The sequence below is a fragment of the Grus americana genome, chromosome 3, assembly GCF_028858705.1.
Source record: "Grus americana isolate bGruAme1 chromosome 3, bGruAme1.mat, whole genome shotgun sequence".
NCBI classification, from domain to species: domain Eukaryota; kingdom Metazoa; phylum Chordata; class Aves; order Gruiformes; family Gruidae; genus Grus; species Grus americana.
In genome coordinates this window covers 57379904-58533336 of record NC_072854.1, presented here as the reverse complement: position 1 = coordinate 58533336, position 1153433 = coordinate 57379904, and the positions used below count along the sequence as shown (strand labels likewise).

At 39.0% G+C, this 1153433-nt stretch overlaps 5 protein-coding genes and 1 long non-coding RNA gene across 33 annotated transcripts; 2 read left to right on the top strand and 4 right to left on the bottom strand.

Annotated features, from left to right (window-relative positions):
- Positions 1–52299: 52299 nt before the first annotated feature.
- HDDC2 (HD domain containing 2) lies at positions 52300–61875 on the top strand. Of its 2 annotated transcripts, XM_054822396.1 has the most exons (6): positions 52304–52466; positions 53075–53196; positions 54141–54243; positions 56619–56687; positions 60370–60508; positions 61739–61875. In XM_054822396.1, the coding sequence occupies exons 1-6, from the start codon at positions 52410–52412 to the stop codon at positions 61831–61833; spliced, it is 585 nt and encodes a 194-aa protein (XP_054678371.1). In that variant the 5' UTR covers positions 52304–52409; the 3' UTR covers positions 61834–61875. The 2 variants fall into 2 exon arrangements, with proteins under 2 accessions (XP_054678372.1, XP_054678371.1); XM_054822397.1 differs by lacking the exon at positions 56619–56687 and having other exon boundaries at positions 52300–52466.
- A 2764-nt stretch (positions 61876–64639) lies between these two features.
- Positions 64640–125688, bottom strand: TPD52L1 (TPD52 like 1). 2 transcript variants are annotated; one of them, XM_054821184.1, is made up of 8 exons: positions 125576–125688; positions 101960–102075; positions 94637–94785; positions 81763–81864; positions 76015–76029; positions 73432–73470; positions 70746–70806; positions 64648–66373 (listed from the first exon to the last, which is right to left on the bottom strand). In XM_054821184.1, exons 1-8 carry the CDS (start codon positions 125592–125594, stop codon positions 66242–66244), a joined length of 633 nt encoding a protein of 210 aa, XP_054677159.1. In that variant the 5' UTR covers positions 125595–125688; the 3' UTR covers positions 64648–66241. The 2 variants fall into 2 exon arrangements, with proteins under 2 accessions (XP_054677161.1, XP_054677159.1); XM_054821186.1 differs by lacking the exon at positions 76015–76029 and having other exon boundaries at positions 64640–66373.
- Positions 125689–155128: 29440 nt separating this feature from the next.
- On the bottom strand, positions 155129–224251 carry RNF217 (ring finger protein 217). Of its 3 annotated transcripts, XM_054821410.1 has the most exons (6): positions 223276–224251; positions 189951–190184; positions 182044–182208; positions 174556–174757; positions 166831–166902; positions 155129–164678 (listed from the first exon to the last, which is right to left on the bottom strand). In XM_054821410.1, the coding sequence occupies exons 1-6, from the start codon at positions 223927–223929 to the stop codon at positions 164605–164607; spliced, it is 1401 nt and encodes a 466-aa protein (XP_054677385.1). In that variant the 5' UTR covers positions 223930–224251; the 3' UTR covers positions 155129–164604. The 3 variants fall into 3 exon arrangements, with proteins under 3 accessions (XP_054677385.1, XP_054677387.1, XP_054677388.1); XM_054821412.1 differs by lacking the exon at positions 182044–182208; XM_054821413.1 differs by lacking the exon at positions 189951–190184.
- Positions 224252–273914: 49663 nt separating this feature from the next.
- Positions 273915–840287, bottom strand: NKAIN2 (sodium/potassium transporting ATPase interacting 2). Its single transcript, XM_054822311.1, has 7 exons — positions 839508–840287; positions 590248–590385; positions 542840–542920; positions 357535–357735; positions 302425–302485; positions 283030–283111; positions 273915–277570 (listed from the first exon to the last, which is right to left on the bottom strand). The coding sequence occupies exons 1-7, from the start codon at positions 839559–839561 to the stop codon at positions 277561–277563; spliced, it is 627 nt and encodes a 208-aa protein (XP_054678286.1). The 5' UTR covers positions 839562–840287; the 3' UTR covers positions 273915–277560.
- Positions 840288–896119: 55832 nt separating this feature from the next.
- On the top strand, positions 896120–1142194 carry TRDN (triadin). Of its 22 annotated transcripts, XM_054820898.1 has the most exons (42): positions 904231–904742; positions 906347–906407; positions 934912–935121; positions 942378–942419; positions 949175–949312; positions 951133–951159; positions 965624–965674; positions 967572–967634; positions 972680–972739; positions 975492–975551; positions 976949–977008; positions 979604–979663; positions 981021–981215; positions 985958–986017; positions 1004463–1004534; positions 1014723–1014758; positions 1015843–1015905; positions 1016744–1016806; positions 1038275–1038310; positions 1041261–1041314; positions 1055969–1056001; positions 1056109–1056138; positions 1057396–1057422; positions 1064040–1064087; positions 1067055–1067078; positions 1070004–1070054; positions 1070564–1070614; positions 1075760–1075810; positions 1077579–1077629; positions 1078227–1078277; positions 1091604–1091633; positions 1104196–1104222; positions 1105257–1105304; positions 1110318–1110362; positions 1112420–1112437; positions 1114267–1114314; positions 1115053–1115073; positions 1118861–1118887; positions 1119998–1120033; positions 1120246–1120290; positions 1121226–1121273; positions 1137021–1139681. In XM_054820898.1, exons 2-42 carry the CDS (start codon positions 906401–906403, stop codon positions 1137161–1137163), a joined length of 2310 nt encoding a protein of 769 aa, XP_054676873.1. In that variant the 5' UTR covers positions 904231–904742; positions 906347–906400; the 3' UTR covers positions 1137164–1139681. The 22 variants fall into 22 exon arrangements, with proteins under 22 accessions (XP_054676875.1, XP_054676885.1, XP_054676873.1 ...); XM_054820900.1 differs by lacking the exons at positions 904231–904742; positions 906347–906407 and adding an exon at positions 896120–896254; XM_054820901.1 differs by lacking the exon at positions 906347–906407 and having other exon boundaries at positions 934865–935121.
- LOC129204636 (uncharacterized) lies at positions 988371–1011847 on the bottom strand. 3 transcript variants are annotated; one of them, XR_008576457.1, is made up of 3 exons: positions 1011695–1011847; positions 995315–995529; positions 988371–992276 (listed from the first exon to the last, which is right to left on the bottom strand). It is a non-coding gene; the product is annotated as an uncharacterized LOC129204636 (long non-coding RNA). The 3 variants fall into 3 exon arrangements; XR_008576455.1 differs by having other exon boundaries at positions 995315–995526; XR_008576456.1 differs by lacking the exon at positions 1011695–1011847 and adding an exon at positions 1009628–1010558.
- Positions 1142195–1153433: the final 11239 nt, after the last annotated feature.

The window sequence follows — 1153433 nt, the reverse complement described above, 5'->3', positions numbered from 1 at the left end:
GAGGTCCTTTGACGGGCAGGCCTACGCCTGCCATTGCTGTTTGATCCCCCCCACCAGGCTGACCCAGGCACCCCTGCCCTCGCCCCGGCGGCAGGTGACTTTCCCTTGGCCCATGGGCAGCCTGAGTGGGTCTGAGCCCTGGCACGGGGCATGGCTGGGACACAGCAGCTCCACCAGGACCTGTGCCCGGTGCTGAGGCCTGCATCCAGCACACACAGCCCCTGTGGCTGTCAGTGGCTTCCAGGAGCAGGAGGTGGCCGCTTGCAGTGTATTTACAGTGTCTTTCCCTGGCTAGGCTTTTTTCTTTCCCCCCACAACTGCAGCTTCTCCAGAAGATGCAGCAGTTGACCCTCCCCAGCTGCTTGCACCCTGTTTTGGAGGCCCCAGAGCGGACGCCTGCTGGGGCAGACGTCCCCCCCCGCCGTGGTGGCACAGGCGAGCCCTCACAGCAGTGTCGCAAAGAGGCTGTTTGATATCGTGTGGTGTCTGGGTTTTGTGGTTGGGCTTCGGAGACCATATATCCCGGCTTTTGTGCACCTTGGGAAAGGAGCAGAAATTGACTCAAGGAAAATAAATAAGGACTTTTAAAGACATGTTTATTTATGGACAGGCTTGCATGCATGCATCTTACAGCACTCCACATAAAATATAATTAAAACAAGCATCATGCTGAATATGATTCAGAAAATAAAAATGTCTTTAAATACAGTTTAACTGCCAGCAGCTTGACATACTTCATTCCTCTGGGGAAGGAGTAACAGAGACATGAAGTTATGTGACTACAGAAGCCACAAGACGTGGGTATTTTTAGGGGAAGTACAACCGGGGGAAGTAACTGACCTGTGACAAGGGTTTAATACAAGAAATGCTCCCGAAGCCGTGCAGTTTCTGAGGGCAGTCAGGCAGCCTCAGATGGCGGTCGGGCCCTTTGGGAGGAGGATGGAGAGGGGGGCCAAGACCCGCCAGCTCTGCTCCTGCGGCTGGTCTCGGGCACCCTGCAGAGGCATACCTTCACCCAGACAGACCTTCAAACGCTTCTCTTGGCAGGGCAGTCTGAAGGCTAGTTAACATCAGTAGAACAGTGTGAGATCCTGAATGCCTGCCATGATTTTCTACTGTTTCTGCCTTTTTTTCCTCCATTCCCATTCAGGTCTGCAGCCAGGGAGGCAGGTAAATCTGCCCAGGGGCACCCTGCAATGCCATGCAACTAGAGCCATGGGAAGTGCTTCCCGCTGGTCTTACAGTGCCTGCTACCAAACCAAGAACATAGGAGTTTGGTTACAGCCCTGAAAAACTCTAAGTGCTTTTCTGTATTTGTCACTGTGTTTGCCACCAGCACTAAGACGAGCCAGCAGGCTTGCTCACAGCCTCTGTTGAGCAATCAAGGATGAACATGTGTGGAGCCTGAAATAACCTCAACCTGTAGTTGTTTTCTTTTTCTTTCCTCATCATCATATTTGCCAAGTCAGAAGAGCACCTTTTTGGAAGGTAAATACTGGTCTGGTATCATGCCATAGAGCTGGGAAGGACAGTATGGACACACCTAACGTTTTTTACCTATGGACATTTTACCACATGTGACTTTTCAAAGACTTTTGCCAGCATTCTTTTGATTAGACATACCAAGACAAGGGTGTTTCTCATGGGATTTCAAAGGAGACTTTATTTTAAATACCTCTGGAAAATAATATGTCAGTCTAATACTGTCTGTGATTTTCCCACATTCTTCACAGCAACATAGGGAAATTTCAATGTTACTTCTCTGATAGTTTCATATTTTCTACTTATTATCTGAACATTTTTTTAGGGGAACACCCTCAAAATTATTTTCACAGCATTGTTGTTCTAAATCTGAAGCAAGAGTATGCAACTATTGTGCAGCACTGAGGAATCAGGTTTTTTTATGAGTAAATCAATTAGTACTGTAGATTTAATTTTTTTTTCTTCTTTATTCCAAGTCATCTCAAAATATGCAGCACAATAAGTACCTGTCCCTGTTTTTTAATTTCCCCATTCTGTTTGCAAAAGAAAATGCACTTCTTCTATAGCTCCCGTTGCCACTGAGGGCAATACCAAAACCCCAAAAGAACACGAATGGATTCAGGATGAATCTTGTTTAACTGTAGAATCTATAGGGTAAAAGTTACCCTTAAGAAAATCCAATTTGAGATTACAGATTTCTGAAATCAAAGCCCTAAAGTGATAGATTTTTATGTATCATTGCAAATTCTTGAAACTCAAACATACTTACTTGCATAATTGTAATTATACTGCTATAGCTCATGGCTTTCATAAAATGAAAATTACAGTTAAAAGAGTGATCTATGTTCTTACTATTTCATTTTAAATGTGTTTTCCAAGAGGTTGGATTCAAGTCTTAGCTGCTTTTTTCTTATACTGAATATTTAAAATTATTTCTAAATTTGTGCATATGGTGGATGGGTCCTCTAGTTTGATGGATATCCTTTCTACTTTGCATGCATCTAAGTGGACAAATAAATGTTACAGATATCAGAAAATGAAGCCAACTCAAACCTGTGTACAGGTGTGTTATACAAATATAGGACAAAATGGTATTTGTAAACAAAACCTCAATGTTAAATATCCTTTATAACCCTTGCAGGTATGACTTTGTCGCCTTGGAGACCTAACACTCCACCACATATTAAGATGAACTTGATCTCCAGAACAGATCCTTCTGACCAGTATAAAACCTACAGGTACAAAACCTCACACTGCTGTATAAATGTGCTCTGACATCATCAAGCTGCTCATTTTCAGGTACCTAATTGCAGATTTGTGAAAATTACCTCTTGTCTCGCAAGGCTAAAAGATGTGGTTTATGTTCCTTACTGATCACCAAATCTCTCAGCTCTGTCCAAATGCACGGCTGTGTTTTCCCATGCACCAGGAGGAAGTGGAGTGTCTCACTGCCCTACAGCTGTGGCTCCCCCCGCAGTGAATAGGTGATGACAGACGGGACATTGGTTTTGGAATTCACATGATTTCTGAAATCCCATGTGCTTGCTGGTGGGCATGGCAGTGTTTATTCTCATCATTTTACACCCAAATTTTCCCTCTGCTGGTTTATCTTAGAACAGATAAAGACAATTACAATGTGGGTATGTATACATTACTATTATTTGAAAAACTCCTTACATATTTCCTGCTCTTTTTCCACTCATGCCTCCTACTATAGCCCAGCCCACCCCGGGGAAACACTCCTCATGCTGAGGGCATGCATTGTGTGGGTACTGGCAAGTGCTCAGGGGTTATGCTAGGAGGGAGGCAGCAGCTGAGTCAGAAGCACTGCGGTAGTGCTGGGCTGGGGGCAGTCAGCAAAGAAAGAGCGGAAAGACAGTTCTGCTTCTGGCTGCTAATGAGCTTTCTGGTGGCAGTGCCGTTCTCATCAGGACTATTTGTTTTTACAGGCTGCCCTTTGTTGACTTTAGGCTTGTTTTCCTTGCCATGGAACACAAATATTCTCAGGCGTTAAGCTTTCCTTGCCCCTACTGCCTTCTTTTCATCTGAGACCATGTAGGAGCTAAATTTAAACTTGATTGATAGCATTTAATCCAGAGAAGGTCAGGGTGCTATTTTCCTGTTAAATGTTCTCTGGTTTGCTTCTTCTGTTTACAATCATGTCTCTGAAGTACTGTAGTCAGTCCTGCTTCCCAATGAAATCTCTTCTGCTTTCCTTGCCGCTGTGGGATAGTTGCTCTTAATTATGTGGAGCCCCATGCCGCTTTGTCTGATCCTAGATGGAAAAGAACAACAGCTATGGGCCTTTAAACCAGATGATGCCATGACTTACTTACTCCCTCCATTATAATAGATAGCAGGCCCCAAATTCCACTATTGTAAACCACTAAACTTGGAAATATGAAAGCAGTCCTGGTTGTGTTTTCCCTTTCTTGACAGACTTTGAGAAACATCTTCCTTGAGCAACCACATGTTCAGAATAACCATATGAGTTCTCTTCTATAGCTCTGAAGACAGCAATCTTACTGTCTGTCTCAATACTGAATGTGAGTAAAAATTTTCTCTCTACCAGATGTCTGCGCAATCTTATACACATTATTTGCACATACTTTGAGCATGACACCTCTTGCTGATGTCAACTAACTGTTACCTAGTTACTTTACATTGTCATTGCCTCCGTGGTAAAATTCTGACATTTTTAGCAAGACAGAGAGGTTTAGGGCTAGGGAAAGAAAGACAGGACATCTTGACTTAAGGCTTTACACATTTTCACTTTTTCTGGAGAGTATATTCTCTTTTATTCAGGAGCTACAGTCTTCTGTTTTCGAAAATAATTCCTCTAGCACTGATGAAATATGCACACATACACACATGTAAAAGCAAATGAAACAAAAACACCTGAACCACCATATAAAGTTGGAATTCTTTTTAATGGTTTAAAAAGCTCTTTACATTTGTTCACCCCGATAGTCATATCATATACTTCATGAGGTACCTGCAGTGTTCCTTAAAGTATATCGACAGTCATCTGCCTACACATATGTATAAGGTTAACTAATCAGTGCTTTTTCATGGTATAGTCCATAACAGTTAGAAATTAGATTTTATGAGTTTTTGACAAATCTATCCTAAAAAATGCTTGTTCTGACTCTGACACTGCTCTCAAGTAGCTGGTGCTTTCTGTTCAGACAGCCTGTGAAAAAAAATGTCTTTAATATACAAAATTTTGAGTATAAATTATGTTTAAAATATATCATAGCAGAGAACCACTTCACAGGCTAGAACCTTACCAGTTTGTACACATGGTTATGTATTTACGTGTTGCTGCTGCAAGAGCTGAAGTGTATATTCTGCCGCAGAACTATGCAGGTATATGTACACACACTTAAACCCTTTACCTCATGCAGAGGCAGAACACCTCTTGAACTATGCTGCTAGAATCCTTAGGGCTTAGCTGCTAGAAAACTAACAGCATTAGACTGGTTTATGTGTTAAAATGATACTGGATGAAATAATATTTGTCAGTTGGAAGTGGAAAAATTGGAAACAGAAAATGACTCTCCTGAGAAACACAAAAACAATGCAAACCCCACCCCCCACCCACCCACCCCCCAAACCTCCTCCAAAAACCTTACAAGAAAATATGAGGAAAGTAGATGGGAAGAACTGAGGACCAGTACTTGTCCAAGACCCTATGACCCTGCGAACTGCTTGAAAATGGAAGAAGGATAAATTCATTTTTCAAGAAAGAATCACAAGAAAAAAGATGAGCAGATCTCTGCATCTTACATATTCAAGATGAGGGCTTCACTTTACCTAGTTTAGTTGTATAAAAATTAGGTGTCTATCTTGGGTAATGCTTTCATCTCACTTTATCAGCATGGGATGCAAGAGTTGCCACAGGAATGTCTGCACTACTTGAGAGCAAATGTCCCTCTTACCTCATCTTCCTTCTCCAACAGAGTCCATAAATGGATGATTACGGGTAAATAAGGACAGGATGAGAATGTATGATTCTTCCCTCTTTAAGTCCTCTGCCATGTCCAACTTTTTTGGGGTGAGGAGAATTTTTGGGGACCTGATGAATTTTGTCTGTTTAGTAACCTTTGATGAATTCTTCCTCCAATTACTTGTCCAGTCTGTCTTTGAGCTCACTTGAACTCTTTCCTTGGACAAGAACAGCTATAGATCTATGTTGCATGAAAAACTATCTCCTTTTGTCTGCTCCAGCCCTGGATCTTACTGCCTTTGTGTGATGGTACCTAGTTCATATATTGGAGAGATGGGAAAAAGTTAATTCCTAAGCATCTTCTTCAGGCCAGTCGTGATTTTGTAGACATCTATCATACCTCACTCAAGTTGTCTCTTTTCCTGCCTGAAGACTCCTACCACTACTCAGTTGTTCATCATATAAAAGATGTTTCATGCCTTTTTCATGTTTATTGCTCTTTTCCAGTTTTCATCTATCCTTTTCAAAAGAAGTGGACCAGCACATCATGCAGTGACATGGCATTTAACTTCTCTGAGTGATCATCACTTAGCCTTCTGGACTCTCTAGAGGGCATTTTGCTCCTTCCTGATGTGCTAGAAGAATTTCATCCTGGTTTTGATTCCTTCAGCATTTGCTTCTTGCTCTCTTTTGGCTTGCTTATGTTTTTATATTTGATATGCTAGAATGCATATTACTGTATATGTTCTTTGCCTGGATACAATTTTATCTTTTTGAAGAGCATCTTCTGTCTAATAAAGTGCCCTATTTCACCATTTAATCACATCAGCTTCCCTTTAACCTTTTTCACGGCTTACCTAATAGACGATGAGTGAGAAACCAATAGCAAGTTTTCATCACTGAGTCCTGCACTGTTATCCCCTTCACATTTTTAGCTGCATGTTCCAACATAATTCTCACCTGGAAGCTGAGCGCAGCTTTTTGGACTTTTTGACCTATGATGTCCTGAACATATCAAATCTAAGCACATTGGAGTCATGATAAATGGAGAGGGCTGGCAGCCCCAAGGGGATTTATTCCCCCTATCTTAAAACCGGACCTGAAACTGGTTATCTTGTCTCATTATTGACTGCGGGGGGATCTGGGTGACTAACTTAGATAGTAGGCTGGATGGACTCATGTTATAGTTAGATTCATTTCAGTGTCAAATAATCCAATGCTGCTTTCTCAGTCAACTTGGAAAAGCAGCAATGGTAGGTAAGAAACACATCGCTGTGTGTAGAAGCATGTGAAACAGAACCTTTGATGAAGACAGTGGTTACTGGAGATTGGCTGCAGAAGTAATTTGACAACAACAGCTGCTTTTTGTCAGCTTCAGTTGTTAGAAATATACTTGAATCTATTGGTGTTAGATTTGTACCAGCTGAAGTTATTTGCCCAAAGTGTTCAACATTTTTCTCCATCTTCCTTCTTTCCTTTAAGCTCCTGCAGCTTTTCCTTCACCCTCAAACACCAACAAGTGGGGAGGAGGTTTGATAGGGATATTTTTCATTCTCACTTTCCTTCTGTTTACCTAGTTGGTGTGTGATCCCAGGATTGCTATTGTCAGTAAAGGGACATGTGGAGATGTGTCACAGGAGGCAGTGAAGGAGGGACCATGGCATTGGCACAGGTTTGCTCATAGACTGGGCTAAGCCAGTCATGAAATCTCACCCTTGATTTATAAACACTAATTATCTTTTAATGTTACCATTGTAATTAATACTCTACTCCCATTTTTTTGTTTATGCCTCTCCCTGGGGGAATAATTTATATTTTCATTGTGTTTCTTTGTAGAGAAAAGGCTAGAAACTGCATTGGAAAAAATGCATGAAAGTTTAGTAGTCCCTTCATACTCTATTTTAAGTCAGTTGGTGTTAAATGACTCACAATAACGTTACCTTAAATCTTAGTAAGTGTAATATGTCTGTGGCCAAAGCAAAATTGTCTAACCCACCAGTCTGAACACCACTGTTTCCTTTGTGCAAATTTCACAAGTGCAGAAGGAAACCTGAGTCTACATTGAAACTCAGTTTTACATCTTTGCTATCCTACATGCAAATGTGTATATCTGATAAGACAGTGATGGTGTACATGTGGGATTCTAGCAAAAAGCAGCTGAGTTTTGGTTGCTAGGCTCATGCTAGACTTGCTGGCCTCTTAGGGGCTAGGCAAGGAAGGGAGGCAGTGGGGTAGCCCTATATGTTAGGGAGTATTTTGAGTGTCTAGAGCTTAAAGATGGTGATGATAGGGTTGAATGTTTATGGGTAAGAATCAACGGGAAGGCCAACAAGGCAGATATCATGGTGGTAGTCTGTTATGGACCACCCAACCAGGATGAAGAGGCAGACAAAATATTCTATAAGCAGCTGGGAGAAGTCTCAAAATTGCTAGCCCTTGCTCTTATGGGGGACTTCAATTTGACAGACGTCTGCTGGAAGTACAATACAGCAGAGAAGAGGTTCCTGGAGTGTGCAGAAGATAACTTCTTGACACAGCTGGTGAGTGAGACAACTAGGGAAGGTGCCCCGCTGGACCTGTTGTTTGTGAACAGAGAAGGACTTGTGGGCAATGTGATGGTTGGAGGCCATCTTGGGCATAGTCATCATGAAATGATAGAGTTTTTGATTCTTGGAGAAGTAAAGAGAAGGGTCAGCAGAACTGCTACCTTGGACTTCCAGAGGTCAGACTTTGGCCTGTTTAGCAGATTGGTTGACACAGTCCCTTGAGAGGCAGTTATGAAGGGCAAAGGAGTACAGAAAGGCTGGACGTTCTTCAAGAAGGAAATCGTAAAGGTTCAGGAGCAGGTGGTCCCCATGTGCTGAAAGACAAACTGGCAGGGAAGAAGACCAGCCTGGCTGAACAGGGAGCTTTGGCTGGAACTGAGGGTAAAAAAAGAGAGTTTATGGCCTTTGGAAGAAGTGGCAGTCAATTCAGGAGGACTATAAAGATGTTGTGAGGTTATGCTGAGCAAAAATTAGAAGTACCAAAGCCAAGCTACAACTTAATCTGCCTACTGCCGTAAAAGACAATAAAAAATGTTTCTATAAATATGTTAGCAACAAAAGGAATCGATGCAGGAGGAAACATAGTGACAAAGGATGAGGAAAAGGCTGAGGTACTTAATGCCTTCTTTGCCTCAGCCTTCTATAATAAGAACAGTTGTTCTCCGGGTACCCAACTGGAGCACAAGCCTTATGAGGAACAGCTGAGGGAACTGGGGTTGTTTAGCCTGGAGAAAAGAAGGCTGAGGGGAGACCTTATTGCTCTCTGTAACTACCTGAAAGGAGGTTGTAGCCAGGTGGGTGTTGGTCTCTTCTGCCAAGTAACAAGCAACAGAACAAGAGGAAATGGCCTCAGGTTGTGCCAGGGGAGGTTTAGATTGGATGTTAGGAAAAATTTCTTCACCAAAAGGATGGTCAAGCATTGGAACAGGGAAGTGGTTGAGTCACCATCGCTGGAGGTATTTAAGAGATGTGTAGATGTGGTACTTAGGGGATATTGTTTAGTGGTGGACTTGGCAGTTCTAGGTTAACGGACTTGATGATCTTAAAGGTCTTTTCCAACCTAAGTGATTCTATAGTTACTGCAGATCCTCAACACAACTAATCATGAACAACAGATAAAAAAACCTTAATGTGTAATTCACACATTAAGTAAACCCCTGTCTCTGTGTGCTTAGGACATGACCCAGCATCACCTACTGTAAATGGGGAGCATCCTGTGGATTTTAATGTTGCTTTTGAAACAGGCCTTTCTGGCATTTCTGGGGCACTTTCCTACCATAGGATGCTCTGCTCAGAGTATTTCTCTCTTCCTCCTCCCTTCCTCCCTCTTTTTCATATTCATGGAACCAAAATGTCCAAAATGAAACTACAGCTATGGACACTACACAGATACCAGGGCAGCATGTCAAACACTTTCTGTTTTCACACTGACACTGGAAAAAAGTTGCTTCTCTCTTCCGCTGCTCTTGTATCTACTGACCTCTTCAGAGCTGTCATTTTGGCTTTGACTTTGCTAGCCAATAACTGAAAAAACAGCTTGAAATATAACAGCATGGCCATAGGTAAGATAACTTCTATAATAACTATGACAATCTGAAACAAAGTACTTGGCAAAAATATCTTTCATTTAATGAGAAGACAAGGTGTCCTGTGAAGTCTCAAAAAGTCCAAAAGTTACAAGTTTGGTCTTGGATCTCTCAGTGTCATCCTGGGTAGTAAAGCAGCAAAACAGTACAAAAACCCCCCAAAACCTTCGGAGTCTCTTTCAATCCACAGCAACTGCCTGAGGGGCAGTCTTGTCTATTATGTGCTTTTCTCGTAGGCTGTTTCTAGTAAATGGTTTGCCTTAAAAATGTCTGTCGCTATTATCCCTGCTCTTACAGGGAATGCTATTATTTTCAGTGCACAAAATGCCCCACTGAGACAGCCATGTAATCAATACAAGACTGCCTGATGATGTTCTGAAAAATATTCCTTGAGGATTTTTCAGTATAGCTATTTCTTGAACTTGCTCCCTGTGGTAGAGTACAATTGCCTGAATTTTTCCAATAGAGAAACCTCTAGTAAAAAAAAAGCCCCCTGTAAAAGTAGCCTGGTGAGCTGCAGGACAAGAACCTTTGTATGGGCTTTTCTCCATAGAAATCCTTTTTCTTTTTCCATGGCGCTGCTTAGTTACTCTGAAAGATGAGTGGGCATTTCTTACTCTTTGACACATGAACTTTCTGAACATTGAAGTCCAAGTGGCATGCCATTCCCTTCTTAACTGCCAGATAGATTGTATTTCTCTTCATTGTATTACATGTACTGCTGGAGACAACCTGAAAAAAATAAAAAGCACTGCAAATTCAGGCAGCATGTTTATGGTGGTTGTGTATAGGACACTATAAGAATACAAAGAAGTAACACAACATTGACTGACTTCATGAAAGTACTACAGGTTTACCTCTATCATTCTACCATCTTGTCCCATCTGTAGGCAAAAATATTTTCATAGTACAATTCAGTTCCTGAACCACAACTGGAGATTAGTCATAAAATATTAATGTTACTAATATCTATTATGAAGTTACAGACCAATCTGAGGAGAGTTCACTAAGATCCGTACTTCCTCCAGCAAGACAAAGGAGGACCTCAGAATTCCCACCTACATTTTATTTTTATTTATTGTAGATGAACAGTACTACTGCAAAGAAGGAAGACTTCTGGAATGTAACTTCAGAACTTTTATTTGTAAAATGTAGGAGATTATTGTCTCCTCTTCCTCTAGGGAGATCTCAGTAGTCCAAACCTCACCTAGAGAAATGAAGGGACCCTGGGACATTACCCATTGTGAAGCATGTAGTAAAAAGAATAGAAGGAAGAAGGAGCTGAGGTTAGTGAGTTTTGACCTATGAGAAGGGTCAGAAGTGAGTTTGTTTAGTCTAGAATAGATGAAAATGAGGGAGGACATGACAATTTTCTAATATGTAAACATTTATAATTAATTGCTCGCTATATCCACTACTCTTAGGACAAGAAATAATCAGGTTAATTTTAAGTAAAAGGGGTTTAAGTTAGATGTTAGGAAAAAATGCTTCTAATTAAAGAAATATTGAAATAGCAGCACGGACAACCTAGCAAGGTTGAGGGTTTCCTCCACTGGAGATCTTTGAAAGGAGGTAAGATACACCTCCCATTCAGATTGTCTTGGTAAATGTTTTCCTATTTCTGAGTAAAGGGAGAGCATAGATAATCCCTTATGGTACTTTGCGGCTCTATATTTCTATGATTCTAGGATTCATTTCTGGAGAAATATAAAGTCTCCAGCAGCACCCTGCTCTTTCCAAAGCTGGTCAGCAGCCTTCCCACCTCTCTGGCAAACCTGTGGTACCTGCAGTGCTGGATCATAGACCCTCTTCCACCTTGGCAACCCTTGCTATGCCTAGTGGATGCAGAGAAAGAGTGAGCTAATAGACAGCCAAGAGAACTCGATTTCACCCTGGAAGGGTCTGCTAGTGTCTTCTCTTCAACTACCTACAAAAGTCTACATACAAAAAAATCCACAGCCATGTAGTAAAATGCATGAGGACAGAAGATCAAGCCAGCCAGCCAGAACCTTATAGTTTTAATATACAAATGTCATGATTGGACACAAGGTAAGAACAAAGTCTAGTCTTCCTGTTGTCCATCTTGGAAAACTTCTTAGCAATTACATTCAGCATCTGCTACTGTAGAGGCCTTGACCATATTTGTCCAACTAGGACAGAAAGATTTCCCTGCTGTTTTTCCCAGTCTTCTGCCTAAAACAAAACCATATATTTTATGGCTTCCATTTTCCACTGTCTTATCAATCCTTTGTCTTCTTGCCAAAAAATATCAGAAGTGCCCTGTATAAAAGAGGAATCTTATGTGTCTCTACTCATGGCACAGCTAGAAACAACTGAATTGGGAGCCAAGGAAATTGTTTTGCTATTAAGTTCTGAGGGTTGATAACGAAGACTGTTCTTTAGAATTGTGCTTTTTTCTTGCTAGGTCTTCCTTTCTTCTAGTAGCCTCCCAAACCAGACCGGTTCTTTACTTACCAAAATCTGAAAAACTTGTAATGCTGCTCAAAAAGGGAAAAGCAATTGCAGAAAAGAAGTGATTTGTCACTAGTGCAGCTCACTTAGTATCCTTCAGTTATCTTCCATGCTTAGAGATCCCTGCTGAGTTGTCTGTTCAGAAGAGTTCCTAATATTCTTTGTGAATGTTACTAATTCTAGAGCTCTCATTCAAAATTAAACCTTTTTTACCTTTCCATCACTATCTTTGAGACCCACCCATCTATGGTGGGTCTGTGAGGATGTCTCAAAATGCTCTGTAGTCCCACACCAGGCCTATAACAGAGCATACATGAATGCCCTGTGAGAAGGAATGCAGGGAGGCCACCAAGCTCTGCTTCGTCAGTTCTCACCATCCCATTGGGGAGAATAAAACTCTGAAATTGTTTCTTATTCCATAAAGTTGTCTTTACTCTTCTAATTACAACTGCATTGTTGAGCAATCAAGTACGTGATTTCTAACGCCATCCAACAGCCATTGCCCCAATCTCTTCAAATTTGGCAAGCTGTAGGTTGAGCAACTCCTCATCTGATCATGATATACACAGGCAGTTTAATGAAATACCTGGTTCTCCTCTAAAATGTAAAATCCATTGCTTTTCTTCAAAGATGGTATCCCAACACATTCTGTTGCTTTTTACCATGGCATGCTATATTTAAGTCATTTCATCGTTTCAAAATCCTTATTGTGTTGCTATATTATTGCCATCTCACTGTAGCTAAAAAATTACTTCCAGTAACTATAAGCCACTTTTTCCTTGGTTTTCCTTCTTTATTTTTACCTCAGGACATGCTGCCATCTATGAAAATGGGCATGTCAAGCTGACAAATTGCCTGTAATCCATCCATTCATTCTTAGTGTTTGAGATTCCTGTATGCTTTCTCTGTGGAAGTTTCTTCCCATATTATTCTTTGTTTTCTTGATCAAGAACATGTCACTGTTCTCCACCTTAACATTGTTTGGGACTCACTGTAGTATCCTCGCTCTCTGTCCCCTACTCTGTCCTTTCAGCAGCATTCACAGTTTATTGTATCAGCAAAAGCCCTTTTCTCCGAGTTTGGCAGATCTTCTCATTCAATATGGGACCTTGATCAAGGGTTGCGGTTTGCTCAGAAATTGCTCGCTTTGAACTATGGAAATGATCCTTATGCAGTTGATGATAAAAAATATTACCTCTTTTTTTTTTTTTTTACATGTATTCCACACATCTCCAGCAAATGAGTCACAGCAACAAAAAGCAGGTGGGATTTGAGTCCATGTCCCTATGTAGTGGAATCTGTGCATTTGTGAAACACCATACTAAGAAAACATTTCTGCTGAAATGACCATAAGCCTGCACCTGCACAATGGTTGCTTGTGGCATCTCTTATGTAACTCAAGGGAAAACCTTTGCCTCAGATGCTATTTGCTTTCTCTGATGTTTGCTCACAACAGGATCACACACTCTGGGTCTCACATTTTTCTCTCTTTTCAGTACTGGGATTTGGATGAAAACAAGAAATCCAATTCAGATTCTAAAAATCACCTGCTCCAGGTGGCTCTTCTAACCTCTTGAGTGGAGCAACCAAACTGGAATAGATCCCCTACAGTGCTGATGGCCCCTCTTACAGGCAGAAAGTAGCCACAAAAGTAGCTATTTTGTCCATATGTTTCTGGCATATAATGATGCTAGTGGAGATCACTGCTAACTTTCTAAAGATGCATATGGATTTTCCCAGGAACTATCAGAATCACTTCCCACTAACCCGCAGCTCTCCCTGGTCACCACTCATAGGCAACAAAGCAAACACTGTTTGCTGTAGACAATCCTTTCCCTTCAGCATAATGCTCCTACTTCCCTTGCTCCCTGGTCCCTCTAAGTTCCCACTCACCATAGGGTACAAGCCATTGCCTGTTACAGCAACAATACTTATAATCTTGGTTGGTAAATCAGTGAGTTCAGCCGTCTTTGGGAAGCGATGTCTGCCTCTAGCTGCAAGGAAGCAGCACCAGGTTACCCAGAGGTTTGGAGAACAGAGCTCTCTCAGCCCTCCCCATGGGAAGCTGCATCCATCTCATCAGGAAAGTAAGGGAAAGCAATAGATTTTCTTTCCCTTTCCCTCTAGTTTAATATCCTCAAAGTGAGACACTGGCTTCCTCAGAGATGAGGGTTGTGCAGTCTGCTCTGGTGGTTGTAAGTAATGAAAATAATGTAAATGCTTGGGATTTTCAGGCATCAGTCAAGCCCAAATCCTCTAAGTGTGGAGCTGTCGTGTGTGACTGGCTGATGAGCTGCATTGGCCCAGACAAAATTGACTAGTAAAGAGAGATGTGGCTGTGGGTAATCCTGATGCAATGATGTGACAAGACTAGACCACAGGTTCTGAACTGGCAAGGAAAGTGCAATGGCAGTCAACTCAAAGTTTTGGAGCCTAAAGGGGAAGTGTCTCATCCCCTCCATCAAGGCATGAGCTCACTGCACATGGCATAAAGAGCATTGCTACTGCCCTCGCCATAGACAGACTGAATTACAGTGGTCTGTTTTAGGCATCGGTGGATCAGAAGATTAAAGAGAAGACAAAGCTGCGAGTGGATCACCCATATAAAATTAATTTGCTGTTTCACTTTGTTCTTCTCTTAGCAGAATACAAACTTATTAAAATTGCAGCTGAAATTCAAAACACAAGGTATCTGAGTCTGCATTAAGTATTTCATCCATGTCTTTAAGAGATACAAACTGGTAAAAATATGAAGGTAGAGTGACATAACTCACTCTGCACATATGGAGATGTAAAGAGAGAAACTACACGTTGTGTTACAGTACAGCATTTAACAGTATGGTAGGGATCTCCTCTTAGCACTGAAAGTTACAAAAATAATAAAAAAACCCTAGACTCGACTTTCATTCTGAACGTTTCATCATATTAAAATTTGAATTATAACTTATTTATTGTGCCCTGTTTTGAATTCCTAACCCAGATAAAAATTCCAGTAACTGGTTTCACAAAGGCCTGAGTAAGGCATTGAGAACTGGAACCATTGTTTTTATATGATAGTTTCACAAACAGATGGGCATGTCTTTGAATGAAACCAATGGAAATATTAAGCATTGCCTTCTGGGAATATTAAACATGGAGATTATTAGCTCATGTCCAAGAACACAGCTTTGTGTCAGGTTCTGTTTTCTCTGTTTCTACACATAAATACTGCATATGTATGCCAGGCTATGGTGGAACAATTTACTCTCATACTCCCTTATTTAAAATTGTGTTTAGTAGCTTAGACAAGGACCAGTTTTATATTTCCATCATTCTTTTTTGTCTTAGAATTTGGCTTTAATGTGGGGTTTGCAGAGGTATGGGTACCTGGGGAGTTGAAGGCAATATGGAAGAGGAAGCTAGACTGGACGCACGTAGTGCATTTTTGGATCCTCCTTGGAACAGAGATGACAGCTGGGATTCGTGCGTCTAAGCATCGTCTAATGCGGGAATGCTCACGGGCAAAGTGCCATGCCACAGGCTACGGCATAAGACATTGAGAAACAAAAAGGAAGATAACCATGTTAAATTCTGCAAGTTACTTAAAATTTAAGGAAAGAAAACTTTGCCTGTCTTACAGAAAATACTTACGAAAACAAGCCTTAAACAAAAGGATTTTTGGAAGTATTCTCAATAGCTTCAAATGGCATATTTCCAAAGTGTCTTTTGGAAATAAGGAAGGGAAGATTTATTTAAAGGTGCCTGTAGGGGGAGATGGTTGCCCAGGAGATTGGCAGTAAACATTTCATCTCCAGGTCACCAGTCCAAACCAGCTCTACTCACTAGTGGCCAAAAGCCTACTGTATTATTGTCATTTGGAAAGGACATGAATCATCTGAGAGTCTGTGGAGACATGAAAATGTCTGGTTCAATAACATATATAAATTATTTTCTTATAATCCTTTTGAGGACTTCTGAAGTACACACAAACACAAACATCTTTCTGAATGTTTATACAAACACTAGTCTAGAAAATACTAGTCATTTTAATCTAAAAAATAAACTCACTAACTACACCAACTAACTGAAAGTCTCTCCTCCCCTTTTCTCTTTCTTTCTTTTCTTTCTTTTCTTTCTTTTCTTTCTTTCTTTCTTTTTCTTTCTTTCTTTCTTTCTTTCTTTCTTTCTTTCTTTCTTTCTTTCTTTCTTTCTTTCTTTCTCTCTTTCTTTCTTTCTCTCTTTCTCTCTTTCTCTCTTTCTCTCTTTCTCTCTCTCTTTCTCTCTTTCTCTTTCTTTCTCTCTTTCTCTCTTTCTCTCTCTTTCTCTCTTTCTCTCTTTCTCTCTTTCTCTCTCTCTTTCTCTCTTTCTCTCTTTCTCTCTTTCTCTCTTTCTCTCTCTCTTCTCTCTTTTCCTCCCCACTTCTCTCTTTCTCTCTTTCTCGCTTTTGTAAATAATTTCAGTTGACTTCTGAAGTCCCTTAAAGAAGTCACAAAACTTTATAAGAAGCCTTAATCATCTGTTTTCTTTTAAAGTATAGCAGACTGTTGGAATTCTGGAGAAAAATAAATTATGTTTGGGACCATTTTTCCTCTAGAAAAACAATAATAAACAAGGCACTAAACAAAATGTTTTGCAGCAGCCACTGTCTGAAGCGTATTGTAGCAAGGCATGATATGCTAAAATGCAACTTGATCGGATTTGATTCAGGGTGATGTCTTTCTTTAATCCACTGGAGAAGAGAACAAAGCTTAAATTATTTTATTTAATAACAAACAGACAATAATATCAATAGTACTTCCCATTTAACTTATGGCAACCATTAATATGTGCTATGCGCATACCCAAGAAAAAGAGACATTTTCCCCATTTGGTTGGTTTCATCTTTTGAAGCATGTCTCCACCAAAAAGCAGATTTCAATTTCCTTCAGGGACCACAAAATACCCAGCTCTCTTCCCCTCCCTCACTGTGGTTAGAAGTTTATTTTTCAGTTGTGGTAAGTGCTTTGCACCATATTTATCTGCATGTTGTTTGTTTTAGGAGTGGAGCACAGAACATACTATTTTCAACATAGTCTTCTACCAGGGGAAAGACTAACAAGCAAAAGACTGTACAAAAATAGTTTAATGAAATTGTTATGGGTAACCATACTGGTTGAATCAAAAAGTCTGCGAGAGTCTCTAGACCATAGCCAAGGAGCTTCTCCTGCAAGAAATATGCGACTGAGGGATGAACACAGGCCCAACCAGCAGTGGAGCTGGGTTGCCCTTGGTTTTGCATGTAGCCCCAGGCAAGTCACTTCACTTTCCAGAAGCTTTGTCCACATGAGGGACGTTTTCTATATAATTTCTGCCCTTGCTTCTTTCAGTGGCCTTACAGCTTTTTAGGACTGACACGTCTTCTGTATTGCTGCAATAGCAAATTAACATTGACAGCTGGCGAAAGCATAAAGTCTCATGAAAAGTAGGCAAAACATCCTGGGAGGGCTCCTAGTTTCTGTAATCTGTGTGATGATTCCACCACCAGCAATTTTGGTAACTCCTGTACATTTCTAAGTGATTTGCAGGTATGTAAGCCTGAATAGGATTTGGCCTTCTTTTGGAGGACATCAGAGAGGTGATGGTGGAAGTGATCATTGTGTAACCAGATGAAAAAGTGTGTCATCTTCTTTTCTTCTATTTACTCTGAGGCAAAGAGAGAAAATAATAGTTAAACCAATATTAAAATGCTGTTAAATATGTTTGTGTGTGCCTATATGTGTGCACATGCACATTTTTCACATTACAAATTCAAAGTTGACTATATTTTTCTTCCTGAAGAATTATCTGCATGAATGGAGAACAAATATTGTAAAGTTTTTCTAAGTAAAGTCTCAGCAGTTTGAGAAAGATGATTGTAATTCTTTGTGTATTTATTTGTTATGAACATATATTTAGTGCAAACACTCTATATTGAATGGGATGACCTGGAAGATTTTATCTGAAAGTAGGAAATAAGCAGATGAAATTCTGGTACTTCCAGGGAAAGCTCATGAGGAAAAATGTGTATGTTTCTTTTCTGCATGTAGAAAACATGTTCTGCTTGGTTTTGATTTGTCAGGTTTGCTTTATACATTTTTGCTTTGAATTTGCTCCTTAAGATTCTGACCTTTATTCACTATGTGAACTACTGCAAATTTTGCAGCTGCAGTGATTCTGATCCCTGTTTCATTACAGTATCACTCCTCCATCTTCTGATACTATCATGCTAAAATCAGAATAAAATCAGTGTGTGTCTCAGTCTTGTCGCAGCATCCCTCATAAGAGGGATCTCTACTCTTTTTCTGAAGTGACTGTTAGAGGTATTCCAAACACATTTTTCTGAAAAAGCACTTTTGTTTCTATTTCCAGAAATCCTGCCCTGTCTTGTTGTTGGAGTAATTTTTCACCTCTACCTTTTTGCCCCTGCTTAGTTATTTTACCTGTGCAACAAACAGTACAATAGATTCTTTGCCTTCTGTAGTTGCCCATGTATAAATATATCAACATCATACAGAGCTGCTTTAGGCAGTGTCACCAGCAGGCTGAGGAAGGTGATCCTACGTCTCTGCTCAGCACTGGTGAGAACATACTTGAAGAGATGGGTCCTGTTTTGGGCTCCCCAGTACAAGAGAGACATGGACATACCGGAGCCAGTCCAGCAAAGGTCACTAGACTGGTTGTGGGCTGTAGCATAGGACTTCCAAGGAGAGGCTGAGGGAGCTGAGCCAGTTCAGTGTTAAGAGGAGAAGTCTTGGTGGGATCCTTGGTGGGAACTCCAACATTTGGATTTGCCTTCTCACATAAAGAAATTATGCATTAAAAATGAACATAACGTCATAGCTAAAAGGAAAATAAGGCAGCAGATATGTCTCACCAGTCTGCTGAGGTTTCCAACAGCTACAAGGAAATATCGCGTGAAACAAAGCATAACAAAACGGGATAAGACATGCAGTACAGAGGTATCTAAATCTTGGAAAAGTGTGATTTTTCACCAATAAATGTAGCATACCATAATGATAAAGCAATGTCAGAGAAAAAAATTGGCCTACTGTATTTTGAACATCATTTATCTAAATCATGCCACATGACTTGAGAAGGAAGCTAAGGATTTGAGTATGCAACATATGCCCCAGAAGTTAAAATTATATGGATGAGGAAATGCTCTCTATTCCTTGTTGTATAATAAATTGATATAATAAACTTTTAGGACTTTTGGAAAATTGCCTTTTCTACATCAGGGTTTTTTTTTGGGGGGGGGGGATGAACCATTTAAAATTTATGACACTGAGGCAACATTGCTGTGTATATTGGATAACATTTATGTGTAGTGTAATTGCATAGAATCATAGAATCACAGAATGGTTTGGGTTGGAAGGGACCTCAAAGACGATCTAGTTCCAACCCCCCTGCTACGGGCAGAGACACCCTCCACTAGACCAGGTTGCCCAAAGCCCCATCCAACCTGGCTTGAACACTTCCAGGGAGGGGGCATCCACAGCTTCTCTGGGCAACCTGTTCCAGTGCTTCACCACCCTCACAGGGAAGAGTTTCTTCCTAATACCTAATCTAAATCGACCCTCTTTTATTTAAAGCCATTACCCCTTGTCCTGTCACTGCATGCCCTGATAAACGGTCTCTCCCCATCTTTCCTGTAGGCTCCCTTCAGGTACTGGAAGGCTGCTATAATGGGTTTCCATCAGAAGGTGAATTTGTCCCATTGAGAATGTGGTCTGTTTGTCCACAGCTGGGAAAGTTTTGGCTTTCACTGTTTTTTGGCACATGGAACATTTTGAAAGAAAATACTCTATTTAATTAAATAGAAAATGTGGATAGAGCCTGAACAACAAATATAATATATATGAATGAAGATGGATGGAAACTTAAATGGACATGAACTGACAGGGCTGCTCTATGACATTTTTCAAAAGTAATTTTTAATTAATTAATCTACCATCCAGTTCTTTTGCCTGCAATGTTTTTTGGTTTGGGTTTGTGGGTGTTTTTTTCATGCATTTGCATGTATGTATTGGTACTTTGCATTAGCCTGCAAAGAAATGTCAGATTTAAACCTAAAACAATGGAATTTTAGCAGCTCTACTAACTCTAACAAAAGCCATATTCCACAAAGCACTTTCATCTAAATCCCTGTTTAAGCAGCATTGAGAAGTACTAAGGGTTACAACACATGACTGAAGCAAAGATCTAATTATTAATTTTTTTTTTTAATTAAAAATGAATTAAATCAAACAGCCTTCACAACCTTTCTAAAATAATTTTTCAGGACAATTCCCACTGATATCAATGAAAGCCTTGACTGAGTGTAGACTGAATTAACATTAAGAAATACCTACAGTTAAGACAGAAGTTGGGTGGTTTTTTTTACTGCAAGCCTATAACATATTCCGGTTTAGGGACATTTCCAAGTTGTTGGGGTTGTTTTTTTAATAGCTAGTTTCATGTCAGAGGGAGTTTAGGAAATTTTCATGCTAAATTGTGACACATCATCATTAATGCTAAAATGGAACCCCTTTTTTCCTTTCACTTTGGTTGAACTTGTGCCTCTGTATCTTTTAGGCATTGTATTCAAACAAATTCACTGTCAATGTGAAGCTTAGCTGAACCATACGGAACAGTGAATCTTGCACGATTCCAGTTTACCGAGTTTTCCCCCAGCTTTTCTTGCTGCTGAGCCCAGGCTACGCATCAGCAGACAGCAGTCATCTTGCAGAGCTCACCTCAGGTGTGGGCTGATTTCCAACAGCCTGCTCAGGTGCCGGTGTGAGGTTTTGTTTACACACACAACCCCTCGGCTCATTACAAGACCAGTTGGGACATAAACTGGGGCTTTGCTGCTCAGGAAAATGGTACGTAACTACCAGCAGGGAATCTGTCAGCTACTACCCACTCTGCATTAAGCAAAGATGTTGAATAATGCTAAGTACTGTGGATGTTGGCAGGTAATGAAAGGAAGATGTCTACAACTTAGCTAGCCCAAAGAGACCTGCAGCTTTAGCTGAAAATGCCTGCGAGCAGGTAGAGGTCCAACAGCAATGATGAGGATATTTGTGTGGCCAGATATTTTTGCAGTGTAGCAGTTACTGTGTATACGTATGAAATGTGTACAGTCATCTCTGTAGCTGATTATCAAATGCATGGTAATATATTTTAGAAGTATTTTGTTTATATAGAGAGACTGGCTAGTGACTTCTGGATCCTAGCTGCAGGGTGCTATACCCATTGCTTGATGTTTGGCCAGTATTCTGCTGCATGTCACACTGCCTGAATGAAGGAAACTTGAGTAATGAGTCTGATATCAAGTCAAATTTGTAGCAAGGGGGGTCTCATGTCTCCAGTTAATGGGAGTGGTAGCCCTGGGAGAAAAAGTCATTTCCATCTCCTAGGAATCCTAACTCCATGCCAATGCCTGCTCCGCAAGACCAGCATTGTCTCAAGCACTGATTCTAATCAGAGACCAACGCAGAGTCTCCCTTGTTCATGCCCAGCCCCATTTATCCAGCAGCTCTCTTGAAAGAACTAACAGTGCCAATAGCATGTGCTCTTAGCATGAAGTCTTTGCCTACACAAAGGCATGCATAGGGCATACTTTTGGGACAGACTTTTTGCTTAAAGGACCCCAGACCTCTCTTGCGGACATCTAGTGCCTCCTACCATGACAATAACAGTCTCTAATTATCAGTCACAGCTACTTAGCTCTTTTGATCTTTGTTCTTTGCTGCAGGACTCACCCTGCAATGAGAAGACATGATGCCATGTGCTTGCCAACAGCACCAGGAAAAATTTAAATGGAGACCTCTGATCTAGTAGCGTGTATTAGATTCTCAGATTTAACAGTCCTGGGACAAGCTTTTCCTTAGACCTTTACAGAAACTGCAAGCAGATAATTTGCTGAAGTCAATACTAAGTATTCCAGATTGAAGTCTGCTGAGGGTACGGGGACCTTCCCCTCACCTGACTGGGAGTAAGGAGCTATCTGATGGTTGATTGCCCCATACGATTAATTGTCATTTCTACTTCTAGAGACTCAGAGTAAATGTGATGTCAAGAGTGCAGCATTCTATATCCCCCTTGTATAATGAGAACAACTACCTAAAATATAAAGCAGCAGCATCGCGCTCAGTATCTCCTGCTGAAACTGAGGAAAATTAGGTTGTCCAACTTTAGTTACTTATTCTGGAATTTGGCCAAGATAACAAGGCTAATCTCATTCTTGCCAAATCTATGTCACAGGGTATTCATGTGGTCAGCACCTTGGCAGCTACCTTGTACACAGCCTCTATTTAGATAACTTTTTATACAAATACTGTAGAAGGACCTGGCTTTTACATACAAAGTAATTGTGAACCGGAATGTACTTATTGCATGAATGCAGCAAAAGATTTCTGGAAAATTGTGTTCCTCCTCTTCGCTAATCAGTTACAATTGCATGGGATAGCCAGGGTATAGTGCAGATGGAAACAATCAGGGATCAGGAAAATATTCAGTTTCCATTAGGAGATTTTTTTTTCTGTCAAAGCTTATAGTTTGATTACTCTTATTTTGATGTTCTCCAATCTCTTGCAGCAGCAGATTATCCTCTTCTCCTAAGAATGTCTTGATCACAAGTTTGGGACTACAGGTTTAAATTCAATAGAACTGTTGTCTCCTTTAGAGAGGAAATCCACATCTTGCCCAAGGTGACTCTCCTTAGACTCCCACTATGATCAGCAAAATGACAGATGCTCCTCCTCATAGCTGCCACTTCAGGCTCCTGCTCTGAATCTGGCAATGACACCAAAATTAGGTGCATAAAGAGAGGCCAAGTGAATCCTTTCCTTTGGTTCTTTCTGATGACTAATGGCCCAACTTGCAGGAGATTTGCTAAGCTGTCTGTTTATTTTCAGAGAAAACAGTTAATATCCAGAGAAAAGGTTTAGACATGTACAAATAAAGCAGAAAAGAAATGTTCCTAACTGCAACTTTATGCCTGATTCACTCTTGCCTTATGGCAAGAAAAAATACCGAGGAGTCACCACAAATCTCCCTGACTATTCCTTCTACCAAAAGGTTGTCCCCATCCTAACCCCCACAGCAGAAGGCATTTTGGGGGCAAGCTGAGGAAGTGAGACAAAATGCCTAAAGGAATTTCATACACTGGTGATTTTGTAGAGGGTCATTCCAAAAGGGATGCATGTTGGGGTTACTGGTACTCTACCAAGTTGATGCATATCAGGCCTCTAAAAATTCCACATCATTAGCATTGGCACAAGGATATATCTCCCTGTTATCCTTAATATAAGCCAGTACAGAGGAAAAAGTACCGAAGGGAAGGCATGACAGATGTGAGTCACCTCTATTAACTTGCAAAAGTCATGTACATGTGTCAAAACAGCATATTAAAATGGATTAGCCATTCATACAAATAAGAACAACATGTGCATTTGTTTCTGCTGGGATAAAAATCACAAAGGCAATCAATTCTCATACAGCATATGTGAAAGAAAACTTGGCACAAAGGACAGCTTACCCCACGTGTTCAGATACATGTTTCAAGTACGCATATTATTTTTTTCAGCTTTCAGGTTACTAGTCTGCTCCAACAGGCCATGAGAAACCACAACCTGAAGGGAGAAATAATAACTTTACACTCCCAATTTATCCTCTAAAGTCACTATTTTTTGTCTTGTTTGAACTTTTTTCCATGAGGCTTTAAATCCTATTCACATAGCCATGCTAAAATGGCATGAAACTGCACAGTAAATACATTATAATAAGTGTAGTTTTCTGGATAATAAATATGTCTTTGGGCATTTTTCCATGAATCTTTTTAATGATAATTTCACTATATACAGAGATGCCAATTTGCATGCATACAGCACATTTTCCAGCAGTTGAACTCCCACTGTCAACCATGCATGACAACCATGTCAATGGATGGACCATATTTACTCAGAAGGTTTTGGACCAAAGAAGGAAGTTACAGCTTAAAACAAGCATAAGTATTTTGGTATTATCACATAACATTCCCTACAATTTGCTCCTTTCATTGGGATTTTGTAAACAGCTCCCAGTCATGTTTCAGACATGATAAGAAGTGTCACTTTGCTCATCAGTTCTCACGTGGAGAAGAAATTTGTTGTTGTCTAAGACCATGGAACCATGTCACATACAAAAAAGCAGGGTAGAAAAGCAGTGCATCCCTTGGTAGAGATGTAATTCCTTAGCTCCAAAATTACTTCCACCAGTTCTCTGACAGAGCAGGGGATCAGAGTAACAGCTAGACAGACACTCAGCCTCCCTGCCTGACAGGCATGCTTTCTGAAAAGTAGTCAGAGAAAAACATTTGGGGTAGATAAAATCATAGTAGTCAATTCTCACTCATTTCTTCTGACAGCTCAGCATACCTACATATTGCCCACTCTTAAATTCGTCCCCAGTGTTCTGTTTATTTCAATGGCAATGCTAAGCTTCCAGGTCTACAGTATTGCTCTGGAAAACAATTAAAAAGCCCGAGATATTATTTTGGTCGCATTTGGGGTACGTGCCCTTGCAATTGCAAAGACACCACTGCAGTCACCAGTTTTAAAGCACAAAAGTGTAGCAGTTGCTCTTCTGAAGCAGAAGCGCTTATGCCTCATGCAAAACGCAGCAGTTGCATCCACACGCAGCCCTGAGAGCACAAGCTTGCTGCTAGAGGAGACGGGCTGCGTCTGCAAGGCAAGGTAGGAGCCTCAGGGTTCGCTGGTGGATTTCGTTAAGTGTCGGCTCTACTCAGCCCTGGGTAAATTGGGGGAATGCGATATAATCACAGCACCAGGTATGAGGTTGTGGCCATACATAGAGATTGCTGCCTGCTGCTGTTGAGCCGAGTTAGTTTTGCTGCCAGTATCAATAGGCAAAGGATTTGATACCCAGGTACCTAGCTGATAATCCACTTGAGATCTTTTAAATGTTTTCAAACAATGTCTCTTCTCACACACACTTACATTGGTCACTTCTATGTTTCTCCTTCAATGCCAGAAATCAAGTGAATTAAAACCAACCTCAGCCATCCCTGAGCTTTTTTGCATTCCCATCATTCAAGGGCAGAAAGAGTTTTGTGTTTTAATTGGAGAAAAAAAAATCAGTATCCAGTTGAGATGCAGGGTGTTTTTTCCCTGTGGAATCAATTCTCCCAGAGAAAATAGACGTTTGTGCTGGAAATGCTGACTCAGGTGAAATCAGAAGACTGTGATCAGGGATGTCAAGAGCACCAGAGATTAACGTTGCATTAAATCCTTGTGGTTGAAAAGAAGCCACAACAGTCAAGCCCCTTCTCCCTGGACACCCATTGTGCTTCATTGCCCTCCGGCTTCTCCCTTCTTTCTCATATTTCATGACGTGAGTGTATAAGTGTGTGTGCATACACATATGTGGGAAGGTGCTAAACTGTGCTCTCATTATGCTCCATTTCCTCTGGTAGTGCCTGCTTTCTTCCCCACTGCTTGCGCTGCCATGCGTGCCAGCAACATCTATGCACACTCAGTGAATTATGCGGAGTCGCCTCAGAAGCCAAAGGAGGAGGTGACAATTGGTGGACATCTTTCTCTGCCTGACAGGATATGTAGAAACAGTCCAGCTGGACAGACTTCTTTCTGTGCTGAGGGGACCAGCAGATTATTTTTGCAATTTACTGGCTTGAAAGCTCAGCATTTTAATGCCTCGCTGACTAGAAAGCTATTGGGCACACAATCCTGAGAACATGAGAACCGGCCATGGAAAACGGTGTTTGTGCCTCCCCCTACTTTTCCATCTTCATTTCAGGAGGCAAAGAGTATAGTCAATGTTGAAAAGAGAGGTTTAATAATACTGGTAATTTATAAGCTGGCAATGGGATGCAGTTTATAAAGCAAAGCAACAGCCATTCAAGTTTCTGAAAATCCCTGTAACGAGGACAATAGTAGCTGCAGTTATTTTGCCTTCCTCCTGTCTCTTCAGAGAAAGCTCAGCCAGTCATAAACAGCGATGGAAACGGAAGTGGGCTTTCATTCGCAGAGATGGTCCCTTCAGCTCAGGTGGAAGCACAAGGGCGAGGAAGTGTAAAAAGCAAATGCTGCTGCGGCGTTGGCCGTAGTTAGAAGTCTCTGCTCTCTCAGCATCAGGTAATGCCGCATCTTTCAAGATCTGGAAATTATTTTAACGCCTAAAAGACTTTAAAGGTTACTGTTATTCCAATGAAACCTAAAGCAGGACGTGCAGGGGGCAGGAGGACGGGACTGTCATTCTGCTCGTGACAGCCCCCTCACCAGTGTGGGAGCAGACGGCTTGTTCATTTACTTGCCTGCGAGTTTCCTGCCAAAGGCACTTCTCTTGTTCAAAAGGCCATTTAGTTCTCAGGGGAATGATGCTCTTGGGCTGGATACTCCCGGGTGATACTCCATACTGTTCCTCTGAGGCCCTGTCTTGTCCAGGAAAAAAAATAAATGCTGGTCCTCTGGGCACGTTCGCTCAGGGCTCCCAGCCTCAGCTGGAGCATCGCTAGGGAGCTAACCTCCACGCTGGCCATAGGGTCTCCACAGTCCCACAGCTGGCGCTGTCAGTAACGGTGCTTATGCTGCGCATTGCCAAAAGGTCCTCAGCACTAACCCTGACACCGTCCTCCAAAGTAGCAGAGATGCTACAAACCCCCTCACGGGCAGCTGTGAGGCCGCTGCACTCGCAGACTTTTGAGCACCACTAATTGGTTTAAAAAGGCAGCAGAGAGACGCTCCGCTCCAACAGCCTTTGCAGGGGAATTGTCTTAGGAAGCAGTTGTTCTCCTCAAACCTTGGGAAACAGTTTTTTTCTGCTACAATCATTGTAAAGGCAGTGACCTAAACGCAATGGTGCTTGCACACTGGATGCATAAGCAGCCCTCCTCTATCACCTTGTTTGTGAAAAAGAAGCCACATTTTGAATCAGCATGTCTCAGTACAGGCCTTTTGGGCAATCAAAGGATATTTGATATACAAATAATATTTCCTTTGACAGAAAAGTCCCAGTGCCCTTAGGAGAGCCAGGAGAAGTTATTTTTAATTTATGCATTTGGCCAAACACCAAATATTGTGAGCCAGACAGTGTAAAGCAGTTCTGTACGAACATTTGACTTGCAACGTGATTATTCAAGTGCTTAAGCTGGGACACGCTTCAACATTTTCCTGAGTTTGGCGTCATGTAGTCAGTTACTACCTCCCCTCCCACCATGGAAAACATAAACTCCACGTTGCTCAGATCATGCTGGAGTCTCTCAAGAACGGGATGGCACAGATCCGGATTCCTCTTTGCATGATCTGTGAGCAAGCTGTAAGCACAGGGCTTCTCCACGTGTCTTTGGTGAGTATTGTTTAGGGCAAAGAGCACATTTCTGTTTATCTCTTATCAGGTAAATCATCACATTTCCCCGGTGCTATGACACTATAACGGCTCATCATGTTTGTCCCAGAATTACTTATATCTATCTTGTAAAGGAAAAACATCATCTTGGGTTTTGGTTTTTTGTGTGTAGGCAGGGTTTCATGTCTGCAATATGCAGATCTTTTAGAAAATGGGAAATCCTAAAACAACCCCATGACAGAAAATGAGAAACAGAGAGACAAAGACATCTTGAATCTAAGAAAGCTCGGTGTTGGAAAATAAACTGGTTTTTGAGGTAATCATGCTCCATAGAGTAAAATAAAAGCTACAGTTCTTTACCTCTGACAAGCTGAAGGACTTTTTTTGTATGAAACATTCAATTTTCTCTTTTATCATGCTTTTTTTCAAAAGGAGCCATGCTACAAAATAAAAGATGCACAGAAACAAAGGGCTTGGATATAAATAAAGATAAGGTACAACAGATCTGGGTCACATTACCTTCCAAATGTAAAAAAAAGAAACAAACTCAAAACCCCCAACTCACAACATTTTACGCTATCATTCCAATGAGTGGAAGTTCTAGATCTCTGTACACAAGAGATTGTTCTTACGAATCTTTTTCAAGACATCTTCTAAGCCCTGTTTGGAGCTTGAATGAAGTCATGTTGTGTACTTGCTTCTAATTTGTAAATCTAAGTAGCTTGGCTTAAGAGTGTTTCAAAATGCATTTTAAGTATGTCTTTATAGTGTTAAATTAGAAATAGAAGGCATTGATATTCTGAGACTAGTAAACTTTCTAAAACAAGCAAAGTTTTACTGCTCCAAGAATTATTAATCATCCTACATATACAACAAATGGTAAGTAAATACAATAAGAATTCCTGGTGGTTTTGTCTATTCATATAAGGTTATTTGGATATACAGGTACAAACCAATCTGTTTAATCTAGGCTGGGTACAAGGTACATGACAGGCAACTCTTGGAACAGCAGGTATGTGCAGGTATGCTGGTGGATCTCTGCAGCCATCACATAGAGGGTTTTTCTGTTTCTCGCTGTTACTGCCACTGCTTTCATTAAACATCCCCCAATGCAAGCACATATTCACACACATGCTTCTTCACACCTTCCAGACACACAGCCAGAGCCACACATATACGTACAGAAGCAATCTCAGAGAATTTACAGCCCGCTTTTCATTACCAATACCTAACGCACTCTGCCTGCAAAAATGATTATTATGTATGGAAGACTCAACTAGACTGAGCAAGAGGTGATTTATTAGCCTCATCTTTAAATTTAATCATCATAACCTAGGAAAGAAATATTGTCATCCTTTGCAACAGAGTTCAACTGTATTTCCCTGACAATAACTTCAGCTTTGCAATACACCTGCCTGCAGAGAAACTCCTACTGTAGCTTCTGCAAGCACAAAGACTGGCAATTTGAACTCTGGCATCATTTCTGTTGTCATAGATTACCCAGCAATTGCAATTATTTATTGCTGGGCATAGTATTCCTGCACTCTCTATGGGTCCTGCAAACAACTTATTTTTCTTTCAGGCACCAGTGGTTCTGCTGACATCAACTGAAGTCAGATGAAGTTAAATTTATTGTTAAAAAGTGTTCAGGATACTGATTGGGCTTTTTCTGAAATTTAGTGCAACAGCTATGAAGACAGGTCAGACGCTTAGTATTTCAGAAAACCTCAGAAATAAATTCTGCAGAGCTTTCTGCAAGCCTTGATAGTTTTGAAGACAATGGGAACTTGGGTGCTCAATATTGAGCAAATGGAGGTCGGTCAGCTCAGTGAGACCTCTCCACGTAACTGTAGCCTTCAAAAGCATCCAGACAAGGCCAGGATTGGAGCACCAGGGCTATAATCAGTGAGACAGACCACGATGCCATCCTCAGTCTATAGGGCTGGGGCTGGTTATGTAGCCCACATCACATGGCATGGGAGCACATCCCGCCACCAGTGTGAGAAGGAAAGGCAGGGAAGAGGCCATGCCCTCATAGGCTGCTACTTATAACTCTCCTCTTGCCTCAGACACCTTGGGCACATTTTGATTACTTCTGTCTTCCTCTGCCATGATCCTGCATGTGCCAGCAGCCCAGCTCAAAGTGACCTCTCCGTATGAAAATGTTCTCCAGCCCTAACCTGGTGGAAAGGCTGGAAAAGCGTTACTGGCCAGCCACTCCTGCTGTGATTTGAGGCTGCCCTCCTGCTGAGGGCGGGACCCAGCCTGCTGCCTGGTGTGATCCAACCTCTCCATAACCCTCTTTCTGGTTTAGCCCAAGCCCCTAACTGCACCCACAGGGTTCTGGAGAGTCACCAGGATGGCTTTCAGCGGTGCCCACACAGCTCAGCTGGGCTCAGCATTGCCCATCTTCACCACATTTCGATCTGAGTGTCCTCCTGCCCCGGTTACTGGTCCGTGACACTGGCCTCATGGGTCCTCCCATGACAATTGCTTACAACGGATGGAGGCAGGTGAAGGAAGTTCAGAGACCGAAAGAAAAAACTGAAGGAAAAGCCTTCTCTTTTATCTATTTCAGTAAAATTTGTAACTGCCAAATGCATCTTCTCTTTCCTGAAGTGATAATCCTGTCCCCCTTCCTGCATGACCTGGCTGCAGCCCCGAAAGGAGGAAGTCATTTATTTCAAGCCCTGTTGTTTTAATGTGTCTCAGCCTTTAGGCTGGCATCTGAGGCCACCCGAGACACGTTTTTCACCTGCCTGCCGGCTTGTCTGCCTCCAGTCACGCAGCAAGCAGAGCCGGGGACTGGGCAGCCGCAGCGGGAACCCCACACAAAGGGCTGACATGGGAGCACAAGCGAAGCTTATTTGTTTCACACCATTTCCCCAGCGCCCGTGCTGACAGACAGACAGCCTCCCACCAGTCCCCGTGGGGCACCGAGCAGCTCTGACACGGCGGGCGTGCAGCTGGGAGAATGCCAGTGCTCTGCATCTCCTACCTGTTGCCTTAGAAACAAACAAAGGGACATAGGCTATTTTCTCTCCTGCTTCCTCCCCCTTCGTTTTGCTCCTCTGGTAATGCACTGTGTGCCAAGTTTCAAGGTGGGAGGGACGAGAGAGGAGGAGAAAAGAAAGAACAGAGAGAGGAGTGAGAATATTGAGATCAGGAAACATTTCGTGAGACTAAATATGAAAGCAAGAGCATACCAGGCTCGTCCCTGACTGCTGCCCTTCAGTGGCGTGTGGCAGGAGGTGACAGCTGCCACACCGAGAGCAGTGGTATGAACCAGCTGTGACATCTGGCTTACATTGAGGGATCTGAACGCTGGAACCGGACAATGTTTGTTTTCTCTTGCTCGAGCCTGAATCAAAGTTTTAATTAAAAGAAAGCTCAGAGATGCTTTCAGCGAGACTGCCCAGGGTCAGCATGCAGAGGGTGCTTTTTCAGGGATATGAGCTGGTCATGGTCCAACTTGCTCCCTGAGGCGACGGGTGTGTTTTGGGGCAAGGGAGGAGCTGCACAGAGCCTAAACAACAGAGATGGATTACAATCAGAAAGACCCTATAGCTGTGTTTGTGTACATGGAGGCCCAGACCCCGAGGAATAATCACTGTCCCCAAGGATCCCATTGCCTCCCACGTGCCTCCTCTTTTTGCCAGCAACTGTTCCCGTGGCTGATCAGCCTCACTGCCCTCCTTGCAAAATCACTTGATTCTTCCCGTGGTTCCTCCTTCATTTACAGTCCTAGGGCTCTCCTCTCACCATTCCCAACGAGGAGCGTTGCAGCGATGCCTTCTGCCACCGCTGGCTGCAGCTCTGTTGTTGCTCAGTGTTTGTTCTTGAGCTTTTGTATTAGGCAATACTTTTTTTTCAGATAATATTTTTCAGACTGCTAGTAACTCTTCAGGATAATTTCTGAAATAGAACAGCCCTATACCAACTTCTGAGCACCTAGTACCACCATAATAAAATATTTCAAGCACATCCGATCTCTAGAAACCCTTTTAGTTGGTTCCCAATCCCCGTTAAAATTGCAGCAGCAGTTCATCTCTTCAGGGCTACGCTTGTTTGGAAGAACACTCAGCACACATCCTATGCCTCCGATGCAAAGCACGCCCTGTACAGCTGCAGCTTAGGCAATTCAGCCCAAAGTCAGTATGTCACAGTTAATCTGTAGCAACAACCGAAAAAACAGAAACCCAAAGCAGAGCAGTAGGTTTGTGGGATCCTCTTCTACAAAGAATAGTATTAAAGGGCATTAGTCTGTTGGCTATAGCTGAGACTTCTAGATTGGCTGCTGGTGATGTCACAGCCACCCGTGTGCCCTATAAATCTATTTTTGTTTTTATGTGTAAATGATGTAATGCCCGCAAGCTTCCTCAGTCAGGGTCCATTATTTAATTTCTCAGGTGGCTGAAGTCTTCAGCTTTGTGGCGTCTACGGCCACCCACGATGTGCTCTCACTGCCCAGAAATGAACTTCCTCTTAGGCCTTGTTTTCTAATTGGCATCCACAGAATTAAAAGTCTACTGACCACTCCATGTCATGGGAACACTTGGGAAAGTATCTCTGGAATGATAAAACCATTTTGATCCCAAAATAATGTGTGTGCTTAAACTAAGGCCTTCTCTGATAGAAAGAAGACAATTAAAGTCAAATTTTGATATAGTGCCACGTTAAGAAAAAATCCAGTTTTCATGAGCAAACATCTACTTGGAAAATAATACTCGCCAAGTAAGATAAAATCCTTGTTTTTTCTCATCTAATATTCCACCTTTGACAGAATTTTATCCCGAATTTTCTTTACTAAATGGGAGTGCACCTTCACTAACATCAGCAGGCTCCTAAGTCGTTCCTGGGGGTGGTTCTCACCAGTGGAGTCATGAGGATTTATCAGTGTCCTTTGTCTCACCTATTGGTGATAAATGCATCTCATGCTTTCTTTTAATCCTACTAAACTTGCATTCCTGGTGTTGTTTGTTTTACCTAAACATTTATAAATCCACAGAGTTAATCATCTGTGAAAAACAGTTTCCTGAACACAGAGGTCCAACTGGCCCTCAGAAATTAGCCTTCTCCATAATATTGCCTAGTGTCATGGTACCAAAACTAGTGATTTTCTGATAATATCTGTGATCCTTCACTTTTTGGCAGACTGAAATATTATGCCTTATTAGCAATTAAAATAAATTTAATGGAGCAGTGCAGAGGTCAAATTATTACCGTATAAACACTGATTAGCATTTCTTAAACTGTTTAAATCCTTAAAACCCAAAAGGATAATCTTCACAAATTACAGCTACTTTCATGAAAACCAAATATCTCAAATAAAATTAGCTTTTAGAATGGCCTGGTCAAAAGCCCAGTGAAATCTATGAGAATCCATTGCATCCCAAAAATTCAGAGTAAGCTTCCTCACTATCAGAGTTAGGATTCTTACTGAGGAAACACAGTACAAAAGACAATAGTAGATAAAAGCACATATTCATATAGGAACGCAAATATATTTGTAAATATATTACATGCGTGCAGGTAAGACCATTCTTCTATAGTAGTAAAGTCATATACAAGACACCTCAGATAGTGTTATTTAATTTGAGTCTATACACATCATAAATATTAAAAGAATACAGGGAGAGACATCATTTTCTCACAGAAGAAATTCTGATGAAGACAATTTTTAAGCTACAAAGTTGTGAATGACTAAAACATATTATTTGTCTTCTGAAAGAACTTCAACAAAAAAATAGCACCATGAGAAAAATGGCTGTTCATGCTGTAGACAATACAAGTGGCTCCTGCCCTTTCTCACAGTGAAAATGCTCAAAGAATGTTTTTGGACGGGATGTTTCCAGCAAAGAGTCTCAAAACAGCATTTTACTTTCCCTCCATTGAATATAAACTGGAAATTAAATGGTGGCAATGAGAAAAAAAAAAAAATCATAAGGAAACTTTTTGTCCTCAGCAGCACTTACTTACTCAGGGAGAATTTTAGCTGTGGAAGAACAGGCAAGAACAAAGATCTGTTGGACAAGTGGACCTAGTCAAACGCTTTGCTCCCAAATATTTCTCCCTGTATTTTTATTCAGTCTTTCCTACACTGGATGTCTATTGACCAGGATTTCATCACTGTAAACCTGTTCCTCCTTACCTTCCATCTGATTTTGTTGTCCTTGGCTTATCTTAGGACTTAGGTGCCCCGTCCCCCCAACCCCTTTTTTTTTTTTCCTAAATCAGCCTTCCCCGTGGCCCGGACATTACCTTCTGCTTTGCTTATTTTCCCCACCCAGTGCTTTTGCCTAGCTAGAGCACTGCACCAGACACAGACCGTCTATCGCCATGCACAAGTTTCATGAACAAAACCGAGAGAGAGGACCCGGCTGGGTGCTCAGCCATCGCCGGCGCTGCCTTTCAGGAGCAGCACCACCACCCTCCACCAGCCTCCTCACGGCGTGCGGAGAAGGGCACGGAGCTTACAGGGCAGGTCCCGGGGCACTGAGTGACATACCAAACCAAAACAAATTTGGCAGTGCTAACTTCCAAATATTACGAAGCGATATTGTTATAATGGAGGGTACGAATGGCGACTCCGAGCTGAGACACGCACTTTACAGGAGGGCAGGCGTTTAGGGAGGTCCTCCCCATGCCCAGCCCACCAGGTGCGATGGCAACACTTGGCCAGCTGGAAAAGTCACCTCATTTTGCAGACCTGCAGCTGACATCCATCCAGCAAGCCGCACCACGACGACAGCCGGGCTTTAAACCCTTCCCTGCGCACGCACAAGGTCTGTTCCTTCCCAGGTCTCGAGATGTCAGCCCGGGCCCCAAGGGTTGCGTCGTGGAGGGCAAAAAATAAACAGCCAAGCACCGCAGGCTGCTGCCGGGCACCCTGCATTCCCATGAGAAACTTGCAAAGTCGGATAAACTGCGTCACAGCAGCCTGCAAACCGGAGGCCTGGACGGTTTAAAAATACTGCCTGCCGCAGATTTCCCAGGCCATAGATAGTTCACACATCTCAGGGCAGCAGGAAGGAGCTGCAAAGACACACAGAGACACCGAGAAGGAAGAAAGTAATGGGGGACGCAACTGCCAGCGTGCAACAAAAACAGGTTAAAAATAGCCTGGGCCGCAACAGCTCCCTCCTAGCAGGGGGGTGCGGGGGCCGCTGGTTCTCCCTGCCCTCACTGGCCCCTCTCTCAGCTGCCTGTTTTCTGCCAGGAGGAAAGGGCAGGAAGGAAGCTTTCGGTTCCTGTGGGCAGAAGGAGAGAAAATGACAGCCCTGCTTGTTTTGACACTGGGCAGGCTCACCGAGGCTTGCACAGATATGGGACCCCCTTCGCCCCCGAGGCCTGGGCTGGGGGCACAGGGAGAGCCTCGCTCGTGACCCCCAGTAGCCACTGGTGTAACCCCGAGGGATGTGATGCCACACTGCCCAGAGAAGTGATGTCATGTAGCCCGGAGAGGAACACAGGCTGCGCTTTGATGAGGGCTTTGAAACAAGTCTCATCTTCCTTCCCCCACCTTGTGTGTGTTGAGTCCTGACCTGGAGGCAAAGCCAAGCTGTCCAACCCTACTCTGGTAAAATGAAGAAAAAGAGAAACCCACTCATTCTACCCGTCACCTCTTCTCTCCCGCAGCCCAGCCTCCCCACAGCCATTGCAAAAGGAAAGCAGCCACATGCCAAACAGGGTTATCTCTCTGCGAGGATCTTCTCCATCACCTTCTCCTAGCCCGGTCCCTTGCAGGGAAAGCAAGAATATGAAAGCGTGTGCCATCAGGCCAGGGTGTGTGACCTAGCCTCCTGACATCACCTTGCTTGTTGGGATTTCCAGCAGCCAGGTGAGCACAGCCTGGCCTGTGGCTTGGGTGGAGAAAAAGAGGTGTTGGCATGTCTCCAAAGGCCGCACAATTCATCGTGGGGCCAGTTTTAATTTGTTTGTTAGAGTGCTGGGATTTTTTTCTTTTATTTGCGGTCACTTGCATCCTGCAGGCCTGGCTGCCCCTGGCACAAACAACTTCTGTCAACTCCTAGATGCCGACACCAGGCACCAAGAGGGGTCCAAGCCAAAAGCCCAGATTCCAAACATCCCTGAACTCTGGAGAAGTTCAAATCAGAGCACACATCTTTAGTGAGAAGAGGAAAGCTGTAACATGATCCCAGCCCTGGGCAATAGAGGTAACACTCCAGTGTGGTCTGAAGGTGACTTCCAGAATATGTGGTGTGGAGCAGAGCAGAGGAGGAGAGGGAGAAGCATGAAGGCATTTTTCATATGTTTAAAAAAAAAAAAAGCTCTAGGAGGGAACTGGGTGTCTGCTGTCTGTGGGAGGGTGAGGAAGGTTGCTGACAAGAGTAAAGGGGGTTAAGAGAGGTGGATGAACTCTGAATGGAACAAGGAGTGATACCAAAGAGCCCTGTAGGCTGTCAGAGAGGTGTCAAAAATCGGGAAGGAGCAGAAAGACCAGGAATGCTAGTATTCAGGGAGAAGTCCATCAGAGCACATCTGCCTATCTATGAGATCTTGAGACTGACAGCTGCATTCAGGCTCACACCCGTGCCTGCCGTGCTCTCTGCCTGCCTTTCACATCCATCAAAATCCTCCTAATGCCTCAGCTCCAGTTCTGTTTGCACGGGAAGGATGCCTTCGGCTAGAAGGGCAGCGCTGGGCACCAGCTGTGCTGTGTGTGTCACAGTGCGTAGCACCAGCCCCTCTGCGTGCTGCCAGCAGCACCCACCCCGACGTTTCCAGCTAGAGAGGCAGCGTGGGCTTTTCCCTCTGGAGCACAAGAAGCTGCATGCTGCTCCTCCAGCTCTCTGTCGGCTTACATCTCAGTTCGTCACTTAGGCTTGCAAGAATTAAGGCCAGGCACTAACAATGCCAGGCTGCACAAGCAGAGATGCCTTTTTTGCTGCACATCAGAATATGGACTCTTTGATTCCTGTTGCCAGAAAGGCTCCTTGGACGGCCCATGGAGAGGCAGCAAACAGCCCATCTGGGTTTGCCTAATGCTGTATTAATGTCCTGGGTGTGCTTAGACATACCAGTCTCTGTATGCCACAGGAACAAGCTTTAGCTTGAACTGAGAGGGCACCAGGCTGCAGGACTGGGGAGCCACCCTCAGCAGACTACACAGGATTAAAGTTTAGGGTCAGAGCGGTGCACAGTTTAAGGTGATGGCAGCTCACGCCATGCTTGCAAGAAGATGAGATGAAAAGCCCAAGCGTGACTACGTGTGTAGTGTGCGTGCAAGGGTGACCGGGTGGGCACCATGCCCCTCTCATGGGCCAGACGAACAAAGTCCTGGAGATGTCTAACCTCCCCTTGGCCAGCTGCCAGCGTCTGGTTAGATGGCTTTTGTGCCATGCCATACCACCAGCCACAAAGAGTAAAGGATAGTTTCCTGGCTCTCACTTCCTCAGTTAACGAATACCACCGCTAATTAGCTGACAGTAACATGGAGCTATTCTTGGCCATAGGTGGATCTTACTGAGGTCATACTGGTTGCGGGTAATGTAATTTATTACCCTGCGAGGCACTTTGGGATACAGTGCGAGAAGACCACTCGGAAAGTGCCAAAGCAATAATCCAAGTCAGGATTTTCCTCAGTAAGGTAATATGTTCCATACTTGCTGTGCCTCTGAGAAATAAAGCATCGAAGTTGCACTGGCTCCAGTGCAATGCTGTAAAGATTTCCAAATACATTGGTGGAAACAGAAGACTACTGTGCTCAAGAGGTGGGTCCCTCTTTGGAGCAAAAGCAGTGCAAGGCATTTATTTTTTTTCTTAAAGCAGCTCTGAAGACAAAAATCCCACCCTGAGGAAAGGCTGCCAAAGAGAAGTATCGTGCTTCAGGCAGGCAGGCAGCTCTCCCCGCACAGCAGCGGGGTCACGCCATCCGGCCCACGTTAGGACTGGAGCTGTACTCTAGGTGAACTCTACCAAATTAGCTGTACATGATGCTGCATTCCCTCCTTTCTCAGAGGATCAAAGTGGCTGGATCGAGGCCCAGCTTTCTGCAGATAAGCAGGTCACAGGACTGGTTTGCACCTCTATGCTGCTTGTAATACACCGTGTTACAGATTCCTCTGGATTGCCTAGTTTGTGCCCATAAACGCTGGATACTGCTGGTCACATTTTTTTCCCTTGAGTCCTCTGAGCTAATCTAGTGACCTGGGATACTTCTGCAGACTTCTAACACCAGTACAGACTCTCTGGCAGACTCTCTGTTATATCTGATTATAAAATACTACCGCTGGTCTTGCCCAAACACACTTTATGATTCCCTTGTTTTATATAAAAAGCTCATTCTGTCATTGAAGAGGCTTCTCTCCCCAGCACAGCAGCACGAGGGCAGGTGCAGCACCTCAGCAGCCTGACTTGGATGGTGGAGGGAGAAAGACAAGGCTATCCGGTTTGGTAAGCCATGAGGCATCCCTAATGCCTAAGCAACACACATGTGAAGAATAGGGTGGAGGGGGAAGATAGCAATAACTGGAAATCCATTTCACTTGCATAAAAGCGTTAATTAGCTGTTTATCTGCAGGCACACTGCGGGCTTCACAGAGGCACAGACAAGTTACAGAAATTAATTACTAGCACGGTCTGGGAGACTGTCTTCGTAATTAAAATTTGTGATCAAGCAGCAGGAATGGGTGATTGAAAAGCAAACAGCAGAACATGTACATATCTATTCCTCTTTGAAAAGATGACATGGGTTTGTGTCATAGGACTGGGTGATAAATTGACTGTAATTTTAACCATTGCTGTTGTTTAAGCAACAGATACATTTCTAATATGCAAGTGATAGCTTTAGAGTGAGTAATTTTTTTACCTATGCAGTTTATCTGTCAGTAGAAGCAGACACATGTTGAAACTATGCAAGAATTTAAGTCAAATCCAACAAACAGTTTTGGATGAAAAAATAGAGATAGAATTGAGAAAAAAAATGTCTTCAGAAATATTTGTTTGATTTAGGAATGATAGCTCATGACCTAATGTTCCTATTTTAATTAAAAAATAAAGAGAAATCCCCGAGTCCAAAATAGTCTGTTGATTGGAAGATAAATATTTTTTCCAGTTCTCATACCCAGCTATAGCGGCAATAGATAGCAGATGCTCCCAGTGTCCATCCTCCCCAGAACATAAAAAGGTTTTAAGGACTGAATGAGGGAGAAATTTAAACAGAGGCATCTTATTAGCAAAGAAAAAGACATGGCAATGCTTTAGATAAAGCATTTAAATGTTTTATTTCATTTGTGAAAAATGCATTCAGTATAATAATAGAATAGCACAGAATTAAACTTGCTCAACTCCAGTGGGACTGGAAACATCCTGAAGATTTTGGCTTGGGATCCTTCTTTATAACATTTTTTAAAAAATATCTGATAGGTGGAGCAGTGAAGATCATTCCCAAAATAAAAGTGACCTTCATACTTATTTTCATAGCCTATTTTTGACAAAGGCTCATTGATTGAATATGATTTCCAATCAGTGTATTTTAAAAGTGACACATTTGTCCTTCCTTACCGTGAAGTGATCAGTTCACAGAGATATTTATTATTAAAAATTACTCACGGCATCTTTTCCGGGATATTTTTTGGCCAGGAGATTGTTTAAGACAAGATGTGAGTATTGTCCAGCCTATATCTGAGCTGCCTTCATCACAGACAGTGACTGTGGCATTTTCTGTGCTCTGCTGGGTGGCTGAAAAACACCTGCAAACAAAGTTTTGCAGGCACTGCTTCCAACCATTCATTGAAAGTCTCATTTCCACGCTTTGCAAGACACAAGAGATCAACTGTTTATTTTCAGGAATATTGCAGCCAAGAAGCCAACAGAAAGGTTTGCTGAAATGAGCAAAGTTCAAACCGATGCCAGGAAGCTGTATTTGGTACGGTACAGCCTGTTTCTCACCGCTGCGCTCGGAGGCGAAGAAAACGTTTCCCTGGGTCTAAGGACTCCCTGAACGGGAATGGGCTTCCAGCAGGGAGGACGCACAGCGCCGTGCAAGCGCTTCACAGCAATGAAATACGGGATTGTATGGCAGCTGCTTACTGTAGGTCTTCCCTTTTCCTGTGTGGCAAGTCACAAATTCGAAGCAAAAAGTTGCACGGACTGGAGCTGTAACTTCATATCTAAACATGTAATTCAATTATAAACTGATTATCTTGGCCATCGGCCACAAGAGAAGAAATGTCCGATTAATCTGTGTAAAAAAAAGAGTTCATATTTCAAAAATGAAAAGTTAAAATCCAAGACCAGTCCTTAATTACCACGCAATGACCACAAAAAACCCCACAAAAAACCAAATTCAATTATCTGAGATATTATTGCTCGATAGTACTTTAGCCTTCTAGTTCGGACACTAAAACATTCCTGATGTAAGAACGGGAAAGGGTGAGACCAACATTTGTTCCTCTGCTGGCAAACTAGGTTTTGCAGCATTTCTTTAGCAGAACACTTTTCTCTTTCAGAATAGTATCTACCTAAAACATTTACCTTGTAACATAGCTGCTAGGAGCTAAATTATGAGGGAACAAGAAATTGCAAAAAAATTGGGGAAAAAAAAAGAAAAAGTTTGAAAATAAATTTAAAAGAAAAATTGAAATTGAAAAAAAAATTGAAATTGAAAAAAACCCCAAATAAATCTTACATCATGGAAAATAGGCTTTCTGAGAAAGTAAGGATTTATCTTTCACCTTTCTGCACACGCTTATTATTTTTTTTCTTTTTATACCAGAATGTTCACAAGAGAAAGTCAAATAATAGTAATGATTAACTGACACCCCAATGTAAACAAACAAACAAACAAACAAACAAACTACTGGTGAAATCAGGGATTTTGGGGGGGATTTACAGTTGCCCCTTAGAATAACTTTAAAAAAAATAAAATGCTTACCATTAGTAGAATCACAATCCACACCAGGGAAGGTACAAAAGTTTAAGCCATGAACTGAGGCTGAGGAAGAAGTCATTATTAAATTAGCAGAGATGAACTTCAGTCAGCCAAGTAGAAGACTCGCCTCTCTACCAGTCAATTTAGACAGCCAGTCCTCTCCAGCTCAACAGCCATCTGCACCTCTTTAAGTTGTCATATTTGGTTTGATTGAAGTGTTCACATAGTAAAAAAAATCCAGAACTTTGAGACGGCAGGAATCTTACTGACAATCTTTGTAAAAATCAAACCTTTTAACCAAAAAAAAAAGCAGCTAGACAAAGAAGCCAATATACAGACATTTTATTGGGGTAGGTTTTATTGTGAATTGTGAATTGCACAGTAACTAGTTTACAAAGGTCAGCCAACTACATTATCCAAGACAATTACAAATCTCACCCCAACAATTTTATAATGTGACTCTTTTGTAGCATTATTTGGAATGACCCTCCGAGTAGCCAAAAAGCAGTGACTATTTTTCATGTTGAATGTCATTCAAGCACTGCTGTCATCTTCTTAATGTCACCGCACCGACCTGTGAGTGCCCTGCAATGGAACACTTTGGCACAGCAGTTTATCAGGGTGCCTTGCACTGGGATACTGCAACTACGAGCAGTCTCGAAACGCTTTCTTGAGTCGTCGTATGCATGCTGTGCCACTTCCACATTCACAGCTCGCTCTGACAGGGATCTTGCTCCTCTGCTTATGAAAACATTCAGTGATTTTACTCTTAGCAAAGCAATAAAAAACCAAAATACATATTCTCAGAGAAGAAATACAACTGCACCTAGGAAGGCATATATAACATCTGCCAATGTACTCAGCCAAAAAGCCTATGAGATATACACTTCACAAAAAAGCATGTCTTCTATGTCCATGCAATCTGTAAACTAATTATAAATTTGCATCAAAGTATAAAATATATCCAAGACCAAGTGTCCAAATGAAGGGGTTTTTTGGGGGGAGAGGAAAAAAAAGTTCCTGTAAGTGTGTGCACATTTGCCTCACATGAAGGACCTAAGTTTAAAAGGCAGGTAAGTTAAAATCAGTATTTTTCTGCACAGCAGGTATTCAGGTTGATAATACTATATCAAATTTCCCATATGAAAAATACAGGATATGAAAAGCAGTCGTACCTCAGAAGACAATTTGTAATACTGAAAAATCTCTGAGAATTTCAATGCTATGTGGCTGCAGGTCTTAGCTTTAAAAAAATTTTGAGGATTTATGATCCACTTGCGAAGAAACAGTAAATTGTGGGTGTAAAGAAGCACTTCATAAAATTCTTGCATAAATTTTTACATATAACTGAAGAATGTGGAGTCAGCAAAGCAAAAAGTGGAAATGTTAATATCCTTTTAGTTCTCATTCTAGTGTGTCTTTTTTTCCCCCGCTCAAACAGCTACATATAGGAAGTTCCTCTCTTTTTAAAGGTGGCACAAAGGGATGATATTTTATCACTGAAAATGCCCAGAGACGTTGCAGAGTCTCCATCCTCGGAGACAGTCAAAAGCCGTATGGGCATGGTCCTGGGCAACCTGCCCTAGCTGGCCCTGCTTTGAGCAGGGGGGTTGGACCCGCTGAGCTCCAGCGGTCCCTTCCAGCCTCAACCGTTCTGTGATTCTGTGATCTTCGTTAACAAGAATGATGTGTGATGTTGCAAGAACATGCCTACTAATCACACACTAGTGAATATTGTGTATGTGCGGTACGATGGAAAGGAAGTGTTTTTAACAAGAAAAAAACCAACAGATAACTGTCATAGTTTAAATAAGATTCAATTATACAATTCTGATTTCCTGGAAAGTGTCTTTCAGCTGAATGCCTTAGTGCATTTTAAGTGCTGTAAGATTACAGAAATTTTCCCCCCTTGCCTGGGTTCTCTAAGTTTTTATTTGATGATGAACAAACAAAGGCGGATAGCTTACAGTTCTAAACATTGCATTTCACTGATGATTCATCATGGCATACGGACATGATGATTTTACATGATTTTTACATGCAACATGTAACATGTAACAAAACTACCATTGTCCACCCCTACTCTGCACTGTGTTTTTTACAAGAAAGAACTCCACAACACAAAGTGTAAACTCATGTTTAGAAAGTCTCTGTTTGAACAACCAGTGGGGCCTTTTCTTTTCCCCAGTCTGAGTTCTCTTGGCTGGCAAATCTGTATCACATAAGATCACAAATCACAGCATTTGTTTTTCAGTGCATGCTATTTTTTATGCTGTCTCAGGAAAGCTCACCCACAGTGGGCTCTCCTAGTCCCATTTTGTTCTTTGTACTGGTGGATGGTGTAAAACAGGGACAAGTAGTTGAACTTTGAATGCACGATCATTTTTCATAAATTTACTGTGCACTGTATATACTCCATCCTTCAGTTTCTTCCTTACCCAACCCCTAGTCAGGATAAACTCTCCACCAGCCCCAAAGTGGCTCCCCTGAGGTTGGGTGCACTTGCCTCCACACCAGTGGTTGAGCAAGAGTGCAGTCATCCCCAGTTGTGCCTAAAAGAAAAGGATTTGCTGATACAAATTTGAGGTGTAACAAAAGTTACTTCCGGGTGAAGAAAAGTTGGGTAGTTTTAAACAAAAGATTATCTTACCCTACCTCTTGGAGGCTGTAATATTTTTCCCAGGTCCCCCTCTATAGTGCCCCATAGTTTGTAACTGCACTTGGCAAAAGCTTATCTTCCACAGTCTGAACATGGAAGAGTTTTGCTTATCTAACAAGTTCATTATTATGTGATGAGACAGGAGCCACCACACACTGTAACTATGATGTGAAATGAGGAATGTGTGAGGATTTACTGCTTACTGTCTAAATGCAGCTTGGAAATATATCTCGACAGGAATAAACTTGCTTTTTGACTTCAAAAGTATAGCGTACACATTACTTCAGCATACTGAGGAAAATCCACGTAGCGGGCTTTGGGCAACCTGGTCTAGTGGAGGGTGTCGCTGCCCATGGCAGGGGGGTTGGAACTAGATGATCTTTGAGGTCCCTTCCAACCCAAACCATTCTGTGATTCTGTGATTCTATGTTGACACACTCAGGTTGGTGCTACAGTTCTGACCTAATCAGGAGAGGAAATGACTTACAAGAAAGACCTACAGGCTGGGGTCAGCAGCCTCAGTGAAGCAGCAGTCAGGAGCGTTTGAGGCTTGGGCTCGACCCTCACGGTAGCATTTGGTCACGTCTATAGCACCTTCTCAGCCTCCCAGCTTGTTAGAAATAATAGACCCAGGCATCAAATTAAGAAGAAAAAAGTTACAGTGGAAGTCAAGAAAGGGTGGTTTCCTCCTCCCCACTAAACCGCTGATGACAAGACTGCTTTATTCCCTCATGGCTTTCCACGGCTCTTCCAACACGGTTCTTGCTGGCCAAAAGATCATGCACTGTCATTCGTCTTTGTAGATCTCTTGTGCTTTGCCTTCTACACGTGTTCCATGACAGAAAATGCTGTCGCCTTCCGATTACTGCCACCGGCTGCCAGGAGGGCTTGAGGGGCAAAAGACAAAAGCTGCAGGTGGGTAGTATGTCACACATGGCAGATTTGGGGAAGGTAGGAGTGATAAGAAGGAGCCACCTCGGACATGCGTCCATGCGGCGGGATTCAGGTATTCCCTCCAGCCATTTTTGGGCTGTGGGGAGGAAAGCCACACACCACAGGGTGCTCTGACCCACTGACCCACCCAGGTAGCTGGGGGACCAGGCCCCTGGGGAGCACTACTGTGCCCCGAGGCAAGGTGTTGCTGTGCCCCGAGGGAATGCTAGTGCCTGCTGAGGGCAGGGCAGGATGCCAGAGCCTCACTGAAACCGTACGGAGACAGCCACACCGAACGGAGGTGGCCGAGAGAGGAAGTTCATCCTGCATGGCTTCCCCTGCGATCCATGTCCTCCACAGGGTGGTTCAGAGGTAGAGACTAATTTAAGGAGTGGTATCAGGGAACGTGAAAACCTTCACGCTTTTAGCTGTCAAAGCTCATTAGGTTTTTACCTACATGTTTCCTCCTAGCAATGGCGTCTCAGCAGCATCGTGCCTCCCCGCATCAAGGCACAGTATCAGCCCCAAATGCTGCAGAGGGCAGAGTACCCCCTTGGCCACCCACACCACTCACAGCTACATCAAAGGGCTCTCCCCAGAACTTATTAATGAATTTTCCTTAGAGTCTGCCCAGCTGAAAAGTACGGTGGCATTAAATTGTACACACAAATTTTTTTTTTTAAAAAACAAACAAAGCCTCCAAGCCCGACAGGCAAGGGCAGGGATGGGATTAGGCAAACATCCTATACAGACGGTTCCTCTTTCTGTCCGTCAGCTTGTAAGTGCTTTCTCTTCTGGAACTATACAGTACTAACTGAGCCGGAAACAGCTATTTAAAAAGTGATTATAGTGTGACATTTTTGTTTGACCTAACATCAAGCCATGTGCAGCTTAAATGTCAGCAAAGCTATTTACTATAGGGACAGACAGGCCCTAGCACGCTTAAATCTACCCAGCGTCTTAAAACTGCTTGCTGTCTCCACTCGGTGCACATGAATGACACCGAAGCCAAGATGTAAAGTATAGCACTCCGTAAGCTGTGATGATTGACTAATATGCTGGGTGGCACAATGCATTCAGCGAGAGGCTCACAGAGAAGACGACAAAATAATGGATAATTAAAGTCAATCTCAGGTTAGAAAGCAGAGGCCTGTGCAAAAGGTTCCCCTGGATTATCCAGAGCATGCCAATAGCTGGTGTGCTTTGTCCAGGGATAGCTGAGGAGCTCAAATATTTGGACAAATATAGCAAGTAGAATTTTTCTTTTTTTTTTTTTTTTTTTTTTTAAATATTAGCGCAGGAGCTGCACTGGTCAGATGAGAGAGGAGGGAGCACGGCCCCCAGCTGTGCCTACGGGTCCTGCCCTTAGCAGCCTCCTTGCAGCCCCTGCAGCAGAGCGCCGTGGCCTCGGGGCTGCAGCTCCCCCCCCGGGGCTGGCAGGGCACGAACGAGGTCACGCAGGGTGACAGAGGGGAAGGGAGGCTTCAGAGCCGTGTCACCAGCCGGCAAAATGATAGCCGAGCGGCGGGGGAGGATGAGGCTAATGCAGCTAATTACGTGTATCTCTCCCTGCGTGAGAACGGACAGGGGCGAAGCGGATTCAGATCCTGCGAGGATGCACGAGCACGTACGGCTATAAAGTGATATACAGAGTTATACAGTATTATGAGCTCTCCCTGGAAGACAATGAACTGGTTTGCAACGGATGGAGATAAGTACGCTTATAGGTCCTCAATGGGACTAGTGGCATATATTTGGAAAGCGTTCCAGTCTGGCCTTCTTCTCAGAGCCTAAAATAACAAACAGATCAGTGTGCCTTTATTTTGAGAAAACGTTGCTCACAGTAGTAAGGGTGGGTGGGGGAACTCAAGAGGAAGCAGAGCTGTGATAAAACTTCCATTTTGTTGTTTCTTGCATGTCAGAAAAAAATTTAAATTATAATTCAGAGTGCCTTTCAGGGTTTATTTTTCTTTACATTGTTACATGCCTGATCACATCTGATTTTGGAAGCTAAGCAGGGTCGGACTTGGCTGGCATTTGGGAGACTGCTGAAAATGCAGTAGTTTGAGCAGTGTCCGTGTGCTCGTTATATGAATGTGCAGGGCTTAAAAGCATGAAGCGGGGGGGAGTGACAAGAATATTCACAGCTTTTCTGTATTTTAAAATATTGCTTTTCTCCATATATAGCAACTGAAATAACACCATGTCTGAAAAAAAATCATGAATATTAAATAAGCATTTTTTCAAATAATAAAAAAAGAGACTGCTTGTGAATACTAGTTAAGACTTTCCAAAGAGCACAGAAAAACCCTTTGAGCAAACTGATCATCAGGTCATTAGAGATAGGAAATAAATTCTGTAATTTCTGTCTGCTTGCTATTTACTTTACTAAGTGTTGACAGTGGCAGGGGACTGTAAAAATCCCTTCAAAACTCATTTAAGTATAATAAATGAAAACAGTATAAACTTTTTAACAGAAAAGATATGAGAGGTAGCCACAGGATTTTTTTAATGTGTGGTTTATTGTTGTTCCTGGTGTTTGCAGTGACACAGGGCTTAATTATATCATATAAAGGTTCCTTCCTTCTTGCTTTACCTTAGAAAATTCCAGAAGATCAAGGCTGATCTGTTACAATTTTGCTTGGTGTCTCCCAAGCAAGAGATAAAACTTTAACAAAAGTTTCCTTCGTTAAAAATGTTCATTACTCATTCAAGTTAAAACAAAAAATCATTTTAAAAAAATAACAAATGTAACTAGAATTCTCTTCCTCTCTTGCTTTCTTATCAAATGTCATCAGTGGGTACCTCTCAGATCCTGACTGGGGCCTTGCGGTCCAGGGTGAGCTTCACATGTTTTGTTGTCCGCCCCCAAAAAAAGTTAAAAAGGCAAAAACAACAGTGAATGCGTTACAGAGAAAACAGATCTCTGAGTATCTTTGTTGCACCTTTAAATGAGAAACAAATACGATACGGCAAAGCAAGGCAAGCTTCACATGCTATAAGCCTCTCCCAGGTAGTGCCTGGGATGCCCTTGCTCAGTTTTGCAGCCTTTCTTTGTTATATAGAAATGTGAGGGATTTCTAAATCCTGATTTGGATGCATCCCCCAGCAGCAGAGAGAAACAGACAATTACTGAAGCAAGGCAAGTTGTTTTCAGTTTAGCATTTTTTCTAAGCCAGGCTTGTGGTTTCATTTAAAGTTTGAATGCTTCCATTCTCTGAGAAGCCCAGTGGCTTTTCAATAGCAGAAGATCAAATGATGTTAATCGGGCAGTGTGACCTAATCCTCTAATTCAGCTGCCTTTTTACATTAGAAATGTTCTGCTCATGTAAGATTGATTTGCTCTTAAATTGACTTTTTTTTTTTTTTTTCTCCTTAAACGCACTAAAGTCCTACTCATGGCTCCACTGATCTGGTACACAAATAAGGGAAGACCACTTTTTCTTCATTTCATAGGTTTAGATAGGCTGATCCTAAGGGTTCTGATAGAAACTCTCTTGTTAATCACAGAAAGCCCAAGATACTGTGCAACAGCAGTGAGAAGAACATTTTTCTGTTTGGTAGTGATCCTACAGGTTACCTACACTGAACGAGGCTACTCTGGTCAGCTATTGCCGACTATAGGAAGAGTACCATAAGTGTAATTCCTCCGTAGCCTTTAGATACACCTTCCACTGATGTTCGCACAAGTTTCACCAAAGACTGAAACAATCATCTGCTCGTTCCCTTTTTGTTTACTTTTTCTGATGTGGTGGCTCTGGTGCACTGCCTCATGCGATGTGTCACTCCAGTGGTTTGATGCTTTCTGTACCGTTACCGAGGGTTCTTGCAACAGATTTCCACTAGCTGCTGCTGCATCATTGCTAGGATTGCCTCTGGTAAAGAAAGATATAATACAGTCTGGAGAATTAAAATGACCATTTACAGTGTCTGGCAGGTGCTCTTCAATCTGTTTTGCTCTTAAGGACGACATCAGGGCTGTTGTTCCTGCCTGTTGGGCCTGTGATACGCAATCATTTTGCTATAGCCAGTGAACTATGCAACTTTTTTTTACTTTTTTTTTTCCCCTGCCAGATGGTAACAAATGAATCCAATCAATTACTTGCTTTTCCTGAAGATATTTTGCCAACACAAGGTTTGCAGTGTCCGTGTTGGCAGAACACATAAGAGTTTTCGAAATCCCATGTGTTATTATTGGCATTGCATTACGTAAACCACAAGCTCATTAAGATCCACCTTATGAATAGTTAATGGGTCTGTCCCCAGTCATCTGGCATTTGTGGAGATGATTTTCATATTACTGTCCCAAGCGTGTAAAACATCTTCTGCTCCTCAGCGCTGTATTTTTAAAGAAACTAAAGCATAGTTTCAGCCTGGCATTGGGTAGCAGCAAATGTGGTCGAAGCAGAAATTTTTGGGCAGAGAGCGCCATCTCCAGCTACCAAATAATAGTTACTCAGCAATAACAAAACCACTAATTTCGTATTTCTCCTTTGGAATTGCCATCTGTTCTGGCAAAAGATGGGGGAGGAAAAAAGCCATTTGAGATTGATGAAAGATTGAGACTTAAGCCTTAACGGTATCTTAATATCCTGTAGGGAGACTTTGCAAATCCTTGCTAAAGTTTCTGAATTAAATAAAAAAGCTGCTTAAAATTGCAAGGAGCTGGGCATCCCAAATTTGTTTCTGTTTTTGGGATACTTAAGAATAAAATCATGACAGATTTTAATAGAGCTAAAATTTGTACTATATTATGGTCCTCCAGTCTACAGAGAGTCTATTCATCTAATATGACATATGATGCATTTGGTAACTACTTGGAAAAGCTATAAATTATACTTCTAGTACTGTTCCAGAATGACCGGGCAGAAAACTAGTATAAATAAGCAATTACTTGTGCAAACAAATAACAATTACATAAATACAAATATTACCAAAATTACATTACATAGTACAAAAATTACATGTAATTACATACAAATAATACAAAATCTTACAAATATCACAAAAATGGCATAAGTATGAATACAAAGGAATGACATCTGTTAAGTACAAGTGTATCTCGTGTAAATTTTATCCCATGTAAATAGTACATGTTAGCGTACACTTTTAAAGAAATTCTGTGTGGAAAAACATAAGTCAAGACATTATCTATAGCTGATGCCTGAGAAATTGTTCTCCACCATGATGTTAAATAATGTTGTTGCCATCCTGTACCCAGCAGCTTTCTGTTCTTCCTAACACCATGGGCAATCTCAGGTCTCCAGAGCATTCACAGCTCCAGAGGGCTCAAATGGGGCAGAGATATTAAGTGCATTAGAAAAGCAATCTGTGAATGTGGGTGTGCTGCTTTTGATAGCGTTCTCTAAACTAAATGGACAGCCAAGGTCAGGGCCTGCGAGCCCAGCCTCATTAGTGTCATAGAAGAGTTTGTTCTAGAAACGTATCTTAAGGACACTGGTGGCAAAGAAGTTGTCACACAATAAAATTGAAAATCATGCCTCCTCATGTGTGCTGTACAAGACTCATCCATATTAAAGAATTGTTAAAGAATTTGCAAAAGCAAATGGATTACTGGATTTAAAGGGCTACGAATACTAAACATGTACGTTGAACAGAAAGATTCAGGAAGGGTTAAAAGACAAAGCATCTGTTATCAGCTAGCCTTAAAAATAGCATTCCTGAACTAGATACACCATCTTATTTAAAATGCAAATTATTAAATTACTCTGTGTTATTTTTATGATTGTCTGAGTTCAGAAAGTATTTGACAAGTGTTCAGAAAATCAAAGAATCAGTTTGCAGCTACAGAGACTGCAACATACGGAAAGTAAGTTGATTAAGCTCTATTAGAAAGAGACCTGTAAAGGACAAATCACACTTGGCCAACCCGATTGCATTCTGTGATGAAACAGCTGGCTACACGGACAAGGAAGGAGCAGCAGACACAATAGATCCTGATTTCAGTGCAGCTTTTGAAATAATTTCGCACAGCACTTTCACTCACAAGCTGAGGAAATACAGCATGAACAAGCTGGCTGTTACATGCATTGAAAACTGCCTTGGCTGACGGGCTCAGCAGGTGGCAGCTGGTGGCATGGCAATCTGCCTGAAGGCCGGTGACAAGTTGAGCACTCTAGGGATTGATGTTAGGTACCATATTGATACCTGTGAATATTGAAATGTTGAGAAATTCTTTTACCAAATAATGATTAGCTTTGAATTTAACAAGGCCTATGAGTAATTAATGTGTACGGAGAAGATATCCTAACCTTGAGAATAGAAACATCCTGGCAGGATTGCCCAAACAGGGTTGATAAGGAAGAACAGCTTGGCCGGACAACAGAGTTGGGAAGCATCCAAGGAGAAGAAACTCCTCAAAGACTTGTGACCATAAAAGGGAAAAAAGGGTGGGCAGCTAACTCCCCAAATGACCACCGGCGACCACCCAAGACCCCTGCGCATGCGTAGCGTAGTTTTGCAACGCCAGCATTATGTAAATGTAATAGATAGGCGGAGAGGTGGAGATTTCTTGGAAAATGTATGAATATTCATGTCTTAAGATATATAAAGAATGAACTTTTGTCTTTTGGGTGCGCACGTTAGGTGAAGCTATCCCCCGTGCACCCAGCGCTGCAATAAAGAATGCCTGCTTTCTAAAACTTCAAAATTAAGTCTTAGAGAGTGAATTATTTTGCCACTTTCCGATAACAATATAATTCATTTTCTTCATCAAAAACCTGGAAAGGATGCACCCTCAGCATATTTTGAGATAATGCTACATTAGGGTGGGTGGTTCACACATTAAATGGTAGAGCTTCATTTCTGAGGGACTTTGAGAAGCTTAAGGAGTGGGCTGACAGAAGCCTTAACACATGCAACAAGGAGAAACACAAACAAGGAGAAATGCTCAGCCCTGCACCTAAGGCAGAACAAGCCCTTCCATTGGTACAGGCTGGGAAGAAACAGGCTGGCCAACAGCTTCACCAAAAAGGACCTGGGGTTATGTGAAAGTCAAGGCCAATATGAGCAGTGCGCTCTCATCCCGAAGAGGGCAAATCCCGCAGCAGCCTACATTAGAAGGAGTATGGCCAATAGACTGAGGAAAGTTACTGTCTCCCTCTGCTTAGCGTTGGTGAGGCCCTGGCTGGACACAGGGCCCAGTTTGGTGCTTCCCCAGATCAAGATGGGGCATCTCCAGTGAAGGCTACCCAAGGTAGTTGGGATCTAAATCACATCACCCTGAAGGAGAGGCTGAGGGACCCTGGGCCTCTCTTGCCTGTTGAAGAGTGTGAGGGGCCATATAACAGCAGCCTACAACTACTTGAAGGGGGTTTACAAATACGACAGAGTTAAACTCTCCTTGGTAGTGGTGGGCAATGCAAAAAGAAGCCATGGGCAGAAGTGGCTTGGGAGGTCCAAAAAGGACATTATGAAACAAACTATTTACCTAGAAGGCAGTTAACCTTGACAAACTGAAATTATCTTGGATGGTTTCAAGAGCTGTTGAGACTGAACCACACCAGATGTGACTTACTTTCAGTGGGAGGCTGGACGGTGCAACACCCCGAGGTCCCTTCCACCTAACCTGTTCATGATTGTGCACAAATGCAAAGCCGATGACTTTCCTGGTCTATTATTCTTGTTTATTGTGGGGAGACAGCCTTAAAATGGTGACCAAAATGTTGCCTGGGCTTTATTATTGAGAGTGTGTTTAAGTATACACATGAGCAAAAATAAAAATACTCTGCCATGTGTTGATATCTGGCAAACTGCAGATGTTCTTTTCTGAAAACAGAGAATTTCATTTCCACATTTAAACCATTATCTGCTATTTCAGTTGGCAATATAAAAATAGCAAAAAAGTGCAATGCATTTTGAAAAGCCACCGATTGTAAAGTAATTCAGTGTTATTTATTAAACTTGTAAAAGTGATGGAGGTGCCTGTAGCCAGACTCCTCAAGTCCCCAAAATAATTTAAACCTCTCAGTGCAGCAACTCCACTAATTACCCTCTCTTCTCCGAATAATTACGTTTGCACTATTTACCGTTCTTTTTTTTTTTTAAAAGTATGCTAAAGGTCACTTATATGATCAGTTTTGACTATGAGTTATTTCTGCCTGTGCGACTCGACCCCTTCCCTTCCCTTCCCTTCCCTTCCCTTCCCTTCCCTTCCCTTCCCTTCCCTTCCCTTCCCTTCCCTTCCCTTCCCTTCCCTTCCCTTCCCTTCCCTTCCCTTCCCTTCCCTTCCCTTCCCTTCCCGCTTTTGTCGTAGTAATCGCAGTCGGAGTCGTTATTATTAAAGCTCTGTTTGTGGTGAATCAATCCCCGCGGAGCCGGAGCGTTGGGAATACGGTTCCGCCATGCGCCTGGGACCCGCGCTCCCACCGGTCGCCTTTCGCCCCGCAGCCGGAGACGCGTCATTGCGCAGCCGGCTCACGGGGCGGGGAGCGCGGCGCCCGGCCAGCCGCTCCTTTCCGTTCCCCAGCGCCGCCCTGAGGGGAAGGAGGAGCGGGCGAAGGCAGTGGCTGCCGGGCGGCTGATGGCGGCGAGCGGCGGCGGCCTGCTGTCCTTCCTGCGGCTGCTGGGGCAGCTCAAGGTGAGCGCGGGAGCGGCGCGGGGGAAAGGGCCGCCTCGGCGGGGCGGCGGACCCGCTGGGGGCCCGGGAGGCCGCGGTGGCTGGCAGGGTGTCTGCCGGCGGCCTTTCTGCGGGCCGGGGCCATCAGGCTGATTTCCCTAGCAATCACCGGGCTGGGAGCGGGGGCGCGATTGGTGGTACCCGGCCCGCCGGGGCCTAGCAGCAGGGCGGCCGGCGGAGAGCCGGGGCCTCCGGGATGCGACCGTCGGCCCGCCGCGGCGCCTGGAAGCGGAGACGGCCGGGCCCCGCGCTGGAGCAGCCGCGGGAAGATGTGGGTGCCGGCCGGGGTGGCCCGGCGCTTCGACGGGAGCACCGTGAGGCTGAGGAGGACGCCGGCCGGTGGTGGTGGGGACCGCTGGTGGGTATTTTCCTGTGAATAGCAATGCAAAGGCATCCTGTTACAGCCTCGGGGGAGCCCAGTCTTTGAGGCAGGTGTTTCCCAGAAGCATCAAAGCTCACTGGAGCATGGAGGTCACAGTGGGGCAAAATTTCTACTGGTGTCTCTGTAGTGAGGTCCTTCAAAACCTAAGGTTTTAACATTTACGTTGGTGTGACACTTCCTAATGCAGAGAGTACCACGGACGGGATGGGTGTACAGGAACGTGGTGAAGCCAGAGAGCATATCCGATCATATGTACAGGATGGCAATGATGGCTTTGGTCACCGAAGACAAAAGCCTTAACAAGGACAGGTAAGGCTGCCTCTGGTTATCACGACCATCTGTTAATGTCGTGGGAGAGCTGCAACAAACATGCTTAAAATAGCTGTCATCCTGAGGAAGAGCTTTTAAAACACACTGAAGAAATTTGAAAGCAGTTCCTCTCTTCTTTTCCCTCCATCCTTTGGACAGGATGCTGTTTACATGGAGTGCTGAGAGGGGCTAAAGACTTTTATTGCTAAATTCCAGGTGCTGAGGCAAGTCATTAATGCAGATGCTCTGACTGGCCTTCTCTCAAGCCATAAGTAGGCAAGCTGAAGACTCAGTTAAAACATGGTTTGAAGCAACAGGCAGCAAAGTCATACACTGTGTGGATTTTGACAGACTTAGCATTTGGCAGCAGTAAGGAGCCTCAGAAGTCATATAGCGTAGAAGAGAAAGCATCATTAGTGTTGAATGAGTTGTCTAGTATGGGATCATCATACTTGCTTTGTCCTTTCAGTAGCTGATGAAAAATGTGAAGACTTCTGAGTTTTCTGCTGCAGACTGACATAGCTACAGAGCTGTGAGTGTCAGATTATGTACTGAATTTGGGATGGCTCCAATCACATTACCTTCTACTTGTTGCAGCATTAATGCGAAGTGTATAACATAGTTGGTTATCACAACATCTCTGACAGGCAAGCATACAAAAGCTAAGTACATTTTGAATGCTGTGCTCTTGTACAAACTGTATTTATGCTTGAATCTATGTTTACAAGCAGCAGTAGCTAGAAATCAGGAATTTAAGTCATGTCGAGGTTGAAACTACTTCCCTTAGCAAAGAAATGAAAAATGTTATGTAAAATCAAAAAAAACCCAAACCACCTTGTAAAATATATGAAGGGGATAAATTATGCAGTCTCTTAGCTTTATGAATAACAAGATCTAACTTAAAATGCTGTAGAACTAATTATTCTGTCTTTGCTTCTTGACAGATGCATACGATTAGCTTTGGTTCATGATATGGCTGAATGCATCGTTGGAGATATTGCTCCTGCAGATAATATCTCAAAAGAGGAGAAACACAGGAGAGAAGAGGTATTGACATAAGGCGCAAAGCCACATTTGCGAAGCGTTCTGCATGTTTTTAATGTTCTGGTGGTAGCGAAGAGACCCTCTAAGCTACATAATACTGTCATTGGCATTGGACAAGTATGCCGCAGTCAATCAAAAGTTTTCAACTCGTGATTTTGTACCTGTAACATCACTAAGTACAAAGTGAGGAAGGAGAACCTTTGAAATAATCTTCATGTTGGCCATTTATTCCTGAAGTAGCCAGATTTTTGGCAGCCTGAGTTAGTCACGTTGACTGGCCTTACCAAGAGGTGGGGAGCAGGGAGCGGGTGAGCTGAGAAGGCTGGATGACAGTTTGTGGCAGATCATTTGTGTGGTGCCAGATTGCGTGCTTGTGACAGAGACTTTATTTAAACCATTTGCACAGACAGGTATCATGAGTCTTTAAGTGCAGTGTGCCTAGAGTTATTTTATTTTTGGCCTTGTGTGTATCTATCTAAACTGTTGGTTTGTAATTTCTGGTTTGCTGCATTCTTTGAAGAAAATGTAACCCATTCCTCCAGCCACAGCTAGAGGGCAATGTGATGCCTCAGAAACAATTCGGGGCCACAATTAGCTCTTCAAAGAGTGTAAAAAAACGTTGCAGTGATTATTCCCCCCCTCCCATTCTGTGTTTATCTGTTTAAAACTTGGGGTTGGAGGGGCTATGACTAACTCTAGGAGTAAGCTCTTTGCTAAGAAAGTGGATATGAAAGATCAAAGGGGTATTTGGCATTCTTGAAGTACTATCTTTACTGACTGCAATTTTGGTATTTCTTTTTTTCAATGTACTTCCTAGTGTGTTCTTACATTAAACAAACAAAACTCCCCACTCTTTCCTGGAAGCCTCCAAAGGTTGTTTTGTCACCAAGGATCAGGCTTCAGCTCTGCCTAGAGGGAATTCTCATTTGTATTTAAGCAATCAAAAAGATATTTTGATGCCTAAGTATGTTTAAGAAGTTTTCTTAAGTATTTGCAGCTCCTTCTGCTCCCGTTTCACTCCGTGCAGACTTTTCTGTTGACTTCATGGGAAGGAGGGTCAAGCATTAAACATTTAGGCTGATTCTGAAATACTTTGTTGTAGAAATACACCAGGGGTTAATGGTTTCATGAGGTGGCTTGAGCTGCATTATCAATATGTTGCTTCTGCTGCAGAGTTCTTGTTTTCCCCTTTGCTCTATAGCTGATGTTGAGCTGGTTCTGAAGTTTGCTGCGTATGAAGTAAGCTTAATCAGCTAGTCTTGCCAAGGGCTAAGGCAGCAGAAAAATAACTTTATTTTTTAAGAAAAGAAAAAAAATGTTTGGGTTTTTCTTTGGGATTGTTTTGGGTGGATTTTTTTTGCCAGGTAAGTCATTTTGGCCTGCTAACCTTGAAATCTGATGAGCTCCAGAGCTGGAAAGGGGTGGGAAAGAATGAGACCGTGATGCATCAGTGGTGGGGAGCAGTTGATTCAATTCAGCCATATTGTGAAAGTATACCCTATATTTGAAGTGGAGAAACAATCATGGCACAAAACCTTTGTCTTGCCTGTGATGTTGATTGTTTTGGAAGCAGCCCTTAGTGTTACTAGGAAAATAGTAGAAATAGCACAGAAATGAGACTGATCAGCTGGGAGAGCATGAAGAGCATGCACGACAATTTCTGCTTGCTGGTTATACCATTTGACACTGCATTAAACCTTGTACCAAGACTTTTGTTGTTGAACAAATGGTATCTCAGTCTGGGAGCACTGTGTTTTATTGCTGCAGGGTATTAAATGGATTTTTTTTTTCTGTTTTTTAAAATAGGAGATTTTTATAGGCTTATGTTGTGTTGCCTGCCTGACAGTCAGTAGCTGTTCTCAGCCCTGCTAGTGAAAATGTGCTAGTTGAGTGTTTGGGACAGGGCAGTTGCTTGTCAATACTAGGAGTTATATTTTGAAGCCACTTTTATGAACTGCACCTATAACCTGTGAAGTTCAAATGCTGCCTCCACTAGTTAAATCTGGAAGGCAGAGCTGGTAATTGACAGCAGTTCCCTGGCATTTGACTTGCTTGTTTTGCTCTGGACTTCTTTTTGGACTCTTAAAGATTTTGGATGCGCTTTCAGGTTGTTTTTCTTGTGTTTTAGACTAGTCCTCTAACAATTTACTTAAGCAGCTCCCAGAAAACATTCTTCACTGAGTGGTCCTACTGTTTCTCTGGCAGATTTATGTACACGTGCACTTTAAAATAATATGCCGTGTAGTGTATGTTTCTATAGACTTGGTAACAAGTAGTTAATTCTTCAGAAAAGATAATGATAGAAATGTACTTGCTCAAAAAATGGATAAATGGAAATGGTTTCTTTCTTTCTTTCTTTCTTTTTTTTTTTCCCCCAGGCAGCTATGCAACAACTTACCCAGCTTCTACCAGAGGACCTCAGAAAAGAAATCTATGAACTCTGGGAAGTAAGCTTGCATTCTTTTAATCCTTTGCTAAAAAAACCAGGGTGACCTGTTGTCCTCTTCCTGTTTAGCTATGAAACTGTGTCATCTCTTATTTTGACCTCAAGCAAGGTAGATTTATTTTCTTGGGAGATAAAGCTAACGGGATGAGTCAAGGTTACTTTGGAATCCTTTTCAAAAAGAAACCCCAAACTTTGGTAAAATAACCAGCTTCTGCCTTTGGCATCTCCAAGTTTCAGATGAACCTGTCCAGGGCTTGCTTTGTATAACTGAAGGAAGGGTTTGTCCTCTACATCCAGCCCTCTTGGATATAAATCTGATTTTTTTTTTACTACGTTCTCTCTTTTGTTCACATCTGGCTGTTTGCAGCTCATGATCTTTTAATACAGGAAAAATAATGGGAGCTGATGATGCTGTGGAGCATTTTCTGCTTTTTATGCAAGTAATAGTTTACATGGCTTCAATTTCTTTATTATACAGCCCATTAGGCTAAAATATTTAGTAGTAACTTCTGGTTTAAACTTTAATGTGGTGTACTGACACAGAACAGTGCTTTTCTACAAACAACTCAGATTGCTGGCTGGTCTTGGGTAGCTTAAGTGTTTGTATTGGAAAGTATCTTCTGTATTTGAATGTAATTTAACTTCTTGATGTGAAGTCATGCTGTTAATTCATAAGATCTTTTATACTTGCAAACTAGGGATGATTAGATTATTTCCAAACAATTCAAGTTTATAATTACTGTGCTTTATCTTCTTGTGGCGTGCAGTCACATGAGAAGTGCTTCCACAGCCTCTTTTTCATGTGCTGTTGCAAACAAAGCATTATAGGTTTCTTGGACTCTGTGACCTGAACTGTATTTTATGATTATATTCTTTTCCACTTGGTCTGTATTTAAATTCCAGATATTTGCATCCAATTTCTGCCTTTTTGTTATAGCACCCTGTTTGTTTGTGGGTTTTTTCTTACTGTAGTTGTGTGGTGAAACTGGCAGTGGGGATGGGTTTTCAGTGCTATAATTCAAGGTAAAGGGAGTAAACCAGCATAACCAGATCTGGGAAATAATGTGTCTGCATTTGTTTAGTGAGCACTGGTTCCTTCTCCTTTGGGAAGCTGTTATAATTAAGAAAGAGGAGGTTTTGATAGATAAGTCCTGTAGGACTTCTTTTTTTGCATATTTTTTTTTCTTTGCCTCAGTTTTCTCTTATGATTGTATAAGAGCTGGCTCTTATGATAGTATGCAGTTAGTTCTTCAGTGTGTTAGCTTTTTCTCAGTCTCATTAACCATAATTTAACATACACACAGTTTTGATGATTTGTTCTTTGTTCCTACCTTCAGGACAACTATTGGCATTGAGTCTCCAATGCAGCAGTATGAATGTAACCCACATAGCAGCGAGTGTAACCTAAAAATCTAGTATTCACATGTAGACCCTCTAGTCTTATTTTAAGTGGAACAACTAGGTGCCTCTAAAAAAATAAAAAAGAAGAAAAATAAAAAAGGCAGAAAATAAGAAGCCTCTGATCATTTGGTGTGATACTCTGCTCTCAGCTAGTCAGAGGCATTTCCCTCTGATTTCTTTTTGTGAGTGAAGGAAGTTACGGCCCAGAGCTGAACAGTGGCTGGGAGGAGATCTGTTGAGAATCTCAGCAAGTCCCTCCTGCACTGCTCTGCCCTCGCCTCTGCCCCTCTTCCCTTTTCAGCCCGACGAGGACGGTTGCTTTGGGCTGTATTGGTGGGCACTCTGCAAGTGTAGTGTAGGGCAGAAAGGTAGCAGAAAGATGCCTCCGATATATTTTCCCTTTATAATTTAATCCAGAATACATTTGAAAAAAACATTAAAGCACATGAGTTGGCACGCTTCAGCTCTGTCCTGCTTTTTTTTTTTATTATTTTCAAGAGCAAAAGAACTAGAGTAATTTCTAAAAGTGAGACTGTGGTGTTTGACAGACCAGTTACTGTTTTTCCAAAGTATACTGTTATTTTGCACTCTTAAACACCCGCAGGGAGGAAACAGTAAGTGTTTATTTCAGCACGGTGCACAGCTGCACATATAATAGCTGATGTTTCTTGAGGTTTATGTGAGCTGAGGTATGAATAAGATCTGGTGGGTTGTATGGCACAGAGATTGGTAACAGATTGATACTCCCAATTAATTGCTGGAGGTGGGACAGACCTTTACAAGCAAACAGCCATAATTCTCCCTGTTCTGAAGTTCTCCTTTGTAGTGCTGCCAAGAGTTTGTTCTCTTTGGTGGCCAAAAAAATAAAAAAAGAGTAGAAATAAACAGATTTAAGAAAATAAGAAGTAGTATTTAAAGATGAGGCAAAGCTCAGATTGAAAGGAGGAAAGGAAGGTAAAAATGTTGAAATGAAATTGATTACTAAAATAATGAGCAAAATGTAATTGAAAATTCAAAGCATCGTTCAGATCCGAACAGAGCAGTATATGAATCAATTGTGGCTATCAAAATCTGGATTTCTGACTTTCAAAGGTAAAGCAATAAGCATAAGAACAAACAGGCTCCTAAATAGTATGTCAGACCAGGAAATGACTGTCACACTTATCTGAGCATCGCTGTGCTGGAATTACAACCCAGGATCTTGCCACTGTGAATGACACCCATAGTTGTCGTCTTAAGGTGCAGAAAGAGACGCCACTTTCTTTGGTCAGTAGGAAATACTCTTCCTGCGCTTGTGCCGCTCTCTCTGCTGTGTGTCATGGGTTGTGTGGATCTGAAAGCACAGATGGGCCCGGTGCGTACTTAAGCCTCTGGTCTGATTATTGGTGGTGGCAATGATGAATGGGGTCAGACCTGCCGAGGGTATCGAGGTGATGGTAACCTGCACAGAAAGAAGACTTTTTCTGCGGTTGGTTTTGGAAGTCAGGAGAAGAGCAGCTGATGAGACATCAGATACAGTGCAGTAGATGTGGAGAAAATGAAACGGCAAACTCATCTGCAGCCATCACTGGCAGCAAATGACAGCAAAATTGTTCAAGTTGTCTGGAAATGTGAATGACTCGCAAATATATACTGATGATGACTGGAGAGAGGGAAAAGATAGCAGAGAGATTAAAGGACTTAAAGTCTGAAGAGGAGGAACCCCCTGAACGACTCCCCTCCCTATGTCCTAGGAGAGACATAAAGACATGAGCAGCTCAGACGGATTAGACCAAAGAGATTAAGCAGGAATGACAGGAGAAATGTAAAGAACAACTCCTTATAAAAACAGCAAGTGGTGGAGAAAAGAGCAAAATAGGTCTTAAAAATAGGTAATAGTAAAGCATAGGCACACACTGTGGTAATTCATAGCCTTAGCCAGGTCTGAAAAGATTTCTTTATAGAAAATGATGTTAAATAGAACCTAGTATTTAACTTGTATATGGTGTAGGGTTGTCTCCAGATCATCCCTGATTCAGCCAAAACACTCAATATGTTTTTAAGTTAGAGTATGCAAAAGAATTGTGTTCTTAAGTCCTATTACATTTAATAGAATTTTAGCATGTATTTATGTTAAGTGTTCTGCTGAATAGCAGTCTTAAAAAGAGAGTGAAAAATGTAACTGTCATGAATATTTATGGAGTGACTTGTACTAATGAAGAAAATTCTAGCTTTGTAAAGAACTTCAAATACTCTGTTTCAGAACAACACAATTTTTTTCTTATAACTGCAAATCTATGCAGGAATATGAAAACCAGTGTACCGCAGAAGCCAAGTTTGTAAAACAGTTGGATCAGTGTGAGATGATACTGCAGGCATTTGAGTATGAAGTGTTGGAAAACACACCTGGCAGACTGCAGGATTTTTACGATTCAACTGCTGGTATGACATTTGGGCTCTTTTTTTTAACTTTTGTAAATGAAATAAAATATATAAATGTCTTCTTTTTTTTGTCTGATAGACATTCAGAGCAAGCGCGAACTAGTTATTTTACTCATTGTTCAGGTACCCTGAATATTTTTGGGGAAACTTACTGCAGTGTGAACATACCTTACATTTCTTTGTATGTATTGAACCTGAATCTCATTTATGCCAAGTTCCTGTTACATCACTTTGGACAACTAGAGAGAGGCCCAGCTTTCATTACACTTGCATGTGTTTAAGGATCTCCCTGTACCGTCAGAGGGGGTATAAAGGAGGCTTCATTCTTCACTGATGCTCTGACAGCAGCTTGTTTCTGCTTTGTTAGTGTTTCATGAACTGGTGAAGTAGAATTTGTTATCCCTATGTGAGCTGTGTGGTCTTGTGTGACCTGCCCAAGGTACACGTGAGAACCAGCTCAGTGAAGTGTTGTAGGTGCAAGTGTATTACTTTTTATTCTATCCACTGCTTTTCATCTTTTCCAAAATAAACCAATAGTGGAGAGAAAAAACAGGCAAAATAATACTCTTTATAATTTTAGCAAGGGAGTTGAACACCAGAAGAGGGCTGTGGCTCCAAGTCATCCAGTCTTGGGAAAAATCTAGGGATAGACAAACTCGGGGAGAGGACCAGAAGTCACCAGGCACAGTCCCTGATAAGTCCCATTTACACTTTGGTGACTCCTCAGGGAAATAATAAGCTCTCTAAAAAAAGTAATAGTTTGATTAGGGAGGAAGGAAAAAAAGGACATCATCAGCATAGCTGGAATACTTAATTTTCTAATTGATGTTTTTGCCCTCCTACTAGAGCTCAGTAACTTAAACTAAGGTAGAGTCTCAGTAGAGCCCAGAGCATATACCCTACGTGCACCTGTAACTGGGGCGGTTTCCTGCAGCAGGATACATGGCATGGGATTGTCCTGGTCAGGGTGCATCCTTTTGTCACCTCTCAAGTGTCTTAACAGAGAATAAAATATTTTCATAAGTGTTTTTTTGGGGGAAAAGTAGCTGTAACTACTCTTACAGTTATTCCATAGTTGGAGTAAATAGGAGTACTCTCTTTCTTAAAAGAATGACTTGATGTTTATTTTAAGCCTAAACCAACACCACTGCTAACCATTCACTGCCAACCTTTCACACATAGGAAAACGAGAGCATTTTTAATTAACTTTCCCTTTCTTTTGTTTTGCAGGAAAGTTTGTTCACCCAGAAATACTCCAGCTTGTATCTCTGATTAACACAGAAAGGAATAAAAAAATAGCTGCTACATCTCATTCACATTCCTGAGGTTTTCCCAAATGCTGTAGCTATAATAAATGTTTTGGTTTACATTCTGTGTATTGTTTCTTCTCCCATTACACCACTAATTCTGCCAGCAGGTTTTTTTCTGTGCATTCACTGCTGAGAATCCCAGGACCACTTAGATAGGAGCAGGTGGGATAGTTACCTCCTGGATCAGAGCTTGTATCAAAGACCAAATATTTAGAATGAGTTTGGTTTGGGTTTTTTTCTTTTCTAAATCAGCCTCTGATTGATGCAGTCTCAGTGACAAATAGATTCTCCACTGGAGACATTCAGGTAAGTTTAAAATTTAGCTGATTGCAATGTAATCTGTTGACGTAATGCACTGACTGGGACAGGCAGTCTTGTTCTGTGACTTGTAAGTACCTGTGGATTTAAGGACCTTCTGTATCACATGGGTTAATGTCTGGTCACTGTGCTACAGAGAAGCGAGACCAATGACCGTGTTTCTCTAGAAGCCAGTTTGACGGAGCCAAACTTAGAGGTGAGATTTTTTTGGAGTACAAGAGCCCTAAGAACTGATGGTGGATAAAACTGATACTCTCATTAATTACACTTTCTCAATACACTTTTTGAGGTTGGGACCTTTGGAGCTTGCACAGTCCTGTGCAGAGCTGGCCATCCCTTGTGAACGCTGTTACACACTGGTGCTGATTCTGCTGAAGTGGCAGTTTTTAGTGGAAGTAGTAATGCTGCTGTGAAAGCACAGTATCGTTGTCAGGTAAAGCTGATGGGGTGGTAAATGCCATAATGAGGCCAGTCTGCACTACTAACTCTTGCGTCATGCGTGCAGCTGGAGGTTAGGGTGATGGCACAATTATGACATAATGAAAGTTTGCACCTGGGGAAGTGGCGTGGTAGAGACCTGGAGGTAGCTTCTGTCTCCAGCCTCGTGTCAAATGAGGGAGCACAAAACTAAACTCAGTTGTCATCCCTGTTAAACCTGTGTAGTTTAGCTGAGCGCATTATCTTCGGGCACCATGACTCAGGAAGTGTCATACTGCAAGTGCGATGGAGTGGGCCCATTGTTCTTCAGTATTTTTATTCTGCTGAGATGCATGCAAACCCTAGTCTCCATTAGTTTGTACTGAATACCAGGCATGAAAGAGCTGTGGATGCACTGGGAGCCATAACAGAACATTCTTGACAAACCAGAGAAGCGGCCTTAAAGAGGCCATGCCACAGGGGATCCAGGGGACAGAGCGCTGAGCCCCAGTCAGCAGTGCAACCGTGCAAGGTAACCGTTATCCTGGGAAACGGGGACGTGCTTTGAGCGTGTGTTGTGTGGGGTGTCGTTTTGTCTAAAGGAATCCAGCAGGTACTTTATGTAAAATTACATTCTCTTCTACTTGCTGCAGGTGCAATTGTGCGTCAGTTTTGGGCACTGTAACGTAGTAGAAACAGGAATTGGTTGGAAAGAGACTGGAGGAGAAGCGCGAACTGTGGTGACAGGTTGACAGAAAGGTTAGCCAACAGCCTGTGGGGCTTCCCGTTTTCCTAATCGTGGTTTAAGCTGGCAGGCAGCTAAGCGCTGCACAGCTCTTCGCTCACTGCCCCCCGCCAGAGGGATGGGGGAGAGACTCGGGGCGGGGGGGAGTAAAACTCATGGGTTGAGATAAAGACAGTTTATTAATAATAATAGAATATACAAACCAGGTGATGCATGATGCATTTGCTCACCACTTGCTGACTGATGCCCAGCTGGTCCCCCAGCAGTGATTCCCTGCCTGGCCAACTCCCCCAGTTATATGCTGAGCATGATGTCATACGGTATGGAATATCCTTTTGGTCAGTTTGGGTCAGCTGTCCTGGCCGTGTTCTCCCAGCTTCTCATGCATCTCCAGCCTCCTCGCTGGCAGGGCATGAGAAGCTGAAAAGTCCTTGACTTAATATAAGCACTACCTAGCAACAACTACACCATCAGTGTGTTACTGACATTATTCTCATCCTAAATTCAAAACCCAGCACTACACCAGCTGCTAGGAGGAAAATTAACTCTATCACAGCCAAAACCAGGACACTAATGCAGTACCGAAGTGTACTGAAAAGTGTGCTTGGCCCTGGACATGTGACCTAGGAGAGGAAATCGCCTTCTCCATGTCTTTCTCCTGATCACCATATCGGCGTTGAGCCTACACATGGTGGTAGCTGCTGTAATGACAATAACATGTAAGGGTTTATATGCAAGAGAAGCCAGTCTGGGCATCCTGCCTCCACTAACAGTCATACTGACACCAAGTCTTTAAAGTATACTCTTAATGAATGTAGTCAAAAACAATTTACTGCTTTCCCAGAACCTTTTTTTTGTGTGTATATGTATACATATATATACATGTGAATAAAATGAGGTCTAAATTGGTGTCCTGTAGATGACAGTGCTTGAACTCCACATTTTAACCATGGGTTAGCTGCGGGCCCTGCTCAAAAGGTTAATAGTGTTAGAACTAGATGTTTTCTGCCACGCAGTTCACTTTTACTGAACTCTGTTCAATCATTTTTCACCTTGGAACCTCAACAATTTACAGACTTGAGCCCCAGATTTCCATGGGGAACTTCAGGTCCAGAGGTGACTGAATGGACTTTAAAAACTGTAGGAATGGTGGATTATGTTCTTGCAATTTACCTTGATACTCTGTAGTGACATGGCAAGGCTTAGAGACGCACAGTAATGCTGCTAAATACACAGAATTAAAAGGAAAACATCACAAAGTGTAGAAGAGTAAGAGAGAAATTTATTTTTAGTAAGAATATCAATAACTTCATTTACACAAACTAAGTTGACCATTAATATCTTCTTTATTTAAATAAATTCACATTTAAGCACAAAACCACGTAAAATAAGCTAGCAAACTGTCACAAGAAAATTGTACTAAAAATAACTCATTACATTGGCTTTCATGCTAAAAATCACACTAAAGAGGCATTTGATATAGATGTCCAAAGTTAACTTATGTCCAGTAGAACATTACGAAAGGACTTCCAACTTTGTAAAAACTATAACAAAAGCCACACAGGAAAAAAAATCACTTAGAGCCAAGTTTCCTCATGAGATTTTAAGCAGTCTGTAATGTCCAAGTCACTAACACCGATTTGAAGCTTTGGCTTATGCTCAAAAAAATGCATCCATTTGGAAAGTAGCCAGACTGTTTTCCATCTTGTTTACATTTTATTGATAAAGTTACGCTCATCTCAGTCCGGTGAACTGAGCAATGCAACGTGCAGACTGACACGTGCTCACTAGACAGCAAGATAGTGTCACAAGCATGCTGCTCTTTTCTTAGGAAAAAAAATGTTAAAAGGATGCAAGAAAACATGCTGAAGCATAGCTGACAGATGACTGGCTCTTGGTGATTAAGGAGATATAATGCGGTTGGTGGATTTATGTCCTGGAGCGACGCACGACAAAATTTGACACCAAAAGTGAAATACTTACTCATCCTGCCTATTTTAAGATAACAGGGTTGACGCTAGCAGCTCTGAAACATGGACTGAAGGCATGGGCTCGCTAACCTATGGCACATCTTAAGCCAATTGTTGGGTTTGTATTCTTACACTTAAGGCTGCCTCTTGACTGAGGTTCATAAATAAATCTTCCCTTATTTTTGAGGGGAAGATATGGAGGCAAAATTATTAGCGGTTCCCTCTGCACCACTTCCCTTTGTAATTAACTTACACTGTCAAGTCTTACCAAACCACAGAGAGCAAGCAACAGGAACTTTTTCAGCTACAATGATCATCTTAAATTAGCAGCTGTGATTCAGTTTCTATACAAATAACTGGGCATCTCTTCCTGTCTTCCTCAACCCCTCTGACTAATGGGTGGAGGGCAACGCCAGACTGTACCCGTAAAGGAGAAACAACTTTGTGACAAGAAGTGATTTAGTTCCATTAGGAAAGAGATCATGTACAGACACTCCTGAGCGAAGGGCACCTGGTATGGCTGGTAGACAGCTGGTACGTGGACTACTGCTGGCAGTAAAAATCTTTGCACAGCTCTAGGTCCATCTGTCTGATGTGGCACTGAGAGGGCAGTTGGAAACCAACAAATAGGAACAAGTAGTCTAAAAGAAATAAGAAACAGAGACTGGGAGGTTGTTGGAGGGAAGTTACATGACAATGAAAACTATTTTGGTCACTTAACATAGAATTTAGAGCATTTTAAGTCAATGGCTTGCATGTAGTTTCTATGGTGTACCAAGTACCTGACAATAAAATGGCCCATCTAAAATACGAATAGAGAGAGGAAAATGTTTCTCCAGCGCAAAGCCAGGGAGGCAATTTTCCAAAGCTTACAAAACCTTGTTGCGCAAGTTGGGTGGCAAGGGAGGTCTAAAAATCACTGGCTGGCCAAGTCTCTGAAGAGAGGCATGTGAGGCTCAGGAGGACCTGTAGTCTAACACTGAAGCTCTTCTTCACTCTCAGGGAGTCGGGTGCCAGCAAGAGAGCTCTGAGCGCTGGCATGGGCTGTAGAGCTGAGAACTTCTTCAAAACTGCCTCCCGTGTGGCTTGTCCCACCAACCTTGGTCTGAAACAAAGAGAACAGCAAGTTCCTCTGCTCATGCTGTAGCAAGTCCCATTTGCATTCCACCCCATCGCAATGGAGGGCTGGGAACTGTTCAAAGCAGGCAGAGAACATGTGGGGTTGGGTTTTTCTTCAAACAAAAGCTATAAAAAGAGCCAAATAAAGCAACCTCTTTCCTCCCCAAATTTCTAATCATCTAGGCTGCAATCATAAAACCTGCCAGTGGCATTTATCATATGCTTAAAGGAACCAGTCCCTAAGTAGTTCCCAGGCAGGATCCTAGATCCTACCAGTAAACTTAGTGTGGTTCTTCACATGAGTAGCTCACGCTGGTACTGGTGTTACTGGTTTTTTTCCAGTTCTATGCAGGCTGGATAAGTGATGAGTATTAAAATGAACTGGTTTATTTGCTGAGTACAGTGGCCCATCCGCCAGCAATGGTAACACAGCTACTCTCAAAATACACAAACTGCACTGGGATTTTGGACAGTAGAAGGAATATAGTAACCAAAAAACAAAACCAGCTGCTTGTCTCCCTTTAGGTACTTGTGGCTACCTAGATACTGATATATAAAACTGCCCATGGCATTTTCATGGAAGAGATATCAAATTAATGAAACATGACGGTGTGCTCACAGGTTGTCTACTTTCAAAATGCTTCAGTTTGCTGAATTTATAAATATAAGTATTAAAAATAAAATCCATTATGACTAAATCTCTGAACTGGAGTTTTCCTAACAGAGCTTTGTCTAAAGATGTGGAAATGGTCAAGACTCAGTGATGAAGAGACAAAGCTGTTTTGAACGGGTTGTCTTGGTAAGAGAACATTCTTTTGTGATTTGGCTTGCTGATAGGCCCACTCGAAGTTGATTCAAGCTTGAAAATAGGGCAAAACTTTTTACTCCATTCCAGAACTACAGCAGGACTTAGAGACAAGCTGGCATTTTTCCAGCATGTCAGCCACTGAATGCTTAGGAAGATTATTTTAATTAAATGAACTTCGTGTCCCAAGTTTCCAAATGGTTAACCCTATGTAATCCTTTGTTTCATCAGCTAGCACACGACCTTGCCTAGCTTGAAAGTTCAATAAAAGAACGTAGTAGTAGGTCTGATATTTGCTCTGACAGTTTGAGTCACTGTTCTTAAAAGTTCCCATCTCAAGAGGTAAAAATCTGTATCCATTCTAGTGGGTCGTGCTGACTTCCGGAAAGTATCAGTCTATCACTGACTTTTGCAAACAGCAATCCAAAATACATATATTGTTAAACGTTGGTAGGCCCAGAACTTGCAGTGAAAAGGCAGCCACTGCCTAGTAAAGCTACTATTAAGTTTTCATGGCAAAATTCATGACTTATTTGCCAATTAGAATTCTCAAAAGCACATTAATTCAGATCGATCAGAGTGATTGTGAAAGAAGACTATTCCTGCACTATTTCAAATGATTCAGATAAGGTGGATCTGAATTTGGACACCTCAAAATCAGAAACAATAATGCAGGTTCATTTTTTATTTGCTTTTCTGCCTACTCTTCCATCCAAAACTAAGAATGATGTAAGTCACTTTACTGAATGTCTCTGGCCAATCCTGCAGTGTTTACACAAACATTTAATTCATCAGTGTTCTGATTTTCAGAAAAGTTGAAGAGAATGAGGTACTCGGGTCCTGCTGAATTCCAGGGGAAGCTGAATACACTCTCCTAAGAAAGCTGCAACCCAAAGTCCAAACTCCATGAGCAAATAAAATCTAATTTGAAATTTGACTTCTAAATGTATGAAATCTGAACACCAGTTTTGGCTGACTACAGAACATTGTAGGACCACTGAAGATCTGTAGCTAATATGGCGGGTGGAAGATGATAAGACTACTGCTGTTTTTTCTTTTTCAGCAGCCTCTCTGGTAAGTTCTCCACTTTTTCAGACCACAACAGGACCCCAGAATTGAAGGGATAGCCTATGGTTTCTCCCCCTACCCCTTGGTCTTCCTAATCTTGCAAGCCTTGGAACAGAGGCAGGAAAAAGAAAGAACAGTGCTGAGGCATTCCCAGTTGTCCACAGCCTACACTGGTGGCACCCTAGGTCCGTGATTCCCAGCTTCCTCTCTCCATTTGCACAAAGAAATGAAAAAAATTAAAGCAAATACAGAAACTATTTCTGAAAATGTCAGTGGGTTTGCCAATAAAGATGGACACTGAAGGTTTCATGGAATGTGGAAGATGATTTTAGACTCAAGACTTTTTGCTTTGTCCTGCTTAATTAAATATTCCTTAAAGGATGATCTAAGAGCACTCTGAACACGATAGGCTAAGAGCTGGCATGACAAATAGTCTCTAGAACATCTTTGCTTAATCAGCAAAATAAGATCAGGCTCCTCAAGCAGATCACTGTGAGAAGAAACGGTCTTGAGAGCTGTGCAGTTTGAATTGACTTTTCTTCTTTCTGAATGACACACCGAGGTGACTGGAAACAGACACCTGTCTGTCCCTTGATGCAGAAAGGACATCACTCACATTTGTCCCTGACCCCTCAAAGCAAGGCAAAAGGCGTTAAGCTGTCCCTCTCACAGCTTGGCCTAAGTGGAGGAGGAATAGATTTGCAGAGTCTAAAGTAGTCTGGAAGCAAACTTGGGAGCCAGAAGTACTACTGAAAGCCCTGAGAGTAGGTTTAGTGACTAAATGGGTACAAAAAGTGCTGCACTTCTCCAACTGGTGAGTGGTGAAAAAAAAATAATAAATCTATTTGACACCTCAGCTGTTCCAATGAGCTGCATTCCCTTATCTAAATGGGTAGAAGGAACACAAAGGGATACGCTTGACTGTAACAGACAGGAATTCAGACCTTCCAAGCCAATGCACCCCACTGCATGAGTGACTTCTCCTACAGTGAGGTTGAGTACAAAAAGCATTTGCAGCTAAGGTGAAAAGAATGAATAGGAAAACGTATAGGGGCACAGAGCTGGGGCTCTGGAAGTCTGTGTTCCCTTCTAGCTCCTTGGGATGCTCCTAGTCTTCCCTGGGATGCTGCCTCCCACTTGTGAAATTGAGATGATGTTTCCCTCTCTGACACAGTGCAATGGAGATGACATTACCCTACACGATGATGACTTCAAGTTGTCAGAACAGCCTATCACTAAATAAATGTGAACACTCAAAATCTGACAATGATAGAGCAACTCTGCATTCTTTGGACATGCTTATTTAGAAACATAAAAATAGATCAAGCTCTCTGCTGCTTACTTTCCTTTCCTCAGACACTGACTGGAAAATTTTATGTGCTGTACGATTTCGCAGTGGCATGGAAAAGACAGATCTTCCCTGTGCACCTGCTGCTTCAGTGCTGGCTGTAATTTGCATTTTTGGTAAGGAGGAATGTCCTTCTGTCCCAAGCAGAAGGCCATTTTCTTGCCTTTTTAATGTTTTACAAGTTGTAACGCTCTTTGACATTAATCTAGTGTTTTCCCCCTAAAATGAGGGGTGATCAATTTGGCCCTTGTCCACTGACAGACTGTACTTGGAATGTGCTGGAATCTTTCTATCGCAGCAAAGTAAAATCCCATTTTATGAGCACACTTGACTATCTGATGAACAAGAACTGTTAGGAGACAAACCCTCTTGTACTCCCCTTGAACATGCCTTATCATGCAGCAAAGATTAGCTCACTGCAAATTTGCTGTGCTCTGTCCTGCTGAGTAAGAGCCTTAACAAGTGCTATTGGTGATAACCAGTAACTTTGCCATCAGGTCTTCCTGTCTCACAGCAAATATGTCAATACAGTTTTGAAATTTTAAGTCCAGACAAAACATGGAAATTTGAGAGGAAACACACCTGCACTAAAGAAAGAGGAGTTCAGTGCTAAGAGCCACACAGATAGTGTGAATCACCCCTGAGTTACACGACAGTGCCCACCAGCTGAACAAGGGGCACATGGGGAGGAGGACATCTCCAGCATTGAAAGGAGTGTCGGTCAGGGATGGAAGTTCACTCTGTGTCTGTCTGGCCGGGCATAGCACAAAGCTCATGAGGCCACACTGCTTTCAAAATCTGACTTTGCATCTGCACATGGCTCTGCCTTGCACAGCATAATCAGTCATGGTCACACCTTCTAAGATGTCTCTTCTTTCCATTTTAGTATGGCCATATTTTTTGGCATTTCTGAGACCACTTGTTTACTTTGGCAGAAAACAGAAGTGATTTCTCAGTAAAAAAGCAGAGAAAGACTATTTCTTTGCATATTGCCTTCGCTTTCCATAGTGCTCTCACAGTTCCATCAGATTCTTGACGGAACAGAAAATTCAGTCGGTCTCCTGCATAAATGATAGGGACAACTATGCTGTCACACTTGAACATGCCCAGCCATGTAACTCTGTTTCTAACCTTTACCTTAAGGCTTGTGACAGTGGTCTCAACCTTCTCCTCAAACGATTTGAAAGTTGGAGAATTCCTAGGAGAAAAAGTAAGTTGAAGAAAGGAAGAAGAGTCAGTTGCAAACATAATGAGGTAACTCCACAATTTGATCAGTTCTTAACCAGGCAACAATGCTAGGACAGAATGAAGGCTGGCTGGCAGCACAGAGCTATAGACTGATACAGTACAAACAGTCACTTGTGCTCTGCCAGTCAAATCTAATTACGGTAATCAGATGAGTATTTTTTAGCTACAAATTTGCAAAAGCAGAACCTGCCGAGTAATTGAAAGCAAACAGTGGCCTGCCTACCCTCTGCGACATTTATCACGTTTTCAGAAGAACAACCAGGGAACGCTGGCTGTAGTGCTGCATTACTCTGGTTTTATCCATTTGTGGTGGTGTTGTCAAGAAATTAACATTTGTTTTTCAGCTGATGAGCAAGTTCATAATCTACATAATTAAAAAGATGACAGTTTAATGTCCTGAGGCTAGGATGAAGGAGATTAGAACTCCATAGCAAGTGGGTCCCAAATGCCTTTGAGGCATCCTGAGCCCCCACTCCATGATTTTGTGACCACAGGTGTATCCTGCTGCTTTCAAAGACAACGACTTTAGGGAGACTGTGTTCCTAGGGTGCCCCTCTGACAAAGCTAAGCTTTTCTCTGCCTTTCGCACCCTGTAGAACAGAGCACAACACTGTTTCTGGGAAAACTGTGAGTTGAACATATCTTGTAAGAATAAAATAAAAGAAAAAGGCAACAGCTGTGATTTTCCTTCTTAAAGCAAATCACATATTTGGTTTGCTGGCTTGCCTGACAATCTTGTTCTTTCTTTCTCCAAAACTTGAAACATAGCTTCTCCTTCATTTTAAATGCATGCAATTTTTTCCATTTCTTCCTGCAAACAGAATATACTGACCGTAACTAATATCTGCCATGTAATATTATTAATATAATGCATATGCTGTTTTAAAGTGAGAGTGTGGATTCTCATAGAGATCTGTACTCAAATGCCCCTCAGTTCCTTAGATGGATGTCTCTTCTCCCCTTTTTGCAGCAGCTTCCCCACTGCTGATAGTCCCTGTCCCATGTAGGAAGACATGCTAGAAGCAGACAAGCTGGAGTAAGTCCAAAAGCTTGTCTCTTCCTCTCATAGTTTAGCTAGCACAAAGGACTTGGGCAAATCTACAGTAGGCAAAAGGGATCTTCTTCTGGTTCTTTGCTCCTTGCTTGACAACCGAGAGCTCAATTACAGCATACTTTGTGTTTCATTATTAGTGAAGACTGCAGCTCAGAAACTGTTGTCCAGCAAGGTTCCTCTTGTACCTTCTTTACCATAAGAGACAAAGAGGTGAGAGGATCTCTCTAAGCCCAGTGCAGTACAATGAAGCAGTTTAGTGTTTAGTTCTTCAGCTTTTTTTTTTTTTTTCACCCGTCTATTGTGGTATATCCAGAAAGAGATTCTAGAAACTACTACCACTGAAAGCATAGGGTACCTCCTAACAACATGGCCAACAGGATGCACTAAAGCCAGTACAGCCATTTGTTCCTACATGAAATAAAACGTAACAGTGATCTTTCTTTAACCATAACGGAGGATACCCTCACAGTGGAACAATGAGGCAGAACCACTTTACTCTGGCGGGTGCCCACGTCTTTGTGTCAGCCATGGGGAAAGGCAAACACGTTCAGGAGCCTGTGCTTCATTTCCCACAGCGATGAAGCCAGTGGCTGCTAAAACTTCAGTGTTCCAGTTCATCCTCTGTACATTCTGGGAACTTACCAGGACCATCATGATGGCCTTTATTTCTGCACATACATTTACATCATATCCCTCATCAGGCTAAGTTAAACTGACCCTAATTTAAGGAAAAGGCAAACAGAAGCTAGTTGGAAAAATAATGCAGATTTGGTTTCTATTAAATAGGTGACAAACTTTTCATAGGGCAAGAAGGGTCAAAAGGAGAGAGAAACTGAGTTTTATAACTTCTATTTGACTCACAGGTCACACAGGTGAACACTTGCCTTAAACTAACCACCTGCTGAAGGTGAATGAATTAGCATCCATCATATAGTTAGGAGTTTTGTTCTCCCTACATGCATGGCAGGGAGTGGGGATATTCATATATTTAGAGGCTGAGGGGGTAAAAAGAAAGCTGGATCCTAATTTTACTGAAAACACTTGGAGCTTTACTTGAACAGACATCAATATTTGGCTGCAGTCAAGTAAAGTGTCATTATAGCCATTAAAATATGAAAGCACTCATATAAAATCCCTCCATAGGAGCATGATCCAAAGCCTGCTGGAGTGGAAACCATCTCTGACGTTAATGGGCTTTGGATAATGTTCTAGAGACAGCAAAACAACTGAATTACAGATTCAGTAATACAAACCTGGTAACAATCAACTACCCAAATACATCTCAGAACTGCTTCATTTACTCAAAGGCTTGTACAAGAGATTAAAGAGTTAATACAATTAAAAAGAAAAAAACACAGATGGCCTGTCCTGCAGCCCTTATCTACATGAATAACCTTAATTGATTGAAGTGGGACTATTCATCCAACTAAAAACTGCAAGATCAGGATCAAAGCATACAAATCCCCCCTCATTACACTGTAGAACATCACCATAACAAAGAGAATATGGGTAGCATATTACCTCATTGCAGGCATGCTTATGGAATGGCGAATAGAGTAACTGTGGGATGAAAGCAAAAGATAAGGGGAAAAAAAAGCTGTAAAATCCAGTTTGCAACATGATTATAACATATAATTTTTATTTTTTAAACTTAGCTTTAAAAATATATATACATATTTTCAGTAGTGCTGGTACGCTTTCTCTCCTGATGGCAATATCCGTTTGAATGACGCAGGCCCCTGCTATCTGTAGAGACACGCAACATGTGACAGAGGAACAGAGAGCTACCTCTGTGTTCGGCAGCGACAGGCATTAAGCTCTGTGTTGGGCGCGTGCAGTACGCCTCAGGTTTGTGAGCATGAACAGAGCTGGTTCCTGGTTCAAGGCAGCACCTTTGTTGCACGTACAACGCCTATTTCTATAGGCTCCTGCACAACAGGCTGCCTAACCAAGAGGTTCCTTCAACCAGAGAGGCAGCTCCCTTGGCTGCAGCAGCTGCTCTCTCCATCTCTCTAGGATGTTTCACCTCCTCCTTCACACCTCAACATTACCAAGGGTAGAAAGCTGTTTTCCACAGCTCTTGTCCTGCTCTCCCTGCAACACTTCCCTCCTCAGACATCCCAGCAGCAAGAGTATCATCAGAAGGTTGGCAAGCGGAGGATGGAGCCTCTGGATCACTCAAAGATCCCCAAATCATCACTAACCGCTTGACTTATGTTAGCCACATTCTCCCACCTGAGCCACCAAAGCCAACTCTGCTATCATAGCATCACCTGTTCCCTGCTGCTGGGAAGCCTGTTCTGAATATGAATCTTTATTTGAAGTGTAAGAACTGTCCACAAGTACATTTAGAGCTGAACATTGTAAGTAAATTGTGCACTGCAAGAGTATGTATTGTTTCAAAAATTCCTGTGTGGCTACTTTCAGTGGCGACTGACAGCTGCAGCTTGGTCTGATTGAGAACAGTGAGAGCTTCACTTTACTTAGACCAACATTTGGCTGCAATCAGGCAAAGCATGATTACAGCATTAAAAAATGAAAGCTCTCATGTAAACAGCACATGTGTTTGTTCTAAGCGATACAAATTCAGAGCAGCACTGTGTCCATATACACACAAAAGATTTTTTTTCCAGATTAAAAATTCAGAAATGGGGGGTGGGGGGAGAGCTATTTGGCAGGCAGGTGGGACAGAGAGATCTTATGCAAACTGTTTGCTGTTGTGTATATTTGAAGGCTTCTGCTAAGCTCAGATAGACAAGAACTGACAGCAGACAATGAAAATGTTTCATGTTCAGTTTTTTACATCATTTTTAAGACTTATGAAAGATTAGCCCAAACATTTCACAAGTACAGCAAATCTTTAACAATCCTAGTTAAATTAAACAAGCCTGCGTGCCATTTTAGTCTTGTAACACATGACAAATAGGCAAAAAATAAGAATTTGGAAGTATTTCAGCATAGGCTGCTCCTCTTCTAATAGCAAAACTTTCCAAATATGAAAGTCTAAGTAAGAAGATTACATTGTGCCAAATTAAATTTGCACAGCTGAGAGAAGGCATGTGACAGACAATCTGAATGCTAAGTGCACATTTCACTGAGTTCATCTTTTAATTTATTTAAGGAGGTAAGGATGCAAATTATAGGAACAGTGACAACATCTTCTTTTACTATAAGCCTAAAATATTTAGCTTTTTTTAAAGACACACTTGTTTCATGGTGATCAGTGCAGAGACAGAGAACAGAGATCCTTCCTGACAAAGGTTGCTAAACATTTTAGTTTCATGTCAGAGTGAGGTAGGAAGGTCAATCTATGGCCCCTTTTGAAGTTTTCTCAATGAAGTAAGAGTCCATATTAGGGTCACTTAGCTGAACAGAAAAATTGTTCTTGACCTGTCCTGTGTACTGGTGATGCTACGAGGCCAAAGGGACCGCAGGGGGGTCAGGGCTGTCCAGCCTCTCTGCTGGGTGAACTGATGTAAAGCCAGATTGCTTATAGAATCTTTGAGCACACATAAAATTGTTTTGTAATTCATCATATACTGAAGTGCTTTACACATCAATAAATTCAAGCTCTAAATATAAAGAACCCCTTTAATCATGTTAAGAACTTGGGCTACTATTGGAAATTTCCCCAGGACTCAAGACTTTTAAACACCATCATGACTTCATGACTAATATACTTTTGGTTTATTGAAGAGGAGGTAATTAAATACTTTATACAATCTTTATAAAACTCTGCCGGCTGAACAGAATTTTTACTGAGCATTTGTTGTTTATGTTCCAATCTCTGACAGAAAAGAGATGGTTGAGAGAATGGGATTACGTATAAATAGGTTTTCCCAAGAGGAACGTCTTTTGAATGCGTTCGTTATTTGAATTTGAGACTAATCTACTGAAGAGCAAGGCAAACACACTGTCGCCACTTAGTCCAATCCTTTCCTCATTATACTCACCATGCTGTAAAAATAAGGCATTACAGTTTAAGTAGCATATGTTTCTATCATATATAGCGATGCTGAAAGGAAAGAGGTTACTGCATTACATTCCATAAAACAAATCCTGTCAAATACAGAAGCAGTATTCAAGGAGAGTAATGTGTCTTACCCAATTGAATGCGATCTGTGGTGGATGCACAAGGAAAGAAAAGCAAGAGTTAAAAGTATTATGAAAATGTAACAAAAATATACATATATATCTGTAGCATGTCAAACTGCCTGCGGAGAAAAAGAAAATCATTTGCATTCAAATCTTGATCCTGGAATTCACACTAGACTGTGGATCAGTTCAGATTCCTTCAAAGCAAAAATTTTCATACACTCCTTCACTATGCAGTCACCTATTCCATGTGCAACAAAGAACGGCAGTTTTGTCTGCTAAACTTTGTATTCTCTTCATTAGATCAGATTTAAACAATGCTAACTGGTTTTCCTCCCAAAATCCTACCTTAATCTCATCAAAGAGAAAGTATAGGTGAAATGGAATTGTACATCAGCAGCAAATGTCTTTTTTTTTTCCCCGTCTGGATTCCCTATCATCTCTCAGTTGAGAAGGGTATGGAAAAAATAAGGGGCTTTAATTCCTAAAATGACATTTTCTAAAATACTTCCTCCTTGTTGAAAACAGTACTTGAAACACTTTGACACTGTTTTCCAGCTCACAAGAAACTTAATTAAGGCAGCACAACTGGGAGATGCACACTGATATACAATATTCAAAGGATGTCATTAAGGTTCCGAAGTCGAGAAATGATGAGGCAGACAGCCACTCCTTCATCTCTGTGTGTTATTGATGTAGTCTTTAATTACAGACCACTTCAAGGGAACACCTGCCTCATGCAGTGAGCCAGATAGACGGTGCACACTTAATGAACATGTCTTCAATGCTTATTTTTCACATCCTTTTTCAATGTGTGGTGTGATGCATTATTTACTGCACAATATTCATACCTTGCTCTGAAGAAAAGCATTGATTTCTTCAGGGTTATATACAGGGCTCATAATCATGTATATTGGTGCTTCTCAAACATTCATGGATTTATCTTCACAACACATTTCTGCTTAGACCCGCATAAGTAATACTGTTGCCATAGGTAGCCTCCTGTTAATACTTGCTGACTCCCCGTAACAGCCACTCCCTTCTCCATGCTAATACAGATATTTGGACAGCCATATGATAAGGAAATCTGTGTTACTGCACAGCTCTAAAAAACAGCACAAATGAAGGGACGAGCATCAGTAGAAATGAGAGAAAACAACTGCTTCACCCATCAGCAAAAGAAATGCTTATGAAATTATATTCTGAAGCAAGACAATATTACTGTTTCCTTTACAGGGGCTATCAGAGACACAGAGGTTTAAGAGTGGTAGTTTTGAGTAGAACAACCACAGTATTTCAAGGAATTCAGCTCCCAACAAGTTCAGTAACTGTTTTAAGTGCCCAGAACATTCCTAGATCACGGAAATCCTGGAAATGCACATCCCTGCCTGTCTCTTTCCACATGTGCCTTCCAACTCCTGGCAGGAATGAGGCATTATATTACCTTCATTCATCTTTAGAGCTGGCTCATCCCAGGCACTGAATTTGAAAGGGGTCTGTGTGATGATGTAATTAAAGAAAATGTATGAGACAGTTGAATGAAGGATGTATAAGCAGTATAACTGCTGACATCCTAATTTGCATGCACGCCTTTGTTAGCTTAATCTTCAAATGCATTTACTTGTGTCGTAGTAATGTATGTGGTAGTATGCATGTAGTAATGCAGTGTATGGAGTTTCCTTTTTTTATTTTTACTTTTTAAAGCAAACAAAAAAAAATCAGAAAGTCTCCTACTTGGCATCACAACTTATTACTGCAAAGGGCATCACCAGGGCTGAAACTCTTAGATCCACAAAGATGGTTGCAGGGCAGTCCAGCAGCATTGCATGAAAGATCCAAAGTTTACCAGAATGCAAAGGAGCAAGGGACAAAGACCCTCAAAACTCCATATCACATCTGTGCACTACATGGCAAGAGCCATGTTGAAATGTCAGAGTGTAACCTCTATTTCTGAGAGATCTGAGCCTACGCTACTGCCCTATGACTTGGGACTCCCCTCTTCCCCTTTGCCTTCCTTTTCCATGTCAGAAAACATTAAAGGAGGCAATATGAGCTGGGGGTGGAGGGCCAAAAAAAAATCCTGACGGCATATCACTAATCACAATAGCTATTCATGAAGACTATATTATCTTAACTATATTACTAGTGCCTGATTTGTATCCCAAAGCAAATGTATGTGTATACTGGTTTTATATGCATTTCTCATATTTCTAGTAACATGATAATATTAAATAGAATGCATTGCAACTGTAAAGAGACCTTCCAAGCACTAATAATTAATACAGAATTTAGAAGATGTAAGATGCTAATGATTATTCATGCACAAGATGAGTTAGAGAGTTGCAACACTGGGAAGCTGGGGTGAAGATGAAAGAGAAGCACAGCAGCTGCATCTAAAAGCACTTTGTCCCAAAAGGGTGGCTTCTCTGTTCTTTGGGACACATGGAATTTTGTCATTTTTCTTTCTTTCTCGTAGATTTCATCTTCTTGAATTCTAGCACAGCAAAATAGCACATATGGGGGAGTCTATCTGGCCTGTTTCTGATCTATGACATTTTAGTAAATATTTTTAGAGATAATCCAGAGTGAAATATCTTTCAGGTTATTAATTGAGACCCTGCATCTTCAGAACAGAAACATATGTGTTTCATGTTGTGCTCTGTACAGTTGACATAGCAGGCAACCTGGAAAACAGAATTTTGTTTCACAAAGGCGGCAGTCTTCGATATTTAGAGTCAGGCTGACTACAAACACTTTCAAAATCACCATCGCCACAGGCAGGGGGTAAAAGGCCAAACATACCAGACTGCTGAACATACTGGGAATTATGATGATCATCTGGATTGTAGAAATCAGTTTCAAGTGTCTGTTCTGAATGAATGCAGAACAGGGATTTGCATCTAGATGCCATTGGTGACTATCAGCCTTAATGCCTAACCAAGAGAATTAAGCTAGAGTCTGATGTGTGTTTAAATCAGCATTATGGGAGGGGGGCAGTGATAATCCATATACTAGATCACTGAAAGAAAATTATTTTGATTAGCAAAAAAGCAAGCAAACAATAAAGAACGCATGCCTCCTTACAGCTTACTCCCCCAAACACAGCTGGGACTGGAGTGGGAAAGGGGAAGATTTTTAAAACCAGGTTATTTAAATTACAATGTTTACAGCGTGACCCCGCACAGAACTGCACCTGCCTGAGGTGAGCCAAGATCTTAGGCCAGCTTTGCTGCTGAGGGAAGCATACCGACCATTACTCCAGATTCAGGATGTTCAGCAGATGCAGAAAGCCCAAGTCATGCCATGCTTTATGTAACTACGGGCTGCTGGCTATACTGCTTGCTGCTTCATCATCAAGTGTCAAGAAAACTCTCCTAATTGAGAACTTAACTCAAAACAGTAAGTGTCCACAAAAAATGACAGTGCTGGTATATTCCGTTCCTATTTTCCTGAAAAATTCCCAACCAGGTTCAAGGCAATAATTTAAAAGAAAGCTACTAGAAACAACTTCTTGATTAATCAAAGTGCTTATGGAGTTAGCCTCTGCTTTGAGCCCTTGGCTAAAGGGCTAATGGGATAAATACCACCCATCTGCTTCCCAAGCACTAGTCAGAAGCATAATCGCCATGGAGGTGGGGGTTGATACTGAGGTAAGACAAAGGAATTTGGTAACAGTGACTGATAAAGGGAAATATTAAAGGAAAAACATGCTGTATTACAGTGAAGACACTTCTGCCTTTGCAGTTATCTCACACCCTATGCAAATCACAAGCAACAGGACCTGAGAAGTACTGAATTGTTAAGAGTTCCCGATATGATCAAGAGGCAGTGTTCAAGGTATTCGCACACCAACTCTTTGATCACTGCTGTAGGCTCTAAAGCATGGAAGCAGCAACAGGACCTGTTGCTGAGCAGTAAGCTTGTCTTTTTTACAGGAGGAAGCGTTAGGGAAGAACAGAAAATGAAACAGAGGATATGTTGGTGCCACATGCAGCACACGCATCTCATGCATTTCTCAAAAATACAGAATACAACGATAAATGCAGGGAAGGCAGTAAGAATAAACAAAGGCAGGAAAAAGGCTTGTGAAAGCAACTCATGCAGCCGGAACCTCAGCCTGGAAAAGAGGGAATTGAACTGAATATGATAAAACCACAGGAAATCATGAGTGACATGAAGGACAGTAGAAGGACAGTAGAAGGACCAGAGGACACTCACTGGTTCTCATAATAGAAGAGCCAGAAGGCATCAAAGGAAAGACCAGGGAGACTCAGAATAGGGAATGAATGAATGAACAAATAAACCACACGCTTATTTACCACATAACTATCTGTTCATCTGGAGAGACATGAGGTGCTATGAATGTCAAAAGCTCATAGATGTTAAAATAAATAAAAAAAAAAGATAAATTCATGAAGAAAAACCCTTCAAAGACTTTTAAATGAAAGCTCAAACCTCTGTTTTAGAAAGTTGTCAGCTCTCAGATTGCTGAATGCTAAAAAAAATGTACTAGGAAAACGTAACTACATGCCTCCTTATTTTGCATCCTTTTATAGGCATATACTACCTATGGATGTTTAACTGTATCGAGTCAAACAATTCTTAGTTTATGTTCATACCCTGGTTGCAAGTCACTCACTAGATTTCCATTTTAAACTGCAATGTGGAAAAAGACACTGTAAAGCAGATCATAGAGCGATGAAATTTTTCCTTTTTAGTTTCACCTAGAAAAACAGTAGTACTTCTGTGTATGGTTTATTAAGCTGTACATGAAAGGTAGGTATAAAGGAGGCACTCTAAAAATAAAAAAGTGGGAAAAAAAAGTTTTAGTTGCCAAGAACTATGCTTCAGCCATTTGCAGTAAAAATACAAAAAAAGTATTTCAAATACTGTAAAATGGATTCACACAGATCTTAGGACATGGTTACCTCATACATTACTAAATGACCAAAAAAATGAGTACATACCAATATCTCTAATAAATGAGACCCTACTTCTGCAGTTCAAACAATATATTGTAGAGTTACCCATGTCCATTTATTTCATCACAAAAAATCAGCTCCCTAAAACACCTGAGAAGAAGTTCTGTAATCCTGCTACCAAATTAAAAACTGAAGTGCTGGTTTACAGTGTACAATTTCTTCATTAATGCTCTCATTCTGAGGAACTTTAAGATCCACACTTTTAAAGATACATCAACATATAAAGCCTGACATTTAAGTTGCATTTAAGTGACAGTTCTTCTCCAGGCCTCAATTCCTGTTACTTTCATCATATCTTTTTTCATACATACAACTGCAGAACAAAACTTTGCCTTTGTACATCTTGAAAAAGCTGATAAAAAATAGCCTGAAATATTTTTTTGATTTATCTTTCCACAACCAGCTCCAAGGCAGGCTTGTTTTCTTTAGATGACGTTGGTCTACAGAATCCATATATGAATAAAATTCAGTTAATAAAGATCTAACAGCAATTTTTTGTTCCATTTTACTTGTAGATTTCCTTGAGCTTGCAAAGATATTCCAAAAGGATTTCAAATTGCACTTATTTTTTTTTAAACCAAGACTCAAATAAGAATTATATCTTCATTCATTGTTATCCCTTCTTTTTGGTTGAAACCATGAATGTTATAAAAATACTCTGACTACAAACTACTTGAACCTTTAAAACACTAATGCAGAAGGAAAAGAAGAGCTGACAGATGACTTATACTTTTTGTTCTCAAAATAAGACCAGAGAAGCAGCAGATTCCTATACCTCATATCTCCGAACTTCTTGCTGATAGCAGTTCCTACATTGCTGATAGCTGCTGTTGCTTTTTGTCCTGCATGGCTCAGGGTCTCATGTGTTTTCTTGTAACTGGAAACAAAAAATAGAACAGAAATAGTGATAAGTATTAAAAAAGAGAGGCTAGAATCGCCTGCAATTAATTCCCTTTTCCTTTATTTCTACATCTTAAAGTCCCATCCACAGAAAGGTTAAGAAGCGTAGTAACTGTAGCACAAAACAAATTGCAAAGATGCCCACATCTGCACAGTTTCCTAAGTGCAGTATAATCCTAATGCGAGCAAAACACTCTCCAGGGCAATCCTTCACTGCGTCTCTCCCCCTTGCAGATAATATCCCCTGGGTGGGTCAGTACAAGCTGTTTAAAAGTAGAATGCAGTGATTTGTTGAATACTGTCTGATACAAATTCTGATTACAGAAAATAATATATATATATCTCAAATGAGAATTCTTGCAGCAGACACTGACTTGGTAGCAAAATCTGCTGGCTAACGCACAGAAAACAATCAGGATGTACACAACCCTGCTCTTCCATGCATATACATATTAGGTACATTTAACAGATACACTTTAAAATGATTTGTTGAAATTTCAAATTTCAAATTGATCAAATCTGTTTCTACATGCTACAATTTCACTTTTTAAAAATTTCTTTAAGGGAAGGAGGTTTTGGGGGAGAGAGAGAGAAAGATGAAAAAAATCTAGACGGTGAATGCATATTCTTAATTTGACTGAATCCTTTTAGAAGTCATTCATTTTACATATAGCATATACATTCAAACACAGAATCATCTTAATTTACTGATCTAGAATATATACTCTGACCCACATAGATCCTTCAGTATAGTTAAGGTGCATTCTCAAAGAAATCAATAAGCTTCTCTGCACAGATGCTTTTTTGCTGAGTAAACTAACTCTGAGCATGTCAGAGGCTTCCTTCCAAGTAAATTATCTGATACTCCCAGTGACGCAGACAAGCTCAGAATTAGAAGTACTGACCTAGTAACAAAAGGAGAGCACATTGTAATCAGTGTTGTATCCTGTGGTGTGCATTGGCAGACAAGAACTGAAAAAATGATCGTGAAAAATTCAGAAATACAATTCCACTGGTTCTAATTTTCCTTTGAAGAAAATCTGTAAGATTGCAAATATGTACCAAAATACACTAGAGGTTAATAAAAAAATCCCACTGCCTAATTCCTGAAATAAAGTATTTTTTTCTCACTTTTAGGTATATGAAAGCAATGTAACTTTGTGAAGGCATGAGGGGAAATAAGAGAAGATGAACATTTGCAATATGGCACATCACCCTTTATGTCGTGCCCTTTTAGCCCTAGCAGTTACCTATTGCTGAAAGTCCTCTGTTGAGGACTGTGTGTTACAAACCGCAGCTTACAAGGCAGATGCCATGTAATGCTCTATTCTTTCAGACAATCTTCTATCAACAATTAATTTTCCCCAACACAAATGTTTTGATTTTATATTCTTAAACTACAAAATATCTTACAGACTACTGACCTAACAAGTTCTAAAGCTGCCAAGTGAAATGGCTGCTTCTATGAAGGTGCTTGTCTCTATTTTCACTGACTAGCAAGGCAGTCTACAGGGAGTAACCTAAGACTAGGGTACCAAATCTCTAGAAACCTTGAGTTAGATAAGCTGAATCAATCACATGCGCAATGTGGAATGACAACAAGGGCTAAAACATTGCAACAGTGACAGAAGGAGCACAAATTATAATTAGAAACGAAGGAGCACTGGTTATGCCTGTTTTATTTATTCAGGTGGAGTACAGAGGAGACCATAAAGATTGTTTTCACTGGGACTCCTTTCTCCTCAGCCAGTCTGTCCCCGGACATAGCAAGACTGCAATGTTCTTATTTCACGGAGGCCTCATTCTCTATCTTATCTAGTTTAATAGCTCTGTCATTCTCTTGCTGTCAATGGACATACTCTTATGTAGAGTTGGATGAGACCCTAAAATAGACATTAATAATGCTTCAGTCAAACTATGAGTATGTAGCTTTTTTGATAAGTGTTGCCTATGAAAAAAAATTAAAATCAAATATTCTAATGCCTCTGGCATACAAGTCTTTAGAAATTTTCCTAAGAGAGAAGCTTCCTAAACCACTCAGAATGTGTGGAATTTTGTTGATTACAAAACTAAGGCCAAGTCTTGACTTCCAGGTCTAAAAGATCCTTGGTAGCAGAACCTATTTATGTACAGGTTGCCTGTACATAGTAAAATACTTTGCAGATACCCTTCTGAACTGAATTTTTGAACAAGACACCTTGGAGTTAATTTTATTCACAGGCATGTTTAGTTTTATGACAAAACATCTCCACATCTCTTACCTTTCTGCTGCAGGTTCTTCACACTGTCTAAAACTGTTAGGAGAATAGTCCCAAATGCCCCATACAGCAGACAGACTCTAATTTAATTGAGAAACACTGGAGTCGCCTATGTAGTTCTGAACATTACATCGGTCAGAACACACCTTCTGGGAATTGGCTGAAATAACACTGATTTCAGCATTCCAGCTAATACTGTGTTTTCTCTGTAAAACCCATAAACCCAACATCCTCCCCAGTATTTCCACTGGCAAGGAAGACATGGAGACTAAACTTATATTCCTAATACTTTTGCCATTACATAACAGGGTAAATCCAGCTAAGACCATTACACAACTGGTCTTTATTCAGCACCAACTTCAGCAAAAATAACCTTTGACAAGAACCCCTCCTCCCTTCGGCAATGCTGCAGACCACCTTTAAGGAACAACAAAATAACAAAAGTAAAAATGCAGTGCAACATGCAATACCTGTCAGGAGAGACAAGAAAAAGTAATTTGCATCTTAGTAGAGCTCACTGACAGTTAGCTTAAAAATCAAGCCCCCTCCATCTCTGCCCCTCCACCATTAGGCGCATCACTGTGCCTTCTTCATAAATAAATTATCTTTCCACAGAGCACATTGCCTTAGTTAGTTATGCTCTGTGTTGATAGAGAGCACAGTATTTTGGCTCACATGTTTTTATCATCATAGTTATGTCATATTCACAGCATTCATTTGATACCTTGCCAAACACTCTGGTAACAATGATCTCTTCAACGTAGTTCTTTCTGACCTCAGGGAATCTTCTCAGTTGTATGTAGCATTAATAATCTGAGCCAGCAGTTTTCATATCCTTGTGTAACACACACCAGTTTGCAGTTTTGTTTTAACACACTGAACAGCTTACATAATTTTCAGAAACCTTTAAGAGCAGAAATAAAGTCGGATATTCCAGGTAAGACCTACTAACATTTATTCACTGGGAGAAGTGCTGTACGTATGGCTTAAGTCCTCCTAACACCACCAACTGCTCCGGCATGCTAAGCCATCTAATATACCTGTACACTCTCATCCTTTGAGCAGCCATTGCTGGCAACCATTAGGCAAGTACTGACCACGCAGCTCATCAGGACAGGGGACAGCATCTCAGGAGTCAGCCAGCCATCGGCTGAAATAAGGTTGGAGACCCTGAACCTTAAGGCAGAAAGGCTCCAGCAGAAACAAACTCAGATAATTCAGGACACGCAAAGATTCAAGAAACACCACCTTCCAACTCAATCCACAGCGTGCGTTTTTACACAAATACATCTTTAGACACTATGCCTTTCTTACACTAATACAAGGTTACCAAAACCCCTCTGAGTTTAACAGCATTATGCTGGATGCCCAGTAGCATTAGTAGAAGTAGAAAAGGCCACTTGATTTATGCAGTTAGAGTAGGAATGCCTTCTCTGTTTTTGTGGCATCTAAACACACTCCGTGGCACAGAAGAGTTGCTGGTAGTGCCTAACAAGGGTCATAGTCCATGCTTTTCACTTAGCACTTAAGAGTAAATATTTATAATGTACTTCATAGACAAGAAGGTTTAAACAAATATGGTATGTGAACTGGTGTCACAACTGTAAACTTGTAAATAAAACTCACCTGTGTCATTGTGAACATTACCTTTTGATATGACATTAACCTAAGTATTTCATCCATCAACTTCCAATTACATTTGGTTTTCAAAAATAGGGGATTTCTTTAACAAAATCAATTATTTATAAAACTGATTATTAGAGGTTATTGTAAAATATGCTGATATTGCAGTTATATTCTGATAATATTGCCCAACACATTTAAAAGAAGCTTTAAAGATAACTCACATCTCCAGTACTGTAACATACTAATTAGGCAAAGTAGATTTGCAGCATATTTTGACTGCGTTTTCACCTGACAGCTTCATATACTGCATTTAGGTTGTACTATCATATGACAAGCCAGCCTGATTTTTACAGCCAGTGAAGCTAAATGAAAGATAGCATTTCATAAAACACCATGTGTGGAGGAAATAGTACTTCATATAGAGTATAGCTAGGCAGCAGGCATAGAGAGAGGCCCAAGAACTAGACGTTTAAATGACCAACATCATCTGCAGGATAAGAAAGGATAATCATACTGCATGCTATTTGATCTCAACTCAGTACAGAATTGCCTTTCACATGACAGAGTTAAATCTAACCTTCCTTCATAGGTGCAGTACATCGGCTGCTGACAGAATTAGGCTACAAATATAATATTCATATTTTGCATGGCAAGCTGCACATTTGACCTACTACAGTAAATTATACAGAATTCAAATTTAGCTTCTGTAAAATTAGTATATCTGCTAATTAGTACAACTTCATTCCGCATTGTGCCTTTCCATCAATGGTTGCTAGCAAAATTAATCCATTTGAGAACCCCTCTTCTGTGATAAAGCTTACATAAGATTCAACAAAATGCAAACAATTAACAACAAAACCATACAGTAGAGCAGAGCCTGGTAGCACAAGCCATACCCTATGGAGTTTGCTTCTTTTTAGTTTTCAAAACATTAGTCAGCTTAAGAATGACATTTCTGGAATCAATGTAAAGTATCTGGGTCTCTGAGAAAGTCTCTGTTATAAAACTATTTTTCTGTCAATTTTCTGTGAAAAACAGGGCTCAGCCTTCACTAAATTATGCTAATACTCAAGTGAAATAAATGCATATATGAATGGCAGATAACACGTACATAAAACATTCTCTAAGAGTATTCATATTGCCATTTTGCCCACAAATGAACTCTAAGGTGTTGTGGGGTTGTTTGTTGGTTTTTTTTAATAATGCTTACCTGAAATTCATTCCAACTTCAAAAATGAACAACAGCGGATGTACTTTTTTAGACATTCTTCCTGTTGCCAGGTATGTTAAGAATTAATTGAAACTGTGCTGGCACTTGAATGGGTACATATGCCTGAATCAGTCAAAGGAAGTATGCCCCAGGTAGTTCCTCTCCCACAGAGAGAGGAAGAGCAGAGCTGAGGGAACCAAACCTCTGCAGGTCGCAGGGGACCTGCCTGCAGCCAGAAATCTCTACGCAGCACACGGAAGATGACTGTTCCATAGGCTGGAGAGAAGCACAGGTCAGGAAAAGTGCCAAAGGTGACAAACATTCTGTGCTGTCCTGCAGTGTAGTCTTGAAAAGTTTTGGGAAAAAATTGGGATACAATTGTATGAAAGGCACTATTTGTGCAATGCAGCATAGAATAGGGGAAAACCAAGCAGCTGTGGTACAGTTAATCTCCAGGTAGAAAAGCCACAATATGTTGGTTTAAGCACAGATGAGCTTAAGACATTCCAGGCTGAAACTTCACAGTTCAACACACCTTAAAGTATGCCAATAACACTGTCTGTGGATTCTGTACTGTACATTAGATCAACTAAATTATGCAGATTAAACATATCCCAGCCTCCCTCTTCCTTTCTTCCCCTTCCTTTCTTCTTTCCCTTTCCCTTCCCTTTCTTCTTTCCCTTCCTCCATTTCCTTTTCCTTCTTCCCCTTCCCTTTTGCTTAATTTCTGGTTTTCTTTTTCCTTCCATTTCTCCCTTTCCTTTTCCTTTCCTTCCCTTTTCCCTGTCCCCTTTCCACTGGCCTTTTCCTGGATATTTTTTTTTTAATCCTAGCCATTTCAGAGATTCCAATTTCCACTCAAACCTCCCCTTCTCTCCCCTCCTTACAGTTAGATATACATACATACAGATAACCGTAATATATGTGTATATATTTTCTGGTGCCAAATGATAATTACAGTGGGTTTTTCCCTGTGAAACTAATACTAGGTTCTGGTGTAAACAAGTGGACATACATCTTTTAGAAAAGGATGAGAATAGACTAAGTTAACTTCTCAAAGTCCTTTCTCCACCCTTCCAAATTCAAGGCCAGACATGCATATGGAAAAGCAGCAAAAAAATTATCTTTGATGAAGGCTTGAACATTGCCTGATCTGACCCAAAGCATACAAAGTCAGTGGAAGTGGGAGGCTCCCTTTACTTCCATATAGCACAGGCTCACACACAGGTAATCGGCTTGTTAAAGCCAACATGCAATTTCTTCACTTACAAAACTGCTGCATTTACTTGCAAATTTAGAAAAGAAACTGGCAATAGGTGATTACACTCTGCAATGAACAGAAACACCCACATTTCTTTTACTACCACTCATAACAAGTATGCATGCGGGAACATGGTATACTGAATTCCTAAAAGTCACAGTAGGACTGTGGTTGTCCACAAATTATATCTGACTTCCTAAGAAAATTCTGAACCTTTGAAACGCATTACTATATATTTAAAGTTACAATAATGAAGACTGCAGGTACAGTAGATTGTAAGTCTAAAACACATGCAGCGCAACTATTACTTTTTATTTTCTCATCAGCTGGCAGAAATTTGAACTACAAAACGTTAAGTTCCCACTATTTGTGGAAACCCATGCTATTGTCCTCAGGTTCCCTATCAGCAGAACTAAGCTTGGTGGTAGTCAACGAGGAGATCTTTATTCTGTCTCTGGAGGGAAAGGCCAAGCCTATGTTGAATGCACTTGTCCCACATCTCAGGTAAGTATTACATGTAAGAGCAGAGCAATATTGAAACCTTCCTAAAAAGGCTTCAAAAGACAGCCACCACCTGGGAAAGCCCCAGACACTGTCTAGGAGACATGCTGTTCAGACCTAGCACTTAGAGTTCTCTTGATTCTGGCCTCTAATTCACAAGATTTTTCCCTTTCTACAACAAGTTACGATTTTTGTCTGTGAGGATAAAAAACGAAAAGTCATTTTAAAAACTTAGTTTTGTGAGATTCCCATCCTAGATGGCAGTCTTGCATGGGTCCACTTTCCATCACATCAAAGGCTTCCCAATCCCCTGGCTGGAATCACTAAGTATATTGGCTTTGAAACATTTCACTTAATTTCACTACTACGGCCATCAAGGAGAGAATGGGTTTTCTTTAAGTTTTTAGCTAGTCTAATAATTCATTGGCCATGGCAGAACTGCTGCTTGCAGTGGTCTGAACATCTGGAATATTGGTCTTTTGAGGGAAGGTTAACAGCAAAACCGACCATTTTCATCTTCCTAGAAGCTCTCTCTGTAGTTATATTACTATTCCATCCATGGGTTGAAACGGTATCCATTTAAAACAGAGGAGGCTTATGCCTTCTAACAGTTTCAAGAAAGAATGACAGAGGAGCTTCTGGGAACTATTAGGCTGGAGTGAGGTTAATGGTGGGTAATTTTACAGATACAACTACTCCTTAGAAACTCAGTAGTACCGAAATATCTCCTGAGAGGGCAAGACTGTAATGTCCTACTGTTTTTTTGGGTTTTTTTTTCAGAGAAGCACAGAAGAGCACCAAATAAAAAGCTGAGGGACAAAGCTGAACATGGTTACAACATATATGCTTAGCAAAGGCCAAGGTATCTTGTGGATCTATGTTCTTAGTACTTCATGTGAGGGACTGGTGAGGAGGATAAATTAACCCTTGTAACCTTCCCCATATATAACGTAATGCAATTCTGTAACTGCATTGAAGAATACTATTACTTGGGACCTTGACTGTCTGAAAAAAATGGGGTAACAGGAGTCTCAGGAAGTTCAACAAGGGGAAATGCAGAGCCCTGCAGTTTGGGATTAATAACGCCATGCACCAGTAGAGGCTGAGGATCAACCAGCTGGTTGCAGCCTTGCAGAAAAAGACCTAGGGTCCTGGTAGACAACAAGTTGAACATGAGCCAGCAATGTGCGCTCACAGCAAAGGTGGCTAACAGCATCCTGGGCTGCATTAGGAACAGTGATTACAGGTCGAGGGAGGTGACTGCCCCTCTACTCAGCCCTGGTTATGGCCACACCTGGAGTGCTGGGTCTTGTTCTGCGCTCCCCAGTACGAGGCAGACACGGACATACTGGAGCAAGTCCAGCGAAGGGCAATAAAGATATCTAAGTGATCAGAGCATCTCTCATATGAGGAAAAACTGAGAACACTGGGAGTGGTCAGCCTCGAGAAGAGAAGGCTCATGGGAGGATCTCATCAATGTGTATAAATAACCTGATGAAAGGGAGCAGAGAAGATAAAGGCAAACTCTTCTCAGTGGTATCCAGTGAGAGTGCAAGAGGCAATGGGCACAAATTGAATGCAAGAAATATTTAAACAAAAGAAATGGGTTTTTCACAGTAAGGATAATTGAACACTGAAATGGGTTGCCCAGAGAGGCTGTAGAGTGTCCATCTTTGGAGGTATTCAAAACCCGACTGGACATAGTCCTGAGTGCCCTGCTTTAGCTGACCCTGCTCTGAAAGGAGAAGCTGGACTAGACAGTCTCCTGACATTGCTGTCAACCTCAACTATTCTGTGATTCTGTATAAAACTAGGTCAATCTTTATAGAAGCTATCTTCTTACCTTAATGCACTATGCAGTGAAAATCTGAAGTATGGAAGGCTAGACAGAACTGTGGGAACTTTACTGAAGTAAACCACCAAACAGCTTTAAGTAAACATACTGCATTCAGGTTACATAAAACCTTTCCTTTGTAGCAAAATGTTAACTAGAAAAGCTCAATTATGGTCTTTGTAAATATCCCTGTAAAGACATTTTTAATGATTTCTTAAGCTAAAATAAATAACCTCAAAATCCGTCAACATTACCCTGCTTCTAGCATCTAAAGGAATTATCTATGTTTAAAATATAAATAAAAAACCTGCATTGCTCGAAGCTATCTGAATATCCACCCACCTCTATTCACTGGAAACTTGATCTTTAAAAAGGTGTGTGAGGGAAGTCATTCCAGTTGAATGCCTTACCACCATGAAAGCAAATTAAACTAGAGGCAATCATTTGCTCTCTAGTTACTAATATCCTCTATAGTAGAACCCTCTGCCTTCCCTAGCCCAGAAATTATACTAAAAATCAGTGCACTGAAGAGTAGCAGAGGAAATGAAGAAGGAACTTGGAAAATGCATTATGATTCTGGTCATCATAGCAAGTGAATGACTTCCAGGTGTATTTCATATAAGGCTGAAAAATGCAAACTACATTTACAGGTTTTCTTTAGAGAAAAATAAAGCTGAATAAAAAAGCTAATTTGATACAAAAAAAAGCTGCAAATTACTGTTGCAAATGTAGCGTCTTACTAGAAGTAGTTAGAATTGCTTTTGCAGACCTTAAAGCATGAATTAATGACAAGGAAACAGACTGTACAGAACTGTATGCTGAGCCTGACATACTCTTCAGTCTATGGAGGACATCAGCCCATTGAACTTTCCTCAGTAAGAAAACAATGGCTTTTTTTTTTCTTTTTAATCACAGCAATCCTTTAATGACAATTTCTGACATGTACCTGTCAAGCATGCTTAGGCTAAGTCCTAAGCTACCTGTAGCCAACCATTTAAAATATAAATGCTTAAAAATAGTCAAAATCTCAAGTTCAAATTTAGTCATTCCAGGTGGCATCCATCCTGTGAGTTAGGTCATGAGTCTTAACTAGATGTTCAGACGCACTTTACAGAATTGTTTCTGAGAGAAGTCCATCCCTGTGCCCCTAAGTCCACTTTAACCCTAAGAATGCATCCCTTAATGGAGAGCTTAAAATGATTATTAACACTAACAGGATAAATATTTGGTGCTTAATTGTTCTCTGTGGCTTTGAAAAGTTCCCCATTAAAGAAAAGTGGTTTTAACTTCCAGAAAAGCACAGCAGCTACAAAACCCAGTAAGACTTAGTGAAAGCAAAATTTGTCTCCTTAAAACCAGGTCTTTTTAAAATTTCAAATGACTAACTGCGGATTTAGAACCCTAAAGTACAGGCTTGTAAATATTTTGAACTTTTATTTTTTAAAACAGGCTTTTCATCCTTACTAAATCAGAGAATCTTGGTGAGTAACGCTATCCCATTGCTATTTTGGTGCAGCAACAATGAATCACCTCTATTACTTAACACATCCATTCTGAAGAATGCTGGATTACCATGATTCGTACTGGCATGAGTGTCAGCCAGAATTATATAGCAGTTGGACCATGGACATCAGGATTTTCAAGGGCACAAATGAAATCCTGCTGCTCATTTCCACATAACTACTTGTGGACATTCATCACCTAATAGCTTGTTGTTTTTGAAACTCATCTTAAAAAGTAGCAGCTACCATACTGATAAAGTCTCCTCAGTCTCTCTATGCTTGTGTGAAATGTCAACATCGTGAAGGGAAAACAAAAAGCTGTCATGGAATTTGCTACCAAATTTCAAGTAAAAAATGAAAGTTTTTGTTTCAAAATTTTGCTAGTGTCTCCCAGTAACTCCAGTTCAGGTGTCTTGTGCCCCTCCTCTCTTCTGAAGCTCAGTGTCTCTAGACTATCCTCTCCTAGCACATGCTAGACACCCTCACTGAGTCAGCATGGGTGCCTCTGTTAATGATGTGTCATGAGAAATAGGACCTAGCTGAGAAACTGTCCAAAAATTAGAGATAGGAGACATACAAACTACATTTTCTAGTAACGGGTTTATGCCTTATTTGACTTCTCATTTAAATACAAAGAATTATTATTTTAACGTAAAAATGTACATTGGTACGTACTTTTTCCAAGTCTCTGTCAGGGTTTTGAGTGCACCAAGAGGCACTGCAAACTCTTCTGCTCCCATTCCCATGGGTTTGGCCACCTAGGCTCAAGGCCAGCTCTGACACTGCACAACTGTGTAACCTTGGATAAGACCATGGTGACAGTGCTGGGCAAGAAAGAGTTGGGAGAAGCCTTGTTAGGCACATCTCCCCTTCACTTGGGAGCTACACTAAAGCTTAGACTGCATCTAAGCCCTTGGTCCTTGCCTGAGTTACGTTACTGGTGCGCCTATATCTGGCCAAGTACCTCACTGATCTTGACTGATTTGACTGCCTGGATTGACCTTGGACCTGGAGATCTGAACAGACTCACCTGGAGGTCTGAACTCTTGGCTTGACCCTGTTTACTGTCACTGGACCTGCTCTGCTCTCTCTGTTCAGGTACTGTGGGACTGCTGCTTTATGGGTGATGCCACTGCCCTGCCTGCCTTGCTGTTGACTCCCAGCTTAGCTCTGTTGTGGATCAGCTCACTCTTGCTTCTCTCTAAGTGTCAAATTCAGTTGTCAGTTGAAAAGGAAAAATAAAAAAAAAATCAAATAACTTTTCAGACAGCACTTGATGAAAGGTGGGTGGTTCTTTCTACCAATGTCGCTATTAATTCAGCCCAAAAAGTTTTAGAAGAACCTGGTATGTTCATATGTGTAAGTATAAAGATCAGTATGAAGCTGAGACCAGTCCCTCAGTAATTATCATGGTCTTCCTAGAGCTCTGTAATTGATAGTTTTATTAACTATCTCTCTCAATGACGCTCCATCAGAGATACAGAGCAGAAAGTGTTTGTAGCTTACAAGTACCACTACCTATCGTAGGTTTGAATATTTTTTTTGTGGCAGATTCAGGATAGGTCTTATCACTATGCCCATACGTGTATTTTTAACTCCTTCCTTATGTGAAACAAAAGGCTTGCACCAGTAGTCCTTGGAAGCAAGCTGCAGCCCAAATAACCTCCCTCTCCTGCTTCCCCATCCAAGAATTGGTGTACTTTTAAAAGGCACCCTCCTGGAAGGCAGCAACTGACAGACTACAGACTTCTACAGTATAATTGGTCTGGTTAAAAAAAAGAAAAAAAAATCAAGTTAAAACCATTTCAACAACAGCAATGGAGTAACAGTTCTTCGTATTTATGCATTGCCTCTCACCCTGGAAACCCAAAGCTGCTTACACAAGGTAAGTTTCGCTGAACTCTTGTGAACTAGTTACACATTCTGCACAGTGGTAAACCAAGGCTGTGAGAGGCTTCAGGGACTTGCCTAGAACATGCTGCTGGAAAATGAGAAAAAAACTTGACATACATAGTACTTATGATAATCTCGAAGATGGTACAGTTACCAACAATTTTTTTGTTTCTTTTGGACAACCAAACCCAGGAATTAGAGTCAAACATCAAGTGATCCTGCCAGTAATCTTTAAAATTAAGATGATGGTACTATTTTTTTAAATAGCTGCTGATGTTTTGGTATTATTTTTTTTTTTACTTTTTCTCTCTTGGAAGTTGAAAAATGTAATATATTGAGATTAAAAAGGTTCTTTCTCTCCTCAGTAAGGACTTCATAAGAATGTCTCATGGGACAGGAAGATAATCTTCTCAGGACCACAACGGTTTTAGTTGCTGTGATTTTGCAAGCGTGAGGTGTGACACAGTAGCAAACCATGTTGCTGCTGTGGAAAGGGTTTTATTCAGGTCTCCGTGCTCCGAGAAGCTTGACATGTTTGTCCTTGCCATCTACTTCTCCTGGTAGGTATTTCAATTGCTAAATTTCATACCAAGTCTCATCAAGACAATACCCCCAACATACTTCACAACATATAAGGATGAATTTGTACAAGGTCTATACTCACGCAGAAGTTGTCTGCATATCATGCCAGCTTTTGCTAAAGTTCTGCTTCAGTTCATTCATCAGACTTATGCCAAGCTTTTGTTTAATTTCGACCAGGTGCTTTTCTTTGGCTGCTAGCACTTGCCGCAAAGTTGAAATTTCATCCTCTAGCTGAGGGAAACAAAGACGGAGGAGAAAGGAGAAAGGTGTTAGCCTGTTCCCACAGAACGATAAACACATATGATGTTAAGAGATTAAACAAATCTCACATAAACTTGCATTTTTTTGTTGGTGACTAGAGAGACAGAGAGATTGAAGTGCTTGTGGAGATCACAAAGACACGTCCAGAACAGAGCCAAAGACATGTCCAGACATTAAATTAATGTCTCAAATTGTGTCACCTATGTGCCCCATTATACACACGCATCAGATAAGAGAGAGAATTCTCCAGTAAGGAAGTGACTATTGAGTGACTTGGCCAAGATCTGCCTTAGGGCATTAGGAGTCTCAAACATCAGCTTTACATTTGCTAGTAAAATGGGAATGGGCACAACAAGAGAAGACTGGATAATTCAGGCAAATATCTCTCTCTGAATGCACAGGCTTTTAAATTCATACTTGCAGCTTTTTAGTCTTCCACTCATGAAAAAAAAAGATGCAAATTCTTAGGAGCAGGTTAAAAAAAATAAGTTGCATGATAACGTATGACTTGAGAGTATCATAAAACGTTACATCCTTGTCACATGGGTTTTATCTATATATTTTAGGCCCTACACATTTCAAAATAGTAACATAAAAATATATAGCAGATGGACTGTTAACATGAGTGAACAGGTCCTACCCAAAGCATAGAAGCATTCAGAAGACACAGCACATTAGTCTTTTCAGAGCTCCTAGTCATTAACCAAACTGTGTGAATTCAAGTTGTTAAGGATGCCATTCAGCCCAAACAGACGGATATAATTCTGCCTGCAGTGGATGTTATTTGAAACATTTAGACTAAGTCAGTGTTTTAGCAAGGCAAGGACCAGAACACTTGACTGAGAGGAGGGACCGCTGAATCAGCCTGCCCCTGGCTCAGGACCCAAGCCTTGTGCAGCACTCTGTGAGCATGGGTTTGCATTCTTTGTCCTGAAGCCTCCCAAGCCAATTATACAAGCAGCACTCAGAGGTACTGAAGATAACAAGGGCAAGTGACACCAGAGCAGCTGCCTTTCACTTCAGGTTTAGAAATTCCCTTACCAACTGTGTTCCTTCCTCCATATGTTAATAGGATAACATATGGTAATATGTCTGATTACCATATGTTAAGTTCCCTGGAACCACACTCTCCCTGTGATTTAACTCCATAGGCTGCAGGGAATGAGACAAGCACCAGCTGAATCAGTTGCTGACCTCCAGGGCTGTATTTAGGATGTCAATACCAGCATTATTTTTACTTCACACACTCACACATTCTGCTTCCCTGTAAAAATGGCTAAAGGCTCATTGTTCTTGGAAAAGTCTCGCCCTTGAATCTCCCAGCTATCAGTTTCTCTTTTGTCACTACCTGCTATCTAAATTATTCAAGCAGGTCAGGAATTAAGCAGCAAGACTATGAACACAAAGCAAAATCATGACCTCAGTGAAGCAGATACCTATTCACCAATGCCTGCGATGCCAAGACTTCACTGGTAGAATAGATATCAATTCAAAATTGCTTTATTTCTTCCCGTATCCTTTATGCTCCATTATATTCCTAACCTGAAAATGAAATGCTGTCAAGAGGCAGCATGAGTTTCTCTTCTGAGAGGATAACTGGTTAAATGCTTACAGAAAGAAGAAATCACAAATGTCAGCATTCCTCAGGTGGCAGTTCAGAGCTCCCTTTAGCTGTCACCCACCCACAGCAAACCCCTTAGTGCACAAGTCTGCCTGAGTAACACTGCTAAAGAACTTAACTTAAACCAATACCAGTATGCTTACATGTACTTAAACATTAATGCTTTCCATATGGGCTAGCACTGGGCTGATCATTAGGTACCTGGATATGTAAGCATTCGAGGGCTTCTATTAAAATTACTTCCCATCTGTTCTGTTGAATAGACACCTAAAGCTGTAAAGCCCTAAGCAAGCATTAACCATGTGCTCAATGGCATATGTATAAACAACAATTTTGACTGTATTAAAAATAATAAATTATTTTTCTCAGTTTTGAATTGACAAAATTCTCCTCAAGTTCTATCATTTTAAAATAATGGCAGATACAAAGCCATCCTCAAGTGCTCACATATCAGTGATTGAAGACTGTGAAATAGGTAGAAAGGATTAGGGACTTATAGTAGGATCTTGAAAAGCATTTAAGCAGGTTACATACCTAACTCCCATGGAAGTCAGGCATCACCTGCTTAGGCATTTTTGAAAAGTCCACTCTTAGAAATGCAGACTCTGTTATGAAACTAGGGCTTAAGTCAACAGAAATACAAGCTTCTAGTCCTCACATTTCCCTTCTTTCTAAGTGCAACAGAGCCAGAAGAATATAGATACATCATAGAGGGACAAAGTTTCCTTCTCCCTTTTTGTGGGCTTAGGAATCAGAGTTAATAGCTGTTTTTTTCTTTCCTCTATTATTGTGTGGGAGATGTAAAAGTAAGGAGAGGAGCTGACCACCTAAGACATTACGATTGCCATGATTAGCTGACACGAGTAACATGTAAATCACACAAAGGTGAGACCCCGGGAAAAAAATCCACAATTACAGATAGATGTCCCTGAAATCTAGGACTGACTAATAATATGGAAGAAGGACAGTGAAGTCCACCACACAAACACAAAAAAGTATTTTCCCTTGTTTTGCCTTGTTTTATTATTTTAGTGCAAATTGTTTTATAAGGTTGAACACCCCTTTAAGATGGTGGCATGCCTGAAAAAAACCACCCCAGTAATTGTCCAACATATAACCTTTCCCATTTTTTTCCAGCAGACACAAAACAGCTCATAAAAACAAACCAGAAAGTACTTATTCAGTAAAATGGAGCATTTTGGATAAACTATTAATAAAAAATTATGTCAGATGATGGTATTATCTATATTCTGAGATACACATAGTACTATGTAAAGTGTGGAGGTGGAAAGATTCAGCTATTGGTTGGCATAATACTGATGAATAGGTTAAATGGTAAGCTGAATAGTAAATTGAGTATTTATTACGCTTATTTTAACAATCAAGGCAGTAAATGATTAAAATATGAAGGGGCTCCAACAGAAAACAGAAGCCGGCATAGTTAAACGTATACTTCTAGTTAGCTTAAGCATCCTTTTTCCCTACCACTACATCACCCAAATGTGTAGTGTTCTGGTCTGGCTGTTTGCACAGCCCTCCCTCACCAGGGGTAGCCAAACCAGGTGAAAGCCATCACAGAAAAAAAAAAAAAGGTCTATTTTTAAGCTAGATCAGTTCCTAGATCCAGTGCAGAGAGGTGCACAAGCATCTGTGTGGGTACAGCACGGGAGGCAGCAACAAGTGGCTGAACCCAGAAGATAGCTGGGGTAGAAAGTTTGAAAGGGAACTGCCACAAAACCTCACATCATGGAAGCACGGCTCAGAAATACCCTGGATTCTCACACACTTCACCACCACAGGTACCACCGTGGCAGCTAGCACGCAGCATGCATCTGCCCGCCTGGGCTAGAACTGAACATCAACTGTCTGCAAAGCTATATCCTCTAAGAAAAGGTGGAAAACATGTTACAGCCAAAAAATGTAATGAGGAAGGACCAGCTATATCACTGGTAGGAAGAGCAACTATGAGGGTGTACTTGACAACAGAAAGAAGTTCACTTTGTGAGGAAGAAAATAAACTTTTCCTTTATTTCATTGGCTTTTAAAAAAACCCGCACAAGGCTGCATCTTCTCTATACCGTTCTTTCACATAATCCTTTTTATGTCAGAAGACACAAAGAAAGTTACAGAAAAAACTGTGTCTCAATGAAGCCAATCCATGGGACTTAAACTTTGATTAGCTATTGTATTTAGTAAACTAGTGATTGTTATTGAATCATTACCCCTTCTCAAAATTGCTGAGTATTAGAATATGCATACTAAAAAGCATAAAGTATTTGTAAGGAAATGTGAGCACCTTACTATGGTAGCCTTGTAAAGAAAGTAGTTGTAACTGTGAACAGAATAACACAGCACAAAAAATAACAGGCACTTCACCTCTGCACCAAATCATATAGCTCAAATTTTACACCTCCAGGCTGAGTACCTGTTCATTTATAAGTTTTTCCTCGGGTGAACAGCACCCAGAGACATCAGGGACATTCATAAATAAAATTAGCCATAAGTTTGCAGAAAAAGGTACTCACATCTTTCCTCAAAGTGGGAATAAATATGCAGTAACACACACAGCTGAACTTAGAACCTGTGCATCAGCTAGAAAGCTTGTAGATCAAACCAGATAGCTGCTTTTGTGAAGGTACGGGAGGGGGGAGACAGCAAGGAGTAAATGACTACTTTGATGAGAGTAATGGAAGGACAGCTGACAGCAGTGAGCGAGATAGCTCAAAACCTCAGCCCCCATCATGACTCAAGAATCATTGCACTATGCTCGTCACACCGAGGGAGGGAGGCAAAAAGAAAGAAATCTGTTCTGCTAACAAGCTTCTGGCCTTATGTAAAGTTTTCAGGCTACAATTTTCTGCTATTATTCTGAAGTGTCAGACTGACCTCTGTTAATTCAAATGACTGTTAGAAGTTTCTGTAAGAGTTACTGATTTTACTTGCATTGTAGAAATTCCAAGGCTCGATTAGAGTCAGAGCCCTGCTGTGTTAGCCAGACTACAAATACAAGAACAGAGTTAGTCCACGCTCTGAAAAGCTTCCAGTACAAAGAGACTACTGGCAGGGGAACAGGACAAGGGGATACAAAAAACCTGTCAGAAAAACAGTAGTGCTAGCTGCCCTCCTAATGTTGGGGAGGGAAGGAGGAAGAGGAAGAAGACAGAGAATATATACAGCAGATACACAACACAAAGATGGAACGTATTTTTTCTGTTTAGATACATGCACAACAGGTGCTCACAACGGCTTCCCATTATATCAACTATGAAATGATTGCAGCATTAAGGAAGATTTGAACCTTTCAGAACGGTAAGAAAGATGCTTGTTCCTACAGGCTCAAACAGGTATTACCTAACACATAAGGACATCGAAGAAAACAAAAATACCACTGGTGGAGCAGTGGGGGCTTGAAAGTAAAGACTAACAGCTTTTGAAAAAGAAACATTAGCCAATTCCCACAGAGGTTTCTTTCAGAAGGAGTCAAGGTCTTACACTTTTTTTACAGTCTTTTCTAAGAATCATAAGTCTCATTTAAGTTTAGACTTTGTTCACTCTAAATTCAAGTTTTCCAAACCTTTCTTAGCATAATTACCAGTTTTGTTTTGTTTTTAAGCATAAGCTGTATGCCAGTAAACTGCTGTGAGCAATTCAGAAAATAATTTCTAGGTCAACCAAGATCATACTATTTGAAAGGCAATCTCTCACTTGTGTGTTGGTACATGAATTAAAGCATTTCCACTCTGAGCCACTGAGAACTCTCTGTTCCCACAGGAATCTGCAAGCAGAAAGGGCACCCAGAAACTCTTGAGATTAATTCTCTTGAGAGAGGCATATCATTCTCAGATGGTTGCAGCAAGTTCTTTTTTCACCTCCTTGTTTCCCTCTGCCTCTTAAGTCCCTTTCACCAGAAAAGAGAAGAGAATCACAGCACGGCTGAGGCTGGAAGGGACCTCTGGAAGTCATCTGGTTCAACCCGCCTACCCAAGCAGGGCCACCTAGAGCCAGTTGCCCAGGACTGTGCCCAGACAGCTTTAGAATATCTCCAAGGATAGAGACTCCACACCTTCCCTGGGCAACCTGTGCCAGTGCTCAGTCACCTTCACAGTAAAAATGTGTTTGCTGATGTTCAGAGGGAACCTCCTGTGTTTCACTGTGTGCCCATTGCCTCTGGTCCTGACAAAAAGCCAGTAATGAATATCCCTATGTGATGAACTGAACATGTCAAGTTTCAGCTTCTTTCTTATTACTTACAGATGTGACAGGATCAGCAAAGAAGTAAAAAATTAACTAGCAACTCAGAAACACAAGACTTGACAGAACATTAATGCAAAAAACCAATTTTTTCTTTTTTTTCACTAGAAAATCCTAAATCAGCACTGAAGGTAAATTACTTGAGTCATTAAGAATCTGACTTCTTAAGAGTATTTAATATTACAACTTAATATTAAGTATTTCTGTTGTATGAAAGACAGGGATGAATCTCTGTGATAGAACTGTCCTCTGGATGCACTCATTCTTTGTGTAATAGCAACATATACTTCAGAGAGCACTACAGAACAATTATGAAGGAATGCTTTTCCCTAGCTAGTTTACACTTTGAGGGTATATGCTCATAGTCCTAAATTTTGTGTTTCCTACTATTCAAATGGGTTATTTTATTCTTGCTATGTGACGTTTCCAAACTATTGTCTTACAAATGCATTATTTCAATTAAGAAAAAAAAAAAACCAACACATCTCCCCTTTCATACAGTTGTGATTTCTGTTATTTGTCTCACATTTAAAATAAGTAAACCTTCATTTTTTCCCATTTTCTCATTTTCCATTTTGGAATTTCAGTTCTGTGTCTGTGGTTTTCAGCAGCAGTAATTAAAACTGAATCAACCCTCCTATTGTAGACCGAATCTAGACAAGCTCTTTAATCTTTATAATAAAAAGACAACACGGTTCAAACGTTTTTCCTCCCATCTCCTTGTTATTAAGTATTATTTTTAAACCTCTTCATGGTATCATGACATCTCCTGAAGTTCTTTAATTAAGCAAACAACAAATGCAAACCAAAAATATAACCCTCTCCAAACACATCAGGGTTTGCCAAAGGAAACAAAAATGTGGTGAAATTACTGTGCTCATCATAAGTCTCTTCAGTAACCACCATCATCATCTTTTCCTCTGAGCACCACACAAAGAATCTTTTCCATCAGGCGTCACAATCACTGTAACAACAATACCATAGATCTAATAAGAACAACACCTTTCATTCTTTATAAACAAAGGTTTTTAAAGACACGTCTTGACTAAAATGGTAAGGTATATTTAACTTTCTCTCTACAATCATCAAGTAATAGATATTTAATCTTAAAAAATATCTAAGGAAATTAATTGCTTTACATTACTGTAGCCTAGAATAATTTTACTAAAAAGGAAAAGCATACCTTTATGATGTGTACTTCACCCTACAATTAATATCTTCCAGTTTAAGGAAGTAGAAACAGTAATAGTCACAGAAATTCAAATTCATTACCTTGGCTAGCTCAATCTTTAACTCTTCTTTTTCTTCTTCAGAAATCATACTGGTGAAATCAACATCAGTGACTACATCTTCATCTGCTTCATGCAAAGACTGGGTTTCCAACAGGCCTGAAAAGTAAAGAGTTAAAAGGTCAAGACAATCATTATCAATTATTTCAGCTATGATATTGACCTCTCCTAAAAGCTAAAAATGATATAATATTCACCAACTAGGAAAAAAAACTAAGAAAAACAAAACAACCTTTTCCTGCTAAAGGTCATTTGGATTCTGCTCCTCTTTGCTTCTGAAAAGCTATTGGAAGTATCAGATGGTAATGTCTGCACAAAAGCAATTTAATACGTGAAAGCACCACTCATTCCCAGAAAACAATCACCTTGGACCCCAGTAGTACCTGACAAGGCATTTCCTTGTTTCTAACAATACAGAAGGAAAAAAAGGAAGAAAAAAAAAGAAAAAAAGAAAAAAGAAAAAAGAAAAAAGAAAAAAGAAAAAAGAAAAAAAAAGAAAGCTTTTTCTTCAAAATAAGAAGATGATGGGAGAAGATCAGATTCGAGAATATCTAAGGAACCTGAAGGTGCACAAGTCCATGGGACCTGATGAGTTGCATCCGTGGGTCTTGAGGGAACTGGTGGATGAAGTGGCCAGGCCACTGTCCATCATATTTGAGAAGTCCTGGCAGTCCGGCGAAGTTCCCACCAACTGGAAAAGGGGAAACGTAACCCCCATTTTTAAGAAGGGAAAAAAGGAAGACCCAGGGAACTACAGGCCGGTCAGTCTCACCTCCATGCCCGGCAAGATTATGGAGCAGACTCTCCTGGAGACTATGCTCAGGCACATGGTAGAATAAGGAGGTCATTGGTGACAGCCAACACAGCTTCACTAAGGGCAAATCGTGCCTGAAAAATCTGGTGGCCTTCTATGATGGGGTTACATTATCGGTGGATAAGGGAAGGGCAACTGACATCATCTACCTGGACTTGTGCAAGGCATTTGACACTGTCCCACATGACATCCTTGTCTCTAAATTGGAGAGACGTGGATTCGATGGATGGACCACTGGGTGGATAAGGAACTGGCTGGATGGTCGCACTCAAAGAGTTGTGGTCAACGGCTCAATGTCCAAGTGGAGAACAGTGACGAGTGGTGTTCCTCAGGGGTTGGTACTGGGACCGGCACTGTTCAACATCTTTGTTGACGACACAGACAGTGGGACTGAGTGCACCCTCAGCAAGTTTGGCAATGACACCAAGCTGTGTGGTGTGGTCAACATAGAGGAGGGAAGGGATGCCATCCAGAGGGATCTTGACAGGCTGAAGAGGTGGGTCCGTGCAAACTGCATGAAGTTCAACAAGGCCAAGTGCAAGGTCCTGCACATGGGTCGGTGCAATCCCAAGCACGACTATAGGCTGGGTGAGGAATGGAATGAAAGCAGCTCTGGGGAGAAGGACTTGGGGGTATTGATTGATGAGAAGCTCAACATGAGCTGGCAGTGTGTGCTTGCAGCCCAGAAAGCCAACCGTGTCCTGGGCTGCATCAAAAGAGGCGTGACCAGCAGGTCAAGGGAGGTGATTCTCCCCCTCTACCCTGCTCTTGTGAGACCCCACCTGGAGTACTGCGTCCAGCTCTGGGGGCCCCAGTACAGGAGAGACATGGAGCTGTTGGAGGGAGTCCACAGGAGGGCCACAAAGCTGATCAGAGGGCTGGAGCACCTCTCCTATGAGGACAGGCTGAGAGAGTTGGGGTTGTTCAGCCTGGAGAAAAGGCAGCACCGGGGAGATCTAATTGCAGCTTACCAGTACCTGAAGGGGCCTACAGGAAAGATGGTGAGGGACTGTTTATCAGGGAGTGTAGTGACAGGACAAGGGGTAATGGGTTTAAGCTGAAGGAGGGTCGATTTAGATTAGATGTTAGAAAGAAATTCTTTACTGTGAGGGTGGTGAAGCACTGGAACAGGTTGCCCAGAGAGGCTGTGGATGCCCCCTCCCTGGAAGTGTTCAAGGCCAGGTTGGATGGGGCTTTGGGCAACCTGGTCTAGTGGAGGATGTCTCTGCCCGTAGCAGGGGGGTTGGAACTAGATGATCTTTAAGGTCCCTTCCAACCCAAACCATTCTATGATTCTATGATGATTCTATGATGTGAATAGTGGCAATAGTACTGACGTGAATAGTGACAATAGGACACTGAGCAATATAGGAAGTATACTAATGATTGCAGCAATTTGAGAACTTTGCAGACGTACACAGTTTGCAGAAGCAAATGCCATACCTACTGTTTGAATTTTCTAAATGTTAGAGAGACGCATACCTTGATCGCTCAATCTAAACACATGAAGGGTGAACAATTATACTGAACCTCCAGTTACTTTCTTCTTCTGCAGGTCCAAGACCAAGATCAGTATGTATGATAACCAAGATAAACACATACATAAGTGTTTGCGAGACCTGGGCCTGCCTGATATAATATATATAGAGAAAACAAAATATATCCTATCTCCCAATCATTCAGTGAAGAGAAGAATGATTGCTGGGGTTCCAGCCATTAATAGCCTTCTCATTCTTCATTGCCTGCAAAGAAAACAATGCAAAACATGAGATAACAGAAAAATTTATTGCTCCTTTGGAACTTGTTTTAAAGTTGTCAATATGTTTCTGTTGTGGAAGAAAATTCTCCCCCAGGCTACATCCAGGACAGCGCTTTTCCCCATATTTCAGTTCTTTAGCACGATAATCAGCCATCTCAGCTGACTCCTGACATCTGTATACTGCTTAATACAGAAGAGAACAATTTCTTCCTCAGATCCACAGAAGCTTGTATACTTTATACATAGAGATTAGAATGGAACTTTGTTAAGTTTTGGCAGTAGGGAATAAAGGTTACAAGCAGCAAGTCTGGAGTATTCAACAACTTGAATACTTTATATTTTCATGCAGAAAGCAAAACTCCCTCCAGCTTTCTGTCGTTTCTTCCACCTAGAGTCCCCCAGTGTACCTGGGTTTCCTCCTGTTTAACAGAACAGAACTGATTTGCAGAGCACAATGTGGTGAACTCAGCCTTGTTAATTATAACCTCCCCTGAGTGGGAAGATAAAGAGTAGCAACACAGGTGCTGAACCCCTGCCTGGCACCATATGCAAGAATAGAGCACCACCCTTAAGCACAAAACCTGTTAAAAAACATGAAAGCATATATAAGTAGTTGATACCTTAGCTATTACCCAAAAAGCAGCTTGCCAGGAAAACCTAGATTGCTGAAGTCACAACAAAAGAAAAGCACATTTATTCAGTAGGAATACTCTCAAATCACCTTTATTAACACCCCTCCATCTCTAAACAGAATTGTTCTTTGGTATTTGTTTGAGGATTAACAGTGTTGCTATGGGACTCAGGCTAAACTTAGTCCCCGTGATCTTGAAAGCAGTCTCTTTTTTCATGGATGGAGGAGCAGCAGTACAGGGCAGCTCTTGGAAATGCCAGAAGACTTTCAAGGGCAACAGGGTAAGGCTGAAAACCCTTAAGGAAAGTCTTGGGGTAGATGTGAGATGAGGTCATCATGCAGCAACTGATACTTGAGCTAAGAAGAATGCAGCTTTGTGCTCAAGGGACAGCACTAGTTTGGGATTGTAAAGTAAAGAGGCCAGAATTGCTGGACAATGGTTAGATAGAGATAGAAGCCAACAGGGACCAAACCCACCAAAGACGACTAACACTTAACTAGACCCAATGGTCAAGTTAAAACTTCAAGATTGAACTGAAATTACAATCCATTCCAAAACAGCACATGCATGTCAATCTTCTGCATGATCCTCTGCAACCTTATCCAGTGCCAGTCCCATTTCTTATCTCTTGCTTCTCGTCTAAGTCCTCTAAAATCTAGTCTGATCCTTCAGTCTCCACTTTCTTGCTCAAGCCACTACCAGAGTCCTCCCTCATGGTCACTTTCCCTCCGCAAAGGCTTCACTTCAGTCACCTCGCAGTTCCAGCCTGAACATCTGTCCACCATACTGTGGGTCACAGACTTCGTTCAGCCAGTCTCAGTTCTGAAACCTCCTCACATGAGCCCTATCATGAGCAACCTACTCTTCCCTTGCCGTTCTCAGTCTCTGTCTTTCCTTCATGATCCTTGTTTTTTATCAGCCACTTCTAGTAGCTCTTAGTCACGGACTTCACCTTCTGCTGCCATTCTACTCTGTTGAAGACAGCTTCACTGGTATCCTCTCACAACTTATGACTGACCACTTCAGCCCTGGGCCAGGCCTATCAGCATAGGTAGGATGCTTCAGTTCCAGCGCTAGGTCTTCTGAACTTCTCAGTCTCTTTTCCCCATTTGAGCAACAGAAGCTAATTTCTTGAATCTGATGTGACAGGTCTCTTCACTAGTATCTGGGGCTACCCTTACAGACCACATCTCTAATTTGCCTGTCATAGTCTTCAGCTTAGGAAAAGGAGGAATAAAAAACTCAACACATTAGAAAGAAAACAGGCTTCCTGAGGCAGAAGAGATCTCAACTCTTCCCATCTATTGAGAATGTAAACATAAAAGTCTGTCCCTATGATTTATATCCTAGAGAATTTAGCATCCACAATTTCAAGCAATTGCACAGCAAGGTATGCAGGCATGGTTCCCAAGATTTTGTTCTTCATAGTCTTTTTTTTTTTTTTTTTAAATTTATGTGTCTGTCCTTGTTTCCCCTCTAATAACCACTGGATTCGGTATTAGATTTCAAACAGAGTTAGAGGTCTCTTAAAACAAGTTTAATGAAAACAGTCAGTTGGTAGAGAAGATTTAAAGTGATTTCACAGACAGAATGACAGATGAGCTCATCCTTATATGAGGTATCAGAGAAAGCAAACAGGGAAGAAGGGTCATTCATAAAATCTGTTTTACAACAACAGAAAAAAATGTCCAAGTTCATACTTTGGGGTACCACAGCATCCATTCCACCAAAGCGCACCTTCTGTGAGGTTTCTACAGCACCTTACCCAGGAAGAGTTCAGCACAGCCTCAAGGAGGAACTACAGTATTAATTTGATTCAAGGATGTCAGCCAACCACAAGACACAAAACTGTAGGAAACTAGGCTATCGACATTTTCCTACTCATAAGACAACTTGTTAGTTTTGCAGTCTCCAAGGAGAACAGGAACCTGCAGCAAAATTCACACCAATATATATAAGAATTGGTAATGATTTTCATAGCAAAACAGCTCCTATTGCTAGTATCGCTGACCTCAAAATACTCTCCCACCTTCTACTCTGTGCAGGAAGCCTTCTCTCAACCCTCCCTGTAGGGTCCTTTCAACTACGCAGCCTGGGAAATACACTTTTCAGACATTGGTTATAGATGCACCAAGTACAGAAGCATAACAGAATACAAGACCTCAGTGGGATTGCTGATACGTCTTGAATTAACCACATGAGTAATTCCTTAAGAATCAAAGAACAAGATAGGATCCTATTTAGTGTGTTTAATCTAGCCATACATTTTGTTAAACACACTTAATCTAAGAATTCATGAAAACATGTACAAGGATGAGTTGACTCAGCTAATGGTTATAGTAGGTCCTAAAGTCCAAGTATTTTTCTACGCTATATAGAAGAGTTTATAGTTTAAGATTCAGGTATCTAACAGCCGGAATTTTAAGATAACACTGCATTTTTATACTTCACCATGTACATTCAATTCCAACAATTATGGACTTCATCCAGGAAAAAAGAAATCTGCACTTTAGCAATGCATTCATCTGTGTGCATGGACAGGCATTCAGTTTATACATACAGTTCTTGCAGCTGAGCACATAACACAGCTGCTCTTGCTAGTTTCACACTTCTTTCTTTGGGGTTAGAAGGAACTTAGCAGGTTTCCAATTCACTTGGAATTAAATATATCTACATAATATATATCTATATAGATAACTGTTTAGCTACACACAGTCATAGTGTATCTATAGTTATATAAATAATCTGTGACTTCTCACAGGAACTAAAATACAGAATGGCATTTTGATGAGATGTCCAAGGCAAATCTTTCCCGCAGCATTGGAATATGATAGCTTTCACAGTGCACCTCAATTTCCATTTGCTGATCTCTAGGCAAAACTCATCTTTTTCTTTAAATTTAGGCTATCTTAAATAATAGTATTCAAATGGTCATTAGCTGTTTAGTAAAGTAAGCGTTTTGGGAAGTTGTGAATCTGGTCAGGTAACATTACAAGGCTCTGTTTTCAGAATAGCTTACTGAAAGTACGGGGAAGCTGTAAAATTAGTTTAAATAATCCTTTCTCCTAATTTACAGGATTAGGGAAAATATTTATTACTTACTAACTCTCAGTTAAGGCTCCTTCTGATAAAATATAGGGAGCATAAAATTTCAAAGTGAAACATTTCCCAATGTCTAAATTAGTTTTCCATATGAAGTGACAAATATATGCCTGGTCAGAATCATTACTGCCAAATTACCAACTGGTTTTATGTGTGGGGAACTAAAACAGTTTTACCCGTATGTTCACAAAAGTAAAGACAATAAAAGAACCTACTCTGCTAGGATTCCTACCCCTGATTATTAAGTTTAGCTGACTTCACTGCACTGAGACTCACAGTAATTCTAGAACTGCAAGGTATCTGATACTCCCCAGACAAATACATAACAATGCTTTAATCCTTCTAAATGAAAGTCAGTTCTGTGTAGTCAATGGCACCGCTAAAGCAGCAACAACAAGCAGAGCGGTTACAACTAGGACATTATTATATTTGAAATGGAGCACAATATAGGTCAGCATCCACCAGCTCAAACTCACACTACAATTGCATCAGTACAAACTTGTTCCCTGCTAGTTAGCCATGCCAAGTTACACAGCTTATCAGCTCAGGCATGCTAGTAACACAACATACTGCTCTGGAGCCTTGAGCTAGGACCTCTCCTTTGGAACTCAGATATACCAGTTGCTCAGAGCTTGTGGGTATCTCTGCACTGTGCTACACTGCAAAGTCAGCAGAACATTTCTTGCAGTTACTGCCTTCTCTCTCTAGCACTGTCATCTCACACACTTACAACTAGAGTCTCCAGACCAAGGGGAGTACTGTGAGTCCCTGATGATGACGGAGCCATTCTTTAAGGGCAGGTTTCCAAGGAGCACCCTCCAGGCACTTTAAGAGATGTCATATAAGCCTACCTACAAGTGTTGCTCTCATGGAGTCTCAAAATCCTGAGCAGGCATTTTCCTCTCCTGCCCAGCTATGTAACCTGACAACACACAGATAGCTGGTCTGAGAGAGACAGTATTTTTGCCTAAAGATGCATAACTGTTAGTTATGAGCCATGGAAGGTTGGTCACCGTGGGAAGGGAGTTGTACAAGTAGCTGACGTTTTCAAGATTAACATAAAATCTTTGGCTGCAGAAGAAAGAAAAAAAAAAAGGAAAAAGAAAAGGTCAGTCTGAGGTTCCCAATGCTCCTCCATTTCCTGACTAGTATGTATGTGCTTCTTCATGGAGGAGTCACATCCAAGCTGCATTCCCTGCTCCTCTTACCCATTCTTCCCAGAAGCACTGAAGATCATGGCTTGTTTCTAGCTGTGGTCAAAACTGGAAAAAATGGAATTGTGATGGTTATTAATATTGTTCAGATGCACAGCTGCTATGATTTCAGAATTATACCAACATCCAGGTGTGGAATTGGGAATTAACTTCCCACCCATTTAGAATAGCAATTCAGTTGTTGGGTGGGTGAATAACTTCTGCTTCACCTTGTAATATAGGTGTTGCAGGCTTCCCAGAATGAATTAGGAGTGTTATCCAATAGATTACCAGCCATCACGAGAACTCATTGCATTGGTGATGTCCTGTAACTCTTATGTCCTTTACTAACAGCACTATTGTAGGCATTGACCTCCACGTATTTGTCTGAAGCACAGGTTTTCCAAGTTTCATTCCAGCAGGCCACTAACAGGTAGGACATAAGGATAGAGCCCACACACCACCACTTACAAGCACCTATTTTCTCCTCCTCCTCCATCTTATCCAGATTAAGTTAATCCTGTTTCTCCTGAATTTAATTTCAGTTGTTGTGCCTGGTGCCCAGCAACACTCTTGCACTGAAAAAATACACAAAAGACATCAACGGAGCAGAAGCCGTCTTAGAACCTATTCCACAAACTTCCCATCCCTCATTCTCCATGGTGAGCTGAGAAGTCCTCATTGCCTATTCCCTTCTCTCCACTTCTTCCAGTTGCAATCACGCTCAATCCAGGAGCTCAATCAAGACTTAGCTCTGGAATATGCCATCACAGAATTCTGCCCAGAGACAGATGCAAGACCCAGCCAACCTCCCACATTATCTCTTCCAGACAGCCCCACTTCTTGTGGCCTAAGATAGCTGGGGACAAGATCTGAAGGTCCCTATGGTCTCATACAACTTTATATTCTTACAACAAATTACACTAAGAATATAGTCATGCATAACTCATTTATCCTCCACAAACAGGCAGACTAGTGATTGTCTGGACATATGTTACTTCAAAAGAAAAAAAAAAGCCCCCATAAAGTATGGGAAAGCATATAGTAGGTATAAATCAGTGCAAAGAGCTGTTTGGCTTTTACTTTAAAGAAAGTTTTAGTACTTACTGTCACATATAATTAGATAAAATACGCAGGAAGCATTAAACGTATGGGATTATCAGTAATTAGGAACTGCAAGTCATACAGAAGGATCCAACTCAAAATGACTGAGCAGACAACCCTTTGTATTAGGATATTTATACAGAAAAAGTAGGAGGTGAAAAGCTGGGGGAACACATTTAATGTGATCTTCTGAAAGATTCATATGACAAGATAATACAACAACCATACAAGGAGTCACAGTATGCTGAAACATTCCATGGGCTTTTTTGAGTTTTCTCCCAAAGTTCATGGTAGTTGTGGCTAAGACTAGTAACCTAAATTCCAAGTCTGCTGTTAAATCTGATTTAATGCAAGAAACTGTTTCAGCATTGATCTGTGCCTGTGCATATGTTTGCTACTAGAATTGTAGGGATGACAAATTAAATAAGCCACTAAGAAACTACAGGATCTGTAGCTATTCCACAAAATTTAAATTAACCAAACAATACAATGATAAATTCCAAGACACATTTTTAGACTCATTCAGGTACCTGAAGATTAGCTGGATGAAGGGGTTTGAATTAGTGCTTTTTATGTATTTTCTCCATATTCATCTCACATCCATGTTCTACAGTATTATATATCAGGCTAATTCCTGTATGTTGGCCGTGTTAAAAAAACAAACAACAACAAAACACTAAAAAAAACCAACAAAAAAGCCCACACTATTGGCAGTGGTATCTGTTGAATTAACCATAATGACAGCAAAATTAAAAGGCAAGAACACCAAATTTCTGCTTGGGTACATTTTCTGACATTCATTTCAGGGAAATACATAGCTGATCATTCTAACAAAACAGTTAAGAATTGAAGCACTTTTACTGCTCTATTTTTTTGTTTCCCAACCACTTAAAAATAGTATACCTATCTTGTTATCTAGTATTCATTTCAAATAGTGAGAAAACATCTTCTTATTATATAACCCTTCTAGTAAGCAAAATGACATGTTACAGCTTCTTTTGCTATGCCGTTATAGTGTAGCTAATAGCATAGCAAGGTATGCAGAAGAACTGTTTCTTGCTTAAAATTGGAAAACACTTGTTTGCAAATTTAAATTGCAATTAAGTCTTCAAAGGGATGTAACGGTAAGTAGAACAAAGGAATTGTCCAGACATTGCATTAGTGTCTTTGATCTTCTTTATAATGTAGTCTTAATGCCAGACGTAGAGATTAAGGGGAGAAAAAGGGAACTAGAAACACGTACAATAAATAACTAAAACATTAAAATTATTAAAAATTGCAAGGATTTCCAGTACCATTTTTTCCACTCCAATGTTATTATGGGAGGATCTAAACAGGAAAATATGCTTTCATTTAATCCACCTAGAAAACAAACTACTTGAAGGAGGATCTTCCCTTCTGGGTTTGGTTCTAACTGTGGACGAGTCTGAACTGCTTGAGCCTAGCCATTACCATACAACCTGCCTTTCTCCTAGAGGACTTAGAATAGAAGGAAGGTTGATTTTGAAGCTATGATTGGAAAATAAACCCAGAAGCTGGGTTCATCTTGGTTCAGAGAGGGAAGAACTCAAGATGCACAGGTCATGCAGATCCAAAGTGTAAACATTAAATAAAACTGTAGATTCTACTTCCTGCGACCATGGGGGCTCAATCTTCCTTTTTTTCTGAGTATGCTCCTTGGAAAAGAGATATGGATGGGCAAGTGTCTTAATTTCCTCTCTCCACTGGGCTTTGGGTTGGGGGTAGTGTCAAGTAGGGGGAGAAAGTACAGCTTTTAGGTGTTCAAAAGCTCTAGGACGTAGCCTACCATCTCAGACTGAGCATCCCCAGTCATCCTGGAGCAGCTCATCACAGACCTTACTAAGACTTTGCATTCCATCTCTTAACCCCTGCAAAACCAGGCATTAATACATCTATGCATAGCTATGAGACAGATTGGCAGGTTTCCAAACAAAGGAACACTTCTATTTGAAGCTCCTAGATAAACAGCCAGTTGTAGTGTCCTAATTCTTTTCTCTCTTTTAGTAAAATAAAAATAAATTAATCATACATTGGGGATGTCTCTATGATATTTTTCCCCCAGAAGCCATTGACACAGCTGCCAATCTATGCCAGTGAAGAGAGACAATCTACACAGAAATAACTGGCAGAAAAGAGACTCCACAGTTTGACCACTGCACCGAGAGGCCATACACATTGGTAAGGAATTTGATAATCATCCCAAAGACAGAAGTGGAATGGATAAAAGTGGAAGTAGCAGTCATGGTAAAAAAAAATATATCTATCACTTACTAAAAGTAACTACCAAGCTTCAACCTGAGAACTGATGTTCCAAACAAAATAATTATCTGAAAAGTCCAGAAATGCAAGGCATGATCTTATGCATTTTATCCAACAGCTAGCTCTCTTTGTATAAAATAGTAATCCTGCCTGCCTGGGGAAGACAAGGGCGACATTGCTTTCAATGCTGTAGCTATGGAAATACAAAGCAATCGTTGTGAAATGTAACAGTTTAAAGACAGCAGATGCTTCTTTCTATTATGTCAATACTGAAAGTAATGACAGTATTGTACCACTTACTGTGCATCTATTGATCATTCTGCACAACTTTCCGTGAGGTCAAGGGTAAGAAAAAGATGCCACAAGTGGAAGGGTTATCATCTCTTTTTCTTTCTTTAGGCAGAACAGAAAGGAAAAAAAAAAAGGAAAAAAAGATGATGAAGTCATGATGGAATAATAGGGAATGAGAAAGTGGATGACACTGAGTCACAAAAGAGACTTGTTCTCTACAAATAAGGTACTCTAGAAACTGTAACAGACTGCATAAAACAAATGAAGGAATAAAGCATATATAATCAGACTAGAGAAAAAGCAATGTAGGGGAAGATAAGAGCTATGACATGGAAACGCTGGCAGTCAGAGGTGGAAGTTGTCAGTCACATTTCTTAAACCCACCCTTTCATACTAAAAATACATGAAGGTACATTTTTCTAATCTCAGAATAGACAGGCACCTTGGGTCCCATTCCCAGCTGGTAGAAGTGACTGCAATCCCATTAATTGTGTAATTAAGCTCACACATCTGCTTCACTGAATCAAAATCACAGAAACTTAATGGCAGGATTTAATAACCTTTGTCTCCTAAGAAAGGATCAGTTTATTGTACTTTTCTAAAGCCAGGTGCAAAAGAATATCACTAGATAGCAATCTAACTGCAGTATAATTAAACTCACAAGCCTCCTCAATTAACTTCCAATAAAGTACCTGTGCTGCAAGAAGTGATAAAATTATATTTTTAATTAAAAAATAAATTGTTCAAGTAGCTATAATTTGTATCCTTTAGATCACCAAACACATAACTAACAAGATCTTTATAAGTCCAATTTAAAAATGACCAAAATCTCGCTGCAGCCAGCAGGTTGCTTGCTTTCCCCACAGTCTCATCCAGCTATCTCAACACGTAAGGCAGGTGTGTCACGTTTGATCCTGTAAACGTACTAGGGAAAATACACAATTATAAGTGGGTACACGATAGATTCTTTATTCTCTTCAGGCTCAAATTCATTATTCCCATTGCTTTAATACAGATTAAATGTCTTGGTATTGTTACATATACTAAAATACACGTTTAGGAATGCTGAGACATAAAAGGGAGGATAATTTGTCCTTTATCTGCCCAATCTCTCACATTGGGAGAGTAAAGATTACCATTTTTAAGGACCAGGACTGTCTTTTTGCATACTGCTTGGCACAAAAGGTCCATGATCTGTGACTAAGCTTTGTAGGCAGCATCATAATTATAAATTAACAACAATAAATCAGTAAGTTTGGATAAAGGCACAGTTCTAGAGTTTTTATGTGTTTATGTTAAACTATGTAAGGCCACTGAGAAAAGGCAGTGAATCAACATACTCCTCAGAGCAGGCATGTCTTGTGTCCTCCACCCCCCCATCCCATTTTTTAAATAGTGCCTGCTTCATTTTGCAATACCCCAAAACCCCTTCATAATTAAGACTAGCTACTTTGTACCAGTGCACTTTTGCCTTCCTAAGGGGGGTCATCTGGCAGTGTAGAGTTTCTCTAGGTTTCCCTAAACAGACTTGACCTACCCTTGGATGCATCCACCTGCAACACAACTGTATTCCCACTGAAACCCAATAAAAATAAAGCTCATTTATATGAATATTATTTGAAAAGAACCCATTTTACCAGAGACAAAGGCCATGTATTCCCTTGCACAGGCCCTTTAAGATAAAACAAATTTTTATTTGTTACAACAATTACTCCAAATATGTTGCAAAGCAGCTCTAATTTGTGTCACTTCGCTTCTTGCAAATGCGTTGCCCTGCAGCCAGACTGCCAATGCTGTGCCAGGTAGCTCTGATAAACCTGGAATTTGGAGTTAGTGTGACGCTAATTCTCTGGACACAGGCCACACAAAATACTTCTCAGTCAGAAGAGCACCATCTAGCCAGGCCTGCTCAGCTCAAAGTTTCACTTCATTTTCTTCCAGGTTTTTTTTGCCAGCACCCTGAACTGTGAAATGAGGTATTTATTATGCTGCTCTTAATGCCAAGCTCCATGCTAAGGCCTTCAGAGTTTTTGGCATCATTAATTTCGTGGCTTTGCCCACTCAGTGTTTTGTAGCATGCCATTACAAAGAAATGTGTTTGCTTCATGAGGCTGTGGGTGGAGACATCTGGGGCTTCGGGCCCTGGATAGCTGTGAAGTTCCCATAGAAACAGGTTTCTGGGCCTTTCCTCCCCTGGGTAGGGTTTGAAGGCTGGAGGCATGCCTCTGCAGCCAGCCCCAGTTAGGCAGAGGCCAACGCTGCAGGGGAGGAGGCTATTTATCAGACCAGGAGATGGAGACTGGCACTTCCAGCCACACCGTACAGTCTCCATCTTTGAGGTCCCCAATTTACCCTCAAATACCAGCCAAAATGACAGCTGTCACAGACAGAGTGTGGTTTTTTCCTCCTTGAAGACCAACAGGGAAGATAAGCCCTGAACCAAAGAGGGTCAGCTTCTCTGAGAGCTGCTCTGGACACAGAGGACAGCAGGCCAATTGGTAGGAGAGGGAAGGGGGTTAGCTAAGCACGTGGCATGAGTTGCTACACCCTTGAGGTTGCATTAGATCACGCTCAGTGGCAAGAACATCACTCAAACCTCTACCCTAATCCATACAGATCACCCAGTCTGTTATCATGCCTATTGTAACTCCAGTACCTTAAGAAGGTCTAGAAAGAGAGCACAAGAGAGTCCTTGTCTTCTCTTCGCCCTTCTACTACCTTATGTAAGATTTTTCTGAGGATGTTGTTGCAGGATGGACATAACACAATGTATTTTTCTTAAATGAACCAGTATTCCAACGCTTGCATCTCTGCTAGTAACTTCCATTCACATCTTCATCCCTATTCAACTTAATCAATAAAATCTTATTCTCTCTAACCCTTCCCCTGCCCTTGATTCCCATGTACAGCATGTAGCTATGACCAGAATACTGCTGCTCCCCTTTCAGGACGTGTTCATGCTCCATGTTTCTGTGCAGACCCGGACACAACTGAGCAGACTTCTAATTCTGGATCTAGGTCTAATTCTAGTTCCCATCTTTGAACCTCTCTCAAATGAGTACAAACTACTATCATTACATACTTTTCTTTATTCCTTGTGCTTAATGCAGACTTCACCTATATTGCTCATTATCTATGCCTCTCTATTTTTTGAAGCAATTTAAATCCACAAGGGGAGACATATTTTTTCCTCTACTTGTAATATTTGACTTGTAGTATTTGTAGTTTCCTGACTATATCTGTTGCTTTACTCTGCAAAGACCTTATTTAAATCTTCAAAACTGCATTGTGATTCAGTTTATATGAATGACACTATTCAGCAGCCTTTTTTTTTTTTAAGCAGTCAGGCTATTCAGGTAGTCATTCCTTCTTCAACATCATCTTTTCCTTGCTATCAAAGCTTCTGTGGCACCTGACCCACAACACAACTGAAGGATTTACTCTTGCAAGACCACATGGCTTCATTGGTTCTTCAGTATTCTCATATGCACATAACAGTGTACAGCACTGGTTAGATAGTTTAGTTACACGGCAAACATCATTCTCCCTGATTGTGACTTCCATTCCTTCCTTCCACAATAAGTTAATAGCTGCCATCTGCCTATTAAAATACTTTGAGCAGAAGATAATCTTCTGTTCCTGGCACAATTACCCTTCTAACTCCGTAATGTACATACAATTTACTTGTCTCTAAGGAAAATCTAGTTGTGTTTAAACACAACTAACTCTGATCACTATTTAATGAAAATTTCGCATGCACCAACCCAACAGAGAACATAAAGCATTTGAGGCCTTCAGAAGATATTCTAACTAAACACATTTGCTCCAAGTCATTCTCTAAAAATCTGTCAGCATTTCCTAGAGTGACCTGTGATCTACTCAGTGGAGTTAAGAACATTTTAATTAAAGTGTGAAACATAGAAAGAGGAATTAGATAAGCACCTAAAATGCCTGAGCCAACATCAGCATGAGAAGTTACTACTAAATCCACCTAAAGCACAACGAACACAATTATTCCCAGGAAACTATGCAAAACTATTTTAAAGCTTTAAGATGGTTATGAGCAACTAACCACCAACTCACACCACCTTAGTTCCACTCAGGTGGCAAGGCAATTAATTTCCTGGTGAGGAAACTAGTGAAAAAGAGAACCCCTGAACAAACAGGTGAACACAGAAAAACCTAACTCTTTACTGAAGAGGCAAACATGGAAAGCATCAGCTCCCTTCAGTCACCATTTATAAATATTTACAGAATATAAATCATGCAGCCTTTTAAATCCATACCATACATAGTTTTTAATCATGCTTTCCATGCTTTACTTACAATTTATAAATTAGTAGCTTTAATTTTTAGGTAATTACTAAATACAACTTTAAAGTGTGGCAGAGGTAGTAAAGAGAGACAGCTTATGTATTCGGGTGGCTAAAGAGGAAGGGTGTTTCACAAATTAAAGCAAAACACAGACAAATAGAAACAATAAACAGAAAGAATGGTTCTCAAAAGAGGAAGAAATAGTTTGGGTAGAATCTGATCCTAACAACTTCACTGATCAGCAAATGAAACTAGCACTTTCAGCAAGAAAGCGCATGAAAATAAACTGTATTGCCTGCTACAAAAAAAAATTCTGTGCAAACACTTTTTACTGGGAAAACCAACACCATATCTATAGGCACTTTATGCGTGCATGAATATCAAAAATGTTTTCAGAGTGTAATTTTATATCTCTCTCTGCCAAAAGCACCACTAGAGCCCTAGTTCTTGTGTTATACTAAATGCTAATCTTGAGTTTGCATTTTGAGGAATCCGTTGTTGAAAATACTTTAAATTCTATTATCTTACAAAAACATTAAAAGTTTAATTTTGACTTTAGAACAGCAAAACTGAAAAGTGACTGCCTTCCATTAAACTTTTTAAGTACTTTCATTACTTTAAAACACTTTACGGACTAGGTTCTTGGTGGACAGCAAGGATAACTGCATGCTAAGGTAAATTAGTGGTGATAGCAGGACAACATTACAAAAACCAAACCCCAGAAGACCAATAAAAAAACATAGAAGCAAGCATTTCTCCTGACAGCCCTCCTTGCTTCAGAAGGAACTAGATATATGAACAATACGCTCAAGGCATAGTGTTACCTTCCCTTTTCTGGAAGTGACAGAAGGCATTAGACCTCCTTCTGATCTTTACACCCACTACCTGCTTCTCCAAGATCCCTGGATTCTCCTTGAGTGACTAGAAATGCAATGATGTAAAAATTGCCCAAGAACTGGATCCCTGACTACATAGTTCCTAAGCATCTGAAAGCCCATTAGTTGGACAACAGACTAAACAGGAGAAGCTATTATATCGGGCCACAGGATACACACACGTAACCATGACTTTTCCTTATTTCTGTAAGCCTGTCTTTACAAATTTTACTGCTATATTACTCTTACGTGGTTGTTGTAAAAGCCCAGTCTTTCAGCTACAAAAATGAGATGTCTTTCAGCAACCAGCCTTACGTAAGAAAACTTCATGACAGACAGCGTGGAGAGAATACCAAAACTCCTAGTACTTTATGCGACTATTTGCAGCGGGAAATTTCTTGTCTGCTTGGGGATCCAATAGTGGATCCTTCACTTTACCGTACCCTTTACTGCATGCCATTAATATAAACACAATACCTTTTTACTGGAGTAAGTGAAAAAGAAACAAAAAGTTCAAGAAATCTTGCTCAGAAATAATTAACAAGAACAGCCTTTTAGAAGCCCTTTTTTTTATCCAGAGGGTTTAAGTCCTACAAGCACAGAAAAGGTAAAATGTGCCAAGCAGGAGAGGGAAATGGAAGACTCAGTGTAAGACCTTTAGCATCATGGTAAAACGGTACTTGAGGCAGTATCATTTCAAGCATGTCACGTTCTTGCATTTGTCTTACACTTTCAGATAAGAATATTTGCAGAAAGATCCTCACTGCTGACATTCTGCTTCTTTTTACAAAGTGAAAGAGAGGGAATGAGAGACAGCACAAGAGAACGAAAGTGCTGAAGTGCAATACAAACCCTTGCTAAATGGCTGTGTCTTTTACAGTTATCCCCCTGCGACAGTTAACCACACCATGGATGCAGAAGTGTAATGATGATAGCCTAGTTAGCTACTATAATATGATTTTGATCCATGGATCTCAAAGATGGCTAAGCAGCATTACTTCTGTCCTAAAGAATCAAACAAACCAACTAATATGCCCAAGGTTTTGGAGAAGGTCAGTGTGGCATCTGATATTACAATCCAGATTTGTCAGTCCCCTCTCACCATTTCTTGTACACGATAGGTTTAGAGAATGCAGCAGCCAAAACGCCCAGTTTAGAGAGCAGCAATATGACTACAACAGACTACATTTCTAAAATTTGGCATTGCAACTGTGCATTTCTATGAGATACAAATAAAACCAGATAAAACTAGCCTGCCCAGATCTCACATTTGTGTATTACCCCAAGAGGTATTTTCTGATTAGTAAGAAAGATCTAATTTTACCCTTAAAACACTTTCTGAAACAAAGGCTGAGTACAGTCTTTCTAAACCCAAATTCCAGGATTACACTAAAACAAGCTATTAAACAATACCTAAATTTCTAAATACAGCCACATAGAACATGCTTCAACCCCTCTGCAATCTTCTGCCAAGCTTGTGCCACATCCTTGACCTTCAAGCAGCACACAGAATCGTACACTGGTTTGGGCTGGAAGGGACCTTAAAGATCATCTACCTAAAGATCATCTGCCACGGGCAGGGACACTCTCCATTAGACCAGGTTGCTCAAAGCCCTATCCAACTTGGCCTAAGCAAAGCACCTCAGAAGTTCCACGCATTTCTGTAGTGTACTGCACAAGTCAGCGAAGCACATCAGAACAGCATCAGCAGACTCATCTTTCCACTAGTGCACTTGAGAACACTGACAGAGAGCAGACTCAGAGTACACTTGTGCTGCCTCACAGTAGGGCTCATACCAGCAGTCCTGTGAAAATATGAAGATACAGGAGGAAAAACAGACCAAGAATTCAAAAACATGTTTTAGGGTTTGATGTGTTTGGTTTTGCATGTTCTGCGTTTTATATCTTCATGTTTGTAAAACTGGCAAAGTTACCACACATAAGACTGGCTTTAGATTTTAGAGGAGGTATCCCTTTTTTATCTCTTTTCCAAATTCCACCATATTATATTCTCACTTCTCATGTGTAGCATGAAACCACTCAAATTTTCTCAGCCTCAGCAAACTGAATTTAATCTTGTGACAAGTGTCATAAAGCTGAAAGCAGTACAGGTTCAAAAGGGTAAATCAGAAGCACTGCATTTGATTTCAGACATTTATTTGCTTAAAATCTGATATACCAAATAACTTATTCTATGCATATATTTTCCCTCCTTTTAGTATAAAAAGGATGAAAGAGCAATTATCTCGAGCTCTGCGCACTCTTGTTAAATATTTAAGAATCCTATTATAAATTGCAACCCTACCATTTTCACTTGACCTCATCTTCATGTGATCTTATTAACATGGCAGCTGAGACTTCCATCATGTACTCAAATATGCAGGTTATCACTGGCTGGTTCAATTACTCCAATATCCTTCTGACCCTTTGAGAAGTCCTCTCTCCTGCTTTCCATAGCGGGGCAGTGGTGAGCCCCAGAGGGCAGTAAGGAGACAGCACAAATCCCTGGTTAACTAGAGTGAACCTTGAAGCCTCAGAAGCATGTATGGCCACACACTTGCCTTGCAAAGGTAGGTGGGGAATGTAAATGCACTTCTCATAATGGAAGGAACTAGCAGCTGCTGCTGGGCAAGAAAACTAAGGTTCCCCTTGCCTCATCCTTCCCATTTTCTCACATGTATCAACACTGACCAACCTGTGTGCTGATGGACTTACCCAACCAAAGGGATTTTCTTCTCATAGAACAATTACCCTAAATCAGCCCCCAGCCACTAGTTCTACTCTGCTCTTAGGGGAAAGGTGAACAGAGAACAAAATGGTCAGTGCTCCTTGGTAGTCACCATCCTCAAACAACGAGGCTAGGGAAGACGCTGCTGCCTCCAGCAAGACTGTGCTTTGGCGTGATGGCCACAGCACTGCTGCTGCAGTGAAGTAATATCTCCATGTGTTCCTTACACCCACCTTCCCACTGTGAGACTGACTCTCTATCCAGATTCATATCTGTATTAGTAACCACATGAGTAGCTAGCGCGGAGAAAGAGGGAGAGAGAATGCTGACCAAGCCGCCAATGCCCTGTTTTGGGAAGTCTTGTACACCATATCACAGGTAACACAACACCTCCTCACCACGGGAGACCTCAGACCATCCGACTGTGCGATGCCACAGGTGCCACTGTGGCAGGGAGAGGGCCACTGGGCTACTGCTGTGACTGCTAATTACTTCCTTCTGACCATAAGCTCCAGCCAAATGGCACATGCCCAGGTGCTGCCTCTCTGCTCTGTAACCTCACGTGTCAAATGCAACCGGCCTGAGGATCACAGACAGAGCACGTCAGCTGCACACAGCAGAGGAAAGCAGCGCAGTGCCACAGGCCTATGAGACACAGGCCCCAAGGAGTCTAACATCTGAACTAACTACAGCTCTCACCGCAATATTTTACAGGTGTATGTGTAGCCACTGCAAGCTGTTATGGCTACAATGCACGACTAGCAGAGGATGCAGAACATCTGTCACAAACAGCTGTAGGAAGAACTGCTAGGACAGGGAGATGCCTCAGAAACCCTTTCAGAGGCTAGAAGTGCACGGAGCTGGCTGAGCTACCTGGGTTGGTAAAGGACAAAGAGCAGAAAGCTGCACACCAAAGCTTTATCAGGGTAAGAATCAAGACAGGATACAACAGAGAAAGAAGGAAGTACGATTATAGCTGGATACAAGAGAAAAGGGAGAATTATTGCAAAAGGAGAAAGATGTATTAAGAGCAAAGCTCCAGTGTTAAAAGTCACATGGGATGCTCAGATGAGAGGCAGATGAAGACATCCATGTACTGTCATTATTAGAGGGCATTCACAGTTTTAAACTAGAAAGCAAGACTACACAGGATGGTCAGTTAATCTGGACCTGGAGTGGAACGAGTATCATGAGAGACAAAGACAGAGTTCTGATTGTCCTGTATTTCAGAGAGAAGTATTGTTCTTCAGACTTCCAAACTCTTCACCAGCCATAGGAAGGAAAACAAATATGTTCTTGTGGAATTTTTAGCCTCCAGCATAAGTATAGCTGGTGTGTTCCTGGGATCAGCTAGCTCTGGGACCATTAAGAGGAAAAAGTGATCAAAGATAAAAGCATTCAGAGGCTTAAAGACACAATTTATGTAAAGTACAATTTATGAATTTTATTGCACATATGAATTTGTTTACATGGAACATATGGTTATTTCTTTAGAAAATAATTTTAACATTAATTACTATTACTCGCTGTCTGGTAGACTGTCTCATCTAGTTAACACGAATGTTGCAAGACATATTCAATATACTTAAGTATAACAGTAATTCCATTTCAGTCCTTGAACTTTCTCTACTGCTTTAAGATAAAAATCAGAGCATTTAACTTTCGCAGTCTTTGAGGCATGGATAGATGTTATGTTGTGCCTTGAACCACACAGAAACTCTTGATGTTAGCTGTCACCTCTATGCAGTACCGTGATACAGGTACACGAAATTTTTTTTTTTCCCCACAGTTGCATTAAGATTTATAAGGTTGAGTCATGCTGCTGTGTACAAATGCTGAAAAAAATTATTTTCCTGCTCTGAAGAAATCTACATTTTATACTTGCATACGTGTGTTTCTTGAACATGAAATTGATCTACTCAGGCATAGCCTCCCTTCAGGACAATATAAAATGGCACAAACAACACACTTATGTAGAAAAGTCCTTTTGAAGAAAATCTTTAGTGTTAAATATGAGAAATTCAACAGTGCTTTCAAATTTATAGCTTTTACTCTGTCTTTTCAATTGGAATGCAACCCCCCAGCAGAGCACACTGGAACAAATCATTCAGGATTCATTTCTCTGTGGGCATCTAAAGGTTCCTTAGAAACAATTCATAAACTCATTATACACCTTCCTCCTGTTGCTTAAGCAGATACTTGAAGTGGGGTTTTTTTTTTCCCCCAAGCAAATTGCTACTGTTTTGTTAGTAACCTCCTATAACTATGCTCTGGAAATTGCATAGTGGAATTGAAAATTTCAGATTTCTGGCCAGTGCTTAGATGTACTTAATTGAATTCAACTGCATTAGACACATAGAGGTTAAATTCTTCTTGCCAGCAAGGCTCCATAACTGCAGTAGCATGCACTGAATTAAGTCTAGAAAGAAAGAGGGCCATTTCGGAACAAAGGTTTGCTGGCATGCAAATACCTAGCACAAAAGTCTTAGCTTGTACTGCTAGTGTATCAAAGAAAGGTATTTTTTAAGTAATGGGAGGCTGTTCTGAGAAACTGTAGAAATAAAACAAACAGGTGAGAAAGAGAAGAAAAAACTGACTTAAGAATTGAGTATAGTCTTGCAAAGTCCCATATTTGTCTTTCTGTCAACTAAGTTTAAGATTACCCAAAAAAAAAACCCAAAAAAAAAGCAAAAGCTCCTGCATTGCATGCAGAAAAATGAAGGGCTAAGAATCCCTAATTAGATAAAATTAAGCAGTGCAAAATGCTTTTATGTTCTCTCACTAGCCAACAGATATTCATCCAGAAGAAGAACTCAAAATTAAAGACCTGTGGCAGTAACAGAGTTGCTGACTGAAACATACATTAGCAAAACACATTTATTGGCTTGAATTTTTAACATGTATTAAGAACATATTTACTCATCATACTAGTTGGGGAAGTTCACATGCACATATACCATTATCTGGCTAACTAGAATCAGATACTGTTTTCCATCAATTCTACAAAACAAGAAATGAAGAAATCCTTTTCCATATGAAGTTCCTGTTAAAAGAACAGGAGCTCCCACCGTAGTATCTGTACAGATGTATTCGGAAAATTAGTTTAAATAACAGCCTTATGCTATAATCTTAATACTGACTTTTAAAAACCCCAGGCACTGAATCACAGATCTATTTATTTTGCAAATCAACTTCAGCCACGTATCCTTTAGGACAGCACATATACCACGCTTTTGCTGGAAAGGCTTTCTCCTTCACAAGCATCATGAACTCAAATTTCCCACTGTATTCCTTTACATGCAATCGTATTTGCAATCAATATTTGCCTCTTTTACGTATATTTGTTGAAGAGAATTTTTAACTATTCTGGAAGGGTAATTTGTCAGTTAATTTCAATGAGCATATGTCTCCCTCTTACTTCATCTCTCTATTTTAAAGATGACATAAAACGGTTTCTAAACATTCTGCTTTTGCAGAAATATTTGTACCACCTGCTTAGTGCTGTTGACTTAGGGATGTGCGTGGCAAAATCACAGAAAATATAAGCAAGGCCATAAAGATCTGTGTGTGCTAAATACCTGAGGTTGACCCAAATATCATTTAAACCTTGCATGAAAAGTTTCTTCTGTTCTTTGGAGGCCAGTTAACTTTACCCAGAGAGAGATATGAATATCCAACTTAATCATAACCGTTGCAATAGAAAAAAAGAAAATGTTCACTTTAACGAAAGCCATGTTTGCAAAACTGCAGAAATGCTTTAGCACATCCAATTTTAAGCTGCTCTTAGCTGAGAGATCTGCTGGGAGTTCAGTCGTGGTGTCCCCGCTGCCGGAGACGCCTCTCCCGCACGCCGCAGCCTCCCAAGAAGCCCCAAGAAGAGGGCTGCGATTTCGGCACGGACTCGCAGCCACCCTCCCGCCTAGCCCCGAGAGGCAGGGGCCGGAGTTGGAGCGGAGGGTCAGGCGGCCGGGCAGGACCCGCACACAAAACTACCTCAAACCCCCCGCAAGGATCCCACACCTTTACCGAGGTTAACTTAACGCGAAGTTGTGGTGCAGCTACTTGACCATGAAAGGTTTACAACCAGCAGAAGGAGAAAACGGACGCCACCGTCCCAGCCATGTAATAAAAGAAGGAAAGCCGAAAGGAGCCCGGGTCGGGATGGAGGACAGGGCACACGGCGAGGATGCCCTGACGTTCCGCGGGTCGGGCCGTACCGCACTCCCCGGCGGAGCCCGGGGCCGCGACCGCCAGCGGGGTGCCGAGGAGCCCCTCACGGGCACCTCAAACCGCGCTCCTCTCACCGGCCCCCTCGCTGGAGAGGCGCACGGAGCCCCGGGCCGCGGCTTGCCCTCAGGCTCTCCCTGCCGCGGGGCACTCTCCCGCTGTCCCCGCGTGGGCTCGACCCTCCCCCGGGACCGGGCGGGGAGCGGCAGCCCCCAGCGGCAAGAAAGGACGGGACAGGACCCCCGCGCCACCCGGAGAGCTCTGTCCCGACGAGACTCACCCTGTGCCTGTGGCTCCATAGCGCCGGGGGCTCTCGCGTCCGCCGCGCCGCACGGACCCAGGGCTCTCGCGGCGCTGACAGCCGGCGCCGGGCTGCGCTGCCGCTACCGCTCCCCTCCCCCGCGCCGCGGGAGCGGGCGGCGCCACCTGCCGGCCAGGCGCGGGCAGCGCCAGCGCCACTCACCTGGGGCCGCCCTGGGGGGGGGGGGCATCGGGGGAGGGGATGGGCGGTGGGACCGCCGCGGTAATGAGCCCTGGGTGGGGGGGAGGGAATGATGGTGAAGAAGAGCCCTTCGTGCGGCAGAGACACGGCCGACCTGCTGCGCTTTCGTCCTCGGGGAGACGGGCCTCTCCTTGCGCCTCCCGGGGGCGGGCTGAACGCCATCCTCGTAGCGCCTGCAAGCCCCGTGGGGTGAGGTCGCGTCTGCTGTGGTTGTAAGTAAGAGCAATATGCCTGCCAGGGAGGTGTGAGAAAGGAGAGCTCCTTTTCAGTGCGATTCCCGTCTGCCGACTGACTGTGTGGTCTCCTGCTTCTTTTAATACGAAAATCTAATCTTAAATATTGGACTTGGAGGCAAGAGTGCACGCAAAGCTTCCCGCTTGAGGGTCAAAACAGCAAAGGTAGGAGAGTTTACCTCCCCCCAGAAACCTGTGGTGTCCCAAGGACAAACCTCGTGTCAGTGGCCCTCTCCAACAGCTTGGGCCTCTCAGCCCCGAAGCTGGCCCTGGCCAGCACCCAGGTTCCTCAGCTGCGCAAGTGTTGGGCACCATGCCTCAGGCCACGGCTGTCCCCCGCTGGGGGAAGGCACCGGGGCTTCTCCCCAGGGGATGCAAGGAGCCCCAGGGCACCGGCGGCAGCAAGCTCCCCACCTGAGCCCATGGGCGTACCTGGTGTAACAGCACATGGTGAATTATTGGGTGCCTGAAGTGAATGAGTGCTTACTTGAGTGCCTGTGAGTTTCAAGTACTACCTGCTATGGTAAAAGCATGGGAATACATTCAAAGGAAGGCTGACAGAGCCTATGCTGTCACATATATTTAGCAGGTTTGGTAATTTTTTTTTTTTTTTCCCAGTATGTAGGTCTGTATCCTACTATTCACTGGAATCTGGGGTGACAAGGCATCATTAACAGCACAGTGCTGATTTACTCTTAAGTTCTGCTCGTGCCAACATAACTTCCACACTTCATTACCAGTCCATGTTAAGTTCACTTGTGGAAGGGTCCAGAATACTTGTTTTAGCAATGCTGCATTCACCATGGCTGATTGTCCATCTATTTGTCAGTCAGACACCGTATCTCATTTGTGTATATGGTACTACTGAATGCCTTCCAGGACACACTGAGGACGCGTAGCTTCCTAGGGCCTGTAATATTAAAAATAACAAAGCAAGAGAGTAAAGGCAGATGAAGGAAGTATTGGACATTTGTTTGTGAAGCTATACAAACAGGTAGTACTTTAGCTGAAGAAAAGCAAATCCAAAAGAAAATGATTATGCAGTAAGGTTAAAGAGAAAAGAACATTTATAGGCAGAAAATAGATTCTTTTCCTTAAAATATTGTAGAACATAGCAAAGTGTCAAATTTACTTGTTTCTGAACTTTGCTTTTCTAAAAAAATTAGAAAATTAAGGCCAAGGCAGCTTTAATTTGTATACATCTAATGTTTTGCTTTAATATGCACACGCTGGTGGTTTTGAATTTGAATACTGTAAAAAATGAATTATCATTATTTTTTTCTAGGCAAGCCTCTCTTCATTGTGATTTGACATCTCCTTAGGCTGGAATTTACCACTTACAAAAGCAGAACAGAGGCTGTCAGAAGAATGAATTCCTGTACTCATATCATCTCAAATAAAGTGACATCCTACCATGACAAGATTTGAGCTTAGAAATGCCATGAACTTCTACATGAAAAAAACCCAAACCCAGGTCCAGCCACAAATGCATGAAACAGCTGAGAAATTTCTCTCAACATATGAAACTATCAATATAATTAGAACGTGGACTTTTCTGCAAATAGAGGCGGAGGTTTTTAAAGCAGTCTGAGCAGTTTCTATGAAGCATAATGAAAACAGAGCACTCAAGTTACTTACAGGGCTATAACAATATTAACACCACTGTTTATGTAGAAGCATAATTAAAAATCTTACAGAGGCATGTGCTGTTCAAATTACTGAAAAATAGAAAATTTTACTAAATTTTTCGATGCTGTATTTGATTTATTCTTTACATTCATATATATTACATATTTTTTTCACACCAGAAATGCACTCTTCTGTAAAGAAAAGTATTTTACCTAACGAGTATTGGCAAACAACAAAACTAGTTCTAATTTTAAGAGACCCAGAAATGTCTTCAGGGAGACAAACCTATAATCTTTATGAGTTCCATAGTAGCATGTTCATCTCATGATGTGGAACACAGGAAAAGAAATCAGTCATTTACAAGTTAATAGTCTTCTGTATCATATGGTTAGGAGATCATAATTTTAAAGGTAAATCTGATTAGAAAATTAATATCCCATTGAAATGATGTCATTTAATTGTAAAGTAACTGGTTCGTTTTCTACCTACAGTACAGCAGGACCCATTTTCATACTGTTCCACATCTATCACTGATATGTAAGATTCATCATTGAATTTGCCTTGTGAGAGATTTTGTTCCCCTTTTCTGTCTGAAGAGATTGACATAATTCAGACTTTGTTTTCTGTCTTGAAAGGTCTCGATCAAGTTGTAGCAGCTTAGTTGTTGCCTGAGAAAGGTCATTGTCTCTCCCATCATGCTGAAATTAAAGACAGTTGAGTTTTGTCTGGGTTTTTAAGAGGTCAGACAGAATAAAACAAAAGCCAAATTATTCCATTTTGTAAATAATTGTTACTGTACACTTCAGATTACACCATTTTCACAACAGAACAGTAAAAGGCATCAAATAAATTTATTATGTTTATGGCGTTACACTGATTTTTGTCCTCCACCACAAAAGCAACACCATTCAATCTAGCGTCAGACTTCAATAAATCTCTCTGTGCTTGTAGGGAGTAACTACATGCATTTTGCAGGGAGAGATTAAGGCAGGATTCTGGATGGTGCTGAGTATCCTAAACTCTTATTAAATTTCCATGGAAAATAAGGAGGAAAAACTGTGCTGAATAATTCACATAAGTGCAAACAGTCTAAGAACTGTGAAATACCAGTGGAAATTATTGGTTCTTCAGGCTGAATGATTGTTTAGCAGGGTAAACTGCAGCATATGCATACATGCATTTCATAACAAAAATGACAGGCAAGCACAACATTCCAGTTGTGATAAAAAGTTAGATCTGCCAGCAATGAGGCAGAAGGCTGTAGACGGAGTATGTTAAGTACGAGAATTTCACCCACTTCAAAGACAGTTGCATTTATTGCATCTATTGAAAGTTGCATGTGTTTTATTCTAAGGCTCTCTACTCTTATCACAGAGGTTTGACATTACCTTGTTTTGTAAATTAGGTAGAAGATCCATCAACAAAGCTTTAACACTCTTTACAGTTCAATATTATCTGTGTCCACGTTGTCCAGAACAGCTTTCAGTTCATCTGTTCAGCTGCACCTTGTTGCACCACTTAAGACATTTGCTTCCTTTCTCCAAAATACCAACCTGTTATTGTACAAGAGATTAACAGATTTATCTCCATCATTTCCCATCTACTACATACACACATGTCTCCATACAAGCTCCTTTAATACTTTCCAATTCTATGTTGAAACTGCTAACTGTTGATATGAAGGAAGACATACTACCTGCCAGGCGAGCTTTGGGAACACTGGGATGTTACCACTGGTGATGTCTATACTGGCACTAGGATATCCGATATCAGAAATGCTTGGAAGCACAGAAAGTTCCTGGGTCTTTCTGTCTCCCTCCTGCACAGGGGTCTCAGATGTAGCCTGAAGGTTGCAAAAGATTCGTTCTGAAGATGTGTGAACCCAAGACAGCTGTACTGGGTCAGATGAAAGATCCACTTCGCACAATATTTCTTTAAAAACATGTTTTTTTCCCTTACACTTCTCAGCCTCCAACTATTTCTAATTCAGGGACATGAATCTCAGTGGATTTCTCTTCCATGAATATTTTTGGCCTCCAGGACCCACAAATTTTAGAGCCCTCTGAGGGACATCCTTTGGCAGGGAGCTCCACATATTAATAACCCAGTACTTGAAGTCCTCATTTCTTTTGAAGCTGGTTCCCACTGCCTTCACTTGAACTGAAAAATCCAACATATTTTTAATAATCACAGAAAAGAACTACTCTGTCTGATGTTCTTCAATACATAGGAGTGGAAGACCACTATGAACCTGATTTCATTGAAGCATTTGGTGTTGAAAGACCTTGATAGGGATCTAATTGGACTTGACCACCCCCTAAAACCACTCCTGTTAGAAAAGATCAGACTTCTCATCTTTCAGAAAACAGTGACAGTGGTTTTGGAAAGTCAAGTTAGTCTCAAACAACCTTTTCCATGATTTCTTGGAAGTTCTGCTGCAAAACCACTTGATATCTCTTGATCTCATGCTGACTAATCTTCAAGACCCTTCAGTGGGAGAAGCTGATTGATGCTGGAAGAGTGAGCTGAGTAATTGCCTTCCTTGAGTGGCCCTTCCTGAAATACATTATAAAGCACAACTGCATTAAAAGAAATGAAAACACAGTAAGAGAGGGTCAGCATGTTCCACTTACAGCCACAAGAAAACATCCCACAGGCTGTTCAAAGCAGCAACAGGACTGAGCTTATGTAAATATGTTTGGTGTGAACCTCTTTACAGAAGAATACCAAAAGAAATACAACTAATCAGAACATGCTTCATTTATGAATGTCATTTTAAACTGGTTAGTATAGATGAACAACGAGTTGCAACAACGAGCTGCTTTAAACACACTTTAGTTACTCTATCACTAAAAATAATGAAAATAAAACTCAGAGCCAGGAAAAAAAGGAGCTTAGCCAAAGAAAGTCAGTCAGTTATCTTTTCTCCCATACTTTTTAATTCTTACAATTTGCTTGTTGCAAATGTCCAAAGGCACTAAAATAACCTGCCTTTAAAAACACACGGCAAATTAAAAGAAAAATAGCAGTTTTTTAATCTAGTACATAGAAATAGTTGGTTCTGCTGATGCTACCTACTCAGTTATCTTAAAATTCTGTTTGTAATAAAACTTTACTCTTTGTATATTCTTAGGCTATGCCTTTGGTTATACATACATATATTTCTCTTTTCAACACAGTTCTAGTTTAATAGTTTATACAGCTGGTAAATTCATGAGGTATTACTGAAATCTCGAATAGCTGAATACAGGTCTTTTCTAAGTACAAGCCTTTCCTATATGTTTAACAAGGGCCGGTACCAAATATAAAACCAAAACATTTTTCATTTGGGGGGCAAACAATGGAGAAGAGGAAACCGCAACTGTGGTTCTTTGAGATGCAGTGTCTGGCTATCATACGCTGAAGGGACACATGTTTTTTTCCAGAGGAGCCTGAAATCTTTGAAAGAGCCACACTTTTGGCTGTAAATTCATGTGCAACACCAGTGAGAGGAGTAATGTCATCCTCATCATTTCTGTGCTAACTTGTGGTCTCAAATTAAGGATGACTTTGAAAGAGACTTGCTGGAGAATCATAGAATCACAGAATGTTTTGGGTTGGAAGGGACCTTGAAGACCATCTAGTTCCAACCCCCCTGCTACTGGCAGGGACACCCTCCACCAGACCACGTTGCCCAAAGCCTCATCCAACCTGGTCTTAAACACTTCCAGGGATGGGGCATCTACAGTCTCTCTGGGCAACCTGTTCCAGTGCCTCACCACCCTCACAGTAAAGAATTTCTTCCTAACATCTGATCTAAATCGACCCTCCTTCAGCTTAAACCCATTACCCCTTGTCCTGTCACTCCACTCCCTCATAAACAGTCCCTCACCATCTTTCCTGTAGGCCCCTTCAGGTACTGGTAAGCCGCAATTAGATCTCCCCAGAGCCTTCTCTTTTCCAGGCTGAACAACCCCAACTCTCTCAGCCTGTCCTCATAGGAGAGGTGGTCCAGCCCTCTGATCAGCTTTGTGGCCCTCCTCGGGACTCGAGAATGAATTGCAGGATCTCTACACACTTAAAGTCTTCAGTTTATATTTGTCCAGCCAGTCCTCCAATTGTTTAACTATATATTAAGAAATGTTTCCTTCTTCCAATATATAGAGCTGTTGGAACTGCAGGCAGAGTGAGTAACATTTCACTTCAGCCTGCTTTAGATGACAGACCAACAGGGCTTTTTCATAGGCAACACAGGAGGGCGAAGGCTTAGTTACTGGCTCACTGTGAAGAGAATGAGTCCATGACAAAGTAGATGAGGCTGGAAATATAGAGAGTTAATAGCCACCATTTGACAGACTTGTGGTACAGGGTGGCCGAAGAGATTGCTATTTTAGAAAAATGGGGATGAATTTAATTTAAGTAAAAGTATTTCAAGGGGGTGGAGGAGGAGGTTACAAAGTTAATATTACTAAGCTACATTAGGCATGGTTTTGAAAACAGCTATCTCATTGCCGTGGATGTTAGAGGAAATTAAGAGACAATTATCACTGTTCTACTCTTTGTATCTTCAATTCTGTCTGTATTTACATGCCCCAGATGACCCTCAAAGTGTATGCACAGCCCAGCCATTGTGGCTCTGCAAATATTCTGATCTGCTTAACAAAAAAATAAATATCTTCCCCAAACTTGGAGGTTTTCCCCCACTCTATAGTCAGATGATTTCCCATTATTATTCCACCTCAGCATCTCAAGATGAAATATATTTACGATGCCTCTTTGAAAGCCATGTTAATTTTAGAAATGGAAAATGCAGCTCAGGGAGACCAAGTAACTTCATCATGCTCAAAGTGAAAGGCTGCGCAAAGCAGGCTCTTAACATTAATCACTGGTCAAACCTTCTTGTTATTTTCAGGGATGGGTAGGTGTCATGGGCAAACCAGTCCTGACTCAGGGAATTTCAGTTAATTTCATGTATGGCCAATTAACATAAACTTTTAATTACTGATTCAGGTATTGAGGAAAAAAACTCCCATGAAGATAACTGAACAAATGCTTAGGGAAACACATTTCCTCCCCTCTCCCTGGTCTCAACTTCAGTCCAACACCACACATGACACTCGGGCTTCTTGGTGAGGCAATGAGTGGTACAGGAGGTTGTGATCAGTGCAGAATGTTTTCTTTCTGAGACTCCTTGCTTCTTATGCTTTTCCTCCACTGCTTCTTGCTTCTTACTTATTTCTTCCACTCCAGTGTGGGTTCCTCCAGTGGCCACAGTCCCTTGGCATGAGTCACCCACAGCTGCAGGCCCTCAGGGACGTGCCTGCCCCAGCATGCGTCACCCATGGCTGCAGTCCCTTAGAGCCATATCTCCTCCAGCATGGAGTGTCCCCTCCCAAGTGCGCAGCTCCAGTGGTGGCTCCAACAATGTTCCTTTCCACAAGTACCCTCCCGTGCCTCCAGCCCCCAATGCCTACCACCCTTTCTTACATGACATTGAGCAGTCACCATGTGCTCTTCTGTTTGATATTCTGGCATGTGGTAAGGGTGTTTATATCAGTGTCAACCCACCACAGTAACTAAGTACTAATTCATAGAATCATGGAAACACAGGGCAGCCCAGGTTGGAAGGGAATTCACAAAATCATCTTGTCCAACCTTTTGTGGGAAAGGGAACATAAATGAGATGATGATTTAGCACCCTGTCCGATTGCATCTTGAAAACATTCAGCGATGGGGAATCAACCACATTCCTGGGGAGATTATTCCAGTGATTAATTGTTCTCACTGTAAAAAATTTCTTTCTTATATCAAGATGAAACCTCTCCCGAAACCTCTCTCCTTTTCCTTCCTTAGCAAACAAGGAAATGATTTGCAGCAGAAGACAGGGCTGGGGCTGAAGACGTAGTGAAAATAAGCAGCATTACATTAATTTTCTCACATTGGTGTGTCTACCTTGAGAGAATGTTTTCCTTTACACGTGTATCTGATAAGATTCTATTAAGAGATCGCAATTCTGCAACACAGAATTTTTCTCATCGGTCTAGTAGATGTTCTTAAGGTTTCTTACAGGCTGTGAGGATGCATGAGATGTACTAGGAACATGCAAAATCATATGGAATGCATTCTAAGCATGTATTTATTTTATCTTCATGTGAGCCATAGTATCTGGAACTGGATTTCATGCCAGACCTGCAGCAGAAGACAACAGTTCTAATCCATAAAAAGGCCTGAAGATGTTGCTCTTTAGTGATTTAATCTGATTTTGAAACCTTACATTTACATTATTATCAGCAGATTTTCATGATTGTTCTAATGGTTCTGAAACTACTTTCCAAATTATCTTAATGGTCTGATGATAAAGTTTTTTCTCCAGCTGTACTAACAGAATGTAAGAATGAAGATACAAACCTTGTGTGGTTTTTGAAGTTGTGTTTCAGTGCTCTGTGATGGAATCATGTGCAGAAAATTATTTTCTTATTATTAATGTGAATTAAAAAGGTCTGCCTGATTCTTCCACAGCTCAGTTTTCCTTCAAACATCCTGATTTTCTCACAACAGAGATCTGTGGAACTGAACTTCCTATCAGCTATCTGGCATTGATCACTATGCTAATCTCAGAAGAAATTTAGCAGCTGGTCCCAACTGTAAATGCTGCACAGAGAATCTGGATCAAGATCTTCACCTGATGCCAACTGACATCTCTATTATAACCAATAAAGTTCTGATTAGCCATTGCAGTAGTCTTTGATAAATATGTAACATGACAGTCAGTGACAGTATTACGATGTCTCTTCCCTTCCCTCTCAAACATTTTTCCACTTTGTCTGGGATGAAGAAGGATAATGTAAGGTGAACAATGGAGGCTGAGCAAGTGGGAAGGCACATCAGACAGTTGACCAGAATCCAATAAAATAGAGAGAGAGAATATGAAGGTTGGATCAGAGTAGAATTTATAGATGAAGTTATTGCATCGAAGTAAATGAACTGTAATCTTCATTTGTAATTTTGGGCCAGGAAATTGGGAAGTTTATCATAATACATTGCTGAAATACTGAGGGGCAACGCCAGAAGCTCGGAAGACTTTTGGGAAGAAAACCTAGGACTTACAAAAGCTAATGTCATTTTTGCCAGCAGGTACCAAAGTGCTTACAATTCACTGGAAAGTAGAAGCTCAGGAATCTTCCAGGGCTGTGGAAAATTGTATTAAAAATGTTTATACCGATATGAATGGAGAGCGAATGTGAATGCATGAGAGCAAAATACCAGCAGGAGAAGGGCTATTAAAATGGCATGTGTTGCTGACACCTATAGGTGGCTGATCTGAAATGGAGACAGTGACTAAATCCTGGGGACTCACGGAGGCTGGACAAGACAGAGAGATAAATCAGTCATTTCCTGAAGGGGGTGATAAGAAACATCCAAAATCAGCATTCTCCTAAGCAGAACCCAGGAAGTGTGGAGAGGGGCTCCAAACCTGATGCCTCTCATCCCCCATGTCATTGCAAGGAATCCTGGGCAGGCCGCAAAGCAAACTGCTTACACGCATCCTGGTGTTTGTGGATATCATAGTGTGATGTACTGAAATCAGTCTATTTTAAAATAAATTAATCTTTCCTTCCTATGAAGTGTTGCTATGTTGTTGCTACAGCGTTGAGATTTTATTTCCTACAGGGCAATTCTATTGTCATTATGCTTTTAGGACTTTCTAAAAGATATGTATACCGCAATAAGCAATTCAACATTCGTTCATATAATTATAACTTGTGAGATGAAATATTTGTCAAAATAAAGGGTCACCTCTCCTGTTCAAGAACAAAAGAAACCCAGCTTTTCTAGGCATCGGTTGGTGCCATCCTGACATAGAGCTCTAGAGGGGTTCAGATGAACTGCAACCCCCAGAGCTCAGAATTGAATCCCTCGTGGTATCTTTCAACACCACATGGCATAAGACTAAACTTAGCTGTCTAAATGTAGGAAGGCAATTAAAATGCCTAAACATACATATGTAGAACCATTTTGGGTGTCCCAGAAGAACTGAGATACCCACATGAGCTGGCACGTATGACACAAGATCTGTGGGAGATCTGTGAAGTGGCATCTTGGGACAGGCAGGATACCCTATGATATCTAAAATACTGCTAGACATTTAACTTTAAGCACTTGAATCATTATGTATGGAGAGCATTCATTTGCCTACAGACAAATATCCAGCGTCACTTGGGAATTCCTGGAGACTCTGAGATGCCTCGATAGAGCAGAGAAGTGCCGCACTGGCTCCAGTATGTCCATGTTTGCCCAGCACTGGTCCCAGCGCTCCAGGTGTGGCTTTGCCAGAGCTGAGCAGAGGGGCAGGATCATCCCCCTGGACCTGCTGGACCGCTCTGCCTCATGCAGCCCAGTACACACCACCAGTAACTGGCCTCCAGCTGGGCTTCGTGCTGGTGATCGCAGCTCTTTGAGCCCAGTACATCAGCCAGTTTTCAGTCCACCTCTCTGTCCATTGACCTAGTTATGTGCCAGTCCTGCTGTACAATAACCTCTCCATTTTGACAAATACTGCAAAATGATGCTTCATTAAGAAAGTCAGCTTGGTGAATCTATATTATGACAATTAAAATTTTAATGGGTCGAAACCAATCTCTGATACATGTAAAATAATCATGACAGATCCGATGCAATTTAATTTTAACTCAGCAGAACTGATGCAGTTACCTGTGCTGCCTTAGAATGTTTTCTTTATATCCAAAAGGTAAGAAGCTATCCTAAAAGCAAGGATAGAATTTATTTTTTACATGCAGCTCAGAAGTGGAATTCTTGACTGAGACTGTTTAGACTATTGGATTAGAAAGCATTCATCTACCTATGTATGCACTGGGAAGCTGGTACACAAGCTATTGCTGAGAAGCACTTAATTCAACCTCTTAAAGGAGTTCTTTCTTTGAAGTGCTCTTGCTACTGATGGAAGGCCTAGCACATTTAATTATTGCTGTGTTGGTGCCTGTCATGCCCATTTCTGGGGCTGAAATCCCACCTCTCCAGACCGAAGTGGAAGTGCATCCTGCCGCGTGACTGGGAGTGACTGAACCAACCTGACAACATTCCTGCCTGTTTATTATGTAGATCACCAAAAGAAAAATGTAATTCTTTAACAAATAACTGTAACCAACAGGAAGAAACGGATTATATATAAACTCTATTTTATGTCCTTACATATGCATTCATTTAGCATCATGATGCTAAGATATGAATCACACTTCATTGAAAGATAAGGTTTTCTAAGATTTTCCAATTTATGCAAAACACTTGAGATATTGATTCTTCTTAAAAATGGAAAAAATTAAGATTTCTTTAAAAGGGCTTCACAGTAGAAAGGATGCCTCTGCAGAATCAATCATAGAATCAGCAAACATCAAAATAAAGTTTTGTTATTTTTTCTCTTTAAAAGAAGTGAATAAGGAAGAACTGTCAGCAATCCATCACAATGAGCAGAGCGCATTCAGAGAACTGGGTGGCCAGTTCAACCTCCCTAAGAACACAACCGATGACTGAAAACAGAATGGGTGTAGAATTGAGCCCTGTGCCCTCAGAATCCCAACTGCTACAAACCAAATCACTTGATACCGCATGTTATCTACTCTTGCATCATCGCTATTTTAAAAAATATTTCCATGTCAGGCACAGCCATTTGCAATTTCAGAACCTCTCTTCTCTATCTAGAAAGTGGCCGCTCTATGGCTGTTGGTCGTTCTGCACATTGCTTTAGCTTGGTAGCGGTACACATGCAAGGAGGCAAAATAACATCAACATGAGGATTCAAATTTTGGTTAGCTGACAGCTTACCTGTAAAACATACCACTAATTTGGGATGCCAGTACTCTGGGATAAGAGGCAGCTCGCTTATTGAAAATCTGCCGGACATTATGATTTCATCTTTTGCTTAATAATGAGTGGTTAGAAACAGAGTAAGTCTCTAATGGTTCCTCATTTTTCACCTGATTTATAAATACAATTAAATCACAGACTACATACTCCTTTTTGACATGTCTGTGTACTTTTGCATTTTTCTTAAAGCAAGCTCCACTTGTTAAGCCATGGTTTTATCCACGTGACAAAGTGACATCCCTGCATGCTCCTTTGGTGTTGCAAGTTCTAAATTCAGGGAGAGTCACGATGACACAAGGATCAAGCCAAAGGATGTGTGATCTGTAGAGCAGCCTCCTCTCAAAGGCCTGAAATGAAACACTCTGTTACTCAGGGTATGCCTACAAAAGCTTTCCAAGGCAGACGTCAAAAGCAGTTTGCCTTTCCGTGCAGTCTGCCTGCGCGCCAGCTCAGAGGGACACGAGCCAGCTCCGCGCAGAGCGCCAGCCCGAACGCTGAGCTGAAGGCGAAGTACGTTAGCCTGGATGCAGCACCCTGTTATTGTGGGGATACATGGGATACTGGGTTCCCCCCAGTGTTATTGTGGGGATACATGGGATACTGGGTTCCCCCCAGTGTTATTGTGGGGATACATGGGATACTGGGATCCTCCCAGTGTAATCGCGGTGATACATGGCTCCTGTTTCGGAGCTGGCTCAGCGTTTGGGTGGAGCTGAGACACCTCTGCCTGCAGAGCGCTGTGCTGCCATTCCCCAGATCATCTTCCCTGCTGACAACAAAGCCTGCAGCAACCCCTCCTCTTCCCTGCTACTCCTGTGTTTGGGAGGACGACAGCAGACTGCTGCTATCAATCATTCTCTTACTGTGAGTGGCTGAGGTCTCTACAAGGGAATTACACAAAAGAATTGCTGCAGGCTTCATAAAACTCAGTATATCTCCCTTGTCTCTGTCCCTGGTGTTATTTGAAAGGTGTCTGTCTTCTATGATACTTTAACAGAGGCTTTAACAGAGGCACCCTTACATAATCATTAAGGAGGACCATTGTATTAAATAGTATATATATCTCCGTATTTATATCTGGGATTCTAGCATCTAACACTGGGACCAAGCGAGAGAGGGTTTTTGTGCACTTCTGCCTACTGCTGGAATCACCAGCCTTTCTCTGCCTGAACACGTTCTCCCTTCCTGACGCTGGACAAGCTACTGCAGTCAGGTGTATCCAGTATTAAAAAATAATTTTGAGGGTTTTTTTCTGCATGTAACTTCCAAAAATTTGATCAAGATCTCACAAAAGGCACTTCGAATTTTCCTACTCCTTTTTGGAAGTCCAAGAGATATATGAAAAGTGTAACATTACGAGCTATGGATGTAGGAAGATGCTGAGCATCCTGACTTTCAAGGAGCCTTCCAGAGTCTGCAAATGCTCTCTACTTCCTATTATCAGAATCCTAGACTCAGTTAACACTGAGTTTCAAACAAACAGTAGAGAATTAAGTCTTCATCTGTTACTAAAATATTGTGCTTATGGAACTGAAGACTAGATTGAAAGAAAGGAATTTAAACTGTAACAGTAATAATTTCCTTTTCTGATAAGTTGAATTCCATCTCCTGTATCCACAGCAAAATGGAGAAATATTTTCTGCATCATATATGTCTCCTCAGATAAACATGAGGAGTCAATCCAGATAAATACTTTGAGTTATTCAGTGACAGCATAACATAAGGATTTTCTGTTCACTGTTATTCAGGTTGGTTTGCTGCTCTTTTAATTCCTGCCTGGCACAAATTATCTCCATTTCCTTCCCAGAGATCAGCTCGCTGCCTGTCTCTTCTTTCTCTTCAGCTGTGTGACCTCATCCACTAAAGTCTGCTTCTTATTAAAATAAATTTTTAAGTAATGCAAAAGGTTATTTTAATGGGAGCATTTTTCTTTTTAGAACAAAAAGGGGAATTTTTTAATCCATATTTGATAAGCACATAGTGACAAAATTACAAACATTTATGTAACAATCAACCAGGATAATTATAGATCATTTTACCCCACAGGTAGGTCAATTATTTCTTTAATCAAGTTATGCATATATTAAGTGTTATCTGTACCCAGGCTGGTACTAATTGAAATGATGCATGATTACTGCATAATTTAAAATCTTCAGATTGCAGAATTGGGTTTGTCCTAGCAAAGGACTTTGTTGTTGTTATTCTTTCAGAGCCAAATTAATTGTGCTCTTTTAAATTCTGTATTTCATTTCTACTCATTTTGTCTGCCTACAGCTGTCTCTTTTGCTGACTGCCTTTACCGGTGGCTGTCTCCACTCAAGGCCATTGAATAGCCAGCAAGGAAAAGTTACGCAAGCCTAGTAACAACACAGGTTACTAGTTCTGCTCCCATTTTATAGAACTAACATTTGTAAGGCGTGACAAAGAAAGGAGAATAACAGAAAAGTCTATACCAGCTTTTATCCTAAAATGAACATTATTTCCATGTTGATCACCTGGAAATAAACTCAACCTCAGTACTTCAGACTAAAAAAATATCAACATTGATTACTATGATATATTCAAGCTGAAACGATGATTGATCCAAGTTAGATTTGCTGGAAAGACAAACATTTAAATTCGGTATTTTTCTTCAGAACACCTCAGGAACTTTTTCAGATAATCTCAGTAAAATGTATTCAATGATTCTTTAGGCACGTTTATAACATGCAACTATATAATTGCCCCCTTTTTTATTCTCGGGACTGCTATGAATAAGCAGTACACCGTTTTACCACTCGATGGTGCTGAATGTTTTACACACTTAGCCAAAGCTATAAACGCACACTTTAAAACCAGGTCAGCCTTTGAAATACAGCTTAAGTTGCAGCTTGAAATGTATTTTATGTTCATAGGAAACATACATTTATCACTTCATATCATGGATAGTTGAAGATTAGACATTACCGCTACCTGCTGTAACTTCAGCACTGAAAACTGTTTTAAATGCGTGTATTTGCCAGGGATTCATCCCAGATGCTCACCCACTTGGTGTTTACACCCTGTAGGTAAGGACAACTAGGCACCTACAGGTCCCCGATGTGCTGCTCCTGCACATACACCTCCCTGTCAGTGTGTCTACCCCACTGTCACCTCCTTTCCAAAATCAGCATCATGTCCTCGCCATTCTCAAGACTCTCATTTTTATTTGAGTCCAGGATAACATTAGCTTATCTGGCTCAGCAGTGGGATGAGGCTGACTCTTGGCCCACGGCTTAGCATCACCATGCACAGAGTTAGGAGGGAGCAAGCACACGGTATTTCAGGGGGCTCTTAGCATAGGTTAGCATGGTGCAGTCAGTAAGATAGATTTGATATGGGACAGTAAGCAATACTAGGGCTTAGGGGCAATTCTGCATTAGAAGAAGAATAGTCTTGGTTGTTAGAAAGGATATGGGTGGGGATCCATGCTTGGTCCTTAGGACTTGGATGCAGTGAAAGACAGCAAGGATGGGGTGAGGGAAGGCACTTGTATGTACCTGTGTTAAGGAAGCCAGAGGCAGAACTTACAGGCAAGCTGACATTTTGCAGTAGTGTGGCTGCTCTTGGGAGAAGTTACAGGAAGGCTGTTACTCCTACCCATTTGCACATAGCGCTTTTTAGGCCCCAGAGAACAGGTCTGCACCAGCTTGCTCTGCTTCAGAATAGACATGAAGAATATGCTGTGCCTTTACAAACTCACTGGAGTACTCATCATGATCTCCCTAAGGGCTGATAGGAGAGTTGCAGTAAGCATCCTGCGCAGGTCTTCTTTTCGGCCCACAGAGAGTTTGTAGGCTATATGCTTAACAAAGTCTGTAAATATCTTCTGAGTGTATAGAATAATTCCCCACAAACCTGGTGAATCTCACTGCATGAACTTTTATCACTCACCTGTTTGTTCCAGCATGCATGGGGGCTCTTGTGCCTCAAATACACCACTGGGTCCATACCCTGCCTCTGCAATCCATTCCTGCTCCCTGGAACATACTGAGCTTCTGAGGCATCACCAGTGCTTGGTGTTTCGAGCCAAGGGAGGAAACTTGCACACTCCTGATTCTTACAAAAGATGTTGAGCAACCACATGCACAGAATGAGCCTTTAATATGGAGTCAGGCAGGATGACATACAGGATGCATGGGAATTCCAGAGCTGGAGAAGCAAAATAGATTGCAGCCTGACGTCTGCTCAGGTCAGGGCACATAATCACCCTTCTGCCACCGCACTAAGGGAACAACCCAATGGAGAACCCTTTGTACACCAGCACATGTGCCCTCCTTGGCTCTACTTGATCTTCAGAGGCAGGGAAAAAAATGTGCATCGAGGTAAAATTGTAAAGGGAAAATGTGAAAGTTCTGCTGAGTGTGAGTGCAGAAGGAAAACAATGTAAGGAGGGAAAGTGCAGAAGGTACCTGTCTTGAGGACACCTTCAAGATGCTGTCTACCTGCAAGAGAGTTGCACTGAGGTGCAGGCCTAGGTGTTGAATGTGCACCATTCTGTCCACGTGGGAAATTATCTACTAGTCCTGTGAAAGATGCCTTGTGACTTACTGCAGTTTGGGGAGGGATTTAACTACACTTTCTGACATCTCTGCTACGGTAGAAGTGTCTCCACCTTGTGTTCACAATTACATTTACTCCTGGTTAACTTCTGATCAGGGTGGGATGTCGGTATCAGAAACCACGTTCAAAAATGCCAATAACTTACACAACTTTGGAGTATTTACAAAACATACGTTGGCACAATAATCTCACAACTATTACGCAGCAGCTGTTTGCTACTTTTGTATTTTTAAACTGCTTCACAAAAGTCTAATCAAATCATATTTAACAGTCCCTGTTCTCAGCCACTAGCCTAACCCAAGAGCCTGTCAGAGCACAATTAGAATCGAACTGCAAAATCACATGGCTGCCTTCCCGAGTCCAGTGTGCACACAAAGCACTTTTCAAGGCAGGTTTTTCCTGGAAAACACTTCTTGCTTCCAACTGCTCAGTTAGCTCCAGTTTTTCATCCGCTGGGCTGAAAACAGCACATAATAATGAAAAGCTCAATTCTGAGCCTTTGCTACTCTGCCTTTTGTTTGAAAGAATGTTGCTGTCTGTTCTGTGGAAGACCTCAGACATTACTTCTTTCCTACCTAATTCTCCCTTTAGCACCCGCCTGCTTAGCTGGGATGGGATCCTTGGTGAGCATACATACCTCATCAGAACTGCACGTACAGCTCAATACGGCAGCGTTGCCAGTGCTGCTGCTTAAGCATGTGTGTGAGAATTAACGTAACTATGTATGAACCTCATGCAATCAGATGAAGAGGATGAAAAAAAGTTCAATTCAAATTATATACATACATATATAATATGTACATAGTAGCATATACTTTAATGTAATGATGAATATTGCAACATGTAATAATGCTTATATATACACATATAAGCTAGAGGGAAAAAAAATCTGCATATAAGAAATACACTATTTCATTATTTTACTATTTGACATAACCATCAAAGCAAAACAAATTGCTCAGTCTAAGAGTTTGGCTATACATACATGTCCACAATGTCCATAAGCAGACTGGAAGTTTTTCCAATGAGTTAACTTCCTAATGTGGGTGGAGAAAATGACAAGCAGGGAATTTTCCTTCTGGAAAAAAATCTGCTCTTTAGTTCTAAGGCTGCATAAGAAGTTGGAGTATAGGTGTAAAGGGGAACATTGGTTATCCCTGTAGTTAAGAGACAAGTGGGGTTTGAAAACTCATTGAATATACAAGAATAACAGAACTGTGGAAAAGGACTCGGAAGGACCCAAGCCCTTTCCCATCCGGGCATATATCAGTATTTTATGTATTGGTAGTTAGAAGGAAGTTTTTTTCTCTTCCCAGATTATTTAGCATCTGCCCAGTGCATAGTTTCTTGCAGCTCTTTTGGAAGCAATAAGCGAGAGGGCTCTTCACTGCTAGAGATGGTATTCTAAAATGGAAAGAATAACTACTGTAACCTACTAGAGCTATTCTTCAGATCATAATACTGAGCAGACAGGACACATATATATGCTTATAAAGTGAAAAAAAAAAATCTACATTTGAGGAAGCATGGAGTAACAAATAACTTCATGTAAAAAAAATGGTGTCAGAACTAGTTTTCTTCCTTTTCCATAAGGAAAAAAAAAAAGCTAATCAAGAAGGAAATTGAAACAACCTCCTACCTCTTCACTGTGTTAAGCAACCTGCCCAGATCTCAGTCTAGCACAGACTAACTAGGATTCAGGAATGAGACCTTGGTGTTACAGCAGATATTTTCAAAGAACTTTCACTTCATTACTCATTAGCAGCGAAAAAAGCCCATCATACATGAATAATGATTAAGCCATAATACAATTCCATATTTTCCCAGATATTCAGGACCATGTGCACGTCTCATCTACCTTCTGTACTACACCACCCGTCTCAAAAAAGACCTGATGGAATTGGAAAAGGAACAGAGAACAGCAATAAGGACAGTTAACATTTTGGAAGAATTTCTGTTGCCTGAGCACCTCGCAGGCTAGGGCTCCTCAGCTTGGAAAAGACATGTTGGGTGAGGGATAACGGGGAGAATTTTACATAACAATATAGACAGCAGGGACAGAAATCTCATGAGTGACATGGACGCAGTGAGCAGGGGCTCATAGCTCGCTGTCTGTTCCCATACGACACATAATTGGCATCTAGTGTTAATTCCAGATTCCAAACAATCATGAGGATGTATTGATTCAAGTAATGTGTGCTAAGCTGTGCACCTCCCTGCTGTGGGATATTGTGATTAACAAAAGTTGGCATTTGTTCAAAAATGATTGGGAAATTTCATTTAAAAATACGTGCAAGGCCAATGAAATCTGAAAATACTACTTCTCTTCCAGAAGACCCTGCAGAGTCTCCAAGAGTGTTTAACAAGTTCTTACAGTACTCAAGCCATATGTTACCAGACTCTCCCCGACCCAGCACAGCTGTTCATACCAGTACAGAAGTTATTGATTCAGGTAGACTGTTGTGAGCGAGCAGGCAAGCCATTGCTTGGCTGAACACTGCAGCCTCTGGTGCATCAGAAATCTGCCTCAGAGTGGTCACTCCCACTCTGTTCTGCCCGTGCTGTCCCAACATCGAGTCTGGTGTGAAATATTGATCACTTGCTACTGAGAGGTAGAAAGGGACTGAAAATCTATTAGAAAAATGACCTGCGAGTTACCAAGGATTGGAAGCAAATATGATGCCCTCTGGTAGCAAAGAGGAGGATATTTATGATCAGTGGAGAGATCAGTTTACAAAAATAATTTAAGTGGTCTAATTGTGGGGGGGGTGGGGGGGGGGGGGGGGTGGAGAACGAGGCCATGAAAAAATGTGTTTGTTGAGATTAGAAAAAACAATTATCATCTACAATCTCAATCTGATTATTAACACATCCTCTTTCTTTCTGCATAACATTTAAACCACTTTCCTTTTGCTTTAGTTCCAAATGAAAGCCACCAACTTGAGACTGTAATGCCTAGAAGAAAATACTTAGGGTGTTTTGTGATGAAAGTTTCATTCATCTCTAACTAAATGTTTCTGTGCAAGCAGTCAGTCATCTGCCTTACTGCCTCTCAGGTCAAACTAATAAACCTTAAAAAATAAACCAAAAATCCATATTAAAAAAAAAGCATTCAGATAGAAACTTGCATGCTGAGTGCCTGATAACATTCCACAATCAACATCAAACTGCTGTCACCTTCTTGCTGAAAGCAGTATGTTCAAACATGCTAAAACTTTGAATTATGAATATATAACATTAGTCTCCACCTCTGTACTACCTGCAGTAATGTTTCAACTAAAGTAGTTTTAACAAGTTAGACTGATAAAACATGACACATAAACAAAGATTGCTATTTGTGAGTTGTATTAGTTATCTAAAAAATGTAATTTTAGATATAACATCTGAACACATCAGTCTAAAAAATACTGGCTACCAAGGTAATTTCTAGAATAAATAATGGAGTGATAGGTAATTTTTTTCTCACATTTTAAGAACACTGGGTCGTTTTCAGCTGGTCTCGATTCTTAAGCTTGTTTATTTCCAGCTGATGCTACGCAGCTCCCAGCTAAGTGCCCTTCCTGGCTCCTACAAGCTGCTCTAGAAAGATTGTGGTTCTTCAGGGTGAGTAGGGATGAGACTCGTTTTGATTTCAAACCACTCGAACACACCTGGTTGTGGCTGATCACAACTTACACGTGGAGCGGCTTTTGTTTGTACACACCGAATCCAACTACGTCAGTGGGTACCTGAGGCTTCTCAAGACACACTATTTATGCTGTGGCTCTTTGGCTTAGAAACGTGTTCAGAGGCCAGATGTGAAGCAGGTAAAAATTTCTGTTTGTGATAGACTAGGTCAAGTCTGCAGAGAGCCAGAGCCTCTGTGCTGAGGCAGGGACACATTGAGGACATTCGAGACGTGGCACGTTGCCTCTGATAAGTCTGCATGGTCAGCAGAATCACGTGGTGGGTGAATACATGGTTCTGGTGCAGCTACACACAGGCAGGTAATTCTAACTTCAACTACCTTTGAACTCATGCACAGTAACATGCAGAGCGTGCATCTGGCTAAAATCTATTTTGAAAACACAATTATAGTTCATTGTTTTGCAAAAATCTTTCAAAGATGTATGCTTTTGTCACTCATTTTTCAAGCAGTTTCTTCCCCTTCAAAATATGAGTTTGGGCAGCATTCTTCAAACAGATAAGGCTGACGCTGGGCTCCCAAGTACGTGGCACCTTTTCAAAATTACCTCACATCCATCAAATCCACCAAGGTCGGTCATATAGTGACCCTATCCCATTCCAATGCATTTCTGAACAGTACTCCAGTGATTATGTCTACTCCAATTTAGTTTTCTCTTCATGAGCAAAGAGCACAATATGCTATTCAGTGAAATGGCTGCATTTTTCCTTTTCATTACATGCAAAATGTCTCATAAAAATACCTTAATTTGATTTATAATAATGAATATGCTTGATGTGCTGTTCTTCTACTGCATCGTTTTTAACTTTCGTTAACTTCTGCATAAATTCATTAAGTGCCGGGTTACAGAAGAGCGTGTCATACAATATTACTTAAACATGATGTAAACCACTAACACACAATAAATCTAATGTCACGTCTCTTAACCCACTTGATCATTTCCTTCTTCTGGCACGGTGGGCTATCAATAAAATAAGCGGGCATGAACATGACAGATTTAGCAAAATGAAGTGCTTTGTCTCCTAAGGCTTCACATCTTTGCCAACATAACCAGACTGAATAAGAAAGCTTTTTCCATATATAGTTACATTAAACTATATTGGGGCTTTTGAAAGTGAACTCTTTACCTTACTGGTTTTAGCCTCCATCTAGATAAGGAGGCAGACTTTGGTGGACTGCATGGCTCCTGCTGAACCAAAATTTTGTGGATACTCGTCTACTAGGCCAAAACGACAGGCAAGGTTACGGACAACTACTAATTCCACTATCGCTGGGTGGAAAAGGAACACGTGGGTGAACACTTGCTTCTAGACTGGTATTCCAAAATTGCAAATACAGGGATTTTTCCAAGATAAAGTAACTTTACTCCAGAACAGAATGGTCGTAAGAAGCACTTACACTGGCATAGCTATCACAGCATAACTGCTCTGTCTTAGCTATGCTGGTCTATTGCTTTGTCCTGAGTTTCTTAAGTCCCCAGTTACTATCTCTGGTTCTTTTAGTTAGAGCAAGGCCTTAACTGAACATGGGCAGGTGAGATATAGATAGCTGAAAACTATCTCCTTCTGCAACATGGGAAAATCTCAGAAAAGAAATTGTTACAATGGAAGAAAAACAATTTTAAGAAAGCTGAAAAATACATATTGATAAGATTATTTGTAGCATTTATGTTTATGACAACAGAAATTCTGCAGGGGAAAAAATGGTGAAGGCAGGCCCCTTAATGCATTCCACATCACTTTTTGTATAGTCTTTATGTGCATATTTAATTACTACAGGTATATGACAGCTGTACACAGATGTTTACCTGTACACAGATACACAGCACACCACCACAGGTAACCTGACTGCTCAGGTATCTTTGCAGATCAAAGCCCTGTTCATCCAGACGTACCTGCCTCTGACCTAAATAAAATGATAAATTGAATGATAAAAACACACAGTTAAGCCTAGCAGAAAGCAATAACTTGAAACTATTTTAACAGGTTCTTAGAATTTGACACCATCCTTTTAAAACAGCTTCTTTCTATTAAAGCAAAATAGCACAACGCTAAAATAATTAAGGCTAGTGCATTTACAGAATCAACCTAATCAACAGAGTTATTTACAATGAATAAATTCAAATGACTGAAAAAATTATCTAGAGATTTTGAAACATTTGTGCAGTTTCAGAAATTATCTCTGGCTGAAGATCCATGGCTTTTTTAGTCTGCGCAACAGTGATGATTGAAAGTTAAGTTCGTTAAGTAATTTCTCATTTGTTATATAAATGTCACTTTTTTAAAAATTTAAAACTAAAGAAAATATTTAATAAAAAATTGAAAGCAATATGATTTATTTTTATTAGCATTTTTTTCATCGATATCCTTCTCTAGAAATTGTTTGGCTGGTGGCACACACAGCATCACAAAGGAATTAGAAAATTCCAGTTCCAGGAAATTTTTACCGGAGATTCTTGATATGTTCAGACTCAAAGCTTGAAGAAATAGTCTCCATAGCCAGGAAAATCAGGTCAAAACTATCAGTACTTTTTAATTTCTAACCCTAGATCCAGAATTTATTCTGTGTTTGTCTATGTACCTCTTCTCCTCATCTTTATACTTTTTCATACCCCCTGCTAGTAGTGGTACAGCTGGCATACTTTCAATGATCTAATTAACCATTGCTGTGCTTTAATACTAATGTTCAAAAAATGAAATCACACACTGAAGTTAAAGGGAGAACCTTATATATGCACATGTGAAAATCTGCACTTTATCCTAAGATTCTAAAGAAATGAGGCTTATAGCACCACATTGTGTGGTGGCCTAGAGTAACGATGCTTGAAGATGTCAAGTTGCTATACGATTTCTGAAAATCAGTACCTGGGCAAGAGCAACTGAAGTAGGAGTGCTTCAGTCAGGAGAAAGAGCGAAGCACCAGGTCGCCGTTACCTGGTGGGAGGCCAGCCAACCTGCCAACTCCTCAAAATTGGTCTGGCAACCAGCAGAGCTCCAGCAAATCATCAGTTGGCACCTATGTCCTTCACAAAAAGCTAGAGCGTGTGCTACTTCCTGTTGAGCTTGAGAGGGGGAGAAGGCACTGGGTGAGAATTTAGGGAACATAGGACAGGACTAGAGATATTTAGTGGGAAGAAGTGTGCTCATATAGGATGCACTAGGTGAAGACAAGTTATGGTGGAAGGACACAGAAAATAAATCCACAAGAAACCAGACTTTGTTAATCCTTCTGTTCATGGAACAACTAATTTTAAATATTATATGCCTTAATACGCACGTGGTCCTGCACATGGGTCGGGGTAATCCCAAGCACAACTACAGGCTGGGAGGAGAACGGATTGAGAGCAGCCCTGAGGAGAAGGGCTTGGGGGTGTCGGTGGATGAGAAGCTCAACATGATCCAGCAATGTGTGCTTGCAGCCCAGAAAGCCAACCATATCCTGGGCTGCATCAAAACCAGCATGAGCAGCAGGTCAAGGGAGGTGATTCTGCCCCTTCTACTCTGCTCCTGTGACACCCCACCTGGAGTACTGCGTCCAGCTCTGGGGCCCCCAACATAAGAAGGACATGGACCTGTTGGAGCAAGTCCAGAGAAGGGCAACAAAGATGATCGGAGGGCTGGAGCACCTCTCCTATGAAGACAGGCTGAGAGAGTTGGGCTTGTTCAGCCTGGAGAAGAGAAGGCTCTGGGGAGACCTTATAGCAGCCTTCCAGTACCTGAAGGGACCTACAGGAAAGATGGAGAGGGACTGTAACACGGGTAAGCAGTGATGGGATGAGGGGTAATGGCTTTAAGCTGAAGGAGGGTCGATTTAGATTAGATGTTAGGAAGAAATTCTTTACTGTGAGGGTGGTGAGGCACTGGAACAGGTTGCCCAGAGAAGCTGTGGCTGACCCCTCCCTGGAAGTGTTCAAGGCCAGGTTGGATGGGGCTTTGGGCAATGTGGTCTGGTGGAGGGTGTCCCTGCCCATGGCAGGGGGGTTGGAACTAGATGATCTTTAAGGTCTCTTCCAACCCAAACCATTCTGTGATTCTATGATTCTATGATTAACAAACACGGGAACCGGCAGAAACAATGACTGGACTCTGCTTTTCATCAGAGTTCTGTTAAGGTCTTCAGGTACATCAATCTAACATTGTTAGTCTCTGACAAACAATAACATAAAATTCTCGTCAGATATGCCTTTACAACTGTCATTTTCCTTTCTTGCTAATCCTATGTTGCCATCATCTCTATAACTTCGAAGCTTTTTCTTGGTTCTCATTTCACTTTTCAATATACACACACATTCACATCCACAACAATCTCCCAGTTCCTTGTTCTTATCTTAAAGGCAGTGGGTAATAATTATATAAAAATGTAATTACTGAAGCAAAGAAATACATTTCCACACTGGAATGTAGGTAATTCAGTGCCAAAGAATGCCATTGAGATAAGCAAATTAGCAAAATAATGATAATAATAAAAAATATTGTACATGGACAAGAAAACAGGCAGCAGTTAAAATTATTTCATTGCAATTCTTTTGTTCTGTAACATAACAAACCAGCAATGTTGTTGACAGACTCGTTATCAACAATTGCTGTTGTTATCTATGAATATATATGATGTCATATATATTATTATTACATTATAATATATAAATTAGTTACATACTACATATATATATTAAAAAATGTAAGAAAGCAAAGCTTTCATGCCATAGTAATATGATCATGCATAAGTACCATAAACTGCATCATATAAATGTGTTACAATGAATTAACAAATGATAGTTAAATGAGGGCTATATGTTGCCCGTCATCTAAGTAACCTGTTCTTTAAAAATAACATTGTAAGGGGAGTACTGGCATAAAGTGCTTGTTGTAAAGGAATTTGAGAAAAAGGCAACAGCAGACACTGAAGGTCTGAAACACAGGAGGCGTTATTGGAAAGCTCTGCTGAATTAACGTTTGTTTGACTTGGCAAAGGTTTGCCACTACCCACTTATTATTAGCTTAGACTTGTCCATCACCTCATAAAAGCCAGATGAAATTAAGATGAAGCCACGGCTTTGAAAGTATTTTTAATAAATAATGAACACACGGTCAAACGAAAGGTTAAAATATACATTGTTTGAAAATAAGAAAGTTAAAATCAAGGCAGCTCGGGGAGAGCCGTGAGAAGCCCGGAGCCTGCGGGCCCAGAGGCCGGGACGGAGGGAGGGCGCTGCCGCTCGCACCGCTCACCGAGACACGCCGTCTTCCACGCAGTTCCCTCCCAGCCAAACGTTGTGTTTTGGTGTGACGCACCGAAGGCTTCAGCCTGCCGTTACTTTTATTTGCACGATGCAAGCTGAAAGAGGAGAACCTGCACAGCAGTTTTTAAGCAGGAAGGGGGAGGCGCTGGATAGCTCGGGACAATCACCTCGATCGTGTGCGCCAAGGCCACCGTGCACGGCGAGCCGCCGGTGAGGGTGAGCCTCGGCCCGGGACCGCCCCGTATTCGCCGCGCCAGGGAGGCGCGCTGCTGCTCGGCTCCGCGACGGACCAAGCTCCCCTCAGGAGCGGGAACACCTTGGGGCGGCCGCCCGGCCCCACTGCGCTGAGGGACCGTTTAACGGCGCGCCCGACCGCCTCACTCTCGCTCCCCATAGCGGCGCTGGGTGCCGCGGCAAGCGGTCTGGGGCACCGGCGGGCTCCTGCCCGCCCTTCGCCGGCGGAGTCTTTCGTCCCGCGGCGGGGAGTCCCAGAAAGAAGCAAGACTTCCCCCCTCGCTGGGAGCCAGGCGGGCCGGGAATTACGGAGCCGTGCTGTGCGACCGGCCGGCCCCCGGCGGCGGCCTCCGCTGGCAGGCCCCAGCTTTATCCTCTCCCCTACAGCCGCCGCTAGAACCGGGCGCTTTCCGGCCCCTGCGGGTGAAGGCCGCGGTGCCCTGGATGCCGGGCGGGGACGCTGAAGTGATTCCTTATTCCTTAGCCCGTGCTGTGCTGTTGGGGCCGTGACTCGAGAAGCAGTGCGACACGGGGATCATGGCTGAAGCCCACCCTCAGCGAGGCATCAGAGTCGATGTCACCCCTCACTAACCCCCAGGGGCATATGGATTCCTTAAAAAAAAAAAAGACAAAAAAACCACCCCACCCAGAACAAGCATGGACGTAACTCTTCAGATGCATCACACGCGTGCTAAAAACAAACAAAACCAAAAAACCTAACAAAAATCACAAAATGAGGGTACAAGCATGCAATTATCAGCAGGGAAATGTCTAGCAGAGTCCTATCTAATCACACAGTACCGCTTTTCAGGCTTAACTGGCTTTATAATTTTATTTTGATTTACTGCACTTTTCCTCCTGCTAGGAGATTTGGGAGACCGTCCAGCATTTTTTAGCATGAAAGAGAACAAAATAGAAACCGTCATTTACAAAGTAAAATGGGATTGATGAGATAGAAGGCCGACAAAAGTGGGCAATGGGCACCTAAAAATGCAGCTGCTTCATTTAGAATTAAATGTTTCTAGAGAAGCAATATTATTTATATCCAAGTTGGTTAAGGAGGTGAGGTCAGCCAGCATGGAACATGGACTTGGATGCATCCATCACTCTTAGAGGGTTGTGAAAACAAAGCTTAGGTTCAGATCATTTCAGTATTCCAGTTGGGGAAGTGTTAAGGAAGAGGAAAACCAGCCTGGGGAAGGCTGAGGTGACCATGAGGGCATCCAAATGAGGGTAAGTGGCCAAGGTAGGTGGAAAGTAGGTTGAGGCAAGAACATCACTCAGGTACGGTGGAACAGAATTAGGCGATGGTGAGATTAGCACGTGTGCGCGCTACAAAGTGGACAGGCTTGCACCACTTCTCAGCTTTGCAAATCTGTATCTTACTTATCAGCACCTCCACCTGAGGAGAAGTGTTTTCCACAGCCAAGTCAGATGGGAGAGGCCATCTCTCCACCATCCCCAGTGGATCACTGCTGGGATCTGCTGTGACATTCTCCCTACCTAGTGACCTTCAGTATAAGAATAAAAAGAGAATGACCTAGAAATACTGGGACAGAACAACATTTCAGGGAGGCCAACATCCTCTCTCTGACAGTAAGCAAAACCAGATGTCTGGGGAAGCATGCAAGATACGGCAAACAAATACTACCATCTACTACTGTCCAGGCCTCCAAACATTTTTGACTTGAGGACTTCCTAAGCCAAACCGAGTACCTGTACGTTTGGTGACTTGCTACAAATTTCTCTCCTGTAAACTGCTCCAGTTGCCACTTCAGCCCTCAGCATCTACAATATCCTTCAGCATGAGATTCCACCAGTCTTTTCACTGTTTGGATCAAGATTCCCCCTTTTTTTTTTTTTGTTACAGCTCCCACTCAGTCACTTTTTTGTCTTTCCTGCATCACTCAAATACAGAGACCTTCGCTACAAACATAACAATTGTGTATCAGTCATATCATTCCCATGCTGAAGAGCCTTCCTCTATTTTGTTGTTTGTTGTCCAAAACCAATTCATTTGATCTTTGTTACTAGCTCTCAGCTTTACTGTCCTGGGTAACTCTCCATCAGCAGCATCATTTGTTACCCCATCGCTCACATTTTTCTTCACATGATTTGCAAATATGTTATAGTGAAGTCCAAGCAGAGATCTGTGCAGAGTTCAACTGGCATCCTCCCTTCACAGCAAAAGCAATTTACTCCAACTGTTTTGTATCTTCTGACCATACGATGTCCACATTGTCCATGTGAGATCCTCTTAGTCCATGCCTACTTATTTTCATTTGAGGCTATTGCAAGGAATTCCAACAGAGATTTCTAAAAATTCAAATAGACTATATAAACAAGATGACCTGCTGACCCATCAAATAAACTTTGTGGTTGGTAAGACTCCTTCATAAAACCCATGTCAACTTTCCCAAAGCATGATGGCTTTACCCACGTGGCTGCTAATTCTAATTCTGTTCTCATTAGCCAGTATTTCATGTATCCCACGTTCCAACATGCTAGTGCCTCATTTTTCTGCTGAAGCCTAACTACAAAGCAAATGCATGAAAAATTCAAATATTAATTCAGTTTTTTTGAATGTTTATTTAATTATTAGTGGTTAAACATAATTTCTTATAAGCAGGCATAAATGCTGAAGGAATGATTTAGGGAAAACATCTATCATTATTTCCTGTAATCATTATTTCAAGTACCTGCAGCAAAAGCACAGGTCAACCACATGAAGGGAAGCATCTAAAAATTAGTTGCATATCTGTAGCCTGTGGAGCATATTTAGTTCTATTTACTTAGAGAAATACCATGTTTATAATCAAAGTCTGCTTTTCTGTCTTTTGTGAAACAGTTTGAGATTGCAAGTGAGAAGTTAGCCTTTAACTTCACTTTCAGCTCTAGGGATATCAATTTCTTTGGCTTCCTGACCATCCTTCCATTGCTGCAGCCTGCATGCTAGAATTCCTGCAGATAAGGAACCTCTGGTATGATGCCCTTGACATTTGGTTACAAATCTGGACTGTTTTGGAGGGGGCTGTGGGGGAGGGCTGAAAGGCTTGTCCTTGGCCAGAGGCACCTAGCACAGGCCTCAAGATTTTTACTGCGCATTTCACTGCAGTGAATTGTTTTTCAGCTTTCTTTCCTACAGAAACAAACTGTAGGCAAGCATTCTACCTAGTCTGCCACCTTGTCTGCCTGTGCATGATGCAAATGCGATTTTATAATTAGGCACAGTGTTTGAAAATCCCCAACACATCAGACAAAACATTCCACCAATATTGTCAATTCGCAAAGTGTAGAAACTGAAAACAGTGCCTTTCCAGCGAAAGAGGCACCTGGTTCAGTTAGTGGATGACATATTTCAAGTTTACAGCTACAGACTGCTTTCTCCAAAAACTGTCTTTGAGAGAGATGGAGCTGTAGGAAGTAGTCTTAACAAGGGAATGGGAAAATTGGATTCCAGCATATTTTCTCCTCATTTTGTATTATTTTAAGCTAACATTTTAACATTTCATGAGAAGGTAAAATTTTGTGTTGCATATTAAGATGCTTTTAAAAATGAAAGCAATAGCCCAGAGATGACACCACATTGCAGGGAGTATTTTACATAAAAATATTTATCATAGTAAACTGGCTTTTTACCTCTGGTTTCATTTTCAGTGTTAAAGCAGTTAAAAACTGAAGTGACTGTAATACAGTGTTTGTGAACACAAAGATTCTGAAGTTTAAAAAATTCAGTGGGTTTTTTAGGATTATGTAAGAATCAAAAGCTATAGGTTTAAGCAAGACTCCTTGGAGCTGGTCAACTATCATTCATGGATGCAGTTGTTTAGAGCAAAGGAGTTAAACATTCAGACAAGTTTTATTTTTCTTTTTCAAAACTTTATTAGGTAGACGTTACTAGATGACATTGTAAAACCCCTTGTGTGCAAGTGAACGAGCTCTACAATATATGCCTTCCCACAATTCATTAAATCCACATCCCCTCCCCCATTTCGGAATATTGGTTCTAAGACAGGTGGAGTGCATTCAACTGCTACTTTACATTCTTCCATTTCATCATGGGGAAGCACTTTTTCAGTCTGTTGGTAACAGGGGCTTGGGATATCAGTGTAAGTGAAAGGAATGCCTTTAAAGGGAACGAAGTACCGTAAGTTTCAACTTACGAACTTCACTCTCAATACAGACACCAGATTCATTGCAGAGTTTTAAATTAAACTGCCTACCATGATCGTGATTGTATTTAGCAAAGTGAAGCAGTACAGACATACCTACTACCGAATACTAGTGAGGTAACATTTTGAAAATAAAACTGTTAAAAAATTCACTTACTTTCAAAAGGTCCTGTCCAGCAGGACAAACATTGGCAGAACACCTTCCCTTGTATCCATGCATGTACATGTGCATATACAACCTGTGTCTACTATAGCTTTTTAAAGAACAGGATTTTAGTTATACATTCATCAGGACAAGTTTAAAAATCAGACATTACTATGGTAGATTCAACAGAAGACTTCAGTGAACCATCTCTAGACCTCCTAAATTAAAAGGCACTCTGAAGAGGGCAGCAAGAAATAATCCTTACAAAACATTGACACAAACTAAAGCAGCCACAAAGGTAGCACACTCAACAGTGATTACTGGTATACATTTAATACACCAACATGAAGATGGATTATTTGTAAAATATTGCCCAAGACTACTGAATATTTTCGTCAAGTTATTACAGCATGAAGACCATTGTTGCAATACTATGCAACAAACAGTATAGTTATCAGCTAAATGCAAGAGCAAGATAATGGCAAAACCTTATCAGCATTTTGGTGTGTGCCTGCTGGTTGTAAGAGAGAAGAATTTCATTTAAGGAAGTAACTTTTTAAAATAAACAGTAACTCATAAGATTGAAGAATTATTTTGATACATGGTGCCTCCTATTCAATGGGTTATAGAATGACTTGGTTAATGCCTAAAAATTGGAGATAATACTGAAATAGAAGTTATTAAGATATCTGTAAGAGATAATTCACTTGTAATTTTATTGCAGTCTGGCTCTAAATCAAATTCCCTATCACCAAAACCTTCAGACATGCAAGTTGAATCCTGATTAAACACTCGGGTGTGATGCTTCCTGAAGAGATAACACTGCAAGTGACAGCTATATTATCAATTAAGAACTCCAGGGGAAGAAAAAGCCTCTCCTACAGTTCTGAAAAAACTCAGGAATTTCAGAAGAAAAGGTTCACAAGAGATACTCTTCTCATCTTAATTTCTCCCTCTTTTCCTTCCTTCGCAAGTCCTTAGTGGAGGAAATTGAACACAGTAAAACCATTTAATGATCATGACTCTACAATAAATAGACCTTCCAAGCATCATTTTTCTTCTTACCCCCCCCCATTATTAGCTCAATTTCCTTCTGATAATTACCTTTTTAAAACTTCAGTATTTTTTAAAAGATAATTTCTACCAGAAGTTCGTATAATTCAAGATAATTTTAGAGAAGTAGCTTATTCTTGGCACCAGACTTCCAATAGATGGATAAAGTAGGAGCAATGTTAGCATGAAAAAACAGGTCCTTTAGAAAATCTAGATAATAAAAGGTAAAATTCTACTGTCTTCTGGGAAAGGAAGTGATCCCAGAAGAAATAAAATCCAGGGTATCCATCTGAAGATGGTAAAACGAACACTGCTTTTTCAGATCATACCTCCCACCACACAACAAAGGGTGGAGCAGAGATCCCAGAGCTGCTCTGCCAAGCTTGTTTGATGGTTTAGTCTATCAAGATACCCACCCTAGAGGAATTACCAACTTGCATTAACAGGATACATTAGTTCAACTCGGATCCCACTGAAATGCTGTTAAACTGCTCAGAGTCCCAGCCTAGCTGCAGTGCACCTCTGTGCTGCCACCTTCATGAATTAGTGCAGAACAGGGTCTGTCGGAGCCATGGAGTTCGAAGGTACACATACCACAGGTTGTGGTCTAGCCTAATGTCAGCTGAATTCTCTTCTCCAAAAAGTTGCATTTCTTTAAGTGGTTGAAAACTCCTAGCTGGTTATGCTGGAAGACCAAATGCATTCTGACAACACATATAAGATGCATTTCTTCAGAAGTCTGAAGGGAGATGGGAGCGAGGGGGGCGTCAACAGTAAGTTAAAAAACCTCAGAAATGAGATCAAGGTCATCAAGTAAAATGGGCATGCCCGATTACATTTGCAATTTGTAAAAGCTAACTTCACCAACATAGTATTTTTCAACTTTCTGAGCAAACCAGTATTGGTTACTTTGGCTTAACATGTCTGTCTGTAGGAGTCCATGGAACAGAAATTCCCATATTGCTCTATGGAGGGGAATGAACACCTTTCATTTGTTTCAAGCAATAAGGCACTTACACATTTAAAATTCCTTATTATAACAAACCACATTGAATACTGGAATTCAAGTGTTGATTACATGGGTATTTGCCTACCTCCAGTTTCTATAACTTCTTAGTCGTCAAATAAATATACTTCAGAAAGTTTTAATCACTGATGCATCTAGTTTGTATATAGCCCAAATGTGGAGTTAGAAATTGCTTTCTTAATGAATTCGCAGTGTTTTGGCCAGCACTCTAAATGTGCCAGAAGCCTGTACACTAAAAAGGATGTGATCTATCATCTCACTACCCTCACCCTCCTCCATTCTGATTAACCCTATTTTAAAGGGAATTCTTCACCTTAAAATATATAAAAAGAGATGGGGGCAGGGAAAGATTTCTCAGTGAATTGTCAGGGAATGACGATAAAAGTTCAGCTTGGACAGTCTCCTCAGAGATCATGTTTTCTTTTTCTCAGCACCTATTACTCTCATGTCTACCATAGTCACAAGAATTAACAAATACCTTATTTGGACTCAGATGGTTAGTTACATAACAAAGATGACTGTGCTGTTTAATTACATTTAAAAAAATTTGCAAAATTAAAAGCCCTGAAGAAAAATAGATTTCAGCATTTTGCATTTAAGTAATTTAAATACAACAGAATTAATCTTTTGCTGGTATAGCTCAGCAAAGCATTACTGAAATGGCTTCTTATGAGATCACGTTTTCCAGGTCCAATTTCATCTTCAGCCATTTCCACAAGTCAGTTTCAAATGATGAAATTTGGAAGGAAAAGGAGAGCCTTAGAAGTGAAGTGTGTAACAAATGGAAAGATGGTAAACATTTTATTAGAAGTGGTAAACGCAGTGAAATGTTTCCCTACCCCATCCTTGCAATTTCTGGACACAAAGCAGCAGAATGTAAATTGATATGAAGAACTCTTAAGAGCACATTTTTTTATGCAAAAAGATATCTATGATTAAAAACCGGATCCATCTGCTTACCCAGAGCTTGCATAAGGCATGAAAATGTTTCTTGACTGCATCAGCACTTTTACAGGACAGGTTTAAAGTATCTGAACAGCTTGTTTGGATTCTCTAAGTAGATTTTCCTTCCAAAAGTGAGGTAAATGTGACATCATATTAGTAACATCATACTCAGTAACAGTACGTTAAAATTTCAACAATACTGTTTTCAGTCTGACAAGTTTTTGACAAGATGAACACTGAATGGGGTTAGCATGCAGCTGTGTTTAAGCAGGTATGTCCAAAATCCATGTTTATGCTACAAATGTCAGATATTTTTTACACAATAAATTTCTCCTCTTCTGACTTTGACCCATCCAAAACACTTCGGATAAATTTTTCAAGTTTTGGTAAACCAAATAAACTCCAAAAAGGTTTTCTTTTGCACAATATTATTTTTTTAATAAACTAATTGCTATAACTACTTTTTTTTAACAGATATATTTAGAAATAAACAGTTGGAATTATGCTTAGAAATTTATGTATTTATTTTTTTACTAGGGAGTTAGTAATTAAAGCTTATCACAGATTTTACCTTTGAAATCAGAGCATGCACTCTAAGATCAGTTTTTATTTCCCTACCTTATGGTATTTCAGGATGAGGAGCAACAGTGATTAACTGCCTAATATGAGCACTCCATTCCTTACTGGAGAGCGAATGTATAGATCCTGAGTTCTTATGCACAGACACATCAGGAAGAATCAGCCAGAAAGGTACAATGCTGCATAACTGCAACAAGCTGCATTTGTTAGTTTTATTAAGAAAAAAGTTTGGGGGTGTTGTGTTACAGCTTGAGCAGTACTTCTGTGAAAACACTGCTAGTCTTGCAGTTGAATCAAGGTTCAGCTGGCTTTTCATGTAACAGTAGCAAGACAAGACACCAAATCTATCAGCAACATAACTTTCTAAATGTTGCATGCTCTTTTTTTCAAGTTTAGTGTTAAGTCCAAAAAATATTGAACAGCTGTAATTCCAATTCTTACACTGTGCTAATATCTGTTACACTGAAGAAAGAAGAATTTTATGGTACATTATTTAAGACTATCTATGGATGTTGTTTCTAACTTTATTAATGACTCAAAGCATTAAGAAGGTCTCTATTCTGTTAAAAGCTAGTATTCCTTCCCCTGATGATTTGCTTTAATAAGAATGTCACTTGGAAATTCTTCCCTACTCTCTGCCCTCTCCTGCATTTATTAAACAGCACTAGTATCACTCTGCAAGTGAGAGGACCGGCTCCATAGTAGTTTGCATTTCTGAAGTGAACCAGGTTTCTGAGTTGCTGCACAATGGCTATCAACACTCTTCCAGATATTTTTAATTGAAGTATTTGAAGCCAAATTCCATACGGGCACAAAAATGGGTATGACTTCTCTTGTTTAATGGGGTTATGACTGGTGTCAGGAATGGAGGTGACCCACTGCAACTACAAGGCTGCAAAATAAAAAGAAACTAAGAAATTATCTAATTTTCCTCAGGTAGGATTCTTTCCATCAACAAAATCAGAGATCTAATATAGATTATAAAAGTAACAGTAATCCATGGTTCTTATTCACAACTTGGACCTACACAATTATCATACCAAGAATTATGAAAAATGCAAGGTTTGCTCAAGAAACAAAACACCACAACTAAATTTTAAAAATCTCAGAGTCTGCATAGCAAACTATTTGGCCATTGAATATTAACTAGTTTCTCAGTTGTAACTGGCAAGAGAAACCATTCAATCACTGGAGAATTTGTACCCTCTGACAGAATTACTGCCCTACCTACACATCATTTATCATCACACAAGCTATGGCAGTCTTTGGAAGAGCAGAAAGCCCCTTGGCTAAAAAGAATACCTGATGGTGATCCAGAATGCCTTCTAGTTAAATTGGCAATAGTCTCTGCAAATTAATATGTTTAATAAAGTAAAACTTCACGTTGATCAAACTTTCAGAACCAATAAATAGATGTAAATTAAAAAACCCTAATGTAACAGGAAGAGTTAAGAAGTCAGCATTAATAACATCAAAACCAAACACAAAATCCTCCCTTACTTACATGTTTGCACTGCCCCAAAGGAAGATAATAGATCACTCAAAGTGCACTGTATTTTAATGGCATTTGAAAGATATGAATATGCTGTGTATTATAGAGGTGGTGAGAATTGAAGACTAGCAGACTTTTTTGTACGGAACTAAAACTGATGGGTCAGCTACAGAACAAGGCTACTCAGAATTGCACTTCTGCCTCTCACTTGTATTCCTGCTCAGCTTCTTAGTCACACTGGCTAACAGACTGACACAAGGAAAAGCACAATTATTTTCCAGTCACAAGCTCCTGGATAAGCTCTGCAAAAATACCTAACAATGCTCTGAGATGCCGCAGCAGTCAGAATCATCCTGCCACTGACATGGCCGAGCAGCCCTGAAACTTGACACAATTAATGAAATACAACTAGTTAGTGGAGAAAGGGAAAGCAGCCCCCTCCGGACTGGCGTGTCCAGCCAGCCCTCCCCAGCGGGAGCGGGATCGGGACCGGACACAGACAGACAGCACGGCACTGCCGGGAGGGCACCAGCTCCGACTACATGCCTGCAAGGGGGCCTGAGCACGCGGACAAATCCATTTCCAGGCAAGCTTGAAATAGAAGGCTAATGTGCAATGGATTTAAGCATTTTCTAGTCTGAATATAGACAGTGGCGAGCAACAACTTTGCACAAGGATAAACTTAAATATTAAATGTGGTGAAAGCAAACCCAATGATCAGCGATGATCGGCATACAGTAGTGTGAAATCTGCCTTAGCAGGTTAATTCAGCTGCCTGATGAAGTTTTCTGCTAATAAAGATGGAGTAGATGGTTTCCTTAGAGTACAGTTACAAAAACCAAAACACATTTACATATTAAAAGAAAAACATCCTTGAATTTCCTTACAAAGTTCATTCCGTTTCTTTCAAATAGATAAATTAATGCTTGTAAAACAAATGACATGACTTTGATGTGTGTAAGATTTCCTGTGATATGAGAAGACCTGTTTAAAAGCTAACATTTTATTGAATGAAGTTTTGTACTAAACTATTACTCATATTTCAGTTACATTACATAATATTAATGAAAAATTGTATTTACGTACTATTCAGGTGGGAATATTTTTATATGGAAAAAGACTTCCATATCCCTACTCTGCCTGGCTCTTGAAATTTTTTCCTGTTCTACAGAAAAGCAAATATTATTGTCATTACTAATTTTTTTTCTACAGAGAAAGGCAGATTTGACTCTCATCTTTACAAGGTCAAAAATGCCTCATTTTGCTATGTGTAGAAAATGAAGAACCATTTCCCTTTGATTTAATCTGTTCTGCTAAAATCAAAATGGCCTAGATGAAATGATAATGTAGGAGATGTGTGTTCCTTTCCTCCACCCACAATGACACACTTTCTGAATATACATAAGTGCAGATCTATTATCTTCCTTTTACACTCTTTATTCTAGTATCTTAATTCCAGAGCTTACTGAACTCCCATCAGAAACTGAAAATGGCAAACACGGCAGAGTGAAAACAGCTACAAAGACTGTAAGAGTATCTCACATATTTATGAAGAACCAGGAAAAGAAAGGAAATTAATCCACTGTATAGTTAATTACAGATAATCGCAATTACTAAAATATTCTCAAGTGAAATAGTTTGACACCATATTACAGACTGCATTACAAACCCAAATCTATCTATATCTCGCTCTCTGAGGTCTGAAGGTTCTTCTAAATAATACAAAAATATTTTCATTATTTGACATTTAAAGAAAGGAATAAAAATCCCTGAGTAAGCCAAAGACAACTGATATGTATAGCCTCAGAAAACACACTCAAAACCAAGACCGATTTTAAGGCAGTTTCCAACCTCAGAACACAAATAGAAAACTGATGTGTCACAGAAGAAGAAATCTAATTAACAGGTAGATTTGCATTGACAATAGGCTTTGAACTTTACTTCTAAATGTCATTGCTTCCCTGCTTAATTTGCAAATCTTTGAAAGGTACTATTTCTACCCTTAGGACAACAGGGTCAACATGCCCTTAAAGTCAATTGGAAATATTAAGTACTTGTTGACTACTATAGTGTGCTTCTACACACTGTTTCAACAAGAAAAAAAACCCAAGAAAACAAAACCAGAAGCTGGCAGAACACAAGCATACTAGCCAACTATGATAAGCTGATTTTTGTGTTACCAGGCAAACAAAATTCATCAGTTTCTTCCACTGAGGCTTTGAAGTCAAAGTGAGTATCTTATAACAGTATTATGTTGGTGGGGCAGAATACCATTTACTTAAAAGTTACAACTAGATTCAGATTTAATAACAATTTTCAAAGAAAGCGGTGCAAAGTACATCCTCTCAAATGATATGCTATTTGCGGGCCTAAATTTTGAAGTCTGTAGACTCTTTAGGACGTTGTCCATCTCCCTGCTTCTCCCTCTCCCCATATCTATACAAACATATATGTATATATGTATCTTCAAACACACATTGAAAAAATACCTTAACAGTACAAATCCAATCTTTTCTTTAAGATCAGCTTGTATTTTTAAAGTATAAAGCAGATATTTATCTTAAGTTCCTTTCTTTATTGTTTCTGTGTTCTGCTTACATAAATTTATTTTATTCTATTTTTTTTCTTTTAAGTTGGATGATAAATTTGGATTATAACTAAAAGTGGAAAAACTCTCAGTAGATGAATCCTAACACTGAATTACATTGTTCTTGTGGCAATGTGCTGAGAAATAGGTCTGGTAGCAAACAGCAGTACTCTGAAGTTGGGAAAAAAAAAGCAAGGATAGCTATTCTCTTCTGATCTATAACATGCCAGGAAGAGAAACACTGGAAGGAGAGAATAAGAATGAAATGGTCTCCTAAGAGTTCATGACCCATCCCTTACCCAAAATTCACAGATTTTCCTCATGAGGCATCGGTGGATGCTCTAAGACTTTCGTAGCCTACTTAAATGAAGAAACAAAACATGCTAAATAGGCTATAAAACTTCATCAAGTCAATCTTCGCACAACTAGTGCGCAGCATGTGTTTTATATGCCAAGTCAGAACAGAAGAGTAGGTTTCCAGCTTCCCTGCAAACACTCTTCAGGGATATCTTGGGACAGAACAGGCCACTGACACTTGTTGTTATCTAAAGCCTTCAAATTTTTTCTGTACTGGGAGAGTTTCAAAATGCTCTTCTAACAAATCTGTCACCCCCCGATCAATATGAACAGACTGTCATAAATTACATACTGAAGTAAAACCAATCAGCATATTTGTAAGTATCACAGAGCTTCAATACTAAGGATATTTCCCCCTGAGGCACTGCAGTTTGGCGGAGGCAATCTACACTCTTGCCCCAAGCAGGAGGACTCAGAAGATAACCAGCTGTCGTGCTCTGGCATGTGACGGGATTTCGGTATGCTCAACAGAATGCTGTGTGATGGAAGTTATTTACAGAAGTAGTTTTTAATACCAAAAGTAGTATGCTCAGTATACAGTAAGAGTCCAAACACTTCTAAGCATTTCCCCCTTAAAGGCCGACACTGAAGTTAAACGGAGCACATGTTAGCAGTTAAATGCTTTCTTCACAGGCCAAATCGGTAGTAGAGTTGTGGCTACAATACAGACTTTGATTGTCTAGTTCAGAAACTTAGACTCAAAAAAACCCTCCAAAGTAATAATTAAAAAAACAAACAAACAACAAACAAACCCCAAAACATTTAAAAAGCAGCAGTCAGGGGGCCCATCCTGTTCAGAGTGCACCAGAGCAAAGAGGCTTTCTGGTCTGCAGTAGTGTTTTCAGCCGAGGAAAGATAGCAGGAGATCCCCCGTTCTTCTTCCAGGGCGGTGGCTTTGATGCTGTTACCAGCACTGTATTGCTCTGTTGCACAAAGCGCATATAGCCCTTGCAGGACCAGCTCAGTTCAAGGTGAGTAAGGTCCATCCTTACCAAGGCATACCTGTCCGTGACCTTTTCCTCTGCTTTTTACAAAGGCAATAGATAGGAAACACAAATAAACCTGCCAAAAGAAGAAAAGGAGAAGAGAACCATAATTAAATGCAATCCTTTGTGCGTGCATTGTGTTCTTTCAATGTATGCGGAGTATTCAGATGCAGCTTTCCATGTCTCAGGAGACTTGAGACAAGGCATTTGGAGAAGCAGAAGAAAATATTAGCCAGCAATAGACTCTTCGGTAACGAGTTAAGCTACACTTTCTGTTTACAACAAATGCCTGCTAACCCTACTCTCATCTCTGACAAACTAATTCCTGAACCATGCAAGTCCATATAAGATACAAACCTAAAACTTTTAAAAGTGCTTTGGCAATCTTAATCCAAGGCTGATTTAACTAAATGAGTTTTCAACTAGTTTCACATGCAGCAGAGGCAGCATGTTACAGCTTAAGGTTTTTTTTTTTAAATATTATTTATTTTTACAAACATCCTCATCTATTGTGAAGTAATACCAAGTGTTTATCCTTGCCTGGGCAGGGAACTATTTATTCTTAAAAGTCTTTTGAGAGAAAGGAAGCTGTAAAAGGATAAATAAATAAATCAGATTTATTCAAGTGAAAAATAGTTTGTCAGAGAGGTACTCTTTCAAACCCAAATGAGAAGCATTTCCCCCTTCCTTTCTCTTGCCACCAGCTGACTGAAATGGTGAAAGATTTCCTTTTCAGACACCACTACAGTCACAACATATAACAGAAAACTACTAGGCACCAGGGTCCTTGCTTTGCTCAGTAGCCTTGTAAATAGTGTATAATGGCTTTCAGCATCTGATACTGAGATTACTTTAACAGTTGTGTTGGCAGCAAGTATTGCTGTAGTTATCTCAAAACTCAAACTTTCCTGTAAATAATCAATGGTTTTAGAACTGCTCATACTGCTCTTCTTGATTATATCTTATCCAGCTATATCTAGGATGGGACTTCAATGGCATACTGTGTATTATTGCAATTATTGCTATTGTATTACTCCAAAACCTTCTTAATTTTTAACATAAGCAAAAGAGTGGGGGGTTTTTCCCAGCATAGCAGCATAGAGTATACCAGATTGCTGAGCAAAATAAACTTTACTGGCATTAAGAAGTCTTTATTGCCTATATTTTTGGCATAAAAATGCCACTAAAAAGAATAAATATTTTAGATATCTATCTACCTTCAGTCACTCCAACTCAGAATATTGATACAGGAAAAAGATATGTATTCTTAGCCTAAATACTGAAATGAATAGCAATGTTCCTTATTTGGCCAGATGTAGTCTAGAAAAGCTGTAATGGGTATTGTGGTTTTATGCTGATTGGTTAAGTACAATCTTATTACTGTAATTATCCTGGTATAATTTGGCTTTATTACATCCAAATAAAGGTGCCACATCCCAACATGCCGTAGGGCTGGGCATACACTGCAAATTTTCAATGGAGTAAGTAGTTTGGTGAAGAGTTGTGAAGCAGCATGATACCCAATTGACATATTAGTGCGAACATAAATAGTGGATAGGCACTTACATGAGCAAAATTATACATTTATCATTATGGCTCATTTCATTTCTGCAGAATTCAGTTAAGCCAAAGAGCAGATTTGCTAGAATAATTACATCCATATTAATACAACCACATTAACAGAGCTTCTATACTATATCAAATGAGTTCACAGCACTGTTTTTTGTGATGGAACCCACTTTGGCAGCCTATGCACTGAATCGGATTTTGAGATTGACTCATCCCAATTTGCTGCTTTGTTGTTGTTGCATTTTCAAGCTGGAGGGCTCTTGCGACTATACCTAGTGCCCCAGACATCTTGTCATGCACATGGCCATGATCTTAGAATTGTGATCCACTGGGGTGATTACAGTGAGGGTCCAAGTCAGCCACCCCCTCAGGACTATGTTTAAATTACTCTGGCCTTTTACTAGTTTAACTATACTAGCTAAAGATTTTGGTTCAGAAAACCAAGTAATTGGGGAACAAAAATAAAGCTAATAGGCATAAAAAGTAAGTGAGAAAAAGATTCTAAACCCAAATTTTTTTTAAAAAGTCATATGCTGTACACTTAAATGATGTCTATGAAATTTGTACTGTGTGTCCATCTCTGAGATGAAAATACTGAGATGTCCTGCAGAAAGTCCCTACAAAAATCAGTTAGACTCATTTGCACATATAACTCTTACCTATTACAACAGCTATGGCTCCCAGTGCCAGTCCCAGAACCAGAATTAGGGGCGTAATGAGTAGTTTTCCAGCTGAAATGCAAAATTCATTGAACAATTCAAAGTAGGCATTTTATTTTTCCCTTTCCAACCATCCATAAATATTTTAATATTGGACTCCCCAAAGCTGGTTCATTTTTTTAATACTTTACCAGGATTCGTACTTGTAAATTCATCCTACAAATCCAGCTAGGAGCTATCACCACTCAGCCAGCTCCCTGCACACACTTCTCTCTGCCCTCTTCACCCACCACAACTCTCCAAGCACAGCTCATTTTGTACATTAACAGTTAGCTTGCATTTACTTCTCGTTCCATTCTGAAATCCCTTAGGCATCGACAGGAATGTGATAGCTATAGAGCTACTGTCATCTGGCTTCTCCGGAATCCTACTGCACAGCAACCATCCTGGAAAGATGCCAAGTGAACCAGCATCTTGGAGACTTTAGGTTAGCTCAAGGTGATGAGACCATCACCTTGAAATATGCTTCTGCTCGCTTTAAAAGGCTATGGTGAAGTCCTCACATACAGCTGTAGTTTAGGTCTAAATCAAACCACAGCCAAGTCTATTTTGGACCAACGTTTAAAAGGATACGTTGCTGTTCTTACATGAGTAAGGCATGAGCAAGGTTGTGCAGCGCACCAGCTACAGCATAAGACTAAGAACAAATAAAGCATGCTCATATTCTTCTGATGAGTTCATGATCTGCAGAAATACATGGAGGGAAGGCAGGGCTCTTTCTGAAACGCTGAAGTTGAAACTGAACTTGGATTCAAGGTTTTCTTTCTTGCGTTGCATGCTTTCAACTGAACAACAGAATCTCCCTGGCTGGGGTGGCTGAGTGGTTGGGTCAAAGACGTCCCCTGTCTGGGCTGCTGTTTGGAAAGGCAGCAAGGCAGGTGTTTTTACTGATGCACCAGCAGTCTGATCAGGGATTTGAAATTAAGCAATTCTCTAAGTTAAGCACGTGTTTGAAAGATCACCTCTAGAAAGGGAGGAAAACTAAGTTTGTTACCTCTCTCTTCCCCGCCCTTCCCTCAAGTCACTTGTATCAGATTTCAGTAAGTGGATTACTTCATTCAATAATGATGTAAACCTCTCCACAACCTAAGCCACTAATTTGGGCAGTCTGAAGGAAAAATGAGGTATTTTGGAAATATTTACAGCAGTTAAATGAATTGGTCCTTTTCATGCTCTGTTTTGATAGCTTTTAAATTTCATTAGGAGTTTTGCTGGTGGGAAACATTAATTCCTAGAAGAAAGAAATTGGCAAATATTATTGGTATTACTCTAGTTGCTAGGCATCCTAATGGTAGACCTTCTCGGGACTCTATTGCACTGCATTCTATACACACAGAAGTTGTCAAATAAATTATTCAAGTGTCAACAGGAGAAGGAATGTAGAGTGATGGAAAACCTCAAGAAAACTCCAAAAATGACCAATTTAAAACATTTGAAAACATTATCAGAGCCTTTAACAATTTCAAAGTAAAGCTTATAAAAGATTGTTTTAAGGTGTGAACTCTCTTTACTTTATTAATTACCATGTAATTAGAATGTTAGAAAATTATTACGTTCGGTACCAAAATTATTAAAAGCTTAAACCACTGAACTGGCAACTAAGTACATAGAAACAAAGTCTGCAGAAAGGGCTTAGCAAACTTTTGACTGGAGTAATTTCTTTGCAGGCATAAAGAACTATTCCTAAGCTAATTCAGTTTAAGAACTTGTTTACTTACATTTGACAAACTAAACTCAGAGCTGAAGTAAAGCATGAGTGAGTCTTTTTCCTTCTGCCTGTGAATATGGAGTTATTAGTCTTGTGTAGTTCCAAGACCTTGTAGAATAAAATGACCTTTCATAGTCAAGGGACAGTATCTTTTTTTGGTTATCAATGCATTCCTTCTAAAGGTTAAACTTTAAAAACAAAATACCTTTTCTCCTTATATATCTACCACATTTAAATCTTTTGTCTTTATCTTAGTAAATTAAAATTAAGGAACAAGTTAACACCAGGTGAACAAGACTTGCATGAGTTACCATCAGTAAGAGTACAAAGAGCAGCAATCACTGCAAAGCAGCAGATATGCGCCTTTTACTCCAATCATTTTTATCAGCACTGTATGAAACAATTATGAAGTGCTCCATTTTACATGTCTGAATTGAACATTACTTTATATCCAATTCCAGTTTGACACACATCGTTTGTTGTAGTGTGAAGGGTTATGAGGTTCTTAATCACGGAGGGAATCATGACACACCAAGAAATGCTGCTGAGACTAAGGACATTTGCAGAGAGAGCAAATGTAAAACTTGCCTCAGAGCTGAATAAAATCTTGGGGCATTAGCCCATGTGGTGAACTCAGCAGCAGGTTATAATAGCCAGTTTGGTAATGTTCAAAGCTAGTTTTTAAGGAGGACTTAAAAAGAAATAGTTGTAAACAGAACAAGTCTAAAAAGGGAATCTTTTTACAATTCCACTCAAATTTATGGTAAACAATTTCTCTACTGGGTTACTCATCATGAAGATTTAGACATCTGTGGTAATCTAATAACTCTATTTGCAGGTGTCTCAGAGGGGCTGCACTACTTGCGATATAGATGATGATGTTTTTCTGCAAAATGAGGAAACGTTTAGGGAAATATGAAGGAATATTTCTCCCTTGCATAACCTTGGGTTTGGTTGCAGATTTTAGCATAATATATACAAAACCCCATAAATCCTTAGAGAATTCTTTGCCATGTAAGAAAATGGATATACTAGGTTTAGAAAACAAATATAATCACTAGCATGAGAAATAAAAAGTTTTGTCTTCCACATCTAAATATCATTATATGTTTAAGCAACAGAGCCACTAAAAGTATCTACTTACAAATCAAACAGTCATATCTGTGTAGATTTAAGTTCCAATTCTAGTTTGTATCTGTTTTTTAAAAGTCCTATGAAGTGTATATAGGAGACTTCTTACAAATCAGACTGACTTAAATGATAAAGTTGCTGACGAAGGTTGGATCCTAGAAATGCATGCTTCCTTCTGCAGTGCTCAACGCCATGCATACATTAAGTGAATCTTGCACTCTGTCTTGGGACAGGAGTACACGTCAGTTAGATCTGAAATCAGGCTGCTTGCAAAATCCTAGTTACCATGCAAAAAAACTTCATATGCTTTAATAGCATCACTGCTTGTTGTGTCCTGCTACATATCCATGAAGTACCTAGCAATTGATTTTGAATACAATTCACCCAACTGAATTCACGTGGTACTTAAGTGGCATCTTAAGTACATTTCAGACAGCTGAACTTCTTTTTCCTTTCTGTGCAATTCATCACTAACGCCAGTTATAACCAAACATCCTACGTTCAAGAACTCGGCCAAATAATTACTATCAGAATGAAGTCTAAGTCCACTGGGACTGAAAGATAAAAGCAATTTCACCTTACTGTACTGGTCACCAACGTTTCTCCAAAAAATATGCTGACTAAATAGGGGAGAGAGATGTCATCAATTCAGAGACCACTTCTGCTCCTCATTTATTTTTTTCTCCCTGTGATTTCTATTACCTTTACAAAACCATTGCTTTATGAAGAAAAGTATATTTGAATTTATGCTGCAATAAATACTTTTCCCTTATTTTTATTACAGAACAGTTTGTGATTGTAGGCACAAACATTTGCTTCTCAACAGAACGCATGACAGCATGCCAGCCTGCCATGAAGCGTTCTTTCCTTTCTACACACCCCACCCACCCAGATTTGGTAGAAACAAGCCAAAGAACCTTCACTAGAAAATCACCACATTTGCTTAAATAAGTATTTCCTCTCCATAGCAAGAAAATAAAATAAAGTCACAGAAGAACATTTATCTAGCAACACCTCACCACTCTCCCACTGACAGCCAAGAGAATGTCGTCTTAATTTCCACTACTTCGCTAAGTAGCAGAGGCATTTTACTATCGGAAATCCAACCTTTATTTCTTGCTACGTGTTACTAAAATTTAGAGGCTACGCTTCTAATGACCTATTTTTCTGCTACCATCTCCTCTTTCTAACATCTCCTGCTGACTCTCGGAATGTACAGTAACACCTGATGATGATAATGCTCCACTCTTGCCTGGTAAAGCCTTAAAGTATTAGTTCTAGCTACTCGGCCAACTCTGGCCCTAGGCGTGATCCCTAACTGGAATTAAACATTTCTCAATATTCAACTAGATCTTAAATGATTACAACGAGGAAGCTTCAGTTCAAAACAAAGCAACAAAAATATCAAAGATCTTGACAAAGAAAAATCTGATGGAGGGTCTATAAAAGAAAGATATGAGAGGGTAAGCAAGTTATTTATTCAATTTTGTAATAAAAGAACTAACTAATGAAACTATCAGTATTCTATTTAAAAAAAAAAATCACACAAACACTCAGAAGGATGAAAGTACTTTCTCTACACAATGTAGTGAAATCTACATAGGGAAATCCTACAGCCTCTACCCAAAGATAATGTGGAAGCCAAAACTATAAATAATTTAAGAACTGTGTAAACTGAAAAAGGATACATTTCTTGATAGTTACTAAGCAAAGGTTCAGACACAAACCATAACTAAAGAAGCATCTAAAACAATGATTAGTGGAAATACACAGTAAGTGAGCCCTCAGAGAGGGCTGGAGCACCTCTCCTATGAGGACAGGCTGAGAGAGTTGGGGTTGTTCAGCCTGGAGAAGAGAAGGCTCCAGGGAGATCTAATTGTGGCCTTCCAGTACCTAAAAGGGGCCTACAGGAAAGCTGGAGAGGGACTGTTTATCAGGGAGTGGAGTGACAGGACAAGGGGTAATGGGTTTAAGCTGAAGGAGGGTCGATTTAGATTAGATGTTAGACAGAAATTCTTTACTGTGAGGGTGGTGAGGCACTGGAACAGGTTGCCCAGAGAAGCTGTGGCTGCCCCATCCCTGGAAGTGTTCAAGGCCAGGTTGGATGGGGCTTTGGGCAACGTGGTCTAGTGGAGGGTGTCCCTGCCCATGGCAGGGGGGTTGGAACTAGATGGTCTTTCAGGTCCCTTCCAACCCAAGCCATTCTATGATTCCATCTTATTTGTAATTGACCACTGTTGGGGACAAACTCATTATGCAGACCTTTACACTTGACAATTAATTTGGGATTTTTCAATTTTTAAATTTTTTTTTATTTTTTTACTTCCCCGCCCTCAATTTTACATTTGTCCATTTTGCACAGATCAATTGTGTTGAAGTTTTGACAAGATCTGCTATCCTTGTTAAATTTCCACCATTCAAGACGGCAGAATCCACAAACTGAACTGACACTGTATCACAGTTTGGGATTATACAGTCTCAAAAGAAAAATGTCAGGAGACCTAACCTTACAACAACATCATACCTTCTTAAAAAAGTGTGTGCGCACCCACATGTGTGGAAAAGAGTTAAAATAAATAAAGCAAGACAGGCTGACACATGCAGTTGTAGCCAAAATCTAATCTAATGGAGGAAGAACAATGAACTGAAATCCTGAATCCTAACCTGATGTAAATTGTTTAAACTTTGTTTGTGTTCAACCATGAATTCTGTTAGGGCTCTGGAGTGTTTTTGGTAGTTATTCATACATTGTATCAGGATCAGTATCAAAACAGAGTCCTAGAGATGACTAAGGGATTTAGGGTCATGGGTATCAACGCAGGGGTTCTTTGAATCATTGTCAACTTGGGTGTTAAGCTATTGTAAAAATGAGGGCAATTACTACATGTGCTGGCAGGTTCAGCTAGCTCTGCCTCTATTCAAACAATGACCATTCCTCTGAAAAAAACACTGTATGACAGAGGTAGCCCTGGAGAGAAATTTTTAACAGAAAACCCTAGGAGAAGTTTAAGCTGAGGCTTTAAGCTTAGCTAATCTTCCTTGGTTTGCTAATTAAGGCAAACCACAAGTACACTTGCAAACAGGAAATGAAAGTAAAACATCTTATACCCTCTCTATGCGTGTTTTTGTAAATATGAACATATACATCTTCACCACTGAACTTTAATTGATATATGCACTTCCACATTTCTTAACTGCCTCTCAGTCACTGTTTGCAAATAAACTAATTTTCTTTCTTACTAGTAAAAGCTGTTTCTTTTTGAAAGGAAAAGGTCATGCATTATTGTTTCCTAAAAAAACAAACAGGGCAAACAAAATAATATTAATAGTAGTTACGCACATGCAGTACATGCACCTGTATTTCGGACTTTGTGTGTGGCATTAAAACATGCCAACTACATATTCAGATACCTTTCATGTAAACAGTTGCAAAAATTAAGACAATAATAATGGGGTTTTTGGCAGATCTATGTTTTGATAAGAAACACTTATATTTGTGTATCAATTGTACATAGAAGGCTTAATCTTGGAATAACGTTACCCATGATGCCACACGTGAGTGGCACAGAACTGGTCACGTCTCTGAGCACAGTCCCTTGCTATCATGGATACTAATTCCACCCAATGTACCAAGATCCATTTTAAAACAGCTTACCTTGTTTGCCATTGTGACTTTTACTGAAAGCTCTTCTGAAACCTTACTTTGAAATAGCCCTTGAAATTTAAGCTTAAATTTATTCATGAACAGTTTATAGCCATGTCTTCTAGTACCAGCATTGTCTTTAACCTAGGCTAGATCTTCTCATGTGTTGGAATTTATCTCTACAAAATGTATCACAGCAGGCAGATCCAGTCATTTTGATTTTATCTACTTTCCTATTTTATTTCTATATTATTTTCACCGCAGACTCCTATTTCCACACGTTCAGTCTTTTACCTTTACGTTCAACATCACCAATTCAGAAGCTCAAAGCATTTCCTCATCCTAGGTAAATCCCAAGTCATTTCCTATTTCTATGCCTTAATTCAAAATACTAAAGGTTTTATTTTCCTTAATAGGTTCCTGGTTTTTGACACATGATTCAATCATTTCCTATAATGTTATAGATCACTTTACATGCTATAAACTCACTACAATGACTGAAGTAAATGCATAGGCAAGATATGACATAAGGTAATAATCTACTTTGGTATCTATTTTTCTTGTGCTTCTATAGGTTGAGACAGGTATACACCTGGTTCAAAAGCAAATTAGGAGTGCCTTTTTTTAAAAAAAATAAAGAGAAAAGTCAAGCTTTTGGCATTATATTCCTGTGAGATAAATTAATGTATATAGTTGTGTTTTATCTGAACCAAAGCTAACAGTTAAAAGATAAATGTCCTCCTGTTTAAATGGGTTAACCTGAACAGTTTGATTTTTCAAAACCAGGTCAGGTTCAAATCCAATCAACACTTTTTTCAAATAAAACCTTAACACAGAGGTTTATTTAAAAAAGGTTCCTGCTCTGATCCATTTCTCCTATATGCTTTTAGAATAACCATCAGCCAGCAACATGCATATTGACAGTATTTTTCCAGTTTGCTTACATATTATTAAAAAGGATTAGGAAACAAGCTATCAGAAGAGGACACAATACTTATACAGTCCAGGGAGTGCAAGTGCTATATATTTAAATATATTTAATAAACCACCTTTTACATAACTAAACAGGCTGCCCATCGGATACTTTAAACCAAAAATTTTTATTTAACTATTATTGGTCCCTTCCACCCGCCCCCAATCACCTCATTGTGCAACTCTCCACAAGGAACATTTATCCACTCACCACAGACCGAGCCTCGCACTAATCTCCTTAAATGTGGTCTCTCGGGGAGGTAGCGGTATTTGCATCCAAAGATACTGAGGTTTGAGGTGTGATCTCCGAAGAACCGGAGCTGGCGGTATCTCTCCCCACAACGGTAACAGAAATTAGTGTTACACTGTGAACACGTCATGTGGTCACACCCTTCTGTTCTCTGGATGTGGATCTGTATAAGCAGAACAAAACAAAGAAAAGATTATTTGCCCCCCTCCCTAAGCACAGTAAAGCAGGCACTACCTACTACAGTCCGCACATCAGATGAAAGAACACTGCAAGCAACCCCCTGCTTAACTCAGCATTTGCATTAATTAATACTGCAGCTGTCCTAAGACAACAATGGCTTTCTAAGGCATGTTTCACAGCAAATGTGAGTTATAGTTGTTTCCAGATTTCCATACATCATTTTCTATATAATCCTTTCTCTGTTTAAACACTCTTTGTATCACGTGAGAATCTGCGTGATCCTTGTCCTTACTGAAAATTTGTTTTCATTGCTGAAGTAGACACATTAGCACCAAATTTTATTAAAAATAAAAGTAGCACAGTAAATACAGTTATGAACTCTGATCCCTCCACGTATAAGTTTCCCTGTTATGCCACCTGTGGCCCCGCTTCCTTTCCCATCACCATCGCAAATCGATCGGGCATTTTGTAATAAACACCAGAAAGGCTCTATGTTAGAGTGAATGATCTGAAAAGCATGAAAATGGGGTTTTTTGGTAAAAAAAAAAAAAAAAAAAAAAGAAAGATTCCACAAACTGTATAAAATAATTACACCAAGCTTTCATAATGCCTGCAGTACAGCATGAAGCTGGGCTGCCTAGGTTCTACATCCATCTTTCTGCTGATTGCCTGCAAAAATAGCTCCATTCCTGTATCTCCATGTACTCTTCCTGCAAAACTAGTACATTTACCTAACTTTGCACAGATTTGGTAAGGCTTCGGTTTTAGTTAATAGTTCCGAGAGTCTTAGGAGAGAGGGTAGTCCTGGAGCTGAGTATTTCACATCATCAACTACAATTACACAACTACTTCTAAAGCTTGCCAACTAAAAATATAGCTAACGAGGTGGTAAACACACACATTTCCTAGCTCGAAAAATTGCTAAAGACTCTCCCATCCCAAGACCATGCTCCAGAGAGGAATGGCAGATAAAATTACCTAATAATTGAGGTTGCAAGTGACCTTTGGAGGTCATCTATTTTAACCTCTAGCTCCAAGCTGGGCTAACTTCTAAGATCAGATTGCTCCAGGCCTCATCCCACTAGATTTTAAAAATTTCCAAGTATGGCTATGTCACGGTCTCTTTGAGCAACCTCCTGTCTCATGCTTCACCATCATCCAGGAATAGTTTTTTCCCTTACATCCAATTGGAATTTTATTTGTTGAAACTTGCAACAGATGAACAAATGCCTCCTGAAATTCTTATCTGTATCTATTTTGCAGAGAGGTACACGTAAAGACAAGGTATCACCACTCTGCGGCCCCGCAAGCACCAGAGACGCTCAAAGCTCAAGTACAACTGAAGCCTCCCACCTCAAGGGAGGCTTCTGACTCCTGGGGTATCCAACATTCTTGAGAGGGTCAAGTGTTTGTTCTCTGGCGCTGACTGGGGTTCCTCAGGGATGTGAGAAATCTTGCTCACCCAAACAGCTACTGAAACTGGCACTTTATACATGTAAGAAAGTGATGTTTTCCACCAACCATACACTTCTGGTAAAAGATTCCAGGGCAGATGTAGTTAGCAGTAGTTCCAGGTACACCTGTCAACATCCCTGTGCCAACAGGAGTGATTTCGGAACTCACATTTCTCCACTTTCAAATGCTTCTTTAACACATAAGAGGGTAAAGACATTCACAAAAGAGAGGATTAGGTTATAAAACATTACTTTCTAGTGGGCAAGTATTCTAGTGGACTTGTGTTCATCCCATAGAAGGGACGGAAATAGACTGACCAAGCAATTCTTCCCCTCTGCCCTGAGGAAGCTTGCTGTATCATACATGCCTTGCTTTCTAGAAGCACCTGGAAAACACCATTGCTGATGAGCTTTATAAGTCACTTGACTTCAAAACTTTCACGGTTGGAGCATTGACTGCAAGCAAAGTGGTAAGAAAAGTCTACCCAATATTGTAGCAACTTAAGCATAATTTTTGAAGTTGTACACCATTTTATTCTAAAAGGGATACTGTCAGTTTGACTTTTAAGGTTTTTCATATAAAAATGTCGACTCTATGAATAGAGCCATAGTTTATGTAATTCCTAAAAGATTAACTTGAACTGAAATGAAGGAGTTTAATAGTGACTTAACATATTTTAACAAATTAACTTGAAAATTTAATTCCAATTAGTTTTTCAGACAACAACTATACAGAATTTTGTAATTTTAGAGGTACCTTTCCATATCTGCTGATTCAGTGACATATATCCATCTTAAAAATGTAAATGAGGGAAACATATCTTATGATACTAACAAGAACTGGTTGTTTTCTTTTCTTTCTGAATCAAGACTGTTTAATTCTCCTTTCTCTTCTCCAACTTACCAACCCCATTTATTAAGTTACCATCCACCCTACTTGAAAATCTGTACAAGCCTGGAGACTATAAAAACCCTAGATGCAAACCAAAACTACTTCACATTTCAAAAATAAATTAATTTTCTTTGGTAGTAAGAATGTCAGGGAGCTGCTGGCAGTAGCTTTGTACATTCTATCATCAATACCTTTCAGAAATACCCACCTCTCAGACACTGCCTGCTGTCCTTCCACCCACACTTTCCTAGAGGCATCTCAGCTCCCGTTAGCCAGGCAGCGCTCCTAAATCACATCTGAATCTACTTGTTTCTGCTCTAAATCCTCCAGACATACTGTCCTCTTAAAGAAGTTGATAGAGGATTTATTCTCTTACAGGCATATATTGCAATTACATGTACTTTATCTTCACTTCTTCAAAAAGTACTAAAAAAATTTTAGTGAATACTTATCTGCACATATATAACTGTCTTAAAAAGCTGCAAATATGGAACTGGTTGTACTTGCCTACACTTCCTGTTGCAAAAAGCTTTCCTTTTTTTAGTGAGGAGAGACATCATTAAAAAAATTAAATAAAAAAACCCCAACAACCTTAGATGTGGGGCTTGGACTCTCTATCATACGCCCGCAGACTGACAATGCCAGATGAACTTTGTATGATTTGGTCAGGCTGCTTTCAAGCCTAAGACATGACATCTCACCAGATCAACTTCAGCTCTGGTTCACAGACATGCCTCTCTCCCCTCAGGATAATCCACTGACAGAGATAGATTACAAATCTATAGGTTGGGAAAACGATCACCGATGGGTCAGATATCACCACAAGTGTTCCTGCTCCGTTGGCAATCCCATGGCATGCACCCGGGGAATGCACGGGGCCAGGAATGCGGCTTGCTATAGTTAGCTGCAGCCATGCGGGGTTTGGTGCCTTGTAACTGCAGGCTCCCCAGCAGCACGGTGGGGCTGGAGGAGCCAAGGTGAGAGCACCGCAAGCCCAGTTTCTGCCTCCAAGCATTCAGTCGGTGTGGTGTTACTGGCTTCATCCTGCATCCAGAGCCTGCTCAATCCCAAAGACGCACCCGCACATTACAGGGAAAGGTTTAGTCATTCAGAAACTCAAGTATGGCTCCCGGAACAGGAGGGGTGAAAATTACACACCAATGGCAAAGCACACAGAGCTCAGACTCTTAAGGAAACAAAGTAGCACAGTGGCTATTTCAGACCCTCAATTTACCTCCTCTGCATATTACAAGCCCTCTCACAGAAATCTTCCAGGGAAATCACTTCCAAGAGATCTGAGGATGAGAGCGGCCATTTCTCCTCCATTCCTGCTGAAGAAAGCCTGGCAGGCAGCTTTATCCTTTCATTTACAAGCAAGGATCCTCCTCCCTCCACAGGATGAGAAATAATTCTCAGAAAACCTTCAAAAACTATGACCCGAGTTTTGTTATAACACTCATATTAATCAGAACAGTGAATCCGCCGTGCGTACTTCTTGATTTGCATTGACATCCTTTTTTACTTAAATTTCTGCTGCTGTTTGAAGCTTTCTAAGCTAGAGCTGCTGTTTGATGTTTCCTCAGACAGTGTTGTTTTTGAAATCTGAGGTAAGATAACACCAACGTGAAGTACTTCCTCAGTTTGCTGTACTGTAAAAACACTTGTGGAAAAAAGGCATTTTGATGTTAACACATTGTCACAAGAAATTGTAAGAAATAAAACCCTAAAACAGTAGTGGGAAAGGCAAACATGGCTACAGATTTTATGAAAAGGCATCTCCTAATGTGTAGCAAATTTGCACTCTAGTCAGCTCCCTCTAGAACAGGACCAGCATTTTTTCCACAAGTCTTGTTGAGAAAAATGGTCTATGCTGAGTTTCTCAAACCAGTGTATTATAAATGTGGAAAAGCCTCTATTAAAAACAAAAAATGTCAAAATTAATTTCAGGTATAGTTTAAAAGAGTAGCGTTTTGTAGTATTTCCATATTGATATATAGTCACAAAATGAATCTACAATTATGTATTTTGACAATGCGTAACATTTTTATTTGCTTATGTAAGCATATCTTAGAGAGATTAGGTAAATATGAGCTATTTCTATTAGGTGCACTAAAGCTGTGTGCACCTACAGGAAAAAGGAATCAAGTTTACAGTTATTTAACAGTGTCCGCTAGTATTCACACTACAAAGGATTATGTTCTTTCAAAGCACTTACCAAAACCACTGAAAAACTTGTGAATGCTTGCCTAAGGATCTGCCTCTATACACACACCATAAGAGTGCTCCCATTTTCTCACCTGCACGCCTAGACAAAACAATAATTGTGCATTCTATTTCTCTGTGGTACAGCTACTTAAAGAAAGAGTCTGCGTGTGTATATAATTATCTCCAGAAGATATCTGTAAAGTATGGTCACAGTTTACATTGTAATCAGTATCACACATTGAAAGTTACCAGTAATTTTACAAGTTATTTCAGTAAAGAAATTCTACCTCTATTAAAATTTTACCTTTAATTTCCGTTAGCTTCATTGTTAGCCTAAAGATTAAATACTAATTTCTTGACACTTACAATTTATTCTTGACTCTTCCTCAATCTGTTTGTCAATTTTGGCTGCTGCAGATTTTTAACCAAAATATGAAAGAAGTTCTTTAAATAGAATAGATGCACATATCAAAATAAAGTATGTCGTCACCTGAAACATTGCCTATTACGGATCTAGAACAAGGATAAATCAAATAGTATGTTACTAACTCTGTTTTCTCTGTCATTCCTTTCTCTTTTTTATTCAGAAATATGACAGTCATCTGATTCAATGTTATTTTATATAGGGGTTTTGGGGGGATGGCTGGAGAGAGGGGCAGAGGAAGTACAGCTCCAATCTCCTGACCCCAAATTATTAACTGTTGGTATGTTTATCCCCATGTGCCCAGACATCTATTAATGCTGTAATAAAGATGAAGAATGCTGCATAAGATGTGGTTTGTTTTTTTTTTTAATAACTACTCAATAACAGATTAAGGGGGGGAAAAAAAAGGGAAAAAGAACAGTACCACTAACCACTGGCTAAGTGGTTCTTTTGATTACTTGCTAGTTGTACATTTGATTTAAAAATAAACGATGTGTTCATATAAACATTTTGGAGGTTGTAGGCAAGAACAACTTTTTTCACCTCTGCAAAAAAATATCAGGAGTGGGGGTGGCAATAAAGTTAATGAAAAGGTTGAACTCCCTGTTTGATATTCACTTATAACACCACATTACCAGAAAGGTAACACAGGTTCTTTTTCTGTGCTACATTCATAACTTTCCATACTGCCTCCCACTATGGAAGAGGTTTTATTTTCTTTTGACTATGAAAAGAAATCTAAAGTATTTTTGGAATTAAGAGCCTAACTCATGTAACTTCAGGCTTCAAAATTAGTGACTTAACGTGCGTAAGTTTCAAGCATCCAGCCTTTTCTCTTGAAGACAGTGAAAACAGTTGTATACTTTGCGTTTTAAATTTAAAACTTAAGGATAAACACATTAGGGTTAGCAGTTTTAGTTCCTTTCTCTTTCCAGCTGGCAGCCCTCTTTCCCCTGCTTTTCCACACTCATATTTTTTTTGCTTGGCACATTTTCTTCTTTTTTTTGGACAAATTATTTCAATAGTTACGTCATTCACGTCATAAAATCTGAGTCTGGACACAAGTCAAAGAATTAAAAACAAAACAGATACTCTTCCTACTCCAAAAGGAGCAAAGTTTTTAAAAGCATTCTACTGTAAGACTTCCCAGAAAGTGAACATTTTTAGAACTAGCTCAAACCTATCAACTCTTACCAAACGGCAAGCTGTTAAAACTCTTCAAATGTCATGTGTGCGCGGGAGGAAGGGTAAACAACTGACTGCTGATTTCGGAGCTTTCCAAATTTTAAGTAGTGTTTTGAAATCTTTCAATTTCAAGCTATGGCATCACAGGCATTTTTTTCTCCAAGACCAAAATAAAATACTTAAACTGATAAATGTTCTCATATTTGCACAGGGTAAGGTTCGAAGTGTGGCAAAAGTATACTTTGGACTTTTAGAAGTAAATCTTCCCATTCAATATTTATTTCCTACCAAATATGCCAGTTTCCTTACTTTGTCCTCTCTGTGAAGCAGATGTAGAGCAATAGACAGGTTCAGGTTAGGTACTCCCTTTCAAAAAAGGACAGATTCCCACCACCATGGTGCTCTCAAGGTTTTGACTTACTACTCTGTCAGTAGCTGGGGATTAGGGCTGTGAAAAAAAAAGTGAACAAACATCACGGCCACCTTCATTAAGGGCAGCCAGGGCACAGATGTGCTGGGCTGTTGCATCTCACTTGAGTAGTGGGAAATATTTCCTGTCCTGGAAAAGATTAATGCCGTTTTTAGGCCATGGGACAGCACTTCAGTCTGTTGAAAATTAAACTAGCTTATGAGAAAGGCTTGTGAAGAACTGACATTTAATCCTAAAACCTCTCTTTTTCCCACATCTTAAAGTCTCCCTTAGTTAACTTGTTGGTAGAGTACTTTCTGCCTTACTCAAACTCAATTGACCCAAGCTCTTTGGAAAACCTAACAAAGGGCACCGTATTTCTCTAAAGCTTTACATTTCTTTAAAGCTTTATTTTAGAAAAAATTCATACTGTAACACACATTCATTATAAGCAATACATTAAAGCCTCCTCTTAGGATTTTCCTATTGTTTCTTTTACATGCAGAGGTTCTGCAGAATCAGTGCGGGCACCAGCAAGTAAAATATCTGACCTGTTTTTGTCAATGGGTCATCGACAAGAATCTGCACAGCAAGCGTGAATTCCATTTCCAATGCTGAGCAGAAGGTACAAATATTTACTGTAAATACATATTTAAAGGGTTTGAAGCCACTACCTGCAAGCCAAGGGAGAGCAGCTCACCTTGCATTTTGGACACTTCTGGGCATTCCTCTGCCCGTGTTCGATTTCGTTGGCCCAGTGACGCAACAGCTTGTCTCCCTTCTTGTATTCTTTGCAGTTAACACCTTCATGCCAGGGAGAGTGGCACTTGAAACACCAGACAAATTGGCAAGATGGACACTGGATCTGTATAAATGAGAAAACACCACACATTTCCAAGCTGAGTACTGACCCAACTGGAAAGCCCATTTTAAACCCACTGCTCTTAAATTAAGAGAGTAGCTGCCCAGTAAAGGTCTAATATATTTTGAAATACCTCTTTTAAAAACACAAGAGGTTACCTTGTTCCTTTTCTTTTTTATAAGACAGAAAATACAGAACTAATTGCTAAAGCCAGAAAAGGCCACAATCAAATGAAGCGCAAGTAGCTTGGTTTAAGCATAGGAACTGGTGCCCGAATTCACTGCATGGCTCAAATGCCAAAAGCCAAAATCCAGGAAGCTTATTCAACTGCCTCCAACATACACATGAGATCACCTAAAAATTAGCAGCCAGTTTTCAGTGCAGTGGATCTCAGTCTGAGTTATGAATTTCATTGCCGAGGCAATCACCAGGGAATATGTGGTCTTCTGAAGGAGACCAGACCAGGTTATGAAGCTTCTATTAGAAATGGTCCGGGGAAAAGGGGCCACAAGCAAGGGTCTCAACCAAGGGCCACAACTACCACCTGGAAGTCAGGCACCACATTTTGCTCTTGATTGCATAAGGGTGAGCTGAGGCTGTGCCAAACACCCCGCTTGTACAGACCACACCTAACAGCAAAAACCACAAGACAAGCTCCTTAAATTGAGAAAGGAACTATTCTTCCCATTCCCTGGGTTTTACATCATTGCGTCAAACAGGTACCACTGTCATCATGTCTTCCTCCAGAGCCTGCCTATCTTTTTGAAAAAAGCCATGGCAGCTGCTGTGTTTGTAGAAGTAATAAATAGAGGCACATTGCAGGTGCTGATCTGATGAAAGACAGGCCTCCTACCTGGGTCATGAATAAGGAAAGCAAGAACTAGAAGCCACATCAGACACAGACACATCCAGGCTCCTGCAACATCTTCACTTCTGCTATGTTTGGCAGCAAAACGTTTCAGCTTGAAAGATAGGAAGGCACATCTCAAGCAACTGCTGAACCCTGTCCTCCAGCTCCAGTTGCAGCCCATGCCCAGCACTGCCCTGGCTTTGTACCAGATGATGGACAGGACTGAGGAATTCAACCAGCCAAAAAAGGCTTTTTGGTTGTATCTGACCTGACTGAAACACGGACCTGTCTGTGCTGGCCATGCATGGTGTGGAGGTGCTGTTCAGGAAACTACATCCTAGGGTGTAGTCACACATGGAAGCCCCCAAAAGACATTTCCAAAATCTTCACTCCCACCAGATGGGAGCGAGCACCGCCCCTGCTCAGACACACCGACTGCTGGAGTGCTGCCTCAGCTCCAGTCACAGTCCCAAGCAGGCTCTCTGATCTCCCTTAAGTATTTTGCTGGGGGGCAGCCAAAAATTATTTATATGTGCAATTCCTACATGCGACACTACCAGCATGGTAATACAAAGATGATCTGATCTCTGATGCGTGACTAAGAAATGAAGCCGTCTGCTCCCCTTAACACTATTTCCTAGAGTTCTATACACAGAGAAAGCATTTAGATTTTTGTCTTTAAGGGCACACATTAAAAATTTAATTGACACAATGGCTCAAGCTGAGCATTTTTATGACCCTAGCAGACCCATTTTTCAGTAGTTGACTTTAACTTCACTTGTAGAAAGCAAATGTTTTGGTTTAGGTGGGGTTTTTTTGTTGGGTTTTTTTTGGGTTTTTTTTGGTTTGTTTTTTTTTTTTTTTTTTACACTGCAGCAGTGTCTAACATTTATAGCTTCATTTTTATAAAGTGATGTTCCTCTCTCTGGGCAGCACCGTTTAGCCAAGTATTTTACCTTTAATGGTGGAATATACGATGTGCTGCTTAATGCATCACTTCAGCTTACCTCTTTATACCATTCTACATCTATAGATCAGCAAGTTCAAGAATGGGAGTTAATGATCAAGAGAATTAATAATTTTCTCACTACTCATAAGACAGCATTTCCCTCTCCGGGATCCTTCGCCTGGGCATAAGGCTAAAGTGCAAAGAAGGGAAACAGCATCAAGAAGTTGACAGATTTTCTTCTTAGTACAAAACATTAATATTTTCATCAGTTACCATCTACTAGTCATTACCCTTGCAAAAAACCCCACACCGTACATGCATTTAAGTGTTAGAATACATACATTTCCTTCATATCAAGCAGATTCAGAGAGTGTAATATTAAAATGGATGAAATCTTGATATCCTGTACCTGGTGCAAGCATGACTTCCTGCTTTCTATAGACATTTTTGCTAAGGCACAGAGTAAAAACACCTCAGAAGAAAGCTGCACTTCTCACATGCTTCCTGTCAATGAAATAAGTTACTGTAGACACAGGTAGGCAGCACAAACCCAGGAAAGAACAACAAATGAAACTTGTTCGTAGGGAAACAACACATTAAAGCTGCACGGTGTGGATTACAAACATTATTACTTTTTGCATGAAAACACAGTAATGTCTAAGGCCTAGATAAAGTATAAAACAAAAGCAATACAAAATATAACTGGTGCCCTTTCACTGGTTTGTTGGTCTACTGGCCCAGGTGCTAAACCAAAGGAAATACACTATCCTGCATCTCCTCTTCCCAGATGAATTCTCCTAATAAAAACAGCTTAAGAGGAAAATTCCTACTCTGAAGAACCTAAAGAAGAGCATATTTATTGCTACTAACCAAACTAACACAGAGCACTGATCTGTTTCCACAATCCTTTAGAAACCAATATGCACAAAACAGATTACTAGCCACTATCCTGCCCAATATCTCCATATCTTTTTTTTTTTTTCCCCTCCTTCTCCAAGCTGTGAATTTACATTTTTCAATAATGCATGTCACAGTGGCCTACTGCTGGGAAGACAGATTATAGCAGGCATCATATTGTATTACTCAGTATTTCTTATGCCTCAGCCAAAGATGAAGCTTGTAGCCACAATTAAGTGTTCTGCAACCTGAAAGCTTTTATCAGTTGCAGTATTCAGACATTTGAGATGAAACATGAATGTTAAAAAATATAAACCCAAACACACAGATCTGGGAAGTTGCAAGTTAAAGCTTCTTTCTTAAAATGCCAATACAATTTAAGTTTTGTGGGTTGGCTTTGGGGTCTGTTGGGGGTTTTTTGGTGAAAATCTGACACATATTCATTGCAAGCTCTATATTTCTACTATAGCATGTATATAATTGCAAGAAATACAGCAGCCACCAGGATATATATTTAATCTCACACATGCACACTGACATCAGATGTTTCCAACTACATTCCTTAGAAAGTACTGAAAGACAGGATGAGGCTATAACCGCATGAACTCAGAATAACACTTGTTAACCATGAATGGCCCTGACTAACTGAAGTAAATTAGTGGGAACTGTCTACTTCCTTTCCAGATCTGGAGTTCCTAGCTTCCTCTTCTACCTGCCACCCCTGACAGCACCCTTCCACAAAACTGAACTGGTAAATAGTTTTTACATTTGGAATGGACCACTTCTTTATTGTTCAATACTGTCTGAACATACATTGAGCAGGCAAAGAAAAGTATGTTCTTTTAAGTACTTATGAACCTTATTTTTCTCGGAACTAGTGGCCACAAAACAAAACCCTAAACCTATTCAAACTTGGATGCAGTGTGACACCAGTGTGCTTAAGAAATAGGAACAGGGCAATTACAGCAGTCTCAGATTCTTATTCCATTCTTTTTCATGCTTTTCTGAAAGAAAAGACTCAAGTATTATTTGCTTTATGCTTCAGTATTAGTGCATGAAATCATCATAACGAGGACACAGAAATGCTATCACATAAAATTTAAAGCAGTAAGATATATTATAGTCCAGCAAAGCAGACAAACTATATCTGAAAACCCCCAAAACATTAGTCTAGTGTTTTTTCAAATATGTTTTTCCTCGTACAAATATTTTTCCATTTATTTTATGACTTCCATTTCAGTTGATCGGAATTGAGAGGATGGATATATACACAAAATCCTATGCCATCTGGAGGTCAGTCTCCCTTGCAATAGAAAAGATTACACAACTTCTCATACTAACCTTTTGGTTCTCAGCTTTCTGAAACACTGACCTTTCAGGTTAACATCTTCCATTTTCTTAGCTAGCCTCTTTACTGCAAACTATTCCATCTATCATTTTCCTCACCTCCCAAGAAAAGACCTTTCAAAATTGGTAGGTAACAGCAACACAAAACACTGCTCAATGTGAGATACAATAGTAAAACTGACTGCACATTAAAAATATTCTGAGAGTCTGAAGCTGCAAAAAGCTTAGTGGGATTTTCTGCTGCTTAGTGGAATGCTAGCTATATAACAGGATAGCCAAATTAATTGTGCAACTAACTGATTACATGAATTACAATCTCTAGCTACAGCTACACAGTCACACTTTATTCCAAGATAAATATGGCCTCCTGCCAAAACAGCTGCCTCCTCCTTGTCACCAACACATCCTCTCTCTGGTACCAGCTGAAAATAAGCAACAACAAAACAAACAAATCTTGTATCCCATTGGAGCTGATCTTTGATCCGGCTCCCAGTGTGACACCAAAACATCAACACGAGCAAAAGCAAGCTGGCAGGAATGAACAGCTGAGAGCAAAGAGGGAGAACACGCAAAATCACCACGTCCGCAGCAGTTCAGGCTCAAGGCAGACTGAAGTGATGTGTAGCCATGAAGGTATCTGCTACTCAAGGTCAAAATCTGATCCAAAAAGCGGGGAACTGATTGATAGGAACTACACAGATCCACTCTATTGCAGCATCTTTGCAAGTGCAGATTCCTACCAGTTCTAGAGCAACAAGTTTCAGAAACACTCAAGTAGTTCAAACAGGAGATAGGTTATATAACTACATTGAAAAAACATTTGCATTTCCGAAGCCAAGCACTCAAGCCCTTCTTTTACGTGATGTGTATCTCTTGACAGAAGTGAATAAGAAAACTTCATTATGAATCTCACAGGTTGATAAGGCAGAAAGAGTCCAAGAATCAAGAACTGCTTCTTCACGGCAGGTGGCAGGTCAAAGAACTAACAGTAAAACAGGTGAAATCCAGGGCGTGGGGGAAAAAACCCCAAACCAACCTCCCTCCCTCCCAAAAAAAACGCCAACCAACTCACAGAACAAGCCAACATACTCTTGTAAAACCCGTATCTGTTCCATGCACAGGAACTGACCTACCAATTTTTCAGTTTTTGCCTATTTCCTTTGCACTTTGGCACATCAGCTTTGACCAAAGTTTTATTAGGATCTTATCTACAACCAAGTCTTACACTCCCAATTTAGGTCATGAGAGGGAGCAGGGGTAGTTCCTTACAAATATTTGATATAGGAAACTAAATAGTCAGAATGGTGTACTGTGCTGTCCTAAGTGGCAGTAAAGGGAGAAAAAAGGTTTGGACAGCAAGTTTCCCTTTCCTTCCCCTCCTTCGCTCTCAACATACATGCACCACCTAACTTTCTAGGCTTAGCACAACAAGACTCTGATCTCAAAAATGAAGAACAGCAGCAGCAAACCGAACCGCTGGGCTTAGATCACTTTAGCTTACATAAAACAGCTATAGCAAGAAAAATTAATCTAATAACTTTGCTACCCCTTTAAATTTAGATGTTAATTATATTTTTAAATAGTATATCAACTTTTAGAAATGCCATTAATAACGTTTCAAAAGTATCTGTTCAAATGTACTCTTGGATTTTACGGTGTTTTCCTGTTGCAGTGTATATATAGGTGAGCGAGGGTACTGGCACTGAGCCCTTCTCTGCAGTGATCCTACTAGTAGACTTGTGCGTGGACTTTCCCCACGCATGACTCAGTTCTTCTGAAGACAGCACTTCCAGTGCTGGTGCAGAATTCCTCTGGTGCAATTGCCATTCATATTGCTTGCATGTGAATATCCAAGTCTTGTAGTCTCCAGTCAGATGTCTCCTATGCTATATGCAGAAGAAAATGAGCCTGTACCTTCAAAGAGCCTATAATTCAAGGCACAGACAAGTTACCATACAATCACATGAGAATCTAAGAAAACAGAGCTAATAATGGTCCACAGTTATATGTGTAATTACTCAAATATACAGTATCTTTTATATGTATATTCTTCCTTTTAAATCTTATCCCTGCAGCAAAACTCTTTCTTGTGCTAAGTTTAAAATAAGTCACTGGAACTACCTATGCCAGAAAACAACACAGGTTCAGGGACTATGGCCATCCATGCTGTTTGCTAGCACTTTCCTAATTATATTTCTCACCAACATCAATTAGACATTCTTCCAGGCAACACCTGGCCACAGCTCAAAGGACATGTTTTGCCAGTGTCTCTTCCCAGGAGGAGACTTGAGCTCTGCAGATCAGAGCTACACAGGATGCATCACCACAGGACCAGAGAACTGCTTCTGGCTTGCACTACTTCATGCACACACAGCCTCCCATTCCTTCTGATTATGATTTGTAGGGAAGTGGTGGGAACATTTTAACTACAGCATTTTAACTCATGAAAGAGCACTGGTGGGCAGAATGGCTCATTTTGTGCCTTGAGGAACATTCTCAGAGTTGGCATCCCATGATGCAACAGCTGCGCCACCCAAGACCCACATTGGTGGGACAATAACAGCCTCTGGCGCCTTCAGAGAGGCTGCTGCAGAAGAATTACAACATCTGATCTACCCTGGACCTGAGGGAATGCTAAGTGGATGGCTGAAGGAGAATGGCTGTGGGCAGAAGGAATTTCACCTGCAGTTAAGTTTCTCCACCTCTGCATAAGATGCCAAAAATCTGAAAAGGTTGAGCTCAACAGACAGCGTGGCACGTAATTCATGCACTGCACAGATATACGTTACTAGCTCATAACTCAGAGTTAGCTTTACCAAAGTTTCAATTCCCTTGGATACAGAGTCTTCTGCCTTTTAATCTCCATACTGGGCTGAATCTTATGCTATGTAATTAGGGCTATCTAAACAGTCATCTAAACTCCTACTGAGGAGAACTGGTTTGTCCAGGAAAGGCCAGCTCAATCATGAAATTAACCACAACAAATCTAATAACCGGATGGAAAACTAACACAGAGCATGATGCTGCAGACAGAACCTTCATCTTCTGGAACTGAGATGGACCTTCAGCAGCTCAAATCTTTTTCTAATTGTAATCTCTCGCTTTTTATCTTTGATTGAAATCACAGTATAAGCAAATCTAACAAAAGAATTGCTGGAATTTTTTTTTTCCATATTTCTCAAGTTTTCTGTATTGTGAGTGATGAGACTACATTATTGTATAACCTCTGGTAAGGGACTGAAGAAATCAAAACCAAGGAGGAGGAGAAGAACAAACAAGAACTCTAGTTCTAAGGAAGGAGCAAGCCAACAGCATAACACCGTTAAGTGCCCAGAATTCATTTGCTCAGTTTCAGGGAAAAATTATCTTTGCTGGAGCTGTGTGTCTAAAATTATCAGTTATAGTGATAACTTCCCTTCCCCAGTTTCTTCTGACCGTGACCATATTGTTTGCATGTCAGAGAGAAAACACTCTTTAAAAATTGTGTGTCAGGACAAAATTACATCACCTGCCAAAAAAAATAAGATCTGAAGTTCAACTGCTTGAACTATTAAAAATCGATTAGGTAGTTAATCAATTATGTACTACAGATTCATATTCCTAATCACAGCTTGCACACAGCCCCAGTGATGCAAGAAAGCTCATTAGCTCATTTAGTGCCCACCAAATGCTGTCCTACTTTTGCGGTGCAAGCATGCTCACTTTGTATTTGTTCTCCAATTTGGCAGGGGTAGGAATGTGGCCTCTCCTCCGGAAGGTTGTAAAGTGCTTGCACTGAGGGCATGGCTTGGTGCTGGAGTCAATGCGGCTGAGTTCCAGGAAATATTTATACTTGATGATGTCGTCGTGGGGCAGGTTATAGAGGACAGTTGTTTCATCCAGGTGTTCGCTGCACTCTGTGATCGGGCATTTTATATCCGCTTGTCCCAGCTGCACCTGCATATGGAAAAACCCAGAAGAGCTACATGACCTTTTGCTTGGAAAAAGCAAGCAAGCAAGCATACGTGAATTTTGTGAGAAAATTTAAGTTCAAGTACTATAACAATCCACAGACTATCAAGCATATCATCTTAAAAGTAGTCTGACTTCAAGCACACTGCAGTTTTTCCAGAAGGTATTTTCAAATCCAAACAGAAAAGCTAATTACCCTTATGACAACTGTAGTTATTAAACGTATAGTCTCAGTGTATGCACTCTGCAAAACCAAAACACGAGCCCTAACTAGCAGCACTCATCCAGAACTCCATGCTTTGTGTGTAATGGTCAGCACTCCACTATCAGGGCTCATAAAGGCTGTAAGAAAGCAGGGAATGGAAACATTTGTATACTGTTTCACTGCAAAATGTGCTGGGAATCACTGCACAGAGAAATTAAAGTCAATTTAGGATCATCAGAGTCTAGCAGCTCTGACTCAGTGCTAGCCCCAAGCTGGTTCCTGCTCAGCAAGCTCAGTGCCTGTGCAGTCTGTTTCCAAGAAGCTCCCTGTATGCCACATTGCATGCGCAGAAAGTGTTAGCTGAGCCTGGGGCTGACCAAGCTAATAAATTTTCCCAGAACTCGGAGTCAGAGTTTAAAAACAACCCCCAAAAACCAATAAAAAAAAGAAACTTAAAAAACCCAAAAAGACAACCAAAACAAAAACATGCACAGAAGCAAGCTCAAGTTTAACAGGGCTGAAACTGATGCTGATCTAATGAGCCCTGATAGTCCCAAGCTGATCCATACGGTCAGATATCGACAAAGCATTTTCTGAGCTTCTGGATGGAAGAACAGCGCTGGACCCAGGTCTGCACCCTTCACGCTTGGCAGGCTTTAACAGCTTGGACTCCATGCCAAAACAGCAGATCCTACTTGGTCTGGGAGCAGCAGAGTTGCATTTGCTTGGCGCTGAGCCTGAGCTAATAAACCCCGCTGGATCTTGAGAGTCTGCAAGGACCCGGCTTGAGCGTGTTTGTGTCTGCCTCAAGTAATCTGGAATGAATGAGTGTTGACTGTACAAGCGGAACTGACCACCAGCCCAATTCCTTCCTTAGTGAGTACCTCCATGCAGAGAAAAAGGAGTTTAATGGTGTAACCAGCATCTCTTTCTAGGAATTACTGCTCCAAGGTTGGCAAGTTTGATTTCCCTAGACTGCTTATTCTTTAACATGCTCCATCATGGGAATCTGCTAAACAATACACTAAACACGATAGGAACACCTCAGATTTGGATGCAGATCTCGCTGCTGCGTAGCAGTACCAGAGTGCATGTCAGAGACTCTGTTAATGCAGTATTTAAGCTAAGAAAGGAGGAAAAAACCCCCAAACCAATACAACCCTGTCATTGCTGGCTCAGTAATGGAGACATATGGGCTCTAACTGAATGATAGTTAATTTATAGTCAGGAGCCAGAGGATTAGACGAGTCATAACAAAATGGTATAAAACCCAAGGCTCATACTTATTTCAAAAAATCTCTATTGCACTAGCTTTGTTGTCTCAGCAATGTAGCTAAACCCAAGCAGAGCAAAGAGGTTGGGTGTACATTTAGAGAGAAAAAAGCAGGGTGAAGACAGTGACAGCCTGTCCTAGACCAGAGCACGGCAAAGACGACCTCAGCGAGCAATTGCTGCGGTGGTGCCCTGCACAGCCTTAGCTCAAGGTGCAGGCAGGTCAGGATGGAGGCAGATCTGCCTGTGGTACAGCAGAGAGGCAGCTCCTGCAGCAATACACCCACTCAGGGAAGGAACTTCCCTGCATTTCATTTACAGCTCTAAGAGGTGAGCAGAACTCTACCACATGCAAACAAGGCTAGGCTCAAACAGTTTGACTTTTACATGGACCAGTGTAAGTACAGGAGGGGTACGTACTCAAAGGTATTAAAAAAAAAAAAGCCCCAAACCTCACAAACTACATGCTGGGGAATGTCCACGTTTGAGACCTGTAGGACACTAATTCACCTGTAAGCAGCATGTGAAAATGGAACTCAAGCATACGACATCATTAGTGTGACTCTTCTCGGAATAATTGCCCAGTACATGATGGAGCTGTGCTTAAAAAGCAGATGATCAATCCAGCACTAGAGCACTCAAACACGCTGAAGTAGGGAAACGATTTGCTACAGAAATATAAAAAGCTATTGCACTACTGCAAGGATTAGCGTAAGCTTCTGTTTAAAGAAGCATAGGTACAACAATTGAAAACCAAATAGTCAAATTAATCCCATCTATGACTACTTCGGGGTTGGGTTTGGCTTTTTTTGGGGGGGCGGGGGGGAGACGGGGCATTAAGCATTAGGGAAATACTAAAGGAGGCAAGCCCTTTTGCTAAGAGTAAACTAAGCTACAACGGAGTAACACTTCACAGTGAGAAGGCACATTGTATCTGGCATTAAGCTGGTACTTAAGAAGCACTGCTTATATTAAATGCTATTTAGAACAAACCTGCATTAATAAAATGAAGGCATACAAAGTTGAACACTTTCTATATTTCATGCCCACACAGAATATGATTAATATATGTGGTAAGAGTCAAGTGTGGTTTCAGTGTTTATTTTGAAAATATGTTTTATGCCCACTTGAAGTAAATAATTTTTATCCTCTGTAATAGTTTCAGCCTTTCAAGTTTGGCAAAGATTGATCCTTTTCCTGTGTTTTGCATGGAACTGAACAGAGCTGGTTTGCTTATTAGCAGTAACTTCAATGGAGCCTTGTCTTACCAAAACAGTCCATCTTTGTTTGTGCACTAGCATCAGCAATTGATGTAAGCACAGCTTTAGAAGTAGCCTGTTAGGCTACCTGCTGCTGCAGACCCAGGAGGTGCTAAGGAATGGGAAAGGAAAAAAAAAAATCTCTTATAACATGGGTAAAAATAACTGGCTTTATTCTTTTCCTTGATTTTTTTTTTTTTTTTTAGAAATTTTGAAGAGCCTTATCCTCAATATTCACTAATCACAATGTCAAAGCCCTGAGTTTCAAGAATTCTTTGAATTTCAAAATACCACTGTGTATTAAGAACTTAAGAACTCCCAGTATACACAACAGCATGGTGTATTTTCACAGCATGAGGAACGACTCCGATATGTCTAAAAGCAGCTGAGCTGCAGTACAGTGTTAAATGTCAGGCAGCATCCAGCTCTTACACCCAGCTGTGCTTTGCTTCTGTAAAGCATCTCAGGAGGGGCTAGCTCTGCTTACCATTCATAAGGAGAAAGCAGGCTCTCGTGACTTTCATCCTACAGAAAGGTAACATTTAAAATATCAGGAGAGCAATAGGTACCCTCTCCCCCCAGTTCTTGACATTTCATGTGAAAATATTTTTTGTGGGGCGGGGGGGGGAATCGGGGGATATGGGACCAAGACTCTACACTGGTCCACTTATTGCCTCAAAATGCAGTGATACCAGCAACTGAAAACAGAAACAGACAGTACAGTACTTCAAGTCAGAAAATTATTTCCACAAACCCCCCACCCCAAGCATTCTTTTAAAGGAAATCTTTGTTAGCTACACAGAAAACAAAGTTCAAACTACACTGGAAGCACCAATTTATACCTGTCATTTAGCCTGGCCCACGCTGGATGTAACATAACCTGTGCAGGCTGTACTTGGGCGGCTGTATTATGGCTATATTCCTTAAAGAAGGGGGCATTCACCTTTAAAATAGAAAATGCTCATTTTTGTATCTAACTGAAACTTTACTCTTAGTTCAGAGGTACGTATGCTAAATAAACCAGTAAGTTGTTCTTACTTCTCACCTATTAATGCTGAAAGTGAACAGTGCCACGTCTAATCTGCAACTCCGTAGAGAAATTCAATTTCTACCAGTACACCAAGTTCTCCCCTATAAACTACCAAGGATGTTATGCATAAAAATAACATTTTGGAAATGCAGATGCAAGTGAAGGGACAGTGTGGTCTACAGGACCTTTGTATTCTATGGGGGAAGAAACAAATTGATTAAAGTTCCCCTTATTTGTAAGCAAAACCCCACTGCTTTCCAGTTCACTGGAAATACTGCTCTTTCATTTTTGCTGCTAAGTTGCAAATCAGTGAAGAATTACTTTTCTTGTAGGTTTGGGAAGCAGAGAGTGTAATTTTGAATTTGTTTTCTTAAAAAAAAATAAATTGTAGAAAATACTTCAAGGGCTCACCACTGTTCAGGACTCCATAGTGGTAGGTGCTAACCAAATGAAATCCAAGTAGATGTGATTTAACAAGTGCAAACCAAAGACATTGCAAACTTTTACTAAGCATTTTGCACCTGCCTTGAAGTTTGTGGTTCCATGAATGTTTCTGTTTGAATACTAACTTCAGGAGTCCAGATCCCCTACCTCTGATTTGTGTCAGTGATATCCTGGCATTCTCCATCAAACTTCTTTTACAAAAACACAAACAAAACAAAAAAAATCCCTCTGAAACAGATACTTTTTCAGTCCATCTGTCCTCCCTCCTTACTGTCAAATGGTACAAATCCTCAGTACTGCAAGAAAAGGAAGAATGAACAGCTAGAACTACCAGTAATTAATTAAATTAGTGCCTATTTGAGCTGTATCACCAGCAAATAGGAAAACAGACTGGGTTTCTTGTGTGCTACCTCCTCCACTGAACATCTTCACACAAGTTCTTGCCTGTCATTCATTACTTCACAAACCATACTCCATGGGGTATGCTTCACTTTTATTTCCCCTTTTATTCATTTCTCAATACAGCAGACATGCAATAAACTACTTTCTCAATCCCTTTCTCATTTAGTTACCCCGCCGTCTCCTCTGCCAGCCACCACCTGTAACCTCACTCTAGTTGAGAGCTGTCGCTCCCCTCCTCAGGGGAGAAGGGCTTCACTAGCCTTAGCAGGGCATATATTACTGACCTCAAAAGGATCCAGAAAGAGTTCAAAATGGTGAGCGCATGCTGGCATTCAACTAATAATTGTTAAAAGAAAAATCCCACTTTTCCCCACCTCGGGGACTAAAAATAGCCCAAGAAACCTAACTTCTCCCAGCACCAATGCCTGACAGGTATTCGAAGACAAAAAGCCCAAATAATTTCTTTATGTTTGTGACAGATGTCCATTTATGTTGTATTTAAAATGGCCGTTATTAATAAAAGCATAGCCAGAGACCCACTAAAACAACAAAAAAATCATCGGATTTCTATTGTGGCACAAGCTCACGTAGACCAACCCTAAAAGGGCCCCTCAGGATGTCCACATGTCCTCTGAGGACACAAGTCTGTTCTCCTTTCACATTGGTACTACACACCTGGATGAAGCAACAACAGTGATGTGGTGGCTCCTGCTCCATGTGACATTCAGAAAGAGAAAGTCACTTGGGCCAAAATGTTGCAGGTGGGAGCAGACACCACCTCTTCTAATCACTTGTTCGACAATTTGCATTAACTATCACACTGTCAACACTAAAAAAAAAAAAAAAAAAAAGACACAAGAAGAAGCAAAGTCCCAGGGCCTTTGAAGAACGTGTTAATATCTCATCCTTTGGGAGAAAGGCACACAAAAGCAAGCAGCTGGGAGGGAATCACAACGTATATAACTGCAATCCAACCAGTACATCAAAGGTTTGACCTTTCTGCTCCAAAAGCATGTCTTCTGAATGCTTTACAACACATTGAAACATGGCATCAATTTAAATTCTCAAATCTTATCTAGTTTTCACGACCTCAGCCACAGGCTGGGATTCCAGCTTCATCCATAACACTCTGAGGAGTGCTTTTGGGAGTGCACTTAACACAAACCCACGTCCCCGGGGCGCTGTGGCATGATGCAGCCAGGCACCAGCAAGGGCCACAGCCGGCACCACCTGCGCGGGCAGTGACCAGAGTGGTTTTAGGCCCAGAAACCAACCAAAACCTTAACTGGCAAAACTGGTGTCTGCAGCCTGGAGCATAACCCCAAACCACAGTGTTTGTTTCCCATTCAAACTCTTTTTTTCCTCCACAGTCACATATAGGACTTACCTAAAGAACTGTGATGATAAGCTAGCAAGATGTTCTTCAGCATACACCTAGACTCAACCAAAACTTTTTTCTTAAAGGCCTCTTGATTTGCTTTGTCATTTGATGACATGCTGGCATGAAGTTCAGTTCTACTCCTTTTCCCTTCCTTCCACAGGACCAGGCATTACTTGCTTACATGGATTTGATGTCAATGGGAACATTCAGTTTCATTTGTCCTGTTCGCATACGAATAGCATTTGTAGAAAATTACTTATAGAAAACCAAATTAACGCTAGAATTCTCCTTCACAAGATGTTAACAATTATCAACCTGCATGAGCTCCCCCTCTGCCCTTTCATCTCCTGTTACTTTCTCTAGCACCAAGTTAATAAAAAAAAGAGGAAAAGCAGATTTTACGTCAGTAACGCATTTAGAAAAACTACGCTGCATTAAGTCATGTTTCTGCCTGCTACTACTCATCAAACCTAGCGTGTCATCAGTATGGAGTTCACACCCTTTCTGTTCTGTTTTTTGGGTGTCCATGGTAAACTGAAACCCACAGCAGAAGCAACGGTCAGTCCCACAGCCGGACAAAACCGGGGCTGGTACACCTGGACGGCTGCCCGCTGAGGTGGGACACTCTCTGACAAAGAGGCACACCAGAGTTAGATTGAGAGATCAGCTGGCAGAAAGTTTTGACAACCTCTGGGAGCCCTGGAGCAGGCAAGATAAAGCAATCTTTCATCTCTCCTCCCAGGGCGTGTGTGGGGGCAGAGGGAGGGGGAAATCCCAGCGGAGAAAGGAAGGTAACTTGGGAGGAAGTGTGGCAGAAACTGCCAACCTTGGAGGAATCTGACCCAAACTCACAGGTCTCTCAGCATTCATTGAAGGGAACAAGGAAATACACGAGAGCTTTCTTATTTTGTACAGGTGTGCATATTACCAATGACAGTAAAGTACAAGAATGGTAATTTTTCTATTCCTTAGAAGACACATTCACTTTTAGTAAATGACCCGAAGATGCTCATGAAAGAACTTTGAGGACAGCAGACTGAGCCGAAATACCTGCCCTTTTTGGAGTGGAAAACAGAGGCAGTTGCTCCTGCCTAGGAGTGGGACCAAAAGACGGCACTAAAACTGAGCAGGCGCAGGAAAGGATTACAGCAAGGAAGCAAGGGCCAGGAGACCATCCGCATACCATGATATGCTCGAATAACCTGACCATCTCAGGAGCGAGTCCTGCTCACAGGAGGTCAGTAGCATTAGGAAATACAAGTAGTGAAGAAGCAAGACCTCAGTAAGGTAATGGTTTGTTGGGCTTCCAGCATCAGAATAAAAACGTCACAGACGAATAACAGAACCAAAACAAGCTAACTCCAACAGCTGGTTGTCATAAAATAAATAAGATAAAAATCTAATTGGTTAACTCTTTAATCGACAGACTTAAATCCAGAGGAGAACAGCCTGTTCTCCTACAGCCAGCATAAGACTCACAGAAACCATCATCTGTATTTGGATTTACCAGCCAAGCCTAACCCAGGTCTATCCTGTCCATCTGAGTGCTCTGGTAAGGCACAGAGAAACTATGAGAGCCCAGGCTGATGCCCCAGGAAGGTGAGGAGTGAACAGGTCGAGCAGGATGGGATGCAGACACGGCAGCAGCCACTGACCATGCAGCGTGGAAGCCTTCCTCCTGCCATGGGGCAGCACCCCTCACTTTCAGCATGTCTGACCTCCCAAAACCAGGAAAGTCGTGACGCGTTTACTGTAATTCATTTAAATACCTCAGAAAGCAATAAATTAGAAAGAAAAACACAAAAAAGCCCCCAAATCCTATTCTCCCTTTCCAATTACAAAGATTAAACCAAAGCGTGCTCAGTTACTTGAGTAGATATTTTTTACGTATATGCTGGTCTCTGACAGGAGCAAAGCTTAAAAAATGTAAATAGCTGTTTCCTCGTCTTGCTTACAACAGAAAGTCCTGAACACTCAAACTCCGACCTCCACCAGGTTCAGACTGGATTAACCCAGATTCAGATCAACTCCAATGGAATAATAGTGTTAACTGTTAACAGTAATTAGTATCACAACCAAATCCTCTCCCATGTTTTTCTTTAACATGGACAAAAAGTTAGCTCCCATACATGTTCTAGAAGAGTGAGAATATGTGGTCTCAATCTTCATTGAGATACATTACTTCAGTCTTCAAGTGGAGCCAAGCAAAATCCATCAACAGTAGCAACAATTTATCCTACAACTATTCATGTTGAAAAAGAGAAGACCTAGAGCTCATTCTTCTACTATTTAGTAGGCAGGGTCCCAGACACAAAAGCTGGAAAAGGCTAATGGGTTCACATTTGCCAAACAGTGTTCCCCTTTCAAGTAAAATATGGCCCAAACCACCGTATATTTGCACAACCTATTCAGTAATCTGTATTAGTGAGTCTCTAATACAGATTAGCCCAGCTGTTAGCAGCAGCAATAGTTAACCGAAACTTTGCTTTCACCAGCAATGGCTGCTGTTATATTTTACTGTTGTACCCACAGAAACATTTCATGGTGCTTAATATTTTCCCAGCTAAAAGTGGTGTTTATTTTATGCTAAAGAAAAGCTCTCATAATTGCGGGAAGGAGATAGGAGAGGAGAGATATGCTCCCGCCTGCCTCACTACTACATCCCAGAAGATGGCTACAAAACCTAACAGAGAGTTGCCATGGATGGGGGTGACGACTTAAAAATAATGAGAACTTTTAACAGAAATCTCTCAACTATTCTCTTGACCACCCTGATCACCTACATTCCCTGGTCTGCAGAAGAAAGGACAAGCATTTTATAGTCATCCTTTAACTGTCCTGCTTTCCTTAAGAAAGCTACCTACAACTATTTAGTTTCCATGTCTTTGCTAGGTTGTAGGTGAGTTTTCTTGTGTACATATTACTAGTCCATGTTTTGATTCTTGAGTATCAGGCATGAAACCAAATTGTGCCCTCTTTACTTGATAAATGTCATATAGGAACAGCAGGGTTGCATAGGTGCAAGCAAAAGCAGAAAAAAGCCTGAAAAGTACTTTCTAACTGGCAGATGATTGTCAAGAATGATAGTAAAATGCCTCATTCCTAAGATTCAAGGCGAGGTTAAAATACCACCACTTGTCTTCCCTTACAAATAAGGTAAGAAATAATTTTGTTTATGCAATGAATTTGTTAAGAAATAGCTAAGATTTGAATTATAAATAGTTATTTTGCTCTGCCTTCCTGAAAAGAGACTTATCTCATGATACCAGTACCTATCCATAATAAACAAAGCTGCTTTTGGTGAAAGGCTATGCTATTAAAGCTACCACAAAGTGAAACAAATTGGTAACTTTTACATAGCTTAAGTGGTAAGAGGCTGCGTAGGCACGCTGACCCATTTTCAGGGATAAATGCTTCCTGGGAAAGGCTCATGCAAAACGGACTTCCAAGCTTCTCCCCACATACCATCATTTCGACAAACCCTAGATACTGTGCTACAGCTCCAATTTCACATGACTTTATGAAGTTATTTCTCATAATGCGTCGTAAGTTTAAACCACATTTTAATACACATTTAATGCAATGACAGATACAGCCACAACAGGGAGCAAATGTACAAGATCAAGATGTGCAAACTGCACAGCCTCCTCCAAGGAACAGCTGAGGCAAAAGCTTAAGCAGTGGCTCTGATCCACACTTGGAGAAGCAAAAAGGAAAGCAAAGCAAAACAGTTGTCCTGGTAAGAGCAACAAACTATCTACCATCAAACAGTTGAACTGTTACCTAAGACACCTTGGCAGAAAACTAGGGCACAGAAGAAAAATCCTCTTACGGAAGTTGAAAGTACAATTCTGCCCCAGAACTGATCTAATCCAATAGAGAGCTGCACTGGTCTAGCATGCAGTGATTTCTAACCAGTGTATTTAACAGCCAAAATATCAGAGTTAATTCTCCTGCTGATCAACCTCTGGCTGTAATTTGGAGGTTATTAGCACGTCAGGTCTGTCTCCCTGAGAGTCTGCCAGAATCGGGTCCCAACTGAAGCTAAGACAGCCTTCACATGGATTAATGGAGAGTGGTTGTGTATTGATTGCTGCAGACTTGGTTTGTCACAAGCAGCTAGAATCTTTACAACATCACAAAATCATTAGAAACAGCAAAACAAGAGGGGAAGCAGACAACACAGATCTTTTACACCAGGAAAAACAAACCATAAATGTGTTCAGAACAATACATTCTGCTTACTGCTTTTTCATAAAGCACAGAAAAACATGAAGCAAGCTCATTTAAATTCCTAAAGGCAGTTCTATCAGCTGATTAGGCTATTAAAATACTCACTTTCACATCACGTTTGCCACAAGAGAAGGAATTATGATTTCCCATTTGTTCCAAATTCCCTTTAGAAAAAAACCAAACCAAAAATCAAAAAAACCTAAACACTACTACTAATTCATCTGCTGTTTATACATGTAAATCTATGCTTTAAAAAAAAGTATAACAACATAATATGACCTTTACTAGTTCAAAATGTTGATATGGATTTGACAAACCTGTTGCATAGAGTGTTGTACTCCGAGAGCCTGCTTTTGTTATGAGACATAAGTAAAGAATAGAGGTAGAATAAGTCAAAATGTCCCAGGTTAGATTCCTGGTAAAATTTTAGAATTATGAGTGAGGAAGAGGTTTGATTCTTGCAAAAATACTGCTGTGATCAGATAAGGCTGTGGAAATACTTGCATGTAGGAAGAAAAAAAAAAACCCACAAGGTAAAATAAGGCTTCTCTTCCCTGCCTCATCATGTTTTTAATCACTTTTGCTCCTTTGAGGATAACAACAGTTCCAGCCAGTGCCTAAGACAGGTGGAAATAACTGTTGTAACCAATGAATCCATTTCCCTGCAACCATCCTTTTTGGCTGGTTAGAGACACTGGCCTGAAATAGAAAGACAAAAGACAACTTCTACCCACACAGACTTCTCTTTCTGGATGCTATGCCAGGCTTACCCTGTATCACTGGGAATTTAACCCAAGATCTCCAATTATGTGATCAAACACCTACATGGGCCTGAAACAAGGAGTCAATACAGCTTTCCCTTCTCCCTCTCCGCGTTAGAAAGTGATCACAAGGCTATGAGGAGAGAAGCTTCAGCTGGCTAACATAGGAGACTGAAGTGTTTTTAAATTAGTTTTCCAATTGATCAGGCAGCTGAATTAATTCTCCCTGTGACATACGATCACCAGTTCACAACCCAAGAGACAAGTGCAAAATGCACGGCCAAGGAGAGAGACTCTTGCAGAGGTGGCTGGCCATCAATTGACTTACCTGTCACCTCAATCTACACCTTCAGATCATGTACCAGGTACTTCTTGGTTTAGCTTTGTTTACCTTTAGGAAGCTACAAGCCTGAAATATGCTCAGCAGCTCCCCTCAGTAAAAGGAGTTAATGGCAACTGCAGTACCAGGGTTGGAGGGCTGCACCCGACCCCTTCTCCATGCGAGTCTATGCATCAGTGTTTTCTGCACACACGTCTTAAAATTACTGTTCTTCAGAAAGCAGCATGTATTTTGGCATAGCTAGGTGATTATTAGGTTTATGAGTACTAATGTATATACTCCCATTCTGTACAAGTACTTAAAACACTCAACAGCAAGCGTGGAAATCCTTCACCAAGCTTCAGGTCTGAACCCAGCATCTGCCCTGACACCTGCCCCAAGGCCCTTCAGATGGTCTTCTGCCACTTCTCTGTGGTACTATTTCTGCTCTCCTCTCAGCTGTGTCCCTGAAGGATACAAGAGTCTTAGCCATGAAGCTAAAGCAAAGGGAATAGTTATAAAGCAACTAGGCTTTTTAAGATGAAGAAATGCATTACTTGTAATGAAACAACTAAGTTAATAGGTATCCTCGGCAACTTCTGCATACAAAGCACCAAGGAACACTACCAACTGTCACACATGCTACAAAACACTGTGAAGCAGCTGCTATAAGAATAAACCAATGTATAAAAGATATACTATGAACAGGACACCTCATTAACGTGACATACACCGCAAAGAATTTTTACTAAATACATTTAATTGTTCTGTTTCAAGAGTAAAGATATCACCTCCAGAGACTACAACTTAAAAATGGTTATGGTAGGAAAAAACTGCTTACAACTGGGGGAAAACCACTATTTATAATTTCTGTAGATACTGCCTATTTCCAAATAAAATTACTTCAAACTTGTCTAAACCCACCATAAAAGAAATAAATCAAGATTATTCATTATGAGGGTTTGTAAAGTGATGAACAGGTGGTTAGATACCTTGAAACATCACTTCTGCCAGCGTTAAACTTTTGCAGGGCTCCAGAAACTGGGTTGCCACACTGAATATTTAAAGAAGCAGCTTTGTTCCTACCAGTAGGTATCAGAGTTTTTGAACCACTACCAGTAAGGACTGCAGCTTGGGGATCAGGGGATGGGCAGGTGAAGCGAGGTGAAGGAGGTATCAAGTCAACTATATCCATTCCCCACTTCTGAAACCACAGACTCCAGTAGTAATTGAATTCAATACTAGTTGAGGAAATTCTAGTTTCATTAATTATTTCCAAAGAATATACATAATCCTCAGTGGGAGAGAGGTTAACAGGTAGGAACTGAAGCAGCATGGGAGGAGAAAGGAATTGTTACAAAGCATGGTAACAGAGAACACGCAAGAAGGCCTGTACACAAGGACGCGCATCTGTCCAACTCCAGATTTTGCAAAACTAGAAAGAAAGGATCAACAGCTTTTGTGACAAAGAGACAAGAAAATAAATAGAATGCTTGTCAGCAAGGAGACAAAAACTTTTCAGAAGTATCCGATTTAGGATTTCATTGACATTTTCATTGAAATGGAAGCACACATGATGTTAAACACCACTGACCTGTCTATCCAAAATGACCTCTCTCAAAATGCTAGCTTTGTTTCAGATTTTTAATGGTATAATGTCATGGTTTTACCCCAGCCGGCAGCTGGAGCAAGTATATCTATGAAGGCATTGTGGCCCATGGAGAAGGCCACGCTGGAACAGGTGCACCTCAAAGCGACTGTGGCTGTGGTTAAGTCTATGCCACAGCAGGTGTACCCCTGGAGAGACCGTGGCTCATGGATAAGGCTCCACTTGGAGCAGGTACACCCCTAAGGGACTGCAGTCTGTGGATAAGTCCAAGCCGAAGCAGGGGCAAGGGGAGGTGTTCATTGCAATGGTAAACTTGATGGTCTGACTCGAAGGGATCGGGGTGGAGATTGTAATGGAAATACCTTTAAATTGTTGTAACCCATGATTTGAGTTGCATGTTACAGGAATTACTGTAGCAGAAATCACCTGAACCAATGGAGAACAAGCCTTACAGGAAGCAGCGCAAGTGCAGCAGTGGACCTGACCTGAGCTGGTTTTGGTGCCCAGTAACTCCACATGTCAACCACCTCTCCTGTCCTGAGTGACAACCATGGTGGATGGAGCACAAGGTTGTGGACCAAGTGAACCCAATGGACATTTTGTGGACATTTATGGACCTAGTAGTTGCAAACTGTAATTACCCTCTATGGTTAAGCAATCATTGATGATTACTTGCCACCAAAACAAGCTGCTGTAGAGGCCTGGGTAGCTGCAGTGGTTTACCTCAGAAAGGGGAAAGCTGTCACGGCTGCTCTAGCTTGTTTGTAGAGAGGGAGAAGACACGAATGGAAAATTCAGGAAAAAAGAAAGAGGTGGCACCCTCTTCAGCCTTTTCGAGGAAGTCCTTGCCTTTTCCATAAGTCACATCTTTTCTCTCCTGCAGTTTCTCGCTGGAACATAACGTCCTCTTGCCCAACATACAAGGGGAAAAAAGTTTACTCTTCAAAATTTTCTGAATCCACCTAATTTCCCTCACTTTAATAACACACATACAGAGGCTGGCTACCCTCTGAACTGCTCCTGCTGCCCCGTACATTCATCAAAGGAAAGCTCCGCACTGTAAAATCTCCTTTTAACCTGCATCTGAACCAAACAGCGGGAGCTGACACTGAGAACTGCTGTTGCTGCTGCCCGGGAAACTGCTGCCCCAAAGCACATTCATTTTCTGTAGAAAAGAAAGGCAGTAATATTTGTATTTGTGACTTCTGTGGTTTTGGGAGCACACCCAAACACCAAGATAAATGATGTGTTTGTTATGCACTTTTCACCAAAATGCTGCCTGCAGCGAGGGAAATGGGTGGCATCCTGCTGCAGAGCTCAGTTCTGAATTGTACTGACATTTCTCTGAAAGAATCAAAACATCACCACATGCGAACATGGCTGTGTTAATTTCCTAGTAAATTCAGCAATTTTGGAATTTCTGTCCATGCGTGCCTACTTTTGATTCTCCTCCGCCACCCCAATATGCTATAAGTTTTTGAACCAGAAGTATCATAAAAACTGAGAATTTCTGGCAGTGCTAGCAGGACAGAAACACAGCTTGACAGTCCCCAATAACACGCCTTCCCTGATGGTTAAGATTTCTAGTATTTGTTAAAACACACCTCAGCACTTCCGTTGGTGGCTCAGGGACTTTCCCACCCCCTTACTCCCAACTGGATAGGGAGGGATGGGAGAAGCATCTCTCCAAAGCTAGTCCCTGGTGCTCCTCCCTGCCCAGTATAATCAGCAGATGCCCTGCTGTGTGCCGGTGCAACTCCATTATTTCCTACACACAGGCTTACTAAACTTTTAGTACCAAGTAACTAATGATACTAACATTAAGATGGCACCTCTGAAATTCAGTGGTTAACTGAAAGCCACTCTTTGGCTTTCCTCCCTCCCATACTCTATGTATTCCCTACATAAATTGAAGGTGACATAGTTGAAACAGCTGAAAAGAGCATATTAAAATCTAATTTTTGTCAAACTTCATTCATGAACAGGGTAATTTACCTGAACAGCAAGAAAAAAAAAGTGACTAAAAAAATCTGTTAAAATTTGTATTAAAATATAATCATTTAAAAGTGGGTCACTCAGGTAAAAATGACAAATCTGAAAAAGCCAAAGGATGCTTACACTTAAATTCACAAGCCACTTACTGTCAAGCAATGGTAAGGCAGTATCAAGAGAAAGTTTAAAAACATTTAATGAAATAATTTAGATTTCATGAAACATCTTTTATTAAAGGAAAAAATTAATCCTTCATTGTATTCTGGTGCATAGGGTATCCTAATTATAAAGCCATTTTTAATAATGAGGTCTCTGAAGCCTACCTTCAACCTCTACTGAAATACAAGTTTAGTACAAATATTTTTATGTAAGTATGCTAAGAACTACAGAAGACTGAAGAAAAGATTTATATATAGTTTAAGTGGAATAGGAAAGTGCTTGAGTCTTCCAACTGATCAACGATTCCCCCAAATGATCGGTTACATCTCATGCTTTCACGTGCAGAACAATTGTGCAAAGTTTTGCACAATGAACAAATTATTATATATGAGGAAGTCTGACAAAATTATATACAACAGGAAAATAGTAAACATTAATAAAACTAGGAAAAAGTAAGAAACCCCATACCAGCGCTAATTTCCATAAACTACGCACATTTTGAGTGCTAAGTCTCCAAAGTACAAATGGCTATGCTTAAAACTAAGTGCAAATTACAGTTCCATTTGATTTCTCAATTGCGAAACTGTAATCAGTAAGAAAGAACAGGTTAGCCAGTCTTTCATCACACAGGAAGAATGATAAACAGAAATCATAAAAGCATTTTTAATGTGCATCCTCAGCTATTCCTACACACCAAACCTCTAAAGAAAGTTATTAATTTCTCATTACAGAACATGAGCATCTTGCAAGTAAGAACATCTTTTCCCTAACGTCACCTGGATTTACCTCAAAGCATAGCTCCTGGTGATTTTGAGTGCCAAATGTGACTTCACAAACTGAGTCACTGCAAGAAGTGGTCATCTGTGAGAAGTCTGGATTAGGGGACTTGGCTAGGATCACCTTGGAAGGCTCTAATACTGCCAGGAAAAACCAAAAACAACAGCACATTTCTCCTACCTTAACTATGACATTACACTCTCTCATCTCATGGCTCCTAGACTCATAACAGCTGTATGGGAGTTATCAGCTTCTATGCACTTTGTCAACAAGCTGGAAGTCGATCATCGAATATAGAATAAATAAACCTGACACTTGAACTTGTGGAATAACCACTAGCAGTACCAGACAGTTATTTTATGCTGCTAGAGAGAGATTTGCCAGGCTGAGATCTCATACTAGGCAGAGAAAATGCAGAGAGCAAGCAGATCCCTGCAGCCTCAGCTGCAGCCAGCCTGCCCCTGCCAGCAGACACTCTGCCTCTCCTCTCCCCTCCCCTACTGCCTCTGCTTCCCGCATCTCTTCTGGTCCCTCTGCGCAGGGCCTCGCCACACCAAACCGTTCTTACTCTTCTTCGCCAAGCCAGCCCTGATTAGCCTGCATCCTCCACATCCAAAGCCTTACAGGATTGCCATGGGCACGCAGACTGCCTTCAGCTCCCACGTCGTGGCACTGCATCCAGAAACAAGGCTTCCTGTCCTACTCAATTCCTCTGCTGCCTCCATCTTGCTGTTCTTGCTGCATTTCAGTTTGCCCACTCCTCCTGGATGGCAGGAAAGGAACACGTATACGCACCAGAAAAATGCCACCCTGCTCCAGGATCCACCACAAGATATTACAGGGGTCTACAATAGCCAGGATGGACAAAGACTGAATCTTGCTCAAGTCCCACAAGATTGGGACAGCTCAATGCTGTCAGAATTACTAGTGAGTTAGGCTACCTAATGAAAAATCTGCACGTCTAATTGCAGTTTTTCATCACATATCATTTGATTCCCTGTGGATAGTATTTCTAAACATGAAGACAAATATCCTGCAATGTTGAGTTCCCCACTCAGTCACTGAAACACTACAGATTTTTAGTGAAATAGCCTAAATGTTTTTTTTTTGGTTTGGTTTTTTTTTTATATACTGGCAGGAACAAACTAAGTGGGTTTCTCCAAAGTGTACTCTGAGGCATCCAATCCAACTCTTTTCTAGGATTTTCTCCACAGATTCAAGTGGTATGGAACATTTCCATTTGGAAGAAACCAAGAAAATCTAAAATCTGGGTTAGGATTGCTTAATTCTAAGAGCAGACAATAAATTGCAACTGGGAAACATGGAAGATGCTTTTACTCAAGAAAAAAAATGCACTTGCTGAATTCCCACAGGACTTCAATGATTTTCCACCTTAGCTGTGACAGCAGATAAACATCTTACGATGGAAGGTGGCGGATTCATGTCCTACACAGGACTAGACAAACTGCATACATGCAACACTGACTACCGCACAACACAAGTGCTTTTAAGAGACACTTGGAAAGTAAAGCTTATTGAGCCGCAAATTTGAGCGCAGTACAGCAAAGACAACCTGACCAACCAGCAGAAACTGCTTAAGACATCTAACCAGAAAAGCGTAACAAAAACAAAAAAAAAAAGTGGAGGGAAAAGCCCATGAGAAGACATTAGGACGGTTTTATTTAACTGCCACTAAGATGGGAGCATCACAATTCTGCCTATATTCCAGGAGTATTATAATTTCCTGAGGCAGGCAAGTTCAGAAGGAAACTAATAGCAAGAGTCCAAACAAAAATCAAAAAGGAAAAATGAAAGGAGAAAGGAAGCTATGCAAAATGTATGTTTCCTCTTCCATGGAATAATCTGTAATTGAACTTCAGTATGAAAGTTTAATTATCATCATAGATATTTGTATTGTTACAGTAGTCAGTGTCATTCCATATAATATTTACAGGTTCAAGGAAATTTCAACAATTAAGTTCTGCTCCCCCAAATTTACAGCTTGAGCAAAAAAGCACTTTTAGATTTTTACAAATTTTCCACTAGTTTCAGATGAAACCCACCATCCCTTCTCCCATAAGTTGAAGCAAAACTGATTTTTAAGGTAGTTTAAACTGGAGTTACAAGTAGGCATGATTCCAAGGTTTTTCTCCTGTGGTCACTAGAGAACAGCTAATACTGATCAGCTACCCTAATTCTGTATTTTTCCAGTTTAAAAAAAAGCTATAAGCAATTTCTTGTTTGCTTGGGTTCGCAACATGTAGTATTAGCACAATTAACGTATCTGTTGCACAACTCAAGATATGATATATGCAGATAACTTGTCTAAATCCTAACCCTCCCAAAATACCATTTCTAAAATGCAAATAAGTGGTCAAAGCAATAGCATGCTAAATCAACACCAAATTTCCCACTGTCATGTGATGTGTTCTCTAAATTGGAAAGTGACAAGAGCAAAAAAGTGCTCTTTTTTAAATAAAGCCCATTTTCTTTCTGGTGTCATTACTGCAGCCCTACCCGCCCAGCCATATTAGTCACTGCACAAGTACTTGAACACCTACATGGAATCAAAACACCTCTTATTACATCCAACACAGTATACAGGTTTAACTGAAACATTAAAGCTGTCATTGTCCCCTATGCCATCACACAGAAGGGTGTCACCTGTGAAATACTCTGGATAGGAAGTCTTATTGCTTCAGAGAAAGACTAACTCCTTTTCCCAACACACTCCCACCCTCAACCAAATTATGTTCAAAAAGAGGAGGGGAAAAAAAGAGGAAAAGCAGACAAATGCAATCTTACTCTCGTGGTTACTCCACCTCTTCTCCTCATTTCTAGAGCTTGAGAGACAGGTAAGAAAAGGGAAAACAAAATCAATAACTCTTCTGCTACTTCAGAGAGGGGTTTCTTCAAAAAACTTTTTGTAATGAGCTTTTATGATTTTATACTTCCAAATTTTACAACTGCTCCACTTTACCACCAAAAATATCTGCATAATAGAAGCACAAGGCTATCGAGCTTGATCTTCAAAATCAGCATGCTGAAACCACAGGCTGTTGAGTAACACAGTAACATAGGCTACTTGAGAAAGAGACAAATCCCAAGTCATCCAAGCCACAAATAACAATGCTTCCCACAATCTTGCAGTAAGGGGGGGAAGAAAAAAAAATAAGCTGTAATTTCACTGATGTGAACATAGTTTAGCCCCCATTCCAGAGGTGTACAGGGATAGCAAGAAATGGTGAAGAGCTTCTTAAGCCAGCTGTAGCTCATGTATCATGAGGGTTCAGCCTTGGCTTAAACACCTTCATTTCACCCTAGAGCATGACACCACCACTACAAAGCGTGGCCAGCTCTTAGAGAAATCTGCTACATGGATCATATTTGCTCAAAAGCAGCTGGACAGACAAAAGGATATGACATCTGATTACAAAGATCCTCCTGCAAGGAGATCTTTCTCACCTGGTCAATTACACATTGTCAGGAAGAAAAACAAGACAAACACTCCAAAGATACAAAAGAGGTAAGAGTACATGGCCAAAAACCAATTCCTTCCCCCCAAAAATCACACAGCAACAGTGTTTGATTTCTTCCAATACAATACTTTCACTTTAATGGCATCAATGAATAATCTGTAATATGACCAAGTTAGTCTTAAGTTGCATAAACCTCTACCTTTTCAGAGCACAACTACAAATACTGTAAGCAAAAGGATCGCTATGGAAAGGAAATAACATTTTAAAAAGTTCCTGGCCATGGACAGGAAGCTCATCCAGGAAGGGGAATAAGAAAGAGAGCAAAAGTTGGAAGCTGGTGAGAACAGAGGTCACTCTCCAGGATCTTTACAGCACTCATTAGATAAGCATATACCTTTTGAAGAAGCTCAACTTCCTGCCATAAATAAAGGTTTTATAATCCATTCAAAATATGTATTAACCAGCTAATTACTTAATTTCATTGCCTCTTCATATTCCTTGGGTGGTAATTCTAGATTTTTCAAGTGTCTCAATAGGCCATTACCCACGATATGCTATCATTTGATGTATTCCAGATATAGTTCTCATCAGTTCTTCCACCACAGGTTACATATACGAAGTAATCCATTAAAAATCATAAGCCTACATCTTTCACAAATGTCTTTAATGTTTCAATGCCTGTTGGTGGCAGCATATATCAGTCTTCATGTTTGTGTAAGATTCGTTCAAATCCAGAAGTAGGTTTGTTGTGGTCAGATTAGTGCCCAATACTGATTACAGAGCCAAAAATTAAATCAATTAGTGCTTCCATTAAATTTATCTTCCCTGGTGGACTCACCACTACATGAACCTAAAGTTCTGAAGGAGACCAGTTTAGTCTGGTATAGACCTATAGACCTAACTTAACAAGAACTGAATAAAAATATCCTTTAATCCTACACAGTCTTCAAAGGTGCAAATACGTGCAGGTCATTAAAGATGTAAGACACGTGTGCTTGGCTACCCAGCCTCTACCTCTGTGCAAGATTTGTTGATTTTCCCTGTGGATCTAACTTCTGCATACAGCCATTATAAAGAGCACAACAGCTTCAAAAAGTTCATTTAGGCAGCTTGCAGGTATACTCTGGGATGAATACAGAAACTCAATGTTTATTGCATCTCAGTCTTCTCAGCAGCAAAGCCCTCTCTATGTACACCAGGCCAGGTATAGAGCCAGGACAGTTTTCATCAGAATCCCCAGTAAGTCACCTTGCAACCACCTCCAGCTACCAAAAGACTACCTGCCAGCCAACAGAAGTACTTTAATGATGCCAAAGTACTTCCACAAAATTTGTCAGGTATTGCTATAAAAAATTGGAAGGAAAAAAACCCCACCAAACCCCAAAACTTAGAATAGAACATCAAGAGATTGAATGAAGATGCTGCAACCTGTCAAGTGAAGCATACAGCTGAACTAAAGACCAACAGAAAGACAAGGAAATTCAATGAAAGGACCTACCACCTTCTAGTAATTTACAACACATTTGCCCAGCTGGTAACTGTAGTTTCAGGAAGAAACCCCACCAAAACAAATAAACAAACCAACCCACAGAAACAAGCAAAACCCCCCTTTTTTTCCCAATGTTACATAGCTTTTCATTGCTACCTTAACCATCTGTTCATTGTTTTCATGTAAAAGCAATCTGTGGAAACTAAAACAAACAATCACTGGTCTTTGCTAATTGTTCTTTCTCTCTTAAGTTTCTTTATACAGCAGCCTGCATGAATTCCCTTGGGGAGTTATTTCAAAGGCATCCTCTATAGCCTAAGTTAAAGTCAGGTAACAGCAATGCAGTCCTTTCTCTGCCAATGGACAGAGGGGACCTGCCTTGGAAATTGCTCCAGTGCTCCAATTCAGCCAGATCAGCCCAAGCAAAACCAGAATCCTGAAAACACGGTTCTGAAATTTATTTAAAAGCTATTTCTCCCCAAACCAGTGTGAAATATGACTTCAGAATCTTTTACAGACCAACAATGCTGGACACAAAGCATGGTTTGAAGTGCATTGCTTGCTGTGTTCAATAGTTAAAAAAAGACAATGTCAGACAATAAAACTCTTCCATCATTTCCTCCTTGGGACTCAAGCTTCTCCTCAACAGAGCACATCCTCAGAAGCACAGGCGGCCTTCCCATCCAACTGAGCAAAATTCAGGGCATAACGATGCCACATAGCGAGTCCTCTTCGCTGGCATCGAAGGTGCTGGCTTTGAGAACCGCTCAGATACTGCGCCCTTCTTCCCAAATTCACAGAGACTGGAGGGGATCTCCCAGATCCGCCCCTTCCCTCCCATATATGCAGGCTCACACTGATTTCTAGCCTAATTTAATTTACTGCAATTTCTGTAGTTTATGTTGTGCTAAACCTTCTTTAGAAGTGCCTACCCTCTCATGCATTTAGAGAGAGCAGTCGTTTCTCCTCCCAGTTCTCATTATGCTAAAAGAAACAGTTCTGCATCTGTGCAACAGCACTTTTCTCCTTGCAGTCCTTCTCAGTTGCTGCCATTTTTCTTAAACACTGGTGCCCAAGATTCCAAATAAACTCTCCCCACATACAGTGGCCTCATTGCTCTCCTCTCCTTACCACATCCTCAAATATCAGTTAGCCTCTTGCATCAGCTGTCATCACTAACCCAGATTTGCTGTCTCCTGCTAACGTTCCAATGGTCAGGTGGGCTTCTACTTGAAAAATGAAAATCATCATGTGAAAAATCAGCAAATAACCTCTTGCTTTCCTTTCAGCATAAAGATTCTCCTAAATCAGATACAGAAGCTGCAGGGTAAGCCAGTATCAGAAAACTTACCTTCTGGTGCTAGTTCATTAGTGAGGCTAGGAGAGGGGACCCTCTCCTTATCTTATCCCCTTCCCCCCAAACAAACAACTCAATGCTTCTCACCAAGAAACATGCTTCTAGCTTGTGAAAGCTGTAGCTACAGCCCATTCAGAGCACATGCTAGAATTGTGGATTACATACAGCTTAATAAAAAAGAAGTCCATATTTGTTGTAAAAAATGGCTTAAAATTAGTATGGGTCAAAAATCTAAGCAGTACACCTACAGAAACATAAAAAGTCAATTAGAGTGTAAAAGAATATATTGGAATAGTAAGTTTGGTTGCCTTCTTCAAAAGGAGTTTGTTGGGTGGGTTTTTGAGTACTTGTACCAATTGACTGTATGACCAAGCTCAAAAAGTACCTTCTCCAGCAGTTTCTTAAGCCAAGATTTCAAGATGATGCATACCAGTTCTTCATGACAGTGGTATACCTTGTTCTGTTGTCCATTTTTAAATAATATGGCATTTAATGACAGCCTTCAGAAATTTTGTCTTTGCAAAAAAAAAAAACCCAAAAAACAAACCAACAGACAAAAACACCACCACAAGAAAAAAACACCCAACAACCAAACCCACACAAAACCTCAAAAATCCTTCCATCATTTTGAGCTCTGCATCTTCTCACTTGTTATTCAAACAGGTGAATAGCAACAAGAAACTTCCTTTGAGAGCTCTTTGGTGCAGGAAAAATTTCTCTCAAGAAAATAATGATCATGCTTGGCTGCAGCAAACTAAAACTGTTGAAACAAGCAATATCAAAAAAAAAGGTATCCCATTTGCAATACTGTTCACGTGAAAAACTTCACTTATAAAACTACCTTAGGAATAATCTGGTTTATGTTATAAAACAGTTGGAGCTGCTTTAAAATTCGAGCTTGTTTAAAGTTTCTTATTTAACACCATAGGCAGCAGAGACAGGACTGATGGGTACCAGCCCTAGCTGGACCGAGACCCTCAGTGCTGTGAGTGGCTCAGAGAAACGGTCTGGACCATGCCACCATGCCTGTCCTAGAGCTGTGGGTGCAGGCACACCTTTGAGTGCTGGACAAGCCATGACTTCCGTCTGGATTGTGAAAGAGGAAATGATGCAGCAACAGGACCAAATTGCAGGTTTGATTTCATCAAGCTCCAATAAAAACCTCCACGTGCAGGCACCTTGGACACATTCTTTCCTCTTCCCTCGTGCTGCCTTTTCAATCATTTTGTTCTGACAGGCTGTCACAGCTGCCAAAATAAATGGACCTGCTTAGCCATGGACACTTTATTTGGTACCATGTTGTGGTGGAATAAACATTTGCACACTGTGCGTGAGACAATTAAGAACTGGGTAAGACCAAAAAAAAAGTAAGAATGGTTGTAAAAAGGTTAATTTTAACCCAGATCGGTTTTTCTGCAGGTGTGTCAGATGATGCAGAAACAGTAAAGACCAAGTTGAAGGAAGGGTGAGCAGCGCTGCTAGTTAAAATGACTGTAAACCTTCAGCTCTAGATAAGAGGTCTGCTCTTATTGATATAGAAAGAAAAAGAATGATACCTAGAACTCATTTTAGAGCCTTAATTTAGTGGCAGTCATTGTCTAGCTATGTCTCCACCTGCATTGGCTTAGGTAATGTCCTCATGAAGCATTACACTCTGGCATACTTTGGGCAGGACTTGCTGAGTTACCCTCACAAAAAGAACAGCAAAACAAGCCTTCACACGAAATGCCTACTGAGGCAAAAGCACTCAGTAATGTCCATCAGTAGTAGTCACAGCTCACTACAAAAAAGGTTTAAATCTTAGAGACTGGGAAGCTGCCAGTAATTTAAAATGAAGTTACAACTCTAGATAATGCCTTTAAAGAATGGGCATCTTCAGAAGTTTGAAAACTGCTCAAGTGTTACTGAGAAATACAACAGAAGCAAGTCTGAGTCTACTTTCCACTACACAAATGGGTGAAGATTTCTAAGGCTGCTTGATTTCCACTGTCCATATGTAAGGAAAATGGAGACCACAGATAGGTGCATACTTTGAGATACTCAGATTTTAATAATGTATTTCACTTCAGCCTTGAGGTTCAGACAGCCATGTACATACATCAATACTGGTAAGTCTCTAACAGCAACAACATTTAGACAGAACTCCGGTTTCATAACTGATTTTCTAGCCTTACTCTAAGTAGGATTAGTTTACCTCAATAAAATATGCTACCGCCACCATAATTCTCCCTGGGGTCCCAATATCTACATTTTTTTCAGTTGGTATGCAACACTTGGCGTCTAAGTGCTATATGGGGCATGTTTGGTCTTTTGTGGATCCGTCTATTCCAAAAAACTTTGAAGATGCACATTCTTTCCCCTTTTTAAGCTGCACACTAATACCATAAAGTTAACTAAGCAGAGTTTCCAAGCTACTGCACAACTGAGCTGCACATGCACTTGAAAAAGCACTGAGCAGTTTACACACTTGCTTCCGTAAGGCCTCTAAGGGACTACTTCTAAGGAGACAAATTATACCTGGCACTGCACAGGTGCATTGGAATGGAAGGGCACAAGGTGTCCTCTCCCCAAAGTGCACTCACACAGCAAGCAACATCAAACCAGCCTAAAGTGCTAAGAAGCCCTCCTCCACCATTTCTTTGCCCCCATACAGCAGTGATAGTACTGACAATAGTGATGTACTACTTTTTCCCGGTTCAGGAAAGCAGCAATTCTCACAGCACCTCTGTAGTCGTGGCACTGATGGCACACTGCGCCTACCTACTCCACCCCTCTCTGCTGCCTATAGGGTATAAAAGTCTTCCAGCCATCCAATAAAGCACTACCCCATTATTTTCCTGGAAGTCCTGTACTAAAGTTACATACTTTAAATTGTATTTAAAATTGGGGGGGGGGGGGGGGGGGGGGCAGCAAGGAGGAGGCATTGCTTGTTTTTTGAGGTTAGATTTATTCCTTGCCCTCCTCCATTCAACAGGAAACAAGAGAATGAGATAGAACCATTTCACTTTCTCACCATCATTTACCAGAATAACCAGCCACTATTCAGCTGCAGATTTAAACAGAGGCCAAAGATCCACCTTATATATGGAGGCCACCAGCCTACACAATTCCCTTTTGTTTTATAAAAGCTTATCCTGAACAAGCCCACCTTCTGGGGCAAACCAGTTCTTACAACATCACCAAGCCCTTCCCATCCTGGCAATCTTCTTCTCGCTCTTCTTCCTTCCTCCTATTGTGTGAGCAACCCCACAGAGCCACATCACAGCTGAAACAGTTTGGATAGGACTTCCCTTTCCTACAAGCTAAAGGGACAGAGTCCTTCAGATCCCCATCCTACACCCCTGAGCTGATACACCACCACTCGTATGAGATCATGGAGCCAAACCAATTAAACTAGAGGTACCTGCCTTTGCTGCCATTTGTATCGTGTCAGTGATAGAAAACAAGACACAATGGCATCAGCACTGACTAGGCTTGAGAAAGTTAAACTTTGCCCCTTATATTTTCCACTACAATATCCAATATAGTCTGTACTGTTCTTAAAAACACCACTGGGGAAAGGAAACTGTGGAAGGATGAAGATACTTTTATTATTTCAATGTGATATTCTTTATAAGAGAGACATTTGCCATCTTATAACCGCCCTACACAGTCTACTAGCAAGCTTGTAAGGAAAAGGAAGTGGGATAGCTTTAGAAAGTTATCTTTTCATGAAATTGTAATCTAGGAAGTGCACAGCCTATCTCACAATTAAGTAAATAAACAGGAGCAACCATACATCCCAATAAGCTTGTCAATGAAAATATACACTGATCTTAAATTGAAGCAGTGAGGTAGCTACTAAGGTAAATGTGGACTCTAAGCCATTTCAGTTCCAAAACTGGCTTAAACTACCATTAAGCATCTGACCTTCTGCACTGAAATCTGTAAAGTTTTCTTCTCTAGGAGTAAAGTCTTGAATTCATTTTTATCCTAATTTTTTCCTATTTCACTTACATTAAGCACCTGCTCTCACAAGACTTATTTACCTATACAATAAATGTATATGTGTCATAGCAGAAAAAACATACATTTAAGAACTGGCTATTCAACAGGAATGCTGTTATATTGACTTACATCCTGGCCATGTAACATACCTACTTTCCTCGAGCCTGGCTAGTTTAGACAGCAGGAAGCAAGATATTCGTACAAAAGGAAGAGATGAATGAAGGGCCAAGAGGCCCCAGAGCAGTTGGAAGAACAGTTGTTCTGGATGGAGGAATGGGGCAGAGGTGAGCTGAAGGCCTTTCCAACCCCCATTTAACTCCTTAATTTCTCTTTGTTTGGGCCACTGAAACCCAACAGTTCAGTTTTCAACTAAATTAATTTTAAAATCCTGGATTGAGTCCACACCTGTGCCTGGTAGTTCCTGGGAATAGCTGGTGGGAGCAGTGGGAGGGAAGGTAACCAGCAGATAATCTCCTCATGGCTCAGCCTGTCTGTGGTCCCCAATACCAACACCACCACCAGACCAGTGAGGTGCAGCACACTGGCTATGGGAGGCAGCCAACAAGCAGGGCTTCTGCTTCACAAAAATTCTGCATTTTCAAAATTAGATTTCAACCCAACCTAAACCAAAACCGCTTCTCCATCTCCCACTGCAATTTCACATCCATAGGAAGTTTTTACCCTTCAAAATCAACTTTACTACCAGCACAAACAAATTCATGGCACCCCTGTAGGACTCACCATTTGCCCTCACCCCTTCCTACCAACATCAACAATTTCATGACATCACTTACCCTCACCCCAGGAATTCAGGCTTTCCCCCATTAGCAAAACCCTCCCTGCAGCTGTTTAAAGGTGACAACATCTTTTCTATTCCCAACATCTCTGACCCTACAGGTCAATGTTTTAATGGAAGTCTTCTTAGCTGTAAGAAGAACAGCCACTCTTTCTCCCCTTACCTCCATAACAGCATGGCTAAGAAACGATGTCCACATATTCCAGCTCCACATCCAGCAAAGACTTATCCAAACAAGAGGAAATCATAGCTATCCATGTAGAGTAAGCTTGCAGCTACTTCTACACAGGGAACAAACATACCACACAGTGGTGGTATGTTGACAGAGTAGCTAGGCCTACACACAATAGGACAACTAGGCAGTATTATAATTCAAGAACATTGCTCAAAACTAGTTTTCTTTAAAAAGAACTTAAAGATATTTCCAGCAACGCTTGATTTTGGAAAACTTTGTTCCAAACTTAAGTTTTGGCCCAAAGACCAATGCAAGAGGGACTGAAAGCCAGCTATACACCTAGTCAACTTTAAAGACTAATGCTTACAACCTTAAAGGTACTTGGGTGTCATCCTGAACTGTGAGAGTAACCCTTGGGCAGCTGGCTATGGAGCAGCATTTCAACACCGGCACTGCATACAACATGTCAGGAGAACACAAGCTGTTTGCTGAAAATGACAGTGAAGAAGTTTAGGTGCTCCTGCAACTTACAGGCTGCTCACAGCTGATGGACCAGGTCTACCTGCCGCCACCACCTCCTATTCAGGAACATAGCCACCTTACAGTGGCTGAAGTGGCTGGTTTGGTTTAGATGGCCTGTAATCTAGCAGATAATATATTGTCTTCCTCTCCTGCGCCTCTCTTCCTCCTTTGGAAACTTCTGTGTTCTTGCAATGTCAGCTGGAGGGTAGTCGCTCACCCTGCCATCAACTCCTGGTAGCCAGTCTGCAGCCCTCCTACCAACTTACTAGCTAGCATTAGAGCACGTTTTTTGATTAACAACCCTTGCAAACACAGAGCTTCTCCCCCACTGAATGACAGTGGCCCTTCTGAGCTCTGGTTTGACTCAGGGCACAAGCAGCTCATTAACCATCAGATGATTCAGCATTTGGTGCCTACATTTCTGCCGGCTGGTTTTCATCCGCAACCAGACTACAGCTTTGAAGGTCTATCATTTACATGATACAATCAGACACCTGAAGAAGCACACAGGTGTTAAGTCCCTCCGGCTCCAAGCTGGTACTAGTTTTAGGCAATACAGCCTGGTCCTAAATTCTCCTCTTCAATATGTGGCTTTATAAACACATCCCCCTCAAAAATCCTGACTGTAGCAGTCTGCTGCTTTTTTCACCAGGTCTTTCAGAAAGAGATCATGCATAGAAAAGGGATCGAAAACAAGCTCTCACGTCATGGAGAGAGGAAGATTGGTAACAGGTCCTGGGCAGAGGAAAGACAATCCCCACAACTCATGCTCAGGATTTTAGTCCCACCAAAACTATCCATGCACAAAACACTGTTGGGTGCAGCCCCTCCCTGACCCCAACAATCCCTTCCGATTTACTCACAGCCACTAATCTCATTAGAGTTCCTATAATTAAAGCACCATAATATCTGATCCAGAATATAGTATGCTGTTTAAATTAACTCACTCAAAGTCCTTTAATATAAGAATGACTGCTCCAAGAGAATTACAAGATTTACAAAATAAAGCATCACTAATGAGCAAGAGATCAAAACTGGATTATCAAGTTTATAATTTGCATGGAGAAAAAGCAAGTGGTCAAATCACCAGGGCTTCTATAAAACTTTTACAGTCACTTTTCAGGAAAAGTGAAACAAATACATAGCTTCAAATATTTATTAGAGAACATATTGTACCTTATAGATGTTAGGAAACAGCAAATGTTAGTTTAGTCAATACTTGCTAAAAAGTGAGGAGACTGTTGTCTGAATAGCACTTGTCAGGTTTACAGATTAGGGAGATGAAAAAACACATACAAACCTTAGCCTCTTTACCAGTCCAGGAAAATATAAAAACCTAATTAAACTTTAGGTCTTCTCCCTCGCTTCTGAGGTCAAAATTCTTCCCATACCTAGTTGTTTATTTTTAAAGAAAATTTCCTAACAAACCCTACCCCCCCCACACACAAATGGACAAAAAGCAAAACCAGGCGCAAATACTCCCTCTGACTCAGACGTACAAGCAGCCAGGAGAGGTTAGGAAGTGAATCACTCATTTAGCAAACCTGCGCGTGCACACAGCTTCTGGAATAACCCGGGTTTGGTGCCATGTTAATAGAGAGGAAGATGAGAAGTGAAGGTGATGTGAATGCAGTATTATACCGTGAGATCGAGTGCCTCAGTTCTCCCCCCCGCCACACCTTCCCAGTTTGTATGCTGGATGCATGAGTGCAGGAGGCCACAGCTCCCAGACGAAGGGGAAATGGTTCTTCCACCTCTCTGACCCCAACCTCTCTCAGCACATACCTGAGAGTCCATGGAGATGGCCTCCATGAGCACCACAGTCCTGGAAAAGCACTGACATTTAAAACGTTCACACTCCTCAGCCTCATCCATTTTATGTTCATGATTAAGCTTAACAACAAAGAACAGCTTTGGGCTGCATCAATTCCTGGAGACGGAGCTCACTGGGACCTGACCCATGCTCTGTAGGACCCACACCAGCTCCTGAGGTGCACAAACCACAACCTCTTTCATGCTAACCCATCACCCATACCTACCCCTCCCTCAATTTCTCTCAGGCCAACAGAATAAAGTCATAGAAATGTTTCTGTGAATGGTAGATAAACTGGTTGTAGTCAGACCCCGGAAAGCCCTGAGGGATCTGCGAGTATTAGGCCAGTAGAAAGAATAGCTAAATTGAGGCAGAGGTAAAGTTATGCAATTTACCAAAAGTCAGGCTCCAGATCAGCCTGGGTGCTCCAGGCTTGCCTGCTAAGCTTCTGCACCAGCCATTAAATCTTTGAAAGGGATTATGCAGCAAGGTGCCGGTGATAAGAGAGACTGGATTTGACCTCTAAGGACCTTCCAATGCGACATTCCTAAATCAATTACCCTCATTTTCCAGCATGCCAGTAACACTACAAGTGAACTCTGCAGTTGGAGTATTTTCATCTGGATAATCTTCTTTTCAACAATGCCTAAAACTTCAGTTGATTTTCTAATCTATAAAGGGCTCAAAGGCAGAAGTTTTGATGCTGTTATATGTTTGCACAGAAGAGGGTAGAGTGCATTAACAGGGTTTTTACTTTACTACTCCATTAAGCATCATTTCAGAAATCACAATGAAACCACCATCAAGAATCCAGCTTTCTTCAGTGGGAAGACACACACAGACATTAAAAGCAACGTGAACTATTTTAAGCATTATACTTCTGCCAACATACTGCACATTTTCAGCATGAAAGACCACTCCTCTAGAGACTTAGAGTCAGCCAGTGTCCTCTCAAAAAAAGAGCACAGATTGCTACTTCTCTGACAAGGAAACCAGATCTCAACAATGCATATTCCTGCTTGGGGTTTTGGGTTTCAATTGTTTTGTTTGTTTTCAATTTCAGGTACATTCCTAAATCAAGGTGACTGTATCCAAACTGAAAATCTGTTAAAATTTTCAAACAGAAACAGCTTTTCAACATTTACTCCTTTTGAACATTTGGTAATTTATTTATTTTTTCGTTGCTACACGAAGTGCTAAGTCTCAAAGATGAAAGGCTACTTTATTTCTATCCTACACTGCCCTTCCACTCATCCTTCCCAGAAACTCCTCTAATTTAACTGACATGGAGAAGCCTTTTCTTTCTCCTCAGGATGAGTCACAGGGTCCTTCCACAGCACAAAGGAAAGATATATCACTTCTTGTTCTTTTCAAAAAAAAGAAGATAGGGGAAGAACACACTGGACTTATTTGAGAGTATTTTGTTTCATTTTTCCCTGAACAAATTTATCAAGCAACTAAAATTCTGCCTGGTCATAACAGCATCTGTAACAACATGCCCACAGAAGTGCTCTGTGAATCTCTCTCCTCAAGATCAGTATCCCTGCCGCAGACATCCCCTCCTCTGCATCTGTATCCCTGCCCCATCTTTTATGTACAGGAGTAAGTACCCATATGGCTACCTGCCAAGTAGACCTAATAGCTGCTGGGATAAGCTTTGCTGAGTGCCCAGCAATAGTAGCAGCTTCCTTGAAGAGGGCATCCCTGCATATGCATCCAACAGCTGGCCAATGCTAAACCCACTTCATGGGGCATATACCTGGTCGCCAGGCCAGCCAGCGGTTTCAGCTACCAAGCTGCTGGATCATCCTTCAAGAGTCCAGCCTAAACCAGGCAGAAGAGTTCTTTCATATGGCTTTAGCTACTGGATCACATGACTTCCATTAGGTCACTGTAAGCTGCAGGTACCTGCAGAAGCTAGAGAAGACCACCCTAACATCATACCACTTTGCAATTTCCACCTTAAAAGCAAGGCGATATTCAGACACATGACCTCAGCGGCATATACAAAGGTGGCACAAACATGCACCAGCAAAATACTTTAAAAATGTACTGAGAGTTTCCACTCCACCACTTAACTACAAACCAAACCATTCTGGGCTCTGTGCACAAAGTCTTGAGAAGGCTTATTAAATGCTCCTGAGTTTCAGTGTTACAGGAGACATACAAAACACAACTCTTCTTCTCCCGCCCATCAGTTCCCACGTTAAGCCCTTCCCTGTTACCTAAACATAACAAAGATGATCCATAAAAATGCTGGTGAGTTTACTAGTGGCCAGAACAAACACTACCAGCACTAGTAAATGCTATGTAGGCTACCAATGCCTAGAGAAGAGCACGTGCTTCACTTCAGCCAGCACATGCAATTTCCAAGCAGCAAAATGTTCCCCGGTCAGAACAGCCCGACAACTATTTATAGTGCACAGGGGTATCTGTAGCCATCCATCCCATCCTATGCACGCAGCCCAGCAGGAGCACATACTGCCCCAGCACGGCTCCCAGCCTCAACAGGTGTAAAAATTCATTCTACCACCAAACCAGCATGTCTCCACTGAGCACATCCCAAAAGTTTCTGTTGAATAAAAACATAAAGGTGGTAAGCAAAGGGTTTATTTGGTTTTGGTTTTCCCACATACCCATACTTCTCCCATGCTCTTTGGGTTTAGGGCATGCCTACACTAGGGGCAGGAACAATGCACAAGTGTTTTGCGATGCTAAACCAGCTACTAAAAACACCAGTGAAGACAGAGCTTTGCTTTCAAGCTGCTGATTTCGGTTTGAAACAGCAGTTCTGACAAAACTGTGATGAAGATATAAGCACCCTATACATGAGTAGCGATCTGCCCAGGATGGAAAAGTTGCTGTGTTTTGTTTTTCCCCCTCCAAAGAAGTTCTTGTCTACTGTTGTAGCTGTGATTCTTCACAAACAGTCACGGACACGTCCTCCCCCCATTTTAATCTTACATAATACGAGACGCGATGTATTCTGAGAGGAACAGGCCGAGCGGCCGCACCAAGGGCGCGCCGAACCCCCACCGGCGGCAGCAGCGGCGGCACAGGCGCCCAGTGGTGCGGGGGGCTGCGGGACGGCGGCCAAAATCCCCAGCCCCCAACTCCAAGAGTTGCCTCACAGGCGGCCGCTAACGCTCCCAAACTCTGTTCCTTATCATTCTTTGCACTTCTCTTTAAAGGAAGCTGGTGCCGGCCACGTAACAGTAGGAGTTTGAGAATTCAAAGAGAAAATCCTTTAAAAGATGGGAAGAGCCTGAAAAGGTAAAAGTGACCAACCCGACAGGCTGCGTAACAACGCGCAAACACCTCGGGTACAAATGGCAATTAAATTAGCAGCTCACACGCAGGCGGCTGCCAAACGTGTTCCGTACGGGACGGGAAATGTCCCTACGCCAGCCCACCCCACGCCGCCCCGCCCCAGGCCCCCTCGCCAGGTGCGCAACCCGCGGACTCGGACCCGGAGCGATGCTCAAGCCCGCGACGCGCGCTGCCGGCGCCTCACGCCCAACGGGCAGCGGCAGCACGGTGGGCCGGGGCAGCGACTGCATGGTTTAACAGTTCCGCCCCCCTCCTCCCCACCCCGCAGCGCCTGCCGGGCCGTACCTGGGAGCTGAGGTACCGCTTGAGGCACTCCTCGCACACCGCCTTCTTGCAGCAGGACAGAGGCTTGATGGGCTTCTCCTCCAGGCACACGCGACAGCTCAGCACCAACAGCGGCCCGAACTCCCCCGCGATCAGCCCGGAGAAGGGCTCGGGCAGCAGGTACAAGTCCACCACCTCGATGCTGCCGCCCGCCGACAGCGGGTCGCCGCCCGCCTCCACCCCGCGCCGCGCCAGGGGCTGCCCCACGCCCGGGCCGCCGCGGGGGGAGGCGGGGGCCGCCGCCGGCCGGTCGTTCTCCACGCAGTAGACGGTGCAGTACACGTGCCGCCGGGGGGGCCGGCGGCGGCCGTTGCCCCCCTCCAGCTCCGGCCCCTCCTCCGCCAGGGCCGCCGACTCCCCCGCGGCCGGCGGCTGCTCCGGCCCGGCTGCCGCCTCCGCCTCCTCCTCCTCTTCGGTCCCTCGCCGCTCAGGGCTGGCGGCGGGCGGCGGCGGCTCCCCGCTTCGCCCCGGCCCGGCCGCCCCGCCGCCCGGAGCCGCCTCTCGCGGCGGAGGCGGCTCGTCCGGGCCGGACTCCCGCGACCCCCCGGCCGGACTCGACGGCGCGGCGGCGGCGGCCGCCCGCGGGGCGCTCAGCGAGCTCTGCTGCTCCCCCATCGCCGCCCGCCGCCGCCGCCGCTCCTTCCCATCCAGCCGCCTCCCGGCCCCGCTTCTGCTTCCGGGTCCCGAGCCCCGCGCGCCACGGCCCGCCGCGCCGAGCCCCGCGCCGCCCGCCCGCGGGCGCCGGCCGCCGCCGCCCGGCCTCCTCCCTGCGGGGCTGCGGGCGCGGGGGGAGGGAGCGGCGGCAGCGGCGGGTACCGCTCAGCTCAGCTCAGCGCCGCCCGCGGGCTCTCGGCCGGAGCCCGACCCCCATGCCGGGCAGGACGCGGGCAGCAGCCCCTGGTACCGCGGGGCAGCGCGCCCGGCCGCGCCTCGCAGCCGCCCCGGCCCGCCCCGCCCCGCGCGTCACCGCCCCCTGCCTACGGCGACCGCCCCGCCGGGCGCGCCCGCCTCCCCCCGTCCCTGCCCGCCCGCCGCCTGCCTCCACCCCGCTCTGACGCAGCGCTCCTTGGCCTCGCCCCTCATTCAACCGTAAACACCGCGTGCCTGCCCGCACGCCACGGCCCGCCCGCGGCCCCGCGCGGCTCCCCCCGCCCCGGGTCGTCCCCTCCGCCGTGTGCCGGTACCTGGGGCCGGGCTGCGCCCACACCCCCCCCCGCGCCCTTCTGTCCTCCTTCTGCGAGGGCAGCGTTTACCACCGCTCCTCTGAAGTCGTCTTCTGCTGGAACGCACGGGGAGAGAAGTAAGAGGGGCCGCTGGGAAGGAAACGCCGGTTTAAATTTCATAACGCCTTTATGCTCCGAGACAAACGCCTTCTGCACGAACTGTGAGCATCCAATTAAAAACCATCCCCAAAGAAAACGAATCGTGGCGAGCAGAAGCAGCGCCACTGTAAGAGCTACGCACTAAAAAAACGGGCGATAACAGTGATATTCACAAAAATAATTTAAACAATTAAAACCGGGTGGATCTACATAGGTCCCAAAGGCTATCTGATTGCTCGGGTACTTGCCGTTAAGGGGATTGGAGGAACGTCTGTGCGTTCTGCTTTGAGTCTGCCACTATGCCAGTGCCTCTGGTTGAAGACAGTATCTCCAGACCTTGACATCATCAGTTACATCGTCACATAGGGCAGATGTCATGGAGCTGATTCTGCAGCAACTGAGTAACTTAACAGGCACTGTGCAGTTTCCATCCTGAACTTAGTCTAGAGTGTTAATCAGAAGTTAGCGAGCTGCTCTGCTTGAGAGGGCATGGGGCTGGGCTAACGAGAGTAAGAGGAGGAGGAGGTCTGCAAGTGGGGACGTGATAGTGGGGGATACCAGGGGTGTCTGCGTGCTGTCACCTCAACCCCAGTGAGCTCATTAGCTCAGGCTCACGCGGGCCCCGTAGGACCCGGAGCAGCTCCATGCTTGAGCTCAGCTGCCCTCCAGCCCTCCCAGAGTGCGGGGTGTGGAGGACACGGGACAGGGGCCAGCCCTGCTTTGGAGGGCCCTGCGTGGCACTGAAGTACGTGTGCGCTCTGGGGGGGAGCTGAGCCTCCCAGAAAGGCACACGGGGAGCCTGCCCTGCCCTGCCCTGCCCTGCGAAGGCTGGAAACGGAGGCACTCCAGGCTCTCTGTGTGACAACCAGCAACATCTGCTGGCTTGGGGGCTCTTCACCTTGAAAATGCTGTATTTCTTCCAGACCCAAGCTGACCTGAAAGTCAGTGTGAACGACTTTGGACAATGTCAGGCTGTAGTTACCCCAGCAGGAAAGTCATATAGAGGAATTATTTCTTTCAGACAATATGTTTACTTAGCTTCTCTTATTTGAGTCTCTAGACTTTATGCTCCCAAAGCTTACTTTGAAAATATAAAGTGTAAAACTTCTAATGAATGAATAAGCATCAGAATTTCCTACAACCCTGCCCTTCAAGAAGCTGGAGCTTAAATAAAAAAACCTAGAAAGACAACATCATTGCAAGAGCAAGCAATATTGCTCAGCTGATAATTCAGAAATGTGTATGCTAAAGCACAGCAGGGAAAAAATGGTCCTGGGGAATTCAGGACAGCAATGCTAATCTTACTCGGCTGAGGGGAAGTGTGAGGCAAATAAGAGTTACAGAATTGCCCGTGCCCTACCAGACTAAGGGCTGAGGGTAGTTCAGTGGCCTGGCCATGGGTCCTGCTGGTCCTGACTGAACAGTGGGCAGACGTGCCGGCCCCTGGTGCCCCCCATTCTGCCCTGCTTCTGGCTGGGATGGTGGAACCAGCCCTGGCTGGTGAGGTCCTGCCTGGCAGCCCCGGAGGGCACCCAGCTGCTCCCTGCCACATGGCTCCTTGACATACGTATGCTTTGCAACAAGTCTTTGCCATATTCTGTGTATCTCAGACATATTAAACCAGTATGAAATTGTATAGTAGTAGACAGAAAGAAATTTTGGGCTGAGGTAAACATAACTTCCTAGTATGTACCAATTGCCTTTTCCACCAAGCCTTCACACGGGTTCATGTTCGAACGACCTCAGGGAAGAAGAATTTTCAAAAAAAGATGACCCTAAACCCCCACAAGCCCACAACAATCTGACAAAATAGGATGCTGTGTTGCATGGCACTTGTTTATTCCCCAAGAGAGCTGGTGAGAGAACAAGTGGTCAGCAAGGGATGCTCATTTTGTTGCTCAGTGGACTGCTGGTGGGTGCCTGGGTGCTTCGTACCCCCGTACAGGGCTGAACGCGTGGTTCCTAAACAGGCTGCTCTGCTGCTGACTGACAGCATACATGATGTATCCTAGGCTGGCTGTTGCCCAGGTTTTGAGAAACCGTGAGTCAGATTTGCATCCAGAATGACTCTGTTGCTAAAGCCTTCTTGTTTTAAAATGCGATTTTAGATCCACACATTTTACACTCTGCGTAGAGCATGTCTAGACTTTAAATAAAACCTTATGGAAGATATTAAAAAGATAGCAGCACTACCGGGTTTGCATAAGATAACAGATTAAAATAAATTATCCTACAGAGATAAACCCTTTTCTCACCGAACCATTTGGTTTACGAGAACTTCATTGTGTTTGAGCACAGTTGTATGGAACTGAGTCTAATTGCTTAAAAGATTCCTTTTCTCCTTGTGATACACCACCAAGTCAAACTCCACATAGATTCACACATTTGAGGTCTGCAGTGAAGTATGGGGAAACAGCTGGCAGGGCATTCATTCTCTGTGAGGGGTCCTCAGTTTTTGAAAGCTCTATCCACTGTTGTCCACCAGAGCCTGGATTTGCTTACCTCTGGGAATGCAGCAAAGCTTGTAATTTTTTTCTTCTTTGTTAGAACTACTGGAGGGTTTAGTTTGAATAGGTGTGTTTACAGGTGTTCCTTTTACTCGGGCCTCATTTTTAAATTCCACAGCTGAGATCCAGGGCAGGCACTTGTATTTTCAAACAATAAATGTAATTGACTGCCACAGTTTTGGTAATGCTTGAATTTACAGGGGCTTTTTTATTCACACCAAAAAAAGAAGTTGCGGTGACTATCGTATCAATGAATTCATTTTTTCCCAGTTTGTAAAATTTTGTAAAGTATTGCCTGAGAATTTCCATCCTTCCTTATTTTCCCTCAGTTCCTTCTTTCTTCCCTTCCTGTCTTTCCTTTAATCAAAGGGCACAAGCTTACATAAAACTTGAGCAAAAGAAAGTACTAGGCTATGCAAATTGCAGAATTCATTACTACGCACAATCACTGAAGCAGTTCTATAGTGAATTTAAAACCTGACTGGATACTTTTAGCAATACAACAGAGCTAAAGCAGGCTGTGCTGTCTGTACCAGCTATGTATATTTATCTCTATATATAATATCTCTGTGTGTTTATACACATATATAAAAGTAGGACTCAATTTCCCAAGGCTGTAGTTCTTGAGACTTCATGAAAATTACTTTTACTAAAAATAATTAATATTTTTAGGATGAGTAATTAACATTCATTCTTCTGGGCTTATGCTGATGGCCTCTGAGGAAATTTGTAGACTTATTTTCCTATGTATAGCAGTAAGTAACTGGCAGCATGGTACTGGGTCATTGGGTGTAGAACTTCCTTTTGAGGGGAGGAATTCTTTTTTTCCTTGCTATTAAGTGTTTTTTCAAAGTATTTAAACTTTTCCTTTTCTGTCTTGCCTACCATTGCAAATGTATTCTCAGTATTTTATGAAATGTCTTTAACCAAATATTTATGTTTGTTTTGAAAATGAAATAAAATTTCAGGTTCTCATGTTTGGCCCTCAGCACTTGTGGTTCTCACTATGCTGTACACTCCATATATTATATATTGTCTTACATTCTCCAGAATACATCCTGTATATACCACTTATGCTCTGGACATGGTCCTGCTTTCAAAAGTTATAAAGTGGCTATGCTGGCTTGATGTTTTTCACCAAAAATATCTATAACCTTCTGTGACAAAAGCTTGTGGCAGTACTATAGCACTCATGACAACAGTTTTCTGGGACCGCCCAGTGAGAACAGAGCTCTTAAAGCTTCTCCTTCATCTGCAGTTCTGAATTTAGGTGGGATACATGGGCACGACTTATTTGGTGGTAAAGAAGATGTAGTCGTGTAACTCACCTAGGAGAATCCTCCTAGCATCTGAATTATAGTACGCAAAAGAAAGTATCCTTGATAGTACTTGGTTTTAATAGCTATGGAGTATGTTTCTGCAGCTAGAAGGAAAATACACTTATCTCCTTGGGCTTCTGTTCACCTTGTGAGGTGAAAGAGTCAAGTATGTTCTACAGAAAGTGTAGGTTAGAAAAAAGCATGCGCCACCATAATTTTGTACAAACATCCTAATTAAATCAGGAAGAATGACTGTGCGCCTAGTTTAATTGTTACAGTATTTATTTTGAAAACAGTCTGTGCCATTATTTTTATCTAGCACTATGGAAACAACCTTCAAAATATAACTATGTATCTTGAAAGTATCTCCAGAAATTCCAATAAGTAGCTTCTGCATACATGTTCATTAAAAACCTTCAGGAGAACATAGTCATTGGCACATCACTGGAATTACAAGACAGATATATTCACATATGTGAGTTTCTTTAAGCAGAGAAAGCATTGCCTAAATGAATCAAACCTTTTGGACCACGTAGGTGCTTCCTATCCACGTCTGGGCTAGGGAGAGAAAATGCTTTCCTGAAATTTATGGATCTTTCCAAACTGATATTATCAATGTCTCAAGTCATCTTTTAAAGGGCACCTACAACCTCGATGCATCTTCCTTAACACTTCTCTTGTTTTGGAATGATGTATCCTACACACAGTTCTTCAAAAGCCTCCTTTATAGCTGTGATGCTGGGGTTTTTTTCTTGATTCTCTGCATGGATCACTAATTTTTAGTATCTTTCTCTTTTTTTTCTATCACATCTTTCTTCTCCTAAAAATACCACAAAGCTTTGTGTTTAGCCTAAAGCTCTGTAGACGGACTCATGACTGTGTTTCTGTTCCTGATCTTGCTAAATCCAATTTCCCATTGAGGGCTAGACTCACCAGCAGCTTAAGCTGATGGAAACAACTTCCTCCTCCTCACCCAAATCTTTTATTCTTCCTAGAATTTCTTACCACATTATCATCCCTCATGTCACCTGACTTCATAACCTGGCAATCACACTTTCATCTTCAGCAAATGCAAAGAACCACTTGAGTGAAGCAAGGTAGTTAAACATCCGACTTTTCATAGAGCAGCAGTATATATTTTTAAGTTCTTGAGTTTAAAACTGAGAGACTGAGCTGGGAATCTCATGACCACAGATTGCTTCTCCAGATGGGCTTATTTGCTGTTAGTCCCAGAACCACACCTGAATCAAGCTACGCTCCATGTATCCCACAGTCACCGATTTTCTCCTCAACAGCAGACAATACCCAAATCATTTATTAGCATTAATCTGGAATGAAATGCCTCGATGCACAGCATGGATGTGATGCAGTCATTTTGAGGAAGCTGAAGTTATTTACCACTGCCAGCAGCAGTGCAGGCATGAGACCGTTCCACGCTACATCAGCATTTTTAGACTCTCTCAAAGAAACCTTCATTACTGCATTATTTTTATTAATATGCCTTTGAAGTTATTTTTATAGTAATAGCTGGCCACAGGATTACCTGACAATAGCACAGTGAAAGTAAATTCTGCTGAAGGGCAAATATATTTTATAGCTATTACTGTTTAAATTAACTATGCAGAATGACACACAAATAGAATGTTTTGTAAAATAAAGACTTAGCAGCTACATTTTCAAAAAGATCATGAGTAATTCTCTGATGTGCAAATTGCTATCTTTTCCTTCTTAGCTTCAGGCCTGAAAAGCAGTTGAACATTTGTTAAAACAATTGTCTACTCTTATTATAGGATTATCAAATTATGTTTTTATCATTTTGTACTAGTGGGGGTTTTTTTTACAATGTTAATAATTTAAAAGGATTTCAGAAAATAATCAAATTACAGTAATTAACCTGATCAGACAGTGGGGATACATAGAGCTATTCAAATTAGCTATTTTTTTTAGTTATGCTTCTTTACTTCTTAAAGCCAAATTTCAGAATGATTTGAAGGCTTCCTTATGTTCATCTCAGTAATTCAACAAAACCCACTGTTATCGGCAGAGGCTCCCATTACACGCTTTGTGACTCCGTTGAGACTTATCGCTTCCGCAAGGAGCTGCTGTAACAAATTGAGCTGCCTTCGCCAGCCGAGCAGGGACAAGCACCGCGGTCTCGCGGGGAGGGCACTGGAGTTGGGGCCCGGGGGCCCCTTTTCTAATCTCAGCTCTGTGACTGACCAGCCGTGTGACCTCAGACGGGATATTCCTATATCTCTGTTTCCCCTTTTACCCTTTGCCTGCCTAATTATTTAGACTGTAAGCCGTGTGTGACACGGAGCGTTTGCAGCTGCAGCACCACGTGGCCCGGTGAATCCCTCGGTCTCAGCTGAGGACTCGAGGTACTGCCATAACACAGACAAAATGCAATCATTTCAACATCCAGCGTGTCACGGGAAATTAGCTAATTAATACCTAGAAGTACCAGCTAGAAGTAAAATTATGTATGTTCAGACACCTCTCCCTATTTTTACTTTGTTCGTTTGACTGGTGAACACCATATTTGTGAGAGTTTCTCTGCTGGGCTGAAATCACGACTGAGTAGCGCGTATGTGCTGTGAGGGTTTTACAGGCATAACTTAACAGAAGGAACTTAACTCGCCTTCAACCTCACACTCTCTTTGTGTAAGGAAGCAAAAATCTAAACATTTTCCCTTGCTCAGATAATGTGTCTGGATTTCTAGTGGGATTTTACCTAGTGTACCACAGCAAATATTTGGTAGGACACGTGTGACGATTCTACCAAGGAAAGAAAAACCAGAATAAAATCTAGTTCACTAATAGGAGCAAAATACTGTAATTCCTCTCCACAAACTTGTTTTTATTACTGCCACAAGAAGTAACATCTGCTTACACTCAGTAACATTCTGCAGAGTAAGATGATGCTGGTTTCATACCATCAAGGATCAAAACAAAGGTTCATTTAACGGTTTTGACCCCAATTTGCAAACTGCTGTGTTTTCCAGCCTGTGAGGCTTGCTTCACTGTAGAGGTGCCATGCTCAGAAAATCATCACAGTTGGATTGAAAAAGGAGGCTGAAATATGATTCTGCAAAATTAAAGTAGTGGTATATTGATTATTCTATATGTTGTATTGATTATTCTATAGATAGTTTGACTATGGTCCATTGCAATGGAGACTGAGAAGCATCAGAAATGGGAACAGGCAGTGAATTGCCTTGACCAAAACTTAACAGTTCACTTGCTGCAATACACATCCAGACACATGTACACAGTGTCAGGTGGCACATCTTTTCTGATGGGCTGCTAAGACACAGCAATTAACAGGGAATCAGTTAAACGATTTCCTTGAAAAGTAATTTCACTGTTTTTGCCATTCACTGTTTGTTTGCATGGGGCATTCTTCACTCCCCCATAGTTAAACTAAGGGCTGATTCTTAAAGACTTCATTGCATATGTTGAAAAAAGTGTGGGTTAATGGCATGCATTTTGCCTTAGGAATTACTGTATACAGCTGAAAACAGCCATACATTTGTACATATGTCAGTAATAAGTCAGCACACAACATCACTTGTCTTTTTGCATGTAGTACTAGGCAACCTTGAAAAAACCGTTCCTAAAAGTTCTTTCCTATATTTGAAAGTAATAATATTTAAAAGTGCAGGCCAGCTAGGGTAATCTACAGACTGCACTAGAAAGCCGTTTTTAAGAAAAGAAAAGTTCATCTAGGAACTTGATAAATACAGGTGAGAAATGGTTTGCACTCTCCCTACAACAGTTGTTTTTTTAGTAGCCATTTTAGAAGCAGCATTAGTACGTCTTGCTCTAACAATAAGGTTAGTTGCTTGGTTTGCAGATTAAGTCCTGGATGGAGTTATGAAGAGAAAAAGAGATGTTGAAACAATCCCTGGAGTATATGAAAGGACATCAATAAACCTCTTATCCTAGGGAAGCATAACTGGGGGAAAAAATGTAACATTTGAAGATACTGTCTGGACAGAAAACAAAATCCTTAGGCTGTCAGAGTGGAATCTGAGACTGCTGGCAAGCCAAGGTTGCGGCAAAAGCCCTGCAGTTTGTTTTGTGGATCTGGTATGCTTATCAGCAACATAAAAAAAAAAAAATCTCAAAAATGCCAAACTATCACAGGAGCCTTCGCAAGGAGCCATTCATCTGCCTGTCTGCTGGGAAGCCAACAGTTTTGCTGGGTTCTTGCTACATGCATCTTCCTTCATGAGGACAAGAACCGAGACTAACTTAGTTGATGTAGTTTTGCAGCACCAGGATAAAACCCATTGATACAACTTTCAACCTCAGTTTGAATTAGAATTAGACTCATGGAGAAAATCCTCACCATTATATTCTTCAGTGCCACGTCAGAAGTTTCTCACTGCTGCAAACAGATGTCTCGAACTTTCAGTTCAGACACTGAAAAGATGCCCTAGGCACACAGTCACACGGTTTTAACTCTGCTTGGTTGTGTGGTACAATGTGAAGTAATGCTAAAACTAGACTCTCTAAGGTGTTATTCCGCATTTAAATCTGTGAAGCAGAGAGAACACAGGTAGGAATATGCCAATAAACTTGCCATGATTTAAAACACTTGTTTTCCCATGTTTCTTTCTTTGAGGTGGAGATATGCGCTGAAACATTTGAAAACTTGGGCAGAAAAATTTTTACTTTCACATTTGTGGATGCTAACAAAATTTCAGCTTGTGAGCTTGTTCTAGGTACATTTTGAAATCTTTATACCCTGTGTTAAGCACCAATTAGAAATTGAAAGTGAAGAATAGCAAAGCTTAATTTTCGCCCCATATTTCTTATGATTAATATAAAAAGTATGTGTGACAGAAAAGGATTACAGACCAATAGCACCACTTCCCCTGTAATCTTTATCCCTTTCCTGACTAAGTGCTATCTGCTAATACAAATCCCCAAGATCCTGACCTCTCTTTTTTGCTTTCCTTCCCTGCAAGCACGGTGGAGGAAATGATTCCTGTCACGTAGCCAAAGGGGGCATATTTACATGGCTCCACACGATGTGATGAGGAAATCCTGTTGCAGAGAATTCAGGAGGAAAACAAGTAGGTTGCCTGTTCTGCCCCTCCTTTTTGGAAGTCCTGCCTCCGCTCCTCTACAGGTTTGCTTCCTGAATCACCACTTCTGTGACTTTATCAGTACAGATCTCTTTGTTTCTTAATTTTCTTTCTCCATTTTTGAACATGGAGGTTTCCAGGACATTATTCTCCTTCCTGATATTTTGCCATATATTAAGTGATTGTGGTGTTGCCTGCTACGGATTTTTGCTTTGCAGATTTTGCTTGTAGTACTCATATTTTTTGTTCCTCCACTGATCATCTTTAAGGTCTGCACCAAAGTAAGGAACCACTGTAAGTGCTTTGATTCTGTTCTCTTCTGGGCTGGGGAAAAAAGCCTCTACTGCAGACAGGAGGGTATTATAATTTCAAATCCTAAAGCATTCAAATGGCTTTGGCTGTAGCCTAGAGGAAACCAAACACAGAAGGGTTAAACATTTGTTTTAAAATGCATTTAGTACGTATATGGTAACGTAGTTAATATTTTCTAGATTATATTACAAACACCTTGTGAAAACTCAGTGCGAGAGTTTTCCTTCACCTACCAAGTCAATACCTACACGGCTGAATTCCCTTCCCTACTGGCTCTGAGAGCTGTAATCAAAATCATCAGTGAAACGCATCTGTTGACTAGAAAGGAAACCGTTAGTCAATGTAGAGCCCTATATAAAATCAACATGGAGCTTATGCAAAAAAGCAATTTTATTAAAAGCATGTGATAATAAAAGCTACAGAGCGGTTGTTAAGAAAGCAGATGCATGTGAGTGTCATTCTGCAGTTTCAGACCAGGAATACCGTCCTTCGAGGGCTAACTGCTCCTCAGCGGGCAGCCAGGTCGTGTGTGTTTAGAGCTGGGTCTGACCAGAGACCGCAGGATTAAGAACAAAAGCACTTTTCCATGGTAGCATTAGTTTTGATCTACAATGCTGTATGTTAAAAGCTTTAAGCTTTGGGAACATTTAGGTCTAGATCCTGCTTCATGCCTCAGAATCATTGCTACTTTTGTAAAAGGGACCATAGGCATTTTAAAAACTCTCCACTTTCAGAGAGGAGTTTATCTAAACAGAAAGATTTTATGTTTTGTTCCAAACGCATAATTCTACGTATATCTTTCAATCTGTGTCTCCCATTTGTACAGTCTTTCCGAAGGACATAGAAGGCACTCAGCAGGCCTCCAGTGATTAAATAAAATTTACCAAGATCAAATGATGGTGCTGTGCTCTGCCTTTTGCCAGTCTCAGGATACGGAGATTCAGATCCAATTTCCTAGTCTGGCATCTCCAGTATGGCAGTAATTTAGAAACAGAAAGAACTAATGGTCAAAGCCTTGTCATACCAGTCAAAGAGATTGTGCAATCATTATTTGCTTAATTTTTTAGTGTTTTTCTTCTTTCCAGTAATACTGGAATTTATCCAATGCCAAAAACATTTTTGATCTGCTTAAAGAAGTTTGGCCTGAAAACCTGACATCTTGTGTTTAAGGTAAGAACTACTGGAAGGATACTGTTTGGGAACAACCAAGTCAGACTTCCCCATTATAAAAAGTGTACAAGCCTGTGGAATAGAAGGCTGTAGAATATGATAAAAGTTACAGGAGAAAAAGTAAGTTTTCTCCTCAAAAATAATTAAAACATTTCAGTTTTCAGACTAGGAAAAGCCAAAAATACTAATGACCTCTCATTCTGTAGTGCAGCTCTTTTCCCCTCTCTTCTTCAGAGTGCAATGTAAAAAGAAGTAGAAGTGGAGTACAAGGGCAAAGGCAAGAAATATTAAATGTATAAACATTCTTCAGGTTTTTCTTATTTTATTGAAAAACCCCAGAACACTCAATAAATTTAAAATTCCTGTTGCAAATTTTTATTTTGTTAACAGATCTCAGTATCTCAGAATGTGAATGAAGCTTAGAGATGAGACAATTAAAAAAGACGAGAGCTACAGCTCTAGTCCTGCCTTACAATTTTAAAAGAAAAAAACCCCTCCGGTATAATTATGGAATGTCAAGTTGTCAAAGATTATAAGATCAGGGTTTTTCCCCCTCACAATTTACTTTCAACAAGTATGTAGGGAATAGTGAACACCCTGAAAAGACCTGACGTGAATAAAAAGCCAGCACTATGAAAAGGTTGACTAACGCTGCTCGTAAATACGGGACCTTGACTATTGAGTCTGTGATTTGGGGTGTTTTCCACATGCTGGTGGGCCATGGGACCAGGGCTGTGGGGCTGCCCACCTCTGGGCATTGTCTGCATGGCCACCCGCCCCACGTGTGTGGCCACTGCCTCAGCTCGCTCAGCAGCGCTGTGGGACAGCAGGGTCTGCGCTGGTGGATGGGACACTGCAGGCTGCAACACCGGCACGTAGTGGGATGAGAGCTGACAGCGCGTCCTGCTGATGTTTTAAAGCTACGTAGGTTTTCTTGTATAGATTCGCTCAGTTAAGCTATGAAAAATACAATTTCTGCATGTTTGACTGCTACTTTATGAGGCCATCAATTTTTAAGAGGGTTTTATGAAGTCTTGATCCGGGCAAACATAGTTATTAGATAACTTCTATCTAGTTTTAAGAAGAAAATAAAAACTACAAATAAAGTAATAAAAATGAGCAATGATAAAAACCCTGAAGGATTTTGTGTGTGTGAGGTGCAGATTTAGGTTCGGTTTTGACTGACAGGAAGAGAGGGAACTGTAGATCTCAAATATGAATCATTGTCCCTTGCTCATCATAAAGTTTAATTTTCAAGTAGTTTAGCCTCAGATTACCGGAAATAATTTCTGGTTCCACTCTAGATAATGTTGATGAGACAGCTGTAGATTTAAGGGTCATTAAAGAATTCTTATTCACGAAATTATGCACTTACCTTTAATCACATATTTAATTCTCATTGAAGCTAATGGGGTTTAAAAATGTTCTTCCGTCCTTTTGCTTGCAATGGAACTTTAACATTTTCTTCAACTGTAAATTTCCTTGAATGTTTTTCTTAACTGGGGACTTCTGCATCTTCCTTCTTTGCAGGATGAGCCTCTATGTCGTTCCCCCGTGGCAGGCACCAGCCTCCCAGGTACGGGGGGGACAGTGCCAGGATCTAAATGGGGAGCAGGGTGAAGCTCTACCACCTCCCTTTGCTGTGTAACGGGAGAGACAGACACCATAGGCACCACAGGGGGTAGTATGTGCTCACATGGGAGATGGTCTGGAGCCTCCCTGGTAAATCCGTTTCTGAATCACTGCTCACGTGGCACAGGCAACAAGTATTGCACCTTGTTTTTCCTGCTGCAGATACAATTAAAGATTTTTTTCCCTGTTTTTCTACAGATTTGGACAGAGGGGGGTGGTTTCCATTATTATTTTTCTGCTATAAATGCATTTTATAAAGAAGTATCAGTTAGGATCCGATAGACGATTTTCAGTCATTTGCCCTCAGCATCCCCTTGGCCCTGGTATGCTTTCTGCTTTGTAGGGGATTTTCCATTTCATACGTTTGGCTAAACATCCCCCAAAGCATACAGGAGAGTAAACTCTTAATATTTTGCTTTAGAAGATTTTATAAAGAATCGTAATGATGACTATTGTTTACTATTTTATTTAAAGGAGAAGCTCCATGCAGGGACAAAGAAAACAACCCATTTGGTGTAACCGGTCAAATGACATTCCAGGGACATTAATGTCACTGGGGGTCCCTAGTGACCGAAACTTCAAAATGTTTGGCTTCTCTCTGTTTATTTAGTGACAGAAAATGTGGAACGCTATTGCCAAATTATTTGAAAGAGACTTAGCGGTGAGTAATCTGAGTTTTCTGTCTGAATTTCCATTCCTTGTGAAATTCAGTAGTAGTACCTGAACTCATGTGTGGTGTACTTCTAGCCACAGAATAAGAAGAAGTGAGTGTAGTAAAAAATATCTGAATATGTTTTGAATATAAGGCCAAGATGGAGAGCCATAGGGTAGCCAAGAAGAAACACGGGTAAATGGATTTTATCTACTTCAATGTAGAGCAATGAAGAAAGTATTTCTTTCTTGCTGCCTATCAAACAAGCATGTTTGCCTAAGTTTTTTTTACCAAACAACTAGTTATCTGTTTTTTTTTTTAAATAAATTATGACTACATCACTGAAAGGAAAGAGCATAGTTTTATTTTATTTTGCTTTGCTGGCAGGTAGAAATGTCCTAATTTGGTTTCTTTAAATCTGGAAAGGAAGGAACATAATACTAACAATTCTTAATTGTTATAATACTTAAGCATCGGAAAGAAATATAGCTATAGCTTATCTTAACTTACTAAAAGAGTACAAGAATTACAGTTATCCCATGTTTAACTTTATAACAGTCATACAGAGATCAGTCTGACACTAGGTACATGGCCCGAAATAATTTTGCTAAATGATGCTGTTATTTTATTTAGAAATGAAAAGAAAATGTTTTTGTAATTCAAAGTTTTATCAAGAGTTTGAATGTGATAGCTCTCAATAAATCTCAAATTGCTTTATGAGTGTAGGTAAGTATCATCGTGCATGTCCCATGCCTATCTGGGCACAAACATCCGTGTCTGTCCTACAATCTTTATGCTGCATTAAAATGTCCATCTGGGCTCACAGTGCTGTTGTGGCTGCCAGATATTCCTCTCACCGTGGTTCACAGAAGTTCTATTAACACAGAGCAACACTTGTCTGCACCAAGGTCAGCCTGTAACTCAATGTGCCACCTACAGAACTGGCTCTGCTTGGCCTCTGCCAGTACCAGCCTTTCCTTGGTGCTGGTAGAAGAAACTCTGGGTCTTTGGGAGTTTGTTCTTCCTCAGGAGTTTTCCTCAGGACCTCCCTGTACTTCCTCATGGTGAGTGCTCGCTTGGCAAACCTAGCCATCCCCCTGAGAGCCCAAGGACCAGAGACCTGTGGGGTCCCTCTCTTATTTCCCAGGGGACCCAGCCTGGTACCACCCTTAAAAGTACACCCAGGCCTGGGCCACCCAGAGCTGACCAGTGCCAGGAACATGGCTGTGAACACCTCCCTTGGGTTTACATGCAGGGTAAGCGCGGGATGGCTGGGGCTCCAAGCACGAGTCCTCTCCGCAGGGTAGCAAGTCAGGATACAAGTGCTGTGTACTATTTCTGGCAAGAGACAAAATCTGTTGTTGTTATTCAGTTCCCAAAATAACTTTGTTCTTTTCTCCTGGGGAGGTTGAGGTGAAGAAGATGTCCCTGATGTTGCAGAGAGGAGCCTCCCTGCAGGCTCTGTGCCCCAGGGCGGTGCAGAAGTCACAGCACCTGCTTTTGACAGAAGAGTTGCTGAGCAACTTTAGAGTAGCCTGAAGTGGGTCATTTATCAAGAAAGTAGAGCGGGATTTAGGCTTAGCATGTTTCCAGATTTGACCTTCTGAAGAAACCTCCCTCTGCTGCAGGGACAGCCATGCTCCCCCTGCTCCTGCCCACCCAGTCAGCCCCCAGGAGGCATGGGTGAGCTCTGCCCAGGCATTCACTCCCCCTCAGCTGCCTCCATCAGCACCATAGGGTGCCCTGGGGAAGCCAGGACCTGTTACCCCTCCTGAAGGGCCTTCCCAGCCCACCCTGTCTTCTCCTCTGCTCAGGTAGGAGCTTTAAACCCTCAGTTACATGGAGCATTGAGAGGGATGCCATTCTTAAGGCATCCCAGGGCAAGGGCTCTGCTCTCGGTTTCAGCAGTGTGTATGGAACCAAAAAAGAAATACTGGTGACAGAATCACAGAATCACAGAATGGTAGGGGTTGGAAGGGACCTCTGGAGATCATCTAATCCAACCTCCCTGCTCAAGCAGGGTCACCCAGAGCAGGTTGCACAGGATTGTGTCCAGGGGGGGTTTGAATATCTGCAGAGAAGGAGACTCCACAACCTCTCTGGGCAGCCTGTTCCAGTGCTCAGTCACCCTCACAGTGAAGAATTTTTTCCTCATATGCAGATGGAACTTCCTGTGTTCCAGTTTGTGCCCGTTGCCCCTTGTCCTGTCACTGGGCACCACTGAAAAGAATCTGGCCCCTTCCTCTTGACATCCACCCCTTAGATATTGATAAGCTTTGATCAGATCCCCTCTCAGCCTTCTGTTCTCTAGACTAAACAGACCCAGCTCTCTCAGCCTTTCCTCATAAGAGAGGTCATATCAACCTTGTCATCTCACCTTACTCCCATGCTTGCATACCTGCTTGTATACTCTTCATACAATCATCTAAAATACAGTAGCTAGGTAGCTACCATAGAAAAGATAGGAAGCTTGTTTAGGAATAGGAAACAGAATTGGAATAAATGGTCCTTGAAGGCAAGAGGACTTTACCAATGTATTTGAGATCCATCCAGAGATCTGTACTGTTCAACACATTCATAGACAACCATAGTTCAGTCAGTGGCAAAGAAAGATTGTAGGTGACCCTAATTTGTTTAAGGTAGTAAGGCTAATTGTAGATGCAGGAAGACAAGCTCACAAGACTGAGTGAGCTGGCAGAAAAATGGCAGATGAAATTCAATGTACGTACATGTAAAGCAAAGAGGTGTTTCTTTCCACTGTGAGACATGGATCTAACTTCTCGTTCAAAAGAGGTAGATGTTAAAAGGGGAGCTGGAGCTGGAACAAGTTCATAGAGGAGATACTAAATGCATAGAAGCTATATCTAGCCCTGAAAGTCCCCGAGCTGGAAATAATTGATGGCTGGAAGAGCATTAGAGGTATGCATTCATTGCATGTACTTGTCCTGTTCTTACTCTTCCCTGAGCAATCTTTTATGACTACTTTTGGCAAGAGCACAATGGGCTAGATGGACTGTTACACAGCAAACATTATACAAAATAAACCATGAGCATGGGTAGCATAGTGCTTACTGTTCCTTCCTGTCTTCCTGCCTTCCTTCTTTCCTCCTCTCCTTAATGTAAGAATTGTGTAAAAATGCTGAAGATTAAACAGACCTTTAAAATTTCCAGCAGCTGCTATTTGGAGGAGGGAGGAAAACAAACTCTTCACGATCACTGTAGTTAAGTGTTTCCAAAAAGAAACTTTTAATTTCCCATGATGCTCCCTTAGCATCCATTGGATGCAGATATGGGCAGTAGGCGACAAGGTTACATTCATTGAAAGACAAAAGGCGACCGAGGCAGAGAATAAATTGCTCCCTGTTAGTGGGATGATTTAGGGGTTTATTTTATATAAATACCAGCACTGTTGTAGTTGTGATAGTCTAAGGATATAGATGCAGCAATTTGCAAAGAAGAAATAATACCTTTTGTTAGGCTGACAGATACAACAGCAAAACCCATCAGACAGTGCTGGTATACAGACACTGTGGCCTTGGGCACACAACCCTTCCTGTGGGCTCGGACAGACGCCTCTGTCTGGGACACACAGGCCTTTCTTTACTCTGAATCAGGAGCTTTTCCCTGAGATGGGAAGAAGGGCTTCTGTGCCTGAAAGCTTGCTTGTTTTCTGCAGCTCTACCAGCTGGCCTAATACAGGATATCATGCCTCACTTAACTTGCTCGTATCTGTTAGGGATCTCGTAGATGAAGTGCCAGGAGATTGCGTGCAAGAGATTTCAGCACCGTTTTTGGATACTGCAAGACTACTTAAATTTTTCTGCAAACATCTTCTGTGCACAGTTTACACTGGGGGTTTATGACAGGGACTTAATAAAAAAAAGAACAGAGAACCTAAGACGAGAAAGTCCCAGCAAAAAATGTTGGTATTTTCAGTAGCTAGTCATAGATTATTAAGGCTCCCCTTCAGACAGAGACCTGGCCAGCTCAGGCTCAGGGCAGGCAGCATGTGTCTTTCAGAGCCCCCTGGGACAAGCAGCCCGCAGGCTTCGTCTGCACTGCTGGCTGTCTCTGGAGACGGTGTGAGCGGGGCCACAGCTTGTCCTGTCTTCAGTTGTCCAAAGTTTACTCTTTCAAGTGGTAAAAATGTTGCCAGGGTGGTATCAGATTTGCAAAACCATTTTGCAAACTGAGGAATGCAGACAGGGAGGAGTTAAGGGATTTACTCACCCTGACATAGAAAGGCAAGTGACAGCTCACAAGGGCTCCAACACCCTCAGTTATGTCCAAGACCAAGTACTAATAAAAGATCTGTATCCTTGACTGTCCTGTGGTCTGTTTGATTGTCTTAATCATACCCTATGATCACTCGGCCTCATCGAAACCGCAGCTTAACAGAGCTGTGCTTGTAGTCATCATGCTGTCAGGGCTGGGAAAACACTTCCATGTGACCATGTTGGTCAAGCCCTTCAATCAAGAGCACCAGCTTCTCATTACCATAGAAGATAAAGTGATAAAACCTGCAGAAAAAATACAATTCTATAGGGACAGTTTTCTATGGAAGAAGACATTTAAATTTCTGTCTTTTCTGATTTTAAAGACAGAATGTCTGTGATTCCAAGCACATCATGAATATTAGCAAAAGAGGTCTGTAATATGTGGTTTAACTCTGACAATGGCATCAGAGGCACCTGACATGCGATGGCAAGACTGCATTAGAGTCTAAAAGTCAGGCACTACAAAAGACATAGCCTCCAAAAGCTCAGTTTAAGAAAACAAACTGTGTCTGAACAAGACAAAGTACCCTGAGTGTGGGAAACAAAACATCAACACACATATTACAGTTTTGGACAACAGTTCAGATTATTTGTAAAGTCGTGATAGGTACCCCTGGTAAATGTTGCTGGGAGCTATCTTTTACTAGGTCTTTTAGACTTGAGGGAGCATTTATAGTGGATTCTTGTGTTTAAATCTGCTGAAGCTATCTTCTTTGTTCCATTTTTAGAATATCTTTCAGAAAGTTATCTCATCGTGCAAAGTTAGAGCCACTGTAATCGGATTGGGGATAATAACTTTTGGGGGATGCAAACATTATTGTGACACTATTTGCAAATTAAGGTAAAAAAAATTCAAAGAGAAGCAACCTGTAACAGACCTTGTGCACACAACAAAGTGACAAGAACAGACATATGAAGGTGGGAAACTTATTTTTCTTTTTTATCTCTAAACTCCATGTCTCTACTGGATGAATGTAAAATTATCCTGATTGCACTCCAATTCCCATCTTTCAAGCTGACCTACGTCAGCAGTTCCAGGAGCCTGTTTTCCACTTGGCTGCCCCTTCTGCACTCACCAGCGCTTATGCCACGCTGATCTCGTATCCTAGAAGGTGTTTATGTCACACAAAGCAGTCAAGAATCTTTGTAAGACATATTTCTGCAGTTGGAACATACAGGTAAGATTGAGAGCATTCATTGATGTTAAAGTCCTTATGTCTCGGCTATGTATAACACAAAACTATTTAGAAACATTTTTAAAAACGGCTGACGCTAAAGTTCAAGCTATTTTCTCATTATTTCTATTATCCTTTAGCCATCATCACGTGTTCAGCTTTGCAAGGCTCCTTTCGTGAAAATCAATCTGGTCCTACAGCCCCCTCTCCTGTGCATTTGTCATCAGTGCAAGAAATTCAGCAATTTGACCAGCCCTGTAACATTTGTTTCTTGCATATGTATGTAGAGACTTAAAAATTTGCTCATTATTCCAGGTTTGAACAGTTCGTAGCTAGTAGTGAATTTATAGTGATTGCACCTCACTGTGTTAGGGGAGTACTATTAAAGTGAGCAGCTAAAAAGGAGGCAGAAGCAGCTACATTTTTTCGAAAACTTATGAAGATACATATCAGCACCTGCTGGGTTATTCTGAAATGCCTGAGCAGGCTAAGTATCTAATTTTCAAAACGAGTTTATTAGAATCTGTTTATGCTTATTTGTCTGTCTCCTAAATGCCAGCCTTCACCCTGGGGCTTCTAAACACCTTTGAGAATCTGCTGGAGAAGAGCTGCATGTCTAGACTCCGGTGGAGGCATTAAACCAGTTGAGAGCAGGATTTCATTCTTCAGTGTCACTCCAAGGTCAAGCAGAACTTGCCTAGTAGAATCAGAAATTAAATGAGGGATTTAATCAGGAAGCTATCATTCCTTAGGTAAAAGCTGAAGCTAATTTTACAGTTGCATTTACCGTACTGATGGTTCTCCCTCCAAAGCTGCCTCTGCCAGGTAGTCTGACCTCTCCGTCACACACAGTTCAGTCACTGCGGCTTCCTTCACCCAGGCAGCACAGTAAGCAGCACAACAGTGGCAAAATCCTGGCCAGCCGATAACCAGTGGAGCCTTTTGTTCCCTGGCTGAAGCTTCTCTTATGTACCAAATTCATCCCAATTTCCTGTATTGCTTATTCTCCCATTGTTTTCCTGGGATGCTTATGTGTGTGACACAAAGATACATGCAACAGAGCCGGTGCCATGTGCCTTCTCAGGTCTGCAGCTGTCCCAGCTTGCAAACAGCTGCTAGAAGTAGGTAATATCTGTAACACTATATGCATCTACTGCTTGGGTCAACAGCACTACCTTAACTCTTAGCTTGGTAGAACCAGCATTACTTAGCACTGTTCAGTATTCCTCAGCCTAAAAGAGACTCTAGCCAGACTGATAGACTTCTAACCCATTGTTATATATACTCCTTATAATAAAGTTAAATCCAGGATTCCCACAGAAGGACCCATCTTGTTGACAGAAAGATCAAAAAAGAGAGTGAGAAACAGAGTACCAATGGATGAGGTGATGTATAGTTGGAAGAAGAAAGTGTCAGAGGTTAGAAGGTTAGCATTTGGTATTTCTGCAAGCCTGGCCCTGTTTGTCTCATGATGGCTAACCAGAAGAGAAAGATGTTGGGTACAGTGAGTACGCAGCAGTGAGGAACTGGTTTTAAATGTCCTGGTCAGGATCACATAAACTCTGTGATGGAGGGTGGTATGGAATCCATTTCCCAGCTTTGAAGTTGACAGAATTGGGACAATGTTCAGTTCCCTTTCCCATAAGACCACCTTGTCCCTTCCTGCACTGCCAACGTAATTGACCACACACTGTTTCAGTTCTGCAGCAGCAGATTTGTAAGGATAATGCTACCCTTCACCACACTGTCCCTCAGAAGTCTGCTCATTATACTGAACTCTAGAGAAAGAAAAAAGAGTGGAGGAACAAATAAGGAAAATCTTTTCTTACAGCCCATAAAACCCTGGCAGACAGACTGCAGAGAAAACACAATACAATCACGGTAGTGCAAAATGGAAAAAGATTTTTCATTCTGAGGGCATGGCGTATCAAATCTGCTAACTAAGGAAAAGCCACAAGGAGATACGACATAGCCGCTGCAGGTGGAGTATTCAAATCATTTGGCTAAAAACTCAACAGTCTTTGCTGTACATGTGGGATTGCGATGGTCTTATGATTTGAACAAGTTTGGAGGAATTTTTCACATGAATTATCAAAGATAGCATGCTGAGACCAGTCCTCACCTGAGACCTCAGCATCACTGTAGTGTCTCAATAAAGAGCTGTAAAGACATTTCTAATAGCAATAAACATCAATAAATTTGTCATCTGAGTTCATGTTTTTGACGCATAAAAAAAGTTTTCTCTGGGTGGATAATTTAAACAGAAACTTTCTTAATGCTTTAATCAGCTAAAATAAGCTCTCTCTGATAGGAAGATTTGGGGACGTCTGGCTACACCAATACCACCAGCTCTGCTTATCTGGCTTCACAAAACAACAAACTGTTATCAACAGAGCTGCACCCATGTACTCACCTACTGCCAAAGAGAGTGGATTTTATACTATTGATCAGAGTGGCATATCTTAACTGCACATTTTCGTAGAATAGCATACTTTGTAGATATATCTATTCCAGTCTAAACCAAGATCATCTCTTAGACATCATGTTACAGATTTTGGAATTAAAATAATTTTGCCTTTCTGAATTATCCTTATGCAAAACACTATGTCTGTAGAGCACAGTTGTTAAAAAAGAAGTCACCTTTGGAAAATAGTCACTCCAATGGGAAAAAAGGGAAACGGAAGCCTTTATCTTCACCATGAGTGGTAGAAGCACTACTGCAGATTAAGTTTCAGCATTTGAACCATCAGGAATTTGGGTTCTGACTGTGTCATAGTTTAAAATAGAGGGATCAGCTGCACTCCTAAATATGGCTTTTCCTTGCAATACATGGTTTACAACCATGTCTGCCCATGCTGTCATGATTTCCCGTTTTGTCTTCTGTTGCTGGAGTAGGGCAGTACTGTTTTGCTAGGGTTGCAGCATCACATGGGACTGCAAAGAACAGACTGTCATGGTTTGAATAAGGAAAGTCCTGACCTATGTTGAGCCTGGGTGTAGGACACTCTGACAGTGACTCCACCATTAGTACGTGTGGATCTATATGAAGAGCTGCAAAGTGAAGTTTCAGTTTAAGAAAGCACCAAGGTAGAGAAAAGCTGCCTTGTTGCCTTGAAAATGTTGTGATTTACTGCCTGTTGTTGGTAACCAGTTTATCACTGCTGCCGTTGACCCATGCATGACCTAAGTGCCAACAAGGACAAGCTGTGGTCAGTGCTAAGATGGCTCCACTTGATGCTAACAGCTGGTGCTGGCAGTCAGGAGGTAGCTGCTTTGACCTGGAAGCTCCTGCCAGGTGCTGCTCCCTGACAACAAGGCCTTGTTTCTTCTGCTGCTCACAGCCTCAGCGACAGTGTCCCCAAATTCAGCTTTGCCGGGTAGGTGGCAGGACAGCCAGCCACCAGGCTGCTTGACTGGGGGTCATCCTGCTGCTCCCTCCCAGGCCCCAGCCCGCTCCTGTACTGTGCACCCCAGGAATCCTGACCATGGCTCAGAGATGTTCTGGTTTATATTCAGAGTAAAAACTATTTTGCAGAACATGTTTTAAGTCAATAAATTTTAAGCAAAAACTAGACATGAACTCTCGAGCTTCTGGAATGGTGTTTTTCATTTCCATCTCATCCATCATCCTCAAGAAGCCCCCAAACTTGGTGCTCCTCTGTACGCCTGCCCTGGTGAAGCTAATCTGAAGGTGATCTCCAGGGAGGCTACAGAGGAAGTACACTGGTTAGTCCCCTTTTATCTTAAAAATCAAATGAAAAGAGAACTCTCTCATTTATCTGTACTAAAAGGGTGATCTGGGACACAAAAGAGTGCTGCCTTCTGCCTGAATCTCCCCCCCTCCAGAAACACCTGGACAGTGTTGTGGAGTAGTAGGGTACTAGTGAGAACAACCTAAATCCCTCCTGTTGGAGTTACTCTGCTTCCCATGAAATAACAAGTGCTTCACAGGAATCAGAAGACAAAGAGAGCACGGTTGTAGCTGAATAGTTGGGATAACCCCATGGTTTCCCTTCTTGGCTCCAAGGGCTGCTCACTGACTTCATACTGTGTAATATATAGGCATGAATGACATGAATAGAGAGTGCTCGCAGGACAGACGGGAACCCAGGGATTCCTCTGTCAACATCAATCCCTAGCATAATTCTTCTAGTTTTCATTCCCCCTCCTCCCCCAATGTTTTCTTCTCCTTTTCTGTGGTATGACTGAAGGAAAAATAGATAGGGAACAAATTTCAGTTTTAGTGAAAGTACTGGATTTTGGAAGCCTGGAGATATTAAATTATTGCTTTTAAAAGTCACTGCTTGGGAGAAAAGCCATCATAAAACCAAAAATCATTGTACTGTTTAAACATTTCTGACCAATTGGCCTAGTAATTCATGTATCTAAGGAAAACAATATCTCTATACATTATACATTATGTATACCATGGTATTCATTAGCAGGGAAAAAAGCACATAGGAATGAAATGTAGCATTAGGAAGACTTTAAAAACTTTTTCATTTGCCAAATAAGTACCACAGGATTTTTGTGGAGAGTACAATTTTAGGACACCCTCCTGATCTTTACTGAGATTTGGGGGGAGAGTGGGGAGGGAAGAGAAAATGTGTATTTTTGGCCTTCTTAGTTTTTATTTTCTTATGAGTCATTACTGTCTTCTTCTTAGTGCTCCTTATAAGAGTCTACATGAGCTGTATATAATATTATCTTAGCTTATTTATGGATGCATTAAGAATCTTTTAAAGTTCAGTGCATTCTCTTCCCTCCAAGCTACTCAAGCCCTTTTATTACTTTGTTCTTCGGAATCACTAACAATATTTTACCCTACTCTGATCATTATACAAAAGTAGCTATTATATGGAAACAGAGATATGAAGAATTGCTTTCTCTTATTTTCCTGGAATGAAAGCCTCATTAACCAGACTAATTCTGCCTTGGCAACTGCTCATTTTGACCCTAGTCTGGAAATATATAACGTTGTGTGTAGCACATCACTAAAAACTTGGAGATAGAGTTTTGTTATGGATGATCCCAGTGGGGTATCTAGCTCAATGGGGCTCTCATACCTGCTGAGAGTCTCTAATGTGATTCAAAGACAGAAGCAGAGTTAAAAGCTCAGAAAAGAAGTATATCTGTTGTATTTTATGACTGCACACAATCGGATTGAGTGGGAATAAGCTAGCCATTAATAGATTAAGGTTTTCAATTAGTAGAAAGGGCCTGACTATCAGAGTGGAAAGGTTCAGAGACAGCATGTTTTGGCAGCAAAACAATCATCTGACCAGTTTTAAGGAGTTTGATATCTAACAGATCAGTTGGGTTAGTGGAAGACTGGGAGAGCTCATCTGCTGCTCTGTTCTTGCTCTGCAGATGCTCGGTGTGGCTATTGCAGAAAGAGTTTCAGGGGACTCTGAGCCCTTGCCTCATTTCCTCTGCCTCCATGCTGATTTTCTGCATAGATCTAAATACTGCAGTGGCAAGGTTAAACTGTTCTTCTGATCTTCCTTGGTCACTCAGACCGCATTCCCAGTTCAATGCCTATCAGTATCTTTCTCTCACAGGAGACACGTACTGCTTCTCAGGTCGTGCCCTGGACTGCTGCCCCCTTGCCCCTGTTGTTACCTGGGAGGTCTGACTTATTTGTTGTGCCTGCAACACTCTGAGAACAGTAACTTTGCTTCAGAAAGAAAAGTTATTGCATAATTTTTTATTATACAAAATCACAGACCTTAAAGCGATACAGTCATACGCATTCACTCCTAGTTTATAATTTTCACTTCTCAAAGCCTTGAGTCCCTGAATGCTGCCTTACGTAATGGCAAAATTGTCTCTTTGTTCTGGAATTTATCATTTAAAATCTAGCCCAGTCCGTTGATCTTGTCACTTAGATAAAGCCACCAATGTTTAGCTGTTTATAGCCTTCTGCTGTCAATGACTGCATCCAGCAACAGTAAGCAAGTCCTACGACATGATGGAGACAGAAGGGAAGAGCTGTGAATTGAATAACTCCTAACGTTGTTTTAAAAATGTACACCAGAAGTGCTACAGCCTTTATGCTTATCTTTCCAAAACTTTTTCTTTCTCCCTTGTTAATAGGTAAATAAAACCTTTCCGATGGGAAGTTTTAACAATTCAGTGAAGGTATTTATTGTCTCTGACCAGAGCCAGGTTCAAGGAAAGAATTAAAGCATAGAATCACAGAATGGTTTGGGTTGGAAGGGACCTGAAAGATCATCTAGTTCCAACCCCCCTGCCATGGGGTCTCCACTAGACCACGTTGCCCAAAGCCCCATCCAACCTGGCTTGAACTCTTCCAGGGAGGGGGCATCCACAACCTCTCTGGGCAACCTGTTCCAGTGCCTCACCACCCTCACAGTAAAGAATTTCTTTCTAACATCTAATCTAAATTGACCCTCTTTTAACTTAAATCCACTACCCCTTGTCCTATCACTCCATGCCCTTGTAAAAAGTTCTTCTCCAGATTTCTTATAGCCCCCCTTTAGGTACTGGAAGGCTGCTATAAGGTCTCCCTGGAGCCTTCTCTTCTCCAGGCTGAACAAGCCCAACTCTCTCAGCCTGTCCTCATAGGAGAGGTGCTCCAGCCCTCTGATCATCTTTGTGGCCCTCCTTTGGACTTGCTCCAACAGGTCCATGTCCTTCTTATGTTGGGGGCCCCAGAGCTGGACATAGTACTCCAGGTGGGGTCTCACGAGAGCAGAGTAGAAGGGGAGAATCACCTTACATGGAGATGTTGAACAAGTGGCATTGTATTAGGTGGCTGGATGGGTTTTGGGTGCATAAGCTCAGGTTCAGCTCCAGATGAAGGCATCTAAATTCAGATGTCTACACATGACCTTGCTGTCTAGACTTCCACTATTGTCACAGGCATGTAGGTGTCATTCAACAGAGCAAACACAGGTGTCTCATTTGGGTCAAAGAATCAACCAAAAAACTCCATGGATTGTATTGTCTAGTACCTTGACTCAGTTGTCTGAGCACATGAGTCTAATGTCACTTGAGATGTCTACAATGGTTTGGCATATATAACACACCAGCTGCAGAAACTCATGCCTTTCTGGAAGAACAGCTGGAGGTCAGTGGGGCACTCCTGGGTGTATTACCTGACTCTGTGCATGACTGTTTGGCAGAAGTACTGAACCTTTGAATTTCACCGATAGCTAGCTCACATGCAGAGGCTTAAATAGGTTTCCTATTCTGCAGCTGATTCATACCTGTAATGTTTCTTTCCTGGCTATGAAAATACTCGATAAGAAATGAAGCACAGCTAGATGGCTGTGGTTCTCTCCTGTGTGGAGTGGGAAAAGCATCCTGCTGTCTGACATGGATCCTGGGGAAGTATGGACCCCTCTATTCCCTACTGACATTGATTACAAGGGAGAAATGCTACCAGGAATTGGATGGATACTGAGCCCATACAAAGGCATATGGTGAGCACAAGGGCAGCTCCTGCCATTTGCAGCTCCCGGGAGATTTCTGAGTCTGGAAAGAGGAACAGGCATAAAGCCCAACCTCAGCAGAAGTACCGTGGAGGCTTTACAGCTGGTTCCCCCATCCCGTGCTGTCTAGCTGAAGGTCGTTGCATGCATACATTTTGCAACAAATGCCTTCAACTTCTACTCTTTCATCAATAGATGGCAGTAGGCAGTTAGCAAGAACCATGTCTGTATATAACATTTTTGATCAGTAAGTAGACTATCAGTTTCAGAACTCAGTACCATGTACTTTATATGGCTTAATATCATATATTCACAGATTCTACCACTCTTTCAAAGTTTTCTTAGTTATAAAGGGCAAAAGATGTAACAAGAAGCTGGCAGTTCTGACAGAGAGCCTGAGTAATCATAGGCATGAAGATTCTTTAACTAAGATTGTAAGCATGGTCTGCAATCGTAATTTTCTCTGTGAAAACTCTGAACCAATCTTGATTTGCCTGAATTTTGTTTATACCTATAATTTCTGATCAAGCTCTTTAGCACTATTTTGAGCTGCAACGAACACTTTGAGGCTATTGACAGGCTACATTTTCCAGTTTAATGGTGTATACTGGAAAATACCTTGTGAAGATGGAGAGGGGGAAAGGAAAAGGTGATAATGGGGAAATCCCATGAATTACTGATCCCATGAATAATGTGAATCTATGACATGCGATCAGGGGGGTGAGCAGACATGATATCAGTAGGTTTCTGAGAAGAGACAGGTATTATAATCTCACCTGCAATCTCCTCTCTACAGCTGTTCCATCAGGTCGAAGTAGTTAATCCCTCTGCAGCATGTCTCATTCACTCTGTAACCGTGTGATTGTTAAAGAAAAGCAAGGGGAGAGCTGATAAGGTACTTTTAGCTCTTGTAAAAAAACATTTATGGACCAGGATTAAGATTTCTTGATGGGATCAAGATAAAGTGTATCAAAACCCCAAAAGAAGGTACAATAAGACCAATGGGAGCAGAGCCTTCTATTTGTGTGTGACACACAAAGTACAAAGTGCTGTTTAGTCTGTTTAGCCTGGGTCTGTTAGCGGACTGCACATACAGCGCTCTGTTAGTCATCCAAAGCTATTTTATCCATGCAAGCTTGTTTTATGTATAAAAAATATTAAGGCAAATTTAATTTTGCTTTTGCCCCAAAACTAGATTGATGCCTAATACTAGGAGTGGCTGCTGGTGTTATGTTTGCTGATGAGGCTGTCCCGTACGTTTTGCTCTCTAGGGCAGTCTCGTCAGAGAGTTGAAGCCTGACTGCACGTCGAATCACAGGCTCAATGCTGAGTGCAAAGCAACCTGGAATCAAATAGTGAAGAGCTCAATGGAAGGTGTAAGTTTCACATTTCTTTATTTTGCCTGCTATTTTAGTAAGGCAAGGCATTTTGGTCTGTCTAAATGCATGCAGTGCTGGGCTGAGAGATAACTCTTCCTCCTCCCAGTTGCTGCTATCTACAATGTGTGCTACGGACTGTTCCTGCATTATGATTTAACACTGATGACACTCTGGTGCTATCATGAATGATGGAGATCAAAAAGGCATCAGGTGGTGCCTTCTCTTGTTTATACTTGCTGGGTCTGGCTCCTCTCTTCTTCTCATATAAAAGAGCTACAAACAACAAGCAGCCTTAGTTTGGAAGGAATACACCTTGCCACAGTCATTAACTGCTTATAAAAATAGAATCACAGCATTCACGAGTGAAGGAAAAGCTATAGATGTTCTATGTTTGGATTGCACGCCCGCCTTTAATTATGGTGTCGCACAAAATTGTAATCTCAAAATTGATTCAAATTGACTTGGAAAGGGAAACTTGTCATGCAGATTGAAAGCTGACTGCAATACCATAAACAAAGGGTGATAGCAAATATAGCTGTACCCCAGTCAAAGGTTTGTGGCCATTCTGAGGACCGATGCTATTTAACAGTTCAGTGAATGATCTAAAGTGAGGAGCAAAGGTTATAATCGTCTCTTGGCTGAAACTCAGGACTGAGACAGAGAGTCTTTAGGGTTAAAACATGAGGTTGCTATGTAGCTTGAACTGTAGATGGGGGCTGGAAATAACTCGTCTGCTCTGCACATTGAAGTACCAGGGGAGTTTTTATCTTCCATGCGGCAATGGGTTATGTTGATACTATACATACTGCTGAGATATGTAGATACTGGGAATAAATCCAAACACCCAGGAAGGCAAAGAGAAAAAATCAAATAGTAATAACAATATGACCCCAAATCTCATAAAAATAAAGGAGATGATCACAGGTTTGGGGTTTTTTTTCTGTTGTTTGTTTAGTTGGGGTTTTTTTAACAGCCTTTGGTTGGATCAGACTAGGAAAACAACAAAATACAATTCAGTAACATTCATAGTAAGACATTGGGGAAGCGGTGGGTGCAATTTGAAGCATGTTCAGTGGACACAGAAATGTGGGAAGCACCACAGCTGAAAGACACCCATGGATGATGGCAGACAGCCACACTGTACTGCTGTCAGGGTCTCACAAGTTCAGGTTACGCATATCACAGTGCAGTTGTGAAACAAATCATTTCATAAAATGACCAAGGTGTATTCTAGGCAGAACATCCCATATTTTAATACACTCATTTAAAAAAATGTCTAAAACATTCAAGCATTTTATGAAGTGGCTGATTTTTTTGTTACAGTCAGGTGGTTCATCCTGATACTCTGAGCATCTTGTGGTGCTACTGCTGTGAAGAGTCAAATCATCATCAGGAAACAGTGTCCTCAACAACTTTTTACTGAAATAAACATACAAAGTAAAATTTTGACAATATACAAAACTTACATAGTATATTTTGCAACATGTGCTAACCACCCTTGTATCACGATGTCTCCAGCTGTATCCTTCAGGCACCACATAATGTCTAATGTCACGGGCAGCCAAGAAGTTGTTCTCTGAGCACTGATGAAACCTGGTTTTAGTGTCTGTCTTCATTGTAGACGCCAAATTGAAGGGTGATATTAGCCACTTCCTCAATTTCTTTTCAAGCCTACCCAGCTGTCTCTCTAGAAGTGCCTACCACCCAAACCCCACATTTATAGGACTCACCTAGAACTGTTCTCTCCCTCTGGCCAGTTTATTTAAAAAAATTCAAAAGTTTTCACTTAAACACAGGCTGCAGAATTGCTGAAGCCTTGTTTTCTGAGGTAAGCAGGCTAAAGATGATCACAAACTGCAAAAAGGAACTATGCACATGTCTCCAGATGATTCTGCAGGCAGACAGAAGCTGAGGCAGACAAATTAGCTGAACTACCAGTAGATCACAACTGCATAGCCTTTGTTCAGTTTGCAGCATGGACAGAGTTTGCTTATGGATGCCTGCAAAATGCCCTGAAAATTCAGAAATCATGCAGAGCCAAGGAGTATGTCAGAGGTCTGTTGGTCAGAACTGATTGGCATTACTTAACCTGAGCCACAACATAACGCAACAACCCTTTCCAACTGATTTATGCCAGAGCCCTTTAAACATGGAGTTCTCCAAAGGCTGTACTAAACTGTGGAGTAATCTTGTATAAAATAGCGGGGGAGCCATACAGAAACTGTATTATGGGACAGAGTATTAGAAGATACTGATTTCAAAGTACCTGAACACAGTGCATTTGTAAGCAGGTTCTTGGATTACCCCCAAAATAGCAAACTCTTCTCCCAGTTATTTTGCAACCTGCAAACGCACGTGCCAGAGCAAACGTGGCATTGCACTGTAAATCCAGCAGCCTACGTTTGAACTTGCCCCTGAACTCATGCCCAAAATGTCTTCCCCTTAGCCAGGAGAAGAGAGGTGACTGGGTGATCCAAGCTGGTTGCGAGGTGATGCTGGGCACGAAGGCATCTGTGGCTGTCCCCCGCCGGCGCTGAGCTCCCAGACCCTTTGGCCACGGGCTGCTGCTGGCAGCACAGAGCTTACCAGAGCTGCTCCTCCAGAGGCTGGCGGTGCCGTCTCACTGAGCCAGCGTGTCCTGCGTTCACCTGTGCTTGCTGCGTAGACGAATGATTCAGAAAAGCCCAAGAAAGCCCGCTTCTCGCTCCCACGATATCCAAAGAGGTTGAGTAAATCCGACACCAAACTGATGAACAAGTCTTGAAATTGTGGCCTGCCTTCTCGTGCTAAATAGATTTACAGATAAGCACCAACTGTTTCTTTTGTGAATCAAACTCCTTGACGCTAAGCAAAGCAATTGTAGTGGGTCTTCTGGGAATTAAATGTATTTACTGCTGATGTTGTTTTTAAAATAGTTGTTTACAGGGTGTCAGATAGTAAGACTGTGTATGATTAGTAGCAAATAGCAGCATACCAGAACTTTAAACTCTTCTTGCATGGTAATTTGCCTGCTAGCTTGGTTGGATGGAAGGAGAATATTTAGCTTTCTGCCGTAAATATACTTTATGATTAGCACTCTCAAAACAGAAATTGGGAAATACAGTATAGCAACTTCTGTTAAATTTTATATAAAGAGCATTAATCAAGTGCCTTCTGTATTGTATTTTCCTTACATTTACGCCCTAAATTGACCTTTCTCTTCATCCTATAATACATTTCCTTTACAATATCTATCCTATGTTGTTTGGTGGGGTTTTTGTTGTTGTTTTGGTTTTGGTTGTGGGTTTTTTTTTTTTAAAATATGGTTTGAATTCCATTTCAACAACCTTGATAGACATCTAGGACAATTTGAAATAGGTACAATCAGTTGCTTCATTATTTATTGCACTATAGCTGCCCAGAAATGAATGGAGGATTCTGCTGTATTTGCCATGGTACCGTTGATGTAGAACCTGATTAAATCTGCTAGCATAATGCATACATGGCTGGACAGCTGCACTGAAATTTTTTGTGTCCTTATAGAAACTAGTCATGCACAGTGTGGCAGCTGTTTTGAGCAGCTTAGGCAAGAGAGGCATATACAACTTTTTTTTGTAGGCCATTTCTTCTTACCTGTTGGAATGAAAGATGTCTTCAGCATGGGGCAACCATGTCATATACTCTCTGTAGAGCTATTTAGCTGCTTCCAAGAATACTTTCAATCCTGAACTTAGATCAATGATGGTAGAGGTGGACTATGAAGGTCTGGGAGAAGGTATCTGTACCTGCTTCCTGGTCAGTGGCATCATCAAGGCACCAGAAAATCAGAGGTGGAGAAACTGGCGTAGGTATCCTAAGCCTTCCTGTAGACAAAATCTTTGACATGTTATACCAGAAGCTAGAATAAAAGCTGTGGATCTATATCCCATTCCACGCAGAGGATAAGTTTCTTCATTTTGCCAGCCTTTTAAAAGATCTATATATTTGGCTGGCTATTGGACAGCACTGAGAAGAGATATGAATTGTACTTTTGATAGACAGGTCATCTACAATACTTTTATTAATTAACTCTCTTTCCCCTGCAACATGCATACACATGTACAAACAGTCAAACACACACTTTCACTCAATTTCTGCAGATATTTTCAATATCTTTTTGTGTAGGCATTGTTCTTGCTTTGTATCCTGCACTGAACATCTTTATTCACCTTCTGAGGTGAAAACATCTCCATGAAATCAGAAGTGGATTTAATTAAATTTTGCTTTTAAATTTCTACTGAAAATCAGAGCTGAGGTTTATGATTGTATCCACAAGAATATTTGAACTCAAGACAGGCTTTTAGATCTCCAAAGCACACCTCACAATAACAAAATTAAAGTACTATGGGTTATGCTGGAACTCAGAATAATGGCAACATTTATCTAAAATGCATTCAGTGACATGCTTGATGTGTCATTGTATTTAACAGTTACAGTTTGCAGAAGTTCATTTGTCTACTTTTTTTTTCCTAGTGAAAGAAAATAAAAGCAGAAAGATAGCTTTAAAATTGGTACATAAAACAGTAAGGGGAATACATTGTGGACTAGTGTTTCTGCTATTGTACTTCTAAATATTAGAGTAATGAAAAATATTTCTTTTTCATTAAATTAATTTATTTCCATGTTTTTCTCTCTTTTCCTCTCTCATCCCAATTATTCTTTTCTTTTTATAATGCTCTTGTTAAGTACTTACAATCCAGCTGTAATCTGTTGTCACATCATTTGTACAGCTGAAAAGAAAACATTACTGAATTGTCAGCATGTTTTCAACTTCATTAAAGATGACAACCTGGTAATCAGCTGTACAGACTGTATTACCACAGTTAAAGGGAAATCTGAGCTATTTTCCCGCCATTAAATCATCCAGAGTTGGGTTGCTCAGCTCACGCTTTCATGTTTCATAATAAGTTGCTTTGAGAGAATTTGGAATTTGCTTTTGTACAGCTCTCTGGACCAAAGCCTGCTCCTGAACTGCTATTTGAACTAGTGGTAGAGTGTCAATGTAGCTGTGATAAGTTTACTGTGGACAACTGGTTTTGAGGTAAAGTTTGAGCTGCTCTTCCACTGAATTAAAGAACTGAAATTTGTCAGGGGCCAAAGGTCCTGTTCAAAAGAACTGACTTTGCATAATGCTGGTTAAATTTTATCTTCATTTCACTAAATTGTAGTCTTTTGGAAATGTCCTGTGCACATAGGTAGGTCATTTTGATTTTTCTGTAATTCCACCAATACAAAGCATGATGCTTCCTTACAGAAATGTTTTGAAAGAGTGCAGACTAAAATTGGCACAAGTGAAAAGCAATGGAGTCAAGGACAAGGAAGAAAACTTGTGAATGACAATAACATAAGGTGACACATACATAAGTCAGAAGAAAGAGTTTCATTTTTTTCCTTAAAAGAAGAATCTTATTAGCCATTCATGACTAGACCTTTAGGACTAGGACAACTGCATTTTAGGCAGGGTTTGGTAGAAGAAAAGAAATTACTTGATGCCAAGTTTGGATATGTCCTTACAAAAATTCTCCCACATGCCCATGCCATGCCACTCTTGACCATCCAGACTCAGGGGAGATCTCTGGGTGGTTTTCTTAAAACAATTTTTTGTAACCCTAAAGAGGACTTGAAACACAATCAGGAGATATAGCAATAAGAGCATGCTCACTTGAGCATCCCAAGCATATTCAAAATGCTCAAAAGTTGCTGTAGCCACCCTGAAGGAAAAAGGGGTGGTGAGAGGGTCAGAGAAAGTATCCCCTCTCTGTCTTCCCCATAGATTGGGTGCGATTATTAATACATTCCGAGAGATGTCATCCGAGGTACGGCCATGACAACAATGTCACATACAAATATCAGCTTAACCTCATGACCAGTGATGTTATCATATCATAAGACAATATTGCACAGTACAGCAAAATGAGAATCCTGACCCCTCTCTCAGAGGTGATAAACAGCGCCACAGGGAATACATACAGCAAGTAAGGGTTCACATAACACAACCATGTGAACAAACAAAACAGCATTGTGACCAGTGACTATTTAACTAACATAAGAAATGCTTTTTTTTTTTTTTTTTTTTTTTTTGCATGCTCTTAACCTGTCATTATTGCAATGTCATGGTTTAGCCCCAGCCGGCAGCTGAGCACCATGCAGCTGCTTGCTCACTCCTCCCCTCCCTCAGTGAGATGGGGAGGAGAATTGGAAGAAAAAGGTGAAACTTGTGGGTTGGGATAAGGACAGTTTACTAGGACAGCAAAGGGAGAGGAAAATAACAACAGCAATACTAATAAAAAAATATACAAAGCGGGTGATATACAATGCAATTTGCTCACTGCCCGGAACCCAATGCCCAGCCTGTCCCTGAGCAGTGATCCCTCCTCTCTGCCCTGCTCCCCCCTTAAATACTGAGCATGACATCATATAGTACCGAATATCCCTTTGGCTAGTTTGGGGCAGCTATCCTGGCTGTGTCCCCTTCCAGCTTCTTGTGAAAATTAACTCTGACCCAGCAGAAAACCAGGACAAGAAGGAGCAAAGCAACAACAGCAGCAGCAGTCGGATGAAACACCTCTAAGAGAAGAAAGAGAGCAATTTCAGACAGGGGAGGACACAATGAATATATGAACAGAGGAAGACAGGAAAGGAGCCGAAGATGACTTCCTGGGTCATGAGAATCATTCATGAAATATATATGATGGGGACCCTATAGCCAGAAAGCAGATGTTTGAAAAAAAGTATGAAGACCACATCAAGGTATGAAAAGCCATTGAAAGAAAGCATGTGGCACAGCACAATCACAAGAAGCATGTAGCGTCTGCCAGACCACATCATTCAAAGAAAAATGCCTCGAGCAGGGCTTCTTGCCAAACAGTTGATGTTCCAAGAACAGATAAATTTGCTGTTGGCTAGGGGCCTTGTGTTTTTCTGATCAAAAGTCCCAGGACAAGAAGCATACAAATGCAGTATATCAACAGCAAGCATCTGACACATCGTACATGTGTTGTGCAATGGCTGTGCGTGCACCGGTTGCCCAGATTTGCAGTGCATGCACAGATCAATCGGACAGCACATGCCCAGTGGTTTTAATGAACTTCAGTTACGTTGGACTTGCTCTCAGGAGGGGACAAAGATACTCTGTGTGTGGCAGTGACTATTTGTCTAGGATTTCACGACATCTACCAGCCCAAACTCATCATTTTCTGGAAGGTGGAAGAGGCAATAGAGGAGGAAAGCTGTGCCAGCGTTGTCAGATAAGGATATTCATGAAGTATGTAAGAGCAAAGCATTCTACACAACATAGGCACAGAGAAAAATACAGTCCAGGTTCTTGCAGAGCAAGGATGGAGAATTTAACATCAGTGCAGCCGCTTTTACTTTGGTTGCAATGCAGTATGAGGAAATGTATTTACGCCATGTAGTTATGTTACTTGAACTGGTCTGCCAGAATAGGCAGAACAACTCGGAATGTTGAGGCTAAGCCACAACATTCATGTAGTTTATATCAGCAAGGCTGATAATGTCATGAAGGCATACTGGGGAAGTGCAGGTTTAGATGTAAGTTTTCAGACAAATCATGATGCCTGTGTGATAGCTATGACAGCAGAGCCACTCCTAAGAACATTTGCCTTAGCATCAGGAAGTGTGATATCAATATTATAGTCTATGGGATGCCTGTGAACTCATTTTCCAGCAGAAAAGATTGAGAAATCTTTTCTTGGTGTGTTTAAAGGATACCTGATGCCTCCCAGACTCCAAGGATTCAGCTACTTCCAAATGCAGTGTGACTAGCACACGTGCCGTAATGACTGCCATTAGTGACAGGGGACAGCAACATACGGTTGAGCGTAACTCAAACCCAGGAAACCTCAGCAGTTGAGATTACCAATACTAGCATGAGTTAAGTGACCATGGGCCTTCTGTAGCTACCCAAATCAAGCATCAAAACTAAGGAGACTGTCTCTGCTGAGCCTGAGGTACCATGCAGCTCCCACTCTTCTCCCTTTTTCTGCTGGACTATGTGATCACACAGGACACAACCCTTGCTTGGGGGAAGTGTCTCACTTGTTTTTTCTTCCTCTCTACAGCCCAGCTACAGTCTAACCACCCTAGAGGGCATCACTTGCAGGCCCTTTTCAGCAATTACAATCTGCTTCTGTACACTGTGTCAGATTGGACAAAGAAGGAGTGGAAGTACACGCACTTGTGAGTTCAGAAGATGGTTCTTCCAGAATATGCCTTCTGGTATACCCATATAGCATCTGCACAAGTCCAGAAAGGGTACAGTAAAATATTAGATGGAGTAGGAGTCCTTGCTGTTGACAATCTAGTATATAGAGACACTCAACAAAAACCTAATAGCACTACTCATAAGATGGAGTGCCATCTAAAACTGAATCATAGCAAAATAAAAATTGGTGTTGTGTGAGTTACTTTGATCAGACCTTGAAAAAAAAATAACTCTGGACCTGTTCAAACAAAGTGAAAACAATAAAGCATTTTCAAATCTCCAACTTCTTGGTGGAAAAATTAGAATCTATAATAATCATGATGGTTTACCTAGGACAGATTAACACAGATCCCTGCTATGAAGCCCAAAATAAAAAGCAAAAAGTACATCTTATCAGGAAATTTGATGAGAACTTTGAGAACACAGGGGCTGTATCATTTTTAAACCACAATAAATGACAACAATAAATGGCAGCAACAATGGCACTGGATGTGTTCCAGGGTATGTTCCTAGAAATTCAGGTCACAACACTGAAAAGGTAGATATGCCGTAAATAGTGGGCGAAGCAGTATTTTGCAGGAACTACTTTGGGGCATAAGGATTGAGAGTGTAGAACTATCACAGGAAAATTATACTCAAATAGAAAAGAATTTGCCACTGTCACTGGATGTCAGTACATATTGTGCAGTATAGCTGAAATAGATCACAAACCTTAGGGGATATTCTTGACAAATCTTAAGCTTCTGCACCATCTAGACTTCGCACATGATCATAAACCTACAAAGGCATGACTACAAAGTGAAATAGAAGCCCTGAAGAGAAATTCCTGTAGCAACATGTACTGGTGTCCGCAAGAAAAGGAGTAGAAATTCTGAGGAAAAATAGAGAGCATCAATGTGATGAATCTTTTAAAAGACTAGGTCAGGATGGCTTGCCCAAAACCAAGTTCTCCTGGCCTATCAGGACTTCTGGAGTGCAAAAAACCAAAGTTAAGCTGGACAATGAAAGGAAAGAAAGCAGTGACACTGAAGAAAGGTCCTTCCAGGCATCTGAAAAGATTTATGAATCTGGCAATGATGTTATGGGAAATCTGAGGATCAAATATTCTTCACTGGTCCCAAATGTGCATGAAAGACTACACATGGTTAGGACATGCTGGCTTTTTGTACTTTTCTTTCATATGGCAATAAAAAGTGCATGGCAACATCTGAAACATTTGAATACGCTGATCTGCATTAGTGAATTAATAGATACTTCCACTATGGAAACAACTAGAGGCAGAAGCAGAGGCTCTTATACTAACAGATGATGTACTTCAGAGAGCCCAGGAGCAATGGATAACTGATCTAGAGGATACCCTTAACCTGATGCTAGATTATTATTACAAAAATATTTCTGAAGTAGCTCCAGTAGACAATGCATCGCCGATCCCTGGACTGGGTGAAACAAAGGTGATGTTCACCAGCTAAAGCAGCAAAAATGACCTCGCTTCACCCAGTGAACCACAGGGCACATGTGAAAAATTTCAAAGCACTGGGGTTTCCTTTGCGCGTGGGCACACACGGACGAGCAGAGGCAGAGCCAGCCACTGGCACTGCCTGCCCTCCCAGGGACTGGCTGAAGTGCACACAAATCAGGAAGCGGATTCTGATGCTGTTCAAGGTGGTCAAGAGTGCTACTTCTTTGTTTATTAAGCTGTTAAAATGTACCTTGGGAGTCAAACATTTCACCTTCACAGGCTCTAGCCAGCAGAAAGCGCAAACCTGTAATCCCTGTGAAAACAGTGTCTTTTCCTTTCCAAAACCTCACGTCAGCATGAAATAAAACAGCTGGGTGAACAGAGGGGAAAAAAGTAGGAATACCATAAATGATAAAGATGCTAGTATACAAAATCCCTTCCAAAACATTATTATGAGGGCCAGAGCCACTCCAATGAGATAACTGAACACCCCGGGCTGGCTGTTAGAGAGCCAAAGAAGGGGATCCTCTATGGGTGAAATCACAGATGCTTAGGAGCTGTTTGTATCAGTATAAGCACAGCAGGTGCTGACCATACAAGCCCTGTGACACGTGGAAGGTGATTCCCAGCAAGCCACCTACTCCTAGGAGAAAACAGGCAACACAGCTCACAGCCTACACACTCTATAGCTGACCTAGTGGCAATACATATGAATGCACAGAACAGACCTTGATACATATGTGGGAGAAAATCCAAACTTAAAAGTCAGGGTGACTACATCAGCATCTGCTGAGGTGCTTCCCCTCCATGGTTTAACCACATTGACTTCTAGCATCCTGACTCTGGTTCAGACCTTGTAGTTTCTCTGAGCTTCATCTGCCCTATAAAAGCAGAGCTTTTGCTCAGAGACTCCAAAGATGTATTTACTTACGACATGAGACATTCACTCTACACAGCAAGCTTCCTAAATGCAATGTTCCATGTCTGGAGTACTGTCACCCCTGAAAGGGGTGAACTTCACTGTCACATCAACTGAAATGAAAGTTGTGTCCACCTGTATGCAGGTAAGCAGTGAGGCAACTCACGGTTTGGTCTTGTAAAACCTGACCAAGCTCTTGATATGAAATATACTTACATGGTTCACCACCTGCTCTAAAGCTCCTTCGTTCTTTAAGGATCTTCCTCTGCCACACACACATGTCCTTTCTAACACTTGCCTTCCTTGTTTAGCTGTTGATGACCTTCTGGTACCCTTCTTGAGAAAGAAGTGGAACAGCACCAGCCACCTCCTCAGGGTGCCTAGGAGAATTCAACCTATACAGGAGCTCAAGATCTAGCAAATCATTGTGATAAAGTCCTCCAAATCTCACAGGCAGGATTTGGGGTACTATCTATTCCAAACACCTTACTGCCTTAAAGCTTGAATTGTTTCCTATCACCACTTGTGCATTCAAGGCAGGTACTGAGCTGTGTTCTGACTTAAATCTTCTACAGGCAGTCATTCTGGCACAGCACGTTTTACAATTTTGTATGCTTAAACTTATGTGACAGAGAAGTATATAGACCCTGAGTTTGTAAGAAGAGCTGTGCTAGTCTTGTATGAAAAGCTCTGCTTACTGCCTGCCAAGGATGCCTGATGCTGCCCAGCAACAAGACGTTTCTCTGAATCACAGAACGGCTGAGGGGGGAAGGCACCTCTGGAGATGGGCTAGTCCAACCCCTGACGGAGCAGGGTCACGGACAGCAGGTTGCCCATGGCTGTTTCTCATTGGGTTTCTGAAGTCCCTTTGCATATTTGAGGTTTATGTTGTGACAGACAGCATTTCATTAACAAGAAACTTCAGAGCTGGTATCACAATTTTCAATTATGTACCAAAATTACAAGTGATGGGATGAAGGAAGGGGTGCATTTCCAGTCCAAGGGATGCTTTGCGAATAGGAAGATACAGTAGCAGATTTTTTACATCAGCTTAGGGTCTTATTTGGAAAGACAATACTCAAGAGAGGTGATCTGTCTAAGGAATTAGGCCCTAATTCTGATGAGTGTGAAACTGTCATGTCAGCTTTGCCAGCTGAGCAAATCAGACAACACAGCCCAAGACTCAGCCAGCACATGAAGCAGTTTTAAGGTGTGCTGTCATTTCATTTCTTTGTACTCACTTCCAAAGCCAAGAAATATTTCCCTGACTTTTCTCCATCTTTTCTAGAGTAAATATCTCTTCTTTAAAACTATGTTTTCTTCCATTTCAGGAGCTATTTCAGGCTGGCCTGATAAATATTAAACATTTTGCTCTTCAGGATGGGAAATGTCCCTGGAAGATGCCAGTGTATCCAGGGCACTTCTCTACTAACCAACAAGAACTGCTAACATGGGCTGCCAAGCTGGTGGCTAGAAATATCTCTTACTATCAGCCAAAGGCAGGGGGCAAGCAGCAGGGAGATGCAGAGAAGCCCTGAGACCTGAGCATCGTACTGACTCCGACACCTGATGTTACTCCTGGCTGACAGCATGACTCACTGGTGTGACTCAGACCTGCAAACCCATCGTGGATGTGTAAAGGAACACTTTGTCAGAGAGCGTGTTCCTAAGCGACAGTTTCCCAAATACCCCAACCGCTCAGATCCTGCACTGATACTCTCTAAATTCCCATGTAATATGTGCCAGTTTGTCTGCAGGAACGCGACGGCTGGCGTCTGCAGATTTCATGTTTATGGCAGAGTGACAGTTGCACTGCAATAACTTATGATGTTTCTATATTACTACTTTTTCAAGAGAGGCGTAGTAAGCGACCCCTAAATAGTGTTTCTTGGTCGTTATCAGCATGTGCCAAGCTTGAGTTGCTGATAACAATGTTTTTTACCTCTTTTTTTAATTTGAAAGCCTGTTGTATTTATTTCAAGCTAGTTTGATCCTAGATCACTGCTCCCAGAAGCCAGTGCAGCAGGAAGGACAGCGAGACTGTTCAGCTATCACAGCCAATGGTTTTTGGAAGAAGACCTTTGTTCTGAGCCTGTCGTTGCACGGCTTGGTAATTTGTTCCTGTGTAACACCATTGGTTTCCATTCTTTTCAGTGTGGTTAAGAAGGGTGAAGTTAGGCTGTTCAAGATGAGAAAATAGGAGAAGATACTCTGGACTGTTAGTGCAGACAGTTATTAAATGACCTGTTCTTCTACTTGAAGAAAGAAAATATTATATCTGCAGTAAAAATACTGGAGGATTCTGAAGTTATTTTTTGAAATTCTGATTACACAAAGGTTGGCAAGACTTGAGAAAGAAAAACTAAATCTTTTTGTTTTAAAAGCAGTTTAATCTCATGATCTTCCATTTTAAGTGCCATTACCATACTATGGCTCCTGTAAATACTACCTGATACCTTGAAATCATCTTCTCCAGGACACCATGCTCAAGTACATGTGCCATGCCCCTAGCTTTATGTCCTGTTGCCAAGCCTGTGAGTAATCTGACCTTCTCACAAATTTTCTCTCTTTATCAGAATGTGTCAACAGCAAACCACACACATGCCGGCGGCATTTCTGCAGATAGCTGCACACAAAACCCAAAGCCTGACTGTTACCATGGGATTCTCTCATTAAGCTTTTACGGAATATGCTGTATTCTTCACTGTCTGTTAATCTTTGGTACTCTTCCTCCCCTCCCCTAATTCTCTTGCCCTCTGTGTAGGAATGTGAATTGTATCAAACCCCGGTGAGGGTGAGAGAGTTGCTGTGCTCCGGCACCTGGCAGCAAGGTTCCATGGTCACATTTGGCTCGAGAAATCCCATCTTTCAAACGCTTGCCAAATAGGCATTGCTGTGTATTTTGGGGGGAGGGGGGAAAAACAGAAATCAACTACTGCACTTGTTATTTATCAATAATAATAAACAGCTTTGAAGAAGGAAGGTACTTAATCTGCCCTCCTGCTGAGTGTTGGACTGGGTCCTTGTTTTCACTTAAACCCCTTTGTGCTCCTTTAACAAGTGCAGGAGCCTTCAGATGAGTGTGTTTTACACTCTGACTCCCGTGAAGGCCCATTTACACTTCCAGAGAGGTATGAGGGGGTCCCAGCAATGAAATTGGTTAATATTGGCCCTTGCTGGTTTACACATGTATCCTGTGTGCCCAGGCTTGCAGGAATGGTCCCTGGGAAAGGAAAGGTCCCTGGCTCTGCAGAAACACAAATCGTACCTAGGCATCTCAGCAGAAAGATTTCTGTCCTTTTGGATCCTACAAAGACCATGGTATAACCAACTATACCAAACCCCCCAGGGAGGCCAGTGCAACACTTTAGCGATCTGTTTTACATAAGGGTTTTTTCCCACTTAGTTGCTCAGGTAAAGGAACCTGAGCGTCAGATTTTCCCCTCTGTTGTCCAAATCTCCAGTATGCTCCAGATACGTCAAAAAAATCATCAGCTATCACACTACTCACCTGCTATGGATGTGCCTGTTTCATGAGAGCTGCTAGCCTGGATCAGGCTGCCCGCGCTGGCCCCAGGTGTTTCGTGGGCTGCGGCACAAAGCCGCGGCTGCTGTAAGCCCGCAGTAGGTTTTAGAAAGCTGGGAAGGGAATTATAGTGACTTGCTGCTGGCACATTCATGTTAATGTGTTTGCTCACTTTCTTCAGGATCTTAGGAGATTTACCAGTGAATTCAGATAACTGACAGGATCTTAGTTATAATTAGTAGCATCTTCCCTTCTGACACATGGGAAGGGCTAACAACATTTTTCTTAAGGCACAGTTGTTATGCTATCCTCCAGAGAGGCACTTTAAAAAAATGCATTTTCTGGCAAAAAGCCTCTCCCACTTGTTTAGGACAGATGGGAGAGGAAGGGATTCTGAAGTGATGGAGTTAGAGGGTAACAAAGTATTGTACAAACTGTTGCAGTGCGTGGGCTGTTGCAGATCAGCTATTTTTGTTATTACTGACATGCAGCCGTTATATCGGGAGCTCAAACAAAAGTCACCAGTGGCAAAATAAAAATAACAGCGCAGATGTGGATGAAGTTTCTATTTCTCTCTCCATACACGCTGTGAAAAATTTCAGGGAAATTAGCAGAGTGTAATACATGTGGAAACTCAAGGGCTGAATCAAATTACTGCATTTATTTAGCCTGACGAGTGAAGTGTACCTGTCCACAAGGTCTAAGCACAGAGCACTGATTTTTCAAAGGTCCTTCTGTTCCGTTTAGGAGGAATTTGAAAATGAAAATAAACATTAGCTGGGCTTTCAAAAAGGTCTAAGAAGCCAAATACCCAAGAAGAGGTTAAGATCCGCTGACTTTCAGTGAAACTGAGGGTCTGGTTGGAGGTCAGCTCTCCTCACGGACACCACAGAAATAAGGTGTCTGAAGGGATGGCTTGGGCTGCTGCACCCAATTCTTCACAACTGCAAAGAGCCCCATAATGTTTGAGAAGGCTCATCCTGAGGGACCCTTACCGATCTGTATTTCCCCAGAAAGTCCTGTGGTCTAACGTGCCAGCAGGTTCCCCTAGGAATCCGTCTGGTCTTTTTCTCCAGGTTCTGTTATGGACAATACGGATGAAAAGTGAAGTGCAGAAAAGGAATAATTTAGGGACAAAAAATGAATGGTGAACTTCCATTTCACAAGCCTGAAGCCCCCAAGAGAGCACACTGAGGCAAAGGCAATAGGACTGGGAGATGTTCTGAGGTGTGACCACTCAACCCAGTTAAACAGAATTTTAACAACCAGAGTTAAACAGAGCTTCTGGCCATAATTTGGATGGCTTCCAGGACTGAGAACTTTTTTTCAGTGTAAGTGGTCTGTAGGTCTGACCTTGGGGATGGCTTTTGAGATTGATCCTGATGGTTAACACAGCAGTCCTCTGGTGCTGTATTACAATTTCATGTCATTTTTTCCTGCTATTTCCTTTGATTTTTCTAAATGTAAAATGTACTTCTAAATGTAAAATGTTCCCCACTGAAATGGGGAATTATAAAATAATTAATAATTAAAGCAAATAAGTACATCAATAAGCACTAATAAAAGTAATGACTCTAAAGAATTATGCATATGACTCAAGATGTCTTCACATCCATAAAAGAGACTTGAATGTGTTCAAGTTCAAGCAATGACTTAGCTTTTTTCACCTAAAGTTTATTTTTCAGAAGTGCACCTGAGCTATAGCTTTCTTAATGCAAAAGTTTTGCAGTGTTATCCCTGCTTGCCAAAACTCCCTCCTCTAATAGAACTAACTCTTTAGCAAGTGCAAAGTCTCTGAGGAGTGAAGCAAGGCAGGGCTTTGTCACCTCAAATATAAAAAGCTGGAGCCAGACAAAAGTCTGACTACTTCTCCTACAAGAAAGGCATGATCCGAGTTAAAACAGAGACCTGGGAAGAATTTCCTGCAGATGCAGATTTATTTTGCCCGCTGGTGCCAGGAGGATGTGGCCTCTTGGATGGTACTGTTGGTCACCTCTGGGAACTGCTGGCGCTGGAGCCAGAGCAGGGTGCAGGTGTTTGGGCTCTGGCAGGAGCAGGGAGTGGGGAATGGGGAGCAGCGTGGTAGATCTCGCTGCCCTTCCTGGCTGCCCCTGCTTGAAGGGCTTCTCTGCTTCACGTATGCCAAGAGCTGGCCCTGCTCAGGTGGCACAGCACCACTGACACACTGGATGCTTTGGGACTAAGGATGTAGAGACCCTGCTCAATTTTAATTGGCACTCACCAGCGGTTCAGTTTAGGTACCCAACATGCCCATGAGAACGGAGGCTGTCATGGGGCAGCAGTCTCAAGCATCCAGGCATGAGAAAAGCAAGCTCAAGGGAACAGACCTAAAGACCTGAAGTGCTAGTTTCTCATCTATTTCCTTTCACGGAGCAGAATATGAGGTTGTACATGTCAGTGACTGTCAGGGTGGGGGTCTCACTTGGATGGAGTTTTGTCAGGAACTACATTTCAGGCTGTGAATTAATGAACAAGAGGCATTTTTGCACAGGAGAAACTCCAGACTAAATGACGCTCTTGGCAAAAGTATTGGATTTCCAGAATCACTGGATATTATTAGCCCATCTTTTAAGGTTGTGCTTTATCTTTCGGGTTATGTGCAAAAATTTCCCTGCTGCTGAATTAGTTTGCTCAATGGAAAAATTATCAAGTCTGAAGGGCTCTGTGCAATTGAGCAAGAAGCTAGAAGGATGTGAAATACTTAGACTGAGAATTGTAGGTTACAACTAATATTTAACATTTATTTATGAAGGGAAAAGAGGTCATGTAGCAGATTCCCACTATCACATTGGCCAAATAGCTATGCAAATGTTTTTTTGATTCCTCCTTAATACTCCCGTTTTGCAGAAAGTGTCCCAGGGTGCTAATCCCCTGGAGTGATATTCATTCACATGAAATGAAATACACAGAAAAGTGGGAATGATAGAAAGATTTTACTGGCACAAATGTGGCAATGAGCAAGTTATGTAGGTCAGCACAAATGAGTATAGATAAAATTTTTATATCACCAGACCATGCATTTCACAAATGTTGAGCATGAAAGGGGAAAAAAATCAGAAACTTTGTAGAGGCATATAAAATTATAGGGGGTAATTGCTGTGGGTTTTTGTTTTTCAAGCAAAGCAAATATTCAGGCATCTTAATTGCAAAGAGTGAGATCCTGAATTCTCACTGAAACAAACGGTAAAATTCCTACTGACCTTAATGGAGCTGGGATTTCATCCAGGTAGCCAAACGCAGGAGACTCAAAGAAGGGAAAAATAATAACCAATACATTTTAGAAACTGATGTTTTTCCTGAAAGCATTTTTTTATACATAAAAATCTTATTTTCGCTACAAAGGTTAGTTCTGAGACTCCTTTGGCACAACCAGCAAGATTTTTGCATCCTTTTGAGATGCTAGGAATATTTCCAATGGGAAACAAATGTAGCTTAAATGAGAGGCGAATCAGAGAATCACACAATGGCTGAGGCTGGAAGGTGCCTCTGGTGATCGTTTAGTCCAACCCCCCTGCTCAAGCAGGTTGCCCAGGACCATGTCCAGTCAGGGTTTGAATATATCCAAGGATGGAGACCCACAACCTGTGCCTCTCAGTAACAAAAGTCTTTCCTGATGTTCAGAGGGAACCTCCTGTGTTTCAGTTTATGCCCATTGCCTCTAGTCCTGTCACTGGGAATCACTGAGAAGTGTCTTGCTCCATCTGTCTGTTATTAACCAGACCTGGGGATAGAATTAAATATTTTGTATCTAAGACTACAGCCCATTTTAATTTAGGGGGTGTAATTTTCAAACTAGTTAGGAAGAAGGAAATAGCTTTTGATCAAAGTGAAGAACAAGAATTCTAGCAGCTATTTGCATTATTGGAAACAATCTCAAGAGAACAAAACTGGTGGACAGAGAAAAATGGGAAGATAGAGGTAAATGGTGCTGGCCGTATGTTACATGGCTCTCTGAAATCATTGCCTGCGTGTTGCCACCACTTACAAGGTGACCATGTGCTGCTTTTCTTGACCCCGGATCATCTTTGCAGACACAAGGAGTAGCACAGCATCGTCGTTCATGCAGTTCTGGCACTATTACTCTTTTAAGTCAGCCAGATGTATCTGGTATAGGGCTCAGCCTCTCGTTCATGCTGACATGGTTTCCTCTGACATCTTATCCTTGGTTTTTTGCAGTCATCCCTCTATTACCTTTGCACCACAAACTTTTTGATTGTAATCAGACTTGTGCCATGATTTCACTCTGCTAACATCCTCATTAGTCTTTAAATGTTGTAATTTCATTTTTTTGCCTCTATCCCTCTGATGCCCTCTGGTTTAATAGATAGGGTGGAGTTTTTTAAATCCACCGGGGAAGGCCGTGACACGATGCATGCTGCCATGGCTCTTGTCACTGGGGCTGTGATCTTTTACTTTTCCTGACAAGTTGTTCCTAGCCACCTAAAAGTGGGGTCAGATTTTGACTAGTGCTGAAGATGCCTGAAAATCACACCCACGCTGCATCTTTGTGTGCAATGAACACATGAGAAACGTTATTTTTTATTTAGAGGCTCACTGTTCCTGACAGTTTAAAATAAAAATATTTGTCCAAATGAGACTCAGCACTTTCAAAGCATGGTTTCCTTTCTGTTTCAGTTCTTCATCCTTCACAGACCTATGTCATGACAGCATCTGCCTTTTTGTAATATGTGATTTGATCTAATTTGGTCATTTCTGTGTATTGACTTTGAAGCACATACTATGACAATATTGAAATAGAAAAAGCTATTTTTTCCTATGGAAAACATAGTGAACCTGCTGACATTCTTAAAACATTTTTGCATTGTTTTCCTGGATTTGAACTACAAAATGTAAGGCCAAACCAAAGATGGAACAGTTATTTTATTTAGCATCAACAGTGTTCAAAATGTTTTTCATAGTAAGTTTCTGTCTAAAGTTTAAGCAGGTACCTACATGTTATGATAGACAAGACCTTACATCACTGTCATGTTGAACAGACAGTGAAAGCAAAGATTAAATGGAAAACACGTCTTTATATTAATTATAGATGACTAGCATTTCTCAGGACCTGAGGGAAATAAACAGAAGTTTTCGGCTGCTGGAAGCTTGGAGTGTATTGCTTTAAATCGGTAAATATGGACAATTTACATTCCTAACATGCCACATATCTGCATGAAAATATTTGTCAGATATTGATGAATGAAACAAGAAGAATAATGAAGAAAAATGGCAGTACACATACCCTCCAGAGAGCAAAATAAACAATGTAAGTGTTTGGTAAATGAATCCCTGCAGAACTCTTAGAAATGACTTACAGATTAATTGAATCAATCCATCAACTGTTTGTGATGGCATCAATTTGCAGTCCCTTCAATGTTCTTCTTCCATAGCTACTGCTTTAGATGCCTTTAAAATGTAGGATATGATATAATACATCTATATTGAGATATCATAAATTAATTGGATATTCTAGTGAGATATAATTGGCTGATTCTTTTACTCAACTCTCATATGTACATGCTTAAACTAACTGTATCACCATATGATTGTACTCCCAAGTTCCCTTTTCCCTGTCCTCCTTTTTTTCATGAAGTTTTTTGGCACCCACCTTTTTGATTAATCAAAATTTAACAGCAGAGTGGGATGGTGAGATCATATTTTTCTTTTCTTTTTCTTTTTTTTTTTAATTGAAATGTTCTCATTTACTTACTTCATTTAACATATAAACTCTTTGCAGAAAGGTCTGTCTTATTTACTGTGTTCATAGATTGCACCATGGTTGTACATCCAGTAAGTATCAGAAATTGTAATTTTTGTATACATAATGCCCATATGACAAATAAATACTCAGGACTTTGAACCTCTTGAGAGAAGGGATAGGAAAAGCTAAGTAGAAAAGGGGAGAGACTGTGTGTGTGGTTTTGTATCCCCGCCATGAAATACACTCACGTAACAGGTAAGTATGTGTGCGTGTATGTATGTATGACAGAGAGAAATGAGTCAATATTTAGCACAAATTGCACATAAATACTGAAAATCCCATGTAAATGAATGCAATTGCACATACTTACATGTTCTCCTAGGAACAAAAAGTTCACCTGTGTATGTGGAAACATAACCATCCAAATGTTTGCAAGAGGAAAAAAACCAACCTGACACAAATTTGAAGAGACTGAAATGTGAATCTGGTTCAGTCAACGTGTTCACAAACACATTTTCTATGAATTTTCTTCTAGTTCACCTGTGCCTTTTGTAGCTCCAGATATTTATGACTCTCTGTGTACTCGCTGAACTATAGGTTTAACAAATGTAATTGCACATTTGAAACAGATTCCTATTAGGGTTCGCTGTACCTCATGGCTTCTGTAACGCTGCCAACCTTTACCGGTCTGGGGCCTTTGGAGGACGTACGTAACCTTTGGGCTTCCTCTTCTTCCAGTTTTGCACATATCCACAGTGACACCATCCTCCATGACTGTTGTCACCGTCATTACGTGAACAGTTTGAAACAATGGGTGTGACAAAGAGCAGAACGTAATTTTGGGAGAGTATTCGGGGTTGTGTTCAGACAGACGGGGAGAGTGAGAATGGGACAAAAAAGATGGTGACAGGGAGAAAGAAATGAAATAGTACTCTGTGTGGCAGAACAGAAGGCTGTTGACGAGTACAAGCTGAATATGAACATGGTCTTTCGCGTTTAGCTCCACATAACCCGTTTCCGAACAGGACAAAGGCAAAGCTAGAAAAGTGGTTAGGTAACAGATGGCAGCAAAGATCCTCTTCCACTGGTCAATGTAGAAGTCTGGCTTTTGTACAAGAGATTTAATTTTGAATCAGAGATGACCACAAGCATTTTTTTCTTAATGCTCCTATCTATCCAAAATAATAATCCCAAGCTAAGTCTTCTACTTAAAAGAGAGCAGAAAAGATGGTGTTTTGATTGGATCTGATGAAAAAACTCTTTAGTGATCTTTGCAGAATTTGGAAGATGCTTGTAAAAGGCATTATCTGTCTGGGTTTCTGAGAGATAACGGAAGAGTGCATTTTAAAAGACCCTTCTTTTGTGCATATGGAGAGAGATGTGCAACAAATGCATGTGTGATGCTACTTAAAACTCCACATTTGTACAATATCTTTCTTTCTATCTATCCCGCTCAGCTATGCAAAGGTCACAACTTCAACTGGCTGCAATTGCCCCTCTTGGTGAAGGCCTGAACAGAGGGACTTGTCCGGACACGAGACCAAACAGACCCAATTTCTCTGGTCCATGGCTGGGGATGAAGTGTATTAGTGACCAGAGGAAGGAAACATCTTTTACTGACTCATTCTGTGCTGTGCCACTTCTGTATGGGAATGAATAACTGCAGTCTAAAGGGCAGTTTCTTTTATGCATGGTAATTACGTTTAATATTGCACATAGTGTGGAGCTGACTGATTAGCATAACAACTGCCTACATCCTTCTCCAAGGAGCAGTGGACATAATGCTGTCTGCAGTATTTCTATGCATCGGTTCTTCAATGAAACCTGGCTCACCTTTAGTGTCTGTCGGCAATCCACGTGCACTGGGAAGAAGCCAGATTCAGATTAGCTAGAAAACAAACTCAAAAAGTCCATCAATTTTGTCTTGGCTATGTTGAAAAGACTCATCAGTAGAAAGCAAGTGAGAAATACATACACATAAAATATTCATGGGGCTTTCCATCTTTGTGAGAAAAATCCTCATTCTCTTAGTAACTGCATTTAAAAATAAAACAGAGGACTGGAGATGAAAATATTACAAGCTGGAAGGATTCATGGTGTATGGAGTTTTGCTTTGCCTGCTATCAGTGTGCTCAAATGGAGGGTGAGAGTACAAGTGATCAAAACCTTCAGACACTGCGTTAATAGCCACTCGTATCCGGCGACATCCAGGGATCAATACGCACTGCGCTGGCCTTTGTCAAAATGCTGTACGGCAGTTGAGTATTGCGACCAGTACTTAAATTAAGCAAGTGGAGCACAAAACGTTTTTCCTTACCTGACTGAAAAGTATCACTTGCATTATAATTATGGCATAAAAAATTCTAATGAAAATAATTAATGAACACCCTTTCTAAGGAATAGTCTTAGAAGAGCATGACCAAGTATCTTGAAATGTATACCGTTCTGCTCCGCCTTTATTAAATGACCTCAGGCAAATTGTCAATGTATGTGAGCTCTATAAAGACGCTTCCTAAGACAGGATTTCATCATTTCAGTGTAGGGACAATGAACAGCATATAAAAGAAAATTAATGCAGTGGAAATATCCATGTTACATAGCTCCCTCTTAACAAGGATTACTTTTGCAATACTTAACACCATTGGCAACTGTAAACCTATCATAGGCTAAAAATTCCTGATGAGTGGGCAAAAAAATCCCCGTTTTCTAAGTGAAGAGTCTATTGCAGTCAGCCTTGTAAAAGAAATCTTTTAGTGTCAGTGATAATGAAAATACCTGCTACCTATGACAGAGTTAAAATGGTGTCATGACCTGGCAATTTCTATTCAGTGCTGTCACATCCATGCGCTGCACAGATAGGGATTGTCATCATGTAAATGTAATAGGATTCTTTATCCTGCATTGTTGCTCAGTAATTCTGAGTTTCCTGTAAGTTATGAATAGCATCAGGGGGCCATGAATAGCTTGGAAACCTATATTTTTTCCATTTATTTTTTTTAAAATGCAAATTACACTAGTAAGTCAAAAAAATCACTTTTGTTAAAAATACATTCAGAATTAACAAATGCCAAAAAGAAAAGAAAAAAGACACATTTGGATTGTATCTCTTGCCTTCTGAATATTTAAGTTTATAACAAAAGCCCAGCCTAGAAAAATAACATTCTTTACTGGATTTTGAGGAGGATACAGCTGTACAAATCAAAAATGTCATCCAGATATTCTCACATTACTGTGCTCTAAACTGCTTCCGGAAGAGATCTGTCCACTAATCATTTAGTTTAGTAGTCAACAGTCCTAATTTCTTTTTAATGGTGGTGCTCTAACTGCAACGTAAGCAGGGTTATGAATACCAACTTCATATAGGTATGTATGTGTGTATATATGTATACTGTGAGTATGTGAGTGTGTGTATATCTACTCTATATGTAACATATGAATACGCATTTATATTTTAATCCTTAATACTTAGATGTGCTTCCTATTTCCTAAGCACTTTACAAACGTTAACAATTCAGCCCTCACAAAAAGCCTGTGAGGCACATATTATTCCCGTTTTATAGATGGGAAGACTAAGACACACAGAAATTAAGGCCAACATTTTCTAAATTAATATCAGGCCTAAAAGCTACGTGTAGACACTTCATTAAATTGTCTGACTTCTAACATTGCTAACTACCAGTAGCAGCTGTTCTGTGGGAAATCACTGAAAGGTATGAAAAATTATCTTCTGAAAATTGGATCGCTGCTTAGGTGCCTAAACTGGTTTCTTTTCACATTAAAAAATTATTTTTATAGAAATATGATTTTGATTAACTGTTATACAGGGAAAGCTAAAATACCCTGTTAGGACATTTTCATCCCAGTTAAACCTCTACATCGTGTTTAATGCTATGCGTCTGCTATATTTAATACTACATAAAAGCAGAAACAGTCGAAATTTTTTAAGTTATGGGAAATTTCAGCCTGGCACTTGGAAGTCGCATGACTTTCCAGGGGGTGAAAAGCAGCTCTACCCAGAATGAACTCAGAATTTCAGGTACCCAAGTCTGAAAAACTAAATTTGAGATCCAAATCATCAATGAATGCTTTACGGGATTGGGCCTAGGGGACGTGCCTAATTCACGCAGGAAATCCCTAACGGGCTCTGGGGCTGGAGCCCTTGGCCCTGTGCATCGGATACTTCCTGGGTAATGCAGCCCCTGTCAAGAGTTACTCCTGTGTATTTTATATATATAGACATACACACACACACGCACTTACATATATATATATATATATATATAAAAAAATCTCACTGAATAAATGTAAGTATAGTTCCTGAACATGTCCCGTATCTTATTTTCACTAGTGAATGCCTGTTCCTCTGTCATTGTCCAGAGTTGTTGCTTGTGACACTGTACATCCATGCAGACACAGCACAGGGCACTGGTTTGTACAGGGATGGATGAGTGGCGTGAGCGCAGAGGCCGTGGGAGCTCAGGAGCCGCGCGGGCGCCAGGGTTTGCCCAGCAAGGAAAAGGGAGGTGCTCGGGGGCAGCTTGAGCCTTTCCAAGCGCTGACCTTCCCTCTTGCCCTCAAAAGCTACGTGGTCACCTCAGGTGTGGTAGGTGCGTGCGTTTGCCTACGCAGGGTCTGAGCAAAGAAACAATGACAATCCAAGTTTCTGAAAAGCCTGAGCAAAATATTGGGGTTTTCCTAATGAAAGCCACCCAAGTGCTTGAAAATACAGATCAGATGTAGAACAAAACATATGTTCCTAGGAGTTCAGAGTATTTCATATACACATTGACCTACTAGCAAAATTCCCAAAGGCATCTTGTTGCCAACTACGTAACAGCACAGTTTTTTTTTTCAGCCACAATAATACAGGAAGATAAAATACACGTTCTAACACACAACAGATCCCCCAAATATACCACAAAAAGGTCTCCAATATTTCTTCAACTCAAGTAGTCCCTCCCCGCCCTCCCCAACTGAAACAAAAAAATAAAATATATGGATCCCTTATGGTGCAATTAGGAAAAAAAAGCTCACTTACAGAGAATTTTCAGTTGAAATTAGATATAAAAGAGTAAATGTAGCTAGTACATATTCAGTTGGCCTTTGTTGATAGAAATCTGCAGATGTCTCTGTAGTTAGTAAAAGACATTTAGAGATAGCTATAAAAGCACCTACAGTGTGATAAATAAAAACAGCGGGATTAAGAAGCACTGTTTCTGCTGCTTATTTCCAGTAGGTTCAACTATTAGTTTGTGTTACCCCTTTCCCCACCCCGACCCCCAAAAGGTCTCTCTCCTTTTTTTTTTTTTTTTTTTTTTTAACCATTATAAATTGTTTGTTTCTTGACCACTGTGGAGCCTCAAAAGTAAAGCACTTCTCAGACAGCTGGCAGTTTTCTACTCAGTTGCTCTGGGGCCGTGGAGCAACAGAACCTTATTCCCTGACACGAAAACAAACCAAAACCAAACAGAAGAAAACCACTGACTTAGAAATTGTTCAGTATTAACAGCAGCATGTCGAGCCTAAAGGACGTTACTTCAGAAAGCTTGCACTGAGTTTCTCTGATGTGCAATGCGGTTGGGTTAAGGCAAGTATGAACTGTACAGCCTTCAGGGCAAACAACGCGCTGTCTGTTGACTTCTGCTGCAAGGTCATCCTGGTATTTGTAATGTTGTGTTGACTAAGGAGACTCGACGCGGCCAGGAGTGCGGAGGGGGCTCTGAAAGCACCGAATCGGCTGGGTTCATGTCGTAATCCAGATGAGCCACGCTGGCGGTGGCCAGGGTGGGGAAGAGCCGGAAGATGGCACCAATGCCTCTGCTCTGGCCCTCTGGTGCTGGGAGGCGGGAGGTCCAAGGTGGGGGTCCAGGGCATCTCCCTTAGTACCTGTTAGAAAGAGGGGCTGAAGGTGTCCTTTGTTTTTTGTTTCACTGTTCAATCAGCTCTTTGTTGTTGGGCTTGTATGTTTGTTTGTTTTTAGCACAAAAACTGGAATTTTTTTGCTCTTTGAAGAACCAGGGGGCCATCCTGAAACAGTTTCTTTGACAGGTCCTCCAGCCCATGTTGAGTAGTCCTCATGTTTACTTTGACCTAGAAGGAAGACAGACAAAGAAAGATATTTATAATTCACCATATACCTATCTGATCACTGCCCTGCTGCTCTGGTGCCCTTTTGCAAGCAAGTGTAAGCCACCAACCAGTAAGAGTTCAGCTGCGCACGGGATGAAGAGGACAGAAACACGAAGTGTTTGCTCAGGTGATTGCTCGTCTCTCTCTGGAACATTGTCAGAGAAGTCAGCACAGGTTTTCTAAACCATTCTAGGCAGGAGCGATATTTAATTATAATCTTAATTATATATCCACGTGTCAACTGGAAGATGAGCTGAACTATACAATAATCCATCAGAACTGTAGCTATCTTTGTAAAAGCAAGAAGTGAGGAAGGACGAGGACAGAAGGGCTGAATCGCAGGTGCCTGGGAAAGTTGCCCCAAGGATCATTTGCAAAGCAGTGTGCACGTGTGAGTGCCACAGCCTTGTAAACCTGAACAGTGCTGTGCTTAAAACCATGTTCTTCAACTCCAACTTTCACAGTCTAAAACAGACCAGCCATTTTTAGTTGCTAGATAAGGCTTAGCTAGTAGTTTATTAAAATGAAATGTTGCCCGTAATGTCTGAATCCCACAACATGAGTCTTAAGGAGATAGTAACACAGCAGATTTGCACTGTTTGAACTTGCTGGGTGTCACGGGGGTTACACTCTAGGTGCTGGGTTTTGTGTCTTGCTTATGTTTCATTTATACTCCAAGTGAATGGTAAAGTAGGTACCTTCTGGATGTGCAATTATCTAGACATATAACTACAGTTTTAGGCTAGCAGACCATCACCAGTATAATGCACATGTAAATACAACAGAGAGAAAAGATGAGACCAGATATTAAGGCAAATACATTAACGACCTCTACACCCCTCTGTCCCTGAGTTACTGGCTCAAATTCCTTCCAACATTTGGTGAAAGGTAGGACCTATTAGCCAGAAACTGTTGTAAGTGCGTGCCTTCTAGTGAAAATCAATTCTTACCCATAGTCCTGTGTAACAGAATATACACACACACGCACACACACATATATATAAAAGGATGCATATAGGTGTGTGTGTTTCTATGCATATATAGCATATGTGTTTGCATATATATATTAAAAAATATATAATGCAAAGATTCTCAGACTTCACCGAATACGAGGAAAGCAAGCTTCACTTCAGGGCTGAACTGCTTTTGAGCAATTTCGCCAGTGCATTAGGCATCAGCATCAGACATGCATGCTTTTTTTTTTTTTTTTTTTTTGCTTCACTACTTTTCTTGAGCAAACAAGTTTATTGTGCAAAACGTAAAGAAAAATCTCTCTCCCCTCCCTCCTTCCTCCTGTTTTTAGAGCAGTGATCATGCAGTGCAGTCTTGTTCCACAACCATAACTGTGTTTTTTCATGTGCATCAGAATCAGTGCCGTGTTTAGTCACCTTCCTCGATCACCTCCCAAGAGCAGAATTTTCTCTTGACAATTGATTTCCACCATCTTATTGTGTTCTTGTCCCATGGTCTGGAAATGAGCACTGGCATCTCCAGCAGAGAAAGCCAGGAAGCTGCTTTTTAGGACATCAGCTGTGGCCACACTGCAAGGAGGTACGTGAGCACCAGTTCTCTCCCGTTCCGTTTAAAAAGCATATTCGTTTTGAAGGGACTGTCTAGGCTTCTTGGCTTGTACAGCATAGAGCACACTGTTGGCACTTAAATAATAAAAAAAGCTATTTATAACAGGCAGATACATGTCACGATAAGAATCCTCCCCCAAAACACCAGTGTTTTATTTAAAACATAATTTTAAATTGAATATATTTTTCTCTTTAAAAAGCAAGCTGGTTTAAGTTAAATGTGAAATTGGGAGAGATGATAAGGAGAGTTGTGATTGGAATTCAAAGCCTAAAATATAGAGAAAAGAAACACAGTGAGCCTGAATCTAATAATTCTAGACTATTTAAGGAAATTGTAGCCAGACATAGTCGCCTCAATTCACTATCTACAGATGACACTTCCTTTTCATAAATCAAGACTTTTTTCCTTAAGTATCCTGTTCATTTATGGTAGTTTTGCATAATTGATGAAATTCCATACAAATGTACTGTGTGCATTTAAACTGAGCTCGAATGTTCTTATAAGTAGAGCTTGATTTATATCACAAATAAAAAGTAATAATTCTTTAGTTAAAAAACTCATGACACAATAGAAATGTAAACATGAGAACCCTGAATAAATCAATATAATTACTTAATTGCATGCATAAATTTGTGTAGGTTCAGTATAACCTCCAAATTAACAAAATGAAGTGCTAACTTTAGCACGCAGGAGGAAACAGGTTGCATACCAGTGTGTCTTAACAGTTAACAAATACTAAACTCAGCATCCCTTCAGGACAATAATTAAACTGTGCATGTATAGAACAGTTAAAATTGATTTAAATCACTTGGATATAAGTCTGTCTGGCTTGAATTGAAATGAAAGTTTGTGTTGATGGAATTCTGTCATCACAATCGACTAAATCAATTCACATCAGGAGGCAGTACGTGGGTGATGACTGAGACCTACCACACGACTCTGTATGTCTTTAAGATTTGTACTATTTCTTTATATGAGTTGATCTGGTAAATATACGGGAGGTTCTCTGTGCTTATTACTGAAATACATGTTGAAATCTGTGTTTTGACAGAATCTGTACAACCATTAGAAGCTGATATTTTGGTAAGCTCTCCAGAGCTGAGGCCATATGTTCTCCTCCACTTTCACAGCACGCCTAGCACACCTATAGTTACTACCACACCATAGACAGCAGAGAGATGTGCTATTGTGCTTTTGGAAATACTTAGTAACCAGATGTTTTAAAGGCAACTATCTCCTATTTCTCTCATAAAGCCAGAGCTGCACATGAGTTGCACCCAGTGTGAACCTGAATAGTAGAGAGTGCAGAGATGGCAACAAGCTATCTTTGTATTTTCTTGATCTTTTGCAAGAATTAAACAGGGTGATGCTTACTATATCCTCCAAAATTCAAAGACATTTTGTAGCAGTTGATAAAGTTGTGGAAATAGCTATATGAATACAGCTGTATGGTAAATGTGGGTATAGTTGTATCCTGGAAGGATATGATTATACCTTGGACAGTGGTGAGAATATGGCAACGGACTCCATGAAGCAGAAGGTCTAATTCTATTCTATTCTATTCTATTCTATTCTATTCTATTCTATTCTATCCTGTCCTGTCCTGTCCTGTCCTGTCCTGTCCTCTGCCTTTCTACGTTAAATGATTCTTATCTTCTGCTCATCCTCTAGGCATGCTGAGCATTGTGAAGTGCAGGTGACATTGGCCAGAGAGTAATGTAAAGTCCTGTATTTCTTTTGTCCTCCTTGAATACTATGGAGGCTAACACTGATGTTTTTTGGTGAACAAGGTCCCTAGGGAACCAAACCCTTCCTCCCACCAAATAAAGCTTTAAAACATTGAGTATGGCCTGCTGTTATCATATCAGTGTGTTTTGATTTCCAGTACGTAATATTGCTGTAAATAGTGCAACAAGCAGATCAAACCACGGCTTGATTAATTTGACATTCGAATTTGTCACTGCACTACCTAATGGTCTGCCTACATTTACAGAGCAACTGCAGTGTGAATACATATGCATGTGTTTCTGGGGCACCTCAGCTGTAAATAACAGAAAGGTATTACTAAGTGCTGTAAAAGCCTCTTAAGGACAGGCTGTGGCAATTCTAGAGAACCTTGTCACATACTGTACAGTCAGAGGGAAACAGGAAGCGTCTTCGACTTTGGCTGAGACATGGCAATACTTTTGTGGCTTGATTGGACAAAACATCAGCTTACATACAGATTTCCATCTCTCAGGACAGCGAAATCACCACTACTCCAGTGAGAACGCAGCATTGAAATAAGGCAGAACACAGCTTACATGGATTAATCATGTATCTCTTTGTCTCAGCTACAAGCTTAAAAATATTGCCTCCTTTTTTTCTACAGGTCTAGCTTTCTTTCCAGTCAGTATGAAGATGCTCAGTAAATGCAATCTGCTGTTCTGGAAGAAACACTCAGAGCATAAAGAGAATGGGATAATATCTCAGCTAGAGGGCTCCATATGTTGATGACAAGGTATGGTATACTGAGAAAGAAATAGGATTAGAATTGTTCTAAGTACCTATGAGCCACACATAATACTAGAAAGGAAATAACATTTTCTAAATGCACAGCACTGTGCCAAAAATGCAGGTGAAAAATCTTTACTCGAGCACAGACAGATGGGAAGATGAAGTTAAGATGGCATTGGAGATATGTACTATTGTAATTTGAGATTATTAAAAAGCTCCTAGCAAAGCTCCCAAAGGACCCAATCCTAAGCACTACCGCAGAATTGATTGTACCACAGATAAGGGAGTAAATGCCAGTTCTATGCAAAAATCCACTAATCCATTAGCAGACGCTTCCACTAATCAGAAGAAATGAAATTACATTCAAGGGTGAATGGAAGTGTATGTTGGGATGGATATCGTTTGCCTGTGTTCAGGTTTTTTTCTCAAAAGAAATGTTAGGAAGAGAAAGAAAGGGAAAAAAAAAAAGTGTTGCCCCTTTGTGAGCTGTTTTGTGCTGTGCTTTTACCGTGTAAGCCAGTGACGGTAAATGAAAAACATTTCAAAAGGCTGCAGCAATAAGGTAAGATTTATCTGGGCAGTCAGGGCTGTTCTGAATTGCAGTTGGCATCAGTACAAGAAATATTTGGAGATGATTATTCCTGGACTGGTATATAGTTGGGTGTTAGCTCTAGTGTGAATGTACTCTGGTTGTGTGTATGTGGTGAGATTTGATTAACCATTTAATCCCCAAATATATCAGGCTGCACTTCTAGGCAATGGGTGGAGTTGTCACTCTCACTGGTTAGGTAGAATATTGTTTTCTATTCAAACTGGTTTTAAAAGCCATATGTTGTTACATTTGTTGTGGGGGGTTTTTGTGGGGTTTTTTTGTTTGTTTGTTTGTTTTTTAATGTGGAGACTGGAAATGAGGTACAGAGGTGCCTCAGTGAACAGATGTGCTGGTAAGACAAACATTAAATGCATCCACTAAATTAGCAAATTGCTGAACTTTTGATAAAATTTAATAAAAAACACCACTTTTGCCACTAAGTTTTGTCAGATTTGGGTATTTTTTTACTAAATAGAATTCTCATTGCCTTTGAGTGGGAACTACTTGAAAGAAAATGGGAGAAAATCAGGTGAGAGCTAGGTGTTATTTAAACAACTCTGACACATTGTATCCTGCCATAAGTAATCATTATAATTCAACAGAAGAGTAATGTTGGTGCTTAAGTGTAGCATGAATTCAGTCTCTCCAAAAAGGCCTATTCTGAATTTTTAAGTCACGTCATCTTTCAGCTTAATGATCCTTTAATATCAGCCTGCCACTCTGCAGAATATCTCAGAAGTTAAGTACTTACATATACATGGGCTGTAGCTGTAAATGAGATGTCTTCTGTGGACCTTGATAGCCATAAGAGTCAAATCCACCTATGAAATCAACTGAAAAGGGGAAAATTGCTTTCATTAGCAACATCTTTTCAGAAGTGATAGGCACTATCATTCAAGAACCACCCAGCACACAAATGATTTTTGATGTACCCCCTAATAATCTGTTAAAAATAGACCAGCTAATTGTGGAGATGCAGAAAAAGGTTAAAAAAAAATAAAGGAAAAGTCCCTTTTTAAATTTTAAAATCAAATTAATTTTAAAATTACAGAAAGACAATGAGGGATTTATAACAGCTGTCTGTCTATCAGAAATAGCCACACATCCCTCTTTTTCAAGTAGACCGCCTCACTGGAGTACAAACCAACGTGCTATTCAGATATTGCAAATTCTGAAACCCATTTATTTATTGGCATGAATCTGTTGCTTCTGACTGTGATTACTGTGTCTGGCTTGCTGTCATATTGTGGTTCAGTGATGTAGAGGAGAGAGCGCATTGATCCGACTTTGTCTGAGAGACAGAAGTTCCTCTGATTCCCTGCTTTGACATTTGGTTTGAAACGCACGAACAGAGGGCTGGAACAATTTATGTGAGTTTGAGAGATGAGGCTTCACAGATCTAAGGAAACAAGTATTTCTCTCAAGGCACTGGAGGTCTGCGGGAAGGTTGTAGGGTTGGAGCTATTTATTAATTCACACCACTGCCAGTTCCAGATGGTCTTCTCATGTTTATTTTAAACAATTTCCAGGGCAATTCAATCTCATCTGAGCCCGAGACCCCCGTTTCCCTGCTATAACACTTTCTTTACACAGGTAAAAGCGCACCCTTTGCTTCCTTTGCACCAGGAGACCCAACTATTGGCTTTTGGGGGTTATTTGTGGGCAGTTCTCGTCCCTGAAATACTGTCTCTTACATAGCAGATGTGTATTTGAATTTACTTTGATATAAAAGGGCCAAAGAGTTCACGTAAGGAAGTGCGTTTTTCACTGATCTGGGCACTGCTACTGACAGACAGTGTCTGTGTACATTAAAAGAAAAAAAAAAAAGTTCTTTGATAGAGGATAGCTTCTTGTAGATCTAAAATGCAGTAACATTCACATAAAAATCACAAATGTAAATTTATAACCTTTGGTTTGAGAACTTTCACAGTGGTTGAAATCCTGAAGACTTGCATTTATGAGGTTATTTTGTACGAAGGTACCCCTCAACGTGTGCCACACTTATCAATGCAGTCACATGCATTCCAGGTGTGTAACTAAATCAGATTATTGCACCCCTCTGTCCACCGTTTACTTTGCAAGCAAAGAGCCACCAAAACACTAGACTGGACCGGTACAGTATGTCTCCATTGCAAGCACAGACGTGTTGAACCTGTCCCTGGCAAGAATGGGTGCTGCAGAAATAATTTAGTCAGTTCTGTGCTCTGTGGCAACATACGTATGCTCCTATCCCAGAATGATGTTTTACTAAATTAATGCCTGACATCTCTAATGAAGGAGGTTCTCTAGTCTCTCTGCATTGCCTTTCTCTGCACCTAACTTCCTAATGTCTAATTTAAATGTAATTTCCTGCAAATTAACTACTTTTCTACATTTCGGCCTTTTCTCCCAGTGGATATGAAGACAAATGAGCCTTTTTTTTTTTTTCATAACTACTTTTAAGCATTTTCAAAAAGTATTTTCATGCTATCCATCTATTCCAGATTTAAGCATACCTAGTTCTTTCAAATTTTTCTCACGGTCCCTGTTTTCCAAGCCTCTAAATTTCCAAGCCTGAAGATTGTTCTTCAGCTTGCTTGTTTTTCTTATAGTGAGGTGCACAAATCAGGACTAACTGGAACAACTGCCATGTAGGTCTTCTATACATTACCTGGAATAAATAACCTGGTGGGGTTTTGGGGTTTTGTTGTTTGTTTATTTGTTTGTTTTTTTCTTCTCCTTCCTTTTTCAACAGCATCATACAAATGTTTAATAACCAGACATTTATTTTTATGTTTTGACACTAACTCTAGTCTAGCCAAGTAGTCCATATTTTATCTGGAGATGATTGATTCTTCGCCACAGGAGTTCTTTTGCATTTGTCTATATTGACTTTCATCTTCTTGATTTCAAGCCACTTCTCAAGATCATTTTGACTTCTAATCCTATCTTCACAAGTGCTCATACCCCTCCCAGTCTGGTTTCGTCTGAAATTTTTACAAATGTTCTCTCTTCTATCACTCTTGTTGTTAACAAAAATAATGAAGAGAATTATTTCCCTAGCCGAGGTCCCAGTGGGATCCCATCTGAAATGTCATCCCAGCTGGTTGATAATTAAATTTCAAATAGAGTTTTAAACAATTTTGCACAGAACCTATGATGACAGTGTCTGGACAGTACTTCCCTGCCCTGCTTACAAACCTTTCATAGCATCAAAATCTTGCTAAAATCAAGATCATAGAATCATAGAATCATAGGATCACAGAATGGTTTGGGTTGGAAAGGACCTCAAAGATCATCTAGTTCCAACTCCCCTGCCATGGGCAGGGACACCCTCCACTAGACCACATTGCCCAAAGCCCCATCCAACCTGGCCTTGAACACAGCAGCCACAGCTGTGGATGGGGCAGCCACAGCTTCTCTGGGCAACCTGTTCCAGTGCCTCACCACCCTCACAGTAAAGAATTTCTTCCTAACATCTAATCTAAATCGACCCTCCTTCAGCTTCAACCCATTACCCCTTGTCCTGTCACTACACTCCCTCATAAACAGTCCCTCACCATCTTCCCTGTAGGCCCCTTCAGGTACTGGTAAGCCGCAATTAGATCTCCCTGGAGCCTTCTCTTCTCCAGGCTGAACAAGCCCAACTCTCTCAGCCTGTCCTCATAGGAGAGGTGCTCCAGCCCTCCAGTCAGCTTCGTGGCCCTCCTGTGGACTTGCTCCAACAGCTCCATGTCTCTCCTGTACTGGGGCCCCCAGAGCTGGACGCAGTACTCCAGGTGGGGTCTCTCAAGAGCGGAGTAGAGGGGCAGGATCACCTCCCTCGACCTGCTGGTCACGCCTCTTTTGATGCAGCCCAGGACACGGTTGGCTTTCTGGGCTGCAAGCGCACACTGCCAGCTCAAGTTGAGCTTCTCATCAATCAATACCCCCAAGTCCTTCTCCTCAGGGCAATAATAAATGCCATTTGTTGCTTCCTACTTACTCACTGTCTGTAACTATCAGAAAAACTTTATTACAATGTGATCACATCTTTGGAAGCACAGAATGAAGAATTCACTATAGGAATATTGTTGAGCAAACTGCTGAGCTGGGAGGAAATAAAAATCCTCTTATTCAAATGCAAAGACAGCAGCAAAAAGAATGGACAAGTCTTTGCTGCTGCTATGGTTTTTTCTTCTTTTGCTCAGTTTTCCTTTTTTTCTCACTCTTGACCTCTGACAACACAAGTCAGAAAAGACCTGTCTTGGACTGAGTGTCTCACTGGTGTCAACACATGCCACTTTATGGATGTTGCTTCTATGCATTTGTCCAGCTTTGCATGTCTTGTGTACTTCCCAAGACCCTTCAAGCAACTGATAAACCATTATTAGAAGGCTGCGGGCATAGCTACTCTGTTTTGCTGTCATGGGGCAAAAGGTCTTAAGGGTGATTTTAGAGTTGTTTTCAGAAAGCTAAACCAACATGTTTAGAAAAAGATTTCTTTGAGTAAAATAAGTTTGTGTGGGCATGAGAGAAAGATGCAAGCTGAATATCTCTGCATGCATTGTGTCTTTGCCCTGTTGCACAGAGTAAACACAGAGTGTTAACAAGCCAGATTGCCAAGTGACAAACAATGCAAGCTTGTAGAGACATTTCTGTGTTCAACTGACAGTGGAAGTTCCCATGTCTGTAACCAAATGATGGTGGGGCAGAGAGCACTACTGTGACCTTGTTGGAGGCATACAGTGACTTCCTACACATAACAACAAACTTTGCAAGGTGGGTAAAGGTAAGTAATAGAAAGTAAACTCCAACACAAAAGGATTTCAGTAATTTCTTTGTAGCAAGTTTTTTTGACAGTGGTAGTTTCTCATCAGTGCAAAGCCTGCGGTGTCCAGACTGTGCTAAAAGCTCCCTATGGACTCTGAGCTAGTTTCTTAAAGGATGCAAAATGCTGCCCTTTCTGCAGGCATTTTATTCTGGCTGTGCCTGAAAGGTCACTAAAAGTGTCGTACGACTGATACATTCCTGGCAGCAGTAACATGAGATGAATAAAACAAGGCTCATTAGCTGAATTGCTACAGAGGCTTCCATCCTTAACCTCATCTATCAAACAGATTTTTGAGTATTCTATTTACATTCATCTTACATGTCACTGTTATCAGAAGTGGTTCTTTTGTCATGTTTTGCTTTAGTAAAAGCACATGTGCATATATAAAGAAACACAGAATCCCATTCCTTTTAAATATTGGGTGCTGAGAGGCTTATTTTCCTAGCTGGACTTGAATAGGATAATAGCAGTACTATTTATCTGTAAAATATGTTATAAGAAATTCAACCTGAGTATTTTCTTCCTTTGCTGGTGTTAAGGGGCTTGTCAGGCATATGTCTGTGGTTACAACTGTAACACAGACAGGACATATGGCTCAAAATAGGGACATATTTTCTATTACTAAGCACCCACAGGGATGTGAAGTTTCAGCTTCTGCTCACAGTCACAGTCTCCACTGTCTCCGGTGTATATCAGGACAGGATGAGAGGCATAAATGGGTTTCTCATTTTTCACTTCTGGAAGTTTGTGGTGTACAGAGGGCCCATTAAACTGGGATGTACAAAAAAGACCCCATTAGCATGGGTGCGCATATGGGAGAAGGGACTTTCTGGGAAGTTTGCAGTGAGAAACATTGAAACTGATTAAATCAACAGATGGACGAAGAGATAGGAAACAGTGTGGAATAAAAGCAATAACATCTTCCTATAGAAAGCAAAAGGAAAGATACAGAATAGAAACCAGAAGACTGGACACTATTACAGAAATTTTCCTCTGTAAGACATAAATATTGAAGTATAAAGATTCAGGCCCACAGCTAATATATATATCTATCTATCTACATTTATTCATATCTTCAGTGACTTCATTGAAGCAATGACAGTTTACATTAGTTTAAGATCTGACCCAAAGAGTCATTTAGGGCATATGTGTATAGAAACATAACCGACGCTATGGCTTTCCTTGCATTTTAGTAAGCATGCAGAAATCAGTGCAGCCTAGATATGAAAGGATATAGAGTTTAGTAACGGGGAGGAGGATGAGGGGCTTTATTTGCAAAGAAAAGGAAAGGGAAAGGTTGGGAAACAGCCTTACACTTGACAAACCTGTGACCTGCACTATGGATGACTTCCTGACTGCTATCAAACCCTCTCCTTACTTTGTTTCTTTGCTACTACTGTTTTACTGATTATCTCATCCCTACCCCTGATGGATGGATGTATGAGGCTCTGTCTCTCACAGCAATGAATCTACTGCCAGCACTCAAGCCTGCCTTCACCACCACATCCGCTTCCTGCCCAGGGCTCCTTTTTCAAAAGTGAAAACGTCTTTGGTAGTAATTCTGTAATGAGGGTGACCTCTGTCACTGATTCCTCTCTCCTCCTTCACTTTATCCATCTCCCTGATGAAGCAGCTTGGCTCCTCCAGCTTTATTAGTTCCATCCCAGCCACCCCCATCACCTCCTCATCTGCTTCCTTCCTCCCATCTCCACTTGTTTGCACACCATCTCTCCCATTTCTTGTATGAGCAAACTGATAAAGTAGTCCTCCTCTCTTCAGTTTGCCAGCCTTTTTCACTCCTTTTACGGTTCATTTCCCATTCTCTCTTACTACAGTCACAGGAATTTTGTCCTGTAAAACTTCTGCTTGTCCCAGTGACAGACTCTTTTTATCTTTTTTTTTTTTCCTTCCCAATACAAATACATGTAAATTCCTTTCATAAAAAAATCAACCCCACCCTTACCCCTGCTTGTCTCATTCTCTTTCTCCTGATGGTTTCAAACACTTTCAAACACTTTCCTCCATTTCTGTAGATTTTCTCCCATCTTGTATTCTGTCCCTTGCATGCAGCATGAACTGCAGTCAGATCACCTCTTCCTATCCAAATTTGGGTACTAGTAACCCAGTGCACACAGTCCTCTCCATGGACATCCAGCCACCTTTTACACAGCCACTGCTCTCTTCTTCCTTAAACCTTTGCCTCACTGACCTCTGCTCTCTCCCCTGCAGGTGCTCACCTTCCTCCTCTCATCATTCCTCTCCTCTCTTCTCTTGGTTCTCTCTCCAGCATCCTGCTGGAGTCCCATGAGCAGTAACACCTGCCTTTTACTTTTCTCCACCTCCTGTAAAAGGGGTAGTTGCATTTGCAAACACAAATTCTGCTGTCACACTCTGAGGTGTCCGGAGTACCTGGCTTCTGCTCACTCTGCTCCTTCTACACAAACTAAAATCTCAGCTTCTCTCTGTGATATTTACCCATGGATAATTAAACATCAATTCCAGTTCAGCAAGGCTAAAACCAGAACTCTTAGTTGCTCCTCCATAACCTTCTCTGCTACCTCTCACAGCGAATGATGGCACTTGTATACTCAAGTCTGCCTGTCACTTGAGGATATAAGTTAGATGTCAACTTTGGTTTGGGCTGTGCACGATTTAATTTCCAAAGATTATTTTTGCATATTGAAGAGGAAGACTTTTCTATCTGTTGACACAGCTCTAACATTTACCCAGGGCTCTCAGTGTCAAACACCACAAGTGTTCCTCGTTTTCGAACTCACCAAACATGGAGTTAAGGAGATGAAAGCTGCAGGACTCATCTCTTTGGCTAGGTTATGCCTCTCTGCATCCTGCTGCTGATTTCATCTTCCATATCACATCCAGTAGAAGCTAAATTTTTTTACATTTAAAGCTTTTTGTGGAGACTCCACATCAATCTCTCCCCCTTCCATTTCTAAAAGCTCAATTCTCAATTCTGCCCCCATGCTGCCAGTTTGACCTCCATACTTGCAAAATTTCCAAACGCTTTCTCTACTTGTGAGAACTTCTTCAAGAACAGTTCTCTCATTATTTTCTCTTAAACTCTTCTTTGCTCTGTTGGCAGTAATTAGATAGCCAATGGCCTTATATTGCTATCTACCACAGTGAATAATATTTGCTCATAGATTCTTTGTGCTCACTTTCTGTCTGTGCCCACCAGTTGCCTGTTGTCTAATACGTAGATTGCAAGCTCCAAAAAACAGGGTTGGTGTTCATGTTTGTACAGTGCTTGGCACCACGGTAGTCCTTAAATATATTAATGAATATAAAGCACTAAAATAATATTTAAAAATTACAATTAGCCATGATAAAGATGGTACCATTTTAAAAGTGCTAATGACCAGGGAAGCATAAGCGCATGTGCACATGGGTGCTTCTTACATGCGCATGTTGTAACTGAATGTATTTCTGGCATGGTATAGCAGAGAGATAACATCTGGTGTACATGCGCTACATCTGACATGTGAGGCGTTAAACTTACGTACAACAGCTCTGGAGGCCAAAGATTTGCTCCCACCGTACTCAGGCCTCAGAGGTACAGTGATTAAGCTTCACTGCCGCAGCAAGGCACTCCACTGCACGCGTAGCTGGGAGTGAGGAGAGATGGCAAACAAACTACAGCTAATAACATCGCTGGAGGCACTGTTGGTGCAGAAGTGAGTGTGTGAGACAAGGGAGAGCTGTGCACAAATGCTGGTAGCTAAAAACCGGGCAAGCTCAGAAAAAAATGGAGGGGAGTAAAATTAGGCTTGGTTTTAATAACTTTGGAAATGACATATGGTAAAAATATAAAAGAACATATGGGTACACCCTTGCTCCTGCAGCTTTGCCAGTATCCTGCTACCTGCCTTGCTGTTTGGTGAAGACACTTCCAAACACGTTAGTGCTGCTGCCTTTTTATGCTGTGAGCGTGGCCTGGTGGCTATTCCACAATATAGCACACAGGAGGAGGTTTGCTTGAATACAATCTCAATAAAATTAGCTTGCAATGATAATCAAACGTTATTGGTCTTTGTGCTGAGTGCACAGCGATTTAGACTCGCAAAATGGGACAGAGCTGTTCCCTGGCAAAGCAGGGGGAAGGAGGGCATCTGCCAATATGTGAGGCTGTGCCCTTCCTGCCGGCACAGGAGGGTTCAGAAATGGTGTAAGGACTTGGACGCTCGGTCCGGTTCTTGCAGTGTGATGAACTGCATTTCTGCCAAACAGCCAGTAACTGCCTGTGAGTGCTCTTAGCTCACCCATTCACAAGGTGAAACTAAACCTTCAGATTTTTACACCGTATCCTCAGGCATTTCTGAGCCCTATGATGACCACAGGAGTAGCAAAGGAAAACTACACAAATTTTGGTGGAGTTTCTCAGCTCAGATTCTGCCCCACTACCACTATTTCCATGCTGTTTACTTTTATAATAGTCAAAATTATTCTGTAATTTTTTGCTTCACAGGGGCTTTTCCTCCAGATTTTTCTCCTTTCATCTTGTTTCTTGTCAGATAAGTGCTTGCAGCATCTTCTTCTGCCTCTGTTGCTGCTGATCGCCTGGCTAATTCTTTGATCAGCCTTTCTGAGATAAGATGAAGGACTGGGGAGGTACGCAGGTTTGTGAAACCTGATAAGCACCACCTGGTGTGACCACCCTTGGAAAGGTACTGGCAGGGATCTCAGCCCGTTACTCCCTATAATTGGGACCAAGCAGGGATGCAGATATTGCACTCAAGGTCAGCCTAGCTAATGGTTGAACCTAGCAGAAAACACCAGGATGAATGATGCTGATGGTCCAGAAATTAGAGAAGTTAGAATGCATCTCAGACTCCCAGGTGGAGAAGGGGTCTGGTCAGCAGCAGAGCCTCAGGGCAGGAGGTGAGGAAGACTATGCTCTGGAGCAATACCTCAGCAAGGCAGGGCTGGCCAGCAGCAGGAACTGTGTCAGGGAAGTGGGCACCAGGGTCATGGCTGAGAAGAAAGGAGCCAGGATGAAAGCAGCCAGGAGTAACCAGGGCTGGGAGGCATGAGCGAGGCTTCAGCAGCTGAAGGCAGAAACAGGGACCAGGGATAGGGCAGGCGAGAACAAGAGCCAGAGGCCAGGAGGAAATGGCTGGAGCACAGCTGCAGCAATGAGAAATACTGGACTGAAATGGTCAACGCTGCCTTTTATATCTGACAAATGCGGCAAGACACCTGTTAAGCTTATAGACCTGGAAATAGGGTTGCAGTCAGGTAGGTTGCCGCTTGACCACTGCAAGGCTTTGCAAGGCTTGTCCAATGCTCAGTAAAGATTCTGTAAAAGACCTCCACTCAACTATGAGAACATTAATAGTCCAAAGAATATATTATTTTTCTAAACTGGACAGATGTGGACACTGCTAGATAATAGCCATTTGCTTTCAAATTTTCATGCTTGATTACTGAATGAAAAAATATAGCCCTGAAATAGTTTTTGACTGACAAATCATTCTAAGAATTAAAGAAAATGTGGAGTAGACTGAATTATCATAGAGGTTATCAAATGAATCATTAGGAAAAAATTGTTCTTAGCTAGATCATTGCCAGGGGCAAGTGATAAAGAGAGGAAAAAACAGAAAAGTAGAAAAAAAAATGTCTGGAGCAGTGGCCTCCAAGTATGACCACCACACTAATAAATTAGAATAAGAGTCATTAGTAGGTGCAACAAAGTGGAGAATTAAGGCCCAAATCTATGAAAGTTAACAATCCAATGCTAATGAAGACCTATCTAGATATTTAAAAGCAAAAGTAATAAGGAAAACTTTAACAGAAGGCATGCTGATAAAAATAATTTAGTACAAAGCAATGTCCCAGGCATGTAGGAATCTGCGAGGAGCTCATGTTGACTCTCTCAGTGGGGAAGACACTAGGGCTGTGGGCAGGTGTCCTTTTCAGGGCCACTGGAAATGTTAATGACTCTAGTCCACCCGCAGCAGCTCATCACTGCTCCTCTCTGAGATGCTGCAGTCCTTCAGTCCGGACAGAGCTTGGCTGGCCAGGACCTGCTCCGTTACGCCTGCTCATTTCGGCTGAATCCCCAAGGAGGCAGCCAGCCGCCCACGGGGGCTGGGCAACCAGGGTGGGGAAGGGGGCCAGCAGCCTCACATGGCTGCCTGATGGCTGCCCCTCCGCCTGTGCTCTGCGGGACCGAGCTGCCCTCCCTCCGTCTGGGCAAAGAAGGAGATGGTCCCCGGGGCACAGCGCAGGAGGACCTGCTTCCAAAGCCTGCCCCCCACATTCAGCGCAAAGTAGCAATAAATGACTGGCATCAAAATTAAGTCTTTCACCAGCATCAAAACAAAACACGACAGTCTGCCTGGAACTATTTTCCATGTAATTTTCAGCTTGTGGAGAGTCTCACATTTTGCTATTTTTTCCTGATTTTGAATATGAGTTTTGTTTATTTTTAAATGTCAAAACATTTTCATGGCCAGGAAGACCACATCCTATTCAGCTGCGGCAGAAACCCAAGCATCTCTTCAAATCATCCGCAGCTTTTGTTGTCAGAGCCGTCACTAGTTGCTACCTCATTTCTGCTACTGGTTTGACGCAACTGTGTAGGACATTGTTGCATGAAATGGATTTCTTTGTGTTCCGCTCTTGAAACAATTAATTCATGACAAGACAAGTAAAATTTTCAAAACATTTTGGTATGAAATGTATCTTTCTTCATAAAAGAGATGTTAAATGTTCATTCCCTTTTCAACTATGTGGATCTTTTCCAATTCTTCTGCAACTTGTCTTTCATGAAAATGTAAAACATGAGTGGTGAATAGTTAAAAAAAAATGATGCAAGGTAAATATATCCTCCTGGCTGTTAGAATGCATTGATTTTATTAAGCAGTATCCCATTGTGATGAGCTACTGGAATGGAAATGTTACTTCCTTCAAGCTCTACGTTACGTTATTTAGACATTTTTTTAAACTTGAGGTTGACAACCCCCACAGGAAGCATTGATGGATGCAAGGGGAGTGGCAGGGAAGACAGTGAGGGAGAAGAGAAATTATCATAGATGGAGCCAGCAACACCACCATTTTCCCCTGTGTGATTTTATTTATATATTTGCCTCGTACCACAGCCCTGTCTCCTAGGGATTCCTTAAACATCAACTTCATTAGTTACGAAAGCAGCAATCCATAACCAATTTTCTTTTCATGTCAAGCTTGTTCATGTATAAACCCAGCCCTTTTGTTGGAAACATTTGCAATTAATCCCACAAACAAAGAAAATACAAATTGTACAGTCTACCCTAAATAACCCTTCTGACTCAAGATCCTGACCATCATCTATTATACACTAAAATGAATTGAAATTCCCATTTTGAGTCTAACCTAATTTTCTAGTGATAATAGGCATGGATTCCCAGAAGCATTCTATGCATCTAGATAGTAACATCCTAATTTCCTTTCCTGGTAAATGTTTTAAATAAGATTTTAGCACCAAAAGAAATTAACCTTTAAATTAATTGTAATTATAAAATGCCATCACTGATTTTGTCTTCAGACTAATTACTTGCTATTATTTAAACGAACTGCACCTCCTCTGAGCTTTAAGTTTGTTTCTGTCTGTTCAGTTCAGTGCCAAATGATCACAGACCAGGCTTTGTAACGTCTGCCAAACCCTATGACACCTTGGACTACTCAGGTCCATTTGCATCTCAAATGCAGTCGATTTCAGTTGTCATATCTTCCTGCCATAGGCTTTCCCCCCATGCTTCAGCCTCGCACTCTGCAGCTCAGGCACTTTCAGCCAGTGTTTTCTGACGAGCGAGCACGCCTTGTGGGATGCGCAGTGCCTCTGCACCGAGGACAAGGAGGTGCTCAACACCAGCCTTCTGCTCTGCGAAAGGTCCCCTCCAAGACAGGACATGACTGGAAATTTCAGTGACACAGGAACCAGCTACTGATATGTGCAAAAGGTTGATGCTGTACAGGCATCTCTCAGAATTTCCTAAATGTTCTTGGTGGCACTGCGGCTCTCCAAGATAGCTCTCTTTAGGATGACAAGCAGGAGGCAGTACCATGGGATTTCAAAGGCTTCTCTCCCTTCACGCTTCCATCAGCATCCTAACAGCCAAAGGCATCCCATTTCCCTCCCTTTGGTTTACTTAGTTCACGTAGCAGTCACCACACTAAATGAAACAAGTAAATGGAAAAAGCTTCTAATTTAGCCACAGGCTGTAAATTGGAGAGTGCAGCTGAGCAAAACCAAGCTGTAGCTTCAGCTTTTGTAGCCTGTTCATTGAATTCTCATTCATGAATGACCTATTCAACAGTTGGAGAACAACTGTGTTTTAAATATCGGCTTGTATTTGTTCCTACGCTTATTTGTGCCTGTGTTCCCTCTGCAGACTGCCTAGGCTGTCCTTAGCATTAACCAAGCAAGTCAGACCAGTGATTCACCCTGTTGTGAGAGAGGTGTCTACCACAGATAGTGCAAATTGCTCTTTGGAGTTACATTCTTGTCTCCATTGACTGTGGTGGAAATCTTGATTGTTAGTTTAAACTGCCGGCCTAATTACATGCAGCTGTAGGTATGTGATATGAATACCATCCTTGACTTTTTGTGGCATCAGTGAGGGGCCCAAAAATGCAAATGTGTTTCTCCTTATGATACCACTATTTATTTGTGACAGATTCTGCTTCTATTATTTCAATGATGTGAAGGGTTTGAAGATGCAGAAACCCCCTCCCACCTACCAAAAAAATGATCACAAGTTCTATAATATTCCCACATAGTCTGAGGGAGGCGGTTGATGGCAGTCTATAAGACCTGTGGCAGCATGGAAAAGGTGAAGATGGAAAAGGTGAAGATGGAATGACCACTGTTTTTCAGAGAAAGATGTAGGACACATTACACAAATGGTAGGTGCAAAACTAACAAAATGTATAGCTGAGCTGCTGGAACTCCTTCTCTTGGGAGGGTGTGTTTGATAAAAATTTTCCTAGTTCAAACATAGGAGTACACTTTCAGGAAAAGATCATTGTGGGCAATGAAATACGACGAGACCACTTCTGGCTAAGGAAGTCTCTGAACAGCAAATGATGGTCAGGATTTTTAGGGAACCACAAACTTGTTGTGTTCTTGTGTGTCTATATGGCACATAGATACTGAAGTAAGCATCAGACGTTCTTCGTTGCTGGATATTGGATATTGGGCTGGATAGACCTGGTACCTCCTATCTTGTGTTGTGTTACACGAGTGTAACAGGTAACGTTGCGTTGGTAGGGCTGCAGCTTACACTGCAGCTGCGATGTCACCTTTCAGCTGGTGGGGGAAGAGACCTGCCAGGCTGCCCAGGACAGCAACCTCTAGACATGAATTCAAGCTCATCCTTGGTGCAGAAAGATGGTTGCAGTCATCTGCATTCATCTCCCTCAGCCTTAGTTTCTGTTTCCTTTCTATCCTTCTCCTGTCCTGGTAGTCTCAGAATGTACAGCCGTATTCACCAGAAAACGGGAAGGGAAATAAAGAAGGAGAATTAATTGCTGAATGTTTGCTACCAGTTTGTCTTTGTTTTAGAGATTTTTAAGCAGGGATGGGAGCCGAGGTATTATTTCTCTGTAATGTCTTGCTAAGCAGATTGTGAAAAGCATTTGGCACAGAAATAAAGTGATATCTGAGCATATTCTGCACTTCAATAGTGCCTTTCATCCCAGAAGTTCAAAGTTATGAAGCAACACGCCTGTGAGTTTGTCCCTGTCATTATTTCCCATTTTAAATATGGGAAACAGAAGTGTGGAGAGGTTAAATAACCTGCCCAGAGGTGGAAGGCAGCCTGTAACAGAGCTAAAAATAAAAGGCTTTTCTACCTATCCCATATGTTTGTCAAAATTTCACATCTCTCACAACTAATGAATTTAATATTGTCTCTTAAAAGAAAATCTCAGTCACCACCTTGTGCTTCCCAGGTCAGGCCTAGGATCCCAGAGTAGATTGTTGTTTGGCACTGAGTTTATTGGCAAATAATTGCTATGCTATATTGCTCACCAGTAGATATCCCCTATCTGGGGGCAGTGTTTTCAGTAATTCAAATAGAATCTTGAATTTAAGCTTTTGTGGAGTGTGTGAAATAATTTTAAAGAGTTACCTAGAACTTTACTTCTGTCCCAGACATCCCCCAAACCTGGGTTCAAGGGAATATGCAGCAAAAATCTGTTTGCCCAGTTGCAATTTCTTTTGCTTTGCAATTTACCTGGAAACAATGCCAAGAGAAAAGAAGAGAGTGTATGTGCAAGTTGGATCCCTGCTAGTGCGAGATAGTGCAAAGGTTGTACCTCATGGTACTCAGGGAACAGTCAGTTCATATTTGTTCTCTGATTGTCTTGCCATTGTGTTATGGTAGGTAAAAGCTGTTTCTTCTCCCTGTCTGGGTCTGCAAGGGAGCCTTCTGCATTAGGATTTTACTGTGGGACACAGACTGAATTGCTGATATTCTCTAGGCTGGGTTTCCTTCCCAGCCAAAGCTGTCCCTCTAATAACAACCCAGTCCCCTTTCCCTCAACAGAACCTGCAAAGCGAGTGCAGAATTCCCACTTCTCTAACCCAGGTTTCTTTTTTAATTGCCTACAGAAAAAAAGCCCCAGGATGCTGCTGCTTTATTGCTTACATTCCAGGGTTTTCCACAAAATATCTGTATATTTAATAACATTTTCAAAAATACATTGAATTTTCTTTTACTAAGGCAGTAACAGCTTATAGCAGGGAGCCAAATTGCTAGTGAGGAAATGCACATTAAACGAACATTTCGAAGTTATTAAAAATAATGTGCAGCCTTTGAAAAATGCAGGCCTAATATGATTTTGGAAAATAAATGAGGAGCTCTGATAAGTTTACAGCTGTTGGATGCCTCCAAGTAATGATCGTTGCTGACATTTTCATGCTTTATTTTTAATTGCTGCAGCTAATAGTGCTAATGAGGTAAGAATGACAATGGCTTAGGCATACCAGTGGCAATAGCAAAGAGGAGAGTGTTGAGGCGGCAGCAGACCTGCTGGGCACCCATCCTGCCTCGTCTTTCCCAGATGGAGACCCGAGGCACTCCAAGCCTCACAGTTCCTCCTCCCCACAGCCACAGGGAACATGATGCAGAATCATAGAATCATAGAACCATGGAATGGTTTGGGTAGGAAGGGACCTCAAAGCCCATCTAGTTCCAACCCCCCTGCTGCGGGCAGGGACACCCTCCACTAGACCACGTTGCCCAAAGCCCCATCCAGCCTGGCCTTGAACACTTCCAGGGAGGGGGCAGCCACAACCTCTCTGGGCAACCTGTTCCAGTGCCTCATGACCACTCTCACAGTAAAGAATTTATTTCTAATATCCAATTTAAATTGACCCTCTTTTAGCTTAAACCCATTACCCCTTGTCCTATCACTACCTGCCCTTGTAAAGAGTGCCTCTCCAGCTTTCCTGTAGGCCCCTTCAGGTACTGGAAGGCTGCTATAAGGTCTCCCCGGAGCTGCCTTTTCTCCAGGCTGAACAACCCCAACTTTCTCAGCCTGTCCTCAGAGCAGAGGTGCTCCAGCCCTCTGATCACCTTCGTGGCCCTCCTTTGGACTCTCTCCAACAGCTCCATGTCTCTCCTGTACTGGGGCCCCCAGAGCTGGACGCAGTACTCCAGGTGGGGTCTCACAACAGGGGAGTAGAGGGGTTGAAGGGATCTTTGGGAGCAACAAATGAGCGTCAAAAGAAGTAGCTGGGGAAAAGCCACCCTCATCTGACCCTTGGAGATGGGTGCTGTAGTTCGGCTCCAGTGAATCCAGTGTTAGAGCACTGCTTGGGACTGTATCAGGAGGGAAAGCAGCTTCCTCTTTAATCCTTGATGCAGAATTAACCCAAAGCAGATTGTTCTCATGAAACGTAGCGTGGACTTGTGCTTTGATTTAGGGGGCCTGCTGCTGGATTTATTTGGTGTGTAATTAAAACCTCTAGACTTGCTGATTCAGCCCTAGTTATGACCCTGATTTGATCACTGTATTGTTCTGTTCCTAATCCTTTAGTGAGGTTAGAGCAGGTTAATCTTAGTGAAATGTTTGCTTAATTCTACCCTCACTCATTTCTTCTCTTAATAAAATCTACATAAAGAATGGAGAAATAGTAATTCTTTCAGCTTGTTCCAATTACTCTGGGAGCGAAGCTAATTCAGCTGAAGCAGCTTAAGAGCAACCTGATTGTGCTTCTACAGTTGAGGCTCCGTGCCAACAGAAGATGAGGCACCTTCTCTGCTCTGGAGCAGAGTTGATATGTTTCTCTGGTTAAAATTGGGAACATGCCCCTGCCTGGCTCTTGGATGTTGCATGACTTTTTCTCGAGTCTCATGCCTTGCTGCCTGCTCCTGCCAGTCTCAGTGTTTCTGCCTCTTCCACTCCTCTTCTGGGCTGTTGTTGCTGCCATGGCCCATTAACAAAGCGGAAGAAATGGATCTGAATGTATGAGTATTCACCATGACCATTGCGAGATGCGAAAGGCTTTTCCTGTTGGCTCTGTCTCACCAGAAAGGCTTCTTCTATTGACTCTGTTTCATTAGACTTGGAGTTAAATGCCCCTTTGGTGTGACCCAATATGGTTATCCTTATGGTCCTTTGTGACTGGCAGCGAGGCATCCCATTTTTACAGGTGTGAGTGGTCCTGAAAACCAGAGATCTAGGTTTCTCCTGTGATGTCTGTAAATATGGAAGTGGTTAAGAAGACAGCAGTGTCCCTCTGTTCTTCACAGACCACTTCAGAAGCTGGGAAAGCAGGGCAGTGGTGTGGGAAAGTCGTGACCAGTTTTACCAGAGGCTCTTTCACAGCCGACACATCTTTAGCACACAGAGGGAACACCAGCTGCCAAACTGCATGCATGCACAAGCCCAACCTCACCTCTTAGCAGATATGGATGCTAGGCAGGAGTTGGTGAGTAGCAAAGTAAAGCTTTTTTCTGCTGTGCTATATGTCCAGAAAGTCTAGGGGAGGGAGTACACTGTGGGCAGGAGGGATGTCTTCATCCCTCAGTGCCACAGAGCTTACTTCATAGCAATAAGAAGGGGTGAGGAACTGGAGAAATGGAAAAGGAGACTGCGGGAGGAAGATAAACACAGCTAGGGGATCTGATGTGATCTCAGACCAAAGACTCACATGTGCAGGAAGCTCTAGAAATGGCTCTGGGACATATTCCACTTTTCCTGAAAGCTTTTCTCCTTTGCGCTCACTTGGTCTACCTGAGATGACCCCATCTGTGAATGTCCTGAGGAAGTTATGCTTAGGCTTCTTCCTCTGGAGTATAAATACTATGTCATCCATAAGGGATACATTACTTCTCAGAGAAGTGCAATAGATGGATATGTTGCCAAAAGGGAGGGAAAAGGCAAGAAAACATATCTAAATGGAAATAAAAGAATTTAAAATTAAACCTGAGCAGGGGTATCTGTACAGACTACCGCCCCTGGCTGTCACAGTGAGCGTTCGGTGCACATCAGAGTCTGAGTCTGAATCATTCTTACTCTCTGCTACATGCAGCCTCTCAGTAGAAATTAAAGCTGCTTTAATTTTATGATACCTTGAGGGCCCTAATCCGATCTGAACATTATTGCAGTGTTGGGACGACTCACTCACAGAAGTTCCCTTTTTCTCTTTTTTTTTACGGCCATGCTTCCAGGCCTCACCAGAGGTGAAGAAGCTGCTGTGCCTGAGCCTGCGCTGGCTTCATTGCGCTGGGTGGGGATTCGCCCCAGTGCTTCAGAGAGATGCTCACAGATGGGTAAGGTGGCTCTTTGGCTACAAGAAGAGGCCTGGCTGAGGTGTACTAACAAAGTAATAAAAGTCTCAAGACAGGCAAGACAGTGGCAAGAACAGGTTCAAAGAAGCATGACAATCTGTTGCTTCTGAACAACAGGGAGCTCCTGTCGCAGTGAGCAGAAAACAATACCATATTGGCCATGGTGCATTGCTGCCAGGAACGCTGCTTTACAGACCACGGGAGAAATCTCAAATGTGCTCTGACTTCTGCACTTGTTCAGTGAGCCAGGTCACAAGTCCCTTTGTCACTTTTTACTTATATTGTGCCCTAAAGCATTACAGAAGAGTGAAAAAAGATTTAAGTCCTCAGAAGAGAGGGCAGAATGGTATTAAATGGGATTTCATTTGGGGTGCAAGGGATCGCTCTCCTCCTGCTCTGTGGATAGAGAGTACACTTAATGGGAGTGTAGGAGAAAGCACGTATGACTGGACCCTTCCCTAAAAAGCCAAGACCTGTTTGTGACATACCCCTGCTCCACATGCCTGTCCCAAACTCTTTTTCCTTCCTTGGCTCCACAGAAAAAGAGAGACAACTGAAACGAGCGTAGTCAGAAAGACCTCCAAAGTCTGGTTTGATTTCGGCACTAAATCTCCCCTTGACGGCTGACAGTGGCACTGTATTGCCAATAGATTATAGGGCTGCAGCAATTTTCTACGCAGGAGAACACACAAAGGAACCCCCACCAGCCCTAGCAGTGCTCTCAATCAAATAAAACCCCTTTAGCTTCCTGTTGCAGAGCTCTCTCTAGGATTCATGTATATTTTATCAAAGTTACATGCAGTTCTGATACTTGTTTCTGAAGTGCTTTAGTATGAATCCCAAGATGTACTGAAATGCTGCAGTGGCCCTTTTAAAAAAATCAAGGTTAGAGTAGAGAAAAAATGAAATGGCTTGACTCCATAGCATGTAATGAGAGCAAATTCTGCTCAACAGGCTGCTATTGATATAAATAAACAGAAGAAACACAAACATACATCTATATGAAATCATTTCGCTCCTTGTAATTGTACCCTGGGAGCAGCAGGAACAAAGAGGAGCTCCGCAGCTTCACCTCTCATAAATGAAGGTCCTGCAATGATCTAAAGCTATTTTTTTTTGCCAGAAGTGCTTTTACAAGCCAACACACAAGTCAACACAGAAGAGCTATACCCTCTGTGGTAACCAATTATTGTGAAGATAGTTAATAACAATCTGGAATAAGAAGGAAAAAAAGAAAAAAGAAAAAAGAAAAAAAGCTTATATTTGCCAATTGGGATTTTTGGTTTTTTTATTTTATGTCTTAAGCTGAGCTGTGAGGAAAAAATTGCAATGATCTTTTCAGAAGAAAGGAGTATGTATTTTTAATCTGCATTTCACAACTCCTTTGCCTTTCTGTCATTTGCAAATTTCAGATCAAGAAGGGTGGACAGAAAGCATGTTCTGGATATGACATAATAAAGCATTTAGGTTGAAGTCAGCAAGAGCCAGCATAGTGGAGGGGTGATTTAAAAAAAAAAAGAATTCATTTTGTATGTAATAAAGCTTTAGTACTTACAGCTGTCCTCTTCTTCAGTAATACATTTCACAACATAACAGGCATAGATGAAGCCCGCCAGCTGAAACAAAATGTAATAGCATTAGATGTAAAGCAAATACAATAGTAAAACAAGAGCTGGTTTTAGAAAAGCAACAACAGAAACAGAAATAACAAGCTTCACCAGACTCTGTTTGATGAGGTAATGATAATTTTTACAACAGTGTGGTAATTTAATAATAACTGTATTTTCTTATTTTATGTGATTCTTTTGGAAATAGTCATGAGAATTTTGCATTTTTCTTGAAAAACACACCCTTCATTAAAACCTCCAAAATTGAGGAGGTAATTTTCCATTACAGAATTGACTTCTTTTCAATTGTTGAAAATGAGAAAACCACATGGGTTGTTGGATGGATGGGAGTTTAGCCGCTGAAAATTTAAATGTGTTTGTCAAAATCAGATTTGTTATCCAATAAAACCCAACCTTCTAGCAGAACTCTGTTTTTTAGCAGGACCTTACCAGCTAAACCAAAGATGAATTCAATGCACTTTATAGTGATATTTTATCATTTGAAATTAGCACTGTAGACCTGACTGTGGGACTTGTTCCCATATCTGTAAAGCCCCCAGGCCTCAAGACATAGCACTTTGGCTAGGTCTGAATGTGTTTACAGCAGCATGTCATGCTGCAGATGGCAAATTCATATCTCATTCCCTTCATTCTTCTCCTCAGAGCATGCCCACATGTGAATTGTAAACACAAGCAAAGAAAATGCTGAAGAAAATGAAAATCTGGAGTGGTTCTCAAGTAGCATGGCAGATTGCTTATCTTACACTATCACCTGAAAAAGTAAAAAAAGGAAAAAAATGGCCAACGTCACAGATCCCACATATCATGTGAGTTGTCTGCTAGTCCTTCCACCAAGTTCCGTTATCACTGAGAAGTTACACTCACACCAGAAGCAACAGAACGAGTACTGGAGCAGCAGCACGAGCCACGTGTTGCGTGCTTTACACGGCTTCCCTTACATGTAGTTCTGGAGAATTTTCTCTACTGATTGCCAACAAACCGTTTTTTTATCCTTTAGCTGGTCACTGAAGTTTGCATGGTAGGATGTCAAAAGAATTCAGGTTGTTTGATCTCTTTGTAGTGAAAAGTGAGCCGTGTTGTTGAAATGTGTTATTCTGTCCAGGTCACTCCACGGAGATCTTTCCACGAGCTGCAAATCCAGCTGTAGACTTTGGGAATTAGTTCTCTATACAAATAATGAAAATGCATGAAGTTTCCAGCCAGGACTGAGCTCTCTGTGTGCGTGGTGCAAAACCCATAATGTCTGGCTGAGGAAGATGATGATCTTAATTTCAGACAAAGTAATCAGTGGGTCAGACAGTAAAAAGGGTGAAATCTGAGAGAAGACCATGTATTGTTATCAATACTGGTTACTGCAAATGGATTTTTTTTTTTTTTTCATTAATCCAAGACACACCTACAATCACTGCAATATCGTGGGTTCTTAGACCCCTTAATATTGCCCATATACGTGAAACGCAAACAAATCCAGTCTGTTTCCTAGTGCTTCATACCTGAAGCAGTGACTGTGCCTAATTTACTCCAGCACTTACACAGATGTTCCTGGTATTTCTGTCAGACTTCTATGTAGAGAGCTCTCCATACCTATGAATGCTAGCTTCTAACATTTGTATGGGTGAGAGATGGCTAATGGAAAAAAACAAGGGCCAGCCCCAAGACTTTTCTGAAGAGATCAAGACTTGATTTGGAGATCACACTGCAGCCAGCATAGATGTTGTCTGCTAACTGCTTAAGTTCCTATTGGGAGCCCAGAAGCTGCATTACAACAGAACTAAATCATTAATTTTGTCATTTATTATAAATCTGCCTTATAGTGCTGCGGGGAAGATTTTACACCTGGGAAGGATGAAATATTCACCGCTGGACACAAAGAACGCAGTGTACCAAGAACAGTGGCATTCGGCTAATATCAGCATTTCATCTCTGTTTTATTGGATCACTCTTTCCTTGGGTTTCTTGGCTTCGAGACAGAGGGCTAATTTGCTCCACTGACTTATGCCCTGCATAACCCCATTGACTTCAATGACATTGCATGAGGTTTAATTCAGCAACGAATTAGGCCCAGAAAGGTTGTTCGTAAATGATTCCATTCTTGGATGTGAACCTTGGCTTAATAGTTTCTCTGTTCTCTTTTTACAGACCATCAGATCCAAGATAGCTGAATAGTTATATCTCTAGTAGGCCACAATGGTAAAGCTTTTCTTGTAATACAGTTCAATACTGTCTGCTAAAACACCGCAAGAACTAAACTTCTTTCACAAGGCACAGCAAACAAACTGTATCACAAACTGTGCTTACAACTGATCTTTTAATTGTATTCAGTTGCATCCCTTAAATGTCTAGGGAACTCCTTTGATATATAAGTAAATCCTACAGCATTTCATCAGATGAGCTTGCTGATTAAAAGAGTGCCTTAAAGCTAGAAATTGTTCTGTTATAAATACAAATGGAAATTTGTTTCCCATGAGATAATCAGAATTCATGAAATAAACCTCCCCTTCTCCCACATTTATCTAACCCTTTGCTTGGTACACATAATAATTTTGTTTAAATTTGAACATCACATTAGTTTTTTTGTTATTTTTCTCTTTTTTAACCAAGCAATTTATCAGTTCTGATCCAGTGATAGCCATTCAAGATTTATCTTCTAATTTCATCATCAGCAGAGGGCACACACTCAGAGCTAAGGTTCAGAACCAAAAGTGGCAATTTTCACTTTGAGGATGCTCAATGGCCTGAGCCCATGGTGACTACAGAGACCCCTGGGATGCAGGCTGGGAACATGCTTCCTCCCCGGTGGATTAGGACTTCCTGTAGGAAGGGTACAACTCATCTATGGATGTAGCAGAGATTTCTTGGGGACCAGCCAGCTAAAATTATTAATGAATTCCCACACGGATGAAGGGCTCTCACAAAATTTACCACCTTTGTCACAGTGCAAGATGCATTTCTTTGACCTTGTTTCTCTAAGAAAAACACACTGCAATGTACCTATGTACAGCACAAAATAAATAAAATAAATTCCAAACAAAACACTTCACTGAACACACTCCTCCCCCTGGAGAGATGGGAGATGAGAGGAAAAAAAAACCAAACCCAAACCCAAATGATGGAGGTTAGTCACATTTCTTAATATATTCCTGGGAAGTCCTCAAATGCAGCAGTGCTGAGTGCAGTATGAGAATTACACAGAGCAGAGTCTTCCTGATTCAGTATCTCAGCAAGATTTTTGTCTTATGTGAGAAGGAAGGGACTGAGTCCTCAGAGATAAAGAAGAAAGAAGCCTGACTGTCTCACAAAATCAGTTTAAAACTAGGAAAGAAGGCTTGTAAATTGTTGTTGCTTTGCATACCTTTTTTTTTTCTCCCCCCTCCCCACCCCTTAATTGAGCTTTCTTTTATAAACCATGCAGCAATAAAAAGAAATAGGTGCAATGAACAGAAGATCAGTCGTGGAAAACAGACCCATCCAGATTAGGTGTCTACATCTGTCCCATTCACATTTTAATGCTGTAGTACGGACCTCTAGAGGAGAAGGAACTGTTAATAACTCTCCTGCTCATTTATAGATACAGTGATTAGTCAATGCATGTTTTTATGAACAATAGCTTGAAAAAATCTGCTCTTTACAACTTTCCCTGATATTTCTATATGAGACTATAAATGAACACTGCTCTTTCTAAAAGTAACACATTGCTCATCCCTGCACCAGTTCCCTGGATGTTACTTTAATGGCATATGATGACCATTTTTATATACAATGATCTCAAACACATTTTAAATTTTTTTTTTTTAGTATTTTCTCATCTATAAACACCTTGATAAAACATCATTCCTTCTGCCAAGGAAAAAAAGAAGACAAGCAAAAGCCTAAAATAAGCCAGCAATAAAACAGCATTAGTGAAGGTTTGGCAATGAGATTAATTACAGAATTAAGTTAATGCATCTTGTTGCCTTATTATAGCCAAATAAGGCAAACAAAAAAGTAGTCAGAATATTCCCTACCCAAGTCAGCAGTGTCCTGTTACACTGCTAGAGTCTCTTAGCAGATCCTGGGTGTTCTGTGCGTGTACTTCCAGACTTGCTCAAAATGTCAAGTGCTGTGATCAAACTTAATCAGAAGCGGTATTGATCAAAATCCTGTCTTGCTATTTTTTCTCACTTCTTTTATGGAGATGAATGTTTTCATACACTGCAAATAGCACCAGATTTGGGAAAAAGGCTATTATGTGAAAACCCATCATTTCTGGTCAAGGCCCCCACCTTTCCCTCTTTTAAAGCAATATCTATATAGATAATTATTAGGAGTTATCTTTATTAAGCCAGACAACTGAAACAAAAGGATGACACAAAGGAAGAAACAAAAACTAAAAGGGGGTAAGATCTGAGTGGGATAAGGTGATGAGGAGAAAGCTGAAGATGTAGATGAATGAGTTAAGGGTTATGGAAATAGTACATGGTCTTGGCTTCACTGAATGAGCGTGTTTTATTCTATAACTGGACTTTGTCAGGAGAAACGGACTTTAGACTTTAAAAACACAAACCCATTGTTCTCCTATGGCCAGATGTTACAGTATCTTCTGAAACAGCTGAGGCTTGTGTATTTACTTTTCATTATTAGGTTTTTGCAGGATTCTACAAACACTGTGGTTTTAAGACCTTAGCAAAAAATGGGCTAGTTCAAGCAATAATAATGCAGAATTACATGAAGGTTAATTTTGGCCCTGGGAACTTTATATTGCAAAGCTGTGATGTTATATGTCTACCCATGTGCAATTTAATCATATTTCTTAAGCTTACAGGGGTCTGCATATATAAAGCCTCTGTAAAGTTGTTCATTTTAGAAACAATGTTTCTATTAAATGGATTTTTGGAGGCTGGCTATATATAGATATATGTTATGAGCAACTGAAGAACTGGAGAATTACTATCTAGAAAGCTTCCAGTGTATCGATTCTCAGAAAAATCATACTCATTATTTAGCAGAAAAGGTAAGACAAAGACCTTTCTCTCAGTATCTGTAGAATAAGTCGGTGTCATGGGGGTTCTAAAGCTGCCCTCTGCAAAAACCCTTTCAAGCATGATTTCACTGCCTGCAGTAGTGCCGCATCGGTGAGTGAACATCATTGCTAGAGTTTAATATAAAACTCAAGCTATGTTCCATGGAAACTACTCTGTTGAGGTACGCTTTTATTTGTGCTTACATTTAACATTATGAGAGCTCTGTCGTTCCTCCAAGTTTAACTATCTTTTATCACAAAAGGAGCATTGCAGAACTATTGATATCAGGCCAGATCCCTGATGGGGAATGTAGACCGTGTGGCCTTGCAGTCATTCTTCTACAGAATTAACTATCTATGTGCTGTCTGGAAACAATAATTCATTAGTATGGCCAAGAAGCTTTATTCTGCACAATAAAATAATTATTAAAGGAAGACAATGTTAAATTGCCATGTCCATGATAATATCTAGTGGACAATCATGAAATTTAAAACCAAACCAAACCCATAATTTCTTAGCCTATGTAGTTGTCAAATTATATTTCTTTTCTTTCTTGGGCTGAAAGCTGCCCCAGAGATTTTTGATTTTATTTTTTCAGCAGGTACAGTAAAAACATGAATCATAAATACAGATAAATCTAGACACATTGGAAAATAGAAGTGTGATAAAAATTGCATTTATTTCAACTAGTGCATCATAATCTTTTTTATATCGGGTGTCTAGAAGGTGCTTAGCAAAAAGTCTTTCTTTATTTCTCAGTGGACTATTCAATTTTCTGGAGATTTCCTTTTTGTGTAAGCATTTGAAGATCACCGTGAAGATCTGCTAGCATGCTTTTGTTTGAAATGCTGCTGGGCACTTGAGAGCGGTTCTGTCTTGCTCAGGGCAGCCATTCCCTTAGTGCCTTCCCTGGCAAGCTTTTTCACCCGATGAATTGAAGAGACCACAGGGGCACTGAAAATCACAGCACTGTGGCTTGTCAGATAAGAGCTGTGCAAACCTTTAACAACGGTAGAAAGCATGAGATGCTTACCTGTTTTGAAGCTGTATTACAGACACTCAGCTTGACCCAAATTTCCTCAAAGTTTAGCAAGACTTTTCTACAAATCTGACCTAAAACTTTCTACAAATCTTCCCTCTTCCTAGGTATTTCAGCACGATTTATGCTTTTGATAACCACATGATATTTGGCGCTTTTCCATGATTTCATTTCACAGCTAAAGAGTAGGATGTCCTTTTTCCTGCTTCAGACATCAAAGACAACCCAAAATACAGGGGCTACCAGCTTGTACGAGATGGAACTAGGGATTGTTTATTGCCAACCTCTGTGTTAACTGAACTGTGGACCATCTTGGAGACTCAGGCTTGGTGCTGAACTTTACATTCCTGCTCCCACAGGAGAAATTCCCGAGGTGGGACTCTGCTGGGTTCCCTGGGGAAGCTGCAGCGGGCACGTCTCAAGGGGTGGAGGGGAGGCCACAGCGGGCTGAGCTGTGTTGATCCCAGATCACAGTTCAGAGCAATGGTAGGGCTAGGAAGCCAGGAGTAAAATCTCCACTAGCTGCATTCAGCAGGTACTGGGTGCAGATCAAGTGCGCATTGCTCAGTGCAGGCTGAAGGCATTAGCGCTGCAAAAAAAGCCTGCTAAAAACTAGAGAACTTTTAATTTTCTGTTTTCTGCTTTTGTGGAATTGTCTCCACTTTACCTTTTCTCGCTTGATTAGGGTTAAAGGATATATTTGGTTACATATTTTCGTTAATTCCACCCAAACTGAGTCTGTGAGAAGTCCTAAAAGTCAAAAAGTCTATTGCTCTGGTTTCCTCTCACGGCGTAGCTCTGAAACCCAACTTGTCCCTGTTAGAACAGAGCTCTGGTTGTATGGAGGTCAACAGCGTGCGGTGACTGCTGTTCACATCAAAGGGATTTAGCCATTAGAGCTGTGGAGATTGGGAAAAATCCTCCTATTTATTTTTAAAGCAAGGCCAGCTGCCTCTATCCACTTGGCAACCACAAAACAACAAAATAAAGAATGAAGTTGAAACAAAAACCCTGAAGTAAAAGGCTTTAAAATATGTATCACCCTGATAATTCTGTTAATAATAGGACTGGATTATTAAAGCAAAAGTGTATATATGTCTGTATGTAGGCTTTGTTCTGAAGGTTTTATAGCAAGAAAACCTTTATGGAAAAAATCTTTGGACCTTTTCCCCCTCTTGTCTTCTGGGAATGCTTTGGAATGGTTTAATCATCTGGCTTTGGTATCTGCCTGCTTTGGCAGCAGTAGCTTTTCTTATCATTATGTCCAACCGTGTGTCACCTTTTCTAGACAGCCATAGGATTAGGATAAGAAAAATTGGTTCTTTATGCTGCAGATCTAGCAAAGCCACAGACTGCTCACAGCCCACCAACTGAATGCCTAACATTTTAAATTGAACTGCATTAGATGAAGCAGTTGATTACCAATGCTACTCACTCTTTTGAGGGGCAGTAGGAAAAGAAAAAAAAGCATACTTGAAGTTTGTGCAGATTGTATAAGGGGGAAATGTTTTGATGGTACAAGAGAACTCTGAATTCCTGATAAACAAACACATATGAGTGCTTCTGTTCAGTGAAAACCCATCCCTCCCTGTTGAGGCACCCATATGGCAAGTGAACCCTGATGATGTGAGTGTGAACACCAGGCCCTCGGATCCAGGAAACAGAAGTATTCAGAGGAGAGTCAGTAAAGGATGTGAAAGGGAGTAATATGTTGTTGTGTCTGCCAGTTTCTCAGGATTGTGGCCAACCATGAAAACTGTGTAGAGTAAAAGTTCAGAAAAGAAGCACAGGTAGTTTGCTTTTCTCCATCATTACATGTTAGATTAAGTTAGAGCAATGCTGTCACATAAATGGCAAGAGCCAGAACATTTCATCAGAGGTGAGAGAGACTTTCTAGTACCAACTGACTCTTTCCCTGTGATGCTATTTATTTTCCCTGTGATGAATTGCTGTTTATTTGAAGGCTCTGATGGCGGTCATAGGGTCAGGAAGCTTCATGATACATGACAGCTTTGGCACTATGCTGGCTTCATGGTGGTGGTCAAGGTGCAACAGCCTAATAATGCTCTGATCAAAGTCCTCCTACGATGGCTGGTGATGGCGGTGTTGACAAGGCAGATGATTGATGTAAGGTATGCAATGTGCACAGCTCAGCTGAGGCAGCTTTTCAGCAACCTGAACAGTCAAGTTCACTGCTTTAGCTTTCAAAAATAGGGCATTCATAGGAAAAGCTCTAGGTGGTGTGATCTAGGTGAATAGGGCCTGAAGTGATAAAACCTGAACATTCATTGATTATTAAAATACAGTAATAGTCATTCAGAAGCCCAGTGGAAATTGTGGACTAACGGCAGAGGAACAGACAGATCTCATTGACAGTGCCATCAGCAACAGAGCTGCCAGGAAGGTGACTATGTCAGGGGGAGGCTTTCCCTGTGCTCTCTGGCTGTCTATGCCCATGCACAAGATTGGAAGTTGGGATATCTGACAGGATGTGCTCTCTCTGGCAATACGTGTAAGGAAGATGAGGCAGAATAAGCTTATCTTAACCAAATAGCTCCCTCAAACCTCAAGCTCTGGAGTAAGGAAAGAGAGATATCTCAGTGAAAATACAAAGCAGTCTGCATGGGGTGCTCCACATCATTGCATCTCTCTAGGATCCATACATCTAGCAAATGCATTGCTTAGCACAAACATTTTGCTCTAGATGCACAATATAACAGCATCAAGTGTCACAGGGGTTTCAAGGTCAATAAAACCTCTTCCTGTGGCATCTAATGTTTAAAGTACCTGAACTCAGCTCATGTTTCAATGCTATTTTCCCTCTCAGCATTAGCCTACTGCAGGCTTTTTCCACCTTTATAATCTATAACAAAAGATACGTTTCAGTGCTACCTTTTCCATTCAGCAAAATCAGCTAAGCAGCCTTCAAAAAAGCAAATGCCAAAGAGCTTTGTGAAACCTTTCCTGCAAAAGGAGACCCACTGGAGAGTTTAAAGGAATATCACACCATACAGCCTAGGCTGGTGCAAAGATAGATTACCCTCTAGTGCCCCCGAGTGGAAGGACAGTTTGAATTCCATGGCCAAAGGCACATTTCCCCTCACAGCCCTTCTCCAGAAGAGCAGGAGATCTCTCCCTCATTTACCCAGCATGAAAAACAGTGATCTCCTTGGCCCAAATGGAAATAGCTTGATGGCAAAGGTCCCAGTCACCGCTTGGGCTGGTAGGAGATGTAGGAAGAAATTCTGCAGTATGTGTGACCAAAAAACTTGATCTTTTTAGCTGAGGATTCCAGTAACATCATATCACATGAGGCATTTGGGGGGAATGATGAATTATAAAGAGAGAACATTCTCGGAAAGGCCGTGTCCTCAGAGTCTGTGCCTCATTGCAGAGTTAAGTGGATGAGTTATATCTGACAGTTTATGAACCTTGTTAATATAATGCAGTATCTGGGAGTGTGCCAGCTATGGTGATCAAGGAAGTCTAAATTAGACCTCTGCCATTGACAGACATCAGACGCCCATTTAAAACTAAATGTTTCATCTCAACCGGGCACATCTCTTGTTATCCTCTAAAGCAGTGATCGTCAGCTTGAAGCTCTGAAGCTGTGTGGTTCTCACCAGCCAGCACACGTCTCTTCCCTAGGTGTCAGTAAGAGGTTATTTAACATGCTGATGCAGAAGCTGCTCTGGTAGGAAGAGCACAAGTGACAGCAGTACTTTGACATGTTAGTCATATCATGAAAAATGTGAGGTTTGTGGGTTTTTTAACCAACATGTGGTGAAGGTTGCAGCTCTGTCACCTGTTGCAAGCACAGGTCACTCAGGGCAACCTATCCAGTGGCAGATTGGGATGCCTTGGCCCCTGCAGGAGAGCCTAAGGAAAGGTGAGGGGAAGCTTCTGCACCATCAGAGAAGGACAATCTCCATCCAGCCTCCACACTGGCAATGGACTTACAAAATTTGTAAAATGGAGATAATAGTGCCTGTTTCACCAGGGGACTGTAAGGTTCCAGTCATCATTATGACTTTTGCTTTGAGATTTTGGATGGAAAGTATGAAAAGTGCTACAGCTATGTATTCTATTCTGCATTATCATTAATGTATTACATTAGAGTGCTCTGCGAAGAATAACAGCAATTTGTTAATGCTTTCTTTTTAATACTGTTTATATTTGATTTTTATATTCCAACTTGTTTCTTATATGTCCACTGTAAGTGGGCAAAGTTCTACTGATATCTTTAAAAATGAATGAAAGAGGTATAAGAATTTTAGGGAAAATATGCATAGTGATTGAGTTAGACCTCTCAGAAGAAGGAGCAAAAAGTCCGTTGTTGCAGTTAAGTTCTTATCAGGTTTCCAATTCAAGAGCTTTCATCTGGAATGTTGCCTATGATTTAGCCCATTTTCAAATATCCAGATACATGATGCTAGTCAGCAGCAAAATTGTACCTACTAGGAAGCATCAGGAGAATGTTCCAAAAGATGAAAACCATTAACTGCAGTATAAAGCACTGGAGAACTGCTTGGAGAAAAATGAAACAGTACATGAAGGCATAAACATGTTGTCAGAGTGGAAAGGAAGAGTTTCCAGCACAGATGGAAAAACAGACCAGATGCTCGGATGCACATAGACATGCATTTTTCACTGGTGCCCTAATGGTAGAGTATACCATCTAATGTGAATAAGAGAATACTGGGAATTAGGAGATATATCCACAATGTCTAACAGATATCTGTTACATCTCTTTTAATGATGGACACCCTAAACCATCTACTGACACACAAGAGACACTACAGTTTGGCCCCATCTCTAGTTATGTAATTTTGTAGAGCATGAAGACTTTCTGCTTCATCAAAACGCATGGGTTAGGAGGTTAAGTTAGTTATTTGGAATGATTATGTGATTATCAGGTCAATAGCTAGGGAATTACAACATTACGGAGCTAGGATATTTATTTCTGAAACCAGCCTGCTTTACAGGATAGACAGAACTAGGTACCTTCACCAACTGGTTATTCTCAGCATACTCATCTTTCCTTGTGCCATTGTGTATGTCACATCTGGAGCGCCATGGATCATGCCTTTTTGCATAGTTTGTGAACCTAACAAATGAATAGTAAAAAACCCCACAACCCAAACCTTACCTTAATCATCTGAAATATAACATATCCAACAAATATAATTCTGAAATACCTTGGCATTGCCAGGTAAATATGGAAATAGGTCTCTGTTAGGAGTGAAGACAGAATTTGACAAACAGTTGATGATGCTGTGCGGAAAAACCTTGCTTTGAGCTAGTGAACAGCTCTTACCAGCTACTTTGGACTTCTGCCTTCCAGTGACAAGGTACCAGAGATGATAATTGAAGCAAAAATATGTATGTCCTGCTGTTACAAATCACTGTGAAAAGTGATTACTCCTATAGGCCATGTATTTGCAGGAAGCTAGTGATCCATTTTACCAAATTCTGCTCTGTGATTTAGACAGAAAGTTTAACAAGTTCTTCCACACTTATACATACATAAGAGAAAAAAGTCAGCAGAATGGGCAAATATTTCTATAAAGTAAGCTTGATATAGAAGCTCTATTTTTAAATTGACCAAGGGACTTAGGAGGTCATTGATGACCTTTATGTGAAGTGTGTGAATAAATTTTGAAAATGGGATTTCAGAGCTTTTGACAACTTTTTATCTTTTATAAACATCATATAAGTTTAGGCATCTATTTTAGCCTATTTGTTAGCAATGAATGCAGTGATAGTCGTATTTTGTCCGCACAGACAAACTCAAGAAAATTTCAATTAAATCATAACATTTCTTGATAATCCTAGCTAATCAGGTAAATAAATCCTGGAACTCTTCACTATGGAGGAAAACAGTTGTCTTTTAATAACTCCATCCCTATTATGCTTTCTTACTGTGTTAAATGCTGTGCACATCGCTGGGAAAGTTATTGCAATTCTGAAGATATGCATTAATATATATTTTGATCTAAGATTTAAAATAAACCACCTTACCTTTGTGAAGGTTCTTCTTGTTACAGATGAGCTACACTTTCATAAACTCATAGGTTGGTTTGTTTTTTCACTTTTAGTGCAGTAAAACACTAATACTATCTTTTGAATGCTCAAGAAGATACATAATTCTTGGAAAATGCACAACACAGTATTAGTGGGCGATAAATCAACAATCTGCAGTAACTCATCTGCAGCATGAACATGGAAACGTACAAGGTATAACACGTTAGGTATGCAAGTCCAGTGGAAGGCCAGACACATTGCAGAATAAATTTAGAGTTATAGAAAATGGGGGAAAAGCAAACAGAGTCTGAAAAAACCCAATATTTTATGCCAAGATAAATGAAACAGCATCCAAACATTCAGTGAACAGGGACTGGAGTAGCAGCAGGCCTTATTAGAGACAAAGGGTACAATTTTCAAGGTTTGACATATGAATATGATACCCAAATAAAATAGCTCCTTTGCTTGGATGTCTACAAACCAGAGTTGACACAGGTCTAATAAGAAGGTCTCTGTTTCCCAAAGAACTGAAGCAGATCAGATACATTAATGATACTGAAGAAATATGTTAAAATTAAAGTTGAAAATGCCAACAGACCTCACATCCAAAATTCGTTAGGGCAGAAACATCCTGTTTCCAAAAGTGCTATGGGTTGTGTCTAAATGACTAGTTTGGCTAAGCTGCTGTAATCTGGTGGTCTTGGCCCCTTCACTTGAATGACTGGGGACCTGGTTGGGACAAGCACAGCTCCTGCTTAGGACATGGAAACCAGGGCATCAGGAAGGAGGAGATAAGTGTGTGCTTAGGTCTGAGCTCAGTCTGTGCATGTGAGAGTGGAGAACTTTCCTTCACAGCCTTCACAGTCCTTTGTTCACATTTTCAGAGGCCTGCTGTTCCTCTGCAATGAAAGCAGAAAATTTGCAGAGGCAGGGGGCTGTTTATGTGGCCAGAAAGCCTGGGTGCTCACAAGTTTCTCATGAAAAGTCTGTAAAATTGCTGCCAAAGGCATAATTCCATGACAAGGTGTTAGACTTCATGCCTGATATGTGCCTGATTAGCAGGTGCTTGCCTCAGAATTTCACTCTGATCTTCAGCATGCAGCAATCTAGCCAGGAAGGAAGACTTTATATAACTGGGCAGCAAACAGATGTGAAGCCCTACTGGTATTCAGAGAGATGTTAGTTGCATGATTCATGAAGATGTCTATTTTATCTGGAAGATGGCATCTAACACTGAAGTCTGCTTTGGGATCCTCTTGTTCTTCATTCTGATCATTCGATCAACCCACCTCATTCAACTTCAACTCAGACTCTGGATAATGATTCTCCATCCATCTGATTTGTATCTGACAGAGTCATCCTAACAGTATTCTGTGATCTTTTGGAGACATCCTTCCAAATTCCTTTTAGCCTCTTTTTTTGGGTGATTACATTTCTGTACCAGATATGAAGGTCCCAATGAGGGCATTTTTTTTCTTCATTCTTATATCAATTTACTTGATCTTGAAATCATATTGAGCCCACTAAGTGGTGTAGTTGTCTTCATTGTCCTTGCTGCTGCCTCAGTCACGCACAGTCTTTCACTACTGAGGTTGTTCCCTGATAACAATGTTTTTTCAATCAGTTTAGGGTCATCATTTGCATCTTTCACATGCACCCTGTTGCATGCTTTCATTAGCTATGGATTCTTCACACTGATATTGTTTCTAGCAGATGTTATCATGGGGAGGTTCTGTATTCTAATATAGTATCTTTTGTCTTCCATATGCCAACTACTGTTTCCTGCTATAAAGCAGCATTTGCAGCTAACTTTAATGTAACATGTTGTTTCAATGTAATGACTGTGGTATGTTTGAAATACTTTCCAGTTACACCATCTTTGTCATGAATTATACACTTTTCCAAAAAAACAGCAAGGTAATATGAAAGCACGCCCTGTGCTTGGTGAGGGATTAATGGAATACCAATTCACTGATGTTTCTTTCAACAGCCAGATATTCCTGCTTGTTGCTTCATTCTTTCTGACACAGGCAAATGGCCATGATAGAAATGTTAGACCTCAGTTTTGCCCTCAGGTTTCACTTGCACAGCATTGTTCTACCAGCTTCTGACATTTACACCTTCCAAATCATGAACACAATTGATGACAACTATAATTATCTTCCGTTTTCCCCATGAATGCAAAAACAAATGCTGTCTAGTTTTCCTGTGTAGTGACTGGTGAGAGATGGGCACCTATAGAGCAAACAAATCTTCCCACCTATTGCAGGCATCTAAATTATCTAAATTAGGTCAGGATGAATCTCTCTAGAAGTGTCTGGTTTTTTCCATTACTGGGAAAGAAGCCCCATTGCTGTCTAGCTTCAGCTAGATACTAACTTTTAGATGAGTGAAGCGTAGCGATTTGAGGTTAATCCTACTCTAGCAGAACAAAGTAGGAGGTTCAGAGTTTCTGTATGCCTACAACAATCTTAAAAATCAGCTGAATTTAGAATATGCAAAGACTAGAGGGCTGACACTCCTTCAGAGCAATCTGGACCTCTGTTATTCCGAGTACAAGAAAATAAAGTGTTTGAACACGGAGAGGCAGGAAAGCCTGGCTCACAGATGGGGTGCCTGTGGAATAGTGACTCCAGACCTGTGGCTCATAGTGCATAATTAGCTCAGTGTGGATTCCCAGTTTAACACTGCGGCTAAACAGATCGTGCACTCTGTGGTTATTTAAATGGGAACTCTGAATTTAAACAAGGATGCTACATTTTGTCTGTACTTAACAGTCCTACCACTCATACTAGTTTTCAAAATATTTTTCTATGTCCACACCCCAAAAAAAGATTTTGAAAAAATGGAGAAGCTTCGGAGAATTGTGAAAATGATTAGGGGACTTGGCGGAGGAGATTAAGAAGGTTACCTAAGCAAAGGAGATTAAATTTCATCACAAACTCTAAAAACAGGAAGTAAAATGTTGTTAATGACAAGATGATGCAATTTTTCAGATAAATGTATTGTAAGCATCTGGACCGAATGTCAGAAATTTTGAGAAGTTAAAGGTAAATTTTAATAAGAATTGTGGTGAGCTTTCCATTGTGGGACATTTTAAGATCAAGATTAAATGTATTTTTAACTGTAGTTCAAGCAGGACTTAATTCAGGGAATCTCTATGCCCTGTGTTATGTAGGAGGTCAAACTAGGTAATTACAGCATTTTCTTCTGGCTTCATGATTTGTGACATTAATATGGTGCATGCAGTATTGGTATGCAACAATTTTAGGGTATAGTAGTATTTGTGAAAGAAAATTCCACAAATGGGGAAAAATGAGCACTTTGCTTTAGTGGAAGAACAGCAGAGAAACTTGTAGTGATAGTAAAGTATTTGCAATTAGTATCTAGCTTGCTCAGGTAGAGCGGAGTACAATTACCTTCAACTGTATTATGGTTTCTTTTACTATTTTCTTCTTAAGTAAATTAACTTAAATTTGCACATTCAGTAACAAGTAGCACGCTGCATATTACACCAATATTACTACACCTAATTCACTAGATATGTAATTTGCATTACTATTTATGTAAGTGCTGAATTACATCCAAAGAATCCCAGGAGAGGAGTTACCAGCTTACTCCAGACCTCAGCTTAATATTTATTATGGAAATATGGGAAAAGAAGGCACACCTCGAAAGCTTCAACCTTTATGACAGGAATTGTACCTAAATCTCCAAAAAGGAAGAAAGCAATATCTTAAAATATACCTCCAAAACAAAATGCTGAAGATTTAAAGAAGGTAAAGAGCACTTGGGAGCAGGGCAAAGAGAAGAGAGCGAAGGAACATGTCACCTTGAGTCTTTATTTCACTTCCTCCTTTTTTTTTTAATTTTTCATTATTTATGGAGCATAATATTCCTGACTTCTCTATTCTACAGAGGGCTGTGGGTTAGTATGAAATGTGCAGAGGGACAAAATTTCAAAACAAGCATTGTACCGCTGGCAGGAGCGTGCCTGAGGCAAGCACAGCTCCTCTCCGCCGATCACCATATAGCCGCAATGCCAGACGTCCACTTTTATGAAATGATCAGGTGCAGCGACTGAAGGCTACGAATACACCGGGGCAGCACACCGCTGGTGGAGCCCTCCCTCATCAGCAAGTGGCCTTCATGAAACGTATTAAAAGAAGTGAACTGTAGAACTAGCAGTGACAGGAAGTTGTACGATGACATAAATCAAGTGTCTCATGGAATAGGGCCACACTAATGAGGCAGAGGCACCGTGCTGCCTAAAGAACTGGAAATGTTTTATCTTCATAAAATAGAGTACATTCATGGGACCTGGGTAATTAATGATGCAGGAAAAGATACTCTGGTTATGTCTATGTTGCTAAATAGCAAAGGGCCAAGGGCCAATCTCTGGTTTCAAGGCCAAATTGCGTAGACTGGCTGCTGTCCGCGCCGCTGCGGTGCAGCCCTGGCTAGAGCATGGGGGGTGTGCACAGGCTGCGTGGCACTTAACTGAGACTCCTATGAGTCCTACGCGGCGAGACTTACAGCTCTGAGGCACTGTTCTCTGCTCTGTTTTTTTCAGTTCAAAGTGTCTGAAACAATGAGGGCTGTGTCACAGCCCAACAGAGCGAGGTTTTACTTTCTAGTGTACTGTTGCTCTACCATAAAATGGCAGTGTCATATCATACCCATCCAAGTTTTTCTCATAGTGAAGGTGGCAAGGCAGAGGAGAGACAGCAGAAAACATTCGTGTTTGATATTGATGTCTGCATTGAGATGTTCCCTTGATTTTGTCTTGTCATTAACTCTGCAAACTACTCCTGGACGTAAAACAGAATTGTGTCATGTCTCTTGGATGCAGTAAGAGGATACGAGGGGGTGCTTGAGGGTTCAGAACAATTGGGGATAACATTGGGAAACCGTGTAAGCTTGAAGGAGCTAAACATGGCGCTGTCTTAACCATCCTGCCTTTTGGGAGGGGTCTCTGAAAGGAGCTGTCTCCAGACATGTGTGCATGTACTGTCATAGAAAATGCTTGCGGGAGTAGTCAAAACAGAGGCAGAGCGTAAGCTGAAAAATAAGTAACGTAATTTATCAGTTCAGTGCTTGACCTCTCTCTGGCCTTCTCTTATTATGAACATAGATGTACCCTTTGAGGACACTCACTTTTTAAGCCTTTCAACATCTATGATCTAGAGCATTGCCAACATACTCGAAACACATATTCTTGTTGCCATTATTATTATCATCATTGTTATTATTGGTATTATTTTTATTATTATTCTGCAAATCTCTGTACTTACAGTAGTATTTACTTTCCACAGACAGCCTTGCTGAGATTAATGGTCTCCTGATTGCTAATACAAACAAGCGCAAGTAATTGCTGCACGACTGGGACCAGTCAGATGAAGACCCTACCTTCCCTCACATTTTTCCACTGACAACATTGAAGATCTCCCTTGTATCTGCATGGGGATGTACTCCTCTCAGTTAGAAGTTAGGTCTCCACCATTTGCATTCACCTTACTCTGTGAGGTATTCACTCATTTGTATGGTGCCTAAAATGGATGGTGCTTCTTATAAACTGTAGTGTTTCCTCCACTTCTTTTTTCCGGGGATGCTGAAACCTCCTTTCAGACATCTCTTCCCTTCCTCCCCCCTGCTACCTTTCAATGGAGGATGAAAAAATGGTGAAGGTACTTGCTAGATTTTTGCTGGTTTAAAATATTTCTCTGCAAAGGACATATGCATGTGTGTATGTGCATATGTGTGAGAGAGAGGGAGAGAGATTTTGGTGCAGAGATGGGCCATACTTGTTGCGCCATTCTCTCTGCTTCTTACAGTTCATGAATTTCTACATATAGGGAATGTATTTTCCTCTTCAGACTAACCATGGTGAAAAAGATATTATGGGAAACACAGTCTGACAGCATCCAGTCATCATTCTTTAAAGGCTCTGATATCATGACACACCAACATTGAGCATTAATGTCATCTAGGCTTTATGTCCAGCTTTAGTTTAATAACTAGTTAAGTAAATATTAAAACACAGGGTCAAGGACACAATATTAAAACACAGGCTCAGTGTAGACACTAACATCAAAAAGAATGTTTCCTGCTGTGTCTGTTTAACCTTTCTGTCCTCACTATGAGAAAAATATAAAAGGCTGTGACATAGGCATTTTATGGCAGTGAAAGAGTGCACTAGCAGGAATCAGAACACACAAAATCATATAGCAACTTCTTCAACCATTTTTGAGATCTAGATTAAATACAATAAAACTTGCCCAGCTAGTCTGCATGTAGCACCACTTGTCCAGCTCTTCATCAGAATTGATGAATCTGAACTGTCTCTCCCATGTATACCTTCAAGCCAAGAAAAATTAGTAATTCCAATGAATTTCTTTTTTCCCGTCCACATAAGCCAAGGAATTTACAACAAGGTTATAGCAGAGTAGCAGGTAACTTATTACCTCCCTTTTCAAGTGGGGAATGGGAGATACAGTGAGAGGAAGTGGTTTACCAGGAGGTCACTGTGTCCTCATACTTGGAGTAGAATTTAAGCACACAGGCTCTAATCCTGGCTCAGAGATTGAATTTCTGTGTAATTTCAGGCATAAATAAAACTTCTCTATCAGCAAAATTGGAACTTATTAGTACCTGGCTCTTAGCCAATACTTAATTCATCAGACCTGAAGGAAAGGAAGGTTTTCTTAGGGGAAACTTGGAATATTTTAGAAATCCTTTGGCAGTTGAGCCCATTATTTGGCTAAGAGTTTTCCAGCACACACGTGCACACCTGAATTTGCAGTGGCTCTTTCTCATTCAAGTTTGAGCTTCATGCACTCATCATTACTTGTGGTTTTGCCTGTTAACACACAGTTCTGCTGACAGCATCATATGGCTAAGGCCTCTGTCATCATGCTCCCTACACACTGTATCTGCTGTATTTTGTAATAGGCATTTCCAGAAGAAAAGAAACAAAAAAGCAAGTTACTTTTCTGGCCTGTTAACAACTGCCTTTTTACAGTCCTCATTCTTTCCACATTTCCTGACAGATCTTTTATCTCATAGGCATCTCTTCTTCATTTCTACTCTCACTTTTAAAAGCTTTATATTAGGTCTATGCACTAAAAGGAAAGCATTTTAAAATCACTTGACTTATTTTTAAAACACCTACAGAGCAGTCTGCACACATGAATTTTTTTCTTTCACCTTGTCTCAAAGCATCACAAGTTTTTTCCTGGCAGTCTTGCATGTTTTGGTTTCTTCCTTATTTTGTGCTAAGCTGTTCTTTGATAAGGTTCAGTTGGGGAAATTCATTTCTCTCAGGACCCAATCAAGTTTTTACATCAATTAGGCTAATTGACAGAAGGTTTAACACATTTCTTAATTATGACTGCAAATACATTCTTGGAAGAAACCCCAAAGCACAGGAGTTAAAAAAAAAAAAAAAAAAAGAGAAAAGAAAAAAGGGACAACCCTCTTTTCTAGTAAAATAATTTTGGAAACATTTTAAAGGTAAAACACCAGGAAGGCAGTTTACTAATGGATGGCTATCTCACCATGGCTGAAACTGCTCTCAGCCAGAAAGTCTGTGCCACACTAAAATGCTCATCCTATGCCTGATTGTGAAATGTAAATAATCATAAAGTAGGAGAGAGAGTATAGACATATATAAAGGACATGTGTGAAGACAGAAAATGCATAACTAGCCACCAAACTACTAAAAAAACCCCAAAGAAAACAAAATTTCCAATTCTGGAAAGATCTACTGGATTTATTCCTGATTTTGAAACAGAATATCTGAAAGAATTTGTGCTTATTCACATTAACAGTCTTAATCTTTTTTTATCTTAGGCTAAACCTCATTAAGCTAAACCTCATAACTCAGGTAAGAATTGAGCTTAAGAGTTTACATTATAATATGATACTGTATGTTAGACTATAATTCTGTATCTTCTGTTTTGGGTTCTAGTCTTTGATATTAATAGAAATGATAAGGTGCTTCGAAATGTAAAGAACTGCCCTTTCTTGATCTTTCAGTTTCCCTGTTTGTCATTCTGCCTCTGTTTCCCTGTGCTCTGTGTGATGCTGCGGGAAGGCAACAGAAAAAGGCAGTTCAATACTCTTCAGAATAACCTACAGTCATAAAATATTTTTCAGAAGAGGAACCCCTGAGGGAGATATTTAACCTCAGTCTTTGCTGGTGTTTCTGAACATCTGGCCACCCTACTTGATAGACATGCTAGCAGTGTTGGGGTTTTTTGAATGTCTGTGCTGCACAAAACCCGAACAAACAGCTTAGTGAATAAGAGCCCCTGGGGATAAAGTGTTCAAAGCAGTACAGGGGAGTTATATACATAAATCCCTTGGACATATTTTCTGTGTAGTACATTTAAAACCAACACTCTATTACTTAATATTGCTCCACTGGAGTTGGAATCAGTGTTAAACTGCAGCAATGCTTTAAAATAAATGGGCCATGTTGCAGTTTTTCTGTGTACGTGTGAATATCAGGGAAGAAGGCCATGACGTCTTTAAGTGCATATGATACATGCTGAATCCAATTGCCAAAATGCCATTTCCTTTTCTAGCCACACTGCAGCACCATCATCTCTTCTCTTTAACATGGGATATCTGTCCCACGCCTGTACTCTTGAATGCTTTTTCCTAGAACCTCCCTCAAAGGTATCACAGCAAGCACTTCTTCCCTTCCCTGTGATGATGGGCAGGCTGCTCTGTGTAGATCCTGGTGAGTGACAGCATATTCCTTTGAAAGGTGAGAACTCCTCTTCCCTTGATTAGTTCCAGCCCAGATGCTTGTCTCATTTTCCCTTAGCAGCTCTAAACATTTCTGTTCCTTACTCCACATTGCCTTCAGAAGAAAGGCAATATTTTCTTCTAGACCAGGCGTGTTGCCTAGTGGGGTTTGACAACATGAAAGTATGGAGAGGTGGTAGTAGCACATCTGTCCCTTTTGTGACTGCCAATGCTTTTTTTTACGTTTTCTTTAAGGCAAGGCAGCACTGTAGGTCAAAGGAGAGTATGGGAAGGAAGAGGCAGTTCTGAAAATTGGGTTATGCTCCATTCATCTTTATCTCTTGCCCTGACCTTCCCTAGCCCTTCAGCACTACTTCTGTCTCTTCAAGTCAAGTGACATTGTGTTCAAGCAATGAGTACAGCCGCGGTGTACAATCTGTCTTCAGGCGGCCTCTCCCCACATCCACCCTATGGATCCCCTCAGTTGTCTTTGTCCCCCTTGGCCTGCAATCCCCCACCCCAGCCTCTCATTAATGGTGACTTCACGGGAGGCAGAAGCCAGGCAGAAAAAGGTGCAGACTGATTATGCTCCATGTGTCTTCACCTATTCACTGTCCAGGTCCCAGTGCTGACTGTCCTGAAGGTAACACGCTCTCTCCAAAAAATGGTGTGGAAGGGAAAGCCAACAGTAGGAGCCTGGAGAAAGCTCCTACTGAAGCAATAGTAGAAACTAGGGGCCTGTCTCAGAAAAAAAAATGCCAACCACTTCACTAAACCCTGCTCTGTCCCCTCTCAAGGGGTGATGTAAGATTCTTTCTCTGATAAACACACAATTTTCTTTCTTCCCTTTCACATGGGTGTATATGTGCAGAATTGCTTCCTGGATCCCACCTCCCAGGCTTATAATACATTTTTAAAGAAAACTTGAGATCATATGAAAAAAGAGTGGGAAGAACATCTACTGCCTCTTCCAACCTCAAGGCAGAGTCAGCTCTACCTATATTGTTCCTGACAGAGGCTTTGCTGGAGAAGTGAAAAGTTTCTTAGAAACCTCCCCCGGTAGCAATTCTTTGATTAGCCTAGTTGATCCATGCTGGTAACTCCCTACTTCTGCGTTCAGCACAGAAGTACTATGCCTCTTCTGTATCTTCCTCATCGCAATTTAAACCCAAGATTTGCTGCCTTAGTAAAACTAGACTTTGAAAAGTTTATTCCCATTTTCCTTCCTAGTGTTCACTTCTGAAAGAGGAATTTTCTAATCAGGTAGGATAAGGAAGAGTCCTGGGTTCTGGTTTTTGATCTGAAAGCAGCCGCTGTGCCTACTGCGGGTTCTGGTCCTGGACTCCAGCTGGGTCTGGGCTCACACCTTGTGATTCCAGCGTGGCTGCCATCAGGTTCGTTGCAGCCTTCTTGCCTCCACCTTTAGTAAGCACTGGAATTGTGAAGTCAGAAGCAAACACAGCACCATTTTCACTTTGCAAGGTAAGTTTTCAGCTCTTATATTTGTTCCTCAGCCGCATGGCTCTCAAATGCCTGGGATGGGCACTTGTGGGGTCAGAAAAAGATCAGAACCATGTTTCACAGCCAGACGCCACCTGTGGTTAACTGTAAAACCAGAGAAACTGTAAAATAAGAGGCCAGGGGGACACAGACTAAATACAGTTACCTAATTGCTCAACGGCAGCAAGACTGATACTTCTGAGCAAAACCAAAATATTGGATATTAAGGGAAGTCTACTGGTTAAAGCTCGGGCAAATGCAGGCTCCAGGCACTCATAGGGTGAGATGTCAACAGAGCAAAGACAGCAAATAGTTAATCATGATGTCTGACAATGGGCATCTGACTGATGCTCTGAATCACCTCTGAGTCTTCTCTGCACCGTCTGTAAAGAGATTTTACATTTTGTTGGACATAGTCTGAATCTCACTAATCAAACGTGCATAGCCCCACTTTGCCAAAGTCCCCGTTTAGATGATTAGTCTCTTTGTAGATCTAACTGCCAGAGATGGTCCTATGAAAACAGCAGTAATAGTGAAAGCAGCAATAACAGAAATTCATGTTTCTCTTTTCTTTGTTTGTTGTTGAGTGCAGAAATCACATTTGCACTTCAAAATTGTTCCATGGAATAAGTTGCATAATAATTCATTGAGTCACTGATTGTTATAGTTTATTAGAGTCGCTGATGGCAACTACAAATCTACTCTATTAGGCAAAAAGAAAACCAATTGTTTTAGAGGGTTTTAAAGACTTATTGAAATGCTCCATCTCTAATGTATACTGTTCCCCAGCACAGCATTACCTTTACAGCAGTACACTGTCCAGGATTTGAGCCTGGTACAGAGAGAATATCAGTATTTGAATCTGTTTACTGATAAACAGTGTTCTGTAATGTGGCTTGAGAACATGCAATTCTTCCTTTTTTTTGCTTGCCACCAGTGCTAGAGAACTGGTGCCAATTAAATTGTAGACGAGTGAGCCGCCTCCAGTCATCCCGATATGCTTCAGCAGTTGTAAATTGGTTAAGGTTCAAACCAATGTTCTGGTCCACAACATTTCTTGAATGTGTTTTTTAAATCTAGTTTAATTGTGAGAGACAGTTGTCCTTTACTGGGAAGTAAGCAAAAGGCTTCTTTTAGCCTTGAATGGTACTGGACCCAGCTGAACTTTACCATCTTTTGAATGCTTAATAGAAAATACTTCAACTTTATGCTTTTAAAAGGATCACATTTAAACAGAGGCCGTTCCAAGATTAAAGGCACAGCACGAGACTGTCGGTCTGAATATTCTTCCGTCCCCATGACTGTGTTCCCGTGTCACTTGTGCAAACATCAGTACTGCTTCAGCTTTATGCTAGGTTTATTATTTCTGTGAAATAATTTCAGGTACTTCAACACTAAAATGATCTTGTGACCTTCCATCAGCTGATGGGGTAGTTGTTCTGGTAACACTAGCAAAAATTTTTAGCTATGTTGGGATGAGTGGAAGAGCTCAGCAGCATTTTCATTCTCTTGTTTTAGTTGCTGAAGAATACAGATTCAAACTCATTGAAATGACTGGCTCTTTTGTGTGAAGCTCACTGAATTCCTTTCAGTTAATTATTTTCTAAAAATGTCTCATGTTATTTTCTAAAGACAGCATTTTGATTTTAGCAATAAATGAAATTATGAATGAAACAAAATATTTTCCTTTCCTTTCTCTTGGCTTTGAAGAGAACCTGAAAATCAAACATCTATGCAATTCTGAACGTGCTTCAGCAAACATAATCTTGACCTGTCCCCTGATAATTGTCTTTTTCTACACTCTGAGTATCCTGGGGCAAATCTTTCTTTTATTGGAAGTTCTACAGCACCTTGCATTTACTTCCAAAACTAAACCAATAAGTACTAATAAAGAATGCCAGTGATTACAAATGTATTTGAAAATAAAGCAATATTTGTATGCTTACACTGGATTTGGTAAAATTATTATTCAAGATCTGATAAAACAGTTCATACAACGTTGTTTTTCAGCACTGTGGTAGTTTGAATTTGTATCTGATATTTCTTGTTCTGGCACAGATAATCTGTCTGCAAACAGCAACATTGTTCTTCTCTAATTTATTTTCATATCAGAGAGAAATTCAAATCCTACTGCTTTTGCAAAAAAAGAAAAAGTTTCCTTCTGATTTCCACTCATATTTTTTCTTACATTTTTTTACAAATAATCCTCCAATGTTTTTATTACATCAGTAGTTGCACAGTGGCTATGCCCTTTTACTGTTTTCAGCTATACTTGATAAACAGATAAAAATGAAAATGTTAAACAACTGAGTACGAAGATACAAATTAAGTTCAGACGGAAGAAACTGAAAGTGTATAGAAAAATGTAGCATGTATTGATATCCTACGGTATTGTCTAAGATGATGAATTACATTTAAAGAGTACTTAAGTACCCTTGTGAACACAAGATTTTATGAGGACAATCTATGTCTTTCTGTCCCTGGTATTTGGAATGTCTTGTCCTGTTCTCCCCCATTATAAACCAGCTATCACTGGTTTAAGTGCTGATATGTTTACATGATTTGCTTCCTTGTTGAACAGCGATTCACAATCTGTTACGGCAGATTATGTCCTCTCTAAACTTCTATCGAGAGAGGGTCTGAAGTGCCTTAGACTTTTTTGCTTCGAATGATGAAAATAGTAATTTATCAACATGATTCATATTCATTTATTTCTGAGACTGTGCCATTCTAACACACTGAAAAAAGAGGAGTGAAATCTGACAGTGATTTTTCTGAGTGTTGTATTAGCAGGCTGTAAATGAAAAGTCGTGGTAGACACCACGACAGAAAGCCTTTTAGAAAAAGTGAGAGAAGGAGTACTTTTAGCTATGAGAAATATACTCTGTTTAAAAGCACAAGAACTAGGATAAAATCATTGATACCAGTCAAATTTGCATGCAATTATTTTTCAGTTTGCAGGGAACTTTCCTTATGAGCTAATGAAAAGCAAATGCAAATTCCAAACGATAGAGGAACAATAAAGAATATCTCACAAAGCTGTTGGTTGGACTGCTATGCTAAACAATTTATTCATGTCAGAAAAGACTTTCTTAGAGGAAAACAAATCAAAACTATGATGTCATGAGGCCAGATGTTGGACCAGATAAATATTCCTTGTGCTTTTCAGCCATCACATGAAGAGACTGTATGCACACTCAAGATAAAACTCTAGGAAAAATCCTCTTACCTCTATGCCACTTACTCTGCTTGCTTTTTTTTTTTTTTTTTTTGACTTATGCTAGAGGACAGCTAACCTGGGAATAAGTGCAATTAATGTACGTCCTGATTCTACTTGATAGTCTAGAGACAGAAAAATACAACTGTTCCAGGAGGATATCTTGTTCAAAGATCAAAAGAACTGCTTCAACCTGAGCCCAGCTACAGAGGTAGAGAGAAGCACAACCTATGGGGTGTGTGTGCTCCTAAACTCGTTTTCTTATACTAGAAAATAAGATTTCAGTTTTGTACTTAGTAAACTAAGAGTAAATGAAAGAAAAAATCCCTTTTTGAAGATGAGGAGGAATTACAAGACCTCCATCTGAAGGCTCTTAGAGAGTGTCTGGATGATCTAGTAGCTCTTTGAGTTGGAAGGTGAGAAACCCTCTGACGTGACATAGAAATTTCTCTCTCTTTATTTTTTTTAAATTGTGGGTGAAATGGGAGCAACTAACAGTGTTTTACTAGCATCTGGAAAGTAGATATAACTGTATTTGTCTTTAATATCACTGAAAGCGGGCATATTTACAGAGCTCATTAGCCACTATTTGTTTTCTTGAAATGAGGACAGGCATTGGCAATAGGGGAATTTCCCATATCATTTATGTGTGCTCCAAAAGACAGTCCTCCTAAAATAGTATAATTTTCTGAGACTCATTTTCCCATGGTTAGAAAAGCATTTTTAATCCGATGAGGAAAAAGCACAAACGGCAGTTTCTCCAGCCTGTTCTGCCAATGGCCCTGGTTTATCAGCACATCGAGAAAAGTCTCTGTAGCTTCTCTGATGATTTAAAAATACACATGTTATCAGGTAACACATCTCCGTGCATGGGCTTGGCTAAGTTGTCAAAGAATGAACGGCTTTGACTTGAAATAAATGAATAGTAACTTACCACAAATTGCATAAGCTGATAGTAAAATTAGCTTACCAACCCTTTCCTCCCACCAGATGTCCGCCTGGCTTCCTTTGGACTCATATGGATTTCATTATAATTTTTAGGACTCTCTTTGTTTTCCTTCCTAACTTACAGAAAAGCAACAACTCACAAGGATGGCAGTTGTTTTCTGGTCTTGAAAGTGCCTTTCAGAGTAGATGTAATCCAGGACGAACCCCCTGTACTGCTGAACATTACAAGGCTTAGTATTCCAGTCAGCCCCATGGAGAATTATTGAACGGTAGGAATACAAACGCAAGGTGGAGAGAATCAGACCAGCATTTTTTAAAAAAACTGAATAAAACCTGAAAAACAAAGTCAGTTCACAGTTTACCACTGTGTGGTATAGGTGTCATTAAAGAGGAAACACAGAAATGAGACACATTAAAATACCTGTGGCATACTGAAAATAGGCATCGCACAGAAATCACACCTGTGTGAATTCAGATTTTAAAAGAAAAAACAAATTGACTCATTTGAAACTTGTAGTTTCACGTATATCTCATCAGTACATAAAAGGAACTGTGAACAAAATCAAGAATGCAAGTAGATGCTATACTACTGGAGCATTGCATTTAGGGTTTATTATAGGACTCCCAGCATCCCTTGATACACTTCCATTCTTGTGATTCAAATTATTTACCTATCATTTAAGACTCCCCATAATTCGTACTGTCATGTGTTGCTGCCTATTATGTCACTATGATACCACAGGGATTTGATCAGTGGCTGAGCTGCTTTAACTCAATTAAGTATACTTGACAAACTGTGTGATACTCTAAGTTTCACAGAATTATTTTTAACTGTGACAAGATGACACATCATTGTCTCTTGACTGCTAACCTAGATTGGATGATACCAGCTGATAGCAGAGGCTATCTCGGCTGATATGTGTACATAGCAGTAACTGAGAATGCATCATGCTATTAAGCTCCAACAATTGCTTTACTGCTGTTACAAGTGTCAGCTCCAACCTACGATAAAAAAATTTTCACAGCAGGGCTTCTACTCACACTTCTTTGGACATTAAGACATTTTTTTCTAGCAGCCTGGATATTCTGAAATATGTATAGAGCTGAGAAAGCCTGAGTTCCTTCTCAGTAGGTCTTACTAAGCCAGTTACAATGACTTCTAGACAGGAGCTGAGGTCTGTCTTGCAGACAGAAATGTCCTGAAAAATGGGCATTTACATTGCTTCTATGGAGATTGCATTTAGCTGTTCCCAGTACAACTTAATGAACATAAATACTTGGGTTTTTTTTTTCAGGAGATTACTATGTAAGTATCTTGAAACTCAAGTTTCAGTTCTGGCTCTTCAGTGGACAAGACCAGTTTTCTGGCTTTTCACCTCACACTCCTTTTTGCTGTGATGCTTATGGGTTTTGAGTATGCAGGTGTTTACTTATTCAAAAAGCAAACCAGGTTGCATACTTTCTAACTAGAAGGGCTTGTAGATGGTTTGTCCAGAAGAGCTCCAAAGTCCCTTAGTATGGAGGCAAATCTTGCAAAGAACAACAATTTTGCTGAGGTGAGCACAAAAGAAAACTAAAGACACACAGTCATTAAGTCTTGGGTGGTATCAATGAGAACAGCCAGAGTATGGTACTAACAGGAAGCTTGATGACCATTTAGTGTAAGCAAATCTAAGGGAAGATTAGATATAAGAATAACCTACACCTTTGATAACTCTGCATAGTATTTGGGTTATTGTGTTTTGATAAAGTTTACATTTTCAGATGTCTTTCCCACCACTAGACCTATATATATTAATGGTACAGATGAATGGAAGATAAACATCTTTGTTTAATTTTCAAGAATGTCCAATTTTCTTCACATATATTATCATATAAACAGTATATTTTAATCTTGGTTGTTCTGTTGTTTGTTTTTTTTTCCCTCAGCTTTCTTCATTCTTGCCTTTTCTGTCTTTTCTTTCTTCAGAGGAAAATAGGATAAATAGGAGATGTTTTTTTCCCTAGCAGGCTGTGAAAAAGGCCATGAAAACAGGTTACCTCTGAAAAAAAAAAATATCTTAGGAATAAGCATAACTCTTTCTATCATCTTTCCGTAATTCCAGTGTTTCTGATTATAAAGGCTATCTTTTCAACTGCAGAATGAGCTAGGAAAAAGGATGCTATATTTCAGCTACCATTCTTTCAGATTCTTATACAGTACAATTAATACTAGCATCATGGCCTTAAGACCCAGAAGAACATTGGAAGGATGAGCATAATATCAGAGAAGGGGGTAGGTGCTGAAAAGTTTTGCATAACAATTTAATTATTAATCAGATTATATTGTAATAATTGGATAATCTAGACTATGAGTATTAGTATCATTGTAACTGGACTAATGCTAACTGTTGTGTTGTGATAAGACTGTTAAATCTTTAATTGATCTCAATAAATTCTTAGCTGCATAGATCAAGCATGTAAGTGCAGCAGCTGTTCAAATTAAAATGCACTGCAACTGGGCTAAAGAAATGGTTATCTCATAGGCATATGATTTCAGGCAGAACACGGTGTTTCTAGCCTCTGAAGTAGGCTGCTCAGGGCTAGCTTGGGTATTTTTTACATGACCTTCTGTTGTGTGAAGTAGATGTGCTTTTTCTCTAAAATTCTTCATTTGCTTCTCTCAGCTCCTTTAACACTGGACTGAGGATCACTTTATTATTATACTTTATAATGACAATGCAATAATAGAGAGCACAGAGGGATGCAGCTACATTAATCTAACTTAAGCATCATTAGTTACTTTTTGTTCACCCTGTTGAAAAACCTTGTGAGGATCAATACAGATAAGGAATACTCTGATGTTGAAGGAGGAATGGTTGTCATCTTCAAAATTCTCAATGGATGCTGCAACATCCTACAACCCATTCAAAAGTGCAAGAGAGGAATGAGAGATGGATTTTAAGGACAATAGGTGTAATTTTCATTTTTTCCTACTTAATGCAAGTATTGGGACTGGTAGGCCAGAACAGAGTGGCTGTCAAACCCTACCAGCCCACCCCAGGAGGATGCTTCCTTTGGTTGTGGGATGGCCCGCTGTCCCTGTGCTCGGCTGCTGCTGCAGCCCTGAGAACTGTTGATAGCTACATTGGTGGCCGAGCTCTCCAGCCCGTTCTCAGTTGTGAGCAGGCTGGCTCTAGACCACCTAGGGGTTTTGTATGCATCTGCTGTGACTGTGCTCTCAACTGCATTTGGTCAGTTAGTTTTCCTTTCAGCTTTCGTTTCAACGAACACTTTTCTTCCTGAGCAGAAATTCTGAGAAGAGAGCAAGTTTGAAATGTGCCTCTACAGGATTTGCTAATACCAGTTCAAATCTGATGTTGATATCTGCTCTGGCCACAGTCAAAGATATCAGCTATTTTCAAGAGAATTTGCAGCAATAATGGCTGGTGGTGGACATCGGTGGAAGTTTGGTCAGAGCTGATCGTTATAAAGTTTGGTTTGCTTGGACACATTTGCTAGTGTGTAAGTGAGGGTGTGAGCCAAAGAATGTGGGAACAACCTGAGATATGCGATATGTCAGAGTCCTTGCAAAATACCATTCTGCACAATAAAAATAAATGAAGTTCTCATCCTTGGAGTGGACACATAATTTTCTCAGCTGTAGGGCTTCCTCCACTTCCATCCCGATTCTTCTAAAACTATGTTGGCTGAAAGACCCATTTCCAGTCCCGTTATAACACTTGTCTGTCTGACTTCCTGCCTTGACACGGCACAAAGCGGGTGTATCCAGACTAAAACGAAAGGGACGCAGTCTGCATAGCTGACTCTGATGGTGTGAGCCCATGGCTCAGTAAGCAGTACCAGTGCAATGTGAAAGTCTGTCACAAAGAGGCTTATGCTATTTCAAAGCTACAAATGAAAAGAAATTGAGTTCACATGCTGCAGTGAAGCAAATCAAAGCCCATAACGTTCGTATTAATTGCCAAAAGCAGATAGTGCCTGGGAAGCAGAATAGAGGGTGGAAATGCAATAAATCTTCAAGCCTAAATTTGGAAATGAGCCCAGGTTTTGAGGAGTTAGTCTGGTAGGACTTACTTTTAAAAGTATAATTCTATCAGGAAAAAAATCAGTCTGAGAAGCATATTCTAGATCTTTGTTAATTTTTCTTTGGCCTTTAGCCAAATGTTGTTAATTGAAGCTCTAAGTACTATTTTGCTTACTTTAATACCCACAGAGAATTAAATGGTCTTTTTTATAACAACCAATGCTTTCAGACTTTTTTTGTCTTGCTATTTAAAAATAAAATTAGTACAATATTTCTAGGATCTTTATTGAAAATCCTAAGTGAGGACTAATAATATGCTAGAAAAATATAACTAAATTTACTAGTTTACCTCTTTCTTTTGTGGGCTACACAAAAGCAATAGTGCCAGGAACACGAGTTATTCTGAAAGACTTTAAAATAACTACTAAATAATAAAAAAAGGGAATTTAAATGTAATTCCCCCACTCCATTTTAATTACCTAATGGAAAAAAAAAAAGACCAAGAAAGAATCACGGTACTCTTCATTATATCTAATATAATTGTGTATTCTATTTAGGATAAAAATATACAGAAACATATAAATTAATAGTACGATGATTTGGACCTGTTCTAGGGTTTCTCCAGATTAATGAAATGTTGAAATGTGGTGAAACATCACTGTGCAATGATGCTCTACTAATTTCCTTTCCTGCTGAAGAAGCAGCAGCACGATGCCTGAATTCCTGACAGCGCTGAGGTAGGTGAGGCTGCTGACGAATGGGACTGCGTGCACGGAGCAGGGAGTCTCGACCAGCATTTGTTTAGCAATGCAATTACTGTTGCATCCCAGTATCAAATGTACATCAAAGCCCTGAAAGAAGTTCACGTTCTGAGAGGTAGGTTGCCTTACAGCTCTGAAGCTGATGAAAGGTTGAATGCTTTCTCACAGAAATGTGGTGAAGATTTGACTGCATATGTGTTAGGCAGCTGTTGTGTCGTCGTTTTGTTCTGTTAAATTGGCAATAGGAGGAAAGGGAAGAGGAAGTGGCATGAAAAGATTTAGGTGACGCTAACAGCAAAGGAAAAAAAAACCCAAAGAAAGAAAAGTAAGAGCAGTGGAGAGAAATGTCTCTCATTTCACTGCCAGCACTCGTCCTCTCCTTTTCCAGTTTCTTTTTCCTGCCATCTAGGGCTTACTGCCTGTTGTCTCCAGTGAAGACATGCTGCCTACATGTCATTAGCTGGGGTGGCTTTATGGGCTGCCCAGAAAAGCTGTTAAGAAAGGAATTCAGAGAGTTAACAGTAAATATGCTGTGAAGCCACAACGTGTCATTTGCAAGACTTTCTGGTGCTGCTAAAAGTTATATATTTTATGCCCTACAAACAATATTTCTTCGTTGAGAGGAAGGGCAAAGGATTATGTTGATTGCATTGAATCATTTGCTAAACATTTTTGCCCACAAGCCAGCAAAGGAAGGAAAAAGCCGAGGGATAATATTAAAATGGAAGCATATATCTGCACTGAGAATCAATACAGCCATACAAGCAAACATTTCTAAAAAAGATGTAGGATATAGTAAAAAAATCAGTTTTCTGCTGCTATAGCTTCATGACCAGATTTCAGATTTGTTGTTTTTAAATATAACGGCATGGACATCTATGCTTTTGCTGGTGAAGTTATACGGCTGGGGGCAGGAAAATGAACTGGTTCTAAAGACATTCATAACAGCATTGCATGAATTTTCAAATGCTTATTTTGCATTTATATTTCCATGATGATCCAACATTTTCTTGTCTCCTATTCCAGACACATGCACATCCTCCAAATCATGTTACATATATATCTATACACACACACACATTATCTGTTTGCCCGACTTTTCAAATCACATCTGACACAAATCCATGCAAATCTGATAGAAGCCACAGTTCAAACATATCAGAGCTTAAAACAAGCCAACTTTCTGGTATATTGACTCATTCTGATAGAAAACACATGTCAGTCCAGACTAATTTACTTGAGTTCTTTCTGGTCGCTTAATTTGAACAGCTTTTTTAGACCGAGAGAGAGAGAAAAGGGCAGGGAGGGGGGGAAGATTGTCTGGGTGACAGCACACATGAACAGAGATGCTAACTTGTCAAATGCTAGACCAGGTAAGGTGTCCCTGGTGAGTCCACAGCACTCTGGTAAGAAAGAGAAGCAGTTGCTCTGGCGTTTTCACAGAGCTACTGTTGGGATTCTCCTTTCCTACCTCTTTCTGTGAAGGCATTTGACATATGGTTCTAGTGCTGCTCAATTACACATCTCTCTTCCACCTCACTTAGCATTTTTCATTTATTTGTCATTTCCCATTTTTAACTAGAATTATACTTTATTCATCCTTCCGCATAGCCTGATGTTATTAATTTTTATCAGGGAATGGAAAAAGTCTAGTCTATTATTTGTGAGGAGAGAAAGTTTAATCAGTACAGAACCTGGCTGAGAATGAGATATAAGAGTTTCCCATTTTAAAAGGGCAGATTGGTCACGACATAGTTTTTCCCAAATGCTGAAAATGTGTTTAAAACTATGCCATTTGATTAACTTGTAAAGTCTGAGAGTAGCTAGCAAATTCAATTATGGATCCAAATTATGTTACTAAATTGGCCTAATTTTTAAAAGTGATGAATGAAGTGCATTAAAAGAAAGGGATAATAAAGGTCTAAAGAGGAATTGGCAAGGACTCTATTAATTAAAACTCAATGAACATATGCATATCTTTGTTATGTGAATGGGTGTGCAGCTAGAAATACATAAGAAATGCATAAAAAACCAACTTTATATAATGTTTACATTACACCAGATTTAATTTCCTACATATTTGAAATTGATTGAAATACATGTTTATGATGGCAAAAGATATTAGAAACCTGTTCCTAATATTGCAACAAGCAATAACTCTATTAACCATGTTAGGATGCAGTGCCTTTGCTGGAAGACAGAAAGCTGCTTAAAAACTTATCGAATGTCTGTGCAAGATATAATGATGCCTGGCCATAATAATGCCTTCTTTCGGTTCGGTCAAAGACGAAGGTGAGGAAGGGATTCCCAGGAATAACTGTGCAAGGTGCAGTGACAAAGTTGCTTTCTGAGAATCCCCTAGCTGTAGATGACAGCACGAGGCACAGAGTTGCAAGTGCTGTACCCATTGACCAGCTCTCAGAGGCACCCATAGCATCAGCAGCGATTCAATGGGGGTCACATCGGACCCTGCCACCGCCCAGGAGCAGGAAGACAGGAGGTGACTTAAAGCTGCAGAGTCACTGCAAGGACTCATGACTGTTAATCCTCTGCTATAACTTTCACCACTTGGATTCAGGCCGTATTTGGATTCTTACCGCCTGTGTTGGTGGGGTTTTATTGCCATCTGCCTTTTTCCAAGGATGGGAAGCACCTGCCCCAAGACAATTATTTGAAATGAGCACTGGTTCTGATGTGGATTTTCACACGCTCCTTGTAACCGAGAACTCAGTCTCTGTTCACAGGTCCTTTCCTGCACTGAGAAAGAGCCCATAAACCTTGTCTTGCACACAAACCATGTCCCAAGCCTATATCCGCATTTACAGTACATCTCTGTGTTAAGTAGAATGAGTATCTAAGAGCTGAACAGCCCTCCAGAGTATCTATCTTTCTATCTTTCTCCAATAACTACAAACTCAGCACCTTTGTTCGGCAGACTTGATCAGGACCTACATATCCATATCCTTTTCATCTAGCCTTCTTCCATTTTTTTTAATTATTATTTATTTTTATTTTTTTTTTTCTGCAGAAGCTTTTTCTCATCAATTGCTAAAAAGCTGGCACGATTTTCTGCAGCTGGTGAAGAAGAGTACCTGCTTGCACGCCTGTGAAGCACAGAGCTATCTCCTCAGGGACAGCCCTTTTCCGACAGATGCAGTGTGCAGCTTCTGCAAACACTCAATTACATTTTCAAGATGAGAGATTAGAATTTCAAAGGTTGTCACGAGCAGACCTCTAACTGTTCAAATTTCAAGTATTTTCAGAAAATAATTTCTTTTTCGTTTTAAAGGGTTTGTAAGAAATAAGAAAAATTGGGATGCTTCAAGTCCCTTGTGGGTGAAACTTAAATGATGGTACAGGGTGAGGAGATAGGATGCTATCTGTGAGGTGGGTCTTTTACATGACAGAGGCTGGAGATTAAGGGAGGGGCACAAACTGACAAAGCAAAACAAATAGGTCTTGTCAAAAAACAAGTAGAGGCAGTTTGTGTTGCACAGGTCAAATGTTACTCTAGCCAAATATTTCACAATTCATAGTACAACTTTTGACTGATAAGATTGTCACGTAAAAACCAGGACAGTTGGTAGCCTGTGAAAGGATGCTGCCTCCTGTCAAAAGAGTCCTTGATTCACCCAGTTTAAAAGCAGGAGCTTTTCCCCATAGTTATTCGGGCATCCCTGCTTCCTGCTTCAGAGACTCCATCTCCTGGAAATAGGCTGTCAGGTCCCATCTGTTTTTTTGTGAAGCTGCCAGCCCCCTGAGAGAGGGTCCTCCATTCCCATCTCTGCTCTGATGCTGGAAAACCAAAGGGGAATAACCTCTGCAATCTGCCAGAAATTGGTTTTCTGAAAGCAAGGACTCTGCTTCAGGGAGCTGCAATCTACCATACTTAGAGGAAAATTAGTTTTCTAAGTACAGTGCTTTCTTCTGCTGCCTGCTTCAGTCCTCCATCTTTGCCTATGCTCCTTCTCCTCACAATGCAGCTTGTGGGAGTTTAAGCTTAAATAACTCATTAACAAGCAAAATCCAGAGCCACAAAATTTCTTATTACGGCAGGTATTGTGAAGGGAAGGAAACAATGGCAAAGGAACTTTCAGAGACTCCTTGCCATTGCAATGACAGTAAAACTTTGCCTGAGCACTGAGCAGGCTATGGCTGGTATAATTAACAACTGTTATATTTGTCAGTACCTCGAAAACAATTAGCAGGTGTCCTAGTTGATATGACAGATTCATTAATCATTGGAAGCATTCCTTCAGATTGATTTATCAGTCAAATAATGGTGCCCTCACTATTGCTTTACAGAGGGCAATAATTTTACGCTGCCTATTATAAACATAGACAAAGTGGCATCCTGTGCCCCAAAGGACTTAGTGTCTAAATAACACAAGACAAACATACACAGTTCAGACAGCATGGGGCAAAAGCTGAGAAGAAGAAGGATTTGCCATGAGAACAAGGCAATAGAGAGTTTCAAAGAGGATTTTGGAGCAGGGAGAAGTTGGTAATCAGGGAGGAGTTGTTAGAAAACAGAGTATAAGTCACACGACTAGGAAAAAGGTTAAGGTTGTAGTCAGTCATTTACATAAACACAAACGTTTGAAAAACGTTAAAGCAAAACAGAAGGCTTCAGGGTGATTCAGCAAACATCTAAAAAGAGGGTGCAAGAAAACAGCACCATTTGGCAGGAAGAGCAAGGAAGACAAGAGAAAAGCTACAGAAATAAAGTCGTAAGTATAAACCAGTTTTAGAAGTGCAAAACTGGGCTCTTGGGAAATGATAAGAAGAGAAAGAGGCCATACAATTTAACGAGCTAGAGCATCCACAGTGAGCAGAGGAAGAAAGAAAAATGACCTAGTGTGCTGCATGGAAGTTTCAGAGGTGAGAGGGGGATTTTCAAGAGATTAAATGGTGTGGGATAGATGGGTTTTCTTGTGTTTTTTGGTTGTTTTGCTTTGTTTTGTTTTTCTTCTCAAAAATTAAGCACTTTGGTGCAAAAGTACTTTTGCACCAAAAAGTACTTTTTGGTACTTTTTTAAAGGATGGCCCATGCTCAGGCAAAAACTATTTCTCATGTATCATCATTCAGACCAGAGTACGATATTACCCAGTTATTTCATCGTGGGAACTGAATTATCTTATGGCTTCTTCTGAAACATTGTTCATTGACAGAGATAACGTTTTGGTGTTGATGGGCCACTGAGTTATTCTGCTGTCTATATCATACCTATATAACGTCTTTCCTGAATTTCTACACCTTAGTATCCAGACAGTACCGGCTGGGTCTGAAGCTGAATACAGCCAGAGTGACACAAGCCATAAATCTTGACAGTTTCTTTACATGTCACATTTATGCTCTACAGCACGCTGAAGATCTCTATATAGACTGCAGTGAGTTCTGCTTCATTCATTTCTAAGAAATACTGTGACTGTGAGGCAGTCAGCCAAGTTAGACATTATGAAGTTATTATATACATTCACACACATTTATGTGTATGTATGTTGTATATATGTATATTCTTGTTTCCTTCTAAACTTGCTCTTCTCTGCACTGTTTCTACCCTGCTACAACAGAGGATCACTTTGTAGGGATATTGAATACTAGTTCATAACTAGGAATAGGTGTCAGCACCCAGAAGCTTAGCTGACCTCAAACCACTTCCAAGCACAGCTAAAGGTGCTGTCATGTCCCCTTTCTGTCTAAGGAGTAGAGATGCAAGTGAAACTTGCTACTAAATTTTAGAGCAAAAGTACCGAAGGACTGGTCTAAAACGACGTCAGGTTCTGTCAGAAATTCCTAATGCTTAACATCTATTTGTACTTTAAATCTTGAGTACTCTTGCGCTACTGAAACTCTCTAATGTCTCCATGGAAACTTGATAGTTCCCAGAGATGGAGGGAAGATGTTACTATTGCTGGCAATATTTTTACTCAAGTTGTCTAGGTAAAAGAGGTATTTCTTTGCCTATCCTGAACGTCAATGTCTTTTGAAAGTCTCTGTCACATCAAAATGATGCAAAATTTTGTCAAAAAGTATACTCCCAAGATAGGCAATGTTACTAAAAAGCAAAACAAACTCTGAAACATTCGGATAATTAGTACACAGTTATTCAAAGGTATCAACAAGCAGACACCATTTGTATGAAAAGTAATTACTACAGGAAAAATGTGAGTCTGTAAATGTAGCACATATTGCTTTCCTATCCTTTTTATGTAATCGGTATCATTATGCTACCTAATGACACCAATTATTTAAAAATTAAGCACACAGTACTGCATGCTTCATATTTATTATATTCAGATGGAGTTGCTATCTGCAGCACTTCAGGGCCAGACATCCTTTAATAAATTCTACATGTGCCTTCAGTATTTTCTCTAGGGTTGTATTTTTTTAATGCTTACTCTTTTAGTGGGGAATCTCAGGCATGAAAAATTAAAAAGGTCAATTTTATGATGAAACACATGAGCCTGGATATTTTAAATGGCACCCTAGACTGCAGAAGCTAATTGCTTTTTGACAGAAGAACTCTCTTAAGTGCTCATGCTGGAAACAGGTTCATGCAAAAAGCAGGAGGCATCTCTGCTCTGCTTCCAAGCCTGCTGAGATTTGTTGAGATGAGTGACGCTGTAAAAAATAGAAGTCACCTGGAGCCTGTTAATATTATAATCAAGTGAAAGCACAATTACTACTGTCTTAATCCATCTGTCTGTATGCATCGGCTCCACTTCCAATCACCTGCTTTAGTCACAGGTGTACTATTATGGAGATGTTGTTGAAAAAAATCCAGCCCCATGCATGTTCCAAATTGCTGTATGCTCTTCCACGGCAGTCTGTCTGTCTCTAGCTTCAGTGCTGTCATTTGTCAGGAAGGAGAGCAAAGGCTCCGTGTTGCATGAAGTATAGCCAAAGTGCCTTTGTGTGTGGAGGCTGGCTGAATGATGCCCAAGTTTATGTTAACAGGTTGCAAATTTGACAAGTACCATTTATGTTAAATGAGGGTAAAAAAATCAAACGAGTGTACTGTATTCTGGTAACTCGTGTAAAGCTCAGTAATGTTCAATAGAGCCTATGTCACATATCTGGAACGCTAAGGTAGCTTTGGTAAACAAGTGTAAATGTATAGTATACGATGGCAGTTCTACAAGTACAGTCTGCCGGTATATGATACTTAGTTTCTGATTTCACCCTGAATGATATTTGATATTCTAAGTGATCAAATCAAGAGACAAAAATTAGACATGATAAAATCAAATTACAACAGCATCAACAATCAAGCAATAACAACTGCAACAAACAACACTAGTAGTACCTTTTAATTTAGAATAAGAAAATGCTAACTGAACTAAGGTAATGTTTTCAAATTTCAGTAGGCAAGCCATAGAGAGGAATGTTGAGTTGTTTAACAATTCAGGCATTTACCATTTCCAGCTGATAGGTCTTTTTCATGCGAAACTGAAGTCTCTCAGACATTCTTTGAAAAAAGTTTGAATATGAATTTCACCATCTGAGTCTTTGATTTGTTAGCTGTTGTGTGTAGAAAAATACCACATTCTAGGATTCATATTCAAAAAATCTTCCTATGTAATCACTGAGAGTCTTAAAACCCATTTTGAAAATTATCTGAACAATAGATTTTTTGAAGGTAATTTTAGATAGTGGAAAATGATGGTAGGTTCTTGTACACCTTCCTAAGATATTAAAAATAAAATTTAAAAAAGAGTTAGCTTTTCAGACATGATGATAAGTTAACCTCCGTGTTCATGTGCACAAACCAAGAGTTAAGACTCTAATCTTGCAGCACTTTAGCTTTTGACCCAGTATTTAGAAGACACAAAACATTAAGCTCCAAAATGCCACCGAATCACTCTATGAGGCGGTTAATGGTCTAATCGCTTTTCATATCCTCTTCAGAATTCCCCCTGAGACTTGTTCAAACCTTCCTGTGCTGAGTCGAGCTCTCTAAGGAGCTGTGGATCAAACAGAGCCTGTTGCTCTGAAGCGTGCTCGTGCTGAAGAAGGCACCTTTGCAAAGTTCAGCCCAAAGTTCAGAGGTGGTCTGAGATCAAACTCCCCAGATTAAACACTGCTCAAGTGCAGGGCACTGCTGATAGAAACTGTCACCTGTGGATGTCCCTTGTCTGGAAATAGGTGGGATTAATTTTGTTAGTCTAGAAGTACCTCAACTCTTGTTAGTATCCAAGTTGAGATTATACATATCCCACCATCCGAGGTGATTCCCAGGAAGTACGCAAAAGGATAAAACTTGGTACAACTTTGTAAACAAATCTGTTGGGTGGGTTTTTTTTGTTGTTGTTGTTGTTTACAGACAGTGACCAAAAAAAGGAAACAAAAAACCTCATTCTTTATTCTTGCTCATGTTCTTCTAGATTATTTTAATTAAAATGAATCGGCAAGTTTAAGGAGCTGAACAGCTGAACAAAAGGAGCATTTCAGGATAGAGAATGCAATGTACTGTGGTGGGATTTTGTTCATCCTTGATATTTCAAAATCATAGGATTAAGTGACTACTACTTCTGGTAATTTTTAGGCTGTTATAATCACAGTGAATCTCCCATCAGCAGTGCTATTTCCAAGATCAGAAAGAGACTTAAAATACAGCATATACTGCTTACTTATGTTTTACATATAGCCAGTATCATAATTTTTAATGACACTAACCTCTTTCAGTTAGTCAGAGCTTCACAACTCATAAAGGTGTAAATGTGCAGATGGCATTTGGAAAGGCCCTCGTACTTTAGAAAATGACAATTTTTTTAGTTCATGCAGTTTACATTCCTGTAAAATTTGCTGCATCGTTATATTCTGATCATTGCAGCAGGAAGCAATAATCATGGCAAGAAAAGAGCTAACAGCCGGGGGAAAAATCCTTTTCTTATGACACACAGTGATTTTAGAAACATCTTTACAAAACACAAAGCCACTGAAACCTAAAATGTAGGTTCAGACAGAGCACGAAACAATGATTTCAGAGATTAATGCCTTTGAAGACGAGATCAATTCATGCAGTTTGTAACAGAAAATGTTTGCGAGTCCACTGCGATCTTTGAAACGTATCTGGGTTATGTGTTTTGTGCAGTTGGTATCTAGCTGCAGCGAAATTTCTGCAGACGTCTCTAACGGGGAATCAGGAGGCTGCCATCTGAAAATGAGGCAAGCACCACCAGCTGACACAGCAAATGCCAAGTGGCTATTTAGCAGTGCCAGCTCACGCTAGACTCACACGGAAAAATACCTCCTCCCCTTCTCCCGTTTGTATCGAAATCTTCAGGAAACTAAATCACTTCCTAAAAGCAGGGATGGAGAAAGCAGTCTATTATTCCCTGACAGACCACAAAGTATTGTCCCTATTGACAATCTGTTTTGTGTAGTCAGACTGCAGAAGCAATAAATCCTATTAACCTGTTCAAAGTCAAATGAAGACATTTAGAAAACAGAACAGCTATTACATGCAGTGGTGAAAGAAGACCATATCAAAGAAAGGTTAAATGGATGCATCAGCTATTAGATTATACACAGTTACAACTGGAAAATTCCCCCCCTCCTCTCCAAATTCTCTTATCATCTGCTGTTGCCCTTCAGGATATTAATTATATCCCCCCAGTCTAACTAGCTGACCATTCAAATACTGTTCTCTCTTCTGTCAATGCTAATTTTCGAGATAAAAAAATCAATTTCATGCTAACAGGACTACTATGGAAAATGCTTATGTTATACTATGGTTTTACTCATACACACTTCCTCTACCCAAAACATATGGCATTTTGTATGTACAGACCACTCTGGAGATTTACTGTAATTATGTCATGATGTGCTTATTGTTATGGATTCGGCAGCCTTTCTGCATCTCTACCTGCTTTGTTCAAGAGCAGCTGCTAGCTTCAAGCTGTTGCCTGCTTCCGGCGGCAGAAGCTGAATGGAATGCTTTCTAGGGAAGACATGTTTTGAAGCAGACATGCTGACAATAAACCAATTCACTAGGGAGGCATAACATTGACTGGATAAAAGTCGAGTAATCATTCTATGATAATTTACCGAAACTGGGTGCAATTTTCTTTAAAATAAAAATTCCCTCTGCTGCTGATGTTGGACTTGGAGGCCTTTAACTGATAAAAGCGTGGCATTTGCTTTTATGAAGTAGCTGATCTTTGGAGATTCATTAAACCTCATTATTTCTTCTTATGCATAAGTGACTATTAATACTTACTTACTGAATGAGTAGAATGGGAAGAATGGGGTTGTCTGAGGCAAGGCTAGACAAGTCCTTCTCTTCCACCTACTCCCCCTGCTCATCATCACTGAATACGCTGAATTCAATTACTAAGGAAAGCCTTGGTAATCTCTTCGTAAAATGGTGAGTGCTTCAGATGAGACAGCCTGGCACCGCCTTGATTTCTGTGCCTGGTTTTTGTTGTAAATCAGCAGTGTACAGTCAGTCCACGCTCCTCCCAGCTTTGGTGGGAGCTCCCTGCGAGGAAGTCCAAAGGATCCAGCCCCTTGTTAGGAGCCACTTCCCAACAGAGCACCCACAGAAAACAGGGCTATTTGAACAGCAGTTCACCTAAATCAGAGACAGGGAATCGTATCTCGGTCCCAGATTTATTTCCCCTGGTCTTTTGGAGAAGAATATGTGGAAGGGGAAACATTTAAGGAATTAGGAAGAACAATAGGTGCAAAAATGTCAGAGATTCCTGTGCTGTGCTCTTGTTACACCCTCCTCGCTGGAAATGGCAGCTATTAATATTTTATAGACTTGAACCTCTGGGGTAGATTCCAGATGTCACTACTTGATCATTGTCTACATGTAAGGAAAAATAAGTGCTGTTGTGTCAATGTTGAATTCCCATCTATGGCAACAATCATTATCAGCAGACAAGTGCTCCTGTGGTTTTGCAGATGCTTTTTTTCATCAGGTTGTGACACATGTGCACACAAGACCGATCTGTTTGCACAGAACCTGGACATCCAAAAAATAAAGCAGAGGAAAATCCCAATATTTCATTATTAATTTGTATACATTAAGAAACAGCTATTTCCTTTACCGTGTTCAGAAAAGAATGGAGGTTAAGTTGGCAGAGCTCAAGAGCAGAGTTAAAAGAATGCTGCCTGCTGGGAAAAAAATCTGCTCTATTGGTTTTGAAAACATGAATCACTTTATGCCAATCAGTTTCAAGCAGTACTGAAAAACTGATATCTCAATGGTGCTGCAGTTTAGGTGAATGGTGCTGCTAAGGAGCACGTCTTGAAACTCCCACCAACATCAGTAGTGCACGAATGTGCTCTCAACCTGTCCAACCAATGCTGAAAATAACATCTATTAAAGAAGTGGTGAGAATTGGCTGATGTCTACTGTGAAGATGTGCAAAGAACAGATTACCTCTGATTTCAAGGGAGAGTCATTTTCTTCAATGAACCAATGACATTTTTCACTAATGAATATTACCTGTCATTTGAAATCTGGGCTTCAGGTGGCAGCTTCAGCAAATTTACGACAAAAAGTTATCTCAGACTCCAGTCTACTTAGAATTGCAACACTGCAGAAGTCAGAGAGCTAAGAATCCTTAGGACATGTCTACAGAGGATCTTTATTGCACACATTGTTTTGCATGCTACCTAAGCACTAAAAAATTAGGATTTTTTCCTACAAAGAGTGAATTTCCCTCCCACATTACTAGGTTACAGTTCATGTTCCTTTCCCGGACTCCAAGCTGTGGGGCCACAGCAAGACTCAAACACTAGTTGGAGATCTGGTTAGTGTTGGGATTACTACATCTCTAGGGAACACAGACTCTAAGTCTGTAATTGCCATGGTATTGTAAATGTACAGAAGTGTATATAGACATAGCAACAACTGAAATAACCCGGAGACTCTCTTCTGGCCTAGAGGCCAAATGGTATAGCACAGCTTGTGTTCACACAAATAAGCTCTTTTTATCCCCCAGAACAAGATGAGCAGATCCAAACTGGCTATCAGATGCTCCCTGGTTTGTGCTACTCCTGCACCCATGCCCCGACAAAGTCTGGGACAGTGATAACTGGTCTGGGGCAAATGCATGACAGGGACTGTAGCAAAAGTTAAACGTTATGGACAATGAATCACGTGGCAGTTTTTAGGATGCGTCCTGTCCAAGTATAAATGTACCAAGAAAGTCCAGAGCCCAAGAAGCCATCTGAGAAATCTAGCAGGAAACCAGGTACTATGTTAATTGTCACTTGCCTACACTTTAAATGAAGTTCATTGACACTGTTAAGACAAAAGATTTCAGGGCTGATGCATTTTCCAAAAGAATCATGTTTCTTCAGAAAATTCCCAGTCAGCTCTGCTTCTGAGATTAAATAAGAAACTTTGGCCATCAAAAATATGGGCAGTTTTCTGACCTCATTTTCTTGGCCTGCCTCGGACACTTGTTCCAAGGTTCCTAGGGTACACAGCTACCACAGAAAGCTAGGTACTTTTTTTCTGGAAGGCAAAACCTTATTATGCTCTCTGTGCTAGTAAATGGGGGAAAAAAGTTACAGAATTCACAATGCATTATTATAATTTTTATTTTACATACTCTAAACATAAGGGGAATCTAAATGCTTCCTAGATTTCCATTTTCCCTAGGCATAGTTAGTATTTTTAGTGGGGTAGCTGGCTCTACCAAAAACACTTGAGTTGTATTACAGAAATTTAGGAATCTATCATTGAGCCATATCAATACAGGTTCAGTTGCAGTTGCTGACATTGTTTATCTTTGGTGACCAGGTTTTCTGAAACATGGTATTGCAACCAGAATTGTCATAACTAAAGCTGCAAAACAGGTAATTCTACTTTTTTTATAGATAATGCTATACTTTCATGTGTTCAGCTCATCTTTTGCACAGAAGCTGTGCTAACAGTACACAAAAATGAAACATGAAGTATACTACGTAAAGTATGTTATACACGTTTCAATACAAATTTGAAAGCCTTACCTGAAAATCTGCCACAGTGCTAGCCTTTTTTGCCCTTTTTTTTTTAAATACGTTATTCTCCATAATGAAGTGAGGAAGTTGGCTGTGTGGTTTATCACTCCCTCTCTTATATTCAGGAAAAAATTACCTTAACTCATGAACTGAGGCCTCTTGCTTCCGAAACTGGAGGTTCTTTATGAGGTATGGAGCAAAATGCCAAAATAATAGCTGTCACATTTGTATATGGCAGAACAAGGCAGTACTGTAATATCAGCAAGAATACCAAGCATGGTGATACTGAGGTATATCTGTACTGTGGAATTTTTTTTATATTTCTAAGGAGCAGTGTTCATGTGTTTATTGTACCTTCAGAATCAGCTCAGGAATGAGGTTGGTGAACCTGGCACTTGACTACGAGTTTTCAGTGTGAAGAGGGATTCTTTTTTGTTTAATTACATGTTGTAATGGAATACTTATGATTACAGAACCTTGTGCTATTTATTGTTATTGCTATTATTCTTAATATTATTCCTATATCCAAAGCACGTGTAATTTGGTTTCTCTACCATGCAAATTCACTTGTAGAGAAAGAAAATAGAATGGACTAGGCTCTTTGTCGAGAATCTCTTCAACACATAAAAAAAAGCTGCAGAGGCTCACCAAATCTAGGTAAAAAGACCCCAATCCAAGGCATCTGACCTGTCTATAGCTGGGAAGTGTTCACATGCAGCTCTTATGCTATGACAGTGTCATAACAATGGTAACAGGACTGTGCTAGTACCAGAACTGAGGAATAATTTAAATCCCAGCTATGGGAGGAAGCAAGTGAGCAAGCCAGCATCACCAGTCTACACAGCACCACCAGCATCACGTAGCCCCAGGAGGACAGCCATGAGGCACTGAACCTGGGGAACCATAATCTCATTGCTGGATCGTATAACTATCTACCCTAAAGGGTCAGCCAGAATCAGAGTCCCCTGTGTGAAGGAATACATATGAGATGGTCAAAACAAATTCTCAGGAAACTTCCCTCAGGCCTCAAAGTAATGAGTCTAATGTTCAGCTCTTGGTTATCACAATTCCAATCCCCCACAAAAAATCACATTCACTATTTGCCTTTGCTAGTGCAAAACGATCCGTGAGGCAGAACTGCTTATTCCAGTCTCGGCTCATGCTGGTGCTGTTGCCTCTCATTCCATCAGGGAAATAAACCTCTCGGAGACAATCCTGTGTGCATTGGTCAGGTAACTCTATGTAAAGCTGTCTTCTCTCCGCTGAGTCGGAGCAAACTTGTTTTCAGACAATTACCATATAACTTAGCTTTATATGAGCCCAGTTCATTAAGAAGAGAAGCTTTTAGGGAAATGAATGAGTACAATTCTACTGACAAAGCTCCCTGCTCATTAAAAAACCGTTTATGCTTTGATGTGTACAATTCAGTTTTCTGCAAGGAGTAGTGAAGAAACGCAGGTAAAATTTGATAGAAGCAACAACAGATAACACGTGTAGGCATAAAGAAATCTCTTCTTACAGTAATCCTTCAAAACACTAATGACATATGCTCTAACATTATTGTCAAACAGAGAAACAGCAATATACTGTGCTCTGAGGCAATGTCAAAGATGCCTGAACCTGATGTTGCTCCTCTGCTAACACGGCACGACAATGTTATTAAATTAGCACTTTACAATGATTCATACCCTCTTCCCATTGTGCTGATTTTGCCCAGTTCCGCAGTGAAAAAACGGTCTTTCTAAAGTACCAATCTATATCATTAAGAATCAATTTTCTTTCAATCATTGTGTTGCCCTGGAAAGGAACTCCACCTTAATTAAATAATGTTATTTTTCCCCATTAGGTTCAAAGAGTCAAAACTTGATTACATGAGCTCTTGTCTCCTTTCTCACATATAAATATTCTCACCACTCCACAAGCACAGGAGAAGGCAGCTGATGTGCAAGGTATGTGCATGAGTGTATGTGTATGGAAGAGGTGGAGGCTGCTGTCAAAAGGGAGGTGGGGAAACAAAATTAGCAAGGGTAAATCTGAGCGAGGGCTTTTATGTGCAAGATGTGCTTCCTGCACAACGGAAAACCTTTGTGTTGGCTAGAAAAGAAAACGGCATCAGGCTTATTACTGCAAATAGATGTACTATATGCCACTTTTGGTAAGCACAAAGGAACTGAGGACTGGAAAATTAAGAATCCAGTGTTAGTTTACTGCTACATTTGAGGGTCAGATGTTTTGCAAGAGCTTTGGCTTTTTACATTAAGAGCAGGTAGATCTGATCTTTAGCTGCTTTTTTTTTTTTTTTTCTTTCCCTGTTTTGAGCACAAGAATGGGATATGCTGGTTTATTAGCAGAACCCAAAGCCTACATCAGCTGGTGACACTTCTTAAAAGATCAGTATTATCCATCTGAACTCAGTGAAGACCTTTAATACAGTACAAGTTCTTAGACTGTTCCTCACCCTGAGTTGTGGTAGCTCTGACAGAAGGACCTGCCTGCTTACTTTTCGCATTTCAACCTGGACAAGCCAGAACCAACTTATGTGTTGTTTGATTCCACTCATGCATGTTTTGGGACCCACAGAAACACCCTTTTGCTGTTTACCTCATTCTTAACAACATCATTAGTTAGGCAGTTTTTATTTTTCATGCATTCCTGTGATTACCTCCCTCATTTCCCTTGGCTTTGCTCTTTTGCCCCTCCTCCTATCACGCAGTCTGTCCTGCTGATACGCCCACCCACACGCTTTACACCCACTGCTCGCTTCTTTTAGTCCTGCTTTGTCATTTGCTCGTGTCTCTAGAGGAACTGCCAGTCTTTTTCTCTGCTCAGGTCTCATCAATGTCTTCCCAAATTTAACAAAAAAAAAAAAGAAAAAAAAGGAAAAAGAAAAGAGAGAGAGAACATACTTTTTTTTTTCCCTTGCAGAGGGTTTATTTCCCTTTCGTGCTCTAAATGTAGGATTTTTACAAGCTTTCTGTTCCTTTAACCTCTGCTGTCCTGTTGATGCCCTCTTGATCTCTCTCAGTGAGTCTCAGCTTCAGAGGAGCATCCTGCCTCTACACGTGCCATGTCCTCTCCTTGCTCCTGACCAATGCGCCTGTTTAGACTGAGCCCATCCGAAAGGTTACTGCAGACATGATTTTCCACAGCTTGCTTTATCGCATCATTTCTTCTCCTTAGTTTATTCCAGTGAAATTCAACTACTCCATTCACTTGCAAGGCTCTCTGTGGCTTGTCCCACCTGACTTGATCCCCTCCTGTCAGTGTGAGAGTGCACCACTGATGAGCCACAACCTTATTGTCAGCCACTTAATACATTTCAAACTTTCACACACTATCCTTTTTTGCTGCCTTTTAGGAGAATTTTCCACCAGATAATACAAAGTTTACTCATTATTCTGGTTCATAGCCCTTTTTAGGGCTTTTCTATAATGCCTACAAAAAATGGTCAAACAGGAGGTGCACTGAAACTGAGAATTAGTATTCCCTCTCTGTTTTCTTGTCTTCCCCCATTTTTTCCTGTCCGTACGGGTTGGCTGGCTTGTTTTGTACTTTGAAAGTTAGTTCTTTTGGACAGGAACTGCTGCTTTGCTTTGCTATCATACTGTCCTCAGCACTGTTGGGGGCTTTTAAGTGATATACTCTTAGAAACATATTTGAGTGTGTGTGTCTCGAGTACAAATAGACAGTCCAGTACAGAAATTCCTATGAGAGTACACTATTACTCACTACTCCCATCTCTCTACAAGGACATGAGACTATTTAATGTCACCTGTACTATGCTAACATTAAGGATTTTAAGAGTACCCTATTCTAATTATTATTAATCCTTGAGAGAAGCAGGGAACATTAATGCTATTCTACTGTTTTAAGTGCTTAAATACATATGCAGACCACCTTTCTGTAATATTTTATTGCCTTGCAATGTTTAATGGAATTATCCTGGCAACATCGTTCTGAAATATTTAACAATGGTTGTTTGTATAGTACAGACAATAATTGGCACGAATTAAGCACCCTACCAAAGGTCATACTGTAAGTCTGCAACAGAGCAGAGATTTTGAAGCTGGCATCCTAACTGCATAGCTGTATTATTGCATCTTAATAATACAGTTATAGTTCATGATGTTTTAAATCAATCTGACAGCATCAGAGCTTGAAAGGTATTATGCATGACGCAGACTTTGCAGAATCCCAAATAGTATACATTTACCGTAACTAGTATGGATGGATAATTACATATTACAAATTTTAAAGCATGAAATAATAATTTTAATGATTGCATGAAGCATATACTCAAGTATAAATACAGGAAGGAACAAAAAGGAATTAAGATTAATATACAGCACATAAAAGTCAGTGGACAGGATCACTATGAAAATGGTCAATACTTTTATGTAATAGTTTGCCTATGGTTTTATTTATTTGGTATGCAAGTTACCATCAATAATGTAGATACAGTACATAAGAAATGCTTTTCCCCCACTCGTTTTACAGGAATAATATTACACAGTTCATCTTTTTGAGGGCTATATAACTAAAAACCAAATTGGCTAAGGTGATGCCTTCACATTAGTCTTATTCACATAACTCGGGCACTTAGTTCCACTAAAATCAATAGACTTGTGAGTGTGTAAGTGAGGAGTAAGAGACAAGCATAATAAATACTTTTAATCCTGCATTGGCAAATTGATATGTAATTCTGTCACACTTACCTCCAAGGCTGATCTTTTATTTGCATATTTTCAGAGTTTTGATCTACAAATGGATTTTAATTTGTCAACTTTTGCAAGAACAGCCTTGTGGGAGTGGGGGCAGGTCATGCATAATCAGAGTAAAACACAGGCAGAAGGATGAGGCTTTGGGCAACGTAGTCTAGCGGAGGGTGTCCCTGCCTGCAGCAGGAGGGTTGGAACTAGATGGTCTTTAAGGTCCCTTCCGACCCAAACCATTCTGTGATTCTATGATTCTATGAAGGAAAAGGTAGAGAATCTGAGCTTCATTTCTGTATGAAATGCAATTACCATTATTATAATATCCTTGTACCGCACAAAGGCCTTACTGTACTGGGTGCCATCCACATTTAGAGGCTTTTTGAGAGATCCAAGAGATCCCTATCTATGCAAATAGTACAGTGTCTTATAAACTGAACATGAAAAATTTAGGCATGCTTTCCTCTCTGCAGCACTTGGGAAGAGGCACAGAGAGGTGAAATGACTTTCCCAAGAACATTGTAGTAGACCTGGAAGCAGAACCCACTGACCTGAACTACAGCTCAGGGCCTGAACTGAAAAGATTTCCACCTTCTGTTATAAGACAAGAGTTCAATAAAAAGTGCAAATGAAGAAAATTGTATGTGGCATCCGTAGGTAGAATTAGACATTGATGGGTGTGGGTGCCTGTCAAACTGTGAGCTTGTCACTTGTTTTTTAGCTGTGTGACCAAGAAGTTGGGATGCATATACTATTTATACACAGAGCCAACAACCACCTTAAGCACTGACCTTACATACCAAGGTTAGTAGGGGTGTGTACCCTGCACTGTATACCCTCGCCATGGTGAAGTGGCAGCTATACCTCCTATCATTTAGGGGTGGGTGGGAACTTTCATTCAGCCTCCGCTCTGTAAATATTATACAGAATGCTACTCAAATTTCAAAAACCAGTAGCAAATCAAATCTCCATTAGTACCACTGACCTCATTCTTTACCTGAAACAATTCTCTCCAGAGATCAGTAATTTAAGTATATCTATCCTTGATAACCTGGTAGTCCTGAAAATGAAATAGCTTCTCTGATGTAAGCAGCAAGAATCAATAACCATTAAGCACATCGTAAGGACACTTTAATGTATGAAGCATATGGGTGTCCAAGTCATGCCATCACTAGACCAGTTCACTTTGGTAATATGTAGGCAGCAAGGACAGGCAGAGTTGTGGTCCTTGCAGAGCACATGGGATGGTTCAGGTGCTCAGATGTCATAGCTCTGTAATTGGGATTTCCCTGGGAGAGGAGACCTGAGTGGAGAATTTCACTCAGTATGTAGGCACAGGCTGCATTAAGGGTTATTTTTGTGCAGCAAAATGAATGAATTAGCTGTGGCCAAAACTATGCATTTTTTTCCTCCATGTATCAGCACAGCATTAAATAAATTACTGTTCCTGTCAAAGTGCACTGAAGCCAAGATCTCACCTTTACAGATTCAGCTATGATATTCGCCATGAATTGGGGAGGGCAGGAAAGAAGGGAGTTGTTCCGTAGAAATACCTTCCCCACCCGTTTTCCCAGATCCCAGAGTTTCACACAAAGCAGAACAAATCACACCCTTAGCAGTTCTGTTCAGTTCCACACAGCTGCGTGCTGCAGGTGGTGCCCTAAAAATATGTTTGTTTATTTTGCAGCACTGCAGGCTGCAAAGCTGCACTCAAGAATGAAATAGATTCCCCTCCCTCACATTCTCCCTTCTTCACTCTGAACCCCTCTCTCTTTTTAACTTTCTGGAAGAAGATGGTAAGGCATAGAGATAAAGCGATAACTATGTGGCTCAGTCTCAAAAGAACAAAATGGGAGGTATTAGTATGGAGCAAAGAGTAAATACTGACAAGCATGGTGTGTGGCACTGAGATTTTGGTGGTGTACCACTTCAGAGTGGCAACTACCACAATAATTGAGTGAAAAATCAGTGGATGTTTTTCAAAATAGATTTCCATAAACATGAAAAAAAATCAGAGAGCGACTCAGCAAGAAGTAATGTGCTGACATGGGAATGGCTACAAGAGAGGCATAAATGTGCATTATATGGTCATTTTTTTATATCTGTGATACAAGGATTGATTTACTGATAGGCTCTACAGAGGCTGCAGTCTTCCACAAGCATCACCCAATGCACTAAGTCCTCTGTGTCATGGGGCAAAGGAGCAGTTGTGGCTGCTTTGTAGCCCCTGTTATCACTGTTGGTTATTCCAGCCCTGCTTTGCACATTTTCTTGTACACATTCATTCTCAAATAATTTTTCCCCATTTTGAAGATTTGATAAACCATGACCATTCAGCTGGTCAAAGTATAGAGACCATCAAACTGAATTTTCTGTTACTTCTTCAGTGTGAGCTAAACTAGCAATTTTGTCCAGTTGTTTGTTTATCCTGAGCAAAATCCATTCCTCAGAAGTTGGCAAAATATCTATGCATCATCACATCTGTCTCTTTTTAGTCTCTAAGGCTGGTATTATGCAATGAACACCATCACTCTGCACACTAGGGACTCTCCTGACCTTTGGGATCATTTAATCTTCCAGTTCCTTTAATTACTACTTTGTTTAAGCAGCAAGAGAAATGAAAATTCTCCAAAATTTCACTCTTAAAGACCTAAAATCTGTGTTAATTTGCACAAAATTAGCAGTAGCATTTGTATGGTTCACAATCTGGTGCTGTTTGCTTCCAGGACACGTTCCCCTGGGGAGAGAAGGTCTCCTGGAGACTATGAGTCTCCTCAGCAGAGTATCTGCCTGCAATCCTTGAAATATTCCACAGCGTACCTTGAGACTTGCTTTTTAGAAAGTAGGGGGTTTATAGCTTTTACCTTAGCTGTCGTATTCTTTCCAGTAAGTAATCCACAGCAAATATCACATCTGTGTGAAGCCTAACCTTCTGTAGCTGGATTCCTTGTGAGCTTATTGGCAAGCTGAACAAAATACACTCAGTATAATGTTTTCAAAGACTGATATAAGTGGTCCTCAGTGAAGCTGAATGTCTTTGTAACTTTTTATCTGTAGACAGCAGAAAACATCCTTAAAAACAAGCTGCAGTGCCACCAGTTTGTGAAAAACCCAAGATCAACATTAGCTTGATCATTGTGAACATACAGAAATACAAATAGAAAGCAAGTAACCAATTTGTAGCTTGCAATTTATAGTTTTACAGTTAAAATGCAATATTCACTTAAGTGCCTATAAAAGAAAATCGGAAAGAAAGATTAATTTTTTTATACTAACTGGAGATAAATCTGATCTAAGACTTGGGCTTATTGAAAGCTAGTTTGCTCAAAACCAAGCTGTATATGCTCTTCTAACTTTGTGTTATATGTCACTGAGCAGTACCAGGTAATTCCTCTGTTTCTCACCACATTTAATAGGATAGTGAATTTATGCTAGCATTTCTATTTGAAAAAGAACCCCATGCTCACAACCAGAAATGTGAAAATGATGTAAACAGTAAAGTTGCAAGCACCAGGTTTGGAAAAATGACCCATATTTATACTGTGTAGCTCTTTACCTGTTATAATTACATTTACAGTAACATGAATGGAAATATAAAACCAGCTATAGTTGGCAATAGCTAGTGGATTACCAATGATTTGTTATTCTGAATCATTCCCTTGGCTTGCAAACAATGACCTTATCTAGAAACACAGGTCTATTTAGGCACAGACACAGAAAAAAACCTTGTTGCATCAGGAACAGAATAAAGCTTGAACTATATATACCTTGAGTTTCTTGTTCATCATTCATTACATACAAAAAATAAGGCAGAAAAATAAGCCTGGACATCTCTTTTGGAGGGCTTGAGGGTAGGGTTTTCTAAAGGTTGTCAATGATTGGAACAGGCTGCCCAGGGAAGTGGTTGAGTCACCATCCCTGGAGGCATTTAAAAGACGTGTAGATGTGGTGCTTAGGGACACGGTTTAGTCTTGGACTTGGCAGTGCTAGGTTAACGGTTGGACTTGATGATCTTAAAGGTCTTTTCCAACTTAAATGATTTTATGATTCTATGAGTTAAGCTTGAGTGATGTGCTGGTTTTGGGTGGGGTAGGGTTAATTTTCATCATAGGAGATAGTTTGAAGCTATGTTTTAGATTTCTGCTGTGTTGATACACAGAGATGTTTTTGTTATTGCTGAGCAGTGCTTACACAGAACCAAGGCCTTTGCTGCTCCTCACCCCACCCCACCAGCGAGCAGGCTGGGGGTGCACAAGAAGCTAGGAGGAGACACAGCTGGGACAGCTGACCCCAGCTGACCAAAGGGATACTCCATACCATATGACGTCATGCCCAGCATATAAAGCTAAGGGGAAGAAGAAGGAAGGAGGGGTGTTCAGAGTGATGGCGTTTGTCTTCCCAAGTAACGGTTACACGTGCTGGAGCCCTGCTTTTCTGGAGATGGCTGAACACCTGCCTGCCCATGGGAAGTGGTGAATGAATTCCTTGGTTTGTTTTGCTTGTGTGTGCGGCTTTTGCTTTGCCTATTGAACTGTCTTTATCTCAACCCACAAGTTTTCTCACTTCTACCCTTGCGTTTCTCAGCCCCGTCCAGCCAGGGGGAAAGTGAGCTAGTGGCTGTGTGGTGCTTAGTTGCTGACTGGGGTTAAACCACTAGAAGCGCTAACAGTTGCTTGAAAATAAAATTGTAAAGCTATTTTAATCTTATTTACTTTTTCATACTGATTTTGTTGCACTTTTCTCATTATCTCTTTTGCACCAGCTGTAGCTTGTCAAAATTGCCAGTGTGAACTATCTGGAGAAAGGGCTGCCTTTGTCTTCAGACCTATCTAGTGCCTGCCTTGCTACCTACTCGGTCAGGGTCCTTTTGCTCTGCTACAACACAGCAAGCTGAGGAGCATGGAAAAGACCTGGAAAGGCTCCACTGAAGGGAGGTAGCTGGGCTTTCAGGTGATCAGCCACCAGACTTTTACACGCAGAGCCCCCGCAGACATGTATTGACACAGAGGTATATTGCCCTGAACTCACCTGGTACTTGGCCATTTAAAGCTAGGCTGGGGAATAGACAGATGGAAAAGCTGATAACTTTTTGGATAGCTGAGGGCCACATTATATATTATGGGCTGTCCAACCACCTCACATTAACTTCTGGATCTGGCTAAGAAAATTTGCTGTCTTTTGCCAGCATGGTCCCTCTTTGATCAAAACTTTGGAATCTCTTGAACAAAAAATTTATATAGAGGGAGTCATGTACCCAGGCACTGGTCCAGATTTGTATGTATCGTAACAGTTTTATTTGCAGTCATATATCTCCACCTGGGCATAAACATGTATGTATCACTAGAGAAAACATAAAAATGTAGATTGTCATTCACTGTGATTAATTCAGTGTTTATGTCATCTTTTCTCCTAGGTCAGAGACAACACAAGGCAAAATGATTAGTACAGGTAAATATATTTGGACAACCTAAGAATTTCCCCCAAAACAAGCTGTTGTCATTCATTATAAATTTTCCACAGAGTAACAGTGGATTCTTATCCTCCTAAAAAGATTTAAAATTTCTGGTTTAGAAGCAGTACAAAATTTTGTTCTTTTGGGAAGAACCTTTCCCATTCTCCTCTAATGCATATTGATTAATATGGTTAAAGAAAAATGGATCAGTTTTGAGTCCTCTGAACTGATCAGTGAATCTATTTTTACTGTTGAAAATTTCTCCTTCATTCTGGCTTTTTAATTTGGCTTTCACAGCAATAGCTGTAACTTCTTATTGTGTCACAGCTTATCCTATAGTGTAATTTGAATGTAACCTGTTATAAATGATTTGTGGCATGGTGCATGGTCAAAATAGAGGTCAGGAAAACAGTGTGTCATGTCAGAAGTTCTCACAGCAATAAACATGTATGTTGGAGCTTTTCGTGTACAGGTGTCTTGAACAAGGTGCATGACAACAGAATTTCATTAGAAAACTAACACTCAGAGTCAAGGTTTGTGAATGAATGCCACAATACTCCACTATTCTGGTAATGATGTTCTGCAAGAAGAAATTTAGAAAAGGTGGTGGAAATGAAGCTGTCTGTAAACACTTACTGCAAGGAAGATCTGAAGAGAACTGTGAGCCACTTCTATGTACTGATATTCAAGAAAACACCCCGAGACAGTGATATAACGATGATCCTCTGGTGCCCAGTCTGGGGCTGGGGTTACTGAGGTCACGGTGCAGCCCGGCCCATTCTCCATCCACCAAGAACGATGCATTGAGATATTAAAGGTCAGAATGAGATCTGTTTCCTGCAAAAGAACAAGTGAAGAATTAATGTGCTGGGATGATACTCCGGTATCAAATGCCTCAGCAAGAGATTTCACAGGATGCGTAAAGAAGCAAAGAGCAGCTATAAAACTGCATTGTCACATGAAATTTAGTGGAGCTTGCCTGCAGCAAGCACAAGTAGCTGTACCTTGGCAGGCAGAATTGTGTTGGAGCAGAAGAATAATCCTGCAAGTCAGGATCTGTTCCTAGACATTATGCCCAGACTATAGCAGTCATTTCTGTTACATTGTCCATTTTCCTGTGGAAACCATAAGGGCTGATGGATGTGCACATTTACACAGCAACCCTCCTCTGCTCAGTTCCTAGAAATACAGCCCATGTTTCGGTGACCTGGTGTACCAAACTATACAAGAGTCCTCAGGAACCTTCATAGACTTTAATAAGTGTGGGTCATCTGCAAGGAGTTTTGTCTCATGGACCTTGTTGAGCAGACCTGTGGTAGCTCTACTGAAATGTTGGAGAAGATGTAAAAAAAAGGATTCTGTACAATTGCTTACAAGGAAAACCTCTTTGAAATGCCTCCCTCAGATTTCTAACTTCCTAGGAGTCTGTAAGGAAACAGCTAGAGAGCGGTGCCTTGTCTGAAGACTGCTTAGCTTGTTAAAAAGGAGGGGCAAAGAGACCTGCAACCTTTATATCCCACGCAGCTAGTGCAATGGAGTAACTAGTCAGCCATGTTTTCTATTAAGATTGCATTTATAAATAGTTCATAAAGGATTAATAAATGATTAATATATATCATAAACAATACTACGGATATGACTTTCATAAATTATACTTGGTTGCACATTACTTGAGGGTGTTATACACAGTTATAACAAAACTATGGACTTTGTGGATTCTGTAATAGCCTACAGTGTTTACCAACCCTTTATAAATAATTTACAAGTGTAACCTCATTGTAAAGTGTGACTATCTAGTCTGTGTGCACATGTGCTCAGTCATGCAAAAAAAAATTGCTTTTAAGTAATGTTTTTGTAGAGCCAAACTCTCCCCACACCTAACCTACATTTTTTCAGCCTGTTGATTACATTAATAATTAAATTTCTCATAAAGATTTTAAAATGTAACTATTTAATTAGGTTTACTGTGCCAAAAGGAACAAATAGAATGCCATACTGTAGCAGATATGTTGTGTCCACATTTCCCTCCCTTCAAAAATGTTAACTTTTTCAATCCCACTTTTTTGCCTTTTTGGACACCATTCAGAGTAACTCCGTCCAGAGAGGTTTTGGATAATGTCGTGACCGACACATAAATCGATCCATGATTACACTTAACACTGTAGAGTAGCTGAATGTTTTTTTTTTCTTTAAGTTGCAATTCTTGTCTAGAAGTGTAGAAATTTTGTACATTTAAAAAAAAAAATCAATTATTACCCTGTATAAGCACATCCAGCTATCAGATGGCAGCAAGGACCATAAATATTTTTGTGATGAATAAATACCTTACATTCTCCAATCCTGCAAATAATAAGCTGTATGAGTAAATGTGTGATGCTTCACATGAATTTAGTTATGCAACTGACTTCAGGCTTTTGAAGGTGATCAAATCAACAGTGAACATTTGCATAAACAATGCAAATTTTCCAAAAATAGATATATTTACCTACGGCTAAAAGTCTTCTCCCCCAACAAACCTCTCCTTCCTCTGGAATACTCCCAAAGCTGCTACTCCAGTGTCTGCCAGATGTTTCTTGGAAATGGGCATTTTTACCTTACATCCAAGCCAGAAGACTATTCTTCTTTTTGGAGTCAGGGCTGTTACGGCCCCTCTGTAGTACACTGGCCTTCTCACCTGGTGTAAGAAGTTGCAGAATGGGTATCTTTGGAGTTACTTTGCTTAAAGTAATAGACTTATTCCTGAATGACTAAAACTGGAATCCATCGTGTTATTGTCAGAAGACCTTTAAGCCATTCTAGTTACCATGGAAAATTCTTAACCTCTAGTCTCTTATCAGAGACACAGCATGAATGAATAGGACTCATTGTCTGGCTCTATTTTATCATTTACAATACCTTCAGAAGAATTGTGATGGACTGAAGATATTTTTCAAAGTGCAGACAAGGGATGAAAAATGTATTCCTTGAAAAAGAAAGGGATAAACTGGCTTGCATGAACTGAGTATTTGTTATGCACCTGCCAGATGAAGTTAAAATGGATCAGGGGGAGCTAAACATAAGGATCAAAACTGGGCTCTCTGGTTATAACATCACTGCTCATAGTGATAGTTATGTTTGCTTACAAAGGGTGCAGTGATCCAAAGCTGTAGAGGTTAAAAGCATAAGTAAATTTCCAAGTTACACAGGAAATATAATCACATATTAAAATATTTATAACTACATACATAAATAAAACTTAACAAAGTCCAGCTTTCTTCCATTCCTGACTTTATCTCCAGATGATTTTCAGAAAAAAAATTTGTATTTAGAAAGTCCCTTGCCCTCAAATCATCATTTGGCAGTTAAGTTGAATGCTGTTGTTAGGACTAAATAATCTTGGTCTTTTAATACTTACCGGTAAAAAACCTACAGATCTTTTTCAGATCTATATTCTATTCCTATCTCTGAGTAATCAGCAAAATGCTGTTTTGTTTCCTCTTCTCATGCAATAGACCTGGTACCTGTCACCTATCTTCCTTAATTCTTCATATTAGTCAAACCAAATAAATCCTACTGAAAGCCCTGACTTCAGATCTTAACGAACTGTGGATAATGTGGTCGAGAAGGCTTTCAGAGAATGTAGCTATTACGTATTGAATCAGTTAACAAACAAGACCAACTTCAGAAAGCAGAAGAATAAGTGAAGGTGAAATCTGGTTCTGGTAAGATTAGACATCATCCATGGCTCAGGTCAAACTTGGCTGGAATAAGAATTGTAATGAAACCAGATTTTCACAAGCAAACACCTAAGTTAAACCCTGTAAATTCCTATCCCCAAAATATGTGGGATAAGAATAAATGCTGAAGGAGCCTATTCACTGCAAAGTTAGCTGCTGCACAGTTAGATCTTCTCAGGTACAAATTGTTACAGGCTTTGAATTTGCCTATAACCTTCAAACCACGTCCCTCTGTATGCAACCATATAAAGAGAACAGCTCCTGTTGTTTAGTAGTGAAGGTCACCCAGCTTATGAAAAAGTTTTACTTCTTAGTGACAAAACTGTAAAGGACTTGAATCTCCTCGTAGAGCTGTGTAAGCCAAGGAGGACATGATGTATCTATTATTAACATCTCTTATACCGAAAACATTTAGAGCTATTTTTGGACAAACTCTACTTGCTATTTACTTTATTCACTGTTTGAATACAGTTTTAGTGGACATAGACAAAGTCTACACTGGAAGCTGGGGATTTGTTGTACTCTCCAGTGTATTTGCCGTCTGTTTTCTTTCCAACATCTGTGGCTCAAACATTGTTCAGGGAAATGCAGAGAAACGGTCTGATAAGCCTTGAAGCTATGAAACCTAACAAGAATAGTTGATACACGTTGGGCATGCTGATATGGTGTTTTTCACAGTCTGTATGTCAAGGAAGATTTCATTATCCTAAATTCAACAAACAGCTGCTTCCTTCATGGACACAGAAATACATCTGTGTGAGCTTTATTGATGAGCGCTGTGCTGCTGTTATAAATCCTGCTGGTATTTGTAAAGTTTGTTAATGAAAATTGGTGCATTAAAATAGATTTTGCTATTCATCAAGGAGGAAAAAACCAGAGGAAAATATTTAGTACGACACCTTTGCTGACATTCTTAAGATGTGCTGGTATTTGTAGTGGTCAGGAGAAGTACTGTGGCTTAGACAAAGGCTAGAGTTTGGAGGTTTCAGAGACTCAGATCTCAGAGATTAGAAGCTGAAACATCTTCAAATTAAGTCTGTAATTTTATTTCAGCTTAGTTTGTAAAAAATACTGAGCTCTCATGGTTTTGTGCCTGTGTTTAATATGGTAGATAACAACCTTTGCTGGGGTTAACTGCACAGTACATAACATTTTCTGGCTGAGGACAGATGATGACAGAAAATGGCAGCAAAAAGCATTGTAAGAGCTGCCAGAAATGAATATAACCTTCTTTTCATTAAGAAGCAGCAGGAGGACAGCAGTGCTCAAAACGAAGATAGCTTTGGGTATATTCTATTACTACTAGTACATATTAGTAAGTATACTATCTCTATGTAGTAATTATAATATATTACTGTTTCAATGATTTTTGTTAGGTGCAGCCTGGAGAAGCTGATCCCAAACACAGCGCCAAGAGAAAAAAGAAGCAGCAGGAATTCAGTGATTCTCTTTGAAAGTCCAGGATATCTTGCACACTCAGGGAAATGAAATTGTACTGACTTCAATGGCTGTGGCTTGCTGTGTCATGGGAAATAAGTTTCTTCCATTTTTCTAATTAGGAATTTCTGAAATCTGTGCAAACCTGCCAAGCTTCTGTACAAGTTTTGTCAAATACAACCATGCAACCACTTGTTTCATTTTTCAAACTCAAACTAGCAAGAACAGGCTGCTTGGAGACTGAATGATCACACAAGGTTTCAGTGATAAAAGATCAGAGTCTGAAAGCATTTGTAGTTCCGGATGCCTCAGCTGCACAGAGGCCTCTACAGGAATTTTTTTCTTCTGTTATCTCACTTTTTCACTAAAACTAGCTCCCATCAGGCAGTACCATTTTCTCATGCAAGCAAGCCTTTTCCTCTCTAAAGAAAAAAACTGCCCTCACTGAAGGGCCAAAATAGAGCTTGGCAGCAACTGTGTTTCTATTCTTTTTTCTTTTTCTTTTTTTTTTTTTTTCTTCTTTCTAATCCACAGTTGATATACAGGAAATAATTATTCTATAATTGTGTAGGGATCATAGATAGCTAAAGTACCTGATCTTTTTTCTCCTGTTGCATCTGAACTGATTTTTTAGCCTCTCCACCTTTTCGTATGTGTGTGACACTTTTCTTTCCACTTGAATAATTTTTTCTCAGCAACCTAGAATCTTGTTCTTTAATTTCCTCTTACAAAACAATTTTGTACCAGTATAATTCCAAACTGGATATGGAATTTGATTTACATATGTGTGATTAATCAGATAAGATTTAACCAGTCTGAATCCACCCAACAGATTTACTTCTGAAATTCATCCATGAAAACCAGCAAAAATTGTCTCACTGTTAGCTTTTCCCAGTATTCTGTTAAAAATGTTTCAAATGTATCTTCAGTGATTTCCAATGTACTTCCAAAGATTTCAGTGAATTACTTATAAAGATACCAGCATGAAAGAAAATGACTCAGTTGTCCTGATTTTCTTCTCTAAAATGAAACTAATGTTATATTAATAAAATACTATAAAATACTTCTCAAAAAGCATAGGTACTACTATACAGGGATTGACATTTTCACTTAGTATTCTGTTATACAATACCTATCAATAATCTTATGAAACTGTTAGATCTGCAATCAATGTTATCTTAATTAAGATCTTCATATTTTTCTAGTATTGGAATATGACATTGACAAATCCAAAAATTTTAATCTGCTCTGTTTCAATGTCTTTAAAAAAAAAGATACCTTCTAAACTCCAGAACAGTGATTTAATTAGTTCAGCAGCACCAACATTTTTCATTAACATCTTTGTTCAAAAAGTTTCTATCTATATAGTTCTTCAAGTAAAAATATCACAAAAAGAAAGTAGAAACTTTCAATTTGTATTGCAAGGTTAAAATGATTATTACCATCCCATGAATATTTTTCATATTTAAACTGAATATTTTTAGACTAAGAATCTTCTGGGCTAAGATCCTTTGAATTTTTTTTTTTTTTGGTGCAGAACAAGAGAATGAAGTCCATCCCAGTAGCCCAATGTCACTTATCACAGGGACTGAGAAGTTGCAGTCCCAGTGCTATCACACAGAAATTTCAATTTAGCTATTATACATATTAGTGAAGATCCTGAGTACTAGAATTTTTTTAAGTTTCTTGGAAAATTACTTTCTGGAGGATTTAAGCTTGTGCAGTGATACAATACACTGAAATAGGCAGCTGACCAGAGGTACTCACATCCCAGAGTAGTAGCTAACTCTGTGGCATCTTATTTATTTCTCACTGTGGAGTAATCAGCCATATCATTCTGGAATTGAGAAAATTTATTGAAGAAAATTGACTTAAATGTAATACCTTGTTTTGAAAAGTTTCTGTTTCGACAAATTGCCATTCTCTGAGGAAAACAGCTTGCCTCCAAACTTGTTAATGTGGGTGTACAGTGAGCAGTTTTCCAGTCTCAGGTGATTTATGTTGTTCTAGCCCTAATGATGGGCATAAAATTATTACCAGATCAGTACTAGCTTTATATGAGTAAGGCGTAATGCTTTTAAAGAAGTTTAAGTTCTTTAGCCTTTTGGACTGACTTTTTCCCCTCTTCTTTTTAAATGGTAAAGGACATACGCCTCTTGTCTTGATTTACCCAGGTAAATACACAGATCAATAATGCTTAGAATTTGCAGACACAAATATAAATAACCTCTTAATTCTAAATAAAACCCTTCTAAGAACAAGGACATCTCATATTTGGATAATATCCAAAAAACTATGCAGAGCTTCCAGGGAGCTGGGAACACAGTTCTGGAGGCTGCAAACAGAAAGGTCTAGGCTTTGAGTAAAATAACAGGATGAAATGAATATCCTTAAAATGCTTCCCTTTTCTAGAATAAATGGTTTACTGAGTTGCTGAACCACCTCAAACATACTTTGCTTGATCATCTCTGTCGAAGGCAAAATTTTGGCATTTTGACATTTAGTAAGGAAGGATGCAGAAGTGCATGGTGTAGAACTTAAACATCAGTAGGTTTATGGAGTGTATGCAGAGAGAAATTCCAGCTGATGTGATTTGTTCAGTGTCCCTTGGTGTTGGTTATTACGTTCTGTTACGTGCTGTAAAACAAAATGCACATGTACAGTGACAAATCTTTGTTTTCTGTTTCCTATGACTTTTTATTCTCTTTTAAATAATTATCTTTTTTTTTTTTTTTTTTTTTTTTTGCTTTAGACAACTAATTTCATTCATGACCCTAGGGTGGAGCTCATATCTACAATGAAGATTTTTTTTTGTTTGTTTGTTTCAATCAGCCTCTGCTGTCAAATCTAGAAAAGTCTACCACCTGCAGCGTGTGCAGGAAACAGCAAGTAGACTTGATCGGAGTTCTGAGATCACAGAAATGGTGTTGTTATCCCAGAAGTCGTGTTAGGAAACATGAGATCATTGTCATGCAGAAGTGCTTCATGAAATACGAGGCTGAGGATAAATATATGCTCTACATAGTGTTCTATACTCTGAGCACTTCTAGCTAGCAGTGATTTTATATGCATTAAGATTTCAGAATAATTAAAAAGAAGCCTGCATGAGTTGGGAAATTGCTAAAAAGCATGTGGAGTCATCTTACTCAGTTTGATTCAAATCTAGCCCAGGTGAATATTTTCAAAAGGTTTTACTTCTGTGGGGAGGTTGCAATGAGCTAAAGCATCAATTTAAAATGCATAGCTAGTACTCACAACCCACTTGCATTCCCAACATAAAATAAAATAGCCAGATTTAAATGGTTTTAATTCCTCTGCAGACAATAGAAAGGACCCAGTTGAATCAATAGAGAGGACCCAGCTGAAAGAGAGTGCTTAGTATTCCTGAAGGACTCTGAAAAGCTGCGTAGGGAACCTAGGTAAGATGTTGAGCAGGAAGCCAGCCATAGACTGACGGTAAGGAAGCACAGAGGCGGAAGTGTGGACCATCTCCATATAGCCCTTATGCCCTGTTCAAGAAATGGTGCTGCACAACTATCCTGCATCGACTATTTCAGGTCCTTTCCCTATAACTTATTCCACTAGTGACTAGGCTGATAGATGTCATCACCCACAGAATTAGATTCAGATCTGAAGCTGTACAGCATTCACGTAGCTTGCAAATTTGGGCCGGTAAAACAAAAGTCAGACCAGTGAAGCCACACCAATACACGCACTCAGCACAATGTACACAAAGCTGGTGTGTAGCAGCTTCTGTTGCAGCACTGCTGAATGTTTATAGCAAGGACAGTTCTGACCATTAGTTTGACACGTTTTACACCTAAATGTGACCTTTACCGATTTTAAAGGATTGCATAGCTACAACTCCATCAGGTGACATAGGAAAACCTGTGTCACAGTTATCGGTGTGTGGGGTAAAAGCTCCTTTTGCTTGAGCTATACTTACCTCACGGACTTTGAAAACCACCTGTCTGAAAGGTTCTATTTACTTTTTTAAATGAAAATGGCATTTGTCACAGGAACATGTTATGTGATTCTGATAAACTTTAGTTCATGAAGAGTTCATTCATGTCCTTGTAGGTAATGATGGTTATTAGAATACCTAAGGCTATATACAGATTTGATAAATCAGACTCTTTTCACTTTACATGCAGTAATTAATTTAACAGTAGGTGAAATTTCTCTCTCTTTTTGTGATGTGATATTATGTCACTCAGCATGGAGACAGATTAGTTTTATTAAAACTAATTTGATTATCCACTGCTGTCGTCTCAGTACAGAAATAATAACTTCTAAGTTACCTTAAACACAGAGTGAATTATGGATGTTTTATATATTGGCTGCTTCCTGCATTAGAGAATCATTTGAATTATTCCTAAGAAAAAAGTTACACAGTTTTTCCTGTTCTAGAGCTGATAATTCTTGTGGGTTTTTTTTTTTTATTTATTTATTTCTATATCGTGCCTCCGAAATAATTTTGAATAATGAAACTACTCAGGAATTCCAGTTTTAGCTAGTTTTAGCTTTCAAAATGAGAAGAACAAGAATGTGGACAACACTGCAAAAAATGTGTTTCAGCATTTTCAGGAGAAACTATTACAGTTTTCAAAACTTGACTTATTAAGCTGCTTAGGCGGCATTTGCAAACTGGGAAATGTGAGCACTCCCACATATCCAGTGTAGGTGATAAGGGTTCAAATCCTTGATTCAGAAATGAAAAATAAGCTATTCACAAACTTCTATTCTAACATGACAAGTCTCATGGAAACAGACTAAAAAGAAACTTTGTCACCTACGTTAATAAACAAAGTACAATATCAAACAAGCCGATGTTAGCAACCATTGCAAGTGCGCGTCCTTTCCTCCTGTGAGCGGTTGCTAAGACGTGACAATGCCCACCGCTTTAGTAAACTGCCACCTCCTAAGAACAGTGCAACGCCATTTAGAAAGATTCAGTGCATAACTTCGGGTAAATGTCTGGGTTTTATTAAGTTTGCAGAAGCACACCCTGAGGAATAATATTATGATGCCATGCTAGATTTTTTAGCTAGTATGAAGGAAAGTGCCTTATGTACTGCGAAAGAAAATGTAACAATTTAAACCAGTTAAGGTACTAGTCTGTAGATAAATAGTCTGTCACTCTTTTGCATGTTGGCTATGTGGCATGCAATGCTGCTAAAACATAGAGGACTACCTGCATAGATAAGAATATATGTGTTCTTATACATAACAAAACACCTAATTTAAAATGGCAAAATCACCTCGATAAAAGGATCCGTTATTTTGCTAATCTTGTACTTGGCACCAGTTCTTACATCATCTATACCAGCCTGTATAATATACATAAGATGTACAAAAAGTATTATGCAGATTCAGTGTGCAGCGTTACAGTTTTGAACTGATGGTGCTATTAGGTTCTAACAAGTGATTTTCCAGATATCACAGTATTTCTTCCTAAAACTCTTTACATCAGCTTTTGTTTCCTGTGATTTAATTCTCTTTCCTCTTAGATACGAATATTTTCTTCCTGTATTTTGTGGAAAATATAGTGGTTAACAAATAGACCATGTTATATAGTGATATAACAAATGCTGTTTGGTATTGTATTTTCCAGTGTAGTCTTGTAAAAGCTTTATTCTCTTTTTAATGGTTAAACTAAAATTAATATGAAGAAAAATAATACAGAATGATTCAAATATTTCCTTTTCTTTTTTTTTAAACAGTCTTTGTCCCTGCTTTTTACTTCAGGTATTAAAGAGCAAATAGAAAATATATTTTATAAAAGACAACAGAGAAAACCCTATTAATTGAAGAGTAGGATCTAGTATCTAGCAGGCACTCTTAAAAATTAATTCCTAGATGAGCTACGTATTAATGATAGTTCATGTCAGGTGTCAGCTCCCCTGTCGCTGAAGACTTATGTTTGGATGCTTTGCTCCATCTCGCAGGGTTGTGCAAAAGGGAAGATTACCTTTCAGTTCAAATTTACATGGATTGGTCCCAAGACAGGCTGAACGTGGTGGGTGTCTTGCTCCGCTCTCACACAGGACCGTCAGTAGTTTGCTCACTTTTCAATGAGAATGGAGTTCTCTGTGACTGAGCACAGACTGGCAGGGGAGCAACTCTGCAGGAAAGGACCTGGGGGTCTTGGTGGCCAACAACCTTCTGGGCTGCGTTAGGAGGAGTGTCACCAGCAGGTTGAGGAAGGTGATCCTTCGTCTCTGCTCAGCACTGGGGAGTGCACACCTGGAGTGCTGGTCCAGTTCTGGGCTCCCCAGTACAAGAGAGACATGGACATGCTGGAGCCAGTCCAGCAAAGGCCACCAAACTACTTATGGACTGGAGCACAGGACGTCTGAGGAGAGGCTGAGGGAGCAAGACCAGTTCAGCATTAATAGCAGAAGGCTTGTGGGGATGCCACTGCTGCCCGTAACTACCTAACGGGAGGGCCTAGGGAAGGCAGAGCCAGGCTCCTCTCAGATGTCTACAGCAGAAGGACAAGAGGAGCTAACACAGACTGGAACACAGTAAACTCTGACCAGATGTAAGGATTTATTTATATTATTTACTTTTTTTTTAGCCATGAGAATGGCCAAACACTAGAACAGGTGCCCAGAGATGAGGTAAAAACTCCATTCTTGGAGATATTCAAAATTTAACCAAAAAAGCACCTGAACAATGTCTAATTGGTCATCCTTTGAGAAGGGAGTTGCACAAGGTCACCTTCCAACCTAAATAATTTTGTGACTCAAAGTATCTTTCCTTGAAGACTTAGAAAGTTGTTGCAGTTCTTTAAAATCAAACCAGCCAAACAACCAAACAAAAACCCCCATTAATTACAGAATGATTGTCTTCCTGCAGCATGAATATCTATGGGGTATCCCTCAAAATCCTACTATAACATACTGGGGAGCATAACAGTAGTAAAATAGTAAAAGCACAGCAACTCAAATCTGACTCGTAAGCTACTCTGCAGGGAAAACATACTTCCAGGAACCAAGAGTAGATTTTTGACTTACGTGCTTTCTGCCTTAATACAACCTGGATGTGTCTCCTTCAGTGACATGAGGAAGGAAAATGTTGCATTGAAGTGGCATAAATATTGGCCCCAAAGATTTTGTAGAGATTTTTAAAGATGCAGCTAGAATTAGAGCTCTTCTCTGTCTAGCCAATGAAATATTACAAGTAACCAGGAATAAAACAATGAAAGTGCTCAAAAATTTAGGTAGTTTATTTAGAAATGTTTTCTGTCTCCTGCATTCATTCCATTTGAATCATATAATCACAGTTCTTAGGTATGCATATTTTATTTGCAAGTATTTCATGCTGGCTAGTTAAAATGTCACTTAAGAGAATCTCTTCAGTACCCAGCTCTGTATGCACAGACCCTCCAGTTTCCAGCCAGGATTAAGACGAAACACTAGGAGCAATGATCTTTAATGAGCGCAGCTTGAGAGGAGTCACTAGAACAGAGCTCTGTCTCTGTAGACTGAATCAGTGATTGAAAACTTTATTTAAGAATCTGACGGGGAGTAGATTTACCATTTTAACTGTAGTGTCTGTGTCAGTTTCTTAAATTAAGTTTTCAGGAGCTGATTTAGCCCAGGGAAATGCAGAAATCTGGTTGAAGCGTCTCTTGGGGCTGCTTATACTAAATTTTTTGTTTGTGTTTAGTGCTAATGCAGAATTAGAGGAACTCCACTGTCAAGATGTTAGAAGATCGATGCTTTTATTACTTTGAATTGGAAAGCTGGTATACACAATAGAACAGTCACAGGGGGAAGAATAATACAAAGAGCTCTTCTTTGATTTCCTGGTGCTTAAGAATATTGCAAAACACTGTGAATTCAAAGAAGTAGAGTTCATTTTTGGGGGTCAAGGAATAAGCATAGTATATCTCTTTTGTTAAATATAGACTGGGAAAAATATTTTCAATGAAATGTATATGTGCCCAATGGAAAAATATATGAAGTTCAATAACTAATTTATTTTTGCAGTATCTATAAAATCACTTCTCTATGAAGTGCCAGCAATATACCACATGTGCTCTGTCTCTTTCTTTGGAGTAAAACTCTCATAAAATACTTATAAGAGGGATCTTTTGTTTACACAAAGCTTTTACATCAACATCACTGAGTGGTTTTTTTTTTTTTTCTTTCTTGAACAAAAGCACTGGAAGTATTAAAGCTTCCCTGAATTCCTAGTACCAGAGCAGTTTTTTTACAATGTGCATTAGTGCGATTCTGACTTCACTGGGAGCTGAATTTGCCCAGAGCATGTAGCAGTAAAGCCCTATATGATTCCAACCTAAAATAAATGCTTTAATTTAATCTGAAAGAATGATCTGTAAAGTATTATTGCATTTAAGGCATACATCTCAAATAAAAAAAAAAAGATTTAATCTCAAAAATGGCAGAGTTAAGCCTAAAAATAAAGATTACATAGTTTGGTCCTCAAAGGTTAGGAAATGACAGACTCCTTGGTTCTGCCCTAGTGTACCTCAGCACTACAATATAGTATTAATTACACACTGTTTTATCACCTGAGCTCAGCACACAGCATCCTGTAAAACTTCATCATTAAGTTACCCTCACATATTTTTCAGTCTTTTAACCTGTAGAGATTTAAAGCTTAATCCAAGATAACTTCAGAATTTATTTCATTTTTTGTACTGCTGATAATTCCATTAAATTAATGGGATTCTCACAGTATGTGAGATTAAATTGGTTACACTGAGACCAGACATTCAGATAAACACTTTCCAAGATGCACACTGAACCCATTAATATACCTTTCCATACTGATGGTGACACGGGTATCTTTTTCATTCTGGGTATGGTTTTCCTGCTGATTTTGGTAAATATACTACGATTCCTTAACATACTGAACAGAATGTCATATAAGTCAAAGCTTAATGTTGTTAAAACCATTTGTGTTCTGATGTACCCATAAGGCATTCTGCAAAAAGGAAAACTATATTCAGAGAGAAATTTCAATAGTCCATGGTCATAATGGAAAAAAGAATCAAATGATGCTATGCTGTGGTCTGTTGTGGGTCCAATACTATTATATGTTGATTAATTACATGAATGACTGGAAAGAGAAAAGACTTATTAAATGTATACTGAGAGATTGCAAGTACGTTTGAGGAAAGGAGTAGCAGTCAAAATCATATCACGAAACCTGAGATTTGTCCTGGAAAGCGCTATTTAGGAAGGACAAGTGGAAAGCATGACAGGTTGAAATAACTAAACGTGCAAACACAGTGTGGGTAACAACAGCCTGGGTATTGCTCCCTCACAAGGGAGTGGAAGGTTATCATGGTTCACAAACTGCATAGAAGTCAACACGGTCGCGTTCCTGCAGAAAAGGAGACATCCTTCTGGGTTGTATAAACAGAAGGACACTCTGCAGCACTGATGCAATTCATGTTAGCTTAGTATTGGCAAGGCTTCAACTCAAAAGACTTCAAGAAAAACTGCGGACTGACTGGAGAGGAGCCAGAGGGGAGCAATTAGAATGAGCAGATGTCTGAAAACAAGACCTATGAAGAAAGATAGAAGGAACTGGGGTTTCCAAGCTCAGAAGAGAGAAGACTGAGAGCATAACCGGCTGTTGAAAAGAACTGAGTAACCTGTTTCCCTGCCTATAATGGGGAGACATCCATCATTGACCCAGGAACTAGACTACATTGCAAAGAGGGTACAAATTAGATCTTGGGGAAAAAAGTTTCTGAAGCCAAAGGAGAGGAAATCACTGGAAAGGACTGCCTGGGGAGTCTGTGTGATCTATTGTTGCTGGCATTTAAGGACGAGATAGATAAACTTCTGTCATATTTTCATACATATTTATGCTGGGGACATGGACTAATTGACCTACTGTGTCATTCAGCAATGTGAATCTATGATTCTAATGACTGAAAGTATGATTCTGGGAATACATAATATTTATAAATATCTAACGCTTATCGTCAGTCATTCCACTGAGATTTGATATATTTAATATAATAATTGGAAGTACCCAACATGTAAAGCATAAACATAACTGAATGTAAACAAAACTATTCCCTGGAGTTTTCTAGCAGGTATGAGCAATTTTAATGCAAGAAAAGGGAGCCTTGTTTACAGAAGTTATTTTAAGTGAATGACTCTCTTAAATTTAAAAATAAAATCTTTCTTCTTTCTTAGGTTCCCAACTTTTGATAGGATCATTCCTATAGTACTGCACAGTCCCTTCTGTGGAACTCTTGAAACAGAGTATGACTTGTAATGACTGGAATGCATTTATCTAACTTCGGTTGTCTACTTCTGAGCTAGTTGCCTATACAATCAATGGAGCTGAAAAGGCACTTACAGGGTATAAGTCATTTCATCAGGTGTACAAGTCTTCTCCAGTATGAGGCGAATCACACCTTAAAATGTCCTTTGTTTGCAAATCTTTTGGTTTTAGAGCAGATCTAGATACTAATCCAAAGGTAGATATCTGCATTCAATTCAACTCCATGTACTTAAGAAATAAAATCAGAAGTATAGATATGCTGGAATACATATAAATCAGATGAAAAATAAGTAATATTCTATACATATAGAGCTAACGTGCGAGCCGGCTGCGTGTATTCTGCAGTTAGATGTGCGAAGAAGGCACTTCGGCTAGAAATACTTGGTATTAGAGTAACTATTCGATAAATTGGAAATTCTCTCATGCATAAAAAGAAGTAAAATTAATTAAATATATAATGTGGAATTTCTTTTGGAAGAATACTGAAATTGTGCTAGAAATTTAAGAAGATGATTTGCTTTGACACAAATGTACGATTCCAAAACTCCTCAAGTTTCCTCCTTGGAAACTTGGTATTAACCAACTATAAACTTGTATAGCTTGAGAAATCTGAAGACTCTGAGACAATGTTCCTGGGGGTCTGTGATATTGGTAAACTGATTTCTGGGTTAATCAACTAATGGTTGATTGATGGGTGCCTGTGACCTCCAGGACCTGCGGCAGTGCTGTAGTCAGTTCCCAGCCTTCTGCCAGCTTTTGGCCATGGCTGTACTGTTCTGGGTTAAAACTCCAAACTTTCAAACTTTCCCATTGGAACTAACCACTGACTTCTCTGACAAGAATCTGATATCCCACCCCAAAACTGGAAAGAAGACAGGAGAGATATCGTATTCATAATAATATAGAAACTTTCTGTAGAATTCATATTTGACATGATAAAAGTTGATTGAATTGGCCACAAAAAAAGTAAAAAAAAATACAAAAATCCAATAAATTTTGCAGGCAACTAACTTTTACCTAATTCTGTAAAGAGGAATTGGTTTGAAAACTGAAAACTACAAACTCAGTAAGAGGAGACAATATGGAAATTTAATGCACCTGAGATTTTTTTGTTGACACCATTGCCTTGAACACAAATGTTAAATTGCCACAGAGAAAAAAGAGTCATGAATGCCCAGAAAGAAAAAGAGGAAGTCATGAATGTCCAGTTATAAAAAAGTCTCAGATAAAGAAAAAAAAAGACATTTAAGCTACTAATAGTAGGCAGACAAATAATGCTATAAACAAGTATTCAATCATTCAGAGACATGAAAAAGACAAATTTTATTTGGGGGACAGTCAGATTTTAAAAAATAGCATGCAATAAGTTTGATAAGGTGTTTTTATTAAATGACCAAAATAGGGATAAAATAGGTTCTGAGATTTTTTTTTTTTCCCATCCTAAACCTGAAGCCAGTGGAATTTCCTGAAGCTTAGCTTCTCTTAATGTTCACTGTATGTATTATTGTTCACAAATCTTCAAATGATTTGTTAAAATAGAGTAGCACAGATGAAAAATTTTGGAATCAGAAATAGCTTGTAGTACCATTGAACTGGTTCCTGTTTTATTCAGAAGTGATATTCAAGATATCACTTGATTTTGAATCTTTAAATTTAAATCTGCTTGCAAACAAGCCCTTGATATCTTCTAGATTTTGCAGAGGTGAGCCTACCTGTAATTAATTTAGTCTGTGGTTAGTGAGAGAGGTAACCATGTGTAAAAGTTCTGCTTTCTTTGTATGAACCTGAAAGTAATTTTCTTAGTTTCCATTTTCAGATGATGATATTCATATCTGTTAAGTCCTAATTTCCTACTCTGTATTATTCTACTTCTTAACTGCCATCATACCTGTTGCGATCTTTATCCCGAATAATTCCAGTCTCTACTTAAGGTCCTTTGCTATTAGCTGTAATTATCAGTCAAAACTCATGTAACATGCCTATGGATGTATTAGATCCAGTGGCTTATGATCCCTGCACAGAGTTCATACACTTTTGAAATATCAGCAGGTAAGGCTCCTATTTCTAGCTTCAAACTAGATATTAATCACTGAACTAACATACAATATGTCCTCCTGATAACAAGCAGATCAAAGTTTATGATTCCTGTTCTATGTGCAAGGGCACAAGTTCTGTGTAATATTGCAACTCTCTAAATCAGTCATTAGTGGCAGTGTTTGCTCGGTAGTGATAAACAGTTTTGCTGGATCTCTGGGTATAATTCTGTGAAATGGAGTTTCTGATATTACCACTGTATGATGAATCAGAGTGAACAATCATACTTTACATTTCCTATTAAAATCCCGTTATTACTTTCTTAGAGGTATATTATTCCTCTGATACAGAGCAGTCAGTTTGACTAAACATGGAAATGATCTATAACAAGATAGAACTAAATCTTTGATAAAATCCAAATGGAAGATTTTAAATTCCTTGAGCAGATGAGATGGAAAATCTTATCAGTGAGGGGATACCTAATGGATATATTTTATAGAGTTAGAACTTTATTTATCAAGCCCTTCACGTGTTCTAACCATTCACATCAAAACTACGGATTACAGAGACAGGATATAAGGTGGCCTCTGCCCGTTGCTAGAAAATGGCATCAAGTTCTTTAAACTGCCATCTTTACATTGCATAATATAACTGAAAATCTCTCTGGGTCTGTCTCTATACCATTAGAATAAACATCTTTAGAAGAAACACTCAGAACTGAACTGATGCAGAGATACATGGACATACATATGTACCACTGCCTATATGCATGCGTGTGAGCATGTATACACATACTTACACTCACTTTCTCTATATATGTAAGGAAGGGCAATGAGTGAAATCAGTGGGCAATGACATCTGTTGTATGCCAGTGATATCATCCTCTTGGTAAAAATAATCTACGTCAGGGAATAGACTGCAGTCTCTTGTTGGGGCTCCTCTTACTTATATCTTGATTACATCTTTTACTAGATACGGTTCCATTTCGTATAACTTACATACTAGGCGACCAATGAGCAAAGCAAATACAGAAAACACGCCTAAAATTTATGGTAGTAAAAGTTAGGTCAGGGTTAAACTCACTTAACTTCAACCTTCTAGAAGTTAAGTATCTAGTCAAAGCTACCTCCCTGGTAGGGGAGTTATAGTCAATGCAGAGGAGCAGGTAGCACTAGAAGGCATCTGCCAACCCTCCTATTTTTACAGGTGCCAAAGATATTTGTGATAAAGTGTCTTGTAAAGAAACAACAATTTTCCACTGGCCTAGATGACTGCCATAATCTAAGTGGCTGAATTTCAAACAGGTACAAGATAATTTGGGTTATTTACTGTTTTTCTTAATATTCATGAAGCTGGAAGAGAGCCTTATCCAAGGTCTAGTGATATGAGGGGAAACATTCGTATTAATGTAAATGTACTTGAATTAAGCTCCATGCTTAGCAATATTTAAATCTCTTCCTTGTCCTCCTAAATGCATACCTTTTGCTGATTTCCTGAAATTGAACTGAAATAAATGACCATGTATCCTAAGAGATATGTATATGGTTACATGCGTCTGAGTACCTGGCTACATATACACAAGCTGTTAATTTAAGGATATGTTGTATATCGGTGTGTGTATGTCATATGCTCAATATTCATCTTGTAAAAGTAACAGCCACTACTGTTCTGTTGCATGTGTTTATACACAAAGGTTATATTGGGACAAACATTAAAATTCTGTTTTCACTTGCTTATGATTTTCTGAGTGCAAAAGAGATTGGTTTATCCAGACTTGTATAAATTAGGTACTTTCTTTTAAAGCCTCATTGAAACTATTCACCAGTAAACACCAACCCTAAAGTCTCTATGCGCTGGTCTTAATCTGCCCATAGAAGGAAAAAACAAGTATGTATTCATTTGCCTTAAATGAAGACTGAACAATATTTCCTTTGATCAAGGGCACATCTGAAACATTTTCATTTGTTGTATCAAGGTTTTTAAAAATGGATAGAAAAGGATGAACAGTATGGAATCTGTGGAAAGTTTAATCTTTTAACGTGTTACTTAGAGTATTACTGTCAGCAAATCATAGTCAAAGCTATCTTTATTTATCTGATGTCTGAGTTAATGTCAAGATAATGAAGTTCTGTTCTTAGTTTACTATGCAGAAAGAATATAAAGCTTATTGAAAATACTTATTAGCCAACTCCCTGATGTTAATATGTTGTTCAAATCATCACAACTGGATCAGTAAAAAGGAAACTGTCTAATTTAATGGGAAGTCTCTTTAAAATAGGACTTCTGTTTCTGCTTCATTCACTTTAGGAACATTTGAGTATAGGAATACACACTGGCCTGGAAAACTACAAGTCTGCTAAAATGATGTTGCAATCTGACCAAGAAGAGGGAGGTAACAGATCACACTGATAAGTATGTTGCACATGCAATATGTACTCTGAAAACAAGGAGTAGAAGGACCAGTCACCTCTATATAAAAGAACTATGGACAAGAAAAAATAACATTGGTATATAATGTTTGCCACAACACATCTGATAAATTCAGAGCAGAATCTTTACCACTCAACCCTCCTTTCAACACCATTAACACCATACTGCATAAGCAATATTTATTTTCAGAAATCTTGAGTACATCTTGTAGATTCACCTACAATCAGGAAATAGTATATGAAAAAATAAGTAAATTCTAATTCTATTTTAACTGATCCAGACCCCGAGTTTTCTTAGATAACCATACTGCAATTGGTCTAATGAATATTTAGTTTTATAATCTCTACTGGAATCCCATCTATCTTCTAGTCATTATGATAATTATGTTACAAACTGACATATGAGTTATTTCAGCGTGGGCTTTGTATGAGGGCTCACATTAACTGAACCACCCAAAGAGGAAAAATTTGTCTTGTGACACTGAAATTCAGTGTGAGTTTGCAGTTTAGATGTATGTGCCTTGGTTGGCTTTAATTTAACTAATTTTGCATAACAATATTAATTAAGAAGGTGCACAAAATAATTCAGCCACTTGCTTAGAGGCCCTGGATGGGCTCGTGCAGTAAGATCCACATTGCTGTGACTATATGACTATCAGTATTTAGCCTAAACAAAATAAAGCTGTCATAGTTCTGACTACATAAAATGCCATCTTACATCTTCCTTGCAATTAAAACAATATTTTAGGGTCATACTTCATTTTCTACTTCACTCTGGTATGTAGTATAACACACTTTGTACCTTGTGTGAATGTAGGTGCAAGAGACACTTTTGCAGAAAATAGTAGGATGTGAACATTATGTGAGAAGCATATTATTATGCTCGTGTACAATAAGGAATGTATTGCAGCTGTTCAACAAACTTAATTCTAGGGTTTTCATATATGCAATACTTCAAATTCCCAAGTGTTTTTCTGATAGATGGAGGTTGTGCATAGTCTTACGTGTTTACCATACAAACTTCTGCAAACATTTGATAGATTTTCTTGGTTGTTCGTCAACTGTAGGGATAAAAGTTGTACTACAGATATTGTTGCAGAAAAGTCCTTCACATAGGCCACATTTTCACATAGGCCAGTTTATTTTTTTTTTTCATTTGTTTAAAGGTACTGATTCCAATCTTGCCTCCTCTGGTACATCAAGGTCATAAAGCACATTGCTATTGTCACTACTATTTTTAAACATTTTTTTGATCCCTCTGGCAGGTTGTTTCTAGTGTTCTTTTATGGGATTTAAACTAGATCTTTCTGGCTTTGAGAGGCTGTGCTCATTTATTTTTACTCACTAGAAAACCCTCCAAGCTTTTGAGCCAGTTTTTTCATTAGAAACTAATAAATTTGACTTGAACATACACAATGCTAAAAGGTTTAGTTTGCTGTGACTTGACCTAGCTTGATCTGTCATCTAAACCCCTAAGCTTTATTTGTAAAGGCTGTTAATGCCACATCAGTATTCAGTTCACAGCTTCATGTAATAGTTCTTTCTTCAGGCACAATTCTATGAAACATGTGAAATTAATCTGAGATAATGTAACTCACAACAGAGATAAAGAATATTCCCTTATTACTGAGCAGTATCCAGAAAACCAGGAGGTGACTAGTAAATGGGACAAAATGAATTCCTTTATTTCTGCCCATCCTTTTGTATTTCACGGAGTGTGCACACTCTAGACAGGATGATACAGTGCAAGAGGGCTGAGCTGGCATGGGTTCCTACGACTTCTTATGCTTTTAGTCAGTACATTTGAGCATTCATTCGTATAGCATTAGTGTTTCTTGATGCCATTGTGCTTCTTGAAGCTGTAATGCACTTTGTACTAATGCTTTTCAGGGGTTGCTTTTCAAGCGGGAAGCTTAATAAAGAATTTTATTTCTACTTACCTTGAAACTTTGATATTTTGTGGGGGTTTTTCGCTTTTGCTTTTGTTTTTGGTTGGGATTTGGTTTTTTGTTTGTTTTTTAACAAATGAAAATTCAAAATGCTCATCTGCATGCACCCGAAAACCTTCAAAAATGTCTTAGAAGTCAATTGAATTCAGTCACTATATCAAGTCTAATAACAACATAAACAGCAAGTAAGGTAGGCTTCAGAAATACTTTTTTTTTCTCCCCTGGATCTGGGCTGGCTGAAGACCTCCTCGCTTCCGCAGTATATTAGAGGTTACCGACTTCTCAGATCTCTCAGTTAGTCAAAACCAATTCTGCTGATATCAGTCAGTTTACCAAAAACCTACTAGTTACACTCTTTAAGCTTCTCTGCCTCTCTTAAACTGAAACAGGTGAAGTACTTCATGAGGATACAGTGAACTTTGGCAGATGGTTGGATGATGGAGCTGTCTCTGCCTAATCCCTTCACTGGTGTGCTTGCTGGTTCTCACCACCCAGGCTGGGACCAGCTGATGTCTAGGTGGTATGATTAAACACTTGAACAAAGTGAGGGAACTCACGTTTATGTGCTTTGCACTAGTCTCTGCAGTAACTGGCCAATCACTCAAAATTGAGAGGTCATGTGATAATTATTCATCTAAGAGTCCTTATTAAATCATGTGCTTTGCTGATTAAAAAGTACTAATATTTCTTGTTTGTTTCTTGGGATTTATAGGTAATTGCACATTTGTACTAATAGCTAAATATTCTTTAAATCTTTCCTGAGATTCCCTGGGATGTTTAATTAAATGATCAAACACACTTTTATTAGCGCATCTGAGAGAAAGTCTTTAGAGTATTTACATCACTTGTGAAAATGAGACTTTTTTTCAGCGGGTCAGACAAGTGTTTTTGTGAAATTACCCCAGTTTTTATGAGCCTTCACCTGATTATTCCTATGACGGGCAACTAAGATAGATTTTAATATTCTATTTTAAGAAATGACATCAATTTTGTTATGTACAATATTTTTATCTCGTGTTGGTGATCAGGTCCATTCACCAAATAATTTGCTTTTCAAGATTTATGAAGCTACCCTAACTGAAAATATGGTCTAAAGATGTCCTGTTGTATTGCTTCCACTCTCCACTGTACCCAAAGGAAGAAACCTTTTTTCTCTTTGTTTTGTTTTATTTTGTTTTGTTTTGTTTTTACATGTTTAATGATGACACAACAATCTGAAAAAGCTTCTAAAAGAGAAAATGCATTGTGAGTTGAATGTCTCCTCCACATTTCTAGTTTTTGGTGAGAAGTCGGCAGATTGGTGCCTGTATAAAGCAGCTCATTTGAATTTCCTGCAGCCTGACTCTATATGCAAACTACGTAGTATTTGCATCTCTTTATTGACATTGCAGCTCCCTGATATGTCTATTGTTTGGGACAGCACAGAAATATTGATATTTTCACATCAACAGCAGAGAAGAGCATGTGATACTGCAACTTCACCTATTTTAGGTAGTGCTGTTATGTCTGAATAAATCAAGATATTGTACTTATGTTCACAGTTTCCTGTCTCTGTAGAAGAATATTCTTAGAACATTTTTCTTTGTGAGGAAGTAAGAATTGTCCAGGATTTCCATGGCATTTAAATGCGTACATCCATTCTGATGGGCATTTAAATCCTTTGAAAAATCTGCATCTAAGAGATTTTGACTGATGAATTTTGTGGCAAAGCATGGATCTGAAGCAGTCTCCCAGATCCCAGTTTGCTGATTTAAGCATTTGATGGGTTTTACCCTCAAACTGGACTTCCTAGGAATAATCTCTGATATGATATACTTTACTACTACCTTCCATAGCATGATTCAAAGAGATCACCACACCCATGCAGAAATTCGCACCCATTATTTATCCAAAAGGAATTAGTCTTTTCATTTTAAGAGAGTAATAACTGAGACAGTTGCTGGGTTTTCTTTCAGAGTTGTAGCTCATATCTTCTTTTTGGGTGTTTTTTGTGCTTTTTTTCCTTTTTTTTTCTTCTTCCGTCAATACAACCGTTGCAATGACATGGTGTTTAACAATCTACCTGCCTACTTATAAACTGTAAAAGTGCTTATTTCTAAAATAAATGTCATATTCTCCCCAGAGATGCCACATACAATTCCCAGTGACTTCCACTGAGATCTGAACGCATGTAGCTAAGGGAATATTTGGTTTTAAGAACACATAGATTAAAGATATGTTACAGATCCAGTACTACCTATATATTCTAAGTAGCTATGAATGACACTGATGAGATTGCTGGAGGCTTCCATTTCTTTGATACTTTCAGGAAAGAGTTTCTGCTTGGTCATATAGAGCTGAAGCTGAACAACAAAACTCGTTTATAAATAGAAGGGAAAATGATTTTCAAAGTCTTAAATCTGATCATTTAATATGAGTCAAAACTCTATTTAGAAGTCATTTAGGTGCATTTTAATGAATTGAAACTTACATAAGTTTTGCTTATTTCTTCTGCATTCAGATCGGTTCTGCATTTTCCTAGTTTACTCTCATCATCACTCTGCACAGATAATAGTATCCTGTTTAATTGCTAATTATTCTTTGTAATTCTGTTTAGACAGTTTAATTATTTTGTTTAGTGATTTAATAACAACATTTGACTCCTTATATTTTCAAAGCACTGTAGAATTAATGAATAGCGTGAGGTATATGATGGCAATAGTAAAATTATTACTGGTGGAGAAACTGAGATAGGAAAGTTACTTGATTTCGCCAAATTAGGACTGAAGAGTTATTCTTTTCCAACTTTGTTTTTGGACCATTAGACCAAATTGCCTCTCCCTTATTTTTCTTGATAGCAAAAAAAAAAGAAGATTCAAGATTAGAATTTACTTTAGTTAACAGCAGTCTAGAAGTTCCCTTCAGAAGACAAAGATGAGAACAATTTATCTATTTCATATATTAACAATTAATACAAGTGAACAAGGAGGAGATACAAAATGTATTTTAGGCAATTAGAATCCTTCTTTCATGAGCCTAATTGTGTTGGGAATTAGAGTCTTAATGCATTTTCTATCACCTTTTATCGTGCTGTAAATGAAATGCTTTTAGAAAAGTACATTCTGCACAGGAAGTTTTGACTTATTTTTAAGTCCTCACCTCTGAAGATGTCAGTGAATGCATAAGTATTTAATATTGTACATTTCTAGATTATTGTCACTAATGGCTAGATAGCCATAAGAGTAACTAAATTGCCCTTTTCAGTATTTCTGTTAACACTAGAAGAATTAACTTTGCTCCAAAAGGGGAATATGTTGTCTGAATTTATTCCAAGTTTTTCTGACAAAATATTTTTCTAGAGAAAAGCCCTCCTTAAAAAAAAACCCCAAAACCTAAACCACAGCCTACTGTACTATCTTTTGTATGTTTGTGAGTTACCCCATTTAGATCCATGTCAGACAACCACATTGCATTTTAAGCAAGAAAAATGCATATTATTGCAAGTATACATAATTGTTGTAAACTATTCTGTACAGTACGCAGTAGGAAATTTCTTCAATAGAACTTCACTTACAGTTCAGAAAAAGGAAAGTTTGCTACAACAAGACTATTTTATACTCCATGTTGCTTATAAAGTAACAGATGACATCTCAATTTAATATATTACCAATCTGTGGCTACGAGTGTCAGTTGTCAGCCCACAGGCTTCTAGTTCCCAAATTCATCTTCTTCCAAGTAAACCACAATAAATACTGTGAAAGGATAGATACTCAGAGCCTATGAAAACTTCCTCCTCTGGTGGTAGCAACACCACCGTAAGCAATTCCCACCCCTCCTTCCCGGTGAGCCGTTCTGCTCCACCGACAGCACTGAGTACCAAGTGAATTGTGTTTGTACCTGGTTCTAACTGAGTGCATGAAAATCCTCACTATGGAGGAACTAGAGAACAATAATCAATGTTTTACCATTCCAGATCAATTACGAGGTATATTTACAAGGCAAATTTAACAACCCTATCAAGATGTAAACTATTAATGTAACATCCATGTGGCACAGTTTTCTCAATTACATACCACCACAGCAGCCTAAAAATGATTTATATAATACCAGTGAAAACCTCATGTAAAGCTGTGCAAGAACATCATAAATAATGTTAAAAAGGAATTGCAAGTTTGGTTGTGGGTTGTTTTGGTGTGGGTTTTGGTTTCTTGGGTTTTTTTTTTTTTAGTCTATCTTGTATTCTTAGATCATTCTTCACAAAGACATGGATTTTTTTGATGGAAATATACCTCACAGTTCTTATTATTCCTATTCATGCCTCGACATTGCCAGACATCTGTTTCTGAGTTTTCATCTGCTAAAAAATTTGCATTTTTTCAGAATTATATGAATTTTGGTGACAAATGTAAAGGAGATGATAAAAATTAAATTGAATGTAGCTTCTGAAAACTTTCATATTTTTTCCAAGTTACAGTGATGTAACCGTGAAATCTAAGAGAAAATTTCCAAACTCGTAAAGCTGTGTGGTTTTGTCTCAGTATTTTACAGCATGTGTTCTAAAATGGGCCAGAAATCAGCTTGTGCTCTGGTATATTTATCTCTTCTGCAGAATTTTTCTTTTGTTGTGGAAATTCAAATTTATGAGTGGATTCATGGAATCATGGCTGAATGTTGCCTTTTCTAGATTTTACAGAAAGTGATGAGTACTTGTAAAATTAGTGCTGGATGCCCCACCCAGGAAGTTGTTCCATGCCCAGGGACAGTGTTTGCTTACTTCTATGCTACTAGCACGTGTGCTGATCACCTTGCTAGTCCCAACTCAATCTATAACATCGCTGTGGAGTCCAGATGTATGATGTATGGCAGCTAGGTGTTTCATCAGTTGTAAAACACAGATAAAGCATATGATCTCGCTGTTGCAAGCTTTAGAAATATATCTACCACGAGATGATTGTTTAGGTTTTTATGAATGTTTCTTTCCATTCTAATTACCTTTCCACCCACTAAAGAAAAACATCTGGCAACCCTGCCTAAAGAATAAAAATACAATTAGAAATGGAGTCATCCTCTTCGCCTCTATATGAAAGGGACTACGTGACCCATTTTCTACCGACCCTTCTGAGAAGTGATTGAAGCTCTTAAAGGACCAGATGTTAAAAAGTGTTTACAAGGCTGCATGTAGCCAGGATGTGGATGGGAACAAAGGCTTTGCAGTTGATGGAAAGATGCAAGAGGTCAGCTGGAGCTAACGACATTCTCTCCTGTCTAGTAAAAGTGCCACTACTTAGACACCCACAAATGTCAACATATATTATAAAATGAGGTGCTTGAGTGCATTTGGAAAGCCCACAATAAGACTGATATTCTAAAGGTTTATAATTCTGTGTTGGTCAGTTTGGAGTTTTTGATCTGTTGGAGCCAGAAGCTTTGTAATGAGAAATCCTCCCTTTCTCAGACCAAACCTAAGATGAAAAAGCATCATCTTTGTGAGACAAGGGCTTATTACTAGCAGCAGGCAGAGACCAGATGCAGGTGCTCTGACTACTGTGATCACTTGGGGAATGTTAACGTTCTACTCCTAAGATTAGTGCTGCTGCATTCTGTAAGGTGACAGCGTTAGCAAATTACTGACACAAAAGCGCACTTGCATGACAAAACCTGCTGGAATGGTACTTTCTGCACAAACCTCACAGGCAGAACTAGGATGTGAGGCGCAATAAAATGCTTCATGGCACATTTGCAGCTGAAGTGTGATGAAGCAATTATGTTTATGTGATCCAGTGTTCCCTTAGTTCTCATTTTTTAAGTTTTGCTTTTCTCGTTCATTTTTTTTTTTCTCAAAACAGTTGAGTGCATTCAGAGAATAAAGCAAGCCTTTCCAGTCTATTTGGTAAGGGGTTCAAGATCCCGAACTCTCCTGCTAAACTGAGGGTCCCTTGTACCCTATTTCCACCAGGGGTCATGGTAAAACCAACCTTATCCTCTTCACTATGAGGCTGAACAGTATGATGGCACAAGCACACTAAAAATAGAGATAAATTATTGTGCTCATTAACATACTTTTTGGCTTATTCTTCATAGAAATGAAATTTATTGCTCTTCTACCATACCACTCCTTGAAAAAAACTACAACAGTTATTGAGTTGCAACATTAACTTTTTTACTGAAAATGTCTTTGTAATTTTATTCCAACTACAAAACTCATTCAATGACAATACTTTAATAAGGAACAAAACTTTGCTATTATATCAAGCTCAATTATATGCCTACTATAGGGATAAAAGCAAAAAAGCCTGTAGTAATGAAATAATTAAAAAAACCCCATATCATCTTTCTGTGAAAAAGGAAATAGTGCTACCGTATATCTTACGAAGCATCTCTCCTTACTTATGAGAGATTTGCAGAGATTTAATAGTAGCAATAGAATAAGAATGAAGTTAACACTACAGAAAATTTTCAAAAGCCTATCAATTGTTACTTAATGCTATGGAGAAAGCATGCACAAATGAGTTGAGGGGAAGGTCCTTATTTTCTCATATAGAATCTGCAGTGAAGAGACTTTTTCTAAAAAATCTTCATTGTTACAGAATGAAAGAACACAGAGATGCTTCATGTTTTCATATCAAGGGTCCTCCCACAGGTCTTTCTGGTATACCATAATTATTGCAGGCTCTGAGGGATTTGAATAAAATTTAAATTTCTGAGTCATATAAAGTGCAGGTATTCAAGCACTTGCTACATCTCCTGCATCTACTGCATGCTGTGGGACTGGGGAGTATCTACCCCTGCTTCAAAAGGAAATTCCCTGTGTACGGCCCTGGGCTGGGCCAGACATGCTGTTCAACGGTCTCTTTGGCTCCAGACCTTTGATGCTGTCATTGCTGTAGCAAAGATGCTGTGGATGTCCATTACTTTGGCAATCAATCAGAAGTGTTTAAGAGCCATGAGTGCAAGGCTCGTTGTAGATCTGAGGGGCACGGGGAGGCAGTGTCATGTGCCTTGGACATATCCTCTTGTCAGGACAGTCCCATCTCCTGAGCAGCCCTGGCCCCTCACAGACATCCTGTTCGGGGTCGGTCACATGCTGAAAAGCTTTGACTGTTCATAGCGACAAATTACGTTAAGAGATGAGGTAGGCTACAGACATTGCATAAAGTGAAATCAACTTCAGAAGTCCTATACATATACGCAGGTTTGTCAAACAGTTATATTAGGCTTCTATGTGAAAAGATCCCGTCATGAGAGATAACTCTTATACGGGTAATGAGAGTCACAAGACTAAAACTTTATGAAAAGTTTGGAAACCATGGGGAAAGAGTCATGACTAGTGATTACAGTCTTTTATATTTTAAATGAGTTAGCAACACACCCATGGTTTAGCACTGAGCGCTCCCATGTGAATTTACTTGTTCCTTTGTAGAACTCACACTGTACATACTTTCATGTTCTCACGGACAACTATGTACTGTCTTATATCTTGGACATAAGAATTTAAGTCTATACAGAGAGAACAAAACTCTTACTGCCAGCAAGGAAACAGTCAATGCTCTAATGCAGTGTGCTTTAAATACATGGAATTACATCATACGTTTTTCACCAGCCAAAATACACATGATTTTTGCTGCATTTCGGTGGTTGATCTGCCTGACAGGGCCAAATAATGACGGCATAAAAAAAATTATCCCCAGGATTTGTAACTTGAAAACTTGTCACATACTCTTGATAAGTTCCAAGGAAATGCCTGGAATTTAATTTTACTTTGTAGACAAAACATTTAGAAAATAATTATTTTTCAATCAATTTAATATTTTTTTTTGAGTTTACCAAAACCTAACAGGAATCCAAAAGTTCTGTGATTTTTTTAGATCTCAAAAAGGAGTAATATTTTCCAGGTCCCAGATGGCATAGATCTACATGAAGTACATAAACGTGTGAATAAGATACAGTAATACTGAGCCTACATCAAAATGTGTGGCAGTTATTCATGACCTCAGAACAGCCTAAAATGATGTTGCACCACAAAATTATAAAATTCTTTTTACAGCTTCAGCTTGTTAGTGTAAATTCAAAATTATTTAGGCCAATCCTTTAGAATACAATCTGCCACTAAGTTAATCTGAATGCAATGTTAACATTTTTCATTATAGGATAAAACCCCTTCAAATAATTAAAATACGATTGTATACTTAAAAATTTTCAGAATTAAAAAAATTTGTTCTGTATTTGTACAAGGTCTTGCATAGTGAGGTGTTGTTCCATTCCTGGGGCTCTTTTCTTCTATTCAAGAACAAAAATAAAATATACCATTTTATCATTTGAATCTCAGAGAAATCCAGAAGTGAGGTTATTAGGATGTCTTTAGTGACACTAAAAATAATGAATTGGACCTTGTCTTCTCAGCAACTCATTATACCATTTGCTCCATATTTCATTTGTATCTGTTCTCCTAATATAATAGTCATATTCTTTACCCCAGCTGACTTTGCCCCATGCAAAAGTTAAAGAATGAACCACATAAATTTCAATGGCATCGTGTGCTCAGCTTAGTGAATAATATGGATTTTTCAGAAAGGTCTTAATAGTATCCTATGTAGAATTGATTTGAAACCTGGTAGGAATATATTCTAGACACATGGTTTGGTATTGTCTTTTTATCATTTTGGAGGTGCTTGTTTCTGTGAGTCTGGGAAATATGTGCCAATCCGCAAAGGCTAGATATCTGCAAAGGCAACTCTCTGATGCAAACGGTTTACCAAAGACCACTTTAATTTCTTAGAAAAGTAAAGGATTAGAGATTAATAACATACTGCAAAGGGAATTCAAAGAGTTAACCATTATATGCAAATTCAGACATTCACTGTGAATGAAAATCTACAAAGCACTATAAAGCCAGAAAATCATTTCATACTAGCCCCAGAGACTTAGTGAGAATGTCCTAGGGTTTTAACAGATTCTTTCTTCTCTCTGTAACATGTTCTATAACGTTAAGAAATCTGTCTGTGGCTTACATTTCAGTACAAAGAGCAAAAAGGTGTTTTTGTTTTCTAAAATCAGGAGCTTTGCTTTTCTGTGTTTCTGCTAAGCCCTCCATTTACAGGTTGATGCTTTCATACAGCTTCATGAAGTTTTTAAGAATCATGATGTAGACAGACTCTGTGTGTTTAACTTAAAGCAAAACAAGTTACCACTGATACCAGCTATGGAGCTGAAACATGGCTGTGGATGCTTTTATGATCATTTTGTTCCACCTTGCTCTGTGCTCAATATGTCTCCAGAATTGCTGTCACAAATTCAGCCTCTCTGCTGTCGCTAAGCGATACCATTTCATTCAATGTGGAGCCTTATCCTGATCTCATCATCGTAATCTCTGGCTGTTCTCCAGTAGTGACTGAAACAACATGACTCATATCTGTGATATGTGGTTTGTTTCCTTTCCTATTGTTTTGAGGGACAAAGGGTGGGTGCAAAGTAAGTTTTTGTTCTCTATTTCTGTATATAAATAATTTTAATTGCATATTCTATGATGTGCTGTGTATTTAATGGTATAGGATGCCTGACCGCAGCTGTAAAACTGCTTTGAACTTGGCATTTACAATACCCTGTACTCCTTCTTCCAAGGGAAAACATTCCTGCTTTGACACATTTTGAGATGAGCTGCAGTCTTTTTTCCTAGGTGCTGCTCTGTGCAATGATGAAAATCCTGCTCCACTAATTACTCAGAGCAACTCTGTTAAAACCATCCCCTAAAAACTGTTATGGCCAAGCAGAACAAAGCAGAAGGCTTTGACCAGTTTTATAGCGGATGCAGAAACCTGCCTCCCTGCTCTGACTCACTGTCAGCAGTTCTGAAATCGCAGGCAGATACTTTTTAAAGCACATTTGAACTTATACGTGCTATTTCTGATATTCTGCTTGCTTCCCTGAGAATGATGGTTTTACTAAAAACTTGGGAGGTTTTGCAATAATTTAGGCCAGTACAGAACACATTCAAAATGGAGTATGTTACTGACCTTTTTAGAAGAGTTCATTATGCTTTAGAAAAATGTTGTTAATATTGCCTCTGCCCACATGCAGTATGCTTTTCAAAGAAGAGTAAAAATATTTCGGAAAATTACAGGGAGGTGGTGTGAACTTGTTTCAAGAGGCAAGTTCAAGTCTGTGCTTTGAGGAGTGAAGTCTCCTGGGGCCTTCTGCATCTCAAAATATGTGTTTATTGCAATGAAATAGAGGGGGAAACTTCAGAAATGGAGGTGACCAGCTGATTCCAAATATCAGCCACTAGTCACTACCTGTCCTCTTCTGTTACCTGTGCAAAGATGGCCACAGACTCAGCTGAGGGGTCACTGTAGTATTGAGAAAACACAGCGTAGGTTATTTTCATGTCTTTTTGTAACAGACAATGGAAATAGTTAACTTGCCATACTGGTAAAACAAAAACTCTGTATTGTGAGAAACTTCTTTTTTTCTTTTAGTATTCAATTGGCATGAGGAATACAGTGCCTCATTCTACCTCGTGTGTGAAGTTGGCCACAAATCAGAAATAACTCAACTAAAGCCAAGTATGTCTTTCCATACATATACTGCTAAAGTTTGTCAAGTCCCTAAAGACAAGATCTTGAGGCCTGTAAAATGTGATGGTGAGAAGGATTTTTAAGAGAGCTCTTTGCCCTTCTTTTCTAGGACCATAACTGTTGTACTTAAGCTGTGAACAAAAAGGTTGTATAATTTTAGTTCAGTTTTCACATTAACTGTGCTCTCTTATTTTAGTTATCATGGGATCCTGAGACAAAGCTTACGGCAGTGCAGTTCTGGGGTAGAGGGTTTTGGGCTTTTGAAGGTGATTTAGGGATCAGTACTCAGAGAGGCTGAGCACAGAGCCAAATGATCTTGGGCTTTATGTTTCTTACTTGGTTTTCCTAGCATCTTCTCCTCAGAGGACAACTAGAACAAAGCCCAGGATCCAGCCATGAAGAACATTTTGGTCTCTGTCATATGACTTTGTGAGTCTTCACAAACTATATCAATTTCTTTATGTGTTGCCAAGGTTGTTGGTATAACTGTGTAGTCTATGCAAAAAATAGCTCTAGACCTATCTTTTCCTATTTTTTGTTTTGTTAGAAAAAAGATAGAGTCCGAAGCACTGGAAAATGGCTGCAGGAAAACAAAGAAACTCCAGAAGTGAGTATTTCCTATTATCCCAATCTATCTGTGGAAAGAAGCTTCAGTGGTTTGGTAGTCTCTGCTGCTGAAGGAGCACTGTGGGCACTCCCTCCAACATCCCAACATGGAACCAACCCCATCTGGTGACACAGCTGGATGGTCCTACCTTCTTATGACAGTCAAAACCAAATGTATGTAAAGACTCTTTGCTAATCTTTACCTAGCCATTTGATCTTCAAAAAGCAGACCATTCTCAGTTAAGAATTAGCAGGTTTATTTGTTGAAAGGTTTCACTTTTTCTTACAGTTTCCTGGCTAAGTAGAGAAAATTTGCAATGGGATGATGGAATGACAGCCTCAGATCTTCCAGAAGAGAGTTTGTGCAATTTCTTGGGTTGTTTTTTGGGGTTTTTTGTGTTTGGTTTTTTTTTTCCCAAAGACACAAAAGCAATGTTTGCTGTCCAACTACAACACAGTAATGGACAGGAGCTCCTACAAAATTGTGAAGAGAGTTGAAGGTATAGATCTGTAATCTATTATTCCTGGCAAAGCTAGACTAGCATGCAAATGGGAATTCTGGCTCACAACCCACTGTTGCCCCAGGCCACATGGGAAGGATCTGCTGATCCTAAGCCTCTTTGCTTCTGGGACATGTGCTCTGTTCCTGGGAGAGCTCTGGTGGGGTCAGTGCAGTTGGCTTGCTATCAGTTCAGAGCAAGAGCAAGGTGCCTGGACCACCCACAGGGGATCCATGGCTAATCCTGGCAGCACAAAGTGCACCAGAAATTTTTAAGGCTCTGCTACTTTGGCCAAATCTGACATTCAAACGGAGAAGAGATGCATATCTCCAACACCAGTCTTCACTTCTGTTGCCAAAATGTTGTTCTAAAGCATGAATAGTTCAGAATGTGTCAGGCAAATACCTGGGAATTCGTTTTGGTAAAACTACCATCTACTCTCATTCTTTGAAGTACCTGAACCTCTGCTGAAATTTAACGCCCATCTCCCCAAAAGAAAAAGAAAAACCTGAAGCTGAAAGCAAGTATGGAAAATTTCAGCATGAAAAGTTGACCTAAGGCTAAGTCATAAGCTGCTGAAAACTGGGACTTCTTAGCGGAATGTATTAGGCAGCTTCATATATAAATTTCTAACACTATCCAGTGCCAGAGAAAGTCACTTTCATTTACTTTCAGTAGCTTATTAATGATACAGATTTTATGTTAGAATTTCCTGCTGAGGTGGTGGTACAGAAAGACAACACTTTAATTACACAACCTGTGCTACAACTAAAGAATACAACTTTTAATCAAATGTTGACAGTTTGATAACAAAATACCATAGCACTTTAATTCTTGACAGGTGGTAACCAATGGGCCAAAATATTAGCTGTTTCACATGATTCCCCACTGAACTATTGTTTATAGAAGTTGTTTTGACCTCAGCGCAGAAACATCAGTTAACCGAGCTTCTGATCAGAAATGTTAATTGGAGCATCTTTCAGGATTTCTTTTTGAGTAAGAATTCATAAAAAGACTTTTTTAAAGTGGGCTTTTACTGCATATTTTTCTGAAACCTTTGTTTGGGAAGAAGACTAGGAAGCTTGAAGTTAGATATTTTGCAACGGAAAAGGAATGACTGCTTGACAGGTTTAGAAAGTCACGCTTGACAGAGTAGTTATTGCTGTTTGATAGTAAGATTTAAATGTTCTGCTTTATTGGATGACAGGCTGAAGAACAGAAAGACTATCAAAATAAAACTTTTTAAATATATATTCAATTTTTTTCTACTTAATAATCCAAGGTCAAACATGCATTTTAATCAAAAACCTCTGAACTTTTCTGTTGAGTCAGGGCAAACAGAACAAATATAGTGTTCTTTCCAGTGCATTTGTTGGTCTATATACAGAAAGTGCATTACAGAGTTGTGTTAGCAAAAGCAAAGCTTTTCCTTGATTATCTAGAGAAATTGCATTTGGACAAAAGCCATGCATTGGAATGGGAATTTTAGACATTTAAAAATAACCAGGAATGTGTATTTCAATCATACTGCGAAGCTTTCTCTCACATTTGCATTTATTAAAGCATTTTGGGGACAATATAAAGCTATCTCAAATTCTGGTTTTTGGTTTGATATTTCTAAGCATTCAACAAAATCGTAAAGCACATTTCCACTCACTTTTGTCAACCTGTCTGATTCTTTGTAAGAGTCCTTTTTTTTTCTTCATATGTTAATGGGGAGCTCAGTCTTGACCAGTCTGACAAATAGATCAAATTACACGCATTTCTTTCAAAAGAAAGCACTGTTCAGGATGAAGTAAGGACTTTTAACTCATTTTATTGACAATTACATGTTATTCCTCAAGAAAGTTTTCATACTTTAAAGTTTTTGCTGTACTCCTCTCATATCAATGAATAAATATGGCAGGTTTCTTGAATTGCATTTTAAGGCTTCAAAAGAAGAGTTTTTAATTTAGTACATGTTAGTATCTTTCATATTGATATTGATATTAATTTTAGTATAATTATTGTACCTATATATCTGAAATCTAATTTTTTGTTTGTCCTTCAGTACCAATCACTAACTCAGACTGAGGAGAAAAGATTTACTATGAGGTTATATTTAGAAAAATAAATTTTCATCTCCACTTTTTCTCAGCTATATGGGGATGTTTTTGTCAATGATAATATTTCTACCTTAGTGCTTATTCCTATATATTGATTAGAAAGCATCATTTACATATTCAGGGACTATTGATTGTACATAAAAAGGCCATCCATTTGATTTTAAAATTATCTTTAAAATGAACAGAGAAAAAAGATTATTTTTTGAACCTGAAAAATAATTTTAAAAGCACAGTTTTTCAAATCCATCCCCTATGTTGCTTCTAAGGTTTATTATCAAAACCTCTGAGGTTCCATTTTTTTCTTCTTTTATTTTCCCAGTCACTTCACAGTAGGGGAGAAATATTCCCCTTTGCAATTCCCATTATTCTTCATCTATGCCGCAACTAAAGCCCTAGTCCAGGAAATAGCTGAACACATACTTTTTTCCTATTGGAGCCAAAATATCAGTATGTCCTCCCTTGAATCTAGGTCAAATTTTGTATACCTTTCTATATCAAAATGCATATAATCATTAGAATACATTTTATTACAAAACTGCATCATTAAGTGTTTGATACAATTAAATAATTAAAACAAAATCTCTACATGAGGAATAACTTCATCTATAAAAAAAAAATAATTAAAATGCTAGGTAACAGTGTTAAGCATTTATTTTAATGGTCTAAGTACAGTGCCTGAAATCCCAACAGATTCCACCGAGTTCACCATCCTTTCAGAATAAAAACAATGAATTCTAGGCATAATTATGGACTGAGTCCATAAGTCTTCCCTTCAGCTAGATTTATAATTAGCTTGTTAGTCCTCCTACAGCTTAAGAGAAATGACCTTTTAAGAGTCAAGATATCCTTTCTTATGATAGCATCAGAGTTATGACAGTAAAAAATTGCTACATTACTTTGTTTATTGGTCTTGTGGTCCATTACAGTTTGGCTTGTTTATATCATAGCATTATTTTTTAAAGTCAAATTATCAAAGAGTCAGAGAGCATTTTTATGAGAATAATATCACCCATGAAAGAAAGTTTAGTGCATATCACTTCTACTATCCCAGGCAAACATTCACCCCACTAGATTTTTGTTTACAAATATGTAAATGTTTCACCTAAAGATCAAAAGGACCTGTATCTCCGGAGAAAAGAGGGTTCGCTGCATCAGAAAAACAATGCTAATTTCTTAGTGATTTTGCTAAAATGTCAGACTCTTTAAGGAACTCTCTGGCAACTTTCTCCACCATCTTTAACTACTGCAATCGGCCAGTGGTAACTCCCACAGAAATGGAGGACCTGGCATTCCTTAAGCTTGAATTCTGTCATAAAAACTATTATGTTATAAAAAAATGTTCCATTCAGAGGTTCAGATAAGCAAGGTATTTAGGTCTTCAACAAACCTCAGCCTGACCTGTAGTCTAGTGCCTTTAAATGGCAAAAGTTAGGCACAAGCCTAAACATCCTGCTGAATTAATGTCAGAAGAATGAGAAGAATGACATTGCACATTTTGTTGGTTTTGTGTTGGGTTGTTGTTTTTTGGTTTTGGTTTGGGTTTTTTTTTTCCCCCAAACACGTTGATATCTTCTTTTCAGTGTGATATTAATCTTTCTGAAATTGCAGACAAAAAACAAAGCAAAAACTGGGAGGAAGAGGAGATACAGCCTGCAGGGGGGGACTCCTCAGTTTTCCTTATACTTTGTTTGTTATTAGGGTTTTCTTAAAGGACTTACATACATCGGAAGTCAATCCATCTGGAATTCTCTCCTTTTTTCCTTTTTTTTTTTTTTTTTGGTAAACTTAAGCGGTCAAACTCTGTTCAATACACTTGAACTGAATCAGAATTTTTATAAATCCTCACATCGGGTTGTATCCAAAGTACAGAAGAAGAACATACAATTAATACGCCTTTGCAAGAAAAAGAAAAAAAGAAGCCAAGAGGCACACAGAACATTACTTAACATAATGGAAAAGTATTTAATAAGGATTCTACCTACTGGTGCAAAATAAAATATTTCTCTTAGCTTCATAAGACCCGTCAGATGGTGAACAATGCTTTTGTCAAGAAAGGAAATGTTTTTCCAGTGGTTGCACAAACAGAATAAACCAGAAAAAGAACATTATTTTATATAAATGATCAATCTCTTCATGGTCCTTGAGGCTCGTTTCAGAACAGATTTCTGCAGGGCTACACCAGGGAGTCTGTGATGCATGTAATAGAATCAAAGAGCTCCAATACAATTCCAGACTGGTAGGATCTTTATTTATCTCCAAGCTTGCTTTTTCTAACAGTGGGTCTAGATTTAATGACCTTGGTTACTTGCAAAAGACCATCAAGCTGATCTTTGAAAACAGATTTTTTTACCTGTAGCTCCATCTGGTAGCTAATATAGGTGGTATTTTACTTTAGGAAACAACAAAGCCATATTACAGATAAAGCTTCTTAACATATAAGCAGATTTGACTATTCTTACTCTAATATTTTTCCACAACTTCAAAGTGCAGGAGGCAGTTGCAAAACACTCTAAAAGAAAACACCCTGAATTGCATTAAATTACCTTGAGCTGTAATAAAAAACCTTTTTCTGGATATCTCAGTGGAAGCTAAGTAGCGCTATGTAGCTCCACAAATGAATGTAGAAAGACATAATAGGTTTCTTTAAGCAGACAATTCCGCTCCACTCCACTGCTTTCTTATCCTTTCCCACACAGACATTTTCAGTATTCACAGAAACTTTGCAGTACATGTAGATGCTCACAGCCATAGAAGACAAAATCCTCTATAAAGAGAGACCCATAACCTTATTTCCTTCTAGGTGTTGCCCAATATCCCAACAGAAATTAATATTTTCTGGAAATTAATAACAATGCTTCTCTTTGTTCTAAAATAACCCTTTTTGACCTTAACCTTGGAGTGATAGCACTGCAAATATTGAAACAGAGGTGAATTGTGCAATCTATATGATAACATAAAAAATAAAAGGCACTGCTGTTCTGACCCACATGCATGTGTGAAGATTTTTAAGTCTATGGTGAAGAAATCACATTAAGATATTCTTGGTGAAGAGCAGACAGAAAAATTTACCAACTACCAATAGAAAGAACATCAGTCTCTATTACTAATAGTGTATGTAGCCCGTCATGTGTAATTTTCACCATCACCAATTTATTGAAGCAGCAAGAAGTCAGTCATAATTAAAAAAAATTCGCAATGAAAAATATCCTTTTTATCTCCAGTTATTTATCATTTCATTCAAACATGCCATGTTTCTACACCTGCTTAAAAGCAAATATGGTTTTTCAGATCAAATTACGGAATGGATTGTATAATTTGCTTCACTTGTTCTCCCTTTTTGCCCTTGTAAAACAGGTGAGGAAAAGGAGTACCATGAAAAAGATTGAAAATCTTTGGGGATTTGATTTCAGATATGCATCCAAAACCAGTATTTTTTTTCCAAGGGATCATTTGAGAAAAGTCTGTTCGAAATCTAAAACTATCCACTAATCTAGGACATTTACACTGGTTCATTTATTCACCTGCACTTCCAAGATAAATGATACAAACAGTATTTAGTCATATCAGCACACTGTAATTAATGCCAGAGCTTGACTTGACTACGGATGTTGCCAGATGATGCAGACCATACAGCAGGACAGACAGCAGGATAAAGCTTCCCTTGATTATGCCAGTAGTTGCCCGACGGGGTGTGGGACACATCTGAAGGAACATTCCAGCACTGCAGTAAGGCAGTGTACAGTGTCAAACGCTGATGATAGACTGAAAAAACCAACCTAGCACATATAATTTTTTTTTTTTTTTCATTGCTAGGGGGAGATTATCTGCAAATTTCAGCAGAGAAATTGCTATGTAACCCCATTTTAAGATCAGTGCTCAAAAGAAATAAAACTTATGGACTTAAAAACTTTGTCCGGGCTCCCTGGCTCAATCTGCCCAAGCATTTTCCCCCAAACTGGGAGAACAGGAGCAGCTTGTAAAAAAAATTGTGACTGTTTAGAGACTAATTTATAACTCTTTCAAGGATGATCACTGATAATCCCATTTAAAGACTGTGAAAATGATCAGCTAGCAAGACCCTGAGTTTTTCTTGCTGGCCTTCAGCAGCAAAACGCCAACCCTACAGGAAATTAATGACTGCAAATTAGAATAAAATAGAATAGAACCAAATAGAATAGAACAGAACTAGACTATTTCAGATGGAAGTGACCTACGATGATCATCTAGTCCAACTGCCTGACCATTTCAAGGCTCACCAAAAGCTAAAGCATGTTATAAAGGGCATTGTCCAAATGCCTCTTAAACACTGACAGGCTTGGGGCATCAACCACCTCTCTAGGAAGCCTGTTCCAGTGTTTGATCACTCTCTCAATAAAGACTGTCCCTAATGTCCCTAATGTCCAGTCTCAGCCTCCTCTGGTGCAGCTTTGAACCACTCTTGCACCTACTTCATTGAAAGGTACTGGCTGGCAGCTATCATTTTAAGGCACTCTGTGACAAAGGATAGCTTCATACTAGATAGGAGTAATTTTATGTGCAGAGGTTAAGATTCATCTCACCTATCTTTGGCTGACTAATTGCTAAGTTTCTAGACTAAGCTAGCTGTTTAGGCTCCTTTGGCAGGACTGAGTGGCTGCCACCTCCGGTGGATGAATCATCCCACCTACCCAGATGATTACCTCAAGCTGATTAGCTTTGCCTTAGACAACTCACTGTCAGACAGCTGCAGCTGGTGACTCCTACTCACAGTAATGCCAGACTTTCATACCATTAGACTGCAACAAAAGAGGACATGGATTTTAGGAAATATTTACCCATTTTTGAAAAGCCCAGAGGCGCATATTGCAAGGAAACAGGAGGTTTCCCTCTTTGCCATCTGTAAACGCAGGCACACATGTCCCTGTGACACAAGTGATCAAGTTCAGTTCGGGGATCCCACTGCCAGTGTTGTGGCCGGCTCTCCTGTCCCTGCTGCCTCGTCCTCTGCTCTCCAGCATGACCAGAAACCACAAACAGTGAAAAGGCCATTTAGGAGCAGCCTTTCGGGATTGTGAATAAAAGACAGTTGGGAAGTGTTATGATACTGTTGTGGTTTAACCCCAGCTGGCAACTAAGCCCCACGCAGCCACTCGCTCACTTTCCCCCAGCAGGATGGGGGAGAGAATCAGAAGAAAGTGAGACAACTTGTGGGTTGAGATAAAGACAGTTCAATAGGTAAAGCAAAAGCCGCACACACAAGCAAAGCAAACCAAGGAATTCATTCCCCACTTCCCATGGGCAGGCAGGTGTTCAGCCATCTCCAGGAAAGCAGGGCTCCAGCACGTGTAACCGTTACTTGGGAAGACAAATGCCATCACTCTGAACATCCCCTCCTTCCTTCTTCTTCCCCTTAGCTTTATATGCTGAGCATGATGCCATATGGTATGGAATATCCCTTTGGTCAGTTGGGGTCAGCTGTCCCAGCTGTGTCCCCTCCCAACTTCTTGTGCACCCCCAGCCCCTCACTGGTGGGGTGGGGTGAGGAGCAGCAAAGGCCTTGGTTCTGTGTGAGCACTGCTCAGCAGTAACGAAAACATCCCTGGGTTATCATCAACACTGTTTTCAGCACAAATCCAAAACAGCCTCATGCTAGCTACTATGAAGAAAATGAACTCTATCCCAGACAAAACCAGCTGAAATACCAACTATAAAATGATCAATGGAGTTTCCTCAGTACATGCTGATTGTTCACCAATTTAATTATCTATATGCCTTGCTTTATTTTCCAGGCTTCTAATGCCTTATTGTCTTGTTTAAATACAATCCAAATATATTAAATTATTAGACCTTACTTGTTCCCAATAAAGTTTAATTTTATAGGTAGGAAATATTTTGTTTGACTTCATATTTTTAAATACAATTAATTCAGTATGGGCTAGAATGCGCACAAAATTTAGTACTCTTATACATTGCATTTTTATATTAAATTATATGTCCTTCTATTAAATATCTGAAACTGCCCTGCAATTTCAGACAAAAAGAAAAGATTTTTCTTTAAATCTGTACAGACACATGGAATAAAAGGGCATTCTGAACCAGGTTACTTAACTATAGGTACACCAGGTGACCATCAGCAACTTGAGAAGAGTGACATTTTTGAGAGCAGCTCTTTTGATTCCTAGAATCTGAAGCTTCCTTCAGAGGTTTCCTTCCTTCCTACAGCTTTCAGGCTCATCATTCTGTGGAAAAGACCCCTGTACAGGCTATTCTCTGGGAAGATGGGCCCATCATGTTCAGCATATAAAGCTAAGGGGAAGAAGAAGGAAGGAGGGGATGTTCAGTAAGACTTATCACATCCCTGGATAAACACCCACTTTGTGACCAAACAGGTATGCCTGGTGATGGAAAACTAAACCAGCTTTGTTCCTAATTGAGAGCTAGACAACTCTTTTTTTTTCAGCAGACCTTGATGACTAAATACATCTTTCTGCAATAACCAATAAATGAACTACACAGCAGGTTTCTTCAAGGAGATGAGTCATCATATCTTATATGAGAATCTGTCTTGGATGTTGGCATGACCTCAGCTGAAGCTGAATTGATGATATTGACCTTTCCTTCATTTTCTGAGTACTACAGACATCAACACTAATTTTGATAAGGTTCAGTGAGATATGAGAGATTTACAGCCCAAAATGTCTGAAACCCAGGTTACACAGATTCATAGGCAGCCACAAGTTGAAGCTGTTGTCTGGATGAACAGTCTCAGGCAAGGGTTAGTCTACAGTAAAATCTGAACCGGTAGCAGTTTCTATAATTTGCTGTGTCAGGTATATGAAAGGAGGGGAGAAACAAGTTCCCAACCATAATTATTAAGCTGAGGAAAAAAAAAAAAGGAAAGAAAAATAATACTATCCTGAAATCCATGGGCAAAAATTTCAGTCATTATTTTTTCTTTTCATTTTAATATTAATTTCTTAAAAAAAAAAAAGGCAAGGAAAGAAATTCTGTTATTTCTATAGCTAAAACTGACTAGCAAAGCATTATTAAAAGAGTCTCACTCTTCCTAGCACAGGCCACAAGAAGAAAAAAACAGTCAGAAAGTCACATAGTGGATTCATTCTCTTTTTTGTTTAAACATTGTTAGAAAAGATGTCCGGACTTTTCCATCCCACAAAAGCAAATATGAAGATGAGGACATGCCTGTCCTTATTGTTAAATAACTGGAATTATCTCAGTGAAGTACCATATTTTGCACTGATACAAACTTGTATAAGTCATTTGTAACTTCTTCTATGTTGAAGAACTTTGGATTGCATTAGCTGCTGTTACATGACAGAAGATTATATGTTAAAATGTAGGCTATGACACAATAACAGCTATATCAATGACTCTGCTTTTTTCAGCATGAGAACTGTTCAGCCACTGCTAGTGGCCGGATTTCTCCTGACTGCTACGGGAGTTGGACCAGATCCAGCAACAAAATAAAATTGTACAACAAGAAAGTCCCAACAACTGAAAAATCTTGGTTTGGCAACATGAGAAGTAAGAATCCACTAAGATTTCAGAATATCTTTTAACAGTACATTAGGCTTGTATTAATCTATTTAAGGATAAAGATTTCTAAAAACATCTTCTTATTGATCTCTCCAACTTGCTGTCATTTGCTGTCTTTTCCTCTGCAAATTCCTGCATATAGAACGTGGATGGAACACTACAAACTCTAATTAATTCTTGCTCAGACAAGCTGAATTGCATGCAGAAATCTAAGTGAGTGTGGGAAAAATAAAAGTACTACCGCATGGTGCTCTAGGGCTGCCCGTATTGCTCTCCTGCTGTTTTGAAATCAGATGTCTGGTATGTCTCTTTGAAGGTCTTGAAGGAATCAGTGAAAAAAGAACAAAAAATCCCCAATATACTTTCCTCCTCAAATACAAGGCTTTAAAAAGAAACCCCAAATACTTTGTATATGTGTGCAACAGCTAAAATTCATGTCTGTATCTATTGCACGAGTTCATTCCAGTGCCCTGTGGTGCTGGGAATCACAGCATGGGCACGGTGGTGGAGATTCTCATTGCCCAGCACTAGGAAATCAGGCTGAAGCATCTAATTTAGAAGTCTGGTCTTCCCACTCTTAGAGTCACTGGAGTGTGGCTGAAACCTCTAAAGGGACACTCAGAGCAAGAAATTAACTTAGGTGATACAACTACACTATGGAATGCTTATGGAGATGTGTATAGGGCAGCCAAGCCACCTGTTTCGAGTGCTTCAAGTCCTGAGCACCCTCAAGACCTGATAGCTTGCACCTGCATTGTTTGTGCAGGCAGCCTGGGAACAGCCTGTGTTTCAGCAATAAGCAGCACATGGTTTCCCTAGGACAAACCCTAGCACCTTATGACCATCTGACATCAGTTGCGTGAAAGCCCTAGTAATAGCAGATGAGTTGGATGAAGTCTGGAGCTTACCCACATGGCAGGTAAATATAACCTGAGGTGTATTGTAAGGCATGTAGCATTACTTTGACTTTCCCCAGACCTGGCAAGGCATTTCCAGGACTGGTTCTGCAATTGCTGAATCTGACCATGAACTGGGCTTTGGAGCTGTTTCTGTGCAGCAGAGTGGCTTCAGCCTTTCTTCTCCATTTCTCGAGTCCATTAAAGGCCTAGGTAAATATGGCTCCTAACTCTTCACCCAGTAATTTTGTTGCCTAAGGATACAGAAAGTGATGTGTTTTGGCCTTTTATCAATGAATGATTTTAATTCATTGGTCTGACTTTATAGCTTCTGGCTGGTCATTTAAGCAAAATACCCATTCATACCATAGCACTGCTAACGGGAGCATTCCTAGTCAGCACCATGTCTTGACGTATTAGCACAATAAATCCAGTTCAGTGGGTCATTTCTGGTTTTGGTAATCTGAGTCTGAACTGATATGCTTTGGTATCAGTCAGTCTAATGATTCATCTTCACTGAGAGAACAAGAACAGGCTGGAGCCTTTCAAATCGAACATTTACATTCTGCTCCCAGATGCTTTTCTTTTTCTTCAAGCATGAGTCATTGTGGAGTATGTCTCTGGTGTGGCGTACCTTGCTTTCTACTGACATCTGCCCTAAATGACACAAACTCATGAGAGGTCACTTGTCAAGATTTAAAAAAACAACCTAGAAATGCTTCTTTATTTACAGGTACATCTAGAAGTAATTCATCAGCTATGAGCACCGTTATACCAACATACGAGGCACAGTTCATTTTGGTAGAGAAACCTGCAGTTACAGGGATGTATCTGAATTTGACACAAACAAACAAGCAAAATACACATACTGTTATAAAAGCACGCTGGACCCGACTTTGGGCATGTTAAAACGCATTAGAAGGAATTCTAGTGACAGGTGCACCAAAGCCAGTGAGAATTGCTAATTAGAACTTTTCAGGGGAGACAAAAGAATAGGCAAGATAATACATGAAAATCATAAACCAAATATAAATTTAAAAGTAAAATATGTGGAAAAAAAGACCAAAAGAGTCAATCTTTTCTTTTACTACATTATGTTAACTACCGCTTGCAATTGTTATAAATGTCACTTGCAGGCTTCCAGCTGTTCTAGAATGGGTTTGTTTTTAAAGCACTGACTGAATAGAATAATTGTTTTGCAATGTTGAACAGTATGGTGTGTTCATTTTGCTTCTGCTTTTTAATGTATTTAACTGAATAATCAAATTGTGTTCACGCTTCAGATACCTACAATGTGATAGGAAATACTTTAGGTATCTAAAGGATTCATATTCACTTAAGTGATTTGTCTAAGCTGTATGTTTCCATTGTGCAGGATATATACGCCTATGCCTCTGAATAAGTTAAACCACTCATGTTTCAAGACTGATGTGGGTTTTAGCTATTGTTCAACAGTTGGATTTCTAGTAATAGAAAAATTCACTCTTTATGGTTTTGTACTGTGTGGTTATCTACATTACAATCTCCAACTTCTGCAATCCACTTTCTTAATTAGTATAGCTGTTTCAAGCCGTAAGTTTGGTTTTATGACCCTCTTTGCTGATGTCATCCATAAATTCCCCTTCTCCCTTTTATTGTTTTATAAGCTGGGTGGCCTGAGGCCCTGATTCTCTTCTCGTGTTGGTTTTATTCTGTGAAATAAATCTAACGTCTTCAGGGAAGTTACTTGTGATTTAAACCCACATCAGAGGAAAGCCAAAGCTTCAGGTTATAGCAGTATGATCAAACACAATTGAATTGTGGTGACTTAACAAGCTGCCTCTTGTCAGCTGAGCAGCTACAAGGGTCCACGAGCATGCTTTTAGCCCAATTAATTATGAGAGAAGATAACTTAGCTTAAATGAATCAATGAGGGTGAAGACAACAGAAGATAGCAGAATAAATAAGTTTTCTAGGCTATTTAATGCTTGACCATACAGTAGCTTTGGTCTGTAACCAAAAGCCGTGGACTGTATTCTGGGAGCCAGGCGGTTACAAGCCTGGTGCTCTCACCCCAATGCCAGGCTCCTCCTTCGCTGCTACATTACAGACTCCCATTTTAGAGCCAGTGGAGGCAAACATTCACTTTCAAGCTGTGATTTATGTGACCTGTTTTAGGTGATTACTCACAGATGAGATGAATTGTATCCTAAAGCCCATTAACTCCATTAAATATAATTCCAGTAACTGTCAAATGAGAGAAAGGTGACTGACTTACAGTCACACATTGCCACCTGTTGAATCCCACCTGAGGGTCATATAGGCAGGCTGTATTGACTCAGTGTAGTTACTGGGACTGAAGTAAGGTGTAGGTTTGCTTTGATCTCACTCTTTTCTAGGCACTTGGGTGGGATTTGTCTCACCTATTTTTATACATCTAAAATGTAATCATTTCTAGACTAGCCAAGCTAAGCAGGATGTCTGGAATCCCTTTACAACCAAAGGAAACAGTCCCTTGTAGAGGTAAATACATTTTGTTCCTTTATATATGTATAGGTCTCTGCTCTATATGATGTCGGGCAGAGAAATCATATTCCAGAGAGGTACCTTTTTCTATGTTGACTTAAAATGGTAATCTAGATAATCAGGTCAGATGGAGACACTAAGAAGGATGAATCTCTCAGCGTGAAGTAACTGAGAAGCAACGTGCTCCACTTTCTCTTTATTTGTCCTTTCTCTGTCTTTTCTCCTCTCATGCAGATTTTTCTCTCTCCACAGGTAGAATGGAGCACCATATGTTTTTCTCATCCAATGTAAAAATGAGAAAATACATGCAGTTAGAAAAGTTTTTTCAGGCCAGGAAAATTGTAATTGTAGTCACCAGAACATGGCAAATAACAATGACCTGAGATGCCCTGCTAAATCCTGTTAGCTACTTGCCCTGTTTAACCTTTTTCCTACATCCAGCTAGAACTTACAGCAAAAGTAATAGCAAACTGGTAACAGACAAAGTCAACTGAATAACTAACTATGCAGAGGAAAAAAGACATTGCAAGCAGTAGAAGTCCAAAATCAACAGAGAAAAAACAGTGCACAGTCCTCCATCCTTTACATCAGTAGTTTGCAAAGAAATCCAAGACCAACATTTGATTTTAAATTAATGACTACTCTTTGAATTTAAGCTTTATAGACTCGTTAAATCAGTAAACAAGAACTGTGTATTGTGAACAGGGAATTTGAAATGTAACTTGACTTTTTTGTTTGCTCCATCACAAATAGCTTTAGACACAGCAGTAAAACATATCATAATTTAATCTGTTCTCCATCTTAGTTGTCTGCTTTCAGTAATCTAGAAAAATTGCTTTTTTAAAGTGAGTAGTACAGGATAAAAACAGGAATTTCCATTCGCCAGTTTTACTTTGTGCTTAGATTCAGGAGGAAATACAGACTATAGAAGACAACCTTAGCTAAAATATACTGTGCGGCTCTGTTTACCTGCCAGTGCAGCAATGATATTCTAGGGGTTTGTCCTGTCTAATTTATGGCTTGAAAGCATTTGAATAAACTCTGAAGAAAAACATGGGAAGCTCACAGTGACAAAAACTATAATTAAAAATAAAACAATTTTTTCAGTGTTTGTTTTGTTTTAAACAAAGAGATAAAGTCATGTTGTATTTGTGTATCTGCATTTTATATGTGTTTGTAAAGCACGTAAGAAAAATGCAGACTTCGTGTTGATAGAGATTGATAGGCTATTACTACAACACTCAGGATATGAATAGTAGCAAAGGATTATCAGCAAACAACAGTCTAGCAGAAGTGGTCTTGAATTAAATGGCATGCAAAGCTCTGAAGGAGACTATGAATACAGAAGGCAAGCATGAAAGATGAGAAACTCTTTAAAGGAGATGCTCACAGGAGTGTCCTCATATATCTTCTAACTTTCTGTTTTTAAATGTTCATCTGTGGTAAATAGAGCTTTCTCTCTCCTTCATAAAATGTCACTGTTGCATTGTTCTCTTATTGTCAATAGTTAAGAATGGAAACATGGTGAAAGAGACCATAAACTCTTGTGAAGAACTATGGCTCCCACAACGTACCTGTGCGTGCATAATTCTTTTTAGAAACACCATTCAGAATTTATACTTCTTATGCAATTATAACTTTGTTTGAATTTTACATTTTTAATTACTTTTACATTTTTGTGATGCTTCTTTCAGATAATAGCCACTCTATGCCTTGACTCAGGGATTTCACAGTTGCACATACCAATGTACCGCACTTTCAGGTTGGTAGTTCAGCTTAGATACACATTTGCTCTGCCTTGCTGCATATTGCATCTGGGTTGTAGGCTTGAATTGCAGTTGTCTAGAGTTTGACTAGGTCAAGGAGGTTTTTTGGGACTGCTAGGATTGAATGTATTTCTTAAGCAGCTCTTTAGCCATGTGGGAGTGCAGATGTTATGGTGCCCTTCCATTCCAGGAACATCCCAGGGAAGAGATTATACTAATACTCCCCTCTTTCTCTGCAGAAAGCTAGCAACTTACTGCTGGCCTACATTCACAGAAGTTTACTGTTCCCACTGTTCCTGTCACCTAGTTAACAGGTGTAGGCAAAACTCCCAAAATAGCTCTTCCTCTCCTCTTTCTACATAGTGGCTAGACAGAGAGAAATTTCTGCCTAGGCAAGACGTAAGATACAAATAACTTGCACAAAATATCTTACTCGAAACATAGTCTACCTTTGCATTTTCTTTGCTAGGTGTTTTTCTTATTTAAAAGTAGTAAAGGAAAGTCTTGTGTGCTCTGAATTATTGCTGTTGTTCAGGTTCATTTATTGCAGTGTACAAGTCTTACAAGTATTTGTTGTGGTTAATTTCCAGGTGTGTTGGCAGAAGCCAGACATCTTGCCCATAAAGAGGTAAAATATTCCCAAGTGCCCAATGAAATCTGGAAAGTTATGGTGCGCTTTTTGTGGTGTTGTGCACCCTAACCTTTCTGCTGAATGGTGTGCAATGGCAGATCTGCCAATTTATTCCTCTCGGCTTTCTTGCGTACTCACATAAATAATGCATGTGAGGACAGGAAGAAGGCTCAACTCTCTCAAGAGCCACAGAGGAGAAGGTGTGCCTGTCTCAGAAAAGGATTCGGGAGTGTGGTATTTGAAAAGTGATTGCAGACTCTCACAAGAAAAAAATAAATAATGAAAAGGGCCCTGATATTACTTTTGACTAAAGCTATATGACTTAGAAGAACTCCTAAACAGATGAAGGTAAAGAGAAGCAAGCATTTATTTTTATTTTACTGCTTTAATCCTGACAGCATCTTTTCCATTTCATATGACAAAGGCCCGAATTCTCTGCAAACTTTGCTCTGCTATCTTCAGTAAAAGTACAAAAGTAGAATATTCTAACTCATTTCTCGTAGGTTAAGCCTTTATCAAAAAGGAGAAAACATGATGGTAAATGGAAACAAATATGTTCAAGAAATAATAATTTTAAACTTAAATTTTAATTTTCATAAAAAGAAATATTCAAGACTGAAATAACAGGTAACAGCACTAAACAAAGACAAGCATTCCAGGTTAAGATATTTTATTGTAAGATGCACTCCGTCCCTTGTAGATTTTAGTTACTTATTTAAAACACACATACCCACACATACATAGACACAGACACAGAGCTACACACAGCTGCAGTAGACTGTGTCTGAGAACTTCAAGGAAAGTATGAAGCCCATGAATTCAATTCACATCTGGAAAATAGTTGACAGTGTTAAACTTGGAAGTGAAATCACAACTTAAAACCTCCCAGATTCAAAGGAGGTTGAAAATTCAGATTTTTTTTCCCCTGGTCATGGAAGGTGTTTGAAAGATTTGAATAGAGATTTAATATTTTACCAAGAAGAAGCAATCTGCCTCCCAAAGGTCAGAAATCGTATGATTTCCATTCAGGCTAATTTCTAGTTGCAGCTCATCCCAGGTAATTAAAATTTTGGCTGAGAATTTCCCTCAATTTTTCTTCAGAGTTTTTAATCACCAGGTTCCTGAATCCTACAGCTTTTCTCACTTTCAGATCTCATGTGCTTTTTATATTCTATATACCAACAAAAAGACATTCTGCTAGTGAATCTTACTGCTCAGCAACCCTCTCTCATGTCTTCTCTCTTAGTTTATGTTGCCCCAAAAGGTAGTCTTTAATTTCTTCTTGTCTACATTTAATGAACAAAGAGAAAAGAGATGAGAGAGTAAGTCATGTAATCCTACTCATGTAAGAAAATATTATGAAGGCTTTGAATCATAACCATATGTTTCTGGTCAGAGCTATGCCAATGTATGGCAACAATGCAACGTTTCACTTTCACCAGAATCCACAGCAGAATTCTTCAAAAATGCTCTTAGGGAGCATGATTGGGATATTATTCACTCCATTGCATAAGGTACTACTAAAAGTAGTTTGTCCCATCAAGACCCTCACCTTCTACAAGCACCTTCCAGCAACTGCACACTGATTATGCTTGATTTTTTCTCATGGTGGGAAGGTTGCAATTTTACCTCTCTTTGCAGAAGTGTATTTTAGACTGTTTAGGCTGGATATTAAACCCTAGGTTCGCTTTCTTAAGCATGTGTTACCCTTAGGGGTAGCATAAGTGGGTGAGTTGGAGCTTATCAACTTAATTTGAGCATGTTAGCCCGTGAGTTTAAGGGGTATTCTTCATTGGACTATTCTCATTTTTCTTTATCCAACTTAAAAAAAGGCTGGGAAATCCCTCAGACCCCAGGATGTCAAAGTACACATACTAAAAATTTGTTACACAAAAAATAAATCAGAGTTCAAAACCAAATAGGAAGTTATTCCACAATTATTATTTAAACAGGTAAACTGAAACAGTAGACTATATTAGGAATACAATGAAGTAAAATTTCAGCCTACTACAATGAAGTGATAGGAGTACAATTAGTAACGTTGATCCTCCCCCAAAGTTCCCATCTGACCAAGCAGCACCCAGTGGCAAATTAAAGACCTACGCCTTCACCTTGAGGTCCTCTTTTCCTTTTGAAAAACAAAGCTCCCTTCTCACAACAGCTATGCCTGCACTCCGGAATATCCTTGTGAGCGACTGAACCCAATCACTGCCCCTTAACAGCAACTGGTTGCTGAGCAGAATTGGGCCTGAATTGTGCTGCTTGAACAGGGAGACCAAGCTGGGGAAGAAGCTATGGACACAAATTGGCCGTGACAGCTGAACTGGCAGGTGAGAGCCTGGGACTCTGACCCTGGGTCGCATATGCAATGTTAACATAGCTTTAGCAATCTTGAGAAGAGAAAGGCAAGGTTTTTACACTTTGCAGCAGGTGTTTATTAATCTAAATAAAACACACAGTTGCGCATTGTTTTCAGAAGTATGGGTGTTAGATGAGAGAAGTCTAATCACTGGCGTGTCTGAATACTCTGAAAAAGTCTCCTAACTGTCCCCTGTGAGATTATATTTTGTAAAGACAGACATCCTTTTCCCAGAGTTTTAGGTAACCATAGCTCACCCCAAAATCCAGCAAAAACAAGTAAAGAAATTCAAATTCCTTCAAATCTGGACCATTTCAATGCACTAAATGATTGAGAACAACGCAAGCAAATCTTTATCTATTGTCTGATATGCAGTTCTTAAAGACAGGCTCAAAAAACCAAAATAAAACAGAAAGAGAAGGGAGAGATTACAGAGGTTACTGTGTCAACAGAGGTATTTTAATACTATTCTGTGTAGCTTCTTATAAGATCCAGTGTTTTTTGTTAAAGAACAGGATTCAGTTTTAGTGCACTGAGAAATATATACCTCTTCAAGGTGTGGTAATGTTGAATATTATTAGCAAAGAGCCAAAGTTGAATTTCAGACCTGACATTGCTCTCCTTTATCACTTTGGCAGTATCCCTTTATATACTGTTGTCATTTTGAACTTCTCCCATAAGCAGTAGCATTAGTGTCATCTAATTGATTTTTTTAAAAAGATGTGAAAATGCATGAGCAAACTCCAAACATACCTTAGATGGAGCTTTCCTTTTGTGATGACTACGTAGTTACGTTTTGAGCAAATTCACCAAAAGAGGGAATTTATTTTTTTAATTAAATACTGAAGACAATAGGAAAATTATAAGGTCTTTTGAATCTTAGATAAATGTTGTGTTAAGATGGAGTTTTAACAATACAAAAATCAAAATGTTTCGCACAAGGTTTTATAACCTTCACCTAATTTTGAAATACAATTTTGTCTTGAAGGCATTGAATACTAAATGGTACTTAACAAGTTCTGTTCATGGGTCTGGGCAATGAAATAATAAGAAATCAAGTTTCTTTATTGTAACCTCAATCTTTATATCAGTACAAAGTTGAAAGCATATGATCCCAAAGAAGGTAGTTTTGTTATTTGGCTTGAAGCCATGAAGATTGTCTGAGTAGCAAAGGATGGAAATTCATCAACAGATATGATCCCCTTATCTTGCAGCTTTTCATGGCCCCCTGGACACTTTGTCTTGAAACATTTGCTGAAAAAAGCTAGTTAAATGTTCAAACATAAACTGTTGTAATACAAACTGTAATTCAGCTGTGGAACATATTGCTGCAGGATATTGACCTCTGGGACAAGTTTACATAGGCTTAAAAGGCAAATGTAGAAATTAATGGAAAAATGGAAAGGCATGACAAGTACCTGAGGATTTCCATAAGCAACAGTCAGAAGGGGGCTGGGAGGGACGACTGAAAAAACATCAAAAGACACATGACTTATCCCTATTGCAAATTCAGGGTATTTAGTGCTGGCGGTTGTCACTGTTGCTTGCCTCCATTAAGATTGTCCTATCCCTACTAAAAACCTCAGAGCCTTTTCAAAGGTCTTTCTAAAGGGATAAAAGAAGAGAAGAACATGAATTACTCAAATGGTTGCAGAAGACTGTATTCATTTGCAGGTGTTACAGAAGATCCTTGGATGTGGAAGGTCTAAATAAAAAAGGTGAAGGGAGGACTGCAGAAGAGATCGAGGTGGAGCTGGATGAGAGGCTGCAACCTTGCGCACCTAATACCTGTGCAGCCCCAGACTCTCTCTCAACCCAGAACTGTACAAGCCAGGAGCTGATGAACTACACCATGGACATGCACCTTGTTTTATGAAGGGTTTCTAGGCCATGTCCTCGGGGCCATCTCAGCAGGTGGTCTGGCCCATGGGGCACCTCAGTCATACCCTAGCTGGCAAGAGGTCTCCTTGTGCAAGGGGACACATCCTTTCGTAGATGATTGAAATTGGAAGGGACCTCTGGAGGTTGTCTGCTGCAAAGGGAGCCAGCTGAGAGTCTGAAATGGCATGATCCCCTTTCACTAAAGTGGACACACTCTGTCACCTTTTTTCTTTTCAAATTTGAACATTTCTGGATGAAAGATTTCAATTTTCTAAAAGCAAAGACAGCTATTTCTCCTCTCTCTCTCTTCTTGTATGCTTCCTAGGTACATATTTGTATGGTTTTTCTCTTAATTTGAATGCAAGCAATTTTTTTAACATAAATCTTTTGTGAAATAAAATCACTAAACCTCGATCCTAAATCTTTTAGCTCAGCTGTAGTGGCTCATTTATTCTAATACATGACTAAATAATTTTCTTGAATATTTACACAAGAGAGGGGAGCTTATAGATGTCTATGAAGCTGTTATCCTCCAGTCAACTACGATTTTGTTTTTTGGTGGGTTGTTTTTTTTTTTCTTTAAGTTTTTAATGACTTGTAAGATCATTGGCCAGTGAGAGATTCTCCGTCTCTCTCATCTTTGTGACCCATTCAATTATCCTCAGCTGTATGTAGGCAAGGGGAAAAAAAACCCAACAATTACCCTTAATTTTACTCTGCTGGGAGGCCATGGAGGCAATGTTTCCTCAGGGGCAAGTAGTGTGCCAGCCACACTCTATCTCTGGAAAGCAGGTGTTGCTGAGCTGTTGCAAAGGTGCAGTCTGGCTCCTACCAAAAGCTCAGAATTCTTGTCAGCATCCACTGCTTTGGAGATGGATTTTTTTTTTTTTTTAATATAAGAATACAGACAACTCCACAAAGTATTATGCACTTAATAAATATTTCAAAAGTTAACTGTGTGGAGGTTGTGACAAATATGCAAGGATTTCAATGATTTATTAATATAGATGTCGGCTTGCTTGTTGGCGTAGTGTTTTCTGTGTCACTGCTTAAGTATTTCTCTGTAGGGATCTGTCAAACAGGAGGACAGGGATAGTTCAAGACAGTCACCTGTCAGTGAACACTTGTGATTCCTTTATGCACAGGACAGGACACAACGACTAATTCTGAGGCTTTGGTCTGATCACTGCTGAGACCAGGAGAGTACTTTGAAGAGAAGGACTAAAGGTTTCCCAGATTTTCAGGGAACTTTTCAGGTGAAGGCGGCAGAAATCAGCTTCACTTGAGTCTTGGACACAAAATCCCTGTGGACCTTTGGAGGCACTTAGATATGTTGAAGATGTCATCTGGTGAGATGTCATCAGAGGAGAGGCTGGAGACCAGCCTTGCAGAAAGAAATCTGGGGGTTTGGGTTGACAGCAAGTTGAACGAATCAACAATGTGCCCTGGCAGCCAAAAGGGCGCAGCATACTTAGCCAGATGAGGGAGGTGATTGTCCCACTCTACACTGCACTCGTGTGGCCTCACCTCAAGTAGTGTGTGCAGTTTTGGGCACCTCAATGTAAAGAAGGACGTCAGACTATTAGGCTGTGTCCAGAGGAGGGTGACCAAGATGGTGAAAGGCCTCGAGGGCACAACTTATGAGGTGTATCTCAGGTTACTTGGTTTGTTCAGCTTGGAGAAGGCTGAGGGGTGGCCTCATCGCAGTGTACAACTTCCTCAAGGGAGGCAATGGAGAGGGAGGTGCTGATCTCCTCTCTCTGGTGACCAGCGACAGGAGGAAATGGAATGAAGCTGTATGAGGGGAAGTTCAGATTGGACATTAGGAAAAGGTTCTTCACTGAGAGGGTGGTTGGTCACTGGAACAGGATCCCCAGGGAGGTGGTCACAGCACCAAGCCACTCACAGTTCAAGGAGCATTTGGATGACGCTTTTAGATATATGGTTTAGTTTTAGGTAGTCCTGTGAGGAGCAGGGTGTTGGACTTGATTATCCTGATGGGTCCCTTCCAACTTGAGATATTTTATGATTCTATGAATCTGTGATTCTAGGCGAGTGCCAGGAGGGTCCAGCTAGGGAATGCGGACAGAGATAAGAGAGAAAGGGAGGTGCACTGCTACACTCCCTTGTGTAAAAGCAGCAAAGATGAAAAAGACAAATTTCAACCTGGGCATTTCATACAGATTTTGCTAAAAGTATGTCAACCCTGAATTGTTAAGTAGTTAATTCTCCTATGAAATATTAGCTTATTTTGCTGAGAGAATAAAGTTATGATAATTCACTAGGAAAAAGTTACAGACTTAGCACTGAACTTTGGTTTAAGCCTCCGGTTTAAATCAAATACCCACCTTTCCTTTAACTCAGCTGTACCTGAACTGTCTGAAAACCAAATGTGTCCCCTACAAAGCCAGCCATGTTATTCCCTGGTATGCTTATGTGTACAAAATTGATTTGCCTTAACTGTGGTAGCCCAATCAGCCATCTAACCTTAGGACAGACCATTGAGTTTTTTCATTGTTATTTAATATTTATCTAAACTTTGGATTTAAAAGGATATTTTAAAAAGATACAGCATCGTGGCTGAAATGTCCTAAGAATGTTTTAAATGGCTCTGTTTACTCAGATAAACAATAGAGCAACTTTTACTTCCCCTTGTAGAGCAGTTGGCATTGTAATGCCATGTATATAATTTCTCCAAGAGTACCACATAAAGTTATTTCAAGTAAAAATAAAACATAGTTTAAAAAGCAATTTTAATTATTTATTGATATAATTAAACTGTATTAATGCCCTTTATTATCCATATTAAAAATTCACAAGGATTTTCATCCCTTTCATCTTTATTAGATGTGTCATAACTTGTTATGTATTTTCATGAACTATTGATGAATACGAAATGCTCAAAAGCAATTTTTTTCTTTTCAGTTATAATGACTATATGGGGAGTATATTAATATTTGAACAAGCAGTTATATTTGCTAGTTAGTATCATTTCTACTACTTTTTCGTAGTATGCAGAACAAAGGCAATACACAATCCTTAATACATAAAGCCCGCAAATTCGTGTAGATGAAAAAAAAATCTTTTAAGCAGTATATACCATAATTACATATGCCTCTATATCATAAAAGTATTAGGATTTTGATAACATAAAATGTGCAGAAGACATCGAACACATTGGTAAACATTATGATGAAATAGGGAGCAGCTTCAGTGTTAAAGACAAGTTCACAGAAAAGTTGAGGTTTTCCATAAAAAAAACTTAGAAGTCTTCTCTCATAAATTTCAGTATTTACTCTTTTAACTTAAACTCATCTTTTTGAGAGTTAATTACTTACTTGCAATAGAAAGATGACAGCATAAAAATAAAGTAGGATGCATCCATACTTAAGAAAGACTGGTAGGAGGAATTTGGAATACAGGCCAACCTGTGTAAAGTTTGTAATTTGAATTTCTATTATGTTATGGTTTTTATATCTACTTCTTTATCCTTATTATTTTATAACCTGGATATTGACAAAGTGTTTTTAGTCCATAGACATCTTCTGATACATTTGACTTGCAGTCTGTCAAGAGCTCAAAAACGTTTATACTTCCTTGTGTTCACGAGGGCTTTTCATTTAAAACTAGTAGGACTTGCATTCCTAAATCACTGAACTGCATTGGGAAAACCCATCCTTTAACTGCTTTAATGAAGAGTGTGAATGTAGACTATTCTTAAGTGTTAGCATTTCTACCTAGAAACTTAAAAACCCCCACAACCAGTCAGTGTTTAGAAAATGGAAGAAATTATGCCTCATTAACACCAAGGCAATTTGTTTTTTAAGCCACAAGGACATTAAGCAACTAAGAGAAAAGAATACAATAAAACTAGAATTGGCCCCTTCAGACAACAATATTCTTCACTACTCAACCCAAATTTATTTGCAGATCAGTTGCTTTGTTTAGGGGCAGATCCTGAATTGTGTTACGCTTTTGCATAAGTGAAACATAGGAGTAGTCACTGCTCATGTGCAGAAGAGCTGAGGAGTTGCCTAACCACCTGCAGTATCAAACATTTCTTTTAAGAGGTCATTTTGTTTCTATGCCTCTAGATGTGTTGCAAAATTCAAAAGCAATATCCTCACATTTATGTCATTAAAATCTGCACTCATAATTTATTCATTAAACACGGTAATAAAAAGCAGCAATGCACAAGGTTTTGAAGTTAGTTTTATAAAAGCTCATACCGATTGGAAATTAAATAAATAATTTTAACAATGAATTAGGTCTCTCTGACCCGAATTATTCCATACTGGTGTAGGGAAATACAGGCAAAAATAAGACAGGAAGAAATTGGAAAATTGCATCAGTGAGAAATTGGGAGTGTTGTATTCTATAATTGTTTGGCATTGATCTTGTACAATAAAGCAGTTCTATAACTCAATTTAAAGACCATCATGCTTTGCTTGGTTAGTACTCTTCCAACATAGCTTGAAGCAGTGAGAACTAGCTGCTGAATTTAACTATAGAATTACTTTAATAATAAAAAAGATAAATTTGACCTTCTATCTCTCAAATTTTTATGATAGCATTCTATTTGTTTTTCTCTTAGAAAAATATCTCAGTGCAAACTTAATGTAAAAAAAAAAGGAACAAGAAAAAGAAAAAGAATACAGATACTAGGCAAAAGTTATGCTAGGAAGTGGACAGTAGCATCACTCAGAAACTCAGGCAGTAAAGACAGGAGTAGAACCTAGTCCTCCAGGGCAGCAATAGCTGTTTTAGTTTTACCCTGTCTTGCAGCTCCTGCCTTACTATTCCAAGTTCAGCAAATGAGGTCCTTCAGACAATAGTCTCTTCCTTTGCTTAGATGTGATTTATCTGCAGATCCATTCCACTGTGCCGTGAACAAGGCAGAGATCTTGAGGAAAATAGTAAATCATAAAATAATTAAAGATGGTATCGTAAGCCACAGGCACAAGAGCCAAATGAAGGCTGCACAGACAATATTACTATTTAGATATTTTAGAAAAATGGGAACATTTATTTTACCAAGTGAAAGATTTCACTGCCTATTTAATCAGTTGTACATTATTAGTAATGGACTGAGAATTATTGGCTAACTCTCTCAGGCCTGAGAAAAACAGTAACTAAATACCCTCTAAGTCTACAGAATATCCCACAATACAATAAGTATTGTTCAAAATAAACTCACTCTTGGGAAAAATATGACACATTATAGTCTGCTTTTTGGATTCACAAAGAAAAGATGCTGCTGCAAGTATTTCATTCAAAACATAAAGTACAGCTCCCAGAAGACAGTATTTAGAAGCAGAAAATACTTAAAGCATCAAAATCAAAAGTACATCAAAAGGCAAATGGCAACCTATTTGTCACGGCAGCCTATCAGTAACCTAATTGCGTGACAGATTCACCCAGAGGAAACTTGAAGGATGCTAACAGAAGTGTCTGATGGGAGTCTTTTGGGAGACAGATGCCACTTTTGGAAAAATAGACTTTATGGCTAGAAATTGGACTCACTCTGATTGTTGTCCAGAGATAAGATAGCTAAAAATATGGTTGGGTGTTGCACAAACAGAACCCAATTTCTTAAGCAGTGGCAGCAATTTAACAATAAGTTGACTGGGAGAATATGATGGCAATGTAAAGCATCCCAGACTCTTCCTGAGAGAGAATCATAAGGATTTTGCTGAGTCATTTAAGTTTTAAGAGTAACATCTAGAACTTTTTGCCTATTTTTATGAATATAGTGAAGATAGTGCATGCAGTCTGTAAAGGGCTTTAGAATCCTCTAACCTGAAGACATAAGTGCATTTTTACTAAAGAATTATACTTGTTCAATAAAATTATCTTACCTTAGACATTTGGTTATCTTCAAAATTGTTTTGTTTTGGTTTGTGTTATATATGCAGTTATTTGAAATGTTTTTCAACTAAATGACAGCAGTTATTCTGTGACCTCATCTTTATCATAAACTTTTCTTTCCCCAGCAGATGAATTCTCAGCATTCTCAGCTGGATGATGAATCAGTGTTTGGAAAGTTCTTAGTATATCCTTTTTAAGAACAGTGAATACCATAAAAAGTTATATGTGAAGATATGCCCCTGGATGTTCCTTAGAGCACTGGAAAGGAGCAGAAAGTTGGTGTTTGAAAACTTCATTTGCATTGTAGTTTACTAATTGCCCCTTATGAAAAAAACCCACAAGGCACCAGATAGGCAGAGTTTGCCCTCCTCTGTTTCATAGGACAGGGATTAAGGAAAACCATACAATGAGGTAGTTTGACTGGAATGAGTTAATTTTGAAGATGCACATTCTGGCCCCTTATGCAGCCTTCAAAGGCCTGAGAAAAAAAACATTTATATGTGGCTGTGAACTGAAATGAGAAAGGAAACTAGGATAACATGGGGTCATTGACTGGGCTGGCTGCATTTGCACAGAAGGAGGCTGGGGATGAGCGGGATGGTCTGCAAGCTACATACATTAATTGATCAACCCCTGATGTGTACCTGGCAAGACGGAGCTGATTGCTGCTAAGACCTGGAGGTTGTCTCACTGCGTTACATTTTTTGTGCCTTCTGTGTAGGATCTCCTACTCCAACAACTCTTTCAACCCATGGTTGAAACTCTTTGCATGGAGGGTAAAAGTATAGCCCTTAATCTGTGATCAGAAAAAGAGGAAATATCCCATGACTACAAGAGATGAGGATTCTTTTTAGCCTTGTAAGAGGAGCCTAAGCTTGTCACTGAGGATTTATCTGAAATCCAATTCACCAAACTTTTAAGCACTAGCATAAATTGTTTAAATTGGTTTCCACAGAGCCCACTGTATCCTGCTACAGTGTGCTTTCTGACAGCAGGTTTAATTTGCTTGGAAATCGAAAGTACAATCCACATCCTTTCTGCAATGCAAAACATTGTGCATATTTAATAAGCTAACATTTTATACCCTTACTGTGTAAACAGCACCTTTAAGGTTGATTGAAATATGATTTAAATGTAAATCTTCCCCCCCACACACTGTTTTTATCTTTTAAAATAGAATTAAATATACTTTACAGCTATTCAGCCTAGTACATTCCCTAGCAGAAGTGAGATAATTAAATATATTTTTACTGCAAAATTTCATAAGACTCCCTCATTTTCTGAGCAGATGCAGCAGTATATATTAAAGTACATCAGAGATTATTCCCTTCGTTGCAACATAAGATGAAACACAGATGTGACATTTGATAGCAAGACTCGGTTGGGGTTGGCTTCTATGCATCCTGCTCTAATTCTGGAGTGCAAAAATATTGGAAAAAAAAAACCCCAACAACCCAACCCAACCCCCCCCCCCCAACAACCCCAAAATAATTCTGAGTGAACAAAGCGAGGCTTTGGCACATATTTGCGCTGCAGTGGGTAGAGCCCAGCACAGCTGTTATTCTGAAAGTGGTCTTCATGGGAGACAGGGTACTATGTTTGTTTTCCTCCTCTGAAGTTTGTGCCTCATATTTAACCTTTCCAAAAGTCTTCCTTGGAGCTTTGGGAAGACAGACAATTACATATAAATGAAACAAAATTGCTCCCTGCTTGTTCCTTAGGATATCAGTAACAATCCCCACTTGGGAGCTTAAAGTAGATTTGAATGCAGCAAGTTACTTTTATTTACAGACTGCCTGAAGGAGTGAATTTCATCCATTTTGAAACCAATAAATCAACACTGTCATGAGCGAACTCCTGGAAATCCAACATCTGGAATGCAGAACCCTCTTTCTTCTTGTTGCACCTCTACAGATTGGTCTTCCTGGAGAAGGCACATACACACATTTCTTCAGGGGCAGTGAACAATCTCTCCAGTGTGAAATAAAACAGACACAGGTAATCTTGAAACCCTTTGCTACTTCAGATATGGATATTTGCAGTTTCGGCATTTTTCTTCTGTCAGATACTTCATATTAGAGTTGGCCTTGAAAATTTTTTTAGAGATAAATGAACATTGCAAAATAATTGATAATATATATTACTGCTATCAAAGATTTTAATACAATATAAGTTATAAAAGAAATTGTGCCCTAAAACCTGGTGGAATAAATATAATTCTTAACAACAGTTTCAGTACTTTCTCTGATTCTGCCAGCTTCTGTGAAAATTTTCTTTTTGTAAAGTAAACAGTCAAAAGATATGTGTGGCTATAAAACAGTTTCTCATTACTTTTGGGTGTGGAGGAGCATAAAATACCAGCCACAGGCTTCAGTAATGATTGTACACTGTATATAAGCATGAGGAATACAGAAACAGATGCATTGCTGACTTTGGAACAGGTTGAACAGTTAAGAGAAGGAATAGACATCAAAACACACATCAGTGGCATGGCCTTGCGATAAAATAATCAGAAATAAATAACCTTCTTCAAAGAATATTTTTAAAAGATCTTTCCTGTCAGTTGTAAGAGACAAACATAAAGAGCATCTTCTGGTTTTCCCCTTCCGCTTGCTCCTTTTCAGCTTGATCCTTTCAGACTTTCCAGAAGATGTTTAGTGTGCCTATAAGCCTTCCTAGAATACTTTGTCCTGAACATTGTGCCTACAGGCTTCTTTTGGCCACTTCTCCCAGCCATCAGCTAGAGTTTCTGGATGTCACTGTTTCCACCCCCGCAGCAAAGAGTAATTTTCAACACTTGCTTTATAACTATCTCAAGTTAACATACAATAGAGAGCAACAAAATTGTTCTGATCATACTAAATCTAATAAATATTATTTGAAGACCTAACACAAGATATTCAAGTAACAAATATAGCAGAAATAGGATTCAAAAGTCTCTTGTAATAATGCTGCAAATCTCTAGCTAAACATGTGTGGGAGCATTGAAGAGACCTCATCTAGGTGAGTGGGACGTAAAAGGTAGTTTTTCTCTAGGCAAGAAAACTACACAGCAACAGAGGTGTTAACGCCCACCTGAGGAGGTACATCCATGCAGTCAGGAGCCCTGCAGCATGGTGCATCTCCCGGGACAGTGAGCTCCACCTCTCACCAAGAGCGTTAGCCAGTGCTCAGCACCTCAGTGGCAGGACCTGCTGCTCCTGCTTCCTGCTCTGCTGCCCAGCGTAGACCTGACATCCACCGCTGACAAATATATCATGCCGAGGAGTGCATTGCTAGATGTCCCCATAGCAATTGACCATCAAGCATAACGTTTTTACTGTTTACAGTCTAAAAGACAAAATGCAATCAGTGCAGGAGACAAGTGTGTGACACCAAGACAAAAGTAAGCTAGGCATGAGTTTGCACGGAAATCAGCTGGAGATTTGCTACTGGATGAAGTGTTATTAGACGGACTTCTAGGCCCTCCAAGGGTACATCAAAGACGCAGCTGCAGTGCACACACAGATTTGAGCAGGTCTCAGCTAGCTTGGTTAACCATTTAGCTGCAGCATCACAGCACTCAGCGTGGGTCACTTAGCCAAATGCAGGCTGTGGGAGAGGCATACACCCTCCCACTACAGCTGTATCGCTATGGGTATGTTCATCTTTCTCTGGAAGCAAAAACATTCGCTAAATTACAAGAGTCATGATAAGGTTGATGAGGATGTAGGTGCTCCTTCCAACTTTGAGTTCAGATCCACAACTTGCAAATTACAAACCAATTTTTTTTTGTAGGATATTTGGATAAAATAATGAATGTTCTTCCCCCTTCCTTGTATTTTCTGAAAACACATCCCTCCTCCGGGCTTAATTGGGTAGGATTCTGATCTAATACAAAGGAAAACTTCTAGACAAACTTAATAAATGTTAGCATTGGATCATAAGACCCTCTTTACTGACTATTTGTCCAGAGATCTGGTACTGTGAATACTTATAAGCAGTTATCAAACCCCACACAGCTATTGAAGCTGTTGGGTGTAGAATTCATAGGGTTTTTTACAAGATGTATCTAGGAATTCTTCAATACCTGTTCTGCATAAACTTCTTCCTGTTTGATAAAAATGAATTAACTCATGTCAATAAGGGATTTTTAAATTTCCAAGTGTAACGGATGATTTAGGCAGGAAAAGAGAGACTTCATATGCCAGATTTGCTCTGGCTTTCTGAAAGATAACCAAAGGTCTTATTTTTCAGTCTATTAAAAAAATCCCTTAAAAATATCTAGCTGCATTATTTGAAAATATATGTGATAATTACATACAGAATACCATCCTTCTTTTCCTAACTGAAAGTAAGGATCAGAGTAACACATTATTTGACGTCCAGAAACTTTCTAAATGAAGAAACATTTTTTTCCTGTTGAAAAAGCTGTGATTTATGCAGTTAACTATCAATACCATTAATAGAATTACACACATAAATCCTTTTATTTGAACAGGACTCCACAGTTTATATAGATTTAATGCAATTTTTGACTCAGTATCTTATTTACCATATAAAGATTTTTTTTTAAAGACATCTTTACTCAGCTAGGAGAATTTAGTACATTTCACTTACTACATAAATCCGATATACCTACTTAAACAACTTCTCTAGTTTCCTCTCCTATTAACATTGTTCCACAGCAGGCTGAGGAACCATGGTTGAGCAAAATTGGTATTTAAAGAGCTTGTTGTTGAGTGACTGCTAACACAATGGTTCCCACCACAGTGGGAAAACCTGTGTTTCACCTTGGGTGCTGCTCAGCTCCCCCCTGCAGAGCCAAAGCCCTTGGAAGTCTGATTTTTCATCATAGCTGGAAACCATAAATAGGATCTCACCATAGCAGCTTAAAATGTGCTATGTAGATCAGGTCCTTTTGGTGTCACAGAAAGAAAAGAAAGATGCACTGCTTTCTTCTGGCTGAGGCCATTGATTTACATCCTGGGGAGGCAAAAGAAGGTAAGCAGAGGGGAAGAGGGAGTCCTGTGTCCTGTGATCTATTTTTTTACACCTACTCCTGCTCCTTCTTTTTATCCAAGCAATAAAACCAAAACAAACAAAAAAATTAAGGCTGCTGTCAAAGTAACAGTAAGAGCACTAGGCACCTGTCATCAATAAAATGAATTTTCATCCAACTCATATTTAAATGACAATTATTTCAAATTGTTGATGGTATGTATCACTGTGCTTTTCCCTGTAGACAGACAAATGCAGGTCACTGAGGGATTGATTAAATGATCAGTCTTGTGTGCGGTAAGTGCTAACACCATATACTTTTTCATATACTTTTTTTTTTTTCTGGGAAATCTATTAGTCCAGATAATAATGAATAGTTTTTAATTAAATCAAAAACTTAAACCACCAAAATCTGCTAAGTGCCAGTATCAGTCACAAATGAAACATTTCTGCCTTTTTATATGGAATGCAGCCTTGGTCTAACAGCCTGTTTCTCCTGCTTTGTTCCTTCTGATAGTCAAGGCTCTTCACACAAGACCTGAGCCCTAAAACAGTTTTTTCATGGGTCTTGAATCAAGCCCAAAGAGATGTGTGTAGGAATTTTCATGTGGACTGCAAATGCTGTATTACCATTACTATTTCCCCATATAAATAATTTTATGATAGTGCCTAAAGCCTAGGCTCTGGCTTTGAAGTGTATCATGCAACATCATGTCCATTGGACAGGGTTTTAATAGTTGGACAGCACATGACTGAATAAAAATCCAAGAAAACCTGAGTTTCCATAGAATTGTAATGTAATTATGCTTCTTGCTTTGGAAGATTTGGGGAGATAGAATTTAATATGGTCATCTCTTTCCCTGACTATTATCAAAGCGCAGCTGTTCTTATGTCTCATATGCCAAACCGATTTGATCATTTATTGGCACCCAAAAAAAAAAAATTAACACAGATACCGCTCCCGTTATTCAATATTCAGCTTCACAGAAAATGTCTTTTTAGCCTTAGTGAATAAAACATCTTCCCAATATGCTCAAATCCTGACACTGGCATAGCTGCTCACAGAGGAAGTATGACATCTGCTCCCACTGAGTCGCACAACTCTCAGCCGTACAAAGATCTGCAAAATGCAGAGCAGGGAGCAAACATAATCAGAAAGTAAGGAACACATAACTAAATAATATCTCTTTTCTGTCTCTGCATCTGGCACAGCCATGACACAATTTTTATTTATTGTTAGTACTGTGGGTTTTTCCCGTCTTATATTTTCTTTTACCAGATTCATGGCTCTGCCCCCTTTAAACTATCTATGCGTGCCTGCAGAAAGCAAGGAAAAATATATTCCTCTACCACCTAATCCAGCTGAAACTCTGGTCCTACTAGAAAGGCAAAAAATTGCTTCCCCATTACTGTTAACCTCCTAGTTTTCCCTGAAGAGCAGGAAAAATCACTCTACAGAGCTGCTATTTTGTTTTTGTCTGTACATCCATGACCAGAAGGGATGTGAAGAGGCTGGGACAAGGAAGACTTTTATTTCTGCCCTCTCTTCCTCGTGTCTCTTTGCACCATGCTGCCCTGCAAAATGAGTCACACTGCTTTGTGAGGGGCCCAAAACTAGCTCTTTCTTTCTTAGAGACTGTGAGAATACAGGAGGAGCGTCCGGATGGCCAGGGCACAGCTACACCCTGCAATGGGATGGTCTGCAGCGGCTCCCGGGGCAAAGCCAAGCAAAGGACAGCTGGATGAAGGACCTGGATGTCAGCAGAGGGTTGGCCCAGGACATGCTCTGCCCAGTGGAGAAGAGAGAGTGGGTGCTTCACGTGTTGTGACTTCAGGGCTGAGATCGATGTAGGTCTTCAGTGATCTAAGCCCGGTGCTGTTTTGTGTAAATACAACATGGAGCCAGCGCAGGCATTGCTGACAGTAAACAAGGAAACTGTGTGTAGGAGAGGCAGGAGTTTCAAAACAAGACTGTCCTAACCCAAACCTGAAAATTTGCTGTAGCCACACAAGGTATGGCTAAACTAATTTGGGCCTTGTATCAGATGATCACGTCTATTTTGAGTGGGGATGGTTTGACCAGCACAGGTAAAGGTGCACATGCTTTAGGCTGCCAGCTCCACAGGGAGCACACCACCACTTTGCTGTTCATCGGAAAGGACAGGGCACCCAGTCCAGCCTGGTATTAGACTTTTTCCCTTTGAAAATGCTGAAAAAGAAATGTTTTCCTTCTGTATTGGGTTGGTGTGGCAAGGTTTTGGTAGTGGGGGTGCTACAGGGGTGGCTTCTGTGGGAAACGCCAGAAGCTTCCCCTATGACCGACCGAGCCAATGCCAGCCGGCTCCAAGATGGACCTGCCGCTGGCCAAGGCTGAGCTCATCAGTGACGATGGTAGTGCCTCTGGGATAACATAGTTAAGAAGGGAAAAAAAAAACCCACCAAACACCAAGGGCAATTGCAGCCAGAGAGAGGAGTGAGAATATGTGAGAGGAACAAACCTACAGACACCAAGGTCAGTGCAGAAGGAGGGGGAGAAGGTGCTCCAGGCACCAGTGCAGAGATTCATCTGCAGTGGAGACAATGGCGAGGCAGGCTGTCCCCCTGCAGCCCATGGAGGTCCGCAGTGGAGCAGATATCGACCTGCAGCCCATGGAGGACCCCATGCCAGAGCAGGTGGAGGTACCTGAAGGAGGCTGTGACCCTGTGGGAAGCCCACGCTGGAGCAGGTTTGCTGGTAGGACTTGTGACCCCGTGGGGGACCCATGCTGGAGCAGTCTGTTCCTGAAGGACTGCACCCTGTGGAAGGGACCCATGCTGGAGCAGTTCATGAAGAACTGCAGCCTGTGGGAAGGACTCACGTTGGAGAAGTTGGTGGAGGACTGTCTCCCATGGGAGGGACCCCACGCTGGAGCAGGGACAGAGTGTGAGGAGTCCTCCCCCTGAGGTGGAAGGAGCAGCAGAGACAACGTGTGATGAACTGACCACAACTCCCATTCCCTGTCCATCTGTGCCGCTGTGGGGACAAGGTGGAGAATTCAGGAGTAAAGTTGAGCCCCAAAGAAAGGAAGAAGGGAGGTGGTGGTGGTGGAGAGGCATTTTAAGGTTTAGGTTTTATTTCTCATTATCCTACTCTGATTGGATTGGTAATAAATTAAATTAAAGTTCCCCAAATCGAGTCTGTTTTGCCCATTATGGTAATTGGTGAGTGATCTCTCCCTGCCCTTATCTTGACCCACGAGACTTTCGTTATATTTTCTCTTCCCTGTGCAGCTGAGGAGGGGAGTGATAGAGCGGCTCTGGTGGGCACCTGGCCTCCAGCCAGGGTCAACCCACCACACTGTCACTTGCCTAAGAACCAATTAAAATAATTACAGAATGACAGTACCTTAGTACAGACAAAGATTGAGTACATTAGTCTACATATCATATTAAATCATTATCTTTCCTTCTATCGTAAAGTGCAAGATAAAATGTGTATTTCTGGCACAGGGCACCTCAAAATGCCAAATGGTATTTTACAGTGGTGTAAAAATATACTAGAAACTATACAGAGAAGACAGAAGAGAGTATTTGTCCCAAGAAATTTAAAAGAAAGTGCAATCATGACAATGGAGTACAGGGTTTTGGGTTTTTTTTCAATGTAAAAGGCCTGATATACTATTCATGCTCAAGAGATTTTTTTCAAAGATTCAGCTGTCAAGACTTGTGGGATCATAAAAACCTGAAACCCGTACTTCTGTAACTATTCACAGATAACTTTTTATCCAGTTTGAAATTCACATTCTAAAGTCACAGGCACCTGCATACAAAGCCATGCATGCAGAAAAGCTACAATTTTTAATTGGTTGAATTTTCCTTTATTTATTCCTATCATATATACTTTGATTATTTTATTTCTATTACATGCATTTCAAATTTCTACACTTTTGGGATATTTCTGAAAAAGAATGCATCATCTGAGTCATTCTGGAAAGAAAAAAAAAAAAAGGCACGAAACACAGGAGCGGTAGCTGCATTGCTTTGTGAGTCAGACTGAAGTATTAGACCGGCGTTTGCTTGCTACTCCTCCCTCACCCTAAGGAGGTGCAATGGTGGGAGCCAAACGAATGGTGCAATGCTGTTCATTAGCGAAACTCCCACAGCCACATTTCGCAGTCGGAGAAGGTCAGGAGGGGTGCGCGGCATCCCCGGGGGTGCAGCGACAGGCACTTTAGCATGACCTGTCTCAGAGCCGCTACGCTGAGCAGGGCTCGGAGCAAGGATGTACCTGATGTCCGCAAACTGGAGTGGCACAGAGAAAATAATATTTTCCTGGCATTTCTCAAAGGTCATGTGGTGCTTTTTTGGCTGAAAACAACATGAAAGAGAGGAGTAATGATCAAAGAGAGAAAAAGGGGCGGGAGAAGCTGACTTTATGCAGTTTGTCCTTATCCCTTACAGACAAGTGCCGTATTGGCGGTCTATCGGGCTACTTTGTAATTACAAGAAGTAGGACTGATCTGGCTGTTTGTCTTGATCACAGTAAAATACAGATAACATAACAAATGGCATGGGGTGTTGTGCTTGTTTATAGACTGGATTCTGCTGCTATAAATAAGTATTGCAGAGCTGTAACCCATGTATTCAATTGGCAAGATCTGCTTTTCAGGGAAATTTATGAATTTTTCAGAGGATTCCCGAGGAGGCCATCTCATGGAAGAAAAGATGACTTGGTTTGATTCTTCTGGCAGTGCATTTTATTTACAAAACTAGCTTTATCAAATACAATTTTGGATTTGTCTTTGTTTAGGTTTTGTACAACATCCAACACGTTGTTCGCTCTCGGCATGCAGACCCTCTCTTTACTTTGATGATCTCTGTAGTACTCAGTCATTAGAAAAGAGTATCTACATTAGAAGAGAAATGCTCCTATTGCATTCTCTATTCATTCCCCATTGTATTAGATTTTCTCTGAGTATATTGTCTTTTACTGGAAGTAAGAAGAACTAAGAAAGCAAATGGATGCTACTTGGATTTTGGGTCCAGACACGGTTTATAGGAGCACTGGGCCAAGATACAAAAGATCTGGGCAGATTTCCAAGATCTGGTGAAACTACGTTAATAATTGGGGGAAAAACCCCCACACTTGTCTTTCCTTCATTTGTCAGTTCCTAAACAGGAGATAGTACTTTCTTATCTCACAGCAACACAGGAAAGATAAAGTCTGCTTGTAAGGATGCGGTGTTCCGGAGAGGAGGCTGCAGGTAGATAGCAGGAATCACTTCCTGACCTCTCCTCCCCTGCGGGGAGTAGTGGGAAATGGATGAATAAGCACAGGGAACGGAGAAGATATTCATTTTGCGCTGATGTAGAGTATCTCTAAATCTTATTTCTAAAGGAAGCAAAATTCTCCAGGAGGCAGATGCTATCTTCTGGAAGGTTTGGGTTTGTTTTTTTTTAAAGATAAGAATATCAGTCAGAGTGAGCTGGGAAGGGGATGATTTGACATATCTTGTCATTAGCATCTGCCATTCATAATGTTACACTGTAAAATACAGATTTTCATAAAAAAAGCCTCAGATTCACCTGTTTCACTTCTTGATCTGTGCACATATGTGATGTTTAGACACATATGTTAAACACATCAAAGTACTATTTAAAAACAGGACACCATATACTGCATTTCTGCAGTAGAGAACAGCGTTTCTCAAAGTACCCTTATGTTTTCTTATTATTCTGTTTCACTCCTTGCTTACATTTTTTACAACACAGAAATTCTTTAGTTTCTTATGGATGTTTTCTACCAGTACCCACAGACTTATTTTATGGAATCTATCAGAGAAGAGAGGACGGAAGAAATATTTTGTCAAAGTTGCTTTTAACACTTAATGCAAGGCCAGGGACTGGATCAGTACAGGGGATGAGTTACTTCCCTGTTGTCCAGAATCTGTACTTTCACAAAACCTTGAGGAAGAAATTTGTAGACTGGAGAGTAAATACTATCTGTATTATTCTGTAGATTAGAAACATGGAGCATTTTCTGAGTGCAAACTCAATTTAATTCAAAAAGAATAATGATATAATAAGAAAACCTAAAAAAAAAAAGAAAAGTTGCATTGATTCTACTGAAAGATCCAAACATTTAATTATTTTCAAGCAAAATATCACATAAAAAGGTCTTATATTTTAAATGAAAAAAACTAATGTAATGTTAAATTTCTGAAGTTAAAGACTCAGAAAATCATATATCAAAAGCAATATTAAGGCAGTATCGTCAGCCATATTGCTTATCTTACAGCATACATTAGTGCCACAGACTAACACATTAAGATTTAAGCTAACAAGGGCAGAAAAATAAAAAATCCTGCACTGAAAACCATCTAAAGAAAGATAAAACCTTTCTGTGGTGTATATACACTGCGATTTTTTGTGAGCATCGTGTTATGAGCACTCTTTGGTTGTGACTTAAGCACCACAGTAGGCTTGCTCTTGCTCTGTACGAATGCTGTCCTCAGGCCCTCCAATGATGTAGCTCCCCTGGCTCGCCCTTGGGTGATCGCTGGGACCATGGCAAAGGCATGGTTTGTGCCTCAAGTGCCTCAAGCTCATCTCTGTTACTTCAAAGGGTGTAGGCAGATGTCTGTTGAAGGCAACAATGAATCTAGGGCTTCATAAACTCTGGGCACTGGCATGTGACACTTCTCTAACTGGAAAAAACCACAAACCCAAGAAGTGTGTAACTGAACCTGCCTATCAGGTCACTGAGCTCTGAGAGAAAAGAAACGCATACTTATTTGGAAGTGAGAAGAAAATTCCTCCTGTGTCACCAACAAGTGATTAGCATAACAGTAACAACAAGTCACAAAGTGGGAGACAATATATTAAAGGTGTATCGGGGAATATTTGCTGCTGGATGCAGAATAATTTCTCTTTTCTCCCCAGTTTTCCTGCTAGAGTGCAGGAACTGGTGGGATAGCTATGCACACATCTGGCTAGATGTGAGCAAGCTGAAAAGGGGAACTAAAAGTCTAGTGCATCTTTCAAGGCTAAAGGTTTGTCTTATTCACTCAAGAAGATCAAGAGCATGCAGGCTCTGACAAAGTTCCTCCTCTCCCAGATGTGGAAAGAGTGGGACAACAGGAGGAAGACAACATTTCCAGATCAAATTTTGAGATGTCATGCATTTTAATTGGTGGGACTTGTAATTTCAGGGGTCAACTGCACCCATCGTGAGGGAATGCAAATCAAAGGGTCTCCTCTCGGCACATTACAGCACTTGTGGTCCATCTGCTCTGCTTACTGAAAGGACTGGTCAACGCTGGACATGCTGCTAACGCTGGACTCCTGTGCTTGACACAGAATGAAGGGCATGAGCCGTGCAGGCTGACACAGGACAGGCACTGTGCTTCTCTGTACCTCAGTTTTCTCCCCAACCCCTTTCTGTACTACAGATGTATAATTTCACTCTTAAGGTTGCATTATTGTAAGATTTGGAATTGGTTAGTCTAATATTTTTAACCCTTTTTCTCTTAAACCTTGTGGCCATTTATTAATTAATTCTCTGCCCTGGTATTTCCCTATAGCTATGCTAAGGCAGTCAATATGCCCTGCTCGGGTTCAGTATTCAAGTCATCTTGTCATTCAGTGAGAATCTGAGACAGACCTGAGCAGCAATGATTTGTATTGATTTGGCTTCCGAACTTTTACATTGTAGATATTGAATTTTTAGACAGATTTGCATTAAAAATAACCTCATGAAAATAACAGCATATGGATTATTTTGTCCTTAAAGCCTTTTTCCTTTGTACCAGCATCAGCCCCCCTACTTTCTCCACTTTCCACAAACCCATCCTCATCCCTCTGCCTCCATCCACTTACTTCTAATTCTGTCAGCTGTTTGCATGTGATTATCTGTGAGTTGGCATTTGCCTAGTACCAAGTAAGGCAAACGCATATACACAGGCAGCCAGATGCTTTTGATTATTGCTATTTACAAAGGAGACCAGAGCCGTGCACGTCACAGTTTGGAAACCTCTTTCTGTATACTGAATTCTGTGTATTTCTCCATCATAACCTCTTTCTACTTTGTTTAAGGATGAGCAGTTGTATTTCCAGACCTTGTCATTCCTCGATCAACGCAATGTGTGTGCTTGGAAAGGGCAAATTCCCCTATGGGGAATCTATGGCTACCTCAGTGTATTTTTATTGTTGCAGACCCAAAGGCTTGAATCTATCAGTGTCTGGTGCTTTATGACAATTTTGCTCTGCACCAACTACTTTCTCTCTGTGGAATTTATACTTCTTTCTTCCTTCTTTAACACCAAAATTCTTCACAGAAGATTTTGAGAGCTTCCAGAGGAAACAAAGCAAAGCAAAGCAAAGCAAAACAAAGCAAAACAACAAACTATAGAGCAATACCAATGCAAAAGCCTGCTTTCAACATGGAGTGAAGCTGTCACTTCTTTATTTCAAAATGCACATGATGTACAAATGCAAATGTCAGAATCGCCTGTAGCATAAGCCACAATAGGAAACAGTATGTTTGCTATATCTGAACACAAAGATCAGCTGGAGAAAGACAAAAACAGATTTTTTTTTCCTTAATAAGGAAGGCAGCCAAGTCAGTTATGTTGAAACAGAAGAGAGAGAAGTGGCTCGCTTGTGCACATACAGGTACATAGTTCTTATGTTGGGTTGTGGTAATGTAAAATAGATTCTTAATTTAAAAGAGAGGACTTAGACAAAGAGCACTCCAAAAGAAACCACTTTATCATGATCTCTGATCAATAAATGATATTTATAACATTAGAAAAGGTCTCTCTGTATTTGCAAATGAACAATATACCATGACATGTATACAATTTTTTCTACGCATCATGTGAAATAATGGTTATTTGCAAGCAGGATAGTTCCTAATTTATTTTTCTAATAATCTAGTCACTGAGTAGCTATAATACTTATTGATTGTGATTCTTCCAGATCAATAGCATATTGTCAAAACAATCCCTCAGGTGTTCCATACAACAAACCAAAAATTGATATAGTAGTGTTGGCTGTATGGGAACGGCACCAAACGCTTCTTAATATGCAATCATTATGTAATGCTACCAGCAAAGATTGGGGTGTAGCCCATCTAATTTTAGTCATCCAAAGGACAGATTTCAGTCTATTATCTAAGCTCCCTTCTTAGCCAGCTGGCCTAGAGTGGGTAATGGATAGGCTTCCAAGGCAGATGAAATTAATAACCTTCTGAAGATGCCAATCTCTCTTCAATGACTAGAGAAGTCTTAGTGTTTTGATGGTTGCTAGCACGTCATAGTAGCCCAGATAGCCCAAAAGGACCCTGACAGAATTATTAACCTGTGTATGACTAAGTATTTTGGGGAGAAAGTTGAAAAGACTTATTAGGGAACCAAAAAACATTATTTGCTGACAAGTTCTTGAAACAGGATGGTCATCTCTTTCTCATATTGCTCTCCCTTTCCACTGATGCATTCTAAACATTCTCAGGAAGAAACACGTATTGGCCTAAGAAAGACGTAGAATAATTGTGAGAGAAAGAGTGCAACCCAATTTTCTCTCCATATATCTGGGCTGGCTTTCAACCTCAAGCATATAAAAATCTTGAACCTGTCTCTCAGAATCCTGAGGTTAAGTTTAGAAACATTAGTACTTTTTTAAAAAAAGAATTGTTTTGCTTTGTTGGTTTCTGAACCTTTTTGGGTACAGGTGTGTCACATCTTCAAGTGATTCTTAACAAATGTGAGAATTATAATTAAAATGTCTTTAATTAGTATTTTTGAGATCCTTCAATAGGATATTCATATGATAGAAGGGTATCTGCATGGTGAATATTCACTCTGGAAACAGGAATTCAAGCAAAACACCAAATATTACAGAGATAACTGCTAAAACTGCAACTTTTTGCGGTTTTTAGGAATTTGAGCCACCCTAACACCCTAACACCGGTAGCTGAAAGAGGATGAAGCTGTTGCTATGAAGCAGCACAGTTTACTTGTTTCAGTGGGTTCCCTTACGCTCACCCAGGGAATCTTTCCATTCACTGCCCTGGGTTTTTGGCCAGGACTGTGACAGATAAACCAATCCACCCAAACTAATGTCCTAAACTTCTCTCATCTTCTTATGCAGACTACACAGAAAACAAGCTTAAAAGGAATATATCTTCCTCAATACTAAATTAACAACAGAAACATATTTTAATCAATAACAATTAATATTTTATTCTGAGTCAGACCACAGTCCCTGTTTGTGATTCAGGAACATCTTGTGTGCTATCAGGAAAATATTCCAGGTAAGCAGGTTAGCAATAGGGTTTATTGCAACATCTAGAATTTTCATTTTCTTAAGACTCAGAATAATTGCACACTTCTATTCTCTGAGGTTCTGTGAGTGATAGCAAACAAAGCAAACTCAAATGTTTTCTGTCACCTAGACAGGTGTTACTGCAAGCTAACAAAAGAAATACCAAAAAACCCCATCCAGAGAATAAACGCAATCCTTGCTCACTAAATAGTCGTTTGACATCCCTTTTCACAGAGTTTACCCCTTGAGCAAGGGTCTCTGTGATAAAGATAAGCTCACATTGTAAATGCTTACTTTATAGCCAGCTACAGTGAACTGTGCTAAAGGCAATATTTGTAGTTAACATTACTGTGCAAATTTCTTGCCGTTTTTGAGATAGCTAAAAAGACTACACTGCTGATGTTTCTATCAGAGTAATACTTCTGTCCAGTCTTCTGCCCATATTTTTCAAAGCTACTAGAACTAGAAAATTTTTCATTAATAACATAGTGAGAATAAAAGGGCAAAAACTCAAATAAGAACTTGAATGCAAAGCTAAAATGTATTTGCTCCTCTTTTCTAGGAAAATAATAACTGTTAGAGAGATCTGTATTTAAATAGCTTATATGTTTTATAAGTAAATACATGTATAGTGCATATTGTCAACAGGTTACATAATGTAAAAGTAATGTTGAGATATATATATATATAGTCCACTTACATTTTAGATCCATGTTTGTATGGGATTTGGCTGGGATGGAGTTCATTTTCTTCATATTTTGCTTATTTTGCTTCACTTGCATGCACAGCTTTTGCTTTACCTATTAAACTGTCTATCTCAGCTCACGACTTTTCTTACTTTTAGCCTTGGATCCTTTGCCTCGTCCTCCTGGGAGGGGGAATGAGCAAGCAGCTGCGTGGGGCTGAGCCTCCCACTGGGGTTCACTCACAACATACTTGCTTTAGGGTGGGCTAAAGTGTGGTATAATGCCTTAAATCCATTCTAGCTTTGGCTATGACTTAAAATGTAAAGTTACAGGTTGGAAGTGAAGCTCAATACCAGATTCAGCCTGTCCTCCACTTTCTAGTTTTAGAATACAAGAATGTGCATGTGCATGAAGAAAAAATGATATTAATTTGTGTTGTCATCTACACACACCAAGGATATTCTTACAACTGGTCTCACTGAAATTGTCCACTAAAAAAGTATAAGTCATAGGCAAATTGAATCTTTATGATAACTGCAGATAGACAAAAATGAAGTAACCTTCACTTCTGTGGCTGGGATAGTGAAACTTGGAAAAACATACATTTTCTCTTTGCAGACCACTGACGGCTTTTCTGTGGCATGTTACAATTACTGACGTGAAGAGGATCTTGTTTAAGTGATAATATATCAAGGTTCAGTAAAATATTTGATCATTACCCTCCTTCTAGCTTTGTAATTCAGATTTTAAGTTTCTGTTTAGCTGTTCTTGAGACATTTTTCTCTAAGAAATGCTTAAAACGATATGGTCAAAATTGCAAATGGGGAATCTAAAGCCTACTACCAAATCTGTGCTGTCCACATTTTCAGAGATGATCACGTATTTGTACTCACTTGTGAGCACAAACTGTTTAGGGATCTCGTAATCCAATTTTGACTTACGAATGCACAGCTTGCTTTCAGAAATATGCTTGCATGTGTAATTAAAAGATATGGGTAATGCTTACAGCTCCTGCCAAGGCATTCAGCAGAGAGCACCCTAGAGAAGGAGATGAAAGCAACCAGAGCAGGAGCCAGACAAATTGGAATATGGGGCAGCAACAGCAGGAGCCAGGAGCAGATAAAAGGTTAATGCAACATTTGTGAGAGCAAGACAGGGACCGTGTCCCAGGCAGGGCTTAGAACAGGCCCTGAGATTCGTATGAAACAAACTGGTAAGTGTGAATTACCAAGATATAGTTCTATCTTGGGACTTGCGGCAATTTCATAAATCATGTTTGCTTTTCTCTCATGGTTTATGATATCATTGGAAACCCTTGATGGAAATACAACCTCATAGGCGAGATACCCGCTATTTATTCTCTACCTTGTGTATATAGCCAACAAATATTTGTTTACAGCAAGCATGACTTACGTCTAGTCACATTTGAACTCAAGGACCTCCAGAGATGAGAAGCATAACAATAATCTACAGTTTGCCAGGCCCACCAGAATACATAGTCACAGTGATGGAGAGTGGAAGGAGGGAGGAATGGAGGGAAGGAGGAAGTGCATTTCTGTTTGTGGCAGTGTGCAAGGAAAGGAAGGTGGTCAGGTGCAGGGTTCGGTTAGGTATGTGGGAAGCAATGCAAATCCATTTTCAAAGACTTGCAACCACACAACTCCTTAAAACCAGTGGGAGATGTTTGGCTAAATTCCGTGCAACACTGAAATTTGAGGGGAAAGTCTTTAGCCGTTAACTGTGATATAATTTAGTTTCAAAGCTTAATGAGAGAGGGAAAATAGCATTTGGGGGACAAGGCATTTGCATAGCCCACTTCTTCTGCAGGTGTCTAATTGGTAGTGATACAGGTTTCATTAGAATACGCAGCAGGTTGTGGAGCTATCTAAAATGCCACTGAAGATAAATGCATTTTGTTATCAGCAAATGTAACTGCTTGCACTGGGAACAAACACTGGAATATACTGTATGATACTCATACTGCATGCTTCCTTTCATCCAGCTCTTTGGAAACACTGAAACACACAAAGAATTATTAACACCTTGTACATTGAGAGAAGCTAGTTTAAAAGCCACAAGTATGGAAATCTAAAGTTGGGGTGGATAAAAACAATCTACCACCTTTATTGGTGCTGTGTTTATTGTAGTCCTTGCAGAGGCAGAGGAGGCAGGTGGTGCCACAGAACCCCACTCGGAAGTTGATGGGCTTCTGTACTTTCAAGACACAGTGTGAGAAGGTAAAGAGGGTTTATACTAAATCCTGTGTGCAGGAAATGAATTCCTAGATTCTCTTGCAAGAGAGATATCCAGTATTTTTGCACGGAAGATATTAAGGATTGCTGTCTGAGGAGAAAATGGTCCGTGTCTGGGAGTGGATTAGAATTACACATTACAAACTACAAGGAAATACTGGGTTTGGACAACCTCTGTCTCCCAACTCTTTGTTAAAATTGAGTGTGATTGTAAATACATATCTGTTAAACAAATGGAAACAAATACAAGAATACTGCAGTCTTAAACTCACAAATATTAGAGAAACTAGACAAAAGCAACCAGTTAACCAAAGCCAAACGTATGGGAAAAACAGGAAAGCACAGAGTTGCAGAGTTAAAGTATCCTGAATAAAGTTAACTCTACTCACCTCTAACATTTATGTTATCTTACATTCCCTAGCCTTTGGGTTGTTTTTTTTTTAATTATTATTTTATTTTGTCTTATACTTTAAATAGTGAATTTTTTAAATTTTTTTTGTCCTGTGTTTGTACATCACTTGGCAGAGAAAGCCTTAGTTGACGACTGATACTCATAGGCAATATGCTTACAGAAAGAAGAGGTGCCATTAATAAAAAAAGGATCTGGATAATTTATTATTCATAAGAGATGGGTATTTTGGGGGGAACAGAAGAGGAGCTTATTCTGTTCTGTATTTTTATTCTTCTAACAGTAAGAAACTTGAAAAGTATTATCACAGGTGCAAAACACACTCTGTTCTCTGCATGCTGTGTGTGAACACTGGTAGGCATTTCCATCAGTCAGAAGGTCATTTCTTATAAGAAGCGCAAAAGTTTACTTACACCTCCAATAATAGAATATATTGGGTTTGTTATGGTTTTTGTTCTGGTATCTTTTTTTCCTTCAGGAAATGCCCAGACATTTATACTGAAGAGACAGGATGGCACCTCACTGACTGCATCAAAGAATACCTTAGCACGGAGATGGAGAACCTGACAGATCTATTGTGTCCACATTTGCTCTCAATAACCAGGGCTTCTCATGTCTCTCCTGGGCTTCCTGGCTGCCAAGCAGTGAAAAACCACCAAAGTTAAATGTTCCATCCTCTTTGAGTTCCCACCAGTCCGAAGATTAAGTGAGAGTTTCTTGGTCAACTACTACTAACATTTCTGCAGGCTTTTCATACTTCATACTAACCACCTGCCTGCTGAGACCTGCCACAGATCCTACACAACATCATCTGTCTTTGGAAAACTGTTGTTTTCAATTACAGCTAGTGTTTCACATAAACTGCATGTGTGTCCTGAATCCCCTATCTTGTGTATTAATTAGCCAGTAAATAAATATTTAAAGCTCTGTACTTAAATATGTATTACAGGAGCTTCTTTAGATTAGTTTTCTAAGGTGTGGGGGGAAAAAATACTTCCAGCATCCTGCTGCTGGTCTGTTATTTTCCTCTCTTTCTGTATAACTCCTTTCCTTCTCCTAGCTAATTTTTGAGCCTGCTGGCAGATTTTAACCAAATCTAACAGAGGCATCTAGGTATTTAAATGGTACAAATTTAATGAAGAGAGCAAACAGGGAAGAGGAGAGACAGCCTAGTACTATATCCACTGAGGGAAAACTTAAAATGTGTCTACAGTACTTTCTGTGGGCTGGCAGCACATGTACCTGGACCGGGCACCCAGCAAAAATGTAGGTTGCAACTCAGCACAACCGGCATTTCTTGCCCAATCAGGCACGTAGCAAACGTGACAGGGTGCTAACACATTGTGTAAGTGCTTTTGTTTTGGGTGGTGGGGTTTTTTTGTTTTGGGTTTTGGTTTTGGTTTTTTTTTTTTTTTTTGGTGTTGGCAAACTGATGTATTATCACAGAGGAGAAGTGAGGGTGCGGATGAATTGGGGAAGACCTGAGTGATATTCATGGAGGTCATTGAAAGGGAAAAGGAGAGTATTCTGGAAAAACAAGTTGGTTGGGCAGAGGACAGCCACAGCAATAATGACTGTAGAGGATGCAAAATCACAGGAAATCAGGTCTTACGAGTTACTCTACCCATGCAACAACTTCTTTTGTATTTTCTCATTTATATCCCATCCTTTTTGGGTTCTGCACTTTGCACATTGTTTTTCAAGGTCTAAGATTATATTCTAAATAGTGGAACTATCCAACCCCACCCCCATCCCCCCCCCTTTTTAACTATCAGTATAAACCAAAACTTTCCCAGCTTCATGGAGGGCTGAGTATATGAACATATTTTGCTTCTCTAAGGACTGCAGTGGAACATGAGAAAGTGAATATTTATTGCTTTTACTAACTACGGAGAACAACTTTTTTGATGAATATCATAATTTTGCAAATTATCCCTGAGCAGACTGTTAATTAAATCTTTGTATTTGTTTATTTGTAGTAGTTTGTATGCACAGTTTTTAACCTCCTGTAGAATTTATTCATAACTGGTCAGTATGATTATTTCCTATTTACTCTGTGCACTTTGATTAATCACCAAAATCAGATAGTATTATTTCTACTCCAAGAATGGATGACCTATGTGTTATAAACAGGAAATATGCCTTGTTTGTTAATGAATTATACATGAATACCTGCAATTTTTGATGCGTCTTGTGATAAAGGCAAAAAAGAGGCTTTAATAAAGGGCCATGATGCCTTCTACTAGGTGTGAATACTCCATAAATCTATTCTTTCTACTCTTCATGATTAATTCCCTTTCCTTGACTATTTGGATGAATAAAGTCTTCCTTGTACAAATGTTTGTGAATAAAATCACTGTGAGTGTGACTGAAATAAATCAGTAGATATAGTCATAGAAAACAGCCAAATATCTTGTTACTTTGTGCACCTCCAATTCAAATAGATTGGGAGTTTAATTCTGATGGCTATTTTAGACTAACTTAGGTTCCTAAAATTAGGAAGACCCCTATACAGTCCACAAAGAGAGAGAATCAGAATTTTTCACAGCCTAAGTTACACAGGAAGCCCAGACCTGCGCTGTTCATAAGCACACGGTGTGAGTATCTCATAGTACACAGTATATTTGAAAAATGTACAGTGTGTATGATACTAATTTTCACAGAAGCAGCAACATTTCTTTCCTATTGTATGTATAGAACAAGAGATAAACAAGAGCTTGAGGGGTACTTTTTTCCCCGAAAAAATTTACCTATATTCTGAGAAACAACACTGGATGCAACAGAGTATACACAAAGGAGTCACTGTGAAAAAACTATGAATTACAGTTGCCATGAAATATATGCTCTATGAGACTCAAGAGCAATACTGCTTGGAAGGAGAGCAATAAATTAGAGTAAAAATGCTTTAAAATGCATAATTATCATGCATTAAGCTGAAAAAACAGGGGATAGAAATATCCACGCTCTTCAAAATGTCAAGTTGAACACCTTGCTGTGAGCCAGACTGCTTAATGTATGGGTGGCTTTCAGTTCTGAAATTCTAATGCATAAAGGACGGCATGACAGGATGTTATAACTTTATAAAGATAGCATGAAAACTGTAACATTTCATTAACATTAAATCATTTACTAACATTTCTGAAGAAATACATTTTTGAAGTCTGATACTTTTATCAAATGAACAGAAGTTAAAATGTCACATGCCTGCGACCACTGCTGTGCTCAATGTCTTAGTTAAGGATGCAAAGTCAAGGGTCTCTGTGCTCAAGAATATCAAAGCAAGCCTGTTTATTTTTTATTACTAAAATAAATAAGCAAACCTTGCTAATCTGTAGAGTATTGTAAAACTGAGTTTCTTTTGTTCTTTTTCTTGCTGGTCCCAAATTCACGGAAAAATCTGGCAAAAAATATCCTTTTATGATCCACATTCTTGCCTCAAATTCATTTTTTTGGTCAATATAGTTGTCTAAAAAAGACAAAGTTTTATTCACTGTGGGTTAAGGGTAATTGTCCTTGCTGACTTTGCTGTTGAAAGGCTTAATTGTGGCACTATTTCTTATGATGAGTGAAGCCTCACTTCATGAAAATCATCCCCAAAGACAGTAGAAGTAATTGGAATCAGAATCCACAACCAAGCACATAAGGCACACTCAAACTTTGTGATCCCTGCTTCTAAATATAGCACTGACTGAAGGGCTAAGGAAGTCCAGATAAGTCTCTCTTTCTTTTTTGGTTTGGTTTGGTTTGGTTTGGTTTGGTTTTTCGCTTTTTGTTTGTTTCTCCCTAAGGATAGTTTGATAAAAATACAATGACCTTGCTTCCAAGACCTAGGTTACTGGAGATGATTTTGTTTGCATATGTAAATGTAATTATTTCCTGTCTGAATGCTGATAGCTGCAGACCAGACCTCTATATGCAGAGTGAACAATGATTCAGGGGTTTAGGAAAGATTTCAAAACAGTTGTATATCCTAATTTGTCATACACATCCATAGAAAAATCTCCCTATAAATGCCCACACAATCAAGGCTTCTCCTGTGGAATTTGGTTACTCTTTTATTCACTAACCAACAGAATATGAGGGGAAGTAGGAGATGCTAAACGCCACCAAGATTTCAGGAAGTTGCAGAGTGTTGAGCTCCTTGGAGAAAAAGCTCAAGATTACTAGAAATATAGTTTTTAAAGTCAGAGGGGTGTGCTAATGTGATATTTCATTTTCTGGAGAACAGGACAGAGATTTTCAGATGGTTTCACCAAAAGTACTGTCCAGTGGCATTCTGTACTGAATTCAAAATAGTATACAATCTTGGCTTAACTACTTCGAGTGATGAGGGCTCCTCCAGTTCTTTAGGGAAGGTTAATTACTTCTGCTTTATAAATAAGCACTATGAATGTATCTACCTAGAATTCACAATCATTAGTTTTTACTACGACTTTGCTTTCTCCTAGATTAAAAAAAAAACCTCTGCTAGAAATTCTCTGGTTGTTATACAGATTGTTTCTATTTTCTATGAGCAAACTGAATAGATTGAGTTTCCTATACTTCTTGCTATGTTTCACGCTTTACTCTCTTGTTGTTTGTTACCCTTTTAAAAATGTTGACAGCAAAACTTCATTCAGGAGACTAACAGCAGTTTACAAATGCAATACTCTATATCCATAGGTCATGTTTATACTCAGACCTACAGTATCTGAGACTTTCCTTAATCTCTCATGCCTCCAAATTCTTTCCAGCATCAATGCAATCCAAGATATTCTTTTATCTCACAGGAATACCTTATATCTTTTTTTCCTAGAAGCATGACCTTGGATTTGGTATTGTTTGTATTTTTCAAATGAGCCTGCTTCACCAAGCCATCCAGATTAATCCATAAAGCTGACTTGACCCTGTCATTATTTATCAGTTGTGCTAGCCAAAACCCATTTTTTCAGTTGCTGGGAATTTTATTTGTTTGCTTATAATTTAGTTTCAGTCCTAATCAGATCCCAACTTGTGTGCAAATTAGACATGGAACTGGCAGGTCTGCTCCAGGGCACTGACCCCACAAATGACCCCTTATGGCTTTTAAATAAAAATGACATTTTTGTCATACCACTGTTTGCAGTAAAACTGTCAGGAGCATCATTTTCTTGAGTGTCCACCTATTTTTTGTCCTTACAATTGTAAAAAATAGACATAGTTACTTTATTAACTTCAGGGAGGGGATAACACCATCACGTTTTTGTGAAATGATCTCTAAATACCAAAGTAAAAATTTGTACAACCTTTCAGCCTGTAAAACAGGAAGCATTGTCCAAAACCAGAGAAGAAAAGCTTGCACAAACACTTGCCTTTGGCTTTCTGTATCGGTCCCTCCTGTGTAACAGGTGAACTTTCCTGCAAACAAATTCATGGGCATCACTAGGCACTAACCCTGTCCAGGGCCCATTGCCAGAACCACACAACGGAGTTAAAAATGAAAAGCTAATCTTAAGAGGTTGTTAGGAAACCTGAGGGATGAGGCGTTTCCAGGGGCTTACAGGAACGCTCAAGCACAGCCTGTGATGTTCAGACTCTGCGTTAAGGAGGGAAGAGAGGGAAGGGGCCACGAATGCTGCCTGCTGTTGGACCAGAGCAGGACACTGGCTTGTCTAGGGTCTGTCCAGAAAGGCAGTCTCCTCCCAACTGCTCACACAGAAAATTAAGTTTCCCAAACCGTGAGATATATGCGTATCCACCTGTCTGACAGACAGGCACACACCATAAGGGGGTTTGATTCACCCTGCGGCTTGCTAGCCTCCACTGCTCATGTTTTCTAGGTTTTCTATGTGAGCAGCCAGTCTGTGTGTGCTGAAATGTGCCAACGATATTATGCAGTAGCAAGGTCTTGTGGTTGTGCATATAGATTTTTTTTTCCTGTTTTCTAAATTAGTGATTTCAAATCAGTAATTTCAGATGTTATTGTCAGTACAAAAATAATTGTATGACTGACTGGAATAAATACTGTATATTAACCTTTAATTTACTCCTGGCATAATAGCTTTATCTACGATACATAAAAGCAATGCAGCTCTGACTGCTACGATGAGGCAAATGCTCTCTCCTGTCTTTACCAGCTAGAATGTATATACAGAGAAACAAATGGTGGCTTTGGTTTCACCTTTACAATGACCAAAATATTTTCCTTTTCTCTTGGAAAGGTTTTCTCTTCCCAGAGTTAGACCTAAAGCAAAACCTTTCCAAGCATAGAGACTTAAGAATAGCATACGTGTACTCTACATGCACTTATGTGTATATCTTGGTCTGTATTTGGGATGTAGCACTGCACAGTATTTTAAATGATGTTGTGAATTACATGGTTCATAAGATTACCACAAAAATTTTCTGAGGGGGTTTGGCTCTAAAGGTATCTTTTATTTTTTTTCTAACTAGAAGTTGACAGAAGCTTGTTAACTTAAAAGGAGATGCTGCATCTCACTGAATCCAGCTGTATAAATATTTTAACAACATCATAGATGTTTTCCCTAGTGCTGCAGCACACAGTGGTTTCAGCTTCTAAGCACATAAATATAATTCTTATTTCAGCTGGGAGGGGAGGTAAGAAAAAGAGAGTGAACATGTCTAGTGGTGAAAGGAGGGTAGGTGAGGCTCAGTCCGATAAGAAAGCAAATGATTCTTTAACAAGTGACCAGCTTGGCGCTTCAGCTAATTTTTTATTCCTTTGTTTAAGTCCTGCTGGGGTGGTTTTGGGGATTCAATGCTAAGGCGCATTAGTGGAATCTATTGTTATTAGTAGTATCTGCAAGTAAGCTTCATCCAGAGTAATTTATACAATCAATTGTAATTCCTATTGGAAAGAATTTAGTCCAGACAGAGAATCTTGCTTTCAAAGCGAGAAATTGCTGCTAGGTGTTCTTAATTTCCAACAAGGTATTTAATCCACCCCTCATGTACAATTCAGAGTGTGCTTTAGAAAGAAGAAAGAGAAAACTTATTAAGATATTATCAACTTCTCTGTAAACCGTGGTAAAGAAACATGCTGCTCTAGTGTGCAGCATGAGAAAAATGCTTATTTTGAGACTGAATATTTTTATAGCCAAAGGTAAAGGGTTACTTGCAGGGCTGCCGTACAAGAAGAGAGAAATAACTTTTTACGTGATAGATTTGCAGCTTTATAGAGGCAAATCCTTGCAACCATCTTTGCATAATACACATTTTCCCATTCACTTGTTCCAGGAATGGCAACTGTACCACCCCATGCCACCATCCTTCCCTCTTCTGGGATAGTCAGAGGCTTCCACTGGCTGAACACAAGCTCCACACCCCCCTCAGAGGCCTCTCTCGCTGCGTTTTTTGCCTGTACAAATGAATGCATTTATGAAGTGGAACCTCTCTGATTTTCACTTCACTAATTTATATCAGTGATAAAACTATGCAAAACTATAAAATCTGTGCTTTTTCATGGTTTTCAGAGGATTTAAGGTCACTCTGTTGTATTAAAACCTCACAGAACTGAAAACCCATGGTTTTAACATTACAAATTACAGAATACATTGAAGACTCTCACATCATATGACTGATATTGTTACACTTTATCAATAAGAACCTGGTCTCGCCAGTTACAGAATAGTTCTTAAATATTAATAAAACACCCTTTTCTCCTACTTTAACTCAGGGAAAGCAGAGCTTTCTGATGCACTATTGCAACATTGGTCTCTTAATACCATATGACTTGTGATAAATTATTGACTACATTTTTCTAAATAATACATCCTTATCAGTTCAAAAAATTCAGTAAAGCATGGTAGGACCATCTGCCACTAGTTCAAATCCTAAGTGTGTGGTCTGGAACAGTTAGATAACAGAACACTGCTAGCATTGAATTAAACATTTCTGGAGTAATGAACATAGTCTTATTGCAAAATACCTTAAGTTGCAGAAGACCAAATCCACACCAGGAGCAGGGCAGCCTACACCCAGTCCTTGGGCTTGCTGGATTCTGAACTGGATAGCCTCATCTCCAGCCCTGATGCTGGCCACGTTCTGCTGTTCACCTGGATGAACCCCTGGACCTGACCCATTACCTCTTCTTGCCAAAGACTGCCAACGGGCCCTGTCGCTGCCACCATGTGGACCCTGCTTGGAGCTGTGGGACTGCACCCAGGTCCCTGAGGGCACTGCCTGTACTGTGGTCACCCTCATCCCCTCAGCTCATCCCACCATACCAGAGCAGCCCTGCTTTTGCTACTCCCTCATCCAGCCTCTACCAGATGACAGTTTGGACAGGCACTAGCCTGTCTATGGGAAAGCAAGGGGTTGACAGAAGATCTGAATATTTTCTGGTCTCATGTTTTGAAGGTATTCAGCTTTGCCTCGATGTCTGTTGCTTGCATCGTACATGAATGTGTAAGACTAAAGTACAAGTTTCATACAACAAAACCTATTTACAGGGATACTGCAGTTTGCTACCATTACAGCTGTTTACAACATGTAGACTGTTTCTCAGACACCACCTTCAACCATTTTTCCTACCCTCTGCTTCTCTTCACTCCTGAAAATGTGTTCTGCTCTGAAATTTCTTAAATAACTTGCTGGGACCAGATATACAAGTATACAGCTCATTTAGCAAAATGATCTTTACTCTCAACCTTTTCCCCTTTAATAATCAAGATAATTCTTCAGCTATGCTGATCAAAACAATATCCCTTTTCTTGTCTGCTGTGTTTTTGCCACTGAGGAGGGACTGCTCCGAATCTAGGACAGTTTTCTCTATTTTAATCCTTTAATGTGTGGTGTTGTCACATAAGCAGAAGTCTGTGAGGCTCAGCCGGATGTCTTTCGCTTGTTTTACTTAAAGTGTGGCTGAACCAAACAGGATTCTTCAGTCTCAGATCCTCCTTTGCTATTACAGTGTGCCTGCTTAGCCTGACGATATCTTAACAGATTCTTCATACTGTCTGTGATTCCTTTGATGGACATTGCACAATACTCTTTGGCATGAGAAAAATGTTTTGCCTTTTTGGTCATTCCTGACAGACTTCTTCTTTGAGCTTTTCCAATATCCCTTCTTCTGTCTTTACAGGTCATTCTCCTCCCTATTGGAGCACCCTACCTACCCAGCTAACCTTGTTTGTTCACGTAGAGGAAACACTTTTTCCTGGATGGACTGGCAGGTGTGAATGTGATCACTGGACTCACAAGGACATCTTTTACGTGTTTTAAGAAATCGTCTAGGTGCAGTGCGGAACGTCACTTTATGTGAGTTTCTCACTGTTTCCTAGACGGTTGTGCAAGTTTCAGCATGGCCAGTGTTGCCTTTTCTTTACAGATTTGCCATTTTATTCCTTCTGATCTTCATCAAAACCAATAAAGTGCTGCATACTGTAGTCTCTTGTGTTGCAGTTCAGGATCTACTTCACATTTTTCTTACTATCTTAGTGGTTATTTCCTAGCACTATGCCTTTGATATCTATTAGCAAGCTGTACAAACCCCTTGTAATTCTTCTTTTTCAGTTTAAGAATATTCTGGTGTGGCATTGAAATTAAATATATGGATTTCTCTTTCCAGCTCCACAGCACTTGGTGCCACTGATGTTTGCAAACATCTATAAACCTTATCTTGCTCAGGAATTTCTTATCAAATTACTGCATTTGGCCACTGGCCTCCGAATGTTTTCTTTTTCTAAAACACTAGCACTTGGTCACACACCTTCAGTATAACACTTCTGCTTTTCAATGTGGCATGGGTCACATTGCAGCTCCCTCCACAAATCGGCTGGAATAACATTTTTTTCTTATCTAATAGCATAGTTGCAAAATGCAGCAGTAGAATAGATGTCACCTTTTGTAACAGATGAGATGTTTTGGAAGCATGTAATAATGAATATTCTATTGATATATTACAGATGCTATGGTGTGTTAATTTTGGCTAAGATAGAGTTCATTTTCTTCATAGTAGCTAGTACGGGGCTATGTTTTGAATTTGTGCTGAAAACAGTGTTGATAACACAGGGATGTTTTAGCTATTGCTGAGCAGTGCTCACACAGAGTGAGCAGGCTGGGGGTACACAAGAAGCTGGGAGGGGACACAGCTGGGACAGCTGACCCCAACTGACCAAAAGGGATATCCCATACCATATGACGTCGTGCCCAGCATATAAACTTGGGGGAAGAAGAAGGAAGAGTGGGACCTTGGGAGTGATGGTGTTTGTCTTCCCAAGTAATGGTTACACGTGCTGGAGCCCTGCTCTCCTGGAGATGGCTGAACACCTGCCTGCCCATGGGAAGTGGGGAATGAATTCCTTGTCTTTGCTTCCCTTGTGTGCGTGGCTTTTGCTTTACCTATTAAACTGTCTTAATCTCACTTGAGATTTCTCACTTTTATTATTCTGATTTTCTCCCCAATCCTGCCTGGGGGCAGTGAGTGAGTGGCTGCGTGGGGCTTAGCTGCTGGCTGGGGTAAAACCACGACAGTCCTTTTTGGCAACCAATGTGGGGCTCAAAGGGTTTGAGATTACAATAGATTTGATTGGAATGTGCAAGATCGAATTTATAGCTGTTACTGCTGTTTAGCTTTTAATTGACAGACTCCTGTGCTTGCCATGGGGCTTGCTTGCCTTATTTTATACTAGTCTAGTGTTCGTTAGTGGCTGCTTTTTGCTTTCGCTGCTCGCTGTACTGCTGTACTGCTGATCATCTTGCTGTGCTGTGCCTGGGAACATTCTGATAACAGCAATGGCGATGCCTGGGCTGGCAGATGGCCAGGGCATTGCTGCCGTTTCTGTGCTGCTGTACTGAACAGGCTGGAAATCCAGTGTGAACTCAAGTCAAAGGGACTGTGACCTGTGGATGAGTCCACATGGCAGTAGAAGACCCCAAAGTGTCTGTGGCCATGGATAAGCCCACACCAGAGCGGGTACATCTTGAAGCATCTGTGGCTGTGATTAAGTCTGTGCCACAGGAGGCGTACCTCTGAAGGGATTGTGGCCCAAGGATAAGTCCATGCTCGAGAAGGTACACCTTGAAGCATCAGTGGCTGTGTATGAGGTCATGCTGGAGCACCTCAAAGCATGTGGCCATCGATAAGCCCATAACAGAGCAGGTACACCCCTGGAGGGACTGCACCCATAGGTAAGGCCATGTTGGAGCAGGTTTGCTGCTGAAGGGACTGTGGCTGTGGGTAAGGCCATGCTGGAGCAGGTATACCTCTGAAGGCATTTTGGCCCATGGATAAGGCCACGCTGAAACAGGAGCACCTCAAAGCAACTGTGGCTGTGGATAAGTCTATGCTGCAGCGGGTATGCCCCCTGGAAAGACTGTGGCTCGTAGATAATGCTCCACTTGGAGCAGGTACAACCTTGAGGGACTACAGTCTGTGGATAAGCCCAAGCCAGAGCAGGAGCAAGAGGAGGAGTTCATTACAATGTTAAACCCGATGGTCTGGTCCCATGAGACCAGAGGTGAAGATTGTAATGGAAATACCTTTAAATTGTGGTAAGCCAGGATTTGAGTTGCATGTTATGGGAATTACTATAGTAGGGACCACCTAAACCAATGGAGGACAAGCCTTACAAGAAACAGTGCAAGTGCAGCAGTGACTTGACCTGATCTGGCTTTGGTGCCCAGTAATTTCATGCAACACACTACCTTTCCAGTACTAAGTGACCACCATAACAGATGGAGCCCAAAGTCATGGACTAAATTAACTCAGTGGACAGTTGTGGACATTTTTACAGGAGTGGTCCTTAGACTAAGGGAATGATATCTGTGTATTATATCAAAGGATGGGAAGGGTGGTGGTGCTTAAAGAGGTTGTATTGGATAGTGTGGGACATGAGTATAACGTAAATGGTATGAAATAAGGGGTGCATGAAATATTAAAAAACTATTGCATCAGTGTGCTACAAGTGTTATATGTGTGTCTGTGCCTATAATGTGTTACAGTACATAGGTGTTACCTGTTCCTATAATTTATCCATAACTCTGATAGAGAATAACATAATACATATTGCTTTGGTAGGATAGAGGACATCAAACCAGAACAACAAAAAGAAATCCCAAAGTAAAAAGAATGAGTTCCTACAGGTACAATAGGCAGTGTTAGGAAAGCAAGGCATGGCTGTAAGCTGCTTATTGCTCTGTGATCTACATTTTTCTCTATTCTTTTATTCTGAACAAACTGTACTATGTTCTAAAAGCCTGGCCATCCCTGGGCACGTTTGACACTGCCTGAGAAGGAGCACAGCTGTTGATGCTGGACTCACACAGGCCTGCCGGGATAATCAGGATACAAGAATCCTTGAAGAGATGGCTAGTATTATTTCTCACTCTCTTTCCACCACTGGATAAGGAGTCAATATTTTCGTTCTAATCATGTGATCTTAATGACATCCATACTGGATGTTGCATGTCACTCTTGTTTTGGAGTCCCTTCAGATGTGGTTAAATTTGTTTCTTTAAAATAATCCCTCCTGGAAATTGGTGTTACAGATCTCACAATGGATCTTGTCTCTGGTACTTCTCGAAAACTAACTGTGTATTCTTTCAAAGTGACTGGTGTTGTGTAGCCTTACTAAGATGACAAAACTAAGGAGCAACATCAGAAAGATAGAATGGCTGTAATGAGTCAGACCAAAAATGCATCCTGCCTTGTGTCCTGTGTCTGTTGATGGCCAGAAGCAGGTGCCTTGGGAGATAGATAAGAAAGGGTAAATATAATGGCTTTCATTTCTGAAATACACTTGAAGCACAGGGGGTCATATGTGTTCAATAATCCTTACAGAATTTATTTTCCATAATAACAGTCTTTTAATTTTAGAGGTAATGAAAATTGGGAGAAATTATCTAGGGCTGTGGTGGTGCTTGAAAAACTAACAAACAGATTTGTCAAACCCTGACAAACTTCAACAGATTTGACACACATGTTAGAAATTTCCTAGATACAGCCTCGTGGCAGCTGTAGGGGTAAATAATTTGCTGAGAGACATTTCTGGTTCCAAAGTAAACAAAAAAAAAATTAAAAATGGTATCACTCTAGGCTTTATTGATGAAATCTATGTCACTCAACCTTTTACTTTCATATTTAAATCTGAGCTAACTGAATATTTCTGTAAGAAAAGTAGAGATAAATAATCTTTGACTTCTTTTTCGGATGAGATAAATTGCTTCAGAAGAGAAGTTTTGTTTCTCTCTTGGTGCACAAGTCCATGGGACCTGATGAGTTGCATCTGCAGGTCTTGAGGGAACTGGTGTATGAAGCGGCCAGGCCACTGTCCATCATATTTGAGAAGACGTGGCAGTCGGGTGAAGTTCCCACCAACTGGAAAAGGGCAAATATAACCCCCATTTTTAAGAAGGGAAAAAGGAAGACCCAGGGAACTACAGGCCTGTCAATATCACCGCTGTGCCTGGCAAGATCATGGAGCAGACCCTCCTGGAGACTATGCTCAGGCACATGGAAAATAAGGAGGTCATTGGTGACAGCCAACACAGCTTCATTAAGGGCAAATTGTGCCTGATAAATTTGGTGGCATTCTATGATGGGGTTACAGCGTCGGTGGATAAGGGAAGGGCAACTGACGTCATCTACCCGGACTTGTGCAAGGCATTTGACACTGTCCCGCACGACATCCTTGTGTCTAAATTGGAGAGACATGGATTCGATGGATGGACCACTGGGTGGATGAGGAATTGGCTGGACGGTTGCACTCAAAGAGTTGTGGTCAACGACTCAATGTCCAAGTGGAGAACGGTGATGAGTGGAGTTCCTCAGGGGTCAGTACTGGGACCGGCACTGTTCAACATCTTTGTCGGTGACATGGACAGTGGGATCGAGTGCACCCTCAGCAAGTTTGCTGATGACACCAAGCTGTGTGATGTGGTCAACACGGAGGAGGGAAGGGATGCCATCCAGAGGGACCTTGACAGGCTGGAGAGGTGGGCCCGTGCGAACCGTATGAAGTTCAACAAGGCCAAGTGCAAGGTCCTGCACGTGGGTCGGCGCAATCCCAAGCACAGCTACAGAATGGGAGGAGAATGGATTGGAAGCAGCCCTGAGGAGAAGGACTTGGGGGTGTTGATTGATGAGAAGCTCAACATGAGCCAGCAATGTGCGCTTGCAGCCCAGAAAGCCAACCATGTCCTGGGCTGCATCAAAAGAGGCATGAACAGCAGGTCGAGGGAGGTGATCCTGCCCCTCTACTCTGCTCTTGTGAGACCCCACCTGGACTACTGCGTCCAGCTCTGGGGACCCCAGTACAAGAGAGACATGGAGCTGTTGGAGCGAGTCCAGAGGAGGGCCACGAAGCTGATCAGAGGGCTGAAGCACCTCTCCTATGAGGACAGGCTGAGAGAGTTGGGCTTGTTCAGCCTGGAGAAGAGAAGGCTCCGGGGAGATCTAATTGCGGCCTTCCAGTACCTGAAGGGGCCTACAGGAAAGCTGGTGAGGGACTGTTTATCAGGGAGTGTAGTGACAGGACAAGGGGTAATGGGTTTAAGCTGAAGGAGGGTCGATTTAGATTAGATGTTAGGAAGAAATTCTTTACTGTGAGAGTGGTCATGAGGCACTGGAACAGGTTGCCCACAGAGGTTGTGGCTGCCCCCTCCCTGGAAGTGTTTAAGACCAGGTTGGATGGGGCTTTGGGCAATGTGGTCTAGTGGAGGGTGTCCCTGCCCATGGCAGGGGTGTTTGAACTAGATGGTCTTTAAGGTTCCTTATAACCCAAACCATTCTGTGATTCTATGATTCTATTCACTATGGAGGGAGTATGGAGTGATTTACGTTTAGACTGTGCACTCAATGTCAGATGCAGATCAATTTTCCCTAAAAGACAGGTCATAGGCAGTCTATTCTCTCCTGTGTGGCAGTACTCAAGTGTTTGCCAGCCGTTTGATATTTAGAAAGTTATGTCTAGCCACACTGTCTCACTGACTTCCTAATATGTCCTTTAAAAGGGGTAGTAATTAACTTTATCTTCATATTCTCATTTTTGTACCCTTATCCCTCAAATGGGCTACAAATGCAGATTTAATTCTTGTTACCACCACTTTCCTGTTTATGCAAGGTTGCTTTGTTTTCCTGGAAGTAAGGATTACAGATAGTCTGAGTCTTTCCATGCTTCCTACTGCTCTGTTCCAATATGTTGCTTTCTTTTCCTATAAATCACCCTCTTTTCCTTGTTCTGAGTGCTAATAGACGGATCCGTTCTACTTTGTTTCATGCATTGTGCACTACCTAATTACATTACAGGACTTGTGCTTTATAAGTCTGAATTATTTCTTTATTTATAAGAGCTTTTTACAAAATGGTAGAATTACAGGAAGAATTCTAGCCCTGCACACACAGACTGGTATCCTGTCTCTTCCTCCAAACCTCTTTCTTTCTTGCAGTTGGTGTCTTTTCACCCAAATTTCAAGCATGCCTCTCATGTCCAACATTAACAAGATGTGTGTGCATACACTTTGGACACTGGCCTAGATGTTGGGAAAAACAAGATGAGGAATCTTACATCTGTTTTTGAAATATATTTATTGAAGCTCATAACAGTAGACTGATGTCAAGATGGGCTTGATGAAGCCACCATATCTGAATCACTACTTGCACTGGAACATGAAATCCCAAGGAGGGTGACAGTGCTACTTAGGTACAAACAATTCAATAGGGGCAGGGGAGCATTTCTGCTTCAATGACTGCTCTGCTTGTCATCATTACAAGAACTCCAGTTTGATTCTTGGTTTTCACTGCTACAGACAAGTCAATTTATTTATTGTGTTTGATACAACAGACAGTCAAATGAAAAAAAGAAGCAGATATTCTCTGCTTGTATGATTTCTAAATCAGTCAACAGGAGACATCCATAACACTGTACTGTACTTGAAAAGCTCAAAACCTTTCAGTGGCTCTATTTTGAGACAAATGAGGTCTGAATAAGAATATAAACATCAGTTATTGCTTTGCAGCAAGGGTTCACTGCTACCTGAGGACATGTTACTTCAAACACATGGAAAGCTGCAAACACATAAGATTAAGTCCTGTAATTTGAGGATAATTGCATTTTGTATACATGGTTAAGAAAAAAGACAAACAGAAATCTGATGAAGTTCAACAAGGGGAAAGACAAAGTCCTGCACTTGGGGAAGAAGAACCCGAAGCACCAGTACAGGATGGAGGATGAACATGTGGAAGGCATCTTTGCAGAAAAGAACCTGAGGTCCTTCCATCAATGCACTCTCGTGGCAAAGGCGGCCAATGGTATCCTGGGCTGCATCAGGCAGAGCGCTGCCACCAGGTCGAGGAAGGTGATGCCTCCCATCTACTCAGCACCGGTGGAGCCACCCCCAGAGTGCTGGGTCCAGTTCTGGGCTCCCCTGTACAAGACAGACATGGACATACTGCCACTTCGATGATGAAGGGATTGGAACATCTGTACTATGAGGAGAGACTGAGAGAGCTGGGACTGGTCAGCCTGGAGAAGAGAAGGGTCAGGGGAAACTTATCACTGTGCACGAATACCTGAAGTGAAGGTGCAAAGAGGATGGAGGCAGGCTTTTTTCAATGGTGCCCAGCTGCAGGACCAGAGGCAATGGGCACAAGTTGAAACACAGGAGGTTCCCTCTGAACATCAAGAAACACTTTTTACTGCGAAGCGGACTGAGCACTGGCACAGGTTGCCCAGAGAGTTTGTAGAGTTTCCACTCTTGGAGATATTCAAACCCCATCTAGACATGGTCCTGGGCAATCTGCTATAGCTGATCCTACTCTGAACAGGGGAAGTGGACTAGATGACCTCCAGAGGTCCCTTCCAAACTCACTTACTCTGTGATTCCGTCATTCAAACTTTTTCTACTTATGTACCTTGTAGATAACTCCCGAAGTGTGCTTATCCAAAGGATAACTATCTTTGAAATACAGTATGAGTGGACATCAAGAGCAATATCAACATTGATGTCATGCCATCCTGCTATGCCAATCTAATGAACAGTCAAATATTCTCTCTTCCTTTAAAAAAAATAAATACTGGAAATAATATTTTTTTGTTTCAAAGTAGCTTATCTATATTACTATCTTAATTTACTACCTTAATTTACTATCATATTTTTGTTTTCCATGCAATAATTCTCTAGTGAATTATACATAAACCAGCCTGGGGACAAGAGCTTGAACTGGGTCTTCCCCCTCAAGGGGAGTAAACTAACCTTTTGACTGAAGAGTTAGATGCTTTCGTGTTCTCTTTTTGGCCTCATAAATCTTGGATACTTCGCTGTACTGCGGCCCAGCTTTGGTTTTCCCATTTTTTCCCCAGCTGTTCTGTGCCCCACTTACTAGAGAAATTTTCCATGGAAGCAGCAGATCAGGATTTGAAACTCTGAAATGTAATGTCAAGACCTATAACTCAGATTTTACATCAACCGGGAAAATGCTGTAATTATTACACTATTTGTAAAGGTAAAGACTATCATCATTACCCGAACATCCTTTTCCAGCAGCTGACGTTTTAAAATGAATGAAGCATGGTCCATTGGGCATTTACCTAAATTCTGTACAGTTTAGCTTGAATAAACTGTGATGTTTAATGTTCAGCCCTGAATTAGAAACCAACATTCCCAGTGAATTTTTTTTTTTTACTTGCTACTGTGTTGTTTTTTAAAAGCTTTTTCTTGCCCAGGTTAGAAGAAACACATTACTTTGGATTATAAAATAACTTAAAATATCCAGGCTTTTTATATTGTTTGTTTAATTTTTACTTTTAGAATTGAAGGGTATAATATGAAAAAATATTTCAAAAGAAAAAGCTGGAGATTTTCCTTTTGAAAGTATAAAACTGGCCACTGTAAAGTGTTCAGACTTGTTCTTTTTAAACTGACATATTTTTGTAAACAAAGTGATATATGAAAAATAATAGTGTTGTAAATTTTGTCTCTTGCTCAGAAAGAAAAAAACATTGGGATGAAAGGATTTACTCAGTTTCAATTTTTCTTTTTTTTTTTTAATTCTTTTTACTTTTATTCATTTAAATATTAAAATATATCCCGCAAAGAGATTTAAAAGGGGGGAAAAAAAAAATTAGCAGAACATGGGACTTCTCAAGTATTGTGAAACTGTTGTTTAAAAAAAATCAGATGTCAAAAGTAGCATGATTTTGGTGGGAAAAGAAGGAAATTTAGGAAGCCCTACATTCTAAAATTTCTATCGAAATACCTTCCAGCTGCTGCCCACAGTTTCTTTCTGATGTGTGGAGATTTGCTGCATATGCAGCCATCTTACTTCAGCAATTGTGGACTGAGGGGCAAGTAGTGAAAAGGAATCAGTTCCTCTCAAATTCCTCCTCAGCAGAAGCTCTCCTAATTCACACCAGTGTCCGTAATTGAAATATCTCTATTGATCACAACTATATATGACTATAATGGACTTCATCTCCTGCGGTCTAAAAGCACTCATTCTTTTATTCACAGGAGTGTATCATGAAAGTAAATGGGTCTGCTCACGTTTGTTGCATTAAGCACATGACTCGCAGAACAGGTCCCTGGTTATCAGGTCTCTATACAGGGCTTTTTACGTCAAATAAAGCATCTTAAAGCAGAAAACAGCTAGTGAAAGCCAAACCTGCTTGTTTCAATATCTGAATATCAGGTCTTCCCCAATTACAGTCCATGACTTTGAAGAGCAGCTGCATTCAATCATTTTCCCTGTGTACAAGGTGGCGGTAGTACAAAGACGTTGCACTCCAAATTGTTTCGGAATTTTCTTGTTCTTCATGTGATACAGCTTCTGCCTTGCAGTAAAACTGTGTTATCATTTTTAGCCTTTAGCCGGATGACGAGTTTCCTTCTAGCCAACTTAAATATAGTGCAAAAAATCTTTAAAGAGCAAGTGCTGTTAGATCAGTTCCACCAACATTTCCAGTGACCTTATATGCTTAGCACAGCCAAGTATTTTTTAACTCTCCTTCTCTACCTTTTCCCCTCTCAGTTATTGAATTCTAGAAAGAAGTGCAAGACATTAATATCTCAGCTGGAACAACCAAGACTGAATTTTATTGAGTTTTCTTATTAAATGTGGCATTTTCATTAAAATCCCTTTCTTCCGCCAAAAAATCATGATGCTGTATTATCTGTTCTGATACAAGAGTGTTGCAGCATGTGCCTAGGAGGTAATGCAGTTTAGGAAAACAATTAAATACGATGGCTGGCCAAAGGCAATTTATACATTTGTTTTCTTGTTGGCAGGTTATATTTTTAGAACCACATTCTGCACCTGAAGCTTCAGTGCATTGTGTTCATAGTGACATAAGAGAGAGAAAGGCTGTTTTGCGTAATTCTATCTACAAGGATGGGTGAGTCTGTCAAAAATGACAGCAGTTAGATGTTGTGTTAAATTCAACGGACTGTCGTGTGAAAGTAAAAACCACTTCAGCAATAAGAACATAGAATAATCAAAGCGAAGTGAATGACAAACTGTAAATTTGGCTTATGGTTTGTCGAAGAATTACAAATACTGTCTCCCTGCAAATTCCTTGCCCATCTGAAAACTGTGCGCTGTGTGCAGACACAAGAGGTTTTTTAACCATAGATGCTTACTCTTAGCTTCCTTTCTCCGGAATGTCTGTATATTATGGGGGGGGTGGGGGGGTGGGGAAGAAAATAAAGAAGTTTAATTTCCTTGTTTTCCCCTGGCCACCATCACCACTTCTCTTTTTCATGAGAAAGCACCCAGCTGGCCCTAGCCCCTAATATCAGTGAGCGGTTTATGAGGAATCCCTTTCTGGGGAAATGCTGTCCAATGTGAGAGCTGGGGGGATGTTTCCAACATCCTACCTCCAACAGCTCTATGTGAACCGTGCAGTTGTGAATGATGTTTTTAGCCACTCTGTTTTCTTCACAGACTGTGACTGAAATATACGTGCTTAACACAGAGGCATGGACAACTCTGTTGCCAGGGCTTCTCCCCCTCTGATATCCCAGAACCGAACCCGTGATGCACATTGCTGTTGTGCCATGGTGTACAATGACCCAAAGTAGCAGACACAGAGGCTGCTCAAGAAGTAGTCTAACAGCATCCTCCCAGACTTGCCACAAGGATTTGAGCTAGTGCGTGTATGTATGTGGCCAGTTTGCATTGTGGATGAGGTTAGCTTGCAGTTCTCTGCAGTTAACTACACAACCAGACATTAAGCTTCTGATTCTTCCAATATTCAGATGTGTGCTTAATTTTGACCTTTTATTTGTGGGAGCTGCCCTGCTGGAATCAATGAGATTACTCTTGTACCACGAGATGTTAATGCCGGCAGGGCTAGTGCCTAAGATGGGCCCTATTCAGCAAAGCACTCAAGCCTGTGTCTGCCTTTCCCCATTCAACGTGTCCCATTAATGGAACTCAAGTGTGCGCCTAAGTGCTTCCTTAAGCCTGAGCAGCGATAGCTTGTATAATTGGGGTCAATGAACAGAAACTGTGTTAGCAGCCATGTAATGAATAACATTTTCTCCATGTCAAGCACAGTTGAAGTGTTTGAAAGCAAGGAATGGTGTTAGTCATTCCTATTATATATGCAAAGTGCAAAAATGATACCTTGAAGTAATTGCACTCTGAAAAAGAATCATTTTTTTCAGTGAAGCCTCTCTATCATTTCATCACAGAAATAATAAAAATAAAGACGTGCATTTTATACATGGATTTCAGTTGCAAGAATAAATTGAAAAATACTTTTCCAATCAGTGGCCAAACAATAACATCAACAAAGTGCGCGAATACGGTTCGGCTTATACAAAAGTAATTTCTTCAGTTTTTGTCACCAAAAATGAAATTAACAAACCCTAATTATTATTATACTTTTTAATATAATTTAAATGAGAAGTATTCATTTTATATTGAAAGATTGATTAAAACTTCTGAAAAGATACTCTAGAATTGCTTACAGAAAAAAACCTCTTTTTTCTTTTTTTTTTTTCAAAGATAAAAGTGAAAACAATTACCTAAACAGTGTTATTACAAAATGACATTTTCCTCTTTCTTGATGAAAAGCATTTGCTAATTTTGACCCAACTGTGAGTATGTCTGGACCACGAAATTGCAGTTTTCAACAAATTTATATGAATCAATGAGAAAAACCAAATTGCTTGGCTATAATCTCAATACTAAATTGCTTTTAACTTAGTTCTGAAAACAATTTTAAGATAAAGTTATCTCAAATAAATATTTCTAGTTCTCAATTTGTTAGAAATCAAAGTCTGGATCGTCAGGAACAGAGAATAGGGAAGGTCCTTTCTCTCTACATCCTGTGCAGTGATCTGCCATAGGTTATGGTTTGCATAATATATAAAAAACAGCAGAGAAAAAATAATGAGTCCACTTTTCACTTACAAGATCACTCTTTGTGTTAAAAATGCAAACAACCTGATTGTACTGCAATAAGTGCTTCTAATTCTAGCAATACAGATTTTCTGTAGAAATTACAAGTGATTTCTGAGTATCAGACCACTATATCAAGGCTTCAGAACAACAAAAGCTTTTCAAAGACATTCAGCCTTTCTTCAAGTGTTAAGGTAGTAGTTCAGGTAAAATTTATCCTTCACAGATTGTTAGGGCTTTTAATTACTGAAAGCTTTTTTTTTTTTCCCCCCCCCTTCTTTTCCCAAATATAAAGGACAAACTTGGAGAAGAAAGAAAAGGTACTCTTAGCCATATAAAAAAATCTCAAATACAGACACATGCATACACACACACAAAACTGCATTGCCTTCTTTCTCCCCTCTCCCATGAGTATACGGCCCACCCTTTATGAATGTTACTGCCTGTTACTGATGTATTTCTCCTCACAAAGATTTAAGGATGTTCTGGATTTGATTTTATCCTGTTCAGATACCACCATCTGTATTTTGACTCATCAACCTCCTTTCCAGAAAACTTTCAGCATTTTACCCTCCTTATCACTTTCACCTCCTCCAAAGCATTTCCTTTTTCTGTTTCTGAAACAGTTTTTCTCTTCAAATGCTGCACTTCCATATCAGCTACATTTTAAGAAACATCTTCATTCTGCAGTTAACCTTCCAATAATAACATGTTGAAGTTCGATTCCCCAATGGTTAAGTTCATTCTTAAAACACAGATGTCCCTGCTTACCATATTCCAGCCTTTCCCCCCCTTTCCCATCTATAGCTCTGAAATGTTTCTTTGCCTCTTACAGAGGAACTTTTGCCTCTAAAGCAGGGAGATCTTGTCCTCCACTTTCCAGGATGAGTGATGTAGAAGAAGGAAGTAAAAGGATGTGGACAGAGCTGTAAAGCTAACAGAAGTGATTTAAGTATGGCGAGATGACCCCAGACCCTCAGCTGTGAGGCACTGTCTGTGTCTGTTGCATGTGAAGAGGAACAATCTGTCCCTCAGCACATGGAGAAATGAATTACTGCTCTTCTGCAAGGGAGGAATGAATAACCGCAGCCAAACAGAGGGAGAATTTTTCATTGGCTGCAAGATCTCCCTGCAAATGGAGCACTTCTAAAAATTACTATCTTACTGAAATCCTGTAGAACCGAAAGTCCTAAATTTACTCCATAAGCATATTTATTCCAAAACCAAAAATAAATTCATGCTGTAAACGAAAAACTCACCATTCTGCAAATAACACACAGCATTAAGTAATCTAGTTTCACTGTGAAGGGAAGCCAGCTTTTTGAGTCTATTTTGAGACACTGACATTCTCTTGCTGAAGTTATTTGCCCTTTCAAAATCTACTCCTTCATAAAGGCTCAATATTTGTAAAGGTTCATATTGATCTGAATAATCCTAATGTGAATGATTTGAACAAGAATACTCTCCTGATGCTTATAAAGCTCTTTGGGAACTTCAGCACGGCCAAGTTCTGATTTCAAGAAATAAATCCAGTGCAAGATTAAGATACCTAACTTCATGTCTCACGTAGGTGTCTGCTTGTGTGATAAGTATATCTACATTCCCATATATTCCATCCAGTCAAAGGTGTCCCTGCCCATGGCAGAGGGGTTGGAACTAGATGATCTTTAAGGTGCCTAAATTCTGGTGCCTCAATATTGAACTAAAGGCCTTGCCAAAGGGATGGTAGGGTTTGCCTAATGTAGATGCTGATCCAGCCTGGGTTGTGCTGCCTGGTGCACAACTGCTGCTGCAGAGGTGAGTGCTGCTGTCACGGCTGGTGTCAGAGCTGCCTGGCCTGCAGGGGTAACCAGACACCCCAGCGTATTTCTAAAGCCACATGGTTTCATGTAGCCAGCTCAAGGTCTACGAATCCTTTTAGAGTTTGGTTTGAAATCCCCCAATTTTCCAGGTTTTTCACATCACAAGGGTTAGACTAATTTAGTGGTTCAGTTTGGGACAGGACCGCAGATCACCTCACTTGCTGTGGCTTGGTTCAGACCAAGCAGAGCAGTCCCAGAAATCCTGCACGGGAGCCCTTTTGGGCAAAATAAACCTGATGTACTCTAGGAACCTGCAATGAGTTCCCACTGCTGCAGGCATTAAATCCACAGGATCTGACCCTGAACCCTCCATAGTGTGCATGTCAGGTCCTCAGCACCAACAGCTTTGCTCTGGAAATCTCTCCCAATGGGCTGCGCTTGGGGCTAATGGAGTGGTAGTGCCAAATTAGCACTGAGCTGCTTTTGCAACCCTTGGGTTTACAAACTGCATCCTTAGCAACCTGGACACAGAGTTCTGCATGGGCTATTTTAGTAATGAGAACATTTAACTGTATGGATGACAGTATGGATTTTTAGACCAGACGTCATGCCTGATTAACCAGCTGGCACTACTATAGTTGTTGAGTTATGTAGTAATAGCTCTAATGAACAACTTAGGTGACTACAAGTTGGAGCATTTAAATTTTAAGTATGTTGATCCCCAATAAAATTTGGACTTACCAGGCTAAGTACTAGAACTGTAACCTAAAAATCTCACACAGTGAACAAGATAACAAGAAATGTTAGGCCATATAAAAAAAGGCCTTATATAAAACCCACCGTATATCAATCTTATATTCACTCCTATGTTAAGTATTTCTTTCTATTTGGTATCCAAGCCCCTTTGTCAGGTCTTCGATGTAAAAGTTAGAGGGAGTCCAACCTAAATTTTGCATTTCCAGAAAAAGCAGCAGGTGTTATGCTGTTTGCTGTTCAGGCTAGAGATACACTGAGGCTGTCTTTCTGAAGTTGTATCACTGCAGGGAAGAATTCGAATCCACAGGGCTTTACGAAGTACAGCAATAAGATGCTCATCAGGAAAGGAGAGATCAGAGTTTGGATCTATTCTCTAAGAGATGTTATTCAATATTTTAGCCAGTAACATTGAAACACAAACAGAACTAGTATATTTTTCTCATAAAAAGAATGTGTTGATCACAGGGCTGTAGACTCATGCTCCCTCCTCTATACACTCCCTCTCTTGAGCTCTTCACTGCAGAGTCTCTGCTTCAAAATGGTGTAGAGATTTTTACTCTTAAGTATTTCTGCATAGCTTGTTGACTAAGGCATCTTTCTAGGAGTTGGGAGAATTTTTTCGTGTTTGTTTTGAAGGCTGTTATGGGAAAGAAAGAAATTAATCCAGATGACCTGCTTCCTATATGAGAAATCTAGCCACAAGACTGCCACAAAAATTCAGTTTATATTAGGTTAGAGATTAGGCCCTTTTAGAGAATACAGGCATACAAATCACAGATTTTAGGTGGAAAACAGGATTCTCAAATGATGGAAGTTCTGGACATGTCCAGTGTCACTGGATACTAAAGAATTTTTAAGTCAGTGATGTGTCCGATGATGCTCTCATGGTCAGATGAACTGAATATTATTAAATCACAGTTTGTACTTCTGTTGCTCAATACGTGTTTTAGAGGGTCACAACCTTCACAAGACCTGAGCCCTAATTCTTCCTTTATCGCTACATATTTTTTTTTCTGCTTACCAAATTTGTTAGCAAATCTGTGAATGTAAGCCTTCCATTCATTATTTTTAATGCTGATTTTGTTCAATTGAAGGTAATTTTATTAATATAAAAGGAAACTAACTTTTTTATCAAGTTGAAACTTTTGCCTTTCAGTTGTTTTTATGCCATACAGCACAGATTGATCTCTGCAGTGTTTTGGATGCTGGAAATGCATTAAAAACTACACCTGAATATAGCAGATGTTTAAATGTTGCTGAAAGTTCTGGAGAAGAAACATCAATTAGTATTGTGACTATGTTTCAATGAAGATGACGAAATAAAAATGTCTCTTTTGCAGGATCGTCAGACTCATCAATTTTCTGCTCGTCACTAGACGAAATTTCAGTCAGTGGCACATTTGGTCTTGAAGAATCTGAAGAAACCAATTTTCTAGGCTTTTTGAGTTCAACAGAAATTCTTTCAGTCTGAAGAAGGACCAGAGTTTCTCAGTTCAGATCTCTTCAAAACAAGAATCCCTTGATTCTTTCTCCTTCTTTCAAACTCAGTCACGCAGAACTGGACAAATTCACAAATTCATTTTTATGATAGTGAACAATAATCACATTTGCAATATTGATTATAGCTTGTAATTTTAGTACAGTTACATTCCTATACCATCCAATCTGAATAATAGTGTAGCCTACATTATGTACAGACAGGTAGTGTGACATAAACTGCTCATCTTTCAGAGGACCTTTCTGATTTTACCAGATTTAATCCCCCAATATTTCACAAGTCTCCTCTCTCTCATCTTTTCAGATTCTTTTTTTTATAGTCAGAAGAGCTACATTCATTTTCTTAATCAAATCTCAGTTCTGCAATTGCTTTCATAACAATAAAAATGCTATTCTTATTACTTTCATAGTTTTAATTTCTGAAAGTTTTTTATATAGATCACAATCTCTCTAAATTTTATATTTACCTCTTCTGGGATGCCTGAGGAATGGGATACTTCTTCCCTACCACTCTGTTCCAGATTAATCTTGTTGGCTGTATAAATAATTTTTCTGTAAGGAGCTATTCCTGACCAAAATACACGTTTAATGCCAGAACATACCCTAAACCAGAAAGAAGCTTGTGATTCAAGTTCCAGAGAGGCATTTCCAAAGTCTCTAGGAAAATCAGTTTGATAAGTGAAGTGAGTATTTTTGACCGAAGTTTAGAGAAATAATTTTCCCTCTGAAATGATACTAAAACTAAAAAATTATATTCACCAGCACACTTGGAACCCATATTCAATATCCTCAATGTCTATGATTTCAGATGCTGACTGTGAGGAATCTGGTAAATAGGCTGAAACCCATAAGGTCTGTTTTCATTTTCTCTTTGACTTGTTATTTTAAACTTATATCATTATTACTTTGACAGCAAGAAATAGAAATAAATTGTTCTACTGAAGAGCATCAGACATCAGTTTTTGATGCTATTTCTATGATCTCAACAATGCTAAAGTGGCCTGCACAGTGCAACTGATAGCTGTCACACTCCCATTGCCAAAAGCAAATCTACTCTCGGTGATCATAAAACTGGTAGGGTCAGCAAAGCATCCTAATGTTATTTTAAAGCGGGGTTTTATTTTTATATATACTTACAACCCCGTAGAAAAAAATATTGATAACAAAGGAAAGAGGGAAATAGCAGGTAAGGTAATTATGCTGCCATGGTTACTCCGTGAAGAGAAAGCTCACAGAAAATTTTAATACAATTCAAAAAGGATAAACCCAATAGCATTCAACCAAGACACAGAATGTTTCTATGGATTTTTTTTTTACAAAAAAATTACAAGGTCAGATTATCACCTTGAGCGTGTCTGCCTAAAGATGTGGGTAACAGGAATGAAGCAGAGTAAAGCTGTGGCCTGGTGGGAAATGTCCGTAGAGTAAGAAGAGAGGTATATCAGTGTCTTCACTGCCTTCATATAGGTTCATCCTTGAATAGAAACATTTTCTAAACCATGTGTAAGGGTGGTGCTGCCATGAGGGCAGCATCTAAGAGACTCCATTGTCTAGGTAAGGCTCCTGCCTCTGGAGTTGTCTGAATGATCTTGAGGATTACTGTAGTTCAGGGTGAGGAAGGCACAAGAACATTTTTGGAGCTGCCTCTTCTTTAGCTGTAGGGGAAAGCCTGCAGAGGTGAAGGGACAGCACCAAACAGCAAAAAAAGACAGCTTAGTCTTCCGGGCTAAGGCAAAGGGAATTAGGACTGAGGCTCTCTCTCTTAAAGGACGAAACCAAAGAATAACTCTCTCCCTCTCCCCCCTTCTGCTTAGATGGTGTTAGATTTGCAGAATTATTTTGTTAGAGACAGACTGAGGCAAGACAGGTAGGGTTCCTTGGTTCTTTCACTGATACAGTTTGAACACTTGTGTGCTCCTGGTAATGAAATGATCCCATCAAGTCTCAGGGAAATCTACACTTTGGAGTTAGATTAAGGTACATTTATACACTCTAACAAATCAGAACACATTAAAATATTTCTATGCAGAGACAGGTGCACCTGTCCATTCCTTGTGAACCAAAAATAAAGGCATTTTAGGGTGAGTAGCTCCTTAAGTAACACAGCTTTTGGCTCATACATAATTTCCATAGACGAGATGCCGACATTACTCTTTGTTATACCTCAAGTAAGTTTCCTAGCAACCCAATCATTATCTCTGTGGGGGATAAACACACACCAGCATTGTATAGAAGTTGAGAGTCTTTGACAGCATCATGGTTTTTGATCACCACAATTAATTACCAAACATGCTGGCATCAGTCTGAAGTCCTCTTCTTCAAGATAAGTATCAACAAAGTAGTTCGCTTAATGCTAATGCATTTCATTTTCTGCTACATGATAAAATCAGATTCTGTGTATCTAGTATACTGTGCAAAGAGCAGAGTATCCTAAATAAAAATCTTCAAATTAACCTCTTGGTTTTGCATGTCCAATGTCAAGGATAGTAAACACTACATCATGAAGGTGACATTTAAAGATTTATTTTAGGAGGTAATTAATGGCCTAAATAGAAATCCTTCCTAGAAAAAATATCTTCTGCCCTTTTCCTGTGGGTTGTTTGTTTGTTTTGCTTAGCTTGCTTGTTTGTTTTTAAAGCAATTTGACCAATTGTGCAGTGTTAGATAATAGCCAACAATGTCAACTAACTCGGAACTAGCCTCTAGCTCCAGGACTGGAGCAGTAAATAATATAATTTGCAACTGAAATATTAAGATAATTAATTTATGTTGCCCTGTGTGTATGGTTAAGCTATTAACAGATGAAAGAGATCTCAGAAAAACAAAAAGCAAACAAGCACAGACAAGTAAAAAAAGATTATTATTTCAAATCCTGTGCTAAAATATCTTTATCTTTCTATGGCAAGAGACTGTCTCTTGAATAATCCTACATGGTGCCCTGTAGCCTGACAGTCCTCAAGTTTATGGAATGTATAAAAGAATGATGGCATTAACATTTAGAGAGCCTTTTCTTTTATAGTAGCTTATTTGTGGTTCAGCAAGCATGTTCTTCAATAAATCCAGATCTCCTCTCCATACAAAATTTCACTAATACTTAAAAATACCAGGATTTTGCAGTATTTGCTTTTCCTGCACATTAGAGATATGTACAAATCAAGCTGAAAGAACATGTCACTACAGCTTATAGTAAAAACAAAATATTCATTTATTGGCAATCCACTACTTTTCTACCTTTTGAGGAAAAAAAAAAGAAAAAAAATAAAGGGTTTTTTTTCAGATATATATTGTGGACAGAAGAAGCAACTAATTCACAACACTCTTTCTTCAGAAGCTCTACTATTCCAGAAGGGGAAAAAGTACACCCTAAACCCCCAAAGAATGGGAATTATGTTTGAAACCTACTTTTTTACTCAAGTTACAGGTATCTGTATTCCCTTTTCCAGGAGTAGCTCAGAAACTGGACAAGACTGTCATTTGAGAGGATTCCATGACAGCAGTTCCTTTGGTGTTTAATCCATCATTACTTCTCTTCCAAGCAGAAGAAAGAAGCAGTGTAGCTCTGCTGACTTCTGACCTTTTAAAAAGGCAAATCTTCTACCTGTTTGTATTTGAATATCTGGGCTTGGCCATCTTTGAAGCATTTTTAGTTTTTTTAGGTTGTCTCTATCATCTGGAGTGATACAATAAGGATTACTCACCTATAAGGCAATCTATATTAGAGATATTTATTTTCACCACAATGATTACTATAATATGCAGGCAATATGATTACAAAACAAAAATGCAGACACCTCATATTACCTTCTGAAGGTTATGGACTAATGTTATAGAATCATAGAATCATAGAATGGTTTGGGTTGGAAGGGACCTCAAAGACCATCTAGTTCCAACCCCCCTGCTGCAGGCAGGGACACCCTCCACTAGACCACCTTGCCCAAAGCCCCATCCAACCTGGCCTTCAACACTTCCAGGGAGGGGGCAGCCACAGCCTCTCTGGGCAACCTGTTCCAGTGCCTCACCACCCTCACAGTAAAGAATTTCTTCCTAACATCTAATCTAAATCGACCCTCCTTCAGCTTAAACCCATTACCCCTTGTCCTGTCACTACACTCCCTGATAAATAGTCCCTCACCAGCTTTCCTGCAGGCCCCTTCAGGTACTGGAAGGCCGCAATTAGATCTCCCCGGAGCCTTCTCCAGGCTGAACAAGCCCAACTCTCTCAGCCTGTCCTCATAGGAGAGGTGCTCCAGCCCTCTGATCAGCTTCGTGGCCCTCCTCTGGACTCGCTCCAACAGCTCCATGTCTCTCCTGTACCAGGGTCCCCAGAGCTGGACGCAGTACTCCAGGTGGGGTCTCACAAAAGAGGACCAGAGGGTCAGGATCACCTCCCTTGACCTGCTGGTCACACCTCTTTTGATGCAGCCCAGGACACGGTTGGCTTTCTGGGCTGCAAGCGCACATTGCTGGCTCATGTTGAGCTTCTCATCAATCAACACCCCCAAGTCCTCCTCCTCAGGGCTGCTTTCAATCCATTCCTCGCCCAGCCTATACTCATGCTTGGGATTGCGCCAACCCACGTGCAGGACCTTGCACTTGGCCTTGTTGAACTTCATGTGGTTCGCATGGCCCACCTCTTCAGCCTGTCAAGGTCCCTCTGGATGGCATCCCTTCCCTCCAGTGTGTCAACCACACCACACAGCTTGGTGTCATCAGCAAACTTGCTGAGGGTGCACTCGATCCCACTGTCCGTGTCACCGACAAAGACGTTGAACAGTGCCAGTCCCAGTACCAACCCCTGAGGAACGCCACTCATCACTGTTCTCCACTTGGATACTGAGCCGTTGACCACAACTCTCTGAGTGCGACCATCCAGCCAATTCCTTATCCACCGAGTGGTCCATCCATCGAACCCATGTCCCTCCAATTTAGAGACAAGGATGTCATGCAGGTAATTTATAGCTCCATTGCACATGGCTGCTTAAAAGAATTTGAAAGAAAGAAAAATAACCAAGCACATTTAACAGTGGCCTGTAGCTTGACACAAACTGGGAATATACTTTTTAACTAAATGACCTCATTAAATTTTGGGAGTCTGCTATTTCTTGTCTGATTATTATTCTTAATATAATACAATGGCTTCTGTGACTCATGCATACTACCTCAGGATAGATTTCTTTTTGATATACACTGCATTAGTAATACTTATCTATGAACACAGATGATATATGCTGCAACCTCTACACCTACTACTGTATTCTAGAAAGAAAATATTAATATATCACTTGGTTCTGTAATTAACACTGGTACATAAACCAATGCAAGTCTAAAATAGCTTTTAGGATTCAGGATTGGATAATAAAAAACCATTCTTTTCCTCAATGTTGTTTCATTGATACTGTTAGAGATAATTTATTATGGTACTAACAAGTCCTCTAGTTCTTACAAGAAGTATGATGTAAAAGAAGAAAAATATGAAAGCTAATGGAGAGTCTTTTCTGCAAGACATGAAATTAGTAGCCATAGAGAAAGTTAATATTTCGTACATGCTAAAAATCAAAAGACCTTTAGATATCGTCTTTCCCTGAAGAAACAAATAATCAGAACAAATACATTGATTCCTGACAGATCTTGACTGAGTCTTCTGCAGTTCAAATTGGCAGGATCCATGGCAAGATTTGAATCAGCATACATTAGCAGGCCAATTGTGAAAAGACAACTTCCTTGTTAATGATGCAGGACCAAACTTAAAGTGCAAATTGAGAAGAGGATGTGTGTGAAAAGGAATGATAGAAAAAAAAATCTTTCCTTTAAAAATTGAGCATCATTACCCTGATCTCTTCATGGTTGAACAAAGTAAGTGTGAAGTCCTGCACCTGGGGAAGGATAACTTCAGGCACCAGTATATATGCTAGAGGATGACCATCTGGAAGGCATCTTTGCAGAAAAGGACCTGGGGAACATGGTGGACATCAAGTTGAATATGAGCCCTTACAGCAAAGGCAGCCAACGGTATCCTGGGCTGCATTAGGAAGAGCACTGCCAGCAGGCTGAGGGAGGTGATCCTTCCCCTCTGCTCAGCACTGGTGGGGCCACACCTGGAGTGTTGGGTCCAGTTCTTGGCCTCCCTGTACAAGGCAAACATGGACATACTGGGGAGAGTCCAGCAAAGGGCTACAAAGACGATTAAGTGACTGGAGCATTTCTCATATAAGGTAGACCTACTTGAGCAGGGCAGATGGACCAGATGACCTTCAGAGATTCCTTTCAGCCTAAGCCACTCTGATTCTGCATGTCCTCTTACAGAGATGACATCCTATACCATTTCCTCACCTCCCGAGAAGTGCATCTTATGAAGGGGCTGAAATGAAACTACATTTTTTGAACATTATCAACCCAGCAGGTTGTTCTAATAGGGAAATAAGGTTATAAAATGTCAGAGTAGGGGAAATACAGTCACTACTCCTTGTCTTTCTAATTCCACAGTGCAAAAATAAGAGCATGTTGGACCTTCTAAAAAGAGGAGAGCAACTACCCGGGATTCAAAGTTCCCCTCTCTTGCTTGTCTCACTGGTATTCTTTTGAGATATTTGGCGTTTGGTTTTCTCTCACTAATCTTAGTATTGTTAATGTTTCTGGGTCATCTGGCTTTGCAGGTAGAAGGATGTTTGGGACTTACAAGGGAATGGCAGCATTTTTTACATATGATTGGCAACTGTCAGACTTTTTTGTTTTGTTTGGAAGCTGAACTGACAAACTGAAAAAAATTTGCAGATCAAAGTGAATACAATATTATGTGCAAAACAGAAAATAAAATGTTGCTGGGGATGAATGAACCATTTTAGATCTCTAGGCTCCTTTTGCACAATCTCAGACTATCCACATGAGCAGTATGACCCATGTCAGAATACTCGCCAGATTTTGGGAGTTACCCTCCCTCCTCTGCTCAGGGAAACTTGACACATGTTGTCCAACTTCCAGAGGACTGCCAGGGTTGTCATACTACAAAGTCACCCTCAGTGCCTTTCTGCAGTTCATGCAGAATTTTCCAGGAAGCAGGACAGATTAACTAGCTGAAGATAGGAATAACGTACCTCAGAAACTTCATAGTCATTAGCTCTATACATGGGTGACTGGCCTTCCTCTAGGAGATAACAGACATAGTGTCAAATATCTATAAATAAAGGAGAGGATGGAACCAGGGACTGAGATTTTCTGAGCACTTTAACTAGGCTGCTAGGCAAAGCATTTCTTTCCTCTCAATTTTGTGATTCAAACTAAAGCATTTAACATGAAAGTTGTGAGGGATTTATGTCAAAATTTGTAAACATCTGTGTCTAGACTGGTTTCACTCACTAACACTCTTTCCTCACCTGACACAAAAGGTGTCATAAGGTGTTAAGTACTGGCTGCAGAGCACTTTGAGATACGTGTACAAAAGCAACTCGTATAGCTATTACTGATTCAAAGAAGAGTGGTTTCTTAAAGCATTTTGATGGTGCATTTGATCCAGTCAAGTTGCAGCACTGCTTTAAGCACCCCTGGGAGATTGTTTCATATTGCATGCAGTTTTACTGTAAGAAAAATATGGTTATAAAGAAAAATATGCCTAAATCCTTCCTTTATTTACTTCCATTCAGTCACTCATGGTTACTTCTCTTTGAACCACCCTGCCTGATTCCTCTCTCATTTACCCTCTTAAAACACTTACAGATATTTGGCACGTCATTCATGAATCATTATTTAGACAGGCACTCCATATTTAGCTCTTCTCCTTTTCCTCATAAATCAGTCCCTTCCAGACCCTCAATCATTTTTATTGCTCTTTCATAACTGCTGATAGTACTCATAAATGAAATGTCTGTAATAGCACTAAGCAAGAAAAAGGGAACAAGAGACCAAGGCTGGAGTTAATAAAATAAAAATAAAACATAACATAACTTGGGCATCCTCTTTATTTTGGCAATCAAGTAGACATAAATAATAGCACAACAAGGCAAATTAATTACAAGAAGCTAAACTGAGGCCCAGGCATACCTGCTGACATATTTGTAAGCCTTGTAGAGAGGGAAGTAGAAAAAAAGGTTTTGTGAATATCTATTTCTGTTTATCAAATCAATATTCTAGTATTCCTTGCACATGAGTGGTTGCTGGCATTCAAAACTTAAAACATCTCAAAGCAGGACTCTCACAACCACAACATCTAAGAGCAATATCTGTTGCCATAGAGAAATTTTCTGAGCCCATTTATCTCAACTCTGCTTGGAGATGGTTTCATGGGATCCTATACAGTGTTTAAGGTACGTCAAATTTCAGAAACAGTTATTTTAATCACGATCAATTAAAGACTTAGCAGGGAAAGAATCACATTTTTGACAGTCCAATATTTACAATACTGCATCCTAATAGTTTTAGTTTAAAAGAAGGGCACCTCCTTTCCCCTGTGAGAGCAGTGAATGCTGGGACCCTGGAGTTTAAAAGGCGAGATGTAAGTTTTAGTGAAACTATGTACAGGACTTTAAATTTTTTCATGAAGAGGCAGCTTTTTAACAAAGACCATTTTGAATGATTTGTCACAGAAGAGTCAGAAAACTTTGTGGAAGTTCAAATAAACTGCCTTTGGCCAGTCAGGCTGATAGCTGCTCTGTCTCTCTGTGTGCGGTGTGTGTGACAATATGCACAAGGCAAATTTCTAAATGTATGGAAAACAGGAGGCATGCAGATGAATCCAGCAACATCTATTTTTAGATTGTATTACTGTGCATTTGAAAAATTAAAAAAAAAATCAAACAAGTAATATATGTAAAAGCAATTGTTTTCTACAGGAAACTCAGGGAAAATGTTGAAAATAATAATTCTCAATATATATTAAATTATAGCAGTTTAGTGCTCAATGGCTTTATAGCCTTTGTTAAGGATCCTTTATCAAACTTATCTTAAAATCTATTTTTAATTGTTTATAACTTGACTTTTAAATATGTTTTGCTGTTAAACACAGCACAATATGTTGGCCCTTAAGATTCTTTTTAAATTAAAAAAAATATTTAATGTATGGAAATCTTCTATTTTGGCACTTCAGGTATGTAAAAACATAGAACATTTAAAGTTCTAAATGCAATACTGATAGCAAAAAAACCCCCAGATATAAATAAACCATCGAGAAACAACCGGCATTCCTACCTTAAATAAATGGTCTTTGCTAGAGCCCGTATATCAAACCAGGTCACTGCTTGTCAGCAGATGAAGATTTAAACACATGCATTTTTTCAAGCAGTGGAACATTGCATGAAGAAAAGAAAGATTAAAACACTGTAGAAAAATTATTTTCATAATAACAAAATATCTACTCATATATATATATAGGAGAACACTAGTGGTTGTCGTTATTAGGCTACCAATTCATAGACGGGTTGCTTATTTTACAAAGAACTCATTCCTTCTATATGCACACATTCTCTTCTCTACTTTACCTTAATGATTCACAGAAAAGGAAAGAAAATGTCTAGAAGTCTTCCAGACTAAAATGTGCTTTTTATTTGGCTGAAAAATGGGCCCAAAATAAGGCATTGTGATGCAAAAGGAACATACATAAAACAGCCCTCCACACTTCAGCCAAACTTTTAGCTGTCATCTGACCTAACAGAATACTTTTCTAGTTTGAAGACTCTAAACTTGTCTGATGAAACATTTATGACTGCAGTGCTTTAAGTTAAAATAGTAAAAGAAATGAGTCTGTAATCTAGAGGAAGTATTAAAAGCTGGAGTTTTAATCATTACCTCTGATTAAGAAACTCCATTCATCAATCATTCTCTTTCAAAGTCCGTGAATGAAGAAGGCATACCTATACACTGAATGAAATATAGGCATCTGATTAAGATAGTCCAGACTGCTTAAAATAAATGATAGTCTTGGCACCCAGACATCTTGGAGGTGATTGGTAGGAATCAGCTATACCGCAAAGGTAAGAAACACAGTGGAAAAAAGTACCTCTGTCTGTCTTCGGAAGGGCTTTTGTAATGGAACAGCCCTGAAGAAAAACAGTTTCAGGTTAGGGAAAGTACATCAATTTCCTAAATACCACTGGCACAAGCTCTCTCATATAGGAGAGGGTTGGGTGGGCTTCCTGTCAGCCCTGGGCATTTACTTGACTTCATACAGGTTACATTTATTCCTGTATATTATGTTTTACAAATGGCTATACAAAGATTAACAAATGGGGACCTGAAGACTTGATGATTTAATTCACATCACAGGCTGCATTTTCCGAGACTTTGGTCTGTCCTTACTTGCTAGGAAAGAATAAGAAGAGCAGACATGCACAGTGAGGAGCAAGTGAAATGTGGAGATGAATACCTAATTGTGCAATGATGTTGACAAGAATACTTTGGTTGCTCTGATGCTGGGATACAGTTCAATGAACAGGCAAGGAGAGAGAGAGGTCATGTCATGAAAAAGAGGAAGAATATCTTCACCTTGAGAATATCACACCATCTTGCAGCTTTTAATGGCAAAAGCTGGTCTAGTGGAAGGTGTTCCTGCCCATGGCAGGGGGGTTGTAACTAGACGATCTTTAAGGTCTCTTCCAACCCAAACCATTCAAAATTAAAAAAAATCAAAATGAAACCAGTAGAGGTGGCCAATGACAAAAGCCTACAGGTAAGTATAAAGACTGGCTGTTGGTCAGAAGGCTAAACTCATAGTAGTGATTGTGGTGGTGGTGAGACTACATTATTCTTCAGAGGCTTGGATAGTGAGGAATTCATTGATGGATATCTGTATGGTGAGGTTAGAGGTACAGGAAACATGCAGGTGAAATGGAAATCCTATTATATGGTCAAAGGTATGATAACTGAGAACCAGCAGGACACTGATTGGAATGACTAATGCCAACAGTCATACCTAACTCAGGAGGCACAGGCAGGCAGAACTAAAGGAAGCATTGACTTGTATGTTAATTATGTCTAACAGCTGTTTTGACATCCAGAATTTAGCAAGATGCTAAATGGCTGGGCGATTTAAAGGAAACAACAAACCCCAGATGTTACTTTTTCTGGAGGTCTCGGAACCATGAGGCCAATAGAAATAAGTTTTTTCTCTCACAGTCGTAGAAGGAGCAAATACCATAATAAGAAGCAAAAGAGCATTATCTTATGTAAGACATGCAAGACAATCTTTTTCTCATTCCAGCACTGGCAATAACTCAACTGGAGCATTTCACACAGTTGTTCTGGGCACCAGTTCCCAAAAAAGCTGTGGGTTGGCAGAGACGTCTGTAGCAGAGCAGAGATGAAGAGCTGCAGTCATGAAAATCTGAGTAAACAGTTCAAGATTTTCGGCAACATAAAGGCAAATCTGAGGGTGGATGTCGTAACAATTGCTGCTGAGCAACTGTTCTATTACCTTTGTATGAGAATAGGACAAAAGCAGCAGGTTTAAGTAGAAGAAGAAGATTTTCCTTCAATATCATAAAAACTCTTTCAATTGTAAAGCTAAACTGTGCAGTCATGATCTGGAAGCTCCATTCAAATGGCTGTGAAAACATTGGACATTTAAGACCAGGCTACACACCTACAGGTCAGGAGTTTCCTGTGTAAAATTAATTTTGATTCTCTATGTCTCTTCCAGCCCTGTTTGCTATGACAATGTGTATAGTGGTGAATAAAAAAGATCAGGGCCTGCTCTCGGGCCCAGAGGACAGCCAAAAGTATGTAGCTTGTACACACATTGCTAAACTTGCTTACTACATATTTCCTATCCTATGGCTCCATTTAAAAAGCCTCTTGACAGCCCTCTTTTCCAAATGGTGCTTGTAAATTGTCTAGGCAATGACTGGTTGGCACAGGAGAAAAAATATGTCAGGGACCTGGCTAAACAACGCAAAGATATGGACTTGAGCCAGTGATTCAGTCCATGTCTGAATCCTTTTAGGTCTAGTAACATAGATGTAGCCTACATACCAGGACCAGGACCAGTTAACTCTCAGGATAAATACGTGAATGAAATTCAGCACCAACTACTGCAAAGTAAAGCACACCAGGAAAAAAAAAAAAAATCTCTAATTCTACAAATTCATCAATGGATTCTAAATTAGATATTACCAGTCAGGAAAGAAATTTTGGAATGATTACAGATCTGAAAACATCAATAACAATAAAAACACAAACAGAAAAGTCGAATTATTTTCTAATAAACAGAATAGGAAACTAAACAAAAGCAGACAAAATGGAAAACATAATTATGCCACTATACAAATACATAATGCATGGAAATGTTGAATACTGTGTACACACTTCAGGACACTTATCTCAGACATGGGGTTATGATACTATTCACAGTACACATAAAGTGACAAGGATGGCTGGTAGTATGGAACAGCTTTCTACAGCTCAGGAAGTCTCTAATACACTAATTCACAGAGGCAGGAAGAGATATCGGGAAAAGAACACTCTCCTCTTGCCCGCTTTCTTACATTTTTTTTCTTTATTCAGCTGAATAAGTTGAACTCTTTTAGTCAGTTCTTGCAAGCTTTCTAAACTTATCATCATCCCAATAGCTTCTGTTTACATCTGTTGCTTTAGAATACTTGGTTCTTCGAAGCAATCATTGAGACTATAGCCTTTGTTTTGTATGAAGATTCAGCTATGCCTTCTAAAATCACTTCAATACCTCCCTGTTTCCAGTGGAAATACCTTACCTGACATAACCCAGGGCTGCATCTATCTTTTTTATGATTCTATTACATTCACCTTAATAGTCATTCCATGGTCAAATAATGAAAGCTACTGAATCAAGGAGAGCAGAAGATGCTTTATGACTTTGAAAATCAAGCTATTTTCATTATGTACATGTTAAAGAGTCTAACAGTCAGCCATCAACTGAACAAAAAAACCCCCAAAACCCCCCAAAAAACAAACCACCACCAAAAAACCCCCAACCAAAAACCACTGAAAACAAAGCAAAACAAATATGAAATGTGAATACGTGGGAAAAGATGAAAACAACAATGGACAAAAAGCTTAAAGTATGGGGGGGTTTGTTTGTTTTCTTTATTTGTCCCATTACTAGTGATTTCATACATTGTATTTGTGTTTTAACATAAAATATCACTAACATACTGATACACTAGAGTCCACATTCTAATTTTAATTAAAATCAAATATATCTGGTTGTGTATTTTTTTGCTTTAGAGGAATAATTGCACATTTATGCTGTTTTAAATGAGAACAGAATTTAGCTCACTACATTTTTTACACAATTCACTGGTTGGGTAACTGAGAATGTTTTACTGGATTGGTTGGATTTTTTCCTCATAAGAAACAGACGTGATAATTTGTATTTGGCAGTTAAACACCTGGTCACTAAATATTTAAAATTCTGAAATGAAATGTCTCTCAATAAGCTATAGAGCAATGATATGCAAATACTTACTTGCAGTCAATCGGCATATAACAAGGTATGAACAATGTGTGTGCATTGTAATGAAGTGATGTAAATGACCTCAGAAGCTGGAAGACACTGCCAAAAGTTTGAATTGTATCCAAAATAAGAACGTCTGTTTTCCCTACAATCTGCTGAATGCAGAATGCATTAGTATCTCGGCACTGCACAGCTGTGTTTTTCTATTGAAGGAGGATAATGCCTGCTTTCAGATTTGGAAAAAAAATTCCTTCCTAATTGAGTCGGGTACCTTTATCTGCATTCAAGCTGCTGCTTATTTATTTTTAAATAACTGAATTCTGGCAACATTTTATCCTGAATGAAGCACATAGATTAAAAAGAGTTAGATGTTCCATGTCGGCCTTCTGCTATAGAAACACTGTACCTACTTAAGATGGATCTTGACCTTTTTTTCTTTTTCCTCATGACTAATCAATCAAAATTTCTTTTTGAACTTACCTATGGCCCCAGACTTGTTCCTCCCTATAAGACTGTATCAGTCTTATAGGACAATCATAACATACAGCCACAGTCCTCCCTTTAATTGTCCTGGTGCACTCTCCAGGGCAGGCTCCTCTCTTAAATGGGAGACTCTCCTTTTGGTGAGAAGGCGTCCATCACTTACTCCTCCATACTTTGCTTGTGCAAACGGTGTGCTTTAGCTCCAGAAGATCTAGAGAGCTCAGCAAGACAATATCAAGGCCAGGGCTGCTTGAGTGAAGGATTCAAGATAAATCTAAGTTATGAATAAATGGCATCTGAACCACTCCATGGCTCCAAATATGAACTGTTCGTGATTTTTTTTGTGAAGAGTCTCTTGTTCCTTTTTCTTTTTCTGGAGTCACAGTGAAGAGATCCACCTCACTGCATTTGGCACATGTGAGTGCTGTTGAGCAACCTAGCATAAATGTGGCTGCTCTTTGCTGGGGAAGAGTTCAGTGAAGTCAGATCTAGAAAAAATATCAAAGCCTGATGAAAGTGATCTTCAATACAATTTCCCTATAGGTATGCTCCATGGTATGTATACAAAGTAGAATGTGCTCCTCTTTTGCAGCAGAACTATACTACTCCAGACCCTACTCATCCACTGAGAGGCCTCAGGATGCTATAACAAAAAATATTTCCAAGGTACTCCGTTATTCTGAAGTCAAAGGCAATTTCTCTTTTCAGTTATACTCCACTATAACACAGAGAACCTATACTTACATAGTTAGAGATAATAATGGTGCAGAATCCCAGCTGGAAGAAGTCCATAAGTATGTGCTTAAGTCTCTCTTTACTCAGGAGTTTGATAGAACTGAAGCACATGCTTGAAGATTAATAACTGTTTATCTTAAATTTTTCTTTTTAAAAACTTTTTTGGCCTGTATTCAGGTCTGTGTATGAAAGAAATCCCATTTCATTAGTATATTAGAAGAAGGTATATCAGTAGATAACATAAATAAATCATCGCAGTTCCACTGTCTTCATTACAGCAAAGAATTCAGCCCCTGAACCAAGATATTTTGTTCATTTTGTTCTTACCTCTCCCTAATGATACAAGCACTTGCTTTTCAGGGAGTTGTGATTCATTTATTTATATTTTCTCACACAACATTTTTTTAGTGTTTACACTTACTGTGGTATTCTAACCAAGACAAAATTTTATTTCATACCTTTACTTTCTATCTGAGCATATTTCAGCAAAGTACAGATGTGATCTGATTACCATGTGTCAAATATGACTCCTTTTACACTTTTCTGTTAAGGCAGAAAGACTGTTACTTAACAGCTTTTATCAGTTTTCTACAGGAAGAATACAGTTCTGTTCACACAAGAGATTTGTGGTTTATTAACTTAAGCTTTTTTATAAAGTGAATTAGTTAAACTCAATTGTGGATGTATAACTCAGTTTAAAAGCAGTTTATTTCAGTTTAGCTTAAACAGATTCCAATTTATGCTAAATTGAAAAATGCCTCATTTAAACTGCAATAAAAGTAGCTGCACAACTTCATTTACTGGTTTAGTTAAATTAGTTAGATTTATTATATTTGGTTGAACCAAGATAACAGTATCACAGATTCAAGACTGAAATTTTAAGTTAACATATAGCCTGGCAAGTTTATCAATTTCAGCAGCAGCAATCTGCGGATTTTGCTAATTATCTTGCTACTTTGGGCAACAACTAACAAAGCCCATGTCTGAAAAAGGTTACTGTGCAGAGCAACTGCACTGTGCATGTGAACGAGACTTAACAGCATGTTACAAGGATCTACCAAACACTTCATACTACGAACAAGTTAAAATACTCGATTGGAACAATCCTCAAATGCATCAAGATGGTTTAAAGGAAAGCTGAGCCTTATGCAGATCCTCTTTATGACAGGGAATTGGTTTGGGAGAAATGTCTTTGTTTTCTGAATCATTTTCCAGTGGTATCAGTGAGCTCACACTGAGAAAGGCAAACATTACCATGACTCCTCCAAGGATTCTCTAAAATCACGGCTATGTATAACCCTAGCCCAGGTGAAAGGAACTCATCCCTCATGTGACATGTTCTTGCTTAAACTGCGTTTTTAAACAGATTGTAAGCTTGCTGCAAGTATGGGTGAGGATTAGCTGGGCAAAAGAATTAGCGAAGTCACGTGATGTACAAACAGAAGAAAGGAGGAGCCCATGACTTTAGCCTCAGCCTTGGGCTCCCAGGAATCTGCCACCAGCTCTCCTGCAGGACAGGAATAGTTCCTTGATGACAAAAATTAATTCAAACACATACTCAGCACCATATTATTACTGTAATGTATTTGCTATGATATAAACTTTTGCAGAGGGACTTCAGATGGCAGAATCAAAGTGCATCAAATTTTAGCCTCAACAGGCACAATAAACAAACATTCACAGAAGTTGTAATTATTCAGACCCAGTGAGTGGGTACATGCTCAATTACCATTCTTCTTCATATTGCTTTTCCCAAGTAAATGAAGTCTTTTGAAATGATCAAATACCTGTAGCTACTGTTTTTTCAACTATCGCAGACTGGTAATTCAGATGTCATTCAAAATAAACCTCTGGTGGGACTCAATGCATTTTTTTCATTTTGTTTGTGTCTTCAGTTTCGTATGTTTGAAAACAGACTTTGCTTTTCATAAAATGAAACTTTTCATCACAAAAAAATGACAGAAAGCACAAGTTCTCTATTTAACATTTCATTAATATGTACGTTCATTCCACTGAATAGGGGTGTTATGGGTATTAACCCTTTCACAAATAATTTCTTCCCCCACTTAAGTTATAAACTATAGTCTAAGCACTATTTTACTTTACTTTCCCACTATGTACAGTTAAACAACTATAGAAAGTTTGAACATATGCAGTCATTTGCACATATCTGCGTACATTCATATGCATAAATACACATAGCACAGAAGGTGAAACTCAAAGAATGTGAGTTAAGAAACTGAAATTCTCTTCAAGGGCTGAGGTAGCTTTGAAGGTAACTCACTGAGCTGTGAGGTAAACCAAGTACCACATGAATTTATACACTTATTTCTTTCTTAAAAAGAAGAAACACTACCTTGCAATCAGTTTGCAATTAATACACTGCCTTGTTAGCCTGCAAGGTCTAAATTAAGCACAGGATTCTTTTTTGTTGTTCATCTAGTTTGTGATCCTTTTTTCCAAAGGGGGGAATCTGCTATTTGGAAGTTCCATTTACAAGCATTTTCATATCAAAACAGGTATCTTCACATGAAAGCCAGAGGAATCTTTTTTTGAAATATGTCCTTTTTAAGTTTTTCAAAGAATTCTTTTCAGAAAAGGCAAGCACCTCATCAGCTCTCATGCATACAAATCTTCAAATGCTGTTTTTGAAGAATTGCATTTAAAAGTATGCTCAGTCATATACCAAGCATGAGAAACTGGAAAAAAAGTCTTTGAATCTGAACTACAGCTCATCATAATCTGGTTAAAATTATCTCCAACACCACCTGCCATTATTAATGCAGGAAGAGAGGTGAAAAATACCTTCAGCCCAGCTACATTATTGCAAATAAGGTCCATCTGCTTTTCACTATTCTGTCATATAATAATAGCAGCTATATTTATGATGGATTTAGGATTTTGCCTGCAGTAGATGAATGTGTAACTGCTTTTATTAAAAATGCTTTTCTTTGAGGGTGTTCTATCATCTTAGCAGACTTGATACCTAATTTTCAGTGTGGAATCCTCAGTCTTTGCTATATTCAATTGCTAGGTAAATTACTGTTTCCAATTATTTCTATTGTTATTATATATATTCATATATATATAAATTAGTCTATTTAACATTATGTGTTAAATGGTATAACTATGCAGAATCTGATTTAAGGCACAATGGCTGTAAGAGCCATTTTATAATGCTCAAAGTAAAATATTCATTATCTTCATCCCAATAAAATACACAGAGTAATACTTAATTTCTGAAAGAGAATGCAAGGATATTTGTTTAAAAAAAAAATGAAAAGGAAAAGCTTAAAAGATAAAATGCTTGCTGTTATCACGGGTAGTGTTCAAAACACAGTGAGGAGATTCAGAGTAAACGATGGGCGCGTCTACTTTAGCTTGCGAAGTGGTGCATCCACCCAGGGGCTCTGGTGTGGCTTGTTCTTGGCTTGCTGTCTGTTGTCCAAGTCTACATAAATTCTAGGGACTTTGTATGCCCCAAAAAGAGTATGCTGGTCTGAACAACAAACACTCATCAGTAAGATTTTAAGCAGACCAGAAAACTTAAAAAACCCTATTAGCAGTAAAAGACATCCTTCAGAAATTGTAATTTGTGTCCAGACTGGAACAACAGAAAGAATATAATATCTGGGAACTTAAATGCAAAAGCATGACAACACAGCTCAAAAAGAGAGTGTGAGGAAGAACTTTGTAAATGCATTAAACTCAGAAAAGAACCTTTTTATTCTAGACTCATTAGAAGAGTTCAATGGGCAAAAAAGTCTTCAATGCCTATAGATGATCAGTGTGTTGCATGAGCACTCAAGACAAGATCACAGCAGAAAAACTAAACTAATTCTTTCTTTCTAATGGTGCTCACTACAGGGATTGTTTGGGTTTTTTTCTTTTTTTGGGGAGGGGCTTGATTCTAAAATATCACAAACTGGAAAGTCATAAGAATAGGTTTTAGGATAAAGTGATAAAGTAGATCAATACATGATAAACTGAATAGCAACAAATCACCTGAACTGAATTACATTCACTGAAGAATGAATACATACACTATGTGAAAATGTCTGACACTTCAAAACTTTTCCTAATTTCTACAACAAAAAAATTTTCAAGATAGTGAGACCTGTAACAGAGATGTGCAACAGAGTTGCAAGATCTTGTAATGCTGAATAACTGAGAAACAAAATAACAGATGAAATTCACTGTCGGTGAAACCTGAAGGTAGCTTCTAATCTGGGTATTTCTAGTCTTTCTTGTCTAGAAGGAGGACTTGGGGACAATTTTGAAAATCTCAGCTCAATACTCAGAGATTCTTAACAGACAAATAAAATGTAGAAAGTATTAGAAGGAAATAAAGAACAAACCAAAATGGCCCTATGCCACTTTGAAGCCATGGTGTAGCCTTACTGTGGATAATATGCACAGTTCTACTTATCTGATCTTCAAATGTGTGAAGCTGAAAGAAGAACTTGAAAAGATGCAGCAAATAGGATAAGGCTGATCAAACAAACGGAATGGCTTCCATAAGAGAAGCAGCTATAACTGTGGAGGGGAGAAGTTGGCAGCTTGTGACTCTACAGCCTGGAGAAGACAGGGCTGTAAAATTATATGCAATGACAGATATGAAGAAAGAGTAAATAGGAAATTATTTTTTTTCATTACATCTCCTACTAGGAATGCTACATGAAACAGAGAAGTAAAAAAAATGGAAGGACCTTCTCTATGCTCCACAAGTTTCAGTTACGGAATTCATTGCTATCGGGTTCTTTGAATGCCAGAATTTTAAATGGACTAGAAAAGTTACCACAGAAGTTTAAGGAAGAAAGGTTCATTATGGGCTACTGAACAAAATAAAAAGTTCAAAAAGTCCCTAAAACATTGATTAGCTGAAGCTGGGAGGATACACAAGGAAAAAAAAGTCTACTTGTTCTAATGTAATATTCATTGCCTAAGCACAGACATAGTACCAGAGAAAACGTACATTTGCTGAGATTTTTGTTCATTCTTATATCTTATACCAGGTAAATAACAGTAAAGAAGTAAAAATTAATATCATCACCAAATTAATTATAGGTGACAAGAAGCTCAAATTTGGAACATACAGAATGTTCTTCATCTCTCCATTTTTTCCCTCTTAAGCTATTGCAAGGTATCACATGCACTGGTATGAGTATTATAACAGTGGTTGGGGTGCGCTTACTAATAATAAGCATTTATCTCAAATTCCAGTAGTAACTGCTTCAAATCATATGAGATATTCATGTTCCTGTGAAAGAAACTTCCATTTTTCCCCACTACCTGTATAGTGACTGACTCATTGGTCTTCTTGCTTAGCATACCCAGAGAATTTTCCTCCTAAACTTACACAGTAGCACAGATTCTAATGAAATTTAATTGTAATTATTAAGATGCATATTTGTAAAATTCCCATTCCATGATCTGGGATCTTTACGGCATTTAAAAATAAAGGAAATGACAAGGGGTGTTTTTCTCTATGATAGGGAATACTTTACTGGATGATCCTTTGCAGCAAGGGAACTAAGTCTCTGGAAGGATCAAAGAATTGAAAAAGAAATTGTCAGGAATCTAAATGGCAAGGGATGCAAAGTAGAAGACTTGAACATAGTTCACAGGTTCTAAAAGTAGTCACACTTACGCTTATCTAGCAAGGATCAATTCCAGAAGCACGAGCTCAGCACTACAAATAGCATGTGACTTCTAACCTCACTACCCATGGGAGAGGTAACTAAACACAGGAAACATGGCTATGCGGAGACTGAAAAGCTGTCTTGCAGGAAATGGGATGTTAAACAGTTAGGGTTATGTACCAACACCCTGAATTTCACCTAAAGGTTAATTGGTAGTTGTTGGAAAATACACACCACCACCGAAATATATGCTTGACATTCTAGCTGACTGAAAAGGCTAGCAATCTAGTTTATGTTATCTGTTGCTATAATGTGAATAACTCATCACGGTAATGAATTTCTTAAATTGACAAAACAAGGCCAGCTCATGTGGAAGGAATGAAGAGGACTCGAGTGCCTGATCAGGCTTTCTTTTTGGCCATTTTTCGTCTTGAAGATCTTGCAAAAACCTGCAAAATTTTGTGATTAGGGAAACTATTTTGAAGGGATATTCGTTCAACAGTATATTGTTTTAACTAACAATTTGCATTTAATTACATTCAGGTGCACCAGATTTAAACTAGGAATATGTAATAGCCAGTTTGCTTTGGCTTTATGCCTGATATATGAATTTGCTTTAGTAGGACTGATGTTTTTTCTGCTATACTGAAAAAGCTTTGTGTAAAGATGGGTAAAGTCAACTGGAATGATACAAACAATTTTAAATAGTAAAACAGAAAATTTTCTCAACAACCTACAAAATGCTAGAGAGCGCTTTCTTAAATACAACTTAATAAATTCTAAATGATCATATTTAATTAAATAAACCTACAGCAGAGAATGCTGAGTTACTCACAATTTTATTCTATAAAGAGTGAGAGCCTGCTGAAATCATATGGTGCTGTTAGCTGATGTCATCTGAAACAAAAACTCCTTCCGCCCAAAGCCCTGAACAATTATTGACTTTTATAACTTCACATTGCAAATGCAAGACACGGTCTTCATATTCTAACAGTTCAACAAATATCTCCTGAAAGTTTCAGGTCTCTTCTGCAGTGATGCCATAAAAATACTGAGAGAGGATAAAGTATATAGAAAAAGCCGAGTTTTTGACTGCTAAAAGGTTATCTTGCAAAATCACTAGGGATTTCTCCACTGATTTTTGAAAGCTTTTCAGTAGAAGCAAGACAGCAGCATAGCAGATTATTTTGGTTTTGTTGATTTTTGCAGGCTGAGGATGCTTTGTCAAATACTACTATTATAAGTCATATTTCAAAGCAGTTTCACAGAAATTAGAAGGTTTTTTGGTTCACTTTCATGGTTTTTTGAGGGATAAGGAACCAAATTTATATTCTGTTTTATAACTGAGAGACAAAAAGGATTCTGAATTAACTTAGCTTCATGGATTTAAAATAATGCCAACTTAATTTAAGACCTGTTGGAACAAATAATTATTTTACCCTTAATCTTCAGGGAATACTCTTTATCTGATTTCTACGCATATGTGAGTGACAGAGCAGAGGTTTGCTCTGGTGTGTTCCTGACAGTATAGCCAAGTCATTCTTTGTGGTATGCTGTAAACTGCAGGACTTATTTCATGTAAGACAGTAGAAAGATTTATTATAGCATTTTGCTGAATCTCACTTAAACCAATGTCAAACTCCTGACAAGCCTCCAATATTGGATAACTCTTTTAGGCTGTTTGGGCATTTTCCACATACCTCATGTTTACAGGTCCTGGCCTTTCACGACTAATATATTTGATAATGGTATTAAAATAAGATTTTTTTTTATGGCAAGAAGACTATCTTCATTGAAAACTTAACTTTTGAAATAACTTCCCTGAACAATCTATTCAAAATGGAGTAGTTCCTACACAATTTGTTGGGAAGACCTACTCATAGCACCGAGCGGCTCTATACGTAGGAGGTGTGACTAAAATGTGGGAGACCCAGCTTAGGCATTCAGTTCTGAGTCAGGAAAAAAGCTCCATGTAACTCCCTGGCAATCATATGGGCCACGGGACTGTCCTGAGGGTGACATCTGTGACTTTGATCAGTTAATCTGTCCTCATGCTCTGATATGCTAAACAGATGAAGGTTTAATAAAAATTGTTATCTTCTCACAAAAAAACCCAACCGCCTCAAACACCCTTAAGTTTCAACTACTGAACAAATTTTGAAATCTTTTCAGTCAAGAAAAAAGTCTAACTCTTTTCTGTCACAATTGGCATGAAATACCAATATCAATTTGGATCAGGAGAGAGCAGAGAGTGTTGAAACCTGTGGTATTTGCAAGGTTCAGATTCATCTTTGAATGAGGCCAAAGGTGATGCTCTGTTTTATGCAAACTGGAGGAATTCAAGCTATAAGCTATAGCAACGAGCTAGCACTATATTTGGAAAGTTTAGCCTTGTTGTAGATCTTACCTAATCTGATTGCTAACATGTACTATAAACCAAGGTATTTATGGGAAGAAACATACACAATATATATATCTTTCTGTGAGCCATCTAATATAACTCAGTTGAAGCAACAAAAAAGAGGAAATCAGTTCCTTACTTCAGAGTCTTACTGAGTTACAAATGACAAACAACTTTTTATTGTGCTCATCTCTACCATGGCTTCAGTGCAGGTTTCAATTCACCTGAATAGTAACAATCTTTAATCAATGCAGTGAAGATACTGGATTCAATGCTGCTGTCTGTGGATTCATATCATCACTCCACTAGCTGTTTTTCTTTTCTGACAGGCTTCAGTCACTTCATTTTCTCGCATTTCTGGCTCAACAGTTCAGAATGAACAGCTGTTGCTGTAGGAACTGTTCAAGGTTTTCTCTATAAATTTCTTTTGCTTATACTCTGCAGGCTTCATATTTATAAGCATCAATGGTTATTTTTCTCCCTGCTTTTCTGAAGTCATAGTATTAATACACAGGATTTTGCTTTTGAGGCTTCAAGGCAAGCATATTAAAGTGACTGCTACACAGTAAATATAACATCAATTTACACTGGATTTTCAGGTGTTTACAATTTAAACTAGCAGGAAGGTCCCTCTCAGAAAACTGAAAATTCTATATTGTCATATAAATTCCTACTGTTCCCATTTAATAGGTCATTTTTCAATATCATATCAAAGTCCCAAAGGCCATTTTTTTATTTACTATAGCAAGAACATTCCTAGATATCTCAATCATTCCTCATTCTTTTAGGATTACCCTGCAGGTCTCAATCAAGTGGCAAAACCAGAATGCTCTACTTGTCAGAAATCGGCGTTTGGCCGAGCTATTGAAATGAAGCATAATATATTTAATTAGGGTGTTATAATGATTGCCACTATTAATAGGTTTTGTTGTCTTGTCATATTTTATTACAGGTTAAGTAATTACTGTACATTTCAAAAGAATGAGCTATCCAAAGTGAAGCACTGATGTGACACATCTCTCATTGAGGAATAAACATGTTATTCAGGAAAGACGCATTTTGTCCTGGCACTATGCAAGTTGTCTCCAGCTAAAACCTCACAACATCCTAGTCATATTTTACACTAAACACTTCTAGTTCTGTGTTCAGGAATTACTATGCATTTAGTATGTGTTTTTAGAAGGAAAATAAGATTAAATTATACAGATGCATCTATACATACTGGTGATATTCAGGTGACAAACAGCAGAGATATGTGATAAATTCCATCTGCCTTTGAGTTTATGTATTGATTTTTTTTATAGCACTCACCACAGTAAGTGTGAATTATACATGCAGCTTTGAACACTCCACCTGCACTCTGCCCACTACTCCGTTTCTTCCAAGATTACTTGGAACATATCACACCTCTAAACAGCGTGAAATGTTTGCCATTTTTATTTCTAAAACCTATCTTCTAAGGATGTGTTTCTTTCTTCACTGAAAAGTTACAGTCGTTTAAGAGGCAACACACACTCCATAGAAAGCAAGAACAGGGAGGAGTTTTAGCTTTGACACCTTGTGACGCTATATCTAGAAAGAGAAGCTACACAAATTCCTGTAAGGAGAATGAACTTGCTTCCAGCTGACAACCATCACTTCACTCTGAGGGGCCTAAAGATACCGTAATTTTGTTTTTCTCAAACAGCTGCATCTGCAATGACATTTGAATTGCCTAACAGCTAGTAGGCACTGTTTGGCAAGTGGTGTCCAGTAATTCCTAGTAAATAACATGATAGCTTCAAGGACCTCCATCAAAACTGTACCTACATTACAATATAACTTTCCAAATGTTATCATTCACATTACTTTCATCAATGTAAAATAGGTTATTACTAATATAAAGACACACTACATTTTTTTAAGTACAATGACCTGAAGAAATCATGTGCTGCTTCACCGACTGTATGCTGCAGGAGCTCTCAGCTGTTTAGATCAACCATCCTTGTATATTCCATATAATGACACCTGCAGAGCTTGTTTTACCATCTGCTAGGTGTGCCAAGCGTTACAGTTATATACACATTGCATACCCAAATTTTTAGCACTGGGAAAACACAGCTTTCGCTTTGTAGATGGTACTTACCAGGTCTAAACTGTAATGTTTGAAAACCCAGATCACTTCAGTGCATTTATCCTCACTACATATTAGCATAAGGGATAGTCTGATATTATGCTCTGTTTTACTTAGGCACAGAAAGACTTGGAAGTCTTACCCAAATTTTAACAGAATACCTGCAGACAACATGAAACTAAAATCCATTGATTAACTTTCAGGACCAAAGATTGATCCACGCTGTCCTCTTAGTCTCAGAAAATAAATTATATTCTCATTAAGTTCAATGGCCAACTTACTGCTGAATATAATCATAGAATCATAGAATCACAGTATGGTTTGGGTCGGAAGGGACCTTAAAGATCATCTAGTTCCAACCCCCCTGCTGCAGGCAGGGACACCCTCCACTAGACCACGTTGCCCAAAGCCTCATCCAACCTGGCCTTGAACACTTCCAGGGAGGGGGCAGCCACAGCCTCTCTGGGCAACCTGTTCCAGTGCCTCACCGCCCTCACAGTAAAGAATTTCTAATATCCAATCTAAATCAATCCTCTTTCAGCTTAAACCCACTACCCCTTGTCCTGTCACTACACTCCCTGATAAACAGTCCCTCACCATCTTTCCTGTAGGTCCCTTCAGGTACTGGAAGGCCGCAATTAGATCTCCCCAGAGCCTTTTCTTCTCCAGGCTGAACAACCCCAACTCTCTCAGCCTGTCCTCCCAGGAGAGGTGCTCCAGCCCTCTGATCAGCTTCGTGGCCCTCCTGTGGACTCGCTCCAACAGCTCCATGTCTCTCCTGTACTGGGGCCCCCAGAGCTGGGCGCAGTACTCCAGGTGGGGTCTCACAAGAGCGGAGTAGAGGGGCAGGATCACCTCCCTCGACCTGCTGGTCACGCCTCTTTTGATGCAGCCCAGGACACCGTTGGCTTTCTGGGCTGCAAGCGCACACTGCTGGGTTATGTTGAGCCTTCCATCAACCAACACCCCCAAGTCCTTCTCCTCCATTCCCTGCCCAGCCTATAGTCGTGCTTGGGATTGCGCCGACCCATGTGCAGGACCTTGCACTTGGCCTTGTTGAACTTCACACGGTTCACATGGGCCCACCTCTCCAGCCTGTCAAGGTCCCTCTGGATGGCATCCCTTCCCTCCAGTGTGTCAACCGCACCACACAGCTTGGTGTTGTCAGCAAACTTGCTGAGGGTGCACTTGATCCCACTGTCCATGTCACCGACAAAGATGTTAAACAGCACTGGTCCTAATACTAACCCCTGAGGAATGCTACCTGTCACTAGTCTCCACTTGGACATGAAGCCATTGACGGCAACTCTTTGAATGTGACCATCCAGACAATTCCTTATCCACTGAGTGGTCCACCCATCAAAGCTATGTGTCTACAATTTTCAGACAAGGATGTCATGCAGGACAGTGTCAAATGCTTTGCACAAGTCCAGGTAGATGACGTCAGTTGCCCTTCCCTTATCCACCAGTGCTGTAACCCCATCATAGAAGGCCACTGAATATGTCAGGCATGATTTGCCCTTAGTGAAGCTGTGTTGGCTGTCACCAATCACCTTATTTTCCATGTGCCTGAGCATAGTCTCCAGGAGGATCTGCTCCATGATCTTGCCAGGCACAGAGGTGAGACTGACCAGCCTGTAGTTTCCTGGGTCTTCCTTTTTTCCCTTCTTAAAAATGGGGGTTATGTTTCCCCTTTTCCAGTCAGTGGGAACTTCATCGGACTGCCAGAACTTCTCAAATATGATGGAGAGTGGCTTAGCAACCTCATTTGTCAGTTCCCTCAGGACCCGTGGATGCAACTCATCAGGTCCCATGGACTTGTGCACCTTCAGGTTCCTTAGATATTCTCAAACCTGATCTTCTCCCATAGTGGGCGGTTCTGCATTCTCCCAGTCCCTGCCTTTCCCTTCTGTGACCTGGGCAGTGTGGCTAGAGCACTTGCCAGTGAAGACTGAGGCAAAGAAGTCATTGAGTTACCTCAGCCTTCTCCATATCCTGGGTAACCAGGTCACCCATCTCATTCTGGAGGGGGCCCACATTTTCCCTCGTCCTCCTTTTATCACTGACATACCTATAGAAGCTTTTCTTGTTGCCCTTGACATCCCTGGCCAGACTAATTTCTATCAGGGCTTTGGCTTTCCTCACCTGATCCTTGGCTGCTCAGACAGTTTCTCTGTATTTCTCCCAGGCTACCTGCCCTTGCTTCTACGCTCTGTAGGCTTCCTTTTTTGTTTGACTTTGCCCAGGACTTCCTTGTTCATCCACGGGTGCCTCCTGGCATCTTTGCCTGACTTCCTCTTTGTTGGGATGCATCGCTCCTGAGCTTGGAGGAGGTGACCCTTGAATAGTAACCAGCTGTCTTGGGCCCCTCTTCCTTCCAGGGCTTTGTCCCATGGTATTCTACCAAGCAGATCCCTGAAGAGGCCAAAGTCTGCTCTCCTGAAGTCCAGGGTAGTGAGCTTGCTGTGCATCCTCCTTGCTGCTCTGAGGATCCTGAATTCCACCATTCTGTGGTCACTGCAGCCAAGGCTGCCCTTGAGCTTGACATCCCCTACCAGGCCCTCCTTATTGGTGAGAACAAGGTCCAGCATGGCACCTCTCCTTGTTGGCTCCTGTTTTAACTTACGCCATTCCTATGCACCATACACATCATAGAAGTTTATCTGTGAAGTGTGAACATTCATTTCAATGCTTATTTAAGCCCACTTAGTTTGTTTAGTAATAAACTCTGTTTTAATACTAATTAAGCTCATTCTTATGCAGAGATGAGAAGTTGAGTTTTGTTATTTTAGGGATCGAGACTAGACTCTCCAGTACTGTCTAAATGTCTCCATTTCAGAGAATGGCATTTGGCAGTTAGTCACTTATTCACATATAATGCTACTGGGAAAGAATTGATGCCATAAGTATGCAGGGGATCATTGCATCTACCTCCTGTCAACATCTTTCCCAAATGGCAAGGACACTTTGCTTTTATAGTTCCTGGCTGCAAAGATAAAGCAGTTGGCAGAAATGAAGCTGTTATAAAAGGGAAGTAGTTCAGACAAGGGCAGGGAAGCATAAAAGAAGATGCTCTCTCCATCTTTTCCCGGGAAGAGATTTAATTCCCCATTAATACTCTAGCTATTTGCAATGGCAATTTGGGATCTCACAGTGGCATCTGTGGCCAAATGTCAGTGCTTAAACCATGCGTAGTCTGAAGTTCTTTTAAGAGTCTGTCATTAAATATAACCTGACACAGGTTAAGTCATGCCAATATGATATGAAGATTGTCCCACTGTAAAGCCTTCTACCTTAAAAAAGTGTTGAATAGCATTTTGTGGCAGAATATGCAGTATTGCTTTGAGCTTTCAACTCCCAGAGAGTGAAAACAAACCCTCTCCATCCATACAATGCTCAATTGTAAGAGCATCCGGTGTCTTTTTTTATGACATAGACCAATTTTGGAAGTTTCAGAGGAGAACATGTACACGCACATATCCAGTCATTCTTTGCTGGTGCATTCTTCTGGCTTTCAGCAGTTAGCAGCTTACAGACTGATCCGTTCTCATGCACCAGCCTTTGACACACTGCTGTGAAACCTGGAAACCGTAGAGGAATGCACAGCATTTGTATGCTCCAGGTCAGGCACCAGGTCTCCCATGGGATGGGGGCAACAAGAAAACTATCGGTGACTTGACAGTCTGTCATCCTTTGTATTCCCTAATTCACTGGGCTAGATGCTCTTCTTAGGCACTGATGCTGCATTCAACCCTTCCCCAGCCCTTCCCCATGCAAACGCAGTCTGGTATCAGAATACCAGGCTAGAGTCCCACCGAAGTCACAAGGGTTTTCTTTTCTTCTTGTCAGGCATTTGTGGCACAGAGGCTTGAGATGTGATTTTATAAAAATCTTCCAAATACCATAGAATTACACTACTATGAAAGCTGGTATATGGAAAGAAAAGAATCCATTTTTATACATATGTTTTAAAGGTATCTCATCTAAAAAATTACTAGTAATTTACTATCAACTGCTCTATTTGGCTTAAATCTTATCTCTTATTCTGACTTTACCTTTTCATTTCTCATCTTAAAGTGTATACACTTTCCAGTTAAAATGCCATAAAACAAATAATTGAAATTTATTTCCTATGAATAACTACACTGCAGTTAACATTGAGATGAAACAGCTGAAAGAACTTTAAATTTTCAGCAGTAAAATGGTTCCCGCAAACTTTCCTCAACAGGAAAAAGCTCCTTGGCCAATTTTGATAGCCAAACAGCTGCTCTAGGAAGATATATCAAGTCTTTTAATGAGAGAAAAAGAAACTTATTAATTACAATTATCTAATTATTTTGCATCAGAACTGTCACAGGCATGTAAATATGGCAAATTTTTGCTTCTGAAAGTAAATGAGAGAATACAGACTGTCAGCTGAAAGAGGTCTGTTTTCTACTCAGACTACTTGCTAAAATGTCTGTGTCACATTTTAATTTACAAACCAGCATAACTACTTATATATTCACATACAGTATTTAAAATGAAAAATAACTTGTCAGGCCCATCTAATTTTATAAAGGAATAATTTAAATTTTATGGATTCTTGAACTAATATTTTTAAACTTTAGTGGTTGTGGCTACGACAAATTTTAAAAACAGTGAATGAATAAAGAAGCAAAATCAATTATTTTGCCTTCTAGAAAAAAGCAATATTAGTTTGGAGGCAAATTATCATAAAATGCTCTTCTTAATTTGGGAGACCTTAAACATTAATTTTCATAGAAAACATTTTTTTCTTTTATGTCACTTTAGCATTATTTAATGGGCAGAGTGGAGCCTCTGAATCAATTTCCACTGCCAAAATTCAACAATTCATGTAGAAATTTTATTTCTTCAGGATAAAATGCCGTTGAAGAATTGTCAACATTTTTTTTGTTTAGAGTATTTTGCTTGATTTCTTCCCTTTCCCCAGGGAGTAGTCCTGGAAAAAAAGTTTAGCTAAATTTGGCTCAGCTAATTGGAATTTCACCTGAAATCTGATGCAGCTGAAAATCAGTTCATTTAGTTAGTTAATCCATGCAGTGCTGTTCAAATCAACCCTGCAAAACAATGTTTATATATAATAACATATATACTAGAAATGACGTTGAGATTGTTTCATAATTGTGGTTTTAAAGATGTCATCATCAGTATATAGGAAAGCACGGCTGATTTAATTACTACTTTGTTACTTTCTGTGGAGAATACTCCCCTTTCTGTAGCCTGTTATAAAAATTTCAGTCTAATTCATATTACCGTGGTACCTGGGTTGGCAATTGAGGATAGCAGACATCTACAAGGAAAGTTAAACTATGCATAAGGAGAAATATAGGTCTAAAAACAAGGAAAATAATGTTTTGTTAAAAATAATATCTAAAAAGAAAAAAGAAGTATTGCTTATTGTTGGTTTAGAGTATGCACCTGCCCATTTGGAAAATAGAATTTACATATAGCATATATCATTGTTATGTTATAAGAAAGATCAATACACTAACATTAATGGAATTAATTTTTCTATAAGGAAAATGGAGTAGAAATATTTCTGTCTAGATATCTATTAAATATATATATATATATTATCAGAACTGAATAATACTGAAGTCTGACTGCATTTTATTTGTCCATCTGAAGCAGCCCAGGCAAACAATGTCAGATACTCACATTCTTTCATTCCCAAATTGAATCCTAGATTTGAATCAAATATGTAACTATTGCATAGTTTACCTTTGAAGCATAGGCTGTTGTCTAGGAGACCTAAACAACATTCATTTTTCCTTTTACCACACTAGAAATTAGTCAGAGCCAGTATGCTTGACATGCTGAAAGATCACAGATAGACCCCTTGTGACTCTTTTAGGGAAGATGCTATATAAATGTGTTGTGGTGTTACTGCACTGAAGAGACTGTTTAAATTCTCCATTGCTCATAGGTCAAAACTACCACATTTCAAGACATAGATCTTATATCTCAAGTGAAAGAGTAAAATATTGATTCTTCATTATATAAATTCCTTCAGATACTGTACTACATTGCATTCACGTGCTTTGAGGCAGATTATTCCCTTCTCATTCCACCAGTTTATAAACCAATAAATTCTGGCGTATAATATTTTATTCTTACCAAAATATGTGGTTACATTCCCCACATCTGCATCTATTTTTCCTTTTTTTAAGGATCGAGTGTTTCTGAGCAAGTGTACTTACAGAGGTTGAAAGAGGTGATGCTGGTGTAATGGAAATGGATTGTTAGGGAGAACAGAGTCTAGAAGTGAATACTCTGTTTAAACCCGAAGAAGAAATTATAACTTCTGAAGGTTTCCTTTGAGAACAAAAAGCCCCACAAACACTTCAATTCTATTCTAGTCACTCATTGTATTTGAAAGAAAATAAAAAAAATCATATAATTTGAACACAAAACTTATCGTGAGATGTAATACAACTCTTGCTTAAGCATTCGCTATGAGGAAAGTGGGAGATTTTATTGTTCCTCATACCATGTTATCATTATCCATAGGTATCTTTAATACCAAATTCGGTAAGCAATTCCTGTATACCATGGAATCACTTCACATTAATTTTTCCAGAAGAGAGTAATTACTAAGTAATACCAAGGTAATTATTTGTCCATATCTATATCTGAATATATCACAGGCTAGGTCAGGAGTTTACTTTTTTTTATTTCTGAAATAGACCCATGCTTTTATGCTTCACCCTAACACTGATCTAGAACAACAACATTTGGGAGGATTTTGAAACATAGAAATTACATACATAAAAGGAATAAAAACTAGATTTGTTCATTTTCCCATATTTTCCCTTGTTCCCATGCAGCAACTGCACCAATGATAGGCAGACACATGCAGGAGATTCCAGAGATTTTTCTTTGCCTGCAAATGTTTTGCATTTGTCAGTGCTGAGTCACACAGATTGCTGAAAAAAAAAAAAAAAATTTGCTATAATAGGTAATTGGTAAAAGTAAAATGCAGCTGATAAGGAAGGATGTCCTCTGAGACAAACAAATGCACTGAAGTCAGTTGAGCCATTTGTGCATAAGCTGCAGTTTTATAACACTTTCAGCAGTGTTGGAATAGGATTTCAAACATTCCAGAACAGAGGAAAAAGCTTGAATGGGGTGTCGTGTAAAAGAGTATGAGTCTGATGTGTGGCTGAGGGACACCCTCCCATTGAGTTTTGATTTCTGTGTATCTAATGTTGTACACCTGGAGATATCTTCTGACTGAAGCATCCTGCCTGCTAACTGAATTGCCTAGAATGCCTAACTTGGGGAAGAATGAAATGTGTGATAGTTACTGATGCAGAATTCATAACTCTGATTTTTTAAAAATTAGATCCTCACACTGTTTATCACTGAGCTTGGAAATGACCTGAGGAAAATCGCCTTTGGGGATGGAAGAAATAAACTGATTGTCCATGCTGTCTCAGTCCTGATATTCTGCTGAACACAGACTGAGAATTGCCAATTAAGCCTAATTGTGATAAATTATGTTTTCCTTATTAAAGATAATGGAGGACTACTGCCTAACAGGTAATAATCCTAAAACAGTTTTCTAATTGTGGTTAAAACCTCAGGTTAGATTTAAATGACCATAGATGGGACATGCCATTGCTCCATCTACTATGCCATTATTACAGTATTCACATTTACAGACACAATTAATTTTGGCACAGTGTAAAACATTATTTGCATAAGTATGGCTAACTAGACTTTCTACTGCATTGTTAGTTTTCATTGGATTATAACCATTCTGAATCTGTGTTAAGAAAGACAGAGAGGCAGGGAATGTTTTTGCAGTTTTGCATTACGTCCTTTTCTTGCCTTCAACCAGCCCCTGTAGCAGACAGTATTCTGAAATATGCAAGAATTTTGAAATCATCCAAGTATAAAGTGCACAGTCATAATGTTGATATTATTTGCATACTTCTTTCCATATGAGAGAAAAAACCAGCCAAGAGAGAGCAATCGTTGCTGTTGGACTGATCAAAGCAGAGACATGGTAAAAAATCCCCCGAACCCTTTTAATTGGAAAAATAATTTCCATTAGGCAAACATATTCATTAAATGTATTTGCAAATGTATTCCTTGGAAATCTCTCCAAATTTTCAACCAAAACCTGTGTTTCTAAAAGTCGTATTTCCAGTCCTTCACTGGGAAGACAAAACACTCCTTTGTGAATTTTAATAAACAGATTGTTTGTGTCAAAATTTTCCATAGAGATAAAAAAGATAACACAACAACCAGCTGTACTCAATAGCTCTAAAAACATGTCACCAGCACTGAAATATGTAGGAGCCAAATTTTAGATAATCTTTCTTCAAAATTTTCATCCAAAGTATTAAATGACTTTCCCAAAGTCAAGCAGCAGCAAAGTAGTAAAAAGAATAGAGAGCTTTGTTTCCCATCATCTTTAGGTTGCATATATATTAATGAAAAGGACATGTCAGCATAAAGGAAGTTACATATTGTAATTTGTGGAAAATTCTAAACATGAGTTCTACTTTTGAACATCAGTGTATCTTATTTCAATAATATATATATATGTAGAGGGAACTTGCAAAATCCCAATAAAACTAATACACAGAGAAATTGAGGTTAAGTTGAGGAATATCATGATTTTAACTGGCTTTTCCATTTCCAGTTTTGCTGACATGTATTTTAGCTGTCTCCTGTATTGCTTCACAGCAGGGCTACATCTATTTTTCATGCATCACTACGAACTCCTACATTGTGCTCCTAAGCGGCAGACTTCCAACCCTAAAGCAATTTGAAACATATACACCTCAAGTTCTCGGACACCATAAGGCCATTTAAGAAGCACAGTGATTTTGATAAAAAGTGCAGGTAGATTAAATTAAAAATATTTACATTATGTAAAGGGCTGAATGAAACTCTGAGAAATAGCAAATCACCAAATAAATAACGTAAATATTTTGTTTTCTCTAACAATCTGTCCTATAAAAATAACTTTTAACATCTTTGAACAATTATGTCTTCATCCCGCTATGCTTTCCCCATTCCCTTTTTATTTCTGTTAACAAACCCCCAATGTTTTCTCCAAAGCATTTTGCATCACAAAAACCATGTTCTATCATGAATAATATTTCTCTCAGTTGATTTCATCATCTAGATAGATATTTGCTGTTGGTATGTTTTATCCTAAATATACATCAGAATATTCAGCATTTGAACTATTGGACTCAGTGATGTGAAATAAAATGATATATCTATGCAACCTTTGGAATGAATGCTCCCTTGACATTGGTGTGAAAGTCCTAGAAGTCTATGTGTGCATTGAGTGCAGAATATGACAAGGACTGAGAGATGAGTTTGTCAAGGATTCATATATTTGTGCTGACAGCTATTTTTTGTTTTACTCCAAATTCAAAAGATATTTTCAGTTAACTAAAATTCAGCTTCAAGTTTCAGGTCTTAAAAGCCTGGAACAATACATAATAAGATTCTGATGTTTCTCTTCTGTTATGGATAGCGTCATTTAACGATTCAGGTCCCTTTTTCTGTGACCTAAGTTTAAGAGAAATTCCATTCTCTTAAGCTCAGGGCATGTTTTTGAGTTTGCAATTTGAAACCAAATTTAAAGAACAGGAACTTACTACAGGTGGTTTAGAATGAGTCAAGTACAAGTAGATGTTATCGCAGTTTCTTTAAATCTACTATTAGTGTTTATAATTTCTAAGTTACAGAGCAATGACATTTTAAGAATATTTGTAACCTCCTGAAATTTCAGATAAAAAGATTCACATGCTATTTTTTTCCTTCCAGTCTCCTTTTTTTTTTTTTTTTTTTTTCTAAAAGGCACTGCCTATGATGCTTTGTAGTTACCCACAATGCATTAACCATTGCCCAAAGTCTGATTCACAGTGCCAGATGAGCTCAGGCATTGGTGGAGACCCATCTTCCCCACAGCAGTCCCAAGAAATGATAGGAGAGGGAGAGACTCCTCATCAACTAAGCAAGGAAAGGAATTTACCTAACGGAAAGGAATGAAGATAAGAGAGTCAGACTCTTGTCTGTAGGGCCCAGTGAAAGAATAAGAGGCAATGGACATGGATTAAAATGCATGAAATTCCATCTGAACACAAGAAACACTTTTTTTTACTGTGGGGAGGGTGGTCAAACACTGGCACAGGTTGCCCAGAGAGGCTAAAGAATCTCCATTCTTGGAGATACTATAAACTCAACCAGACGTGGTCCTGGACATTCTACTATAGCTGACCCTGCTTGAGCAGGGCGGGGTGGACTAGATTATTTCCAGAGGTCCCTTCCAACCTCACCCACTCTGTGATTCTGTAATTATATGAGTTGAGGTCCCCCAACTCTAGAAACCAGGATGATCAAGATTCTGATTTCAAGGGCACTGAAGTAAATCTTGGAAATCAGCTGCCTTTCCCTGAAGTCAGACCAAAATAGGGCAATAGGTTTCCCAGAGCATGATTCACAGCCCCATACAAGCTTAGGCATTCATGGAAGCCCTCATTTCCAATGAGGAAAACAAAACAATTTTCTCCCTTAAAGAATTGAACAAAATGATTCCATCCCACTGGGAAGAAAGTAACATGAATTAAGGAAATAAAAAAGGACAAGCTTTATTTGAGCTTCTGTTTGATTCCCATGTGAAAATGATTAACTCCCGGGGCTCCTCTGAACCAGACATGCCCATTTCATACCACTTTTGAAATAGTCTGATAGTACTGGGATGAAAATTCCTAACATTTCACTCAATCAGCTGCTATGTGAGTCAGACAACAGTGTGCTGAACAACTAGGCCACCTACTTTGATAGCTTAAATCACACTAAAAGGAAAAAAACCCAAATCCTCAAGCTCTAATATAGTCTAAAGACACTTTGGTGTTTGGTTTTTTTTCTTCTATAAGGGACAGGGTAAGATACAGGCCATAAAAAATAAGTAAAATCTCACATTACAGTCATTGCAGTGAAGATTTAATAATGATTTTTTCCACTGCCAATGTAATCAGAAAAATAAAATTCCAACTACTACAAGCCAAGCATATTAAACAAGAACAGTTTATCTTCCCAAAAAGCACTGCATTAATTGCCCTGTCAAGTATTAGTAGTCAAGTTTTATCCTTTAATGAGGAAAGTGTCGTGAATTAAGAAAAGTGAAATGTCTAGAATAATAATCATAAAGTTAAAGAAAATGAATGAATGAATGACAGTAAGAGATATGTGCAATTTTTTAAAAGTGTCATAATACAAGATAGAAAAGCAAAGCTAAAGAAGGAAAAAGCAGTAAAGGTAGTAAAGCATAGTAAAACCAGTATGAAAATGCAAATAGTAAAGCAAAAGACATCACAAAGAAACTACACAGGTTTAGTGTAAAGATCCCAATCATCAGCCACGAAGACAGCTGGAAAATATTAGCAGAAATTGCACAGAATTAACTCAGTGGAAATAAGAGTTTTATTCTACCTTACCAGGCTGCCAGGAAGGCCAACCGTATCCTGGGGTGCATCAAGCACGGCATTGCTAGCCGGTCGAGGGAAGCAATTGTCCCACTCTACACTGTGCTGGTGCGGCCTCACCTCAAGTACTGCATGCAGTTTTGGGCGCCACAGTACAAAAAGGACATAAAACTATTGCAGAGTGTCCAAAGGAGGGCAACAAAGATGGTGAAGGGTCTAGAGAGGAAGACGTATGAGGAGAGGCTGAGGTCCCTTGGTTTGTTCAGCCCAGAGAAGAGGAGACTGAGGGGAGACCTCATCGCAGCCTACAGCTTCCTCACAAGGGGGAGCGAAGGGGCAGGAGCTGATCTCCTCCCTCTCGTGACCAGTGACAGAACCTGAGGGAACGGCATGAAGCTGTGACGGGGGAGGTTAAGGTTGGATATCAGGAAAAGGTTCTTCACTGAGAGGGTGGCTGGGCACTGGAACAGGCTCCCCAGGGAAGTGGTCACAGTCCCGAGCTTGACTGAGTTCAAGAAGCATCTGGACAACGCTCTCAGTCATATGCTCTGATTCGGCTGGTCCTGTGTGGAGCCAGGAGCTGAACTCGATGATCCTTATGGGTCCCTTCCAACTCAGGCCATTCTATGATTCTATGATTCTACTCATTCCTTCAAAGTGTAGGATAACAAAATCTAAACAGAACATGAAAAGCTCAGAGTAAGGTGGAGGAATTTCACAAAATGCCGTAACACAGCCTGAAGTGCACAAAGGCAATTAAAAACATACCAAGATTTTTTAAATATTTTCTGTGGTGAAATACTCATTTACTTTGATAAAAAATTCCATGAGAACATTGGCAGATTCAGGGAAGCTTGCTTTAGAAACAAATGAAAATATTGGGTTTATTTGTTTTGAAATGCAGTTGAAGTTTTGTATTTTAAATCATTAACACAAAATTAAAAAGTTGAAACAGGAAACAAAATGTTCAGTTGAAAAAGAAAGATCTTTAAATGTTCTTAGTTTTTTCCAGTTAAACAAACTATTAATAATATAGTATTTATGAAAGCTCTGAAATTCCGTATCATTCACAGCTCTGGTAATATATTATGAATAGCAACCTTTCTAAGAAAGAATAGACAAAACTTCTAAATAACCCATGACTCCATTGATAAAGATCAAAAGCATTTTTTAAATAGTTAAAAGCGACAAGCAAGAACAGTTACAAGTGTTTCAGGTAAGATCTTCAATAGACTTGATAGTGTTTATTAATATGGCCAAGCATGTGCAGAGGCACTATGCTATTGTTGAAATCAATTTGGTTAAGACAGCTTAAAAATGATTCTCAAAAGAGTAGTTTGATTAGGGTTAAAGAATTATTTCTAGATGTAAGTGGGAAGGAAATAAGTCACGCTAAATACCAACAAGTCAGTGAAGAACTAGAAGATGTGGTGACTGTCATTTTGTGGGAAAAGAGAGACCTCCAATCTCTATTTTTAAATGCATATTTTACAGAAAAAGAAATAATGGAATTTGGTGTGCATCAATGCTTTTTGTATTTATTTGTATGTTTAGGCAGATGAAGAAGTGTTGCATGTTAGTGATTTTTCCAGCTTGTTGGAACTGGATTGTTGGAAATTCTATGTGACAATCAAATCATTAGTCCTTGTTGCCAACAGAACTGACAGATTTCCATTTACAAAAGAAATTTGACATGAATTTGGTCTCTTGTCAGATTTTTTTCAACATCTCACAGAGAAGGAGAGCTGGCTGAAAATTCACCAAAAGAAATGTTTGCCACTGGCAAACATCAGTTTGAAGAAATCAAGATATTTCGTACAAACCTGTGAATTTCCTGTGAGACTTTTGAAGATAAGGAGGGAGGCAAAGCTCCTCAGATCCCCTGATCTTCCTGTTGGCATCTGAGACTCTTGGCCCCCATGCTCTGAATTACAGGGCTATACCTCCACTCTCTCAAGTCTAAATATCTTGAATTCTATGGTATATAACAGGTTGTGCTTGAAGGATCTAGAGTATTACTACCTCTAAAAATCCTTTTCTACTATGGTTGAAGGTTTAGGGTTGACTTTCCCAGGACAGAACGAAAACTTGACGTATTCCCCATGGCAAGCAACTGCCACATCACCCATGTAACCCCAGTGCTACTGTGCAAAATGAAAAGTCAATGTTCTTGTGGGCTGGCTCTCTCCCTGACCCTGTGAGAACTGCCCAGGGTGGCACATGCTTCACATCAGCAGATGACAGCAAGGCTGTAGTGAGGTGTGGCCTCCTCTCCAGTCCATTGTCAATATTACAGCAGTTACCCTGCTCACTTCTCCCCTTGATGGTGTTTGAATCATACTCTGAGGAGCCTGCTGCCAGGCATTCCACATTTTTTCTCTGAGCTGTCTATTGATGTGCACCGAATCAGGCCAAATGTTTGAATGAGCAGAAGTTCTTGTGGACAAGAAAGCAGGAGACATGGCAGAGCCATGCAATGGGGAGGATGGGTCAACTCTAGCAGCTACCTGGAAGGCATCAGCAGAGCTGACGGGTAGCAGGGAGTTAGCCCAGAGGCAGCCGCAGGGTATGACCAACAAGCAGCGCTTCCTGGGACACATGTTGAAGTGGCTGGATTTGTACAGCAGGGAACTGAGGTTGAAGAGGAAAAGGCCTGGGTAGTTTGGGGATACTGAATGGGTATGGGGACAGGGGCTATACAAGTGAGGGACTGATGGATGAGCACGGGGAGGATTGGGACCTCCAGAAAACAGAGAGGCTAAGGACTGAGATCTTTACATGTAAGGGTGATTGACTGGGCCTTGCAACCAGTTTGGGGCAGTGGAGGCTGAGTGTTGTGGGATACAAGAAGTTTGGAGGGGATGGAGGCATTGTTGTTACATCTGCACCTGTTACATTTGCACCTCACACCTCTGAAACTAGCTAAAAGAAACAGGGACAGAATTGTCCCTTGTTTCCTGGTGATGATCAGCATCCTTTATTTTATCTCCAGAAATATTTTAGCCTAAGCAGTAAATGTAACTTAGGGATATGGACTCCACTTTGGACCCTGACTCTTATTCATTAAATGTTGTAGTGTGTACAGCAGTACAGTGCTCAAGTGAACTACCCCTCACAAACAGGTATTTCATAAAGCTTTGCACTCTTCTAATTATTGGTGGAACTGTGTCTGAGGAGTGGTGTATGCATATAGCTAGATTTCATATAATATACATTCAAAAAATGTAGTCCTACATAATTTCCTTATGGTTTGTTTATCTGGTGACAGGAATAGACAAAACAAAAATTATCCTTTCTCTGGAATTTTCTCTGCCATAGGGATGAAGGCACCCTTACAAAAATCAGCCATGTCAAGATATGTCTTTGCCTTTAATGTCTATCAGTTTTTTTTCTTACAGATTAAAAGAAAGTAATCCTTAGAGGCTCCTTCTAATTTATCAGATTAAACATAGTATCTTAGACAGTTACCATTCAAGGCTTCTGCTGGCACCAGTGATAATTTATTATGATCTAAAGACTTCCTAAATTAACTTTATTGACACTTAAGTCTTCCCTCGCTGTTGATTCTATTCTCATTCTTGAACAGAACTGGAAAACTCAGAATATTAAGGCTCAAAGAAATAAAGCAACATCATGCCTACTGTGGTTCTCATTTAGCTGCACCATGGATTAGGTTAATCTTTTGTTCTTTATACATTATCCATGATGATTTTACTTCAAGAAATTGAAAAGTTGACATGTTACACCTTGAATTGCTATAGAGAAACAGCACTCTATTACTGGAAAATGGAGAATATAATAAAGAAATCTGAGAGGTGATTCAACTACTAGAAAGTAAATTATTTGATCCCTAGCAAGATATACACTTTCTCATCCTGTAAAAAACTAGCATCCATGTTAACCTGTGTGAGAAAAGTGGAGTGATGCAATTTGTTGAATAGCCAGATTCACCTATCACTAGCTATACAACTGCATATAGTTTGAAAACTACTCACCACCTGCCTTCTTACAAGTCTAGTTTTACAGCAGAATTTATATAATTAATCCATGAATAACTGTGACAGCAATTAATACCTTCTAGTAAGTTCTTATCTTTTTTTCACAGGTTCTCTACCTTTAACCACTCTTATAGTTTTACTAGAAAATAAAATTGAGATGTCATATAATCATGCACGTAATTCACCTGCAAAACCGTAACTGAGGGATTTGCAAGACACTTTCTTCTTCCCTAAGATAACTTTAATGTGAAATATTTGTACGGAAGGACTGCTGCAAATACACAAGACAGGTGTCCTGGTTCTGGCTAGGATAGAGTTAATTTTCACAAGGAGCCAGGACAGGTGAGCCAAGCTGGCCGGGGGCTATTCCATACCATGTGACGTCATGCTCACTACAAAAGGGGGCTTGTCGGGGAGGGGCGGGTTCGGTGGCTGGGAGGGCTGAGCATTGGGTCTGAGCATTTGGTTGGTTGTGGGATCGGTAAATTGTTCTCTGTTATCACCCATTGTTAATATCTGTTACCAGTACCGTTGTTGATTTTTTCCCCCTCCCTTGCCATCCCAGTAACCTGTTCTTATCCCAACCCTTGAGGCTTTGCCCTTGTTTTTCCGTTCTCCTCCCCATCCCGCCAGGGGAGGGGTGAGCGAGCGGCAGCATGGTGCTCAGCTGCGGCTGGGGCTGAACCACGTCAACAGGCTATTGTTGCACTGACTCCAAATCCTTTGGTTTTCCATAGACTTCGGTTGAAACCCCACATATTTGCTTCTTTTGTCCTTGGGAGAGCAAAATCAGAGGCAGAGAATAAGAGTCTCATACAACAGGGTGTTCAAAGAAATGTAAGAACCAGTGCCAGAAATTGTGTGAAGGCTGACGGGCAGGCAATATGGAAACTGCCCATGTGATACTCTTCAGCTATACATTCATCATGCCTGGTTATCTCAGTTCTGGTTTTCTTCTGCTGTTACTCTTGTCAGCTTTCATAGTGATTTTGTGATACAAATAGATTTCAAATGTGAACTAGGGACAAAACCTGAAAATTCATTTGCTCTTGCATTGCAGGTCTGTCTTTGAAACCAGAAGTCCAGAAAGGATACAGCGCATTTAAGAAATATGACAAATTGAAGGTGTAGCAGGTGTCGTCAGAGCTTTTGAAGAATGTTTCAGAAAGGATAGGTATCTCTGACTTCTGATTTATCTGACAGTCAATTATAGTTAGGCAAGATGGGAAGGGAAACTTTGAGGAAAAATACTTTCCTACCACTCGCAGTTGAGGTGGGCACCTCTAGGGAAGTGGAAAACAGGATGAAAGTAGACAATATCTTGACTCAAATGAGAAATTTAAGTCACATCAAATTTTGGAAAACTTCATAAATCTATGATTTGTAGATCATGCTTCATAGCTGAGGCTACAAGAAACAAAAGTCAATTTAAAATTTGAAATTCAAAGACAACTCAACTCCTGACCAATAACCTCAACTCAAGTTAAAATTAAAGCATCAGAAAATGCAAGTGTCTTCCAGGACTGTCTGCTAATTGAGAAACCATCTGTCATGTATGGTTTTCCCTTTCTGTTTCCCTTTGTTTCCCATTCCCTTTCCATTTCCCCCTTTCCCCTTCCTCCCCTTTCCTTCTGCTTTTTCCATTTTCACCTTCTTCCCTCATCCCTTTCTCTATTTCCTTTCCATTCCTTGACTTGCCTTTCTGCCATAATATTTATTTACAGAGACACAGGATGCTCCAGGTTGTGAAAAATCATCCGACATTCTGAAAAAAATGCAGTTCTTCCAGTTCATACTCAGTACTTCAGCCACCAGAGAGAGCGGGGAACTGTTGCAGTGATAAGGATCATGGAGCACTGGTATCCTAGTTTTCTAGGTGGGTTTTTTTGGCAGGGAGGGGTTGTTTGTTTTTTTCATGGTCAGCTATGTGAACATAAAGAAGACAAAAACTGAAGTGATGCAGGGATTCGTATGAGTTCCTGCTCCCTACATAGAGAATTTTGAGGCTCTGCCATAATGTCACTATCTCTTGCATTTAGATAAGTCAAGAAAAAAAGGAGTAGAAAAACATGAGGCAATAGATATGTTACGATTTCTCAGGCTAGATTAGTGTGTATTTTGCTATGTACTCTGAGAATTTAACGTGACAGATGACAAATACAACAACATGAAGACTCTATGACTGCAGTCATCCTGCACTTCCCTTACTCTGAGTCTGATCCATTTATGACACACTTTTGGTTTTCATCAGTCTGCATCTCTAGCTGGAGGAGAGAGAAATACAAATCAGAAAATATTTTGTATTTATTATTCCTAGATGAAAAATGGTCCATGAAATGACAAACCTGTTAATCTGATCTGACTTTGAATTTTTTTTCTATTTTAGAAAGTGTATTTACTGAGATTCTTGAAGCTTAAGAGAAAAAGATTAAAGATAGAGCTGGTACAGAGTTTTCAATCATTAAAGCAAATGAAAGCAAAGCAGTATTTGAAAAAAGAAATGGTAGCTATTAGCAACAACAGGAAAGGCTCAAGCACATGGCGGGGGCGGGGGGGGGGAACAAAACAAAACTGAAAAAAACACCCAAAGAATATTTTGGAAACATATTTGGTTTCTAGGCAAAACAGAACAAACCAAAACAGTTAGCACTGGTTTAAAAATTCAGATAAGAAACCATCATTTTAACGTTAGCAATATATGTGTTAGCTGTACTTTTCCATAATTGTGGAAAGGTTTAAGGTTATTCTAAATCTTCATAGCAAGATAAAAACCATCTGTCTCAAATGAAATCTGACATCATTTACACTTTTGGCACTCGGTTAGTCATAGCTGCAATACCTGGATATCCTTGTCACAACCGTCTCAGATTCTAAAATGAAAATAATAAATTAAGTTTCCTGTGGAAACTCAGGAACACAATCACAAATGAAGATAGTCCATGGTCATTCTGGGGATGTAATGCTTTTATTTATATATTTATTATGTAGGAAAAGAACTGCAGATCTAGGAGGAAAGATTCTCTCCAATAGATGCCCTAGAGGATTTTGAGAAACTATAAATGATATTTCATGTTGGGGACTTTGAGGGTTTTTTGATTTTGGGTTTGCTTTTTTTTTAATGGAAGCCATATTTGATAACAACTTTAATTCTTTTTTTTGTGAACTTTTTAACTCTTTTTTTCTGAGTGGGTGTGTGATGGAAGGACTTTCTGTAACTGAACAGATATTTTAAAAATATTTTGTCTAAGGTACAGAAGCAAGTAAAGGCTTGGAGAATATCGCATTTCTGTAGGCAGTTATGAGAAAGAGAGATAGTTCTGATGACTGATTCAGGTATAGTGGTGTTTGACTCACAACTTAGACTTGCACATAGAATTAGGTATATCAGTGTGAGTGAGAACATCACAGCCTTGTTTCTAACTATCATTAAATTCTCCTTTGGAAGTATCTATCTCTGTCTGAAAAAGCAAACAGGCAATAACACCTGCAAGTATTATCCCACTCTTGTAGCACAACAATCCAGCCTAAGAGAATGTTTAATGCTGACATCTAGGGACCAAATCCATTACTGATCATTAAGATTAAAAAAAGCTAAATGTTTTAGCATCTGAGTATCAGCGAGGCAAAGCTGGATTTCTGTTAAGAAATCCTGCTGTGAAAACATCCTCAAAAAAATGCAGGTAGCATACATAGTAGCTCTTTGAACAGACACCAACAATTGCCAGGAAAGTTTTGTGCCACGGAAAGCTGGGATAATATAGAAGTCATTTATGTTGATCTATTTTAACATGAATATATACAGAGGAAGTTCTTCAGCTTTGACTTGAATCTTTTTCTGCCTGGAAGTGGAACATACATATTTCTAACAATTTGTAAGTGTGGCAGATCAAAGGCCTCTTTCCTCTGGGTATGCACAGGTGGCTCTGAGGCTGTGTTCATATTGCCAGTTTGTGAGACGGATAGTGACAAATGCATTGTATATGAAATCCCAGCAGATCGAGGATTCTTTTGTTTCATTCTGCAAGGGCTATAAATAAGCTATGTGGCACAAAACAGACTGCTGAATGAAACAAATGCACACACACAAAATAAATCAGAGAAACCTTAGCGGTTTACAAATGGACATTTTCAACAGGATCCAAACAGAGAGACAGAGAGCTTTTTTTACAGAAATGAAAGAACGTCCTTACTGCTTTCTACAGGCAATTCTGGGAAGAAGCTTCTATCAAATATTCATGGTAGCCTCTTGTCTACACAAGTCTGGTTGATGGAGTAATAGTGTCGATTCACCTGGCACCAAAACTCAGCCATTTTCCCTTTCCCCATCCAGTAAATCTGTGGCTGTCAGTGATAGGAGCTGATGGGAAATGATAGCCTTATTGAGCTGCCTCATGAACTGTAACTCATTTGTTCTGAAGACCCAGACTGACAGCGTCTGCATTTCTCCCTTCCAGTGAAATTGAGTATAAATCACTTTATCATTTTTCCCCATGACAGTTTATCAGAATTCTGGAATTTTATATGAAGTCATAGATGCTGGTGGTAGAAAAAAGACTCACGGTCGATCTTGTTGTTGGAGAGCACTGCATCTTGCAAGGTTTAACATTCCCATAAAAAATTGCAATTTGACTTCCACTAACCAGACACATGCGTACACACTCACTTGACATAGTGCCAGAGAGGGAAAGCTAATCAGGCTCACTTCTACTGGGCAAATAATCTAAGCCTATGACTCCTGTGAACTTACAATTTACACTTACTTTCGGTTCTTGGTAAGTTAATTTCTCATTTTGACTTTTAAGTCTCCTAATATATTCCCTGACAAAAAAATTAATAAAATCCTTCACTACACAATACAACTTCAGTGGAGAAGAAACCCTCTGCTCTCCTTTGTTTCCATCCTTAATAAAGTGCATAATACAAAAATAGGGTGAGTATACTAGAAGTATTTATGTAGATTGCTGCTCTAATCTTGAAACTGGTTTATGAATTTGTTATTTATAAAAATGAAAGACAATCACCAACAACCAGAATTATATAATGCTGAAGATATTTAATTAGTACAGGACAGCCAGTTAAGTTACTGATTCAGCTTCTTTCAAAATCCTCCATGAGTTGATACGCACTATGTAAATATTACTCATTAATTCCAGCACTGAAGAACTTAGTGTCCTTAAGCAAATAGCCATCTCTATTAAAAATGTAAAAAATATCAAGCCAGGCCCATAAAGTCTCTACAAGAAGTAACAAAGGACAGACACTTAGAAACATATGTAAGCATGTAAAACAGAATGACTTACACTTCTGACTTTACTTGTTAGAACTTCAAGGACACTTAGGGATTTGATGACCACTGTCTAGGAATACAAATCACAGTTAGGAGTCAGGTTTTTTTGTTTGATTACATTGAACTGAAACATGTCTCCTTGGGCCCCTGGAAGTGGAACACAAAAGATGACCTCAGCTGAAACGATTGGATTTTGGTTTCTTTTCTGCTCTAAGATGAATGAATTTCTCCAACTGATTATTTTTACCTTTGGAAGTTATTACATAGAATTTTATTTTCTTGATCCCTTTGGGTAGATAGTCAACCATGTAAACCCTTCTATATAAGTGACAGGACGGTAATAATTTCTGTAGGTGGTTGACATAACGAAGCGGCGTGATCTAACATGTTCCCTGTTCACTGCATTCGTTCTGGCAAGGTGCAGCTCTATGGAGGCAGACCACACAGACCTCCTTACTTACCAGCCCCAGTGACCATGGCAAAATTCACAGTAGAAAACATGCTATAACAAACAACAAGCTAAAGCCACCACAGTAGATAACATGGCTCAAAACTGAAACCATTTAGTCATTAACATTTAGGCCACAATATAATGCGTGCCTAAGTCTAGCGTAAAAGTGGTTCTCCAAGAGCAAAAGCTTCATGCAACAAGCCACAACCCGCTCCCCTTAGAAGGCATGTTAATACCAATAAGTTGCAAGTGAAAAGGTGTTCCAGTCTGATACTTGTAACACAGCAGGTAATGACCATGTGTCTGTCTCAATTATTTCAAATGGTTGAATACTGACATCAGATGCCTGTTTTCTACTCCCTTAGCACTGACTACTGTCATTCTTAACACTGACCAGGGCAGCAGCAAACTCCCCCACCTTTCTTTATTAAACTCCATTAAATGCTATTTCATCTGCTTTTGTATCAAGGTGCATGTATCATTAGACAACGGACACTTGCTTGCACCATTAACTCTAGTAATGACATGGAATTTTGCACAGCTGATGGATCGGTAAGCTAGAAGAATGTGCGCACAGTACGCAGAAAAAAAAATCTGAGACAAATCTGAATTAAATGTAAACTAAAAATAAAATATGAAGATCCCTGGGAGATCAAGATTAGGGCCATAAATAGCACTTCATGAAATGTTTCAAAAATTTCTTATTAAATCCAATGCTAAAGGCATTGAGAAGGCAATTTACATCCATGACATGAACCTAAACCAAGAGTGGATTAAACTTGAATTCATTTGGATCCTTAATGGTGGTATTTGCAGGAGAAGACGAACAAGAGTATGTATAAAAGTGTCTAGGTTTTTTTGGGTTTTTGGTTGGTTTACACTGTAAAAATTAAAACACAGGGAGCACTTGTGGCCAAATGCTTTTATTTTCAGATCTTACTATTGAAACACAAATTATTAAAATAATCCTGATGGAATTTCCCCTTTTAGATAAATTAATGTATGAAGTTCACAGCCTCATGCAGACTTCAGAGCTGTAGGAAGAAACAATTTCAGAAAGGCAGCTGAACAAATATTTGTGAGAAATAATATTGTGGGGCATAAAAAAGGATATGGAAACTGAAATGGATTTTCTTTTCTGTTCATAAAAATCCAGGCTATCCACAGAAAATACTATACATATGCAAATTTAGTGCATCTACATAGTTGTCTATTTTTTGAAAATACTGTAAGGCTCTTATGAAAAAATATTACAGTTTTGAAGTCTGTTTCTGCCTTTAACTTTTTTCAAATATGCTGACATTGTACATTACCCTTAGGTTAGAAAAAAAGTCAAGTGAGCAAATGTCCAGAAAACATACTGCCCTGCAACTGTCATAAGGTTATTGCTGTTTGCATGTGGAGAGTTTTAAGGGCTGTTGAGATGAAAAAGAATTATAGCCAAGTCACTTAAGTGTCATGAATTTTCCACTGTGCTTCAGGCATGCTTTTTGAGAGCTCGTGTATGTCTTGCTAATGGCTTGACCTTCATGGATTATTAAGATGGAATTTTATACAATGAAAATGCTGATAAATTTGAGCTAAACAGCACACTTTGAAAGGGCGATATTTAAAGATGCTAATTGCAGCAGTTTTGTAAAGCGAAATGGTATCATAATTGCAGAGAGGATTGAGATGATGGCTATCACACAATGGTATGTGAGCAAGTCTGTCTTAGCATTTTATGGGAGGGTTTTCTTCCTTTGGGTAGCTGATATTCTTCCCTGTATTTATTTATGGATTGTAGCATACACAAGAGAAACAAAATGTGTCTTTCTTCAGACACTTGTCTGCTCCCACCCTAAAGTGAGTCAGAGGAGTAAAATTTCTTAGCATATTTCCTTTTCATCCAAATCATTATTTGATTTTCCTTTCATCTGCATTCCATATAGAAAGATGTATATTATAAGCACAGTTTCACTGCTGGTGAAATGATAGCCCTAAGGACAACAAAGCTACCAGAAAAAGGAGGCAGGTAAATGATATCAAGGGAGACTCATCTTTGTTGCTGTCTATGTATTGTAGGCGCTCCATGAGGGTCAAGGGTTGTGGTCAATGAAAAGAACTATAAAATTTCTGAGCCTAAGCATTGCAATTCAACCGTATGAGAAAGGCATCTTGATATGGAGGGAGAAAAGAGTTGCAAAATTACTTCTGTGAAAGAGAAAATAGATCTTTTTTTAAAAAAAAAAAAAGAAAATCCAGAGAGATTTTGGAAAGATTAACAGACTGCAAAGCAACAACTGTCAGAAAAGATGGGATTCAAAAATACCTGGAGTTCAAAAACAGAGGAAGCAGATAGTACAAATCCTTGACTTTATGTATAGGTAATCTGGACAGTAATGTTTCACTTGTTGCATATGTTATTTCTTCAGTCTTGTTAATTCCTTTCATTTGTTGCATTTTATCTTTGCTGCAGAATCCATCTTTGCAGGACACCAAATGAGAAGCATGTTTAAACAACTGATTCCAGCATTTGCTAACAAAATGTTCTCCTATGATACATCACTTGCAAAATTGAAGAGATTCTTTATTTGCCTCCTCTTCTTTATTTGATCGTGTAGTGATTAGGCAAGTTAAAATGAATGTGAGGGGTTTAAATACCCTTAGCCTGATTTAGACTCTCCCATCACTCAGATAAATACCATCTTTTGTCAATTGTAAAGTGTTTTGAAACACAAGTCTCTCAGCCTCGCCTGCTGAAATTTTGGGTAGATCTAGTAGCAGTATCTCCTCGTAAGTGCATACTTGGAAGCTATTCCAATTTGTAAAATTATAATGTATTCACTGAGTCAGAAATGAAAGTAGGAATGACTTTCATGATGCTGTGATTAGGCTTCCATTATTATCATAGGGTGTCTCTATTCTCATCTGTCATCTCTATCCTCATCACTCCCGTGGGCTCCACTGTTACTTCAACTGTCCCAGAGGAGAGATTTGAGTTACAGGTTTTTTTCTGATAGTGAGACCAGTATCTATCTCATGACTCTTTCAGGTCTGTAGGCTTTGAATTTGTGTGTGTGTGTGTGTGTGTGTATATATATACACACACACACACACACAGGCCTCTTTCCTGATTTTCTTTTTCTATAGCAATTCCCCTGCAAACAAAGTCTTTATTTTCCCCTTTGGCAGGACTGTTTGGTTTTGGCTATTTTTTTTTTTTTCCCCTGTAGTTGATGGCCAACAAAATAATGACTTACAGAGTTCTCATACATCTTCCTTTGAGATCCCTTTGCTGTGTACATATATTTTAGATATTAGCACTGTCATATATCTATAACTGAGATGTATCGTCTGTGCACTGCAAATATAGTTCCATATGTAGTCCTGGATTCAGGTTCACTTAACGTAATTATATCCATCAAATATTAAGTCTTCTTGGAACCAGATCCGAACAGAAAATAGTTCATTTGCCTGGTGGTGATGGGAATGCCTTACCATCTGTGTCTCTTCAGGTTGTGATCTTGTCAGATCTCATAAGGTAAGCAGATTCTGGCCTGCATAATAATTGGCTGGGAACTTTCCAAAGAAAATCCCAGGTGCTAGGGAAAGTAGCACTGGTGATTCAGTATTTGGCACTCTTCCCTCTGTTCAGTAGCAGACCAATGTCTCAGCATAATATTAAGAAACCATTTGGTAAACTCAGTGTGCCAGCTTCCAGGGGAGACACAATCAATGCAAACAAGGCTTGCAGCTATGAAATATCTGGGGAACTTGTTGCAATGTGAGAAGGTAAAATAGCATTTTGGGATAAAAACCTGAGATTTTGCTTGTGCGGTAAATGCCATCATAACGACTATTTCAGAGCACTGAATGAACAATGTGAGCACACAAGCTTATATGAAGTGTTTTGGGACAATTCTTGAAAACTACTCTGGACTATTATTGGTATTACTTCCTAGTTACTACTGTTGGCATTCTTCCTAGAAAGACAGGCCAGAGTTTTTAGATGCAGTGTAATTGGATTATTAGGCACCCTTAAATTATGTAATTTAGATAAAGGAACAGCTCCCATCAGATCAAGGAATAGCCAGGGAGTTGAAATGCCTGATTTGTCTTCCTGTTCTGTTAATACTGTGCCTGTGGCAAGCCATTTGCAAAGAAAACTGGACTGCCTTATCAGGATGCAGTTTGCACAACTATTTCTAATCTATTCATGTGATGTTTCAGCAGAGTACCTTAGCATGCATTAGTTTCTGATATAAAATGAGTTTTAATTCATAATTACTATATTGCTTGCAAATCAGAGTTCATCAGGGAGGAAAAAAAATGTCCTTATTAAGGCTGAGCACTATACATAGTCTTTTTTATCAAAGGAGTGACTGTTCTGAAAGAAAATTTATATTTATAAAGGCAGCCTTCAAGAGAACACTGCTCTTACTCTATGCGGAGACTGGAAAATGTGTAACAAATGTTATGTCACAAACAGAAATACTGTGCTACTGTTTTAGACCATAACCAGCACTCTGTGCATTTAACACGGCAGTGGGCCTGATGTAAAAGTCGTGTATGACCATCTATTCACATTCTGTGTAATACTGCCTTCACAAAAGGACAATAAATTGGGACTTCCCTTTCCAAATGCCTGAATGCTAGTCTTTAAAATTCAACAGCATATTTTCAAATACAGTAGGGTTGGCCATGTTTGTTTCTGGAGATATATGTAAATCTATATGGAACCGAAAATTTCAAATATAAACGTTGATTATAATGTATCCTGTATATAACATTTAATAGATCATTTATTTGATAGCAGCACAGTAAGCACAATTCTTAAAGACAGACTGAAAGGGAAGCATATAGAGGGCATGTGTTTTCTGTGTGCATGTACGCAGAGAAGCTATCTGTATGAAAAGGTGACATGTACTTAGATAAAGGCAGGTATTTGAGACATGAATTATCATTAGCCTCATGAATCCGTCACTTCTCTAGATTTCATTTTCTGAAGAGAAAATTACATTTATATATTATAGAAATAATTCTTTGGGGAGAAGCAAATTAAACATAATTTTAGCTTTTCTATACTCTTTGATTCTTATGCTATGTGTACTCCAAGCAATGCAACTAACAGCTATCCCATGTGCTTCCCTAATCACCTTGACCTAAGGAAGAGAGAAATGAGAGATAAATGCAGTGGAGTATCATGTTTTTGCAGTATTACTGCTGTTACGTTTGGAAAGGTTTGTTGTAAGTGCATTTCCTCAAAATACGTGTTGACCTGTATTTATATTAAGAACAAAGTCAAAGACATACTATCTTTGTAGAAAGAGTTGCTGAGGTTTGTGATGGTTCCTCGAGTAGTTAATTCTAATACCTTCCATTTTCTCTTGTTTCTTTAAACTAGCAATATTCTTGGCGCTCTCAGAAAAAAGATATTACAATTAAACAGGTTTATCATCTTATTAAATTCAAAGAAAAACGGAAGAGAAGAATTACTTTCCTTGGTACTAAAACTGTCTGGAACTGTAACATTTTAAAGTCATTAAGTTGCATATGCATCATGGGATTTCATATTTGAGCAATTGCATCTCAAAAGCTGAAAAATGGTAAGTCACCCTGTAAAAAAGGAGCCCTGCCCTGACTGTTCTTTCTCTTTGCCCTTGCTTTCCATTGAACATAAAAAATGAAATTAAATGCAGCTGAATTCCTTCTTTCTATTCTACCCAAGACTGAATAAAAGCAACAAGTCTCCACCCCTGTAAATTGACTTCAGAAACTGGATAACAGATAAGTTCAGGAGTAACAACCTCCCACTCAAAATGAGCACTGCGAGTGTTTCACTTTCTCCTGCTGGTACCTCCTGGAAGGTACTTCCCCTTTCCAACTCCAAAAGTGAAATATAATTCAGTCTATGATATAAAAATATAGCAAAATATGATAAAACTCATTCCAACTGCTATAAACTGATCCCAAACACGATAAAAATGTAGAAGGGAATAAAAGTAAGGAAAAAATTCCTTAACTTTGTACCAGTGAAAAAACTGCCTGTTGATATACCATTTCTTCCCAACTATTTGCAATCTGTCCTTTGTTTTGTTTTGTTTTCTTGGCGCTTTTACTCTCTTAACTCAAAACTGTCTGATACATTTTCCTATCTTTAAATATGGCGCCAAGGGACACGATTAGCCTTCATCTTTCCTCTGATGCGGTTAAACTGATATTACTGAAATCAGAGTAAGAAAAAACATGCTATCTTAATTAATTAGATTTCAATTCCTTCACACCTATTATGTCATAATGCTGTCAAGTCTCTGAAATATCTTCCAAACACTGAATTTCTACAGAAAGGAAAATAGGGAGGAAAAGTACTCCTAATTTTTATCTATAAAATAGCACACGTTACAAGACTTTTATCTCTTCAAGTCTTTAAAGAATAATATAAGTCTAGCTATAAAAACTACACTAGTTGTTTTAAAATATATGAGCACAGTAGCTTATGGAAATTACTTCTAGGCCTTCTTTTTGACCCTTTGTGGGTAATTTTTATAGTATTAATTTTATTAATGCAGCTTTTCAACAGTTTTTTCCAACCACCACTAATTAAAATAGATTCAACTTAAGAAAAATCAGTCTACTTAAGAGAAACTAGTCTCACATACAAGAATCTTCTGTCTCTTTTCTGCACTGACATGCAATACTTTACCCAATGAGTTTTCTGTTGCTTGCACTAGCTCTAAGTCCTCACTTTCACCTATTTTTTATTACAGTACCCAAACTTTTAAAGTTAAGATCTCAATATGTGGTGTTTATTTATATAGCTACATTGCTAATATTTCTGTTTAACTTTTGGAGATAAAAAGGGAAGGGAATAAAAATATTCATAAGGAATGCTTTGTTTTCACCTTCATTTGGAACTGAGAAACAATTAAAATACAGAAAGGAAAGGGGACTGAGAGACAGCACTGTGACATAAAACTTCTTTCCTTACTTAGTCAGTCTAAATACAAATAAAGAAATGTGTATGTTTTCCACTATACCTTTCTGCCTGAAAACACAGTTATTGTGAGAAATTTTAAACACAAGTATATGCAGTGTCATTGCTTAATCTATCTCCAGATGAATATTTCCTAAATAATTGTACATAATAACTGTAACTAGACTTTGATCAACAGAGCTCTCAAGGAGTTCAAGTTTCCACATAACCAGGATGATATCAATAGCCAAAACCCAAAATAGCTTATATTCTCTGTCAGTCCCCTATAAACTGCTTTAAAACATGCACTATAAAGGTCTGAGATGCTGTGGAAAATATGGATTAAATTTAATATATTGTCAGAGTCAGGACATGCTTATATTTAAAAAGAACTTTTTAAAAAATCCTTTATTTATTGAACTACAGATTAGCACTTTTGTATTATCTAACCAGAGGAGCAGATTTCTCAAATACTAGATCTAGTTATTCAGTAAGTTCAATATCATAGGCTCATGGTTCCTCTTCTCTCCCCACAGTTTCATCAGCAATGTACTGGGGACTGTTACGACCTTTTTTATTTTCGTGTCCAATTTTCCCTTCCTTAACTTACAGACACTAACTGGCTCTGTACCAACAGAGTTCAAAACTGCAGCTGATGCTTTCAAAGCTATCGTCAAGAATACTGGAATTAAAAGATATTCCAAACACAAGCAATATATTACCAGTTTTCCAAGAGCTGCCTCTAATTTTGGGAACCTAGTTTTAGATATTGAGGTGGCTTTATGAACTGTCATCGTAACTGGAACTCTGTTTAAACCAGGACAGCTTTTCTAATTACATAAACCTGAAGTTTGCACCACAGTCAAATGACAAAATAGTAGAAGGAAGCTGAGTAAAACTAAATTCATAGATCCCAAAATCCATATATCACCTCATCACCATGTGAACACATTACTCTCTGATGCTGTTTGCAGATAAAACTTTATCATCTTCACTAAATCACAATGGCAGGCTAATATATTAATAGTACTTATATAAAAAACAGACTGACATGGCATATAGTAATAATATTTAGTCAGACCACTTCCATGGAAAACAGAGAGGTAGAGTCTCAGGTGATACAAACTGGATCAAGTTCTATGGTGTTGCCCAGGATGAGATTGTTTGGCTTTTCAGGTAAAACAGTTGTCTACCAAACGTGAAACCATCCATTGAAATGCAAAGCACACTTACATGAAGTCAGACATCACATTGAGGTCTGCTAGTAAGGATTCACAACAGCCTCTGGCCACAGAAAAGCACTACTAAGTGCACACTGATTCTGGATGGAAGGCAAACATAACCTATAGACAGACTAACTGGCAAGCAGGTCTCAGCTAAATATGTGAATTAATTAGAAGCTCTCTAATGACTGATCAGTATGATACACTTATTTTAAAAAGTTGAAATGCAAGGACTTTTAGACATTTTATAATTTAGAAATTTAATTTCTCCACCACATGTTTTACAGTGTTTTATAAGGCATAGGCTAAAGAAAAAATGTGTATCAGATTCAGAAAGCAGAAATGCATTCTTCAGCCGGTAATCACAAATTTCTGTTGCTTGGGAGGGGAACCATTAAGCTTCAAACTTACTTATCGATCTCAATTAATCTTCAAGTTACCTATTTCATGGAATTTGCAAACAAATTACAATAAAATTTTGAAAAGTGCAACATCTGAGCCTTTCCCAGGACATGGAATCAAACACAAATATATTGCCTCCAGAATAGACAGGAGTTTTTATAATTTTTTTTTCCATCTTGATTTTAGCAGACTTACAGAAACATCTGACGAAAGTGACCTGTTCAATTCCTAACAGTGATAAGCATTAGAAATTTCCTAAGACAAAATCTCCTTAGGAGAATTCTGAACCAGAGACAATTCATAGATTTCTTGCACTGCAATGTGAACTACATTCAAAATATAAGCTATTCCATGTTATTTCATATAATTCCAATAAAAAGTTTTAACTGGCAGTATTTTTATCTGTAAAAATAACTTGATTAAGCTTTGTACATGTACATGTGCATGAGCATGGGTTAGCAGTTGCTCAAGGTGACATCTGCTATGAATCCTCAATTGTGGCATAATATGCAGATCACATTTTACCTACTCCCAAATTTATTTATGCCTCTTATACATTTTAATACACTTTTCATAAATCTGGATAATCAAATAGATTTTGTTTACACTTTTCTTTTTCCACACAGAAACCAGGGTTATTGTACTGTATTTTCAGTTCCTGTGTATACAGAATTTTGCTGATTTTCAATGGATTGCAGTGCAACCTCAAAATAAAAGGACTTCCAATATAATATTTTTGCTGGCACATTTCAAGAACACTTTGTCCTCCAATTATTTTCTAAGATCAAGATGGCAACAAAATGTATATCCGATTAGCTGGTAAAATAACATTACAAATCATAGCTACTCCCTTTATATATGCCAACCTCATTTATTGCATGAGAGAAGGTTGAGCTTGTAAAGTGAAGAAATTAAGCTTTGTTTCCTAAAAGTGCACCACTGAAAGGGCAAGAGCAGGCATGAAAATATTAGATATTTTTTTCTGAAGTGTTTTTTTTCTGATTGTGCCACTTTTCTGGTTTTTGTTCTTCAGTAACACTACACAGGGCACCTCTTGATGTATTACTCTGAAAAAAAAAATAATTGGAAACATTCCAATTACATAGCAAATACTTAAACTTTAAGACCTTAGAAATATTTTTGGTAATGCCATCCAACTCTTGTAACTGCTCTGCCGAAGTAAAAGCAAAATACTGTGTTAATGCCATTTCAGAATGAAGATGGCTGCTCAGCTGCTGTAGAAATCATAGTGGTATCATGGCACTCAACAGAGCATTGCCTGTTGATGCTGCTCTACCCTGGCTGACGATCTGGCCCTGAGATTATAACTGCATAAGGTTCAGGAGAACTAAAGATCTAGAATCAATAAATATTCTATGGTGCCTTTTCTAAATACATTTAACTCTGATCCTTTGCCATTGAAAGCAACACATTCTGTGCAGTGATCTTCATCCATCTTCATGTTCTCTGTGGGGCTATATTCTGAGACATCCTGCCATAACAGACAGGACAGGGATACCAATACTGAACTATGACAGAAGCTTTGAAAACATACCACCAAAAAAAGAGAGATTATCTGAGATACAGGGCGACTTAATGGAGCAGAGAACAGTTTAAGGAGGCTGTAACCTTTCCAGTAGCATCATCAGTATGCACTCTATGTTACGTGAAAAGTAAGCGATATTCAGTCTCTCCATGTGTATTGCAGGCATTCTGTCCTGTGTGGGACAGTCTGCTCTGTGACCTGCAAATCTGAGTCCTTTTCAAGGACACACTACACAAAACGGTACTTTTCATTCTGTGTGGAGATCTAAAGCTATGTTTATAACACATTATGTAAGGGAAAAAATCCTGTAATTATGTATTGTAGCATATTTTGTAAAGGGCAGACATGGTGACCCAAATAATTATAGTCTGGTTAGCTGAACTTCCATTCTGGGCAAAGTCACGGAAAAGCTGATGCAACTAAAAGTACTAAAGAATTAAAGGATGGTAGCATAATTAGTGCCAATCAGCACAGTTTTATGGAAAACAGATCTTGTCAAAACTTCTGATGAGGTTACAAGTTCAGTTCACAGAGGAAAGTGTGTTGACATAATGCAACTTCTGTAAGGGCAGTTGTCTGCACAACATTCAGATTAAAAATTATCACTATACAAAATTCCTTGTAGCACATACTAATCATTTGAGAAACTAGTTTGCTGTCAAAGCTCAGAAAACAGCAGTTAATTGGGAACAGGAAAAGGAATTGCGAAGAGGAATTTCTAGTGGGCTAGTGCAAAGAACTTGACCAATTACTATCCAATATTCACTTATCCAGAAGAAATTGCACATTCATGTTAGCAAAAACATGCAGTTGATACAAAAATGGTGGAATGATGAACAGTAATGAGGAGCAGACAATGCTACACGTATACCTGAATTAGGGAGTAATGTGGAATTTTCAAAATAATACATTTTAATACTACTACTCAGTAGAACAACTAATTTAGAACAATGGATTTCCCCCATCCACGGGCTCCAGATGCAACAGGAACCAACAGGGTAACGCTGAGAAGATACATCAAAAGAATCCCAGCCACCTCAGCCAATAAGTCAGCCCCATCGGGGGCACAACTGAAATGCCTCTACACGAACGCACGGAGCATGGGGAGTAAACAAGAGAAGCTGGAGACATGTGTGCCTGCAAGGCTATGACCTTATTGGCATTACAGAGACGTGGTGGGATAGCTCCTGTGACTGGAGGGTAGGGATGAAAGGGTACAGGCTCTTTAGGAAGGACAGGCAGGGCAGGCGAGGAGGGGGCATTGCCCTCTATGCCAATGATCAGCTGGAGTGCATGGAGCTCCACCTGGTGATGGATGAGGAGCCGACCGAGAGCCTATGGGTCAGGATTAAAGGAAGCGCTAGGGCAGGAGATCAGAGTGGGGGTCTGCTACAGGCCACCTGACCAGAGGGACTGAGCAGATGAAGCCCTCTATAGGCAGATAGGAGCAGCCTCACGCTCACAAGCCCTGGTCCTTATGGGGGACTTCAACCACACCGACATCTGCTGGAGGGACAACACAGCAGAGCACAAGCAGTCCAGGAAGTTCCTGGAATGTGTGGATGACAACATTCTCCTCCAAGTGACAGAGGAGCCAACGAGGAGAGGTGCCACGCTGGACCTTATTCTCACCAATAAGGAGGGCCTGGTAGGGGATGTCAAGCTCAAGGGCAGCCTTGGCTGCAGTGACCATGAAATGGTGGAATTCAGGGTCCTCAGAGCAGCAAGGAGGGTGCGCAGCAAGCTCACTACCCTGGACTTCAGGAGAGCAGACTTTGGCCTCTTCAGGGATCTGCTTGGTAGAATACCATGGGACAAAGCCCTGGAAGGAAGAGGGGCCCAAGACAGCTGGCTAATATTCAAGGGTCACCTCCTCCAAGCTCAGGAGCGATGCATCCCAACAAAGAGGAAGTCAGGCAAAGATGCCAGGAGGCCCCCATGGATGAACAAGGAGCTCCTGGGCAAAGGCAAACAAAAAAGGAAGCCTACAGAGCGTGGAAGCAAGGGCAGGTAGCCTGGGAGAAATACAGAGAAACTGTCTGAGCAGCCAGGGAGCAGGTTAGGAAAACCAAAGCCCTAATAGAAATTAGTCTGGCCAGGGATGTCAAGGACAACAAGAAAAGCTTCTATAGGTATGTCAGTGATAAAAGGAAGACGAGGGAAAATGTGGGCCCCCTCCAGAATGAAACGGGTGACCTGGTTACCCAGGATATGGAGAAGGCTGAGGTACTCAATGACTTCTTTGCCTCAGTCTTCACTGGCAAATGGTTGAGCCCCACTGCCCAGGTCACAGAAGGCAGGGACTGGGAGAATGCAGGAGAAGATCAGGTTTGAGAATATCTAAGGAACCTGAAGGTGCACAAGTCCATGGGACCTGATGAGTTGCATCCACGGGTCCTGAGGGAACTGACAAATGAGGTTGCTAAGCCACTCGCCATCATATTTGAGAAGTCCTGGCAGTCTGGCGAAGTTCCCACCAACTGGAAAAGGGGAAACATAACCCCCATTTTTAAGAAGGGTAAAGAGGAAGACCCAGGGAACTAGAGGCCAGTCAGTCTCACCTCCATGCCTGGCAAGATCATGGAGCAGACCCTCCTGGAGACTATGCTCAGGCACATGGAAAATAAGGAGGTCATTGGTGACAGCCAACACAGCTTCACTAAGGGCAAATCGTGCCTGAAAAATCTGGTGGCCTTCTATGATGGGGTTACAGCATCGGTGGATAAGGGAAGGGCAACTGACATCATCTACCTGGACTTGTGCAAGGCATTTGACACTGTCCCGCACAACATCCTTGTGTCTAAATTGGAGAGACATGGATTTGATGGATGGACCACTGGGTGGATAAGGAATTGGCTGGATGGTCGCACTCAAAGAGTTGTGGTCAACGGCTCAATGTCCAAGTGGAGAATGGTGACGAGTGGTGTTCCTCAGGGGTTGGTACTGGGACCAGCACTGTTCAACATCTTTGTCGGTGACATGGACAGTGGGATCGAGTGCACCCTCAGCAAGTTTGCTGATGACACCAAGCTGTGTGATGTGGTCGACACACTGGAGGGAAGGGATGCCATCCAGAGGGACCTTGACAGGCTGGAGAGGTGGGCCCATGCGAACCGCATGAAGTTCAACAAGGCCAAGTGCAAGGTCCTGCACGTGGGTCGGCGCAATCCCAAGCACAGCTACAGAATGGGCAGAGAATGGATTGAAAGCAGCCCTGAGGAGAAGGACTTGGGGGTATTGACTGATGAGAAGCTCAACATGAGCTGGCAGTGTGCGCTTGCAGCCCAGAAAGCCAACCGTGTCCTGGGCTGCATCAAAAGAGGCGTGACCAGCAGGTCGAGGGAGGTGATCCTGCCCCTCTACTCTGCTCTTGTGAGACCCCCACCTGGAGTACTGCGTCCAGCTCTGGGGGCCCCAGTACAGGAGCGACATGGAGCTGTTGGAGCAAGTCCAGACGAGGGCCACGAAGGTGATCAGAGGGCTGGAGCACCTCTCCTATGAGGACAGGCTGAGAGAGTTGGGGTTGTTCAGCCTGGAGAAGAGAAGGCTCTGGGGAGATCTAATTGCGGCCTTCCAGTACCTGAAGGGACCTACAGGAAAGATGGTGAGGGACTGTTTATCAGGGAGTGTAGTGACAGGACAAGGGGTAGTGGGTTTAAGCTGAAGGAGGGTTGATTTAGATTAGATGTTAGAAAGGAATTCTTTACTGTGAGGGTGGTGAGGCACTGGAACAGGTTGCCCAGAGAGGCTGTGGCTGCCCCCTCCCTGGAAGTGTTCAAGGCCAGGTTGGATGGGGCTTTGGGCAACGTGGTCTAGGGGAGGGTGTCCCTGCCTGCAGCAGGGGCATTGGAACTAGATGATCTTTAAGGTCCCTTCCAACCCAAACCATTCCATGTTTCTATGAAAATCTTTTAGACTAGAATGAGTTTCTTTCTATAAGATAAGAAGAAACTCCATCAGAGTTTGAAAAATTAGTGAAATTCAAAGGACTGTGTTATTCAAAAGATCAAACTAGAGGATCATAATGGGCTCTCACAGTCTTAAAATGGATTATTTACATCTCAGATCACAAGTATGTAATTTTCAACAGAAGAGGACAGAGAAAGCATAAAGGAGAAATTGCCATAACATTTCAAGAAATACCTTTGACCTTTTTACTATCCCCCAACAAAATACGGGTCTATTTTCTCCCTCAGCGGGAGTTACCATTTTAATGACTTTTTCTGACAGACGATGTATCTGATGATGCAAACTTGGACTGAATGAAAAGATTTTCCCATTAAAAAGAACCAGAAATTCATGAATATCATATTTCTGGTAAGACAACTCACATTATTTTTAAACCGGGTTACTTAAATATGTTATCCTTACAGTAACAATAAAAAAATACATCCTTCTAATTTAAAAATATTTTATAGCTCTTACTGTACAGCATCCAACTACTCTAGTCACACTTCTAACTCCCTTTTTTCCTTACCTTCCGTCCTTTCAGAGGCTAAAATTTTTACAGGCAGGGGAATGCTCACAGTATTGTTACACTTTTTCTATATATATAAATACTTTACAACACCCTTATTAGCATCATCATATTACAAATACTGAGAGTATTGTCAGTTTAAATTAACTCCTGCAACATTTGAAATGTATAAAGAAACAAATGAACAAAAGGTGTTATTTAATGTATTTAACGAACGCATTTAATAATCATACATTTCATCCTCAGAAGCAAAAACTTTACCTCATATTCTGGTGAAAACTACATTGCTTTCTCCTCAAGATAACGGGAAGTTGCTAGAGTATTTCACCAAAATGGTTTCCTACAACAGATATGTACATATCTACTACAAGCACAACTCTTAAGATATGATCCTAGAATTACAAAAGACTTTAAATACACCGTTCCAATTTTATTTTATCTAAATGGTTTCTAGAGGAAAGAATAAAGAAACACAAAATTCAGTATAGGATCAAACAGTGTCTTCTTTTATCACGCCACTACCCAGGCAAAGATTTGGTGAGACAATTTATCTCCTTTACAGCTCTCAATTGTCAGTAAATGTGTCTCAGGAATGGTGTCTAATAACCTTCAAAGGGGTTTAAAAGTGTAACTCACTAAATAATGCCGATGATTAGATAAGGGAAAGACTTAAAAAACCTGTCTGCGTGTTCATATTTGTACCAACACTGTAATGAGGCAATAAAAAGGAACAAACACTGATTTTGGCAATAAAACAGGAATGCCCCAAAATATCAGATCTGTTGAGGAAAAATATTGGTTTTATATTTATGCTTTTCTGCATAGAATCATACACTAGTTTTTATTATCTTGAGTCTGCCACCTACATGTTGCTTGTGCTGGTATGTGTACCACACAAAAGTCACCCTGTGCACAACCCCTCAGCATTCTCACACACCGATACAGTGCTTATGCAATCTCCAGAGAATTTTATAGTTAACCTGAAAAAAAAAAAGAAAAAACTCAAAATTCCTATATCTATTATTTGAACTACTTAGAAATGTCTCTTAAGCAAAGAGATAAAACCTCTTTAGTAATTTGTTTAAGAAAACTTTGATTAATTCCACTGAACATTTCCCAGCTTTTGATGTTGGTGATTATGTTAAAAAAATTATTACACTTTTAGGAGCACAAATCTGAAAGTAAGAAGTTGCATAATATTTCATCTACATGGAAATATATTCAATGGACTTTTCAGTACTGTGCATTTTTATTGCCACAAGTATTATTTTTCTCTAAAATGCTAAAAGCTAACATTCCATGAAAAGGAAAAATTTTGGTGTTAACCATCAAATCAGTTCTCTGACAATATTTAGATATTTTTAGTGTTGCCGCATTAGCGTAGAAATATTTTATTCTTCTATTTTCCATGTGTCGAGAAGATTTCTAGCAGTCCAACAAGTTACTAACAATTACCATTAAGATGCAGACAGTTTTTCCAGCTACTGCAGCATTTAAATGTTATAGCCTAAATCAGCAGAGAAGACATCGTTTTATCTTCTGCCATCATAAGTGCATTTCATATTGGAAAGCCGGAACAAAGCCATGAAATAACCTATTCTAAGCCAAGCACTGTAAATACAGTTTTTGATTGCTTTTCATATATGATGGCTTAAAAAAAAATACAATATTTTAGCATTAAATTCAAGGTCTAATTAGTCATAACTGGTACCTTTTTTCAAACAGTAAAAAATGCCATTTTCTTCAGAAAAACACAGTAGTGTGACTTATTAGGATTTTCTTCTCCTAGCTTAATATTTCTTTTAAATGCATTGCCTACAATTTAAGCTCTGCAATTCATGTCAAGGCATTGAAGACAGAAAATACTCTGACATTCGATGTTTTCTGAATTCTGCCTTCACTAGTTCTTTTTTAACATTTCAATGAAGTTATAAAAAAAAAATAATTGAGATTTCTCCTAAAACAGCATACAGTATGTATAGTCTGAGGGGTTTGCACACTGTAAGTAATTAGAGACAAAACCTGCAAAAGGGACTGGTGAAGGGAAGGTATCTCAGTGCTTCAGGCAGGTTATATCAATATTCCCAGCAATCATTTCACATCCAGGCTGAATGCTCTCGATCACTCTGGCCTATCATTCCTTCATCTTCTCCACTACATCACCTATCAACAGGTTCAGGCAACGTGCCTGCACTTCCTTAGTTTGTAATCCTACGTTGCTGAAGGAAGAACGGCATAAACTGCATTTTTAAAAGGAAAATAAAGGATAATTATGCAAATCCCCCCTCCCCCCAACATTTTCAATATTGAGATCAGGTACGGCAATAACCTGTATAATGACTACGAAGACAAGTAATCCTCAAGCGCGCCTCAGTCTGTTGGCATCAATTCGCTGGACATTATCCTGCAAGAGTGCTTTGAAGTAAATATAATTGTGCTCGAAGCATGTTTTTTTTAAAAAATAATGTGTTCAGTCTCTATCAGGGAAATGGATGAAAAGCAGTATTTCTATCTTAGGTGGCTAGAAGTCTGTCACAGATGGAGCAATCGGCTCTAGCATAAAGCTCATAACTTAAAATCACCCATATGATACCATCTGGTAGTAGAAATATCTAGAATTAGACGGGTTAGTGCGTTCTTTATTCCTGGTGTCCCACTGCAGCCTTCTGCATGGGCATTAGGACATGACTAGGGATAGTACATGACAGAATAGGAAAAATGAAGTAAAACATAAAATGTCCATAAATTAACATTTTCCATAAGACTTTTGATTACATTCTATGTTTAAACATCAAGAAGCCAGAAAACATTTTCACTTTGCTCTTTCCATATGTTCCTTTAAAACTCATACTGTTTGGATTCCATGTTAGACTAGGTTATTTGCCTTGTTATTCTATGTAGACTGAAGAAATTCCAAGCAACAGCATTTTTTAAACCATAAATTTGACATATCTGGAAGAAGGGAGTTAAAACAGCTTGTAATCATCAAATTGATTTCTCATTTTAAGCATGCTGTACTTATTACATTATTTTCACTAAGGTAAGAAACAAATCTGAATGCTGTCAACAGTATTTTGAAATGCTTATAGATATGGGGAGGAAATACAAAGTGCTCTTTCAGTTGCCTTTCTTGAAAAGTCAGCATGTTTTTTCAAGGACTAGTTTTAATGAAATTGAAATGCTTAAAGAAATTATAGGAATCCACTAAAAATGGAAATGTTTCACTTGCAATATTATACCCTTTGCATTTATTAGGATAGAAGTTTATTAAGATTTTGTCATGGTTGTAATGCTGATCATTACAAATGTTTCATCTGGGTTAGAACATTGTTGCCTAAAATTGCCTTTCTTTCCTGAGATGACAATATATGTTACTAACTCAGTTCAGATTTAACTGAACAGAAGTTCACAAATTAGTGTAAACTAGTGAAAAAAACCCCAAACACAATTAAATGTGTTCACAGAATAGTAGCTGCAGTAGAATAACATAATTTATTCAAAATGGCTTCTGGTTAACTTCATGTGGCTGTTGTTCCTGTGTTGGCTTTTCCCACAGAAAAAGTATGGATATAACTGTTGATCCAACAAGGTTCTGAATTGTTTAGTGTGCATGCAGAAACTCTCACTCCTTTAGTGAAGTTTCATTGTGTTAATCCCCTTGGAATGCAGCATTTATCACCTACCAAACAAGTGTAAAATATTTCAGTCCAAGATGATTATCCCCGCTGTCTTCCTCTCTGCTCTACTGGAGCAGACGAGGAGAGGGATGGAAGGTAGGCAGGTTGATTCACCAGCTACAAAAGCAGAAACAAGTAATTACAAGAAAATTCCTGAATTATTTTGGCCAGTTGTCTAAAGTTTGTAATTTCTAAAGGTCCCATCATAATTTTGTTAGAGAGGTGTTGGCCTCTGTGTAAAGTAGATGACCAAAAGGATTTAATCACATTCTGCATATCTAAATTCTTCTTTTTTTGGGTAGGATATCCCTCTTTTCTTCTTCTCTGATCTAAAACCAGTTGCTCATACCTCCACCTTCAGTTACTGGTATGGTTCAGCTATGGATGATGTGATTCCTATATCTATTTTTTACAAATTTATTTTGGATACTTTGAAATGTAAAGTGATGCCTAAACATAAATCAGACTTTTTTTCCCTGAGATTCTTATAAAAAAAGTCCATAGTTTTTGTCAGGGACAATCACCTTATCTATAGCAAAATGTGACACCTTAAGTTATGACAAACAGAAACTTTCAGTACATCAGTATTTATTTAAATGCATTGTAGTTAATCTTCATGATTTAAGCCAGAATACTTGTTTTAGGAACCTAGAATATTGAACAAATGTTTAGCCTGCATAATCCCCAAAGTAAATATAATTTAAGAGATATATAAATATCCTTTAAGCAATTGTCACTGTAATTCTAAAAGAAACTTATTCAGTTTATCATCCTCCTTTTCCCCATTTCCTCTGTTCCACAGAAAATGTAACATAGATGTAAGGGCTCATTTAAACTGACACACTTCATCATGACCAGTTTTTATCTTTAAATAAGTGGATGAGTATACTGTTTCCAGAAAAATACTGTTCATACGGCTTCTGTAACGTCAAACCCAGAGATAACTAGTAAAAGAAGGAACTGTTACAACTGCATTTAGCTAATTTAGAACAGGTTGAATTGTTGATCTGTTCTCCAGGACTGTTTTCCAGACCTGTTCACCCAAAACCCAGACTAAAGAAATCGTTACAGGAATTCTGCCACACATTTCCTACTAATATTTTTTCACTGACTGTTGTGAATTAGTGAGCAAAACCCAAGAAAATATAATTTAAAAAAATGTAGTTATGCAACTTTCTTTAGTTTTTTAATCAGTGATTTTTTGGAATAGCATTTTTTCCCAAATTATATAGAAAGAAGAAGTAAAAGTGGCTAGTCTTGTTTTTGATTTTCCTTATCTTTCAGATTACTCTCATCATCTTCTTAAAGAAAGCAAATGGCCTGTGGTATGGAAACTCAATATGCCAAACTGCCTCATCTAAATCAATTATACTCATCAAATCAATAAAAAGAAAGAGATCTTTGGACCAAACTGACTGTCAGTCATTAGATGGTGAAGTGAACAGATTATAAGAGAATTTTTTTCCCATAAAATTCTATAAATAATTTGAAGATACAAGTATGATAACCATAGTCATCACAAAAATTAGCAGAAGAAAGGTTAACTGTACTGATGACTAGTTGTCTTGTTAGCAATAGGCTGCAATTTCACTGAGGAAGGGAACAATACATACATGAGAAAAGTTAACGGGACCCATTTCTATGAGCAAGGCTTCAAATAATTCCACAATGTGAACAGGACTACACATGGTGAACCGTCAGAATAAGGTGTCTCCACTAGTACTGTGAGGCACTAGAGGAACACCGAGTTTGACCTCACTATGGTGCTGTCCTTTCCATGCAGGCAGCTGCAATCATCTTTGTTTTACAGTGGCAAGAACTGAGAGCAGAAGCTGAGGCAAAAGCTCTGATTTACAGGAAATCTGGGTCAGAGCTGAAGAATGGACTCACATCTCCCAAGGTTCAATCAAGTGATTTGACCTGCAGCTATATTCCTTTTCTGCAGTTAACTGGCTCATTCAGTGAGCAGATGATATTTAATAGATTAATAAATGTTTACTTCTTCATGTAAAGATTCAGATCCCGTAACATTTGCACATCTTTTATATTCCAAGTTCACTGAAATATGAAAGCCAAAAAACAAAACAGAACTCATACCATTACTCATATGTTTATCAGTGTTTTGTGATGATAAATACCAGTATGTCTTTTTCACTAAATCTAATTTAACAACATTTTGGCAAGGATGGAAATTATCTGTGCATGCCTTACACGGTGTCGGTTTAGACAGCAAATGCTTGCACGATGCATGCTCCATAACATGATTTCCATATCAATGAAACTAAAATCTTCTCTTCTATTATGAAATTGTTTTTGATGTGCAGAACTCTCAAGACATCATCCTGCTTTTAGGGATAAGACTTGACACTTTGAGAAGCCCTTGAAGAATCTATGTCAGCTCCTGGCCTCATTTTAGTCAATGAAATAAAAACCCCACCATGCATTGACTTCAATAAGGATACCATTTCACCTGAAGTTTCTAACTCAAAAAAAAAAAAAAAAAAAAAAAAAAAAAAAAAAAAAAGCAGTACTAATTAAAAAGCTGAAGGAGCAACCACAGAGAATCAGAAAGACAGACTTTTTTTTCAGTTTTAGAATAGTGAGTCTATATTCGATCCTGAGGTTCTGTAACAAAATTGCTAATCCATCAATCCCTGTGTTCTTATGAAATTATAAGATGAAAGATACTTATATGAGCTTTCCAGAGCAGTTTATACTGAAATAACTTTCCTTCGTCTATAACAGGTGAGTTGGCTGTGGTGGTTTTGGGGAGGAGGAGCAGTAGATAGGACATACTTGACTTTATTCTGGCTTCTGACACTGGGCTGTGTGATTTCACATGTAAACTAAGAAAGTGCATAATGGCATAAATCACCATGTACCAGTTGCACATCCAGTTTAAAACCTGTTCACAAAAAGTATCAGTGTTTGTCTGTTAAGCTGAGAAAGGGTTTGAAGTGGAAGGTGGGTATCCACTCCAGATTCAACTCAATATTTTCATGAATGATTTGGATGATAGAATTGAACACTGTTTATATCAGGAAGAAGAAGCATAGCAAACACTGCGGAGGGCAGGACTGCAATCCAAATGATCTCAGCAAATTGAAGAAATGACCAAAGAACAACAAGGTGAATTAAATAAAGAAAAGAGCAAAGTACTTCCTGTAGGCAGGAGAAATCTGACAGATTGAAAGTAACACTTGGCAAGGTAGCAAAAAATGGCAAAGAGAACTGCAGGAGACTGTAGTAGTGACTCAGAAATGAGAATCAACACGGTAGGGTTGTGCAAAACCCAGAAAATCTGATTCAGTAAAGCTTTAATGGTAGCTTTATAGATAAAATAGTAGAGGTCCTACAGGTCTGCTTTAGTTGGTGCTGGTGAGGGCTCAGCTGAAATATCTTTCTTTTTTTTGATACTTCATTCTAAAAAAACTACAGAGTACATGGGAAGGATCTAGAGCAGAACAATAAAAATAAGAGATCTAGAAAATATGAGCAATAAGAAAACATGAAAGAAATGTATCTACTTTGCCTAGAAAAGAGAAAAAAAATGAAGAATCAGCATGATAAATGTATTTCAACATGTAGATGGGTAGATGGTATAATAAAGAGAATGTTTGTCCTGCCTGTTCAGGAAAGGTCAAAGATATTCAGTGAAATTGTTTTGGTTGGATATTAGCAAAAACTTCCTGCATGCAGAAACAGGCTACTTGGTAATGATACGCAATCCATTTTATTAGTTTATAAAGACACACTTAGCTAACCAAGTGTTAAAGACAGAGTAAATATTATTATGAATTTCTATGTACAAGAAATATTATACTGAGATCTCTTCCATCTTTATGCTTCTATAATTCTACTATAGGTAATTTAGCATCACCTAAGTAGAGGAGGAAAAGAGATAGGACATTCTGGACTCATGGGTATATCTTTCTAAATACATCAGCAACATATGAATGTGTAATTTGCTTACCTTTTTTAAAAATTCTTTTTAATTCTAATGATAAAGTAAATCATCATCCCAAAGGACTTTATACTTAACATAGTGCCATGTGACTTTCTATGTATAAAATACAGGAGTTCCATATTTCTACAGTTTAATATTTAATTTTAGAAAAGTAAAATAAAATATTTATTTGCTCAAGGACTTACATATTCAACAGTTTGCCTTTTTCCCCTTTTTACCTTATCTAACATGTACCATGAAGCCCATCACAAGGAAAATGCTACAGAAAAGAAACAGCCATTAATAAAAATATATCCTTAAATTTTTAAGTAGGCTGAATATATATCCCTTGCTCAGTATCAGAAATCTTCAGATCAGATCTTTTGCTTTGAATTTTTCATGCAGTCTTTCCATTTTTCCTGTTATGGGTGTCTTCTATAGTACCAATCAATATAAAGCCACAAATTCTTGACATTGCTCTTTGCTTTGAAGCGTGCACTTACTTTATTTGCCTTTTTAAGGATCTCAGTTTTTGAAATTCAACTATTCCATGCTCTGAACTGAAAACCCAAATGCTTATTATTCATTTGCATGTTGGTATGACTTTTTGTATAAGGTTTTCAAAACTGACTCCCATTGTTTCATGGACATGGTAGGCAGGTTTTCAATTTATTTCATGTGCAGCATCACTGGCTTACACTGAAACAAAATGATAATCAATGGAGGAGGAGAATCAAATAAACTATGCAAATTCAACTGAAAACACGAAGCAGTTTTTCAGTATGTTTATAAATGAAAACTCTACCTTTGCCATTCTTTCTCCCTTTCTTGAAGGGAAATCAATAAATGCAGGATTTTCAAAAAAGCATAATGAATTTTTTGCTAGAACTCACCCCCTATTTTCAGAAATTACTAAGAGATTAAACACTCAAATGCCAATTTAAATGCAATTTAGGTTCCATGGCACCAGATTTTTAAGTATATTAGGAGCTTGGTGTTAAAGGAAGGCATCCCGTTGAGCTTAACTACCGTGAATTCAATGGGTGATAAGCACTTAGGGTTGGATTCAGCTCATTTAACTTTAGCTGCCTAGAAGTCAGGTATCTACTCTGAGCTATGTTGGCAGTCTATGCAGAGAAGCAGGGATCTCCAAAGAGTGTTTCAGCCCATCGCCACCTGCATCACTCAGGTGTCTAGGTAAACAGGGGAAGTATAAAAAGGAGGAGTGAGAGACTGAAGAATTACGCATGGGAAGGCGCACGTCACACGGGCATGGGAGGATGGTGGCACAGAGTGGCATGTTCTGCTGAGAAGGAGCCAAAGAGATGTCATCGGTCTCTGGACTCAGAGTGGCTTGCTGGTTTCCTTGAGTCCATGTTTTCATGCCTATAGCCCATCATCTCAAATAAATAGAAGACGATTTGAATATGATTTGAAAATAATTTTTAGAGTTTGGGTTATCAAAGACCTAAGTTATATGTATAACACTCTACTTATATGCAACTTGCCACTTATGCTCGTAATATTTTGCACTGCCTCTGTAGGAGAAATGGAAGAGATAGTACTTGATACTTATCAACTTTGAAAGCTTGCTTCTTTATCATAGGAAACAAGGGAGTACTGTCTTACACAGTACAGAATGATATCAGTATAAAAAAAATATATTACTTTTTATATTTTCTTTTTAATGGGCACCTTTTTGTGCTTGTGAAAAACAACTGAAAACATTGCCTAAAGCTAAACAGAATGGTTACAGGAATCAACCAAATTTCCCATGTTAACTCTCTCAGTAAACTTTAGCCTTCAGTGATTTTTCATATAGAGGCAACTCTCCTCTGCAGAATCTGTCATTAATGCCACATACTATGGCACAGAGAAACATCTTTTAATGAGAAGTTAAAGATTGCTACATTCATTTTCACTTTGGGATCTGAATCAGGATAACTACTATTATCTCCTGGAGGTGCTTTGCCAGAAATGTAACATCGAAATTAAGTCTCCGTAGTCTGTTACAAGCTCCTGCTTTCACCATGTGGAGAGAGGCATTTCTTGAAAGAATCCCAATTACTTCAGGTTTGTACTTTACACTATTTCCAAGTGTGAAAACCCAAGAGTCTGGCGATTATCATTATATTCTCATTCCTGTAGCAGGTTGTATATGCTAATGAAGAGAAAAAAAACTAATTACATAGTATCATAGTCTGTTGTTACTAAGCTTTCCTGTAACCTCTTCTTCCAAACAGCTGTCTGAGCTCATAAGTTTTTCTTTTATTAAAAATTAAAACCACAGAATTCAGGAAGGCAAACACAACAGCTAGAAGTTTTAGTTTCAGGAAACATCTCATGCTTTGCATCCCATAATTGTTTGTCAGCCATGAAAAATGGACAGTTAGAAACTTAAAAGCTTTCTGATTCTACACAAATTATGCTATATTGTATATCCTTACGCTGAGTTGAAACTACTTATGTGATTGAAATACTTTAAACCATTCACAAAGGCACTGACAATATTTTGCAAGTAGGATAGGAACTATTCAAGACAGAATAACTAAAAGAAGATGGGGTATTTTTGCACAATGTAAACTAGGGCACTCATAACACAAGAAAACATCGGATGAAACAAAAAAAAAAAAAAGGAAAATAAACAAGACATAAGAACAGCATTTGCTTTTTTTTGTAGAATTCTTGCCCATAAGAAAAAAGAAATAAAAATTAATCTTAAAGAAAAAGAATCAGACACAGAACAGCATGTATGTGCTGTCAAATGAAATGGAAAACATTTATCAAAAATATCTATACCTATATATGTATGCATATGTATGTTTCTCAATAAAAGTGAGTGGTTAGTTCCCTAGGCTTGAGGAGAAGCTTTTCCAATGGAGAAATTTCTTTCAATATTGCCCATACCAGTATTTCTTACATGGCCATTTGAACATCTAAGATTAACTACAATTAGGTAGACACTAATGTTCATGGATAAACTTTGCACAACCCATTGCATCAATTCTTACATTACATGAATACTTATGCAAATATTTTTATATTATATATTATCTATATTATATCTGCAATATATTTAACAATGTTTCATTAAAATTTATATTATGATGTCATATGCAGCATATGAAGGAACAAATACACCTACGTAATCACGATATTGAATACCCTAATGAGGAAAAAAAAGTTTTTAAAAAATTTCCTTAAGTCAAACTTTAAGATAAATGAATATGTTCCAACTGCTTAACTTCTTCACCTAATGCAAATCAATCCCTGTCATTGCTGCTGTAGGACAGATGTCTTGTACTTGGGTTTTGGGAACATCTGTGGGAACACTACGAATCAGGTGCATGTGGTTACAATGGACAATGAAGTACAGAATTGCATAGAATCACAGAATCACAGAATGGTAGGGGTTGGAAGGGACCTCTGGAGATCATCTAGTCCAACCCCCCTGCTAGAGCAGGATCACCCAGAGCAGGTTGCACAGGATCGCGTCCAGGGGGGTTTTGAATATCTCCAGAGCAGGAGACTCCACAACCTCTCTGGGCAGCCTGTTCCAGTAGGGCTTGGTCACCCTCACAGTAAAGAAGTTATTCCTCATGTTCAGATGGAACTTCCTGTGTTGATTAAATTACACAATTATTAAACTACATATGTTATTAAATTACATGATTTGGTGTACTCTGTAAGTGATAGTTAGAGATAAATACCTAAATGAAATCACACTCTAATACAGTGTTTCCCCATACTTCCAAAGCAAAATAAAACTTGCCAGTTTAGCCAAAACCAGCTAGAATACATTCGGATGTGCTAAGCATCAAAGGAATGGGCCAGTGGTGAACAAAGCCAAGATCATAAAAGGTGTTCAGCTTTAATAAGCTGAGGGAGGAAAAGAGAGGATATAAATATAAAATTGGCAAGAAAAGAGAGAGGAAGCCAGAGATTGCTTTGTGCGTCTGATTGGAAGTCATAGACAGGACCCTTATATATACAGGGAGAGCCCTTCACTTTTAAGCTATGGTCAAAAGCCTGACAAATCCAACACCTTTTTATTTTCATCTGAGTAGTGAGGTATGTCTTAATTATCTGTGGAGGAGGAACTGGTTTGCTGGGGGGGGGCATGGCGGGGGTGCGGTTCATATAGTTTTGAGCACTCTGCTCTTACTCTCCCTCTACGTTGCAAACAGCAGTTTTTCTATAAAAGGGTTCATTGGCAGTTTAAAGATACCGGTGAGATACTCAGACGCAGCACGTTACTGATCACCTCATTATTGCTGAATTAGCCAACTATTGTAGGGTGGAAGAAAAATAGCCTGAGTTACACTGTGGCCTGCCGAAGAACAGGCTTTTAGAATGAAACCCACAATAAACCACACTTTTGTTCAATTTGTAAGGTTATTTAATCCATCAAATCCTACCCTCAAAACACAGAATCCAATTTCTACCCAAATAGGTGTTTGTGGTAGTCTGATAAGTGGGATATAATGCCATAGTACAGCAGTCTAATCCTGAATAGATAGGATGCCCCTTAAAATTAATGTCATTGAAATAGCAGCAGCAAGTTTTGAAAATATCAACACTAGAGTGAACTCATACTCTGGGGATAAATTCGCAAAGGTAATCATCGAGTTTAGTGGGTTATTAGAAAAGGACACCAAATATTTTTCATAGCTAGTCCTTCATTCTGAGCATATGGAATCAACAAAATAAAACAAACTGACAGTGTGCTGTCAGCTGCAGTGTGACAGCACTGAAGTCAATGAGGTTTAGCCAGAGAATAATTTTTCTGGTTTGTTTTAGACAAGTAATAAAAATTCATCATCAAATCCTACAGAGTTATCAAAGTTGAATTTAGTTAATTCACTTATCCATATACCACAGATCGCTGCCTTTCAGTAGTAGTTTTGGAAACATTCCTTTCATTGGAACAAGAAAGGAAGAAAATGACGAGAAGAAATTACTAATATTTAAAATTAATTATACAGTTTTGAGGTAGCAATTTTACAGGAGGAAAAATTTGTTTATGTTGTATCTTGTACAGTTACATTGCACCATGTTTCCGTAAATATCTGTTTAAATGTTTAAGGAGATTTATCTAGTGAGTGTAAATTTTCTTGGGGTGCAGAAAGCGTAGCATGGCTCTGTGACTAGGGCAGACATTCACTTTGAAATATTTGTGACAGTTTAAAGATATTACTGCCTGCTTAGCTTTTATTAGCGTCTTCTCTAGGAGCTACTCACCTGCATCAGTGCAAAGTTGTATGTGTGCGTCTAAGAACATATTTTATGTGGCTGCTCGGAGTGGCTTAAGATACACCTGTGTATTTTAGCTCAGAGATAAGTCATGAATGCTCAAGTGCTTCCGCGCGCTGGCAGGGCCATGGGAGTGGGACCCTCCAGCAGAAGGGCGACTGCAAATAGGGAGCGTTATAAGATGATGAACCACCATAAGAGCTGATCAGCCGCTGCAACCACTGTCAGCGCATGGCCTTACGGTCCGTGAGCTCGCTGGTACCTCTGCAGTGCTGAGAAAGGAGTATGGCGAAAACGACGCTGCACTGCTTGTTGGCTGCACTCACACTGTTCTATGGGATGAGGACAACATTAAACAGGATCAAAAAAAGGAGAGTGCTTCACAGCTCACATTGCTTTCCCAGGTTCAATTAATGCTTATTCAAATGTGAGAGGATGCTGAAGGCAATACAGAATTTTTATAGAATCATTTATTTCCTGTTGGATTAACACTGGCATAATTTTGACTTGAGGATCAGAATGGTTTCCATCGGAAATTCCAAGTAAAACACAGTTCCTTGGAAACCGCATGGGCTTACTGTTGCCTTGAAACTTCTGGTAGACCCCTGGTTCACAAGATGGAGCTTATCTGATGGATTATAATTAGAAAGTCAATTATTTATTTATATTTAGGGAAAAAGTAAATGTGGAGAAAGTGTATTCTAGCCATTGCACCTACATTTGGAACAACCAATTGTTAAGGACTATCTTAAAGTATTGCATATGTACTCAAAAAGAACAAATACTGAAACAAAAAGCTGACGCCGTGAGATTGTGAAATTTAACATGGTTTTAAAAAGCAGAAGATATTTTTGTATGTTTTCATACCTTCATAAAAGATGAACAGGTGCTCTGGCAGACTCCCCAGCTTTCAACTATGGTAAATAACCCTTCAGCCCTTGTCCGTAGCTGATTCCAGAGTCTGATTTATATACCCATAGGAAACATCCTGTCTATGAAATGCATAGACAACTCCCCAGAAGAGCTGTCATAGCAAACGTGTGTTTTGTAGTTGTGATCTTCTGTGCATCTGCTTCACTGGAAATAAATTTATCATCTGATTTTTCATTTTAAGCAAAATCAACAATTTTCCCCTTGTGCCCTAAACAACTGGTGAATTGCTTGCAACGCTGCACTGTAGCATTCAGAAGTGATTACTGACAGGGACCAGGAAATGCTGCCCAGTCAAAAGTAGGGCTTTGTGTCACTTGCCTGTCCATCCTCCCAGGGATGAGAAACATGGGGGAAAACTTGATGACAAAGTTGAGAAAATCCAGACACTGGTTTGCATTTTCCCTGCAGTCTCCTATTTGTTGGTTCCCATTCTTAGTCTGTTTCATCACAAAATAAGACTATGCCCCATTTAGGACAGGCCCTATTGTGACTACAGCTCACAGTATAATGGCACCCTGATATCAAACTGGGGCCACTAGATGGTACTGCAATATAATTAATAAATATTAAAAAGTAATCTCATAAACATATACTTTTTTGTTTGTTTGTTTTGTTGGTTTTTGGTTTTTTTGCTCTGCAATGTCTTGGCTGTAACATTTGAAAGACTTGCAGAAATATCCATGGCATTGCCTTTAGCTATATACTAAAACCTCCATGTAGCTATAATATACGCAGTTGTAAGGCATACGCTAAAATATGTGCTTACCAATCTTAACAGTATAACTAAGGCACTTAATACATATATACACACATATATGATATTTATACAATATGCACACACATATGTAAATTTTAATATGGCATTATCTTCTGATCAGTGACTAGTCTTACTCATTTTCATGTATTCCTGTATTCAGTGCATAACTATTAGATTATGGGAAAAGTGTGCCTATATCAATCAATATGCAGATGTATGTTTATTCATGAATTCAACATAAAATATATCCCAGAATTTTAAATGATAAACTTTGTACAATAAGCAAAATCTATACAACCATATTTCATATTTCATATACTTTGAATGATTTCCTATCACAATTTGCTTCACCATTGAAGAGATGAAAAATTCCACCTTTATCTAAATGTTTTCCACCATATGCTATATCTACAGAGATAAACAGTTTAAATTTTATAATCAGTTATCTTCTAGCTGGTGAAGATCTTGAGGTTTAAAAATTGCTGCAAAACTAAATTATCTGAAACCATAAGCATGCTTAATAGTATCTACCCATGAAACTACCCTCAGAATAACCTAACACTGCTGGTTGCCAGCACTATTTTCAATTTTCATCTGTTAGATATATGATCAAGCATGTCAAATCTGCCCTGAGTAATAGAAGTGAAAAAATAAAGTCATTTACTTAAAACATTCTGATAGCTATTTATCTGAAAACCCTGGTCAGATTTACCGCTCAAAGGCATTTACCTACAAAGTTAACCAGATGCTTTGAGTTGAAAACTAATTTAATTTCTCTGTTATCTTAACAGGACATCTGTTAAAACAACATCCGAGGAAGGTAATATGTTCAAAATTAAACATCCTGCAGGTTGTTTTATTAGCGTATGTACAACATTGACATTTAACTATTAACGACCACTGCCTTACAAAAATAATTAGTAAATGTGGAATCAAAGCAGTATAATGATTATACTAATGGACACAAAGTAATGTAGAATGAATGTGTAACTGGTGTAAGTTCAATCTTGTTTCCAAGTTCATTGCTTTGTTATAACTGAGTTACATTGAAGATGAATGACCAATTTCTTTTGTTTCCTTCTTTCATCAGCTTCATCTAGGTATCAAACTGCCCCTTGGAAATCAGAATACATTAGCTGCAAAAAACTGTTCAGCACTCATAGCCCGCATGGTTTTTAAGCATCATGAGTGACAAGCTATGCAAATCATATCCTGAAGTAATTTGCCTTATTGCAGTTAATTTGCATATGGATATAAACTGCACTTCAGAGCAACTAGGTATGAGTCAAAGCAGTGGAGTGCACAGGTGGATGTGTGCTTGCCAATGTTGGGATATTCAAGTGGAAAAATACCACAAGGTGCCTTTTTCTGGTTGGTCCTTATAAGTTTGCTGGATAAGATGGTGGGGCCAAATGGGAACAGTAGGAGGAAACATGGGCTCCATATTTCCTCCCACCCTTTCCATTTATCCCCACCAGCAATGCAGGGCTGAGGTTAACTTGTCTGTTGGCAGAAAGTGCTACAACCATTGCTGTCTTTTCCTCTTCCCATTAGTGTCATCCAATGGAAAAGGAAAAGAGCGGGATGGACTGCACTACAGCCACTAAAAGTCAGCCATATCCTGGACTAACATCTCAGGTCACAAACGGAAAGGTGGACTTATCAGTGGTGAAAAGTTGCTAATGCATGAACATCAGCTACGGGTGGATTTCTAAACTGCTCCTTTCCTCCTCAAGATTTTTTGCATCAGATGCTCTCCCATAGTCCTGGTTGGTTTCTGAGCCTGGCTGGAGGCGGGAGAATGGGCTGGCCATATCCTGAAGTCCCATCTGGCCTTACTTTACTATGAACCCTGACTATGAGTATAAAAACACTGGTTTTAATCACAGTGCACATTGGCAATTGGGGAATCCTACCTACATGATTTCTTACATTTGTCTTTATTACTCTGCTTTCATGATGTGGAAAGCAGTCAAACTTGCAGCTCAGCTATGGAGTGGGTAACACTTGCAGATAAAACGGCAGCAAACTCTCTCCCCAAACCTTCATTTCTCCAGCGATTCCTCTGCACTCCCAGAGCTGCTCTCCCCACAGGGGTATTCCCCAGCAATGCCGTTACACTGCCTTCCTCCTGCTCCCTGTCAGTTACTGGGGAGCCTTCGCCAAGTTTTAGTTAACTTTCCTGATTCATGCTTACCTCAGCAGGAAAAGGGAAGAGTTACACATTTTCAGCATTTTATTTGACTGCAAAGGTTATATGCAATGTTTTCAGTATTTCCCTAAATACATTATCAAGGCAACTTAAATATTGATATAAATGAAACCGTCTTTGAACTAAAGGATTCTAATTCTTTTTGAATGTGTTATTACATCTTCCAGATAGCAAGGATAACCTTCCTCTTTCCACATTTTACTTAAGATACTATATAGATTTACATACATTTGAAGGCCCTTCATTTTTCTTCCACAGTAAAGCACGTACGATTGTAAAAAGTGAGCTGATTATTTATTACATGAGAATTAGCTTGTTTCTTGTGAGGTGCAACAAGCTGTGTGTGGTGGGAAGTAAGAATTCAGAAAGGACAAAAAGAAAGCTGAAGGACTGAACAGTCAAAAGCCTAAAGGGGGTGTTAGAAAAGATGGAGCATGACTCTTCTCAGAGGTACGCAGTGGAAGGACAAGAGGCAATGTCACAGATTTCAGCAATGGAAATTTCAACTGCATGTCAGGAGAAAAGTTTTCACTATGAAAATGGTGAAGAACTAGAGAGGTGGTGAAATTTCCATCCTTGGAGACTTTTAAAACTAGACTGGTTAAAACTGAGCAACCTGATCTAACCTTGAAGTTGGTGCTGCTCCGAGCAGGAGAATGGATTAAGTGACCTTGAGAGGTCTCTTCCAACATGTATTAGTCTGTGATTTTGTGGGTCTGTTATCTTATATTTGCAGATATTTGGGGTGGGTAGGAGAAAATGTATTCAGAAACATTTGATTTCCCTTAAAACCTCTGACAGAAAACTACCCGATTACATATTTTTCTTTAGTTTACATTTTAATAGCTACAATGCATTCAGTTCTTTGTATCATGTCCAATAATTTCAATTTTAAATAAGTGTATTTTTTTAATCTTTCCTATCCTTTCGTGTTCCCCCTGTTACAGCTCAGGACAATATAGGAAAGGAATTAACCTCATTTGAACGCAAGCAGCAACTTTTTTTTATTTATTTTAAGAACAGTGGCTTGCAACTCAGTTCTGTAGAATGAGTGCTACAATCATGAGGAACTGTACTTTTACAATGTGTGATGAGCTATGAACATTCTATCACCACTGTGCTTAGGGTTCCTATGTGCCACGGTTCTGTACATAAGCTTTCATAGTATTATTCTACATATTTTCAGAACAGAGTTGAAATACAGGATTTATTTTTATGAAATATGGAAATGAATTACTTAATGGCCAATGAGAAGAAATCAAAATATGTAATGGCCACATATGGTAAGAAAAGCACGAGGTTGTGGTTTGGTTTTTTGTTTTGTTTTTTTTTTTTTTTTTCCTTGCTCCTTTATTAAGCTTTTACTGACCGCTGTAATATATGGAGTAAGATCCAGTGTGGCAGCCTCACTCAATTCCCAAACCCGATTCATCTCTGAAACAGGCCATGCTCTACAGAGATTAAGGGAAGTATCATGAAAAAAAAAAAAAATACAGTTGTGACTGTATAATTAAAAGCTATATAAAAATGAATGTACAGTGAACACTAAATTATGCTTACACAAGCAACCTTAATTCTGGCATTTCTTGATACTGGAATGTTTGACCTTCAAATACCTGAATTTTGTGTCAAAAGACATATAAATACAACCTTATCATTTAATATATTAAATGTAACCTTTGTATGTTATTAGGTATAAATAAGGAAGATGTGAAGAGTGCCACACAACTGGGAACTCAGTCAATTTTGACAGTTAAACCAAGTTTTTAAAAGTGTATTCTTGGCCACATTCACAGAGTACTGTAGGAACAACAGCGAAGCGATACTGGAGCTCAGGCAGGCGGCAGTGAGAGGAGAGCTCTTGTATCTGGGCACACAAGTAGGGTTGCATGCAAGGAGAACCAAAAGTCCTGGCACAAGGCTGGGACCACATGCAGCAAGGGCTGCTTTGGACCCTGAACCCCAGCTGGTCTCCCTCATTCAGCACCTCAAGTCCAGCCTCTGCCTTGACTTCCAGTAACTGACAGCAGCAGCATCTCTCCACTCCCACTCTTGTGACGGCACCAGTGCAACCTCAGCCATGCATTTTTTGCAGCAAAAAAACTCTACTCATTTTTAAACTAAAAATGGGAGGTTGACAGTTCTTATTCTGCCTCTATTTTGCTTGTGGGATCCGTACACATCATTAAGGGAAGCTATTAAATGCGATGAAGCAAGAGTGCTGTTTCTTCATTACATGAGCATTTGCAGCACTCTTTCTACCGAGCGTCTTTATTCAGACCTTGCAGCTGAAACCCATAGAAGTAAATGGGAGTTCTGTCTGAAGAAGAAAGTAAAAAATGCTAAACAGACTCTTAACTTTTTGCTGGGTTTTGGGGTGTTTTTTTTTTGTTCCGAGATAGCCAAATCTAGTTCCTTGTGTCCTTTCTTGATATATTTAAACAAGTCATTGAAATATTACATTTTCTCAGAGATGCTTTCTATTCTGTTTCCCTTTCTGTTTCACTAGTGTACTTCAGATGTGCCTCATTCAAGGCAAGAGGTTATGCTTTTCACATGTTACGTTTGCTTAGCCACAGGCCAAAATAAATATTAGCACTCCTGAAACCTTAAAGTCCTACTTGTACTGAGTATGGCACTCACCAGCAAGCAAAACAACACACAGACTAATTAACTATTATTGAAAAGTAATACTGAAAAGTAAGTCTGAGAAGCGGGTTTCCTAGGCGTTTACTCACAGATCTACATAATAATTAAGGTTAAGAACAAGTAATTGCACTTCCTCTTTGTTGCAAACCTCTGTTGCAAAGCCATAAATATTCCAGTTTCCTATGAAAAAATTTCACCAACGACAATCGTGCCTCAAGGACAGGAAAAATACTTAGTGTGATGCCATTTTCCACAAGATATATATGATTGTAATGGTGTATAATGCAAACAGATTTGCATGGCTGTTCACTAATAATCCTTGAGCCGCCTCAGTCTCTTCAGAGATGATTACCTCATTGTTCTAAAAATTTCTGAGTCTTTGCAGGCCTGTTTCAGTATAATAAGCAGAAGCTGTAAAAATGTCATGACCTCCACCCACACAACTAAAATAAAAAAGGATGAAGCTAGCAAGCCTTTTGTAACAAGGTATATTCAAAACTGAAATATGTCCTCTCCATTGTATCAGCAGGTGATGATGGAAAAATTGATGTACATACACATAGAAAAAAAGCCGTTCTTAAAACTTTTTTAAAAAGCCTTTCTTTTATTTTATTTGGTAGAAAACTATAAATTATACATATAAGAATAAACTATACCCAGCTGAACTATTATTAGGCTGTAATTTTAACCTATCAGTTCCTAAAGCCATGCTGTGCAGCATCCTCTCTCATAGTTTACAACCTCAGAGGCATCCCTCTGGTACTTACCCAAAGGTTATTTTTTATTTTCTCTTTAGAACTGATTCAGACCCGGAGTGTTTTTGAAGGTTCTATGTGCCATTCCAAACACAAAAAAATACACGGGAGTATAATTACAGATTTGAAGTTGCAGTTATTCCCGGATGAAAATATAAATAAAAAAGAGGATTCAGTGCAAGACATATGAATGTGACTGAGAGCCATAAAACTTAAAATGATCCATTTTGTAAGATACCTACATCTGTAGAACAGTTGGAAAGTTTGAAGGATCTAGAACAGGAGGGTAAGTTTTCTCCACCCAAACAGTTGTGTATCTTTCCATTAGACATATACTTCTAGGCCCTAGATCTTGCGGAAGATTTGATCATGTGGGGAATTTTTTATGTGCTATGCACAGTTGAAAGGGAGAGGAGAGTGATATCCCACGTATGAATTAGACCTTTTGTAAAAAATGAGTTGATTCGTACCTATTTCTTAAATCCATTTGCTAGGAATTTTTCCTTTTCTCCCTCTCTTTACTAATGCTGTTGGTCTGAAAACCAGCCGACGCGGAAGGAATATACTCTACTGGGTATTTCAAGGCAGATCATATCAATGGAACAAATAATACTTATAAAGACCAAATAAAAATTTTAACTGCATCTAAATATAAGCCTGAACCATATGGTTGGTTGGGAAACACTCTAGATGTCACATCCCTAGACTTCAGCGAAAAGGTGGCTGAAACAAGCAGGTGGAAAGGGGGTGGATTGAGTTGAGTATAATTGTACAACAGGTGCCAGGTTTGTTATATACATTAGTTCACTTAGCAATACAGAAAGCATTTTAACCCAATAAAAGCTAATATATGCAAGTTCTTTTATTTACTATGTTTTTGCCAAGCTTTTAATGAGATTGGGCCTGTCTGAAGGTATAAAACCCAGAAAGTGTAAGACTTTACCTGCAGAAAATTACTTTACACCCTCAGGAAATGAAATTCTGATCCTTTTGAAGTCTGCATCTTTTGAAGAAACAGAATACATAGGGATGAAATATCCCAGTCTCTAGTATTTTTTGTACTTTGGGGGTGATTTGAGAGAAAATACAGGTAAGGAAGTATCTTTGCCTCATTTATTCTTCCTATAATTGTGTTTAACTTTCTGCATCATAACATATCAGTAACTCACAAAAGATCAGAGAATTACATCTGTAATTTACAGTTGGGCTAAATGCACTTTAATCAATAACAGCAATTAAATATCTGAGTCAAAAGATAATGTGATCTGTTTCACACGTGGGATTCTCCTTGACGGTCAGTTCAGACCACTATGAGCATAACTCAGCATGGACAGCAATATTTAGACTCAGTTGAAGCTTATTACTTTAACAAAATAATTTGTTACCACTGATAATCTTTTATCCCACAAATTGCCAGCCTTCTGGGAATGCCTTAGAAAGTAGGAGTTTTGGTTTGAGATGTTGGTTTGAGACCATTATCAACTGCCACTTTATGTGTTATCAGTTACAGTGTCAATATAACCCTACAAATATGCCATTCTTATGAAAATATATTTTTCCTATGGATTTTGACTATGTATAAGTGTTCAACCACTAACATTCCTACCAGAATCACAAAGTTAAAATACACTGCTATAGCCAAATCTGTGCTGGCACCAGTTTACTTTTTAATTTAATGAAAGCCTCCTTGCTTTACAATTACGCTGTGGTATAAGACCCCTGAAAGGAATCCAGCTAAGTAGCAGCATGCTAAATGGTATAAAAAATATTTGTTTACCCTTGAGATGGTAATCTTTTGTATTCATGAAATCCCTAATTAATGTCTCTCATAGAGGTGAAATATGCATTGCAGAATTACTGAGGGGACAAAAAGAGGTAATTTTCTTTTAAAACATATATACCATTATTGTGGACATGAGAAGGTATATGCTTATTACTGTCTAGATTAAAAGTTTCTAACATACCCAGAATACTCCAAATTTCCATCATACTACTCTTATTCTAATAACACTGAGAGGATGAGTAAAGCAGAACACAGCCTTTCGACTGGGGCATGTTAACACAGTGCTGATGGCTTAAACTTATCCATTGATAAATTACCTTTGAAAGGTCCCCAGCCTCCAAATAGAAGCAGATAACAAACACGTTCCATGTAACCCAAAGGACCAGCCAGACAGCATACTGTGGGGAGGAAGAGAGAAACAGTGCATTAATAATTTCACAATCAACTGAGTTAAACTTAGTTCATTAGACCATTAGCTCAATCCAAGACAAAACCAGACTATAAATATGGTGCATATGAACAAAAATTTTACATATAAAAGAGAATCAAGAATAAATTCTTCCCTTTCACAGACACCATCTAGAGTGACCTAATGAGTACTCAGTCACAACAGAAAATCCATATCTGATGAAACAGTTCATAGAGCTGACATTCGAATTTGAGACTAATCTGAATCTCTTATTATTGTTCAAATGGGGAATATTGCAATATCAAGAGAGGCATGTAATATCAATATCTGAGAAAGGCAGAGCTGTTTATTCAAATGTTTATTCAAATATAATTTACAAAATAACAAAGTCTAATTGAAGTAGGCACTGGATTCTGCAGCACTTTGGGTTTAGTCTCAAGAAACTGAACCTATAGATATAACCTCAAGAAACTAAATCTATATATATAGAGGTTATTTTGCAGTATTTCCACAAAATATGAGAGATTTGGTCATGACAGCTGCCTCTATCAATATATTTTGTGACATTCCAAAGCATGATTCATAATTATTCAACACCCTTAGGGGTAGACTGTATTGTAAATTGCCAATTTCTTTGGGTTTTTTGTTTGTTTGGTTGGTTGGTTGGTTTTGTTTTGTTTTACAGTGTATAGGAGAATTATTCATGCTTAACCAATATCTATTCATTGGTAGTTGCCAGATTTCTTATTCACGTATCTGATGTGAGTAATGGAGTACATGTTTTCTCTGATTCTGTTCACTACTTTGCTTCTTTTTTGTATTCATAAGACCTTATGTGCTAGGATTGGAAACTACATTTCCCTGCCGTAATGCTGGAGGATCTTGTGTAATAAAGTTTGACCTGCTGTTGCTACTCTTATCTAATGTTTGTGCTCGAGAACCTCCCTTGACAAATTATTCCATCATCTAATAAACCTTAGGATCTACTACTGTTTTTCTAATGGCTATTGTAGTTATCCTCCAGTTGTTCACAATTCAATTCTGCATGTTTGCTAATTTCATTCCACAGACCCATGGCACTGCATTTGTGTGAAAAACGACAGAGATGTGACACTATTCCCTACCTGTTATAGTTGAGGGCTATTTCCTCCTTTTATATCACCAACCCATTTCTTTCAAGTATTTACAGGCTTACTCTTCTTGTTTTGTTGTGTTTTCTCCAAACTGTACTGATTAATTTTTTTTTAAACTACTTTTCCAAACCAGGAAACACTGTTTTCTGCACACCTCTGTATTATATCACCTTCTGAATAAGCAGACAATATTTTAGACTGTACACTATCCATCCCTTATAAAATATATAGGACAAACCATTGTTTGTTATGAATGACAATCTCATTTTCTAAATTCGGTAACAACCTATGTAGGATTCTTCTTTCATTTCTCTTGGAAGTGCTGTTTTGCATCAGATTATCTATCATTCAAGACGCCATTTTCTACTTAATCTTCTAGATACAGTGAAAAGAATACAATTCTGTCCTTTCTCAGGAGCTCTAAAGTAAGACTATATACAATGTGAGTAAAATTCAGGCCTGTTCCTTTTTCTGATATTTATAGATACCAAATAATTGACAACCAGCCTGGAGATTAGGCAGACCATGTACAGATTTTAAAGAATTATGATAAATACTGTTTTGATCTAATGGAAGCTAAGACAGTTTTAAAGGTTTGAATTGCTTTATACATAAGTCGTTTTAGGAAATTTAAAGCATACAGATTACATATACTTTATAGGGCAGCTCCTTCTGGTCCATAGATCTGGTCACAGACCATAGATTTATTTAGGTCAGGAGGGACCCTCTGGAGATCACTTGGTCCAATCTCTACTCAAAAGCACAACCAGCATAGCTCAAATTGTGCAGGGATTTGTCCATTTGAGGTCTGAATATCTCCAGGGCCTCTTTAATGCACATCTACTCTTTGAGCATAGGCTGCTCATAAAACTTTGGAACATAGGAACTTAATTCAGATGCATGGTCTTAATACACCTTTTTTTTTTTTTTTTTTAAACTCAACTCTGAGACAGTAAGTATACTAAGCATTTCATTTTCCTGTCTTGCTCGTGTAACATGGAGCTTCGCATGTAACATGGAGCATTATAACTACCAGAACAAGAGAAGAAAACGTTAATTTAGATTCAATAACCTTAATTAGGCATTTTTTCTAACTTTGCGGCATTTTAACTTGCTGGGTTTTGCCAATTATTTTAATACTTTAATGTTATATACAAGTGTACATATAGTCTGATGGAGTTAATACAAGTATTCCTTCTAACAGCTGAAGATAATTGGATTTCTTACAGTGAAAATTCTAAATACTGCACTTAGATTGGTTTCCTAAAGAAATGAGATTTAAGCAGTAACATCCATGTGCGATGTCTATTCTCTTGAAATAATTTCTGTGCTCCTGAACAATTTTAAGCAAATCAGACAAAAGGCTAGAATATTCAAAGATACTTTTTCACAAAAGTTTCAGGAAAATTTTAAGCAAATTGGACAAAAAGCTAGACTATTCAAAGATACATTTTCACAAAAGTTTCAGGAAAATAGGCCTACAAATGGGAAGAGAAACTCTATAATGTCCTCATACACAGAAAGACTTACAAGATCATCTTTTATTAGTCAACACAAAGGGGAAAAAAATGCGGGAGAGCGCCACTGGAAACCAGGTTTCATTAGATCGGCTGTTCACGGCACAACTTGTCACATTGCATGTAAGCAACAGCTGATTAAAAAGCTCCCTGTGCACATCCAGCAGAACACTCAAAGGCATTTTGGAGCTGCTTGTCCCAGCAGAGAGCCTTCTGCTTACATGAAAAAGTGAAACTTCTCTTCTCCACTGTCTAGTCTATCACTAAAAAAAATGACAAATTTATCTGACTTTTAGATACATTCTTTTAACAAGCATCTGCTGTTATTGGACTACAGATAAGGTTTAAAAATGTCTTTTAAAAGTAGGGTTTAAACTGCTTCCTTTTGAAATGTTATATTAAGTGTTTGCTGCCTGAATTCTGTGGATAAACAGTGAGTATAATTATCTTGAAATACAAGGATGCTTCTGCTTCCCACTGCTTCTTATTTCAGATGCTTCAGATCTAGCACATCTCTTATCTCTGGATCACATGCAGTCATAAATGCTTCTTGTTGTCTATGTGCTTCAGCAAATTGTTGTGGAAATTTAGCTCTGAAGGTCTGTGACAATGAACAAATCCCTCTGGTACTCTCTATTATATGTATCTAATTAGAAACACATTTTATAAGAGTTCTTCAAAGGGCTATAACTGTATTTTTTCTTATACATGGGAGTTCAAGACAGCTGCATCATCTGACAGAAGCCACCACAATGCTACAGCAGTTACATATCAACAAGACAGGAACCTTGATGAACACACACTTGACCAAGCAGGAGATACCGACAGGAGGCATAGCAATGACAATACAGCTTATTATTTTTATGGAAAGCCACACTGGAAAGAGATATAACTGGAAGGTTAAGACTGAAGATTTAAATACTATTTTGCAAAGTTGTAGCCAATGAGTAAAAGTCAGTTAGGGGTTTTGTTAAATAAGTTATATAAATGCACATCAGTCTTCACTGGCAAATGCTTGAGCCACACTGCCCAGGTCACAGAAGGCAGGGACTGGGAGAATGCAGAGCCGCCCACTATGGGAGAAGATCAGGTTCAAGAATATCTGAGGAACCTGAAGGTGCACAAGTCCATGGGACCTGATGAGTTGCATCCACGGGTCTTGAGGGAACTGGTGGATGAAGTGGCCAGGCCACTCTCCATCATATTTGAGAAGACGTGGCAGTCTGGCAAAGTTCCCACCAACTGGAAAAGGGGAAATATAACCCCCATTTTTAAGAAAGGTAAAAAGGAAGACCCAGGGAACTACAGGCCAGTCAGTCTCACCTCCGTGCCTGGCAAGATCATGGAGCAGACCCTCCTGGAGACTATGCTCAGGCACATGGAAAATAAGGAGGTCATTGGTGACAGCCAACACAGCTTCATTAAGGGCAAATTGTGCCTGATAAATTTGGTGGCATTCTATGATGGGGTTACAGCATCGGTGGATAAGGGAAGGGCAACTGACATCATCTACCTGGACTTGTGCAAGGCATTTGACACTGTCCCGCACGACATCCTTGTGTCTAAATTGGAGAGACATGGATTTGATGGATGGACCACTGGGTGGATGAGGAATTGGCTGGATGGTTGCACTCAAAGAGTTGTGGTCAACGACTCAATGTCCAAGTGGAGAACGGTGATGAGTGGCGTTCCTCAGGGGTTGGTACTGGGACCAGCACTGTTCAACATCTTTGTCGGTGACATGGACAGTGGGATCGAGTGCACCCTCAGCAAGTTTGCTGATGACACCAAGCTGTGTGATGTGGTCGACACGCTGGAGGGAAGGGATGCCATCCAGAGGGACCTTGACAGGCTGGAGAGCTGGGCCCATGCGAACCGCATGAAGTTCAACAAGGCCAAGTGCAAGGTCCTGCACGTGGGTCGGCGCAATCCCAAGCACAGCTACAGAATGGGAGGAGAATGGATTGGAAGCAGCCCTGAGGAGAAGGACTTGGGGGTGTTGATTGATGAGAAGCTCAACATGAGCCAGCAATGTGCGCTTGCAGCCCAGAAAGCCAACCGTGTCCTGGGCTGCATCAAAAGAGGTGTGACCAGCAGGTAGAGGGAGGTGATCCTGCCCCTCTACTCCGCTCTTGTGAGACCCCCACCTGGAGTACTGCGCCCAGCTCTGGGGGCCCCAGTACAGGAGAGACATGGAGCTGTTGGAGTGAGTCCACAGGAGGGCCACGAAGCTGATCAGAGGGCTGGAGCACCTCTCCTATGAGGACAGGCTGAGAGAGTTGGGCTTGTTCAGCCTGGAGAAGAGAAGGCTCTGGGGAGATCTAATTGCGACTTACCAGTACCTGAAGGGGCCTACAGGAAAGCTGGTGAGGGACTGTTTATCAGGGAGTGTAGTGACAGGACAAGGGGTAATGGGTTTAAGCTGAAGGAGGGTCGATTTAGATTAGATGTTAGAAAGAAATTCTTTACTGTGAGGGTGGTGAGGCACTGGAACAGGTTGCCCACAGAGGCTGTGGAGGCCCCCTCCCTGGAAGTGTTTAAGACCAGGTTGGATGGGGCTTTGGGCAACGTGGTCTAGGGGAGGGTGTCCCTGCCTGCAGCAGGGGCATTGGAACTAGATGATCTTTAAGGTCGCTTCCAACCCAAACCATACTGTGATTCTATGATTCTATACATATATATGCATACATATTAGATAAATACATATAAATTAAATTTATATGGTAGAATACGCTTACTGTTCTTCAAGTAAACATGAATTTATAACTGTCTACAAAGACTTATGAGAAGAATTACTTTATGATTTAATGATACTGTGTAGTTACAGGTTTGAAAATTTGCTATAAGTCATCAGAAATTAATATAGGATGTCTTTTTTCTTGGGGAATGGGAAACTCAAATATTAAAATACCTGGAACAGTACTAAGAATCCATACATCCCTCTTCACACTTCTCTCAAAGTTGGCTAAGTTATATTATCTCCATTTTACTGTCAGGGAAACTGGAGGTCAAGGAAACTAAGTGACTAGACTGAATTCCACAGCCCAATAATAAAATGATCACAAGGGCACAAGAACCAAAATTCCAGGTAGCCCACTACTGTCTTTGATATAAACCTGGTCACTAGAACTCACATCTAATACTCCTGTCACTCTGCCTGAAGGAGAAATATGTCACATATATTTCAAGTACAAATAGTGAGCAACTCCAATAGCTATGAGCATTTTAAATTTAAGCATTTTTTTCCACAGAACTTTACATGGAGTTTCTCTTGCTCCAAAATTCTTTTTCCATATGTGAGTCAATTACAATCACAATTGACTGAGGGATACAAGGGCTCTAGACCTACAAGATATTACCTTGTGCAATTCAAAGCAAATGAATTGTTGCTGTGATTAGTGATTTGCTACTTTTTTCTTTTTAGAAATATACGTAATGTTAGTTTCAGATTCTTCCAAATCTGAAAATATTATGCCCCAAGACCTTTCCATGCCACATTCAGGAAAAAGAAACTAAATGCATTTCTAAAATTATAATTACTGCATTTGCCATAGTAATTAAAAATGTGATTGTTTATGCTATCTGGGCAACAGTACTTGAGTTGTTCAAAGATTACCTTGAACCCAGCATGTCTGGAAAGGAGGACCACTTTCCAATAACACAGTAACAACTGTCCACGATTATCATTATCTTTGCTTCTAATGTTATTTTCCCCTAATTTCCTCTGTCTATGAAGATACATGGCTTAGAAATACAATTTTCAAACTTATCTTTTCCCTATCAAATCTGATAACAAGTGGAATTCTGAATACTTGGCACCAACATAGTATCTAAACTTACTGATAACATTCAGCTAATCTATGAGGTGCCTACAGCTCTGCTTACCTTTGAAAAGCCCCTCTGAAATAGTAACAACTATTTGGTGGAGTCAGCTATTCCTGAACAGCGAAGTCCATGGTTTAGTTGTCATACCCTTCTGTGGTGTTGCCTATTCGAACCTCTTCACCACCAAACAGCAAAAGTTCTGCCTCTTGTTTCCACCTTCCTGGAACTAGTAAAAGACGTCACCTAGGCTCCCCTGGGAGAAGTCCATTTGAATTGGACATGACAACAGTCTACAGCGTGACCTCATTTGGCCACTTAGTAGGCACCATTCTCTAATTTAATCTGCCCTGTGCATTTTGCTGTTTCCTTCCCATTCCCATTGCCTGAGGCTTTCCCCTGAGAGCTGATGAGGGTGTGGGCAGCACAGTGTGGTGGAGGGTCCAGCTCTAGAAGCCAGCAGGAGCCACACCTCACTAGAAAGCTTCCAGTGCAGAGTGGGATCAGAAGCCACAGCCTGACTCCAAAGAGGAATCAGGAGCCAAATTCATGCCCAGGAGAGATTCAGTTACTGAATGCGTGAGGAACAGCTGCTTTAAGCAGAACTGCTGCTCTCAGCAACCTAACACAAAGAGCAACCACACTCTGCTTTCAATGATCCAGATGAAAGTCTTCCCTGCCCAGCAGTTACCTACTGGCCTCAACAGGAGAGAGCTCAGGGCCAAAACCAGTAGCCTTGGCAACAAATGATAATGTTTCTGGCAGCAGAGGGCTTTGTGCAACCAGTTCAACTTCAATAAATGTTCATTCGCTTTCTTGAATGTACTGGGAAGCTCTTACAGAATGATATAATCCTCCGGATTTTTTTCGTTGCTTGTTGGTTGTCACAGCATGAAGCTTGCACTAGTTTTGCTTGGCTGAATTCTTCATATCGTTAGGACTTAGACCTTTTCTTGCTGTTTTTTTTTCTTATTTTTAATCAGTCATGGCTACAGTGTCAGAGCACTGTCCATCTTTGTGAGTTTCTGTTTCTAAGTGAGTGTGAATTGATTTTGTACGAGTCATTTTTGAGTTGGACTTTTCTGTCTGAAATTGCAATGGCAGTCTAGTTTGTCTGCTTGTGTTTATCAGGAAATTTTTTAACCCTTTGGCATTGTGAGTCCTTGGCTTTTCAGCCTTTCATCATATCTATATTTTCTCCTTCCCTTTGCTTCCTCAGGTAAAAAATATCTCTGGTATTTTACTTCCTTTACGTTACACTTTAATAATTAATGTCCTCTGCCAAAACTGACTGAAAGCTGCTGAACTGTCAAGTGCATCAGAACTGGTCATTACTAAACAGAAAATTACTATTGGATTGGTTTTTTACTCCTGAGCAATCACTGCTTGCAGATATAGAGCAAGTGCTGCTTAAAATTTCTTCCCAGAGGCTTCTATACACCCAGTGGCTATGTATAAACTTTCAAGCTCTTTGGACTCACTTATCAGCCCTGATTTTATATAGGAGTGTATTAACTCTGTTTTCCCCTTGATTTGTGTGGGAAGGATTCATAAGCATAAAAGGGAAGAAGAAAGCTGAGACACATTCTGGTCAGGTCACAACTATGACATGCAGCCACCCCTCAATCTACTCATAGCCAGGGAATTATAGCTTGGGTGAGACTCTCTGGGCTCTTTTTTTCTTTTGGCTTCTTCTGTTCTGTTTCCATTTTCTTCTGTGCCAGAATTATGCTGGGCCCAGAATGCACAGCAGATATTTACTTTTTTCTTTTATTTTCTTTTTTCTTTTTTTTTTCTTTTTTCTTTTTTCTTTTTTCTTTTTTTTCTTTTCTTTTTTTTTTTTTTTCTGAAAATATACCTCCAACTTCTTCTGCATAAGAGAAACCAGATTTCTACAGAGCACATTACTGCCAGAGTGGCATCCATCTGCCCACATTTAGATGTCTGCAATGCAGATGTCCTCCTCTGAGCAGTGTCTAGATTCCCATTACAATCAATTGAGAGGAAAAGGCACTTCCAGGGTTCGGTTCATTTCTCAGTGTCTGACACAGATCACTCCACCCTTGTTGTTTGGAAAGCTAAACTCCTCCAAGGCAAAATTCCTGATGTCACAGAGCCCATTAAAAATCTTGAACTAATGACATCAAAAATGAGACAGTAACACTGCACTATGCAGATATGCACTCCCTTTTTTCCACATAAACAAAAAGAACAAAGCAATTTAAACGTCACCAGTGTAAAATATCCCCAAAAAACTGCTGAAGAGACATCTTCTGAGAACTATTGTCTCTCATATCCTACACGACACTGATGGTCCATTAATGCTTAAGCTTGAATCATTCATTTGTTCATTTTCTGTTTCTTGGATTCACAGGTTTTAGTGGAAAAGACTGGGAGAAGTGCTGACATGACAGCTGCTTTTGGATACTGCGTCACTTTCATGTGTTTTTCAGCTTCTGTTTCAGTGTCCAAGTGTACCATCTTAAAATATTACCCTAAGCACTAAACAAACTGACAAACCTCCATTCCAAGAACCCATGAACAATTCGGGCGGCTTATCAGCCCATTCATACAGCCTCCATAAGATACATAAAAATAAGGGTGAATGACCAAAATGTAAAAGTGAGTAAACAGAAATATATAACTTACATTTTAGCGTTGTTCAGTCAATCTGCTATGTTACATTAGGGTGGTACAAATATTCTAGATCCCCAAAGGAAAGTATTCTGTAACTAAGGAGTTACTTTTAAAAGAGTTTTCTTTAAAAAGACAATATTTGTGCCATTCTTCTTACAAATTTCTTCTTGTCATCTCAAATTCTTTTCTTCTTGGTTTGTTGTTGTTGTTTAGGGTTTTTTTTAGGTTTCTTCTGCACCCATATGTTAAAGCTCATGACCTTTTTAACAAAAGTGCATTTTATGTACTAAAGAAAGTAAGGTAAGGTAGAAATTTTAACAGGACATATTTGTTTTATCTTTTTGACTTAGCAGTAGAGATTTAATTGGTTTGGCTTCACTCGTCATTCAGTTCCTATATTTCTTTTGATCACATCTTTGTTGTGAAACATTTATCAGCAGGAAGCAACTTCAAATATCTGAATACTCAATTTACTGCAACATAGTACATATCCACCCAGCTGCAGACACATACATATACATGCATATATTCACAGATGGATTGATATTTTTCCTCTTATGTTACTTTTCTAGTTTTTTCAGTATTCTTTCTTTTGTTTGTGGAAGAGATTATAATGTCTCTCAAAATAGAAATCACTAATTAAATGAAAGTAACAGGAAAATGATATACAGATAATTCTCACTTAAACAGAGCTCAAAATGCTTTCTTTATATTGGAATTCTAGTAATACATCTTTTTTTCAAGACATAACGAGCTGGTCAGGCATTAGGGAACCTTAAAATGGTACTGTTTTGATCCTCTTCTACCCCTCTGCTTCAATTCCAACATGAATCTACCAGGATCTATCTCAAGAGCTACTGGCATTAGAAATCAATGTTGTACAAGATCAAAAAACTTAAAATCATGGCTTTGAAATGGCATTTTTTTGAGCACTTCTTATCAGCTGTTAAATTCATATTATAGTTGGCATATAAAAAAAGAAAGACATCAAAATGATGTGATTTTTGGAGGTTATTTGGTTCTTCAATGCAAGGTCTAGAAATATTTTGAAAGAATTTTTCCAAACTCTACCTTCTAGACCATTCTTAAGACACTAAGCATTTCAGGCCCTGGATTTCCTCAGAGTTCGTACTTAGTGATCAGTGTAGAAATTGCATTCAGAAGAATTCAAGCTGTCTTCTATGGATATTTTTTATCATTAAATCTTAGGGGAAAACTGCAGAAATTGTTGCTGAAAAATTTCTTTGTAACATGTAGCACCACAGAACATTTAACCAATGAATTACCAACAAAAAAGAAACACGAAAAAGATCACTGGCAACTATAAACTGCTACAGCTTTATCCAAGGCTTCACCTGAGAGTGATTCTTACTATGAAATGAACCCGCTGCAAAAAAATCCCACACATTTAGAACAGAAGTGATAGGTGGGAGAACGGCTTTGTATGTACAAGTCTGCCTCACTTGTTAAGAAATAGTTGGAAAAATGCTCGAGGATAGATTGTGTAATTGCTTTTCTACAGACTATGTGGAGCAAGAAGTGGTGTTCCTCCCTCCCTGCCGCTGTTCAGTCTGGGGACCACCACCTTACAAGGAGGCTCCGCTGATGGTACCAGTTCTTGAGAGTGGTCCAACAAGCCTCACTGACTGCCCAACCCCTCTGCAGGGTAGCAGTGTTTCTCCATGTGGACTCTGTGCCATGCTTACCCTGCCATATGCTTGCATTTCACCCAGGGTAAACCAGCCTCACCAGTTGAGGACCACTTCTCTAGGTCCTTTTCAAACTCAGGCAGCCCTAGGTGGAACCTACCTATTCTGCTGAGTGACAAGACCTGGGTGGGAAGATCATCCCTCCCTCCTGCTTGAACCGGACAATGTTCAGCCAGGAAGGCAAGGTGGTTTTGTCCAGATAAAATAAACATATGAAATACATTCTTGCTGTAATCTAATGAGAAGGGCTTCTCACTGGAAAGGTAGGAAGCCATAATTTGCTCCAGACATCAGCATATTGGTGGAGCAACACATGTATTGACTGTTTCCTTGGTGTCACTGGCCTTTTCAGAAACACCCAAAAAGGCAAATCTTGATTATAATTCAGTCATTGAATAATTTATTTTAATGGAGTTTTTAACAGCTGTGCCCATTTAAATTTCCTATTAAAAATACAAATCAGGACACTCAGAATTCTTGCAGTGTTCATTTTTAACAGAATGCAAAAAATAAAATCAATAGATACTGTTGCTAGGAACAGAATTCTACTGACATTTATCTAGATTCCTTTATCGATGCCTCAGTATTTGAGTGCCAACTGCAACTATTTATAAAGGGAATCTATCTCCCTCAGTGAATACATCAAAATTTTTGCTAAAACTAAGCAATTTACAAGAAGATCTTTTTGATAAATTGAGAGGTTTGTATTCAGCTTCCCAGGTATTGTTTTCTTCCTTCTGTTTTCTCTGATGCGTTAACAGTCAAAGCCATGAGAAACCTGGCCATTGAGTTCACAGGGCCTTGAGTTTGATCGTTGGTGTCTATATTGCAAAGGAGATTTAATTGAAGTTGAAGATATACTTGTCATAGGAGAAATAAGTGAGGACCATCAGGTGCTTTCTTACCTCTTTCTGAACTAAAGACGTGCTTTTCTGAAGCACAGATTTTCAAAAATTCTTAAGACCACTCCAAAATTTTGGAAAAAAAATGAGAGGTGGCTAAGATACTAGGAGAGTTTGTGTTTCAGGGTTGGGGAACAGAGTACACAGACTTTCAAAGTCACTGGCTGGCAGCTCCGTTTTGGAGGTTGGTGGCTGTTTTGAAAGTACCAGTCAACTCCCAAGGTCACTTCCCATTCTTTGGAGATAACAAACATACATAAATGGGATCTGCAGAGTGTTCACCTTTAAAGGGACCCCAACTAGCACAGCTGTTTAGAGCCAACCGTACTACGGAGCCAGACTGAATTTGTTTAGGGGGCTAAGACACCTGAAGTGGATGGAGGCAAATTCTAGAGGCACAAAAAATAGCTTCATGAAACTGTATAGTGAGCGCAGTGTTAAATGCAACTTCCTTGCGGAGGGGGTGCATACCTGTGAGATTGTCACCGAGCCCACAAGAGCGTGACTGACTCCCTGAGTGATGCTAATGAGCCACCGGGAGGGGAAAGATGAGGACAAAGAACACACTTCCCCTTCCCTTATTCCCTTCTGGTACATGTGATTGGCAACACTGCCTGATTTGGCAAGATCAATATGTTTTAATACAACGTGGCTTTTTTTCAGTCTTTTCCAATCTTGAATGTATTCAATGAGATAAAAAAGAAATCTGAAACTATAACAATAAAATAAAAGGAGATACTCAAACATCTCTCTCAAAGACTTTAAAATGCAAAATGGACTTCATTTTCTAATTTCTTCAGGGAAATTATAGACTATGTGTGTCTAAAAAACATTCATTTCAAACTGAAATGAGACTGCATATATTCAAAGGAAGTACTATTCTAAAAATATCTTCCTTATTTGTCAATCATTCAATATTTGACTTTACTCAAATCACCAGAAGACATTACGCTTTGTTTATTGGATGAATTATGGCCTTCGTCAGGAAGGTTTATACCTGGTTCTGGGTGCATATTTGGCTCTGTGTTATTCAAGAAACAAAGAAAAACCTTCTTTTAGCATATCGTAGGGAAACTGTTTTTTCCTTCACTCTCAACTTGCATCAAAAACCATCAGCTAAAAATATTGCATGCAATAGGTTCTTCCAGTTCTGAGAATAGACTAGTGATGTAATCAGGTAATTTTATGGTCCAGCCCTCTTAATATACATAGACTGGCCAAATTCTATTTCCCTAAGTGTGATACAATCAAAGTATAACATAATGTTCCTTATGCATGGCTTTGAGTCTCTTTCATTCACGATGTAACCTCAAAATCCTTCTTTTTTTGGTAAAAATTTGATAATTACTTTTCTCTGATCGAATGCGATTTTCGTTCTCTGAAAGTACCTGTTGCTTCTCTCCACTGCATATCTCAAATACCCTAAATAATGTTTTTGCTCTCCTTTTTCTGGAACTCCAGTTTGCATCTCAGTTTTGGGTGAGAGCATGTGCCTTTTTGGACGGGGAAAGGTTATCTTTACTATTTCCTTTACTGTTAACCTTCTTGCTCAAGTACCTTCTAGGTCAAGCATTCCCAAAAAGTTCTTTGTAATTTAAAAATAAAAGAGGAGAGATTTTCAAAGAGCATCCAGGAGTAAGGCTGGCATCTCTGTAACTACAGATGCAAAAAACTCGGGACATTTAATCGTTAAGACATCACTGACTGGGAAGCCTGCCACCAACATCCACACTTGATGCACATACATTGTCTTTTGGCTCTCTACAGCTATGCCCATCTGCTTCAGTGGCATGGTGCCCGCTTATCAGCTAGTTGGACAGTTTCAGTATGCAGAGGTGCCAAGTAAAGGTTTTACATGGGTAGCCTGTATAACCCTGAAAGTGCCATTTCTTTTGTAGGAAGAAATGCTAGTGCTGAGATACTAATAGACTGTGTCTTTGTGCATTTTTTTGCGCACACACTGAAGGTGGGTTTTGCCAAAACCATTTCTACGTCTCTTTTACAAAGAAAGATATGGTACTGGTAGTGAAAGGGAAAGCGAGCAGTTTCTACAGATAAGACACTGATGAACAAAGCCATGAGATGAATGACAACACAAAATAAAGGAGAAAAAGTCCATTTTAAGATAAAATTCAGATAGTATGGCAGATTAGGAGTATAGTTTAAATATTATGCACCATATGCCAATAATTCAAAGGACAAAAAACATGCGAAAATACCACCTCACCTCAATTTACACATTTTGTAACAAGGAAAGCTCTGCAAATGCAGGAACTGGATTACACTGAGAGGGATTCAAACATTATTATATGACAACTTATAGCTGAGATGTTCTAAATAGCCTTAGTTTGCCCTAGAGAGATCACACATCATTCCCACAGAAATTTAAAAACCTTTTTTCTTTTTTTTTTTTTCTAGTTTGTATCAGTAGTTTAGTCAATCTTTTAATTAGGAAACATATTGTTTTAAAAATATTTTTCTCCTCATTGCATGAGTCAGTGTCACAAACTCCCATGGACCATAATTGCATCAGACTAACAACTACAACAGAATAAAATAGGATCTACATATAAAGGTAAAAGAAGAAGTTGCAGCTATTTGGAATGTGAACCTTTAATCACAGAGTAGTCCCTAGTAAAAACATCACATTATTTCTTTAGAGATAAAAAAGTCTGTCATTTTCACATTCTCAAGAGGAATTTAATGGAAAATGCTTCATGGAAATATTACTTATTGCCTGTAATTAAACAAACAAACAAAAAAAAATTGTACAAAGTACTGATTATGAGGTGAAAGCAGCTAGTTAAAATAGTTCTGGCAAGAAACATTTACAACTTCAGAAGATTATTTTCTACAATAAACAGGTGATTAGTGAAAAACTAAAAGGCTGGCAACTTGTTGGAAAAGGCTTATGAAAAAAACCCCCAGCCTCTGGAGTATAGTGTTCTAGAGTTCTTGTAAATCCATCATTAAAATATGTGGATAGTGTAGAAAATAAAATTTAAAAATAGCTACAGTTCTGTTTGGATGTATCACCTGGAAACAACCATTGTTCAGTGTAGATGTTATTTCAAGCTGAGGCTAGACTACATATTCTTTTTATAGCAGTCTTAACTCAGCAAATTTGAATCTAAGGAGATTATTTAACCTTTAAATTAAACAAATCTTAAAAAAAATTCTTGAGAATTAAATGATGAGGGGATTAAACTACAAGGTACAGGATGCATATGAATTTGTCATATATCATTAATACAATCAATTACAGCATAATTTCTGACATAACAACATTAGGAGATATAGGAAATACAGTCAAGAAACCCAGTGGTATGACTATAGGATCTGAAAGCTGCCTTGAAACATAAGATTACACAGCTTTGCTTTGCTTAGAGAGGGGTGTTGGGTGAGATGACTTTCAGGGGTTGCTCCCAACCCAGCTTTTCCTCCAATTCTTTGATTCTTACAGATCTTTCTTGAAATTATGACCCTATGCACAGCTCAGATGGAAAAGCATAGCCATTATTTTGATAAACACTCAGTGTTACACAGACCCTTTCCCAGCACTTTTCAGAAAAAAAAAAAAAAAAAAAAAAAAGCAGGCTGTTGAAAAGATGATAGCTCAACAAATTGTAGGGAGGTAAGAGAGGTCAACAGTGAGGGAACAAACAGCTGATACTTCAAATGGGGTGGGAATATATCCAGATGTCAAGATGGTATTTGATGACATTAGTGGTGAAAGGCACGGTAGCTCCCGCATTGTGGCAGAAGAACCATGTGACTTTCATTGCAGCAGCCTAGCTTGCCATGTAAAATCTGAGCACCACCAAGCCAAGAAGCTTCGCCAGTGCCCCCAGCATTGCCACATCAGAGAGACTGTGATGACAGTTTTATGACAGGAGACAACTGCATGACAGACTGATAACTTTGCTTGGAAAAGCAGTGGGTTTTTGAAGAGACTGGACTGAATTATTCCAAATTCTGTAAGGTATAATGAAAATTGAACAGGTTTCTCCCTCTCTCCAATTCCACTTCAGACTGCCAGATCAAGTGCATAATCCTCCTGGTATGTTTAAATAAGTACTGAAACACCCAGTAGGAATACACAGTAATTTTTTAATTGCTGTTACGTTAAGATCAACAGGATAACTTTGTGACCATTGAAAAAAATTGTAACTATGCAAGCTAAAGTTCATATTTATATTTCATACTTGAATTAAATTAGAATATGCTGCTAGCCTGACTGTTGGATGTTTCAAAAATAATTTCCTGTCCAAGCACAATAGTATATTTCATGCAAAGGAAAAAAAAGATGCTTCCAAGCATCCAAAGGAAATTTAAGTAAAATACTGGAAAAGTAAGAAAAGTGACAATGAGAAGTTACCCATGTTAATTTACATCAACATCCAATTCTTTTGCATGTACCACAGCAGAGGTTCACTGGATGCTGTTGTTCACTGTTTCCTTTTACCTTCATCACCCAGTCTGGCCTTGTGCTTTATTTACTGAATATCACACACATTCTGTTGTTTGTCGGATTTTCTTTGGCTAGCTGACTTACTGCAGCTTCTGAGTACATCTTAAGCATGGATTACCTTCCCAAGACCCTGGCTGGGCAGGGTAATAGTTATTAGTCCCATGTTAGAGATGAGAAATTTCTGCTGCAAATGAGTCTGGGGTGCTGAAGGCAACCACATTATTCATTACCAGTGCAAGAAACCCATGTTGTGCACTAATAAGGAGATGCTCACTTTGATCACGCAATTAAAGACTGTAACATAATTCAAAAACACAGGTGGCTAAATAAAGGTCACGGAGGCAGCTTCAAATCTGGAACTTTCTCAGTCTTGGATGCTGCATTTCCAGCTTTAATAGACTTTTGTTCCAGTGCATGTAAAGGAGTGTGTGTAGGTATTTTCACAACCGCGCTTATACTGTGGATAGTGGGTGTTATGCAGGCAGAGAGCAACAGTTAACGTGTGATGAGCAATGTCCTCCGCATGAGCTGATGATAGCAGGAGGATAATGCTCTTTTAGCTCTGAGATAAGTCTTCTGTTAATACATAGGTTTAAATACTTCTATCTTGTTTAAAGAAAACATTGAAAACAAAAAGAATCCCTAAAACACTATTACAGAGAGATGCTGATGTACACATGAGCCATTAGAGACCCCCAGCCTCTCAGAACAGACCTGTGTCAGTCAGGGCAACAAAATCACCGGAGGCAACACCCTGGCAGCCACAATTATATGGGCTAGAGGCTTCTGCGCTCTGCCCTCCTCCCTTTCCCTGCAGTGAATGATGGCTTCCTTCCTCTCCTCCGCACGGCCGGTGCAAAGGAAGGATGGTCTCTTTTGTTCTCCACCCCGCACAGGTGACGGTTGCCCGAGCCAGGAGAGGCACAGGCAGAGTGAGGGCCCACGAAGTCCCCAGGGTTTGTCCGTCTGTTCAGCAGGAGCAGAACCTGCTCCCTCAGCACTGCGGCTCAGTTGTGGGACGGACGGCTGCACGCTGGCTCTCTTGCCTAGAGTTTGCTGCCATCCTCTAATTTGAAATCACTGGCCATTCAAACAAAGCTAGATGAATTTGCAATGGGGACAAATGACAGCCTGAAATGATGCCCTGCAGCATCTTTTCCCTCTTTCTTTCCACGTCATACGTCACATTGACATTGCAAAAAAGAATTATTAGAACTCATTAGTGTAATGGCTATTAAAAAAAAAAACAACACCACAAACTCCATTTATTTTTTTGTTTTTAATTCAATTGATCTAGATGATCAGAAAGGCTGAGTTGCTTTAACTGTAAAATAATAAATAGACTTAGGCAACACTTTAGCTTGAAGGGCTTAACTATGGCCCACTCATAAAACTGGTTAAATATCAAGGTCCTATAATGGAAAATGCTAGATAACTTTAGGTGTGAACATTTATTGCCAAACCTGACTCTCATTATGTAAATTCTTAAATAGATCCAGTCATTTCTTTTTCCCCATCCTCCGTTAGAACTTCAGACACTGAGTAAACACACTGTTGGGACTTCAATAATATTCAGCAGATGTGTCCCCGTTCTTTGATGATACTTCTAAAGAAACTGAGTCCTATAGAAAACCTCTGCTGACCTTTTGTCTACAAGAAATTTCAGTGGTTTACCCAAATCTTGCTGCTTTTTGCTGCTCATGTCTCCTCATTTTCAGAAATTCTTTTGCCCTTATTCCTTCATTGCAGATATCCCATAGCAGTAGTAATACAGAGAACAAACAGGAGAATTTACAGAGCAAGGAAGGTAAGGAAGATAGAAATATTAATACTGCAAAGAGAGTTAGAGAAAAAGTCTCAAAACAGAAAGGAGTGAGTAAAAGTCTAAGTAAATAGGATAATGTTCAAACACATAAGCCAAGAGAGGTCACTGAAGAATATGGTCACATCTTTAAGGCATACAAAGGGTAATTTCACTGACAGAAGAAAAAGATGATTCTAAAATGCAGACAGGATCTGTGCCTCACTTGGGAATAAAAGCCAGAAAGAGAAGTATAAAACTCCGGGGTGGGGGGGGGGGGAGGAGGAGGGAAGAAGAAAAATGTCAGAGTATCATTATCAGGTCAGTAGTGGTCAGCAAGAAATTAGAGGTGGAGGATTAAAAAAACTTCCTTGGCAGTTGGATACTGTCCCAGAACACTAATGAAATGGCAAGAAAGATAAAAGCACAATTAGCTTATGTTTGCAATCTCTTAGCTGCAGGACCACACTACCATAGAAAAGCAATGGAAGTAACTGCAAAGTATCTTGGCATTAAAATGAAAAGATGGAAATCTAGAACACCCATAGACTTGTCACATAGATCTAGCTATAAAATTAGAAAACCAACTCTCCCCCACCGGACAGAACTGGTCCAAAGGAATTGGAAAGTCTTGGCTTAGCAGTATCAACATGGATTTGTTTTAGGGCTTATGCAAATGCTCGTTGTGTTAGCTGGGCTGAGAAGCAGAAAGCACGCCTACTAAGAGGGGAATCCTTAGAACTCTTTGTCTTTTCCCGTTACTGAAAACTTGCTTGTCTCACCCAACCTGAGATCACATTTGCCTGGAGGTGAATGGACGGGGGGAAAAGGATAGCGCACTCTGGTCTTCTGCCCAGCTGCAACATTTGCAGTGTCTTTGGCTGAATTAATTCTGCGGCAACCTTGTCTGCTCCCAGTTTAAGTGAGAACCTATTGTCGTGATGACGTTCCCGTGGCACTCATTTTGGAACAAAATGCTGCAGAAAGCAGATGAAGCATCATAAGAGGCTGCTGTGTGGCTGGGATATCCAACTCACCTTTCCTATTTACCCCAGAGCTGTTCTTCTAAGTGCGCTGATGCTTTTGCCTGCTGAAGGTGTATTAGGAAGCAATGAAGCGGACCTTTTTTTAAGTTATCCCATGGGATATTCTTGCAGAACATTCACACTAATAAATGGCAAGTCTTATAGAAGGTCTCAAGTGCAGATTGCAGATGTGATCCCCTAACTCTCGCTGGAAAGAAGCCAGAGGCTGGTCTGTACAATTGTTTTGATTCAGCAGGGATTTCTGTCTTAATACCTTATTTTGTTGTAGAAACTGAAAGACCACTATATATAAACCTGCAGAAATTAAGACTTCAAAAGCCTACAGTGCAACATTTTTATTGATGAAAGAAAGAGAACATCATCCTAACTACAGGAAAGTCCTGAATCTTTGTCTTAAGAAACTTGACTCTGGCGTGAATTCCACTGTTCAGAATCGTTCCTCAAAATGATCTGTAGCAAGCATGTATAAGTCACTGCTATGACAGATTGCGTGAGAATATCTGTTCAAGTGTGGCAAGTCTGCAGCTCCTTCCCATATGCCTTTTGATATTCAACCTATTCCAAACCTTGTGGATTTAGCATAGCAATAAAGAAATCACGGGAAGTCAATGGAAAGAGACAATGTACTGTCCAGCAAATTCAAAACCTTTTGTATGATTGGTTTGATTCCTTTGCTCTCTACATGTTATAAAGCAAGTAAGAAATGGACCCTAAACTGGATTCGTAAAGTATAGCATGTCTGGAACACAGAGATGTAATTAACAGAATGCTGTAAAAGCTGGCATTATGGCTAATTTTCTCATTTTATATTAATTCTTAGGTATTAGCAAGCAGTAAAGAAGGCTTGGGTTCATTTAGCTTCATAACGGGAAAGACTGTTATCCACATAGCTATATTTTTAAAAGATACGTCACAAGGATTGTGGCACCTCCACAGACAAACATGTATTAAAGAACAGGTCTATGACAACCAGTCTTGATTTGGAAATAGCTGTGACATACATTGTACTTCTAAACGGTAGATTATCAAGAAGAAGATTGTTCAGGGAGAGGTAAAACTTTCCCAAACAATGCAGAGTAGACCTGCTCTAACCCTTTCAGTAATAGATACCTAACAGGAACCTATTATGTGATATAAATAACACTTCTCTCTGATTTTTGAACTGAAGATCAGTTGTGAAAGATGTATGTGAAAGACCAATTGTCTAAGTGTTTAAAATGCACTTCAAGGTTAACTACCCTCTATCTGGATAAAATCATTCTTATTGCAGGACGAATGCTAAGGAAGGCAATTTATGGATGGACAAGAGTCTTATGCAGTAGCCTCTGTAATTCTGAAGACTTCAAATCAGGGCTTAAAAGTCTAAGGTAAAACAAAGAAAAAATGTGTTGCAGATAGAAAAATAATTAATAACACAAAAGAACATGTTGGAGATTTGATCCCAGTATAAAAAAGTACGTTTCTATTTGTGCTTGATACATATTACCCTCAAGTGGAGAGGTGCACAACCAATTTAGATGCCTCCAGAGAAAAAGGGATGCTGTTTTACTCAAAGAGCTCTCCTATGATGACATTTTAAGCTGTGATCAGGATTTTCTAGCCAGAAGAACAAACTTCGAAATGTTAATAAATTCTAAATGTTGCATATGGCACTGCAAGAATAAAAGGATGAAAACAGAGTTCTGTCTTTCCAATAATAACAAAGAAGGTTTTTAGCTCCAGTGTTCAAATAAGGGTTCATTTTTGTTCTTAATGGAAATGGACCCAGAAGGGAAAAATATAACTAACCACATTTACATGACTGCTGTTAGGTCATCAGTATAAATGCTACTTCATTACTATGGTATCCTCCTTTCCAGTTAATGTGATTAAAAAAAAAAATAAAATACAGCCACCACTACAAAGTTCATATTCCAATGTAATTTATAATGATATTTTTGTTTTAGATCAGATTCATTTTGAATGATGCGGTGAAAACTGTGCAAATATACCCAGCAAGTAATCCAAACATCGCCTGAGCCAGCAGTAAAATTCAACTATCAACCTAACACCATTTCTGTCTAAGGTTGACTTTACAACTGAACTCATGTCTTTAATTTTTTGATTCTGTTGTCAGACATACTGTTGAAATATTTTTTTTAGCTTGTTTGTAGCTTTGCTGTACTCCAAGAATAGCTTTACACTTGTCAGTTGCTTCTGGCGTATTTAGAGATTTCCCAGTAGTATGAGATTTCCTGTCTTGTGTTGCTATCCTAAGAAAGATCAGGTAAGCAGTCTTCAATGTTTTCCCTGGCATAGTAACTACTGTTTTTTTTCCTCCCCTTCTTTTTTTTTTCCCCATAAATGATATCTGTTTATTTTCTTCTTGCAATTTCCTTACAAAAAAAAATCTATAGTCTTATCTTTAAACTCCTGATGCTTTGTGGCCAAGTGTCTGAGAAGCTTTGATGGCTTTATTGACTCATTTGCAAGCACAAGAATCAGAATGTTGCCATATTTTCCAACAGATTCCACAAATTAAAAAAATAAAATAAACAACTACCTCAATATTATCTTATCATACTTCCTGGCAGAAACTTTTAAAACCTTTTCTAAAGCCAGCAAAGGTTATTGATCTGAAAGAACTTTTGAAGAGCATTAAAATGTTTGCAGTTATTTCAACCACAACACTTGTTGCTCTAGTGTTAGCTTGGGACCCAAGAACTTGAGTTCATGGTGTCTGTTGTGTTCACAGAGTATACAGCTCTAAGCAAAATCATGAGTTCGCAAATTCTTGGGAATCAGAGATGCAATAATTCTGCTGTATTTACCCTTAAAAGTAAAACTGGATAGCTGTAGACTGAATTCCACCATGTTGCATTTTTTCCCACACATTTATCCTTTTCCTTTCACTTTTAGTAATATTGTCATATATTGGCTGACTTTCCACAGACATTTTAACTGGCTCCAGAACCAGCTCTCTCTGTGTCTATGACGACTGTTTCTACCTTCGTAACAGAAACATTGCTGTGTCTCACCACCCACACAAGCAGTCACTTGTTTTGGTTAATTTCTTATCCCTCAGTATTTTCCCCTTTGCCACCCAAATGTGTTAATAATTAAACCTGACTCACAGTTCACTGGTTTCGAGGGCTAAAAATTAGAGACGCAATGTTACAATTTAGCATGACTTCCCTGCAAAGTTCTCATTTCTTAATGACCTATACTGGAGTTGCTGCAGAACCTGTTTACTAATGTTTACTCTCTCTCTGTGTGCATGCCATACGTTACTCCTGCATGTCCATTTGTGTTTCCCCTTTAGCAAGCTCCACACAGTGCAAAATTTGACAGTACATTTGCTGTGTGATAAGCGAAGTGGAAAAATATTAAGCTGGTGCTGAAAACATTTACCCAGCACACTCAGGAACTTCACACTGGATTCTAAATCCAGGTCCAAATCTATGAAGATTTCAGATCAAAGATTTCTTAACCATTTATCTTCTGTGACAGGATCAATCAACTTCAGGCAACAGCAATAAATGAAGGAATTCTGGGGTCGTCATCAGGTAATATTTATTCCATGGGCAGAAATATTCTACACTTCTTTGAGATCTAATGCTCTAGTCTAGCATGATTATTTAATCCTCATTTGAAAATACATGTAAACATATATGATTAATTTCAAGCAAAGTCCATTGGAGTCAATGAACGTTAAGTAGTCGCTAAGCACAAGATACCTGGCTGAACAAAATACAATGTTAAATGTAATCCTATTGGAGAATGAACTTTGGGTTTTGGTTTTATTAAATGTAGTGGGTACCTGACAGTATTGATCAAAACTGAATTCCCTTGCCAGTGCTTGCAATGATGTTAAGAAATCTCCTCTATAAAAACAAAACACTAAGAAGGAAAAAAAAAAATAAATACCTTTAAAATCTTCCTAAAGTAACAAATTATGCTGGAAGAAAGATGTTATCTTTATACCTATAAATTTCTTTATAGAAATATAACCTAATTTTCTGAGTTTTAAAAGTTAATAATGTAAAATATTTGTAAGGCATTCAGAAACTGCAGTAGTGAGTGCTGTAAAAATACCTGTTTGGATTAGATTATATGTGGCAGATAGGCCAAAGATTGAAATATTTGGTCATGGAAAATTTACATACACTGATATTGGAATTAAACTACTTTTTCACGTATTGGCCTAGGATGAAGTACCCGGCAAGTTATAATGCAGATGCTAACACAGATGTCAACTACAGTATGCTTGTGTTTGTTCAGTGGATAAAAAACATGACTTAATTTTCTAATGTTATCAAGTTGCTTCTTTTCATGAGAATTAAATCCATGTAATAAAAACAAAACCCAAGAACTCAACTAAGCTGATATCTTATATCTGCAATATCATGAGATTTTTGAAAGGGAGGAAAGTGCTGACAAAATAGATACTGATTATTTTCAGGCTCTAATACAATTACATTTACAGTTATGCTGCTGATTTGTTGTTGTTTCTTTTCATTTACCATGGGGAAAAAAAGCATCCTATCAGTGCTACTTTCAGCCCCTAACACCAAATTGTGAGGTGGTACATTCAGTGAAGTTCCACCGAAAGCAATAGCTTCCCATGTATCGACACCTTGGCTACAATCCAGACAAGGATTTTAAATCCTGACGTCTGCTGGCCTGTGATAACTGTGTGATCTTTCTGTGACGTCGTGTATCTGATACAGGCTAGACATTTAATAACTTGTATGGCATCTAACATGTCATCTTGTTAGAAAAGGAGACAAAGCTGAAAAGACACTTATCTGCAAGCTCTTATTTTAAGATAATCAATAAAGTCTTCCATAATAATTGTATCCTGGCAGCATTCAAACAGCAGACACCAGACCAACAGAACCACAGTGATCCCTCCCTGTTCCCCAGGCAAACGAAGTAAAACTTCAGAGGGACTCTCCTGCTTTAACCTCCGCAGAAAGAAGCCAGACAAGAAGCATCAGCCTCTGAGACCTTTCTACAGTTATGATTGGACTTCCCTGTGCTGAGCCTCTGCATGGCCATGCTTCTCTCTTCTGTTGCAGCAGCGTCCTTCAGCATGCTGAGGGTGCGCATGGGGCGATGCTCCCATTCCCAGCCCCTCCAAGGACTTTGACACCCCCAGGAAACCACAAAAAAAGTCCAGTTTGACTTAGTGCATGGTCATTAGGTGCTAGGATCTCAATGGGGGTTCCCTATCAAAATAGGAGCCTGGTGTATGGCTACTGTATGACCTTGCCATAAAACACAAAAGTGTCTCCTCAGTTCAGCTTGACTTTTGCCTTTGCCACTGCGATTGCTGCATTCTTCTCTCCTTATTTTTTAACTTTTCTCTCCAAGTAACTGTCTTATCCTACCGTTGCTGTATTTGTACACTGTTTAGCACAGTAGAGCACATTCTTGATTGGCTCTTAGGAATTACTGTAACAAAAGTGATTAATAATGATATTAATATTAACAGCAGTAACCTTTCAGACCATGCATTTTACTGGGTGATAATTCAAATCCTAGCATTCTGCCAAGAAAGCTTAGTTAAACTAAAAAGTGTGAAATTAGTCTGCAATTTTCCAGAGAACGTATAATTTATTACTTGCATAAGCAGGTGATAATGCTCATAAATGTATTTTCAAAATTGCAAATGCATAGAAATAAGATTTTGTAAACTGGACCTTTTTACTTCATAATTAATCAAAAGGTATTTATGTAAATACATGATTACTCAAAAGTTTGACTACAACATCATATAAGACAACTTCTTGATGCATTAGCTATAAGATACCAAGCTTAACAGTAATACTTGGATCTTCTGTTTAGTTTTGGTGAAGATAGTATGTTGTTTAGGCTGTTTCGTAAATCATATGAATTATATGTATGCATGGCTGCTTTACTTACCTGAATAATCAATACAGTGAACTAAGAATATTATACACGAATGCAGGATTTGCATTCAACTTCAACAAATATTCAAAAGTACGTGATTATAATCATGGGGTTTTTTGCCTCTCAGCCTTGAAGTTTCATGCCTCTGAAGGTCATTTATGAGAACACTGCCAGGAAGAGAAGACATAGGGAGCAATGTAAATTGATTTGGTATGTTGTATAAATATTTTCCAATGTGTTTTTGCAAGGTTGACCAGATATATTTATTTGGTAAGATGTCTTCAAAATTCCTGTTGCAAGTGCACATTCTCCATAGATCTAGAAATGCAAAGTCATCATTCTGTTTATGAAGGTTAGAAAGCTCAGTAGGCAAAAATCCTTTCAAATTGTAGATTTGCATTTAAATTTGATTTAATTTAAAAAGAGAAGTTGTTTTTGCTGTCCTGTTTTAGGTTTATATCAAATTCCAGTGTAAATCCTCTTTTCAGTCAATCATATTGTGGATCAGAATCTATAGCCACAATTCCCCAAACGTGTTCATACTTATGTCTAAGTAGTCCTGCTGAGTTCAGTGTTTTACTGATACGTAAAAAGTTAAAACATGCACGTAGGTGTATGCAGGATTGGTTCCTTAGTTGTCTGAATATCTTTGTTCACTTTAGCAAGCCTCTCATGACTCCACACAGCTGTCTATTCACAGAAAATCAAAGAATAAGTATTCAACTACTTTAATGAATGAGTGAAATGAAAAACTTCTAATTAGATCTTGCATTAGCATCAACATTAACCTTTTTTATCCTTAATATTTTTAGTACCTTTTCACAATATTTGTGATATTTGCTAAAGACTGTACAAAGTAATGAAATATAGTAATATTCTGTACCCATTTTTGCTTTCAAAAGGGTCCTTAACATTTAAATAAAAAGTTAGCAATGAATATTCAGTTACGCCTTGCTTTTTGTGAGCTGCAATTTTTATTAGAATCAAATTGAGGTCATATATAATTTAGTTACAGCAAAACTCTCCTCATTTAGTAAAAGCTGAGGCAAATTTTTGGACAAGTGTTTATTCTGGAAAGACATAAATGGCAAGAGAAAACTTACAATTGGAGAAGCATTTTAAAGTAAGTATCTAGCCAAAATACAGCTATTTATTGTTTAAGATATGGTTTATTCCCTGGATTAGTGAAAGGAAAGAAAGCGAATTTCAGTTAGAACTGTTATCCATTAAGTATATTAAAAGCTTTCCATTTTCACTGGTGACAACCACAGCGTGCACACAACTATTGACTAGAAGTCTTTCATGAGGAATGGATTAATAGCATTTCTCCCTCTGGTAGATATAAATATTTCATTTATAGCTCAGGAAAACTTCAAGTAGTTAAACTGTTAACAATATCATTCTCCATTCTCCTACCATGCTACTCCTCCCAGAAGTTTTACAGCCGGAAAGCCTTACAGGGGTGAAAATCAGTTTTCACTGCAGTATGGCACATATGTTATGTGCCTTGACTTTCAATGCCCCCTTGTCACATGGTCTTCTTGTTCTTGGTGCATGTAATCAGAAGTATAACTGAAAGTAGTGCAGCCTAGCTAGGGAGGCACATTAAAACAGATTCAGCATGACTGTGTTATCCAGATCTTTACCCATCCTGCTACAATCCTGTCCTTAAAGCTATGAGACCAACCCTCTTTTCACAAGAGCTGGTGCAAATCTCAGTCACCTAGAATAGTTTGAAAAGGGTTTTACTTTTGGTATAAAAGATCAAAAACAAGTAGTGTGAATCCTTGGAGGTTTTCAAGACCCAACAGGATCAACCTGGTACAAGTTCAGTGTTGACCACGCTTTGAGCAGGAGGTTGGACTAGAGACCTCCTGAGGTCCCCTCCAACCATAATGTCTGTATAATTCTGTACTATACTGGCCTTATTATGGCATTGCGATGCCATCTGTATGCTGCAGATCATATAGTCATATTCCTATTTCCTTCTACAGGCCGTTTTCTGTCGTAGATGTTTTCTACAGAACGTGGTCTGTCTTCTCTCATCTCTTTCTCCCCAGTAAAATAAAAGCCTTTAACACACATCTGTTGAGCTGCAGGAAACCTCCAAATGACTGTCCTAGAAGAATTTGGAGGTTCAAAGGAAGTATTGACTATGAACTAATTCTGTAACTCAGTTTAAAGTGGCACTCACCTGTTAAATTTTTATTAAGGACGAAATGTACCTTTTCATTTTGTTTGCTTTTAAAATATTATTGGGCCTTGAGCCATAACAATACAGCAATTAAAGGCATTCTGCTAACAAAGAAAGGGGTGAAACCATGCCTCACTCCTAAGTTACATTGAAGAACTTTCTGAGTTCACCCAGTTTTAAGGAAACATTTGCTCATTTGGCCCAGAGAAATTAAAACAGAGATACAAAGATAGTATTGCATTACTACTTTATGTGCTGTTGGCTAAGAAAATAGCATAGCTTGTCTATGCTAGACTGATAAGCTACCTAGTCCTAATGGGCACTGGACCTTTGAAGACTGGCATAAAAAAATAGTATTCTAAAACACCAATTCTCAAAAATTCCTTTGCTTTTCATATTTAACTTCTCAAGTAAATGTTTGTAAGTGTAAAGGTTTCCTAATAAGTGAGTACAAGTAGTTCCAAATATGAGAGAAATGAAACAGAAAACTACACACAAGCGTATTCATGAATATTCCTGGCTGGCTTAACACAGCTGTCATTGACATTCAGCACTCACCACTCACCATGGAGCTTCAAATAGATTACATAAAATAGATGTAGAGACAGATGATAGATTATTCATTGAGAGTCAACCCCTGCAGGGAGAGAGCTTACATTTCTCTGATTTTTGTACTCCCTCATGATAAAGGTTACACTGTAAAGAAATGCAAACTGTCCTTCCATTCAAGTAACAAGGTCTGACTGTGACTACTTTGATAGATTTAAATGAGATGGGAAGCATCAAATGTTATAGTCACCTAGTCTAAGCCCTCACTGAAAAAACCAAACCCAACCCAGCAAAAAATCCCCCACAAAATATTTAACAAAGCTGCCCAAAAAAAACCCTTTTCCATTACACAAAATGAGATTTGATATTTCAGAATTGTTTTCAAAGTCTATTGGAGAAGAAAACTAGAAAACACTTAAAATGTTAACAACTAAACAGAAGTCATTGAGAACAGACAATGGCTTTAGAATACAGCACCAGCATAGGATGTGTAGGAACAATTCACAGGCTACAGAACCTTAAATCTTAGTCCCTCATATCTCAGATGAGCAGGCACTAACGTATTGAGCTATTGTATTTTCACCTACCACCCTCCCCACATAGCTAGATTTGAAATATCTTGGTAGAAAGTAATTAATTGTCAAAACAAATACATTTCCACGTCAAATTTAAATTGTAATAAAATAAGGCTTCTAGTAACAGCAACAAACCAACTGAAAAATGCTAGTGAATGTGAGCTACTTTGTTTTTATCATGAGGTAAAGTCACGGTTGATTTGGTAAAGTCAACCGCAGCTTGAAGCATTCCTATCTCTACTTGGATTTTGGAGAGAGGCTAATGTACGCAAATGCTAATCACTAATATTAATTAAATGCCAGTTTCTGTGAAAATATACATTACTGGTAGTGAAAGCAAATTGCCAAATTGGTCAAGCTAAACCTTGATAGTTGCTAGATATTAAACTTGATATTGGACATCTGAGTTAGTGTTTTGCAAGCACAGAAACATACTGAAATATTTTGTCATTCAAATCATGGGAAAATACTTCTGTACTATTAGGCAACTCATTCCAAAATAGCGTCAGTCCAACATACTGTTCTTTAATGTACCCTTAAGTCCCTGGGAGTCTGTGACTGGAGCACGCCAGATCTCTTATCACTAAGCCAATATTTTGCGGCTCATCTCATCAGCATAGTTTTAATGGCCTCAGGAATATATATATGTGGAACTTAGGGAGTCTAGTGGTTTGTCTGGAATATATATGTATACGACTATTTTCAGATGTGGAACTGGAATCAGTCAAGTTCATCATGCACACCACCCTATCTAAACAGGGCTCGAAGCAAACTAGCAGGGAATAACCTAACCTTAGGAAGCAGTAATTACGCCAAGGAGACAGCCAAACCAAACCAAAAATAAAATAAATAAATTTGTTATCCTGGTTTTTTTTGTAGAGATAGGAGTAATAACTTGAATTTCCAAAATACAACAAAAGAAGATGTGGAAAGCTGTTGAAAAATTGCTTTCCTTTATGCTAGGGACTTGTTTTGCCTGGTAGATCTAGTAAGAAAGTCAGACAGAGATACGAAGGCTGGTAAGAGGATTAAAAGGAATTTAGACTAACTGAAAAGACACAGAAAGCTTTCATAAAGTTGAACCTTGGAGGGAAAAGTTTTACAGATAGGTTAACTAGAGCATGAACCCATAAACAGCAGAACCTGCAGACTCCATTTTTGTGAAGGGGAACTGAGCAGAGAATTTGCACCACTGCTAAGCCCAGAAGCCCCGAGATGGCAGAACATCTAATTACTGCCCAGACACAGCGTACATTGAGGAACACAAGATCTAGTATAGGGACCTAAGTTATACGAATGGCAAGGAGAGAGCATTCAGCAAGGTTTCTAACTACTAAATGAAGGTTTTCTATAGAGAAGCAAGGCCAAGAATAACACAGTGTGATTAAGTTCATGTTCTGTTTGCTTTGAAGACAAGAAAATTTTAGTCTAACATTTCTGTAAGTGTCTTTTTTTCTTTTAGGAACAGTTCCTATTTTGAAATCACGAAGCACAAGTATGGATAGACTTCCTACAGAGAAAGAAATAACTGCTAATAACATTAAATAATTTAGGAAAATATTCATATATTTTACAGTAAATAACATATATAAGTTGCTGAGCTTGTACTTCTTCATGTCTACCAAGATTTTTTTTTAATCTGCTCTTTATGATTTTATTCCTCTCCTACGTGACCAGGTACCGCTTAAAGATAAAACCTGTTGCAAAATCTATACTAGCCCTACTAATTATATTAGCATTTTAATTCACCTATAGTGTAAATATATGAGTTTAGCTTCTTGTTCTGAATGATCATTTGAACACTTCTTAAGAACTTATGAACTGTTCACTGATCCCACAACTATTGTCTCTACAACCATTTTTCTGTTGGTGGGTTTGTGCTTTACGTTGCTGCAATATTTTGCCTGTCCCTTTTTATAGATGATAAAATCAGGCATGAAATAGCCATACCTTTGTATCCAGATGAAGTAGGAATATTGGAAAAAAACATGACATTGAGTATTTTAACCAACTGATTTCTTTGAAGAGAGCCACAACCACTCAGTATAAACAAATTAAGTAGGATAAGGATGAATTTTTAAACCACTTTGATAAATGTATTTCCAATGGGTAACTTTTGAAAATGAATAATTTTGAAGACAGGACATTTCTAGTTTTTCAAACCACCCTTGTCAGGTTGTTTGACTTATCTATACAGGTTCATTCAGCATTCAGAGAATTTAAACAATATCCTGCCCATATGACGCTATCACAGGCCTGAAAAAGGATTTTTCTCCTTTTGAAAGGTCAGATTCTGGGTACCCTTGTCTGAGCATGCAGAGCAGCGACTGGATTGCTAGGAGGGCTGCGCAGCCCCTGAGCAACGGCCAGGAGAACGTGGATACCTGGCACCAGCAGAGTACGGTGTTAGTGCCAGCTGGAGCTCAGCATCACTCTGGTGACACACAGAGAGAAAAACCCAATTCCTCTGAAAACAATAAAAGAATCCTCATTGATTTCAATGTTGCCAGCACTTACTTGGCACCTCTCTTTCCCAGATGGCAGAAAAGGATAAATCTGAGTGTCTTGTCTTCTCTCCCACCAGTGGAATGAAGACTAGTCTTCTGGGGAAAGCAACACTGCGTTTAAAATCTCCAGTCATTGTCATGCATGAACATACGCAATACTACCCTGACTTAATCAGACCTTTCTAGTCCCTACAGACTTGACAGTCACGTCTTTTAAAGTGCAATGGAGTCCAAATAAAAGCATATAAGGATTAAGGCTTCTTTACCTGATTTCATGACTATTTTTCTAGTTTTTGTGTCATCTAACATACAGACTTTAACTTCAAGTCCAAAAAGGATGTCAGTGGCTGTACTTCAGATATTGCAGTAGTATTATTTAACTTATTATAGATTCCTGTTTACATTAATTACTATTTTTCACATCAGGCTTAAGACATAAAAATTAAATATATGTATTTAAAGTTCATATATTGACAATTTTTCTTAACCAGTAGCGTGGCTAGGGCATTTTTATGGGTAATTTCTCCAGAGTGGAATTGTTTATTTACAGTTATGGTACAGCGTATACCTTTTCATAGGTCAGCCCTTTTGAGGCTTTTTAGTCAACAATACGTGGATTTTTTTTTTTATCCTGCAACTTTCTGTAAGCTCAGAATGAACTGGATTTTTTTTTTTTTCCATTTTACATTTTGACATACATTTTTGGACTTTGATTAGAGACTACACCTACTAAACTAAAATATTGAGTCCCTGATTTCTGTGGTAAATCTCATCCCGGTGCAGTACCTTGAATAAACCTAAGTATCAGGTTTACGTCTCTGAAAAATATATGCAGTTTTATTTATTCGTGGTCTTATCTGCATCTGAGCTGAAATGTAGACTGTTGACCAGTGCCCATTTTCAGACTTTTTGTGGCCATAAGTAAAACTGTACATTTTTCGAATCAGTTGTGCTAGAATTCAATTATCTAATTGTAAAAAGTCAGTGTCAATAAAGTCATCTCAAAGACACTTCTGACACAGAAAAAGCGACGTATCTTAGAAACAGACACGTATCACAAAAGGCTGCTTATTCACACTCTGTGTCTATATATCTGTGAATTTAACAATGACATCTTTATGAGGGCAAAGCACTGTCAATCAACCTAAGACATGCAGGCAAAACCACTAATATTGGTAGTAATTAAATTTATTACAAGATTAGGTCTCTCAAGACAGAAATTGGATCTAAATTTTTAACAGAATACAGCACATCAAGACAAAATCCAAAATTGGCTGAACTAGCACAGTAAGTGGTGTAGAACTCAGAACCTTTGTACCATTTATGTCACAAAACAACGTTTCAAAACTATGAATAGGTATTTCAAACAGACTAAAGACAGAAGATTACTTCTTGTTTCACAGAAAGTAGAGGTAGTGAGTAGGTAAAATCAAACTCATAAGTAAAACCAGTGACACACTTGTTTTCAATGTTAAATTTCAAACAGGAACTTGCTCTTCAGGCAGATGCAGAGTTAAGGTAAAAAAATGTAGAGTGGCCAGTGTAATCACTTTTTGGTTTTTATACATGATAGAAAAGTTTTGAAGAAGATTACTTTAGATCTAGATGAGAAATGTCAAACTGCTTAACAGCACAGTTAAAATAAATAATGCCACCTTAAAATTAATGATTTTATTTTCTGATTTATCACCAATTCAAAACATTTAAGAAAGAAAATACAGCTGCAATAATTATGCTTGTTTATGCACTAGTTACAGAATGCTATCCTTTAATAAAAATTTTTATCCAAGGACCAACACCTAGGCTCTTCCCAAAGCTCGTGATTTAAATAACTTGGGAACCTCTGTAGCTATTTCTAATAAGTGCTGTATTTTTCTGATTGGACAGTAAACACTCCACAGCTAAATATTAATTTTTTTTTGACCCATAACCTAAAGAAAAGCAAAACCAATCATTGGTCTCAGAGCAGAAGAACCAAAGAATCTTTAAGTGGCTTATTGGCTGAATAAAGCAGCATGAAAACCAAAATTGGTTAGGTCTGCACTCACCAAAAATTGATACTGAAATCAATGAAAACAGTCATAGAGCTTCATTAAATAAATAAATAATATATAAATCTAATGAACAGTTTGATTGGAAACAGCTAAGAAACTGCAGCTAGGAATGAAACTGAGCAGCAGTACCATGGGTAGTTCAAACTGGTATAGAGGGACTCATAGTGTTTACTTGTAAAACTACAATGTTACTTTACTAGACTTGTTTAGAAGTAAAATTTATATTGATATGCAGAATTCTGTCCTTAGAGGCATTTATAATTCAAATCATACCTGCTGAGTTCACAGCACATAAAATGCTGCTTCACTATAATCATTATTATTTTAAATTTATTTATTATTTATATTTAAGTTTACCCAGCATGAATGCATGTAGCATTAACATCTATGCCCAAATATAAACAATAACCCATAAAACCAAACTGCAAATAAATAGTGCCCTTGACAGCTAAATTATAGAAATAGGGAGCAATGGAAATTTTGGAACATTTAATAGTGCATTTTACAGCTCTATTCATTGTTTATCTTGCCTTTCAGTGTCATTCAAAAAATGTGTCTTCGTAGGGAATGGTACTCATAGCAACAGGAAAAGCTTGAAAAAAGTAGTGTCCCCCTTTTCTTGTGAAGCTTCAGGAGTTGAAAATGATAACGAAAACATTAAAAATTGAAAGTGGTAAGTACAGATGGGAAGAGAGAAACATCTCTGAAGTTTTGAAATAGACATTTGTGACAAGGAGATTTACAGAAAGATTTTTACGGAGGTTCTTGTTGAGAAAGTAAAAAAAGGAAAATCACATTTGGAATATGACTGAAGACAATCATCTCCATCTTCTCTCAAAATTGGAAATGGTGATTTGTAAATGAATAGGATAGTATAGCTCTTTGTGATTCTCAATGCCCCTTTCCTGAAGCATAACCTCAGGGTGACAATGAAACTCATAAAAGAAGAGAATCAGTCACCTTGCCTACAAAAAAAACCTCTTGGAAACAAAGATAAGGACAGATTCCAGGTACTGGTAGGTCATCCTGTGCAGAGATATAAACCAACTATGACTAAAGTCGGCTTCACTTGAATGACCAAGATATTGCCTAAACCTTAATCAGCTGGCCAAAAAAAGAACTGGGTTTCAATGCAACGCCTTGGTAAGTACTGTTATTCAGACTTCATTTAATTTAAAACAGAAAGCTTCATTTTAGCTACATGTAGTTCAATGCCATGTTAAATATATGTGTAGAGATTAGTGGCTGAATCAAGGTGAAGAGAATAGAGGAAGACACAGACGGAAGTACAGAAGGAGCTGGAACAGAAAGAGGAGCAGCAGCAGAGCTGTCGTGATGTGACGGAACTCCAGCACAGCCTGCTGCAAGGAGAGGCAGCAGAGCAGAGGAATGTGGGACTCGGATAGGTAGTTTGGACTAGAGGCAATGTTTCCTTCTCTTTTCTAATGCTTCTCTCATTGTGGTATAAGCTGTTAATTAAAATATATTAATCTCTTCTCAGAAGGAGTGCAACTATGGGTCCCAGCCGCCATCATAACAGCCACTGAGTCCGACAAAAGAGTTGTCAAAAAGACAGCTTGAGGCATCAGCAGATTTTTCCCTTGGTGAGAGAGATACTGTCCAAAGACCGGTTTATTATTCTTTTTTCTTACAGAAGTATTCCACACTGTTAAGCAGCTGTGATACCAATCTTTATTCCTAGACTTTGCAGAGAGTTTGGGGCATCTCTATCTTTGTAGGTGTGTTGGGTTTGTGTGGCAAGGTTTTGGTAGCCGGGGGCAGGGCGGGGGTGCTACAGGGGTGGCTTCTGCGAGAAGCTGCTAGAAGCTTCCCCTGTGTCTGATAGAGCCAATGCCAGCCAGCTCCAAGATGGACCTGCCCCTGGCCAAGGCCAAGCCAATCAGCGCCTCTGTGATAACATATTTAAGAAGAAAAAAAAAACCAGTTAGAGCTTTGGCAGCCGGAGAGAGGAGTGAGAAGATGTAAGAAACTCTGCAGACACCAAGGTCAGTGCAGAAGGAGGGGCAGGAGGCGCTCCAGGCGCTGGAGCAGAGATCCCCCTGGCAGCCCATGGTGAAAGCCATGGTGAAGCAGGCTGTCCCCCTGCAGCCCATGGAGGAAGGATGAGGGGGTGTAGAGATTCCACCTGCAGCCCGTGGAGGACCCCATGCCGGAGCAGATGGAGGCACCCGAAGGAGGCTGTGGCCTGTGGGAAGCCCACGCTGGAGCAAGTTCCTGGCCAGACCGGTGGACCCATGGAGAGAGGAGCCCACGCCAGGGCAGGTTTGCTGGCAGGACTTGTGACCCCGTGGGGGATCCACACTGGAGCAGTTTGCTCCTGAAGGTCTGCACCCTGTGGGAGAGACCCACGCTGGAGCAGCTCGTGAAGGACTGTCACCTGTGAGAGGGACTCCATGCTGGAGCAGGGGAAGGATGAGAGGAGCCCTCCCCCTGAGGATGAAGAAGCTGCAGAAACACCGTGTGATGAACTGACCGTAACCCCCATTCCCCGTCCCCCTGTGCCGCTGAGGGGGCGGGGGGGGGGGGGGAAGGTTGAAGCCGGGAGTGAAGTTGAACCTGGGAAGATGGGAGGGGTGGGGGGAGGTGTTTTAAGATTTGATTTTATTTCTCATTCCTCTACTTTGTTTTGCTTGGTAATAAATTAGATGAATTTCCTCTCTCAGTTCAGTCTGTTTTGCTTGTGACGATAATTAGTGAGTGATCTCTCCCTGTCCTTATCTGGACCCACAAACTTTTATACTTTTTGTTCTCCCCTGCCTAGTGAATGAGGGGAGTGATAGAGCGGCTCTGGTGGGCACCTGGCCCCCAGCCAGGCTCAACCCACCACAGTAGGACACAGTGGATAAAGCACTGGCTTGTAACTTGAGAAAAATGGATTCACATGTTGATCTGCCACAGCCTTTCCTCTGGCACTGAAAAAATGTCTCAGTCTTTTAGTGTTTCAGTTCGCACTTTGTAAAGCAGTGGGAGGAGTACTTTCCTACTTCAGTGGTGTGACACAAAGAGACATTAAAAGCTCTGAGGTGGACAGGTGCTCCATGAATGCATGCTATAAACACATACAAGGCAAAAAGATAGAGTTATAACCTCTTAGACAAGCGAATGTCAGCAGTAATGCTGAATGTCAGAAAAAATACTAAATAAACAACGTGAAAAAGCATAGTAACAGGTATAGGAGCAACTGTGGAAAATACAATGACATCTGATTAGATAAAGAGAAATATTTGGCACTGAACTACAGAGGTCATCTCAGAGCAGTGGAAACATTACCTTATCCTTGCTTGATTTTTAATTATCTCTAGCTGGCCAGAGCTATTGAGTGAGAGAATTTTAATGCTTTCAACTGCACTTTAGGTAGTGGTAGAAAAACCCATGGATTTTCTCTCTAATCTCTTCCTCTGAGTATCTGTTAAAGACATCATCAGCTAAGTCGTTCATTCTCCATGCTTTTTATAGTATTTCAACTACAAAGTGCCAATTAGACATTATTTTAACAGAAAGGGTTGATAGTTCCTAATAAAAAAACCCCCAACAAACCCAGAAAAAACCTGTAGAATAAAACCCACTCGTCATTATAGTGATAAACCAGAGGATCTTTTGTAAAGAAAGAGAAAATGAAATGTAGAGGAACTTCATGTTTTGGCACCTTTCCAGGGATTGTTTGTGAGCGCTCTGGTCTGAATGAAAAGAAAATATCATATTCATTATATGTTATTAGCAGTTCTACACTACTGTTCCTCAGTGGAGAGTCCCAGGAAAACCATCTTCCTTTTCTGTGGGATGGATGGGGAAGAGACATTTTGAATGGCTGCTTTTAAAATGTGAATATGATTCATTGAAAGGGGATAAAAGCATTAGGAAAGGATGAATGTAGCTGAATTCCACACCAGTTAAACCTGCTATGAAACTAATAATTAAGGATTTAAATTAAAAATATTGGACAGCTTCATGCACTGAACAGGTTCTGCATAAAATTTCCTGCAAATCAATGCTGCACTTCATTATATGATGCAAATTATAATCTTTCATCTTCTAATACTCAACATATATATCATTTTAAAAAATAGTATCAGTTAAGTATCTTTAAAAGGATTTAGTATAATGGAAAACTTAAAAAAACACTCCAAAAATTAATGAAAATCCATCTCAATCTAAAAGAAAACAAAGCTCCAAGCAGAACTGCTGTTGAAGTAAACACTGTCCTGGAGTCTTGTCTAGTGTGTCTTTCACCATATTTTCTGAAAACATCTGAAATTACTTTTCAAGACTCAGTGGCTCTAAGAATCTAATAGATTTCATGCTCAAATAAGTGAGAATATTTTATTATGTTTAAAAAATGTTTACTATTTAAAAGGCCTCTTGGAGTCTGACAGCTTCTCCCTCAATTATCTGCAATGAAACTCCAGAGGGCTGGTACACTTTTTCTCTTTAGACCTCTGTTTTCTGACAGGAGAGGACTTCTGAAAAAGTAATGTCCTATACGAAACTTAGAGGAATCAGAGACTTAGGATCTCTTAACTGGGATTGTTTGCTTTTTATGTCTTGACTAGTTCTCTGATCAACAGTTTGGTTGTTTGTTTTTTTTTTTTATTGTGCTTCCTTAGAGCTGGCAGAGTAACTGTTTTGGTAGTCTTTAATCTTGAAAGAATATTTTAGACTTTCTTAAGAAGAAGTTGGGTCAGGTTTTCTGAACACAGAGGAAATTTCCTTTTCATAATTTCCTTTAGATTAATCCTTTTGTACCTCAATGTCTCACACCTAAATATGTTTCAGTGAAGAGAGCAGATGAAAGTAGTCAAACTTAGACAATTTCTATGAAAAAAAAAAACCAACAAACAAACCAACTTTGTGTGGTTTTTATTCTAAATAGTATGAAAGTTTTAAAGTCAAGAGCCAAAGAAGGCAGAAAATGCCAGAGAAATTTACTGTAGGCTATCTTCTTTCATCAACTTCTATACAGTCAAGACAGACACACTCTGTATAATGTTATACTGGAAGTGATTCTCCAACATATTTGTCCAAGGCTCACCTAAATCTCAAGGGGCTGTAGAATTTGAGATCTATTGAGATCTCTTGGGAGTTATCAAAATATTTCTAAAATAAGTAAAAATCAAAAGCCAAGTGTAAACAAAACCTAGACTAGCTTTCTGGAGTGATTGTCAGGTAAAAAAGCAGACCATCTGTTTTAAACCGATATTTAATACTCCATCAATAAACTAACCAATAAGCATAAAGAAATAATGTCTTTTTGACCATTGGAATATTTAAGCTTTTCTTTGTTCAAATTCTGTATGTGTGCAGGGTGTTAGACTCAAAATTTGGATTAGTCGAACCCCTACAGCCATGACACTGACCAGCTAGCTATTCACTCACTTCTACTCCCTTTACATTCCCACCTCTACCATAAAGTAGACTAGATTCAGTTTCAAAAGTAAACTGCTGAGCCTGTCTTTTTAAATATAAATGAAAGCACATTTAAATCCACAACATACTAAAATCTAATCTTTCAACACAACAGCAGCAAAAGCACTCTATTAAACAGCATACCTCCCTGTGAATTGAAATCCCTTTCAGCAAATGTTGTTTAAAGTCCAAAGGGCAGTCTTCTACTTACATCCCTACCGATTTTTCACAGCATCTGCCAGAAGTGAGCATAACTCTCCAATAAAACAGCAGTTAGCAAAGTTTACAAAGGTTATTCTTATGGAGGTAACATCCAGTAGTGAAAGGACAGACTATAAAAAGAATCCCAACCTCTACTCTTCTGTGACATCCAAATTTTTATCAGTAATCTTTTACAAGAATTTTTAAGAGAAAAAGTTGTAATAACATATTCTTGCACCAGGTACTTCTGAACATGGAGATATTTCAGAAAACACTGCCAAGATCTTAAAGAGGTGACCAGGACCAAGGATCTTTTTAGGAAGGTGAGCTTCAACAAACAGCAAGCATCCCTCGACCAGACTATTTAGTATAAATTCTGTAATGAAAAGAATGTTAATGATATTGAATACTTATCATGGAAAGTGCTAAGGAGAATTCATGTTGCTATTCATGGCACGGAAAGCATTTCATGAAAGTGCCCCTATGCAGTAATTACTATACCATAAAATACCAGTGCTTCATTTAGCATCGATTTATCTGGCATAATGAAAATGAAACCATGAATGAAATTTGGGGTTAATTCAGGGTTAAAGTGGGTTCTCCAGCACTGTAATAGTCTTACTTTACATTATGATTTGGAGCTTTACCGGAGTGTCCCAGAATTGGTTCTGCAATACTCACTTTGAAGGTTTACTAGGGCTCTTTTAAGTTTTCTATTTTTATTCTGTACTTTTTTTGTTTGTCCTTATATTCTTGGTCATGCACTTTGCTCTTCAAAGCTTTTTCTTACTTCTATGCAATCCTATGCTATTATAATTTCAGTAATTTTCTTATTTAATTTATTTCATCAGACACAAACTCTCACAGACATGTTTATTTTAGTTAACCATCTCTACTAACAATATGAGTTTAGTTAGCCATCTCTAGTAGCCATATGACCATGCTGTTTCTCCTTTGCATTATCTCCTTTTAAATTTGGGCGTTTCTGGGCATCCTAAGCTATGATCAAGATTTGATTCCCCATTTTTCACAAAGATAAGGATTAGTAATTGATGTTGAGGCACAGTGACCACTAATATTGTAGTCAGTATTATTTGATGACTCAGATATAATTATTTTTAACAAACTTATCTGATTTACTTTCAACTGAAGGCAAACTTTCTATGTGACTAATTTTTAATCAACAGCCCCAAGAATAAAATGAGTAAGCATTGAGGAACTATTCTGTTAAAGTTTGGCCTGACTCAGCATTCGTTCTATTTAGGTGTAGACAGCTTTCCATAACGACCACTTTGTGGGATGCTATCATCTCCTTGATCTTGTATAGTTTATATTTTCTGAATCTTTTTGATCTTTCTGATTGAAAAATGTAATGACACTGTGCTTATATTACTGTGACTTGAAATTACTGGATGGGTATCTCCACTTATTCCTTTCCCAAGTGTAGGAACTTCTTTCGCACATGCACTTGCAAATAAAATAGTTACTCTGTCCCCCCTGTTTCAGGCACACACTTACTATATAATGCTTAATTTCTGGAATTCTACTATTTGGGGAAATTATTCTGTCAACGTTCTCTTTTATTGCTTGTCATTGAGACACGTCTCTTTTTTTATTCTGTTTTAACTTTTCCAGTGGGTATATATACATCTGGATTACCTTTGACTTTTTAGTCATTACTTAAGTTTTTACCAACATGGATTTTTCTGCTAACATGGAAATACAACCTCTGCGGTCACACACTTCCTGGTTTTGATCTGGCCTGAAAGTACTAAAATAAAAACAACTTGCAGCATCACGATATTTTCAACCTAACCAAAACCAATAAATCTTGGAAATTTTACGCTGAGAACAGTATGGATAATGAAAAATGTTTTCTACAAGTACCATTTCCAATTTTAAGTGGGTTTACTTCAGTCTTGTTGAGCTTGCTTTCTGGTTCACATTCAGCAAAGATTTTTCTGAATACAGTGACAGAATAGCCTACAAAAAAATAATCATTCTGTTGCTGATATTAGTGATATTTGCAGAAAAGAAATTCTGTTTTTTCAAACACATTTGTGCCAGAAATGCCAGTTGAAGAGGCTGGTCTTCTTCAAAAGATAAGTAGATATAGTATCTATTTATTTATATGGATAACTATTTTGTTGCTTAATTTACAATTAAAATTACTAGAAATCTATGTTGAGTATTAGCAATATTGTATTCAGTAACTGAATACATTGAAAGAGCATAGATATAAACTATAGAATAAACATTCACATTCATTATTATCCATGGCAAACTACCGAATCAAGGAACAAACTGAGGAATATCATTATGCGTGCTTGAATGACATGTTAGCAAACAAAATATCTTGCCAATGGCACATTTTGAAACTGAATCAGTATCCTGACTCACAGGCTCCTGTGACAGCCAGCAGACAAAGCTGCTACTAAAATGTTCAAGGTCTTTATTTACTTAATTGTACTTATAGTATTCTTGGGCATTAGCTCAAAATGATTATGCAGAAGATTATTGCTTATGTCCCCAAATTATCATTTGCTCTGAAAAATGTATAGCATAGAAGTAGTGTGTGTGACTATATGCCTCCTCCTATAAATAAATGTCTACATTTTAGTTGCAACAGAGTAAATCATCACATAGGTACAATTAAGGTGAAGCACTGAATTATTTTTCTCAGAATGGAGACAAAAGTACTTCCTGAGAAACTCTTTTATAGAAGAGCAGTCTCACGTAGGAATCTGACTTCCTAGACTTCAAGAACTTTGTGACTTGGAGGCTGACCAGAATGTACAATGACCATACCATTTCACTTCATGCTCGTCTTTATTAAATGGGTTTATATATCTATTTTTTCCCAACAGCTATAAAGAAAGCAGAATTAAATTTATTTTTTTTCATAATTCCTGTACCAAGCTTGATTACATGGACTTTCTTATTTTAAATAAAACAAGTATCGGGGGGGGGGGGGGAGATTAGGTCAATAAAGTAAATTAATCTCAGAAGAACTCAGTTATTAAAAAATGTTAAGCATAAGAATCCTTTTCTTAAAGTATAAATAACTGTTTCATCAGGAAAAAGATCTGAAAACTGGTTCCCTTAAAAGAGTTAGAAAAACAGTCTCCTGAAATGTTTTCTCACCAAAAATTCTGGGCAAATCATTAACTATATGGATCCTGTCTTTAAAATTCAAAAAAGTAGCTCAGAGAGCATGGCTCTAGAACTGTAGATTTCCCGCTGTTCTTGGTTTTACAGTTTTCTATGACACAGTTAACGTTGTTTGATAGTATCCTGGTATGTACATATGACAGATGAACTGCTGCACACTTTCACGTACTACTTTAAACATTTAAAAAACATGGAAGATACTAAATTGCAATATACAATTGAAATATTCTAAAATAGATCTGGTAGACTCAGGGCTACTTGTCATATAAGGCATTAAGTAGATCTCACTGGGGATGTTGAAGAGATTGGCAATGTCTAGTCTTTAAAAAGACATAGATTAACTCAGTTATATTCTCTGGGGCCTAATGGTTTGGCAGACTGATGATGCTGCAGGAAGCTCAGACATAAGGTAATTGCCTCTCTCTCTCTTTTTTAATATATATCAGCAATTACACGTTAAGTAATAATCTATCCTTTTCTCCCAGACTTAATGTGACCAGGTATTATCCTGTACAAGATTCTTTTTGCTCTTAAAGGTTGCAAATTTGCTTTGTGTCAAACTGAGATCCTTGTTCTCTTCTGCTAGTGTATTGTGGTCTGTATGAGTCCCTATTATGTTCACTATTATTAGGGGATGTTACTACAATGTTTAAGAGGAGGAAATACTAGAACAGAATTAATCCCTGGGAAAATGTTAGTAACGTTGTCCACTGCATAATTTTGCTTCACCCACAGCCAAAATCCTCTTGAACCGTGCAATGAATAGGTCATTATGAGAAAACAATTTGCACAATCTCCTACTATCACAGGTTTGAAACAAACCTGTGATAAAACAAATTCCTCCCAGATTAAAAGTTTTCTCTCTTACTGGTCAGTTTATGCTTAAGGCAGGAGAATTCATTCTTCAGTGCAAATGCTTTTTCGCTTTCTTATCACTCTTGCTTTGTCTATAAGACTGCTCAATAAAACCTACAGAATTGTACAAAAATTCTCTCTTTGTTGGAACCAATTCTAGAAGAAGTAAATATAACAGGACTAGAAGGTACAAGTAAGCAGTGGAAATTACAGCAGAATCTACCTCCCAGACATGATTTTCCTCAAACTCTTATATTTCATAAATCACTTCAAAGTTTTTCTCTATCAGTCTATGTCACTGTCAAGCTCCACTAGACATTCCTTTATCTTCTTCCCATGGCAGTCAAGAAACAAAGTACTTAATTTTACAGTGCTACATCTGTAGCACTGGAGAACCACAAGGTGTGCCTCACTTGTCAGGTGGATTCCTCTGTTTGGAGAAGAGAATTACATTCAGTACAAATGGGACTTTTTGTCCTTCTTATATATTCTGAGAATACTTTCTAGAAATGTTAAGAGAACAGTAGAATGAGATTGCCAAAGTTTTCCATAATGCAGGAACAAGAAAACATTGTTTCAGTCAGTGGCATTTCCTTACTCTCTTTCACAGAATAATAGAATCACTGAACGGTTTGGTCAGAAGGGACCTTTAAAGATCATCTAGTTCACCCCTTCTGCCATGGGCAGGGACACCCTCCACTAGACCACGTTGCCCAAAGCCCCATCCAACCTGGCCTTGAACACTTCCAGGGACAGGGTATCCACAGTTTCTCTGGGCAACCTGTTCCAGTGCCTCACCACCCTCACTGTAAAAATTTTCTTCCTATGTTCAATCTAAACCTACCCTCTTTCAGTGTAAACCTATTGTCTCTTGTCCTGTCACTACAGGCCCTGGTAAAAAGTCTTTCTCCATCTTTCTTATAAGTCCCCTTTATATATTTAAAGGCTGCTATAAGGTCTCCACAGAGCCTTCGCTTCTCCAGGCTGAACAACTCCAACTCTCTCAGCCTGTCTTCATAGGAGAGGTGCTCCAGTCCTATGACTTTTCATGGCCCTCCTCTGGACCTGCTCTAACAGATCCATGTCTGTCTTGTACTGGGGGCCCCAGAGCTGAATACAGTACTCCAGGTGGGGTCTCATGAGACTATAGGGGGAGAATCACCTCCCTCAACCTACTGGTTACCTTTCTATGCAGCCCATGATACAGTTGGCTTTCTAGGTTGCAGATGCATAGTGCCAGGTCATGTTGAGCTTCTTATCAACCAACACCTCCAAGTCCTTCTCCTCAGGCCTGTTTTCAATCTGTTTATCCCTCAGTCTGTACTGATATCAGGGATTGCCCCAACCCAGGTGCAGGACCTTGCACTTGGTCTCGTTGAACTTCATGAGGTTCACATTGTCCCACTCCTGAAGGCTGTCAAGGTCCCTCTGGACGACAGCCCTTCCCTCCAGCAAATTAACTGCATCACTCAGCTTGGTGTCGTCGGCAAATTTTCTGAGGGTGCACTCAATCCCATTATCTATGTCATTGATTAAGATATTAAATACTATTTGTCCCAGTATGGACCCCTGAAGGACACCAGTCATTACTGGTTTCCACTTGGACATTGAGCCATAGAGTATAACTCTTTGGATGTGGCCATCCAGCTACTTCCGTACTCATCTAACAGTCCATCTGTAAAACTCATATCTCTGCAATTTAGCAGAATGTTGTGGAGGACCATATCAAAAGCCATACAGAAGTCTAGATAGATTACATGCATAGCTCTTCCCTTGTCTACTGATGCAGTTACTCTGTTGTAGAAGGTCACTAGCCTAGTCAGGTGACAAATAACCCACAGTAGAGTGAGGAATATGCACATAGCATACCAGCACAGCTGGAATCCCACTATAGAAGGAATGAGAAGAAGCTGAACTTACTCCAGGTAGAGCCCTACACGTGAAAAGCATTGCCTCTTTCCAGAACCCTTAATAATTTGCATTGGTATTACCTCAGGCATTTGCATTGATGGATCCTATGATAGCACTGCCAAAAAACCACATTTACGTCTCAGTCATTACACTGGCTAACCTTTGTTCCTACTGAAATTTTATTCTTTGTTTCAGCATAGAGCTGTTAAGCAGTCCTTTTATCATTATTGTTTTCACAAAAAAAAAAAAAAGGCTTAATTATTATCGTTTGAAAAGACATCTTTGAACACACACTCATTCCCACCCTCAGAACAGATGTTTCACCTCCTGCATCAATTGGTCATTTATTGGTTAATGGTTTAGGTTTACAAGCAAAAATGAATGTGTTCTTGCTGAACCTATATTAAGATTAATCCCTCTGGTAATATTAAACTTCAATTTCTTGTCCTCTTTGTCCACCATAACTCCTGCATCCCATGTAATTTGAACTATTTTCCAAGGCCTGAAACCACACAGTCACCTATTCCCCTCACTCACTTCTAAACTTCCCTGTTACTCTTGCAAGTTCAAGGACACGCTTTCACTTGTCACGTCCCATCTGTCTCAACCTTCTTTCCTCTTTTCCCTAAGCCACTGAATCATTTCTTTAAATCTCACCTAAAAACCTCACTGCTCTCTTTAACCTATGATTCACAACCTCTGGAAAAGATTTTTGTGATATCCTTTATGAAGCATGCACAGTAAAAAGGAAATTTATTGTAGTCTTGTTGAAGCAAGCTATACTTGAGGTATTAATGTGATTGTGGATTAAGGGTCCTATAGGGTCCACTCAAGATAGATTGACCCTTGCAGAAACTATTGAAGTATGAGTTTTTACATCCACTCACCTGAAAACCTCATAGCTACACACTTGCAGGCTTATAGGCTGTTGTCTGTCTTCTTGCCTTTGAAGTCATGGCTTTACTACTGATGTCAGATGACACCACTGAGTTTTGCCCAGCTTCAACAAGGTGCCTGTTCTGGGCCCAGTAGAACTGAAGAAAAAGATGCAGTTCCCTTCTTTGTCCCTCCAGTGACCAGTACCATTTCCCTCATCCTGACTTTGCATACTCTCCAAAGAGAGCAGCACTAGAAATGAAAAAACCGCAACACTGCTCTGTTGATCCAACTAAATAAAGCATGAAAGTTTCATCATTGTTTCCTTATCTGAGCAGTCTCAGATAGATGGCAGATTCAAGTGTCTATTATAAAATCTGAGCAAGACAAACAATTTGATCTTAGATTGGTTCTATCCAATTTAATAAGAGGATGCAGGGAGGCAAACTCACAAAGCCAGATGGGCCATACAGTGAGAGGGGGAGGAGGAGTTCTAAGAAAAGATACGTGGGAAATTTAGTAGGATGGTGTGGCACAAACGGTATCATCCAGAAACTCATGTGACTGGTACCTATTTAGAAGGCTGGTATTCCTCCCCATTCACAATGTAGTCATCATTGTAGCAGGTAATTTGCTGTACTCCTATTGAAAAAGCCATTTAAATCTAGCTTTTTTGTTTAGCTCAGCTAAGCATTTTATACTCATGCTTGTTTTTATGCCTTGGAATAGTCTTGGGATGAAACTTTTTACTCTTTTTATTTAACTGACACTTGCTTGAATTTTGTTTGTTCTTTTTTTTTAAATTTATTTATTTATTTTCAAGCCTTTCGTACCGGTCAAAGCACTAGAAATGGAAGAAGAAAACTCCGGTTCACATTCATGCGACTCCCAGAGTTGTGACTTGAAGGAAACACTCTACATATTTAAGGATTGCAATATATTTTTCAATGTTGACAATATATGTTTTGGAATATATTAAATTGTGTGCACACATAAAGACATTATGCATGTGGACACACAATTTCTACATACAGGAAATCACAGAGATAGAAACAAGTGTTAATGTTAGCATCACACTACTGCAATAGGGATGGTAGCACAGGGGTACAAGCAAAACCTTCCAGTCTCGTGAGTAATTACCGGTATATGAGGGAACAGTATAAAAGGAAACAGGCTTTGCAGAAGCAGGTACAGATTCAGTGGAGTTATTTTCTTTTGATGTGAAAATACGGTTGTGTACAGGCAAATCTTTTCGACTGCTGTCTGTCTCTGAAAAGTATACAAGTTCTAACTGAATTAGCAGTCAATTTTGATACAAACGTTGTTATGCATATCTATTTCTAACAAAAGGTGTTCTGAATGATGGCGTTCAGATTTGTTATTCAGTCTTTATAGACCTACAAATGGAGGAAAAACCAAACGCAGCATATGAAATGAGGATTTCATTAATACCCTATTGTATCATACAGTACAGCAATACTGAATCTGTGTATGAGGGGTAGTTGAATAATGAAAAGAAATGGATTAAAAATATAAAGGTCCAAATCCTTACTTTTCTTCTGGAGCCCTCAGTCAGTAACCATCAAACCTGCATTTCCTACCATATTCTCATACTTCATTTTCAACTTGGACTATAATTTCTAGGAGGGATATACGTAACAGATAGGCACCAGCAATGATGGTTAATAACAATAATGAGTAGCTATAACAAATCAATGATCTGTTGGGGAGGTCCAGTGTATCTAGGAAAGTTCTGGCTAGCATTTATTCTAGCTCTAAATCCCTGTAATTCTGAGGGTGCTGTAATTCTTTAAACTGACTTCACTTCCTGAAAGTTCATATTGTCATGTAGTTTGTGATCATGTTGACTTTCAACTTTTGTAGGTTGTTAGCACTTAATTATTGCAGTTATCTCAAAAGCATAATAAGTAAATGTAAAATATTACAGAGGAAAGTTAAACCAAGATAAGATCTTGATTTGATCTATAAGCAATAGAGTTTAGAAAGTTGGTTTTTTTTTTCTTTTACATGCACATCAAAATAAGTAAATAAAATAAAATACTCACTCCTGTTATGTAACGAGGTCTATACTGGATGGTTCCAAATAAGCCAAGTATGACTATAATAATGTGTATAAAATTTGCCAGGATGGGTGCCCACTGATAACCAAGGAAGTCAAATATCTGCCTCTCGAGCACAGAAACCTATGATTAAAAAGCAAAAGCACAAATAGATTAGAACAGACCAAAAAACATCTATTAGTGTATTTCCCCTTCTCATACCCAAGATAATTACCCTGACTTAAAAGAAATACTTCAGTCAGCAGCAAAATGAAATGAGTGTGCAATGTTTCACCTTCTTGTTTTAATGAAAGCTGCGTTTCTCACTGACAGTTTACGGAGTTATATTCAGTTAGCTAAAATATTCATGTGGGCAATTCTACTGAGATACTGAACTGTTCACTAGGATGGGATGTTTGCAGGAGGAGAAACACAAATCATTTTGTTATATACACCAGCAAATACTCTAATGTTCTAGGATATCGGTGCTGAAAGTAAGCGGCAGGCTTATGACAACTTCTCAGCTACTTTGTTTCCAAGCACAAATACCATCCTTCAGCCTAGTCCTGTGTCTTTACTTCCTTTATTTCCCTACCTTTTGATTTTTTTCTCTTCCCTCTATCCCCAGCTATCCTGTCAGTGGGCTTTTACCTGTAGCCAAACGCATGCAACTTTTTGACCTGGTTCTACTGATAATGACTCTAGTTTACCTTCTCCCACTGTCACAAACATCAGCTGCAGTATAAGCTCTATACTTCAAGTATACTTGAAGACTCTAGATACTTTATTTTAGAAAGTAAATTAAAGGACAATCTTGGGCTGTTGATGACTGTTTTCAAGCAATACCATTCCAAGAAGATAGATCAGAAAGTAGAAAAACTGCATTTCTAACAGTATCAGTAGAAATCATTCCAGAATTCAAATAATAGGTGTCCCTGAACTGGTGTTCAGACATTATATCAAAATACAGCACTGCACCCCAGACCACAGGCAGAATGGCATGTTTTGATAAAAATAATATTGATATGAATAGTAGAAGGCAGTATAACGGTCAAATTAATTTAGACAAAAAGGGTAAGGAGTTTCTTTAACACCATTCCAACAATTTCACTAACTGGAGTGGTGAACAGATGAATTTAATGATAATGTGAATAATAAAAATAAATAATAAAAAATTACACCACCACCACCACACACACAAAAGAAAGAAAGAAAAATCAGGCTGTTTCTTTATAAAGTTTCATTAAATCACAGGTGACTATTTATTCAATTTATATTATGCTGTGGATTAATTGAATTAGGTGTATCTGCCACATACTCCATTCATTTAAAAAATAACACCTTTTGAGATCAAGTACTAAATGAGTAATTAACTACTGTTCACCACTGTTCTTGCATCATATAGCTATGCAAGAGTTTTTCATGCTGCGGTCCACTGCCACACCAACACTTTCTTTTTCAAATTAAGTAAGAAAACTTGCCATTAAAAAGACAGCCTACACTTATACCAGCATTACAAATGTAGAGAGTGTTAATTATATAGTACTTACTGGCATATGTTGAACTTTACGATAGGGATTCTCAAAATAACCCTGGGGAAGTTTGTAAGCCATATCATTTTGAATTTGAAAGTTCAGCGTTTCATGTCAAACACTGCATTTCTCTCTACAACAAAGATTCCCTTCACACAATGCATCCAGCTGATAGCCAGCCTTGGTATTTTGCCCAACTTTTTATTTTACAGATTTATTGACAGAAACAGTCTCTGCTCCTACATTATCCAAGATCTTAATGAACTGATTTGTGCGATCCCTCAACTCTCCCTAGCAAAGCAGCATCATAGAAGAGTTCCCAGAATCCCAAGACATAATATTCTAATGGTGACAATGTGATGAAGGAAGAAAAGGAAGACCAAGCTGTATTAGGAACCTCATGAAATTTCAGACTCCCTGTGCTTCTAAGTTTATCATTAAGAAATATTTCCTTGACTGCTAACATAGACATTTCTATATAAAAGACCAACATGTGGCATAAAGCAGTGTTATGTAGGTCTGTGTGAAGTCTATTGGGGTATCAGCAAAAGACCTGCTACACCTTAAATGCTGTTAAACAGGTAACAAAGGGAAAATACTCTGAGCACAGAGCTCTTATTTTCATCAGCTGAACGCAGAGTAAATGACAATAGCCAAGCAGTAGCAAAAAGAGTCTAGACTGTACAAGCTTCTAGTATAGTAACAGTAGGGATTCAACAAGCAAAAAATACAAGGGATGACACAAATCATTCAACCAGGAGGAAATCATACATTTAAGTAAGCCAATTATAGATGAAAATTGCAGCACGGTAGTTAATTATATAAAAAGAAGAAAACCTAATATTCCTGCTGCAACTTTAGGTTGAAAGGAAACTGCAGTATCATGCATCAAGCATGTTTTGGTTTGGTTTGGTTGTGGGTTTGGTTTTTTTTTTGTGAAAGAGGCAGCAGTTCCAGCACAAGTTGTTTTTGGGGCTGTGTTGGACAAATGGTTATTCTGTGCTAATCTTCACTTCCCACATGCTAATGTACTTTTTTTTTTTTTTTTAAATGACTAGAAATTTTTTCAGTACCAAGCAACTGCTCCCTCAGATTTTGTGGCCATGTTGAAAATTCTGGTGGGCGACCTACCAGAGAACATGGCACACGAGGCAGTGGGTAAATATCAGCTGTGCAGAACAAGCAGACAAGTTTGCACCACCTCGGTCCCTGTGTATCTACCTCACGTTTGCCATAGGAAGACTTGCTATTAGACCTTCTCCTGTCACTCTGAGGAATCAGCTGTCTGTGGGGACTACTGTATATGTGAAATGTCAGCGTTCTGGTGGGCTGTGCAGAGATAAAATGCTGCAGAAATGCAGCTGCTGTTTCTTAGAAGATCAGACTACTGCAGCAAGGTGCATCGCAGATTTATCAAATGGCGACTATAGGACAGAACTAGGTCTTTATTCCCACTTCCTGAAGAGATGAAGGTGGAGGGAAAATAAAAACAACCCACAAACAAACAGAAAAACAATATGGACTTACTGCATGCAGTTACTCAAAAAAAAAAATAAAAAAATCTATAGGGTCTGTGTTTCTAAAAGGGGAAAAGTGAAAAGTAGGACAAAGTACTGACAAAATCTATTAAAAACAGTATTATGTAGCTTCCTCCTCTTCCACAGATGCCAGAATCCTAAGGGATTGCCTTACATAGCAAGAGAAAATATAGACCTGATTTTGAAAGATTTTTTTCCCCTTTACTTTAAAAACTTAAAATTTTCAGTTAAAAAAATGCACTTCTTTCTCCAAATCATATCCACCAGCTTCAAAAGTTTAATGATGTTTCAAGAACACTACAGAGAGAAAAGGTCTGACAAAGCAATATTAATCTTTAAAGTCCAGGAATAGATAAAGAATTGTCCATTTTCTTTCTTCTTCTTCTGAAAACAAGACTTTAAAATAGGAACAGGGAAGAGGAAAAATGGATGCTTTGGGTGAAAAAGTACACTATGGTAAGAAGAGAAAAATATGTTTTAATTCAACTCCATTTTACTAATGCAGTGAACCCAAAGCGTAGGGTAATGGAGAGTCAGTTCCTAATGTTAGAAAATATACATCTACCACATCGTCATCTTAGGCTTCCAAATAAATAAAATATCATAGACAGATTATCTTATGTAATCACTGGAAAAATTATAGAAGAGTTAAGTATATTTACTAGAAATAAGAACCATTTTTATTAACGTATTATTTTTTCCAGACTTCTGCTGTTTTAAAAATAAATACAAAATAATATCAGTCTGTATACTGTCAAGTTGGAATAGCTCAAACTATTTCCAGATTCTTGTCAGAAGCTGGTTGTTAATAGGTTAACAGTGTTACTGACCTTGAGAGATCTATGAATCAAATTTCCATAGGATAAAGAAAACCATTTTGAGATGATTCTTAAAGTATATGATTGGACTAAAATTTCAGACAGAACCACAAAGGAGAAACTAGTCAAAAGATGATTTATAACACAAACTCCAAAATGGAAAATGACAAAGTGCCTTTCCTCGGAAAGCTCCTTGAGAAGAAACTCAACCACGACTATTTCACAATGCTACCGAATCAAAACTTTGCACTGCTATAAATTAAAGTGCACGCAGGCACAGGCGTACAAGCGGGTACGTATGGCCCCTGCCAGCCAGGGCCCGTGGGCAGCGCACGCAGCACAGAGGCACCCCGTACGCTGGTCCTGGGCCAGGGTCACACTCAGCTGATGGACTCACCAGCCGAGCCATGCTAACAGGCTCTCGGTTCACTCCCAAGGAAGAAGAGAGTATTAGCTTAAATCACAGTGAAGGAGAATTAAGCAACCGTGGTTTATATCATGAGTGGTGCAGGCTAAGAATGAGCTACAGAAATTAAGCTCTAATCAGTAACTCATTAAGTCCCCTCAACTCAATTGTGTTGCATCAGATGCCCACAGCTTCTAATCCTTTGATTGTTTTTAAGTTAGATGTATAGTTTTTTAATGACTTTCACTTCTCGTTTCTATAGCATAGAAAGTTAAAAAGAGCCCAATAAACACAAGTATTTTGAGCCTGTGGCTTATGAAAGAAGTCTAACGCTAAAGCCTACCTGCATCACATACAACATCCCCAGCACTTATAGAATCATGGAATGGTTTGGGTTGGAAGGGACCTCAAAGACCATCCAGTTCCAACCCCCCTGCTGCCATGGGCAGGGACACCCTCCACTAGACCACATTGCCCAAAGCCCCATCCAACCTGGTCTTAAACACTTCCAGGGATGGGGCATCCACAACCTCTCTGGGCAACCTGTGCCAGTGCCTCACCACCCTCACAGTAAAGAATTTCTTTCTAACATCTAATCTAAATCTACCCTCCTTCAGCTTAAACCCATAAATAAACTTCCGTCATTTTGGGGCAGAATGCATATGTTTGTGCCGTTCCTTAGAGAGGTTCATTTAATTTTTCATCAAAATTTCAGAGAGTATACTGAGATAGAGGGCCCAGTTACTCAACGAATTCTCCACAGCTACCCAGTAGAAAAACAGAATAATATTTTGAAAGTCAAATCCATACGAAATACACCTACACATCTGCAAGTGTGCACGTGCATGTAGAGTCAAGTCCTTTACTGCAAGACAGCAGGGAAAGAAAAAAAAGATTTGATTTTTTTTTTTTTTGTAAGAAAGGCAAAGCTAAAATGAAGTTCTGTGAAGAGCTGTGGACACAATGGTGTTCTCAGCACACCTAATAAAAACTATCACAAGCACAGGTAATACAAGTTAAAATCAAGAAAAAATTAGTTTCCACTTGTCCATTGGTTCCTTAAAGGAATCATATATATAATACTAAGCCCCTGTACTTAATCCTTTTGATACTGCTGAGAGAAGGAATGGGCCTTCACTGCACTTGATAAGAAGGTAATCATAGTTTTTAAAAATCCTTTGTAGGACTACATCCTTGCATTGTATTGTGTACAAGTGGATTTCTGCTGTGACCTACTGAGGACAACAGGGCTCTCCATGGGTACAGAGTGTATTCTAAATCTCAGCTGCTGCCTTCTCCAACTGAACATAGTAATAATAAAAACCTGGTAAATACAAGCTTTCTACAGTAAGATTTCTGTTATGTAGTAATGAGAAGCAGAACTGTTATCTAAATAACACTTCAGTTATTATTCCTCATGACATGAAAATAAGAAAGATTCTAGTTAAAGCTGAGCTGCTGAAGACAACAATTTGCTTAAATAAAAATGATTTACTGTGCACTGAACATATCTTCAGGGTATTATATTCACAATTTAAAAACATTTTGACTCCAACATACATATATGGAGACCCAGTGACTCAAACAATAACAAAATCAAAACCCTGCCTTCCAAGTACTTCCCTGAAAGAGTCACCTCCTGTGTGAGCAGGCAGAAAAAAGAGAGGAAATTGCTGGCAAAATGCTTGATCAACAAGTTTTATTCTTGCAAAATACTTTCTCCAAACAAATTATGAAATATCGATATCCTTTAAAGAGATAAATGATGGAGAAAAATGGGGGAAGTCCCTAATTTTACACTGAATGATTTGATAATTTTAACACTACTTCCCAAAATTCTTTTTAGAATAAGCTTATAGCAATCATATTGCTAGAATTATGATAAAAATGTAATTAAGTGCTGCACTTAAGACACGTAAAATTTTGAAACCTGTAGCAAATATTTGAATTCATGGCAACATTTTTTAGAGGTACACAGAGCTGCAGAGATAATTGTATCTCAGATGTCTATAGGTTTTTTTACTCTAGAAGACCAAATTCACCTTTACTAACAACTTAACAAGAAAAATGCAGAATTGGTGAGGTATAGTGGATTTCAATATTCTTGAAACCAGAAGAGTATTTCAGTTCATTCATTTGTCTTCAGAGCAAAGTTTTATATACAACTGCACACCTGATCCCAATGACTAGCTTAAATGGGTTGGGCTCTTAGGTTCATGCTACAATTTAGATCACAAATCTTATCATCATGTTACATCAAATTCTTTGTGTGTGTGTGTGTATGTGTGTATGTTTTAAGACTACAGAGTTTCTTATTTCTGGCTGGCCAACAGTAACAAGACCTACATATGTATCAGAACCAAATCCTTTTGCGTGCCTGAAAGAAAATTTGAAAAATCAGTCTCACGTAAACTGTTCTACCCATGAGGCTAAATATCATGAAGTCAGTATTTCAGCTATAGGACATACTTAAGTAATAAAAACTTAGAGGTGCTAAGAGTTTTAATCCCTGTATTTTATTTCCTGTTCATGAACATTTGTAATAACAACTTCTGCACTATTTTAATACGACGCATTTGCACTTCACCAAAACCAGGAGGATAAGGACTGAATGTGCACGAAAGTGGTTCGGACTCAAACTGATAAACTGGGTAAAGCTACGAGGTTCATTTTTACCTTAAAACCAAGGTAATGTTATAACACAAAATACTCAGCTGTCAGGTCCCAGCTAGGAGTGTAATATACATTTAGTAAAGCCTGCCCTTGTGGTTTTTAGGAACATTCAGAATCAGATGAGCTGCATGCACAAAAAATCCCTAAAAAAATATCTTTACTAACAAAACATTAGTCACAGAAGATAGAAAATATAAGAACCGTTTAATATACTTGCTTAGATGTGATTTTTACTTTTAGAAGGCCAGATTTACAGACTTGGTGAGCGCAGACCTTTATCACAGGGGCAGAGATGCGAGGGCTGCCTCTTCCCACAGTGCTTCTGAAACCAGGGAGCGCAGGGCAGACACGGCTGACGCCTCTTTGCGTGCCAGCTCGGGACTGGAAGCAGTATAGCGACATAGTGCCTGCCCCAGCTACAGCACCCTGCTACGAAACCTGTGCCAGGTTACTGCTGCAAGCTCAAGATAGGATCAAGGATTAACAAAACCACTTAAACATACTGGGAACCTAGCCTTTACTGGAGGCAGTACTCTGCATTGCTAGCTTCATACGACTACCTGGTACAAAGTCAGGTAGGTCATGAGCATGGTCTTGGGTTTGATGCCTATTTTGCTTATGTCAAAGCTCTGCAGACAGGCTAGCTGTGACTGTGGCCAAAGGAGGGATCACGACAGATGGATTAGTGACCGCTGGGGGGAATAGCTTTAAACACTGTTCAACTCCATCTTCTCCCATTCTGCCATTGACAATGGGAAGATCAAGACCGATCTCTCAGGGATTCCCTTCCACCTCTCTGCCTAGCCCTATTCCTCTCTCTCTCCTTCGCATCCTTCTTCTAGAAAAAGCATCAAAGCCCTGGCTCCCACACCTCATCTTTAAGGTGGCAAAATTCAATTTTACTGACACTACTGAGAAGCCTTGAGCCAGTTCTGAACATAAAAATACTTCTGAATTAAGCTTTAATAATATTTTATAATTGCACAATCTGAATTTGCCTGCAGTAAAGCCTGAAGGCAAAATCAAGCATTCAGAGAGCATTCAGAAAGATTAGCCTTATCTAATACTTTCAAATTGTTTCTGTCTTTATGGAAATATTTGACAATAAAACAGGTCTCACTTTCATTCACAAAGATACAACTAATTTCTACACAGTGATTCAAATTACGGTATATTACATTTGTAAACTCAGCAAAGAAGTGATAATACTGTTAGGGAGTTGACAAGAGGATGTATCTAGGGTATCTTAACTTGAGGTAGTGAAACTATCCTCTGTGTATGTTTCTTCAGCCAAAAATATAATGTGGCTTAATACTTGAAAAAAATTACCTTCTAACAACAACAAAAAATTAGTCTGTAGTCCTCAATGGGAAAGGTACACCTGTAAGAAACCTCATTAGCCAAATAATTTGGAGTAGTATTGGCAGGGATCATTCACTATCTCATCAGGACTGAGTCTTGTGATAATAAGAACTGGGCATTTTGCATCAGAGGACTATGTTAGGTGAAAATAGCCAATCTAGAGTCACTATTGAGGTTTTACTTGTATTCAGACTGTCTTGGTTTCCTCTGAGATAGAGTTAATTTTCTTTCTAGTAACCGGTATAGTGCTGTGTTTTGGATTTAGGATGAGAATAATGTTGATAACACACTGATGGTTTTAGTTGTTGCTAGGTAGTCGTAGTGTCTACACCAAGTCAAGGGCTTTTCAGCTTCCCACACCCTGCCAGGTGCAGAAGAAGCTGGGAGAGCACAGCCAGGACAGCTGGCCCAGCCTGGCCAGAGGGATATTCCCTGCCATAGAACGTCATGCTCCGGATAGAGCTGGGGAAGCTCGCTGGGAGGTGGGATCGCTGCTTGGAAACAGACGGGGCATCGGGTTGTTTGGGTTTTTTTTCCTTCAACATGTGGTGAGCAATTGCATTTGTGCATCACTTGTTGCTGCTGCTGCTGCTGCTGTTATGATTATTATTATCTTCCTTTGTTATCCTATTAAACTGTCTTTATCTCAACCCATGAGGGAGTTTTTTTGATTCTCCTCCTCATCCCCTTGTGGGGGGAAGGGGTGAGCGAGCGGCTGTGTGGTGCTTGGTTACCAGCTGGGGTTAAACCATGACACAGACATATAAGTGTCCACAAAGAAGAGAGAAAATGACAACTAATCCATGTCAGAACTGTATGGCACAGAGGGCTCCTTGCTTTGTGGTCACTCATTCCATGACTAAACCTGGATAAGCAGGATGCTGACTATGTTTGACCTTACAGAAATCTCTCTCTTAAGATGCTCCAGCTAGAATATTCATTATTCTTATATAAAGTATGTGAAGCACCTACTACATTTTCATGCCTTGGCAGAACCTGAAAACCAACATTTAAACTATGCAGACCACTTTATGGAAGAGAGATAATTGACATCAGTTATAGTCAGGAAAGTTTGTAGCTGCTAAACTTTGCCTATTACCTGTGTATAAAGCCATTAGTCCTCAGGGAACTCCACGTAGTGCTGGAGGCAGCAATGCAACTTTTCTGCAACATGGCTACCTTAAGAGTCAGACTTGTCATCTGCTTTCTGCACCAGAATCCCAGGGACAAGCACAAGGTCTCAGATCCCATCTTTCAGATGCCCAGTGACCCAGGTCCAGCACCTTTAATTTCAATCACAGCTGGGGAACACTGATTGCTCTCTACAACCCAGTTCCACAAACAGAAATTTCTATCCTAAGGGTGAAGCTTTTTTTTTTTTTATAAAGAAAATGGAGCAGTCTCATAGACTAGTTCAAGATTGTTGATTCAACTGAAGAGATATCGATTAGAGCTAGCCAATTTGCAGCAATTTTCAATATTTCACTGTTTGTATTCAATCTGCTTTGGAATATGACTATATATATACATATATAAAGGCAGCACGTGAAACACTATGCTGTCATAGTCATTACAGGAAAACCCTAGGTTATTGGGCAATTGGGGTAAGGGTCCCCATTCCAAGCCCTGTGGACAGCTAGCATGAGTCAGTCAGACATTGCCCTCAAAAAGATCCCATTAAACATTTCAAGGAAAACGAGAAGTTTTCTTCTGTTTTTATGAAACAATATTTTTAAATGAGTGGAACCCTAAACTTTCTGTTTTAAAGAAATACAAACCCCATCACCTGCCCTAGGAAAGCACAGCCTCTGTAAAATAAGTAAGCAGTACAGATTACATGTGTAATGTAATGACAGTGTCATTCTTTTGCCTCTTCCAACATCAAAGCTATAATAAAATTAAAAGGCGGACTGGCCATTCCTTTTCCCTAGCCCTGGTGGCAAATCTCACAAATAAAAAAACTACTCTATAATGACTAATGTACCAATAATGTATGTTGACCTCTTTTTAGTATGCCAATTCATGTATGCATACAAATATCTCCTTCTATTACGTACATAGTTTCTGAAATATTATCTGTTTGCAGCCAAGCTTTATCAAACTACAAGGTAACAAATGAAAAATGGAGTACTATAATAAAGTGCTGGTTTAAGAGAGAGTGAATCATCGAGCTCTACTCCCAGTCTGTTAAGATTGAAAAGTTAAAAACGTGAGGGACAAAGAAAAGGATAGATGCAAAGCTCTGATAAAAGACTAAACACACATGATGAATGCTTGCTATATTCTATAGTGCTAATAGGTGCTACTGTATCTCAGGGATGAGAATGGTGTCAAAATATTCCACTTCTTTGTGAGTAGATTGTGCAGAAAATAAAATATAGTCAGATCAAAATTAAAATATTCAAACAAAAGGGAGAAACAGGAAAGGAAACAGAGATACTAAAGAGGGATATAATGGTCCTTATTTGCATAAATGTTTACTGCAGTCAATAATGTTTCTCTGATTTACATGGAGATAATTTACATCAACTAATTTGAGGCTAAACTCTGATTTTTACTGGCTGTTTATTTTGTGTAAAGGTTAGTTTTGAGTGTCCTGCATTAAACCCATTTGTTTATCCAAAATATGCACTCAAGCACAGTAGCAGTTTCTCAGCAGGTTTTTTGATGATGACAATATTGTTAAATATCTAAAATAAGATATTTTAACTTTGCTTCTGCACTTCTTATAGTAACATACTGATAAATAGTAGTATACTTCTCCGTATTGGAACAGGAATGACATCAGTTTGCTGACACCAGTTGGTACCTTAATTATGTGACAAAGACTGGAGAGGGCTGCCTAACAAACCTGCATAGCATTATGGTGTTTGTGGAAGGTTTTTGCTTCATAAAAGAGCCAATCACATATAGTAAACCAAAAACTGCTTCATTGTCACAAATCATCACCTCCCCTTCTACATTTGCCTTCAAATCTTCATTTTCTCCACCTTCCAATTTGCTTTCTTTAACTCAGTGGCCACAGCAATTCTCTCTGGAAGCAGCAAAAGCTATAATCTAGAACTGCTGCAAGCTCTCCTCCAGCAGAGCCCTACCCCCGCCAGTAGCTGCCATCATTCAAGTGGCACTTGCTGGCATGATAACACAGAGTTACAGCAATTTCTTTCCACTTTTCCATACCTCATATCCCCAGCTGTTCCAAGGGGGTGATCACCTTGCTCGTTTGATGAGGTCTAGAAAACTCAGCAATAATTATTGTGCTGGCAGTACTGAAGGCAGCCAGCATCACTAAGGCAGGAATTGGAATACAGCCCAACCAACATAGCAAAATCTACTAATTTGTTGCACTGAATATTTTGTTGTAAGAAATAATCATGAGCCTTGTGATAGACTATGAAAGGCAAATTAAATTGCCTGAGCCAGACTCTTCTACAGTGCCTAGCAAAATAGAAAAAAAAATAAAATAAAAAGTTGACAATTTTAGGTTAGCTGCTTGAATCTAGACATTTTAAATGCTCTGACTTGTTAGTAAATGACCTCCTCGAATTATACAAAAACCAATAATCTATCCAATCACGACCTGTCAAAAAAGAGGTGTTGATAATTGTTTTTGGCCAATTTAGTGTGGATTAGACTAGGAGAGGAAGGCTAACAGTGTTCAATTTAATTTCATAACATATGGTATCTTACACAAGATTTTAAAAAATCAAACAGTGGAGCTTTCTTCCTATAATCATATTAGTCAGTGTTTTAAATGATGCATGTCTGCTGACTTTCTAACCCTTGCTAGACAGTAGCTACTAAAACAATTATGTGAGGGTAACGACAATGTCTTTTTCAAAGCGGATTCCTATTATTGATGAAACAATAGGAAAAAATAACATTTACACACCACCAAATGTCTGCACGTTTCTTAGTGGTATAGGTGCCCTCTCTAGAGAGAGTATTTTTAACTCAAGAAAAGATAATCTGATAATATTGTGTGTGCTGCTTCATGCTAAAGCAAGAGCATACCTTTGTGCAATGAATGCTGCACCTGCTGGTTCCTGCTTTGTGTGGCATGGCACTGTTTTGACTGGTGTAATGGTTTACCCTGTGGTTTATCTCTAGCCCGATGACATACTGATTAGAACTTCATTTACAATGAAGATACAGGCAACTGACCTCCCTGGCAAATAGAATAGTTAGGTGGAAAAGAAGCTTACATTAATGAGAACTGCCTTCTTTCCGAGCGGTAAAAAATAACCGAAGCAGAGTCAAGATCTTTCACCCCTGCTGCTCTGTTACTGCAGCCAGGGAAAGAAAGGATCAATGCCCATTCAAAATGCCTTGCTATTGACAGGTAGTTCTACATCGGAGAGAAGAAAGGAACAGATAAAGCTTGTGCACATCTGGGAAAATATGAATTAAAAACAGGCATCATCAATTTTTCCCTTAGTTTATCTTACCATACAAAGAAAATCATGCCAAAAAGTAAAACTCCAGTGTAAAGACAGCTTTGTATTGTGGGCAACTAACCAAAGTGCCAGCCGATTTCTGCCCAGAGCTGCCAACGGCTGTCAGTGCCTATGATATTTTTGAAGTGATGTTCACGTTCTTGTTTTGTGAGAAGCTCGGGTAGGAACAATGCTTCCTGCATAGCTGCCCTCCCCTAGGTGAGACTGCCTTCCCTGCTCTGGTGGATGTTGCTAAACTGCGATCAAGTGTCTTCCTTCATCCCTTGCCCAGAAGTAGGTTTCACCACATACATGGATGTAAAACCCTTACAGTTGAGCAAATAAACCTTCCCCATGTAATGACACTACTTTCCTAGGAAAGAAGACACTGGCCCATCACAGTCATAACTTCCATTTAGAAAGCAGAGGAAAAGTCCAATCTGCCTAATTTAGAACACTACTTTCTGTCTATGTTTTAGGCATTGAACATCCATCAAATTTCTGATATACTCAAAGAAAAAATCTGTCTCTGAAGGTCTCCAGAGGGAGATTTGGTTTGACTATGTGCAGGTACCCAAGTGAGACAAACTGAATCTGATCCATCCATTTCATCTAAAAGAGTTAAACCTGAATGAACTGCCAGGTTGTATGCTGTTCCAGGGACTGCCACAAACTCCCCGTGGGATTCAGACAAAACCTTGTAATCTCACGGTAACACACATAGGCAGTATTTAAATCCTGATTTCAAGACGAAGTCACTCAGAACTGTAGATTTCATTGACTTTCTCTAATTATGAACTTTCTATCTTATTTAAATGTTTCTGAATATGTTATTCTGTGTATCATCTTAATCTGCAAGGTGAAAAGTCTTTAAAGGTAAATATTAGTTTTCAGCATTTTTATACACTGGACTTTCTCTTCCACCCTCATAAAAGGAGATCAGGAACCAGGGGTGACACCAGCTAGTGTCCTATCAACAGTCAGTGTGATGGAGTAAAAATTTGGTCAAATGCTATTCAACCAGTTTCTTCTCTTCCTATATTGCAGACTACAAATGGGTTAGACTGGGAAAACATTTTGATGAATATAATTTGTTGTGGAAGAATCAACACTACTTTTGCTGAAAGATGTTAAGAATCAGCGACCAAACCTTCCCAGTATACCTGTGCTTTCATAATGCTTTGGCAATACTGAACACTTGAAGGAAGCGTGCTGCAAGAAGAGGTTATGTATGGAAATGCTGAAGTTTTCTGACTATCCAAATTTGCAAGGTAGACAATATTAAAATTGACAGCAAATTGTTGCAAAGGATATCACAACACTGAATGACTAGGCATCAAAATGGAGGAAGAAATAAATTCCTGATAAATACAAAATGATGAACCTCCCCGGGAAAGAATATTTAATGTACACAGTGAATGGTTCTAAATTAACTATTACTACTCAGGAAATTATAAAATTATTCCAGATAGTTAGCATAAAATGTCAGCTTGATGATAAACACACTGGAAATATTAGAAATCATTAGGAAAAAGTGGGCAATGAAATAGAGGACTGCACTATCGGAGAGAGCACCACACTTGCACTAGTAGACACAGTAAAACTGCGAATGTGCAAAGAAATATAACAGGGATGATCAGAATGGTGGAGGATTTCTACTGAGGACAGACTAAACCAATTAGGACTCTTAAAGTCAGTAAAGAGAGAGCTGTAGGGGGATATGAAAATGTCTTTAAAATCAAAAATGATATAAAGCAAATAAGTAGGGAACAAGTTTTATTATTTCCCCTAGTACAAGCAATAGAGGCAGCTGGCTACCCATGATGTGAGAAAAACTGAAAAGAAAAAAAAAAAGAAGGGAAATATTTTTTCACAGGGTGAAGAATGAAACTAAGAAAAATATTGCCACAGGCTTTTGTGTTTAAGAAAAAAAAAAAAAAAGAATCTTATGGAAAATTACTCCATTGCGAGCAGTTAAAAACAATGGTCTGGCCACAGCCTTTGGTTTAAGAAGTGTCATAATTACCAACTGCTGAAACCCGAGAGGGTAAATTGAAGGAATGGCCATGCTGTACAGGGTCCCGCACTGTTCACTAGGCAACTGCTAATGGCTGCTGCTTGAGGCAAGTTTCTGTGGTTAGGTGATCTTTTGTTCTCATCTAATTTGGCTTTTTTATCTTCCATTTGAAGCAGCTCACAGAGTTTTTTTCAATTTAAATTGCAATGAAATTACTGCAAAATCACAAATCATACTAAAATGCTGCCCACTGACAGCATACAAGAATATGTATACTTATGCTTAAGTCACAGAATATTATGCATTCAGACTTTTGAAAGTGTTAAGATTTAAATTGGGTCAGGGACAAAACCAATATGATCTAAAATCCTGTTGCCTAAACTTATTTATAAAATTCTTTTTAAACACGATCATTTCAGAGACATCCCCCCTTTAAATTTCAGTAACACTGCAGGACAGTAGTCTCTTCTCAGGTCCTGGAAAAAGCTGCTCTCTAGTGGCTAGTGGGAAAGACCAAGAATTAGGAGAGCATAAAATGAAACCACTTCCTTTATCCACAACTCCTTATCCATTCATTTCCATTTTAATCTCATTGCACGTGTTACATAACCTTGATATTGAACAACACTAGTTCCAAAATTTTGAAAAATACTGTAAAAGGCTCCACTTACATGTCAAGATACAGGGGGGCAAAGGAGGTGGGCAAAACTGAGGCACGAGTCAAGTATTTCTGGATAAAATGAGGCTACAAGAAATCTTGGCACCAGTTTGAATTTATCCATCCTTTGGGACATGTAACTTTTGTCTATCCTGGGGTAGGTATTGATGTGCTGATCCTACTCAGCTATTCCTTTTCAATTGTTTTGTTACTCTGTAGTCATTAGCAAGCCTAAATAAATAAATAAATCCATAAGTCCATTACTGTGCCTTTTATCCAAAGATTCTTGCAAAAGGACATGAAACACCACTATCTTCATTTTAAAAATAAGGACCTGAAGAATGAGAAGGATACAGACCTACCAAAATTCACCCAAACAATAGCTGAATAGCATGGAGAATAGCTGACATCTTCAGTCCTGCAGAGAGTCCTAACCAGTGAAGTACACAGCCTTTGCTTGCACTGAAGACAACTGTTACGTGGCACTTTCCTTTCCTTATCAAGAATCTGAAGAAGAGAGCCATCTATCTGTTTCTAATAAACATGGTACCTGTATTATTACCTGGCTCTAATAATGTCTGCCATGACAAAATGTAAGACTGTAAGGTACATTAATAATAAGGTGATGGTGTTCCTCATGTTTTAAAGGCATCCAAAATATGAACACTTCCTTATTTTAATTAGCCCTTTAACGGGATGAACACTAGCTGGCACAGCACCAAGAGATGACACATGTGGTAACTGCTACAGGATACACCCCCACTCAAAACAGTCGCTGCAATAAAAACAGATCCCTAAGTGTATTTTCAAATTAAAAAAGCATCACTTAGATATGGCAGATTAGTGCAACATCACGCAAGCTGGAGCACAAGACAGAAAAAGTCTTTTACAAGCTTAAAGTGTAATCTTTGAGGAGAAAACACATGCGAAAACACACACTTATGAAGCCTGGATAGGGAGAACGGTACAGCAGATGGAAAACTCCACTGAGTGCTTCATCAGCCACCTGCCAACCACTGAATGGTGGCCAGTAAAATAGCTGCACCTTATTAAGTTATAAAATGGAAGGTGACGTTGGCAGTAGTGGTAAAGGACAGCAAATTCGGGTAATGATGCTTAGCTTACACTAAGCATAAGAAGTTCGAGTTCTGCTTTGAAAATAGCAGGGGTAACTGAAATAATGAGTGGTAGGCAAGGCATGCAAGACTTTGTTGCTAACTAGCCTTCTAAGTCCTCTTATATACTTAACCTCCACCTTGAAGCTTTCCATACCTAAACTAGCAATTCATTTGCTGTGGGCCACAGAACATGAGCGAGCCATTTATTTTTATGCCAATGATGGTGACAAACAGGTTGGATAAAGGAGTTTCCTCCCTGTATCATCTAGCTAGGACTTTGCACAGTTTCCTTGAGATGCAGGTAGCTGTGAGTTCTAGGTTCCTTGATCTTCTACAATTACATTATACTACACAAGACATATCTTCTTAGAAGAAGAAAAAAATAAAAATAAAAAAGATTATTTTTAAGAGACCTTCAAACCACAATTACAGCACTTTCTTCTTGTTGTGAATCCACAAGGGGAAATGACTAGAGATAACATAAAACGCAAGCAGTACGCAGCCAGTTGGTATCAGAAGCCTATAGATAAACTGCATTATTATAGCTATGATACGACAATTTCATTGCCTTGGAAAGCAACAGTGATACCAATGGCAAACAGGTAATGATAAAAAAAGACAGAGATCTGGACACAGAAAGTAATAAGGTAAGGAATCAAACTTCTTTTCCTGTTGTTTAAAGCCAGCAAACATGGATGTAAGCTGAACTAGGTTGACAGTACTTGCAAAAAAGGTTACTTATGTTACAAATCTGAGCTTCTTATCTCTGTGGTTTTTAGCCATTTGGGTCATTAATGTAGGCAACGTGAAAAATAATTCTACTTGTATCTAGATATTATGACTACCATAGCAGGCAACCTAGTAATATTGTCTGAGGGATAACACCATCAGATATCACAACATAGTCAAAATAATACAAACCAATATACATACAGTGTAGAAAAAAAAAAAATCATTATTTTTTTTGCACCAACATTTGTGCAAATGCCACCTGCAGGGCAGCCTCTGTGAGGGGAGGCTGGGGCTGCCCCGTGCCAGACACAGCCAATTCCAGTCGGCTCCAGAGGATCCACCACAGGGCACGGCTGAGATCTGCAGCCAAGATGGTGGTTCCTCAGGGAAAGTGTGTGTAAGGAAGGGCAAAACACTGACCAGGAGCAATGAATGAGGGAAAAGAAGTGTGAGAAACAGCCTAAGAGCTTCTTCATTTTATTTTCTGCCCCTTTCCTGTTGAGTAAGGGGAGTGAGAACAGCAGGGTGAGCATCTGGCACCTGGCCATGGTCAACCCATCACAAAACTAAGAGAAACGTAAACATATTAGACCCACGTGTTGTGGTTTTACCCCAGTCAGTAGCTGAGCACCACGCAGCTGCTCGCTCACTCCCCCGCATCAGGATGGGGGAGAGAATTGGAAAAGTTAAAGTGAGAAAACTCGCGGGTTGAGATAAAGACAGTTTAACAGGTAAAGCAAAAGCCGCACACACAAGCAAAGCAAAACAAGGAATTCATTCCCCACTTCCCATGGGCGGGAAGGTGTTCAGCCATCTCCAGGAAAGCAGGGCTCCAGCACGTGTAACGGTGACTTGGGAAGACAAACGCCATCGCTCCGAATGCCGCCACCCTCCCGTCCCTCCTCTTCCCCAAACCTCTTATAAAGTGAGCATGACGTCATATGGTATGGAATATCCCTTTGGTCAGTTTGGGCCACCTGTCCTGTCTGTGTCTCCTCCCAGCTTCTTGTGCACCCCCAGCCATCCTGCTGGCAGGGCAGTGCCAGAAGCAGCAAAGGCCTTGGCTCTGTGTAAGCACTGCTCAACAACAGGTCCATAGAACAAAAACAACTCTATATTATCAACGCTGTTTCCAGCACAAATCCAAAACATATCCCCATGCTAGCTACTATGAAGAAAATTAACCCTCTCAGCTGAAACCAGGACACCAGGTTAATACTGAAGCTAATTATTGGACCAAAAATATTGCTCTTAATGATTATGATTCTGATTAAAGATAACTTTCTTAGGATTTTTAGAATTATTGGCCATATCTGTGGAAGTCCATAAAAACTGCAGGTGCTGGTTCACCACCTCTGAGGCCCTCTATTTTTAAATAACCTTTTTTCAGAATTGTTTTATACCAGTTACATGTATACTTAGCACAACAGTCTGTATCAGTATAAAATAATTTCATTGATCAAAATTTCTTTGAAAAATAAAGTCTCTGACTTTTCAAAATTTGAGCTGTTTTACCAACCTACATGAAAACCACTTTGTTTTATGAGGAACTGTACCACTGTTGGAGCTGTAGTGAATCTATTCTCCCCTGACTCACCTGACTTATTCTACGAAGCCTTCAATTATTTTGGTTGAGCTTGCCTTGTCTTGCTGGCCTTTATAGAAAACAGAAGGCACAAAAGATAACTGATGTTTCCCCATCTGTTTCCTTAATAAATGCCCTCTGCTACAAAGGACTGGTGTGCGGACAAGAAAATAGGACTCAGTTATCAAACCATACACCCAGTGCCGCCAGAGATCCAAGCTGTGTTTTGATAAGGATTTCCTGGATGATGTGACAAAATTCTGCCTGAATCTCAGAGGTATCTTAGGCATCTGGCAAAAACACTTCATCCAGATCATGAAAACAAATCACTTTTAATTAGTCAAGTCCTAAGCCCATCTCTCTCCACCCTCGAAAAACCCCCCAACCTCCAGCTAAAAAAATACCCCTGTCTCTGACATTTGAAAACATGATGCCATGTTATCTCCTAAAGGCCCCAAATGACAAGATTAAATAACAGAAATAAAGCCAAAATCAAAATCTGTCTTGTATGTAAACATAAAACAACCTTCAATTTGCAATCAGAAATATCCATATGTGATTACTGTGTGCAGTGCTCACAAATTATTAGTCTGGTTCTGGATATCTTTTTAGGTGCAGCTGTATGAAATCATGAAATGTTTTCAAATACAGACATGTTAACAGCATTTTTCTTCTGGTCAGATATTTTATTACAGATAAAGCCTTGTATCTTTAAATATATCCCAAAGAAAGAGGGATCTGGATGCGTCCTTTCTTTAACCTCTCCTACCTGTGACGAATTTCAACATACTAGGCACTGGTGATCTTTCTAACCTAATTGGCCAGAAGTGCTTTCCATACCAATGCTGCGATCCTGAAGGACTCTGACAAGGATGCTCCACTCCCAGTGCCTTGCATGGAGGATGGGCTCTGTTTGAATATCACCCTGTGTCTTGCATCTGGCTTTCCCCAGAATACCCCATGTCACCACATAGGGCCAGCTCTTCACCTTTTCTATTTCAGACAAAGGAACACCAGCCAAGGGACTCTCGGGCATGCTGCAGTCATAGATACACCAGTTAAGAAAATAATTGAAAAAAATATTCACATCCAAGTTGAAAGAATCAATTCATCCTACTTCACTCAGAATAACCCAATTGTTCAGGTGCCATGTGTATGATCTCCTTTTTGGCATCGTGTGTGATAAGCCACTGCCAGAGGCAGAACATTGAACGAAATAAATCGATGATCGTTCCCACATGCCAAACCAAGAAACCGTCAATAGGGTGAAGTACATTCCAGTTTAAATGCCTGCAGCGCCTTCCATACGTCTTAGTAAGGAGTGGGGGTCCCTGACTGGATTAGTCCTGATAGCCTGGGAAGGAAGCAATACATTTCCCAGAGAGCTATCACTCTGGAGAAAGTAGGAGGGAGAGAAAAGGGTTTATAGTCTACAAAGCTCTTTGGCAAAAGGTCAAACTGTGGATGAGTATTACTCTTCAAGGAGAAAAGACAAGAAGAGATTGAAAATGGTACTGCTACAAAACAAAATAAAAAAGCAAACTCACACACTGATGAAAGAGCTGAGATAAAATCTGTGGCAAAACAATTAGATAATTTTGCAGTGATTTTCTTTACAGACTGAAGTTTCTGGATTTGAAATAGCTCCTTTGGAAAAAGATTTTCTGAATAGGTTTTACAGTTTATTTCTCTGGATACAGATCGCTCTAACAACTTGCAGAACTGCAAGAATGAGGATAATTGTAATTCTCATACTGTAGATGTTATTGTCTCTGCTCTTCCTGAAAATGGAGCAACAAAATTAACCTAACATCTGAAAAGGGAACAGAAGAAAGCCTGTTGTCTTGCTCTTCTTCTGAAGAGAACAGATTTTTTAAAAAAAAATTTTCCCCTTCACTGATGAAGAAAATACCTCACAGTGAAAAAAGGGTTAATGGTTTGGAATGACACATCATGAAAACAAGTTTCAGTTCTGAATATTTCCTGTGATCAACGGGGGGGGGGGGGGGGAAGGAAGGCTTAAGTTTTTTTCTCTGGTATACATTTTGGATAAAGTAAAAATGTCAACTTTTTAATAACTTTTGTTGAAATAAGGTCATTGTGTAATTGTATTTCAATGCCAATGAACCTTTGGTAAGCCCTCAGCCAAGCATTTCAGAAATAGTCTCCTAATCCATAAAATCTACTTTATTTTACTACATAGGTTTGAAAAAGGGTAACCAAAACATCCCTGTCTTGGAGTTTTCTAAAGCAGGCCTAACCTACGGCTTTAGCAAGCACAGAAGATGAATTGATACATCCTTTAGCCCATTGCTGCATTGACACTTACAGCCCAGGTTTCTTTGTGACACACTGCTGCCCCAGTGAAACCCAGGCATTTCGATATGACTTCTCTGACCTGGAGCAAAAGGATTCATACATAGACATTAAATCTGATGGGCAGTAGTGATGGGCAGGTCATCTAAACCACTATCCTTAAACCACCACTGCCACAATAGCCTTGCTCCTTGTCCTGTCCTTTATGACCTTCTGATTGTCCAGCAATATGTCCAGATACTAATGATAACCCTCAATCTTCATATACACTCTGTATGTCCCCTCTTTTCCCAGGGCTCCCAGCAATGACCTGAGGAAAAGACGAGATTACTCTGTGGTAGTTCTGAGTCACGTATGCACTGAGGGCTAGGTACTGTGGCCATAAGGAGATCAGGAAAAAAAAGGTAGCTATTGAATTCCCTTCTGGTCTTGCAGACTTGCCTTCAATGATGCCACTAATTCTGTGTCTTTCCTCTTTGCCTAGCCATCACTTTGCAAAATTTACAATATTATTTTAGGGAAAATAGTGTATTAGGAAAAAAAATGTAAGCAATTAAGAAATACAGGAAATGTATGTGTGAAGTAAATGTTTTAGGTAGCATTGATCAAAACCAATACATCACATTACAATGTATACATATAAGCTATTTATACAAGTTTCATAAGAGAACTGAAAGCACCTTATGTGCAAGTTTTCTTTTGGTTTTGAGACTGTAACTGTTGTGCAAAAGAGGATGATGGTGCTTTAAGAAATATTAAAGAATGTCATCAGGCTTTTTAAATCTGTCATCTAGAAGCAAATACCTCTTGTTCAGCATCCTGGAGGGACAGGCACTTGCCAAGCTATATCACTCCAATTTCATTCCTCCTCCCTTTGCCACTCTATATTAACTCACCCTGTGACAAACTAGTTTCCCTCCATCAGCCTTAGTTTCCATTGGGAAGTTCTTTTTTTCTTTCTTTTTTTTTTTTTCTTTTTCTGTATTTTCTGTTGTTAAGATGGCAAATTTTTCTGAGTGACTTTTCAAGGACACTTTACGGAGACAGCTTCATGCTTCAGAAAGCCATACTTAGCATATCAAGACAAGGTTTGCACCTCACACAGAATTCCAAATTTCATGTACAATGTTAATTTATATCCTTAAAAGATACACTGTATTTTGAATGAGCTTGTACTAAGCCATTGGGATTATTAAATTGGTTTTGGACTGCTTGTCTTGCAGTTTCCCTCTTCTTACTTCCTCCATAACAATACATTCTGAATACAATTCTGATTCTGTAAAAGTTCATTATTAAACTTCATTTTCACAGCTACTCCAGCATGAAATCTGAATCAGACCAGGCTTTCCTGAGGAGAGCTTGTGCTGATTGGCCGATACGTAGTGGTGGACACTTTTCAAATAAAATGTTCAGTCAAACATAACCAAAACAACAAAAAGCATACCAATTTTAAGAAGTCATACTGGATGGAATTTATTCTAGAACAGATGGCTGGAATAATGCCAGTGCCCTTAGTGGAAAACACTTATGCCTACAGACCATTCTGACAGCCAGAGATCCCTGCTGCTTAAAAAAGTGTACAAGAATGTCACAGACAAGTCTCCGTTTGCCAAATAAGTTGTGTTGCAAATGACTTTTTAAAACAAAACACAGCAGAGCAGCCTTAACATCAGGCTGAGGATTTTGCCCAAAGTTTCTAGATTTTTGAAACATTTGTCATAGCACAGCTTCAAACAACTGTAATTAATTTGCTTTTTTTCTGAATTAAGAAGACGTTGCTTAGCATTCTAAGATTTCAGAACAATAAAATCAGTATTCTTTCACTGTGTTCATAGTCAGTTGTCTGAAGACTGTAGGAGCCAATGCGGCTTTCTCAAAACTGTGGGATGGGCCCTTGCACTGCTCTTTTACTCTGTCAGTGTGTAGTGGGAAAAAGTAAAATCTGTGGATTTAGAGGTGTTTGAGGAATTTCCCGGAAAAATGCTTAGGATGCCACTTTGCTGCCTTGGCAGTAAAGGCTAAATTTTTTTGCGTAAACCCAAATGTGGTCCCCAAACTGAGTTCCATCAAATCTTCTTTCCAGCAGACTAATTCTGAAGGTGGTTAAAGTAACCAGCTTGTCTTGCCCTGTTTACTCATCTGTGCACGCTCCAAATTGCCTCAGAAGACAGGGGAGATGACATTTATTACCAAAGGGTCCATTGTGATCCAGAACGAGGCAGACATGAAGTCTGTTTAAATTGCGTTAAAAAAGTTGGATTTGGAGCTTATCACTTGTTTAACAGCTTAGTGGTTAAGCACTGATCCAGAAAGCAGCCGATGGTCATTCTAAGCTGTGTACAACCTTTGGTGTTCTCCAAAAGCACACTAACGTGGAGCAGGGCCATTCGGTAGTACCCTGAACGTAAGAACTCTCTGTCCTCTGCTGGAGCTGTAAGGCAGAGAAAAGGTGGCAATGCAAGGAGGGTAGCCAGGAGGTGACTAACGTTTCTTACTGGGTTTATAAACATCATGCATAAGAGGCAATTAGCTTAAGCAACCCGTGCTGCCTTCTGCAGCTGGCTAAGTCAGATGAGTGACCAAATGAAAGAAAACACTTACTGACATTAGGCAGGCTAAAGCATCCATACCAACGCTGCGTGTCTTCAGAGGAATCGGCCTGTTGCCACCTACTTTGTAAGGTGTTTAGGTAGTCGTTCTGGCAGCTAGAGATGCTACTCAACTTTTGACTATACTGACACCTGAGACAGACACCTGAAGTTTTGACGGGCGGTGGAAGTTAATATTAGGCATCTAAAAGACCAGATGAGGTTTTGACCTAAGTCTAAAAGCATAACACAAAAAAAGTGAGTCTGAAAGGCTGAAAGTACCTACACCTTCTTGAATAAAATTACCCAGACAGCTGAATTTCTAATGTGATGTATACTGAGTTCCGTAATAAGCTTTGCAGAGATGAGTGAATTCATGTCTCTCTCTTGGCCCAGTCCATTTCAGATGTGCAAACCAGGTGCCTAAATCCCATCAGGTCCCTGGTCCTATGGGAGTGTTCAGGGTATAAATACCCAAGAGTTCAGCACAAAATACTGCAGTTCAGCCACTTCTAGTAAAAAACATGGCAGGAAGGATAAAGTAATTGTGGATTTGGTGGCAGTCCTCACCTCATTATATAACAGCCTAATGATTATTAGTAACCAATTAAGAAAATGAGATACCTTAGGAGAACAGACAGAAAATGGGAGGAGAATGTGTCTCTATCCCAGGCATGCAGAGGATTTTATTGCTAATGCAGAGCAGGTACGTACTCATACAACTGCCATAAAAAGAATAAATTTTTAGGTCCTCACTGACAGAGGGTGTGTCTTCATAACTATAACTGTGTGTCTATTTTTCCTTGTTCAACCTTTTTCATAAATCTTGTATTCTTGGCTCTTCAGCATAAGGAGGACATAGAAAAACATGGGAAAATATGAAGAGGAGCAGAAAAAAAAATGTTATTGAGTGAGTAGGATTAAAAAAATGAGCCAAGGGTGAAAAACTTAAATTTATAATCCACAAAAGGAAAAGTCATGATTGCAGTCTATAAATATGTTCAAGCTAACAATATAAGAAAAAGAAAGAGGATGTATGAACACAGGAAGGAGGAGTAATAGCCTATGGGTATGAAAAGAAAAAACATTAAGCAGAATATTAAAGAATCTATTCCCAATAACAAAGATACTTTGGAAATGGATTCCTCAAGGAAAACTAGCATGAAAAGAATGGGTACACATTCAGCAACAATTAATGAAACTATTCACTAGTGAACTATTAGCAAAAAGATCAAAGCAAATGAAAGCAGTCCTTGAAGACTGACCATAATTAATTATCTATTTCTATGATAAAAGAACTAATAATCATATGGTGCTAAGGTTGAGAATTTAAGCACTCATTCATAAAATATATATATATATAAATAAATAAATTAAGGATTTCAGCACCTTAAATTTAGCCACACTGAATGTGATAAAAGTGCGTGTGTGTGTGTGTGGGAATATTATTAAGGTATTCTAAAAGGGAAGAGAGGAGTTTTAAATACAAAACAAGACATGGAATATAAAAAATAAATATCTATCTCATAATAATGAAATCCATAACAAAATCCAACATTAAATAATAAGGATCTAGTGAAAACAATAAATAATCCACAATTATTATTATTACTTATTTTTTCCAAAATTTGCTTTATCACAATATTGATGGCAGTGAATGAATCTTAAGTTACCTTTATAAGAAAGACATGAACATGCATAGACAGATAGATAAGACAGATACTAAAGTAAGCTTGATAAATTTAATGTAGAGTTATAAATGCAGATAAATTATTTATTCTTTATTATTAGGTTATGCATTAGTAAAACAGAAAAACTGAAGCCATGATACACATGTGAATATTCTGAACCTCAGTTATGGATATGTTTTCAGATTGTCTTAATTGTGTAAGTCTAAACTTGAAACTGAACTGAAGCACTGAGTGGCACGATTGTATTTTGATTTAAAAATTACTCTTATTCTACTCCGTTTGAAAAAAATGAATTTCAAAGCTAAAACAGTATTTCAGACATACTCTATGAGAACAAGCTCCATGTTCTGTACGATTTATCTTTTAAACCCTAAAATGATAATTACATTTAAATTACTCTCCAATTCTATTGCATTAACATAATTGTGTGTCAACTAACAAGATGTTCTTATTAAATGGAGTATTTCTAGGCCATTTACACATGTAATAATATGTTATTGTTAAATTTATAGCACACCTAATAATACTTTGCCTAGCAACTCGGTCTTACGGAAAATAGTGCCATTAAATAATAGTAACTCTACTATTTCCTGTTGACCTCAATGAACTCCTCAGTGCTCTAAACATCTCTAAAGAAAAGTGTAGACTTTAAACACAATGCCAGAGTAAGCGCTTTCTTAAAACTGTAACACTCTCTTCAGTACAGGAAGGAATAGTGCCTTTGTTACAGGTGCAGTAAAAGCAAGAGGGTTTTTTTTTCATTTTATGTCAGATTAGTAATTCACAAAGGCATCTGGAGAATTAAACTGGGCCATTTCAGTGGTTCAGTGCTGGGCTCAGGGAGAAAACTGAGAATTCAATCATCCTAGTCTAAATCGTTAACTTGGTTAATCTATTCAAGTATAAAAAAGATGCATGGTAAAATCTTGAGCCAATGGGATAAATGTTTTGTACGAATTCAGGAAAAGGGGCTGATGATAAGAAATATTGTTAAGTTACAATTTACTTCCTTTTCCATCCCAGTGCAGAATCACTCCCCATAATATAAACGTTTCTGAAAGCTAAAAGGTATGTATGGGCTGCTTGGCTTCCAATGAAACACTTTCATTAACTCTGAAAGACTCCTTGAATGTTGAATGGTCTGCTTGCACATTGTAACTCGTGAAACTTTAGCCTTTCCTAAAAGACAATGACTCCAGAAGTCTACATTTGTGGCATATTTTATCATTTAAATACTGTTTTCTCTGTGAGAGTAAAACCAGTTATTTCTGATGTGACAGTCTTGGGATTTTTCTGCTCTACCCCCAAAGCAACACTGATTACATTCAAAAAAGTCTTAGAAGTTCCTTTGCTTTTTTTTGTAACCAAAGTTTCTCACAGAAAATTGAATGTACTTATTTTTCACGGACAAGTTTGTCAATTTTTTGGTTTCATAATAAAAAAAAAGAAAGAAAAGACAAGACTTACATGGTTCTATTTTTTCTTCAATAGTTCCTGGAAATATGCTATTAGTTTCCAGAAACCGTTATTTTCTTAGAGTCAAATATTCAATCAGAATGAATATTCAACAGAATATTCAACCAGAAAATTAAATCTCCCATTAACAATCAAAGGGTATGCACAATTTACGGGCGAGCGGTTGTTGTAATTAAAAGAAAAAAGTGAAATAGAAAATTACTTAAATCTGAAAATAGCTACTGAACATTTGCGCTAGCGACTTTGCTAATCTCTGCACTCAGAAGGGCAGCAGCGCTGTGCGCAGACCAGGGGACGCCACACCAGAGCGAAGAACAGCAGAAGGGCTGGCACTCCAGGAAGCAGGGAGGGGAAAAATTGCTTATTATGCCTCTTCCTTTCACTGTCAGTTTATTCCCTACGGTATTTTTCTTCAGTAGCGTGTTGAATCTAGTTTTAAAAGTCCCAAGAGATGAAGCTACCACCACTTTTCTTAAAGAGCTATCTCAGAGCCAAAAGGAAGAGAGGATTTTTTTTTTTTCCTTTTTGATATTATATTCCAGCACTCTTACAGTAAAGTTATCTCTATACACCACATTAAAAACAATAATGGAAAGGAAAAATGAAATATCTTTCAGATACTTGTATCATGTTTCCCTTTGGTTATGAAAGGAACATTGAATTGAAAAAGAATTTATGGCTCACTGACTTTAATATAGTGCTACTCCATGTAATTTATTTTGTCAAGTAAATATATACTATCTTAAAAGCAGTTAGTTGCTTATTTTTCTATTTCTGATGGAAAGCTTCAAGCACAAAACTGTTGTAGTTAGAAATCTTCTAATTTCCAGCTTAAAATAATTAACTGACAGTTTATATCCAATTAATTCTCTCAGTATAACTACTTTCTAACTTTATAATTTTCTCCCTTCCTGTATTTATCCTTGTGGTGGATTTATAGGAAACAATCATATCTGCTCTCAGCTTTAGGGTTTTTTCAGCTTCTTGGTGTCTTCTACTATGTTACGATTTTCCCCTGCTTGATTTTTTTGGTATGTTTTCCTTTACCAGTTACAGTGTAATTTTTTTTTTTTTTTTATACTTAGTAACCCCAATTTTACAAAGCTTTTCCAAGGAGGCCTTAATACTTCCTTACACAACGACATTAGCATTTTTTTTTTTCATTTTTCAGAGCCAGGCCCTCAAATGAGTTTGCTTTCTTCATGTCTGAATGATTTTGATGATTCAGTCGTCTAACACACCCAACTCTTTTTCCTCTTCACCTACTGAATATCTCCCAGTTCACTCTACATTTTCATAACAGTCCCTAAATCAATGACTATCCACTGCAGTAATGAGTTTAATTCCATGTTCCTGTTATTATTATTTAAGTCTTCATAATTTTTTTTAATTCTTTCTTTTTCCTATGGCAGTTTTTCTTTGAATTGGCAAAATCCTTCTAAGCATGTACTATAAACAAATACCAATGACATCCTCCTACCTTTTGGACTAAGGTCATTAAGGAAAATATTAAATGAGAACCCTTACAAACTAATGCTAAAAATGTCCCGCAATAACCCCTTTCTGCAGTGTATCTTATCTGTTTCAATATCACACATGGTTTTCTCCCCTTCAGTCATTTCCTTGCAGCACATTAAAATTCTTGTAGTAATCCTATTTTTAATTTACTCTTTGGCACTGAATCAAATATTTAACTAAAGTCCAAATAGATGAGCTTTACTGCATGTCATTTGCCTAGAAAATTATTTATCAAAGAAAAATTGTGGTTAAAAACATGTTGTGTTTTGTCCCATTTCTAATTGCCTTCACACATTTCAGCTGAAACTTGTTCTAAAACTTTGCATGCTATAAAGGCCAGATGAACCCACTATCCCAAATCACTTAATGTCTCCCTCTAAATTTTAAGTGCAGGCTTTACCACTGTTCTCTGAGTATGTGGCATCAGCTGGGAAAGGTTGACTAGGAATAGGTAGATCAAATAGACCTGTGGTTTCAATTATGGTTCTTTCAAAATTATGGAATGAAGAATATCTAATCTCCCCCATCTGGATCACATAGAATTTTTTAAGATTTTCTTTTTCTTTTTTTCTGCTGTAAAGCAGTAAATTACATTTCTCTGTCCTCATTTTCATCACTTTCTCTACATTTTACACCATTGCCTTTCCTGAAAGTTTTAACAAGATTTTCATTTAGAATTGGGGGTAAATAAGCCATTTTTTAACATCTGTCTGTTCCTAGAATAAAGAGCCTTTTTCTTCTTTTTACATTCTCAATTTTGCACGGCTAAAGACATCTTGTTTTGATTACTTTTGGTATGATGTAGCTTGGCTTGATATTTAGCAATTCTCACACTCCTAGTGTGTGCTGAATTTTAATATGTAGCTTTCATATTGAATAGTTAAGAAAAAAAGTTATCTGCTTACACTCAATTCCTTTTTTTTTTTTAATAAAAAAAGAGCTGTTTATTTATCTGTCGTCAACTTGAACTATTCTTTATGAAATATTTTCCCTTAGCTCAAATATCTTTTGCATTCATGCTTAAGGAAATTCTAAGTCTTCTTAATTATTAAATTCTGGAACTGTTTAGTCCACTTAATTTCACTAGACAGTCTGCATAATTATTCACATTTTCTCTTCTAAAATTATGAACCTTGTATAGATTTTATGTGTTCTTTACATAATCCACAAAATTGATCCATTTTAGGAACACTTACATGCCAGGTTTTTGTTAAGCAACAGGTTTTATGCAATGACTTGCCAATGTACAATATAAAGTACTCTATTGTTGGTAGATTGATTACGTGGTGTAAAAATATGTAAAACCTATTATAATTTACAGCAGTTGTTCTTTAATCAGGCAACTTCAAATGTCCCAAAGGACATTTATTCCTGTAATAATGACAATACTACACCAAACTTTTTATAACCTAACACTGGCAATCTGTAACAAACTCTCAAATTGACCTTTGAATCGTTTCCACACTTCTGTCACGTACCTTGACCTAAAAATATTCAGGTTTTAATGATTGTGGGCCTTTTTTTCTAATACCCCAGCACTTTGTAAACAATCTTGCTTTACTACATTTGCATTTACATATTTTCTCACTAACAAGTTCTTCCTGTCTTTGGATACCTTCTCTCTCCTAAATACGTTTGCATCTCCTGTCAACTTTCGTTATCTATGAATTTCATTAACATGTCATTTAAGTCTTCGAAATCATTAATTAAGATATTAAATCAGAGAGTATCCTGCAAATACCTAAGTACTTACTTAGCTTTAACCTTGCAGATTCTCACTGCATAATATCTTACATATTTTTTGCCTTTCCACCTGCACATGCATATAAAAAATATAGAAGTCTTGGTCACCTGAAGTCTCAGTCACAGTACCATCCTTTTTTCTGGCCTGGATGTATGTGATCTTGCTCTATTATTTCTGTTCATAACAGTGCTGCAAGGATCTTTGTTTCCAGTGAGTTTCTCAGAGGCATCCATTTCACTCCATCCCACTTGTTGCCTTTCCTTCACTGCTGACTCAACTATCAGCCTCACCTGTCAGGACCATTGCTCTCTTACCAGCCGCAAAGGCTGATTTCTGCCACTGATTGGCTCATGATCCAAACCTCCATCCATTTATTATGTTTAAAAACATGTATTTCTTTTCTCCCTATTTTGCTCTTCAGATTTTGGAAGATTTCCTTGTAAACACATGCAGAACTACCTTATTTTTCTCCCTCATAAAAATTTTCTTTGTTCTGAAGCCATCACAAAATTTGATAACAGTTACTTAGTTAACATACTACCTCTCAGCCTTGCCTCTACTTTCTTCTCTGGTGGGGCAGTTTCCTGACATGCAGTCAGATTTTAAGGGACCGCAATTTTGTTTGTTATTCACACAGAGAGTCCTAAGCCATGATTAAGTCTTCTATGAAATATTAAAACCAACAAATGAATAAAACCAGCAAAACTAGACCAAGAAAAATAGAAATCCTAAGAGTTCCATTCATCCTGATATAATATTAGGCACCTGCACAGTAATTCTCCATAGTACTGCAGATAAAAGAAGAGCTCACAGAAGAGTCTTTCCCCAAACTGTTTATCACCTTTATATGTTTTCAGTGATACAGTTAGTAGTTAATTGACCTAATTTTATTCCTATCCAAGGAAATGAGAAGCATTGATATATATTTTTCAACGGAAGAGACACTGTGTCCAATCTTTCGCTTCTATATAAATTTAAATCATAGAAAATTATCATATGACTTAGCATGCTAATCATAGACCACAAATAGCAAATATTGGAGGCACTGCTTACAGGAGAAGACCTCATCAGTGATCTGCAGGCTGATATTCCGTAGCACATAACAAGTGTCAGAATGATTGGCAGCAAAATACAACTCCAGAACAGACGAGTTGAATTTGGAATCTCTCACAAACTGTTAAACAGTGAAATCTTCTGTAGATAATTTGCCAGCAAGAAAAACTTTACCCTCACCACGTGAACCTTCTCACTGAGAATGTTTTTTCATGGCATTTCTGTGAACAGCACTGTTTTCCTTTAGAGTGTGCAAGATTGAGGTGAAACAATGGAAAAATTCTGTATCCTGATGAAATGTGATGAATTTTAAGTTTCATGGCATTGACTGTTATGATCCAACACCTACAGGCCAAATTGCACTGGTAAATTGTTGGAAAAACTGATTATACAGCTATCACATTAAACAGGCAGTAATTAAAAACTCAAGGTTTGCATGCTGCATTTAGCTAACTCAATGATAGATAAGCAAGACAAGTTTTAATGCAGCCGATGTTTCAAAATTGGGTATCTCGAAAAGATTCATACTTGTGCAACTCCCGGAAGAATAACCGGCAAGTCTTGGTCCGAAAGATTGGTATTTACAACCAAATAACCCATTGAAATCACGCACGGTTCAAATTCAGAGAAAATAATGGTCTCAAACTAACACTGACCATTTTCAGGGACACAGATAATTTTCTAGGACTAATGAAACAAAGGGAAGATTTTCTGAGTCATTCTGTCAGCTTATCTGCCTTTGGGTCCTTTCTGCCCCCTTCCATTATGAGGATGCTCCAGCTTAGTCAATAAGCTCTTATAAGGTGGCAGATTCCTTACTGGTTGTTGGGTGTAGTGGGCTGATGAGCGTAATGTAAGCACCCCTGTCCACGCGGGCGTGCAAGAGAATCTAGTAATCTAACAATCATCATTTCTGACATTTCTTCTTCTCTTGTTATCTTTACCTCCCTATTCGACCAATATAGAGTTTCAATGTAAAGTCAGTTGAAAACTCTGGGAAAAGAAGAAAACAGGGCCCCTGGCTTTTCAACCTGTCAAAAGGAAGGGCTTAAAAACTTTCTATATATGAACAGTTTCCTAATCTCTTCTAATCTTTTTCATAGCTTATATTTGTAGATTAACTTTATTCAACTTTTTTCTAGATAGGACTCTAAGTTTAGAAGAAATATAGAAATATATTCATCACAAGAGTAAAAAAAAAAAACCAATAAAAAGTCCAACCTTCTTGATTTTAAAACGTTTTTCTTCAAATTTCCTCATTTCTTTATTTTTCTTCAGAGCATAAAAAGAAGAAATTGGAATAAAGAAATGAAAGTTCAGTTATTGCTTTTCTGACTAAATCACCTGGTTTTTGAGTTACACTGCTACATAGCAATACACTGCTGTGTGTCAACTGAAATACAGAAATATAGTTATGGGATTAAAGGTTGAAAAGACTTTTACTCTATACTGTTTGACTTTTTTTCCTTCAAACTGTCCCTTCTCATCATTTTACCAAAGATTTTGGTATTTAAACAGGCCTATATTTTTTCTCTCTCTATGCACACAGGGATTGTCACTGATTCAGATTGGATTATATTTTGTGTTCTTGCAGTCGATAGAATTTTACAGCTGTCAAAATTGTTCTAGGAAGGTAGAAAAGCTGGTGCTTCTGCTTCAGACACGAAAAGACTTAGTAAGCCAAGAAAACTCCATAATACACAGAAGGACATATGCTGCAGAGGCCGAGTGATGGGTGAGTATGTGGTAGAAAGTTCTGGTGAAAACACAAGGATGTAGGAGGATTTTGACAGTTGGGAGAAAGGGAAAGGATGCCAGCTCCTCTCTCCTACTCCTGCTGCAGCCACACAGCGGGGTGAGGAGCACCCGAGAAGCTGTTTTACGATAAATGCTGTTTCTCTCGACCGTGCACTATCGATGCGGCTTTTCTGAAAGACCCAAAGAGTTTTCCCTGTGTGTGTCCTTGCACTCCCTGACTTTAAGACACCCCACTGGATGAGTAGAGGCTTTAGATATGAATAAAATTATTGCTCTTTGTGAAATCAAGAGACATACCTGTATAGGTTCAAATATTAAGGAGGTCTTACAGTGACCGAAAGAGTGTTCACCCCAGCCTCCCAGTAATTCCCCACACCCCACAAAAGCAGAATATGTCATGACAACCAAGGCTGTGGGCTTTTAGCTCATACCTTGAATGCATTCTGAACCCTCAAAAATAAGTATGAATATATATATATATGTATATATAAAAAAAGATGAATCTTCCATATTAGAATAAAGGGTCCTGTAAGTGTATCTCTCTTAAAACTGAATAAACATTGAGTATCCTTTTAGCCTGAAGAGATGTATTTAAAATTCCTCCCTCTCAGTCCCCAGACAATTGATGCTGCCAATTATAGGACTATTTTTTTAACATCAAGTGATGGAAGTACATCCCTGCTAGCAAAGCAGAATGAATCAGAGCTTACAGTAGCTACTAGAGACCTGTCAGAACTACTAAGCCCCCAAACCTCTATCCTGGCCCACAGCCCTGCTATCACAAAACCCAGAGTCAAAACATAATTTCTCTCAAAGTTTGCTTTAATTAGGAGATGCCTAATCCATTTTTGCCATATCCTCGAAGACATTATTTCAAACAATAGTGTTTGGAATGTGCAGGAACTTATTCACATTGTTTTCTTCTGTTTTCAAACAGGAGAAGATTGCTTTAAATACTTTAAAATATTCTGAGTGACAGAGATGCATTCAAATTTGAATAATCTTGTTGTTTGCTTGGCACATCTGAGGTGAGATTCTCTACAGCTGATGCCTGCATGTTTTTCTCTTATATTCTGGTTCTATTCTTTAATAGCTCCTACTATCTTCCAAATCTCTGTTTTATATCTACTATACAAATTTCCTTAGCATTGTTATCCTTTCCTTGCAAAGTACACTTATATTTGCTCACAGAAACAAGCAAGCTGACTACAGTTTAAATCCCACCCTGAACAGGTCTCACACATAGTGTTTTTAAGTAACATTTAATTGCTTTTATAAATTATTAAAATTAAAATCTCAGAGACTCCCCCAAAAAAGGCTGGCAGAATGGAATTCAGTACATCCAGGAAAGGGATCTGGCTGCCATTCAAGACTGTAAGTCTAGCCAGATACCGTATTTTAATAGAATAAAACACAGTGTTCTTTATTTTTATAAAAATATATACCATTCTTTATTCGGGGTTGCTGTAGAAAAAAAGGTATATATCAGCAGGCAGAAATCTCTCATGGCCTCACTGAAATCAAGGCATTTGGCCTCATCTTCTTTTTAGTTATTTATTTTTCATGACACCTTTCACCTTTCTGAAGTGAAGAGCTGAACTACACAGACAGTCTATTTATTAGTGAATCTATTAAGGTACAAACTGAACAAGCACAAGCTATAAAATGGTCCATAAGAGAGCGTGCGTCGCCAGAAGAGAATAGGCCCATCTGCTGGGGTTCTGCACAGATAATTTGCTGAGTTCAGCAGTGGGGAAGCAGCACATGGGTTGATAGTTCTTGCCACACAAGCAACTGTAACAACAAAGCATGGGAAGTGCTCTGGATGAACGCAAGGTGCTTAATTCTGTTGGATGGCATGCTGTAGAACACTTTAAAATAATTGTGTTCAAGACAATATATTTCACGGCATTTCTTTATTATCTGTAAAGTATTTTTGACCAAATAATTTAAATAAACTGTCCATGCAGCTACAAGCAGTATGGAAAGGCCCTCGGTCAAGAAGAAAGTATTGTCACTCTCAGATAAATAAGGTTGGGGTTTAAATGGTGTCTGCTTGTGGTTACTTGTGCCGCTATTCATCCAATGTCTATCAGAGCAGATAGTCACTCAGCTTAATAGCACTAAAAGGGAAAGATTTACTGAAAACACTAACCAGGCTCTGCTCTTAACGTTTAGTGTCAAAAAAAAAGTTCTTCTAAGAATATAAAAAAAAGTTGAAGGATGGACATTAGCTTATTCCACAAAGTATTTGCAATATTTTTGAAGGATAGAGATTTTGAGAAACTTCTTGTGGTAATAACTTTCCCATACTTAGATTACATCGTAATTTTACAGTCTAGTTGTTTCTGGCAGCTTGTCCTTTAGCAAAAAAATAAACAGAAGAGTTGACCTCTTCTGTTGGTTTGGCAACCGCATACTTGCTTTGAAGCATAAAGACCGTGAGCTGCCCTGACTAGTCTGCAACAGCTCAGCTTCTTCCCCTGCCTCATTGACACCATGGAACCAAAATGGCATGTCCTCTAAGAGATCTATTCAAGCTCGAAGTAAACAGGACCTTAAAGGACCTAATGGCCTTTGGATGATGTCCCAGAGCTCCTGTTCTTAAATACATCAGTGCTTAGGTGTTTTGGTAAAGAACCGTCAGATCTAGCCAGTGACTGAAGAATTGATGCAGAAGTGATACAGTTAAGCATTGCTTGACCTACTGTAACCTGTACCATAAGTCCAGGGGCACCTTTTAAGTGCACATGCAAACACAAAGTTACAAAAGCTGTGATCATCCAGGCTGTGATAGGATGTTATATGCTGCCTGGAGCTGAATGGGGTTAAAGGGATACATATTGTTGCCCCTCATCACAACCATATTGCAGCATGGACCTATGGATGTAAGTGCGCAAGTCATCATTCTTAAATTGGCCATCGCGGCCCGGTTCAACGTAGCCTTAGTGTTAATGCTGTCTCATTTTGATAGAAACGGGTTAGAGAGCAACAATCCATGTGGTTACGCTGGCAGGTCTAAAAGCATGCAAGCCTCTTGGAAGTGACAAGGAGCAGGGTCGAGAATTACCCTGCATCTGGATACAGCTGCTAAAATAAGGGAAAACAGGACTGACTTTTCGACTTAGCACCTTTCAGTGAGGATGATGCTATGACTTGTGATAGGGTGATCAAGAATTCCAGGGCAATTTTGACCTTCCAAAGATTTGGGAATTTAACGGATCCCATCTGTCATGACCTTACCAGCAATTGTAGAGAGATATGACAAACTCAGAAAGACAAGATAAAATCAAGTAGATAAAAATCCACCCTGTAATATTTGTCATATTTGTAACTTTTGAGAAGCACTAGGGGAAGAACATCAGAGGAACAATAATTTGGGGAAAAAGAGTAAACATTTCCACTGCCTAGGAAGGCAGAAGAAGCAGATATGGGGTCCTCGCAGTTGTGATCTTTATTTCCCGTACAAAATGGAAATATTTAGCAGAATATTACATTAAACACAGACGAAGACTAAAGTCTCAAGAGCTTAATTGTGCTTAATACACCATGGGCACTTAATGATTAGGAGGAAAAGGTATGTGAAGGCTTTCACAATTTGGAAGTATCAGGTCCCCAATCAAATCCCACTGTCTGTTTGGCTAGTCAGGACAAAACCAGTATCCTTCAGCTACATGTTTCCAAGAATTAAATTCCCTGTAGCCTAGGGGAAGCACACTGAGCTGTAAGCCAGAAGAATGTGTTCTCTTCTTATCTTTCCTGGCAGCTGTTTATACTTCTGTGTGGAGGTTTGTTGAGGATAAGTTGGGGTTAAAAAGATGATTGCCATTGCCCCACATTAACATTGGCTAGTTGTGTCACATGAGCAAACTAATACCCAATCTGAACTGGGAATTGAGATATCTGTTCTCAACTCTGCTGAATGGGATCTCACACACCCAGTCATCTCATATGTCCCTCATACAGCAAACGTGTGAAGTGTATGGGGTTTCTAGTCAGACCATTTGTTAACACTTCTTACCTAGCTAGGAGTTACACCATTGTTATGAGACTACAGCAGCCATTAGTTTGACTGTCAGACATTTGCAACTCTAGTATTTAAATTATGAATATATATAGGGCTTTCTTCAGATTATACAGAAAACAGTTCATTTTTACATACTTTTTTTTAACAGCCTAGATTAGTTTTCAAGCTACGAAAATATTCTAAATAAAATATAATTTAGTTCCAAACTGTAAAAAAAAAAAAAAATTAGTTTTGGCCCTACACAGACTATGACAGTAACTTTGGTCATTCTTACAAGCAAAATTTCACTTTAGAGAGGAAGGGGGACGGACTCACCTGAGGAGGGCAGCGGGTAATAGCTCAATGAGTTTTTTGGGATGCTCGAGTGTCCCCAAATCTTTACGCAAGATAATTAGAAATAATTACTTATGCATGCTGTCTTAAATTGTGTGGCTTAAGGTACAGACAGCAGAAACATTATAGTAAAGGCTGCCTGAACAGAGATTTAGTCTCAAGGTGTTTGACAAGGGAAACATTAACTGTCAGAAGAGAAGCATGAAAAGGGGGATACAGCACATGGGTGAAGTACAAATGATGCCAGCTCCCATAGTATTTCCAAAATACCTTAGTTGCCATAAACATACCTTGGCTTAAAAGCCCTCAGCTCTCTTTTTCAAATTAGTCAGATAAAATAAGCAATACCCTGAAAAGATCTGACACTTTGATACAACTGATATTAGACATATGATACTTGTTTAGAATCCTCTGTTCATCATTCTTCAGATTTTGATACTGATGTGGCACATCTGTGAGCCTATATTAGAGGAAATAATTGATGCTTATTATGCTTTTTTAATAAGGGCACAGTCAATGTTATACTTCCTTCTACTAGGAACAACTAGCAGGTGTGTATTTTTCAAAAGATTGCCTACAGTTTGTAAATACACATTATGACTGAAAAGTTACAATATGTATAAGATATAATAGTTATGAGAGGCACTTCGTGTAGCATGTCAGAGTTAATGTCGCACAAGTGCTTCCCTTATGGTTTCACATCTGTGCATCTTCTATCTTTATGAAAAATATCCCTTCCTTACTTAAGTGTTGTAGGGTAAAACGCAAAGTAGTATGGGATTTCTGTGTATTCGGCAAGTCAAACCCAAAATCTCTTTCTTTATTAAGACAGCTAATTTGAAAAAACCCCCCACACTATGTCATCCAGCCACCTTCAGCAAAAATTAATATCATGTGTGGGAGTATATTAAGGTGTATTATACAGAGCGCGTACTACAATTTAGACAGAATGAATAACATGGCTAGATTATTTGTGAAACTTTTTCAACTCTAAACTTTTGAATACATCATTTAATAAACCTCTATGTTCACTTTAAAAAGAACAGAAATAGTACATACTTAGGAAGTGCAATTTGGCATCTCTAAAAGTTCAGCAGTTTATTCATGGCAATGAAAGTTCTTTGGCATGATAATGATTCCTACTATTGAGGCTTAGTGAACAGGGTTGTTGGTTTTTCGTCCTGCAGTACAAAGTGCTGATTAACTTGAAATAAAAAGCACGGAGATTTAATCCACTGAAAGTAACAGCATGAATGTTCTTAATCCATTCATTCTATTCAGTAATTTTATGAGCAGCTCTTTATACAGCAGTGCATCTTGCAGGAGCTGTAAGCCATTTTTACACTTCATTTATGTAACAGAGGAGATGCGATTTGAGGATATGACAATTCAGGGAATCTCTCTATATGCAAGTAGAATTCTAATTGAGGGTATGAAGTTGCTGCATGATTAAAAGTCCCAGAGTATATGATATCAAGGCCATGCCATGGGTCTCCTAGACCAGGAATAATAAAACCTTTATAGCTCCCATTTGAATGGCATCATTTTAGAACAACAGACTGCTGAAGACTAGGAAAAACTTTTCAACAAAGTCAGGGCAGGAATGGAGCTTGGAGCAGCAGAATTTCACCAGAAGCAAAACACAGCACTAAGTTATTATCATAAAGCAGTCCTCTAGAAACTAGTCTACAGTACTAAACCCACCTTTTTACCCTGGAAGAACCTTATTAATTTCCCTGAAGAATATATACTCCTTACCACTAACGATCTCCCCCCAAATCAGGTAATGGCTTGGTCTGGTAAAGAATGAATATGTGGTACGTCCTAAGGATGTGAATGAGTCAGAAGTCCTTGTACAGTTCTAAATGAACAGCAATTTAGCAGGTATTTAAAAAAAAAAAAAAAAAAAAAGAAAAGAAAAAAGTCATGAACTAGTTTGCTTTTGTTATAGTCACAATTTTACAGCAGATTAATCCACAGTGCGCACGGCCTCACTGATGTCAACTTGACTGGTTGCCAGTGCCAGGAATGTGTGTATCCCACTGCAGCCCGAGAATCAGCTGCCCATTTATACTTAGTTGGTAAAAGCTCAGCTCTCTAAAATATTTTTGTGTGGTAAGTTATAAAGTAGATACATAAGTCAATATCTTTCAAAGAAAATTTCTGGTAGGTCAAAAAATTGAGACGTCCATGATATACCTCCATGAAATGCAGTGCCAGATGTGCAGCTGACACTGTACAGTGTCAGAATACTAGATCACCAACTACAGCCAAATAGGAGGCCAGCAAAACATTTATTATGTATACAGTCATTGTATCCTGGACAGAATATAATTTGCTTACAATAGTTAAACACTTCCAGCAAGGAGTACTAAAATGTGCCATCACAGAAATGCAGAGGTGTTTCAGTTTTTCTGAAGAAGGTTTTCCAATTACTGCTTTGTAGGACATCAAAAATACAAAGGCACACAGACTAAAGTGTGCATGCCTGACTTGACAGATATATGGAATTCTTATATGTATGGAGTTACAGTTTGCAATCACAATTGATAAACTTAAAAAAAACAATTTTTTTTTTTTTTTTTTGTCAAAAGACAGAAACATAGAAACACAGGATAAATCAATTTGTAAGGGATCTCATCTAGTCATCTAGTCCAAATTCCTGCTCAAGGGCTAGCTTCAAAGTTAGATTAGGTTGTGCAGAGCAGTCTTCAGATGACTTGTGAAAATGCCCAAGGGTGGAGAACCCGATGAACACCTGCTTCACTCTCAAATCACTCTCAGTAACAGTTTCTCATAACTTATCATAATTTCCATTGGTGCAACCTGCAACTGTTCTTTCACAGTGACAGAGTTTATTCCTGTCTGTAATCTGCATTTGGGAATAGAAGAGTGGAGTTATATTCCCCATCCCCATCTTTTATCTTCTTTAGGCTAAATAAACACAGCTCCTTCAGTGTTTTCTGTGTGTCCTGTACTGCAGTCACCTAACCATCTTAGTGATCCTCCTCTGGACTCTTTCAAGGTTGCTAATGTTTTTACTGTACTGAGCGTCCCAAAGCTGGAACCAGTACTCTAGATGTAATTTCATCAGTCCTTTGTTGAAAAGAACAATCACTTTCCTTGACCTGCTGGCTCCCCTCTTGCTAATATAGACCATTATTAGACAGGGCTACCAAGATGCTGTTAGCTTTCATTGCCACAAAGTCACACTGTGAACCATGATCAATTTTATCCACCAGGACTTCAGCTCCTTTCCTATCCAATCAGTCCCCAGATTGTGCTGCTGCATGGGTTATTCCATCTCAGAAGCAAGTCTTTACATTTGGGTTTTGGGGTTTTTTTTTTAAACCTGAATGAGATTTGTCAATCCATTCCTCTCATTTGTTGAGGTCCCTCTGTATGGCAGCCCTTCCCTCCATCAACTCAACTATTCTCCCCAATGTAGAGTCATCTACGTTGCTGAGCATCCATGCCATCCACTCACTCCTGTTGTTGCTGATTGTTTTTTTACCTTATGCTTGACGGCTTCTTCCTCTGTCCTCCTGAACTATGTTTCCAGCTCCTGACACCAGTCCTCCTCTTGTTGAGTTCACATTCCCCCACCCTATCTGACCTTTCCCTTTGCACACACCTTTCCCATAACTACAAAAAACAGTGCTTCCATAAAACCTTCCTTTCCTACTACCCACAAAAAAAACCCCAAACAAAACAAAACATCCCTTTCTTTCCTACTATCCACAAAAACAAAACAAAACAAAAAACCAAAATGAACCGAACAACAAAACCAAAAACCAAAAAAACCCCAATAGCAAAAATACCCCCACCAAACCTGGAACTCCAGCTATTATTGTAAAAAGGACAATGGAGATTATTTTTCTTCTTTTTTTAAGTTCCATGTAAAATTCTACATTCATGCAAAATTAATTTTCCCTCATCAAAAATCAGAGATTCAAAAGTTAAATTTGAACTTCTGAAGTCTTATCTTTTGTGCATATGAATTTTTTATGTACTTTTTTAATTACATAATGATATACTACCCTTTACTCAGGTCTCTCTTTACTAAGGGAGTGTTATTTTTAAACCACTTCAATATTTTGAGCTGTCTCAAGATTAGAATTCCCGTAGAAGAAAGCCTTTTCCCTAGAAATAATACAATGAAACAGGAACTCCAAGAGGAACTCCAAGAAGAGCTAGAACTTAGCAGAATGGCAGATATACACCTGCAGGAGAAATCCTGCTGACATTTTTCTCTCACAGACATACTGATTTTCAAAGATATTTATTGATAAAATGTCATATATGAGATTGAACTACTCTTCAAAGTTCATTTGTAAGGAGATCCCAAATGAAACTGTGTTGGAGAAAGTGCTAAATTTTGATGAGTAGAAATACATGTAGAAGATATTCTTAGTTCTTCTAACTTCAGGCTGATTGATTTGCACTAATTGCATCACTTTGTTTTCTTCCATTATGACTGTCTCATAAAATCTAGATGTATTTTATAGAAACCCATCTTCCTGAGTTTATATCATATATTCACTCTTGATAGAAAGAAAGATGCTTCAAAGCATATAAATTCAATAAAAAGACAGCTTGCCTTTTGGGTGATTCTGCAAATGGATAGGCTTCAACTTAGAAACTATTTAATCTATTCCTATATTGAAATTTTGATTGATATTGAAAACTCTCCATTTCATTTGTGATATTGTAAGTTAATGGCGGTTTCTGAAACTGCCATCAATTACTGATGTGGAAGTGACAAATAATGATATCAAGTTCACCCTTTTTTAACTCAGTATATTCAAAAGCTTTTTCCACTAAATTTGCAAATATAAGGATTAAGGGGTGTGTATATGCCATTTGAACCCACCTGTGAACTTCAAATACTGAAACAGGCTAGTATTTCACAACTGCAGGAGAAGAGAGATCTTGCAAAGAATGTCCGATAAAGGGATATTATAAGAAGAGACTATAATTTGTCTTTCCCTCAAGAATTAACAGTAAATGTCATCCTTGCCTTGGAAGTATGAGTAAAATATAAAAATGTCTTTACTTGAACAAGTCAATTACTATAATTGAAAGGTATATGGAGAATACATGTTTTGTTCAGCAAGCACCGAGAGCCAAAGCACTTGACAGAAGTCATTTTCTTTCAGTATCTGGGCCTTAATTCTTAAAAATCTGCACTTGGTCAATTTCTGCACAAAGACACCACGGGTTATAATCAGCTCGTGCAGGAATCCCCTCGAGTTAGTTTTCCACAAAACGGTCCTTTACTTCCAAGACAAAACCTTCACAATCCTCAGAGGTCATGGAAACATAAAACAAAGCGAAAAGCTTAACTTCATGGGACTCCTTTTCTCTCTTAGGGGCTAATTAGCTATTTTATTTAAATCCCAAAGTAGGAAGGTTGCTAATCCTTGACTTCAAAGTTCTCAAATTGTAAAATGTAATTAAAGAGAACAACTCTTTCTTACAATCTGGGAAGAGTTGACAACATTTCTGTTTCCTTTCTTTCCCTGTTTCCGAAACAGCCTTGATTTGCAGGAATCCCTCCCTCCCATTCAGCTCCTCGAACAGTGCTCGGGGAGGTAGGGCTACTCTGAGTGTTAGCATCTCATTTTTGCCCTTTCTAGCTCTCAGATGTAGGTTTTAGGTACTGGTGCAAAACAACTGCCCGAAGTGGAAATATAACAACGGCATGGAAGGATACAGCGCTGTCAATGGTGGAAGGAGAACATGCAAGCAACATACAGCTAGAATTTTCATTAGTGTGTTATTAAAAGCGTTCCACGCAAATATTTCCTAGATACTGACTAGGAGGGACCAAGAACTATACACTCTAACTTAACTTCATAGGTAGTATAATGATATAATCTTTTGACTTACAATTGAAAACAAAAACTTATTTAAATATTACGGATAAACCACATTATTTTGCCGAAATACAGTTTTAGTGAATTTCAACACTAGGTAGAAGCACAACACTTTTTAGCATGCATTCTTTATTAGAGATTCTATTATATTTTGTGAAGTAAAAAGTAAATCAGTATTAGATTTTTTAAATTACAACAAATTATAGCAAGTCGGCTTTCTAGTTACCATGGTTACAGGTCCCCACAGACCATTCTTTAAGAATTTTCTCCCCCGCCCAAGATAGCAACAGTCTTTTAAAAATGTTATCTAGACTACAGCAAAAACTGATTTATAGTACATTTATGCTGATATGCAAATTAGCAGAGCTTTTGTTAATGAGACTGCCACTTGGGCACAAGCACTGGCATCTTTATACTGAGAACGACAGCTGCTGGAAATTATAGGTCTTAATTCTAAATAAACCATGAATAGTCTAAAAATAAACTCCACAGCATTTTAGTTTGACAAATATGAAAAATATTTACTGTAACTATCTGACTAACCTATGAATAAGAATCCGAGACAGTGGCTTTCTCTCATGCTGTCATTTCTGAGTACAGTGCTCATTTCTGTCAGGTACCTCTGTTCTATTTTGCACTAATCTCTATAGTTCTTCTATAACAATTTTCACCATAATTAGTGAGCACCTTTACTCACTTACAGCTGTGCACTAAGCAATTTGACCTACGTGTTACACGGGATTGTTCTGCACATTTTGCTTATCTTCTGGAGCACTCCTACAGTCTTACAGGAAAGGAATTTAGTACAATTTGCAAAAAAAACCCCACCCCAACTAATTTAAAGGGAAGGTTGTCCATATGTATTTTTTTTCAAGATAATCACACAGAATAATGCAACAAATGGATTTGCAACCAATCTCTTTCAGTAGGTGTGAAACTTCACCTACAATACCCAGATATGCTCACAGACTTGTCAGTTCCCCCAAATTTTCCTTTTGTTGTAATCATCAGACATAGACTGATGGGAAACAAGTTTCAGATTTCTAGAAACAATGGTTTGGAATGACTGCAATAATAAAGATTAATGCCTAGGCCAAAACTGATATTTGCTGGCCTTTTTCAGCAAAATGATGAAAGTCAACTGCCAATATTATCAGGTACAACTTTACCAATGTAAAAAGAAGAAACTGGGCAGGTTTAAGCTACCAATGGCTTTGTCTGGGACACACTGAAAACAAAAAGTATCTAAACACCTTTAAAAAATTAAGGTCTTTGGGGTTTGTGTATACTTCACTGGTATTACTGATGGAGTCACATGTTTGATTCCCTAGTATGCTACCCTGGCAAGTGTATAAGGAAATAAGAACCAAAAACTTGTGTAACAGTTATCTAGAATGCATTAATATAGAGGAACATATTAAAAGTCTATGTGAGATTTACAAGATTTACTATGTGAGTTTCATTACATAAAAGCTGTTTCATATATACAAATAACTAAAAAAAATGTAAAATGTTTCCCTGCATTAAAATATCCACTAACTATTGTGTTTTCTGGTTTCCTTATTATCAACATTTTCTTCTTCCCTCAGAGTCCTATGACTAAAGCTGTTTATCATGTCATACAGCTACTATAAATTCCTGATTATTTTCTATAAACCAGTTCTTTTACTAATAATAGATTATACTAATCTAATCTTAACCTGACAATATGTTTATTTTCTTTCTTATACAGGACATTATATAAAACTTTGCTGAAGTTAGAAAAGCAGATTAAATATTCAGGTAAATAATAATTCAGCAATCCATCAAGGTATTAGACCATCTGCTCAGGATTCAGGAGTTCCTTATCATAGACAAAGAAGGGAGACAGTGTGGGCAGCAGCTGTAATCCTGTTCAGGTAGATGCATTTCCAGGTGTGGGAGAGAAGTCATCATTCCATGCTCATTTAACAAACCAGATCCGCCTATCTAAATTGCTGTTTAAGTACCTCAAATTCATCCAGGTCCACACCAATATAGTCCACTTTCTAACTCCGGGTGAATGTGTTTTCTACACTCCCCCTTTCAGCTAGACTGTGGGTAGCCAGGCATGGAGCAGTCAAGAGCCAGAAGACCAGAAGGAGGGTGAGGAAATATAATTCTAGTAAAGTGTTTGGCACTGAGCTGGCTCCTGGCTGCTGCTGCAGTGCGATTTCTTTGTCTAAAGCAGCCCCAGTTCACGGGACTGACCTGGAACCCAGTAGTGCCCATCCTAAGTTCCCCAAACATAAGGAGAGACTCGCCCCCCTTCAGTGAAAAATCCATCGTGACTTCTGTCCTTCTAACTCACTGTGGCATAAGTATAATGTGGAGAGAGGAGCACATGCTCACTCAGAATAGGGATTAGCACATAAGATGATGAGTTCAGTCTTTCTTGAAATGAACAGGGCCAAGAGCCCAGGCTGCCATTGCTCACATGTGGGGCTTCTCTCTGCCAGAGGGTGAAGGAGGGCAGAAGTAGCAGCAGTGAAATAGTAAGTGTGGGTACCACCCGCATCTCATTAGGTGTACATCCACAGTAGAAAGTTATGCAAAATAAAGCTCAAGGAGACACGCACCAAACACTGACTACTGGCTCTCTATACTCATAGTGGTAAGCTAGATATCTGACTTAAAAATATTGGACTGCCTCTTCTTGTTCCCTGAATTGCATGAATGGCATGTCTTCAAGAGTGGAAGCCTTTCTTCAACTCATAGGGCCCTTATGTGGTTATATTTCTCCCTTTTCGGCTATTTTTCAGGAATTAAATATTTATATGATATGTAACCTGCACCTGCAACACTTCTGTGCTTGCCTTTTTATAGCTTAGCTATCTAGAAATCTCATAACAATTTTTATAAACTTTATTCAAAGATAATAATGGAGTGATCATGCTTCCACTGTAAATATTGATGGAGATTTTTGATCACTGATTACCATTAATTACTATGGCCATTCTACCATGTTTGTTTTGAGCAGAACAAGTATTTTAAAATGTAATGAACAACAACAACAACTGGGCTAAGCCAAAATTCTCCAAGGCTTTATCTAGACTAAGATGCAGATGTATGCTCTGAGACTGGTCCCCTCTTTTGGTCCCCTAATTGTAGAAACTGGAGTACTGGACAGACTACATCGTGGCTTTTTTATGGCTGATGAACCCAAGTTTTCTGTCTTTGGAAATGTGTCGCTGATACTCACGTAGATCCCACCTTGGCTGGAAGTCAAGCTACAGGAAGGACACATAAATAGACCCTTTGGCTGGGGGACACAGCTTGACTAACCTCTTACACCAGCACCACAAAGCCAGGACAGGGTGAAACAGGACTAACACAGGAGTAAATATCAATACAAGAAGTATTAAAATCCATTGTAAATGAAAAAAGATTGTGATATTTAATTGCGACAGAAAAGGGAGGGAGTTCATAGGAAGACTGTATGCCTCTCCTTTATACTGTAGGCAGGGTTAGTGAGTAATTTTCCAACTGCCAAAATTTTTCCCCATACTGCTACACAAATAAAAATAACTAGCATCTTGGGCCTAAGGACATTCATCCTTTCCCTACTAAGTTCACAATATTACACATTTACTAAAGACTCTTTTTAAGTGCTCATTGAAAACTGTGCACAAATTCTACTGAATAAAACCCACTAGGCTGGAAACGGCTGCCTGGCAGTACATCCCTGTTGTCAGTGGCGATCTGCCCTGACATCAGCAGTGCTTCATGTGGTGTAACTGCTCTGCAAGGAGCTGTGAGTTTTTGACTGGGTGGACCAGGCATTACACTGTCAATAAGTGAATGATATTTGTGGGCTTGTTTTGTTCCTCATGAAAAAAATTAATAAAAATATATATTTCTTTGAGGGATCCATATTACTTACAAGAAAAACAACAGTTATTCTAGGAATTATGATTGCAATCTGCATCCTCACTGGATTAAAATATTATCCTTTCTAACACTTTGTGATGTTCAAAACAGAATAATTATTTATATTTCCCACAAGTAGAAATGTATTGTATTATTTCATTTTCAATTACTTAGCCTTATCAGCTGGTTGGGATAGAAAAGGTAGGAAATACAGTTATATGTACTGAGAGTCATAATACCGAGAACGACAGCACTCCCAAATTACTGCCACCAACAATAGATAGCTAATTTCCTTTAACTGCTATGATTCCTATTAAAAGTTATTATAATAACTAGGTTCTTAAAATCTAAAGCTTGCTTCACAGTACACTTCCAATATCAGTTATCTTAGTGTGATGCTTCTGAAAAGCGTAAAATCAGCAGCTTCAATTATTTATTAAAAACAGGTGTTCACACGCAAATGTGTTGTTAGTCCCAGTAAGGAAAATGAGACTGGCTGGGAGAACAGTATTACATTTGTCTGACTTGCAGCTAAGGCTGTTCTAATAAAATAAAACAAAGCAGAATTATCACAACTGATCATAAACCACTCATTTTCTAACAATTCTCTAACTTATTTTCATTGCTGCATATAAATATACACATTTTAAGAGAAGGCACAGGCAAAAGTTATTGCAAGTGTTGGAAGCGTTAAATAAGATGTTGGAAGAATAGCAGAAAATTGATTATTTGGAATAAAACTAATGGACCTTGGCAGAACTGTCTGCTTAAGCTCTTCCTTTCTGCTTCTCTTTTTCATTGACCATTCAGTTTAGGGCTACTAGTAAAAAATCTGTAAGTCTAGTAATGTTACAGTGCCCAAACTCTTGACACAGAATCAAAAAGTGTCTTTGGCACCTAATAGTCTTCTGTGAGCCGTTTTCCTTTTGTTCCAGCAGCATCCAGCCTGCTTCTGTATTCATCTTTTGGTCTAAGCAGCAGGTCTAGTTGTACTGGAGATGACCATTCTCTCATGACAAGGCTATCTTCAATGCTGCTTAATTAGTAGGCACATGGTAGCAGAGACGACCATCTTGCCCTTTACCACACAAACCAGGATTTATATGCAGCACACGCTGCAGACTTAGTATTAGGACAAGTCTTGCAGTGGTAATCAAGTCCTTACACTTGATTTTTTATTATTTTTTTTTAATGATAATAATTTATTTCTGAAGTTCCACCTATCTATCCGTTAAATGATGAAGTGTCAGGGCACAGAGGGGAGCAATCTGTTATGCTGTCTATGCATAATTTAACTCTTAATTCAGAGGAGAAAAAAAAATGTATCTAGTATTAAATAAAGCCAATTATTCTCATCTGAATTAGTGTATTCTTTACCTCCTTTACAATCCGTGCTTTTAGGTATGTGTAATAGAAATTAGCAGCTTTCCAGTTTATACTCTTTATAGAGCAAAATCTGTGCCTGAGAAGTCATCTACAACATCAGCCTTTGCTCAGAGGAGTCCTGGAATACAGAAAGTGTGAAAACATTGCAAGAAGCTGTAAAAAAGCAGAGGTCTGAGTGTCTATTCTAAAATGATTCTAGGACACAAGTCACCACACTTGCTCTTATTTTTACATAAACTCTGCAAATCCTGGCATTGTGTACGTTAATCGAAATCCTGTATGTTGGTCAATAAACAGTAATAAAAACATCCAAGCAAGACTGCTTAAAAAATACTATTCAAATATTGTGCTACTCCTGTTGGGAAAGTGAACTTCATAAATTTATTTATAGGATTAATATGGTGAAGACTGCAGACTAAACAGTATTCAGTGGATCCTACACATATTTGTGACTGTATTGAATATAGATTATTTTCCTTTTATCAATTATAGAGATAAATATTACCACATTTTCATCATATAAGTTTAAGATATTTCAGATATATATTTAAAGTTATACTTTTAAGAAATAGGTTTAATTTTAAAATGTCTCAGAACAGAAGGCTTATGCTATGTTCTTGTCTTTCCCTGTCATTCCTCAATTAACTTTTGAGCCAGTGGGCCAATTTCAGGTAGATTTAGCAAAAGGGTAGAAGGCTCAAAGAGAATCTGACTTGCTAAAAGACTTTATAAAATTGGAGACAAGAAAAAGGGGGGGTTAACAGATAAGTGTGGACACAGCTACATCCTGCGATACAATTTCCTGAGAGGAAAGTAGGCGGAATATAGCAGCTACACACCCCATCTGAAGGCAGCTGGGCCAGGCAATCTGCACATATCTAGTTGCAGACTAATGACAAAATGCTTTATCTGCAGGGGTGTCACAGACAGACCCAGGAAGGAACAGATGTTATTGCCATGGAAGACAGATCTGAGAGATTAAAGGACAAAAGTCTGTAGGAAACCAGGCACTCTCATTAGCTCTACAGCTGATAGAACAACTAGTATTATATTTACGTATATTTGCTAGCATGCTTAAGACATACCACCTTCCTACATGGCTGTTTAGAACCCTTTCAATGGCCTGTCATATAGGTGATTTGTATACATTGTCAGATAATTCTGATTAACAAAACACCATTTTTTTGTTGTGTGACTGCCAGAGAAGGACAATGCATGGTGTTCCCACAAGCTCAGGGGTGTTCCTACTGTTCTCATTTGAAGACCACATTGGGCAACAGAAAGACTCAGGGATGCACCAGGGGATATGTTGTCCCTTCCAAGATTTACTGATCAAAAATACCAACGCTCCTGTTACCTACAACTATACCGACTTCATGTTACTAAAGGAATATCCAACACGTGACTAGTCACTAAATTCCATTTCTCTTCAAGGCATAGATGTGAAGACCTCCAGCTCTTACGATTTCACAAAATGGCTTCCCTGGAGACCGTCTGCCAAGGATAAATCCTGCTTCACATTCATATGTACTGAGAGTCACAATACAGAGAAATGTTGCGCTCGCAATTCACTGCAACCAACAATAGACAGCTAATTTGCTTTAAGTATATCATAAGGATACGCCTGCCACAGGACAGGCAGGAAGCCCTTTTCAAGAAATTCTTTCTCCTAAGAGATAGGTAAATTAATTTTTTTATCTTTGAATTGGAGATATTTAGAATTGCTTTCTTGGTGACCACAAGCCAAATTATGTTTGCTTGTGTTTATATTTGCAAGGCTTTCTTAGGCACCAGGATTTCTTTTTACAAAGGACAGCATTGCTAGGGAGATAGAAATTGAAATACTGCAGCACCATGTGAACTATGGACATACTTTCCCTTTCCAGCAGAATTCTGATATAGGTTGTTGAAAAATACTAGTGTATATATGTGTATATATGGTACGTTTCAATATTACTGCTTTAGGAAACATGCAATTAATTGGTATACAATATTATTGTGTCTAGCAATGTCCTGATATCCTATCAGCTGATGTCTTTTCCTGGGTTTGGTGGGGAAATTTAGTTATTCAAAGTGTAGCTGTTCTACATTAGTATCATGAAAGACTGTTTCCAGCTTGTAGAAGAGGTTCTAGATCTTCTGACACATACCCTTAGCAAGAAATAAAGTGTTTTTTCACTCAAACTTTTCTATGACAGGTTTTTAGGCCCCTGCAGACTCTGGACGGATTTGACTGCTGACATTGAACAATAAGTTTTCTTGACTGTGATGAGAAAAGTGCCTGATTTTACATGAGGCCTTAATTTGTTTCTTCATTATTTGCTAAAATTTTTCCGGAGGTTTCCTAGCTTTGGGGAAGATTGGCCAGATTTTATAATTAGAGTTGCATAAAAAAGACTGAGGCAAGCATTGGTTGGAATTTTCTCAATCTTACATTAATTATTGTCCACTTAAGAGACAAGCAGTAGTTGCCAGTTTAATCATTTTATGAGACTCCATTTATCATTCATGCTAAAATGGCCCTGGGTAGGTTCTTTTTATCCATTATAAATCAAAATAAATAATGAATAATGATAAGTAATTGCAACTAATGAATCAGACATGGCATTCCTTATTCCCACTACATCAGCTCTCCACATGTGCACTACTTAGAAGACACAGAACCATCCTCACAGATAGCAAAAAAATAGCAAAGAGTGGGACACTGTTATTCCAGAGAGATTTTGCAGCAATTCAGTATTCGGCACAAGAGAATAATTTGGAAGTCCTGTGGATGCTTTTAAAACAAAGAAAGGGAGCAGTGCTTATTTTCTTGTTGCAGAGCTGTGAGGTGGACTGCATCATGAGTGAAAGAAACATTTTTTGCATAGTTAGCAGTAGTGTGTGGGCTACACATGAGAAATAGCACTCAGGCCTACACTGCTTCAATTTTTTTCATACCATTTACAAAATCCCTTAGTTCTCTAAAAATAGATTCGTGGATCTTTGCCAGATTTTCTTAAATACATTTCATACTTACAAAAGTAGTCCTGTATTAAATTTACACTTTTTCCATTGACAGGTTTGGCTAATATATATCCCATATGGTAGTGAATTAAAGATTAAAAACTATAAAGAACTCTTATTGTTGGGGGTAGCATAAGAGTTCTCATGATAGACAGACAAGAAGATAAAAATAAATAGTTGATGTACAAGTATTTTGAGATTAGAAATTGGAATACTTTGTTCTAGAGATCTGGAGAAGGTTTTATTTTGATGTTTTCACTTCTAAAATCCTTTTTGTCAAAACAATTTGCTAAATTCAGTAGAAACTGTTTACCTCAATCAGAGTCATGCCTCAATGGAAAGTGGTGTGTCAGAAAACTACTCGTGCTATAAAGTATGTGGAAAATAGGTCTATGAAGATATTCATGCCGATCTTAGGAACAGCTTAGGAACGATAAGAAAGTCTTTGTTATAGCCTTAGTCATAATGGAGTACAAATATGAGGGGAAAACCTAAATAGATTAATTTGATGGTTTTTTAAGTAACACAGGAAAATAACTGATGTTTGATTGGGAAGAAAAGAGAAATAAGAACAATTGTTTGAACTGCACTTGTAAAAATAAAATTTGTATGCAGATTTTTTTCCACATTTCAAACATGATTTAGCGGAGATCCTTTTCACAACAATGGAGAGACATCCAGCAAGGCACTAAAGTCTTGGTTTAACGAAGCCAACTGCATCCTTCAAATATCTACTCTTTTTGCAAGGACCACTTTCCCAGGGAACTGCATTGATCACAACACCACTATGCAGCCTATTTAAGCATAAACTTTAATTGACTTGTCTTCATTCAATTTTCAAAGCACTACATAGACTATTCCTTTCCTATATATTTTTTTACATTTGTCACAGTTTCTGTCCCTGATCAAATTATGACACTTGCATTGATACTAGCTGCATTTTCAAACATACAAAGTCTTCAAAGTTGCCTCTAATGTCTAATAGGAGTTCCCTGTAAGCATCCACAGAGACTCCTCTTTAACCTCCTTTAAATCCCTCCTTGAAACTTTCTGCTGCCTGACAGTGATTAAGTCGCTGGTAATGCTGCCTCTTCGGCTGAGCAGCTCTGTCTCGTCGTTTCAACCCACTTCCCCATCTGTCTGTAGCAACCTGCCATCTCTTCTCTTATAACCTCTTTCAGCAAGGGCAATATTTTCACGCCGTGTTTATATACTACCTGGTACAATAGGATTCTCATGCATGACAGAGAATAATAGATTTGATTACTGACAAAACATATATAAAAACACATATAGACAAAAGTGGTTTGCTGTTTTGAGTTAAGCTTCTGTTCCCTAATTAGAGCAAAATGTTCAGCATCCCAGAGGAAATGAAAGCAAGTCTGCCTGTGAAATATCACTGTCCTCTGGGGGATGGGGGCTTGCCATAAAGTTGAGGTTAACCTGTGTATAAACATGGGTAGAGGAGAGGAATTTTTTTGGGGTAGGGCTTACACTATTCGCTATCAGCAGGCCCACAAAAACTGCAGAGAATTTGACCATTACAGCTCTGGCCCTATTAACACTCTTTCTTTTCCCTGAGACATGCTAACCAGGACCTGCAAGAGTCCTCCAGCATGGGACTGAATTTGTTCTCCATTGCTCCTGTGGCGAGGATTTTCCTTAGCACGGGGGGAAACAGTACTATGGCCATTCTGTATCTCACAAAGACATCGAGTAACGCTGAATATGCATAAGGATTTGTCCTTCAAAATCCAAAGAGAAACAAAATATTTGTCAATCCCATTTTATCAGGAGAAGTGATTTAGAAAGGAACATGTAAATCCCTTTGTAACAGGTGGGCAAGACTGGGAGGCTGCAAATGTCTTGTTCCCAGGCTCTGCTCTGATAACTCGGTATTAATAAGCACAAGTGATAGAATCAAAAGAAGATGCTCAAAATCATTTATGCTGGATAGAAAATCAGACAGAAGCACTGAGTCTTTTTCACTGTCCCAGGATGAAGAAATATTTTGCAACAGGAATGCAATCATTGAATCATAACAAACAAAAGGCACGCATCTGAAAAGACATCTGTATTTGCAGGATACAAGCCAGCGTTTCCAGCTCATGGATTATATATATATGAATTACTTAATCATTATATTTACAGAGATTTATCTGAGTACATTTTCTTTTTCAGTCTGTAATGGGAAACAGCAGAGGTGCTTTTGTAAACCAGACCTGAATTATTAAACCAGGCAACTCCACGCATGATATTTTTACAATAAAAAGCACAGGAGCCAAGAGGATTTTAACCAGTTAAAAACCATTTTGACTGCGTAAGAAAGCATGAGGAGAGGCAGGACCAGGAATCTGATTCAAGGTAGGGAACATAGTTAGGGGTGACTGAGAATGCTGAATACTAGAACAGAGTACATCACGTCCTTGTCCATATGGAAGAAGGTGGCCAGTGAATTCTAGCTCCGTAACTAAACAGTAAGAGAGACATTTCCAGCTATGTTCAGGGTAAAATATACATTTTAATTTTTGTAATTTCTACTTAGTAATTATAATCTAACAAGGGGGTGGGAGCTGACAAATATTTGCAGAATCCATAAAAGCTCATGGAGATGATAGATATTTCAGGGAGGGTTTTCAAGAAAGTCTCCTGTTTAGAGGCATTCACTTGTAAAACAAATTTGTGCCAGAGATTATGATGACCTTTGTAGACCATTAAGAGGAGAAGGTGTAATTTTCTTTCTCCCCAATGACCTTTCTGATAACTTCTCTGAGATTTTCTTCAGGCCCATATTGAATGAGCCATAATTAGACACAATTATAATATATCTAGACCAAGGTCTGCCTATCTTGTTATCCCTGTTTGGACAGTGGCCTGTGGCTGATGCTGAGAGAACAGTCTAAGAACAGGAGCAGGGTGCAGTGACCCGTCGTATACCCTCTCTGCTTCCAGAAGACTACAGGTCAGCGTCTACGCATTTTGTGTCTGCTGGTATTTTTATTCTGTTAGTGATTCCTACTTTTTTTCACCATGATAACCTGCAATTGCTTTTTGAAACCAAGAACAATATACTAGCAAAAAAAGTTACATTATGGTCTTCTCTGGATTATCACACAACCGAAGGAGGACTTCATGTGACAATTTTTTGAGCTATGATTTTCCATACCTAACAGATAAAAGCAGCTATTTATCATGACCTAATGAGTGCCTTAAATGCCAGTGATGTGTTATGTGGAGGTACTTAAATAGGTACATTCACTGTTTCAACTGGCAAAAGTACACAATAAATAGCTCAGTTTAGTATTTACCATGTATTTACCAGTTGAAAGGGAGGAGGACTTAATAAAAAGATGGCTTCTCTTTGCCAGTCATTAACTATAAAAGATGGTATGGAACAGTAATTCCAGATGAAGTGAAGATGCCTACCTGGACTTCAAAATAAGCAAGTTTTGGTTGTCACCAACTACAGTTATTAATTCTAACCCAATGGTTACCATTTGCTGCTTTTGCTTTGAAAAGTGACTTGTATTTACACATAACACTTTAAAAAAATAATCTCAGGAACAGTCTAAAGCAATTATTTAAGCATTACAAAAAGAAATCATCAATTACTGACTTTATTTTTCCCTTTCAGCACACCAGTCTATCAAAAAAATACTTATTGTGCCTACTGGCCATGCAAGGATTTGCAATGATTCAGAGAACCTATTTAACTAAAAATCAAAACTTTCAGTAATTATTGATTGTTCGTGAGACTACATCATTATTGTTGCTGACAACTTAGATATGTTTCTGATAGTTTAGGTATTCTTATTGATTTTACAAAGCTATTCAATAATCCTGCAGTAATCTACCAAAATATATGCACATACAAAAAGGTATAACTGCTTTCCCCTCTTTTTTACTCATAGTTCTGGAAAGAAGAATCATACAATTCAATAGCCTTAAATGATTTAAATTAATAATTATTCTTCAGGAGGTCATTATCAGTCTTAATAAAGCCTTTACTATAGAAATTAATCTTCTTTATGGAGCATCCATGTATGCAAACAAATGTCACAGCTGTAATGATCAAACACCACCTATGCAAAAAAACAAACCAAAAACAACTATGCAAGATGGAAACAGTTGAGTCCCTCTCTTTAAATGCTTAAATTGTCCCTTGTTGTAAAACTGCTGAAGAGGAAACAACATATTAAATGTCAAATTGACCTGGGACAGATAATATTACTGGATTTTATCCATCAAATATTTCCTTTTTTTCTTAATTGGCTATTAGTCTCTATGAACACAAAATGCTCAGGAGAAAAAAGCTTTTATCTTTGTTTTGCTCTTGCAGATTTGGTCATGCAGATTGTACAAAGCTGAGCAAACCCTCGCACACTGTACATCAGGTTCTTTGTAGAGTAGGAGACTTTGAAGGTTTATTCCTCTTCTGAACACAAAGCATCAGAATACACAGAATAGCATGGCTAGCTAAAACAATCGCTTGTGCTACCCATGTGAGCTGTATATTTTCACTTCCAAGTCATTATCTTTTATAACTCGCAGTTAGCGCAAGTAAAGAAGCTCAAACCAAACGATTGTTATAATGTCTAATCAGACGCCCAGATGGTTAGTAAACGATATAAAACTGTTATTAAGCAGGACCTAACAATAAACATGTTAATTCCAGGCTTTTTGTAAAATAACTCTCAGAAATTGACATCAACTACAGTTAATAAATGACCATGAAAGTTAAAGTCAATAGAGATTTTTACTTTAAACTGAAGAAATGACGGATGACACTCCCCCACCTTTACTCAGCATCTATTTCTTACAAAGTTATTTATGAGGAAGGCTTGCATCACTGCCGTGTTCTTCAAGTTTTATGCTGCTGTCACTTCATAAAATTACACTGTTGTAAAACTAGAAACTATTAAGCTTCGAGCATTTGAATTTCTGTAACAAACACTACGCTATTACGCATTTTAGAGCAGCTTCAGAGCTACTCTAATACGAGATCAGGTACAAGCACAACCAGAGGGTTCAAACTAATACACCAGCATGCCCTGACAGACAGAAAGAGATGTAATAGAAATTGTTGCTTTCTGTCAGCTGAAGGCTTCCCAGCTATGATGAAACGTCTAAAAGCTCTGGCCAGTAAGAGTTGAACAGGGTAAAAGAAAGATCTCTTGTCCCAATATTTTAAACCAACTAGCATAAGTATTTCTAATTAAAAAATTCTTAATAAAAAGGACAGAATAACAGAATCATGCTTAATGTCTTAAATTTAGTTGCTACTAGTTGGTTGATACTTATAAATCAACTTAAGACCAGCAAAATCAAAAGAAAAACCTTTAATTTTTTTGACAATTATAAATTGTTCTATCATATTAACTGGTATTTTTAATTTACAGCCATAAAGAGCTTATTTCTTCCCTTTTTTAAAATAATAGTTTTACATGTGAAAGAATGAATTACAACTGGAAGTGTGCCTATTTGAATAATTACAGATATTGTATTCCATTACTTAGTTACAACAGAAATAGTGCACACAGCATAAAAACAGGCACTCTACTCCCCTGTGCTGACTTTTTATACAGCATATCTTTTCCGACATTTCTCACCAATTCAAACCAACCTGACATAAAGCCCAGCATTTACCTTTTTGGTGTAGCAAGGCCTGGGTTCTGTATAATTTGTGTTTTGGTTTTGAAACCTGCTTCCTTTTGGACCTTTAAGAACATATTTAATTCTGTCAAAATAATATTAACCACTTCACAATACATTTGAGTACTAGAAGACAGACTTTCAAGGAAGATTTTCCTGCATGGAAATGAAGAAATCAAATGCAGCATGTTTAGCAAAAAATTCAATAAGACTAAATTTGCTACTTTCATATTGCCATTTCCATCAGATTCTATGGTGTTCACATCCTTGTTAGTCCTAACAGACAGCCTCTCATTCAATGTAGTCTCAATTCACTAGGGTACTTACACACGTACCAGGTTCCTCTGAAGTAAATTACTCATGTGCCGGAAAACTAAGTCTTTTCTTAACCACCTTGCTGAAAAGTAACCTCATTTAATTTTCATTAAAGTCAGTGGAAGGACTCCCATTAAATTTTGAGAGACAGCTTTCAAGTCCTAAACTGCACATCATCTTGAGAATTCTGCGTGGGTGGATATCTGTCCAGTTCATATCAGTCTGCCATAATATTATGGCTAGGCACCTTTGCCCATTTCTCCAACACTGGAGAACTTGCATTGCCATTAAATTTTGTCCCAAGCCTGTTCTTTCCCTCCTCCACTGTCCTACCACCCTCTGCCATGATCCCACAGCTGGTGATCTGCTTATGCTCGCGTAAGGTATCAACTGAATATGATGACCCCGATATCAAAGGTGTTGATCTAAAGTGTTTCAACACTTAAATTCATTCTCTTGTACACCCATGTGAAATGCTAAAGAGAACAATATCTGCTTCTTTGGCCTTTGTAAAACTTAAGGAAAATTAGGAACCTCCAGGTAAGCAATTGGCAAGAACCAGTGTGTTGACAGAGGAGCTGTCCACAGCAAACCAGTAACAAATGCCAAGGGCCTGGTTGCAACAGAACTCCTGCCCGTGCTCGATGCGATTCAATAAATGTACTTTCTATTTTATCATTCCTCCCTAAAGAAAAGCTCTGCTTTATAATTAAAACAAGTACTTTGGAGGCTTTAAGACCTTTTTCTTTTTAATAAAAGGAATTTACAGGGCCCTATCATATCATCAATAATAGGACAAAATTCTCTCTTGCAGTGACAATTTTGGTTTAAAACTCAGTGGGACAGCTTGTGTCTTTCCTTTCAGAGCTACACACTGGTCTGTCCCTATCAGAGAAAAGCAAGAGTGAGATGTTTAATTTCCTTTATGTTGTACTATAGTAGGAAGCATTATGTCATTCACCATCTTTTCAAATACAAGAACTAGGGAGTATCAAATAAAACCTAGGAGGCAGCAAGCCAAGGGAGATGTTGATGCAATGTGTAGTTAAGCTGTGGCAAAACTTCATGAGTAAGTGAATGATAAAAATTTATATGAATATAAGGGGAGACTGGACAAATGAAAGGAGAAAAGACTATCACAACTAGTAAATATGAAAGTAACACCTCAAACTCAGTGGCTGCTAACATTCTGGAGAAATGTTACGACAGGCTTATTCTGACTTTATATCCTTTTACAGTTGGCTATCGCTAGAGACGAGAGTACAATAGGTCACAGTGCCTCTGTTCTGATCTTGATCCCACTGAAGTGACCAAAAATACTATCATTCAACCGATTTCAGGGAGGCAGGATTTAATTCCGTATTTTCTTTACTATATCTAGTGTTGAAGCATGAACAAGGTAGAGGCCTTTTTTTCCCTGAGTATGGACACATAACAGGAGAGATTATTGCTGTGAGGGGCCCCAGACCACAGCAGTTTATGATCTTCTGCAGCAGTCCATGTAAGCAACTGCAGAATTCAATGTGCAAAGTGTAGCAAGCTTGTAAATCTTTGATTTCACAGCCTGAAATGGCAAATACCACTGAAAAAAAGAGATTATAAAAACTATTAATTAAGCACACTTCAAATATTTCTGACTGTTCCTCAGTCTCTCATTAATAGATTGGCTAATTAATCATAAGTATCTTAAATGCTTGATGATGTTTTTGAATGTTTTGGTTGCCTTGATGTTTCAGGTGAACAATATTTTTATTTTCTCAACCTAATTTTAAAGGAAAAGAAGTGTTAAAACAACAACCTTTTAAAAATGACCTTTTCATTTAAGAAACATTTAAGAGCCTTTGTTAATGTTCAACATTAACTTTGAGTTGGAGAAGATTCTTAAATAGGAAGGACTATAAAGTCAAGTCAGTCATTGTACTGTATATTGAGTAATATTTCCTTTGGCTGATAAACCTTTTTCTTGTTTTCCGTGTTGCTGCTTGTCCGTATTCTCTGTTATCTGCATCACTGATATACAGAGAATGAGTTAGAGCAGAAAGTCTTCTTTGATAGGAGGCATGGCAAAAATTTACAGGAATGCCTGTATGTTTCTCAAAGCTTAAGTCACAATGTCTGAAAAGTGCTTAAACATAGCCAGGCCTAATGTCATTAAAAACACTGCATTCAAAATACCGCACAGTGTACTTTTATTAACAAATTGTAACACTGGTTTATTCCAGTAGCCTATCTCAAACAGAGAGCATGACAAGATGCCTTGGGGAAAGTAATGAACAGTTATGGAATAATCTGCCTATTGGGGATGTTTCTTCTTAACTCTTAAGCCTGAAAGGCATATTGCTTACAAAATCTTTTTTTGATATAATACAAAGTCAAAAGAAGCATGCAAATGTCTAATTCATTTAAAAACTGTAATAAGATCTTGGCCTCAATTCTATCCTGCCTGTGAAAATGAGATTCACATGTAGTCTGTGCTTACAAAATTTGTATTTTAGAAAAGTACGTCTTTATTTTCTTTCAGTTATCCATTTTTTCTTATACAATAACAAAGGTAAGCATGAGAACATGCTTTATCTTCCCCATATGTATTTACTTACACATTTCTATCATTTTTTTAATCCTTTCTAAATTAAAATAATATATTGAATCTTTAAATGGAAGTCTTTCTACTCAGCCTCCCTTCATATACCTACTCTATTTTCTGAATTATCTTTTTTGACTGGAACAGAATGTCATATTCCAGCTGAATGGTTATAACTGACTAATGTGAAACATAGCACTATTTTCTATGTCTGTTTAAACATCCTAGCGCCGTTTGCTTTTCCAATTCCTGCTGCAGTCACTGAACAATCTCTGACAACGTCAGGTCTTTACTGCTCAGTTAGAAACTGGCCATGTGTGTGGTTAGCTCAAATTACGCCTCCCAATGAGCCTTAACTTTCACTTGTCAACTATGACGTATGTCAATCACTGAGCTAATCACTCATCCAGCACTTCCATGCCTCTCTGTAGGTCTTTTCCAGTCACTGTTGGTTTTCAGTATTTTGCATTCTGAAAATAGTCCAAGTTTTTATACTCAGCCACATCTGACAGAGCCAAGGAGACCAAGTTGGAGCACTGAGACATTTGGCTAGTTGTAGCTCTCCTGCTGCAAAAAAGGGCTTTAGCAGACAGCTTTGCCAAAACAGCTGTGCCACAGAAGAAAGATGTCACTGGAGGTTCTATAATATATGCTCTTCTGTAGGAGAATACTGGTTCACTGAAACTGTGTTTCATGGAGATTATTCCGTTTCTGTCAATTTACAGAAGAACCCATGTTTTCCAACTCCACCAGCCAGCTTCAGATATTCATCTGAATATCTTGAGCTTCCAGGCCTTACACTGTAGTAAGCAGAAAAGAAGGCAAGAGTTGAAATGCTAAGAGCAATCTCAAAAGTTCTCACTTAACCTACAGTCTAGCTAAAAAGCCAAGGAGGAGATTCGGGAAATGTGGAAGCCCTGGAGTACATCACTTTCGGATTCTCCTTGTCTTGTGAAACTGAAATGGGAAATGGTGCTTCTGGTTTCAGGCATCCAGAATTTATATTTATTTATTTATTTAAGCTTTCATTCCAAATCAGAATTAACTCAAAAAAAAAAAAAATCATTTCTGTATATTTCTACTTCATTATAGTCCATTTATTTTACAAGAAAATTGAATGTTTGTCACTGAAACTTCATATATATTTTTATCTTATAATCTTGTCATACAATTTTATAGGACTGAGAAAACTGTCCTCAAGTACATTAACACACACAACTGCTAAACTCACATAACTTTTATGAAAGCGTTATATGCTCAGAAAGAGACTTCCTAGTTAGAAATTAATTTCCATATCAAAGAAATACATTTATTCTTATATAAAAGGGTGGTACAACTTGAACAGATCAGAAATTTTTTGACAGAACAGTTTTCCGTCAGAAAGTATCTTCAATTTTGGAAAAACTACACAGGAAAGCACCTTGTCAATATTGAAATTTATTACAGCAGTGTACAGTTTTTGATCAAATTTCATTCTGGGAATAGAACACTTCTTTTTAATTTCAAAATAAGCTTCTTGTTTCAGAAGCATATTTTTATGCTACAGCAAAATATCGTTTTTAAGGTTGTTTTTTAAATTTTTATTGCAATTTTAATTTCAATTTTATGACTTTGAAGCTTGCCAATTTAGACTTCGCAAAATACTCTGCAAAAAAGAAATTTCAGTTTGTTACAATTCTAGACAAAGTAGCTATCCAGGTTCTTCAGAACCTGTGTCAAGAGGAGATTGCTCTCACTGCAAGGGATTTTGTCAGTCTCTAAAAATCAAAACACTCTACTGCTATTATACATTTTTATAAGATGGACTGGTTGGGAGCCTTCTTACAATGGTAATAAAAATGTATGGAAACACCAACTGCTAACCTTTCACTGACTTAGACGGAAAGCCTACATGCATTTCTGACAGGCTGCGCAGTAACTGGCAGTTACGACTAGTTGGAAAAAGATGGGATTGCAACGTTTTCAAAATAAGGACGGGATGCTCCTTTCTCTGGCTAAGTCCTCCTCCAGCATCAGCAATTTAAAGATTTTTTTTTTTCCCCCAGTTCTAAATTACTTTTTGTAACAGTGGTGCCCACACTTTCTTCTGCATCACCTGCACAAATCAAGCTCTTCCCATCTCCACTGCACTTAGAACAGTAAAAGACAGACTAACACCCCCAAGACGTACACACAGGAGTACTACTTTCCCTTTCCTTTGTCTGATGCTATTTCAAACTGAAGACAGCTGCTGCTCTGCTGCAAGCCAATCTATATTCAGATCCTGCGTGAGCCTTCAGCGTGGCTTTTAGAACCATCCCGTACTTCATGTGAATCACTTTTTTGGCAGAATCCACAGACAGACGTGGCAATAGTACTGAGTGTAGGTTTACCTTGACATCTCACAGTTCATTTTTTTTTTTTTAACATGTACAAGTCGAGGGAGGGTGGGGGATGATAATAATAACCTATAGAGACTTCAAAATGTTCAGGAAAGGTCATCTGGTATATACAATGTTACCATCAGTTGCAGGACAAGGCCTTAATAGTCAGAACACTAAGAAAACCAAATTATTTCATTAAGAAACTCAGTACAAAACATATTGAGCTCTAACCCCAAATAATTTATAACAGTATTAACACTTGTGGTGAAAAGATGGTTATAATCATGTTTGTATAGCAAAATTCAAGCCTGGATTAGGCCTCTAGGGTCTATTAAAACTAAAACTTGAATAGGAAAAATCTAGTTTGTTACAGAAACAGAATGTAATCACCCAATTAGAATCTGTGTAATAAACATTTGTGCAGAAATATACACAGATTTATGTGCGCATGAGTTTTTATGAAACAAAATTCTAATCAAAGAACATTAAAATGGTTGCAAGGTTGAGTACTCAAATGTAAGGCAATTCCAGAGGCTGACTGTGTGTGGTGGGATATTTTTCTATCTGTTCTTCTCCCATTTCTACTTCTTTCTAATCTTTGCTCATTTTCTCAGTCCTGCTTTTTGACTAAACTGGACCTGTATGAGCCTATAAACTCAGTTTCAAGTTTCTTTACTCAACCTACTTTAGCATGCTCCTTCAGACATTGAATTCTAGACTATCTATACCACATAATGTTTTGAAGAATACAGCGAGTTGAAGCAGCCAACTTAATAGAGGAAGCATACTGAGTGCTCTGCAGAGGGTATTTTTTCCTACTGAGAAGCCTTTTACTGCAGAGGAGTTATTTTTTCATATATAAACTAACTCACTTAAGCTCATTTAGTTTTCTCTGACCCATGTTGAATACTTCACACTTTACTGATCCCTACTTCCTCTATTTCTCCCTCCTGATCCCAGATATCTTTCAGTCACTGCCCTTACTAATTCATCATCCAAAACACTCAAACCCATCCCTTGCCAGAACTAGCCCTGCCCTCACAGCTCTGTGCTCCTCCTTTCCTCATTTGCTTCCTATCTTGTTTATGTCTTAGTCCCCTGCTTCATTTCCATTTTTGTCCTTAGTCTGAGTTTCCTCCTTCCCATCTACAGAGTCCCCTGTGTTATCTCTCTCCGTTCACTTGGTGAATATTGACTTTTATATGATTAACTTCCGATGAGATTTTCTTTTAGAAAGGTCCTAATACATAAAATTTAAACCTAAATAGGACATGTTTAACAAATAACTAGCCATCAAGTCTTCTAATGGTAAATGCCAAGCATCTAATGGTAAATGCTTACCGGTCGTGCATAAAAGACAGTAAAAACTGATTGTGTAAAACCGATTCAGAGTTGCACGTTTCAATGTGAGCATACCTGGCAAGTATTACAATCTGGAAGCTCAAACCAAATTTTGCAACTAGATCTAAAATTTAGTGATATGATGCATCATATGGGCCTGATGCTGTTCAAGAACTTGTTACAATATTAAGGACATCCTCAGAAGAGCTGAAATATTTCTTGTCAATAACAAAGATGCGCAGGTAATCCTGTTGTGAAAAGCATTCATAAATGGAAAGAACCCATACGCATATTTAGGGAATAAAGCATATGACAATAAATGTCTTTCTACAGTACATTTATTAATTTATACTGCTGAGATCAAAACCTTATGCTTCAATTCCATTGTATCACACCTTACATTGATAAAATAATAAAACTCTACTTTAGCCACAAGACTCTATACTGGAAAAAAATATTTCTACTGCTTGCAAGGAGCATATCATTTAGTCATTAGAAAAGAAATAGGACATGAGCTTCTCATGACCTCTAACAAAACATACCAGTAACAGTCATTCCCCTAAAAAAGGTTACAACTGACTTTATCATAAGTCTAAATTAATTCTTCTTAAAAGTGCATTATTCTTTCTGTAGTAAATTATATCTAAGACCAAAGTAATTTTTTCTACAAAATTTGAAGTGCAGTTGAAGAAGAGGTTTCTGAAACATATTATTTTACTGCAGAGTAGTAAGTAGGTAGAGAATAAGAGAAATAGATAGAGTTAAAAAGGCAGGTTAATTACATTTGTCTATACAAAAATCTAATGCACAGAACAGACTATGTCAAAAAGCATTAATCCTTAAATTAATACTAAAAAGGACTGCCAGTTCTAGAATGTGTTAAACACTACAGATCTGAACTTGTATTTGGCAATAATTAAAATCACTCATTTCAAAAGATAAAACAGTAAGTTCACAAAATCAAATAGTCAATATGAGGTAGAGGTCAGTAAACCAAGAGATTGGCATCTTCTGTCATTCTCTCTGAGAAAGATGTACATTTTGTCAATATTCTGCAATTATTTGCTAACATAAAGAATCTGACATAGATATCAGGAAGGGCTAAGCGCGGCACATGCTTTCTCCATTTTTAAGTGGTTCCCACTGCCATTCCCTCTCCTGAAGGCTCAGATGCAGTTTTAGTCTCTCTAATCTGAATTCATTATTTCAAAGAAGGCCTATAACCCCAATCTGGTACATCTATTAATACCTTACTGAAGTTGTTTCCTGATGCACACTGTCTGGAAGCTTGCAGAGAACGCTAAGGGACATGAATCCCAGTGTTTCATTTCCTGTGTCCCTAGCACTCCTACCCGTGGTGAGAGCTGCTGCTGTAGCGAGTGCACAGCTGTTGCAGACCTTGGTGGAGGTGTTCTCCACACTTATGAAAATGCTGAAAAACTTACCATATGCAAATTTAAATTTCTGAAGACCTGACCACTTGGCCCTTCTAGTCTTGGCCCATAAACTGAATACTTTCTTCTGAGTCTTCCTTCCTCTTGTCATGGCCTCTATCCTCACATAGTCAGTTGGCATCAATCTCTTTCTCCCTGCCCCTTTTCCCCCTTGTCTCCAAGCCTCCTCCCATCAGAGGATGGAGGAGTTCCCCAGACTAGATCATGGTATGGGAAGTAAAACAAAAAAAAACATAAAGACAGGGTTTCTGAGTTTTGCACTCTTGTCAGCCTGCCAGGTTGCCAAGCTTTGCTTATTGACAAAGAAAGCTATGTAGAAATGTTAACAGTTCCCAGGTGTCTACTTTCTAAATCTTTCTTTGAAGTTTGTATCTACACTGTTAGTTCATTGTGATGAAGGTATTTTGGGAAGAAATACGTTTCAAATCTGTGTTTCTGAACATACATATACATGGGTAGATATGCTATATATACTCCTACCCATACATTTATACATAGGGATAATTTTTTTCTTTTCTTTCTCAGTTGTTGGTTTTTGTGGGTTTTTGTTGTTTTTTTTTTTTTTTTTACTATCTCAACTTTTAGGGAGACAGAAGTCAGAGTCACAAGACTGAAAATTAATCCTAAACAAACTAGATTATTCATCATAAATTGCATATCTTTATGTGGTCTGACCACTTGTTTATCTTAGATCAAAAATCTCCAAGTAATTTTAAACATTGATCCTCCAGGATCATATACGCCAGGATAAGCAAAACCAGCAGCTCAGCTGTTTTATTCTAATGTGAGAAGTGGATCTCATTAATAAAATCTCTTCAGCTTTTCAAGGCATTCCTGCCTTGACACTTCCAATGGCAAGGAGAGCAATAATTCCCAATCTACATTTCTTAAAAGCAGTTAAAGGTCATGAATAAATTACTGAGAACTTCAGTATGGAAAGAAAATGGACTGGTGCTAAAATGAAAACATAAAGATTTATTATAATTAAAATCCTCCTCTCACAGAAACATTTCTTTACAATATTTAACATTTTGATACCAAGAAGGCCAAGGTTATAATGCCATTAGCAAAAGATGACCTTTACTTGTCTCTGTGAACAATAAATAAGCAGGCAAATTGCAAAACAGCACTTCCTGTGTTTATCTATATTAGGCATTTCATTAGCGTAGCTTTTTCTTATGCCTTCAAATTATTTGTATTCCCACATATCTGTACAGAATGCACTTACTAAAGTTTCTGAAGCCAAGCTATCTTCATTAGACAGGAAGTAAAAAGGCAAAAAGATAATATTAAGTAATTTTTTTTTTAAAAAAAGCAACCTCCCAAATGACTTTATACTGATTCTCAAAGGTATTTAAAAGACAGCTTCAGGTAGTCATTTTTATTTGCATTATCGTCATTTATTTTGTTGCAGAAATAGACTACAGCTTTCATCATGGAACCTCCCTGAAGTCCCCCAGTTACCATTTAGGTTCTTCATTTATCTACTGTTTGCCTTTGCAGACATCAATCCTAGGCAACTTCAGCAATGAAAAAGATCTAGCATGAAGGCTCTAAAATTGTGAGGCTTTATCTCACAGCTTTGTGACAAGCTACATCTTCCTTACAAAACAAAAATTATATCTGGTGTAGTAACACTACATCCTGTTTTGTGTTTCTAAGACAATATTGTTAAAAATTTCTCTCTCTTGCAACTTAACATAGGCTTGTGAAAATCTCAAACCATCTGGAGACTGTTTCCTAATTTCAGTTAGACGCTACATTTCTAAAGGAAGACAAAAGATATTTAGCTGCTATAATTATACAAAAGAAGAAAAAAAAGAGAAAAAGAGAAAAAAAAGAAAAAAAGAAAAAAGAAAAGAAAAAAGAGAAGTGTAATAGCAGAAGATGAACTGAGTAGAAGAAAGACGAGATTCTTACCACAACAGAACCCAGCCTGACTCTTTGAGTTTCAACGCTGAACAGTTCCTGGCAAAGACCCCGTGTAAGCAGTGCAGGTGCTGTGACAGGCTGCCCTCACCTTCCTTCTGCTGCCCACATGCCTTAATGATTCCCAGGGGCAGGTAATGAAACCCATGATCTAAATCAGACTTAATCAAACAAACCAGATTAAAATCAGATATTAAGTGTTACCTTAGTACAGGGTTTTTTCCTAACTCTGAATTCCTCTTGAGTGTCTCTAAGAAAGCCAAGAATCTGCTTAACTGTGCTGTGGAGAAGCAACTAATAAGATGCAGAAGAGACAGTAGTTTGCTTCTTCATTCAAAGCGAGTGCTATGCAAAGTGTCCATCTATCTTCAGGAACTGGTCTAGGATCCCATTCATGCTAGACCCTTTGCAGACTGCTGAAGCCAAGCTCCCCGGTGCTCCTCTCCTTCCTCGCCCTTTGCTTCCTACAGTCCCAGGTGCATCCTGCCCAATTCCAGCTTGAGGTGGACGATGCTCCCCATTACCTACAGCTGCATGGCCACAGGAAGAGCTGGGGCAATTGGTTACACTACAGATTCAAGTCCATGAGAGCTGAGGAAAGCCCAGAGCTGAGGTCTTCCATCCAAGACAGAAACCTCCATTATCTCACATGATGTGGCTATGGCTCCTATTCTTTTCTGGCAACTGCACGTCTTTGGGGGTACGAATACTAGGGCCATTGCCAGACAAGGAAATATTTCTTGACTATGACTTGTAGGTACAGCTAAACTCATACTAAATTCTCTCTAGACCTTACATCTCAGGAGTTTAAATCTCATGAAGACTGGCTTGAATGGGAAATGGACCTTATCCCAAAGCTTTTTAACATAATGAAGTATGTGTACAGGTCTAAAATGAGGAACAAGCAGTAACACCCTGCCACACTGTCAAAAAATCCAGTGAAGATAGACTGTATTTTCATACTGGGTATTTTTGTGTTCCCTTTTCTCAGTATTATATTGTCAATAGAAATGCCTTATGTGTGAACAAATATTCGTTGAGAAACATTTAAAAAGGGTAAATAAGATTCTGTCTTAGGTCTTCTTTCAGAATCTAAAGCAAACATGTATTAACAAAGCCCAGCTCCAGACATGCCCAGGCACCATCAAGACACATATTAAAGGAGCACCACATGATATCTGCTTCTTAACCAAAATCCCAATATATAGAAGGTCAGCAGTGTTGACACCACCCAGCACCTACACTGCAGCAAACCACTGTGCTGTGCCACTGCTAAAAGCACTTTCTATTGATTGTTTCGTCTAAGAAAAGGACATGAAAGTAGTAAGACAAATTTAGGCAACAGAAAGCTGAAGGAAATAGTCTGACAAAAAAAAAAAAAAAAGTAATTCACGATGGAACACCAACAAAGATAAAACTCAAGGTGTGTAATACATCACCAGCCTGGAAATAAACAAGGAGGCTTTCTGCCATTTTCTCAAGTCTTCAGGCGACCACAGCTAATTGCAGAAAAAGAAGTAATAAATCTTCTATGAAGCAAATATAGTAATAGACAGAAATGATGCACTGTCCTATGCTGACTTTATCGGTAAGAAACTTGTAGTCCTATTCTGCCCTTGCTTGTACGCTTACTGCTGCTGCTGATTTCTGTGAGTCATGAGTACACATACATGAGCATATTTGGTCCATGCTACTCATAAGAGAAGGTAGGGTGACAGAATTGCTGAACTGAGACCTGGTATGGCCTATTAATGTGATTCTAAATCCAGTGTGAATAAAGCACTTGAATTGCTGAAGCTTCACCTTCTAGACGCATCAACCTTCGGCCTCCCCACCAACAAGGATGTGGACTTAGCTATATGTGTTAGTGTTGAAGGGCCCTACAGCATTAAAAAGCTAATTTTCTGTTAGGAAATGGTGCTGGATTTATGGCTCTAGAGGATAAAATGCTTTAAAATGGGTAAATAACTTGACGTTTATATAGTGCTTTTCATCCTGAAGATTTGCTACAACGTGCTTATCAAACTGTACACATTTGGCGGCACTGAAATACAGCCAATTTGGTGTGCAGCCCAGTGCACAACAAAACAAGATGAGAAGGAAGGTATTTAACTAGGTACACCAGGGAAAACTAATTCTTGAAACCTTTCTTGGGAAATGTAGTGTCCATATTGACCAAAGGGAACGGTGCATTTCAGTTTCAACCCCAAAGCTGTCACAAAGATGTTCGAAAAACAGGTTCGCATCTTCCCTCTCTCATTCAAACAAATATAACTGTGTGAATACAAAAACTCTGGTTTATAACTTTAAGTTTGGACCACTAAGCCCTCAATTTATACTAAGATGGTGTCTAAACTGCAGAACAGCCTTTACGAGCCTTGTTGCTGTCAATCAGCTCACATTTGTTCACCAGTACAAAATATCTCTAATTTTAAATTGATATCTGCATCGGGGACAAGTGATTCCTGTTCTGTAGCCCACTCAATACCCACTCAATTTGTCAGCTGAGACTACAAGCAAAAAAGCTAGGAAAAGAGAGTGAGCTTTGTGACTCGGCCTAAACTAGTAAAATTCCAAATATCAAATACCTTAATGTCATACTAATACAACAGATTTAACCTAATTTGACTTACTTTGAACCTGCTGTGATCCCTCCCAAAGTTCCCAATTTTTTGTAATTGCACAGAAATGTGAATGTACACACATACACATATATATACATGCACGCATATTTAATATGCTTAGTTACATTGTCAAGAAAGTACGAACATATATATAACAAAAAGTAAACACAAATCACAGACTGCCATGAGTACAATAAGAACAAATGCGTAATCTAAACAGGACCAGACTGCAATCTGTCAGAATGATCCAAGATAAAGAATATAGAAACTAGGAGTTAAATTAGTTAGCTGTTTAAATATGTGTAGGACTGAGGATCGAACAATTCCTGCTCCTGGCCAGCTTTCATACTGGCTTTTTTTGTCATTATTTTGGACAACTGAATCAACTTGGTGTCAAACTCACACTTTCAAAATCGAAACTATAATTACAGTTGTTTGCATTAACATTTATCTAGTTTTTTTTCCTGTAAAAACCAAATTATAGTACTGCTCTATTTTAAAGAAAAAGAAAAGAGTTTGGAGCTGTTGTAGAGGGACTGATAATTGCTCTCAGCAACATTTAGTTGCAGAAAGAAGTCTCCCGGTCCACATACCTCTGATTCACTTTTGCATTGTCCCACTTTTTGTTGCATTCCTTTTGAAATCTCTCTGAGTTCTATGAAAGTTTCTCCATTTTTGCTGTATGGACTGCATGGAGCAAGCACAAATCAGGCCTCTGAGCAAGGGCACACACTTTTTTCCGCTCAGTCTCCCTTCCATGACTGATACCTAGAGCATGGGCATGGATGCCAGTCTGTGCCAGTTGAAATAAGATGACATTCATTCCCAAATGTACTCAGAGCAAAGATTTCGCATACTATGCACTATTTGCAACTTCTACTGAAAGGTATTTGGTGTGGGGGGAGGATTTACACTCAGGACCATTAACAACGGCTGAAAGCAAACCTCTGCAGGTGTCAGTTCTTTAACATCTTGGATGATGATGAGAGAAATCATCTAAGGGTAGTGGCTTAGACTATCAAAGGTTATTTATAGCAATTTGATTAGCCAGTGAAGCTTCAGAGACACTGCTTTACCTCCCTCCAATAAACCTCCCAGTCATTCATTAAAATTAATACACATTAAAAAATCCATTTAAATTACAAGGTTGTAGTTGAGATGTTAAGAATGAATCCAATCACATATTTTACATGTAAAAGATATTAATGCGGCTTTCAGGAGCTCAGGCAAGATAGTATTTATCTAATATTAAGAAGAAAATTCTGTTTTTACTTGCAGACTTATTTATGTGCTACAAGCTTGAGGAATTTCAGAAGTGTCATTACTTGGCAGCTGACTATCTGACGTTCACATACAACATGCTCAGCTTGAAAATTCTCTTAGCTACTTGAGAACAGAGAGGGCCAGCCATACTCCTCTCAAGAAATATGTTGTCCTAACGCGAAAGCACACCCAAACAGGATATCAAGTCTACTCATCGCTAATGTAGCTGTTGATTAAACCATCTGTGAACACAACACACTCTAGAAATCTGCTTTCGACGCAGACTAGTTAAAAAGCTGTACAAGTAAAAATCCCTCAAACTGAATTCTGCTTGGAAGCCACAGTGTGTGCATCCTACAAGGAGTGCGCCAATGCCAGCATTTTCCCACTCCCACAGTCAATAAAGGACTTTCAAAGGAAAATCAGCACGTCAGCTGCTGACCTCTGAAAAATTTGTTCGTCAGTGTCACCATGGGAAATGCTTTTGGTAAACTGAAAACAGGAGTTTAACTTTTTTAAGCTCTGTGACCCACAAAGAGATACTGAGAGCTTCGAAATCTGGCCCTGAACTGTTTTGAATGCACCATTTCAAATGTCAATGAAAATATTTTTCTTTTGGCCAGGGCTGAGTCAAGAACAGAAAATATTTCCGCAAATATTTATTTGAATCTGGAAGTGCATTGAACATCACTGTGTCTTTTTGCTCCTCCCAAATATTTAACAGTACTAGCATGACCAGGAATGATCCTCATAATTCGGGAATTTTTTTGTTTCAGTCCACAGACTGTGATTGGCTAATTGCATCAAACACTCCAGAAACTGGCAATCAACCAGACAAACAAAATAAAGAGCACATGATTTCAGCTCTCACAGTTACCTCGTCAATGTATGGATTATACTATTAGGGTCTTTCATCTCTGGATTTGAGGACAGGACAGAATTTCAGCCTCAGTCATGTCAGGGACTGTCCCAAGGTCCAACTTCCAATGGCATGGTGAGGACAGTACTCTTGCAGGCACACCTGGAGGCAGGTGGGACACTGGCAATATCTTTGATGTCTTCTCTCTCTCTCTCTGTGCAAACTAAGTTGTTTTTTTGTTCGTTTGGGGTTTTTTAATATATTTTTTATTTGATCTTCAATCCTTTAAGTGTTAGAGTTGATAATAAGATACTGGAAAATGCTTTGTGGCCTGTTTTGTATGGGGCAGGTGTTTTGTGGATCATCATGAACTGTATAACTTCTTGATGTCTACCTACTGTTCTAGAGTATTGAATTTAAAGCACTACCTAACAGTCTCCTACAGCCTTCTGTTCCTACCAATTCTTATATTAATTTTATTACTATTGATCAAATAATTCTTAAATGTCAACATTTCTTCCAAGAACATCCTTAGCCTTTGAAATACTGTTCTATTCTAGTGATATTGGTTTGATTAGTAGGCTTAAAAAGAGGAGGAATTTTTTTTTTTTAAATCAGTTTGAAAAGTGTTGTGCTTGTTCAAGCAACCAGTTCATATCAAATGACATTTGACTACTTAGAAATTGAACACTTTGTTTAGTTTAGGAGTAGATTTTTGTGAATAATGTTGATAATTTTTTAAAAGTGCATTTTGAAATTAAATTATTTGAGCTTAAAAGTTGAATTTTTTCCTTCATTAAATGTAAACTATCCACTTTCTTAATGAATTATTTTCAATGAAAAATTCATTACAAGTTTGTAAATAGTTTCAATCAAGTTGTGTTCATTCTTCAATAGAAACAAAGTTTTAAATGGAAACAAAGTGCTCCAATATAGCACTCTTTTCATGTTTTCACATGTGATAATTGCAACAACACTTTATTAATGGCTTTCATGAAACCTATTTCAAGTAATTAGCTGTCTAGCTGTTCTGTCAGTCAGTCTGTCAGTACCAGAGTTTATGACACTAGCGTAGATGGCAATAATAACCAAAGCTGACAAAGATGTACTTTGATCTTCTGCATTGTTATTAAAAAATGTAAATGTTCAATTTGCACAAAGAATATAAGCAGCAATAGATGATAATTAGATTTTCCCTCAAATTGTTCACCTTTTATTCAAATGTAATGACAACTAATTTGGCATCAAGGCAGCATAAACACTTTCTTTTTTGGAGAGCACCATATGGATTTTGTATTCTCAGAAGACAAGGGAATGGCTAGAAGTATATCTCCAAGGTCACATGCACTTCCATAAACATTACATTGCAGTGTTTCAGGGGAATGAGTACAAGAGCCCAGCTAATTAAATAAAACAAATGAATCCATAAATGAAACATTAAGTGCATACAAGTGGATCGACTTTGCCAGATGCTGAATGATTTTCATCATCAAGAACATGATCAGTTTCAAATATCATATCAGTTTGCAACTAAGATTTTAAAATTAGAATCCAGAAGACTAAACTCAGAATTTTCTCTGTGGTCTTGACTTTCTTTTGCCTTATGGAAATAAAACATATTTATCAATTTAAGAAACTACCTCATATTAGATTATGCACCATCAAAAGAGCTCCCTGGATGGCAGAAGGCAGTTATCTTCCCTAACTCCCTTTTCACCAAAATATAGACACCAACTTGGAGAAGAAAGGACCGCAAATATCTAGAGTCACTGATTTTCTTATTTTCTCCTCCTCCTCCCAGAACCTCATTTTTTGTAAATATTACAACAGGCAGTATCGTCTATTCAAGTAGAATAACATTCAGAGGAGAACTGAAGTATCACAGGAGAAAAAATACTTGATCACAAAATCAGAAGGAGTAGAAATGGAAATAAGCATAAGATCAACTAATGACTAATAGAATCTCTATCATGAATTCAAAATTTAAGAATAGAAAATGATAAAAATTAGATGGAGTCGTAAATTATAAGTGATTAATGTAATGTGGACACAAAAAATGGAAATTAAACTCTTCTTTAGCTCTGGTAAAGGAAGCATTGAAAACAGAAGTATTGAAAACACTGGCAGTACTCAACCCTGAGTATTGTATACAGTTCTAGTCAATCATGTTCACAAAAGTCAAAATACAAAGTGACTCCTACTTTTGTTATATATGTATTAGATGGACTTAGGTAGACAAATATATTTAAATAAAAATAGAATAACATGGTGAAGTGCTATGCTGACAGACATCCTTCTAGTGCTTTTGAAAGACTTGTATTCAGCTAACTTTTCTGGGCATTATATTGTTTTTTTTTCTCGCTGCTTACTTTGTCCCATAAATTGCCTCAGCCCATCATGGTTTTCTATATTTTCAGGAGCTGTATGATCCTCTATACCAACTCTCTATCAAGAAAACTTGTTCTAAAGTAGACAGAACATGAAGATAGAACTGTTGTATACTTATACCAGACTAATTAGGTATGTCCAAATCACAGCTGTTGCAGTAGTGTAAAAAAACTTCCTGAATTAGAGCATCACTCAGTACTCAAATACATTCAAGTACTTTGTCACAGATAGAATCAGGTGCACAAGGAAGCATCCACAATGAATGCTTTCCAGTGCTAGCTCAGAATATTAAATATACCTCCCACAACTTAAACATTTTCTTTAAGTTAGAGGGGGATTTCTAATCTTCACAGTTCTAAAGAACTTACACTATGATACAGAGAAGAACATTAAGAATACTTCCACTAGGATATCTAGTGTCTTGAGTCAAAGGAACACAGAAAGAAACCTGGGTTCTCCACAAATTCTTTGCTGAATCAATTAAAAAAAAAAAAAAAAAAGGAACCCCCCCCCCCCAAATAAACAAACGAAAAAACCTCCAACAACCCAGGACAGAAAACCCAATGATTCTCATCAGGGCATCTGTGAAACTCACATAATCATCCTCTGTACAAGTACAGCCCCTCAAGTAAAGATAAAGAATGTCATCCCCATGATTAAAGATTTAACAGAAACATTATTCCTGCTTCTTGCTACTACAGCTGTTTTCAACCTCTTATTCTACTTCTTTGAAGATAGACCACTAATATCTTCAAACCTAGTAAAATTTGAAAATAAGGGCTCTGTGAAGATGATCAACAGTATCAATCTGCATAGATGTCAGTGTAAGTATCTCTTCCAGTCAGAGACATCTCCTTGGTGTGGATACTAATTAACTGTGACTCCTCAAAGACACTGGCTTCATAGGCTCCACTGGTGACTGACTGGAATCCTTCAATGAAACAAATCATCTTGTGATGCTGCGTGCTGCCAAACATAGGAACCAGCAGCAGGAAATACCACGGGCAGCGTTACGCTGTACTGTTCAAGAAAAATACTGCAAAGGCCTACATACAAAAAAAAAAAAAAAAGATAAGCTCCACTAAAAAACATAAAGGATTAGATCAAGAATAAATTCTGAACAATCCACACAGCAAAACAAAACAAAAACTCTGACAGGAAGGACACATGAATTAAACATAATCCATACAGAGTAATTGCCACCAGCATTTACTATCTATTGTCTCAAGGAAGGTTACTGTGTGTTGAGGAGAAAAATGTCAAACTTTTAATGTGCATGTAGGAGAAGCAGAACTTCCTTTAAAATTTACATTCAGAAAAAATATACATACACCAAACACTTTGGTACAACTATCTTATTCAGAATTACACTGAGATTTCCAATGGTAGCTAATGACATTAAATATTTAAGAACTCTAATCCTCCGAGATTTGAAGCAATAGCTAAACTGCATTCATTAAACAGATCACTGATGGTGGATAGACACCCTGGGGAAAAATAAACTTGATACAAATGAACTTGCTCCCCAGATTAAATATGTACGTCTACGAGATTCTCCCTCTGCCAATGCCACTTTCAAAATATGAATTCTACCCTGGAAAAAGTTTATGTGGAACAGACACCATAAACACATATACTTTAAAAATACTTCATCCACAAAATGAATGAGGACAGTTACATTCTTAGATCTTTGGTAATATTGTACTCCTTTTTTTGAAAGCTATGTCATGCCATAGGCAGAAGTGATCACAGGTAAGATGCTTATATGCTCAAGTTGCCGTTCAGAGCTATATCAATATAAATATTGTATACGTCAAAGAGAACCAACCTCTTATCCACATATGCCTGTAAATATAACTTGGTTTAGCATACCAAGAACAAATCTGTCCTTCATCTTGTGTTGATGCTTCACTGAATAGACTTTGATGGTAAAATGTAGGAAAACTGGAATACAGCATATTACAGATAAACCATGTAAAACTGGGAATTGCCATGCCAGAAGAATAAGAAAATTTCCATTCTGTAGGCAATCATAATATTTTCTAAGGCCAGAAATTAACCAGTGGGGTTCCTAATTACCTATCTGGCAGGACTGACAAAAAGACAAAGAAAGTGGTAGTGCAGGAGGAATGCACGCTGCACAGGGTGCATCTACATAAACCACTTAGTGCACAGGAACCATCCTGTTCACCTGCAAAATGACAGAAATGCATTGTATTGCATCTGTATTTGAGTCATGCGATATGAACTCAACTGCATCTTGAAATGCACTTGCAAAGCTTTCTCCTCAGGTGGAACCAAGGCTGAAGTAATACACCAGGGTGGTGTCGTGTCCCCTCCGCTCCCCCCCCCCCGCCCATGCTATGTGGACACAAGGTATCTTCCTCAGGAGGAAAATACATCCTCTCAGAGGTCCTCCAGCAGTGTACTCACTATGTGTGCATGAATTTCTATTAGTACCAGCATGTGCAATGATGACAGTCATCTGGGATGTCTGTACAGAAATCTACTTTGTGTCATCTGTTGGATACAGATTCATCTTATGTACCCAAGACTAGCAACTAGCATCAAATTCATTGCCAGAAAACACAAAATACAGATATATACTGCTAGAATATTAACAGAACATGACAAATCAATGTGTTGTCCTTTCTTCATGCTACACCAGTCATTAGTGTAGACACAACTCATAGACGTTGGCATGATGGGATATACAGCATGCAGGGCTCCATCAACTAGCAAAAGAGACTTGACATAATTTATACCAATGATTTCCTAAAGAGAAACATTACTTTTATTAACCACTATTTTCATCACTAACCATAACCACTCCGACATTTGGTGCTGTGATAAATCAGATTTCACCATAGTGGTTTAATTATCACTAATCTTTCCAAGTGATGGGTGATCAATTTAATTCATTCTTCTACATTTGCACTTGTACTCTTCTTCATCCAGGCATCCTTGAATGATTGTCTCTCTCCTCTCATCACAAATCCCAACTTGCTGACTCAATTTCTAGTTGATAAGATTTTCTGTCACACAATTCTCCTTATGAAACTAATCTAGCCATTAGACTTCTTCACTGGCCATACATCCCTAAACAATTATCTGAAAGACCTAGCTTCAAGTGCCTTTTTGCAAAATAAAATAAAATTTTAAAAAATCTGGTGGTCTTGCAGTCTGCCTCCAAAAGATAAATTTTTAAATTAAAGTTGAAGTCTCCTTGATAAACTTGTCATGGCTTGCTATACTGTCTTGGGTAATACCTGAGCCTATATACCAAACTTGCAACCTAAATAAAACACTCTCGCTCTCCATCAGAACATTCTTGCTCCTCTTTGTTTTACCTACTTTGTCTTGGATATTAACTGCAAGTCTATACTATTTTCCTATGATATCCATCCTTTTCATTAACTACAATCTTTCATTCATCATCTTATGAAGTAATGAATTTTTTATCATCCATGTACCTCAAATTACTGATAAATCTACTGTTCATCTTGAAAGCTTCTCTAAATCCTTCCACCACCTTTCTCATTGCTATCTCTGTGTTGAATAAATGAGGTGGTATTGTGCATCCTCATTTTACCTTTTTACTGACTACAACCCCTTGGAAAACATTTCTTCCACTTTTTGGATGACATAAAATAAGGTTTATCTGATTCTTGAAGGACTCATTTTAAGCCCTAAGAACTTTTATTAATCTGTATGGAAAGAAATCTCCTGAATAAAACAAGGGAAGGTTTTTTTGAGGAAAATGCTATTTTTTCCTCATAACTATGGATTTGTCTTAAAATTTTAAACACATTGTTATTTCTCCTGTAAAAAAATTCACTTAGTCAAAGAAGGGCTGAGTGGAAGGAGAACAAGTATTTAGATTACCAGAAAGAAAATGATTTGATTATTATGGATGAAGTACACCATGACACAAAGACATATAGGTGATGTAGCAAAAATCGACTGTGCAACTGGTTCTAACTCAAAAGGATGCCAGGAGTTATAAACAATCAGAAAACCTTGTACAGGCACTTTGAAGGGGTTGATCCTACATACAAGTGACCATCACTGGCTTTACAAAATCAACTAAAGATACAGAGCTTTCAAATACCATCTTTTATTAGGGAGATCTCCTACCCTGCAGATTGAATATCTGTGAATGACATTTAATTCATTCAGCTTAGTTAAAGACAATTAAAAAAAAAAAAAAAGAAAAAGATGATGCTCTCTTTCTGAAGAGTGGGTGGAACTATCAATACTGGAAAAGAAGGTTTTAAAATATCTTTATAACTTGTCAAGATAGTTAGATTCAGGTACCTTACAGATTGTGCTTGCAATGATGTAGGAAGAAAACAATCTGCTTAGTTAAGTACATGCACAAGAGAGAGATTCTTCTGAGGTCACTAAAGATGTCTATGAAAACAGACAGAAACAGCAATTCACTTGAATAAACTAATGCTGAACCCTTAGAGAGGAATTTTCCTCTACTCTGAAAGTTTGACTGGGCATTCCAGTGCCTATCCACCCAACTCTGGACACTACCACACCCTCAAAAAACCCCAAAAAACCCCACCCTTTTAAAAACAAACCCAACAACAACGACAGGATTAGCGTAAATCCAGTTTAACATAATTTTTCCTTCTATACTTGAACAGCATATTCCTCTAAGGAGATTTCTTCCCCCCAGTATTAAAGGCAGAAAATATATGAGGGATTGAAGATACCAGCCTTTTCCATGAGAAAGGCAACCTGTAGACACTGGACTGTAACATTTGATCTTGGAGGTGACATCAGACGAAGATAAGAATAGTCTGATTTGCTTGATTAGGGATTTCATCTTTGGAGAGAAAGCATGTGGTGGGATTTGTCTAGGTTATACACTGTCCTATATGAGAGAAAGATACCAAAACCAGAATTTCTTCTGAGCTTTAGTCTCCATGACTATGTAAAATAACATGAGTCTGAGATAACCAAAAGAAACTATTGCCTTGCATCCTAATGGGCCACCTCTGGCCAAACACTGATGTTTGTGTGCAAATAAAATAAGTTCTGTTAAAGATAAGAACCCTGTGAAGCTAATGTCATCACTTCTCAACCGGAAAGCTGACCTGAAAGATCACATACTTCAGCACCCTTTTGTCAGAGCAGCTACACTGATGTAACTGGACAGCTAGTGTCAGGAAAGGGAAAAGATCACCAACACATTTAATTTTTCATAACTCTACTTAAATCTCCCACAGGATCAATATATCTGAGGAGAAGGGAGCCTGTTTTTTTAAAATGTTTTGCTCTGTCCAGTATTTTTTTCACTGCTGATTTGGGTCCTCTCTGAGTAGAATGCAAATAAAGAAACATTCAAGTTTAAGCATGGTAGCACTTTTCAATACAGAGTAGCTGAGATGGTTTTAAACTAGACAAAACTCAGCAAGAATAGAAAGTGCTAACAGCTTTTTGCCAAGGGATTTTTGTGGCACGATTCTTTTTTTTTTTTTTTTTTTTTTCCTAGCTGCCTAATGTTCTACATCTTCTTTAGAAAGTCTAATTCCTGCCAAAATACATATACCATTTCCCAGGTTAAAGTGTCTCTGAATTGCTACAGGAAGATACAGTTTCAAAAGGTGACAGAATGTCTTTGCTAAAAGAACTATAGCTCCCTTTCCTTTGTGGCATTATTCAGATGTCTCAGTGGTTTGCAGCTGGAGAGAGCTCAAGAGAACTCTATGACCCCGTGCATGTCTGTAGGTTTGGACCGGGACACGCTGCCGCTATTAGAGCTCAGTGTGTGGGAGGTGAAGTTTTCTGTATGCGAGTATAATGTACGGTTCTTTCCGGCTTTCCCTTCTGAAGCCCGCACTGAAGCCACGTTTCCCCAGTTTTAACTCAATTGCCATTCAGCAAATGCAACCTCACTAGTTTTGCAGCATGTGGGAGTCAGCATGTGCACCTTATCTTGTCTTTCTATCGCATACAAGGAGAATATTTTTAGCCTTCAGCACCTAATTAAAAAAGGTGAGGCTGACATCTTCTTCCATGCCTGTGCTAGTGACACAGAGCATTGCAAATGACTCTCTGCTGGGCAGAGGGAAGGTGAGCTTTGTCTAGCTTTGCGCTTCAGTTACAGTCCCATGCTGGCAGCCAATTTATTCCAGTTGCCAAAGCCCTTGTTTTCCTACATCCAGTCCCGGGTTACAGAAACCATAAGCTCTGCTGATCGGTGGCAATGAGCAGCATGAAGGAGAATCTTAGCCCTCTATGGAAGGAAAGAGGAATTAATGGTTAGACCTTGGGGGGATGGAAGGGGACTTTAATTACCACCCCAGTCTCCATGGAATTTAAGAGATAGTTTGAACTCTAACACTGCTGCATAATTCTGACATTCAGCCACATCAAAGTTTTTAGATTAAACAACATTGCTTTTATTCTGTACACTTAGCTGAAGACTTTAAGTACGAAGCATAGGTTTACATGTATTTCCACTCCCAGTTGCACAAGATAGCTTTTGCTTGATAATTTCTAGAAACTGTACCCCGTAGCTTGACTTATCTTTGTCCCTATTTTTAATTAAGTCTATTTTTTATTTTGTTTTATCTCTCACTTTCTTAATATACCCAAAGTTGGATTTTAACTAATGAAAATAATAGATTAATAATAATTACTCCTATTACAATATTTTGGAAATGATTTGAAATGGTTTAGATCTAAATTTAGGTAGAGAAAATTGTTCTACATTGACTTTAATGATGGGATTAGATTTGCATTGTTAACAGCAGTATAAGAATACCATACTAAAAAAATGTAGATTTTATTAGTTCAGTATATTGTAATTTGAAAGTGTTTTCTACAGAACTCCTTTAAAGGAGTTGCTCATCAGCACCATGTTGCTACACAACCTGAAGTATATAATTTACTTTAGAAAAAGCGCCCTTGTTCTTCTAGGTCAAGGAGGTATAATACCAATTAAAGTACTAAGAGAAGGCAACATAGTGTATTCGAGCGCCGCATTTAGCTTTAAAAAGCAATAAGAAAACAATACCGTAAAAAAACCACAGAATCAAGTAAAAAAAAAAAAACCTTAACTAAATGAAAGATGATATTACAACTTTTTTTTTTTTCCATTCCTGTTTAAGACCCTTTAATGTTACTGGGAATTATATGCAAATGCATTAAAAAAAAAAAGAAAGAAAAGAAAAGAAGAAACACTGTGAGCATGTTTGAAAAGAAATGGAAGTAAACAGGAAATGGAAAAGGCAAATTGTTAAAAAAGAAAACCTCTTTTCACAAATAAGAAAGACAAGTCATTAACAGTTAAATGTTGAAAAGGAACTTGAGTGATGTGACAGCAGAGTGATGCTTAGGGACAGTGGTTAAAAGTACAATTAGATGTCTGCTGTTAACAACTGAAATACGGGTAAGTGTGAAAGAGAGTCTACAGCAAAGCATGGGGTGCTGGAAACCTCTCCCTAAAGATGCTGTGGTCACTGAGCTGGCACTGACACCAGTCCCTGCCACCCTACGCAACTTTTCTACCTTTGTCAAACAATTGCCTTATTAAGAGAGATCAAATATAGAAGAGGAGCCTGATTCCTAAACACATCTCCATTAATAAAAATAAACTGCTCTTACCTCCATGTCAGTGTTTTAAGCTAAAGGTCAGATTCATAAGGAAAGAGAGAATACTGAAGAAAAAGAACAGATTGATCTTAAATTCAACTCTCCTAGAGAGGCACCTGTTCTGACATAGACCTCTGGGCTCCCTCTGTGGCCAAGAGAAAGCAAACCTCTATGGGGGCATTCATTCCACCAAAAATACTGACGTCTAAAATACGTGAACTGAATTGCCCTCTGGAAGCTCTGGTCTTCTTGACAATAAGTTGCTGCCTAGAGGACTAGGTTGGAGTACTTGGTAAAAGTCAGATGAGTGAATCCTGTCTGTAAGGTTCTCAGGCAAGACCCAAGGCAGTGACTGTGGTTCAATATAGGCCTGTTTGCTGAATCACCTTGAAGGAACCAAGTTCCAGGACTTGAACATTAACAAAACTGGGTATAAAAGCTAAAAAAGCATTGCTTTTCATATTAGTTCCAAATTTTGTGTTGTGTCTTCCTTCCTTCATAAAAATAAGGTAAACTATATTAAAGTACAAAATTCTTGCATGAATATGAAGGACTGCATGGAAAAAAAAAATTTAAAAAGAGGTACTTTTTTGATGATAATTTAGAAAACAATGGACACTGGAAATAGGGCTAATCAGATGAATCAGTTGACATTGCAGTATCAAATGCGAGACAATAAGGTAGGGATAGTCTGTAAAAGGCATTGTAAAGTATCATAATCCCAGAGCTAACTGAACAGAGGAGACAAAAGAAGATGATACGATGCAGAGAGCAGCAATAGGGCAGAAGATACGAACTGAGAAACTGATCCTTTTATTGGCATCAGAGGTTCAGTGATCACTTCTTCTGTTGCATAATACTTTCTCATAAAAACTTCCTGAAACTTGTGTAGAAAATTATTCTCTCTCAAGGGTGATTTCTCTCCCATATTAACAAACAAGTCATTTTGCTACTTTGAGGAGGAAGAAATTACTGATTTCTTAAAATAGGTTCCCACTGTACTAGTTCCTCATTTTCTGATTATTATATTTGGCAAAAGTGTTTAAGTTGATATTAGGTAACAGTGAAGAAGATTCAAGGAGACTTCTTACTGGGCAATAGCACGAAAACATCTTGGACAGGTCTGGCTAGCAGTAGTAAGGATTTTCCACAAACTAACTCATCAAATTTATTTTTATAGGTATTTATGGCTTTTGCTCAGGCTGTCCACTGAGCACTCTGAACTCGTAGTTGCCAATCACTGCAAAGGGATACTAAGGCTGGTATTTCAGGCTCACGTAATTAGTATGCTGTTCACTCGTTCACCCTATCCTAATTATGAGTAATCCATGCTGAGTCTTACCACACTGTCCCTGGTGTGTCTTATTCATCTATATGCACTCCAACCCATAGCATAACTTGGGCACGTTTAAACTGTAGTGTTTCATTTGCAATGCTGTGGTCTGGAGCAATCCAGCTGTTAGCACATGTGCAGAATTGGCTAGATCGTGTCTTTGAAGTTACAACCTGCACCAGGGATGCTGGAGAGACTGCCTCAGAAATGGTGTCTGCTTGATCCTTACAGAGCGCTGGGTCAAATGAGACAGAGATGGGAGGACTCCTAGCTGAATGTCCTACAAGCTCCCTAAATTCCCAAGTTGAGAAGGGAGCACTTTGCTTCCCAGAGTAAAAAGGATATCGCAAGGGTGCAGCGGGCACCTCTGGGCTTGCCCCACCATCAGCACCGCCCTGAGCGCAGCACAGCCAGGAGCTGCCAAGCCGGCTGCTTGGTGGGTACCTGCCCCCGGCCCCTCCAATTTCCTTTTTGCAGTTGGTGGTACCTTCAAGAGAAAGGTGCAGTGAATTGCTAAGCTGTACTACAGTGCGAACACAATACAAATAACAATAAAGTTGCTCCTCCTCGGTGAACCATTTTGGAGGGTGAGAATTCAGCCACGGGCATTCCTGGTGCTAATCTCATTCATAAGATATAATGGACGTGAAACAAAGTAAAATCTCCCCCCCCACAAACACACCCCCCAAAACCCCCCAAAAAACAACCACCAAACCCTCCCAAAGTTGTGTAGCTGCTTTATTTTGCAGTCATAGCCGAAAGGAACATAACTCCATTTAATTCACTGGAATCAAAAATTGAACCATGAGTTTTTTCCAAACACCTCTTTTAAGAGAGAAATTTTATCTTTTAAGTGTGGTGTGCATGGTTATTGCTGAAAGGATTATAAAAATAACTTGCAATTCCCATTAGTTCGAGTTTGTTTGATCTGAAAGCATTTATAGGAACTATATCTAAGTTGAATTTGCAGTGCATTACCAGAACCCCAAGCAGTTAGAACACCCACAAGAACGTAATTGCTTTCCTCAGCTTTTCCAGATCTATTTTTTTAAGTTTTGAAAAATTTTCTACAAACTGTTTAAATTGTTCCTAAATTATTTTCTCTACTACTTCAGAATGGGAGAATGTCATATTTAGTTCCCTTTAATTTTATTTGTGACTACACTTTGAAACATTCATCTGCTTTCAATTTATGCTTCCAGAGATCATCTCCCACTCAGTCTCGAATATTTGCATTTAGGGCATATTAAGGTAAGCAAAATTCATGCAACTCTTCTTTATGGTATAAACTATGATACAGCTTGAAGCATAAGAGAGATCATGGTGAATACAGATTTTTAAAAAAAACATATTCAGGACTTTTCAGAGAATATCCGTGCTCTTTCTATTTATGATTCTAGACTACTTTCATATGTTCACCTTTTAATTAGACAAATCATATTCACCTCCCTATGATGCATTCCTTTCCTATTCAGAAAATAACAGATATGTAAAAAAAAAAAGTTGTCTTATTCAGAGGTTTATCTTCCACTAAAGTGCCTGCTTCACTACTCTTTGGATAACACTGATATGTATTATACTTCTATTGCAGTTCATTTGCTTGATCGAATATTTATTTATGGGAACTGTACTTCTTTCAGGATAATCAGATATAAGACATATTAAATGTCATGAATATTTATAAGTTTTCAACCCCACTATAAATAGCAATTCAGCAACCTGCCTTCATGAAGTAAAGGAGATCTTAAATATAGATTATAAAGAAAAATGTATGCATGCTTCATTACTTATTTGGATTTACATATACACCCATTTAGCACAACCCATACAGTTACTAACTTAAAAACCTATTCTTATCAAAGCCAGGAACCTGTCTATCTGAGCACTTAACCAGTGCAACAGGCCACATTATAAAAAGAACATCTACCGAACTGGGATTCTGTATCATATACTAAACATGGTCCTATATGACACATTCAGAATAAAAAAAGAAATAATAATATACCCTTGTTAAATACAGTAATATGATCACTGGTGGGAAAAATTTCTTGCACTGTTGAAAAATTTACTCTTTACTTAAATGAGCTCATTCTTCACATTATTTATTAACATTAGAAAACTACAAAGCAACACTTGCACATCTTTCTTAGAGCCTACTACAAAAAAACCCCCACCCAAAATACAGTAAGCTTGAGGAGATATAGGTTTTATTCCAACGAATCTCACCCTACCCATCCATACACAGACTCACCACTACAGCAGTCTTGAGACTGATTTGCTCTACTGGTTTGCCTATGACCTCTTTGTCCTTGGACTTTATCACAAACAAGCAAAACAAATTAGGCATTACCAGTTCCCTGAAACACTTCAGCTATAAGAAAATTATTGCTTATTCCCCTCACTTGTTTTTGTTTGTTTTGTTGTTTTTTGGTTTTGTCTTTTTTTCCTGTAAAACAATGGCCTAGAAGTGGAAACAGCTCTGCTAGTGAGATACCATGAATTAGGTGACAATTCCTTGATTCTGTTTATTATGGATTTAAGCAGCATACAAGCTCAGGGTCAGGGGAAAATTTAAATCTCATAATAGGAGAGTTATCTCAAATAATAGCAGTCTTGGCAACATATTTTTCATTTTTTGCTATATAGGCAACCATGCTCTGTAGAATATCTGTTTTGCTTGTCATCTTCTAAAACACAAAATCTATCTTAAAAATGAGGCAGAAAATATCCTGAAAAGTATTAAACCAGAAATACCTTTGATACGGTATACCTCAGAAATGTTTTAGCTTTTTCTTTATGTGTTTTTAACTGTCTTTGTTAAGGGCATCCAGAACACACCCTGATATTAGTTAAAAGCTCTGCCTCCTTCCAAAAATGTTTCTATCGATTATAAGAAACTCAGCAAGTACTTCATCACATTCAGGGTCTGTGACGCAACACAGTGATTTACACATTTCATTAATTCTAAGCCTGCAGAACCTGCTTTATTTTTAGAGACTGATCTCCAAATAATTTAATGTTTGCTCTATGTAATTCCCATTAATATTAGTGAAAATGATCACGCACTTTATGTAAACCTCAAAACAACAGGCAGGCCATTTCTGTGTTTCTGTGAAAATCGTAACAGGAATACTCTAGAATAGTGTCTGGGTATTCAGTGATTCCTCCTAAGAGAATGCTGCAAATAACCGTAATATTAGTTGTTATTTCTGCAAAACAGGAACAATGGTTTTGAAAATGCATACACAATTCAACACCTTGTACGCTGATCTTAACTTTAGAAAGCCCCTTTTATAAAATGTGCTTTAGTTACTTCCGCAAAAAGACTTAATGCCAGCCCCTGAAATGTCATGGCAACAATGAAGCAAAGAGCATTTTAGGACATGGTGGTCTTGGGAAACAAGCTGTAGAACCTATTTAAAATCTGAATTAGATGAGGGATAAATTCAGGATTCCAGCAGAAGAAAAATTAAGAACCTGAGTTTAAGTAAATGTTTGACTACATCAAACATTGTAATTCCCTTTTAAAAAGATGTAAATTGGAGAAAAATGGATGTCAAGTGCCTTTTTAATTGATTTGTTGTGGTCTACATTGAGTTAGTATTGAGGTTGTTACTGATCTGAATTCCAAAATTGTAACTGTACCAATTCACTAAGAATTCAGATTCAATTAAAAGTGAACGTGGAGCACATTTTCTGTAGGTAGCATGTTTAGTACAGAAACCCATAATAATCTTTAGCTGAACTAGGAGACATGTCAAACAGCTAAATCTTCTACTCATTTATTGGTTTGTCCAGAATGAATGAGAACTAACCCTACATGAACATACGTGTTCACAGTACATTCCCTCTGTAAATGTTCTAGTGAACAGCAGTGCTAAATAACTTTAATCATCTCATGCTTGGCTAATATCAATAATACTCTTCATAGCTCTGAACAAACACTAACTAATTAATCTTGACAATACCCTAGGTGCAGCAGTTAAGCTGTACAGGAAAAAAAAAAAAAGACAAAAATATGGAGGTTTAATTGCTCAATGTCTTTATTTATAATAATGGAAGTGTGGACAAACCGAGTACACTTATGCCACCTATAAGTTAGTGGCTCATATTCTTTCATTCTTTATTCTGATTTTGTACCTATCAAGCTACTTGGGAGTCACTTGGGTAGTGACCAGGAAATCTCTCCAAGTTGTTTTGGTTTTGGCTTTGACCAAATGACTGCTTTATATTTGTTAGCAGTTTCAGTATTTATGACTTATCATACTGCTAGATGCACATCCATAATATACTAACAGTGCAACTTAAGGATTATGAAACTTCAGGAAGCATCTAGATTATCCACCAATATATGTAATGAAAACACCGCATGCAATTACATATGACTGCCTCAAAGCAAATTACAGATGCATTCTGTCATCAGGCTACGTCCTGCTATGATAGTTTTGGTACGGAGATAGGAGAGGGAGTTCTGACTGTGCAAGGAAAGGGGTGCTGTGCACACAGTAAGGAAATACCCTTCTATTGCACCAGCAACTGGGAAATGAAATGATTACATCTGTATCAATCAAGCAGTGTCACAGAAATAAAATCATGGTAATGGGACTATTATCACAGGATCAATGCTGCCTGTTTTGAAATGTCTTCTGCTTCACCTTGTGGCCTCAGCATTTATGTGGCAGGAAAAAGCCATTATCTGTTCTATTTCAGTGACATTTACTCTTTCTCTTCATCTGTTCAGATGTCCATTCTTTGATGGCTCTAGTATATCATGCTTTTCATACTCTTGCAGTTATGTACGTTACCATTTTAGGCCACTTGGATGTTTTGGGTGAGAGAGGCTTTTTCTCCCTTTTCTGAAAACATCATCACAGCTGAAATTCTCTTGCTGTAATTACATGATTGCATTTTCTTTATCCAGTTGGAGGCTCCATGAAATCATATTAATGCAGTGCCATCTCTAGATCAGGTGCAAAAGCTTTCTTGGCACTAAAACACTGAAGTTCCCCAAAGTAAGCTATGAAACAGAATTTAAATGAGAAAAGCAGTAGCCCAGTTGTAAAAGTAGTTGCTGAAAGGTACAAGGAATCTCAGAACTGCCACTCATTCACAGATTTCACTGCATCTCAGTTACTTCACTAGGATTGTAGGTTTGTGCTATGAAAAAAAACCCCAAAACCAAAGAGTAATTATCACAGGCAGGGAGCAACTCTACACAGAAATCAGGGAGTGTACATGCAGTACTTAGGAAGAGTGCAGGACATCTGAGAAAAATTGTGTAGGCCAGCTGAAAATTAGCCTTTCACTGTAATCTTCAAGGATAATGTAAAGATTAAGTATAGGTTTGGAGTTCCTTAGACTGTTTTTTTTTCCTTGTCAAAAGAGAAGGAGCATGGCTTTTTCATTGAAGCTTGTTAAAGTACAGTAGCGCCTTCTTCCAAACTAAACTCTGAAGCCCCAGAGAAGCCAGATATGGAATCACAGAATGGTTTGGGTTGGAAGGGACCTGAATGATCATCTAGTTCCAACGCCCCCTGCCATGGGCAGGGACACCCTCCACTAGACCACATTGCCCAAAGCCCCATCCAACCTGGCCTTCAACACTTCCAGGGAGGGGGCATCCACAGCCTCTCCGGGCAACCTGTTCCGGTGCCTCACCACCCTCACAGTAAAGAATTTCTTCCTAACATCTAATCTAAATCGACCCTCCTTCAGCTTCAACCCATTACCCCTTGTCCTGTCACTACACTCCCTGATAAACAGTCCCTCCCCATCTTTCCTGTAGGCCCCTTCAGGTACTGGTAAGCTGCAATTAGATCTCCCCAGAGCCTTCTCTTCTCCAGGCTGAACAAGCCCAACTCTCTCAGCCTGTCCTCATAGGAGAGGTGCTCCAGCCCTCCGATCAGCTTCGTGGCCCTCCTCTGGACTTGCTCCAACAGGTCCATGTCTCTCCTGTACTGGGGCCCCCAGAGCTGGATGCAGTACTCCAGGTGGGGTCTCACGAGAGCAGAGTAGAAGGGCAGGATCACCTCCCTATAGATATAAATCTGCAGTTATAGATACTACTCTTTAAATATAGATTAATATTAAAGCATTAACATCTGCCAAAGAGTTAACTTGAAAGACAACACAACTCTCAAATATTCAGAATAGTAATTTAACTACAGTAAAATGACTGTTTTACTAGAATAACTACTAGTAGTAACATTCATTTTAATTTATGCAATTACAGGTGGTTTATAGTGAATGTAGATGTTTTGTAGACTACAATTTTTTTTCTGACACTGGCAAATTGGTTCTATGATTTTTTTATTATTTAAATTCAAAAGGCTAAGCCTTTGGGGGAAAAAAGGGAAAAAAGCATAGCAAAAAAAGGTTACAATTTGCTCAGTGGAAATCTAAAACACCAGGTGCAGAAGAGAGACAAACAACTTTCAGATTTTTAGTGCATTTTCTTTGTGAAAACAGGCCTTCAATCAGCACAAAAACCTGCCCCCTCATAGAGGATGACAGCAGCAGCATAGCTGCTGCTCCAGGGAAAGAACTGAGCAAGGCAGGCTGTCAGGGACTGTTACAGACGTCTCAGCTGCCAGAAACACCTCAAAGGTAACCCTGTTTCTAGAAAACGGAAAGTCCCCTAAATGATACAATGTTTATCATTTCAAATTCAACTCACTAATTATACTAATCAGACAGCTGCCATACCCATAAAACATGAGAGAGACTAAGATGTGCAGCACAGAATATGTATGCTAGAATTAGCATTACCAGCGCAGAGACTTGGTTTGCCCACTGCTTGTATACCTCACGATACAGCCCCCACTTGCGCAATCACAACGTGATGCAAGATAATGCCAAATCAGCACAACTGAGAGGATAGGTTATGAAATTACACCATACCTCATCTGTAGCTTGTACAGATTAAGAAAAAACCCACCATGTGTATTTTCTTTTTTAAGAAATACATTAATTTTCTTTTTTCAGTTGAGAACATTATGAATTATATTTATCTCACATACTTTGAAGAACTAATCAACTATAGATTAACTTTTCAGATAATGATTACGATAAGATAATGATGTGTTTGTCAAGCATCCGAAGGTAAACAAGTTCAACTGCAGATGGGAAAACTAAAATGACAAATTAGGTGGCATGTTAAACATTAAATGGTCATTAAATAGGAAATAAGGCCAAAACCATTGACTGCTTCCAGAAACACTGCACCATATAGTAGACTCTAATGATTGTGATGGTGTCTATGATATGAACATGCTGGGCAATATATTTGAAGAAGATATGCATGACATAGAAAAAAGCAACAAGATCATGTTAGCACTGTAAAACATTCAATTAATCCATTCAATGGCTTGACCTCTCTTATACCAAAACAATTATCACAAAGCAAGTTTCCATTAAAAAAATGGCTGTGAATGTAGGCTATCCTAAGCTGTTTGCCTAGTCATCAGGATTTATTTTTTTTTTACATTGAATAAACAGGCAGGTAGGGCTACACAGTTGTTTATCACATTCTGTATCCTAATTTTTCTAATTAAGTCATGACAACGCAAGCAGCTTGGCAAAGAGTACAGAGTCTGTAAAGACTACACTACAAGCCATCATCATTTAATGCAAGGCAGAGTACTGTAAGACAGCAGAGGCAGGAGGAATGCTGCAACTCTAGCATATCACTTTCATTTCCTCTGTCAATCAGTTTAACAAATAGACAGAGTAATGACTTATTCACACTGTTGTTTACTTCATTAGATAAATGCTTACTTGTTTCAGGGTTTGTTGTTTTTATTTCGGGGTTTTTTTGGGGTTGGTTTTTTCTGGGGGGTGGGGTGGTGAGGGGGTGTCTGTCTTCTGTGTTTTCCAAACTATGCCTTTCCAGCTCCTGTGAGTGACCTCGTCTGATTCATAAACTACTCATGAAAGTAAGACGATCAAAGAAAGAACACAGATTTGAAAAATGTTCATGCATAGGTCTCACACAAGCTCACAAAAAACATGAACGTTCATATTATTACGTATACACCGCAGCTTCACCAACTGCTATTTCAAACAGTACAGCAGCCATTATGACAGTACATCTAATAGCACCCAGGGGAGCTACTGAATTTGATGTTTAATACAAAGCAGCTCGCTGAAAAATATGATCACTTCCTACTCTTTTTCCAAGAGGAAGAAAAGAAAATTGGAGTCCTTAAGAGCTGTTTCCTGTATACTAACAGACTGAGTGCTTATTAGAGCCCCTACTACTCTTACAAAAGAAAGAATTTTCAATAAAATATGTAGATATTCTCACATAATATAGTGCAAATTCACAAGAATAGGCACTAACTAGGTAGTGGATGTTTGAGGATATGGGTGCATTTAGAACAAATTAACCACATCTGTACAATTTTTGTCTCCTACCTTCCTGATCAAATCAACTGCTAATTCATCCATTCCCATGAGAGAGGTCTTAACATTTCAAATCACTAAACAGGTTCATAGTACCTTTTGCATCCAGAAATGTTTCCACATGCTAAACATTTTCTTCAAGATAGTACACAAAATAAAAAACACATACTCTTCCTCCTGGGAACACAGCAAGATTTTTTTTTTTTAATATTAGCAAAAACCCCAAACCAAAACAAAAACCAAACACAATTTAAGTGTTGTGATCTTACAGTCTTGTAGAACTAGATTACATAGAATGAAGTATAAAAGCCCAAAGGAACCAGAATTTTCTAGTTTGCAATCAAGATAGAAATTTCTTCTTTTTTAGCTCTGAGGAAGCACAAGTTCCCAGACTTTAAAGTAACTTTTTTTTTCTTTGTGATAGAGTGACTAATCTTACTCAACATTGGAGAGTGATACTTATATTTTCATGTTACATGCTGCTCAGATCAAGAACTAAGGCACATGTTTTTTTGAGTCATTAAGATATGAAATACAATTCAAATTGGATTAAAAAAGCAGTAACCCTTATAATAATCAAAATTAAGCCGTAAAACTTTTGAAGCTGTGAAGAGATTTGATACTTTAAAAAAACCCAAACAAAAACAAAACCCAAACCCAACACAAACTGAGGATTAAGCGTATTTTGAAGTTCTAATATGACAGACTGATTATATTGGTACAAGGAAAAAGTCAATTTTTTTATTTTTACTGGGAACTTTTACCCTGGGAACCATGAGCAAACCAGTACTACATCAAAGATTATCTCAGTCATCCTTAACAATCCTCATTCCTAAAATATCTGAAGCTATATCCCTTTCAAGAACCTTTGTTTATAGTCATATTAGTGCATCTTTCCATGTTTACAGATATTTCATTATAAAAAGCTAGGAAATCTGCATTTTTTTTTAGAGAAGGAGTGGTTACTACTGAGTTTTCACTGTTTTAGTATCCAAACACAAGAATCCAAGAAAGCCTCACTGTAACTGATTTCCTAAAAAATTCCTCGTTTCTGGGAGCACACCTTGAGTCTCCTTCCATGTCCCCTGCCGACATGGGGGCACCTAATTTGTGAAGGCTAAATATAGTCCCAGCATTCTGCTATGTCACTGCCTCCCCCTCACATCAGATACTGTATGGTGTAATATTGTTCTAGCATTACTACTTACAGTAACGTTCATTAGGAGATTTCCACAAGTTCCACAATCCTTTAAGAGATGACACTTTGGATGTGCATCCTTTTCTTTTGGCCCTTATAAATTCTGCTAAAGAGAATATGAACATGTGTGCATCTTCATTTTAGTCCATACTAAGCATGATGGCAGTTGTAATTTCATCTTTTAAAATGATAATCTGTCCTGAACAGTTTAATCTCCCCATATATTAATAATACAATTATACTACATTTCAGGTATACTTTCTAAAAGTTGATGGGTATAGAGAAAACTACTTTTAAAAAAAAATCAACAAACCATTCTGATAAATTACTCAAAATTATTGGAACTTTGGAAAAAAAAATATATAAAAAATCAGTGTCATGTCATTTAACAGTATCAAATCAGTCTTAAATAAGATTCACGTTCACAAGCCCTGGTCCTTATGGGGGACTTCAACCACACCGACATCTGCTGGAGGGACAACACAGCAGAGCACAAGCAATCCAGGAAGTTCCTGGAATGTGTCAATGACGACTTTCTCCTCCAAGTGATAGAGGAGTCCACGAGGAGAAGTGCCACACTGGACCTTATTCTCACCAATAAGGAGGGCCTGGTAGGGGATGTCAAGTTCAAGGGCAGCCTTGGCTGCAGTGACCACAGAATGGTGGAATTCAGGATCCTCAAAGCAGCAAGGAGGGTGCGCAGCAAGCTCACTACCCTGGACTTCAGGAGAGCAGACTTTGGCCTCTTCAGGGATCTGCTTGGTAGAATACCATGGGACAAAGCCCTGGAGGGAAGAGGGGCCCAAGACAGCTGGCTAATATTCAAGGGTCACCTCCTCCAAGCTCAGGAGCGATGCATCCCAACAAAGAGGAAGTCAGGCAAAGATGCCAGGAGGCACCCGTGGTTGAACAAGGAGCTCCTGGGCAGAGTCAAATGAAAAAAGGAAGCCTACAGAGGGTGGAAGCAAGGGCAGGTAGCCTGGGAGAAATACAGAGAAACTATCTGAGCAGCCAGGGAGCAGGTTAGGAAAGCCAAAGCCCTGATAGAAATTAGTCTGGCCAGGGATGTCAAGGGCAACAAGAAAAGCTTCTATAGGTATGTCAGTGATAAAAGGAGGACGAGGGAAAACGTGGGCCCCCTCCAGAATGAAATGGGTGACCTGGTTACCCAGGATATGGAGAAGGCTGAGGTACTCAATGACTTCTTTGCCTCAGTCTTCACCGGCAAGTACTCTAGCCACACTGCCCAGGTCACAGAAGGCAGGGACTGGGAGAATGCAGAACCACCCACTGCAGAAGATCAGGTTCAAGAATATCTAAGGAACCCAAATGTGCACAAGTCCATGGGACCTGATGAGTTGCATCTGCGGGTCTTGAGGGAACTGGTGGATGAAGTGGCCAGGCCACTGCCCATCATATTTGAGAAGTCCTGGCAGTCTGGCAAAGTTCCCACCAACTGGAAAAGGGGAAACATAACCCCCATTTTTAAGAAGGGAAAAAAGGAAGGCCCAGGAAACTACAGGCCAGTCAGTCTCACCTCTGTGCCTGGCAAGACCATGAAAGAGATCCTCCTGGAGACTATGCTCAGGCACATGGAAAATAAGGAGGTCATTGGTGACAGCCAACACAGCTTCACTAAGGGCAAATTGTGCCTGAAAAATCTGGTGGCCTTCTATGATGGGGTTACAGCGTCGGTGGATAAGGGAAGGGCAACCGATGTCATCTACCTGGACTTCTGCAAGGCATTTGACACTGTCCCGCACGACATCCTTGTCTCAAAATTGGAGAGACATGGACTCGATGGATGGACCACTCAGTGGATAAGGAATTGGCTGGATGGTCGCACTCAAAGACTTGTGGTCAACAGCTCAATGTCCAAGTGGAGAATGGTGACGAGTGGCATTCCTCAGGGGTCGGTACTGGGACCGGCACTGTTCAACATCTTTGTCGGCGACACGGACAATGGGATCGAGTGCACCCTCAGCAAGTTTGCCAACGACACCAAGCTGTGTGGTGTGGTCGACACGCTGGAGGGAAGGGATGCCATCCAGAGGGACCTTGACAGGCTGGAGAGGTGGGCCCGTGCGAACCGCATGAAGTTCAACAAGGCCAAGTGCAAGGTCCTGCACGTGGGTCGGCGCAATCCCAAGCACGACTATAGGCTGGGCGAGGAAAGCAAATGGATTGAAAGCAGCTCTGGGGAGAAGGACTTGGGGGTGTTGATTGATGAGAAGCTCAACACGAGCTGGCAGTGTGCGCTTGCAGCCCAGAAAGCCAACCGTGTCCTGGGCTGCACCAAAAGAGGCGTGACCAGCAGGTCGAGGGACGTGATCCTGCCCCTCTACTCTGCTCTTGTGAGACCCCACCTGGAGTACTGCGTCCAGCTCTGGGGGCCCCAGTACAAGAGAGACATGGAGCTGTTGGAGAGAGTCCAGAGGAGGGCCACGAAGCTGATCAGAGGGCTGGAGCACCTCTCCTATGAGGACAGGCTGAGAGAGTTGGGCTTGTTCAGCCTGGAGAAAAGAAGGCTCCGGGGAGATCTAATTGTGGCCTTCCAGTACCTGAAGGGGCCTACAGGGAAGATGGTGAGGGACTGTTTATCAGGGAGTGTAGTGACAGGACAAGGGGTAATGGCCTTAAGCTGAAGGAGGGTCGATTTAGATTAGATGTTAGGAAGAAATTCTTTACTGTGAGGGTGGTGAGGCACTGGAACAGGTTGCCCAGAGAGGCTGTGGAGGCCCCATCCCTGGAAGTGTTCAAGGCCAGGTTGGATGGGGCTTTGGGCAATGTGGTCTAGTGGAGGGTGTCCCTGCCCATGGCAGGGGGGTTGGAACTAGATGATCATTCAGGTCCCTTCCAACCCAAACCATTCTATGATTCTAAGATGCAGGGTGATTCAAAGGAGGAAATACAAAATATTAAATGTATCAAAACACAAATACGATTCCACGATCTGCTATCCTCAAAAGCACTAAAATGATGATAGCTACGTGTCCCAGTATTCAAGCATCAGAAGTTTGGTGGTTCTTCTTTCAGTGGTCAGAAGACCCTCACTTGCCCTACCATACTTTCCATTTTGTGAACTTCTCCTGTGAGCTACCTGTTGCAGTATCATTTCCTAGAGGCAGATGAAATACTTTTGTCTCTCAATTCACAGTTCCTGTGTTATGTGAGGTTTTCATATTAGCACATATTTTCATTGCCAGAATCACTATTGCTGAAGTCCCTTCTGTGTTCCTTCTATGTGCTGGATTGCTCTCATTACTAATTTCCCCTGGTTTTGTGGCACTTTTATTTTTTTATTTTGTTTTTTAATCTTTTTCTGTGGAGGATGGTTCTGTTTCAAGGGGGGGAAATAAAATAAGACTGAAGCAAAGTATGCTTGATATTTCAGAAAAGTGGGTTATTTGGGTTATTGAAATGGAAGTGAGAGGAACAAGACCATCTTTTTTTTTTTTTTTCTTTTGCCTGAATATTGTATGATTGTTATTTGTCCCTAGAAAGTATATTCATTTGTTCATTCCTCCAGCTTTTTGAGAGCTGTTAATGATGGGTAAGACAGAAACAGGTGTCGAGTGAATACACTGCAAACATACCACTTATGGTTGCTGTGTAAAGCTGTTTCACTCTGTCCCCCTGAACCTCTGGTCTCTTCTTTGTGGCTGAGATGTCACACTAGTTCCATTCTTGAATTAGACATGCAACATATTTTCAAGGACCTGATTCCATTTGTACCTTTTAGTCAGTAGCAGTTGATTTCATTACTTGATGTCACAGAAAAGGAGATAATCTTTTCCCATTCCGGTGTCATGAGGATTTTTTACAGTCTCGTGTCTTCTCTTGATTATCTACAGAAGTATCTACAATTATCTATTGTGATCAGTGATTTACAGTGAAACAATTTTGCAACAGGTTGATTTTCTTTTTGGTATTATTCAGCTATCTTCTTGTGTAATAGGCTTGATGGCAGCTTTAATGTCCATGGAAAAGCTTTTTACTGCTGATGGTTGGTAGCAATAGCTATTAGCCAAGATATCTTGGCACTTTATGGTATGCCCAAGGATGTTACGCAACATTAAAAGATCGGTTATTCATTTCTCTGTCATATATAATTTCCCTCATATCAAGAGGAGTATAATGAAAAAAGCACAGTATTAGAGTTCCCTTTGCTCTCAAAGTTGCAGTCAGGTAATTCTTCTACTCACCAGCGTGCTGTAACATTCAGCCTTGCAGAAGTGAAAACATAGGTTAGCAGGTTGTTATGGCTATAAAGCGTGAAGAATTATGGAGGTAGGGGTGACATTTGTCAGATACAGCCTAACTTAAAGGCAGAAACTTCATCCTTCCTAAATGAACTTAATAATACTTTTTAGCTGCAGTTAGCATTCTGACACATAGTCAGATATTCTTGGTTTAGCTTCCTAAAGGCAGCAGAAAGGAGGCACAGAAGATAAACCACAAGAGGGGAAGACTGTAACAGTTACTAGTACCAAGTGAGCAGTTGGTTTCGCTCTTGTTCAGACTGCAGCAGGCTCTGTAGACGGCATATAAAACAATGCAATGGAGATGTGAATTTGGGGAACACAAAGCAGATTAGGAAGATCAGTCTTCCCAGAGGGTCACTTCTAACTTCACTGTCCCTAAGGCAGCTTTGAATACCTAACCATCTACCTTCCTTTCATGTGTACTGTGTACCACAGAAATGGTCGTGCTGCCATTGTTTCTAAATGAAAGATGACTTCAGTCCATCCTTTATGAAGAATATGTGCTCTAACAGGAATTCTTAAAAAACCCTCAGGAAATCACCATTTTATCAATCATTTGAGAACTTCCTATCTGGAATTTACTTCTTATTCAACAGCCAAGTACATATTACTCCTTATAAGTTAAATACATTCTCAGATTTGTCCCTCTACCTAGCAATTTTCTTTGCAAGGCACTGAACTTGACTTTCAGATCCTGAGGCATCGGCATTCCCCTTCAGATAAGCTCTTTGGAATCTTCTTTCCACAGAGCCTGATGACCATGTCTTCCCCTCACCACCACCACTCTGAAAGGGTGGCATAAGTATCTCCATAAGTATCTCCTGATCCTTGGCCAGACTCTTCTTCCCAGATGTGCTCCTCTTATGTGTTCGGACAACTAACTTCAATATATTAATTTCTGCATTTATGGCTTAATTTCACCAACTGTGGCCATTAGTTCATCTATCTCATTCATAAAAGAAATTACATTTTGAGACACTTTTCCCCTTGAGAAAAATTCCTGCTCCTTCAGTTACTGATATGACTTCAGCACATAGTGGTTTCAAACAGCATCACTTTTCTGCCTCCACTTTGTTCTCCATTTTCTGTTATTAATCTGCTTTGTATCTTTCAAAAGTGTTAACACCAAACGGCTAAAATTATTTTTCATCTGTGAATTAATATTATATTTTTGTAATCCCAACAGCACCAAACAAAACAGTTGACAGAAATAGAGGAACACACATGAGGTGAGAATATATTTCTGAAACGAGTTGCACTTACTGTTCCTATTCAGGACTTTTAACTAATAAATCCTGAGGTGGTTCTTTTGGCTCTTGTTCTGTTCTTGATAGCTGCCCGTAAAGTTCATTATCAGGAAAAAGATGCAAATGAGACCTCAAGATATGCATCAGTTTTGGCAGACAGAGCTCAGTTTTCTCTTCCAAGTTACTCCCAAGACTCAGTTCTGGGCAAAATGCTGTGATCGAAGCTTCCATGATCTCTTCCTCAGTGTACCTTTTTCAAATCCTGTATTTGATTTGATGAGCTGAAACTGATAATGTTTGCTCTGTCCTCCTGGTGGGTAATGCCAATCTGTGCAGCAGTTTGTTTATTTATTTATTTTTATAAATGAATCCCACTTTCCAGTGTTAATGACATGTTTTTAGAGGGGCTGGGCTACTTCCTTTGTTACAGAAGCTGCATTAAAAGCAGGTTTAAATGTTTTCAGTTTACCATTTCTAAGTAGCTTCAACCTATTATGACTCCTCATCCTGTCTACTCCCCTTCACCCTGGTGAAAATAACATACACAATTTGGTCTTTTAACCCCAGAAAGGTAAGAAATTCTCTACCTTCCAACTTTTACCAATGTTCATTATTTAAATAGCTTGTTTGCGTATTTAATCAAAGCCAACTGTGTTTGCTGCAATGTGTTCTCAAAACACTCAGACTCACTGGCATGTCTCAAGCACTCATCATTTAGCCTGAAAGTAAGTCCTCCAGCTTCCACACAAAATATCTCTGGTCTACCTCCCTTGCAGTAACTACTTATACAACAGCCTTCCCTGGCTTGGGCAGGATACAATAGCTGGTAGAGAGAGGCAAGATCTCCAAAATCCATTCTTTCTCCTGAGCAATTTCCAATGATTTTAAAACCAGGGTCAAAACGAAATCACAGCACTGCACAGAGCTTGTATAGGCTCAGCACAGACTAACCTTCTTAGAAGGGCACCACTAAGTTCCTACTTAACAGCTGTCACCATTCACCTCTGGTGAAGGTCCTAAATAAAAAAAAGTCAAAAGGATCCTTGTACGTAATGCTTGAAGGGCATGGGGTGGGTGGAGGGAAAGTGGCACTAAGCCTCTTAAGTTAGGATGCCTGCCTCACATGGAAGTGGAAAGATATTTTATGAGCTTCTGGAGTCATCCAAATTCTACCATGAAGGATCTCCTGCTTCCTGCTTATATCCTGTACGTATGATCTTTATATTCTTGCCTCCATGTGAAATGATGGCTCTGGGCTTCCACTGATACCGCCTTCCTTTGAGACAGGCAGAGGGTCCCACAAGGGCAGTGAGCTTGCACTCAGGACAAGAGACCAGCCTTTGCCCCTTTGAAAAGGCTCTGTGTGAAACCACAAGTCCTATCCTTTCAAGAAACAGGAGCTGTTGCCTTCACAGAGACAAGACAACACTAATCAGATAATCAATACCACAACAAACAGTGGCTCCTACCCCCTGCTGTGCACTAGTTCCTGTTAAGTTAAAGTTATCAGGAGCCAGGATTCATTGACTACACAGGAGCAGAGTAACTTAAACAGCTGCATGGCACACGTTTGCCTTCATGCCAGGTGATGGCTCCTGAGCCAGCCTGTCCTTCAGTCACAATACGTCACCGCTCATAGAGCAGAAAAAGCAGCGGCACAGCATCTTCCCCAGTCCGGACAGTGGGTAGACACCACCCAGCACTCAATTACGGGCATTACGCGCACAGTTTAGTCTCAGCGGTTTCTGGATGAAACACTGAACTCCGCTGAAGCCCAGGAAATACTTGTGTTCCAGAGGAATATCAGCTAAGACGGAATTTAGATTAATATACTTGAAAGTGCCAAACCAGCCTTACCACCACGAAATGACAGCACAGACTTCAAGGCAATGTTTTGCACCATACAGGACCAAGCCACTATCTGCTTTTCACCTTAGCACTGTTTGGTGAGAAATCTAAGGGCACAGCAACGCAATTGGTGGTCTGAGGAAGACAGCAATACAGAAATGCATAAAGAGGTTAACTTTAAAAGTTTAATATATTAAAGAATAGCATCTACATCCTCAAGAAAATTGTTTGCAATAATTATATTTGGAACGCATCCAGCCTTGAAACGCAGCAATACAAAGTGTCTGGTATTTCAGCCAGGGAAATAGAAAATCTATTTCTTTTTATTATTTTATTTTTAAAAATGATTAAGGCTTCCGTTCATACAGTCAAAATTTTACCTCATTCCTTGCATCTTGCATTTCGTATTGGTTGATTTAGGTCTTCATAGAAGTTAAGTGACAGAAAATTTGAGGCTGTGTCAATGTGACAAAAGTATCTAGCCTTTTTCCTCAAGGAGAAAATGTGGAAAATATGAAGTAATTAACCAATTATTGATGTTAAGGGAAAATGCAGAAAAGAGCTAATTCTGAAGGAAGAAGGGACTGAATTGTTACCCTAGTGAGTCTTCCTAAATTATGTTTGCTTATTAACAACACAAGACGTGTCCCAAAGCCTCTAGCCTCTCCTTACGATGGCAGACACGCCAGTGCACAGCCTGATCGCGGCAGTGAATGGGGATAAGTGCGCATAGAGTTCTTTTTCCTAAGCAAGGCAGCGATGGGGCATACAGACAATTCTAACTCCATTAAAATATTAATGCCAACCCCCGTTAAAAATGTTACCATTACAATGCCATTGTTACAATTAAAATTGAAGGAACGTTTCAGTGAAAATAAAGACTGACAGGATCTAGTACTACATTATATTTATAAACACAGAAACTCCTTTGTTCCTATTCCTATCTGTTATGCTTTCTTAAAACTTTTCATTACCAAAAAAAAACCCAACCAACCCAAAAACCAACCCACCAATCCTTTGAAAGCTCAGAAGATAACGTCCCAGTGGGAAAATTAATATAGTATCCAGGAATTCAGTAGCAATTCTTTCTACACCTCACAGAGATTAAGGTACACGAGGTGCAATAGACAGTGAGACTTTGTAAGACCTCTAAGGTCAAACACATTAAAGAGAAGCTTCTCCTAAAGTGGTTAAGGTACACTAGATACCATTATAACAAGCCAACTTTAACTGATAGTGTTAAAAATAACTGTATTTTGAAAACAACATTCACAGCTAGCTCTCTGTGGAAATAATTCTTTGTGGTCCTCTTTGAATTAGGATAGCAGCACTTGGTACATAACATACAGAAGCCGTTAAAAAGCACCATACAGATTATTTTTGCTATTGTACGCATGGGCAACCACCAGGAGGATGTTGACAGCCCACCACAGCATACACACATTTTTCATTGATACCCCCTGAATGTCGGCTGAGATTTGTGTAGTAACACTGACAATCTTTCATATACATGTCCACAGAAAATTCAAATTGTGAATCAACGCATGTGTACGTATTTTTTCTAAAATCTCTATATAATTTCTGTGAGATGCAGAAATAATGCCAACTGGGACATAACTAAATTTAAACCTATTTAAAGTGCAACACAACAGTGTGTCCGACTGAGCACTTGCATACCCGTACATTTCTCGTTGGTGATCTGGATGTTTTTGAAAAGGTAGCATTGTTATTTCTTGCAGTATTGTCATCCTGCCATTGTACACAGATCTAATTGTTTCAGCATATTGCTTTGCTTATTTAATCTGTGTACTTCAAGCTTCTTAATTCATACATTTAGGAAATTATTTCAAGGTTGCTAAGGTATTCATATCTAGAAGCCATTTGTTTTTCCAGAGATGTATTTCTTTCTATAAAAACCCTGAAAAACTAATTCCCCAGCAATGCACAGCAGTACAAATTTAAATCCAAGTAATCTATTGCAGTAGATATACTGTATAAATTGTCCTTCAGCATATTTTAAACATAAAAATTCTAGGTTTACCTCCTTTCAGCATTCCGTAAATTATGGTTCCGAAACCTAAAAAAACCAAACAAACCCCCCCCCCAAAACCAAGAAAGAAAGCTTCTTCACAAGTGACTCATGGCCAGAAAATGTATAGATTTTCAATTCAAAGCCAGCATAAAAAAATTCCCAACGGTAATGCGATTGCGAATGCTAATTGCATTCCAGTAAATTGCTTTACATTCATCAAACAACAATCAATGTGAGACACTGCTATCTTCTTTTATTGTAGTGATGCTGTTCTCAGCTATATAGATAAGGTAGTGTCAGACAGTTATAATCTTCCCCTTGCTATTTTCAGGGCCTTATAACTTCAGAATAAAAATTTATGCTGAAATTTAGCAACTCAGCCCAAGAGTCCTTCTTTTTAATTGAAAAATGTGCTGAAGTATATATCTTGGGGAGATAAAGGAAGACTAAGACAAATATTCTAATTCAAATACCTAAACTAAACTAACTCAATCTATCATTAGACAAGAATAAGTTATTCCAGTCTCTAAATTTCAGAGGTGCTGCTCATCCAGAGCTCCTGTGAAAACAGTAACCTTCTATTCTAAACCTACCTTTCTTTGTTTTACTCGAAGAGCAAGTTCATAAAGTAAGCAATAGTGATTTGGAGATTATATTTAGAGCTGCTGACCATGTCAGGTCATTAAGGTGCGTTACAATTTAGCAGCCCTGTGTGTACATGTACAGTGTTCACATGTATATTTTTTAAAAAGTTGTGTGTATATATATACACATGTACATGCACACACACATATATATACACACACATAAATAAAATAAAAATGGAGGTTTCAATTTTATTTTGTTTCTGAACATTATCTCAATTTCAAGGATCTCTATTGCCAATATTTCAGTCCCCAAATTTCAAAAGGTTTTGTGCTACATTGTCTCCCAAGATGGAACAATGGACATGATTTACCAGAATGGTCACTCTTTCAAGTAAGAAAAAAAATAGCAATGGGATAGCACAACCCATATAAAACTTGGTTGCATGAGTTTAAACCACTAGATAATCATAATCATTTTAAAAAATGTTAACGGGGATGGAAAATGAACACACAAATACTCCCACTTCTCCCCTCACCCTTTTACCAAAATTAGTCCTCATAGCTACTGTGATATTCAGAGAAGATAATAGTCCGAGGGAATGGTTTTTTACTGCTTGAGGTACAAAGATCTACACAGATAGCATTGTAAAGACAGGGCAAATGAGGCATGAATAGGAAGACTGGAGAGTCTGAGTATCTGCAAACACTGACAAAAAAATATTCTGAATGCCTCAGGATGGTAAACATGCAGGAAAGATTCAACTTGCAGGATTTTTTTTTTTTTTTTTTTTTTTTTTCCTATTTCCTGGATCTTTAAGCTCCTCTCTGCCTCCTGAATAGTGAGCATGCTACCTAGCAAAGTGCTGCTTTGGAGATGCAAGAGCACTGGACCATCTCTTCAGCTGTAGTGTCTCCTGCAGTTGAGCTAATGGCTCTATATTATGGAAAGCCACTGTGCCTGGTTTCCATCTGCCTTTGTGTCCCCACTCTCCTCCTTATACCTCAGCAAATTTTGTGGTTTACTGAGACAGGGGGGGTTTGGTTTTGTTTTTTTTTTTTTTTTAATAAATTCCTTGAACTCTATGTATCCATCCACCCTCAAAATTTGCCATGTTTCCTCAGGTAAACTTCTACTGCTTTCCTTTGGGATCAGCACAGCCCACAGGGTAGGACAGCTTAGCCAGGAGTGGGAAGAAAGACTTCTTCTTTCTGGTGGCAGCCAGTCATTCAGTCAGCCTAGCAATGTGTGACCTACCGCCAGATCACTGTCTTGTGAAACCGTTCCATGAGAAGGGGTATTACGAAGAACTTATGCTCCCCAGGAATGAGTCTCAAAACTCAGAGATGATCTTCCAAATGCTACTTATGCTCAACAGATAAAAACACAGCAGCTTGAGGGACAAAACAGCAACAGTAGCTCAAGCAAGTCTATGGAGGGAATATAGGTTAGTATCTCAAATTTAGGGATGCTTCAGAACACCAAGAAATTGTTCTGCAGATAGTATAACAGCTATACACTTACACAGTAATAGCAGAGAAAGGGTAGAAGAATCAAAAATGCTAGAGGGAAATAAAAAAAAAATCACCAAAAAAAACCCCAAATACCCAAACCCACCCCAAAAACCCAGCTTCTAAAATTTCAGAATTTCATAGAACCACAGAATGGTTTGGGTTGGAAGAGAACATTAAAGAACATCTAGATCAAACCCCTTCCATGGGCAGGGACACCTTCCATTAGGATCAGGTTGCTCAAAGCCTCATCCAACCTGACCTTGAACACTTCCAACAATGGGGCATCCGCAACTTCTCTGGGAAACCTGTTCCTGTGTCTCACCACTCTTATAGTGATTTTTTTTCCTTATGCCCAATCTCAATCTACTCTTTCACTTTAAAAATATTGTCCCTTGTTCTGTCACTACAGGCCTTGGTAAAAAGTCTCACTCTGTCTTTTCTTATGGGTCCCCTTTATATATTGAAAGGCTATTTCTATAATTTTTTTTTATACATTCTTGAACTAGCTTCTAAAACTAAAAAGAATATTGCAAAGATCTAGAATTTAAAGACCACATCATGCAGTTTGACCACCCATTCTGCTCAAGATGACATTATGCATCCTATTTTTAGCCACCATGAGCTTCTGAAAGGAAGTGGTCTTGCTCACACCATTTTTAAACTTCCATGTCTCATCATTCTGTGTCACTTTGTGTCCCTGTCTTATTTATCCTGCTAAATTAAAAGTAATAATAGTGATTTGGAAAACTCAGGTCATTTTCTATAGTTAGTGAGCTGAATTGGACCTAGCAAAGCTGATGATAAGTTCCAGAGCAAACAAGGGGGAAGGACCACCAGGTGTAGGATTAAGGCAGTGGAACAGAGAAGCATCACCTACCCCTTAAGTAGCTTTTTGAAGTGTTAGAGTAAATCAGTCTTAATGGGTAACATCCACTCTAGAGTGGATTCATTGGGTTTAACTACTCACATAAGCAAAATGATAAGTTAAAGTTCTGATTTAGCAAAACCTTTAAAGAGCATGCATTTATTTGACCTGCATATATGATTAAAAATACAGTCTTTAAAAACAGAGTTTGTTTCTAATAATTTCTTTTAAAACTTGGATAGTTTTGGCTGGTGAAAATTTACTATTTGTACTTATTTGCATTTAGTTTCTGGAAGTTGAATTTAAAACTGATAAGAAACTAGCATTAGTGGGCAACACTTGTAAGACACGTTCTCTGTCTTACACCCTATAGTAATAAGTTTGATTTCTGTATATATAATTTTTTTTTCAGAATTTAGGTCCAATATTTTAAAACTGAAGCTTCCACTGTTGGCTGTCAATTAGCTTTTTGTTCTGAATTTCATTACTTTTAAAGTTTTATAATACGCTTTCTATTAGCACAGACAATTAAGGATTCTCATCATTATACTTCTGTGCAACTGACGTTTTCAGCAAAAACTATAGAACACAATCTTCACATTTACATTTGTCATCTTCTCAGATATTGAAATATTATATAAAACCATAGGGAATCCATTCCTTTACAATGTAAAGGAGCGTTCCAGCTTTGCTACTGAGGTTCCTGCCAGTGAGCATCACTACATACTTCTAAGACCAGTTGTGTGTTGGCATAAATGACTTCCAGATCTAGATGAACTAGCTGAAATGAGAGGTAGTACAGTAACTTTTTAAGCCCTCTGTGTGCATCAAAAGACTAACCTCTCCCTCTTCCGTTGTCTCTGATGGGGATTATGGCTGATATTTAGTTCTATTCAAAGATTATCATCTAACAGAAAGAAAATAGTAAGAATAGTACTAATACTAATAATTCTCTAACGGTATTCATAGGATGACCAGCGACAGCAATTTAGTTCAATCTACAAAATAAGATGCTGCAATAGCACAGTCAAATACACCCTCTAATGCACATTTGTCTGTGGAAATTCTAATCCTGTCAGCTGAGAATTAGCTGTTTTCTAACTACACGTTTGCACCATAAACTCTCACTTTAATTAAGAAAATAAAATACTCTGACTCCTCCATCATTTATTTACTCATTTCCAAATGAGTCCTTTTGCACCTCAGCATTCACATTATTACAGCAAATGCAGAATTCCCAAAACACAGGTCTGAAATGACTTCCTGTGCATTTCTCACAAAGAAATAGTCTGGAACTCAAAATACTCAAAGCAAGCAAAAGGATTTGTATAACCCTTAGCACTAATCCAATATTTGAAATTACTAGATGCTGAACATACTACCCCTTTACTCTAGCAAAATATTTAAGAGTATGCTGCACTTAAGGCATGCAAGTGCTCTCACTGAGGTTAATAGCATTCTAAAAATACCGCTAGTTACAGGCTACAGTATTTAAACCTCATGCAAAAACCCTGCTGTCCACTGCAGGTCATTCATTTCCTACTATAACACTATAGGGACCCATTTACAAAAGTCTGGTGCACTGTTTAAACGGCAAAGCTCCCTTTCTGCATCAGATATCTAGGCTTAAAACTCTCACAGAATCCACTGCTCTGTCTTAGGGAGCTTTATTTACAAATTTTGCTCTTGTTGACAGGAAGAGAGAAGAAGGGTTATTAAAGTGCAGCTGCAAAGGAGGCTCTTGTAATGAACGTACCACAGAAATTTGTTTTCATAGAAGTGATTCAGTGAGAGCGGTACCAGTAAGTCTCAGCATCACTAGTTTGCGATCCCTGTTTTACACTGCTTTTCCCAAGGGCTTCCACATGCGTGCTAGGCAGTACAAAAAGGAACAGTTTCGGAACCAGATGGTACAAACATGTGTCATTCCTCAGTTATGCAACAAGGAGAATTCCCTGCTTATAAGGTGACACATCTGAGTGCGAGACCATAAGTGCACGTGGACTGAATGAAGCTGGAGAAGATGTTCATGCACGTTTATCATCTTCTGTCTGGAGGTCCTTTACACAGTTCAGAACTCTGCAGGGAGAAATCTCCCCAGCACACCTCATTTACTTCATCAGCAGACACAGATGAACCAGCTCAGCTAATTTTAAACTGTGCAGCTCTAAGGGTGGTAAAAGTGAGGCATTCAGCATCAACTGGCAGTTGGGATAGTATTGTCTGCAGTGAAGTCAGCTGTATTTGGAAGATGGCACCTGTCCCTGTATTAATTTCAAAGGCTCTTTAGAGGTGAAATGTGGCAAATCCAGGTAATTTAAAAGTTAGTTCTAACTGCCATAGAGCATGGACATCCCTCACCACCACCCACATGAAAGGCTGGGACAGAAAAGACTTTGTAGGCTATATACACCTAATTTTCTTCTCTAAGTTACAGGACTGTGGTGGGTTGACCCTGGCTAGAGGCCAGGTGCCCTCCAGAGCTGCTCTCTCACTCCCCTCCTCAGCTGGACAGGGGAGAGAAAATATAACGAAAGGCTCATGGGTCGAGATAAGGGCAGGGAGAGATCACTCACCAATTACTGTCACGGGCAAAACAGACTCAACTTGGGAAAATTACTTTCATTTATTACCAATCAAATCAGAGTAGGATAATGAGAAATAAAAACCTAAACCTTAAAACACCTTCCCCTCACCCCTCCCTTCTTCCTGGGCTTAGCTTCACTCCCAAATTCTGTACCTACTCCCCCTGCAGCAGCACAGGGGGACAGGGGATGGGGGTTACGGTCAGTTCATCACACGCCGTCTCTGCCCCTCCTTCCTCCTCAGGGGGAGGACTCCTCACACTCTGTCCCTGCTCCAGCATGGGGTCCCTCCCATGGGAGACAGTCCTCCACCAACTTCTCCAAGGCGAGTCCTTCCCACAGGCTGCAGTCCTTCATGAACTGCTCCAGTGTGGTCCCTTCCACAGGGTGCAGACCTTCAGGAACAGACTGCTCCAGTGTGGGTCCCCCACGGGGTCACAGGCCCTGCCAGCAAACCTGCTCCATTGTGGCCTCCGCTCTCCACGGGGCCATAGGTCCTGCCAGGACCCTGGTCCAGCATAGGCTTCCTACAGGGTCACAACCTCCTTCAAGCATCCACCTGCTCCGGCGTGGGGTCCTCCATGGGCTGCAGGGAGACATCCTGCCTCACCATGGTCTTCTCCACAGGCTGCAATTGAATCCCTGCTCCAGCACCTGGAGCACCTCCTCTCCCTCCCTTCTTCACTGACCTTGGTGTCTGCAGAGTTGTTTCTCTCACATCATCTCACTCCTCTCTCCAGCTGCAGTTTTCTCCCTTCTTAACTATGTTATCCCAGAGGCACTACCACTGTCGCTGATGGGCTCAGCCTTGGCCAGTGGCAGGTCTGTCTTGCAGCCGGCTGGCATTGGCTCTATCAGACGTGGGGGAAGCTTCTGGCAGCATCTCACAGAAGCCACCCTTGTAGCTTTCCCTGCTACCAAAACCTGGCCAAATAAACCCAATACAAGGATATTTGCCCGCTTGTAACATCAAGGCATTTCTTTCAACAGCCATTAAGAAATATTTTTGGTAGCCATTCCTATGACTGTGCTGCTTGGTTCATATCTTGAGAAGAGCCTTGATAGTACTCACATATTCTTCCTTCCACACATGTTCTTTACAGGTTGCTTATCTCAGAAGATTACTCATCCAGTCTTCTTTACTTTAATGGCATATGGTTTAAGAACTTTTTTTTTTCCCCTCCCCACAGTTCCGAGTGACCTCTGGTAACCTTAATACCCTGTACAGAATATTCCAGTGTCTGTCTCCCGGCCACCACTCCCCAGACTCCCCACTCTGAAAGCAACGCTGAAGCAGTTCTCTGATCTAGGCAAAACAAGCCAACAGTCACAAACCAGTCTCCTAGCAGGGAAAAAAGTCTCTGCATTAGAACTAGAAGGCATATTGACTCTTTCAGCAGCAAAGCCATGAACTGTGCAGGGTCAGGGAAAGGCAGACCTCCCATCTTTCAGGTGGTCTCTGCAGAATGAAGCTGCTGTAGGAGACACGAATAGCTGGCACTACTTCTGACTACATAGGTCTGTTGTTTTCTGGCTGAGTGGATGGAGGCCAGAGCTCTCCATACGCCACCTTTTATGAATAGTAAATTTAAAGTGATTTATAAATTAATGCACTCCCTCCCTCCTCCTCACACACTGTAAATAATTGCAGCTTCTGACTTATCTGTGTGAGAGATGAATTAAAGCTAGAGAGAGTTTGATGCTAGAGGAAAATAAGCCAAGTGGATGATGATAAAAGCAAAAAGGGGAGAACGTAATGTCAGCTCTGTTGATTAGCAGAAGAAAGGCAAGCCTCTGAAGAATAGTTCTTCGTGCAGTGAAAGGATGTCATCTGCAGGGAGGTGGGTGCTGAGGCATATGAACGCAGCAGTGATGTGCACGTGCTCTGTTCCTCTAACTTACACGCACGGCTCCCCAGCATCACTGATACCCCCCTCCCTCTGCCCAGAGCCCTTGGTTCCTGGGCTCGGGGGAGCCAGCGCAGCTCAGGAGGAGCAGGGGCCTCACAAGCAAAGAGGGTGCTGCAAATGTGCTCAGAAACCCTGCATCCAGAAAGTGCCCAGTGCCTCGCCTGCCGCACCGTCTGAACACACTGCTGGGATGAGCTGCCTGCATTTAATAGCACAACTATCTTTTGGAGAAAGGAGAAAATAGGTTATGCATCTCTCACTTTAAACTCATTATATATCCAACTCTATATGAAAATGAAGCAAAATACACCATATTGTATGTGTATGTATAAAAGATAAAACGTATAATTGTCTCTGCTAAATTTCTAAGTTTTGCAAATATAATTGCAATAACTAAGTAGAATCTCTTTTTTTAAAAAAAAAACAACCAAGAGCTTTGATCAGATTAACCTGTATATTGTTACTTTTAAAGTCAAGTTTTACAATTAACTTGTCAATGTTTTCTACCAATTATAACATAGCATGGCTTTTAGAGAAACGGTACTAAAATAATTCAGAATGTGAAGATGCATCTGAGATTATATAATCAACACCTAATCACCTTGTTTCCTAGCAAAGCTGTGTTATTGCAGAGAAACTAACACACAAGCCTCCATTTTGATGTCTGTCCACAAAAGCACAACGTGTGTGGGCCTTCACCCTCAATGAAGCAGTAGTTAATTAAAAATAGTCCCCAAAGCTGCACAGAGTAACGCTGGTAACAGAAACAAAATGCGGACAGAAAGAGATGAGAAAAAAAATAAGCACTCTTTTAGGACTTATGTGTCATGTTTTGTTTTTTTTAAAAAAAAATACAAAATAATAATAATACAAAAAAACCCACTAGAATTTGAAACCTAAAACTCTATAATACTCCAGTGTTTCTATCTTTGTGATCAAACAATACAAAGAAGAGGGGCTGGCCAGTTCATAAGCTGTCAACTGGAGATATAGCAACGGATTAAAACATGTGAAAGACTGCTGCAAGCAAGAGAATTAATTGTTCTCTAAGTCCACTGTGGACAGGATAAGTTGCAAGAGGGCCTTTAATTGCTGTGAGGGAGTTTTAAATTGCCTGGACATATGATCATACACATATATATAGCTACATGTCCTACTGACAAACACACTGAAGTGCTGTAACACACTGCAAATTTTATATATTCTCCATCATCAGGGGCTTTTAAAATCTTGCATGTAAGATGGATGAAGATATAATGCTTTCCAGGGACAGAATGATTGCCTAGATGAGCTTTACTCCCCTTTTTCTATGACTTCACACAACTAAAAAACTTTTTCCGTTTGGAATGGTACAGCTTTCCCATTTGCAGTGATGCACCAGATGACAGAAGGAACAATGCAAGGGAGAATCAAGAACTAGTAGAAGGCATGAAGGGATGCAGATATCCCAAGCAGTTTGCAATTCTCTGCTCATTGCATCTATCAGTGAGCAGAAGCAGTTAATGACATAAAACTTTAGCTTAGGGGACAGGGGAAGCCCTAGCTTTATTTCTGGAGCAGCACAAAGAGAGCGCATTAGGAGGCAGGCTCTCAGCTAAACCCTGTGCATAAAGGAAGGAAGGATCAGGGAAAGGAAAAGAAGGGGGTGGGGAGAATCAACACAACAGCCATGCATAAAACAAGTGTAAGCAAATGCAAAAGTTAATATGGAAATTACTTAATGTCACTTGGATAATACATGATCGAGTGAGAGGCTGCTGCTTCCAAGCAAGTACTGAATGATTAAAGCCCTAGAAGCACATTCAGACAAAAGCTCTTGTACACAATTAACATGAAGAAAAAATACACAGGAAAAAATTCTTTGGAAGACCTTTAATTCCCATCTCCAAATTGACAGCACTACTTTAAATAGGAATATAGCCTTTGATATTTTAAGTATCACATAATGAACTGCAAAGAAAACACCACAAAGAATTACAATGACTTTATCACTAGGGTGTGACTAGTGATTAACTGGAAAGGGTTCCCATAAGATTAGCACTAAAATCTGAGATATCTCAGGCAATGCCAAGATCTTGTCCATGATTTGTTTTCATAAAACTGCTACATTCCTCACTTGCCCAATAAAAACAGCTTCTTCATTGTACTGGCAGCAAAGCCACAGAGTCTGCACCATGAAAAAAAATTGCCAGAGGATTTTGTTTTTTTCCTTTAGTAGGGTTTGGAACTGATATAAAAAACCCTCAAGTTTTAAATGAGTGAAAACACACTATGCTGGAGAATTGGAAGGCAATAAACTTTAGTTCCTATTGCAATTACTGCTGCAGACTATACATATAAAAACTGCCTATTCCATGAAACAAAGAATCAAAATGCACCTTGGAGCACTATTGCTAAATAGAACCTAATATGAATTTTGTCCAAAGACTTTTTGATTCTAACATAATCTCTACAACTTTTACAATGTATCACAGATTTAGTCTTCTCTGTTACAATAAAGAGACCCATAGTTTATAACTCTGCAATTCTCTAACAGAGTAAAGCCCATTAATCAAAATGGTATTTCGATGGGCTGTGCAAATAAATGGAAGTACAGCTATGCTTAGTATGGCTGTGGTGCGTGAAAACCAGCTCCCAGTACAGCTGGAATGAAGCATTATTCATTTGCAGTTTCTAATCACATTCAGCATCTAGAATGGGAATCTGATGTTTGTTAATTGCTTTGAGTATCCTATTTCATTTTTCAAACCCCTGTAACACAACACTGAAATTATTGGCACCATTTCACATCTATAGCATTCTTTCAAAGTGAAATTTTTATTACCACTTGCTTTGTACAGGAAAAATATACCTCAGAAAAAGGATACAAGGATAACTTTAAATTATGCTCAGTAACAAGTTTTAATCTTCTTTTCTAAAAAGTAAAAAGGCAAACCCTGTGGGTAAAATTCGCCCTATTTCTCATGCATAAAACCTGACAGGCAAGAGAAGCAGTATGGTTCCTCTACACAAGAAGGGAGGATTAGTCTCCTGGGGCTCCTGCAGATCAACATGTACAATGATTTGGGGGGTGAGCTCAGGTCTAGATCACCAGATCTCAACAGGGATGTTGCAAGGATAAATTCATTTATGTGTCTGAGGTCTCACATGTAAACATGTGAGACTCTAATTACCTTAAGAGGTAAATAGCAGGAGCCCGAGTCCTGGTGGGAATAGCTGGGGCATTGGCTTCTGTCAACCAAGCAAGCAAGCTTAACACCTCCAAAAGAAAAATTTGATATATAAATTTTTTCAAGAACACAACTATTATGCGTGTAAACCAAGCACAACTATTATGCGTGTAAACCAAACATCTGCAGACAACAGCTGCAGAAACTAGACCTGATCTCCCTCACAGGCAGTTACACATTTGTGTTTGTAACTAAGTACAAAATTGTTTTACTTCTGCTCTCCTCACCAGAAGTTATTGCAGTAAGTATTGATTGTGCTCACTTCATGAGTTTTTTTAGTGCACCTCAGAGAAATATGTTTGCCTTTAATTAATCTGAACAGTACAAGTTTTATGCATCATAGTTCCATTCATAAAGAACTTGACTCTCCTCTTCTTAAAATCATGTTTTTAGTTTGTTTTTCCTTTCAGAAATACTGAAGTAAGGTTTAAAATAGTCTAACTCCTAGCTTAACTGTTAACATCTTTCTTTAAAAAAAAAATAATATATGCAACATGTGGTATTTTCTGATCATTTAAGCAAGGCAGAAGACTGTCATCAGGAGCTGATTTTTATAGCCACTTACCTACTTCATTCCTTGTGACCAATTCCTTTGAAACACTGTTGAACCATTACCTGTAAGCTACAACCTTAAACTGAACTGGTTAACATCTTTGTAACACTTCAGTGTCCGTACTTCACTTCTAGTACCTGAAACACCTCACAGCAAACACGTCTGTCTTCACCATGCTCTGTGAAGACTGAGCCTGATCAATGACTTTGCTACTCCGAAGTATAATGAGGGGAAAAAAAAAAAAAAAGGACACTGCAGAGTTGCTTGCCAGCACTGCTCCTTGCCTTCCTGCTTCTAATGTCCTTAAAGAAATACATGTTCTTTTGTCTGTGTGCTTATGCCCTCCTCTTTTCCATTTGTCTGCTAAAGCTCATGATTTCTCTTGTGACTTCTACTTAGAATGAGCTAACTGTTCTGTATCAGTTTGGACTGATTTGAAAGTAACCTCTACTGCTTAAATGGTGATGAAATTACAGGTTCAAAACCTATCCCACTGCGTCATTTTAGTATCTACTATAAAGTTAACCAGTACTTGTCCGCATGACAAAGCTGGATTAGCAAAATGTGAATTTCAGGGTCTGTAGCATGTCTATGCAGTTCCTTTTGTGAACATTTGCACTTTATGATAATTTTTGTTTGAAAAAAGATTTAAGATATAAAAGCAGAAGGTAAGTATACCTATGCAGGCTTCTAACAACACTTAATAAATCAGGTCAGTAATGGAATTGAGTCATATACATAGTACCAGGGTAACAGGCTTATTTTTTGATCTTTACAAGTACTGTCTACTTTGGAGTTTATTTCCCAGAAATATTTGTATCAGCTGACTGCAAAGTCAAAATACTATAAAAGAACACACTTCCTCCTATATACTTGATGATTTTCTTCCATCTTGCAATGCCTGCCTTGTGCCATCTTATCTGATGTCTGAACTCCTAGTTCCCATCTCCTAACAGTCATACTTTCTCCAGACCTACATCTTACTAAATGCTGAAACCTTTTCTCCACTGACCAAAACTTTTCAACTGATTTTGTTCTTTGCTGGATTTCCTCAGTTTCCTGCCAATATGCTGTGGGCCATGGCTGTCCAGTGTCCCTTGACAGTCCCCACTTTAAGTGAAACATTGCAATTAGCATCAGTAGAAAGGAGATCAGAATCAGATTCCATTTTCACAGAAAAATCTATTTATTTTTTTTCAGTGAAAGTATTTCTCTACCAGATTAATATTTTCTATTTCCAAGAAACAAACTTGAAAAGAAAGAAACAGTAACTCAAGATGGCTGTACTTCTATTTTTTCTTAATGTACCATGATATTATCTGAAACAGATCTGAATATTCTTCATAACAAATTATGTTCTTTTTTACATTTTTAGTATTCAAAGGCTCTCTCGACAATTCAGTCCATCACACAGTGGGCACCACATCTAATCTTCCAGTTTAGGAATGTATTAATCATGCAGCAGTGAATGGATATTGCTTAAGGATCATTCATGCCACATTTTTAAGATATCCTTTAGAACTAATTAAAATCATACAAGGATCAAGCTAAAATAAGAAAGAACAGCAGGTGCATCCATTTTTTCAATTTTTGATCTGTTTTTCATATAGAAATTCTTGCTGTAGCATCCACAGAAAGTTTCTACTTCATTCTGGAGACAAAGTGATTCAAGATGTGGGTCGCGTCTCCCTCCCACAGTCCAGAACCCTAAACAAAACCCCTTTTTTGGGCTTAGTTCCTTAAACCTACCCCAGATGTAGCAAACAACTTAAGCATGTTAATAAACTTAAGTACCCAAATCATGTCCCTGATGCAAGTGATTTGATACCTAAGTGTGAGATGATGTGACTGCTAGGTGTTTAAAGCTGCATACATGTAAGTGCTTTAGTGGACGGAGGCCAGGTGGCTTATCTCCTGCAGAGCTTGAGGGTCTGTGTTCTGCTTGGCAACCTGCCTTTTACACATTTACTTTCAGAAGTTTATCAGTCATATTTTTCAATTATGAAATATTTGAAGCACTTGGAAAAAGAAAACCACTATATAATATTACAGTACCTGGAGACACCAAGCTATTCCGGTCTATCACAGTAAGCCTTCTTTTGGAAAGTGTGTGACACACATTAAAAATTTCTGCAAAGCCTTTACCATAATAATCTTGCAGAAACAAGCCTACATTACTCAGACTAATGCATTTTTCCCCTCGGACAACCTTTACACAAACACTTTGCTTTTTACATACTGTCTCCAGGCAGCAGTGCAGCACTTCTGCCCTATTTAGCACTATTTCTTTAAATTATCTTGGATTTAAAAAAAAAAAACAACCCAAAAACAAAACCAAAAAAAACCCCAAAACACCACAACAAACAACATTTACATTAAATATTCTTTTCTTTGTGCAAACATATATCTAGTGTTATCCATCTTGCATCTTGACAGTAGATGAATGCAAGTTTAGTCAGCCTCTTGAGTAGTGGATACAAAATATCATGAGTAAAATTTCATTAAGTGCCAAAAAACCTTTAATATCTTGGCAACCAAAGTCAGTTCAGAGTAACTCAGGAAAAACTGCTTGTCATCACTTGATGGACTGAGTCTGAACTGAGCTATAAATAGAGAGACAATCAGATTGTTAAACACTTTGGCTTTAAGAAGCCTGACCATATGAAACAGATTGATCTTACAGAAATATCTTAAATCACATTCTTTTCACTTCACCATGTCATATTCTAAGCCTTTATAAAATGTAAGCCATACTCTGGGAAAGTATAAATTCATGTATCTTCTGTAGACTTCAGTAAAGTTCTTTAGAGTTATTTCAGCTGGCAATCAGGTCTTAAAATCCTTTTCTTTTGAACAAGATTTTCAATAAGATTTACCCAATTCAGCTGTAGTTCCTTATATGAGCAAAAGAGTCTCATCAACACTTACTTTCTAGTCTTCATTTTATGATAATTCAAACTTTAAATAAAATTTGTACTAGTAAATCCAGTAAATTGCATCCCCCCATCTGATACTGAAACTTTAGGACTGAAGTACTTGGAATCTCCAAACCTATTGCTTGAAAACACATCCTTCCACAGCAGTCTTGTTGAGCATGACAGCCTTTCGCCAATCTAGAGTAATCATGCGCTTTGTGTTATTAGCCACTTTTATCCAGGGAAATATTACTAAAACAATAGCAATGAATGTTAAAATCCCCTGTGGTATGGGTACGTTGTAATGTATGTGAGATACTGCAGTGAAGGGATATGTGTATGTCAACATTATCAAACAGTTCCAGCCCTACTGAAATAAGTGTCATCCTACTGGAAAGATCTTTGTATGGATGACTTTTAAAGGGATAGTGTTGAAATTCAGACTAAATGAACTGTACTGGGGTCCAGGACTGTGTAGCAGCTTTATATAAATAGCTGTTGCTGTTTCAGAGAAAAAGGTAAAGTGGCAGCAATGAACAATGCATAAGTAAGAAAGGATGGAAGTTAAAACTACAATCATACAACCAGATGGGAGGACAAAAGCCAAAAATGCAGGGAAGTACAGGAGAACTTTTCATAATTTCAGATGTTTAATAAGAAATTCCTGACTAATAAGTGTGCTGTGTTGGGTTGGGTTTTGGTTCCCCCCCCCCCCCATGTAGATCATTAGCTAAACATTAAATTGAATGGAGCTGTGCCAATTTATACTAGCTGAGTATTTAGCCACCCGATATCAAGACAGAAATAACAAGAGAGTACCAGGTCAGACATTCCTTCCTTCAAGACTTACAAATTCCTATGACCGAGGCCAGGATCAATCAAATACATGATCTGTTAGTGAGCCTAGGCTTATTTCTGAATTATCATCAGGCTGATGATGGCTTGTGGCACAAAGAACAATCCTGATCAGCGTAGCCAATGCTGAACGTAGCCATTTTTAAGAAGGATGAATCTGGAAGTCTTCCCAGGTTATACATCTGCCTCTCTAATTCACAGTTACTCAGAATGTACAGACTTTTCTCTATGACATATTTGTGGGTGAGCTCAGAGGAGCTTGCTAAAAAATACTAGTTAAAATGCTGACTGCGTGTTGGATATTGTATACACAACTATGACTGGGAGCACATTGATTCATCTGCATAAAATGTCATCTACCAATTGTTTAACTTAGGGCAGCTAGAAATTGATTTAGAGAGAAATACGTAAGAAGACATTTTCTTCCTGACTTTATCTCTTTCTCATCTTGTTTTCCTTTCGTCACACTTCAGTTGTGAATTCTTTTCTTTTTCCTTCACAAGAGACATTGCTCTCCTTTTTAAAAAGCAAGCAAGCTCCTCCCCAGTGGAATTTTACTACATTTCAGAGGGGCTAACGAGAACGATACAGTGCTCGAGCCATTCATAGAACATTATTCATACTCAGCCAGCCAGAATCCCAAGATCTAAAGCATCACTCCTTTCTAGCACTAGGCATTTCCCAAGACATTCTGAGAAGGCTGACTATACTGTTTTGAATCTTCTTCAGTGTTCAAGCCTCTTATGCACTAAAAGCTCATGAAATATCATGAACAAGTTGATTCCTAGGAGCCAATTTCCTCAAGGTTTTTTTCTCTGTGTGTGCGTGTGGTGGTACAGAGCCAGATTTTTAATGTTTCTGTCTAGTTGGCTTCTTAGTTTTTTTTCATATGCCATCTGTGTCCTGAAAAATTGAACTCACATGTGTTACACATAGAAATAGCACACAAACCTGTTTAAGTAGATGAATAATACCTGTATTCAAGTGCTTCTTAATTATGCAAATTGAAAGACTGTAGACACAAAAGCAAAACGCCATAACAGCCCAATGTTCTGAAAAACAAACCAACAAAAAACCCCACAACAACCAAGCTCTCACATTACCATATCAATGGCAAGAAAGGACTATATAGATTGGTCAGCATCTGGTACGGCCATTCCCACATTCTTTGAAAATCCCTGTGCAAGAACAGTGGAAAACCACCTAAGAGAGGGAAGTAAAGCTAGGACAAAAAAGTAAATTATCGTAATGTGGCAAGAAGCCACTCCAGCTTCAAGTACCAGCTCAACGCATTTTCTGAGGGATCTCCATATTTAATAAAGACACAGTACATCCTGAAATGACTCATTACTGCAGATTTTAGGCCAGACTGAAATGCATTTTTTTTTTCCAATGAAAAGATTTTTTTTTATGGACTATACATTATTATCATAACAGAGGATACAGACTTAAGATTGGATGGTATGATTTTACGGCACACTATGTTGTTCAGTTCTGGCACTTCAAAAGGATTGATTTTTTTTTTTTCCCCCAAGTCTCCTGTTTAGCTGGAGGGCATGCAGATATATTTTGCTAGCAAAAGGGTTAATAGATTCAACCTTTTGAAAAATGTACTTCTTTACATGCATATAATATGATGGATAGTTAACTGCATGCACATTGGTAAACAGAGGTGCAAAACAAATTAATTGGAAGGTATAGAGTTTATTGTTTGTTCTCTGTTTGATAGATGGATCTCATTATTTTCCTTGGGCAGACAAAGCCATAACAGTTTCCAGAGAAAGGAGAAGTGGCAGCTCCAGGAAACTGCTTACAGATGGACACCCAGCAGGCTAAAAATATTACTTCTGTCCACCTCATCAATAAACTGGCTCCATGCAGAATGGCAATTATTCTTTTCCTGCTCGTGGTGCCCTTTGTGAGGCCTGAGGACTGTTATTGATAACAGGGTATGGAGTGCAAAATATATACAGTAACTCAAACTCATTTACTATGGTAAATCCATACTGGGTAGCAATGATGCCTTTTATGCCATTATTTAAAGTGGCAGTGTGCACTCATCAATGTCCAAAAGGATTAAGTTGATCCTGTGTTTTGCTACTAGCCTATTAATGATTAATGATACACAGTTATTATTTGCCTATTTTAGACATAGCACATTCTGAGCAGAAAGAAAAAGGGGAAAACCACCTCTGCACTCTGTATTTTGTCTTTAATCAATTAAAACGATGCAAGCAGTGGAATCTTTCTGATCCTTCTTTCACCCTGGCACACACAGGGACAGATCCTAGCTGTAATGGTACAATACGTGGAACAGACAGGTTCCCTCAGGTGAAGGCAAGGGGACTACCAACGTGCTTTGCCAGGGTGTCAGCAGCACCCTCAGCCAGCCCTGACCATGAGGTGGAACAAGCCTCATGCAATGCGAGAAGCCAAGAGACTGAGAACAGCAGCTGAGAAAACGATCACAAATGTTTTCTGTATGAATTGCTAACATGTACAAATGGCTTATTAGACATTTACAGTCCCTCTGCCTTTTCACCCCAATACACTTTCCCAATGCACAAACTGACTTTATTCTATATAAAGAAGTATTATCAGTGTTCTTTGTAAGAATCCATATGGATCTGCTGACTACACAGTTGAACTTCAAATGAGAGGCTATGTAAGGTTTTCAACATTTAAATCTAAATTTCTATGTGGCATCTACATCTGTAAACTGAGAAATACTAAAGCTGCTTTGCTTTGATATGCCATACTCACACAAAGGCTCAGAAATGTTGTAAGAGCTGCACATGCCTGAGGATAGGTGATTTCTGCCCATAAAGTAGGTTAGATAGACACTTGATCTTATTCATCTTAAAAGATCTTTTCATCTTTCAGCAAGCAAGCTATGTGACGAGAAATGTTAATCTGATCCATTACAAACCCATTAATTCATAAGGTCCTAGGTGATCTGCCCTTCTGAAATGAAGAGAGTTAAGATAATTAGAAAAACTGGAAATTATTCCAATGCAGAGTGTAAGGCAAATGTAGGAGGCTACATTCAGAAACCACTGTTGCCAGTGGAAATATTGCCATTGACTAAAGTACAGTCAAGTGTTAGCTCAGTGTTTCAGAGAGGTTTTCCCTACAGGCACAGAGTTACACCTGTGTTGCTGCTGTTGCTATTATTATTGACATCTACCCCCTACAAAGACTCTTTCAACAGAGCAGTTTATAGGAATGTGCATATTCTCTATTTCAGATTTTCAAATGTCTGAAATTACTTGTTCTTATTTCTGATCACAGCAGCCCCGTCACTTCATACAGTAGGCAGACGTCTGCAACCAGTCAGGGGTTCTATATCTTCATCAGAGGACTCATACTTACAATTGTTTATTTGTGTTAATACCCAAGAAGCCCACCTCAGCAGCTGTTCCATAGATGCATATAAACTTCCTTTATCATATCCACTGAAGTGTAGAATTACCTTAAAATAGGTCTTTAAAAAGTGTTTGGTTATTCATGCCATCTGAATGTTACAAATGTACAGAGTTGTGCTGGTTTTAGCTGGGGTAGAGTTAATTTTCTTCATGGTAGCTAGTACTTTGGATTTGTGCTGAAAACAGTGTTGGTAACACAGAGATGTTTTCGTTACTGCTGAGCAGTGCTCACACAGAGCCAAGGCCTTTGCTGCTCCTCACACCACCCTACCAGCGAGGAGGGGTTGGGGGTGGGGGGGACACAGCTGAGACAGCTGACCCCAGCTGACCAAAGGGATATTCCATATCATACGATGTCATGCTCAACTTATAAAGCTGGAGGAAGAACAATGAAGGGGGGAGACATTTGGAGTGAAGGCATTTGTCTTCCCAAGTCACCGTTACATGTGCTGGAGCCCTGCTTTCCTGGAGATGGCTGAACACCTGCCTGCCCATGGGAAGCGGGGAATGAATTCCTTGGTTTGCTTTGCTCATGCACGTGGCTTTTGCTTTGCCTATTAGGTTTTTTTAGCCATCTTTATCTCAACCAACAAGTTTTCTCACTTTTCTGACTTTCTCTCCCCATGTGAGCGAGCAGCTGCATGGGCCTTAATTGCCGGCTGGGGTTAAACTACACCACTTAATTGTCTATTTTCCTTTACTATTGGCTGGGCTGTCATCAAACAAGTAAGCAAAATAAGCATAAGATCAGTAAAATCTAAAGTTACTAGAAAATTTACTAGCCTTGTAAGATAGAAGATAAATTTATAGAAGATAAATTTGAGTCTCTATCTTATAGAACTACTGTTACATCACTAGCTCCAACTTGTAGTAATGCACATTACCATGGTTCAGCATTGGATTATTTTACCAAAATATTGTTTCATCAAGATTTCACAGTCTTGCTCTATCAGGAGAAAAGGGCAAGTAGATTCTTAAGGGTTCGTACACTCCATAAATGAAACGTCACACTGCTTTTAACTGAATACTTCTAGTGTCCATGCACTTACGCTCTGCTAGGTTTTATAACACCACTTGTCTCACAAGTAAAATCAGGTTACTGGTCTTAGCACTCTTACAGCTCTCTATGTATGGTTATCCTCTTTATGACCTACAGTAGATGAATTACTTTTGCTCCTTATCTTCAATATGTTAGTGAATGTCTTTGTTTAATTTTATTCACTCTCACAGCAGCTTCTATTATTCATTCAAGCCAAAAAAAGTAAATTATTTACCTATGAGCAGAGACTTTTTCCAGCAAGTTTATAAGCATGCATATAAATTAGAATTATTATTTTGACTGTGCTATAAAGTTTCCTTAGAATTCTCTAATCACTTTTAGAATTATGCTGTAATGAATATCTATTAATCTTACAGTGCTTTCCACACTGCAAAAGTTAACACCTCTAATGTACTAACATATCAGGGCAAGGGGGGAGAAGTAACCTTTCAGCATTTCTAAATAGGTTAGATAATGCATGAGTGGCCAAAACATGCCTTAAATTTAAAAAAAAAAAAAAAAAAAAGAGAGTTCTTACATTTATTAAGTGATTCTTCCATTTACCTGTTAGGAAGTAACTTATGATCTCTACTTGTAGGTCTTCACTCACAGATAAAAACAGGCACCAACTCTAAAGTTGAAATAATGATTAATCCTTCTAACTTATACTATTAATTCACCACTAGATGATACTCAATCATTTAGCAATGTAAATAAGAAAAAAAATAAAAAGAAAATCTGATGTCTAATAAGCAATAGTGGAAAAAAACCCCAAACTCAAGTATTCAAATCAGTTTTTCTACTCTCATGTTCCTTTCATATCTCTCAGCAACTCTTTCAATATGACACAACAAAATGAATAGGTGTAGGTGATTGTTGGAAGATTTTAATCTCTTTCCTTAGAAAGAGATATTTTCTCAGGAAACCATTTAATTATTTTTTTTTTCTAATTATGTTTCATAAAACCATTGCCTTACTATAGGACTTCATCTTTAAGGTAGAATGTTTATGGTAGACAAGGAACAGCCAGAATTTGTAGTTTAAGCTTTTGTACTGAAAAATTTGTTTGCAATAAAAGCTAGATGTTGCTTCCAAAATGTAATACTGATGAAAGATTCTGTAGCTATTGAAATCCATTAAAGTCATCCTGTTGTCTTGAATGAGATTTGTCTAAGACTCCAAGCTCTGCAAAAGTGTTCCAAGAAAACCATGAATTATTGGTACAAGTAAAAGGATTAAATATCTGAGGAAGCAGCAACAACCTTATTCCATGTTCTCTGACTGTATCTAGATATCTACAGAAATGAGAGCACTCACTGGCTGGAATCTGTCATCTATCGCAATGAGATGGACAGACAAAACATAGGCACACACTATATTTTCATGACAATGCTAACATGTTAATTTTATATATTACTTACATATTGGAGGGGTGGGGGGAGCAGGCAAAAAGGGGATGGATTTAACTGTAGTAACCCTGATCTTGGTTTAGTCCTTTTGAAAACTGCATTATATCAATTCTGATTTTTTTTTTAAAGTGAGTTAAATGTAATTTTAAAAGAATAAGCTGAAACACTATAATCACTACCACCATGAAAGAACCACTTAGCCTCATTTTTAAGCCTCTGAATGAGACAAAGGTTACTAGGTTACCATCCCTGTTTTCTATCAGTAAAGAATTAAGCTCTTGTGCCTGAGGTTTGCAGCAATTGTTCAGACAAGGGCAAACATGTATGATAAGAAAAAGTGGAAATTGATTCATTTCATAAGTGTTCAAACAGACACAACCCAAAGAATGAATTTTGTTTCCAATATTATTTAATCTTTCTGACAAGCTTGCAATAAACCATTAGCACTGTAGTATATTTCCCATGAGTCCATATCTCACGGCTACCAACCACCATCACGAACCAACCCTGGCTTTCTGTTGAACAAAGAAAGCCCACGGGCTAGTGCCTTGCCATTTAATATGTGTGGCCATGAAATCTGGCTCTAAGCTCCAGGAAAGTATTTTCATTTTGCATGGCATGGGAAAACAAGTATGTTATTTTTCAACTCTGCTTTGTCATTATTTAGCTAATTATGGATATAAGAATCTTCCCAAAGGGGCATCTATAGAGGAAAAGGCAGATATGGAGGAATACCATCTCCTGCAGAGGTGGTCTCAGATATCCTGAGGCTGTTCCCCTCAAATTATAAAGTTGGCTGTATGCACTGGGGCCAAACCGAAGGCCAACAGAAGCTTTTCTAAAGACGGCAGAAGGTAAATATGAATGTCACATGCGGGGAGAGGCAGGGGGACGACCCATGACGTGACCAAACAAAACCCAAGCTATTTGAATTTAAAAGCAAATACAACGGCTCAGTAGGATTCATTTTCAGTTTCTGAAGGTTGCTGAGCTCTCTCAGAACTTGAAAGAGGAAATTGAAAATATGGAAGCGTGCGAAGAACCAGAAAACAAGACACTTAAGTCAAAAATAGAAATACTTTTTCTCACTGGAAATCAATAAGATTTCTCAAAGGCTTTAACAAATGCACTATAGTATTTCTCATACAAGAAAGTGAGAAAGTCCCCAGCCAAAACAGCAAAAAAGCCAACAAATTAAATTACAGGCCACAGTCGAAAAATTTCCTATTGGCCTAAACATACATTGCAGCTAAGGAACTCCAGTAGATAAAGACTTCCAAAGTTTGATAGAAGGAAGGAACAAGTCACTTTCATAGGGGTCCATATTGAGAACCATCAGAGCACGATTTTATTCACTTATTTATCCTTGAACATAGTAAAACAAATGATGGCAGAGATCCTGATCCCTTCAACCCTCCAAATTAGTTCCAATAAGAGCAGCAGTCATTCAGTGAGTGCCAAGGATCAAGTAAAATACGTACTGCAAACTGGGATGCCTACAAACTGCACAAAAAGAACTGCAAAAATACCGATGTAACATGTTATTAATATAATATAATATGTAATTTGAAAGGATTATAAAATGAAGAAACAGCCTCCTCAACTACACGTATTAATGATAAATGACCATTTTACCATAATGCCACTTCCCTGCATAAAACTGAAATAAGTGAATATTGTCGCTTTGCTAATTAGTCATAAGAAAAAGATGTTAAACATGTCAAGTGTGAATATTTTACAACGCTAGGCAGACAAAATTAATTACTGTAGATGATATAAATACCTAATTATTGAGTTTAATCTATAAATATGGAAATTATAACTCATAAAACTGGTAAAACTCCTATTTCTCTATTTTGCCTAGGCAGTATGAAATAGAAATAAAAGTTTTTTCAGCAGTTTTACTGCACAAGAAAAGCTCTTGAGAGCCTTTTCTGCAGTAAGCACACACAGATCAAGGCACCAATGGTTCCTCTAATCCAAATATTTTCCAGAAACCATTGCTTTCCTTTGAAATCTTCCAGATGTTGATGACTCAGCTTTTAAGCTGTGAACTAATAGCAGCATTCTCTTTTTCAGAAATGGAAAAGTGATACTGCCCATTCTAAGAAAGTTTGGTGGACTGTTAGCACTCATAATCATTTATTAAATGCTGGGACAAAAAAAAAAAAAATCCTTTCTGTTGTTATCCTTCTTCATCTGTGCAATGTCTTGATCTTTGTCACCCAAAATTCAGACTTAGTATTTGATCTTTACGCTTCACACGAAGCGTCCTTGTGCTAATCACACCTCGGGCTTTTCACACTGACCTGCAAGATCTCTAACCATCAATTTGTACTTCATAGTCTCTTTTCCTTTTTTTGCAGCAAATATCTAGACAGAAAGAATTTTGAAAACTCTTTCAGGATCATCATCCAGCCAGGTCCTATAATGCATATGAAAAGATTTTTTAAATTATTATTAGATATTTTTCTATTACCAGCCGCTCTTGAATAGCGGGTATCACTTAACACAATAACCTTTTTGCTAAGGGATACAAGCCACCTTCAATGGTTAGTAAGCCACTTTGTCAAAAAGAGGTAGAAAATATCACTGTTTGTGGACACATGTCCCAACCAACCAAAAGCACCAGGAGGCTCAGAGAGACACAGAAACATTAGTAACCGACACAAGAACACTAATACTTGACTGCTTTATAAGTGACTATATTAATGGCATCAAGTTGCCTAGGTATCTCAAGTTACCAGTCCTTGCTAGGTGTTTATCTGCTTCTGAAAAATACTAATTCTTATTAGTTAGTGACTGACTTCTGCATTTTTCTCTTTTGCTTAACCTGCTCTTTTTATTGACCTGCCCTCTTTAGTGACAGAGATTGAACATTAGAAATAAAATATGAAGGACAATGAAGTCAGTTATTTACATAAAACAAAAGCATTTTACCATTGAGACACTACTGGACACAAGCTGAAGTATCCTATGATATTGTGGGGATATTACAATAGCAAGTAGTACACTAGTTGCTGAGAATACCTCTGCAGAACCTGGAAAACTTGAGGGGGTGCATGATCATGAAGATTTTAGAACATCAGAAGCTGATGATCTCATTGTTCTCACATACACGTATAGTCTAGCTCCTTTTCTCTTTAATCCAGACTTTGTCACAGATGTCACCAGAGTTACAGGCTGGTATGAGTGGCATGTACTATATTTCAGTGACAGTACAACTTAGAAAAAAAATTCAAATCTCATTTGATAATCTGATCTTCATTTACCATAACAGTTCTCATTAAAATTCACTAATAAATATATTTGCATTCTTCTTTGAGCCCCTATTGTATGCAAGGCTTGTTGTGGCTTTCTATAACTGTATTTGATATTAGAGCAGCTCTTCAGCTGTGAAAGCTTTGGTGCCCCCAGTTTAAATGATCGCTATAGAGAACAACAAATTGAAGCTTTTGACTAGATGGTAAGAAAGAAAACAATCAACCTTCAGGGAAATAATATTTTCATATATGGTAAGAAGGGAAAACAGATAGTCACCTACAAGCAGAAACTGTGAGTAATTTCACCTGCAGTTTCTTAGCTCGATATTTTCAAGCTATCCATGAAATGCCAGCAGATCAGTGTTCTCACTTCAATACCATATTCCAGGGCAAGAATGAGACTTCGATAATTTGAATGCACTTTGATAGTCCATCAAATGAATTTAGTCCTGAAGAACAAAATGGTTGTTTCTGAACCATAACCGGATGGCAGAGGGAATATGAGAAGGAAAAAAATTAAAGCTTTTTTCCCCTTCAGAAGCCAATCTTTATAATGCTTTCATTAGCAGTTAAAAAACCACTACTTCAAAACAGAGAAGAAATTGATTTGATGATGCTGAATACTACAGGGTATAGTTTTGCTTCCCCATTTTACTTACAGGCAATGTAAAGAGTTTATTATCCTGTTGTTACTCTTGTAAAAGGTTTGTTTGTAAAAGAACCAGACAAAAATATAAACAAGAGAAGCTGGAGAATTTTTTTTATCTTGCTAACCCAGGTAAAAAGTTGTTCTGATATTTAAGCAAGAAAAGAGATTAAGTTGGTGGTTGTTGTTTGTTTGTTTTTTTCCTAGAAGAGAAAGTTCTGATAGTCTGGACAAGAAAGTGGCATTTTCTCTGGTGAACACGTGCAGTATAACTTTATTTGTAGCATAAACAGAAAAAAACCCAGCAAAGCAGCTGGAACTAGATCTAGTGATATACATATCACAATACATCCCAAAAGAAATCCATCATGCAGAACACTAGATTGCTACCTGGAGAATAATTTTTATTCAAGCCTCCTAAGCAGCAGGGAAATGCTTTAGGATCTGAGAAAGTCTGATTGAGAAATGGTTTCTTTTCATATCCAAATACAAGCTATAATTTTACCTACCCTTTGTCAGTTTGGTGCGTTTTATCTGCCCGGATAGAGAGTTAAACACTTCAGATATCCGAGCTGATAGTCCAGACTCCAGTTGTAGTCAATAGAAGGAAACGTGCATTTCCATGAAGTCAGCAGACTCACACCAAAGGCAGGTATCTACGTTGTCGGATGGAGCAAACTGCTTCCTCAAAGTGCTTGTTTCTCTCTGCTAAGTATAAAGTGTGTCTAGGCAACTAGCTGAGTTAAGTGAGATGAGTTGTTCTCCGTTGTTAAGGCAGCGTTCAGACCTAGGAGTGTGGCACAGTTACGCTGATGGCAAGCTACGCCATTTCAAGCACTGTAAGGGATGGGAGCCTGTAAAGGAGTGAGAAGAGTGAAGTAGTCACTTGGAATAGTCAAACCAGTAACATCTCATTTTCTCTATAGCACCTTTGAGTGGTAAAGATTAGCACTATGTGCATACTTTCCCCACCTATTTTCATCTGTCCTTCCTGAAAATATCAGATTGGTACAACACTTCATAGAAGAATGAGGAAGAGAAAAATTACTTCAATAGTCTTTTAACTAGAATAATGACAATTCAGGAAAACTTGGCTTCAGGTACCATAGGACTGCTATGCAACAGTAACATGGTTTAATCTGAAATCCTGGAGACAGCTAATACTTTAAGGCCTCATCTTTGATATTTTGATGGTGAAAGATTATTGCAAGCCTTTCGATTCCAGGCTTCCCATCAATTGTTATTCTTGCAGATCGTCCCATGAAATCTAGACCACTCTGAAACTTGAGAATTATATCAGACTTCTCAGTAAATGTTCAGTGGCATGATTGCTCACAATTGCTCTTATTTAGCCCAAAAACTTCAAGAGATCAGTCGCTGAGTAACAGATCCTTTAATGTTTGGTAAATACTTATTATGGTCACTGATGGCCATATACTGTCTAGTCTCTAATTGTCTAAGCAGGGGACTAACGAATGATGCTACAGTAGCCAGGTACCCTTACTCATGATTCAGTGACTGAAAACCCTTTGCCTATTTTTGCTGACTAGTGCTAGCAGACATGCTAAGAACCAGGGAACAAACAGGTGAAGAGGGACCAATTCTTTCAGCAGACAAAGATTTGGAAGAGAGATCCTTGTTGTAACAGTTGTTTCCCCCGCTTCCAGCCGGACGTTTTCCAGATGAGCTCAGGAGAACAGGCAAGCTCTATGGACTAGCCATCAATTCTAATGATCTTGTCACAGAGAATTTTGAGAGTTTCAGAGCCATAAACTCCATTTCACAACTTACTACAGCCTAAGTGCAGGCAGGAAAGTCCTCCTGCCAACCAGAACAGCCCTCCATCTCTCCAAATCACAGACTGAATCTTACTTTAACTCCCAGTCGCACACAGATTTTCTCCTGCCTATGATTTTAAACTTGCCTTTCCAGGTGGTTGTTTTGTTATCCAGAACAAAGGGAAACTGCCTCAGCCATTGCAAGTACCCATTGCTGGTCCTGAAGGGCATATGGCTGGCAAAGGAGCCAGCCTCAAATAAAATGCTAAGCAGAAATGGTGGTACCTGAATTTGGAATTTTGGCTCATTATATTCAGGGAGCTAATCTAAAGTGAGCTTCAGAGCACTATTTAATTGTTTGTAAATGGCCAAGATATCAAGAAATCTTCATACATCATATTAATGCAAGGTTAGAGGAGGGAAAAGGTGAGGGAGGGAGAGAATGACAAAAACCCAAGGAGTTTCTGATGACTCAAAACAGAAACCCATATATCGAGACTCTACATTAAAACCTAATTTGTCTAAGTTATCTGTATTGAATCAAAAGCATTACTATGTTTTCCATTTCAGCAACCATTTGCAAATCCAGCTGAGCTATTAGCCACCAAAAATATGTAAAAAGGTTTCATCTTTCAACAAACCTAAGCAGTTGGTTAAGTTATTCCTGTTTCCCTGACAACCTGCCAGCATTCATGACCCAACAAAATTCCCAACTGAGTTGCTGATCAGGCAGTTAATAATTTAGATGTTTGTTTCTTTCTCTTGTGGGCTGATGTTTGTCATTAATGATAGAGCCACCAGCAAACAATTCTTCATCTATTTCCTAAGTGGGACAAGTGTGAGGTAACGCCACATTTGTTAAATTAGCCAAATATCTTCAGATGTCTTTGCCTGGAACTATAGTAAAAACAAAGAACAAGAGCTCTGCTCTCATTGAGACTATGCCTTGATCACACCTAGCGTTATCATTAGTTGCTCTATCCTTTTTAAGTGCTGTTTTATTTCAAACTAGGATGTGAAAATAGTTACTATAGAGGTATCAGCTAATTGCCATTGTTACTGGGCTTTTTCCAACAAAGAAATGTCACTTCACTAACACAGAACTTATTCAAAGCAGCACAATGCTTCACTTTTTTTTTTTTGTGTGTAATCTCTCCATTGAGCAAAGCAAATGAAACAATGCATAAGGGTAGACAGCGGTTTTAAAGCCTTGAACAAGGCGGGCATCTGCATCAGAGTCTTCAAGGAATCTTTTCCTACTTATTTTCCTTGTACTCCTGAGCTACATCAAGTTCTGCCCTTCCCCTTTCTAACCATTCTAGGTAAAGAGGAGAAATTTGCCACAGTGATGCTTATTCCTGCATGCCCAAACCCAAATACCAATGCAGCTGTGTGTGGGAGTCAAGGCTATGCAAGAGCTGAAATAATGATGTCTTCAGATCATGAAAAATTTTTTACCCAATAGAACCAAATGTGTTTCACCACACTATGAATAAGTGGCAATTTCCTGGGTGCTCTTTCAGTTCTGCATTTTCTTCGTAATTGAGTCCTTCATTAGCACTTTTTAAGCAGCCCTTCACTGAAAGAAAATTATACTTCAACCTTACTTTATTTCCAACATTAATACAAGTGGATATTCATTCCCCAACCCCTCCCCCCTTCAAGATGAGGATCTTCTGTAAGAAAAAAAAAAAAAAATAAAAATCATCCTCCAAAAGCTTGGTTTCTACAAAAAAATGCTTTCACAATTTCAAGAAAATTATACCTGAAATTTCAAAGTGGCTATATTCTAGTACTATCAGGAAATTAAAGTAGTCCAGTGGTACAAAGATCAGAAAATGAATTTCTCTATGAATGGTTCAGTGCTATTTTACTCAGGCTGAAGGAAGTGTAAAGAGAAAAAAAGGCTTAAAGTGTGTGTGCGTACTCTAGTATTCATTTCCCCCGTCCCCAGTGCAGAACCACAACGTATTCAGAAACAATTATTGCCATTAAAAGTTTTTCTTTTATGCTTGCTAGAACAAATGAGCTTTTTGCAGACAACTTGTGCCTTAATTTCTTCGCTTCGGTCATATTTATTCAAATATTTCTTGTGATTTTTCAGAAGACCTGACCACGTACGAATACACATTTTGTCAACTTTATACATTGCAATTAGAAAAGGCTTTGCAACTACAACCATTAGAATCACTGAACAAAAAAAATATCGAGTGCATATTTTGGACTGAGGTTGGTTTTTGTTTCTTTGTTTTGTTGGGGTTTTTTTAACTGCAATAACAATTTCTTTCAGGGCAGTAATTCTGGGTAGTGATTTAGGAACCTAAAAGCAGGCATGTAGTACTTTAAAGTATCCTGTGTTTTCTCCAGCTGCTACTCCAGAAGTGTCTCCCATTCATCATATATCCTACCTGCTCAGCCTCTGCTGATGTGTTAAGATATCACATTGTGTATTCTTCTGATGCCCCTGTTTAGGCACCTGGGTCGCTCTCTTTCAGTCTAGTTTGCCTGTATAAATAAGATAGGCAGTGAAGTCTGCTGCTCTATAAAGCTAAGGAGAGGTTTCAAGAGTCACTGATCAGTCTAAGAAATGTGAAGAGGCGGCCAAAATTGGTTTCAGTAATTTGGTACATTAGGAAAGCAGGGGATTTATTCAGCAAGGCATAATACTGTGGTAGTGATGAATGGGAATCAACCTGCATCACTGAACCAGAATACACAGCCCAAGTAGAAATGAAGTGTCGAAACACCTCAGGTGGTGTGGTACCATTAGGAGTGGAGTTAATGAGAAAAATCACAGTATGGAGAAACATTAGGAAAAATTAAGTTGAAAAAAATTATAAGAAATGAGGTCTGGCTACGGTCTATCAGAAACTGACTTTGAGCCTAAGGAAATGTACTTTATCTCCTAGGCAGATAGCTCAGGCTGAGCTCTAGAAGAAAACCCCTTAAGTGCAGACAGACTATTTTAAGAGCATGTGAAAAGACAGAATAACCCTAGAACGGCTTTAAGTTTTCTGTATTGACAGTGAACTATGAGATGCAGTTTAATGAATCAGGATGGCACCATAAATTTTTTTTTTTTTAACATTCAATTTAGTAATAAAATTAGATGAATTAAAGCAGGAATAGCACACTATATAAATAAAATAGGACAAAGAACCAATTTGTGGAGGGATTTTTTTTTTATTAAATTGTTTACTAAAATATACACTAAAGCCTGCCTAATACTAAAGAAAAAACATAGCAAAAAATGGAGAGGCTTAAACAAGAAAATTAATTCATAAATGTATAGAAAAAGCTTTTTAGAAAATACTTTTCTTTCTAAAAAGCTCACAAAGGTGCGTTTGACTGTTATAGATCTTTTTCCAAGTTTATTCACTGTGAGCCTGATCCAGCATACACTGAAGCCACTAGGAATTGTGTAAGACACCTGCAGTGTATGAAAAGGTGCCATGAGAAGATGTTTCATATTCTGTCACAAAATCTAAGTGTTTCAATACAGACCATTCAAACATAAACAAGAATCCAAAATCTCAGATTCTACATAGATTTTTGAATATGCAAATCAGTGGCAGTTCTGTTTCTGGATACTTTTAAAACATTTTCCCTGTGTAATCTGAAAAAAAATCAAGTTAATTGTATGAAAAAAATTAAATGAAAATGGTCCAAGAATGTCTAAGAAATAGTGCATTACCCATAATTTTCAACTATTTGACCACTACCACCCTTGTAGCTGTACATGTGCATCAGTTACGTATGGAATTATTCCCCACTTGGAATGACTGGTGGTGTCTCATTGGGAGCGAGACCCCACCTGGAGTGCTGCATCCAGCCCTGGAGTCCTCAGTACAGGAAAGACATGGAGCTGTTGAAGCCGTTCCAGAGGAGGGCCACAAAGATGGTCAGAGGGCTGGAGCACCTCTCCTGAGAGGCAAGGCTGAGAGTCGGGGGTGTTCAGCCCGGAGAAGAGAAGGCTCCAGGGAGACCTTATTGCAGACTTTCAGTAATTAAATGGAGCTTATAAGAAAGATGGAGACAGACTTTTTAGTAGAGCCTGTTGTGATAGGACAAGGGGTAATGGTTTCAAACTAAAAGAGGGTAGATTCAGACTATATATAAGGAAGAAATTTTTTTTCAGTGAGAGTGCTGAAAAACTGGAACAGGTTGCCCAGAGAGGTGGTAGGTGCCCCATCCCTGGAAACATTCCAGGTCAGGTTGGACAGGGCTCTGAGCAACCTGATCTAATTGAAGACGTTCCTGCTCATTGCAAGGCAGTTGGAGTAGATGATCTTTAATGTCCCTACACCAACCAAAACTGTTCTAGGATTCTACGATCCCTACTTTTACATACAACCATTTAGGAGATGTGCTTCAACTCCTACCTTAAGCCAATTTTGAATCCCTGAAGAAATTGTTTCATTGGTCCTCACTTTATTTTCACCAGAAAATCTGATACGCTATTCAGAGATTAACCTGCTGTATAGCATATTGTCAAATGTTTCCCTAAAAAGAAGATAAATTACTGTGATAAATGACATCTGCTGTTTCCTTCCTTATTTCCAGCTAACAGGCTCAATTCCAAAGCCTAGTATTCAGAAATAGTCAGTGCTGTTGTGTCAATCTCACCTTTTTGCCCCTATGAAAGTTTGCAGAGTAGCAATTACTAAACAAACCAATGCTAGGGAGCAAGCAAAGAGATCAAGTTCTTGGTTTAGCTCCTAATCGTTACTGCTGCCCATGCCTGTACAGATGTGACTCAATGAGAAGTGAAGCACTATTGTACATGGTCCTACAAATCACTCAGCCCTTATTGTGCCAAATCTGCCAGATCAGCAGGGTAACTTATTTGTACGGCAGTCGCATATGCCCTGGAAGGACGGGTGCCTCTGAAAATGAGTGACCAACTAAGACCAACCAGCAGACAGAGTCATAAATATAAACACAAGCTATCATAACACATATGTTTCTATACTTGCTCAAAAACAAAAAGAAAAATATTGGGAAATAAGACTTCAGGTGTGTCTGTTTCTTTCTTTTGTTCCTTTTAAGCCTCATAACAAACATTTGACTTGCCCTAACTTCTATCTTTTGAGTGGATTTTTGTTTGGTTAGCAGGTTGTGAGGGGGTCGGTTTGTTTTGGGTTTTTGTGTGTGGTTTTTTTTGGGGGGGAGGGATGGGGGTGGGGGAAATTGCCACAGCTTTTTCGGTTCTAATATTCTAACTTGATGGCGTTATTTTGTTCAGTTCATACTTACCTGCTTTGACCAAACTTTTTGTAACAGGGGGAACTTCAGAAAGGATGGTAACCCTAGGACACAACAAACTACGTCCCTAAGAATGTGTTAAAAAAATACCCAAAACCTCACCAGACTCAGAGCCATATTATAACTTCCATGCCTCACACAACCTCCAGGGGCAGTCAAAGGCTTGTTCTGGAAAATGGGCACAGAGATCGTTCATATTTGCAGAAGAAATTTCCAAAACTGTTAGCACATTGTGGACTTACACTGCAACAGCACATACTACAGTCACGGTCCCTGGCAAACACTGTAACCATGCGCCCAGTTAATCTTTTGTAAGCACTGTATGGAGGAGTGGAATTGGTAAAAACAAGAAAAAAATCTCTGGTATTTAATTCTATAATTTTATACCAGCAACACTTATTTTCATGATCTTTGGAAGCCATTTTAGAAGACTCTTTTGTGAGGAAGAAAAAAATAAAACCAAACCCCCTTATTCTTACTCAAGAACAAAGCTAAAGGCCTACTTCAGATTGTTACTTGGATTTTCAGTTTTTTTGCATTGACTGCTTTTAATTAATGTCATGAAGCCAACATTTAGCTTACACCATTTGAGTTTGCCCCTAAACCCTTCCAGGAAAAAGGAGGAAAGACTATTTACCTCATAAGAATCACACTACTTAAATAAAAATGGATTTTAAAGGGTGAGCCAGGGAAGTGTTGATAAAATTGAAGAGAATAAACAGTTTTAACGCTATATCACGACATTGATTAAGGTAGTTGTTATCAAAACCTATTTAAAGTGAAATCTTATTGTACTTGCAAAAATTAAATAGCATTTGAAGTCTTAACAGTGCTGATGGAATATGGTAGGAAATTCTAAGCTATCTAAATCTATTTCAAGCTAAAAATACTAGCAAGACTTTTTGAAATGTGTGGTAAATTGCTATGTTAATCAAGGTAAATCAAGCCTTGCATAAGAAAGCCTTTTGGAAATAAGTGAATAATTCAGTTTTATTTTCTGTCTAAATTTTGAGGACATAATTGTTTGAAGACAGAGCATCAGAGCTTTTTATAAGGAGATGAATTAAATCCATTCCCTTTTCTTTTTTAGGGAATAATTTAAAATAGTGTTCAATAATATGCATAAGAAAAAGCAGCTGAAGTCAAGGAACATGGATATGAGATGAATGAGATGTTATTAATAATGGTGCTGTCACAGTTAATGATTTTACCACTTACTAGAGGCATGGCCAGTTAGGCTAGAATTACTTAGTAGCATAGTCTCTGCAACCCAGTGGTATTTTCATTTGCCACTCAGCTGTTAGAGGAAAATGCAAGTCTTTTAATGAACTATGAAATCAACCAGTAAAACACTTTAGCTTATGAGACAGGCTGACTAGTATCAAGGTGATATATCATATATGCAAGATGCTGTTCAGTCTACTATGGTACACTGAACTCAGCCTGCAAAGCTACAGCATCAGCCAGCAGATACTTCCCAATAAAAGCTTTGCGAGGCAAATGAGGGTGTCTAAGGACAGCTTTAAAATGTTTTATTGCTCTTAACTTCATAGAAAGCACAGTGGGGGGGGTGGAGAGAGGGAAAGGGTTTGCATTACTCTTCTTTAGTGACCACACAAAATTCGGTTCCCAACATAAATCAGATCCTCCTTCTAACTACCAGCCTTTTCTGGCTGAGACAAGTAAGGAAGTCCAGCCGGGCTCTTTCTGGCAGCAGCATCCATATTTCTGGGCTAATTACAATGACACGTAAGTTGAGAGAGTGACCTGGGCCCTGAGTCCTGGACTTTAACCTAATAAGTACCCTGATTTAGTGCTCATGCCCAAATTAGCCCACAGGTGGGCATATTTCTCAAGTCTGTGGCAGAGCAGAAAGGAGATTAATGCTGTACGGGCCATGTCACAAAGGAGCACAGACTGTCTTCTGGAAATGAAGACTCAACAGCAACTGCCACGAGGGCAGATGAAAACCTATTCTGGAGACTTTTTGCCACATGTGTACTCAGGATTTATCACGTTTGGTAGTAAGCACTTTAGACATCTCAGACTGAGCTGCTTATATGCCATCCCCTTTTTGCTAAAAATTGACAAATGGCCATCAGAATCTTTCAGTCATTTTGAAGTAAAACATGTCTCACATTCTACCCACAAAACACCATGATGATCCAGTTCTTAAGTTTTACAGACAAGTTCCTTAGACCACCAAGTTTTTTTCCAAGAACCAGTGTGGAATTATTAACACCACTAAAATAAAATTCAATATAGTACATAACTAAAAAATATGCATATATACACATATAACCGGCAAATAACGCATGATATATGCTAAGTAGCATCACAGCACCTATAAGCCAGCCTTAAATTCTATTTCTTAGGTAGTATCTTAAAACAAGTTACTCCATGCTTACAGTTTTGAGTTGGTTGGTTTTGTTTTACAGACTCCTTCCTGAAGTTTCTCTACACATTTGATGAGTGACTGTTTGTTAGAAAAGGCAAACAGTACTAGACTGAGTTGAGTCAACTATTGTCTTCAGTTGTAGAAGCAAAAAGGAAATGCATGCAGGGAAGGAAGAAATTATAGGAAATGCAAAATATTGTTCATAAGCCACATGGTGAGAAGAAAAATACTACAAGTAGTCAGAGCAATTATAATTTGCACCATCCAGTATTTGGATGATATGGAAAGTGTCTAAGGTTCATGAGTATGAGCCCCAAGATCCTAGTAAGAAGTATCATGACCAGAATTGTTTACTCTCCATCCCACCCTGGACATCTGCCTCCTTTCAAATGCCTTGCTGTGCATGCTATCAAAACAGGAGGATTTGTCCTCGAAGGAGGGGAGGTTTTCTAAAGCTAATAAAACATATTTTGACAGAGAAAATACCTGTCATCATCATGTTAGCTATTGCATCATAGCTATATGGATTCAGTACTTGCTTCGAGTGACAGCTGAGAACTCCTTGCAAAATGCAGAACAGAAACTCTTTGATGCCCATTACAATTAATTCTTGCAAAAGCTGAAAAAAAAAATCTTAAAGCTTCAGTCCTCCCGCAGAATTGTTATTATTTTTGTTCAACAGAATAAGATTCTTAGGTCTTTGATTAAAAATTTTTGCATGCGACATTATGGAAGCTCATTCAGCAACTAACATCTATTTCCAGCATTAGAACAAAGGGGTCGAGGAGATGAGGTGCACTTGTACTTTGAAACATGGCTATAAAAGCTTTATCATTATGCTCTATGCTTATTGTATCTCAATGACCAAACGTGCTTAATTTACATATAAAACATACTTTTTTGTCTAACTTTCAGCAAAGTAAACTCAACAAGGGAGGCTGTTATATAAATGTGCACTAAACTCAACAGTGGCACAATGGCATTAGAGCAGTCATACTGAAAAAATGAGTATGTAAAAGAAAATGCTATTAATTTTGGAAAATAATCACAAGAAGCATGCTCTCAAGATAATATGACCTTGTGTATAGGCTGGCAGAATATTTTGCAACAATAATATGTTTTTGTTCTCAGTGTTTTGTGATAAGAAAACTGAACACAATATTCTTGCTTTAGCATGAGAGAGTTGCTATTGCCCCAAAACATTTCATCAACTATAATGACTGAAGTTGCCTTAAAAAATTCGCAGCACTGGTATCTGTTATGAATGAGACAGGCAGAGACACAAGTGCCAGAGCAGAGACTGATAAACACCCAGAGAGAATGGAGATCCGACTTCTTGGAAAAAAAATGGCGCCTGGAAGCTTGAGAAACAGTAAGAAAAATGCTCAGAACACAGTGAGTGGTGAAAGAACAGAGATGATTATCACCAGGTTTTGTTCACTATTAGATTTGTAATGTTTCATGTTAGTTTGCTTCTAACAAGTCTAATAATTGAATTCATATAGTGATGTGAGATTTTATGACTCAGACAACTGCAAATTTTGCAGTTTGTTTTGGACAAATAAAAAAGAATCTATGAACATCAAGTAATTTATAATAGTGCCAAAAGCAATCTGATACTTAAAAATTCCTTTCCAATTACAATGCTGGGTTTATTTATTTAATTGCTATCACATCTTTCAGACACATGCTGCAAAAATTACTATGAACAAAAAGAACAACAAAAATAATCTGTTGGATGTAGATCAAACTGTGGGACCAAGCCAAACATTTTTGCTGGAATGGGAACCACGTACATGATGATAGTTCCTTGATTAGGGACACATAACAAGGACCATAAGCATTCTTTCTACGCTGCTAAATACTGGCTCTACCTACATATCCTCTCCAGTCTAGAAAATGCCAAGTGATCCAACAGGTCTCATAAGATGTAACACCACCATCAATTGCAGCACTGGCTTTTGAAGGGCCTGCTTGACTTTATAGCAATGAGATGCACGCATCCAATTCAAAAGAAGATAGAGGGCAGTCACTTGCCACAAAAAATACAGACCAACCAAAGACTGGCAGGGTCAGTCCTAGAACGTCTTAGCAAGTAGGGTTGCAAGTGAAAGCTGCCAAAACAAGCTCTTAATTGGGCTCTTAGGAATTGGGAATAATAAAAGTGCCTTTAAACTCAAAAGCGAACATGAAGGCAGCACTATGATTGAGAATTCCATCAAAAAGTACAAAGATAACTGCAAAATTTAAGGTTTGCACAAATTAAAGAGTTTATCTAGTTATGATAGAAACCCAGTAGTAGCACAGAAGTGATAAAAAAGGTTCTTATCAAGGAGTGAATAACTCTCCTGCCCTCAGTTACATAGTATGTAGTTCTTAGGAGGAAAAGTACTAGTGTCTTCTTTTAATGGAATAAAAGTGTGCTTGTTTTTACTTTATGCCTAAGTAACTATACCAGTATCGCAGAAAGCCCACAAAAGCTAGAGTTTGTCAGACAGCGTCAACCTAGGAATATAGCAGCTCACCTACTACCTAGAAGTCCTCTACAGTAAGAGCCAAGGCTGGTCACCAGATTTGCACAAACTGATTCTTTCTCTGTTCCATTGGCAAACTATCTACAATATCAAACTGTATATTGTGTTCACTTTATCTCTTATCTGTGCAAAGACAAATCCTAGAGTGTGTAAGCATTCATATATGGCTGTTGAGGAAACCCACCATAGCTCCTGTGTAGAAAATAAATTGTGCGAAGGAATACACTGAAGACCTCTGTGGACCATGTGTAAAGATAAGGGTGAAAGGCAGTGCAATTATTAGGTCTCCTCTAAGAACAGCTTGTGGTTAAAGTCCAAAACTGGTGACAATTAAGAGACCAACATGCCTCTGATGCAAGCTGAAGACGCTCAGCTCTCCACTGGTTTATTATTGCCATCTGTCCCCTGATGCAACATCAAATTACTTGGAGAATCTACAGGACTGTGCTCTGATTTTGTTTAGCAGCAAAACACACACATTACCCTTTCTCATGTTTGGCGATGGGTCAGAGATTACCTGTTTCAGTCACATTTTAAAGAGCTGAAAATGACCATCTGAATTCAAAACTTCCCACATTTGAGATTTGTATTAGAAGAACATGCTGTCCATTCAGTCACTAAAATACATACTTAAGGCTGAAGAAATGTAGTTCTGCCTCAGGTGGTAACCAGGGGAGATCTACAAAGAAACATTCCTTAATATGCAGAGTAGCATATGTTGGGTTTGCGTGGCAAGGTTTTGGTAGCCGGGGGGGGGGGGGGGCTACAGGGGTGGCTTCTGGGAGAAGCTGCTAGAAGCTTCCCCTGTGTCTGATAGAGCCAATGCCAGCCGGCTCCAAGACGGGCCCGCCACTGGCCAAGGCCAAGCCAATCAGCACCTCTGTGATAACATATTTAAGAAGGGAAAAAAAAACAGAGAGAGCTTTTGCAGCCGGAGAGAGGAGTGAGAAGGTGTAAGAAACTCTGCAGACACCAAGGTCAGTGCAGATGGAGGGGCAGGAGGTGCTCCAGGCGCTGGAGCAGAGATGCCCCTGGCAGCCCATGGTGAAGCAGGCTGTCCCCCTGCAGCCCATGGAGGAAGGGTGAGGGGGTGTAGAGATTCCACCTGCAGCCCATGGAGGACCCCATGCCGGAGAAGATGGAGGCACCCGAAGGAGGCTGTGGCCTGTGGGAAGCCCACGCTGGAGCAAGTTCCAGGCCGGACCGGTGGACCCATGGAGAGAGGAGCCCACACCAGAGCAGGTTTGCTGGCAGGACTTGTGACCCCGTGGGGGATCCACACTGGAGCAGTTTGCTCCTGAAGGTCTGCACCCTGTGGGAGAGACCCACGCTGGAGCAGCTCATGAAGGACTGTCACCTGTGAGAGGGACTCCATGCTGGAGCAGGGGAAGGATGAGAGGAGTCCTCCCCCTGAGGAGGAAGAAGCAGCAGAAACACCGTGTGATGAACTGACCATAACCCCCATTCCCCATCCCCCTGTGCCGCTGAGGGGGGGGAAGGTTGAAGCCGGGAGTGAAGTTGAACCTGGGAAGATGGGAGGGGTGGGGGGAGGTGTTTTAAGATTTGATTTTATTTCTCATTCCTCTACTCTGTTTTGCTTAGTAATAAATTCGATGAATTTCCTCTCTCAGTTCGGTCTGTTTTGCTCGTGACAACAATTAGTGAGTGATCTCTCCCTGTCCTTATCTCGACCCACAAGCTTTTTGTTATACCTTTTCTCCCCTGTCTGATGGAGGGGAGTGAGAGAGCAGCTCTGGTGGGCACCTGGCCTCCAGCCACGGTCAGCCCACCACACTGTTATATACCTTTAGGATGCTACACTGTTTCTGCTCCACCTAGGACAGGGTCACATAGTGCAATAGTCTACTCCACAGATGCTCTAGTCAAACAGGGATCCCACTAGCCCTTGGAGCCAAGTCATCGTAGTTACCCTCTGCAAGACAAAGTTTATTAATTCAGGCTGGGCAGCACACTGCCTTTACTGCTGGCCTCACAAAAAGCAACGTACTGAACAGTGTGTTCCGGTGAGTATCAGCTTGTGGGTCTATACCTTGTGCTCTGCTGGCAAAAACAAAAAGTAGGAAGAATAAAAGGAAATTTTTCTCTATGAGGGTGGTGAGACACTGGAACAGGTTGCCCAGAGAGGTTGTGGCTGCCCCCTCCCTGGAAGTGTTCAAGGCCAGGGTGGATGGAGCTTTGGGCAATGTGGTCTAGTGGAGGGCGTCCCTGCCCATGGCTGGGGGTTGGAACTAGATGATCTTTGAGGTCCCTTCCAACCCAAACCATTCTACGGTTCTATGAAAAGTATAGGTCTTGCCTTCCCACCTCCATTAGACCGCAAGAAGAAAACAACACCAGGCTTCTTCTGGAGCATGCATGGGATTACTACATCTGAAAGGACAGAGTGAAGAAAAGGGTTCAAGAATTGTGTATATTTTTCAGTCACACAGAGCGCATTTCTCTTGGAACGAGGACTTGTTTTCTGAGAACAGAAAGGTTTTTTGGTTTGTTTTTTTTTTTTTTTATCTACTCCTTCACCAAAAACAACACACAAAAAACCCCAAACCACAGACACAACAATGTATGGATTTTTTTTTCTTCCACAGCTGTCAGAAGACTCCAAATAAAACCCCTGTCATTTTCTCTTTATTACCAACTTTAGAGCTCTCACTGGAGCTGCATATCTGTAGGACTTTGCTGGAAGCTCAGAATAAAATGGATGCATTTCAAAAGCTAACTACAGTCTATTTATAATCTAACTGAATGCACCTTCTCATCTGCAGTGGGCTTGTGAATTCATATTCAGTATAAATCTGCAGGGGCTGTCAACTCTTTCCAACAGAGATCCTTAACGTTATTCCTCTGTTCCCTCAAACTACTGTGACTCTTGCAAAAAACAAAACCCAAAGTAATAACAAAAGTTTCAACACTAGATGTCCAACTCATCATATCCCGATACACTTTATACTGGGGAAGTCTCCACAGGTAGTCACACCTCCAAAATGGAAGACCCTATTTGGAACAGGAACTTCAAGCAGAGGCTCTTTATTGGTTTGTTTTGTATATATTACACATATGTCCATAGTTACTTTGAGAGCACCAAAGGCAAGAAAGTGACTGTTCACCTAAAGTCCTTTTAACAGAACCTGAATAAAACATTTAGATATTTTTAGACCTCTCATGATGTTGAAACTCATGATTCATTAATATTTTAAGCTTCCAGCCTGGAATATTTTGTGTTCTCCTTTTCATTTAGCACCTGAGTAACCACTTGATTTCATTTGAGTGAATATACAGGTATCCACATATGTCTAGGTTTCATTGATTCCACGTTTTTAAAATCAGCATTTAATTTCCTGGAAAAGAAAGCTGTTATTGGAATAGATCAAAAGCAGTTTTATATTTTGTCTTTCAGGCAAGTTTGATTTCTCCTCCTCGTTTGTATTCTTGTAAATAAAAGTATTAAAAAAAAAGCAAAACGCTCCCCTCCCTCTGCTTTTCAAAAAGCCCAAGTTGAAGATCTAAAGCAAAAAATCCCAATTTCCTACAAAAAAAAACATTTAAGAGATTCCCTTTCACTTCATCAGGGTGGGATTTCATATCTCTTGCCTTTATAAAAATAAGAATATTATTAAACTGAATGCTATGCATAGAGAACGTTCTCACTCGTGAAGAATCTTTCAGTGTTCTTAAGATTAGGTTAATTTGGAAAAGATTACTCAAGTAAAAACTTTTCTTTGGGCAGTACAGATATTCTTGCTTCTTACTGAATGTTCATTTCATTAGTTTCCAAAGATCATTCATCTCACTTGGTAGTCTTCTCACCTATACAATCCACAAGACAGTTCACAATTCAAACCCGGGCCAAGATTCTCAGATACGTTCAGCTCCATTTCAACACCAAATATTAACATGATTATCACACAGGGTTTGGATCCCTGTTAAAAGTCTGACCTGAGAGCATAAGTTAGATCCTTGGCAACACTGGTTAGTTTCTATTAAAAAAAAAAAATCACCTCATATCAGCTGCTCTAGAGAACTCTTCTCTCCTAGATATAATTTATAATTGAACAAAGACTTTTCAGGCAGCAAGCAATTACTAATCCATACTGGGAGAGCACTGTGCGAACATACTGTAACTGACAATTAAAAACCTAATCCTGATACTATTGTAATCTTTATAAATTTCTATTTACTTCAACAGGGTTGGGATTTTGTCATACTACTATGGATATATTCAGAGATTGCTATTTTGTCATTTCTAAAGATGTTCAGAGATACTAAAAAGAGGGTTGTTGTTCTTCCCTCTCACCCCACCATTGCATAGTACACTAAAATAACATTACATCAATGACAAATGCATTCAGCAAAAATAAACACAATGTAGACATACAGCTGCAAACTGAGTTATGAAAGCCTTTTCAAGCCAAGAGTTGTGCAGAGCTATCTTTTGAAGTTCCCACTTTGGACTCCTGCAACCTCTTAAAAAGGTTTGAACAATATTCTTGATCTATTCAGAGGTTTCTCTCCAAGCAGAAATGATGTTCTTAAACAAAGTGCCATAATAGCTTCATAAACTATTTTCAGGGAGGCAGAACCACTGGCCAGGATGTGACTGATCCAAATGAGGCACATTAAAAATGCATGTGTCTGTCCTTTCAGCTAATGGTTTGCTAGAATTTGGACATACTAGTTGGCCTTCAAAAGCTGTTGCAGCTAGTATTGTTCAGAGGACACATATGTTCCCATCTCAATTAGGCCTTTTTTGTGGGTCTGTCCTTAATGCCTCTTAGAAACTGTTTATTCTGCTATTTTTCCCCAATGCACATTCCTACTTGATTTCTCAGGGTGTGTGTAATTGAACTTCATGACATTTGGAGAGGAAAACAAATGCCAGTAACAATTCTATTGTTTTCTAGGAAGTCTTTGTTGTTGATTTTGCAGAGGAGTATAGCTATATACAATTATTTTGCTTTAAGCATATTGAATTACACTTCAGATTTTAACCAGTCATGGATAAAAGGATAAAAACGAAGCTAGCAAGCTGATACCTCCTAAATAAGCATAAAGGAAATGCAGATGTAGTAGTATTTTGCTAAAGTATTACACTATCATTAGGAAAAGGTTACTGCTTTGGTTTTTGTGCCTTCAAACTTTCTTTGTTTTTGACTACTCCAAATTTTTTCATGCATTTCAAACTGGATTTTTATATGTTGCAGATTTTAGATCTGGTTAACTGTTAATGACTCAGACTAACAGCTAGCAATTGCTATGGACATTCCAGACTCATGTTAACTAAATGTTAGTTTCCCCACTTCTTTGAAGTCTTGTTTCATTCATGATGTAAAAAAAAAAAAAAAAAAAAAAAAAAAAAAAGAAAGACCTATCATCATCTTCACCTCTGTCCTTTGGTTTATGTTAATACAACTCCTGTGAGGTCACAAGGTCTGTGAGATCCTGGACTAACTCTGATGACTACAGAATCTAGTTTAACATATTAAAAAAACCCTCTCAAAACCCCTGTTTTCTCTTTTGGGGGAACCAAACTCTGTACAGATTTCCCTAGAGATGCAGAATCAGGTGATAGATAAAAGCTAATTTATGAGAGAACTGAAAATAAAAATCTCATCTTATGTGAAGCCTCAATATTAAATGTAATAGTAGCTGCAGTTTTGATGGTGTGGTTGTTAAACCTACTTAAATAGTGGGTGTGAAAACACTAACATTATTTACATCTCGGAAACTGAAATGCTTTCAAGTCTTAAAAGTGACTAAACTCTCAATCCTCAGCAGTAAAACACATACAAAACCCTCATCTTACTATGCAGATTTTATTTTAATATTTGATGTAAATATATAACCCTTATTAAGTCCTTTTTTTCCTCTTAAAGAAAAAAGATTAAAAGCAACACTGTTAAGCATTTTTTAATGATAGCTTGTGGGGACCACTCATGAAAACAGAGTTCTCTACTTATCTATCTTTACTTCATCGTACTTAGAACACACACTGTGAGCAAAGCTATAAAAATAAAAAGAAACTTGTTCTGAGAAATATTTAAAATTATTTTAAACTTATCATGCAGTCAGGTGCCATGCTGTATAAATTGGCACAGAAATAACAGACACTCTAGGTTTTACCTAGAGGGTCAAGAGAAATTCCCACAGGGCTAGCTATATGTTGCTTTTCATTTCATGGTTTGCTTGAAATATTTTTAGGTAATTAGTTTTCTTCTCAGGAAATTCTTCAACTATCAATATATGCATTAATTCACATTCATTATAGCCAAGAGTTCTTCATACATCGGAGATTTTGTTTCTGTACCCAGACTACTAGATATGAAGCAAATAGGACCTTCATCCCTCCAAATCCAGCTATTCAGTGTGTATTACAATGACATGGTCTTCCTTTCTTTTTGACTTAACTGGGTTTCTTGCCTATTTACCCTCAAAGCTACAGCCTTGTGGTGGCAATGTATGATGTCAGTGCTAGCAAGGTAGGAAAGGTAGCTCCAGGTCATCACGAAGAAATAACTGTTTCTGAAGGAAAGGTATTCATTACCCACTGTCTGCCAGAGGTCCTCCTGTAAATCCTTTATGGGCTTTCACGACCAAGTAGCAGTACTGGAGGCTGACCACGTTAATGCAGTTTACCAGTCATCTCCTTTCTTGGTTTCAGTGTGTTACCTGTTAGACTTCCCAGAGGAGAGGAAGGAAGATACTAATCATAGAAGGCTAACTTTTGCCTACCAAAACAAATCTTTAACTTTTTATTTCCTCTGTTTTCACCAGTTAAATAAGCAATCTAGGGAGATTCAACTCAATAAGCTAAACTCACTCTTTGCAACCATTCCTCTGAGAGTCTCCAGCACGATATTTTCTGATCTTTGGATCACAACAGATTATCTCCTTGTAGTTGTATCTTATTTATAATCAGGGTAACAGTCATATGCATCCTGTCAGGCTCACTTTCACTGGATCTGATGCTTTCCTATGTTTCTTCAGACAAAACTGTGCAATTGTTATCCCCGCAAGTGCAAACTCTATTAGCACTGTGCATGGCAAGATGAAGTGATGAGCTTTGACAGCTAAGCACTGTTTGGCCTTCCCCATAAACCACTACTGGATTCTGAGCAGTCTCTCCACACTCACCCATCCCCTCCTTCCAAGGTTCTCCTTTGGAAGAGCATTGTTAGTTCTTGGAATCTTGTGCACGTTTTTATGGCTGGGGTATCTATTCCAGGCAGACTCTTGGTTAATCTTAGTCTATCTTCACCTTTCTCTTGTCATTATGATCTGAGCTTCTGTTGCTATGTGATTAGAATTGATTTGCTATAAACAGACATACATACCCTAGGTTCACGTGATTCTGTTCATACGTTTACTACTGAAATTAAACAGGTCAACTCATAAGAAGAAAGAATTTAACTGATTGACATTTATACCATATAAAAAAACCCGATGCAAGTTATACATGGATATGAATGAATCACAAGTCAATTTCAAAGCCCCCAGTAAACTAGGTTTATATGCAATATTTTATGGAAACCATTTGCTTGAAGCTAGTAAATCAAGTTAGAAGTTCTGCTACACACTTTCTATTACTAGTAAATATATGCTTTTCCATAAACCTGGCTATTACAAAGAAGTCCCTGTACCGGGAGCTTTGAAAACAAGTAGAAGAGGTGTTTTTCCAATGATCCAACTGTTGAAACATTCTTGAACATGATAACTAAAATGCAGTTACAGCTCATGCAGTTATGCTAGCTCTTATTGCTGCCAAACAGATGCTAACAATGGTGCAACCACAGCAATTAACAGGGCTGCCTTGGGCTGGCCATCAGGTTTAATTGAGGTCTTCAGTAAGGACTGTAATACCTACCTAACCTTGCGGCATCTACCACTATCCTAACTATATCAGTTATTCACAGACAACTGATAATTAAAAGGGTGATGGACAGGATTATATTTTGCTTTTTTCCAGTGTCCTGGTTTCAGCAGGGATAGAGTTAATTTTCTTCCTAGTGCTGTTTTTTTGGATATAGTGTAAGAATAACATTGATTACACACTGATGGGTTTTAATTGTTGCTAAGTAGTGCTTATAGTAAGTCAAGGACTTTTCAGCTTCCCATGCTCTGCTGGTGAGCAAGTGCAGAAGAAGCTGGGAGGGAGCATAACCAGGACAGCTGACCCCAACTGCCAAAGGGATGTTCCATTCCATATGATGTCATACTCAGTATATAAATTGAGGGGAGCTGGCCAGGACACAATCACTGCTTGGGGATGGGCTGGGCATCAGTCAGCAGGTGGTGAGCAATTCCACTGTACATCACTCATTTAGTATATTCTATTGTTATTGTTTTCTCTTCGTTTGCTGTCTTAAACTGTCTTTATCTCAACCCAGGAGTTTTACTGTGTGTTGTTTTGGGTTTGGTTTTTTTTTTCCCCCCTCTTTCCCAATTCTCCTCCCCTTCCTACTGGGGAGGAAGCAGGGGCGAGTGAGCAGCTGCATCATGCTTAGTTGTCGCCTGAGGTTAAACCACAGCAATATGCAATACCATAAAGCATTTTTCTGCACTTACCTTTCCATTCTGTTCAAAGACTAATTTAACAGTATAGCATGAAAATAAATTTTTATTTATGAATCAAGCGTACAACAGCCTTGGAAAATAAGACACAAAAAATGCAAATTCCTTGAGTTTCCATATTAGTTTCCCAAATTACAGGGGAAGCTGTGTTTGTGGGAACACTTGATTTTACAGGTAAATATCACCTACTATTCAGAGAAGTGATCTGACAAAAACAAAGAACAAAAAGAAAGCACTGAGCACTGCTTTACATGTATATTCACTAGGAACAATTCAGGCTTTACACAGGATAAACATTAAATCCTCCTCATTACAAAAAGTTATCTAGTTCACTTTTACAAAGCAATCAGAAAGTTTATTTGAAGGATCTACTGTTTTATAGCCTCATGGTAACATAGAAGCTGACAACTGACTGAAGATTTCAAGGTTCAGGACAGTCAAGTAGCCTGGTGCTGGTGACTAACAAAGGTGCAACATTCCTTTGATAGGTGAGCTTCGATAGTCTGCTGTCACCTCTCATCCTGGTTACAAATAATCAGGAAATTTTGAGCAAACTCAAAAAGAAAGTGGACATTTTGTTATTCAGGTATTAAAAGGAGTCCCTAGTTAGTATGCTAACTACCTGACACTAACCATAATTTTGGAATTGATATTAAGACTTGTGTTTCAAGGGCATAAATGAAAATACATCATCTATGAAAAAGCTATTTCTGTTCTGCTATGCTTCCTCTATTATTTCCTGAAGAAAGTATGTGCACATCTTCTGAAATTATGTGGAAATACCCCTCCCCTCTCCAGTGCAGACAGGGGAATCAAACACACCTCAATTGCACTTTTGTCCTTGAGCCTCTACAAGACCACCAAGTTTCGGATTCATCATTACCAATCTCAAACTAATGAGCTACTAATTAATATCTCAGAAAACATGATTAGATTCTTATTGGCCACATCCATATTAATAAATGCAACATGCCACTCACTCCTGCACACTGAGGCTGCATGGCACAGAGCAGCCTACCCAATAAACTCCTGGCTTGCTTGGACAGGGTGGCTGCATGCAAACTGCACATTGGGAATGTTCATCCAAGCATCCCTTTCTCCTGAATTGTGCACACACACACAAATACTGGAGCATGGTAGATGTTACAGGCAAAAGCGGCACCTGAAAATGTGTACATGTTTTCATGAGATACATGCTCTCATTCCAAAGACTGGGAAATTATTTTGAATATAGACACAATCATAGCATCCATCCTAAAAAAACATAACTTCAGTTGCCACAAGCAAGCTTGGTACAGCTTTGAGGTTCTTACCAAGTTAGTGTTGTTTATTATTGGAGCAACAATGAGCCATACTAAGTCACAAATTCACCAGAATTTCAGTCTGCTTCTGTGTTTTAGCAACATGTTTCCAGTGGGCAGAGGAGAAAGCTGATGCAAGAGTATGACATACGGGTCTTCTGTGATAGCTATCAACTCCTGAATACAGCACAGGGACAGTCACCTGCACGTCCACCCTCTCGTTCGTAGGTTTCTTGCTATATATACACTCTACCCTTGTGCTTTCAGCAAACATCTAAAAGCTAAATTAATGAATTTCCTTCAGCATGCAAATGTTTGAAGGCTGTTTTGCAGATTTGATGTTTTTATGTAATTAATACAAAAACATGCCATTCTTTTTACTTTATGCTAATGCTTGGTAAATGTAGATCATTTTAAAGTGTCATCATGAATGAAATGGTTCTTAATAATACTGTATCAACTTAAAAGCTCTTGACTGAAAATGCTATGTCCATTATGTCTAAAATCACTATATCAGAATAAAATATACTAAATTTTTATTGCAAGAATGATTGGAAGAAAACCAAGCATCTGATTACATGCTTAATTGTAAAAGTACAAGAACTTGCAGAGACAATAGGCTGAAAACATCTTGAAATTGACCATTTTGGTTGAGACATATTTAAAGAAGGTCCTTAAGAATATGTCTTACACATGCACAGACCACCATTGGCGCTACTAAGAGAAGGAAGTAGAACAAACTTGATATAGTTGATTTTACTGTACAGGGAAGTTTGGTAAATCTAACTGAACTTAAAAAAAGACTTCAGGCTTGCACAGTGAGTGTTACAGCTCATAATGGAATAATTAAAGGATAACAATCATTAACAGTATATGTAGCAGCAGCAGCAGGTATCTAGTGCCAAAGTACAATGAGCGGAAGGCATTATTCTGCAGCTCACTTCTCTGCAGAAGAGCATGGTATTCGGCTGCATGATCACAATCTGAATGGGCATTTTTATCATTGTTCTGGAGAATAGGGTGCAACCATCTCGCTGCAGACAAAATTTTAAGTGTGGGTGGCAGAAGATAGCTAAAACTATCAAACATACCCAAACACAATTTAGAGAAAAAGGATACTGCATTAAGGCAAATCAACAAATATTTATTTCTTTTGTGACTAAGCTAAGGGAATTTTCTGAGATGCAAGTAAATTAGCATTTCATTATGTCTTTAAATTAAAAAGAGCTAATGAATTGTAATTAACATTATTCTACAGAAATCACTGAACTGAAAGTGTCAATAAGAAAAATCCGTCAGTTACATAAAATTAAAGAAGCCTTCTAGCAACACAAGAATGAGGCAATGTTCATATCACTTTCAATTGTGATTTTCTCCCTCTAATGTGTTGAGCATTCCTGTAAATGGAGTAGCTTTATTTGGAAGAACAGCTTCCCCCCTTGCAGCTGAAGTATTTTCTGGGACACAGACAAGACCAGGAAGCTCTGTGCATTTGTACTATATCCTTCATCTTGTAGATTCCAATTTCAAACAGAAAGGTAGAACGAAGATGTTCTGCTAACAAAACCTCTTGGGTTTGCACCTTCCTTGACTAAAACACACCCAGGATTAGGGATGTGAGCATTGTAACCCAACGGGCCTCCCCAGCCATTAAAATGCCACTAGAGGGCAAGCAAAGCACTAAGAGCTCCCCACGCTCAGGTCTTCAGTAGCAGCCTTGGTACCACATCTGTACCAAGGCTGCCCTGGACAAGTCTGAGGGATAGAAGGAGTAACAAGAGGGATGCAAATGTAGTTTGGCATACTTCAACGCTGCTTGAGTGGGAATATAGATTAGTAGGGCTTTTGCTTACAGAATTATCATTATTATTACTTTTTACTGTAATAAAGTAAAACTTGTACAATGCAATTAAAGACATGAGAGGAAATCTCAAAAAGTAACTATAAGCTTTGAAAAAGGGGATCATAATCCACTGGAATAAGCACCTATATATTATTAATAGCTGAACTGTAGACGGAGGACATGAGGGGACAATTACATTTTAAATAAGTCACATCCCTAATCACTTCTGTTACACAGGTACAAGATTGAGTAGGTGTTAGCACAAGTATCAGGTTCAGGGTTTTGATTTCTGGAACAAGTTTAATCTGACTTGTAGCACCTCAGGTGCCCTGAGGGAAGATCTCAGTCAACTTGTAGAATGCTGCTTTTGCTGCTCTCTGTCTCACTGTAATATGGGGCTACAGAAATTTAATAGTGACATTTTGGCACCTCCCTTACAAAGGGGAGAATCAGAGTAAGTTTGACACACTATTGAATAGCATGCCCTGGTGTAGTCACTAGGCCCTTATAAAATACAGCACAAGTAAAAACAAAAAAAAAAGAATAAAGGTTTTACTATTTCTGATCTTCAATATTCTCCTTCATTAAGAATTTAAGCCAGGCCACTCCTGCATAAGACATCATAAGGAAGAGGTTTACAATTTCTTCTTTTTTCTTCATGATCCTGAGCACTTATACGGGGAAGCTTCAAGTTTTCACTTTGCCGAAGTGGGATTTAAAGTTTTACCTTCCAAAAGTTAACCTATAACCATGCTTGCTGGTAAGGCTTTTCTTCAGAATTCAAAGTCAATTAGGAAGGCAATAGACTTGAGCAGTGTTAATGTAGATATTTCCTGTCTTTCCTTTGGTGAAGAGCTTTGTCACATCACAAACCAGAACGAGCTGACAGATGCTAAAACTCTGCTGGCATTTCAATGTAATCAGTGTTAGTGCATCCTATAGCTGCCCTTGTGTTGAGATAGCAGCACATTCAAAGCTTGTGTTGCCTCTCAGACATCCAAAAAGGAATATTTGTTTTGTGTCTTTGACACAGTTATGACAATTTGTGCTGGCCCTGCTTTTTTGTTGTTGCTGCTGCTGTTCTCGGTTGGCCTGTAATTCCTAATATTGTCAGTTTCCTTAACTCTTTTGGCTTGAAAAAGTACTGCTGAGCTTTCCATTTTATTGAAAAGTCTATTTTAATCACTCTGTAATTAGTGGCTGTGCAGGTACTTCCCCATCCTTCTTCCAGAAGATGAAGAGAGGTGAAAAATAGTTTATATAGAGAATATAGATCTCCATTAGAACTGCAAACTAGTCAGATAAGAGACTTTTAAAATGGAAGAGAATCATCTTGGCTGTGTATCCAAATATATTTGAGAGTACCTTTAAATGGTAGTGGAAGACACAGATCACACTAGGAAAAGTGTACTGGCCTTCCTGTATGATATCACAGTTCTTGAGGGGAAAAGATGCTCTGCTCCTGGCTGGCCCACACTTACCTTGCTGAGCACAGTCCTATCTCTGAAAAGTATCCTCCACAGGCACAAGCCACGGCAAGAAGTGCTGACTGATGCTTTTCTATTTAAAAAGTGATGCTGAATGCAAGGTCAGTAATTTTTAGATGCACACCTCACTTAGGCACAACAGCTCCCACAGAAATAATAAAAATTGATATAGCCTTTACCTAATAAGCATTTGGTGTGCATACTCCTCCTACACAATTGCACTGAGCCTGTTCTAAACTTTATTTTTTTCAGGTATCTGGACATTCATCTCATTTTCTGTACCACCAAACTGGATTCTATAACCTGGGTTTCAAGAGTTAAGAATACTCAACTCTTACTGTGCTTGAAGAAAGGGTTTTGATAGAGGAGCAGAATAACTATTAAGATTAAAATAAAATAAAAAAAATAATCAAAGAAAGCCTCCAGTTTTCAGTCAAGTGAATCACAGTGGAGAAAATATCACCAATGTAAGAATAAAAAAAAAAAGTACAGAGTCTTTCCCAGGCAATGAGAAGAATCAACATGGCAATTTTGCCATGCAATTTGTGAAAGCGATCGTTTCCCATGTTACCCTTTATCAGCCTTTCCTGTAGCCACAGAGCAGAATCTTGACCTCAGTCCAGTAAAAAGGCTTATAGTAGCTGCAATGAGCTAAATATATTTTCACCCGATTTTTCTGGGCCTTTTTTACTCCCAGTGAATTGTATGTGTCTGTTACATCTATATACGAGATAACTATCCTCCTTCCCACTCAAGCTGGGTACAGGACTTTCCATACAGCCTAGTATCACGGCAGGGTAACAGCGCTGACAGCGACACTATTGTTTCTGCTAGGACAGGGATTCCTGTGGAACCTCACAGATTCCTTGCTCCTCTGGCTAGAGAAGTTTGCAGGAAGGTAGTCCAGCCAGCACTGCTGAAACAGTCATCAGGATCCATTTCCCCAGATACTTTCAGGTTTTTCCCCACTTCCCCACCCCACCCACCCCCATTTCTGGGTTTGGGGACAAAATCAGTTTTGTCAGCTCCTAATGGATGAATGCATACATATCGTAATGATTGCATACATATGTATAATCAAGTGATGATCATAGGAAAGAAAACTCCCAACTATGACAAAACACAAAGGTATTATCTTGGATTATCCTGCATATAGCTTTCTGTTATTTGGTCCATCCTATTGTGAAATATTATTTAGAAAACATCTTTTGAATGTGATCATTTCCTTGATAGGACTAGAAAAGAACTTGACACTTCTTTCAGGAATACTGTGGCTGGTCAGGATGTTCAGGAGTCAGGAAACAATACAATAGAGGAGGATACCAAAACTAAGAGAAACAGTGATCTCCTGTTCCAGAAAAGCCCTTCAGGTTGCCTAAAAAATCACAGGTTGGAGCAACAACCACCCAAATCAGGGGAATTCAATCCCAGTGCATGACAAAAATCAGACTGACCAGATAGCAGAGAGTAACAAACCTGAACCATTTGCTGACATCCAGGAGAATAAAATTCATCCTGATAACCACTATCTTGTGAAAAGGAAAACCTCTCTCAACAAGTCCTTAAATCAGCACTCCACTGAAAACGATAAAACTTGTTTGATGCAGGATTGTATCATATACTACAAAAGTGTGTCAAGAAGGCTTAACGTATTTGGAGAAACTAGTGGTTTATACCAAATACAGACAGACCTAAATGTATTTGCCTATATTTGCACTGATTTTTTTATGCAGTGACTACTAGTTGCTAGCCATAATGCAGCTTACACATCCAAAAGAGTGAGGTACATTACAAGGGAAAAAAAAAAAGTAAAGTCTAGTATTTACACTGCGTTTGGGACACTTCCTCCAAGCAGGTTCTTCTCTAGCCCCCCCTAAGATCAGTAAATAAGTAGAAAACCTCTAGGAGGGCCTGACCACTTGCAGAAAATTGTTATCTACAGATAATTCCCAAATGAATTGAGTCTCAGCCTAATTGAGCCACAACCCTTCCATTTTCTTTCCAGCATATCTAAGAAATATGACTACATCACTTGAACCTTGGGGATGATGAAGGTGCTCTTAGCATTCAAACCCAAGCTGGAACTAGCTGTGCTTCACTGATCCCTGAGCTATTTTCTGTGCTATAAATTTAACACTTGCATGACTCTAGGGGCTTTAGTGACACATATAAGCTGGTTGTATTTAAGCAGTATTTAACAGCAGTGCCAATAAATCAAATGTGAAATTTCAGCAGAGCTGAATGCAGAAGCATCCGCATCCCCAGACATGCGTCTTAACTATTAGTAATGTCCATTGAAATCTTAATTCCCCCAGACTGAGGTAGAGTCAAGCTAACACAGGAAACAATAATGCTATCTGACATGCATGACCTTTCTGATTAAAGCAACTTGTCTTTCTTAGAGAAGGCAGCCACTACAGCTCATTAACAGCTTTGCACTCCATTCTTCAAAATACTGTATCAACCAATTCATATTCTTTATTTCTGGTGGCATTTGGAAATGTCTCAATTTCCTCTTGCAGTTAATGAGAGACAATGGGTATTCAACTGTAGGTCAGCAATGATGGATGTTGCCTTATAGCACACCTATGTATTTCTACAGAATATTTTGGGCCAGTTCCACTCCCCATGTCACCTCCTACCCCTGAAAAAAAAAGTTTCTTATCAAAAGATCTAATACATAAAAATGTATTTCACCATTTGATTTTTTTTAGTTGAACACACATATTAATATGATACACAGAAAGCTATTGGAGTTTAAAAAAAAAAGGTTGCTATCATAGGTGCTATCAGAAAGCCTAGGACAGAATCAGAAGCCCCAGGACAGAGACAATAAACAACACTTCTTTCATTAAGTCAGTTCTCACATCCCCATTTCAAAAAAAAAAAAAAAAAAAACCACCAAAATGGATCATTGATCACAGACTAGGAATCCCAGACACAGTACATTAACTGTGCCTGTACAAGAATGATTTTGAATTTCTAACTTTTTTTATAACATGGATTTTTAAGTACATAAATAATACATCTTCTGTCAATGCACTGCACAAAATAAAAACCACCAGCGTTCAGAACATTGGTGTGTGTCTTCTAATATCACTGTATTTGTTCCAACAATTGACTAACATTTCCACTACAATTCCCTTGATACCAAACAGCTAAAAGTTTAAGATCATTACCACAGGGATTGAATTCACATCAGTCACATAAAGTGAATTTCTACAACCTTGTTGCTATCAGCTTTAGATAGCATTCAGGAAGATTTAAAGATACTGTACAACCAATCTTTTTCTAGTGAAAAATCTAACAAAAAGTTGCATTTGAAGCCTACAAAAAAGAAAATGTCTTCTAGCTCAGGAAGAGCTACATACTTGCAAACTCAGATGAAAATTAGCTATGATGTAATGCATATTAGTTTTCCCTTTTGCACAAAGTTTTGTTGCCTGATTACACTCAGGGTTAATGTGGAACAGCTATATGTTGAAAACATAGTGATCTATTTGACACTGATAAAATAAGAACTATGGAAATACTGTAAGGAAACAGCTATTGCCCAGTATTTCAGTGTGCTATTTGGGATACAAAACTGACAGCTTTTCCATTGCAAAGTCTTTGGTTAATATCCACAGTTATTTGAGTATATTTTGTGATAAAAATCACATTAAAATGGTGACTTAAAAATAGAGAAAAATTGCATGTGTGTATTTCTGCAGTTTCCTCCTCATTTGGTCAAACTAAAACCAGTTTTCGCCAGAACACTGAAATCTGTTTTTCCACAGTAGGGGCTATTTCAGCTTTCTATCTCCCACCTCGTTGGCTAGTGGAGCACTTTAAGCACAGATCCAGAGAGTCACTGAAGGGGAAAGGCTTTTTCCCTAGCTTTCATACACTTAAAAATGGCGCAGCTGTTATCGTTGCTAAAAGTCTACAATAAAAAACCACCAGAACCACCTTCAGGCAGGAAAGAAGACTGGAAAAAGTCAGCACAAAGAGAAAAATATTACAGAAGTTGATAGGCAACTAAGCAGAATTTTGGAATGAAACCGTAGTTCACGTAACCTTAACTACAACTAGTAAACCTAAAGGCTATTTTGATTGCCATTGCACGTTACTAAGCTTTCACAAACAGTTTTAGGAAGACTTATAAATTATATAATTACTTTGTTTCCTATAACTTCTAGGATGAAGAATGTATTGTATGGAGCAACATCAAGCATTGGCCCCAACCCAAAAGCTCTAAGTGCCAAGGAATGCAGTATTATTGTTACTGAGGATTTAATACAATATGTTGAAACAGTATTTCAGTATCTTTGTAAATGTTGACTCATTTCCTGCTACAGTAACACACTTGTATCCAATATTCTGTGAAGGAAAAGTAATTTGATAATCAATTTAAATGAGTTTTTCCAGCATACCGACACCTGCTTGAGAAACATGTGGCCATGATTTCAAGAGCCTAGCAAAAGCATTGTTACCACACGTTTCTCAGAATGAAACAGGCTCAGAAAATACAACAGTATGTTCTGTAACTGGAAACACAGCATTTATGGAGATTCAGTTCAAATAAATAGGGGAAGTAATCTCATAAGTGATGTTTTGCTGACCAGAGTAAAACATCTATTTAATCCCGACAACACAAAATACCAAGTTGGGTGTGTATTTCTAGGACTGCTGTCTTACATTGCGAGTACTTCAGGGCACAGATTTTGCATTCCACCCGTGGTGGACCTTGAATGCCTGTCCTTGTCACGCCCAAATTGAAAGTCTGTGTCACCGAAACAAACTTAGGAGCAGCTACCTTTTACCCTGCATCAGTAAGGAACATAACTGACTTTAATCTCAGAAACACATCAATTTAAGGAACCTATTTTATAGGTCATTGGAGCTGACTGTATCTAAGCTGCTCACCCTGGGTTTTGGGGTAGGGTTTTGTGGTTATTGTTTTGTAGTCAGAGAGAGAAACAGGTACTATTCAGGAAGAATTTATTTCATCCTAGAGCAGGCATCTGAAATAAATAAATTACTTGGGATACAATTTGATCTATTTTCACTGTCCAAACTTTCAATGTCAGCTGTTGAAGACAAATCTTCACATTGAAGATGTCTAGAATTAGTTGAGATTAATCCTATTTTGAGTCCTCTGGGCACCACCATGAGTGCCTCTACATGTGATCTAGAAATTTCACTGCCAGATCCGATTCGAGAGATGTCATAAGAGCAAGTGGTAGTAAAATTCTCTAAAAGCTACAGCTCATCTTGAACTATTGTGCAGGTCCCAGAAATATAACTAAGGTCTCCCACAGTCCAAAAGCCTTGCTTTTCATTTAGGTGTAGTTATACCTAGCCAATTCAGAGAATGAGAAAAAGCTCATAGGTAGTAAGCAGGTGCCTTGCTTTTATAGATCCCACTTACAGGCATTTATCCTGGTTCGTAAGGTGCACAGAAACCGCGTGATATTTCAGGGGTTTGATGCACTGCACAATGACTTGTTCTTTATCTGAGTTGTCAGCTGACCTCTCAACAGAAGTAATAACAAAAACAGGGACATCCTGCTCTTGGATAGTTAATACCACTACATCTTGAGAATCTCAAAGTTTTAAATGCACAACTACAATTCAGGCCAACGTGCGAAACTCTGATTTGAGCAGTGTACGATGAAAGTATAACAGCAATATTTGTCTGTGTTGGGTTTGCGTGGCAGGGTTTTGGTAGCCGGGGGCGGGGGGGCTACAGGGGTGGCTTCTGTGAGAAGCTGCTAGAAGCTCCCCCTGTGTCTGATAGAGCCAATGCCAGCCGGCTCTAAGACGGGCCCGCCGCTGGCCAAGGCCAAGCCAATCAGCGCCTCTGTGATAACATATTTAAGAAGTAGAAAAACACTTAGAGAGAGAGGGCTTTGGTAGCCAGAGAGAGGAGTGAGAAGATGTAAGAAACTCTGCAGACACCAAGGTCAGTACAGATGGAGGGGCAGGAGGCGCTCCAGGCGCTGGAGCAGAGATCCCCCTGCAGCCCGTGGTGAAGGCCATGGTGAAGCAGGCTGTCCCCCTGCAGCCCATGGAGGAAGGATGAGGGGGTGTAGAGATTCCACCTGCAGCCCTTGGAGGACCCCACACCGGAGCAGGTGGAGGCACCTGAAGGAGGCTGCGGCCTGTGGGAAGCCCACGCTGGAGCAAGCTCCTGGCCAGACCGGTGGACCCGTGAAGAGGGGAGCCCACGCCAGGGCAGGTTTGCTGGCAGGACTTGTGACCCCACGCTGGAGCAGTTTGCTCCTGAAGGTCTGCACCCCGTGAGAGGGACTCCATGCTGGAGCAGGGGAAGGATGAGAGGAGTCCTCCCCCTGAGGGTGAAGAAGCAGCAGAAACACCGTGTGATGAACTGACCGTAACCCCCATTCCCCGTCCCCCCGTGCCGCTGAGGGGGGGGAAGGTTGAAGCCGGGAGTGAAGTTGAGCCCGGGAAGATGGGAGGGGTGGGGGGAAGTGTTTTAAGAGTTGATTTTATTTTCTCATTCTCTACTCTGTTTTGCCTAGTAATAAATCAGATGAATTCCCTCTCTAAGTTTGGTCTGTTTTGCTCGTGACGATAATTAGTGAGTGATCTCTCCCTGTCCTTATCTCGACCTGCAAGCTTTTTGTTATGCCTTTTCTCCCCTGTCTAGTGAATGAGGGGAGTGAGAGTGCGGCTCTGGTGGGCACCTGGCCTCCAGCCAGGGTCAACCCACCACATTGTCATTTTATAACTTCAGATATATAAAAATTATTACTCCTCAAAATATTATTACTCCTCAAAGCAAGGCTGCCTGCAAGCATTCTTCCAGCTTCTACAAGAACATAGGCATAACAGGAGAGTATTCCTCAGTGCATATTTATGCTTGCCAAGGTGAAGTAGGAGACCTATATTTCTTCCTAAGCTAGCATCACTTACCTGTAGTTTGCACTACATGAAAACAGCAGGAATAATACTGTGTCATCGCATGATTATCTCTTAATCTGGTGCCTAAACATCATACACTTAAACTTGGAGCTCAGTGCCTAATTCCAATCTCAAATTCAATTCGTCTAACAGTGTCTCTCGTTCTTCATCTCTCTCCTGTTCTGCCATGGTCAGTTAGCATAAAAGGCAAATTGGCAAGAGACACGTGAACTTGTAATTAAAGGAAAATTGTTATATGGCATTTATCAAGCTGTATGAGGTAAGATATTCAAACTACAAGCTTCTGCAAACAGAAGAATGCATATTATACATTAGGTATAGCAGGTCTTTTGGGTTTTGCTAGAAAGTAATTCCTAAAAACTGAAGAAAAAACTCAAAAACTTATGTAGAGAAGATGAAAACATGAATGATATAGCAAAAACAACATTGAAAAAATCCCATTATTACATAATGAATGTTCACCCACAGTAAGAATTTTTCACTTGAGAACTGTAATGGGTTCTGTGCAGTTCAGAAGGATCCAGAAGTAATAAATGGCTGCATACATAAAAATCTCACCTGACAAAAAAATAAAAATGAATGGATACAAGCTCTTAATATTTAAAACCTCAAACCAAACTTTTCAGAACCTACATCAGCTTGCTATTAAAGCATGCCAGTTCCTTAACTAGAACATCTGTGTTAGGCTTGAGGAAGGAAGTAGTTTCATTCTCTCTTGCCATCATCATGACCACGTAACAACTTTAAATAACTAGGGCCAAACACACGGGGAGACAGAGGAGGTTATTCTAGCTTAGGTTTAGGAAATTCCTGCTCAGAATAATTGCCCTGGGTGGCCCTAATACTTCTATCCAACAGCACAGATAGAAAAAAACATAGCTGCCAACAAGTCTTCAAAGGACATAAGCATTGAGAAAAGTTGTAGCAGTGAATAAACAAGGTTCTTAAACTATCCATGACACCAGGGCCACTAAGGAAGGTTTTATCATTGAACACAATCTTAATAGTGTGTTCTGCCTTTTTTCCCCTAAAAAAAGTATTTTGTTCCATTAACAAATCTGTTTAATGAAGTCACCTAAATAGGCCAATTTTATTCCTAAGTCTTTTGAAGTGATAAAGTTGAGTAGTCTGGCAAGCAGGAAGGCATTGTATGCAGTGATATCCGACAACGAGGAGTGCAGATGCACAAGACCAGCACTCCACGTAACTCAGTTTTACAGAATGTCCTCCCCTGAGCTGCAGGTGCTACCCAGAACTGGTAATGCAAAATCCACACCACCTTGCATCAGCTGCTAAACTCCATACCATGCATCTGGACAGTAGGGAAAAAAATCTTTGAACTTGAGTCCTTAACAGTATAGATTATCACGATTAGCCTGTGCAAGGGCAGATTTCCGTGGAAAAATGAAGGAACAACGGAGCCCCCAGAAAACCTCTGATGAAGTGATCGGAAGATGAGGAGTGAGAAAAGGATAGCACTCATGCATCTAGCTTGGCCCAAGTACAAACTAAATACCAACTATGTGTATACACACCAGTTTGGTGACAATCTCTGAAACACTGCCTCCCCCCAGCTCTCTTCTCACTAGGCTTACTCTTTGCCTCATCTCTCCAAGCTCTTTTTTTTTTTGACCTTTGTTGAAGGCCCATGGTAGATAGTTTTCTAGTCTTCTTCCACTATTGAAGATGACATTTCTTTTAGAAACATTTGTCAGAATTGTTTCCATATTTGCTACATTCAAAAGATAAGTCAGTTGATTATGGAATGCCACAGTGGCTCGCCTGCACCAATGTGTTGGTCCCAAATGAGCTTTTGAATGCTGTGAGATGCCAACACTGCATTAAGATCCATGTTGGGATGGACCAAAATAGCAGCTGTGTCCCAGAAAGCCTCTTGAAATTTATTATCAGTGTTTTCCTGGCCTTAGTATTTCCTCTTAGTTAATCAAAACATTTTCCAGAACTACACAAGTAGCTCTAAGGTTTTGAAAGACATAAGGTAATACATCAGCCCCATTAAAGGCAATCATTTTACTTATAGATGACATGCAAGGGAGACTTCTAAGTTATAAGAAAGCTCATTAATTTCTGAATAGGTCATCTCATCCCACTTCAGCCATGCTTTCCTTTTGCTGAGTGACAAGGACACTCCAAGTTGACTGAAAGCATGGCAGTTTCTCCTCCTGGGGAACCTCTCTGTGAAACAGAAAAAGGAAAAAAAAATTATGTCTGCTTCAATTTCCCAACCTCTGTCCCCTTGGCATTAATATCTGCCTGGTATATTGCTAATCATTCATTGCATGGTTGGGCTGAAAGAAAAGATCACATTTTAGATATTCTTGTATTGTTATATTATACTTTTTGTTTTCCTTTTAACAGATATTTTTCAATGGACCTTTTTCTAGAGTTACAGGAGCTGCACGTCTGAGGGCAGTGTTAATACTCCACTGCCAAGGCCACTGATAAGGATATTCTTCTGGAAGTGAGACAAGTGGGGAGTTACTGCTAGGGAGAAATCTAATATAGTGTCAATTAAGCCCCCATTTTTTTTAAATACATTACACCAGAAGAACAATGCTTTAGTAAAATCAGTGGCTAGTTGGGTGTTGCTTTTTCATAGCACATTGTTGACATTTCAGAACTTTCCTTCAAGGACCTCTGAATTTATCTACAAGTCTTGTTCTAAGGGGAAAGAATCAGACTCCTTTATACTATTAGTATTTCTCCCTTTTCAGCTTACTTTTTTTCTCCCCTTTGCCAGCTTCAGCTCTGAAATTTTTATGACTATTTGACCACAGCATCAAAGAGATCCTTTGGGAACAATCTGTCCTGAGTTTCTTCTTTAAAGTCCTGTGGGTCAAGTGCCAATGCCTCAGTTTCCAACAAAGGAAGAAGCCTTTGAGGAGGGAGAGGAGTAGATGAGTTCTTAGTGTGTTTCTTAATTATTTTCTTTTTTTCTTTTCCTTCCCTTTCCTATGACTTCAATTTCTTTTTTATACCTAGTTCTGGAGAGGAAAGGCTATTCTTTTGCATTAATCACTTTTTCAGGGTCACTGTGTGAAGTCTAAGCCAGATTCTGCGTTGCTAGTGCATTAAGATTTTTCTGCTCAGAAAGTCCTAAGTGAAGCTGTACTAGAAAGTAACCCTGTGTCTTTTGCAAGGTCACAATGATGTGCCTCAACATTTTTTGTGGAAACAATTCAAAAACTCTGTGTGTTTGCTAACTGCAAGGCATGTGCTGAGTAAGAAAGGACAGCAAAGCTTCTTGTGTATCAGTTTTCCAATTTTCACATTCTCTATCGAGTTTGAAGAACTGGGGAGGAGGTTTAAAAGTCTTGACCCACATTTTCTGGTTTTACTCATCACAGAGGACTTTCAGTCTCAGTCCTGTACTCTTTTCTCTGTACTGCCCCTGTTTGCAGAGAACACAGAGCTGATCATCTAGAGACAGACCCAAACTGTGCTCTACAAACTAAGGGCTTCCTTTGTGTCATTTTGGCCTCCTGTGTGCTGTCCATCTGCTCAACTGCAAATTTTGCAAAAGCTCAAAATTCTCCTGTTGAGTCAAAGGGCTGGCAAACAGTCCTGCTGTTGATGAGAGACAATACTCTCTTTTTCTCAGCCAACAAGAGGCTTACAGGCAGCAAATATGAGAAATCAAAACGGATGTTAGGGCTGTTGAAGAAACTTCAAAGTTTTTCCACAGTTCTTTCAAACTGTTTTATCTACTGCAGTTAGTGCCCACTACTGGCAATAACTTCCTCCAAACTCTGACAGAGAATTCCTGTATAGACAGGCAATGGGCTGACTATAGTGTAATATCAGCAAAAGACACAAAGGGAGCTTTGTGTTGTTAACTACCAAGTAGGAACCAGGACACAAATATTCTAAAGATCCTGCAGAGCATTTAAATACATAAGAGATCAATGTATGACAAGGATAACCTTCATAGACTGGAAGTCATACAATAAGCTTGGCTGGATCAAGACAAAGCACAACCAATCTTTTGTTGGCTACTCCATTACTGTCCTGCTACTGAATTTCCTTTTGTCTCAGTGGTAGTACTATCATCTAGGTCAAGGTTGACAGAACTAGAAGATGGTCAGTTATTCTGGGTTTTATTCAAATTTACTGAAAACACCACACCTAGTAGATAATTTAACTACCAGCACCCATCTGACAATTAGCATCCAAGTACAGGGTGCAGTTTTGTTGTTTCAGAGTGAGGATCACATTCTTTGCAGCTGCAAGCTTTTGAATCACCTTATCCAAAAAAACACTTTCACATGAACATATCACAAATCAGGGTCAAAATCCTGGCTGGTTTTGTGGTGCACTGGCACTATTCTAAACACTTTTCCTATGGTATTTCAGAACTCCCTCAACCTCTTGGTTACCCTCATGATGACCAGACATATTGGCACAGTGTCCAGCTAATCTGAGTCTAAGACAACAATGAATGAGTCAGACCTCTGGATCTTTCGACATCTAATCTAGGCTCCTCCAGTAGACAATTTCTGTCTTAATTCTGAAGAGATTCAGGGTTTGGCAGAGTTGGATTTACAAGAGATCTCATTCAGGCATTCTTCTGCAAGCATCTCTCCAAGAAGAAACGGCAAGAGCAGCACAGAATTCATTGTTTGGTAAATGGAAATAGGCCAAGCAAATGCATTCACTATGGCTGAAAACATTGCTAGTTCCCCAAAACCTGTACCATACAGACATTGATGTTCCTATTTATCTTCTTGATTGCCCGTTCTTCTCAAGTCTCTCTAAAAAGGCAGGTACGGTACGAAATCCAGACACACAAAAGAGCTTCAGATAATTTGGGAAATACAGCAGCACCAAAAACTTTAGAATTTTCTGTTTGTTTCATTTAAATCAATGAAATTACAAATCAACACAGGTCTAAATTTTTCATCCCAAGAACTAATTTGCTTTTGGGTCCCTCTCCCTCAGCAATTAACTGGAGGAGGGAGTTGGAGCAAGATAATGCAGGGAACTCCAGCAGATGTAGTTCACATCAAGTGTTAGATCTTTGCTTTCCTGCTCTCTCCCCCTTCCAGCTGCCACCTCCCTAATGCTATATCCATTCAATTCACCATGTTGTTATCGAAGACACTCCCATTCTGCCAATTTACCCATCTATCTCAAGGAGGATGCTTTACCCTCCCCTTCCATCACACACACACGGTGTTTGTGAGAGGAGAAAGAACACATCTCAAGTCACAAAGCCCAGATTTCCAAATAGGGCTTAAGCACTTGTAATCATATCAGCTAGGATTTAGCTTCCTAAATACATCTGAGTATTGGTTCTCTGGTGTTTCTTGCACCTCCAATCAGCCCAAAAAAAGCGCAGAGGTTTTCTCATTTCAGCCACCAGAAAGCACATCAGCCCAGCCCATGCCAAAGCACTGACAACAGTCAAACCTTCAGCTGATCCTACTTGGGAAGCAAAGGGTAAAAAGTAGTAAAAGTGTTACCTGTTTTCCTCTTGATGTGTGTAATCACTTGATCATTATGGAAGAGTACCATAATTAGAGTAAAGAGCATGATCAAGCAATCAGATGGAAAAGAGAAAGCCACCACACCCACAGCATTAGCAAAACTGCCCACACTGCTCTCAAGCTTGCTCCAGTACAGAAGGGCAGGTGCTTTCCCTTTCATTTGAAAGGAGTCACTGCTAACATGTATTGTTCTCAGTTACATCTGATCAGATTATAAATACTAATGTATATGATTATGGGCTGAATAATACCATAAAGTGTATGTATCCTAAGGCTGATTAAAGACTACACACACAAAGCGTAGCTCTGTTAATCATCTTCATTTTCCAAGCACCTTACTCTTCCTAGCTCAAGTTTATAATTCTTTAGCTCCAGTACGAGAAGATTTAGGCATCTCCCATTTTGGGAATTTAGCTATAAAAATACAGTTTTATCTCAGAACATGTATTGCTATAAAGCCTTCTGAAGCATTGGTCTCCAGTAGTACAAAAAACCCCCAAGATTTTTCTTTTATACTGTAAACACAGTTGCAGATTTAAATGGCACTATAGTCATTTACTTACCCAAAATATAGCCTCTTAATCTTAAATGCTTCTTAGGTGTAATACATCTTTTAAATTGAACACTCACTTCAGAGCCATGCAAAATGTTATACAGCTGTAACCAGAACATTCTTGGAAAAAGTGCAACATTTCAATTATACATAAAGCAAACCAAAAAAAAGCAGTCATATCCCAATCTGACAAGTAAACACAGGAGACCAATTTATTTACACTACTTGATTTCAGCTGAGCTACATTAGAGTGACTGACTAGCAAATGAGCCACCTTATCTTGAAGACTTTTAGCATTTTAATTTTGTGTTCTAGCATACACAAATAAGCTCTTCAAGTATGGCACTCTCCATTTTAACATTGATCACGTTGTAAATTTCTGTTTTGCAGAGCTGCTTTTATTTCACAAAACTAAGCAAGATAGAAAGAACAAAGTTCTTAACCAAGACAATCTTTCCAACCATGCTTGCCCACATTTCCTTGGTACCACATCTTGTCCTCAGTGGCTGACAGCTCTTTTTTTCTAACACTGTCTTGCACTTCATAGACCTCATTTATCAATGACTAAATTGAGAAAAATTTTTTGATGGAGAGCATTAACATTAGGAGTACATATACAGGAACAACAATTTTCTATTGATTTTTCTGCTGTCAAAGAAAAATGTCATTGTTTTGAAAGCTCTGATCAGAATAATTTCTTTTCCCTCCCAAACATTTCTAGTTTTGTCATAAAGCTGGAAATTTTTACTTTATCTAGTTTTCCATCTGATGACTTCTTTAGGTCATGTTCGAGACCACCAGGCAATGCAGCTATTAGGTCAATAGAATTCAATAATGCAAAGTGAAGTGCTCCCATTTCTCTGCTCAATGTAAAAATTATCACAGCTTCAATAAATCTGTACGCACGTGCTCGCTTGCTAAATCCTCAGCAAGGATATTTTTACTAGCTTGAACCCAAGGAAGAATGAATGTCTTTGGCTTTGCAGGCTTTAAGCGTGATTAACTTGAGTTACCTACTGCAGAACACTGGCTGAGGAATTTCATCCACCGATTCCTTATTAAAAGAAGAGCTTTTATTACAATAGCCTTTGGGCAACTTCTTAAAAATGAAAAAATCTTATCACCTTACATCAAATAACTGACATTATGGTCACATCTTTCACAGACTAGAATTCCCTAGCTGGAATTCTATATTGATCTCTTCTTGCTCCCACGTGAAATCTTAGTTCCAACTATATATGTTTCTCCTCTTCCCTGCCATTTAAACCTAATCCAAGAGTCATTCAGCCTTGAAGATATAACCAACTAATAACCTAGAACAAAATCACTTCTGATGAAACTAAGATCTCATACCCTTCCTCAATTCACTTGCAGAAAACAAAGATCATCAAAAAAAGGATATTTACAAATTCATATAGAAAGCAAGTAAGGTTTTATAGTAGAAGCAGCAACAAAACATACCTTATTGTTAAAGCATGCTCAAACTAGCAGATGTTATAACCAGTGAAATATTTGTTAGATATTTTTCTATTTGCAGAATTTTTTTTTGAGATCATAAAACACATCTGGTCTATGCTTATCCAAAGCCTAGTCCAACTTCTCACAATGGGTAAACTCTGACCATAACAGTCAAGCTGCTCACAAAAACAAGTCAACCACTTAATCCATTGATATAGTATTATTTTAAATATGTAACAAGTTATTTGAAAGCAAACCTTCCCCTCAAAATATGTCAGATCTATGTTAAAAATTAAACAGAAACCTCCATATAAAACTGCTTAACTATTTGAACAGTCACAGACTATACAATATGACAGAGTTTAAGTCTATTAGTCTGGGAAACGACTTTCCTCGGCTTCAGGGGAGACAGTTTTCAAGGTTATGTAAGCAAAAAAAAGCCACCCTTATGCTATGTAGACATACATAGAAACATAAAAACATTGTGTTTTGAGAGGAACAAATCTTTAATCTTGGATATTTACATAGATTACTTAAATTTTTCTTTATCATCTAAAGACATAGAGATTTAGTAGTGAACATCAGGACATAATACTTCATTGATACTTCTTCTTGCTGTACGCTCATCCATTTCCTGCTACTATACTGCAGATCAAAGTTTTTGCAATTGAAACTCTGAGACCCATTATATCTATTTCAGGATTTCCCAATACAAGGGAGGCTATGTGTCACTATGCCTCAAGAGATCAGAGTTCTAGCCCAACTGCAGTCTCTGTTAATAAGAAGGAATACCAAAGAAATAGCAACTTCCACAACAAGCTAAAACCTCAGTAGCAGTTATTGTTCAAAAATCTTCACTCACATCCTGGTCTTTTTCACCCTAGGATAGCATTATTTAACACAATCTACCTGTGGTAAATCAGTCCTACAAGATTATAGGGAAAATGGTACTGGAAAATAACACCTGCTGAAGTCCTTAATCCTTGATTTACCTTAAGATTCAACAAGCTTCTCTTTGTTCCCATGCATCAACCTTCTACCACAAAAAAACCTCATAAAATAACCACATCCAGTGGTAAACCTCCTACACCAAGATAGAAAAAGCAATCTTACTCCAGCCATCTTCCCACACACACTCTGAGTAACAGACCTTAGATGATAAGAGAAAGCTGCAGAAGTTGGATAGAAGAATAACTCATAATGGAATTTAATTTAATCCACCCACCCATACAAACCACTCACCCTTACCAGAAGTGAATAAATACCTGCAACTTTTTTAAACCTTTGGCCACTGAGACTTCCTTTATAATATCATGACATTATCACCATTTCAAAGCTAGCCTTACATACAACAGAATCTCACTCTTCTTATTCTCACATAAAAACTCACTAACCTGAGTTTGCTGGAACTTTTAGTCATGTCCATCTGGAAGTACAGTACAGCCTTTAGGTCCTGTTTTCCTTCAGACTGGTAACCAGTTTAGTTTCTGTGAGGATGAAACTAAATCATTGAAGGATTGAGAACATTCAAATACCTCTCCACAACAGTCTTTCCTCCCCCCCCAAGCTCAGGAGAATAAACTAGCTCTTCTATAATCTATCAGGAGACATTCAAAACACCTGAGCTAACAGCTGTACAAAATATCACAAGCAGCAACTCTCCAAACAAGCAGTTCACCTACCACACAGCAGCAACACAGTAACTTTGTTATAACCTCTGCTAGCATTGAACAAACTCAATTAACACCTTCACTCTCAACCACAAATTACTTAGGCAAATATGGGGTGAAGACACACCAAAACTAATCACAGAAAATTAATCCTAAATCAAAGTAGGAGAAAAGCTTTTTAATCACTTCACCTGTTGTAATCAGATGTTCTTCCTGCTATACAGACAAAGCGAAGAGCCCTAAGGTTACAATTTATATTTATGGATTTAGTAACTCAAAGAATAATCTGGACCCTTAATCTCCTGATACCACAGCAACCATTGCACAAATAACTTCTGCAAGAAAAGGATTTGTGCTCCTGACCAATCCTATGTTGCTTCCGGTTCCTGCTCCTGAATAATGTCATTCAGCCACGTCTCCTTCTGAAGTGCATGGAAAGCCCTAGCACACACAGAACAGGTGGTTATTCAACAGTACCATTTACCTGAGTTGTTTCCTTAATTTTAGCAAACTTCTTCAAAAGTCTTCAATTTCCCAAGTGCAACTTTCCAAGCAAGGTAGGGCAGAAATGCTTAAAGTATTTGTCTTCACTCCTTTGCTTTTCATCAGAATTTGAGCTAAGATTACAGAGATTTGCCATCTCCTGGGCTAGGAGACTATTCCTCCGCTGCTGCTGGGGCTTCAAGCGTAACTAGCTTAGGGACTCCTAGGCTTGGTATCACAGAGGCCTGGCAATGTCCTGGTGGTTCTGGTCCAGAAAAGCATTGTTGCTAGACTACCAAAAGTTCTGGCTTTTTGTCCCATTACAGCACAGACATCTTCCAGGTGACCATCCAAGTACGCATACCCATTTATCTGCACAATGTGCGGTATGTTCCAGCAAATATAGAACATGCTTGTGCACTAAACTGAGGACCAGCTGAAATACTTGCCTACATACAATTACTGCTGTTTTTTTTTCTGGTTTCTCTCATTGTTATCCTGTCTGTAATAGTTTCCATAGATGAAGTACCACTTATGAACATGTAAGATATACTATGGAAACATCAGACTACTGTACAAGTCCCACAGTGCTGATTAATAGCAATAATAACGCACAAGCAATTGTGCTTTTATTTTTCCACATTTGTTATATGGCCATTTTCCCACAAGTTTGATTATAGCAGGAAAGTGTTTAATGAATCAGGAATAATAGCAATATACGGCAAGAGAGCTTTATGTACAGTTTTAAGACTTATTTCCTTTTGTTGCTGAAAATGGGACACTGGAGGCAAGTCAGTGCATTTACGGCACTATGTTTTTACAGCTTTGTCTTTCCTTACTAGAATGTCACATACGGATTTACAATTGCCAACGTGCATTTTCAATTGCTGAAAGTGATAGCTGCAATCTAAGGCAACAGAACTGTGACAGCAGAGATGCTCATACATCTGGCTTTACATTTCTTAAGACATCAGACCCATGCCTTTAACACAACCGCATTGCTCAAAAAAAGCTTTCAGTAAGGTTACAGCCCTCCACACAGCCTTTTTCCACCTTCTTTTTGAAATATGAACCTCTCTTGAAAGCTGATACATTTCTGAATCTGTTCCAAATGATGTTGTCTTTATGTCTCTGTAGAAGCAGGTATTTTATCCCACTTGTCTTGGATGGTCAGTTCCAGAATAACAGCTGCTGAACGTGATACTGAGCTGAACCATCCTTCCCTCCTAAGGAAAATCTTTGAATGAGCTGTCCTGTTCTCAGGGGCTGGAGTTCCTGACTAGCTGTGTCCACACCTAAGAGTTTTCAGTCTCTAAAAACTTCTCTGGTTTGTCTTTCCTGGTATGACTACAAGCTCTGAAATGCATCAGAAAAAGACAGGAAAATGATGAAATGAACCAGTAACATGATGATTTATGGAGACATAGCTTTTCATTAATTTTTTTTTAGGTGTCTGAATGTTTTTCCACTGTGATAATTTGCATAGAGTAAATCACCTATCAGTTGAAAATGAGTAATAGCTTTTACTCTGTTTACTACATGGTATTTTATGCTGAAATTTAATACAAAGGTTTAATTTCTTAAAAATCCTGGCTAGCATAGTGATACATAAGTTAGAATTCCTTACACCTTGACAATGACTGCTATAATCATAGCATCACAGAATCACAGAATGGTTTGGGTTGGAAGGGACCTCAAAGCCCATCTAGTTCCAACCCCCCTGCCATGGGCAGGGACACCCTCCACCAGACCACGTTGCCCAAAGCCCCATCCAACCTGGCCTTGAACACTTCCAGGGAGGGGGCAGCCACAGCTTCTCTGGGCAACCTGTTCCAGTGCCTCACCACCCTCACAGTAAAGAATTTCTTCCTTATATCTAATCTAAATCTACTTTCTTTTAGTTTAAAGCCATTATCTCTTGTCCTATCACCAGGGTCATCTTTAAAATATTTTGTGCTGAAGAACACTCCTGCAATGGCCATTTCTTTGAAAGATGTTTGATTAAGAAATATTTTCTAAGAGTTTCATATATTAGATGTATTGGATTTGATCAAATATTCTTTGCAACCTTACTACTTTTTGTCAGTTTGGTGGGGTTAAAATACTGGACTATCTAAATCTGACCAGTTGAGCATCTCTCATATAAATGAACCATAAGCAGAAAGATATCTTCTAGATGTGGCACTTGCCTTGCCCATCAAGCAGAGTAGAAATAGCCAGTAGCTCTTCTTAGTAAAGGCACAATATCCTCAGTTATAGGCACAATCCACTTGACTGCCCTAACTTCAGCTGATATTGGTGCTTGTAAGGAAGAGCAACGTACCTTCTCTGGCACACTGTGCAGACACGTGGTGCAGCTGTTCCACGCATTGTCATTTTGATACTTCTTTGTTACAAATGACAGTGGCAAAGCTGTTAAGGTAGCTTGGTTTGGATGCAAAGAAACCAGATCCTGCTTTTCCACGAGGCTGAAGGCAGCCTCAGTGAACCCAGCCCCATCTGGACATGCATGGCACTGGCTGCTGAAAATGGCTTGGCAAGTTAGCTCCATGGATCAACAGGCTTTAAGGAGACATTTAAACTTTTCTACTAACAATGGGAAAGTAATTTAAAAAAAAAGGATCTAGCCAGACACAGCCACATATTGGCACAGGGTTACTTTGGAGCCATTTTTCATACAGATATTCTATATAGCCTATTTAAAAAGAAAAGCTGTAAAGATTTTCTAAAAAAATGTAGATGGTGCAGTTTTGGATTTCTTCTAATATGGTAGCTAGTATTTTGATCACCTGTTCAGGCAGTGTGATATAGTATGTTCAGAGGGCTAGAATTCTCCAGTTATGCATACATTAACCAATAAAAACTCCTTCTTTTTTGCAAGGTCTTCGGCAGTCACTGATTGATAACCCATAAAATGTTCATTCCTTTCCCAGAGCTTCTGATGAGTACTGAAGATTATACCATTTAACTCTCCCAACCAGTGCAGCAGAGCACTAAAGAGAATTAGAATACTAAGAATTATACTTCATCTAAAGATGGTTTCTTTGGGGTAAAACAAGCAGTCAATTTACATATCATCAGTTATGCTTACTCCTCTGTATGTGAAATTACAAATGATTCCCAGGGCTGAGAAAACAATCACGTTTTTCTCAAAGTCAAGCAAAATGTAAACACATTCAAAAGAATAGCAAAAGTAATTGAGGTGGTAAGCACCACACAAATGCCCAGAGCTGAGCGCAAAACAGACTTTAGTGATTAACAGAAAAGCTGAATACAGTTTCTTGACATGCCTGCTCTTCATCCAAGGGACTATGTACCACCGTGCAGTATTCTCAGGCTTCAAAGTGTCAGTAAGGGAATATGCTGCAGTACCTGGCAGAGGTTGCAGAGTGATCTTTGTGTCAGGAAGAGGAGAGCTGAAACTACATTCAGGTCTTTCTCCACAGTCTTCGTCATGATTTGTAATATAGGGAAAGGAGAGCCAGCAGGACGGTATGCACTATTATAAAGTTATGGACAACAAATGCCTAAGAACTTCTGGTGCTGTACAAGCAAGTAGTTTTTCTTTCTTATTCAGTTTCTACTGCTTGCTGGATGACTTAAATGCAGCAACTTGATCTAAACACTGTGGAGATTTGGAGCTACCCTAAAAATAGACTGCAAAATACTACTCTTACAAAACAAGTACATATTGTGGAATTAATTAATAGTCCATGCAACTTTAAATAAATGTGCCAGTGACTGAGATCCTTCTCAAAGAGGTAGGAAAAGCTGTTTACATCTAGTTTGATGGAACTATGTATCATCCAGACATTCTAGTGCAGTTACCTTAACAACATAGTTTTATAATCTCTGAAAAATGTTTAGATAATCCTTAGATCAAAAAAGGTCTTTTGATAAGGAACAAATAAGTCTGATGGAAGCTCTAGAAGGGTTTAATTTGTTTTACAGACAAAGACTGGAACATCTAAATACTGAGATTAGGGCCTCCATAATCAGATGACAAGTACTGAAATTATGTAGACAGATGAGACCTATAGGGAAGCTTGGTAGCATTTTTAGCAAGAATTCAAGGCATGGTTGAGAAAACCAGGATGAATGTCAGACATTCCAGGAGTTCCAAGAAAGACTGCATCAGTTCAAGAAATCTGTTTAGGTATATTAACTGTAAAGATGCCATCTCTGACTACTAACTCCTGGAGGCTGAGAATATTCTGGGGAAGTATCACTACGTGGTTGATCTGTAACAGTATTATTTCCAAGATATGTGCTGGAAAGATCTCGGAAACAGCATGCTAGGCTACTTGGAGTCCAGGTTAATCCTTACATGGCCAGTAAATTCATATACAAATTGTATAAAGAGCAGATGTCATGAGGGTGTATATCTCCTAAACCATACAGGTCATCATGATCTTAGTCAAAAATATCTTTTTTATTTACTTTCCCAAGATCTTTATATCAGAGGTCAGTAAGGACAGAACTGTTAGGTATATGTCCAAATTGTGTCTGTATGATGTTTTCAGGTAATGTTATCTAGCATAGACATAGTTAGGAGGGCTGCTAGACAAAAAAATATATGCAAGAAGTTGGTCTGTAGGTGTTGTCAAGTTCTGACTGGCATCTGAGAATGTGACAAAGTGTCGAAGATCTTTCTGGATGCCCTCCTTTGTGGGGGGAAATCATGAAAAATTCTGAATAGAAATTCTTCCTTCTTATTAATGAGGAACTTCTTCCTCTGTTGCAAAACACGGAGAAGATTCACTTCCTCTGGCAACAGAATCTGGCAAAAGTGGATTGTAAGGGGAAGATAAAACATCTGGGGACAGGTATGAAGCAACCTACAACATTCTCTGACCTTGCAGTCCATGTCGTTGAGTACCTCAATACCAAGAATGAGAAAAGGTAGTTTAGAAAGCAAGGAAAAGTGAAGAAAATCCATAAGCATGGCAAAATGGTAGCTCAAAACAGTCTTGTCAGAAGGATTGTTACTTGATAAAATCAATAAGAAACAGAGTATTTCATAATACCTTGAGCAGACACTAGGGTCTTCTGCCATCTCAAAGCAGAATTTTTTCTGTGTTGTCCTGCCCTGTACATGGACCAGCTATCAGAAAATTCTGGTTTCTTTTTCTGCAGTCATATACACATTGAAAGAAAAAAACCACAGCAAAGGAATCCTCCAAAGTGTGAAGGGCATTGCCCTTTTTCATGCAGAACTAATTCCCATCATCCAAACAGAAGATCCTCCTCTGATGACTACATCACTCCTGGGATCGCAGAACTCCAGAGCCAAGAAGAGAGTGGCTCATTACCGCACATATTTCCATTGACTCTATCGTGGTAACTGCAGCATCCAGAGCTGTTTGTAAAGGTGCTCTTGCTGCTAACTGTCCCTCAGCAATTAGGGATTTAAATTATTTTCTATGCTCCTGTGGTGACCTCATCAACAAAATCTGTAAACTTATTATAATTAAGAAAATCATAACATGCCAGAAGGACCTAATAATTTGACATTCTAAACTGCAAGCTTGCCAGTGAATAACTTTTATGACCAAGCAGATCTGATCATCTTGGCTCCCTCTCAGCAGGGGTTTGCATCAGTCTGTTCTGAGCTCACAAGTGGCACATAGTATATGTATATTTTGTCTGCTGCCTTCAAATCTGCAATGACAATTCAAGGTCCTTGCCAAACATTTTTGCAGGTTCCAGTGAGGCCTCATTAATGGAAGCATTTTTCTCCACAGCACAGAAGTATGCAGCATGCCCAATAATTTACAGGTTCCATGCATATTGTTATGCAGAATTCAGAGCAATTTGGCTCTCTTTCTCACAAATTTCTGGAAACTTTAAGAATTATCTGATGCAAAGGTACCAGAAGGATGAGTTTGTGCTCTAAGACAAGGACTGAATCTTTCTGTTTTCTAAGTCTTAAGTACAGCCATAACAAAATTCTTCAAAGCTATTTGCTTCAATTCTGTGGAATCCTGCAGCTAAGTGCTTATAGAGGTCCTAGTGATGTCCTGGAGGTCAGTTTTACATGGATATGAGACAGAAATCAAGAAAAATGTTACTAAAAGTATCCTGAGTCTCACCTTTTTAGTTTTTTATATCCTTTTTATAAAAGTACTTAGGCTGGAATACAATAAATCCTTTAACTGTAAGCAAAATGAACAGTTAATATATACTAACAGGAACACTTGATTTGGGAAGAAAAGGTCAATGTTTAAAACTAGAAGACATGAATCTTACATTCCTTGTACTTGGGACACCTAGTGGAGAAAGTATTTACAGAAGAAGAAAATTAAAAAAATAATAATAAAAAAAAAATGCCAAAGCCCTCTGTATAACCTACCGCAGAAAATTTTCCCATGAAGCATATATGCTTCTCTCTGATGCATCACTCGTTACTTTAAAAGGACTATTAGTTTTGCTGCTACTACTGAAACTAGGGAAAGAGTAAACAACAGGAGAAAATATCATATTTACCAGTGTTGTTATTACATTTATTATTTGTGTTACCATATCATCTAGAAGCCCAGGTTACAGACCAGAAATCATTGTGATAGAGGTGTGAAATTTGGGAGAAGATTCAGGTTTGTTTGCCTGAAAAGGTCATAAGCTGCTCATCTGAAACACATCACCCATCCTGTATTGTACATTATTTGCTAACTCTGAACTTTCATTAGCTTGAGCCAAACACTGGATCATGTTTCTTTTAAAAAAGGTGCAAGGCATTAATTAGTTTATTTCCAATAAAAACAAGCTGATCAGTTTGCAATTTTGCGTTTTGAAGTTGCATTCTAAAATCATCACAATGTGTAAGTGTGTTAGCACAAATTGTTTCTGTCTAACGCCTACATGTTAGAAGTGCTCTTATTGGTAAGATAGCAGCAGAAATGATCATTTCCTCACAATAACAAATCCAGCCATTGTCATAGTGATTCAGACCAATTCATCTAGTCCAATATCCTCTTTCTGACAGCGACCAGCATCAGATGCTTCAGAGGAAAGGGCAAGAAACCATGAAATTGGCAATTATGGAATAACCTTTCAATAAGTAAAGTTGCTTCTTAAATCTGAATTTGGAAGTTTATGCCCTGAAGCTTGCGTGTTCATTCACAGAAATTGTGCTAAACTTTTGACTCATATGGTATCTTATGACAGCAAGTTCTATACTGCTCAAATATATTAGTGTACTATTATTGTATATGCTTGATTTAAAAGGTGTTTCCCTGTGGTTTTACTTTTGCTGGACTTTTGCTCTTGAAATGCAAAGGTAATAAGAAATTATTGTAGCTGCAGTTTAAGTAGCCGCTGAATTCATCCTCAAGGCAAACGCAAACCGTGTTTCTGCACTCCTAGAAAGAGAAGCAAAGAGAAGCACACGACAGAGAACCTTAAAACCAAATATTTTGCATCTAGTTACATTCCTTTTCTACTCTATCATAATTATGGTTTAAGCTTATATATATATATGTATGTATACATGCATTCATACACATATGAATATCTATTTCTGATAATCATCCAATACACAAAACCACATAAACTTACACAGACATAAGCATTAAAACCTCTCTATTGCTGAATACATTTTTAAACACTGAAAAACAGTTTTATTAGCCTTTGAAGAGAATGGCGAAGGAGAACCTACCCAAGTAACAAAGGAAAACAATGAGAAACTCTGAAAAGGAATGATCCCTCTGTGATACAGTACTGAACAGATCTTCTACAAAACTTGCTGCATTGGGTGAAAGTGTCTTAATGTGTATGCATATCTAGCTACCTTTGTTGAAGACACACTATAACTACGACTACTAAAATCAGTACACCTGAGTTATAGGAAAACTGATATAAATCATATGGATACAACTTCTATGATACTCATAAAATAGAGCATGTGCAGTGAAAACTGTATCTTTCAAGAAGGAAAAAAAAGTAGCTAGAACAGCTACTGATACCTAATAACAATTTAGTAACAGAACCTTACTCAATTATTATATAAATTTGTAATTTTAGCACCAAGAGTTCAGCTGTTCTTACCAGACACTCTCCAACAAAAATAAATGTTTCTGAGATCCTGATCAAACACTGGCTGAAATTCCAGGAAAGACTCCCATTGACTTGAGTGGCTTTTGGATGGAGCCCAGAAATTGTTAAATCTGCTTGCTTTGAAGAGACTGCAAAACTTCATACTTGTGGTTAGTCCTATGAAGCACCAGTATTTAAGAAACCAGTCTTCCTTAATGACAAATCACACCTCCAAATTGCTTTCACAGTGGTGATACCCTGGAGCTATGCAAGACCCTGAGCTGTCCTTCAGTTTTTGCCACCAAAAATATTGCCGGTAAGTACTGTTCTGTTTGTACCTGCAGCATACTCTAAATGAAGGTAAATAAGGCATTCATGCAAGAAATTAACACATGGCATAAAATAATACTGAGCTTCAGGGTGAAAGCTATCGTCGTGTCAGAGGGAAAATCAAAGAGTGTAACAGAGTGTGTGCAGTCCCAGGCAGGGGCTCAGTAAGCCAGCTCAAACCCCTAATAGATGGATTGACAGAACGCGCACACAAACCCAAACTAACAGTTGTCACTTGTGCTATGATCTGAAAAACCACAAAGTTGATTATTTTTTTAACTTTCCTTGATTTTTGTAATATTTCTGTGTTCTTCCATATCATATATTTTGCTAAATTTTTTGCAAAATTCACATTCAAGCTACTTAACAAAACTAGCTTAATATACACTTTGCAATCTTTGTAGTTTAATAAGCAATATGTGATGCAATTCCTACTTTTAGTACCATTCTCTGGGTGTTTTATTTTTTGGGGGAGTGGGGAACAGAACCAAAGTTAATAAAAAATCTATGGGGCGCTCTTTTACAAGTGAGGCATAAGAAAGTAGCTAGATTTCCTACTTTCAGATTCAATTCTGGTATATTGTTTGCACTGGTATTTCCTAGGATGGCAACTTCTTACATGGCAACTAAAGTAATTCCAAACAGTGTCTCTGCCAGTGGCATTACAGCCTGATCACCCATGGGTACCCATAATACCCACACATTGCTATGGTAGTATCCAGGGACCACAAGAGATGCAAGAATCATTTATTAGGATTTTTTAAACTTCCACCAACATACATGCACAAACTAGTCTTCAGTCAGACTACAGCACAGGAATCACATGGAAGTCAGCCAAGTTCATGCAGCAACATTCACACAAAACTGAAAAAAAAAGCTTCTACGAACAGATTCCAGCCATGAACACAGACGGGAAAACACGAACATCTCCAGCTATGTTGTAAAGGTACCAGTTCACAAAGGTGAAAATTTCAGGAGAAATGCCTAGGAATGGAATAAACCAAGCTGCAGTGAACAGGACTGAATTTGCTGTTCTTGCCACAAGAGGAGGAAGCAAAGGCCAGGGTGAACAGAGAGTCACTTAGCCGAGCTGAAAGCTCAGAGTAGGTGTTTTAGTTGATGCAACATTGTGAACCAGCCACCGGTCAAGAAAGGGGATACCAAGACCCTTGTCTTTGCTGATACTGATGTGCAAGGGCCAAAAGCAACAGAAAGTAATAGAAAGAACATTTCTTCTCCACAGGTGGCTCAAACTGTAGAGAAGATGCATAGGGGCTGGGGTGAGGGGAACGGGGACACCACATCTCCCAGCCAGCTGAGCTCTCCAGTACACTGCACAGGGGAGCTTGGGAGAAAGCAAGTTTGGGGCTAGGCCAGAGCATCGTTGCACAAAATGGTTTCACCAAGCCAAAACTCTCCATGGAACAGCTGGTCGTATTTGCTGCATCCCCATACTGTGAAGCAGAAAATACAAGTCTGCTGCCTGCTGTCTTCTAAAGAAACCTCTCTGTAGGCTGTTGACGCTGTATCTGGGCTTTGCTCTATCAATTTGCTCAGGTTTCAGCAGGATAAAAAGGGGCAAAGCAACATAAGACAAAGGTCTTGAAAAGTAAAAGAAAGAAAGATGTGTGAGAGTTTCAAATGAAGAGAACGCTGGGGGGGAGGAGGAGGATGGAAAGGGGGAAGAGGTAAAAGAGAAACCTTTCACAGAATCTAATGCATCATGCCACTTTCCAGTTAGGATGATTATAATCTCCTTTGTTTTAATATATTCAGCTGGCTAAGGAAATTACTTCATTTCAACTGGGATTGTCTCAGGCTGAAATGACCACTCGCTAATGGCAGACTAAATAACTCGGACGGTCTCTCTGACTCATCATATATATTTCTAGGGGAAGGCAGAAAATCACCTAGCTATCGGAAGACATTCCTGCCTCATGGCCAGGCAGTCACTTGCCAGAATGCCACATGGAAACATCCTCCAGCTCTGCCTGTCCTCCAGGAGCAACAGCTTCTCTGGTCGGAGTGAGGAATTGCTCTGTTGGCCCAGTCTGCCAATCCTCTGTTTTCAATTGTATGGCCTTTGCACTCTGCTACCACGCTACTTCAGCATTTGCCTTCAAAGAATATAGTAATAAATTACTTTATTAGTAAGATTTTGACAAGAAGAACACGGGAAGTGCAGTATTTTTCAAGGAAGAGCAAAATCTTGTGTTTCAGGGGATCTCTGATAATAAAGACTAGGAAGATAATTTTCCATCCAGGAAAGCTGATGCTATTTCTAGGAATACAGCCCATTCTGGGACAGAAAAGTGGACTGGATTCGATACAGCTGTTTCTATTCTCCCAATAAAGCAATTCTGAAAAATGAATATAAATTTTCCCAGAGGATATGAACAAAATGCTCACCTAATAGGCATTACTTCTTTCTTCTTGTACCTTAGCTTTTTCTTCATCTTAGCACTTTTTTGAATGAATATTTCAAGGCTGCTCATTGCACAAAAAATGTGTGTAAGATCAGTGTTGTGTCTAAACACAGCCAAATACAGGAAAGTGTTGGACTGCAGTAAATCCAAACAAAAGCAAATACATATAAACTATTTTGCTGTCAACCTGCGCTGGAGTAGAGGTTCTCAAAGCATAAAACTTAAGGTGGATACTGAATCTTCCATTTGAATATTTTTTAAGATAGAGAGGTAGTAGTCTTTTAAATTATCTTTAAAAGCCACAATGTAATTTTAAGGCCTGGTTGCTACAATTTTTTTGAGGGCAATCCCAAGCACAACTATAGGCTGGGCGAGGAATGGATTGAAAGCAGCCCCGAGGAGAAGGACTTGGGGGTGTTGATTGATGAGAAGCTCAACATGAGCCGGCAGTGTGCGCTTGCAGCCCAGAAAGCCAACCATATCCTGGGCTGCATCAAGAGAGGCGTGACCAGCAGGTCGAGGGAGGTGATCCTGCCCCTCTACTCCGCTCTTGTGAGACCCCACCTGGAGTACTGCGTCCAGCTCTGGGGGCCCCAGTACAGGAGAGACATGGACCTGTTGGAGCAAGCCCAGAGGAGGGCCACGAAGCTGATCAGAGGGCTGTAGCACCTCTCCTATGAGGACAGGCTGAGAGAGTTGGGCTTGATCAGCCTGGAGAAAAGAAGGCTCTGGGGAGATCTAATTGCAGCCTTCCAGCACCTGAAGGGGCCTACAGGGAAGATAGTGAGGGACTGTTTATCAGGGAGTGTAGTGACAGGACAAGGGGTCATGGGTTGAAGCTGAAGGAGGGTCGATTTAGATTAGATGTTAGGAAGAAATTCTTTACTGTGAGGGTGGTGAGGCACTGGAACAGGCTGCCCAGAGAGGTGGTGGATGCCCCATCCCTGGAAGAGTTCTAGGCCAGGTTGGATGGGGCTTTGGGCAACGTGGTCTAGTAGAGAGTGTCCTTGCCCATGGCAGGGGGGTTGGAACTAGACGATCTTTAAGGTCCCTTCCAACCCAAACCATTCTGTGATTCTATGATTCTATGACAGGCTGCTAGATGCAGCGCTTAATATCAACACGAAGATACATAGCTGGCACACAGCCCTATCTTCTGCTGTCTTTAACTTCCTGCAGTGACCCATACTAATGTTTATCAATATAATTTTAATTCGAGATGATCCTGATAACCTTTCTCAAAAGTTTCAGCATTCTTTGATTTGTTTTACATTATTTTATCAGCTAACTATATTAGTGTTGCTGTTTGAGTAATTTGTAAAAGCGTTACCTTCCTCCAGTGCACCTTTCATCACACAAACTGGACATTTTACATTTTAAACGCAGGAACTGCATTTTTTGTTGGGTTTTTTCTTCCTTCTCTCCCTTTGGCTTAATACCCAAGATGTGTGGGTTGTTGGGGTTTTTTTCCCTTTCATCTCAATATATAAATGCAATAATAGAAGTAATTACTGTTTAGCTGTTTAACTTCCATTTTATGCAGAGTAGACATCTGATGATCAAATCCACCCAATGTCGGCAATTAGACAACTTGTGCAGCTGCGCTTCCTCTTGCTAGCTGGAATGTACTTCCCTTTTGCTCTGAACCGCTTTGTGATGCACTTGATGTAAAATGCTCCACGCACAGCTTTGAAATAAATGTGGGATATTATTCTGTCTTCAAGGCCAAAATAGAGAAGGGATGTATTAAGCATTTGGGTGGTAGAAGGAGGGAGGGAGGGAGAGGAAAATAAAATGAAAAGGCAATAACTGCAGATGCCCAGGCTGCACGTGGCATTGGAAAATCATTGTCAGCTTTGCTGTCACTGTCACACTAAACTTCCCAGATGTTCATATCTGGAAATGTCACAAAATGTCATGGCATAAGTTGCTGTATTTTGTTTTCTGCAGAAAGGGTGAACAATAATAAAACAGCCTCAGGAGTGCATGGCTAGCCAACAGCAGCTTGTAAAGGTCTCAGTAAAACAGCATGTGTGCACGTTCTGGAAAAGAAGGAAACATCACCTTCTTTTCTTTCTTTTTTTTTCTTTTTTTTTTTTTTTTTAATTAATAACATAGTGCTTGACCTGATAGAAATTTAATATTTGAATTAAACACAAAGAAAAGGCCCTTTTGTCATCTTCCCTGGATCTCAAAGCACCCTTTGTCCAAGAGCTAAAATGCTGATGTCAGATTAGTTATTGACAGAGCCAGTACAAATTTGTTCCATGTTCATTTATCTTCTGGAATTTGATGTAGTGCCCTACAATTAAAAGCAGAACCCTCTGTGAAATAAGCTCTTCATCGGTGCCATCAATGTGGGAGAAAGCTTTGCATTTTAAAGCAAGATCTTTCAAAGCACAGATTTTATCTTCTCCACAAGGTTTGTGTATTTGAGCGAAGTCCAGGTCAGGTTCCCTCTGTGACACCTTTTTTCCCTGAATTTACTTCCATTTGCTTTTCAGAAAGCAATGTAGCAGCAAAACCAACTATACGGGCATACACTCAACAAGACACCCTCCAGTTAACCATCAAGAGTAATCATTATAAAATGGGACCTGCAGTCTATATATCCAAATAAAAAGGGGTTTGGATAAAATTATTTTGGTTCCTTTACAAAAGAAAGAAGAAAGGAAATCAATCATCTGCTTTTCTCTGCTTATAGAACTCAATGCAGATCCAGAAGCTATAGTTAAAATCCTTTTCTTACAATCTTGCTGTTGCATGTAATTAAGTTCACTGTAATACGTTTAATATTCCAATGCTGTGACCTACTTACAAAGCCAGAACTGTCAAATGGCTAAAAGTGACCCATTCACTTTCACATTGGTTTTGACTAAGTCACTAAGTCCCTTCGCCGTTTAGTGAATCATGTGCCTCTGCTTAATCTACGCAGCCTGTGTGGGGCACATACACTCATGCTTTTTATAGTGCGTGGCTACACAATTGGTACTGCAACTACAGAACAGAGGTGAGGACAAGGAACTGATCAAGAATAAATGCTGAGCCAGGATAATTTGTTTTCAAAGAGATATTTGCTCTGGGACAGTGATTTATTTCAATGTCTATTTCATATATGCCAAATGACTCAGATGTCATCATTTAGTCCTGTAGTCCTTGGTACATTAGTCTAATGTAACATCATTGAGCAGCTGCATTCTCATTTATTTGAAGGACAGATGGCAGCTATGCTTTGGTCAATTGTAAATTTGTTCACTCAAAATTTTTTTTTCATCATGCTACACTTTATTCTGTGATGGTTGGCTCCACTCTTTTTCAGAGCTGTTTTTTCTCCCAAGCTTTTATCAGTGTGAATGAGCTAGATAATCAGCAATCAAGCTGAGAAACATTTTATTTTTATTCTTTTCAGTCATTTTATTATATTCTAATTTTAAAAGATAGATGAACTGTTCTGTTTATTTAATAAAATCATATCACCAAGTGACAGACTCTACATATCGTTCTGGTCCTTTCTGTTGTCATCTGAGGGAGGAAGCATTTACCTGGAAGCAGTCATTCATCATTCACCATTACTTGGAACAGGAGGCTTGGCCTCCCACACTCAATAAATCTGCAGGGAATGACAGCCAAAACCCTTGAACACAAACAATTGATACTATATTCATATATTATGAAAGGAAACAGACCTTCAGATCTGTCTGCTTAGTTTCTTGTTGTTATTATCTCTGTCTCTCCACCTCTTCCTAGATGTTGGGCACAACAGCAGGCTATAAGTCCACTTACAGTTCTCCTCCTAAGCACTCTGGCTCCTGGTACCACCAGGCTCCTCAAATTCACAGTGCAGCTACCTCTCCTGCGGTGTTGCAATGTTAACCCACCGCTCAGTTGGCTGGTGGGAGGCTGATGAAAGGCATCCATTCCGGTTTATGCATTTGCCAGTTGCAGCACGTATACCGCATATGCTCTGCTGAGAACGGGTGTGGAGCCTCCTGGATGGGAGCGGATGCTTGTCTTGGAGTGGATGTGTCTGATTGCAGGATGAAGAACACAGAATGATTGAGAAACACAGCAAGCTAGGATCCTCCAGCAAAAGCAGAGATTAAGAGATGCCTAAGACAAGCAGGAAATGGGCTCAGAGCCAAACCTCAGAGCTGATGATGAAAAAGATACTTTTGTATAGGTTCAGAAGAGACAATGCAGAGTTCATTGCAGCTCAGAAAGCTGATGAAAGTTGCTGGAATGACAGCAGGACAGGATCCACTCAACAAATACAGTGGGCTGGGAGAGGTAAGAGAGATCTGTTCTCAAACCCTTTATTTTAAGACATCTCGACCAATAAATCTTGAGTTTTCACTGTTTCAAGAGCTACTCACCTTCAGTATTTTTGAGTTGCTCATTTGAAGGAATAGATGTGGCCAGATCTCCATGAACACTCTGGCCATCTCTGCTCTCCCATAGTACATAGATCAGAATCAACTGAGACTTAAGTTGTCAGACCATAGGGGAAATGTCTATATCACTTCCATACTGTTCATTATAAACTTCTTCCTCTTGAGCTCAGCTGCTTTCCCATTTTGCAGCTTTCGCAAACACACTTCTTGTGGAAAATTTAGTAGCAGCTATATAGCCACTGCCAAATCTATATAACGGGGTGGCTTAATTCTACTCTCCTCTTTCCACATAAGCACCTGTCTGGAGTATTTGCATTTGCCTATTTTATAGAGACTATTTTAAGGATCTAAAAAGCTAAGTTTGCATGAGGGGGATTAGCATACATCTTCTACATGTAAACACTACACAATGAGACTCCATGAAAACATGTGTACTTCCCACTCATAAGAACTTTCAGCTACAGCAGATAATGTCAAGTGATACCACTTTACAAGAGTACTTCATATCACTGTAAGCAAAAAACAAACTGTTGAAAGAAAAGGGTAAAATAAAGCAAGCAGAAACACTGCTAAGAAATAGTTTTGTGTCAGTCTACCCCATGTGGCAATAAGCACTGACACGAGCATGAGACTTCTAAGTCAATCTCTCATTTTGTTTCAGCTTCTACGATGCTATTTAGTCCTTATCCTGTGTAGCAATTAAGCTGTTATTTCTATTTTGTGTTTTCATATATGGGTAGGCAACATCTTATTTCATGAAATGAATAATGGAAGTCCAGTGCCTGGACTCCCTCAAGGTATTTCAAAAACTACTTTTTGTTCTCCTTTCTTGTCAATATCTTATTTGGTGAGGGGAATGAGTTCCAGGCTTTCAACATACTGGAATACAATTGTCTCCATTTATTAATATCAATACCATTAAAGCTATATCAGTCTATATTTATTAAACTGAAAAAGCCCAGAGATATAAAATTTCTAGTACAAGAATTCTCATCTCTCTAATTTATTTTCTGGATTTGTTTGTTGGTATCTAGTATTTACTCCTCTGCATCTCAGATTCTCTGCTTGAGTTGTTACCTGTTCTCTTAATCTTTCTAACAAATGAAAGTATTGTACCAATATGTGATGCAGAATTTTCTGATAAAGTCAGTCTAATGTGTTATTTAAGATGAAGGTAGGACAGATTCATCTCAGAACACTGAAGTTTGCAAATCTAGCTACGGCTTTACATAGTGTTTTTATAAAACACTTTCTTTTAAAGAAAAGGCTAGTTTTTTAAAGCCAGCTTCTGACATTCAGAAGTCCAGAAAGAAAGCTAGAATTCTATTTCTTATTTCTTAGGCTGAAAAAGTCAGTCTTTGATTTAAAATAACATTTGGAGGGTGGGGGGAATAATCTATCTATAGTATTGCAAAAGTACGCCAAACTGAAATGATATTATAGAATTATTTAATTTTATTTCAAACCAAGAACAGTTTCAAACCAACAACCAAGAGTAAAAATTTTGACTTTTTTTCCCAATTGGGGACAGCATTATTTTTAATGTAGTGTTGTTTTATAGAAAGATAAATAATGGTTTCTCACTCAGATCTTTCTGTAACTATTGAATCCTTGAAGGGCTCCTGGTCCCATTTCCTGAATCCTTTTGCATATTACATTCTTGAATGAGTAGATCATGACCAACCCTCAGAATTACCCATGGCTGTCCCTTATCAAACTCCTCTGTTTTGAGAGGACACAAAAGGCGAGATAGTCTTTAGTTTCATGTTTTATTGACTTCAATATTTAGTATTTCTTTTCTGTCATGACTACATGTCCTCACTTACTACTTCAGCCCATAGTGGCATACACCTGCTGGCGAAGAAAAGAAAAAAGAAAAAAAAAAAAAAGAGGGAAAAACCCACAAAAGCAAAGGAATATGAACATCAGCCTCAAGGAGGTTTACAGAAAATTCTCAAAATAATCCTAGAAAGAAAGTGGGTTTAGATAAAAGGCTTGAATATCATTAGAGAGCAGGGCAGTATGGAGATATGTCAGCACAGGCTTTAAAGAAGCTTAGTATGAATGTGATAGAGCAATATTGGACAAGTTATATATTGTTTGAGTTCTTGTCTCCGTGTTCATTCCTAAGAAAATAAACCTGGCAACATGACAGTCCAACATGAACTACTAGCACTATCATTTTAGAGGTATCGGTTACTGCCATTTCAATGAACTTCTAGGTATCACGCTGGACTTTCAATATCCTTTTGTGTTTGTGCATGCGTGTAGGGTAGGTAGAATTATACAATAGGAACCGATCAACTGTAATGCAGCCTGCAGTCAGGAAATCCCCACAGAAAAATAATTTAAAGATCTCCGACACTTCTTTCTTTCGGTCACAGCTTACTTGCAAGAAGTTATAAACTGAAGATAGCCTGCACTATTTCCTCCTCCTTGAAAGGGCTAAAGCTGAACATATTCTTGAAAGTCTGTAAAACTTCGTATTAAAAAACACACTTTCAAGAAAGGTACCTAAATGAAAGGTCCTTTCTGTCAAGGACTACGGCTATACTGTAGGATCCTGTGACCTAAAAATTTCTCTATAAAATGAGAGAGCATAATCCTAGACTCTGTTTTAATTTTTCCTTCTTTAATTGTAAGGCTATTTATTTTTCTATACAGACTTGTTAGAGCCACCAAACCAGATGTCAGCCTCGCACATGGATGCATATTTATCTGTACTCTTGGGGTCACTGCGACACATCATGTGCTTAGCTCAGTTATTCAGCAGAACCCATGTGCTTCAGCCTTGACCCGTTCTAGAGTAAAAGTTGTCAGAGCCTGGGATCCAACACCCGTGCGGACAGGATGCGCTGGAAGGCTCCATTACCTCAGGCGTGAGATTCTCCTATGGATTCCTTGCTTTTCAGATGACAAACCCCTACAGGTAGTCCTGGTGACACCAATGCTTTTGTCTTCAACGCACAGCAGAAAGTCAGTTACTTTCCCAATGAAAGAGTTTTAAACAAAACTTACTCAGTTTCTCTCCCCACTAAATAAGATTTCTTATTTAGTGATCACTAGGAAACTACTGAGAATTCAGACAGGTGATCTAAAGCATGAAGTGAATACGGGGCTACTGGTTTTCTACACTTCACAGGCACCGTTTTAAGCTGTAACTTAAAGCAGTGTTACCTATGTTTTTCTGCCTTAAAATGATAATTAAGGAGATCCTATAGTTCACTTTATCCCCTCAGATGACTGCAGCAAGACACTTGCAACAAGAGCAGTACATTTATACTTTTGTTAGCAGTGATTGCTTTTCAGAAAGAGGCCTAAATCCCAGTGTTTATATATATGATAAAGGCATAAAGTGGTGGAAAAAATCATGTAGATAACTGAGAATAGGCAAGATCTACAGAGAATCATACCAGGAATTCTGCCCCCCTCCCCCCCCCCCCCCCTTTTTTTTTTTTTAAACAGACCATTCATCTAAATAAGACTACTTGAACAGAGGCCGTGGAAACAGTAAAACTGCTGTCAAACATCCATCAATTTAACTGCAGTGCACTGTCTCTTCCTAATGAATCAAATAATAGAAAAAAAAATCTTTAAGTGATCCACATTTTCTTAACTTTGAGTATTGTAACACTTCATTTGTTTGAGCTATGCTTAAGGCAAGGGTAAGGATATTCTTTGCAACTCCCTGATCGGGATCAAATCCTAAGCTCTCACAGATCACATTAAGTCTCATTTTCACCAGATATTATAACAGCCATAGGATGTGTTGCAGGCTGACAAGTTCCTGCCACATGCCTCTTCACATTTCTCTGGCACCGTTCTAAGAGAGAGTGAAATAAAATCTGGATCTGCTGGTCCCACATCCACGTAGTAAAAATTGTCCAATTTCTGGTCTCTTTGCCTTGGCAGTTTTACTCAAACAGAGGAGAAAACATGACCTTTCCATTTCATTCTTCCTCACTGCCATGTAGTAGCCAAGCTGTCCTATCCATCAGAGCGTTTAAGTGTGTATTTAAAGTTATATACATGCTTTGCTGAGTCCTAGGCTGTATAATTATGGAAAGAATCAACAATTGCTTAGCGTACGGCTGTATTTTCGATAAATGTCAAAGGCATTTCCAATCCTGGATGGGTGGGTTTTAATGTGTCAAATAAATCTAAAATAAATATACACTGCTAGAATCTACTAAAAATCAAATACATTTGTCTTCAACTAGAGCAGTTACTCCCATAAAATCAACATTCCAGTCCTTTCACTTGTCCGCAGAAAGTGAAGTTTTTGATCTGTGTAAACGTACATAATTAGCAGAATAGGAATAGTTCTTATGTAAATCATATCTTATATTGTATCTTCTTTCCTCACATTCTTAGTCCACGCAGGTAACACAAAATATGTCACTAAAGGGGCACTAAGTGCCAAGCAAGACGGGGAGGAGTTCCATTTCACAAAATAATTAGTACTCTTTTTCATCTACTACCTATTGCTAGAGGGGAAAAAAAACCCAAACCCAAACAACTCCAAACAAAAAAAACACTACCCAAAAAAGCCCAACCCGAACAACCAAAAACCCCAAAACCAACCAAAACCCAAAACAAAAAAAAACCCCACAGAACACCAAAATGAATTAGTGAAGGGGTTTTATTCCCATCTCAAAAAAAAAAAAAAAAAGGCAGTAAGATTTGGCTCTTTTGAGCCCTTAAATGCACTCTGTATGTAGTCACTATGGTCGATTTCGCACTGCAGTTTTGCTGACCTAGTGTATATTTATACTTTTAGACTCAAAATATCTTCCATTTCCGTATTTTTGTTTTTCCACCCAAGGACGCTGCATTACAGAGAACATGCCAAGGGTCTCCTTGTTTTCAACAGTTCAAAACTCAGAGAAGCGAAGCTGTCGGTTACACTCATCCATTGGTGTTAAGATGTCATATTGTGGCTATCCATTTCTTGCCGTTTAGGAGACAGAAGCACTTAGCAACATAATCCTCATTAGATTCATAATCAGAATTTTTTTCTAGCATGAGCACTGCATTCTTTCCTCAGTTCAAAAAATGATTCCAGTAAACAAACACTTTCAATTTTTTTTCATTATATCTGACTTCCAAAAGATGTCAAATGAATCAATACATTTAAGTATTATGTAAAGTGGTGAAAGTCCTATAGGCAAAAATCATTAATAAAGAGAGAATCTAGCTTATATAAATTACAGATATTTTTCATATATCTAATAGAAGTAGCCTTCAGGCAAAAATAATCTCGTGTTATTCCATGGAGAGTACTTAAACTAAAGGTAGGGATCATTAGGTGACAACTAAAAATAATTTTTTCTTATAGTGATATTTCATTAGGCTTAGTCACAGTAATATATTATGCCTATAACTCTACTTTCAAAGAAACTTCTTGAAAAGGAAAAATGTGTAATACAACCACATTAATAAAGGTCATTCACTTCTCCTCCATAAAGATAAATTTAGGGAACTAAGGGAAGTCTTACCTTCCCTTACATGTACAACCACAACCAGAATTAATGGCAACTATGTAGAAATACATAGACTAAACTGTCTTTAGTTTATTCAACACAACAACAGTAAATGACTTTAAAAGTATCACAAAGAAATCTTAGCAGGTGCTGGGAGAGTGAAACAGATTCACTCTGCTGTGAAAGCTCATTGATGAAAAAACTCTCAAGAGTTTTCCAGCAAAAATTTCAAACCTTGTTGCAGTAGAGAGTCAAATGCAGCAGTGCAAATCAACTGAGATTAAGCGATAATCAAGAGGTATTTCCCCCTGACGACAGCAGGGAAGAAATAGTTGGCAGATGAGGTAGGCTCAGTAATTGAGCAGACTTTCAAGTACACCAAAGAGCAAGGCAACAAAACATACGCTGCGGGGTCACTTCAAGGGCCCCGCTGCCCCCGAAGCACACTGAACACAAGGCAGATACCTCCATCCAGCACAAAAGCAATGAGGTAACCAGAAGTCAATCTCCTGTACAAGCCCCACATGTATCAGGCTCTTACCTACCAGGGGAACGAGCTGCAACCTGGCGCTGGTCTGTTAGAAGCTGATGGGAACCAGAGAACCAGCTGTAAAATTGAGCATAATCTTTACACACACCGAGAAGAACTGGGTGTCTGATTTTTACTCATTTCTGGTCATTTTTGTGGAGCCATCTCATTAGCCACTAGTACCTGAGACAATCACAGTAAAAGAAAAACTCCAAAGGAAACAATTTCCTTCGACCCTTCAGTTAAGAGCTTGGGAGGAGCCCATCTCCCACTGAGAACAGGTGAATGACTGTTTTGCCTTCGTGCTTTGCTATAACTCCCATTAGCCGAAGTGACTCTGGTGAAAAAACAAAGGAGCAAGGGTAATAACAGTCATCCAACAATCTAAATCCAGATGCACCAGCTTAGAAATTAAAAGGGCTTGTTTATCATGTCATCAGCAATGACAAGGCTATTTGCACTGCAGAAAGGAAGGCAGTGGGTTGGTGGGCAAGCAGAAGGAAGCTAACCAGAGGCAGTCACTCTCAACTCATCTCAGCACTCTTTTCAGTTTCAGCTTTTGGTATTTTGATCTTAGTTGTGTTGCTATATATTAGAAAGTGCTTGTTTGCCCTCCTGAATGTAGCAACATGTGCAGCAAATAATTTGTGGATGATCCAGAGGAAACAACTACCGTAGGGTTGCATGGTGGCTGAGGGCAGGGACTTTCTATGGCTGAGGATGCTTAAAACCAGCCTGTAATCCAACACAGAAACAATACTCTGTGTAACCAATTTGAGATTATCAGCAGTGTCTGTATCAGAAACAGAAAAGTTCAGTGAAGACTTTCCCTTTTACTAGAGGATGCTCCAGAATCACTTAGGTATGGCATGTGGTACACTAATAGATTGATTACCACTTGTGGTTTTGGTTTTTTAGTGAGTAACTGTAATACTTTGTTCCTTTTCATCACAAAATACTACAAAATTAGAAAGACAAACAGAAGGTTATCTCCAAATCATGGTCTGATTGGCAAAAGACAAAAACATGGTGTATAAATGTTTTCAGAAGAGTGTCTGTGTGCCTGGACATGCTGCTGTTATTTATTCCCCTTTAAAACCAGCATCCACTTCCTCACTCACCAAAGTTTTTGCATTAATTTCAGAAAGAGCATATAAATTGTCAGAATACAGATTTGAAGAGATTCTAAAACCTGGTAGTTTCATACATCTCAAAACCCCCTTTTGTTCCTTATGACAGAAGAAAGTTATTTCCAGGACGGTTTGGAGACTCTTTTCTGGAAGGCACATTGAATTGCTAACTAATTGCATTCACACTATTTGCCATATCATCAATGGGGAGCATTTTATGGCTGGATGCATCTAGATTAAAATCAATTAAAAAGATGAGTTTATTTTATCATGTATTTTTATTTAGTCTGACAGCTGCTTTCTGAATGGCACAGAAGAGTGCCTACGAACCAGTTACATCCCCTGTGAATAAACCAATTGTTATATTCTTCAGCTCTTTTATAGGTGATGCACTTTATAAAAGAAGCAGTTCAAAGACAGAGTTCGAATTCTTCTGTTGTCATGCCTGAAGTCCTCTCCCAGAAGTGAGCAATCTGCACTGTCTGTACTGTAAGAGAGCACATTAAAAGCAAAGATCTAGGGCTAAAACAAAGGAATAAGTAAATATTGGTAGAAATTACATAGATATGAGTATGAAGATATCACTGGAAATCTGAAAAGAGGTTAAAAAAAGAAAGCAATAAAGACCTGTAAGGAAGAGTAGGAAATACTGGAGGAAGGCTGTCATTGTCTTTAGCCTTCTTCCTCTCATATTCTCCTTTTGCTCACTTTCCTGCTATTGCTGTACCTTTTGAGCCTTTTGGGATAAATGATAGCCACTTACACAGCTTATTTGTGTGTCCTGCAAAGTAAATAAACATTTAATCAACTTCAAATTTGTCACAAAGCATTAACAATGCTTTTATGATTTGGCTTGCACTTCAAAACTCTTAGTAACATAAAGGATGAAGAACTAACTCCAGTATGAAAGAAGTGGGAAAACTTCCTTTGGTTAATGCTAGAAGGGCAATCTTCTAGTATAGGCGAAATAGCAAACACAATGATGACTTCTCAAAACATTAAGAAACAAAGATTTCATTGTCTATATAACTAAGCAATGTGGTTTACAATTACTCCAAGAAAAGATATATGGAATGAGGAAAAATGCGGTAAAACTTTGGTGCTGCTATTCCCATATTTTAATGCTACTTTGCTTGTTTATTTATAGAAAGCAACTGTGAAAATGCACTACCCATTTATCAATATGCAGATTGTTTTATGAGTCCTGAGTGAAAGAACCTCTTAAGCTTAGTCAGTGTACAAATAAGCAAGCCTGGATTTCTTAGCGACTAGCAATTTTAACTGTCAGAATACATTAGGAAAGGAAAGGTGCTGTGGCTTTCATACTTCTTATACCTCTACCTTCTCAAAAATATGTACAAGTGCACATCAAGATGCTCAATTTCTTCCTCAATATAGACTTCATCTTTAGAAAGCAGCTTTAATACCTCTACCCTTAGCTGATAAACTGTATCCTTCGCTTTATTAATTAAAAGTATTCTTTTTAAAACTGGAGGTCATCACATGAGCAAAACTTCTGTCAAGTGCAAAACCATTTCATAAAGCTTTGCCAGTTAACACTCTAAATGGAAAGAAAAAAAGAACTACAGACAAACTCTCTTCCAGAATCTTTTACTAAAGGATCACTAATAAATGGGATATGCCATTGTGACTACACTGACTGGTTTTGTCTTTCCTTTTTTATTGTGTGCGTTTCCAGCCTACGAAGGCACCCTATATCTCTTTTGGATCTAACCAACTGACCCAACAGCTAACTCACATTAAGTTTTCAGGCCTTCCTTTACCCCTTGTTTTTGGTTCTCTCACTTCAGTAACATGTTCTTACAGCAATATGGTGCACGTCCTGCAATTCCAGAAGATCATTTGTTAAAGACTCTTTCCAGAGCCCAGAGCTTAATCACACATTTTTAAGGAAGAGTTCAAATGGGGGACACACCCAACCTCCAGCTAAGAAAGTGCTTTTCAATTCCTGGTTGAATGGTTATTAGTATTTTTTAACAAACATTTCTGCAATTTTGTTGCATGGTTCAGCTCTTCTGAGAAGCTTCAGCAACAAATTATGAACTTGGAAGTAAGGATTAAGAGTACAATTATTCTAACATCAAAGTCAGACATTGACAGGTTAGCTAAGACTAGCTGTGCTCTAGACTAGGATCTTCTATAATCAATGGAGAGAAATTGGCACCTCTGAAGTGTGTTTCATTTCATTGTAAGGATGTGAGATATTTGCCCTTGCTTGATGCAGCTGTCTCTCTCCATTGGGTAAAAGGAGTGCGAGTCAGTCACTTAGGGCGAGATTACTAGCATTTAGCGTTTACTGGGTGAAAAGAATCTCAGTTTAGATGTCTGAAGAGGAGGCAAATGTGACCCCAGCTGATAGCTATATGTTCCAGGAAAACCTGAATCTAAAATATGAGCTTCTTTCTCAATGCAATTCCACACTATCGGGGTGAGAGCTTGAAACAAAAAATACATTGATTACAGAAATGAATTTATATCTTGTAACTGTGCAGATCAAGTTGGCCTTTTTAAACATCAAAGAATTACTGAACAAAAATCCCTAATGGCATTTTTTTTACTGGCACGTCTAAGTCTGCTATGTATGAACTCCACATTGAACAATCCTTCCTGAGCTGTAATTCAGACTGTTAAATTCAGTGGTTTCTCTTGCCAGTTAGCTCTCTTGCCAGTTAGCTCTCTTCCATGAATTTGCCATTAATTTAGCTCTACTCCAGAAGTGCTACGGCATGGTACAAATGTATTACTAAGTCTTGTAAAAGACAGTAATAAATAACATAACAGCAATTAATTGAAATCTGAGATCCAAACACTGAAAAAGGCAATGATTAGTTTTGGCATGATCCCATAGTGTGCTGAAAATCTAGCATTTGGTAAAGACACCAATCTACTGCAAAACAGGCAAGAGCTAGAATATTTCTTCAGCAGATTTTGAACATCAGAGAAAATAAAAACAATATGAAACAAACAGGGACACAGTATATCACATATGAGAAGACAAATCAAAATCACGAATGCTCATTTTCAAATAATATTAATTCTCTCTTCTTCGTGTTTGAAGGCAACTGCATAATCAGAGGAAAAGCTTTTCAGACAAAAAGCTTTATAAAGCTGTAACCTCATGGATGTCATTATAGCCACAAAAATTTACACCTATTAAGAACAAACCTATTACCTCAAGGTCCGCAATTTAGATTTTGTTCTTCCTGTAATCCTTCTGAACTTCCTTTCAATCAATGTTCAGAAACCTGTACTGAAATAGTAGTAATTTAACAATGTTGAAAGGCTTTCAGACTTGCACCTGGCCAGACATCTACCCTCCTTCTCTTTAGAAATCCACAAATTATGCAAAATCACCATATTAGTACAAAGCAACATACATTCGGCTGAAGTTCTTGCACAATGTGGGGGTACAGCTCAGCAATGTTTTTAATATAAGAAATCCTTCCAAAATTATAAAAGGTATAATTTTGACAGGAACTGATGGAAACTGGCTACTTAAGGTTGTAGGGAGATTTGAACTGCCTGCACCATGTTCCGTATTCATTAGTTTATTTGACATAAGATAGCAGACTCAGTACAAAACCCAATTAAGAAAATGCCACAGGAAAAATCCCACCTCTGCAACTTCGTACCATCACAACAGGCACAGCAAAAATGCCCAAGATGACACAGATCTCTGAGAAAGAACTGTTCTTCATGATTAAGGAGTGCTCTTCAAGATGGAAGGTGAACATGCTGACAGAGTAATGCTAAGGAAGGAAAGCAGATGCTCATGTCGTGTCTCTTCTGCAATAGGGACACACAACCTGAAAGGCTATTCTTCTATGAGGGCTAAATTCAATAACAGAAAGAATGCACAAATACAGAGAGAGCCTGCCCCAGAGTACTAAATCAAACTAAAAAAATAAAATCACAACACACCCCTTCACTTTAGTTGGAAAGTCTTTCAGGGAAAGGAATGGTAAAATAATATTTTCAAAGCCAGATCTAATGTGAAACAGAATCTGACAGATCTGATATGATACATCAAGGTAAAGCAGAAATTGAATGTAGTTTCTTTGAAAGGTGATGAAAATCTACAGTAGTTTTTAGTACTGGTGGTGTGATCCTCAAAGGTATCACCACCAGCTACTAAGCAATTCTGATCTTATTCCACTCTCTAGTCTCAACTTTCAGATATGCAATTTTGCAACAGAGGAAAGAGCTGAGGAGACGGGATGAGCATTGAATCACCAACACTTTGTACTCCAGCACTCTGACACAGGCTGAGAACCTGTCCTCAGCAGCAAAAGTCAGTGGGGGTTTGGGTTTCTCTGCCTGAAGCTGTGCTTCCTGCGGTCCTCCTCAACAACCAACCTCTCCTTACCAGAGACTGCAAAAGTGTTGCCCAGTACAGCCCTAGATTCATTCTCTCTTTAATTGCCACCCCTTCCCTGAGTTCAGTCCTTGATGGATCTCACACTTTAGGCGCTGTAGAGCAGACTTACACAGTGCTACGCTCTCTGCTCTGGCTGTAGGCTACGCTTTGCACACAGGGGTTGTTTCTGTGACTGTCAGGCTGCTTCATACTAGTAGGACAACCTAAAGAGACCTCAACATAACTGAACCAGGCTTCTTGCTTCTGGCCTTCAGCAGAAGTAGATTTACTCAGCAGGAGTCCCTCAGCTCCCTAAAGCAGGACATTAGCCACCGTACACGTTCCCACAGAACCTTTTGTGACTCGTCAGGTAAACTGGGACAGACTGCACAGCCATGGGCTTCAGCTGGCAGGACATGAATGAGAGATCACGGCACCAAACCGGGAGGAAATCTCTATTTTTGCATGATGCAGACCAATCAGATTAACTCTGAGAAGTTTGTTATCACATCCAATACTTTCAAATGTCACAGCCGATCATCTGAGAGGATAATTCCAGCAGCCTAATCTATAGTCTTGACATGCCTTTCTGTGATGGCTTTTCCTATTCCTGCTCACATCCTTTGAGGATGTGGGATACAGTATCTACCAAAGGTAAAACTGATAAAGTTAGGACATTTTCAAAAAGCAACAACAAGCAATGTTCTTACAGCCTTGGTAATTGCAGGGAACCATAACGTGGAAGATTTGAATTGAGATCTTGGGAAAAGGTATCTTGCTTCTACCTGAGATAATGTATCTTAATCTTTGAAAGGAACAACATGAATAATATTCTACTTTACAGTGAAAATACAGGCACGGCACAGCACTGCTCTTTTTTTTAAAAAAAACCAACCCTATCCATCGGCACTACTGCAAATAGTATGAATACAAGTGGTTAATAATTTATTGAGCTTTCAGAAATAAGTCTGAAAACCTCCTGCTAATAACCTTCTGATCTCAAGTTTTTGGTAAGAGAGACGTTGTACCAACTACCCTGCTGCTTGCCACCATAATTCAAAGAGATTTAGTACCTGCGCTCACTCGGGGGAAACTCTAGTTTCAATCTGAAACTTGCAGCAAGTCAATATAATCTGCATTACAATACATGGTCTGATTCAAGTGACAGGATATTTTTTAATGATCTCCCACTGTGTATCACTTTTATGTTTTATTGTTGAAATGTTATTTCAGTACCAGTAATTTTGCCTAGAAAAAAAGATTGCTTTTGTTTCTCCCAGTGTCAGCTGCTTTAGTTCAGCATTGCCTAAGTTATGTAACATTTTCAGTCAGCTCCACCTTCACCACAGAGATAAAGGCAAGGATTTATGTTAAATTACACCATTAACTTCACAAAGTATGCATTAAAAAAAAAACCCAACACCAAACAACACAAAAAGCCCACAAAAAACCCTTCCCAAAACAACCCACAGGAAATACTTACATAGATGACAACGTTTCTACCATGTTTCCACCATTTCTACCTACATACTTCTCTCTCTCCCTTGGAGATAATAGAGAAAAGGAAAGCCTTCTGTCCAAGAAGCATCCACTTCTATTTCTTTCAGACAATTTTATTGTGTGATACTGATGTCTGATATTATTCTCTGAAGCCTTATCAGAATTCCTCTCTAACTGTATATTATCTCTAATCCATCCTCACAGAAGAGGAAAAAAATAAAAATTAGAGGAGTGAGATAAATACAACAATGTAGTAAGTTGCCTACATTTCCTGATTTTTTTTAATGTTATGTATTTGCTCAGGATACTATAAAACATCATCTCCTTACATTTTAAGAGAATAATATGTTCAACGAAATGGCTGAAAATCACTAGTAATTAAGACATCAAGTTGTTGTCCGCGCTTTGGTTCATACATCTCAAAACTTAATAAACCTGGGCAAAAATTATTTCTTTCTCTCAGAGATTCAGAAACAGCCAAACAGGGCAGTCCATCCACTGCTTGGCAGGTCACCCACGAGGTCCATGGTACAGGCTGACCTAGAGTGCAATTTTCTTGAGTGTCAGTTCTAGCCTGGAGTAGAGATGTTAAGAATATTAGTGAAAGACAAATGGGAAAAAAAATTATAATGACTTAAAGGAAGGTAAAGCAATAGTGCCTGTAGATCCTTGAAAATATCATGATACTGCTCTGCAATCTTTCTCCTTACAAATAATGCATCTATAGTACCATGGAGAGTTAAACCTTGCACAGAAAAATATAATAGTAGTAAGAATACAGAGAAGAAACCAAAAATACTTATGATATAGACAAGAAAACTAAAATAACGTTTTATATATGTTAACTTGGGATAGTCAGAAATCCAGACACAACTATCAGAGATGTAATCTCTAAGAGCAAACCCTTCTGTAGAAGACATCATTGGGTGTAGTGTGACTGGAATCAGGACTAAATGCCTCCTCTACGCTATCATGTAGTGAAAACTAGTAGGAGCACATTTGCTAAGCAAAACAGTGCTGAGGACCTGATGCCCACACATTTGAGAGGTTTTTACTTTCAACTAGCCCTAATCCTGTCCCAAGGCCTGAGTTTGCTTTCGTAGCAAGTGCACATGAGGTTTGTTCCTGGCAATCCTGGTTTAGTTTGACCCAAATGGGATCCAGCTGAAATGCTCATTCTGAACAATAGCCCTGAAGTTGGGAACGAACAGGAGATTCACTTCAAAAGAACAGTCCGGATGCAAACTTAAACACTATTACAAATACATTCAATATACCTCGCAGAGGAAAACGAGTACACGTGCTAAGTGCACTGACTAGTTCTGACAAAGGATGCTTAATAAGGACATGAAATTAGGCAAAGGAAAAGGTTAGATATCAGGATATAATAGATCTTAGAAGGGAAAACCATTACACTATGGTAGACCTGAGGGTAGATGTTTTCCATTCCTTGTCTATGAACTCCTTGATACTGGAGCATTTTACATAACATGACCAAAAAAATACCCCAACAACAAAAACCCAACCAAACAAATAACCAAACAAAGATAAAAACAAAAAACCCAATAAAAAACCCCCAACCTGACACCCCCCCCAAAAAAAAAAACCAAAAACAAAAACAAAAACCCATCGTAACTCACTTGGCAATTGACTATGACAGAATAACCATTTTGCTAGAGAGTTAAACTATAGTGGCTGACCTGTTACCAAATAACATCTTTCATGTCATGAATATCTATGATTCTATAAGAACTAATTTTGGAATCAAAGAATGAAACCTCTACAGTGTCCTGTGGGAAAACAGCATGAGTAGTCTGAGATCCTGATTTTTTCAGTGACCATGCTTATTTTAGTCCTATTTTCCAGCTGGCTGATCAGAAAGATATACAGATCAGGAAAGCACTCATCTTTTCATATTTATCCTTTTCTGCCTTTCATGAGCAAATCATTTTTCCATTTTAGTTTCCACAAGGGTGTTAATGGAAACCCATTTTGGGCTAAACAAATGATTAAGGCTAATGGATTGCTAATGCATATTATGAGCAAAATTTTACAAAAGTCAAACCCTCAAATTCACGTATCCACAAACAGGTGGAAGTAGATGTGCAGAGAACATTAACAGGAGAGACTGATTTCTGTGCATGAATCTAAGTCAAGTTATTGCACTTATATATGGGGAAGAAAAGGAAGAGGCACTGACAGCTATGAAAACTTTCAAACAGGGCATGGCAAAAATGCAGCTTAGACATTTATAATGGTGTACCGCTGTGGAGTGGCTTCCATTTCTAAATCTGCATTTATCTACTTTCACTGTAAGGCTGACCAAAAAAATTAGTTATATTCTGTTGTAAGTATTAGAAACCTGTGAGAAGATCTCAGGTGTCTGCATGGAGCTACAGAGATATTCTGCTGATTTGTCTTGGAAGCCAGAATACATGGTTCCTATTTGCTTCGCTTCAGTAAAGAATCTGTAGGGATTCAAACACAGCATTTTGCAGAGAAAATATGAATTCATAGACAGCTCTGGGAGGTTTCAGTTTAACTAGTTCTGTTTGGTAGTTAAAGTTCTGTTTAAATCACCGCTGAAAAAGATTGCCAACAATTAAAAGAAGGGACATTTACGGAAAGGCCATAGAAAGTATTTATCACAGTAGCCTTTAAAAGATACCTACTGCTCTGTCACTGAAAAATTACATTTATTGCAAAATCATCTCTGTGGATTAAGCACAAAGATGTTTTATGCTCATCACTTGCTCTGAAGCAGTAATTAACAAAGAAACATAACTGAGACCCTGTGTTAATATAATTGACAGAATAATCAAACAACAACCCTAAGCTACTTTAAACACAAGCTTTACTCCAAAAAATAATGAGCATTTCTGCACCATTTTTTCCTGACAAGAAGTTAGCAGGCACAGTTATTGACTACACAGAAGCCCTTGAACACTTCAGTTGTATGCTTAATACTTCTTGGCTATTTAGTCAGCTCCTACTAAAATACCAACTGGAAACCCCCTTTTTTTTTTTTTTTTAACATAACAGAATTCCCAGTGAAAAGGCTACAAAGTAAAGTTTGCAATCCAGCCAAGGTGTACTGGAACATTTCCAGCTGGTTCAACATCATGTCTTAAAATGTATAAATTGCTAACTGTGAAGAGTATGTACTCTTTGGCATATGCAGGAAATATCCTTTGAGCCATTCCATGTTTAACACATCTTAGTTTTATCTCTCACTTCACTCCTGTGTTTAGACAATAAGATGAGATACATTTAAAAGAAAAAGAGATTTCTATTATTTTATTGTTTGTGTCATAGTATTTATGTTATTAAGGTGTAGGGGGCATATTTAATTTATTGAGCTTTCAAAAATACCTATTCCAAGCAATTACTTCAAATATGTGAAGAGATAAGGAAATATAGTCTTAATCAATAACATTGCTGTTCTAGTGTTCTCTGTATGGATCATGGATTTGACCCTCTTTTAATCCCTTTGTGGTATAAAATCACTCTGCAAATGCAGTGGGGTACCATCACTTAACAGAAGGACCACTCTTTTGGGAAATGAGAAGCAACTCACTGTATTCGTCAAATCCATTTTTCTTGTCTTCATAAGATGAGAATGACATTTAGTCCTTCCCATGCTTAAAGCAATGCACAAATACTAGCTAGGGTTTTTCCAGAATACACAAAAATCTCTGGAGTGTAAGTGAGAAAGGCATGCCTTTGTTTACTTAGGTACAACTGTTCTAAATATATGCCATATAACCTCTTCACTGCAATAGTCTATTAAGATATGTTGCACAGTTCCTGGACATATCCTGCACTTATTTCTTTTTTTTTTTTTTTTTTTTTTAAATAACTATTAGAGGATTTCCTTCCATTTGGAAAAATTCTCTTGCCAAGTTACACAAATTGTTATGAGATTTTTATTAAACTCCTTTCATAATATATATGATAGCTCATTAGCTCATTTTAGCTCTGAGTAATACAGCAGTTAAAAGTGTTTGCTGCTATTTCTCATTTAACAGAGCAGCATTTTCTTATAGGATATTCAGTATCAGTAATGAGGTACAGGCTTTGTCCCAGCTGTGTCTTCTATAATAGTTGTCAGCTGTTTGGACATATAATCCTATGCTTTCTGCAGAAGTCCCTATTTGTTCCAGAGAGATCCTTTTCTTACACATCCCTTCGCCCCCTGACCCAGAGTCTGCCACAGCAGCGCCCATCTGACCTTCTTGCTGAGGTTCATGCCATAATTCCCACAGCAGCGTTAAGCTCAGCAATCGCCAAATGTGATTTCACGTGGCTCAAGAATTTCACCCAACTCCCCATTCGAGTAGTCTAACCAGCACTTTGTTGGCTGTCTACTGGTTTTGAGACAATGTTTCTTGGCAGGATAAAATTATTTTCCTTATTCCACTTGTGATTTGACACAAATGCCAAAGCCATTTAGCTTTCAAACCCAGTCCTAACTACAGAGACGGAGAGCTGAGGAAGAGGGCAAAACCCTTCTATGACTACTGGCAGCTTGTTTAGACTAAAAGATTTTAAAACATAATACTTTTCTTTCAACAGAAAATACCTAATAACCAGTACAATAACCTTCCTAAAAGCAGAAAGGGGTGTTTCCATACACTGGGCACATTAATGTCTTTTGGATAGGGTGGATCACTGCAGCCTATTAAAGAAGAGCTTGGGTCAGGTTAATTGAACCTTTCTGTTAAGTTTATGTCATGTAAGGAGCTGAAGTCTTGAAAGTTTGGGTTTTTTCCTTTACCTGTAGGTAAATGTTTTATTGTCAAATTCTGAAACATTTGAAAGGATCAGAGAGCTATAAAGTGCAAGGAACAGAAACTTTAAAATTGAAGAAAAGAATAGAAATTTTCATCTTCCACTGGAATCATATGATGCCTTGTTTTTATTTTAGTTAGATTCCTGAGATTCATGACTGATGTGAGAGAAATACAAGAAAAGGGAGGGAAAAGAAAAAAAAATAAAATGGAAGCTGTTGACTTCATAGATTCTGTTGTGGACATTTTGGAGCAAAGACAGAGAAAACAGAAGAGATAAAACTCAATAAATGATCTTAAAGAAATACATTCTGGCATGATCAACCACCTGTTTCTCACAGGAGCCACCCAGTTCCGTCCCTAGCTGTCTTGTGCATATGATAATCTGCACCTCGGCCAACCTGGAGACTAAGAATCCGTCTTAAAACTTGCAGAATAGTGTTTCCATCTGCTCCTGTTTAGGTCAACTAGCTATCTAACTTATGTTTGATTCTCTGCTGGAGGTCAAATCAAGTCATGCATAGAATCACTACAAAGCCTATGAGTCACCCAACTTCTACCTGAAATAGAGAAAGAACCAAACTCCTTTTAGCTTAATGAATTTTGGTAAGAAAATGCAGATCAGAATGCACATTAGTGGTAAACCTATGTGACTCATTAATTATAATGGTTCCACTTCTACACATTGCTAGTGGAAGATCAAGCCCATACCATTTAACATCTCTCCTGTTTTCACAAATCACTTAAAAAAATAGATTTAAACAAACAACCAACCCCCCAAAAAAACCCAAACCAACACTTACACTGCATCAGAATGTTTACAAATTTCTCAGATGCCAAAACCTGAAGATGGGGTTCTGTGTTCTGCTCAGAAACGTTGCATGGGTTTTTATGTCTAACGTCCACTCTTCTGCAACCTCTCCCAACTCCAAGCTTGGAAGTTCCCTGACAAGCTTGTGAAAATATACCAATAAATAAAGCAGCCTTGTACAATGTTCCCATGTCCCAGTACTCCATATGTAGAACTGAACTGTCACTTTCCTGAGCCAGGATGTGACAACCACTCTAGGTACATTGCTCAGAACCAAATTGCTGTTCCCCTGTCAAGTTGAATGATGACACCACCACTTTTTCTTCTTTTTTTTTAATTGTTTTCTTTCCCTCAACAGTGTTTACAACTTCTTACAGTCTCACACAATCTCAAAAGGCAGTTAAACTGTATGCTTCTTCAAGAGCATTAATAACAGTGTTGGCAGAGATCCTGTGCTGTCCTCAGGTTCCAGGTGGCACAAGGGAAGGACTGCTGAAATCTGTACTGGCTCTTCAACTGGCAAGTTGTATGTACAGCTTTGGGACCACTCTGCCGTACACCAGCTGGCAAACAGAGTGGGGAGAGAAGCAGAGCTTTTCTCCCACAAAAATATCAAGGTTTCAAAATCTTTCCACATTCAGCACTGGAATTAAAACAAAATCTTAAAACTAACTAAGGCAACAATACTGAACATCAAATAGTTTTCTGATCTGAACACATTCTTGAGACCTGGGAGACCAAGTTTTAAATTAAGCATAGCAGAGACACTCACCAGACTTTCATCTCCTATGGAGGTGAATATAGGAGCTATGTCTTCCTAAATATCCCAGGAAGACGTATCTGGATAAGACAGTGTGGGTGCTTATATATGGTTCACTTTCCAAATTTCACCCAACTGGAATTCTAATGAAGCACTGTCTTTTCTGAAAAACCATTCTGACAGAAAATGTCTGTGCAGATTTATTGCTGGTACTCCCAAACCACAACTTATTGCCCAGTGAGTGCTCCTGGGCACATTGCAGGAAATTCACAACTGGCTTGGATGATACTGTATCCTAGATCTGTCTGTCATCAAAGCTAAAATGTCCCACAGGATCTGGACCACTAAATTAAACTCAGTGACAAAAGTGCCATAAGAACCCACTGGCAACCAATCTACCTTTAAATAAACCAAGACACATAACTGCCAGTCTGGATGATGCTGTGTGGTGTGGTCAACACGGAGGAGGGAAGGGATGCCATCCAGAGGGACCTTGACAGGCTGGAGAGCTGGGCCTGTGCGAACCGCATGAAGTTCAACAAGGCCAAGTGCAAGGTCCGGCACGTGGGTCGGCGCAATCCCAAGCACGACTATAGGCTGGGTGAGGAATGGATTGAAAGCAGCCCTGAGGAGAAGGACTTGGGGGTATTGATTGATGAGAAGCTCAACATGAGCCGGCAGTGTGCGCTTGAAGCCCAGAAAGCCAACCGTGTCCTGGGCTGCATCAAAAGAGGCGTGACCAGCAGGTCGAGGGAGGTGATCCTGCCCCTCTACTCTGCTCTTGTGAGACCCCACCTGGAGTACTGTGTCCAGCTCTGGGGGCCCCAGTACAGGAGAGACATGGAGCTGTTGGAGCAAGTCCACAGGAGGGCCACGAAGCTGATCAGAGGGCTGGAGCACCTCTCCTATGAGGACAGGCTGAGAGAGTTGGGCTTGTTCAGCCTGGAGAAAAGAAGGCTCCGGGGAGATCTAATTGCAGCCTTCCAGTACCTGAAGGGGCCTACAGGAAAGATAGTGAGGGACTGTTTATCAGGGAGTGTAGTGACAGGACAAGGGGTCATGGGTTTAAGCTGAAGGAGGGTTGTTTAGATTAGATGTTAGGAAGAAATTCTTTACTGTGAGGGTGGTGAGGCACTGGAACAGGTTGCCCAGAGAGGTTGTGGATGCCCCATCCCTGGAAGAGTTCTAGGCCAGGTTGGATGGGGCTTTGGGCAATGTGGTCTAGTGGAGGGTGTCCCTGCTCATGGCAGGGGGCATTGGAACTAGATGGTCTTTGAGGTCCCTTCCAACCCAAACCATTCTATGATTCTATGATTCAGATAGCCTGGTTTATTAAAAACAAAACAAAAAAACCCCCCACACCCTCCAAAAAAAGCCTACTTTGCAAATCTCTCTCTTTTTCATTCCTAGCCTAATATTCAGACAAGGGAATAACTTTTTCTGTGATGTCTTCATCACTATTTTTCCCCAGTGCAGCAAACTGCATTGTTAGTTTTGCACTTGATCATGAGACCCATTATACCATTAATGGCAGTTCCAAAATGCCTTCTAAATGTGTGTGCAAGCCCAATTCTTTCTGTTTTTTAACCAATCCCTACTGTATGCCCTTTCCCTCAAGACTCTTAAGGTACATGATTACAATCCCACTATTCCATGAACAGGTTCAGATTTCTTTGTCTTGGTTTTTTAGTAAGTTCATAAAAATGCCAGTATGCACTGATGAGAATTATAGCCCAGAAGAAAATGATGACTTGATATAATTAGCTTCTTGGCAACCCTGGGCAAGTCACAGGCTTGTAAGTCATGAACAGAGAGAAACATATCTGATGTATGGTTGGAGCTCAGTAGCGTGCTGCCATTTTCAAAATCATTAGGCATGGAAAGGCAAGAATGAATCAGAGAAAGAAGAAATTAGTGCTCAGTGGTTCTTAAAGTAAAATAAGAATAAACACAGTCAATTTTGTATAAGGAAGTCCACAACTTTGGGCATAAGGCAGGAATGGAAACAGAATCACCACAGTGAATCTCCATGCATTGCCCAGACTTCAGTTGAATAAAATGTACTGACTGCATTGAAATGCTGAATCTCAACTCTCTGTGAACTGACTGACCGTCCCCAACTACTTCCTTCAATCCATCCTCCACTCCTCTCTAGTAGGAGGGGAAGGAATGAAGGAAAACAAGGTGGAAGCAGGAGGGAGTACAAATAGGAAGAAGGAATCTCAATACATGCACCCAGCTTACATGACACTGACCATCTGGCATGCTTAATGACAGCTGTGGTGGCTTAACCTCAGCTGGACACCAGGTGTCCACCAAGCCACTCTATCACTCCCCTCCTCAGCAGGACAGAGAGGGGAGAAAAATAAGATGGAGAAGAACAACCCCAAACTTGTGAGTCAAGATAAAGGCAGTTCAACACAGCAAAAGCAAAAGGCCGCGTGTGGAAGCAAAGCAAAAGCAAAAGATTATTCTCTACTTCCCATCAGCAGGTGATGTCCAGCTACTTCCCGGGAAGCAGGGCTTCAGTACGTGTAGTGGTTACTCCTTAAGACAAACATTGTAAAAAATCAAATGCCCCCAGTACCTCCTGCTATCTCTCAGTTTGTTATTGCTGAACAGACGTCATATGGTATGAATGGTCAGTTGGTCAGTTTGGGTCAGCTGTCCTGGCTTTGTCCTCTCCTAAGATCTTGTCCACCCCTGGCCTGCTGGGGGGGGGGGGGGGGGGGGGGGTGGGGGGGAAGGGTGGATGCTGTGCTGTGCTGGCACTGCTCAGTAGTAGCCAAAACCCTGGTGTGTTATCAGCACCTTGCTAGCCAGCAGTACACAGCACAGCTCTATGAGGGCTGCTGTGGGGAAAATTTACTCCATCTCAGCCAGACCCAATACAACAGCCTTTCTCCCCACCACGTCAGTCTGCCTGACTGAATCACTCTCAACATGCGCAGCTGTAACTACACACCTTCAGCGTTTTCCTGTGGTCCCCTGTGGGCTGGGATGACCCCCCCTCCCCCGGAGAGCTCCAGCCCCCCGCTCTCCTTCAGGCGCTGTCCAATGTCCTACCGCTTTCCAGGCCACCGGCATTTCCTCATGGCTCTACTTCCCCCATGACACTGACTACTGCATTACAAAGTACGCTGCAGAGGATGGTTCACCTGTCTACAGCTGAAGGTTGAGATATTAAAGATTTTACATCTAAAAGAAGTTTTCTCCCTCTGTGAAAAAGTATTCCTTAGTAAAATCATAGCATCATAGAATTGTTTTGGTTGGAAAAGACCTTTAAGATCATTGACTCCAACCATAAACCTAATACTGCCAAGTCCCACTAAAACATGTCCCGAAGTGCCACATCTACATGTCTTTTAAATACCTCCAGGGATAGTGACTCAACCACTTCCCTGGGCAGCCTGTTCCAGTGCTTCATAACTCTTTCAGTGAAGATTTTTTTTTCTATTATTCAATCTAAACCTCCCCTGGCATGACTTGGGGCCGCTTCCTCTTGTCCTATCACTTGTTACTTGACCTTTCAGGTAGTTGTAGAGAGTGATATGGTCTCCCCTCAGCCTCCTTTTCTCCAGACTAAACAACCCCAGCTCCCTCAGCTGCTCCTCATAAGACTTGTGCTCTAGACCCTTCATGAGCACAAAACTTCATAGCTGAAGAATTCAGAGATTATTTTGGTGTTTATATATGCTACAAACAAGAGTATTTTGAAACTAGGCACAGCCTGAGGACTTTGAATGTGATATTCTAGTACATGTTATTTTTTGTTTTATTTTTTAATAGAGAATCCCCAACAGCAGTTCTCAACACTGATTGATTTAAGTGATATTGGAAATACAACTCTATCTCTTTATTGGAGCTGCTAACAAAACAAAAGGGGATTAACAGAGTTGGGAGATGGGAAACAGTGTGATTTTATCCATGTTAAAATGTTTGTTGCTAGGATGAAAGGCTTTACATACACTTTCTACTGATGTGTTTTCTACTGAGAGGCATTTTGAAATGTTCCTTGTATTGACGTGGTAGGCTTTATACTGAACACACAATGATTTTCTTTGTTTGCCTTACAAACGGCAACAGCATTCATTTCTAAAAGTTGCTGTCCACAAGATTATGGAGATTTCTGAGCAATACATTCAATAAACAATGCACTGAAAGTGACGCACAAGGGCTTTCATAGGTAACACAATCATGGTGAAATGTGTATAATCTGACTTCAAATGTCTATAAAGAATTTGGTTATGTCTAAACTAGAAACTCTATTCTGCCTGTGGTGAGTGGAAACAAATAGGTTTATCCTGTGGAGAATTCATCTCAATCTAAGACAGATGTCTGAACTGGAGAGACACTTCCAGAGAACAACTCACTTTTTTCCTCCTCCACTGCTGCTGTAAGTAGCTTTGTTTTGATGGGTTATCTTTAAATACATAGCCCCATTTCACATGCCACTTCCTAGGGAAAGGGAGATTTTGTTTTTTTCTCCATCCTCTCTCCACAAAATCTTTGCAACAGAGCTCTTCAGAATGTGGATATCATCTGGAAGGATATGAAATTGTCTACCCATCTGTCCCTATTAGATAGGGACTTAGTAGTCTGATGATTGAAACGTCATTGCTTTTACCCCGTTCACTTTCAATTCTAGCAATTTCTAGTTCAAGGGGAGAAAAACAAGATGAGTTAAGGAGGAGTTGCCTTCTTGTATCTCTTATATATATATATATATATATTTTACTTGCATATGCAATTGTAATACATATTTTAAAAGAGCGCAATTCTGAAAAGCTCTGACTGCAAGGACCTATCTTGTCAGTGCAACAGTTTCAATAAAAGGTAAAAGCAGTGCAACCCGTATGCTGATTTGATGGTTCTGGAAAATCCAATTCAAGGGCTGAGAAGAGAGAGAACATTATTCATCTCTACCAAGTCAATGCCAATTAGTGCCACTAGTAACAAACTACAAACTGGATTAGGAACCAATCAGATATTCACAATGTTGGCTTTTAATAAACTCTTCTGAGAATGACTGATAGGAAATGCTTTTAGTTTGCTGCATCTAATGGCCCTTTTGTATACAGTAGAACACCAACAAATTAGTCAGCTAACGAAACATCATTACACTACATCATAAAAACAAAACGAAAGACATATACATAAAATTTGACAGTGTTGTTATTCCTAATTTATGACGCTGTATCTAACTTTGACATGTATGTTGATATTGCAGCAATCTCTTCATTCACAATACATTCATCTCAAATATCTTAACAGATTGCTGCAGTTTAAGAACTCTTATCTTAGTTAAATTCTCTAACTTGAATGCTAGCATTCCTATTAAGGCACAGTCATTCCTCAAACTCATCCATTCCTCATTTGTGAGCAACTTTTTATTTAAACTCCCACAAGAAATTAAGGTATTTAAAATACACTCATTGAAATGACCCATCTCTTTTCCCTTGCAAAAAGATTTGTTTTGAGATGGAGTTTGATTTTACTTTGAAGCACTTGGTAGACACAAGCTCTTAAGAAAGAAGAAAAGAACAATACTCGCTTCTCAGTCATCAGAATACGTGCTGCTTTTTAGCTCATTAGTCTTGTCAGACTCAGAATTTGTATCACTTTTACTCTTCAAACATAATTTCTTGGGCATCTGGATGTATCTAATTACATATCAGAGAAGTTAAATGAAATTATGAAAATGGAAGCTTTGATCTTCTGTTCCCACATTGCTCAGGAACACTACTGAAGTCTTCACAATACTGTGCATTTTCTCCCCTTTTTACTGCAGAAATAGCTTCTTTAAACTAACTTATATTTGCTGCCAGCTCTTAGAACACAGAAACAACCATACTACAATTTCTGAGGAACTAACAAGGCATTTCATTCCTCCCACCCTTGTCTCCATACCACCTGTGGGATGCTTTTCTTCCCTGCCACAGACTGCCAACTAGATTCACCCTCCAGTTTGGCAAGTGCTTCAAACGTTGTCCTTCTCCCTGATGCACTGCTTCTTCTGTGTACCTCCACAGCATGCCTCTCCTCCGTCAATGCAGAAAATCGTTCCTGCTTTCTCCCTGTTCACCTCTGGCCTGCAAAAAAGACTTATTTAGGTTTAATATGGGCATGGCCCCAAAGGCTCAGTGGTCTCCATGTCAGACACCTCAGTGACTAGCTCCAGGACAGAAATTGGGAAGTTGAACAGGAGGAAAACACTGTTGACTACTACCAGTAACAACAGGCAGAAGAGATATACTCCCGATACCGTATCTGTCCTTCCTGATCCTCAGCTTGGCAACTTTCCCATGCCAGCACTTGAAAGCATAACAGCATCAGATTCCTAAAGATTAAAATTGGTTTCTTCATGTCCCAAATGTTAAATCATGTCAACGTTTTCTTTTGTGAAGCTCTATATTCAGTAAGTCACTATGTGGCTGCAAAAATGTCGATCTGGGTCATACAGTCTAAAAATAAAAGTCAGAAAATACCTAACAAAAACCTAAACCCTATCTCCCTAAATCAGTAAAGGTTTCTGTTCTTCAAAACAACATTTGAAGTCTCCCATAGAGTGGAACAACTGCTTTTTCTATTAGGAGAAGATAATTTTACTATTCTCTTTATAAATGGGATGTGGGTATTTGGTCTCCACACAGCACCCACATTAAAATAGTGCATGCTGGCTTCAAAGGAGCTATTATGCAGTCTATAAGTTCAATGATCTGCAAAGTAATAAAGAGCTCCTTCTGTAGCCCTCACGGCCTATTGAGTAAATAGTAAGCATTTAAGAAAACTCCATAATTACATGTTTACACACTGGAGCCATTATGGGCAATCTAAAAAAAAGTACATGTATTTTTCTAAAAAAAATTCCTTAATTACATTTTTTACATGATTAAAGCTCCTTTATAGCCACTAAGGACTACCAGCTACAGAATATATAGGCTGAAAAGCTCACAGTTACAGGCTGTATTTATATGTGGTGATGACAAAATAAGACGTCAGCTGAATATTTTAGATATTTAAGCCTAATATTTGAAAAGAAAAGAAAAGAAAAGAAAAGAAAAGAAAAGAAAAGAAAAGAAAAGAGAAAAGGAAAGGAAAGGAAAGGAAAGGAAAGGAAAGGAAAGGAAAGGAAAGGAAAGGAAAGGAAAAGGAAAGGAAAGGAAAGGAAAGGAAAGAGAAAAGAAAAGAAAAGAAAAGAAAAGAAAAGAAAAGAAAAGAAAAGAAAAGAAAAGAAAAGAAAAGAAAAGAAAAGAAAAGAAAAGAAAAGAAAAGAAAAGAAAAGAAAAGAAAAGAAAAGAAAAGAAAAGAGAAAAGGAAAGGAAAGGAAAGGAAAGGAAAGGAAAGGAAAGGAAAGGAAAGGAAAGGAAAGGAAAGGAAAGGAAAGGAAAGGAAAGGAAAAGGAAAAGGAAAGGAAAGGAAAGGAAAGGAAAGGAAAGGAAAGGAAAGGAAAGGAAAGGAAAGGAAAGGAAAGGAAAGGAAAAAGAAAAGAAAAGAAAAGAAAAGAAAAGAAAAGAAAAGAAAAGAAAAGAAAAGAAAAGAAAAGAAAAGAAAAGAAAAGAAAAGAAAAGAAAAGAAAAGAAAAGAAAAGAAAAGAAAAGAAAAGAAAAGAAAAGAAAAGAAAAGAAAGAAAAGAAAAAGGTCATTCTGAAATTCTCTGCCATAAGTGATCAAGAAAGGTAAGACAAATACCTGCATCTACCATTCCAGAATTCAAGTGTGGGTCACATATTGAGGCTTTTAGGCCCAAGTTTGGTAAAGAACTAAATAGCTTGATACTTTTAGCTAAGTCAACAGGGAACCCCAATGGTTATGTCCTTAGAGATGTGTGTCTCGGACTCACTTTCCTATCTGTGAAGTGCATTCCCCTGCCCAGAGCTACAGCTGCTCTACTCTGGTCACACAACGATCACAAACTTTGGCTGCAAAAATACTCTGTTTAATCCCTTTATTATGTAGAAGTTTAAATCTGAATTTTTAAGAGACTGTATTGTATAGATGGAACATGCCCTGTAACTGAGTTTGTATTAGCTTGACATAGTGGTTCACAGATAAAACATGTAGTAAAAAATGAACAGCATCCATTAAGGATGGGACCAACCACACATTTTTCACATGTGAAAGCCATGTAGGGCAGATCATCAGTTTAGATTTGATTGCCATCACTCACGTGCCTTCAGAAAACCCTTTGCAAAGAATTTGCCTCAGACAAAATGCTTCTTCTACATGCTTGTACACTGCGTACTGTAAAAGTGGAAGAATATTCAGACTTAAGAATAATTTAAAGTAGCATTTCAGTTCCCTTCTTCATATTTTGCATTCTAATTAAAACATATTATTGTTCATATTCCTAAAATAACAATGAAAATCTGCTTACTCACTGAAGTGAACACTCCATGTTTTCTAGAAACTCAGAAAAATCCTTAAGAAAAGATCAGGGAAAGCTACTAGAAGAACAACTGTGGTTTGGGATCAAAGATTTCCTTTTAACTAGCAGGTGCCACCACAGAGAGAAAGGAGAATGCATTTTATTGAAGAATTCAGCTTAATCTTCACACGAATAATAAAAAAAAGACTTTCCCTCTTTTTTCCTCCCAACAACTAACTGTCAAATTATGGGTCGTTTGGCTTTACAACAATTCGAGTACTTTGAGGGATCACAGTATACTTCTACCTAAACCCCTAGAACTATATATCTTTTGTAATTGCTTAGGAATTCATTTACAGCCACAGGTTACAAGCAGTGTGTTCAACCTACTGCTCCTCTGCAATATTACAATAGCCTTAATAATTTTGCCATAAGTCTATGCAGACCAATTAATGTAATGACATTCAGATGAACACCTACTTAGGACAGCTTGACATTAATTTAAGACATTGACCAGTAACACTTGCGTGTCAGATGCTAAGAAAGCTAAACAGTCAGTGATGTTGAATGCACAACACAAACGCATGTGTCGACCATCAGATATTGTGTCATATCTACTACATGCCATTAAGTAACAGAAACACTGTAAGAACCATGGGTAATCTATAATAACCTGACAACAAAGATTGATGGAAAACGTAAAATTCTAGCCAGGACACTGATGCTTAACAACAAAATTATCTGCCATTGAGTAGCACTGTCAGTTTTACGTCACTGCTTGATAAATACACAGGAGAAGGAGGAATAAAATGACATTGGTATTAAAATGCAATTTAACCAGGATTTCTGTTTAAATTGGTGTCTAGCATAGGTGTAGTAGGTCATATTACCTTGACACCAATTTTTTTAAAACATCATGTATTTTCCAAAGGTCATTTTTATAATGAATGAGGATATTCTCTTTCAGTGTATCTTTATTTGCACAGCACTTCCTACCATTTAGATACCTACGCACATAATAGTAGCACACAAGACAGCAAAGACGTCAATGTATGCCAGATGTGTTATTTAAGCATTTAACTCTTCGTGAAATCAGTATTAGGTCAGCACCTAAATACCTTTAAAAAATCTGATTGTCTGTGGGAATGTTCTTATTCAACAGGTCCATTCTGTTGAAGTATTCAGCACCATGACTGCTTTCTTTAGCAACGAACTGCACTCTGCACCACAGTTCAGCTCCAGGAATCCCAGAAAGACATCTGTCTACCTTGTCTTTTGAAACATCCTACTGTTTTCTGTAGTCTCTTTACTATACTCCTCCAGCACATTCATTCTACCAGTGGCTTCACGCCACTCAGTGACTTTTGCAGGTAGGAATCAGCTGCAACCAGCCCATCCCGGTTCCTGGCAGCTAACTGGCCACAAGGCAGGCCACAGCTTTCCTGAGGGAAACGTTAAAGAAATAGCACCGCAGAACTCGGGTGCAGGTTCATATTACATTTCACGTACACCAGAGCAATATGGAATCAACCAAGATGAAAATGAAAACTGCACTTTAGTCCTACGAAAGCTCCTGAGCTAACACAGACAGCACAAACTGGAGCTTTTCATTCCTGAGTCAACAGAACTGCTTACTAATTCTGGTCTGTTATAAACATGCAAATATGAAGGTACTGAACACATGATTCATCTTGAAGACTTTTAAGCACTATTAACAATTCATGGTGAGAATCTCAGTCCTCAATCCCATGTATGTTGGTAGATGGTTAATAATAGTAATAATAATAATAATAATAATAATGCTTTACTTGTAAAATGTGCACTTAAGAAATGCAAAAAGATGATATAAAATGGAACCTTGTTATGTCATTTTCAGAGTATTGCTTTTCAAATAGAACCGCACAAAATTACACACTTCCAGCACAGGAAGGCTAGAAGTAGCACATAGGAGAGGTTTAATACTTTGATTTATTACAGTTGTTTCAGAAGGTGGTTTGACTGTCAATAAGGTGGCGCTCTTGATCAAGTCATGTCATTAAACAATGAGTTCTATGGACCCTCTTCCACCATCAGTTGCATCATATGTCTAAATGATTTACATGAAATGAACACAGTGGACACATTTACACATTCACTAGCTGAAGAATCATGCTTGTAGATGGCCAGCACAGCCTGTTTCCATCACCATGTGCTGGATCCAAAGTTCAGTGAAGATTCAAACATACTGCTTGACAAGTGTGCACACACCCACAAACAGACCATCGGTCTAGTTTGGCTTCAAGTGTTTATGCTCTTCATACCAAATTGAACTAGAATTCCTGTGGGCTGCTTGCAAGAGCAGGTCTTTTCAGAAAATTGGCTTTTCACTGTTATCCACCTTAGCAGAGTTGCTTTCCTCTTGAAAACAAAACTATTCCTCTCATGTAAAGATTTTATGGTTCTTTTTTCTCTCCGGAACACCAAGCCAAAGGAAACACAGACACAGATTTTTTAAACTGTAAATATATGAATAGAGGAAGTGACAAAGCAAAACTGAAGAGTAAGTAATTTCAGGATATTGAGCCAACCTACCTTGTACACTTTGCCCTTGCTTTCTTATTCTACATAATATATGATGGTTATTGCATGTTCACAATTAGTCCCCAAAAGCAAGCTGACATTAAAATAGCCTGGAGTGAAATTATTTTCACAGATGTTAGAAGCAGCTAGTAACTGCATTAGTTAAATTAGGTTTAGCTGTATTGTAGATAAACTCATTTGCTTTTTATGCATATCCTATAGCTGATCCTACAGAGAAGCAAGAAAACACCATCCATCCATCCAAGTTTAATTGAAGAAGAATATTCTTCTTAGTGGATTATCCTCACACATTATCATACAAAGGATGAATTCTAAATGGCCACAATTAAAAGTTGAAAGCAAAACATAACAAAAGCCTCACTTTTTTTTTGATACAGAATTTCCCGTGATAGCCATTTCCTTCAGAATGTACAAATAAGTTGAGAATATATTTGATGTTATAATTACACTTTATAGTTGCTTTCTAAAACCCAATGCCCTCCAATGGGAAATCTAACATTGAGAAAGCCCCAAACTTCACATTTTCACATTCTACCTTTATTATGGGTCAAAAGGTATAAATATATGGATTTTAATTAATATATCAAGCACATTATATTGAAAAGCTACCATTTCATAACTTGTCAGAGTTACCTTTCTCCTAGGCTTTGATCTTAATATTTCAGTGACAAAATCCACACTTGCCCCTTTTCCTCTCTTATCCTAACTGCTCCTAAACTTCATCTTAACCCCTTTACTACCTCCATTAGGGAGGAAAAAAAAACCCAACACCAACATATACACACACGATCAGTCTTCCGTCTTACTCTATGCATGCCCTTGGTAATTAACCTTTTTGGCTCATTTGTTCTTAATGCTCCAAATCACCCATGGTTTGGGGATTTTATTTTAATTAAGGATAGATAACTAAGGTGCTAACCTGGTCCATTTCCGGCAATCGGTTGGTCTGATGGAAGAGCCATGCCTTTTGAGAAGATGCATTTATGGAAATGTGATGGGATTGCATGGCACTAGCTATGATACACACTTGAGAAGGGGCTGCCCCAGGAAAAAAAAAAAGAACAAACAAACCAAAACAAACAAACCCCAACCCAAACCATGCTATCTGGCTTCAGGTAGGAAAAGATGAACTACTGGAAAGTAGAAAAACGACAATGTGGAAGAACAGTTTTAAAATAATTTGAAAGGACAAGCACAGAAGATGTGAGCCTGAGAAATACATGTAAATCAAACATTAGCACACAAGGATCAGGAAACAAAAGAAGAAAGTATTAAAGAATAAGAGACTGGAAATCAGAAACCTTTGCAGTTAATTTACCAGAGGCAAATAAACCAGGTGACATTCTACACAGCTAAAAGCTTCCAGGAAAAACAAATAAACAAACCCAACTGAACAAAAAAAGAACAGATCAGCAGTATCAGCTTCTTGGTTTAGAAATTTCACAAAATGTCCCTGAAACTGAAAACACCTGAGTAGAACAGACATTTTTATGGAACTGTACAGGTCAGCCCAAAGGCTATAAGTGTATTAATAAAAAGATCACCAACTTTCTAAGGAAGTCATATGATCCTTGTTTAAGTTTCCATTCTAAGAAAAACAGTAAACAAACCTGCAAAAGGTTGATGCCCAGGAGGATGATATGATGGTTTCCCAGCACTGTGCATTGAACAGATTTCTGAAATCATCAGAACACACAGAGCTACAGATTTTAATATAAGTACTATTTATTTCAGTCATTCACAGACAACAGAGAAATAACTTAAAAGGCTAATGAAGGACAGTTCTGTATTTTGGTTTTTCCAGTGTCCTGGTTTTGGCAGGGATAGAGTTAATTTTCTTCTTAGCAGCTGGTATAGTGCTGGGTTTTGGATTTAGGACAAGCATAATGTTGATAACACACTGATGTTTTTAGCTGTTGCAAAGAAGTCAAGGACTTTTCAGCTTCTCATACTGGCCTGCCAATGGGAAGCGGGGGGAGACAAGAAGCTGAGAGGGAACACAGCCAGGACAGCTGACCCAAACTGGCCAAAGGATATTACATACCATATGATGTCACATTCAGTATATAACTAGGGGGTTGGCTGGGAGGCAGCTCAGCGCGGGAACTAGCTTAGTATTGGCTTCGGGTGGTGAGACATTGTGCTATGTATCACTTGCTTTGTATATTATTTTATCATCATTATTATTATTGCTATTGTTATTATTATCTTCCTTTTCTGGCCTATTAAACTGTCTTTATCTCGAGTTTTACCTTTTTTTCCCCCCCCCCCCCCCCCAAATTTTCTCCCCCATCCCACTTGGTGGGGCGGGGAGGAGTTGGCAAATGGATGTGTAGTTGTTTTAGCTGCCAGCAGGGTTAAACCACGACATCCAACAAGCCTGTCTGTCCCACAAACAAAAGTGGGAAGTGGGGGGAAGGGAAGGAAGCAAAAGACTGTGGAAGTAAATCTTTTAAAACAGAAAGCTTGAACTTGGTGTAACGTTAATCCAGTTTGTACAGAGAAGTTCTGCATAATTTTGATTGCCTCTTTCTTGGCAGATAAGGAACCAATCTGTTAGGGACAAGCTGGCTAGGCTAGTCAGGGGGGTAATTAAAAAACCAAAAGCCAAAAAGGGGGCAAAAACATACATTCTTGTAGCACAAAAACAAACTGTCGTTGTGAAAATACACAAATGTCAAATTTAGAAGAAAAATATTACAGCCTTGCTGATATCCAGAAGGGTAAGGGTGGGTGAGGAGGGGGGAAATATCATCATAAGCTGATCAAAGAGCTTGGGTTGAAGGCCTGAGATAGGCAATCTGGCACTGAGGTATCACTAATGAGTCAGAGCAGAAATCATGAGCCAGGTTCTGCAAAACCAACACAAGAAGTACACAATGGATTAATGTCAAAGTTTGTTTTGTCCCTTTTGGTTTGTCTTTGATATTGGAACTTCCCAGCTCCATATGTGTCTACAGGTATGTATGTGTTTCTATGCATCTATATGTCTATATGTATGGATTACATTATCGATTATACTCTGTCTTTACAGAGCATAGTGAGTTTCACCAGCTGGTCCTCTTAGTGTTCAAGTGCTACCATGTACGCCCCTCAAAACCATCAGAGAGAATTCTGATTCGGTCTATACCATTGATACTATATCTCCAAAACCCTGCTGGCAATATGTATGCCCCATCTACCACTAGTGATTGATCTGCACTTACAGTAACACCCTTCTCCTGCTATTAATTCTAAGTGCTTTCAATAGTACAGATGAACATGTGGGCCTCATTATCTTTCTTAATTATGAACTTTCTGGAGGCAGATGAAGAAATCTGGAAAATGAGATACACAGAAAAATTACATTAAATGAATACTCGGATTGCACACATTATGAAGCTAGGAGATGCACGACGTGTAAAGAAAATTCAACATCTTGTTCTTTACTCATCATTATATTCCTTTTAGTTAATTAATCACATTATAATCCTTCCAGGGGGCCTCTGGAGTGCTCAAGATAAACCATGCCTACTACTCAAAGCAGGTCAGTAGAAAATAGTGTGCCAGAGCACTCGTGTGTCTTTGAATATAATCATATTTTTTGGAAAAAAATGCATGTGCTCAGAAGGCTGTGGGTCCCACTGAGATTCTGAGAGCACCAGATGGCAGGCTGGAGGCAAAGGAGTCCCCAATTCCTACATCCTCAAGGCATTTTGACTGGTAATATCTTACTTTTGTGAAAAGTGTGGGCTCCTGCTGGATTTTGCCACCATGTCTGAATTTCTGAAGGATTTAAGAATTGCTGTTGTGCTTAGAAACCAACAGAAGTGGCGAGCTAGGAGAATCCATATCCTATCAAAGATACCTGGAATATTTTCCTCCCCATTTTTATCGCTAGCAGTGCTTCAGGATTAGTGATTGCATGAGGTAGGAGCCGGTGACATCCACATTCCAATTAGCCTAATTTCAAAGTATTAAATATTACAGTGTTGCTTTGGAAATTAAGCCTTAAACAGAGAGAAGATTACAACAGCTCCTATATAAGGAAGAGTATAGTTACAGTGGCATTCATGTAGCGTGTGAAGTCCAAGTCAGATCTCAGGACTTGGCATAATGCAGACACAGAAGATGACAGTAAATGAGCCAAAGAGCATATGGCATGTATGGAAGACAGCAGAAGGGTACAGACAGTCAAGGCACTTCAGTGAATCAGACAGCTCTAACTGTGGTCAGCGCAGCAGACTGCAGCCTCAGCCTACCTGCTGGTAAACCAGCAGCAGCCTCGGGAGTTTTATGGAAAGATATGAAAGAGGCCAACTTAAATAAAAATTGCCCCAGTGAAATAACTCCTTCCCCGTGCATGTGAGCTGTAAGAGCTTGTGTTGTTTATTAGCAGAGGCGGGGCAAGAGCAGAAATCTGTTTGCAGCAGGGCAGGCCCATCGGAGGTCAGCACACAGCCACCGACCATCAACTCGCGATATGTTATTGCCCGAGAAGCAGGCTGACTTCTAGATAAAGCATACGCCTTTCTAGGTCACTTGGCTGCAGTTTGCTGTGCCATGTATCTGCAAGTCTCTGCTGAGAAGAGCTGACAGCCTAATAACAGTGTTCCTCCAGCTACTGATTCAGTGATTTTTTTTTTAATTTTTTTTTTCCCCCTACGGACTCACTGTATATCTACTTTATTCTGCACATCTAATGAATGTATACAGCATCGTAAATAAATTGTACAAAGTTTAGCTGATGCTCAGTCAGAGCACTGAAATGGAGGTGAGTAAGAAAAGCAAGATCCAGTAAAGGGCCCCTCTCCCCGCGGCTCCGGATCACGCTCAGCAAGGCATGAAGACAGATACGCCAGAGCTGTGGCACTGCTGGGATCGGGGCCCTGTGGACCTTCGGCTGCGGCTCCCTATGGAGATGGTGCTCAGCAAGTCTTCAGGTCAAAAGCAGCAACTTTCTGCTCTGTGGCCCTCCTGCCCTTAGCAGCGGCGGCAGTCAGCCCCAATTTAGTTCCAGCAAAAATCGTGTACTTTAACCACCTACGTGAAGGCTGACAACAGCAAAGCTGCAGAAAATGCAGGTTACCATAAAATTATTACCAAATCCTTGCCAGGATTGTCAAGTGCTGCCATTAATATTCAGTGTAATTGCTGATAGGTAGTATTTGGAGAACAGTAGCAAAACAGACCCCCAAAGGAACGGCAGTCCCCCTGGGCTAGAAACTCAGCTAGTTTAAATCCATGAGCTCCAGGATTTGATCCCTTATCTAATCTATCTGTCTGCAAAGTACCTACCTTTTAGATAGAAACTCATCAACAGACTTGTTCTTTGAATGCTTTCTGATTGTTACCCTAAGGCCCATTCTACACTCCTGTATTTTTAACTTTTTAATTCAATACATCCTGTGCCACCCATTGCCTTCCTTTTAATCCCTGCTGAGAGATAAAAAAGCCTGAGTTAATCATAGGGCTTCAGTTAAGAGTAAATTTCTACCCTCTTTATCCTCAATGATTCTCATGAAAACTGCAAAGCTGTACTTAACTTACTTCATAAACTACAAAATGCTTTTTAACTTCTATAAACTACAGTCCCATAATCAGAATTTGTAAACTCCACTGGAATGAACTTCTGATGTTGCCAATTAGCATCATATGGTCTTCTTGCAGTATAATATTTCTTTTACTTTCTTTCAAAGTTGAATAAAATGCACAGATTGCACCCAGAATCCAGTAGTTTTTTTCCTAATGCCACCATATGGGGACTGGAAAATCACTTTGGGCCAGTATTTTTGCAGGGGAACAACAGTTCCATGGATCCCATCCAAAGTAAACTTGTGATTTAAATTCCACAAATGTATCCAAAAATCAAAGTACAGTGAACAGGAACTGTGGCTACAAACCCCTGTGAAATTATGTTCTGGTGTATTTCAGGTTATACATTTAAAATTGAGCTATCTGAAAGCAGTGGCCACTTCTGAAAACATGGTCCCCCATCCTTTTGAAACATTTTCCTAGTGCTTAGAAGTATATCTACCAAAAAAAAAAAAGTACCGAAAAGCTGAAGGGGTAAGTGATTTTAAATATGCAGAGTATGTTACAGTGCATCAGCTGATACCATAACTTTCTTGTGTTTCTGAACCACTAGAGATCCTCAGCTGTTCTCAGCTAAAAGTGAAGGACCTGTGTTAACCACCTCCACCTGCCCCAAATGCTGTCCCTGTCGGGTCCCCGCTTCCCCCTTTCCCCCATACTAAGGTCCCTCAGTCTGCTCTCTCTATTTCCCCTACATCCTCCCTGCTTGCACTGTTCTCTTTTCTTTTCTTCCTACCTGGGAAGTCCTTCAAAGGATGAGTGATATTTAATTATGCTGGGAACACTGAGAGGGAAAGCACTGCCCTGAGGGGCTGCCAGAAAACCAGCATCAAACTTAATGCCAGGCCTTGTTTTATTCAGCCATTTAACTTACCAATTAATTATACAGTAAATAAAGACTGTTTCCATGGGGAGTCAAAGTGCAATCCTGACAATCTTGCTGGCAACCACACATCCTCCGATCAGGGACAATCACATTACGACAAACTTTGTGATTAATGAATTAATGGTATTCAGATAGTGTGACAGCTGCAGTATCGCCTGTGGCCATTGCTCTGTAGTTCCATTGCTACTTAAACCCCTGCGTGACTCATGGACTGTGACTACAGACCTTGTGCCTGTTGATGAAATCTTGGACTCGGGATCTTCTTCACCCAGAATTCAGACCAACACTGAGTTCACTTCAACAGTAAGACTCAAGTTCCTTTGTGTGGCTACTACGCTGTCGGGTGGGTACCCCATGCAATGTCAGGAGTCTTCCAAAAACAGCACCCCCAGGGACATGGTAACTGCTTCATCACCCAGCCTTAATCCTATCTATATCAGTGAAGAGCCAGACATGGCACCACCACCACCACATCCACTGTGACTTCCCTTGGCCTCAGCAGCATTAAAGCACTTCTGACTCAGAAACTGCCAGGGAGAATAACTAATACTTGTTATGTCTGTCACTCCGGTCCATTAAGAGACCTTGTTGGCCCAATTGCCAGGATTTTACAAAATCCAGTGTTCTTCCTATTTCTTTAGTGCAACCAGTGGTTTTCGCAGTCAAGAATGGATAGAAGAAACTATGTGAAGTTCTCTGGTAAGGTGTACAATAAGTCACACAGAGGTATTTTCAATTTGAGTAGGAATGAAGCATTCTTTCAAAAGTTGTTATCCAAGAATGTATGATGCAAAATCACATAGTGATTTTATTAATCACACTGTCAGGATAATCAGTAGAGGAACTACCAGAATACATTACAAACTTTATCCAATTTTACATTTGACTTATTTGGAAAGTGGCAAAGGAATCTTAATTTCAAAATGTGGGACTGGAAGGTTGCCTAACAGTCAGATGAAAATACATGCCAGTAATTATATTTTTGTCCACACGTTAATCATGCAATTCAAAGTTTCAAAGCTTATGTTCACATGCTTGTTTTGCATATTAAAGAAACACATCTCACATTGAAGGAAATCACATGCCAGAGAATACAGGTACACATCAGAAATAACTCCTCTTGCTTCCAAATCACCATTTCTCTCACCAATCAAACTTTCTTCATTTACTGTAACATTATCAGGTTAGACATTACGCGTCTTCCATTCTAAGACTGTTGATTTGTGATGAAAAGTCGGACTCCTGATATAGTTTCTGCTGCACTAGCCATGTCTTTCTTCCATCCATTAGCTGGTGACCTGGCAAGGATGTCAGACCTCACTTGAAACAATACCAGGATCTTTACAACGTACAGCCCACCTGATGTGTCTATATACACTGAAGTTCAGGAACTGCTTCAAACATACCTCTGAGATGGAAGAGCAATATCCAGAAGAGGCTGACAGATGAGAGCACCACCTGACTTCAATCCAATCGGGGTGTTTTTCTGTGTCAATGCAATAAAATGTTGGGTTTACTTGCTTTCAGTCATGCCAGATGATACCAAATGAAGGAAGAGGCAGCCTGACTCCCACAAAGCAGATCAAGGAACAGGGAAGGAAACAGGTTGTAAGATGAAAAATGAGGGAGGACTGAAATAAAGGAGGAGGCCCAGGGGAATGGGAAGGATCATGGTGGGAGGGAATGGGAAAAGTAGAAAAAGCAGAACAGGTATACAGAGGCATGAAACAGGGCTCAGATGATGTGGTTCAGGTAATCCGATGCTGGGAGAGAGACACATCATAGTTTATCGCTTCTAATATTGAACCATACACGGGAGCAGAGTTCTTTGCCTTTTTATTTTAAGAGGGCCAAATTAGGAAAGTAAGTGAGTAAAGAGTAGGTGGTTTGCAAGGATACAACAGATGGGATGTGGACAAACCTAGTACAGAAGTGGGAAGGGAAAAATGACACCCCGTGCAGCACAGAGAGATGAAGGAGGGAGACATTTGGTGCAGTACGAGGCAGGATCCATGGTCTGGATACTGTAAGTCTCATGATGACACAGGAGATGCTGGTGTTGAAGTTCAGCTGTCCTCCAGAGTGTTGGCAATACACTGAGCATCACTCCAGACCCTGAAGATGCTGAAGACTCAGGAAACTGGATTCATAATTAATAAGAAACTCTACCCAGGGGATGGGAGCTTTCTTTCCCATCCCAAGTTTTCACTCAACCCCTAGGTTCATAAAAGAGCTTACAAGGTCACTAACAGCAGATCATATGACAGCCAGAAGAATGAACATAGCATGTAATCGATGGCAAGATCTTGCTATTTTGAGCAACTATTTCTGGAGATGAGACATTTTGACAAAAGGTTTCTTAACTGCTTCCTGAGAGCAGATAATGGTAAAGACTTACAACTCTAGAGTCAAGGTTTGGCAGGAAGCATCCTTCAGCTTCGGATGGACACCACTGCATGACCCAGAGTCAAAGCAACCGTACATCTTGCATGTCTCAATGCTCCTTTGCTGTCAGCACACAGCTGTGAAACACATCCAAAAAGCATTCTGCAGACACTAGACACTACTAATGACTGACATAAGGGAGGACAAGCAGCCTACAATAGCTGTCAGTGACTCTGCAGACTCAACTAGCAGCTAATAGGGTTTGAAATGGAGGAATTTAGTGTCTTTTCTTTGTGTGCATATGTGTAGCCTGTGCGTCCTAACAAGAAAAATTGCAAAAATTTTGATAAGAAAGTTTGGAGAAAAGGCACATGCAAATTTTAGAAAAATGTCAAGAGGCAGCCTCTGCAGATTTAATCTTCTGACCTTATGATACACCATTAAGATATGCATTATTATATTGTCTTTAATCATATGATCACACAGCTCTCAGCACTTATTTAAAAAATGATAAAGACTAAATGTAGGTGGAAAAAAATGTGGTTAAAAGAAATGAAGAGCAGAAATAATCAGACAGAATTCTGGTTTGTTGCTTCAGAAGTCTGCTATTCTTGTATCTTTGTGTATCAAAAGCTCTGGCTACTTTTTCAAGTCAGAATCTTCTTAAGGAAAAAATAATTAAAAAATATATATATATATCTTTGCATCTTTAGAGGAATTAAATTGAGACACCGGAACCCCGCATTAGCCTTTACAGCAAGGCAACAGCACTCTAGTCCTCACCGACACTCATGCAGCAGTGAAGTGTAAGGACCTGCACAGCGTAAGGACTCACAAATGAAGGAAGGAGAGCTAAACTAGACACTTGTCCAGCGGTGTAAATCTGTGTAGGAACTGGGCCTGAAATCCTACTTGTCCTTTCTAGTGATAAAGAACTAGGATTCTCCATAGCATAGAGAATATGTTTAACAACTTTGTCGGCAACATGGACAGTGGCATCAAGTGCACCCTCAGCAAGTTTACCAGTGACATCAAGCTGTATGGTGCAATCGACACGCTGGAGGGAAGGGATACCATCCAGAGGGACCTTGACAGGCTGGAGAGCTGGGCCCATGTGAATCTTATAACGGTCAACAAGGCCAAGTGCAAGGTCCTGCACATGGGTCAGCACAATCCCAAGCACAACTACAGGCTGGGCACAGAATGGATTGAGAGCAGCTCTGAGGAGAAGGACTTGGGGATGTTGGTTGATGACAAGCTCAACATGACCTGGCAATGAGCACTTGCAGCCCAGAAAGCCAACCATATCCTAGGCTGCATCAAAAGAAGCATGACCAGCAGGTTGAGGGAGGTGATTCTCCCCCTCTACTCCGCTCTTGTGAAACCCCACCCAGACTACTACATCCAGCTCTGGGGGCTCCAACATAAGAAGGACATGGACCTGTTGGAGCAAGTCCACAGGAGGGCCACGAAGCTGATCAGAGGGCTGGAGCACCTCTCCTATGAGGACAGGCTGAGAGAGTTGGGCTTGTTCAGCCTGGAGAGGAGAAGGCTCTGGCGAGATCTAATTGCGGCCTTCCAGCACCTGAAGGGGCCTACAGGAAAGCTGGGGAGGGACTGTTTATGAGGGAGTGGAGTGACAGGACAAGGGGTAATGGGTTTAAGCTGAAGGAGGGTCGATTTAGATTAGATGTTAGGAAGAAATTCTTTACTGTGGGGGTGGTGAGGCACTGGAACAGGTTGCCCAGAGAGGTTGTGGATGCCCCCTCTCTGGAAGTGTTCAAGGCCAGGTTGGATGGGGCTTTGGGCAACCTGGTCTAGTGGAGGGTGTCCCTGCCCATGGCAGAGGGTTGGAACTAGATGATCATTCAGGTGCCTTCCAACCCAAACCATTCTATGATTCTATGACAGGCAGGAGGATAAAAAACACATTTATTGGGGCATGACTGATTTCACACTTTAAAAATAATCAGAATCTATCCAAAACAATTGTAAAAAAAAAAAAAAAAAGCATTTTCTGTGTTTACAAAATTCTACAGTGATTCTATCTTCAAAACATGTCAGCTTGTAAACATCCACTTTATAGTTCCAAAGTCTAAATTCTTTTGCAAAGTTGAGCACTTGCCAATGACAAATTTGAAAGCCAATTTTGACAGAAGAGCAAACCTGGGGGATCACTTTTTTCCTCTTTTTGTCCTGTGTATTCTGCCATTTGTCAAGCCAGAAATGTAATTTGTATGTCAATTTTTCCTGAATACCACTTCAATCATTGAAAAAAGTAAATATTTTAAGAGCAGTATATAATCATTTGGTAAGAATATCTAAATAGTATTTAAAGTATAGTGGTAATTGAAAAGAATACAATATCAATCAGTTATAACTTTTACAGTATGTGCTACATTTTCTAGGACAAAGTCAAGGAATAAGTGAAATATATTTGAAAGTAAACATAAATGGTATTAGGTGAAGCAAAATAAAGTACATAATAAAATTCATTCTACCTATTGCCATTTTTATTTTTAATTAAAACCTGAACACTATCCTCGAAGAGATTCCTTGAAAAAGATGGACTGAACACAGCCCAAAATAAAGCTGTTTAACCCACACTGAGTTTCATTACCAGTATAGCTGGTGGCTTGATCATTGTTGCTCTTGATTCAACATGCCTGTATAAAATATTTTTCAAAAGTTAATACACTAGACCAAATTCACACATAGCTTAGTGATGAGCATTTCCAGATATTTGTTCAAATTGGAAAACATGGGTGATTCACTTTGATCATTCTAACAATATTTATTTCTGAAGCTGCCTGGAAAATAAAATCATATTAACATTGAAGAAAAAACTTCTCAGAGGAAAGTTTTGCATTTTGAAATCAGTTGAGCTGAATATGAAGCTGACACCATATTTCAGTACAATTATTTATTACTGCTTAATCAATGACAATGCTGCAACCTCAGCTTTTCTGTTTGTGTGAAATGCAGAGAGACTGTCATCCTCAAAATATTGCTATGAGTTAGCTGAGCATTGTAAAAGAGTCTGAAGGTGCAATGCACTGTAAGAGTATACATATATAACAAGAGCCAGAGTGTTCATGAACAACAGAAATCTATACTTTTCTGGATTGGCCCTGAGAGGTTAAACTCTACAAATCAGTAACAACATTACCTAGATGGCAGTAAACTAAAGCCATATTACACTATTACAGAGCTTAGTGATAACAAGCTGGAACCCTTCAACAGATGTCTAAAATGTACAGGCAGGAGGACTTGTTCAACTGGACCTTTACTTAAAGGATCACCATCTTAAAGCCAAGTCACCTTCTCAACTCTGTTTTCAAAACTGCTAACATCTAAACTTCCATCTCAGCAGGCATTATCACTGGCAGCAACTATGCTCCTTAAGAAAATTTTCAAATATATAAAAGCAAATCTTTAATACTTTAGGGATTGCCATAACTCTTTCATATTCTAGGCTGCAAACGATGAGGCAACATAAATGGCAAAATAACAGGATCCTTTTACTTTCCAGTCAGTTCTTGGAAGAGCTTTCAGAATAAAGGAGAAGGTTCTCAATGGCCACCTAAGGAGATAGCACCAGTGATAACCACTTCCAGCCTATATTTATATTCCTCCAGCTGACTAGGAATGTTGGAAAGTTTGTAACCTTTGATAATTTACCCAATCTTGCATACTGTTATAGCCACTCTGACAGTATTGTCAGACGGGGATCTATGGTATCTGATATTTTTATACAGTGACTAGGAGAACGCAGCTGTAGTCTAACTTCAGTACTGCCATACAAATTAACAGGACAGATGTCCCCAAATAATGAAGATATTCCATGTCTTTTTTCACCATAACTATTTTTGTTTTCTTTAGACCCAGTGATAATCACTGTCTACATTTTTTGTCATAACATGAAATGCAGCTATTCACAAACTCTGTTTAACTGGTCATGTGCTTGTGCTAGATAAACAGAAGGAAAATATCCTTTGAATATAACAAAAATAAGGCTTTAAGTTTGTCTTAAATTAATCTTTCCTCACATGCAAATTCTAGCTACTAGTATGTATTGGGTTTGCATGGCCAGGTTTTGCTAGCAAGGAGGCTACAGGGGTGGCTTCTGTGAGAAGCTGCCAGAAGCTTCCCCCACGTCTGACAGAACTGATGCCAGACGGCTCCAAGATGGACCCACCGCTGACCAAGGCCGAGACCATCAGTGACGGTGGTAGTGCCTCTGAGATAACAGAGTTAAGAAGGAGGGGAAAAAAAGCCAACAAAACACCAGGAGCAATTGTAGCCAGAGAGAGTGAGAAGATCTGAGAGGAACAACTCTGCAGACACCAAGGTCAGCGCAGAAGGAGAGGGAGGAGGTGCGCCAGACACCAGTGCAGAGATTCCTCTGCAACCCATGGAGAACACCATTGTGAGGTAGGCTGTCCCTCTGCAGCCCATGGAGGTCCATGGTGGAGCAGATATCCATCTGCAGCCCGTGGAGGACCCCACGCCGGAGCAGGTGGAGGTACCTGAAGGAGGCTGTGACCCCATGGAAGCCTGTGCTGGAGCAAGTTCCTGGCAGGACCTGTGGCCCCGTGGAGAGCGGAGGCCACAATGGAGCAGGTTTGCTGGCAGGGCTTGTGACCCCATGGGGGACCCACACTGGAGCAGTCTGTTCCTGAAGGTCTGCACCCTGTGGAAGGGACCACACTGGAGCAGTTCATGAAGAACTGCAGCCTGTGGGAAGGACTCACCTTGGAGAAGTTGGTGGAGGACTGTCTCCCATGGGAGGGACCCCATGCTGGAGCAGGGACAGAGTGTGAGGAGTCCTCCCCCTGAGGAGGAAGGAGGGGCAGAGACGGCGTGTGATGAACTGACCGTAACCCCCATCCCCTGTCCCCCTGTGCTGCTGCAGGGGGAGTAGGTACAGAATTTGGGAGTGAAGCTAAGCCCAGGAAGAAGGGAGGGGTGAGGGGAAGGTGTTTTAAGGTTTAGGTTTTTATTTCTCATTATCCTACTCTGATTTGATTGGTAATAAATGAAAGTAATTTTCCCAAGTTGAGTCTGTTTTGCCCGTGACAGTAATTGGTGAGTGATCTCTCCCTGCCCTTATCTCGACCCATAAGCTTTTCGTTACACCTTTTCTCCCGTCTAGTGAATGAGGGGAGTGATAGAGCAGCTCTGGTGGGCACCTGGCCTCCAGCCAGGGTCAACCCACCACATAGTATTACTTATCAGTATTTCTTAAAGAGAGAATAACTTCTACATGAGTAAACATTTATCTAAGGATATATTTTAAAGATACTGAGATATTATCTCATATCATGCACATAATTGCCCATCTGTTTCTATAAATTACATTTAACATAACATTTAGTCATTTCCTATAGAAAAGGAAGTTAGTTAGATACATATGCTTTAAAACTTTATTGGGAGATGGAATGGAAGAAAAAAGGAAGAAATTAAAAAGTAGTCAGGAATCTGATTTCTACTATATTTCTTTTTGACAATATTTACAACTGCAAATATAGGTGAGTAACAAGGAGGTAAAAGCTAGAAGGCATTACATTCAAAAGTAATCAAAACTGGAAAAGATCCCTAATTTAGCTTTGTATTGCCAAATACAAGGAGCAGTTTAAGCTTTACAAATACCAAACATCATCATCTGATTAATTTTTATGCATATAATAAGAGAAATAAAAATAAGACAGAGAAAAGAAAATACAACAGAGAAGATTCCAGGAATTATAGCAAGAAGCACATTTCCAATGAAGTAATCATACTTTTTATTACTGGCAGTCTGGATGAAAAACTGAGGCAAGATAACAAAGCTACCACATTAATTTTCTTGCCAATGAAAACAAAACCATAATGGTGGCTACCAATAATTTTCTTGAATCACTTGGCTGATATACAGGTTTCGTGGATTGGACTCTGGCAATTGCAACAGAGCTCCCATAAGCTAAGACTTTCAAAGCTGCCAGAAAGGCATTTGGATATCCATTTTATATTTAAATTTTAACAGATTTGGGTGACTGAAAACAGGGGCAGCTTTCAAAAACTTGAGTCTTGCTTTCACAAACTCATAATCGGTCTGTTGAAAGCACACTTGCTTGAACTGAAAGACACTGGAAACATGAAGAAACATCACTGACCTTTGATAAGCCCAGAAAGCACACCATGCATCTGACAGTACCAGAACTGTACTTACGAAGACTGTGGGTCATAAAGGGGTTTTTTTGGTGGTGGTGGTGATGGTGGTGGGGTTTTTTTCTCGTCTGCCAGATGGCAGTAAGCTCATAGCAACGGTAATCAGATGGATATGTAACAAATAAACCACAACACCCTTTTTTCCCCAGATTCAAAGGACAGCACAGCCAAAGAGAAGGACAGATTAAGAAAAGAACAGCTCAGTTCTGCCTGTGGGATGTAAAACACAGGACAACGCTCAGCAAAAACTCCATTCTGTGCAAAACATGGTCCAGGCACATTGAAAAAAGCACCCAGGAAAGATTACTCCAAAAAGAAATAATCTCAATTCCAACATCAAAGTATCTTCAGCTGTTTGGAAATTGCTATAAGGAGCTATTCAGAGAAATAAAAGAGCCACAGAGAGATACTCAAAGGCAAAAGATCACAATCCGGTGAAGAGTGCCAGCGCCCTGCGTGCTGCCCTCAGCCCCTCACGCCTGGCATCCCCCGTCCGAAGGGGACTCTCACACTCAGCCTGCGGCAGGTTACACACACACAGTGCTGCTCTGCGGAGAGGGCGCAGAGCTCAGAGAATGAACAGAAAAGAGCAATGTTATGACAATTACCAGGCTGCCCAGATTTAGACTTACTCAGTAGTTCTCCTAGGCACAGAGAACTCCAAGTATACTCGGGTTTTTGTTATTGTTGAAACTGGCTTTACAGTCTCACTGAATAAAATCAGACCATGACCAGTAACTTAGCAGAAGAATGCAAGCTTAAGGAATTTCCCTTTGCAAAGCTTTTTTAGATAATTACTGATGATGACAGAAACAACCATATCTTAGAGTGCAAGGAAAAAAAAAAAAGAGAGAGAAGTAGAATTTATGTTTGATCCTTCTACCTAAATCCTACTTTTCCTGACAAAGCAACTTGGTGTTGTAATAAAAGTAGTTCTTATAAGGAATCTTTTCAAGAGTTTAGTTAATGTTTTTAATAATGTCCTAGGGCCTGAATCCAGTTTTTGGGTAACAGCAATGATTAGTGTAACTACTCTTTGAACCACTTTACTAAAGAAGAAATGAAATAAGATCACTCCTGAAAAGGAAAGCATCAAGGGTTAAGGATTCAGATCCAGTTCCCACTGATTGATGTCATGAGTCTGGGCAAGAGACTGAGATTACTTCTACCCAACTCAATACCACACTAAACAAATTCCCAGTACAGATCTGATCCTAATACTGCTTATGCATCTTACAACTCTTATAACATCACAGAAAACAAGTAGAGTGGTCCAAGGACTGAGTGTAGGTGCATATCTTTAGGAAACTCTTCTATTTCACATATGTGGAGCTCAGGCCTCCTTTTTCTTTCGCTGTCCTGTTCTTGGACCAGACTGAATAAAGTTTGCATAGATGTTCCTATTGCTCCTGACGAGGATACTCTCTCTCAAGACGGCTGAGAAATGAAGGCTTCAGCCCCAGTCTGCTCAAGAGGGCAACGAATAGATGCTTTTTTCTTGTATGCGCAAACCAAGTCACTTACTATGTGAAAAATGGGCAGCACTACAGCTGCCACCCCTCCTTCTCCAGAAACATGGTGACAGAAAGAACCGAGCATCCCCTTGGTACCAAAAGAGCGACCCCAGTGTCTGACTCCAGCACAGGTTGCAAGTGTGGATCCTAACCCCACACAGGCGTCTAGCATGGGCTGTGGGTGGATGCCTAAACCCAGCCAGGAAGGGAGATGAGACACCTTCCCCACTCCATGGCCCTGTTCACTGCAGAGCAACCAAGAAACTAGCCTATGTTAAGACCTAAGGCAAGTCCATGGAATTAATTTAAACAGCTTTCACTATATTGACTATTTCTTAGCTTACCAAGTAGCTACAGCAGCAAAAGCGTGGAGTCTTTAGGCCTGGCTAGCAGCTAAGGTAAGCTGGATGAGTAAGTTATAGAAGAGCAAACCAAGGGAAAATGATTTGGCCTAGACATATCAATATCATACCAGTAAAGCTTCAGGGGAAATTAGCAAATACTTAAATTTTGAACAGAGTTTTTTTGTGGTGATTGATAAACTCCAGGAAACAAACACAGATATTTTTAAAAGAGTACTGACATCAAATTAGGAAAAAGCAAAGTTAAAAGCTCACATCAGCAAGAATTAACCCCCCACAAAATCAAAATAACACAAATTTTTATACATTCAGCAACTACAAAGCACGTACTGCTTGACAAAAAAATGAAAAGAAAAATGGAAAAGTAAAATGATTTTATGTTTTTGTAAGCTAAGTGAGGGAAAAAGCAAAAAAAGAACAGGTTTCAGAAGTAGGAAAAACCTGCAAACTACCACTTTGTCTTAGCCAAAAGGTCTCTCACCGTGGGTAGTCTTAAAAATACTAAGGTTGCCCAATCGTAATACATTCTTTCCTTTATCATGTGTCTTGTGGGCTTAGTTTTGCCTTAAAAATCAAAGTTTATACAATTTATGAACAAACCCTTGTCTGACATTCATGCAGGGTCCTCAATTTATGTTGATTTCTTTATCACAAAATCTGAGCTGAAGCTTGAATTTTAGTAGACTTTCTAAATATATTCAATACAAACTACAGACTATGTCACAACTTTTATATTACTGGGCTAAGCATATTTTTAAGGGTTTTTTACAAAATGAACTTTAAGTGCATGTGCTTGCTGCTAGAGCACATAAGCTAAAAGTATGCTTTTTTCCCCACCCACGCCACTCAAATGGCTCAACTGATTTCTCTCTTAGGTGAGCAAGCCTCCAGTGACTGGAATAAACAGAAATGCAGGGTATTTATCCACCAAAAGAAACATCAGTTCTGATGGTCAGCAATACTGGTTACTGGCATAACAAAGACATCCTTGTGTGCATGCAACAGTTTGTCCATTCCTTTTGTCTCTTCAGACCGTTCCCCGGGGCTCTGTCCTAATGCCTCTATAAAGAATGGCCAGAACCAACGAGATCCCTGGTCAGCAAGATCCAGTAGCACTCTCTGTCTGTATTTGCTTCTCGAGTTTATTTCAGCTCTGAAGAGGAGTTCTGTATTTCTGTGTTCCCATCAGGTCTTGCCACCTCCACTCATTACCCAGGTTACTTTTTCTTTTCTTCTGTTCTCCTTCCTTTTTCTTTCAAATTAGCAGCCTAGCATTGATAATAATAGTAGGAAGTGGCAGAATGAATGACCTTTCCTATTTAATTCAATGACATAAATATGAAACATTTATCATTTACTCAGCTCGTAGGTCTGCTAAAGACAAATTCACCTGTGACACATGCATCAAGATAAATTCATATCTCTTTCTAATATACTTCCATTAGTATCAGATTTATCATCCATTCTCCTAAAGTCTTGAGTACCACCCATGCAGCGTAGGAGAAGATGACTCTATTCAATTCAACAGGATTCTATTTTAAAAACTCATAGCAGACACATTCAGATCTATGACTTCATTCAGGCATATTTGCTTAAGCTGCTGTCTCCTTTGTTGCAACACTGAGCGGAAAATGGATATGTAATCCATTGCTTATACATACCCTTTATTCAACATATTGTTTGAGACTCTGCCTGTGCTTAAGCTACATCTACTAATCTTTTCCCCAAGAAGCCCCATCTTCCAACTCAAGCTATAGAGGTACGTGAGTTTTTCTTTGAAAGTCTCCAATTCTATGATATATTGAATGTCATCATGTATGCACTGCAGTACACCTGCAGCACCTGACACATCACTGCTTTAAATACGAACTTGGTGTCAAATATGACAACTTTACACATCACTGAGACATCCCCATTTTTTCCTGTTAGATAAACACACATACATTTCCTGTATATGCATACATATATCAAATAAATGTTTCAAACTGGCATGCTTCCTTCAACCCCTTTATCTCATCTGAACCAGTAATCCCTGAAAGACTGATTCATTTCAACCTTTTGGATTTCAGAGCAGTATAAAGAGGTTGGTCTAGGGGAAAGACATCCCTGTGAAATTAAATTCCCCAAATTCAAAATCAGTCCCACCTGTGATGCATTTTCTTTCCTTTCTCTTCCCTCCATTTCTTCTCCCCGTTCCTTCATCCTCACATCTCGTGGTGGTTCTGTTACTATGTCAGAGACAAGTTCTTATTTTCCTAACTGCACTTCTTGAATTCAATAAGCCTTACTGTCATTCCATTCGCTTATTGTCAATGGATTTTCTTTTGCTAAAGATGCATTTCCCCAAGATGCACAGTATTTTTGGGGAACGTCTCTGTCTCTTTTTGTTCTGTTTGGCTGCAACAGAACTGATATTCCCTTGCATTTTTAACCACAGTTACCTATAGGAATAAAGATGATAGTCCAGCGAAATGTAGGTGGGTTTGTTTGGCTGGACATTGCCTTATCACTAAACGGATCACTGACTAACTGCAACCAAGAAGATTCATGAAGCCTCAATGACAGATGAAAGCACCAGAAAGAATGACTGTCCAGAAATATTTTGTGTTTATGAGTAGCTACTTAGTAAGCAATTCTTGCTGCTTACATAGCTTATTTTATAGCTATATAAGTAATATTGCTCATAGCAGCAGCACAAGGCAAGCTAATACAACAAATATCAACTAAGCAGCGGCTCTATCTATTTCTTCTTGCTACCAAGACATTTCAAAGAAGTAATACAAGTAGGACCCGAGTAGTGAAAAGACATGAACAGTGACAAAAAGAGGGTATGAAAGAAAACCGCTCTCACATACTCCATTAGTGCCTGTCAGCTCTTGAAAAGCGGAGACTCAGTCACCATTATGAGGGTAAATAGTCATTATAAGGATGAATTTTATTAACTCTATTTTACAGCTTTCCTGTTTACAATTATATCCATCTTATTACATAAGCAAGACTGAAGAAATAGCCTCTTTTTTGTTTGTTTGTTTGTTTGTTTTTTCTTGATGTATTGTGCAGATCCATAAGCAAATGCCATAATTTAACAAATCTGGTTATGGCAGACTGTGTGCATGTGCATGTGTGTGTGGAGGGAGCAGGGGAAAATGGTGCGAGCATCTACCTTTTAATTCTACTTTGCTTTAGACCTGGCCTGCTTCAGAAGCAGCACACTCCATCATGCAGTGTATCTGCCAGGATAAGTGATAACAGTCCCTGCAAAGGAGTTCTTTATTCTCCAGATCCTCTGTCAGCATCCCACCAAAAGAGACTAGAGCCCTAAAGCTAGTCCAGGCAAATCACAGGCTGTCTAAAGAGGACGGCTTGCCTGTGCTATCACACAGCTGATTACAAAGATGAAGGCATTGAAAGCAAATACAGAGGGGGGAAAAGAGAGAGAAAGGAAAAAAAAAAAAAAAGGAAAAAGGAAAAAAAAAAATTTACCCATATTTTAACCTACTCTACACTTGGCACAAACAAGTACACACCAGATGTGCAGGGGGGCAGAGAGGCCATATGTATTCTGCGTACTCTAGGCACCTAATTTAGGATCCAATATTTTGTATCAAGTTGGTAGAGATACTGTTTCTTCCAGAGCATGCTTTAGAGCACCTAAATTAAGTTTGCTAAGTGCTAACAAAGGGCAGTGAATTCCCCCCCCGCGGGGGGCACCTGCCTGCCTGCATCACCTTGATAGGCAGCCTAGGCGCTGAGGTAGCTGGTGGGAATTCCTCTCAAGTGCTTCTATGGATGGGAAAATATGTCAGCAAATAAAGAAAGAGGTACAGAAAATGACACGGATGTCCAATAACATGCACTAGAAATACCTACTTTAAGATTATGCTAGCTGGCTAGTGAAAGAGCTTGTATTACTTCTGCAATCATAGGGAGACCACAGTAGACACAAGAAGAGAGGGGTTATAACAGAAAATAACTATATATTGTCCTGAGATAGAGTTAATTTTCTTTCTAGTAGCTGCTACAGTGCTGTGTTTTGGATTTAGGATGAGAATAATGTTGATAACACACTGATGTTTTAGTTGTTGCCAAGCAGTCAAGGATTTTTCAGCTTCTCATACTGCCCTGCTAATGAGAAGGGGGGGGGGGGGGGGGGGGGGGGCAAGAAGCTGGGAGGGGACACAGCCAGGACAGCTGACCCAAACTGGCCAAAGGGATATTCCATGCCATATGACGTCATGCTCAGCATATAACTGGGGAGTGGATTGGGACGCAGTTCTGCTTGAGAACTGATTATTGGCTTCTGTTGGTGAGCAATTGTGCTGTGCATCACTTGTTTTGTATATTCTTTTATCATTATTATTATTATTATCATTATTATTGTCTTCCTTCTCTGTCCTACTAAACTGTATTTATCTCAATACACAAGTTTTACCTTTTTTTTTTTTTTTTCCTGATTCTCTTCCCTATCCCACTGGGGGGAGTGAGTGAACAGCTGTGTGGTTGTTTTAGCTGCCGGCTGGGTTAAATCACAACAATGATATTTTGCAAATACAAATACTCTTGTTAGAAGAACTTCATAGACACACAACTTCCCTAAGTGATTATTAAATGCCTATGGAAAGTGCTTTCCCTTTCTAAGGCCAACTTCCTTATGGTAGCACTACTCACAATGTGGGGTATCCAGTAAAGCCACCACAGTGGAAAACATTCTTCTTCATGAAATTAGTAAGATAATAATGTCAAAGCAAGTATTTATTTTCTTACATTGTAGGAACATTAACTGAAATACAGGATGTTCTAACCTATTTTTAATGAAAAATGAGGATGGTCTAACATTCCTGAAACAATAGGGTAGAGGCAAAGGGTGGAGCAACAATCTAGGCAGAGCACCGTGACAAAAAGAAGTGCCAATCAGAACTATTTATGTAAATTTGTAAAACTACTTTTCAGCTCACCATCAGCTCCTGCTGAGACAATTATTGATCGATATTCTGTCAAGTATAACATAATTCTAGAGATTTATTTTCTTTGTCCCTCACCTTAACCTAAGACCTGCTGAATTTCAATTGAAGTAAATAAATCATCTTTACTTTTTGACCTTTTAAAAAATATTCACTAAGCACATTTTATCTCTATCAAATTTGATGTTCTAAAGGGATTCAGGTGGCTGCGTTAGCATACTGACCTTATACAAGTTCTAGGATAGCTATGATGTAGAGCACAACACTTTTAGTAGAAATGAATAGTTACCCACCATCGCACACCGATCGTTTAGGTCTAGGTTGAACCTTACGTAAGAGGCAGCACAAACCTGCGCCACTCTGGGAAAGATCTGCATGATTAGGAAGACAGAACTGGCAGGGACCACATCATTCATCAAGACAGGTTCCTCAAAAATGCAAGTTGACACTTTACATGGAAATGCTCCTGGAAGATTACCCATCCCTTCCCTCAGCAAGCATGCCTCAGCACACTCCTCTCAAAAAAATTCACATCTTCAGAATAAATGGTATAAAAGCTCTAACCTACAAGGCTCCACTAAAGAAGATCAGAGACAACCTGCTGCCAGAATCTCAGGTCTCTGCGTGAGCACAAGCCTTCTCCTCCACCTTCCTGCTGGATTATACGGGTGAAAAATTGATGTAATTCACTGTGAAATCACTTAACACTGAAAGAATGTGGCCAACTCAGTAGCCATCACTGTATTGGGGTATGAATGGTGCCACCATGGCTTGGCCCCCTGGATACCACCAGTCACAGCTTACACAGAGCACACCGAGTGCGCTCTTGTCAGTCTCCCCCAAGTCCCAGCCACAGCTGGGCACTACCAACACAGGGAGACATTTATGAGACCAGACAAAATCTTGTCCAAAATTGTGCAGGTGGGCCTGGGGTGCAGAGATTAGAATCAAGTTCTCCAGAAATCTGGAGAGCTTAAAATACAAGATTTGCATCTCCCATATAATCCAGTTATGGCAGCCATACCTTCCCAACTGCCTCAGAGAGGGCCATTCTAAAGTACTCTTCTGGCACTTGCTGTTATCACCAGTGTTCACTTTTCCAGAGATCTATTATCCCTCAGACAATTAATAAGAATTTCTATTTATTTCTTTTTTGTATTTTATTTATTTTTAAGTTTACCACTGACCGTGTTGCTACTCCCCAGTTCTCTGTCAATCACCTGACCAGCCCACCCATGAGGGCAAATGAATGTCCCCACCTCCTCGAGCCATCTCTATTGAACGTGTCAATACTTGCACCAACCACCAGAGTAGTTAGGATATTCAGTGCAGTCATCCTCCAGAGACCTCAAACCAAAAGGTAACAGGGAACTTACTATAAATCTAGATTTTCTAATTCATATAAAAACATACTAGCAGTGTGTCAAAAGCCAGCTATTTTTAAATGGTATAATCATAAAATGAAATGTCAAATATTAACTCTTCAATCCATTCATCACTGTAGCTCTGTATACCTGTCTTGTCTTAAATTAGTAAGGAAACAATCTGGAATAGATGCTACAGTTTTAAGACTAATGGTTTTCACCTTCCAAAAAAAGTCAGGGTTTTTGCTCACCCAGAAACCCAATTAGTCACACCAAATACTGCAGAACTTGCAATTTTTCAAATTTTGAAGAGCAAACAAACAAAAAAGCAACAAAAGAGAAACCTACATGAACATAGAGGCATGGGCTTACACTCCCTAAGCCAGTCCGAGCTGCCCACTGCGCAGATTTGAGCTAGAGAGGCAAGTAGTATGTACGCACACAACTCATTACAATAGCTAAAATGCCAAGAGGTCATTCTTGAGAATATGTTCTTGGGTTTGGCATGGCCACCAAACCATGTTGTTCATTGCAAATGGTTTGCTCCGGCTGAGTTTACATTAGCTGTTAACGGCATTATGATGGCACTGTGCCACTTCTACATTCTTCTTTGTTCCAAATCAGTCCAGTTCTCAGTAGAAGGGACAGCAGCCAAAGCACCGCTACAGCATCTGAGGAGCTTTAGAGAAATCTGCTGGTCACCTCTTTTTTAATCCTGATGGAATTAGAGAGAGACTGAGGAGTTACCATAAAATGCTTACAACTTGGCAGTACCCTCTGTGCACCAGTCTTCCTTGGGGCTGCTCTAGGTTGTTGGGGACCTGCATATCTGGCCTTCTAGTGAAGGCACTGAACATGAGCTGAGAGACTCGGGTGTTGTGCATTCAGACAGCGCCTTTCTTACTCACCTGTTACAAGGGCCAAGTAATAATTGCTGGAAGTTCAAAACCTCCTTACAGGCATTGAACTCAGAACAAGCATGTGAATAGTCCCAGCTTCATCGCTGCTTCATTCCCGGTTTTAAACTTGTGCTAATTAACTGAAACCATGTGAGCTCCAGCATCCCCCGTCGGTGTAACACAGAGGAGGGCTACACTCATAGCTTCTGTTATCGTCAGTGGTAGTTACGTATATGTGCTGGGCAGAGGAGCAGCTGTCCTCTAATAAGGCGCTAGTCATGACAAATATAATACTGCCATGGGACCCACATAATTGTCTTTATAAGCACACTGCAAAGCAAGAATGATTGCAAATGCCAGGAACCAGAAAAAACCCACAACATTCTCCCCCCACTTTTTTTATTTCAATTTGCAAAGAACAGCACATTTCTGCAGCAAATAGAGCTTACTAAACCAGCTGCCTTTTGTTATTGTCCTTATGCCTATCTGTGATATTATACAACAGATACCACTTTATCGGTGTCCATAAATAACTTTTATTATGCATCTGAAAAAGCACAGTTTAGCACGAAGCAGAACAGACACAATCTCTTCCAGCAGTTGAGGCCAACAACTTTCTTCTATACCTGCCATTACGACCCTACTCCTGGGTGATGGTCTTCATTTAAAAAAAAAGAAAGAAAAAAAAAATGTACCAAACAGCAGCTCCTCTAAATATTCTGAGAGGCTGCCAGCACCAGAAACAGGCATTACTAGGTATATTGCTGAACGCTGCATCCAGCTTGTTGTGGTTTTCCCTCTGCAAGTACAAATTTACTGCCAGGTCCACACTCAGGAAAGCCAGTCTGATCAAATCCAAGACAATGAACTCTGTTTTCAGGATACACTGAAGCCCATGTCTTATGTTAACGCTACCAGTGCCATCATCTGGCTTGTTACCAGCTGCTGTCACTGCCTGTGACTGCTACTACTATTAAAGAAAATAAAAGGTACCTGGCCTCAAGGGCATGAGATGGGCGTGGCCAAGAAATTAAAAATAAATTTTAAAAAAGAAAGAAAAGAGGGAAAATCAACTTTATAACTAATGGCAAAAATAACATCCGTATTTTCCATTCTTTTTTTCAGACAAGCCTCTTTTCTTTTGCATTCCTTTAGCTGCTAATGTTTTCATCTGTTTTACTGTCATTTGCTCTGCCAGTTTGAACACTGATGTAATGACATACGACTGCCTGATATTCAGTGGTACTCACAGCACCTTTGTCACTGGTGGCTCAAGTGCACAATGAACAGTATCTTGAGTTCAATGTATTTGTGGCTTTGTGAAGACAGCAATGACACACAACGGGCTTTTTTCTCCTTTTGTTTCTGTGCTCTGTAAAAGAACAGCTTGCCACAGAGACTGTGACCGGAGAATAATGAAAAATACTGGGCTATTGTTGGTCATGGCAAAAATTTGCAAACTTCACATTTTGTTTAATTATTGAAGAATGGCTTTTCAAAGATCCATGCATTGTTCTAAAGAGACATCGTAGCATCTATCTTCCTTTCCCCACAAAAGCTTTTTATCTTCAAACGAGAAGAATATGCTTGTTGAGGGCCAATTAGTAGTCCCTCTATGAAGAAGTTTAAAGGAATTTTTAATTAGTAAATTGACCTATGGTGTGAGTCACCTGGAAAGGAATTACATCATTTCCTAAGACAGCTAAGCTTTCTTACACAAATATGAGTCAGTACCTTAGATTCAAGACTCTCTGTCTCTTAATACTATCTTGTTCATGCAGACCAGTTTCACTCACTACTGCCGGATCACTCAAACAGCAAATGTTATTCAAGGTGAACAGGGACAGCCCTCTGACCCTTGTTCTAGGCCTCTAGCATGACTTCCATTCATCCAGAAGAAATGTTATGCATCACTCATGTATACTCTGCCTAAATGTTAAAAAAAAAATAAAAAATAGAGTTTCACACTCTATTCTCTAGTACAAAGATACTACCAAAAATCAGCAAGCTTAACTATATAGTGAAGTAAATAAAGGTGCATGCAGAAGAGAGACTGGAGTTTCATTCCCAACTGGGCAGCAACTCAAAGATCCACATATAGTCAATGCAAAGAGGCAGCCACCTCCAGAAGGTGGTTAAGAGCCTATTCATTACATGCTTAAATGAGATAGCATGCATCTCTCTGCCACCACCTGCAAATGGTCCTGCATTTTTGCCTTCTGAAAGGTGATGCAACACGTAAACATGACAGGCATCATCATTCTGACATGCCTCTCGGAAATAATAGAATTAACTTCACATGCTGCCTTCTGTACAAAAGTCTGCTAATAATAAGAATTCCTTTGTATAAAGAGTGCGGAAACCAGACCTCAATCTGTTATGGTACAAATACAGGACACTATAGACTGTCCATATTTCCATTCACATAACCAGTAACTTGCCAGTTACATGTAACTGGTGACTTGCCACTAGAAATGCAGCCTAATATCCCAACTGAGAAAAAAAAAAATCAGAAAAAAACCCCCACCCAAACCCCAATGTTAGAAAGCTATTACTTCAAACAGCATAAGAAAATCTGAGATTCATTTATGTCATATAGATGGTACTTTTACTGATTTCAGCAATCAGTACAACAATCAGCATTTCTTATATACATTGCATCATTAAGTAGGCAGCAGAGAAGCAAGTTTGTGTATAAAAGGTAAATGTGAGCCTCAAATGAAAGACATTTTCAAGGTATCCGGATATATGTAAACATTTAAGTGGGAATCAGCAGAGCCCTAAACTGATAAACATTTCTCATAAGTTATGTATGAATTAAAATCAAGTTTTTATTAAAAATGCATAAGTATGATCTGTGGTGAATAGAACTATTAGCTATGCATGTTTACTTTTTAGTGAACACAGAAATCAGTAATTTTTCTTCTAAATGTCATTTCTGTCAGAGGGTTATGGAACGATAAAATGCTGGAACAATTCTCAGATGCCATCCAGCTGGTACATACACATCTGGGGAGAGGGGATAAAATAAACTGTGAAATGTTTATTTGCCACAGGGGCAAGAAAATGTCATATCAACTATTGTGTCCATTCTACTTTACAAGCCAGGTAGCACTCAACAGCCCCTCTCTTTCACTCAACGTAATAGAAAGATAAATGAAGATTAATCTGGATGACAATAAATTATTCGATGCTGTAAAATTACTGTGTTTTCAGCATACTCTTTATTATCACCCATTATTTACCGTCATCCCTGTCTTCCTCACTCCTGTTGGAAGCTAAAGAAAATCACCTAAAAACCAAAGTGAGCATAAATTGGTTTTATCCATTTGATTTTAGCATGTTTTTCAGGGGATCTTAAGGGGCGTATGCACAAAAGCTGACATTGCTGCGGTGAAACCAGGCTCCTTAGTTTCCTTCTGCAGGCAACGAAGAGACAAATACCTTTCCAAACCATCACTTCTCAATCTGTAGATCACAGTCGTCCTTAAAATCAAAATGTTCTCAGTAAAATGACTAGTGAAAATGCAAGACGGGGGGAAATGTAAATAATAAGTACTGTGGATGGCAAAATAGCATACAATGATTTCTTCTCTCCCTGCCCCTCCTAAAAAGCCTCCTTAAGCTGAAGGACCACTTTACTTAAGACACAACTCTAAAGGGCAGTAACACTCTGACCTGGCCCCTGAAGGAGTCCTTCTTCTCACTGCAGAGGAGCCTAGAGAGATTATTCTAATTTAGTCAGACCATCAATACCCTTGCCCCCACCCAAATATGAAAATACTCACTGTTATTCTCTGCTAAATGTCACCTAAATTCTGAACCATAAGTAAATCTTGTAGAAATTCAAGACTTCTGACACACCTTTTCTTACAAAATGTCATTGGGCACAGCTGTCTCTTTTGGCATTGTACACCGGGGATAATCTCTTGAGCTCAGTGGAAACATGGGACCAAAAAGGCAGTTTGGAGTGTAAGGGATACCCAGGTAGTTTACTGGGCACTGACATCAGCTTCCAGAGCAGACACTGGCTGAATCTCACCAGTTCCTAAGCCCACGTAAGTTTCTCAAAACATCATGCTAACTGAAACTAGATGTTGAGACCCACGTCATCAGATGCACCATTGAGAACATGAGAACATGCACCATGGGGACATTGAGAAGAACTCACATGGATTTAGATTCTTTCCTGGAACAAGTCACAAAGTACTTGTTTACAAACCTTATCTGCTGCACTTCCTTTGTATACAGTCCCACAGCTCAGCCTAGGACAGTAAATTCACTACCAACTCAAAACATTATGTTTCTGCTGTGAACCATTCTGCAATGGTGCCTATTCCTTTCTGATGACTACAGAATGAGAGATTTCTCTGCACTGACTACAGAGTGACTATAGAGAGTTTTTAGCGTCTTTTAAAAATGCTTACTTAGTGCTTTTTGTAAAGAAAAAGAAAAAAAAAATTCATCCTGCTGCTCATCATTCAAGGTGTTAGCTCAAATCTCTGTCAATGTGAAATTAATTCCTACTGTCAAAGATGTGCCTCATGGCTATACAAGAAGAGTAACTTCATTAGATATTCTAGGTCCCTATATTCAGGTAGTTTATTCAACTCCTCTCAGTCTATTTAAACTTTTCCCTCCTACCCATCACCATGGTATCTGAATGTTGAGTCTACTCACTGAACTCTAAAGAAGTTCAGCTTCAAAAAGCAGTGAATTAAACTTGCTATTCAGCTGGTCTGAAATCTTTTACCTCTGTATCTTAAAACAACATACTCTGCTTTTCTTGAAGTGCATGATTGGTTATTCACAATTATTATTCATTCACACCTCTATGAAAAATACTGTACCATTCATAGTGAATGTCAAACTGCTAAAATTAAAAGACATAATGGACCTTTACCTCTGACATTCATTTTTTGTATGCATCACTATTTTTGACCTCAAGTTATTAGAAAAAGAAACAGTGTGGTTATGATTCCTCAGTATTTTGTCTCAAAAACAGAAAAGAAAAAGAGTGTTTACTTTTCTACCAGGGTCTCACTTAAACCTAAAAAGGTTGCTACATATTTCTTTCACAGCAACAAAAGATGTTAGCTCTCTGATTTCATGCTCAAGTCCTTGTTTTATATATTCCCAGCAACACCTCAAACTCTACTTCTTAGTATTGTACAATAGCTTTCAAATACACATCTGCTGAAAGTCTGCTATTCACAGGACTGTTTCCTTTTCATTGCTAGTAGGATCACAATGTTTTTGGATACAATGAAACTAAGACTTTCACTTTCTTTCCTATCAAAACTGAAACAAAGCAAGAACCAGAACTTTAAAGAAAGCACAGACACAAGTTGTTGACGTAGTCACAATTTCAAAGGCAGTACTTATATTTAAGTACTGTCCAAAACACAGAAACCAATTCTTTCTACTCTCTTTCTAGATTGATAAACCTACAGATCCACAGGCTAAGAGCAGCAACGACATCACTTTCCATTCCACATGGAAAGACCACATCTTTAATTCCCCTTTTGCTAGCAGAAAATGTAGGAACCTGTACATGTCATCAGAATTTTCCATTGCAGACACTTCTCTCCTAAAGCTGCTATTGAAAACCATTGACAACAGTGACAATGAAACACGATTAACACACACACACACAAAAAAGAAAAAACAACCCTCCCCAAACCCCACCAATTAAAAGCAAATACCAAAATTTTCACTACCACTCCCCTACAGCAAAAATGAAAAGAAAAAAAAAAAAACCAAAAAAAACCCCAAACCCCACAACCAAACCCATGCTACGTACACTAGTTATGTGGTTTGGTGTGCTATTGGAAAGTACCCTGATGATATGGATAGTATAAAAGTCTATATTAACAAAATTATGTTCTTTATTACATAAAACTGCAGAGTAGCTGATCCTAGGGAGTATCTGGTATAAATGCCTTTGCTTTGCTCCCAGAGGGACCTCAGCTCTAATCTGGCAAACCTCATTCCCTGGAAGTCCAGAGACAATTCAACCTGCAAACTGTTAAAACATGATAGGGTTTTTTTTCCCCAAACAAGGACATTCATGGTATTAAACTGTGCTACCTTTTAAGTAGATTTGTGATATAGACTGGAACTTGCCATGATCACCGTTCCTGAAGTGTTTGAATGAGCATAAGAATGTTTGCTATTCATGTTTAAAGAAGGCAAACCAAAACCTTACAGGACCGATCACCAAGGCAGACTTTTTCTCTAAGAACCAAGCTCTGTTCTCTGTAGTTACATGTACAGTTGTTTTATAATGCAGGTGAGAATTGCAAGAGAGCAGGACACTCTTCAGTCTTATATCATGTGTGCAATATAGATTACAGGCATCTCCCATGATGTCAGAAGTCGTCACAGAAGACGTACAGTAGATACTACTTTCCAGTTTGTATGTAATTAATCTCCTGGGTTTGAGTGGTTCCACCACTTTATCTGCCACAGATCAAATATGTATCTTCATGTGCAACAAGGTAACTAAATATGTGTTTATGGACATTCCTATCACAGGTAAGTATAGAAATTACTTCAGCTGATACAGTTTCTGAAATAAAGTATTTGAATTTTTTCTTAATTTGCATTATTCCTTTATGGAAAAGCACAGATCAAGGACATTTCCATACAAGCTTTTAGTGTTTCTATCATTTTTTTTCATTAGCTGAAAGCAAAGATAAAGATTGGGCCTCTGTTAGCAAAAACAACCAAATCCAAGTGCCTTTGTAATTCTGCTTGACCACAATGACACACTTGGACAGTGGCTTCAGCCAGAATTGTAACTGGAAGAGTTCAAAAAGACATACGACCAGGTTGTGTATCGGTGTGCTCATGCTGCAAACGGCGAGGTGTTAGTGAGGAACAGGAGAGACTGCAAATGTCATACATTGATGCCTGTGAAAGACATCGAGTTTCAGAAATTGGGGGGTTTGTGTCTATTATAATCCATGCTTCTTTAGAGCATCAGGCTGAACACCCCAGAATCACTAACTGAGCCTTGGTATATTTGCAGCTTGTTAACAAATTTTACACAGTTTTTAATACTTAGCTAAAATACCTGACTGGTATTACAATTTATTTTAAAAATATAAAAAGAACAGGCAAAACGTACAAAAAGCATGGCATAAATAAACTCAGATGGAAATTGAGAGAAGGTTGTGCAAAGGCTGAATTATCTGTCATCTAATTAGCCTTGGGAGTATGGCAATCTTTGCCTGATGGATAGAAACAATAAGGCAATGATTCCTAGAGACTTGAAATTTCCTTACGAAATGTTGTCCTTTTTCATCGCTGCACTTGGGAAGAGAGCTTCTAAGTTGAAAACACGCGGTACTTTTTCCTGTTTTGCCACTGCTACAAGTTTTCCCAAGCAGCCATAGAGTACATGTAGAAAGTTTCAAACTGGTTTCCATAGGGCTCTTGAAACCTTCCAGAAAGCACAATGATCTTGGCAGTTTCACCTCTGCGGCTCTTGCTATTAAAAAGTCTAAGCAACAAGATATTAGTGTTACTGATGTAAGCTATTAATAGAAAAGGAGACACCCAAAAATAAAGAGGTTTAAAGGACAAAATGTAATAGCAGAGAATCCTTTCAATGCAACCAGGATGGTTGACATACAACAAAAACCACCACAGCCCCTAATGTCCGAGGTTCTCTTCAGAAGGACAAAGGACAAGAGAGACCAAAATTATTATCTTAAAAAAATGAAAAGATATTTTGAGATAATTAGCTTTGTATACAGAAGGCAATGCCTTGCTCCTAACATCAGCAAAATTAGCTCTTACTTGCTGTTAATTCTTCTCATTGCCTCAAATGCAGAGGAAAATGAGCTGTCAAAGGTTGTTTTCTATAGTACAAATGAGAGCACAAACAGGAAGGTATATGTATGTTAATAAGCAGGGGAGCAGTGATCAGTATGCCCTTGAGAGCAGAAACATTCCTTGAGCTTTCTGATAATCTGATGGTACAGTAGGTTGCCTTAGCTATAAACATTTTAAATATATTTATGAAAATAGTTGTGCTTGCGCAGGGTCTCTCAAGTTGATGTAGCTCGTCGCCTGCACCAGTATTTGAAACAACCACCTTTTTTGTCCATTTGCAGAGATCTACATCATCTATATATGTACAATATGCTACAACTACTCTACTGAATTGCAGTATTCCTCAATATTGTTGTACAGTGCCTACAGAGATCAATTAGATCACCACACCCTAGCTCTGCAGAGATGGAAGAAAATATTTTAATTCAAAAAATGGAAGAAACTTTTCTTTTTACAAACTTTTTTTCCTTAAACAAAGGTATATTTTCTACTTCAGACATGACCATTTTAAAACTGAAACCCAAGCATCAGTAATAAAAGATCTTCACATTAAAAGTTTTATGCTGTTTTTTTTTTTTTTTTAAAGTCTGGTAATCATTGTAGAAATGCTTCCCACGCCCATCTCCTCAAGCCAGATAACTTCTTCATCCTTTGTTTTTGATTTGCATCTGCATTAATGTGGCTGCTAATTCAAGGATGAATCTTGACATCATTTGCTCCTTTAAGTAGCCTTTACCTAAAATGTAGTGACAACTGATCAATCACCCATCGGCCTACTTAGGAGACTTAAGTCTCCTTGACTTAAACCTCACGACCTGTTCCCATCTGATGGCATATGACACATGAAGGAATATGACAAGTGATTTTCATAAAGTGTAAAGAGATTATTTTTTCCGTTCCCAACTACTTTGTCCTCATGTAAACAATTATTCCTGCTTTGAACCTATCTAAATGTCATTACATAGGCCAAGTGTGATTCAGAGCTTTGTGTTGCTGTTAACATGTCCTTTTCTTGCTCAGTAAAAATTTCCAGGTTTGCTAATGTTTATATAAATAGGTTGAAAGATTGCTTAAGCTACTCCAGAATACAATTCTACTTTTAAAAATATTTATATTTGACACTGTAGTTTACAACCACTTTTAAATAGTTTACTGTAATGTTACAATTCTACATCAGCTTACCTGCTCATCCACCTGCTGACACATTCCTACAGGGCATTTCTGTTGATGTTTTTACTATGAGTTTTGTATGTATTTTTGTCACCATGAGTTAGCAAATATGTTTTCTTTCACGGACTTTCAAAACAATAATAATTTAACATCTTAGCACATTCCACACTCATCATAACCTCCCGTTGGTTGAATGCATTAGAAAAAAAAATCAACCTTTTATCTGTAAAAGGTAAATTTAAACCATTTTTGTTCCCTTTGCAGCAAAAAATGAAAAGCATGCCTCTGAAACTTAAATGGATCTGAAGAACTTCAGTGATTAATTTTATGTTTCCAAATTGCTGGAAAAGGTTACATTCCTACCATTCCAGTCAAGATTCACTACTTCTATTCAAGATTCTTTTTTTAGGCAGTGTGCATGAATAAATCACATCTGATAAGATACATCCAGCTACAAAGAATCACATAACTTAGGTGGAGAACAGCATATACAAATAAAATGTTTCCCTGAATACAAAAGGATTAAGGGTTGATTACAACCGACAGAAAAGACCACAGGCATTTTGAATATCTGATCTGCTAACACATCGTGCTGTTCCGATGTACTGTTCTACTGATTTTGGTCCCTGAAATCTACTGGGTTTTTTCTTCTGTAGTTCTCTTAGTACCTGTCTGCAGGGGAGGAATTGGCAACGATGCTGGTTGCCATTGATACCGACTAACACTTTCTCAGCAAAACTATTCAGTAAGAGATAGAGGGATGGAGTAACATGAATTATTTCCTTCCTGCTATAAGGTTAACTGCTTCACAAAGGTGCTTCCAGCACCCGTTCTGCCAGCACACGAGCACTTGGTCTAATGAAAATAAGAAACGGGGCATATTCCATTGATGGGTCTTTAGCTGTGTGTCACTGCATCCAAATCCATAGGAATTCTATACATCATGTATCTGATTTGATAACAGTAAAACAATCCATGTATATGTTACAGGAAGGGACATTTCTTTAGTTTCTTAACTTTAAACCCTGTCACTTTTAAAGTGCCAGAATACAATTGTACAGTCTAACCATCTTTCTGAGCAGATCTATTTTTAGGCAGTCTCTTTGTTATTGTATCTCAGTGCCTACTTTTTAAACTCAGTCTAGTTTCGCTGGTAGCTGAGCCTACAAGTGCTCACACATCTTCTCTATAGGGAAGTATAAATATACAATTGTTTTAGTTCTGTAACATAATGATACAATGTTAACATACACTGGCCAATAAGTCCGAAAGACAAAAAAAAAAAAAAAAAAGGGATACACATCTGCAGAAAAGCTCAGGCATAACCACTTCACACACACACACACACACACACACCTGTATGGCAAACTGTTCGAAAGCTACGCATCACCCCTGACACGGCCGCGTCCCTGCTTTACATAACGCCTGCCAAATACCGGCCTGCCAGAGGAAACCGGGTACCAAGTTGAGCCAACGCTTGGGAAAACTGCCCGAGTTTATTAACTCCGCCGTGCGCCCACCGCAGCCTCCCTGGCAAAGCTTCCGCGAAACTACCTGTAACGCAGCCCGTATTTCCCACCCTGCTATCTCACGCGTTCCCCCATCCCGGCCCCCGCACCCCCCTCCTTGCCCAAAGCGCGGGCGCTGCCCCCCACCCCCGCCTCCCCGGGCTCCCCCTCCGGGCAGCGGGGGAGCCGCCCCGCCGCCCTCTCCCTCCCTCCTTCCCCCCCTCCTCCGCGGGCCGCCCCCGCCGCCACTCACCAGCTGCGCGCCGCACACCGCCACCAGCGTGCACCGGCCGCTGCAATAGCCCATGGCTCCCGGCACCCCGCGCCGCCGTCCCGCGCCGCGCCGCGCCCACTCAGGCGGCGGGAGAGCACCGCCCGGCCGCCGCCCGGCTCCCGCCTGCCGCCGCCGGCGCGCCCCAGCCCGGGACCCGCATGGGGGCGCGCCCGCCGCCCGCCCGCCCGCCTGCCCGCCCTAGCCGCGGCCGCAGCGCCCGCCGCCTCGGCGGCCGCCGGCAGCGGGGCCAACCGCCCCCGCGGAGGGCGGCAGCGCCGGGGGGAGGGCGGCGGCAGGTGCCTGCAGGAGCAACCGCGCTCTGCCGCGCAGCCCCAGAGGCATCTGGGCTTCAAAGTTTGCCCCCTCAACTCCGCTCGCAAACCATCCGGGCTCGCAGCCGTCTGCGGCGGGGGGAGGCGGGGGGGAGGAGGGGAGGAGGGAGGGACGGGGAGGCGAGGCGAGGCAGGCGGCGGTGCTGAGCTCAGTTCACGCTCGGAGAGCGGTTTCCCTCCTGCCCACGGCACAGCCGCTCCCCCACTCCCCTTCCTCCTCCTCCTCCTCTTCTCCCAGTAGGGCTCAGTCAGCCCCAGCAGTGGAAACCCCTCGCTTGGGGGGTCCCCCGCGGGAGAGCGCGGAGGGGCGGCGCAGCGCAGCGGCGGGGACGGGCGGCTGCCGCTTTGTCTGCGAGGGCGGCTTTGCCCTCCCGGGCGCCTTTGTCTCGGTGGGACACGTCTCCGCGCCCACCCCTCCCGGGGGTCCCTCGCACCGCACCGCGCCACCACCGCCGGGCCAGCCGGTGCCCGCCGCAGCCCCGCTGCCGCCCAGGCACAGCCCCCCCGACGGCGGGGGGCGGTGGCAGGGGCGCGGAGCACGGCGCGGCCCGCAGTCACGGCCGGGTAGCGGGGCAGAGCGCAGCCCGCCAGCGCGGAGCGGAGCCGGCGCGGCCACAGCCCCGCGGCGGGGCGCGCTGCTGCCGCCTGCCGGGCCGCGGCCGGCGGTGCAGGGGGAACCCGCCCCAGCCGGTTCTTCCTCCGCGGCTGCTGCCGCCGCTCCGGCCGGCACCGGGGAGAGCTCCCGGAGACCTCCAGGGACACGCCGGCCCCCACCCTGCCCTCCGCACCGGACTCCCTCCCACCCAAAGCAGAAGACAGAGGCGGAGGCGCATCAGAAGAGGCTGACTTGGACGACTGGGAGGGATCCGGAGCAGAGGCCGGGAGCTGCAGGGTGAGGGCAGGAAGAGAAGGACGAGACCGGGCAAATTTAGAAAAATATTAATTGGTTTCAAGTAATTGGTTCTGCTCACCATCACCACGGGGAATGTTTGTACTTAGTGGCATGGTCCAGCCTTTCTCTGCTATCAAAAGCATCCAGAATACATAAAGTTGGTGGGAAATCTGTCAAATTCTGATGCGTCAATCAGTCTCCAAAAGCTTTTACTTGCTGTGTCATCATCAGCAGTCTTGACATTGTATTTGGACCAGGTCACTTTTTTGCTGAGCTGTCCATTAGCGGAGGTAGTTTTAGCAGTGACATCAACAGTTAGGAACTGGAGGAACATCACTAGGTTTTCTGAGCACATGTGGATGTTTGTTTGTAGCACAAATATTCTGTGAAACTGGAAGCTCTCTGGAAGCTTAGAACCCCATGTAGTTTGCCTCTCATTTTCCAGCTGGGTTTGTCAAAATGGTTGGCAGCCTGTCAAATAAACAGTTATGATTCCTAAAATGCCTTATAACGTAATGACCACTCCACAGGGAAGCAAAACACACACAAAGGTGACACCGGTTGTCCTCTACTCTATAAGGACATCCTTCTGATTGTCAGCTTTGGTGCTATCAGAAACAGCATTGACCTGTCAAATTGCTGGTGATGCAGAGTACCAAGCACAGTGAACACATTCACATTAGGACCTAAGGAGGCAACAGCTAGAGAGCGCTGTATGTGAGAACAAATAAAGCTGTGGAGCTGCTGAAGCTCAGAGAGCAGAGACATCCAGCAAGTGCAAAGAACAGCTCAGGTATATCTAGACTCAAATAGTCTTTCTTGACTTCTTCTGCATGCCGTTCATGCCTTTTACAGAAGCGACATTGGTGTGCAGGTATTAGCTGGTATTATGGTTGTTTGAACTTTAGATTTGAACTAGACAAGGTGTAGTAGTAGACTCTGCAGTTGCTAGATAATGACTTCTGTCTTATCCCAGGCATGTTAGCCTTCGTGTACTGATCTCTTCTAGTATAGTAAATCCTGCCCAATTGAGGAGTCGGGGTTGTCAAAAAACAATGGGAAATACTTTTTATTTACCCACAGCAATTGTCTGCTGGTAAAACTGGCAAAGTGGCAAGAACAGTGTATCTGATTATCTGAGACTGGGAGCTTGGAAGCTAGCAGGAGAAGGGGAAACTTGTACCCATTTAGACTCCTGAGAGAAAGCTCATACTAGTGCTCTCTGTGTGTCCATAATTGATCTGGTTGTTTATTACAGTGGGAGGTTTCCTAAAGAAAATGTGGGCAGTAGTGACAGAGTCCAAAAGGCAGGTCTCCATGGACTCCTATAGCTTCCCAGAGCTCCCTGATCCTTTTCTCAGCACCTTCTCCTATAGCTTTGCTTTTTAGTAAGAATCTCTATTTCTCCTGGGCTTCAAAGTAATTGTGTCTGTTTCTGCCACTGTTCTCCAGTTCCCCTGGTCTATGGCTTACCTTTCCACACAAGCTGCCTTTCTTCACGTCACTTATGGATTCAACCTCTTCTTCTTTTGGGTTTCTCTGGGTTGTCTGTGCCTCATTTTTCAGCAGGAGTTGGGTAGCTTTTTTTTGCTCTGTCCTACAATATTAGATGTATGGGTATGGACTGCATTTTGTCCTGTCTCTGCTTTTGACCAGAACTGCTTGGTAAGGTCCCTCTCAGGAGCGGAATAAGGCCTCAGCAGAGGCAAATGAAGTCAAAGAAGTCAATTGTGTGAACTGCTCTGTTCCCTGACCTTTGTCTGAGCTCTGGTGCTGCCCTGTCACTGTTTCCCTCTGCTGCTGTTCCAGGCTTTCTACCTTTCCAAGCATGAACTTTCCCAAAAGCTGACATTTAAAGAGAAAGGTATTCCTCCATCTCTGTTAAGCTTGTTGACAATAGTGATGTTTAGGTTCTCTGTGAAAGTCTGTAGCTATAACACATCACTGAGGTGTCAAAGCGGATTCCTCCTCCCTGTAGCCAACGGACTCACCACAGTTAGACTTGCTGTGGGCCTGCCTTTGCTTGCTCTGTGCAATTAGAGAAGCTACAAATTATATATTGGGAGGGAAAAAAAAAATGGTATGACTATGTAGAGCAGGCTGGGAAGGATGAGTAAAGCACTACCCTTGAGTCCTTATTAGACTGCTCCCTCAGCACTCGAGGTGAGCCACAGGATCCAGCTCTCTATAGGTGAAATGCTCAGGGCCTTTCCCAGGCCAGTCTAAGCCTGTTGTTGGGGCCCTGCAGCTTCAGCGTGCGACGAGATCGCTGTGTACATACAGTAATATTGTTGTGTAGGTTCCCAGTTAGACTTAACAAAAGGCCTGTTGTGTGTGCTCAGTGAGTAATTTCCAAACGTTCATAACTTTGTCAAAACAAACCCAATTTTCTGCAAAGCCAGGCTGTGCAGTGTTCTTCACTGAAGGTTATTCCATGCAAAATATTAACTTGCAGATTTCAGTGGTTTCACCAGTTGGTTTGTAACTGTAAAGAGACCACAAGGGGAAAAAAAAAAAAAAAGATAAAAATAGATTTCCCTGTTTCCCTTGACTCTTTTGATAATCAAGTGTAATTTTAGTCTTATTTCTATAATTCATCTCTGGGAAGAGATCAGTTCCAAAATTTGTGACCGTCACCATTGACTGGAAACAGGAGGCTACAGATTCATTTTACAGTGCCAGTTATAAGAGCTTATTGATACCGCCTGTACACCTGCGGTGTCTGCTGTTTTGGGGGCAGTGGGGAACATGCCTTTCAGTGGCATAATGGCAGAAAGCCTATGTTCCCCACAGTGCCTTCCCTGTGATTTGACAGGATTTACTAATCAGTTGTAAGCCTGTCCCTAGTCTGTTCTTTCCCTGAGCCTGGGGGAGCACCTGGGGGAGAGGGGACACCAGGGAGGGCTGCAGCTGCCAGCCTGCTTCTTCAAACCTGCAGCCACAGGGGAGAACAAGGACTTCCAAGAACAAGCCAAACCAACCGTCATGAAGGACCACAAGTGGCTCGTGAACCGTAGCTTGTATATCCCTTTACTTTAATAAAACTTTTATGTGAACTCCGTTAAAGCCAGCACAGCACGGGTTCAGCAGCGCTTCATCCCCAGCATTCCAGCCATGCAGGAGCTTGTTCTTCCCCGCCGCCAGCACCCTGCCTGCCCAGCCTGTCGCAGGCACTGGTAAATCAGCATGGGCTCCTGCCTACCGTATCCCTTCTAATATCAAACCAGTCTGAGAACGCTTGGTAATTGATAATGTTGTCATCAATAGTAAAGGGAAAATACTGTTTCAATTTAACCAACACCTTGTTAACAGAGCAGACCTTGCTGTGTGACGTGCATATACATTATCTGGGGAAAAAATCAATTAGGGGGGAAAATACATGATTAAAACATAATACAAAATTATTGCAGGCTTAAGCACACTGCAGTAAGAATTCTATTCAAACTTGTAAGACTGTAGCAGTATTAAATTATTTTTTGAACCTCATCCCCACCACGAAGATTGAATGTCAGGTACTTTTTTTTCCTCCTGCAGGATTTCAAGACTTGATTGCCCAAATGACAGTTTACTTATTTTACTGTCACATACTTTTGTGAAATGCCATAACAAGTTGATTACAGGTTTCACATTTTGCATAGTGACAAAATCGTCTGTCATATAATAGTCTGATGCCTGAAAGCCATTTAACTAAGGAGCAGTTTCTACTGAGAATAATGATATTTGAAACATTAACGTGGGTTTAAATGTGTACATTTTCTAAGCAAGTCTTTGTTTTAACTGAATGAGAAGAGTGGTATTATCCCTTTCAGGCATGAATTTAAGACATGTAAAAGTCACCAGGCAACAACTAGCCAGAGGGTGAGGCAAATTAGGAGGGGCATCATTTCATGAATGAAATGAAGGACGGAAATAGGAAGTTTAGTGATACATCCTGGGTGCTGCAAAGAGCAAAAAGTGCTTGGCTCCTATTTGGAAAACCCATTACTCCTACCAACCTATGCTGGAGATCTGAGGCCATGTCATGCACTCTGGCTACTGGAGATTAAAACAGGCTCCCTTTCCCCTCTGCACAGAAATATTGGGTCACTGGAACTGGTGTGAAGAGTAGAATAAGATTTAACTTCCTTATTCACCAGTATCCATACTTTAGATGAGATATAAGTAATAAGCATAATAAGGATAATCCATTTATTTAACGTATTCATTTTTCTGAGCGTGATACATCATTTCTTGAATATGATGTATCGTTTCTACCTTGCAATGCTAACCACTTAGGGAATTTTCTAGGGCATTTTATTATTGTTAACGAGTGGATGAAGTAGCAGTAGTAGCATTCTAACTTCTTTTGCACAGGCAAAGGAAAAGCCAGTTTTCAAAATGTGAAGGGAATAGGATGAGGAAGCTCAGCAAGCTGTTAGATTGAAGAAGAGAATGATGTGTCCCTGGCGCTCTGTCATACACTGACTTTGTAGACAATGTAGCCATCACACACCTGCCATTATGAATGCTAGTAGAAAATAATAGTAAATAATACACGAGACTGAATGCTGAACCTATCCTGAGGGGTGCTGTACCCTGGTGCTCAGCTGACCTCCTGCTCTGGGGTGCAGCACAGGGCTCCCATAGGCAGCATTCAGCAGAGCGGGGTGTCTGTGACCTTCCTGGGCCACCAGCTGCAGCACACCACAAGTGGCAAAAACCTACACCGGGGCCACGGAACAATAGCAGCCAAGCGCTGTCACTGCATCCTTGCTGCTGAGTTTGTTCTCCACCCAGGCTGGAGAGCTAGCAAGGATGCAACAGCTCTGGCAATTCCCAGACAGCTCCACCATCTGTGGGTGAATGGGAAACAGGAGGAATCGAAGGGGAGGAGGGATGCCTTGCCACATTGTGTTGTTTCACACAGGGGCAAGGTTAAGAAAATTGTCATCCTGGAGGCTTACCACTGCTCTCTGTGGACATAATTCGTACAATGTTTTTCTTAACTAACACTGTAATTTTCTATGCTTTTATTAGCCTTTCTGGGGAAAAAAAAAAAAAAAAGAAAGAAAAAAGGGTCTAATAATATTATCACTATTTTCAGTTGATGCTTTCTCACTTGTGGATGTTAAAGTATTGTATAGGTAAATGAATATTATTGATCCTATGTTTCAGTAGATCTGAGCACAGAGATTTGAAACACTTCATATGTTAGGTACTTTGGACATTCACATAGTAGACTTTTGCTAGCTGTCTCCTATAAACTTGTGTAACCTTTAGCAAGTCACTTAAACATTCTGCTTCTTATATACCTCATCTGGAAAATAAATGTGTTCTTATTTTGCCTAGGGCAAGGTGACACAAGGGAGAAATCATTTTCTTAGCACTGGAATTTCCTTTCACTTTTAAAATTAGCCAATGTGGAGGTCACATTATTCATTGTGACCATTGTTTTTTCTATTTGCTTCATTGTCATGGAATCATGGATGCATTTTCATAAATTTATTTTTAAGCATTCTGCTATTAATATGCTTGAAAGTTGCCTTTTCCATAAGCCACTGTCAAATCTAATTTCTATTTCTTAAGTTTTTATCTAATATAATCTATTTTAAAATATTTTAATGTATTTCAATTTTGAAATAAACAGGGTCTGTGTTCAGCAAATATTTTGATTACCAGTGAAACTGAAATCCTGATGTTTGAAAAACACAAGGATATTTTCTTCTATGATGAAGCTGTGACAGAAGTGTGATTACAGTCTTAGAGTCATCTGGGAAAAGGGGAAAAAAGCCTCATCTGCAAAGAGGAAACCTGATGGGCAAATGGAAGAATAGAAGGAACCCTCATATTGCCTTTGTGGAGAGATCTCGTCACCACCTGAGCAGTTGGAAGAGCTCTAGTAGCTCTCAGCCACAGCTGAACCTTGATATTCTTTATAAACTGCAACCTGTCAAAAGAGGGCACTGTGTTCATGTATAGACATCAACACCCGAAATCGGAGGCGCTGACGCCTGTGGATGCACAGAGTTCCGGCCAGCCAGCGCCTTTGCCTGCCCTGCCCGCTGCCCCGGCCGGCACGGCCGCGCTCCCGGCACCGCTGCCGGCTTCCCCCAGCTGCTGGAGAATGGAGGAAGCTGGTGCAGAGGTACCAAGCTGCAGAGGACACCTCGCGTCTAACACGATCTCATTTTGTCACACAAGCAGATTCATGGAGTCCATGAAGAGTGAAATGTAAGAAGAAAATGTAAAAGAAATGCAGCAGATCTAACGGTCTCTTCTGGACTCTGATCTTGGAAACACCTTCTGTTTTCCTGAAGAGTGTGGGTGGGCTTGTAACTCACACAATGGATCGGAGAGAAGAATAACCCTATTTGTGTTTGTTTATGACATTTTGATGGCTTTCTAGATGAAACAGACTCCCTTTGTCGATCCAGATTGGCCTCCTGCAAGAGGTCATAAGTCTTCCTTGGACTGATTTCTGACTGAATTAAACTTTGGGGAAATGCTGATCCAGACATGATTTAAAATTTTCTAAAAATGAGGAATGTACAAAGCATTATGGAATATATCCTTGGGGTTCAGTAGAAGATGTAATATTAAAAATTTGCATTATAATTCTAGTCTAAAGCTCATTTTTCAAGAAGTGGTTCTTGCTCATCTTTTGTCTGCAATACTGAAGAGTTCTCTTCAGGAATTAAGTTAAAAGTTTTCTTCTCTCTGTAAGCTTGTCTAGACTGTTACCATTTCAATATATAATCTTCCTTCTGATAAGCTAAAGACCTTGGTCTTCCTGTGTCTTATACCTCCAGGCTGGTTTTCCAATTCTTTAATCATTCTGACAGCATTTCTTGAAATCCTCACTAGCTGTTCAATAGTTTCTAGAAACATGGGCAGCAGCAGTGACTACAGTATATTAGTAGGGAATTTGGCATTATCAAATGCAAAAAGTCTCATAGCATTTTTGCTCACCTCATCCTGATGAGAGGTTCTGTCCATCTTGTGCATCTCCCATGACCTCTAGGGCCCCTTCTCTGGCTCTGTTTGTTGGGACAGACCCCTCCGCAGGTTCCCTCTGAGTTACCTTGTCGTTTCTTGGCTATGGGACTTTGCATTCTGCACCGCTCAGACAGAAGTGTTTCTTTGTGTTCAGCTTGCCAAATTACCCAAATTTCATAGAAACTAGCCAGTCCTCTTCATAACAAGCCACTGAAGCTATTTTTCATCTTCAAACTATATTTATAGCAATTTCTTCTCTCCTTTTATGTAGAAATAATTAAAATGGTAGAAAGTACAAGGTGCTATTGACATATTCAGTGGTTGTTTTCCATTTAAAATTACAATTTGAGACATACCAGTTAGCTAGCTTTTTGACTAACTTAATATACTCTATGTTGACTTTTCATCATTCTGGTTTCCTTAATCAAATGTTCATCAAAATGAGCTCACAAAAGTCTGAACTTTTAAAACCAACACAGTTACCATCATCATCCAAACTTGTAATCTCATCAATAAAAGCCATCAAGTTAGCTTGATAAGATCTGTTTTCCATAAACTCTTGTTGATCAGCATTAATTATATTATCCTCCTTTAATTCTTTATTAATTGAGTCTTATATCAGCTGTTTCATCATTTTGCTTTGGATCAATGTTAAACTGACAGGTATATAATTGTCCAGGTCATCTCATTTACCCCTTTAAAATAATGGCACAACATTAGCTTTCCTCCTTTTCTCTGGGGCTTTTCTGGTGCTCCAACTCTTATTGAAAATCAACATTAATGGTCCAGAGAATTCCTTTGCCAGGTTTTTCTAAAACTCCTCAATGAAAATCATCTGGACCTTTTTATTTGGAAATGTGTGCTGTTAGTAACTGCCTTTTAATTCTCTGGAGTGACCACTGGAATGGAAAGTACTTCAGTGTTACCTTATCATAAAATTTCTAATTTTTTCTCTCCTAAACACAAAACAGAGCTATGCACTAAGCACATGTGGCCTGCCTGCATTATTATTCTTTATTCTGTAATTCCCATCTGCTATACAAAGCCAATATTGTTCTTCTCATTTTATTTGCTTTTAATATCCTTTTTAAAAGCCCAAATAGTCTCTCTTCCTATTGACCTTAACAGCCATGGCAGGTCTTACTGCCTTTTCACTTTTGTAATTGATTCATCTTGATTTACTTGGATCCAGTGAGGTCCTTTATAAAATGATTGTGATTTCTTTTACTTTCATTCCCTTTATTTTGTCCAGTTCCTACTTCAATATATGCTCATTATATTGTATTCCTTTTTTCCCTCCCATTTAATTTGGTTCTTAATTGCTATCAACTCTCTGAAATCAACCCATTTAAAGCAATACATAAACAGCGCTGGCTGGGCTTTGTTCTCTGTGCAAACAGCAAATCTAGGGATTTGCAGGAATGTAACCATGATTTTTTACCTAGTGACGTGTTAGAAATTTTCACCTAGAACTTATTGAAATTCTAGATAAGTTTTAACATTGGCATCAGAGGTTCCTCAGCATATGTCACTCAGGCTGACGTCCCTCAGATAACACAGACACTTATTCCTCCTGCAGTATAGACAGGTACTCAGCTGACCACCTGGCTTCCTGCTGCGATGTAGTAACTTGCGGCAAATCCCAGCTGGTACTTAGCGCTTTGCCAGTTAGATATTCACCCATAAACCTTCAATATTGATCGCTTCTACACTGTCAGCACTTGGAAAGAGGTAGTGCCATTTTTGACATGAAGTGTCATTTTCCACTCTTTCTCCCCGCTTCATCTTTCCTAAATAGATTACAGCCAGCGATTTCAACATTCCAGTCATGCAGATTATCTGATCAAGTCTCAGTAATACCAATGAGGACAAATTCATGCTCGTAAATGAGCCATTCCAATTCTTGTTTACTAACTGGTCTCCTAGCCTTTGACTGTAGACAACTAAATATTTTTTTAATTCTTCACATGCCTTGGAGCTTTGATTAATTTTGTTCTTAGTGTCTTGATTTTGTGCTAAATGACTGCTCTGTTCCCTTCCCCGCTCTGTCCTCCCCTTTTGTTATTAGTTTCTCATCCTCAGGCAACATTTGCAAAAGGAGCCTGGTGCCATCCTGCCTGGTAACATGTGCGGTGGAAGTTAGATATTCCCAATGCAACGCATGTCAAGAGGCTGAAAGCGGATTCCCAACAGCAAGAGCAGAGTGCTGCCAAAGAAAGGCAGTAGGAATTTCTCCAGAATCAGACATCTTCTGCTGCCATGATTCACATCCATTAAACATCCTTTAGGACATAATTTCCCATTATGTTTCTGCTAGTAGTGAGACCAGTTGAAGTTCCTTCTTTCCCCTCTCACCAAGGCCTCACCCACGATTTACCACCTCCCCCGAGACGCTGTACAACTCCACATGGAATCAGGCTGTAAGTCAGAGCTGTGAAGAGATCCAGCTTTCCAAAAGCCCTCTTCTCTGGCAGGCTGGGAGGGTGGGAAATTCTGCGGGAGAGCGAGACAGCAAGCACACGGGCAGGAGCTGGACCCCTGGTAGTCCTTGCTCCAGCCCTGCAGTGACCGGGTTGGCTTCCAAAGGTCCCTGGTCAGAGCTGCAGAGGCAGGAGCCATGCCTTCCCTTCTGCGCAGTGACCACAGGGCCCCTCTGAGCTCGGGGAAAGCAGTGCTCAGCATTGCCCTCTGAATTTGCAGGTCCTCCTGGCTCTCAGGCAGGTGTCCTGGGCACTATATGATGGGGAGAAAACAGGCAAAAAGGACTTTCTAGTGATGATGCTCCTCTCCTGTGCCTGGAAAGCTGGCACGAAGAGCACAGGAACAGCTTCCAGATATGTGATTAACTCAGTCCATAGAGAGTAGGGGAAGGGCTTTAAGGGACCAGGTTTTGTTCGCTGGCTTAAAAAGTTTATCAAACAGCTGTGTCACATTTTGTGTCTCGGCATTTGGATAACAGCAAACTATGCGGTGGTCTGTATGTGCTACTTGAATAAGATCCTTTCCATTTATCTGTCCTGAATGGTGATTTTCTTCAACTATATAGGTGACACAGAGAATTTAATATGTGGAGATGATAGTAGCAACATGTTATTGTGCTAAAGAAGATACATGCTGGAAAAGTATTAACCTTTTAGACCACTAAATGTTTATTAGTTTAGTTATGATAATAACCCTCAAACAGGGTAGGTTTTGTTTTGGTTTTTTTTCAGATTTATTTTCTTTTTCTGCCAGAGTGAAATAAGGAAATATTAGGTCAAACAATTTCTCAGGTTCTCAGGACAGGAATTAGATCTTTTGGTGGAAGGTAGCTCTAACAAAGCTGTTAAAACCTATCATCTCATCATAAAAACTGTGAAGTAAACCTCTTCCCTGCTATCACGAACCTAGAAGGTAGATTAAGCTTTAATGTTTAATTATGATTTTTTTTCTTTATAGTAATGGGCTCCTGAAGTTTCCACCAAGCTGATTATTTAGAAGTAACAGTCTCTGATTATTTTTAGAAATTTAGGGTCTATTTTGTTTTCTCTCATTTATCCCATTAGCTTCTCCTTTTTGAAACCTTTAAACCTCTGACATGGAATTCACAAACCCCTGAGACACACATAAGCTTAACAAGCAACCTCCCGAACAGTGTAGCCTGATATTACCAATTCCAGTTCTTTTTATGAAATACCTCTGTTCTAAGCTGTGTTTTAAATCTAAATTCAATTCTTCAGGACAGAGATTGGGCCTTTAACTGTATCATAAAATGTTTAATACGTTTGGGTATTTAAAAAATGAACATTGAAAATGCCAGAACATTAAAGAACTGTGTTCTCTAAGCTCCTATTTTGTGTATCCTATTAAGATTTATTGCAGATTTTTCTTGGTTGCTCTTAAATTCACTGAGTATTTCAAAGTGATTTGATTCCATTTTTTCTTTAGCTATGGCAGATGTCAGCTTTCAGTTTTCTTGCAATTAATGCTTTTTCCAATTTTTCATGTTCTGCCTTGAGGTTAGATTTGAACAAAAAAAGTTTGTCAATACCTGGAGCCACCGGATCTGGGGCTTTGTTGTAGTTGTTCCTACATTTTGAAATTTTTCTTTAAGATTTGTTGTTGCTCCCTTCTCCCTGTGGCTTTTACTGATGGTCCAGGGTATTTCTTTTTGTTCCTCTCTGGAGAGAGCCATCCTCCTTGAGAGACCTGTTTCATTCCCTTTGTGGATGCAAATGACTTATCTCTATTTCTGTGTTTAGGAAGTTATGTGTATTGTTTCTCCTTCGGTATTTAAGTTCTTGAGGTATATTTTAATTCCTCATGCCCTCACCTACCAATACATATGTACCTCCCGTGTGTTTCCCATCCAGCCCTCCAGCTACTGAGTATTACTATCCCATGCACCCATGCTAGAAGCACCACAAACCAAGGTAGGCTGACTTGAAGACTTCTCAGCAAACAAGAATTTTACCAGAATTTTCCTACAATACTCTGGAAATAATAAAAAAAACTTTCTCCTTTTGACTGAACCTCAAGAAACAGTGTGGTAGATGACAGTGCATAAGATGGTAAATAAAGTAAAAAAAAAAGACCATTTATTTCTGAGGGTAAGGATTCAGTACTATTTCTACGATTATATTCAGTAAAAGTCCAAAATGAATCTCCTCTTCAGTCTGTTTCTCAGGACTATCTTGCCTAAGAAGGTTTAGCCAGCCTGGAGTAATCTTTCACTACTTGTTAGGAAGATTTCACATAAATAAATCATCCATAGTAAAACTATATTCTCCAATCAAATTTTATTCCTGTTCTTGTTATTCTTTTTTTCTTTATCACTTTTTCTTCAGCTGTTTTACTCCCTGACACTGTTCTTTTCACACATATTGACTCACTTTCTTTTTGCTCTCACTGCCTGTAGGTGTTGCTTCTGTCACTGAGCTTTCTTCACTTCACTGAAGTTCTTTCTTCACTTGCTAAAATCCCTTCCGTACCCCAAACTTTCTTAAGAACTCTGTGGTTCATTTGTAGATAATTCCTGCAGGAAAATCTCAAGGTGATCTTTTTGCTAGTCCTGGGGCTTTCTTTCCCATTTATTTGTTTTTCATGACTCTCAAAACATTACTCAGAGCTTTCTGACCATTGCTTGAACAGCACTGGGGGGTGGGGGGGAGGGAATCACTGCAACTGTACATTTGACATGTGGCTACAGGGTAAAACAGGAGAAGACTCAGAGGTACTGGAAATTCTTCCCACTTCTGCTATTTTCCAATTATATCAGTTTGATCGAAAAATATTGAAAATACAATCAAGAAATAAAGATACTTAAGCCATGCAGGTTTTAACATTGCCAGAGTTCCCCATTGTTAGTGAGTCTTTGACTTGATTTTATTTGTAGCTTTAATTATCTAAAAATGAGACGGGAAATGAAATGTGAGTGAAAAAACCCAAATATCAGAAGTGAATATCCAAGCTATAAACCTTCATTTTTCTCCTTATAGTAAGCAACTTCTCCTGCAAATATGCAGTGTAATAAAGTTATAACATAAGAATAAACAATCTTGTTCTCCATGCCCTCTGCAAACTATATTACTAAAGCGACTTTCATTTCATCAAACAAGATTCTAGGAGTGGATAGAGCTGACTGGGATAATGCAAATCATCACAAATAAAGGAATATGATCAGTGTTACATTTTTTTTAACCACCGGCTTGTATGAGTTGAATTCATTTCTCTTCAAATTTGCCTGTTTTATCTCTCCTTGATGCGCTTATTTTGGATGATTCACTCAAGGTGATTTTTTACAGCATACATATGGCAGCCTCCATCTCGGTCAACAGAGTGGGACTGTTTTAAGAACCGTTACCTAACCAGAAGTATATTGAGTCCATAAGACCATTGGCTTCCCTTCTCTCCCTCGTATCTCTGCACATCCACCCCACACGCCGTGCAATCGGCTTATGGAGCCATCAGCTGCACAGCAACAATCCGCTGCCCTGTGGGCTTTGGCTTTCGCAAAAGAGACCTTCTTTTTACATTTTACAGATGTAAATGGAGCTCAGCCTCCTACCCCTTTTCTGTCTTGATTATTCCTTTCATGCAGTCCCACACAATTTTTAACAACATTGCAGCCAACTGTAAGTTCTGATTAACAGCTACGCCTTCACGTTGTGGGAAGCAGAGAGCAGCTCTGCGCTTGCGGTGGGCACGACTTTGGTTTCTGAGCTGAACCTGTCTGCAGCTGCACAGAGAGAGCAGTTGGCACCCGCTTTTCCTTGCTTCACGGGCTTCTCGATTAGCTCGGGTGAACAAACAGCAGAGGGGAAAAGCGGCTTCTTGGTGGTATAGGCTAACATTTGCTGGTAGGCTGTACCACATATGGATTCTAAGGCTGCACGGAGAAATTAGTAAAAAAACTGGGTCTCAGGGGAGCACGCTGTATTCGGGGGCTATTCACGGAGAGTCTGAGCTAAAAGGGGGCACCTCAGTTGTGTCTGTGTTGAAAATCCTAATTCCGCCTGTAATAATAAACTGTGCAAGTTTCTTTTTTCCTTCTTGTTCATACGAATGGACACAGGCGAGAAAATAGGAGCACAGAGGGGGTGAGGTGTGTGAGTTTTAAGAAGCTACCTGGATTTCTTCAGTTTGCAGAGCTGAAATGCATAGACATTTGAGATTGACTGCATTCATTGTCTTATATCCACCTGGTATATTTTAAACGTGGATGGTCAACAGAGCATAAATATGTTGTGCATGTGCATTCTGACAGCACATATATCAGAGGAAAGTTTCAGTAAAAAGCGCATAAAAACAATTGTCACAAAAACATTTTTTTTATATCACAGCTAGTCATCTGCCAGCAAGATGCCAGAGAGAGTGTTAAAAATACTGTATATATTCAGCTCAAAGTGTGTTTACATTTGCAATATGTTCTTTTATGTGAAAGAACGGAGACAGAATGAAAGGAGAATCCTCCCCTCGGTGATGATAACTATTTTAATGTCTGCCCAAAGCTTAGTAAATAATGCAGCACTATAAAATTTAGTGATAAGAAGTAATCATTATCTCTCAATAAAACAGAATATTTTTTCCATTTGACCTGCCATATAAATGTCTATAAACATTATATTTATCTTTAAGAGTGTTCCTTCTATTCCTGTCCTAATACAAGTAATGTGAAGATTTATAGCATCTTAGAAAATTACCCTATATTTTACCTGGTTTCCTGGTTTTTCCAAAAAACTGCCATCCTGAACAGGGATTTTTAATCTTCCAGTAGATTGGGTCAAAGTCACTGAACAAATAGGCCATTAAAACTGTCTTTTGATTACTTTTGTAAACTTCCCTTATCGGTAGGATGCTGAGAGATATACATACTCTTGTTGTAATAAGCCAAAACCTCTTTTCACAAGATTCTCAGATGTTTCCTCAAGGAAAAAGTGTGATGAGAAAATAGTGGAGGAGTACATTTTATCTTAAATGAGAAGAATTTTAAGTGTGGCTTATTCATAAAAAAAAAAAAAAAAGCAGGTGATTATTAAGCAATTTTATATAACACTGTCTTGAGAGAGAGGTGATAACTGATGACTGATATATTTTCAAGGAATTTTATCTTCTTGTTTATATGTAGTGTGCTGCTGTTATTTGGTCACAAGATGTGACACATGCTTCGTGTGCCAAACTGGGAAATATTTGCACGCTATTTGTTGGCATAGTGAATAACAGTGCATTTTGTGTGACAAATTACTTACAGTTGGATGAGATCAAATGATTTAATATAGGAAAGGAAAACAGTAACAAGCCTTGCATGATACAATACAGAATACCACTGTAACACAGGATGCCTCTGGGGCTTCCTCCAGGACTTTAATTCTCAGGTCAATCTTAAAATGAAATTTATATTAAAAAGCTTAAAGGTTTCCATTTTCAGAAAGCAATGAAAGACGAGGTGGAATTCGTGAGTGCTGCATTATGACTCAGGCTTGGAGCCCTGATTTACAGAAAGCAAAGCCCAAGCATAGATGCATCAGGTTACCCTGGTGGGGCAAGAGAAGGACACGCACCAGCTCTTGTCCAAGCTTTTCTTCTCCTCCTCACACTTCCACACAGGCTCCAGTTTCCCTGGAAATGAAATTTGAGTGCACTTTCCAGATGGGATCCCTGATGCACTCCAAGCAATACCAGCCAGCACGTTGCAGGCCTCGGGGCTCAGCATGCTGTGCTGCTGAAGGCAGCAGAGATACACCCCAGAGAAGTCATTAAGTCATGCCTGTGTAGGGGGTTTTGAGGAGTTGCAAGTGTAGGTGAGACAGCATACTGAAAAGTCTTGCTTTGCTGTTATTCTCTGAAGATTTTACGGGTCTGGTTTGTGTTAATGTTGGTAACCAGAGGGAGCAGCCTGGGCTGCTAATCGAGTGTTGATTTGCAGCGCCCTACCTCCAAGACTACTGAGAGCACTGATAGCTTCAAAAAGAGCCTCAGAAAAAGGTCTGAAAGAGGTGGTCTTGTAATATAGTTATAAGCAATGGTTTCTTAGATCTTTTATGTGAATAAAAATTGACAGGAGATATTACAAAGAGTAGATTATCTGAAAACTTGCTAATAGCCACTTCCCTGCAGTCTTCAGTTGGGGTGTACATGAAGATGGAAACAGAGAATCAAAAAATGTTCTTCTGCAATTAGTCTCTTACAGATTTCATTTAGAAAGGTATAATGGGTCATAGTTGTCTTATAAAGTGTGAGCTGATGAGGAAAATGTGATTGAACCTCTCTTGTACGTAGCATGGATAAATAACATTTTTTCCTCCTGTTAGTAACATAGTTCGTACTGTAGCTTGTAGCTACTAGATCTTGTATGATTAATCTGGAGAAACAGCTACGTACCACCCTGTTGTTAAGGAAACTGTCCCAATCACCAGTTATACCATAAGAGTAAGATGTTTTCTCATGTTCGTGGTAAAAATGGGCCATTCTGCCAAGAGATGGCAGAAAGGGGAAAACCAGCTGCAACAAACCATTGACAAGTGTCTTTGGGACAAAAGATACTTCCAGCTTCTGATTCCTGTTCCAAATACTATCGGTGTATTTTATCCTATAATTATTAAATACACAGTCTTGGGAGCAGGGAGGTCTAAATCTCCAACTCTATCCTGAGGACTATGCTGTATTTCAACAACAATTTTATAGTAGGGACCACGAAAACTATCTAAATAATTTGAAAATAGCTTGAGTATAACCACAGTGGGTTTTTCTCCTTAATAGATATGATATAATTACTTCTAAAAAAGAAAGAGAAATAAAATCATATAATTATTTTATAAGAGAAAAATCATATAACTGTGAATTGAAAAGGTTTTCTACATTGTCAACAGCTAAAGTTAGTAAGATGACTCCTACTGAATCAGCGGTGAGTCTTTTTTTCTTTCTTTCTTTCTAAAATAAAAGCTCAGAAGTAGAATAAATGGCATATTCATGACACAGGAGACAATACATTACATTTTGCAGATAACACTGAGGACATACGCAGTTTAATTTGGGGAACAATATAAAACAATATAATCCATAGAATGTAATAGCCTGATTTCATTATTTTTCAAAGGAGGGAGGGTGTCAGAAGGCAGCAAAGCAGATATGCAATTTTAATATTGCATCTATGTAGGGAAACAAAAATTCTCTTGACATATGTAAAGAACATGCATTAACAGGGACATAATTACTCCTGTCCTGGCTATACTTGAAATACTGTGAGTCGTGAGCATCTCTACATTAGGAATATATTGAAAAAAGATGAGGCAGCTCTGAGAAGAATCTTAAAAAGATTTTAGACAGCTTTGAAAGAAAAGTCACCAAAAAAAAGATCATGTACAGTATGCATGTAGAAATAAGGACATCTAGATCATTCAACAGCACTGAAAATCTGACCAGTATAAATACCAAATTTAACTCAGAATTGAGGGGGTTTTTTTCCCAAAATTCTTAAAGAATCTAAATATCTGGAACCTATCTAGGTACGGACATCAATGCAAATCTTTCAGAACACTGCAGTATACTCTGTGTAAAACTGCAAAATGGAATCGAATGGTTTAGATTCTTGTAGAGAAAAGAAAAATGTTAAATTAGACCTGAGTCTAATATTCCAGCTGTGGTTATCTCTGAGTTTCATGCATGAGAACTTTACCTCCTCACTTGTGTATACTCTGATTTTGTAAATGAAGATCAAAATTAATTCAGAAAGTCACTTTGATATGTAGGAGTGAAAGATCTGATGCTTTAAAGAAACAGCCCTTCAGACAAAAGTCAAAGGAACGAGATAACATTTTCAGTGGTTTTTTTCCAGATGTAATTACACTGAGCAATAGGTTATTATTAGACAAATTGAGGCAATTCTGGGAGTCATCTGACAAAAAAAAGGGATCTCTGAAAAATCATCATGCAGTAAATCTGTAGTCCACAGAGACCTGGTAATTCCAGCATAAAGAAGCTATAGATGCATTTCCTCCTCAAGCAGACTCTGTGTTGACTACAGAGACTAGCTTTCCATTGACTATAAAACCAGTTTGTTTAGAGTGACTATTTCATATGTAGACATCTACATTGTGGACAGTTAAGGTTTGGGTCAGGGAAAGGTGCTAAATCTCAGAAAATGGCATTACTGAGTTAGGTTATGTATATGGGATAAAGGCGGCAACCTTTTTCATGTTGTCAGCTTTAAAACTAGGAAAACAAAATGTCAGGAGAGAAATCACAGGGAAATTATTGTGAATATAAATGTCTTTCAGTCAGTAGAGCATCAATAGAACTAATATAGGAGCTTGAATGTTTTCCTTTCAGGTCAATTGGCTACAATCTGGCTTCATTCAACTTCTCCCTGTGTGCTGAGATCAGAAATTTTCTCAAACTCAGGTCAGTCTTGTTGCTTTACTGTATGCAAGGGTAGACTATGACAAGGGAGGCTTTGCATTACACTGTTGTTGTAATAGGGGTGGTAAGTGCAGGAACAAAATGCCTGTACAGGTCACGTTTACTCAGATGTATTGCCAAGCCCTGTAGTGTTCATGCTCCCGTAATATAGTCCAGAAGAAAGTGTCTACTTCTTGAGAAAGGAGTAGGCTTTGCAGAAGCCAAATTGTAAAAACCCTGTGGGGTTTCTGAGTCCAAAATCTGGATAAATTGAATTTAAGCTGGAACAGATAACTAAATAAGTAAATAAGTTATGCCATAATGGCCCATTAGAGTATAACAATATGTTGCCTTTTAGATAACTTTCAGTTTGCTAATTTGAAAATTGCAACCATATGAAAGCTTTCAGAGTGACAGCACATTTGTTTGTAGTTCAGTATTTGAATATGCCAAATATTGGTTCTATTAAGCTATTATAAAGCTAAACATCTACATCAGACACATTTTCTTTCTGCATGAACACAAAGGCATAATGTTCCATGTTTTGCTGATATCTGCATGATTAACTACATTTGTTTTCTATTTACAACAGAAAGCTGTGCTCTAGAAAACCTATTTGAAACATTCAAACTTTCACTCAGGGACATTTCTCCCCATATAATGACCAATAGATGTCAGTAATCAGAAATCTCTAAGGACTCCGCCTTTTACAGCCTCATTAGTAGTGTCTTAATTAGTTGTCACCCAGGTTAGCATTGTCTTGTTAAGCTCATACGGAATGTACTGAAGGGCAACTGACGTGCTCTCAAAATGTCCCGTTCTGTATCCAGGCTCCATTATACGGTACTTTTGTTGAAAAAGGTTGGTCTAAGTAAAAGACAAGTGGTCTTATCTTCTGACCAGAGTAGGCTCTGCGGCTTTCCCTTTATTTCAGAAGGAAAAGAATATTGGTTTAGAACATTTCAGGTAAGCATATGCCTTTTTGCAAATGCATTTTCTACTATATATCTATATTTACACATATGTCTTTCCAATTTATGTGCTTGTATCTTTATATGTGGTGTGTGTATGTATATATATACATATGCATGTATATGTTAGAAAAGTTAACTGAAAAATGGTGTTGCTTAATGTACGTAATTGCAAGCAGCTAGATTATTTTATCACAAACGTGTGTCTTTTTCGTAGCTGTTCTGATGCTAATATAAATAAATAATTTGCTGTTTCCAGCCTAATTAGTGAATGTATATCTGTCTTGAGCAGGAGGGCTGAACAAGATGGCCTCCAGAGTTCTCTTCCAATCTAAATTATTCTGTGACCTTTTATACACACAAAATCGTGTACACACGTGCACACATATTTCCCAAGAAAAAATGTATTACAAAAATGCCATGATAATAACTAATTGCATATTTACATGTGGCAGGTGTCTTGATAAGATGGAGATTAAAAAACACACTCACTTAAAGGGACGGGATATACAAGTGGTACGTGTAACACAGGGTCAAACTTTCTGGTGATCAGAGAGATGATGCCTTTAGTGACTCTGAATCTTGGCTTCTATGGTTTGGAAGAAAAACTTTTGTACAGAGAGTAAGGTGTTCCAAAAATCTTCACAACAGTTGGAACAAACTGTTTTACTTCATATTAATGGTACTCACGAGTTTAGTTATTATGATAATGTAGTTGTTATTGTTGTTGTTATTAATAATAATTAGTAATAATTAATAATTATTATTATCTCCTGTTAGACTTCTGAATGACTTCAAGTCCTGATTTGCCTATGTCAGTAGGAATCTTTACATGTCTGTGTACGGATGATGAATCTGTTCAAAAAGAGGCAAAATTTGTAATAACATTTGTTTAAATGACATGGATTCTTATAAAAGAGTTATGAGTGGTTTGACACCAACTGTGCTAATATTTGTCTTATAAATGCAAGCTAGAACAACTAAAATGATGAAATCTCAAACATGTCTCTAAAGGATGCTACAAATGTGATCCTTGTAAGTTCCAAGCTATACAGGTACAGTACAAAAGCTACATTCAGGATCACAGGGCTGTGATGAAAGGCCTTTTTTGCTTGTTTCTTCTGAATGATATTTGAACCTCAGTGATCTAAAATTTCCCCAACGTATTTTCTGACTGTGTGTCAGCTGCCCCTTAGATAGACCAGCCATACATTCCTTTAAACCTTTAACCAGTAGTGGTAAAACTACCTATGAGATGAAAGTGCTACACTACTTCAGACAGTAAAATAGCTCAGACCATTACCAGCATACAACTCACACAAAAATATGTTATCCCATCTCCTCTTCACTGGTTTGGCAGATGCACTGAATGAAGCAGGTTACTGAGGCAAGGGAGAGAAGTTGTCAGTGAAAGAAAAGGTGAAGAATAAATTAAAATTCACTTGAAAGAAATGAATAGAAGCGCCCCCCACCTGCCCCATCATCATCTGCTGGAGTGATGCATTGGGCAACAACACTCGGTGATCACAAGTAGTCTCCCGGGTTGTTGATCTTTTAGGCGGAATAGTAGCTGGCACTAAAACATGTATTTTCAAGTAAAGAAGTTTTTTTTTTCTCTCTTTCCTGGGGAATCCAATGATGTGTTGCCAATACCTTGAAGGGATTCCACTCAAAAAATACGCTCCTTACCCTGTGATAAATTCTTTCAGTAAGGATTTTTATTACAGAGAGTAAAGGCAAGGTAGTGGGAGGTATGTTAGCTTATTTCCTTGTTTAGGCAGAAATACTTTATTAGAAAAAATAGTAAAAGAAAGAAGCAACTCACTACTTGATAAATACCTAAGCAACATTAAGTTGAAATTGTTTGTCATACGGCTTGTTTCTGAAAATACCTCTCATATTTATCTTGTGCAACAATTGTCAGCTGGTATGGTTTAAAAGGTCAGATATGTTAGGGCAATAAATCAAGATCTATTTGGACATAAGAGCCAAAACAAAAATATTCAGTTGTTCCATGGCAGTGATCTCAGTCTGAGGGTGCAACAGGTTTCTCTCTTCCTGCATGATGGGTTTATCAAGCAATTTTATATATTGTGCTCTGCGAGTGAAAACACCCCATTATTGCTTCGCCATCAATCAAACATTTCTCTGGGTAATGGTTGGGCTCCTCTTTGAGAGCAGTGCTGGCTGAGCTGCTGGTTTGGGGACCCGGCTAACAAATCTTGAGGTAAACCTCTTCTTGTCCTTTCGAATCACAGGAGGGCCACCAGCTACTGGGAGAGCGGTTGCAGCCTTGCACACACAAACTCATTTCTGCTGTTGAACAACCATCTGCTGCACATGCTGTTGTTACTGATTTTTCACCAACTATTCTGACAGATTTTCTAAATCTAGTTGAATTCTGGGGCAGGATGAACTCTTGCACTCACTCCCGCATCCAGTCCTTTTAGCCTTCCTTACAGTCAACAATTCAGCTAAGCAGCAAACTGTAGTGAGACACTTACTGAGAGTTATTGCTATTTTATAGCTTAATTAGTACAGTTAATTATATTTTGTAATTATACTAAGTTTTGTTTCTATAAACATGGAGGTTGCATTATGTGTAGTCAGATCTACTGTAGAATTTAAGCTAATGGTTATTTAATTATGAGAACAATTTATTTTTGCAGTTTTAAGGCAATATACTGTCAATAGAAATTGGGGATAATGTCCTGTATTGACCCACTTTTTAATTCATTTTTTTATATGGGCTCTGTCCTTTAAGATTCGCTGTTGTGTTTCTCTCTTTCTGAAGGTGAATATGATAAATTTGTAAGTTTTTTCCATTGTCTCTTAAATCCCATAAGGTAATCCAAAATTATGAAATAATTAGATAATATGGGGAATTTTATTTACTCACCTGCTTAAAGATGAAGAAATAAACACAAGAACTGTTGAGCAGATGACTGTGCTTTTTACTATGTTAATGTTCTATTAAAGCAGTCTTTTTGTACATTATGTAAGGAGTGGGTTTTTGATGCTTAAATGTACAAGGTAATCTGCATGGTACTTTGATAAAAGATGTTGCAAAAACTAATCAACTTTTAAAGTTATCTTTTATTTTATTAGTAGAACAAGTCATGTTTTTGAATCTAAATGCATGCTGATAAACACACCAGCATAAAAATGCCTTCCTGAAAAAAATCTTAACACATTATTGTGAATTCAATTCAGTTTGGGGAGTAAGATTTTAATTATGCAGTTCTACAAATTCAGCTGACATTTTTGATTGCTATTTCAGTTCTATTCTCTTGATGATTTTGATCGAGATAAGGTTTTTAATTTCATGACTATATAGCATCGGTGAATATGACACCTTATTCTTTAATGAGAAGAATTTAGTAAAAGAGAAAAGTACCTTCTCTGAAATCTCATAATGCTGAATTTATCATATATACTATGTAATCTTTTAAGAGAAGATGTTATGGTAATGTACATTGATATAATCACATGAATGGATGAATCATTCAGAGAAACTCTACCAGCATAATAGGTTTAGTATATTATAAGAAATGACAAAAAAATGTAAGCAAATTTACAGTCAGCATGGCTTCACACCACAGTTCAGTACACAGGTTTGCTGTAACACTGCTTCCCTAATTGCTTGATTCTCTAATGCCAGAGCATCTCATATTGCTCATAATATTTCAACCTTTTACAGTTTCATAGCTCTGAAGACACTAAACTTCACATGTTAAAGAAAAAGAAAGGAAAGGAAGAAAAGAAAGGAAGGAAGAAAAGAAAGGAAGGAAAGAAAGAAGAAAGGAAGGAAAGAGAGAGGAAAGAAAGAGAGAAAGAAAGAGAAAGAGAGAAAGAAGGAAAGAAAGAGAGAAAGAGAGAGAAAGAAGGAAAGAAGGAAAGAAGGAAAGAAGGAAAGAAGGAAAGAAGGAAAGAAGGAAAGAAGGAAAGAAGGAAAGAAGGAAAGAAGGAAAGAAAGAAAGAAAGAAAGAAAGAAAGAAAGAAAGAAAGAAAGAAAGAGAAAATAAAAGAAAGAGAAAGAAAATCTCTCTCATGAAAGATAAGCAATTAAACAATTGCAAGCTTGTAATTCTTTCTTGAAACTCTTTTGGTGTTCTTATGCCAGCACAGCCCATTAAATGTTCTATAACAAGGTACAGAGGAGAGAAAGTTCCAGTAAATGTAGTAGATAATAACCTTTGCTTCTTTGCAGCCACTATGGGATAAATTTTAACAGTTTTTCAAATGTAAAGAAACTTTACATTTGTAAAGTAATTTATATTCTGTATTTTATGCAATTAATGTTTGCTTTTAATATAGCCTATGTTAATTAATTATTTTTGCAGATTTTTGTTAAAGTGTAATACAAACAACTTGATTTTCCACTCACACATTTTGGCTTCAGTCAACTGAAAATATCGTGCTTCAAGCTTATGACTCATGTATGAACAACAGTGACCTCATGTGGCTATTGCTTCAGGGATATACGTATCAGACAGTACAAAAGGAACACATCTGTCTTCATAGCAGGAATATAAAAACATTAAACGATGCCCATTGTGGTTCATTATAGTTCGTTGGGGTTTTTTTTGTCTTAAGACAATGTTAACTACAATATCTTCACTACCTCACTACTTGAGAAAGGAGCTTGATGAATGCAGCCATGAAATTGGCCAACAAGTTCTGTTATATATAGTTAAGGTTTACCTAATACCATACTCAAGAGTTTCTGACTTCTTCCCTGATAACCCTTGTGATTACCAGTTAGAGATCAAAAAGTTTTTAACTTGGTATCTAGAATTTTTTAAATTTTTTTTCCTCTCCTCCTTTGTCTTTTTATAATACCTGTATTCATGATGGAGGACTATGTGCATTTAACTTTTTTTTTTTTCCCAGAGCAGGTATTCCATTAAAACATATTGACTCTTTTCCACAATTGATGTCAGAAATAGTTATTAGTTAGGGAAACCTTTAGAGAATTTTGACTGAGTCTTTTAGAATAAAAGGCCTGTGTCATTCCACATGCTGTGTCTACACAGAATTAATATTTTAGCATGAAAAGCACAATAAAGTAGATGCCAAGTTCTTCCTTGCATCAGCTGGTATAGAGATGATGTTTAATTCACACCTAATTTCCTGCTTATTTCACTATTAATGGCCACAAAGAAGTAATTCAGTGTTTTGTGTTTATTTTCTTTAGATTAACGGTAATTCTGTAAACCATGGGACAGATATGTGGGTAGATACACAGATATGTGATTCCACTTATCTACAGAAAATGACTGTTTGACAGTGCAGAAATAAGAGATTCACCATCTGTGCTATCGATGCACCTCAACTGACCTAGTGGAAAATGGATGAAGTTTGGCATGACTGATCAGCCCATACAGCTTCTGCAGCCATTTCCTCAGAAGACTGGGAACTGATGGCAAAGAAAAAACCTCGGCTACTCCACGAGATACCAGCTCTTATTAGGAAGCCCTAACTGGTGTCTTTTGCAGGCCGTCCCAGACCAATATGGAGCTGGTGGGACCTATCTGTGTCATAGTCCTTGGCTGTTCTGGTGCTGGGAAGGAGTATTGGCTCAGGAGCTGTGCTGTGCAGAGGGCAGCCTGTCTCCAAACTGTCGTGGTTTAACCCCAGCCAGCAACTAAGCCCCATGCAGCTGCTCGCTCACTCCTCCCCGCAATGGGATGTGGAAGAGAATTGGAAGAGTAAAAGTGAGAAAACTCATGGGTTGAGGTAATGACAGTTTAACAGGTAAAGCAAAAGCCGCACACACAAGCAAAGCAATTCAAGGAATTCATTCCCCACTTCCCATGGGCAGGCAGGTGTTCAGCCATCTCCAGGAAAGCAGGGCTCCAGCACGTGTAACGGTGACTTGGGAAGACAAACGCCATCACTCCAAACATTGCACCTTCCTTCTTCTTCCCCCCAGCTTTATGTGCTAAGCATGATACCATATGGTATGGAATACCCCTTTCGTCAGTTGGGGTCAGCTGTCCTGGCTGTGTCCCCTCTCAAATTCTTGTGCACCCCCAGCCTGCTCGCTGGTGGGGTGGGGTGAGGAGCAGCAAAGGCCTTGGCTCTGTGTAAGCACTGCTCAGCAGTAACGAAAACATCTCTCCATTATCAACACTGTTTTCAGCAAAAATCACATAATCCCATACAAGCTACTATGGAAAAAATTAATTCTATCCCAGTCAAAACCAGCACATGAACCTAAAACGTCCCTAGTTAAAAAGCCATCCCATAAGCTAGAACAGACAGAAGGGCGGTATAGAGCTTGTGAAAGAGCAGGAAGCAGGAAGCATTTTCTGTCAGGGGCTTTCTACCATGCTGGGTTTTCCAACGTACCATCGCTGCGAAAAAAAGACATTGGCTAATTGGAGTGAAGTCAGCTGAGGACCACCGAGATGATTAAAGGCTGGATCACATGATGTACAAGAGGGGACTGAGAGAACTTGGGTTTGTTTAGTCTTGAGAAGACTAAAGGGATTCTTACTGCTGTCTTCTACCACCTAATGAGGGTGTGTAGAAAAAAAAGGAGCCATACTATTCTTGGAAGTCAGCAATGAAAGGACAAGAGACAATAGGCAGAAGTTACAACAAGGGAAATTCTGAGTATATATTAGAAAGCACAACACCAGAGTGAGTGTAATCCTAGACTGGAGCAGATTTCCAGAAAGGCTGTGAAATCTTGCCCTGAACAACCTGCTCTTAGCTGCCTGTACTTTGACCAAAGATGACCTCCAGAGGTGGAGAACCAAGTGCAGAAGTGTTTAAATTATATGTAGCACATAACTGTTCTCCCAAATTACCCTGATTTGAAGGAGATCTCTACCAGCACTATAAAAATATTGCACTGGACAGAACATTATTGAAACTGATGAGTTTAATGGCTTTGTTTTACCAGGAATACTAGTGGAAGTGGCTTCACAGGAGACAGCTGAGTAAATAGCAGTCTCCAAATCCCCAACACAAAGTACCCATTTTCACCCATGCCAAAAATAAGATGATGTTGCAAACTATTTTCTTGAATAGGTACATATATGCATGTGTGTGTGTGGAGAGAGAGGGAGGGAATAATAGAACAATTGGGAAAGCAAGCAACAAAATTAAAAAGGGAGTGAAAAGTATCATCCCAGCAGTGTAAGTGTACTTGAAAAGAGCTATACAGTCAGGACACTAGCTGAAAAAGCCTTGGGACTGTGACCACGTAAAACTTCTGGTGGTTTAATTCTGCCTATATTCAATATATCATGATGATTGTATTCATATTAATAAGATATCACGCTTGATTCTGTCAATACAGAATCCTCTGAATTAGAACTACCAGCTAGATCTTTATTTTATGGGTAGTTAGGGAGGAAATAATAATGTGCATTTATTAGAACTGAGAAAAAATATCTCCATACCTAAATTGTGCAACCAGCTGGGTCCTCTGATCCTTTTTATTCAAACTCTTTAATTTTAAGATTCTCACAGTATTCATCTAGAAAGTGTTTCCTTTAAAAACATTCACAAAAGCAGTTGTAAGGCAATGGCCTAGATTATGCATCTGCTCTGGCAGACAGCTATGAGCTGCTGAATTCCAGCTGCAGAGGGAAAAATCTAAGTTGCCAAAAATATTAACCTGTCTTTATGGCCAAAAAAAATCATTACATTTGTTTTAGATGAGTGCTTGCTTTCCTTTTCTCTCTCTGCGTATTGAGCTAACGCTTTTACTCTGGGAGGGAAAGATAGCATGAGAGTGACTGCAGAAAAAAAAGAATAATATTCCTTTTTTTTTTGTTTTGGTTTGGTTTGGTTTGGTTTTTTTTCCCTGACTCACATTACAAATCAGCCAAATCTGGCAACTATTGTTCTACGGTTTTCCTAAATCATGAGATTTTAGTCTAACAAAGATTCCGGTAAGCTAGTGGAATTTGGCCTTAATTAAGCATTTGTTTAATTTCAAACATGTGAGAAGTCTCACAAGCAAAAAAAAATTTCTAGACCAGGGTTTTCTGCAGATTTTTGCAGGTTTTCTTCCTCAGCTCCAAACCGGTCCTATATTTAGCACAACCTTTGCAACAAGGGAGCCATCTGAATTCCAAGATGACTGATATCAGTATACCTTGTTCTTATAAGTAGTGAAATCTTCTGCCCTCCAAGTTTTCCATTTCAAAGCAGAATTAGTAGTCAGGTCCTTTACTCCTGAAGGATTCTACCTGATGATTAAGGGAAGCTGGATTTCACCCACTGTCATACAAAAGAGCTCCTACATACATTTACTGGCTGCTATATTGCAGTTCAAATGTAAGAAATAAGTCTCAGCAGTACATGTGCATAAAAGATATTTCTCTGAGAGAACATTACTTTTATGTCCATAACCATCCATCCCCTGCAAGACTACGGGTCTTTTCTAGGTGTTGTGACACTTTTAAAATTTTAAAATAAAAGAAAATATAAAATATAGACAATGGGTCATATCTAAGTGGGCTAACAGGAGAATGGAATAGGTCTCATCTAGGCTCCCTTTCTGGTTCCCATGGAAAGTTGGACCAGAGGGTTTTTCAAGGTCACTTCCAACCTGGGCTGTTCTGTGATTCTATGATTTTGTGACTTTCAGTTATCCCTTAAAAACTACAGGGATGCTCCTTTCACACTGAAGTCAATTGCAAAATTCCTATTGACTTTAAAAAGTAAAAGTCTGCAAGTTATAAAAATACATTTCCAGGCAGAATAGAATGTAAATTTAGGTAATGATTTGGAACTTCTCCACTTGCAGCTTAGGTTTTGAAAACAACTGATTCCCTCTGAAAGTCATTGTAGCTGAACATGAAAATTCTTGTTACAGTATAGCAAGTTGACATCACACAAGCATAAGTAATGACTTTTGCACCAAAGAGAGAAAACACCTTCTGTTTTTTAGTTCTAGAACAGGGAAAAAAAAGAAAAGAAAAAAAAAAAGGAGGAAAATCAGCTTTGTCTAAGTGAATTATGAATTAAGGTTTGCTTTGATAGGCTTACTTCATTTTTTGTTTGCAGTTGATTCTTTGACCCATAAAATTACCTAAAGAAAAATTGACTGCACTGTTTTAGAATGGTATGCAAAAGTCACTCAAAAGACATGTTGATGCTAGCAATTAATAATTTGTTTTGAAATTAGGAATATAGTAACTCTGAATCCAGATAATCCCTCATTTTCCTTTGTTCATTCGTTTCATGGTAAAAAAAAGAAAGTAACTGTTGAGAGGAATAGATATGAATGAATTATCTTACCTCTCCTTACAAGTGAAAGTAAATGTCATAGCATCAACCTAAATTTATCAGAAGTAGGAGCATAGAACTTACAACACAGAAAGACACAGTTTGTCCATCAACATTGCAGAAAGAGGAATGTAGTGTCATTGAATATTCAAATAGATAATGTTTTCCTTAATGCTGTCTATGCAGGTTTTATTTTAAATATATATCAATTTTTATTTTATTTTATTTTATTTTATTTTATTTTATTTTATTTTATTTTAATTCTGGTGCTTGGAGATTGCCACTTAATATATTACAACAGTCAGATGCTGAAGAAGCCAGCTGCTTTCACAAGCAGCAGCCATAGCAACCAATCTCTTCCTGGGTCGGGAGCCAATTCCACAATTTATAAGTAATTCCGTGGGGCTTTTTCCTGTAGTATAAAGCCAGTTGAGCCATTCAGCAAAATCTTAAACTTCAAGAATATATATTTGGCTATGTTAAGGCAGTTGATATGAAAAGAAAACTCTGTATATCTTCAGCATGACTCAAGTTGCAATACTTATGTAGGAGGAAACTTCCCCCCCCCCCCCGCCCATTACAAGGATATCACCTGATAGTATAATTTAGCAGTGATAGTCTTCTGGGGTGTTTCTACATACAATCTTGCAAAAGTCTGAAGATGGGATCTGGTTCAGATTATTATCAAGGCTGCATAGAAGGCATCGGTAAAGTTTATAAATGACAAGTTTGGCTCAGGAATCCATGTGATTAATGTCCATTTCAGTGAAAATGAAAAGTGTTCAATCAAAGGCTGATTTTGATTCCTAAGCCTTGTATATAGTAGATGTCTAGGTGATGTTCAAGACAATCATTGCTTTGTTCAATAGTACTAGTCAAAGAACACATCACGACAATTCTTCATTTAATATTACATTGCCAAGCTGTTGGGGGAAACTTCTACTTGTGGAGAAAATCACTTGTTTTCCCTCAAATTCTTGGTGTAATTAAAGAGTTTTTTCACTAATCTTCAGACAGCTCAGATATGCCTCGGGGAGAGAGGAATAATTAAAAAAAAAAAAAAAAAAAGTGACTCTCCATGTCACTGTTTTGGAAAGTCTCTTGCTAAAGAAAAATGCACAACAGTTAAATTTATCTCAGAGACGACGGTACTGAAAATCTCAAAGCTATTGATGAGTTTGAGTCAAATGCCCACTGTGAAGACTCAGGTTCATGACTCCAGAGTAGGAGCTGTCTCTGACAACCCATTATATCATGTTCTGAGGGGGGGGGGGGGGGCAGGGCTATTACTCATTTACTTACACTTGCTTTGTATGAATTGAGACTTCGCCTAGATACTTGAGTCGGGAAACAGGATCACTAAACCTCACAGTTGCAGAATATTTCTTTTAATCTTCCTTTCATAGTTTTAGCTAGGTTTGTAAGGCTAGTAAAGAATTTGCATAATAATTCAGCTGAATTTCTAGTAAGTTATCATCACAGAGGGCAAGCCAAATCCAGACTTTTACTCAAGTCATTAGCAAAGATCTCTGAATCATACCAAGATGACTGGAATGTTTGTATCTATGATATCCCTGCTTTACACAAACAATTATTTTAATAAGTGCCTATGAGACAGCATACATTAATTTAATTAAGAGATAATATGAATTGAACAGAACATTGTCACAGGATAATAATCTCTTGCTTCTGTATGAATGCTAAGGCATTTGAATAAATAGTAAATGCACATGGAAACATTTATTTTCAAAGAAGACATACTTCTCATTATGTGGTTCTGGTTACTTGGCTATAATAATTTATACTGCACCAATATTTTTATGTAAATCTGAAGCTTGAGCTACATCTAGGATAATTTGGTGCTTGCAAAGTAAGGAGCTTAACCCTACTATTGTAGAATGTTTTCCTTGAGTGAACTCCAAGTTCTCATTTTTCCAGAAAGCTATTTCCCATTTTCCCCTTGATTTTCCCCACTCACAGGAATGACTCACTTGGGTCATTTCTATCTAATAAATGTGGTCATAGCCTCGTCTCACTGATTCTGAACTTACCTGACTCTGGCAGATTTACTGAAATTTTCTATGGAAGGCATTATCATAATTTAATCTTTTCCCTAAATAGCTCTCTTTAAACCTCAATGTTATTTTGTTATTATTTCTACCATGTTAGCTGTATTTGATTCAGAATCTTCTTTGCTGTGCCCAAATATAAAGTGAGAAGATAATTGCTGCTTAAAGTTTAAGTATGTAATGATAACCAGCAGGACAAGTGAACAGTTGACAGGAGGATTTTGGAATTTTTTTATTTTTTTTTCACTTTCTAATCACTTCCTAGGATATGAAACTATCATGCTACTGCCCTCATAAATTTCTTGTGTTCCAGCATAAAATGGATTATTTTCCTGGGCCACGTGCTGAGCTTTTTGGAACCCTGCTCTCTAGATGGTTAGATAGCTTCTAATTTCCAGTCTGAATTCATTCCTCACCAATGATGTACACTGATTTGTTTTATGCCAGTTCTGTCCTTCATTGTAAATTGCTCTTACATCTTTCTGGTATTTACCCTGTGAGAGAACAATCAACTCTCTTCTCAGCCTCATGACTTTAATGTCATTTATTCTTAATTTATATCTGGAAAAAAAAAATCTCCTGTAAACTGTTTCAGGAATTTTGTCATTATTTTAATAGCAGTACGGAGTTCTCTAGCGTGAAGGTAGATCATACCTGTATAACCTTTTAAAACACCTTCCTCAAAGGAGTTTGACTTATATTGATTATTTTGTCTCTTTTTGTCCTGCTTATTCCTCTGCAGTCTCCCATGGCTTCAACATTCCCTGCGATCCCTTCTTACCTGCCCTTATTTCCACCTTTTCTGCTCAGTCCGTACTCAGCAGCACTTGTGCTCCACCACGTTCATATAATATTCAGCCTCATGTCAAGAAGCGGTAGGAGGATGTTACAACGAAACAAGCACTATTAGTTCAGTAAATAGCCCAACTCTCATCGCAGTGAGTTTTTTTAAGAATTAAAAAACCAATGCAATCAGTTAACTCTGGGTGTTCTTCCTGTAGACGGAGCATACGCAGGCAAAATCACAGTGGTGAATGAGGACAATATCAGATTAATAAGGAAAGAAAGGCGACATTCTGGGCCTAAATTTTTTTGCAGAATTAGAGTTGCTATACAGATAGTGTTATTCTGCATCTGCTCAGCTTGCAGGGACACGCTAGCTCCTAATTACTTCTTGCACAAAATTTCTTCCAGACTGTGCTCCTAGGGAGGACTTTCAAAGGCACTTCCAGTGGGACTTTAACATCTAAATCCCTTGACTGTTTTTGAAAATTCAAAACAGAGTATCTGGCAAGAAGCTTTGGAGCTTAGCAATCTTCTAGAAGAGAGAGCTTCTAACGATTCCCTTTTTTAGTTGTGATTATTCTTCCATACTCTAGCAGATTTGTGTAACTACTTGATATTGTTATGTGAAATATATAATTTCCTTTTATTTTGTTTTATTTTTGAATTTGTCTTTATTCTTGTTCTTTGACAAACATCTTAATCTTTATAGTATTACATCACCTTAAATTCAGAATCGTCCAAGAGTAGTTTAATGGAACTATCATATTCTCTTAGTACAAGGGGCCAAACAAATGACAAATCAGTGTCTGAAATACATAAGATCCACATGTAGAATGCAAATAACTCAAGAATAATCTTGGTGGGCTTAGTGTTCTGATAGAGAATAATATACATGAAAGGGCTACATTTTAGAAACTGAGATAAACAAAGATACTTCACCACTTAAAATCCAGAGCAACACAGACTAATTAAAAAAATACTTTTCTACTCTAACTAGAGAGAAGCAGCTCCTGACACAGCATCAGTTTTCCATTCTTGCAGCTTATCAACCAGCTGCTGAATTGATTCTTTATGCTTTGGGTGATGCCTAGCCAGGGAATAGAGAAATGCTGCAGTACAGTTGAAAGAATCTCATTCTACCTTCTCTTCTGCTCCCTCGTTCCTTCTCAAATATCCTGGGGAGCAAATTGACCATGCATCTTGGGGTACACCAACACACTCACAAAGGAATATAGTTCTGGCTAGGTTCACTGCAGGTGTGCAGAAGTAACCCCAAGGAATTGTTTGAAAAATATAGATTAGCTTCTCATCTCAGATGCACTGGTAAAATGTGAAAGCAATTCAGTTATCATCATTGGATTTAAGCTAGTCTACATCACTGAGATAGATACCTCTACCCTGTATTTCTTCTGTCCGAGAATTCTCTATTATCTTTTGTTATCACCAATTTTAGCCCCAAAATATTGTCAGAAAGGCTTTGGTTATGACTTAAGTCTCTCTGTGTGTGAAGAAATGTGAAGTAAATAATGAAGGCAAAATGAAGTTAAGAATAAAATAAGAAATGTTATTCTCCTCCTTCCTCCATACACACAGTAGATTAAAAAAGCCCCAAGATTTCTGATTTAATGTCAGCTCCTTCAAGCATTTGTGTTATTCAATTAAAATGCATTGAGCAATAAAAAATACATGGCATACACATGGCATATACAATAAAAGTAGCTAAATAGGCTAATTGGAAACTTAGCTGTTATAATGACAAATGGCTCCATCTCTTGCTTTTAATTCATATATCATTATATATCAATAGGGCCTAATTTGTAAAATGCCTCACAGGCTTTGATTGACACTAACTGACTGGCTAGCTGTAGCTGCCTTAATGATAGACATTTGCAACAGTCTCAGGGGTAGAAAGATCAGTATTATGCAACTTGAGATATAGCTCGCTTGCATGTTTGAGTCTATGAAGAATAATAAGTTAGAGCCATGGAACTTAATGTGGATTACCATTCTCGTCCCAACTCATATGTCATTGGAAGGATTCACTTTTGTCAGAAATATTTAACCTCATTATAATTAAAGGCATTATCTTCAACTACAGGTTCTTCAATTAATGGTTTTGGTTTGTCAATGTAATTATTGCAATTGGTTTACTATGCAAATTCTGTGACTTTCTGAATTCATCTCATACAGAGATTGTTAAACCAGTATTATACTGACTGTGCCAAGCTGTTCTTTTCTTCCAAAAATAAAAGGAATTATCACAAAATTATCCACAGAGGACTGTGCTAAGATCATGTCTGACAGACGAGAGTCTGGGACCAAAAATTACTGCGCTTTACTTGGTAGATAAAAAAAAAACCCTAAAAGGATAGGATATTCCTGCCATCATAACCAGTTCCTTTACTGAAAGAATGCAGATCCACTCCCCAGTGTCCTGCACCCAAGATGCTTGGGGTGCCATGGTAACACCCTAAACTTTCACAGCCACTTGTGAGAAATGCCCTGAACATGCCACACCAGATGGAGACAACTAAGTGCAAATGACAGCTTCACAGTATGAGCTAATGCCCTAATACCACCACTCTTCTCCTCACAGGTCTTTTTATCTCCTTTCTCTTTTTCTGATTTTTTCTTTTCTTTTCCCTCTTTTGGTCTTCTGTATAAAAAAGACCCTGGTTTTGCCAGCCACAGCTTCGTCTCATAGAGGTTGCTAAAGAAATGTTCTGAAATACTCTGCTGCTGGTAACGGTTTTCCCAACCCCACACAGAAACTACCTACCTGGTGAGCAAATACTTCATCCTCTTCTGGCTGACAGAAGTAACCTGTTCAGGCAGCACAGCTGTGAGCGGAGAAGGACATGTGTCTCTGGTGGAGTGACCGGCCATCCCGGATTAACTAGGGCAGCCTCTCAGCTCTCACTGTATCCAAGTATGCTAATGATTTTGAGGAACCTTCATATTTTAGAAGGTTCACATCATGTTTCTGAAGGGCAGGTTAGAACAGTATGACCTCTGCTCAGACCACAGGATCCTCTTCTCATGGGCAAAGAAACTTACCCATTCTCAAACACCTTGCAAAAAAACCAGTCGGGGAAGGGAAGCCCCAACCCAGGCCTTGAGTCTTGCACTGGGTCATGCATGCCCAAAGCAGGAACGTGCCCTCGTCAGGTTAGCCGAAAGGAGAGAATAGCCTTCATCATAGTTAAAAAGTTGTTAAACTGTAGCCCATAATTCAAAAGTGAAGCTCAGAAGCAGAAGCTGCATTTTCCTTTTTTTGCTGCTCTTTTTATCTCCTTTTTGTCTGTGTTTATCTTCTTTTGTTCTGAAGGACACAAACTGCAACAACAGCATCTATCTAAACCGCTTTTACTTTTTTTTCTCTGTCCCAAATGGACAGCTATTACCATCTAAAAGCTGTGATATAAGAAATCTATTTCTAAAAAGCTTTAGTGCAAAAGCAGAGAATAATAGAAAAAAAATGCTGTTTAAAATTAGCCTTGTTTAGTTCCTTATATGTCATAAAGTTTAACTGTTTTCTCTTTTCATTTCTGTATCTTTAATAAAAGTTAAAAAGATTTTGGACAGCGTTTATTATCTTGGTACTCAAATTCTGTACTTAGCTGTTCATGGTATTATAAAGTAACAAGGTTATGAGAACAACTTTTTAAAGCCCAGCCAACCTATTCCATCTGAATTAGTGCAGCACTGCTATACTTTTTTAGGTTTTCTATTAGCACCTGTCAGTGTATTATCCAAGCTCCTAAACAGTCTTTTTAGAAAGAGAATGCCATTAAATGTCTTTAATAACATGCTGAATATAAATTAACCTTATAAAATTGGTATTTTAATGTTTTCAAATTGTAGTGCCCTCTCTGCTTTCAGAATCCTACTAATATATGTCTTCCCTTATCTCTTCCTTGTAAGATTTAAAATTAATTTCTCTCTTAAAACAATACCTTGATTTCAATCCCCCTGTCTACGTCTCTTTGTCCACCATGGGAGAAAGGGCATAGCTTAGCTAAATGCACACGCATCTTGTTCGCATATCAACGACTTATCTCCAGAACTGATTTTCAGAAAGTAACATGCTGATTTTAGGAAAGTTTCATTATCTGAAGGCATGTACATAACATAAATCAAACTCAGTTACGTTCAGAAAGATTAACCACCAGAAGAATGTATAAAGAAGGAAAGCATGGAGCCATTTCCTTTCATAAGCATCATTTGTGGTTCAGTTAACTATTCACTGGGGGTTTTTTGATAGTATATTTGGTCTCAAACAGTTAAATTCTAATGATAAACATTCCTCTCTGAATATGACCTCCAGCATCTTCTCCCAGTAGGACAACAGTGGCTCCAAGATAAGTTCTTATCCAGCTGGTCTCAAGGGGAAGAAAATCCCAAGATGGGAAATGATGTAATCTGGATATTTGTTATGGCTTTTAAAATGAGAAAGACAAGGTTTGGTCATTTTGTCTGCAGATAGATTAATATTAAAGTACTTGTTGCAAAATGACGTGTTACGTATGGTATGAAAATTGAAAACTTCCCGTATTATGCCTGAACCAGGATATCCCAGTCTGGTCTTTATTGTTTAAATCACCAAAGACTGGGATTTAAAGTAAATCTTTACCTCATACATCCTGGGAGAGTCTTTCAAGCATTACACTTCTGGGAAAAAGATGGCAACCACAAATACTTTTCACAAACCAGCCCTTTATTTCCTTGTCTTCTATATAAATTAACAAAGTGATATCTATTACCCTTCTGTTAACAATGAACACAATTAATAATAAATATTTATTATTATTTTACCTGAGGTTAATTTAGTTTTGCTTTTTGATTTAATGAAATCTAATTTTAATTTCTTGCATTCATTTTCTGCACAGCTTAAGTGGAAAAAACCTCTTATTTTCTAACCCCCATTTTGCCATCCCAGTCTCCCCTTTGCCATTCTAACAGAGCAACCCAGTAAGCATATAGAAAGGAAGATATTGACAGGAATGTAATCATTAAGAGAGCAATCAGATTTAAAAGAAGTATGCTCTAATTTAACACCATCAATCTTTCTGGAGTTCCATTTATGGGAATGGATTTTAGAGAACAAGAATTCAAAGCATGAACTGAAAAAATGCCCATTTTGTAAAGTAACTAGCAGTAAACATATTCATTCATCACGTAACTATTTCCAAGAGTAAAGTTGCTCTTTTGAGGGCAATAAGGCAGCTTGGGGAAAATACCTTGGCAAAAGCTATCAACACTCTCTGAACTCTCTTAAGTGCTAGAATAACATAAAACTTCAAAGTTTGCCAAATATTTGCATGAAAGAAGGAACACTACTCAGAGATAGGAAGCATTAATAAAATGACTGAATACATTTAGTCATCTGAAGACTGGTTTTTCGTAAGGTTCTCAGGAGATGTAGCAGGAGAAGACTTATAGATCCAAACTTTAGCTCAGATATATCAAGACTCGAAACTCGAAGGAGTGCTAGAACAAAATGTAAAGGTTTTCTCAGTGACAGATAAATTAGTATGCTGGGCCATGATGTTTAATAAGAGTGGTTCCTAAAGCTCGGAAGGTTCTAAAGTCAATGTAACAGATATGTAAAACATTAATTTAAGATCTTAACTGCCAACAGGAAGTTGCTTCTCTGAAAGAACAAATCAGAAAGAAATATTTTTTATGCCTTTTTGCTACTGAGGCAGCGAAACCCTGGTGAAAACTCAAATTTAGTAAATAAGCTAGAGCACTGTGGTGCAATAGGTATTGCAATAGCCACTTTTTGGAAAAAGACCATCAGCTTTTCACAGAACAATGCTGCCCTCGTGTCTAAACACACCATTCTTCCCTGTACTAGTAGGAAAATGGGCACCACATCCCTTTATGATCTCATGCCTACACCATCGCTGGAGGAAATGCAGGCAGGGTTATTTGACAGTTATTCATTGGGAAAGAGGAAGGGTTAGGAGAAAGAGAAGGGCTTGCAAAAAAAGGGAGAGAAGCTGCTTTTGTAAGAGTGACAGCAGGAGGCTGTTGTCATTAGCGGGAGGAGGAAGGGAGGGGAGCAGCTTTTGGCAGCACTGAAGTGCTGCTTGTCGGAGACCCTGAAACTCTGGACTTGGCCATAGCTAACCCGAGGCAGCAGCAACATCAGTAGGCAAAACCACCCAAGACTGAACGTGACCTTGAGGCAATTTCCATTGTAAGAAAAAGAGAGAATTAGATATGTACCTTAAATAACCTGATCATACTGAGACTCTTTGCGACAAGCGGTTTGCATAGTAAAGATAGGAGTACATACTCAAAGGCTTATGAGAGTGAAATACAGAAAGCAACATGGAGGGTGTATGGCCTGAGAGCCAAAGGCTAAGTCCAAACCAAGAGCTGAAGAATAGAAAGAGTAAAGGTATGTTTTCATATACTTCCAGACCTTCACTGTAGCTGATCCAATAGAGCTTTCACTAGATGCTGAAACAATTGCTTTACTTCTCCATGCCCAAAAAGCTGATTTGACACAGAGAAAAACTAAACCAATGACTTTGTCGCATGCTGCCCTGTCAACGTGCAAGATCAAATCTTAGCCCTGTGGAAATGAGAAAGAATTGTGTATTTCATAGTTTAATTACTTGGCATATCTGAAACGCAAATAAACATATTCTACTCCACCTGAAGATCATGGCTTTCATACACAATCGCATTTCATTTTAATTTTGTAAATTTCAGGAATATTTTCTTTTGACTCATCATTTAATTAATTTTCTAGCAGAAAATAGGGATTAGAAAGAAGTAGCACTTCACTGAGAAAAATCAGGCTGTACGAATTAATGCCACCTAATGTTATAACAGGCTCCATGGAACTTACATGTAAATGTTCTCTTTAACGACCACTGTATGACAACTGTATATATGCATATAAGGGTGTAAGTATCCGGATATTTCTCAGCTCTTTGTGTATTTTGTGTGAGTTTCAGGGAAGACGGGGAACAGGGATGCTAAATCTTTCTAGTCACAGAAAGGAAAAAAAAAACCCAGAACTATTTCCAATAACTTGAAGTATTTTGTGCCCTTTTTGTAACTGCTTAACAAAGATTCATTTTTACTTCTTGAAGATAGTAATGGATGAAAGAAATGCATTTGTAGAGTGCTTTTGACAGCAGTCTGGGAAGAATTTACATTGTAATCTAACAGCGTGGTTGCAGATGAACCAGAACTGATTTAAAAACAGCTAGTTCAGACAGCAATACCTCTGTAACGTACCAATACTCTTGAGCTTGGTCTAGAGGCATGACTCTAAGTTAGAAGTTACTTTACATAGGGTTTTTTTTTCCAGCCTGTGCTTACTGTCTAATGGTGTACTGTGTAATGGAAGCAAACTGAATAATCCCTGGAGAACATTTTTTTGTATGAGTTTTCCTAACACCTTCGCTGGACCACAGTTTTCTTTCAAACAGAAAGATACAGCCTTCATTATTGTGAGTTAATCCCAGATAGTCACTCCCTCCCCCCCTCCATGGTGGGAATCAGAAGGGTAAAACTGAGAAAACTTGTGGGTTGAGATAAACACAGTTTAATAGGTAAAGTAAAAGCTACGTGTGAAAGCAAAATAAGGAATTGTGCTGGTTCTGGCTAGGATAGAGTTAATTTTCACAAGGAGCCAGGATGGATAGGTGAGCCAAGCTGGCCAGGGGCTATTCCATACTTACTTACTGCTTCCCATGGGCAGGCAGGTGTTCAGCCATCCCCAGGAAAGCAGGGCTCCAGCACGCGTAACGGTGACTTGGGAAGACAAACGCCATCACTCCCAATGTCCCCCTCTTCCATCCTCTTCCCCCAGCCACTGATATGCTGGGCATGACGTCATATGGTATGGAATGTCCCTTTGGTCAGGTGGGGTCAGCTGTCTCGGCTGTGTCCCCTCCCATCTCCTTGTGTACCCCCAGCCCCTACTCGCTGGTAGGGTGGGGTGAGGAGCAGCAAAGGCCTTGGCTCTGTGTGAGCACTGCTCAGCAGTAATGAAAACATCTCTGTGTTATCAACACTGTTTCCAGCACAAATCCAAAACACAGAGCCCTACAAGCTACTATGAAGAAAATTAACTCTATACCATCCAAAAAGAGTTCAATTATACAGATGGAATTGAAAATAAATATATGAGCTGTTACGTATGTATTTCTGAGAATGAAAAAGATGGCAATTTTGCAAGGAAGCTGACCTAGAAATTCAGCGAATGTTTCTCTCCTGAAAAAAACCTCTTGCTTGAACCCTTCATTTTGAAAGGCAGGGAAAATTACTTGCTGCAGTCCTAATGAAAGCCAGAGAGTGCAATTGCATAGTTCAAAAGAGAAAGCAATCATCGAGGAACTTGTAGTTAAAAGTCTCCTTTCTGAAACGATCCATGCAACAGGAATTTGTGACCATCTTTAATAAAAATTACATGGCTGAGATCATATATATACACACACACAAAAGATATTCATCTAAAATAGTGATTTGTGTTGTTGATCAAAATATTCAAGAAAGTAAAAGGGTGATGGAAAATAAATTAATTAATTGAATAATCTGAGTTTTAGAGAAGGTCTGCATGGGTCCTGGTAATATTAATGAAACCTACAAGTATTCTTCACTTTTGGTTATTAGAACATTTTCAAATTTGGAGGATGGATTTAGGAATGCATCTATGGAAATTAGCGTGTCATCTCTGCTTATGTCAGTCCAAGTATTTTTCTAAAATTTGCATTAAAGATAGCTAACATTTGACAATAAAGTTAGAAAATTCAGCCTTAAATCTATTAGAAAAGCTAAGTAAAAGTATATAATAAGGATTTTTAAAACTTTTTGGTTTCAGCAATATTCAGGTATTAATTTTTAACTTAGAGTTACTGGAACAGCAGCCTTCTATAATACTTGTGACTGGGTATTCAGGTATTAATGTCACAAATGGTAGAAGTGGATTGATGAAACAGTCTTATAGGGGCAGAGCATGAAAAATACTTGCAAAGATAGGCTTCTCAGAAAAATATATTTTCTGTAGGGTTATTGCCAAAATTGCCATGGCGTACTGTCACAAACACAGAAGAATAGCACATTTGCTTAAATAAGAAACTATGTAGTCTTAAGCCTACAATGTTTTCCAGTTCTGGAATGTTTCCAATTAGGAGCCAATGAATATAGGTTTCCATGGTGATTAGCTAAAATGTGGAATGAACTTCATTTCATGATAATTGCTACATATTTGCAGCTGAAGTGCATCTTTCAGTTTCAGCCTAAGATTTTCAGGCCCTAATCACAGCTCTGGATCTGAATGTACCGATGAAACCTATAATAAAATGCAGGGCTATCCTGCATTTGTTTTGGAGGCAGGAGGGTTTACGGGAGACTGAATGTGATTTTGGTTAATGCTTTTCATTCTTTTGGCTTTTGTTTGGTTGTTTGTGTAATCTTTAAAGAAGCAGTACATATTCTACTTAAAAAAAAAAAAAAGAAAAAAAAAAGAAAAAAAAAGAAAGAGAAAAAAAGAAAATCCCTTCTAACAACACTTGCAAAAAGCAGCCAGTACTTTGATTATCTGTCAGTAACACAGAGCAGTATGTTCCTGTTACATTTTTCTCAAAGCTTATATGTATGCTACAGTAATTGAATTTCACTATAGCTCTTTCATATCCTATACTTCCGTACATTTTACATCACAATGCACTTGCCAGCCAAAAGTAACAGCATACCCTTTCACAATTTTATGGCATTGTGAATGTGTACAGCAATTAGACTGTAATAATAGGATGTCAAATGCTTCTTTAATAGCGATTCTGAAAACCATCTTTTCCTGGTGGAATGAATGACTATTTACAAATCCGCTTATCTTACAAATTCTGGTTGAAACTGAGAAAGATTGACCTGCTCAATTAGGCCTTCCTGCTGGTTCAAAACTTAAAGGTCTGCTTCTCTGTTGAAGTAAGTTGACGTTCTCCTTAGATTAGATCGTAACGAATCTTGGACAAAAAACTCAGTTACTTTTTCCACTGGTCTCTGAGCTGCGTAGCTGATCATAGAGGAAGAAAAAAGTGATTTCTTTCAACTGCTAAAAATTCTTCCCTGAACACAACTTTTAAGAATTAATATCAGGGAATTCTTCAGTGACTCATTCATTTTCATGCTGAATCTGATTTCTGTAGACGAAGGTGGTGGAAGAGTTGCAGATCCACCCTGGGGAAGTGAGAGACACTGGCTGTGGGGTGGCTCTTGAGAAGGACACCGGTGTCAACTGCGGGGCTGCTGAGCCCCAAACTCTTAGTCAGTATTCTCCAAAATGACAAAATCGTGCCCATGTGCGAATATCTAAATGGTTTTTGTGATTATATGCTGAATTATGTCAGTATAATATGAAGGTGAAGATGTCTAGGAAGATAGGATGAATTTCACAGACTTCTGAATTTTTAAAATCTGAGCTAAGTGTCATTCACTGAAGGATTAAGTTTTGTATAATTTGTCTTTGTGTTATCTGTGTGGAAACTTCCGAAATTTTTCACACATACCTCAAAAAATGGACAGTTGGTAATAAAAATACTTTAATTCTGACTATTAATAGCATTACTTTAGTCCCTATAAACTTTTGGTTGCACTATAGAGACCATTTCTTATTAGAATTGATTACAAAAAATACTCAACTCCTCATATCCATTCCCCTGAATGATTTGCATACACAGGCCAAGAAACTGTAGCTTAGTGCTTTTTAATTAGTTAGGTCAATTTTACCACAAGTGATGGAGGAGGTATCTGGCTGATTATTATTAACAAGTCTCCCTCATGTCAAGAGGCCTTTGAAAATAACAAAATAAAATACTTATCGGCATTGCTTTATCCTTTCTCTTTTTCTCTTTCCTTCTTCCTTCCTTCCTTTCTTCCTTTCTTTCTTTCTTTCTTTCTTTCTTTCTTTCTTTCTTTCTTTCTTTCTTTCTTTCTTTCATATTAAAAAAAAGACAAAAAGAATACTTACTGCTCTAGAATAAAAGACCTTTTCTACAGTGATTGAAGACTTACTAGACCAGATTGTTTAGAACAATGACTTTTTTGCAGGTTGAAAAGCAAGAAAAGTGTTGTCGCGGTTGAAATCACAATGCACAATTTTTGAAGCAAGCCTCTGGTACCCATTTTATCTATGACTACTGTGTCACAATGATCAGTAAAAGGATGCACTAATGAAATAACAGCTCTCTTAATCACCTGATTAAAGTTGCAATAGGGCTGTATGCAAGGGGTTGTGAGCCAAACTAACATCTGGCATGTTATAAGAATAGAAAACAGAATAACTGAAGGTAAGTGGATGTCCTTGCCACAGGAAATTATGTTCCTCCTTTGATTATTTAAATTTATTTTCTGAATATTTTTGAATTGTTTTTCTTTAAAACTTACAAAGAAAAATAAGCACGTGTTTTGAGGAAAAGCAGAAATGGAAATAGTTTGTGAGCGGATTTGATACAGTGACAATCTTAGCACTGCAATGAAGTATGCACTTAGTTCTTACTGGATAATCCGAACCATAGACAATAAACTATTTATCTTAAATGTTTATTGAAGAGTATAGAGGTGATCAAAGACATACCTAGAAACATTATGATGGTATGAGACCCAAGAAATCTGGTTTGTATTCCAAATTCTGGTGTTTAATAATTGATGATCTTGGTAAATATATATTCCTCTTTATGGTTTTGTTTCTCATGCCTGAAAATGGCAGTCAATAATGTTATCACATGATACAGAGCTTTGAGAACCACTGATGAAAAGCAACCTGTAAGAGACATCTAAATTATGGTTAACGTTTGCATATTTTCCACACTTTATTTTGTGTTAATCATGAATGTCTTGGCTGAGAATATGAAAAGTGTCTTCATAAGTTATATACAGCTATAAAGGAGTATTGTTTCTGCGTGGATTTCTGTTCTGGTGCAAAATTATAATTTTATTTAGAGGAAGAAGTAGTTTCTTCTGGCATCTTTTCTGAAAACAGAAACTTCAAGCAAGTAAGTAGGGCTACCTTTCATATCTCCATGCATGAGATGCAAGTTGAAACATGATAACAGGACCACTGGACCTTGTCAAACATTGTCTCTGAAAGCTACTGAGACTGTATATTAATTAGGATACGTCAAGTTTGATCACACACAGTAAGCTGTGCCTCTAAGGAGTTCCAGTTTGTCGTGATGCCTTCCCAGCATGTATTTATGGTTGCCTTACCTTGTTATTTAAATTGAGAGCACTGAATTTGAGGATAGAAATATACACTGATGAAAAGTTCTAGAACATAGTTTGTATATAAAACCCTCTCTGAAATCTGCTTCTTTAACAGCAAATGTTTCCTATTCCTGCCAGCTATTAAAAAACTTTACTACCTCCTATCAGCTTTTGTAAATTGATTGAAAAATCACTAATTATTCTTGATTCAAGAATTCCCAAAGCTTACAGAGAGCCTGGTGAGTTACTGTTTAACACATTTTTGATCTATATTCTTTCCAGCTGCCACACAATGTTCATTTGTAGTCTGGGTACAAAATATAAACACTAATGGAAATATGATGATTATTATTAGAGTTCTGGTATTCTCATAAATATGATCAGAGGTGGAAATACATTTTTTTACACTTCACATATGAAAGAAGGTGTGAGATTTTCCATAATAGCAACTCCTCCTATTTTAAGATTTGTTTAAAAAAAATCTGAATATTTTTCTCTCTAAAACATATTGTTCAGATCCCCATCTGAAATTCTGCTCATTTTGCAGAAGGACGTGATGGACGTTGTCAGGCATGCATCCCTTAAGATCTGCACGGTGATAACATGGAAAATGAATGTGAAACTCAGCCATTAGCATTTACTGTGATGCTATTTATATCTTGGATTTAAAACTGCTGGGAAGGCCTGGGGGAATTATTATCAAGGGATAATCAAACTCTCTGTTGCGTGTCATTGATTAATTATTTTTCCTTTTTTGATATTTAAATTTAAGGAAGCTTCCTAAAAATTATTTTTCATTTTCTTTTCTTGCATTTTTATTTAGACATTTCTGTATATTTTTTGAGATTTATATCTATTTTACCTTGAATTTTACTTGGTTTAATTTAATGTTATTTAATAATGAGAATGGTTAATACATGAATATATGGGAAATAATATGAGACTTCTAATCTAACATAATTAATGATGACAAAAATGGCATATTCTAGTCTGTAAATGTTATTTGTTTTATGTATTGAATGAAAAAGAAAAAAGGAAAAAGAAAAAAAGAGAGATAATCAAGAAAAACAAGACAGACAAAAAGTAAATTCTGGCTATTTGGCAGGAGCTTACCCCCACTTTGGTTACACAATTTCAAAGTAAAACTGACGTTAGTCATGTATAAGGGCTATGAAAACTCCCTGCCCAGGTTGACAATTCCTGTGACTCGGAAACTAAGGAAAACAGGAACAGGCAGGCTTTTAACAAACTTTACAACAGTCCTGTGGTATGTTGGGGCCAGAGGCAGACAGAATATGGCAGGCATGTGATTGATCTGGGCCATCCCACTACCCATGGTGGGGATCACTGGAGATGGGCGGGCATTGGTTTAGGCTATCTTCTAGGAGTGCCAAAGGTATTCATGGGCTTATTATTAGCTATTACAAATCCCCAGATTAGTATGTAACTGGAAATAGAGTTGCCATGCATCTCTACAAAGATATTTAGTTGTCTTCAGAATTTGGCATTCAGTCATTAATTCCATACCATTTCTAATAGTTAGTCCTTGGAAAGACTTTCAGAACACATAAACTGGTGCTGTTCTTTTGCAGTGCATAATATGATCACTGAGGAGAGCAAATCCCCCCTTCTCAGGCTCCTGTAGTATTTCTTGGATCCTGATCCTTATTCCAATCAGGAGGTCAGGGGACACCGTTTTCTAAATTAAGTCAATTTCTTCTGTTATGGGGCTGACAAGGACCACTTGATATCTAGCTACCTGCCATGGTTCCATAGTACTGACCCTCCCACTTCAGAATTACCACTCTAAGTTACACTTTGTCCTACTCTTGGCTCAAAACAGAGAAATAAAGTGGCCTATGCCTGGTTTTGTTTTTTTTTTTTCCTAGATTGTCCATTCACTGGAGATCTTTTAACAAGTCTAATGTAGGCTGATCTTTTGTGAAGGGCTCAGACACCAGCTGTACTGTGCATCTACAACAGGGAGTTGGAGATCCCTCCCCCGTTTTCTCTAGCCTGCGTGCAGGACAGTGAGCAGATGCCGATGGCCAGTAATGACCACTTTGGCGAAAATCCATCTCCACCAACAAACTCTTTGTACCAGCGCGCTGTGAAATGAGTTGGCAGGGAGAAGAAATAGTGAGTGATACAATCTGTTATCCAGTGTGAGTGAATAAATACAGTCACTTACTTAAGGCTAACATATCTTCAATATTCTAGTCTTGAGAAGCTAATGGAAAATGTGGACAACTTCGATCTAACATGGAAGAAATGTTCAGTACTGAAATATTCTCAGAGTTTGTAGTGCTAAAAAGACCTAGTAGAGATATTCCCCTCTGCCATAGCAAAATATTTATCCTCTCTTTTTCATGTTTTACCTTTTCTTTACACGGATTCTGTTCCTTTGAGATGTAAGGACAAGGTTCTTATAGACTTGAAGCTATAGTTATTAATGAAAAATGATAGAACAACCATTATCTGTGCAAGACATGGAAAAAAGAATGTGGTTCTGATATGGTTATTTAATAGTTTGGGGGAAAGATAACAAAAATACTCTATTTTATATCTGTTGTGCTTGCATACTCAAAAAGCAATCACTCTTTCAAAGTTGCCAGACTCAAATACATATCTAATATATTCTATTAAATGTGACATAAGGTATTTCCTATTCTTTGCTGCCTAAGTAATATATCATAGAAGCCTCTACATGGAATAGTGACACTCACGCAGAACAATAGAAATTGGGGTGCTTGAAGATCTAAGGAGATGTTTTTTTGCATATCTGCCATTGCTTTTCTTTCTTCTAGCTTCCTGGAACTGAACATCTGGTTGTGACTAACACACGAGAAACGAATTTCTTATTACTCAAGCTGTTATCTTCTGTTACTAGAAAAACTAAAAATATCATAAGAAATGCCCAATGGAAAAAAAAATTACAGTCTAATTCAGGATGCAAAAAGGCTGACTTTAGAAATTACATTCAGATGCTCGTACAGTATTTCAGACACTGTAAACCTTTCACCTTTTACCGACCTAACGAGTTCTAACCTATCATTCCTAGCGTTGACTGAACCTCTGGACATGGGGTGCCTGTAGTAAACAATTTTAAGATGGTTTTCTCTAATGGCAGTGCAGATGGAGGATACAGCAGCTTACCTCCAAAATGAATTCCCATTGCTCCCTGTTATCACATTTCCTGTTGATATCTCCCACTGTTTTCTAAAACTACTCTTTAATACAATCTGACTTTAATAACTTTTAAGAAATTGTATTTATTTAGTTCTTTCTTGGGGCCTTTCCCAACAATAAAAGCCATGAAGCGCATGTGATGGTGCTGCTGCTTTAATTTCTCTAATGATTAGAAAGTATGATGCCAGTCCTGATACATTGAAATAAATTGTTTCTAACCCCTTTGAAGTCTTTCTTTAAACCCATGGAAGTCTCCTTGTGGAGTACAGCTTGATGATGTGCTCTGCAACTCTAAACTTTAATGAGGTCAGGGAAAGCCCATTCCTCTTGATCTGGAACTAAATCCTGTTAAGGTAAAGTGAAAACTGGTGTGTGCCATTTAAAATTAATTGATCGGCCAGAGAGCCACATCATCCTTTGCTAGGGAGAAACAGCTGGGATTCACAGTTTCTTGCATGTCATTTCAATAAAGATACAAGCGTGTTTTCTTTCACTAGTGAATGACCGCAAAAACTAACCTCCAAATACAAGAATTTCAGACTCTTCAAGAAAAGGTGAACACGTGTAAAGAGGACAGTATTTTAGCACCAGCCTAGTACCTTGCAATGCCTCCTTGCTCAGATCTCTCAGCTTACTTTTCTTACGCTATCCTTGTCCATAGTCAAGTTTAGAAATTCCACTCTAAAATAGGATTCTAGCCCTGGAAAATGCTCCAGTGAAATACATCTTAAAGTTCCATTTTATTGTTTTTCTGAGTAAATCTTGCAGGCATATATTATTTCCTCTATTTTCTTCTTTGCTGGGAGTGAGAGCTTCCACTGTCTGCTCCCTCTGTACTTCTATTCTCTGAGAGGTCAGGGACAGAAATAGGGTGTCTGTTGTGGGGTGGTGAAACCCACTTTTTTACCAAAAGACTGTCCTTCTGGGTTTAGCTTTGGAGCAATACAAAGATAACAATTAAACCCCTTTAGGGTGTTTAAGTTTGAGATACTCAACAGTGACCTGACAGGAGACTGCTAAAAACTAATCTTTTGCCTTCAAACTTTCCTTTTCATTCCATGTAACTTTTTAATTCCTTTTTTGTTGCACTGTTACAGTAAAAAAATAAGATAATGATATATCACCTATAAGTTCAATCAGCTTCTAACCATCAAAGACTAATGTGGATAGCAGGTAGGAGGAGAACCCTATGATTTAGTCTTTAGTCAGTGAAAATTAATAGAATTATTTATATTCAGTTCTCAGATATCCCAAGACAGTTTCAGTCAAGTGGTCTGTGCATATTTAAAGCAGAGAATGAGAAAGACAGCTTACATATTTTTATTTTAGGAAGAAACACAGCAGATGAAAATTGATTCATGAACTCATTCTATCTTCGTGCAAAGAAATGCATGTCAAGTTAAAATTTTCAATGATTTCGGCAATAGGCAAATTACCAAAATAATTAATACAACTTAAAAAAGGAATCTTGTCAATATCAGAGGCATCTTCAGTATGCTCTGAGTCGTAAAGATAATTTGAGTCTGGGGTAAACTCAGTGTAAGAATCTGGAGTCCTTAGAGAAGACTTAAACAAAGGACAAAGCCACAGGACTTTTTTTGAAGGGAATATTTCTATATTTACCACAATTCTCATGAAAGCTTTTTTCCCGCCTTTCCAAACAAGTGTTAGACTGCAATGAAGTGTGGCATGGGTACTTTAACAGCACTATTCTATCAACAGTAAAGTTAACAACTGGTACATTTCAGCTCCTTACCGTGAGAGCAGAAGTAGATTCCCAGGCCCCTGTGGTACTGGTATGCGGTGCTATTCGTTTTGTTACTAGACTGTATTTAAGTCTTTGCAATGAATGACCAGCATAGCTTCGTACAGGTGACTAGTGGTGTCAGAGCAAAACTTTTCCACAGATTTTTTTGCTAGTCCCCCACCACTGACCATTAGTGCTCCAGCACTTGATTCAGAATGATAAATCTTTCCTTCTTATGTAAATTTTAAATTGATTTTTTACCTTCTCTTTTATTTAGTTTTCAGTCTCCATTTTAGGCTCAAATTTGAAATATAGAGGTGTCCATATCTTGCATTCTGAGTTTTGTTCCTTAAGGAGATTTGGCAGAGAGCACTGATGTGAGCGTGCTGAATCACTAAAATGCAAAGAATAGAAACACTGATGCAACTGTCTGATAAATTAGGCAAGCTATCAAATCAGCTGGAAGCAGGTAGGTGTGAGAAGATAGTGAAGATCTCAAAGGATGAATGGGATTACTAGCCCCATAATTTTCTTTTTCAAAAAGAGACAAACCTGGAAATCAGGGGAACGGGTATTTTGTGGCCTCTGATTTTGGCTGTTGCGTACATATTGAACCTTACATCTCCAACTGTTACTGGAGATTCTGCAGTCACTAAAGAAACTATGGTCTCTATATGAGAATGCTGAAACCATAAAGACACTGCAGTGGAGCTGCCAGCTCCCTACCTGGTGCTGTGGTCATCCAGAAAGGAGCTTTTTATTGGTAATTGGCTCTATGTTCCCTAATACAGTAATATTATCCAAGTAACTAAAAAAGCCTGCCTCATGACAGGTGAAGGCCCTACATGTTAAGAAACAGTACCTGCTGGCTCTCAAGGGGAGAAAAGGCCTGTTGCTAGTCTTGCCTGTGTCTGGTGAATGTCTGTTATGGGAGTTTTGCTGTTAGAGACTGCATGAACTGCATGAAATTAATTCATTTCTTCTGCCACCAAGAAAAAGTTAGCTTAGTCAAACTTTTGATGTGCTTGGAGATATTTTGTGTTGTGCTGATCATCTTCTATCTAAGCAACCATGTCAAGGGTAATTGTACAGCTTATTTCTGATGGCCCTTGAAAGACAAAGCAATCCGTTGTTACTCATCAGCTTGCACATACGGGAATCCACCTCATTTCCATACAGCTAAGGAACAGATTTCTCTGGGTAGTGGAGAGCTTTCACTGGAGCAATGGGGATCAAAATGGCAGCAGTCTGATAGTCTTCACAGGTATCAAGTGCCACCAGTACTGGTGCTCCCAAATAAGTAAGAGAAAAACCTGATGGGACCAGATGAAGCAGGTTTGTAGACTCAGGCAAAATGCCAGTCCCTTCTGGTCTATAGGTCCTTGCAGTGTACTCAAACTGTCAGAGGGGGACAGGGGTAGCTGCATGAGAAATACAGGGGGGATATTTTGTTCCAGTATTTCTTTTGTGTCAGATGATTTCTAAAGCCAAAGGAATAAAAGATAAGTGCAAGGGATTTTTAATAAAGACTTTGAGGTAGAATAGTGAAATAAGTATATCAAGAAGAGAGTAACTTCATCTCAAACTCAACGACAGAATCAATCTGACATTGTAAAGATACAGGGGATGTTTGAAAATCTGGAAGACAAAAGATCAAATTTGTGAATGCTAGGTTTTCTAGAGGGAAATGAGAGAATAAAGACATCATTTTATAAATAACTTTTAAAGGAAATCTTTGCAATCAAGTATGTGTGTGCCTGTTGTTGCAATAAGAAGGCAAATCCTTCTGCTGACAAGTCATCAAGTACATTGTCAGTAGACTTTCTAATCCTCCAAAATATGGTGAAGGTTTTAAAATTTGCCAGGAAAGGAATGTAAATTAGATATTGATCTGTGAAGTGCCTGGGATTTATTGATGCAATTTGACCAAGGAACTGGCATTTTGGCTACAGAATTATTTTTCTAGCAGCAGTAGAAAAACACCAGTCTGCTCACATCAAGTATCCTTTTTTTCTGCTGTTCTTTTGGTGTTTCCTTGGCAGATATGGCCAGACAATTTGTTTCTATACTGTGCTGAATCCATGTGGTAGATTTGCTCACCTTTTTGTTTGGGTATTCTTGAGAATGTTCTCTCTTTGCAAAATTAGTGTACGAGCTTCACAGCAGCCAAAGATTCAATAAGCGAAGGAGATGCATTTTTTCTGTTACTAGCTTGCCTTGGCCCATTGGGATTGCAAGGGCTCTAGCACTAGATTGTCTTAAAAGGGGTGGGTGGATAACACAGAAAATTTCAAATTCTGCATTTTCTTTGTCTTTTTCCAAATCAGAAAGGATAGGAGAAAACTAAATGTGCCACCTTCATATTGCATATACTGGTATATCATGTCCTTTTGGTTTTGCTTTTTGGCATTCATACTTTCTCATACAAACAAGCTTGGTTTTTTTATTCTGCATTTAACAGGTATAAAATACTGAGCTTTCTCTCAGCAGTGATCAGGTGTGAGCAGCAGTCATCTGCTGTAACAACCAGTAAAATTGCAATTGCCACCGGAATTCCTCCACCTTAATGATACTATATTGTGTAGCTGTCAGAAGGCTCAGGCACAGTATTTCCCTCACCAGCAGCTCCTTCTGAACAGCCTCAGAATACGCTCTCTTATTCTCTGAGTAGCATAAGTATGGACACTATAAAGAGCAGGGCATATATATTTAATTTTGCCCTACTGGTTGTGAATGCAAAAATAGCAGTTTGATTTGAAAGGAGAACCTTTAAAAACTCTTTCAAGACTAAAGTGTTCATACAAATCACTGTGTTAATTATATATCCTAAAAATTATGCAAATAATCTTTTTAGTGGTGAATTAATCAATGTTAATCACTTGAAAAATAGCTTTTAAGTGGTTTTTTAATATAAAAATGTGTCAAAGTATTTAAAATTCTCATGGTGAGCTTACATTTTAATAGTTGTGTTTTATTTCTTTTTAATAGTGACAGACGAATACTCCCTATGTTATTTTGGTGTTGAGCAACAGACACAGTAGGTGATGACAGGTGTAAACTTCTTACACTGGGTTCCAGATTCTTGCAAAGGTATGTAAAATAACCATTTCAGTTTCACATCTTAATGTTTCACTTGAAAAGCCTTTGGCACAATAGAAATCACCCTAATGGAAATGTAAAAAATATATCAACTGAGATGCACTCAAACAAGGCACTTGACCTCTTCTTTAGAGTTGTGGACATAAATTGCTGTCTAATCTGAAAATATGGCAGAGCAGTTATCAAGACCAGGGCATAGGAACGCACTTGGATCAGAACTTTTCATTTGGAAATTATTTGATATACCCATATCTGTTTGAAGTCCCAAAGGTGTATTTATTTCAAATACCTCCTCTGTTGAAGACGAGCACAAATCTAGAAAATGAGATGACCAGCTCTCAGTCTTCACTGTGCCTCCCCCAGCAGCAGATCTGTGCTTTCAAGCACGCCTAGCCAGAGACCCAGGAACCACAACTACTGTTCAAGCTGGGGCTATATTTACTTCTACACCTGGCCCCCTGCTTGAACTCTTTAGTCCCTAAATTGTCCAGTATTTGGCCTGGGATTTACATAACCAGAATCTCACACAGCTAGCCAGCCATCACAAGGAAACTTCTCCCAGAACACATCCAGAAAGTGCCAGCAGAAATTTTTAGGCATGCTCTCAGCCCTATCAAAAGCTCTGATTAGATGTTTAGGCAGATTTGAAGCAGTGTAACGGTTCCCATCCCCACAGGAACACACGGCTTATGCACTGGCTATATGCAGCACATCAGGATCTAGTCAAGACCAAAACGATAGTGTAATATTACTGTGAAAGTTGAATCCTTAGAAATTCTCTGGAAATGTATTATTCGATGTGTGTGTTGAATGTATTTTGCACACTGAGGTTCATTTTCTTCCTATCGGTGACTATGATGAGGAAAGCTGCTGCCACTGTGTGAGACTACAAGCTAACACTCTATTGATGAACTACAGGATTTTGTACAGTATATCTGTAATGGTCCAAGGAAGTGCAATTCTACTTACAGTGCAAAACTACTTACAAAGTTTATAAAATTAAACTGAAATCTGAGAGCCAATGTCTTGATACTCTCAGTTATGGAAATGGAGTTTCAATTCTATGGAGTGTACTACAAGATTATTTTAGAAGTAAATAAAAGAGGACACTTGTTATTTGATATGTTTCTGTCCCATATATCGCAAAGAGGTCCTGAGAGAAATCTGTGTGCTGTGCAGTCCTGGGGAAGGTTATGCATAGAGGCAGAAGACCGCAAGCCGCGAGAGGTGCATGCCACAAGCAGGATTAAGGTCCCAATCCCCCTCCTTTGCTACCTGACTTGACAGAAAATGACACCATCCCACTTCCTTTACAGCAGATATTACATGTCCTTTTACATTGACAATACTAAATAATAAAGGACCAGACCTTTAAAACACGTGGCTACTATTCTTTCATTCCACATTCCTTCCATAACCCAACTCAAATTCTCCACTGTGTTGGGCATTTAATGAAAGACAATTGGTGAAGTGATTGCAAAACTTTAAATAATTTGATGAAATTATTGTCTTTCAGTATGATCATAGCATATACACACTTTCAATTAAATATGTATTTTTACAATTATTGGTTGCATATGCAATGCAAGTATACATGCAGTAGAAGTACATAGCCTGCATTCTGTTTCTGAAACTTCCAGCAGTTCTTACTTGCTTTAACTGAGATCTTTGACACTGAAAATTGGGCTCTAACAGATTGAGTTGAGTGAGGAAGAGATTCTTTGGTCCCAGGACCTCTACGGTAATGCATGAGCAACAGATGATCAAAAGCTTCTTCCATCCATGCTGTAGCAGGAACTTCTTCCCTTGAAACGTTCTTGCATTTCATGCCTGACTGCTGTCTGCTGAACCACTGAGATAGCTACACTTTTAAATGGGTACATGATTTGCTGTGCTGGTGCCGTTCCATTTGGAAGCAGCAGAATGCAGAAACAATCTCTTTCATTAACTCCTTCAAACAGAACCAGATAATTATCAGAACTAACTTTCATAGCCAAATATTCCTCATCTGGATGCACGCACATGTCATGGGAGAGCGGTATGTTGTGCCACAAATGAAGGAACTAAAATTTGATTTTCATACTTTTAGTGCCCTTTCATTTTTTTCCCAGTGATGATTCATTGCTGGTGTGCAAGTGAACCTGGCCACATTACCACTGCCAAAGGAGGGGTTTATTAGCATAAACTGTGAAAACTTTTTTTTCATTAGTAGATTATATTCAGTTCAGTTGCCTGAGTTATTGTATTAGATACTATTGCTTTTCTTCAGGACTCAGACAGAAATTTTGTAGGATCAATTTCTGCCTTCTTGAAAGAAGACATATCATGCCAGACTGTCTAATTTATCTACACAGCAGTCTTTGGTGGTTAAAATAAATAGTTTATCAGAAATCTTTCTGAAATATTTTTGATCTTTTTATATGAGATTCTGCTCAGGAAGGAGACTCCATACCTTCGTCTGATTCATCCCTGATCAAAAGGAACAACGTGAAGGAGTCTGTAGGTTGGATTTTACACCTGAAGGCGGAGGAGAGCTGGTAACCTGGCAGAATCCTTTACACTCAGGACTCAGAAATACTGATAAATGTTAGTGATAAAATTCTAACTGCCCAGCAAAGACTGACACAGATGTTATTTTTGCAGATAAGAGTCTTATGGTACATGAAGAATTAGTCATATCTTTTAAATAATTCAAAAGAATATTAATATTCTCCAACTTCCTGGTACTTAAGAGTGACAGGCATGTTTAAATGAACCTCTCAAAAACCACCCGGACTATTCAAGACATGAATTTACTTCAGGATCACGAGCTTTAAGTGCCTGATCCTCCACTCCTTTTTGACTCCAATGAAAGGGTTGCTAGACCTTGCATGGCCAGACAAGGCAAAAGAACTTTCGTTCTCTTCCCAATATCTGTTGATGGCAGTCTTTCAGGAGGAAAAGAGCATGAGCAAATTTATTTCCCAGCCCACTTGTTTTAGGATAGAGTGGAAGAACTGGTAATGTTACTCTGAGCGATTTAAAAAGACCATTAGGATTTAGTCTGCCAGTAGCATTTGCTGGTCACTGTCAGGGCATTACTGTGACAAATGAAGAGTTGTTTTTTAACTAAGAAAAGAAATGTACTGATAGGGAAAGTGCGATAAAAAGGACTTATTTGACAAATGCTGTAAAGGAAGTGGGATGGTGTCATTTTCTATCAAGTCAGGTAGCAAAGGAGGGGGATTGGGACCTTAATCCTGCTTGTGGCATGCACCTCTCGCGGCTTGCGGTCTTCTGCCTCTATGCATAACCTTCCCCAGGACTGCACAGCACACAGATTTCTCTCAGGACCTCTTTGCGATATACGGGACAGAAACTTGATCATGAACATTAGCTCAAATTTGATGATATGTGAAAAGTGCACATTCTGGTTGGTTGTACTTCCAGTCCTATATCCGTGTAGTTTCAATGCTGCCTTGCTTTTGCTATTACTGCAGCTGAACCAGAGGGTTGCTTTCCCAACAGTCATGCTCTGGTTCTTATTTGTAGAACAGATAACATTTTTAGTTGTTCCTCTGAGGTATAGGGAATAGGAGTATTGTTATATCCACCTTCCGCAGAGATTAAGTAAAACCCTAGCTACCTTCCCTCTCTCAAACAACAACAACAAAAAAACCCAACCTCCCCTTTCAATTGTCTGTTACCTAAGTAACAAGAAACATGGCTTTTCCTTGTTCATCATAAGGTGGTATTGTCAGGTGAAGCAGAATTCAAATATCCAGGTTACGTTTGTTTCACAAAACCTTTTGCCAGGCATGAATTTGAGCAAGTCTAAACTGTCTGGATAGCTCAGGAAAGGGGAAGAACCACAAGTGATCAGAGAGCAAACTCTTTAAGAAACCAGGGATGTAAAATGGTATTTTGTAGCCAAATGTTCACTTCAAAAAAGTGTCTATGAATTTAAAATATTCAAGTAGAGATATAATTATTTCCAAGACCCACAAAATGATCTCAATCACAAACCTTTATACTGGAGGCCAAATCCCCGTGATGCAGAAAACATTTGTGTCCCAGTCTGGATTGCTTTACGGTGGCACAAGGGCTCGCTGTGTTGCACTGCTGAATCTGGCTGCACAGCCCCTTCACCCCACGGGGAACAACTGCCAACAGCTCCTTGGCAGCTGCGGTTTGTTCCAGTTGTACCGGAGCTGCATGGTTTCCTCAGGCCCTGGGAATGCAGCTGGGAGCTTCCAAAAGTCCCCAATGTCCTTGCCTTGCCTTCCGAGCTCTGGGGACGCAGCTGAGGATCTTCTGCTCTGTGTCTCCAGGGTAATATTTTTATTTTCATTTAAACTGTGAATTTGGAAAAAAGGAATGGTTTAACGGTCCCTTTAGGATCATTGTATTCCTCTGCATTTGGTCCATCTCTGTTCTGCTCCTTCAGGGAGAGAGGCAGAGGAGTAAGGAAGACATAGAACGTCTTTTCAGTAACTGCTTTGTAGACAAATATTCTTTATTGTTTGCATTAGGAAGTTGACTTTGGACATATGTTGGAGCTTGGACAGGAATCTAATGTGATTGACAGTGACAAATGGTGACATGCTATTCAAGGAAAATTAGTATATGTCTGCTATGATGAGTGATAAAGATACTAATGCTCAAACTTATTTCTCCTTTTAAAACATCCTTTATGTTTTAGACATATTCTTTTCAGTGCAGTTGCAGCTGTCAGCACTGACAAGGTTGAATTTACTAATTTGAGTCTTCCACTTGCACTCTGTGAAGAGGCTAAATCCCCTAATGAAAAAGCTTCCTATTTAGACTTTCTTTTTTAATAGTAGTAGTAGTAGTAGTAGTAGTAGTAGTAATAATAATAATAATAATAATAATAATAATGTGGGTTTCTCATCTGAATTTCTGACTTTGATTTGCCCAAGACTGTGGTTAGAATGAGAGAGAAAGAAAGATGAAATGCAACGAAAAATTATATCTAATGTTGAAATGCACATATTTTTTTATAAATCTGGTTGCTGTCAAGTAATTTCTTTCTTATAGCTATTAATTGCTGAAATATTTTGCCTACTTTCTATTTTTTATTCCTTCCTTCCGTATCTGTCTCTCTGTATACTTGTGACAAACAACACATGCCAGTTTTTCTCGAGTATTTTGCATCATAGGTTTGTGTATTGCTGGGTGACTGCGGCACACAAAGGGTTAATTCCAGCTGCAGACTTTTGTATTTCAGGAGTCAAAGAATGATTTATCCACTGCCAGGAGCTGATATGTATCCCATCTGTGGAAATGCATAACTCCAGCAGGTCCTAATGTCCCAGGGCAAACAGGGACCTGGGAATAACAGAAAAACCTGCTGTTAGAAAAACCCCACAGGAGACACGCACTGTCTGCAGGACCACTCTTAGAGATGCAACTATGTCACACACATGGGGACATCCAGGGCAAAAAGGCTGCTTAAAACTGCAAGAAAGGACTAGGATGTATCATCTTCTATTGCCAAAGCCTATTTCCACACTGCTGTTGTGTTTCCAAACAAATAGTGTTTAACTTGGAAGTGGCTTTTGATTGACTGTGCCTATATTCTGAGTGTCTGCTCTCAAAATCCAGACGGACCTCCTGAGATTTTGACTGGAGTTACTTACAAGGGGAATCCTTTGCTAATATGACTATGAGAAGTGCAGTCAAGCCTGAGTGGCTAAGAACACATGGTATATAATGTAACATATCAAGCAGAAGAATAAGCCATTAAATGGAGAAGAAGGTGAGATTTCCCCTTGTTTGTAAAAGCCAGGCTGAGCAAACAGTTTCAAGCATCCCAAAAACAGTTCACATTAGTTAAGGCACTTGCTTGTGAGTTTTACCCCATATTTTTTCCCAGGTACTTGGCATGAAAACATATATTTGTTTTTGTCTTTTCACATCAGACTTTTGTCCAAAATTGGCTTTCTTTTTGTCTGTTCTTGGCAGTGGGCTCAGCTATGATCATATCTGGGGAAAAAAAATGCTGATTTCTATTGAAACTTTTTATAAGAGTAAGGTCTGAAGACAAACTTGAAATGTACGAGTGGAAATTTGGATCTGGGTCTGAAATTTAAAGTTCAGGAACAAGTTAGTTCTTTTTCTACATATATTTGTGTGATATATTTCTGAGTCTTGTTCTTTCAGCATAGAAGCTTAGTTTAAAATAAAATTTTGAAAAAGCAGTCATTTAAAAAAAATAATCCTGTTCTCAAGGAAAAAAGTCATCAGAAATGAAGTCATCTTGCTTTGAAAGAACATTTTTGACCAACCAACACACCAAGCTCACTAGGATATTAGAACAGTTCTCAATCAATATATCTGATAATAGTGGTAATTCATGTTATACCAAAGCCAACTCCCATCTCTACTAATTGGTTGACTACTTTTTATGTTCTGTACACCATCAACCTTGGATTCAGCTTGTCCTGAAGAAAACGACAGTTAAAGTGGACTCTTTGTCATTGCATCTTAAAAGGGGTCAGTTCCAGACACCCTTTCTTCACTATCATGGAAGTTGTGTTATCCGTGAGACAGCTTCTGAGAGATTTACCAGATATGAAAGTAAAGCCACAAGGGTGCTAATAAAAAAATACTCATTAAGAATAGCTAGAATAAAGTAGATTAAAGGAAAAGAAAAAGAGGATCCTATGGAACTGCTAAAGCTCATCCAAATGCAGTCCACCTTTACATGCTGCAATAGATGCCCTCCCTGAACTTAGTTCATAGTAATACTTGGTACAGTTAGAGCAAGAAACACTGGAAAAAAAAAATGCCTCTCCGAAACAAGGGGGCTGCTTTAGCCTGGTTTCCCTCCACTGACCGCTTACTCGGTCAGCTCGCAAGACGACTAAGTAGGATATCTTGTAACATCCTTGTTTTCTGGAAGTAGTTTTATAATGAGTGGGTTTTTCTGGATGTTTGGAATGGTTCATTATTCTGTCACATGCACAGACTGAGGTGACATCGCAGTTTTGCAGTATGGTGTCTAATCAGGAGTATCGTCTATGGTAAAGTGGAATACTCAGTATCGTAGATATTTTCTTTGGTACCTACTGAGTTTCTATCATGTTGCTTTGGAGTAATTTCTTTTTGTGAAACCTAACCTACGAAATGTCCCTTAATGAGCTCAGAGTGTCAAGGTGGTGTGACCCCAGTGTGCTCGTCAGCTGTCCCCAGGCAGAGGCTGATTTGCATTCAGAGCAGCCTGCCTACAGAGACAGGGTTTCTTAACGGTCTGTCAGTTGTTCACAGATCTACTATGGGCTTCAACTTACTGTCTCCTACATATTAAAGAAGAAATTTTTTGAAGTACTATGTATGCAACTCTCTAATTGAAAAATGATGCAGACTGATTTATGAGACTGTTTAAACATATACCAAGCTTTAACCAACACCAGATATGATACCTAGGTCTTGTTTAGTTCTGTACTTTGGGTGTACTTTAGTATATCCAAAATAAGTCTATACTTTGGTCATGTTGATTCCAAAAATCTTGCAACTGTTATTCATGAAATATCAATAACAAATGGAAAACAATTATTTTAGAGTTTTGTAACAGTCCAAGGAAGGTCACAACTACATCTCTGTCTGATCAGGACTTCAAGGGCGTCGGAATATGAATGTGTGCTCCAATTCATAATGAAAAACAAAGGTCTTCTTACCACTGGGACTGAATGAAAATCTCATCTATACGTAACAGTATTCTTAAAAAAATCAAACAAAAAAAAAGGAGTGGAACTGTCAGATTCAGTGGAAAGCAGCTGATGCCTGTCCCAGTTTCCACTGAAACAAATCCAGATCAAACAAATATTATTGTTTTTCTTCATATGCACATCAAAGCTCAGTGACAGACATCACTTTAATCCTATATTTGCTTCTGCATGTGTCTTTACTATTCACTGGATTCAGTACCATCCACCCTCTCCCTAGCATTATCCCTCCATCCTATATTTAGTTCTTATCAGTTTATTACTGGCTGTTTCTGATAACAACATACTCCCAGGATTCATCAGATATATAGGAGTTAAGGTTAAGTTTCCTTTCCTTGACCACGCTGTGCTGCTGAGCATGCACTGAGATACAAAGCCCTTTTCTTTTGCTTGATTTGATATTGTAGGTCTGAACTCTGAGAATTCCTCAGTAATGTGTTAGCAGACAAGCTCAAATATTCTTCTGCATTTTCTTGTTGACTGACGGTTTTACTCAATTCCTCAAATGCTTCCTTGTATCAGTGTGAAAGTCTCTCCTCTCATTACCTAGTAATTCAATGTGATCTATTGTCTTTCTCTATTCCCTTTTTAATAATATCATCAAGGCAACCCAGAAATCAGCTCATAAAATATTCGTGTACTCCTACTTTGATTATATGAACAACACAACTTTTCATCTAAAAGTGGGAGTTTGTATTAGAGTCTGTCAAATAGAACACCTCTGACATTTTCCTAAAATAAAATATTAAAATAATGGCTTTTTTTTAATTATTCATCAGCTAGGTCTCTCACTGAAGTACACATTATCTGGGATCAAGGCACATGGTTACACACAGACATCCATAGCAACATTCAGTACTTCCTTCTCCCCTCTTCCTAAGATTGCTACATTTTTCCTATCCAGGCAAATTAGAGTAAAGAGAACCTCCTTTTTATTCTCTTTAACACAGACTTCTATATCTCAGGAATCTGGTGTGAGAAGGGACACTTAACCTGCTGCCACAACTCCCTCCATCACCACCGAATGTGAGATCTGATCCTGGGACAGTTATAGCCCCCTGGCAGTGGGAAGGGAGTACCTATTGCTAATTTGCACCCAAAGCTTTTTCCATTGTGCCTGAGACCTGATGGGAAGAAAATGAGGAGAAATTGTTTGTGTCCAGGTTTGGATATCGCTTGCAAGAACCAAAATAGTTTTAAATTTTTCAATTTTGTTATTGTTTGAAATATGAACAAGGAGAGAGAAGGGACATTTTACAAAAGGAGATTTCCTATCAAGTTAGACAGAGAAGACTCCCACCAAAATGCATTCTTGGTCAGGTTCAATATATAAGCTAGGTCAGGGAATTAATCTTTATTATGTTGAATGAAGATCTGTGTAGATTTTGTGCTGGTCTTCTGTATAATATGGATTTCACAGATTAACATAGAAGAAACTCCTAAACTTGAGCCAGGCACTAAACTTCAGATTTTAACAAAACTTCTAACCAGCCCTAAACAAAATTTTTAGAATTTCATAGAATCATAGAATGATTTGAGTTGGAAGGGATCTTAAAGATCATCTAGTTCCAACCCCCCTGCCATTAGCAGGGAGACCTTCCACTAGACCATGTTGCCCAAAGCCCCATCCAACCTGACCTTGAACACTTCCAGGGATGGGGCATCCACAACCTCTCTGGGCAACCTGTTCCAGTGCCTCACCACCCTCACAGTAAAGAATTTATTCTTAATATCTCATCTAAATCTTCCCTCTTTCAGCTTAAAGCCATTACCCCTTGTCCTATCACTCCATGCCCTTGTAAACAGTCCCTCTCCGTCTTTCTTGCAGGCCCCCTTTAGGTACTGGTAAGCCGCAATGAGATCTCCCTGGAGTCTTCTCTTCTCCAGGCTGAACAAGCCCAACTCTCTCAGCCTGTCCTCATAGGAGAGGTGCTCCAGCCCTCTGATCATCTTCATGGCCCTCCTCTGGACTTGCTTCAACAGCTCCATGTCCTTTGTATGTTGGGGACCCCAGAGCTGGACACAGTACTCCAGGTGGGGTCTCAGAAGAGCAGAGTAGAGGGGCAGGATCACCTCCCTCGACCTGCTGGTCACACTTCTTTTGATGCAGCCCAGGACACGATTGGCTTTCTGGGCTGCAAGCGCACATTGCTGGCTCATGTTGAGCTTCTCATCAATCAATACCCCCAAGTCCTTCTCCTCAGGGCTGCTTTCAATCCGTTCCTCGCCCAGCCTATAGTTGTGCTTGGGATTGCGCTGACCCACATGCAGGACCTTGCACTTGGCCTTGTTGAACTTCATGAGTCTCGCATGGGCCCACCTCTCCAGCCTGTCAAGGTCCCTCTGGATGGCATCCCTTCCCTCCAGCGTGTCGAGCACACCACGCAGCTTGGTGTCATCGGCAAACTTGCTGAGGCTGCACTTGATCCCACTGTCCATGTCACTGACAAAGATGTTAAACAGCACTAGTCCCAATACCGACCCCTGAGGAACACCACTTGTCACTGGTGTCCACTTGGAAGTCAAGCCATTGACTGCAACTTTCTGAGTGTGAGCCAGTTCCTTATGACGTCCAGCTCCCTTGACTTTGCCCCCTTAAAGGGAGCAACTGTGTAACTTCCAATACAGTTGCCTAGAGCTATACTTGTTGCAAGGTATTTGTGTGTACGGCAGCTTTAGCCTGCTTCCCAGAATGAATGTTTTGCATATGCAAGGGATGCAGAGACTACCAAGCAGTTCTCTTTCTGACCACTGGGCTGATGTTTTGGAAAATTGATTTCCAGTTGGATTTTCTCACTTCCTCTGTTCTTATATTTTGGTTTCAGAATATCAGCCCATGATTGAGGGTAAGCATAAATAACAGCAAAAAAGGAAGGCATGGAGGCGAGAGGGCAGGTGGTAGGACCTGAAATGGAAACAGTGAGGGACAGACAACCATACACATACAATTATACAAACAGATATGCCTGGGTATAGTCCACATTCTCAGGATCTTTCTACATAAAACAAGAACAAGAGTCAGACATGAATATTTTCCTCAGTTCTCTCTTCTTATATACCCAAACCAAGCCTTTATCATTTTATTTCCCTTTGAATGGCAATACAAGTAAAAGCAATCCTGACTTCGCAGTATTGATTAGCTCTGTGCTTGGGGTATTCGGTTGATATCTTTCACATCTCAAGCCAGTAGCACAGTTGTCAAAATACAGATGACCCAAAACATTTAACTGTTCATGTAAAATGGAACTACTCCAGCAAAAGAGAAAAAAGTAATTAAGAAGGACAAAGGCTATGCCTCAGTATCACAGAACCTAGCACCCGGAGCTATTGTAGGCAGCTGTTTTGTTGATGTGAATGTGATTCCACAGAATATTTCAGTATTCATGAAAGGGTATTTTCTGAAGGAATAAGGTTTTGTCTAAAATGTTCTCATCACCCTTAGTGAGGAGGACCTTCTGAAGGACAGAGTAAGGGAGCAAATGGAGGTTTAGGAGGATGATCAGAAAAACACTGACTACTGAGCATCAAGTTATCAAAACTTGTCAGTGCAAAAGATTTGGTCAGTAGAGTTGAAGAAGAAAGGGGATGGAGTACTGATTGTAAGCTTTGTCTAGAAAGGCTAACATTTTTGGATACGTGGCAGGTTTGAATTGTTAGAGTAGAGGGAAAAGAAAAATCCTGGTGGTGACTGTAAACTGTTCAGTGAGCATTCACTTCTGCATCTTGTGCACTGGGTAATCAGATTCCTTTCGTTATACTTTGCCACAAAGCCAGGTGCTTATATCTCCTGGAGGGGGAAGATGAGAAGTGCAAATGCCAGCCCATGTAGGAGAGATGAGCTGACTATAGGTTCCCTAGTAAGAACTGTTTAAGGTAGTTTCTGATTTCATGTGACGATGACATTTATGTAGTGGTATGCTGGCTCGAGGGAACATTTTTGCTAATTTCATTGTCAAGCTCTTGCCCACATACATAATTCCACAGTTGTGAAATTGCAAGCAATGCAATGAAAATATTGAGCAGGTTTTGAAACTGACATTCCTATTTGAATTGTTAATATTTTTGTTCCTCTAAATTGTTTTAAAAGTCTATTTGTTTTCAGTTTTATAAAACCCTTGTTTAAAATCACAGATTTTTTGAATTGTTTAATTGTTTCCATGAATTCAACCTAGAAAAAAATCTGATCTGTTTAACATTTTTGCATATTACCTTCATGCAGCTAGAGTATTTAAACTATGACTATTTACATTTTTAACAGTGTTCTGTAATACCTAGATGTACTTCACAGGTATGTGTGTGATAATTGCAGCAAATCAGAAAAGTCACAAAAAAATCCAAATTGAAGAAGTTACCAATTTCATAGGTTTAAAGTGGAGCCTTAATTGGCTCTGAACTGTGACTAAGAACCAAAGTGGAGAAAATCACCTAAATTTACCCTCCCCCTTAGTCAGCAGTAAGCTTCATAGGACCCTCCCCAAACCAAATAAGGCCAGGAAGAATGCGCTAAGCACTGAGTGTGCTAAGAATAAAGTTGAGCTGGGATGGATAAGGTTACTTTGAACTCTATATTTCATGTTTCCTGACATACCCCCCAAAGAACTGCAATTATGCTAGTGAGGCTGCAGGAGCGTTAAACAGTTCTTTCCCAGTTCTTTTTCTTTTTGCTGCCTTTCCATGCACTCCTGACCTGTTTAGAGCTGGACCTTTTTACTTTTTTATTTGTTGTGTGCACGGTTCTTAGGATATTAGAAAAAACATGCTGAAGATTCACTGTGAGGCATGGCTATTTTTATTAGAAGCTGATACTTTAGACTGAGCTTTAAGTGTTGCTTCTGGAAGGCCATAGGTTGCTCTGGGAAGGCAGGAGTCTGCAGAGGAAACAGAAAGTTCAGAGGGGTGCAAAAGAAGAAGGAACAGAATTAGCAAAAGCAGAGGACCTCCCTCCTTCTCATTCTGCAGCTCCTGCTAGAGCCAGCGACCCAGAAGTATTATCTAAGCTGCCACAGTAGATCTTGACCTTTGTAACAGAGTATCTCTTACCATCATCATCATGGCCGAGATTACAGCAGAAGGTAACTATTTTCAAATATAATTAACCAAAAGTGATATGTACTTTGACAGTGTAATTGAGCTAGCATGTCAACAGGATTTATTGCTCTTAACAAACAATGCTTTCACTCCGGGATCATTTCATTTTGTTTATTGCATTGTTTTCTACTTTTCTTTCTTGTTTTTTCTTTTTTCCTTTTTACTCTTGTAGCCTGAGTTTTTACCAGTTACTGAAGCTGGATCGCTATACACCTCTAAAAATAGCGTTAGTCTCATTTGCAGAACACTCCTTAGGCAGCTCCATTAGCGTGATACAAGAAGGGGAACATCTGAATGTCAGGTGGTTCCACCCTCAAGCCTTTGCTCAGGTAAAGCTTTGGTAGTTCCTTGTAATCAAAGATTTTCCGGAGACAGAACAGCTTAGTTTGGTGGCCCTGATTTTTCCATAAGGAGTACAGAGTATTTGTGAACTGTACACGAAGTTACTGAAGGGTAAAAGCTATCACCTCTGCAATTCTTATTCAGGTAAACTTCTAAAGGAGTCAGTGAAAGTTGTGCTGAAATAAGTATGCAGAGCTAGGTCTGCAAGAATAAAAGGCAATTGTATTAACCAATAAATACATATTAAAAAATATGAATATTTCATCTACTTTAATATTTCTTGACCATTCATATTTAAATAACATTTTAGATGCATAACAATATTGTATGAACTGCAGTCAGACAGGGGATATATTTAAAATGCAACCTTCTTTAAATTTAAGACTGAATATTTTAGTCAAATTTCATTCCAAACTTTTTTTTCCAGTGTGAATTACTCCATTGTTTATCTGAATTTAATAATGACAATAATAATAAAAAAAATGCTTTTAAACAGTCTTCTGAAAGTTATTTTTATTCTACTTGTCAAGGTTATGTGGTGTTTCAATGTATGAAAGTTGTACTTTTCATTTTCCATTTTTCATTGTTAATATTTGTAAGAGGATCTACGTTAGGCACTAGTAGAGAGTGAGCCCGTTGTCTTCTAAAGGATTGATGCTAGGACTATGTCAAATTATACAATCCTTGCCTGATGTCTGGTTAGCCACAGCAAGGAGACAGTGTGCGCATGATTTTTTAATCAGCGGTTGGATGGATCTATAATTTGCTTCTGGCAGCAAATACTGCCAAAACAGGTGGTTCAGCCTGACAGCCCTAACCCAAATGCTAGCACTAGTTTATTTGGATATTCTTAACCAGGTTTGTTGGAAACATTGGTTATTTTGTAGCTGCTGTCAGGGAAATCTGTGAAATTATATTTGGCTTCCAAAATGTGTGCATTAATACCATCAGTGTCAGAGAAGCAGCATGAAAGTACCTCTTGCAAGGTTCCCCAAGGTAAAAAAAAAAAAAAAAAAAATTAGGAAGATTTTTAGTCCAAAATTAATAGCAAAAATAGAAGACTTTCAATCAATCTGGAAGTGACTTTTCAGTCATTTAGGTTACTAAAGAAAGAAAAGACCCTAAAATAAAATAAAAATAAAATGAAGAGTCTGAAAATGTTTTTATATTGCTTTTATAGTGTTTTTACAAATATTCCTTAACTGTAACAGTGTGTGTCTGTCTTCTGTGTTTTTTCTGTGCAAAGCAATAAACTTTACGCAATAAGGGCCATCAGCTCCGCAGTAACCTGACCTCCAGCATGACAGGTAAATAAGCCATATAACTAGTTTAGTTTGGTTTAGGTTTTGTTTTGTTTTGTTGTTTTGTTTTCTTATATTTAGAATGGACTTATGTTGATTGGCTGACTTTTAAACTCTGGATCCACGAGATGGAAATTTTACTGATGGTAGAAAACTAAGAATTCAGCCTGGGGCTAATGTTTCACCGCAGTTTATTTTCCTCTGGGGCTACTGCTGGCACTCACAAGGCAGTCTGAAAGTTCAGATCTGAACTTCGGCAACATAGTTTAGATAAATAAAAACCAGTTAAAATACCTCTTCTTTCACACAATTCCTTTTTGATTTTATTTTGTTTCATACTACATCCCAGCCCATGATTTGCTGGGGTCTTTGTGACTTTATTAGGATTAAAGTACTTGCTCCTTGCGGTAGATATTCTGTACTCGATTTTGCACTGTCAGCCACACCTTAGCTAGACTGTCAGGCTCCTTGCCTTTTGGGGTACCGTGCCGACACGTCAGAGAGCATGGCACAACAGCGACGCCAACGCCGCCGTGACCGGCGTGGCTGCTGGTTTAGAGAGACAGTCCAGCCCTGGCAGACTGGTACTGTTGGTGCACAACTCAAGGTAATCTTCTTCTGATAGCCCACATCAATACCACCGTCTATTCAGAGACAGATGCACGGGGCCGATGGGGTGCTCTTTCAGGTCAACGTCATGACAATGACAATGACACTAAGTAGCTTTAAAATGTAGCCACCAGGTAATGACCCTGGGCTGTCTACTTGCATTGCAAGCCACACGTGCTGCCTGTTCATTTCCACAGCTACGAATTGTTAGTTGTGGAATACTGGTGAAGTGTGCCCGGTGAAAGACAAAAGGAGATCTCTGAAGACGGCAATTTATAAATGTCCTTAGAAAGTTGGCAGGACCTAGGTCTCCTGCTGGTAAATATTTAGGAAAAGATTCCAAAGGATTATCTTCAGCATCCTCATATTACATGTAATTGGAATCGCAGAAATGTACTATTAAAATGTGGAAGTCTGTAAAACTGTATACAAAAAAAAAATCTCAGTACTATGTCTTCACAGCACTCTCAGGATATTATTATTGTTGTTGTTGTTGTGGTTATTACATTTCAGCTGTTACTGAATATTCTGAAATGGCCGGGGACTTCACTGTGATCCATTTAAGAGCTTGCCTAGAAAGCCACGGGTATCTAACTATGCTACTCTGCTGCGTTTATGAACACAGGGATTGGACTGGACTCAATGGCAGGCCTAGTTAGATTTGCCACCGCTGAAATACGGATACGAAAAGCCTGGCACCTCTGAAATACGGCTTCTACCAATGTACAGCTTAATCTGTGTGTGCACAAGAGCTCCAGCAGCAGCCCTGTCCTTTCTAGTCCCATCTACCGCAGGTCAGGGTGCAAGGGTGATGGCTGTCCCCTGGCACTTTGTCCTCCCACGTAGGGACGGATGAACAGAGACTGGGCTCTGCCTGCTGCAATGCACGGGAGACTGTGCGCTGATCTAATCTGGGGAGCTGAGGAGAGGAGAAAGACAAGGTTTCTGTGCCAGCTGTTTGTCTGCCACAACTTATTTCCCCAGCGGAGCAAGAGAGAAGCAGGAGTCAAACAGAACTGTGACAATGAGTCACAGTTTGGTCCTTATTTTGCTGCTGAGAGCTGTGCAACCACAGGTTTCCTCCGCCTCGGAGCAGGCTGCCAGGGGACAGGCTAGCCCCAGGGCCACGCACAGCTTGTCAGTGACAAAATCAAGATTATCTTCTGGATTTCAGTCCTTTTCTCAGGCTATTTGATAACTATGAAAAGTTTTAAGATGTAAACCATTTCAAAAGGCAGATTTAACAAGATCTGTGTGCTTGAAGATTAATATACATTAATCTGATAATGTACGAGAAATAACACACAAGAGCCAGAGGGCAAAATCATAACGGCTTCACGGGTGCGATGGCCAGAAGCTAACAGCAGTCTCCACTCGGCAAGGAGTTTAGTAAAGTCACGGTACAGGCAAGAGGGAGACAGCTACTTCTCATGGTGATTCATGAGTTGCTGCTAGAGGTGCTAGTTGTGCTGGCTGCAAAAGGAGCCTAGACGAATAAATTAGATTACATGAGTCATTTCGATGGCTAAAGACATGTGAGATGTTTCCTAGCCTTCAGTTAGACTGCTGTTTAAGCACTGAGTTAGGAAGTTTCTGTAGAATTTGCAACAAGCATATTTGCAAAATGAAAAGGTGTCTTCTTTTTCTGGCTTTCAGTGTTGATGAGGAAGCAGATAGTATACCTTTTGCAGCAGGGTAAGGAAAATGCAACAATTTTGGCAATGATTTTTTGAAGGAATGAGTCTGCTCTTGTTCAGAAGTACCAGGTAAAGTTAACAGCCTAATTACCTGTAGAGACAAAAACTCAGAAAACCCAGGACTGCCTGTAAAAAAAGGTAAGTCTTTAGGGGGAACAGAAGCTCCGAATTCTCACTGAAATTCCTTAAAACTTGGATTCTCCTGTGCCTGTGGGCCCAGACAACTGAGCTGGTTAGTTTGGCTGCAGCCTGGGCGCTTTCTCATAGCCTCGCAAGGCAAGCAAGTGCGAGGCCAGATTTGTTAGCTTAAGTTTTAGGTTTAATAATTTGTGGGCAATGTTGCTCGCAGCTGGTACGGTATCTACGCATGTTCAGTTGGTAGAGAGAAACTCTAACATGTCGTTACCTTAGGTAGCCCCTTAGAAAGTCAGCTGGCTATGAACAGCAGGAAGCCTTAAAACCTATAAACCAGAGGTTTAAGCTAATGCATTTTGTTGCTAAAAGTGTGTGTGTGTGCAGTTAACTCGTGTTTACTTGTGTGCAAACAGCTGGACTGTAGGTTTGATCATTTGTTCACTTTTTTTAGAAGAACCTTATGCTCATAAGTATTTGGAACATATTTTAAGGTTACTTATATAATGAGAAATATGCTTTAAAGCCTAGTGACATTTTCAAGTTATTGGGGTGATCAGGTCCCACTGATTTAAAAATGAAATCTGCACAACTACTTAGATTCTCAAAAGTCCCAATCTGCAACTTCAGGTACCTAATTCTTGAAAAAAACCTAGTCTATAAATATTTTGAGTACTTTTACTTATTGTCTATGGTGTAAACACTGAGTAAGAGATGAATTCATGCTGTTTTTACTGCTTTTCTCTGGAAAGCAAAAACTGGTTTAGTTTAAAACACGTTTCATTATGCAGCTCTGGCTTCAGTCCAGGACACACTGAGGACAGAGAAACCAGAGTTGCCCTCTTTGAGGCAGGTCAGCTGCTTACAGAAACGGAGAAGCTTTCCTTTTATTTCTGATGTTAATATTGGCTGGTTTCTGCTCTGTTTAAGCAGATTGAACTAGTGGGCAGTGCTCATTTTATCAGCTTAAACCAAATTTAAAGCAGTAGAGGGCGGATTGCTTTAAATCAAAATGATTGAAAAACCTTTTAAATCACCAATTTTAATCATAATTTAAATCAGCAAGCAAGAAACCTGGATTTCATAACAGCAATTTTAATGGTTTTTTTGGCATATGTCTATCATTCTTTTTCCCAAAAGAATGCAAGAGAGACACAGATTCATGTTGGCTGATTACTAACATGGTGACTGGATACAGCCTTTCTCACTAAATTTATATCTTTCACTCTTAGAGAGGAAGATAACCTAAATTTCTGTCTATTAAACAATTCTATAGTTCAGGAGCTGTTTATCCAGATTCTTAATCTTTTTTTTTTTTTTTATCATAGAGAATGGTAAATGATGCATTTCTTTTTTACAAGGTGATGCATTTCTTTTTTACAAGGTAATGATTTCATTTTTACTTGTGATTTCTGTCAAGCTTCATTAGGATAGAAATTGGAATTCAATTAAAATGGTACAAACCCAGTATTTTAAAATTGTTTATTTGTGTATTGTAAATGTACTGGGTATATAGGAAAAGTAAATTTTAAATAGAACCTGTTTTGATAAGCTAAGTGATTTATTAAACAAATATAACACTATTTGTAATTTAGTTTCTGGCCACTGCATCCTACAATAATATATAACTGATAGAGTTCATTTTCTTTCATGTAATGTTTATTCAAAGGTTAGAGAAAGAAAACGTATTTTCTACTTTAAAAAAAAAAAACTTGATTGCTTCTCAACATAGAATAAGAAAATAATTAAGTTTAAATAGTAAAATAAATTTAAATTGAGAAAATATTCTTTGTATTTGCAGACAGGTTATACTCTTAAAAATAGGCACGCTTAATTTAATTCCGTCTGCTTAGCCAGTGATTTCCAACAGCTCAGTGATTTCTTTAACTTCACAACTGTAGTGGCTTGATTGTATATTTTTGTTTAAATAAAAGTGATTTTAATAAGTAGTAGTGTAAAAGTGTAGTCTTTAGCACAGGTTTTCTTAATTTCATATTTAATTTTTAAAAGCATTTAAAGAAAACTTAAGTTTGTGATTCAGAAAGCACCAACAATTCCAGTTATGGTCAAAGAGAACTTTACTGAGAAGCACAAGCTTAGCATCCTTACTGCTTTACATTGTCAGATCAGAGTGGTAACCGGGAACATGAAGTAGATAAGCAAATCTGAACTGTAAAGTCACTGCATCTAAAGACTTCACTTAAAGCTCTGCTTCTTACCCACATGATCCCACTGTCATGCTCTCTTGTCAGCTTTAAAGATTTCAGCTGGAAATTATGATTATTTTATATTTTAGTCTTAGCCCTGTGTCTTTATGTAAATCTTGCTTTGGTGCGTTGAGACATGACCATTCAGAATGTAGATTCCTAAGTGGGATTGTGTTTAAGCACTATGTGGTCAAAAGGGACCAGCAAGATTTAGCTTCTAGTTTTATTCCTAATATATGCCTACAGTATAATTGATTTATGTAAGTAAATTTATTTATTTCAGGAATTATGAAGCAAGTACATGGCTACCAAATATTTAACAGTAGAGACAGAGACACCAATAGGTAGCAGCAGAGATACCAGCTGACGCTGCCAACTCGTCCTGTCCCACATTCTGTCCTTTTCTTCGTAGCTTCTGCTACTTTTTTTTGCTCTTTACGGTTTTCCTTTTTCTCTTTGTCTTCTCCTCACTTTTCCGAGACCTGATAGAAAATACTGCAGGTAATATGCAGGAGATGTAACTCTGGTCCCTTTTCTTTTTCATGTATGCAAAACATAATCAGAACAACATGGTAATGCACACAGTTAGCAGCTACATTATTCTTTAGACTCATTAGATTTTGAGGAAAAGGGCTGAGCTAACAAAACAGATTATGTAATGCACAAGAGGCTAAACAAAAAAGCTGCAGAAGATATTGTTTGGGTTTTTTTTTCATCCCAAAATGTCTCATATCCTAGAACTGACCTATATTACAATTTCAGTCAAATCAGTTCAGTTGCTCAAAATCATGGCCAGTGGTGGGTTTCGCCCTTAGAAATCAGAATGAAAAAACTGTGGCTTTAAGTCCTGAATAAGCCTCACTTGAATCCCGTGGCTGATTTGGGCTTTTTTTAGAATCAGTCCTGCAGCACAGTATGAACTTGTCTCTGGCCTAAAAGTTCTGCTTGGTGCCATGCAAAGGCATTTACCATAAGAAAGGAAAATATAAAATGCCAGGCAGAGAAAAACTTTCTCACTGGAGAAGTCTCCTCTTTCTATCTTCAAAGATAGTTTTAAAAAATCCTTTACAAATATGTAATGAGTAAAGACCTGCTAGTCCCTGTATATGCTTATGTTCTCACAACTTCAAAAGTATCTCTGTACCTTTGCCTGGAGTCAAATTGTCAAAGGCACAATGAATCTAAGCCTTTGTAGCCTCCTTTGGTATGCAAATGAACTCAATTTTTTCCTATATTCCATTATGTAGATTTAAGTTGTGGTTCTCTATGCATGTCAGGAAGGCTAAATCTTGTTTCAATCTTCGCTAAGAGGTTATTCACGATAGACACAATTACCATAAATATAGTTTTCTGGTAACTATTTCACTGTTTTTAGAGCCATAATTTAATACATCTATTCAAATGTTGAGATCCTCATTTTGCTTTGACCTTTTCCTCCTATAACAGGTAGGACCCTAATTTTGACTTCAGGTCTATCTATGGAATTCCTACTGAAGACAGCTGAATTGGTGCATGAGCATATATGATGCAGGATACAATTTAAACCCCAAAGAGGCAATATCACATGTATATGATACAGTTCAGAGTATATACATTTCATAGTTTTATAATCCCAATATTTAAACTGTAATTGTAACATGAATTTAGTATAATTTCAATTGCTTTTCTTTTTTTTAAGGGAAAATTTTAAGCCCTCTTCTTCCTAGAGATTTTGTTGCATCACCATTCATGATAGGATTAAAAAATGTGAGCATTTCACAAGGAGATATCCAAAGTTAGACTCACCCCTTTAAATATTTACTGTTGTTTTGATTTGCTTTGGTTGGGTTTATTACCAGGAGTATTATTATAACACTAGCTATAGCAAAAGATCCGTGATAGAGGTTGAGCGTGACCCCTGTCTGCCTGGGACAGCTACACGACTAGGTGGCTGACTACATCCTATCACTTGGAGCAGAACCACTACATGCTCTGCCCTTTCATTTGTGTCACAGCCTGTAAAGTCGATGAAGATGTTAGTTTGGTAGTAGAGAGTGAATTCTGAGAATACAAGGTTTTCCCTGCTTCAAAAAAAAGAAGGGCTCAAAAAGCTGCCTTTTTTATTCCCTTCATTTTTTTAATCTGTAAATACATTTGATAAAGTTATCGCTTTAATAAGAGGCATGTGAACTCAGAACTAAATACAAGCATTTTTTTCACAGCAAGAGTAGCACTGTTAACAGACACTCAAGCAGAATTAATCCACATGAGATACATTTATCCTAAAATGAATCTCTTGTTCTAGACATCAGAATTTTGTATTGATTACATAAAAGCCACCTGAAACGCTCTGGAGAATGTAACACTTTTCGGTTAATAAACCAGATGAAGTGACGAATTTCCAGATCAGTAGCAGCCAAAACTCTTCTTTCCCAACCTACTCTCTCTCTTCCTTCCTCTTCCAGAGACAAGCGCAGCAGGGCCCTCTGCCCAGAGGCACACCTCCATGCCTATTCCCTGCGTGCATCTCGAGTGAGAAATCCATAGATTTTGTAATATAATTGGTTATATTTTGCCCGCAAGTTGCTATTGAACTAGAGGTTTCCAGTGATTCGCTGTTTTCTTTCAGTGATTTATACAGAGCACATGTAAGAAAGATCCCAAGGGAAACTTTGCTAGGTGGCTCTTACTCTGCAAAGAAGGGACCTTAGTAACTGTGGAAATTAGGGAGAAAACAGCTACAAATATGTGAGAATGCAATTTCAGGAAAGCCTTTTTGCTTTGCAAGACTAGCTACAAATATTGATGAGGCTTCAGCACACGCTTAAAGTTAAAATTAAAAGTGAATTAAATGTGCATATGCAGATATTAGTGTATTGGGGGGAGGGGCAATGTGCAATTTTGCCTGAGTTAATGAATTAAGATAATTTCAACTATACATGCAAAACAATGAAGAGGGCTAGGTTTTTGTCTTAAAAACTAATTAGTGGGAAGTTTCTTTTAAAAATACATTTGCCATTGTTTCATTTGTCACCCAGTATAGGCTAATGTTTTTCACACTGTGAAATGCTAAATGCAGTTTCACAAAAGAGATACAAATGACTAAATTAGCTTTACAATATGGTTCTTATCCACTCTTCAGTGTGTCGTGCTAAGTATAGAAAAACAGAAATAGTGCTGCTTCTGCAGAGGCTGACAGAACTATAAAGTCACATTTGATCCATTTTTTTTAATTATTATTTACTACCGTAGTGCCTAGAGCTCAGGACTGCATTGGACTAATCACTTCATGTAGTAAGAAAGTCTCTGCACTAGAATCTTACAATAATTTTAACTTGTAGAGATTCTTTGATTTCCTTAATATTTTAGATAATAGAGTCCTCTTGGTAATAACTTTAAGCTTTAATGTTCTAGTAATGTAAATATTAAACTATACAACTCTCCAAAAGTTAACATTGAAATTCTTGAGAATATTTTTAGTGCTTAACTGTGCTATTTAGGTACATAAATCATGCATTACTTTTTCTGCTTTCTGACTGTTTTGGGGTTTTTGGTTGTTGGTTTTGTTTTTTTTTTTTTAAATGAGTAACCCAATCAAGAAGAAAAGAGATTACTCCACTCTCCACTCTGCTGGAGACAGCCAGATCTGGTGGGCTTCAGGACCTATGAGCTTCCTCACTGCCTCCAACCAGAGCCTTTTGCAGTGGGACACCTCTCCTCCCAGTGCTAGATGGCTGTGGTGGTCCCACATCCCCAGGTTCAGGGAGAAGAGCAGCTGAGCCGGTGCTCCCCTTAGGCACAGACTTCTCCAACCCACCTTCATTCCTCCCTTTCCTCACCTTTGGTCTTCCCGCTAATCATCCCATCTATTACCTTCTTAGTCTGCTGTCTCGAATCACCACTACTCCAAGCAATAGTGCTTCTCGCTGCTCGTACTTAGAGTGATTTTGAGTCTATCCTCGAGTCTCAGAAATCTTCATGTTCTGAAAGAATTTTTCACCATAGCAGAAATTGTTCTTCAAATAAATGTTCATCTTTAATGAGTTTTAACAATAAGGCTTCAGATCCAGGAATATAGGTGCCTACATTTAAAACTAGACAGGTATCTTTGCAGGTCTAAGGCCCAAGATTTCTTTCATAATGTGATCTTTCCTTAAATATTGCAAACATTATGCAATATTTCAACTAACCCATGTCCATTCTTCTTTCTGTGGCCCTGAGCCACTCTAAGAGATGTTGAATGCAAGATAAAGTTTACTTACAAACATCATCAAGTTGTAACTATTGATTCCCTGTACCTGCAGACTCAGCCACTTTCCCCTTTATTCTTTCATTAAGCTGGTTAAATTTTCCTGGCATTTCTCAAATGTGAACACAATTTTAACTTCCAGATGCTCCTTCTTTCCCTGAAAATTCCCAGGTAGACAGATATGGATTACATCTTCTCTTGAAAATAGATGTACATCAGTTGCATTGGAGGAATTCCAGTGTCGACCATATCCCACTGGAGGAGGCAGCTGTTTTCCAGATGAAATTGTTTAACTAGTAACAAAAACACCTTATAATGCTATTATGTGTCTGTTTTCTAGCCCAGCAATCTCATTTTCAGCCAATTCAATGATATAAAACTGGGAAGAGTGGCTGACACACCAGAAGGCTGTGCTGCCACTCAGTGAGATCTTGACAGACTAGAGAACTGGGTGAAGAGGAACATAATGAAATTCCACAAGGGCAAGTGTAGAGTCCTGCACTTAGGGAGGAATAACCCCAGGCACCAGTACAGTTTAGGGGTTGACCTGCTGGGAAGCAGCACTGCAGAGAAGGACCTGGGAGTCCTGGTGGACAACAAGTTACCCATGAACCAGCAGTGTGCCCTCGTGGCCAAGAAGGCCAATAGTATCCTGGGGTGCATTAAGAAGAGCGTGGCCAGCAGGTCAAGGGAGGTTGTCATCCCCCTCTATTCTGCCCTGGTGAGGCCACATCTGGAGTCCTGTGTCCAGTTCTGGGCTCCCCAGTTCAAGAAAGACCGGGGGACTACTGGAGAGCATCCAGTGGAGGGCTACGAGGATGATGAGGGGACTGGAGCATCTCTCATATGAGGAAAGGCTGACAGAGCTGCGTCTGTTTAGTCTGGAGAAGAGAAGACTGAGAGGGGATCTGATCAAAGCTTATAAATATCTAAAGGGCGGGTGTCAAGAGGATGGGGCCAGACTCTTTTCAGTGGTGCCCAGTGACAGGACAAGGGGCAACGGGCACAAACTGGAACACAGGAAGTTCCATCTGAACATGAGGAAAAACTTCTTCACTGTGAGTGTGACCGAGCACTGGAACAGGCTGCCCAGAGAGGTTGTGGAGTCTCCTGCTCTGGAGATATTCAAAACCTGGCTGGACACAATTCTATGCAATCTGCTCTGGGTGATCCTGCTCTAGCAGGGGGGTTGGACTAGATGATCTCCAGAGGTCCCTTCCAACCCCTACCATTCTGTGATTCTATGATTCTGTAACTCCACCTCTCCTTGTTTTCCTATGTTTATGTGAATAAGCAGGAAAGGAGACGTTTCCTCTTGTGCTGTAGGATGTCTGCAAAAAATTGTGCAGAAGTCTGAATTCCTGGTCATGTCGGCACATAACAAATGGCTATGATTAGTACTAGGTCCTTGTGTTAGAATTAGAAAGGAACAGTGAAATACAGCTTGTATTAGTAAGTACCTAGAAAATTTCCTAGATGTTCCCATGCTGCACTACTCATTTTCTCAGATACCTGGTGAACAGCCTGTTGTTCACTATATAACATGGAGATCAATCTCTAATCCAAAAAAACCCCCAACCAACCAACAAAACAAAACAAAACCGAACAAAATCAAACCCCACACAGATACTTTTCTTTTTTGCACAAGAATAGGTGTTAAAACAAACAAAAATGTGTAAAGTGTGCTAAAAAAATGGAGTATTTCCAAAAGTCTGTGAAGTTCTGGTTGTATGCCATGTTCCTCTTTCTCCTCTCAGTTCTCATCTTTGAATGTAAGTGATACCAAAGGTGCGTGCATTGTCTTTTAGAGTGTGCTTTATTTGAGTAAATATAAGTTAAACATGAGATACCACATTAATGCACTTTAAAATAGAATATTCTGTGTATTCTCCAGAAAGAGAAATGGAGGTTTTGAAATCTTGAGGCTTAGTGCACTTCATGAAGAACTGTGTTTTAAGTCTGTGATTTTGCAGAATCACATTGTAAACTTCAGAAACTTCATCATACTTTTGAAAGTATATTTTATTATAATACTTCTCAGTAGTTTCCTCACTAAAACAACTTTTGTCAGCTGTCCCTAAGAAATATACAAGTGAAAACAACCTTCCCATAAATTCACTGGTTCAAGTTGGTGTGAATGAAAACTCAACTAATGTTTTCATTTTTTACGGATACATTTTCTACATTTCTTGAAGAGATCATTACGTCTTTTTCTCTACTCAGTCCTATTTTTATTCCACTTTTTGCATTTACTGTAAATTCTTTTATATTTGTGGACTCATTGAATATGCCAAGTCAATACCTTTGATATCACTATTGTTGCTATTACTACTAAAACAATCCTTGTTATCTTTAAGTTTTTATTGAGAATTATTTCACTTTGTCTAACTGAATAATTCTTAGTCTTCAAAAAGCAGATGCACTTACTTAGGTCTTTAATGAAAGTTGCCTACATGAAGTTTGCTAAATCTTTGAATTTGGTTTTGGAAAAGGTTCTCTTGTTTTCAGCTACAGTCAGGACTTCATATCTATATTTGCTTTCAATCTTTCCTCTTCTTTTATGCCTTTCATTCTTTTAATTGGAAGAATCAAACTTTTCTGCTACATTAAATGTAGAAATATTACCTTTTATTCTCACAGTGATTGGAGAGAATATTTTCAATGGTTTTGAATAAAGCTACTATAGTAATGTCTCATCAGCTGAAAAAGAAGAGCACATATTCTATGTGAAAAAGCATATATTTTTAGTCCTTTATTATCAGTTAGTAAGTTGCTGATTTACTTTTGATTGCAGAAACATTTCTTTTGTTTTGTGTTTCCAACTTGCTTAGATGCTAGGGCAATGAACTGGGAAGATAAGGAAATCATAAATTATTTTATTCTTCATTGATTTTATAACTAGCATTTCATGAACACTTTTTTGGGCATAGATATGAATAATGTGACCTTCCCAAAACACGGACTATTAATTTTCCACAGATCTCTTTTACAAATACCATTTTCATGGCTTGTGCGCTTCTGAAGGTATCATCTGAATTTATTCTGTGTAAAAGTTACCTGCCCAAATTTCCAAAATAAGAATCTGCAAGTGCTTCAGCACTCTAACTCTTTTTATTCCATACTTCTTTCTGCAGAGAAGTAGCTCCTGACTAAAGGTAACGTGAATTGACTTATCAGCTAGCAAAGAACTACACTGTGCATGATCAAATCCTGACAATATTTTCCATGACAAGCACATCTTACACTTTCTTATACACGCAGACTTGTTATCTACATTTTCAGCACTTGATCACAGGAATGGTGACTTTAACAAGCCCTTGATGTTTAATGGCCTTTCAATTCCATTTGTGTAGTGGTTTGCTAGGGAATAGCACCCTCTGAGGAATGACTACCCAAGGGACTCTGTCAGGATGTAGTTCGCCAGGTCTGAGCATTTCTGGAAATAGAGGGAAGAAAATCTAACCTGCACCCGCCCATTTGGTGACAAGGAAAGCGTTCCAGCTCTCTCCCATAACAGATATCTCACGAATGTGCCTTAAAAGTTAGTAATACCACTCCTGCCCTGATCAGCAAGATGAGCAGAAATGAACTGATGATCTGGACTTGGAAACAGGCTCAGCTGTAAATAAGACTGATGTCTTATTTAAATCTTATTTGCCTGGTTAGGTGGTGTGAACCTTTTGTAGCAATTCCCAATGGTGAAAGAACCCTAAAGGCACTTTAGCTTTTCTCCACTTATCTGTCAAAAGTAGCCTGCCTGCACAGGTCCTGGGGACCTCACGAGATGCTATGCAGTATATAGGTAGAGTTCTTTAGAACATCATCCTATACAGTTTTTTTCACACTTCCTATGTGGCACCTGGTCTAAGGTTTAAATAAAGCACTACCTTAAATAAAAAGCCAAGAAAAGTTATAGCAAGTGTAGTACAATGTCTTATGGCCTACTTCTTTTTCATATTGTGAATGTTATTCATTATTAGTCATTCAATTATTTTAGATACACTTTGTGTCTATTCTTGTCTACCACTATAATACTTTAACACCATTCTGAATGTATTGTACTTTTGGGGGGATGAATTGTGTTAGTGAGTGAAAGATTATCAGTTACGCGAACATGAGAATATAGTCGATGTAAGATGTAAGGCTAAAATAGCGACTGTAATGTAAATGTTCATCTTCAATAAATGTGAAAGCATGCATTTTTTTATTTATTAGCACTTATCTAATTACAGCTGAAGCTGCAGTCTATTGATATAATAGAAAAGGAAATTAATAAAGGAAGGTTAGATGATGAATAGGCCTTTGACAGGAATATAACAGCCAGAAAAATCTTGCAAAGATGTATACAGAATAACTAAGTAACTCTCAAAAGCTTTCTTAAAAATTTAGAAAGGACTATCAACTTTTACATCTGCAGAGGACATCTCTATCTCTTTTCATTATACTAACAAAGTTATGAGTCGAGACTGCGGTATTAATATTAAAGAAACTTCAGAGAAGTTTCATGAAATGAGAAAGTAGCAGTAGCTTTGGTATTCTTAAAATCCAAGATAGAAAGATTTCAAGAAATTTTATACACGCGCTGAGTGTATATAAACCGCCTTAAAGGATGGGCAAGGAGTATTAACAACTACACTCAGAGGAAGCCTGTGATATATTTAGCTTAAACTTTACACAATGTAGAGGAGTAATGAGCCAGAAGTTAGAACAGGAGACTCGGGTTCAGCTCTGTCTCCTGCCGGATTTCCAGTATGGCCTTTGCTCTTCACTTAATTGCTCCATCGCTTCCTTTCTTTCGAATGAAAATAGTATGGCCTTACACCAGTGTGAGCTGGAGGGAAGATAAATGTTAGAAAACTAGACCCAAATAAATCCAGATTTGAAGATCTATAAAAATACCCAGAACAGAATTGCACATTTTGAATGTTACCTGAGACTATGTGAAGGTTTAGTAAATAGGAAAACATTGTGTTTACATGGACATGTTTGAGCATCGCTAGAAGATTTGTGAATACAGCACAGGCAGTCTGGAAAGCCATACCAGGCTGAAAATGTCCTTTCAGCTGCTGTCTCTATTTCATTGATATGGAACACAAGGTTTTTTCTGTTGAATGAAAGAGTGTGGGATGAAATCAGGACATATATGCATTAATATCCTTTTCAGGCATCATGGTTGAACTTCAGGCATAGGTATGCAACTTTGTTCTCTTTTCCTATCACCATGAGAGTCAGGGAGTGAAGCACAAAAGACTAAGGTTGGTGTGAGATGCCAGGAACATCATAGAGGTCCTGCAAGTGTCTGATGTGGATGCAGGCTTGGTGGAAACTTTGCAGCACCTGCTGTTACTGTGGGCTAGGAATACTGGAGCTCCTACTATCTGGGTCTGCTATTACAGAGAACGTGGGGAGGTGTTACAGCTTGTGAATGAGAGCTGAATGGTTTTGCAATGACTTTGTGCATGTTTACAGCAGATGCTAAAGATTATTTGATTTAGAATCCATGGGAGGAAATAAGGAAACTATCATTCCAGCCAGGTCAAAATTTTTCCCTAGTGTAGCTCACTTTCTGTTCCAGTTATCAATAACAACATGGAGAGGCCACCTTTTTTAACTCAGAATAAAATCTTTTAAACTGTACTGAGCAAGACTTTAACATTATGAGTGATTTTTAGGCTGATTATGCCATTAGAAATGTGGAAAGTTTTCCTCTATTCTGAGATGTATCACTGAGATTTGAGCACTGCTCTGCTGGAGTCCACTTACATGTTAATTAGTCTTCCATGACCAAATAAGGTTGAACCTTATTTTGTTTCAGTGTCTCATGTTTTAATGCAGACACAGGAATTGAGAGAGGGTAAGAACTTCAGAAAGATTAACATTCCAAAAATGTAAGTAAATTGATGCCCAATCCAAGAACAGGGCAGAGAGGTGCCCAGAAAGGGCAACTCAGAGATGTTTCAACAGTTTTGCTGCATTTCTATGCTAGTGCTGATTAGAAAAATGTGATGAGAGTGAATTAAAACTAATGATAATTTTGCAACATTCTATGCTCTGGATAAGCACATGTAGTTTGAATTTGTTTTCTAAAATTTGGAATCCTACATTGTTAAAATAATTTCACAAATATGTCTCTCAGTAGAGATTATTTTTATTTCATGTATATTACAAACATACAGGCTTATCATTAATGCATTTGCCCTGTTTTGGGTTATATGCTTAGAAGTTTAATGTAAGTAGGATAACGAGATATTTTAGACATACTCTATATAGATAGATATTAAAAATAAATCATCTTCTGGTTTAGATATCTTTGAATTCAGAGAAGATTTTTATCCTATCTGTCACTGAAAAAGTTTAAAGCACTGTTAGCCTAGAAGTAAATCTTTCATATGAATCATTTTCAAGATTAAGATGTCATTTCTCTGAGTCATTTAACAATTAAACCATGGATCAAAATTATTTTTTTCCTTTCTAAGGCCTGAATCCTATACCAAAAACATTCTCCTCAGGTATTATAGCTTTTATATGGATAAATATTTACATTTTCAAGGAGGTAGGGGAAAAGTTATTTTTACTTTTATGATTCAGCAAAATAATGTTGAAAAAATAGATATATTCACATTAGGAACATGTTCTGTACTAGCATTGGAAATTTTGTGCTTAGTGAAAAAAAATGTTGATTTCAAATTATGTCATTATTGCTTAATACAGAATGTTGTGGCATGTGTACTTGAAAAAAGCATTCATTTGGGATCTGGATTTACTCTACCAGGTGGGAAAATAAGTTAGCGTCTTCTGTAGGAAACAGAAAAATCTTGAACTAAATTCATCAGTTGATAATTCTGCCACCTCTCTTTCTGTAAATCACAGAAGTTATATAATGCCATTATTATACACCGGAAAAGACTAAGCAAAGAAAATGTCCTGCCCCTATAATAACACTAATATAAGACACATTAAAAAAATATTTACTTTAATAACCTTGCACTTCTTGGTGTCTTCCATGCATATTTCCATGGCTATCATTCAACTTACATAACATTTAAAGTTAAAGTTGATGTAGAAATTGGAACTTCACTTGTAGTTTGGAAATTAAACAAATAGCCTTTTTAAGTGCACATGTCAAAATGTTATTTTTCATGCACTCATTTGTGCAAGAAAAAGTCATAACCGACCCCTAAAAGCTGAATTTGGATTCCATAGTTTCTTCAGACAAGTAATAGCGGAGGGGTATGGAATTGTAGTTCCTCGTGCATACTTTTTAATCCAGGCTTGCCCATAATTTCAAGCTTCATTTTATATGCCACATGGATATCTCACCACCTAGTGAAAGATATTTCTAGGAATTACTATAAAGAATGGCTCCTGGAGCTAAATAATATAGCTGGGTAACTACTTCTTGACATTTATCACTGGGATAAATTAAAGACCACTCTCAATCTCGTATCTATTTGGTCAGTTGAGGTCTTTATTATTTTCTCTCATTTGCTCTGCAGAGATCTGAAGAGGTGTGATACGAAGATTTAAGTTGCAGGTCAATACATGGTCCCATAGAATAGAATAGAATAGAACAGAACAGAACAGAACAGAATAGAATAGAATATGAGGAAGGTTTGTAAGCCTGATTCCCAGCTCACAAAAGCAAGAGTCACTAAATCAATCTGTAAGGCTATTCATTGTGCTCTTGAGCAACTCTCCTGTGTGTGTTTGTTCAGAATGTGGTACTGTGAAAATCAGTAATATTAGAAGTCCTCTGGGCTTAGGTATAGGTACAAGACAGACTCACTGATAGTCTCATTTGTTGTTAATTTACTTGTGAGTAAAAGTCCAGTATCGCTAACAATTTCTAAAGTCTAGTCATGACCTTGTTCTTTTGACAGATGTCGATTGATTTGGGCTGGTGGGAGGAAGGATGTAGAGAATGGATATGGTTACAGAAGTGTTGTTTGTTTTTTTTTCCCCTGGGTAACCTTTGAGGAATTTTAGATCTTCTTGGTTTTCCTTCTTTTCAGTGTGTAGATAAGGTGCCATAAAAATACTTGCATAGGGAGAAAAGAAAAGATACCTAAGACTCTGTACCTGTACATGAATACTATGTAGTGATCTTTTCTCATCAAACTTGAATTGACAAGTTTTTCACATGTTCCAAAACTTGGCCAGGGTAGAATCCTGAATAAAATGGATTAAGGCATGGCTAATTGGTGTTAGCTAGTTCAAGAATGACTGTGAGTAAGGGAGGACACAGTGACTTTTTCTTACCTGGTCAAAGATTTTGCTAACTAGAATGGGTCTCGATAGTATCAAAACCACCTCACTTGCATTAAATTACTTAATACTGATTTGAAACAAAGTTTTCTTCTAAGATGTGAGTATCTGGCATAAGCTTCTATTAAAGAAACCTTTGTAAGGTAGTGTAAAGATAGGTTTCCCAGCTCTTAAGAATCTCAGAACACATTTTAGATGACAGATGTATTGTGAATATGTACCCTCAACAAAGATCAACTGTCCTCCCTGTGACAGCGTATCCTATGTGTCTCAGCTGCCCATAGAGATCACGCCTATTTCCAAATAAAGATCAGAAATGAATGATAATATTAATTTAGTTTATCAAGGTTAAACTTCAACTTCAGATTACCATTTTTGGAATCAGTATTGCAAAAAGAAAATGATAAAACACACCATTAACTTTTACCTAAACACTGAATTCTGCTCCTCAGTGTCAGTTCAAGAGCCCTCTCATGCCCTAAAACTGAAGGGATATTTTCCAAGGGATTCTTTCAGACCAATAAAAGAAGAAAAGAAAAAACAGAACAAAACCTTCAGAGGAGCCATTTCTATCATGACTGCCACTGCTGCCTAGAATTCTTTTCTTATGGGAACACACACTGAATACAAATAGTATTCATAAAGCATTCAGGGGTGTATTTTGATAACCCCATAAGTTTCAAAGCAAGCTTTAGAAAACCTTGTTTCCCTAGTATTTTAGGTGCCTGTGTAGGGGACTTGCCTTTAGCTATTCTGTAAGTATACAGATGGAGTACTCTCATATTTATTAGAAAATAACTCCCTGACAGAAGATAGACCTTGTTTCATCTGTTCCTGTTTACTATGGACTAACTACTGTCTCTCACAAAATTGGTTCCATTGTTTTGCAAGCCACATAACAGCTTTCTTCCATAGATCTCTTTCAGTTTTCTCTCTCCCAGACCTGTAATAGTTTCACAGTAAATTGTCATTTACATATGAAATATATCAGTGACATGGATGACTGACTTGCCATGAACACTTATTTTAGTTTTCTGCTTTTGTCAGATGAGGAATTTTATCTCTCCACTTTTTAGCAAAGTCTTTTCAAGATATATATATATATATATTTACTACATAACTCTTAGTATAGAAATTTCTGTATTCTTATTAGCTAAAAATGCCCTTTTCTTCTGTCTCTGGTAAGACAGTTGGGCCAGGTCTCTTCAATATGACTTATGCATATATATATATATATTCAAACTGTATGCATGTGGTGATCTCCATATTTGAGTGCTGTAATGACTGGATAGCTCCATATGGAAGACTTGGCAGACTTGCAATGTGAGACAGTACTTTCACTATAAGTTCTGGAGAGCATACTGAACTACTTCCATTTTCAGAGTCTGTAGATAACAATCCATTCAGACATAGAAAGTTGGTCAAGTTAGCTTGGAATAAATGAATACAAGTAAATGATCTTATTAATCTTTCTTAGACACACTTATATGAGAGATAATGGTAGTTCCACCAGAGGAAGTAAAGATCTGGAATTTTCTTTACAGAGTTTCTTTATACTGGTATACTTGTCTGGAGCAAAGACATTTGTAAGCTACTATTTATACTAGTGACTTTCAATTTTTATTATGACTCATTATTTTACAGATGGGAACAGATTTTTTTTTTCTTTTCTTTTCAATAACAACAAAAAAAATTCATTGTTTTTTCCTAATCCCCTCTAAAGGTTGCAGGGATGTGTAGAGTTGAGTTTCTAAAAACAAATAACAAAGGGAATGCATACAGTGCTCTTGCTGCAGAAGGTTTCATGCTATTTAAAGATAAATGGAAACCATTTTCCTGCAACCTTCATTTTGACATTTTAAAAGATAAGATGTACCTCTCAGCTTATATCAATTCACAAGTACGTCTAAATATCCCTTTGGCATCTCTTTCAGAAATGTCAGATTTCTAAGATGAACAGGTAGGTAAAACTTTTTACTGTTTTAGAGCACCAATTTGTTTCCAAAGAAGAGAAGGTACTACTACTGATCAATAAAAAAAATCAGGTGTGGAACCAGACAAATGATGGATTTTTCAGGGTGCTGATAATTTAGTATTATGTGTTCAGAATTTAGTTACACTCTTATCTACATACTGAGAAGCTAGAAATGAAACATTTGATTTTTGAATAAATCTCAGCATTTCTAAAAGAAAATGTAAAAAACCCCCATCAAAATGAAGAGTTATTTCAAAGAGAAAAAATTAAATGTCTGGCATCCAGATCATGAAAAGATGAAGTCCACTACCATTTGGAAAGGGAGCAGCTCAATATCCCTTTGCCATGCTTGGTTGCTGGTTTAAAGTGCAGTAAATGGCACTTTCTCGTTCTTATCGACTGTAGCTCCTATAGTTTTGATTTTATAGAAGTAATTTATTCTGTCTTGATTATTGTTAACCCCTGTGGGCTTCTAAGTTCTCAAGAAATTACTACACAAAATGATATAGCTGTAAGTAAAATGATCTATAAAATTTCCCAATAAAACCTGCTATCTTTTAAACCTGGTCCTTAGGGCTTCCCTTACTTTTCTTGCTAAAGTCCTTTCAGGTATGAAGTATTGCAGGGAGGCTCACAATACAATCAGTCATATAGGACTATTTCAGCAAGCTCAACAACACAGAAGATCTTTTAACTACTAACTAACCACTAATCCCTTCTGTGTCCGTTGTACACAAATAATCAGAATAATGTAAAAGCTCTTTGAAAAACATATGCACACAAGAAACCACCACACAGAGCGAAAAGGTTAAAGGTCATATCAGCATAACGTTCTTTATAAGCAATTTGCACTTCCTTGCAAAGGTATATGAGACAAATTTTCCTCCACTTAATTTGAAGTATCTATCAATGCTCTGCTAGATTATTAAATTCAAACATGTAAAGGTGGAAATTTGGCTCCAAATCCCTGAATTTCAGCTTTTCAGGTGATTCAGGACTCATCTCATATGAATTTTCAATGGGTTGTGGGCTCCTAAGTCCTGCAAACATCTGCTGAGCTAACTGGGCTCCCCATAGTCAAAGGTTAGAAGTGTGTCAGCTGAGAAGGAGTTAACTTATTTTACTGCCAGTGGTATTTTAAAAGACAGTGCAATTGGGGTCTGACTGAAACTGGTTTCCACTTCCCCTCCTTGAAGTTCTCAGATTGCTTCAAGACATCCATACAAATAGGTAGAATTCCTCTTTTTCGTATGTAATTTATCTGCTACTACAGTTCATACCTTAGCCTGTTCCAGAACAAGTAACAGCTAGTATTAGTATTTCTTCAACAGGAACCAAAGATGCATTCCCCAAAATGCAGGTGTTGCCTATTAGGTTTGCAAGCATCAAGGTGTTTTGGTTTTTTTTTTTTGGTATGGGAGGGAAGTATTTGGTAAGATTTTTGTTCCTACTCATCTCTGCAGGGGCAGTCTGTCTGGAGCAAAGAGACCTTTTCTCTTATTCCTTTTCAAAATCTTCTGAAGAACTTTTTTCTCAGTTACACCTGTTGCTAGTCCAAATTGAATTTCCTGACTGTAGAAGACTTCTTTCCCTACTATCCTCTTGCATGATCTGAGCTTTTTTAGACAAATTATCTTTATTTTCTACTACTTAGATTTCTCCCCTTTATCAGGAGGGCTCTCATAGGAGCGGAGACCATGTTGTCCTCAGGGGATTCTGACTCCTTGCATACAGTAATGGGCCAAATCCAGCATTTGAATCTGCATCGCAAGGAGTTAACCACATCTGCCAACTTGTTACGTGAGATACAACCAATCTTTTATATACACAAAAGTATCTTTATCTCTATAGGTGTTCTCAGAAAATACAAAATCAGATACATGCATTCAAATAATTGTAACTAGATGGAAAATGTGGAGTTTGGAAGTATTTTGATTTGGTATTCTTCAAGTATGATGAAGTGCTGCTGTGCTTCAGTTGATTAATTATTTCAAAAAGTGATTTATACCAGGTATACGATGCATTATATAAGAAAGGAAAATATAGTAAGAAACTTATTTAAAAACATTGGAGCTTAGTTTCTGAGTTTTCCGTATTTCTTTTCTTTAGAGTCACTAGCACATCACAGCAGATTTTGAAAAATTGTTCCATGTGGAAAAAAAAATCCTCCCATACATTCTATATTTCTCCTTTTTATTATAAAGGCCATTTGCATAAAAATAGTAGATTTGTTTCTTAAAAGTTAGTTTTCTCTAGCTGCTCCCTCCCATTTAAAATCATTGTAATCCTCACAAGAGATTGACATGAAAATGGTTGTAATATCACAATGGAAGAATTATGGCTGCAAGTAAGTTATAAGGAGCAGGTTCTTAAAGGGAAAAAATCCTGTTTCCATACAAGTACCATTGCAAATAAAGAGCAGTGGAGAAGAAATAACAGACATAAAAGATTGTTAGAATGGATTTTTCTTTGACTTTGATGTTTATTTGGTCTTATTTGATGAAAATAAGGTCAGCAAGAACATGAGAACAGCCAACACGTCAGAGGCTTAGTCCAGCTGGTGCATTATCTTGTCTTCATCAGCAGCCACTTGCTGAGGAGAAAGAATAAGTTTAAGCATTAACCCCTGCCCTGCCAGAATACTTGCTCAGCATTCAGGGATATGAAATAAAGGAAATTCCAGAGTCAGAGACTGTGTCTTTGCATTCCAAAGTCCTTTTTTCTTTCATGCAGTTGCCCAGTCCCTATCGCAATCTGGCCATATATCATTGCAAAGTCATTTTCTGTTATTAGAGTTATGGAGGTTTTCTAATTAGTATCAGTTAAACTATTTTCTTCAGAGATTCTTTTCTTCGCTTTTTTTCCACATAGCATATGATAGTGTACTTGCTCCTGAGAAACAGTCATTATTACAATCCCAAAACATATACCACACCATACAATACAGCATTAATAACTTCTAGTTTCACCTCATAGTATTTATTATTAGTTGTACTGCTATTAGTATTATTTACTGATACTGTATGAAGTACACATTTTCTTTGAACGAGATAATGAAATGGCTTGATAGGATGTATCTTTTATTCTACCAACTTATTGAAATTGATGAGATCAAAAGATTGGTGTACATAATTTCTTGGAGAATGAATGGAAAGGATTAATGCAATTTACTTCTTTGAATTATCAGATGCTCTCTATTGATCAAAAATAAAACCAATACAGATATAATAACAGAAAAGGAAATTAAAAAAGTACACAGCACCATATATAATTATAAGTGCCTTTTCTGAATTCAATTGTTCAGTTAATTTTCATGCACCATCCTCTCCATATTCCATAATCTCTATTCTATTTCTTTTGTCATGTAGAATTGCTTTCTGCATAATCTCCAACTCTATTTTCCACATTTCATAAAGAATATTACATTTTATAACTATCAGTCACCCATAAATCTACAAATGTTCCCTCACAGACAGTCCCAGTCACAGCTTTCTAAGCCTTTAGTCTGCAGAAAGACTACCTTTTAATTTTGAAAAGTTTGCCAATATATACACAATATGTGTTGAGAGGTTTTTCTCTTTGCTTTAATTATATAAACTGTATTACAACACTTCGACACTCTGTGCGATGAATTTAGAAGTCTGTAAATTCTGGTATCAGTTGTGAAACTCCTTTTATATATTATTCCGTTTTATATTCCAATTGCATTCATTGATTCATACATATGGGGATGTAATATGATACAAAAGAAAAGAAATAGCTGAATGTCGGCCATCTCAAGAGAAGATTTATGCTGAAGCTCTAAATAAATTAGCTTTTCTAAATTGTCACATTTCTGCTCAACAGCTTGCAGAAGCTCCTTCATACTCAGAAGACCTACACTAGGTGCCCGCCACCCATTTCTGGGCTGAATTGTAGATCACTGCCCTACTCACAGAATCTGTTGCAGATAATGGAGAGGGAGAGGAGCTTTCAAAGATAAGCTGAATTTGCCTGTTTAGGTTGTCTTTCCCCATTTCCACCTGCTTCTATCAGTGTTAGGAAGAGTCTTGCCTTTATATTACCATGTATGACCAATAGAAAACATGATCCATATATATGCAGATCTAGCTAGCTTCCCAACCTATTAAAGGTTACCAGGACTACAGATCCTCCATAGTAAGTGGTTTTAAATCCACTGTTATCATATGTTTTAGCAGCATTTGGAGGAGAGCTAAAGGTTTTGCTCAGCTGGACTCCTCTTGCTCTTCCTTCTCTGAGCTGTTCTGCACTCTGTTACTCATCGTCCAGTATCTGCATCTCAACCTCTGGTGCTGGCCAGATGAGATGGTGGAGGCACTCTGTTCAGGTGTGTACAGTAGGTTTTGAGGGTCTCTCTTCTCTCTGCTCACCATTCTATTCCCACATAAATGCATAAAAGAGGCAAAAAGCATGAATCCAGTGAAGAGTTTTCAACTCCCTGTGCCTATGGAAGCGCTGGGAAATTGGCTACATGCTTATGATGAGGCAAAAGCTTTCTGGACAAAAGTCATTAGACCACTTCAGGAAAGAATATTGTTACTGATATTTTATTGCAAGCTACTAATTCTTAACCACAGCGGAAATTCTCTCTTTTGCTTTCCATTTTTATAAGCCAGGGGTGCAGAAACCATAGAAGAGAGATGAAAAGAGGAGGATGCCACAGTCAGGCATAAGTACCACCTGAACAACAGGTGCAGGTATAGACTTTTCTTCTGGTAGAAAGTATTGTCGCCACATGGGAAAATGAGTGATTATTATGAGAGCTGCAGATGTCTGTTGACTCACTAAGGGTGATGTGCTGGGCTTGAAAAAATGCAGCAGATTATCGTATATCCATTGCTCTGTCCTTCAATGAAGGGTTCTAATTCCTTGTCTTCTTCTCCCTGTGGTACCCTCCTTACCGTAGACCGAGACTCCTGCCTGCCTGCTCGCAACAGCAGTGGATTGATAAGGTCACCAGGTTAAAGCCTGAGGCTCAAGCTGATGCTTAACATACAGTGTCGATTTATAAAGTCATTCTTTCTCTTTTCTGCTCCCTTAATTAGTATTTAAATATTCCAAGTGAAGTGGAATAGGTCGAACAGGAGCCATTAATGACCTGAATCCAGAATACTCTATAATCTATTTATTGGAGTGTTCACTTGGGGAGTGGAACAGACAAGTCAAAATCTACCAGCTCTTTCATTTAGAGTGGGCTGCATTGAGGCTTCTCACATCCCAACTGAATTGCCCTAGCAACAATATTATTATTTAAAAGAGAACAACCTCTTTTTTAGTAGCATGACTAGCCCTCTGCTTTTAATATGCCCAGGCAGTGCACATTAAATATTTCACTCGATATTAATTTTTTTTGTGCTAATGGCAGAACGAGGACTGTTATACATAAAATAACTATAAAATAACATAAATGCATGAATAAATTACATTTGAATGAGTCTGAATGGAGTAGGGGTATTTTTTCTTTTGGTTTGGGTTTTTGTTTTGTTTTTCTGCTGAGGTAGTGGAAGTTGTAGTTGCTGAACTGTAAAATCAAGTGCCCATGCTTAACCATGGATTCCTATGCTTATTATGGCTTAAGGAAAGTTCAACTCACAAATACAAAGGGTATTTTATCTAAGCTGCCAGGACTACAAGCTCACTCTGGACACTGAAAGTCTCACGGTGTTCTCCTCAAAGTTGTCACCAATTGTCAACGTTTATTTATACTTATGAGACCTTATGGGTCTTCAGATTGTATCCTAAGTGACAACTCTGAAACCAGAGGAATAGTAACAATCTCAGAGTTTTAGCTGTTTGGAATTTAGAAAATCAATCTGTTGATGTAAAGGTGACATTTGTGACCTGATGGGGTAGTTCTGTGTGCATGAGAAATTGTTATGTGGAGTTAGAGGTATATATCCCCAGAGTAATCTTTTTATAGAAATGTACATATAACTTTTTAAAGTTCCCATCTTCATTGAAAATCAATAGCAATCACAACCCAAAGTGCCAGGAGGCTCTAGCAGACATGTGGTGGTGGATTAAAATTGGATGGCTGAAAATGTAACAGCCTTCAGCTGCACCCTCCACTCCTATGACAGATGTCGCCTCCCCCAAAGCAGGGACAACTGATCTGCTCATGAATCTCCTGATCCACTGCACTGTTCATCGAAGTATACTGAAGTAAACTGACTTGGATTCTGCTTGGATGTCATACAGACAGTGAAATTTGTCTTGGCAGAGAAAATGTGTATTATATGGGCAGCAAGGATGTCTGGAGAAGTTCAGGAATCTGATTTTAACCTGTTACTGAATGCCCCTGTCAATTGTAAAAGTAAAAATTGATAGGCTTAATGAGGTGATTTCAAAGCACAAAAAATGCCTGTTTTTCTTATTCTCCCACTGGGCACCTGAAGCCTCAATGACCTCTTGGGCAGGAGCTCTGCTTAACTTTGGCGCTTTTCTGAGAAATAGAATGGCTGCAGGCTGAATTGATGGAAATACTGTCCACGTGTAGGTCCCTTCTTTCTCTACCGGTCTATCTATGTAAATAGCATCACTGTGGTTTTAGTGAGGAGGTTATCACTGGTAGGAGATGCACATAACACCTGAGCACTAGAAGCAAGGACCAGTTAGAGAAGACATCAGGATAGCACCATGGGTACTGCAATAACAGAGTGGTTGTAGGAGGAAGGGCAATCATCTTGGGGTTATTGCCTCTTCTTTTTGAAGTCATGAAATTACAATGGTATCAATATACAATCCAACCCACACGAGATAATGATGTAGTGCAAAGCAATGCCTTCCTCAGGAGTCCAGCCAATTGGGTTTATATTAGTATCTAGTGACATAAAAATCTAATTTCTATTTTCAGTGGTTTAGGGCATCCTGTCTGGGTTCCTCCCAGAACAGAAGTTACTGTCCTGTAGATGATGCCTGCCAGTCCTGTGAGGATGTCTCTGATACCATAAAGCACCTGTAACCACACTGGAGACCTTTCTTGGGCACCTGAATCATACTGCAAACACCTGCATTAGGAATCTCTAGCAGTATAGCAGTATTTTTCTTCGCTTCACTTCCAGGCAAATTTGCATCAATAGCTGTTCACTCCATTCAATGAATGTGACTGCGGTGATTTTATTATATAACATTCTGAGTTTTTAAGGGGAAATCTGACCTGGCTACATCAAAAGCCAAAGACATGCAATAGATAACCTTCTTAGCATACTTGAGCTTTGTCTCTGCAGTGTTGGTCAGATTGATAAATTGTGGGAAACTATTTTCATTACCGAAGAAGGCATATAGCAGTCTGAATTTGAAAAGTTAGGTATACTAAATAGAAAGGAACTATTTTTACATAGCAATAGACCTAGAGGGATGATCCTTTGAATGGTAATTATATGTATATGTCTATATCTATATACACACATAGAGTTTTAATTGTTTGTATTATAACTGTGCAAATATCTGCCATTACTATGTCCTTGGAGATATGCTGTGATACTAATCAGATTTGTCAAGATGAGACAGTACTTTTCTATTCTTTTTTACACATCATAAACTCTGACTGATATCCCCAAGGGAAAAAAAATGCATAATGTGTCATTTATGACCTGTTGTATGCACAAATCACTTGCATTTTGTATGCAGTAGGGTAACAAAATGCTATTGATTTTGAATTTGACTTTAGGAAACTGATCTTTATTGCTAGTTGTTACTTGGCAGATTTTTCCTCCTGCTGTGAAATGTTTGATTCAAAATTTATGTTTGGAGAAATGGAAGCAGTGATAGTTTTATCATATATTTTTTAAAAAAGAGCATAAATTCTATCCTAGTAGATAGACATTATTCATAAGCAGAATAAACATTCTATAAATAAGAGTAAATTTCAAATAAGTAACGAAAACCATGTAATATGTCAATCTTGTTCTGCTTATACAACATTGCTGTTTAGCAGAGCAGCTTTCTGGGGCTTGAAACAAAGCACCGATCAGTGTCAGGATGCTTGTGCAGAAGGAAGCTTAGAAGGCAGAATTAGGGGAAGTACACGCAAATGCAATGGACTACATCATAAATAAAGAAATGTAAAATCATTCAGGGTATGAATTTGAACACTCTACAGATATGACAGGTTAAGAGTTAGGGAACTTCTGATACAAGAATTGTCCTTCCCTGTTCTACAGATGTATGCAAGATACATAAAGGTCATTTCAGTATCGCTTTAGAGTATTGTTCTCACTTTCTGCAGAAAAAGAAACAAAGTCAATCAATATTAATTACCATGAAGATTAGAAGACTCCTTATGTCATCTTTTTTTTTTTTTTTTCTTACGGATAAATATTTACCTATGGGTAATACCAAGGACCTAATTATTCATTTATTTCTTTAAGAATATCAATATAGTGATTCTCAAATAGAGGCTACATACATGTTGTGGTGGCAAATACCTGAAAGTCTTCAACAGCCTTATACCTTAGCTCTACTGATAAGTTTCCAATGGCATATTTGCCATTTTCAATGTGAAAAGTGAAACTAAATCTGTTTATGTTTGTATAGAGCAACTCTGTCACTGTCCTTAACTCTGTCATCCTAGAAAATTATCAGCTTTATAGGTTATATCAGCACTGACAGAAAATAGGTGATCTTAGGGTGAGAAGCAAAGGTATGAGTAAACCAGGCATCACCTTATTCCTTGAAATTTCAGATCTCTGTGAGTAAGGGTCCCTGAAATCACTGACATTAATTTATGAGAGCTGGTATCATCAACCAGACCAGGAACATATATAACATATCTTTTAATACTTTAACAATAGCTTACAAGCAGATATTGTAAACTAAGTGGACGTATCGTGCTCTTCTACTGTTGTTCACTGCAGTGTTATGAATTTTTTACTATTTTTATTGTATATACTGGGAAAGAAATACCAACCAAGATTGTTTAGGTTATCACTTTCAGCAGAAGTCCAGCCAACCCTGGAGTGGTGTAGACGCATTAGCTCCATTACAGTCAATGGAAGTATACTTAATCACATCACCTGAGAGTCTGGCCTACAGCCCATAACAAGACAGTGCTTTGGAGAGTAATAATATTTTATGCTTTCATCAATCACTCTCCTATGTCTGTAGCTATTCATGGCAGACTAAAAAATGTCATATAATCAAAAAGGCCAGTCGTGGCTATTTCACCATGTTTGCTCCCAAATTAACTTTACTAAAAGTGGCCTCAGGTCAGGAAAAACTCCTTCCAGAAGGCACAAGAACTTGTCTTTAATAATGCAATATTTACATTTATTTTAAATATTCTGAGTACAAAAGGATTTCAAAACAACATTCATATTCTTGATTTTTAGGCTCCAAGTGTTACATTCTATTTCCTCTACTTTGACTATTTGCCTAGGACGCATGTCTACAACCACGACAATAATAGATGGTAAGAACGGATCCGTTCCCTCATCATCCATGAAAGTGGGCAAGAAATCAGTTACGGAAGACCTCGTGACAACGTTCAGCTCGCCAGCAGCATGGCTCCTTGTTATTGCTCTGATTGTTACCTGGTCAGCAGTAGCTATTGTAATGTTTGACTTGGTGGATTACAAAGCCTTTGCAGGTAAAATTCAGCATATTCTGTTTGATGTCTTTTATATTAAATTTTAAAAATTTATTAAGGAGTGTGTATTATGTAAATTTGCATGTTTCTCACCTTTTTTGGAGCCAGTGCTGTGCCTCTGCTGAGTTTACCAAGAGAAGAGATATTGTAGGAAATGTCAGAACTTATCAGTTTATACTTCATACATCTTTATAGTTTAAATCTCTCCATTTTGCAGCCCATCCTCATCCTGGAAAAAATGTATGCTGACAGTAATATAATAAGTATATGAGCATGCATGGTCAGATTTCTGTTTTCCAATTTCTATATAAAATTATTTCAAGAAAAATCAAATTAATTATTAATTCACATTTTCTGAAATTTATTTTAAAATCTTTCATAGTTGCCTTGAGTCTTCTGACATCTGCTTACACAGTTTGATGACAGGAAATATGCAAAAGATCATTTCTAAACATGCTAACCCTAAACTCATCTTCAAAAACTATAAGCACAGAGGACCAGATTCTTAACATCTGCTAAGTCACAACCTTGTCTTTAATGAGGCAATAATTCAAGCTGAGTTTAAGACCTGGCAAGACTGACTCAACAAGATCAAGTTTTATGGTACATGTTGGTTACTGAGGCAAAGGTGAAAATGAGGTGTGTGGTACAAGGGCTGTGATCGTGCTTGAGGAATGGGAAAAAAGGAACGGGGAATAGAAATTACCTCATTGCTGCTTGATTTTTATGCCTTGTGTCTCGCAATGATATATAAAGGAAAAGAAAATGTATTAACTACCTATGTTTGTAAAGGGTTCATAGCGTTCAGCAAGCCACTTTGGCAGCAAAACTTTTGTGAAGTAATCAGGCTGTAATGACTGGAAACATGTAAGTGAAGCAGAAAACAAAGTATTAGAGTCCTTTTCTTTCTTAAATAAGCACTCTAGATCTAAAGTTATCACATCTGTCACAATAATTAACTAGGAACTGAAATTCAGACTTCAGCCTTTTAATTCAAAACAAATTGAGTTGATGTTTCAAAGTTAATTTCCTAGACTTTATTAGTTTACTGATAAATCCATAGATTTTTGTCCTGCTATATATCAATATTGACCTCAAGATTTACTTTAAAAGCTTTTGAGACATACATAGATCTTGGAAGGAACTGTCCAATCCTGGATCAATGGATGACACAGAAGCTTGAAATGTGGAGAAAATGTATTAAAAACCTCTCTTAAATTTTTTGCTTCTCATTTGTCTTTGTTTTCAGAAGGAATTCACTTGAGTCGCACCAAAACATAAAGTTCCTTTTGAGTGATTCTCCCAAAACAGGCATCGGATTTTAATTTGTACACAACACACTTAATCTTACAACATAGATGTAAATGAAGAGACAGAAATCATCATATTCTGCTTTTAATTTTCCGTATTAACTAGCAATCAGTCAGTCAATCAAGTTCTTCATAAGTTTTCAATAAGCAGTCAGGAACCACGGCATAACTCAGGCAAAACTCCTAAACTAAGTGATCCCTGAGCTGGCTGTCAGTTCATGCATGCTTGCTATACTAGTCAGGGTAATGTTAAGCAATGAGAATCTGTATTCGTGCTGGAGACTGAAGGAAACTTTCTAAGCAGGTGGAAATCTGATGTTCATGTTGTATTGGTTAAATGAGCTTAAATCCCAAAGGTGTTGATGGAAACTGACATTTTCAGGCCAGGCCGTAGAAATAAAAAAAGAGTAAAATTTAATCTGCAGGGTGAGTTCATATTTTCTGGAGATGTCTGAGAGATGATACTTTAGTATTTTGAGTTCATGAGTTCATTTCTTTTCCTTCCCAAAGATATTTCTGTTCCTAAGTGATTAATTAAGCCAGCATTTAGATCAAGTCTCAATGGTGAAATATTAAGAGAAGGAACTGCTGTGCTCCTTCAGACCAGGATTTATTAAACTGTTGTCTGTATTTACATAAATGTAACAATGGCTACATAGCTCTTATCATGACCCCTGGGTTTCAGCTCCGGAGTTCCTACTCAGGCTGATTTTTTCCAGGTGAAACCCACTGATTTATAAAAAATTGCATGGAAATAGTTGAAGATTTCATATAGGACCACTTGGCTGGCATTATTGATACTAGAATGATTTTCACCCACTGACAGTTTGGCCCTTTGCCTCCAGTGGAGGTAATGCCATCTTTTCATATAGAAAGTAAAATTTGGAGCATATTTTTAAGTGACTCCTTACATCTAAACCCCAGGGATATTTTCTCTTGGGTTTGACACTGCTCTTTGAACAACCAGTACTGCATAAAAAAAGTGAATAGTTATTTTCAGGACTGCAAGTTTAGTTTTGCAAGCATGATTAAAATTAATTTCCTAGTTTTTAAATGCAAATTAAAGATACCAAAGAAATTATATTCAAGTGTATATTTTTAATCTATAAAACACAGAATATTCAGCGTATATTTTTCCGTAAATAACACTTGCCTTTCATAAGTCAGTGCTTTCAATTTCTTTCCCATTTCTTTACCTGAATTTCCATGAAGTTCAAGTTTAGAAAGTATGCATAGCATATGAATAAGGCAAGCTGAGAGAGCTGAACTTTGTTAGTCTAGAGAAGAGGAAACTGAGGGGCGACCTAATAGCATCCTGAAGCTTTTCGAAGGGCAGTTGCAAAGGTGGCAGAGGACAAACATTTGCCAAGACAATGCCCTTGTTGTATCAGGTGATATAACAAGGGGGATATGGCCAGAAATTGCTGCCTGAGAGGTTCATGCTGAGCACTGCGGGGGAAGTCTTTACCAGGAGGGTAGTGCAGCACTCAAACAGGTTGCCTAGAGGGGCTGTAGATGATCCATCCTTGGTTGTGTTCAAGACTTGGCCAGGTGGCCATGGCTGACCAGGTCCAGTGTTGGCAGTAGTCCCTCACTGAGAGGGGTTGCACTAGATGAACTTTACAAACGCCTGCTGATCAACATCTACGTGACTGCAAGATTTCATTGAAATGTCTGTTAGAATCACATAAGGTGTTTAGAAAGCGCCTAGCCAGAGATCTCTGTGGAGACACAAAGACAACCAAAAGGCAGATTCTTCCATCCTCGCACGTGAGGAGTGGATTCGTGGACCTTTGTAGTCAGGATTGCACTCACTCATTCAAACAGTTAAGCCTGTTGATTTCTGTGCAAGTGTTTCACAGTGATTCCTGGTGGGATGACTTAAAAGCATACTGTGCACATCTGCAGAGCCAGCCCTTTGCCAGATTTGTGGGAAGCAAGGACCTGAGTTGGGAGAGCTCTGGGACAGCTGGGTAAAGGGCCACACACCTCCACACTGGGGCTGGTTCTGACCTGCGGGCTCCCACCAGAGAGTCCCACTGTTTCTGTGCCAGAAGTGACCATCTCCATAGCAGAGCTGCTAGTAGTGACTGTACTGCACAGGACTGACTGCAGCAGGAAACAGCCGCCGGTTGACATAGTAAACCAGGCTGGGAACTGGGTGGCTGAGGAATATACACAGATTTGTTCCTCCTGATCACACTACAGAGCTGCTAGCCTCTAAAGGAAGTTCAACGCCCTAAATTATGAGTTTATTTAGATGCACCTTTAGTTTACACAGAGATTCATGGAGCTAAGTAGAAACACAACAGAATTGACCTCAGCAGAGTAAGAAGGATTTTAGACTTGAACCTAAGCACTGTTTTCTTATTTGAACAATTAACAATTTTGCTCTCATTATCTTAAAAGCAAATTCTAAAAAATACGTAGAGTATTAGTGTATGTATTTTAGCTCTTATGTATTCTTTTATTTGTCAGTATAAACTTTGTGTTACCTCTATAATAACAGAGCACCAACCCATGGATTTTGCTTCTTGATTATTATATTTTCATGTTCTTTTAGAAGTAAACTATCAAGTTTGGGAATTTTGACAATTTATAAAAGATGAAATTCGTCCCATGAGTAACTATATGAAAATGAAGTGTTTGGTTTCATCCCAAAATAGATGTGGTAAATTACTTGTGGGGGGAGGCTTTCTATTCACTGTCTGAAAAGGAGCTTTTAGAACTGAGGGAGGCTGAGGGAGGATAATGCTTAGGTTTTAGGTAGCTGAAGTTTGATACCATGAATTCAAGCTCCACTCATAGAAAGATTTATTTTGTGGAATTTTACACATCCAGAACATGATTACTGTAAATTCTATAGTACTCTGTAGTATTCAGGATGTGCTGGTTATGATAGCAAATATTTCAGGAGGACTCTGTTTTATGGGGGTGCATGTGCAAAGCTGTGCCTGCTCAGTGGTCATGTGTCAGTTTGTTCAGAGGTTAGAAGAGAGACAGGATTTGCAAATCAGCTTTGGCGGTGGAATTTGAGGAAAGCATGAGGCAAGAATTAGATCAGTGCTGAAAGATTTGCCCTTGTGCTACCTAACCAGAAGAAGGAAATTAAATTCTGCAGTGTTTCACTTTAGTGTGTTATGTTCATTCCTTTGAGGAAAGAAATGAAAGCTTGCATTCCTATCGTGTGGTATTGTACAACTATAGACATGAGTGAAATATTTCTAATGTGGTATGAAGGTGACATGCATTACAAAATCCTGAGATAAGAAACTATGAATCTCATGCAGTATGCAGTGTGTATGAATATGCAATAAGTAACATATCGCTTTGGAAGTTCTCTTATGCATTCTCAGAATTTTCAGAAATGCGGAAAACAGATTCATTTTGATTTGACCTGCGCTTTGCAACAGTTTGTTATTACTCCCATCCTTTGTGTTAGAAAATACACCTTGCTAATTGGCTTCATAATTCATGAATGTATTTCACGCACTGCTTGTACACATAACTGGATTATATATTTTAATTGGTAAATGTTACTAAATATTTTAAGATTATTTTAGTCCTAAAGATTGATTACCCAGGAATCTACATTTGCTAATGGACTAATAAAGTGTTCAGAATTCCCTGCCATCTCTGTGACCAATTACAGCTAATTAACACCACCCTAATTTTGGCTCCAGAGTGTTCAATATTCAGAGTAAATTGATAGTGATTTAGCCAGTCACCTAAAGGCCAGACTAAATCAAACCTAATGAAACCTCACCAAATCTATGAAATCCAAAACTGTCCACAAAATAATCTAAGTGTAAAAATAGCACAGACACACAGCACGATGAGCTTGCCACCTTATTGTGACTGCTTTCATAAAAGAAAAAAGAGCAAGCTCTTTGTTGTGGATAATTCAGTTTGCTCCTCCATAAAGAGGCTTTTTAGAGACCTGCAGCAGAGGCGGATCTCTGTGGAGGTAGTGCCTGTCAACGATGGGAATGGGGAGCAGACAGGGCATGGAGGCACGGAGCTCCCAGCTCCGCAAGAAGCAGCAGGGATTCCAGTCAGATGTTCTCTGTAAGGCTTTTTTTTGTTTGTTTGTTTGTCTCCTTTTTAAGTTAATGGCAAAACGTCTGGCCAAATTATTGTGGCTACAGAAAGCTTTTGGCTGGCCCTGGGTAGTCAGGATGATACACCTGTTAATATTCTCTGGCAGAGGAAAACAAACAAACAAAAAATTAGGAACCATATATTCACATAAAAAAAAAACATAAAAAGGTGAAGAACAAGACTCCAAACAACTTGTACTGTATAATTCACACACAGACATTTGTTTTCCCAGGTTCCTGCATGATAAAACTGTAAGGTGCAAAAGCTGTTAGGTGCACAGTGTTTGTTTCATCATTAAGAGAAGTGGAAGTCAGCAAAATACAGCTATTCTCCTGGGGTTTTTTTTTTGGTTGGTTGGGGTTTTTTTGGTTGGGTGGGCTTTGGTTTTTTTGTTGTTTTGGTTTGGTTTGGGTTTTTTTGTGAGATCATTATTAGGAATATATACATCCATCTTCCTCTGGGAATGTTATCATGGTGTAGTCATTCTGTTGGGCTCATGTTCACTGGAACCTTTTAAGAACTGCAAACGAATGTACTTCTATTTACTCTTGTATTTTGTGCCCGTATATGCACCAGTTTTAAAACTGATAATAACTTTGCACTTATTCAGGAAAAATAATTAACTTCTGGCTTAGTTTAAAGCACCAGCAAACTTAATGGAACAAATAATTTCGTCTCTTGGTGCAAGAGGTGTTTCACAGTCTCATCAAATTTAAATAATTGGTAAAAGCTTTTCCATGCATGCAAAACCCTGGAGAAATCTCCCACAGAACAAAGGAGTGGGATGTAAGAAAAGGTGTTGGCCCTTGCTGTGCTCACCTTGGAACTTATCAAAACAGTGCTATAGTCTGTTGAAATAGAGTTTTTACTGTGTTTACAGGTGTCAGTTCAGAGTACAAGTAAACAGCTTATGCATTTCAAAGTTCTTAATGAAATTCTTAATTGAGTTACATGGGACTTCCACTAATGTACCCAAAATCTACAAAATAAAATAATAATAAAAATAAAAACAATAAAAACAATTAAAGGGATTTAAACCCAATTCCAGTTTAAAGAAGGGCTGCCTAGATGGCAACTTATTTCCCCTGTTTTACTCTGCGGTAAATCTTACAGCTGAGTTATAACCCCTAGAAAATGAGTTTATACTGGAAAGAATGACAGTCTATGAAGTACTGCAGTGTTGCAAGTACTGTGTTTGTCCCAAATGGTCTAGTATATACAAGATGATAAATTCCTATAGATCAAATTTCATGAGGTCATTAAGTTGAAAATACGAAATTTCAGAAACTAACTTAATGAATAGGGAAGAATCTAAGAAAAGAAATATCTTGCATGCTTAAATGCACTTCATGGGATACAAAACACAAACTAAAATTCTGGCCCATAAGAGTATCGGTGAAATTTTTAATTTTAAACAAACAAACAACCTCAGTAATTTATTTCAGTAACAATTGCAGTAATGTAATTCTTTGGTTATTTGCTGTTGAAGAAATCAAAATACTTCAACTAGAAACAACTATGTGTAATATATTCTTTTCAGCAATAGAATATGTTTGTAACTTGTGAAAATACCTGTGCCTTATTTAACCATGTTTTTATATTGCTCTGATTCGTACTGTATTATCTCACATCTACAGCGTATTGTTTTTCTTTTTAATGAACTCCAATTTCTGCTTCATAACAGCAGCCCCACAGAGATGAAATAACTCCTCACTTCACTCCGTAACTGCTTCCTTTAGTCAAGCGACAGCTGGGGATGTTCATTATCGCTAATGGTGTTTCTTCCTTTTTTTTTTTTTTTTTCATTGGCCTTTCTGGGGTTCATCCTGTTGCCATCCACTATAGCCACCTATTCACAACATTGCGATGATCCCTGTTTACCGCCTGGTAAAGACGTTCTGCCTGCAGTGTTCTGAATACGCGCGTGCGGTCTGCTGGCCGGAGATAACAAAGCATGGGCACGAGCAGAGTGCCAGGACGCGGCAGCACTGCTTCTCTGCTAACCCCCAAATCTGGCTGGCTGGGACTGCAAAGTTCATTGCAATAGCCTCCGCCCAATTTTCACATCATGCTTGAAATAGATCTGTCAGCGAAGAGATGCCCTCAGTCAGGAGATTCCCAGGAAATGGTGGCGAGCTGAGGGATACTCATTTTACCCTCATAAACGCCCTTTAAAAATGCCATTGTACAACTATTTAACAGCACTGCCTTTTTAGTCTGAAGTTAAGATCTGTGTTCTTAGTCAGAGAATTGAATCCTTAAAATGAGAAAAAATAAAGCTTCAAATTATTTAGATAAAATGTGAGGCTGTTTCAGAAAACACCACCTTATTAGGGTCTGATCCATCAAATCGGAAGTCTGTCAGCTGATATCAAATCAAGTCATATAAATTACATGTAAAGCCCACCCTAAACCTACATTCCTGTCCGCTTGTAGGGCTATATCGAAAGTACTTGATACTTTATGACACTTTTAGAATTTCTTTCTAAATTTTCACAAGTGGATTCTAGTTAAAATTACTTTCTTCTCATTTGGTGTAAAAAGCTTTGGTCCACTTTCAGGTGAGGTTTTCTCTATGGACTTGACCTCAATATAATTATCTAAGCCTGATATTGGAAAGAGTCAGAGAAGATTTATACTGCAGTCTGTAATCTTCGTATTTACAATTTAATTACCTATAAAATGAAAATTACTGGGTAATGTTCAGTCTGAGTTTTATTTGGCATTGGTTTTATACTTATAATTCAACATACTTATAATACAAAATTAAATTGTTATTTTTATACTTATAATTCAATGATACCCACCAGAGTTTGTCCTGAAGCTTACTGCTGTAAGCATGACAAAAATGTTAGTCTATGAAATAGGACAATAAGACCTAAGGACACCTAAGCTGACAAACTGGAATTTTAATAATGGAAGACTTTATGTGTGTATCGAGTTCTATATGTTAGATACTACTCTTCAGAAGACCACAGAGTAGAAATCTACTAATAATAACAAACTTTGAAATATATAAACTTTCAAATTAAAATGCAGGTGTGTCTAGATTTATAAGACAATATTTTACTAAAACTAGGATATGTTTTATTATCACAAACTAGCATTAGGCTTTTGTATTTTATCAAACATGACAGAATTCTCTGTCTTCATCAGCTGTACCTTGTCAGTATCAATGAATTAGGTTATATCTCATAGATCAATCTTTACACCAGATAATTACCATCATTTGTAATTTAATTGCATTCAATTCACTAGAGTCAAAATATGTAATTGATGAAAATCCAACAATTATTAAGTAATGCAGTACAATTCATTAAAAAACCCAACCTTTAAAATAGGTCGAACTCTGAATATGTATTTAACTATTTGACAAGCGAAAAAGATTGATAGGAGACTGCATTCCTGGCAGAGTTATTAAGACTGGAATAATGACTGAAGTGATTTGCAAGATAAATCAATTAGTCACTTTTTGTTGTGCACTTCACAGGAATAAATGACACAGACCATGAAACATAACCAAATTTGCTTGAGGCGCTACAACAAATCATACCATGTGATTAATCAATTCCTGTTTCCAAAAGCCACTGTTAAAGGACCCATTATCAGTCCTGATGAAAAAAACATGTCTTCTGTTTACAAAATACCACAACTTTACTGAAGCTGAAATGACTTTGTCACTTTACGAAAATTATCTTCCGTCCCAAGAACGTACCTAATGCTGATTGAAGGACTTTGGAAGTCCATTATTGGTTGATTTCAAAGAGCTGTGTTAAGTGTGAGTTATTAATTACCATTAAATATACAAATTCTATTTTCAAATCAATTGGAGTTAAAATTGTGAGCCAAGGAGAGTTCAAACCTGAAGAAATTAGTCGGTCAGAATTCTTGTTCTCACATTTTGGATCAAATTACTGTTTCTGTACCAGTAATGCTGCAGAGCTACAAAGAATTGTAGCAGGTTAATTTTGATGTAATGATCATGAAAGCCAGTTTCAAAATATATGGGGAGTTTTCAGAAGTATTTTATACCTACAACACGCCTGAAATTATTCCTTAAAGAATTATTTTGACCAAATTTGCATATGTTTAGTAAAAAAAATCTAAAGAAACTTCAAAATTTTCTTGCAGATATCTACAACAGGTAACAAGCATTCTCCAACCAAATTCAGTTGAGTTTTCCTACAGGAAGGTTTTGTTGAAATTACTATACAAAGTCGTCCAATATGACTGGGATTCTTTCTCTGTCAGCTTTAACTCTTCCAAATTTCAACACTTTTCTAGAAAGTTCTGGAATTAAAATTTTGAAGTTCCCACTGGAAAAAAAAAAAAAAAAAGGCAAAACTGTTAATTATTCTGATAGCAGTGAAAGTGCCATCACAAGTAGAGCTGAACTTTTACTGAACTCAAAAACATCTCTTCTACTGTACTAAGTAATAAAAGGCTGTGACAAAACAAAATGTTACAGCAAAGCATTGCTGGTGGTACCAGTGCTGTTTTGGAATGCAAGTAATTTATCGAGGTGAACAGTCATATTGAACTGGAATTAATTATGAATGTTAAGTTACAAATCTAAGTGCTTAGCCAAAGTTAAACAATGACAAGGAAGATTTAAATATGAAACAGTACCACCTATAGAATCCATGTCACACACCTCAATCATAAGGTGTCATGAAAATAAGATGTCATGTCCATGCTAATTTTTCAGGCTTTCTTTCCTTCCTAGTCAATAGAAAGGGATTGGCATCTTTGGAAATTAATTCATATAGCCCTAAAAAAGATGTCAGAGGAAAGCAAGAGACTTGCCTTCTGAAGGTCACAATATGTCTTTCTGCATTGTCTTTTGAGGGAGTCTAGAAACCACCAGGGATTCAACACCTGGCTTTCAGGTACATTTGGTTAGATAGGATAATCTGAATTTAAGATGTGATTAAATTAAATTACATACTGTCAACAAAAAGTCTTCAATATTAATTGCATGTTTCATCCCTGAGCTTAACCTGCTGAGTAACCATTTGCTTCCTTTCCCCTCCTTCCTCCTTTGACAGACATTTAGCATTTTTCTACTTTATTATCTAAGGGGAACAATTGGCTCAGTCCCTGTTTACAAGTTCAGCAAAAGATAGAACTTCACAGCCTGTATCTGTCTGAGAAATACTCTGTATTCATAAACACTCTTCCCAGTTTAAATTCAAGATCTTGCCCCTGCTACTCCCAGCCCAATACATGCTATATATTATATATTATATAATATATCATATACTAATTATAGTTTATAGTTATAGATTAGTTCTAAATTATTTATTACATACTACATAACATATGGTAGCAAGAGAAGTATATTGTGAGCTTAGTTTTAAAATTGTGTTCTAAGGTCTCCCAAGAAAGGAAAAGTCGGACAGAGGACAGCTTATCCAGTCTGAATGTGTTGAATCCAAGACTATTCTGAAAACATTCATCATACTGTACCCTTGCTGAAATCTGTAAAAAAAAAAAATCTAAATTATATCACAGTATCAAGCTCTAAGTTTGTTATGAAAATCTGCGTTCTCTCAGCTTCACTTTTGAAGCATGAGTATGCAAATCCTCTGGAAATGGTTATCTTTCTTTGCATGTGTGTGAGGCCAACAGTGTCTTTCTCTCTCCTTGTTACCCCCTGAATTGTTTTATTTCCTTTGTTTCTTGTGTGTTTTGTTCTACTAGGAAAAGAACCTGCTATTGTCAAAGTTGTGGGGAGAGCTAAAAGCGTGGATTTGATCAGTAGCAATTTTCACTTCAGCATTACCTGGGGTGGTGGTGTTAAGCATTTTAGGACACATCGTGACTGTTAGCACTAATTTTTAAAAATGTAGGAAATGCAGCAAAAATTAAACAGAAGATCTATGCACAAGGAGACAGATTTCCAGACCTGTGTCACTTGCATCAGACTGCAAGTGGATCTCACAGTATCTGCTTGTACACAAAATTTAATTTTGCAAATACCATCGAAGTGTCCTCTACACAGCCCCAAACTGATTTTTCTAAACTTTTTATGTTAAAGAGGATTTGCAACTTGGGCCTGTTAGTGTAGGCGTGACTGGAGAATTTCGCCTCTGGACGCTTACAATTTCTAATCCCTTTTCACAGTTCACTATGAAGATGCTGTGAATTAAAGACCAGGATATGATGTTGAGGGCTCTGATTCATCAGCAAAGATGGCTTGCCTTGGGGTGGTTGGAATAATTTCCTCTGCTCTTGATCTTGCTCTTCTCTGAGCATTTCCCTTGCCTGCCCGGGGGGACAGCTCTGCTACCTGTGAAGCAGTTCTTGAACTGCTAGTTGATAGACCAGTATATTAAAATAAATCGACACCAATTCTCCTTCAGTTTACAGCTGTAGTCCCGGCGGCTTTAAAAGCCTGTAGCTGTAAAAGCAACTGAGCCATCCCTAAGCAGCCAGTGGGCAAAGGGGAGGTGGACAGCTGGAGTGGAAATCAAGGCAGCTGTCCGAAGTTAAACCATCCCTGCTTGTGAATCAAAATCTCAGTTATGCCAAGACCCCTCTGGCCTAATTCTCTTAGTCCACTTGGACTCCTTAGCACCTCTAGATTAGAATAAAGTGCAAATAGCATCAGGGGCTGGGTTGCAGATTTACTTTTTAATAGCCTAAATATAGGTGTTCATTCTCCTGATAAACACTTGAGAAGGGCATTTGTGGCAAATCAGTCGAAAAAATAAAATCTCTACATCTCAATGCATGAGGCCAATGCAAATAAATAAATGCCTTATGATGAGCAAAGTAAATATTCCCTGTTATACTAGTTAGTCTTTCTGAATTTTTTTAATCTGTTGCAAAGTATAACTCACAACAGTACACTAAATGAAGAGATCATGCATATTTATTTGCAATTATGTCATTTCATCATGGCACACAATTAATTTATTTGATGTGCCTGATGTTGTTCAGTAGCATATATCTATATAATATAATCTTAAAAAAAAATTAACCAAAATATTTCTTTGGTCTACATTATTAATAAGCATATGCCAAATAATAGAAAATCAGTCTGGTCTTTTCTGTTTTGGATTAATTAATTAGAAATAAAAGGAGTTATGTAGTGATACATTTATATTTCAAATAAAGTTACTTGTATATTGCATTCCAGCACTTTTAGAAAGTAACCGTTCATACTGCTGCCATCAAAGAAATTGCTTCAAGCCTGCACTTTGCCTGTCTTTGTAACCTGCAAGTCCATGTGAGACTACTTCTGATTACTGCTAAGATTTGGCTTGTGAGTCAGAACACTGCAACCAGAAGCAGTTCCGAAGAGACTCGTGTTTAACTTCCTATTGAAACATTTGCATACAGAAAGATAGTGGTAAACAGAGATACAGTTCCCATCTTGATACTGTTAAATTCAGTGTATATGTATATAACTTCTAGGAACAAGACTAGGCCAACGACTCAAAACGTATTTGTGATCTACCTTTGATTGTCTACATGTGTGGGAAGCCTTCACAGAGAGGAGGGTGATCATTCAGTCTGCCATTTCAAGTACAGTGTACAGTAACATAGACTGAATAACAGTTGTCCCTCTTCCTAAGCAGTGCTTGATACAGATTTCGAGAGAATAAAAGTTTGCTGGACAGAAAGGTCGGAAGAAATACTCTGTCAGAGGCTGGAAAGTTCCTCTGAAATGCTATGTCAGCATAAACAGGGCAGGGAGAAATTTGGTGAAATCACAATTGGAAAAGCCTTGAAGGATATACTTGTATTACCCACTGATGGTTGCTCTCCCTGGGTGTGGATCGAGTGGGGAGCAGGGGCCTCGCTTCCATTAAAGGTCCCAGGAAGGTGGAGTGCATTAAACCACACAGCTTCCTTGTTTGCCAGCTTACGTGCCTACAGGAGCAGTAAGACCAGAACCAGTTAAGTATGCAGATGTTCACGAGCGCATGTGAAAGAAACTCTGGAAAAGTTGTAAGAAAAGAACGAGACACACAGGAGCGTGTGTTTGGAAGTAGCTGTCTCTGTGTCGCAATTTGGATTTTACATTCCCTTTCATTCCAGACTCAGGTTTATTCTGGCCAAGTCTACATGGCTTCCTTCTTCCCATCCTTTACATGTACTCCATGGCACCGATATGACCTGTTTGTGTGGTGAAGCTAGGACTCAACAATTTCCTCATCCAGGACTTGTGTAAAGCAGGGAGTTTAAGGGGAGATATGACATAAGGAGTGGGACACAGATGGCAGTGAATCCTAAATAGGCATCAAGAGGCAGAGGACCTGGGCCAGGAAAAAAAACTGGGCTGCAAGGCAGAGATTATCTGAAAGGATGAATATTAGGTAGAATCCAATCTATATTTTCCTTAACCCAACCAAACTTCAAAAGAAGAGCCAGAACTTGGAGCGCAGACAAAATTATCCACTGGGTCCTGAATCATTCTGCTAACGGCAAGTACAGTAGGATCGAAGTTTATGCCAGTCTTTCACAGGAAGGAGAGCTGTCCTCAAACCCTTGAATAATAAAAATTAACATTCACAATCTTTGTTTCTGTTAAAGGAGGTAGTATAATTAGTCCTGTATAAAATGAAGATTGACTTTAATCACTGAAGGAGTATTTTTTTTCAAACCACTTTTGTTTTAAACTCTGCACTCAGGAAGATCTGTTAACAAGCTCAGCACAGAACCACTGAGAATCATTCATGAGGCATTGGAAGAATCCACTGATTGGCTTTATGGCTTTATTTCTTTACTGTCTGACATCGTATGGAGTGATGATGATGACAGTGATGAAGGTATTTGTAATGTAAAGACTTCTGTAACTGCTCTAACTGCTGGTTTACATGCATCATGTTGGCTTACTCAGATTTTAACCTCACAGACAAGAAGGTCAAACAAAATGAAAAGTGAACGTTGCTGTTAATAAAGCATCCACTGGCTATTCCAATCAGTAAATTGTTAGCTTTCATCTCGTGTTTAATGTACCATTACAGAAAAGCTGTCAGAATTAAATATTACCATTAGTACATCTTGAAGTAAAGAGCACTAATTTATACAAGACTTCAAAGCCACAACCAAAATATGCATCAGGATATTGCTTTAGAGAACGGAAATAGCTATTTTCTTTTAATCAGTAAGAATCTAAAGAACTGTGGTAAATATACAAGATAAACCAAGAAACTTAGAACTTTTTCATTTGGTATATTGATGACAGGACAATATTTTTGGGGGAAAAAAAAAAGAAAGAAAAAATAGCATTTTGGCTGAACAAAGAGGATTTTGGATGGCATATTGCAAATAATTCAGTTTACTAGAAATTATGGTTCTGTCATTATAGTAACATTCTTCATCTGACATCATCTGATAAATGAAAGTAAATTGCTAACATTTCAAGTTTGGAAATAACTGTCCTTTTGTTATAAAAAAAGTAGTTCCCTGGTATGAGCAGAGCAGTAGTGGATCATCATGTCACACCGTATTGGTCATTTTGACAAGCAACGAGTGTAGGAGTGACATCTTCATTTCACGGTTGTTTATTTTATATTCTATTTGGCTATACCAGAATATAATTAAAAAGCAACATGTACTGAAACTGACTTCTACCCGTTTATTCAAAAACGTGAGATATCATCAAATTTCTACCTTTTAAATTTGTGCATGAGCTTTTTATATTAGCACCATACACGAATACTAATAGATAGGCTGCTACACGTGAGTCTGTGAACTGGGCATCCTATTCTGAGATATGATTTACAACTAGGAGAAAGCCAATCTCTCACAGGGTTGAGAAACAGAAAAGGTGAAATATGGAGAGCTTGTTAAAATTTGAAAAGTGTTCATTTTTACCATTTCATAGCTCCCAAAGGGCCTGCAAGCTTTCAAATACTTGAGTGGATAAGTGTTAATGCAAGTAGGAAAGGTCATAAAGTACCTGACATACAAAAATTCACCATCTGAATGCTTACTAAGTGTTTGGAAACTTCAGTCCCAGTCTTTGGCCCAAGTGCAATTTCATCAGTACCTACTAAGTAGTATGAAAAGGCAGTAGGCAACTTACTGCATTATAACATAAAACATAAGTGCATGTGAATTCCCTGCCCGTTGTGCACTGCAGCGCACTCACCACGATCGTCCAGGCTCAATCCTTTAAATTCCATGTCCCACATGGATGTGCAGTGACACAAGGCAGCAATCAAATGTTCATGATTCCACAGAAGTTGAGTATTTTTTGCCTTGGATTTCACCGAAGTGTTGCTAGATTTACAATCTTGCTAACCTGCATAAACATTTTATTATTTGGAGTTAAAATAGAACCACTGGGCCTTTCCTTAAAACATGGAAGCATGCATAACATCAGAAGCACAAACACAGATTTGGACGTTTCCTTGGTTACTACTGCACATTGAATTTATCTACCCCAGACCCAGGAAAACTTCTATGGTAAAGAGAGATGTGTTATGAAAAATCCAAAATCTCAGAATAGAGTGCTTGCCATTTAGCATATAAAGAATAGATTTTAAAAAAAAAAAATAAATGAACCAATGTGAGAAAAAATATGATTTTTTTAAAATTATGATACCTCTTGTCTGACGTCTGTTCTTTTCTCTTGGTTTAGGTGAAGTGGAACCTTCCCTGAAAAAAGGTTGGTCAGCTGCATTACTATAGAGGGCAAATGTTTTGTAACCATTTTAAGAATTAACTGGTATATCTGTGATACTGATTAGTTACATGTCAGTCTACTAACAATGTAAGTTGTTCTTTAACAAAATCATTAAATAAGAAACTCGAGTAATAATACTTGCTGTACTGTTTGCGGGTCTGTGAGAATTCTTGACTGTTTCATTATTATCCAGAAAATCTGAAAAATGTTCCTAAAAAACCAATACACTTACAGAAATAATATAATCCTTACCCTTGCCCTGTATGTGGGACTCCTATTAATGGCAATATGAATTACGTGTATGTCTGGAGAGAAATCGTATTTAGGAATAATAATATAGAAAGACTATTTAGTGAGAAATAATTGTGAGGTGTTGTAAAAGCATTTTACCTTGTGCCAATGCAGAACCCTAAAATAAGGACTATTTCTGAATCTTCTGAAAAAAATTACTTAGTTATTGAATTTTTAGAGCAGACAAGTGAAGCAAGTAGGATTTATAATATAAATCTTTTTAGACATGAAAATTGTCATGCTGAAACATAAAACTTAAGTTCAACTTCTATTAAATCAAAATGAAAATGTATTAGAAGGCTTAAGATATTGGTGATAGGATGTAAAGCTTTTCAGAACTAGGGTGTGCTTTTTTTTTTTTCCAAATTGAGCGCAGCTTGATAATAACTGGATGTGTAACCAGCCCTATGTGATCTGAATTTGGTATCCATCAAAATCTCAATAGGTAAATGCCCATCTTGAAGAATCTATCACCCCAATTGGTGCTGAGATTACAATCCAGTTTTCTCTGAAGTTAATTGGAATTGCATCAGGCTTCTATTTAATGACACATTTTGTCAGTCTCAATAGGACATCCAAGGAATGAATAGGCTTGAAGACCAGGACTGTTCATCTTTGTATGGATGATCCTTCATGTTAGGACTGAAGAAAACTTATAGACAGTTTAGGAAAACATTCCATCTTTTTACTCCATTGGTAAGAGTCTCAAAAGGGCTCAGCATTGCCCTGTCTTTTCTCTCAAAGAGAGAAATGCATTGTTAGTTTTACAGCAGGTGCAAAGAGTCTGAAGCTGTAGCACGTTGCTGGCAGGGACACCAGGTGCATGGTTGGAAGGTGTCTACTCACCATGGGCCAGTGTAGCTGACCAGGTTGGGAGTACTGTGGAGGTACTTCACGACTGGGAAGGCTTAATCTATAAAAACATTATGGACAACAACATGCTCATCATTGCAATGCCTGCTTCTTTGGAAAATAGTGACATATTCATACCTTACACTTTGTATTGGGACACTAGGTTGTAGAAATAGAATACAAAGAAGCCTTCAAAATGAACTGGAAGCTGTTTAAATTTGTCAGTTGGAAGGGATGAGATGATTGATTAAGCCTAAAAGTCCTCTGTCCAAGGAAATGAGTATCTAACTGCCAGCTTGAAATATTATTCTCAGTATTCAAAGGTCACAACCCTGCTCTGGAGAAAAATGTCTGAGAAAGTCTGTCTTTGGGGTGAGGGTAATGGTCAAGGAGTTGGTGATTCCTCTGGAGCTGGTATCTTACAGGATAACTCATACATACAGTTGTGAAAGGACCCAAATCCAAACATGCTTCATCTGCCTGACCTATAAAACAGATTTTGAGTGAGATTTTCCACTTCCTGGATGTGTGGTCAAGATCTTTCCACTCCATCTTTCAGAGGATAAGGAGTCCCATCCTTGACTACTACAACAAACTGTTTCTTGACTAAGACTGATGAAGAAAGTGGTCTAAGACCCTTTATGGGTACAGGCTTAAGCTTTCACACAGCAACATCCTCAAATAACTTGTTGCCATCTCCAGATGACTGGAGGTCTCCATTTCATCCTGGCATCTAGAATCCAACCTTGATTATACTTGGTTTTGTCACCTCTTTTTCTGGGCTACAGAAATACAACCTATGTACCCTGGAGCCACCAGTCCCTTAGAAAGGCCAGTGCAGAGTATTGCACATGTCTGCTCAGTGTCCGGCAGCTGTGAGCTCCTCAGAGCTGTTACTGTCTCTCTTTGCAGACTCCTCTTAAAATTGTGTAAACATCAAGGAGCTGAATTGCCTGGGTCTAAGCCCAAATAGAAGCTTTCCGAGAGCTCTGTGATAAAGTCTAGAGTCAGCAGCTTTTCTGCTTAGGCACAGTGAAATTCACTCCAGTCTGCTCCTCTGAGCACGAGGTGCACATCTCTTTGAATAGCTTTTCCTAACCAGTGTGTGCTGTCATGTCTACGGTCCGGAAATAAGAGTTCCAGAAGAAAAGCTTTCTAAAACAAAACAAGACATTACATCCGTGATTTTTCCATGTGACTGCTGCTTAGGACTGGAACCAAAGGAGGACCAGCTATACAAATTTGGAGACTTTTCAGGTATCAAAATGTTAGCAGTTAGATCCACAAAAACAGAACCAAATTTTTAGGCTATGGAGTAGTCTCTGCTTTCATTTAAAGGATTGTTTCTGCATCAAAGTCCCTTCCACTCTGTACAGCACTGTTATCTATAGCTTTGTGAATCATCCTTCCTCAGGTGGCTCTTCTTATGCTTCTGGCATTTGAACATCCTAAACAAAAAAATGACCCAATGAGATTGTACTGTACAATACTACCGTCTCCAGATGAGCAGTTTGAATTTTTGCACATATTTGCAGAAAACCTTTCTCAAATTTCACCCTGGAAATATGCATTATGATTGCTATGCCTGATTTTTAAGTATTTGTATTGGATCTAACCCACAGTTATTGTGGTATTCATGAATAGGCTGAGAGTTTTTGAAAAATCTCCATACCTATTTTTTGGTGTATGATCAAGCCTTCAATCTTTTGCTTTGTTGTCTAGCTGTTTTTATGAATGCTAAAATATTAGGACAAAATTTACTTTAGAGTGGAATATAGTAACTGTAAAAATAAGAAGATTGCTAGTACCACAATACAATCACATACTGAATAAAATTCAAGGGGAGTGGTAAGGACATTGTGTAGTAACGAAGGAAGCAGAGAAAAATGTAATGATAATTAAGAGCCGAAAGAAAGGAAAGATCACCTTCCTAGAGATGTAAATTGAAAGCAAAGATAATAAAAGTACAATTATGACATTGGCCTTGCACATGCAACAGGATATATCAGTTTCAGAATTCTTTAGAAAGGATGAAAATGCTTGCCAAGTGCCTTTTGTATTGCAATTATTTTTGCCAGTCCAAGCCTTATCACTAATATTTATCTTTGATAATTGGAAAAGAGTGAACATTTGATATTGTCCAGAAAAAAGAAAAAAAAAAGTGTTCTTCAGTGGAGGCAATGAAAGATTATTCTGTAGAGGACTTTGCAGTCTTTAACAATGCATATTTTCAACATGCTGAAACTACAGAGCATTTTCACAAAAGATATTGAGAAGCCTAATAAAATCATAGTTTCTTGCAGGCTTAATATGTTTTTGGCTTCATTTCTTTCTAGAACAACGGTTATGAAAGATAATCTTGTTCATTTTTTTCAGGGTTAGTTTAACCTTTAGAGGTAAATCCAATTATTTGACAGCTGTATGTTTTGTCATGTTTTGATTCTTTTTGCTAGAAATTATTGTTATAGGAAAAGAGAGAAATATTTATTATTTTTTGGTGGACATTACTGGCATCAGTTGTGAGTTTGGAGGAGAGTTGAGAAACCTAGTGTACAAAATTGAAAACAATGATCGGTAAAATATAGGCAAGTGCAGATACTTCAGCATTGTCATCCATGGCTAAAAAAGTCATTATTAAACTGTTCTGGAACTTCACTCCAGTTTGCATATGGGTAACTGAAAATTTAAAATCTGAATATGGCTTCCTCATTTAGCTAGCCAGGGTATGCCTGACAGCTGTGCACATGCAGCAGTGGGTTTTGTATGCTCAAGTAGCATCATCTTCTGCTTGAAAACAAGTGATGCATTCTGCCTTGGAAACATGAATTTGGTATATGGTCTTAGGAGACCATAAAACAAGAAGCCACAAACAATAGAATTCTCTGTCACAGGTTGCAAGAAACTTTTGTTAATTACAAATAAACTTTTCAGCAAATCACCTTAATTTCTGTTTTCAGTTCAAATGAGAGTAGGGTTGCCTGAGTATTAGGCCGGTTATGAATATGCTGAAGACATACACATCATGCTCTTCTTAAAAGACATGGCAACTTCTAAGGGTACAGTTGGTTACAGTGACTTACCCTCAGTAGCTCTGGCCAAAGTGTTGTTCTCCCAGACCTGACTCTGGACACTCACTCCCATTAACCCCTCAAAGTTAAGACAGAATTTATTCAGCACAAAATATTTGTTTGTTCAGATCTGGATATTAATCTGCACTAATAACAACAAACAAAATGTTCCCAAAAGTAAAGGTTCTCAGACCAGATCATTTCCTACAACTACTTTTTAAGACTGATCATGCAAACATGTACCACAGCTTTGCCTGGGAAAGGGGAGACGTAGGAACAAGCTGCTTAGAGAAGATGGTGGGGGATTTGCTAATTTGGATTTGAAAGTGGTTTTGATATTATGGCCTGTATAAGCCTAAAAAGAACTGGTTTGGGCATTCAGATAGGATAGGGAAAAACATACCGACAAATACTTAAGGTGTTACTCCTGCAATTTATAATGTGTGTCAGATTTTTTTTTAATCTATTAAGTACCTAAGAATGATTATATATGATCAGACTGAAAGTCCAGCGCACCCAGTGGATGGGACAGAAGTCCTTATTGCTGCCCAAGAGTGACCGATGCAAATGCCTCAGGAAGGGTATAAGAACTGCTAAAAATATATTGATAATTTCCCAAAACAGTTCTCCATACTCTAGACAGGGACTCCCTGAGCCATGGTGTCACTGAATTCCACAGGGACACAGTTCTTGTGTGGCTGTAATCCGTCTACCACGTTCCATGAACCCAAGGCTACAGACAGCATGTACATCAACGTTAGGACACAAAACCACCATGGCAGTAAGCTGCTGGAACAAGTTAAGTTTCATAACAAGATTTTGAAGGAGACTTTTTTTTTTCCCCAAATTCCCACATGATTAGTAATTACTCCCACTCAGATATCTGTTATCTTAAAGAAGTCCAGTATACATTAGAAAGTTTGTTTCTTTACTTTCAGCTCAGTATTGTCAAGCAACAACCTTTTCCCACAGTGGAAACACCCTGGGCAGGATTCAGGTGCATAGACATTGCTGACCAGCACCATTTTAGATACCACACGGTATCTGAGATGTAGCACGGGACTGGCAGAAATGACACAGGACCAGTGGGAGAAGTGCACCCTTCTAGGATAGCTGGTGAATACCAGAGTACCTTAGGATGTTTAAAATGCTACCACGTGCCTATTAATATTCTTACATTTAAAATTCTTTACTAAACGGGTTTTCTAAAGTTTAACATAACTGTCATATACATATAAATAACAATTTGTTATTACTATAGTTTATATCAGAAGAATATCTGGAAAAATTCACATTGCTAGCTAACACAGCAACTATATTTCTGGGCAGAATATTGACATTAGTAGTAGATAAAATGGTATTTTATCATTTAGAAGTCCTTTTGTTGTACAGTAAGAAATTTGGAAAAATAAGGAAAACAAGTGGGTTTTCTGTAGGTAATATTCTTATTCAGAAAACAGTTTCCAACCAAAACATGAGAAATGGACTAGAAAAAAGAAATTCCGAGTACCATAGATGCAACTTGAAAACTGAGTTGCCAGTGGTTGTTATATGTGTGTCTTAGAAATTAATTATGAATTTCCATTCATCCCTAAAATATATATCTATTTGCACTGGTAATGCCTTCTGAATTCAGTTTCTTTTATGTTGCCATATGGTAATGTTCTCTTTTCTGTTATTATAGATCGCTCTAAAAGGCTTTCACTGTCTCCCAAGGCTACACTTTACTACAAAGCATTTTGTGTAGCATTGTGTAAAGTACACCCTGTGTTAAAAGATGAAAATCATTGATTTATTTAATTCTCAGATGTTAAACTGCTTTTCCAGATATGTATTTTTTTGCATTTTGCATTTTTGTGGCATCCATTTCTGTTATTAATATTCTTTTAAAAATCTCATCTCATTTTACTTACTCTGATCAATACAGTAATAGCATATCCACTATAAAATAACATTTTTTAACGTAAAGAAAATGTTTTCCATATTATCCAGATGAAACAAAATTATATAGCACTAGGGAATAGGGATGTTCAATTATAGTTCTTTTGCCCATTGAAGAATAGTGATTGGGTTTCAACTTGAGTTGAAACATTTTAATCCAAACTTGCCAGCTATCTTTTAACAGATACACAGAGAACGTTGAACCACAAGGCTAGTAGGAATCCTGGTCAGAAGTGTAGCAGCACAGAGGTTTGCAGCTGTTTATCCTCTTGAATCAGGGAGAACCTTAAGTGCAGCTGCCTGTGATATCTTGGTGGAAACCTTCATTTGTGCCCCAGCAGTGGAGCACTGGGGAGGTTCTCACTCTAAGAGCAGAGGGGAGTGTTAGGCAGGTGCCCCCCAGATGTTAGGCAGATGTGTTAGGCAGATGCTGGGAGCCTGCTGTGCCTGAGACAGAGCAAATGCCTGACCAGGTAAGTGAGAGGGTTATCCAAAACTCAGTTAAACCCACAACACCAAAACTGGGGGTCCTGCATGTTTGTGAGAGAACTCCAAACCCCTCACAGCTACTGCGGTGCCAAGGAGAGCGTATAGCAAGTGGAGTCCCATGCTCATGACCCACAGAAACAGTATCTCTCTTCTGCATGCCAGGCCCCTAAAAAAAAGAAAGAAAAAAAAAAGTATCAATTAGATCTAGAAGTGATTAAATTTATAGGATAAATATATGCAGACTTACACATTAAGGTAGGATCTGCAGAGTTGACATTTTTTAAAGCTGAGCAGAGGAGCTGTGGTTAGTCTTGTGATTTCTTTATTCTATTTTTTCCTTCTTTCATGAAAAAGAACCCTATTGAATAGATTTATATGGGAAAAGATTTCTTTGATGATAATCAAGATTAGCGATTTTATGTATTACTGTATATATCATTTTGCTCTATTTAGAGGTCTACAATTTTTGTCTGCATTTTGTCTGCATAAAATTACATTCAATTAAATGCAGACACTGATAAAATTGATTATGAAAAACATCATTTAAAGCTGGTCCAATAACATCTTTGCAGGCCAGAATCCATAAGGAGAAACATGTCACGAAAATTTTACTTTCCACACAAAAAAAAAAAAAAAAGAAAAACCTGGGTTTGATCACATGGCTCTATATCTGATTCATTTAGGTTGAGGGGGGGGTTTTGGTTATTTTTTGTTAATCAAAGTGTAATTAGCGTTCCTTTTACATTTCAGAACCATGCTAAAGAACTGCAGTCTGGGAATGCAAAAACCAGTCTTAACATATTTGTATAACTGGAATAAAAATTACTTGCATGTAAAAATGTTTAGGGTTGAAGATCTTTCAATATCTTCCACTTTTAATTCATTCAAAAGCCCGGGCATTAAAATTCCTCCATATCAAACAGTTTGCGTATGGTCTTCCTGAAGGAAGTCAGTGCTGTTTACAGGGTAGTTAGTCAAAGGTAATTGCAAGTACTCTCCTCCCCTTAGAAACCTTTCTGTTAAGATATTGATTTTCTGCTGCAAATGGAAACCTTACCAGAAGGAAAAGTAAACCCAAAACATAAAATCAGTCAGGCTTTAGACAGAAGAGAAAAGAAATTATTGCGCACTGTGTCAAGTTCCATTTGCCTTGGTAAACTGAGGCTTTCAAGCTGCAATTAGCCACAACCATTTCCTTTTTTTAGGTGAAGGATGTAGTACAACTTTTGGGTTTATGTCAAAGAACTTAAAAGAACTCTGTAACAGTTTCTATGTTTACAGCTAGTTCTTCAGCCTGGGGGACTTCTGTCAAACTTTCCCTCTCATCTCAGCTTTTCAGGAAAAAGAAGTAGTTTCCTATTTTGCTGAAAGACAACTTTGTACTGAAAGAGTTTGGGGGATTTAGTTTTTAAGCGACCCTTATAAATATACAAAAATGCCCAAACATATAAAATCAAAGGGGAAAGGTCAACTACACCAGTCAGTGATTTTGTGATAAAACTGTTTCAATAAGTACATAGTAATATAACGATACACTTTTACTCACCATTAATTGCTAAAGCTATTTTATTCTACAGCAAAAGGAGTGCTATTTCAGACATAGTAATATGGAAAAATATGTACATATTTAATTGTCTTTAACATAATGAGAAATGGAGGATTGGAATAAGTTCAGTTTAGATAGCTGGAGATCATGAAAGACTGGCTTATAATAAAATCGTGACACAGGCTGGGATGTTTTCCTGCTATGAAAATAACAGGCACACTGTTCCAAAAATGCCTTCCTTGCAATGTACCTCCTTCTCTGTATCATCTTGTAAAAATAAAAAGAAGATAAAACATCATCCTGGAAATACCCCTCAGCAAGATGATGAAGACGTCAGTAGGTCACCTTCAGTGAATTTCTATTATAGACCAGGGAAACTACAATAGTATGGAAACAATTGAATATCTCTTGAACTGGAATTTAATCTAATTTTTTTTGTCCTGTTCTGGCATTATAAAGAAGGCTTAACATATATCTGGAAGACCATGTTAAATCCCGGTATTCTTGGGGGAACATAAAACCTACTTGTTTGCCGTATGCTATTCAAGATAGGTAAATTGTTCAGAAATTTTTGAGGGTCATGTTCTCTGTATCTCTGACAGCTGTTTAGTGATGCCAAAGTATCAAATGGAGGGAATAAAGGCCACTGAGGTGAAGTAGATGAACTTTGCTGAATAGGTTTAGGACCAATCAACGTCACTTCACAGCGACATTTAGAGTATAGAACAATGTTGTTTTGGGTAAATATACACCAGAGCAGAGGATTTTCACCAAGAAGAGTGAGAAATGGTCTTCTGTGACCTCTGTCAAAAGTAGTCTTATACAGCAAATGAAAGAGATGCTGTATAATTCTGCAAAATATGAAAGAAAAAAGAAAAGAAAAAGGAAACCTTCATTCTCATTCTAAATTGCAGTTGTGATTTCCAAAGAGATGGATAAACAATTTTTAAACCATATTTAAGAGGCACCATAGCCTGGTATCTCACGCACACAAACCATTCAGAATTTTCATCAGTAAGAGGCTATTAATCTCCTGTCACATTTTCAAGAAAGATCTTAGATGCATGACTTCAGGAAAGGTTGTTCTGTACCCCAACCTGAAGTTGAATCCTCAGAACAGGGCAAGATCTAAGAAAATACTGGGGATAAGACTGTGCTACTAGCAAGCTAGAAGGAAAGTCACCTAAATTAGTCCTACGTGTCACTCAGACTTTCCAACACTGAATGTTGGTACTTAAAGCCTTCTGTTACACTGTCTTTGGTTCTTGGATATAGGCATAACACGGCAATTGAATTACCTAATTAAATATTTCCTGTTCTTTTTTTTTCATGTTTTTTTCCTGTTGCTTTTTTTTTTTCCCTCTAGAGTACAGCTACATGATGTATTAGTAGTTAGCTGGAAGTTGCCCTAATGCACAAATTCCTTTATTCTCCTCCTAGCCCCACAAGGATAACTGTCACCCTCACCAGCTGGTACTATCTAGATTAAAAATAGACATCAGCTGCACAACTGCAAATTTCTCCTGAGGATACCAGCAGCAAGAGAGTTGACTACAATTCTTCATACAGACAGCATCGAGAAACACATTAGAAATGACATCCCTCTCATCTTCTAAAGCTCTTAACACCACTCACTCTTGCCTTGCCCTCAGTATCTATTGCCACCAACTCTTCAGGATAATCAGCTGCCTGCTACCAATTAGTCTTGATAAACTAGCAGGGATATAGTCCCATTAAATTGCTGGCAACAGCTGTAAGGGTTTTGACTGCTCAAAATCAAATTATTAACCTCTGGTTCACCAGGACTCTGCATAGGACTCATTTTCCTGTTCACACTTAGACATTTATAAAGGGAAAGAATGTCAAAGCAGTAAAGGCATATATTGCTGTGTTACCTGTGACAGATTATGAAAAAGATGGCCAGCTGGTAAAATTTGCCTAGAAAGGACAATGTATTATCATTTCAAGAGAAATTCCATCTGTTCAATTATACCTTTAAAACAGTAGATACATTCCACCTACTTTCCATCTTCACTACAACATTTAAGTAGAAACGTGATGGCTTTAAGCATGAGGAGATAATATTCAATGTCAGGGATCAGAGTTAAATTCCCAGTTCTTTTGCTGATATTCTGGGTTACCCTGAGTAAAGCATTCTTGTGGGTTTAGATGGGGACAATAATCCCATTTTCTTCTCACTTTGGCTCTCATGTCATTGACATTTTTTATTTGGTTGGTTGGGGTTCTTTTAGGTACATTTCAGCTGCAAGATGGAAACTCAGCAGAGGATGGGGTCTAGGAGTTGTTTTAGCAATGCCAGGTTGTTACTCACCACTTCACCCCCAGTGAAGCAGGACGCAGGGCTGTGCTTTTCCACTAAGAGAAGAAATGTAGCCCAGTTAGTTTGAACTTCTGTGTTACAGAGATGGGATATTATATCATGTTAAAACTCCATGTGGAACCTAAAGCAACTCATGAAAGCTGAGGCCCATAGGTGCTATCACAATGCAATACAGTTAAAATAGCTAAGAATAATGCTATATATTTTATTATGTTAAACAAGGAGATAACAAAAAATCAAAATCAGAAACGTGAGAGCGGACGAAGAAGGGACCTCTGTTGCAGGAGCCAGGAGAATCTCCTCGTGCCCTGCCATGAGAGGCGATGCTCTTCAGTCACGCTGATGTAAACCTGCACAGCGCTGCACCGCTAGCTCACACAGGTTCAGGGCACTGTCATTTTTTTCCTCTTCCTCCCGCTCTGATCTTCCCAGAGCTGGGGCTTTATAGCACATACCCGGTGCCAGGCTGCTGTTAGACACTGTGAACTAGTGTTAATCAAAATTGGCTGGGCGAGGGGTGGGGGAAGCTAGCACCCAAACTGCATGTTCAGCGGGGATTTTCAGTAAAGCCACCTGCAATACTGATCCTCAGCTGATTGTGAGGGCCTGCTTTGGGTCAACAGCACATAAATATATCAGCCTGCTAAAAATACAGTCGAATATATCTTCTTTCAGCACCTTGAAATGGTCAGTGAGAAGACTACTAGCTTCCCTTCTTGGAGTTATTTAAAATAATCACCCTGCATGTTCTGTATATCTGCACAAGACCTGAGGTCTAGAGAAGTCGGTGTCAAACAGTATCCATATTTAAGGAAATAAAGTACTTATCCATTCAAAACCCAAGAAACGCAAGGGGAAAGATAATTTTTCATGTCTGCTTGATAACCGAAGAAAACAAACAATGAAATACAGCTTTTAAAATACATACTCCCTTACAATAATTTAATAAACCATGCTGTCATCTCATAAAGAATCGGAATGGTTGCCGTGGTGACAAAGATTATCCTTGCTGCTGCTCGATTCTGTCATTTTTCTAAACATGAATTCATAATATTTAGGATTTATTAACAATGTGTCACATTGATAGAGATAAATTACATGCTTTAAACTGGCCATTTAAGCCTTCTATGATATTATAGCCACTTTGTCAACTCAGCAATAAGATATGATGTGATTACTAGAAAATTAAAGCTATTTGTCATAAAAGATAAAGCAGAGGATATCAAAACTCTCAGAATAGAAAAAAAATCTCCAATAATCTAATGACTTTCCTTATTTTAAATATTTTGGAGTTGGCAAAGAGTGACTATTTTCTGCCTTGTAAATTGATGAAGATCAGCATATATTGAGACTAGATTTATTTGTGCTGGGAAAATTTAGGTTATAAGGTATCAGAATTTATGTGTTCCAGGCTGCATTTTTTTATGATGGCTCAAACTACAATGGGGAGCTTGTGAAGAGATCTTAGTGATGGCACATTTTGCAACATATGAAAACATATATACACACACTTATGTATTATGAAGATGCATTTGACACCAAGGAATTTGTGTAGGGGTTTTTTATGATGTGTGGTATCCTAATTGTAGCAGCAAGTTAGATGAGATTCTCAGTGCTGCTGTCTAGAATATTTTTCGCTGTACCTTACTGAAGTATTTGTGTCAAGAAATCTTCACTGCTGATACAATGTGAGGCTGATTTAGATGGCCAGCTGTACAGTCATTGCTCTGTATATATGTTGCAGTCAAACTAGCAATAGGAAATTCCCTAAAACCACAGTAATTTTAAAAACACTTTTTCTGAAATAACAAAGATTTATACTTATTTTTTCAAGAAGAGGAGGCCTATTTTCTGTAGCAACACGCATAATAGGTGGTGGGAACCCAGCAGAGTAGAAGCATCTTAAGGCAAGAAAGGAATATGTGTCCGTGTAGATGACTCTGCCGGAAGAATGTGATTTACCACTTAGTGGGCCATATTCATGTCCATGTGTAGAATGACCTCTTGAACTGGGCGAGATATGTCTCAGCTGTATGTTGCAATGCAGAGGAAGTAACAGCTTTCTTTAAATGCAATAAGTCAGGGTCTGGAGGCAGTCTGGAGCAGCGACATGGAGAACCGCTCAGATGTGCTCAGAATCAGGGACCAGTTCTCCAGCTGTTCTTGTCTTGCACCATTCTTACCACTTACGGTACCTAAACTAGTTTATGCATCCTTTTAAGCAGAACAGGTGGGAAGAGTGTGAAAATCCAGCAACTAGATTCTCTCAATTGATAAAAAAACATAAAAAATCCTCACATAGTTGCAAAAAAGAAAAATCATCCAGGCCCAGCTGAAATACAGTAAATCAATATGGCATGATTTCTTCCTAATCGCAACCTTTAGGGTTTATAGAACAATAAATGAACTACACACCCAGGCTGCAAAGAACAAGATGAAAACTGAATAGAAAGTCCTTTTAGCTTAATCACACCGTATAATTAGCATAGCTATTCTATCACACATAAATGGCTAACAGTGATACGTATTTTGGCCTTTGTTACCCTTTATCTCCATGAAATAATGTTCTCTCTATCTGAAGACATCATAGGCTCATGCCATGTAATAATGTTTCTTGCAAACCAGACACAATCATTATTTCAGATGTCAAATATTATCCAATAAAAACATTCTCTATTTATTTTCAAGGACCTATGCAAAGATCAGAGCCTTGGGAAGGGAAAATTACATTTCCTACTGTATCCCTTTGGCAATGTGTATCCTGTTACAACCTGAGCAAATAACTAAGGGTGTAAGTGGAAGATTCCAGCTCTCTTCAGTAGCCGTTAAAGTACCTCCTTAGAGTTGAGATGTAATATGCATAACTTTTTCTCTGTTGGATTAATTTTGAGGTCAGTGTTCTTGCTATGTAGACTATTCAGATCAAATCTAACCCTAAAATACAAGGAGGAACCTCCCGTAGAGTCCAATGAGATTCGCATGTGCTTTTGTCAAAGATGAATTTCAACCAGTATTTTATACCAGTTTCCTACTGCAGGAAATAAACGCGCAATACCATAAACCAGACACTCTGTACAAGTCTTAATGACTTTGTTGTGCACCTGTAATAAATGGCCTTTAAATTTCTACCACAGTATGCAAACAGTGCTATGCAAACTTGATTTAATTTTTCTGTTATCCTGGGTTTGGCACAATAAGATAAAAATCAGTTACAGAGGTATATAGTAGTAATTTAATATCAGTGTCACAGGTGAGGAATTTTGTTCGAAAGAGATGGCATAGCAAGGGTAGGTAAATACTGTACCGATTCCTCTTCTAACAAGGCAGTTCTCAGTGTGTTGGTATACAACATGATTAAAATGAGTCACTCTCCAAGACAACCATCCCTAATCTGGGAGCTTTTATCTCTGTAATTTGTATACTGCATTAAGTCTACCTTTTATTGTGTGTGTGTGCTCATACAAATTGAACATTTGAGCTTTACAAAATTTTATAAAATGTAGTAAAAAAAAACATTTTTCCTTCCAAAGGTAATTTGGTAAACATAAAGTACTAATCCTGATAAAAAACTCAAGATACATACACTAAAATGTCTAGTAAAAGCATGTTTTTTTCTGATTCATGACCAATACATGTTACTGTATAGCTGTTAGAGACCAACAAAACCCATTCTTGACTTTAAAAGTGGCTGTATTGCTCAATTACAAACAGAATAATTACTGTTATGATTTTTGTCCATATATATTGTGTATGTATATATAAAAAATTGAACTTTATTGTATGTAATTCTGAATATGCAGATGATAAAGTCATGGATCTGCTATAATATTTGTTATTTTTTATTGCAAGAATGCATCTGATATTTTCGTGTGTGAAAATTATTTTAATATTGATAGCTCTACATTGCATTGTTTTCAGAAATTCATAAAGAGAAACTGGAGAGACATGAAAAACGAACACCACCGAAGGGTAACTTTGTTTTTTGTCTGTTTACCTACATATATGTATGTAACCTACAGCATATTTGTTAACTACATACGTTACCACTGTTGTATTACGGAATCATTCAAAGATCAGTTGGCACAGACTGTAAACGATCAAAATTTCATGTATACCTTAGCATTAACAAATACTGTCACTTTACGTTTGTGTGGCTATATCATAAATGCACATTCATAAGATTTTCCTGCCCAAACTTATCCAGGAATCTTTTTTGTAGCAAAAGTGCAAGCAAGTAGAGTGCTGATGAACTTCCTCTGGTGCAAAAGGCATGAAGTGTGCTGGGCAAGGAAGAAAGCAAATTTATAGGCCAGTGGGTGCCATCCAAGTTAGGAAGTCGTAGTTAACAGTGAGCCAGGTGTGTACCAGAGATAAGAGAAACCTCCATTTTAAGAACCTACTCTTTTTCAGAGTGTTAAATCTCCTCTAACTGGCACTTTCCAAAAATCACAGAGGAACTGGTTTGGACTGGTTTACAGAGGTCATGTAAACAAAGAAGATTCCTGGGATATGTGCAGATTTTTTTGCCTAAGAAAGCCTCCTCTCTAAAGGTTTGGCCACATAAAATTTGATGAGCATCTCTCTGATACACCAGTGCTGTGCTTACTAATGGCCAGAGGAAGCAAGAAGGAAGCTTATTAAAAATAGTGTGTATATACATACACCTTCCTTCACACAACTGTATTCATTTTGTTATATATTCTTTATCTATTTTTATAGTATTTTACACCTCTAGTGCTAGCTTTCCAGTTCTGTGCTAATCAGGGTCATCTGGAGTGCCTAGAACTGCTTCCCAGTTACTTAATAAATCATGTATGAAAATGAATTTTTTAGGGTATCAGTGGGCTAGCCAGGCAATAATGAACTCAGATCCATTAGCAAGGGATCCCTGTTAAGGTCTTTTCAAGCACAGTACGCTACAAACACAAATGAAGTTGCAGCCTTGACCAAGAGAGCCTCATTTGTACCATTTCACCTATACAGAAGTGGATTGCTTTACATAGAAGAATACAATGATTACTGAGAAGTTATAAGATGCCAGGAAAAAAGCATTCATGTGTCATTAGTTAAGTGCCTTTATGCATATGCCTGATAGTGCAGTCTTTAATTATACAATTACTGAAGCACAGGACAAATATTTTTTTTTCTATTTTTCATTTTCATATTTAGTCCCAAAAGTGCATCTTGTACATAGGAGGAACAATTACAAGAAAACATTCTGTCTCGCCTCAAGCTACAGTATGATAAAGGCAGGAATCTTGAGGGAGTTTTACTGTTACCTTCCAAAGTACCTGCAGCATGTACAAATACAGTCTTTTATTGTTTTTAATAGGAAAAATCTAGAAGGAAAATGAATGTTTACAATAAAAGCAAACATTCCAAACAAATTTCAGTCCTCTACCCAAAAATATGAGGACGCTAGAGTTTTAAAAATAACATGAAGTATATTTTTGAGTAGTCAAACCCCCTGAATACAAGTCCAAAGATTTACAAAGGACTTCTATCCATAAGTCTCATTTTGAAAAGATTGTATCAAAATATCAGGAACAGATACAATGAATGGAAATCCCAGATGGAAGCAGCTGAATTTATAAGATTCTTACACTATTAATAGCTAGGCAAACTTGTGCCCTAAAATTTGCTTTTAATTAAATATTTTGATAAACTACTAGTAATAAAGTCCATTTCAATTATTGCACTTAGTTAATTTAAGCCTGAAAAGAAGAAATACTCCGAGAAATGATCCGACAAAGCATTTACTCATGCTTTGGAGCAGTGAAATTAAATTATTTCGTGATTATGTGTACACATAAACACAAATTCACTACAAAATAGGGTCTTTCCAATTTGGTGTTTGATGTTGCAGCACTTGCACAAGGGCCAACAGCACCCTGGACTGTACGAGCAGGAGCTCAGCCAGTCAGTGGAGGTAAGGGATTAATTTTTCCCTTGTACTCAGCTCTCATGAGACCACATCTAGATACTGCCTCCAGTTCTGGGCCTCCCAGTTCAGGAAAGCCCTGGGGCGAGTCCCGTGGGGGGGGCCACTGCAATGGTCCCGGTTGGGGGGGGAGAGGCTGAGGGATGGGGCTGGCGCAGCCTGGGGCAGCTGACCCGTGCGTCTGTCGCGTGGTGACGTACACAGACTACGCCAGAGTCTGCCGCTGCTGGAGGCTCTTGAAGAAGCACGTGTTATAATTGTTATTACTATTAATGAATAAGAGGTAACTACGCAATACTTGGGCAATGGGGAAGAACGATAATAAAATATATTGAAATAAAAGCAGATATAAGTATATAATTTCTGTCTAGTGGAAAGCCCAATGGCAATCCAAATGGACTGATAAGGTCATTTCTGATTTTTATGGAAAACTGATATTACCAGTGAAACAAATTGACCTGCATTTCTGCAAAATATCCCTTATTTCAACAGACATTGGGAAGGCATGGGAAAAGGTTGATCTACTGTGTGGCTTTTTCCAAATACACTTTGCTGATACGTTGCTGTTGGAGTGAGGGATGGAAGAAGATAATATGATGATGAAATGCTACCTCTGACAGCCATACACTGAATCACAGTGAATTTAGAACAGATACTCATGTGCCTCTGAATTAGCACCAGCCTCTCTGCTTTTTTGCAGAAAGTATCTCTGAAAGCAGCCTGAATTGACAAATAGATTCTAGGCTCTTCAAAACTATTTCATTTACTATGCTTAGCACATATCTGTCCCTCCTGCCTCTATTGACTTGTTAATAGGGCCATACTGATAATGCAAATATTAAACATCAGAGAATAAAGATGTCTGTATTTTAAAATATGGATAAATTATGAGATTATAAAGACAAATATAACGTATCCCCATAATTTAATTTGTAGCTGGGAGACAGGATAGTTGAGACAGCTAACTAGATAAATAGAGCTGGACCATACAAATCCACAGTATATTAGAAACCTAGATAATTCAACAAAGTTAGCAAGCTAAATGGCGTATTTGTGTTTAACACAGGGGCTGTCTACCCTGATTTCTGGAGGTATAACACAGATGTGCCTGGGTTAATGTTAAACTAGGTAACACGGTACAGATAGCAAAGTAGCTGTAGTGGCTCAGGCACAGCTATCAAGTTTTTATTTAGCTGCATCTCAGTTCAGAAGGATGTAACACTGACTGCTGCAGTTTAATTTTAAATTAAACTGCAATGTAACTCATGAGACATTGTCTCCCTCTTATATAGGCATTTACATTTGGTATTGGAGAGCTAAAATCCAACACAGGGTTAGGTGCGTGTCTGGTGCTGGTTGGGAAGATCTGGGCAAACTCAGAGGCAAGCCCCTTCCCCCATCACAGGTATTTGAGGTGGTTTATAATGAGTGCAGGTGCCTCTGCAGTTCATTAATTGCTTGGATTTTCTTAGATTATTGGTTTGGACCCAGAAGCCTGTGCCCCTCTCTGGATCAAGTCCTTTCCTTTTTTTTCTTTTTTTTTTTTTTCCTTTTTTTGAGTGTTTCTTCAAGACGAATTAAGTTATAGCCATACTAGCTTACTTTACTTCTGAATAAAAGCATGTACACAGAGATTGAATGCGCTCTGACTAATGCACTCTAACTTCATTGTATTAGTTCATTTATCTTAACTTTCCTGAGTGTTGCTCTGTAGACAAGCACTTAGTCAGTTAGCTGGAGCAAGCGATCTCTGCTACATGCTTATTGCACTCATCACCTTGCTTTATACTAAGCAGCAGACTTAAGACTTACTCAGCTGGAAACTATTTTTACTTCCCTTAGGTGTGGAATTAGTGTCTTCTTATTACATCTCTTCTTTTTTGCACTTGCTTTTTTTGGGGTGTGGAATGTCTCTGTCTCAAACACTTTAATGAAGAAAAACAAAATCACTTCCCTCTTCGCTATGTCTTCAACTTGATGCAAATCAAATACGCTATTAGATGATTGAAATTTGGAAAAATCTCTTACATATATGCTATGCTTCTTCTTTTAATTTTATGTGAAGTAGGTAGCAATACCCTTATATGATTAAGTTTGGAATATATTGTTAAATTACCTTAACATTTTCCATTATAAACCTCTAGTTGAGATCATTTATAAATTTACCACACTCCAGTCACTGAGGATGAAAATTTTCATGCTCATCTTTTTGCCTGAGGCTGAATTTTCATTCAAAGTCATATAAAAATATTTCAGCAATTTCCAAAATCTAGGTTAGTGAAAATTAGGTTGGGGTGTTATATTTTTTCCAATGCTAATAACAGTTCATTCTGAGCTTATGGGGTTTTTTGGTATTTGCAAGTCCAAGAAAATGTCTTTAAATTGTGGGAAAATTTTAGCTTATACAATTACAAAATGTGTCATAAAGTAAATAAAATGGTTGAATTAAAATTGAATGAGCAGTTTTAGTTGCAGCATTTTTCAGCTGAAGAATGCTTGACTTCACAGCCTTAAAAACATTTTCAAGTGCTTTCTCTTTGTTTTTTATATGCAAAAAAAAAAAAAATCTTATTAACTCTAGTTTGTTTCACAGAAATATGGCAGTATGGCCATCCTGGCTTATTTCTAAAACCTAATGCTTGCACCTAAGCATTGGGGGCTTGAAAAAGGGCATGTATTAAGTCCTTTACAAAGAAATAGATATCCAAGTGACTAAATCTGGAAAAGATCTGTAGACAGTGAAGTATTTTCTATGACAGAGCTTTTAGGACTACATGTAGAGCTGAAGTTGAAAACATTTCAGGGGGAGGAAACAGAGTTAATATGCACAAGAAAAATCATATTTAAGTTTGTCAGATCAAAAGCTTCAGTGGACTTTGGTGTCCCTGCTAGCACTGTGCTTGAAGAGTCAAAAATGGCCAGTCATCACAGCCCTGAAACATGAACCCTTTAATTTTTGGCAACACCTGCCCTTCCCGGATAAGGTTCTACCCAAAAGCCATAGCTGTGACAGTGTCCATAAGAGGTAATGGTAAACACTACAATCTGAGATTAGCGAGCTCTGAGGCTATGGGGATATCAACACACACGATAGAGCTCTTGAACTAACCAGAGATCATCCTCAGCCTATCATTGGGAAGAGAAAAATAGTTTATGCTTATGCCAGCCTGGTCTCTGCTTATCCACATTCCAGGCTTCCTGCCCAGTTACATCAAGTTACTTTTATTTCTCAAGAAGGAGCCATCTGATCCCTTCTCCATGTTTTTAGCTTGGAGTCCACACAAATGTTAATATTTACTTGCATTTTAGCCCTTTACACCATTTTGATTACAGGAAGGAACCTTAAATTAGATTTTTCTGTACACTTTGAGGTCTGCTGACACTCAGTTCAGTTAGTGTTGTTCAAGGCTTGTTTTTTTGGGGTGGTTTTGTTTTGTTTTGTTTTTTCCAAAGCATGAAATAGGGAAATGCTATGGAGAAACTAGAATAAATTAAAACAAACAAACAAACAAACCAACCAACCACCAAAAAAAAATCACAGCAGTCTCCCTTACACAAGTAAGATGTTCTGTGGCTAAAAAAAAGCTCTCTGATTGCCAGTCTGTTCTGCGTAGTTCAGCTATATTTTTTGGCATAGAGACCAGAAGGGCTTTTGTCTGATGTGCAGAAGCTCATGTTTCACTGCCATTGACCATCACAGAGCTATTGTTTGCAAAACTCTGCTATTGCCCTGTCCAAAACTGACAACACGCTGGCTCGAAGCATTTTGCACAGAGCTAGCACCTGCTAATACAAATGTAAGATGTAAAAGCATGCTACAGTTCCTGCAAAAATATTCAAAGTTCTACACGGTATAGGGAGAGAGGCTTACTATGAGATGTCCTAAAGCAATTGAATGAGTTACAGCCTGTAATTCATTCAATAATACATTGCTGGTGCTGCTGCGTTCTTCACAGCCTGTTTTTTTTAGTGTAAATTGGCTGTCCACATTCCTTAAATGCTTTGAAAAATCTCCCTTCAATCTCTTTCCACTGTGCTGCTATTGTTATCAACAATAATTTGCCTGTTATGACTGGAAATGTATTTGGATTATGCAAACACATGCAAGACATAATGAAATTACTGAATGCTTGGAATGATTTTTCTTAAAGACATGGACCTATTTTTTAATGAGGAAATATTTAACCCACAAAAAAATGCTTGCACCTCTGTGAAATGACATTTGCTGCAAAGCTGGTGAAATGAATGTGTGCAAAAACATTACTACGCTTGTGTATAAAGCTCACAGTTGTCTTCTAATTAAAGTTGTATTTTCTGTGGTTTACTTGATGACAGAAACTTGAATATTGCAAAGAAAATATTTTTTCACTGAAGTCGCAAATCTTTTAGTAGTAGAGGTTGGCAAGAAAACTTTTTGTCTATCTAAATCATTAGGATGTGGAAGACAACCATGTCCAAAAACATGGTCTGAAAGTTGGGTGGACAATAAAGTTCATAAGGATTCATGTTTGCCTGCTTCTAGCAGGACGTGTAGTTGGTTGTGTTTGGAACAGCTGCTGATTAAAAGAGATGTTTTCATGTTAATCCATCCCGTGGCTGAAGTAACAGCTAAAAATAAAGAAAAAAGAACATGGAAAGCAATATGCTAGCTGGTTTTTTGTTAAGAATAGAAAGCAATGCTGTCAAGGACTGAAATTTCCTCTGTCAGAAATCTTAGAGTCTGAGTGTGTGTAATGGGACCAAAAGAGATCCCACAGATTAGATTTAGGTTGCTGAATAATCACTTATTTTGCAAAAATAGTCTAACATCTGAAGACTTGTTCAAGAAAAAATATTTCTCTTGGACTTGGAATTAAATATTGACATTAAGAAGGTCTATACATCATCTAGTACCTGTCACTCAGAGCTGAAATCCATTATTTGATTTTACAAATATTTTTCCTTGATAACTTTAGTGAAATAATAAGTGTACATAATATCTCCAGATTAAAGATTTACTGTGTTTTGGTTTTGTTTTTCTTTATTATTTCTAGTAATTCACAGAGACAAACCTGAAAAACAAGAAAAAATTGAGAGGAAGGAACCTCTAAAGTGTATGTATTCAGCATGTGATTTTCTTTGTCTTTTTACTAGTGGTTCAAAACAGTCTAATCTATTGACTCTTAGACCTTCTTGTAAATCCCAACTATGTTTAAGGATGGAGGAGGTGTTGTGAAAGCCAGCTGGGAGGACAATGAGGATTTTAAAAGTATTTTGAATTCATCACTGTGCAGAAAGGCTAAAATTATATTCAGAGATTAATGAATAAGTTTTTACTGTATTATTAACTTATGTAAAAGTTGCCCAGAGCATAAATAGGTGCCTTTTTTATTCTTCTTCAATAAATTCAACCACAATATTTGTCTTTGGGAATACCTCTGAGCAAAATGTAATGAGCAAATTATAACATACAGGGCATGGTCCCTGGAGGCATTCCGCTTCAGAGACCTGCCTTAGAAAAGAAATTTCCCCAGACTTATTTCAGAAACGTTGGGGAGAGTGTGTTAGAGAGGATTTACTAATTTGCTGTTGGTGTATGCCAACAACAAATTACAGATCCACCTGTTGCAGGAGTGAGAATCAGGATACTGCTTCCTCTCCACCCACGACTCATGAGTTAGCTCTGGGCTCTAAGAGCCACCATCTTGTTTGACTCATGTGAGGGATTTTTTGGCAAACTGGAATTTTGTTGGAACATACCTACTTGTCAAAACACTTTAAGCCTTCTGAGAACATGTCATTTACATAAAAATGTGATTAATGAAGTCTCAGGCTGGAGGAAGAAACCCATTCTGGAAGAGCAAATAGGCCAATGGTCATAATAAATCACCCAAGAAAGAGAAGACCCAATATCCAGCCACGGCTGATTTATTTCAGACCAAGGACATGAGTCTCACAACCCAAGTGAACGTGCACCTTCCTGAAATCTGTGCTTGATTAGGCCTTTCTAATGGTCTCTGATTGCAGCTTTTCCATTTGATATAAATAATTCAAAATACATTGAGTTAGCAAGACTGACTCTAGAAGTTAATGGCAGGCACATAAGTTCAGGTTTCTGTTAGAATGAATATTTATTAATAGAAAATGGAATCGTGGTTAGAAAAGAATTTTTTTCTGAGATTTTGAAAAATGACAGAGCAAAGACTAGAATGTCCCATATTAAAACATAAATGTGTCATTAAGATGTCTCCTTATACTGGATTAGTATATTCTCTGAGTATTTCCAACTGTTATTTTGTGGAAAACTCAGGAAACTCTTCAATTTAATTTGATAGAAGAACAATATTTAATGTTTTTAAAAGTTTTTTAGAACAGGAAAAATGGCCCCAGCCAATCTCAGATAACAAATGAAGAAGAATAAGAATTATTTTACTGCCTTAACTTGTCATAACTCCTACTAATAATCTATCTACCTAACTGTATTTTATCTAATAGTTAATGTATTAGGGTTTTTTAGTGAAGTATTGCTACAATTGCAACTAAAACACTACTGCATATAGAGATTCTCTGTATTCGCAGTACTAAGAAATATTGCTTTCGGACTGTACATTATATTTTAAAACTATGACTATGGATATGTGTGATGACCTATTTCATTGTAGTGCGACTGGGAGACTCTAAAGTTTCACTGCAGCCCTGTATTTTAACTGCTTATTTTCTACTTTAAATACATTCCCTTTTTGAGATTTAGATAATGGAGAGAGTAAATAACATCTTATTCTAATTTCTAATCAACTTCTGTGATGAAGCTTAGGAAAGTTAGCTAATGACACAGAGAATTATTAGAAGTGTCTCAGTCACTTTGAAGTGACTCAGTCAGCTATGTTAGGAACTCATTCTCACGTATTTCATCACAATATTGCTAAAAAAATGTGAGAGTCTGAATATCCCCTACCCTTCTTCTCTTGCTTCCAGTTAGATATGAAATTCATTGGACTGTAAAAGAACTTATTTTCTAATGTTTGACAAAGGGAGTTTTACTATACTGGGATGAAATCTCCACAGGAGTTGGAGTTAAAGCTAGCTTGCAGTTTCACAGCTGATTTTTCTAAAGTGCTCTAAAATACACATGCTTATTTCCCATTGTCTGGAAAATTATTGTGTAAAATCCTTAGAAAAGTGAGTGGAAAATGTTATGTGAATGAGTGGATAGCATAATACAGTTCCCACTGTCATAGTGTTAGTTTTTCCTTTGCACATACTGGGCATCTAATTATGGCTCTGAGATCATCATTGCCAGGGACTGATCTCAGCTAGTGTCCATTACTAGCTATCTGTATCCATTACCAGCTACCCGTATCCATTACTGGTTATCCATTTCAAGCCAGCTGGCAAGTGACAGATGTGTCATTTGTGCATGTGATGCTCTTATGCTCCAGGACTGATTCCAGGGTTTTTACAAGCCTCTGCCTGACAGACTATGGGGTGGCCCAGGCGACGTCCTCTTTCTAGTGCAGGCAGCAGCATTTACTGTGAGCTCTGCCTTAGTCCTTACGGTTTTCTGAAAACCTCTCTTGAAAAATGGGCAGACAATTGCAAGCAATGGAGTTACTGCAGTAAACAGCTGAGGCGTGTTACCATGGCTTGGATGGTAAGCAGTAACTTCTTTGCCAGAGTTGTCTCCTCCCACCCATGTGATATGAAGTATGCTGTGCAGGTATGCACAGGATAGTGCAGGAGTAACTCACAGTTTGCCATTTTGTCTCCTAAGACTTATCTTGGTAGAATTTTTTCTGATTCTTAAGTTTTTCCAGTTTTTTTTATATATATATATATATATATATGAACAAATTTCTTCTTTCCTAGTGACACATAAAGACAAACCAGAAAGACAAGAAAAACCTGAAAAAAAGGAAAGGCATGCAGGTAATGATTTAATGTCAGAACTTATTTTACATTTTTAGGTACCCCAGAACTAGTCGTCTACTCAATTTCCATTTATGTATCCCCTTGATTGGAAAAAGTGTTATAGAACTTTATGAATAAAAATCATGACATCATATAAAGGTTTGCAGACGTACAGAGTAGCATTTTGTATTCCTTCTGCATGTTTGTTGTTTTGTTGCGGTTTTCTGAGGAAGGGAGATAATATATGTTATACTCTGGATTAGTATTTTCTCTGAGTATTTCCAACACTCAAAGTAAGTATGGTAGCTGAGAGAATATGGTCATTCAGGAAAAACACCTGACAACCTGTAAACAAAGGTAATGAGGCAGGCCATGTGAAAAAAAAATGTTTTAAATGCAATACTGAGTAGTGCTTTTGTATAGGCATTGCACAGGGCAGGACTAATTCTTTATTTAAGTAGTTACTTGCAATAAATAGGTATCCAGCACTGCTTTATCTTCCACAATTCTTACTTTCTTTTGAAACACCAAAACAAGGCTGGAGAGTACATAGCAATGCTTTTGCATACATTTTTGTGTTCTTACTGTAAATTCATATGTCAGAGTCAAAAAGGCAGCTGAGTGTTTTCACATGCTGGTCCCTGTAGGGTCCCTTAGGGGACATGAACACATATAAATATCAGTTCTGCACACCCACGGACAAGTTACTGCGAAAACATTAATCACAAAAAATTAACAAATCAGAGCCCACATAGGAGAATATTCCAGACTACCCACCACTCAGTGACTATTTCGGAACTCAGGTGTATTCTGAAACCTGAGCCAGAAATCTAGTCACTATAGTGTACTTTATTTCAATTTGTAAAGTGGAAATTAAAAGCAAACAAAAAGCCCCAAAGAGCATTAGTTATAATGCCATTGCAATTAGATTTGTAATTAATTATAGTGTTTAATCATTCATAGCTGGAAAAACTGTTAGTTGTTATGCGGAGTTCAGAAAATCCTTCAGAAATGAACCAAAGTAATAAACAAGAAAGATCAAAAATAACAATAAACCAAAATAAACCAATAAATGACAGTATAAACAAAACAAACAAAATGAACCAGTAAACAACATAAATAAGCATGACTCTTCTTGACGAACTTCTTTCATGCGATTACAGTTGTGCCAGAAAGGCCATTCCTCCCCCAGCTGAGGGCAGAGACCTCAGGGATGGTAGATGAGGTTTTGAAAGTTCAAATCACATGTTTTGGCATCAACAGCAGACAGCAGCAGCTGAATCAATCTTTCTGGTTCTTTGCAAGAATAGCCATGGTGCCCAGCTGTGTTTCTTCTCCTTTTTTTCTCCTTTTTCTCACTTAAAATGCAACATTTCTCTTTTTTAATAACCATTAATGTTGTTATTTACTTCTAGCTACTCACAAAGAGAAACCTGAAAAGCCAGAAAAACATGAAAAGAAATCACCTCCTAAAGGTAACACAGATTAGTATTAGATGTTGTACAGTTTTAGATTTTAAGTGCTTACATAGTTTGGGAGAGTGTGAAGATGTGTATTTAAAGTATAAAGCTCTTCTAGTCCCCGCTGTACATTTTTTGGCTACTCGCACTTTTGCTTGAGCAGGTCTTGATCAGCCCCTGAGTGAGATCTTGCTGAGCACATATTTCTTGCTTAGTTCTCTTGTTTTGATGCACAGAGGTAATTATAAATCATTCTTATGCAGCTAAAGAAATAAGCCTATGACTGTTATATTTGCATTCCTTGATGTCTTTTTGTCCACAATGGGATTCAGTAATTTGCCTGCAAAGAAGGCTTTCTCTTGTGTATCGGTTTTCAATCTGGTGCAGACCTAATGCGAGAGTGTTTACTAACTCTCAGTCTGGGTCTTCTGTCATAACCAAAAATAGATTTTAATTTTCTTGCCTTTATTTTTTTTGCAATAATATGTTCATTTCAGTACATTATTTGTACTTTCTTCCATGGCCGAAGTGTCTGTGGTTAAGATTTACTTATCCACTAATTATCATATATATTCTGAAGCAATATCATGTATGAGAGATGATTTTTGGTATTCTTCTGACTGATAATTCCATTTTTAGCCATGACTTGGGCAGGGGGATTTAAAAATCCAATCAGCTTGCCCTGTTATGCTATTTTTAAAGACTAACATTTATTATTGCTTGGCATTTGAATGGTTTTGCTCTGAAGTTTTCCTTTTTTTTTTTTTTTACATGCATTGCTTTTTGAAATCCAGATATTTCTATAATGAAGTTAGGTTGGTCTCAGCCTTTGTCTCTTCTTACTTTTACTCAGTCAACTCTCAAAAAAAAAAAAAGCCCTATGCAATGTATTTTAATATCAGTCTGTTATGGCATTCAGATTAATCTGATGATGATGGGACACAGGAATTAATTAGGTTTAATTTGAATCTGTTCAGACAATATAGATTCAAATGTACAAATCAGTTTTTATTGGACTTGACCTTACTCTAAGGAGAAATGTAAAACAGGAAGTAGGAGTGAAAAAAGAGAAAAAGTGGAATGAAGACTTCAAGCCCTAAAAGACTTTGAAAGGCAGCCATTGTCCAGTCTCTCTTTAAAAGGGATATTTGGTCATTTTTCCTACTTTCAGTGTATAACTGTTTTTTTTAATAAAGTGGAATCACACTAAAGTAATCCAGAGAAAATAAATGCCCACGGTGTCTGTGTAGATTTGAAAAGCAAACAACTTCCAAGAATCACTGAGATATTCCTAATGAGCAGCCAGCCTGTTTACCCATTTATCTTCTGCTAGCTAACCAAATAATCACTTAGAACTTTAATGTGTTTAATAGCAGCCACGACTCCAGTCACTGGCTGGAAAATTTTATGAAGAATTTGGCCACTTTGTAGCTAGGGAAATTTGCTGCTATGATATGACATATGGACATGCTACCCTTTCTTGAAGAGTTCCCATGCGGTGTGAGTCCCTACGGGTGGACCCAGTGCAGTAGGGCACTCGTTGCCTTCTGCGCTTCCTAAGGCACATTTCTGCCGGCAGTGTGCTGAGCTATCCATTGCCGGGCTCGCCTTCTTTTTCTCTGGGGTCTGTTCTAGACTAGATCAGCTACCAGCAGTGCTGAGGGGCCATTTCAGCCACTTGCAGTCCCTAGGAAATGAGGATGCTCAGGTCCAGGCTAACTTCAGGGAACAGGCATACTGAAAATCAGGTGGCTACTTCCCCCACAGTCAGGAGCTTTCCTCTACGCTCAATGAAAAGACATAGGGTACTTCTTAAGCTCCTGTTAAAGGCTCCAGAAAGCTTCAGTGATATGAATGCTATTTAGACACGTCATCTAAGAAACAGCTATCTTAAAAAAAAAAAAAAAAAAAAAAGAAAAAGAAAAAAGTCTACATATCAATCATGGCTCATACAGGCAGCAATTGCACTCTGGAATTCAGTTAGAGAGAATGTTGCTATTATGTAGTTATCACTTGAAAGAAGTGTAATTAACTCTCAAGGCTGTTTTGTTTCGGCAGTATGTCTGGATGGCAACCAAGAGAGGAAAGATAGAAGTCTCTGCATAAAATTTGGATAGCCTTTCTGGGACATAGCAATGTGTGTGTTTACACAGCGTATCCTGTGCAGACATGAACTCACTCAAGCTGGGCTCCAAAGTGAGCATCAGGCTTGTGGCTGTGTTCGTAGGACAGTGAGCCCAAGCTAAGAAAAACCCTTTCCTGTAAGACGAATGTAGTCGCATGACTTCCTGCTGGCTGGAGCACGAGATCAAGCCCATGTCTGTTCAGAGCTTGAGCAGAGCAAGTTTGTGTCATCTGGAATATGCAATATAAACATTCCCTACAAAGCTTCAGATCTGTGTGACTGCCTTGTCTTAGGTGAGTCTCAACAGATATTTTGAAGCTTTTTAACCCAGTGCGTGAACCTGAGAAAAAGCAGCAAGTTTTTTGCAAACTGAAAAACAGGAGTCATGAAGAAATGTGAAACTTCCAGGGATGTTACTGTGGTTTAGCAATATTTTCTCATTCTTTGTCATTTTTTTCCTAATATGCAATTGTACTCATTTCTAGTAATTCAAAAAGAGAAACCTGAAAGGCATGAAAAAGCTGAAAAGAAACCTCCTCCCAAAGGTAAATATTTATTTATTTATATGACATTTTTTACCAGAATTTACATTAAAATTCATAAACTTTATTTTATTGGAGCAGAGAATATAATGCATATGAAAAATCAACCATATGACACTATAATGAAATTAAAATCAAATTCAAATTAAGATATCTTTAGAACATCCAGGGATTAGTTCTATGCAGCATCCCTTTTAAAATATGTTGAAATTTCAAAGACGAAAATTTAAGGTATGAACCACCATTTCCCTGAAAAAGAAGTAAGCCTATCTTTGAGTGATCTGACATGCACATTTCCACTATAACTAGTTAAGGAAAGTCTTTCTTCACAAGCAAGCAATATATTTGGTCATGCCATGACTTTGTTTGAAAGTAGGAATTGTCCCTTATAAAAATATCTGTATTCTGGTTTAGAATAGGTAGAGCTATTCAGTTTACATATTGCTAAAATCAGTCTAGTCATCTGAGTGGCTCAATAGAAATAGAAGTCCAGAGTCTTACAGAAGACATGGATCTTGCAGCATTCAAGTTTTGCCTCAGGGATGGAGACCTTCAGAGCTATGAAGAAACACAGAAGTGTGAACATCCCACTAAACAGATTAGTTCAAACCATATTTGGTGGCACTGTAATCTACTGTTAGATTTTCCGCTGAAGTGAACTAGAAATACACATGTTGTCAGCACCCATGTCTCAGATGAGAAACAGCTGCTGATTTATACGAGCAGAAGGAATACTCTTGGTCTCACCACCCTCTGTGTGACTTCAGCTACTGATATTTACAAATCACTAATTCTGCTTGGAAGCCTTCTCACTCTGCTGCAGGGCATGTCACGAAATGGCCTGTCTCAGACTAGTCTTTCAGCCCAGGGAATTGATGTAGGGGGAGACTCAAGAACTCAAGACTTTTGGGGCAGAGACCTAGAATCAGTGCATAAAAAGGACCCTTACAAATAGCCACACTTGAAATCAGTGTAGCTTACAACAGAGCTTAGCTCTGATCTCTGAAGTCTGAAGTTACTCAGATTTAGCCTGGAAGTACCTTCCATATTTGTTTGCTTCATGACCAACATTTCTCTCCATAGTTCATACCATAAAAGCTAACATATTACCATTTCAAATATTGAGTATTATTTGCCATAGCCTACTGTCCTTAGTATCAGCCAAACACTTGGTACAGGACTGAAGACAAAACATGCTTGCATCTTATATTTCTGTCTAAGTCTGTCTGGTTTTGGGGAATTATAGCTTTCATCAGCTCTGAGCAAGGGTGTTAATGATGAAGAAATACTCATTAGTAATAGCAGAAGACAAAATAAATGGTATTGAGTATTATTCTTTATTTTTCTTTATTACCTGCAGAGGAGAAGAAAGTAAAGAGCACTAAAGCAGAAGCAAAAGTTAAAAAGGAAGTGAAGGATGGAAAAGGAGAAGCAAAGATGACTGGGAAGCTCAAGCAGGCAGAGACTAAAACAACAGAAGTTGGGCTAATAAAGGCCAAACCGAAAGTTAAGGAGGAGAAAGCTCTTCAGACTGTAACTAAATCGGAAAAGAAAGGTAAACAAAACCAGGAGGAAACAGATGAAGATCTTAAAAAGGTAGTAGGGAAGAAGCAGAAAGAATGGAGTTAAAGCTGGCAAGGACCAAAGTCCACACATGAAAAAGAAAAGTGCAGTAGAAATAAATTCCAGATGAATCTCAGACTGCTAGAAGGAGCCTATCAAGAATAAAATAAGTTTAATCTAAATAATCAGAATATTCTTTTTGTCATGGCTAAAGATTCATTTTAGTTTAAATTACTCTTTACCAAGGACCAATTTCTCTTCAGATAGGCCTGAGTCTTCATGGATTTGCTCAGTAGACTATTACAATGTAGTGTATTGCTAGTAAAGTTATTTTGGAAAATATAGACTGTCCAGTGATCTGTTGGGAATTATGTTTTGTTTCTACATCTGCATACGTCCTCAGCAACAATAAGGAAAGTAGCAGCAGAGGAAAGGGAATGTAATAATTTGTATTACATCAGATTATTATAACATGTTGTCAGGTATTGTATGAAGCAATGATACTCTTACCCGATGTAATTTGATGTGTTCAGCTTCCAAATTTCTCCTAAAAAGGAAAGAAATGCCATTACCCCAATGAAAGGAAGAAATTAAGAGCTAAAACAGAGAATCGACATGCATCAGCACTAAACGGAGCTGCTAATTACATGCTCCTCTTTGTCAGAGCCAGCCTGGGTTCTTCCACTCCCGAGTTGCACTGACTGGTTCCCTGATTTCCCTGAGGCTATGCCACGGCGTTAGGTACAATTTTGTAGGAAGGAAGGCGGCCGGACCTGCCCTCTGTACAAATTGCCACACTGCAGGCACAGGATTATTCTGACATTAATAGAGGCAGCTCAGCGTTGCGTGGCGCACCTATCTGATCCTTTCGGCTGATAATCACGGATAAATCGTCATGCCTGAGCATCAAAGCAGCCAGCCCTGCCTGGATATCTGAATCTGCCCAGGCAGATTCTCTCAGAATTTCATAGTCATCAGCACTGGATCCCTTAAAAGTTGCCTAAATTATATGTTCCTAGAAATATGACAGATTTGGAGACTTAGCCTCCTTTCTGATATACAAGGTGTGCTGAAACAACTGGCTTTTTTTTAACTTTTATTTGTATTCTAGTTAATTTTGGGTTTTACTTGAAACACTGGAGTCTTTGAGGCATAAAATCAAAGCAGCATCTTTCATGCTGATTGCTGTGACCAAGGGGAAAGTTCAGCAAATGTTTGAGCTCCTCTTGGGAGGTGCAAATGTCTTTCAGTTTTTGTTTGCTCTGACAAAGTTTCAGTGCACAGTGGGATCCACTCCATACTGTTTGGGATAAGGCTCTCAAAGGCAATGGTGTGCAGATGAGGCACTTTACTCCCTGACAGCAAAATATTTTAAGTAAGTAGGGGTCAAAGATTACAGAGAGCAATAGAGAGTGGTGGTGGCTTTTCATTTGTTTGGGGCGGGAGGTTGTGGGGTTTTTTCCTCCCTTTAACTGATAAATATTAGCAAAATGATCCATCTTAACATCAAATATTAACAGAACACTTTGTAAGTCTGCTTTAGAGCGTGACCCCAGTGACTGTGCGCTGAACCGTGGCAGGTGAAAGTTGGAATGAGCAGCTGGAGTGGAGGCAGGAAAGAGCCTCTTAAACCGCCCTTATCACTGCAGATAGGGCTACACACGTTTAGTGAAAGCTGCTTTTTCTACTTTCGTCCTTCTTTTTTCCACCATAAGCAGTTGCTGCCCAGCTGGATACTCTCAGAAAATTCAGTTCTGTATTTCAGTCCCACTGTGACCCAAGGCGAACATAATTTTGAAGTCAATATGGTTTTGCCAAGATCTCCTGATCCTGCAATCCTTACTTCTCCTTGCTCAAGGGAATAGTTCTGCCAGCTTTTCTACAGCAATGTAAAATATATAACAGTCATTACAGAAGGTTTGTTATGATGTTCCTGCTGTTGCATCATTCCTTACTCAAAATTAAAAAAGATAGGTCATCTCCTAGGGTAAATCAGATGACATACAATGACAGAAATAACTATGACAGTTTTTATCAATAAGCATCTAGTCTCAAAAATTGACATGATTTATTAGTACTCAGATGAATATCTGTGCCACTATTACAGAGTTATAAGGTCAAAACTATAGTGTGAAATTTTCTTTTTAACAGGAGAGTTTAAATTAAAATGAGTTTTTAGCCATGAAGAGACATTTGGAAAATTATATTCATTTAAAATTCCTTAGGTTTCAATCTTTGCTGATTGGCAGAATTCCCATGAACTTCAATGGGATGTCACTGTGCACCTTATTATTTCATATACAGTAGAATTGCTATTTTTCTTATTTGAAGTTTAACATTCTACCTTCAGATTTTTTTATTGGGGGGTTGAATTACTAAAGAAATCTTATGAGAAGCTTAATACAAAATCTTTCTTCTCAGGTACAACCAAGATTAAAGCTTTTTTTTAAAAAAAGTTTATTCAAATTACATTTCCACAAAAAAACCCCCACCAACCAAACAAATAAAAACAAACAAACACCCAAAAACCCCAAACCCCAAAAAACCCACAGTCTATTTTAAGCCTGGTCTATGTCACTATGTTTGAAATATGGTTTATTTTAATATCAATGAAATGGTGTGAGCTGCTAAGCCCTCAGGCTATGTCTAGATCAGAACCTAAACTGAACCCTCATAGGGTTGTGCTCTGTCCTGTGATTGTCCATACAGCTTGTGTCCCCTGGCATCGTTCTGTCCTGTGCCAGAGTCCGTACAACGCCCCAAAACAATCCAGAGGCTCTTCCCAATGGGCAGTCTGGATGAAGGCAACTTGTTTTGTCAAAAGAGGGGTAGGGAAAACTCAGCTATGTGGGCAAAAGCTGTGCCCTGCCATTTGCTTTCTGGGCTAAAGAATTGGCATTTCTCCATTTTAATTATTAATACAAACTGACTCACTGAGGCCCTATTTGCAAGTGAGTTGAAGTCAGTGCAAACACTTTGCTGACTTCAGTGGCTTTAAATGGGCTTACTGAGAGTACGGATTTGTACATACTTGTTTTCTCACACATATGCTGCTACTTTTTTCAGAAAATTAGCACATAGACTTGGGGCAGATATTGCAGCCAAATTCCTTAGATTCCTTAAGGATAGAATCCAAAGCTGGAGACAGCCAGAATGATAAATTTGAATTCCTAAATATGAAAGTAGAAACTATTCTGAATAGCCATTAAAGGTTTTAAAAGCAGTGTTTATAGACACAACCCTGTGTACGTCCTGAAAGGTTTGCCTCAGGTTCTACAATACTGACTAGTATTACCCTCGCCATCTCAGTAACAGGAAATAGCTGCATGGGCTCCTGTCGACTATTAGAAACAATTGGCTATTTGCTGAGCTTGTAAACCCTTTCCTAATTTCTACAATTGCATCAGAAACCATGACTTGAAAGCTGCAGTTTTCAGCCCAAGGACTTGTATGGCAGTCAACATAACAGAGCAGCAATCACAAAAATGCCTCGGCATCAACTAATACCGATGCTCCAGTGAACTACGTAAGAGAGCAAATGATTTAATGAGTGTTAGATACTTGGGAACATCATTTTGCATTTAAATATAACAGTTACGCCATTTTTAAAATTTTAAATATTCCAAAGTCTGCATAATTTTGCTTTGAAGTTGGCAAAGAGAAAGTAAGCGACTTTGTAGGTAAGTAGGGGAGAGATGCAACAGGAGGTGCAAAGACAAGGAGATGTAATTTCTGTAGCTCTAGGAACTCTCAAGGAGAGTTGGGAACTAATGTAGCTAACCAAATATGGCATTTAGTCATCAACATTAGCTTTCAAGTTAATGGCTTTTAGAGTCCAGTGGGGCAACATGCTTTCTTCTGGCCAACTGGAGAATCCAGCAATAATGTTGCAATTCTTTTGCACTCAGTTACAACCGGTAACTTTTCTTCACCATTCTTAATGTTAGAAATTTTTATTATGGTCTTCAGCTCTGCTTATGTATAGGAGAAATCAATAGACAATGAACATTTCTGAAATCAGAGTTCATTTAGATTCAGAATCCTTAATTTCTGAACAGCATAGTTTTAATATATATATATATAAACCCAGATTTAATATATACATATATATATATTTGCAAAGATTAGTGTTTGGAAAATAATTCTGTAGTGAAATGATAAAATTCTGTGGAAAATCTCATTGCCGCAGAGGTGTAAGTACACAGAGTTCTCTTTATATTCCCATTCACTAAATGTACATATTGATTATACTGTTAAAACCATATTAACAAAATATTACAATATAAAATTCTATTGACTTTTTCTATCACCTGGCTGCAACTATTTGAAATGGACCTTGAAGGATAAGAAAAAGTCTTTGGGACCTGTGGCCAGGGTCAGCAGTTTGCACCGTGGGGGGGGGGGGGGGGGGTCAGGACACACGCCAAACCCTAGGCTGCGCACTGCTGACCTGGGGCACACACTGCACCCTGCCAGTCCAGAAGAAGAGCTGGTTGCTCTGCGGCACTGGTGGCTCTGAAGGTCTTGGCTGGGAGGCTTGAATTTTATCTGGACAATAAATTGTCTCTTTCTGAACATCTGAATTACTTGAAGGCCAGGAAAAAAACCCTAAACTTATAAGACTATACCTGAAATGTGTCTTGACACTGCCAAGCTTTATCTTCACTGTTAAATAGAAGCAACATTTTAAATCTACTTTTTTCATTACTCTTTTTTTCCTTTTTGCTCTGTTAGATCAATATGCATTCTGTCGCTATGTGATTGACATGTTTGCGCAAGGGGATTTTTATCCAGGTACTTTCCTACATCATTGAACTCTGTTTTAATATTCTTCTGTTTCCCTGAGAGTTTCTGCTCCTTTATGTATTAAAAGTGTGGTTTGTATTGTTGAAAGGTCTCACAATTGCAACAAAGAGTGTGCAAATAGTTTTAATAAAGCATAAGAGCTAATGGCTGTATTATTAAAGCTTTTAATTTACTGTCTACAATGCATGAATTAAAATTAAGGTTATGTTAAAAGTAGAGTCAATGGAAGGCTATAGAAATTGCTAAAATTTTCCATGCTTTTTTTGGCTGAGATGCAAGAGGAAAGAGCTTATCGTTAATAGCTTATTGGTTTTTTTCCCCACAAATAGAAAGCTTTAACCCCAGAATGCTTCAAAAATAGAACTGCCATTGTTAGTTTTAGTATATAAAATCTTAGCTGATCCATCACTTCTGTGCTTTAGTTTCTCATTTCCCACATCTCCATGCTCGTATGTTGTACCGCAGACACTTAATTTTTAGCCAAAAAATGAAGCTAGAGCTACTGATGATGACTGAGCATCGTCTTATAATATTAATTCAATCTACCCCGACCTTATTTAATGGACACTCTTCCTTCTGAAATCCAGTGCAAAAGGACATACGATAGAGGGGACATAATCTTAGGAAGGATAAGCAACAGTAGTATGAAGAGAGTCAAGGCTAGAATATTAAGGACACACTAAAGCTTTGTTTAGTCAGTTGTTTGCTCGAGAAGCTCTCCACTGGTACTTCTCTGAATTGGATGTGTTTTCTTATCTCTACCTTGTGGCTTAGGTCCGCTCTTGACATGCCCAGGTCCTGTCAGAGCTGGGAAGTCCTAAGGATGTAGCTGAGAAACAGACACTCTCAAAATGGGGAGAGGGAGGACACAGATTTTTGAGGAAGGAAAATGAACAAGCTTGGGATTTTGGAGGGAGAGGGTTTGTACGGCCTGGTCTCAAAGACTGACGTGGAGAGACAGGGGGTTCCATTAAAAGAGAGCAAAGTATTATATCGCCTCTAGGACTTTTAAAGACAGTCAGTTATAAATAGAGGGACTGTTCTAGGCTCAGAGTGGGAAAGAGATTAGCAAAACCTTCCAGAGACCTTCAGTTGTGCTTTCATTTAAAAAATAACCCCGTGTACCAGATGCGATTCACTCAGTTTCTGGCATTACACAGCTGTACCATTAATAAATCACAACACAAAGACTTGCATGGAGATCTTCAAGATCTCTCTTATAGTTCTCCTGACATTTGCAAGCAGCTTTGACACATGTCAGAGCCCTTTTTTCCAGATGGCTCCCTGGTCTGTTTGACACTCTCCTAAGGCAGAGCAGACATGCTGTGGGAAGGGAGTTTTGGAGAAGATTGCTTTTCAGTTTTGACGTTTCCAGCTATGAGGAAACTGGGCAGACCAAGAAGGGAAGCAGGGAGATAGAGAGGGAAGTCTGTAGTGACTTGAATTTCAGAAGATAAAAGACATGACTGTCTGCTTTTGCCTCCCAATGTTTGCCTTGTGTCATTTCAGTGTGCTATGACAGAGTTGTGCTAAGAAATCACAGGTCAAACAGCTGAAAAATGTTCAATGGTCATTGCGTGGTCAGCTGGCCTTACAGGTGAACAGCTAGGGTGACAGCTTAAGGTCCCAGAAAGTGGAAACAAGTCACAAAACAGCTTAAATCATCTGATTTGTAGGTGAAAAGGAAAAGGATAGCCCCTTAACTCAGGGTCTCCAAAAGTCCACCCACGGCTCCACCTCTAAAACAACTGCTTTTTAACCTGCTAAGTCAGTTGTCAACGTCTGAAGTTAAATGCTGTGAATGGTTGTTGTGATGGAGCCTGATACTTTTTTGTGGGAGGTAAAATAAAGCATTGCCTTCAAAACAAGCTTTAGTCAACTGACAAGCAGTGAAAGGCAATCCAGACCGTGTCTCTGAGAAGCAAGGTAAAGGCCAGGTATGACCAGCTCTGTGCTCTTCACAGGAATCATTGAGGAGAGTGCCACCGAACACTACTCAGTGTTTGTTACTGCCTTTCTCAGGCAATGTGCCCATTTCACACTGGCCTTTGTGAACTGAAATATTACTGTGACTCATCTTCTTTAATAGATAAATGTGGGGAAAACACCAGAACACTAAGTCCCTTTAATAGCCCTAATATCCAAATAGCTTTAAAATCTGATATATTTTATCCTTCTTTTGGTGTATATATTTAATGGTATATTACATTGTCCAAATGTCATGGTTTAACCTGGCCAGCATCTAACGCAAACACACAGCCTTTCACTCACTCCTCCCCACCCAGTGTGATGGAGGAGAGAAATGAAAATGGAAAAAGAAAAAAATAAAAATAAAACTTGTGGGTTAAAATGAAGACAGTTTAATAGGACAGAAAAGGAAGATGATGATGATGATGATGATGATGATGATAGTAATAGTAATAAAGAATATACAAAACAAGGGATGCACAGCACAATTTCTCACCACCAGAAGCCGATGCTCTGCCAGTTCCTGAGCCACCCCACCTCCCAGCCACCCCCCCCAGTTATATGCTGAGCATGACTTCATATGGTGTGGAATATCACTTTGGCCAGTTTGGGTCTTGACCATGTCCCCTCCCAGCTTCTTGGGCACCCCCCACATTGTTGTTGGCAGGCCAGTATGAGAAGCTGAAAACTCCTTGACTGCTTAGCAACAACTAAAAACATCAGTGTGTTATCAACATTATTCTCATCCTAAATCAAAAACACAGCTCTATACCTGCTGCTAGAAAATTAACTCTATCCCTGCTGAAACCAGGAGGCCAAACAAAGAGATCTGAGTGCAATTCAGCTAGGGAATTTAACTACAGTCACTCTGACACCATAATACTTTCAAACCAGAAATAATTTCTGTTAATCCCAATATTGCCATTTTTGAAGGAGAAAAACAGATTTTTCTTATAAAAAATTCCTTCATATAGGTATATTAGCTTTTTGTAGGATTGTTTATACCAAATATGAATTTCTGTGTTCCTGAGTTTATAATAGCAGTGTCCCACTCATTAGATTCCTTAGGCACAATACATGGATTTATAATGTCATTAATAATGATACCATTCAATATATATTCTTTGATAGTATTTTTGAAATATTTGTCTTATTGAAAAATTCACATTCATTGCTGACATTAGATTATTTTATGCTTATATAAATTTTATGCAAGAATGTAAACTGTACACAACAAATTCATAAGAAGCCATAGAAGGGAGAATTCTTGCTAAGCAGCTTCATGAAGCATTAGCTGGTTTTCTTGTTTCTCTGGCCAGCATTTGTCCCTGATACCGATTTGTTTCATGCAAATCCTCCTGTAAATCACAATAATTATATCAATATCAATTAACTTCCAAGATTTCTATTTTACTTTTTATAAAAGAAAAGTATCTGAGGTTCTCAGCCTTTTACAATAGGTATCAGTGGAATTTTAACCATAAACTCAGATAAGTTTTGCTAAACTAGAAGTCCATCTCATGAATATCATGACTGCAACAGTGGCTTACCCTGGATTCTACTGAGACATTTATAGATAGCCCTCTTGAGCTCTACTGTATACAGTATAAAAAATTGCTTTCTGAGTTTATCTGATGAACTATGAAGCTTGACAATATTTTTTACATTCTGTCTAACATGCATGTGATAAGTGACAATTTCTCAGAGGCATTCCTGAATCACCTTTCCTCCAAAGGACAGATTTTCTGATCTTATTTATCCCTGGACTAGACTTTCTCAGCCAAGTACAGCCAGTACCATCTCAGCATTAACAAATTGCTCTGTCCAAATTGCTTTGTACTCCTTTTGGCTGCCTGTAAATGTAGAACTAATATGCATTTCTTCCAGGGTTAATTTTCCAAGTTTTACTTCTAAAACATTAAAACCTAAAGAGGAAAGTTTGGTTTTTAAGAGATGCTGAGACACATTGGTTCTGACTGACACGTCTATTCTTCTACTGGAACTGGTATTTCTAAGGTCCAAAATAGTCTTTCTGATGCAGAAGGCCACTGATTTTCTTTTGTCTAGTTTCATGGATATAGTCTATTCCATGTATTTGACAATTTATTTGATATTCCTGAATTTTGTTCTGAGTAATATTTCTAGTGTTCTTATTCATATTTTTATATTTTATTGGTAGGAGAAAAAGTTCTATTTTAGTAGAAACCTTTAACTTGATCTTCATAACCATTTTTTTGCCCTTAGAGAGTTTGAAATCCTCACCTATGTGGATGGATTTCAGGAACACTAGTTGGTCACTCTTAGCAAGTAGCACGTGCTTCTCTAGGTTACCTAGATCTGCTTTATTGTATTCCCCCGTGCCATTCCCCTGTTTCACCACACCTGCGCTGCTTTCCTTGCAATGTTTGCCAGCTTGCTTTGCATTTACTTTTCCTGAACTACTCTGGCAGATCGAGGAGTTGTTCCAGTATAATGTCTTTTTTATTTTGCAGCTACCTAAAGTGGATTCTTGTGTGCCTGTCTTTTTGCACGCCCACCTCAGCATGTGGTTGTGCATGCTGCTTACTGCTGAATTGAGTGATAAACATCTGTTGGGTATTTGGTTGTAGTGTGGCACTCTTGTTTCCCACAGGCATATTGTATATTTATGGTCACATTTTGTTTTCATTTTAATCACTTGGAAGTTTATTTTACATCCATAGTTTTACTGTGTTCTAGCTTTGGTTCAACAACTTGCATTTCACAGTATGTTGGACTTACAACCGGATCATCTTTACAGTTACCTAACTGACAGCAAAGGCAGTGGCAGCACAGATGTGATATTATTGTCAATTTGGTCTACCTAGAATCTTTGCACTGAAGCACCTAATTACCCTATGGAGCTTATACCACTACGTGACTGTTTCCAGTAATAGCTAGACTGCAAAGGAAAGGGGCCATACCATTTCTTTTCATCAATTTACCCTCATACGTTTATTGTGATGATCAGGATTTCTGGCACGTTTACATCACAAGTGCGTATCCTATAGGGTAAAACAGTTGCCCTACCTTTTCATAAAAAAATCATCAAACCCTCACCTTTCACACATATGTTCATGAAAAAAAAAATTAAAATGACAAACATAGACAGTTAAGAAACTCAGGCAAATTGTGGTAAGAATCCATAGGGAACCCTGCAGTCTGCTTGGTCCTGGAGAGAAGTGGCAGACTGAATGTCCTTCATGTCTATAGTGCTCTTCCAAGGCTTCTCTCTTCTCTTCCTTTGTCAAGAAGTACTCAATCAAAGAGCAAGGATTATTGTTATTACACAATGTGGTAAGAGAATTCCAAGACCTTGTCAGTATGATACTTGCCATTTAATATCCAAAAAGATTTATAGAGATACTGGTATTAGAGTACATCAATATTGCAGTATATTACTGAAAAAAACCTGAGATCGTTAAGTGCCTAATTTTGAACGCAAAAATGCCTGTATTTGCTGCGGGTGGGCTGTAGCACTGGAGTTAAATACTTGCCCTCTGCTGTTCAGATAGCAAAATGCTTTAGGCTCTTAACTATTTTTAAGTGTCACTCCTACTTAATTAAAACTAGGATGTGTTGTGGATATATCAGTATCAAAGGGTAACTTTTCACCTTGTTACGTTATATTTACGTGAGGACAACTTTAATATCAGTGTAGTTTCTCTGGGGATATATTTGATGCAGTGCAATTAAAAAAAAAAAAAAACCAAACCAAACCAAAACAAAACAGTGATAATGCATAAGAATGTAACATGTTATCTGCTTCTTGTTTGGAGAAATTCAGCATTGGAACACTGTGGACTGAATTACAGGTTTTCACATTTGAGAGAGAATGCTAGAGAATATTATTTTTTTCCTATGGAGAGATGCTTTCTGATGCGACCTACTCAATAGCCCTTTCCCTTATTACAGAAAACAAGCAAATCAGATATTTGTTTTAGTGAAATACTACAGGGAGAGTTTGGGAGCTGTGAAACTTTTTCAGCTTTACTTTTTAAATGGGAAAGATACCTAAGAACAAACATGTCTTCTCCCTCTGAGTGGAGTACTGTACTCCAAAATTTGCAGAAACTCATCTGGATTCATCTTCAGAGTTGACAGTTAATTGTCCATCAGTTTATGAAAAAGTTGTTCATATGAAGAAACACTTGTCAACACATTTGTTTCTGCTGATGACATAAATGGAGATGAATGAATGACAGAAGCATTTATTCCTCTAGTAATCTCCTGGGAGAGTTCTGAATACTTTTCAAACAGTCTGAAAGGAAAGAAGTAATGAAGAATAATAATAATAATAAACTAAGTTTTAACTATTGCAAATTTTCTAACTAATTTATTAATGTGTAATTCTTGCAATAGTTTTAGCTGTCATTTGGAGTCTAAATATTGCTTCTTTACATTTCTATTCAGTTATGTAAAACTATGAGAAGACATCCACTGATGTCATTTTACTGAGGTTCTTGTCTATGACTCCACTCTCACCACAAAAGCTGTGTCTATTTGGTCAAACTCTGAAATGACATTGATCACTTAATGGGGACGTTATCAGCACACAATCCTGACACCATCCCACAAAGGCAAAATAGCTATCCGTTATTCCCTGTTTATATCATCCCACCATGAATCAGAGCCAGATGCTGGCACACAAAGCTGCATCTGTCAACACTCTTGTGGCACTTTATTGTAACTTTGCCAAAAAAATTTCCAACGACTTTTACTCTCTCCGAAGCAGCTACCCAGGGAATGCATGGTATTCTGCTTCTGTAGAGAGGAACGGATCTCTTTCTTTGATAGTTGTCATATGTATGTAGTATGTATACATACTGAACATGATGTTACATGGTATGGAATATCACTTTGGCCAGTTTGGGTCAGCTGTCCTGGCTGTGTCCCCTCCCAGCTTCTTGTGCACCCCCAGCCTCCTCGCTGGCATGGGGTGTGAGAAGCTGAAAAGCCCTTGACTTAGTGTAAACATTGCCTAGCAACACCCAAAACATTAGTGTGTTATCAGCTTTATTCTCATCCTAAATCCAAAACACAGCACTATACCCGCCACTAGGAAAAAAATTAACTCTATCCCAACCAAAACCAGGACAATAGTTCACTGCAAGGCACTCTGAGGCGTCAGATTTATGTGATACAGACAAAAGCCAAAACCTTTGCTGGTGTAAATGAGTCTAAATTCCTCATTTTAATTGAAATAAACCAATCTAATCTGTGAAGGCATAGAGACTAGACTAACAAAAGTATTTTCACGCTTGTATTATATTTTATTACTACTATTTCACATTAGAACCGTTTCATATAGTTCAGTAATCAAATTTCAAAATCAAAGGTCTTTTCAAAAGATTCATTAACAATGTCTGGGAAACGCTAGTTGTTTTGTGGAGGATCATCAAAAGACTCAATCAGTTTAGTTCTTAAAAGTAAGCTATTTGGAAAGTAAAGGCAAAAGTTAAATAATAAAATAATAATAATAATAATTAATAATAATAATAATATAGACCTAATAATAAACACATTGAGTTTCATATTAAAAAGCTTAAAATAAGTTTAAGCAGTGACCTTGTAAAACAGTTATTACATTTAATGACTCATTGTCATAATTGATTTCCGGTTAGAATTATTACAACAAATACAGATGGTATTTCAAGTAGGTTAAAAATGGAAGCATTATAGAGCTACACAAACCTTCTTCAGTACTTAATATCATTGTCAGAAATGAATTCAATACAAAAAATATTTGCAGAAAATTATTTCAGCCAAATGTAGTTTTATCCATATTTTTGAGGCATATTTGGCAAGGAAACAGCTCAGAAACCTAAAAACCATAAGTTCCAAATGTCAGCCTGTAAGAGCATATGTTTCTTTTTTAGAGCTTGGATGGCTTCAAGTATGGGGAAAAACACAACTCCCAAAAGAGCGAGCCTCCTTTTTCAAGCCTAGATTTATTAACTTTTAAAAATCATTATGTTACAAAAGAATCCAGACAATGATTATGTATATTGCAGGTTTTGCTGACTATTTCTATTTGGAGCACACATAGGATTAGTTCTTTAAAGGGCTGGGATACAGTTGTCGGTAGAGTTGAGATTGCATTGTAAGTAATGTTGGTAGAAAATACTGTAACTTAGGTCAACTACAGATACCTCTGCCAAACTTCAGCTGGTAGGACTCAAAACTTGCCATCACAGATTATTCTTCCAGTAAAGAAGATCAGTTTAGGTAAAATGTTTCAGGGATTTCCAACACTTAGAAAGATATTTTGTGTTGACCATTTAAAATTTGTCTCCTTCAGTCCTTCCCTTTCAAATGTTCTAAGTGCTCCTCAACTAGCTAAAAGTGAGACTCACTAAAAGGCTTGACATTTGTTTCACAGGTTGGAACGTGCTCAACAACATCCTGTTAGCAAATAGTAGAGTCAAAAAGCGTTTAGCGTTATCTGCATGGATCCACATATATGTACCTCTTGATTCTGCCATTATCCAATGTTGGGGAGCAAGCTTGATCTGTAGAAAGATTTTGGTGTTGTAACACTGAGAACTACAGAATCTATATTTTAAACACTTATCAACCTAATAGTCTCTGAAGACCTTAACCAATTGCTTAATCTCCTTAATCAATGCCTGGGAAACCATAAAGGCCATCATGGAGTTGCTTAAGCCAACCAAACCAGCCAACTACATCTAAAATGCCAACCATTTCAGGAAGATAGGAACCTTACATGGGCTGCAAGTAAACTTCTGTCTTTGACGAGGCATGTCAACCCACAATCTTCTCCTTCAGTTAGTTGTATAAACCAGGTTATATATCTCATATATATATATATTTCTAAAATTATAAGTGAGTTAATGAAACCGTTACCTTTAAAATATACTCCTGAAATTGTCTTAGGAAAGATAACCACCATACAACAAGTCCTCTCAATTTTAATAAAGAAAATAGCTGAGATCTATTCGAATGCCTTTAAACACCTCCTGACATTGAATACTCTGAAACATCATGAAGAAGGAAAAATATATACCAAACAGCTTCCAGTTTTCTTCTGAATTATCCAGAAGAAAATTATAGGCAAAACCTATAGCTCCATTGTGGGACTGAGAGAAGTTACTCTCCTCATCCAAATATAGATTCTCTGTTGTCTCTGCTGGAAAATGATGAAGATCAGTTTTAACAACAGGAACGGTACCTGGTCACTACATTGCACAGATAAGAAAATCGTAGACAGGATCTACAAATGCTTTGACAACGTACATTCCATCATGAAGTATTTCCAGCTTAGCAATAATTCCTCACCTCTCCTGCTGTGAGAACATGCCATGCAGAGGACAGAAGAGTGTTCAGCTGTGGCCCAAGCAGCATGTGCTCTCCATGCCTTGCTTATGTCCACCTCCTGCTGCATCTAGTCCACAGCCACTGTGACAGCCAGCTGTGGCAGGTCGGCTCCTTTCACCATTCTTGGTTCAGGCACTTCTTTCTTTGGCCATCCACTTTCTTTCCACATGTATCTGCTTTGTCAAAAAAGACATGCAACTTACTGACATATAACTAGAATGAGTCAAGACTAATTTATGTTTTTCTTCATCAGGAAATGCTATTCTTCCCTCTGGTACTTCACTTTCCTTCCTCTTGTTTCACTTTGTCCTTCAATACAGTCAGTATTATCTGACAGAGTAAAGAGCACATAGAGTTCAAAAGGCATTCAATGTCCACACACATTAAACCTAAACAATGCTTTTGTCTTTTTCTTTTTTTTTTTTTTTAGCTAAGCTTGACAACAAAATCCTTTCTATGTGATACTCATTCATATAATTGCTGGGGGTTTTGGGAGCACTGTGTTACTAGGCAGCAGTTACAGTGTAAAAAAATCATGCATGGCTTTTGATTTTAGTCCTGGAATATTTTGGTGGCACGTAGTGTCATCTTTATGCAGAACTGCAAAATGAGATGTTTGCAATTCATTGCACCTCACTTAGATACCCAAAAGTTAATTGCCAGACTTCAACCTTTAGCTGTCTTTATAGCCAATGGTATGAAATGGAGGCCTCCAGAGGACAATTTCATCCTAAAAAAAGATGCCTAAGATAGAAAAGATGAATCACCCTCTGAAGGTACCAATTTCTCTCCATTGACTATAAATGGAACCCTTGGGTGACTTATCTAGATTTAATTGTCTAAAAGTTAACTTTTAAATGTCTGGTTGAGAAAGAGCCTACATATATTCAAGTATGCTAAAAATGTGCAAGCACGGATTTCACTCAAATGAAGACTCGAAATGACAAGTTTTCTATAAAATTTCAAATGGTATTATGAGGAGCAGCTGTTGGCTCAGCCAAGAAACCAGCAGTGCCACTCTGAATAGTATGAATAGCAATAATAGCATTGCTATAACATTTCTGGAGTAAGAGAAGGGGAAAAGGAAGAAATGTAGAAGGAAATATTTTCTTGAATAATATGGAGGGCATTCCATGTCCAAATGTGCCAAACAAAAGAAGCCTAGATAATTTTAGCATCAGAACAAAGCCCCAGTCTTTACAGCTTCCACTTTTATAGAATTTAAGCTTTGGAATTTTTAGTTGTTGTATGCTTACAACATTCAATTTTATTTTTTTTTTTTTTTTTAGAATATTTCTGTTATATCCATTTATAGGAGGAATAGAAAGGCATGGTAAGTTAAGTCAGTTTCCCAAAAATCATAGAGGAGGCCTTGAGCACAAGGGGTGGAACTCATGACAGTGAGTCCCAAGACTCGTTGTCCTGAAAATAACCTCTTTATAGGAAAGAGGATCTTTCCTGGGAAAAGGAAAGGGAAGGAAGAATAAAAAGTTACCAAAATGAGGTTGGTTTAAAGTAATCATTATCTCCAATATTACAGGGGGTTTGTTCTGGTATTTCTCATAATTCTTCCTACCCTTTATGCAAAACCAGGAGCTTTAGCTGAAATTGTTTCAGTCTGAAACAATTCAGGCCACGTATTCTGTCTTGCTGTAGAAACCACAGCTGCTGAGGAGTATTGCATCAAACCTAATGTCGCCATATGTTCTAAAGGTGTAAATTTTAGCCTCAAATTTCAATATTTTTTTTTTTTACTCTCCCTATGTCATAATCTTGTAATTCCCAAAATATTATAGCCATGACGCTATTAGAAGAAAGAGAAAGCTCACTGAGTTTCTTAATTACACAGAGCCTAGCCTTCAAAGGTATTAGATACTTAACACCTAACTAATACGTAGCTCTCATTGATTTCAGTGGGCATGAGGAACAGGAGTTAGTAGCGAACACCTCTGCACTTTTGGGCCCTACTCGGATATTCAATCTAATAAAATCTCTCAGTTCTTTTCTCTCCAACTTCAAACTGCATTGTTGAAATTCTAACTTCAGAAAAATGGTTATAGATTAGATTAACTCTCTTAGGTGATTGTCAAGTATAGACAAGACAGGTAACATCATTAACTTGTTTCTCTCATTCTGGCAAAAAGATTCAGAGAGGTAAAAACGTTTTGGCTTGTGGTCACAGCTATTTGGATTCAGTTGGACTTCCAGTGATTTCTATATTAAACATATTCATTATCTACAAATATCTCTAATTGTGAGAGATTATAGCATCTGTAATTTCATCTTATCAATGGTAGGCTGTTGGGGTTTTTTTAGCAAGACCTGGCATATGCACTCTTTCTTGAACACATCATAAAGTTTTAGCATTCTTGAAGTAATGTCTAGATAGCTTTTCTGACTTTAGCACTGAATGTTTCTGAGATGGAGTTGGACTAATGGCAGTTGAAATGATGCTATGTACAGATAAACCAACTACAAATAACTCATAAATTACTGAGCAATGATCCCATGGCATAGTCAGTGTCTGTTGCCTTTCATCATAACAGCTTATCAGTCCCCTCCATTCTGTTAATTGTTAGCAGCAAGTATTTAATTGGATTGTTTTCTTTTCTCTGTTTTAATTATTTTCCTGTGGATACTTCATATTGTGAAAAGTATGCATCTATACCAACTCCCAATATTCATGTTAATTATGCTAGGGATCACTGTATATGATGCCAATTCATTAAAGGTTATTTGGGGAGAGAGAGGAAGGCTGAATATGTCTTTCCATTTGATAATCTGCTTTTACAGTCCTTTTGCACTCCAGTATGTAGCAATAACTATAATAACCCATCATTTCCACACAATAACTATCATTTTCACTGTCCTAGGACTTAGTTCTTTGAGATCCATCTTTCAATATTTCTAAACGTAACATGTAGGATTCTTTTTACCTGCTAAATGCACGTGATAAATAATGGGAGACAATTCTATTCAATTTTCAATTTTTTCAATTCAATTTTATTTTAATGTCTGTGTCTTTTAAAGGCTGTGTGACTTCTTACTTAATGTGTAACGACAAAACTGTTAAAACTTAACTTTTAGCTTCTTAATGACTTCAATCTTCTGAACACAAAAATTAGAACAGCTTTCACAAGATACAGATTCAGCTAAAGAGGGATTTTGGAGCCTCAATGAGGTAAAAATCTCTGGAAAATAATTCTCAACCGATATATTGTAAATGGATTTAATTCCACAGCTCTGTCATATAGCTAAGATACATTGCATACATTTCTGGTTGAGACCAATAGCATCAGCTGTAGGTTAGAACAGCAAAAAAGAAAAACCCACTCATAGTTCTACCTCTCTTGCCTGCCTAATTTGTACACTTGTTATGCACACTTGCTTTGTGTGAGATACAAAGCCACAGGAAAAGAAAAAAATATCAAACAAATTCCCAGCTGTGACTTTAATTGGGTTTGGTGGCTGAGTGAAAACATATCGACTAGCTGATGTTCACACAACCTCCAGGAATCTCTGCCAATGGAATCTCACACCTGTTCAGTTACCAAATCAAGTAGGGATAGAAAAAGCATTTTCTGTTCAGAAACATTACTAGATAAATATCTATATGCATTTGTGTAACCATGTGCATGCATATGTATGCACATGCTCATGTGTGCACATATATATAGTATATATTACATGGGTATAAATGTATATAAATATATATAAGAATGCATCATCAAAACCAAAGGATGAACTCAAATCTCTACATATTAAAAATCGAAGACTATCAAGTTGATGCTACTTTTTGCTTCGTGCCTTCAGAAAGGAAATTTAATCCTTCCCACTACTCCATTCTAAAGAGCATGTTGATTATCAGTCTGCATCCATCCTTCCTACACCTTCACTGTTAACCTACTGGTCCTTGCTTTTAGCTTAAAAGATGGATGGCCTCCCAGGGCTGTTGTTAGGTTATTTATAATAGGCTTGGGTTTGTGGTCTGTATGTTGAGGGAGGAGTATCTCTCAATAACATGCTTTACACACAAGTTAGACACTGTGTAGAGCTCCAATATTATCTGTGATATTTTTTTAATGTATTTTAAACCCAAGTGGAACATATAGATAGATTGGACATTATCCATGTAATCTCTCCTTTTTTTCTTTTCTTATCCATCATAATAGTAACTGGCTGATAGCCAATGTAACAGAATATGAAAATTTAAAGGAATGTATTGCTACTGGTAATCACTGCATAAACTGTAGCAGTGTTTTTCCTTAGGTGGTATCATCAGCCTCATGCAAAATGAGAGTTTCACTGTTTGTTGGGCAATTATTCATTTAATAAAGACCCAGATCCTGACTGTAATTGAAAAACTGAAATATATGTTGGCTAGTAGGATAAACCTCCTTAAAAGTATCATTTTATTATCCATTAATTCCATCTGCCATTGTCAAAAATTGTATTCCAAATAGGTCATTAAGACCCTGTTTAAACTATGTTTTTCCATTTGAGATAATTTTGTTATCATTTTTAAGACTTGTTGACTACATCTAGGTTAGTAAATCAAACTCAACTCAACTGCTCTCTGAATGTGATTCCTTCTGTCATAGCGTGATCCGCATCCATTACACCTCCTCAAGGTCAAAACAGGACGGCTGCATCCCAGCTGTCTATTGAGAGTGGTCCCTGACCCTTGCTAACTCCTGAACTGAGCCAATGAATTGTTTGGGAGATTGCTACTTAGTACAGATCAAAATTGTCAGAGGCTATTCAAAAATATGTTGCAGGATATGTATGTCTGAATTCCAGAGCCCAGTAACATTCCCAGGCCCCATGTAATTTATCAGTGTACATAAAACTATCATGTTGTGATGTGTTCCTTCAAAAGATTGCCTGCTTGGGGCACCTGTATTTCAATTCATTCTTTCCCCAAATAAGCCTTTGCATTGTTCAAAACAGTTACACAATCTCACCTCTTGATCCTCAGTTATTCTTTTGTAATGAAAAACGCTTTGCTCATATTTCTTCATGCACCCATACAAAGCAGGGAAACACTTCCTTGGAATAGTGACAGTCTAATGTCTTAAGAGTAACAACTAATAACAAGTGAAACGCTCATTTTTAACTTCAAGCGACTTCCATGTCAAAACTGGAAGCCTGGACAGAATGGTGGGACTCCATTAAGATGTCAATCCTCTAAAAGCATATTTGGCAGTCTTACCTCATTCTGCTGATTCATGTCTTGTTCCAAGCTTCATGAAACATTTGATTTGAATTTACTTTTCATAACAAATGACTCTGCAAAGAGCACAATTACTTTATTTCAATTATTTCTACTGTCATTAGGGAAAGATGTCACATCTGGGCAGAATGAGATTTATCTGAAGACATTTTGCTGCACCATTTGAGACACACTCTAACAAAATGTTGGTGCTGTTAGATTGTAGGATTCCCACTGTTCAGATAACCAGTATATGGATTTAAGGAACTGCACAGTCATAGGAGTGGTGTTTCTGTGGTGGCATTATTTCTCCCCATATCCCATTGGAATATTCAGCCATCTACAATGCATTTAGTTGTTTAGTAGTAGTAGTAGTAGTGGTAGTGGTAGTAGTAATAATAATAATAATAATAATAGTAATAAAGTATTTTCTTTGAGCCTGTGATCTTTTGTTTTAGAAAGATAAATTTAGAGACTTTATCTATGTCAATTAAGGTCACTGCAGACAAATTGAGCTGGGCAGATCAGGGAAGAAAGAAAGCCCACATGATTTGCTGTTATCATAGGAAATCAATTTATCCTCAATTCTCAGACATGACATTTTTGACATATGTAGAAAGAGACTTCCTAGATTGAGAAAAGTAAGGTAATTAAAATTTGTCTTGTATTCCTTATCATGTAATATAAAATCTAAAATATTCATAAAACAAGTCAGAATGAATTTCTTCATGACACCTCAAGTGATTTAATAAACACCAATGACAGAAGTTTCACAGAGCTTGAAGAGTGTATCTTATTTTCAATGAAGTATTCATGTTACCATCTAGTGTCTTAAACCTTCTACTCATCTCTGCAGCATATTTCTTTCCTTTCAGGCAGTGGAGGAAGCTATTCATGTCTTAACATGACACTTTTTCTCCTGGTGAGCATATTAAACTCAAAACCGTTCATTATTTTGGTTTCCATCAGCTGAAATTTGTTGTCAGACAGATGTGTACAATGTTATATATGAAGGAGGTATTTGTAGCACAACTACATGGACAGATGAGGCATAGAAATGTATGCACATTTTTGTGTCTGCAATTACACCTTTTGGAGTAATCAAACCCTAATTAAAAAAAAAAAAAGAACCCACAATATTAAGTCAAATGAAGCTTTTGGCTTATCTCATAGTAGAAAAATAAAGTCTACATTTGAAATGAGAAGCAAATAAATATGCAGACACTAAATTTCAGTGCTCTTCTGTGGCTGCATTTTTAAAGCAGCAAGATAACTGTATGTCCAATAATAATAGTGGTAATCTGGATAATGACTTCTCATGATTCATGGACTAATCTGATTCTCAACTGGGATCATTAAAAACATCCTGCCTTCCTCTCGTTTACATCATGGATATGTGTCCAAATGGCCACTGCTGGAGTCAAGATAGTAGACACCATTAATCCTAATGGTCAGATCTGCTGAGGCCAATTCCTCATTTCTATTTATGAGTTCTCTGTGCTGCAGAAAACCACTTGAGCTTTATAACTTACAGAGGAAAGAAAAAGAAAGAGAAAAGAAATTTGACTTAGGATATCCCCTTTAACATATTTCATCAAAAGACTGGATAAAATATTTATTCAGCTACTGTCCTTTGCATTCCCATCAAAGTGAATCGAGAGACATTTAATAACACATGGAAACATTAAAGAAGCCTTTTATCAGAGTGGATGGGAACTTGCTCAGAACAAACATTCTGGCCTAAGGGAAAGTTTTTGATCTATGAAGCTTAAGCTTTTGGTGCTTAAAACACTCTCATATTGAATCATGTGGTCAATTTGCATGAAATAAATGATTTGCTTAAAACTTGTAAAACTATAAAATAGAACTTGACAAGTCATTAGCAATAAGTGCTATCGCACTGGCTTTGTACTAACTAATGCTGCTGCAATAATTAGAAAACTGCTGCTACAGCAAAGAACAGGAAGATAATGGGGCCAGCCTGTACCTTGACCTAGAGGTGTTAGATCATTGCCCCACACAGTAGATACCACACTGCAGTCCAAATTATTGACTATCTTTCTTCACTACTGATCTACTCAACATTCTGAGCCACTGCCCTTTATCATCTTTCACACAAAACAATTAGCCTGAGTTATAAAATGTATCACTTTTTCCATCTAGGGATAGGTGATCTAGTTTAGGCAAAAACAAAGAAAAGAAAACAAACAACTAAACTTTAGTCTAAGACTTTAAACAAAACTAGCAGAAAGAATAAGATTATTTACCCATTCTTCATTAATTTTTATATTGTTTTTGTTTTCATTCTGAACTAGGAATTCAATTAATGAAGTTTCTGTATGTTGACAGAGATTATGGATATAACTTTTCTGTTCTGGTTGGCAACAAATGGTATTCAGCATCTCATTAGCTCAGTTTGCAATTTCAAGATGATTCCAAGTGTTTGGAAAATCATGGATAGACATCTGGATTCCTGAAGTTTGCCTACCATTTATTTTAAGGGTAGACTCATTCTGTGATGAGATTGGTAAATATCCACTCATGATTATTGCCAAGACAGGAAATGCATGTAAAGCCTAAGATTTTTACCATTTCTTGCACAGCACTTTCAATGAATTGATTTTGTCGATGTGTTGACATTTTATCAGTGGCTCAGGCATGTGAGTCAAGTTTGAGTGGCTCTATGTGTGATATTTTATACAAATTACCAGATGAACTAAACTACATGCCTGCAGATTATTTGCCTGCAATCGTACATACACTGATGAGATGCAATAACATTAAGACCATGGTGCTCAAATCCCACTGCTGTCTTCAAGATGATGTTTTTCTTGTGCATTCCCCATGAGTATACATACCTTTGTAAAATGAGAGGGGTAAGTATGATACTGCAGTTTCCAAGGCTCATTAAGATCTTAAGTTCTCTTCTGAGTCTGTCACCAAGCGTGAGGCATGGCTCTGATTTTCTGATGTGGAGCTGGAGCTGAGATTTAACAGCCTGATTGCATGTGGAGTCTGGTGCAGTGACTGTATGCTGGTGCATATGACCGAATTCATATTATATTTAACTACTTAATTTTATTTCACAGGTCACAAAAAATTGTGCTTTCCAAATGACAATGACATGATAGCTACTGAGCATAAATGTCAGAGAAAGAAATTAAAAGGAAATAAGGAGACTGCAAACAGGTGTTATAAACCAGAAGAGAATCATAAGCAATATGAAAGTGCAACAGATCAGTTTGTGAATCTTTGGGGAAATGAAGTGAAAAATATTTTGGATAAAACATGGTATCTGCACATAGGCTAAGACAGTACAGAAAGTCCCAGTTCAATACTATGAGAGAGTACAGTTCAACACTCTGAGAGAGTAGAGGTGTTCCAGTCAGCAGCTGGAATCAGAACCTTGTGAGTGTTTACAGTGCATGACCTGGTTGGTATTGGCTAATTAAGAATAATCCTTAAGGATGAGAAACATAATAATTTTTTCTGGTGTTTCAAGAAGTTCATAATAAGTGGACTTGAGGGAACAACTGAAGATCATTTGTCTGACAGAAGAAAATAAGCTTTTACTGTAGAAGCATCATGAATATGTAACCTTATTATCACAGTATTAGTTTTTTAGTCTAATGAAGAAAAATAGAACTGTAAGCATTTCAGCATATGCTTGAGTCACTTGGACTTCATTGATTTAAAATGTGTCTCTTAAAAATAAATTACTTTATTTGTTGAGAAATACATTTCCTTCCTATGGTGTCTGGAAGATAATAGCTTTTATGCACAGTGCAATATTTTAAACATGAACTATTCTGAAGGGAGCTCAGCCTCCCAGCGAAACTGCCTAGCCTGTTAGTGAATACATTTTCTATGCATCTTAACCTGTATACTCATGTGCAGGACATAAGGAAATGGTGCCACCTCGTCTTCTTCTAGAACATAGTCCAAGAAAGAAATCAGCAGCTATTGAAGGCAAGTTTGAGTTTTTTCTTCCTTTATTGGCTCCTACTCATTAGTTTGACTCTCTGTTCTAATGGATTTTGTTTATAAATATAACCTATGTTACAAAACTGATCAAACGATTAGGCCTGGGACATGAATGGTAAATTCATATTTGCATGACAAGACCTAAATATTCCTTATAGTAGTCCCACAGATGGCTCAGGAGATTTCCTGAGCGAAATAGATTACAGGATCAAGGCCCAATCTGTAAAATGCTTTGATGGTGTTCAGCCATAAGTTGCCATCTAACTGTAAACATAATCAACATTATCCTCTTAATATACTTTGGATTACTCTTTCAGCTATTGTTATTCAGTAATGTTTCTGTGTATTATCTGCAATAATGAACATAATATTTCTGGCTCTGCATTTATCAACTCTATTCCTATTGTTAAAACCACTGAAAGAAAAATACAAAGTCAGATCTTATCTTCAGAAGATTAAAGCATAACCCCTGCAATTGAATTATCTTGTTTACAGTCTAATCATATCAGTAAAATAGTTGAAATATGCATTTTCATTTTAAAATGGACTATGTCGGATGACTTAAAACTACTACTGCAATATACATTCTTGGTCTACACCATAGAATTTAATAGTACAAAATACACAAGTTTTTTCATGTAACTACATAGCAGTTTTCATATAATTCTTCAGAGTCATTCAGTCACACCATGGCACTTGCTTCTCTCTCTCATAGAGGTCTTAGTTCTATGTTATCCAGAAAGCAATTGGGATCTAAGAGACAAACAGATGGGATGGCAGCAGAATAAGTAAGAAGAGCTACAAGATTTGCCTGCATTTGGAAATGGAAAATGAGAGCTAGATTTTGGCAGAACCTATGACTAAAACAAAGAGTTAAATTAATTAGATATTGCTGTAATGTGATTATTGTGAATCAGAACATTTGGATAAAAATAGTTATGTGACTTATTATCTCTTTTCCCAAAGTCTCTTTTACCTCAAATGAATATTTCTTTATAAACACATTGTTTAAAGGAGTATAAAATTGTGGTTATTGTGACACAATATAGTATATAAATAGATTTGCAGTCCTCCTTGTTTTAGGGAAATGTTTGAACCCTGCTTATCAGCAAAAAGAAGTCCCTGCAATGTTAAACACTGTTATCCACCAATTAACCATAATGGAAAAAAGACATAATAGGAAAAGACTGCTGCATTTGCTGAGTGATAAACTTAATCTTTAAATATAAGTGTTATACAACATGAACCAGCATCAGATTAACATTAAGTTCTTAATTTTCAAAATCATGAGGAGCATGCAATTACTGCAATTGCACATGGAAATTACTATTTATGACCAGTTACACATTTGTGTGTTTCATTAGCTCATTTACGCATGCAATTGAGGTAATTGTGAATGTAAATTAGACACCCATTTGGCAAACAAATTGGGGGGCAGATTATCTGCTCAGAATCATACAACTAAATTCCCTTTAAGGCTCAAGGCCAGTCACTAGGATACAATACTGTTCACGCAAGAGTTTTGGAGGAAATGAAGAAGGAAGAATTACTTGCAAAATGCTGCTGTAAAAAGCTGTTATATTGCTCTATTGTGTGGCTTCCATATATGAGAAAATATGCCACAGTGCCGTGAGGAACCCTAAACCCTGAAGCTTTATTTCAGCCCTGGGGAAAATAATTAAGTAATTTATGGGAATATCTAGCACAATGTCAGAAGGGAAAAAGAGGAGGAGGCAGAGAAATGTAAATCCCTGAAATAGTTGAAGAGACATCTGTCTGTGACTTCTTAATGCTTACACACCTTTATGACTGGTACATCACTAAATATCACTGATCAGATGAAGGGAGAGATTGGAACAAAAGATTCTTCTGATCATAAATATAGTTGAAGATAGTATAATAAGTTCTCAGAATAGGGATCAAGTGCAAGCATTCGTTAATCAAGAAATGTTCTTTATATAACATGGAAGTTCTGGGCCAGCCCTTGATACAAGCAACCAGCTCTGAAAAAAGGTAAAAAGGTAAAAAAAAAAAAATGGTTGTCACACAGAAAATTTATGATATCAATCTCTTTAGACCCTAGGCTTTCCAACTCAGTGATAGTCAGACACTAGATACAAAACCATGCAGCTGGTAAAGGCTGAAAAGATTTTACTCTTTTTCTAGATTGACTTGTTTTCATTATTGCCCTGTTTTTCCACTGCCTGCTTAGGTAATCTTGGACCATTCTTGATTTCTGATAAGGTGAAAATAGTGGCAGTATATGGGCCAGATGTCTCTAACATTTTTAGATTATTTGATACTTTCAAATAGAAAGCTTTTCCTGGATAGTATCCAACGCTCAGTAGAAACTATGCTCTGCTGAATTTGTGAGGTCTTAGAAAAACAGTATATTGTGATTATGAATTAAATCTCAACCATTCTCTCCTTGCATTGCCATTTTCTCTTAATTCACCTCCACAGTAAATCTTTCAGAAAAGGGGTGATTATGTAAAACAATCTCAATTTGTACACTATATTCTAGCAGTATGCAATAAATTGCATGGAAGTGTGTGTATGTGAATTGAACTTTTCAGGTATCTCCAGGTCGGAAAGCAAAATGCTTTGTACTCATCTGGTCAGAAGGGAAAAGAACAGATCATTGCTCTCCTATTTCATGGTGGTTTGGCTCTTTTGAAAAAGCACTGCTTTCTTGAAATCTTACATTCAAAGTTCAATGAAGAGTTTGAAATTTCATGTCACCAGCAGAAGAGAATAACAAAACAAAACAAAAGATTCTGTAACAATAAACAAGAGAAATAGGGAAAGGGAATTTGTGAAGAGAAAGACATTGATACATAACTTCTACTTGTGTTCCAAGCTTGGAAATCTTGTTTGGCAAACCATGAAGTAAAATAACTCATTTTAAATTCTTTATCTTTTTCTGGAGCTTTCACAAGGACTTGGAAGCAGAGCTCTCAGCTTGGCTGACACTCTGATGCTGCCATCTAGGGAGGACGCTGGTGCTGGCTGTCATTTGAACAGATCTATTCTCCATGGCTATCTGAACTCGGACTTTAATATGCTTCTTCTTTGATGGTAGTCTTCTCCACCTCTTTTAACTCTAGCTTTGTTGTATTTTGTTATCCACTGACATCCTAAAACTGCTCTGCAGTGTACATTGATTCTCTGTGAGTCTCTCTCTCAGGTCTTGACTTTTTTTCTCAGCTCACAAAGCTTTTAGCATCCCCCATTTCCCCATTCACCTGAGAAGGACTCTCCTTTTGGATAGTCCTCCCATGTTACGTGGGGTAATCTCTCAGGAAGATGCTGCAGTTAGACAAGAAATGTCGAAACTAAGCTCAGAGGCTTAGTTAGTTATTAGGAAGGCTTCATATTAATCATTCCAGAATAGCATGTCTTTGCTTTCTCACAAGATCACAGCACCTTTGTGAGAAGCCTGTATCAAAACCCTTCTCTCGATTACATATGATCTCAAACAGACAGGATGCTTTGTACCACTTTGAAGTATCACAAAAAAACCCTTTAAACAGTATTGTATCTGAGCATGATTTGCAGGTTATATTGTCCTAGAAATCTGTGCTTGTATCTTTGAGTGGGAGAGCATTTATCACAGAAGAGTCATCAACATAAGCGTTTTAATCTGTTAATGGATTGTGACGGGCTCTGAAATATCCCCCTCCTTTGACTGAACTATACTGGCTGGTTTTTGCCATCTTGCTGGTATGTGTGATACTAAATGAGTTAAAAAAAAAAAAAAAAGAAAAAATTAAAATCTCTGTAATGTCTTCAGAGGATCTCTGAGGGGAAAAAAATATTTTCTCTAGATCACTGTTTGAATCCTCTAATTACAGATTTTGCAGAATGCAGTAAAGTGAGTTGCTGTGAAATATATTTAACTTCTTCAAAAACTCCTGCGGAGGCTAAATTGGCATTGAAAGAGAAATCTACATCTATCTTTGTTGCTGTATAGAATGTACACTATCTGACTATCTTAAGAAGAATTTCTAGTCTGTACCTCAGTTCATGAATATAACATTAGGGGATATAACCAATAGTATCTAAATTACTAAAGCCAATACAAATTTTGACAAAGCTCCCTTGATGTATAGAAGTGTATAAATCTTGTACAAATCAATCTGCTTCTGTACCGTCTGTCAATGGTTGCCTTCTTTTCTGTACACAGATTGTTCTATAAAAAACTTTTTTCTTTTGTGCTATAAAATCAATTACCCTTAAAAAAAATCCTTCAAGTGAAAGACTGTGATTCAAGATATAACAGAAACCTTTAAAAAATGCAGAATTTTGACATTTTCTCCAAATTTGGAACATTTTTAATAATACTGACTTGATTTGTGGATGAAAATCCATTTTCTGATACATTTTAATCCAAGGGAGAATAAAAAGAAATAAGAAAAATGTTTCTGTCAGAAATACCATCATAAAATGGGCTAGGTTTCAATCTAGTTTATTAGAAGAAGTAGTTTAAGTAGCTTTAACAAGGTACTGTATATACAGCATAAACCCAAGTTTTTTTGAGAACTATGTGTCCTACATCTCCATGATTCTGTACTGAAGACAGTAAAATCTTTTAAATAATATGCACAAGGTTTCAAAGTGAGTTATTTAATGATTTAGATTAGACTTTTAAGCAGTAAACTCTAATAATTTAGCTATGGTGAAAAAAGTCTAAATCTTCACTGTTTCAGAAAGCCCTTGACATTTTACTTAATGACATGGGGCTCTTCTGTATGACTTTTATTCTAGCATAAGACAGAAAAAATTAAACAGACATTGGGAAAGAAGCTTACTAGAATGTAGAAAAATTATGTACAAAGATATGTATATTTTGATTAGACATATTACTACGTTTTCTCATTAGTAGTAGTAGTAGCAATAATAATAATCCAATTTTACAATATTAAATTATGCATTTAAAAATAAATATTCAGCAAAATCTGAAATAACCAAACCAAATAACTCTGAAGATTATTGTAACTTTTATAAATTATTTTTAACTGTTACAGAAAAGCAATAATCTTTTGCATATGTTACACCTGCAAATGGAAAATACTTACTTGGTTTAAGATTCTCTGGGCTTTCAGAGGCAGGAATCCCATGTTTCTTTGGAAGGAGAAGGGAAATCCTCACAGAAGAAGTGCTGTATAGCCTCATCATCCCATTTTCCTAAACCTCAGACATTTTAGCTCAAAAGCAAGCCCCATAAAAAGCACCATCCAAACCCTTTCCAGCACTGGTAACACAATTGGTGCCGCTGTTGATTCGTGTTGCCTAGTAGGAATGTCAGTCACGAGAAGGGAGAAAGCTAACCCTGCTGCCTTAGCTATGCTGTCTAGGCCCTTAGGGAAGGTTATACCATAAAAAGTCAGTATTCCCCTGGGAATTTAATTCTTAATCATAATCATATTTGCATCATATCTGCCATTGACCATTGTCCAATGGAGTTTCTATTGCTGGTCTTGTCATGGAAGTTGGCATGCCCTCTCTTTTTTCTCTTTGGCACGCATAGTCTGGCTTCGTTACACTGGTATTTGTACTCTTTGTTCCCCACTGTGCTGCTTAGCGAGGGCAACATATGGCCCCATGCTATTAAGAAACAATTCTGGTGCTTAATTCAACAGTCATGAATAAGGAGCCTATAATCACTACACGAAGAAATGAGGAACACTTAGGTGGGTCACATGGAAGCACTAGGAATTTCAAGCACAATATTGCTATTACATGCTTTCTGCAGACCTCAAAAATATCTCCATAAGCAATCTTCAAAGCTGCCAAATAGTGTTTCAGATTGGGTTTTGAAAACAGTGAAGCAGTTTCAAAAAGCAAAATCAGGCTGGAGAGATTGCTTAGGACTTCAGGGTGTACTATGTCTCCAATGACCTATGTGCCCCATTAGTCTTTCACTTGCTCAATATGAGAACAAGTTGTATTGCATTACTCTGCTAAAATGAAATGGTGCGGTTTAAATAGAACTTTGCAAAAAATGCACTTAATTTTGGCCTAAGCACTCACCTGTAAGTTAGAGAGAATACGTGAAAGTGTGTTTGTGTGCATGCACATGCACGTGTATGTGTGTTTGTGTGTGAAAAGAGGCAATTCTAAGAACTTTAGGGTAATGCTATTTAGATTTCTTTGATCTTTCTTGACTTTTCAGTAGCTAGCAGAGAAAAGACAGAATTATTTCTTACAGAGAAAATAACTGGACCAACAAGGACACTCTTACCCCAGAAAAGGATTTTTTCAGAGACAGCTGAGGTCAATTTTTACTTGAATTTTAGATTTAATTTTGAAAGTATAAGCTTCCATTACATCCTAAAATAAGCAGAAATATATCCCTGCATTTTTTTTTAATTCCTCCAAAATGTTTGTAACCCTAAAGGGTCTTTATTTTGTGAATGTGTGTGAAATTGTTTAGAATCAAAAGTGCAACTGACCAGTCCTAGTCAGGCTCCACCCTAAGCAACATGCAAAGGGGAAAGAAATATCATCAAAACCTGAAAGGTAATAAGTTATTTTAATATTTAAAAGGTATCCAACTCCCACAGAAACCAATAGCAAAACTTTCATTGAGTTCAGCAGGGAAAGTATTTCATTAAAACAAAGGAAGAACAACCATAATATCTTCAAAATTAATAAGGAAATACATTTTTTCAAATACAACTTGGGGTTTTTTGGAACGGCCTTTTAAAATTATGCTGGTGACAGCTTAAGGTGTACAGAAATACTTGCAAAGAAATGGAATGAAGTTACTGCATTCAGTATGAATCATAGTTTCTCAGGAAAAGCTAAATTAATGTTTGTTTTGTTCTGTTTTGTATGTGAGTATACATGTATCTCTGCTGCTCCTCATTTCTGCCAGGACCACAATCAGTAGGCAAGAAAAGCTGTTGTAGTATTTCACAAAGCCAGGCAATATCCAGTCTCTCACAAGAGCTTTTCTCCTGAGATTTCCTGACAAGAGGGTTTTAGATAAATGCAGATAAGCCTTGTATAAGTATCTGAACTTTAGAAGGCTTATCTGAACCAAAACATCTCCAAACTTCAGACATTCAGTCCAACTAGTTAGATTATGTTATGCTCTCCACCAGAAGGTACCAGTGCCTGTATTTTGCTTGCCTCCTTACCTGCTTCTCAGAGGGGATGGGATGAGCTGACAAGTCCTTCTGGAGTCAGTGTCATCGTAAGCACATGGAGTATCTGGAACACCATGGAGAAGAAACTCTTGGAGCACCTTCTTCTTCCAGTTCCCGGACAGCATTCCCATGACACTATGCCCAGTAACTCACATGCATCCCTAAATTTAGCTTCCACTCAGCACTGGCACAGCAGGACATCGGTCTTACCAGGCCTGTTTTCAAGTGCTGCATTGTTAGCATGTTTCTGTTATCTCCCGTCCCCCTGTTGTCCAAGAATTAGTTGACATCTCATGAGAATAACAGAAAGACATTGTCAAAGCTGGTAAAGGCAATTCAGATCAAAATACCTCTTGCTTGGTCTCTGTTGAATCTTACTTCGATTTCTACCGGTGTCCTCAGTTCTGCAACACTTATTGAGAAATAAGTAATTCCATCTCAGATGTTTCTTTGCTTTAGGGCTGTTCTCTTTGCTCCAGTCACTTCTCAAGAAAACTATTCTATGCTGCTTCTTTGTTCCCCCCAGGAAATTTTTTTTACCTGAATTTCTCATTCAGTAGCACATCACTGCTTTAATTCACACTTCTCGTGCTCACTGGTTTCCTCCTTGTACTACATAAAGCTTCGCTTCTGCATAAAGTCTACAGAAAAAACTTAACTAAAGGCAAAGTCCATTGCTTGTCTTACTGACTGATTCTGTCATCTTGTACTCTGCCATCTGCATATATCCCTCTTTCATGCTTGTAAAGGCATTGAAGGATTTTGAAGGTGAGGTCTTTTTGTATGTATATCTCTTACACCCTGTACATAAAGATGTAGTTCAGGACTAATGATCCTGGTGAAAAAATAGCATTAATTACAGTATAAAAAAAAAGAGTAAGAATAACAATGGATTTTTCAATAGTCATTTGCACTTCAATTCCACATCGTAATCAACACTGAATCATCAAAACCACCTTGTGTTTCCTTGTGTAACCTACCATTTGTGCATATTATGATCCCTCTTTATGCAGCTGATCCATGGACATTTGTAGTCCTGCTACTGTTCCTAGCTAAAAAAAAATAAGTACTTTCAATTAACAGATGGGGTTCATATTTTACAGTGCAAAAAACCTGCCTAAGTTCCTATTTAATTATTTGGTCTGCCTCTTAATTTAGCTGTGTACATATCTGGAGAAAACCCACTGCATTTACTGCTTTAGAAATGACATTTTTTGCTGGTGTTAAATATACACTTAATATGCAACAATCTAAATGTGAGCTACTCAAATTGAGAGGAAATAAATTTATTTAAGAAATGGGATTGCTTCCTTAAATCATAAATAGCTCTTTCCATAATACCCATCTACCAAGTCCTTCATTCTCATTTAGTTAAACTTTTGGCAGTAGTAGCTGTAAAGGACATCAATGGGGCTGCAGCTGGGATGTGAATGGAAGCCCTGTGACTGTTTTTCTCAGACTTGACCAAGAGTGCTTATCTTGCATTGGGCAGTGCTAATGGGAAATAGGGGTCACAGTCCTTTAATACCTCTATGTAATCATCCTCTAGAAAATTCATAATGAATATAGATGTCTCTAGGCTCCCTGGACACTCTGAATATTGCAACTTGAGAGCTTGATGGAAGAAAATTATGTCAGTGGAATTAATTGGTGGAATGACTTAGCAAGAAGAACTCTGCAGCCGGGGATGCAGTCCCCTTGTGCTTTAGGCTACTTGCAGTAAAAGTTCCTGCTGCCTCATGTACATCTTCCATACAAAGCTCCACTTCTCAAAGCTCCATGTCTCAGCTCATGGCTCTGAAGACACATACGGCTCTGAACCTTGCTATGAAACTTGGAGCAGATTTCATGTGGCTTAGCTGGGCCTCAGAAGCATACAATGTGCTACACATTTACAGGTAGAAATGCATCTCTGATTAAAGAGAATCTTGTTGGTTGCAAGGACCTTGGGCTTACAAATTATTCCTGTGCATCACCTAGCACCAGAAGTATAAGGAAAAAAAAAAAAAACAAACTGGAAGAGTGGAGATGTTAACATCTCCAGCAGAACTGAAATGGAAATGACAGAAGTACCAGCAGCACTTCAGTCTCTAGTTGCTAGAAGTAAAGGCTAGTGGAAGGAAGACAGAAGGAATCTATTTTTCTGACAGTAACCGATAGACTTGATATGTTTAACAGTTTCAGTTAAATCAGGCAGAGTAAGCAAACAATTAAACCACGTTCTAGAAATTAGAAGAGTTGTACGTTGCACGTGGAAATGAAACACTGAAAAGTCATAGGTGGCACAGGAAAGTGGAGCTGTGGAACAGTTTGTGTGTAATCTGAGGCTGAAGAGTCTTCCATTTTGAGGCGGCAGCTGCGGTCCCTAGCATGAGTCTCTGGAACAGCATGTCAAAGAGAGAGAGAGACTCCTGGGAAATCTAGAGATAGACAATAACAAGAATATTAAAAATATACAAGAAAATGAAGCTCCAAAGAAGGTTGTGGAGGATGAGCACTACCCTGATGCTCTATACGTGCTTAAGAAACCTGAGTATCATAAAGCACGCTCACGACACAAAGGAATTTGTAGCTTGAAGTCCAGTATGCTCAGGGTTTCAGCAGGGAGAATTAAGCACGCAAAAGACTGGGAGAAACATTCTGTAAAACAAATGCAAGGATTTTCTGTTTCATTTTGTCAAGAAGATAACAAGGGAAACGCATTGAACGAATCTGTTTAAAACAAAAAAGAACTGGAACACATCAAGGTGATGCTTAACATTAAACACTATTGTCAGAAAATCAGCAGAAGTATGGTTTGGGGAGACCCTGAGTATTAGTAAATATATTGCCTCCACGACAGGCAAAATAACTTTATTTATGAAACCACCATGGACAGATTGTGGAATTCATGTACTCTATGAAAATAGTAATTTTTCTATCAAACATACACATATTTTGTTTTGGTTTAGAAAGCATGCTGTGCTGTATTTAAATTAATTTTTTTTCATTCCTTGTTTGTATATATTTTTCCATGCAGAAGAAAAGTCTATTGTGGTAGCTAGAGAAGTGAAAAGTAAGTTTCTTCATTTTTCCTTTATCTTCATGTTAATTTATGCAAGGGATAATACCATATTTGCTTCTTGGATCTGCTGGCTTCAGACAATATTCCTATACCTTAAATATTTTTCAAGAAAAGACAAGACTCTCGCTTAAAGGCTTATGGTCCTGTGTTGCTGCTGTTTTGTATGGTAATAAAATGGTTTCTTACCCACATTCATAACAGTAAAACATCACAAAAAGAAAACTATAGTTCCACTAACTACATGAACAACCAAAGCCATGCAACACAAACTGAAGGTAACAAATTTGGCTTTTTGTGGATGAGCAGATAAAAAAAGCATTTAGATTAGCTATTCTCATACTCTTGTATTCTTACCCATCAAAATAGGGATTCATTTCCCAAAGGAAGAATAAGAATTATAGCTTCCTCATTTCCTCTACTGAACTCTTAATTTTCTAATTAATAACATTCATAGAATAAGTAATTAAATTGTTGTAGCTTTTCGTAAAAAAGCAAAAACATTATCCTTATTTCTACTGTTGTTCAATTAATTGACAAAATAGAGGCAGATGCTTTTAAAAGAGCAAGTCATGTTCTTTTGTAGATGATGCTTTAACTGCAGTTCTCCATGAATAACAAAAGTCCTGTAATGACAGTTTTGAATGTTCAATTCATAAAAAGTGTTATATATGCAGGCTTTTCATGGTATTCTGCACTTATTCCCAAGTACCACTTGCAAGTTCTGCTGCCATTCAGTCAGATTTTATAAAAGAAGCAGAACAGGTGCACGGCTACCGAATCACCACAATAAACTCTTAGTTGCACCAGGTTAATGGGCATAATTTCTTGAATTAGTACTTAAGCAATTATCTGGTGCACATACTGGTTCCAGTTCTATCCTTAGCACCACATTCATTCTCTGAGTAGTAAGCTGCATTTCTGAGCTGCTGATACTCCTAAATAAGTGACCTATTACAGTTGGTCAAGGATTCCCATCCCAAACATACATACATATATATATATACATACGTGTATGTATATTTATGTATAACTAGCTATGTAAAAGTAGTCAGCTGAACTTCTATTTCCTTTTTAGAGAGAAAAGAGGAAAAGAAAAAGACTGATGTAAAGAGCGTTAGGACTGAAACTAAGAAGAAAGGTATGGTTTGGAAATGGTTCTTATTGGCCTCATTCGGCTTTTGCTCCCACTCCTGGCTCAAATCCTGCTGGTTTTTGTTAGGGTAATCCTATGCTTCAGGCTCTGCATTGTCCTTCTCTTAGCTGCTTAGTTACTATTTGCATGTTACTGCTTTTTCAGTATCTGATGTCTGATGTGTTCAGTGTCTGATATTTTCCAAACTCTTACTGACAAATAAAACTCCTATTTGGTGGGCATCGATGGGCTTGTTAAACAATGTAATGCAGTCCCCGTGTATAGCAGAACATAGTGATGCTGCCATACACAACATTCATGGGAGATGTCACATGGTTCATGGTACATCACTTTCTGAAGGTGGGATAATTTATTTATTTTATAGAATCACAACCAAAACTTGCTGTGACCAAACTGCAAAGTCTCGATATCCATCTCAATAACATTTTGGATCATTCATTCCCAGGAGGCATCTAAAATCCACTAAGGTCTTGCTTTCGTGGGAAAATATTTATGTCATTCATTATTTATTAATGAACTCATTGCTACTGGAGCTTAAGCTAAAAGGTACCACATTCATGCACTGATGATTTTCACCTAGCCTTTGATGAATTATTAAGAGTCCAAATCATCCATAGTTGATGCATAATGATTAATTTTCATTTTCAGCTGATTGCTCTGTGGCTAGTTGGGTGCAAGTGCTATAAGGGAATAATCTGAACTAAACTCCCAAATAAGTCACATTTTTTTCAGCATGTGCCCACCAGGACTTGGCTGACTGCATATTTGAGTGTATGATTCAGAGTTCTAGCATATCAAATTACTTTCTTTAATTAAATCTTAGAAAAAGAAGGAAAAAAAGAGAAAGCTCATGAGAAGGCAGCTGTCCCCGAAATTAAAAAAGCAGGTAAGAAATTGAAGTCTGTGTTTCTCTGCAGTAGATGTCTGACTATTTAGTGTAAGCACTTTCAGGTTTTAAGTATTTGAGATAGGGATGTACGTAATTCATTATCACTTAAGAATCCAAGATGGAGATATATACATATATATATATCACATTGTATTTATATATGTAATGCATTTCCATTATATTTTTTTATATATATAGTATTTTACGTATATTATATATTTGCATATATAAATGTGTATATATATAATACATGTAATTTTCAATTTGTGAGCTTGGGATTTTTACAGAAACATTAGAGACACTGCTTTCTGTTATACGCTAAAACAATCAAGAGCATAAGTATTTTCAAGAGTGCATGGCATGGAAAGACTGGATGGAGTGCACATATTTTTGCATTAATTATTTCACAAATTCAATTCCTTTAAAGTAATAAATAGAAACATCAACATATTAAACCATTTAATGTGGTCAAAAATAGATAGTTATCATTCTGAGGCTTTATCCATGCCCAGAAAATAATTTTTTAAAAAGTTAAAAATAAAGTTACTGAATATCCTGAACCTAATATATTGTGTTTCATGTTTTTTATCATAAAAAGACAAATTTTTCAATAAGATCAGAAATCAACATTTGGGTCTTGTCTACACTAGAATTGTAACTTTTCTTTCCTGTAATTTTGGTAAATTTGCAATTTGTTTAATGCACAAATGCAAACATATCTCCAGGAAGTGACACAATCTGTGAAACTGTCTCATTAAAACCAAGTCTCATGAAAATCAAGGAGAAACAAAAGGGTCAGACTAGTGGTTTCGTCATTGTCTTAATACTTAGAAACACTGGTTCTACTTGCTGCTTTGTCGGACACTTTCTATATAACCTTCTAAAAGTCATCAAGCACTCAGATGAACCTTTCTGTAGACTAGACTAATGCCTAAAATCATGGGTAAAGTTTTAAAATAGGATTAAAAGATTCAGAGCTATAGTTACAATGCCCTCAAGGCAAGCCTTGTGCTCTGTTACCTAATTATTCCAATCTGTTAAATTTTATCAAAAGCTGAAAGGATCTATATCCCATTGTTTACTAACATTGTGGATTACATATGCAAATTTCAATATGCAACTGGCTGCTTTGCCGTTGAGTCGTACATGGTCTACACAAGCTTTCCTATTCATGTGTTTATAGATGGGAAGAAAAATGTTAATTCATGTTTGGTGCAATAAAAATATAGAAAATGATACAGACTACTTTGGCATACTATCCTGGTAGCCCCATCCTTAACTATGCTTTAGTCTTTTATAGTAGGGAGTGGCACACTGCAGAAGGGATGGGGATGAAAGGGAATACTCTTTCCAAGTTGCATATTTAAATTTATAAGCATAGATTTAAAAAGAAAATAAGCTGACAATTCAAATATCTTTTTCTAATTTTATTCTGGTTCTAAGCTTGTATTTCACTTGAGAATACAGAATTGTAAAAGATTACATTTTATGGCAGAGCTGCAGCATAAAGTTATTAATATGTTCATCTTCACAAGCTGTTGCTAAATCCAGTGAGTCATCCTACCAATGCTAGAAAGACACAAATTAGACAAACCAAGACATCCGCACATTTCTGTCCCTTTTATTAGCTCCGTAGGTTGCTGCATTTTGAAGAGTTTACTAGCCTTTGTGTAAGAGGATGGTAATCCATAATATATTCTAGCTACACATGTTGCTGTTATTCCTCATTCAGCTTGCTCTTTGAATGCATGTGTACTTTCTAGCTTTGATTGGCAGCACCTATTGTTATTCCTAAAAGGTTTTAAGCCTGAAATAATTGCCACATTTGATCAACAGAATAGTAGTACATAGCCTAGTTTCGAAATGAGGCACCTCAATGTCTGATAGTATTTACATGCTTTGGGCAGACACAGCAAATGAACCTCAGAGCACCTGAATCAGCAGCATAGATAAGCATCCAAAAGCAAGACTGTAGGAACAGCTTCCAATTTTCTTACCTTTTCCCATTAAAAGGCTAGGCAGAGGCCACTGCATTAAAAATAAACTCCTCGCCCTGGTTTTCAAATCTTCACGTTACCTCTGGCTGCCTCCGATTTTGTGTCTCATTTTGCTTCCCCCCAACCTTTGCAATCCCTGAATCTGAGGTGCGTACAGGGCACGGTGCCTCCTGCTCCTTCTGCCAGGAGCCGGCTGCCTGGCACCCCGGTCCCACCTCTGCTCCTCACCCTCGCGTACCTCCTCCCAGAAGACTGACCTCTGACAGGAGGCCCATTAGCCAGGCTTTCCCCACAGAGGAACGGTGGTGTGTACAGGCTGTCAGGCACGAGAAAGAGAGAGAGAGAGGAGGAGATGCTCTGTAAGCACTAGGTGATAAAAACATCTCTAAAATAATTCTCTGAAAATAGCACTTGCCTCTATTCCTCTCCATCTCTCTTCCTCTAACAAGGAATGCTTGTGATTGCAAATACTCAATATTTTTGCTGATTAATTTTTTAGATTAGCCCTTTTGTCCAGGAAACAATTTTATCTCTAGTGTTACCAGAATGGAGGTTTTTACTGCTCTCCATTAACTGCATCCCTTTGATATATTTGTTTATTTGCATGCCAGCTCACTCTGTCTCCATCCCTCTCTGCCTCCATTCCTCCCTCCTCTCTCTCTCTCTCTCCCTCTTTCTGCTGCTGCAGAGGAGCAAGAGTCATCTAATATGAAATGTTCTCAGTCTTTAGTACAGAGTGAACTGAATGATTCTTAATTAGCTTTTAAAAATGCATTGTAGATAAAACCACATTAATCCTCTGACCTTCAGCTCGTACAAAAACATTGTGTTAATTGTCCTGAAAAATAGATAATTCCATTGTTACAAACTCAGAGGTCTTGCTTAAACAAACATAATTGTCAGACACAAGGGTCTGGCACAGTCACACTTCAAAACATTTTACAAAAATCTGTCCAGCGCTACTCTGGATAAAGAAGAAGCTGCATCTCCAAATCCGCGTGAAAGGACTCGCCGAGCCTCGGCAGAGACAAGCCTTTGCCAGGCTCTCCCAAAGCTCCCAGGGGCTGGGATGCATCAGTTCAGAGGGGTCTAGCCTCCCATCCGACTGAGAAAGGGAACCCTCTGTCTCTTAAAGCATTGGTGCCCAGCCCTACATGAAAATGAATATGCAGGGATTGAGGTTTTCAGGTACTCATAGTTTGCTTGCAGAGTGTTTCCTGACAGTCCCTTTCTCAGAGTCTCAACAGTCTGGAGCTTCTCTGCTCCTTCTTGTATTGGCTTTCCTAAAAATTCCTGATGTTCACATGCAGCCTTTGTCTTTAAGTTTGATTGCTGCAAATGCCTTTCCCACTTTGTTTTGGTTCTCACAACAAATATCATAGGTAATAAATGAGCTTATAAAGCAATGAAAATGCCAGCCTGGATCATCACACCATTTCCTAACTAAAGCTCTGCTCAGCTGTCATTGATGATCATGCCTTCCTGTTATTGCTGAGTAATTTCAAATAATAACGGTAATAAAAATATCTAGGTTTCGTGCAGCATTTTTTTGATAGTAAATCTTAGAACCACTTTAGAAGGATAGTCAGTGCTTTTCCACTTTAGAAGGATAGTCAGTGCTTTTTCCTCCAATTTCCACACAGGGAAATTCAGGTATAGACATGTCACCGAGATCAGTTGTCCACTGGGCTTAAAATATATATCTTCTGAATGCCAAACCAATGCTAGCTGGACTAAAGATCCCAAACTTTTACACGCTTTCATTATTTCCATAATGAAAAAACAGGGACACCAACCAATGCAAATGATGTTCAGGAAGAAAATGTTTTTGCTTAAAAACATAAAGCCTGATTAGCTGAATGAGTGTTAAAGAATCCCTCTGACCCTCAGTAGCAAATGTTTTAAGGGTGTCAAACCCAGGTACTTCCCTGAGCAGTTCTGCTTAGCAGAGATAAAGCAAGTGAAGGTCTTGGTGTGCAGATCCACTCACCCTAGATCAGGAAGCATGATCTGACTTGTATATTGTTGTGTTGGTACATGCATGCTCCCAACAGAGCATCCAAGCCCTTACTAAGGACCATTGCAGTCCCTACCTAAATCAGGGAGCTAGATTTCAGTGGTTGCACAACCAGTGTTGTGCATGCATTTATCATAAAATCATAGAATCGTTTAGGTAAGAAAAGACCTTTAAGATCATCAAGTCCAACTGTTAACCTAGCACTGCAAAGTCCAACACTAAACCACATCCCTAAGTGCCACATCTACACTTCTTTTAAATACCTCCAGGGATGGTGACTCAACCACTTCCATGGGCAGCCTGTTCCAATGATTGAAAACTGTTTCAGTAAACAAGTTTTTCCTAATATCCACTCTAAACCTCCCCTGGTGCAACTTAAGGCCATTTCCTCTTGTCCTGTCACTGTTACTTGGGAGAAGAGACCAACACCCACCTCACTACAACCTCCTGTCAGGTAGTTGAAGAGAGCGATAAGGTCTCCCCTCAGCCTCCTTTTCTCCAGACTAAACAACTCCAGTTCCCTCAGCTGCTACTCATTAGCCTTGTGCTCTAGACCCTTCACCAGCTTCATGGCCCTTCTCTGGACATGCTCCAGCACCTCAACACCCTTCTCGTAGTGAGTGAACACGGTATTTAAGATGCGGCCTCACCAGTGCCGAGTAAAGGGGAGACAATCACATCCCTACTCCTGCTGGCCACACCATTGCTGATACAAGCCAGGATGCTGTCGGCCTTCTTGGCCACCTGGGCATACTGCTGGCTCATATTCAGCCGGCTGTCGACCAACACCCCCAGGTCCTTTTCTGCCAGGCAGCTTTCCGGCCGCTCTTCCCCCAGCCTGTAGCAATGCATGGGATTGTTGTGACCCAAGTTGTGACCTTTTTGAATTTCATACAGTTGGCCTTGGCCCATGGATCCAGCCTGTCCAGATACCTCTGTGGAGCCTTCCTATCCTCAAGCAGATCAACAGTCCCACACAACTTGGTGTCATCTGCAAACTGACTGAGGGAGCATTTGATCCCCTCATCCAGATCACTGATGAAGATATGACTATGATAAAGATATATCTATGACACATGATACCGTGTCATATGTTTCACACCAGGCAGTGTTAGCAGAGGAGAGGAGTGGTGATGTCTCTAGCTACCAAAGTAAATCTTTGCCTCCTGAATAAGAAAAATCTCTGGGGGTTTAAAGTTACAAACACTGAGGTACAGTTTAATGATGTCACTGCAACAACCAAGCAAACTTGCTCTGCAGTAATGAAAAAATAAACTAAAAGTTAATTTTAGATGTAAAAATTGAAAACATTACCTTATGACTGCCACAGAATCAGGTACACCAGGTTATTCTTGCTACCTTGTGATACAGTAAGATCATGCAGCTGTGGGTAAAGTCTATGTTTAATCACCCTTTGGAGGAGGGATGTTATAGTACTGGGTAGGTAGAGCAGAGTGGAGGTGATCAGGCAAGGGCAAACAAGACCTACCAGGTCACAGTGATTTTTTGGATGGGTTGACCACAGATCCATTTTCACCAATAGTACTTTTTCTGCTTTAAAGGTCAGTCTTTGTAATTTTAAAAAAAAAAAAAAAAAAAAAACCACACCAAACAAACCAGCACAATTATTTAATAGGAAATGGAGGGAAAAGACCATTTTGTGCACCAATAGTGTGTTCTTGGTTATTGTGTTCTATATAGTCAGGAAGACAAATTCCTCTGATCATTTTTAAATTCATGGTCTGAACAACAAAAAATCCATTTGATTTTGTGAGTTCCTTGGTTCAATCATTACTCTTGCGTTCTTGATAGTAATCCTTCCATTACAATAAAAGAACAACTACTGACACCTGGTGGCTAATTATCTTTTTCTTTCATTCTATATGCCTGGGGTTTTTTTGTTGTTTGCTTTGAAATATGGCTATTTAAAGAGTTTGCTGATGAAATAATAAACCTATTACTTATTTCCCTACGTTCCTTATTCTATTGCTTTCATGGATAGAAAGATGTTAGAATGTCATCCAAACGTGACATCATTCTCAGAAGAAACGTTTTGGAATGACGGTACTTTAAGCACCGCCAGAAAAGTAAAAATGAGTTAAAATATACCTTATGACATAAGTTTATACATAGAAAAAAAACCCATGCTTGGCATACCCACTGATCTAGAGGAGTAGATGCACATCACACTCCCTGAAATGCTTTGGGTGGATCCATCTGCAATGGATTGAACGCTTCATCTGGGATCCAAATGTTGATCCCAGATTTTTTTGGATGAACAAATGGGTTGTGCTTGCACACATTTGTAGAAAGACATCTCTGTTGTCTCTCAAGAGGAGGGTTTAAAACTCCTCACTCTGCCCTGCCCACTCCCAGGCGTGTATTTCCAGCTAGGAAACTGAAGTGCTGACAGCTTTCAGCAGCCCAGCTTGGGCACTGCCATGTGTCTTATGTTCCCTAATGTGATAGATGTCAAACGGTAGATGTCAGCAGATGGGAGGCTGGTGAATGCTTTCAGAAGAACCCCGATGTCAGATCTGCAAGGGTCAGTGAGGTGTAGAGGCTGTCTCAATTTAGGCTGTTTACCATGGCAAAATGGAGTTGTGAAGCCAGACAAAGAGAGCCCAAGGCATTTTCATAGAATCATAGAATGGTTTGGGTTGGAAAGGACCTTAAAGATTATCTAGTTCCAACCCCCCTGCCATGGGCAGGGACACTCTCTACTAGACCAGGTTGCACCCCATCCGACCTGGCCTTGAACATTTCCAGGGATGGGGCATCCACAACTTCTCTGGGCAACCTGTTCCAGTGCCTCACCACTCTAACAGTAAAGAATTTTTTCCTAATATCTAATCTATATCTACCCACTTTCAGTTTAAAGCCATTACCCCTTATCCTATCAGTCACTACATGTCCTTGTAAATAGTACCTCTCCAGCTTTCCTGAAGGCTCTCTTTAGGTACTGGAAGGCTGCTAAAAGGTCTCCCTGGAGCCTTCTCTTCTCCAGGCTGAAAAATCCCAACTCTCTCAGCCTGTCTTCATAGGAGAGGTGCTCCAGCCCTCTGATCAGCTTTGTGGCCCTCCTCTGGACTTGCTCCAACAGATCCATGTTCCTTCTTCTACTGGGGCCCCCAGAGCTGAACGCAGTATTGCAGGTGGGGTCTCACAAGAATGGAATAGAGGGGCAGAATCGCCTCCCTCGAACTGCTGGTCATGCTTCTTTTGATGCAGCCCAGGACACGGTTGGCTTTCTGGGCTGCAAGTGCACGTTGCCAGTTCATGTTGAGCTTCTTGTTCACCAACATCCCCAAGTTCTTCTCCTCAGGACTGCTCTGAATCCATTCTCCACTCAGCCTGTATATTTCTGCTTGGGGTTGCCCTGATTCATGTGCAGGACCTTGCAGTTGGCCTTGTTGAACTTCATGCAGTTTGCATGGGCCCACCTCTCCGGCCTGTCAAGGTCCCTCTGGATGGCATCCCTCCCTCCAGCGTGTCGACCACACCATACAGCTTGGTGTCATCAGCAAACTTGCTGAGGGTGCACTCAATCCTACTGTCCATGTCGCTGACCTAGATGTTAAACAGGACTGGTCCCCATAGTGACCTCTGAGGAACGCCATTTGTCACTGGTCTCCACTTCCCCAGTCACCATTTTGAAAGTGGCTGGTCACATACAGAAAACAAAACATGTTTATTCATTAATTTTCTTGTGGATTATTAGACAAAGTGTGAGGAAAAGGTAAAAAACTTCGGTGGTGAGGAACTGGGGTGCACATATAGGTGGTATTGTGCATCTTGGATGGGCCAGGTCTGTTTTCAGAGTGGCTGCTACAACAGGTAGAAGGTAGGAGTTTTGAGGGGTAGAACCCTGTCTGACTGTTCCTTTGCTTAATATTTTTTTAACGAAAAAAAGGCACTGTAGGGAGTTGACCATGGCCAGCAGCTGAAAACCACACAGCTGCTTACTCACTCCCCACCCACCAACAGGAGCAGGGAGAGAATAGGAAGAGCAAAAGTGAGAAAACTCGTGGATCAAGACAAAGACAGCTTGATAAGTGAAGGAAAGAGGAAAAAAAACAAGTGAGGCAATGGCAATTACTCACCATCTCCCATAGCAGACCAATGCCCAGCCATTCTCTGAGCAACAGCCACCCTGGAAAAAAACCCTCCCCCCTGTTCTTCCTCTACCCTCAGTTTTTATTTCTGAGAGTGACATTATATGGTAGGGAATATCCCTTTGGTGAATTTGGGTCAGCTGTCCCAGGTGTGTCCCTTCCCAACTTCTTCCCAGCTTGGTGGGGGCAGGCAGAGTGGGGAAAAAAAGAAAGCCTTCTTGCTGTGCAAGCACTGTTCAGCAATAACCAAAATGCTGGTGTGGTATCAACGTTTGAGCCACAAATCCAAAACACAGTACCATACAAGCTGCTATGAAGACAATTAACTCCACCCCAGTTAGACCCAGTACAGGCACCTATAACTCATGTTTATTTGCAGCTAGGTTTAGAGAAATTAGGAAGAAAGACAAATGTAAAACTTAAGTAACAGAAATAATAAGCAATGAGTTGCCTAGTGATTCCTCATGCAGACAAAATGTATGTATAAAACAATAACTGAGGGAGAAGAGTGTGTTATGGGTTGAGAGCAAATTTAGGAATAAATCGTGTTAAAGCACACAGACAAAAGAAGAAGGATCAAGTTATGGACCTAGAACTCTGTGACCCTTCTCTAGGGTGTTACTTACCAATATTCTCTTGACAGCTTTCTCTACTAGACTGTTCACCCTCTTGTAAGTTTCTGCAGGGGCCATGGCTTGGCTTGCTGTGTGTTTGTACAACCCTTAGCAAAGACCCTGGCTCTGGTCTCATCTTAACCATGATTTTAATTAGTAATATCATTATGTGAATCAATGCCCATACACCAAAGCCTATAAAAAACATCTCGTTTTCCCAGCTTGCTGACTGGAGCTTCAGGTTTCATCTCCTGTACTACAGGCTGATTCATTCCTGACTAATAACTTGCTCATGACACTATTATGCATGTCAGGCCCATCCTGATTTCTTCTTTCCTACTCCTCCTCTCCTGGATCCTATTCATAACTCACCTGCTGTTTCCTGACATTTTTGCATTAGCAGAGGCTTCTGCTTTCTGCCACAGGCTATGCACCCAGCCCCTCAGTACTGGTTGTATTTACTAACCTGTAGAAATGCTGGATTAGGATTCCTGCACTGATGATATTCACTCTTCTTTCTCTGACACAGACAGGGTTTAGTGGCATCTCTTGACTTTGTTTATAATTTCCTGTTTGTGGGGCTTTGTACAACAAAATCACAGAAAGTGGAGATGGAAATGACCTACTAGGTCATCTAATCCTTCCCTCTGGCAATGCAGGATAATTCCTTACAGAATATCTTCAAGAGTTTTATTCAGTTTAGTTTTAAGTGTCTGAAGTAACTAGGCCTCCATCAATTCCCACAGAAGAGTATTCTACAACCTAATAGATCTCACAGTTAAGAAGTATTTCTTTCCAGTCTGCCTAAATTTTCCCTTGCTTAATTTCATCCCATTACTCAGAGTTATATTCGCTTGTGACACCCAAATATAGTCTCTCTAACCTCAGGGCCCAATTCCCTGCTCTCTCTTGTGTTACATTGCCACTTACATTTACACCTGGAAAGTAGCTTTAAAACTGACAAGGTGAATGGCAAGTTGAGGTTGATATTTTTTCATACAGCCATGAAATTAATAACCTTGCAATAGGGAATGCAGGCCATGGCCACACATCACCTGTGTACAAGGCACCGGAGAGACTGGAACTTTCACGTCAATAAGGTGTCTAAATTGGAGAAAGAACAGAAAAAAGTCACTCAAGTTATTTACAAACTAAGGATATTCTTCACAGAGAGGAATAAAGTATTCTATTCATCTCTTCAGAAAGAGGTGACTGTGATACTGCTGATACTATGTACCTTCACAGAAAAAAAGATTCTAGCTACTATAGCTCCCTTTAATCTAGTAGGAAGAGTTTAACAAGAATGAATAACTGGGAGCTGAAGCTAACGGAATCCAGACTGAAAATGAGGTACATGTTCTTAATCCTAAGCGTGATAAACTACCACAGCATAGGGTGGATATTGCTTTCACTGATGTCTGCAGAAGATGATTGTTTGCCTAATGGAAGACACGCATCAGCTGAAAAGGTGCCTAGCTGAAATATATGAGTCTCTGACAGCAAAGTGTCAGACTAGAAAACCTGATGGTGTGTTCTAGCCTTGAACATTATGGAAGTATATCCTCAGAGATACACATGATAAGCTAAAAGAGAATGCAGTGGAGTCAGTGCAGGAACGCAGCTGGAGACAACTGTCTTGCAGGTTTATTGGAAATTCCTTCCTGCATTATTTTTATAAGCCTTTATAAGCTGAACACATGACTGGTAGACATCCTCTAAGTATTCAGTCTTCCATGGAGAATAAGAGAGACTGGTTTTCTAATTGATATTTCCAGAAATCATCAAGAGACAGATATGACTATTTAGTAAAAAATGAAATTGTATCCCTCCAAACATATTAAAAAATTAAAAAAAAAAAAAGAAAAAAAAATAAATGGGGTCATAGTGAGGGACAAGGCAAAAAATGCAGCAGAGATGCAAACACAGCATAAAAGCAATCCCCATGGTCTCTATGTGACTGGCTGTTAAGGAAGTCTGCTCCTGAAACAAGACAAAAGACACTTTAAATATGTCCTACACTGAAAGTTTCAAAGCACTCAATGGACTTTGAATGCTATGCTCCATCATCAGCAGTGAGTGACAACATAATTTCAAATATATTTAGATACCTAAAGATATAGTATGGCACCTGGTGGGATTTACAAGCATGTCAAAGTAAGCAAGGCACACAACTCCCATTGATTTTCCTTGAGAGCTGAGCTCTTAAACACCTCTCCCACTTTTGAAAAAGGTACAGAGGCTGCAAGGTCAGTGGTGTTTCTGAAAATATTGCCCTTGTTGCCTATTGAAAGAGTTCTTCAGCTGGGAATGGTAATGTTATTTATACCAAGACGAAACACATGTCCTTCCAGGGCATGGTTAGGGTTCAGTGTTCAAGAGCTAGAAATGAAGTGAAATGCAAAGAGATAAAGAGTTAGAAACAACTTTTTCCTGCCTTCCCCTTGTCTCTCCCTCACCTCACAGTAACAACTGGCTCAACATAAGACTGACTTTCCATTGTGACTGATGGGGCAACTCTGAGGTGGAAGACTGACCTCCTCTTTCATTTAGTATGAAATTGGCTTTAGAGGAAGCTGTGTCTCCCTTCCCATCTTTGCCCACCTCCATGTGCTGTGCAAAAAAAACTAGAAGACAAGAAGATGAATACTGTCTGAGGTGCCTGCTCGGTCCATGAAACGTTAGCAGCAGATGAATAAGCTTTAAGTACCTTTCAGTGGCCCCTTTGCTAACTATTGTGAGTTGAGCACTGTTGAGGTCATGCTGAGTATTGCTCAGCCCAGACCTGTTTCATTGTGTCTGTTCTTTTCCATCTTTGACTGCACAGAGCAGGGAGTGGTGTGAGGAAGGCAAATGTTGAATGATGGTGGTAAGATCTGGTTGGCAAAGAACTAGAAATGTCAAGCCTTTAATAGATACTGAGAAAAGGGAGGAGGCTTGGGCTTGTACTACAAACTCACTTTTTGATGAGCTGGCAAGAGAATCTTCCTTGAGCAAAGCAGAGGAGTCATTTTAGTGTCTGACAGTCAATCTCTTCTGACACTGCATTGTCAGTCTTGTAAAGAAACTTTTGGGGAAATGTGATCCCAGAAATAATCAAGCTTGAAGGTGATACATATCCAATCTAAAGACCACACAGGTAACCAAATAATCAGTTTTCCTTTGGACTTTCAGATATGTAGAATGAAGTACCTGTGCTGTGCAAGCAGCTGGGTGACATAGCTTTAATTAAAGAATCTAATTTATTGCATCAAACTTGTTTATGTTGGTCTGGGGATTAATGTAATGTTTGTTTTTCCAGTCACATACAGAAATAACAGGATTAGAATATGCCTATGCCTCAAACAATGTAAAGTTAATCTTTTTAATGAAGGATAACTGTTCTGTGCCCTCAAAATAAGATATACATCTGAGTCAGCAGGCCTGATATTTAGGATAATTATTCTATGTGAAACATCCGTGTACTGACACATCAGGCAGGTTGCAATGACATACCTACGCAGTGTTATCTGTTTTCTGCTGTCACTCAAAGGATAAGTTGAAGGCTTGACCCACAGCCAAATAAAGTCAGTAGGAATCTTCATAGTTTTGCATCGGGCTGATTTTCTTTCTTTTCTTTTGCTTTACACTTAAAAGGGAAAAGTAAATTTTCCCTTGACCTTGAAATGAAGTTTTAAAAGCTTTTACTAAGTTTTAATGAACTCATAAAGACTTTCATGTCACTTATTTGAAAGTATAATTCAGTCTCTTGGATGTCTTTCCCCTAGAAAGGTTCATAGACCAGAGATATTCCTGACTTATAATAGGGAATCCTTTACACTTTACTCTTAGTTACAATTGTTTAACCTTTCAGTAAATGTTCCCAATGGCCATGCTTGTTCTCTTGATCTGTTTTTCAAGAAGCAGAGCCAACTTTGTGGCTTTTCTATACGTAACTCCAAGAGACTAAGTCGGATGAAGTATTATTGAATGATTAGGATAATAGAATGGGCAGATGTTCTTAAGCGGAAGAGCTGTACATAGCTGTGGTTATAAGTGCATCGATTTTTAGCTTGATTCTGCATGTGGTTTCTTTCCTATAGATTTTGCTTCACTTACGAGAGTGTAATTAGAGTAGTGTGTCATCTATAAAGATGAACGGATGGACATTACATTCTTCAAGATCTCCCTTTTCACAGACTGAGAATACTGACTGCATCTATGTTCAGAAGTACAAAAAATATTTTCATCCTTGTGATACTATCTACAGATGCCATCTGTACATCCATCTATCTAACAGAAAGAGAGAAATTGAAATGTGTGGAAAAGTACAGAAAGAGATATCACAAGAATACATAGCATACATACACTTAACAAAGCCTGTTCTCACTGTAAAAAAAATCGTCTTGTGAATAATTCCAAAAGTATTGGTCCTGTGCTTTCTTAAGAAAAATGTAGAGAGATTATATCCCCCATGCTGTTTCAAGAAAAAGTTTTCAAGTTGGCTGAGAGAGTTGGGGTTGCTCAGCCTGGAGAAAAGAAGGCTCCGGGGAGATCTAATTGCGACTTACCAGTACCTGAAGGGGCCTACAGGAAAGCTGGTGAGGGACTGTTTATCAGGGAGTGGAGTGACAGGACAAGGGGTAATGGGTTTAAGCTGAAGGAGGGTCGATTTAGATTAGATGTTAGAAAGAAATTCTTTACTGTGAGGGTGGTGAGGCACTGGAACAGGTTGCCCAGAGAGGTGGTGGATGCCCCCTCCCTGGAAGTGTTCAAGGCCAGGTTGGATGGGGCTTTGGGCAACGTGGTCTAGTGGAGGGTGTCCCTGCCCATGGCAGGGGGGTTGGAACTAGATGATCATTCAGGTCCCTTCCAACCCAAACCATTCTATGATTCTATGATTCTATGAAAAAATGCTGAAGAAAATTTTCAGCAGTCATATTTACATTAATTCAAATGACAGTTTATTCCAGGAAAAGATCTGATTCTTAAATTTTAGGAATTAATGTTATTACCTGCATTGGCTACACAAAAAAGCATTACCTTTTCCCTAAATGACTGCAGCTTCTGTAATTAACTGCACTTACAGCTTCCTGTGTGTGGATGACTGATCTCACATCGTGCTCCAGAGTTTTGCTTTTTTAATCCATTCCTGATGAATGCAGAAGGCAATGGAACATGTTTCCACCTGCTCTGCAGTGGGGGAGACTGAATCCATTTCAGTAATTACAAAGTAGAAAGGAGAAATCACTAATTAGTAGAACCATGAATCACTGGTACAGTTGAAATTGTCCATTCCCAAAGTGCAGGCTGTTTCTTACTACAAGTGTAGCTGAATCACTTGTTTGCTCACATCCTTCTCTACTTGCTTTATTTTTTACTCTGTTGAATGAACTTTTTTAATGATCTTTAGAAATCTGTTCGAGGTAGGATTTAGTATTTCAGGCACACACATTGCCACACAACTTTCTGGAAAGCTCTGTGGGCTTCAGGCTACTATGTGCCTCTGACACTGCGCTGCTCAGGGCTTGCCGGCACTCGGTGGCTGCACAGAATATAGACCTCCTTTGTAAATGGCGATGAACATAGTGGTGTGAGTAGACTGTAGAGTGGGAAGCAGCACATGCAAGGGCTGGTGATTGGAAGGGACTTGGAGACACCAATGAAATTAAGAAATGGTCAAAAAGCCTGCTACTGCCAATGGGGAGGAAATAGAGACAATGTTAAGCAGAGAGGACACCCTCCAAAGAGAGTGGAAGGAAGGGCTCGAATATTTTTCCTGCTTCAACAGGAAAATGATCTGTAAAAATTTTAGAGTACTGTCACCAATTTTCTGTTGTAATCAGCAACAGAAGAATGTTTGTTATTTAGTTAAATAGTTAGCTAATTTTTCATAGTTCTAAATTCTTCTGACCACTTTATAACCCCCATTGTTTATCAGTACCTTTTCAGAATTGTTTCTTATAATCCAGTCTCATGTTGCTTGAGGAAACTTGATTTTACCTTCCAGAAGCTCCACTTCCTCCCATTTTCACCCAGCAATAGTAACATCATCTGCAGTTTTCCCTCATTTGGTGTCCTAGAGCCTGGAGAGATTTAAATATAAAACCTGTAATCTGGGATTCAAGGCTTACTGGCCTCTGCCAATAAATTTCCCTGAGCATTTTCACTGCAGGAGGGGTAGCTATTACATCTGTCACTACTCTTCCTTGGGTACTATTTTATTTATGAAGCAGTCAAGAAGACTGCATAGATCCTAGAATTTCCTCTAATTTGTTAACAAACAAGAAAGGACAGGAAAAACGCCTTTGTGGATATTTGGATGGTAAGGACAAGAAGTCCAAAGTTATTCTCAAAAGAAGCTAGTTAGGCTCTGGTTTGGGAGTTTATTGTTGTCACCAAATGGGTCAGGGAACAGCTCTGAATCAGCAGTGACACAGTACCTTGCTTTTCCTTCTGGACGTCTTTGGCCTCTCTGGTGCAGTGAAATGCCTTTCTTACGCTCACCAAGAAATGATATTTTGGAAAGGCAAGAGGAGGTTTTGTCAGTAGTTGTCACAGAGCATATGGCAATATCGTGCTCAGTGATTAAAACGGGGAACAAAATCAAGTGTTGGTCCAAACACAGATTTTTCCATGTGGGAGAAATGTTGGTATTTCTGAATAGCTCTTTTATGGCAGTGTCAAATTTTAGGGTTTTGGGAAAGTATGTCAGAAAATGAATCTTATATTAGCATGGGCAGTTTTGATAGAGCCTTCCTAGATTTTAAGCCTACAGAAAAGAAGAAACAATATTGTTTTAATTCCCTGTAATATGAATTTTAAAAATCTTAATTGTAAAATGAAGACATCACAATAAAGTGTAGGCATTCTGGTAAAATGTCCCTATACATGCGCAACTGTTGTTTCAGAAGTGACTGAAATCAAATAAAAAATACTCTCAAAAGCTTTGAGATGCGGTAAAATGACAATTACTTCATTAATGTCATACAATTAGTGTAAAATTATAAAAAATAGTATAAATTAGAAAGCAACTGAGTAACAAATTCTTAAAGAAAGTTCAGAATTAAACACTTTTCAGCATGTTGGAATATTAGTCAAAATCAATACTATTTTGTGGAAATAAGTTTTAAGAACTCCAAGTAAATGAAAAAAAGAAATGCTAGACCACAGTATATTTCAATAGGAGGTTTGAAAATTTTGTTTAATTAATTATTCAATAGCAGTTCATTCTTCATAATGCTCAGCTATCTGGGGTGTCTTGCTCTTTTACCACTGTAAATCACATTAACTGCAAGTCTTGCTACTTAATAAATTGTTTTCAAATTCTGGTACATCTGCTAGCTTGGGAGCAGACTGTACTGAGACTGGTCTCTAGGTGACTTTAATTATGTTTTTTATTCACATGATGGAAATTCTCAGCCATCAGATGCCACCTGCTATCATTTTTATTTCCACTCTTGTGAACCTTTGCTCCGAGCAGCAAAGGGAACATTAGCTGTCATACTTGTAAGGTGCATTGTCTTTAAAGCTCTGCTGTTGTATTGCATTTGCAAAGCCAGAACCGAGCTCCCAAACCATGTTCTTGGTTGTGCTTTGGTAAGTCATAACAGCTAGAAGCTGGGTTTTTTTCTGGAGACTCAGCACAATTTTAACTTCAAGACACTGGAAAATATAATTTCCATTTTCAACACAATTCTTTCTGATTCTTGAAGTTTCTTTTCATTTTTCTTCCTACTTTTTTTTCTTCTCTGACTTAATTACAAAACGAGTTGAATGGCTAAGCCTAAATAAATCATAAGAGCCAAGCAAGGATGCAAGATTTGTGTAAATCTTATTGGAAACCTTCTTCTTTGACTCAGCTATGATCACATTGTGTGACGCATCTTCATCACACAACTTATTTTCTGTGATTCTGTGTGGCTCATTAGCCAACTAATGGGTTTGATTAAGTCCATTCTAGTATGTAATCATCAGCTAAAAAATAGAGAATGTAAATGGTCAGTGCTAGCTGAGGTTTAGGATGAGAATTCCTCCTTTAGTATCTGCTTAACATTTTAAATTTCTCTTCAGTTTTTGAATCAGTGAATCACATCTTTCAGAGGCATCTAGTTATTCCCCAGGATCTTGGTGCTTAGTTCAGATCAGCCAGTACAGAGAAATCCTTGCATCCTTAGCATCCTTAACGTTAGCTACTGGATTACACGATGTTTGATCAGGATACTAGCTACCATTCAGTTCAGACACTGTGGTTGCCAACTGATGCTGAAATTAGTTTCTCTTTGTAAATTTGATATTACTGTCATGTTCTTTGGTAAGCTTCCAATGAGAAAGTTTGTTTTACCTACAACATAAAAAATAATGCTTCCAGTAGTAAAAGTGGGTTTAGGCAGCTATTTTAAACAGTGCATTATTAGCAGCTACCAATATATTGTCTCTGAAATATTCATTTATCTGAATAAGAGTTTTAATTTAAGATTTTTTTTATACTGTTATATATATTTGAGAGAGAGATTTCTGGGAAGAAAAAGCACAGAGAAGCCTTTCAAGAGAGTACAATTTGAGACCCATTTATTTCCCAGAACTTCTTTTTATATATAAAAATTATAGGTTGTATGGAGCTGTTGAAGAACTGCTGTTCTCAAATGTACAATGTACACTGTATTATAAGTCCATTGCTAAAAAAGGTGTAAAAGTTTTGTGAACCCCAGATCTAGAATTCACATCAGAGCAGTGTTTGAAATATTCCATTCTGGAAGTTTGTTTAAACTCAGTCAACCACACTCTGTACTAGAACACTGGGGCATCCTTGTCTAATGGCTTATTACCCACCTCCTAGAGACTGACTGGCATGAAAGGCACTATATAACCTTAGAGGGATATTTTTTTTCTTTCCCCATGTGTAGTTTAGATGTCATTTGCAGTTACTGTGTACTGCTAGTTTACTTCAAAAGAATGCTGATCGAGGCCTGAGGAAAAGATTGAGCTATGTGTTAAAAAGAGGCGAAAGAATAAAGTACTGCTTTGCTGTTTCACTGAGATACATCCGTGCTGGCTGCCAGATGCTCGTTCCTAGTTTGAATTCAGAATTGATCCTTTTAGCCTGTATAGATAAGAACAAAGTCAGATTATGCTTGTTAAAATATTTGGGGGTTTTAATAAAATAATTTTTTAAAAAATATTTTACTGTACTTTAATCTTTTTCAAGAGCCAGTAAAAGAAAAACCTGTTCATTGACCTGGGAAGAGAGGAGCTTTTACAACCATGTTTGCTTTTTGAGAGTACGGACCAGAATACAGCTGTCTTCAAATATCTCCTGAGAATAACTGTAAAAAGAAAAGGGTGCTTTACAGTCCTCCACAGCTGACGAATGATTTTGTTAGCTATGGTGCTTAGTCTGTATAAGCCTGTTACAGGTGCTTTCAAAAAAGCCCATGGCTAGGATTGTGAGAGGTATCCAAAAACATCGGATTGCTTAGTATTTGGGTGGTCTACATAAGCCCATTAAGAAGACCTGAATATCAAACTTGTCCTCAGCAGCTTCTGAAAAATTGACTGCTTCAGTTTGAGCACCAAATTACCAGAAACATCAGATTTTGAAGTCTGCTAAAGGTTTTTTTTAATTCCTTTATGTTGTTGTAGAAGTGGGGCTTTTCTTGAAAATAAAATACATTCCTTGTTGTTGGATATCAACTAATTCTGTCACCAATATCAAGGACAGTCACAGTGCTTTTGACCATACTGCTGGTCAAGGTTGCTAGAGCACCCAGACTGATGTTCATGTGCTATACGGGTCCTAATGAAGCAACGTGGCTCCCAGGAAAGTGTGGGCATCATTCTCATGCAATACACTTGTCTTTCCTGTAGCCAGACATCTGATGTAAAGTTTTAAAGAGAAAATAGCCTAAAGCTCTGGAGATTAAACTTCCTAGGCTGATTGGCAAATATACGTTTAGGATAATGTTCACATGTTGCCCAACACTGGTGTTTGAAGAAAGCTAATTTCTTTTGGAAATTCCTCTTAACTAACCCGAAAAGCAGACCCACCGAGAGGCCAGAGAGCTTGTTGTTGTTGTTGTTGTCGTCTTGAAGAACGAGATGTAATGGCTATAAAAACCTGATGTAATATAAGCTGTGTTCCCCAACCGCACTCCCACAGTTTATAAGTTAAATCCTAGACCTGTACAAAACAAAAATGAACAAGGCAAAATTCTTATTGACTTTATTTACACTAATGTAACTCATTGTTCAATTAATTTTTTGTATTATTTTCCTTCGAGTTGTTTAGTTTTATGCTATTTGTGCCTTATAGCAGGTAACTACATTTAGGGACTTCAGAAGTCCTCATAATTTTCCTTCCTTCTATGAGATCTACCAATTCTTCAGTTCTTTGTACACAGGTAATTTATTTCATTCAAGTGTGAGGTGCCTAGATGTAAACACTATATACTTTCAAAGGAACCAAAGGAACCTCCATGGTTCATAGTCTTCCAAAATCTCCTCTGGACAATTTTCTGTAAATCATTCCAGCCTAATTGCATAAGTATGGTTTTAGAAATCGAACTTTAGGCACCTTGGCTTGAAAAGAATAACCTAAAAGTACAAAGATTTACATTTTCATATCATCGTGTGCTGTTGGAATCAGCTATTGGTAATTTTTCTGCTCTTAAAAACCAAACCAAAACAAAATTGCACCAAATAAAAGTGTAGTATTTTTCCTTAGTGGAAAAATTCTCCAGATATTTGCTCAGACTTTACTATATGTCATGTATTTCAGATGATGGAAAAACACGTTGATTCTTTTAACATAAATTATGGCTCTAAAATATATTAAAGTATGTTGTCCTAATAAATGATGACTTATATGAAAAAAAGAAAGAACTTGAGGGCTTTATTTAGATACAGTCTGTTATTGTAAATGATGCTGCCAATTTATTTATTTTTTTATAACCTCCAGCAATAGAAGATTATTGTGATAAATGATTCATATCGCTGTAATATACACCTTTTAAAATTTCCATATCTGGCAACTAATAGGCGCTTCTTGAAGGCTTCAATAGCCTTCTTAGTCAGATAACGTGGCTGAAAGCTGCCTCATGATTAATTTCATCTAAATGTGGTAATTATCATACTTTGAAGTAATGCCTGCAAAACATGCTTTCACAGAGAGTTAGTGGAAGCAGAGGATTAACCTAGAAACATTTCAGTTCAGAGCAGCATATCACCCAAATAGAAATCTATTTACCCCTGAATTTTTCAAGACTTTTTATTAGACTACTTGGCAGTCATTTGCATTACCTTATCTCATATCAACTTCTTCACGGCAATTTAGAGCGCAACAGAAACTGAAGCAACTTTGCATTATTATCAGTAATGGGATAGTCTTGGTTTTGCAAACTACTTATTTTGGCAGTTTCTGCCCTGAAATATTTCTTGTATTCATGTTTAAAAGCACAATTAATTTATCATTCATATATGTTGTGGACATAAGCATTATCCTGCCTATATTCTAGGCACACTATAGATTATTAGAAAGGATGTTAATTTCCTCATGGGCACCCAGGGGAGTAACTTCTTTCACTACTTTATGCATCTCTGCTTCCTGTCTCACAGGACCTCCGTGAACCATTTCTTAGTTGTACAGGTGAGACTAGTGAAAAAGTTACAAAAGGCCCCAAATATGGTTATAAAAATGGCCAATTTTTGTACCCAGATGAAAGCCCTGAGGCAGAATAGCACCAAGAATTATAATGGAGAGAGAAGCTATCACTGAGTATTTCTGCCCACTTACATCTGCTTAGTAAAGATTCCAAATCTTCTCTCAGACATCAGAAAAAAGTCCTACAAAAACATGGCACAAAAATGCCACCTTAACTGAAGATGAGACTGAACAGCTTAGTTAAGTCTCTCTGGTAGGCTGCCTGGCCATGCTGTATATCAATATAGACGAGTTATTTTAACTTTAGTCAAATCAACCAGGGACAGATTTTGCCCACTCTTACGTGGTCCATACATAAGACTGACTGAGGACAGACTTTCAGGTTCATAAGCTATTCCACATTAGCTCAGGTTTGGTAAGAGTCATATGTGTGCTCTTTTTCACAAACATGAAAGAAATCCATTAGCTTGAACCTTAACTCAATATTAGGAAAAGTTTGGAGAAGCAGGAATCTTTCCTCCAAGCTGGACTGGAGGGACATCTTGGATTCTCTCTCTCTCTCCTCTTTAGCTGTAAATCTTCCATTTGTTTTGGCATGTGGGAAATATGTGGCAGTCCAGGTTTTGGCTAGGTGTTACACAGAGTCTTCCAAAGTAGGCCTCAGTTGTGTGGTTGTCAACAGTTGTAGAAAGATGATGCCTTTTATTACAAGTCTCTATTCTTAGGCACCTAGCGCATTTTCCCTTGCATTTCTGTAACCTGACAATGTGCACATGGTGAGCAACCATGGCTCAGCTTGTATATGTAAGCCATGGTAACTCAATCACATGTCAAATCTCACATATTGCTATGTTGAAATCAAACAAAAATGTTCATGTTCACCCATATTTTTTTTGCATTTACACTTAAGGTTAAATAAGTGCAACTCTGCCATGAAACAGAAGTGAGCTGATTCACTGCACCATTCAAATGCACTTTGCAGCAAATAAGTTGTTTCACCTCTGAAGCACACACTGCAGTTTTCTATCTACCTATATAATTCCTAACTATGTTTTTACGCATATGTGGTTTTTTTCTTGTCTTACAGATAAAAAAGAAGCTGCTGTGTCCAAAGTACTCAAAAGTAAGAGACTACTGTGCCATAGGTTATGATCTCTTTTATATGTCATGTAGTTTCAAACAGCACGTTTCAATAATCCAAAATAATAGTTACTGAATTGTTGAAAATACAAAGAAGAAAGTAGCTACACCATTTATAATTGAAAAATGACATGTTTAGACTTCAGCTGCCTCCTACTTTCTAAATCCATTCTTATCCTACTTCTAATTCCACACTCCTCTTTGTGACTGACAGTTTTGCCTTCCCCTCTTTTCTATCACTGTCTTAAAAAACAAAGGTTTCATGGAGAAGGAAATGTCAAATGAGGTCTCAGCTGAACGTGCTCTCAGTGGCAGCAGTTTTGATAAATGGGCTGAGAAGACTGAGAGTCCAACATGCTGAGGACCACCAGAATTATTTTCACAAATGCAAAACAATTGCCCTGACTATCTAGTTACTTCAGATTGAGAGAGAGAGACTTCTGAGGCAGAAGAGTGGTAGGGGCTGGGCTTTTCTGCATAAATAACCAAAAAAGGCTCTGAGAACATGGTATTGATAACAAGGGAACTCTTATGCCTTCCTTTTCTATAAATCTGAAAGCATCAGTGCCTCAGCACAGGAAGGATAGCAAGACAGTTTCACTGGTAAGACTTCATTTGCTCAGATCTCTGTTCTGAAAGTACAGTATATAAGAAAAATTAGGAAAACTATGGGGCTTCAAAATCTCATTCAAATTCACGATTAAAGAATGCACTGACTCCCATCTCCATATATGATCTTTCCCGACCTGCATGGCAGAATAATCCCCTGCCATCATCAGTATTGCAGGAAATTACTAAAACATTTCTTTTGGCAATCAAGAAATCATTGGTTTCCTACTAAAATGTTGCAGAAACACTTAACAAAAGATTCAATGGACTTACTCTACAAATAATGGCCTGTTAGTGAAATAACTGCCTGTTTGTAAGCAGGTCTTAAAGGAACTATTGATTTGGGCACATGATTCCTCTCATGGGAGAACTCCCCAGCAGCTGTCATGGCAAAACTTCCCAGCTCCATCACATGAGTGAAATTTGCAGGATGAAATTTTCAGCTGAAACTTGTTCATATAAAGATGCAGAGTCATTAGCACTGAATTAATTTGGGAATTACAGACTAAAAAGCATATGCTTACAAAAGAAAGTTTAAAACATTTGCAACTTTTATTTCAATGCTAGTGAAAAGTTAAATAAAAAATAAATTACAGAAGTTTTTCATAAAAAAATCCCTTTTATTTTTTTCCTCAAAATAATTTTAGTTGCTCAGAGATGAAATATTTAAAATGAAAATAAAATCTTGGTAGAACAGGAAGAATCCTAGTTTATTTTTTTTCACAGATGTTGCAAACAAAAAGCAAAAAAAAAAAAACCTCTCACTGGCCAGCAAGCTCTAGCTGAGAGCTCAGAAGGGGGTAAATGCAGGAGTCCTGCAGTTTTGTATTAAGTCCATCTTGTCACTTGTAGAATATGTGTGGTGGACCTCCTGCTTCTTCTGCAAGAACAGGCACTCAGGAAAGTAATACTAAGTAAACTCTTCTTCAAGGTCTTCTACATATTTCCCTGAAGGAGGGGTGAGCACCCCAAGTAATTACAATGCTGTGATAATAACTAAGTTAGGATATAATTATCTGCTGCAGACTTTTTAATGGATGGAAACAAAACAATCCCACACACACAAAATATATTTTGTTTTCATTCTGTTTCACAAGACAATCTGATGCATCTTTTATGAACTTCTCAAAAGACTGGAGGGGAAGAACTCAAAATTACATTCCTGATTTAGCCATATTCTTTTTCTTTGTAATAACACAGTGACAGATGTGAAGGATTAACTAACATTTTTTGGCATTCTGTAATTCAGATTGTGATTAAAATGATTAATTATTTCCTCTCACAATGTGGAAATGTGAATTTTAAGTTAGCGGATCTTCTAGTTGATATAAAAAAATCCATTATGAAAGTCAGTGGGGTTTAGCTTATTGATATTTGTTAAATTATCATGGTTTAAGTACATGGTTTTAGTAGTTCCTGAGGATAAAAACAATTAACTAAACACTAGTAAAGAGTAAATAAACCCAGGAGGCTAGTTAGGTTCTTCTATCCAGGGCTGATTCTCCAAGTCTCCTTGGGGGGATGCACATACCTTTCATCATTTGGACCATTCTGCAGGGAAATGTCCTTCCTCAGCAAATAGAGGATTGTGCAAATGTTTCATGAAAAGACCAAGAACAGAAGAGCTACAGTTAAGTGGCCTGAGAGGTCCTGTTTCTCTGCTAGGAGAACCCAGCAGTTACTCTTTCAAATGTAGGATCAAACATGAAGTTGTTCTCCTAAAGCTCCTCCATTCCTCAGGATGGAGAGAGATTCCTGGTGTAGCAGTGTCTGTAAATGCGCTTTGCAGAAGTAGCCTGATTTCACCTTTTCTCATCAGGGGGAAACTCAGATTAGAGTAAAGGATGCCAGCCTGAATAGCTGTGGGATCCCAGGAAGTACCCCTGCTGAATTCACAGCAGTGAATCTTCACCAGCTGTCATAGGCTGGTTCAGGAGCTTCTCCTCTCATAGCTGCAAGATCAAATGTGGAGGTTTCCAGCCCATAGCTGCTGCCTGAGCGCGGAGGTCTTGCCCGAACCCCTAGATACCTGCTTTGCTCTGCTTCACCAATGGATATTGAATTACTAGATAGAAAAAGCTGAAAGAAGTGATTCAGTGCCTAACAGCAAGAGTTTACTAGCCCTTTGACTGGCTATTTTGTTGATGCCTTTGAGATTATTGAAGGTAACTCAGCCCTTTTCTCTTTGGGTAATCTCTGTCTAACTCTTCAGTGAAAAAATTGCTACAGGTTGTACCTCATTCAAAGCCTCTCCTCATATTTCTGTTATTTTAAGATATAATGCTTTGTAGTAATTTGTTTAATTTGTCCTCTTTTTTTTTAAGACCCAGCAAAAGCTCCTGCAGCCAAACCAGCCACCAAAAAAGCAGCAGCACCAGGTAAAGGATAAAAATGTTCACATTCAGTGTATTTCTAGTATTCTTCAACCAGTATATTGCATCATAGCACCATCTGCTGGATTATACAAAAGCCATTGTTTGGGTTTTTTTTTTTTTGACTGCTCTAAATCACTGTGATAATATGTATGAGAAATCTTTGCTAAGAACAAAAGCATTTTGCATTGAACTCTAACATTACTGTTGCTGCTTGTTCTCTCATGGCAGTTCTGAGGTGTAATATTGGGCCATTCTGCAGGGCTTGAGATCAAAAAATGAATCTGAATGTAAAGACTGATTTAAAAAGCAACTTTTACAAAAATGAGTTTCCATGTGAAGTTGTATTTGTGCCCTTTGAGAAAGGGATCTGATTTTTCAAAGTGTTGATCTCACAGTAGGTTATAAAAATGGAGTTCTTAGATAATCATAAATATGCACTGAAAAGACAAGCAAATTTTTTAAATAAAATAATGGCACAAATTCATACCTGAATTTAGATTGTATTGTAAAACTCTACTACTTTTTATTGACTTCTGATCTCTTCTGCTCATCTTCAAAAATGCCACATCACAGTTCTGCTTAATTTAATAAAACCCAATATAATGAATAACAATCTAAATAGTCGGGATATTTGTAGTTTTGCTACATTTTAAATCAACAAACAAAATATCCGGTAATTCCCATGTAAAAATGTGATCAATATAAGCCTATAATATTATTTTACTCTAAAGTAGGGCGGCCAATGCTGCACCAGGCTCTGTGCTGCTGAGCTGTGCCTGGTGCTGGCATTGCAGCAGTGGCCAGCCCACTCCCTCTGCTGCCTCTTGCCTCCAGCTGATCTCACTGTATGTGGCTATATGAATCTGGGATCTCTTTATCGTCTTTTTTTTTCTTTTTTTTTTTCTTTAAGATTGTTTTCTGTCTGTCTTTCTCTAATTCAGACTTTTCAGTGGTCTATCTTGGAGATGTCCTCCACCAAATGAGGGAATAATAATTTACATCAGTAGGGGAGATTGGGAATTGGTCAAGGATCTGTGCAAGCCAGGAACATCTTCAGTTGCCTGTACCACAGAAGGACTTGCAGTCTGGAATTGCAGTCGATGTAGGCTATCGTAGGGCATACTGTACAGCTGTACGGTGTACCGTGTGAAGCTGGCCTAAGAAGCATCGTTTCCCCACAGATGCTCTTAGTCCCTGCCCGCTGTGTTTGTTTGAAGCCGTGTTCAGTTGTGCTAACACAACTGGGAGAACAGTGTAAACCACACCATTGCCATAGCTTAGAGCTAAAAACTGTCCTAGAAATGTGTGTGTGTGGCAGGGTGTTCAGTCGGGATCATTTCAGTAAGTCTGGCTCCACGAACATTTATATCCATGTAACCGATAATTTCTTAAAGCAGCTTTGTTGCCAAAGTGTTGTATAGCCAGACCCTTAGATGTCTCAACAGTACACTGCAGAAATCGTTATGTTAGAACCATATGCTTATAATTAATTCATTCCACCTGCTTGTATCCAATATTTGTGTTCATTTTTGAAAAATATTCCAATGAGTCTTCTTGTTGGCAAGAATGGTGATGACAGTAATCTGCTTAAGAGAAAGAAAAGGGGAAAAACTGGCATGGCTTATTATGGAAAAATAAAATGAGTCTGCTCTGACACATTTCTAAATATCTAGTTTGCCTTAAAAGTGGTAAAGAGCAGTAGACTTTGACTTCTACGTTTTTGTTTCCCCTCCCCAAATGGCACTGTTCTCTGAAAAATTAATTTACCCCCAGAATAACTCACCATGGCAAAATATTAAATATGCTTGTTTGGCAACATCATAACTAGACTGCTGCCTATTAGTACAGTAAATTAAATACATTATCCAATTTCATATTTCATTTTCTTCCACATATCTTGTTACATCGCAACCTGTACCCCAGAATGCCTAAAGCTGAAGGTTTAGTCCTATTACCAGACTGAACAGACTGGGAGCACAGCTGGTCATCTTCAGTGCTTCTCCATCGCATATGTTCCTGGTCTTAATGTCACTGGTGAAGAAAACCCTGCCTAACACACTCTGCACTATTTTTATCTCCATATATTTCTGTGGAGAAAGCAAAGAAAGAGAATGTGGAATTTGGAAGTCTATGAGAGCTCCTGCATCTGGAAACTGATGGTTGCTCTAGGAAACCAGCCTAAATGAATACCTGTTACTTGATTTTCAAAGTGAATATTTTCAAATGTAGTGTTTTCTCTAACTGGAAAAATTACCTCTCTGACACCCATCTGAAGCTAGGCAGGAGAGCATATTATTTGGCTTTAAAGCAGACCGGTTTCATAGATATATACAAGTGATGCTGTTCTGAAGGGACAAACCAGAGTTGAAGGTATTTCATGACACTATTCTTCAGTTACACTGTCTTATGATGTCCCCATCCCAAACCCTGCCACCACTTCCCCTTCTTTCCTCACGGTGCATCGCCTCCCCAGCTGTGCCAGCAGGACAGGTCTGAGTGTGACCTAGCCTTACAAAATATCTCTCTATCATTTTTCCCTGAGGACAGGCACAGGTTTCTTTCACAGGGTTTCCTCAGGCACCCCACGTGTGCTGGGCCCAGAACGTTCTCTGGAGGCTTTCTCAGAGCCAGGGGCGTAGATGCTGAGCACCTGCCTCATCCTGCCATCCTCTGGCAGGACGGGCGGCTGGGAGGGAAACCTTCCCCCGTCGTTCCCATCCCTGCTAAGCTTCCCCCGGGAAGAGCTCCCATACTGCACCACGTATCACACCCCACAGTTATCGCTAACTCTGCCGGGTCAGTGGTCCTGGTGTCAGCCATGAGGCACTGACACATCACACCTGAGCTTGGTAAGTTTGCTGGGTCTGTTTTGGCACCGTGAGGACAGCAAGTGTGTGGCAGTGCAGGGCAGGGAAAGGAGGACAGGCTCAAATCATGCAGGGGGAGTTTGCAACAGAATTAGCAGAAGGGTGACTGGGTTCCCTGGCAGGCAGCAAGGAGCCTCCGTGCCACTGAGCCCCACACACTCCCTTAGCTAGGATCAGGGGTGGGAACAGCTCGTCTGTGAGTCCTTCTCATGGGCTAACCTCACGTTATAGACAACACTCCTGCACCCTCTTTAAGCACCAGTGACAGTGCTTTCCCCTGATGATTTGCCTGATTTAAAAATCAGATCTAACTCTTTTCAACACTGTAAAAATTAAATACTTATTGCAGCTTAGAATTTGCCTGGAATAGTCTTGCAATTTTTAATTTAATTTTACAGTATGTTTAACAGATTTTGTACTGTCACTTAACTGCCTAATTACTGATATTTAATGCCTAATTTTTCCCATCTTCCTCTCCACACACATGCAAAAAAATTCTTATTCATTGCTCCCTTTGGGTTCATAACAGAAACTCTTTTTGAGAACCATTTCCCCTTTGAAAATTAGTGAAATTTAGTTTGGATCCATAAAGAATAAAATAAGTATGACAGACAAATAGCCAATTTCAAGTGCTCAGATGTCAGCTGTATCCAATCTCTCAAACTGATTCTGTCAGTTGTGCTGAATTATTATTATTTTATTATGCCTCTGATTTTTCCACTGTTGGTAAGAAGCAGAAAGGGGAGAAAAAAGGACATTATATAGGAAATTATATAGGAAATGAGTTCATGAGGTAAGTACAGAATATCAGAACACAGGCTATACTGAAAAATCTGGTCAGTGGATGGGTTGAAGAGGTTCAGATGACTCTGTCTAACGCAGGAAGAACTACTAGTTCTACTGGTAATGGACAGCATTTACTTAACAGAAAAATTATTTTAATTCTTGGTTCAAGGTGAACAACAGCAACTAAAATGGCAGCAGGGAAGAATCTTTATACTCAATATATGGTATAACCAGTGGTATTCTACTTAAAAAGGAACAAATAACACAAAGTTTATGAGACAGCAGGTATGCTTTGAAATGGAGAAAGGTTTATTAAGGAGCTGGGCTCACTGGTTGTCTTTTAATGATCACTTATAGGATACAAGTACACAGAAAGAATGCTAAAACTATGTTAATTTTATGAGACATTAATAAAATTCTATTGAATAATTTACCAAAAGAGTAGAACAGGCAAAATTATGGATTCTTCTTCAGGTTTCTCAGTCAGGTAGCTCTTGACAGGGATGTATTTTACCAAAACAGCCCATCCCCTCCATCATCCATCCATCTCCTTATTCTCTTCTTGTATAGGTATATCTCCTAAGAAAAGACATCAAAAACAGTGTAAATTATATGTTACACACTCCCATGTAAATACTTTTGGAAAGATGAAAAGGAGAGGAACAGTGTTTCTTTCTCCTCTGTCACCATACATGACATGGCCCTAGTAGAGTTCGCCATCCTGCACTCTCTTCAGGATCTTATGTCTGAGTGCTTCTATGCGCTCTGAAATTTCTCCTCATAAGCAGCCACTGCCCCTGGTTAACGTCTCTGCATGTATTTCTGCAGTACAGTTGTTACCAAGAAAATTCTTCTGGTAGCTGGAATCGTCTGTTCAGTTTTCTAGTCCCTGAAGTTAACCCTCTCAGACTTTTTCATAACACAACCACAGCCATTCTCAGGGTTTATTTTCTGGGTTTACAATTTAACTCTTCAGGGACAAATGATAGAGGTAACTTATTACATGCATAAGGATAGGCTTTGCAGTTTATTTCCAGATGAAATAAATATTCACTCAGCTAACAGGTATTTATGCAGCAGTAAACAAAATAATGAAACCCTACCTGTATTAATCCTGCTGCTCAGGGTCCTTGGGATTAGATCCAGAATCCTTCCGTAGTCCTTTTGAATCACAGAGGCTTTCTTTTCAGTCCAGGTTAGCATAATTCTTCCTCTCTCCCACCTTAACTCTTTGGGAAGTCAAACATCATATCTTCCCTGACTTATTCACTTTCTTTCTGGTTTCAAAGGGAAAGTTACAGGCTTGTCTGTCTTTGCATAGTAGGTGGAAATTATCTGATCTCAGTCCCCAGCAACATGCAGAAGGATAGGAGAAACTGGGTCTTGATCCTCACCTGTTTGTCCCAGAGAGCTTACACTAGGCTTAGCGAAGCCTTACAGCTGACTCTGCTCCTGGTCTGCCAGGAATGCAGTGTACCCTCAGCAGCTAAAACCTTGCTGCTATTGCAGTAGTCCATCATTTGGCCACTTCTTAATATCTGTAGGAATCTATTATGTGGATGGAGACAAATTCCACAAATTATTCCAACCCACTGACATTTTCATGCCAGCTCAAGTCTGAAAAACTATTGCAGACTAGGAGGTCTTAAATTGTCCGCAGGATTATGTAAATTGGATCATTATCTAACTCTGAATGGGAAAGGAAAAATTAATTCCTGACTTATGTCACAATTTATGTGCTTAAAGGGGAAGAATTTTCCAATGTGAGAAGACTTTGCTTTACAACTTTGAATTCTTTACGTACAAGATTTATTTAAATGGAGCATGAAATAGCTTATTTTACACTAAGTTTTCTAATCTGAAAACCAGATTTTATTCACCAGTTTTTAAAACCATTTTGAGTAAATGGCCTAGAATTCAGGATATCTTTGCTACTTTTTCTGTTGTTCATGTTGAAATGCCCAATCTCATAGCCTGGCATACTACTGATGCATGTATGCATTCCTTACAGTATCCTCCGTTTCAGGATCACATAGAGTTAAAATAATTCCCTAAACTTCCTTTCACATCACAGTGAACTGTGAAGACTCTTGTACTAAAAATGCAGCCTTTTTTCTTTTGTTATTACCAGATATTATTAAATGCCACAGTCCAGTCTATGCAATGCAGCAAAGGACTGTTGTATTACCAACAGAAAAATGGCATTACTTCAAGAGCAAGGCAGGGGGAGCAAGTGAACTACAAAAAAGAAATTATTTACATGAAAGTAACAATAATGAGAATAAAAGAGAGTCAAAAATAAATGCTATTTAAATACAAATAAGAGCTAAAAGGATTATTTAAGTGTCCACTCTTTATGGGAAAGGCATTTTAAAGTGTTTTGTTCTGAGGCTGGTAATCTTTCATGGCCCTGAATCTGTTTCATGATTTAAGTGCACTTTCAGCAAGAATTGGGCCCAATTTCAGCACAGCATTTAGCATATCTTTAACTCTATCTTGAGTCAGCAGAGAATGTAAGCACATGCTTAAGATTTGATGAATCTAGACCACCATATACACTATCTATATGATCACCTTCCCAGGGATTAGCCTTTTGGACATGGCACCACCTTTGCTTTGCTAGAAAGGGAATAAATGGGCCTCATCTTGATCATTGAGATCATTATGAAAATGGCCCTTGATCTTCAGGGGAGTAGTGGTGTGGACTAGAGTTTTCTATAATGTATGTAATTATATTGCATCTACAATTCATTATGTTCTTGGATATAACACTGCTATGTTTTAGAGAAAGAACAAGTGGATACACAATATGTTTCACCGCGATGTTTCTTAAATATGAATTTTCTCACATCATCATACAGGTCTACATCAACTACTGATTTGAAAGTTTCTGTATAAAGAAGCAGTTCAATATCATAAGTACAAAACAAGTCATTACCAATGCACAGTACCACTTTAGTGTGCAGAGTGCCACAAATAATTTTATGAGTTTTTTCTCTTCTATAACAGCTGCTTGGAGTGCCCAAGTTTGGAGCTTTACATGTGTCAGAAACAGTGGTTGCTGGGTTTATTTTATGCATACAGTAGACTCCTCCCAGCATATTATTGACTGTCTGAGCTGCACACTCCTAGTCCCATCTGTCAATGTCCTGCTTCACGACACTGCCTCTGCAAATACCCTCTGAAGAAGCTGCTTGTGCTGGTTAAGGCAGTCAAAGAAGCCTTTTGAAATATTTAACCACATGCACATCCTTTGACTTGTGCTCTGAGAGAAAACACACCAGAGCTTTTGCTCACTGTCTCATTCCACCCTACTCCTTCTGGCTAACCGACATGAGCACCTAGCTCTCAGTCAAGAGCTACAGTTAGAGCTCCTGTACTAAGTTCGTTAACTTAGAATTAAATTTATTTCTTTAGGATCTCATTGTATTAATTTTTAATGTCTATTGTTTTTGTTACTGAATTAGCTAATTCAATCTGCACATCATGTTTGCTAATAACAGGCAAAACCTAAAACGGGTATTTACTTCAAAGTTTTCTTTCTCTTCTGAAATGTCTGTTACAAACTCATACTCTCGACGGGTTACAGAGCTTGAAGCAGAAGTCCTTCCCTTGTCAAAAGAAGGTGGAGTATGAACAAGTTAAAGCATGATCAAGCAGTAACGGCTGAGCACCATCCAAGCTATGACCACCCTCATGGTTATGCTCTTGTCATAAATTAATTACAAAGTAATAAGACTCATTTTACCTCACAAGGAGAGACTATTAAGAAAACTTAATTATTTTCACCTTACCGTGGTCTATGAGCATGCTTGCAACTGCTGCACCTGATCTCATGCTCAGTAATTTGCCATGTTGCTTGCTGCCCTCCTTTGAGAAGTTCTACCTGGAGTGATGCAGACATGTCTCCCTGGAGCCTGGTTCAAACATGTGTGATTCAATACAGCATTTTTTTTAAATCCAATAGGGTGTCTTTCTACTCATTGGGGACTGACTAGAAATACTCTGCATCTGAGCAGTGTAGACATCTTAGTCCCCAAAAGTCTGGAAGTACTCCTCAGATCCTTATTTAAAAGAAAATACAGTTTAAGCTTTTTCACAAGTAAAGATCTACTGGCAGACACTAGCTCTCTGCATTAAAGAATCACATCATTTTTTAAAATTACTTTTTTTGCCAGCTGAGCCTTAGTCTGAATGGCCGTGCCAGAAATTCTGAGATTAGTGAAGGTAATTTGTTCTTAAAACAAACTAGTGCTAGCGATAGGCATTAAGAACTGATCTTTTCGCAGGGGCTCTGTTCATAACGTGTAAGGATTTCACAGAGTGCTGTTCACAGGTGGTACATCAGTTTTGAACACAGTTACTTCCCTAGTCAGAATTGTAGGATTAATCTAATTTTCTTTTTAAGGATTCTAGATCAAAAAGATTTTTATTTCACTGGGAAATTAGGCATCTGTGGTCTATGAATACATCTGCAATGTGTATTAGTTCTGTTCCTTTTGATGGGAAACCAGAAGACCCACACCTTTCCCTTCTCATATGGCAAAAGCGATGAAAGTGTGTTGTTTTCTTAGGAGTGATCAAATATAGTCTACATTTACATAAGTATGTGCTTCAAGAGTGTTGACTTCAGCAACTGATTTGCCTGTGATTTGAGTCCTTATGGAATGTTTTTCTTCTGAGAGGAGCTTTGCCAGGCTGGCAGGACAGACACCAGAAATCTGCATGCTTTCCATTTCCTCTTTATGATGGTTCCTTTTCTCTTGATTATCACAACTTTTGCAGAAACTAACAGAGCATTTCAGACTTTGGAGAGGAAAAAGTACCTTGCTGTTTTCTGAGAGACAGCTTTGTCTTTAGGCTTCAGTACAATTTTACTGGAGCCTTGTGGTAAGATGATGTTTGCTTTCCCTCTCCTAATGCAACCTGATGTTCTAAATAGAGAAGATAGACTTTTTGCCTACTCAAGTATGGAAAGATAGATCCCATCAGCTTCAACAAAGGATCTGAAATCTAAGGATGACCCCAGCTTCTAAGTCTCATATCCTAGTGACAGTGCCCAATGCATTTTGATCACCTCTTTTCTTTTCTTTTTTCTTTTTTTTTCATCTTTTCATCTAGCTTGCTGATGAGTAAGAAAAGGTGCAGTAGACTTGAATGAAGGTTTCTAGCAATCTGTTTTCAAATATGTCCTCATAACATGAAAGACTATGTACTGTTATAGTCATTCTAACTTCAAGATGAGTTTTTTTGGTTGTGTACGCCTTCTGAGGAAAAGGCAGAGCCTGTTGACTCCTTTAAAACATAAAGAGGGGTTTACCAAGGTATGACCAGTTCAGCCTCTTCCTCATAATGACTTTAATAGCAAAACTGAGATATGGTGATGTGGGAGGATTTTGAAAACACAAGTATCTAGCTTTCCATTGCTGAGGATTGGCCACATTCACACAAAATTAGGGATCTTAGCCAATTTGATGGTGTCTATCCTAATACTAGCTTCCTCTCTGAGTTTCAGTCATGAATCCAGACTGGTGCATGAGCTGTATTAAACAAGAAATGAGCTGTATTAAAATGAGGCTAAGGTAACTAGTGACAGCAGGTGTTTGGATATCAGGCAGCATCTCTATTTCCTGCCTTCTGATTATTTATTTACTTATTTTATTAAGCAAAATCACCGAAGTATAACCCTCCAGTATCAAAAGCTTGAATAAAAGCATAATCCTCTGCAGAAAAGTCTTTAAATCCTTATGGCAGCTTCTACTTTATTCAGGGATCCTGAGACATTTCTCAGTAGTAAAGATTTCCATCCTCAGTTTTGATGCCATTGCTTTCTGCCTGCGAAGAAAAGCAGCAGACCCAATAGATTGAACTGAAAGCATTTATGTTTCATCCAGGCCTCTTTTCTTTCTTTTCTTTGCACAATGTTTTTCCCAAATATTTCCCAACATAGTAGCAGATTTCTAATACAAAGGTACTAGTACAGAGAACTGTCTCCTGCTTTCCTTTTCTTCACAAAAATCATCAGAAAAACTGTTTGTTACCCCCCTCAAAAGATGTTCATTTATAGAGAAGCAGGTATATGCATGGCATGGTCTCACTAAGTAAGGGGTTTCCTTGGTGTGTTCTTATTCCAAAAAGAAATATATTTGTCCAGTCTGTTATCTTTATAAATCAAAGCATATGGTGGCAGTGAGTTTTTCTATGTTGATCCAGTAAATAGAATGGCAGTCAAATATAGCAGAACATGTACTTCTTGGGAGCAGGAGAACTGGAAAAATCTAGTTTGATGCAAAACTTTCTCATGTGGATTATCTCAGGTCTAATAATGTGACTAAGCCGATATTACAAACTTTCCCTTCAACAGCAGGGACTAAAGGGACATTTTCTGTATCTAGCTGCTTATGTTCACAATATTCTTAATGAAAAGATATCTTGGAGAGCTTTACCACCCTGTCTCATTTGGCTTTAATTAGCCAACGTGATATGAAGGTCTGAGAAGGGAAATGACAGGCATATAGCCTATAAAACCAAGATTACAAGACTGCAAGACCAGGCTAACTTTCTACTCTCTAAGGATTTAAGTATTCAAGACACTGCATGGAATATGACAACAGTAGGTTTTAATGAATATAAAACTAGATTCACTGAAATACTTGCGGCAAAAACTAAACAGCAGCACAGAAAACATTTTTATGCAGCTACTGAGTGCAAACAGAATGGTGTTGGTTATTTAACATGTGGTGCATAGCACAGAACAGCAAATCCACTTGAAATGCCATTTATTTAAACTTTTTCTCAATCTGTGTGATGCCATATACAATTTTTATTTTTCTGAACATCACTTGGTCATGAATGCTTTATCTGAATTAGAGATAACAGATGTATACGCACACATACACATATATGTGCACACATAGCTATACAAATTAGGATGGGATATCAATCACTCTCTCCTGGCAGATGGCAGAGGGTCACAGTTTGTGACTGTCCATCCTGGTAGTAAAGATTAAAGTGCATTACAGCAAATGTGCCAGCCTATATGATTTTCAGCACTGTTTGGACTTTAGAGAAGAGTGTGGCTTAGGGAAGATCTGTAGAGACAGATTCAGGTGCTCCTCTTTCTCCCATCTGCTCCAGGGGTGTCCAGGAGTATGTCACTAGTTATGAAACAAAAAATACATTGATATGGCTTTATGGGCTTAACTTTACCAATTTTCATGAAAAAGAAAAACCATTTGTTCAAAGCATCAGAGCTTATAAAGATGGTGAAATGTCAAACTAAATCAAATCTCAGTTCCATGCATGGTACAAAATAATACACTACCAGCAAAAGTTCCCTGAATAAAATCACATTGTATAGTCTCATACACATACAAAAATGGTTAAAAAGATAAAAAGAATTACAAATGTGATGGCAAATGCCTAATGTTTCTGTAGTTGGAAATATCCTTTCATGTGTCATACTAACTACTTATCAGTAACAAAAAAAAAAAAACCACCAAACAAACAAAAAAAAAACCCAAAAAATTGACATCAAGCCATGATAACCTGTAACAAAAATGAAAGATCTAAAGATCTAGGTCTGAACTTTCGTGAGGTTAACAGCTCATGTAATGAAAGGTTTCATAGAATCACAGAATGGTTTGGGTTGGAAGAGACCTCAAAGATCATCTAGTTCCAACCCCCTTGCCATGGGCAGGGACACTCTCTACTAGACCAGGTTGCCCAAAGCCCCATCCGACCTGGCCTTGAACACTTCCAGGGAGGGGGCAGCCACAGCTTCTCTGGGCAACCTGTTCCAGTGCCTCACCACCCCCACAGTAAAGAATTTCTTTCTAACATCTAATCTAAATCGACCCTCCTTCAGCTTAAACCCATTATCCCTCATCCTATCACTACATGTCCTTGTAAAGAGTCTGTCCTCAGCTTTCCTGTAGGCCTCCTTTACATACTGGAAGGCTGCTGTAAGGTCTCACTCCAGCTGGTCATTGACATATAGGGCAAGACCCCCTCCTCATCTCCCCTGCCTGCCTTTCCTAAAGAGCCTGTACCCTTCTATTCCAACACTCCAGTCACAGGAGCCATCCCACCACGTCTCCATGATGCCAATAAGATCACAGCCCTGTAGGCGTGCATGTGCCTCTAGCTTATTCCCCATGCTACGTGCGTTTGCATAAGGCATTTAAGTTGGGCCCCCAGTGAAGGTGACTGACTGGCTGGAGTGGCTGGAATTCCTTTGTGCTGCACTCCAGATGCTCTCCTGCTGACCTGGGATCCTTCTCCAGGCTCTGGGAATCTATTGCTGGCACTGGCGTCAAATTGGTAGGAGTGGGATGGATTGAGGTTGCCCTCCCACAGCAACTTTAGCTCAAAGCCCTCTTCACCAGTTTGGCAAGCCTATGACCAAAGATGGTCTTCCCCTTCTCTGATAGATGGACCTCATCAGCCCCAAGAAGACCAGATTTCTCAAAGTGAGTGCCTTGTTCATTCCATTAAAATATCAGAGCAGGGATCACCTGAAATTTCATATCATGTCAAATTTCACCAGAAATGCTTGATGTCAAATTCTATGTTATTTTTTTCTTTTTCTTTTCCCCATGGGAAAGGATCTTATTTCATATGCTTCCGGCAGTAAAACTAGCATAAAGGAAGCTCTATAGAACTTCCTTAATGTTTATGGTTTTGAAAAGGAGGAAATAAAGCTAAACAAATGGAAAATTTTATACTTTGCAAAAACACTTGCTGAGTATTGTTAATGTCATACTGTTCCCTGATCTCATGAGAGCTGACAGATTTTACAATGAGAGGGAAAAATAATTGCCTCAGAACCACTAAAGTCATAATTACATTTCCTTCAGTTTCCAGGAAGCAGTCCCAAGCAATAGCAAAACAGAAAACCCCATGAAACCAATCAAAATTCTCATTTCACAGAATGACTCCTAAAATATCTATATGAAATTGGATACTCTGAAGAGCACTTGGGCTACACAAAACCAAAGCTGCAGCTGTTGTTATGATTAAGCTCATTGAGTCAGCCAAACTACTGAGTCCCAAACTTCTGTCCTCTCACTTTTTTTTTTTCTCCTCCTTGACCTACACTAGAATTGCCTCCCAAGGCAGGATGCCATCAAGAAAATATAACATTTATTCAGATAATAAACTATTTAATGCCAACTCACTCTCTAGCTCCATCACTTTTCCATATTCCTGGGAAAATAATATTCCTGGCTCATTGCTTTGACCACGTCAAGCTGCCTCATGACCATTTCCACTGAATCTCATGTCTCATACACAATGTGACTATAAAGCACCTGTAATATACATATATGTTATATAATAAATACATTAAAATGTGCTTTATATAACCATATTAAAGCTAAGTTGATTTCAGTCAACTATTTGGTAAAAACAGAAAAATTAAAATGAGATTTTTTTAAGAGTTCAGAGAAAAACTTTATTTTAGAAACTACATTTTGCCTTCAAATATATATAAACTGGCTCCTCAGATTTAAAAACTCACACAAAAAATGAATATTTTATTTCAGATATAACTACATGCATTGCTCAATACAAGCTTATTGGGAGTGGGAGTATGGAGCAATGACATATTTTGTTTAAAACTTAGCAATTGTGGGTGTTTTTTTCCAAATTTCAGATCAGCTTGCCCTTTCTAATATCAAGTATTTTCATAGCTCAGCATGGAGTATACCTCTTTCAGATGTCCACTGTGCATTCAGTATTTATATTGATTATGAATTAATATTTAATGTGAATATTACTCATATTAATGTTATTGATTGACATATTTAAATTTTTATTGGCAGTTCTTGTTCCTTTTTGCTTATTCAATTCAAGGATAGGTCAAATTTAAGGATAAGCTTGCTTTTAGTGAGGTTACAACATTCAGAATCACTTCGAACATGGAACTTTATACCTTTATTCTAGAGTGGAAACTATTTAAACATTAATATTGCTCAACTGTATACTACAACATTAATACAAATATGTCCTATAATAACAATGGAGAAAATATAATCATCAGATACCGGTAAGCAACAAACTTGGGCAAATACATGTATTTAACAGAAACTTCCTTTATCTTCTAATCAGTCAGCTCAGATGCTCTATGTGCCTGTGTGGATCCAAACCTGCACACCAGAACCTTTGCATATGCTGTTTAAAAGCATCTGCAGACAGCAAAACATCCATATTTCTGCTACTGTGAACGTCAGCCCTGGCTGGTAGATCACGCTCGCTTTCTGAGAGACATGTTCAGTCTCCCCCTCGTCCCCCTGGTAGGCCGCCTACTCCTTCTCTGAGGGGGTTTGAAGCACATCCTGGCAAGATGGAAAGAGTTGTTACAGAAACTACCATCAAAAATTTGTAAATCCCAGTCACAGTTTGCCAGAGGGTACAGGATTTAGGTGAATTAAGCTTTTCAGCTTCAGGTCCCAGATCCCATTTTGGGGATTAGCTCCTGCGGGCCATGGCCGTCCTCGTGCCGTGTATGGGTGTAAAAGAGGCCACGTCCCCTCCTCTTACCCCGTGGCTGTAGAGCAGCAGCAGCTGGACTAGATGTTCTGCTTATACTCCAGTCTCGCCAGTGACGAAAGGCAAGGACCTTATCATAGCTGTCCTCAGGCACATACGGCTGGTTCACAGGCCTCCGTTTAGACAACCCTGAAGTAAAACCACAGATATTTTAACCTGCACTGTTTCTAGAGTTTCCTTTTAGCACCTTATTATGAGAGTTAAATCCTTTGGCGTCCATTATTAGCAGCTAATCTGACCCTGTTTGCACAGTGCGAAAACCACTGAGGAGGCTGATGACAACTATGAAGGTTTCATTTTGGCATGCAGGAAAGTAGGGAAGGGCTCACCTGAACCACAAGTCCAAAGGAATGTGCCACATCCAACCACCACTAGTAACATGAAAATGATTGTCCTGGGCAACTAAACAAAACATTACAAGAGAAAATTATACTTGATTTTTTTCTTTTTCAGAACCACACAAGAAAGAAAGAATGACGGAAACTGGTGAATATTGTCCCCTTTTCATCTTATTTTTCAACTGTCCTAAAGTTTTAAATTAATTCATGGCAGAAGTCAATATCTGCTTTTTGTTTGCTTGTTTGTTTTTACAGCCAAAACAGCAAAGAAAGAAAAAGTACATGGTAAGACCTGTGAAAGACAGTAAGTTTTAGAGTCTCATTTACTGGTTTGCTTTTAAGCTAAGACAGGATTAGGTAAAGGGACAAAAAAAGTGAAGCCAAAGACAAAGATTTACTAGTGTAATCAAAGTTATTTGAGCAAATGAATGACTGCAGAGCAGCCATGCAGCCATTTTGTCTTCTGGAACCCAGATCTGACCAAATATTGCTGAGCAGAACAATGAGAGTGATAATTTTTTATTTCAGCTTTGAAAAGGTTTATCTTTTCAAGGAGGAAGGGGGCCTGCTTGGAGGTTACAGTAAATGGGTGGAGAACAAAACGCAAAATAGGAGCTTCAGAGCGTGAAGGGGAAGAAAAATGTAGGTTGTTTTATTTTGTTTTCATTCCAAGCAGCCGTACCCATGTATTTTATTGTAGCTAGGTGCTCTTCTTATTCCTGACTAGAATCTACTTCTCCAGTTTATCAAAATTTGGGAGAGCATATTTTCAACTCCTTTTACAGCCAAGGTTGATGACTCACTCGTCAGATGACTGTGTTTTCTCAGATATAGATTCTGAGCAAAAAATACCTACCATAGACAGTCAATTTATAGAAAAATGAATCTGTTCTTTTCTGTAGAAGAAAAACCTATCACAGGGTTTCAGAATGGAGGTGTGAATAATGGAGAAAGAGAAATGTGGTAGTTTGATTAATTTGGATTTAGTTAATCCAATTATGAAGAATAATAAACAAATTAAAATAAACAAAAAAAAATGTTTAAGGAAAACTTTTGAAAGTGGGTTTTCCCCTGTATCAATACTAGAAGAGTTCTGTGCTTTGAGTTTTCAACAAACTCAGAAAAAATAATTAAAAAATCTTTAACTTCCATAAATTACTGAAAATGTTAAAAGGAGATTTCTATCACATATCCTCTACTTATGTTTGATATGTGCCTTTTCTGAAACCTATTTTTTCTTCTCTCATCCTCATTACTCAAAAATAGTGGAGCTATTGTAGCTCCATAAGTACCTTACCTATTGACCTTGGTTTCCATTGGTTTTAATTTGCAGGTTAATTAGTCATCTACCATGAGATTATCCAAGCAAGCAACATATGTGTGTTTCAGTTTTCCTCTGCATTAAAAAAAAAAAAAAAAAAAAAAGCCTGCTCTGCTTAGATAGGTAGCATATTGACCAAGGGAAGAGGTGTTAGGATCAATCTTAAATTATTTATGCATTTGCAAAATTTGTTTCCTGGAATGTTTTCTTTTATTTTGCAGCATCTGTTGAAACTCTGAAGTCAAAAGGTAGGTGACTTTGTTTTCAAAATTTAAATAGAAGAATGCTGTTAGAATGCTGTTAAATAGAAGAATGCAGACTCTACTGTTAATGAAAAAAACTTTTTGTGACAAAACTGCTAAGGGTGTGACTTATCTAAAACAAAGTGGACCTTTTAAATTATAATGGCTCCTTCCTTGCGGCACCTCAAAGCACCTCTAGAAAACAGGTGTCTTTTCCCTGACTTGTCCATAGACTAACAAACTCTATTTCTCCGTCTATATCAAATTCTGTTGCTAACCCTGACTCAAACCATAAGCTCTTTGTGAAAGACAGAAAGAAGAAGTAACCAACCTTCTACGGAGACATGACACAAAGAGTAATATTTCTCTTTTTGCCAGTCCAGCTGCAGCACAAATCCAGTGGCTGAACAGTTGCTTTCTTTGCTGAGCGCAGGAAGTTTTACAGGGAGGTTCAGTGATAGAGTCTTTGCCTTCCTTTCATACAAGAATTGCTGATGTGTGAAGGCAGAAGTTGTGGGAGCATCAGTGCTTGCTTCAAAGGTTGATCCTTTCCAGAAGGCACAGGGAACTGGGACTGCTGAGAAACCTTAAGGGCTTAAAGTTCGAGCTGAGCAAATATTTAACTGTTCATGTCAGTGTCTGACTTTTTACATGCATACAATGCAAGATACTAGCTTCGAATTGCCTTCAACATCATTACAGATGCTAGCTGTATCCTAGACATAAATGGAAAATGGAATGGCAAGTCACAAACTGAGCTTCACTCTCACTTCATGTTTACTCATATCAATGACCACCTTGCTTTATAAATGTTCCCTTTCAAACAAATGGGATGGCATGTGTCAACCGCTCAGACTTGTGAGTTGTGATGTCCGACCTGTCCACCACAAGTCAAAGCCAGGGAAATGAGAATTTCCAGTTTTTTATTATCCTGCTGTCATTCAAGTGTTGTCTTTTACTTTAGTGTTCATCTCTGAAGCCTCATTCACATTAACCAGTAAGTACTGACACATGTAGTCAGGCTGAATTGCAAGGCGGTAGAGCGCTCTTCTGGAGCATGAGGAAGGGTTGTGAATCGCAGCTGTAGAGATTAATGTAAGGAAATCAAAGCTGATACGTTATTCCCTTTATTGGATGTTTTTAAGTTCCCTGCTTCATGGGCTAAATTCATAATGCTGTCATTGCTCTGCAGCTAATTGTATTGAGCAAAACAGAAACCAGAGTAATTTAGGCATTTGTTCTCTTAATACTCCCACCAGACAAAACAGAGAAACTAAAGGGGAAAAAAAGGCATGTTGAGTTAAGCTTTTGCATTTTTAGCAAATTCTAGACAGCCAAAGCTGAAAATAAAGGTAGTCTTGCTGCTTCGGATGATTGAATAAAGTTTTCCCCCATTGCTTGAAGCCTCTAAGCAAATCTTTTTCATACTTTATTATTTCTTCTGTAACGCTGTACTATGCATATGAAGTCAACATTTCAACATCTGTGAACTCAATTCTGCCAAGCCTGTGTCCATCAGGGTCTGAAAAGAAGTGAAGCAGTTGTTTCTTCCAGAATTAAGTCCGTTTCTTGCAGAATTAAGTCCTTTTATGCAAACTTCAAAGGGTTTCTTTTGGCCAATATTGGGAAACGTTGTCATACACCTTTTGAAATTGTTATTCCCACTGATTGTACTAACCCTTTTATTAAAAGTTGTTTTGTTTAGGTCACTTGTAAAGTTTACAAACAGAATTAGCAGGGTTTCTCAAAACACACACCTTTTACCTCTATGCTTTATTGTTGTAAGTAGCCTCACATCTTTCTAGTGAATACCGTATTTGATATTTGTTTATATAAGAAGCAAATATTAGTATATGTAATAGGTCTTCATTGTGTCTCCAGCATTTTGCAGGGTGGAAGCAAACCCTTCCTTATGAGTTATTGGATTAAGGGGAACTTGAAAAAAAAATTTACAGCAAGTTCACAGTTCATTAAGGGTGAAGAGAAATTGTAGGTTTCTATTATATAAAACAAGAATCATTCTGTTATTTCAGTTGTTGAAAGAGCAGTCTCACAACTGAAAATGTTGGTCTCAGCCATCTTAGTTTTACCCAAAATTATTCTCAAGTATTTAAGTAAATAACAATTTTGTTTTAATCAGTCACAAATCTCCATTAAACAGAAATAGCTGATGTTAGCTCTGGAGTAATTTTTAATTTCTGAAAAATTACTTTTTAACAAGTGATCTAAATTTAACTTTATGTTGCTAATTTTGAAACGCAAACATAGCCTGTACTCCAGGGGGAAAATGATATTTATATTAAAATGTGGCAGTTGTTCCTTTTGCCTCTTAGTAAGAATCACAAAGGAATGCTGTTATTTTCTTCTAAATATAATTTTTTTATGATGCCAGACAAATTCTAGTAGCCTTTAATAGCTATACCTTTCACTAAGTCTGAACAAAACCATTGCTTTTCAGTCTGTATCTGTTTGTTCTTTATTGTTGCTGTTTGTTTACTTATTTCCCATTTTTCTGTTAGTAATACATTTGGACTTAGCAGCTCACTGGATGCAATGTGGTTTCCAATATTCAGTAGCTGCTGGCAAATTTTAAAATTTTTAAACATATTCATGGAAGGCAAACAGTCCTGTTCTGAAAACAAGTGAGGCTTTTGATTAAATTCTCTTCTTTGGTAATTAAAAAAGTAATCTGCTGGCATAGGAGGAGGTCTGGGCCATTCCCACTAGTTTGTACTTCTGATGAACTATCAAGGTCATATGAAGTTTTGTTGCATTTTCTCACAAAAGGTTCTGTAACACCACTATGGCAGGGAAACTTTTTCTTTCTCCATGTAACAGAACAGTTCCTAAATCATAATAGACACCTAGGTTCATGATTTTTTTTTATATTAGTGATGTCATGATGAGCTCCTGCCTCTGACCTCAGGGTTCAGCGAGTGAAGTGTTTGTTGTCTCCAGTCAGAGTGATTTCTTTTATCTTTCCTTCACACCAAGCAAACATCTCAAAATAACTTTAAAATTAGTGACATTTTGGAATGCATATTTCTGATGTGGATGCTAGTTATGCAACTTGACTCTTTTCAAATAAAAATATTCTGACAAATTTGATTGTAGCCTACAACTATTGAGACTGCAGAAATATTTGAGTGATGAATTGCTCTCCTGGCTACTTTCAGCACAAAATAATGTCTGCTAAGCTCTCTCTCATCTGATTCCAAAGAGCTTATGGTGGAATCAGAGAAACAGTTATCATAGAAATCATCCATTTGATCTACATTATGCCAAGTTGTCAAGAATTTTGCTGAGAAAAGACAAAATATAAATGAGAGTCCAGACTTAATTTACTATTTTTTTAACTATAATTTATTGAAAATATGGATCCCTGACAAATTTCTGCTTTTGCCTTTATGTGCATTCATTTTATTTTATATTATTTCAGGCAGGGTTTTTTGGTGGGGTTAGTTTGGTTTTCTGAGATCTTTTTGTTATTGTTGGTTTTTTTAACATTTGATGTTCTTCTGCTGAGGAGAAAATTATAATACATTATAATACATCTATGTTACTTACATCATGTGGTTAAAGGATCAGCTTTTCAAACCAGGAACATCTACAATGGGACCATTTTTTACAAAGATATCATCTTTCAGGCTGCCACTCAGAAGTGGAAAGAACTTTGAAAATGCTTAATGGAAGGGATGAAATCTTGAGCTACTCAGAAAACTTGTCCCTGTTCTGATAGAAACAAAACAAAATCTTCTTTGGAGTCTTATTCCCAACGCTGACACTCTATGTGCAGGCCTTCTATTTATACAGACAGTTACAGTGATACATATTACCTTGATGATAAAAGACCTCTCAGCATTACCAAAGCAGCTCACACCTCCCTTCTCAAAAAGCAAAGGGAATAATGCAATGTCCCATTTGTCCTTCGAGATGCTACTCTGCCATGTCCAGATGACGCTACTTGACAGTCCCCAAAAGTTACTAAAGCTCTGATCTGTCTCAGCAAGTTCTTCTTTACAAACATTCACTCACAGAAGTGTTGTAGCATTACTGAATGCACTGATAGCCAGGATACTATTAATAATACTAGTTGTTATTTTTAAATAGCAGCCTCAACGCTTCTCAAGGATGGCTGGTTCCTTCATCATAACTGCACTGATAGTCTACCACTGCCACATGATTTGATGACTCTAAACACCTGGTCTTCTCAGAAAGTTGTATTGCTCTTCTAGCCCGATTTTTCAGTATCCAGAAAATACTTTTATTTTTTATTCCATCAGTATTCTTGTTTTCAGAAATTGAACGAACCAAAACTGCTTTAGTTTTAGCTAGAAAGGATAAGCATGTTTTGGAGAAAAAAACAGTTCTCAGTAATTCATTTTTTTTATTTTCATAGCTGCTTTTGCAGCTTTAGATGCTAAAAATACATTTTGGAATGCATATGAGACAGGTTTCTGATGCCACTTTTCATATCATTTTTTCCATACTAAAATAAGGTTATTCTTCAAGATGTTGACAACTCCAGCAAGATTTTTAGAAGCTCAGTGATACTGGTTTGCTCAGTGGCAGGGGTCAATGACCAGATTCACCCGGGCATATAGGTGTCTAGTTTATTGCTGATTCAAGTAGCCGTGCTAATCTGGGTCTAAGTAACGTGGATGTTAATAGCAGAGATCTACAATAAATATTAAGGGACTTCGCTCCTCTTTGGCTTTCTCTATGTCCAGTAACACCAATAAAAAGTCAAGTACTTGGATAGAAATGAAGTTGGGTTTTGTTTTTGGTTTTGTTTTTGTTTTTTTTTCCTGTGGATGCAGTCAGTAGTCTTTTCATCCTAGACTTGATTTTCAGGCAAACTGAAGATTATCTTCAATAAAATAAGTTGCTTGAGGTAACTGAGGTGCAGAGGTGCAATATTTCACTGTTTTCGTGGCGCTTGCTCACAATCACCTGCTCACCCCACAGCATCCTGGGATAAACAAGAGCAAGTGGCAAGGGAGTGACTGATATGTGTGAGTTGGTCCATCCACTCAACAGATAGTTCATCTGTCCATACCTGACATTTCACTGAATCTCAGGAAAGCTTTCCTGCTGGGAACAGGAGGTCCTTCTTTTGGCCTCCAGCCCATGTGCAGACATTGCAGAGAGGCCACAACCTACTAACCGAGCTGGCCTCCTTGAGCCATCATGCCCAGCATCTTCAGAAGGCTTCCCTGCTGCCTGGGCTGCAAGCCTCACTGCAGCAGGACCATCAGGACATCCCTCCCAGAGCAGCAAGTATAACTGGAGGCACTTCGTAGGTCCTTTGAGTTCCCTTAATTTCTCAGCATAAATAATGACAATGGCACATGACCCTCAGTATTTACCTTGGCTGTAAAAGTCAAGCTCTTAATTTACAACTGTGATTTGCTCTAATAAAACATTGTGTTGAAAACATTTCTGTGCTTGACAGGTTGAAATAACAAGCTGAGGGGATGTTATGTGCTGATAACTCTGTAGCTGCAAAGACATTTCTATACTTATCAGTCATTCGATGGAAATTAATTTTCACCATCCACTTTAAATCAAAGCAATGCTCCCCAGTCAGCATAACAGTTATAAATTATGGCTACAAAAGTTTGGGTTTACAAAAATACAGTGTTGGCAATGTCATTTACAGCTAAACAAATATGTTTACATATTTGCAAGACTTAACCCTGAATAATTTGATTCAATGAGAAAATACATGTGTTGTCCTAAATATATTCAGTAATCTACAGGAAATGGTGTACATTGCCAAACCTGCCATCTAAATTGTCAGAAAGTATAAAACATACCCATATTTATGTAAGTTTCCTAAAAGAGCAAAGTCTGAAGAGATTTCTTCCTGCACCTCCTCCTCTGAGATCATTGAATGCTTAGTGTGGAGCCATGAACAAATAATCTCTGTCCTCTGTCTCTCAAACTGTGCAAATCAATTTAGGAACTGCACAAGCTAAAGCTTGTGAATAATCAGCGGGTATGTCCAGACATCCCGACCGGGGCTGTTACAACTGCTTCCCCTGGCATCAGCGGAGGTCTAGCAGCCCTGCTGCACAAGTGGCTTGGTTCACTCTTCTCTCTTGCGTGCAGAAGCCGCAGCATTTGCAAGGACCAAGTTACGTGTCTGTAGCACACAGTCTGACTGCGGCCCAGTGTCCTCAGTGAGACTAACTACACACTTAAAACTAAGAAGGTGTGGAAGTATTTTGCTGTGCAGGGTATGCAGAGTGGAGGTTTCTGCTGGTGCAAACAGAAAACCAAAGTAGATACTGGGCAAAGTAGCCGGGCAAAGTAGAGACCTGCTTGCTTTTCTCCTCCATTATTTGATATGCGCTGCAGTTTAGCCTCTGTTCCACCTGAGATCAAGACGACAATGCTGCTATTTACTTTCTGAAAGAAAAAAGTTCCCTATTTGTTTTTCTTCTTTTCTTTTTAAGATAGGTAAAAAATACTTATTATGTAATCATGTATCGGGGGAAAAAAGGTATCTCGTGGTTGCGAATCTTTGAAATCATTTGCCTCAAAGTAATCTGTAAGCATTTAAGAAAAGCTTTGTCTGTTGGAGCAAATCTTACTTAAACCTTATCTTTGTTTTGCAGCAGTACCTGAAAAGAAGGAAGAAAAAGCAACAAAGGCAGCAGAACGAGGTAAAAAGAAACCAAAGCATGTTGGCATTATCTCTCTTAAAAGACAATGGCACAGAAACAAAAAAGTCAGATTCAGACAGCTGGGTGACAGCAACCTTTAAATCCATTGCTCTGCTAGTATGTGCCAGGGATCTGCTGTGTTTATCAGAGCAACAGGGAATTTCCACCAGGAAATTGGCTTTATTCCACTTCCACAAAACTGCAAGCCCCACAAAAGCCTCAGGTGAACAGACCACCAGCTTCAGTTTAAAGGCCCTGTGCTGGGACTTTGTGTCCCACAGATCCTGTGAGAGGTTTCCTGCTTCAGTAGCCTGGGCAGGGACCAGCCTTTACTATTCAGTCCTAGAGAGTGACTTGCAACGAGGTAAAGGGGCAGAAGCCCCTTAAAGTCAGCTGAGCTGCCTTTCTCATCCCAAACAATACATCATGAAGAGCCACGAAGGTCCTTTGCAGAGAAACTCAAAAGCTTTTGAGACCAGAAATGGTAGATGCTTGCAGCAAAAAGCTTAGGACTGGTATGGATGAGGCATGAATGGGAATGGCTGGGAGTGGGAACACCAGAAGGAAGGATACCAGAACCGCACACGCTGATGGCACATAGTTCAGAAGGTCACAGAGTCTGCACAGAGTTTCCCAAGCCAACCAGAGCAGGAACACCAAGGGACAATCTAAACCCAGGTTAAAGCAAAACTCAAGCCACTAAGAGATGATGGTGAACATGAAAAAGATTGAAACCTTAAAGCGTCTATATAAAGATGTGCCTTTTCCCATTACATACATTTATATTTATTATTGTTACTTTCAGCATTATATCCTGCATACTTGCTTCTTGTATGCTTGTTCAAAGCAATCCATACATTTTTTAGGTTTGTATGGTAAGGGGCGAAGTAGTAAAACACTGGCATAAATACCCAAAGCTTATCAGCCCTGTCTTCCTTTATATGATATACACATCCTAATCTATTGTGTTGCGTTACTGTCTGCCAAGGTGATTTTGTATTTACTCATGCTCAAATTGGCAATTAGAGCCCTGATGATGAATTTGGCCTTTTCAGTCTTACTATATTGGAGTTTTTCCAAACTTGCCAGTAACCTTTAGAATAAGGTATGACATATTTACTGATGTGGCTTTGGTCAGTTGAGCTATTATCCTTTTCTTTTCTCCAGTTTCTCAGCTTCAGCTTTACTCAGCGTTACTCAAGCCAGCTCAGGCACCCTGCAGCAGCTGTCAGCTGCTTGTTAGTTGTCATGGAAAATGTTATAATTAGGTGGGCCTTGGCCTAGATTTCAGGCATTGTTAGTCTGGGTATCTCCACACTCTTTTCCGTTGCCATAAAGTGCTTCCCCCGCCATCTGCACTGCTTCCCCTCTGTTTGGCTATCTCATGCAGCAATGAGGTGGTGTTCGCTATAAGATTTGTCTTTTCTACAACGTGCCACCATTACATGGGACTTTATGTGCTTTAACTGTGCCATAAAGAGCACAGACTGAGCAATACAAACCATAGTTTCACATGGTTGGTGTTGAGCAGGGATTTCTAAACCATAGGTTGTGATCCCCAGGGAGCACAAAAGGGGGACAAACTATTTCCCATGACAGCAGGCAGCAGCAGCAGCAGCACTGTCTCCCCATGCCAGCAGCCATCTACTTTCTGCAAGTCAGGGGAATAAGAGCAATGTATGTAATGTCTGTTGCAACAATTTGTGCAGGTTCTTCCAAGCACTGGCAACAGCTCAGTTCCTCTGCTGCACGGAAGCAAATGTAAACACTCTGAGATAGCAGTTGCCTCTGCTTCTCATTTCTGCACCCTGTATGTACAGAGCTACTGCCAACACATTGGTCACTCAAAGACAAATGAGCCAAAAAAAAATTTCAGGAAGTTTTTTTTAATATTAGCATGTACTTATATTTCTCATGGAAGAATGAAAAAAAAATATGATGGAAGCATCTCTGAGTTAGGTTTTAAGTGAAGAGAAAACTGTACCTAATTCACTGATCCCGAATCTGGAAGCTCTGAGGAAAAGCGAGGGCTCTCTGTCTTAATCAGGAAAGTATGAATGCACCAGGAAATAGTTTTTAAACTGAAAGGGATTTTTGAGCCTTTTAGAATGAGAAATGAAATAATTTGCTCTGCTAGCTATTGTACACCTGGATACAGGTTGAAAAGTGGACAGACTGACCTGGTCAAAACTAGGATTTGCAATTTAAGAAAACCACTAAATATAAGGAGACTTGCAGAAAAATTTTGAGTGTTGGCAGCTCTATTTGTTTAGCAATCAGGACACAGCTTCATTGTTACAAACCTGAAGGTTTTAGTGATCAAACATGCTATTGCAGTTTGACCTCAAACCCCTGCGGTATGGAAATGGGCTAAAATGTTGTAGCAACATTTCACTTCACTGATTTTTTTTATTAGTAGTAAAGCAAAGTTGGCATGTAACATTTTCAACTGTTGAAAGGAGAGCAAGAAGGCAGAGAACTGCCAGAAGTGTGTGGAAAAAGACAGTGCTTCAGCTCTTTGCCCTATTTCTTTGAAAAATGACACGAGCAAGTATCAGACAGTTACCAGGGAGTTATTGCCTGTTACTAAGGTAACTGAAAACTAATAATTAAAAGAAATGAGGAAAATGTAAAGATTTTTTCTTGTGATATCCAGTAGTACTGACAAAGGGGTTAATTACCAGCAGGTAAGGCAGGTCATATGAGACTGGGGGTTTTTTATGCTCTGGTTGCACGTCTGCAAGGTAGTAGGTGGGAACCATGAACTTTTTTCACAAACACTGTCAAGTGACAACAGAGTGGAAATCACTTTCAAGATATATTTAAGCATTTAAGGACAACATATATTTAAATACATTTTCATTAGCTAATTGTATTAAAAATAATTTCCTATGCGAACATGTATTCTAATGTTTTCTTTTTCTTTCCTCTTTTCACTTTTGCTTCCCTTCTCTTCTCTTTCCTCAGATAAGCCAAAGATGAAACAAGGAAGTAAGCTATAGTTTTACATATTGCTTCTCCCTATAACTGATAAAACAATGTCAGATCTAAAAATGAGAAAAAAAATGTATAAAAGCTCCTGCTGCTACTCAGAATTGTAGATTACAGTTGATTAGACAAACTAGAACTGATAGCAAAAAGCTGATAATAGTAATAATGGATATGTTGAGAAATTCTAGACTGTTTAAGACAAAGTTTCATCCCCATACTGTACATTCTTCCTTGACAAAAGGAAGAAACTTGTGCAATGCCAGCATGATAAACCTATTTATAAAGTTTATATTTATCATTTTATAGTCAAAATTCCTCTCTCCACACCTACTAGGCTCACTACAGATCTCAGCTATGTGTTCTGATGTCAGTATGAGCTTAACACTGCAAATCAGTACAGAGCAAGTAACACAAGGCTCTTGTCATGGGATTTGTGCTACAGGTTGTCATTTTGCCAAGTTATGGCAGACTGTCTAATAGACCTCAGTAAATTCAGTCCTACAGAATATGGCTAGTGTTTATTTACACTTTAATTTCCTATTTCCAGGTCAGTCCTGGGTCATTTTTTAAATTCTTCATCAGCATCTCTGTCACATGCCACACCATCCTAAAAGCCTTTTTTTCTCCTGGAGATGACAACTGGCTCTGAAGCACCTTCCCAAAGGTTTCCTTGTTTGGGGATAAAACAAAGAAAGTTTGTTTGAAGCCAGTTTTGCCAAGTAATGACTTCAGTTTTCAGTTCAGAATTGTTTAATGTTCTTTTTTTTCAAAATGCATCATTGAGGTAACATCTTCTGCAACAGTTTGGGTAACTGTGTTCTTAATAACGGGGGGTACACACCAACTTTAAGTTTTTACAGGCAGGCTACTGAAAGTAAAGGGATTATATTGTGCATTAAAAGATTTATTTTGGTAAAGGCATAATAGTGTAATATTTAGCTGTGTTACTTGTATTCTTGTATTAGTCACAAAATCTTTCTTTGAATTAATGAATCACCAAAAAAAAAAAAAAGGAGGGAGAGAAAGGTCTGTGTCTTCCACTCTTTTTTTTTTTTTTTTTTTTTTTGTAGAGACCGTTGCACCAAACATGCAATCTCTCTTGGAATTTTTCATAACTCATGAGCACAGAAGGACAAGTTTTCAGTGTTCTTACTGAGTTTTATTTCTGTTAGCATGGATTTCTGTCATTAACTTAATATTTAAAAATTGGTGTTGACTTTTTATTAGGACTATTAAAGATACTTAGTTCCACTGTATATGCTTCACAGACATCTGCGGTAAATTGTTTCTTTTCTCACTTTGAAAATTAGTGACTGAACCATAAACTTGTGAGTACAAAACGTGAAGGTAGAAGCAGGAGACCAGGGGTAGCTTCTGAAGCAGATGTCCGGGACATAGTGAAGATTAAAAGAGACAGCTTCATTACAATAAAATTACACTTTGACCTTGTTCAACAAATTCCTTTCCCAAGTCTTCTCCTTTAAAAATTATATCAACTGGAAGTATTACCTATTTAGAAGCACAATGTAGAATAATGAAACATTATCCCTTAATGTCAACCCCAACAGAACAGGAGTTTCAATGTCAAAAGTAAATTAAGTTTTTCCACTTTATGATTACTTCTACCATAAATAAAATTTTATTATTTCTGGATTCCTTCAATTCAGATTCCCCACGAACTCAGTTTGTCTTACACAGAGCCGAATACTAAATCATGAACAAGAAGCTTTATTGATACTATAATAAATTGCTATTGGACACATTCCATGCTTTTATAACAAAAGTGAGAATTTGTGAATTGTGTGTGCTTAAGGCAGTAAACAATTATCACGGCAGCTACCCACTGTAGCTACTGCAAGTTTCATATCTATCTGCTAAACACAACCTCCTCCTCATTAGGAGTCTTGTCCTCTTACTCTACATGTAGAAACCAAGAGGGTCTTCTAGCAGAGTTCTTTAGGATCTTCTGGCACTGAATTGCTGCTGAGTTTCTCAATAGAAAGAATTTTTTGCTTCATATCTGATGGAGAACATCATTGTATTTTATTTTTTTTTTCCAGAAATTACCTGTTAATTAGTATTTCCTAGGTAACATGTATAAACCAGAGTACCCAGTAGTCAGACAGTTAAAACACTCACTTAACATGCAAGAATTCAAAGTCCAAGTCTATGTTCTTTCTGACTAGCATGTTTTGGGACAGTCTCATCTATCTTTTTCATTTTGGTGGGAAAATCTTTTGAGACCTTGGTTTCATCAGCCCAGAATGATGATCTCATATTTTGTCTGAAACAGAATTCTTGTTTTCTGTCTGGTTCAAATTATTTCCTATGCCTTTTACAATGGACTGCCCTTCCTTGTACAGTATCCATCAAGGATGGTGTGGCCTAGCCATCTTCACTGCTGGTCTGTAGGCAGAAAAAAAAAAGAAAAAAAAACCTCTTCATCCTCCTATTTGTCAGTATTGTGTTGCTCTCTCAATTTGATACACTTCTGACCCTTAGAAAATAATAATTTCACTAAGAAGACCCTTGGACTTGCTCAGCAAGAATGGACAATTCCAGATGAGGGGAATAGGACACAGCCAGCTCTGATGAGTCAAAACTGGTAAAGGGTCAGTTCTGTCCTTTCTCATTAAGAAAGTTGAAAAACTACCCTTATCCCATACTAAGTTGAAGCTTGCAAATTTTATAGGTTTCATAGTTAAAACGATAAAACACATTTTGTGGACTGAACTCTCTGAAAGGAAACAGGTGAATTTTGTATAACTCTTTCAATCACTCTGTTTTTCACTATTTCTTCCAATATACAGTTATAGTCTCTCATATCAGCTAGATGCTTCATTCTCTCTTATAATTAAATCTCACAGTTTCACTCAATTGTGGTTTCTGACTGTCACTTTATCGGTGTGAATACTTCTTTTACAGATCCGGGAAAAGAGAAAGAATTGAAATCTCCAGCTACTACAAAAGATAAAGGTAACACGGCAGGACAAAATTGTATAAAACCCTAAGACCTGTGTGCATCAAGAAAAAAAAAAACTTGAAATGCATTGGCCATTTAGTTTTTATAGTATAGTTTAGTTAGGAATTTATAAGCATAATACTTTTTCTGTAAATTTATGATAAAACTTAATTGGCTTTACCTGGATCAGAAGTGCAAATGGAGCCTCAGTAATATGAAGCGGCTGTATGAAAACTTAGAAGTCCAAACTCGGAATTTAGAAATACTTGTTAACGTTTATTATTACAGGCTGCAAAGTGAAATAAGTTTTGCGTGATCTTTGTTCTTCCATCACACTTAAGAAAACCTCAGGGTTTCACTTTGTGAGCATGCTAAAACTGATGAAAAACAGTTTTGTACTACATATAATTGGCATCATGTCTCAGTTAGAAACTGCCAATTATTCAATCAATCTTTATCCCAGAGGTATTATATGTTAACCTTTTATCACTCGAGTTTGAAGATTAATAAATTATTTTTACAGAACATGTTAAAGAAAAGGAAGGAAAGAATTCTACAGCTTTAAAAGATAAAGGTAAGAATACACAATAAAATATAAAACTTGTTGAAAACCACACAAAGTAGAATGAATATATTAATTTTAAAATTATCATTATAAATATTTCCCATTATAAATATTAACCAATCAACATTTAATTGGTTAAAATATTCTACAGGATTTATAGCATGAAAAAAGTGAAATAAAAGGACATAAATAGAATAGGTGAGCCAATTAAAATTCAGAAGTCTCAAAATTAATTAAATAAATATCACAAAACCACTCTGAGTAATAGTTAAGAACTTTCCTAAGAACTTGCTCTTCTGCACAATGCAAAGTGTTTCATGGGAGCCAGTTAACAAGGTTTGAACTGATGCTTGCATAAGTCTGTGGACATAATAGGAATAAAGTAAAGCTTATGAGTATATGAGTGGGTAATGTGCTCTCTGGACTCTGTAAAAGCTATAGTTAAAACCCCATAGCTTCATCCAGTCAACCACCTGCAACTGAGAGCTAGTCTGAACCTTTCTTTCTGATTCCTTATTTTTTATCAAACAGTTCCCATGTCTCTCTTAAATTTGGTCGGAGTAGATGATTAGCTCAGCTGAATTTCCTTTCATCCATTATTTTGCTGGGTGCTTTTTACCCATCTTATTGCTTCCCTCCTTTCTAGAGATAGCTGTATTTGAAAGGAGAAGTGATTTATGGATAAGTCTTATTTGACATATTTTTTCGGTTCTTCAGGATAAAAAGATCTACCATATAGATAGACATATTAATATGCATTCTAAATTATAGTCATTATATGCTGTTTCAAACAAAGAACTGAATGGAGTTTAGTTCAAGCACTATGGAAAGATGAAAAAAATCTAAAACAAAAAGGAGGAATGATCTTATTGCTAGACAGATTTTCAATATCCTGGAAGCTGTGTTCATCCACTCACTCTTGTTTAATTTGGCAATCATTAATTAATCACTTCTTTATACACAAATTAAAATTAAATTATAATAAATATAAATTATTATAAATATAAATTATAAATTATAAAAATCTGCAAATCTGGTTCATGTATTGTTCTTCTATGTGTATTCTACTCCTAATGTACACATGCCCCATTTACATGAGCTTAGTTATCTGGACCAGAACTGTATATCTAAACTCCCCTGGGGTCCTGTGGCCCTCTCCACAGACTGCCTATAATCTGTTGTTCCCTGATGGGCTTGTGCCAATAAATTAAAAGAGGCCCTGGAGTAACAAGCAGCTCTGCACCCTCCTCCTCTGCATGGAGCAGGTACGCGCAGCCTGCTGCTCCTTTCAAAGGGTTACCTAAGAGGCGGGAGAGGCAGAGGAAGAAAAAGAGAGAGAGAGGAGAACCAAAATGTTTTTCCTCTTTGGCAAGAGTTTCTTTAGAACCAATGGAAAGGGATTTGCCAGCCCTGAACAAGCTCCTGTGGTGTGTTCTTCGCTGAGTGCTCCCACGGTGCTGCTGTTAATCTCCTGGGCTCGTGCTCAATAGGTCAGCAACTTCAATCATTAGGTTATTAACAGCTCCTTCTAACATGACATTTTAGGAAAACAAGGCAAAAATCTCTGTAAAAATTCCAATATATTACTCAAAGTGTTACCAAGGAGAGCTTCACACCACTTTCTTTACCCCATGTAATATGGCCATGTATGCCCAATGTATTACTGCTGCTAACAGTCTCAACCGACTACTCGATGCTGAATACAGCTGTGAACGCATGGCAGGCTCCTGAGCCTCTGCAGCAGCGTTGATGTCCAGCCCAGCTGAGCCTGGCCTCTCAGAGCCTGACAGCAATTGCTAATTCAGCCATCACTCTTTCCTGTAATAAGCATCAAACTTGCGCAGTTCAGTGTCTGTGTGTAAAAATGCGGTGCTGATTAGCAAGCTGTTCAAGATATATTGGCAGCAAAGACTCTATAGGAAGAACTTACAGAGCTGTGTGGGAGAAAGTCGTAGAAATCTTGGTGCCTTTCTGGGCTATGCGCTTTCCCTATTGCATCCTGGAGTACTCTGCTACACAAACATATATTTAGCACTATAAATCCCCATTTCGGTCACCATATTTGCCCAAACTGTATCTCATAAATTAATCAAAGCCTTATTTGCATGCCATTCTGTCCTTCGCTAGCGCCTTTCCAAGCCTCCTCCGTGGGCCTCTGTAAAGGTTGAGCAGGTCACTGGGGCTGCCTTTTCACTCTTTGCGACTTGGTGTCTTACAATCTGTTTCTTAAAGTGGATGTTTCTGGCAAATAAAAATATATCGAAAGGCATGAGAAAGTAAGGATTTTTAAGACTGCATAAACATGCTAATTATGTATCTTGGGACTTTGTTGCTATTCATGTAAAACCAAATAAAGGACCATTTTTAGATGAGGTGTTAAATACTTGTGATGATTAATGTTTGCCTGGAGCCTTATGTAATAAAAGAGGCATCATCATACCTCATTCTGTTTGAAGGATGGGCTAAATTTGGATGAACAAGGATGATGTCCAGACCAAAAACCTTATCATAAAGCAGGCTATTTTTCATAAGCTGATGCATAGTGTTTTTATTTAAAGCAGAAACAGGAACAATAAATCCCTGAATTTGGAGTTATCACTGGGATACTCTATAGATCACAACCTCACTATGTTACCTGATATATTTTATGAGGTGAATAAAGTGTCTTCAATCTTAGAGTCTAATTTTATTGGCAGTAATTAAGGAGAGCACTAGAGGAATATACTTTTCATTGTCTTGTGACATCTCCAGACTCCTTCTGAATTTATAACTAGCTTTTCAGCTTTTTACTGAAGTAAAGAAAAGTAAAAAAGCCCACTCACAATAATGAATATAAAACTTGATTTTCTATTGACATAAGCATATTCAAATAATGTGAGGCCAATGAAACTCTAAGGTATAATTTGTCTTTTTAAAAATTTTTTAGTAGATATTTTACACAGCTAATCAGAGTAAAAGCTTATTCATCTAGAGTCTCTAAAAGTGGCACTAAAAGCTCATGATATATCATACATAACTCCTCACTGAATTTTTCTAAGAAATACACTAGAATTGCACTATGCCAAGTTATTAAAGTGACAGCATTTGTGCTGTATAGATAATGTAAATCCACTCTTACCCTGTGTTCAGTGATTTGTTTTCCAAACAAATGCTCCTTTTTTCCGCTGTTGTTTGCTTTTGCCATGTTTTGGGATATCTTTGCATCTTTTCTTATGTCAGTTATGTGCAGATAATAAGCCTATTTATTTTTATACACTGATTGGTAGGGGAAATAAGTCAGTGGTGTGTATTTCTTTCTCGCCATATATCTAATAGCACATTGTCATTAAAGAAACAAATGTGCTGATTTGCACTTGTCGTGCAATGCTTGTGCTTCCTTTAAAGTAAAATGAAATAACATCTTGCCTGTAGCATTTTTTATCTTAACTTATAACACACTTTTTTTCTTTAAAATTAGAAAGTTATGTTGTGAGACTCACCTACAGAAAAGCAGTGTCTGTTCAGTTAGTATTTCCTCCTATTTCGATCTACTTTTTTTTTTTTATTCGTTGTTGTCATTTGCATGAGAACTAAATCTTTACCCTGAAGAGTCCACATACTGCTGCAGCATCTTTCTATACCACCTTCCTAACCTGACCCAGCTTCCCCCCTGCGGCAAGATGTGGGAGAAAAGCAGCAAGGTGAATGTCAGCTTTAAGCCAACTTTTTGTTTTCCCCTTTCTGGGACCAGCAGAAGAGTGGTCAGTGGAGAGCAAAAGTTTGAAAAGTCTTCAGTGAGTGCCTGCTAATACCTCTGAAGATGAAAACCTGCTCTCTGGAAGGGAAGCAGGACTGGTGATCTCAGTAGCCTTGGCTCAGAGGGTGGGGAAGTCGATGCACCATGGAAAGTGATCTGCATTCAAAAGTTGTAAGAGTCAAAAGTGCTGAACCTGCTTTAGGAGCTACAAGTCATAGGAACCCTCAGGGAGACCTGCTACATCGATGACAAAGAAAACCTCATGGGCATACGCCGCCAACCCCATAAGGCCAAAGGGAACGGTTTGTGCCTGTGGCTGTAACAGTGGCTGCTGATCTTTGAGATCGCACATGTGCACAGAAAGTAAAATGGTCAAGTTGGGTAGCTGTTGTCTCAAGGCTTCCTAACAGTCAATACAGAGGGTCCTTCTAAGTGTTTCAGTCTTCATACTGGAAGTTTTCTCTCAGTTCCCTGAAGGAGTCCACCTCCTGCTGTGAAGACCAGACTCCTAATTTAAGTACCTATCCCTGAACAGTGTGATTTCTCCAACGGCTTCAGCCTCCCTGGAAGTGAACTTTTTCTGTTACAACTCACACTTAAAGCCAGATGGATAAGTGGGATTGCTTCCTGGTGCCATGGCAGCTAGGAGGATGATCAGAGTTAAACTTATTTTGGAAAGGATCTTCTTTTAGCTTTTTCTGGTTTACTGAAGATTTGGTTAACTTTCATTTGGAATAAATGACATGTTTTTTCTAGATGCTTAGGTGCTATATCCTGTCAGATGGACTGCAATTGAGTCTACTCAGCATCCTGCAAGCTGTGATATTCTCTCACTCAAACCACAAACATTTATAAGCCTATGAAATTACTTTCTCACCTTGGAAAAAGCAATTTTCCCCTAATATTCCCTGAGACATTCACTTAAAAGGTCAAAAGGCTAGTTCTTAAAAAAAAAAAAAAAAAAAAAAGGTTGTTTATATAACATAATGATACAATGTATGTTTTTTCTATGCTTGCTGACCCTAAGTGCATGCTCCCTGAAGGACTGAGGCAAAAAATTAGGCTTCAGCACATCAGACGAAGCAGAATAATCCTTTCTGTCTTCATGAAATTTTGGATAAGGCCCTAAGAATTTCTATTCCTGTGCCATTACTTGCATTTTCCTCTTCTCCTTTCCAATTTCTCCCTTTTGTGAAGTCTCTACAGACATGATCTATAGTAACATCTACTCTTGCATTTGCTACTAGCATCATTGCACCTTAAAAATTATAAGGTAGTCACTAGAGTGGATGTAAAGACAGGTCAAAGTTGCATCCAATTATGTTCACAATTTTAGTCTTAATTTTAAAATGTTTTTTCTTTTATGTGCAGAAGGGTAGTCCTATCTTAGTCTCAAAAACTTAATTATCTCCTTACAGATTCTCTGAAAGTAAAAAATCCAAAGAATCCAGAGGGGTCAAGGGAAAAAGGTAAGTGAAGAAGTTAAGAAATTCAGAACTGAATATCAGAACAGCTATTCAATGATAGAAACAGGTCCTGAGTAGGAATATACAAGGATGGAAAACCAAACCCATCCCAGCTCATGTTTAGATTATTTTATCCATGATATTGTTTTTAACAACATTTGTGCCTACAGATCCCCAGAAGAGTCCCTAGTAACTACCTGGGCTTCATTTAAATGCAGAGATTTGAATTTGCATCCTGGGGGAACCACCTTTGGATGTTAGTCTGTCAAAACAAGTTGTCTAAATCCCATAGTGGGGACATTCCTGCAGGGTCTAGACTAAACCTGGTCTATGTGGCTATGGCTCAAGAATGTGGTTGACTGAGAATGAGACTGGCTGAGGCTGCTGACAGATCCAGGTGTTTGACACTGACTGATATAAGCCAGGGTCTTTTCCGAATTTGTTGGCAACATGGACACATATATCTCTAATCTTTTCAGTTGCAGGAGGTTGACCTGCTAGCTGTGCACACAGAGGTCACAGATTTTTTAATAGTGTATATTTGGAGAAAACCCTATTTGTTGCAATGGGACATGTATTGAACACTAATACAAAAAATTACAGGATTCATGGTCACTGATGACTCTCTGGAGAGTACCAAAATAGCTCAAAAATTTTGGGGAAACAGCAAAGGCTAACAGAATTGTGCGTGGCTCCTGAGCTATGACGGCACATATGAGGTCCAAATTGTGATGAAGTTATATTTTTTTGGACGCTGGAAATATTCAATGCAGTCCAGATAATGCCTGGCATAGTGCAGAATACTGAACAGACATACAGCAAAGCGGTGCACTTCTGGGAGGAATGTATTATTCCTTGTGAAAACTGCAGGGAATGAAGCCAGGGCACCACTTGGAGCTCAGCATTCTCCTCTTTGTCACTGTTGTCAGTCCATGTGTCTCACCTGAGCACCACAACAAGATCATAGTTTTCCTTTATTTGTGATTTTGTTTGTCCTTGGTTTCTGCCTTCTCAAATACAAGAAAGAGAGAACTAGAATTTCAGTGGGTTTTTTTTCTCATCTCCTTTAATACTTTGTTATATACTGCAGAAAAAGTAGATACAATTATGTTCTTGGACTATTCATTGTGACATAAAATATATGAATGTACATTCAAAGATGAGCACTGCTCTTATTTTATACCCAGCTTGCCTGTGATTTTAAAAGGCTATATATATGCAGGAAGTGAAATCCTGTTCACAGGCAATACCCATATGGCCTCCTTGATATTAAAAGAATAACAGAGTCCTGAATGAGTAACTGGTCCTTTTGGCACTCCTGAACAAAGAAAACTCCCACTTACCTTTATCAGCAGCCTCTGGCTTTCAAGACCAGTATTCTTAATATTTTAATTGTATCAATGTGGATTATTTTTTTATTTGGGTTCAGTGAAAGAAAAATGCATTGATGCCGACTACTTTATAGAATTGCTTTCCTCTTTGTAAGCTATTATTCTACATTGCCTACTTAAGAGACAGTTTAACAGTTTTCTCAAAATGCAGAGAAACTAATGATATATCGAAGGCTTGTTATTTTGAATATCCAAGTCTAAAAAGATGAATGAATGACCTCGTTGTTTTGTCCTGTTCTTTATTTCTGTGCTGTTAAATCCATTTTATTATTGCATCTTTTTTGCTCTCTTCATATCAAATTGTTTGACTTGCTTTCTTTTCAAGTGTCATCTTATTTCTCTAACCTGAGTTGTGCTAAATGTTAAATGTTTCTTTCTAGAGACCGGTAAAAGAAAAGATGAGAAGCCTCCAGCAGCCTTAAAGGAAAAGGGTAATGTCTTATCATTATGTGGTTGGGAAATAATCAGTTATCCTCATGAAAGTGTCTGCTGGTATCTCAGTCCAGTTTCGGTATATTTTGAACTACAGGATTTTGGTGAAAAGGCACTAAACCTAGCTTATTCTCACTTAATAGTTCTGATATATTGAAAGGAGTAGTGTCTGACACAATTCAGAAATAATAAAATCATAACCGTTATTGTGGTGTTCTTCAACTGCTGTGTGACCTACAGCCAATGTTGCAATGGGAATGCTGGTCTATTCTGAGTGAATTAGTAACAGAGCTGTTACTGAATTGACACGACAGGCCGAAACGACAGGCTGCACAGGAATTAGAGCATGGTTTGAACTGCAGAAACTTTGCCAGCTAATTTAGTAGGAATTATTTTGGGGTTTTTGTTTGCTTGTTTCAAATCTTAAGTTGAGCCTGTTTTTGAAGTAAACAGAAATTCCTATTCTCAAGACTTACCTCTTTTGCACATTTTGCTTGATCTGGTGTTATGTATATTTGTTATAGTACTGAAGGACACAGTGTATAATTACATTACTAACTTTCTCCTTCCATTTTTGTGTTTGATATCTTTTATAGATTCTTCAAAAGGAAAAGAAATGAAAGCTTCAACTACGACTAAGGAAAAAGGTAACAACAATTTGAGCTGAGCCTTAGCGTCAGATTCAGTTCAGAAAATAAATCTGTTGCACAAATATTCCCCAAAGAAATCCTGGTTTCTTCACTTAGCCATCCATAAATACCCTTGATGGGCATCCTTTGCTGCTGGATGTTTTTTTTTACTTGAGTGATAAATGAGAGATACATATGGGGCTATACAAGCAAGTTGTAGCAGTAGTACTTTATAGTTCCCAAAGTTATGGGGACTTGTTTTCCTCTTTCTTAGTTTTTCTTATTCTTTCTATTTAAATTTGTCATTTCAGATTGCATTTTACTTTTCTTCTATAACACATTATTTGATTGTGCTTTGCTCTCTCTTCTTACATTGAGATATCAGCACTAGCTGATCAATTACAATTTATAGTACATCACCTCAAATACTAAGCATTTTTAGGCAGTGCTAAAACTGTAATTTTAATTAAACATCTACTTTCAGGTATATTTATTCATATCAACTAAATTCAAACAAAACTTAGTTTCACTTTGAAACTATTTGCACGTTGATTAAATACCACTTGCTCTTTAGAAAGCAGTCTCTCAGGTTAAATGAATAAATAATTCAACGTGGATAAGAATATGTAATAACTTGCTAACTAATAACAGTCATTTGAGCCATGGGAATATAGCAGTCAATCTTAAAAACTTCCAGTTGGTTTTGAAAACTACTTCAGATAATTGAATAATATTACTTTGTATCTTTAGATTTTCCCTAAGGATCACTAGAAATAGTGAGACAATATTTTCTCTGACAAAGTTATGAAAGATAACATTTGCAAGTTTTTAAGTGCAGCTATTTCACGTAGTGTATGCAGGCAGTATATGGCAGAATAGTTGAAATCAGCTATTACTTTGAACAGTCGTATCATTCTGAAGTAAAGTGAAGGGTTAAGTGCTACAGAAAGAATTAGGGCTTAAATAGTCTAAAACTCTTTGAAGTAGCCAAAGTAGACTATCCAGAACCTGGATTGTCAGTCCAAGGTCAAGGACATTAGAAAAATAGGGACACATTGTTGTACCATTTCTTTTAGTTTAGTCAACAGAGAGTACTGAAGAGTGTGTGTGTGGGGGGGGGTTGTTTATTGATTATTGATTTCATACAACTTGGCTTTTATATTTTGAGCTTCAAGCAAGCAAGACCTATGGACTTCCTGCTAGGTTCTTGCAAACATATCTGTGAAACATAGGTAGGTTAATGAAGAGTTAAACATTGATTAGACCCTTAAGTATTTGACTATTAAGCTTCTCATTTAGTTTCTTTTCTAATTTTTGTCTTCAGCTCTCCATAAATAGAGACTGATTTTTTAAAATTTGTTATAATAAAAGTAAAATACAATTTACTACAAAAGATCAAATATTTTAAAGAAGTAATACATGTCTCTAAGAGTTTTTAGCTGCACTGCTAATGAATTAGCTTCAGTGAAGTGTCAAACACCCACCCAACAATACAAAAAAAAAAAAACAAACCACCAAAGTATTTAAAAAGGACTTAATTAACTCAGTTTGATCAGCCAGTGAAACAACTGGTGAATAACAGCTCCTTTCAAGTTCCGAAACTGAGTTCTTTCAAGAAAGGACGTGTTTAATTAAACATTGTATAATTTCAATTACTGCACAAGAAGTGGTTTATGCTCAGTATATTTGAGAATGAAACTCAGTACCCTGAAGTAATTAACTCCATTATCTTTTTCTTTTTTTTTTTTTTAATAATATCAAGTCTTCTTCCCATAGCAGTTGATAGGACACATGCAATATTTTCCTTATACTGTAGCAGTAGAAAACATGAGCTGTGTTCCCAGTGAACTTTCATATCTCACAGAATTTTTCCACATGGGCAGAATTTTTACCTATAGATTAAAACACTATAAAGAGACATAAAAGATTCTATGTTCTTGTGTCATCTTACAGTCTTATAGTTTCCAACTTGTCAAGACACAAGAACCGAGCTGAATGTTTAGTGTAGAGTATGCTGAGTTTAACTCCACTGTTAAACTGTACAGTTTAAAACTGTACAAGGTCACGTTAGAGACACCTGTGATTATTCTGACAAAGAACAATGGCTTGGATGAAGTCTGAACTAGAACTGATCATTTTTTGTAGGAACAGCAGGATGTTTGGATGAGCAATGCTGTAGTTTAGTGGGGACTAGAAGTGCTGAGTCTGCACAGCCAGCATCCCAAGTGAGATGAGCACTGCTCATTTCAGTTTTTCCTAGTGGCCAGCACACAACCTTGCATGTCACCTGTGAATGTACTTGATGCCTTGCACAGGTCCCTGAGAGCAACTGATGTCTCACAGGAATGAACGTTTCTCTTTGAGTCTAACTGGCCCTATAAGACCTTAAAATATTTGGATTAAATGCTGTCAGACACATGATCAGGACAACTGCCTTCTTTTTAAGTCTTGTGTATCTTAGGTCTGCAAAGCGGCTGGTCTAAGCAAGACTGCAGATCCTTCAAGAGCAAGAATTCAACAGAAAAATGTAACCTGAGTGGTAAGATCTCAGGTTGTATATATGTAGACACCTTAGTGTCTACAATAGGATTCAGTAATTTTCTAGTCACCAAAGTTCTTGACACAGCAAATCTTATACAAGCTCACCTTGAAAGCAGTTCAGCACAGTGTCTGCAGGTTTTTAAAAGTTGTTTCTGTCTTTTCTGTTCCATGTGACAGATCTTCATAAGTCATTTCTTAGCTGCTGGGATTCGTACGAATGCAGCACTTCCAAAAGCAAATACAACTAACTCAGTGACACTGAATATGTATGACAAGACATTGACATTTTGTCAGAAGACTGTAACCCCAATGCACAAAGTGGCTTTAAGCATCCATGTGGGATGCTGTGCTTCAGTAAGCCTCTCTTTCTTAACAATGATAAGTGACATGTCGCATAGATCAGGCAGACAGTTTGAGAAAAGCCTCTGTAAGGAAAAACATTCCGGAAATTTTGTGGCCATTGCCCTGTAAAGAAGTGCAAACAGGAGGTCACCTTTATGAGCACTGGTACTTTTTTTTAGCCAACTGAGAGTACACAGGGAGCTTCTTCAGTAGACATCTCAGTTTAAACTAGCCAACCAAAAAATGCCTTGAGAAATGGCAGTGGTTTGACTAGCACTTGCTACTTTACAGAGATCTGTCAAATCCCGTATAAATTGCATTAATAGAAGTGGCCACAGTGCAACCCTTTTGTTAAGATAAATACATTTTTGAAATGTGAAAGTCAAATTCACACAAGCTGGATATAGAATTGCAATAGAAAATCCTGAATAATAGAGAACCTAAATGTAAGGTAGATATATTGGGTGTATAAAAATTGCAATATCAGCCAGTTCAAATGGTCCATCCATTACAGAACCTCATTGCTGAACATTGCCGATAAGAAATACTTCAAGAAAACATCAGAGCTTTAAAAGTCAGACCCTAAGATAATGACAGATATATAAATACCAAGACTGAGTCATAGTGGGAGGTATAAAATTCCCATTGTGAGTCAGCACTTCTCTGTAAGAAATCTTCAATAGCATGGTGGGTTGACCCTGGCCGGAGGCCAGGTGCCCCCCAAAGCCGCTCTACCACTCCTCTCCTCAGCGGGACAGGGGAGAGAAAATATAACAGAAGGCTTGTGGATCGAGATAAGGACAGGGAGAGATCACTCACCAATTACTGTCACGGGCAAAACAGACTCAACTTGAGGAAAATTAATTTCATATATTACAAATCAAATCAGAGTAGGATAATGAGAAATAAAAACTAAACCTTAAAACACCTTCCCCCCACCCCTCCTTTCTTCCTGGGCTTAACTCCACTCCCAATTTTCTCTACCTCCTCCCCCCACAGCGGCACAGGGGGACGGGGAATGGGGGTTACGGTCAGTTCATCACACGTTGTCTCTGCCCCTCCTTCCTCTTCACGGGGACGACTCCTCACACTCTTCCCCTGCTCCAGCATGGGGTCCCTCCCACGGGAGACAGTCCTCCACCAACTTCTCCAATGTGAGTCCTTCCCATGGGCTGCAGTTCTTCACGAACCGCTCCAGCATGGGTCCCTTCCACAGGGTGCAGTCCTTCAGGAACAGACTGCTCCAGCATGGGTCCCTCACGGGGCCACAGGGCCACAGGTCCTGCCAGCAGCCTGCTCCAGTGCAGGCTTGCCATGGGGTCACAGCCTCCTTCAGGCATCCACCTGCCCCAGGTGGGGTCCATGGGGTCCTCCACGGGCTGCAGATGGATATCTGCTCCACCATCAACCTCCATGGGCTGCAGGCTCCGTCGCCTGTAGCTCCTCCTCCTCCTCCTTCTTCACTGACCTTGGTGTCTGCCAAGATGTTCCTCTCACATATTCTCACTCCTCTCTCTGGCTGCAGTAGCCCTTGGTAGGTTTTCTTCCCCTTCTAAAATACGTTGGTGCTACCACCATCGCTGATAGGCTCAACCTTGGCCAGCAGTGAGTCTATCTTGGAAAACGGCTGGCATTGGCTCTGTTGGACATGGGGGAAGCTTCTAGCAGCTTCTCATAGAAGCCACCCCTGTAGCCCCTCTACTACCAAAACCTTGCCACACAAGCCCAACACAAATAGACATTAGAAAATAAGACCAAAAAACCCCCAGAAATAACATACATAATATGAATAAATACCATTCTATAAAAGGAAGGAGACAAAATTTTAATTCCAAAAAGGAGTTTATATAAATATAAAATGAGAAATGTTTTATGGCACACTATGAAGTGTAATGTTGTCCTTGTGGTTTGATACTTGATTTTTTTTAAGGAAAATATTCAAGCTGAATAAGCAGCATCTGCATATATATGTAGAAATATGCATTCAGTAGTCAAAACAGGTTTGTGAATGAAAGTACGTCTACTGTTACTTAAGCTATTTCCTGGAGGTAGGAACTGCCACATGTTGGGACTCCCAGATCTCCATAATAGCACTCTGAAAAGTCCTCCAGATGCATATCTATAACTTTTTATTTATACATGCTTATGCAATAAAACAAAATTATTGTTGCATAATATTATTTTTAACATAATATTTGAGATCAAAAGCCAGGATTCTCTCTGATTGAGGAAAGGCGCTTCTCAACAGCTCACAGAATCAGGCTTTTTCTGATTCATTGTCATTTTGTGGCCCAATTGCACTCTTTTCAGCACAGATCCAGTGAAAAACCATCCCTCTCCAAAACCACGTGTTTTACTTTGTGCATTCCTCTGAAAAGTGAGATTGGCAGAGAGAGATTTTCACTCTGAGATGTGGCAGAGAGATCAGATCTCTGGGTAGCTCTGTCCTGCTCCTTGGCCTTTTGTGATACTTTCAAACAGTAATTTGTGCCCATCTTTGGGACAGTGTTTGAATGAATCCTCATACATGTTGGGTATCAAGTTCCAAGGACTCGGACAGCGATGGAGGAAGTCAGGCTTCTGCCAGGAGTCAGTATTTCCCGTTCCATAGTTGTCAATGAGATGCTGGACCAGACTCCACACACAGCCAAAGGGGACTGGCTCAGGAATGTAACCACTCTCTTACCACCTCTACCCAGTGACTTTACAGGCAGCCTGAAAATCCATATAGTGTGAATCCTGATAATCGGAAGCAGAATTCGCACACTTGTGTTGCTTTCATTCTAGACAAAGTGCTTGTGTATTCTCATTAAGACATTGCTGGTAATAAAGAGAAAAACACTGTAGACTTTTTTGGGGGTTATCTAGTGAATTAAATTTTTATTAGTATGTCTGACAGTTATGTCTTACAAATTAGGACAAAAGGGATAGTCAGGTTATGCAGGGGAGTTCAAATGCAACATCTTCCTTGCCCATTAATAATAAAATTCATGAAGATCATTGATTAAGAAGTTATTTCTCCCAACCTGTTCATTAAAACCTGGACCAGAGGAGGAAAATGGCAGGAAAAGTGTTTCCTGCTACTGAGCGAGAATCGTTCTAAACACAGGTGCTCCAGCCAATTCAAAGGCTAAATTCTCCTCTCTGTCATTCACTATACTGCTTCTTTTAACTGTGGTTTCTTAACATGATTAAAATTTGTCCTGATATGAGTAAGAGAAATTCTGAACTCAGAAACACTGGAAGAGAGAGATAAAATATCTGTTAGGAAGACCCAAGAGAGAAAGATCATTTTATACAGTTCCTAAATATTTTAAAACAGTACCTACTTCTCAAGCTATGAACAGATGGACAATTTATGGTAAGATTTATGGTGAAGACAGTATCAACTTAGTGAATGGCAGCTGCTTTGCTGTAGCTGCCTACATGAGGTGGTTTTCACTTCAGCATAACAGCATGCATATGAACAGTTTTCACAGAGTACCTGACACAGGGGATGAGTCTGCGCTTGAACTTGTTTTATCATAACTTCCATGTCTATAACCAAAATAAGTGTAAGAACTTAGTAAAAACTTCCACCAACATCAGCTAAATCAGTTACTGTCTGTCACAAAATGTCAGGGTAAATATAATATTTTAAATTACTCCAACATTATTCAGATATTTAAAAATTAGTTGGAACGTTGGCAAAATCATAATTAAAATCAGAACAGAAACAAATATCTGGATGGTTTAAATAGGCCTTTGGAAAGCTCCAGTTTAGGAATTACTGCAGAAACTAAATAGCTACTGCCTAAGATGCTCAGTATTGAAGGAAATAAATATCTGATTAGGAAGCAGAGAGTAATTGATTCATTTTCATCTTTCAGCCCATTTACAGAATAATTGCTTATGATTCCATGTCTGGACTCATGTTATATTCCTTAATTAACAGGAAAAGATAGAAATAGTAATGTAATGAAATTTTCAGAAGACATAAAATTAGTTAAAGAGTTCAGGATCAGAAGGGGCTTGTGAATTTACAAGTTGAATGGACAGCAAAATGGCAAAGAAAATTTAATGTCAATAAATAGAATGTAATATATACTGGAGGGAAAATATTAAAGAAGAATTTGTCCCTAAATTAACTATGTAAATTCAGGAAAGGACCCAAGTATTACTGCAGACAAGTCAGTGAAGAATTTTCTTCCGTATGCAGATGCATTAGGAAAAACGCACATAGTGTTGTTAGGCCATTGCGTAAATCAAAGATGCATCTTGTCTGGAGTGTTGTGGACAAAAGTCTTGCATGGTAATGTGGTACTGGAGTGGGCTATGAAAGAGCAACAAAAGTCTCATAGAAAGAGAAATAGGAAAGATTCAGATTACCTTTGAGATTAATTAATATGATCATGATAAGACTGAAAATCACAAATCTAAGTCAAGGGCTCTTCAAAAACACCACAGAGGAACAGGATATCTATATGGAAATGCAGTTTTCATAGCTCACATTTTCATAATTAATTATTGTAAATTTAGAAAGGAAGTTAAATTTCATGTCTCAGGATGGAAACCAATTGCTTGTTATAAGAAAATAACAGGAGGATTTGTGGAAGAAATCACTTCTATGACAGTATTTAGACTAAATATCTGTTCCTGGCTACTGCTGGATCATAAAGCTACATGGAACGGACTGTTGTTGAGTAGGAAATGGTGTTTTCAAGATTTTTGGTGTGTTCAAGACATTTCCAAGATTTCAGAAATGTTTCTGTTTGCTGAACAGCTCAGAAAAAGTCCCTCAGAACCACCACTATCTATGGGATTAAAAGACTGCGTGGAGGGATAGCTCCTATGACTGGAGCATAGGGATGAAAGGGTACAGGCTTTTTAGGAAGGACAGGCAGGGCAGGCGAGGAGGGGGCATTGACCTCTATGCCAATGATCAGCTGGAGTGCATGGAGCTCCACCTGGGGATGGATGAGGAGCTGACCGAGAGACTATGGGTCAGGATTAAAGGAAGCGCTGGGGCAGGGGGCATCATAGCGGGGGTCTGCTACAGGCTACCTGACCAGGGGGACCGATCAGATGAAGCCCTCTATAGGTAGATAAGAGCAGCCTCACGCTCACAAGCCCTGGTCCTTATGGGGGACTTCAACCACACCGACATCTGCTGGAGGGACAACGCAGCAGAGCACAAGCAGTCCAGGAAGTTCCTGGAATGTGTGGATGACAACATTCTCCTCCAAGTGACAGAGGAGCCAACGAGGAGAGGTGCCACGCTGGACCTTATTCTCACCAATAAGGAGGGCCTGGTAGGGGATGTCAAGTTCAAGGGCAGCCTTGGCTGCAGTGACCACAGAATGGTGGAATTCAGGATCCTCAAAGCAGGAAGGAGGATGCGCAGCAAGCTCACTACCCTGGACTTCAGGAGAGCAGACTTTGGCCTCTTCAGGGATCTGCTTGGTAGAATACCATGGGACAAAGCCCTGGAGGGAAGAAGGGCCCAAGACAGCTGGCTAATATTCAAGGGTCACCTCCTCCAAGCTCAGGAGGAGCATCCCAACAAAGAGGAAGTCAAGCAAAAACACCAAGAGGCCCCCATGGATGAACAAGGAGCTCCTGAGCAAAGGCAAACAAAAAAAGGAAGCCTACAGAGCATGGAAGCAAGGGCAGGTAACCTGGGAGGAATACAGAGAAACTGTCTGAGCAGCCAGGGAGCAGGTGAGGACAGCCAAAGCCCTGATAGAAATTAGTCTGGCCAGGGATGTCAAGGAAAACAAGAAAAGCTTCTATAGGTATGTCAGTGATAAAAGGAGGATGAGGGAAAATGTGGGTCCCCTCCAGAATGAAACAGGCAACGTGGTTACCCAGGATATGGAGAAGGCTGAGGTACTCAATGACTTCTTTGCCTCAGTCTTCACCGGCAAGTACTCTAGCCACACTGCCCAGGTCACAAAAGGCAGGGACTGGGAGAATGCAGAACCGCCCACTGCAGGAGAAGATCAGGTTCAAGAATATCTGAGGAACCTGAAGGTGCACAAGTCCATGGGACCTGATGAGATGCATCCACGGGTCTTGAGGGAACTGGTGGATGAAGTGGCCAGGCCTCTTGCCATCGTATTTGAGAAGTCCTGGCAGTCCAGTGAAGTTCCCGCTGACTGGAAGAGGAGAAACATAACCCCCATTTTTAAGAAGGGAAAAAAGGAAGACCCAGGGAACTACAGGCCAGTCAGTCTCACCTCCGTGCCTGGCAAAATTATGGAGCAGACACTCCTGGAGACTATGCTCCAGCACATGAAAATGAGGAGGTGATTGGTGACAGCCAACACAGCTTCACTAAGGGCAAATCATGCCTGACAAATTTGGTGGCCTTCTATGATGGGGTTACAGCATTGGTGGATAAGGGAAGGGCAACTGACATCATCTACCTGGACTTGTGCAAGGCATTTGACACTGTCCCGCACAACATCCTTGTGTCTAAATTGGACAGACATGGATTCGATGGATGGACCACTCAGTGGATAAGGAATTGGCTGGATGGTCGCACTCAAAGAGTTGTGGTCAACGGCTCAATGTCCAAGGGGAGAACAGTGACGAGTGGTGTTCCTCAGGGGTCGGTACTGGGACCAGCACTGTTCAACATCTTTGTCGGTGACATGGACAGTGGGATCAAGTGCACCCTCAGCAAGTTTGCCGACGACACCAAGCTGTGTGGTGTGGTTGACACACTGGAGGGAAGGGATGCCATCCAGAGGGACCTTGACAGGCTGGAGAGGTGGGCCTGTGCGAACCGCATGAAGTCCAACAAGGCCAAGTGCAAGGTCCTGCACGTGGGTCGGTGCAATCCCAAGCACAACTACAGGCTGGGCAGAGAATGGATTGAAAGCAGCCCCGAGGAGAAGGACTTGGGGGTGTTGATTGATGAGAAGCTCAACATGAGCCGGCAGTGTGCGCTTGCAGCCCAGAAAGCCAACCGTGTCCTGGGCTGCATCAAAAGAGGCATGAACAGCAGGTCGAGGGAGGTGATCCTGCCCCTCTACTCCGCTCTGGTGAGACCCCACCTGGAGTACTGCGTCCAGCTCTGGGGGCCCCAGTACAGGAGAGACGTGGACCTGTTGGAACGAGTCCAGAGGAGGAACACGAAGCTGATCGGAGAGCTGAAGCACCTCTCCTATGAGGACAGGCTGAGAGAGTTGGGCTTGTTCAGCCTGGAGAAGAGAAGGCTCCAGGGAGACCTTATAGCAGCCTTCCAGTACCTAAAGGGGGCCTACAGGAAATCTGGAGAGGGACTGTTTATGAGGGAGTGGAGTGACAGGACAAGGGGTAATGGGTTTAAGCTGAAGGAGGGTCGATTTAGATTAGATGTTAGGAAGAAATTCTTTACTGTGAGAGTGGTGAGGTACTGGAACAGGTTGCCCAGAGAAGCTGTGGATGCCCCATCCCTGGAAGTGTTCAAGACCAGGTTGGATGGGGCTTTGGGGAACCTGGTCTAGTGGAGGGTGTCCCTGCCTGCAGCAGGGGGGTTGGAACTAGATGATCTTTAAGGTCCCTTCCAACCCAAACCATTCTATGATTCTGTGATTTAGATTTGAGTTTCTGATACAAGTTAAAAACAATACAACCATCCTAAACCTGATTTTTTTTTTTCTTCATGAAAATATTTACTACATTGACACATTTTTGTGACCTTTCCACCAATGGAAATTTTATCTTTATTTTCCCACCCCACTGAAATATTTTTGGTCAAGGTCTGCCATGGATCTGGTTCATAAAGATTTTTTTTCCTCATTCCCGAAACATAAAAGATGATGGTGCTCAATTCTAGTTTCTGGAGTAGTTGTCAATCTGGATTCATGACTCCTGAAAATGGGATGCGTATCCTTGATAAACATATTTTGCTTTGTATCATATCTGTATTAAATGGAAATATATGATTGGTTTCAGATAGGTCTAGGAGAGGAAGACAGGTGGCTAGCTGGAGTCACTGTGATTTAAGGCTGTTAATAATTTGAACAAGTTTATAGGTACAAATTCCTAATTCAAGAACTCGATGATACATCTCATCAGTACAGTGCAAAAAGAGTTGGCTGAAGAATTTGTTCTTTTTCCAAAAAATCAAGGTAAAAAAGAACACAGTCAAGAGCATCTCTTATATCTGAGCATCACATTTTCCAGTACATCAGTCTACTTTATTTCATGTCCTTCCCTGCCCAGCTACAATATATTACTCACATTTGTTCTCAGCAGGTAATCTGGCTTTTTATCAGTTGTAGACCAAATTCCTTTGCTAATCTATCCATCTTTTTGCTGCATTTCAGATACAAGCACATTTCTCAGTTTCTGAAAGAGCAACGTAAACGATGGTGTTTGTGCTCTTTTTCATTTATTCCTTGTCATTTTAAGTTTGAATAACAGGATTTGATCAGAGCAATGCTATTGGCAACAGTAGTCAGAATGAGGCCTCTTCTGTCTCTAAAGATTTGTTGAGTATTTACAGGACATTCCATCAGAAAAATCGCAGCCAAGGTGAAAATTTAAACAGATGCCACAACAGGATAAAATAGCATAATAACAGAAATTAGCTAGCTGTAAGTGCAGCAGCAGGCACGGATGGACCTTGCTCTGCTTGTGCTTGCCTTGGGACCAGAAGCGTGGTGAGCCACGTCCCATAAGCTGGCAGGACAGAAGTCAGGAGGAGCCCAGAGGTGCACTGCATGTTCACTTGTAAGCCCTACCAAGAGTCTTGATATTTGGGGTTTCTGCTGATTTGGAAGTCCCTCCAACACACTTCATGTATGCCTTTTGAAAGCCACTGTGGCTTCTATAGCAGCTACTGGGGGGAAAAATACTAAATCCTCTGTAATGGAAGTTTTGTGAAAGGCACACTTCATAGCTCTGCTGTGCACATCACCTATGAAAGCAAAGTGATTGTAAAGAGGACTAGATCCTGGAAACCTTGTGCCTAATTTTCACTGATTCTAGGCATGAAACCTTTTTTCCACATTCTTGAGGTACTAAAAATTATTTCATTCTCAAAGGAGAGTAAGTGGTAGAAACCTTGAAAAGTCTTTGAAATCAGAATTAATTTTTTTTTGCTGCAGGCCATTGATAGACAGCATTTCAGTAATTCCACGTTTCACCTTTTCCTTTCTGATCTCTTTTATCCAAATATACTAACCGTTTGGAATAAAAGGGCTTTTCATTTTAAGAATGTTGCAGAGGCAGAGATCAGCACCCAAACCCAAAATACAAACACCTGAGACTGTACCTACTCCCTCCTTTGGCCTCATGACCCTTGATTTGTGTCCTGCACCAGGGCACGTTCTCCAAAGGAAGGGCAGAGCTCTGGTTCTGCTTGTTTCCTTTCCAGCTCCAGTGGCACATCTGGTCGGTTCATACCACCAGCCTGGTGCCAACTGCTCTTTTCTGGGGAGTGAGAGCTCTGAATTTGAACTCCTGTGTCTTCTTTTGCCTAAGGCAGATGCTTACTACCACCACTTCCAGCAGACATGTTTCAAGATAAAGTGACATCTCTAAATACATTTTAGAAGGTTCAGTGCTGTAAATCTAGGCTGGGGAATGGGCAGTGCATGGATTTCCAATGGACTTAGATATGATCTTGACTCAGCTCTATCAGGATTGCAAGAGTCATCTGCAGATGCAGGTAACTCTCCCATTTGAGACATCTCAGTCCTTTTAGTAAAATTTTGATATGTTTTCACAGTACCCATTGCAGATACATGCAAAGTTTTATTGGAATCCCAGGATGAGATTTTGGGGGACTTTTATTCTGTCTCCAGAGTTTGAATACTGGTCACACAGCAGAGCTTGCTCTGGGGAACTGATGCCAGGTTGTTTAAACTGGGGAATACACAGCAGTTTCCTTCCAATCTCTGCCCAATCTTCCAACAAAACTCACACTGTGGGATTTAGAGGTGGGATTGCTGCATGATCTGGTCTTGTAATTCCCCATGTTAGGCAGAGGTTTAAAAACCTGAGTATGACTTCAAGTGTTTTTTTAATTCTTATTTTACATGTTTATGCAAAAAATCACCTATTTGTCTAAAACAGATGATGCTTCATAACCTTCCTCTAGCCTCCCCTTACCCCTTCATGGCTTCCCGTTCCAAACTATCCTCTTTCTTCATTGTTGATTTTGAAAGCTTCACTCTGTACCTCTATCTCCTAATATTAGTGTCAGGGAGGAATGATAACTTTGTGACTGAAGTTAAATGTGAGAATCTAGAAAGCTGGAATTTACTCTCAATAGCAGAGCTGGTTGTCTGTGAGGAAATGCTTTATCTTTCTGATTATCAGTTTCTTCATCTGGCAAAGAAATCTATTCCTATATTGCATAATAGATGTATGGTCTGAAATATGCACACAAAAGGCTCGTATATAGGTGTTTGAATTATTTTTACTGATATTACATGTTACTGACTTTGGTTGTGAAAATACAGTATTTTTTGTTTTCCATTTCAGCTGCGGTGAAAAAGGAGGGGGAAAAGAAAGGTAAATCAATTATTTTCCCTTGACTGAAGTGTCTTTCAGGCTGTGACTGCTGTGAGAAATGTATCTTTCATTCAGTGATACAATTGCGATGACATACACCACCTCATGTGCTACCATCAGCCGGCTTTATCTGCTCCTACTGTGATAACACAGTTGTCATTTCCAGTATTGTTAGCTCCTTTTTACCACAGGCCAACACAGACCAGTATCAGACGCTTCATCGTTCTGACTTGGAAGAAAATGAAAGGCTTTTGTTACCATGTTAGGATTTGTCAAAGAGAACAAAACTTGCAGTGCACTGTGCATGCTGACCTGGCTGGTTTTTCTTTACAGAAGGTGCTTTCCTAGGGACATTTAATTTCCTCTTTTCAGATATGTATGTAGCATGAATGTAAGCTTTCCTGAAGTCATGCTTTGGTATTTTAACAGATTAGTAGAAAAAAATTGCCCTGAATCAGAACCTAAAACATTATATTAAATGTTTAAAGATAAATATACTGCATTTATGAGACCCTAAATATCTATTTATAGTGTTGTCTTTCAGAATAAGACTTGCTGAGTTGAAACATTGTTTTGTAATGTGATGATTTTATTTCAACTGCAAGAATAATGAAAGATTAGCACTAAGGTCATATTTTTCTTTAATCTATTCAAGTTTATTGATTATTTGGTTTATAAGCTGTATCTTGCTCACTAAACTGGGAACATTTCCAGAACTTTTCCATAAATTTCAGAAGATTATTTGAGATTTAGTATTAAGTAAGTGAGAAAAAAATTACTATTTCTGAACTTTACTGATGGGGGATTAATTTTTTGGGAGGGAGGGGAGTGTCTTTTGTAGTTTCAAAAAAGATTTGGAAATTCTGTGATTCACGTAGTTGAGTAATGGAGCCAACCTTTGCTGTCTATACATGAAGACATTTTCAACCCTGTTAATTTATTATTTTTTCTATTATCCCTATACAGAGTCATTAACTGAACTGGGGAAAAAAAAAATATAGTCTCAACTGTTTTAACAGCTCATGAGTGAAATCTAGGCTGTGTCGATGTTAGTGGCAAAATTCCCATTCACTCCACTGGAGCCAAAATTTCACCTCATGTGTTTAACGGAATAATAAAATTCATTTTGGTTATCAAAAATGACCATGCTTAATAGGTATCAAGCAGGATATTTTGTTCAAAGATTAATTTGCAACAACTGAGGCATGAAAGGTAGCACATGAAGCAGGGAGAATCAGAAAACTGACAGCTACACTTACAGCCATTGGTTTTCAGACATCAAAATGCCTGCTGTGTTCACAGCCTTGAATTTATCACATGGACTGTTACATCCTTAATGGAAAGAAAGGAGTGAGGTAATTGCTAAGGGTGCTACTTCTGTCAGCCTTGCCACAGGTTATAAGTCCATTCATCTACAGAGGAACATGAAGGGAATTTGTTTGAAATACCTGCTGCTTGCCCTTGGTTCATTTTTCATGGGTTAGGTGTGGGTTTTTTTCCTCCTTAACCATAATCTTCTCCAATAAAACTGATTAAAAATGCATTTTTAATGAACATTCTTTGAAGTTGGATCAATTTTATGATTTCATTTTCTTTTTTTTTATGTATTTTCTCCTAAAAAAAAATCATTTCCTCTGATTTCTTAATTTGATGAAAGGGTTTTGCCAAGGATAGGTAGGATCCTTTCAAGCACCTGGCTCAGGGCAGGGTATGCCTCATCCTGCTGATTATCATGAACCCACTCCACAGAAGTATGAAGGTGCGAACTGAAAGTCAGCTTTGGTCATTCTTCTGATATCATTTTTTTATTTATTTTTGGACTAAACCTCCCTATGGTTTTCCGAGATCATAACCAACACTGTCAGCAAGGAAGGTAGTGATTATAGTGAAAAATATGCTAGTCCAATTACATTTTCCAGTAACCATGGAAAATTGGTTGAGCAATGTTACTGTCTTCAGTTGATATGCACTAAACTGGACAACTGGAGGGAAGTAACAAGGCCTCTTCCCAAAAATGAACATACCATGCTTTAGCTTTCTCATCTAGTTTCACACTCTCTGCAGACCCCACACAACAAATATTGCATGTTACTAGCTAACTCCCCAAATCATCAGGTTTTATTTATTTGTGCTTATTCTGTTATCATCAGAAATTGCTCCAGGCTGCATGTGTATTCCTCTGACTCTGACTCGCAATAAATAGGGGCAATGTTTTCTGGTTTTGCTTAAGGAGACAGTATTTTTTGCCCAGCTGCAAAAATAATGGAAGTAGCCAGGCGGTGCTCTAAATTGACTGGCTCATTATCCAAAATATATTGTGGTAGTAGCATGCACAGTTCAAATACCCCTTTATCATTCCTCATGCCACTCATGCAGCACATATGCACTGTACTGTACACGAAGCTTTCTCCAATTATTCTGTCTTATTCAAATACACACCCCTCATCTAGAAAAACAAGAATAATGAGCAATACGGAGTGACAAGCCATCATAAAAAGAGAAGAGAAGATGGAATGACACTTTCTATCGATGGTACATTCTGTGCATAGCATAAATCAGAAATGAGGGAGTTTGAAAGAGACAGAAAAGAACAAAATTAAGATGGAGAAAGCTTATGTATTTCACTGATTTTTCCAAATATGAGTGATACTAACAGGAACCTTAAGGCACAATTTATGCATGAAATTTAAGCATTAACCATTTCTATTTGAAAGGTTAGCCTGCTAAGACTTTGTGACCGAAGTCTAGAAAATAGTCAGCTTCAGCTTCCAGCATTATGTTACGCCTTCTTTCAACGTGTGTGGGATAGAGGAGCTGTCATAGAAATGTGTAAAATATTGTCAGTTCCTAAAGGGCAAGAGGTAGCAACCCTTTGCATGAGGAAGGCACTTCCTAAAATCCCCAAGAGCTAATCTGGCTGTCAGTACACAAAAATTTTTAACTCTTCCTCATAATTCAAAGCACTGCAAGCAGGGATTCAAGTGAATTACAATAGACCCAGGTATTGGTGAGGTGACATAAAGCTTCAGGGCACCTCCAGAAAACAATAAACAGAGCTGCAACGCAAAAATATTTCCACATTTTTTCAGTTTTAAGTGCCCTCTTTAGAGGAAATAAATGTTAATATTTTTAAACCAAAACAGTATTTTTATATTTCAAAAATGTTTCAGAATTACAGAGAATTCCAAAAATGCATTGTGTGAAATGGAGCCAGATTAGAGCCACTTTCAGGGTTTCCTAGTTCTGCATAAAATGGAATTTCTCATTTCAGTTCATAGCTCCCATACCTTATTGATTTCTGACCATAGAAGGCATGGACTGAGATGGGGATGTCAAGCAAGCAACCTTAACAAGCTTTGTAAGTTCTCTCTCCTGGTCAGTCTCAGGAAAGTTTCCCTGAAGATTCATTGCTTCTGTGATTCTAGTGAACCCGAAGAGGATTTAACGATCGCATAATCCCTCCAGGTTACACATCCACATGCATATGTGTAAGAAGAACTGTCTCATTATCTAAAGTGAATCACGAACCTGAGTTGCCAGGAAGTTGGTTTCTCCGGCTTCCTACAGCTAATGAATGAGAAAAAGAGAGAGAGAGAGAGAGACGCTTCTGTCTTGCTTCTGAGAGCAAGTTAGAGAGCACATCTAATTCAGGGTAGTTGTCTTCTGGGAGTCTCATGTGCTATATAGACTGCCTACAGCTAGATGGTATGAGTACTTATGAGCTAGTGAGATGCAGAAGCTAGTTCCTTGTCAATAACATGACTCCCATTCTGATTTTCAGCATTATCACTCTGGCAGCTTGCTCTTAAATTCATGTAATAGTTTTTAGAAAGCCAAAAAACACACTCGTCCGACAAGTTTCATCAACAATAAATTGACAGGAGAGTATGCAGGATCACATTTTGACCTTTTCCCAATAAACGCATCATGGTGTAAAAAGCTTAATGTAGTCTAAGTGCAGCTAATATCAAACAAATGCAGAAAATGGGCAAGACATGTACATTCCAGCTCCAAACTACACATTTTTGCCAATCCAGTAAAGGACAATTTCTTTCAATTACTCCCAGTAAGAGTACCCTATCCATCGCGTGGAAACTGCTGCTCTGCATACAGAGTGTGGTATAAACTGGCCAAGGCACAGCAGTGTCTCTTTTCAATGTATATAAGAATCAAGATGCTTTTCAAACTGAAAAAGAACTGGGCAGTAATGCATTTCAGAACTGCTTAGCTTTGGAGTTGACCAGAAAAACTGGAAGGCAGCCTTATTCATAAAGCAAATGGCCACAGCAGCATGGGATCTCTGCTCAGCTGCAAATACCACTGGTGCAACATGAACCACACCTTCATTTTGTAGTTTTCTAACATGTCTCAAAGGATAAGAGAGTGGACTACCTAAGTCTATCACTGCAAAGTGTACTACGCAGTCCCCTAACAGAATGTGTATTCCTAAACAGAGAAGAAAAAAAAAAAAAAGTAGAAATCATTTTCAAAGCATTTCTTAAAATAGTGTGAAAAAATCAGTATTATGTACGAGAAAATAATAAAAACAGTCACATGCTACTATGCTGTTTAAAGTAGCAGTTCTATTTTGTAGCTGAAGGTAGGCATCTCCTTCAAGAGGTAACACTCATTGAATTAGCCACAAGATGGAGCCCAAAGGATCTTCCAGTCGGTAGTTAACATTGCCTTCCCGAATCAGATTAAGAACTAAACAACGTGGTTTTACCGAAAAACACTCTACAGGAGTCTTAAGCTGCAGATAAGGTAGTCTTCAATGCAAATCCACGCCTGCCTAAAGATATTTTTAATTTAATAGATGACTGGCCATACATTGGTGAGCTCTGACTTCTTATGCTGAAGCAACGAAACCTCATAATTTTCCAGGAATATTGATGAATAGAGAATTTGCATGAAATACAGAAAAGTCTACATCAGTTACCTGACATTTGCTTGACCTCTGTTTACCTTGTCTCAACTATGTTGGGGGGTATAAATAATTTATGTCAATTTTGCAGGGTTATGTGAGACTTAATGATCTGTACAACCTCTGTTAAGTGATGGCCAGGTCTTGAGGGACCAGGCTCATGTACTTTCCATGTTGCAGATATTTCAGTTAGGGTAAGACATGACCAGAAAACACCCTACAGAGTACCCATGCAATATAAGTAGAAAGTAGGCAGAGGAATGGTGAATGCAGTGGGCTCAACACTTTTCAGTGAATTCAGAAATTTTAAAAAACTTTTTTAGATCCTCAGGTGAACTTAATCATTAAGAAACTTTAACTCATACAAATTTAGATATCTAAAGTTAGTCATCTACATTGAAGCTATTCACCCTAGTCTCACTTTAGAGTTAATGGAGAGAAATGGAGAAAACAACAAACCTGCAAAACAATTCATATTGATAGATCTAGCATAAAATTTCAGTGATAGATATGATTACAAATTGTGCTAATCATTCTTACTTGCCTGAAAGTACAAGAGTAATTTATTCAGCCCCTGCTACCAATAAATGTAGACAGTTAAACTAGTACTTTAATGATTATGAAACAGTTGTGATTTCTGAAGAAAGAAATCTGTGTAATTGGTGGCCTGTGTTGTTACTATAAGTTAGGTGTAACGCATGTATATTGGCATCATGTCAGCAACATTTTCACCTGTCAGTCAGCATAATATCCTTAAACATCTGCATATCCATATAATACATGGTTAATTGGCTAAAAATTTCCCCATAGGATAAACTATTACTTTATTGCACTGCACAAAGATGTCTGCAAATGGATGCTCAGAGGTATTATATTCAGATGCAATTCCAGAATTAACAGTCTTTCTAGTGGTAATCTTCATTTCCTTTTTTATCTGTGCAGACATAATTTTCAGAAATGTGCTATTACAAAGTTGTAATTAAAGTAAAAACAGTGATCAGCAGCATTTCATGAGGAACAAAGATGGCTCAGGATGTTCTGCCTCTAGAAGCTAGTCATTAGCCCTCTGCTTTAATCACTGTATTAATTTGGGTAGCACACTGGGAAAAGTCCATCTTTTCAAAAGCTAATTATTTTTTATTGTTCTCCACTCCTAATATCAAGTAATCACTGCTCCAAAATTCTTCTCTTCTAGATTTTTATGAGGTCATCTTATTTTTGTCTTGATGATTGTTTTATATTTCTTTAATAACATATGTAAATATATATTCAGCCATTATTATAGTTTTACAAATCCAGTCATAGTTAAGAAGCAGCTCAACAAAGAAGTTCATATTCAAAGTATTTGCATAGAATCTGGACCTAGGAAGTTAGTTTGGCACTTTCCCCAAATAACAGGCATTATGAAATAGACTGAAGATTTAAATACTAATGAATATTAACATCTGCAAGAGGTGCTCCTTTTGGCTCAAATTGTTTATAGAGAATGGCGAACAACATTATTTTTGCATAAACTAAAGTAAATATTCAGAAAAAAAAGTCATGACTCTAACATCCTATATACCTCAGTCTGCCCGATTTCACTCCGTTACCCTTTATGAGTCAATAATTTGTGTTGCAATAAAGCATGGCCTGAGCTTGGCTGTATTTTGCCTTAGCTATATCAAATGTAATACTGATATTACTAAAAGTGAAAGCTTATTAAGCATATTCTCCCTCATCTGTATATTCCCATCCCATAATTTCAGGGAAGAGCACATAAGAACGTCAGAAGCTGAGGATGATATTGAGAGGAAGCTCTCCAGGTCTTTCACCACATGTGCCTAAAGAGGAAATGCATTAATGCAGCACATGCACCTCATCTACATTTGACTGAAATTTTATTCTTTCCAGCTCCGTCGATGGAAGATTTGTCCTCCTGGGATTTTAAGACTTATAGTACTTTAAAGACATTAACTTTCAGTGCTATCATACAAGATTGCTGTTTCAACAAGACTTACATTTCCCAGTGCATTTCTATTGTTTAACTGACAAACTGGGAAACAGAGAAAGATTGGAATCATTACTGATGCTCCCTACAGGCATGCATCTCAGATACAAGGTGAAACAATTCCTCTCATTAAAAATCGTTAAAAAAATGTTGGACATGTCTGTACTTCTTTCCTACTTCTACTATACTTACCCCATGCTAAAGTTTCTCCCTTTCCTCCTCTTTCTGGGTTTTTGTTTGTTTGTTTGTTTTTTCCCAGCTCTTCAATTCCCAGCTAAAAATAAGTCTTAAAAACCAATTTCTTCTAGACAACAACAGCAAAAATCCCCCAAAACCAAGAGTCAGCTCATTCCTCACCATGCAGCCCTGAGGTATAAGGTAAACCAAACAGCAAGGACACAAACGTGCTAACTATATGAAGGCAGATATCTTGGACCAGGCTGCTCTGGTAATGGAAATAAAGCAGAAGGAACTGTGAGAGCAGCCTGCCAGCTTTTTTGGTGGAAAGCAGAAATAGAAAGATCAGTCTGTTGCAAGTGAATTCCCTCAAGGCTCTAATATCAGTGGATAATTATTAATTATAATGGCAAAACATGGCATTTTAGGTGGGTTTGCCTTAACCATTTACCCTGTTGCCATCATCAGTCCCAAGAGTCCTGCTGAAAAAGTAATCCAAGTAAGTCTGTGGTGCCGCACAGATCCAGAGAAGCATTGCTTGATAATGAATTAGAGTGAGAGTGCTAAGTGGAAGCTCAAGTGCTCTGCTTCCCTGCAAAACTTCCAGATAGCCTTAGATAAATCGCTTAGAATTTCATACCTGTCATGTTAATTTGGAATAATACTTCCTTAACGTGTACAAACCCGGACAAATATCCTGAAAAATTCTAGGTTTAAAGAAAACCAGAAATGTAAAATGGATGCTGCAGGGAATTAAAAGATTCTGTAAGGACAAGGCTTGCACAGAATGCATGTTAAAATGATCATACACCAGCTCCCTCTATTTGTGCCACCATGTCCTGTACCACACTCTTCTTGCATTCTTTACTTTGACCTGTCATTGGGGTAACTATACGCTGTCACAGCCATTTCCTAATGTAGAGCTGGGATGGGGGCAAGCACAAGCCAATCTCTTTATAGGAAGCTTGCTGCAGCTAATCTGTTTTGGGAGGATCATTTTTTTAGACATATGCTCATTAGACTGTATTTTTTTTTGCACAATCAGTCTGCCTGTGGCTCAGTCAGCCAGCAGGACTTGAGGAAGACACAGGCAGATATGAGGGATCAGATCTGCTGATCTAGAAAACTTGTGGGAACATTTGATTTCTCCTTTGAATGACAAAGAGTAAAGACAATAACTTCACAAAGGCGGGGAACCGCTCTTGAACACAGTGATAAATCCTAATAATCCCCCCCCTTTTTTTTTCCCCCCAAAGTTATCATTTGAGACATTCTGAACTGGCCCAATGTAAGGAATATGTTTTATTCTGGTTGATTTTTTAATAATACAATTGCTCCACAGTCTGAAAAACCTTGCACTGACTAGATAAAAACTGTTTTATTCAACCTTAAATTAAAACCATATTATTGATTAGGCAGAATGATGTGGCATCTTAAGTTCTTGCAGACTACAGTATTCCCACTGAATTTTGAAGGAAGAATGTCCATTAGTTTGTCTAAGGGCCAAATTGTTAGTTTGTCTAGAATTTGTTTTCAGGGAGAATGGACTTAGTTAGCTTGAATAAAAAAACCCCAAAGATTTATCCTTTGTCATGATGTATAAACTGCAAGGTTAAGGCACAACTCTAGATAATTCCATTAAAAGACTCCTGTTGCTCTTGATTCCTCTCTTGGCCTGTAATGTTTTTACAGATTAACATCGTGGGTGTGTTCATCTAATGCCCAGTCCAAATCCTGCTAAAGAGTCTTTGTGCTCACTTTAATGAGAGATGAACTAAGCTCTTAGTCTAATGGAAAGTAACTTTCTTATTTATAATACACAGTAACTATCCAATTAGAAATCATTTTCTCAGCTACAGCATGTATTATTATTTTGTTATTCTTCACTAAAACAAATAGTTCTGGCATTGCTTTCATTTCTGGCAAGACATATTCTTTTCTTACAGAGTGTGCATACTCACAAATAATTTGCTGTCTGAACAACAAAAGACTGTTATCTAGATGCAAAATAGATATGTTATAATGAAAAAAGCACATTCTGCTTTTAGCCTTACCAATTTATGGTTCAACAAACCCAAGGATTTCTTTTCTGAACCCCTATCAGAAGCTAATTTACAAAAATATGCTGTATATAATTAATACCCTTCTGGCATTCAGAATAACAGGCAAGAGTCAAAGAAAATTTGACATGAATGTGAAAAACAGCAAGATAACTACCAAGCCCCGTTACCAAGTTTAGTTGAGAATGACACAAAAGAAATTTCAAAAACATTTTGCTGAAGGTAGAACCAGATAATTTCATTGATCCGGTTCAGATCTTATGTAGCTTTAAGCATTTCATCAAAGATCCCCCTGTTTTCATTAGATCCGAATCTAACCCTTTTCCTCCACTAATATGGTTTAGGTCTTAAACAAATTAAGATAGTTATTTAGGACTGAATTTTCTAACATTGTGAACAAGTAGTTATTTACCCAACAGGTACTACTGTTAGTTAATAACATCAGAACAACTGCTTGAAGTGAGACCAAGTGTTCATCTAACCCGACACCCTCTCTCCACCAATGGCCAACCCAGCAAACGCCTAGGGAGCAGTACAGGAATAAAAGGGACACACAGAGATCGCCTTGTGACCTCCCGCCACCTCAGCTCAGGGGCTTCCCAAGACGGAGACCGTATCTTCATGTTTAGAGCACCTGGTAGATTCTTCTCTAATTTGCCCAGTCACTTTCTGAAATCATGAGAATTTTCAACATCCACACATTTTGCAGCATGGAGTTCCACAGCTTATCTAGGCACTGTATAAAGAAATGTTATTTAAACACGAAATTTGAATAGAGCTGCTTTACTTTCAGTGCAAGATATACACAAAATGAGTGAGAGCAGCAGAATACGGCCTTTCATTTCTCACCCTTTAGATTAAATACCATATAATATATCATTAAATATTCTGGAAAGTCTGTGTCATTGACATTTAGCTTTTATCTTCTTCCCATTTTCACTAAGTAGACTAAAAATCAGAGTATCTGTGTTATAGACAATTGTGATACTGTAAAAATGAAACTAAGGGTCTTGGGATTTCATTTTTTGGCTTTCTGGTTATTGCATAAGTCATTTGAATTACATCTTTGATGAGATAATATGGCACATAGGAAAGATAGGTTTAATATTGAATGGACTGATATCATAGTTAGCAGACTTAGCAAAACATAAATGTTTGCCTTTATGGCCCAAAGACCATCTCAAAATTTCACTTCAGTATTTTTTCCCTACAAAATATAGATTTGTTTTAGAATAGCCAACACAACCTGTAAAAACTTTTAACTTTAGAAGATCTTCATTATTTCATCAAAATATGTGGTAGAAATATCTCTGAGTGATTTTTATCTGTAATTGCTATATTACACCAGAAAAAAGAAGGCTAGGCTTTTAAGAAAAGCTCTGATACCAATAATCTCTGTGTTCAAGCTCTGGCTGGATACTGACACTATACGAGTTTGGCTAGTTAGTACCTCCACAGAAGATATGGACAAGGGCAACACAGACACCTTCCTAAACTTGAGGGACCAGACCTGGGCTGAGTTCCTATTGCTTTAAACATTCTCCATGACTCATATTCACCACCAGAATAAGGGAAGTAACTGCACTGGCTTCACTAGAAAGTTAAGGCGTAATGGTTTTGGTTTGATTTTAGTGTTTTGTTAAAACAAGTTGCAGATCTGAGATAAGGTTGCTATAACAAAAGTTCGTTTCTAAAATTCTTTGAGCAGTGACAGAAAAGAGTCTTTAAATTAATACTGTTCATACGTGGCCTAGCTCTGATCATTGTTGGTGGTTACTGAAAGTGTTATGTGACACAATATTCTGTGCTAGTTATGTAAGACATTATACAAGCCCCTGAAGTTCAGATATTTTTTTTTTAATATTTGCCATGAATTTCCTTCTGCAAATTGAAATTCCTAGCTAGATGAGCATATCTCTCTCTGTCTTTTGACACAATACAAAATTAACAACTTCTACAAATTTCAGACATATTTAATGGATACTCAATTACAATAGAATTTACCTAAGCTTATGATGTTTAGGGAACTTTTTTTTTTGTGAGTTTCAGGGTGTTTAGGCAAAACAATTGAGCCTAAATTTACAAGAAGGTTTTCTTATGCACATAAAGATAACAAATATGGCTTTGTCATGGGATTCCTGTTTTTCTGCTCTTTCTTATTTCTGATTCCTCTTTTAGGAGCAAGTATATACACTTAATTTGTATCTTTGGTCACTATTACCCCCCAAAAATGTCCCGCTATTTATGCTTAGCTCTGCACACCATCTCCAGTTGCTGTCTCCTTAAATGCACAGCAACAACTTGGATTAAATAGAGACTGGATATAAAATGGAAGTGGTTTTATACTGCAGGGAAAACAAGCAAAACAAAAACCCACTCGCACAACAGTTAGTTACTTTTTGCCCTGAGTGGGAGCTCAGTGAATCACAGCCCTGGAGCTCACAGCAGCAGAATTATTGCTTGTGGTGCTGGGCCTGCAAAGGCAGCTCATCCCCTGCACTGCTGCATCTCTCTGTGGGATTCTGCTCTTTCACACACAGCGCACCGCTACGTGCAGCTGGTACAGCCTTTGGTCTCCTAAAAACAACAGCTGCCTTGCAAAAGTCAAGAAGAAAAATCCAGCTGGTGGGCTAGGCCTTGGCATTTCGTTTCCTTCTGTAGCACCAATAATGGCTTTCGCTTTACCTTAGAAATGTTCTCTTAAGGCCCTTGGAAAGTATTAGCTCAGATTTCAGTTTTCTCTTGCCTGTTTTTTCTGCAAAAAAAGTGAAAAATGAAATGGCACAAAGTTTAGGAGCTACAGCACTGAAATGCTGAGTCCTTTTATTTAGATGTGCCCTAATTATGTTAATTACATTTTCAAATATGTCTTTCTGCTCCTCGGAGTATCACTGAATCCATCTGAAATTCATTGACCTCCCTAGAGCAGGTGCAATTATCAAGGACTCTTACAAGGTCTGATTTAGACTGCCCTAGATGTCATTTCCTCACTCAACCTAAAATAATTTGCCTGGCTTTGTCCACTATTGGACATCTCATGGTCTGAACTTGCCGTGTCTCTTAGTGGGCACTGAACTGAGCACCTCGCCCCGCAAGGCAGCTGCCCTAGGTTTGATATATGGCCACCATTTAGTGCGGGAGACTAAGCCCGCCGAGGAGGCGCAGAGCCCTCCAGGGGTACTTGTATCAAACATTGGCTAAATGACAAATTTAGGGTGTCTGTGTTGAGTAAGTGTCCCAGTTAGGCGTCTGGGGTGGATAGTATAAGTAAGACAATGCTAACTGTGCACTTTTTAATAGAGATTTCACAGAACATTTATTTTATTTCTACAAATGTCATGAATAAATGCATTAAATTTTGCATTACTGTCACGAAAATATTAAAATACACCTTTTTTTTTTTACTTCTAGCTACCTCAGAGAAACCTCACGAACACAGTAAGTATCAAGTTGATAAAGAATGTTGTTACTTCAGCTTTTAGGAGGAAGGTATTTCTCTGTGTTGCCAAAGTTTTAGCAGCTTAAGGTGAGATTCTTCTACACAGGCTCACAGGAAATTTTGACTAATGAAAATGGTTTTCAATGACTTTGTAATGCAGGACCAGGTGTGTTTCACAGGTCCCAGTGTGGGTGGAAACTGTTTTCCAATTCAGGCTGAGGTAAGACCCACCTGTGCTCTCTGCCTCCATGGCATCTTCTCACTGGAAAATATCAAGGGAGACACAGATGAGGAAGGGTCACTGCAATTCTCTGGCTAGGGCTTGATCCAGGCAAGAGAGAGATTTGTCTCTTGGTATGCTGCAGCCCTCACCTGCTACACAATCTGGACATAGCTGCTATAAATCAGAATGAAACAAACTTTTAACAGTCCTCTGATTCCGTAGCTTGCTTTTTTTCTGTCTCATAATGTTGTTTTTTGGATATCACACTGTTTTTAAATAACGCAAAAATTGCATGCAGCTTGTATTTTAATACAATATATTTATTATTGTTACTGCTTCACAATATATCTGTGGGACACAGGCTAACAGAAGAATATGCAGTATACTGAACTTTTATTTGCCGTTCTATATGAGACAACCCCACTTCTGTTATAATAAATTACTTTCATGATTTCTATATTAAACATCAAGAAGAAAATTTCTATATAGAAAATAGGTGATAGCAATGAAAATTAGCAGTAGAAACATTTCACAATTTTAGAAATTCTATGATATTTCTGAAAACTACAGAATAAAATTTTGTAATTTTAAACCAATTAAAAAGTAAAAATTTATTTTTCTTAAGAATTATTTTTATTTTTTAGGAAAAAATTATTAAATACCTTTTTTCAAGAAACATGTTCATCAAAAAATTATTCTCTAGTGTGAATATGTAATGCAAAGTCATCTTTTAAAATCATAAAGAGAATCTTTTATTTTTAAAATCTAAAAATTAAAAATCCCTCTAACATAGGTTCTTCTTATTTGCAGAGCATGAACGCATTAAACACGAAAAAGCTATCTCTCAGACTAAGCCAGGTAGGTTTGTTAATTTAATTTCCAGTTACTGCAGGCTCCATTCAATAAGGTTATATGTTGTTTGCAAAACTGGGTGACTTTCTTGAGCTAGACACTTTTTTTTTTTTTTGGTTTGTGTCATTGGCTTTTCAGGATTGGGATAGGATCAAAAATGAGGGTGAAATTTAATTAAAAGGATTCAGCTTTGACTTTTTTTCATAGTTTCTGTGACTCTCATTTGTGCAGCTCATAAAGTGTTAGCAAAACCCATTTCCAGAGTTTGGGGAAGGAGTTTTCTACTGCCCTTCAGTACATCAAAGAGGAATATTAGGAGTTATTTTCTGTAAACCAGTCATTAGGTGAAGTGAGCCTGGTCCCCAAAATCTCACCGGGTACATGACAGCCTGCACAGAGGCAGCCTCCAGTTTCTGAATTGCAGAACAGAAGCTGAACACTTTAAAAAAACAATAAATCTTGGGCTGACTATGCACTCCAGTAAACTATAAGTAATAACCAGGGACAACTGGCTGCAGTGAGCAGGACAGAAGTCCCCCTTGCAAACCAGGGCTTTGTGCCTCATCATGCTTTTTGGGGAGGAAGACACTCAGGGATCCACAGTTGGGTCTGGTGTGAAACCAGACTGAGAGGATATCCTCATAGAAAACTCAGCTGTTGGTGCTCTGCTTGCATCGCTCCTGAGTGGTCTTTTGAGGTGCAGTGGGCACTGAAAAGCAGGTGTCAGTGTTCCATCGACCTTTGCTGGCAGTGCTACTGTTTGAACTTCACATAAAAATGAAGTGCTCATGAATAAGTGGTTGGATAAACCACTCAAAACCTTATGTGTTCAATGATAAGCAGGCAGCCTTTTTTTTAATTCTGCTTTTTTTCCTTTTTTTTTTTTTGAAAGAAAACAATTTCTCCTATGCATTTACTATTTTTCTCATTTGTTTTTATGATACAATATTCCACTTGTAAGTTAAGTATTTCCATAGACATTTTGAGGTTTTCTGCAAGCCTTGAGTAGCTGATTTATTGAAGTGGTATTGCTGGTTTTGAGTCAACAGGGGAAAAAAAGCAATGTTTCTCACTCCAACATTTGAAGACTCAAAGGCCAAGTTTGCTTGGGTTTTTTTGTCTTGTTGACCACTTTTTGTTTATTAACAGCTGGCAGAGTGCTTCAGCCAGCAGGTGGGTGCGGATGGGCTCAGCCAAGGCAGGAATGCCCTAGAGAGAAAGCCACCCTATCCAACTCTGTGCATCCTGAGCAGGGGCAGTGGTGCCCAAACAGTGGGTTGCCTGAGCAGATGACATGGCCACTCACCTTTCCTGCAAAATGAAATCCGTCCTGCTGCACAATCAGCCTGATGTCATCCATGTAGCACCATGAATTTCTCTGGTGAGGCATTTGCAAACATGGGAGCATTGTGTCACAAACCAGTACGTTGGTCTGATTAAGGAGCTGACTCCAGTGTAGTATACTATATTCCAGACTAAAGCCCTTGGAATTCAAATATTTGAAGGAAAAAAAGAAAAAAAAAATACTTGCTAAATTTCCTTTACATAAAAGATCTCCTCTTGGGTGATTAATGGTTGCTTTGGAGAGCAGTGGCTGTTTTGAGTTTCAGTTGATGACTGGAAGTATTAATCTGCAAGCACTAGTGGTAATCGTGCTTCTGCCTGCTGCGTGCCAATGAGTGCTCTTGAGTTAGCAGGCTGAATTATAAAAGCCTCATTCTGTACAAAGCAGCGGCCTCCTTTTTCACCTTGATTCAGAGCAGCTCCACACTATTATTCTTATGCCTCCCGTCACCACACTTAGAAGTATCACATGACTGAGAAACTAGAGAATTTCAGAAAATATATTGATTCTGTAGGGAAATGTTTAAATTAAAGAGTGTTTTATGTATGTGTGTGAGAGCAAGTAAAGCAAGAGAATTCATTCTTCATGTAATTCTTCTGAAACTGCCTGAAATACACAGAGAAATGTTTACAGCTTTATATTTTTCCATTTAAATTAGATACATCAGGGAACGAATGAATATTAATGCTTGTAGTGCTGCAAAACTAGAGGTCTGCAGAGGAAAGAAATTCTCTCCAATGAAAGATATCAGAACTATAAATTTTGTGTTTATTCAAAATCAGAAGAAAATCTGGTTTTTTTCTGAAATATTCGCGAAGAATATTTTTAAATTTTTGTAGCTTTATAAGGTCATCAATTTTATTTTATTTTTTTGCCAGACTCCTCATGATATAGTAAACAAACAGTACATGACAAATTGGATATATTTCTTCTGTTCTTGCTAAAATATTATGTATTATCCTCATCAGATTTTTTTTCACTGCTTTTCTTCATACTGAATTCTGGTGAACAGAAATGACTTTGTGAAGCTTCCTGATGTCTTGAAGCGTGTTCCCTCATAGATAGTGTTCTCCTTTAAGTTTTGATAATATGTTCCTTCAGTTTTGCTTCTGGTTACAACCAATGGCTAGAAAGTCAGAGAAAAAGCCATACAGTCACCTCCTGGAGATCTGCCAGGAAACACATCAGGGAGTTCTCCAGTGGAATCAACAGATCAATAGTTGCTGTTTGGTTAGGTTGCAGAATAGGTAGGTGAATGAATTTCAAAGAATTACTGTATTTATTCCCAGATGAATGCAAGTCCACGGGCCTGTCCAAGACACTCTGTTTTCCGGAATGAATTCATTTTGAAAAGAAAATCTCTCCCATACTTTTAAATGGATCATACATGCCATCCACTCACAGGCTTATTCAATCAACTCCTAGAGTTACAGAGCAAAGATTGCTGTAAATTCTCACCAGAATTAGAAAAAGTATCCTATTTACTGTTCAAAAGAGCAGGGATAATATCTAAAGAAAGAGAAGCTTCAAACCTTTTGAACTTTACTTGTCATTAATCCAGTAGATGGTCCAGGACCTATGTTTAAAGTCAGTATTCTGGGGTTTTTGTGTATTGGTACCTGGAAAACTTAATACCCCAATCTGAATTAGTGAAATGCAGTTATATGCTAAAGCTCATCTAAGAACAGAAAGAGGATACTTTATCTCAATAAGTTGCATCTTCAAGCTGCTGGTTGTACTGCAAACACATTTATAGCTTCACAGACAACCATGAAATGGAGATGAGATTTTTTTTAATTCACTGCTTTCATAAGAAACTGACAATAACAATAGCTGAGTAAGGGGAAAATAAAGCCCTAAACTTAATACAAGTGAAGAGAAATTAAATCACCACCTACCAGATGACAACTGAAAAGCATAGCAATGCAGGTCTATATTTTATTTCCAAAGAATAGAAAAGATCAGTAACCATGGAGCTCTATCCCTCCCTGTATTTTTCCTCATCAGTACTGTTTTTCTTAAAGAAACAAACTCAAACTCAAAAAAAAAACCAAACCAAACCCACCAAACAAACAAACAAACACCAACCACAAAGCAAACAAAACGTGAGCTACAATTGCTGTATGTTTCATGTCCATATTTGCACTGCAGCTTTGCTGGATGCTGCTGTGTTATGGATAAGAAACATGGGCTGTACAGCAATGAGGCTGTTTCTCCATCTATTGACATATGATAAATGTCTTTTTAGACCTCTTTGCAAGTGTATACCTCTGGGAATCTCAGAGAGCTAAGTTAAAAAGAAATCATCTCAGAAAAGAAAATAAGCCTACTCTCTGCCCCCAAGAAAAAAAAAATCCTCTGGAAGTTACATGCTAAATTCAAATAAAATGTCATGCTTGTAGATACCACTCCACAGTCTGCTCTTCTAAATACTGTACTATCCACATATTTAGTCAGATTGCAGATTAGGATTTAGCATCCAAACTTGGACATTTGGGTTCCAGAGAAGTAGCCCCCGCAAAAAAAGCAGCAGTTCTTGAGGTTGACTGTTTGAAGATACGTAGGTACAGTGATGGGTAAACCAGGGATCTCATAATTCGCAGGTGGTTCTAGCCACCCATCCCGTTCCCAGTACCCCCCTCCATGACCTCAGGTAAGAACAAGTTTGACTGCCAGGCTGGAAATATTGCTCGTATTCAGGAGCCAAGCAGCTTCGAATATGCACAGACAGGAGCTGGGAGGGTTTCTAGCCAGCTGGTACTCAGATGAGTTGAATGGCTTCAGGGGACAAGACAACCCTGTCCGACCTGATCTCCACCCAGCCATTGCCAGCTTCAATCTGATGCCTCGCAGAGGTCTTGGGGAAAAGGAAGGGGCCAGAGGCATGTGGCTGTAAACTGCTTCCATCAGCAAGAGGAAGGGGAAATACGTTCTTGTGTGTCTTATACATATTTAAAAAGAAAAGTAGTGTTCTATGCAAATGTTGAAAGGTAGGAGAGAGATTTGAATTCAGGTATGGGAAAAGAGACAAAATGGGAGTGGAGCTACGAAAGGATCAGGAAGGGTGAAGTTCAAGTCAACCAAACTGGGCAGAATAGAGATCTGAAAACAAACATCCCAATTCCACCCGACTGGGCCATTGGACAGTTAAGACAAACCCCACTTGATAAGAAAGTGTAGTCCCACCTGTGTATCTGCCTGAACCTTCCCCCCCCACCCTAGCTGGAGGAGAGGCACGTGGACATGTTTGTACATATTTGTGGTTAGGCAGTACCTGAGCAGAAGTTCTCAGTGTTGTATAATACCAAACTATTGAACTTAGACACTTAGCAAGGTGATGTCCACAAAGTTATAATAGTTGTATTGTTAGAATACGGTTTCTGAGTGCTTGCCTGAAAGACACTACCAGGTATGTGGCTGTTTTCGGGTGGCTGAGACATTAGGTCCACTAATTTATTTTTTCCATGGAGTGTGATCTCATCATGCAGTCAGAACTCATAATGCATATGTGCTGTTTTACAGTGCTACAATGTGATAGTGATGCTGAAGATATGCATTTTTTGGTCATTGTGAACCAAATGTATAATATCATGTATAGAAATATTTTTCCAGTTATATGCACCTATGCTAACACAGTGTGAATTTCTAATTTTAATGCTACTTTCACAAAGCAGAGGAGAAAATTAAACAACAAAAGACAACTCCCACTGAGAAGTCAGGTAGGAGCAAGCTATTCTCTCCTGATTTATGGGGGGGGGGCATGACACAGACACACGACACACACTCATCTAATGTATTATATTTGCATTGCAATCCTTTTTTTACAGTGTTTAGCAATATGTGGCTGATAACACTTTCTTAGAGTAAATCCAGCAGAGTGACAATTGCAGATACCATTTTAAGAACAGTCTTTCCGATGACAAAGCCAGGTCAAGACATTTCAGCTCTTACGCTGCTTGTTCCAGCCTCTCTGCCAGAGCTGGGCTAATGAAATGGGGTATAGCTGTAAATCAGATCTCTGAAATGATCCCAAATATCCTCGCAAGGCATTATTGTTTGGGGGTTTTTAACCTCAGATCTTTCAAGTCACTGAATTTACAGCACGGAAACCAGTGCCCAAGTAGGAAGCGATGCAGGAGGATGAATCACCAGTTGGATTAGGGACTTGGATGGGTCTTAAACTGGCTTTTTCATTGGGAAAATGGTTTTGGAAATAATCTCTAGGTATTTGAGTTTTTTCTATGATTTAGTCCTTGTAGGTTTTGTAATAATAACGCTAACAGAAAAAAAAAAATCAGTATTGACTGTTATAGAAGCCCTGTAGGTTCACCCAAGGAATTAGAATATTCTCATCATCATTGACAGTCTACACACAAAGCTGTTTTGAAGACTTTTTCTAGATATCAACCTCTGTATTTCTACTGAGGGTAGCCTTGATCCAAACATAAAATGAAAGATTGTCAAATCTTGGACAATGATGTCAACAACAGATTTTCATTTGATATGATGGTGATGATGATGACAATGATGAATATTTTCAATAAGATAAACTGCTGTTTTGTTTTAAGCTGAATGGTGGTGTTTACTACTTCATTTCTATTCTTATTTCATATATGTTTTTCTTCTCTTCAGTAGCAGAATGTTGTACAGAACAGCATGCTCTCTAATTGTGAACATTGATATAATTTATGGGTATATATAGTTTTCTATAAGAACTCTCATGCTAATCTATCATTTTATTATGAAGTGATGTCTTACAGCACTCTATCTGTTTATCCAATAAAACTATGGTTTCGGTAGTTTTTATCTGATCATAAACCGATGTAGCTTGCTCAAAACCATATAAATTATGTTTCTGTTAATAGAATTGGAGAAATTACTAGACAATACTTCAATATATTTCTAATCTGAACATTTAATGAGTTAGAAATTACTGATAGGCAAACAAGTCTGCAGAAGGAAGAAATGATATCTTTGAATTTACAGGATTTTCACACCTAAATTCATGAAATATTTTTAGGGTCAGCTGAGCTTCACTCTTAGTTTGTGAGCAAAATCAGAAGGCTCGAACTGTGGTTTAGCAGTGGTTGGAAACAAAGCTGCTAGAAATATCACAACTTGACTACTTTTTGTAAGATTTCTTTGAGTCAGGTTCTTTTTCCTGTTTGTTGGAACCAAACTGAAAGTGCACTGTTTTATGTTGGCCAACTTAACAGAAGCCACTACAAAAATAACTTGTAAGTTTTCAGATCAATACCTGTTGAGCTTGAAACAGGCAACTTCAAACAGTGGGTAAGTCATCCCATCTTTCTTTAACACACATTTTGTAAAGATATGAAATATTCTCTGGAGATGACTAGTGCTCTCCTGACTAAAAGCGTAGATGAATGTTTTCTTGATGTTGCAAGTCAGTTGAATCCCACTCAAAATTTCCAATCATCTGTTGACTGGTCTGGAGCTACTTCTGATTTACACTGTTACACAGGGAGAAATAGTCCTGGAATACATAAATGTATTACTGTGCTAAATGACAGGATATTGCATTATTTCAGCAGGAGCCGATAGCTAGTGGAACTTGCAAAGGTCTAAACATGCTAAAGCTTAACTGCATTTTAGAGACCTGAATGCTGTGCATTTTTACACAAGTAGGGGAAGCTAAGAACAAGTGAGAACGGACTGCCATAAAAATATTTGAATATTAAAAAAAAAATAAAAGTAGAATCTCTTTCCTCTTTATATCTAAATATCACAATTTACCTTCTTTTGTCTTCTGTAGTCCAGAAAAAGCCAGCAAGTATGTGGTACCTACCTTGATCAAAAAAATCCTGTAATATGGCTGGATATGTGTGGCTTTTTTGACTTTAACATAAGGAAATTGTCCCTTAGCAATTTCTAGTTTTGCTTAAAACTATAGTGTCTTTACCCCCATGCCTTCCATTGCTTCCATTTAACATATTGTCCTGTCATTGCTATTTAAATGTCCAGTTGCCATAACCAATTGCTTCAGTACAGGAGTCAACTCATTCTATGCTGCCCATATCACAAGTCTTAAAAAAAAAAAAAAAAGAGGAGTGACAAGCTTTTTAAAAATCACTATTAACAACTAGTTGGGTTGAATAAATGTTTCTGCTGAATTAAAAAGAGAAAAAGAAAGACTTCATCACTTTTTCATCCTAATAATTTATTGTTTCAGTATAACTGCATCTAGATTTTTTCTCAGTCAGAAAGAACTGAAGAAAAAGTCCATATACTAACTTACCATGCAGCCTGCTTGTTAACCGTCTGTAACTTTCATGCCTTCAGCATGCAAGGTAAACTGCAAAAGTTAAAAAAAAAAAAAAAATATTCAGATAAGTCCCCAACTACTACCACACTCAAAAAAAAAAAAAAAAAAAGCATGTCTGTGGGAAAAATGTCAATCTTCACTGACATAAGTTTTAATTCACGCCTCATAAAACTGTTTCCCATTCAAAATTCCCTATTATCATAGAATTGTAGAATCACAGAATGGTTTGGGTTGGAAGGGACCTTAAAGTTCATCTAGTTCCAACCCCCCTGCCATGGGCAGGGACACCCTCCACTAGGTGGAGGGTATATATTATATCTCCATCTCAACATTTCCCAGCATGTATCTTCACCTGAAATCACAATTGCTAGTTCAATTATTCATCTGAGTAGCAGAAGGGCTGAGGCATATTGCATTTTTTCAGAGGCTACTCACATTTTGAACATTTTCCACTTTACAGCCCACCTTTGTGTCTTTGTTGCTCAAAAAGAACCTGATGCGCAGATTTTTAACTGTGGGAAGCATCACCTGGAAACAAGGACAGCATAGCTGTCCCTTGATTCCTCGACTCTAAAATATATTGTGGCTCTCATTTGCATGCATTTGGCATAGCTACTACTATACTATCAGATCTGTGGTGTGGGTTTTTTCAATTCTTTTTAAGCAGGTGTGACTTTTGTATAAATTATGTAGTGCTAGACCTTGGTTTTAAAACAAAGCTTCTTCATCATTTCTATTTCCAGCAACCTAAAATAAATTCTCAATTTTCCCAGTAATAGTTATGAAATAGAAAGGAGACCAGGGGAAAAAAAAAGATGCATTGCCTACCAAGCAGTGCTAGTTCTCTAATTTTCCACAGTGAGACACAATTTATTCATGTGGAATAGGATGTGTGCGAGACTTTGGGAATTCAGCTCAAGTATCTCTGACTCAACAACATAAAGGTCGAGTGAATGGTTGCTGAGTTTGCTCTGTACTGTCCTTCCAAGTGACAAAAATGGAGAGTAGAAACAAATTAAATTTCAGAAATTGAGGGGACCCCCTTATAACTGACTTCTTCCTTAAGATACATGCATAACTTTTAGTATCATTAACAGTAACTATAGGTGTGGAGCTATGTGCAGTACTACTGAACTTCGCTATTTTGTTGCTGATCCCTCAGTGGATAATCTGTTAGTAACTAGTCATGTGGCTTTTTTCCAAAATAACAGCATGAAGCAAGAGAAAATGAATGTTTATCCCATGTAATTCTTCTTAGTTTAAAAAAATAAAATAAATATACAAAATGTAACTTAGAAACATTATGGCAATTTTGTTATGCTGTTTCCTTTATCTAGAGCATGAAGCAGTCAGACATGAAAAAGAAGTTCCACCTACAAAACCAGGTAAGCGCTCCTGCATTGTACGCATTCATTACTTTTGAAACTGGTTTTTAAAGAAATTGCAAAATACAGTCAAATTTCTGCTTCTGTAATTCCACCGATGTCAAACAAGTTACACCAGCAAAGAATATGAACCATTTTCTGAAAGTGCTTGCTTTCAATGCCTTCATTTTGCTAATTATTTGTGCATATCTGCCATTTATTTGGACTCCACAGCCTTCCTGTATGATTCAACTTCTCAGGACTAGCAACAGTTTAATTTCCCTCCATAGCAGGTATTGTATGATATACTATTGAAATCATGACCTCGCACTATCCACCTTCTATGATAAATGTCTCTGCATATCATAACTCCTATGCAGCCTCACTTGTACAAGATAAAGCAAAATTACTGCAGGTGTAGGAAGCAGCACTGTTCAGTTTCACTGTGAAGCAGGCACCGTGGGGTTAAAAAATGTCTTCTCCATGCTTCTCAGTGAAAGGAAATAAGTGAAGGATTAAAATTCTTAGTATTAGTATTATTCATCCTTAACTCTAGCACAGCAATTATCATGTGTAGATGAGAACATCCCTACTTTTTTTATACATCATTAGATTGTTATTAATTACTGTGAGATTACTAGACGTTATGCTTTGATATGCAGTAAGTACATAGAACAAATAAAGCCATTCTCCACCATAACAGTATTATGCTGCACCTGACTGTTCTGACCATTGTTCTTTCCTCTTTTTACTTTCCAGTCAAACTGAAAAACACTGCAAGTACGTGTCATGCCTTGTTTCCTACAGAATATAAACCTTCTTTTCAGATGCATGTTGTCTCGATTTGCATTTTTGCAATTTTCTCATGGCGGATAATGCTGTTTTCTTGCTTATGCTACAGATACTCTTGTGTTCACCCTGCTTAGTAACAACCAAACACGCCAAAACTAAGTACATTTATGATTTAATACTATGAAGCTGCAACACTCAAACTCTGTTTGCAATTTATACTTTTTATAAAAGCTAAGTAAATTATGTTAGTAGCAAAATTGATGCTCTGGTGATTTTAGATGAGTGTAGAGACATAATTTATTTTTATGCAAATACATTGTTTATTAAAAATAACAAAATGGCATGTAACATAACTGAATTAGACTGCCTTTTCATTGCTTCTTTTACCATTTGGAAATGACTTATTTCATGAGTTCACTAAGCACATTCTTGGTCTTGTTTCAATGTCGGTGTTTTTCTTCCTACATTAATAAAAAACTAAATTAAATTAAAGAAGAGAAGAGAATATTTCCATTTTAGATTAGTTTTAAGGAGGATTCAAGGGGAATTTCTTGCATAACAAAGATTTCCACTGAAGTCATTGGATAATGTCCCTTTTAAGTTCATTAAGAGTTCTGAATAGATAAAGACTGGGATCTATGCTAATTGTGGCAAGTCACTGCATGTTACCTACTGCAAATCACAATAAAACAACAGTCAGAAGGACAGTGTTTACACCGCGTGCTTTGAATTGTAAAAATGTTGAGGTATGGCCCTTCACAGATGAATTAGTTGTAGCCTCTTTAGCACGGGATCTATGTTTTCTTTTTTTGTACTGTGCCTGGCACATCAAGACCAAACCATGTGTTACTCTGACGCAAAGTAGTCTATAAAGAGTATCCCAAACCAAGGCCAAGCCCCATGAGACACAGACCTCTTCCTGCCCCAGGTCAGAAGCTGACAACAAGGCGAGGCAAACTGATTCCATTAAGCTTCCTAAATTAGTCTCCTATGTTAAGTGCTTGAAGTTAGACAAGATGAATACTCGCTCTGAAACATCTGTCAAAAGACACAGTGCTATTCTGAACACCAGCTCCAAAGGGAAAGGGGGAACACGGAGCATCTGAAATGTGCCAGCGCTGAAGAGTCTCCTGAAATCCTGAATTGCAGCGTTCAGTTTTCAAGTCACCATTGCAAAGTTACTAATACCTGTGAAGCTATTGGTGGGTTTATTTCCATTTTTGCCAGTATTTTGAGTAAATTTTCCTCTGTTTGATTCCATTATTCAGATTTGTTCAGTCTTACATTCACTGGATCTGTTCACTGACATTTTATGTCTTCTGCACTGATTTATCTAAGAGACCCACTGATGGCACTCTTCTATTAGAGAACCATTAGAGTTTTAAGTGACTAATTCCTCATGCTTTCTGAAATAAGGATAATTTTAACTCAACATCACTGTCTACAATGCTTTTTTTATCAAAAGCTATATTACCCTGGCATATTGTGATTATAAGGAACAGCCAAGATATTTTCCCTTGACCTTTGCAGAGGGATATTTGTACCACATTCTCGAGCTATATCCTGCTGCTTGAAATCATTATAAAGGTTAACAGTGCCTTTAGAAGGAAAAGAAAGAAAGAAAGAAAGAAAGAAAGAAAGAAAGAAAGAAAGAAAGAAAGAAAGAAAGAAAGAAAGAAAACAGTAATGAGGAGACCTGCGATCATATACAAAAGTAATTCTGTTCACAGTGCCTATTTTGAGCTAACTATCCTTGAATATACCTAGTTCAAGTTTTTAAGCACCACAACTCTGTATTTTAAATTACTTTTTTCCACTCAAAGAAGAACGCTTAGCTGGATCACTGCCACCTTTGTTTCTAGAGCTCTGTATAGCTTTGCTTCATATATTTCTCAGCCAGGTGTGCAATATGCTTGCCATAACATGCACATAGCTATCATGTAATTCAGCATGAGATGTAGCCATGGACACAAAATGTTCACTGATTTTGGAGTTCAGGTCTAGTAGGAATGTAAAATACACTTCTCCTGGGCCAGATTTATTCACACATTATACCCTGTACAGTCTTACTGTAAAAGCAAATGGAGTTTAAATGAGTAGAGAGATTGCATCATTAAATGAATGACAGGTTATAAACAAAAATACAAGCTTGAGTTTGAAAAGTCCCCAAATTAACAACAAATACATTTTTATAGTAACTTGCTAAGTGAATTACCATGTAATTATAAAAGTAATTAGTATACTATCTTATTTTTCACTACTTCTGTTTTAGCGCGCAGGAGGGTCTTTGACAGCAATTGATCTTATATCAAATTTGAATGTGTGATGAAACTCAGAATTTACTCCCTGCATACTGACCAAAGATTCTCAAATTTTGAGAGGTTACCTTGAACAGAGGACAAAACTGGTGGCATTTCTTACTCATGCAATAAGTAATACCCAAATCACATTTTTTGCAATGAAGAGGAAGAACTCCTCAGTTAAGGAGTGAGGGTATGAACCCCCTTCCAAGATTTGATGCCTCAGACAAATTTTTTTTTTTATTTTTTTTTGTGTGTGTGAAAATGAGAAGACATATTAATCCATGGGTCACAATGCAGTAATGTATCAGCTTTCAGCAATTATGAGCATGATCATAAGCAGAAATGTAAAATATTAAGGGACTTAAGCATGCTAGCATTTAATAGCAGCAAAACCGGCCTTTGCTGAATGCCTGTGGTGCCTAAATATTTAGCACTGACATTAATGAGTCTCCTTATGAACAAAGGCCTGAATGGAAATTTTCTGTGATGTATTAGTGAAAACCACACTTAATTGTTCAGTCGTCCTGTTGAAAAAGCATTGACTGAAACTTTTTCACCTTGGTGTGAGCTGTAGAACGTGATGTTCTTCTGAAGACAAAACTTGGCATGAAGAAAATACAGAGATAATTCAATCAAAGCAGACCTTGAAACATTTTGTGGTCGTATTTCTTTTTTATCCAGCCAGAGGTTCAAAGAATAAAGCTTTTGCCTTGCTGGTGATGTTATTCTGTTTCCTTAAAATTGGGTTCTAAAATAAAACTGAGACTAATGAAGTAGCAATGTGTAAAAAATCTTGGATTCCAAATCCCAATTTAATTCATTCCTTTGATTTAAAAAGAGTAAAGATGGTTTATACCAGGGAATTTCTATCCCATCACATTGATCAATTTTCATTAATTATTATGGGTATTGCAACAGCATGGGAATATATGCTTCTTTTGTGTTAGGTCTGGTGCAAAGACGTAGTCCAAATTTATCCAGCTCTCAATACCTTTTACTCATAAAAGGCAAGGCAAACTGATAATACAGGAGAAACTGTTATACAGGGGTGAATGCCAGCTATTCAAGGTCAGTGGTTGGTTAGGGTGTTTGGATAAGAAAAGAGAGGTAACAATTAAACTGCACACATTTTTTGGAAAATAGCATCATCGGCTATAACCTTGAATGCACATTTTAAAAGTACTCTATTTAAATATTTGCTTGCCAGAAAACTTTGGCACAGTGTTTGCATTTGCAGGAACTATTGCATGCTGGATTACTGTACTTCAAAGAGTGGAACTCAGCTTTCAGTGTGAAATCCTGTGTACACATCCATTGTTAAGGCACGTTTCTTTACAAATTAATATCCTGCAGAAAGGTTGATGAAAGAGAAGATCTATTTAAATGGTTACTTGCCTTGAAAAAACATGGTACTGAACCTCATATTCTTTTTCTTCCCCCCTTCCTCTTAATTTCTGATTATTTTCTTGGAGAGCCAACAAGTGAAATCCCAACAGCAGGTAAATAATACATTTCTCTGATATGTCTTATGGAAAGAATTAATGTACATACCAATGCTGATTAATACATATTGTTCATCAACAATGAACAATGTTGATGTAAAGCAGCACTGTTAAACTGACAGCATTGCAGCTACTCAGTTCTCTACCAAAGACTGTTCTGGTCGGCTGATTATGTTATTTTCACTGTTCATCTTCCATGGCATGTTTTGGTGAGCTAGACACAAGTGATCAGCACTGAGCAAGCTAGTGTTAATCAGATAACACGTGCACCAGAAGACTGAACAAAGCATTATTACAACTGGTTGGGTGATACAAAGTGAAAATGAACAATTTGAAGGCAGCCTGCCAGTTTTCTGCTGTAGTCAACAGGGAATACTGAAATGGGCTCAGATGCCTGAAGCAATACACCTTACTTAATTTCAATCTGCCTTGTTGAATGAAGTCACAGACCAAATGTCTGTGTTTGTGGGCTGGGGAAAAGGATGCCAAAAAAACAAACAAACAAAAAAAACCCAACAACAACAACAAAAAAAGCACATGTTCTAAGTGAAGGTACATTCAGAGAAAAATAAACTCAATAAAATAAATCAGAACCTACTGCTGCAGGACTTCAGAATGGTCACATTTGGTGGTTCTAAAGGTCCATCTAGTTCTATACCCTGGGGCGGGTTTTTTGTCGTTTATTTGTTTCAGATGATTGAGATTCCTCCGGGAAAGAGGGTAAGAAGCAGGCAGTAGGCAGAGGGATCCTTCCCTGATGCATTTTGGCCACCAATAATTAAGGATTTCTAGCAGTAGTTAGGGAATTACAGAATTCTAGTGCCTAAGGCCTTTATCAGGAGTTTCCAACTAGTCTGCAACCAGCAATATTCAAAAAATTTCCAATAAGTGTTCGGAAAGCCCAGAACTGCTGCTGCTACTAAGGGTAGCAGCCGCTGTTTTAATATTAGATTGTGTACATTGTATACATGCTATGAGACACATTTACCACTGTTATTATTCCAGGGAAATTACTAGGGCGATCAGCTTTGTGTGATGTACTTATTGCAAGAGCCCCATTTTTCTGATGCCTGTCACTTAATGTTGTTTCCTTGCAAATCATTCTAGCCATGAAAAAAATAAAGTCAGCTAAGGAAAAAGAAGGTAAGAATTTACTCTGTGTGTGCTTATATATATGTAGAAGATCACAGTAAAAATAGTATAAGATTACAATTTTACATGCATTGGTATTTGAGACAACCCCTAAAGGATGTGTGTTGATTTTCAAAGAATTTTACTTGAAAACTCTAGGTAATGATCTATTCAGAATTCAGTCAATTTACCAACCTTGAACTGTGTTTTTTTTTCCTTGCTAGAAAAAACAATTGAGAAGAAACATCCGAAAGATGAGAAAAGCAAAGGTAATAAAAGGATGAAAATCTCTGCAAACATTAGTTGTTTTCATGGGACTGGAAAGAGGAGCTTTGTTAGTCTTTCCAAATATGTGCAAGTAAGCCAAAATGATGAAATTGTGCATAAATCCCCAGTAATTGAATGCCTGATGGCTCCTTTGTACATGAGTATCAAGGATTACATCAGCACATGCAATCTGGCTGGGGCAGTGCCCTGCCCGTGACCCTCCCAGGCTGGTACAGCATCAGCCTCTCTGCAGGGTCCTCCAGCCCTGTATCCACACACAGGAGGCTGTCAGTCCCCGCTTAGCCTGCCGTCACGCTCCCTAGTGAGGTAGTGCTAAGTTTACCTCTGCAGCTTGTACGATGCGTTAGATCACCAGCTTCATACTGTAGAATAACTCCATTGATAACAAGGAGCGCTTTTTGCACGTGAGATGATAGACTTCATGGTCACCTATAGTCTGACTAAGCTGTTGGACACAGCACTGCCTTGATTGATTGCCTACAGTAATATCAGACAGAGAAATGGTTCCTGCTATATATACCTCTGGAGATAATTAATAGAAATAAGTTGTACTGATTGATTAAGTTAGTGGTCTAAGGAATAAATGTCTTCTCTACATTGGCTAAAGACAGTGCCTTGCATATAAACGCTGTATATTGAAGTCCTGGAAACTCGAAGGGTAACAGTTAGTTAGTTGTACTGGTGCAAGTTTGCTAACCTAGTATCTAGAAGCAGTTCATTTCTATGGTTTCACTAGACATAAAATTTCTATTTTTAAATAATTTACTAGGAAAGTCACACTTAAAAAAAAAATGGTTTATAGCGATTCCTATCTGTGAGTTGATTCCAAGAAACAAGCATGTTTCTTATTGAAATTTAATTAAATATTTTGGCCCGCATCTGGAGATTAATTCATCATCTACATTTTGTTCTTTAGGAGTCCCACCAGTAAAAGAAGCTCCACGACATCACAACCTGACAACAGGTACGTGATTTTCCTTTATTGTAAAAGAACTTTCTTTTCCTTTCTAAAATTTTCCTTTTTGATTTTCAGGTTGTGGTTGTGTTTTGATTTGTTTTTTTGTAAAGGAGATCACACTTGCAATCTTTTCACATCTCTCATTCCAGTCTAGGGAACAAGATGTAAGGCAAGCCAGGTAAATCAAACCCATAAATATTGTTCCTGTGGAGAATGATTTGCCCAAATGTTTTATCACCTTCCTAAACTTTTAAAGATATATTCAGCTAATTACTTCATAAACCAAGTGGCCTGTAATTAATTTGGCAGTGCATGGTTTAAAAACAAAACAAAACAAAACAAAACAACCCATGCACCTCATAGAAAATCTGTTCCATAAGAAAAGTACATAAGAAGCAGCATGTTCAATTCATTTTCTCTCACATTAATATATATTGCCTCCCATCACAGTGTGCCTCCATCCCAAAGCTCCCACAAAAAAAGGGTGAATAAAGGTAGGGCACGTTAGGAGGAAATCCCTCTGCATTGTTTTATTGGTTAGATCCATTTTTTTCCGAATTTATGGTAAAAATAAAAATATGTTCCAGATTCTTGACCAGTATAAATTAATCCCTAGGACTTCATTGGAGCTGAACTGATTCATGACAGACAAGGATCAAAATCTTTAACCTCACTTGTGAGATTTACACAGAAAATATGAACTAAATATTAATATGGGTCCTCCCAATGCAACTTGTCTTAAACTACTGAGGAAAGAATTTGAACTTTAATCATCCAGACTGTTTTGTTGTATAGTATTTTTTCACCTTTTTTACTATTAGCAGAATGCTTTAGAGTTCTATATACAGGATATAAAATGTGTAATATATGTGTAATTATATATATATGTATTTAGAAATAACTATTTATCCCTAATAATAATAAAAAGGTAGCTGAGTACAAAACAAGTACAGGGCAATCTGACAAGGAAGAGAAAATGCAAATTAAATGCTAAGATCAAGCATCCAAATGTTATCATGTGTATTTGTATGAAAATATTTGCACACATGGCTCACAGGGCTTTGTTGTATAAGGGCAATTACATTTACCTATAAGAATGGCTTAGAGCTTTTTTCATCTTTTTTTTTTTTTTAAATCAGGAATACAGAGTTATAGAGTCAGATATAGACTTAAATTCCTCTTAATGATGTTGCTGTTAACTGATAGATACAGAATGTAGAATCTATGCTAGCAAAAAGTTATGACTATTTTATTAACATAAAATTCATATAGATCAGGTAATGCTAATCATCATAAATAACCAGTAAGTTAAAACAAAGTTTTTCCAGGAGAGGAAAGGATTATCTTATGGAGCAAAATTCCAAATTCAGTGTAAACAAGGAATGTACTAAAACTTGTCTGCCAGTGGACTTTCTCCCGCACACCATGCTCCTGCGAAATTCACATCACTGAAAGACCGTATCACTGTGGCTTTCATTTACAGTAATTGCTATGATTGGCTAATTTAATTGTACATTATCATTGTGCAATTATTCTTGACTGGATGTCATAAGATCACAAGCAGTTCTGTGCAAACAGGTCCTCATAGCTGGCTTTGCAAACAAAACTTACTATGTGAGCATTTTCAAACTATTCTTTGTCCACTAAAAAGAATAAGTCAGTTTTCAGACAATGGATGAAAGCTTTCCAGAAGAACATCAAAGTGATTTCTCTTTATGAATGTTGTTCTTTGGTATTTGCTCACACTGAGAATTTAAAAGTTGACACCAAATACTAGGTTATGCACACGTGACTTGGAACTTGATAGCTCTTGCCTGTTCCGCTTGCAGATGAAGCCCGAGCATTTTCCCCAGTGCCCTGAATACTAATACTTTTTGCTGATAAATGGAAGTAGAAAATGATTTACACTTTCTTAGCTAATCTAAAAATTTGAATAGTAAATCTTCTTTCAGCTTTCAAAAGCTGAATAGAGTAGATTTGTGTGTTCTTAGATTTTGATCAGAGACCTTCAACCTTTCCCTGGTATTAAAAAGCAATCAGATAAAGAAAAATAAGCTATATATAAAGCTATCCATATATTCAATTTTAGAGTGCTCCACATCTAAACAGAATTTTTAGTAGTAGTGTACCTTTCATAAACAACGGTAATAAGTGCAGTAGACACTAAATTTCATTCCCCTGTAGAACTGCAACCTATTACATAAAATTCTTTCCCCTTCTTCCTCCTGTCCTAAATGTCAAAACTGACACTTGTACAAAGGCTGAAACTTACACACACACACACGAAAAAAAAAAGGGGGGGGAATTCTTGGAACTTCCTGGTTTTTTCTTCTATCATATAACAACTGTATTCACAAGCAGAGAGAAGCAGATTTTTCAACTGTATGAAAATCAAAATTAATCAAAAGTTGATTATGTTTATTGCAATTATCTTGTAATTGTCCTCATGACTGAAAACTCAGGAAACAAGGTCTGTTGCCTTTGTCATACAGTTCGTTGAAGAGGTTGATGTTTTTACTGTGCTGTTATCTAAGCCCACAGATGTGCAGATGTGGCAGAAATAGAAAAGCTGTGATAGAAGAGCATGAAAAGTGAGAAATAATGAAACTGATACTAATCCCACATAAATTTCTTTGTTAAATTAGAAAAATGTGTGGATTATTTTCACAGTCAATAGAAATTAAAATAGTCATGCTAATTTCTGTGTAAATATATGTTTCATAAATAAACTTAATTCATTAATCTACTTTCATACATTATTAGAGATTTAAAAGTTTCTTGGACAGAACTCTATGTATTGTCTCATCAAAGTAGTTGTACCTCTGGGACAACTAAAATTATCATTAAGCAGAGCTGGAAAACCATTTATATGAACATACTATGCTAGCCTTTTTATGAAAAAAAGCATTTCTCAGCTAGATTTATACTCTGCTTCTGCAGTGATAGAGAGCAACACGCTTTCTCAGATGTTTTCTAGCATGAAGAGGAATCATTTCATCATATTATCAGCAAAGATATTCAATGGCACATAGCGATCACCACATGAAAACCTGAGCAGCTCCAGTGGATGAATTCATCAAACGTCCGTATTAGCACGCAGTGATTGGTTTATTACTGTAAGGTCATTTTATTGCTTTGCACTTTCTGTCTTCCTGTAATATATTTTCCAATGCAAAGATGATTTCCAAATCTGGAAAAGCAGAAAGTTATATTTAAAGTGAGATTTTATATGAAAGCCATTTGAGAGACCATCAAAGGTGTTTCCTCAATGCTGTGGGAACATAAACTTGTCAGCAGTGCAAAGTGTAAGATTTTTTCCATTGATAATTATTTTGAAAGAGAATGAGACCACTTTCCTTTATTTTTCCTCGGTTCTGAAGCATTTGAAAACTTTGGAGGAAAATATCTTTTTTCATTATTGTGAAGTTGCAGTTTGTGTCAATTTCATTAAGCACAAACATATTGGTCCTGTTCTGTAAAACAGAAGCATCAAACTACTTTAAAAATAATGCACAATATTCAAAAGGGAAGGCAAGAACTTCATCACTGCAGGACAGGTAGCTCTCATCTATGGATAGGCGATGAACTGCAGATGCTGTATTTTCTACTCTCCTTGCCACCCAGTCTGTATATCTCAGATGTATGATGGTTCTGGGATTGTCAGCGGTTTCTTCCAGAACTTCAGCTGCATAAACTCCTACTACTGAAGCTGACTATTTGAATGCAACTAGATCAAAGAAGCTGAACAAAAATGTTGAGGAGAAAAGATATGATGTCATTTCTCAAAATAGAAATATAGATCAAGGAAGGGACCATTAACTGTAACAGACGTCTCTGAAAGTAATAACGAAAACAGTAATAGCATCCTTAAAATAGTTTATATTAGAGATTCATCATTTTTTTTCTCTCTAGAATTCAGCAATAAATCACTAATATTAATGTTGCATTTTCTAGACATAAGACAGTGTAACAATGGCTGGAAAATAATAGAAGGAACTGGCACTCTGAGTTCCTTCAGAATTTTTTCTGTAAGATCTGTGCTCATTAATTTACAGGACCTGTGTCTACGCAAGATATTCTCATTCAATAAGATTTTCCAGGGTGCTCATCACTCTGCAGCACAAGCGCTCAGCGTGAGAGCAGGATGAGCTGTGCACTAAGGCTGCTTGCAAGAGAATCCGTGTAGAACAACCTCCATTCCGAGGATATACAGGAACGTGTCAACATTTCATGTTTGGTTTAGAATTTGTTTGTTAGAAGGCTGCCAATGCAGGCCTTCCAACAACTTGGTATTAGTCATGCCACTGTTCTGAATTTGACTTTTAAAGAAATACTTGGAGACTGAATCTCGGCAGGCTTGTCTAACCAGAGGCATATTGTGCGTTAACAAGAGGTGTATATTTAAAGAGCTCACTTAAACAGTGCTAAATGGTTGAGTGGTCACTTATTAAGAACTAAGGTGACCTTGATTTAATTTAGTTTAACCTATTTTGAAATTGAATTGATGAAAATTTCACTGAGGTTGCTTTAATTCTGAATGAGTGCCCCCACAACACTTTTATATGGCCTAATTAATCCATTTTTAAAGTTAACTTGAACTAATCTTCTTGATTGTTTCTACATAGAAAAGCCATATAAGCAGGAAATATCAGACATATTGTGGTAGCTAGGTAAAATAAAAGCTTTATGATCTGGTATGAAGCTGATTACATGTCACTGGAAAACTTATTGGCTTTATTGCAGTAAGTTTTGAAACTCAGAATCTGTAAATACTAGAAATGAGAACAATACATCAGTTTTTATGTTAATTATAAGCTTATAGATAGCCTATCAACATAGTGACATTGTAATCTAAATTATGAATTACAGACATTCTATTTAAATGCCCAAAGGGTAAGTTCTATCTTTTGAAACAAAAAACTTCATGGGGAGAATCTTTGGGTTCCTGCTGTGTCTTCTACCGGAAGACATCTATCCCTAGCTCTAAACTAATCCTTTTTTTTTTTATCTTTGGCTATATTTGGTAATTACATTACCTTACCTTGAGTTTATTTGTTGTCAAGATTTGTTTATAATTAGGAATTACTGAGAGAGATTCTCAATCAACTTTGCATGATGAAGAGTTACTTGGGCTCAGTTAAAGTCCACGTCTCCAGAAAACAATCATAAGTTTTCATGGTAAACAGCACAGTGACAGAAGCAGGGTTGATTCAGTTCAATTTCAATGTAGCGCTTAAATATTAGCTACATGTTAACAGCACTTGAACTTTACTAGCTCAGTCTTCAAATTACTGAAAATCTTTTCTTATTGTTATGCAAGCTTTAACTGTGCCACAACCGTGACTGTACTTTATAGACCACATTGATAGACTCTAATCTAAAATCCATGAGAGAGAAATCCTGAAGATTAACGAGCAGAGAAAGTCCTTGCCAATCAACAGTGAAAACCATTGTTAAAGATATAAGGTCAGACACAAAACATTATTTTAGACTATGAAAAGACCATAAAAAAACCCAGTATTATTTTTTTGTGTGCTGGTTTACATCCAGTAATGAGAATCTGATTTGCCTAACTTTGTAAAATGAACCCAATTAGTAATATTATTTATGCCTGTTGGACAATGATTTCATTCCATTCCTCTTAACTGGGTCAAAACATTTTGCTAAAATTAAACTAAGTGGCTCCAAGCATTTATAAATATGTACTAAATTTGTGCCAAGTCAAATAAGAAAAAAAAAAAATAAAAAGAAGAAATATAGCTCAGTATAAGTCTCTGAATTATTTTGCCACAAATGAAATATCAATAACTAGTATCTTAATGCTTGTCATTGCTAAATTGGTTTTGCCCTTTAGTTTGACTGATATATCTTCTTAAATCACACTGCAAGAGAAGAGAAGAGAAGTACATATTATGTATTTCCATTACATATCTCATGGAAGCAAAGCTCTATATAAAATGTAATTCTTCAACAGTTTGCTGAGTCAGAGATTATTTATCTTTGTTCCAGAGAAATGGCCATTGCTTCAAATCCTTCTTGAACTTTAGGAAAGTATTTCCTCCTATGTCATATTCCTTCTCTTCTGAAGGGGACTTTGCTTAGAGGACAGAGCAACTTGCTTTTTTATTGACATAGATTTTGTTTATAAACATTTATTAGCTGAAAAACAGGTATCCTGATGTTGGAGTCAGTTCATGTTTCCAGATTACTATCATTAGTGTAGTCAAATCCAGTGGACAAATCATAATTATGCGATGCAATTCTTAAATAGGGAGACCAGAACTGACAGCAGATGCTGTGAAATATTTTAAAGCAGCCAGTCTATTGAGCTCCTACAGTTTCTTTCTGTTTTACCCTGTTCCTAGAACTGTGCAACTTCAGGGTGAGGAAGATATTCTATTTTAGCTTCATTTTTCATTTCATTTCATTTCATTTCATTTCATACCACACAGGCACAGATTCGATCCTCCTAATCATAAGTCCTTAAATAAGGGCATATTTGCAGAAGGTCCATGGTGAATGAGAGAGGAACTTCTCCAATGGGTTACTCATCCCTTTGAAGTCTGAATTGCTTCACAGCATTACATCATGTGGCTAGAGCTAAATCCAGAAGGTTGTGCCTCTACTGTCTGATGTGAAGCACGGTGAATTTGGAACTATGGGGGTTTGTCAGTAGCATCGTTCAAGCACTGTGTCTTTCCTGAGTTTTTATTGTCATAAACAAGTGCTGCTGCTCCTAGTAGAAAAGTTCTCACTGAGGAAGATAAACATGCACAAATACTACTACGCCCATCCCAAAAAACCTTTTATTTAATAAATATTTCAGAATAACTGAAACAAAGAAAGCACTTGTATCATTCAAATGCCAGCTTCACTTTCATTAGTTGCTTAATTGACTTATCATTCACCGTTCCTCTCCTCTCTCCTTTCTTCCCCTCTCCTCCCCTCCTCTCCCCATCCCATGCCTTCACAGCTGAATGAATATCTGGTATTAACTTCCAGTCATTTGGTATCCATTCTTGTTAACATAATAAGATCCCTGATTGGTTTTACCTTCTTCTTTGGTTTATATGTTTTTTGTGTGCATAAATGTGTTTGTATGTAAAGTTTAAACTAAACTTTTAGTGACTGACGGCTCTTTAGAAACAATTATTTTAATGCAGAATGTTGTAATTACATTAGCTGAACATGCTGGCCATAAGCATGAGTCGACAGAGACCAAGTCATGTTAACATGCCTAAGGTACATGATCAGCACACAGTGCATCCTATCAAAAGTCCATCACTGTTTATTGAGCAATAGCACTAAAATCCAATTCTGTATTGCTGCCCACCAAATTCCACTGTAGTCTGGTGTAATTACCACTGCAGGCTGTGAAAAAATCCAACAGATTTTAATAGACTTTGGATCAGGCCTGCATTAATTTTTGGTCCCTCTTGAATATCATTCCTTGAATGATTCATTCTTTTGGGCTAGTAAAACACACAATGCCAGCATCAGACTCCTTTGAAAGCTCAGTGCTGGCAAGATCGTAAGACTGTGTACTCTGATTTTGTTGGAAGTCTCTCTACTACCACATATGTAGCACTGTTAGATCTTGCATGGTTTTACTGTCTAACAAAAAGAATTTTTTAATGAATTTTGGGGGAATCTCACTCTTTGGGGATATTCACACATTCATGTGAGAGTTACATGGTTTGTGTGCAGTGACCATGACATGGAATATAACACACTTCTCTAAACATATAGCTTATTTATCCACTAAGCCTTCTTACCAGGCAATGCAAGAGCTAGTTACTAACATGCAGAATTTTTTGCTCCCTTAAATGCTTGTTAGGTGTCATCTATCACATTCAAGCTAAAAGATAGAAATAATAGGTTTCGCCTTTTACTGCAGAAATTGGCTTTGTTAGAATGAAGATCTCATTCACTGAGCTTTGTCGTCATGTTTCAAAAAGAGCACTGACTTTGACAAGTAACAAGTCATAACTGGGTTTAACCAGTTCTCGTCTTGGGATCTTATATATGTTTTTATTGTGGTGACTTTTTCACCCCTCTAATGACATTAAATATGACCAGAATGACCTTCTAACACTATTAATTTGATACATTTACATGTTGTATGCCAAGAAAGTGTTATTAAAGACACGTGCTACTGACTCTGTACTGATACTATTTTTGTTCCGCTGGCTGAAACATAGATAAAGGCTGGTTTCTTTTGTGTATTTAGCAATTTTCCTGAGGGAGTTGGGACCACAGACACTCATAAGAAATGGAACAATCTTCTGGGTGTCTTTTGCTCACTGCTGACTACTATTTTTGAGAAAAGGTGTATTTATTATTTTATAGTATAACTATTTTACCTTCTCCAAACCGTGCAGTCCCACAATGCTTAAAAAAGAGCCATGAAGGAGAACACGCAATCCGAGTTCTCGTGGCTGTAATAACAATGTTGTTTCTAGTACTTAACTCTGCTACTTAAACACCTTCAGAACTTTTTTATTAACTAACTTATTATCTGCCAAACACCCTGCTACAATGGATATGAAAACTTGGACGGTGTTTACAAAGATGAGCACTTAATTGCATTATATCACAGACACTTTGAAATTAGGTTTGAGAGCCACTTTCTGACCATTCTTCATTTTCTTTCCTTATTCAAGACACAAAATAAGATGCAAAAGAAGTATCCTCATGGGACAATTTCTTTTTTTCCCTTTACTGTCTACACATTGCCTATACAATGCTAGAAAAATGTCATTTTAAGGGGATGTTTTTAGATCTATAGAATGGACTTAAAGTGGTAGTGATATTTCTTGCTTATGTTTAATGGACATATAAAAGTTTTCTCTTCATTTCCCCATCCTCCTTCCCACTGAGCATTGTACTTCCTGAGAATGGTGGTAGTGTGGTGGTACAGCATGCTCAATAATAAGAAATGTGTTGAAAAGGATTTATCAAAAAAAGATAAGTCTAATTTTTTGAAGCAAACCATGTTATTTGAGCTGCCAGTATCTAAACATGGACCATGTTGTGAATTTGAGAAAACAGTATTTGGTCTCCTGCATAGGCCCTCAGCATTCAGCTTTGCTATTCAGAACAATCGGATTTAATTAAATGTCAGTTACGCGGTGCCACTAAGCACAAAGACTTCTATACTTGTTTTAGAAGGTCCAAAGGCAAAAACTGGTGACATTTAGCAAGGATTCCACACCACTTCCCTTCCCCATCTACCCCTGTGCTTTCTCTGGTCAGTTTGTCATACTGTAATTTTACTGAAATGTTAAGGGGAAGAGTCCATATTGTTTGATAGAAGCAGAGCAGGGGGGGAAATACCTCTCTTCCTTGCACTTTAGTAAGTGAAAAAATATTCAGCTCCACGGTCATCAGAACAGGTTTTCTTTGTTCTCGTGTGGTTCAGTTTTGATTTCTGAACGAAAACACAGCATGCGCATTCCTGAGAAGCAATCAGAAAGGAGTGCAATTGTTACTACTTTATCTTACTTAGAATTGCTTACTAAATAGATGTTTCTAATGCTATGATTGCCTGAATTTTTGTGCTTTATTGAATTGTTTAATTCTATTAGGAAAGGCTCTAAGTAAAGAAATTTGATTCAAACTAGAAAACACCAGTAATAAAAATTTTTTCCTCACACATTCTCTGTAATTTTTCCCTACTAACCAAACTGCTATTGCTAAAAGCTATTGCTTTTTAATGAATATTTTATTTGGTGACTTGCCTTAAAAACAGCTATCTGAGCCTTGTAAAAATGGGGCTTTAACTGTTGTAACACATAAACAGAAACACCTTTACATTCTTTAGGATTAGTAAATTTTATTACTGAATTTTCTACCCCCTTTCCTTGTAAGATTAATTTCAAAAAATACTATCATGAAAAAAATCATGTATTTGTTTCTTTGGATCTCCATAATTCCTTACACAAAACTCCCATTAATTGCTTGAGTAGGCACTTAAATTGGAGTTTGGTACTTTAAATGGTAGAAAGCTATGCCTAAGTAGACTTCTTTAAAATGATAATAAATTATATTAACTCAGGAAAACCTTCATGAAAACTATCACAAGGTCCTTGGACATCCTTCGAGTTTAAATATGTTCCCAACTAGACTGCACACAGCTAAAGGAGGAAATGAGAATTGTTTTTCCTCTTTAGCCCCTGCATTACCAATTCCCAAATGAGATACGCTGCTTAAGTGGAGATAGAGACTATCATCCTTTGGAAATTTGGATCAATGCATTGGAAGCCAAACTCTTTTCCAGTGTCCCACCACTTTGACTTTTAAGATCCATTACATCTCTACGGATTGAATGCCGCCATATTCATCAGTTTTCTTAAAGAACTACTTCAGCTAAATGAGCACAGAAACAATTCCAAAATAGACTGCTTATGATATAAGGGTCTATAAAGGCATAAATATGCAGAACGTGATTGAACAAGTCAGTGCTTACCTGGCACTGAGCTTTTATAGGGTCTATTCCACTACAGGGTTTTTTAGTTAGCTGATAGATGCTCAATAGTCTTTGTCCTGGTGACTGGGTGTGGTGGGTTGACCCTGTCTGGGGCTTGGTGCCCACCAGAGCCACTCTATCACTCCCCTCCTTCACTAGACAGGGGAGAACAAAAAGTATAACGAAAAGCTTGTGGGTCGAGATAAGGACAGGGAGAGATCACTCACTAATTATCATCACGAGCAAAACAGACTGAACTGAGAGAGGGAATTCATCTAATTTATTACTAAGCAAAACAGAGTAGAGGAATGAGAAATAAAATCAACTCTTAAAACACCTCCCCCCACCCCTCCCATCTTCCCAGGTTCAACTTCACTCCCGGCTTCAACCTCCCCCCCCTCAGCGGCACAGGGGGACGGGGAATGGGGGTTACGGTCAGTTCATCTCACGGTGTTTCTGCCGCTTCTTCATCCTCAGGGGGAGGACTCCTCTCATCGTTCCCCTGCTCCAACATGGAGTCCCTCTCACAGGAGACAGTCCTTCACGAACTTCTCCAGCATGGGTCTCTCCCATGGGGTGCAGACCTTCAGGAACAAACTGCTCCAGCATAGGGTCCCCCACAGGGTCACGAGTCCTGCCAGCAAACCTGCCCTGGTGTGGGCTCCTCTCTCCACAGGGGCACAGGTCCTACATAGAGCTTGCTCCAGCGTGGGCTTCCCACGGGCCACAGCCTCCTTCAGGTGCCTCCATCTGCTCCGGCGTGGGGTCCTCCATGGGCTGCAGGTGGAATCTCTACACCTCCTCATCCTTCCTCCATGGGCTGCAGGGGGACAGCCTGCTTCACCATGGCCTTCACCACGGGCTGCAGGGGGATCTCTGCTCCGGCGCCTGGAGCACCTCCTGCCCCTCCATCTGCACTGACCTTGGTGTCTGCAGAGTTTCTTACATCTTCTCACTCCTCTCTCTGGCTGCAAAAGCTCTCTCTAACTGGTTTTTTCCTTCTTAAATATGTTATCACAGAGGCTCTGATGGGCTCAGCCTTCTCCAGCGGCGGGTCCGTCTTGGAGCTGGCTGGCATTGGCTCTGTCAGACACAGGGGAAGCTTCTAGCAACTTCTCACAGAAGCCACCCCTGTAGCCCCCCCGCTACCAAAACCTTGCCACACAAACCCAACACACTGGGCTTCTCTTGAAAATCTTTCTCCATGCATATTTGTCACAGAAGGAGACCCCTGGTTGAGGACTCCTTTATTCCCTTCGTATGGAAGGCTCGTATGGTGATCTATTCAGATTTAGACCTCCTCTCTTTCCCAGCAATTTCTTAATATTTCTCTCAGTGCGAAGAGATTTTGGTTCTTATTGTTACTTCATCAGTGTCTGCTTTCTCATGCTTTGGAAGTGTAAATGGCTGAGTGTGAATCTTTCTGCCCAGACAGTAAATAAAGACTGTTAACCAATATAAGCCACCATAAGGCAAAAAGCTGTAACCACCTGTTAAGCAATATTCAAACCTGAGAGTGAAGCTTTCTCATGCATTGATTCTAATATTCTACACAGATTCACATAAATTGATGGTTTATGCCAGATACAGATGGATTTAACTCTTCACTGCCTTTGTCAGGGATGAGACACAGAATAATCAATCTATTTGGGATGGTAAAGGACTTGTGGATGACACTGTAATAGAATCCATAGGGGATATGATAGATGTGCATGCCTTGAAAGGTAGATCTGATTCTGGGATGTAATTGGACTTCTGTGAGCCTATCTGCTGGTTCTCAGCCAAGTGGATTCTGCTGGTATCCTTGCCTTATGAGAATTTGTGGAAATGGAACCATATTGAAAATCACTGTTTAATTATTCCAATGGTCTTATGGATTGTCTTTGTCCCCTAGTGTCTAGTCCCTTACTGGGACTTGTGTCAGCTAGTTGTCTTACCTGTTACCTGTTACCTTTTCCATTCAATAGGCTTAAAGAGAACAATTAACAACAAATAGTCTGTAATTTGCATTCTAGCTCTTTAAATGTAAAATTGGATCCTCAAAGCAAAATTAATAGTCTTTGAACAATCATGGCAATTGGGAGAGGTGCCTGAGGACTGGCAGAAAGGAAAGGTTGCTCCTGTCTTCAAAATGTGCAGGGAGGACTACAAGGGGAACTACAAGCTGGTCAGCCTCACCTCAGTCCCTGGGAAGGTGATGGATCAGCTAATCCTGGAAACCATTGCCAGGCACATGAAGGACAAGAAGTTCATCAGGAATAGTCAGCATGGATTCACAACAGGGAAGGCATGCTTGACCAACCTGACAACCTTCTATGATGAAATGACTGGCTTGATAGACCAGAGGAGAGCAGTGGATGTTGTCTATTTTGACATCAGTAAGGTTTTGGCACTGTCTCCCATAGGATTCTCATAGGGAAGCTGATGAGCAGACAGCGAGGTGGATTGAAAACTGGCTAAAGTGCCAGGCCCAGAGGGTGGTGATCAGTGGCAGGAAGTCAAATTGGAGGCCAGTAACTAGCAGGGTAACCCAGGGGTCAACATTGGGTCTGATCCCATTTAACATCTTCATTAATGACCAGGATGATGCAGTAGAGTGTACCCCCAGCAAGTTTGCGGATGACAAATACTGGGAGGAATCAATGATATACTAGACTTGTGTTGCCATCCAAAGGGACCTCAATAGGCTGGTTTCCTCCTTTCTGCTGAAAAATTCAAAACACCAAGAGAGTGTTCTTGCAATATTCCTCACATTTCTTGACACCAGCCCTCTGTGTGAGATGCATGTCACTTAGAGATCAGGAGCACACACAATCTCCATGGAATATTTGTATAATTTATTGGATATCTATGGAATGTACTTAGCATTTCCTCTTGACCAGACGTGAACAGCTTCACACAAACCCTGAATCCAGGGGCGTTTGTTTGTTTCTCTGTTTTCTGCAACTCATCTTGGATGTTCTCACTCCAAATGCTTCTCCATCCAGGCAAAAAATCATTTTAAAAGATCAAAAAAAAATTTAAAGTATTTTTCTCTTTTTGTGAGGAAAAAACATGCCCTTTCCTTTCACAAAGTGAAAACCAAAGCAAATACCCCCTCCTCCAGCCTTTAATCTTAAGTATCAGATGTCCTTATATAACAGCATTAATTACCATTTGTTTTTAAAAAAACCCACATTTCTACACTTTTCCAGCATTGACTTTTTTTTTTTGTTTCCTCAGTAATGCTCATAAGGAAATTTAAGTAATTATATGCATTCTCATAAAATACCTCCTAAACAAAAGCATAAGGCCAGATACAAGACTTTTTTTTTTGTCTCAGCTAAGCTGACAAAAGACATCTAGTGTTAAACCACATATTTTGCTCCTACTGTTCATCTTTTTTTGGTAACATTTGCCCTCAAGATATGAGACGATACATGGAAAGTGAGAATCCTTTTCAGTTTAAAAGACACATTCTGTATTCACATTTAATGTGGGAATTATGAAGGCAGAATGGGATGCTTATTTGCATGCCAAAATTGAAATTGTTCTCCTGGCTCTGGCTTATATCATAACACTGTTGCAGATTCAGACATAGACACAGTTCCAAAGATGTTGTTATTTGTTTGAATGAAGTTTTCATCTGTATATTTTGCAGCTCAGGTTTGCATGATAAAGCAGCCTAAGGACAACATGAAAGGGAAATCCTGAAAGAGCACATAGCAAAGAGCATCATTCTGAAACCATTTCCTTCTGCATAGACCTTCTATGCTGGCAACTGACTTTGTTTTGCTTAACAAGTCAGAATATGCTAAAGACAGACCATTCAGTTTACAGAAAGTGTAAATCTCATCAGTAATAAAGAAGAAAGACAATATATGAGAAACTTAGCAGAAAATATATAAATAAATACAAAATACAACAGGCACTTGCAATATATCTACAAAGCTCTCATTGCTTGATTAGGTAAAATATAAAAGATCCATCCCGGCAAGGCATGCTGATGAAATTTTCTTTCATAAATGAGTAGTTTTGTACTGGGAGAATTAATAAGAAGCAATCTACAAAGATGGTAGGGAAAAAAAGGCCTTTTTTAATAGTTTGAATATCATACAAAACCTGAAAATGCCTTCTTCCTATACCTATATTTGGAAGCATAGCACCTTGCTTACCGAATCTTGAACTCTGATAACAGTATCTACCAGAACTCACATACAATATAATGCACCAAAATAGTTCCATCTTTTAGCAAAGGATTCTGCTTCATTTACTCATGTATAAACACTGTCTTAATATAAGAATAAATCCATGAAACATTGTGTCTTAGTTTGTCTAACCACCAAAATAAATTTTGAACAAAATGTGGACTTTTCTTTTCAGTTAAACATTTCAAGTTCATTCTAATGACACTCCAGTTCAAAATTAAATTTTTTTTCAGACATATTTGTAGATTTTTGAAAGAATTTAAGAAAAGTTTCATTTAAAAGTTTTTAAAAACAAAAAGAAGAGTTCCCAAATTTTTGTTTCAGATATCACTTTTTATATATAATATTGCTTTTTATATTTTGATATTTAAAATCCTCTGCTATAGTCTATTTAGTATTGATGAAAAAAGCAAAAAAACCTACTTGCTTTGGTTGTCATGCTCAAAATGTGGGAGCACTGAAGAGGCATGAAGTGTTTTACCACTAGTTTTGACTGCTGGCTGACAGCAGAGCAATTGTCCAAAACACTCGTTCTGGAAGACAGTGAGCTGCAATAGTCAGAGGTGTTTGACCCTCATACCCCTTACACACTTCTCCGACAAAAGGTGATTGTTTTGTCCTCCTTATCTTAAAAATTCTTGTACCTATCCTGCCTTTTCCAGTCCCCTTGTTCTTATTCCTGTCCCATTTGTAGTGTTTATCCTATCTTACCTCCACTCTTTGGGCTTTCCCACTCTCAAATTGTCCACAAAGTAACCCTTGCTCTTTGTTTTTCCTATCTGTCATAATCTCCAGCCCTTGTCTCCCTTCTTATCATGAGGTTCTCCTATCACTTTCCAGCTGCTTGGCCACAATCTCTTGACATATTCTCCTCAAGCTCTTTGGTCAAGTTGTACTTCCCCTATTTTTTCTTCCAGTGACCCCAAGAGTAACCTGGCCCAGGAACTTTGCTAGATTAGTGTTGGTCTCCTACCATGGAGACTGACTCACTTAATGGGAATCAAATTATACAGATGTTTGTCTGAAAGAACATGGAATAGACTCATGGCCCCAGTTTGGAAGCCATAAACATTAACCATCTCTTCCTTCTTTTCCTAGCTCCTGTCCGCTACTTTCAATGTGTCTTCCTAAACGGACCTAATGGATTTGGACTGCAATTTCCCACTAATCCTGCTTCAAACAAGGAAGAAAAGACTCATTCAAAGACTTCCAAGAGAAAAACAAAGAAACCAGGGCAGTAGAGAGACTGAGTCCTGTGATCATTCACATTTTGCACTTTATCTTTTCTGCTGAGGTCCACAGTAGTTACAGTGGTACTTATCATTGCAAGAATGTGATCCACTTGGACACATGTACCTGGAAAAAGTTTCCATGGGGCAGAGGCAAAACAAGCAGTAATGAACTGTGTTTGACAAAGGTAGAAATGCAAAAGTGCCCTGTTTCTCGTGGAAAGGCTGCAATGCTAACACAGCATTGACCTGATTGTGTGTGTCAGCGTGTGTGTGTGTTTTCCTGCCTCTTTTGCTGTTCTTGTTTTTCTTTACCTACCTGCTCAGCATTGAAGTGAGTCTGTTTTCCATTTAATCTTATCTAGGGAGTGAAAGGTTGAATGTAGCTCTTATATCAGCAAGATTGCAAGACTACCTGCAATCCTAAATCATTTCTTCTTAACATTCAATCAAATTGCTGACAGGGAAAATCTTCACTAAATCATGAAAATGTGCTCTGTGACTGGTGCTATTTTTATGTTTCATTGACCAGTGTAGCCTGAAGCTCACACGTGCTCTGAGCACCTCAATGTACTATCAGTACGTTGACTCCGCAAGTCACGTTAATGATGAATATTTCTATTTAACCTGAAGCAGTAAAAGCATGGTCTGTTTGCCCTGCCTGTTGGTAAAGTACAAACTTTTCACTTTCTAAAGCCCAAAGAGAGCAGAGAAAGTGAAACAACATGGCAAAGTTGAGGAAAACCAGTGCTTTACCAACATGAAGGTCACAAGAAACAAATGAAATCATTTTAGTACTACTACTTTTCTTCTGTGGGTGAATCAGATTGACTGGCAGCAAAGACAATGTAAATGGAGAATATACCAGCCACCCATTTGCTATTAGCATAAGTCAGATGAAAAGCTATGATGTGAGATGCCACTCATGAAACTAAAGCAACCTAAGTTTCCAATAGGTAAACATGCCGGTTTGATGCAATCTCAGATCAGTGAACAAAAAACAAACAAACAAACAAAAAGCCAAACAGGAGCATATGAAATAATCCGGGTAGCTGATTTTACCAGATGAAATGCAAGGACTAAAAGACTTCCTCACAGCATACTACTGTTGATAACTTATAGAGGAGAACTGGAAGTGCGTATGCCAATCCTCAACCTTCTTTTGTGTGTTTCTGTAGAAATAAAGGATTTGTTGCCCTAAGAAAGAGATGGGATGGCATTTGATCCATGTGAAGGCTCATGACTGAAAATTGGCATCTCAGTTGTCTGTACTTCTGGCAATGTAAATAATCATGCGTTTTTGCAAGCTGCTATTTGTTTGTATTTCCTTACTATATTTTCACATTTAATCTGTGAAATGTACAGCAGTAATCTTAGTTATATAGTTATCTGGTGAAGCAGCATGATGCTCTTTGTACAACCCAGCTATTTGTAGAGTCTGATCACACCGGTAACTATATACTGCTTTTTTATTTTTAGCATAGTTCAAGATAACATCAGCTCTTTCCCCCATCCCGTTTCCCTGCCAACCCATTCTTACCTTAATCAAATAATTGACTCATACAAGTTTTAGACAACTGAGTCTTTGACAGAAGAATGCAATTCAGAAAGCTTTGCTGTTACGCTGGTGGGTCAGGTTGGTACTCTGATTCCCAGTCATGGCCTGATGCAAACTGTGTTCTTGGTCTCGATGTGCTCTCAAATTGCACAGGTCCCATGCTACAAAAACTCTCATTGTGACAAACCATCTAGACATTGGTTTCTGGAAAGAGGTGGGAACAGGTCCTGCCCTCGGAATAGCTCTTCCCACATAGGAGCACACTGCAGGTAACAGTCTTCATGGTGAATGCCTCCACTGTCACCTGTGAAATCTGCTCTGAAGATAGAGCTGCCAACAGAGAATATTTCATGGTAAAATGCCAATCTTTCATTTTCTTTCATTGGGCCTTTTTATATTTCCAGTGACTTTTTTTTCCTTCCCAGTTTGTGATTTTGTCTATATTATTATGGATGTTATTGCCCCAGGTTTTTACTGTGAAAGCTGTCTTAAAATGAGATTATAACTTTCTGAAAATCAGTTAATTTAATAAAGCCTTTAATTCAAATAATCAGGACAAAAATTTAATACACTATAAGCTGTTATTCTTTTCAGCTTCTTTTGTCAAAATAAATGTTATTCATTACAGTTAGCCTTAATTCTTTCTTGCCATTTGAGTTGGGAGATGACAAGAATGTGTTCCAAATTTCATTTCCCTAATGTTTCAGTTAGGTATCTGAAAGCTTTGGAAATATAAACAATTAATATCATTTAACAAGTGCTACAAAATCAGTCATTTATTGTTGTTTCTTAATCTCAGTCACTGCCTCGAAGAACAGGAGAAACAGGTCCATTCTCAAAGTAGCAAGCATTTTTCTCTTTAAATTCACCTGGAAACATTAAAAATTACTCAAATTGCATGGGTTTACTCAACTAGCCTAAAATATTGCAAAATCATATGCTGATTGTTATCTGTTTTGGAAAATAAAGAGTATAAACTTTGTTCCAATGGCTGTGATATGTTTTCCTGTGAATCCAAAGGTGGAGGACAAGGGTTTAAATAGGGAAAGGGGGGAGGAATGGTGTGGTATTAATGTTTGTCTTTCTGTTTCCAGCTATCCAAATTAGTAATTACATTTTTATGAGTTAATTTTCCCCTTGTCTGCTTTGTCCATGACAGTAATTAGTAATCAACCTGCCTGTCTTTATCTCGACCCACGAGCTTTCTCGTTCCTATTCTTCCTATTTTCTCCCCCTGAGGGGAGAAGGGAGCGAAGCAGCCGAGTGGGAGCTCGGCTGTTAGCCAAGGCTAACCCACCACAGCTGGTTGGTACGCAAATCATATATACCTCCTACTAAATGGCAACAAATTACTATTTGTCCCACATTTAGGGTCTCCGCACAAGATAGAACATACATCATTTGTACATTGCTGCGAAGGTTTATTCCATTGATCCCCAACTCGAGAACTACACTGCTGTTTTTGTTTATACACAGCCACTTACTGCTTAGTATAGTTTAGATGCCAAATTCCCTGCAGAAAAACTCTGTGACACTGCTTTAATCCAACATAACATGAGAAGTGCAATAAGCACAGTTGCAGAGGGGTGTCTTTATCTGCCAGGTCATAGGCACTCAGGAGAGCAGCTGAAAGACTCTTCCCTTTCCTGTCTTACTTAATGCTTACTTCCACTTCAGCATCCCGTGTATAATCCACTCAGTATAGTGAGAAATTTGTGAAAGGCTTACTCCCTTAGGGAGAACACTGGTTGTTTAAGCTGCTTTGGACTTAAGACAGTCAGCTGCTGACTGCCCACAGCTACATACCATCAGTAGCACTCCTTTCCAAGGATTCAAGATTTTGGAAGCCAAGAAAAAAAGTAAAAGGATAACATGACTAGTATTGGGAGAAGGAGAAAGTGAAGGTGTGAGGGGCTGGTAACTGATGAAATAAGAGGAAATATCAAATGCCTTATGAGGGTTCCCAGGCAGGAAGTATGTATGAGAGAATAATAATTTGCTAAAGATTCAGCTTTAAGAAGGTGATATTTCTGCCACCTTTTAGTTCTCCAGAAGGAAGAAACACAAAAGCAAGTGAAAATATAAAAGATGTATTATTTATAGACCTGAAAAGGTCACTAGATATCTAGCTTTCATACCATCCATTTATCCTGAGCAAAGTTCTCCAGAAATTCCCAATTAGCCAAATAGCTAAGGAGTCATATTATTCACCCGTGGGTAAAACCTCTTTATACAGAGTGTACCTCTCAATGCAGAAGTCTTAAGCCTTTCAACTGAACAATGAAATAACACAACCTTTTCTGTTTTTTCTTTTTGTTTATGGATTTCTGTGTATGCTCATTGCTTGTGATATACATCCTTAAAACAACACTCTCTTCTGCAGTACTCGCACCTCAAGAACAGTGTTCGTTATTGCTGTAAATACTTCTCAGGAGTTTTATTCAATTTCCAGTCTTGTCTTTTATTATGATAGAAATGAGCAAAATTTTTAGAACACAATTTTATTTTGCCTCATCCATAAGCCAGCAATTTAATCTACTCAGTGATGCTTCCTTTTGGAAAGGTATTGCAAAAAATACGCTTTCCAGATATCACTTTTATTATGTACGGGGGAAAAGGAGTTTCTATTTTACCAATAATTGCTAGATAAAATTTGTTTACAACTTTGAGCCTGTTTCTTTGCGTAAGTTGTTTATTCTCAAAGGGAAAAATATCTTCTTGTTCAAATGACCTATGTGACTCCTGTGTCCCCTTTGCTTTGATTCTTGTTCTGCGTTAAGAAAAACCTCAGTGGTCTCATTTTCTATAGATGAAAGGATACTCTGCCCACAGGCAAACTTCTTTCCAGATTTTTTTTTACCTGAAACCTTTTCTTAATTTTCTCTCAGAATATCTAATGGTAATAAGCATGCTCATATCCTAAGTCTTTGGGTTTTGTCTCAGTCACCAATAGGAAATCATACTAGGTAATATTGTCTGGTGTCTGAACCAGAAAATCACTGAACATGCTTAGTAGCGAAGATAATAAGCAGCTTCTTCCTGATAAGTGTGATATTTGCTTTTATAATTCTAAAGATTTCTCATTTTTTGTGCAAACTTTTGCTCAGAAATATATTTATTCCCCCATCTACCCCATGCTAAGCTCCAGCTAGCAGAAAAAGCAAACATTCTTTGAAACCAAATCACCAAACTGAAAAATTGTAATTATGGCAAAGGGTAAACAGAAACACTTTAATAAGCTGTTTTCTTATTCTGCAGAGGAGCATTACAAAACGAAGGTCTTCTCAGTTTTGGACCTGTCAAAGAAATGGGAAAATAAAGCTGCTGACATTAATACTCCAACACACTTTCCAGCTGAATGGCAAAGATACAAATGCACATTTATTGTGCAACCCACTTTCTGTGCTTTTTTTCTTTCAGAAGGTGAACAATGCAAAGGAGGAGTCTTGAGTACCATGCTGTTAAATTAGAGCTTAGCTGTAGCATTTCAATGAAGAAAAGGCGACATCAAGACAACTTGATGAGAACCTTCCATATGCCTCGCTAAATATCCTATCTTGCTGTCAAAGTGATAGGCCACCCTTTCTCAAAACAACTGAGTCTCTTTGTTCTCTCCTTGACCTTGGTGTGAGTGGGTCTAAGTCTGGCTTGAGAAAAGCTGAATAAATCACTGCTGCTTGGTAATTAAACAATGTGTGTAAGTCAATACAGTGTTCTGCTGTGTTTTTTATATATATGTATATGAGTGTATACATAGATTTACTATACTTGCATACCTTCCACTGGCATTTCAATTGGAATGACAACATGTTCTCTGATAGATCAAATTAGTAAACTAGAACAAGGAAGCCAGAGTGGTGAGTCTAATAACATCAACTGTTCTTTTCAAATTCACAAAAAATGAAAAAAAAAAAAAAAGTAGAAGAGAAAAACTAATTAAAATACCTGCTTTTCTAAGATTTTAAGACCCTAACTGTTTAAGTCAGGCAAATCTTCTTCCTTTTTAGTTAATTGTCAAGAGTGTTTTACCCATGAATGCCTTGCCAGCTTATTTATCATCTCTGGGCACAAGTAATATAAGTCAATAGAATTCTATAGACTTTAAGGACATTTGGATCCAATCCTGAATCCACTTCCTTCAACTGATTGATCATTTAGCTAATCATTTTGGAAGCTTCCCCAAAGAGTAGAAGAGAAAATTGAAGTACCAAAGCACTTTTTCACGTATTTGTTTTCAAAACAAAAGCAGAAAAGGCACTTGGAAAATTAGTACCGATGACAGTGAGGTTATTAAATGCTAAATGTCATGAAAATGAAACATCTGGGTGCTTCAGCTTCCAGGAAATAAAACCAACAGCATGCCTCTAATTTGCCTGGAACTTAATGATTTAAGGAAAAAATAGTCTAGCATTTTCAGTTTATAGCAGTGTTGTTGATGCCCTATAGATTCAGTGGGTTACAATTCGTAAGAAGGCAGAATTATTGTAAAATTAATGTGGGTATGGGAGACCGATTCAATTTTTTTATAGGGGTATTTTACAGATTCATCTGTTTGTGGGCAGCTGTATCATGGATGGTAGTGATTGGCACACTGCAATAAAAAGGGTTTCTGCGATTTAGTTGACATCATAAATTCTCTGAAAAAAATTGCAGCAGTAGAGCAGTTACCAAGGTTTGAGTATGACTCCGTTTGACAGCTTTCAGTCTTTGTGTTGAGACCCCTACCACGAAGGGCCTGTTGCGTACACCCATTGTCACTCTTTTGCTTCCAAGAATGTACCATTCTCTGCTTTTCTTTAGATATATGTATATTTTTAGAGTGTTATAAGCATTCTCTAACATTTTTTCTGTAATATTAATATGCTGTAAAAATAAAATTATTGGTTAATATGCAAAGACTAAATTTTAGTATGGAGCCTACTGCTCCTATGGACATGCAGATGCAGAGAGCTAAGCTCTCTCCCTTAATTTGTAAATTCATGGGATTTAAAGCAGAAGTAGGCTCCTATATTTCATCCTGTGACCTTTTATAACAAGTCCAATAACTCAACCTAGAATAGAGCACAACTGTTTAAAGTCCATTTTGGACAAACTAACAAAAGATTTGTAGATTAAGCACTTTCTTTTCCCCACTCTGTCTGTACTTATAAGAAGTTTCAGTCTCCACTGCTACCCTGTCTCATCTGTTCACAAACACAACTACTGTCATTTTAGTAATGGTTTATGTTAGTGTTCTCCCATTGACATTGATGAAGCTACGTCAATTTATTGTTATATGTGACCCTCGAAACTGGATTTTGCCTACTGTGAAGACCCACAGGAGGCAGAGACCTGAACAAATCACTTCAGTGTGTTTCATTGATGAAGCTATGCTAATTATTGTTGTATTTGACCCTGAAAATCAGGTTTTTCTTACCATGAAGACCTCCATGAGACACAGATTCGAACAAACTCCATCGCTGGTGTTTTCTAGGAGAGGAAAAAGTGGGAAAACTGTAAAGCTTTTCATTTTGGAACACTAAGATGTTTACCTAGTACAATAGCTTAGATTATATTAAATGTGCACGTTTGTACATTAAAATTTAATGTTTGCAGATTAAAATTAACTGGCTTAAATGAATTTAAAGTTTAGAAACAGACTTTCTTTTAATGGAAAGCCTTCCAAAGTATCCAAACTAGTGGCTGCTTTATGAAGCCAATTTTAGACTTGTGAGAAAGAGGCCTGGGGGCAAAATATTGAGTGGAAAATCACACACTTGAGAGTGAGAGATTGAGGGCACACACATGAGTGCAACTGAGCTAATGGGATCCGTTCTTACTGAGGAAGACCTCCTTCAATTCCTTCCCTCTCCAGCTGAGAGGAGAGACCAGACCTGCAAGGAGTTGGCCACCCCAGGAAGAAATGAGAAGCAGGAGGACAGTGAAAGCAGATGAGACCAAAGTCAAGGCTTGAGGGACATGTGGACCTGGGTTATTTGGAGGTTATGGAACTCAAGAAACCATAAGATGACTGCTACAAAGTTAAATTTTGGCACTCTCGAGCATTTTCTATTCTTTTTGGGACAGTAGCATTCAATTTTGCAAGTATTTCTGAGGAGCTATCTTTGGAAGTACAGTGCTAATGTTCAGTTTTATGAACAGGGAATTCAATTCATTTCCCTTGCAAACCACAAGCAGGCTGTGTCTGCTTTTGTTTAATTATTTTTTGATAATAGCTTTGATGGATATCAGTCCCTGATCAAATCAGTTGGCCTAGCCATCCTAAATCTGCAGCTATGCAGATGAAGCTCCTGACCCTCTAAAAAATTAGCATTCTCTCTTCCTTCCCTCTCTGTGTCTGGCAAGCACCCAAATACACAGAGGTGTCTGTACCATCCTCTGCTGATGGACAAATCACCCCAAACCATTTTGACTGTTAGTTCCTCCGGGGAAATAAAAAATTCCTCACTACAGTGTGATCCCAGTGCTCTTTGGAAAACTGATGATAATTGCTAGACAGCGAAGGTTTGCTTCTGTGATGTGTTGGAAACCTTGACTCTTCCTGGGGACTAAAATGCTGTCACCTGACAGGCAAGTAATTACCTCACCCACCAGATATGGTCTCAAAAGTATTTATGGAGATGGGGCTCATCATGTGTGTGAAGACTGAGAGTCATTTCCTTCGTCAGTTTGTCAGAACCAGGGTAGTTACCCCCAGCTCGTGCCAAACAAGGCACCCAGGCAGAGCACTCCTGAACCCCTCTAGGCTGGATGCTCTGTTAATTGTCATTATTAGTAACCGTCATTTGCTATATATTTGCACAGGGCTTGGCACACATCTTAACGTGAACATTAACATCATAATAATATATATTAATAATTATATTCTATGATAATGGAAATTCAGATTAAAAGTCATCTGATCTTGAAGTATTAGGAGTCCAATGTGTTAATACTTGTCTTAACCTGAAAATGAACAAAAGCAAAATAGTCACTGCTAAGATTGTCTAATTTAAAAACTTAAAAACATGTGGGTTTACACCAAAAGTTTAATGAGTTCTATCCCCTTGTCCAATTTCAATGGACAATAATTTCTATTTTACCCTCACAGGTACAAGAAAGGAAAACAGAAGGCCTCAGATCTCATCACTGTGCCTGACAGAAAACCAACTGCTCATACCAAAGTTAATTAGTTTTGCTCTTTTCTGCTCCTTTAATAAGTCCAAAGGCATCTTCAGATGTTTAATTTTTTTCCCATTGGAACAAATATTTGATAATAATTCTGTTCTTTTTCTTAAAGAAAAAAAAAATCACTAATATCCCATGAGACAATGAAGTTGCTTCTATCTAAGCTTTGGGAAGAGATGTGCAGAGCTTGATATCACACTAGCAAAACTTTTTCCCTTCCCGCAGCTCCTGCCTCAGCCTTCCTCAAGATTCCATGAAACGACATTTGTTCCATTGCCTGCTTCTGCCAGTCACTCATGACAGAATAGAAAACAGCTCAGCCTTTTTAACCATTACATTTTCCTGCAAACCACAGCCCTGGGCTTAATACTTCTGCCTTTATGCTGCACAAAAGTGTAACCTCATATAACAATACTAGGAATTCTCTATGTGAAACAAACATTCATATATAATAAATGTTTTTTTCTCCAGAGCAGGCACCATCTCTTCTGGTCTATATGGTGCAGTGTTTCAACAAATGTGATTCTGGTTGCTGACTACAATTCCAATGCAAGGATAAAAAGAAGAAAATGCACATACTCCTCTCACTGCAGAAATAAAGATGGGATTAGATTCTCTGCCTACATTCCAAGTATCAGAAAAAAATAGAAACACTTAAGGGTTTTGGTTAAACATTACAAACCACTTTCTGGTTGTAAAGATAGTTAATCAGTGGAAAATTGGTAGACTCCACAGAATTTTCAGAACTTTTAGAAGACAGTTTAGATAAACATGGTTGGGAGTGACACCATTCTAGCTGATCCTGCCTAGGAGCAAGGATGACCACCCTGAAATGTCCATTCTAGCACAGTCTGCTATGGTTGAGTTAGTGTATATCCTTAACAATTTTTTTGGTGTGGCAATAAAATATGAAATGCCAAGAAAATATATACCCCTCCAAAGTTAACCAGCTTCCAAAACAGCAAATTGAACAGCTTTCATGAAAATGATTGCATTCTGACATTCAATATTATGGTATATTTTCAAATATCTTTGAAAATGGTGGACCACATTAAGCTTATTTCTGGTAATTCAGACCTCACTTCAGTAGTAAAACCTTTATGAATCCCAGTGACACAACTGCTCTTCCAGGAACGTTGAGTAACACCAGCATCTAGAAACTAAATCCTGTTATTTAAGATTCCTGCAGCTGTCCTAATTTGTATAGCCAGAGAGGAATGAGAAAAAAAAAATCCTGCTATATTATATATTTTTATTCCTTTAGGCTTTATGAGAATAAATCTATAAAACAAACTGTGAACAAGCTCTGAGGCTATACTTCTGATTTCCCAATAGGTCACAGTGAAGATGAGCTGCTATACAGAAGAATAGCTAAAGCTCTGAGTGAATACAGAACTATATCACTCAAAGGACACTTTAAATGTGACTTGTCTCACTTAACTTTATCTCTGGTTTGTCAGGTGTCCAGTCTAAGGAAGTTGCTCAGTCAAAGTTAAGTATGTATTCAATGAAGAGAGACTGGTGACAATTCACCTATTTTGCAATAAATATCTGAGAGTGGGATGAATCACCCACAAGAGGAACACGTCTTTCTTCATTTGCCATATTCTTAACTAGCTAAGAGCAGATCTCTCTAGCTTTTGTAAGGCTGAAGGTGTATGAGATTCAGCTATGATATTATGATGCTACGTGCCTAGTACTAAAGCTAGAAATGGACACGCTTTCAGTATACGACCATAATCTTGATGTATGGAAAAAGTGCAATACAGCATTTTCTGCATTTCTGTCAGCTTTTTGTTGCCGAAAGTAAAAGTATTCATATTAGGTTTGGTACGTTAGTGTCATTTCTCTCTTCTCCCTCCCTTTCCTCTTTTAATTCCATGTCACCTACATGTCACAGGAGTAAGTTTCCACTAGACTTTCTAATTGGATGTTTTTCTCACCAAGTGAAGAGATGATGTTTTGCAGAGACCACCACTATTTACATAACTGTATCTAGTGAAAGAACGTGGAACACGCATAACTTGGATTTTTAGACTTTAACTTTTTGTGGTAAATGAGGTAGGGGAGTTAAAATACAAAGGCTTACAGATGTTGAAAATATGTACGTTCATAACAGAGTTACTGCAGACCCAAACAAGGAAAAACCCTCCTGAAGTACAAATGCTGGCTGCTAAGTCCCTGATCCTATAAACAATAGGCTGCTTTCCATCTCCCTCCTGTTTTCTCTTCAAGAATCAAAGGAAGTAACATAGGAAACAATCTAAAAGAAAAAACGTAACCAGCAGCTGGGTGGGTTTCAAACATGAGCATAAATCAGCTCAAACTCTGAACAATGTTTTTACAGTATTCCTTGACTGCCCTAACTCCCATGGAACTCTCTAGAACGTAAGAATTGTTTGAATTGTTCGGGACATTATAAAAACCTAGGGAAATGTCTCCTTTTTACTGATACTGCTTCTGCAGAGTTTTTCTTTTCCTTTGACTTATTACAATTCCTTCAGATTTACAGAGGTGTAAAACACTCATTTCCTAATCAGTGATTCATTCCTCTGCAGAGACACTGATGAAACCATGGCAGCCAATAATATTCCTGTTCAAGAATAAAACTTTGGCAAAGGCTTTCCTCTCAGCTTTAAAGTCTGAATTTGCGCTGCTAAACTCAACTGGAACTTTTCCACTCTTCAAACCACTGGAAGGTCTGGTCCTTAAAGTACAGCTGCCAGTCAGGTGCAATACAAAAGTCACTGTGCTTCTCACCATGTGGATACGGAATATTTGCCCCTGAACCTCTTCTCCCTCAGTGGTGAGCTCCTCAGTGACAGCACTGGGGAGAGCAAGCCCATGCTGGGTTATACTTGTTCGTCAATTGTCCAGAGCACAAGATATTTCTGCTCTTTCAGCTATGTACCAAACGTGACAAATTTAGAGCTCTGAGTGCATGATTCTGTCATGCTTCTTACATCTCTAATGAAAGTGAACATATTTTACTCCTACCTTAGCATATCATAACATCTAGAGTGATTTAAAAATATCAGCCACTCTGGTCTTCATCACTGTTAGTGCCAACACTGTATTTTTAATATTCTTTTTTTCTAATTCCTTTTTTTTCACCTGCTTCATGCCCACTAGAGAAGAGATCCCCAGTTCTTCTCTTGAACTTCATCTGCTTTCATAGATGTCAGTCTGAGGTACACAGAGAGGCATCAAGAGCATGGGCATGTTGTAAGAGGAAGGGAAGGCTGGAGTCTGGACCCCATATACTTTTTTATTATAAAGAGAGACAACTGTTTGACTGTCCTTCAATATCCTGATGAAACAGAAGTATTTCAGTTGAGACTGAATGTCTACAGAACGGAGGAATAATTTATTTCTCTATACAACATGCTGTGAAGATAATTATTCTGGCTGTTGAACCAGAAAGAAGGACCTAGATACATAAAAAGGTGTTTAAGAAAAATTTAGGTCTGCAAATGAAGTACTCACTAGATACCTTCCTGTTTGACCTGATATCTTCACATACATTCAAGTCCATTTCTCACAGAGCGTAAAATTGTCAAAACCTGTGTGGGGTAGCTCATGGTCACCATGACCAGATCAAGCTCCAGGAGACAGAGCAGCACTGGAGGTCCTTGCAGGACTCAACCCAGTATACATACTCAGAACGTGCTTAACATATAGTAAATCACACCAAAAAAAAATCCCTGATTTTTATATTATTGTACTCAATAAGCCATTATACCTCTCAATTGCTGCCTACTGTTGGCATTGTTGTCAATGTTTCTTAAGCACATTTGAAGGAGGTCTGAAGGAATCGGCTACCTCAAAGAAACTGATCTCGATGCAAGGTCGCATAATATGTGTATGTGTACTCTAAATGGGCCTATGGAATTGAATAAATATCATGTCCCAAAATATTGCACCATGTTAGTATGAATTCATGGAGACCATATCTATAGAATTTTGCCTGTGAATACTAAATATGTTACTGATACTGAATATGTTACTGAATTCTTTATTTACAATTTATTCAAATATGTGATTTTATCTGATTAAATGACCTTTTCATTCTAAAAGATTTTGATGTCAGAAATATTTTTGGGATGAATTACAGCCTTTTAAGCATTGCAGAATTAAAAGCTGTGAAATATAAAAACTGAAAACACATTGATAAACAGAAAATAGGAAAATAAAATTGAAAAGTTTTATCTTTATCTTCATTTGCAGTTTTTACCTCTTCTTTTTCAATAGTTTTTTTTCCTTCATATTTTGTAGATACACTTGGATTTATACTAAGATCCCATGTGTTGGTATTTGTTGTCATAGAAAAAGAAATCGTAATGAAAATACAGAGAAAAAACAATGTAATTCCAGTTATTCATGATAAATGCATTTGTGGTTTTAATATTTACCTAGCAGGTACCTTTTCCAAGTGATTAAGGTATAATAAATATATAGTATAATACTATATTTCTATTACTAATTATTTTTAGGCTTGATCTTGTTGACAAAATTAATGAAATGTTAAATGAAAAATTACAATTGAAATCAAGTTAATAAGACTTCTTTAATAAATCAAAAGATATTTTTATTTGGCATTTTTGTGCTGTAGATAAGGAACAGTTCCAATGAAACGCCAATTGATTAATAAAAAGCAGAAAAGTGACATATAATTTCTGAATGTTGTGTACTTCATTTAGCGTATGATAAATGAAAGATTTTATTATGCAAACTTTTAATGCATAGATACTAGTATGCTTATTTTTGTAATAACATACAGTCATGTGTGCTGATTTTAGCTGAGAGTTAATTTTCCTCATAGTAGCTAGTATGGCGCTCTGTTTTGGATTTGTGCTGGAAACAGTGTTGATAACACAGAGATGTTTTCGTTACTGCTGAGCAGTGCTCACACAGAGCCAAGGCCTTTGCTGCTCCTCACACCACCCTACCAGCGAGCAGGCTGGGGGTGCACAAGGATTTGGGAGGGGACACAGCTGGGACAGCTGACCCCACCTGACCAAAGGGATATCCCATACCATATGTCATCATGTTCAGCATATAAATTTGGGGGAAGAAGAAGGAAGGGGGGGACCTTTGGAGTGATGGCGTTTGTCTTCCCAGGTAACCATTACACGTGCTGGAGCCCTGCTTTCCTGGAGATGGCTGAACACCTGCCTGCCCATGGGAAGTAGTAGATCAATTCCTTATTTTGCTTTCACACATAGCTTTTGCTTTACCTTTTAGACTGTCTTTATCTCCACCCACAAGTTTTCTCACTTTCAGTCTTTCAATTCTCTACCCCATCCTGCCAGGCGAGTGGCTTAGTTGCTGGCTGGGGCTAAACCACAACAGTAGTCTTTCTTATCAGGTATAAACTCATATTTCTCAGAAAGAGATTAAGTCTAAACCAAACCCAACCAGTTACACTGCCACGAGGAAGTCCATATAACTATGCTATAACTATGCTGATTATCACTAGTAAGACTTTCACACGTACTAATATCATTAAGAAATCTTTTATGCATAGCCAAATTCCTAGCTTCTAGTGGAAACCCTAGAAGTAATTTTACCTGCTCCACTGTTGAACACATCGGTTTTACAGTTCAATATGTACCATGGTTTATGGGGCAGGGACTATGTTAAATGGCCCTGTTTGGCACTGAAAAGTGTACTGCCAGGTTAGAGGTTGATTTAAATTGAAAACTACATATATCGATTGGGATTGATCTGTTAATATTAGGTAATTAATTTATACTACTAAAAGAGGGTACGTTATTAAGATAAGGTTCTTCTGTGCATCCTGACTCTGCATACAGGTTCACCTTTCCCTAATGTTTAAAATTGACTAGGTCTTAGAGCTTGGCCAGGGCAATTTCTGAGTCATCTGTCTGTATCCTCATTTCTCCTGGGTTATTTATCAGCACAGTATTTCCAGCTAGAGGGGACATTTGGACAATTATAGATGTTTTCCCCTTTTCCCATTCTGTTTGCTGACCTTTGCTGAGGTTTTGTTGTATGTCTTCCATTACATCACAAGCAATCATGAAATAGAGCAAATGCGGCCATCTTTGGCACCATTTATTCATCTTCATTAGGTACTTGCAACAGAAGTGACACATCCAGTGACTATACAAATACCAAAGCAATGCTACCAATAATATTTTTTCTTCCTGGTACTAAAACATGTCAGCAAGAAACTAAGACTAAAATCAAGCATCCTCTGTAAGACAGGTAACGTTGTCGTGCTACCAGAAAAGCATGTTCATTTGTGTGAGGAAAGCCCCTCGTTAGCAGACTCCAAGGTAAAATAATTTTGGCTTCTGCTTCATCATGGTGTTTTTGGATGGAATGAAGTGTCTTTAGCTTTAGCCCCTTGGAGCAGTGCTAAGCCTGTCTGCATTTGACCCTTCTGTTGGGAAATCCTGGTTCAAAGCCCCCAAATGTTTAACAACAGCGCACAGCTGTGCTTATTCATCTCAAGTACTTTTGTTGACTCTCCGTTAGAATCTGGTACAAATTTAATGTTAGTCTCGGGGAAAGCTACCTAATGGTAAATGTGTCATAGAACTACATATTCACATGAAACAGAAAAAGACTGATCACCTGAATATATAAATGTATAGGTAATGTTCCTGTATTGAGTTTTGCATAGTGGAAGAGATGAACTAATAACTCTCAACAAAATCTACAGATTTCAACAAACTTTGTTCATGAGATGCTAGCAGAGAAGCCCTGACAAAATCTGAAGAAGAAATGAGATTGTGAGTGATCATTTCTTCTCATACAGCTCTGGCAAAGGAACGCTTTTGTTCCTTTTCAACCACAATACAACAGGCTCACCTTCTCTCCATGAGGAACCAGATGTAATAAGAAGTGGTGTGACAGCTGTACCACTTTTTCCCTTGATATCTTCTAGTGCACCAGGAAGGATGTGACAACACTACAGCGATTGCCTCCCACTCGATATATCCAGACTGGGGTATCTATTCCATTCATGTATAAACATTCAATGTTATAGATAATTAAGACAGAAGCTGATTCTGATTGCTCTGAATCACCTTCTGAAAGCGTTTATCACTCTCCATGGACTAGAGAGGTAGCCTAGGCAGACTACTTTAGCTAACTTAGCTACCTACATTAGGTTCCTGACTTGTCCCCAAAGAACAATCAACATAAATTCTGCAAATAAGTGGCACATGATTCCTTTTTACCCATGTTTTGATTTACAAGACGGAAATAGATGAAGGATCACAGTCAAAAAGTGTTAGGCAAACACTTAGTTGGAGTAACACTAATGGTTCATCAGTGTGATTATTTGCATGCTTTCTGGAACTTTCTAAGTTCCACATTGTCATTTGATGTCGGATATATCCCATACAATTTATTCATTCACTCCAGTACTGATTGCACTCTTCTGCATTCTTAGGCCTATCAGACTCCACATTATTTCTTCCAAGCATGAAAGGTTTACCATTCTCCACCATTGCCAAGATTCTTTGCAGAACACTTTACACTTTTGTCATCAGACTTTCTTTTTCACTAGTCCAGCAACACATT

What these genes read in the sequence shown, in the direction of transcription:
- HDDC2 (XM_054822396.1), top strand. Translation starts at nt 52,410, where the DNA reads ATGGCGGCGAGCGGCGGCGGCCTGCTGTCCTTCCTGCGGCTGCTGGGG. An exon ending in AGAAACACAGGAGAGAAGAG is followed by an intron (nt 54,244 to 56,618) that starts GTATTGACATAA and finishes TTTTTCCCCCAG; the next exon opens with GCAGCTATGCAACAACTTAC. An exon ending in AAATCTATGAACTCTGGGAA is followed by an intron (nt 56,688 to 60,369) that starts GTAAGCTTGCAT and finishes AAATCTATGCAG; the next exon opens with GAATATGAAAACCAGTGTAC.
- TPD52L1 (XM_054821184.1), bottom strand. An exon ending in GATATGCAGACAACTTCTGC is followed by an intron (nt 81,865 to 94,636) that starts GTGAGTATAGAC and finishes TTTTGTTTCCAG; the next exon opens with TTACAAGAAAACACATGAGA. An exon ending in ATAAGCATGCCTGCAATGAG is followed by an intron (nt 70,807 to 73,431) that starts GTAATATGCTAC and finishes TTTTTCTCCTAG; the next exon opens with GAATTCTCCAACTTTCAAAT.
- RNF217 (XM_054821410.1), bottom strand. Translation starts at nt 223,929, where the DNA reads ATGGGGGAGCAGCAGAGCTCGCTGAGCGCCCCGCGGGCGGCCGCCGCC. An exon ending in AATTGGAGAACAAATACAAA is followed by an intron (nt 182,209 to 189,950) that starts GTGAGCATGCTT and finishes TCATTTATACAG; the next exon opens with ATCCAGTGTCCATCTTGCCA. An exon ending in AGCCATAGCTGTTGTAATAG is followed by an intron (nt 164,679 to 166,830) that starts GTAAGAGTTATA and finishes TTCTTTTGGCAG; the next exon opens with GTTTATTTGTGTTTCCTATC.
- NKAIN2 (XM_054822311.1), bottom strand. Translation starts at nt 839,561, where the DNA reads ATGGGCTATTGCAGCGGCCGGTGCACGCTGGTGGCGGTGTGCGGCGCG. An exon ending in CGGTGTGCGGCGCGCAGCTG is followed by an intron (nt 590,386 to 839,507) that starts GTGAGTGGCGGC and finishes TTTTAATCATAG; the next exon opens with GTTTCTGTGCTCGAGAGGCA. An exon ending in CTCTTCAGATCTTCCTTGCA is followed by an intron (nt 302,486 to 357,534) that starts GTAAGTGTTTAC and finishes ATTTTGTTTCAG; the next exon opens with CTGGCGGGCTTCATCTATGC.
- TRDN (XM_054820896.1), top strand. Translation starts at nt 904,721, where the DNA reads ATGGCCGAGATTACAGCAGAAG. An exon ending in GGTAGCTAGAGAAGTGAAAA is followed by an intron (nt 1,014,759 to 1,015,842) that starts GTAAGTTTCTTC and finishes TTTCCTTTTTAG; the next exon opens with AGAGAAAAGAGGAAAAGAAA. An exon ending in GAAAGATGAGAAAAGCAAAG is followed by an intron (nt 1,120,291 to 1,121,225) that starts GTAATAAAAGGA and finishes TTTGTTCTTTAG; the next exon opens with GAGTCCCACCAGTAAAAGAA.